Source organism: Sebastes umbrosus, chromosome 21, assembly GCF_015220745.1.
Source record: "Sebastes umbrosus isolate fSebUmb1 chromosome 21, fSebUmb1.pri, whole genome shotgun sequence".
NCBI lineage: Eukaryota > Metazoa > Chordata > Actinopteri > Perciformes > Sebastidae > Sebastes > Sebastes umbrosus.
Window position 1 is genome coordinate 11,649,691 of NC_051289.1, and position 1,093,395 is coordinate 12,743,085.

Below are 1,093,395 nucleotides of genomic sequence, written 5' to 3' on the forward strand. Positions count from 1 at the left end.
TGCACATTATAAGAAGGTATTTTTGGACATTTAAATACACTCCATTAAGAATACGTGAATAGTAGTGCTGCATGTCCTGGAAAATTGTTGATTTGCAAGTCAGACACTAAAATAAAAAAAATTAATATATGCTTGCTGTTATAATAGTGTAGTAGCTGTAGTATATACAGTGATATTTTTAGATTTAATTAATATTTTAGGGAATTCAGACCTAATCTGAATGTTGTAAATATTGCGTGTCGTCTCTCCCAGGTATCCCTACAGAGCAGAAAAAAAAAATGAAGGATGCCTCCAAAGCTTGGAGACAGTAATCTCCCCCGTGGAGGTCAAATCTAACATGGCAGGTTAGTGTCTGTGGAGATTGACAGCCTGGAGAAATACTGCTGCCAGGCACCCACAACACACAGTGACAGTAAACACCTCCCAGGAAAAAGGCTGGTTACCAAGCCTTATAGAGCGACTGTCAGAGTGCGCCAGTCATCAGAGCTGCTGCCGACTCGGCACTGACACACTCTGTCAACCTATCGCTATCATATCGAAGCCATCTCAATAATGTGAACATCAAACTCATCCAGGAAGTATACACATCCAACCTGGACACATCTTCATTAGAAACATTTGTAGGAAATCCTTATTCGTTCTGCGACAACTTCATATGCGATTAACCACAAAAATCCAACACTTAGATTTCCAAAGATCGGATTGTTTATAAAATCATGACTTTTTTTTAATGGTAGTTTTGTGGACATTTTATTTGGATGGTTAGTGTTTTTTTTTGTAGAAAACCATTAAGGGAATACTTTAAAAGTCAAGCAGAACAAAATTAATTGTTTAAAGAAAATACTTTATTGTAGAGTTGAAACGATTATTAAATTAATTGATTAGTGAATCAACAGATTATTAATCTGCAACTATCTTGAGAACCGATTATTCGTAATTTTTCAAGCATAAATTCTCTGATTTCAGCTTCTGAAATGTGAATTTGTTTGCCATATATGATAGTAAACTGAATACCTTTGAGTTTTCGACTGTTGGTCAAGACATTTTAAGATGTCACTGCGGAAACGCGATGGGATTTTTTTGGGACGGGATTTGCTGACATTCTGTAGAGCAAACATTTCGACAAATCAGTATTCAAAACGATAATGAAAATAATTCTTAGTTGCAGCCATAATAGGAAAGATTGTTGTCACTATTTGTCACAATTTCATGATTATACTGTGTATTGTACAAAAATCTGGTGATACGATACATATCATGATACAGGGGTTATGATTCATTATACTGCGATATATTGTGATACTGCAAGCAAGGCAATATATTGCAATTTTAAAATATAATTTTAGAAAAACTGTCACTTTTTTATGCAATCAGAACAGTGGGACCTGCATTTATCACAGTACATGTAACATCCAACATCATAACACTACTTTTTTTGCAATCTGAGCCACTGTGTGCCACAAATATTTGCATGTAAACTATTGATTAAAAATAAATAGTGTTTTTGAGAATCGATACAGTATAATAAAACAAAATATCGTAATACTCAAGCGTACTGATGGTGGGTATTTGATGAATAATAGATTCTAATCAAAAGTCAAACATAACAAAACTCTTTTAGCATTACATTAAAAATGGATGAATAATACACAAAGCTGAAAAACACTTAAATCTATGTTGTTTACTGTGGTTGCACAGAAATTGTAATGCAGTACAGCAGACCACTAATTGCATGAAATATGTTATCTTACAGGCTTGTGCTGTCTGCCTTTCATAAACAAAGGCTGACAGATCATGCCCTCAACCAGTGACCCTGCTGTGAGCATATGCACTAATGCAAGGTCACACTGGAGACCGGCCACATGAGGAGAAAACAGCCATCCAATTTGCTTTGTGAGCCCAACACAAAGTACTGATGTAGTCATCATGCCCTACAATAAAATGTCAGTGTGTTAAACGGCGCCCTTTTTTTCATTAGCAGCTCTAATAAATGGCGCTTCTATAAAATAAGAGGATTCCTGTTATGTCTGTGAGAGGAGAAAATGATAAAGGGATATCACTGCCAGAAATCTGTTGTACACTCAATGTCAAGGCGCTGGCTCCTACAGCGCTCAGCTGTGTGCAGAAGCATAGCAGCGCCTGATTTTCATAATGGCAGGTGGCCATCTTTAAATGAGAGATCTACATACAGTACTAGCCATAAACCACAGTGGCTGGCACATTTACCAACAAGACTGACAACTCATCTGCCTCAAAACATAGAACGCTCCTTTGAGGTCCAAATATTAACACTAGTTAAATAGTAAAGAATAAATATAATTTGAAGCAAGGAAATCATAACTAGGGCTTTGATTGGTCCCATTATGAGAGTGGGTGGGGGGCAACTCTTGATGGGAGGACGGTTTGATGGAGGCTATGAGGGGGTTGTGGGTGGAGGAGACAGAAAAGACAGGCAGACAGACAGAGGAACAGACCTATAGCCTGACGCCGTTCCCCCTCATCCCCTGCTTGCCCTTTGTCATGCACCCTCCTCACCTCCAGAGCTGTCACTGGCTTGTCAGAACCAATCACAGGGTGCCATGCTGTCTGCCAGCCATGTACCAGTTTGGACAGGATGACATCAAATTTCTGGTGCTACGTGTCAAGGACCATATGAAAACAGATGTCCTCATTACTGGGTCGCCCGCACTTTAGAAATACTACACTCTCACCTTCTTGTAGATCAGGGGATTAAGAAACATCACAAGGTTTCAGTTTTTTGGTGTACATTAGCAGTGTGAAAATGTGTAAAAAATAATCAGTGATTTAGGAAAAATAATCATATACTGTTTATCATAAAACAGGATTTAAAAAAAAAAAATAAATGCAGTAATTTACACTATCCGAAAAACCTAAAAAAAACAGCAAACTAAAATCTAGTCAAAGCCATGGTCACAGTGTGATAAAACAGTGACATGTCCAAGCCTGGTGTTATGCATATATGAGGCCCTCTGAGATCCAGCATGACAAAAGTAACTTTATTGAATGGGACAGATCGCTGCTTGTCTGACTGACTTAATCTGTTTGATTGAGCAACGGGACGCCTTCGGCTTCACAAGTCCTTCAAAGGCCGCAGATTCTGCAAGTGTGAAAAAAGAGGGAGGAAAAAAGGAAAAGAGAAAAATCCCCCCCACACCCCTTCTACTACTGCAATAGACACACACACATACGATAGCAGCTTTTGGAGGGTTTATTTATTAGCTTTAAACATCTTATTCATTACCCTACCACCCAAGCCCTTTCAGGTCATCAGCCTCTAACAAAGACCGCAAGCCTGGAAAATCTGTCAACTGTCAGTGTCATTGATTAGGAGCAGAACTCTGGGCAGATGATGAGGCTTCATTGAAGCCAACCGTTAAAGAGTAATAAAGGGCCGAGCTTGAAGAGTTGTGTCCCTGACAATAACACTGCTGCTGCAATTTTCCTCCAGACTCAAAAGCATGCCACATTACAGAGCCATACATTCATTTGCTCATGCTCCACGATCTTATTATGGGGATCTAACTTTCCACTCCACCCCCTTTTTTTCACAACGTCGTGCTAACACAAAGCAGACCTCGGCTATCATTGTGCTTGATCTGAATTTTATTTAGAGCTCCATATGCTTCTCCAGCCCACTCTCAAAGCCTGGTGTTGATGCTTGGCCTCTCTTGGCCCGTTAACCATTAAAAGAGGGGCCATTCTGTCGCCACGCTGCCTATTGTGGGCCTTTGAGGTTAAGAGACAAAAGTGTGAGATCATGAATGAGTGCTTGGCAGTCTATTGGAGGTTTCCATCCACACAATTGAACTGAGAATCTGCACCTGATGCAATTCAAGCATCTATTTTGAAAGCGAGAGGGGGTTACTCTGTTTGCTGGAGTGGCCCCATTAAATAAAAGGGGTATGTTTTCATTTTCAAGACGCAGACAGAGATCCATGGTGGTGGTTTCTCTCCTGCTATCTTACAGAAAAGGCAGCTGAATACCTAACCAGACCCCCTGACCGCTATGAGCACCCAGACATACAGTTAGCTACACATGAGACCACAGAGGAGCTGGGTGAAACCCCAGAGATACTCCACACCTCATAGCAAGGCGCAGGCTACAGAATTACCCCTCTAATGTCTCTGGGGGGGCTCCTCTGAACACATATTTCCCCTACACTTTCTCCCCTCCAAGTAGCCAAAGCTGTGTCTCTCGGTCTCCAGGTCCCCCCTTAGTGACAATTTGTCCACATCAGAGAGCCGTCATCCCTAACGAGATCTGACTCGTGACACACAGATGGGGAGGGGCCCGGGCCTGGCAGTGCTAGCGCCGGGTGCCTGCCTGCCCCGGGGCTACACAAAAACGCCATGCTCAGACTGCCGTGTGAGAGGACACAACTGCTTTCTGCTAAGCTTTGCTTTACCACCATAAGCTCTACCAGCCCACAGCCCACATCACCGGGCCATTACAAGGGATCGGGGTGCAATAAGAGCAATAAAAAGGCATGTTGTTAATTATATTTATATACACACAACCAAATGAAATGACATACAGCTTAACAGTGCAGGAATTTCAATGCTTTCTTAAATAATATCAGCATACTGTTTGCCAAAAGTGTTACATTTAAACCCATGAAATAAAATGATTTGCTATACACTCAAAAACTTCCTTACCATCTGCTGTTACTGATCTTACCGAGTTCTACAAATAATAATAAACTGCTTAGGATAATGCACGCCACTTCATTAAACCATTCACAGCAAGAAAAGACACTCTTCTTAGCACACAGACACAATAAATCTGTGACTAAACAGCAAATCATGTGAAATAAGCTTCGCATTGTGACACAAAGAACAGACCCTTTCAGCTCCTCTTCCATTCAGCGGTAAAACCACACTTAAGAAGAGCGGGCCAAAATTTATTTGGAGCCTTCGGGCAACTTCTGTCAGTAACTCTGTCATTGATAATGGCTGGTAGTTTCACAAGTCTGGTAGAATATCAGAAATTATCTTTCTAAAAAACCCTTTATGATAATGCTATTAATATTGTTGACATATGTTGGCTTAGTGTCAGGTGATATAAGACACACACACTGCACACGGGTTTGACCCTGCATCCTTAAAAATCACAGCCTCTCTGTTCCGGTCAAGTGCATCAGCCAGGCAAATGTATGCAATTAGGTCATGCTGGCCAGTGTGACCCACACGGTGGACAACAGTCAGTCTGTTAATGAAAGTAAAATCTTATCAGGGCACGCAGTTGTCTGAGGGAATCACCTTAATAAATACGACAACAGATAAATAAAGCGGAGAGAGCAGGAGTACACTGTGCATGATAAGAATTAAATTACCCTCCAATATGCTGTGCTTACCCAGTGCTGGCCTTTAATTTGGAAATATAAAGACACACTGTGAGCGGGAAATTATGTTTTAAATGGGTAATAACCTGGAGGCCCCCTTTGAATACAGGCCCATACAACAACCACCCCTTTTTAAAACACTGCTTTTCCAGTTTCTTATCATAAGAACTCAATCTGACTCAGACTTTCTCCAGACTCTGCATAAATAAATCGACATGTCTTTACTCCTTTGTTTCCCATCTCTGCTTGCGTTCTTTTTTTTTCCATGCTTCCACTCTCCTCAAACCTGCTGGCTGCTCTCACCTTTCTCTCCTGGCCCTCTGGCCCTCATCCTTGGCTCTGGCTCCTGACAACCTCACCCACTGAGCTACAGATTGGCCGGCACACAATGCCCCAGATCCTCATTCACCAACACAATGCACTCACCAGCCATACACCTTCCCTTCTCTTTAACTCTCTCACCACATGCCTTCTGTCCATTCTCTCATTTTTCTTTCCCTCTCATTCATTCTCATGTAATTTCCTCAAGCTCTCTCCAAGTCTATCTCTCGCTCCTCTGACTCCGTCTATCTGGCAACTTGGTGGCGACTGGTGGGCCGACAACAGAAAACCATCTCCCGCCTTATTCCGGCGCAGGGCAGCATGAGCAGGACGAGCCAGAGCTCACAAAGCCACTGCCGAGCGAAACAAAGGTTGTGTGCTCCATCATTCAAACCGGGGCCACTCCGACAGCTGCCTCCGCCACGCTCACACTGACAAACGGCCAGAAAAACAGATGGTTTGTGCATTCATGACCAGTTTAGTGGAAGCCCAGGAGTCACCCCCATTCAAGGGGAGGGTTTTTGTCAGCTATTCCATAATAAAGCTTTTCAGTCTGGTAGAAAATTAGAAATGCATTTTAAAATTGTCGCTTAATTATTGAGGTCATCCCAGCCCCATGGAGGAGAGAGGAGAGAGCCGAGGCTCTGGCTTTGTGACACATGACTGATCTGAAAAGATGGGCTGCCTCATTTCACTTTTTAAATCCTGCCAACACATTAACATACATTTGTCAGTTGCTTCTGAAAAGCAGATGCATTGAATTTCCTCCAAGGAGAGAAAGTTCATCATCTCAACATCTGATCAATACTGGCATTCAACTGTATGTATACCTCACTGAAAATGAATCACATAAAGATAGTGTATCTTTTCACTTATAAAATCCATAACAACTCAATTATGCGATGCGTTACAAGCACACATTCTGCAAGTGAAATGCATTACCACTCATGCATTTACATGCTGAACCGTGCCGTTGTGTTGTTGGGACTCTCACGTCAAGTGCCACACACATACAGGCACATCTGCACCATAATCGATAGCAGATGAGTGTGTCCAACCCTCTGAATCTTTTATCACCTCTGCTCTTTCAGACCCATATGGTTAAACCATGCCCTAGAGAGAGGGGGCACTTGGCTCTTCCTCCCAGGGCATCGCTCGCACGTTAAGCTCCGTTTCACTGTCCTGAAGCTCATCTTTTAAAGTTATAAAATCTATGGATTTACAACTGCTGTTGATATGCATTTCAGGAGAAGATCTATCTATCAGACAGAATGTTTAACAAAGAATAAAGTTGTGAAAACACCAAATATTCATGTATAAATCAGCAAGAAGTAATCAAACAAGATATATACAGGTATAAGAGACTAAGTCAGCCACAATAATGGTGCATGTCATATCATTAAAAAGAGCTTAGCGGTTGCTTTGAAGCAGTGAGGCGTGAACCATACTGGGCTTCTGAGCATCATCATCAAGCTCTTGGCAACACACCCCAAAAAAGTCATTTCCAATTGTAAGAGAAAGCATTCACCATGTTGCACTATATCATACACAATACTGTTCCCACAAATTAGCCGGAGTGCCAGCCAAAGTGACACTGACTAAACTTAGTTTGTTTGTTCCCCCATATTAAATTAGTTGCACATCTCCCAGTGCCCAGAGACAGGGGCCTAACAATGCAGGGAGAGCGGCTGAGCAGATATGAATTAAAGATAACGCCAAGCCACCGCACGTCTGTCTCTGCTTGGAAACCATCTGGACGTTCAATATTACATCCTTGTCTACACTTTTCACACTGATCAGGATCAAAGTTTTTTGACGGGTCTTCATGATGCATCACACCCAGATGTGGTCGCTGGCTGAACGCATTTGTTGAGGTCTCACTCTCGTCTGGAGCAGTCATGCAATGGCCTTAAAAGTCGCCTCTAAGAGACGTCACAGCTGGAGCACAGATAAGAGCCACTTACTTCTCTCTTTAAATGTGACAGAGACATAATGTCAAGCTCTAATTTAATCAGAGGTAAAGTTTGCTTCAACATCAAAAAATATCTAAACCAAGATTATAATTTTAACCTCGCAGCAACTTCTTTAAGAAGCTTTCAATCTATTTTAATACATTTGTGAATTGGAGCAACTAAAATACTACTCTATTTTAGGGCTGCAACTAACGATTCTTTTTATTTTCATTGTCGATTATCCTGTTGATTGTTTTCTCAATTAAATCGATTAGTTGTTTGTTCTATAAAATGTCAGAAAACGGTGAAACATGTTGATCAGTGTTTCTTAAAGTCCAAGAAATTTTGTCCACAACTCAAAGATATTCAGTTTACTGTCGTAGAGGAGTAAAGACACCAGAAAATATTCACATTTAACAAGCTGGAAGGGTGAATTTTGACTTTTTTTCCTTACAAATATACTCAAACCAATTAATCGATTATTAAAATAGTTTGCAATTAATTCAATAGTTGACAACTAATCAATTAATCATTGCAGCTCTGGTCTATTTTACATCTAGTGATACTGAAATATTAACATCAATAATAAAACACTAGAATGAGTATTTCGTATTTGGGCATGAACTTTTTTGTGTCACAGACAATTCATATAACGACTGCAAGCATATCTTAACTACCATGTGATCTAACATGTTGTGATCCTATTAATAATCATGTAAGCACAGCATCATTGCACCGGACTGGTAAAGTCAAATTAACATAATCACTGTCATCATTAGCATAATTTCTGTGCTAGTTTGTCCGTGTTACTTACTGTAATGTATAGCACAATAGAGACACCCAACAGCATGTTACACACTGTGGATAATAGCAAACCACACATTCTTATTGACCTGTGAGAGACCCACACGGCTCACAGAATATAAACAAGGACGACACCTTTGCATCCACACTCTTATAGTAAGAAGCTGACTGTAGCCTGACAGCTTCTGCTTTGTTTCCACATGAGCACTGCCCTCCTCTGACTGTCCAAGGAAGTGCATACAATCAACATGGCAACCAACCCACTCCTCATCACTGCTCCAAGTTATATTACATTTTCCGAAGAAAAGACTTCAAGATTGGTTTTATTACTTGTCGAGAGTGCACAGTCGGTGGATGGGAGACCCCTCCCCATCCCGCTCCAGCCCCCTATCCAGTGCCATTTGTTGTTGGACTGCACCCCTTTGGCAGCAAGTAGGAATCACTTCCTCAGAACACGATGTGGGAGGTGTTCAAAGATAGACGCTGACAGAAATCTGCCGCCGTTGCCAAAAGCGCTGGCATTTCTACGACACAAGCAGTGACTCTGAGACGGATGTGATTTGATCAAATAAATGTGGCAAATGTGTGAGTTTTTGACAAAAAATAGCAATCGGATTAAATAAATACAAGCTAGAGGTGGGTATAAACAACTTGGAAAGTAAGTCACAGTATGTTGCCATGTTGCAAACAAAATTATCTTTCAACAGCAAAAATATATTCTTGTTGCCAGCGTAGCCTTTTGGTTCAGTTTTTATTAGTGTTGTTATAATTCTAAGCTCAACCAGCTGGTAACTAGATGATACTCAAAGTTGTTTTCTATCCAAAAAAAAAAGAAACATTTTTCCATCTTTTTCAAAGACTGTACAAACTGCTCCTGTGAGATTCAAACCACAAACAGCGACAGCATCTAAGCAGAAAGTAATTAAACCCCCAGTAGACTCTAATCAGCATTCATGAGTGGCATCAGCTCCTAGTATGATATACAGTACAGGCCCTGTCAAGGTGATTTCTCACTGCTCACCAGCTCCTCCAACAACTCCCACCATGGCCATCTCTCTCACGCACACACACATACGCACACAGCTGCTGTGTGTTGGTCCCTCCCAAATTAATACCCACAAGTGAAACCGTGACCTGCAGAAGGCAGCCCCGACCTGCCGTCCCAGAGCTTCTCAGTGGATCCACCCCCCAGCGCGTGGCTCTGTCTGTCTTCCCCCTCCTCTCCGCCACCCCCCCCCCCCAAGACCGAACAAGGACAAGAGCTCGCACGAGATGAATAATCGCTGCCACGATATGTATAAAATATGTTAAAGTGTGAAAACATCAGTGTTTTGTTTGCTTTACTGACTGATATACATTATGATAGAAAAACAATCACCAGCTGTGAATTGAATGTCAAGTCACCGTTAACAAAGCAACACCTTCAAAACAATTATTCACACTTGCATCATTCAATCTACATTTGGTCTGGTTGTTTTCCACCGCACACACTGAAAAGAAGCTGATGTGGTAGCCGTGAAGGATTGGACGGGAAGTGAAGAGACTCAAGGCCAGAGAGACAATAATGGACCTTGTCTGCACAGTCACCAAATGGCTACTGCTTGGTTAGCTGTAAGCTCCATTTTGGGACCTTTGGTTCCCATATTTAATTAAAAATCCATTATCACCTCTCAGCATAGTGAGCAGCACTTTAGCCCACACTATCCAGTCCTGCACTCTTAATTGGTCTTAAATGGCTAAATTTCTTTTCATGCGATCAGTCTTCCAGTTCTCCAAAAGGAGAAGTTGAGAAAGAATTGCAAGTAATTTAGCACTCCCATCTGCAGAGTTGTAACCAGTGTTACAAGAAATGATTCTCAAACACGAGTGTATACAAGCACAAACACACACCCTTCACCAGACCTTGTGGCAGACCTTGCAGGAAAACCGTTGTTTGGGTGGTGCATTAATATTCAAAAGGTGATGCTGCCAAAGCACCTTGAGCAGATGCACACTGGCACACATTGATGGCCTGAGTGACGAGCTGCAGAGAAAACAGTGCAAGAGAGAGCGAAGGGTTTACACGGAAAGAAAACAGAGGGAGAAGATCAAATTAAAACGATTTAAGTAAGAAGGAAAAATGAGAGCTACAGGTAAAGTAAAGAATGAATAAAAGAGAAGAGGAGAAGAAAGATGAGCTCTCCTTCACATCCCAGCGCCGCTCTCCTTCATTGTTACCTCGACGAGTGCGGCCAGGCCCCAGCTCCCCTGGCAGAAACTAAGTGGCTTGCTGGCATATGGTGTAACCTCCATTTGAGTGCTAAAAGCTGGATATTGTTTTTGTGGAGCAGATGTTGGCGGGCATGGCAAAAGGCACAGCTGACTGGGCTGCACAGCTGGGAACGGTGTGTGTGACCCACATACAGGGGGAGCAGTAGTCAACTGAGAGCCACAACCTTAATGGAGAATGGAGAGACACGGTATGAAGTTTGTCTCTATTGTCTTTACACGCATTAAGTCGAAAATTAAGTCGGCTTAGCTTGTATTCTATTGCTTTTTCCACTGTTTTGACTATTCACTGATAGCAGGAGATTTTCTAAGTGGTACCTCAAAATTAATCTAGTGATCAAGGAATCTGATTTTAATCTAATGCCTCACTCACGATGTTGTAATAAATGCCAGAAGAGACGCCTCGGTCAGGACACTTAACCCCGAAATATTAAGCACAATCAGCCTCACAGATTGACGAGGCTTTATTTCTACGATCGATTTAATTTGGGGATTTTTATTCGGGCTAATCACAGTAGGATGGAAAACAACCTCAGCTCTCCGTGTGCTTCTGAAAAACACCGAACCACCATGTTTTAAATTGGAATCAAATGAGCTTTCATGCCCAGATTTGAGCTAATGAAAACGAAACGAGGACACTTAAGAGTCCTGACCGGTTTCCCAAACCCAGAAGTGTCCCGGTGCCAAAAGTGGACAAATGAAGATTATGCTGAGATTATAATAAGGATGCCAAAGCCATTATCCAGTCTACTTTGACAAATGTTGTGCCTTTCTGTGAGCAGATGGGACCGAGAGTTTGGGTGGGGAAACAGGCAGAGTATCCTTCACCCAGTTGGCTAGAAAAGACCAGGATAAACGGCAAGCAGGGACACTGTCAAGACTCCCAAATACTGCATGTAATTATTGTTTGAGTGCTTATCTCCGTCAAATACATTGATTTTGCTGTAATTAAACGAAAACTGACCTGTTAATACGTCAAATACTACTATAATTTTATTCAGAGATTAATCCAAATTCTTCGCTGTTTCAGGTCTGTTCACAGCTGTTGTAATCATTTTTATGTGTGCATTAATAATGTTAGCAGGACCTCAACTGTCCTGCTGCTCATCTGTCAATCCGCGCCAGCCTATGGCCTCAGATTAAGCAGAACTCTTTGGCTTCAGCTACTTAATTATGAGAGTGTTAAATGCCGTATGTTGTGGGCTCAGGCAAAACAAACTGACCAGAGGCTGCAATGAAGGCTGTTTCCCCTGGTGAAAAAGGATTAGAATGGCCTGTCACTCAGCGGGGTCATGCAGAGCAGAGGCACTACTTAAAAAGTCATTTAGAGAATTAAGATGCCCCCAGTCGGGCCCGCAATGAGGAAAAAAAACAACATGCTAAATAAAACAACAAATAAATACTCAGCACAGCCTTGAGGCGACCACTGTTGACCACGGTTTTGTTCTGAAGTTCTGAATCTGAGAGGCTTTGGCATGTTGAATGCTGATCTCTCATGGAGGTCTCATTAATTAACAAGTGGTTTTCTTGACTGCACACTGATTAAATCCACCCCTCAGAGGGAAAGGTAAAACATGGGCAGCACCTTCATGTGCACTTCACCAGTGGGAATCAACCTTCCTGTGGCAAGGTTTAGCTGAATGCACCAAGGGGCTGCTGCTGACCTTAGAAATCTCCCAACAAAGACAAATACATATCTACATTTTTACAATGCAGATGTCCCGTTTGAAGTTTGCCCCTGAACAGAGTGGAGCTGAAAAATCACCTGCAGCAATGTGTGATGACAGGGACAAGATGAAAACAAGCTTCTCACAAAGTGATCCGGGGACTCTGCTGTAATTACCACACAATTACCTTTGATTACTGCTGAATTTAGTTTCTACTGCATATATTATTGTTCCACCACGCTGTCAGGACAACATGCTTGAAAAAGTTCACTGAGTACCGGTAAAAATTATTAAAATGTATTTCCCGGTTATTGCTTACAGATGTCACGTGTTTTTACCTCTCAAAATAGTGCCACAACACTCATAATGTTGCCCACGGTTTCCTCTACCAACATGACAAACCCTACCTTTCAGAGTGAAACAATCCATAATTCATAAATCGAATGACTCAGATGAAGGAGGGTAGCGTGATTCAGAACCATTGAGTCAGTAACACTCAAATGGTATACCTCTGTATCTGGCCACGAAGCCGCATAATCTGAGCAGGTTATAGAGATTATATCCAGGTTACTGAGCACTGCTGCTGCTGCTCTTCACAGAGGCTGGGAGGGCAGACTGCTTTGACAGAAGTTATGAATACAGATCGGACCTCATAACTGACAGGCCCTACTGATGGAAGCTCGGGGCCTGTGGGACCAAGCAGATGATTTGACAAGGAGATATAGAGAACTGTTGCTACAGAATAGGTGGACAGCAGACAGGTGAGCACCAGCTGGTGAGTGTGTGTATGTGTGTGTGGTTGTGTGTATATGGAGGAGCTCATCCCCGACACAGAGAGCAGAGGAGATGCTGCAGCGTGATAATAAATTACATCAAAACATTAAAAAGTGCAGATAAAAGAGTAAAAAAGTCACTATGTGAAATGCTACTGTGGGGACTAACATCAATACAAATGAATACAATTGGACTTATTGGATCCACATGAGTCTCAGCTTTCCAGTCATTCCCAATTTAGTGACCCCAGTATACAGAAATACTCAAATACACAATTTTAGAAACAGGCAAAAATAACACATTTATACTGCATGCAAAAAATGGCATGGTTTTGCCCTAAACTGCATGTGATTATCATAAAGTGGGCATGTTTGTAAAAGGGGAGACTCTGGAGTACCCATAGAACCCATTTACATTCACATATATTGAGGTGAAAGACAGTTTTCCCTCGCCAAAACTTTAGCGGCGACATATTACATGGTTGGTACCAATGGATTCCTTAGGTTTTCTAGTTTCATATGATGCCAGTATCTTCACTCTAGCTTTAAAACTGAGCCCGCTACAACCTCTGACAGACACGATAGCGTCAGATATTAAGAGGTTAATTAAGAATCGATACAGGATTTTGGAGAATCAATACAGTATCGCAGAACATGATACTGTATCACGATACTCATGAGTATTGATATTTTCTTCACCATTCAACCCGCGTTTGAACCAGTTCATATGAGTCAGCCGGGGGGCGCATTGTAGGCTATATGTTACGTTACAGAGACTGCGTCACCAAAAGGTACAGGCTGGCTCACTGTAGGCCAACTGTATCAATCTGTCTCACACATAATGTGTGGTTATGCACACGCACACACACACAGAGAGGAAAAGAGAGAGAAAGGATGAGAACCTCCTTCTCTTCACAAGTGTCAGTCGCCTCTCACCCTTTACCCATTCAGTCATTGAAAAGAGAAACAGATCTCAGTCAGACAGCTGCTGGAAAAAAAAAAATGTTCCTCTCGTGGAAAGTTGTATCGGAGTAAAAAACCTTGCTGCCGTAGCGTCTTTACAAGCGGAGCATCCCGTTGCGGCCATCGGGCTTGAGCTCTGGTAAGCCTCGCCTGTGCATTAAAACGGCGGTGGGAGGGGAGACGACGACGACGACAACACAAGCTGTGAAACTTTCCTCAAACTTGCGGTCATTATTTACTTATATTGTACTTTACATTGCCATTATTGTCTAATGAGAGACGAGGACAGAAATCGGACATTAAGGATTTTCCTTTGCACAAAATGTAAAATAATCACATCAAATAAATTAAAGTGATAGCCCATGAAAACAAATTTGCTAATATGTAGGCTTATAAACAAATGATAAATATACTGATATGATACCAACATCTAAAATAAAAGACCTGGCTTTGTTGAGACGATCTGTCTATCAATCTCCTCCGCAGCGTTTCAGTACCCAGGACAGCGCCGCAACAAAACACACACCCTCTACACACACAACAAACAGCACTATCCCTCTGAGAATAACTCATAATAATTCATGTTGATGCATAATGAATAATGTGGTATTACTATTCCTTATCTCATGTGCTATTTGGGATTTTTGGTGTAATGTATATATTATAAAAAAAAATAAAACACGATGCATTCGAATACTGATTTGGACGTTGATTACCATAGCAACAGTCACAGCTTTGAAGCATTTGGGTCAGCCTTAGAAAAAAAACCCTATTGGTTGATCTCTATTCCAAGTTTAGCTCATGCAGCCATTAACTGTCTAATTGGTGAATTAAAATGACAAAAAAGTCTTCTATTTATATCAAAATCTAACTTTTACCTCCAGATAAAAATGGAAATCTAAATTAAAAAATGGTATAATATCACCACATTTTTTAATAAAATATGATGAGTAAATGGACAAGCATCATCATATTGTATCACACTAAATAATAAAATATTTTGCACCTTAACAGATATCCTTTTTGCCTTATGTCCAACACTAATATACTGGTTTTATAAAAAACATATAATATAAATTAGAGAAGATAACCAAAAAGGCTAGTTTATTGTGGATTTAGGTGCATCTTCACCAGTAGATCTACTTGTGACACATCTTTCAAATGTTCCTCCGAATAAACAGCAACACTGTACATGTTGTTCCTTAATGTGGACTAATATTTGTCGTGCTCATCACTTGATATTGTTACATATTGTATTTGAATGTGATCCAGAAGTTTCTCCACAGAGTCAGTGTTGATGCACAGTGGCAGTGTGCTGTGCTGAGAGTGACATGCTGATTCCTGAGCTTCTGCATGAGTCAGTCCCACCCTTCCATCTCACGAGCAGGCCTCAGCCCTCACGCCTCGTATCAGCCTGACTTTGATGGACACATGCTCCCTCTGTGCTTGGCAGGACGGTCTTTTGAGGAAACTCAACAAAAACGGCAACAGCGATTGGGTCGACACGCAGAGAGGCCCCCGGACCCCAACTCCCAAAAATCACAGACACGCACTTATACGGTCAAACACACAAGCACAAACCTTCATTTCACCAGTGGATGTTCTTTACGTTGTCTAGATGAGCTCTGGAAAGATGTGTGGACTATGAAGCCTCTCACTTGTGACGAAGCTGGATCATTTGTGGATAATATCTGACAAAAGAAAGCAAAATGTGAATAAGTTTTCTGAGTTGTATGTTAAGTTATCTTACTCAGGATATAAATGCCAGCACATCACCCACAGTGCTAAAACTCTTTATACTCGTTATTCAGCATGGCGGCACACTTGACTGAAGCAAGGTCTACTCCTTTGCCCACAGACAAAGGGAGTCCTGCACTACGTCTGTGTCAGTCTGCTCATCCCATTATATCCACTCTGCTGCTCCCAGTCATCAGCTATGACGAGCCTTCACCTGAGTTGACAGGTGACTGTCCTGAGGCAGCGCAGCACCCAACAGGGGAGCCTTAACCTGCCAACTATCTGTCAGTCCCCCAAAACCAGCTCTGTCATGTCATCTCCTCCATGCCAATCACGGTGACACATCAAGTTTGTGTCAGGAAACAGTGTTGGAGATTACAATCTAATACAACATTGCCCTGAGCCAATGGGAAGAACCAGGCAATTATTATGAGACGGCGATGATAATGTAAATGTTGGCAGGCCACATGCAAATAATTACAAATACAATATTTTTTTCCTAAAGCTTTAACTTTTGGTATAATTGCTTGTGCAATAAGGAGGAGGGGTGAGGACTCAAGAGGGCACATTTCTGAGAAGATGACAAGAGTCTGGAGCAAGATCAAAAAGGATTTCATTAAATATCATGTAAGGTTGTCCATTCATCCCCCTTAGTGAGAAAGGGAACATCGCGATGGTTGTCAGTCTAATTTTCTAAATTTACGTTGTTAAACTAAGGCTTCTTAAGACCGACAACAAATCCTTAATAAACAACATTTCCATCAAAACGTCCTTCAAGTCTCTGTAATCAATATCTTTATAATAATGGATCAAATGAGTATGTGTGTTTGTGTGTGTGTGTGTGTGTGTGTGTGTGTGTGAAAAAGGTTACTGCAAATCCACAGAGAATTATCAACCGACTCTGCAGTTCCACTCTATGGAGCGTTTTAGTGCCTTTCAGCTCATTGTTTTGATTCACTCTCACCACTCTCAGCGTTATTTTCAGACACAGCAGTTCAGCCAAAAAGGCTCTAAAGACCCCACTGTACACCACCTGCTCTGCACCAAAGGGAAAACAGACAAAGTTAGTGACTAGCTCATGAACATAGTTGTAGGCATGTCACGATAATTACATTATCGACTTATCATGATATTGCCCGTTGGTTTACATGCGCGTTTATTTACATAAGAATGTTAATATTTTAGCCAACATGATGCCAGAATAAACATGTTTAATAATTATTTATGTGTGGTTTTATTTCATTTGTTTTATTTATTTAGGAAATTTTTATATTTTTCACATTCTAATGTCTGAATATCTTTAATAATTAAAAGTTTATTGCTCTCTGAGAGGTTGTACTTGCATTATTATGCTATTATGTTATATTATCGTTATATCAGTGGCATAAAATAGTCTTAAAATGACAATAATATCTTTTATCAATTTAATTATTTCTGGAACAATATGTCGTCAAACAAAAGTAGTTATCGTGACAGGCCTACATAGGGGAGCATTTAGCAGCTAAAGAACCAAAACTAACAAGTTGGCATATTAACTTAAGAGATGCAGATTTGTCAATGTTTAGAGATTGTTTCCGTAATTATTATTGTTACAGTTATTGCAGGTTTAAAGTGCTTAAAAAATGGTAAACTCTTTCCACTGATGAAGATCATGTATTTATGATTGAAAGCTCCAAAAGCTTCTAAATGAACCATGATGTGGGATTATTTGTCAACTGCTGTTTCCAAGATCAAGAATGAATTTCAATCCCAATGTTTAGGCCTAAAAGTGCTCAGAAAAATGGAAGTTTCAACATGTACCTATATTTTGTGTGATATGATTGAAAGCTCTAGAAATGCTACTAAATGGACCTTGTCATGATATTGTTTTGTCAACTAATTTTCCGAGAACAAAAAGCAATCTTAATTTAGATTCCATTAAATATAAAAAATACCATAATTCTGTCCTCTCCATCTTTAGACACATCAGGACACTGTACAGAGTGTAAATTGTATTCATATCCCCCACTGTTTCATTGTGAATGCGGCTTTATATTAAGATATACAAGTTAAATTTCTTTGTTGTCCTTCCCTTCTGATTAGACTGAGATTCATTTGTGCGATGGTAAAGGTTGCGCTGACCTAGCCCTGTAATCGCACATTTTTGAATGTTAGGAGGGGGGAAGCAGCCTGTGCCATATGGCTAACGATCACAATAATAAATCAATTTCAGGCACCCAGTCATAATTTATCCGAGAAATTATGAATTTTTCCATTCAGTTGTCTCCAGTTAGTTGTCGTGGCATTCCAGGACCTCATTTGAAAAGTGGCAACGAGGCAAGCAGGCAGAGTTTTAACCAACTGCTGGGATTTTACATGGGACTAATCATGAAGCACTGATTGATTGAAGCTCTGTTATCAGTGGACGCTGCCCACCCCCCCGCCTCCCAATATGTAAATGAGTAACCTTTAGGAGGGCTCCGAGTGGCAGCAGTGGCAGATGGGCAGTAACTGTAATGGGGTGGAGGTTGGCTAGAATAAATATCCCATGGTCTGGAACTTACCTAGTCTCTACACCACAAAACAAAGACTCCAGGAATCAAAGTCATGGAGGGTAGAGCTGAAATGAGTCATCAATTCATCTTTTAATCAACAAAAAAGAAATAGATAATTGATTCCAGCTTCTAAATGTGACTAACTGCTGTTTTTTTTAATCAGCTATCAAAGTTAACTGAATATTTTTCAGTTTCAGACCAATGGTTGGGCAAAAAAAGCAATTTCAAATTTGTCAATTTGGGGTCTGTGAAATAGTGACGGGCATTGTTTACTTTTTTCATATTTTATAGATAAAATGATTAATTTAGAAAGAAATTTGCAGATTAATTGATAATGAAACAAATCGTTAGTTGCAGCCCTAAAATTCTTGTACTTAGCGTTGTACTAAACTTGTATATTACATAATGTACTGAATGCTACTGGAAAATAATACAACAATATCTTAACTATTGCTCAACAAAACCAAAATTCAAAACATGACTGCGTTGATAATAAACCTCAAAGACAACAGTGATCATTCCAGGCAATTTCCTGTTGTTCGTTTCCTGTTGATGTGATTATGCACTTAAATTTAATAGATTTAGTCAAAACCATAGACTGTATAGAAGTGGACTTAGTCACCGTGACGTCACGCATTGGTTTGTGGACTGCCGTTTTGAAGCCTCTACTTAGTCATTTTGGCCGTCACCGTCTTGGTTTTTGCAACCAGAAGTGACACTAGAGGGCGGAGCTAACTACAACCGAACGCTGAATAAGACATTTTAAGGCAACCAAAATGTTATAATTAACTGTCATGAACTGAGAAACTCTGTGAAATAGTTAAAGCTCTAATACAAAAACACAGACAATTCCCAGACCGGACAACGCCGTGGTAGCAACCTGTCAATCCCAAGATAGCAACGCCCTAAAGCATCCCCTGCTTTATGGTCTATTTGACTCTAAATGGGACCAGAATTTACTAAATTAACATCATGCTGTATTTGAAGAAGCAATTGAGGCCATAAACTCATGTTTACAATGTTTACTGAGGTAATAAATCAAGTGAGAAGTAGGCTTATTTTCTCATAGACTTCTATACAATCTGACTTCTTTTTGCAACCAGAGGAGTCGCCCCCTGCTGGCTATTAGAAAGAATGCAAGTTTAAGGCACTTCAGTATTGGCTTCACTTCTCAGACCCGAAGGTAGCCCACTGGTCAAAACCATGAACTACGAATTTGAGAAGTCTCTGTGAATTTGAGCGTACCATTCACTTCAACAGCAGACACTTGAAAGTGAAAGGCTGCAGCAGTGAGGCCCTTTAGTCTATCTAGCCCAACAACAGGGAATACACACAGACAAAGGCATCAGTGGCGTCTAATTGAAATCCTTCAGAGAGAGTGAAGAGGGAGAGGAGGAGAGAGATTAAATGGGAGAGGAAAACCAAACAGACAGGGGTGGGGATGTTGGGATAGAGACTACAGTAAGGAAAAACTGTAGAAAACAGTTAGGTCATGCTGTTATTGATCTGGGAAAGTGGCAGCACACAGAGCAAATGAAAACAGGGCAGCGCAGACCCGGGCCCTACTGTGAGGCAGAGGTGGAAACGTCCATTTTCCCCCGCAGCCTTAAATTAACATGACAGCTAGTAGCTTCTTGCTACCGCAAAAGTGAGTGATTAGTATTATCGTTTAAATTGTAATTTGGCAGTTAATTAAAGTGACCTTGGTTTCTATTGCTGCATCTGTAAACGGGCAACTAGAGTGCCGTTCCGTCTCTCAACCGTCTGTGAGGCCGCTGTCGCTGGGGCCCGTTACAGGATTAAGTCACCCCGGTGACAAAACCAAATTAAGCAGCTGTCACCGCCTACCTGCAGCTCGGAGCTTAAGATGATCAACTTATGACCGGTCGGGGAGCAGAGCCTTCTCTCCCTCTCCCTCCTCCCATTATCATTTTGTAATTTACGATTAGTTTTAATGTTTTTTTCAGAGCGTCATTAAAAGCGAGATGTTAAGAGCGAACTGCATGAAATCATCGGTACCACGCGTTAATGTTTGATGGAAAAGTCTGTGACAACATCTTTAAAACCCAGTGGAGTGTGTTTAACAATTAGTTGTGTAGTTCTGAGTTCTGAGTGTGGAGAATTGTTCGCTGCATTCTCTGACTCAGATTAAAAGCGTGCAAAATTAATAATTTAACAGAAATGCTAATGTTTGAGATTCCCGGTGTATAACATTTCTCTAAACATTCTAAACCTGAGGGATAAATCAGATGTGACGGAGGTAAATGGAGGTCAACTACCAGCATGTTACAATACATATTTCATACTGTGATGCGGCATGTAGAGTAAAAATACTATACGCAGGATATGAATTATACACAGTACATATGGCCATCATCCTAAGAGAAACACTGCTAACAATGTTTTAATTGCTATAATCCTGCATTCTAAAATACTTGACTTTTAATGTTTAAAATACTGATCATTTATCATGTTACAGTGCTATTTTTAAGGTTTGGTTAGGCATAAAATCAACTTGGTTAGGTGTCAATAGAGTTTGACACTCTATAATACACCTCACTTCCTCCTTTGCACCGTCATAATTAATCTGGCCGCTACAGCTTGCTTGCCATTGCTGATTAAAGTGAATGTGGTAGCCCCAAATTTAGCAACAACTTCGGCCCAGGCTCACTTAAGGTGAACTGACCTTTAAGGTGGACCTGACCTTTTCTCTGGGTGGCTGTAGCCATTAATAACAATTCACAGTATAGCCCCACCCACCTTCAACCTGAGCACAGGTCTAACCAGCTGAATAACTGAAAACACACATTTAAGTGTGCAGGCCTTTTAAAATAATACTCTCACATCCACATAACTACCTCAACATCTGCATTATTCTTCTATCGGTCACTCTTCCTCTGTCCTCAAACACAAATTAGCTGTCCTGTAGTATGACACTGTGTTGACGGGCTGTCTATAGCATGATGACAACTCACTAAAAGAACTGACCTCAGACTAACTTCACTACGGACTCATATAACCCTAAAAGAAGACCTAAGTAATGCATCTCATATCACTTTTCAACACATCAGCTGAGGTTGAAACAGGTGGCAGAAGATGTGAAGGGAAGGGAGGGGGGTGTGTGTCAGGCTTCAGTGGTGGTGTGTTGGGGAGAGGGGCATCACAACAAGCACTCATGATAAAACAGGCCCATACAGACTGACAGCAGGTAAATTATATGTCAGCGAGGTCTGCATTTCAATCCTTGCATATTTTCAATAGGCGCCATTGAAAAGCCTCCCTGCATCTCTGCCTGCAAACAGACTGATTCAGTGCTAACTGTTTTTGATTAAAACGTCAGTAAGGCTGTGGGGTCCTTTCATCTCTTGGGCCCAAAGCTGTCTGTCTCCTCGCCCACACCCACCCCCTCCCAACAAGTGGGGTCCGGCTTGTGACATGGAGGACCATTTATCTACTCTGAGGATCGTGTCATGTAATAAGCTCCGTCTCCAGAGAGCATTTAGCCTGATAGGAAAAGCTGATTGGGACAAAAGGCTACTGAATCTCATTCTAGCTCCCGCAGTGGCAGGTGACTGCCGAGGTAAACACATTTCTCTGGGGACGAAGAGGGAGGCGCGAGGAGAAACGGAGTAAAAGATAGACCATGGAAGCAAGTGAGTGTGTGTTTCATCATCAGCATGACAGCTTCTGCTTAAGTTTTACTCACACACTGTACTGTAGAAGAAACAAATGCCCAGGAGTGCTATTTGTTATCGTCATTACCAGAGGATACGCTAGTGGTAACTTCAATCTGCCACACTTTTGTTTCTGTATAGTAGTGCTGGTTCACTGTTTCACAGAAAAACTCATAAAAAGGAGATCTTTCCACGGGGGGACATCATAAGAGGTAGATGGATGTGGCTCTCGACTGCTCACAAAGACAAAAAGACATGAACTGGTGTCATAAACAACTGGGCCTGTGGATTATAACACTTACCCAAAATGGGCACATGAGGCTGCTGTCTTGTTTGGTTTTGTTTGTTTGAGCCTGAGAAAAAGAGAGAGGAGAAGGCAGGATGGTCAGAGCGAGCGGCAGCTGTATCCACAGATGCTCATGTAAAAACATCCTTATTCACATGTTCCCCTCCACTTGTTTGTTTCCTGGTAATTTAGCCCTTCAGCACAAGAAAAAAAAAAAGAAAACGCTGCTTTGTTTTCATACTAACAAGGCAATTAGCAATCATTACACATTTCTACTCTGGGTTGCCTACAGGTGGATATTGGTAATGATTTAACCGACTGATAATTGTGGACGTGTGTGTGTTTGTCTGTGTGAGTGCGTGTGCATCTGTATGATTGTTTAAAAGAGGTTACCAGTGTATTTTTCTGCCAACATTCACTCTGAACGATCATCCCCTCTGTATAATAGATGTGCACGTCCTGAGTAGGGACAAGTGCAGGAGGTACAGTAGTAGTGAGGTGGAAATCGGAGCAGACAGGAGGCATTGACACCAAAAGAGTTGTAAACGGTGCTCCTGGCTCCCCAAGGACGGTCTGTCACGCTGTGATCACCAGTAATGCCGCCAGGAGAGCGAGACCAGAGGCGGGGGAGAGGAGGGAAAGGGGGAAAAAAAAGAAGATAACATGACTACACCTAAAACACCTCAGGGAGGAGGATCGGATGTGTGGGCATGGTGTAGACACAGCATTAAGTTGCAGTCAGACCAAAATAGCAGGAGGGGACAGGAAGTAACGTGGGTTGTAACATAAACTGCAGGCACTAGTATGGCAAAAAGGATAACAACCGCAGTCCACCAAAGCTCTTAATTATACAGGCTCAATCACTTCACTGCTATCACGATACAGTTAGAGTACAAGACTATAAACAAACAATATGTCCTGAATAAGAGGTCAAACTGGCTGGACATTGGAGAGACTGCATTAAGCAAAAGAGGCGGGTCAAGTCAAGTGTTGCGTCGTCATGCAGAAATGAATGAATGAATTTATAAGTGAGAGCTGCAGGTTCCCACTGTAAATTTGCATTTGAAAGTTTGAATTAATGATAACCTCAATGTTCTGAGTCAGACTGTCAAACCTACTACTGTTCGGTCAAAAACATCAAAGTATAGATACTGAATATTTGAAAAGGTTTCAATACTCATTTTCCGCAGTATCAATACACGGGTACTAGCTGCTCTCTCTTCTCTCCCACAGCGAGTTGACACACACACCACTATTTATCTTTTAATAAAAATCTAAAATTTGACCTGGTGGACATGTAACGCTGGATTTAACATTATAGACATGACCACTGACTATTTGTGTAACAATTTAGCCACAAATTCACAGAGTGACCGTACATGGTCCTGCCATATGCTCGGGTTTGACCGAGTCTTGTTTCCAATGGTATTGAATATCAACATTTTTCAAGGTATTGCATCAAAGTTAGAAATTCAAGTATCATGACAACACAAAACCTACATATGCTAGCCTTAAAATACGCAACGCACTTAAGAGTAAAAACCACTGCCATGGAGGCTAAATTTTCTAAATTTGTTATCTTCAATCATACACTACACCTTCCAGACTTCTTCTATTCACCTGAGTGCTTTAGTTTACAAGAAGAAAAAAAATTATTTAAATGCTGCATCTTACAATGTTACGAAAATCCCTTAAAAGATGCCTAGATTCAGATTTTTCCTTGGTCCTTGGCCAAATTTGACATCAAATTACATGCAAACTAACAGACGAACAAACAGGAGCAAAACATAACCTTGTTGACAGGTAACAAGAACTACAGTATGAATTATCCCCTCCTGTCTCACCACACCACCCCAAATTGCTGAATTTTAGAAATTCAAACTACAAAATCTTTTTTATATATATATATGAGAATAATAATAGTTTTAACCACAACCATCTTCTGGCACAATCACAGTGTGAACAAGATAGGCCTGGCAATGCTAAAGAAAATGCCATGCTTGTTATCATTAACCTTGAACACATCATCTTGAGTAAACTCCTATGTTGCTGCAACATTAACTAAAATCATCCCACTCCAATAAGCCTTTTCTAACTAGCACACAACGGATGTTCTTCCTCTCCTCTCCTCTCCTCTCCTCCATGTTCAAGGTCCCGAGCTCTCTGGCCTCATTTCATATGCAGGTTCATCTGGCTCGGGACAGCGTGGTCCTCACTGCAGAGTGGCCCAACAGAGTCCCCAGGGCCAGGCCCTCTGTTCAAGGTCCCCAGGGGCCACCCCCCTACCCTTCTTACCTGCTTCAGTTCATATGAGCAGCTATGGCCGCCATATGTGAAACTGTAGGAAAGCAGATGCTGTTTTTCCATTTGTGAAATCACGTTTTTGGAAAGCACACAGCATTTTGATGGCCAGAGTCGAGTCAGTGAGTGAGTGTAAAGGGCAGAGGGCAGTGAGGAGGCAGCAGGCTCCGTTGTATGCTAACACTGCAACATCTGATCATCACTGTGAGGATATGCTGATCTCGCAAAAGCAGCGGCATGGCATTTTCTCACGTGTTAACACTTGCGTAAGCCATTCAGATACACGCTGTACAAAGACACGCACGCAGTCTTGATGTGGGCCTGTCCGTAGCTGAGCAGTTCCATTGTCAGTCATCTGCTGATGCTGATAGACAATACGGGGGTGAGGATGCGTGTCAGAAAGGGAAAAGCCTGAATGAAATGACAGACTCTCTCGCCGTCCCTCCCGTCCGCCGCCTCCATCTCTCCCTGTCCCCGCACATCTCACCCACAGCAGCCTGGGAAGCCGTGACAAGCCTGACACCTGTCAGTCATACACTCACAGACAGGACGGAGAGGACAGCAGCATACACAGCTCCACATGCTACTGCAGCACAGCACTGAACTCACTTTAACACTCATCCACACCCACAGCAGGTACAGTGGTGTTGCTGCATGCTGGCCCATGTAAAACAAATTGTTTTTCATCTGTGCTTCTGTAACATTTACAGCAACAGAGCAGGCAATATTAACAATAATTAAATAAAACACAATTTCATTATTTCTAATAGTTTATCAACAGTCTGAAAGCAATAATCCATAAAGACAACCCAATGTATTATGTTTTGATGGGGGGGGAATAATAATATTACAATTAAAGTAGTGCTGACTTGAAGTTTGAAAGGTTAGATTTCACACAATTATGTGTCAAGGTGCTGAACGACCGCAGCCAGCGACTCCCTCCTGGCGACAAATTTCATTAACAAACCTGATGTATACAGCACACGCAGACACAGTTCAAATGGAGGACATAAATTTCAGCCTGTGGGGTACTGCGGTCACATTACAACTAATCAACCGCTCTCCTTATACCCTTCTGGAAAAATCTTCTTCTGTTCAGATGGGTGGGGGGAGATAAAGGAAAATATGATGCTTTATTTCTAATCAGCATAAATTACCGGCATCCATCAGGTGAGGCTCAAATTAAAATCCTCATCTGACAAAGCAATGGGAACTGTGTGAGCTCACTCATGAATCAGTGTGATTTAATCCAATCATATTAGACCCCAAAGCCAAAATTTCCACTCAGGATCAACCCAATTGCCCTTCTTCACATTTTCTTCATTAAGTCCTAAAGGGAACATTTGGTTCTGAGGGTCAACCGGGTTCAAACTTGCCATCACATTTTCTCTTCTCAGAGCAGAGTGACCAACCAAAGAATTATAATGAGGCCAAAGAAACCAAACGAACCAAATATTGCATCATGTCATCCTACGCAAACATCTTGTCTTTAACATTTTTAAAGTAAATACTACTAGTTACTATACACTAGCTGCTTTGTACTGCAAAATTCTCCACATAGTCCTACTGTTACAGCCTACAACTTGTTTCAAGGAGGAACTAATTGAAAAAGTTCTATTCCCCAGAGCTATTTACATGTTATTATGTGCGTCTGCAATTACCATTGTCCCAAATGTACAATACCATCATCAGGCTATACAGCTGCAGAATGAAACTCCACTCAAACGCTCTGACAATATAGTTGAAACTTACTCAAAACAAAAAGATGAGTTGATTATGTTATGTCTGTGTAAACCACCAAATTATATCCATTGCTGCTTGCATAGATCTAAAAATGCTTGGCAACAAAACAAGCGCTTGTGCTTCTTTATATATGGTGGGAAATCACATTTAGAGCCAATATTGGAGCTGAAACGATTAAATCAAGTCATTAATCTGATTTTTGATTAATTAATTTGATTCATTGTTTGATTCAAAAACATTACCCAGTTTCTTAAATGTGAGGATGTGCTGCTTATGCTATTATATATAATACAAATGAATGTTAATCTAAATACGTCACCAAAAACAATGGTCATGTTTCAATGTTTTGAGATTGTAATCAAGAAATCATCGGATTAATACAACAAATAATAAAGAGTTGCAGCTCTTAGCTGATATAACTTCTTGGAGAAATAAACCACAGGCCTATTTAGAACATTTGCATCAGTCTAGCATCAAATATCGCTCCTACTCAGGGTCTAAAATTAGTTTTTTTCCTCACGTGCCACTGTGGCAGGTCACTGAACATTTCTACTAGCCACACAATTGTTTTGTCTGCCACTTCTGAAGTCTATGTAGAACGCTTTAGAATTGTAAAAACTAGGGCTGTGTTTTGGCAAGAATCTGGCGATAAGATAAGTATCACGATACAGGGGTTACGATGCAATATATTGCGATACTGTAAGTACGGCGATATATTGCGATTTAAAAAAAATCTAATTTTAGGAAAACTATCATAGTATAAATAACACTGCTATATGCATAAAATCTTAGCATAAAAAAGTTAACTTTTTTTATGCAATCAGAATAGTAGGATCTGCATTTGCATTTATAGTAGGATCTGCATTTGCATATCTTTGCAAATAAAGTATTTCCTGAGTTAATCTTTGCATGTAAACTATTAATTAGAATTCAATACAGGGTTTTTCAGAATTAATACAGTATCACAAAACACAATATTGCAATAACATATTTTCGTCCACCTCTAGTAAACACTGAGTCAGTGGTAGCAGACAGTAGAAATATGGATCATGTAACCTTAATCAATGACTATTTTGAATTTTGAATTGCTTTTTAAAACTAATATTTCTTAATATAAGTTAGGAAATCTGGCGATACCATACGTATCATGATACAGGGGTTACGATTCAATATATTGGGACATATTGTGGTACTGTAAGCAAGGCAATATATTGATTTTTTAAAAAATCTAATTTAGGAAAATGGTCATAGTATAAAAAACACACTGCCACATGTATAAAATCTGAGTAAACTAAACTATTTTTTTATGCTATCAGAATAGTAGGATCTGCATTTCTCTTTGCAAATAAAATAAAGTATTGACTGAGTTAATATTTGCTTGTAAACTAATTAACTAACTTAGAAGTCAATACAGGGTTTTTGAGAATCGATACAGTATCACAAAACATAATATTGCAATACTCCATATTTTTAATATTTTCTTACCCCCTAGTAAACACTGAGTCAGAGGTAACAGACAGTAGAAATATGGATCATGTAACCTTAATCACTGACTATTTTTAATTTAGGAATTGTTTTTTAAAACTAATCTGCCATGGTGGCAGGTGACCTGAAAGTTTTACCTGCCACAGCCAACATTTAGCCTGTTATTTGGCAGCTGGCAGGTGCTAATTTCATTCCCTGCTCCTACTGCAAGACACTGTTGAAAATGTGGTCCAGGAAGTCAGAAGTTAACAACACAGGTTCACTATATAAACTGAGTTTAGCTTACCTGAAGTTGGATTTAGGCTCTGTCAGTCGGTGTAATGTCTGAGATATGCTTCTTCTTGTTGACATAGGTCGATGTAAATCCAGTTGAACAGTTTTTAACCAAGAACAGGCAAAAAATTGAGGTAGTGGATCCCAAAATCAATGAAAACAGCAGGTCAAAATGTCCTCCAGACGTTGCTAGGCATTAGCACACCTGTGAGTTAATTGACAAGCCCCGCCCACTAATGGCCACTCAAAATGACACCGGAGGAAGAGTGAATTAGCCCCGCCCACTACCTGCCAATCAAAATTATACCACGAAGAAGAAAATCCTGCAAAAATGAGCTCCTATTCCTCCTGCTGTCAGTGAATTGTTTATAATATTTATATACTGGAATACTATCTGGTAATTTAATTTAACAGATTAATTTAAGAATATGCACCATAAAAGCATAGTGTTAGCTGAAATAATGATAACATTTTAACTAGGCCACATTTTTCTTTTTTTTTTTACTTAGTTTTTATTACATTCTTAAACTATAATTTCAATTGAATTCAGAGAAAAAGGGAGGACATATACTTAAACAATCCAAGGTACTAAAAGAAAATAAAGTTAAATAAATAAATAAATTTAAATAAACTGGGCTACATTTTGACACTATGGTCTTCAAGACAGAGTATCATAGCATTAATATTTTGCTTTGGTATTGCATATCCTAAAAAAAGGCAACAAATATTTCAAATTAACTAACACAAAAAACAACAACACAATAAACCATAGGGACTCAGGGATGTAGCGCTTTGCATTAATGACTAGGACACATTTATTTTTCTATTTGAAGTTTATTTACTGTTTAGGTTAATACTGAGCCCTAAAATCTGAGCTATGACAGGCCCTATGTGAGTGCCAGAGTCACACATTTCTTTTTAGTGGGTTATTTTTCCTTTGATTCGCAGTGTTCAAAGATGGAAATCAAAAGAACCAATCAATAAGTGTTTCATAATTGATCCTGAATATTAGGCACTTGCTTTAAACACTTAAAGACAACTGTGATGTAAGGGTCAAGTTCAGGTGCTTTTTAGCCACATTTATTTGGACAATCATAGCCCAACCACAACTACATGATTCATTTGTATATTTCATGAGACAAATACACACTAACAACATTACATTGAGTACAAATAACAATAATATTATTATTATTATTAATAATAATATTAATAATAATAATAATAATAATAATAATAATAATAATAATAATAATAATAATGATAATGATGAAATTACTTTATTTGCTATATTTAGTCCATAGATCAGCTCCAAAAATGAAAAAGAAACTGCATTTTCTTTCTTCACAGAACTGGGTCTAAGATCCAATATAACAACAGTGTGGTTGAACTATAGGCAGCTTTAATGTCCAGTATGAATATGAAGTAGTATATTAAAAGCCTAACTAATGGTTTTAAAAAGCCTTCATAACATTCAGTTCAAGTGCAGTTGTCTTACCGCTCATATATTTCTTGGTGAAATAAAAGCAATTCAATTTGGGTGAATTTTTAAGTATATGATTTTAACCTTAAGTGGGATGACCAGAGCCCTGATGTCCTTGCAGTACATCTCGGCAGCCGCTGGTCACAGATTTAAGACTGGAGTCAAACAGGCAGCACACTATGGATATGAATCCTAAAAGCCACTTTACTGTTTTCAGTTCAACTTATGATACTAATTAGTGTAATTGATCTAATTATTAGTTAAAGTGCACATATTTAACATTTGTAAAAATGTTTAAAAGTGGATGATTAAGAGCACTCCAGGAGACCTCTATAAAACACGGGAGGTAAAGACAGAGTACAATGGAACTTGTCCAATTAATCAAATAAGTGTTGCAATTAACTAAGTGAGTGTTTAAGGGCTGCAGCGGAAGAGGGGACAATTGATTTCCTCTGAAAGTACTTATGGCCTCTCATTTCATTAGAACTAAAGAGTGAGTCTGAATCCAGATATACAGTGTACAATAAAAGTGCCTGCAGCTGAATTAATAACACAGAGGATCTGTGGACATAGAAGCATGTTAAATATGATCAAAGGCATTGGAAATATTCAAAACTTGTGGACTGGGCTTGGTTTTTGCCTAACATCAATTTCTTTTTGCAAATGACAATATCCTGGGTTGATTCTGAACCTTGTGGCAGGCAGTTCAAAGACAAGAAACACATCCAATCAGGACAGCCTTGGAAGCGGCTCTCCCTGCCTAGATTAGTTTTATTGAACAGATGGCGTTTCAATTTTGAACTTTTGCACTGGTGCAAAAAAAAGCTTGGAGAGTCAGGCTGTTTTTCTCACATCACTGACAGAAGCTGCGCATCAGATGAAGGGGATGTGTGAAATAGCATTCCCAAGCATTTCTATCTCCACGCTCAGGACACAAACACTCAGATACAGACACGGTGCGGAGGCTGGACCATGCTGCTCCATCAGATGTTAAAACAAAAAAAAATATAAAGGATAGGAAATCAGCATGAGCTCTACATTGAATGTACAGTTTTTGTGGTGATGAGTTGTATTATATACTGTATTATGGTGTTTTTTGTGTGGTTGCATGTGTGTAAATGTGTAATTAAATAAACAAAGCAAGGCAAATCATGGGGGTCCTGTCATATCAAAAATAGAGTACCAGTCGGTTATTTAATGTCTCCCTGCCACCATCCGCTCCTATTGCCCCACATTAGCAGCATCATGTTCTCAATTTCCCCCCAGTAGTATTGCTAGTCCTGGCAGCCAGCTCGCCCACGCCGGCACGAGTCGAGAGGACAACTGGAGAAAGATCACAGTTCAGGCTCAGTCAGACGGAAAATATGGAAATCAGGCGGTGGACGGACGGACCGCTGTGTGTTCCCCCTGTTTCAGCAAGCTGCCACAGTTTGACTGACAAACTGACTTTTTGAGGGGCCTGTGCCCATTCCAGTCAGAGTTTATTGAAGGTGATTTTGATCTCCTCCATGAGGCCACAGCAGTGGTGCTGCCATCTGTCACCTTGATTGCATGGCGGCCTCTCTAGGGGGAGCGCCATGGCTCCTGATCGTTTACAGATTGCGCTGCTTTCGCCTCCATAAGGGCCACATGCACAGGGCCAGATGGTGAGCATACACGCTTATTATGAGTCTTTATCTCTGTGCAGGAAGGAGTGGAACCATTAGGCCTCCCTCAGGATCTCCACTCCTCTCTGCAGCCATGCTGTTCCTCCACAAATACAGTCCTCTTCTTCAGCTGTCACTGGCCTACGACAACACACACACATACACACACACACACACACAGACATAGCACACAGAACCACTTGTCAAAAAAACAAACACAGATCTACTCAGGGCATGTGATGGTTGTGTTAATACATCTGCATACACACGCAGACACACACTAACACCTGTTTCTAATCCTGAATAATGGGAAAATATGGCATGTGGCAAAATGTTAGGTGGGGATGGGTGTTGGTGGTTTTCTCGGTAGCACACTGTCATGTACTAGGCATTGTGATTTGATGTGTGACATCTAGGATTATTGACACACCCTGAATGTCACACCTTGACATAATATGTTGACAGCATCCTGCAGGATCGTGGCAAAGGCCGTGTGACCACATGGGCCAATTGATCAACACTAATAAGTGCTTCTAAAGAGGCATCAGTGTGTGTGCCTGGAAATTGTCATAATAAAATAATCAGAGCACTACGCTGTGAGTCTGTCTGCACAAATGTCCATTCATGCATGAGTTTGATTCTAACAGATTCAGCCTGGTATGAGACATTGGCAGGAGGCTGTTGTCCCTATCCCTGACATATGTACTGTATGACCAGGAGGGTGAAGACTGTGTTCAGGATTAAAAAGTGACATGTGTAACGTCAACACACATTTGTCATGCTCCTCTAGAATCCTAAAGTTCATTAATGCCGGCTCACTGTTTGGTAAACTGTGTGATTTTTATAGGGGAGGCGAAATGGAATTCATAATTATTCAGGCATTTACGGTGTAATGCCTTAATGAGCATTTACTAAGCTCTTCATGAGAGGTAATATCCCACTTGATCAGAGATTAACAAAGAGCATTTCAGTGCACGCTTTAATGCAAAAGGCTTAACTGCTTGAAGCATGGCTTCATTTCTCTCAATTACATCTAATCTAATGTTTGGATTCCCTCAGCAAGGATGCACTATTCAAGCGCATAGCTGACCTAATGAGTGAAGAAACACTCCCTTGCATAAATAATCTTTCCACTGTAGCATATCCATTGAAAAAATCTACATAATTCCTTTGTGTGAGTACTAGAAACACACTGCTTGTTTGTTGAAAGAGTGATCAGTAGAACGTACAGCATGCACTCTATTGTCCTTTGCTGTCCCTGATTTTTTTTTTTTTTTGTCCCGGGGCGATACGGCAATGTGCTGCACTTTTAGGACAACAGCCGGTTATCTGCGAGGGTGAGCCCCCTCGTCAGTCTCCAGCACGGTGCACAAACTGACATACTCTACACTAGCCTGTGGTCACATTTCAGCTCAGGGCGAAGCGGAAACGCTTCGTAGCCACAGTCTGCTGCATCACTTTTGTTAAATTGCGGCAAGGCAACCTGAAAAACTACTGTAAATACTTCTTAATATTCATTCATTTAGAAAAACAACAACATCGTGTTTAACATAAAAATGTGTCATTTGTCTATAGCAGTGGTTCCCACACTCTTCCACATTAAGGACCCCTAAACTGACACGAATTAGACCACGGAGCCCCATTTGATAAGATTTTGTCCCAGGGTCCCCCGTCTGATAGGATTTTTGCTTTTCGATATTTTATGACAGAACATGTATGAAACCCATGACCAAACTAGTCATACATTTTGTCATTGTGTTACTTATGGATGGAATTATATTGAAATATGATTCCCCTTTTTGCTGGGAACGCCCTGGGACAAACTCAAGGACCGGACCCCACTTTGAAAACCATTGGTCTATAACACCATCCTCAATCTATCTTCATGTAATCTGTTGCAGTTTCACGTTAAAAAAAAGTGTCTGACTGGCTAAAGTCACCGTAATGTCACCACACTAAACATGAAAATAATCGCCCGTGAAAGAAGGTCAACGGGGCCTTCGGGGGGGAGTACTAGTGTACTGAGCAGCACCTGAACTGGACCCAAGCACAGATCGGTGGGGTATCATGCAAAGTGCCACAAGCAGCCAGCCCTCGCAGGCCTGTCACAGACTGAAGGTGTCACCCAGAAAACAGCAGTTGAATTAACCTCGGTGGGCTCAGACCAAACACAGCCCGCAGCATGCCAGCAAAGTCCGACCGAGCCCTTCTCCTTCTCTGCCCGGTCCAACTGAAGCCTCGGTGAGGCAATGCTGCGATGATATTAGTAGACTGGAATGAGTATGATATAAATATCAATCAGGAAATATCTTAATTGATCACATTGTTTTGGTTTGGAAGGCCATCCTGCAGCCACATTTAAAGAGGGCTATATGCTACTGATAAGTATTTGGTCCTCTGTTTTCATATTAAGCTCAGAGTTAATGCATCTATGAAACAAACACATCGGAGCAGCATTGTATTGTTATATATATGCATATATACTGTATATATATATATATACAAAGAGAGAAAGAGAGAGAGAGAGAGAGAGAGAGAGAGAGAAAGAACTTGCTGCAGATCACCTTCCAATAATGGTGAGGCCTTTCTAACCCCCAGGCCCCGCTGAGGTGTAAATTCTGACGTAAAACATCCAATAACAGCCAATATCAGACGAATGAGATCCAGTGATCAAATTTACATTCCTCACAATGCATCCACTATCTGTTTTAGATGGGATTTGGTGGCCAAACTTCCATATAATTGAAGAGGCGATGCCAGACCCCACTGGAGACGTACCACAGGAGCACACCAGAGCTGAGTTACTTAGAGGAAGCTTCCTCTTGTTTGCCTTGGAATTAGCTCTGAGAGCACATACACACACATGCACGCCCATTTCAGCACACACATACACTCACTCTCAGCCTTTTTCACCCTTCTGCATCAATCTGTTCCCAAGCTGTTCCCACATTTTGGTGAATTTCCCAGGCTTATTCCTTGGCACAAGTGGATACTGGGGCTGATTACTTTAGCGTGAACCCATCAAGTCTGTCCAGTGCCCGCGAAGCGTGCACGCTCAAAAACCGACTAACCTTCCTCTTCTTGCAGCGAGTGAATCTAAATGTTGTGAGTGCGAGGCTGCAGGGTACAACATTAAGTTTAGTGAGCATTTACATAAACTGCACACACACATAAGAAATAATGGGCTCTTCCCAGATGCACCACAGCATCCACATCGATCTTCGATAAGAAACAACCAGCAGCAACAAATCCAAACCTCATTAAAGAATATAAATTCAAAATCTATTCTGGCACTCAATCCGATGCAGATTTTCTCCTTCTTTCTGTCTCATAAATTACAGTTCTGGTGCACTGTGCAAATATTACCAAGCTGTAAGACAGCTGTGGCCCATTAAAATGTGTTATGGTTGCTGATTTCCTACAGCACGTGGTCATCTTGCCAAATCTACAGCCAGTAATTAGCGGAGATGAAATGTTTAATTGTGCCTTAATTTTGATAAAATTTATCTGTCACCCGTCCTATAATCAGGCATTTTGCTCACAAATCAACGTCAGCGGATTTAGGCAGGGAGACATCCACTAACCTGACAGACATGTTGAGATGTCACTGCCCTGCTCTCCCTGCTTAGAGCCCAGGAAACAGGACGATATGTTAATACTGATGAGAGCACTGAGAAGAGAAGACAGAGCGCATGCTATTTCTGCACAGACGAGACATAACACAGTTTGATTACGTATGTATATGTTTGCAAATATGTGAACGAATGATGCAGTTTACTACATGTGTAGCAAACAATGTCTGTGTGTGCAGTTTGTCTCCCTGTGAACGGACAACAAGATGGGAGCATGTGGGTGATCTTGTCAGAATCACAGGACGACAGGAAGAAAGCGTTCCCCGACAGATGGATGACAGGAGCGCGGGAGTGGGAGAAGGTCAAGATGGGAAAGACACAAAGCCTTCCACACTGACTGGGAGAGAGCGTGCGATCTCTCAGGGTGCTAAACCATGTAGTCCTGCCAAAGCACGGCCTGGGCAGGCTGAGAGAGGCTGTTTGTGGCTCTCTCCTGGGGGATGCTGAGACTCAAGATGAGGCAATGGAGAGGGCCACTTATCAAGTCTGACAGCAAGAGGACGACTGAGGCTGAGAGTGATGGGTAACGGTAATATTACTGATGGATAATTGGGTAAATGTTAAAGGGGACCTATTATGTTTATTTTCAGGTCCATACTAGTATTTTGGGCTTCTACTAAAACATATTTACATGCTTTAATGTTAAAAAAAATGCTTTAAGATTGGTCAACCGAACCAAACTCCAGTTCCGCTCTAACTAGCTTTGTTTAAAGGCGTGCCAAACTAACCACTAGGCAAAGTGCATTACTTGGTGACATCACCACGTTACGGAAGAAAAGGCTGGGGGCTTCAAGCAAGGCGTTTCAGGCAGTTCAGGAGCAGTGTTTCTGTGGGGGAAGGTAACTCCCTTTAGGTCCAGACACCAACCCGACATCAAAGAACTAGCGGTGACAAAGGCCACCAGTTCCGTGGCCTCAAGTCGCCTTTGTCTTGGCCAAAAAGTTGCACTCAAACACATCGCAAAGACTACAGCCAATGGCCAACTACCATGTACGTTCTGCGCCTGTGCAAGACGAAATGACTCTCCACACCAGCAGGTGGCGGTAGTCTGTATTCATCATTCATAAAGGGAAACCGCAAGACCGAGGACCGCGGATATACAATCCGTTGTTATAATACGTACCTGAAATAAAGCAGCATTTGCCGACCATTTTCACACCACTCTCACTCACCACTTAGCTTCATTCCAGATGGCCATGATGTCGTTGTGAAAATATGTATATGTATATGTATTGAAATGATCAGATGAGATGAAGATGAAAAATGAGAAGAGCTTTTTGTGTTTTTCTTCTTGACTTTACTCGTTGGCTTGCTTTCCTCACTTCCGTTTGTTTCTTTCACTGATTCATTTAAGCTGAACCGCCATTCAGAGTGACTTCTTTCACCGACGGGCGCCGCCACTGATTCAACATGCTGAATCGGCTGAAAAAGCTCTGACATGGGCAACTACAGCCGACAATGAGGGATATACCGAAAAAAGACCGATTGATGCTACCCCACGGCCCCAAACTGTCCGATGGCCGACCGTTGCCTTGGTGTGTCAGAGCCTTTTGGTGTGGACTTTGAGCTTTGTAAATTTGCAGACTTTTTACATGCACAAAAAAACTACATTACACAATAAAGGAAAGGGAAAAAGCACGAAAGTATAATAGATCCTCTTTAAACTGCTCCACCAAGTAAATTTGATTTAGATTTGTTTAGTCTTGTGCATCCTTGTATAAGATTCTCTGATTTCCACTAATGCAAAATTTGTAACACTGAAGAGTCTCATTTGGTGTCAAATTCATCAGCTTCTATAAATGACTATGTCATTTCAAATAATGTATTTTTAAGTATACAGTCAGAGCAACCTTGAACTGAGACAAAGCGTGTTGTGAAATAGCATGCAGTAAGGACAGCAGCCGTTTTGCATATTTATGACTAATGTTGTCCCCGAGAGAGGCCGCCGCCTCCCTAGGGGCATTATGGGTGATTATTGTCATCTCAGTGCAGCCAGTTATTCACCAACATGCACCGCATAAAACACATCATTGCAAAGGGCCGCGACAGGAAATGAGACGTGGGGCAAGGCTCCAGGAGCAGCCCTTCCTAATCACAATGGCCAACTGTCACGCTCTGCGTCCGCTCGTCTGCCACGGCTTTAAGCAGCGTGGAAGGATTTCACTGCAAACTTTTCGAGTGGATCTGCAGTGGTAGGACATCCTGCATAACATGTGGCACCCATGATAATTACGGCAGAATTAACACAGGCGGGTTTATGGCCCTTCTGCCGCCAGGAGATGGCTGCCAGATAGACACAGGCCTCGTGTTTGAGCAGCATACTTTGGGTCCAGACGCCCACCCGTCTCCTAACACTTCTCACCACAACAACTGTTCTGGAGGAGAGGACCACTTTCAGCAGAGCTGCCTGTCACAAACCCTCTCATCCTCACAGCAGAGACTGAATAAATTGAGGACAGTTCTAGGAAAACTGGCAAATTACAAACACAGAGTGGCCAAATGAATATTGTTAGTGCTAGACTTATAGTCTGCATTTCAACTCGATATTGAACCATAAAGGCGATGAGGAGGCAATCCTGTTTAGTGTTTTGTCACAGTGCCAAAGCATATCAAGAGCTACGATTAAAAAAATTATAAAACTTAACTTGTTATGGATTCAATTTTAGACTGTAGAGATTAGAGAAGAAACAACCTGTGAGATAACTTGGAAAGCATCCTGATCCTCTGTACAATGAACAGAGGGGTTTCTGCCACAGATCATCATGTATATATAGTGACTGAACTTGATAAACAGGCCCATCAAAGCTTTTGTGTCCCCCCATACGGAAACACCATCTATGAAGCACCACTACAAGGGAGGGGACATCAATAAAGGAAAGCCAGCCACCCTCTCGTCCTTGATTTCTTGGGGTTTTTGTTCTTGGATTAAAGAAGAACGTCTGTGATTTGCATTTTAAAACATCATGATCAAAAACAATTACCCTTCTCCTTCTGTATTTTTCTCACAGCAAATGAATCAGATTACAGGCCTTGGTGAGCACCGGCTTCTCGTGGCCTTGTTGCTCTGACAATATTTGAAGTTTCCTGCAGTAACTTCATTAGGCGTATTTTGTCCAGAATTAGTGGAGCGTGCTGAAAATTGCTAATGACAGATGTTTCTCCACACTGTCACACTCCTTGTATCATTTGATTTGGAAAGCAACATACGGTGTTCTGCTCCATCAGTATGTCACAGACTGTCTGCAAACAGCTGGTCATAACTCAGTTCAGTGAAAACCATTACTTTCCAATGAAGTGCTGGACACGTTCCAAATTGGGTTTTGGCATGGCCTCAGCTGCACCCATGATGCAGTGCAGCGCAGTGTTGCAGGTACACATGGAGGACAGGAGGAGGGGTGAAGGGAGCAGGTGAAGAGGTTTTCCACGAGCCCTCTCTCTGTGCTCTCCAGCCGGGCAGAGCGCTCTGGTAGCATGATGATGAACAAAGAGGAGACTAAAGCTTAATTATGAGAGGTTATAACATCCTGGGCATTCTTCTTCTCAAACGGCGTGTGAAGAGTTTGGTAGCAATGATATTTTGATAAAAGATTAGTGATGAATGTAATTGGTAAAACTCTTGCTGGGCTTATTAAGTTGGCTAAATGAACATATGCGTAATTAAAACAAATCTAATCTCTATAAATATACTCTCTTCTGGTTCTGGTTTCCATTTTATAGTATTGACCAATCACGTTTGAGCAGGCGTTGGTTGAATGCAGGTAAACAGTCCATGTGGAGAGCAAAAGAGGTGGAACGTATATTGGCCGAAATGCAATCTCAGAACCCATCATCATAGCTTTTTATTGGTTTTTAAATTAGCGTCTAAACTGGCTACTTGTGAAACAATCTGGTTGAACACGTCGTCTCTCATCTGAAGTTGTTAATTGGACTGTAAACAATGAGCAGCGCACGGAAAAGGAAGTCTTGGCCCGCATGACACCGGAACTCCAGAAATATGGTTGTGTCTATAAGGCAGCCACACATTGCAAAACCAGTAAAAACTTACATAAACTCTTGCGAGACTGGCTGCCCGACGACCTATCCTAACCTTAACCAATCAAGGTCATTGACTAACCTTAACTATTCAAGTTCAATGCCTAATCTTAACAAGTTTAGCATAAAGACTAGAAACACGGGGTAACAGCTAGCCTGACTCTGTCAAAAGAAAATAAATAAATCTATCAGCATCTCTGAAGCTCACCAGTTAACACACTATATCTTGTTTGTTTAATCCGTACAAAAATCTAAGTGTAATAACCACAAGTTGTGGTTGTACGGTGGTTATGTGCTGGACAATTTCCCCAATTTCTTTACGTTACTGCACCTTTTGACAGAGCCAGGCTAGCTGTGTCCTCGTGTTGCTGTGTTTCAAGTCTTTATGCAAGGCTAAGCTAACTTTATATTTACCTTCTTATTTAACAGATAAATATGCAAATATCTAAATCTTCTCTCTGCAAGAAAGCAAATAAGCATACTTCACAAAATGTTGAATAATTAAACCATCATGTTCAGATCTTTGATGTTTAACTCTCAGTAATGATTCAAAACATTGTTCAGTCAGATCTGGTACAAAATGTATCACATGTAGACTGTATAAGTGATGAATATTCCTGTAATTAAAAGGTAAAGATTGGGCTACAAAGCTCTGGCCAGGAAGACTGCGCTGTGTGCCAGGACATCTCACAGCTCAGCTGCTGCCTGCATGCAGCAGAAGTGTCATTGACACCTCGCTCCATCTCTAAAGATAAGGCAGTAATGACGTTCTGTATTCCCGGGCCTGTCGAGTCTGGGTGTTAGTCACTATTTGGCCTGAGTGGTAAAGATCTCAACAGCAAAATAGCATGCTGACAACATATGCTAAATTAATCTAAAATCACTCATTTCAGACTCATCTTCCTGTCTTTTAAAATCCACAATTTGAAGGTCAAGTGGAACAAATACAAAAATGCTCACTCTTTGGTGTTCTAAATCAATTCCTTCAGCGATCAATCAATTTGTGATTCATTACATTAAATGTCACTATCATCACACTCTTAGTGTTCAAAGGGTCAAAAGCACCAGCACCCGAGGGACCTTCTTAGAGAACAAGACGGACTGCAACATGAAGCGCTCCTATTTACTGTATCAATTCTGTGACCTCTGGCAATATCTGGTCCTTTTTATCTCTCCACTGACTGTATAACTGTGTAAGTGTTTGCTAGCAAACCTGACAAAACAGAACAGAATTGGATTAATGAAGACAAATGTGTGAACTCGGTTGTATGAATGTGGCCTTTCTAGTCCATTTGGATGGTGTTTTGTGCTGCAAAGGCCTGTTCTCTCAATCATCGTAATAAGGCTGATCCCCAGTCAGAGCTTTGACAGCTCGGAGGCGAGGCTGCCCTCGTTCACAGCGCTCGGTGCAGCACAAGGGGAGACAAAATGAGCTGGACTAACAAACACATATATGCAACTACTAATGAATGAACCACTAACTGTATACAAGCAGTTTTGTGCATTTAATTTGATCTCAGGTACAGTGGAAATTAAGAGAGCAGCATCATCTATTTCTTTTGTTATTTAAATTGGGTCAACTGTTATTGTTTTAATTACAATAAGGCATTACAATGTGTTGTGTATTGTGATGAGTAGTGTGAATGTGTATTTCTGTATTGTCACCATGCAAACTGTGTGGACCCCAGGAAGAATAGATGCTGCGATGCAAAATCTAATTGGGATCTAAACAAAGAAACAAACAAACCTGAAAAAAACTGAGTAATGATATAAATCTGAATATACTGAGGATTAAAATTGTGGGATTTAAAGTCAGAGTCTGAAAACGTGATGAAGTGCCCTCTAGGGTGACCTTAAACGGAGAAAACATGATAAAGTGCCCTCTAGGATCTCATTCCAGTGGAGAAAACGTCTAGTGCCCTCTAGGGTGGCCTTAAATGGAGAAAACATGATAAAGTGCTCTTTAGGGTGCCCTTGGAGCAGAGAAAACGTCTTGGAAGTGCCCTCTAGGGTGCCCTTAAATGGAGAAAACATGATGAAGTGCCCTCTAGGGTGGCCTTAAAATGGAGAAAACATGATGCAGTGCCATATAGGCTGCCCTACATGCTAGAAAACTTTCTGCATGCTGGTGCCCCACCACATGCACCTGATGCCCTTTTTATTTTTTCACCCCTGCCCCTCAGACATCCTGAGTCCGCCACTGGACAGCGTGTATTGTTTTCCTCATCACATCATTCATATAGTTTCAGGGATGAGAAGCTGTCCTGCTGTACATTGCAGTGTAATCTCATTATCTCCACTCACATTGTTATCAGACCATAAGCAGTACAGTGGAAGCACACACGGAGCATCTTTAAGGAGTATTGTCCCATTAAGCTGCTCGGATGTCTCCCACGAGGATAAAACCTTTCATTTCTTGTATTAACGTCGGCGTGCAGTAATGTGTTGTTGTTTAGCCACGAAGAAGAAGAAGTGAAAAATGAAACATCATTTGTGTTTTCATGGTTGCGTAAGCATTGAGCACACTATCCACAGAGCATGTTACATCCCCTGCTTTTAATGGGATGTTGTTTATTTGAATTGTAAGGAGACATGTCTAATTGAGCTTTCCCTCGCATTACACTGTGTGTGGCGCAGAGATACAGTAGCTCCATTGTTTTATAGCTTCTGTGTTAATGTAAAAGTGACAGCACTAACATAACTAATTGCCTTTAATAAAGGAGATATTTTACCGTTTTAGTGTGCCGATCCTCGTCTTCTACTCTCTGACCCAAAACTGACAATTGTGTTAATTGGATCTGATGAGGTTAGTTGACACAAATTTACGTTTAACTACATTAAAGTGAAAGGAAGAAGACATCGCCCTCAGAGTCGTCAACTCAATCAACGCTAATGACTCTAATGCTTCTTTGAATTTAATACTCATCACACACTTAATCGAGGCTCAGGGAAGAAAAGGTGAAGCAGCTGGACTGTATGGGCATGTTCTGCTGTTTTCTGTCTTTTTACATTTTTATATTTGAGGCAGTTTTAGAATAAAATAGAGAAAAATAAATCATCTCAGAGTAAGAAATAGAGAAAGAAGAGGCTATTTTTTCACCTTTCCTCTCTTCTCTCTGCCTTTTGACCTTCACATTGTCTCAGCTGTTGTCTCTCGTGCTCTTTTAGTGACCAGATTTCCATGTATTGCGTCTCTCCAGTCACTCCAGCACGCTCTGAAGCTCTCCACTGATTCCACCACAAGGATCCTCCGCAAAACAAAAAGTCACATTTATCTCTGTAATTGGCCTCAGCGTTTAAGTGGATAATGTGGTTATTACTGCATTCTTTGTTCCATTTCTTCCCCTCCACCGCTCCTTCCTTTCTTTCCCCTTATTCTCTCTGTTTTTATGAAACTGTTGAGCTGGTAAGTTCAATGCAGAGGCACGTATGCACTCTGGAAAGGTAATCTAGAAGCCAGTTGAGCCATGACAAATAGGGACAGCTGGCCTAATTGAATCATTTGAGCTAAGACAGCTCAACTTGGTTATCCCCTCTGCAGCCCACACTGATATTAGTGCGGGAATCATTAGCCATGAAATCATGTCTGCTCTCTCTGACTGCATCCTTTATGACATGACAGCCAGCCCAGCCTGTCTCTTTCACTCTCACACCAAAAAGGAGCCCTTCATCATAAACAGGCAGAGGTGGAGGCAACCATGGAGTGGGATGTTTCTATTTCTGGACGCTATTTCATCAAATACCATGTACGGAGGTCTGTGGTTACATGTACTGCTAAATCACAAACATGTACAGTGGTTTCATCCAATTGTGCTCCAGCGGATTTGTTATCCTGTTTCTCAAAATAGACTTTTTTTCTTTGTCTTTAGGATCAAGAATATCCTGCTTTTGGAGACATTTTTCTGCCCTCTTTTGGTACAACGTCACACTTCATAGCCCTTAATGAGACACAATTACACTCATTCCTGAAGACCGTTTGCAAATGATGCAATCAGGTGGTCACGATGGGCTCCAATCGAAGGACTGGGGGGCCTCTTGGTGGAGGGAGCGAGGGGTGCCACATGTTGTGAGACCCCTTCTGCCTCGCAGCCTGTTTTCTGTGGTTCCTCTCCGCAGGACGCCCTGCCATGCCAGGCGGTGCCACGGAGCCGAGAGACATCTCCACGGAGAGAGATATTGGTTTAATAAGGGAGGGGAAAGGCACTAAAGAATAAGTGCGTGATTTGTCCTAAACGTTTTAATTGTGTAAATATGAGCGGAAAAACACTTCATTTATGGGGAACTATAGGCTCATTATTCTTTTCTCTAGTCTTAGTGTAGTGATGTGAAGCACAGTGACTATGAGCTCAATGGATGGTCTTTGTGCTCTGCGTAATAATGGACATCCATCCCAGAGTGAGGACGCCTAGCTTAATGGAGCTCAGACTGGGGATACTGTGCAATGTTCAGGCCCATTTCCTTTTGACTCACATTCCACTGGGGTGGCATGACCCCAATGAGACGCCTGCTTTCCCCAGGTGGCAGTGAGCGATGCTCCGCCACAGTGTCGGGGGGGGCAGGGGAGCGAGGAGACCCTTCTTTGCCCAATGGGCTGAGCTGGAAAAACAGACGCCCACGCAGACTCCTATTCTCTTACGCACACATACACTCAGTCGCACCCTGGACACCCTCGGGGTCCCCAGCCCACTTTCAAGGAAATGTTGACATGAGCAATTATTGAAGGTTAGGGAGTGACAGGTCTATTCCAGGTTTCAACAGGCGCACAGTAGAGAAGCGGACTGACAATCGTCTGGAATTACAACTCGGGGTTGAGGCGGTGTGCTGGACTAAGTGAGCCGCGTGTCTGTCTGCCTCTCTGTTCTCCCCTCGGGGCTTTTTAGACGAGCGCTCTGCCTCTCCCTGGATGTTTACACATCATTAAGGTCCCCCCTGTCTCATCTCTGCTCTGCTCTGTCCTTTCAAGAACTGTGCTGCATTGGTCTGAGGTGGAAGAAAAGACAGTGTCTGGTCAGGCGTGAGGGAAAGAAAGAAAGCAGAGCTGCAGAGGAGGCAGCAGAATCCCGCACAGACAGTGAGAAAACACTTCAGCTCATGTCAAGAGGAGCTGTTGGAGGAGTTTTTTTAGACAAAGTTGACGCTCAAAACTTTCAAACAAACCTCTTTTGGAGAAATATTTTTGTGCAACTTTTGCTGACATCATAGCCTATGTATTTCTGGAACATACAATTAATCATATCAATGTGCATATTAGACCGCATTTGACAATTATTATCAAAAGGAAAGTAATCAGTGATTGCAGAGCTTTATAAAAAGAATTTCTGACTTCCGAAAGAAAAAAGCAGGAGCGGGAAAGTCTGGTGTGTGGCAGACACGTTAGACAACACTGGTAATGAAGCATTGGCAGAAAGTGATAATTATTTTAATTAATGATAATGGTTTTAATGATTCAACATTTTGGCTAATTGATTATGATTGATTGCACATTACTAAACAAGGAAAGTGAATCAGGGAGGTAATCAGGGAGATGACAGCACAGGTCAACACTACAGCGTGACGGAACATACACTACACATGCTAATCAGACCCGGAGAGACGGAGAGAGGGAGCGGCAGAGGGAGAGAGACGGGCAGATGGAGGGAAAAAGAAGGGAATGTGTTCTCTAGTGAAGAAATGCAGTAAGAGGGAATAAAGATATGTGCAGATGAAATGGCACAAAGAGAGGAAGCCACTGTCAAGACAGAACTAAAAACAAAAACCTATGCAAATTCAAGATGACTTTCAGCAAATAGCTTTCAGCTTATTCAAAAAACAGTTTTGTTTGCTGTGAATACAGGATGATATCTTAACAGAGCAATCATACTGACTGAAGTTGCAGAGGATTTTGCATCACTGTTAAAATTCCCTAGGAATACAAACACTATTTTTATCATTTTTTTTGGGGGGGTTATAGAAACATGCAGGTTTTATGGTCTCCCTGAAGAAAAAAGGGTTTGTTTGTTATGTGATTTAGGTTGAAGAAGATGTCCATTTCATGTTTTATTGTTCGTTATATGAAGATTTAAGGGCTACAATTTTTTAGTAAAATGTCTTTAAATTTCTGATGATTATAAAAACTGAGATTTTATTTGTTGAGTTTAGTAACACGAGATCTTTGCTTTCACCACTGAAACAGCAACACGTTCTCATCCCAACTCATCACATACCGCTGCTTTGTCCTCACTTTATTTTCGGCATCAAAACCACTACCCTTGGCGTGACTTTAGGATTAGGCAACAAAACCACTATAGTTAGGTTTAGGAAAGAAATACATGGTTGGGCTTAAAACTACTACGTTTGCTCAGTGAAAATGAAACTGAACGTTGTGAACACGGGACACAAATGACAGCTGATTGTAACGTGACGCACGGGACACAAACAGCGGTCTCCTGGATGAAAGCCTTGTATTTGTCGCTGGATTTTATTGTGTGGGTAAAATCGACAACTTAATTGCAGACGCTGAGAAATTGGGCTGCATGAACAAGCACACATTTCCTTGTCCAATTAAGAGGTATCAATAACACTAGTGGCTCCTCAAAGCCACTTGAAGTGTGTTTGTGTATTGCACCTTCCGCATCCTCATCATATCACCCTGTGACCCAGCCAGTGATCAACAGTTAAGTCTTGCTTTCCTCCATCGTGCAGACACTTGTCAGAAGGATTATTCCCCTCTCCACCTCCATCATCAGCTCCTATTGTCTAAGCCTCTAGCCGTACCCCCACCCCGTGCCCATGACATGCAAATCCATCCCCTTCATTTCACTTTGGAGAGATGGTGAGTGGAGTGGTGAAGTGTCCTGCCCTCTGCCACCTTCCCCCCTCCACCTCCGTCTCCTGCTCTTATGGGGCGCGCTCCTCAGAGTGGATGGACCGGGTTTGAGTTTAATTAATGAAATGTATGATAATGTGATTTCTTTAATAGAATGACATAGTCTAATGGTGTTGTGTGATTATGATTAATATAGTACTTTGGTGGCAGCCAAAGGCTAAATGAGGACCTTCTCTCTCCAGTTCCAGTCTTGGACACGTTTCAGCTCTGCCTTGGACCTCTGAACAGCGCTTGTGTCTGTCTCTTAGCTCACATAACGAGTGTTCAATTCACTGAACACTGTGTGCTTTACTTTGCCCTGGTAATTTTTAAGGGAATAGACATTTAGGGAAATACGCTTTTTTGCTTTCTTGCTGAGAGTTAGATGAGAAGATCAATACCACCATGTCTGTAAGATAAATATGAAGCTGCAGCCAGTAGCTGATTTGATTAGCTTAGCATAAACAGTAGAAACAGCTCCCCTTGTGTCCAAAGGCTACGGAATCTACCTAGCAACAAGCACAGTTTTGGGCCGCTTGGGGGCAGCAGAAATTGACATATTATCGCCTTTTAAAGGTACACTGTGTAGGATTTGGTGGCATCTAGTGGTGTGGTTGCAGATTGCAACCGAGTACCCCTCAACTCACTCCTCCCTTTCCAAGACTGCGGTAACGTGAGCCACCAAGTGCAAAACCGTGGTAATGATGTTTGCCTCGCTCAAACGTCATCCTTTCCATAATAACATAACTTTAGGAGTGACGGAGGTCAGACGGCGGCTGGCGGTACCACAGTTTAGCACTCGGCGGCTCACGTTTCTGCAATTTCACAAGCGTGTCGGAGAACTACGGTGGCCTTCGGGTGACGTAAAAACGAGAAATGCTCTCGCTAGAGCCAGTGTTTGGTTTTGTCCGTTCTGGGCTACTGTAGAAACATGGCGGAGCAACGTGGCCGACTCCGTGAAGAGGACCTGCTCCCTAAGTAGATATAAAGGACTCATTCTAAGTTGACAAAAACATAACAATTCTTAGTTTCAAGTGATTATACACTAATGATAGATCCCTGAAATGTTACACGCTGTTCCTTTAAAAATTGATAAAGCCAACATGTTAGCAAACAGTTACTTATGAGCAGTTATGGAGCAACATTAGCATTCATTTGGAGTTGTGTTTTGGTCACCTGGCGAATGTAAATCCAATATTCACTCCCCGTTTATGTGTTGGGTGGCACCAATTCTTGAGGGAAATATCTCGCTTTTTAGCTACTAAATGATACGATGTTCACCTCCTAGTTGCTAACTTTGTCTGTCATTTGGTGCTAAGAAGGTAGCAGGTGGGTACAGTTGGTTTTTAGTGTTTAGACAGTTGCCTAGCTGTTCCCCCCCTCTTTCCAGTCTTTATGCTAAGCTAAGCTAATCAGCTGCTGGCTGTAGCTTCATATTTACTGTAGGCCTAAAGACATATAGCCTACTCTCCTCATCTTCTTATCTAAACCTCAGCAAGAAAGCAAACAAGCATATTTCCCAGAATATCAATCTATTCCTTTAAATTATGAACATATACTGTAGCTCCTTTACCTTAATACAATTTGACAATATTTATTCTCTTCATGCAATTACAATGACTAAATCCACCTCCAGGAGCTGCTCCTATTTCATTATTGCTTTGTGAACTATGTCGACCTCATATAAACATGCAGAAGATTAATGTCTTAAACTGATCCCTCGTGGTTCTTTATATCTTATATCTGTAATGATCCCATGGGTCAAAGGTCGCTATTTTCTCTTTCAGATGTAGACTGGTGAAGTGGCAGTCAGGCGCAAATCATATTATCCTTGAAGAGATTAATGTGGCTGACTGAATGAAGAGGGTAATGATGTGGACAAAGGCCACTTATTTTCCCTTTATAATGGGAGTGATTTCTGTGAGGTGTTTTCTTCATTTTCCAAATACACGGCCTAATTTTACCATATGGCAAGAAAACTTGTCATTAGGCCCTGCTCTGTGAGGAAGCATGAAACGTCAAAACCCCTTAAAAATTCTAGTTTTGAGCTTCAGAAGTGAGCATCTTTGGCAGTCAGTGGAGGGTGATGAATCAAGGTGGATGCTTCTCCTTCAGAAACAAAGCTTTCCATCACATCCACCTGTCTGAAGGTTGCTTGAAGGACAGAAGTGAAAACCATCGTCTGGAGAAACAGGAGGTTTGAGGGAAGTGCTTCTCCGCAACCGTTTGTCACTCTGATATCTGGTAAATGTGATAATTAATACTGTAATTTAACTAAACCCACTCTGCGAGGTCTGTAATTAAAACTGATGTACCTACTTAGCACACCAAGCATCACAGGTGGGCCCAAATTAATCTGCAAATAGAGCTAAATTGCCTGTGCTTAGCGTTTTCGTCAACGTCACTCACTTTGGGGGGAAATATCTGTAATTAATTCTGATATAACAAAGTCATAAATTTGAGGTTAAATGCAGCCTTGACAACAGACGCGGTGACAGCAAGAGACCTCATCTAGGAATCCCAGATGGGATCCAAGACTCTGCTGCGTTCTCCCAAGAACTTGGCTGAGACTTCCTCCGACAACAGTTTGCTGCTATAAAGACAAGAGGAGATATTCAGAGATCATCTTTTCTTGCATACAGTCTTTTTCAATTTTGGGTAAATCAAAATGAACTGGAGTGAAAGCCGACTTCCAGGCTGCAGAACGGAAAATGAAGTGATTAGTTCTGGATGGGAGCCAAATGAATGAATGCATTTTTGATTTTGACTTGCAAGGAAATGAAGCTGCAGCCGCACAACGATTTACAAGCTTGAGCTTTTGGTCTTCCCTATCATTTACAACAGTTTACTATATGTTTTCTACATTCAGTATTGCTCTTTTAGTAACTCCAAGTTAAATTATCTGCTGCTGCTCATACAGTTTGGTAAATATCAGCTTTTTCTTTCAAGAAAAATCTGTCAGCAGGGATCTTATTCCCAGATGTGGAGCATTTAAATCATTCAAAGTATATTTAATTCTCACCAGAATTGATTAAGTTGTTTTATTTTGCACATTCAATTCCCTAGAGATCATTCAGCTCACAATATAAGCAGACAAAACCTTTCTTTCAAATCATCAACAACCACAAAGACACTAAATTAGCATATGGATAACGTAAAATAGAGGTGTATTGTATTAAAGAGTCAAAAAAATTAAAGGCGCCTACTATGAATGCACAATATTGTTCATTGTTCTCTCCTGGGTTTTTGTTTTGGTTGGTGCACGCAACACAAGCTGGCACGCCGCTATTGTTGAGCAAAAATAGTAGATTAAACTGAACGACAGTCAAATCAAAGAAATAATCACGTGTTTATGAATATTTAATATGGTCATGGCAAATAAGGCAAGTAATTAGGAGTTTCCATAAATTAGCAAATTGTTATTTTATGTTAATGAGCGATCTTCAGCTCTCTCTCTCATGAATAATTTATGAATCGACAAAAAAAAGTTTAGCAGGCGAAGGAATGAGTGAAGTCGTGTTGATCAGACACGTGCACGTGTGCAGAGAGAGACACAAACACACAGCTTTCCCTCTATTGTTTTGTTCAATTTGTCACTTGATATTTATCAGGCTGCATGGAGATGGCAGGTTTTTATCAGATGAATGTACAATGCAGCCGGGTGTGGAGTTGTTTTGGAAGGAGAGGTGATACTGGCATAGCGAGCGGACACAAACGCCTGTCCACTTTATTCCCAAAGCCCTCCAAAAAGGTGCAGAACAAAGAGATCTTGCAAGGGAGAAAAATGTGAGGGAAGTGGGGAGATATAAGCTGTCAAAATGTAAGGAACTAACAGGAGAGAGGAGTTGGAGGAAATATGCAGAGCTGGGAGGGGTTGATGGGAAGGCGGAGGAGAGGAGTGGGTGGGGGGGGAGGGCAGGAAGGGCAGCGAGTCAGAAAACAAGAGCAAAACAAATCTGTGATCTGGAACTGGGAGAGCAGCCACTCAGGAGGGATTAATGAGAAGTAGGAGGCTGTGAAATTATGTGGCCTTTGAGTGGGGAGAATGGCCCTAGCAGAGCATGGCCCTGAAATGAGGTGAGACAAACTTCACCTGATCCACAATTAACGGCATCATGCGGATGGGTGACACGGGGTCACGGCAGGGGGAGGGTGGGAAGGAAGAGGGGGAGAATAAAGAATCACAATTCACTTTGTGGCAAATTATCACCTCCTCCTCCTGCAAAAAGGGCAGAAAAGCAAGACTCAATGAGGTGGAGGAGAGGATTTTACACACCTGTCTTTTTAAAAAAAGACAGCAACAGGGAAGCTTGTTAGAAAGATTTATGCTTAATAAGGACAGACAGTAGCAGGGGATGGAGACAATTAACTGTACGGGGGAACAAAACATAAATAAAGAGTGAGAGACAGAGGAGGAAAATGGGGTAGAGTTGATTGCACAGGGGGTGAGAAGCAATAACAGGAGCACAAATGATTAAGTGGTGTTAGGGACTAAGAACACTTGTTTGCAAGGACAATCTTTGTGTGCTTTTGTTGTCTGCCGGCCGCCTTTATCTTTGTGTAATTCTCCGTCTGATGAAATGTGTTTAAAGAGATGAATTGGGATCGGAGGAGCCGTCCTGACATGATTATGAGGGATTCATCTGCAGCCATCTGCCACCGTTATGAAAGGGGGGGTGGAAGGGAGGGGAGAGAGAGAGAGAGATGGAGGGAGGAAGGGAGGGAGGGAAGTGCAGACCTTCTGTTCAGCAGCCCTGCCACACAAACCCACCATTACACAGGCCTCTGGCCTACAGTTTAACATAAAGGCTCGCTTTGCCCCCCCAGTATGTGAAGGTGCAATTAAAGAAGCAGAAGTGGGTCATAAAACTTGTGCACTACTTATTGTTTTACACGTGCCAAAAAGCTTATTAAAGCATCATCTTAATGCTTTGATGCTATATGCAGAGACCAGAGCATGCTCAAGTGCCATATAACATGCAACTTAATCATCTTTTTTTTAGACTATTTTCCAGGTATTATATTGCCACTTGGAAACGGGCACCTCCAGACTACATCATATTCACACACCAGTTGGAGGAGAGGGCACAGCAGATGGGTCCGTTGCTCATCACAACGTCCACTTGTTCTAAAGGGGAAAGCGGGGGCCTCAGACAGCATGTCTTAAGTTGTGTAATAGGCTTTTAGTGTCACAAAATGAAAGTCACACGTTCATTTTTTTTTTTTTTTTTTTTTCTCAGGTTGTTTGTTTTTTCCTGGAAGATTTGTTCACACAGCTTCAACATCACTGTGGATAAAAATGGGAGTTTAAAGTAAATTGTATACCGTAGAGGAAAAAAAAATGCATCACTTTTGTTGATATTGAACAGTATTGATGAGTATTATCTCACTCTCTATAATCTGTCAGCTGTTCCCATGGCAGCTGGCATGCATTTCCCAGTTATAAAGTGTTATTTAGTTGAATTTTTACTGACATCTGTCTTCTTTTTATGATCACTTTTCCTGTTTTTTTTCCCTCCACGTGTAAAAAAAATAAAAATCCTCCTGTGCTTTAACAAAGCACCTATTTCACTCTCAGCCCACTATACTGAGCAAAGCCATCACTTCATATTACAGGTCAACGATACGGTGCTTAATTATGTGCCGGCTGCTTGGGGCTCCTAATAACCTGTCATTGAGGGGAATTTGAATGTCACACCATATTGTTGGGCCCTAATGGCAGCGGGCAGATCCACTGATGAGCCGTTTTGGGACAATTACAGCAGATATTCAGATCACAGGTGAAGCTGCAGCCGCACACAGCACGCGCTGACAGGCTTGCGCGCACGCACACACACCTGTTGTATATGGTGACCTCGTGCAGCAGCAGCAGCAGCATCAGCATCAACTCTCCTGACTGCTGCTGGAACAGTTTAACTGTGGCCCTGATCGCTTTTATTATCCGCCTAATCCAGATATCAGCGGTTTCATCAAGCAGGAGGAAGATATGCATATCATGAATTATTTTGACACCGGGACCTTTTAATTTTCGCCGGCAATATTTCATCCCACCAATCAGTGCCTGGAGTGGCTGTCGGACGCGGCGGTGTCAAGAGGACGAGGCTCCCCAAGAAGGATCCAAATCATCCCGGGGACAATAATGAGCTATGGACACAATTATGAGCTGCTGCTGCTGCTGATGCTGCTGATGATGCTGCTGCTGTCTGTGTGTGCATGCATCTCATCAGGGAGGCCTCCATCCATGCACACTGCTGCTGCTGCTGCAGGAGCACACACAGATATAGCCTATATAATGTAATGCAAGTCATATGTACTATATATATATATTTATATATATATATATATATATATATATATATATATATATATATATATATAAATACAAATATATAAATAAAAATATATATAAATATAAATATAAATATATATAAATATATAAATATATATATATATATATAAATATATATATACAAAAATATATATTTATTTATTTTTATTTATTTATCAATATATAAATATTAATATATTTATATTATATATATTTATATATAATATAAATATATATTCATATATATTTATATTTATCAATATATAAATATATATATATATTTATATATACATATAAATATATATATAAATAATATAAATATAGATATATATCTATATTTATATATAGTGACGAACTATGACTGTGAAATACATGATACAATTTCCAGTTTATAGAGGTGTATAGGCTATAAAACAGCATCAAATAAAGTACTTGAGTAAAATGCAACTAAAAATTGTACTTGAGCACAACACTTCTCTAAATGAACTTAGTTAGGTTACTTACCACTACTGTTAGTCTGTAAAGTTACTACAGCAGGTGTCAAATAAATGTAGTAATATTTGCCTTTTGAAAAGTAGTGAAGTATAGTAGCAGTAAAATGCAAGTATCCTACTTCAAAACAGCCTAATTTAGTATTTATCTCTCCACTGGTATAAGGTTAAACACCTGAATGAAAAACTCTTGATTCGAAATGCATCATAAAATTAGACCATCTTATTTTTTTGAATATGAAAATATATATATATGCTACTATACTTTACTACTTTTCAGAGGCAAATATTACTACATTTATTTGACACCTGCTGTAGTAACTTTACAGACTAACAGTAGTCGTAAGTAGCCTAACTAAGTTCATTTAGTGAAATACTGTGCTCAAGTACAATTTGCATTTTACTTGAGTACTTTATTTTGTGTTTTATAGCTTACACCTCTATAATATGGACATGTTATCATGTATTTCAACGCCATATTTAGTTACTTTATGGATTCATATCCTAAAAAATATGTTATTATTTTTTATTATTTATTATATACTTTGCCACTTAAGGACTTTAAGATGCATAATTATTGTGTATTGTTGTGTGTGTGTGTGTGTGTGTGTGTGTGTATGGTGTGTGTTGTCTTATATGCCAGTGCCAAAGACAAATTTCCATTTTATGCAAATCAGATCATTTTTAATGCAGATCAACTTCAGGTGTTTCCCCTCATGCTGCTGGAGAGAGAAGTACTCAATTACTGTTTTTTTACTACTTTTCAGAGGCAAATATTACTGCATTTATTTGCCATTTATTATAGCCTAACTATCATTTAGTGAAATGATTGTGAGTGCATTTTACTACAGTATTTTATTTGATGCTGTTTTATAGCCTATAAGATGGAAATTGTATTTCACAACCATATGTAGTTGTAGATTCATATTTTACATAAAAAACCTATAATGTTCTTATATATGTTATTATTTTTTATTATTACTGCCACTTGGCCACTTAAGGACTTTAAGATGCATAATTGTCGTGTATGTGTGTGTGTGTTTGTTATATTGCTGTGTGTGTGTGTTGTCTTATATGCCAGTGCCAAAGACAAATTTCCATGTTATGCAGATCTAATGGACAATAACGTAATATGAATCTGAATCACTGTTATAAAACAAGTAGTAAGCTATGTGGAATTGTTTAAAATAAAACTTCTTGTTGACTAGTTAGGCCTACGACATTTAAATGTTACATGTAAATGCATTATTCATAATAATCAAATATGACATCATATAATAGGCTACATGAATAGTTTTACTTATGATACTTAAAGTACATTTTCCTGATGCTTCTGTACTCTGAATTAAGAAAAAAAAATTGAATGCAGGACTTTTACTTGTAATGTATTTTTACATGTTCTTTGCACATTATAAATCATCTGAATGTCTCTTCCATCGCTTCAGATTAATATTGTACGTATAACTACAAGACAAATCATCTTCCAATATGTGATCCATTGTTATAGATTGTACCAACAGTAGTTAAAAATCACCTTAACCTGCTACATTATGCGTACATGCATCAGTAACAGTTTTCCAGTATTATAATATATACTGATAGGAGCCATTCTGCATTATGAGGAGCACTACTGAGTGCATCTTTAATGCTGAACTTTTATTTGTAAAAATATTTACATTGTGGTGAATACCGCTTTATAAGGCACCCTTCATAGAGGAATTATAGTAACTAATAGCTTTATTAATAGTTGATAAATATTTTAGTAATGCTTTATACATCAGTTTTAACAACTTTTTGGGTTGCCAGGTTGGGAAAAAAATCCTTCCTGATTAGATGGATTTGTAGAAAAAGGCTATAAACAACTGCAACAACTTATACACAACTTGATGATTGATACTTGAGACTTACTAGAAAGAGAGAAACCAATGAGTATCTATTATTGACCTATAAAAAAGAAGTAAACATGTATTAACCATTGATATAGACATTAGTTACAGCTCCTTTATAAATAGTACATTAGATAAAGTGGTACCAATACTTCAATTACCATAGAAAGAAATACAAATGTTAAAAGGGTAAAACAAATATATATTTTCAGACTCAGCAGCAACCACATTACTTAACATGTGTGTTCTCTTACATATGAACTCATGAGGGTGCATTATATCCCAGAGCACCGGGCGTCATGTCTGCCTGTGATATGTGGACTGTGTAACTTAATACTCTCTGTGTCTTTACTCCCTCTAGAGCGGGTATTACGTGAGCAAATTGGATGCTCAAACAGTCAGTCCGTGACCTTCCCTCATCCCGGATGTTGACCCCCGTATAAAGAGAGACATTACATCTCGTTACACAACAACACGGCTCCGGCGCTTCGCTCCAGATAAAGAAAAATGTCTCAATTAAATCTCCACCGGGGCCCCCCGCCAAAGAGTTATCGCCGCCCCGATGGCGCTGATCGCTACACTCACACATCCTCAAAAGTTATTTGACATAAATTGCCGGAGTCACATCATTTCCTGCCACACTCTGAGCGGTATTTACGGCTGATCCCATTGACTGGGAGCTGAACCTCCAATAAAATTCCTCAAGAGCCCATGGGGCCGTGAGACGCACCTATCTACCCTCCATCAGGCCCCTCCTGCACGCAGATTAACCATGCAAATACGCACAGGTGGGAGGATGATACCGACAACACATTTATGCACATATATGCAACTGGGCTGATATGAGGGGGGACGAAGACTGTGCACAAGACAGGCTGATTGTGTTTTATCTGATGAAACAGGGGAGAATGGCAAGGTGGTTTATCCAGACAACTCAAGAAAGTGAAATTATCTGTGGCTTTAATTTGAAACTGAAAGGTGAGAGCCACTTTGATGAGCAAAAAAAGAGTCCTATTATAAAGGCGCCCTTGAGGAAAATCATTTAAAACTGAAAATTGCTTTAGTGCTCAGGCATTGTGGAGAAAAGGTGCACACTATATTAACTCCTAAAAACAACCTTATGGCTGCATTAGTCCACAGATATTACAGTGTGAGGTGAGCGAGGCGTGTTAATGGCTGCAGTGTGTTAATGGTGATCATCGAGCTCAAACCGACCACATGTAAAACGCAGTTTCAGCACGTCTCTCGGTGGCATTAGGAGTCTTAGGTCATCTAATTACAAACAAGTGTTTTCATGAGACGTTTTCAGATTATACACCAGACCCCCAACACTTTATCATTTTGTTTTCCTTGTCAGGCTTACTGTCTCTCTCTAGTGGTGATAAGTGAGAAGTCTGATCTCGGAAGCCTCACAGGCCTCTTCTACTGCAAATCACACACCCAGATACATAATAGGTCACTCTGAAAGGTTGGTATTTCAACACACCGTCTGTGGTACGGCAAGGGACACGAGGGTAATTCTGAAATGTAGACAATAGAGAATTGAACGCTAACTATAGCTCTATATGAGGCAAAATGTGAGATTAGAAACTAAACTTTTAAGCCCAACATGGATAAAATGTCCCTTAAGTCTAAGTCAGAAAAAATGGAAATTTGAGCATCTAAAATCCCTGACAACTGTGCCACCTCCATGTACTGATGAAAACCATGATATAATCAGGAAAAGCTCCAGAACTGCTACTAAATGGACCTTGAGGTGAGATAATCGCTGCGTTCCAAATCACATTCCTTTTTACTTTGAGTACGTACTGCAGCTGCCCTTACAAAGTATGTACTGTTGCATACAGTACGCATAGAATTGGGACATACTACTTGGTCATAACATTGCGCCTTGAACTTTGAGCCTCTTACTCATATCATAGAGGATTGTGGGTGAGCAAACTGCAAAATGTGACCGGATGTAGTAACATCCTGGTATTTTTGGCATACTGCATTTGACATACAATGTATTGGGTCATACTAAATCTTGTTCTGGCATACTAAATAAACTTAAATAAATAACTTCTTCATCCATCTGAATAAAGACAGTTTTGCTTGTGCTCTGACTTATTTTTAATGTCTAATGTGTTCAGTGTTAAGTTGAAGTTGACTTTTTGTGTTTTACTTTGCAGAACTTTGATGTAAAAGAGTTTTCTCAGAGGATTTTCCAGTATAAATGAAGGTTTAATTTAAAGAGGACCTATTAAACTTTTGTGCTTTTTCCTCTCCTTTAGTGTGTTATATAGTTTTTTTGTGCATGTAAAAGGTCTGCAAAGTTACAAAGCCCAAGGGAAAACACTGCTCCCGAAACGCCTGAAACGCCTGGCTTGAAGTTCCGCCTTTTCTTCCATAACGTGGTGATGTCACCAAGTAACACAAATGCATAATACCTGCCTAGGGGCTAGTTTGGCACGTCCTCAAACAAAGCTAGTTAGAGCGGAGCTGGAGCATAGTCCAAAGAGTTTGCGGGCCAGCCGACCAATCAGAGAAGACTGGGCTTTTCGAGGGGGAACTTCAAACATGTTTTGAAGTAGAAACCTAAAATACAAGTATGAACCTGAAAATAAGCATAATAGGTCCTCTTTAAAATGGCCTGAGCATGTTAAAAATGTCATAAAACAAGCTCTCTAGTCACCTTCCATTCAGATAATACAGCAGGGCAGTGAAGGCCTCCCCTCCAGCTTGGCACAGCATTTCATTGGAGGCTCAGCAGCAGCAGCAACAGCAGCAGCAGCAGCAGCATCAGTGGCTCCAGGGCCTCCAGCTGGGGCTGGCTGCTGCCTCTGCCTGCCTACCAGCACCCAGGCTGGGGGAGGTGGTGGGCAGGCCACAGAATCGCCCTGGGGCACCTCACTTATGCACCAGTAAAGAAAGCTGAATTTCCCCTCTCTCTCTCGGCTAAGAATGGTTGCTGCCTTCAGCAATTTGATCTGACAAAGTAAGGCCTGGTGTGACCACTGCACATGCCATGAAGAGTATCACGAGAGTATAACACTGGGAAGTGATAGGCCAAAACCATCGTATCATATTCAGTATAACCAGCCACAAAAACAAAGCACCAGACACATTTTGATTTGAAGTTTATCATCGTTTGCATTAACAGTGTGAGGGAATCTACAGTTTTAAGATCTGCGTTACATTATATTACATTTGATGACAGACACGTGAAGTCTGTTCATGAAGTTACCTTTTTGAGGACTTTGTTTGTTTTTTGTCATCCTTACTGGTTAATCTAACTGTTGTGGGAAATTTACACTTTGATGAACACGTGAGAAAAGTTCTAAGAAACAATGTTCAAGTATTTCTTTGCAGTATGAGCCGACACCAAAAGTTAAAAATTAAATTACAAGATTGAATTTAGATCAATTCTGTGCAAAATGGACAAATAAAGAAGAATTGTTAATACTGATGATAATCCTAACTGATACCCTTTATTCAAAAACATGATTTTGAAGGCGGATGATGAACTATAATAACTACATTTAACGCAAAAAATATTATTGCTTTTCTAGAGAACAACCACCATCAATTCAGATTACTCAGGTCATTTCTGTGCCGTTCCTCTCTTCGTTTGACCTCAACCAACTGTGACGTCTCCGCACCATCAGAACAAATAAAAGTCGCCTGGTCAGCATTGTATATATACTGTAATAATTATTAATGACACTCACACAAGTCAGAGGAGATAATAATGAAACCTGGTGTGAGTCACGGGGTCGTAAAGGCTAAAGGAAAAGGAATAAACTCACTAAGAGCGTTAGCATTAGCTGCTATAATCCTATTTTGTGACATAAAATGCAAAATTACAAAAACAGAACGAAAATCTCCTTCACATGTAAAAGGTCTGAGATTTTAGGGTAATCAGGCACCATTTACAAAATGTACATAACCACACTCTCGCTCCACTACTGAGTCCTCTGTATGTGCGTGTGAGCGTGCACCAACATGACCAACTTTGCTTTAAGGACACTGCTGGCGAAACTGAAAATTTAACTGAACAGGTGGAGCAACAATACTGTAAAAAATGTCAGTGGAGAGTCCAGGTAACAAGCAGGCAGCTAACAGGTTGGTCTTATACATGCTGTGCTACTAAAACTACAGAAGACTATAATGTTGATGTGAGATAGAGGGCTGAAAGCAGAGGTAGCCTAAGGTCTGTGCAATTCAGTCAGAACTCACATTGGATTTTCATGTATTACAGTTAAGCGCAGTGAGGGGTATATTAATCAGCTCTTCTTTCAGTATGCAACAGTCTAATGCACGTGAGCCTCTTGCTGGTGTCGAGTTTACTATTTCTACTGAGCAGACGTCCCTCAGTAAGCTAAAATGTGCTGCTGCTAAGGGGCCACCTGGGAAGCACCAAACGTTACACGCTCGGAGCTCTCAAATTATTTGAATGACCGATGAAAAAATAATATTAAAGTAAAATGTCAAAAAAAAGGCACACACAATAAATCACAGATCTAGGCATCAGGTAAGATTGGCACAAAAGACTCATAGCATGCTAATAAAACTGAAGGGGGAAGAAAAAAAATAGGAAATTAAAGAAAAATATGTATAGTAAAGAGGACAGCGATTGAGAAAAGACACTAGGAGGAAAGCAACCAAAAAAATCATGCACAAAACAAAAAGGAACTCCCAATTTTCCGACGTATTCAAAATCAGCCTCGGAGCATCTAAATGTGTCTGCCACATGTGCAGCGATGCACATTTCCAGAATGCTATTTGGTTTGATTTCAAGTCCTCCGGCTATATCTTGTGAGATACATATGCAGCTAGTATATAGTTGTGCACACACAGCCAGTAGTGGGATCGGTAGCTCGATATTTACACAAGTTATTGCAGGTTCCACTCGACAGTCCAGCACTTGTTGCACACACGTTGGGGCCGGGTTCAGTGTGCTTAGCGGAGGGGAGTCTAGACTAGTGTGGGGTCCGCGAGGCAGGGCTTAGTCCGGGGACAAGGTTGAGAGACGCTAAGGCTGCAGCTGGATGGTAACTTTAGAGAAAACCTACGGAGCAGAGAGTGAGAGAGAAACACAGGAAGTGGTCACCAGTAAAAGGAGCGCGTCAGGAAGTTGGCGGCCGTGCTGAGCCAGCCCATGCCGTCCGTGATGGAGCCGACGCGCGTGACTGCTTTGTCCTGCTCCTGGGACGGACTCTCCTCCTCGGGCAGGTAGTCTGGGATGTCGGTGTTCTCCTCTACCAGCTCCGCCGAGTCCTCCTGGAATGGCAAGATCAGCTGCACAAAGACAGAAGAGAAAAATGTTTTTTTTAAATCAACAGCAAGGAGAATAATTTGTTTATATTATCACATAGCATGCAATTAGTCAAAAAAAACAATTCCAGGATTAATGTAAAGAACAGTTGTTTGACTACTGAGATCTGGATTCCATGACTGAGCCAGGTCTGACCCCTGCTGGCCACATTATATACGACTATCAATGTGGCCTTTGCCAATTATTTCTTATTATTTGAGCAATAATTGTCAGAATTCTTTACAGATTATTCAAAAACAAACACTTTGGAACCTCATATGTTGTTAGGTTCACTATATTTGAGCTCCAAATTGGTAACACTGCTGTAAAAAGGTGCAACTGGGACTGGTCATGTGTTTGGCTAAAAGAAGCTAGCCTACAGGCTGAGGCAGAGATGTGACTAGCTAATCATGTCAGTGTGAATAAGTCTCAGCCGCAGGCAAGGGCGGCCACACTCCCTGTACAGAGATACACACAACATACAGTACAGTGTGCATGCTGATCTATCCACTGGAAATGAGTCTTAGCAATTTAAGGTAAAACAGATATTACAGGTTTTCTTCTTTGTGTCCTTACCTCTCCTCCGTCCTCTGTCTTCACCACCTGCTGAGCTATCATTACTTTGGTGGAGTTGATCGCTGTACCCAACGCCTGTGAGGTGAAACAAACAAACACTTGTTTTCATTTCTTATACTTTTTATTTCTGTCTTCAGCTCAAACATGAACAGAATAATTTTGGTAAATTAAATCTTAATGCTTAATACTGCTGTTGTTAAGAGAACATTTGCATCCAGTCTAGACAAACTAGACTATTTCTGATCGAACATGACAAATACTTGACTGTTTTAAATACCAATAATAAAGTTAAGATCTAACTTTTTGTTCTAAAAACTTTTGCAATAACTGAAGGGAGCAGATTTTCCCACTTTTAATATCATCAAAAACAGGCAACAGCCCAGCAATCAGTAAGTTACAGACTAGTGAAATGTGCCAGCCTATAGATGTTTGACAGTGTTTAAAAAGGTTGAATGTCAAGTTAAGTGGTTCAAGTTTCAAGGACACAGTGTTTTGTTTAGTAATAAATCAGGACATGTACGGATAAAGTGGTATTTATTCCATAAACTGGACAGAAGGTGAAATAAGCAACTGGTATTGACCAAAATTACAACTGATAATTATTTCAGACATTGGCATGAATATGGTGTACCCCTAAAGGCCCAGACACATCAAACCAACATCAGAAAACTAGTGGCGGCGAAGGCCGACTGTTGCTTTGCTTCCCGTCGCCTGTGTCTTACACTTGAACACACCGCAAAGACTACAGCCAACGGCCAACTAGCACGGAAATAACTCTCCATATTGCTTCACACCAGCAGGTCACAGTAGTCTGTATTCGCCATTCAAAAAGGGAAATCAGAAGACCTAAGACGGCGGATATACAAGCCGTTGTTATGATACGTACATGAAACAAAGCAAAGCAATGTCTTTTTCTGGCAGTTTACAGTATACCCACCTATTAGCCAAAAAGTACATTGGAATATACAGAAGAGTATACCCACTTCCTCCTTGGTAACCTGATACCCATCTACCTAGTAATACACCCACCTCATCAACGACCACTACACCACTGCCGATGGCCCAACACTGGCCGACGGTGGTGTGTCGAGGCCTTAAGTTCCTGGTTGATTTTCTGCGTCGGGACAGACACCTACCTCAGCTTTAAGGTCGGAGCGGATCCTGACAACACATCTCTTGACAGCCATCTGGAAGGTGAAGCTGATGACCCCTCGAATCTTCAGCAAAGCCTCCTCACAAAGGCTCCGTCGAGTCTGACAACAGACAGGTAACAGATGAAAGGTATGAGTAGATGTGTGAAACCACAAAGCCACCATGTCATGGGTTAAGGTCAGGGGGTATATTAAACAGTATACGATTGGAAATGGAGGTGGTGCAGAATCAGCTACAGCTTAATTATATATTACATATATTATAAAACATTACATTGCTACATAGAACCTGCTGTTGAGAAATAGTTTACATGGCTATAGTTCCCAGGTGCCACAGTCTTGTGTGTTTGTGCTGTAGCGATAGCGAGGCGGCCCACCAGAGGCCGTCTGTCTGTTGTAATGTAATCTGGCTCGGTGCAAGCGTCCTGCAGAGCAGCATTCAGGTTCAATCTCAACGTCCTGCTGTTCAATGGCTGACATTTACAACCTGACCCCCCTCCTGTGCCAGATAGACACCGCTAAGCTGCACTGACAACACTGATAATGACAGCAGCAAACACGATAGCCCAAAAAGAGATTTTTGTGCATCAACAGACACTCAGTGTGTCTGAGCTGTCGTGTTAAGTCCTGAATGCACCCCGTGAACACTCACAGGATCATCCAGTCCGTCAATGTGCAGCACCACCGTTTTGGCCCTCTTGTTGTTGGAGCCCAGGAAGAACTGGGCTTTCTTCTGGCAGGATGCCGCGGCCGCCTCGGCCTGTTCCGCCTCTTCTTTACCAGCTAGCTGCAAAATCTCATAGATCTCAGAGGCCAGCAGTTTGGTCTCCCCGGGTGACGTACTCCTTTGGTGAGAGAGAGTAATAAAAGGGAAGAGGGGGAGACAATCATGAAAGAACAATTTGTCAAAATTTGTCAAATGTGGTTTATGTACACACAAGTGGTCAGTAGTGCATTTGTAAGTACATCTGTAACAATACTATGTGACGTGACGGCCAACAGAGAATATCCAAGCTTAACTCACCCTTATTGTCTAAATCCTGCCCTCCAAGTGCACAGGTAAATAAAGTGAAAACCACACCCCTGTGCCCATAACCGGAAATGATAGTATCTCAAAAGAATGTGTGCAGCAGCCTAAACAAATAATAATAAACAATACAGGCTGAATGTACATTCTGGCTCCTATAGTGGGTATCTTGTGCACTTTTAAATGTGCCATATTATGGTGCCAAGATATTTCCGTTGAAAGACAAGATAAAGCAAAGGCAGATAAATCACGATGCCTGTACGCCTCTGTAGGAGAGGAGAAGGGTGAATCGTGCCTCAACTTGAAATGAATCGATTAAGCTTCAATGTATGTGGTCTGAATCTGACCATGTCCTTCCTGGATTTGACACTGGAGACGTAGACCTCAGCTACAGGGTGCCACAGTGAGCCCTGTCACCATCTAACCTTTCAATCCATTTACAAATACTGTCTCCCAATCCCAATATGTTTGCACAACCATTTAGTGTACCAAAAGACAATGCAGCTACCCATCACACAACATTCACACTCATGCAAATTGAGCCTATTCTGCCCTTTAGCTGCGTTTTTAATGCCTGTTTAGTTAAAAATCTATACCAGAGCACAATATTTTAGTGTGCAGCAGCTTCCCTTAAAGAAGCCACATGAGGTCAGTTGCACTTGCTGATATTTTGTGAGGGATCCTGAGATAAACCTGCAGGCTATACTGCTTTATATGTCATCAAGTCATCACTCCTTCTATAGTAACAACATACGACACCAGCTGTCTGGCGTGGCTGCCCTCTGGGAGCCTGGTACTCCCCGACGCTGTACGACACATCCCTAATCCGGCTATACGACACCAAACACTCTCAATTGATCTTCACTTCTATGCAATGGATAAGAGGCAACATCTTCTTGAGCTTGAAGGAATAAAAATGGTCTCATTCACACCTGTTTGGTGCAACTATGCTGGGCGCTCCCCCTCAGCCATGTGTTCCCACTCTGTCCAGCTATGATCGACCTCTACCCAAAGTCAGATCGACTGGACTGCGAGCAGGGAAAGCTGCTGCCGTTACTGCAGGGCTCCTCCTGATGCCACGCCTGACTAGCTGAAGTGACTGGCTTACTCCAGGGCAAGCAAGAGCTTTGCCGCAGGAAGAGAAGGAGGAGGGGGTGGGGGGCATAATCATACATGCTACAGCCGGCCACTTGAACAAGGCTCTATTCCTATCAGGGGTGCTGATGAGGACCAGCAGTCACTTAGCAAAACTGCCACAGAGCCTCGGGTGAGACCACCTATCTGGAACACGACACCTCCTCAAACCAGACCTACATGGGTTACCAGAGCGTGTTCATCAGGCTCTATTAGAAAATGATAGATTCAATTGTGTACAATGCCTCCAGAAAAGACAAAGCAACAAAGATATATACCATGTGAGCAAAATGAGCCACCTCTGCAAAATAACCCGCTAACTCCACGACAAAAACAAGAACAAACATGAGCTTACATCAGTAAAAACACGCAGAGAGAGAGAGAGAGGTGGCAAGATGCATTAAAGTCTATAAGATGCAGAAACAGCAGTTTAACCGTTTAGCACCCTGTCCTAATTCAACATTAATCCCATTCATCCTGACATGGCAAATGGAAGGACATCACCCTGTCTGGAAAATTTGCAGACTGGCACACATTGTCTGTGCAAAACAAAAGAAAATCCTAGGTTATGGTTTTAGGTAAAGAAAGTGCACAGTTAGCATGTGTGTGTGTGTGTGTGTGTGTGTGTGTGTGTGATGTGACGGTGACAGGGACTTGCTTCTGCATGACATTCTGCAAACTCAGCATCATGCCCAGCTCGCCCTTCATCTTCTCCCTGTTGGCTCGACATTCTGCCAGGTAGCGCACGGCCTGCAAGGACAAGGGCAACCGTTATCTATCCGCCGCTGAAAGCTGACAGACTTTGTGATATCATAATAGAAAAAGAGAGAGAGAGAGAGAGAGAGAGAGAGAGAGCTTTTAAAATGGGTGAGCATGTGCAATGAGAAAATATTACATAACCAAAATAGATACGCATGCACTGACCCCATGTTTACATTTCACGGGTTACCGTCAAGGAGCCACTGTTATATAAAGCCAAGTCATGTACTGTACAAAAGGGTGGTGGTGGTGGAAGTGTGGAGAGGTTGCTTTAAGACCTTGTAATGTGTTTTCACCACGAACCAAACAGCAGATGTCACCATTGTACAGTATTTTTAAATATGTAGCTGTTTTAAAGCCACCACGTATCAGCTCGTGACTGGGACACAGTGGTTGGAGGAATGGCCTCCTTACAGTCACTGAAACCTGCTCTGACACTGCTGGACAGCAGGGGGGACAAAATATGACATGAAAACACCTAAATTACTTAACTAGTAGGGAGCATAACCAGTTGTTTAATTTAATCAAAACAGCTGCTGTAGGTATTTCAGCTAGAATGTTTAAATAATGTATTTCTGTTTTGTATGAATAATCAGCCCTGTGTGGTCAAACCATATAGTTTTGTGGCAGCTGTTGCTAAGAGGTAGAGCGGGTCACCTACCAAGGGTTGTCGGTTCGATCTGCGGCTCCTACAGTCCACATGTCGAAGTGTCCTCGAGCAAGATACTTAACCCCAAAAAATTGCTTCCGAAGGCTGTGCAAATTAGTCTCTGTGCAAATGAGTATTTAGATCAGGTTGGCACCTTGCATGGCAGCCTCTGCAATCAGTGTATGAATGTGTGTGTGAATGGGTGAATGTTGACATGTAGTGTAAAGCGCTTTGAGTGGTCAGAAGACCAGAAAGGCTCTATATAAATGCAAGTCCATTTTCCATATCTGTGATGTAAAGAGTCTTATGTGTGAACACATGAAACATGTAAATAAATGGATGCTGCTTACCAATAGTGCTGAGTAGACGACCTGTGGGTTGGGGTGGTCCAAAAAAAGGATGAGACCCGGCAAACAGCCTTGGTCTTCTACTATGGCTCTTCGGTTCAGGGGGTCCGCAGCAAGATCTCGCAGCTGGTTCACCACGGTCAGTGCATCCAGCTCCGCACTCATGGTGCCTCCTGTCTTGATGCCACGCACATCAAACCAACCTCTTCACTCTACTGAGAAAAAAAGAGATAAGGTAAATAAGGGAGCTTACATTATATATTGGGGCAGCAGTAGCTCAATCCGTAGGGACTTGGTTTGTGATCAAGTCCCCGCATGGACCAAGTACAGAGTGTGGACTGGTAGCTGGAGAGGTGCCAATTCACCTCCTTAGCACTGCCGAGGAATCCTTGAGCAAGGCAACTGCTTGGGGCGCCTGTCCATGGGCAGCCCCCCTCGCTCTGACATCTCTCCATTAATGCATGTGTATAGGTCCTGTTTGTGCATGTGTGTATGTATTTCGGGCCTCTGTGCGTAATGTTTAAAAATATTGAATTTGCCCTCAGGGATCAATAAAGTATGTCTTCTTCTTCTATACAAATTAGGGCTGCAGCTAATTTCATAATCAAATGACCTGTAGATTCTCAATTAATTCTTAGGACTACAAAGGAAATGGGTGAAATTGTCTATCAAAGTTTCCCAGAGTCCAAGCTGACGCCTTCAATTTATAATTTTTTTCTGACACCTGATAAAGTGCCCAAAGATATTAAAAATGCAATAACAGAAAATAAGACACATTTTCCACATTTGAGAAGCTGGAACCAGTGAATGTTTGGACTTTTATTTTCATAAAGGCCAACATTAATTGTCAAAATTGTTTTTCTACGAATAAACTAATCAATGAATCAACCAGTTGTTGCAACACTAATACAACTGCTTTTTTATGTGTACAACAAAACATATTTGGTTGGAGAATAATGACACACCTTGCAACATTAAACTACAAATATTAAACTTTCACATTGCCTTAGACCACGTTTTTACTGATTTGTTGGGAGTTTCTGGGTCTTTATATCAGCAATAACCTCTGAATTGTGGTGCTACACAATCTGACTGATTAGTATTACTCTTGTAAAGTTACTGATTTTACTGATATGCATTAATTGTTTTCTACGAATAAACTAATCAATGAATCAACCAGTTGTTACAACACTAATACAACTGCTTTTTTTATGTGTACAACAAAATATATTTCTGCAGAATAATGACACACCTTGCACAATTAAACTACAACTATTACACTTTTACAACAATCCCATTGCCTTAGACCACGTTTTCTCAATCTGACTGATTAGTATTACTCTTGTAAAGTTACTGATTTTACTGATATGCATTGATAAGACTGTGGTTATCACAGGGAAAGTACGTATAGCTTAGCATGGACTTTTATTTGTTTGTCTACGATTCAACTAATCAATGAATCAAGCAGTTGTTGCAATACTAATACAACTGCTTTTTATGTGTAAACATATTTCTGCAGAATAATGACACACCTTGCAACATTAAACTACAAATATTAAACTTTTACAACAATCCCACTGCCTTTGTTAGAGTTTCTGGGTCTTTATATCAGCAATAACCTCTGATATGTGGTGCTACACAATCTGACTGATTAGTATTACTCTTGTAAAGTTACTGATTTTACTGATATGCATTCGCTTAGCATGGACTTTTATTTTCATAAAGACCAACATTAAATTGGCTGTCAAAATTGTTTTTCTACTGAATAAACTAATCAATGAATCAACCAGTTGATACAACACTAATACAACTTATGTGTACAACAAAACATATTTCTGCAGAATAATGACACACCTTGCAACATTAAAACTTCAAATATTAAACTTTTACAACAATCCCATTGCCTTAGACCACGTTTTTACTGATTTGTTGGGAGTTTCTGGGTCTTTAAATCAGCAATAACCTCTGAAATGTGGTGCTACACAATCTGACTGATTAGTATTACTCTTGTACAGTTACTGATTTTACTGATATGCATTGATAAGACTGTGGTTATCACAGGAAAGTACCTATAGCTTAGCATGGACTTTTATTTTCATAAAGGCCAACATTAAATTGGCTGTCAAAATTGTTTTTCTACGAATAAACTAATCAATGAATCAACCAGTTGTTGCAACACTAATACAACTGCTTTTTTATGTGTACAACAAAAAATATATGGTGGAGAATAATGACACATCTTGCAACATTAAACTACAACTTTTACATCAATCCCATTGCCTTAGACCACGTTTTACTGATTTGTTGGGAGTTTCTGGGTCTTTATATCAGCAATAACCTCTGAAATGTGGTGCTACACAATCTGACTGATTAGTATTACTTTTGTAAAGTTACAGATTTTTACTGATATGCATTAATAAAGCGTCTTTGAGTTCTTTAAAAGCTATATATAAGTTGAATTTATTATTATTATTAATTGTTTTTCTACAAATAAACTAATCAATCAATCAAGCAGTTGTTGCAACACTAATACAACTGCTTTTTTATGTGTATAACAAAACATATTTGGTTGGAGAATAATGACACACCTTGCAACATTAAACTACAAATATTAAACTTTCACATTGCCTGAGACCACATTTTTACTGATTTGTTGGGAGTTTCTGGGTCTTTAAATCAGCAATAACCTCTGAAATGTGGTGCTACACAATCTGACTGATTAGTATTACTCTTGTACAGTTACTGATTTTACTGATATGCATTGATAAGACTGTGGTTATCACAGGAAAGTACCTATAGCTTAGCATGGACTTTTATTTTCATAAAGGCCAACATTAAATTGGCTGTCAAAATTGTTTTTCTACGAATAAACTAATCAATGAATCAACCAGTTGTTGCAACACTAATACAACTGCTTTTTTATGTGTACAACAAAAAATATATGGTGGAGAATAATGACACATCTTGCAACATTAAACTACAACTTTTACATCAATCCCATTGCCTTAGACCACGTTTTACTGATTTGTTGGGAGTTTCTGGGTCTTTATATCAGCAATAACCTCTGAAATGTGGTGCTACACAATCTGACTGATTAGTATTACTTTTGTAAAGTTACAGATTTTTACTGATATGCATTAATAAAGCGTCTTTGAGTTCTTTAAAAGCTATATATAAGTTGAATTTATTATTATTATTAATTGTTTTTCTACAAATAAACTAATCAATCAATCAAGCAGTTGTTGCAACACTAATACAACTGCTTTTTTATGTGTATAACAAAACATATTTGGTTGGAGAATAATGACACACCTTGCAACATTAAACTACAAATATTAAACTTTCACATTGCCTGAGACCACATTTTTACTGATTTGTTGGGAGTTTCTGGGTCTTTACATCAGCAATAACCTCTGATATGTGGTGCTACACAATCTGACTGATTAGTATTACTCTTGTAAAGTTACTGATTTTACTGATATGCATTAGCTTAGCATGGACTTTTATTTTCATAAGGACCAACATTAAATTGGCTGTCAAAATTGTTTTTCTACTGAATTAACTAATCAATGAATCAACCAGTTGATACAACTTATGTGTACAACAAAACATATTTCTGCAGAATAATGACACACCTTGCAACATTAAACTACAAATATTCAACTTTCACAACAATCCCATTGCCTTAGATCACGTTTTACTGATTTGTTAGGAGTTTCTGGGTCTTTAAATCAGCAATAACCTCTGAAATGTGGTGCTACACAATCTGACTGTCCTTTTAAAGTTCCTGATGTGACTGATATGCATTGATAAGACTGTGGTTATCACAGGAAAGTACATAGCTTAGCATGCTTTACTAGGCACACACATACAATCATGCAGTTTAATCCCATGCTTTACTGCTAACACAATCAAGTGAGCATAAATACAAACACTTGTTTTTGCATAAGACACTTTCTACGACCCCCAGCCTCACCTCAAAACACGCCCTGTGCTACAGTGTCAATTCAGCTAAGCTAAGCTAAGCTAAACTAACATTACTTGACATTTATAGCATTACCTTTGTGTCAGTTTCCAGTACAACCATGAGACAACCTCCAGCTGACTTCACTTATAACAGATAAAGTTCCCGACGTCTCCTTAAAAACAACTGTAACAAAGATATAATGTCACTAAACGCTAGGCCTCTGCTCTTTCTTTACTATGCTGCTTTAAGCTAGCAGCTGTGCTCTGTTTGGGTTTTGTGGACACATCAATGGGTGCAGCTTGTTTTGTGAATGAGGACATCCCAGTTTTCCATAGTAATCCTGGTGGTTTAAAGGGGATATATATCCGCCGGGAAGTATAGGAGAGTATAACGAGCATACTTCTTCTTCTTCTTCTTTGGTGTTTATTGGCGGTTGGCAAACCATGTTAGAGGTGCATTACCGCCACCTGCTGGACTACTGGAGAGTGGAGCAGGAGATGGTGCAGAAACAAAATAAAATAAAATAAAAAAATAATAATAAAAAAATAAAAATAAAATAAAAAAATAATAATAATAATAGTAATAATAATAATGAGGAAAACTCACCATCTGGACTGGAGAGTGGAGCAGGAGATTGTGCAGAAACAAAATAAATTAAAAAAATATATAATAATAATAATAATAATAATAATAATAATAATGAGGAAAACTCTAGATTTGTTTAAAGGTCCCATATCGTGCTAATTTTCAGGTTCATACTTGTATTTTGTGTTTCTACTAGAACATGTTTAAATGCTGTAATGTTAAAAAAAAACATTATTTCCCTCATACTGTCAGCCTGAATATGCCTGTATTTACCCTCTGTCTGAAACGCTCTGTTTTAGCGTATTTTGACGGAATTGCAACAGGATTGCGTTGCTAGGCAACAGCTTGGGTCCATGGGTACTTCCTGTCAGTTGATGACATTCACATACACTGCAACCAGGAATAAACTGAGACACATTTAGTATATTTACGTTTAAAACTAGACAGGGTCTAAATATTGTATAATTGTGACATCACAAATGGACAGAAATCCTGACAGCTTGTTTCAAATGCAGAGTTTCTGAATACGGGCTGTGTGTATTTCCCTGTGTATTGAGTGTTTCGATGCTTTAACAGTATTTATATAAGACTTAAGCCTGCTTTATAATAAAAAAAACATGAAAATCTTACTTTTTTATAATATGTCCCCTTTAACTAAATCAGTTTCTCTTAAAAACTGAATAATTTCACAGTATATGTTATCTGCTGTATTCCCCAATAGACCTGACAATGAAAAATGTCCTGATGTTTTGCCTTCCTTAGTGACTGGAAAAGGTGATTCCTCTGGATACTGTAATTCCTGCAGTGTATCAGTACATGTTCGACAGTTTCTTGTTGATTACAATATGTGCATTTCCCAGTTGGGTGCTTGCCTATTCTATATAATGTATGGTTAAGACCTTTTTTTTATTATCTATCTTTTTATTGAACAAATTCAAATTTACAAACAACATGGCTCATAGATCATTGCATTAGAGTAAAAGGACAAGGTGAATACAGAACAAGAACAAATAAAATATGTAAAATTATACATGAAAATAATAATAAATTAAATTAAGGGCTATAGGGCTGTACCTGTAATTCATATTATTCTATTATACCAAGAAGTTTCAAAGCATTTTTGTTTTTCATGACTTTAAGGGGTTTTATTAAAGAAAGAAACTCAGAATGAAACACATTAAACCTAGGTTTCACTTTCGTATACTTGGATTTGTGCCAATAAAGTTTTCCAAGGATGAGAATGTTATTCACCAGAAAGTCATCTTTGTTGTTGTCCCTGACAAGTCCATAAACAATGTCCTTTTGAGAGAAGTTCTCAGATGAGAAACTTTTGGGAAAAGCCAGTATATACAGTATATCAAGCCATAAAGCTCCAGAATACATAAAATAAAAAAATAAATGATCAGTAGTTTCAGTATCATCACAAAATACACAGTTATTGGTTTCAATTTCAAATCGTTGTCGCAACAAATCACTGGATGGATGGTGATACACTCAATTTAATATTTTAAAATGGATTTATTTTGCTTTCGGAGTTATGGGGAATTTTAATTCTATATAATGTATTGTTATAAGACCTGTATGTCCTATTCTCTGTGGCGTGATAACGAGCATACACAAGGTTCCTGGCATATGATTGGACAGTGTAATATAATCGACTGATGTAAGAACCAATCAGCAGATAGCTCAGTTTTAAAGCTCAAAGACAATTGGTGCATTTGCCTGTCAATCAATCTGACTAACCAATGCTGACATCCCATTGGCCACAACATAATCCCTATAATTCCATTGGCTCAGATGTATTCCTGATCCCGCCCACATTGCTCCTGCTGGATCCGTCGGTTGACAAGGTGGAAAAACTTACTAAAGTTATCTAACTACAAGCTTCAGTCTCGGTAAGTTACTTTAAAATCACATAACACAGATCTTCTAATGTGAATGTAACATTTACATTAACTATCACACGTCAAGGTCAACTAGAATCGTGTGTGTCTTCGAGGTATCGTAGTGAATGTGTCAACGGTTGTGAAGTTGGCTGGAGTTAGCTGGTTATGCTAGTTAGCATCGTTGATTAGCCACTCAAATGCTAACACATGAGCCTGTCACATACACATGATATCAGCTATCATCTGTCACACATCTGCACTTTTACACGTTTCTTTGAGTCCTTATTTAAGATAAAGTAAGATATTACTAATTTGCAGTGTACAGCAGCAAAGTGGATAGTGAAAAAAACAAGATGCATCAGCTAACACAGTAAAAAAGAGGTAAACAAAGTAACAAAATATGAACCATTTAAATAGAAGGAAGTATAAAAATAGGAGCAGTATATACAGTATTGACAAAAAACAGACTATTCACAAAATGCACAAGTGGAAAATTATATTGCACAGTGAGAATGAATGAAATTCCACCTAAAATATCAGGTTATTGTCAGTTTATTATGCATTTTTAGCTACAATTTTGCAATTTTTGCTAAAATAAAAGCATTAAAACTGTTTTATAGACTGTACATATTTAATTTATTTATTGTACATACTACATTTATTTATTGATGGACAGTACACACTTTGTCACCCATTCACTCTGTATCTTTTATATCTCTATTTATTGTTTTTATCATTTTTGTATACCTTTACCTCTCCTGTGTTTCACTCTGTTTGCTGATTTTACACCTCTCTGGGGATTAATAAAGGTTCATCTTATTTTATCTTATCTTAATGTTATTCATGTAAAGATCATAACTTGTATTTACTTTGTTTCTTCTTTCACAGTTTTATTATATGTCGCACTTGTTGAGAAAATTGATTATTAGAGAAATTGTAATTACTTAATCAGTTATTGGCAGCAATGATAATATCGGACAGATAATTATATTGCCAGTATTATTAAAGGCTGTTACAGAATGTATGTGTATTTCACTGGAGCATCTTAACACAGGTATACATTTTACTACCTTTTTATTATTGATATGTTCTCTGATGTCCAGTTTTAACAGTTACCTTATTTATTTATTTTATCTGCTTTTATTGTCTTGGTGAAGCACTTTGTTTTCAAAAGTGCTATATCAATTTATTATTATTATTATTATTATTATTATATATTGCAGAGGCATACAGCTCCTCAAGAAGTTATTCTTGGTTGTAAGTTTTGTGTTTTAAGGGGATTTAACCTGAATTTCTCCCCCTTGTTCTGTGTTTCGTCTAGATGGCCGTTTGGTGATGATCCCCTTGGTGTTGGGGCATGTGTCCGTCTGCCCTTGTGAAACACATCAACAGAAATGAGTAAAGACAATCCACGGATAGAAATGGACCTGGTATGTGACAATCCGTGTTGATGTCTGACTCAATATATGTCTGCTAAACACACTATTTCCATATATTTCAAAATTTGATTTCATAGTCTTACATAGACCTTGAAACACCACCGCATTGTACCTTTGTCTTGCTCTTCATCTGAAAGCCTATTGTTAAGGTCTCTCATGTTCAATATCTGAGAAGTACCGGCCATGGACTAGTGAATGTGACTCCATTTAATTAATTAATAAATTAATTGTAATTGTCAGAAAGTGGCAAATTATTCTTTCATTTGTGTGTTTCTTCTTTTGTTTTGCAGGCTTCTGGAACAGCCAAGGCCTATGGGTCCTCAAGAAGTATTGTGAGAAGAATAGCTTCTAGTCTTCCCTTTAACCCCTGCCCCAGGGTCCATTTTCAGGTAGGGAAGGTTACCGTGATCATAATTATTATAATGTTGTGTAAATTAACAGGTAGACCCGTCAGTCGGTAGTATGTATATCTTGTATTTTAAGTTAATGGCGTGTTGTCACATTTGATAGATCCCTGTCTCCTCTCCTGTCTTTCTGCCTGTTGGCGTCACAGTTATGTGAAAACAAATCACACACCCTCTCAGGTTGTCTGGCTGTTTTCATTTATGAACCATAAACAGAGCAGATGAAGTCATTAGAACAGAGAGATTTTGTTATCATCAGAGTACTGACTGTGTGTCCAGAAGTTTTTGAAACTGTAAACAAGTCAACTTTTGAGAAATCAGTTTGCATGTAACTGAAAAACTGAATTACTTTTCTTTACTCTTCTGTCTCTTTCAACACTGTGCGTTCTCTCTTTTCTTCTTTTCTTCTGTCTCCAGCTACCCTCCCTAGCTTTGAGGAATGCAGTATGTCTGCTTTAGGTCAGTTTGTTCAGCAACCTTCAACAACCTTGAGCTGATTAAAGACCTTCTGAGCTCCCTTCTAATCTTCCTGAACCTTTCATTAACATTGTATAGATTCCCTCCACACCTCTTCCCGCTGAACTGCCTTCATTCCCTATTTTTTACTTAATAACTTCCTTTTATTAGTTGTTAAAATGGAGTGTTATAATGTAGCTTGGCTCTTTTATGGCATGTTTTTTTGTCCAAATGTTTAACATGGTTCTCTCTCCGACAGCTTTATCCGTATAGTGAGGACGCTGGTGTCCTGATTGGCGCCAGGAGGCAGAATGGTTTGGTGGCGTCTCTGGCTGATGTCGGATGGATCGACAGGGATGACGAGGATGACGAGGATGACGAAGACCCCTTTGGCAGGTGAGAGCGGGATAGTCGGCTAACATCTTCAAGGGGGAGAATTGCAGTTTCATGTGTATGAATTTACTTGTTCCCGTGAGTAGCATCTAGTAAAACGTATTTCTGCATTATTGAAACAGGTCAGTGATCCCATCAGGACTCGTGTTCCGATCCCATCAGCCTCAGAGAAAACCCTTAACCCGCCAGAGTTCACTGCCGAGCCTGCATCAGGGGGCTCCGGACCCCCAGGGGCCAACGGCCGTCAACGATGAGGCCATTCAGAAGATCGGCGCACTGGAGACGGAACTTGCCAAACTCAGAGCTCAGATAGCACTAATCGTTTTGGCTCAGGAAAAGACCACACAGCCAGGTATCTCTTACACAGCCTTAAAAAACTACAAATATTTCCGCATGGTTTAAATGCATTTTTTGCTTCACTGCAGTAATATAAAACGTCCTCTAGATGGCAGCGGAGTTTCAAATGTCACACAGCTTTAAGCTTTTTCTTTCCTTTGTTTCACTTCAGCTGCTACCACAGGGACACCTCCACCTCCCCCTCCACCCGGTGGCACCCTGCCTCCCCCTCCCCCACCACCACCACCACCTCCTCCTCCTCCCCCACCACCGCCACTACTCTTGAGTCTCCAGCGGACATTTTCTGCCATTGACTTGATTAAGGAGCGCAGAGGGATGAAGACAGACAGCCAGACAGTTTTGGATTCAAGGCCAGCAGAAATCCCGAGCATGCTCGACGTCTTGAAAGACATAGGCAAAGTCAAGTTGAGATCAGTCAAAAGGTATGTCTCTACTTAAATAGTGAATCAATACATTTAGAAATTATCAAACGTGAAGACTAAAGTATTTTTTAAGGTAATAGATGTGTATCCCAACTAACAGTAGGTGTTTATGGTCTTGTCTGTGTACATTATTGTAATCAAGTGTCCATAACCACAGATTCAACTCAAGCTGACACATCTTCGCCTCATTTTGTAGTTTATCACATCTAAAGGCAGCTTCAGAACACATGTAGACTTGTATCTTCTTGAGCAGCTGCTATAAAATGGAAAAAAAACATGTTTGTACACTACACAAATAATCAAAGTCTAATCATTTGTTGTCCTTTCATAGTCGTCCAGCGGAAGGTGAAGCCAAAGTAAAGTCCAGCAATCCTGTAGACGCCGCAACTCTCATCGCCGAGGCCCTGAAACGCAAGTTCGCCCACCGCTATCGACACGACAGTGAACAAGGAGACACTGAGGAGTTCAAACTTCCCGTTCCAGAAGTGAAACCTCGAACCGAAACCCCTTTGGTGAGAGATGTTGCTGTATTCATCGCTGTTATGACTCCACTTTGTTTGATTATAATATCATCCACTTATAGTGATCAATTTGAATCAGACAGACGTGATCACTATAAGTTTGTTTCCACTGTATATAGTGTTTTGACTGATCTCATCTAAATGGTTTGTAGGGTCTCATGCTTTATTCTCTCTTCTGTCTGTTTCCACAGTTCGGGCAGCACATGTTGAAGTCAACTGGAAAAAGGAAGTTGATCTGAACTCGAGGTCCAGATGTGCTGCGGACACTTTGAAGTGCCTTATCGACCTTTAAATATCAGCTGTTTCTGTGAAAGAATAAGGGATTCTGCCTGAAGTAGAGGAGTCTGCTCCACGTATCAGTCATCTCATAGTGTTGTATCCATTAGTCATCTTGACCATCCATTTTTGCACTTTTATAACTTATATTAGCTTTCATGATTTTGTTTTTGTTTAACTGAATGTCTTTTTGTTTTTGTGTTAAATAGTTTAAACTTCTGTCCTGAGTGAAAGTGACAGAGGCAACACTACAATCGATAAACGTTATTAGTTTTATTGCTCAATCATTACTTTGCACATAGCATCGTTGGTCAAGTTTGCATTCCCATTGTTAAGGGGTCTGTGAAAACTGAAGAGTTCTTCTACCACAGAGGAAAGGGAGCACTTTCTTACTTGTGGAATATTGTGCTGTATTGTTTATACATGTATGATAGACTAATTTATGATTGGGATCTTCCTATTTATGTTGTGGTTTAAGTAATTAAGTGAGATTTTAACACAGGTAATTATGTCGTAGGTGTGTTCCGTTAATTCCAGGTGGCTTTTAAACAATGTTGTACTTTGAGCCTCAGTTGCCAGTCTTGCCGGGGCTTGTGTGTTTTTTGTTCAAATATATGCATCCCAGTTTTAGTTGATATTATTTATCTCTTTAGTACGAGCCGTGTTTAAGAGCCAAAGACATTCCAGTGATGATCGGCGAGATTCTGCCTTTCACTGCCAAATATCTTTCCATGTCCCTGTTTCTTTTTCCCCCATTTAGGATTATGCTTTAAGAAATAGTGAGGATAACCGATACTGTTAAGCAAAGTTCATATTTGTAGGTTATTGGCGGTACATGTGAAATGTTTTGTTGCTTTATCAGTACCCGTTTTGATAAGATTTGCCTTTTATCACAAAACACTTTCCCAGAACTTAAGACTCACAGTTCCAACATCAGTAAATAAATACTCTATTGTTGTATATTAAAAACATATTTTCGTCATGGGTCCTAAGGTACCTGCTGTTATCAGTATTCCAAAGGTAAAAATTATGCTCACATTTTCATGCCTCGGTTTGAAAATACACACTTGACTCCTTGGGGTCGTGTGAGGTTTTTAGTATTTTGTTCAAAGTGACTGATAGCACATTGTTTCCAGTGTAGTTGCTGCTTCAAGACAACTCTACTAGTATGTTCTATATTTTTTAAGGGAAGGTGGACTGGGTGTCAGTAGTAGGATTTTGTAGAAGAGTTGTCTTCCATAAAAATTGAACTTGAATTGTCAAATTTCTAAATAAAACTTTATGTTCTGTCCCGACTCTGGTGTATGTCTGTTGAGTTTTAACCTAATGAAAGTTGCATATCCTCATGTTAAATTGCACCTAAATAATATTATTTCTGCTGTTAACTACAGTATTAGACTCAGTATTTAGTAGAACAGTATTTCAGATTGTGGCGGTACTGAGTTCCCCAGACTTTAGTTGTTCAGTCAGAAGACTGAAAAACAGTTCCCATCCACATAATAATATAAAATAAAATGCCTTCTTAATAATAATAATGAACAAATGCCTCTTCAATAATGAACAAATGCCTCTATATTAACAAACAATTAAGGAAACTGAAATATTGGTTTGTGTTTTTCCTTTTACCCTCCTTTAAAGTTTTCCCAAATAAAATACACTAAAAGAAATGGGTATAAAGGGTTTCATTGAAAATCAACAAATGAATAGAATACAAAAATACAGCCTGCAGGCGTTAGGCTATTGTAAGGCAAGCCAGATCGTTGCACAAATAGTACCTAAACGTCCCAGTGCAGGTAACCCAATTGGTTGGCACTTAACTTGTTTCCCCAACTAGGAGAGTCAACACTCTCAACAAACAAAACACAAAGATCACAGAATCCCAAAAGGGCCCAAAACAGACCAGAGTTTCTGGTAAAGCTGATAACACATGTTGCATTGAGTGAAGGAGAGATCAGAATGACACTGGGTGTGCAGTTTCCCTCCTCTTTTAAGCCCTACAGAAAGGGCGTTGTTACACCCTGATTGGCCAAGAGGGGAATGCACCAAGCTGCTCTCAACTATCATTTAAGAGCCAGTCCCCACACCCTGCGCAACAGGTGAACTGAATAACCCTCTAATCACTCAGCAACTCAACCAAAAAAACACCAGGGAAAAGGGAAACAACAGCAAGCACCAGAGAATTGGCAGCTGCCACAAGATCATATCTCACATACCGTTTGTCAAACTATAGAAGAGGAAAATGTCCAAATTCCAGTTCCCGACTTTTTCTAGCATGCAATACGAGAGAGGGAAAAGAGAAAGTTAGTGACAATAAATCACGCATTTTCTTTAGTATCTTTATATCATATAAAAGGTGGGAGTCATACTCTGGCCTGTCCTGTGTAGTCTTCATCCAGGATGTGGAGGAGACAGGATGAGTGCAGGTACCTCTGCAAGTCTGTGGACCCTCCTCTCAGGAGCAGAGCTCACTGACGTGCTGCACAATGTCAGTCATTGAGTTATAACCTAATGAAAGTGGCATTGCCTCATTAAATTGCTCCTAAATAGTTGGGATCAGTCAAAGATTGAGTGTATTATTTCTGCTATTTTCTAGACTACATGCGTTAACCATGTGAAAGTCAAAGAAACATTTGTCAACAACAGGTTTTATTATTCAAATCGTAACTGCAACAGGCATGTATCAAAAAGGTCAATACAGCAAAGCCTTTACAAAATCTGGCTCGACACTGAAGTCTTCCCAAAAATGGCTGTCGCAACAAATTGTAAACAGTTTTATCAACAGTCTTACAGCACTTACAGCAAAAATACAAATCAGCTAAAGTAAGAAAAGCACCTGTTATCTTTCAAAAATGTTTTAAACACAAACACAATTTGTGCCACTATACTGAATCAAAGTAGACAAACCAAAACACAAAGAAATGGAATGTTCAAAGTCACTCGACCATTTTTAGTTTTTCCGTACAAAAAGAAGGACAGCTGGAGTTGTTCCTCACAACGAAAAGGCAAAGGGATCGGACAGTGCATTCAAAAGACAAGCACACCATGCACTTGATGGGGGAACAGGAGCTGGTTTGGTCACTTAGCATAGTTTGTGCATAGTTATAAGGCATCAATCGAGCAGTCCTTTAGGTTGCATGTGGCTGTGAGAGACATTCTGCGGAGAGGGAGAGTCTCCTTCAGTAGATCCGAGCCAGGAAAAAAACAACAACAACCCTGCATCGTCGCCTCCTCCCCCTCTCCCTCTTGATAAGAGACTGGCAAAACCCTGAGCGAGTCGAGTTGCGTGGAGTGGAGTTCCAGGTGAGATGCATGTGCAGTAACTGATCTCCAGTCTGGGAGGGAAGCTACCCCGAGTTCAACCAGCACTGGAAGATTCGGAAACATCATCAGGAAAAGGACTAAATGTCTACAATACCTTCACAGGGTCTCTTGGAGATGTCATGGAGACGAAGCTGCACATCCAACACCATCGTTATTTGGGAGTGCAAGAACACATAGTAGCACAGGTGGAGTTGCTTATGGCATCTGGTGTGTTTGAATAAGGTTCTGCTCATGGCTTCAACAGTGGGATGACAGTTCAAACGAGTGGTTCTTCACATCTGTGCTTCGAAGGCAAACCGTGGAGCCGACATGATTCACTTCAGTTCAAGGGAAAGAAACAAACAAAGAGATGCGTAAACAGTCTTCGTAGAGGCAGCAAAAGGACTGGGCTTGTCACATTTTTTTTTTTTTGTTTTTACATGAGGAAGAATCTTCAATACAAATGCAACACGGCATTCAAAGTCTTAGGAGGGTCTCAAGTGAATACTCCAGTTGTCTCAGTCAATTCAGTTCAGATCATTCTTCAAATCTTTGTTTTCAAATGGCACTTCAAAATACCAGAAAAAATGTCTTCTTCAGTTCTTATACTGCTTTCCCCTTAAGGTTCACCAACAACAAAAAGTGGTGTGTTCAGTCAGTAATGCCAAAACTACAGTGGACAAATAAATAAAACAAAGCAAATAAAAGAAAATACAGCAGTAGCCAAATGAGGTATCTATGTATTGCTCTATGCCAAAAAAGACGAATTAAAAATTAAATAAATTAAATAAAATCAGTGGTTTATCAAGATGGGAGGCAAAAGCAACAAAACATAAACAAGGTGGATCAGGTGGGGCAGCGACGCAGGCCGTTGCGTGCCCCACCTGGCCCCCAGTGTGTTGTGAGGCCCTGAGGCCGGGGTCAGGAGGTTGAGGTGAAAGGGCACACGAGGAGTGTCAGGATTCTCTGCTTCCCTGAGGTATTTCTTTGGAGCTGGTTCCTCCTGCGGCTGTAGCTGTGTCGCTGTCTCTTCGAGCGGCGGCGGCGGCACCGTTTTCGCTGTCGGCGCCGGCTGAGCTGGGCTCCGCCTCCTTGGAGACGGAGGTTTGTTCCTGCTGTAGGGCGCCCCAGCTGGCCTTGTTCAGCCCCATGTGGCCCAGCATGGTCTGGGACAGACGTGTGTCGGAGAAACGGGTCCACTCTGCGAACAGCGGCTCCGCCACGTATGTCATGAAGCCTGAAGGGAGAGAAGAGGCGGCAGGCACAAATTAGAACTAATGCCGGGTACACACTACACGACAATCAAGACAAATTCCCCCCCTCCCAACAATGGTCAGCAAAGCCACGATTTTTTAATGTTTCTAAAGATCATCTTTCCAGATGTTCCTGTGGTGTGACATATGGTAAGAGGTTTTTTTAAATCCCCGATGGGCGAAATATTAAACCTGTTCAATATTTACAATCGGATGTCCTGTGTGTGGGGAAGCCCGAGGACAGTCAACGAGAACATGGGAAAGAACGATAGCCAGTTGAGAACCAACCTGACTTTTATATTTGAACACAACAAATATACAACACAGCTACTTACCCATTTGAATGTTGCCAACTGTGTTGATCTCTCTGTCATAAAGTGGGCTGACTTCAAGTTTGTGCTTCTTCTCAATATCTCCTAAAAGAGCATAACAAAATAGAATCAATATATGAGCTATTATTGACAGTATGTTCTACTATTATAGGCCGACTTTGTTACAGAGAATAAACACAGAAAGAACAAAGGAAGGAGCTGTTCTGGGGATTAACAAAAAGGGAAAAATAAATAATTTAAGGAGAATGACAAACAATAGAAAAGCCGGCAGCAGAAAAGATGATAACCTTGCTGGAAGAACTCCTCAGTCACTTTCTCGCTCCACTGTTTGCTCATCTCCCACGGTCTGCAGGGGTTACAGATGTCCGCACACTTCAGAGCCATCTGTACAGGACGGGCGTAAAAACAAATTAAGAGCTCACAGTCTTTGCTGCGATGCAGAAGTTGTGTGTGTGTGTGTGTGTGTATGGCAGAGGAGGTAACTGACCTGCAGGATGAAGTGACGGTGGCTGGCGTTGCTCAAGCACAGGTTCTCCTGGTTCAGGTGTCTGCGAAACCTTGACAGGTAGTCATTCTGTCTGCTGATGTCCGTGGCCAGGATCAAGGAGCCCAACTCCCTCTCCATGTTCAGGCTAAGGGGTCAGAAAGACAAGATGATTAGATTGATTAGCATCTGATGGCATTTTCTCTATAAATATGGCACAGAAGTTTTTTTGAAATAACTTTAATTTCTGAATCCGAGGAAACGGTTAAATCAGCAGCAACTGGACTTGGTTTAGGTTCTTGAAGACGTTTCACTTCTCATCCGAAAAGCTTCTTCGGCTCTGGTGGTTCTGGTTATTTTCTGAAGTAACATGTAGAACCTTTCAACGGGAGAGCTATCTACTGTTGTGTGGAGCACTTAGCAGCATTTCAGTGTCAGACTGACCTGTCCTCAGCAGGCAGATGGGAAAACAGCCCCGTCTCTCTGAGCAGGCCCACTGCTGACTTCCAGTGGTGGTTTTCCAGAACTGAGGTATTCTGCACATTAAAAAAAGACAAATTCATTCAATAAATCATATGTCTTCCTCTTCAGTACATACATAAGTAAGTTCTGGCAGGTTAAAGAGCGACTGCTATGTGGTCTTACCCTATAGAGTGTAGCTAGATAGTGGTCAGTCTTGATGAGGAAAGGCTGGTTGACCCCTGGATGGTCTAGGTCATGTGTGGCGGCTGCTAGGATTCCCAGTATGATGTCACAGGAGGTCAGAGACTTGGCGAGCTGCATTCACAACAACACAGAGGCACAACGATTATGATGATTGATCATTTAAGGGTGGGTCCATTATTTATTTATTTTTTTAGGTTTTTATATCATTCTGTATTAACGTCGCATACAGTAACTTAGATGGCGGTCGGCAAGCTCCAAGTTTGGAGAAACAGACAGGAGTACCGGCACGGAAGCTAAACCCCCTCCTTCACTGACACACTTTCAGATCTGGAAACTCATGCAACTCTTCATGTCTCACCTTAGGTTCCTGCATGTAGCAGTACATGGCCTGCGTGACATCCGCAGCGTGGATAGCGTTGTGGTAGGGGTTGTCGCTGTGGTAGTCCTCCTGGACCATGACTAGGAACCTCCAGAGTTTGACCATGTCCAGCTGGAAGAGCTCCACCAGGCCATACTGGTTCAGCAGGTGGAAGGTCAGGGTGATCAGGCTGTTTCCTGAGGAGCAAGAGGAATATCACAGTGAGCTTTCTGCTTTCATCTGGTTTTCACTTGCATTAAAAAGGAGAAATTGTACCGTCACACATTGCTGCAATGTAAAATATCACCAATCTGTTATGCTCAGTGCATTGCAGGAGTTATTTTCTGTTTTGTAATCTATTTTATTGGTGCATCCACTTTCTCCAAGCCTGCCTCGACTACCCCTTCTTCACTTACCATAATTACTTATTTTTGTGATTTTCATCCTTTTTCTTCCCAAAGAACAAAGCACTTCGGCTGCTTGCCATCCCTTCCCCTATCTTTCTTCTATCTATCTTTCCCTAGCTTTTGAGTTACACAGTATACATCAAGACAGATGTATGGCGAGAACATATAATAACCAGTCATGCCCGTTATTCATAATACAACATATCTTGTTCTCATCTACTGAGGCTATAGTGCAGAAATAAGTATTAGTTAGTCATTATGCTCCCTATAAGACAAAATAAAGAGTCTATAGAGCTGTTGTTGCTCTTTGAAGCCTATAACCAAACCATTACAGCTGCATTGGAAAAAAATTAACAACATATTGTTGCATCGGATGATAAGCTGTAAAAATAAAGTTCAGTGATTCAATTATAGAACTAATCTTCGTTCAGTGAATCCTCTGTGTCGGCCGGCATCCAATAGATGGCACCATTGGCAACACATTGAATCTAAGGCTGATTTTATGCTGGATTATCCTGTCAGTGCTGCATTACTTCTGTGTCATGACTTTTAAAACAACTTCTGAACAGATTATATTTCACATACCGTTTGTCAACTTATCGAAGAGGAAAATGTCAAAATTCCAGTTTCCGACTTTTTCCAGCATGCACTACGAGAGAGGGGAAAGAGAAGCACAGGGTTAGTGATGTGAAGTCTGAACTAAATAAGTCTTATTGTGATATCATTATATAAAAAGGTGGGTGTCCTACTCTGGCCTGTCCAGTGTAGTCTTCATCCAGGATGTGGAGGGGGATCTGCTGGGGGACGCCCCGCAGCATACGAGATGAGTGCAGGTACCTCTGAAAGCTGAGCAGTCTGTGGACCCTCCTTTCAGGAGCAGAGCTCGCTGACGTGGAGCCATAGCCCAGCGGTGCTGCACACACAGACACACACGTAAATAAATTGACAAAAGATGTAATATGTAAAGTATGTAACAATATTTTTGGTTAATGTTTATTTTACAAGCTCATTGGGCTCTGAGAATCATTTTGGTTACACAAACTCGGTGGGGATCTGACACCAACACAGAGATATACAAACAGTCGCTGCTGACACAGCCGCCCACTCATAAGCCTTTCGTCTGGGATCACACAGCAGACATGCTTTGTCAGTGGTCTCTCACTCACATACACACACACACACACACACACACACACACACACAAAAGCAATGTGTCTGAATAAACTGTGGCTGCAATCCGGAAACACGTCAGCGTGGAGGTAAGATTACTTTTGGGTCAAAATGTCAACACACACACACTACCTCTCTGTAACCGTTTGATGTTTTCTAAAAAGGTTTCAATGAGTATGTAAGTGGTTATTTTATCACATACCCAATCAAAAAGCCTTGATAAAAAGCCTCTCACATGGTTTACACTAAGACACACCTTGGTCTTTATCATCATGTGAAATACTGAATGAAAGCAGTGCACAAAACATCTGTCGATCTTGCTAGAGAGCAACAAACTGTGTGTGGTACAGTTTGATCATGTTTGTTGTTATCAAAGAGGCTGGCGAGTCAAGGTAATTGACCCCTTCCTAAGTCCCGCCCCTTTTCACTCTGTGCTCCAATAACAGTTGAGTAAGCTTGGAACCCGGAAGAACCTCGGTCAACTTTCCCCTTTTCTGTTCACGTCTGTCACATTACTTCAGTATCACAATCGTCACATACATACTACATTGTATATAGTCACAGCTACTACGAGGAACATTTTGTATTGATTTTGGTGGTCCCTGTGGACATAAGCGATAGTGTTTCCAAGCACCAGAGTCCCTTTAGAAAACAGATCATTTTACTGCAGCAGGGTCTAACAATCTGCACTGCGCAGTCCTGGTTCTCCTGTGTCTCCCTTCGGTGTCGGCTTCCAGTGGGGACCGGCGTAGCAGTGAGGCGAAGCTCTGCTCCTGGCCGGAGGAGGAGCCGCTACCGCCGGGCGCGGAGCTTTCCACCTCCTCTGGCTGCTGGTCGCTGACCGAGGCCCCACTGGAGTCTGAGCTGAAGGAGTTTCTGGTGAACCTGCATGATTTCATTCCTTTGTTTATATTATATCTGTAAAGCTATGTACCCTGCCTTCGCCCAATGTCAGCTGGGATCGGCTCCAGCCCCCCCCCCGCGACCCCGAATAGGATAAGCGGTTGCAGATAATGGATGGATGGATGGATGTAAGGCTATGTGCCGTTGGGTGTTATTTATTTTGATATACACAACGTCTTTAGTTTATCTTGAATATATCCTTCCATCACATACTGTAGTCTAATACATGCAGCAGCACCTGTCTAAACGGAACCGGCATCTCCATGTTTGTTTTTGTCAAGCTTGTTCGACCTAGCAACAGTAACTAAGGGGGGCGATTCATACTCACTGTGAAGAGTTCGGAAGTCGATGCACAGGTATGGGTGGGAGCTTCTTCGTTCCGGTTCAAATCCAACCTGACTTCTCACTCTCACATCTCCTAGAAGAAATCAACACTTATTTCCTCAAGATTCATGTTGCTTGAGTAGAAATGTGTCTGAATGTGCTCGGCTAAGTAGTATTTACAAATATCTTTGATTTTTATATACTGTAAATTGATCTTGCTTAAGTGCCACAAGGATGGGCTTTACCACAGGACAAAGAGCAGAGCACTACAATAAGACATTCGCAAATGTATGTGAAACTACCAACACAGCTGAAATTCTGCCTGTTCCACTAGCTACAGCCAGGGTTTCTATCAGTCCTCAGTCCTCAGTCCATCAGTCCTCCTAAAAAGCTCAAACTGTTTCAGGTTTTCTGGCAATACCCTCATGTAGCGGAGTTAATGATTCCACTTGCCATTACTAACGCTTTCTTAATATTTTTAAATGTACTGAATTTAATTTATTATTTGTCATCTGTTTCGATATCATGTTATTTACTTAGAAATTATTATATATATATATATATATATATATATATATATATATATATATATATAAAATTATATAGAGATCATAAGCCTTGTTTTTATGGGTAAAAGTGTGTTTTCTGTAACTTGTATGTCGAGCTAAGCTTCCAAGTACTGGAGAAAATGCTGAATGTTGATATTGGTTGCCTTTTTGATTGTGTGGAGTGGTTTGTTGAACACACCACGTTGTCAGTGACTTTGCCAGCTTAATCTGAGCTGTAGCTGGCTAATCAACAGCAACTTCAACCGATTTTATTTTGTTTTAGCATCTTTGAGAAGCTTTGTCGCTGTGAGACTGACTGTGGGAGATCTAACATCATTTCTGTATTACCTGGTACATGTTGTATATTTTAATATTTTATTTTAGCTTGTATGTAAAAATATTGTGAACAGTCTGCATATGCCGTCTACGCGCATTTTTGAGAAGCTTTGTCGCTGTGAGACTGACTGTGGGAGATCTAACATCATTTCTGTATTACCAGAATAAACGGTGAGTTGGAGCCACAAGTGAAGGTGTGTACCTCATTAATAACACAACGCAAGAGAGAGTACGCTACTGCTACAATGGTGCCGTGACCCGTTCTTCTCCTTGGTGTTGCTGCGGACTCAACGTCAAGACCGGAGTTTCATCAGCTCCGCCTGCTGAGCAATCAGCTTTCCATGGCGCCGTAAGTCGCAAATGTGATTGGAAATCTGATGCATGTTACTTTCTATGGCCTATATTTTGTGATTAGCGGACTTGAGTGACTTAAAGAAAAAAAAAAAATCACTGGATAGTCATAGTGTTAAGTTTTTTTTTTAGTTGTTTTTTTTAAATGGATAGGCTTAATGCGCGAGTATTGGCAGGGGTACAAGATTGTGGTTTAGTCCACTTTCAAATGTGGACCGTGGGCAAACTGGGCAAAGGCCTGTGACATCTACCCCTCATCTTGCTATGGTAAATAATGTGGGGTGAGATAGTACTTATGGCACTGCTGATGTAGGAGCAGAAGGGCAGTCTACACCTTCTGGTCAGGATGTTGAACATGTCCCGATTACTGCTTTGAGTGACTTAGTGAAACAGATAGGGGCCAGCATTGGTTAAAACATTGTCTCCTGTCTTAAGTCCATTCCAGCCAATGATGTTAGTGTGGCTCAGTCATCCACTGCTGATCTTTCTAAGGTTAACCTGACAGTTAAGCCATGATAGCTATGAACCCCGCCCGTTCAGGGGAGACAACACTGACAGACTTACAATCTCTACGTAGCAAACCCTCGTTAGACTTGATGTCAGGCCCACAACCTGTGTTTGACATACTCAGACAGCACTTCAGTGAATCAGTGGTCTCTTTTATGCCTCTTGCTGACTTTTACGACACAAAGCCTTACCCCACTGAGACTGCTGTTGACTACTGGATTCGGCTTAACAAAGCTATTGACATTGCTGTGGATGGACTAAAGAGACAAGGCGAGACTCTTGACAACACCGCTCTCAAAGTGACAGTCATGTTCATCACTCATTGTCCCGATCCTGAACTGTCTTTAGTCTTCAGCTGTAAGCCACTGGAGGAATGGACTGCCACATCAGGTGCGGCTGGGCGAGCATCACCGTGAACGGTGTCTCGAACAGCGTCAATCTGCAGGCCCAGCTGATCGCTTGCAGCCTGCCCAGGCTGAAGAAGTTATTCGCAGCCATGTTCAGACTACAGAGGGCCCTTCTACCCCGCTACCGCATACAGCCGGTAGACCATTTCCAAATGAGAGTCAGTCTCTTGAGCATGTTATCTCTCTTCTGGAGCGCTTGCTGCATCGTGAGTCCTCTCAACGTTCCAAGCCTCCTCAATCAGGGACTGGCAGACTGAAACTAGCTCCTAAAAAGTGCCACTTCATGAGACCCTCTGTGAAGTTTCTTGGATATGTGGTGAGGAACGATGGCATCTACACCAACCCTGAGAAAGTCAAAGCCATCGTTGACTTGGATGAGAAAGATGGGAGGGCACTGACACCCCCTCTCCTTCCAAGATCAGATCCTTCCATGGAATGGTTGGCTTTTATCAGCAGTTCTTTGAGGGATACTCCCGTATCAGCAAACCGCTGTTTGCAGTGACGTCTAAGGTGAGGAGGCCTTGTCATGCCAAGAACAAAAAGGAGCCCACCTGTCATTAGGAGGCTCTCCTCTGCTGATTGGACACCTGAATGCAGTGAGGCTTTTGAAAAGCTCAAACAGGCATTGCTGGATAATGCCACCCTTGCTCATCCCGACTTTGGCAAACCTTTCCTGCTCTCGGTTGATGCTTCTTCCAATGGCCTCGGGGCTGTGTTGTCTCAAGTGGTTGAGGGTGATGATGTTGCACAACCCCTCACATTTGCCAGCAAATCGCTCAACTATGCCCAGTCACGCTATCCAGCTCACAGGCTGGATTCCCTCGCACTCAAGTGGGCTGTTGATGTTTTGCGGCTCCTCCGACGCTGGGACCAGCTCACCATCAACTCAGGTGTCCTGTATCGCACCAAAAGGATGCTGTTACAAAGAGAAGAACTTCCCGTTACGTTGTGCCCTCTGCCTTGAAAGAGAAAGTTCTCAGAGGCGTACATGACGAGGCGGGTCACCAGGGGCAAAGACGGACACTCTACCTGACGAGACAGCGGTTCTATTGGCATGGGATGAAGGGAGATGTCGAGGAGTATGTGCGGCGCTGTCACCGTTGTGTGGTCAGTAAGTCTCCTGAACCAGAAGCCAGGGCACCACTCGAGAGTGTTAAGCCATCCAGTACTCTTGAGTTGGTTTGCATTGACTTTTGGTCTGCAAAAGACTCCTCCACCAAGTCCCTTGATGTTCTCGTAGTAACTGACCATTTCACTAAGCTGGCTCAGGCCTATCTCTGTCCCAATCAGTCAGCCAAGGCTGTCAAGGCTAACAAGGGGGAACGCGGTCGGAAGAAGCTGGCTGATCGCTGGGAGAGCCACCTCTACACTGTCGTGGAGAAACATAAGAACACTCACAGTTTCAGACTCAGGAACTCTGTGACAGACCGAGAGAAAGTGGTCCACAGAAATCTAATTATGCGTGTGAATTTCTTGCCTGTTTCAACTGAGCATAAGGACTGTTCTTCAGTCAGTGGCCTGACCGATGGTGATGTGGATGAGTCTGTGTTGGATGCAGATGATGGGGGCTCTGTCATGCTGCCTGAATGTGGACCTGAGGACAGGACTGTCACATGATCTCTCAGCTCCCAGTCTCCACTGGAGATCAGTCGACTACTGCAGAGGACGTTACTTCTGCTGATGACTCAGTGGAAGCCGTTGACGAACCAAAACCTGACTATACCTGACAATCCAAACTTGACTTGAGAGAACAGACCACACTAGTCTGGTCTTTGTGACCCAGCTCTTGACACTGACTGTTCTGTGGACTTTGCTGACTCTCGACCTGCCGTTGTCTCGCTGCTTCCTGATGCAGGTTCTGTAGTTCCGTCAGAGGCAGACCGAACCCTTTCCAGTGATAACACACTGAGAGTGACAAGATATGGAAGGGTTGTTAGACCTGTTGTAAGGCTTATTCAGCACATGAGCCAGAAAGTTCTTGCTGGTCATTAATAGTTATGATGTATGGTTGCATTTGTGCATAAGTGAATGTATTGTTTATTCTGATTTGTGGGAGATTATATATGTATTTATATTGTATATTGTTGGTGTGATGGAATTTTCCATCAATTCCTCTTATTGGTAGAAAGGTCAGAGTGTTTGTCAGAGTGTCCCTCTGTTGACATTATTGGGTTGGAGTCCTGTCTAGAGGAGCCACCGTTATCTGTACAGCTGTGCCTGTAGTGGAGACCGTAGAGCCAGTCGCTAGGGCAACCAGGGTCAGAGATGCCAGAGGAACGAAGTAAGTCATAACATGATAAGGGGTAAGACACTGAGCACCGGGGAGGAAGGACAGAGTTGTGAGGCCTTCACGCAGAGAGCATCTATTGTGGAGACCTGTCAATTCTCCTTGATCAAGCTTCAATAAACCTTCTTTTGTAAGACATCATCAGCTCCGGACCTCTTCCTTCCAAAGATAACTTGTGTATCAATTATTCCATCACAGTTGGTACCTGGTATGTTCTGTTCTCTAGTGATCTAGCAGCTCATTCTCATTTGTGTTAATTTTAGTTTGGCTTGAATGGGCAAGTGAAAATCAGTACGGGGGAATGTAGCGGAGTTGATGATTCCACTTGCCATTACTAACTCTGTCTTAATATATTAAATGTATGTACACTGAATTTAATTTATTATTTGTCATCTGTTTCAATATCATGTTATTTACTTTATTATTTTATTATTATTATTCATTTCTTATATTATTTACTCTGTTGTCTGATTATGATGAGGTTGCCACGGAGACCTTTGTGTGTACGTAGCAAGAGCGTCCTCTACTGTGCCCCTGCAGACTTGTCAGGTGCGCCCCACATCTTGTCAACAATCTGCATATGCCGTCTCTGTGGTAGGTTGACTTTCAATTAGCGCCGTAAATATAGCCTTGTTTTTATGGATAAAAGTGTGTTTTCTGTAACTTGTATGTCGAGCTAAGCTTCAAAGTACTGGAGAAAATTCTGAATGTTGATATTGGTTGCCTTTTTGATTGTGTGGAGTGGTTTGTTGAACAGGCCACGTTGTCGGTGACTTTCGTAGCTTAATCTGAGCTGGCTAATCAACAGCAACTTCAACTGATTTTATTTTGTTTTAGCATCTTTGAGAAGCTTTGTCGCTGTGAGACTGACTGTATTACCTGAACAAACGGAACAAACGGTGAGTTGGAGCCATAAGTGAAGGCATGTGTACATCATTAATAACACAACGCAAGAGAGAGTACGCTACTGAGATAGATGAGAATTTACAACTCACCAATATTCCCCTCACTTTACGAAATTGCTATTTTTGCTTATGTTATTTCTGTTTTATAAATTGCATTCAGTTGCTTTTGTTGTTGTTTGTTACCATCCTGCATGTTTGATATTTTGTGCTAAATACTTATAATGTGAAATGTTTTGTAACCTTTAAAAGGGCTATATGAACAAATCTTTTCTGACCGAGTACTTTGTCATTTTGAAGACAAAACAAGGGATTACTTTGTTAGAATTCAACAGCAATACAGTATATCCCTGGAGTTTCAGACAGAAAATCGCTATCAAAGCCTCACGGGAACAAAATAATCAATCTTTGATTTTTTAAATTATAAGGCATCAAATTTTTCTAGTCAATATGGTAGTGGATATGCAATTACTGGCATAAAATCATGTTTCAGCTTCTTAACAATTAGGAAATAATCCGTCTTATACTAAGCCTTACAAGTCAAGCAGGACTTCACCTCTCTATTGTCAAAAAGTGGTAAAAACCCATCATTTTGGTACTCCAAGCAAACTAAAACAAGCAAAAGATGTGATTTTTGTAAATACTATTTCACCCAAGTCTGGTGTACACCATCCATGTGCGGGCACAGTCACGCACAGACACACACTCCCGCGTCCCAGAAGAGAAAATTCAATGGACAGACAAGTCAATCAAACAGCTGAGCATGCAATGCCATGTCAGGACAGTCTGCTCTACTATTAGTACTCAGAGCCACTGAGAGGGATCTATAGTACGTCTATGACTGTTTTTAGTAGTCAGGCAGAGCAACAGGAACAGGCTCCAGACTCGGACCAAAAAGACGGCGGCTGGCCTGCTTGTAGACTGCAGTCAGGAGCAGTGAGAGCGTAGTGAGGTGACAGGATGGTGCTATGACACTGATGCAGTAAAAATGCTAGTGTGTCGTTCCAGGCAACACTCCATATGCGGCAAGACTCTGTATGGCGGTATACTCATCAAGGTGCTAAACAGTGCAATGGTATGTTTCCAGCATGGCACTTCTGATTGTGTCATTTGTGCATTAGAATTAAAATCAAAAGCAGTCACACAGGTGTGTTCCCCCAACCAGCATGTTACTTACTTGCAAACAGCTGTTTGAATACTACACAAGCTCCTATCAAAATACCAAAAACTAAGAATTACAATTCAAGGCATAACGATGCTCAACATTATTTTGAAAAGCTGTTTGTAAAGTTGTTGGTATGAATGTGGAGAGTGAAACCGTATCAGTGGCATTTCACGTGCAAAACATAAATTAGCACCAAAAAAAAAACAATTCATGCACTCCTAGGCAGTGAGTGTGTGTGTGTGTGTCCACATGTACTGTATATACATCTGTCACATCCATCTGTATGTGCTAGGGCTCGGCACGTGTGTGTGTGTGTTTGTGTGATTAGTGTTTTTTTCAGAGTCACAGGCTCCATGTTTCTCCTGCGGTGCATTAGTGCTGGCGCTCTGGGGTGGATGTAGGTCATGTCATTATAACTGATGCGGCGAAAGCTCCGAGTCCAGCTATTTGAAAGCACATCAGCATTAACTTGGCAGACTGAACCCTGGCCCAGGCAAACACCAGTTTGCATTAGCGTGCCTCTCCTCACACTCAATTTAATGTAAAAATCTACAGACACAGATGCTTTATGCCGGTGACGTATGAGACTGTCATCATGCTTAGCCAAGTAAAATGATTAAAAAGCTAAAGCTCCTTCAGTGAGCTCAATAAATTGTTGTTGCGGTGACTAGACGCACGTGGCAGCAGTCAAGGCATGGGCGAAACAAAGTATAGCAATATTATGTGAAAGCTACAGTAAACAGGATTTCAACAAAGACATCCAGTAAGCCCCAAACTGCCCCTGCTGTTTAATGCTCCCTGCCTACTCACGACGCTTCACAGCAGCAATCTGATATCTATGAACGACGCTGACAGGATAACACTGTGAGCAATTCTTTCTTTCTTGCTGCTCACTACCAACCAAACACCAAGTGATTTATGAATTAAGGTGGCATGCGAGGGCACATCTGTGCGGGGTAGACTGATGTCAGGGGTCCGCCCAGGCTCTAATCGCACCATTATCCTCAATAGCCTTATTGATTAGGAAGCCAAGACTGCTCTGGCTGCTTCCTAGATGCATTTGACTCCATCTGCCTGGCAGAGAGCGATGAGCCCTCCGTCCTCTCATCCATTTTCTAAACTGCTTATCCTGTTTAGGGTTGCTGAGGGCAGCGATGGGCAAATGGACACACACCCATGCAGTATGTTCACACAGACACATGAACACAAAACACACTGTTAATGAAGCCTTAGTCTGTTTAGGGTTTAAATTAAATTCTGTACTCTTAAACAACTTCAAACAACACTACAGATACACAAAAGCCTATTCTGATTGAGAGATTACCAAAAGGCCAGGGATTGAGTGGACATCTCTTCATAATCTCTACATCCGTCCGTCCATCCATTTTCCATCTCACTGCTTTTTAAGCCATTGTGTATTAAGAAGTGAACACGATCATCGAGGAGATAAACCAACTGATGTCTGGAAAGTGTGTGTTTGTGTGTGTCTACTGGAAATGTGTGTGTGTGTGTGTGTGTGTGTGTGTATGCGCTGAGAGTGGGGAAACACTTACCTAGCATACGAATGTACAGCGCTGTCTGGTCGGAGCTGTCGTAGGAGATGGCCCCTCGTCTCTGAACAAAAAGAAACATCATCAACAACTGTCCAATGTTTATACCAAAATAATGTTGCAGTTATATCATAGAGTGGTGCAGGAATGAGTGCTAAAACCAAGAAATGATTTAGCATTTTAGCACTTTGTCTCGAAGTCAATGTTTTTTTTGAATGGGTATTTAGTTAAAAGCCTGAAATAAGGTCTGTGGTTAACATAGGCTTTAGAGATTTTAACATTTTGTTCTACGACATAAAATACGTCAGTAAATATACCACTCGTAAATTTGTACGCCTTTATGTGTCTTAAAAAAGGAGTTTGCTAACAAGTGGCTAAATTAGACTACTAAACTATCACGCTGACTCGTCCGCCGTTACAGCCTCGTTGTTTATACTCGCGTTCATGCGACTGTGGTGTACTTCGTTTATAGCCTTACGTTAGCTTTTTACTTCTGGTGATTGCGTTCACGCTTTGAAAATCATAAAAGTGGTGTTCATTTGTGAGGATTATCTTGCTGAACAAAACGTGTAAGTATCATAAATGTTTATTTGCCACAGAACTTATTTTCTGCAATAATCCAAAAGTCAATGGAAAAATCCCGTTGACTTTTTGTCAGGGTAACCCAGGGCGATTCTAACTTCCGGGTTGGACAACAAAAATACGTCATCCCTGGAGCAAATGAAAAATATGAAAACAACGTAATAGGTCCCAAAATTGGTGTGGGTGGAATCACATTTCCCCCAAATACACACCTCGAAAACACAAAACACAGGACATTTTTTAAACATATTCACAGAGTTTGATAAGTGGAGGGTAGTGTAATGTTGTTACTGTTGGTTCTAATTTGCTGTGTGTGTTTGTGTGTGTGTGTGTGTGTGTGTGAGAGAGAGAGAGTGTGTGCAAGCGTGAGAGTGAGTCTGTGTGTGTGCATAAACTGCTACGCTGATAAATATGTTCCAGCTCCATATCATCAGCCTGATACGGCACTTGCACCACTATCAGTCATGTGAGAAACGCACATGTTATGTGGACACACACACACACACACACACACACACACACACACACACACACACACACACACACACACACACACACACACACACACACACACACACACACACACACACACACACACACACACACACACACACACACAGTGTTTCCTTTAAATAGAAATTACTTTGGGTCCCATCCAAATACATTTGTCCCCACCCACACGCTAATTTTTCTGTGACATTTTGACTTCCCTTTAAATGTCCATCTCAAAATACAGTTGAAAATACAAACATTAAAAAGTATGTTTTGAAAAAATGCCTTCCCCAATCTGACGTCAGCAGGCGAATGTAATTTGAATGAATTTGAATGAATTTGAATTTGTATTTGAATTGGCTTTAGTGGTAGCGCCAGTATGAAACGCATTGGGCATTCCATTAACTAGAATGTAAACCCATCTGCTGCAACAGTAAACGCTCTGAGAAAATGTGCCAGGAGTGTGGTGACGCTTAAAGAGCGAAAAGACACACATAAGGCGGGTGGATGGGCCCCCTATAAACACAGGTCTTTCACCCAGGAGTGCGCTGTTCGTGTCCCGTGTTCACAACATTCAGTGTAATTTTCGCTGTACAAACGTAGTAGCTTTAAGCCCAACCATGTATTTCTTTCCTAAACCTAACTATAGTGGTTTTGTTGCCCAAACCTAAGGTGACAAGGGGGCGTGACGCTGTGACGCCAAGGGGCGGTTTGTGACGAGTTGGAAAGAGAAGGTGTTGAGTTGACTTGTCCATCAAATTTTGTGACCATCTGCTAACTGTAACTGCTTAATAAAAGCTGATCCTAACCTAAATTTGGACATTTGATTTGGATTTTGTCCTCGACGATGTGTGCAGAGGAAACACAAAAAGACAAAGAACTGGCTGAATGCGAGGCAAAAACTGAGTAAGCATGCCTTGTGCATCATGGAGAGTGTATGGGAGAGGTTTGTAGTTGCAAGTGTCTTGCTACTGTGTTTGTGAGCAATAAGCAATGTTGATGAAAAATTTACAAGTAAATCATTGGATTTATCACCTCAAGTAACATTATAAACCACTTAAACCACTTATAGTTATAATAGTGCCATTGTGTTTGGATTCAGGCAATGCCTTCCCAAATTGCTGTTTCCGATCAGTGAATGTTTCTCCAAATATGAGGAGCGGCCCAGACAGCTGTGATTCTATACCAGCTGGTCGTCATCTTTATATCGTACCATTCGCGTGCTACCAAAATACGGCTGTCGCCGCATCTACTTAACAGGTTGTGATCATGGATGTTCAAAGCATGGAAAAGCACAACCTGATGGAAATTTGCCAGAAATTATTCTAGTACCAGTCCAAACGATACAGACAATTTTTTACTGTGACACAATTTCCTTTTGATGTACCATTTTTACGGTTTATACTGTCACAAAGCACTAAATACTATGTAAACTAATGGGGACTGCTGTTCCAAGATCAGACCTTCTAGTCTGATAACTGCATTTTTAAAATACTTTTCTGAGTCAACCTTGGGTAAAAGACATGTACTGGAAACATCAGATGTGCGTGCTCCGAATAAGTCAATTGTTTTTACTGGCTCAGCAGCATGCACCAAAAGTTTCCAGTGATGCATTAAAACCCTTTTTGACATATGGGCTAAAAACGTGGTTTTGGAGTATAAACAAAACAAGAAACAAACATTTTCTTCAGGTTTCTGGAGCCATAGTTACCACTGACCTACTGCGAAATAATACAATGTTATAAAGGTTTTGAATAACGGTGCTACTGTTGAACTAAGAAGGCAAACAAGTTGCCAAAATATGGATGAAGATCCCAGCAAATAAGTGGATAAGTTGTCTGTTATCTTTCCTTGTGTCTACAACTCCATCCAGTGCTGACAGTATCCCTCACCAGGAGGCAGCCGCAGCAGAGCACTACAGTGGCAGTTGTAGCGGGTAGGACTGTGGTAACAGCATATTTGCTCTGTCGACAGACAGCTGCTCCAGGCTACACTGAGGTGTTGGCTCACCTCTCTATGCACTCCACACATCCTAGCCCCCCTCCAGGCAGACTCGCCGCTCTCCTTTCTGGGGTTACCCTTATCTAGGATTACCCATTCCACAGGGAGTCTGCATGACTGGCCAGTTCATGACAACAGTCAACTGGTCACATCACAACAAACACAAATGTACATGCTTGTATACTCATTACTTCATATCATGTGAATCTCCTTCACACACACACACACACACACACACACAAACAAACACACCTGACACCGTCTGTCCTCTAAGCTCATGACAGCCGCCAATCCAAAGCTAATATTTTACCGGCTAGCAAACAGCTTGACTCGGGGTGGGTGATCTGCAAAGCTGTATTTTAGTGTCAACAGGCCTCTGTGTTTACACACAGCACCAGTGGTTAGTGTGAATATTATAGATTGTGTGTATATATGCATGGGCTGTGTGTGTCTGTTTGTGTGTGTTAGGGGGCTGCTATCAGCTGTAACATGCGTGGGAACTGTATAATACTGGCTCTAGGGCTGGGAATGGAAGAGTGACCAGCCCTGCCAACACTTGCCCAAACAAACCTTTTGGCCAGAGCTTGCTGCACACACACACACACATACAGGGCCAGCCACCAGTTGGCACTTAAGTGGACATTGCTGGCATGTGCTCCCTTGTGAGCTGGTAAGAAGGAGGCGGCAGTGCAAACACTTTGTCAATGTCACATTCCCACTGTGAACGAAAGGGGAAAGTCACGTTTTACCCTTGAAAATGGCCAGTCCACAACACACAACCCTGCCGCGCCTTGTAGTGCCAACCCGCACAAAACCATATACCCATGGTCCTGTCATGGTCCGAAATGAACTTGAGCCCCTTTGCAAGCTCTGTGTTTTTGGCATTTATGCTTCACAGCTGAGGCTGTTGGGAAATAAGGGAGAGAGAGAGAGAGATAGAGATGCAGGATGTCAAAGGCAGGACTTGAACTTAATGTCCCAGACAGGAAATTCACTTATTAAACTTGACTAATACATTTTATCAGTTTGATTTGCTGTCCTTCTTTGCACATGCTTGTCACGAATTTCAATCATATGAAACTTCAGGAATGTAGTGCAGTGGATAATCTCCTTTTTGTAAGTTTTATAAGCGTTATTAAATTGATGCCACAGCAAACCGGCCAGCTCAATTTGTATCCTTCATGCAAGAAATTTGAACTTTGTACAGATGCTTATCAATAATAGCCATCCACAGGCCAGATAGTTACTGGAAAGTTTTAACTATGAAGCAACTGCAGGAGGTACTGACTTGGTTACCGACTAATAGCTCATTTGTTTGATAAAAACTATCATGGGTTTTGATCATGGTGGTTGCTCACAGGTCTGACACAGCAAAAGCATCCAGCTTAATGGAACTCTACCAGTTGTTCATAGGCTGAATGAAGAAAAACATAAATAAAACATCTGAGAGATCATCAACAGGTTGATGCTTGGATTTGGGTTCACATCCATAGACTGAACATAAGAAGTGGACGTAGTCACCGTGACGTCACCCATTGGTTTTTGGACTGCCGTTATGAAGCCTCAAGTTCGGCGTTTTGGCTGTCGCCATCTTGGTTATTTGCAACCAGAAGTGACACGAGAGACCGGACACTGAATAAGACATTTTTAGGCGACCAAAATGTTACAATTAACTTTCATGAACTGAAAAATACACCGTGAAAGGGTTAAAGTTGTAAGACAAAAACACGGACAACTCCCAGACTGGACAACGCTGTGGTAGCGACCTGTCAATCACATGGTGGCCACGCCCTAAAGCATACCCTGCTTTATGGTCTATTTGACTCTAAATGGGACCATAAATACTAAATGATCATGCTGTATTGAAGAAGACTAGAAACTGTCAATTGAGACCATAAATTCATGTTTACAATGTTCACTGAGGTAATAAATCAAGTGAGAAGTAGGGTCATTTTCTCATAGACTTCTATGCAATCTGATTTATTTTTTCATCCGGAGGAATCTTCCCCTTCGGCCATTAGAAAGAATGCAGTTTTAAGGCACTTGCACATTGGCTTCACTTTTCAGACCCCGGAGTTGCCCACTGTTTACATCTCATCACCAACTTTGTCAGCTACAAGAGTGCAAATTTTTCATGTGACTTTAATTCAGATATTTTCGATGTCTAGTGGCCATTAGAGAAACTATAGCTTTAGAGACTTCTTGCCTTGGCTTCACTGCTGAGCCCTGCTGGTTGCCAGTTTGCATTTGACCCACAGCCTCTGGCATCAAACCAGGCAGGGCCAGGATTAAAATTTCTACCAATCTGTTGGCCTATGGCGTTTTGTTTTTTTCACTTCATGCTCATGCAAAACTTGGGTGTGAAGGGAGAAATTTGACTCACTGAGCTATAAAGGAATGAAGTCATCATCCATCCATCTCGGACGAATCCTGGAGAGTGATAACTTTTTGAAATATCCAGAAATACAACAAACCTTTTGTAAAAACCTCTCCCAATCAGTCCAAACATTATTCTTCTGAAAAGGCATACATACTGTATGTAGGCCTATACGTAGTCAAATCAAGACACAGTGTTCACACAAACCCTAGTTTATTCTGCCACCTGGATTTTGTAAATGTGCTTGTGTGGGTTAGCATTTAACTGTTAAACAAAGTCCCAAATTGGTTACAGGCCACATTTTTTCTGTTTACTTCCATAAAGCTTTACAATCTCTATTCTTATTTTTGGGAAACATACTTTGGGTGCCTTTAACTGAACACCTGGAGCTGCAGCCAGTCAGTGTTTTCTCGCAGCAGTCTGAGACCGAGCCAAATTCAGTTGGGTTTGTTGTTTGATTTACTGCTAGCACAACAGTCGGCTCATTGTGCTCTTTGCAATTCCACGTGAGCTCGTTTACATACGACTCTGTTTCTTATCTGGGCTTAGTCTCGCTGCCTGGGGTCACAGCATTCAGGTTTCTGAGGGTCAGGAGGTCATGTGATGACAAAACGTCCTTCTGTGTGAGTAACACCAGGTCTACAATGTTAATCATTTTCTGACTCCTACAGTTTAACAGATGCTGACTACGTGTTGTGGTGATGTCTGTTCAAAAGGAGACAGACTAATGTATTGTGTGCGTGTTTAAATCAAACGGCGCAGGCTGAGTTGCAAAAACTCAAATTCAAAGCAGCTTTTTCAAACATGTTCTCGTCATCACAGCATTGTGATTGAGCCGTTATTGTAGTCTGACGCCTTTTGAATGTTATTCAATGGTCCAGTGCAAAGTGCAGCATTCTCACACTTCCTTGTTTCAAACACAGACACAAAGCCTGCCTTTATGATGTAATTTAGCTTTAAAATTGGGTTTTAGCTGGGGACAAGCCTACTGCGCAGTCAGTAAGTCAGCTGGGGCCCAGCAAATGAGGAAGCCAGCAGTGTTCCTATGAACTGACATATCAGAAACAAAGCAGTGCACGCACACATGTAAATACCCAAGATAAAAGCAGCCGGACTCAGCATGGTTTCATAAACTGAAAGCTTCCTTCTAAGTTATGACCTCTTGCGGCGCTCTACTATGTTGGACGGCACATTCCAGTAACTGAGTGCTAGGCCATAAATGCGGACAGGTTTGGAGTGAGTAAGTATGTGTTTGTGCAGCAGCCATTGCATACACAAAAGCCCCTAGACTGAGTCTACCTGTTGTAAGTGTTTTATGAGAACACTGTCCACTCTGACACACTCCAGCTGCAGTGAGCTTTTGAGAGAGAGAGGGCTGCTGGTTTGAGGAGGAGTCCTGGGGTGAATTGGCCCGATGCCTTAGCCAGCGAATGACGGAGCAATGTTGTCGCCAAAGAACAAAGCAGCATGCTTGTCAAGCAGTAATATAGACTGCAACCAATGTTGTTGTATCTTTACTGGCGGGTAAAGTGTCTTGAAATGATTTAAGCCTTCTTTACACAGATAGCTTTAAGGGGCCTTGTATAAATGTGCTTTTAGCAGTGCTCTATGACACAAGTAGAGTTAAGGGGTGGGGGAAGGAAGAGGGAGACTTGCTTCATATTCTCACAGGCTATCTACCCCGCACAGGAATTTCATTCATCTCAAACATCATCCCCAGGCTCTAATTGCTTCTCTGGGCCAGCTTAATGCTCCCCCTTGCAAGTCTTAACCTTCTGAGGAAAGCAAACAAAACCCAAGTCGACAACCAGTGCGCCAGTGGACAACTATTCTGTGTTTAAAACTAGCAACAGTGGTAAATAAATTCTCCCTTCCTGTATGGGCTCATCTCATATGTCTATACAGTTAATATGTTTAATATTCAGCCAGAGCAGCTGGCCCCCTGACATTGTGTCCGTTAGTGTGTTGATGTATGGAGCCACAATCTCTCAGCCGATTGCACTCGACACTGCAGCACAAAAACAGAATGGTCATGTGATAAGGGGGGCCCCTTGCAGAGAGAGACGGACAGGCCGAGAAACAGGGAGAGTGCGTATATATAAATGAAGACAGGATGTAAGATTTGACCCCTGTTTATTTACTAAATAATACACATCCTTGCTTAAATATTCCAACTCATTCATGCAACTTGCGAAAACCAAACTTTGGCAGGGAGAGGGTTAAAGTTTTTGTGAAAGGTTGTGAAACACCAGGCTCAGTGTCTGAACAGCTCCTTCAGCATTCTTACCACATCCTGAAACTACGTCAATCCGATGACAATGCGCAGAAAAGAAAAAAAAAGCTTATCGGTTCAGTTAAAATCAACAAAGTAACTCCCTCAGAAAGAAGCACTGTAGTGTGTTCTCTTATCGTGCTCTGCACAGAAACATCCATAGTGTGGATGAAACAAGCATCGCTATCTCACACCCTTATGCACGGGCCTATCATCATCTCCTGTCCCTAAACATCTCAAACCAGAAGGAGTCTATCTAGGGTCAGTGGCTAACATGCTCTTGATGATATCTCTGACTGTGATATGATGGACTGAGCTGAAAGCATATCAGTGTTCCCAGTCTAAGCTGCTTCCCTCCCATTACCCCCACAAGCAATGTGACTGCTCAGGCCTCATCAATACCGCGCATCTGTTTATTGATTCTTGTATCTCTGCTTTTTACACAGCCTCATCAAAAGCATGCGACTGTGTGTGAACGTGTTACTAGTACCACATCATGACAGTCAGCCACATGGCACAGAAAGTCAGTGCTGCCATGTGGAACATCTCTGAAATGTGTGCAGTAAAGCTAAACTAACTTTATGTGCCAATACATGTGTGTTTTGTAGCTTAGATGGGAACCACATGACTCCTTGTCCCGTACTCCTGCTCCTTTCATCCTGCACCAATCTAATCTATCTCAGTCCTGTGTTTACCCTTCACTCCAGAGAGGCCAGAGGGGACCAGCATGCATCACTATATACAAGGGAAATTCAAATCATCTTCCACCTCACTTTTGGGAATTAATCAACAAGCAGCCAACATGCATAAAAACAATAGAGGCATTGTACTAGATAAATGAGCCCATTTATTTAATGCCGTTGCTGTTATCAACGCCTCCTCAGCAGCATATTTACACCCAATCATAAGCATTCCACGACCACAGAGTGACATATTCTTCTGAGACTCTGTCGTGTCTTCAGCCCTACTCTTTCGTCCTCTGTTTACAAGAGGAAATGTCTTCATCGGCGAGGGAAGGGGAGGGGGGATGGAGGAGAAAGAGAAAGAAAGAGAGGGAGCTTGTGAGTGAGCGGAACAAGATAGCCAGAGAAAGAAAAGAGACTGAGACTCCGGCCATCTGTGAGTCTGGCAGCGAGCCAAACCACTGCCCACAGAGCCCAGGCACATGCCTAACTGCCTCTTTCTGCAATGCTAGTCCAGAACTGCTTCCACAAACAACAGGCCTGTGGAACCACACACAAAAACACAGCAGCCACCAAGGACAAATGCACCCTTATGGTCATAAATAGGGCCCGAAACACAATATTTGTAGAAGTGTAATTGCTCCATGACAAAGGCTGAGTGACACCGCCGTATGCTTGTATGCATGTTCACCCAATTCTGCCACTGTTCGGGAAGAAAAAAAAGACAAATACTGAATCCCTCGCTGTTGCTGTCTTGTTTTTGCATAAAAGTCTTTATAGACCTTGTGCGATTTAACAATGTTTGCACGAAAATGACATGCAGATCATTATTGTTTCACTGGAAACTCACTTAACACTACAAAGTGCACTGCTTGTTGCAAATGACCCCTTTTTACACAACAAAGGAGCACGATGACAGCACACCTTACACCTGCCGATTGAAAATGAACTCTGGCCCGCTTGAGAAATCAGCTGGTGACCCCGACCAAGAGACACAATAGCTTTACGCTTGTGTTTGTATGCAGAGGATGAGTGATCTAGCATTATGCTGAGATGGGTTTTCTTCTGAGGGTTTTGGGACCTCTCCAGGGATCCCTCCTTTGGGTGGCGGTCTGGGAAGCAAGGTCCAAGAACCACTAAGGCGCAGGATAGATTCAGGCCCTCGGATTAGTTTTACAAGTCCTCCAAACTAAGACAGAGCATGATGATGGAGTGTTAGGATAATGCCTTCAGGTATTAAGTGAATGGATGGATACAAAGATGAATGGATGGACAGAAAAGTCTTGTCCAACATTTCACAGCATCTGTCAAAAGCACTAATAACCCAGCGGGGAAAAAAGCCCACTGAAGACGAGCATCATTGAGGGCCTTTGATAGCCAAGGCTATGCATTAGTCTTTGAGGGAGCCGCCTGTGACGGTGTGGTAGGTTCAAAGCAGACACACATGGGTGGTTATGTGGAGCAGCGTCTTGCACAAAGCCCTAATGGACGGCCCATTGAAGAGGACGCTCACGCGGTCAAAAGATAGTGACTTAATGCTTAGTTAATGTGTTGGGAGATGCCACGCAACGCCGTGGGAGTTTCTATTCATGACCAACTAGCAGGACGTGACCCAAAGAGATGAGAATACATCCTGCTGCTTATGTGCAAAACTACTGAAGCAATAACATTTAAAAAAACGTAACACTGTGGGGAAGGAGTTCACTGACTCATGACTTGATGTGCAGCTTCTCTCTTAGCTGAGGTTGCAGGCATTATGTGAGTTACAGTTAGTTAAGCAAGTGTACTGGACAAAGGCCTCATGGATGGTACATCATCTGAGACACATGCTTACACACAACAGTGACTCAGTGCTTGTCTAATGCATCGGAGATACATTACACTGCTGTACCAGTTTTTTCTATGTACATGAGAGTTAACCACAACATGAAGACTGTTGTTGTGGCCCATCTTTTCTTTTCTTTCACCACAGGCAGAAATATACAGAGGCAGGCTTACCAGAGGCACATTTTCAAGACTTCAACACTGAGAAAGGAGGAAGTTCAAGTATGACTCAATGATTTATGTTTCTTTCTGCCAATGTGTCAAGGGATGTTAACATAAATAACAGAGTGGCACGTTCCTTCTGACAAATGTAGCAAGTCCCAGGAGTAAACTGATATCCTTTAGGCATCACGCTGAAGGCTAAAGTGTAAGCCAAGAGGGGCCTTTATCTATGGGAAACATGCACAAATGCAGAGTGGTTTCAGCTTGGTGTATTTTAGGTCTAAAGAGATAAGAAAATGTTGTGTGCGTCTGTGCAAGTGAGTGCTCACTGTGTGTGTGTGTTAGGGCCTAGATATCCAGCAACCACCTGCAAGATTCCTGTGGATTATTCATATATTTGTTAAAAAAAAAAAAAAAAAAATGGTGCTGGTTTTAAGGCCTGTGTGATTTCCCATAGCCAAACCCCACTGTGACTAAATGATAAAAAAAGAGAGATTTTTTTAATTTCTTTACCTGTGACAGCTGTCTCGGATCAGGAGCCCCGAAGAGAGAAGAGCTGGAGCTGAAACTAATGGCTCCCCTCCGGCTGAGGACATGCTTGGGAACCGGCCTGTCTAGAGGCAAAACCGGCAGCTGATAACATACTTCCATTGAAATAGTCAGGGCTGGATCCGGATCAAAAGTATAAAAAAAAATATATATATATATATATATAATGAAAAAAGATATTAAATGCAATGCAGAAAATAGATGACTGGTGAATTAGAAAAACATCTCCACAAAGAGGAAAAAACCTTTCAATATTGTGGAAACGATCTGCTATCGAGCTGCAAAGTATTTCTGTTCATTATGAGCGACTCAAAACTTGTCCTCTTCATTGATGCTGCGTCTTATCTGCCTCCTTTTGGTGTCATTTTGTAGGGAAGAAAAAACAAATCATGCTGCTGCTGTTGCATTTGCTCCTTTCCTTCTCATTTTTACTCAAATCCGGGCCCACGGACGACGAGACCTTCTTGCCATTTTCTGGGTCTTTATGAAAACGCTTCCTCATTTTCAAAGCAGAAAAAACCGTGCGCTCATTTGCGTTTCGTGGCGTGTTTGTTCACGGATCCGCATAATCACAATATACCCCCGAAATGAAAACAAAAGGCACGACCACTTCCAACAAAAAAATGTCATCAACACATCATGTTGTGTATATGCATGCATGCAACAACCGGCGGATGAGGTGGAGGCAGCTGCTGCAGGATGTAGGAGACCTGGTCAGCCGTGGAGGTTTCTCTCTCATTCACACGAAATATAATCAACATGTAGGGCTTTTCCGTCTTTTTTGCAGAAGCTGCATGATGAAGGAGCAGTTGTCTAATTCACCGCTGAAGCACAAAGTGTCTGGCTCAGAGAGAGAGGGGGAACCCCGACGTTCATCTCATCCACTGCGACTCCTGGTGCGCTTAAAGGAAACATTAAAGGCGCCTAACACAAAACTATCAACCAAAAGACGACAAATCAACAACCTAAAGTGTGTTTATATCCCTACAACTACCTACCTATCGTCCTAAACATTAGCCTACTGTATGGTTTTAAAGCGCACACCACCTGCCAGAGATGGTGCTGTTGGAGCGAGTAAAAAAAAAAAAAAACGCCCTTGTTGCAAGATAAACCAATGGTGTTGAAGCTGCTTTTGTAAGCTCGACGCTGATTGGACGAGAGCGCTGAAGACATATGAACCGAATTATGTGATTGGCTGTGCGGCCAGGGGCGATCCCAAGACCTATATGAGCAGTCGTTTTTGCAGACGGCGTGGACTTTCTCAAGGGTATTCCTCCACAACGGGGCTTGCCCTGCAGCGGTCCACATCATTGCCTGTGATTACCTTCCTCTCATGACTCATACTACTTGGGAGCTGAGACTCACCGGGAGTTTGAAATACAGCCTAGGAAATACAGCAAAAATGTTGTCAGGCTGAGGCAATTTGCTCCGTATGACTGCGTGTGGTGGTGACTCAAGACACATGCTGCTTGTATTGTAAACTCTGAGTTACTCATTTTATTGTCTGCATGCATTATTTAGGTTTATCTGTCTGCATCAAATTGCCTGTAAGATACTGGACTATTGATTTTCTTTTTTTTTTTGCATGATCTCAAATAATTCCCCCAGACCAGAACATGACCATTTTCACTGGAGGTTTCTGTGCCATGCCCATGTGATGGGGGACAATGGATGTGCCATGGCAACAGTCAGGCCCAGCGCCAATGGAGGCATAATCCCCTCCCCATTTCCATGGGTCTGAATGCAGTTCCCCACAATCATACCCCCTACAAAGAGGTCCTGCATCTTTTCCAGGCAACTACGGCAACAACACTGCAAAACACAACAACAAATGTGTCGTAGACGGTAGCAGGAGTGGAAAGAGTACTAGAATAGCCAACTCAATTGTAAAGTGAGGTACTTGTGTTTGAAACTACTAAAAGGAAAATACAAAAGTAGCTGTTTTGACTAATGGTAACAGTTACATATGCTCACCTAAAAGGCAAATATAGTATTCTGACTAAAACAATTTAATAATGTATGCCCTACCACACAAACCCTGCCAAAGCAGTGAAAATATTTAGAGAATTTTTCAGAGAATTTGTTTAGAGGGAAAAGAGGATCAAACTTGTATTTTATATTTTCCTAAATTAGCCATAACTGTAGCTTTCTCAGCAACTTTTGTCTTTGCAAACCTGCAAACCTTGCAGCTGAGAATACATCCTAAAATCATTTAAGTTGATGCTAACTGCAGTGGTGGAAGAGATATTCAGATCTTTTACTTGAGTAGAAGTAGCAATGCTACAGCGTAAAATACTCAAGATCTTACTTTTGTACCTTGTACAGCATGGTAGGATGGTCATCCCTCACTCTGCAGAGGTTACAACATTGGTACATTTTAGTCTATATCATCTCTGGCAAATTCCCTACTTACTTAAGCCGGAAGTTTGTATTTCTCCAGAACAGTTATAATCTTAGGTCACATAAATACCTTGTTTAAAGTGTCTTCTCTTAGTACAGAAGCTGGCAAAACAAGCCACTACGGTCCTGGTCCTGGAATGATCTGCAGGCCAAACTTTAACTTGAGACCCTTATATCTTTAAATGATTTTAAACTTAGAATAAAGGAAGTGGCCACTACTAGCTGCAGTTGCTTCAATTAAATATCAATTACATGACCAACATGCTGCCCTGTTAATGCACTGTATGATGATGTAATGTTTTTTGTCGTACCGTGATGCAATGTTGTTGTCTCGTTATGTGTTGAAAATGCTATTTCACCCTGTGAGGTTTTAATCTCAATGGGACTTCCTAGTAAAATAAAAGTTATATATATATATATATATATATATATATATATATATACACACATACACACGTAAGTTAAAGTACAAAAGTATTTGTATCAAAATATACTTCAAGTACCAAAATACTCATTATACAGATACATTTCAGATTCATATATATATATATATGTATATATATATACATATATATATATATATTAGCACTGGATTATAATTAGTGATACATTAAATGTGTACATCACTTTAACTGATAATGGTGGGGCTAATTTTAAGTACTTTATATACTACTGGTTACCTTAATCCATAATATTACATCATAATTTATTTGTTGATTATGTTTTATATATTGATGATAACCTGAATCTGCAAAGAAACTAGTAACTAAAGCTGTCAAACAATGTAGTGCAGTAAAAAGTAAAATATATTTCCTCCAAAATGTGTAGCATGAAATGGAAATACTCAAGTAAAGCACGTGCACCTGAGAATTGTACTTAAGTACAGTACTTGAGTAAATGTACTTAGTTACATTCCACCAGTGGTTAACTGCTACTTTTCCTGAAGTGTTAGTGTAAATGACTAAGATGTCACATTTAGATTTTTAAAGGTATTTGCTGCAAACAGAGCGGAGAAGGTCAAACACACATGGGCGGTTCTGTTTTTGCATTCACAGTTCACAAACCTGTTGTTGCCAGACAACTCTGAAACTGCTCGATGTGGCATACGACTACGTCAATGGGCCCTTTTCCCAGCAGCCATTTTGACATGTAATTGCAGGATAAACAAGGGTGTAATTGATAAAATTAATTATGGACGCATTCTATTTATTGTCACAGCCACTCCAGTGAGCCAACATGCACAATACCAGGGCCCTGGCACATCTTAATGGAACAGGGTCATAATTAATGTTATTAATTATACCTGTTTACCCTGTAATGACATGTCAAAATGTCTTCTTGGAAAAGGGCCTCATACGTTACGTGTGAATGAACAGGACAAGCACATATTTCACCCGCAGTCCTCTAAGTGAACATTGCGACATTTACACAAACCAACCACACACACCGTGCACAGACACACACCCTTGCAGCATAGCAGGTGTGTTTAACTACTCTGGCGTCCGCCTCAGGAGCTTTAGTGAGACAGGTGAGCTGCATACCTGCTGATTCCCCTTGAGGCTACAGGTACAGTATCTGCTTGTGAAGCCGCCACGGCTCCACTCCTCCTGAATCTATTTCTACTGAGAGCTCTCTGGAGGCAGATTGCAATCCGCCGTGGTGTCCCTAATTGATTTACCTGTTACCCTCTGACAACACCGGGGGTATCACAGGAGTCATTATCTATTGCTTAATTGCCCACGCAGCAGTTTTACGCCTATAGTGCCCTTTGACATACGGATTCTATATGTGCATCTGTAAACAAACACACCAGCACACATTAACACACAGACGTTTTCAATTCCTGATTTTTTTAAAATGTTATATTTGATGTAACTGCACATCTCCCCTTTTAATGAATATTTTCCTTGACTAATTAATTACATTTTCATCATGCTTAATTTACTATACATTTGCACCTGTTATCTCACCCATAATAAAATGGATTACTATTGCCATTAGGTTGAATTGGAAGAAATAAACAGGATTTTATACTGTAGTATACTTTTGTATTAGAAGCCATTACAAACACCTAAAAATGTTTTGTGTGTATTTAGAGCCACCTTGTGGTAAAAAGGAGCAATTACAGGGACAATGTTCTTGTAGGATCAAAAATTAATTAAAGAAATATTGAAGTTAATTACAGTATATCTCAAATATACTTTAAAAGATAAGGAATATTGGTTTGTCACCAGAAGGTATTAATTGTGCATTTTAGGTTTATATTCTCCAATATAATGACAACTACACTATATAATGCCTGCCAAATAAAAACAAAATGTTGCAAACTTGGCACCTTGTGCTAACACTTACAGTTTGCATTTCCAGACTTGGATATGGGCAATGGGGGAAAAAAGTATGCAGTGCTAGTGTAAAATAATCCAGTCCAGAAGTGCTAAACCTTATGTCCCAGATAGCATCAATGCATGCAGCATATTTTTTTAATATTCATGTGTTGCTGAAGTGATAAATCTCATTTCCATCCACAACAGTAAGGAGTATGAATCATAAGATCTAAATGCAACAGCATAATTACAAGTACAATGTAACCCACATTGTGATGTGAGTCAAATAAACAAGTGAAATGTTGGTATTTTGTCCTGCTCATCTTTGAAATCTGGGAAGTGCTACCTTTTCACAATTTTGCTCATTGGACTTTGGGTTTAGCGCTCCACCGTGAATCCCGTTTTTGAAGCGCAACCGCCTTTTCCAAAACAATGCAAGCCCTGTTTGGTGACGACTGCAGTGATGTCAATATGCAGTAGTGCATCTACTGGACTTAGCTTGCCCTCTTCCTACCACTAGATAGCACTCTTTTACTGTGTTAAAGGCCAGTGGGCTTTACTATCACAACTCCTCAGTGGAAACTATAGCATGAAGCTCCTTTGACCAGCATTAACATCCACATTGTTTAATGATATTGATGGTTAGAAAAATAAAATAGTTATCCGTGAAAATACTGATCCCACACTGACACTATCTAATAAAATGGCCAAACACATTTAAAAAAAATATATATAAGTTGACAGTAGTATAGGTGTATTTGGTGAAAATTGATAATTAAATATGGTTACTAAGACATGAATGCCTACCACTTGTTGAGACACTTAGATCCAGATTTAAATGGTGAGTAATTGGCCAATCCCAGAGGTTGCATGTTTTGTCACAGATTATTTACCCAATTTACAGAATGAAACACAATAACTGTGGGAATTGCTTGCTTGATTCACACTGCATCAAAGAAAACTTGATGATGACTTCGTGCTAGACCTTTCTAAGTCTCTCTCCCCTTAGTGTCTCAGCCACAAGCTAAAAAACAATTCAGTGATTAAGCTGCACATGTAACACTTCAAACACCCACGAGAGTAACTGTTAAAGGATTCATAATAGCAATACCAGCATTCTGCTTGTTTACTGTACCCGTAGTGTAACCTGCTTAATGCAGGCAGGCTCTTGGTGTGTAAACACCCAGCTGCTGGATGTTGCAATCACCCTGCTTCACTCCACTTTGAATCCAAGTGTTAAAGATGAGACAATGTGGACTGCACGTCTCATGGTGCAGAGGGTGTGAGGTTTAACGCAGCCTGAGAGAAGCACTTGAATGCTGAGCGCATCTCAGTTTCCTATGACCATGAGCTGCGGCGGCGCCTGGTAAAACAGACTGACGTCTCTTTTACGTCACTGTATGGGCGAGGATGTTATATAAATCTCCATGTGGAAATCTGGCTGTTTGATTTCATATTTCTTATCATCAAGTGACTACATGTTCAAAATGATATAAGGCATTTACAAAACTGAAGGCATGTATTTCATTCATCATGCAAATCCACTATCTGTAACCCTACTTATACTTACACTGGCTTATCCATACTATACCACTGCATGACCAATCCTTATTGTGATTAGAACTACTAGTTTGATGTCATATGGCATTTCCTGCAGATGTTAATGATAAATGTGACCAGAATAAGCTTACATCGGTCCCTGCTTAACTACGACCACCCATTACAGTGGTTGGAGTGTTGCATTTCAAGTAGAAGAGGATGTGGCTGTAGTGTAAATGAGCATTCAACTTTTATCAATACATCTGTATTTTGATTTTTGTACTGTGTGTGTTGCTTGTTTTTATAGTAGCCTTACATGGTTGGACAAAAGACTGCTTGGTTCAACCTGACTAATGTTTAAAAGAACACTATACATTAAGTCCACCTAGATGTCGGTTAATATAATGTTGTCTTATTAATAGTTGTAGCCGAAGCGAGGTTTTGCATGATCAAATTTATTCCAAAGCAATCTTTGCTCTTCCTGCTTTGATTCATATATTCAAGTAGTTGCTGCTTCTAAAAGACGTTATGTCCTAAAAATTGTTGTTGTCATTGTGAGAAGTTTCCAACTCAGGTGAGTCCTACCCGCAGGAAAAGGCACTGCCATCTTGACTACCACTGGTGGCACGTGACAAAGCACGACTAAAAGAAAGATGTAACAAATTATGATTTTGATTTTTAGTAAATGGTCATTTAACTGGCTTCTATTTAGCAGATAATGATACAGAAGGATGTCAAAACTGAGGAAAAAGTCGTTGTCTACCTCAGGAGAAGATCTCTACTCTGTTCTGGATCTGCAGAAGTCCTGCACACAAGAGGCCATTGGGAAGTCTTACAGGTACACAGGGACACGGGAGAAGCTTGCAGTCTAAAAATTCAAAAAGGAAAATAGATATGAAAGCATTTGTTTCCCACATTATTGTACATTTTGCACACCTGTCAAAACGTGCCAGAGTATAAAGAGTTTACAGTTAACCAGCCCTGTTATTCATTTTTAATTTGTATATCAAAAAAGAGTGCAACGGAAACAACTAAGGGATTAACCAAATACATTTTCTGTTGCTATAATTTAAAATCTTTTTTGTGTACTTGTACATTTTAAACTAAGTAATTTACCTTGTACTCAAGAGTGTTTTTGTACTTTGCAACATATTAAATCACATGTCCCTGTCCATAATCATTTCAAACTATATTTCACCCAGGAATTAGACAACTTTACTTTTTTTGTGAACTTTATTTTGTTAGTTTCACTTTTCAATATAAACAATCAAGTTTCAACCCTGTCCTTTACATTACTTTTCATAATTAACATCATGTATTTATTTATTTGTGTTCATCCTAAGAAAGTCCACATTGAATCCCTGATAAATTTACAATTACAAGTAGATTTGTACAGGTAGTCACTATTAGTTGTTCTTCTACTGGATTACATTTACAGCAAGATATTTTAGTACTTTTTCCATCCCTGATCACATCCCAAGTGTTGTTTTGAGGTGAAAAATATTGTTTCAGTTTTTAGGACAAATGTGAAAAGCAGAAATAGACTACATTATCTGAGAATGCTTACAAAGACCTTTTACATGGCAGGCAATGGCTGCTTACCATCTGTATGAATACAATATGACTTCCATCTAACTGAAATATTCATACAAGAGAACAGATGGCATCCTTTGCTCTGGATCCATATACATTTTTATCTTGCTTATGAGCTTGTAGACCTTTATGTGTGTGGTTGTGTGTGAGTGCATGTGTGTATTTTGTGACCTTGGCAGTACCCGCAGACCATTTCACTATGTAATCAAAACACCATGTACCACCACTGAGCAAAAACAGAGGAACAGGAGGGTCACACTGAGCTCTTTAAACTGGCAGCTTCTGTCTGGCATTCACATCAGTTTTTCATCGTCAAGCAATCTTCAAACTGCTCTTATTAATTTGTCAATCTTCAATCTTTATTGCCCTTTTACCAACAGACACTGCAATTTTATGAGTCAGACAGTAATGGCTTAAAAATTATGAATTCACTTAAATCATAAAGACATACCCAGAGCATGTTCTTAATTGAGCCATCTAAATGGCGAGCATTTGAGCAGTCCTTGCTTATTGTTCATGAATATGTAATCATACTAGTCTGGCATTTTTTAAAGACTACTAATTAAAACTGAATGAAGTGGTGTCCCCATAGCATCATGAAGTAACATCATTTGTTGTAGATCACAAGAAAAATATATAAACAGAAAAGAGGAATCGGGTGAGACACACATGCCTATACTTATCACATATAATGGCAAAAGGAAATAAATCTGCTATTTTACATTTTCACAGATCACAAGTCACAGAAACGTTACAGTTAAAAGTTGGATATGAAGGTGATGATTTTTGGTTCCCAACCTGTGGTATAATGACGACGATGATGATGATGATGCTGATGATGATGCTGATGATGATGACGATGATGATGATGCATCTATGTATGTTGTCCCCCTGGGTGGACACCAACTGAAACAAAGAGAGACAAATTTGAAAGGGGAGGTTGGAGAATAACATTTTCAGTGATAACGTATGTCTAAAATGTTTAAATATGACTCACCAACTCACTATAAACCTGTAAAGACCAGCAAAATGTCCTCACTTTGACGGATTTCCTTCATCTCTCCATCCTTAAGGAGACTTCATAAATAAATATAAATAAATTAAAACACTCATAAACATGAATGAAATTATGCACTTTACTAAAGAAAGAAACTGCTATGTATCCTATCAGGTGTAAGTTTCCAGCATATTACACTTACTATTTAGTTTATTTGTAAAATAGTAAATGAAAACACTGACTTGCATTAGTAGATTACTGCCGTTTACAAGAAAGGAAAAAAACAGTACCAAATTGCATGAAGAGAAAAAGTAATCTCTCCTTCGAGCCGGATTTGAACCAGCGACCTAAGGATTCCCATGTAACCACTACAGTCCTCCGCTCTACCAACTGAGCTATCGAAGGGAGCTGGTCCTGCTTTCTGAATTATAATACTTTATCATATCACAAAGAAGCTGGTGTTATCAATTGCAAAATGATCCGCTCAACTATTCACTCTAAGCTAGCTAAATGAATGCTAGTTTAGCCTTCTACTTGCCACGGTAATGCTACAGCTACCGTAGCTATTATACGTCACATATTACAACAACACGTGAACATTTCACACAGACCTCCGTTAACATACAGTTGAACATGTCTCTAAGCATTCATTTCAAAATGAGATATAATGTTCTGTAGGTCTTCATGGGGAATTAGCTCAAATGGTAGAGCGCTCGCTTAGCATGCGAGAAGTAGCGGGATCGATGCCCGCATTCTCCAAATGTTTTTTTTTTGGTTCATTTTATGCTGTTTCCACTAAACACAATGATAATAGACAGTTCAATATTGTTCTCTGGATTCAGAGTTCGGTAGGTTAGGTAACTAATATTACAAATTACCTTTTTTATAGACATGGACATCGTGCCTTTGGTTAAAATAAAGTTGCTGCCTCGAAGTTTACACGACGGATCTTCCGATGTCTACCTGGATGGTGCTGGCTAGCAACTACCAGAGTGATGTGCTGGTCACGGACGAGCCGGTTCATTGAGCCGGCTCTTTTAAGTGAACGATAAGAGCCGGCTCCAGTCCGAGAGACGTTTTTTTTCTTTACTTAATTCAAGGCAGAATGATAGGATGATGTTCTCCGTGCCACGGGCACTCCATGCACTGACTGTGACTGAATGTTGTGTTAATGACGTCCGTGCGACCAATCATGTGATGAAAGATAAGGAGTGTGTTCCAATCCACATACTTCATGAAGTACACTTCAATGTAGTGCACTGTGTGCACTCTGTACTCAATTGAGTAGTGCGTAAATTTCAATGGGGTAGGGTCGTCTCAGATCGAATACTCTGCGGCGCACTGACCGGAAATGACGATCGCAACATTTGACCACGGCTCGCTACCGGCCAAAATATCTTCTTCTTCTTCGGGGTTTTACGGCAGCTGGCATCCTTTGTGTTGTATTGATGCCTCCTTCAGGTTTTACCCGTCAACTACCCGCCAAAATATCTGCCTGCTTTGTTGAAGAAAAAAATGAAAGCAGAGTGAAAATTAGGTTTCCAACGTCGTCGCCTACGATCTGTCCTGCTGTTGGCTGAAAATGCACCGGTATGTTTACGTATTGTTTTATTCTGTTATTTACGTATGTTTGAATAGTGGTCGTGGTCCCGCCCCTTTCGCTACGTAGCCAAGATGGCGACAATTGAGTGTGAAAAGTGTCCAGCGTTCCACACTCAACGATTTGACCGTTTTGAGTACAACATCCGGGTACTTTGAGTGCACTGCATTTTGCCGTACTTCCCAGTGTGAACGCACTTATGCACTCAAAATAGTAAGTGTAAGTACAGAAGTACGCGGATTGGAACACACTCAAGGATCATACCATCAAGCAGGGAAGGGGCGGGGAGGGGCGGCACGCTGACAGTCTACAGGTACAGAGCAGGAGGAAGAGGAGGAGAGAAAGAGAGAGAGGAGTGCGATGCGTGAATAGCTGAAAAGATGAGTGACAGTCGGAAACGAAGCAGCATGTAAAATTATGGTATTCTGGAAATTATAAGGTTTAGTATAATTATATTGAATAATTTAAGTGATATATATGTGCACACATACTAATCATAGGTCAAAACAGCGCTAAATTTGGCTGAATTATAAAAGGCAGAAGTGGTAAAATGAAGAGCCGTTTGGGGAGCCGAAAGAGCCGGTTCTTCTTGGTGAGCTGAGCCAAATGATCTGGCTCACTAAAAAGAGCCGGAATTCCCATCACTAAACTGCCGGTTATCTCAAACGTTAGCATTGACGTCATGCTAACGGTTAAAGACAGTTAGTTACATATTGTTGTCCGGATGTGGTGAGTTTTTCTTTTATTTGCTTTACTGGTTACTTTATATACTTTATATACTTTAAATACAAGAGAAGTTGGACAGAAATGTCATGCATTGGTAAGCTTAGCTAGCAACTATCTGTTATCTTAAAAGTTAGCATGACGTCATGCTAAATTAGCATTGACGTCATGCTAAATTAGCATTGATGACGTCAGTCCAACAGTTAATAGGGTAAAAGTTTAAAGACATGTATATCTTAGTTAAGCACATCTATTGACTTTTTTATTATACCAGCGTGTTACTTATAATATAAATAAAATAAATATAAGTATAAATATCAAAGTAATTACAGTAAATACATAGTGTGCATATATATATATACACACAGTAACATTTATCTACAAAAATATAAAGTACACATGAAGTGATGAAAAGACTAAAACTGTAGTTTTTTTCTGCATTATTTGTAAAGATATAATTCGTCTATTGTTTAAACATAAGATTATGTTATGAGAACAAACGTCATCATTAAAATCATCATGTGTTCAGTGACTGCAAGAAAATATATAGATGTAATTGTCCAGGAGCATGCTGCTTTCTAGATGTGATGCAATGTTAAAGCCTCCTCCACCCTAAATAAAACAGCCTGCACAGACGCACAGTCACCTCTGATAGCAGTGTAGAGAGGATGTAGAGTTTATAGGCAGCTGTTCGGTACTGCCCCTGCTCAGTTTCAAATATGGGCAAGGTAAAAATGGCAACCTTCGACGTGACAGCAATAGCTGCTAAAAACAGAACTGACACCAGCTAGATAGGAGCCCCCCACACACACTAGGACAAGAGCAGCAGGCCTACTCTCTAGCTTAGACTACAGGCCTACTCTATTGCTTTCCTAAAAGGACTATTTTCTAACTTTACCAGCTTTAGTGGGCTTATCTAATTAGTTTTGGTGGGTGTTTTATTGTCTATTTGTCAAAATGAATAGCATGGATAACCTGGAGAAGCAGCTGATTTGTCCCATATGCCTGGAGATGTTTACAAAGCCTGTGGTTATCCTGCCCTGCCAGCACAACCTCTGTAGAAAATGTGCCAATGATGTTTTCCAGGTAAGCAACTTGAACAAAATGCCTCTGAGTAGTTTGGTTAATCGTTTTTTAGCATTGTAGTTTATTATTAGTAAACTTGAGGAACACTGTTTTGATATTTTTAGCAACTTGGCCTACATTTTTTGTGTATGAAAGGCCAAACCAGTAACTTGTTTGGACAATATAGATGACATGTATATAATATTATCATATACATTGGAGAGTTTTGACAGCATTATTTTTTTAAACATTATTTTATTGAGTTTTACATATAAGCATATATACATATATACACATACAGGCAGACTAACAATATTAATAATTAAATTATACAATGAAATGTTTAGTCAGAATTTCCACAGTAATCAAAGAAAGAGAGACATGGCATTTCATGTATTTCACATATCTAACAAAGAAAACAAAGAAAATAAAAGATAAGACAAAATAAATAAATACCTCAAAGAAGAAGAACAAAAAAAAACCACAACAACACAACAATTTCAACAACAGCACTAAGCAACACACAGCAGGTTCAATTTGACTGTGACCCCTTGACGTCCAAGAAACTCCAACAAAGGTTTCCACACTTTTTCAAATCCTGCTGCTTTTCCTCTGGTTATGTATGTAAGTCTCTCCAGTACAACACAAGATGCCATCTCCCTCACCCATATATGTATCCAAGGTACATCCATTTTTCTCCAAGACAAAGCTATCATTCTCCTGGCCTGCAGGAGTCCAAAGTCAATTAGAATTCACTGTTTTGAGCTAACGATAGTTATCTTAGAGAGCATTTTTAGTGTCACAGCTGATCACAATTGAACAGGTTAAGGCCGTGTTTACAAACAATATTAATATAATGAATCATTACCAGCATCAGAAATCATTGTGAGCTTGGGAAATTTAAGATTTAGTTGTTGCTAAGTGTAAGTCCCTTTATTAAAGCACCTGTTAACTGATTTGAGTTCAGTGTTTTTGAGTTTTGGTGATAGTGGTTCACTTTTATATAATGGACTGTTAATTCATTGGATTAACATTTCAAAACTGCTGAGTAAAACAATTTCATAATTTTTTTGTTAATGAGATATATTTATGGAATAAAACTGCGTGTCATCATGCTAAATTTGAGGTTTGAACTGTGATTGTTTACAGGCTTCAAACCCATACCTTCCAACGAGAGCGGGCTCCTTGTCGTCCGGCGGCCGCTTCCGATGCCCGTCCTGCAGACATGAGGTGGTTCTGGACAGGCACGGCGTTTACGGGCTGCAGAGGAACCTGCTGGTCGAGAACATCATCGACATGTTCAAACAGGAGTCCAGCAGGTGAGACAGATCACATACACAGATGTGCTGTGTTCAGAAGACACAATCTAAGTAAATAGTGATCACCTTATTACAGTTTCACCTTCACAGTTAAGAGAAAAGCTTTGTTTATTAGTCAAAGCTGTCTTTAATCCCGAGGGCAGTGAATAGAGGATGATAAAGGAGAACAACTGGTGATATGAAGGCAGGAAGTGTAGAGGTTGCTGGTGTGGCATCAGTGCCAGTGGCTTCTGAGTCAGAGAGCTGGAGTAGATGTCAGAAGATTTCTCGTTGTCGTCATCTATCCACACAGATGATTGCCCCGATCTGAGTAGTTGGCTGTAAAGCCAAAGGGCTTGTATGATAGAAGATCCACGATAACACTCATACACTCATTCTAAATCAAGATTTTGTGGTAATTTTACGGACAATTATCTTGAGTCATTTTTATGGGATGAACTGACCCAACAATGTATGTATAAGTTATTCATAAAAGATAGATATACAACGCTATACACGTGCACCCACACCTGTACTACACAGTGTAATAGCAATGTATTGATTACAGTGCTGACAGTCCATGTGCATGGCAAGGCCAGACTGATGGATCGTCAATAAACTACTGAGATGTGTACCTGTGACATTATCAAACTGACATTACGTGTCACATCAATATGCACTGAAAGGTGCGACCTGACAGGGAGATACTATGTTTCCTTTAAAACCTCAACAGCAGCAAGCCGACGCCAGAGAGAAAGGAAGAAACGCCCATGTGTGACGTCCACGAAGAGGAAAAGATCAACATCTACTGCGTGACCCACGGCGTGCCCACGTGCTCCATGTGTAAGGTGTTTGGAGCTCACAAAGACTGTGAGGTGGCGCCCATCACCAGCATCTACCAGACAAAGAAGGTGAGGCCTGAAATACTCCTGAATACTGTCAATCACGAGAGTATTAGGAATAGAAATACATCTCACATGCATTATAACTTTGTCCCAGATTTGAAGCACACTTGATCTCAGGTATTCACTCTGCCGTGTCCTTGCCCCCCAGACGGAGCTGAGTGACGGGATCGCCATGATGGTCGGTAACAACGACAGGATGCAAGGCATCGTTAGTCAGCTAGAGGAAGCCTGTCGTGCCATAGAGGTCAGTGTCTGATTGCTGCAGCGCCCGGCCGCTCACTCACGCAGCAAGCCTCGCTCCATGCACACACTAATGCACCTGCACTCACCTGCACAGACAGACGTAATGTGTCCTTGTCACTAGCCACTCTGTCTGCTTTTATCCGTCTGTGCGATTCAGACAGAGGTGGAGAGGGGAAAATTAATGTTTTGGTGTCCTTAGTCTGTCTTACTCTCTCTTTTCCACATTTTCTTCAACATGCACTTAGCAGTGCACTCCACTCTGCCACTGGCCCATTGGCATTAAAAATGAGCAGTGTAATTGATGGCGGGGATAACAGACAGCGCTCCTATGGTTGGACATAGTAGGGAGGAAGCTGGAGTGGCTCCAGTCCCCCAGGCGTCACCCTCAGTAGCGTCACTCAACACAGACATGCAGAATGAGCTTCACTGTCCTTCCCTGCACATATGGCACTACCTGAGGGGCGGAAGACAGGCGAACCAGGACATTTATACAGTTTTCAGTATTTATTATACACAGAAAGCAACAACTATTATAAATATTCTGAATAACCTAGAGTTGCATTTACATACTTTTCTCACCGACAAGACTGCGATGAATGATTAATATGAACGGACTTTCAGAATTTGTTATCTTTCCCTGTGCGTGTCTCCTTCTGTCTCTCACGCATGCATGTATAGGAGAACGGTCGGAGGCAGAAGACCCTGGTGTGCGAGAAGTTTGACCAGCTGTACTCCGTCCTGGAGGGGAAGAAGAGGGAGATGAGTCAGAAGGTGACGGCCGAACAGGAAGAGAAGGTGAACTATATCCGGGGCCTGACCAAGAAGTACGGAGACCACCTGGACGAGAGCTGTAAGATGGTGGAGCTGGGTATCCAGACTATGGAGGAGCCGGAAATGGCTTTATTTCTACAGGTCAGAGTCAAAATGGGGTTCAAAGTTTTGGCATAAACTCCATATAAGATGGTTTCAATTATCAGTATTTTATGTATAAGCTGAATGGATGTTTAGTATTTCTTTCTCTTGTCTCTTTCAGAACACAAAGCCTCTCCTCAAAAAGTGAGTACATGTCTTTATGCAGCAATAATTACACTGACAATGGGTAAAGGGGAATATAATGTAGTATGTTTGCTAAAAAAATATAACATATTGTCATGTTAAGGTTAAAAAAATCCTTTCCTTTCTATTAAAAACTACTACTGGGTGTGCCTTTCTTCTTTTTTTAGTGCCCTTGTGTTGTTTGCAGTTTTGTTTTTTATCATATTCTTGTGAATGATTTACCACATTTACATCTGCACCTCCACAGCCTAATGCAACGAGGTCACACCTGCTCTCTGGGAGCTGTCGAAAATAAATCTGTGAAATGTAGCGAATCATATCTTTAGCTTCGGCATCCCGAAATAACGTGTGTGTGTTAAACATCTCAGATTTTGATTGTGTTACATTGACTCTCTAAGGTTAAATAATGCAAATTGCACCTTTTTGCACTCAGGCTTGAAGAAGCAACCAGTACGGCTCACTTGGACAAAGTTGAGCGCGGTTATGAGAATATGGATCATTACACCGTGGAGTTCAAGACAGAGGGCAAGGCCCTGCGCAGCCTCGACTTCCTCCAAGGTGATGGGACAGAGTCGGTGATGGCAGCAATGTACTTCTTACAGCTCTGACTTGTTGTAATCTGACTTTTATTTCCCTTCCTATTCTCACTACAGATGATGACGACGAGGACGAAGAGGATGAGGATGAAGAAGCAGGCACCGAGGAAGGAGAGGGGGCCCAGACTGTTTCGGGAGGCGGCGCTGTTACAGCCGCCTCTGTCCAACCTTCTGCCCCCCAGCAGAGTAACGCCTCCCCAAGCGCAGCCAAGAGCGCTGCCTCGACCTAGCTGTCAGCCGCCGGCCCCGACAAACACCTAGAAAACCAGGAGAGGATAAAGTTTTGCTCCTAGATGTTGATTTCAGGTCAGTTGTGATACTTTTCTCCCAGATTGGGGGAACAGTGAGACAGATTTAGATCTGTGCCGAAGGGAAAGTCTGAGTTGCTGAGGTAGATCTAAAGGAAGAGAGAGAAGTTTCAATTCCCTTCTCTCTCTTTTATTGTGATTGTGTTAGCGTGCATCACTGCATACTGACTGATCTGATTTTGTCTGGTTAAATACACATTTTAGGTCCTTCTTTTTTGCTTTTTATTGACGTATTGAACGACAGACAGGCTATGGGTAATTATTGGTTATTTCCAGAATTCATACATTTTTTATGTCGCTGACCTTTTGGGAGAAACTACATCATTAGCGAGCATGAGAAGAGAGGGCCTCAGGTTTTCCTCCCAGTCCTAGACTTTTTTATGAGTGATATAACTTTATGAGTAAAAAACTATCACTGTGACATTTCAGTAATTCAGACACTTAGCAGCCTGTATTATGTGTCGTTGTTGTGTAACACAGGTATATTTTCCTATATGGACACCACATTTTGCCACGTTACGGTGTATTATATATTATGTGTCATTAAAACTGAACTGTACAAATGCTTACAGTTTCTCAGACTAACACAACTGTCACTATAAGGTCTTTGCATTGACTGAATAACCAATGAAAAAGATTTTATGTAACACCACTGTGCGTCTGTGTGTGTGTGCATGTGTAAAGGAAAAAGAGATTTTTCTCTTTCTCGCTTGCTTCATCTCTTCTTCACACTCCTTTTCATTTATTTCTGTCAAAGGAAATCCATCTAGAAAAGGCATTAGTGACACTTTTAAAGCTTGTTCTTTACAGTTGGGATACCAATCCTGCCCACGACCTACTGTACATATCAGACTGCAGCGTGCCTCAAACCCTCAGAAATCTATTTGCTGCCCTGCGATGGTCTCACCTTTGCTGTGACTCCACTATTGAGTCCCATCTAATTATTGGACACCGTCTCTCGGTGAGTTGGATCCTTTACAAATGGGCTCAATGCAGCGCTAAGCCTCAAGTTGCTAAGTGGGCCAAACAGAATAGGATGACTCACACCCACAGCTCTTGTTTAGTTACACTGTGGGTCAAGGATCAGCACAGCACACACACACGGATAAGCACAAACACAGAGTATCTTTCACACTCATTTGCTGTCAGTGGTGCGTCTTTCAGCTGCTGCTCGCTGGTATAATGAGAATTGCCTCTTGAGGATTAAGGGTTTAGGAGAAAGGATGCTGTATGGATGTTCTTCACCTGCGTGACTGCAGGCGCTCTCACAGCATCCTTAGAAACATCTTTGGTACAAACATTGTTTGTTGATGCAGCTCTTTTTGTGTGTCAGAGAGGGGGCACGGTGTTAACCCACGACTTGGCTCCAGAGCAATGCCATGGTTACACCATACATATAAGGTTTATATATTCACCCAGAAGAACCTTTCTCTATCAATCAATATTTGTGTAGGCAAGACTCAAGATGTGCTCTCTCTCTTACAACTTATATTCAATTTGTCCAATGTAAAACTACAAATCTATATGTCAAGAAACATTAAGTTAATCAAATTAGTAATTTAAGTAACTGGGAATAGTTAATTTATTATTAACTTATATGTAAGGATATCCACAGAGAAGTGCTTTTAATTTTTTATTAAAAAATATAGATATAAGACGTTCTCTTGCACAACAGAAAATGACTGGTTGCACATAAGTTTATTAACAAACATAAATATCATAAATACAGGGATTCATAATCTAAAACAAAAAAATGCCAATTTTTGTCAATGCAGTATTTTCATGTCTCAACCAAAATCTCAAATATGAAGAAACGTTGTGATTCTACAGATTTGACACCCAACATTTAAAATGGATCATTATAAGTCAAGCTCCATAGTTTTGAGGTTAAAGCTATATAAATAATAAGAGTGATAAAAAGCAGCACTAAATTGTACAGAGCATGTTTTGTGCTGATGGTTAAAAATGCAAAAAAAGAAAAAGAAAAGAGATGGAGGGGATATCTTTGGTGGACTGGAACTTCATTTCCCGAAGAGCTCCATCATTCTTCTGTTATTCTGCGCCTGCTGAGCCAGCTGTTCCGCCCGGGACATCTCCATCATCTCCCGCAGCAGGTGGAAGGTGAGATCCAGGGATATCGGCGGGTCCTCGGACCTCCTTCCTCTCTCCATCTCCATCTCCATCGACTCGTCACCGTCACCGTCGCTTATGAGCGCCCTGATGTTCCCAACTTTCCCTTGTAAAAGACGCCGCGTCAGCTGGAGTTGCAATGCTCTGTTGTTGTAGATGGCAGGTGATGGGAAAGAGTTAGAGTCCCCGTTGCCCAGGCGGATGAAATACTCCTCTCCAAGCCGCTCCAGGATGGGGCCAGACTGCTGCTGCTGCTGGGAGTTTTGGGTTTGTGGAGCTGGGACGCGCAATGCACCGCCAGGGCTCTCAATAGCCCGACATTCAAAGCGCGGTAAGAAGGCAACAAGCAGAATCACGGTGGTGCCAAGTAGATTGAGCTTCATGTCAGGATATCAACAGGAATCTGGGAGAAAAAAAAATAATAAAAGATTATTTGTTTTATCCCCAAAAACTAGTGTGCAGATGTGCTGCGTAATGGGGAATTTACGCACGAAAAAGCAGATGTGTTCGAATCAGAATCAGAATTAGAATCAGAATCAGAATCAGAATCAGAATAGTGTTTATTGCCAGGTGTATGAGAGGTATACACTAGGAATTTGGTTTTTGGTTTTGTTGGTGCAAGTTAAACAGTATAATAACAAAAGAATAGATAAAAACGTTATGTGCTGCGTAATGAGGAATTTACGCACGAAAAAAAACAGGCATTGCATGTTGTGTGGTAACTAGGAACAAAAGTGTTGCAGCTTATTTCTTGTTTTGAGAGATTGTGTGATTCATCTGCAGTAATTATAGGAAATAGTCTTTGGTGAATTGGTGCGTAATGTGGAATGTTTGCGCGTAAAAGAGAGATTGAGCTTTTTTGGCTCAGTAATGGATAAACTGTGGAAGTTTAAGCATTAATTATTGCTTTTTTTCCAGCACTATGAACAAAAACAAGTTTGAAAATGCAGTGTAATAACTAAAAAAGAGCACTTCTGAGAAAATGTAACATGCCAAAAGAACTCATGCAGGAAAAACTCACAATATGGATGAAATAAATGAAGCTTTTTCATACCTTCAATCTTTAGAGGAGCCTTGGATGTTGCCAGGTAGTTGGCGAGATGCCGCCCTCCTTCTCTTCTTTGAGGAAACAAGTATATAGTTACTTAAGGAGTAGATGCTGAATGGACTTATATAGCCAACCTCACTACAAGTGTCGCGCTCAGAGTCGAGATTGAGTCTGCGCGTCCTTTGCATGCAGTGTAACGTGAATGGACGCCTCTGACAAAGTGCTTTAGTTTAGACGAGATGAGTCATATGTGAGCGTGCGCGCGCGTGCACCAGCGTCTACCTCGGTTGCTTTCGGAATAGGCCTATAGGTGCCACACCTGCTGGCATTTGCACTGGAGGAGAGGAGGATGATCAAAAAAAAGTCAAGATAAGTTTGAATTTAGCAGAATTATGTGTCCAGAATTAAGATTTAAATGTTTTGCATGACAAAAATATTCCTTATTAAAAGACGAAATACAATGATTGTTCTTTTTTGGTCAACTCTGCAGCAGCAACATTGCCATTTTGCAATAATGATTAATAATTGAGAGACTTAACATATTGGAAATGCATCAAATAGTTTGCAGGTACAACAGGTATGTTTTGGTGCAATCTGCAGGACTGACTTTGTTTCTGCATATTGCACCATAGGCCTATAGGTGCCACACCTGCTGGCATTTGCACTGGAGGAGAGGAGAATGATCAAACAGAGTATTAAGTCAAGATAAGTTTGAATTTAGCAGAATGATGTGTCCAGAATCAGATTTAAATGTTTTTGCATGACAAAGATATTCCTTATTAAAAGACAAAATACAGTGATTGTTCTTTTTTGATCAACCCTGCAGCAGTCACAGTGCCATTCTGCAAGAGTGATAAATAATTAAGAGACTTAACATATTGGAAATGCATCAAATAGTTGCAGGTATACAACAGGTATGTTTTGGTGCAATCTGCAAGACTGACTTTGTTTCTGCATATTGCACCACACTAATGAGTCAACAGCTGACCTGTGTTGCATTCAGTGAATGGGCATCTGCATTGTCTCCCAGTGATTCATTGCTGCTGCACATATACGTCACTACCTCGGCCACACTGGGAGCCTCAGCCACCTCGCTCCGGAGGGGCCCATCACACCGCCAGGCCACGCTTTCAAGATGGAGAAATAATTAATCCCATATCAGCCATTAGAATCTCAAATAGTTTGATGGTAATAAAAAAAAAGTAGAGCTCTCACTTGTCTGTTTCACACTTAGTTCAGCTATTGTGCAATATAATGAAATACTAATGTCTGTGGAAACATTTGAAAAGTTGGCACTTTTCCACTCAAGCATAAACTCCATATATTTGTTAAGTCACCTTTCACAATGTGATAAAAACCCTTCCCATTAATCCTTAACAGTAAATCCATTTCAGCCAGACATTCAGCCCGGGGAAAAGCTCCAGACCTATATATGAGTATAGGCAGAGGTCAAAGTAACTTACTGTAACACACATTGTGAACTCACATAAAAAAAAAACAGGCAATTTAAGAAAGGGGAGAGAAGAAAATTAGATTTTGTAAATGTAGAAATGAAGTACAAGGTGGGTTTTTCTTCAGACTATCTGCCATCTTTGAAAATTCACATATTATCTTTAGACATTTTAGGTGATCGGAGTAATTTTCAGTCGGCGTGAAAGTGTTTTTCCTCCTACAGCCTCTCCACTTTGTCGCTCTTCATGCTCCGCTCTGCTCCGGGGGAGGTGTCAGGTCCCATCATGAGAAACACATGTTGGCTGACACAAATAGAAAAACACCGCCAGATGAGAAGAGTGACTGCTCGTGGTCAACTCATGTCACCTCATTTTCAAATCACTGTCCCTGCACCGATCGCGGGGAGAGAAATCCTCTCTTTGTGACGCCACACCGGAAAAGACTCAGGCTTAAATCATTATCCCTTTGTTTCCTCAATTAGGGCGAGTCTCTCAGACGATTAGATTAGATAAAACTTTAATGATTTCTCCGGGGGAAATTAGGATGTTGCCACTTAATATGACCTTTGTGTCTGACCTCTTCCTGCAGGTGGAAAATACCAAAAAACTGTTTAGATGGAAATCTCAATACCAGACACTTCAAAGTGATTCTGAGAATGGATTTCACAGAAACACTGTCAGACAAACAAACTCTCCATGGCAACAGATTGTTTTAATTGATCATTTGCCTTTCTAATTGCGATCTGCTACGAGGAGGGACAAGTGCTTCTGTCCTTTCCTAAATAATTGGACAGCTTTCCCCCAGAGGATTTAGCCATGTTTTTCCTAATACTTCCGGTGTTTTGCTCGACTTTGACAAACTCATTTTCATAAACAAGGTCACTCTGGTATTTGATTGTATGAACAGGTACTCTGGTGCCGATCGCTGGGACTGCAGCGCCCACAGGGCTCCACACTTAGACCACCACCTGACCTCAGCACTGGAGCTCAGGTGTCCTTCTGCTTTATAGTCCAGTGATATAAGCTGTTATAAAAACACCTCTCTAATAGAAGTGGGAGCTTGGCCTTTCATCTTAAGAGAAAAAAAGAGATGAAACATTTTACAGAAGTGGCATTTCTGGTTTTACAGTTTATCACAAAACCACACAAAGCTTTCATACAACCAGCCCACTAGATATATAAGTATGATAATGTTCAGTCGTGGCAGTTTAAGGCTAAAAGGACTCATTAATTATGCAGAATGAAAGCTGCTGACCAGCATCCCCTCCGGTTTACTTGAAGTAATCTTCAGTGCAACTCAGCTGCTTTTAAAAAAGGAGCTGTTGACGCATTTCTCAAGCAAGACATTTGAAATGGTAAAACAGAACAATCCTCTGAAGCTCTTGAAATGATCACCTTTTGAAAAATTAAAATGTGAGACATCTGGGCTTCTCCTCTGTTGTTTGCATGCAACTCAACAGTATGTGTGTGCAGCCCGGATGAGAACGTGTAAAGCAAAGCTGTCCGTAATGCAGCGAAACCCCCCGAGGGCCGTTCTGTCTATATGAATCTAGCATGTGTAGCTCTGGATGTGTTGACTCTCCAATGCTTGTTCACATAGTGGATGCCAATCTCCTCACATAGAATATTTAATCTTGGTCAAATTTCCTTTTCTATTTGTGTACGACGATGGCTGGATTCTCCAGTTCAAATTGATCAATAAGGAGACTAAACATCCTAATAACTTCAATTTAAAAAAGCTTATCTAACCAGCTGTCTATGCATAATGTACTGAATACATTATATTATAGGATACATTCTATTTTCGTATGTTCAACAAATCCTTTGAAAACACCAAAATGACGTCTCTCCCCTGTCTATGGCACTCAGCCCCAAGCCTATTTGTTCCCAGAAAAGGTGTAAATCTTTTAAAACAGGTCACAACATCTTTATAAGAGCCTCAGTAATTTCCTAGAACAGCTGCAGTTTTTAGCAAAGGTTACTCAAAACAAGAGGCGTAAATGTTCCATTTGTTCAGGACTATATAACACACATTTGGTGTGCTAGTTATTGTTTACAGCACCAGGATGGTGGAAATAAAATAAAGTTTTATTTTTATATTGGTGTGGAAAAGGGCAAAAGGGGACAGCACTATAAATATTTTCAGTCATAGGCCACGTCACTGGTCCACATCTGGATTTAACAAACATGAATATCTGGTATCTTATTGATCACTGGCAAGTATATCTCACTATTTAGTCCAAATGAAACGTTCTCGATTGTCGTACACCTACTTTGCTCATTCATTAATTGCCCGTTGCTACTGAAATGCGTACTGAAGATCTTTGGTATGCTTGCAGCTGTGGGTCATGTCATTATTTCATCCTTATGTTTCATGTTCAGGAAATGAGATGTATATTGAAGGGTTCCAGGAAATATATGTCCTGCTTCCGTGGATGATTTCCACATTAACGATGTTTTATTTCAGAGATACGTGACGAATAATGTTTCACTCGAATGCGAGAGGCAGCAGACGTCCACTCTGAGACTGTGTAGGTTTGGCTGCTTCATAACATGACAGAAATTGCCATCTCAATAGAAATCTAGGGCAAAGCCATTCTACCAAAATTGTAACCCAGTTTTCGTCGCTCCTTGATAACACACTTTGACCATATTTGGCTCTTAGATTGGCCCCTTAATCTGAACACATAATGCTGATACTGTCTTGCCTGCGTAGTCTCATGGCTATAAGGTTTGGATCATTTATAACTCAGTGTTTCTGTCAAAATATACTGGGTCTGAGATTTCTTTATGTATGATCAGCTGCAGGAGAACAAAGTGACTCCAGGCCTTATAGTGCAGACAAACATCATATGCATCAACGTTGACAGTTATCATACAGGCCGATGTGACAGAAGACAGCCAGAGAAAAGAAACATTTCAAATGGTTTTCTTTATTTTAGATTTGTCTCTGAGCGTCAAAGACCTTAAAAATCTCTTTTTCTTTCAACGCAGCTACCACTCATGTAACAATCAGAGGCATTAAGGGCTGAAATGGTCGAATGCAGGGGAGATTTTAGACTCTTTTAGGCACCCCTAGAAAATAATTATCTAACCCTCTGAGACTTTACTGTCTTTAAGAGGCTACTATGGGCTTATTTAGTCTTAACACTAGTGAAGATATTGACTAACTAGAAACCCTAAGGAATCCATTAGTACCAACCATTTCATAGCTTGTCAAGAAAGAGGTTAAATAATGCTCCAAAGTAAAATTTTGGTGAGGAAAAACTGGCATGACCATTTCCCTTGACTTCTGACCTCAAGATGATAATCGCATGCAGTTTTGGGCAAAAACCATGCAGTTATTTGCATGCAGTATAATATATAATGGGTTAACATCAAATGAGAAAAGTTTATATACAGGAGAATAAATATTTGAAAGCAATACAAAATGACTGAGCGCCTTATTGCTTTATATTCCATTATAATTTTGTTAATATTATGAATTGTCATCTGGTGTTTTCCTTTACAAGTTGAGTCGGAAAAGGCATAAATTGGTGCATAAAATTCACCAGAATGCAGGAAATGAAGTTCTCAAAATGTCCTGGTGGACGACTCCCAGACCCACCACTTAATACGTCTCCCCCCCAATGTTGAAACAAAACCTACACCCTTGACTATACACGTGTAACATTCTCATTGGAGGCTGAGCCCCCCTAAAGGTCTGATCCTCGAATCGCCCTGGGTCGAATGGGTTTCTTCCTGTCTCACAGTGATCAGTGATTAACTTAGATATGTTTATGCAAGGACTTTTTATCTGGGTTAATATCCAAAACAATATCAAAGTTGCCATTACACAGATTAAAATGGTTATGCCTTCTATCATATAACCATTTTTTTCCTTATGTAATATCCTAACGTGCATGGCGAAACTCTTCCCAGTGGTATGCTTTGTTTTGAAGAGCAGATATTGGTAGACGTGGGATGTATTTATTGTCAAGTGAAGCGCTAATGAGAGAAAACAGTCGGTGCGGTCCTTTCTTCAACCGAGCATGTCTGCTGCAACTTCTTTTTTTAGACAATAAGTTACGGTTCAGCATGAGGATAGCCGAGACTGCGTCATAATAGAAATGCTCATCTATCATCATCTCACAGCAGTGACCAGTTTAGTCAACAACAACAAAGCAAAGGGTGACATTTTGGCTTTTGTCTGTAAGAAACCGGAGATGTGATATGACTGAAATGTGCTCGTTTCCAAGAAAGCCTTGCCCCATGGCTGTATATGTGTAGAATCTCTTAAAGCCGTGTTCACAAAACCCCTCAGAGTCCTCTCAGATGATCGCACTGGGCATTTGCCCCTTAGCACACATAATAGATGTCCTCCACCACGTTAGACAGGATGCAAGCCAGCGGAGATTCAGTGAAATCAGCTGTGTTTGTGCAGGATGAGATGCATTGTCGAGCATTTAAATGAGGATTGTATATATTGTGTTATATATTGTGATGGAGTGGGGTCAAAGAATGTCTTGAGAGCCCTTGTGCAGAAAGGCACAAAAACTTGATTTTGTCTTTACCACATCAGAAGATCATTAGATGGGTGTCTGTCCAATAAAAAAACAATGTACTTAACTGACCTCATTAAGTTTTTCCCTGAGTAAATCCAGTGACTCATCCTTTGTTTTCTTTTCTCTGTTTTACTGGTTATGATCAGAAGATGACTGTGAGTTTTCTACAGTGAGCTGCAAAGCATTCCTCCTCTCTAATTGTTTGTGTAGGTGTCTGTTCCCTGGTTGGTTTCTTTCTGATCATCAGCGAGGAGCTAACAGGCACTGATCATCACACAGTGGCTCCAGGCCAAAATCAAAAAATGAGACAATCACAACAGACAGCAGCGGCACTCAAATCTGAAAACAGCACAGGAAAAGAAAAGATAGAAGAAACACATATAACTTATCATGTGATGCTCCAAAGTAGTTAACAAACTATGTGGGTTTGTTACTGTACTGTGAATAATGTGGTTTTAATAAATAGAATTGAGGTGTTGAATGTGTCGGAGGATCCTGAACTTTGTTCTCTGTGATTAATTCGATTGAGTGGCTGTAATTTAAAAGCTTCCAGAGTTCGGCATCAATCAACTGAACCGGTCAAATAAAACTAATGCAATGAATCAATCAGCAGAGATACACACATTAATCTGGAGCGCTCCTCTGACAGAAGCCTCTCAACGTCAGGCTTAACCCTCTAGAGAGAGAGTGAATAATATACAGTACGGACGCTCATGCTTAGAGACACAGAAAACACAGAGGAGAGAAGGAAGATGCAGGTACAGTGAGGACGGATGGCTGGTAGTCGGACCTGCTAGTAAATTCATCAACTTGAGTGATTGGACGACTCGAGAGTGACATCGTTTCTTGGGATGAGCAACATAGAGAGGCAGCTGTCAGACAGAGAGGAGGTGCCAGGAGCTGCGCTGTCCTTCACTGTCCCCCCCTTTATCCAGTGGTAATGGGAGGTCATCCAAACATTTAGCAATACAGAGGCAATCAGTGCCTTCTAAATCTGCACAAGAGGCCAATAATGATATATGATCAGCATCAGGACCTTAAAGGAAAGCTCAGTGGGTAGAGCAGGTTAACCAGAAGGTCAGTGGTTTGATCCCCAACTCCTACCGTCAAAGTGTTCTTGAGCGAGACACCACCAAGTTGCTCCCCGGGCGCTTCACAGCAGGATGGTTTAAATGCAGAGGTCAAAGTTCATGTATGTGCCTGTATATGATGGATGTAATTAAGTTTAAGTCCAAAGGTAACAACATTTGCCTACCAGCACTTCTAAAGCTCACTAATTAACACGTTTTAATCCCTTTGTTTAATCCAAACAAAACAAAAAACTACAGGCCAGGACCAGTAATTTCGCAACAGTACAGCACATAACACATATTCATATTCAAATCTGATTTATTTTTAGTTTAGAGGGTATGATTTAAAGTTTTTTCTCATTTTTATCTACTCAAGATCTTCCTTGTTGTCGGTGTTTTGGTTCATTTTGTATAAAGAAAATAAAACAAGTTTAATGAACTTTTAAGTAAAGAGGTAACACCAAAGTATGAGTTTACATTTTGTACTACATTGTCATTTGCAAGTGCCTTTATCAGTGTTAATTGTAAAAAGAAATGTAAAAAATGGTGATAGTTGTCATATCATAATCATATAAAGAAAGCAAATCATCATCATTTATCTCAACATATCGAACATCTCTAAACTGCGATTTCTTGTTACTCATCGGCAGACATATACCCTGATAATGATATATGTGTGACAAGTTAAAAGCCACCAATAATATTAGCAATACCAAGCCAGTGAATCAGTCGGACTCCATGCTAACTGCTAACCTGACGTACCAGATGGTTTGTTTACACAGAACCATTTGAGAAGCCGGCATTGGAAACTGTTTGGAAAGGCACTTTTTAAAAAAGAAAATACTTAACAGGTGATTGGATGAACCATCTGTCAATCAAACTCTTGCCGAAGCCAGTCGGGAGAAGAGCGAAAACATCCTTTCCATCCGTCAGTGTCGTTCTTTGCTCATCTTTCAATGAACAAATACTCTCCAGTTCTGATATAACTGATGCTATGATTTTCACTGGACAAGCGATGATATATCTACTTTTTATATGATAAACTATAGTTTTTATCTCAGTAATTTACATGGATTCCCTAATGTCTCTACATTGAGTTAAAGTAAAAGCTCTTTCTCTAAAGTAAGTTTTGGTTTCTGTACTGCTAAAGGTTAAACCATGAGTTTCTGTTTATATGCTCTCAATTGCAGCTGCCAGGCTGTTGTTATGCTGCCAAGCGTATTGACCTTGTGAAAGACTTTGCATTCTGATATGTTTAAGCAGCGCTGTGTCTGAGCCCAGAGGATACTCTTGGTCTTCACACAGCCACGTCACAGGTTGCCCACAATGTAATATCGAGCATCTTCTTCTTTCTTGCTTCTGTTTATCCACCATCTCTGCCTCAGCTGCTTTGGCAGACCTTAGGATATCCTGCTGGTGATGCAGTGAAGCTACTACCAGTTGCCAGTTTTGTTTCACACGGTGTTATCTGTGTCCAGAGCACGAGACCTCAGCAGCCCTGTTTTTTTTCTTTGGTTCTATTTTTAGTGCTACACATTCGGCCTCTCTTGGCATCAAGTTTTGCACTTCTGAAGTGGCAGGCAATCTGTAGATTTAACAGTTTGCTTGCTAACACTGACCTCTGTATGTAGTCTAAGCCGCTTATCACATCCTGCCTCAGCCCCTAAATCTCTTCTTTGTTGTAAGGTTCACACTATACCATCTTCTTTAATCTTTAGAAAAGCCTTTCCGCTATCCAAAACTTGTATCTTTGCCATGCGGGGGTATTTTTTTTGTTTCACCTTACAGTTCACCTTAACAACCATCCCCCTCAGTAAACCTCTGTAGTCATGAAAGCTCCCAGTCATGAGCAAGAAGACTAATGTCATCATGATGTAGCCTTCAGATGCGTTTCCTGCTGTAATCTCCACAACTGCAATGACGTTTTTGATCTTTACCTTAGATATCAAATTATAACACAATTCATTGTGTTTCTCTCACTTCATAATTATTCCTGCCATGGTGACAACCAACAAACATTTGATTGCTATATATAAACATGTTTTCTTTATTATATTCCTTGAAAATGAAACTAATGTATGTCACATGGAGTAAAAGTGAGGTTCGTCTTTGTCGCCCTTGCCCTGCCGAGACAGCAATTTAGATTAGCTCTCACGATTCCTTGCAATTAAATTACAGCGCCTTTTAAAAACTCACTAAGTGCTCTGTGACGGTAGCAGGTTGCGATTGCTTTAGCGTTGGTTCTGCTCTAAACAGGAGACATTAATTTCATCTTAGGTCATTATTATTTGAGTACCAGCATCTACTCATTGTTGTTTCAACTATTACAAACTAATCAGTGTGCAGAGAGCAGATATTCATCGATCATATAGCCAAAAGGTTACACTCAACAAGTTTCCCAAGAACTCTGTGTGCAAGCTGAGTTTTGTAATTAAAGTGTGTGTGTGTGTTTTTTTCCTCTCCTCTCGATCCCTCCTGATGTGTCCAGTTCACTGGGCTGTGCACACAACTCCCACACAAGTGATTGTCAACTCAGGTGGGCTTCCCCAAGCTCCTTGACCCCTCTCAACACGGGCGAGCATGAATTACATTAGCCACAGTTATTCAAACATTAATTAGATGAGGGATTTGGATACAACGCCAATCTCTTTCTCTGCAATGAGCTGGAAGCCATCGCTCTCCACTATGCACACGTTGTTTTTTTGCATCCCAGGGTATGTGTTTCTATCATGCACACAACAATGCACACTTGCATACACTATAAAAAACCTCCAGCAGAAAGCAAGCTGAGCTAAGTATATGCAGCCATCTGCCTGAATGAGTTGTGTGATATAACACGTCGCCTCAGGGTGGAAGGACGTAGTTCAGTTTAACTTGGGTTGGCAATGACTTTCAAACAAGGCCGAATAAACAGGAGCCTAACTAACCACAAGTAGGTTGTACATAGCCCGAGGCGATTCACAAGATTACAGTCAAGATGTTGCTTTGTTGCACCCCCTCCTCCTCGCGTCTAACTGCATGTAAAGACTCACAAAATGGATCCATTATGTGCTCTAAATCAGCTGGGACACTGAATCATCAGGTTTTATTTAGGAGTACATACCGAACCTGAGAATTAGCAACACATGGTGATGTTCGTTTCCACTTCGAGGTGCTTGTTTGAGTGAATGTGTGAGCGTATGTGTGGTGTTCTCGTGACACACCTTAGGATGTTTGTATGGAAATGAAAGACCTGTTCTTTGTTTTTCCTCGGAGGATTACTGACATCATTTTAAAAGCTTTCCTCACCAATGACAAGAGCAGTAAGAGTCCCACGTTTAAAAAAAACCACCACCTCACATCTAACCTCGGAGCCCGAGCGATTGTGGACAAAATAACGGAAACTCAGAATAACACTAAGCACCTAAGAGGGGAGCAGCGTCACACTTTTGCTTTGAAAACAGATTCAAAACCTTCTTTAGATGCTGTCACAGTCTGAAACTGTGTTTATTGAATAGGAAAAAAATCCCTCTTTGAAGGATGATGGAGGAGGTGGAAATGTGCTTTGCACGCTGAGTTGCAAAACTCCCCATAAAGGTTCATTGATGTTCAGATCTTTTCATTTCCCAGGGGTGCAGGTTTTATGCTCCTTACACCAGGTTTTCCTTCTTTGTGCACAGATATTAGATAGACTGGGAAAGCGGTTTCTGAAAGGCTTCCATAGATTCAGGCTTTGTATGCTGAAGGTCACAACCTACAGTTTTCTCAAAACTTGACCTTGGTGTCACTGATTTGGAGTGACAGTTAGGCCTGTTCAATTCAGTGGTCGTATTGGAGACTGTACATTGGAGGCACTTTACCACTAGACTTTAAAGTGTCCATTTGCACCGCTCTTTTCTGATGCACTTTGTCCTCGTCGAGTGGCTGTTGTCGGGATGCCTCTTAGGTGCCTCATTGCAAATGTACGCTGACACATTCTGCTAATAGGCAATCAACATTTGAATGACTCACCTTTGCATTTGTAATGCTGTATGAATGTCATTTTTCATGCGGTGTTTCCACTTTCTGTGCACTTCTTGCGAATACCCAGGATTGGCTTTTAAATGCAAAATCAGAGAGTTTGCAGTTCAAATTAGCCTCAGCTTTAACGTTAAAATCATTACTCATTAATGTGAACGTACAGACTTTGGCATTAATTGTTCCTGATCAATTGAATTAAATGATGCCTTAACTTTAAGATCAAATGTTATTTTAGGAACCACGGGTGTTTGAGTATTCTCAACCTGAGACGCCTTGTGAAATTCTTCTAAATTGTTTCACTTACTCAAACTCGAGGGCACGGAGGGGGGAAAAAGCAGGGATTCAATTTACATATCAAAGCGAGCATACCGATGCTTCAGGGTCCCTGCATAGATGTATGTGATCCATATTATTTATAGCTCAGGAACGTCCCCTGGGATCCTGATGCTGTTCGGCATCTGTCATGCTACAAGGGAGGGTAGTTGGGTAAATGTAGCTTGCAATTAGTGACTGTTGCATCATGTCAGGCCAAAGGGTTGCGTGATGCGTGACCGACATATAATCACGGCATTGATCAGACAACTTTTTGGAGAACAAAGCAAACTGGGCTGACAGGAGTCACTTTGAGGGGGACACAGTCATGAGAGCAGGAGAAGTACTGTATATTAACATCACTGATTCTCTGCCACGACATGAATATGATCGTAGGGGTGTTTAGCATGCCGGTGACACACTGACACTCTGTTAGCGATAAGTGACAGTGGCCCTGAGGATGAGTGGAGCAAGGTGACTCCTGCCCTTTTGCTAATGAGCATCGCTGCTCTGACTCATTCAACACCATTGACTGATACAGGAGGAGTCGCTCCTATTGAATGGCGCAAGAACAAAGTCGCTAGTCCCTGGTGGACGTCCTGAAACGTCAGCTCATTCAGGGTGCAATGCTCTGCACTCACAGGGAAGAGTGCATGCAAACAGTGCAATGGCATCACCTGTTGCGGATGCAAATGGGAATCAAGTGTAAGTAAGGTCAGAAATGGACTAATGGATTGTCCATTTAGAGAGATAGAAATGGGGAATAAAAGCAAAAGCCTCATAGCCACTAGCAGAATAAATTAAATAGCTATAAGAAATGATGGTGATCTACACTGGTAGACTCAAGGGGGGAAAGGGAGCCTTCTTAGATGCCCCTATGGTAGATAAAATATGATAAAGTGCCCTCTAGGGTGGCCTTCCAGTGGAGAAAACGTGATGAAGTGCCCTCTAGTGTGGCTTTCCAATGGAGAAAATGTGATAAAGTGCCCTCTAGGGTTGCCCTCCAGTGGAGAAAACGTGATGAAGTGCTTTCTAGTGTGGCTTTCCAATGAAGAAAACGTGATGAAGTGCCCTCTAGTGTGACTTTCCAATGAAGAAAATGTGATAAAGTGCCCTCTAGTGTGGCTTTCCAATGGAGAAAATTTTATAAAGTGCCCTCTAGTGTGGCTTTCCAATGGAGAAAATTTTATAAAGTGCCCTCTAGTGTGGCTTTCCAATGAAGAACATGTGATAAAGTGCCCTCTAGTGTGGCTTTCCAATGGAGAAAACGTGATGAAGTACCCTCTAGTGTGGCTTTCCAATGGAGAAAACATGATGCAGTGCCCTCTAGGATGGCCTTCCAGTGGAGAAAATGTGATGAAGTGCCCTCTAGGGTGGCCTTAAATGGAGAAAAACATGATGCAGTGCCATATAGACTGCCCTACATGCTAGAAAAACTTCTGCGCACTTGTGGCCTTTTTATTTTTTTTCGCCCCTGCCCGACAGACAACCTGAGTCCACCACTGGTGAGCTACAAAAGAAGCCAAAACACAAGTTAATTTTGAAACTTGACCCCTCTGTCACTGATTTGGAATAATCCATCACATCCTGTCTTGCATCTCCGACTCAACACTTTCCAGTTCTGGCCACAGGTGATTAAGAGTTTTTGAAGTTCAACAGACAGATAAAAGATCCGTATGGTTCTACAAAATCCCTCTTGAAACTTCAGCAGTGCATGACTCTCAGCCCACAGCACTTCCACGGTGTCCTCAGTGGATCCCTGAAATGGCCAATGTGACACTTGTCAGAAAACGTATTTAGTTTGAAACAATTTCTTTCTGTTTCGTTTTTTTTTTCTTTGCTTCTTACATTCCCCATGGTCCATTGCCATCAAATCAGTCGCCGTCAAGTTGAGTAGCACTTAGTGGCTAAAAGCCCTCTTTGATAAAGCATGTGAAGGGTACGTTATCAGGGTGGCTTGCTTTCCTTTTATTAGTCACATTTTCAAACAGACTGACCAGCATTAAAAAAAAAAGTGCTATATGGGACATATACATCCTGTTCAGCTGATAATACCTATAATAAGCATGTTTTTCCCAAAATAATGTCTCACCAAATTCTACATCCTTCCTGCAGTGAACAATGCCCCAGAGGAATTAGTGGCTGTCTGCATTCATTAAGCTCAGTATCAGTCTAATTATGCGCCAATGTGCACCTACGGACTAATTAACGGGGGATCAATAAGGGCCCCGGATGCCCCTCACGTATAGGGGCCCGCCGCTCAGCCCCCTCATTATTGGAGCTGCACAGAAGCTTCAAAGAGGATTTCTCAGGCTCTACCCGAGGCGCTGGATGACATGTTAGGCTGCACAGGTTTGGCAAAAGTTGGTGTTTCTGCTCTTCTCTCTCTCTCTTTTTCAGTGTGTATGTCTCATATCTGTCTGTTATTCATGAAGCTACCGCCGTTACTGTCACCTTGGCTTAGCTTAGCACAAAGACTGGAAACGGGAGAACAGCTAACAAGGCTCTGTGTCTGTCCCTCTAACACACCTTATAGGCCATCTCTTTTCTTTAATTAGTTTGTAAGTGTACAAACAACACTTTGGTTTTACAGGAGTGTAAGCACCATAGATGTGGGTCAGTAGGGGCCTACTATGCCTAATACATTGTAAAAGTGAAAGTGAAGCTTAAAGGCATCACGTTCTAACACGTAAAACTGAATGAAACGTTACCTTTTGAACACAAACAAAACAAGGTTTAGGTAACAAAACTACAACAAGGTTAAGGTAACAAAACTACAACAAGGTTTAGGTAACAAAACTACAACAAGGTTAAGGTAACAAAACTACAACAAGGTTTAGGTAACAAAACTACAACAAGGTTAAGGTAACAAAACTACAACAAGGTTTAGGTAACAAACTACAACAAGGTTTAGGTAACAAAACTACAACAAGGTTTAGGTAACAAAACTACAACAAGGTTAAGGTAACAAAACTACAACAAGGTTTAGGTAACAAAACTACAACAAGGTTTAGGTAACAAAACTACAACAAGGTTAAGGTAACAAAACTACAACAAGGTTTAGGTAACAAAACTACAACAAGGTTAAGGTAACAAAACTACAACAAGGTTTAGGTAACAAAACTACAACAAGGTTAAGGTAACAAAACTACAACTTCTTTAGGCAACAAAACTACAACAAGGTTTAGGTAACAAAAGAACAACTTCTTTAGGTTTAGGCAACAAAACTACAACTTGTAACAGTGTAAGCTTCATATTTAAACAAACATTTAAACAAACGAGATATAACATGTTAATTAGTTAGCTTTAGAGGTAAAGAGCCGGGCTAGCTGTTTCCCCCTGTTTCCAGTCTTTATGCTAAGCTAAGCTAACCGGCTGCTGGCAGAGAGTGATATTGATCTTCTCATCTAACTCTTGGCAAAAAAAGCAAGTGTATTTCCCAAAATGTCATAAACTATTCCTTTAAAATAGCACTACTATAGTCATACTCACAACCGACAGTTTTTAAAAAAAGGATACAAATTGATGCAGCAGAACCAGAGATTGAAATAATTATAGTATTGATTGTATAGAAATGACGGGAAGGCTGTGACCGTATAGAAACATGTGCCAGCTGTTAATGAAGGAGACACAAGATCCTTCTAAACGTTTCATCATTATTCTCACAAAGTTGCGGGGCAACTCTGGCATAGGCCCCCGGCTTAACAAGAGTACAGGGCGTACCCGATGATGTCACTGCGATAAGCCCCCACAGTGCTGCTGAATACCAAACTGAGGGACGACCTCTGTAAGTTGCCATGATATCAGGAAACTAACCAGCTCTGTCTGGTTCCAACATCCAGCATGGAGCCACTCGCACTCGCACAGACACATACGTCATACACTTTCGCTTGCATGATCGTGTACACATACACACATACACACATACATCATGGTGATGTGGTTGGAATGATATCTCAAGGACTCTCCCCTTCATGCCGTGCTGGTTCTAGGAACCCAGCCAGGTTTTGGGGAGCAGCTGAACTGTTTCACCCGCGTCACCTGGACAGAGAGGTCATGCACTTCCGGGAGACCGCAGCTGTGTTTCCTGCCAACACGTTCTCATCCCAGCTCGTCACATACTGACGCTTTTTCAGACCCCTCGGCGTCACTTTTCGGTCGCATGTAAACACGTGCTTAAGAACCCCTCTGCATCACTTTTCGGTCGCAGTAAACACGTGCTTAAATTGTGAATTAGACAAAAACACATAATTAGGTTTAGGCAACAAAACCACTTAGTTAGGTTTAGGGAAAAAAAACATGGTTGGGCTTAAAATGACTAAATTTTTAAAGTGCAAATTTGACTTGATGTTGGGAACAGTTGATTGTAACGTGAAAGTGAAACGTGACGTACAGGACACAAACAGCGGTCTTTGTTGGACCCATCCACCTCCCCCCCGCCTGCCCTGTGTGTCTCTTTTGTTCTTTAAACTACGTCACCACAGCACTGTCTCTGAGCGTTTACTGTCGCCACGGATGGGTTAACATTGTAGTTAATGGAAAGCCCCGTGCGTCTCATACCGCCGCTAAATGGTGCATTGTGCAGCGGTATCGAGCGCCGACGGTCGTGACAAAGCGTCGGTATTTGACGCACTGGAAATGAGAACGGGCTGTTCCTGCTCACCTGCAAACAGCACACTAATATGGCCTGCTGGCTCCAGAAACACAGGAATACCTTTTTCCCCTCTTTTGTCATGTTTAAATGACCTGAAATGAATACGAGAGACGCAGCAAAGCAAAGGGTGATGCCCCTTTTACCCTGCAAAAACAAACAGATGATGCAGTTTATCTTCTGGCTTGTCCTTCTCAGAGTGCGAGATGCCACGCGGAGCAGACGATAGTTTGAGAGCAGCAAGCCAGCTGGGCCAAATGGTGTCTCTGTCCCAACCACAGCAGATCAATAAAGTCCCTGACCTCAGCTGTCAGCCAACTAAACTGTGTGCGCCAGGGGACGCTCATTTCCCTTTCGCCATGGAAACAGGAAGTAGCGAATGTAATATATAAAAGTGCCTAAGCCTATCAGCTAACGGCTCAGTCATGTGGATTTTTTTGTTTTGCATGAGCAGGCTTAGGGTTAACTTGGACAGACAGTCCCTTTTATTGATTCCTTTCTGAGAAATCATGTCATGTGAAGCTATTACCCATGAAATTTACCTCAGTGGGATCTATCTTAAGTCTCCTATATACCCTGGTGATGCGTGTGACGCTTGAAAATCCTCTTCTACACACTCAGGTGCTTATTTTAGAGAAAAAGCACCTTTTGTCTGTTGTAAAACCACACAAAAATAAAGCATTTTGTTCTATGAAGGCACATAACAGAATGGTATTCCACTAAATCCTGAATAAAATGTGTAAAAAACAGCTTCTCTGTTCTCCAGCCAAGTAAGTATTTATAATTACACAACTATAAATACACAAGCAAACTGTCAGCAGCTAATCACGTCTGATTTATGCCAGGATGGTGCTGATGAGATTATTTTGCGTCCTTTTATATCTTTCCCTCCAGCGCTCTCACCTCGTCTTTGATGCTAACAGGTCAACTTTCTTTTTTGAAGGAGAAGGAAGTTTCAAGCCTCTGGCTAGTTTTTGCATGAATGAATGTCCTTTTTTTCCCCCCTGTGATTCATGGATGGCCACCAGTATTTAAAGATGACAAAAAGTGAAGCACACAGATCTTCACATGACTAACATGTTTCTCTGTGAAGAGATGCAGGATAGAGATATACTACACAAGCTTGGAAAACAGTGTGAAAAGCTTAAAATGCCATATTGTAACTGCACATGTGCATGTGTTCTATAAATAGGATACGATATGCGGCATGAATGGTCTCTGTAGTCCTTTGAATAATGCAATCCACTGATCCTGTTAGAGTTATGGCTTTGTCCCTGCTTAGTGAACCATTCACAAGTTGTATTCATTCATAAAAAATGTGCAAAGGTGCTTAAAGTCTTCATAATAAAGTGACGCTGAGGGGCGTGACAAAGCAGCCGTATGTGACGAGCTGGGATGACGACGTGGTGCTATATCGCAGTTATTTCAGGATGTCTTTCAGACTGAAGATTAGATGGCATCTGGCTTCACTTATGTGGTAGTGAGGGATGAAATAATCACTCATTTCAAATGTTTAAGGTTATCACTTCATATGTAGAGAAAGAAAGGTTTGTTTCTTTTGCATGTTCTCCCTGTGTTGAAGAGATTTGTACACCATAATACAAAGAGAACATGCAAACACTGAATCATGGGCATCATGGAAAAGGATAGTGAGGGCAAAAATGGATAACAAATTTTAGAATTAGACTTAAATAGATAGAAAGAGGAATTGATTTATTTTATTTTGTTTATCTGTCTTTATTTAACCAGATACATTTTATCTTTTACATGAGAAACTTGGCCAAAATTAATTAAAATTAACATTGAATCTAAGAGTCATAAATTAATAAATAAATAAAAATAAAGTTATTTGTAAATTATTCTAAGCCCAGTGTGTGCAGTACAACAATACAGTACTGTGTACTACAACAGTACTATAAAAATAGTAGTAAATGAAATTGGTTTGGGTTTAAGTTTCTTTACAAAACGTCAAGAACAATTCCCCTTAACAAGATATTTTATATTTCTAGTTACCAGTGGTGGAAGGGTGACTAAATGCGTTTACTCAAGTACAATTTTGAGGTACTCTAACTTTACTTGAGTATTTCCATTTTCTGCTACTTTATACTTTCAATCCACTGCATTTCACAGTGAAATGTTGTACTTTTTGCTCCGCTGCATTTCTGTTAAAGCTAATTACTTTGCAGATTCAGATTATTAATACAAGATATATAGCCAACATGATTATATATAGATTGAGTTACCCTGCAGTATATAAAGTTATACCCACCTTTACCAGCTGCAATATAAAATGTACACTTGTGCATTAATGCATCAGTGATTCAATTATTAGAATATTATCATGAAATTAACCATTCTGCAGAATGAGTACTTTCACTTTTAGGATATTAAGTAGATTTTGGTGCTAATGCTTTTGTATTTTTACGTAAGACAAACTATGAATAGATGACTTTTACTTGTAACAGAGTATTTCTACACTGTGGTATTATTACTTTTACTTCAGCTGCACTGTGAACTCAGGTGGGACTCAGACAGTTGCATAATCTCAGATTAAAACCCTCCTGTGAATCCAAAATATCAATTTTTCAGGAAATTGGAATAAAAAGAGTCTACTTTGGGCTCCTTTGGCTGAAAAGTAACAAATAAAAATATCAAAACCTGTGAGGAGGAGGGTTTTTCACATGAAAGCAGCGATATGTTATGGAGAGAACTATTTCTAAATCTTATCCTTTAAGCACATTTATGAGCTGTGGAGACACAGAGAGAGCTCCGTGGTCACAGCTCATAGAGAACTTTATCCGGCCTGTGCTGTGTATTCTCCCATAAAAGAAACACCATGGAAAAGTAATCCCGTTTGGCTGAATTCACGCCGGATCAAAAGTCAGCAAAAAGCCTTCAACACTTGTGGAGACAGTGGGTGACACGGGCAGTGACGCCAGCAGCCAACTAGTGGACTATGTTTTAAATTGGGGGGATTTGAGATGATATACATTCACGTCACAGAGGACCTTATAGCCCTCTCTAAATCACGACAGGGACTTTGGGCCACTAATTACGCATTTCCTCCTCACATTTCCAAACACAGCATCACTTGTGACCTTATCTCTGCGCCTGTCAGAGTGTTAGCATTCACATGGCAAGTGTGGCGATGAATATAATTACTGGAGCCCAAAATAATAACAGCATCGTCTTTGAGCAACCAGTCAATTGTCCTCCCCCTCCTCTATCTCCTCCTCCAAATTAGTGCAGACAAGGACAGAAATAGAGTTATTAGAGCCCTGAATCTATGGGAGAAACACATTACAGAATACATGACAGACAAGGAAGGATATTAATACTCCAGTGAACTTAATCTCTCATGAAAACACTTATAGTAATCCTATTAAGAAGTTTATCACAACTCCATAACTTTAAAATGATGTGCAGCCGGTATAGGAGTTACATCACTCTTATTTATTTCTATTTCAGCTTCATGTCTTGTTGTTTTTTAGGTATTTGAAGTGTCCCTGCACTGTCTGTAGTGTTTTGTCACTCATGTAATTTTGGTGTTTTTAAGGCCGTCCTCGACCAATGAAATTCTTAGTCGACTAATCGATTAGTTGATTTAATCAACATATCTGTAAACATGAGTTTCTCCACAAAGAATCCCACAAAAGCACCACTTTAAATCTTGTGTTTACCAGAGATGCACTCATAAGTTTCTTAGAAATAAACATGAAAGAAGCATAAAAAACGACTAATTGACTTAAGAAATCCTAACCGACCAAGACCAAAAGAACAATTAGTCGACTAATTGACTAAGATGGGGCAGCCCTAGTTATTTTCTTGAACTTATTTCATGTTCTGCAAAGGGGAGAAAAATTCACTGATATTTCAGCTATACCTTCTTAAGTTTGCAAACTGTTTATATGAAAAAGGAAAACAACATACAAACCAATCCACTGAGCACTGATAAGTATACTTATGTCTATACTATTGGGAGTTTACACTTTTTAATAGTGTGGAAATTAAAAGGGAATGTAGATCAATATATAAATGCAAAATTTGAAATTGAAAGGTCTTGACTTTGGAAACAGCTGTTTTGAAACTTGGAACATCTGCAATTCCACGACAACTGAGCAAACTCCATCTGCTGATCACGTGATAGAATCAAAAGCTGCAGAACAGCAATTAAATTGACCTCATGATAAGAATGTTTTGTTAACCAATATTAAATTAGTTGTTCATGCAATACAGAGAATTGGACTAGGCTCCTTATAATATCACAGCGTCGTGATATTGGGTAAATTCTGTATACATTCATGTATTTTTTTAAAAGGACCTTCCAAACTATTAACTTTTTCAATACAAATCATAAAAAAACTAAAATGTACAAATTACTTAAAGTCCCCCTCCATTGAAAAATATGTTTCACTTATTGTTACTTCAATAGTTTGATACTAGAAGGCTGTTTTCACATTGGGGGGGAAAGTTTATGAAATACAAAATAACACTCATCTTAAATCTCAGTTTAAGGCGTGTACATACCAGGTGATTTTGTGACATCACAACTAGTTTGAAAGCCAGTCATTGGTCCAGTATGCAACGTCCACAAATGTGACGTGGAGAGTTGAAACTCCAGAAGACATCCACTTGAAATAAATAAGACATATTTGCATGTTCTGGATTTTTCATTGAGGGAGAAGGGTAAAATGGTAAATGGACATTTATATAGCACCTTTCTAGTCTTCCAACCACTCAAAGCGCTTTACACTACATGTCAGCTTCACCCATTCACACAGATTCATACACTGATGGCAGGTGAAAGGTGTCAACCTGTCTATCAGGATCTAATTCAAATACTCATTCACACACCGATGGCACAGCCTTCAGGATCAGTATCACAAGACATAGTATATCGTAACGTGATACGTTTTTTATGTTGTAATAATGTGAAAATATCTTCCTATTATATGAAAAATCTTGTTATAACAATAAACTTCTGTTATAATGGTATACTGATCAATTTTTATTTTTCTGGCATGGAAGCAATATGCTACCATAGTTTTCTTTTTATTTTATATATATATATATATATATATATATATATATATATATATATATATATATATATATATATATTATTTTTTATATATATATATATATATATATATATATATATTCATATTTTTCTATGTAGTTTATTTTTTTACAATTTTTATTCTTATTAGTTTTTATTTATTTATTTATTGTTTTGGATTTGCAGTTTATTGTTATCTTAGACTTTATATTTCCCTAAGCATATTTTTTCTTGGATTATTTCCTTTACAACAGTTATACACAGATGCAATATCTGTTATTTTAGCTATTTTTTTTTAATCCAAGAAGACACACATATTCATATGATCCATACTGTTAACCTGATTTTGGCATTGCATATATTGTTGTTATCTTAGACTTTATATTTCCCTAAGCATCAATAAAGTTTCATCTAATCACTTTGTATTGCAATGCACAGTAATTTCCCTCAGGATAAATTAAGATTTATCTCATCACAGAACAAATCCAATGGACCAACATGGACCTCTTGTGGCTGCAGGTTGGTATTTATATTTATCAGCATCAATTCTGACCCGGAAGTACCTCAGTGTGTTTTCCCACGTGGGGTAATAATGTGAAAATATCTTGCTATTATATGAAAAATCTTGTTATAACAATAAACTTCTGTTATAATGGTATACTGATCCATTTTTCTTTTTCTGGCATGGCAGCAATATGCTACCATAGTTTTCTTTTCATTCTATATATATATTTTTCTATGTAGTTTATTTTTTTATACAATTTTATACTTATTGTATAAAAAATAAACTACATAGAAACAATATATTGATATTGTTTCTATGTAGTTTATTTTTTATACAATAAGAATAAAATTGAATAAAAAATGAAATACATAGAAAAAATATATTGCTATTTTTTCTATGTAGTTTATTTTTTATACAATTTTATTCTTAATGTATAAAAATATATTGATATTTTTTCTATGTAGTTTATTTTTTATACAATTATATTCGTATTAATTTGTATTTATTGTTGTATTAATTTTATAGCTCACTGCTTAAATAATACAATAAATAAATAAATAAAATAATAAATAATTCTTGGATTATTTCCTTTACAACAGTTATATACAGATGCAATGTGTTATTTAATAATGTGAAAATGTCTTGCTATTATATGAAAAATCTTGTTGTAACAATAAACTTCTGTTATAATGGTATACTGATCCATTTTTCTTTTTCTGGCATGGTTTTCATTTTATATATATATATATTTTTTTCATGTAGTTTATTTGTATAAAATGTTATTCTTATTGTATAAAAAATAAACTACACAGAAAAAATATCAATATATATTTGTTCTATGTTGATTATTTCTTATACAATTTTATTCTTATTGTATAAAAAATTAACTACATAGAAAAAATATATATTGATATTTTGTCTGTAGTTTTTTTTGTATAGAATTTTATTCTTATTGCATAAAAATATATTTATATTGTTTCTATGTAGTTTATTTTTTTATACAATTTTATACTTATTGTATAACAAATAAACTACATAGAAAAAATATATTGATATTGTTTCTATGTAGTTTATTTTTATACAATAAGAATAAAATTGTATAAAAAATAAAATACATAGAAAACATATTGGTATTTGTTTTCCTTTACAACAGTTATATACAGATGCAATGTCTGTTATTTAATTTTTTTTTTTAAATCCAAGAAGAGACGTTTTCTTTTCATTTTATTTATATATAAATATTGATATTTTTTCTATGTAGTTTATTTTTATTCTTATTAATTTGTATTTATTTATTTATTTTTGTATTAATTTTATAGCTCACTGCTTAAATAGTAATACAATAAATAAATTAAATAAAATAAAAATTCCTGGATTATTTCCTTTGCAACAGTTATATACAGATGCAATGTCTGTTATTCAATTATTATTTTAAAAATCCAAGAATACACGTTTTCTTTTCATTTTATATATATATATATTTTTTTTTTCTATGTAGTTTATTTTTATTCTTATTAATTTGTATTTATTTATTTATTTTTGTATTAATTGTATAGCTCACTGCTTAAATAATAATACAATAAATAAATAAAATAAAAAAAGAATTCCTGGATTATTTCCTTTGCAACAGTTATATACAGATGCAATGTCTATTATTCAATTATTATTTTAAAAATCCAAGAATACACGTTTTCTTTTCATTTTATATATATATATATATATATATATATATATATATATATATATATATATATATATATATATATTTTCTATGTAGTTTATTTTTATTCTTATTAATTTGTATTTATTTATTTATTTTTGTATTAATTTTATAGCTCACTGCTTAAATAATAATACAATAAATAAATAAAATAAAAAAAGAATTCCTGGATTATTTCCTTTGCAACAGTTAGATACAGATGCAATGTCTGTTATTCAATTATTATGTTTTGAAATCCAAGAAGACTGTACCATACTGTTAACCTGATTTTGGCATTGTATACATATTTTTTGCCTTAGACTTTATATTTCCCTAAGCATAAATAAAGTTGTACCTCATCACAGAGCAGATTAAATGGACCATCGTGGACCTCTTGTGGCTCCACGTGGTATTTATCAGCATCAACTCTGACCCGGAAGTACCTCACAGTGTGTTCCCCACGTGTTGAGCTCACACATCCAACAGCAACATGGCTTCGTGTAGTGTGGAGGAGCTGTTAGCTAAAGCCGAACAAGAAGACGCAGAGAAACTGAAGAGCATCTCCGTTCAGAAGGAGCTGGACCTGGACTTTGACATCGGCAACCTGCTGGCTTCTGACAAAAACCGCATCGAGTGGAAGAAAGGCGAGAAGAAAGAGGACTTCTTACGGGTGTTAGCTCGGGACAACACGCAGCTTCTCATCAACGAGATCTGGAAACGGCCCACTGAGAGAGTCGAGGAGGCGATAGTGACAAAACTACCTGAACAAACAACACCTTTACCCAGAACCAAGCCAGCACCGAAGCGGAAAGCTCCGACAAAATGGGAAGAGTTCGCCAAACTGAAGGGCATCCAGAAGAAGAAGAAGACCAACCTGGTGTGGGATGAAACAGCCAAAGACTGGAAGAGACGCTGGGGCTACCAAAGAGCCAAAGATGACACCAAAGAGTGGCTCATTGAGGTGCCTGTGACTGCAGATCCAAACGAGGACCAGTTTGCAAAACGTGCAAAAGCAAAGAAGGAAAGAGTGGCCAAGAATGAGTACAACCGGCTGAAGAACATCGCCAGAGCTCAGAAGGTCAAAGTGCCAGGTGTTGGGTTGACCCCCATGGCTCAGCAGAACAAAGAGGACCTCTCCAAAGCTGTGAGTGTGGCCAAAGTCTCCACAGCATCAGCTGGGAGGTTTCAGGACCGCCTGCCTAAAGAGAAACCACCTAAAAACACAGGCAAGAGGAGGAAGTTTGAGCCACTCATTGGTGACTTCTCCACTGAGAAGCACAAGCAGCTGGAGTTGTTGAAGCTGATGGGCGGCAAGGGGCCCAAGCTGGACATCACCAGGGCTGTGGACAAACAGATCAGAGAGGAGAACAGAGAGGAGGCTGCAGCCAGGTTCAAGAAGGGAGCAGGGAAGAAAGGACGCAGATCAAACATGGGTGGGAAGGGTGGGAAGGGTGGGAAAGGAGGTGGAGGTAAATTTGGAGGAGGAAAAGGAGGTAAAGCTGGAGGAGGAGGAGGAAAAGGAAAAGCTGGAGGAGGAGGAGGAGGAGGAAGAAGAAGAGAAGGTAAAGCTGGAGGAGAAGGAGGGAAGAGGAGAGGCAAACCTGGGAAGCGTTGAGGATAATCTGCTATATCTTGTTTGTGCCTTGGCATCAAAAACATCAGACTGGACTTGGAAATTGATGCAACATGAAATGACTCATCTTATGATTTTGTGACTGTGTCTTCTGTTTAAATTTGTCACCACATCTGTAAATTACCAGCATTCATGCATGGAGGTCACCTGATTTAATATGTGTAATATTAATGGTAAATACTTATAATTAAAATTTAGTAGATTGTGTTTCTGTTCCTGTCTTTTAATTAAATGCAGAATTTTTTAAAGTCACAGCCAGAGAATGAAATTATCACCTGCCACCTGCTAAGTAACAGGGTAAATGTTGGCTGTGGCAGGTAGACATTTCAGGTCACCTGCCACCATGCCACCTTATATTAAGAAATACAATTTTAAAAAGCAATTCCTAAGTTTGAAATAGTCAGGTATTAAAGTTCCATGATATATTCCATATTTATACTGTCTTGTACTAATTCAATGTTTACAATCCTAAAGCGTTCTACATAGATCTCAGAAGTGGCAGACAAAAAAAATGTAGTGGCCGGTAGAAATGTTCAGTGACCTGCCACAGCGGTAGGTGAGGAAAAAACTTGATTTCAGACCCTGGTCACAGCCGTGAAACATCTTAAAGCAGACATTTGTTTCACATTAATTTGACTTGTAATAGCAGGAAAAGCACAGGTGTAACTAATAGCGTTACACTCAATGTATTCACTGACTCTTAATCGTAGCAAACAGTATGCGATGGTCATTAAATCAAAGATTACACAGATGGCAATGTTAAAAAAAAGTGCAATGTATAAAAAAGATTTCCTTCTAAAAATAGTTTTTATTCAAGACTAACTAAATATGACATTTTGATTACTTGTATTTTCACTATAATCATCAAAAATAGAGTAAGCCAGTGCTGTAAAGTATGAAATAGTAAACTGCAGTTTACACTAGTTTTACAGAACTTTAATGCAGAACAGCATTTAGACAGTAAACTAAAGAAACGCATTGGAGTTGTGGTAAAGTAATCAGTGAACGTGTTACAATGATTCCCAGTTGGGCTGCAACTAACAATTATTTTCTGTAACGATTAATCTATTGATTATTTTTTTATAATTAGTATTTTATTGATTTTTTATATGACCATTGTCACATTTTGGTCCACAAATCAAACTCCTATATGCAAAAAAAATATTAACATAAAAAGAAAATAGATTAAAAAAAAAACATAAATTAATACGTTTAAAAAATAATATCTACAAAATCCTAGCATTCAAATAAAATGCAAAAATAAATATATAAAATAAAAAACAAATCAAATACATATTCCTACATTCAGTTGCACCATGGTCTAACCTAATTTACAAGCAATCAATTTTCAGTGCTTTACTTCAAGGTCCGTCCACATGAGCAATGTATTCCAAGTAGTCTCCCCACTTATGCCACATATTTTCTTGATTATTTTCTTGATTAATCGATAATTTGTTTGGTCTATAAGTGTTTCCCAAAGCCCAGGATGACGTCCTCAAATGTCTTGTTTTGTCCACAACTCTAAGATATTCAGTTTACTGTCATAGAGGAGTAAAGAAACCAGAAAATACTCACATTTCAGAAGCTGGAATCAGAGAATTTTTACTTATTGAACATTTTCTGAAAAGTCAGTTTTATGTATAAATGAACCTTGTAGTAGAGTCTGTTTTTGGCTAATCAGATCATTGAATAATTTAATTAAAGGCACTAGGTAGTTCATCACATTGATGCCAAAAGCTTCAGTATCAATCCAACATTGCCATAAACAGTCCTGCTCAATGATTTGCAACATTGCCCACAATGATCTAATGATCTAGGTTGCTGCAGCAGCAAACATTTGGCACAAGTTCAGACTAATGAAAGCATCATTAATGTGTGTGACAATGGTGGATGTAGCTATAATGCAATCTGATGTTCCCAAAATATCACCTGCATCTCTGCTCTCAAAGTAAAACTGTGATGCACAACAGCTTGTTTTTGTTTTTTTGGTGAATTTTATGTACATTTCTAAGAACCGCCCTGGTTTGTCTCAAGAGATAAAACCTTAAACGTGGAGGAGCTCAGCGCTCGTGTGTCTTTTCTCCTTCCTAGAAGTAAACATCAGATCGGTTTACTAAGCAGCTTAGCTGTGGTTTTTGGTTATGTAAAGGCTTTGCTTTGGCCTCGACGACTCGACTGGAGGCATCACACTGAATTAGGAGCAGTGAGAAGCCCAAATTTGCACCTTCAATACATTTGGACACCAGAAAAGCTGTTAATAACACTATTTTACTATCATTGTAGTGAGCATAGCTGGTAGTATTCATGTATGTATTCATGTGTTACCTGTCTTTAAAGAGACTCCTCTCAGATCCAAAAGGGGGTTCAGTCCAATCAAGTGTTTTTCAGGACAACTGAGGCCAAAGATTATGAGGTTAATTAGTCATCTCATCCATTTACAGGTGTTTCCACTTTCAGACCAGTGCACACAAGCTTATCCTCCTGACAGGACTTCAACATTACTTCTTGTTGACATTGATTTGCAATGAATCAGGAAAATAAAATGCACATTTTTTTCTAGTTAGATTTGTTCTAAAGTTAATAAAGTCTTCCTGCAGATAGAGATACTTACATATGTATATTTATAATGGTTGCAAGTTTGCAGCAAACATCCACTCCACAGATATATGATTGTCTGATCTCTCATGTTATTATTGATGGATGCTCTCCAACGCACCAGAGCGGGAGAGGGGAGGTGTGTGTGTGTGTGTGTGTGTGTGTGTGTGTGTGTGTGCGTGTGTGTGTGCGTGTGTGTGTGTGTGTGTGTGTGAGTGAGGAGGGTTCAATCACCATCTGTTGAGCAGTCCCATCCCCAAGCCCATTCATCTTTGTCCCTGCTCACCCAGGCCACTGGAAAATGAGACACAGTCGATAACCCTAAATTAGTCAAGCACTCCTGACGAGGTGGAATTATGAATTCTCATTTACGTCGGGCTAAAGTTCCCTCGCATGCAACCAGATGGTCAAAGAACAATAGACGCTGGCATGAAGATGAGGTGGTCAAGCATGACCTCTGAGATGAAGACTGCCTTTATTATAAAAAAATATTGAAAATAGATCTGTATGTGGTGAAATTTAAGCTTAAAAACAGAAGAAAAACCCCACTATGAGTGTAATAATCACACACTAAGATTGTATTCGTCCCTCGTCTTGTGCTGCACACGTGCTTGTGTGTGTGTTGTTCCCTAGGAGGGACTTGCTGGTGTCTAGCTCCAGTCAGTGCTGCAGTGGATTAGTCTGCTGCATTTAGTGCAGAGAAGAGGGTGCAGGAGCTTTCGGTCAGTGTTCGAGTGTCAGATCTTCAAGATGCAGCGCATCTACATGCAAAGCAATGAACACTTTGAAGTCTTCACCACTGTCCTTGCTCCTCAAGGTGAGTGGAATCATATCTGCAGTGGAGTGGGGCTCAGCATGACATCATTTTTCATTCATATCGATGGCAGATGATTAATAAATAACGGGGGTGGATTGTTTTCTCTCCCTGTGGACTGTTCATTTACTGAAGGACAATGTTGTAGAGATACTTATGTACATGCATTTGGTTACAGACATGCACATTTGCATATAAAACTAACCCTTTTTTGCTGATTCATTTCCACTCTCATTGGTTAACAGGGAGGAATCGATACAGAGCAGAAGCTGAAAAGGCAAGTTAAACATTCAAATATCCATTTAATATGCATTAATACAAATGTACCACTGGCTGTAGGTTATTAGTTTAACTGCATGTAGGTCTTAAACAGCAGGAATATGATTCAAATCTGATTATTTAATATTTTCTAAGTTTTAAATATGATGGAGATTGATTGATATGAGTTTGATGTTATGTAAAGTCAATTTCCTGTGGCTCCATTATGTGTTTAATTCATCAAATTCCTCTGATAAACACGGACCACATTTAGGAGGAACAGATAATGAAGAGTACAGCCAGATTTAGGGTTTCTATTTCACTAATCTCTGAGTCTTCTTGACACATAATCCTCTCCATTCACCGAGTCCAACCTGGAGATTACAGAGAACAACACAGACAGTGACTACAGCTTTTTATAAGTGCAACAAAAAGGAATGCAAACTCATTGTACCTTATTTAAATTCAGTGTAAAATGACATTACAAATACACAATCTAAAGTAAATATGACCTTCTGTAAACCTCCCTTTGTCCATTAGATGGTAGTGGTGCACAACTACAGGCCCCACTGGCCAGATGAGCTGGAGCTGTCTCTGGGTGACGTCATCCTGGTGCTGCCCAGACCAGAGGAGGAGAGGTGGTTTGGGCGGCTGCAGGACGGCCAGCAGGGATACTTCCCCGCCTCCTGTGTGATGGAGCTGAGCCAGGTTGGTTGGCTGCAGGCCTGACGAATGTGCTCAGCAATGCAGCAGTACTGGACTGTGTTGTTGCTGCTGCTGCTGCTGCTGCTGCTTAATGTCAGAAGGCAGATTGCACTTTCTATTCTGTTCCTCCACAACAGTGAAAACCTACTTTATCAATCAGCTTCTTACTATGAGCAATGGGATGTACATGAACACATTATTTTCTGTCAAAGTCAGAACATATTTTGCTTATTTTTACCAACTTATTTTGTTAAATTAATACATTTTTTTTTCCTCACAAACTTTAATTTTGATTGTTGCATATTTAAAGGGGCACTCCACCAATTTTTGCACATGAAGTACAGCCCAGCATGTGAAAAGAGGCGTCTTCTGTGGCTCTGTTAGGAGCTTTTATAAGTCTGGCAAAATAACCCTGATGATGTCACGGTGATGTCATCAGGGTTACCTCAATTTGGCTTCAAATGTTCTAACCAAAAAGCCGGCATTAGAAACTGGATTTGTGGCGTTTGAAATAAGTGGTGACTTAGGAAGCTGGGAAGGTCTAATGAAAGGCATTATTGAGTTGCATTATGGGAAATGTAGTATCTCATATAGCTGCCTTACAAACTCAAACACACCCGATGGTTCCTCTTCTCAGGTGAAAGCCCTGCGAAGGAGTTTATCTCTGAGAAGCTCAGCGTCGGACAATGATTCGGGTGTACGCAGCAGACATGGAAAGTAAGTGTAAAACTCACTCAACAAACACAATAACAAAACACACACGTCGCTCTCAACAAGTGCACACACCCAGCACCCAGCACCCAGCACCCAGCACCCAGCAGCTGTTCCACCACCGAACCCCCTACACATCCCCCATCCCCAAATCCCATCCCTCTGCTCTCCGCCCAGCGCCCCTGAACAGGTGGCCCCTCTCGTCCCTCATTAGTTGACAAAGCACACTGATTACTAACCCCCCTGAACACACACGTACATGCAGGCGTGCGCGCACACACACACACACACACACACACACACACACACACACACACACACACACACACACACACACACACACACACACACACACACACACACACACACACACACACGCACACACACACACACACACACACACACACACACACACACACACACACACACTATCTAGTCAATCCCCTCTCACTGCACAGCATCTCATTAAGAAGGAGCAGGAGGGAAATGAAAGAGCAGTTTTCCATATCAAATTATATGAAAATGTTTGACAGCTCGATCAAAATCTTAATATTTATAATGGTTCGCCAAATATAAAATTTATCAACGCTATATTCAAGTGTGCAAAAGTTGTTGTACTGTATCTCTCTTGCAGTTTATTTGACAGTAGGGGGCTTTTATTTTTTGACCGCCTGCCACTGAACCTCGCTCACACACTCTCGTAAACACAGCACCACACAGAGCCCTCTGTACGGCTCCGTGCCTGTCTTGTCTGCTAGCGGTGGAATTTGGGTCATGAGGAATAAACAGGGCCTTTGTGTTTGTTATTTCCTCTTTGTCCCCCAGTGGACACATTCGGCAGGCACTCGGGAGGGGGAGCAGGGGAGGAGGAGCGGGACTGGATGGGGGCCAAGGCGAGAGCGAGGGCCCCTTCCCGGTGCGGAGGCCCCAGATCCCTGTGCCTCAGCCCGTGGCCTCCCCAGCTCAGACACACAGATCCCCAAGCCTGCTCCACAGGATCTTGTCCAAGTGCCGGAAAAAGAGTGAATGCCAGGGCGCCACCAACGGGGCCTTCGAGGGCGACTAAAAGAGGCCCTCCTCTTTGTCCTGGGTGGCTGAGCCCAGTTCACTTTGGTGGGGCTGCGTTGGGGGGGATTGTACGTGTGAATGCAGGAACTTCTAAAAATGTGCAAAGACAGGTCCTGAATATCCTGATGTGGGCTGGTACTCATTTCCATACCAGGTATTCTTGACTTGCCTGCATTTCTAGAAGCAGGCGGTTGATTTGTGAGTATATACAGACTTAAATCGATGATGTCACAGAAGGTGTTTTGCCTGATGTGACATCACTGATGGTGGTGTGTCCCACAAGTGCAACATGTTTGAATGTACAGAGAGCTGAGCAGCTGCTGTTTTCTGCCTTGTTATTCAGCATGGTGAGATCAAATGCCAGGCGTAGAATATATATCACAAATATATAATAACAATACTTGCATTCATATGTGTAAAGTAACATAGGAGTTAAAGGCAATCAATGAAGCAATTAGATGCTGCTTAACTGATCAAATGTAGCCTCTTTTTATGACACCGATGCTGCTATCTAGAGAAATTATATTTTCATTGCTTGTGCACATTTTGTTCCTGTTTCTTAACTTCATCTGTTCATGTGAATCTGCTTAATATGTAGTTATTATTATAATAATAAAACCAGTAAACCCTGACTGGCTATCATCTTTTTATTTCAGTGGAAACTCAGTATATTACCTCATACTCCTGTTCATTTCCCTGTGAACACACTGGGCCTCCCTCCTATTTAACAGTGCCGGAGGAGGAAGAAAAAAAAAAAAAAAAAACTCTCTCAAGCGAAAGGAAGTGTGATTGAGGCCTCCTGAAAGCCTCGCCGAAGGACCAGGGATTGTGCCGGTTGCCCCGGCAACGCTAAAGCAGCTCTCAGAAGTCGCATGTAGTCTTCTTCATCTGCGGTGCCTCCCAGCATGTCCCCGTAGCGGGGTCTCTATAGGGTGGGCTGTAGATTACACCAAACCTAATCCCTAACCTTGGCCTTGACCTCCGTAGGGAAACACACTCCTCCTCCTCCTCCTCCTCCTCTTCCTCCCCCACCATTTAATATTCACTGTTGTATAATCCTTTGTAATAAAGGCTGTAGGAGGCAGTCACTCTGGGGCCAGTGTTTGGGCGGCATGTCTTGAACTGGGAAGGGTGTAAATGTTTCAAAGAGAGGCAGCTCCACTGGTCCTCTGAGCAAACTCTGATTCATGAGGAGAATATTTTGTGTGGGCCTTTCCTCTGCCGTTACAGCTTATCGTGACATTATGACTCTCACTTTTTAAATAGAGGGAGGAAATACTGGGAATATTACACGTCTGTAATTCAAATTTTGACCTTCAATCACCCAGTGGTGGAAGAAGTACTCAGATCTTTTACTTAAGTATAAATACTCTGCAACAAGAAAAAGTCCTGCATCACTTAAGTAGAAAAGTATTGGCTTTAAAATATACTTAAATCACCATAATTAAAAGTACTCATTATGCAGAATGGCCCATTTCAGAATCATATTATCATAATTATTGATGCATTAACATGTTCATCACTTTAATGTTGCAGCTGGTAAACATGGGGCTATTTTTATTACTTTATATACGGCCGGTATCTTAACGTATAATAATATATTGGAATGTATTTGCTGATTTATATTTTGTATTAATAATCTTTATTTGTAAAGTAACTTATCAAATAAATATATTGGAGTACAAAGTACAATATTACCTCTGAGATTTAGTGGAGTAAAAGTAACATAACATACATACAAACATACAGTACTTTAGTAAATGTACTTACCACATATGACAGGATATTAAAGAAGATATTGTCTAATTCCTTTAATGAGATAAACTGTACAATATGTGCATGAATAGGAGGTGTATATCTTATCTCAAAACGTACCAACTTCTGGGAGTGTAAGTGGTGGATTAGTACTCACATAAATTGGAAGTAATACATTCAAATTCAGAGATGGTTGTTGCTTCAAAACATGGCAAATGCCCACTCAAATGAGAGTCTGACTTACCTCACACACTGACACACACAAGTGGAAACAGTGACCTATATAGGGCGGAAAGGCCAGGGTCCAATTTTACCACACACACACACAAACACACACACTCAGGGCTGTGGACTCTCCCGCCTAAAAGTGTCCTAACCATGCTGTGCTGTGCTGGGTGTCTTCGGGGGGGATGGGAGGAAGGGTAACAGGGTGCCTGCCAGATGACTGCTCTGTCAGCCCAATAATGGGCTGCCATCTGCTGTCTAGCATACACAAAGGCAAACAGTGTGTGTGTGTGTGCGTGTGCTTGCTTTTGGGGTGTGTGCTCAGAGGAAGAAGGCAGGGGAGGTTTGGTTGGACGCCTGCAGGCTCTGTTTCATGTCTTCAGTGTACAAGGTAGACACAGAAATGAACACACACACCTTACTTAGTCCACTAAAGGCTAACTCAAGGACTATAGAGGGTACCAGACCTGTACGGGACACTAAAAATGGTTGATGCACACCGTGGCGTGTCAAGATTTGCAGCATATGTAAATAAAAAGATAGAAAATATAATTTGACAAGACTAATCTGCATACAACAGGTATGTGTGTACATATCAATAAGTCACTACAATCTAAGGATTGCTTCCCTTAAAACACATGTATGAAGCATAAGGTGGAGGCGCTGCTGCCAATAACCAATTAAGTGGCAAAAGGTCCCTGACATCTTTCAACTCTTGAGCGCGGGTCACTCAAGAACAAAAGACCCTCTTGTAGGAGAACGAGAGCGAAGGGAGGACAGATTGATGAAGTGGACATGGCGTGCATGCGGCGCCCGTGTGTTTATGTGCGCATTGTTTTGCTTGCATGTGCACCGCCGCTGCTCCTTCAGCATAAGGCAAGTCGTCACGTCCTTTGCCTCCCTCCGTTCGGGGGGCAATTGAGTGAATGGGCCTGTAAAACCAACAGCCCCGAGGACAAAGGAGCCCGGGGGCATTAAGTCATGGGTGAGTGGGCCCCTTTAGGGGCAGCAGCTGACCCTGTGGAGAGGCCTCTTGTTCTGGTGGAGGGGGCTCGTGTCCCTGGACCCCAGGCCAAGTTGACAGCATCCCAACATATACATGCACACATGACAAGAGGTTCAAACCACTCTATCAGATGTCAAACAAGTCACCTGCGTTGCTGTCAACTCCACCTGGGAGAAAGGGGAGATTAAAGGCGCCAGGATTTCCGTTTTCGTCAAGAAAATGTCTTTCAAGGAATCAGTATTTGGCAAGAGCTCAAGAGGTTGCTACGCCTGCTGTGAGCATGTCAGAAAAACTAAAGGATCATAAGAAATCTTTATTACGTGGGAAACACCATGTAACCTATACTAATTTGTACAAGGGCGCTTGGCAGAGAGAGAAGTCAAAGTCAAAGTTTCATAAATGTCATGCAACATTTATTTTTCAAAATTAAGTACATGGTTACAAAGACAGTTGGCAGGATCTCTATGGTACCTTGGTTACGATTTCAACTGAAAATGCTACAAAAGTGTTAAATCTGTGATTCACCTCGTCGATTAAAGCAAAGTCCAGCATCTTGTGTATTGCTCATGCATAACTACAGTAGTATATAACAGCTGCTGCTATCCTGTATATGTACTTAATTCCCTCAAAACCTATGATGTTACAAGGCCAGATGTTGTTAACGTACAAACATATTAACTTAACAAATGGAATGTACAAACACAAGTCAAACCAACAAACAAGGACATGTAATTATATACAGATTAGACACATCTCAGCCACCAGATTCAAAAACAAATGTGGATGTTAGTCTGCTTTCTGTTTCAGAGTTGTGAACTGTATACTCCTGATCTTTCCACTTGATCTCCCTGACAAGATTCCCTTCTTATTCTCACTCAAATGCTTAATGCAGGATAATCCAGATTATAACCAATACTGGATCCGCTAATGCCGATAATACAAAGAAGAGCATTTATAGCTCTAGTGTTACTTCACCAGATTATAGACGGGATGCTTAAAAATGACATGAATCAGCCTGTTAACATGGAAGCACAGTGCAGTACATTTCTGTAGAATCACACCCAAATCTGTGCATATTTACATTACATTTTTAAGCACTTTGTTCACTCACAATAACAAGTTGAGCTGGTAGGGGTTTGGGGTCTTGCTCAAGGGCATTTCAGCAGGATACGAGATTGTTGCAACACTGGCTGCTGCAGGGATTAAATTTTGATCTTGTTGTAATAAGACGGTCTGTGTTAGCCGTCTAAATAAAAAAATGTAATGTAAGGCTTCAATGTAGTGTATTTAAGCACACATTTCTGCAGCAGAACAGGAGAAAATATGTTAAAATCAAGCAGCAGATCAATGTAATGTCAGCATTCATTACAAAACGGGGAGACAACCGTCTAACACACACGCACAAACACACAGCAAAAATAAAAGGACAAGAGCTACATCATCAGAATGAACAAACATTTAAAATTAAATGATGAGTAAAAAGTGCAATTTGTCTATGATTAGAGGTCGGAGATGGAGTCCCGCTACCTAATAGCGAAGAACACATTTGAATCAAAAGGAAGAAAACGTCCTATATATCTATATGTTACAAGATCACAGATACAACTACACAATGATTATTTTTGCTAGATCTTGCCGGATCAGGGAAAGAAATTGAATTAGTGGCAGTGCATGTTCTTCTAACTTGGAGTAATGAAACTGAACGGTAGCCCAATCCTGATTTTGAAAGAAAAAAATAAAATTCTTCAATAATTTCTCTTAAAATGTTTGCTTCTTTTTTTTTAGAAATAAATAAATTAGTAGACATTAAATAAATAAAACCTACAGCCTTCACATAAAAAGTAAATCCTTCTCGACCAAATGCTTGTTGTAGAACACTGATGATATGAAAACTGGTCATTTTCTGTTACAGAGAGCTGTTTTAGAGCAGGTGAGGGGTTTTTTTAGGCTGTTTTGTCAGCAAAGTTAAACTTCTTAAAAACTCATGGTGTCCGATTTATATTAATATCTAAGCTTTAGAGCTGTCAGATAATAAATAAGCAGAAATAAACATTAAGGTACCCTTCCATTATTTGAGGTTCTTACACGTGAACATTGCAATGAAATACATTCAACCGATGTCTCGACGGACACTACGGCCTTGGAAAGGAAACGTGTTGTTAAAATAAAAGATACCATCACAAGTGCTATCCAGTTTGTCCTTAAAAACACTGCTCCTTTCTCAGCAGCGAAATCAACTCAGTAGTGCAATACTGACTTATTTCCATCCTTAAAAAACTTCACATCACCATGGATTCAGCAATGTAACACTGTTGTCTCAAATAAAAAACACGTGACTGCATTTTCTCTAATTTCAAAGACATTATATTCTGTTCTGTATGTGTTTAGTTATAAACCCATGGTGTGATTTACATGAGTGTCAATAAAAAAGCTTCACGTGGTTTTTATGTGACAACAGCAACGGGGCAGTTTAGCTAAACAAGCTGGAGGAGATACACAATGAGTAGCGTTACATTATAAAATTCTCGTCATTTAAACAATATATTAACAATATAAAACTCAGAAGCAGCCACTGCTAGTAATAAACAGTCTATTTCTACAGCCTACTGTATGTGCAGGTTGTTTCAACATTACTGACTAGTGCAGAAAGAAATTCTAGCCTTTTTTTATATTTGTACAAAACTGCTGACAGATTGAGTGTATTCAAAGGAAAATACAAACCTATGAGCAGGAAACTACTTGGGCAGTGATCTAGAAATGTGTGGAAAAACCAGCAGCCATGCCTTTTTGTGGACGTCCTTGGCAGTGCATTTCTGCTTCAAAATAAAAAATAAAATCATTTGTCTTCACTGGATTGTCTCTTACAGGATTCAGTGGAGGTTTTAGTTGTTGGACGGGTGTAGAAGTAGTGTTGCCTGCGCAGCGAGGGGGACGGCTTTAAAGCACGAGGGCCCTTGAGGTAGAGCCGGAGGACGTGTAGGGGTTCAGGTACTGACGGGCCTGCTCGGTCATAATCAGCTGGTCCTCCGTCTTCCCATAAACCACTGCTTCCCACTCACTCACCTGCAGAGAAGGCACCCAACGATTACCAATGGTTGCCAAAGTAGCTTTCACACATCACCTCATCAATGGTTAAATACTATTCTTTACATACCTGTACCATGGCGTGTTTTGGTGCTTTGTGGGAGGAGAGGAGCTTCTTCATCCGGGTGCTGGTAAAGCGATGAGGATGAGCGGGGATTAATGAGAGCTCCTCTCGTCCTGGAGTCAAGGAACGGCTACACTCCTCTTGCTCAGGGATTGGGGCGACCAGCGAAGAGCCCGTCAGTATACTTTCATCTGGCACCTGCAATATGAGGATCAATAAACGGAGCAGCTACATCAACAATACAAGAAATGGTGATGCTGGACTTAACTCATATAAAGTGGCATTTTAAAGTGAGTTTTATGTGTCCTACTCCCTTTACTTTAGTTTTCTCATCTCGCTGCAGGATCTGAACCAGTGATTTTAAACTGGTAAACAAGTATCGTGACTTACTTGTGCGTTGTTGAGCTGATCTTGGAAGAGTTGGACGTTTAGGCAGTCTTTCCCCCAGGGGTCCAGCACAAGAGACTTACGCACCTTTCTAGCTGGGCCATCAATCTAAAAATCAAATGAACAAGATACAGTAAATTTGAAAGGGTAGAACTATACAGTTTTGTCTAAGCACCGCGATTGAGCTCAGTCAAATTTCAAAATGTGATAATCTGTAAGTATTTGTTTTTTTTCAAATACGATAAGAGAGTATATTTCAAGAATGGAAGAACATGCTACACATACATTATGTTTCCATGCTCTGTAGTCTGGCTGGACGTCGGCTCTGTTAAAGATGTCTGCTCCAGTCTCCTGCTTCAGAACTTCTCGAATGTCTTCTACTAAAAATGCCAACGGCTGTGGCTGAAAAACACACATAAATATAACCACAAGATCATTTAGCCACATATACTGTACTATAGTAGAGGTAAATAAAAGTGTTAAGTGTGAAAACATGCAGGGGAAATGCACACAGCCACATTTGACTTCTTACCTCCATCTTCAGTGGCCCATGCATTTTCTCCTGGGCAGCCAAAGCATTTTTGAAGGGGGTTGGTGTCCTCGGAATCATGACAGTTTTACGGTACTTGGGGGTCCGCAAACTAGAAAGAAAAGAGAATATTATACACTGAGGACTCTCCTCCAAGAGACAATCTGATTAAATTAACATTTATTAAGGAACATTCCCACAAAGCATAGCAAGATCCTTGTGGGATGTATAATACGTTTGTATATTTATTTACCCATCATTCTCTTTCTGGTGCTTAGGTGTGGTTTCCTTGTGAAGCGGCGTGTTGAGGAGACACCTTTGGCAACACACAGGCGTTGAGGTGAGGGCGGGGTTATCCAGATTCAGATGCTCCGCGCCTGATATGTTGCAGAACTGGGGAAACAGAAAGACAAGGCATATTAGCCACATGACTAATCAACTCGTGAGGAAGGAGTCAGACGAGGTGAGGATTAGGGTGTGTGAAGAAGGATAAAACAGATTTAACTTACTCGTGACGGGGTGAAGGGCAGTGACTTTGTGGGTGTTTTCTTGGGAGAATTTGAGATATTTTCCAAGAAGGAGGAGCAGGTCCTGTCACAAGAAGGAGACGGTTCCCCTCTTTCTCTTCTCCTCCTCCTCCCAATGGATGCCTGGGTGGGTTTGGATGAGTTGATAGGAGTCAGGGAGGTGACGGAAGGCGGAGTGTTGACTGGGAAGCCCAGTGAATTGTCAATCGTCCTCTCTTGCAGGAGAGTGGTGTAGCCTGCCTGGTTGTGCCTGGGCGGCGTCGCTGTCTCTGACAAGTCGAAACTAGCCACATCGCTCCATACACCCGGGTCCTGCAGAGCAAAACACATCTACAGGAGATCTTTAATACATCCATGACTTTTGTTTGACAAATTCATACTGAAATACTAGAGATGTCCAAGCTAACTCGATAATAACGATTATAACGCGTTAACGCAAAATTGTTGTAACACCACTAATTTCTAATTTCATAACGAAACATTCTCAGTTTTAAAGCTAGAGTGAAGATACTATAAAACTAGAAAATGTAAGGAACCCATTGGTACCAACCATGTCATACTAGCATGTCGCGAAGGAGATTAACACTCCAAACTTGCACTAAATTTTGGCTAGGAAAAAGTGGCATGGCCATTTCCAAAGGGGTCTCTTGACCTCTGACCTCAAGATATGTGAATGAAAATGGGTTCTATGGGTACCCACAAGTTTCCCGTATACAGACATGCCCACGTTATGATAATCACATGCAGTTTGGGGCAAGTCATAGTCAAGTCAGCACACTGACAGCTGTTGTTGCCTGTTGGGCTTGATTTTGCCATGTTATGATTTGAGCATATATTTTATGCTAAATGCAGAACCTGTGAGGGTTTCTGGACAATATTTGTCATTATTTTGTGTTGTTAATTGATTTCCAATAATAAATACATACATTAATTTGTATAAAGCAGCATATTTGCCCACTCCCATGTTGATAAGAGTATTACATATTTGACAAATCTCCCGTTAAGGTACATTTTGAACAGATAAGAAAATGTGTGATTAATTTGCGATTGAACATGGACAATCTTGCGATTAATTGCAATTAAATATTATAATCGATTGACAGCCCTATGAAATACATTTGTTCCCTGTTCCTTCTGTCACTCACCGAGTCAATGAGCTCCATGGTTTCTGCAAACTCTGGTATGGTCTGCAGGGAAGAAAGCACAGTGCTGGCCTCTACAGCCAGGAACTTGCTGGGGGAGACAGGAAGCTGTGGTGGAGGTCCTTGGGGGATCTCGGGGCCCCTCCAGGGCCTTCTCTCCGCCTGCTCCTCTAGGCTGCTGCTACTTGTAGTCAACGTGTCATCTGACAGACTGTCGGACCAGGCTGAGTACTGCTCCAAACTCTGAGGGGGCAGGATGACAGAATACTGCTGTTGGATCTTCTAAATGGGCAGATTTGAAATGACTGGGAAATTGTGGAAAACACTGGTGATACTACAACACATCAGGCCAATCTTGACCATTCAATCATTCAATATGAAGTCAATGACAAGAATGAAGTACATTAAATGTGAAAAACAGTGTCGGGGAGGGACAGAACAGGAACAAGAGAGACAGGAGAGGTTCAAACTGCTGGCTGAGCGTGGGCATGGGGGGTGAGGAGGACTAGAGGGGATGAAGGTTCATGTTTGGTACGATGGTAATGTGGAGGGGGGAGGTGGGGCGGCTACCAAGCACAGCTTCAGGCCAGTCTGAATGAGTAGCGAGATGGGGAAGGTGGTTACTATAGCAACACTACAGCAAATCAGGCTACAGACACGCATACATGTGTGCCATTCTCGTTTTCACATGTATACACTGCAAAAAGTCCATTTAGTCTTAAAATTTCCTTAAAGCAAGGAAAAGTCCACTGAGGAGACGGGATTTGAGAATTTTCTATAAACAAGTGAGGCGTAAAAAATAACACCTGGTTCAAGAAAATTCATAATATTCTCTCTTTATCTCACTTTGATTTGATTTTAAGACTCAATGTTTCTTTAGATAATAATTTTTTTTATTATAAATGACTTTTTCCAGTGTATGTTAGCTACAAACACACGCAAGCTATGCTGACTAGGTATGCAAACACACATTCGGAGTGTGTTCTTACACGTGGACCTCTGCACTGCACTTGTCGCTGGACTTCATTCTCTGCTGACATAAGCAGGAGCTCAAGCTCCTTAATTCTTTGCTCTTTGTCGGGATCATCCGGGGAGGATGGCTGAAATAAACAAACGTCAGGGAGGAGAGGTCGAGAGGACAGGAGGAAAGGAAGAAGTTAAGACAAAAAACAGATTCACAACATAAACATTTACGGGAGCATTTGAGATTTTGAATGTTAGGTGAAATCAACAGGACGTTCAAGTGCTTGATTTGAAGTCCGGAGTTAGCGATCACAAAGATAATTTATAGAAAGTCCAGAAAATAAAGAGTGAGTTTTCCCACTAGCATGCAAAGAAACACACAAAGACTCACCGATATGAAGCCAGAATTATCAGGAAGACCGTCCATCAAGTGTCTACTGTGAGGATCATAAGGATAGCCCCCCATCTAAAATACAAAGAATCATACTTAAATAAAAATTCAATAAATAAAAGAAATCCAAACATCATATGGTGTGGACTTAGAAGGGAAGCGGACCTGGTTGGGTCCCGGTATCGGCAGGGGACTGGGATCACAGTGCTGGGGCTCTGTTGGAGTTGGAGGACACGGTCTGTGGTGGCGTCTCTTCGTTCCAGCCTGAGAGGAGGTGAAAATCTTGCTGCCATCTTGCAGGTACCCCTCATGCTCCACCTTCCTCCTCATGGTGGAGTTCCAGTGGTTCTTGATGGAGTTGTCCGTCCTGTTGGAGAGAAGATCAGGAATATTTTTAGCACCGTTTCATGACTCAAACTGGAAGTAGTGATACGCAACGTGCGTACAAGATTATGTTACCGTCCGGGAAGAATCTTGGAGATCTCTGCCCAGCGGTTGCCGAGGCGTTTGTGGGCCTCGTAGATGATTCGGTCCTCTTCCTGAGTCCAGGAGGACTTCTTCACCTCTGGGTTAAGGTGGTTGTGCCACCGTTCACGGCACTGCTTTCCAATCCTCCCCTGGAGGTGTTTGGCGATCACCGACCAACGCTTGGGGCCATACTTGTGTACCAGGTCAATAACCTGCACAAATATCGCCAAAGGAGAGATATTCAGTAAGCAGTTTTTCTTTCATCTTTTGTTTTATGAAAGGATGCAGTAAGGCCCTAATTGGATTCATTGAAACTACAAGCTTGTATAAAGAGGGAAATGACATCATTCTGCTTCTCATTTATAGCCAACAACGGTGGCGGCAGAAAGCTTTGAGCAGCACCACAGCTTGTTTGACTGTTTCCGTCAAGGCTGAAAAATGTTGTGATGTCATCGTTGGCAGCACAAGCTGTTATTGATGGATCTGTGTTTCTGTTATGATGCCAAGATTTTGGAGGAAGGAGACGCCATTCTTGACATTCTTGAAGAATTGTGATCCATTTAAGGAATGCCTTGTTCATCTTAGAGCTGGAGAAGATATTACAGCTTCACTCTGTACAAAGAAGGGCTGGCTGGGCTCTAAACTAGTGACTTGGAAAGTCTGTGTTTTATTAGGAATGACGTAGTGGAGCATTTACTTTGCAAAAAAAGAAGCTGAGGCAAATAAAGTTTTTGCGGGAAGTAAGCTTGCGCATGTGCACACCCATGTTTGTCTGAAAGGTAAAAGTACATTGCATATTGTAGCATTTGTGTTCTTTCACTTAGACTAAGCTGCTGTCGACAGCTTCCCTCTGTCTCACCTATCAATTACCAATTTTGTCATCCAGCACAGGAGACTCCCAGCTCCTCTTACCTTTTGATCCTCCTCTTTTGTCCAGGGTCCTTTCACCAGCTCTGGGTTCAGCACCTTCTGCCAGCGGTGCTGACATTGGCCATCTGTCCTCCCCTGTGACAGAGCCGCGCAAAGCACAACACCTCATTACACCACACCACTAGCTACCAGTTACACCTACTCCTGACAGCTATATACAAATCTGCCTCTCCAGTCACTGCACCCATGACTTACCATCATTATGAGATTGCTAAATGGTTTGGATAGTCATTAAATGTTAGAATGGATGGAGATGGCCCGATATACTCTTAATATTGAAATAGTTTTTGCCTGGATGTTATTACACAATGCAGACACATTACATACTTACTGGAAAAAAGTTAGATATTAGTTTCCAGGACTCAGTTCCATGTTGCTCAACAAGTTTTTTCAGCTTTTCATCCTGAGAAGAGGAGAGAAAGAAAGAAACTTTTGTCATCCACATTAACACGCTGTTGACTTTCATTGAATAAAATAAGCAGTGACTGATTATTAAGGTTCCTCTAAGATGTGTGGAGCACACACTTAAACACGTTCTTATTTGCAAGAAGATGAAATACAAATCTCGTGCTGTACACAGTCCCCATCTCACTCAAATAACCTACAAAACCCCCTCAAGTCCAGACCTCACTTGTGCCTCTGATAAACTTACCTCATCTCGGGACCACTTTACTTTACACAGCGTCTTTTTATCTTTGCTCTTCTCTTTACTCTCTTGGTCTGTGGAGAGGTGCTCTTCATCCTTATCATTGCTAAAAACACACAGGGCAAACGTGGAAAGGGAGTAAATGAAGAGAAGATTTTGTTAGTGGAGCCAAAACTTTTCTTTATAAAAGGTCAATGACTGTAAGCAGGAATAATAGTGATATGAATATGGTATTGCATGGAAATTGCTAATAGAGACACCTCTATCAGTACCTAATGTATTCAAATACTTAGTAAAACTATATCCAGATTAGTCGTAAAAATATATGCTTATGCAAATGCAAAACTTTGTGTTTGTAAAGGATATCCTTTGCAATTGCACACAGTAAAGGAGAGCAGTGGAGAAAGGAGCAAGAGGGTTTCAAATTAACTCGTCAAGTTAACTAGGTCGGGTTGTTCCTTTATGTAATGCATGCACAAACAACTGTGGAACACAGGCTGTGGTTGAGCACTCCTCTTTTGATGTCAGAGCCAAAACAAGCAGGACAAGTACAAAAATGAAACAAAAAATGGATGGTAGCTGCAGAAAGCTTTCAGTTATTCTATAAAGTCTAAAAGTTATTCAAGAATTAAAACATTACTACAGCATTGACTCTGACCCCTCACTAATATTGCATTGAGACTACAGCAAGACACTACATCATAAAACTTATCGTAAATATTATAAATTTACTACAAAATGTAAATCAAGACTATGCTGATTCAAATAAACAATAAGAGAATGGGGCAAACAAATAATCAGATAAATAAATAAATAATGTATAATGATGAATTGAATAGAAATGGGTTTGTCAGACTGGTGGGTTTCAATATGAGATATAATAACACCGTAGCAGAGCTTTCACTTTAGAGATTTAGAGGACCACCTGTTTTTGACAAACCTTGTAAGAATAAACCGGAAAGAAAGGAACAACTTGTATATCTTATATATCTTATATATGACTGCATACAAGAACAAGAACTTCCTCTACTGACACAAGAAGTTGGCAGGTAGCTCTGTACTTCTGTGTTCCCATAAACTTTGCTGCTGGGCAACACTTGCTTTGTAGTAGACGAGAGGAGTTTAATAAATGGAGGGTAAATTAAGTTATTTGTTCCTGTGAGCTGCTACTATAAAGCAGACCTTTCCGACCACGCATACTGCTCTTAACCACACACAAAAGGGTCTCGTATCAGACTGTGTATGAAAAGTCTTGTTCAGGGTGGAAATTTGAACATGGCAATTGAATTTTGGCGTGGCCTGATTCCCTCACCAGAGCAAAGAGAAGTGGGAAAGTGAGTTTGGACCTATGACTGAACAGGAAGGAGGGGAGGAAGGGGGCTGGAGGAAAGGGGCAATCCCACAACAGGCTCTTTCACCTCAAGAGGTGTGCGAGTGTGTGTGTCATTGAGATGGAGGAGGCGGTGGGCTGGGGTGTGGTCAGGGGAATGGCGAAGCCCTAACGGTCCAGTTGTTTAAAAAGTTTTTTAAAAAAACAGGCACACTTATATAACCTAATAAGAACATTTTAATATTAAATTGTGCTTCAAAAGTTGTAAAAGGAACAATTGTAGTATCATCTGAAGGCCAAAGTAGCAGTAAAACAAATAGACACCAATGTACAAAACATTAAGTGGCAGATTTTGCTGTATTAGTGATACTTCATTAGTCATAAATAGCTCATAGGATATTGTAAAACACAGGATTTGCATTCCCAAGGTCAAACCCTGAGCTTTTCTAACTGTGAGAGAAAAGAGCCACCCATCTCTCTCCAGATGGGAACATAAGGAGGGGTATGTGATGGGGATGAGATATAAACAACGCAATAGTTAGTTCAAGCTTAATACAGAAAATAATGAAAAATATCAATAAAATGTCACATCATCAAATAGCTTGGTTTGTCCACCCATAAACCCAGAGATTTATTTTACAATGAGATAAAACTGAGAATAGCGGCAAATCCTCACATTTGATAAGCTGGAACCAGCAACTGTTTGGAAACCTTGCTTGATAGATGACTAAAATAATTCCTTGATTATCAAAATTGGTGGCAATTAAAATGATGATGATAGACTAATCAATATCTTATCCTTTCAGCACTAATTGTGTGTTTTTAATATGAATAATTATAACGCTTGCAAATATTGTGCACCTGGCTGTTGTTGAATGTAAATAATCAATGTGCTGCTACCTTGGTCACTATAATTTAACAGGCCAGTATAAATTATCAATCACAAACCAACACATCTGGGTGTTTTCTCAGGTACTTTTTGGCACTGGGGTTTTTAAAAAACAAAAAACAAAAAAGGGCTTTAGGACTCTTACAGCAGGTACTTTTTCTCTGGGCTTTTTTTTTTCTCTTGGCAGAAACAAGGTGTTCCAAGAGAAACAAATGATAAATAATATGAAAACATTATCTGATGCAGCTTTTTATATGTGCTTTGTTTTTTTTCTTTTGCTTAAACAATCTCTTACTAGTTCTTTTTTTTTTTTATTACAACTAATCTGACTGACTTGTCACTTTCAGGTAGTTTGTTTCCAAGGATGCTGCTGTTGCATAACTGCTGGTTGGCAATGGGCTGCACAAAAAATATGCAGTCTATTCTGTATTATTCCAGCAATATTAAGAAAAATACCAGATATAAAAGGAGATGAAGAAAACTGTTAAAACTGAATATAGTGCAGGGTAACAGCTGTGTTACACGACTATTAAAAAAGTGAATATAGTGCAGAAGAGACTGTTAAAAATGAATATAGTGCAGGTATAATAACCATAGACTGTGTAGATGATAACCAGATATGTTATGATGAATTAAAAGGAGTAATGCAACATATGAACAATATGTAACATGTGAACAAAACACATTTATCGGGGTACATATTGTCATTTTGGCTTTGTATGCATGAAACCAAAAAGCCCCACATGGTGCATATTGCTATGTAAATCAGCTTAATTGTATTATCAGGACACTGATACCAAAACCCCATCTTTACTAGAGGTGCATAGAGGCACTGGTGATGACAAACAGATAGCTGTATTAGTAGAACTGGCACTTTTTCTCATTGTTTTTTTTTTTTTTTTCTCTTGGCAGAAACAAGGTATTCCAAGAGAAACAAATTATAAATATTATGAAAACACAGAAAACAATATTATCTGATGCAGCTTTTTATATGTGCTTTGTTTTTCCTTTTGCTTAAACAATCTCTTCCTAGTTCTTTTTTTGTTTTATTACAACTAATCTGACTGACTTGTCACTTTCAGGTATTGTGTTTCCAAGGATGCTGCTGTTGCATAACTGCTGGCTTCTCATGCACAGCAAAAATATGATGCAGTCTATACTTGTACTATTCAAACAATATTAAGAAAACAGCAATTTAAAATACGGGATTTACAAGCTATAATTTTAAACTTATATTTTACACTATCCATACCTATTGTCAGGCTACTGGGAGAGGTAATGTTAAGTTATTAACCATTAAATATCATATATTCCTATTACTGGCATTCTTCCATTCATAAATCTCTTTGGTGGACCTTGTTACAGTATGGCTGTGCAGGTGCAATGCACGTTATGCTGTCAAAGATGAAACTTGCAGTGAATGCACACACTGTATTATCAGTCCATGTTGTCTTTACCAGAGGTGCTTAGAGGCTCTGGTGATGACAAACAGAAAGCATAATGAATTAGAATGACTGTCACTCACCTGCGTGGTTTCACTTTGTCCATGACAGTTGGTAGGAGGACTGAACCTTTTCAAAGACGAACCTGTGGTTTGGTAGCTGTCTAAAATCCCACATTAATACATGTTTATCCATAGAAATGCTCTTCTGTGACGCAGTAGCATCTAGCTAGCACCATGTGGCTAGCCAGTGAGCTAGCTGGATGTACATACAGTCCATAACATTACGCTCTGTTGGTAAAAGCCTCACTAAATGTCCATAACATCTTTCCAAAAGAAAAGCGTCACTATGTCTTCTTCTGTTACTTGTTCCTGAAGCTGAGGAGAGTCTAACAGGTTACTTGAATCCCTCTCTGTACAGGCTGTTGCTATGTTACTTCTTGTCTTGCACTTCTTCTGTTTTTGACGTTATGATTTTTTTGTCCATCCCGCCGATTCTAGCGCCCCGCCCCTCTGCGCAGGCGGCCTCGCTCCTGATTGGTCAGAGAGAAAAGGAGGAGTCGATACTCGAATCTGATTGGTGCAAAAACGAGGAGAGGCTCGTACGTGATTGGTTAGAAGTTGTAGGAGGGGTAATTTGATTGGTTTAATTTTTTTAAGGAGGCGGGCGTTATATTAGACTGTACTGTCACCTTCTGCAGCAGAATGGGTCTTTTCATCAAGGCGGTGGAGGTGGCTCAAAGTAGGGTGCGGGGACTTTCGGGGGTCTTTCAGGGGGTTTTCAGGGGGTTCCCAGCCCCACATACTCCCCCAAGGGACCAGAATAAAATCTCCAATTTTGTTCCTGTAATCAAGATGTCTGATATGTTTACTGTATATACTGCTCCTATTTTTATACTTCTTTGGTTCATATTCACACTTTGTTTAGCTCTTTTTTACTGTGCTAGCTGATGCATCTTGTTTTTTGCACTATCCCCTTTGCTGCTGTACACTGCAAATTTCCCCACTGCGGGACTAATAAAAGAATATCTTATCTTATGCTATTTTGTGTTAATATTCCTAATAGGTCCGTCCTTCCTGTAGCTGTCAGACTCCACAACCAGCACTACTCCCAGTAGACCACTTACACACCAAAAACTGACAATAACCTGATATTTTCAGGTGGAATTTCATTTCATTCTCACTGTGCAATATAATTTTCCACTTGTGCAATTTTGTTAATAGTCTGTTTATTGTTAATACTGTATATACTGCTCTTATTTTTATACTTCCTTCTATTTAAATGGTTCATATTTTGTTACACTTTGTTTAGCTCTTTTTTACTGTGTTAGCTGATGCATCTTGTTTTTTGCACTATCCCCTTTGCTGCTGTACACTGCAAATTTCCCCACTGCGGGACTAATAAAGGAATATCTTATCTTATCTTCAACAACACATATTCATAGAATCAGCTCTCTAAACATGGAATTAACACTTATTTTTACCAGATGGTGCACATCTAAGTGGGAGTGCACTGTGTAGTGTGCATTGATTATGCCACCTTATGCTGTTGCTTCATAAGATCTTTATAATTGACATAATTATGGTTCCTTGTAAGGGATAGAAATTATTATGTTGATTCACATAATTGCATCATGTTTGAGAAGATCCAGGTATTAGGAGTTGAGATTTATACCAATGTTATATAGACAATATACACAGCATTCAAAACTCTGATAAAGATAACACAATATTTCCTTTCGCTTTGACAGGCAACTCTTGCATATCCACATTACACTCAGCAGCTCCTTTAAACTGTGTTTTGCTGACACCTTGTGGACAAACCTTTGGCATCTGCACTGTTTTTTTGGTTTCATGCACATAAAGCCAAAATTACAATATGTACCACGAGAAATGTGTTTTATTCATATGTTACATATTGTTCATATGTTGCATTACTCCTTTTAATTCATCATAACATATCTGGTTATTTTCTACACAGTCTATGGTTATTATTCGTCTCGCACTATCAGCTCCAAGCAGGTCGACTCAGGACATTATGGATAAGTGGTGCAATGCGTCTGTATGGATTTTGACCACTAATAATACTAAACAGACTTATAGACTATCTCAGCCCAATAAGTTCAAACCATATTTGTTATTTTCGGTTTGTCAAAATGATGAAGTACCTCATAATTATAAGATAGGCAATTATCTCAAACTTGTCACTTGTAATTCATTCTTTATTAATTAATATTGTATGATCACTGTATCATAATTCTTGCAATATTAGGTATATTTATCATTCCTAGTTCTAAATATATATTCATTTATTTTTCTGGCGGTAAAATTAGGATATGGACGATTTTTTTGTTTTTATATTAGGCATGTTGTCTTGTCTTTATACCTGTAGGTGGCACTGTTTAACTGTTTGACTTCCCAATGTTGTCATTCCTGAGTCTTAAAGTGACTGTGTTAAGCTAACCACAACAAGACCGGAAATGACTTACTACGATTCTAAAAAATAAAAACAAAAATTCTGATTCTGTTAATTCAAAACAAATAATTACATTAAATGTAATATGCAGGAAATAGCAAAGCCTTTTTCAAATAACTTGTATTTTTTTTAGCCTTCCTTATACAAATACTACATACAAAAAAATTAAACTAATTCAATTTGTTAAGACTTCATTTGTGTTTAACTTACTACTTAGGTAAACATCCTGCAACCATCTTGCACAGAGCAGAAGGAAATGGATTATGGATTACCAGCTAGGCTTACTTATTATTTTTAATGGAGCTTCCCAGCAAAAAGCATTTCACACGATTGTACTTTCATCTCATCAATATAAATATTATATTTTTATATTGTAATATATTTTTTTTACATCTTTATTGCACCTCTCTTTTTTTTATTGTAGTATCTTATTTAGCACCTATGGGATTGTAACAATCTAATTTCGTTGTACTACATAATGCCAATAAAACATCTTGAATCTATTATTTTGAAATGCAGTACCGGAAGTGCACTGGTGTATTCTGTCCGGCCTGATTAGTGGTTGGTTACAGTTGTGGAGTCCCGTGACAAATCTCATTGGAACTTTCTACGGTCCAGGAAAAGACTGATGTTTCCTGCTTCTCTCTCACTTTACTTGACAAGACGCTTTATGGACAGCAAGAAAATACACATTCATTTTTAAAAGGTGGATTTTATCCGGAACTAAAAGTGGGAAAATGTTCGCTGTATTGACAGTTTGAATGCTGTAGAAACAAATCTCACCGGACCAACGGAAATAGATGTAACACCGCATCAACAATACTGTAAAGGTACGTGATGTCCATTTATACATTACATTGTTCTAGTTTTACTAACGTAGCAAACTGTACGAAGCTCTAATAACAATATAAAACGTTGGAGGTAATAGTAAAGTGATTAGCTATTACACAACTTTAACTTTTTCTGCTCTTAGACAACACCAAACAACCGAAACAGATTAGTATAAACAAAGTTAATCTAGCTGCGTAGCCTAGCAACCACGAGAACACTATGAGCTTTTTGCTGTGTTGTTTACAGTTTTAATGACATATGGGAGCTTGTTAGAGCATGTCAAACCTTTTCATTTCAGTGTGTGTGCTGCGTGTCGGTATTTTATTAGTGTGTGTATGGTTGTCCAGCTCCTCCCTCCTCCTCCTCTCCTCAGGCTCATTTTGTTCTCCTCTCCTCTGCTGGCTGGAGGAGAAGAAGGTATGCCTTTTCTTTTCCTGTAATACACGTGATCTGGCCGAGATATTCTTTCTTAAAACAAAAAGTTGTACCTGTGTTAAGTACACACATAGCCTCAGGTGTTTTTAGCTTACCAAAAGGCTCTGCCACAAAATAAAACACACAACTAGGCGAGGCCTTGTCTTCTTAATGACATGTTATACTCCCACCGTGTAATTGTTCTCTGACTGTAGAAGTCATGTGTCAGACGTCATAAGGCTGTCAAAATGACTTTAGACTAGAGAATAACACATAATAGATGTAACTCACACTCTGCCTTTTATTTACCTCTCCTTCATGGTTTTTTTTTTTTACATTTATCCTTTGATATTGCAATATATTATTAATTGTTCTTTATTTCATTTATTTATTCATCAAGGCCTATGATCTCAGCTGACTCTTCCTACACATCACTCTTTTAATTACATAGTTATAGTTTATCCTCTGTGTTATTTATTAGTAGGATTTTGTGTGCCCCCTTTGCAAAGCGTCCTTGGGTTTCTGAAAGGTGCTATATAAGTCCAATTTATTATTATTATTTGTTTTGTTTGTTAGTTTTATTGACACAACAAACATTAATTACTTCATTGTTTTCTTCCATTTAAATGCATGTTTTTTTAAATATCTCTATATTGTAATTTGCTTAATGAATTATATTTATATATATATATATATATATATATATATATATATATATGTACATGTACATATATGTTTTTGTTTTTATTTTGTTCTTTTTTTTTTTTAAATTGTATTTATTATTGAATTGATGCTTTGGCAATATTGTTCACCTGACAGTCATGCCAATAAAGCAAATTGAATTGAATTGAATTGAATTGAATTGAATAAGGGACAGTGAGCCAGTAAATTTCACCAGAAAAGGACTTTTAGATGAGCATCCCGTTTAAAACATGAAGTGTCTGCAGTAAGCACAAAAAAAGAGGGAGATGCATGTAAGAAGAACAGCATTGCACATGCATATATTAATTATTAAATCATTAAGTCATAATATTTAGACAATAATTGGTTATAAGGTGAACAAAGGAACACATGGCATTAAAATAACTCACTTTAGGTACACTAGGATGAAGGCAGAGGATCATGTTTGGCTGGTAGAAGGGGAAGCACCAGAGATATGTTCTTCCTCTTAACCCTCCTAGTTGTAGGAGTCTTGATTATGTGCTAATTGAGCTCACCTGTGCCTAGTTGACTCTGAACAGCACCAGGTGAGCCTGGGGCAGATGATGAAACAGTTTCTAACATTAATGTTATTCCTCCTCATGGTTGGAAATGACAACCAAAATATGCAAGTGGCTGCTAGATTTGCTTCACTCCCCAGCCAAAAAAACAATGGTAATCTATTGAGTGGCTGGTAGATTTTTTAATCCACTAGCCACAGCGGCAGGTGGACAAAAAAGTTAATTTCCAATACTGTTCCTCCTGTGATGCTATTATATAAAACTCAAGTTTGTAGTGACAAGAAAGACGTGTTTCTTGATAATCCTTTTTCCTCTGTTCTCCGATGACAACATTCCAACTCTGTTATGTGGAAACCTGCTTCCTTTTTGGAAGTTCACAACTAGTTCCTTGATGTAACAGGTGGCTATGAAGAACATGTTTTCTATAACAAGACAAGCTTTATGAAAGATGGCAAGATTTTACTATTTGAGAGCTCTACATCTGTGGTGTGGGAGTTTAAAAACACCAACCAACGTTACTTCAAATCTCGCTCGTAGACCTGATTTGCAGAGTAGTTGCCCAGACTTGCCCGGCTAGAGGATCTAACATTCATCGATCTCGGATTTTGTCAGTGTTCAAGCTGATTCAGATCTGTTTCTAAAAGAAAGTCAGCGCCACAATTTGCAGACTGTGAGCTGTCTGGACAGACAGGTCAGGTTAGGAATTTCTCCAGATGCTGAGGCCGGTTGCACGCACCGGGGTTGACCGAGTTCAAGCCCCTCACACGTTCTGCAGCTGCACTTCCTCAATCAGAGATCTGTCTGCTGCATTATAATGAGATACGTCTTAACTAGAATAATGTTTACGTTATTCAATTTTATCTCTCACGTAACAGGTTTACATGTGTCCAAACTATTTAGGTGTATTGTCAACATTTAAACATTTTAAGTGAATCTATACACCTTTTATATGTATTTATTTAAAGTTAAAAGTTCCCAGTCATAATAAAGGTTTTAAGTGACAGCTCCTCTGAAATAGGTTGTCCTCCTATTTCAGGTCTTTGTGTGTTTATCTGTCCACCAACCTTGCATCTTGCAAGGTTCTGTGTTTCTTTGTTTATCAGAGGATTCATGCCCGATTGAGCTTTCACATGTGATTTAACATTGTAGGGTGACTTGTGCTAAAATTGCTTGTCACGACTCACGCATGATGCACAGCCACACACACACACACACACACACACACAGAAAAAAATATGTTCAACATCCTCATAGGATATCCACAGGCAAGGATGTGTGTTTGAGCTAAGCAGGAAGAATGCTATTTTTGATCCTGTGTAGTAGTCCGGTGTATTTCTGCCTGTCAGCACAAGTTAATTCATGTTGTAGCGTGAATGCGGGGCATGCTTGGCTTAAACTGCAGCTAGGGAATGTGCTTAACATTAATCTTGTTCCTTTTCATAGTCATTATGCCTTTCCAAGCTTTGTTTTTAATCCTTATAACAAACTTATAACAATGTGTGTTTGTGGGTGTGGTGAGCTGCAGCATTCCTTATGAAGGAGTAGCAGTGTCAGCTGAAAGTGTAAGTTGTACTAGGAAGTTATAGGTTGATTCTCCCTTGAACAGAAATATTTCAGGAATGTTAAAAAGCGGGTCCTACCCACTGACGTAGAGTGTCAGTTAACCATGAAAACACAGATGTGCAACAGCTCAGGGAAATGGCCAACCGGTCTTTTGTGCACCAGCCACAGTTGCACAAGCTGCGTTTAATAGCCAGGTTTTAAATACACAAACAGATCTGACTGTTTCCCCCTGGAGTGGCTCGTGGAGGAGACAAACCTGGTAGTTACAGCCAAAATTTGTCATCTGCATGTCGCTGGTGAAGATCCAGTTTTAACAAGTGCTTAAACTATTACTTGATCGATTAGTCAATTGACAGAGAATTTACTATTTTCAATTTTGATTAGAGCTGTCACAATATCAGATTTTCAATACACAATTGTGGCAAAATAATTCACGATAACAATATTATTCCAATATCTACAGAAAATTCTAAAAACAAATAATAATAATGCTACCAGTCAAATTTATCTTTAACTTTGTTTATTTTGCATTTTGTCTCTTTTTTTGGCAAATTAATTAAACTCATTTGTGTGTGGTGCATCAGGGTAGGGACACAAAGTAAGAACGGAAAGAAACAGAAATGATTTAAGAGGCACTCGATAATTTACACAATATTATCTTGTGTATTAACATGATATCAGTAATTAATTTTTCCAAATATCGTGACACCCCTAATTCTGAGAATCAATTTATCGTTCCAAGTCATTTTTCAAGTATAATGTCGAAAAACGTTTCTGCTTTTAGCTTCTCAAATGTGAGGATTTTCTGTGTATCTTTGTTTTATTTTTTTATTTATTAGTTTATTTGACAGGGACAATACATAGGCATTGTTACACTTAATTAAAGTGCAACTGATGCAACGTATATCGGACTTCTAGCCATAGCTAATTTGCAGACCTTGTCCCTGGTTAGGCTTTTAAGAAAAAATAAAAATAAAAAATACAGCATAGCACATCATACATTACAATACATTTAGTATGTTCCCTATCAATAATCAGTGATCGCAGGTTTGGTTTTGGTTTAGTTTCAGCCAGTGTTTCACCTTTTCATTAAACATTTTCAGGTCAGGTTTTATTTCTTTTTATGGCATTTTCAAATGACTATCTTTGGGTTGGACAAAACAAGACATTTTAAGATGTGACCTTGGGCTCAGAGAAATTCTGATGGGCTTTCTTTTCATTTCATAGACTAAACAATTTATCAATTTAATTGAGAAAATAATCAGCAGACTACTCCAAAGAAACTAATGGTTACTTACAGCCTATAGTTTTAACAATTTTAGCATAAAAGTAAAAGACATGTGATAGAGGAAATGTTAATGTTATTGGTCTCTTTGTGGTTTATCCTAATGAATGTGGGCGAAAATGAAACTGAGAGAAAGTTAAAAGGGAACAAAAGAGAAAAAAGAGGCCAGTGATGGAGAGGGCATGAAGGTCCCTCTGATCGCACACATGCATTTTAAAGAGGGACGCTCCTTTGCTGTACCCTCACCCCAACGTGAGCAGAATGACATATCCCTTCAGGATGCGTTCAGGATCAATACGCAGAAGGAGAACGTTAACCCAGAGGAGGTTTTCCGTATGTTGTGAACAAACAACAGTGAGAGTCATCAACGGTTGCGGTTAGAAAGAGAAAAAAAAACTACTGAACAAACTAGGCTGACCTCACTGACAAAACACAATGGACAAGTCAGAGCGGCAGACAAAGAGTTTTGTTGTAAAACAAGCAGACACGGTTACATAACTCATGGTGAAGGAAAAGAGATACGCCTCTGTGTGTAATTTATTCAGATCACACTGTGTTTAGTATTTACCCTACACAATAGTTTATCAGAATAACATCTATTCCAATTGATAATAATTCCCTTATTAGACTCGTTGCATTAGTAATGAACTTCACCCCCCTCTTCACCTTCAGGAAAATGAGGTCTTGACCTTTTGTTACTACTGTTGTCAGGGGAAGGAGTCTATTACACTTCAGCAATGAGCTTTATTTCTCTCTTTAAACGTCGGGAAAGAACAACTCCAGGGGGTCTTACTCTTAACCTATTGTGTAACTCCAGCTTCAAAGACCCCTGGCAGGTTATTTAAAAATACCTTTCTACTGACCGGAACAAGGGAGAATGTCACAGACCCAGCATGTGTAAGAGAGCTAGTGTGTGTGTGGGCTTGTATTGCGTTGACATGCTAAAGAGGGTATGTGTGAGATGAATGCATGTGGCAAAGTCTGCACAGATAGACTTGTAATTTGTTATGTGAGGGAGATCGGAAGTTGAGAGTCATTAACCAGTATGTATTTATGCATAATAAGTGTTTGTTTTTGTCACAATGAATAATCAGATGAGAGGGAGGATGGGATGTTCATGCTCAGAGGAAGGAGTGAGTTAACTGGTCGCTCAGAGGGAGGGGGCCCGCCTGCTGTCATGTTGCAGCTCACTGACCCTCCTGTTGCTACAATCTTCACTCTCCAAGAAAACACAGGGACCTCAAGATGAGGCTTTCAACCAGCAATGCTTTTAAAAAGGCACAAACATACCTTTTTGCAAGTCACATTGTTGATTTTTTTGCAGTGGCTTTAAATCTGTCCACCCAAAGAAAAAGAAAAAAAGTGGTTTATTCTTAGCAGCAACTGGTGGCCAAGTGATCTATTGCACCACAGACAAGCACCAGCAAGAAAACAAGGCGGTAGATTGATGGACGAGCATATATAATGGCTTAAGACTTGTTAGCAGCTCGTATCCATGATCAACAATCAACAGCACCGTGTTATAGCTCAAACGTCTAAGAAATACCTTCCAAAGTATCAAATGAATATGTAAAAAACTACTGCTACTCTGGGATAAACATGTATCATATCAGGCATAAACAACATAGACTGAAATGTGTAAAGAGCAGAAGAAGAACGCCAGTTTCACTTCCTGAAAAACAGAGTGTTCTGTTCTCTTTTCTCCTCTGCAGCGGTGACCCATGATGGGAGTGGGCCAGTTGTATACTTGAAGTCTTATCCCGAGGAGGACACATTACATCACGACCTTGCACCTTTGAATGCCGGCGGCCGCTAAGATGGAGGAGCAACCCGGTCTCCCCAATGTCAGCATACCCTGCCACAACGAGCAGAGGGACAAGAAAAAGCGTTACACAGTGCGTACAAAAATTCTGTTTATTGCTCAATATACAGTAAAAATTATTCTAAAAAAGGTAATTTCAGTGTTTGGTAAGTCTATAAATGTTGTTTCTGTAGCATTAAATCATATGAATTGACCATATTAGCATGTGATACCCCTCCTTGTGTTGACATGGACTCTCTTTTCCCCCTTCTTTCAGGTTTACAAAGTGATAGTCAATGTTGGACAACAGGAATGGTTTGTCTTCAGGCGTTATGCAGAGTTCGATAAACTCTACAACACAGTGAGTGATTTTACACCAACCATACCTGGCACATTACCATAATTCATTTAATGAGTCTTTGATTTACTTAGTCTTTGATTTACTGGCTCCTGTGACATGCTGTTCACATTGACGTTGAGAATAATTATATACTTGTGACCACAGATGTTTCCCAGCCCTTGCATCATTTCCTCTGTTGCTCTCTTATCTTTTAATGCAGTTAAGGAAACAGTTTCCATCTATGAACTTGAAAATTCCTGCCAAGAGGATATTTGGGGACAATTTTGAACCTGGTAAGTGTCCACACACACACACTATAGGCTGATGTTTGACATGTGCATCATTTTTTGCTTGATCCATGTTGTTTGATTGTATTTTTTTAAACACATATACTGTATGCATCTTCCCAATAGAATTCATCAAGCAGAGAAGAACCGGGTTGCACGAGTTCATCAAGCGAATTGTCTCACATCCTCAGCTTTGCAACCAGTAAGTGTCTCACTACATTGCTGACTTTATCACGATGAATGGCTTCAATGATCTGCATCCAAAAATCTAATGGGATCAAATTTGTTTAGCTTCACACTTGGCATGATGAAGATGAAGAATGTTCTGCTTTGTCTTGCTTTACTTGCTGTTGTACGTTTCTCTATTACTGTTATTTCACTGTTTGGTCCCTCTTTAACTTTACAGGCCAGACGTGAGGACCTTTCTACTGATGGACAAAATGCAAAACTTTTCCGACGCCTCTGAGGACGAAGATGACAAAGTAAATAACCGAGCAACCAATTGTCATGGATCAATATCTGTATTTCTTTGTGTATATGTGGGTTTTCCTGCTGACTACATCTTTTCAGTTGATGTGTTGGATTGTCTAGATATAGTGGAGTATTTAGGTCTGCCACCTCTGATAGTCTATTTACAGTAGACCAGGGTTATTACAGTAAACTAAAACTGAAATGAAAACGAAAATAAGCATTACAAATATTTGTAGTAAACTATTTTTAGTAAGCTGTTTCACTTTCATTAACACTGTGAGACAGGGCATTTGTGCTGCGTTCAGGGTGTGTCGGAACAATCGGAAATACGAGTTCCCAACTGGTAAAATTCACGTGAATGCCCCCTTGAGTCGGAACAACAACTCAAAACTTGAAAAAAGTTTTGTCAACATTTACAAATTATTCTGCAGCACTTTCACCATTTAAATGAATAATTTGTTATACATGATGTTACTAGTTTCTAATTTCTTTCTACACCATGCAGGCATTGAATCATGTGTTCAGGAATGCATGAAGCAGGGGGTGGGAAGAGAACAATATCAAGCGATGAAGGTTGGGATAGCCTAGTAGTACCAGCAAGAACTTCAACCTACTTCCACCCCTGATAAAAAAACGATATCCTTTAAGAGAAACAAAAACTAAACTGAAATGATATTGCCTGGGGAGTTTTTTATCTATAATGTATCACTACCAAAAACAGAGACAGCATGAATTTCCATCAACTCTTGTGACCCTGAACTACAGAAATTGCAGGACTTGACATTCAAGAAGTCCTAGCGCAAAGATTAAACATTAACATTTTGGCCATTCAAAGTTCACAAACCACGTATTTTGTATCTACTGTATATGTAGTTACATACTTTTGAGACATTATACCTGTCTCTAACGGAAACAAACTAAATATATAAAAACTAAACCTTTCTGAAAAACTGAAACTAAAACTAGCAAACACACTCTGGAAACTACCTAAAACTAAATTAAAATTGAAAAGTAAACTAAACCTCTAAACTAGTATAACCTTGATCTAGGCTCAAAATAAATACAGATAGCAAACAAATTTCCCTTATTTCGCTATTGTTGCACAGAGAAAGGATTGAAGAATCCTCAGATCCATGAACTGTTCTTGGCTGTGAGTCAGTGTTGAGTGCGTCTCAGTTTGACGACTAATCTAGATAATGTTTTCTCTGCTGTTTACAGACCAACTCTACCTCCAGAAACATTAACCTGGGACCCTCTGGAAATCCACAGTATGTTCAACCTGCATATATTTTACGACGTTGTGTATATTTGGGATTTGCAACCTATTGATATTTGAAATGTTATATTTGCACTCTTTCCTACTTTGTACTGCAACTGCTGCACAACAATCCCTCGGGATTAATTAAGTTTCATTTGATCTTATATTTTGTTAACCTTGCAATTGTGTAATCACATACAGTACATTTTTACATACACTGATATTAATGTGCTGTACTTTTTGTTTCAGTGCCAAGCCCACAGACTTTGACTTTTTAAAAGTCATAGGAAAGGGGAGTTTTGGGAAGGTATGTGAACAACACAATATTGGAAAGTACAGTTGAGTTTCTGTTCATCCTGTTGAATTCTCACGGGTACAAACCCAATTTATTGATCTGTTTAGATAAAGTATTGTCTTCAATAATAATAGTTTCATTACATAGAAAGCAGTTTTAAAAATTTACTTTATAGAATTATGTTGACTGATGTATTTTGTCATACTTGAGTTACATTAGTTATGTTTAAAAATGTTTCTGTTGTATTTCTCTATTGACGTAGGAACAAGTTTTAGTTCTGCTACTGTTGGCCTTTCCATGCAGGAAGTGAGAATCAGGTCTGGAATTATTCTGGTTTACACCGTTGATCTCTCTTCCTTGTGATGCAGGTTTTCCTTGCCAAACGAAAACACGATGAAAAGTATTATGCAGTCAAGGTTTTACAGAAAAAGGTCATTCTCAACAGAAAAGAGGTAACTTAACCATCAACTACGACCCTGACTATCCATATCTCAGGCACGCAATATGTGAATTATAATTCTTATGCTAAATCACTCCTTCCAATCAGCAAAAACACATCATGGCAGAGCGCAACGTGCTGCTGAAGAACGTGCAACATCCTTTCCTGGTCGGGCTTCATTACTCCTTCCAGACCACAGACAAGTTATACTTCGTCTTGGACTTCGTCAATGGAGGAGAAGTGAGTCGTTTCAGTTTTGTGAATAATGCGCTCACGCAGAGATGAGTCACGAGTTCAAGAAAAGCTGAGAATGGTAGTAAGACAGGAAAATTATGTATTAAATAGCTTTAATGAAATTCCTCAGAGCAGCACTGTCGCTAGTTAACGCCTCCATGTGTGAAAGTCCCATTAGAGATCACGACATAACTGATAGGGAACACACAGTGTGCGACTTCCCCTTCAAGTGTGATCAGCCTTTTTAAAGCTGCCACGTGTGACTGACTGTCAGAGTGACTAACTGCAATCTGTATCCCACAAAGTCTGACTCTTGCCCTTCTTAATAAGTTGTGTACAAAAGACCAGTAACATGGGAATTAAATCAGATTACACTTTCCAGTCAAAGTTAACTGTGGTGAGATTAAAAAGGTATTTTTATACGTAACCAGATAAAGGGCTGGCAGAGGCACTGCATACATTAGAAGAATTTTTTGCAGCTTTGTCACATCATGGTTAATTATTAGAATTTTTGCACTCATGGTGGTTTAATGGTCCTACAATACAGCTGCCATGTAATACTTTCCAATAATCTAACAGAACATTTTCATTTCAGCTTTTCTTCCATCTTCAAAAAGAGCGGACCTTTCCAGAGCCCAGAGCAAAATTCTACATTGCTGAAATGGCCAGCGCACTGGGATACTTGCATTCTCTCAACATTGTTTACAGGTACGCTGAGCGTTTATTTCCGTGAATACATGCTTAGTTTATTACATGCGCTTAAGGCCCTGACACACCAAGCCGACAGTCGGCCAGTTTGGGGCCGTCAGTGAGCGTCTGTTGGCCGAGTTTTTTGCAGTGTGTCCCGCACCGTCGACTCTAGTCTGCCCGTGTCTGAGTTTTTTCATGTTGAATGGACGGCGGAGCTCATCGGTGAAAGAAATCACTCCGATTGGCTGGTCAGCTTAAACGAATCAGTACAAGGGTAAAGGATCAAACTAAAAGATGTCAGTTAATCAGATCTACTAAACATAACTCCGGTCTAGAAAATGTGATAATATTTAATTTGCAATTTATACACATATTTACTAAATTAGACATTGGGCCTCATGCAGTAATATTCTTTCAAAAGTCCCTTATTTTTTCCTCTTAAATTTCTTTTAAGAGAAAGAAATTTCTCAGGGATATAGGGTTGCAATGGGGTAATTTGGATTTACAGTATGTTCCTGTCTCTCATTTACTGAAATTCATCCATTTGTTAATTTTCTCCAGAGACTTGAAACCAGAAAACATCCTCCTTGACCACGAAGTGAGTATTAACCAAACACACTGCTTTGCAATTGATACATAATCACTCTAGCTGTTCAGGTGACCAAAGTGGCGAGGGCTGGAGACTCTGGACATTTAAGTACTGGACATGAAGTAACCCAAATTAGGGAGAGAGAGATCCAGGAAATTCCACCAAAAAACATACTTTATTTCAGTTGCATTTCCCCTTAAACATCATTAAGTGACGTGGCTGCATCAAATACACAATCATAGGGAGATGCATGACATAAACTGCATTGCACCTGCATTTACTAATTTTCTTAATATTATCAGGCAAAGTCAAATAATACTTGAACACAAACATATCCCAGCTAAAGTTATGAATCTAGTCATAAAGTGAACAAAGGCATGGCATTAGAAGAACAACTTACTTTAAAAGATGCACTTGCTGAAGGGGTTCATGTCTGGCGGGTAGCAGGGCAACAGAGAAATGTTCTTCCTCCTCCACTCCTACTTATAGGAGCACTGATTAAGTGTTCAGATTGGGCTCACTTGTGCTGTTCAGAGGCTACTAGGCAGAGGTGAGCCGGTGGCTGCTCTCAGAGTTCATTAGGGATGTAGGCAGATATGAAAGACTTTCCAACACTAGCGGTAATTACACTGAATTTACCTGGATGAACTACAGTGCCTAAACAGAGGCTGCAGATTTATTACATAAGACCTTACAGCACAAATTTCATTCTTCTCCAGTCATATTTGTACCACCGGTTGAACAACAGTGTCACTTCCAGGCCCCGCTGAACAGAATGCGTGTGATTGGATTAGGTCTTACTAATGATTTTCCTGCCCGGCCTTATTGAGAAAGTGAGGGAACGGTGAATGGGACTGACTGAGCGGCACGGCAGCCAACATTCCTGGGCAACAATAGAATCCTCAGTCCCCGGGGATAATGAGCTGCTTGTGTGGCACATGTTGTCTAAAAACGTCCCTGTGTCCTCTCTTTAAAGGGACACATCATTTTGACGGACTTTGGATTGTGCAAGGAAGGCATTTCCCTGACAGACACCACCACTACGTTTTGTGGAACACCTGAGGTATGGCAGCATCGATTTGGATGTTTACATGCCTAAATACTACCAGTATTGCATCAGGGCATTCCTGGAGAAGTCTCACCTTCAGTGTCAAAAAGTCATAATCATTAACAGACTTTTTTGGTATAAAGTGTGGTTAATGATTTAAGTATGAGTGTATTCCTTCTTGAGGCTATAACTGCTGTCTGTGTAGGGATGTGAGTCACCTTTTCCAGAGAGGAAAATGGGCTTTTATGAGCAAAATATACATTAATATAATATATATATTTGGTTGGTGCAGTTTAAGCCAGAAGCAAAATGTCAGTGTTATAGTATTATGTTTGTGTTCTTCTCTTGACCAGTACTTAGCTCCAGAAGTCCTGAGGAAGCAGCCATATGATAACACAGTGGACTGGTGGTGTCTGGGTTCAGTGCTGTACGAAATGCTCTTCGGCCTGGTGAGTTTTTAATTAGAGCCCTCTTTTCTCCGATATCCCTAATGCATTGCACGTATTTATTTTCTTTGCAGTATACCACACAATTAACAGTGACTATTAATATTTGTATTCTTTGGTATGCAGTCTTGACTACTTTTGCAGATGCTGTTTAGTTTTAATGTGCTGGTAAACTGCAGCAAATTTGACAACGTGCTAAATGTCAAAGCATCTCACACTCACTTACATACCTCTACTTGTCTCTTCGTATCCTAGCCGCCGTTCTACAGCAGGGACACGCATGAAATGTATGACAACATCCTCCACAAGCCGTTGGTGATGCGTACCGGTGCGTCCGGCACAGCCTGGTCCATCCTCCAGGGCCTGCTGGAGAAAGACGGCACACACAGACTGGGGTCTAGGGATGACTTTGTGAGTCAGTTTGCACTGTCCACATACAGACGCTATACATGTCCAACAGAATTGACCATGCCTGGGCTCCTCCTGGTGGCCGATCTGTGTACATCACATCATTGCTGGATGACTTTTACTCAACTGTTTACTCTCTATAAATACAAAATGATGTTTAAGTTTTTATTTACTCTACATTTTCAGAATGAGATCAAAGAACACAGCTTCTTCTCCTCCATAAACTGGGATGACCTCGAACAGAAGAAGATTCCTCCCCCATTTACGCCGAATGTGGTAAATATTTGACGACCTTTTCTTGTGCATGCTGGTTAATGGGAGCATAATTAGTTTTATCACTTACACCTGTGTTTACCCCGCTGTGAAAAGGGCCTGTCGGGTTTGATTGCACAGGTGTTTCTAATTAACAGTGGAGGTTGCCTAATCAAGTACCGTCTTTTAAGCTACCTCATAAAATGCATTTTTTAGACGTAATGTCATGTAATGTTTTGGAGTTTTCTCTTAATTCTTGTTTGTTGATACTTAGTTAACTTTTTTTTTAAAGTTTCTTCATTTTAAAGAGCTTTTTATTAACATATATTTGATTCTTAATGGTTTTATCCTATTTTAAAGCGCTCTGTAAAATCAAGTTGTAACTGTATTGTTGTATTTTGCCATCAAATTAAGTCCCTTTTATGAATACACACATGCAGTTTGTTTTGTATTTTCTCCATGGACGCTAATATGTTTTTATTCCTTTTCCCCCCAATGTTTCTACAGAGCTCTTTCTGTGACATCTCAAACTTCGATCCTGAGTTCACAGATGAGATGGTCCCCAACTCCATCTGCTGGTCTCAAGACCATTCCATAGTCAACGCCAGTGTAATGGAGGCCGACGACGCCTTTGTGGGCTTCTCTTACGCCCCAGCTTCTGATGACTCTTTCCTATGAAACATTCCCAATGAGGTCTTCGATTGCCTTAACCACCATAACTCCTGTTGACTAAAGGGAAGAATTTACACCTCGGATTAACTTGTTCTATGAAGCCAAAGCAAGCAGCTGAGACGAAACAGCACTAAAAAACGGATTTTGGTTGGAACAAAGTGTGCCAGAAAAGTCTTTATTTTTTACCAATTTGTATTTATATAAATATATATATATATATACATAACAGATGATATTTTTAAGAATTAAGGATAGCCATCCTCTATTAATGTTATTTCTGGTGGTTTCTAAAATGAGCCTTTATAAAGCCTTAAATTTATCCCTTGAATGAAATCAATAAGCAGTTTTCTGAAAAACTTGAACAATTCACTGGACTTAAATCACACCATTTGATGGAAGTATGTTCGTCCTTGTAATTACTGTAAAAATACACTTATGTATCATATTAATTTTAACAAAGCTGGAAATAGGGATTACTTGAGAGACCACTGAATAAAGCATTTTGGTTTATAGGTCACATTTACTTCTTCAGTTACCTTTCAGTTTGTCTTTGAATATTGAGTGAATTGTTTTTTATTGTATTGTTTGTTTTTATTTTTTTTTTGCTATTCTTTGCCTTAACACATTTATTCATAATTGCAGAAATGCACAATGCTTTGCTTCGCCTGGCAAATAAGTAGGCTTATACTCCTGCAAAGTAATAAAAATATCCAAGAAAAGTAGTCTGAGAGTGTCTGTGTATTTAATAGTAATATTGTAGTTTTGTAATAACTTTTTGTTTTTGTTTTTATTTAATATTGTCAACAGACAGACAGTCAGCAGGTCAAGGAAATTCTTACACAATTAAAGATACCAAATGAAATATGAAAATTAATAAATTAAATATTAAAAAATAAGGTATCTAAACAATAAAACAACATCAAAAAGTCAATACATTTTTTTATACTTTATTTTTTCAAGGTTGTTTTCATATATGCAATTTGCAGTTAGTAATTACAATAGTTTATAAACTACTTTATTAAGTAGATGAGTTTATAGACAAACGCATAAAGTACACTAGAGAAAACAACTTCAACATTCAAAATTGAAATAAAATTAAGAAAATAAATAATGATAGAAAGAATAGAGTTAAAAAACAACAAAACAAACAACAAAAATAAAACATAAAAAAATAATACAAAAATACGAGATTAATAATAAATTCAACAAAGAGTCAATAAACATGAATCAGAGGCTGCAGAAAAATAATTCTTTAAAATTTAACAATGTATGTTACTCTTTTTGTTGGTCATAAGTAATAATAATATATACTGTATAATATATGTATATATATGTACAAATTCAATTCAAGTAGAACATTTTAATGTTTAATGTTTAAAGACTTATGTATGTGAAATTTACTAACTACTTATTATTTGTAATAACTGATGAAATTATATCATTTAATCACATCCTGGTCCTTCTGCTGCTGAGTGGTCACCATGGTAACGTGGTTGAAGGTTAGCTAGCGCGCCAATGCAACCATGGTAACGTGGTTGAAGGAAGCTAGCTAGTACTACTTTCTTACGATTAAATTGAAAATGTCTGACATATTGTCGTTGAAAGAGTCAGTTCTGGTCTATTTAGACAGAAGTGGTGGCCTTCAGAAACTGGCCGAAGATTGCAAACCATTCAACGGTAGGCCTGCTGTGAGGAAAATGAAAAAAACTAAACTTAAACTACATTTAAGTTGTGATTTCTTTGCTAACTGTTGTCCCTCCTCTCCAGACCCCCAGCAGGTCGAGGCAGTCTACAGGTTCTGTATCAGTGTGAATCCCTCTGATGTGATCGAGGTGGACCCTGTGTTGGGTGACTGTGTCCTGTGTGATCCACTTGGAGCAACAGCCTTGTTTCAGTCTGTAAGTGAAAAACTGTGAGCTAGTTAAACAATGAAATGTGAACTTCTGCTATAAGGTTAACTACATTTGCTTAATTCCTCATTCAGGTTTGCTTCCTGGCCATAAAGACACTTTCACTTGTTGAGAAAATACACACAGAGAGTCAGGTATGAATAAATTTCATTTTCATTTCATTTCATTTCAAAATGTATTTAGAGCATGTAGAATACAAACAAAATAAAATAAAAAATAAAGAAAAAGAATGATCATACCAAGTGGACAGTCAGAAACAATAGTAGTATTTACATACAATGAAAAGCGTAAGAAAAATAAATTGTCCACACTTGATGCCTTGATTTACATATTCGAAAAGGAGTGAGAAAAAGTATAAACTTATTTAATCCCCTTCTCCATAAGTCAATTATTAACCAGCTTCCTTATTGAGCCATACATATTCTATAATTAAATTTTCCTAAATTTGTCAAACTATATTATTATTTATAATTATTCTAACTATAATTATTACCTTTTATCTCTGTCATACAGAAATATATTAAATTAATTACTGATATAATTATCCATCAAAATATAAATTTGTTATCAATCCATAATACCAATTCATTACTTATAATATAACTTAATCACAATACCAATTCATTACTTACATATTTATCTTAATCATATTGACTATTTGTTATCTTTTCTTATATGCGCAAATTATTATTTATAATATACAATTTATAATATACAATATGCGCATGCAATACAAACTGCAATATATACATACATACACATACACAAACACATACATACACATATACATACACATATATACATATATATATACATATACATATATATACATATACATATATACATATACATACATACATACATATACCGCACGTTGCACTACATGCCACACTGCATACCACATATATAGACATATATACATATATACAATACACAGCATCCGACCATGCATACATTATTCGTATACCCAAAATCAAATATCCACAAATTTGCATTATTCTTTACAGAAAAAATAGGAAGATAGACTAATACAGAATCAATTTTAAGGAACCAATAAATAAATAAACTGTAATAAATAAATACTAATAAATAAATAAACATTAACCGTAACAGGAAATGGTGTAGCTATGGCTGTTTCTTCCCCATTGGTTCTGACTCAGTCCTGTAACAATGTGTCCTCTAATTGTTCCCCTTTAGGTGAATGTAATCCTGAAGTTGACACATCTGCCTCCGTTCCCTGAGTACATGTTGGACCTGTGTAGTTTTCCTCGTGGGTATGGGCCCATGAGGCCTGTCTCCATGGAGGGCCTGGTCATTGCCATGACGAGGGTCACAAAATACACCCAGGGAGCCCGGTTCCTCTGCATCAATGATGACTGTCCCTGCTCTACAGGTACTGTAGGGAAGACACATTGTCACCTATTAACCCTCATTTATCTTAGCTTCTACTAATTGTAAAGACTTGGATTTGATTTCATGTCCTGGATGCTGACTCTAGGGTTTCACCACATTCGTGTCCATGCACCTGGAGCCACAGAGTCAGCTACTGTGAGAAACGACTTCAGCTGCATGATGTGCAGCTCCCCACTGAAAGAGGATGTGAAGTTTAGAGTGTTGGGAGGTGAGAGAGTGATGCCACTGAATGTCACTGGAGACGTCTGAATTGGTAAACAGGGTCAAACGAGAACTGTGTGCATTGTTATGACTAGTATGTTTGCAAATGTGTCTTTGTGGGGACAGACAAACAGCTTGTGGAGCTGATCCACGTCAAAGCACTGGATGTTCTACGTGGCCATCAGCAAAGTTCGCTCAGGTACCAGTCTGTCACCCTGTTTCTCAGAGGTAGGTCTACATCAGACAAGTTTACAGATTTATTATATATAGCCCCAACAGCCCCACTCTATAATTGTGTCCCCTATTACAATGCCACCCAGACAACAAATTGATTGATTGTTGGAGCCACATAAAATGTTAGAGGAAACAAAGCTAATAGCCTATTTCCATCAGACCATCAGAGAGAGGGGAGGGTGATGTGGCAGGTGAAGACATATGTGCACTAGCAGCATGTGTTACAGCACATCATTATCAACAACAATACAGAGAAAAGCAAAAACATATCAAAGGTTCACACGAGAGTAACCTGATCTTAAAACAACAAAGCAGACAAAATGACAGCATAAACAGTACAGGACGTAACAAGTTCTTTATAAAGTTCCCCTCTGATCTGCTCTTTCAAAACAGGATTTGAATTTGTTTGTGTTTTTTGGCATCTTCAAGTCTCTTTTTAAATCTGGAGGACAGCTGCAGAACACAAAAATTACTTATTTCCTTTACAACTCCTGAAATAAACAGCACAAAATCTGCAATATTTTTTTAACTTTACCATAAACATACCTATGAAATAGACACAACTTTGATTTCTTCAACATTGAATCATCTAAAGCTTTTGTTGTAAAAGGATTAGAGACATGAATACACCCTGGATTATTTGATTGGTTTGACAGTATACTGTATGACAGCTAAAAGACGCAGAGCAATGACATTTGAGACTGTCCATCAACCAGTTTGTTTGCACAGCATAGAACAAATTAGTACTTTGAGTTCAATTAGGTTAAAAGGCTCAGGTTTCATTTGCAAATCAAAGTCTAAAAGGAGATACTGTACTGTAAATTAATATCCTCAATATTTAAAGGGGTATTATTTGTTTGTAAAATCATATTCTCATCAATTAAAGTCACTCCCAGTCCTGAATAATGTGGTTGTAACAGCTTGTATTTACACACAGTCAGATGTCTTGAGGTTTGTCATTAATTTTCTCTGGCTTTCTAAATGAGGCTCACTTTGGAACACAAACTTAGTGGGGGAGAGTTCAAATAAATAGATTTTTGTGCAGCCAGCCGCACACAGTGCCTCATGACGGGATATTAAGTGTTTCTGTCCCCTCTAATAACATTGTCCAGCCAGCACCCCTGGGAGCCGAGCAAATCTCAGCACCAGGATTAACATATTCTGTTGACCCAGTCCTGTAGAGGAATTCAATACACTGGGCTCCCGTTACTAAACATATATGTTAATAAGTGCAAGGAACACTCATTAGCTGGCTGTGCAATTCGCACACAGAGAAATCTTTGTTCTGAAGGCCTCGCTATGTGTTTCTCTTGGCAGTGGTTTGTAGGTGGCATGCATGTTTCTTCAATAATCACCAGAACAAGCCCTCTGAGTGTTATTGCTTTGTTTCTCTTATTCGTACAGATGAGCTGTGTAACTCAATGAGAATCGGCCGACTCTACAGGGTGTTAGGCGTTCCTGCGCATGTGCACCAGTGGCCCAGCATTACCTGGAGTGTAGAAGCAAATAGCCTCCAACCGTGGGAGCCAGAGTGTAAGGCAGTATATGATCTCCTATTAAATCCCACAGAAATCCCAGCCAAAAGCATACGGATAATATGTGAATCTTGACACAGTCTATTCTGATTAATCTGAACTATTTTTTATGCAAAACAGTGCATCGTTACCATATTGAAACTTCTACCATGTCTCACAACTCTACCTACAGATCCCCATAAAGTCAGTGCCACCTTCCAGGAGCTGTTGAAGGCCACAGCCGGTTCTCGCTGGAGGTTCTCAGCCATTGTGGCTCACTGCTTTGGGTTGGACGTGGCTCCTCCGGGCCTCTACAACACCTTAAAGCTAGGCTTGTTGCTCAGCTTGGTGCAGACAAAAGCAGATGCAAAAGACACATTTCACAACTTGGATCTCTTAGTTGTCACCGCCGACACTCTCATACTAGACAGGTAAAAGTGGTCTGCATGACCCAACTTTGCACACCCATAGTGGACACACACACTGCATATGAAACCTGAGATTTAGTCCTCCTCATTACCCCTTGTGTTTGTGCTAGACTAATGACATACAGCCTGAGCTTGGCGTGTCGCGGGGTCAGGCATCAGGCCTCGGGGGAGATGTTTGCATCTCTGTCCCGGGACGGACACGGAGCAGGCACTGCTAACATCCATGCTGGCTCTGCCCTGCTAGCCACCGGTGGCATTTGCATGTTGGGAGATCTGGGCTGTTACAAGAAGGACAGGTTGGACGCCATTCAGTCAGGTAGAGCAACAAAGTGATTAATAAGAAAAGGATTCTGTCAGCAATTCATATTATGGATAAATGCCAGTGTACTACTTGTTATTTTCAGTTCTGGAGAGCTGCACAGTGTCTGTGTTCATCCCAGGGAAGAAGTATGGTGAGGACGCTGACCAGCAGCTTTCCTTCCCAGTCCACTGCAGCTTCTGGGCCCTCACAGACTCCACGGATGCCTCTCGGCGGTCTGGGAGGGCAGACTGTGCCATACTGGGAACAGCAGTGGGTTCAATCACAACATGGTGTCGTATTACCTTTGTAGAGCTCACTTAAAATGTGGTTTGAATGTGCACTAGCTGCGCTGCATTGAGATTTTTGGGGAAGTAAATAGTGTTATGTTAGTGGAACTTACAGTAAGCTTGTGTTGTACAATACACTGAATTCAATGTCCCTTTTCACTCAACTCAGATGTTGTTTGTAGATAGTTCAGACAAAACAGGAAATTGAGACAATTTACTTTTCTTGAAGGAAGTGCCCTGCCCAGACAACATTACATCACAGCAGAGCCCTTGAGGATAATTAATGCTTTGTTTTTTTCTATTGCATGGAGGGGAAAGGTCCACCATACACTGTATAACCAGTCAAATAGATACAGAAATATGGTTTAGGTTCCAGGTTATTATCTGAGTTTTGTCTCGGCAGGTTAACACTCTGAAAACAGCATGTTAGACATATTTCCAATGCCCAGTCTCTTCTTTGTGAGCAGGAAATGGGTCCCGTACCAGTTCAGCTGGCAGACGCCTTTGGCCTGGTCATCCAGTGTAGGGATAAGGTGGGAGAGCAGGCCCTGCTTGCCCAGACCGTCCACACCCTCCAGCAGGCAGTGCAGCCTGGAAAACCCCTCTACCCATCCTCCTGGGAGTTTTCTACTCAAGACTACCAGGAGGTTAACAAACATCTTATACCAAGACCTTTGCACTGCTTTTTGTTAAAATACACTTCCCTGATTTGAGTGTTTATACATTGACCTTGAACTGCACTTGCTGTCCTTAACTCTTTGCCTTCCAGCTGGTAGCTCACGCACAGAGTTTGCAAGTGGAGCTCAGCCCTGGAGCAGAGAAAATAATCCACGGTTACTACATGGCCAGCCGTAGAGTCCGAACACAGAGTCAGGGTGTCAAGATCTCTGTGGCCTCTGTCAAACTACTGTAAGCACTCTAATAATTGCTGATTTAATATTACTTCTTAATTTTCTGTCATCATAACCAGAGACTGCATGTAAAGATCATGAGTCACTGTCCAGTGTAATGTCACTATCATCCACAAGGTGGCGAACTCTCATCCAAACCACTCTCGGATGACTATTTTTCATTTGGTTATGACAAATGTTTACAAATCTTTTTCACTGTGGTGACATTTTATGTGGAACTAAAACTATGAAAATAAATGTTTTCAACTGCAGGACAAAAATGTCACATTAAGCTTTAACTTATCATTACTTCAATTATCTGTTGTCATCTTACTTTATACAATTTTACAATTACTTTTAGTTTACATTTATAAAAAAACAAAAAACAAAACATAACCACTCAGGCTATATTCACTTATAAACTGTTTTTTTCATATTTTTTTGTTGAAGGATCTCTCTGGCTGAGGCCCACTGCAAATTATGTCTCAGGACACGAGTACTGGAAGAAGACGCTGTGATTGCTGTGCTCCTCTGTGAAAACTCCGTCACACTCAAGCATGGTAGATATTTTTTATCACCACCCTTACTACTTACTAAGCACAAATACAGCACGACATTGAAGTAAATCATATCCTGCAGTTTGTACAAATTTACTAATACATGTCCCATTACATCCTCATAATTTATACATAACGTAATTTAATGCCAGTTATATGGTTGTCCTGTTTATAAGCATGGTGTTAATGCATCCAAGTCAATTACACACAGCTTTACCATTTCTATATTGTAGGTTTTATCCTGGCCCTCGATAGTTATTAATAAGCACTGTGGAGGGCTTCTGAGGTTTTTTCAAGGAATGCCTGCCTCTCCCTACAGGGGCCTCTGCGCTCATTATTCCACCTGACGCAGTGTTTCCCTGTGACCTGGGAGATGTGGAGGGTTTGCACAGGAGAGACGAGACCCTGGATGAGCTGCACCAGAATATCCTACGCTTCATCTACGCCTACGCACCAGGAGCAGACACATACATCAAAGAGGAGTAAGACCTCTCTCCAGAGGTTCAGAAACACAGGTAGGCAGCACAAGATCAAACTCAACACAGCCAATTGATAACCCTAACCCTTCCCCCATTAATTCCTTCATAGAGGTTGACTCCTTCAATACAGGCATACAAAAATACCTTGAATTTAATGCATTTTCATACAGAAAATACTGGTGAGAGTTAAGATCTAGATACAGTACATGTTTAGAAGGAAAAACACCTAAAATACATCCAAAACAAAATGCAGGGGAATCCAAAAGATGGAGTCAAAGCATTTTTCTTGCAGGTAGTTTTATTAATTTAAAAACATTCTGGCATATAACTCAAGATTTCCTCCAACTGGTGGTGATCCATCAACTCCTTAAACACTGTAAAAACATGATCACCTCCTGATCAGCACAGGAGACAAATTACAGCTGGTGCATCTTGTGACCAAATGTAACGACGGCTCGCCGTTGAACACACAGAGGTATTAATTAATTAAAACCGTCAATAACATGTCCAACTTACTACTTCCGGTTTCCGTCTCCCAAGGTGCGCGGGTGAAAGAGATCCCCGGGGACTCGCGCCCTATTTATAGTTCCGGGAGGGAGAAACCAGTGGGAAGTGGGTGGAGGGGAGTTCGGCGGGACTGTTTGTGTATTTGTGAAAGGGTAATGTTTAGGGATATTTATTGAAGATAGTTAGGTGTGTATGTATTTATTAAGAGGATTTATATGTGGGAAATGTCTTTAGGTACATAAATGTGGATATTTTTGTATATTGGTGTGGTGTTGTGTTTTGGAAATGGTATGGGCCAATATAGGGGAGTATAAAAACCATGAGTTTGGGTCCATTTGGGGGTATACTACGGTGGAGGCAACATGTGTGACGGGTGTGAAAAGGAAAATAAATGCTATTATGCTGAAATGCCATCCAGACTGATCCTCATTTCCTCCATGACCGCTCGGGGATTCTAACACCACAGCACAACTTCTGGAGCAGCTGGAGGGGAGAACAGGACTGAGATGAACCTTCTAAAATCGACATACTGTTATCCACATCATATTTACTCTTTCGTAAAACCAGTCCTGACTGATCTTATGCTGGTGATTCAGTTAGTCACAGTCTCACCACCTTATTGTCTGATGGGTAAACGGCAAATGTGAAGTCATCACTATTCCAGCAGCAGGACTGGCCTATACACATGTCTGACTTCTACTACACAGTAAGTTTATGAAACTAATAACCAGGATTGGGTAATTATTTTTAACTAGGTGGGACTGTTTGGGCAATGCCTTCCAAAGTCCAGTTTACATCAAAACTGATTTATTTTGAGAAGCTCTGCATTATTTCTGCAGTCTCTCAGAAAAAAAACAAAAAACTATAAAAATACTGTAGCAAGGAACTCACCTCCTGATCAGCACAGGAAACAAATTACAGCTGGTGCATCTTCTGTGACCACAGCACAACTTCTGGAGCAGCTGGAGGGGAGAACAGGATGGAGATGAACCTTCTAAAATCGACATACTGTTATCCACATCATATTTACTCTTTGGTAAAAACCAGTTCCAACTGATCTTATGCTGGTGATTCAGTTAGTCACAGTCTCACCACCTTATTGTCTGATGGGTAAACGGCAAAGTGTGAAGTCATCACTATTCCAGCAGCAGGACTGGCCTATACCAAAAAAGTGCAGCACAACAATTTTCAAATAAGTCTCACCTTTGGGTCCACGTGGTGAAAACCAATATTTGGCCATCTGTAGTAGGCAGTGGCGACTTCACATCTGAAATATTACAGCCGGTGCATCTTCTGCGACCACAGCACAACTTCTGGAGCAGCTGGAGGGGAGAACAGGATGGAGATGAACCTTCTAAAATCGACATACTGTTATCCACATCATATTTACTCTTTTATAAAACCAGTCCCGACTGATCTTATGCTGGTGATTCAGTTAGTCACAGTCTCACCACCTTATTGTCTGATGGGTAAACGGCAAAGTGTGAAGTCATCACTATTCCAGCAGCAGGACTGGCCTATACCAAAAAGCGCAGCACAACAAAATTGTCAAATAAGTCTCACCTTTGGGTCCACGTGGTGAAAACCAGTATTTGGCCATCTGTAGTAGGCAGTGGCGACTTCACATCTGAAATATTACAGCCGGTGCATCTTCTGCGACCACAGCACAACTTCTGGAGCAGCTGGAGGGGAGAACAGGATGGAGATGAACCTTCTAAAATCGACATACTGTTATCCACATCATATTTACTCTTTTATAAAACCAGTCCCGACTGATCTTATGCTGGTGATTCAGTTAGTCACAGTCTCACCACCTTATTGTCTGATGGGTAAACGGCAAAGTGTGAAGTCATCACTATTCCAGCAGCAGGACTGGCCTATACCAAAAAGCACAGCACAACTAAAAATGTTCAAATACTGAAGTCTTACCTTTAGGTCCACATGTTGAAAACCAATATTTGTCCATCTGTAGTAGGCAGTGGCAACTTCACATCTGAAATATTACAGCCGGTGCATCTTCTGCGACCACAGCACAACTTCTGGAGCAGCTGGAGGGGAGAACAGGACTGAGATGAACCTTCTAAAATCGACATACTGTTATCCACATCATATTTACTCTTTGGTAAAAACCAGTCCCAACTGATCTTATGCTGGTGATTCAGTTAGTCACAGTCTCACCACCTTATTGTCTGATGGGTAAACGGCAAATGTGAAGTCATCACTATTCCAGCAGCAGGGCTGGCCTATACCAAAAAGCGCAGCACAATGGAAAATTGTCAAGTCTCACCTTTAGGTCCACGTGGTGAAAACCAATATTTGGCCATCTGTAGTACGCAGTGGCAACTTCACATCTGAAATATTACAGCTGGTGCATCTTCTGTGACCGCAGCACAACTTCTGGAGCAGCTGGAGGGGAGAAAAGGACAGACATGAACCTTCTAAAATCTACATACTGTTATCCACATCATATTTACTCTTTTGTAAAAACCAGTCCTGACTGATCTTATGCTGGTGATTCAGTTAGTCACAGTCTCACCACCTTATTGTCTGATGGGTAAACGGCAAATGTGAAGTCATCACTATTCCAGCAGCAGGACTGGCCTATACCAAAAAGCGCAGCACAACTGAAAATTTTCAAATACGTAAGTCTCACCTTTAGGTCCATGTGGTGAAAGCCAATATTTGGCCATCTGTTGTAGGCCTCATCAGGTGTACCAATCATAGGTCAAACTTGCCATCTTCATCTGCACATCTATGATAAACACAAAAGCCAAATATGTCAGAAAGTCAGTGCACATTCAGTTGCAGTATTTTTCCCCACAAGACCTGTTTAAGTCTGTCATAGCAAACACCAAACCTCACAAATAATTACTCTGGGGAGTCATCTATTGATTTCCAGCTTGCATGAATAAGATGTACTGAAGAAATAGCCAATATGTTGAGGTTCAGATGACTGATCACCCGAAGGTCAAAGGGTAGTAGTGTAACACAGCTTGGGAGCATGGCTAACATCGCAGGTCTGAGGACGGGTTCAACAGCAGGTCACAACCTCTGCCATGACCTTTACGTCCTCAGAGGGAGCCAGGAGGACTTTCCCTAGTTGAATAATGGGAAGAGGGCTATTCCCTGACCAGCAGCTCATCTGCTGACCCCTGGACACAACCAGATATGGTCAGAGATGTAAGATGAGTGACACTGAGGGCTTTTTTCTTTCTATTGAGCTGTCTAAAAGAATGATTTATTGCATTACTTCAGAGACCTGTCTATAGTGAGACATCGAAACCGGTTTAATAGTAGGCAAGTCTGTAGTCATTGGTATGTGTTTATCTACAAAAGCACTCTGAGTTAAGTTCCTTCTTACTCGTCTTCTCTTTTAAAAAGGAAAACTGGAAGTCATAATCTTTGTTCTATGGACATTTTGCAATTTGTTGTTCCCAAAGTAGGGACTGAATTGGGAAACAAAGCTTTTAGGTTTTCAGCACCTACTGCTTGGAATAATGTACAATCTGATCTTCAACTTCAAAACTTAGTTATACCTTGAATGAGTTTAAGGCTCTGGTGAAATCGCTGCAGTCCAGGTTGTCTGTGTGCAAGTGTTTTTGCATGAGTAGGTTTTAATGTTGTCTGTTACTTTCACTATAACTGTCTTGCTGCTATCTTGGCCAGGTCTCCCTTGTAAAAAAGATCTTTGATCTCAATGGGACTAACCTGGTTAAATAAAGGACAGTAAAATAATGACATTTGTAACGTTGCATTATAAAGACATTAATTCGACTGTTAATCCTGCAGGATATAAACATTTTGCATGATATGCTATTAACATAAGTGTGAGAATAGCTGAATAGACAGCACAGCAGGCCCTGCACAAATCTACATCCAACTCCACATAACTTTGCCTTAGACACATTACATTGCAATGTTAAACATGTTATATTATAGGATTCATATTAAGTTATTTAAGCTTGAGTGTTTGCATTGTGACTCCTCGAAAATCAACTGTTGAGCTGAGCTCTTTTCTCACCACGTGGCAGAGACATGAGCTAGCTGTTAGCTAACAAGCTACCATGTGGCGTTCAAGAGCCAATAGATAATCCGCCTGGAAACGCGTCTTGAGACGACATGTAAACATATACAGTTATCTCTCAGTTGCATACCTTTGTGATGAAGATTAAACATGATGCAGTCTTCTTAATGCTCAGATGTGATGAGGCTGCTCTCTCTCTCCCTCTCTGCTCATGGTTGTGTCTCCGAGGCAAGAGGAGGGATTTCCGGATCCGACTGCTCTTAAATGCGCCTCAGAGCTGCGCACTGAGGCTCATGTAGTGAAGCAGCTGAGCAATACTGATATTGTCAGCAGCAGCAGCCGCATCCTATTTAGATGAAGCTCATATTTAAGATAGAAAAAATTGCAAATTAATTTCTTCATATCATTTACATAAAGCACCAGGTTTGTGGCGAATTAGTGATCTATAGTGGAAATTCAGATTATCTTTTATACAGGTTTTGTTGGATCTGCAGAAGCATCAGAACTGGTAGTGCAGATTGTTCTAACTTCTTTGCCTTGTAGTCATTTGCTGTCTTTGTGAGTCGAGGCATGGAAATGATTTCATGCAATGTGCCTCTTTGGATTGCAGTAAATGACTGCAGTCTGCTAAACAAATAGAGGAGGTGTCCTGTGGCACTTTGATATTTGACCTTGCACTTACTAAATAGTGCATTACATTAGGGAATAGTCAATTTAGCTCCTACTAATTTTTTATTTTATTTTATTTATTCAACCTTTATTTAATAAGGTTAGTCCCATTGAGATTAAGAACCTCTTTTCCAAAGGGAGACCTGGCCAAGATGGTCAGCAGCAAGAACACAAAGTTGCAGACATAAATAGAGATATAAAATACAATTTACAAACACTAAAAGCACTAAAATTTGCATTAAAAGAGAACTATGTAAAGATAAATGTGGGGACAAAAAGGAACTTTTCTGGGAGTCAGCTGTACAACAAGGGAAGCCAAAAACATTGGCATGCCATACAGTCTGCTTCTAAAGCCTTCATTTGAGATTTGAAAATATTTAATGATACCAGCTCCTTGATTTTTAGGTAATTTTGGAGCAAATTCCCAAATTCCTTTATTTTATTCAGCTCTGCACCTAAAACAGACACGGATCTGTATACCTTAATAATTGATATAGCCACCTCTCATTTCACTCAAACTGACAAGAAATAGTCCAACATATACTGCCCTTTGTTTCCTCTTAAAGATGTTGTGATTTGCCCAAGCATTTATCAATATTTTAAGAAGTTGCATCATATAATCAATTAGTCAAACAAGGTTAAGCAAACGTTTTCTAATGAGTGTCAAAAAGACAAAATTCATATCACAAATGATTTTATTTTGTTAAATGTTAAATGTGAAGAGGCTAATTTGCTTAATATTTAAGCTGTACAAATAATTATTTGTTTGCTTTCTTAAACATGTTGGCACTATAAACACAGCTGAAAATACCACCATATGTTTATATTTATTATCGTTTAGCCCCATTGTATTTCTAAGGCCTGCTGTATATTCTTCAGTCAGGTGCAGACATTTTACTGCAATTAAATTTAGTGTTGTGGCCAAATTCTTGCCTCCAAGCGAAGCACCACATCTGTATTTGAGCACCACAGCTGTATTTAATTGATTTGATTGAATGTTACTAATTGTCACATGAAGTGCGACTGTCCGATGATCACAAGAACAATCCTAAATGGCCAGGAAATACCGGAATAATAATAATAATAATAATAATAATAATAATAATAAAAATAAATAATGCCCTGACAACGTCTGTGTAGACTTTTAATTGTTAAATTATTTAATTTTATTAAATAGGCCTAAATAAAAAAAAAGATCAATAAAAAAACAACATCTGTGTAGACTTTTAATTGTTATATTATTTTATTTTATTTTATTTTATTAAATAGGCCTAAATAAAAAAGATAAATAAAAAAACATCTGTGTAGACTTTTAACTGTTATATTATTTTTATTTTTATTTTCTTTTATTTTATTAAATAGGCCCTAAATAAAAAAAGATAAATAAAAAAACAACGTCTGTGTAGACTTTTAATTGTTATATTATTTTTATTTTATTTTATTTTATTTTTATTAAATAGGCCTAAATAAAAGAAGATAAATAAAAAAAAGGGCACTTTTTTCAAAACTTTCGGAGACGTCGTCTTCTTTCACCGAAGTCATTTATTCACAAACAACATTTACAACCATGCATGTAAAAATAAAGAAGGAACATGAGACGAAGAGCCTCCATTGTTGACTCTCTGACAGACCACTTCACATGACAGATGTTAAGTTATTCACACATGCATTTAGTGCAAATGTCTCAACTGAAAGTGCACACCTCAAGCATGACGGACTCGTTAGCCCGAGGAATTTCTACAAATATCATACCTGGGACATGTATGGAGCTGCACAATGCAGGGCAAAAACAGGATTAGTCCAAATAACAACAGAGAAACATCATGTTCTCCAAAATTACACAATAAAATCAATATATTAATTTACAATGTCTTCCTATTGGCAGGGCTTTAGTGGAAGTGAAATCAGATCTATACTGTGGCAGCAGCATTATGATTGTAAACAGCATGAAAGTCATGCCAGTATATGAAATGGTTTCATACAAATGATTTATTTCTTGGAGGTGGACGATGATGATGGGCCTTGGTTCTCTGACTCTGAACGATTTGAGGTGGTGAGGAACTGTCCGCTTGCTCCGACGTACAGTCTGGATCGCATGGGCCATTTCTGCAAAGACATTTCATTTGTTAGTAAATCAACTTGTAAAAATAGGCTAAAAGGCCACCGAGGATGAGGTTGCATGCTTTGAAAATGTCTTACATGAACTACATAGATAGATAGATAGTAACTTTATTGATCCCGAGAGAAATTCAAGTTTCCAGCATCACAGTTCCATAGTGCAAAACATGTTAGTAAAATGGCAGTAAAAAAGTTAGTAGTGCAAAGCACAAAAAAATATACCAGATATAAAAATACAAGGAGATGAAGAAAACTGTTAAAACTGAATGCAGGGTAGCAGCTGTGATACACGACTATTAAAAAAGTGAATATAGTGCATAAGAGACTGTTAAAAGTGAATATAGTGCAGAAGAGACTGTTAAAAGTGAATATAGTGCAGAAGAGACTGTTAAAAGTGAATATAGTGCAGGTATAATAACCATAAACTGTGTAGATGATAACCAGATATGTTATGATGAATTAAAAAGAGTAATGCAACATATGCAAAACACATTTATCGTGGTACATATTGTCATTTTGGCTTTATATGCATGAAACCAAAAGCCCCACATGGTGCATATATGGCGACATATAAGTGATCACTGTTTAAAAAGTAGATATTTTGCATTATAGATCCATGCAATGAGAATTTTCGTTTAGAAACAGAACAATTTCACAATAAAATACTGAATCACAATTGACAACAAAAATTAACATATAATATACCTATTATTATTATTTTTTATTATTATATTATTATTATTATGTATTATTATAACTGACCTTCACTGGGTGAATCACAATTGACAACAAAAATTAACCTATAACATACCTATTATTTATTATTATTATTATTATTATTATTATTATTATTATTATTATTTATTATTATTTATTTATTTTAATTATTATTGCTGACCTTGACTGGGGGCAGGTAGCCATCACCTTTCAGTGAGTGTTATTATTATTATTATTATTTGTATTATTATTATAATATTGTTTTTAATTTATTATTATTCTTACTGACCTTGACTGGGTGCAGGTATCCATCACCTTTCAGTGAGTGTAACGCCTCTGTTTGTTTTGTGCTCTCTCCCTCCTCCTGGCTCTCATCTTGCAGTGTTCGAGTCAAATGGGCGATATAGGTGGTGGCCAGTATCAACACGTCGAGTTTGGACAGCTTGGTGTCCGGCGGCACGGACGGCAAAGTCCTCTGGAGCTCCAGGAAGGCGGTTCTCAGGGTCTGCACTCGGCTCCTCTCCCGGGCCGCGTTAGCTGCTGCTGGGCGTCCTCTGCCGCCGAGCCCGCTGAGTCCGCCGGCCTGGAGCACCCGGGCCCGGCGAGCACCGTCCGGGCTGCAGGGACTGGAGCTCGGACTGGATGCCGGACTGTCATCCACCACCGCAGCTCCGGAGCTATTACCAGTGTCCATCCTAAGAGCCTGTCTTCCAGCCATCGGTATGCACTTACAGACCTGCAGAATTATCAAATATATAGACAATTTAGTAGTTATAGCCACTATGTTGCACGTTTTATTGAGCCCAAGTTATAATTGACACAGCTATTTTAGAGACAACTTATTAATTATTTATTGTTGTCTAAATGCACCCGTTCTACTCTTAACTTAACTAATTTATATGACAATTTAAGCTATTGCCTTTGCATTTATTTATTTATTAAACCATAACTTAAATTGTCTGCATAATGTAATAATAATAATAAATGTATTTATATAGCACTTCTCAAAACAGATGTTACAAAGTGATTCACAAGACAATAAAAGCATGATAGAGTAAAACAAATATGGTATAAATGCTAAAACAGAACATCACAGAACATATCAATGATAATAATAGAAGTGGTAAAATGGTAGGACAAGTTGATAAAAATAAATATACAGTATATATATACATGTGTATAAATGTACACATGCCTCCAGAAACGAATGTGTATATACATATAATGCATGTTCTACTCTTAATTTAACTAATTTATATGACAATTTAAGCTATTGCCTTTTGCATGTATTTATTTATTAAACCATAACTTAAGTTGTCTACAGTCCCATAATTGAAAATGTCTGTTGACAAATTGCATGGTGCTGCAACTTAAACAAACAAAGACATTCCTCGTCTAAAGCTCATCAAACACACAACTTGGAAAAAAAGCCAAATGACAGGACAGACAGACAGCTGCACAAAGTTACACTAAAAAGACACCTGAATTTGTGCTCAGTGACATGCAGTGCAAATGAAGTCAATATTGCATATTGTACAAAGTCATTGTCTGATAATGTAGTTTACCTCTGGTATCTCTCAAATGCGCTGTTTTGGACATGAAGGCAATCCAAAGAGGGCTTCGATAGGAAAGAGAATTAGCTCTTCAATGCAGTCCACGTCCAGCTTATCCTTAGAAAGTGGCGCATCTGCAGAAAAAGGTGCGCAGCAGTCCTTTTACGCGCATCCAACACTTCACCTGTGTGCGTAAAAGTCTCAGGAGCCCTTCACTTATTGGAAACACAAAGCGGTGGACAAGTATTTCACTCCGTGGTAATTAATCACTCCCTCGCAGTGGAGAAGACTGCTCTTTCCCTTTCCTAACTTATTTCAGTCTGAAGGCAGCAGAGGCTCGTTTTCAACGCCAGAGGCAGGGCTCTCTTTTCCTTTAACCCTCATAATGTGGTAGGCCACTCTAATTGGCTAAGAACCTGACACTGTATTTTCTTTATGAGCCTATCAAAAAGTGGCAAAGGGAAGAAAGTTAGTCAAAATTACCTAAAAAAAAAAAAAATGTGCAGAGAAATAAAGGTCAGTCTTTCAAAACGCTATTTGCAATGCCCCATGAAGACAGGCTGACAAGTGTAAGGTGATATGCAAAACATTTGACTAATTGCCAGGGCGTCTTGAATTGCAAGCTCATTGGAACAGCTAATAAATAAACTCCCAGCAATGCAATCAACAGGCAGCCCATTGAGGAAATTCTTGTGAGACTCCTAAATTAATCACTCTGATTTCCAAGGCTCCCAAACTGGAGATGTCTGCAAATTAATGAAAGGAATTATTCATAATATGCATATCCTCTGACTGTTCTTAATAAACATTGTTTTTGTAAGGATGGAGTAACAGTATTGCTCCAGGCCACTAATTACAAGGCGAAGTAAAAAGAAGGTTAAGTAAGCTTGTTTCCCTTAATGACCCCGCATCTTTCAGGGGTTACACACCCACGTGGCTCCTCATTCAAACATTTAGTGACAATAAATACATCCGCATTGTTACTGTATTTGCTACAAAAGAGTCATTCATCACAGCTGTGTGAATAGAAGCATGTGTTGTTAATGTAAAGCCTCGTAAGTGATCATTTAGATTGTGCCACTCTGCATCTCCCGGTTCACTTATTTGCTGAAATGCATGCAGAAGAAAAATGACACACACCATAGAAAATGTAGCAGTGACTAGTAGGTGGAGAGATTGTTTATATCCTCAGACCTAAAAAATTTAATTAGAAATAAACCAGCTGTGAAAGTGAGAGAAAGAAAAGTGCACAAACCATTATTCATTGTTTTACTCTTTAATTTCTTAGTTCATTTCTAACAATAGCAGATTACTTCCACCCTATTAATTCATTAATTTATAAAAATGTAGGTTTAAGATATTAATCAATTTATACAAATGTAGGTTTAAGAGACCGATCAAATTAAAACATTTGAAAATATGCTGTGAATTTCTTTTTTTTTTTTTTAAATCCACTATAATCCACTATAGGTCAAGGATACTGCAGCTATGGACATCACAGTGACTGTTCTCTGTCTTTCTAAATATACAACCATGAAAGATCCACAGCTGTGGTGACTAAGACGCTTAAAAAAGGCAGTAGCAGCTGGGTTCGTCCTGCATGTGTGGAGGAGTTGGACATTTTAGTGGACTGGTAGGTTTGTCTTAAGCATCTCCATGACTGCAGATGGGTGAGGAGACAGCCACATGATTGACAAGTCCGCTCATAGGAATCTTTAATGTTTGTGCGCTGTGATATCAGAGAAAAAGAAGCATTATCAGATGTGTCAGCTATCATAGAAGATTTCTTCTACAATAACCTAGTGGCCTAAAATTTAGTGATCGTTCAATAGAGACAGCACTGCTTATCAAGAGAATAACAAAACAAGTAATTTGTCAAGAAGGAAGAATGTGAAAAATTTAAATAACTGATACCACTTAAAAAAAACAAAACGAAGCTTAAAGCATTTCTTCTTGATTTTGGGGAGTAAGATGGATCAAGATGCGGGGTTAGTTGTCATCACTCAATTTGTACATTTCATCACACAAATTCTGTATGACAGCTGGTTGTAATGTTACTAATTTAATGTCTACAGTGAATTCATTTAGTAAGTAATGAAATGGAGAGGCGCAAAAATGTGCACTCTCTCTCTCTCTCACGCGTTAACTGAGATCTGTGTGAACTGTGATTCTGGACCTGAGAGACTGCTGCGGCTTCAACCCCTGCACGTTAGCGCGGCTGCAGATGTGACCAGGATGTGGAGCCTGACCCACGTTAAAGTCATCTGGAATATAAACAAAGATCACAGTAGATCACACACACAAATTTGAATGTGTAAAATCCCACCCAGCATAATAAAGTAATGAATGAAAAATGTGATGACAACAGAAAAAGCACACTTTTTTAGTGGTTTCCATATTTCACAAAAAAATTGTGTATGTAGCTGTTTCTCAATATTATCACATTTCTAATGGATACATGTAACTAAATGAAGACGTGACCATGCAGAAACAAAGGAGAGTGATGTTAAAATGTTGAAATATACCTGGTCACATGAATTAAAATTAGGGGATAATTGTGTTAAAGTGGGCAAAGGTGTTACAGTAGATTTTAAAGGAGAATTTAGTGACTTACATGTTAAGGGAACGGTCATCAAATGTTTGTTGTTTTTCTTCTTGGCTTCTTTGGATGCTTTCCAGTTAATAATGAACTGTCTGGTTAACTCATTAATTTCCCTGCCATCGAGAACCGCTACAAAAATAAAAACATACATTAAACAAACAAACATTTAATTTGAAATTGAAAAGTGAACAGTGCATACTTTTACTTTTATCACTATGTGGTGTCTTAATTATTAGAAATAAAGTTCATATTAGGATGCCATTGAGAACGAAAATGAATAATATCTCACCGAGGCTTTTGACCGCGGTTATTACGCGGTCTCTGTACTTTGGTTTTTTACACACAGGATTTTCACTCAAATCCATTTGAAGCAGCTGAGGCCAGTGACTGAACACATCCTCTAACTCCTGAAAATACACAAAAAGAAAAACTTCACCTATAATATGTATATTTTATTAACTATTAATGATTCAAATGGCAATAGTGTGTCTCTACAGCTATGCTCAGTGACTAAACAACAAGGGACAACTTCCTTTTAAACAAATATGATGCATATTTCCTAATTACTAATCAGAGACAAACATCAGGGAACTTTTAAAGACGTGGTATAAGTGAATGGTAATTTGAAGTACAAGGGCCAAAGGAAAGTGCATAAACAACACATCAGTCTATTTTAATAAACAGTGTCGCCGGTGTCATGTAACTACACGTTTTCTCCTGGGGCAGTGTGAGGCTGGCTCCTCCAGCGAGTTGCCTGCAGTTGTATGTTTATCTAAAGGCACATTAATCCAAGCCTGGAAATATGAATACTCTCTGGACACGCTCTGATTGTTCATTGCCTTCCTGTCTTGGCCAAAGCGCTTCCACTTTTCCAGCTCGTGCTGCAATCAGTTCAGAGGGGACCCCTGAGCGCCGCGCGCTCCCAGGCTTTGATAAATGATCGTGTCAGGGCCGTCACTCAGAAGGCCCTCACCGACAAGCAGCCCAGCGCCAAATTGCCCCCCACGCGGGGGCGTGGAGAACAGCAGAAGCTGGATACTCACTGAGCTTGGCTGGCTCTCTCGCCTGGACTAATGATGGGCCAGTTATGAACCTGTATTTGACCAGGGCTTCGATTCCCCTGTCCTCTCTGCCCTGCACACAGCTAACGGCCTCCGAAGATGCTCCCCATTTGTCACCCTGGCTGACTGCCTGTCATAATCTATTTTAAAAATCCATAATGTTTCCTCTGGATTCGGAGCAAATGGCGCAGAAGAAGGGATTGATCCTTCGAAGGGCTGTCTTTGCAGGATCAATAGTGGCAGACGGGTTGTATAAATTATAGGAGATATCTGCTAAAAATGACACGTGTACAGCAATTACCTGCATCAACGTCCTCAAAAGAAAATCACTTGTGTTTAAAAAAAGTAGCCTCAGCAGGGTAATCAATTATAAAGTGTCATCCTGGTGTTAAATGCCAGTAAGAAAGAAGAATTAAGTCCTTTTAAATGATGTCATCAACCTTTTCAGTTGATATATCAGAAAGCCATCAGAGAGTGAGCCTCAAAAACAAGCAGACCAGTGAGGATAAATCCTATCTCTGCCTCAGATGAATCTCCCCTAACGTTAAGTACTGGTGGTTTAAGGTATCAAATAGAGGATTCTGAGGCAGAGAGGAAAAATCAGCCTCCTAAGGAAAGAGAGAAACTCGTGCTTGTTTAAAGCTGTCAGCGAGAAAAGCCTCAGGGGAATGGCTCGCTGATTTGTTGAATAATTCGGACCCTGTGCGAGTCACGGAGACTGGGAACCTATGGCGGGATTTGCAGGATTTGGTTCTTTAGAACCCTGTTCTCCATATCATTTCACACATCACTGCAGAGAGCTATACGGAACAATGTTAATGCTGACCCGATCAACTAATAGCTGCTTTGTTGACTTTAATACACCATGGCGTGCATAGTTTGATGTGCTGTGGTACTATTTACTTTGACTGCACAGCATACAGTCAGTTTCTACTTCTATCACACTAAAGAAGAAGTCTTGAATTGGTTTCACGGACACTTTTAGTTAAGTTTTAGAAGAAAAGAGCTATATTTACCTTCATATTGTGCAATTGATTGTCAGCAGCAGAAAAATGCTGGAGTTCCCTCAGCACTTTCAGGTCCCTGATGTCATCAATGTTGTTGTTATTGATATTCAGGACACACAGAGTTTCCTGTGTAAAGAGTTTAGATTCACGAAGAGAGAAGAGTTCAATTTACAGATAATAGAAAGAATATTACAAATAAATATTACATAGTGAACCCTAAAGGAGAAAATATACATATTTAATACACTATATACAGTATTTTCATCTTTCTTTGCTTGTGATCCACTTGGATTAAGCATTTAGATGTGTTTTCTTTATATGCCTGAACTATTGGATCATGTCCAAATCAGACTCTCTAGATAGTGCTGTTGCTAAATATTCATCTTGGTTTGAAGTTCTATAACGGCACATTTATAAAAAAAAAAGCTGGAGCTCTCTAAATTTGCACAGCAATTTCTTTAATTATCCAAACAAACAAGTGAGACTTTTGGTGTGTTTATCCATGGCCTGGGCAGTAAACGAAGACGTAAACAGACCTAACTGATTTGTCAGACCAGAGAGAGAGCAACAGAGGTCTCTTTTACATCATCAAACCCAGCACAATACCGCTTTTACATGGATCACTGGCCTCAGAGGAATCTTTTAAACTTGATGTGATAATCTACCAGGTTTATACACCACACATATCCTTGCGTATAAAAAGAGAAAATGAGGCTTAAATGAGGCTAAAAAATATATAATTTTAAATAAAGAGGGATCAAATTATTCAGGGAGTGTGGATCATCCTTCTTTTCTCATACTAACTGTACTGAACAGTGTAAAAATAGGTCATACAGCCAGAGCGAGGAGAGTCGTGGGGTCAAGGAGCAACTTTTCCCCCGGTGACAGCCTCTGATTCTCCAGATGAAGCTCCTTGAGCTCACACAGCGTCTCTAAGCCCTCAACCACTGCAATCCTGTTTCCACCCAGATACCTACAGAGCAGGAAAACCACACACACGTTCACACACACCTTGGACTTTAAATGATTACCACAGAACAGGACAACAAACAGTTATACTCACAGCTTGGAGAGCTTCTGCAGATTGGAGAGATTATCTATACGAGTGATGTCGTTGTTCTGCATGTACAGATGGGTGAGGTTGGAGGCGAAGCCAAGGTTGCAAATGTTTGTGATCTGATTATCATACAGGTAAAGAACGGTGAGGTTTCTACACATGGAGAGATCACCCTGAAAAAAAAAAAAGAATTTAAAAATGAGGCATATAAGAGGAAGAGAATTAAATCATCAGCGTTGATAAAGGCTACTTACAATATCTTCGATACTCTTGCTGAAAAAGTGGAGGTGGGTGAGCGTTTTGAGGTACTCTGGGAAGGAGAGGCCCCTTTTCTTTTTGAAGTGGTTTCTAGATTTAGCGATCAGATCGACGGTCAGGCGTACCATGGTGGCTCGCTGCTTTAGAGAGGATCCTTTTCAGCTTCAGCCAAGCATTCAGCCCACAGTAGATCTGTCTGTATGGGAGAAAAAAATGGACATGTGAGCAGGAAAAAGGCCTAACAAATATTCCTTAGAATAACTACTTAATAATGCAACATTACTTCAGCATTTGTAATCACAAATGACAGGCAAAGATTAACCCTGTACAGCACTTTAAATGGCCTAAAACCTAATTGTCAATTCACAATTCGGGATAATTGATGAGAAAAAAACACAATTATTCTCCAGGAAACTTGCTAAGAGGCCAAAGGTTGGTTGACCACTCAATTTATGTAGTAATTAGAGCGGTCAATTCCCCAAGCAGACTGAGCTTCTACTACTTCCTTTCATTCAGTACCCATGGGGCTTGTTTATTAGCTTGACCTGACATTGAGATATGACAATTTGCACTTTGATTTTACTTTGCAAAAAGGCATTATTATACATCTCCTCCCCACCTGCTCATTATACAGGGGTCAGTGTGTGTGTAGCTAAAATATGGTGGAAGAAGGTAGAGAAGAGATGTGACAGACAGCAGACATTTTCCACACTTGATCCCAAGGCATCAGGCCGAGGTTATAGGAGACGAGGACACTGATCGATACACCAGAGCTGGACAGAAGTTAAAGGCTAACTGAATTTATACACTCCTGGGCCTGGGTCTCTCCTCTCCAGGGACTCGTGGACAGCAGTTTATCACTGTCAAAGAAAGTGCGACACTCATAGATGTCCGGGTTCAGTACGTGAGGGACAGGAAATATCCACTAAAGCAGGGGTTCTCAACCTTTTGTAAATCAAGGCCCACTTCCGATTGTTAAAAAATTTCCGAGGACCACCTTCCCAAATAAATGACAAACTGGGCTATAAATATGTGTTATTATGCCACTGTCAGGTGTAATGACCCACATACATATTCAGCTTACCCTCACCCATCACGGCCTGCCATTATGAATCCAAAGTATTCAGGGTCATATTTCCTCACCACACACTTTCACTGGTTTCAACAATTGCTAGATTTTGTGTCACTGCATCTGTGACACATATGTCTGTAAAGGGGAGACTCGTGGGTACCCATATAAACTAATTTCATTCACATATCTTGAGGTCAAAGGTCAAGGGACCCCTTTGAAAATGGCCATGGCAGTTTTTCCTTGCCAAAATTTAGCTTAATTTTGGAGCGTTATTTAACCTCCTTCCCGACAAGCTAGTATGACATGGTTGGTACCAATGGATTCATTCGGTTTTTCTTGTTTCATATAATGCCAGTATCTTTACTCTAGCTTTATAAGTGAGCCACTACAACCTCTGAAATACAGAATAGCGGTTCATCTAACCATTTGGCAGCACCTTAGCGGCCCACTAGGTGGCTCTCTGAGGCCCACCAGTGGGCCCCGGACCAGTGGTTGAGAATAGCTGCACTAAAGTGAATGCAAGATAGCCAGTGAAAGGTGGTGGTGGTGGTGTTGGTGGGGTTCACACAGCTGGGGAAGGCCCAGAAACATGTCAGCAGGGTGTTATGAATTGATAATGGATATTGATAATTGATAATTATATAAATATATATATAATATATAATATATATTAATGTAATATATATTCTAATATATTATTATAATATATAATATATTATAGTATATATATATATATTATTATATAATATATAATAATATATATATATATATATAATAATAATATAATATTATTAACTATGGCTAATTCATAGCTGGTTTAAAAGCTATCACAACACTGTTTGTTAGCGTATTCTATGACTATAACCACATTTAGCAAACATTTCCTCTTATTATAGTGAGTTTGGATATGTCTAAAATATGAACTAAACACTCCTACCTCTCGAGGTCTTCAAAAAAATGTGAAATGCGAGCTAGTTAAACTGTTTTAGCTACAGAAGTTGTAGCTACAAAGCTAGTTTTGTTTGAGAGTATCATGTTGCTATGGAAACCACGCAAGCAACGCGTCAGTCACAATAATCTGATGGGGACAGAATTTGGTGCAACACCGGGGAAGCGGAAGTAAGCAGTGAAATACTCATCTGTGGCATTTGTTATGGTTAACAGTATTTGGGTTGAACCAAACAGTCATACATATTATTGCCTATTTTAGGAAAATGGTTCAATGAAAAACAGTTGTTGCTAAATTGTAACTTGTTTTTTAATTAATTATTTATTTGCATTTTAATTGTATAATTGTAAATAAAAGACAGATAATGGTTATAATAATAATAATAATAATGATAAATTGGACTTATATAGCGCCTTTCAGAAACCCAAGAACGCTTTACAAAGGGGGCATACAAAATCATACTAATAAATAACACAGAGGAGAAACTATATCTAAGTAATTAGAAGAGTGATGTGTAGGAAGAGTCAGCTGAGATCATAGGCCTTGATGAACAGGTGGTGTTTGAGGTTTATATATATACATAAATTAGCGTTTTGACAAAGGGGAGTGACTAACTAAATTCTGCTTTATTATTCTACAGTCCAGTAGGAAAAAAAATGTTAAGGTTTGTTTTACACAATAGGGGAAAAAAAAACAGAACCATTCCCAATAAGTTTGAACTCCAAAATATACAGTATAAATATATTGACTGATATTTCTATGTTATATGAAGCCATAACACTGATTTTATACATGAAATAAGGCAGGGTACTAATGGTCAAGTAGGCCTATGTTCAGATAATTGCCTGTTCTATGTCTCTGGTACCTCATCAAAGTTCCTGGATCTTAACAGGAATGTTAAAAAAAACAGGAATGTAAAAAAAAACATTTTTTGCAGTGTAAGTAGTGAGTCTTATAATTGCCTTATCACATCAACTGAACTAAATGTATACCAAAAATGTATGTTTTTTATATTTTCTGACTTTGCCGCTAAGATGACATTTATCCGTCTTCCAAGGCCACATACCAAATCAGGACCACGGCCCACTTCTCCCAGTGAGTGACCCCTGCAGTGTTAATCTATATCATGTCAAGACCTGGGTTTCCTGTAAGGGAGTGACTTGTCTCCACTTATGCAGGAGCACATGGCGGAGAGGAAGTGGAGCACCTCCAGCTTTCGGAGCTGCGGGATCAACTTCTTCACACACGGGGGCCATGCTTGTGAGGTCAATTCCCCAGAGAGCCAAACTAAACATAACATCTCCAGATCTTAGTGGGGTCATTAGATCTATAGGGCCCAGATACTGTAGCTACCCATAGCTATTAATCATGAGCATTATCAATCTGCTGCTTTCATATGAGTCCTTGTTCTTTATTTTTGGGCGGATAGCAAAGGAGAAGGCATTCCTCTGCAATCTGTGATTTTTTTATATTAATGGAGAACATACTTTGGTATTAGAAAAAACTGCTAAATGTTAAAAGATTAAGGTAAAAATACATGGGTAATGGATTTTTGGCTTCCCACAATTTGACTTGATTAGAATTTACATAAATTCTCCTATTCCACCTTTAGTCATGCATACAAATGTCCATCTGGTGATAATCACAATATTTACATGCCCAACGAGTTCAATATGTTTCACTGATTCTAAATCACCATGGAAGACCAAACATTAGGTGAAACTATTTTAGAAGTGCATACCCTAAATACTTTCTCAGCACTGTGACAGTCATCCATGTAATACATTTAAATATCTGGCAAAAACATGAGCTATTCAGTAGACCATGTGTGTGCAGAAAACCTATTCAACTATTTTAAATTCATATATTACATTAAATATAATCTAATAAGTTTCCTCTTCCTAAACCGCTATACTGAAAACCCTCCAATTTAGGATGTGGCTTAAATAATGGTACAAGAAAATCATTATAAGAAGCGGTGCCAAAGTTCATGCGCATGAGAAAAAACAGACACCTCCAACGCCCCACTGGGATTGTCTCCTCTGCGATACATGACATCAAAAATATACATTTAGCCATTACAATACCGTAAAAAAAAAGACATGACACAAACCCAGGCCAAAGCGGCTGTCTGTAAAAAAAGGCAGACTTGGTGAGTGTCTGCTTCGATGGAGAGCAGACTCATTGGGTGAATAGACTCCAGTGTGTACGGCTTCTGTTTCTGTGCTGCATCACTGCCACACCACAACCCGACGGAGCTGGCCACTCTGCCAGAGTGTGTACTACCGAGAGCCAAACTGTATTGGGAGTGACTCCGCAGAGACATCCCACACATGGCAGCCGATTCCCTTTGAGCCTGTGCAGAGGCTTGAGTTTGTTGTTCCATTATGTAACGCTATGACAGCCTACACTTGAATGACTGACTGGTGCTAGGTTAGGCTGTGCGTTAAATGCAACCGTGGTGTGCGTTTAAATGTTTGGCTGCAGAAGAACACATGCAAAAAGTTTTTTTAGTAACAGCCAAAGCCTGAAGGGAAACAATGCTGCAGTCATTGCCTCACGACTTTACAATACTGTATTTACAAAAGGACTGAATATGTGAAGACAAATGTGTGCCTTATACACCAGTGAAATTGTTCAATTTCTCAGCTTTATGTTGCATAATATAGAATGAAAAAAAATAATTTTGTTTAGTTTGAAATACCCACAAACTGTACAGCAGTTGCACTTTTTAATGTTTTATTTTTTTTTTGCATGAATCCTTTACTGTATAAGTCTTGGCTACTTCTAGAACAAAAGAAGGAATTGAATAAAAAAGCACCTTCAAGAGAAATCACAGATAATCCTACCCTTACAAGTTAAACATGAACCAGTAACTGCTAGACATGCACACTTCCAGGTGAAATCCAAATCAGCTCGTAGTTCACGTTTTAATTGCCAGACGTGTTGATTTGATTGAAGAGTTTGTCCTTAATGACTTGAGACATCAGGCCATGAATTGCCTCTATGGTTGTCTTGCAGCTAAAACAAACCACAGGGAGAAATGGAGATTAGTTCAATTACACAACGGCAAAACAGACACAACATGCAGAGATGTAACATCTACACTGGTATCAGTCGACTATCTAGAGCAAGAAATAGTGACGGTGCTGTTTGTAGTCATTTACTATGTATCAGATATTACAGTAACTAGTATTAATAAAGAGATCAATAGGCTTAGTTTCTATTCTCTTTGGTTGGTTTGAATCACAAACCTATTTAATTAATCCATTATTATAAAATAATGCAAAAAATTGAATAGTGCTACAGGTTTATTTTTCCTTTTCTGTTTTTAATTACACTATTAAATAAGAAGGGCTGTAACCGAATAGATTAATAAACAAATGAGTTTAATTCTAAGTCAATGAATTGATTGACAGAAAATTAATCAGCAACTATATTGATAATCCATTAATCCTTTTGAATCATTCCCTGTTTTATATCATTGTAAACTGAATCTCTTTGGGACAAACTTTTTATCAATTAATTGAGAACATAATCTGCAGATTAATCAAGTGATAAAAACAATGTTGGTTGCAGCCCTAAATCAAACATTTGACAAAATTCAAATTGACACAAAAATTCTATCACCAACTGTCCTTCATATCGGTGACTAATTCAACAATTGTGGGCATGTGATGAAAACAACACATTTTATCAAGGATTAAGGTTATTGTTAATATAACATAAAGAACAATAATGTATTATCAACAAAGCATTTGAGTTGGTAAATACTGAATATAACACAGTAACAATATCTGATGAAATGGATTAACAGTAATACCACTTTCTTTTTAGGATCTATAATATACAGTAAGTAATGGGAAACACTGAAATTATGGTTCCCCAAAATAAATGAAGTGGATGTTTAAGTTTGCAGCTTTTTTTCCTGTGAAAAAGATTTACCTATCTCGTGTTGCTTTGGCCAGTTTGTCCTCAGACTTCCTGTCGTGTGTGTCCAACCCGAGCATGAAGCTGCCTCTGCCCAGCTGGGCCTCGGACTGCTCCAGCTTCTCTGACAGGTCAAACACCTGGCCCGTGGTGTAGTCCGAGTTCTGACCATCCAACAAACACACACACACACAAATCAACTCATGCACAATTTGCCAACAAAAGCCAGATAACTGATTTTCCACAAAGAGGAAGAATTTTGCAGAATGGCAACAAATCTGTCCATCAAGCTGTAGGAGCACTTTGTGTGCTGCGGTGAATGAAGAGAAGCCGGTGAAAGGTTTGCTTAAGGTGAGGCCGTGTTTTTAGTGGAAAAGGTAATTAAAGCACAATGACACAGGGGCCCCTGACTAGGGCGACAGTGTAGCAACTGACAAAGCCTGTCACCCAATGAGCAAATCTTGACATCTAGTCAATTCATCTTCATCCAGAATGCCAAAGAGCCAACTGTTTGGATAAGCCTGATGCCTATTTAGACTGTTTAGTCAAGCTCGGGACAGAGCGACTGCATCCACAATGGGAATTCACATGAGGGGGCTTTCAATCTTTAGGGGGGGGGAAGCAGAGGATCTATGGCGAACCACGGCAGCATCTGTATCACTTTATACTTATCTCCCTTGTTAAAAAGTTTAAATTAAGCTTATTACTAGAATCAATAAACAGGGACTCTTGGCTACTAAGCAGCGATAAATCACAACATCACAAGCGGGTGACCACATGTCTCAATGAGTTATAGTGTAATAATTAACCATAAATCAAAATGTCAAACAATTAGCCAACATGTAGTTTTTTGAAGTTGCCTACATACCGTGAGGAGACTTGAGGAACTTAAGGTATTGACCCAATATTTGTTCCAAAGGAGTTCCAGGAGCTTTCTATCAAGGGAGGACTTAAAGTAAGTCACCTCCAAGGCATAATACCTAAATAAAACAAATCAAAGAAAGATATTAGCCACATACAGTATACAGTATACTATATAATTTAAAAATATAATTTATTATAAATATCTGTAATATGTTGACAACACTGTGATATATATGAATACTCACTGTTTACAGTGGACACCAAAGTCTTCAATCTTGTTCAAGGGGATTGTCTGGTATTCTGAGGGTCCCTCATCAGGAGGTTTGTAACCCTGAAAATCCAAAAGAGGAAATGCTGAGAAATAACAACAAACGGCATAGCTTTTCTGTACCATAACCAGATGATTATTACACTAATAAGGAATGAAGTAATGAGATAGACAGGCAATTACAAGATCATGCATTTGAGTTTATATAGTATATAATTAATCGCAAATTATTTTGTTACTTTTAGAATTATAGTCTCAGGAGAACTGCCGCTATATACAGCCTTTGCTTTACCTTTGGGTAGGTCCTGAAGGCGCCAAGGTTGACTTTCCCTGCTGAAATAGTCCGAGTAGGGTCGATCTGTAGGAAGCAAGATACAGTAGAACAGGAAAACAAAGTCAGGGGTCACACAAACCTCCAGGGACCACTCAAATCCGGCCACCAGGAGCCTTTTACTGTGGCTGTCAGTGTGCTGAAAATACACACTTAATTATGTGACGCCCGTGGCATTTAAGCACTGCTAAACCAAATGAAGTGTAAATAGCATATATGGTTGCAATAGCAAAATATTAATCAGTACAACATGGAAACCTACAACTCATACATCAACAATCTCACCCTCTTCTCAGTTACATTAACTTGGATCGTCATAATTAGAAAGAAAAGGTTTGACTTCCCCAAATACCATGTTCATGGGGTGCGATTAGAAGTCATAGTAAACAAAGCATTTGGCTTAAAATTTAAATGATACTATTTCCTCAGTCTTACCACAACGGCCACAAAAGGCTCCTGAAACTGCTGGTTGAGCATCTGAGTGCTGACATCGATGCCTGAGAGCCAGCATCCGTAGCCCGGGTGACTGTGGTACCAGCCAATAGCATTCTCCAGCCGGCCAACCTAAGAGATTACAGATAGATTACAGATAGATAGATGTCAGTTATTATTCAAGGCATGAAATTCGCCATTATGCAAGAATAGGATATATATTTAATTAATAAATAATTTTCAATTTGGCAACAGAACTGTATGGTATGTATGGTGTATTTTTAATAGCAGTATTTGACAATACGTAGGAGATATGGGTGGGATATGAATAACTAGGGCTGTCCTGAGTACCATTTTTTGGGCTTCAAAGCTTCAGTGAGAAATATTGGAAGGTATGCGAAGCTTTGGGACAGTGCCGCTGCCGCACTACTGTACACACACGCACTTCTACACACAACAAACGGCCATATTCGTCTGAGAATAATTAATAATAATTAATGCTGAATATGAATAATGTTGTGTGATTATTACTTATTTCATTGACTATTTGGGGATTTATACATTATTATTACATACTTATACTGTATGTGTATATATATATATATCAACGAAGCATTCGAATACCGATTTGGAGGTCAATTACCATGGCAATGGTCAAAGCTTCGAAGCATTCGGGTCAGCCCTATGGATAACAATCTGCTTTCACAGTATATGTAATTTCATACTGCGATATTGATATATAGTGACATTAGTACATTTATAAATCAATTGAGCAAGTTTATGGACACATGACTAAACCTGTAAATTAATTGCCCTACAGAACAATGTTCTTCATTACATTGATGCAAATAAATATTATAAAACAAATTCCAACATAACCATACAGTATTCCTGCTTATTGTTTTGCAACAGTGCCCATAATGACCTAATACAATGGGAGGATAATAACGATAATAAAGCAATAGCTACCATGGTGTTATCAGTAGACAAATAGTATAATCTGACTGTATATATACGTCATACAGCCCAACCCTACAGTAAGAAACTATATGTATCAGCTTCAAAACTCATGTGGGTGTATGTATATTACAAACATAATAATTGAATGAAACTTGGCCAAGTTTCAAAATAAAAAACATGGTTGCAATCAATTGCATCTACAGAAAGTGATGAACTATAAACCAAAAATAATGCAACTCTGTGAGATGCCCTTTAAGAAGTCAGTGTCAGACCTGTTTGGCATTTTCAATGTAGGCAGCCATATATTCATATGCTGCAGCCTGGGCGTTGACTCGAGTCTCTGTGCCCTCCACGGGCAGGGCAAAGCTGTCCATAATGATCATGGTTTCACCATCCACCTTCCCCAGCATGAGGCCCATCACCTCCAGGTTTCCTCCAGACCTGGCATGCATCACCATCTTCAACAGGGCTAAGGCTGAGATCTTGCAGTACTTGAAATAGTGGTGACTGGTGGGGTCAAAGAAAGATACATAATTCAATATCAGGTATATTAAGTTTATTAGGCCAGGCAAGGCAGCTTTATTTGTATAGCACATTTCAGCAACAGGGCAATTCAAAGTGCTCTACATAAACATTCAAGAACATTGCCACAAAGTACATAAGAACATTAAGACATAATTAAAACAGTCATAAAAACATTAAAGATTAGAAAATAAAAACAAGCTGAAAATAAAAGCTAGGATAGAAGCTAAAATAAGAGTATAACACACAAGAGTAAAAGCTCTAGTTCAGTATAAGATCATTATCTGGTTTAATAAAAGGCAGCAGCAAACAGGAAAGTTTTAAGCTTTGATTTAAAAGACCTCAGAGTTGGAGTTGGTCCTGCAGGTTTCTGAGAGCTTGTTCCAAATGTTTGGTGCATAAAAACTGAACAGTGCTTCTGCATGTTTAGTTCTGACTCTGGGGACACTAAGCAGACCTGATCCAGATGACCTGAGAGGTCTGGATGGTTCATAACATAGCAGAAGATCAGAAATGTATTTTGGCCCTAAACCATTTAGTGCTTTGAAAACCAGCAGCAGTATTTTTGAAATCAATTCTCTGAGAGACAGGGAGCCAGTGTAGAGACCTCAGAACTGGACTGATATGATCCACTTTCTTTATTAGGGCTAATGTGAAGAGTGGACATTGGCAGAGACACCACACAGTTTGACATACTACTGTTGACAAACAAGCTCATGCTAGTTTGTTGCTAAGCTAACAATAAACTACCGTGACTCAACATACGACACCAAGCTCAAGAATCATTTAACAACTTAAACTATGATACCACATTGCTGTTTTGTACTCACTCCTTCGTCCATGGCTTCGCAGCGAGGATTTCTTGTTGTTGCTTTTTGTCATATTTGTATATTTCGTCTATGCTCTGAACTTCCGTCATGCTGTTAGACAGCTCCCACGTCTTCTGGGCCGTGCTGCTCCCAGCCATGATTGAATTAACTATCTAAGCAACAAAAACGAGGTGTTAAAATCCCTATTTCTGCTCAAGAAAGCGAAGAAATGTTGTATTTCTCTAAAAGATTTTGACACCGTAACAAGAGCTAAACGTCCACTTGCTCAGGTAGCCATGACAGTGGGTGATACCAATACACCAACGGGCATTCGTAGGGGACATTTGTCATTAAATTGACAATTTAATTTACAAATATGACGTTAATATGTTTATATGGTACATATAATTTGTAAATCAAAACTGACGTATATGTATAACAATAATATTTCACCAGAAGCGATTTTTATTTTACCGTTTTTATCACTCATATTAAAGTACAGTCACCCCTCTGCCAGAATGCATGGTATAGTCTTGGGAAGACTCACAGCTAGCTAAACGTTCACTTGCTCAGGACAGTGGATGATACCAATACACCAACGTGCATTCGTAGGGGACGATTGTCATAATGTTACACAAATATGACGTTAATATGTTTAAATGGATAGCAATATTTACATTAAAACTGAACTATATATGTATAAAAATAATATTTCACCAGAAACGATTTTTTTTTTTTTACCGTTTCTATCACTCATATTAAAGTACAGTCACCCCTCTACCCAGAATGCATGGTTTAGTCCTGGGAAGACTAACAACTTTTTTTGGGTGATACCAATACACCAACGTGCATTCGTAGGGGACGTTTGTCATTATTTTACACAAATATGACGTTAATATATTTACATGGTACATGCATTTTTTACATTAAAACTGAACTATATATGTGTAACAATAATATTTCGCCAGAAGCATTTTTTTTTTACCGTTTCTATCACTCCTATTAAAGTACAATCACCCCTCTGCCAGAATAGAATGCATGGTTTAGTCCTGGGAAGAATCACAACCAGCTAACCGTTGGGGACTCACTGACATCTAGCGGTTCTTTAAGGAAAAGTAGGTTCTTTCATGAAGGTTTTTTGCTTTTATTTCTTTGGCACTGTACTTTTAATAAGGGCTAAAGTGTTTGCTAATGTCAGCTAATGCTTATTAATGAAACTAAAGCCGACAAAGGCTTGTATTAGTTAGCCTCTCTCCTTGGAGAACCTTTTTGTGTCATGGTTGCCTATGGCAACGGAATCATGGTTGCCTATAGCAACGTAATGATGCTTAAGCGCCTTGTTTACACACAAGAGCATTTTGACCACTTTGTGATCTGTGAAGGCAAATAATATAAATCAGAATAATATATTATATTATAATTTTACGTATTACTTGTGTGGCTAGAACGGAGCTTTGATATACATAGTAATTAATGGACGTTTGTCGAGGAGCATGAAGAGGAAACACCCAAAGATATATCATCACTGAAGTGTGATACATGCAAATCGAGGTAGATTCCTTCCTGATATGTATATGTTCTTAATATACCTTGTACAAAGTATTTCTTATATAATATATAAGAAATACATATTATGTACATTCATACTTCCTGATATGTATATGTTCTTAATATGCCTTGTACAAAGTATTTCTTATATATATACATTCATACTTCCTGATATGTATATGTTCTTAATATACCTTGTACAAAGTATTTCTTATATAATATATAAGAAATACATATTATGTACATTCATACTTCCTGATATGTATATGTTCTTAATATGTCTTCAAGATTCAAGATTCAAGATTCAAGATGTTTTATTGTCATGCCGGTTATACAGGTACAATCGTGTGAAATGCCTTTTTGCTGGGAAGCTCCATTAAAAATAATAAGTTATATTACTTTATAAAAGGAAATACTTTGTACAAGGCATATTAAGAACATATACAGGCATATTAAGAACATATACATTAAGAACATATACAGTATATACAGTATAAGATATATTTTTGTGTTAGAAGGTGTCGTATGAATTATCTATTTAAAAGTCTGATGGTCAGGGGGAAAAAACTGTTCCTCTGTCTGCTGGTGAGAGTCCTGGGGGTCCTGTATCTTCTACCAGAGGGCAGGAGGGAGGACAGGCTGTTGTGGGGGTGTGTGTTGTCCTTAATGACCCTCAGTGTATGTGAAATATCAATGCTCTGATGATTACCACGTTGTTTTATAGAGCTTAACATATTTGTGTTAACGTCCTCTATAGTCAAGAGCTGGTAATATAAACAACACCGTGTGGATATGCCTCCAGCATCAGCAGCACAAAGACTATTCCCTAATCCAGACAGAGGTATTATGCAAGTCTCTGATACTGAACAGATTACATTCTTTGGTTTATGTCATACACTTTATGTATTAAATATTTGATACTTTCCAGATTTTGGTTTAAGTTTACTGCTGGGAAACGACTATGAAAGGAAGAAGAAGAAACTTCAGCAGGAGCTTCAACAGGACTACAAACATTATGCTGCCAAGGTCTGATGTTGTATTTGAAAACGATCATTAAGACATGTTTCATTATGTAGCCTCTCTGTTGCATTTTTGCTGACTCCCCATCCTGTCCTTTGTTGTCATGTTCTTCCTCCAGAAAAAGGATGTGAACACTAGTGAACCTCATCCACAACCACAGGGTCTCTCCCTACCTATTGATGAGCATATATCAGTTCAGGTGTGTGTCTGTGTTTCTGTGTGCCTGGGTGGGAGTACATATTTGTGCGTGTACATTTGTGTGTGTGTGTATCCCCGAGTGTGACATAACAAGAAACAGGTAACTCTCCATGGTCATCAAAGTGGGACTTTTCTCCCTGACATGACGTAACTTGCTCTCAACACTTATGGAGTTGATATACTGCAGTGCAGTGAATTGTTGACTGTGCTTTGTGTCTCATGGCAACTGTTTTAGTTTACAAATGCTTGCAGATATGTCAAGGCTCAGTAAGAGGGTGGGAAGTGACCCAATCAGTGGCCCAGTGGCCTAATGGATAAGGCATCAGCCTCCGGAGCTGGGGATTGTGGGTTCAAGTCCCACCTGGGTCGATTTATGAAGAATATGTGTCTTTAAAATAATATGGATTCAAATTCCTATAATGCAGGGATGTGGGAACTGCATTGCTCTGGGACATGCAAGTGTGTCTTAAATTACAGATGTTTTCAGTTGATCTGGTTGACTTCCTAACAACTGAAAACACCTGTGTGGGTGTTCAGAGGCTAGTGCAACATCATTGTATCTATGATATAATTAATTCAAGCGACAGAACTTGTCAGTCATTACAGTCATATGGCTGCTTCAGAAACATGACTCTGATTTTGTTTCTCTCACAGGAAAAACTAAGAGATGAGAGAAAGAAAGAATACAACCTCTTCCTACAGGAAAAAGCTCAAATCGGCAGGTTAAAGAGGGGAGCACCTCCCGTCACTTCAAAGGTAATACCAATAATAAACACATTGATAGTTACATTTTTGCAAAATAATAGCAATTCACTTAAACAAAATACATGGGTTGTAGAAAAATATTTTTGTTGTATAAAGTAAATGCCTTTCACATTCTCACATTTTCACTTTCAACCTGGACAGGTTCAAGCTTCAGATGCAGTGCACATTTCTTCTCCAGCTTCTCCTCTGCACATCCTCAACACCCATACAAACACACACCCTCCTCCCAGGCAGCGCCCCGCATCCAGGAGAGATGCTGCCACTCTGACTGAGACAGTGGATAATGGAAAAAGCACAGTGTCTTGGCGTCCAGGCCGTCGGGGACGAAGGCGTTGGCAAATCCGTAGACTAAAAGAGCCCTATAACTCTGAGGAGGTTCCAATCACAGAAAAAGAGGACGAGTTGGAGTTCAGACACAGGGGGCAACAAGACAGACACGCTCCGTACAAAGAGGAGAGGAGAACCACAGAACACAGAGACAACAGGTGTAGCTTCTTTCTGTGCAGTTACATATATACCATAGACAGAAGAGCAGGTATGATGAAATAATTTTTCTTCATTTGTCTCTATGGCAGAGCTCCTCAGGACACAAAGGAGGTGGAGGCACCTGGTGTTCATGATCAGAACAACAATGAATGGGTTTGGAAGTCAGAGTAAGCAAGATTCATTTCTATGTACAGTTCTGGTCGACTGCAGCAATGAGATTTGTAATGCTGAACCAGAATTATCCTAGATAGCAGCAGTGCTCACATGCATAGCTGGACAGCCAATAACATCTTCCTGGAAAGTCACATACATTTTCTCAATCAATAAAATAATCTGATTGATTGAACCAACACAGGGTTACACAAGACAGGTATAGATCACTGCTGCCATACTCCGTTATTGCTCTCCAGCACTTCTCTTGCATGCCTTTCATTGTTTCCGTTCATGCCGTTAAGTTGAGCCACTCTCTGTAAGCTGTTAACGTGTGAGGCGGTGATGGAGGGTGAGCCTTGGCCCAGCTCCAGGCAAACAATTAGTCACCCCGGTTCTATCAGAGGAGCTGGATTGATTGGAGAATGAGGCCTCACCCCCTCATTCTCTCTCAGACCAGAAAGCTCTGCAGGCAAACTACGAGGTAGTGTGTGATGTAAAAAGGTAGCTGGGTGTGGCTCAGAAGGAAACTGATAGCTATGCTGGTACCCTTCTACGCTGTCAGTAACTGGATGGCTCTTGTGGAGTGTCTGGTTGTGTCTGTGTATTTGTGTTTAATAGTCTGCAAATGCCAGACAGCAAGAGGACGGCTGCAGGATTTCGACCTGCTACCAGCAAGGATAAAGCAGAGTTTGCTACTGGACTAATGATTGGTAAATACCATTCTTATTACATGATGCTTTTGGACACATATTGACTTTTGGGATTATTGATGGGATTTGTCACTTGAAATCCTTTTTCAGCATCCTTTGTGTTCTCTGTGCTCTCTGTTGTCATGCAGGAGCAGCAGAGGAGAAGACGGCCACTCAGATGAGGAAAGAACGGTATAAGCAAGACCTGCTGAAGCAAATTGATGAACAGCGGAGCAACAAGATCAGGTGAGTGTTTATTCACTAAATCAACATTTTCATTAGAGTTGTGTCACCTGGTACATCCCTGTGAGTCAACAAAACACAAAGGATGGGATGATTTTTTTTTTCTCAGGGAGAAGAAACTTGAGCTGAGGGTTGCTGCCACTGGAGCCAAAGACTCTGAGAAACAGGTAGAGCAGAATGGCAAGAACAGACTAAAACCGTATCTTGAGGTTTTCTCAATATTTGTTGCCTGATTTCCTTTGATGGATCTCTTTTACTTCACCTCTTCCAGCCTGACCGAATTATGCAGTTTGGGGCTGTAAATCAGCAATATGACAGCAGGAGACGAGATTTCCCCTACAAGCCCGGAATAGATCTCAAGGCCAAAGAGAGGGACCCAAATCCAAGGCCAAAAGATGACAAACCCACTGAGGACACCCCAGGAAAGTCCCATGTGGACTACAGTACAGCTGAGTCCGGAACGAGAACATCACAAGGCGTCCCCCCGCTGGACTTTAATGAGGACTACCACAGGGACGTCTCAAACATGCTAGGAGAGGTGGCCAACCCGAGGTAGCTCACTGTTGCTTTGTGTTCCTATGCATGTATGACATTACCAACTCTGCTGTAAATTCATTGTAGTTTCTGTGATTCTGTTTCTTCAGGGTTGCTGGTGTTCCTCCTCCTGTTCCTCCCACTGTGAATAATAATTACCAGACTCCATATGATGCAGCGTATTACTACTATGGAGCCAGGAATCCATTGGATCCTAATCTTCCTTACAATAAGAGTACAGTATTTCAGCCATCTTCATGTTGTTTTTGCCTCTTTGCCATGTGTACTTTGCATTACTGCGAACCATTTTTGATAGCAGGCAGTAGTGTTTAGCATTTTTATTGTGTTTTTCCCACCCATCAGACAGACACTGGTTCACATTCATTTCACTGTATGAACATTGACTGTCAAATTTACATAATCATTGTGTATAGAAGCAGTCATGATGTTAACTATTATGGATCATTTACTGCATCTTAAGAAAGGTTCAACTCTCTGCAAGTTGATTGTATGGAAATGAATGGAAACCAGTGGCTGCTTGGAGGCAAGAAAGACAGAAAATCTGAAACAATACATGAGGCTTTGGAAAATGAAAATGGTCAGCAGTAATGTAAAATAAACAGTCATTGCTGTGTTTAGTGTCTTCACAGTCATAAAGTGACTCATGGTATTTGGCAGTTTCACCTTAGATGGGAGTAATTCACATTGGCTTAAATAAACTCCCAGACCTCTCTGTAGAGAACTATTGCCATTTATTATGGAGCCACTTTATCACCATATCAATGGCCAAGAGGACTTGGCATAGCGATTCATCAATCTCATTTTACAGCAGAACTGATTTTATTACCAAGGGGATAAATACAGTTTATTGAATATGAGTTCAGCAGATCCAGATGGATCTCACTTCATCCAGCTGGTGTGTTTGGTTACATTTATTTTTTTTCCATTTTAATTTAGCAGCCAAATTTTGGCCTTGGTCTGAGCTCACAAACATTTTATGTTGGAAGAAAAAAAAGCTGTCAGAGTGTGGCGGCTAATGAAACTGTTAAATCTGTTTTGTATTTATAATCTTGTATTTTTTTATTTTCTTCTTTAGATGATCTGCCTGGAGGGGTGCGGCAGTCTGGGCATTTCCACAGTCCTCTTCAAAGACCACCTACTCCCAGACCCGGTGGCCGCACAAAGTCAGTGTCCACTTTTTTATAGTTTATTTATCCAGACGATAAATTCAGTGTACGCAATTTAAAACAATTTCAAAACGTGTGCAACTCCTATTCTTTACACTGAAAATCAATTTGCAGAGTGTGAGAGCATTTACATTAGTAGATGGTCATGAGACTTTTTGTTTTTCTTCCAGAAGAGGGCCCTCACTGCAAAATATCTGTCTGATAGTGCATCCTGTACACTTGCCTCCTCATCATTTGTCACTCTGTCTGCTTCTAGAGCAACTGATCAGCATCAAGCGCCTACTCTTGATTTTGGAGAGCTTCTTGCAGACAACTCCAAGCAGAGGAGAGAGACTGCACTGAGCTACAAAGAAGAACTCCGAAAGCAGGTACGACATCAGATCTACAAAGTATCATCTGATCGCCATAACCAGACCCCATGCTTTCATATATAATAACTGACTTCACAAATTAGTGAAGACAGTTTGTGACCAAAAAGTGTTTTGGGCAGTGTGTTTTCCAGTTCTGTTAACTGTTAATTGGATGTTTTTAGAGGCTGAGGAAGCACAATGTCTTACATGCTAATGCTTGCTGTAAATGGCTGTATCCTCCGTGAGAAAACCCAGACATTGAGTTAGAGACCATGGTGGGGTCATCATTTCCGCATGGGCAAAGAAATGCATTGTAGCAAGACCAGCCGACCAACTTGCACTCCACTGAAGTGGTCTCAGAAAGTGCAGCAACATCCTTCCTGCCTTGTGTCCAGATCAAAGAAAGAGAGGAGCATAAAAGAAAAGCGAAAGAAGAAAAGGAGCGTTATGATGCCAAAATAGAGGCCGAGATGATGGCGTACAGCCGCTGGGGGAGAAGTGGAGGAGGCGCTCCAATTATAGACCAAAATGGCCACCTTGTTAGTAAGTTTCACTTTCTCTTTTTAATGAGGTCTGCTACACCTGAGATAATTTTATGATGGGTCATAAATACTAATAATCTTTTAGGTACTTATAAATGTTTCAATGCCCTCAGGTGACCTGAAACGAATGCACAGGACCAACGAGGAGACATTTAGGAATCATGTGTACAGGAGTAGTGAACAGATACAAAGCTTTTTAATGAGGAAAGGATACACTCCCAGAGGTGATCCCGGGCCTCCCCTTTCTCATCGACTGCCAGGTAGTGTTCAGTCTCTCTGAGTGACTGTGCCAAAGTTGTGGCAAACTGGGTCCTGTCATCCAGTGTATTTCAGTGTACTGTGCATTTGTTTGTTCACATTGTTCTTCTGTATGGATTACTGTCTGTCTCACTTGTCCCTGCAGGTTTCAATGATCAGCCATCTCCACGGCAGATCTACAAGCAGGACAGATACTATGAAGAACTGAAACAACAGGTAGGTCCTGGGCCACAGCCTTCAGTCTATCCAGGTAACTGCTTGGATGAGACACCCCTTTAAACAAATAAATAAAATCCAAACACTTTTTACAAACACTTCAGTGTTCCTGAGCACTTTCAAGAAGTTGTAAATTAACAATACATGTGACTTGTCATGACCAACAGATAGAGGAAAAGAAGCAAAAGCAGACAGAGGAGATCGAACGAAGGAAGATTGAGGAGGCGAAAGAAGAGAAGAGGCTGGAGGAGCAAAGGGCTCGCATACAGCAGCAATATGAGGAGGAGCTGGAGCGAAGCAGGCAAAGGAGGACTAACGTGAGGAGTTTGTCTCTTTGATGAAGAGCACTTCATCATGCCTCCTTCCTGACAGTTAAGGGGGTCTCCTCACACCGGGCTTGCCATTGAGAAACCGTATTCTTTACTCTCCGCAGCATCGGTTGAAAATACAAGATTGGATCCATAAACCTAAAACACAACACCAGGAGGAGGAAAAGTGGGTGAGACAGGAAGCACAGACTGAGAAGAAGGTACCTGAGAGCGCCAGGGACAGAGGGGAGAAAAAGGCGCAGGTGATTTATGAGGTACAGTAAGCCTGAAAAGACACTAGTGCTGTAGCTTTCAGTTTTATTGAACATCTTTGTCAAGTAATGTGACCCTGCAAATAAATTCTCAGAGAGCGCCATCTCCTCCCATCCCAAGTTTGCAGAGGAGGCTGACAAATCTTGTGGCATCCAGACCTTTGTCTGTTGTCTCCACCAGGACTGTAAGTCACTCAGTAAACGGATGCAAATATGTTCACATCAAGGCTTTTCTGATGTAAATCTAAAATTGCACACAATTTCCACAACAGGAGCGCTCTGTGTCAGCACCACACTTGAGACCACCCTCCTTGAAAGTACCCCAGCTACAAGGTAAGACTGTCTTCAGTTATCTATACCCCACCCCCAAAAGTTATGGCAAACTGGGTCCTGTCATCCAGTGTGTTTCAGTGTACTGTGCATTTATGTGTGCACACATTGCTCTTGTTTATAGATGGATTACTGTCTGTCTCGCTTGTCCTTGCAGGTTTCAATGATCAGCCAACTTCACAGCAGCTCCACAAGCAGGACAGATACAAAGACAACCTGAAACAACAGGTAGGTCCTGGGCCATAGCCTTCAGTCTATCGAGGTAACTGCTTCGATGCGTGTGTTAAGGTGACCAAAGTGGCGAGGGCTAGAGATTCTGGACATTTAAGTATTGGATGTGAGGTAACCAGAATTAGGGAGAGAGAGAGAGACAGGAAATTCCACCAAAAAGGGACTTTATTTCAGATGAGTTTCCCCTTTAACCTCATCAAGTGGTGTATCTATATCAAATACACAATCAAAAGGAGATGCATGACATAAACCAGCATTGCATATGCGTCTAATCAATCATCTTAATTATAAAAGCAAAGTCAGGTTATATTTGAACACAAACAATATTCCAATGACACATGAGCAGTCATAAAGTGAACAAAGGAGCACATGGCATTAAAGGAACAACTCACTTTAGAAGACACACTTGAGGCAGGGGATCATGTATGGCTGATAGCAGGGAAGTGGGGAAGGAGCCATTGGCCCTCCACTTTACACCTCTGGCACGATTTAACGTTGCAGCCGGTGTGATCCCATCACAAGAGTTATTGATTATGAATACTTCCGTTTTCCTGAGCATGAAAAGACATTGGTGCTGTAGCTTTCAGTTTTATTGAACATCTTTGTCAAGTAATGTGACTCTGCTCGTAAATTCGCAGAGAGAGCCATCTACTCCCATCCCAGCCTTACTGAGGAAGCAGAAAAATCCTGTGGCATCCAGACCTTTGTCTGTTGTGAGCCAACCCTCCGCCAGGACTGTAAGTCACTCAGTAAACGGATGCAAATATGTTCACATCAAGACTGTTCTGATGTAAATCTAAAATAGAAAAATGCACACAATTTCCACAACAGGATCGCTCTGTGTCAGCACCACGCTCACGACCAGTCACTGCAAACATACGACTGCGACAAGGTAAGACTGTCTTGAGTTATATGTACCCCCCCCCTAAATCAAATCCCTACCTGCTTTTAATCATAAATTGGCACTTAAACATTTATTGTTCCCATCCTGTCTCTCTTCTCTCCCTCTGCGCGCTTCAGATGATCAGCAGGAAGTGTTCACAGAGCTGGCAACCCTCCGTATGTATCTGAGGAATGAGCAGAGACAACTGGAGGTTCAGCTGGGCCAGACAGATCGACAGGAGAGTCTCTACCCTCCCCCCAACAGGTATTACAGTGAGACACCCCTGAGCATCAGGGGTAATTTGCTTCGGTATACCGGCGTGCCCAGAATGAATAGGATTTTATTACTTTCTTCCTAACTAAAAATGAGCCATTTAGAGAACCTATTAGACGTGCTCTACCCCTTCAGGTCCAATTTCACCTAATACACCCCCAGACACATTAAGGTGAAGACACAATACTAATTCTGTCTTGTTAAATGGCAATTTTGATTTGCTATTTGTATTTAAGGAGGCTGTCTTGTGCTCTGAGTTAATGAAAGTGACCCAGGTCAAATTGGCTATCTTCTTATCTCCATTCAGATTCGTTTCAGGGATTCATTACTGCAGTAATGTAACGGTGTGATCCCAAAGGGAAATGTTATTTTCATCTGTCTTCACCTTGCAAGATCAGCAGGGTCACCTGCAGTGCAGGTTTCAATAGGGATTCAGAAAAAGACACGTGACATAGAGTAAATTCCACCCCTAAAAGGGCAGGAATGCACTACAAGCTACTTGTAAATCTTATATTCAAATAGGTTTACTGCAAATCACCAGAGAAATGCTTTTGAACTGGGGCCAGTTTCACAACTTTTCCTTGGTTCCAGTATAAGCTGCTTACACAGAAAGCCCCATGCCATAGGCCTCATAAAAGCATTTGGAAGTGTTTAACATACACAAACCAGGTGTTACGTCCTTACTATTACTACAATACTCACGTAACTCTTTTTGAATCCAGCCTGTAGTCATTGTGCACAACTGGAAAGCAGTCAGGCTTGTGAACTATTGGGACATATTCAGAAAGGCATTTGTGTGTTATTTGAGGTAATTTTCCCGTTTCAAGTGGGTTTTTCCTCCTTTGCTCAGACCCAGAGGACGACCCAGATGGGACACCGTTGAATCAACGCACAAGCAAACTGTCCAGCCATCAACCAGGAATCACTCCTCTGGTGCTGCACGTGTTAATATGCAAAATATCAGGGAGTTCAACCAGCTGAAATACAGAGGTGATGAGACTTCTTGGACACTGGTTTCCTTTTATGAAGCAACATTTGTACTTACCAATCAGCTCACAAGTCAGTTTTCTGTGCAATCTGTTTGACCCAGAGGTTGCAAGTAGTCGTGACTGCAAGAAGAGGTCCTATAATGCACTTACAAACCGCAGTAAGACTTTTTATAGTGGTTACTGTCTTGTGAAAGTGAGATATTACTTCATTTTACTTCTATCAGTCAGATAATAGTGGTGAGAAATGAGTTCATCCCATTGAACTAAAACCAGTTGGACACTGCTTGCTTTCCTTCTGCACTCTGAACCCTTCCAACGTTGAGAAAGTGATTGAAAAACCCCTCCTGTCGTGGTGTTGATGTGAGGACAAGAGACCAAGATCACCGCGGCCCTCAACCAGCTGGGTATCGCCAGATGGTTTAGACTTTCCAGAGCCTCATCAGCCCTCTGTCTCCCTCGAGCCTCTCTGAAACTTTAATCGCATGAGGTCATGGGAGGCGTCCATCAGTGACAGGCAGTTTGGCGGCGTAAACAGAGAATGTAATGCAGGCGACCAAGGAAATGGCTTTGGATGGGTTCCCAGACCGAGTTAATGCAGTGGTCTGAGAGACACTCAGAGCTCCGGCTTGTAAAACCAAAAAAAATAGGAAGAAATGCTCGTCTGACCATATCACTTATCAAATTTCCAGATACAAATTAAGGATTTATGCCAAACTTACATCTGAAAGCTGCATCAGATCCATTCTCTACAGTCAAACCTCAGTGGGAAGGATGTAGCCAGGCTGTGGAGCTGTTGAGTCACAGCCAAGTTGCTGTTTAAGAGAGTGGAGGAAGAGGGAGACAGTGAAATTGTTGGTTTGTCTTTTAATGTCTACCTTTAGTCTGTACTCCCTGAACCTATCTTTCTTATTCTTTATTACTGTTATTGCTGCGTCATTCGAAGAAAGACACTTTATTGCTACTGTCGAACAGATATGGGACGATACCTTTCTTTTATTTGTCAGACACAGCATCTCGTGAGGAGGTCCGTCACATGTACCCCGACCCTCCCACTGACGCACAAAGTCTGGACATCCAGCAGCAGGCACTTCTTCGTGATCAACAACGCAAAATCAGGCTTATGAAGAGAGAGGAGCAGCATGGTCAGTGAGCACACTCAAATGACTCCTCAAACTGTTGTGCCCCTTTAACTCATTGTTCTGTGTTTCGCTACAGACTTTTTGGACCAGAAGCCGAGCCACTGTCGTCCTGTGAGTGGTTACCACGTTATGAATATGCATTTTCACTGTGACAGGCTATTCAAGTACATCTTGCAATGGTTTGCTCTTCTTAAGAGTAAGTTGATGTGTGCCTCTGTGTTTATTCCTTATCTCAGAGGAACAAACCTGCAGGCTTCATCCACAGAGACTCCGTATTGCCATCTGAGACTGCTTTTGTTGGTAAGCCTGGCTGAACATGATCTGTTTTTAAAGACTGTCCCTGTTCCTCTTTTCTTCTTCTTTCAAGTATGAAGAAAGTGTTTACATCAGTGAGGGGGACACAATATGCTTTGGGATTTCTTCTTTTTCTAAGGCTCCAGACATTTTCCATAAAGGTGACATGGCTCAGGAGGTCAGCTACATGCACCCACACAATGCCACACTACAACAGCCTCTGCACCAGGATAATTTCGCTCTGTGTCCCTGTGCCAGGCTAATTGTGGCCCATGCCAGCTCCTGTCTCTGTGTTGCAGCTGGTGCCAGCGCTGGGTGCAAGGCGCACATGCCAGCTGTGGGGTGGAGATAGCACAGTGCCAGCCTTTGGGAAGGGGGGGCAGTAGAGAAATTGTTTAAAAAGCCTGGTGCAGGAAGGCAGCCTTTTAAATAATTCCCCTGTTACCTTTTTCCATCCAAAACCCTTTCCAGTAAGAAGTTTTGCTGAATGGACTGATTTCATTATTTTTTCACATTACACATATCTGAGCTGAATGAACTTTTAGATCCCTAATCTCCATCCAGCTGTAAAGAGGTTTGTGTGTAATGATGAATGGCTTTTGTCAGATGTTTACAGTGATGGTGGTGCATGTGAAGAGCAGGTTCTTCACCGGAGACGCCGTCAGCCCTCAGCAGAGCGCCAGGAGACGACAGCCCCACGGAGGAGACATGACTATGATGTATGGTGCCGAGCAGTATATGGATTCTTTTGTTTGCTTCGGGTCACTACAGTAACAGAGCAGTATCCCTTACTGATGCTTTTGATACTGTATTACTCAAGTCCCATTTTTGCTTTTACAACACTTAACAGATGAGAGTTGTAGTCAATCTCTTCCTTCTGATCTCTTTTGTACAGGAGGTGGCCGTGTCCATGGATCAGGAGGACCGTAACGTCCAGCCAGATGCTCAGTCTGTGCAGTCAGTGACTAGTTTGAACCTTGAATCTAAAGACGGTGCCCATAACCAGCAACGCATGACGAGACAAGACACTAGTGATCAAAACCCCAGATCAGGTGAGAGGAAACACTTTACATAGTAGATGTATTTAATTAAATAATCTGGATGCTAATATAACAAAAGCATAACAAGTCTATATATCTTTATATTTAAGCTTAATTTTTAACCAACTCTTAACTTGCCAGATTTACAACACGTGCTTCAGTCTCTTACTAAAGCTTTGCCTTTTCATCCTTTCAAAAAAGATGAGAGATTTAACTAATGTTTTAGAACAATCAAAAACCATCTTGACTCAAAATTGTAGATGATGAACAAAAAAAAAGTATGTATATGCTGAATTTTAAGCATCCTTTATTTTCTGATAGCCCTAAAGAATTGTGTGATGGATAAGCCTATGTGTTCTCCAGAGGGGCTGTCTGGTGATGAAATGGATGTCTTGTCTCTGCGTTCTGCCCTGGAGAGGCGTGTCTCCATGGAGACTGTTGCCACCGAGGCCTGGCTGCGGCCCGGCACGTCGGATACTGTAAAACGCGCTGGCTGTAGGGAGAGGCCAAAGCGTAGGATAGATGCTCCACCTTGGCTTAGCTGCTCTCCAAACAAGGGAGTCTAGTTCCCCTTTTCTTTGGATGTCTCTCCTGAGAATGAACAACATTGCTGTGATGCTTGAACCTACTGACCAACACGTTAATTGTGGGTGTTTGTTAGATCACGTAGCTTCAAAAGCTTTTTAGACACCAGAGTCTGCCTATAAAAATATGAATGTCTGTTAGTTTAGACAAGAACCATCTTACACAAGACTCTCTAAGCATGAAAATTGCACTTTTTTACCTTGTATGGTGCATATCTGTAAATGTACCATAAACATATGTATGTGTTATTTTTGTTATAAATATACACCGGAGAGTTTATTTTATAATAAAATGATATTTTAATGGTGTCCTGGCTGATCATTAATGGAAAAAAATAAACAGCTAGCGGTTCTATCATTTAGAAGTCAGTGATTCAGCATTTCAAATCAACCAAGTTCAAAAACTTTATTGACCTAGAACCTGATTAGAATGCCGGATGATGTATCGTACAGAAAGTTGTACATAATCTTTTTTGCAACATAGAAAACTTTACATTGCTGTATCATATACATTTTGTTTTCTACATCCATGAGCAGGAATGCATCCCATTCATACTTAAAGCACAGCTAACATTTGTCATTTTTCTCTATACATATACCGTTCCCCCAAACCAAAGAAAGAAACATTAAATATATTATTAACTTTTGATTTTGTACACAAAGAGTGAAAACTAAACTCAAACGTGAAAACAAACTAGTGACTCAAAAAGCAGCTAGCATCAGGTTGCTCTCTTAATCTTCCAGTTTCAGAAGCCCAGTTATCATCTATCTCCGATAAAAACCTAAGAACATATAAAATGGAATAATTTAACCCTTCACTTTCCGCAGTCATGTTCAGTTACAAATCGTACTGTATAGGACAATCTGCAGGAGATGGTACAGTCAAATAAATTATCACAAAAGTAAAATCTCCAGTGCATTCAAAAAAGAGATCAAGTGCAGCAAATCCAGAGGAGGAAAAAAAATAATAAAGAAAAATAAATGAAATCTAGTGTTATAAGATTATATTACATAGCGGCAGATCTGTACAACTAGTTTCATCCAAGAGGCTACCAATACTAATGTTAGCCATCTGCGGTGCAGACAGAAAGATCATTATTATCAATGTGTGACAAATGCCACATCATAGTTACTAAATATGTCTTTTTGCATGTTGTTGAACCCATTCATTCTTTACTTTTTAAATATACAGTAAGAAGCACACATTGTTTGAAATATATTCCTTCTGAGCAGATCAGAGATATGGATAACTGTCAGTTGTTAATCAGTAGTTTTATCCAGTGGAGGCATCGCTACACCTTGTACAAGACATCACTGTTTTCACCGTAATATCAAGTACTCTGTTGGGGCTGTTTGTGTGTTATAGGCGTGTCTGTGTGTGTGTGGTGACAGGGTTAAGGGTGCGGGTGGGTGGTAGCAGATAGCCGATTGGTAATCAGCTGTTTTGAGTCAGGCGTAAACCACGTGGAGGGCCCTGAGGTGACGCAGAGCCACAGCGGACGTAGTCGCACAGACCTGAGGCGGTTGCCCCAGTAGAGCTCTGTGTTCCAGGCTGTCTGCTATCCGGCATCACTGGGTCTCCTCCGCGGCCTCCTCCACCAACTCTGCGCCTGCCTCCTGCTCAACGTGTGCCGGCTGAGGTTCTGGTTCGGGCTCAGGCTGCTGCGCGATATGAAACACGAGACCAATGCGAAGGTAAAACTTTCTTAGAACAGCCCGTAGCTCCGGGATCAGGTCGAACTGCATGATCTCACACAGCAGAGGGTAGTATCTGGATGCATGCGCTTTGAACTGTGGGATGAGACAGAAAGAGAGTGACACCCATGTCTTGGTGCTACACAGAATAAAGGAACACTGTTAAGCACTTAAATCATATTTATATGCTGGTTATTTGGTATGAAATCGCTGTAGGTGACAAACAGCATAATTCTCTATATAGAGTATTCAATGTTGTGCTAAAGGGTGGTACTGCACTTCTATATTTTTGTAGATTTATTCATCTAAATCTAAATATTGAAATTGTTCCAATGTGACATTTTGCAATGCAATCAGTTTTGCTCTTGCTCTGCTGCACTCAGCTCCATCTATACCCTTAATGTGATTGGCATACAGATTCCCCATTCATTGTTAAACTAAATTTATATTATACCATGGACACAAATTAGCTTTTTTTCTGATTGGTTGTCAGGGGCTAGTTGCATAAACTTTAAACATAAATTTTAGCTAACTATTTCACCTGTTTAGACATTACTTTTAGCAAATTATAGCTTACCATTTCAACTGTTTATCCACATTAGTCACTCATAGGGAAGCTTTATGCAACTGGTACTTTTAAGTGTCCATAGCAGGTTTGTCTTAAAGTTATATTTAAGACAAAGACTAGGTCTATTTTTATGCAACTGTCCCAAGGTGTCCGTTAAAATAGTATAACAGCACAAACATAGCCCTGGTAAACAGTTAAACCACAAATTAAAATCGGTGCACAAGGCATATTTAACTGTAAACAAGTTGCAAACGCAACAAGCTTTAAAAAAAAAAATGACAATTTGAACATACCTTCTATTTTACGTGTGTATTAAGTGTGATAATACACTCCTGTTAAGATGGAGGAAATAACTGCCCCCATCTGTTATTTTTGGATATCAGACCTAATTGTAAATGATCTTGTATGTGTCAGGAAAGGCGTCATCAAGCGTTTCGGCTGCTTACCCTTTCGTCACTGATCTTTAGCACCTTGGTGAGGAAGAGCAGCAGCAGGTTGGTCCAGGCCTCTCTGTGGCTCTCTGAGTTCAGAGCCAAGAAGTAGGCTACAGCCTCACTGCACACACTACAGACAAAGACAGAAACATTTCAGACATTATAGGACAGCATTAAACAGAAAAAAAATACTGGATGTTATGAAAGATAAATGACTCAGAGCTGTGTTGTTCTGTAATGTATTATAGCAAGAAGGCATCTGTTTTACTGCCTTGCTTATCACGTGAAAAAGATAGCCGGGACGGGGATGATGAAGATTGTTTTCACTCGGTAACTGCTAATTAAAACAACTGACTGAGGCGGTTCTGAAAACAATTAGACACTTTTCTTCACAGTTTAAGCTTGAGGAAAAGTGACGCGACCTCTGACCTCTCTCCTTAAAAACCCTGCGGTCCTCTTCTGACATCACTGGCATCTGTTAGCCCTTCACCCTCCCTCCCTCACACTCACAGCTCTCTTTCACTTCAATGTCTGTAACTTAATCGCCTCCTAAATCTGCTTTGCACCCTGCAGTAATCAAACCTCCATGTGTGTGGTAAACAAAGATCTGTGTGTGTGTGTGTGTGTGTGTAATTTAAGAATAAATGTGCGTCTGTGTTGCTTCTGGATGACAGGATGAGGTGTGTGAAGGAACATAAAATACAGGCACGATGACACATAACAGTGTCTCCATGAATTAGGATTTCTGAGCCACACGCACACGCAGGCACCATCCTTCATCCTTCATCCTTCCTCCTCCTCCTCCTCCTCCTCCTCATCCTCCACTCTTTATCATCGTCTCTCTAATAATGAATGCAAGTAGGAGAGACAGGCGATGATTCTGCTTTATCTTGATATCACCATCAATTCGAGGGCGAGGCTGGGAGAGAAAAGGGGGGGTGACGGCTGTTTTGCGAGGCGCTGAATAAAGATGCAGCGATGACAGCAGTGCTGACTGAACAATGAAACATCAGTGAGTGTGCCGATTCCCTTGGATCTATACAGCATCCGTTACAGAGAACTGCCGAGCTGTGCACACGCTGTGCCTTTGCCATGAGTAACTGACTGTAGATAGTGACATCAAAACACCCTCCTCCCCTCCTCTCAGGGTCAGAGTCTTTTGATTTCTCCTTCCTCTGAGGAGGATATTGACGTCTGCGCCCGGAGAAGTGTGATTTCTTTATTCCCACATTGGAGCTAGTGATGGTGAATGTGTCGGAGACGTATTAGGCTTTGACCGATGAAATACTCCTCAGCTCAGAGAACACACAGTATGCATATGCTCAAACACAGACCAGGGGGCGGAGCGAACCGATGACTCAGTCGATATTAATATTTCACAGATGTATTGGCAACAACATCCCTGATATGGTGCCAATTGATTCTGCAGGAGTGATGGTAAAAAGGAGCGTTTTCAATATCTACAAACTGCCCCTTTCAATATTATTGAAGTCATTCTTTTATTCTCAGATTGAGCTTTTGAAATCATAAACATAACACCAAAAATCCCCATATCCATCTATGTAATTGCACACACCTAACTGAATAACTAAAGCAGTTTATTGGAGCAGAGTTTTTGCAGAAAGATGTCCTGCTCCATTGCAAACTACCAACAACAAAACCTCCAATTAGTTTCTGAATTTATGTCAAATTGAGCGCACGTTCTCGGGCATATGTAGACATAAATGTATTGTTCCAGCTGTTCCTTATAACATATATTCGGCAGGAGTAGTGTACTTTGTGCAGACAGCATCATTAGTGCGATGAAAACAAGCAGCAGAACAACAGAAAGCATTACAAGATTAGTAGTTTAACTAGTCTTTAATTAACTATTAATTAAAGACTAATTAAAAACTATTATTAATTAATTTAAATAACAGTCTATGCTGCTGCTACGCCTGCTAATGTGGTAGTCGATGATGATGATGATGAGTGTCAGAACAATATGAGAAGTGTGTTGCATCTACTTAGAAATCATGTTAAATATCAATTGAGGTAGCCGAGTAGGGGTAATTCTCAGATCCGCTGATGGATCAGCAGTTGCAGTGGCGATGCAGTGGTCAATGAATGCGTCACATGTTTGTTCCTTACTTGAGCAGTCGTCTCTGGACCTCCTCCCAGGCGTCCTGGCGGCTCTCGTCTGTGTACATACGAAACAGGATGCGCAGGCCGCACGCCAGGCTGCTGGTCTCCTGCTTCAACAGGTTGGGCTTCGATTTTCCTTTGAAACCTTCAACACACACACGTACGGATGAACACAGTTACAGTCACAGCCATTTTAAAATGTTCTATAATCATTATTATTATTATTATTATTATCTCCAGCAACACAGCCTGAGGTAAAGCGCTAATCACAGTCTAGATGCAGACAGTGATTTCTTGCCCCTACCTGCTTTCCACAGTAAAGTCCTCTGCTCGTTGTTGGAGTTGAACGCCTTGGCGAAGCCGTGCGACTCCAGCAGGCAGTCCAGCATCTTGAAGAGCTGTTCCGAGGTCAGGTAGCGATACATGCCGTGGTCCTGGATCTCCACTGGGACGTCCGTTGTATACGAGGCATCCCGCTTCAAAACAAACAAACAAACACATGACAGATTATTATTGTCTTTAATCACATTGCGCAGAAATATGGAACCGCTGACGAGTTACTATCTCAGAGAAATATGAGCGTTTGTACCTGAGCAGCAGCAAAGTTCTCAGCGTCTTCCTTCTTACTGGTGGCAGGGAAGAACACAATGTTATCGATAGTCTGGATCAGCTCCAGCTGCACGACACACTTTATCAGCAGAGCCGTGAATAAGCGCTGCTCCTGGACCTCTGTGGAACATAGAGGGGGAGACTTCCATGAGAACACACACTCTGATAAAAAACACCAGCAGTCGGTCTTTGAGGGAAGCGACAGGCTTACTTATTGGGGTCCTGCTCCTGGAGCCGTCCTCACACATGCCCGAGGCTGAGCTGTACTGACTCTGCCGACGGCTCTCCATGGCAACCCTATCAGCACTGCTGATGGAATGCTGGTCGTCAGAGCGGGTCTGAATGTCAACTGACTTCTGGGAAATGGAGTCCTGAGGGCAAAGTGGGCAGAGTTACTGCAAGGCCTACACATGTATAGACACCAGAGCTATCACGATATCAGATTTTCACTACACAATTATCATGGCCAAAAGAATAACGATAACGATATTATCGCGATATCTATAGAAAAAAAAAAACTGGAGAGAAAGTAATCATAACTGTATATATATATAAAATGATTAAAGAGGTGCTGGATTATTTACACAATATCATCATAAGTGTATTATTAACATGATATCAATGTTTCATGTTTAAATATCATGGTTTTCGTCAATACCGGTATATTGCGACACCCCTAATATATACAATACTTGAAATTATACAAACAAATTATGTATAATAAATGAAAACTGTGTGAAAGAAGCAAGGCAAATGCTTTGTTTCCTAGCAGTAAAATTCTCAAAAATATATGCAAAAGATGTGGAAATAAACTTGAACAAATATATCAAAGAAAGATATGAACAAAGAGTGATTCATTCACGTGCAAAACAGAAGAATACTGTATTTCCTTACCAGCTGTTTGTCTGACTGGCTCGGTGTTGTCAAGTGTTCTCCCTCTGCCCCTGCTGGTCTCCATGTTAACAGCCTGAAAACCCAGTTTACCCACTAAATCACAATCATTGTTGGACAGAAAGACAAACAACTAACAACTTCCAGGCTAGAAAATCCATCAAGCTAAACAAAGTCTTAATTTGGTTAAAATCTTACATGTCTTTGGTTTGTATTTCCATTTAGCAACAAATGTCCCCGTTTATAAATAGAATCACAGCTAAATTTAAGACTGCAGGTTTAAATGTTAAAGCGTGGCTTGTTTTCTGACTTTCGAAGAGATGCTTTATTATTTTATATTCAGTGCAGCAGCTTACGAGTGTGGGATGGTGGTCTTGAAGATATCCAGCATGCAGTTGCACGTCTTGTCCCAGGTCTCCAGGGAGAATTTCTCTCCATTCAGGATGACCACATTCTCTAGACAGTTGGTGCCTGAACGGGCGAGCTGCTCATTATCTACAGACACAAAATGAAGAGAAGGAGGAGGAGGAGGAGGGGTTGGGCCGAGAGGAGGGAAAGACGAGGGAAGGGTAAATTAAAAAAGACAGAGTGGAAAAAGGTAAGGCCTTTTTATCTATATTCCAATAAACAACCCAAAAATACTAAACACGTTTATTGACTATTTGCTTCAACTTCATCTTTTTATAAAGTAGTGGACAAGTATTGATGCAGCACATAAAAGCCCAGTTCTGTCACTGCAGACAAGCCCACTAAGTGTCCTAATGCCTCTTATTATTTTGACCTGTTGCTGCTTGAAGACAAGAGGACAATCTTGACCCCAACGCTGCACACACTCTTCTTTACTTGTGTAAAGATAAATAATGTCAGGAAACAGAAAGGGGTTTGCTGAGTGCTCACCTTGCTGCACACACCAGTAGAGCTGAGCCAGGATGTCGTCCAGCAGGACGTCGTTGAGGGACTCAAAGTATTGGGTGAAGACGTCAGAGATGGCATAAAGTGCGTGGTTGCAGGTGGTGGTCATCCACTCTGCTTTCTGAGGGCGCAACACAATTTCCTTCGTCAACATGAGAACAAAAGCTACGACCCAATACTGCAGACATTTGAAACAGCTGTTGGATGATGAAAGACTTGTCGCGTACCTCGGTCTGTTGCTCAGGCAGCTTCATGTTGTCAAAGATCCTGAAGACAATTCTGAACAGGTCTTGCCACCAGTGTTTCTCAAAGGTGTGCCCGTAGGTCTTCATCACTTCAAACATCACCGTCAGCCCCCTGGGAAATACACACACACGTTTGTCCTTTCTTTGATGCTACAGCTGACATTTGCTTTTTTCTTTTCTTTTTTTTTTTACAACATGCATTAAAGTCTATTTTTATCGAGCTAGCTTTGACGTACAAACATTGGCAGCACTTTACACTCGCTTGAAATCTAAAGCTGTTCATATATACAGTTTTATGCCTTTAATGGCTCCCACCATCTGGACCCCCTCTCGCCTACCTGGTCCTGACATCCAGCTTACACCTGTTGATGATGCAGGAGAGCTCGAAGAGGATGGGAAACCACCCCCGCACCCACACGCGGTCCTCAGGCGCTACATTCATGTCATCACTGGTGTAGTCTTTGAACGCCTGCCAGAGAAATACGAGCCGTGGTCACCATTTCTACCTCGGGGAGAGAATTAACCCTCCTGAACAAATACACATTTCTATACATACTGTACGTGCCCCTGAGCTGCACTATCACTCTCTTTCATGCTTTCCTGATGCACACATACTCCCTCTTTGTAACGTCAAGGGTGAGGAAATTATGATGGTATTATGCGAAAGCTGTACCAGTAAACATTTGCAAAAGGCACATTTTGATACACACTGGATGATACTACTGCACACGTGCACATTAATTCCTCCTGTACTGAACATTTATACATCTATATATTCTGTCAATCTTTAGATAGTTCTTAGTAAGAGGTACATTTATATCTAATATTCTGAATGTGTTGCTCAGATGCATTATGTTTAATTAAAGAGGACCTATTATGCTTTTGTGCTTTTTCCCTTTCCTTTAGTGTGTTATATAGTTTTCTGTGCATGTGAAAGTAATGTAAAGTAAAGTAAGTAAAGTAAAAGTTCTGTAAAGTTACAAAGCCCAGAGTCCACGTCAAACGGAGCTACTCTCCCCCACAGAAACACCGCTCCTGAACTGCCTTAAACACCTTGCTTGAAGTCCCGCCTTTTCTCCTGTAACGTGGTGATGTCACTAAGTAACATATTTGCATAATATCTGCCTAGCGGTTAGTTTGGCACCTGAAAATAAGCATAATAGGTCCTCTTTAAAGCTACAGTGTCTGCCATTATTCTCTCATGTACAGTAAGGAATGAACTGTTCAGTATAATGCAAGGCCTGACATTGACCTGTGGCCTCTCTGAGACGTATTTGGCGCAGTGTCGGATGAGGCGGATGGCTTCCATGCTGGTGTCTGGGAAGGAGGCATTACAGGCGAACTCGGACAGACACTTAACGGCGTCCTGGAAGGAGTCGATGGTGGCCGCAAAGTGCTTTTCAAATACATTCGCTGGGGAGACGGATAGGAGGGAGATAAAGATAGATGAAGGGGAAAGAGAGATGATGACCACAAGATGAATGTAACCGGTTAAAATGTAAGTTAGGAAGTTATTGCATCCTTCTTAGGTGTCAGTGCATGTGCTGCTGGACTTACTGACGATATGGCCGGTGGTCTGGAAGGCCAGCTCCACGATGCTCTCGTCCTGGTCAGATGCAGCCAGGTGGAAGACGGAGAAGATGTTCTTCCAGCCTGAGCGGATGTTCGCCGCCTGGGAGTTCACCATCTGGGCTATACAGCGCACCACCATGTCTCTGATGGTGGGAGACCTGCACGGGAAATAGTGGGTAAGAAGAGTTGATTGGAAGAAGGATAACAAAAGAGGAAAAGAGTTAGATAAGAAAGTAGGAAGCATAAGAGTCAATCAAATAAAAAAAAGGAAACATCTCTTCATTAATGCCAATTATCTTTAAAAGCTCTTGATTTCCCATTTTTCAGGCAGCACCATTAATCCAGCACTGGCTAGTCTTAGCACGACAGCAACTGTTGCCATAGTGAAGAGTATTCCTAATTGCTCAGTAGTTATGAATGAGAGACGAGCTCTGCCTCCACACACACACACACACACACACACCAACACAGAGGAGGGCAGCGTGAGTGCGTCTAATGGACACACAGCGCTGCAGGGTTTACATGGCTGCCCGCCATCTCCTCTCTGCTGAAGCTCTCAGCCTGTTCAATCTGTGGGTGGATTTATACTTACACCGCTACTCCTCTTTCACATGAATGAAAAGAACGATGCCGTAAAACAGCTTGCCTTTTTGACGTGCTGCACGCAGACAATTACAATGGCAAAATCAAACTAATTTAATAACTGATAGCTGTTCAAAAATCGTTTCAAGACTTGAGGAAGGTTTTTACATGAATTCACTGAAAGGGTAATGCAAACAGACTGAAATGGGTCATTCGCTCGCCGCTTTTTCTCCGAGCGAACAGTACGCTTACTCACTGCTATAAGAAGGACAGAGAGAAGAAAGAGAATGAATAACAGACGAGGCAGAGAGCTGCTACAGAGGTTGAGATGGGGGAGTGCGAGTCTGCAGCCATGTGAGAAACAGCCCAGAAATAGTAACTACTCAAAGCCACAGTGCTGGCCTTGTGTTTACACCATCCGGCGCTACAGATTTACATGGATGGAGCAACAAACTTTACCTGTTCTTTTTCATGATGTGCTCAAAAGGCCTCAAGAAGTCTTTCTGGAATCTGAAGTTGGCCAGCTCCCCCTTCTCCAAAAACTTCATGGACAGCTGCCTGAGAGAGTCCACCGCGAAAATGGCCACGTCTTCATTGGAGTTACAGCCAACCTGCACGGAGATAAAAACATATTATTAAGACTTGCAACTGAATAACAAGCATGTGGCAGAAGAAACAAAAAAAAAAAAGATCTTAAAATCCACTTCCCAAGATGATAAATGACTATTTTGATGATTTGATTTTACAAACAGTTTGCAGCCACTCAATGAGAGACGTGTCCTTGAATAACAAACTACCAGAAAGCTTTTCTGGCAACACTTTGTGTTTATCAGCGACAGAAATCAGCTTTCTGTTAAACAGAAGGTGGGAGAGAAAGTCCTTTGCAGCTCACTTCCCAACAGAGGAAGTTTATCCTTGTGATTTTGAAGATTATCAAATGACACTATTTTTAGTTTTATTTCCATACAACAGAACTATACTGTATCCGTGTCTTCTCTTTCACGACTTCCTTCCCTGGAGTAGCCGATCCTCACCCACCTTGTTGAAGTGGTCTCCGATAACCTCCCAGATCCTGGACCACTGCAGCCGGATGCGGCCCATGTTGTAGTAGGAGATCTCGACTATCTTTTGCAGGCTGAACATACGTGGGTGTGTGGGCGAGGCCAGCTCATCCATGGACACAGCACACAGCCAGCGCACGAAATCAACTGAAGACGAATAGATGGAAGACGTTGTCAATGAGAAGAGAAAGGGTGCTTTGTGCAGCAAAGTGACGCACGGCAATCAAAAATAGCTAGAATGTACCTGTCCTTGGAGCAATAAGAATAACAGTATGAAGCTAGACTCACCTATTGCGTTACCATCCAGTCTGGTAGAGCCGGTGAATATCCTAAAACAGAAAAACACCACACTTACACTTACTGTATAACCAGTTTAACTACCTTTTAATGTGTTTTTAATCAGTGAATTATGTGAATAAATACAGTTTTCCTGATTGTTTTTCAGTTGAGGCTGACTACAGTACCTGTCCACAGCCACCACCACACTCTGAGAGCTGGTCTCTCCGATGGACTCCTGAATGCTGGCGATCTGCTTACGGTCCACCGTCCCTCCAACTACAGAGCAAAGCACAGAGGATTAAAAAATCTAAAAACAAATATCATTTATGAGCTTGTTTTACTGTCAAGACAAACAGCTCCAGGCTGTGACAATGGATTTGCTTAACAATATGTATTTATGTGCTGGTGCTGACCTAGACCCAGGTACTCGTCGTTGTTCTGCTCCCTCGTACTCGTAATGAAGCCTTCTTTGCTCCGTACCGTCCCTGAGATGTAGCGTGCCTTCACACCGGTACCGATCAGCTGAGCCAGCTCCAGCTGACTGATGCACTTCATGATCTGAGGAGAGACGAGACAGGGGTTTACTTGGAGAAAAAAACACATTCAGAAAGTAACAGAAATGGACACAGGGAAAACTGGGACAGAATGGAAGAAGAGGGGGCTAGGGGATGTAGTTTTTGGTTGGGTCGGTATCTATTTTATAAAGCTACAGTTTAAATTAAAGATCCCATATTGTAAAAAGTGAGATTTTTCATGTCTTTTTTTATTATATATCAGTTTTAAGTGCTATCTAATTACTGTGAAAGTATCGAAACGCTCAACCCATGTAGAAATACACACAGTCCGTATTCAGAGACTCTGCCTTTGAAACAAGCTGTCAGGATTTCTGTAACTTTGTGATGTCACAAATAAACAATATATATAGTTTTAAATGTAAAAAATCTAATTGTGTATAAGTTTATTTCTGATTGTAATGTATGTGAATGACATCAGCTGACAGGAAGTAGACATGGACCCAAGCTGTTGCCTAGCAATGCAATTCCATTGCAATTCTGTTGAAATGTGCTAAAATGGAGCGTTTCAGTCGGAGGGTAAATACAAGCATATTCAGACAGACAGTATGATGAAAATAAAGTTTTTTTTTAACATTACAGCATGTAAACATGTTCTAGTAGAAACACAAAATACAAGTATGAACCTGAAAATTAGCATATTATGGGACCTTTAAAACGTGTACTGCTTGTTTGGAGAGCAACACATGTTAAATAGAATAAACTGTATTTACTAAGATTTTTATTATATTTAGTTTTTAATCCAATGTTTAAACATCTTTTTGAAGTAATAACCCACCCCAAGAGGCTGCGTTAGTCTGTTTCATGTTGTGCATAGCAACGACTCAAAGCTGCTCTAAAATAAAAACATTCATATCCCATTGGGAATTGAGGCCTATTGTGGCTCATTGCTTGAATCAGGAGAGGAAGATATGAGGGAAAACAGATAAGGTGAGATGAGGAAATAAAACGAGTGAAAGTGAGATGAGAACGGCGAACCTCGTGCCAGGAGTTGCCCAGGTAGTTGCCGTCCGTGTGGGCCACAGTGATGAGGGTCTTGATGGTGTCAATGTTCTTCTGCTTCATTTCTGAGATGCCAGAGCTGGCGGTCAGCAGGGTGAACCTCGCCAGGGCCTGCACATACGCATCTCTCTCCAACTGAGGTAAAAAGACAAGGCGGTGTGTCAAAATACTGCAAGGTAAAAAGTAAATAGTCAGACGCTAATTAATCCAGTTAAGACTGCGGTACCTGTATGCAGAAGATGCATGCTATCCTGATGGCACAGCGGATGCCCTCCAGACACAGCGAGGCCACCTCGGTGTCATCGCAATCCTGGAGACCCACGCTGAACGCTGCCAGGAAGGGAGTCCATGCCAGCTGAGGGACAACACAAGGATGAGGTGTACAATTTGTGTGTGAAACTGTGTTATATATGTATGTGTGTGTGTGTGTATGTGTGCTACCTTGAACATGGGCCTGACGTGCTCCAGATGTGTGGCGCTGGTGAAGGGAGCCTGGACGTGGCTGACGGCCTCCATCAGAGCTTTGGCCGTCTTGGCCATCTGCTCCATCTCCACGTTGTACAGCAGACGCCTCTGCTTCTCGCTGGCCACACCTGAGCGAGAACACACACATACACACAGTCACACACACACAAAGAGCTTTGTACAGCAACCAAACCAACTCAGAAAGGAAAACACCACAGCTTTTCATCTTACAAGCTCTGCAAAGTGTCAAAAGGAGGCTGAACTACTGAAACAAAAAGCGACAATAGGTCTCTTCATGCCTATTTGCTATCATTTTAAGTCGATGAACTATTGTATATTTTCATTGTGCTTCAGAAAGAGTTCCAGCATTGCTTATAACCCTTCCATTGAACGGGTTTTTGCAATTTCTTTGCTCCTTGTGTCTCATTCAAAAGGATCACAGCAACAAAGACATCAGGTAAACGGCTTTGGATAATAACTGGAGAGTTCATTACATCTTTGAGACACCCCCATAGCAGCGAGACTCACTCTGCTTGTTGGATTTCATGGTGAGCTCTTTCGTCTCCTTCATGGCAATCTTTTTCCCCGCAATCTCGTCGTAGATGGCCGAGAGGTATTCCTCAGGCAGGTCTTTGCTGTCGTTGATGCCGCGGTTCATCTTGATGTATTGCTCTTTCGTCATTTTATTCTTCACCTTTTGCAGACGACAACCAGAATACGGGTCAAAAAAGCTGCTGGTGATTTATGTTGCGGCTGATATCTGAGGGAATGACTGCTGTCATCCCCAAAGGGGCCGCCGCCTCACTGAGGTGGAGCGCTTACCTGTGGACTGTGAAGGTCTGTTGTCAACATAATGATCGAGTAGGCCAGGACGTATGCGGTGTCAGCGCTGGCAAAGAGGGTTTGCCTGGAAAATTGAAGGGAAGAGGAGGGCAGGGAATAGACACAACGCATATTAATAGCAGCATCTTGTATGTGGGTCACGTTGAATCAAATTCGGCTATTTTTCCACAGCGAGGATTTTCCAGCCAAGAGATGTAAACTCACCCCTGATTGCATTCAAGATATCTCGCTGCAAATTTCTCCATGAGCCGGTCAATCTTCTGGGCTTCTCCGGGGAGCCGAAAGCCCTCCAGGAACGTCCTTAGTGCAGAAACAAAGTCTTTGCCCTGGAAGTCCATTTGATCCACGTAGGCGTACATCACCTCTTTATTGAAGCGGTCATTATCCCCGAGGAATTCTCCCACTTGAGTCTAGGAGAGCAAAACGTAGAGGTCAGTCTTATTTTTAACATACTGCAATGTAACATACAGATAATCCTTCCAAAAGAACCAGAAAGGCTGTGCTGTGCTGTTACACCCCATGTGTCCAGTTTGGTATGAACCGACTGAGAGCTCGACACTCTCACTAGAATTGCAATAAGTTGCTCTTCAACTCTCTCGTCGTAAGAGGGGAAAAGCAGGTGAAAAAAATGTATTTCAACACGGTAAAAGAGCAGCGTATTTGTCTGCCGTTCCACTAATAAGAAGCACTTCTCTAACAGCAGTCGTCAGTGTGGATTAGATAAATACATGTTCATGGTTATCCACTCTGCTGTGGTGCCACTGCATCTAAGAGCCCTTGTGCGTAACCAGATGTTATGAATGCTCTTTAATGCTGATTACCGCTGTGCACAGACACCCTCGAGGCTGTCCAATCAAAGCGAGCGTGCTCCTCTTTGGAGTTACGCTGCCGGTGGACAGCCATTAGATTATTGTGTGGCTTGTTCTGTGTGCTTTGGCTGGCAGAAAGGGCAGCATTTGTTGAGTTGCATTTGTTTATTTGCCAAGCTGCTACGTTGCAGCTGGTGGTTATTTTCTGTAAGAACAAACAAATCCAACAAAGGTGCTGGTGTTGAATGAGCTGTCTATTGTCCATTAACTAGTGCAGACTGCAAGACTTTTGCCACGATTTGCCTGTCCCAGACAAATGTAGATCTTCGATCTGAGACAAAGGTAGAGGCTGGAGATGACATTGATATGAATTATGTTTCACTAGAATAGAGTGTTGCAGGGATGACGTATTTTTGTAGGCCAACCAGGAAGTTAGCATCGCCCTGGTTCCCTCGACAAGAAGCCAATGGAATTTTTCCGCTGGGTTTTGGATTACAGAAAATAAGTTCTGTGGTAAAACAAATGTTTATGATACTTGATCACCACTTTTATGATTTTTGAAAAGTGAATGCAATCGGCAGAAAAAATTAGGCTATAAACAAACTACACCACGGTCGCATGACTTCACATCACCACCACTAAGCTAAAGGCGGACTAGTGTTTGGCGTGATGACGTTTAGTAGTCTCATTTAGCCACTTGTTAGCAAATCGCCTTTTTTAAGACACAAAGGCTTCAAAATTCACTAGTGGGGTATTTATTGATGTGTTTTATGTTGTAGAACAAAACATTAAAATTTCTTCAGCTTGTGTTAACCACAGACCTTATTTCAAGCCTCTAACTAAAAACCCATTCAAAAGACCCATTTACTTCCAGACGAGGGAACCGGAAGTGCTAAAATGCTAACTCATTTCCGGGTTTTAGGACTCATTCCTGCAGCACACTATTCTGAAATTCAGTAACAAAATATCAAGAGTGCGGCTGAGCCTGTAATGATTTTTAAATAATTTGAATGTCATGTTCAAAACCAAATCAAAAGAACCAGTTTTCCCACCATTCGTGCTGTTTTTACAGCAGTCTACTTGATACATACAACACCATGTTTTTGGGGTAGAATGCATTACATCTGCACCTCAAAAACCGGCACAATTTGCCAAACGGTGACTTCTTACATGTTTTCGTTGAATATCGTGATCAGTTGTGTAGTTTGTGCACCCTCATGTCTGTGATTTTGAAGGTCTTGTGGTTGCTGAGAAATTGAATGAAAACAGGGTGACGTGTTACCGAATCAAGCCTCTCTTCCTGGTGCAAAAACTGAGCAAGATCCTCTGGGGTTGTACCCAGCATGCCTTGCTCTTGAAGGTACTGGATTCCTCTCTTTGGTTTCTTGTTGAACCTGTGTAGAAAGCACAGACATACTGTAGCCGATGCACAGTAAAGACAGGATAAAATGAGAAATGTAGGTGTGCGTAGTGAAACTTACAGGTCAATGCCTTGCTCGATGATCTCCTTTTGCTGTTTGAGGACCTCAAACTGCTCGGGGTTGTCGGTGCCTGACATCTGGGTGCTGTAGCTGCCGATGCCAGACGAGGCGGTGGAGTCCAGAGAGTTAATGCTCCCATAGCGGTTTATGGTCTCCGGGGCCTTTGTCTCCGTGCTCTCCTGCTCTGATGGTTTCTCTTGGCCTGAGGAGCAAAAAAAACAGGAGATGAGATAACCCTGAGGGGATGATAGACGAGTGGAAGTAAACCAAGTATTTCTACCACAAAGGTGAGAGTTTTTAATTGAAACTCCGGCACACAAACTCAGCCTGGAGGCTTATAAGATGAGCTAACTTAACGCTGGTACTGCGGGAGGAGAGACTTCAGTAATTGAAAGAGGAAACTGCAACACAGAGAACAAAATGACCCTGAGGCCTCCTTAGTGATTGTTCTTGCCAGGGAGGGTATGCACACTGGTGTTACTCACTCATGCACACAAGACCGCAGCCTAACCAACTCCAGAAAACTTATTCACACAGGGCAGGTGCAAGGCAGGGTTTGAGGGGAGGATATTATAAAAGGTGGGTTATCTAAAAAGCTCCAGGCAGTCAAAGAGGAAGCAGCCAGAATTTAGAGGCCAAGAGAGGTGTTTTTTTTATTTTTTAATCCTGCTGCTGCTGCTGGAGCGGGTCCACCCTGTAACCCTGAGCGAGGGCCAGGCGTCTGATTACACATCGGAAACTCTCTAAAACATTCAGGGCAGTGTCACAGTAATGTGATCCGGCAGTGTGCTCCCCATTCTAGCGTAGAGAGAAAAAGGTGGAGGAATACAGAGGGAGGAGGGGAAAATTAACTGAAAGTAGGGCTGCAATTAACGATTATTTTTATTGTCGGTTAGTCTGTTGATAATTTTCTCGATTAATCGATTAGTTGTTTGGTCTATAAAATGTCAGAAAATGGTGAAAAACGTCAATTAATGTTTCCCAAAGCCCAAGATGACGTCATCAAATGTCTTATTTTGTCTGCAACTCAAAGATATTCAGTTCACTGTCATAGAGGAGTAAAGAAACCAGAAAATATTCACATTTAAGAAGCTGAAATGGGAGAATTTTGCCTTTTTTTCCCTTAAAAAATTACTCAAATCGATTAATTGATTTTCAAAATACAGTAGTTGGTGATTAATTTAATAGTTGACAATTAATCGATAAATCGTTGCAGCTCTAACTGAAAGTTTAAGCTGTGAAATTACTTTATAACATATTCATGACATTAACAAGCAGCATTTTTACCCATCGAATTCAGAAAAAGTGTTTCTACCATTACTGTAATTAATCCACACACGGTTTTGGTTACAATCTATGGCACATAAGTGGGAAACCCTACAAACAACACAGGTTATAGAAGACTAATACAAAATCATCTAAAGCTACAGACATAACAGGCTTAAAAAGAACGATTCCCATCACAGCACCACGCTCTAGCTGTATTCTTATAGTATTACCTGCTCTTGCTTTGAAGACATATAAAAAAAGGGGAGAAAATGACACAACAAGGGACAAATGAAAGAGTGAAGGTGATATATTGTACTGTATTGCTGGAATGCATCATTGTATTGTAATCACAACTATTATTGCACGAGGAAGAACATAGTCTTGGTCTGAAATCCCCAATTTAACATTCAAAATTGACATTTTGACCCACGAGCGGTAAGATAAAGTCCCTGCGAGTGAACACCGCTGCCTCTGCTGGTTAGCCTTGACAGGCTTAGCCCGAGGCTAGCCTGTGGATAGTTCCAGGGGCTTGTGGGATATCTTTTCCAGCTCTTTCACAAAATTGCACTTGCTCCACAGTTTGAGCTCCTCCTTTGTATAAAAACAGAAATCCTCCGGTGTGCAGAAGACCCAGCGGCCAGTCTCATGTTGTAGACGGGCGTTTCAGAGCGGCTCGGCTCTGAGGTATCGCTCTGTTTTATACTAAACCTCCTGGATTAGCCTGTCAGCGCCGGCCTATGGGCATTATCTCCACGCCTCCTCTGGCTGGAGCTGAGCTGATGAACGCTCTCTTTCCTCCTCAGAGCTGTAGCTTCCCTGATGAATGCCAACTGTCAATCCTGCGACTGATTGCAGCCGGGCTGATGGATGTGAGCTTTATCGCTAACCCCAGTTAACCTCAATGATGAACCGCTGCCAAAAAGCAGGCTGATCAGGGGGAAAGTCTACTGTAGTTATAACCTTGGCAGTCTCCTCTCTGACACACATTTTCCACAGCACAAGTTCAATTCCCCACAGACTGCTGAGGAAAAGCAACAATCTGGGTTTTTATGGGCAAGGCCAACAAAGCGGAAAATTGCAGACACACAAACAAGTCCAACATGTACCATCTGTATTTAAGCTGTAAATTCAAACCCCTTCTGATCACGTCTTGATATAATAATAGGGAATACAGCGATAGTTCAGCAGTAATAATATCTATGTATGTTCACTTATATTGACCTAGACTAAAATACAAACATGAATTCTGCCACTTATGAGTCTAAAGACTAAATATTTAGTCAGTGTGTCGAGTCAGAATGAACACAAAGTCGTATTCAGTTTAGTTTTGATTGTTGCCACAAATTAAATTCATATTCAGCGTGTCTTACCAAGGCTGGTCTGGGAGTTGGGGTTGACGTACTGGTCTTTACTCCATTCTACCATACATTTCAGGATGGACACTAGACATTCAAGGCCTTTCTTTCTCAGGGTCAGCTCCTAGAAAGGGACACAAACAGTATTAGAATTAACAAACCTAATATTGAACCTTTGTAGAAGAGTAATACCAAATAAAGCAAAAATATTTTTAAAAAAGGAGAGAAAAAATATCACCTGTAGGGGCGTTGTGCCGAGCTCATGGCCTCCACGACCCTGTGCAATTTTCGAGAGGTCATTGACCAACCGCTCAAATATGTTAGCAGCATTCAAGTCACAATCATAGTTGACGTAGATGTCCACCACACTCTGGGCATCTGAGAGAGACACAGAGGGAGTTTATCAGTGAGAATCTATGATACAAATACAGACTGTTTACACAAGCAAGCAGAAATAATTATAGGTTATTTTTAATCATTAAATTAATTGAAACCTTTCAAAAACTGATGTGATTAAACACAATTGGCAGACAAAACACCAGGTTTTAACAGAAGCTTCTCTCTTAAGCCTCCATTACTGCCTAATTATCAAATAATACAAAACAATCGATGTTAAAATGGAATTAAATGAAAACAAACCTGCGCATATTCTAGTGAGGGTTTGTATGACCATCCACTTGTGGTCGTAGGAGCTTGTGGACGTCTCAAGAATGTACAGGAAAATCTCCTTGAAGAACACCTGCGGACAAAAACACCATCAGCTACCTGCATGGCCAACACATAAACCCACAACACACAATATTCTCCGGGAGCCCACATGAGCTTCCTTCACAGCAAATACAGCAGGTGGTCATGCATTAAAAAAACTTTGAACTGACTCAAACGGAATAATAAACTGTGGGCAGCAGAAAGGAGGTCATAGTGCAACTCTCAGTTGCACCAAGGTGGAAGAATGTTACAATACTCTGTGAGAAACCACATCTCCCATACAGCACTGGTGTCAGCTGCCTGCTGCAGTGAGACATGGAGTCAGACTGTCAGAGTATTGTGTATGTGGTGTTCTTCAACAGGGAAAGACTCCGAACCAGTAACCTTTAGGTAAAAGCTATATCTAGCTATATAAAAGCTATATTTAAATGATCAATTTTACAGTGCTGCTTAGGGCTGGGCTATAATTACATTTATTACACGGCTTTGTTGAATACTTGACTCTGATTGGTCAATCACTGTGTTCTGTTATCTGTTATTTCTTTATAGCAGACCGCTGCTGTGTATAAAAGACCGTTGCTATGGACGCAGTTCTGATCTCGGACTCTTTTTTATCAAATTATTGATTTCTTAAGTAAGTAGCCGTGTAATAAGCGGAATAATGTATGGCTAGTGGGTCATTGTTATGAAATAAACCCCTTCAGGGCGATGCAAGACCCCTCCGTAAACCTGGGTCCGCCCTGTTTGGCATTTATTTCACAACAATGACAGGCTCGCTGTACATTATCCCTTACATGCTAATTTATAGATGTATATTTATATATATATGAGATATCGTGATACACAATTACGTTGTCTAAATTGATAATAATACGCACATACTAACTCAAATTGAAATATTTTGAAGGAATATCATTTGAAGATTACGGTTTTGATCTTACATCCCACTTTACATTACCACTCAGTTCAATACGATTAACAAATGTGTATATATGTAAATATTTATTATTTCTTTCTTTATAATTTCACTTAAAACTGTTATGTTCATTTTGCACTAAAGTTCTGAATTAAATATTTAATTTGTCAAGTAATTAGTTCTCACAAGTAAACAAAAATAGGTTTTACCATCTGGTTATTAATTCATATAGATTATTTATTTATTGAACTACGAGAAAACATGCTATATCATGATATATATTGTTATCGAGATATGAAATTATCTATATCAGGATAGAAGATTTTGTCCATATCACCTAGCCCTGGTGCTGCTTTTGTAACTGTAATCTGTTTCCGATTCATATTTTTGCAATCTTAAATCATTAATTAGCAAGACAGACTGTCAGCTGCCAGAGAAGGTGTGAAACTGTTGTTTCCCATCAAGAAATGGTGGGTGGATAGATAATATTTATATATAGTTACTGTAATGAGCCAACTGGTTCATCAGGTTTTTCCCTGCATAATATGAATCTAAATACAGCTGGGAAAAAATGAACACACAGAGAGCACACTGCTGAAGAATGAGAGCAGCAGGTAACAGCTGTCGGAAAGCAAGCGTGTGTTTTGGTAGTATTGACGGCCTTCGTTGCATCACTTTAAAAGCTTTCCAGTGAAGATAAGATAAGAAGTTGTTGAAAAAAACACACTAGGTGTTAAAGCCTGAAAAACCCTGAAAAATGCAGTGTCTCATCGTAATCACGTTAAGGTCTATTCAGGCTGTCAGCAGAGACATTCTCTTTACACTTTCAGTCTGAGAAACTGTCAACAAAACCTGAGATCTTCTCCATGAGCACAGTGAATATGTTACCTCGATTTGCATCTTGAGGTGCGTTTTGAAGTGGGAGAGCAGAGTGAGGAAGATGGAGAGCGAGAGTTCGAAGACCTCGGGCACCGAGGAGACGCCGTTCTTGGACAGGGCCACGCACAGGTACTGCTTGATGGCGTTGATGAACATCTCGTTGGTCTTGAAGATAGGCCCGGCGTTCTGCAGGATGGACAGGAGCAGCTGGAGGGACAGGACCTTCGATCGTAGCTCGTGGGATCTGAGGAAGAGGAGGAAGTTCAAGCAGTGTTTCCATGGATGTAAAGATGGTATATAACACAGCGTTGCCAGTAAAGTCAGGGGAAAATAACTTCAAGACACTACTGGTATTATCATGAGGTCAGTCTGAATATTTCAATAGCGAAGGACATGATAATATATTGATAAAATGAAAACGCAGCAAGAGAGGAAAGACTGATTGTGTCTGTTTTTCTGCAGAAAGTGCAGGTCTCTTATATTGTGTACCCTAACCTTGTGGGAATGAAGCTGGCTCCTGCATAAAACAACTTTTCCAGCCATCTGCTCAAGGCTCCGAGAACACATTGTCCAATCGGATGAGCATTAACATTTCAGACATACAATACATTCAGCGATAAAAAGAAAAAAACATCTTGCTAAAACCAAGTACTTACAGGCAAATTATCTGTCCTTCAAGAAAAGTTACACCTCAAAGAAACGGCGGCGTAATGCACACTGAGACCACATCACACTGTATTTCTCCATCTGAGAGTTAAAATCTTCAACAGCCATCAAAGAAACGCGAGGCCAACTAAATCAAAGCTCCTCTGCGTGTAGAGCCTCGGCTCGTCTGAACTGTTTTTCTGCGGCAGCAGCAGGACAGAAAAACTGGAGCTCAGAAAAACATACTTTCAGCTACTTTATATGCTGAGATTGGCTGCCTCCGTGCAATGTCTTCCATCTCTGGCGCGCAGACAAAGTAGGATTTATGTGGCACAACAAAAATGTGTCTCTGCTGCTTCTGCAAGTGCCCAAAAATATGGACTTTTTTTCCTCCCTAAAAGGGACACTTCTGTCAAAGCATACACATGAATTTAGGGCCGCTCGATTATGGCAAAAATAATAATCCAGATTATTTTGGTCAATATTGAGATTATTTAAAATGATTATTGATTACTCATTGACTTTGGAATTGTCATGCATATATTGAACCTTTTCAACAGTGGATTTTCTTGAACTTTAAATATAATTCAACTGAAAAACAACAATGGAAAAGAGATAAATAAATAAAATAAATCATATATAATATATAAATATATATATACAATTAAATAAATAATATAAGACTAATAAAAATAAATTAGATCAAAATAAATAAAACAAATAATAAATCAAATATAATATATAAATATGTATACATTTAAATAATAATAAAAAAACCCCTAATAAATCAATTAAACATACCACAGCCCGGCTAAGACTGAGTTTGGGTGCACCACTGTAAGGGAAAGGGGTGCGCTGGATTTATAACAAAACAAAATGAGAGCGTCATGGTAAAACAGCACGCGGCACAATAATTGTTTTATCTCGATAATCTTATTTTCATAATCGTTGGAAGCCAAAGTTTGATTTATCTCCCAGCCCTACATGCAACCTTGTGGTAAACTGTCTACAGAGCAAGAATATGAGTCATGAGTTTATGAGAAACTGTTAAAAGTAAAATACCTATATTATTGTAATTTATTCATTGGGTAATGGTAAAAGGATGCACAGATGAATCTAAATCCTAAGTGTTGCATAAAAGACTACATTACCCATAATTCTACAGAACAAGGATGACACTGAGTTTGCTGTTACTTGTTTGAGTTCAGTCGGAGACTCACTTCATTTCATATCATTTTGAAAAGTATTTTTGAACCACAATAACTTAACTAAACAGAGTACTGTAAGGACTACACAGAAATAGCTATGTCACACCTGGTCAAGAGGATATATCCATAATTAATACATATACCATTTTTACACTTGTTTGGAGGACAGTGTGTTGGACATTTTGTCCTATTAATCATGTTAGATGTCCCATAACAAGAAAATAATAATCCATCCTGAGACCAGATGTGATCCACCATAAAGATACAAACTAGTACTTTCTGATAATAATAATGCAGCTTTTCAGCCTGTCTGCTGTGTTGTGCATGTGTGAGCGTGTGTGTGTATGTGTGTGTGTGTGCGTGTGCGTGTGTGACTGAGAGTGAAACATCAGGCGGAGGGAGCAGCCTTGTTAGAAAAGTAAAAGGTTTCTGTCTGCCAGTGACACGGCACATCAGTGCTGAGGTTATTGACGTGGCCTTCATCAGACACACAAACATGCAGCGCTCCCTCGCATTTCCACCACATTCATTTTCCAACTAGCTATTCAAGAATTGAAAAGACAAAATAAATAAAAAAATAACCAAACAAATATCAAAGTCACCCCACAGACACTGCGTGAATTGAGTTATACACAGAAAACCAGATGCAGGAAGTCCTGTTTCACAAAAGCCAATCAGATGCCTCCTATTTGGTCAGAAGTAATACTGAATGATGGCAAAAAATCTGATTATGTTTCCTTTCTGGTGCTTTGCCAAAGGGGAAACGGTTAAAAAGGGATTCATGAAACCAGGAAGTGATTCAGAAAAATGCTGAGCGATGCCTCATTGTCTCCTTCATCACCAGTTTATCAAAACACTACCGTAATCACTGGAGCAATCCTCATTTTAAACCATGACTCACCTCTATTAGTATACACTGAATAATAAGCGAGGGAATACAGGGGGGTTCACTCACTAACATATTACTAATCTCACAATTCATCAGCCATTAGTGAGCTTTTCAGAGTAGAACATGACCTTCAACTATTGGTGTGTTTATGAGCAAAAGCTGGAAAATATGTTCAGTAAAAGACAAAGAACAAAGTTTGTGACTGAGGTTATTTCTAAGTCAGACTTCTACACCGTCTTATCATAAATATTCCATTGTGTTAAAACATATCTCTCATTTTTTGTGCAAAAAAAATATTTCACTCGGCTGAAATACTAAACCAAAATGTCCAAACAAATAATCCCATTGTTGCACACTACATGGAATATGAATTCTTACTTGGGATCAGGTGGTCCATCTGACAGCGGTTTCATTGACAGCTTGCAGAGTGAGCGAAAGACAAGAAAGGCGTCTTTCTGGAGGATGTGGGAGAACTTTGCACCTGGCGGCTGGCCCGGCGCCGCTCCCGACTCCTACGGAGGGACAAAAACAGCGTGTGTGGTTATTCGCAACATCTTCTTTCACTGAATGATTGAAAGCCTCCAGGTCTGTTAGCTTTGTTTAACCTTGATCACTGAGGAGTGCAATCAACCAGGCTTCATATACAACTGAAAAGAAGGGCGATTACATAAGACATTCCAGGAAATACATTCACTTTAATTAAAGAAACTGGATCTTTTTCATTATTTTTTCTTGTGATTAAATCATGTTGACTCTCAGCAATTCAGCCGGGCCAAAATGTTACATCATAAACATGAACTCCAGCTAACAATCATAACACATAAATATGAAGCACATTCAAATTTCTGCTGTTTCTCGCTTACTTTAAGGTGAAAAATAACATTATATCTTCTTTCAAACTTGTGGAAAACATCCAAAATAGACATTTAGGTGTTTATTTTACTACTTTGTCTAGTTACGTCTGTAGATTTCTCCTAAATTCACCAAATGTTAACATTAAATAACGCCTCATTTACATATTTACACATAAAATTTCAGAAAACTTTTAATACAAAACATAATTGTCTTAATGTGAGTAATCAACTGGGTAAGTTTCATGGTGATATGTATTAGTTAAACCTTTTACCCTATTCACCTTACTTTGACTTAAACTTGGAACAAAAATGTATTAACTCTGGTCCGTCCTTCACCTGCGTGTCATTGGACGAGAGAGACAGTCTGTCATCAGGCAGCGAGGGGGTGAAGCTGGCAGAGATAGGCGTGCCGGGGATGCCGTTGGCGTGGACGTGCTCGCTGTCGCTACCCAGCGTGCCCTCGTCCTCCAGAGAGCTCTGGGTGCCCTCCGTCACCGCTTCAGCCGGCTCCGACTCCGCCGGCTCCGACTCCGCCGGCTCCAACTCCGCCGGCTCGCCCTCGCCGCCGGGATCCTTGGTGTCAGAGCAAAGGTTTGTGGGGTCCAAGCAGTGGCCTGTGGTGATGATAGAGCAGGGAGGAGTTGGATTGACGGGGGTGACACATTGATCTTTAGTCTCAATAAAGAAAACACCTTGAAACATCCTCCACAAGGACCAGCAAGGCAACATTAAACTTACAGATCTTACGCTGGAGTTTGACATGATGTTCTGGTCAAGTACAAAGAGAGAAAATGACAGCGGCACATTAGTAAACAGCATGTTCGGGTTAAGAGAGGAAACTAGAGTGCATTTCTGCTCAATGTTCCTCCCGACCATTAAAGCCCGTTTGTCAAATTGCTGCTCAAGGGTAAAAGTGTATTTGAAAAGGGAAGCCAAAGCACTACTCTTTTGTGTCTACAATTTAATGACGTAGCCGTAGAAAAAAAATAGAGGCTTCTTTTAACTTTTGCACACAAAGACAGAGTGCTTTGCCTTCTTTTTGTCAGCATCTAAGGGAACTTCACGGAGCTTGACATGACCTAAAATTATAGCGTAGCTTCCCAGGAACTGTTATTGCTCAGCAGATGGCCGGGTTTAGAGACTTCTGCATCTCCTTTCAGACACATTTTGAACTTTCATTTTCCATATGCATTTAAGAAAGGAATGTGCAAATAATGGGAGGAAAAATGAAACCTGTGGATGGATCTCTAAATTTGCAAGAGTCAGTTTTGCATAAAAAAAAAATCTCTAACTCACAGACGCAGGTGCAAATTTGCACAGGTATTTAGTGGGGAAGTGCAAATTCAAATGATTCTATAGCAAACAAAGGGTGAGCAAACTGAAAAGGGCTCATAGGAGCTGCACTGAACAAAAAACAGAGTTGTGGCTGAACTTGTTGTTCATTAAACTGCTGCTAATGCACCATGACAAAAACACCCACTTGACATATATATATATTTCTTTACTGCACACAGAAGACATCTCACCTCCTGCAACAGTATTGACCACCTCCTGCAGGATACTCTGGACGATTTCATGAGCTTTTTCCTCATAGTTTGGTGTCTCCTCGTCCTTCTCCTCACCTGCCTCTGGATGCTGCTGGGCTGCTGCATCTGAACAACACACACACAGTTTAAGAAAACACACCCTCTAAAAAGGTGCAGAGGGCAATCAACACATCCATTCTGCTATAAGCATAGTACATTCTGGGCCAGCATCCATAAAGCTACAATGTCATTGACAAACCACATTTAATGCTCTTCATATTCTACACCAGCTCGTCTCTCAGTGAATGAGCCATTGTAGCGCTGAATGTGGTATCAAATGTTTGCAAAAGTAAACACTGGTTTCTGACGGCTTTCTTTTCTTTGAATGAAATTGCACAGTAAGTCAAGAGCGAGGCTTTTTATCGAGCGCATTCAGGGTGTTCACTGTAACACTAGATGTTTTCATCAGTAATCACACCAACCCAGAATGTAGGTATAGAGACAGAGATATGAAATGTTTAAAAGATGTGATCTTAAACTTTTCAATGGCTGTTTATCAAGTGTGTGTATGGCGCCTCGCAACTGGAATTTTTTAAAATGTTCTCTGGGCTTGCCTAAGCACAAATGTCAGGATACAGAATATAAAAAGATAGGACAATAAAATAAATCTTACTCTGTGCTGCTGCGGTGGCTTGATCTGCCTCAGTCTGTTCATTTTCAGCCACACAGAACTCTGAGCCGTTCTCTGGATCTGGGCTCTCGTAGACGGGCCCCTGCTCCTCTTGCTCCCTCTGCTCCTCCCCGGACACAGACCTGCTGCTGCTGCTGCTGCTGCTGCCCTCCGGGGCTGGTGTCGAGGGGGTGGACGGGGTGGATGGGTTGGTGATGCTGGGGGTTGGAGGGGTGACGGGCCCGTTGGGCTCCTGGGAGAGACCCTTGGCCGGCGGGTGGACGTGAGCCTGGAGCTGGGGGGAGTCTGGCTCTGTGTGCTGGGTGACCGGGGAGTGCTGCCGGTGCCGCTCTCGCTCCAGCTGCTTCGCTTCCTGCAGCTGTAGGGCGGGAGTGGGTGTACACACACACACGCACATACAAAACAACAATAAAAAAATAAAAAAACGCACATACACAGAACAGCATTCATAAAACAGGCACATTCAACACACACATATGCACACACAGAAAAAGACCGGTTAAGACTAAACTCATAACAGCAATTACAAGTATGAACAACCTGTCTAGATCCTCTGAGGGCTCACTGAACCCAAAGCCACAACCAAATGTCAAAGCAGATGACAACGGATTCTTTTAAAATATTTTTTTAACATCTAGAGTGTGCCAGCAAACATTAGATGTGTGTTCTTATGGAAATGTATATGAGAAGTAGGACATGCTACTAAAACGGCGATGAGAAAAAACTTTGTGGAATCGATTCATGCTGGCTCGTGTGAACTGGGTCTATTTCAGTCGGCTGGTGGCAGAAGGTATTTCTGATGGAAAATGGCTCATACAACCATGTCCTGGCTGATGCGTCATGGCTGACATGTGTTACACCGATATGGAAAGTGTTACGCTTTAGCTTGGTAGGTCAGGAGCTAAAAGTGGGTCACAAGACATTTTGCACACGACCAAAAGAATAGGATGTGACGTGAGTGAATATTGTGTTATTTCAAAAGTTTGGCATCTCTACTGCTGATCACAGAGGGGAAAAAGCAGTTATATATGCACAGTAACACACTTCACTATTTCATGGCAAACACCGATACAAGTTCCAAAAAAAGATTGCAAACAATTACAAGCAGTGGATGTTCTCTCAGCCAAGCTAAATTAACAACAGCCCATGGTGCATTTTCAATCCAAGTGCATTTGTAGAATTGTCGGGCATAAATGTTAAATAAAAAAAAAACAAATGATAGACTTGAGTGACTCGAAGAGGAAAAAGCACAGTAACTAAAGAGAGGTATGGGTAACAGATGGAAATATAAACAGCGTGACACATTTACAAAACAGTGGTGATGGATGGCGATCCTTCTATCTGCAGCTTTTCAATTAATAACTGTAACCAACAGTAGAAATCTGCCAAGTGAAGGGACACTGGTGTCTGTCTCGTCTCCCTTTCTAGCCACAATTACACAGTTTTATGCTGTTCTCTTCACAGAAAGCCAAACCAAAAATTGCATTTCACATCTACTTCATACACAAACTCCTTTTTATTAAACCCATTATGTCTTGTTTTTAAAACCACTCTTCCGGAAGCTGTTCGACTATAATTAAACGAGCTTGCCACCGCTATTGTCACATTTAAATGTAAGCAACTCGATCCAATGATGCCGCTTTCTGAGTGAAACAATTAGTATTGAATATGAGCGACGGTAACGAGGCCAGACAACGCACCTCGGCTGGAGGGGACAGCGCAAACAAACTAAGCTCATTATTTAAATGCCACCTCAGTCGGATAGTGAAGGCTGTGTGTGAGACTGTGAGCCAGACAAACACCGTGTGTGTGTGTGTGTGTGTGTGTGTGTGTGTGTGTGATCATAACATGCTGAGCTGCAGTCAAGAGGATACACACAAACAGAGAGAGTGGATCTCCCTGTGCTGCAGCAGCAGCAGCAGCAGCACAACACTACATAGGCAGTGACAACACAATAATAGGCCTCTGCCTCAAAGTGTGCCTTGTCTCTCTATCTCTACCCCTGACTGCTTCTTTATATTTCTCCGTCTGTGTGACTCAATACCAGTCGCTCGTTGTTCTAAAAGAACAGCCTTTGGAGGAACACAACATAACAAAAAAGCTGTCAGGAATGAGACAGGAGTAGCTGACCTGCGCTAAAACATTTAACACCCTCAGGTGTGAGCTAAAATGTAAATTGGTGCAGGAAAGCGATGATTTTGTAGGCAAGAAGTCAACAAAAAGCCACGGCAAGCATGTGGTGGAAGAAGTAACACAGCATACCTGCTCCTGTGCAGTGTCGGAGCGAAAGGAAAAGATGAGTGCACGAATGGATGAGGGGGGAAAAAAAGCGCAAACACACAGACACACAGAGAAGAAGAAAGTTTGAGAGTTCTGATCAGGCAAGTCACGGCAGTCCTGCACGCTTTTACCTGGCGGTCACGCTTTCTGGAGGCCAGAGACCAAGATAGCTTGTGATTTGTAAGCTATGTGTCCAAAAGGAAGGGAGGGAGGCAGGTGAGGAGGGGGGAAAAGTGTCATTCAAAAAGAAAAAGATGACATTAGAGCAAGCTTTTTTTGTTTTAAAATGTCCCTCTGGACACAAAGCAAACAGTAGACTTGAATGAAATCAGGAATAGGTGGTTTGAGTAAAAGCAGAAAGCTTTCCCACAGAATCTTTCATTATATTACAATCCGATCTGACCCCATGCCAAAACAGATTCACATACTTTTAATTTGTTGCAGCATTTTCAAACTGCAACCTCGTAGATTTTGGAGTCTAATAATCGGCTTTTGTTAGTGTCAAATTTCATCAAGGGAGGAGCTGCCCTCTCTCTCACTTTTGTGCGTACTTTCTACATAAACAGCATCATGTGTTTTAAGTGAATGTTTCCAGACGGTTTGGACATACTGCTTGGTTCTCCATTCGCGCGAAGATGACGTTGAGCATCTGCGTGAGCGTGGCCTTGGCCGTGGTCTGGTTGATGAGGTTCTTGCTGGCCAGGTAGATGTTGTAACAGGTGCGGACGGCCTGCAGCACTGTGCCCTCGTGGATTTCTATGTGCTGGGAGGTCACCGCCGTCAACAGCGCCTGGAGGGAAGAAGGGGAGACGGGAGGCGTCAGGGTCGAGATGATCAAACCGATACTTGAGGTAAAAGAAGTACAGTATATTGTATAAAAATTCTACCATCTATACAGCAGAAATTTACATTTTAACACACAATTGTCAGTTTTTTTGTGGCTTACTTTACATACATGTTTTATTATGATTTTTTCAGATGGGCCAGGGGAAAATGTAAACATGTGACCTCACCATTAAATGTCTCTAAGCTGTGTCCAAAATAGCATACTATGCACTATATACTCAATACTGTATGAATACTATCGTTCAACACACGTGAATAAACAGTAGTATGTATATTTTCGGAAGCATTGAACTGTAATTACCACGTCACTTCCTAAGAGCCTCCTTGCCGATTGGAGACACGTAACCATGGTAACCTGTACCAACTTCATATTACAAACGTTGATTTGTGAAAATCATAAAGTCTGGACTAATTAAAAAATATATTATGCCTGGCAATTGAAGCGTTATTGATGTTACAGAGCTGTCCGCCATTGTCTTTTATGAACTATATTGTTACTACTGCATTGCATTGTGGAATATTAATGTCGGCATAATGTCCAGTGTTACTGGAATATTTCACCAGAAACAGGATGCAATTTGCAAACTATTGGCTTCAAACTAAGGTTTCGGACATATTGTTTTAGCGTACTAAATAGCATGTTAGTATGGAATTTCAGACGCAACCAATATGTCTTTAAGGCCTTTTTCACACATGTGCTTCACTCCAGAAATGCTCTGGAAATGTTACATATCAGTGTCAAAAACTGCACTGAATCTTTTGCCAAGTCCTGCTCAGAATATAGCATATTTTAAAATAAATGTTTCTTTGCCCCGCGGTTTAGCACCACAAAAGACCACAAAAGATCACCAGTCACTCATACCAAGTTCTTACAGGATAGAAATCCAACTAAACAGGTTTAGCTACAAAATAAAAGCAAATATGAACTATTTAAAAATAACTATGGTGGCTTAGAAAGTTTCATATTTTAAAAGTTACAATAGTATTACAATTAATATCTCATCGATGATGAAACTGATTGATTTTATGGCTTTATGGGGGATTTGAAGCTTCCAGACAACAATGTCTATTGTCAGCAATCAAGCTATGGTGATAAACAGCCATAAAATGTAAAAACTATCATTCAGGCAGCTTTTGAGAACTGTTAGGGCTCTTCTACCTTGGTGAAAACATGTTTCCTACTAACCAGCCATTCTCCAGCCGTGACAACAAAACAAAACAACCAAAAAAATCAATCAAGAGGAATCAAAATGATATTTGTATGTGTGCCTCTTCTCAGACCAGATCATAGTAGGGCACACCTTTATAAAAGTCACGATAACTACAAATGCAAAAACTACAAATATAATTACACTCTTTACTTTGGTGTGGAGGATGGGCAAAATGTTTACACAGTATTACAACTCCACTTCACACTTTAATCGCCTAGTTACAGCCCGTTTTCCAGTAAATGATCACATTTATAACATAATTACACACCATCTAAATTAGTCTTTTCAAATGACATATTGATTCATAAGCTAAAACAATGTTTGTCTTAAAAAGCAGTTACTTATAGTGTTGTGATTGAATTTAATTAGATAGCAATAAAACTGACTTCATATCAAAGTGATACAGTGATCTGCTTTGGAGAAATATTATTATTGTGACGGCGAATTAGAGCGTTCTGAAGCTAAAGTTAAGTATGTGTGTAATGAACTGTGTTGTCTCAGAAGGACGAGAACGGCAGCACACCTTAATAATCTGTAGTTGCACGCCCTCATCAGTCTGCGGCCCTTGGAAACAAGCGCAGATGGTCTCGATGATCCGGTCGATGAGCTTCTTGCCCGGGGCTGTGTTGTCCGGGGCGCTGCCCGTCAGGTGGCCGTACGCTATCAGCTTCTACAAGGTGGAAACATATGCAAACACACACACGCAAACACACACATACAAAGAGTAAGATGACTTGCTAGCCTTTATTGTCATGACACTTTCTGCACCTTATTGAAAATACTTCTACTTGAATGTACATTTTGTCTCTCAACATGACTTAGCTGAGGTAGGCATAAGATCTCAGAGCAAACATTTAGGGGTTCTGCGGTCCAATGTGTCCTGCCACTGACCTGTAAACAGTCGAGCGAGGTGATGACAATGCGGGGACATTTGGACTGACATGCCAGCTCAAACGGCAAGAAGTACTTGTCAGCTTCAATGAAGTTGGTCTTTGATTTGATTGGCGGTAAAGTGCTGGAACCCGATTTGCCGTCTCCACTGGGTGGACTAGGAAGGAACAATGAAAAAAAAAGAGATGGAGACAGTGAGATCACACGGTCCGGTCTGTCAACTGGAGTCACTAGAAAAGAAAAAGTGCTCAAAAATCATCCTGACACACTCCCCTCGACATCCAGGACTAACGGTGCATGAAAAACTGGCATGTTTCACTGTGGACAACAACCTCTAACGTCTTGTTCCTCAGGGGAAAATGCAGAGTAACAAAATCTTTATTACACTGAATTCAATGTTGTGCCTGACTGCTTCACTTGATCTCTCTTAGGGAGGGGTGCTAATCCCAGAGGTTTGCTATTCATGTGTTCATGCTGACAAAGCACCTCCTGGCCTTAAATCGAACGATACAGGGATTTTTTTCAGAATTTTTAAACACCAAAAACATAAAATATGGACCATTGCTTTCAGCCATGTGTCTACAGCATCCCCGAGCACAACCACCACACCCAGACTGCATTGGCTGGAATAAGAGACAGAGAAAGGGAGGGAGGGAGGGAGACAGATAAGAGAAGGAGGGGTTGCATTGTTTATGTCTTGGCAATGAAAAAGGATGACTTCAGCTGTTTTTAGAGGGACGACCTCACAGAGAATAGCAGGCCACGATCGTAGAAGAAGAGAGGGAGGATGGAGTGCCTTGTAAAGGAGGTATTTGAAAACAAAAGAGGAAATCGAGTAGCACGAATTAAAGAGGAATTAGAGCAAGATCAAGAGATCGTGGAGAGAGAGACAGAAGAAGGGAGGAAGAGCTTGGTAAAGGAAGGGAACAAAAAATATTATCTGAAAACAAAAGAGGAAACAGTCACAAATTAAAGAGGAATTGGAGAGGGAATAAGCGACCATAAAAATATATGAACGCAGAGATTTAGCAGTATTGCAGCCTCCTCATCATTTTCAAAACCTTCAGATCAAAGTGAAGCTGTGATTCAGCAAAGAGCATCCGCTCTGCTGTCTCCTCTGTGTGGTCTGACCCGGTCTCTCCATCTCTCTGCTATTGTGCTGCTGTGTGTGTCTGCAGCGAGCTCCTCTCCTCTGGCTTATTCCTGGACTCCCTGCTTAATGTCAGCCGGCCTGCTCTCTCCCCTATAATCAGCCCGACGTCACACTTAGCCTGCTTATAAAACATTATATGGCCATTAGCTGGGTTTTAGACAGCTAGGTCTACATGTACGACTCCCACAGTGCCACAGTTGGGTGTTAATTTCAAGCTTAGGGTGTGTATTTGATCTGATTTGTATGTCAGTAAATCAATATAATATCAATAATATGTGATTACATGTCGTCTGGGATTTGTTTATAGTAATATTGACATGTATCTTGAATGTTGAGCTTCATCCTTGACCTTGGAGGTGACAAAAGTCTGACCCTGTTACCAATCAAGGTCCCCTTTTACTCTATTGCTCTGGAGCTTTCAACAGTACTGTCTTCTTCAGCAGTTGAAGTTTGCTCAGTTGGAACCGTTACCGTTGAAGGAATAGTTCAACATTTGGGGATTTATGCTGATTTGCTCTCCTCCCAAGAGTAAGATGAGAAGATCAGTTACCACCTGGAGTCTCCACTGGTTGCCTGGCAACCTCACGCTGACAATAAGATAAGACTCAGACAGGAAGTTACCGCGCCTGGCAACAGTCCAACACATAACCGCCCAACACTGCAATGTGCATGGATTAAATGAACATGAGGATAAAATGTGTTAATTACTGAACTTCAAAGGTGCTGGTAGGCGGGTTGCGTACCTTTCGACAGAGTTATTGACCCGTTTTTCCAGTCTTTGTGCTAAGCTAACCATCTGCTGGCTGTAGCTTCATATTTAGCAGACAGACACAATGTCAATAATCTCATCCAACTCTTGGCAAGAAAGTGATTTCCCCAAATGTCTACTACTAGCCAACATGAATTAGGGAAAGTCTGAACGTCTACAGTGCCGTGACAAAACTTAATCTATGGATGAAGACTGTGTGATACAGTTGAAAGCTCCAGAACAAGCCAATAAGTGCACTTTGAGTGCAAAGTGTTTTTGTAGATCTTTTGGTCATTACTTTCACTTAACAGTTTATTTTGAAAGCATTTCCTAAAGTGATTTCCACATCATTATATCTCTACATATCAATATCTAAATTATGAACTAATTATTTTCATTGTCGATTATTTTTTCTCGATTAATCGATTAGTTGTTTGGTCTATAAAATGTCAGAAAATGGTGAAAAATGCTAAGAAGACGTCCCCAAATGTCTTGTTTTTTTTCACAACTCAAAGATATTCAATTTACTGTCATAGAGGAATAAAGAAACCAAAAAATATTCACATTTAAGAAGCTGGAATCAGAGAGTTTTGACTTTTTTTTTCTTTAAAAAATGACTGAAGTCGATTATCAAAATAGTTGGCAATTAATTTAATAGTTGACAACTAATCGATTAATCGTTGCAGCTCTATTAAATTGCCATTATTGCTCAGTGTCATCTCGTCCTTTCATCTACTATATAAATGGTTTCTAACTTGAATTTACAAAAAAAATCTATAATATCAGGATGTATGTATCCAGAGAGATATAAAATTGCATATACTATGATAGATATGGCCCATCCCTACTGTTGCGATTTTAAAGATGTCCTTGTTAAATCTGGCCTTGTGTGCGACACAAAGGGAAAACAATTCAAATCGGACTGCATACTCACACACAAAAAAAAAGTATATTTGTATTCCTGAGTAGAACTGCGAGACAATTGCATCTATATAACATGACAAATAGCTGAGAGTTGTAAAGCGCCTGAGATGAATCCAAAAGCAGCAGCGTCTGTGTGTGAGCTGGGTGTGGCTGGCTGCACACTGCTTCTAAACCCATCCATCTATCTTTGATGTAGCAGTCCTAACCTTAAGGGTAAAATCTGGATGAAGTTGGTTACTGCCTGGTAATGTGGAGAGAATGGAAAACGCTGGACAGAGATAATGGGTAGTGAATATGGAGGGAGGGACAGTGTGGGAGAAAGAGAGGGATAAAAATGAAACGGCAGGAGGAGGAAATGATGGGGAAGAGGAGAGGTGGCACTCATGCTACGTTTCATTCAAAGCCCACGTTATTTGGCAGCCCGTACACGAGCACACCAAACGTGCACAAACACACACACACACAGACTCTCAAAAACAAGTTAGGCAGGGGTTCGTGAAGAACGCCATTAATGAGAAGACAAGGGGCTGCTGGGAACAGGCCAAGCAGAGACACAAACAAACACACACACACACACACACACACACACAGGTCTAATCCCCTTCACTAGTCTGAACACAGGAGAAAGCAACAGAGAGGCTTGCAGTTGAGCCATGAATTTTACAGTGACTGAACAAGCAGAAAGAGACACAAAACCAATTATATGACCCTCGATGCCGTATTGTGGTATGTAATTAATCAATCGCTTACCTTAATTTTTCTGATTCCTCTTTGATTTCCTCTGAAAATAGAAAAAAAGGAAAAGTATGAGCCTTGGGGGGGATGTAAATCCTGCAGTATTTTACTCCTCTAATGACACCATAGGGAGTAGAGCACATATCAGGCACGGCAGCACAGAGGATTGGACTTATCTAGGAAGGACGTTTTTTTGAGAAAAAAGTGTTTGCACACCAGATCAGATGATGTTTTTCAGAGTGTGTGTGTGTGTGTGTGTGTGTGTGTGTGTGTGTTTGTGCGACCACCACTTTCCCTCCCAGAGGATTAGGCTACATACTGTACAGTACGTACTGTGCTGACACTTATAACTGCACATATTTGACACGTTTTGTACTCTGGATGCAAGAATACAGTGAGTTCTCAGATACGTCAAAAGTATTCAAGCAGGAAAGAGTGTGTCGTCATGGTGATGGTCTTGTTGACGTCCCACCGCCGCGCAGGAAGGAGCCTGGTTAATGTATTGCCTCAGCCCCCAAAAATGTAATCATTATTCACTCTGCCGCCGCCGTGTCCGTGAGCCGGGCCAACATTTGTGTTTATTTCACAGATCTCCAGGCATGAAAGCAGTTGTATGAACTTGCTGAGCACTGGCACAGAAGAGCAGGAAATACAGACACACACAGAGGGAGGGATGAGTGAGATAGAGAGACAGAAATAGAGCGAAAGAGAGGCCAATTGGTACTAGACATTAAAGGGGGCCATCAATGAGGAAGCTTTTTAAAAACACAGCGGCAATCGGCAAAGTCCTCACAGAATTGCACCAGCCTGTGATGGTTGGGAAAAACCCCAGTAATGCAATGACAGCCCAATTATTTCACTGCTGGAAGGCTAACAGTCCTTTCAAAGAAATCCACTTGGCGAGAATATTTAGCACTTAACACTCCGTGGAATTAAATTAAGGCTGGTTTCAAACGTGTTTTTACTGTATTACCCATGTGGGGAAAACAGTCGTGAGTAGGAGAAGCGAAGCCGAGTGTCGGTTTTGAGTTGGAACCATCTGAAGCAAATCTATACATCCCGTTACATACATGCAGTCTCTGTGGATCCACATCTGACACGAGATCCAAGCACATATGATCTTGTCATCTTTTCATGTCATTAATCTGAGACAAAACTGAGTGGGATAATAGAGCCTTGACCCAAGTCTCATCTTTCAGTGTGTGCATCAACCGGAGAGTGTTATGATGGCTTTGTTGCACTGCCTTCAATGTTTTGTACACACACACTACTGTAATGATGCGACTAATGGTGCTTTCAAATGGGGTTGTGTTTACCGTGTTCATGAGAAGAGTCCAAATGAACGCCCCCCTCTTGTGGGATTCCCAACCTTGTAAGTGGAAAGTTTCTGAAAGTTCCGAGTTCATGAGTTGAGACGTGTTTGTTGACGTTGTCAGAAATGTTGGAGGCCTTGGAAGTTCATTTTTTGGTGCATAATAAGTTAGTATATTGTAATTTTGTATATTGTTTTTCTTCGTAATTGTATAATTTGTCTGAGGAAAATGTTGATATTCCCAACGGCCTCATATTTTTCCTGTCATTATGCCTTTGCATATCCTGCATTATGCTACCCACTTGCCAGAAAATTGTTAGCCTCTGTGGCTTCTAGATGCCGACAGTAACGTTAATATTGCCGTTGCTTAGCAGCCGTGTTCTCACGACTTAACCACTTGAACGCCAAGCATATTGTGTGCACGACTTCCCATGTCGTAAACACAAGCTCACGAGTTTCATTTGAAGGCACCATTACTCACTAATTAGTCTGTTGATTCTTTTTAACATGTCCTAGAACTCAAGGTGAAATCTTTAAATCGCTCGTTTTGTCCCACTAATGATCCAAAATCCAAATGTATTAAAATTGACAATGAAATAAAAAGAGAAAAGCATCCTCACATTTTAGAAGCGGCAAATATTTGGTGTTTTCCTTGATATAAGATGAATCAATTAATAATAGGGCCACAACTAATGAGTATTTTCATTGCTGATTAATATTTGATGCTGGAGTAATTGGATGGGCAGCATTCAATCAGAAATGATTGGAAGTTCTGGCTCAAGCCGACAGACTGACGCAGTCGGTGTGTATGAAGCTTCAGATTTAACAGGAACAAACATAAACAGAGAGATGAAACACACAGATGGAGAGATATAGGAGTGGATGTGCTGCTGAGAGATACCAGGCACCGCCAATTAACTGGTTATAATGATGACAACGTTCTCATATTATCTTTGACCTTTTGATTTATATCGTAGGGACATTTTTGGAAAACCTCTCATTATATTGTGTTTGTTTTATGTGTTTTCCTCTTGATCATACTGCAATACTATTGCAGATTTCTTTCTTTCCAAGTAAAATCGGGCACTTGAAGCCATAATTGTTTAAGTTTTTAATAAGTTTTGGTTCCCTAAGCGAGAGAGGTGTTGACTTAAACACTACGTGCAGTATTAACTACTTTTACTGCTGCTTTGTGTCCTGACCACATGTATGACCGGCACAAAATACATTGCTCGAAGTCAGTGGTTTCATCCCTACGGCTGCAAATAATATTTCTAAAAGCAATTAATCTGTGACTACTGATTATTCCATAAAATTTCAAGAAATACTGAAAGTTCTTCAAATAGCTTATTTTGTCTGACCAACAGTCCAAACAGTATTTATTTTACAATGATACAAAATAGGGCTGTCACAATATCAGATTTTCACTACACGATTACCAAAAAAAATCACGATAATCTATAGAAAATTTGAAAAAAATAATAATAACAATCATAATCAGTCAAATTCATCTTTAACTTAATTTATTGTGCGTTTTGCCTCTTTTTTGGCAAATGAATTACACTGAAAATACGAGTGTAGGGAGGTGGAGAGAGAGTCTGTAACTATAACTGTACAAAAAGTGTGATTTAAGAGGTGCTGGATTATTTACACAATATTAACATATCTGTATTATTAACAAGATATCAATATTTCATTCTTTAAATTTCATGGTTATCGCCAATATTGGTATATCGCGGCACCCCTAATACGAAACAAAGAAAAGCTGTGAAATTTCATATTTGAGAAGCTGGAACCAGCATGTGTTTTTGCGTTAATAAAATTACCGCAACGCAAGTTAATCATTCATTATCTGAATCGTTGTTGATTCATTTTCTGTTGATCAACTAATCCATTAATTGACTTGTTTCAGCACTAATTATCACTATCATAAATACTGCATTATGATCCCCATGAATATTCATCAGCATAATCTTCCTTCTCTGTGTATTCCCTTCAAACTTTTAGAGTTTTTTCCCCACCAAACTGAATAATCAGCACAGTCCGATCTCTTATCTCTCCCAGCAGCTCCCCTTTCACTTTAGCTATAGAGCGCTAGACAAAGCCTGACATCATAGAGCTGGACCCGAGAGAAAACTGGAGCAATATCACACCGTACTGCACGCCACAGTGAAAGAAAACGCTGTGTGCCTGTCTCTCTCCTGCCCAGCTCTGTAATCCATAATATAAAAGTTACAGCAGGACTCCAGAGGTCTCTTTTACCAGGATGTGTGAAATTACAAACACGCACTGACCCCAGGCTATTCCGCTTTAATATCAGCTTCACGTCAAATGATTTCTGAAGCACAGGGCTATCAGATTTATGCAAATACACACACACAAGTCAAAACAAGAAGGCAGGCAGGTAGGCACACACACAGGCAGCCGGTTTGATGGGAGCGGTGGGGTTGTCATATTGTCTGTGTAAGTAACCGTCAGATAATTAGCTTGGTGTGTCGGGAGGAGTGTTGATGAGGAGGAATTGTCACCCAAGGATTTGAACGGTGATACCATGGCAACGGTGGGTGGTGTTGGTGATGAGGAAGAACAGATATATAAGTGCTGGATGCTCCTGGGACTGGGCAGACGCGAGCCGCAAATTAAAGCTGTGGAATCACGACTGATCTGCCAGCTACCGGTCTCAAAACAAACACACACAGTTATAGAGTGCAGACATATGCTGAGAGGCAGGCATGGGCTGCCGAGTGGGACTAAAACACACACACACACACACGCAGAACTAAACAATTATTTATTAGCCATGATATAGAAGAACAAATGCTGCAATGAATGAATCTGGTAGCCACATTTTTTAGTGTGCATTTGCCTCATAGCAGACAGAGAGAGTTTAAAAAGGATCTATTATGCTCATTTTCAGGTGCATACTTGTATTTGGGGTTCCTACTAGAACATGTTTACATGCTTTAATGTTCAAAAAATGCTTTATTCTTGCTGGTATCATGTAAATGTGTTACTTGGTGACATCACCACATTACGGAAGAAAAGGTGGGGCTTCAAGCAAGGCGTATCAGGCAGTTCAGGAGCAGTGTTTCTGTGGGTGAGAGTAACTCCCTTTGGCTTGGATTAAGGCTTTGTAACTTTGCAGACCTTTTAGATTCACAAAAAAAACTATAAAACACACTAAAGGAAAGGGAAAAAGCACAAAAGCATAATAGATCCTCTTTAATTTAGTGGATAACTTAAATAGAACAGTCAATAGGTGCCGAGTTTTAAAGCAGCTTGTTTATACATCAAATATTTTTCCAAACCCCTCAAATATTTCCGGTGTTCTGTGGAATTCCAGATATTTACTTTAAAAAAAGGGAAGTGTGGTATTTCTTCTGTACAGACTATGAGCCCAGAAATGGCAGCTTTTTGTTACTTATTAACCCAACCCCCCCTCTCCCTCTACCTCAGCTCTGCAGCAGTCATACTAAATACTGGTGACCTTGAAGACGCTGTGTTCTTTTCCCTGGTTTGTATAAGGACAAGAAGAAAGAACAACAACAGCAGCAGTAGTAGTTCAGTGTAGTGGGTAAAACCTCCTCCATGCTGCTGTCACACAAGACTACAGTGATGCAGATGAAACTGAATGGCTCACACCTTTTCAGTCTAATGAGTCCACGTGAAAAAGACCAGCTGCTTTTGTGAATCAGCTAGTGAAACATTGAAAATGAAAACTCCCAAAAATGCAAAATTGGTGTATTCACTGCAAAAATCTCCATCTCTCCACACATCCATTATTCTCCTATTACATCTTAAAACATATTTTCCTAAAAGTCGAAACAATTTTGTGAAAATACTAGGGGTGTAACGATCCAATATCATGGATGCAAAGTGAAAACATTGATACATATCATCATATTTAAGATACTCCTTTATTTTGAAATTCTCATGGCACGTCTGTGTCACCATTTCCGTCCAAGCACACCTCCTTCCTACAGAGCCGGGTAATAAAACTGTCAAATCATATTTTAGTTGCTTTTTGTGAGTTGATATAAATATAACTGATATTGTTAAATGGACATATGATATTGTCTCATATCAATCGCAGGTCCATGACCTTTTGATATCAGCAAATATCATGTCCAGAGAATCAATATAATATCGTATCGTGATGAAACTTGAACCCCTAGAAAATACCACTATGAAAATAAAGTCAAAACAAACTGATTTGCACTGGATTGCTTTACCTGTTTAATCATAATACATCATATATACTGAATTATAGGCTTGATTTTGCTGTATCATCACCATCATTGCTGTTCTGTTGCTTCAGCAGGTGAGAATAAGATTACTGGCCCTCACAATGCTCCCCTCAAAAACAAACACTGAGGCTGAAACAGTGCTTTTACCAACCCCCAGTGGGGGAAGTGGCATACATAATACACCTATTTCACTGACCAGATACATTAGACAGAGCCACCCTGCTCTGCTGTGAGCTACAGCCCAGAGAGACTAGACCTCAACACAAAGCCTCTGACAGCTCCATAATGTATGAGAGCAGCCTGCTAAGCCCTCAATCACCTCCACTGTTTCGCTCATCTTTTTCCCGTCTTACCCTGACTTTGACCCAGATCCTTACAGTAGATGACACTAAATGAGCATTAATGTCAGCCCTTGGAGAGAGAGTCATTTTAGACCTACATTTAACTTTTCTTTCATGAAGATACATGAAGAAATTTCCTATTTCCTCTGGTGTATTATTGCATTGGGCTGCTGACGCTATAGTGCTTGAGCAGCAGTGTCCACAAAGGCCAGTTAACCAATCCAGTCTTGACCAGATACTGTGCAAGTGTGAGCCTTTTACTCTGGTTTGAGAATCCCATATCATCTATTCAAGGGCCCCCAAAAGCTGCCTCTAAGCTGGGGGAGAAGGTCAGTCAAAAGCTGGCTAATCATTTCTCCACTCTGCTCTGGAGTGACTGCAGTCTCTCCAAGCCTGGATAAAGGCGAGAGTGGGCAGAGGGAGATTTCTGAGAGCTGGCAACTAAGTGCACAAAATGGACATGCAGCCGGGCACGCTCCAGTCAGGTACTTCCCCAAATGGTAGCCTATTGTAGCACCAACAGTATTAATATGGGGAAATATAACACTTCCTGAATTTCAGAAAACATCCAGCCCTCGGCTTCTGTTTTGATACCGTGACCCACAAAGCTGCTGAGTCAATGTTGCCAACCATTACGACATGATTAATTCATATCCGTCATGGAACCATATTTATTATTGGATTAGATACCTCCATGTCTGGTGAAGACAACACTGCACAAACATCCCCGTATAGATCAGCCTTATTAAAGCAAACATAATCGCCTCGGTCCCTCAGCACAACAAAGTCTGATATACGACACCGACACGACAATGTGAAAAATACATGAGATGACGGCGACATCGAGACAAAAGCTTCAGCACCTCGACACAAAGTCAGCTCACGCAAAACAACTAAATGCCACCTCTGTCAGCGACAATGTTGGGAAAAAAATGAGCGTGGTTCATGTTGTGATCAGCACTGTGGGGCCGTATGACAGCGACGGAAATCCTACGGGAAGGATAGCTGTTATTTTAAGAAAGAGAAAGGCACAACAACCTCACAGCTTCAGGTGACAGTGTCGGACTGAGATGCCAGAATAAACACAGCCTGATCTCGCTGAACTTGACAGTGAGCAGACACGGGTTTTCTGCAGTGCTTTTATATAATACATGTTTCAAAGGGGCTTATCAGTGATCCCTTCAATCACACTTACACTGAGCTACAGCAGCAAGCTGATCATGGCTTAGATATCAAGTGCACAATGGTGTAGTCAGCCTCTTAGGATGCAAATGTGCAGCTGTAGTAAATAAGGCTGATGAATCAGCAAGGGAAGTATTTGGGGAACCCCTGCTGAGCCAAAGGTTGGAAGCAGGATTGTAGCGGGGTTACCTCTTCAAATCCCGTTACAATCTGGAGGAACATCTGAGCCGTCCTCATGCAGCGACTACTACCAAAATCCCTGGAGCGCCGCAGTTTACACCCTATTGCTCCAAATGTGTTTATTTATGTATCTGGATGAAAGTGTTGCTAAAAGATGTGCATGCATATTCATTAAACCTCCACTGAATAAATAAACACTATAGCGAGACTAAAGCTATATCGTGTTAACTAGCGGGCGAAGCTACAACACATGATGATGCATTTCAGCAAAAACACAACATCCATTAACACATGCAAGCAGAAAAGCAGTCTGCTTTCACAGTGGATCACATCAAAGTCCGACTGCTTCTCGAGGCAGCATGACACAACAACCTGCTCCCCTTCAAGAGCTGCTCGAGTCTTCTTCCTGGGCGCCATCCTGCCTTAGTGGTGTGACAAAGCATTCCTGAGCCCAGCAGCGGCAGCCACGGAGACGACTGCTCGCCAGGAACATTAACACTGGAATCGTAGGTCCAATCGCCTGTGTGATTGTGTGCAACAAGAGACGTTTTTCAGATTTGCTGATTTATTTGCCAAATCATAATATAATATAATGTAATATAATATAATATAATATAATATAATATAATATAATATAATATAATATAATACAGACAATTAAAAGTTCCCTGTGGAGTTTTTTAACCTCTAGTAGCACTATGGTGTTTTTTTTGTGGACACACATGCACGTGTGATGTGATATAGTCCTGCCAATAGTTTCACACTATTCCACAGATCAACAGGTAGTGGTAACATGCCAAGACACGCAGCAATGCGCCAACAAAAGCAGGGAAGAAGAAGACTGCTAGCAAGTAAACATACTGTTCGTCCCAAGACCCATACTACCATACTATTTAGTATGCCAGAAAAATATACAGTATGTCCCAATACATGGTATGTCAAATGCAGTATGCCAAAAATACAGGGATGTCCTTCTACATCAGGCCGCATTTTGTAGTATGCCAGCCAGCATGCTTTTTTGGGCTATTCTGACCCACAATCCTCTGCAAAGCGGATTAATGAGCAAGAAGTTCAAGGTGCAATGTTTTGACGAAGTAGTACGTCCCAGTTGTATGCATACTGCATGCAACAGTACCAACTTTGTAAGGGCAGCTGCAGTATGTTCTAAAGTATAAAGAAAAAGTATGCTATTTGGAACGTAGCCATGGCTTGAAGCAATGAACGATTTGAAATACTAAAAAAAAAAAAACAGCTTTGCAAATGTTTTATGAGGAATGAAATGCTTTCAACATATTTGTTAGACACAATGCGTTTTGGTGAGCAACACTTAATGTAAACATAACTTTTGCTTGTTTACAAGAAAACCCCACAGGGCACCTTTAATTTAGTTTTTATGCAAAGTTGTGATTTTGCTCACTCTGAGCACCAAGTTTCTTAAAGACAAATGCTTCATCCATCCTTTTTCTTATATAACACAGGTCAATAATACAGCTGCACACTGTCCCCGTAGCCTAAAGTAAGGCTGCATTATATATGTAAACCAATCAAATGTTGTTATTCTTGATGGCTTGATTGCCATAAGAAAAAGTACCCTGCATCACAGCTTTCCTACAAGAGTCTTAGAGTTTTTTTTTGTACAATACCCGCAGAGAGTGAAGTGTCAGTTCGAATCTGTTGTGAAAGACGGTTTGGACGGGATTTGCATTTTCGTCCCGAGCATAAACAAACACAGAAGTCCAAATGCAGTTTTTCAACCAGCAGCAGCTCATCCGAGGTGCAGTACATCTGCAGAATGATGTGTAAATAGAGGCAAAGCGGCCATTATTTCAACCCAAGGGGGCTTTGCTGCTCGCTGACGCATGCTGTCAATGTGGAGACTTTATTCAAAATGCCCGGCTGCTGTCTGTTTGTTCGCGCTGCCCTGCAGTTCTATTGCAAAGCTGTGTGTGTCAGGAATACGTTATTGGGTTTTTAAAAGTGGACAAAAAGAAATGGCGCACCTGGACTGCAATGGATTACAATAATTAAATATTGCAGGTACTTTAAAATGCCTTAATTAACCTTTATAACTTTTCAATTAAAAGGTTGGAGGAGATATACTGGACTCTCTCCTAGGCTCATGTGAGTGGTATCCTCAGTTAGAGTAAACTTCAATGGTGTGTGAGGCAGGTAAAGTGATGCAATGACAGGCTTGGGAGGCTGCACACACCTGGGCAAGTATTCTTGCTGACTAAAGCTGTTGGATTAACACTAATTCAATAAGTAGACATTCTGCCAGCAACATGTTCACACACAGAATCACAATCAAACATGCACAGATACAGTACGCACACACACACGCGCACACACACACACCAAAAATCTCATGAGAGCTCTAACATTTCATCAATTAAGACACAGCAGAGCCTGCTCCTCTGGCGGGAGGGACAGAGATAAACAGACAGCTCTCTGGAGACGCTCTGCAGTACGTCACGAGACCAGCAGCAAGAAAACAGCCTCGCCGGGAGGGGACGGCGGCGGCGAGGAGAGAAAAGGGGAGAAAGCGAGAGAAAGCAGGGACAAGGATGAGGTCTGGCTTCCAAAACAAATCCGCTATGTAAACCTGTCTCTCGCCGGCTCCATGGTTTGTGTCCATGTGTTGTTTGAGTGTTTGTGCTCGTATTACAAGGCTACTAGAGGGGAACAGTATGGTAGTTTTCATTTTAACACCGTAGTGAGATATGTTTTGGTTATTTCTGTGTGTGGCCTTTTCCATTAAAAGCCTCTACCACAGAAGGAATAGAAGAAATAAAGAGAGAGAAGTAGAAAGGATTTCAACGCATCCTAATAGATGTCGACCGATAGTGGATTTTTAAAGGCTGATATAATAACGATAATATGGAGCAGGAAAAACCTATTAATCTGCCGAAACCTACTTTACATCTGCAGCAGCCTAGTCGGCTACTTTTGCATACACCCTTTTTAATAAATCCGGTTTTTGTCTCTCTGAATTTAATAATTCGTCAGAGAATATCCTGAAGTGTGATTTGGTGGATTACATCGCTGGACATTTTTTTATTTATCTGCAATGGCTGATGCACTGTTCTGTGGTTTACAGTAGGACTGGCCAGGATTACTTCTGTTGCGCGTCCCGTTACGTTGTTAAATACCACTCTTGCAAACCTTTAATGTTCATGCATATTCCCGGAGTAAGGAGGATCCTAAAGTGTGCGATTTCATTTCATGAATGGATGGTTATGTGGCTGGATTATTTGAAAGAAAGAACGCCAAATTGGTAAGTAAGTTAAAGTAACAGTGGATAATTTATTTCCCTCCCTGTCTGCCTGTCTGGTATCTGGGACAAAGAGCTGATCATGTTGCGTTAAAAATTCGAGAGTTAACTTTTTTTCTCCACCTCTACAGTACCGTGACTTTGTGTATGGAGCCTCCATGCACAGCGGTGATGTATGTCCCCGCGTGACTAGTGCCGGCTTTGCAGCCATCGGCCACTATCAGAGCCGCAGAATCGGCCGAACAGATTAATCGCTCTACCTCTACATCACTTCCTGCCCTTTAGGTGGATAAAAAAATCTGCAATAGGATAACACAGACTCCTTCCTAATGGGCTTCCAACAATCTTTACACACACACAGACACAGAGGAGAGGTCAGAGGTCACTCCCTGACTCAGTCTCCATCACATGAGCGAGGAGCTGGAGACTGAGAAAGGGCATCCCGCCTCCTGCGATACCATTTCCATTTCAGAGAGCTTAGAGCCCATCTGCATCTGGCATGGATCCCATGGTTGGCTCTAACCACTCCGTATGCAGCCGTCAGCTAAAATTCAATCCGGTGCCCGATTGCTTTCACCTCAGTAAAACACGGTGGTCACGGTGACTATGCGTCTCCAGATATATGGACCACTGACAAGCAGGTAAAGAGAAAGATTGTGTGAGTGTGGCTGGATACGAGAAACAAGCTGAGGAGGCAAGAAAAGGACCCTGAGGACTCAGATGGACATAAACTGGCTTTATGATGGTGCACGATGTAAAAAGTACAGTTTTATCTCCATTCAGTGACCCCGTTATCCAGGCCGTGAACATTATTACATCTCTGGTGTATTTATTAATCAAGCAACAGCATTTTGAGAACAGTTTGTAATAAGACAATGTCCATAGGCATAATAATAACAAAGACTACACTGTAGCTTTACGCCGCTAAGATTAGCTAATCTGCGGATGGATCTACGCGTAGGTGTACACCTACACCTCCTACCGAACATAGATAAACACGGGGCAGCTGCGACCACCGCGGAGAGCCTGAGAAAAATCAGGCCCCTGACATTTCTATTGTGCAGGCTGAAAGAAAAGGTTGCACAGCAGTAATTACATTTGGAGGGGAAGAAGGAAACACTGTCAGAGGTTGTCTGGGCTACCTAATCGTGTGTGTGTGTGCGCACGCATGTATGTGTGAGTTACGTCCAACCCCCTCATTCGCACTTGCATAAGCCTGTGTCTAATCACTGGTCTCACTCCCATGGCTGAATCAAGGCTCTCCCATTTTTAGCCAAATAGTCACAAAACTCAGCCTCCACACGGCCTTGATTACTCAACTGTTGGTTTTGTTGTTGGAATGAATTCATCTTTAATAACTGCGCTGCTGATACATGATTTGGCACTTTTCTGCTTCAACGCCGTCCTCTGAAACGGGGTTATTATTATTGTGCAGGACTGTGCTGCACAAGCTGGAGATAATAGCCGGTCAATGGAAGATAAATAAGTGTACTGAGAACTGCATTTTCCTCAGCTCATTCAGCCAAAGTGCCCTTCCTCATCCAACCTGCCCTCTCCTAGGTCCCAGCATGCTCAGCGGCAAGCTATGATGGAGTAAAAACTTCACAAAGGTGCCCTATGTGAGACGAACCATTGCAGTTATTGTACCGCAAAGTAACCATCAGGTCGACGCTACAAAATCCCACTGGCCCGGAAAAACAACAACAAATCTTTTATTACCTCTGTGACCATCACCCTGAACAAATTTAAATAGGCTCTGTACCCTGACCGGTAACCCTAACCCCTACTCCTATTTTACCTGTGTATGTGTGTGTGTGTGTGTGTGTGTGTGTGTGTGTTTTTTTTTAATGTGTTTTAAATGTGCACTTTGTTTGATGTTGATCCTTGTCAAAAGGGAATTTATGTTGCTTTGTGCCAGACAATAAAAGTTTATGTATACCATATTCTAAAATTTGTTTGGACATATTTGTGGAAACACCTTATAAGTTTCAAGCTGTTAACTCATGTCCGTAGATTCCCTATTTCCACAAGCCCACATCAGCATTGGTTATGTGCTGTTTAGCGATTTAAACCTGCCCCTTCAAACATTCACTAGTTCGGAGAACCCATCATGCTGTTAAATTGATATTAACGCTCGGGAAGTGGAAGCTGGTTAGCCGTGCTTTCTAACATGTCTACTGGACGTTACTTTTCGTTCATGATATTTTAAGACCAGCTGAGTCATCAGCAGCATTCTTGTCATCAATGTGAAAGAAAACAACCAAACTCAGTGCAACAGGTAGTCAGCGCCCAGGTTAGTTAGCTTTTTAGGGTTTTTAGTTAGTCTTAGGTGTTTTGTAGGTTGTAAATGTTACATAAAACATAATTTTTTTCCAATCTAGACAACGTGTAAGTATTTAAAATATATGTTTACTATCTGCTTAGTGTCTGGGCCCCTATTTTCAAGCTTCAGATAGCTTATCAGGGTGCCTTGTGGTTGTACCTGTATCGTAACTGTGTTGTGAATAAACTGAAACTGAACTGAACTGTCAGTCAAAACCAATAACTCACACCAACTGGAGAGGACCATTTTAACCAAGTAAGTAGAAAACAAGTCAAAAACAAAACACCAAGGATAAATACACTGATTTAGTAGCAAACAATGTGTCTTAATTCAGTTCAAATGTAAGATCCTAATTTCTTCTGTGTAACCTCCTTCCTCACACCTTGTTTTGAACTGCCTCTTCCTCCCTCAGTAGAGGTGATGTATTATTTGCTTGGTACCGACTTTTCGTTGGGTGAATACAGATTATAGATCAAGACAAGATAGATACTACAGATAAATACAAACACCACAAGAAGAAACAGGAACAGAGAGGAAGAGAGGAATGGGAGGGTTTCTTTTCATTCGTCTCATCTGTTTGCGGTATAATTAATTTATCACCTGTCCCGGGACTGACGGAGGCATCAGTGGGGAGAAATAATGCATTATGTATGGAGGTATCAGTGTTAGAAAATAAATAAGAAAAAACACACTTTTCCTTCTAAATTCTAAACCGTCTCGTCCGTATAGATGAAAGGATTATTTTATGCTTTCAGAGGGAGCGCTGGCCCTGCCATGTTGACTACTCCGCTGCTCATTATCTGAATACCAGTCAACATTTGGGGTTACAAGCAGCTTAAGTGTCTGCACTTAGTCCGGAGGGGAGAGACGAGACAGAAACCAGGCACGGGGCCGCCTCACCCTTTCTCATGTCTCCCTTTCATTCAGGGTGATGTAGCAGTAGGTCGTCTGATTGTGGAACACATGATCGCAACACAGACTTTTTAACACTAGAGGTGTAAGAAAATATTGATACGAGTTTCCCGATATTATTTTGTGTAATACTGTATTGATATTCCAAAACACTGTATTGATTTTTAATTAACTTCTTAAAAATCCGACCGCTATTCCATGTTTCGGAGGTTGCAGCGGGCTCAGTTTTAAAGCTGGAGAGCAGTTAATGCTTCAAAGTTATGCTAAATTTTGGCGAGGAAAACTGGCATGGCGATTTTCACAGTCAATTAAATTGAAAAAAAAAAATCGCAATATATCGCTTTGCTTACAGTATCGCAATATATCGCAGTATAATGAATCGTTACCCCTGAATCATGATATGTATCGTACCGCCAGATTCCTGCCAATACACAGCCCTATTTAACACATACAGCACATTCAAAATCCAGTCAAGACCTCTTGTCCTATGGGCTTTTATCACTACTTTCTCAAAATTGATTAATCAATGTAATGATAAATAAGGCAAATAATCATTAGAGTCCGCCCTACGACAAAGTTTAGTCTGTCTAGTCTGGTCTCCAATTGTTTGCAGGTCCACTGTGCAAGAAGATTATGGATGTCTTTTGCGCTTTTAAGAAGAAAACTGAATTGTACATGCATCTGATTCCAGTTAAAGTCAAACAGTGGAACATTTAGTGCCATTTACAGCACTCTGACAAACGTAGTAAAATGTAGTTAACGGCTGCCATCTCTTCCCTCATTTACACTTCCTCATCTCCAGCAATGCCTGCCGGCTTCGTCAGCGAGTTGCCTGGTGTGCCTTCGCTGCATGGAAATCAGAATGAATCTGCCTGATTTCAACAAATGTCTGTCAGGAATATGAAGGATGCTGGTAAAAAGCTTGTCAGGTACACAAATCAGATAAGCTTTTATTATTCAGTAAGAGTGCAAAACATCCGCGGCTCGCCCTGACAGCAGCCCTCAGCTCCTGCCCTTCATATTTTGGGAAGGCTGTACGGGTAAAACCTTAATTAACAATCGGGATCATTTATAGCCCCAGTGCTTATCGTGGGTGAGCATGTGGTGACTATGGTGCAGCTTATCATGGAGGAGCATGTGTTCGCCATCTTTAATGATCAGAGGTACGTTTGTCCCATTAGCTTCCCTGCCGGGTAAAGAAAAGGTGGTCCGTGCAGGCAGTGGCCTTGATTTTGGTGCAAAACAGCAGCGTGCAAACTCCTGTTGATTTTTGTCTGTTTACAGATTTATTCAAAGCTTCTTTTGACCTTGAATGTGAAAATGTTTTGCCACAAAAGCAGTGGCATTAGTTGAACCTGTCAAACAACGTGGTTTGGTCTAAATTAAATCTTCCAGTGAAGAAGCAAACATGCCATGTATGAGCAGGAAACATTTCTTAATCATGAATGATTATTTAATAATTATTGACCATAATGTGGCAGAGAATCAATTAAGGAAATTGCCTAAAGTCTGATCTCTATTTCATAGCTTTCTTTACAAAAACAGCTGATTCACAGGTGTCTTTGAGACGTCTCTGCACATGAAAAACACGTCACCAGAGGGAACACTATTGTTCAAATCTTCTGAATTAAAGTGATGACACAAACTGACATAATATATAAATGTATAAACTGAATTTAACCAAATGTTTGGGAGCTCTAGTATCATGATAGATATGATAACAAAACACCCAACAACAACATCACCAACTTTTAAGAGTATTTGAAAGCGATAATGTTGATGAAATTAGAGGAGGAGATGAATAAATTAAAGGAAACAAACACTACCATTATAGCGTGCCAAGAGTCAGTGGACCGTGTCAATATAGCTACTAGCTCCTGGTTTATTGTAATTTTCTTTTCTCACATCCACCCCATGTTGCAAAACATTCAGATTTAATGAATGTCAAACCCTTCAGACCAGCAGGAACAAACCACAGGCACTCAGACTGTCAATATCTCAGAGCAAGCAAGCTGACAGGCCAATTGACAACGATAACGTTTGCTCACACAACACAACTTTCTGGCATAAAATCCGCTCTCACACATTCACCCATATAAAACCAAAGGCAGGCTTTTCCAGCAAAGAAGTCGACTATACCTTATACCTGCCCAGTGTGAAACAGCTAAATGAAAGAAGGAAATCGAGCATTTAGAAAGCCACGAGAGCCTGATGTTTTTCTCAAGAGTTGGTGGACCAAAGCGGGAACAAAACACCGCTGAATAATGGATTTCATCAGGTGGAAAAGAAGAATCCAATGCTGCTCTGTGTCTGCTTGATGCGTTTGTAGGTTAACATTTTAGCCATGATAATTAACAGCTATCATCCCCATATTAATAAGGTGCATGCTACAATGTAATGACCACTACATTTAAGCTACATCTATTAGGGATACACGATATATATTGAGCCCGATAAAGTATTGTCCAATAAAGGGAAACTTATATTATTATGTATTATTCTGATAACGAAATTATAGCCGATAAATTAGCGGCTGATAATACGAAGCCAAAATGCTTTCTTTGATTTAACAAGGCTATCTACAGTAGGTGGCACACCTTTAAAGTTGTTTTTTGCGGAGAAGAAGAACAAGTGCAGCATGCTAGAGAGCCAAGAATTTCGTCGCCGGTATGGATGTTTTTCACAGAAGAAAAGTTTCAGAAGAAGAAAACACGATTGCAATTTGCCACACAAGCTCTTTATTGTACTTTGCTAGCAAAAAAATAAATGAACATTTGAAGAGTCAGAAGTGTTCTTTGTTTTTGTTGTGTTAACAATAGTGATGCCAGTTAGATTTGGTCAAATCTATTAAATCATCCATCTTTGCTCACTACATTTTAGCCTTTCTTACCCTTAGGTGTGCATGAACTACAGGTTATGAACTACTTTTTGAAATGAAAGAAAAGTGAAATTATTGGTTATCTTATCGGTATCGGCCGTGAGAAGCAGGTATTTATTGGTTATGGGTATCGGCTAAAATAAATCCATATTGTGCATCCTTAGCGTCTATGTAATGAGTAAATAATCTTGTGATCTGTGACACCCATCTATCCAGCCATCATCTGTAACCGCTTATCCTGTTCAGGGTCGTGGGGGGGTATGGAGAGAATCCCAGCTGACATTGGGTGAAGGCTGGGTACACCCTGGACAGGTCGCCAGACTATCACAGGGCTGACAGATAGAGACAGACAACCATTCACGCTCACACTCACACCTTTTAGAGCCAATTTAGAGTCAACAGTTAACCTAACCTGCATGTCTTTGGACTGTGGGAGGAAACCGGAGAACCCGGAGAAAACCCACGCTAACACGGGGAGAACATGCAAACTCCACACAGCACCACCGTGCAAGCCCGTGATCAGTGACAAGAAAAACAAAAAAAACAAAGACCTATTGAGTATACAACACAGCTTCAGACATAGCGGAGTTCCCTTTTCCGGTGGCTGCCTCCAGAACCTGAACAGAACATGCATCTGCAGGTAACAAAAACTGAATCAAAAATGCATCTGCAACAGGTTTCCAGGTTGCAGCTGACCCTCAGATCAGACACCCTAAGGGGAGAGATAATGAGCAATGTGCTCAGCAGGACTCGACTCCTTGAGTAGTCTGGATACAAGTTCTCACTCCTCGTAGCTTGTACAGAGTCCCCTGATGTAGCTTGTTACAGTCACAGTAGGACTGTTTTGCAGTGAAGCCACGTGAACTTCTCAAGTCAGAGAGGACAGGTTGGGTTTAAAAACAATGAAACCAGCATCATGTGAAGCTAGCAATGCATGACGACAATGAGCCAAATCCTCTATGTTCGCTTCTGACAGGTGATAGGCAGATACAGACAGAGGGCCTTTGATATTTTGAGTTACCCTCCGTCTGTTTCTTACTATCAGACAGCTCCTCTCAAAGAAGCCGACGGTGCGATCCAAAGATAATAGGACCCTACACCGCTATAGTTTAGAGCGTGTGAGAAATTGAGAGGGTATTCTTTTTAAGAAACTGCTGGAGTGACATTTTGATAATCCAAGAGAAAGGTCAGCTTTGGGGAGCGAGCAGGGTGGACTGTCGCCACAGCCTTTTTACCTCATTCCTGTGCATTAAAACCCTGCAGTGATGAACAGTCTACATCTATATGGCAAGTAGGATCAAACAGGGATTGAAAAGCTAAATAAAAAATACCACCTTGTGTGGAAAAATTCCAACAATAACATGCTTTGCACTGTGAATAACAGGAGAACTTTCAGTGACAGCAAAGAAGAGAGGCACTCTCTCTGAGATGTCTCAGCCCCAAGAGCTGGAGGGGATTATGTAAGTCACTCAGTATACTGGGTCACCCAGTCGTTTTTGATACTACTGTACCACTGCTACGCTTATTACAGAGACTCCCATTTTGTATATTTGTAGTGGATGGCTGAGCCTCTCTGTGAAGTTAAAATCAGTTAATTATGACAAGATGTTATACTATTTTATTTTTTTGCACTGTGCTGTCACACAGTGAATAGCTAGGGTGTTACCTGTTCACAGTTAAATTTTCTGACCTGAGACCCACAACCACTGACTGCGTGACTAATGCTGCTTTTTAAAGGGACAGTACAACCTTCAATAGAATTCAGTGTTATTGTGAAGTGAATATTTTATCAGCAGCATAGAGACAGACTGTAGTGGTGATGTCATCTGGAGGGAAAATATGGAGCTGCTCCATAAACAGTGAACAACTGCTCGGCTATATGACAGTCAGCAGCCATGATGGTTTTTATTGGTTTATGTTAGGACCGAGCGATATGGCCAAAATCTTCGGTCACGATATACTGTAGGTCATTTCTAGGGCTGTCAAAGTTAAAACTATAATAACGCGTTAACGCAAATTCGCTTTAACAGCACTAATTTCTTTAACGCATTAACGCAACTTCTGATTGTTAGGTTGTAGCGGCCTCAGTTTGGGGCAAGTCATAGTCAAGTCAGCACACTGACACACTGACAGCTGTTGTTGCCTGTCCACTCCCATGTTGATAAGAGTATTAAATACTTGACAAATCACCCTTTAAGGTGCATTTTGAACAGATAAATAAGGTGTGATTAATTTGTGATTACTCACGATTAACTATGGACAATCATGCGATTAATCGCGATTAAATATTTGAATCGATTGACGATTGATATCATATCCCGATAACGATATATATCACGATACAGCATGTTTTCTCGTAGTTCAATAAATAAATAGTCTATATGAGTTAATAACCACATAGTAAAGCCTATTTTTGTATACTCCTGTGTGAAATAAATACTCGACAAATGTAGTATTTCTTAATTTAATTAAGAAATTTAGTGCAAAATTAACATTTTCATTTCAGTTTCAAGTGAAATTAAAAAGAAAGTTCCATATATACACATTTGTTAATGGCATTGATCTGTGTGGTAATGTAAAGTGTGATGTAAAAACAAAACCACAATCTTAAAATGATATTCCCTCAAAATATCTCACATCAGATTCTCTGGAAATTTGAGATGGTATGTGCTTATTATTATGTATTTAGATGACATAATTGTGTATCACAATATCTTGATATATGATTTCATCATGATACGATTCCATTGAAAGGCGATGGTTTATGGTTGTTTTCTGACTGGTGGGCCTACATTTCAATAAAAGCCACATAGGGTGACTAATTCACTCACAATGGACAAAGAGTAACACCTGATGACATCATCTGTTCAAGTCCTTACGCTCTGATTCCCAGATAAAGAGACAATACTGACTCTCCACTGATCACTGGGGGAATTTATGGTGTATTTTCTCTTTAAACCCATGCTAGAGAGAGCCTCAGTCTTTCCTCTGGCTCTCAGCACAGTGTTTCTGTCTGTTGCTCTACACACAATCAAGTGGGGGAAGGAATATATAATTTGTGTGTAGGTGGGTTGGTTTTACAAAACATCAGAGCAAGCCTAGACAAACACGATCGGTGTATTTAAGCCTCCAAGGGCATTTCAAAACCCTTAAAGAGCTGAATCAGTTGGTAAAGGCAGCAACTGGTCAGGACAGGTTGGCTGCTACACAACATGTATTCATTGTTTCTCTAGTAGTGTCATATTACTGCCTTTGCAGAACAAAACCCAGCTTGTTCCAACTCAGAACAGATCAAAAAAAAAGTCTGGCATGTGAAAATAACATTGGTTATGGTAGCTATTATTTATTATTATATATAATATATAATATATAATATATAATATATATTATATATTATATATCATATATATATTATATATATAATATATGACATATATATATTATATAATAATATATATATTATATTATTTATTATTATATATTATATATACATATTTATTATTAATAGTCACACCAAGGACGTGTTTTGGAAAATGCACCTGCTAACAAATAGTTTCATAAAGCTATTGCACATAGTTTAATTAAAACCGGACGTTACGTGTGTTGACTTCAAATTAAAAGCGCCGTCACCGTGACAACAGCTGGCGTGGATACGCCAAAAAGTTTGTTATTTCACATTAATTATTTCTTAAATATAATTTTCACTTTGTCATTATTATCATTTATCAGTCTTTTGATCAGCATCAAGTGTATTTAAAAAAAAAATGTAATTTTATTTTTAGCTCAAACCGGAAATGGTGTCTTATTATTAACCGTTAGCTTGACGTTGTTGTAGCATAGCGGTGCTACTGACAGTTGACACCTCCTGTCTTCACTATCCCGACTTTACATGTAGTTTAACAACGTAATAATGAAGAAGAGAGCTCAGGGTATTAAACAATTAAACTGTTTAATGCTTAAAATGTGTAATAAAAGGACAAATATGCGCTCCCTGATCTCAACTGCCAGTAACGGCCAGAAACTGTCAGCAACGGTTAACAGCCAGAAACGGCTAGCAACGGCCAGTAACTGCTAGTAACGGCTAGCAACGGACAGTAACTGCTAGTAACAGCTAGCAACGGCTAGTAGCGGCCAGCAACGGCTAACGTCTCCTCCTGTGTGTACCAGGAAGAAGACACAAACATCCCACAGTTATGGTGGCTAAAAAACATGAAATTAATCGGTTTTAGACACATATAGTTAACACTTTATGGATGTATAATGTGTAGGTGTTGTTCAGCTTGATATTGAGTGAGGATACAGGCGTTAACAACTTTGTTTTTGTGTCTAAATCTCGGCCTATTTCGCTCACATCGCTGCTATAGTTTCGCAGCATCGGTCCACCACCCTCCTCCTCCTCCTCCTGCTGCTGCACCATTTCCTTGTTTTACACGGACTCATTTCCATGGAGAACCCCCCTTGCCTTTTTGCCACGTCTGTTAAAAATACGCAGACAATATAGCAGCTTAATGCATGTACATGTGTTGCCAAAACACTGCGACATCGACAGGATAATAAGAAGTGAAAGGGTGTGACAGACATCAATGAGCTTAAAAACAAAACACAACTTACCAAGTGCCACCTCGCAGGCTTTGCGCAGTTGTGAGTGGTGAGCCTTTTTCACCTCCTTGTCGGCCAGGATCTTCTCCAAAGCTCGTGTTAGGAACATATTTTTCGTCTTTTTGCCCTCAAACATGTCGCAACCGGGAATATTTTTGGGGCGAGGTGTTGTTGCCTGGTCCCAAGAGAGAGAAAGAGAGAGAGAGGAGAGGAGGGTGCAGCCAGCCTCGAGTATAGAGATGTAGTCCTTTAGTAGATGTCAGTCTGCAGAGCCCCCTAACAGACAAACATAAATAAACACAGAAGGTGTGAGGTAAAATCCCTCAGATTGCCATTAAACGACCTGCCTCCTCCTGCGCCATGTTGGAGAGAGGAAACGACGTCACGTACGGCCGCAGTGAGGCAGCAGGGAGAGAGAGAGAGAGAGAGAGAGAGAGAGAGAGAGAGAGAGAGGGATGTCATGAGTGTAGTCTTACAGCTAAGCTTTAGTGCATAAGCCTTATATAGGCTTATTAAAGTCAGTCACATGTTAAATAACTGTGCATTAATATATGCATGCTATGAATTAATACAAGCAGCTTCAGTGTGTGCAGGATTTCTCTTTTTTTTGCACAATAAAACAACTTTTCTACTTACATACTTACAATATTTGCACATTATATAGTGTGCATGTGTTAAAATAACTGGCATTAATATATGCATGCTATGAATTAATACAAGCAGCTTCAGTGTGTGCAGGATTTCTCTTTTTTTGCACAATAAAACAACTTTTCCACTTACATACTTACAATATTTGCACATTATATAGTGTGCATGTGTTAAAATAACTGGCATTAATATATGCATGCTATGAATTAAACCAAGCAGCTTCAGTGTGTGCAGGATTTCTTTTTTTGCACAATAAAACATGTAAACTTTTACATACTTACAATATTTGCACATTATATAGTGTGCATGTGTTAGATGTAATTGCATATAAATTATTATTATACATTATATATATATTATATATATTATAATATATATTTTTAATAATTATATTTTATATTATTATTATAAATTATTATTATTATTATTATTATTATTAATAATAATAATAATAATAATAATAATTATATAAATAAGCCTATACTTAATTTAGTTGTTGTGTGAATATGTGGTATGAACAGGAAAATTGAGCATCCAATTTGTGATTTTTTTTTACAGCTAAATTACAGGTATATTATAAAAAAAATAAAATAAAGACTTTGACATTTAGAAGAAAAATAAACATTTTTGTGATGATAATAACTGAAAATACATGGGACATGTTTCACTCCGGCATTTAGAAATATTAGCCTTCTGATGTAAATAGGGCTGCAACTAAAGATTATTTTTATTGTCAATTAATCTGTCGATTATTTTCTCGATTTATTGATTAGTTGATTGGTCTATAAAATGTCAGAAAATTGTCAAAAGTGTCAATCAGTATTTCACAAAGCCCAAGATGACGTCGTCAAATGTCTTGTTTTCTCCACAACTCAAAGATATTCAGTTTACTGTCATAGAGGAGTAAAGAAACCAGAAAATATTCACATTTAAGAAGCTGGAATCAGAGAATTTTGACTTTTTTCCCTTAAAGAATTACTCAAACCGATTAATCGATTATCCAAATGGTTGCCGATTAATTAAATAGTTGACAGCTAATTGATTAATCGATTAATCTTTGCAGCTTTAGACGTAAACACATCTTAAACATCTCGTTCTCTTCCTCACCCATATTTATTAAAATGTTTTCTCCACTTGAGAGCCTGGAATTGGATTTTTTAATTTCACCCCAACCCATGGTTGTAGTCATATTTGTTCCTCTTCATAAACAAAGGCAGAATCTTAAAACATGAATAACTCAATTATTGTCTATGGTCCTTATGTTGCATTTATATATATACCTCTTTGCTCAACCCTTCTATCACTTTGCTTAATGCTTCACCTCATCTAGCTTTGACTGTTCGTGTCTACATGTTTAGTATTTGCTACACTGCCTTTTACGGCCTTGAGCAGCATTTAGCAAAGTCCGACAGCGAATGCATCCAAGAAATCTGGCAATTTGACAACACAGATTTGGCAGTTGTGGGCGGTAGAGTTCATTTTCACTTTGGGATGCCTTGCGTGTCAGTTCTACCATTTCTGAATCCATAAATAAGAGCAAAGACTGGATATGAAGAGTGGAAAAGAAAAAGAGGAGGATGTTTGAAAAGAGAGAAAGCTTGATTTAAAGTGTTGTGCTTAACTGAGCTATCAAAGGTCAGTGAGTTTATTATATTGAAATTCATGCAACTAAAATAATGAATATTATCAACCATCCTTACCAACATGTGTACAAAACATGTACAAAACACAAATATGGCGTACAACTGTGACATTTGGCTGTTTTGAAATGAATAGCATGAAGATTAATGTGACAGCATGAACATTTACTGTGTTATATAACAACATTTATTCCTGTCAGATATTTATTAAAATCTCATATTAAGCACATAAGCTGTCAAAAGTAAACATTTCTGACTTTTGTCATTGATCCATACCTGAGTAATGACACAGTAAGCTGATGATATGACAGGTCATTCAATCCAAATTTCAGCCTGAACCAAATGAAAAAAACTAACAAAAGACATCTCAATTTAAACCCAAGATTGTCAGGTGATAGCATCATTTATGTACACCAACAATGTTGCAGTAATAAAGGCATTAATACATTAACATTAAGGTACTGGCACTTGGTAGGACTAATTTCAAAATAAAACCAGAATAAAAAATAACGATTATTAAAAACAGTTCATGTGAAATACATTTTCGGAAGACATTAGCTGTTTCTTTAAAAAAAAAAAAAAGTGCTGTTGTATCGTGACAAGTGCTCACATAACCACCATTCAGCTTATATCATGCAAAAGTCTGCATTATTCATATTTCTGTAAGAGGAGAGCAATATAGAATTTGAGGAAGGAGGAGAGGATTACATGCTACATCCCACTGCTCTCTGACAATGTATGTGGGATCTTATTGTGTGTAAACAGGCTGGTCATTCATAGGATTCATAGTTATTGGCACAAAAAAAACAAAAACGCCTCCATCAGTTCATATCTCAGCAGAAAAGGAAAATAAGGCGAACAACGTCAAACACAAGAAAAGCAAATTAGAATTCCTGCTTTGCTGGTCCTTTCTCAGCTCTTCTTCACCTGATAGTAATCTGGGAGGAATATGAAATCTCAGAGGAATATGAGGTGTGGAGATAAGTAACTGTGAAGGTGGAGCTCCGGGGACCTCATATATATGGAAATCTGCCCCTGTCTGTTTCACACTTCTTCAGCAGACCTGATGCAATGGCTTTCACTGCCCTCATAGTCTCCGTGCAGGTCGGGCTGATCAGGGACTCGGGCAGCAGGAAGCCGTAATATCCCGTGTCCCTCAACTCAAAGGCGAACGCGTACGGGATCCCATTCCTGTAAGCCCAGTCTATAGAGCTGCCTGAGCTCACATCTGTGGAAACAGAATAAGAAAAGCTTATTTTGTTATCAGAAATGTGGTGAACTTTCACTTAAGTAACATTTTCAATGCAAGACTTTTACTTATAAGTGCTACTTTTACTTAACTGAATGATTTGAATATTTCTTCCACTACTGCTGACAACAAATTGATTCAATTTTCAGGTGAAAGCATTTCATTATTACAGATGTTAAATCTACATCTTTGCATTTTGCTTCTCTCAAGGGGTACGTTCAGCACACGCTGAGTGCAACACTAAATTGACTGTGTATTTATAGAAAACTGGCACTTCTCCCTGCTTCATAACATGAATGAGGATCTATTTTATTTGTCGGCAAATGAAAGAAACAGGTTGGAAGGAAAACAACAGGTACTGCATGACAAATAAAACTAAAATTGGATGATACAGTGAAGAGAGTACTCACACAGGGTTGTGGAGGCAGGGCCGTATCTATACCTCACTCCATAGGCAGAGTACAGGGCTGTCACTGCATTATGAGCGGCTGACTCCTGGACAGTGAAAGCAGAAGGCCAGTTCATTAGTGATCCTATATATGTCTGCACAGCAGGATTTATGTAATATCAAGGCACCACTGGAAGCTGGTGGATGAGAATAGACTTGTTGATTATTAGTTTATTATCAAGCAATGGATGTCTTACCACGCAGTTGAAGTTGGGGATAGTGGCGTACTTGTAGGAGTAGGGGTAAAGCAGCATTTGGGCGTAGGCGTGGATGGATATATACGCTTTGACGCGCTTCTTGTGTTTGCGCAAGAACTTGGCGACGGCCTTGACTTCGGGTTCAGACTCGGGGAAGGGACCGCAGTAGGTGTCGTCGCAGGGATGAGAGGAGGCGCCTTCCTCTGGGAAAGAAAGGAGGAAAAAAAACCATTCTGTTAATCACACTAGAATGCATTAAAGGGACAGTGTGTAGGATTTAGTGGCATCTTGTGGTGAGGTTGCAGATTGCAACCAACTGAGTACCCCTTCGGAGAACTTCAGGAACCAAGTATTTGGTTTGTCCGTTCTGGGCTACTGTAGAAATATGGTGGAGCAACATGGCGGACTCCGTGAAGAGGACCCGCTCCCTATGTAGATACAAAGGACTCATTCTAAGCTAACAAAAAACACAGCGAGTTTCAGGTGATTATACACTAATGAAAACATAGTTATTATTATATTATATTACATTTCTGCTAATAGATCCCACTAAATCCTACACACTAGACCTTTAAGGGTTTTATTTGGGTGCGCAAATCATAATTTCCTTCAGATTTTCAGACTAAATATAAAAGAAGTATATACATTCTTTATATTCAGTGACTAAGAAGGCAGGGTAAAGAGATGGAAAAGTGATATTGTGGAGGAAAACTAATGCAGACCCAGATTGAAATCACCAAAGTCACAATATAATGCCAAGGATAACAGTACCAAACATTATAGTAGACATTGATGTTTGCATATGAAAGTCCCCCGGAAATAAGTGAGGAGCAATGTGGTGGTCAATATTGGAAATAATTATGGAGATCAGTCAGGCAACTCTCTTGTTATTCCATTACTGAAGTATAAACTGAGGTCTTTTCAATGTAATCATGTTAAATTTCCACCTTGTGAATTCTCAAGCACTCATATACTGCATAAACATTTCACTGAGTTACCTTTAAGAAAAGCTTTTAAATGACGTAGCCAAATAACCAATTTGTGAGCAAATATCCCTTTGAGAGGGAAAAAATTGGTTCCTAGATTGCTCTCTGTTTCTCAACTCCCATCACATCTCTGTATGTTAAACATCTCTGATATGATGTTGTCAGGGCCCTCCTGGATTGATGATGATGATGATTCAGCAGAACCCACCCCGTCCCACCTCCAACCCAGAGATTAAATGACATCAAACACAGACTGTTGTCACCACACAAATATTTTAACCACAGCTTACACTGATTAATAGTCAGAAGAAACTACATCAGCAACAGACTACAAGGAGTGCTTTGCCAAGTCGCAGAGTGTCTTTGTGTCTCTGTATGCGTGAGAGAGATTCAGTTGATTTTCCTCAGTGCTCTTGAACTCACCACACCATTTCACTTTCCAGTTTCTGTTAGCGTCCACTCCTCTGCAGTGGAACTTGTGATTTTTGGACCTTGTTTTCCTCCAGAACCGATCCTATACAGGGAAAACAAAGTCACTGTGTGGGTCCGCTGACTGACTGTCAGACTCATCAAACAAATAGAGCTTCCTGCCATCTCCAAAATAATCCATCTGTCACTCATTCAGCTCTAGTTGGTCTAACAGATATGTAGACAGTAGCTGAAGGGGCCTTTTCACTGAAGTATACATAGATACTTATACAGAGATAAGGGCTGCATAATCACAAAAAACACATTGTTATCTCTCAGCTTCAATTACTGTATAAATTCTAATCCACTTGGACACAAAATATTCAGCATACTGCCTTGAAAATATTCAAAATCTGTGGGCAGGAGTGATCTATTACCAGTTATTATTCTGAATACATGCACCTGAATAACATTAAGGTGTTTCTGCATTCTGCAAAGTATCAGAATACTTTAGAAAAAAGTCATCAACAGCAAGATTTAGTCTGTTTTGTATTGTGTATGTAGAAAGACCCGCAGTACTTTGGTCCAGCTGAAATGATATCCATCCACGTTGAAGACGGGCATGATGTAGAAGTTGAGCTGGTTGAGCAGTCGTCTCATCGCAGAGTCATGCTGGTATGAGTTGATGGCCTTGAATTATAATATAAAAACAGTATAATTATAGAGCACAGATCTAGATTGTGATCTAATCCTATAATTGCATTACTACAGTGTGCCTGTGGTTCCAAACGTTTTCCCTCATTGAGAAAACTGACGACCCCTGACTGAGTGACATATTATATGGATCTTTCATATTATATTCAATGCATAACAATGACAGAACAGAACAACTGATAAACTGTACAATTAACCCAAACAGTGATCGCAATAAATGCAGAAGATTTATCTAAAACGAGCGATTTGGATGACTTTTTACTTTTTGATTATTTCCTGTGAATATTGCATCAGAGATGAGTTTTCCTGTTATTTTTAGGGACTTTTAATACAATTCTCTGTATTGTGTATTGTGTATTTTTATATATTTTTTTTTACAAATTCAGTGTTTCCTTCTCTTTGACACTTGGCCATTGTTCTATTAGCTCTTTGGTTGTTTTAACTACGTACTTTTCTAATGCAGGATGAGGTTGTTCAGCTTGTGTTCAGGTCTTCACTGTCCCCTTATCCTGTGAGATTTGTTTAAAGTTTATATTTCAAATAATAATCCCAACTTTAAAAATAACAATTTAATTTAGTTTTCTTCACAGAAATAAATGAAATGCTGAGATATAGGCCAACTGTATATATATCTAAAAAAAAAATTGTCTTACACCCCTTAAAATGAAGAAGGTCTTGCGACCCCCCCGTGAAGCTTTGGAGTCGGGATCCCCAGGTTGGGAACCAGTGCAGTATTATGTTTTCATTATTTTGTAACCTTATGCATGATTGCTATCACCGTTCTTTAAATGCACAACTACAGTAGGTTAATACTCAGACTGTAGATGGGGATTGGGGCACTGGGTTAATACCTGCTCTTTAATCAGACTCAGGCCAAGGTTAATATCCTTTAAGCCTTAAACAAAGATGGCACCCTGACCTCCAGTGGCCAACCTTAGTTACTACATGACAGCAGATTCACATTTTAGGACACACACATATATCTGAGCCAAGTGAAGCATCTTTGACTATTTTCCTGAGTCAAACATTTTCCTTTGTTCTTTTTATTTCTTCCTGTCTTCAGTCTGTTTCTTATTTCCTGCTGCTGCTGCTATTTGTTTTTTCCCTCCCTTATTCACTCACTTCCTTCTCCTACTTTATCCTTCTTTGAAGAATTCCCAACTGAACTTATAAGTCCATGTAATAGCCTCAGGTGAATTAGTCAAGCATTTTTAGTTTAAACCGTCATATTTGAGGCCATTTCAAGAAGTGTCTGCAAACACAGTGAGTGTGGAGCACAACAAGACATTGTTTTGTAAATGGCACGTTCCAGTAAACCTTAGTCAAGGTCAGCTGTTGAATGTGCATGTGCTACTTTATAGTGGCAAAGTTCAGCTCATTTTTTGAAATATTTCGTAGCATTTGTTTCAGCCTTTTTTCAAGTACCTGTCAGTTGAGATCTATCATGCAAGAAATCCCTTAAAAAAAAGCCTGTGACTCAGCGCCCTGCTTCGATATTCATTGACTTTTCCTTTAATTAATCTCAACGCTCTGGCACTGCATAGCTAATCCCACTCATCTGGCATCTAAGCAGTATAAAACCAGCCATTAAAGGGGTCCTTGCCGTTAATGTCTGGGTCTGGTCTGGTACCGTCCTCACTTCAGAGGGTTGTGACTAAGACGTTTTAAGGGTGTGACGGAACTTGTGTGCACGTCTGGGTTGTGTTCAACATCTGAACAATAAAGGATATTCTTCAGCATTTGCATAACTACGCGTGACGAATGAACAGATGTTCACGTTTTGTCAAGGACACAAGAGACCGAACATCACAGGCTGCTCGCTACAGGCTATCATTTAGATATGAGACACTGTTGAAACATGTTGAAACAGTGTTTTAATATTTAAATTTGCAGACAAGAGTACCTCTTTGACAAACCACTGGCAGAAAGCAGGTCCTATCCACTCCCTGGCGTGGACGCCACAGTCGATCCACACAGATTTCTTCTGATGACGACTTCTCTTTCCTATCTGACAGGAGACAAGCACTGTCAGTTTTAGACTAGCACCAGTGTGCATGTGTGTGTCTCATGCTTTCTCTCCTACCTGAAGCACATAAAGCGGCCTTCCCTCGTACGACTTCCCGATGGAGAACATGTCAACCAGGTTGGATTGGGTTCTGTTCATCTCAAACATCCAGCTCTGGATCTTAAGGACAGAAAATAATGTAGAGTCGTGAATGTCATTCAAGGGTTTGTTTACAAAGGTTTAATGTGCATTACACTTTTCAGATTCAGAATCAAAAGTCATTTCAAAGCTGGAGTGAAAACCACCTTGTGTCTGTCTGCATAATGTGTCTGCACACACACAGATGCATGCATGTGTAGGTGTGTATTTTACAGCGAAGGAGAGGATCAGAGCTCAGAAAGATCCATGTAGACTCTCAGGATCTGTGTGTGGCATTCGTGCTGCTTCTTCACAGGGCCTGACAGAATCGTGAACCAGGAGCCTGATCGACCTGGGAAAAAAACTCTACGGCTGTGAAGTGTCTGAAGTAGAGTGTCTCTGTGTGTGAGAGAGCACAGAGAGGCTGTGGGAGAGAGACCTGTGGGATGGGGTAATTGGGAGTTTGAGAGCACCTCAGAGAGGATGTTTGTTTACTCTGTGAGTGTGAATTAGATCAGAGAGCAGAGGAGAGAGTTAGAGATAGGCAGGCAGGTAGACGGCGGGCTTCACATCTACCTCTTCCAGAGAGTGGTAAACCTCGTAGTCGTACTGAGACTCTGACCTCCGCTTGCGAGAGGAGCGATATCCCGTCTGCTTTTCAATTTCCTTCTGCAGATTGGAGATAAACACCCTGTGGATGGAAGACAGGGAGTTAGAAAGACACATGATGGACAACTAACAAATAACATTAAAACACATGAGTACAGCCATTGACTGGTGTTCCCGAGAGAATATTGTTTTAAATATTTCTGCTTTTATACATAATTAGTACCGCTTTCTTTTGGATTGCCTGTTTGGGTTGCTGCTGTTTATCTCTCTTTTTAAGTGAGTGAGTGATTGAGCCAAAAAGAAAGAGTCTGATGTCATATTAAGCCTTCTGGCCTGAAGTTGCCATATAATTAAGTGTTAGTTCATCATTAAAAATGGGTGCTTCCACTATAATAATCCAGCAAGTCTGTAGTTAATTTATTTATTCATGACTATTCAAGTAGACCAACAACTGTAAACAAGAGTAATATTAAAGCTTATATAAATATGTGCACATTATAAAAGGCATATTTAGTCAAAGAGCTGGATAAAAAGACAAATTTGCGGTAGAAGAGGATACAAACTAGCCAAAAGAAATATGTAACTAGGGCTGCAACTATACGATTATTTTCATTATCGACTGATCTGTAAAAATTTTTTTTTGATTAATCACTGGTCAATTAAAATAATTTATTATTTTTTTTAAAACAGAAAAAATACCCATCATAACTAAAAAATGTCTTTTTTTAGTTCAACCAAAAGTCCAAAACCCGAAGATAGTCAGTTTACAACGATATATATGGCAGGAAAAGCAGCAAATCTTCACATCTGAAAAGCTGGAAGCGGGAATGTTTGGCATTTTTTCACTACTTTTGCTTTAAAAATGGCCTAAACGATTAATTATCAAAATAGTGGCTGATTATTTTCCATTTGATCAGTCTAATCGATTAATCGACTAATCGGTAAGTGTAACCCACTCAAAATTGCCTATAATAAGGGTGAGTTTATTTCCAGTTTCCCCGTCTGCAATACCTATTTTTGGCCACTAGACTGGCATTAATTTGGATTTCTGAGTGATATTAGTTCCAGATCTGGTAATATTTTAATTTAATCGATTGTTGCCCTGTTTATGCAGGTTGTTTCCTGGTGATTTGTAAACAAATCACTGATGGACATGGCACAGCGGGTGTCTCACCAGTCAAGAGGACTGATTCCCTCCACAATCTTCATCACATGGTACAGATTAGCACTGTGATCGCACCACACTCCAATTAAAGGAGAAAAAACACACTTCCCTGTTTTTATTTGATTTGGTTAGTTATTTTCTCAGAGCTCTGAATTGTTTATTTTTCTCCTCAACCTGAGTGGGTTGAAGCGGCGAAGAAAAGACACAGAGTTTTCCAACTTAAAGGATAGCATAAGGGGAAAAGATCTGTACAACGTTTAGTGTTACTTTTAAATAAATGTCGGCTATATGTTTAAGTAATCTGAGCAGGTGTTCTGGTGTTTTCATTCCTCTACGCCTCCTTGAAAAGTACCAAGGTTAAGCGCTTGTGCATATATCATTTCATATTATGCTAAGGAAGTGCTTACATAACAAAATAATCTAAACTCTAAAATCCACTTACTAGCTTTCTCAGCTTTCATCTCATGGTCTTCAGTCATAGAATAGTAGCACGTAGGTCACAAGCTGGCAACCTAAATGTTGTTACTGCTCCTATGAATAACTATTTCTCAGCTATAAAGTATTGATCAATGACTTAATGGTCATTAATAAAGACTTTTTAGTTACAATTTACAAACCCTTTACAAAAAGATTGGTTTCTTAAAGTGTGGCACCCATATAGCTACTGTAAAACATGAAATAGCATGTAAAATTACTGCAGATTTAATAATTTGTTACAGTAGGTCCCTGTTTGACTGTAGTGTTAATGCATTGTAAGTGAATATGTGTGATAGGTGTCGAGGGCTCGTATGAAGTGGTGGATCAGGGGTCCTGAATGTATCGTTGACTCATTCCTAACACAGATTATGCAACTGCTCTCGTCAACCCTCTTCTTTTCCAACATCCAAACTAGTTTTCTATATCAGCATCTCGCCCTGTTTGGTAGCACAGATGACACTAGTTATAACACTGCTGTCTCTCAGTAAATTAAATGTGTTGTAGATGAGCCAAAACCATAATCATCACCATCAATTATCGGTCCATAGACTGTTCTCGTGTCTGATCAGACTCTATGCCTCCTCACTTCCCACTCCAGCCTAAAACAGACGATGTGATCTGTTTTCATGGCAGCTATGTGGGCAGCCAGACTCTCCTAAAATACTCTTCCTCGTGAGGTCCTTATATGTACACTTCCATCCATAACTACTTCAATAACACTAAGAAAGATGGCTTATTTTCCCAAGAGAAAAATTAGATCTTTGACGTCTCACTCCCTCAAAACCAAACCGCTTTACCAAAAACTGTCCCCCGCAGTGTAAACCATTTTCCTCAGTCAATCAACACAGAGCTGCAAAAAACAGCTCATCCTCAGATCTGCAATTCCTCCCTTAGGACAGAGATGACAATGGGATTCTTTCTAGCTGCGGCGGCTTTGATAAAACTCCATCATTTCAACGTTAATTTTGATGAGGGATGGAGCGGGGAGATGAAAGGGCTGCTTTTCGGAGCAGATTGGGAGAGGAGCTCTGATGTAGGCCTACTGTGTTTGTGTGTGTCCCAGCTTTGAGGAAGCTTTTTTGCATACAATGTATGGCCGACTCTGCATGTGCAAATCAAATATTCTGGCTGGGGAAGACTGGGTAATTGCAACGCCCTTCGGATAACAGATGTATCTTTGGCGTGTAGACACTCAGCTAACAAGATTACCAAATGTGTGAGAGTACGCAAGCCAGCATGCATGTGTACTGCCGTATGTCTCTGTATTCATCGCTGGTGGTCTTTCCAGTCTTACCGATAATCAATACGTTCCCGCTTTAAGCGTGCATGTAAACCCAGCGTGTCATTGCGTTTTACATGGACATCCACGGTGGCGTTTTGACAGATTAGAGTCGCACTGTTGGGCTGCCAGAAGTCCACCTAAAGGAACAGGACAAATATATTAGATCAGGGGTTACAGAGATACACACACCCAGCAGGATTTCATAATGAGGTGTAGGAGTAGGTGGTCATTTTAAGTTGCAATATCAGTATATATTGTGATATAATATCAGGAAAAACAATTGAAAAACTGTAAATGGACAAAAATAATCAAACAGGAATGTCTGTTGTGGGTTAATTCAGCAAATGAAATACCAGACATATAAAAATAATTCATAAAAATCATATACAAATCAAATAATGATCCAAACAGTATCCTCGCTCATTGATTTTCAACTTTGTCCACTAATGCACCAAGAGATATTAAAGGAATTGCTACCATGGTGTAAACAGTACGGCAAATTTATATTGTCTCATGGTACATTGTATAGTTTTATATCACTCAATGAGAGGGTTTTGATTGATTTATTGTATTATTTATTGTTGAGTTAGGATGTAAGATTCTGCCTATAGCCACATGGACTCAGTCGTGATGTGCCAATTAGGGCTGCAACTAATGATTATTTTCATTGTCGATTAATCTGTTGATTATTTTCTAGATTAATTGATTAGTTCTTTGGTCTATAAAATGTCAGAAAATGGTGAAAAATGTCGATCAGTGTTTCCCAAAATCGTTGCAGCTCGAGTACCAATCCAACTTTTTCTCTAACAATACCAACTCTGACAAATCAAATCAGGGTTTCTGCCAAAACCGAACACCAATCCAATAGCACGGCTCTCTTTTTCCCCAATTTAAAAAAATACAGTGTGTATACCACACTGGAAGCAAAGAATCATTTTTATGTGAGGTAACATAAGGCGAGGGATTACTGTGGCACTAAAAACTGAGTCTGTCGCCTGCAGCTGTGACTGGATACATTTAAATGATTGTGGAAACACTGAATAATGACAAGAATCTATATTTAATGTGGATCTGTTGTGTTTTGGTAGATGCCTGATCTACTTAACAAGGTATTGGCACAGATACCGATCCGGCTAAAAAACTAAACTAAAGTTAAGGGTTAAAGAGCATATGTTTCAGAAAAAGAATTGACCTGAAGAAAGACCTTATTATCTCATCTGCTGGGTGTTTAACATAGCACCAAACATTTGGTGGTGATGACCAAATTGTTTTGTTAAGACCTGGACAGTTTAACATTCCTCTAGTCTCTACCTTCGAGCGATGGACTAAATCGGGGGCATGTTGATGACTCTGCGGCGTTAATGGGGCAAAACCCCCTCCGATGTGTCCCATTAACAACCTGCAGTGAATGACTCTCCCTCTGCTTTCCTGACCCCATATTAGCAACAAAAATCCTGTCTTTCAGCGCCTGTTATCAGGCCGTGATAGTCGGGTCTGTTAGCTTTAGCTGAAACAGCTAGCCAGCCGTATAAACACAGACATCATGTGGTAACTGATAAAATAACAGAGAGAGCTGACCTACGAATGAAACACACAGTAGTAGAAAACGCTGTATATTCAGTGTTTCTGCAGATATGTGTGAACGTCCTCAGCTGGCTTTCATTTGCACATGGGGGCAGAGACATGCAGACTGGCACACATGCTTGTTAATGTGTCAATTGGTTTAATGGTTTACAGAATGCATACCAGATTAATTCAACTTAGTTTCGAGCCAGAGGGGTAGAAAATCCTCAACTGGAATGTTTGGTGCCCTGGAGTAGAAACCGCTCTCTACTGCTGCTCTTTTTATGGCGTTTCCAAATGGTTAAGTACCCCAAATGTTTCAGCTCAACTGTTACCCAAACAAACCCAAAACACACACGCCTAAAAGGCACTTAAATATCCCCAATCAGATAACGCAACTCCTCACAAACAACACCCTCGCTTTACAATTTTATAGCTGTATTTATGAGCCCTTACGATGCATTCTTTGTCTGCTTTATACATCTTTTGTCTTAATGTGATTCTTCTTCTTCTTTTTTTATGTGCGTCTGTGTATACAAGGGAGCTATAAATTCAATGTGTGTTGTTTTGGTTGCTATAACACAGACACGTGCAGAACTAGAAAGAAAAAGTTTTATTTCAATAAAAGAGCAGGCTGTCCTTGAGGCAGATGCGGTGAGTCAAGTAAAAGAAAACAAGTCATCAAAAGTAAAAGTTTGTTTTTGTGAATATGTATCATAACCAAAAGACCAGCTGTTTGACATGCTTCACAGCTTGATATTGGATGCTCTAAGGAATAAAAAAAAAAATTAATACTTCCACATTTTGGGAAATATGTTAATTCACTTTCTTGCTGAGAGTTAGATGGGAAGATCAATATCACTTTCATGTGTGTACAGTGAATATGAAGCTACAGCCGGTTATCTTAGCTTAGCATAAAGACTGGAAACTCTGTCCAAAGCTCACAAAATCCACCTACCAGCTCCTCTAAAGCTCACTAATTAACACTTCATATCTTGTTTGTTTAATCTGTTTATGTGCCGGATTATTTCTTGCCCAAGCGTAGTGACTTCCTGAAGTTCAGTTCGTCATCATGAGGTTGCCGTGGCAGCGGAGACCAAAGGAAGTTAATTCCCCTTGTTTCCAGTCCTAAAGCTAACTGCTGGATCCAGCTTCATATTTATTGTATTTATCTAACTCTAGAGAGAAAGTACTTGTATTTTCTAAAATGTCAAACAACAATCTGTTTCCCCTCAACAGCAGGAAAATGAGGATGCTCCATAAACAGTAAATAATTAAATAATTTTTAGTAAGCGATGACAGCAGCCACAGTGATTGATGATATGTGCATCTGTTTAACAGATTTAATCTCTGGAACATCTCAAACAAAACTTCTGCGATTCAGAAAAGAGACTCATTCTGTGTCATCGTTCCTCTCAAACGACATGGAGCCACCGGAGATTTCTATTTTAGAGCTGCAACGATTAATTGATTAGTTGTCAACTTTTAAATTAATCGTCAACTATTTTGATAATCGCTTTGAGTAATTTTTGAAGAAGAAAACTCTAACTTCTCTGATTCCAGCTTCTTAAATGTGAATATTTTCTGGTTTCTTTACTCCTCTATGACAGTAAACTGAACATCTTTGAGTTGTGGACAAAACAAGACATTTGAGGACGTCATCTTGGGCTTTGGGAAACACTGATCCACATTTCTTCAACATTTTCTGACATTTTATAGACCAAACAACTAATCGATTAATTGAGAAAATAATCGACAATGAAAATAATCATTAGTTGCAGCCCTATTCTATTCATTTCAGTTTAGTCTCTGAAACATTTAGCTGATTAATCGATCCGTTGACCAACAAAATCTGCAACTATTATTTTGATAATTCCTTAGGTTTTAGGAAATTATATATCAAATTAAATTATAGATCAAATGATTAATTGACAGAATACTCAGATTAATTGATAATGATTATACAGTATTATAGTAATACTTTTGTAACAGTCTATATCTGATGGGAAGGTGTACAAATAGCACAACATTACAAGGACATTCCATGTGACATGATGGCGCATTTTAGGCTTTTCGCGTGTCATTTGTACGCCACGCAACAAAACGGTCCACAGTTAGGTTTAGGCAACAAAACCACTTAGTTAGTAAACTAATTACGTAATTAACTAAAGACGTATGGAAACAACGTAACATAAGTACGGAAAACACATGACAAACGTCACTAACGTAACTTACAAAACAAAACACCGGTTTCCTGGTTAAAGGTTGTGTGTTTGTTGGACCCAACCACCTCTCCACCCGCCCATCATAAGCATCTTTTCTCGCATATTTACGCGGATACGTTTAAATTGCTGCCAAAAGCAAGAAAGGTGTTCTTTTTGCGCATTATGCCTTGCAGGTACTGTACAGTCATAAACATGTTCTCCAGGAGCTGAAGTGAAGTAATTATTAACTTTTTGTTGTAGAAATATCTTATCTTTACAATGCATATCTTTCGTGAAGGTATTTGCTCTACTGATTGCATTCAGGAGCTGTTGTGTTTCTTCTCCAGGCTGCCCAGAGTTCACCTATCCGGTTTACTTAAACTTGTTTTACCTATTAATGCAGACAGATTCTGTAAATCAGACTCTGTTCAATCATGCTATCTACCATTTAGGTTGCTTCAGTTTATCCTAAACTGTTGTTGATGCTTCTAGAAACATGGATTCTTGTGTACCAGAAGATTTTTTTTAGGAATGACCAACTCACCACCAGGTGTTTGGAAAAAGCCAAGGTAAAATCAGATATAGGTTCCATGTAATGTCAATCAGGGCAAAAAAAGGGCAGTGGTGGCCTGAAGGTTAGAGGATCGAGCTTGTGACCGGAAGGTCGTTCAATCCCCGAGACCAGCAGGATAAATCGGTAATCTTGGATAATTACTCAAAGAAAAGTGTTATTTTGTTGATGATGGATTTGATTCTTGACTGTTTTGCATTCTGTGGTGTCCAGTAGTTGTTTATTCTTTGACCTCATGGCTAGCCTGAGGCTGAAAAGTTTGACTTTGGCACTGGAGGCATGGCAGTGTGGCTAAGCTACTGAAAACACAGCTGTCCAAACAGCGGCTGCGACTGCCTCGGCTGGCCTTGGAGCGTCGTGTCCGCTGCCCTTACATACATAAAACTTCGGCCAGGTCCTGACCGGCACCCTGGCTCTCTCCTAGTGTCCCTCACCACAAATCATAAACATTTACTGAATCCTCTCTTTTGTCCCCTTCTGTTCTTCCCCCGCTTATTGGTTCTGGACCACTAAACAAAAGTCTGACCTGAACCCCAACAGATGCTTTTCATAACTCTTGGTAGACCCAAGTGGACCAAACCAAACTGGAGAAACGGACCACACTGCCACAGGGCTGCAGGCTGATTGAAATCTCTGCAGCAAAGATTCCCAAAGATCATATTTCATTTACTCAATTAGCTGTTCAATTCAACTTTTATTGAAACGGAGCAGTTATTTCAAGGAAATTGTTCTGAGCGTGAACTACATATAAACCAAACAAAACTCAGTAAAAATCTTTCACAAAGCTTTGCCTCTATTTTCCTATAATTAGTACCAGATTACATAGACCTTTCCAGGAAACTTCCTAGGAAATTATTAGGAAACATACACATAAAATAAAGTGTGAGATGGTAATAAAAGATAAAACAGTTGCAAGCTCTGAGAAAGCTCGTAATAGTTTTGAGATTGTAGTATTACCATTTTATTTCAACGTAAAAATCGAAATCCTGTTTCAAAGCCCTCTTCACGCCGCCTTGAATACATTCAGATGGAGAAACACTGAATTCTTCTAAAATGTAAAGACTAAAAATACTGGACTCAGATTACAAAATGTGAAAGTTTTTAACTGTAGAATAAAAATATTGGTGGACCTCCAAATTCTGAGAAAAAATATAGAGAACATCAGTGTCCTCAATGGAAGCTACGGCCCTTAATTGCCCGCCGTTTTATTATATAAAATATTACGTTAGGTTTTTAACACATTATGACTTATTATTGAAGGTAAATTAAAGGATTTATGGATAAAATCACTGAATCATTTATGTTTTTCAAATATTTCTTGATCAATTTTCAGTAACATTTTTCCAGAATCAGACACACATCAGGACTGATTTCCAAACATCGAATTGATTTATTGATTTAGACCAATAAATGACATAAAGCTGCCCTGTCTTGCTGCACCTGATTTGACTGTTATCGGGCCATTAAATAGGCGTTATCAGTCGCTATAAGCACCATAGATGTGGGTTATTAGGGGCCACGTTTTAACAAGGAAAACTAAATGAAGAGTTACGTTTTGAACACAAACGAATAGGCTTCTTTAGGTTTAGGAAACAAAATTACACCTTCTTTAGGTCTAGGCAACAAAAACACTTAATTTTAGGGGGGAAAAAAAATCATGTTTTTGCCTTATAATAACAGTTTCAAAAGCAAGGTCGCAGTTGTGTTCTTTAATACCTCCTTTTGGTGATCTACCATGTGAATAGATGACAAAACCTAATGTTGGGCGTAGAAGGCCCCTATTGACCCAAAGCTATGGTGCTTACAGCGACTGATAACGCCTATTTAATGGCTTGATAACAGTCTAATAAACCTTTATGCAATCCGATTTTTTGTTGTTGTTGTCTTTGATGTATTATTCATTGTTTATCACCGCAAAATGATCACCAGCATCACACCAATATTCACAAATATGCTTTAGTCTTTCATAAGTACAATTTCTCTAAATGCACTGTACATCTGCAGAGGGATAATAATACTGGAAACGCAGATTTTTAGTTAAATCAACTGTTCAATCAATTATTCAAAGGAGTTCTTTGACTATTTGCTGCACAAAAATGTCTATAATTGCATCATGCTTTTGTATGCTTTACAAACAATCTTTGCTGTGCATTTGTAAAGTAAAACAATGTGCATAAGGAAGGTCATCCATGCTCCTCCTGAGGGGTAAATTACTTCCAAATGAGCTTGGGAAAGAGGCGAGGCCTTTGTGCCCTCCAGGGTTTCCCCTTTAATTTCAGTATCATTGAAACACATGTTCATATAGTTTATAGTTGAAAGAGATCCAAACATTCAGATGTCATTATGAGGGAATCTTTTGTAGCCTATTTTATACCCCATCCATCTTCCTTGGGGTTCAGTATGTCGGTATTTCAGACAGGGAATATGTCCTGACTGTGACGGATGACCACGCTCGGCTGCTCGTTGTCACATCACCCCGCCTTTAACAGGAACGTCACGCCTCACTCTGTCTGTGACTGCTATTCAAGTGTCATAGAAAAGACCACTGGGGGACTACGGGCTGGTGTGAGCAGAATAATAACACATGACACTTTTAATATGGCATTATTTCAGAAAACACAACAATAAAAAGTCAAAACTAAATAGATTTTAAAGGGAAATTATTTAACATGGTGTTTGCATGTGTGTATATGAAAAAATATGTGCTAACCTTCACGTGTCCCAGAATTTTCTTGAGTGCTCCGACCTCCTCATCATTACTCGGGGTTATCCTGAAGACTTGATCACTGCAAAAACAACAGAGTTTTCCTAAGTGCCCCAAAGGGGGTTTTCTTTTTACGGCACTAAAATCCACTGTAACAGTTCTTGGATCCATTATCGCTAAGTGCACATCATTTCAAAAACATCTGGGCATCTGTGGAGTCGCAGGTAATGCTACCCGTCTTTGTGCTGATTGAAGGTGACACTTATAATAGCAGATGTTTGATGGTGAAATGGGTGGCTCCTCTTTTAGAGCCCTATAGATGACAGGGTCAAACCCCAGTCAAACAATCGGTGTGAGACATCATTAAAGGATTATATGTCATCGTTTCCAGCTCTGCAGGTAGCACCTGGATCAGTAGCAGCAGCAGCTGTTTCACATTTCCATACCGTAAATACATCAATCATATACTAATATGTGCTGTAGATAGATGTGGAAAACACCTTGTTAATGTGTGGTGTTTAGACACAGAAAATAAATCATTCATGAATACAATACTGTAATGTGAAGGCTGCACAAGGTGTTTGGTTGGTCAAAACTAGAGATACCATTGTTTTATCAGAATTCAAGGAGGAGATGAGGCCTTGAACTAAAGCTGCAGTGTAGTAGTGTAGCGTACTCCTCCCTCTTCTGTAGGAAGGGCAGCTGAGAACAATAATATCCATATCAAGTGCAATATTACCTTTCAATATCATCGCCGATATTACTCTCAATAAGATGCACAATATTACTTTTCTATTTTAGTTTACTTATTTTACTAAATGTTTAATTATTATACACTTTATATTTTTACTCTTGTTTTTAATCTTATGTTGTATTTACTTTTCTATTTTAGTTTTTAGCTTATTTTACTGAATTTATCTTACTTTTATTGTTATTTTATTAGGCATTGGTGTATTACTTCTTACACACTTTATATTTATTACTGTTGTTTTTATTCTTATGTTGCTGTAATTTACTTTTCTATTTTAGTTTACTTATTTTACAAAAAAGATTTGTTATTGAAAACATGAATGAAATGTGTTATAATTCAACATCAAAATCATTACACAGTAATATTATTCTTCACATGTTCGTCTTGGCAGATAACTGAAACAAACACTTAGAAGCTTGAGAGCCTTTCGAACTCAATCTGCAAACCACATTTCTTATTATTAAAACAAAAATCTTCTTTATCCTCATCATGAATCTCTTACGTAGTGTTGCTTTCACTCTCCAGATCACAGTTCCTGGTGGTTTGACCTTAAAGCCAACATGCTGCCAATAATTTATTACAGTCTCGTAATTACAGACTCTCTTGTGTCTGTTACCTGTCCGTCTGCTAGGTTGTATATGTGTCCACTTTCATGTCTCATGTTTTTTTAAACCTCTTTCTTCCTCTCTCATGTTTCGCTTATTTCAAAGAGTTCTTTTACAATGTGTCACGCAGGAAGTCGGGCCCCCCTAAACAAAGGTGGCGGTCGGCCACTCTGAGGTTGGAGGAACAAAAGGGGTGTCCGGGGTGTCCCACGTTGAGTGGCCGCCCCATTTCAGTGACCACAACACTGCCCGAAAACAGACCGTTTCCATGGCAATGGCGGTGATAGAAGATGGACTTCAAAGCGAATAGTGTTTGGAGGTAAGAATATTGTTTGGATGTGATAGAAATGTTGGGAAACTGACAGATTTCAAACTTCAAAAACAAGCTTGTAATATAATATATTCTCTCTGTCTGAAACATCAGAGAAATATGTGTTTACCACATCTTCAATCAATCCTCGCTGATGTAAGTTAGATATAGGACTTTTTTTTGTTTGTTTTCACCAGCGCATACAGCAACATGCACACACACAGCCCATGAGAAAGTAAAGTGGCACCCCAGAGCTCTACTGTGGTCCAAATTGAACCATTTCTTCATCTTGTAGTGATTCTGAAAGATGACAGATTGTTTTGGTTACAGCGTTGGCCTGGTAAAAGGCCTTTTGCTTTGAATCTCCCAGCTGCAGGGCTCTCTGAGCTAAAGCTGTCAGTCTGTTGAATCCCACAGCGGTACTCTCTCCGGGATGGAAGCAATTTGTTCTCAAACCAAGAGGTTGACTCTCAGCAGTACAATCATCATTTCTTCATGTTCAATAACTCTGTTACTGAATGATATGAATTATTTTGACAATGAAGGTCTTCTCTTTTTTAAGACTAAAGGCTCATTGTGAGGTTGGGGTGACTTTTGTGTCAAACCAGAGGTGGCGTGTGAGCAATACGAAACTGTTTGGACTATATCCAAAATATATGTTGTTTGAGACAGACGAGGAGGGGGTTTCCAGCAGCGGTGGTCTCCCTAAATTACATCAAGTGCTCTTTTTGAAAAACAGACCATAAATCCTAACATGTCCCAGTCATGCCCTCTACATGTTTACTGAAATCACTCTATGAGTCAAGCTCCAGGTAGACCCATTGGAGACCAGCTACTTTTGGGTCCAGGTGGGTGTGCCCCACATTCAGCCTCATTTACACAAGCAGACAGACTGATATGCCAGGAGGACTTTTTGACAAAAATGGCTGTTATGACAGATTTCTTCACTCTTGTGATTACAGAAACACGTGGCTATATAAAGAGAGCTGCTGATCTTACAGCTATATAATTTCTGAAATGAGCACTTTGAGCAGTTTGACAGTTGCTGCAAGCATCCCCAGTGTCATCATGTGCCTATCATGATGTGCAATCTGAATGCCTCTCTGCTGCACAACATAAACAAGATCCAAAATGCACATCAGACAACAAGATCAGTCTAAAAAGCATTATATTATGTCTCAAAACAGGAGATGATGAAGAAGATGGGTGAGCATAGAGACTGTCTTTGTTCATCCTGTCTACTCTTTAACATCAGATAAAGCCTGTGTCTTGGTGTATAGTGTAAGATACACTGTAAACACTTGCTGTTAATTTACAGCAGGATTTCAACAGTATTAACCTGTTATTGCTAAAACCAGTGCTTTACTTTTAATACAAAAGAAAACCTGTTAAATGACGCTCATAGGCCTATAATGCATTCTTAAAAAAACAGCACTTTACTGCTGATCAACTGTCTAAAGTATCATCAGTAACAGTTTCATGCAGTATTTTTTTAATTCTGGGACCTGATCTGCACATGTGAGGCTTGTACATTGTACATGATTGTAAAATCAGTGAATTAGCTTTATTGTTCTTCACTCACATGTTGTTCTGGTTTGCATTCTGTGCTTGTAGCTATAGACAGACATTTTTGGGAAAAGTGTCAACAAGTCTATTATAGCCTTTTTCCTAACAAGTGCCTTTAATTGTATTTAGTGTGACTATTCCTATGTCTGTAACCTGCTAAGTCTATTCATCTAGGCAGAAAATAATGTATAGTATACACAGACAGTATGATAATGTTAATTTTATAGTAACATAAAGGCAACTCTGCTGCCAGTGTTATTTTACTGGGAAATTCTTAACAGTGTAGTCTCTGCAGAAAACTTCAGACAGTGCAACCTTCCTGCAGAACAGAGAGGCTCAAGTGAGCCCCCATATAGAAAATGAATGGGGGTGTTTACTCACCCTGCGTAGCGGTTGTTGTACAGATACATGGCACCGGCAGGACATGGCACGTTACTGCAGATTATCACACAAGCCAGTAAAACGGAGGCGCCAAATGCGCTCCAATGGTCCAGTACCATCCTCAGCCAGCAGATCAAAAGACAGGCTACTACTTTGCAGGATGCAACTTATCAGAGAAGAAAATGTGAGTGAGTCTGTCCAGCAGCAGCAGCAGTCACTTCTCTGTGTCGGTGCTCTCTCCACTAGTTCTCCCTCTGACACAGAAGGTGCAAAAGGTGCTAAAATCTGCTCATCTGGCACCTCTTTTGAAGCTCTGGGGGGAATTGCAGAGTAGCAGCTCTTTTTAAAATGAGGAGGACCTGAGTCACGTGGCCGAAGTTGGTAACTGGATCCCTGATCTCTGGTGCGCACTGTGTGTGTGTGTGTGTGTGTGTGTGTGTGTGTGAGCTAAGGGGGAGATAATCTATACACCAAAATGTAATTTTTAAAATGTAAAATGACCAGCCTCTTTAGCATTTTAAGTGATGCGTAAAGTTTGTGTGGAGACATGAAGTGTATCAAGTAACTCATCTTTTATCACTCCAGAACAACAGGCTTTATTCTTCTAGTGTCCTTTGAAGAAGACATTCAGCTCTTTTCTTGTTTTGATAAGTGCACATCCAGACTCTCCCAAAGTAGCTGTCATCCGCACATTGGTAATGTATATATCTATGTCAGAAATTGACACTATATGGAATAGCAGGATGTCCCAATGAGCATCCTTTTATAGTGCGATCAAGTTGACCACCTTTTGGTGGAAATCAAACTTGACCAATAGGCTACCAAAGAAATGGATGAGAAGTGAAGCCAATGATGAAGTGCCTTAAACTTGCATTCTTTCTAACAGCCAGCAGGGGGCGACTCTGGTTGCAAAAAGAAGTCTGATTGTAAAGAAGTCTATAAGAAAATGACACTACTTCTCACTTGATTTATTACCTCAGTAAACATTGTAAACATGAGTTTATGGTCTCTTAGTGTATCAAGTAACTCATCTTTTATCACTCCAGAACAACAGGCTTATTCTTCTAGTGTCCTTTGAAGAAGACACTCAGCTCTTTTTCTTGTTTTGATAATTGTGCTGTGCTGTGATGTGATGGTCCATCTCCATAAATGATGCACATCCCAGACTCTCCCAAAGTAGCTGTCATCTGCACGTTGGCAATGTATATATCTGATGCATTTTTTGTCAGAAATTGACACTATATGGAATAGCAGGATGTCCCAATGAGCATCCTATTATAGTGCGATCATGTTGATCACCTTTTGGTGGAAATCAAATTTGACCAATAGGCTACCAAAGAAATGTATGAGAAGTGTAGCCAATGCTGAAGTGCCTTAAACTTGCATTCTTTCTAATAGCCAGCAGGGGGCGACTCCTCTGGTTGCAAGAAGAAGTCTGATTGTATAGAAGTCTATGAGAAAATGACACTACTTCTCACTTATTTATTACCTCAGTAAACATTGTAAACATGAGTTTATGGTCTCAATCGCTAGTTTCAAGTTTTCTTCAATACAGCATGATGTTCATTTAGTAAATTATGGTCCCATTTAGAGTCAAATAGACCATAAAGCAGGGTATGCTTTAGGACGTGACTACCTTGTGACTGACAGGCTGTTACCACGGCGTTGTCCGGTCAGTGTGTTTTCAGTTCAGGAAAGTTAATTATAACCTTTTTGGTTGCCTGAAAACGTCTTATTCAGTTCCCTCTCGTGTCACTTCTGGTTGCAAAAAAACAACATTGCGAAGGCCAAATACCAAGATTGCGACGAACCAAAATGACAAACATGAACCACATTACTGGGTGACGTCACAGTGACTACGTCCACTTCTTAAATACAGTTTATGGTCCCAATTGGAAAGGAAGAACATAATGAATCCAGAAAACAATAATGGAGTATTGTTCATTCAGACATTAAAGAGGACCTATTATGCTTTTGTGCTTTTCCCTTTCCTTTACTGTGTTATATCGTTTTTTTGTGCATGTAAAAAGTCTGCAAATGAAACCCAAAATCCACAGGGAGTTACTCTCCCACACAGAAACACTGATCCTGAACTGCCTGAAACGCCTTGCTTGAAGTCCCGTCTTTTCTTCCGTAACGTGGTGATGTCACCAAGTAATACATTTGCATAATACTTGCCTAGCGGCTAGTTTGGCCCACCCTTGTAATGGAAGTTTTCATATCTGAGTAGGCCAAAGTTAACCATGTACCTTCAGAGAATCTCAGGGCCTCACATCTAGCAGACCTTGTCACCATAAGCATTAAAACAGTGACCCGACAGTTTTATCTTCTGTGACTGTAAACAACAGAGGGCTGAAGTACTTGTTATGTCTTGTGATGCTCTGTTGTCTGTTCTGTGCTGACGCAATGATTCACTTTCTATCTTTCTCTTCTTTGCACTTATCTGTGTGTTTTGTATTAGTATGTATAAATACTGACTACTGTTGTGTTCGGGGCTCACTTGCCACAGTCCACTCAGGTGGCTGTGCTCGTGAGTCCATCTGCAGATGCTTTTCTTATTAGTATATGCTTTTTTATTAAATTTACTTGAAAGACAAGTTGTTACCTTGGTTTGTGTCTTGTTTTAACAGAAACTGCCACCACACCCTCAAACAAAGCTAATTAGAGCGGAGCTGGAGCGGATTCCGAAGAGTTTGGTTCGGTTGACCAATCACAACAGAGGGGGCCAGCCAACCAATTAGAGGAGCTTAAACAGAGCGTTTCAGACAGAGGGTGAAAAGAGGTGCAGCAGCACAGCCGGTATGGGAAAAATAAAGCGTTTTTTGAACATTAAAGCATGTAAACATGATCTAGTAGACACCCGAAATACAATCATGCACCTGGAAATGAGCAAATGAGCATATTAGGTCCTCTTTAAGAGCCCATTGAGCTCCTGAATCCTCAGCTTCCTGTTCGCTTATACCTCTATACCTCAAAGCCAGCTACCAGCTCTGTCAGTGCCTTGGCCGGGCTCCACCAGCAATCCCTCTGTGGAGCTTTAGGTGGCTCTCCCCTGTTATTCTACGCTTTCCATGCCTCCGTTTGATCCTCTACTTATCACCCAACACAGTGATTAAATGTCTAAGTCAACTGCCAGCCTTTTCCTTTTGTGATTGCATGGCAGCAGCACATTTTTCACATGCTTCTCTCCAGTGTCAACAGTGCGCCACCTGTTTTACACCCAATTACTGTACAACAGAACCCAAACACTCCCTGCTCCCTCCAAAGCCTCCATAGACATTACAGCAGACAAGACAGGAGGGCTGTTTTTTGACAACACCCACTTCAATGCACAAGAGATGTAGAAAGGGGTCTTAATTAAAGATAATGGTATTTGCTGAACACTAGTTCTCAAAACAGCATTGCAATAAATAGCTTGATGACTTGGGGATGGAGTTTAAGAAGCAGTGGGCTCATCGTCTCTTGCATTTAGTTTTATACTCAGAGCATCTTTGAAAGATTTATTGAGGATTCAAACTTGAGATTAATAGCCACGATGGCTTTGAGATAAAATGCTTTTTGTGCGCTTGTTGTGATTTAAGACATCATAGTAGATAGCCAGCATACTTTATAAATCCACTGTGAGTCTTCTTTCATTTTTTGACATAATAGAGTCAAGATTTTATGGATTTGCAGCCAGCCTTTCAAAAAACGGACTTAAGATTGTTTTATGGCCTTGATTCTTCAGGGCCTTTCCTGCACTTTAATGAGAATTAAACATGATGTTGAACTGATAACATATTTTAGAAATCCACTACATAAAATGCCGCATTATTTCTGCTTGGCTTTTATGGTGCAGTGTGTAGGATTCAGCAGCATCTAGCGGCGAGGTTGCAGATTGCAACCAACTGAAACTTCTCCTGTGTGCCGGCTCCGTGAAGAAGACCCGCTCCCTATGTAGCTATAAACGGCTCATTCAAAGGTAATGGAAACACAACTATTAATTTTTTTCAGGTGATTATACACTAAAGAAAACATACTTATTGTATGATATTATATTCCATTTCTGCCAATAGATCCCCCTAAATGCTAAACACTGTTCATTTAAAAGCATGGTTAAATTTGGTGTTGACAGTACTTTATATGCAGCACTAATCAGTCCAATTCACAAATAAGTCTATTTGGATTTCTGTAACTGGAGTTTGATAACAGTTAAAGAGGGAATAAGACGTTATTGGATCTACAACATGACTCCAAACACAAGTATCGCCACTATGTGGAATAACATACTGTACATTTCTTTGTCTGTGGATGACTTTTTGACAAATAAAAGGAATACATTTGTTCATGCATAGCCCATATAACAAGGAAAACATCTAATATTACTTATTTGGTATAATAACAATGGTCATTTCTGTATTTTGCCACCTTCATTAAATGTGCAAGCCCATGAGAAGGAAAAACATTTGCCAATTTTTCATTTATCATTATTATTTTTACATATATAGCAGTGTGGTCTGTGGGACCCCAAACACCGAGGAAGGAAAGTCAGTGTCAACAAACTCAAGGGTTAAAGTGATATAGTTTCCTATTTACTCTACATCTGTGAAGAGTACTTTATAAGTCCATCCAAGATGAGTGTGAATACATCTCCGGTTTAAACACCATAAAAATCCACATCTTTATTGGAAAATGTCGTCAAAACTTAAATTGAATGTGGTTTAAAGAGGGGTTTTCTGACTGAGCTATTTTTCAAAAATAACATAAACCCAGAAAGTGTTTTTGAGCACCGCGACAGCTGCACACAGGAGCATATTCATGAAATGCTTGCTTTGCGTTCCATGTGTATCATGTTCAGGGATTTGTGGGGAGAGTGAAAACGCTTGCATGTAAAGGCTGTCACGTTGGCTGCTCATTTAAGCATGACGTGTTGGGCACGGAGACGCAGGCTGAGGGCGACGCCGGGAGTCGGTGTGATGGTCTCGGTGTTGTTTTTAACACACAGGAACGTGGACCTGGGCGTGTGGCGCTGCTTTGGGCTGTGGTCTGCGGGAAGGTGAAGAACCAAGCATCTTTCTTAGAGCTAAGTCTAAAACGCTGTACAATCTTAGAGTGGCACAGAGGTCCAATAAATCACCATGTTGCTCTGTGAGTCTCGAACTGGGCTGAGGGGTGTGAATGAGCTCTTTGATAAGCATGTAGTCTGAGCTCGCTCTGGTTGTGGTGGGGATGAGGGGGCCTCTGGTGAAATTGTGGGGCTAACTGCAGCTCTTTGTGATGCCTTCAGGGCTTCTGCAGGATCTGAGAGATCCCAGCTGACCCTGAGCAGAGCTGTGAGTGCACATCTATGACCTTTTGACCCCGAGGGGAGAAATAAAGAAAAGGAGTTAAAGATGCTGCAGTCTGGGAGGCAGCACAAAGTGGACCATTTGGCAGCCAGTCACTCTCACCGTGAACGGAGAATTTAGGGGAAGATAATCTCAATGACAAGATCTTACGTTTGCAATCATCCATCATCGTGAGACATAAGATGAAACATGAGTTACACTAAGCTTTGCTCAGACATCTGCAGCCCACAGACTTCCATCTGCTGCATTACAAAGCACAAAGACTTGCTTACAGTAATAGAAATCAGTGAAGTTGGGGCTGGGAGGCTAAATGAAGAACAGGGGGCCTTGGCAGCAGAGCATAGTGGTTAGAGAATGAGAAAGGATGTCAAGGAATTACCAGGCTGATATCATATGTCGGTGATTCCCAACCTTTCTGGCTATTTGGCCCTTTAAAAGAATGATTTTCTTCCTGTATTATTTGAATATTTTTTAGAGGACTGGAAAGGTTAAACTATTCAGTAAGTCGCAAGGGAAAAAAAAGAGGAACATCTGAAAATAAATGTAACCGGGTGGTAAATCTATTTAAATGTAATTTTCCACTTAGGTTTGGTATAGTTGTCAAAGCTGTTTAAATGGTAAGACATGTGTTCTTTGTTGTTTTCTTTAAGTCTAAGTAAAATGCAGTGGTGTAATGTAACTACTCTTTACTCAAGTACTGTACTTAAATACAAGTTTGAGGTACTTGTACTTGAGTGTTTCCATTTTCTGATACTTAATACTTCTACTCTATTACATCTCAGAGGGAAATATTGTGCTTTTTACTGCATTTATCTGACAGCTTTAGTTACTTCACAGATTTATGTTTTATATTAGTAATCTGAATGACCTAATAAATTATGATATATTATTGTAGATTAAGTTGCCCAGCTGTGAAGTATTTAAGATTTATCACACCATAACCAGCTGCAATATTAATGTGATGTATACAGTAATGCATCAATAATTATAACCCAATAATATAACATATATTATTCTGAAATGGGCTCTTACTTTTACTCAAGTAAGATTTTGAATGCAGGACTTTTACTTGTAACAGAGTATTTTTACACTGTAGTATAACTACACTTGTTGGCCACAAGGTGACAGCATTGAGTCACATTACGGTTAATCCGCCAAGTGCATCATGGTGTTTCTTCATGTTTACCTGGAGATTTGCAGAGTGGAAGGTGCTGTGTGTAAATACACACATAGCTTGTAAAATATTGCAGTACAAATACATAAAAGACGTTATCTGTCCATATTTTAACGGGATGGTTTGATTTATAGGCGCTGTTGAAATTCATGTCCTGGAATCTTGGGCGCCATTCCTCTCGCTGTGTTGTCACAGTAGCATGGTAATGTTAGCATGCATAAAGCGTGCTATTGTACTTTGTTACTAGAGAAATTGTAAAGGTTTTACATAATTTGTTATCTCTGTTTTAAGGTAGGAAGACAATTCTTAAGGAGTGAAATCTCCGGGAAGTTCCACGTGGGTTTGGTGAAACTTGTTGGAATGTAAGTGTCCTTTTTATAATTATAATGTTACGTTGCAGGCTACATTCCCAGGTTATTTTTGTGTGCGTATGGGCTATTTAACAGGTTTTATTTTCTGTTTTCTGTTTATAATTCATAGCCCACTGCCATATTTTGTGTTCATTGTTTTTTTTCTTTGAAGTGTTGCTGCTGTTAAAAATGGCCAAGAGTCATAAAAGTGACTTCTCTGATCATAGGTTTCACTTTCTCCACGTTTTTCTCCTCAAATGTAGTTGACAACTATAGAATTCTGGTCTTATTCATATCTATCAACAAAAATCTTTTCAGATGGAGGTCCCTGAAGCGAAATCTTATCAAATCCGTGACAAAATGTGTACCGATTTAGGGGTCCTTGACACAAAAAAGGTTGAGAACCACTGCTTTAAAATAACTCAGGTGCTACACACTCTGTTGAAATGACCTGTTGCAAATATGGTCAATAATAAAATTAAAGCTACAAGAACCCTTGAACTACATCAATAATGTAATTTTGAATTGTAAAATGTTTCAAAATCCAATCTTGCAACCCTCCAGATTTATCAAGCAAAAGTTTAAATTCAGATTTATAGGTCCCCTTATAAATATTACGGAGAATAAGAGAGGGTGAACATTTATAGAGCGCTGGAAAATGTAATTAATTGTTGCTGAAATACCCTCCTAAAAAGATTTAATCACGGGACAAGACCAAACACAAGGTACAAAGGAGGCAGTGTGTAACTTAGATTTATTGCACACTGGGGAGAGCTGGGAATTGGATTTGTTTAATATTAAGGGCGTAATAAAAGTCTATAAAAACGTATGAAAAATGTAAAAATGTGTTTCACACAGCCAATTACAAATAAACACAGATGTAATTGAATTTATTCCAATCGTCCCCATTTAGTTCAATTGCCAAGTCTCTCCTCCAAAGTGATTTAGTGCCGAAGAAGAGTGATTATCACGCCTCCCAATTTTATTTTAACGAACATTCTCCCACGTTGCATAGAGATGATGCTTAAGTCTGGAAATTTGGACATTATGAAACTGTAGATTTGAAGAAGAGCAGAAAAGTGAGGTGAAGGTATATATATCGTTTGAATCAGATTAAATGATATAAAACTATTTTCTTGCTGCAAATCATTAATAATTCTAATCTCTTTCTTATACCATTTATTAAACACAGTGCCCCCTATGTCTGGTCCAAATTTATCATTTCTCGCTAGAGAGAGGGCTAATTTCTACCACAGCATCTCAGTATCATGCTGGGAATCATATACAGTAATGCTACTTATTACTTTATTACTGAATTTTGATTAATAGCTGCAGGGATGTAAGTGATATCCCTGGTAAAAGGGAATACCACTACTTTTTATTCACATCAGTCACTCTGGAAACAGAAACTTGGCCGAAAGAGGGGAAAAACAGGTGAGCTCCAAAACTTTAAGAATATTATATATGTACATTAGCAACACAGCAGGACTTTATTAAAGGGCTTATCTTGACTGCAATATGAACTAGTGCAAATTAACCACTATGCAGAGATTGTTACGACCTGAAGCTGGGTATGAATGGCCTTTTTGTGATACACATTTGCCCACTCAAGGCTGAAGTGCTGCCATTAAATAACACAGAATGACTTTCCTTGGCAAATATCTTGTTTTCTTTTTCTTAACTGTTATATGTAGCTGTTGTATCTGGCATTAAAATCGGCCAGGAAAAGGTTTTATCTGATTGATTAGCGTAAAGATACATGTTTTCCTACACTACAGCCCGGTCTGACAGGCCGTAATAGTTACCTACCTCAGCTTCCCCCTACATACTGTATCACCCCTGTACAGGAATAAATCAGAACAAAAGACAATACTTTGTTTGACTGCAGATGTGATGTAGGAATGTTGGTTTTGGCTGCCATAAACTGATTCACTGAAAGGCACATGGGTGGAAATAATGGCTAACATGTACATATCAGTGTAAATTAACACTGTTATCACCACTCATGTTTGATGTTAAGTGCAAATAATCAGAAAAAGGCAGCTGCTCATATCAGTCTGACACTCCTTTTCCAATAGGGAGAACAGAACACTTCCTGGCAGCGCTCGGCGAGGCACCGGCAGCACTAAACCACTAATAGAAGTTAATTCCACACACCAAAGTCACGGGCAATAAAAGCTGAAGGTCTGGAAATTTACCTGCACTGGAATGGCTAATATATAAAAACATAATTAAGTCGGTCTACCGCAACTGTTGTCAAGGTTTCTAAAGTTTTTGTCAAGACTGGGACCCAAATTTATCACATTAAGTGTCGGATTGGGACCCAGGCCCACTCATACTTTCAAGGGCTTTGTCAATAAATCGACTCATGAGACTACAGCTCTGGTTGATGGGAAACCTCCTTTTGATTCATAGCAGGATCAGTATTTAATCAAAACAACAGTGCTCTCTGGTGGCAGCAAAGAAACAGTACAGCACATAACTTTTTCTGGGGTCGCTGTAGCTCAGTGTGTAGAGCAATATTATGTTCCTGCAATAGAAGAGGCTGCAGGTTCAGGACCACATTTCTAGGACCACAGATTGTTCCACAGAAATACTGCTTCCTGTTCTGATCTCACAGAAATAGCCCACATGAAATGACCACGACTGCATTACGTAGTGGTGGCACGTAATGTGTTAAATTACGTACAGCCACCACAGAAACACTTTAGGTTTAGGCAACAAAAGTACTTTGTTAGGTTTAGTAAAGAAAAGATCATGGTTTGGGTTAAAATGTGTAACTTAGATATGAATTCATCTTAACTTTGCAAACTGCCTCACTGTTTGTAACCAGTCAGAAAACAGGAAAACAACCAGTCAGAGCCAAGCTGGAGCCTGCCATCGGAAGTTTGTGACCCGGCAGCCACGTTGAGATCTGTTGAGGAACTACCAAGCACCGCCCACCAGCCAGAGCAAACTTTCTCATTTTACAGCTAAACAGTACACTACAAGATGTTTCTGAAAACATTTCAGGCAAGAAATAGGCATTGCAGTAACAGAATATTGATTCATGTTTGATCAGCGCTGCCAAGTTTAACCGTTTGATCGGAGTTCACGAGTGATTTACAGCTTCCCTTGAATGAACAGCCAATAGGAACGCTCTTTCTCTGACATAACCTGTGTTTGACCAAAGTCTCCCATCACGGGCTTCACAGCACCCACTGCTCCTAAAAGGCTTAGGAGGGGTTAAATGCAGAGGTCAAATTTTGTGTACGAACCTGTATGTGTATAACAAATAATATAGTAATAACATGTCTTTTTTATCATCATGAAATACAACCAAAGCATGCAGTACCACCTTTAACCACCAGAGTATACTACATGTCAAGATTTACTCAAGTTTAAGAGCCATGTCCTCAGCACATCTCACAAAACTGACACTAACCAGTAATTGAGACATAAAATAGCTCCATAAAATAAAGACTCCCTCTGGTGCTGATAAATTAGGGCAGCAGAGATTGCTTTTTTCTCCTTTGGTGAATGTGCTTTTACATAAAGACTACAGTCCAGAATATGCTGAGATACACTGACAAAGAATTTCATGGGACAAAGTGTATGAATTTGCTGCAGAATGGAGTTAACTGGATCGCTACCTGTTGAAATGTTTAATCCTTAAATCATTATTGTGGGCTGCAAACAGCTTCCTTAAAATCCCCTCAAAAGGCTTTCAGGGATTGTGAAATTAAAGCCGGTTCTAGTGTTGATTGTGCTGCTATTTACCCAGGCGCTACATGACTCTGACTGTGTCTAATTCAATATATAAACACTTAACCAGCTTCTCAAGTGTTTGTTCCTGCACTGCAGTGGTAGCGAGGAGCAGGAAGGGACTTTGGATGTAGTTTTCACCTCTCAAGAGTGGAAATTCTGTCCTAATTAAACACACTCTGACTGATCACTGTTTGCATGTTTGTACGTCTTTGTGTGTCAATGCTTTTATAGGTTTTTTCTGCCTTTTTCCAATATAAGAAAATTGTATCCAAATTCCATGCAAACATTAACTGCCGTATGAGAAGATGATATTGCCTACAATTATTGCAACAGGACAGGATTCATACATTACCAACTTGTAAAGATGAGCTGTGGCGCAAGAGCATCTGCTTGCTTAATTAAGAGGAAGATCTTAATCTAAAAAAAAAAAAAAAAGGCAAAGCTACTTTGCCGCAGACAGGAAGCATTTGTAACACGGAAATTGCTGCAAGACATTTTCTTAGGTCACATACTGTGGTTTAGATTGTATTCTACAGTTTGTCTGTTAGAAAGGTCAAACTGTATCACTTACACTTAATTAGCACAAGTAGAGTATAGTAGTAGAGTATTTCTTTTAAGAAAAAAGGTCAAAATTCTCTGATTCTAGCTTCTTAAATGTGAATATTTTCTAGTTTCTTTACTCCTCTATGACGGTAACCTTAATATCTTTGAGTTGTGGACAAAACAAGACATTTGAGGACTTCTTCTTGGGCTTTGGGAAACACTGATCAACATTTTGTTTTACCATCTTCTGACATTTTATAGACCAAACAACTAATCGATTAATCGTGAAAATAATCGACAATGAAAATAATCATTAGTTGCATCCCTAGTCTGAATGTGTTTCAAAAGTAACCATGTCTTATGAATCACATTAAGGAGAGAAGATTCTCACGTGGTTCTTTGGGGCCCCTAATATCTAAGCTCTGGCTGGTGCAGAGTCCCAGAACATCACAGTCTGCAGTATCTTATTTCTCCTGCTATCTGTGTAACAAAAGTGTTTTTAAACATGTGTGCAAGCTCAACCACAGAGGAAACTAAAGTGAAGCGTCAGTCTGGTCATTATGAGAAGAGAAGGTCTTTAGGTCTGATGCAATGCAGACTCAGCTCTCTCCTTTAAGTTTACTTATTGTGTGTTTTTATCTGAAGAACTGATGGCTTTGCAAAGTACACAATTGGGTTCACTAAACAAACATATTAGTGTTAAGCTAATTTGCAACTTAATGATCTACGCGGAGGTTTTATGACTGAATTTCATGACTTCATTAACTGACTGCTGTGCTTTATTATGAGAAAGCAATTAAAGTAATGCAACATAATTCTCTTGCATGGTTAACTTTTGCAGTGACACTGGTGGTTTCAGCTTGGTATCGGCAGAACCAACGGTCCTCGACAAGGAGTTCTCAAACAAGTGAGGAGCACTTTATTTTCCCCATTATTTCAACACATACATTTCAGTTGAGTGAAACGGAGTAAAAGTGTAGGCCGTGCTGCTTTGTCTTTGCTTTTTATCCTCTTATCTTTACAGAAATAAACTGTAATTTTCCTCCAAGTGATCCTCACTTATGATCTCACTGAATGTGTCAGTAGTCTGTGAGGTTATAGGACCAGTTGTGGAAGAAGTACTCAGAACTTTTACTTAAGTAAAAGTAGTAATACTCTTTTACAAGTAAAAGTCCTGCTTTCAAACTCTTACTTGAGTACAACAGTATTAGAATTAGGGATGCACTGATCCAACTTTTTCAGTCCTGATAGCGATATCTGGGCTTTGGGTATCGGCCGACACCGAGTACCGATCCGATACAAGTGTTAATTCATAATTAATAAGCTGTATGCCTCACTATGTGGTCATTCTTTTATGTGAAAGGCAACATCAGGCTTGACTTTAACATTACTTTCCTAACTTTGTAAAACAAAATGTAACAAATAAATACATAGATATAAATTTACTGAATTGTTATTTATTATTAAAATAATAAATCGTACACCAGCAACTTGGTAAAAAATCTTCAAAATTAAGTGTAAACCTTTAATGCAGCAACAAATTGGTCAAAACTTAAACAGGAATTAAAATTCCAGTCTATAATGTATATAGTATATAAACATAGAAATTAATTGAATAGATCGGCCCCATTGTCATCGAAATCCGATCCAGCTGTTTGAGTCAGTATCGGCCCGATATCCGATATCCGAAAAGTACTTATTGATTGTGTCAATAATATGTATTAAAGGGACTGTTTGTAACTTCTTACACGTATAAATCAATCGCGTGTGGCTACGCTGTTCAGACTCAAACTACAACACAAACTACACGGAAGCACCAAAACCACAAAGTTATATCTAGTAAAGCCTGTCTTGCAAAACAGTGTTTGCCTCGGTCGGAGGACGCGGGGGAGACCATAGCTTTGGTCTCCAGGGCCGGAGTCTCTATTGTACTCTGCTCCTCTGCTCCTCTGCCTGCCTGCCTTCACTCAGTTTGATCCACCTCTACATGTGCATGCGTGCACACTACACACTGCAGAAGACTTAGTTTAGCTCTGAGAATATCTAGTGAATGTACAGTGGACGTTTGTGCAGAAATAAATGCTGCAGTTCCTCCAGACCAACAGAGGTTTCCCGTGTCTTGTGAAGTGACGGGGCTCCGCAGCGAGTTACTTTATCGGCCTTGAACCGGGTGCCGGTGACCGGGTTCCTCAGGCCGCGACGGATGCTCGTTCACTTTCAGTTAGAGCTTGCACGCGGGCGAGTGCGAGCAGCAGGACGCTGACTTCCGTTGACTTAACGGCCACAGGTGTCGCTGTTACAACCAATTTCTGATTCTTTGAAACAGTCACTTTAAATTATAGGAATATAATAATTGCTGCATTATTGTATACACCACATCAATATTGCAGCTGGTTATGGTGTGGCAAATTTCAAATACTTAACTGCAGGGCAGCTTAATCTAAAATAAGATATCTTAAAATAATTCAGATTATTAATATAAAAATATGAATCTGTAAAGTAACGAAAGCTGTTAGATAAATGTAGTGTAGTAAAAAGTACAATATTTCCCTCTAAGATGTAATAGGCTAGTGGGGTAGAAGTATAAAATAGCATGTAATGGAAATACTCAAGTAAAATGCAAGTACCTCAAAATTGTACTTAAGTACAGTACTTGAGTAAATGTACTTAGTTACATTACATAACTGTAAAGGACAATAGATCTGTGAACATGTTCCTGTCTTGTCCAGGACTCAGGAGTGTCAAGTTAAACAGAGATGACAACAACAATCCCCAAAGTACAGTAATTGTTCCTTCAAAGTAAAAGGATAAATCAAAAATAAGTATTATAAAGCATCAATTCCAATCAATACCTTTAATTCTCTGCATGTAGTTATCACCAGCAATTATAATCGACTCTAAATAATCTGTATGATGATGAAAAAAATGTGGTTAAATGTGTGAGCTGTTTTTTTTCCCCTCAAAACCTGTTGCTGTAGTTTTATACTGAAAGCAGCAGCGTGCACTGTGGCCAGCTTGACACATGGTCCTCCTCTTTGCATTGAAGGCTGTTTGTTGGGAGGCTGGATTAGGATGATTTTAGGAGTCACATGGACTCAACTTTCTAAACTGGTGTCCACTTGTTGCCCACTCTTCAGTCACGCTCCGTGGGAAGCTGTTGTGTCGTTTCCATCTGTGTTTTTTAACTAGTTTTTACGCATTGTTTTTCTACTATATTCGTGGACTCTCCAGTGCAGACACCGGTTGCTCTCTTCAGTGTTTCAACAATGCTGCAAACTTTCGCAACTAAAACCTGTTTTGTGATGTGTAACTTTTATCACAGGAAATAAGTTTTTTTTGCATTTTTTTTTTTGCATTTTTTTTTGCATTTTCACCCCACCATGACAGAGGAGAGCAGAAGTGAGCACAGAGCCGAAAGCGGGAAGGATTTGGAGAAACAGCTCCGGTTACGCGTCTGCGTCCTAAATGAACTCCTGAAGACTGAACGGGATTATGTCGGGACACTAGAGTTTCTCTCGGTGAGTTGTGACATGCATTTGAACCAGAAACGTGCACATTTTACTCAAATAAAGCAAACAAACAAACAAAAACAGCCAGCCTGTTTAGTATGCATGGTGCATCAGGCTGCAGAGCAAGAACCAGTCCACTATAAGTGTGTTTATAACCTGTGCAAACTCCCCCTTCATGTCACTGCAGCAGGATGTCTAACATCATGATTTACCTCTCTCAACCCTTTGATTGAGATATTAACTTTTCAGATTGCAAGTGAGCATGGCACAGCTTTAGTTCTTGCACAGCCAGTGTGATGTTTAATCCCCTTTCCCAGTCTGCCCATATAGGCTGTTAGAGGCTCATACTGGTTTGTCTGGTCAGAAACTATTGAAAGATCATTTAAGATTAGAAATGCAGAAAAAAAACACAAATCACTTTTTTTTTTTTTTAAATGACCATATTCTCATATATTGTTTTTACTGTTTATGCATTATGGTGTAGTTCACCTCAAAGTTAGAGTATATCAGTCCAGATTGTTGTACTCACCGTTACAATCATTCCATATTAGGAAGAAACTGTTAATCTGAAGGAGCGAAAGAGGTGAAATTCATCAAACAGAACCCTTTGATGGAGATATTAACTTTTCACATTGCAAGTATGAAATTGGGAGAGCAGGCACATACAAGAGGCATGGCACAGCTTTAGTTCTTGCACAGCCAGTGTGATGTTTAATCCCCTTTCCCAGTCTGCCCATATAGGCTGTTAGAGGCTCATACTGGTTTGTCTGGTCAGAAACTATTGAAAGTAGTAGATCATTTAAGATTGCAGAAAAAACACAAATCGCATAATTTTGTCATTTTGCATATGATCTGTCCATTATTCTGGATGCTGCGTTGACAAGAAGTACATTTTTCCACTTTCTTTCTATATGAAGGTTTGGTATGATCCCTACTAGGCAAGATCAGAGTGTTTCCTCATCACTGGCCATTATTTATTCTATGTGCATAGACACAACTGTTGTATATGTGTGTTTTTGAGAAGCAGAAGAAAGAAATGGAGGCAGAGAGAGAGAGGTTTTTCTCCTTGACTCTTTTAAAATGAGACCATATTCTCATATAAGTTTTTACTTTTTATGCATTATGGTGTAGTACACCTTGAAGTTAGAGTACATCAGTCCAAGTTGTTTTACCCACCTTTACAATCATTCCATATTAGAAAGAAACTGTTAATCTGAAGGAGAGAAAGAGGTGAAATTCATCAGGGAAATTTATATAAAGACATCTGTATTTCTGCTCACCCTGTCTTTGTCACACTCAGGCTTGTAACTTGCGCTGTACATATGATTACCCCACTTCTCACACACAGCCTTGAAAATTCAGTATGAGTGCATTTTGCTGCTTCCTTTGCCAACTCCTGATCAAATCCAGAAGTGTGGGGGGGAGCTCTGCCAAGGACGGCACAGGTGGACTCGAATGAAAACCACCGGAGCTGGCGCTCAGCTGGCAACACATCTCCGGCTGCACACTGAGTGTAACGCCGGAGTTGTCACTGTGTACTGTTATTAATCAAGTCTTTTTTGACAAAGACAGTTGTGGCTGTTACACTGATACGATGTGACCTGGACTATGGGTTTGGATGACTTCCACTGTATTTTCTCAGCAGTTTCAGCTTCTTAGTGCCATGGGAACTTTGCAGGCAAGTCAGGTCGAATGGGCGCCTTGTTGTGTGTCATTAAGAGTGCTATTTCCCAGACCACATGTATGAATGTGTACACCGTGACCTCCCTCCCACTTCCCAGATGTTTCCAATGGAGGACAGAGGGACCAGGGAGGGGATGGAGCAGCTCTATCTTAACCTTTCTTAGAAGTGGCATCACTGGAGAAACGGAGGAGGCGATTACACGAGGGAATGTGTCCTCTGTCCTGGTGGTGGGGGTTTGGGGAATGCAGCCACCCCTCCTTTATCTCCCCTGTGGTGCTGGAACTGGGATTCATTTCAGAAAGTGACTGATCCTTACAAGGCAACTCTGTTCCGTCCCGGGGAATGTCGGGATGGATGCGTCAGATTGAGATCTGACAGTGAAAGGTTGTTGGTTTAGCTGTGTGTTGTGTAGCTGATGGGGAGCTGGATGATGATGATAATAAAGAAGCTGGAAAGTGAGAGAAAAAGACAAAAAGGTCACTATTATCTACTGTCTTATCGTCTGGGAGGTCATTGGGAGTAGTGAGGAAGATACTCAGGATGATCAAAGACAGCCCCACTGGGGAGAGGGGTCATAACTGAGACTTTCATCTGATCACACACGGTGACCTCCCCCGCTTCTTCTACTGCCACGGTAGAACCAGTTATGAACCACACACAAGTTTTCTGTGTGTCTAAAGGTCCGAATGGAGGGCGACCCGGCCCCCCTCTGTGTGACTCCCTGGTGGGATAATCCAGGGGACTCTGAGTACCAGCAGAGAGACGGTTGGACGGGATATTGCTCGAGGGGAGAGGGGAAAAGGGTAGAGCTGATCATGCAGTAGATATTGCCAGGAGGGTGAAGGGTAGCGGGGGGAGTCTCCGCTAACGGCTGGGCTTGGTGCCTCCTCTTGTAAACCATATTTCCTGGAGGAGGAATTCCTCCGAGGTTAGGAAATGCTGGGGAACAATGAGGCTCCGGTCAGTAGCCAAAGTTGAACTGTAGAGCAGAGATTGTTGCTGCTGATCCGTGGGACCAAAACACAATGCACCTCATGCGTACCTTTACTATTAAGGTAGTGGAAAACAACATGGATGATTAGAGCAATTTGTCCCCAGGAGAGCCTATTGTGTAGCTGTACCGAACCCCTCGTGGGAAAATATGCAGATTACATCTTGGAGGTGTCAGTACTGGAAAGTCTAAATTTGACTTTCTCTGGATTAAAGCGCCACTTCTTAAACTGCATGTACTAAACTTCCACAGGAGTCGGACAGTGAGAGGAAGGCTCCGGGGAAGCTGTTTGAAATATCTCAGGCCTGTCTTACATAATGAACAATTATAGCTAGATATAGTGGGCGGCGGTGGACACTGGTGTTTATCTTGGACGGCTACGAGCCAATAAAACGACAGTCATTCTTAGAAATGTCTCAATGAGGGGAACAAATCAGGACATAATGTAAACAGTCATTTTAATGAGGCCTTCGCCTTTCTGCAGTTTTTGTTTTAATCACGTTGTCAAATGAAATACTTCACATTGACACTGTTCGCTGTTGATGGAGACATTTGAAAGCCATTTGCTTGCACGATAAGCACTTTTGGAGGCAGAATGCAAGAATGGACAAAGGAGGGGATCTTTCATGTCCTGCTTCTGGAGGGAGATCTGAGCCACAAGTTAACTTAATGTATTCCAAAGAGCTTTGCAGTGCATTAAGTGGTCCCTCAGCTGCTCCTTTCCTCCTCCAAAAAAAGCCTGTCGAACTACGAAGCAACCACAGAGTGTGATGTTTAAAACATTTTTAATCCCTTGCATAAATTGAAATTAAATAAATGTGGTTTGAGACATTGTAATGCTGTGGAATCTCACTACACTCTTACCTTTCTCTTAAAAAAACTACTAATCATCAAGGGGTGAAATTTAGGAAATATTACATGTGTACTTTCACATCTTTTAAATACAGCTGCATACGATTACCCCAGGCTTTATGTGGAGAGGTTATTGGTCAGCAAACATGATGGTGGTCACTTTAAGTCAGTAGTGTCTTTTCCGTGAAAATGTCTGCAGGAAGTCGGGGAATCATAATGGAGAAAGCAGTCGCTAAGAAGGATAATTTACTGGCTCTTAGAAACCCAGGTGTTCAAGTGAACCCTGTGAGTGTGTATTTGTGTATAGAGGTTCCACATCTCTCTCTTGCAGGCTTTGGATTTGTTTACATCTTGGCCAGGGCGGTTAGATTGGCCTAGCAGCAGCCCAGAAGATTTCTTTTTCGCTTGTAACATATGACTAGTGGGCAGTCCTGAAGGAGGTCAGGTCAGGGGTCAGGGGTGCACGACGAGAGGGTTCATATGCTACGGACAGACAGCTGATGACCCCAAAGGTCACGACCTCTTGTTCCTATTCCCTTCCTGTCTGTTAATCCGTCGGCTTCATGACAACATCCAGCTCCCTCCTGTGTTCTGATGGAAACAGGAACAGAAGACGCTGATGGTCAGTGCATCCTGATTTGATGAAAACACAAACAAAAAGTGGGTAAACAGAAAGCTTTCCAGTATGGAGGCATGTTTTATTTATGTTGGAAGTAAAAAATAAGCTATTGTACTTTTTAGTTTTGAATAAATATCAAATTAACTTTAATTAAGGGAAGTTTGGGGTCCCCTGCTGGAGCTGTTGCCCCCGCGACCCGATCCCGGATAAGCGGTTGAAGATGGATGGATGGATGGATGGATCAAATTAACTTGGATGAATTTAACTACAAATATTTACCACAAAGTATTTTGTGAGTATTTTTACTCACAGTAAATTGTTCATGTTTTGGGGGTCAGAAGCCAGAAATGTTAAGAGCGGTTGTCTGGATCTGTTGGAGGAGGAGGAGGAGGATCTGCTGGGTCAAAGAGGGCAAAAGCAGAAGTTGTTTATGTTAGCGTAATGAGACTGACACCACGTGATATAGCCCCTCGTATAGATTCGACTAAGCTATTTAAATAGCTTTTTTAAGTGACAGATCAGATAAGATTCAACATGTGTGCTCACATGATGCTGGTGTGTTTGGATTGGGCGGTTTTGAGAGCTTAGAGTCCGCCAGTGGCCATTTACTGTTGCTTACATTAGCCAGTCTCCATAATGGGCTGCATTTGGTGATAAGAGATTCCGCAGGGAGCCGTGTATTCACATAGGCTGCCGTTTCTGCCCTGATTACCCTCGTCTTTATTCCTTAATTACTTCCTTCATTCATCTATGATCGCCCCATCATACTTTTCCATACCTCTAATGTTTTCATATACCTCAAATCTCTCTTTATGGTGCTCTTTCTTTCTTGTTTTTCGCCACCGTGTTCCAGAGGGAGCAGCGACTGCACATGGTCCATCCATTATTTTGGATGCTGCGTTGACAAGAAGTACATTTTTCCATTTTTCCACTTTCTTTCTATATGAATGTTTACTATGATCCCTACTAGGCAAGAGCGGAGTGTTTCCTCATCACTGGCTATTATTTATTCTATGTGCATAGACACAACTGTTGTATATGTGTGTTTTTGAGAAGCAGAAGAAAGAAATGGAGGCAGAGACAGAGAGGTGAAATGTTTTTCTCCTTGACTCCTTTAAATTGGATTTGGTCAGTCGCTGCTCTCTCAGAATACAGACACTTTCTCTCTTGTGTCTGTGCCCAGTGTGAGGCCCCTGAACGGATGATGTGGCTCACTTGCATTTCAATTTCACACCACATGCCATTACACAAGCGACCTGCCTGATTATAAGTGTAAATGCATCTAGTTTGATCAAACTGTGTTTATTTTGTGCCTTTTTAATTTTGTATGTGTAGTATCAGTAGATGCATTGTGTGCGTAAATCTGTTAAGCAACCCCATCTAAAAGATAAATCTGTCTTTAACCAGCTTGAAGATGAATGATAGTGAGGATTATCTAATTCATTAATTAACAGAGCCCTCTCCTGCTCAGACTTTTGCATCAACCTTGAGTCCCATATCAATAAAAACTGAGTGGGATTATTCTGCTCAGTTCTGCTTTTCTGTTTTGCAGGCCTTTTATTTTATTCATTCATCTTTACAAAAAAAAGAAAAAGATTTAGCAATTTCCTAGATGCAGCAAATGTGATTACCATTGGGGAATATTCAGTAAGTTGCGGAATTACTGGAAATATTGAATATGGTAATGTTCAGTGTGAGGCGTGAAAGTTAATGCAATTCGATTTAAAGGATTGTTGCTGCTTGCGGCTTGGTGTTGAACCTCAATCATTTGGGTGACCAAAATGTGCACTGAGAGTTGAATGTTGAAACAAACCTTTGTTTTCGACATTCATAACACTGTAACGCTGCTTTTGTTTAGACAACGTTTCACCTTAAAAGTTCTATATATGGCATTAGTATAGCAGCAAACAACTATTAGTATAAAGATATAGAGGAGTAATGTCTACCTGAGCAGAGAATAGTCGTTCTCCCTCTGTGTGTATTGTAATCTGAGCTTCTCTGTGCTTTGTTGACATTGCCGGGCCGGCCGTGTGTGCCTTTTAGTATATGTGAGCGTGCCTCACTTGGTAGCTCACGGCCGCTGCTCTGTACTGCGCTCATACGGTGTTGCGAAAGTGTAGCGCCCACCCTCCGGTTCCCTGTCTGCAGTGACGACGTTGTTTGCAATGTTCGTGCTGTTAGCACCATTAGCTGTTACCTGCCAGCTCAGCCTTCTCCACGTTGAGAGCCATGTGGAGGCAATAGTTACACTCTGAATAGAGTACCTTTAATAAATCTGGCTTCTTTTGTCAAAGGAATAGTTCAATGTTTTGGGAGATTCTTGCAGAGAGTGAGATGAGAAGACCGATACCACGCTCACATCTGTACAGTAAATATGACACTGCTGCTGTTTAGTTTATCTTGCTGATTAGCTTGGCCTCCAAACTGCTGCTGCAGCTAGAAAAATTCAGTGTTAGAGAAAAACAAACTTTTGCTTTTGTTATTTATGATCTACTGTCTTTTACACTTTCTTTCTGTCAGTGTAAAACATGTTTAAGTCCCTCAAGAAGGTCCTTGCACTGTAGAGAGTTCTCTTGCTTTTGTCTCAGAGGCCATTTTTCAAGCAGGATTTCCTTCCTTCCTGGCCCTCCCCGTCTTTACATTGTGCTGCACGTTTCCTGCTCCAGCACGCACACACTCGCACACTTCCCCCACGGTCTCCGCTGGGCCAGGGAAAAAGGAGAGCTTTGCCACAGATGCCCACTTGGCAACAGGGAGCTTCATTACACAGGCGATAGGGGGCTGCAAGGACCCCTGCATTGAATCCATGAAGTGGATTTTAGCTCAGGAGGCAGAGGTGGTGCTGTCCTGCTGCACAGAGGAGAAGGCGGCCTTTGATTTGGCCAGTGCCAGCTGCCTGGTCACATGGTGCTTACGTGCGACGAGTAGAAAGAGTGGCGGGACTACGGTAGACACTTGTCAGGACGTTCATGGAGTGTGAAGGGGTCATCATCACAAGGGGGCCTGTGTTTTAGCTGGCATGCTCTGCCGCAGGGAACACACAACAACACACACAGACATGCACACACACTTGTTCAGATCAGTATGCCAGCAGCGTCTGTGTAGAGCTCTCAAACCCCTCTTCAGCATTGCCATGATTCTGCGTGACACCTTAAAAAAATGACACCAGGTTTGCAAAATGAATTACTGTCTTTACATTTTCAAATCTGACAATTTGGATGAATTGTCCCCAGAATATGTTTAGACAAGTTTGCATGTTTTCTCTCTCTCTCTGTGCTTTAAACTCACACTTTCCATGCCATTCATGTCTCTTGTCCATCCAGCATTTCTGGGCTCTGAATCCATAAACACCCAGAGCTGCCTGCCCAGCCAGACATGATGGGAAATTCCACTTCACTCTAAATTATTTAATTAAGCACTTGAATGGGATTTGCTATAGAAGCTCTGAGAGTTAGACAAGTGTCTCTCTGTCTTAAAGCATGCCTTGTCCACAGACATCCTTTTCATGTCTGTCTGTATTCTTTCTTTCCATTTCCATTTTAATTTCAGCGCCTGACCTGAAACTATTTGTCCCTAGACAGTAAGTAAGCCTCTACTTTCCACTTTTTAAGCCTTAAACTGGCCTTTCACATTCTTTCTTAGTCTCAAGTCACGGCATGTGTGCAGTTAATTTAGTTTCACACGTGAAGGGATAACTTGATAGCTGAAAAATTACCAAGAATATGAGGTCTAAAGTCTGGCTTTCTACATCCGACCCTAATTGAATATTGTGCGCTTTTGAATACGATATCTTTAGGAGGAAAGCTGCCACCATATCATGATAAACTTTGAGGAGAAATTATGACATTTGGGGTGTTGTTGGGGAGGTTTGCTAATAACTGGAGGTCAGATGAGTTTAAGTTAGGGCTATCAATCGATTAAAATATTTCATCACGATTAATCGTATGATTGTCCATAGTTGAGCGTGATAATCGCACACTTTTATCTATTCAAAATATACCTTAAAGGGAGATTTGGCAAGTATCTAACGCTCTTATCAACATGGGAGGTGATAAATATGCTGGCTTTAGGTAAATGTATGTATATATATATTATTGGAAATCAATTAACAACACAAAACAATGACAAATATTGTCCAGAAACCCTCACAGGTACTGCATTTAGCATAAAAAATATGCTCAAATCATAACATGGCAAACTCAAACCCAACAGGCAACAACAGCTGTCAGTGTGTCATTGTGCTGACTTGACTATGACTTGCCCCAAACTGCATGTGATTATCATAAAGTGGACATGTCTGTAAAGGGGAGACTCGTGGGTACCCATAGAGCCCATTTTCATTCACATTATCTTGAGGTCAGAGGTCAAGGGACCCCTTTGAAAATGGCCCTGCCAGTTTTTTCTCGCCAAAATTTAGCGCGAGTTTGGAGCCTTATTTAGCCTCCTTTGCGACGAGCTAGTATGACATGTTTGTAATGTTTGTTGTTTGCAATTAGTGGTTTCCATTCTTGCTTATTTCAAAGAATAAGTGGATTGAATTCAGCTGAGGTTTTATACTGTTCTGATGCAGCCATGTTGGCGTGGTGCCTCCTGCTCTGTCCATTCACAGACAAAAAGAAAGGCATGATGAGCAGAACCCTGGCAGGAGGGGGTATTTGCACGGGTGGGCAGGCTCTCAACAGTTGTGTGCTTGGGGAGAAACTGGCAAGGCAGTTGTTCAATTCACCATTGACAGCGTCCGGTTCTAAGTGTGAGAGAGGCTGACGCTGCAGGTTTCCTTTTCTCTTGCCAGCCCTGCTGAGATGGATGGCAGCGGGGGGCTCCAGCGGACAATCTGGGAGCCTGAAGCAGTAATCAAATGAACAATCTGGGTGTGTGACAGTCATGCTTGGGAGTGCAACACAGATTGGGTAGACTGATGATTCTGCTTAGTCACCTTGCAGATCAATAGAGGGTGCTGGTGTGTGGCTCTGAAGGGAATTGCCACTTATCAGTGGGTAATGGTTTGCTTGGCTGCACATGGAGATTGGAGAAGCATGGCAGGTTAGGTTCTCTAAAGAATAACTCTCATCTACTGGAGCCGGTCTCACTGCTTCATGTCCAATTTCAGTCAAGTCAAAAGATCTTCCTAATATGCGGAAGATGCCCGGCGCCGTTTACAGCGCTGCGATGGGTGAAATTGAACAGGCCCACAGCCCGTCCGGTATTCAGTTTAACGGACATGACCTCGAGCATCATTTCATGCCGTGTTCATTTCACTCTAGTGCAAGTAGCTCACCAGGAGTCAAGCGCAGACATTGGACACAGACATATTCATTAGATGAATTGCTTCATTCCAGCTGTTTATGTATTGCCTTAGGTACCAGGGTCACTGAAAGGACAAGAATAACATCTAAGAGAAGATTTATACCCTTCGCATACAATAGTCCTTGGAGATGCTTTAAAGCGCAACGTCGGTCTTCACTTTTCCTTTACAAGACAGATTTTTCCTGCCTTTTCAACAAAACTATAAACTTTCACATAGTATTCTAATAACTATCTGTTTTGTCTTCAAAGACAAATGAGCTTTTGTTCAATCGATGAACCTGTAAGATGAATACTCACTATGTTCTCCGTTGTTAATTAAAACCAGAGAGCCTGTGCAGATGAGCTCTAATAGCCACTCCCAAGATAGACATATTAACATTCCCCGCTACATTAAGAGTGTCTGTTTCCTGTATACATTCCCGGTGGAGAGAAGCAGGCCTGTTTGGGAAGACTAGCCCGAGTGTCTAATGCGATGTGAAGCCCAGGATGACTCCTGGAGGTGTCACTGGGACCTGTTGAAGACAGGAGAGGGCCTGGCTTATGGGAGAAAATCACTACAAAGAGCCCTTTTTCTCTCTTTTCGGATGTTCCCCTGTGTGCTCTCGGCGTCGGAGACTGACTCTGTTTGTCTCTGGTCAGGACTTCTTGGCGGAAGTTCAGTTATTGCTTGCCAGGAATTTGGTGTGTGTGTATATAGGTGTGGAAAATTTAACCCTGTAATGTTGAATTCCGGTTTTAAAAGCAGTTCCTCTGTGCAGGAAATATGGTAAAGGCACCATATCCTCCCTGCAGGGTTGTCGTGTGAAGAAGGCCAAACAAGGCTCTCTTTTTCTCTTCCCTCTCTACTTCCTCTCTATCTTGTTTTATGTCTGCCTTGTCTCTTTCTATCTCTGCTGCTCTCTCATTTTCTCACCAGCACACACACACACACACACACACAGCAAACCCAGAGACTCAGGTGTTTCGAGAGCTTTGCCTGAGGGTGCCGAGCTGCTAGCGCACCTGTTACATGTCATCCTTAAACTGTTATCACAGTGCTTTACTTTTTCGTCTGCCGTCCTGGGGGACAGATGTATAGACAGACAGAGAAACACACACACACTCACATACTGGAAAAGACTGTTAATGAGCATACCTTCACAGTCTAGTGCTTCACTACAGTGGGCTTTTTTGTGTGGAAACCGTTGTTTGTGTCTCCATCTCTGGCATCGGATGGTCTTCGCCTCCTCTTTTTTTATTTGTTAACAAGAGAGTATTGTTTCACAGATGGTGGATTAGAAAAACACGGAAGTACATGAGTGTTGTTGTATTCCTATGCTTTTTTTATCCGCTAAATATAAATCATAGTGGAGAAATTCAGAAAACACAGGATGTTTGTATGTGTGTTTGTTTGCCAGCTCTCCAATCAGGACAACAAAGCACATCAGTGAATCATCAGAGGACAAAAGAGGCAGTTTGTCCAATAGACTCTGAGAAAGGCCTATTCATTCTTCCAGAGTTTATACTGGTGGCCAGTGCCAATGAACTCAGATTGGACCTATTTCAATTGTTCGCAATAGATCCCACATCACCGCACTTTGGTAGCAGAAGAAGTTTCAAAATTGTGCTGACTACATTGTTTTTACTCTTTTTAATATAACCGCTTCAGTACTTTTAATTTCAAGGAGAGCATAGTGTTCTACAGTTAACCCAATCGATCCACAGGGACCTGAAATGGTTGTATTGCATGTAATATATCAAACAGGCCCTGTGTGCCTGCCTGCTCCTCCAATAGTTTTAACTTGAATGCATTAGCAGATGTTAGGGGGCTAGCTTTGTACTTGATTCAAACTAATTTCTGTAGCGTGGGAGCAGCTAGATAGCTTTTTTTTTGTTTAATCAAAGTAATTTGCTGCATGGTTTTGCTCTTTTGGCTCTGTTTAGTGCTCTTTTCCTCTCTGGGTTGGATTTGTATTCCCATCACAGCCTCATTCTGCTGGCTCCCCTCACACTTTCTTCATTCTCTTTTCCACTCACTTCACATTCACGTTAGCAGTCTTATTTGACTATAGCACATGTTCTGGTTTGGCAAACACACTTTATATTAAAGCCTAAAAATGTCCATCATCTCTTGTTATGTCACTGTTAGTTTACGTGTTTGAGGAAGCAAGTGACTAAACCCGTCTGGTGTGATTCACCCGTTTCATGGACACAGAGATCAACATATACAGTAGGAGTGGCTAGCCTTCCGTCGATTGTATCTTTCCAATCTCGTCCCCAACTAGGTTGGCTCAGCACACAATCTGTCGGCATGGAAACAGCCCTCCAGCCAGCCTGTCACCCCTCTGCCTTTCCTCCCTATATGACACTAAAGTCCAAGTGTGATTAGGGCTTTTGCGGTGGAAGAATTTCCGCTGCGGTGACAATGATTGGCTCAACAGCGCCATATGCGATATTATCGCCTTTTTCTTTGCAAATTACTTAATTTATTCAGATTTTATTGCTCTATAAATAAGCTTTATTGTAAGGCTATTATTATGTATAGTGTCGCTTTATAAATGACAAATATGTCTGATAATGATCAGTTTTAAAACGTATTAAATACTTGTTTATTGTCTAATGCAGGACACAGAAGGACAATGAGGCGCAGCATTTTATTTTGAGCTGCGTGTGGTTGCAATGATACGGAATATCCGCAGAAGTTAAAATGGCGACACAAGGTAGAGTGCTTGCTCTGGATGAAGGGAAGGCCAACGCTCGTAGGGAGAGAGGACGGTCTATGTGGATTAATTTCTCCTCTATTATTTATATTTTGGTATTTGTCCCGCCCCTCCTCCATTGTGATTGGACGGCTGGCTAAAAGTGACGGTGACGACGCAGTGTTTTACCCAAATCTGAACATTTTTCAACTCTCTGCAACCAGAAAAAACACCAAACGTGCAGTGCTCAGCAGAATAGAAGCTCAGCTTCTCGTCACGTTGCTGCCCTTTGTAGCAGAGTGCAAATACGTGGCGAATTTAAAAAAAGAAAAAACGTCAACATAGCAGTGGTGGCGCTTGCTTGCCATCCACTGCAGTTGGCTTGTCAATAGCGCGGTATTGCAATATTGTGGATATAGCGACAGCCCTAGGTGTAATTTCAACTACCCAGAGCAAAAAGCGTATGTCAGCAAACTGTAGTTATTGGGCGAGCTGTCACTCATAGATTGAGGCTGTTTTCCTCTCTGTCCAGTCATAGTAAGTCGGTGATGGAAAGGTCTATGATGTGGCCTGCAACTGAAACTGATTTCAGTCTCCTGATTTCAGTTTTATTAGTGTGACAGTAAAGCTCAGGTTGTTATCATATCGGAGCATTACTGCGTCAGGCAGCACATCCGTGATTTCCACCACCACGGCTTGGTTGCCCCGCAGCATGCGAGCTTGTGTTGATTAATGGCAGGTAGGGCCACACACAGTGATTGGACCAATCTATTCATCACACCCATCTGCTCTGTGGAATAATGAAAACTTTAATGGGATTTTAATGTGTAGTCCCCTCTCAGCCATCAGAGTGACAATCCAGGTGATTATACCTGGGCCCCAGGGAACAAAATTACTTTCTGACAGGTTTTTTTTTCTCTTGTTGAACGCTGTTGATACACGATTAAGGATATAAAATGTGTGTTTATATCCAACAAGTAGAAAGGAAAATGTCTGATGCAGAAAAGAACAGCCACTGCTTAATTCCCTTGCCAAAAATAAGTTAAAGTTAACCTGTTGTTTACCTGTGTCCATCTCAACAAATGCCCACACAGGCTCCGTTTGGTTCGCTTGGAAACGGTCCGAGACCACCTCTCACAAGCTGTCTCGGACTAGTTGTTTTGGTCCACACCAGAGTACGATTACTGCATTCCCAACTGCCCAAACGAACCAGGGGTTGAACCATATTAGAGGTTGATTAAAGCAGACTAAATGTTGGCTTGTGAAAGCGCCCTAAGAATTTCTTTGGTCAAGGACAGCCCTTGTGGCTGCTCACGCTCTTAAAATGAGTGACGTGTGTGAGTCTTGGTGCTTTTGTGAGGGTGAGTGGTTGTCTTTTAGGAGATGAGTCCAACTTTCCTTGAATGGCCGATGGAAAGAACACTGTAAGAAAAGCACTGCTGTTGTCCAACTCTTTTATCCAATTTGACATCTGAGCTCATCATGATCTAAACCTGAAAGAATATTCATAAACATCACATTCGTGTTGTGAAAACTAGGACATGTCGTTCATTATTTTCCTGCTCAGTTCAAAATGCATGTCCTTTTCTGGTTACGGAAAGCGTGACATGTATCACGAACAGCTTCTATTGAGCTTTTAAAATGTAATGAAGACTGCTTGTGATTCAGTAGTGGCCGGTGTCCAGGCACGGTGGATTCCTGCTAGAAAGCACATCCAGTCCTAGGGAACAAAATGTGTCCCTCTGGAATTCCATTGGTCGTTACGAGTATGAGGACAAAGATAGCAACCGCGGTGGACCATAGTGGAAATGTCATGACTTCTTCAGCAGTTCCGCAGCTGCTGTTAAATCCATCCCTTAAATTTAATTAGTTTCTAGTTTGTAATTATTGTCATCCCTTGCACACAAAGCTTTAAACAGATGCTCTGCTCTGTGATGCAATCAAGAGACAAATCCTGGACGTTCTCCACTGACACGGAGTTACAAAACTGGATTTGGACGACTCGCGCAATGCTCGATACAATACGGTTAAGCTTTTGCAAACGAGCCGTGCATTTATGTACTGCAGCGCTGTCAGGTACTGTACAAACCTGGAAATGGGCTTATATTCACGGTCACCCTGGGTACTGTTAGGTACTGTTACTGTGTCCATAAATCCAGACAGTCAGTCAGCTTCCCATTCACTGTCCGTGGAGCTGTTCCAGGATCAGTCTCTTAACGACATCAACAAGGCCGTCTTGGCCGTCTCCTCGGAAGAGACATGTTTCGTTTCCACAAATTAAATCCAGTCTGAACTGTCCACAGTTCTAGGAATAACATGAACAGCGTCTCCCACATTAATTGTTCAGACTTTTTTGTGGCCGAGTCTGTTTTCTGTGTGGTACAACCGTCTGGAAAACTACATGAAAGATGTTTTCAATTTCTGTGCGATAAAAACAAACACTTTCTTATCTTCTGGGTGATAACACAATTTATTATCTCCGTCCAATCAGAGTCCCTGCACTCTTTTTTTGTTTTTTTCTCATGTTGTTTACTTCTGATAAGCATCTGCAGTGTGGCTGCTTATGTTTTGCTGCAGAGCCCCCCCATAGCTGTACTGTATAATTAGTGCTTTGCAGATATAGTGATTATCTCCCGTTGAGTAGACTCTTCATTATTAAAACTGAAGTGATAGACTCCCTAATGAGCCCATGTTTGATGTCACGCATCGCCGATAGGAAGCAGGTATTTGATGCAAATTACCACTGCTTTTGCTCAGCTTAGGTCCTGTACTGTACGCCCTGTCATGCCCGTCGAAGTCTGCTCCGTGTTTGTACACATTAGACTTGGTAATCAGATGCTAATGCTCGTGAGTGGCAGAGTTGCGAGGCAAGGCGGCTACGGAATGGTAATCAGCGTGGAGTTGGCCTACAACAAAGAGGCTGATTATTTAAGCCCCTTTTTTCCAACCACAAGATTCAAACACTTACACAGTGAAGTGTTGCTTGACGTCAATACAATGTGATTAAGATGATTTCTTTATGTCAATTCTTTTTAACAGAATATTGGCTTTTTAATCAGCTTGAAATGGTCATTTTACCGCTGATTTAGCCCGAACACCTTTCCATCTTTCCCGACCACTCACTTAGATCTTGGTGTCATGGAATAATTCTTAGCGTGTCTGCTCATTAACGTGAGCCGTTTACATGCTTTGTGGTTGTATTATGTTCGCTCGCTCAGGTCATGGTGCCTGCTGTGTGGCTGCACTGGACGACAGATGGCATTGTGGCCCTCGGTGGGGCGGTAAAGGGACGCCCGTGGTTAGGGGTCAACTGCAAAGACAGATGTAACTTCCTACTGCGCTCACAGTGACTGTATGCATCACACATCACACACTGCCTTTCAGTGTGGAGCTTGATCATGTGTTTGTGGAGCTGTTTGTGTCATGCCGTACCATGAAATGAAGCTTTGTTGTGCTCAAGTGTTTTTCTGTGTCAGAAGAGAAGAGTGTCTGTCATGTTGCAATGGTTTTGTGTGAGGGTTGGTGTGATCAGTGACAAGCCACTGGTTAAAGGGACAATTCGGGGGTGTTTGGAAGTGGAGTTGTATGAGGTGCTTCTGCATAGTAGGTGTATTACTGACAGTAGATGGCGGTCTGCGTGCCCCCAGCATCTAGAAACAGACAGGAGGCACCAGAGCAAAGCAATACAGTGCTGTGGAGCCGGCTGGTTTTGGAGAGAGCATAGATAAGTTTCACTTTCGGTTCAGTTCCCTGTTGGAAAGGAGAAGGAAAGGGCTGTCTGACGGCAAGATACAGCCGTGAAAATATCTAAATATAGCGTAGACTTAAACGGTTATCGATTGTTTTAGGTGAGCCTTTCTTTTAGGTGGCTGATATACATTTTTCTGCCATCCCTGTCAACAGCAGTACATTGTTTTGCTCCGGTGTCAGTACTCCTGTCTGTTTCTCCAAGCTGGGGCCGTGCCAACTGTCGTCTACTGTAGGTAATACACCTACTATGGATAAGTACCTCATACAACCCCACTTCAACACACCCGAACTATCACTTAAATTCAGAATTTGGGTTTTGACAGCCCTGCTGCATTCTCTGTTAGCAGTTTTCTAAATGGTGTTATGATGGACACAGTTGGGATTAAACTGTTGGTTAAAGTTTATTTTCTTTGCTTCACTTTTCTTTCATTTGATTAATTTGTCTTCAGTGTCATGAGTCCTTCTACAGTGTTTTAGCAGGCAGGTTTGGCATAATGAAATCCAAGTACACACTATTTAGAGATCTCATCTCTGCTTTTATCTTGAGTTACTGCCTTATTTAGAGGATAAATAAAGCTAGATGTGTGAAATGGGAAATGAAAACAAATGTCGGTGAGACAAAACCCAAATCACACAAGTGTTTTTGTGATGTTGTGCCGAGGTCGTTTCTTTTTTCTGCTGCTTAACTTGCTCTCATTCAAATTTGACAGCAATATATGAACATCAGGGACGTTGTTGCGCGACATCAAGTTTGATATGGCTAAAAAATACAGAGAGATTGAATGCAATTCCTTTTATATTTCATGAAAGTTTCGATTTTTAAGTCTTGCTTTGGATTTCATCATAGCTTCCCCGAAGTGAAGTGCATTACGGGGCATCAATCAAAATCAAAGTGTGATGCGCACCAATTTGTTTTCCCCACAGCTTTCTACAGAAGATAGATTCCTGTCTGCCGAACTGTATTCCACATAAGCATAAAGATTCCTGTCTGCTACCTGTTGATGGATGATTTTAAAAAGCTCTCCCTCAGGCGGAGTTCAGAAAATGACTAATTCTTCCTTAGTCACATTTTAAGAATACATTCGAAGCACACCTTAATTTGCCATTCTCAGAAAGTGCCCCGAAGCATTAAATGGGTTGTTGAGGGCATGTGCGGTGAAGCAGCCTGGGAACCAGCATCCTCAGGGACTGAAGAAAGTAAGAGCACTTCCCATCCATCTCAATTCACACACACTGTTGGCCCCTCCAGCTCCCTTCCCCAGCCACTTAACATCGCCTTTGAAATACCATGCGCTGCAATTATTATTGTTTTTTTTTTCCATCCAGTGCAAAGATTGTGTTTCGTGTGTATCAGGTGTCCATTGTGACGGTGGCGACCAATTTGCTGTGGCAGCCAAGTGTTGCAGCTGCACACAAAGCATCAAATCTAGTATTCGTTAAAGGTGCAAGTGTAATTTGATCCCGGGGTCAGTTCAAAAGTGTTAACTGTTGTTTTCCTTTTCTGCTCTGCTTCAGGTGTTTCTACATCGACTCAACCAGTATGCAGCCACCAAAATCGACAAGAACATCACAGAGGAGACTGTTAAGGTGAGGGTCAATTTGTGTTAATTAAGATTGACTTTTACACTGCACACAGACCTTATTTTCATACAGTAACCTGATCCATGAAAAGGCCGGAAATTGCATTGGAAACTAAATAAAGTGGGTTCCTTGTTTGGGGTGCTCTTTCAACCTAAAATAGCCAAGTTCTGAATGGAGAAAGAAGTAGTGGGCGATGCAGGAAGCAGCTGTAAATATAGTCTATTTATAAGTGATTCCGGCTGGAGGATAATAAAGGATGCTCTCGCAGAGGGAGTGCGACTGTTTCAGTGAGCTTGCTTACTCTTGAAGGTAAATACACATTCAGTGGATATTTACTGCATGCCCCGTGTTTTGGAATATGTCTATCCGTGCTATGTTATGTTTGGGAACACGCTGTACAGAGACGGGTTTGGATAACTAGGGTCATCACAGGGTTGGGATGTGATGTCAGCAAGCAACTGAATGACATCCAGTCCTTTTTTGGAGCATAAATGCTATTTATTTGCTGTTCTTAGCGTCACTAAAGACTATTTCTGCCTCTCAACGCCCATAAAAAGACTCCTCTGGTTTTCACGCTTTGATTTTATTTCACTAGCTTCTTCCTCCATCCAGAGTCAGCATTGTTTTGTCCTTTAACATCACCACAAAAAGGACATAAAAGGGGGCAGAAGTCAACACCACATGAAGGCAGTTTCCATACAACAGATCTTAAAAAATGTGCTCCGTTTTTAGCTTCTCTGTAGAAATATCTCTAATACTGTTTGAAATTCAAATATCAAAGACCTTTAAAAGCTAAGATGCCCATTTCAAAGAAACCTCATTCTTTATTGTGTGGCTTCAGAAATCCCCTCGCCTAGCGCTACACGGCCACAAAAAAGCACCATATGCCAAAGTATTGATTCGGTTAATCTTAGGTACACCACTTGAGGAAAAAACAGATTCACACTATTTGTCCTTTTTCTTTCTCAGGTTTTATTCTCCAACATCGAGGAGATCCTAGCCGTTCACAAAGACTTCCTGTCCATGGTGGAAGAGCTGCTTCAGCCTGACCCTCATGCTCACCATGAAATCGGGCGCTGCTTTTTGCACTTTGTAAGTAACGCATGCAGCCTGCATTACTAAATGTTTCCTCTATTGCAAATTGAAAGTCATCTTGTTACCATATTGTTCTCTTATGGTACATGTCCAAATAATTCGTCCTTTCCATGCTTCTGATTCATTGTCTTTGTAAGCAGCATTGCAATGCATTCTGGTAGCGTAGTGTTGCGTTTCGAGAGACGGACCGTCGAGTTGGGCGCTCCTCATTTGCATAAAGTTGAGATCTAGGCTACGTTATGCAAATCAGGGGCGTCCAGTGCGACTTGCCGCCTCTGGAAACTCCTGAAAAACTTTTAAACTAACTGCTGTTGATCTTAAATGACGACAGATTTAGCAACTGTATGGCTTATTTCTCACCTAAAACGTTTTCAGAAACACATTTCGTTGAACTACTTTCATGATATACAAGAAAAAAGTTTCCAAACAAGCTGCCATGTTGGTTCCGGTTTGAAAACTGGGAGCAGCAGTCCACGAGTGAAAGCGTTCTTCCAATCTGGTGCCTCGTGCCTAGTGGCAGCCCATCAAGCGTCCAAAGCTGGGGAGCGAGGGGATCCCTTGTGTCCAAAAACACCCCTGTGGACACGTACCATTATGGCTTAGCTGCATCAATGCAAGCTCTCTCCTTTTGTTCATCTAAAGAATTTCTCTCCTACTTTACTATCAGAGCTCAAATGCAGTTATGAGTACTGCGCAAAATGATAAGATACACCACATGTTGTCAATTCATCCTGGATTACCCTCGATGAGAGAGTGCACATGTGTGATATGCTTGATACGGCTCTGACACACTGCTCACCCCTGCTATATATCACATTTCTTTGACGCAGAGCCTCGATGCACGCTGGCATATAATAGGTTTCAAAGTCGAATAAATCTTACCATCCTTCTGTTGGGCTGAAGACGACGTCTCTGCCAGTAGGGCGCTGATGAGACAGGTGAAAGAAAGAAAGAAAGAGAGAGATGACCTCATTGAGAAAATAGGATATAACTTACAGCATAACTGGAAACTCATGACCATAATTCAGTCATGAGTGACCACGTGAGTCCATCGAGATGAGACTTGGACAAATTGTCTTTTTTCTCTCCCCTCTTTCTTTCCCTTATTCTGCAGTTATTTTTTCCTCGAAATTTTCCTTCTCAGTAGTGATGTGTTATTCCAAGAAAGAGTTACTCAATGTAACTTTACTACAGAAACACAAATAGGTAAGAAAGCCAGCTGGACAGTGGACTGCTTAAATGAAAATCCCTTTGTGACTCAGGCCTGACTTAAGACTCCACTCCTCCCTTTTGGACAACACGCAAAATCATTTCCCAGGGCCCAAAAAATCTCTTTTTGTAGGTTTATAAAACTGAACTCTTAGAAAACATGATTCAACAAGAATCACAAAGGATCACAAAGTGTTGTTATGACCGCTACGTCTCTCCACATCACCAGCTTTGTCTTCTGATGAGGCAGAGCCGCATGGCTGAAGACCGTGTACTATTTTTTGCTGCTCTATAGTAGTCTTTGTAGTTTGTGATTTAAAGGCTGTGCGGTCTGGTCCCACTGCTGCCGCTCAAAGACAATGGCGTATGAATGTCATGAGAATTGCTGTGGTGGAAAGTAGTTGGTTCGCTGCAAGGCAGATGCCGGGATATGATTTTGAGCCCCACACACACGATATACATTATTTATTTCATGATGAAGAGGATACACCCTCCTCTCTTTTTCCCCATTTTCTGTTTGACTTTGTCGTCCCCTTTTTCTCTTCCTTTCTTCCTTCCTATAATTTGTTCCTTTAACTCATGCGTCCTTCTCACCTTGTCTTTCTCTGCCTCTTGCAGAGGAGCCGTTTCCAGATTTACGACGAATACTGCGGGAATCATGAGAAGGCCCAGAGGCTGCTGCTGGAGCTCAATAAGATCAGGAGCGTCCGGACATGTTTACTGGTGAGAAGGGGGCTGTAAAGGTGCACATAATGTCCAATTTGTAACATGCATACAACCAATTAAAGTCTCAGACGATCAGTACTCATGCAAAAGCCAGACTAACCGTTTCAATCCATGCTAACACACAAAGAGTGCATATGACTTCTGGAAATATAGCTGAGTTCTTAAGGCCAGTATTCAAGTCCAAGTGGGGTCATGTGTAATCGAAACTGCACTTGAGAACTGCTCACATGAAAACACACCGCCTCATTCTCCTAGACATACAAATACACAGTCACCCACACACATGGCAGCGTAAAAACCCTGTACTTAATGTTCCAGTGTGTCTGACAGCTGATGTGACTCTGCCCCTTGTGTGGGCGGACTCCCGCTTCCTGTCCCGACACTGAGAGAATTTCACTTCCACAGGGGAGCATCATGTTGCTAGAACAAAAGATGACTACATCCCCGCTGCTGGCTCGCTAAACTGTGTGTGTGCGTGAGGTCAAAAAGTCTTCTTTTCCATTGCCTCTCACAGCTCTTCACTTGATGCTGTTTGCAGTCTTTTGTCCCCCTTGTTCATACGTTTTCACTTTTTACTCATAGGAGTTTGTAATGCTCGTTCTCCTCGCTCCTTTGCCAGAGCGGCGCAGTATCACTACACGCCGTCACCCCCTTGTGTTTTAAGACTTCCATAAAAACAGAGCACTTTGAAATCGAGCTCTACAGCGGAGTTGACACACCCAGAAGAACCAGAATATGACCACAGACTTTGGCGTATTGATTGGCCGGTTCTTTGGAGAAACGTATGACCCTTTTCTCAAGACTGTAATTGATTGAGTGAGAAATGAAACGCACACATGCACGCACTATACACACACATCAGAGAGCTCTGTGTCTGATTTACTGTTCATGAGTGTCTTTAATCTAGGAAGCCAGAGGAGGTAAAGATATTAATTGACTTTGATTTAATGGGGTCTTTTATAGTCTTGACCTTTCGGTGACCTAACCTTCCATCAGGGCTGTATGGGTCTCATGTTACCGTCCGAGCTACACTTAGCTATGGGCCAATATACCTCAGGTCACCTCCTCAGCCTTTCAATGACCAGGGTGGGGATATCCGCTAACCTCCATTAAACCTTTGGCCTACTGGCTGCTATAAAGCCTGGTTTATTGTTTACACTGTGAGAGTGAATATTAGCACTTGACCTCATAACCTGCTACCTACCACATGTAGGTAAGGGTCACTTTGATCAACTGAAGGCAAAGCTTGTCTCTTCGTTTATGATAAATCTAAATTTAGGGTTGGTGATATCGGTCTGTTGGTCGGTGCACCACTGAAGTCCAGACGGAGATTTCAATTTGTCCAATAGTTTGGTTTATGACCAAATACCTGCAAGACTAATAACATTCCCATCAGCCTCAGTTGTACATTTACTATACTTTTATTAATACGATTTTTCCGGAAGACTCCTGTTTTTCATTGCATTCCTCCCAGAGTCACAATTCTCCCGTATTTCTACCGATTTATGGCAAATTTTCACACCTTTTTTTCCTTTTCATTATCTCAACCTGTTTCTGGCTCTGTACAGCGCGTACAAGCCCGACTGTTTCCTGCCGGACAACACTACATCTACAACAAATGTTGTTTCCCGGCAGAAGAGAGCTGCTTGCAACACAACGCGGTCTGAGCTGTGCTCGCTGCACATCAGAGCCTGCAGCGCCCAAAGTTGAGCTTTGCTCAAGCCATTGGAAATAACGAGGTCCAGAGCGCAGTGGTGCCGTTATCACGTTGTGTCTGAAGGGACCTTCAGTGAGTGAGAAGCGGAGAGAGAAATGGAGAGTGCTAAAAAAAAATAATTACTCCAGCTGGGGCAACAAATTAATAAAAACTGATGAATATTAGTTTATGCCAGAGATTCACATTTTTATTTCCTGAGAATTAAAAGTAAAATTAAAAGAAAGGCCTAATTAAGATTAAAGTGCTGTTGCAGTGTACTTATTATTTTGTTATTTTCATTATTTAAAAGTCACCAGAATGCAGGAAACAAAGTCTCTGAAACTCAAATTTTTCTGGGGGAGAACCACCAGACCCCTCGCTTTGGTTTTGAAATCTTCCCTATTTTTGAGGTCTCCAGGTTGACAAGTATGGCTGTACTTTGTGCTAATTAGCAAGTATTACCAATACTAACATGCTAAGAAGTTAACGGGAAAAAATGTAAACAAAAACGCTGATGATGTTTAAATTGTACATGACCCCAAGTGACAACCACTACCACAAATGTTATTACCACTTCATGCCTAAATGTTAAAAAAAGACTCTCTAGCTAGATATATCATAAAATCTCACAAGTGAGTTAACATAAGGACCTTTCTGTTTACACCATCCTCACAAAAAAAATGAAACACTACTCTACACTACTATTTATTTCACCATGATTGCTATAATCAAGTACAAATGCTGGACCTCACTTGTATCCAGCAAACAGATTGATTTTTCTTTATAATGAGCATTACAGCCTCACAGAGCTGTTGGCATCAGCCTTGTTAAACCTCCTCTCCTCTCTTGTAGAACTGCATGTTGCTGGGAGGCAGAAAAAACACAGAGGTCCCACTGGAGGGTTACCTGGTAGCTCCTATTCAGAGGATCTGCAAGTACCCATTGCTGCTCAGAGTGAGTATGGCCTTGTTTATGCAAACCATGCATTATGAATATACCACAGCCTTGTGCCACCTTTCGAGGGCACCTTCTACTCCTCTTTTCATCCACCACCACCTAGTCATTAGTGAGGGCTGTCCCGTCCTATTCACATCAACCTCTCCCTCGCTAATGAAACACCGGACACGTCTCTGCTTTAGTTCCCCGGCACAACCACATCGTAGGAATAACACAAGACCTATCATCGCCTCCCCTGCCCAGCTGCGCATTCACACACTTTGACTGGGCTCATTCATACCTGCCCTCTCTCAGTTGTTAGTTTTGAAATTTCCATTTCCCGACGTGAAACGTGAGCGAAATGAAATACACTTTCAAAGGCTTGTTTGAGTCGGGTGATCTGAGCTGTACCGTCTCATTTGTCTTGTTATGATCTATTAATTCACCCGGGCTGTTCTCTAAACAGCCACCAGCACGGGCACGGAGATGTAGTAGTAATAATAAGGGGGGTAATTTGATGCTCTGCCATTTGAAGTCTTCCAGCTGCCAGGGCCTCCTTCTCTGAAATGACACAGATAGCCATCACTGGCTGCAGATATATCCAGAACAGTGTAAATCAGCCCTATAGTAGCTTGCATGCTGAAAGACAGTGTTTAGACTGTAGACGCAGAGATTGCCATCGCTTTTGCTAGACCGTAGCGTGCAGTAGCAACGGTTTTTAACCACTAAACTCAGGAACCACGGGAAGGTAAGCAAATATGGAGTGGATAGGAAATTAAATATATTTTTATTTCATGCTTTTCATGTGTAAATTATGATTCAGAGACAGATTTGCCACAAATTTGATTTGAAAGTAGTTTATTGTGAATGTGTGCCTCTATTATCATGTAACTTTTTTTTGTGTGTGGTCTTTACACACGCAGGAGCTGCTGAAAAGGACGCCTAAGAAGCACAACGACTACGCCCTGGTGCAGGAGTCTCTGCAGGTGATGAAGGCCGTGTGCTCCAGCATCAACGAAGCCAAGAGACAGATGGAGAAGTTGGAGATTTTGGAGGAATGGCAGTCCCACATCGAGGGCTGGGAGGTGGGCCTCAACTTAAACTGTGTACACCGTGTTAAATGATTTAATCTCAACCCAGTGCATTGACTTCTCGCTGTGTTGTCAGAGTCGGCTCGTAGGTTTTTCATTTTTTAAAGCACAGCTGAGCTTTCACCCCGTCAAAGCTTAAAGTCATGACATATTTAAAGCCACTTAGCCGTACGCCAGCGATGCAACAAGAATTCCAAGTGGCGTGACTTTTGTCAGCCTTTTAAGCTTTCTTGTTCTCCCTGGGAACAATGACTCGTATTCATAATGCTCAAATTCTTTCCGCCTGGATGAGCCTGTAGTTAAAGCCGTCATGCTTTAGGGTCACTGATCCAGTCATCATCAGGTACTTCTTGGTCTGGAGGGTTGCCTTTTAGATTAGTTTTCTTCCTGATGCCTTAATAAGGGGTCAGTAAGCCCAGTGGTGGCTGGAAAGAGAAAACAGTGATGGCAATTGTAAGGCAAGAGGCTGGGATGCTCATGTAATTGACCTGGCTTCATGCAGAGAAGGCCTAAAGGCTTCCGGGACACATGCAGACAAGGAGACATTGCCTGTGTTGATACAGCTTCTGACTGAGGTGGAGGCAGTAACAGATTTCTGGATAAAACACAGACTTTTAACACAGATATGAGATGCAATAGAGCCTGATTAGACGTCCTTGCATGTGACCGAGATGTTCAAGTTTCTGTGAATGTGTTGTTTTAGTATTAGCATGGCATTTAGATTAGGGCATTTTTCATCTATATTCTGTTGCACACTTACTGAATAGGAGAGATAATCTCAACATTAGGTCACAAAATAAACGCTACTATTAGTACTGTATACATTTACACACACATATACACACTCAAAGAGTTAAAAATCTAAGAATAGTGTGATCAGAATGAGTTTAAGTGTTGGGTGTGGTGACATATCTTGCACTCGACATGGTCCTGGCTGTAGCTACTCTGCGGTTTCCCCTCAGCACTTTTTTATTAATTGTAAACATTAGCTCATTCTGGAGCCGGATCCTCTGACTGCTCCATGCCAGGCTAAATGAGATGGAACTAAGAAGAAGAAGAAGAGAGGAGAGAAGTAGGAAAGAAAAAGGGGAAAAAAGGAGAGTGATGGTTGCATCTTGCATTTCTGTGTGGGTGTCTGAGGAATGATGGAGGGATGAGGAGCCGCTGTTTTTCCGTTCCTGCTCCTCCGCCCAGGCTGATTGCTTGTTAGAGCTGACCTGCTCCACAGCTGGCTGCCCTCGGGGCATCCTGGCAGGTTCACCTCGCGTGGGAGAGACAGGGCGATGGCCTGCAAGTGGTCACCATGGTGATGACTGCCAGCATTTGTCAGGGCGGTGATTGCCTGTTGGTTAGTGTTGCAAGTGTCTATGTTTTGTCATAGTGTACCATAGAAATATGTTAATTTTAGAGCAGTAGCGGGTAGTAGTTTCCAGTTGTGTTTCACTTCACATTCTGTTCTTTTCTTTAAATTTAATTAGAGTTCTCAAAAACTACTTGAGTTGCTTGATTTGGCTTCGTTAGTTGAAAGAATATCATTACAATTCTCCCATCTCTCCAGCCAATTGACAAATACCACTTCAGAGTTCAACACAAACTTTTCCACCCATCCATTTTCCTTAATTGACGGCATATCCTGCTTTGTCCTTCTTCATTTTTTATCCATTTCTGCAGTTGTTATGTCTGGCTGTTGTCTGGATATAAAAATAGAGGGTTGAAATTTAGATGAAACAGATGACTGAGAGTTTAAAGTGTTGCTTAATTTTCTGAGTACACCCTCTGTGGAGCTTTGGCTTGGAACAAGATTAATGTGAAGAGTGACAGACAAATGCTGCAGAGAAAAAGAAAATCTAAAGAAGGCTACACCAAAAGCAGTAAATGGGCAGGGGGTTCTGTTACACGTGCTTGAAACACAAAGGGGAAGTGTCAGTTCTTCCATTTAGGAAATGCAGCTCTATAGTCTGGACCAGTGTGATGTTGCTATTGGCCCCTTCAAGTGACCAAGACAAGTTGGCCTTTCCATGTCTGGTGTGCACACATTCACTGGCTGCAAATTAGTTTAACATCTGGTCATGAGCTGGGGAGTTAAAAGGCCCCCAAAAGAGCGGGAGACTAAAAAAAAAAAGTGTGGAGGAAGGAATGAAAGAGATAAAGGAATAGACTAGGGAATCAAGAGGAGGGGAGGGATGATAGGCAGAAGGGAAGGGAGGAGGATAAAAAGGGCGAGGAGAGAAAGAAGGAAAAAGCGGGATAGGTTTTGGCCCGCTGATGTCTCCAGCAGGAGGAAATGCTTAGCACATTTTCCGGCTCTGCGCGCATGGGGAGTTATTTTTAGCTCTGAAGGGCCGATCAAACGTAGTACATAAATTCCCAGAGCAGGCAAGGTAGGGGGAAAAGACAGCACACTTTATCACTTGCAGCAGGAACCCCAACCAATATGGTGACCATGCGCGACAATGAAACACATGGTTTGACTGGACGGGATGTTATTCTATAGAGGCTATTAACGGCCCGCGCATTTTAAAGTCCCGCAGCAATCTGCTCTGAGGAAGCAGGGAGTGTTTTTACAGACCCCTGAGAGAGGGAACAGGAAAGGCTGGGCTTTGTAATCCCTCCTCCTGTTCAGACACGATGTGTGAACATTGAACGGTATAGAAATAATTTGTTGAAACTCACATTAAAATGATTTGCTAGTTTGAATTTTCCACATTCCTGTGTGTCAATCTATGTCCAAGCATCTATTCCACTCTCTGTCTGTTTGACCTTTTGCCCACATGTCCGTTCGCAGGGCTCCAATATCACAGATACATGCACGGAGATGCTCATGCACGGCGTCCTCCTGAAGATTTCCGCTGGAAACATACAAGAGAGGATTTTCTTCCTGTTTGACAAGCTTCTGGTGTACTGCAAGAAGAAAAACAGGTGTCTGGACCCTCTTTTTATTTATTACTCTACGGGCAAAATCCACAAAGCAGAAGATGAATTTAAACTCTCATTACAGTGTGTATTTTATTATATTTTCAGAATAAAAATATTGTTTATGCTAATTTTAAATTTCGCTCCGTCTCTGTACTCCTACAGAACATTTAGAGCATGGACTTTATAAATAATTCACTGCGCAAGTTCCTTTACTTTGTTAAAGAAAAGAGAGCAGTGCACTGTGGGAAGCATTTTTGTGAGTTGAAAGAAGTTATGCAGTAGAGGAGACACGTGAGAGAAGGATATTTTTTTTTTTTTAAACCTGGGGAAACGGGGACATGTGATTAGTCTAGGTGCGGATATTAACCACCATCTGTGGACTCTTTTTTTTTTCTGGTAGATTTATCTTTCAGGTAGTTTCTGAGGAAATATATTAAATAATGTGACATTTATTATGATCAGTGCAATTTGAGTCAGGAAACTCTTGCTGATTGCCGACCATTGTTGTGCTTCTTCACTTGCCAGATCCGTGCTGCTCACACTGAGCTACTGATGCAGCTGATAACAATGCTGCTACGTCCATTGTACGTGTTTTTTTGGCAGGCTTTGTTTACCCGCCACCAACCAAGCTACCACCTGCTTGGATTTACTTTTTACTGTATGTGCTGTGTACAGTGTAGTATCTGCAGGTAGTGCATAAAAGCAGATCCATTCATGACAAAAGAAAGAAAATGAAGTGTGTTGCTCTGACCTTAAATTCAATAACTTGTCTAAATTGGTTGCATTTTCCTCACTTAATGTGGTTAGTACACTTGGACAAACATCAGATGATTATAATTAGTCTCTTTAATGAACTGTGAGTGATACTAATTTCTCAGTAAGCAATAACATGAAATGATTAAACCTTATTCTCTCTATTCAAGGCGTTTAAAAAACAGCAAGACGGCCACAGAGGGTCCTCGCTACCTGTTCAGAGGGAGAATCAACACGGAGGTGATGGAGGTAGAAAATGTGGATGATGGCACCGGTGAGTGGTCCTGTAAAAAGTTCAACATTTATGTTGGACAAATATATGTTTACACAGTTTGATTTTCTTTCTCCTTTTCTCTTGGATCCACATTTTTTTTGTATTTCAGCACTCCTGCGGTTTTAAAATATGCCATACTAACCCACACAGGAACGTTGACAACATGTGATTTTATACTTGGATCGCCGATGGAAAAATAAGATCTACCTATAAACATTTTTTTAGACATCTATAGTTACATATTCTTGGGACTGTGCTGCTGCTGGTGAACTCGAGCGCTTGTGTCTCTTGGCCTCACATAGCCACTGATTATCATTTATATTTGTAGAAGCCATCATTTCCTCTCCAGCGGACCTAGATGGGTCATAATATTGGGTGTTTTTTGGTGAGAGATGGATGGGTTTGGGTCTGGACAGAGAGGATAAACACGTGAGGCAGGCGGCGGCGCAGTAACTCCTGGGTGTTCTGCACCACAGGCGGGAGATCTCAATCTGAAAATCCGGGGCGACAGGAGTATTTTAGCTTGGATTCCTATGCTATGAAAGCGCCGCGACTTTTTTCCCAGGCACACACTTACTGCCTGAGGTTAAAAAACGCCCTCGAGGCATACCATATAAAGGACACCACACTGTAGATGCTTTTAGACGTGATTGTAATTGATGATTGTAATGGTTTGCTTTTTGTTACACCCGTGGAGGGAGAAAATCAGAGGTCAGACGGTGAAGCATTTGAAACGTTCCCTAAGAGATGGAAATAATGACGGCGATTCAACTTACGGTCAAGAGTTCATTTCCATTTGCTTTTTCTTTACAGTCTTAACGTCTATATTTGAGCGTATAGGTGGTGAATCACAAGTAGCCATTGTCTCTGTGGGACAATTCTAAACACTCAGTAGTAAATAATGCTGATGGATGCTTCTTCTTCTGCATGTGTGTCCTGTCGTTTATCTCATTAAAGGAGAAGAACGATAATCAATGAAGCACTCGATAGAGAGGCTATGAGAGCCGGCACTAGAGCTGAGTCCACAGCAGTGTTTGCACCAAGATAAAGGACTTTATTCTCAATAGTTTTATGATGGATGTTGTTTTTGGAAAATAGACCACACATTACTGTATAAGAAATGTGTTGTCTGTTCTGTCCTATTTCCTCTTCTTGTCGCTATCACGTTATTTTGCTTCGTTTTCTCTGAAGCAAGTCTTTGGAGTTGTGCCTTGTATTATTGCTGCGTTTTATGCGGTAACTTCTGTTTGCTGTTAACTTCCCAACAGAACCTTTTATATTGTCATGATCAGTGTGACCACTGATGGATGATCCCTCCCTTCCTTCAGGCTACTCTTCGCCTAAATGAGTCAAAAAAAGTTGGATTTGTGGCGTTCATAGAACTAGTGAAGTCAAACTCGTGTCTGTGTGTTACAGCTGATTACCACAGCAGCGGGAACATCGTAAACAACGGCTGGAAGATCCACAACACGGCCAAGAACAAGTGGTTCGTCTGCATGGCCAAGACCCCGGAGGAGAAGCAGGAGTGGCTGGAGGCCATCATGAAAGAGAGGGAGCGGAGGAAAAGTAAGAGTATATCAGTATCAGGGTGGGGGTCGGTCAGCGGGGGAAACTCATTCCCCCCTTTCTATTTTTTCTTCTCGACATCTGTCTTGCATCAAATAGCTGAGAATATATGCTGTGTTTGGGAAAATCAATACAGAACAATTTAACCTGAATAACGAAACAAGGGAGTAAATCCCGGCCCCGATTAGCTGTGTTTCTAAGAGTGAAAAGAAAGAGCGAGTGATATTGTGTGTGTCTTTGCTAACACATTTAAGGGTGTTAAAACTGATTAGCAGATTGTCACTCGCTCTATTTTACCCATTTTGTGATTGTGTACATGATAAACTCGTCATAGTGTCAGTCATTAAAGACTATTAGTACAGACACTGCTAATTATCTTGTGAAATTAGGAGACATTAACCTTCTCCAACTAGTGATTAATGTCACATCTAGTTTAGGAGTGCAAAGATTATTAATGCCATGATGTTGACAGGCTTTTATGCACCCTCCCTCCGTCCCTCCTCTGCTGCATAGGTCTGAGGCTCGGCATGGAGCAGGATACGTGGGTGATGGTGTCAGAGAAGGGAGAGAAGCTCTACCACCTCATGACCAAGGGAAACCTCATTAAGGACCGCAAACGCAAGCTCACCACCTTCCCCAAGTGCTTCCTGGGAAGGTAAGATTCTCGCCTCTCACCTCGACACTTTGGTTTGTCCGGCGAGGAAGCTGCCGAGCGTTCAGCCCTCTTGGTTTCCTCTGTGTCACATCGGTGTGAGCTCTCTAACTGTGAGGGAGTGAGTGTCAAAGTGGATGACTGCGCCGTGAGATAAACCAGAATGAATAAGTCTGTGTATTTTCAGATGTATAGGTCATTATATATGATGAAAAGTGGCTAGAGAGGCCTTGTACATTGTAAAGTCAATAATACTAGCACCTACAGCAGATGGTAATATTACATGAGCAGATTACACAGAACACTTTTGTTACATAGATCAGTTTCTTCATCCATGCTTTCATTTTTAAAATTGGCATGAAATTTCTAAAGACAGCAGCTGGGAAGATGAAAGCGTCGGCGCTTTTTGTTCAGGAAGGTTGTGTGTTATGTATATCTGCGGTCTCAGTCATGGGAAAATCAAATCCAGCCAGATTTAGTCCATGAATCTTATTTAAGGATTATTGGTGTGGTGTCTGGGGACGGATCGGCCATTGAATGCCAGTCGTAAATCACAGGGAGATATCCCTGTGCCGCTCAGCTGACTGCCTCGCCCATGTTAGATTACAATAAGCTCTCTGCTGAGGAATCCATGAGGTAACTGCAGCAGAGGGCCCATTATGCCAGAGGGCAGCTGTGTGTGTGTGTGTAACATGTTCATCGTTTCTCTGTGTCCTTGAGTTTCCACACCTATAGTATCCCAGTGCACTTTCCTTTCATCTTTACTTTTAATAAGTCTAAACATGCCGATCTATCCTCCACCGGCTGATAGGTGAGAATATTCACTGTAAAGGGGGCTTCGCTCAAAATCCTGTCCTTGAGCTATTTCAAGCATGCATGAGTTGATGCCCCCATTTCGGTATTTTGCTTTCATCATAAAAGACATCTACATTTTATCATAATATGTAGATGTCTTGCTGTCACATCGGCTTGCCAGGATTTCATGCAAGTAAATGAGTAAAAAAGTTGGTTTGAACTGAGTTTGCCAGAGTTTAATCCCGTCCAGAAACACTCTTTGAGTTTAGAATTTAAATACTTCAAAGTTCAATATTTAGGGGGATCTATTGACAGAAATAGAATATAATATTGTGTGTTTTGTAAGAACGTTTCCTTTAGTGTATAACCACCTGAAAATAAGAATTGTTGTGTTTTCGTTCGCTTAAAATGAGCCGTTTATATCTACATAGAGAGCGGGTCCTCTTCACGGAGCCGGCCGTTATGTTTCTACAGTAGCCCAGAACGGACAAACCAAACACTGTGTTTAACTTTTCCTACTTGGGCCGGAGTTACTTGCTCCGGAGTTAACCCCCGCCGTCACTCCACCTAGCTACCGGGAAACAAGATATGGAAAACCTCTGTTGGTTTTGAGGAGCTGCAGCATTTTGTGTTTTTGTGTCGGCCACCGTAGTTCCCCTACACGGTTGCCACACGGGAGAGGTTACAATCTGCAACCTCACCGCTAGATGTTGCTAAATCCTACACTCTGTTCCTTTAAATACTTCAAAGTTCAATATTTAGGGGGCACAGACTGTAACTCCTATCCCTGATGTACGTGAGAACCAGAACCATGTGATCATGATGTCCCTTTCATTGAGCCTGAAAGCTTTTTTACAGGAAATCTTGATGGGATATCACACCTCTTTCTCTCCTGAACTAGGAAAGCACAAAAACCTGTAAGCTCAATTCTTAACTCCACTCCCCCCACACTGCAGGGCCTTTAGGGGGGACGCACACATTGTAAGACTTAGAGGGTGACAAAGCTGGATCAGGATAATAAAATCTGCAAACATCTGGCTGCAGCAGAAGAGCTCTCCGTGTTTGAAAATGAAAATTGTATGCAACGGCCTTTTTTATAGAGTGACGACACTATGCAATTTAAAATGGGTTGGGAATAAAAAATAAAACATTTTCACGAGACAATCTTGGTGGGATGTTATTTAAACTGTGCTCTTATCATGACTCTTGAAATCCCATAACAAATTTGCCTTGTAAACGCCCCGCTACTTTTCAGAATGACCCATGTTTTCCATTTGTTTCACATTTTTACAGAGATGTTTTGACTGGTAATAATCACATTGAAAATCACCCGAGCTTAAACAGCCAGCTCAAAATCCCTGTTATTTTTAAAAGCATGGAGAGGGAGAAAAAAAACAACCAAAAAGTCCAATTGGGCATAGTTGTGGCCATGTTACATCGCATGGTGGTTTGGAATGAGGAGTTACTTTCTCCTTTTGGTCCACGCAGACACCAGATCCCTCGCGGTCTGGAGGAGGAATGGATCTGTCAGCTAAAAAGATTAAGCGGATCAAACGTTGGTCATATGTGGGCACCTCGTTGAGTCTGAGGAGATCATATGGTGAGAAAGCAGCTCAGGGAAACCTTTCCCTTTTATATACAACTTGGCCTACACCTGGATGACCGCTTGAGGGGGAAAAGACATCTCTAGCCCCTCTGTACTTCCCCTGTCTGAGATGATTATGGAGATGATTACACGTAGGCGTAATTGGTGAATTGGATCCAGCATGGTATGTCTCTGATGAAAGCCACATTGCCTATGGCTTCAACTTCAACCCACTCCCTCCATTGTGAAATGCTTTATTCTCTCTCCACGCCTCCTCTTTCTCTTTTTGATTTATTTATTTTTTTAAGGCCGAAGGCTATTTTTGGGTCTCGCGCTCCTCCCATTTAAGTGGTACAATCGCATTTGTGGTTTGCTTCCTGTGACAGTGTAATTCGTCAAAGAAAATGTGTGTGACAGCCACCTAGCTTGCAGTTGTCGTCCAATTCTAAACCTGGAATAAACCGAAAAAAAACAGAAGAGGTTCAAAGCGGGTGTCTTTTCTGCACATGGCAGACAAGAGTGTCTGCTTGTTGTGATAGATGTTGATGAAAAGCCCTTTTAGAGCTCAATGAAAAGGTTAGGCATCCTGCAAGAAATGCCCTTTGTCTTTGTCAGCCTCTGCTCTTTCTTTCTGACATTACTTGGAATACGCCTTTTGCTCAATTGGCACACACGAATGATGCATTTAAGCAGAAGCTGAATAAAAAGCTTTTGCTGCATGTGGATGTGGACACCATTCCGTTCATAGAAAAGTTAATATACTGTACCGATATTATACAAAAGTAGATAACGTCTGGGATTTGATTATCTTAATGTCGTGGCTTAGAGAAACTTAAAGGTACAGTGTGTAGGATTTGACGGCATCTAGTGGTGTGGTTGCAGATCGCAACCAACTGAGTACCCCTCCGATCACTCCTCCTTTTCCAAGAATGCGGTAACGTGAGCTGCCGAGTGCAGAACTGTGGTAACGCCGTTCGCCCCGCTCAGAGGCCATCCTTACCATAATAACACTACTTTAGGAGCAACGGAAGTCAGACGGCAGCTGGCGGTACCACAGTTTTGCGGTCATGTCTAGAAAGTAAACCGTAAATTGTGAAATCTGGCAAAAACATAGTTATGAATATTATATTCCATTCCTGCTAATAGATCCTCAAAATGTTGCACACTGTTCCTTTTAAAGCAATAGTTTGACATTTTGGGAAACAAGCTTATTTACTTTCTTGTAGAGACTTGGATGAGAAGATTGATACCACTCTCATGTCTGAGTGGTATTGATCATCTTTGACTCTAAATGATCAAAACTTGTTTAACTTTGGTATTCGTGAAAGACTCCACGACTCATAATAATAAGTTCATTTACAAAACACTTGAATTTGAGGGCCTTTAAAAGCTGAATTAAAGTGAGACGTGTGTTTTTCCTCAGATACCAAACACCAATAGTCATACTCTCAAATGATCGATATGTGAGTCTTTAATAATGGGATGTTTTGATTTGGTCAGTTTTGCACCCGCTCCACATTTAGAGTTCAATTGCATGAAACTGTTTATTAGATATATGTGACCCTAATCTGCTCGAGGCCATGAGAACTTCATAGTCCAGACTTTCAGGGTGTTTTTCCTTCCATGGTTAAGGTACAGAGGTTGACAAATTGACGTTGTTATAGACTTGTGTTTTTCCCCTGTGGTCTGTTGCGGAGAGAAAAGACGCCGAGGATGAGTGGTAAAAGAGTGACGGAGGTGGGGTGTTTGGTCAGTTGTTTCTCTAGAAAAAGTTTGTAATTGCCCCGGTCGGCACGGCGCTGACACCCGACCACCTCCGTCATGGCCTGGAAGTGAATTCCACAGGATTCCAGTGGTGCTGTTGGTTGTGTTTGTTTGTCTTTTATGGAGAGACGGGACATCAAGGATGAAATCGGATAGGCTGCTGCCACTCTGCCTGTCCTCAACCCTCTTTCTCTTTCTTTATTTTGTCCTCTTGAGTCACTGAATTATGGAGAATTACCCTGTTTAACTCATTTGGGCCCTCAGAAGAGGCTGTTTGTTGTTCTGGCGGTTGGTTTGTTTCCTCTTCCCAGTTGTAAATGATGCAGAGCAAAACATGTTTTTGCATTTTCCATCATGAACGTTCAATTAAATTGTTCGGATTTCATCGTGTTACATCGAATGTCCAAAATAAATAAAGTTAAACTCGACAAAACAAAAACTAAAGCCTCTTGGTTGTTTTACCAAACAGATGTGGCCCCCAACAGTAAATAAATCATCCCTCGCTTCACCAAGATGGTGTTTGTTGCTATAGTCACAGCAATTTAGAGTAAATGTTGTTAGTAGCAAGTTGTAAAGGCTGTCTGTAATGATGGCAAAGGCCACCACTTTTTTTTCCCAATTAACAGATTATCACGGGTAAATACAAAGGTCTCTCCACTGATCACGCACTTTCCCTTTTGTGGAGTGATGGGATTTCCCATGGGAGTTTTGCGTGTGTTTGTTGTGTTATTCCTTGCGTTACAATGTCAGCGTTATCTCTTGTGTTTCCCCAGTGAGTTTGTGTCTTGGCTGATGGAAATCGGTGAGACAGGCAACCCAGAGGAAGGGGTTCACCTGGGTCAAGCTCTGCTGGAGAATGGCATCATCCACCACGGTTAGTTTCTTGCAGTTTTCTCCTTTATTTTCTCCCACTCAGACCTGCTTTATCATCCTTTGCTGTTCCTTATCTATAACCAAATCTACCACAGTCTAATTTACTTTATAATGCACGGTGTGGAGCAGTGGTTCTCAACCTTTTTCATGTCTAAATAGATACACATTAGGTCACAGACCCCCATTTGATAAGATTTCGCTTCAGGGACCTTCATCTGAAAAGATTTTGGTTGTTAGATATGATCAAGACCAGAATTATATAGTTGTCAACTACAATTGAGGAGGTAACCCTGGAGGAAGTGAAACATGTGATCAGAATAGACCCCTTTTCTGTTTCTGTTAGTTGCCTAAACATGATGACGTATTGCGGTTAGCAGACGGCTAAGCTAAACTATCAGCAACATCTTCTCTCCATCTCTGAAACGCTTCACCAATATTGTAGCTCCTTAGAGCCTCAAATCACAGTTAGTCATCTCAAATGTATGCAATATCGATTCTGGCACCCAACAACACAGCGTCATGACACTTTTAACGTGTAACTTCAGTCTTCTACTTTGAGGTGATTGGTGTTTGCCTCCAGTCTTTACTTTGTTTTGCCTCCAGCTAACACCACAACATAATCATGATGTTGGCTGTAAAAGGGTCTATAGTCACTCTTATGACTCTTACTTACATTGGGCTCACTTCTATGGTGAATTATATAGTGAAAATAAACTATTCCCCATTTTTCTGGGGACGCCCTGGAACTCCCTCAAGGACCCCTGGTTGAGAATCACTGGTGTAGAGCATGCAAATGCATTTCATTGCCTGACCTAACCTCTAGTCATGTCCAATGAATGTTCCTCATTCAACAGGCGGTTACACAATACTTTAACTCCCTTGGCTGGAGCCTACAATGCAGCTGTTTTATTTACGTATGTCTTAGCAGGTGTCCCATTTAAACACTCCCTTGACACAATGTTTAGGTAAGGGATTATAAATGTTAATCTCTTCTTGCCGTAATGTTTGTGTGGTATTTGCTCAGTGGCTGTTCTGTCGCTTTCGGTAACAAGTGTATTTGGTGCATGAGGCTTAAGCCGGCTAACGCTTTGCATTCACACTAAATGGTGCGTACTGCTCTGCATGTATTTTATTTTTTTTCCTCAAAAGAGTAAAGGGCCCCGAGCCAAGTTGTATCTTAAATCACTCGGGGGTGCTTTATTGCTTCCTCACAGAGAAATGAGATTGGGCTTTAGAGCCGTTCCTGACAGAGAGGAATAACTGCGAGCCCCTCTGAGCTCTCTCACAGCGCTGTTTAGAAGTGCCCATGTGAAAAACGAGAGAATATCTTTTCATAAAAAACCTTTAATGGAACCCGCACGGCTGCGGCCAAGAATACAGAGCCAACTGTTATTATTACTGTTTTGGAGGGCCTTCGACAAGAGTCCCCTAAAGCAAGAGGAGCAGGGAGCTCTGAGCAGCTGTGTTATCTGTGACCACTCAGTATGAGGTTTGAGCCTTCCTCTTGTCTGGAAAGCTTGTTTCACCATGCAGCACTGCTTGGCTTGAATATGTTTTTAAACCTCTTATACTTTCAAATTTGAAGCAAGATGAATAACGCCCCCGTAGGGTTTGAGACTTTATTTTCATCTTTCATTCTGGCACTTCTCCTTTCAGAAACCTCTTCATGTTTTGAATTGCATTTTTAGTCACAGACAAACACCAGTTCAAACCGGAGCCTGTACTGTACCGCTTTCGCTACGACGACGGCACCTACCACCCCAGAAGTGACATGCATGATGTCATATCTAAGGTAACGGTGGAGCCTAATTTAATATAAATCACATTTTACACCCCTGTCACTACTTAATCAAAAAACTTCTCCCTTCTTTTTCTCAGGGTGTTCGGCTCTTCTGCCGTCTTCACAGCCTCTTCACTCCTGTCATCAGGTAGGCGGCCACTTTCTTTTCCAACCCTGCCATTAGCATCTGTCTCTTACTTCTAAAAAGCTCATTGTTTTTAAAGAGGAACTGACTTGGGAGGAGTTAGGCACAGATGGTGATGGAGTGCGGCGGGGCCTGTGGGTGATCGAGCTTGGCAGGTTTTATCAGCCCGGTCTCAAAACACAGATGGGATGAGGAAGATTGAGTCTCTCATGTTATAGTCTGGGTACATGTGGGACACAGGTAAATGGTTAACACTGAGATGAATCTCTCTAAGTGCTTTCGAGAGTTCATTTTCATCATTTTATAGCCGGTTGGGAAATGTTGGTGGGGTTAACAATGTGACAACTCACAGAGACAAGGTCTCATTCTTGAAATAGTTGTAGCTAGGGATGTTAAGATTAGATACCAGAAATGTAGTAGTTGCATACTGTGTGAATTTACAATTAAGCCCCTGATGATTCGCCCAATACTCATTTTTACTGAATAGAGCTTGAACACATCATAATGTGTTGCTGTTAGCTCCGTTATTTAGCCAAGCAGGACTGTGCTGCCCACCGGCTGCTAAAAGCTGATGTTACTGAGTCTCCTCCTGCCGTTTTCAACATAGACTTGTTCACAGTGTAGCATTATCAGGGAAATTTTCTATCGTTCCCGGGACGATGGGTCGTCGTTAGTCTCGAGCCCTGATCCCCGGTACTTACAGTACCTGTGGTACTGTAGAAAAACGTGTACTGCCATGTTTTCAGAATTTTGGCATCGACCTGGTACAGAAGTATCGGTTCTCGTGACATCCCTAGTAGTAGTAGTAAGCAATCCCCACTCAAGGCCCTCACTAACTTTTTCTGTAGCTTCCAACCCATCGGATGGTCCTCATCAGCATGAAAGTTTGTTATTGGCTGTGGTCAAGCTTTAACTTAAAGCCAACACAAATGAGAAGTGCTACAAGTGCTATGGATGAAATTTCAACAGCTACTGACCTTGCATGTCCAAAAAACCTTCTCCATGAAAACAAAACACACTCTATTTTGGGATGAAGATGGTGTAATAAGGTTGAAAGCTAGGAAAACGCTAGTAAGTGGGCATTGAGCTGTGATTGTTTTATCAAAGGACACTGCCTTGTTTTTGCACTTCCCCTGTTTCTAAATCCAAACCTACAGGTGATTTCTGGTCATTTTTCTCCTTCATTGTTGTGTCTAGTTTAGGTCACATGGCTCAATCCATTCACCACAGATACAAACAGCCTCATTTGTGTTATAAAGCATTTTAAAGTGGCCGCTCAGCTACAATACACAGGTCTTACACATTTCACCGAGTGTGACCGACAGCATATTGATCCTGTGCTCTGAAAGGCCCGACACTGAGTCGTGCTGCAGGAGGCAAACATTGATTCCAATCCTTCAACATACAACATGATCAAAATAGCAATTTTGATGTCTGAAGTTCAAACACTGTTGTTCTCAAAGTTTCAGTACTGAAATCAGAATGAGTTCTGTGTACCATTATATGTTATTCAGATACTTGGAATAATAAAAGTAAGCTCCTCCCAGTTTGTCATATTATAGTGGCTAATTAGTGTAAACATGTGAAAGCAGAAAAATCCAGCGCGCCCGTGCAATAATCACTTAAACCCAAAATGCGAAACAGGTGTTTTTTGAGCGTTTCTGGCGCATGTGATGAAACATCCTTTTGTCTAACAGAGTTAGAAGTGGAGCAATCTCATTTTATAGGAGTAATTTGCTGGCATGCTTTGGTGTTCTGTGTTGTTTTTTTCAAAAACTCCATTTGAACAGTGTTTGAGGAGCAGGCTGCTAATGTGTTTTACCGCAAAGCACCGCAGCAAGGTTGCCTGTTTATGCTGGATTTCAAATGGCCCGAAGAAAAGCTTTAATTTCACACCAATAAAACTGTGCCATAGCTGGAAGGGGGGCAGTTTGTATTCCAGCATAGAAGCTTCAACGCATTTCTGTTTGATCCAGCTACTAAAAGGCCTAAAGGGTGATTATGTGTGTGTGTGTGTCAGCAGCATTCGGTCCATCGGCGTTTGTTTCGAAGCCAAACCTCTTGACGTAAAAACTCTTGTTGGTGTACTAGAGTTGTGTGTTTGTTGTTAGCCAGCATATCTGTGCAATGCATTCCCACTGAGGGCCCAGTACAATGCATAACAGCAGGGCCTGGGAATGCCAGAGTTTAATTGGAGCGACCAGCCCCTGCCTAATTAGGTATCATTTCCTGGCAGAGCGAGAGAGATGGAGCGAAGTTTGGAACGTACACTACGCAACCCCCACACAGCTTCGTGCCCCCCACCCCACGCCCCGCTTTCCTCACAAGAAAGCTCCAAGGAATCTGATTGCGCTGTTTGAAATGTCCACTATAGGCTAATAGTGTGTACACACAGTTGTACGTTAATGAGAGGAACAGTACGCACACAATACAGCGAAGGTCACTCAAATTATCTTCATACACAACGGAAAAACTGGCATTTCAGTTCAGTGTCTGATGAATATTGAGTTTTCTTCATTATGCTGACGAGTCCTCCAGAAACTCAATATTTATGGATGCATGTGTAGGATTTTCAAAATAACTACCGATACGGAGCACTGTACTCGAGTAATTCATCAAGACTGAGACAGTTGATTAAATCTTGAACTTTCAACATCCTCTGCATATTTTAGTCCAAAAGAATGCTTTGAAAATTCAACATTTGCCTTCATCATCCATTTACCGCTAACTAAATGTCAAGGCAAACTTTCCTCCTTGGACAGCAAGTTATAAAAAACACCTCTCTGACCTTTCCCTCTGTTACTCCTCAAACTGCTGTTTCCTCCTGCTGGACATATGGCTGCCCACTGGACCGCTGTTTACCCCTCATTTTTCACTTTGACAGCCTCACTGTGCACCAGCCGCTCTATCCTCAATCTGCCTTTCTCTAAGTATCCCATTCAGGGGAAAAAACAGGTCCTCCTTTTGGTCCAAGTGGTTTATGCATGGCACGGCACCGGCTAATACCAACACAACCGTCCTCATCAGAGACCAACGCAGGCTGTCAAATACAGTTACGCAACTGAATGCTCCATTGTGGAGGAAACGGGGCAGCGTTTGGCCTCTCACGCTTCACTTTCTGAACAGCTCCAGACAGCTGAGATTGGACTTTAACTTGGCCCACATGTCATTTTTGACTTGTCTGAACTGTGTGTGTATGTGTGTGCAAGGCAGGCGTGCGTATGTGCGGTTGCGTGTGTGTCTGAGTGAGTGTTTGCATGTGGTGGAAGCGGTGGAGCGGTGGAAGTCACGGTGGTTCTGGACTTTCCCGGCCTGCAGCTCGGCCCCTGCGTGTCCCCGGGGAGGCCCCCGCGTTCATGGGAAAAGTCATGGCTCCATTTCAGACGGCATTTTAGGGATCTGCGCTGCAGTGTGGGTTACACTGAGAACAGCAACACCAGACTGACACGGGGCACCCCGGGGCCAAGCACTGCAGGGGCCGTTACCAGCCTCGCTCGGAGGAATGCTGTTTTGCTGTCACCAACTGTCAGAAAGTCGCTCCGATTTATGACGCAACTGCCGGTGCTTGAAAAGTGACCACGCCTTTCTGACAGTGGGAATTATTAGCCCTCTTTGAGGCTCCATCACCATTTATGTTTAAATAGACCAAAGAATTACTACTTCACATGTTCACCATCTGGGTTTATTTCAGCTAAAGTGAATCACAAAGTTGTTTTTCTATTCCTTCTCATGACGTTTTTCTGCTTTTCTGCCCATCCAGGGATAAGGACTACCATTTGCGGACCTACAAATCAGTGGTGATGGCCAACAAGCTCATAGACTGGCTTATTGCACAGGTAAATCCTAATTTAGCTTCATCCATATTATCATATATCAACTTTCAGTGGAAGTATGACAACGATATGATCATATATTGCAGATGTTCCCAACCTATTTTCCTTGAAGGCCCCACTACTTAAACTACAAAAAGCAAGCCCCCCCGACGTCATCACATTAAAGAAAATTACAAATCCTCGAATAAAATCCTCAATTTGAATAAAGTGATTCAGTGAATTAAATGAGTTAGTCTTTTTTATTAAATCAACTTTCTTTAATGAATAGAACTTGTGAGTTTCATCAAATTAAATTAAGTTGTCTTGACGGATTCGCCAAGCAGATAGATAATATAATCTCTTTTTTGTAATGACTTAATTCATTTGCTCTAATAGCATTAGAGCCAAAATAGATTTTTTATTATTGTGGTTAAATAAATGTAATTTATGGTGTTGTTAGATTTCTGTTAGACTGCCCTGTTCTGTTGCACGGGCCTCCCTTTGTGCTCATCAAGTGGGAGAGTTGACTGCAGTAAAAAGTTTTTGAAAGGCTAAACTCCAACAAATATGGATTGAAGCAGAATATTTTTTTAGATTTTGCTGCTAAGTAAAATATTTTTATATACAGACTTATGTATAAATGATCCAGTAAGTAACATTTTAGTTATACGTGACTGGATCTAATTTTGACAACCTCAGAGCAGGCAAATCCTGTCCCAGGTTGGGAACCACTGATATAGTTTACAGTCAAACTCAATTTTTAAACTCTGTTTTACATGTGTTGAAAGTTATTTTTCTGAAGTAATCCATAACTTGAAACACATCAATTTGATTCTTGTATATGTCGTTTTGCGGGCCACTTCAAATGTGCACCAGAGGAAAGAAACTGAAAACAACAAAGCGTTTCTTGCCATCAGACTCGAGGCTCTCGGCGGAGCCAAAAGGAAACGAAGAAAGAAAAGCAGAATTGATTCGACAGCTGAGCTTTATTGACTTTGACAGGAAGCTTTGAGGTTGACAGATTGATAGTCCTGTCCAGGATGACAACAAAGAAATGAAATGTATATGGCCACCACCGCAGAATCAATGGCAGACAGCACATGTTTGTGTGTGCATATAAGTGCATATGTGTGTATGTGGTAGTCCATATGAATGTGTTTGACCCAGGCCAGCGGAATAGCTCTCACTACTTCAGTGGGACTTCAAGAGCTGTCACACTATGCTGTCTAAACATGATTTTGGCTGTGTTCAAGATGGAGCGTGGAGTGGCTCTGCTGGCCTCTGGGCTTTTGGATGCAGGAACAAAAGGGGGGGTGTGAGTGTGACATTTTGACTGCTGTCTAAACATACAATGTCCTTTGTTCTGATTCTCTCTCTCTTTTTTTCCCCCTCGACTCATCCACTCTCCACCTTTCTCCACTGCATCCACTTTCTCTTTCTCGTGTCTTGTGGTGCAGGGCGACTGCAGAACCAGGGAGGAGGCGTTGATCTTGGGGGTGGAGCTGTGTGACAATGGCTTCATGCATCACGGTACAGCACTTTTCACTGCTGAGGATTTCAACAGACCTAAAAAAAATAAAAAAAAGTTCTGATCCTGCTGTTCACAAACCGTGGAATCCTCTCCATCATTGGCTAAATGAGAGTTGAATGCATTGGTGAAACCGCACAGAGGGCGCCTGGCATTTAGCATCCTGTTTTAGAACACAACCACTCTTGTTCTCTTTCCATTTCTACTTATAATCCCTTTGACACGCTACAGGAATAGAACTTTTTTCCAATCCAGCGAATGAATGTGTGCATGTGTGTGTGTGTGTGTGTGGTTAGGGCTATGGCTGTATCCATACTATCATTAACTTCATGCATACTTGTGTGCATCTGACTTAAGTAACCAAGTGCAGGGTTTGCTTTAGCTGTGAGAACTTGGCAGATGGATGTTTGTCAGTTTTAAGTGCAAAATGGTCAGTAGCCATGGTTACAATTTGTTTATGCGAGTCAGGCTTGTTTTTAACTCTTCCCTCGTGCCAAAGTCCACATCATACACACTACAGTATGAGTCACAGCGTGTACCTCCATGATGTAACTGCTCCGATCTACCCACAGTTCAAGCCTCGCACTACAAATTACCAGCACATCTATGGAACATACTGTAACAATCCCAGCACATCAAACTTCCTTTCACTTCCACAGCCTTCAGGGTCATTTACCATTCGTGCCTGTGAGTTATTTGGCCTTGACGATGTGGCTATTAAACCTATTGGCGCTATATCTGATCTTGAGGTGAATGAAGCGAGGGAATGTTCGAGGGAAACTCTGTTTTCCCCCTCAGGGTATTTTTTCATTTCAAAATGAAGTCTTGGTGAAGGCGTTATGTTGCCGTGGAGACTTGGTTCATTTAAAAGTGATATCGTGCCACGAAAGTGGGGTCTCCCTTTTTCTCAGGGTGTGTATTTGTGCACTTTGTGTACTTGGGCTTGCTCCATCCACACATTACTAACCAATTTGCAAACCATGTTTCTGTACTATAGAATTTTAATGTTTTCTACCTTTCAACACAGCCTTTGGTTTCCATTCATTTCACAATTTGTTTTCATAATCTTTTTTCATAGTTACATCATAAATGTTGAGGTTCAAAACAGTTCAAATCTAAAATCTCTCAAAATGCATTACCATGAGAAAGATGAGACAAAAATAACTGCAGAGATGAAGTTCTCTGTGATGGATTACACAAGTAAGGGATAATGTACAGCAAGCTGGTCATTGTGAATTAAACCCCAACGTGAATCCGACTAGTCTTGCATCACCCTGAAGGGGTTTATTTCACAACTATGACCCACTTGCTGTAAATGATCCTGCTTATTACACAGCAACTTACTTAAAAATCAATAATTTGACACAAAAATGGTCTTCCAAGGTTCGAGATCAGTCCTGCGTCCATAGCAATGGTCTGTTATACATAGAATTGGCCTACTATAAAGAAATAACAAATAAAGAATTGAGTATTCAACAAAGCTGTGTAATAACAAGTCTGTTCATTGATTTTCATACTGTTTGAATGGAAACCAATGCCTGCCTAGAACAGTAGAAAGAAATCATCCAAGAATCTAAAACCGTATAAATAAATAAAACTAATATACTTTGAAAAGCTGTCGGCAAAAATGTCATTTATGCATGATCTGCAGTTAAGGAGCTAAAACTTTCGAGCACTGTGGTATGAACCTTTAAGTTTGAAAACAATCTGTTTGCCAGAAGTATGATTATTCAGCAAGTTTCATTTCAGTTGTTTAATTGTTTTTCTGCCATTTACTCATTCATGACTTTGTTGTTGCCCCCCTCAGTGTTGGAAAAGAGTGAATTCAAGGACGAGCCCTTGTTGTTTCGCTTCTTCGCTGATGAGGAGATGGAGGGCTCCAACACCAAACACAAACCCATGAAGCACGACCTGAAAATAGTCGAGAACGTCATCTCCAAGTCTCTCCTGGTGAGCGCTCACTCACAGTGCTTCTTGGTGGCATCTCTTTTGCTATGACTTTGCTATAACGTGCGTGCAACTCAGAACAAACCGAAGGCACGGTAAATCATTAGGAAGCACACAGCTGTGAGAAGGAAAAGTCATAACACTGCAAAAGTCCATTTTATACCTCAGTAAGCATTCTTTTCCGAGGAGTGAGCAAATACTACCATGGCTGCTATCTGTCTGTAGCAGTATCTGCTTCTGGTGTGTGTGTGTGTGTGTTTGTGCTCTGTGAAAATGTCTCGGTCTGCTGGCTTGGGATTCTGCTGATGGGAGACTTGTCGTTTTTTTCCAGATAAGGCCTAGTGATGGCGGCTACGGCTTTACGCTGGAAGAGAGGAACAGAGTCCCCATCATCAAATCTATAGAGAAGGGCTCCCCAGCTGAGGTGAGAATGCATGCACACATATATACAGTACATACATGCTTATTGAATGAATTGATTTCCAAAATCATGTTCGATTGGATTTACCTATTGTACAAATCCATATAATCTTTTCTGTAACAAAGAAGGGCCCAAGATCTAAGAGTGCTTTTGGCTTTAGGGTGTGCAGACTGTGGTTCAGTGCATCCCTTTTTAATTTAACTTCATTCTGCTGCATTTGATTTTGTTTTCCAGAAGTTCTTCTGCCTTTTTATAGCAGATGAGCGGCAGTCAGCAGAAGCCTTTTGTTGTTAAAATGTAGTTCGATCATCAGTCATAAAAAAACCTCTAACCTGCTTTATGGTGATAGACACGGATGCTAACATTATCGTACAGAAACAGAGCACATTAAAGGGCGCCATATATCTGAGGTCTCCTTTGGTGTTAAGCTTTGATCTGCTAGATGAAAATGGGACAGAGGAGTTTGAAGGCGAATGCGATCAATCTGAGCGCACGAGCCCTAATTCCCTCCAGCCCTGAAGTAGCGCTGCATGCGCCTGGAAGGTCTGGATCGCATAGAGACTGGCGTTGTGTGTGTGTTTGCTTTTAAATATTCAGTCTGGGACAATGAAAATCCACAACAGGTTCCAGCTGTATGACAAACATTTCATTGTGATTCTGCATGACATCAAAACCCCAATGTTTGACTTTCTCTTATGTTATTTTTTATTGTAAGATGGCTGGCCTGGAGGTGGGGAAGAAGTTGTTTGCCATAAACGGAGACCCGGTGTTCCTCAGGCCTTTCTCTGAAGTGGAAGTTCTCCTTCGGCAGTGTTTCAACAGCAAGGGACCCCTCAGGGTGCTGGTTAGCACCAAGCCAAGAGAGTAAGTCAGATGTGCAAATGCATGTGCATTAAAGGGATAGTTCGGGTGATTTTGAAGTGGGGTTGTAGGAGGTACTTATTCATAGTTGGTGTATTACCTACAGTAGATGACGGTCGGCGTGCCCCCAGCTTGAAGGAACAGACAAGAGTTACCGGTGGGCATTTGTTTTAGGTGGCTATAATACGTTTTGCTGCCGGCCCCGTCCACATTGCTTTGCTTCCGTGCGGTAACTCCTGTCTGCTTCTCCAAACTGGAGGCATGCCGACTGTCTTCTACTGTAGATTATACACTGACTATGCATAAGTACCTCCTACAACCCCACTTCAAAACACCTGAACTATCCCTTTAATGTGCGCATACGTGTAAAGTCATCTTGTATCATCTTATTTTCCCTCCTCTTGTCCCCAGGACGGTAAAGATCCCAGACTCGGCTGATGGGTTGGGTTTCCAGATCCGTGGCTTCGGTCCTTCTGTGGTCCATGCTGTTGGGAGAGGTAAGGGATCGCCACCTCCTACCACTTGAGCTGTCTTGATTCATTGTGTTATTGTGGCACAGCTGGCGAGCAGATGCCACATCAGCATTTGTGGGTGTGCGTGACTTGGCCACAAGGGGCCAATTTTCCAGACTCATGATCTCCGTGTGGCTCAGCTGGTTGGTTAATGGTGCTGCCAAAACAGAGAATTAGCTGGTTATCAGTCACTTTCCACATTACAAAATAATTTCCATGTACCTACGCACATTTTTTTCTGAGCGGTTCAGTTCCTCTGTGTGATGGAGATGCCCATGTTTTTCTCCCTGACACAGCATGTTTAGTAGCACTGCTATCAGGGCTGGCACAAGATAGGGTCCAATCAAAAAACAATCCATGGCCTTGTCTGGCTGTTCTCAGGGGAATTGAATCTTGTTTTTTTCCTTAAGCAATCTAAGTGGGATGGCAGGGTAGAAATTTGCTTATGTGTGTGTGCATGTGTTGGCTTGAAGATGTGGTTGCCTGGGAACCTGCTGTGTGTTTAAGTAGATGCTCTGATCTCCCCCCCCCGAGACAAAGCTGATGATGTAGGAGGTGTCTAATCCCTTGGATTGTCATAACAGTTGCTGTCCCCCTGGTGTCTGGGGTCAACAGGAGCAGGTAATACCAATTAGAGGCAGAGAAACCGAGAGACGGGAAGAGGTGAGATGAGGAGAAGGAGCGGATAAACAGATGAAATTAATTTTGAGTTTGTGTGTACCAATTTTAGCCAGGCTAGCCAAGGTCGGTCATGTCCACATTAGTGCTAATTAGCAAATGTTAACGCTTCAAAACACATACCTTGTTTACCGGATTCTTTTTCCAAAGAAGAACCAGCCTCAGAGAGAGAGTGTAAATTGATTATTGCATTATATCAGATAGGAAAGCAAAAATAGATGCACACACACACAAGTGCTGTATCTTGTACCACTTGTTCACATCCTATCGTACTGGTCCTGTTGTTTTGTTGGACTTTCTTACTACAGTTAAAACAGTAAAGCTCAATAATAAAATTCCGACAATACTTGGAGGAGCACATATTCTGTGTATCGCAATGTAAGGTATGCATGGTGTGTGTTTAAGGAGCTATGAAAACAAACGGGAGGAATATTTAGTCTGCCATGCACTTCCTCCTGATAGCTGTAAACCTTGAAGTTCTCTTACATTATGGTCTGAATCACATCCCTCAGAGAGAGGCCCTCGTCTACCCCAGATAAACAACTTCCCTCCTCTCCACGCTCTCTCTCACACTCCTCCTGAGCTGCCAAAACAGGAAACAAAGTTGTAAATACAAAAGAAGAAAAAGGAATGTTGTTCAACCCAATTTTGTGTACAGGATGTGGAAGATGTGACGAGTTATTTTTTTTGGGATGTGCTGGTGTTTGTTTCATCCCGATGCAGCTTTCACCTGCATGATAACGTGCAGTAGTTGTTGCCCTTGACGCCTCTCCTTTCTCTTTGCTTTTGTCTCACGCCAGGCACGGTTGCAGCCATCGCCGGTCTCCACCCGGGCCAGTGCATCATCAAGGTGAACGGCATCAATGTGAGCAAGGAGAGCCACGCCAGCGTCATCGCTCATGTCACAGCGTGCAGGAAGTACCGGCGACCCACACAGGTGAGGCGGGAGGAGAGGAAAGGGATAAATCTAACTGGACATGGCAGTTTTCCAAAAGTTTTATTTCAGGGGAAAGTGTTTACCCAATATTCCAGGTATCATATGTGTATTATGGCTGTCAATCAATTAAATATTTAATTGGGATTAATCACATGATTGTCCATAGCTAAATGCGATTAAACGCAAATTAATCACACATTTCTTATCTGTTCAAAATGTACCTTAAAGGGAGATTTGTCAAGTTTTTAATACTCTTATCAACATGGGAGTGGACAAATATGCTTGCTTTATGCAAATGTATGAATATATTTATTATTGGAAATCAATTAACAACACAAAACAATAACAAATATTGTCCAGAAACCCTCGCAGGTACTGCATTTAGCATAAAATATATGCTCAAATCATAACATGGCAAACTCAAGCCAAACAGACAAACAGCTGTCAGTGTGTCAGTGTGCTGACTTGACTATAACTTGCCCCAAACGGCATGTGATTATCATAAAGTGGGCATGTCTGTATACGGGAGACTCGTGGGTACCCATAGAACCCATTTTCATTCACATATCTTGAGGTCAGAGGTCAAGGGACCCCTTTGAAATGGCCATGCAAGTTTTCCTTGTCAAAATTTAGCGCAAGTTTGGAGCGTTTTTTTAGCCTCCTTCACGACAAGCTAAAATGACATGATTGCTTTAAAACTGAGCCCCCTACAACCTAAATTGCGTTAATGCATTAAAGAAATTAGTTGCGTTTAACAGCCCTAATGTGTATACAATGAAAATTAAAAATACCCGTGAGCACTATGAAGATATTGTCCCCTAAGAATAGATGAATTCTTTCCTGTAATTATGTTTGATTTGGACGTTACACTTTCATTTCCCATGACCTCACTGATAGAAACTTAAGATAATTTGAGTTTTATGTTGATTGATGTGATAGTTATGCAACAAAACTAGAAGGAGGAGAAGTGTGGGAGATCATTAAAGAGCAAAAGGAACAAAAAGAGCAGAAAAGAGGGGAAAGGAGGACCAGTTGAACGTGAGAAAACACACAGCAGACAGACCTCCTAGCTCCCGTTTACCTTCATATCTCTCTTTCAGTCTCTTTCTCTCTCTCTCTCTCTCTGACTCCCTCTCTCCTTCTCTTGGGTCATTACGCAGAAATAATAGTAGTTTTGGCTCCTCCAGCGCTGACCTCTGGCTCACAGCGGTGGGCATGTTGTGGGAGACTGGCAGGCTGCAGAGAGAGGTGGGAAAGGATCTGGGGGTGGGAGGGAGAGAGGGAGGAGAAAGATGGAAGATAAGCCAGGCTGTTTTTTTTTTTTCCTGGTTGACAGCAGTGTAGGGGGGAGAGAGCAAGCACAGTCCACCTGTTGAAGGTGGGAAAACTGTGTGAAAGTAGAAACCCAGGGGCGTTTGTATGGTGTGAGTTAGTGTAGTGTGTCACTCTAATTGAGCCCCGCTGGGACTTCAGGCTTAATGAAGCACTTCAGGGTTCCAACATAACTGGAGATCTGGTTTACATCAAGTATGGACACAGAGGAACCGCCCATTCTGTCTCTTTCTGTGCGGTTGTACACTCGGAAGACCACAGGGCAGTAGACAGTCACAGCATGTAGCTTTGGCAGAAACCCCACTGTGGGCTCTGTGTGCGTAGACGAGAGAGCAGACAAACACGCACACACAGGGCACGCTAGAGTGGGTTGATGAGATTGGCGTGGGTTTGCTTTTGCGGTCTCACCAAGCACCGTGTTTCCATATGTTTGTGAAGGCTTTTCACTCTATGCTCTGCCAACCCAACTGCGACACCAGTGTACATGTTATCTGGGCAGAATCAGCTAAACATGCTGCATGAAACCTCCGCTTGTGTACACGCACACACCAGACTGCTGTCTCCCATCTTCCTAGCAATAGAAACGCCACCTGTTGACCACGACTGATGCTACGATACACTGATTTGTGTTGACAGTTGTGTGCATGAGTGATCGTAATGTTTCCAGCCAATTTAATTCTAAGCGAAAACATACAGGAGTTTTTACAGTTCAATATAAGTTCAAAGTAGAAACAGAAAAAAAAATCTTTTTATAGAGACAAAACATCCTGTTCAATTAAACGTCTTAACCAAAACCTTTATTGTAATCCTACGCAGCAAGACACTATTAAGTGGGTGTACAACAACAGCGAGAGCGCCCAGGAGGACAACCAGAAAACAAACCAGAAACCAACATCTGAGGAGAACGGAGACGGCTTCGAGTGCAAAGTAGAAGGTGACCACACACACGTTCACAAGAAACTACACGAGAATCTGGGAAAAGAAATCCCGCTCAAAGTGTCTGTGGATGTAACACAGGCTCGTTAGCGGGAACACAAGTCCGTCGCCCGCTCCAGTTAACAAGTCAGACGGAGCTCCAAACGGGCTCATCTGGAGTGTGTTAGTCTGAGAACAGCCGCCCCTTCTGGCTCATCAAGTGTTAATTCCCTCCTACGATTTATGGATCCCAACGAGAAAGTTAAACAGGAAAGCTATTCCCTCCGTAGCAAACAGCTCCGGAGCAGGATTTATTGGCGTATTAAGTCATCGCGTTAGCATAGGGCTGGTTAACTTTATGCTCTTGGAATTGCTCATCATTTTAGGAGGGTTATGGAGGGAAGCCATGTGCAGAGGGTCTTCCTCTAAAATGAACTGCAGATTTGGTGGTCTGAGACCTCCTACAGTGCGATGATGAAAGATCTCACAGAACACAATACAGTACATCACTTTTTGTTATTTGTGCAATGTGTGCTGCCGTGTTCGCGCGCAAGTTAACAAGAGATCTCTTTCATCACCGTCTCTTTGTATTTCTACAATTTTCAGAGGTGATGGACAAATTCAACACCATAGCCATCATCGACGGGAAGAAGGACCATGTAAGTCTGACGGTAGACAACGTCCACCTGGAGTACGGAGTGATGTACGAGTATGACAGCACGGCCGGCATCAAGTGTCACGTGCTGGAAAAGATGGTCGAACCCAAGGGATTCTTCAGCCTCACCTCCAAGGTATCCTGTCTGTTCAGTTATGCGGGATGAATATAGGGCGAATTATAGCCCGGTTGCAAGAAAAGGCGTATAAATGAGTGACACGATAATTAGCAAGGCATTTAGCGTGCAATAAGAACGCCGTTCTTGCTTTTGGCATTTTATTTGTACGCCATGTAGTGTGTAATGACTGCGATGTAAACGCATCCATGTAAATATGCTACGCTCAGAGCTAGTGACGTAGAGAAGAAAGCGAGGAAGACCCGCTTATGGCGGGCGGGAGGGGAGGTGGATGGGTCCAACAAACACACAGCTTTCAATCAGGAGGCCGGTGTTTTGTTTTGTAAGTTACGTTAGTGACGTTTGTGACGTGTTTTCCGTATGTATTTTATGTTGTTTCTGTACGTATTTTACTTAGTTTACGCACTTATTTTAAGCCCAACCATGACATACTCTAAACCTAAGAGAGGGGGGTTTTGTTGCCTCAACCTAAAGCCTAAAATGCGTCATGCGAACTGTACTTGTAATGTTCCTGCGAGACCGGGTTGTAAATGCACAATTCACAGAAAGTGGGATAGAGGCCCACAACTCATTTCACCCTGTCCAGCCCTAGTGGAATTTCTAGTTCAATTAATGTCATTGACTTTTATTATTATGCTAACTGTTTTTAATTTGAAGTATCTGTGGATGGCAGTGAGAGAAAGGAAGAGAGAGAGGAGAGGAAAGAGAGGGAAAGTTTTATTAATTTTTAGGTGATGAATAGTGCTGTTGGGGTTTATCACCTCAGAGCTGAGCTGAGCTTGATGAGGGAGAACAATGAAGGTGTAAACAAACCATGACAAGGCTTCTGTCTCACACCAGGCTGCAGAGTAGCAGTAGATGAACTCAGAAATGATTATGACAAGTCATCACTTTTCAGATTCTGACTGATAATACAGAGGAACTTTATCGTGGCATTTCCCTCAAGTTTGAAATGTCATACAAGTTTCACAATGTCATGTTTGAATACTTCAGCGCAGGCGGATACAGCCAACATCTCCCCCGCTGCGCAGATTGAGGGGCTTGATGCTAGTTAAATCTGACAGCTTTATTTTAGCCATGTTAGTTCCCGGCTGTGTTAAGTGCATGCTTTTTACATCCCAGCAGTGATGTTCACAGGATGATCACTATTGATTTAAGAGACACAGAGGAAAGAAGATTCACTCAGACACGGATGCACACATGCTGGTGTGGAAAATTAAAAAGCAGTTTGCAGCATCTCCCTGCCAAATGCCGTGATGAACTGCATCTCTCTCATGGTAAATTAACAGAGATCACAAGTTTGGTTCACGTCTTAAACGGATCTAGATTTACAGCCCTTGTGTTGTAAAGTCTTTAAAAGCACCATCTTAAATGAAACCCAGTGACATGCACAGAAATAAAACGTGCCATATCCCCTTCGACGATAAGTTGTTTCCCCTTCCTCCAAAGTGAATTTTAGTATTATTATAAACATCTGCCCCAGATGTCCTCAGAGATCTGTGTGATGTTGAATTTTAATATCGCGAACGCTGTCAGGGCGCATGGGTTTTCTTGTGCTTCAGTCTCTTCCTGCTGTTACATTTCCTCCCCTGCTTTTCTCTCTCCTCCACTGGGCATCTCATTAAGACGGCTCAGAGATTTGTGTCTCTCTTCCTCCTCCATATCTAATCTATGATCTGGAAAGTCTACATACGTACAGCATATGTATCACAAGCTGGGTTTATCTCCATGGATTTATGAATAGCACATGGAAACTCTAGATATCACTTTAACTGCTCATGAAATGTAGAAGAATCAGCCCTCCGGACAATTTTTTTTTCCAATTTAAAGAAAGGCTCGGTCATTTATTTACATCCCATTAGTCATTCCACAAGGGATTTTTTTAGAGGCATTTGCATATCTGTTAATCAGCCCTGCTTTTCTTTGCCCTTTCTCTGACCAGATCCTGGAGGCGCTGGCGCGTAATGACGACACGCTGGTGCAGATGTGTAGCAGGTTGAGCTCCAGCTGTGATGTGATCCCAGAGGAGCTGCAGGTACGCTTCAGTGCCATGTGTGGTGAGAGGGTGGAGCACATCAACCGGCGTATCACCAACTACAGAAAGGTAACGAAGATGCCTTTCATCAGTCTCTCTGCTCTGGATGATATTTGTCTCCACCATGAACTGCATATGTATATTCCTACGCAGCTTGGAACCATGACAGTGCACTCTGTCTTCTGTAATTCTCTGTAGACTGAATATAATAGACACAGGATGCAGCTGGTGTAGAAATATCACTTTTACATAGTTTTATCCGCGGTTCCACTCCGTCTTTCTTGTCCTAAAAGAAAGAGTGGAAATCCTGCTGAACCAATTCAACATAAGCCGTGTTTCCATTCACGTTTTTATGCGCATTTTGAAGTATTGCGTAAGAAAAGCTGTATGGAAATGGCAAAATGCCATAAAACTTCCTCAATTGCGAAAAAAGAGTTTTTACGCTCGCTTGAGGTGGTTTTTGCCTTTATCGAAAAAGAGTATGGAAACGCCTTTGCCGAATAAATTCCAACGTAAGACTAATCAGCTGTTTCCGCTGTCAGCGTCTTCTCGGATATTCCCATAACGTGTGAATGCTTCTCTCCGTCTCCGGACAGCATGAAACATGGATAATACTAGCTGACATGAAAGAACAATTACAACTTGCCTAATTCCTGAAACATCTTTCCATTTTTCCCTCGTAGATGGTTAGATGCATGCATAGCCAAGCTGACTTGTTTTGTTTCCAGTTCGCATTCACAACCTCTACTTCTTCTATTCTGTTTACTGGCGGATTACAGCCATGCGTAGCCTGTAGCGCAAACTTCTGACCAAACTACGCTGAAGCCGACAAGCCGAGTTTATTCACTCCAAACCAGTTGACACATTGCAAACAGGTTGAACTTGAAGGCTCCTGTGCTAAAATGTAATCAGTTCTCACTGACCCGCGCGTGAGGAAAACATATTTAGCTAAGATGTCTGCCACCGACTTTGTCAATATGTGTGCAATATGTTGTATTTTCTGGCGCTTTGTTTGTAATTAGGTTACAGCTGGTATTTGAGCCAAAGTATTTTCATCACTTCTCATTCACATCTGTAAGCATGTGTCTATATAGCCAAACATCCCGATGCGTGCATGTGTGCGTGACAGGGGAAAAAGGAAAAAGATCTGACTCAACATTAGAGTGGGCCTTGGATTAATTACCAGTCACTTATAAATAGCCACGCACAGCCGCGGCCAGGACTTTTGTTGTGTAAGATCCCCTCCTGCACCGGAGCATTCCTTCTCAGACCCCTCGAGGGAAAGGAGAGGGGGGGTGAGAGAAGGAGTAAGAAATGAGAAAGAGGAAGGATGAAAGAGGGAGGACATAGAGACAGAAAGACAGAACAGAGAGATATTAACCTGAGGCCACAAACCTCTAGAGACAGACAAGAGATGCGGTGGAATCTTCCGTCTCAAGAGAAGGTCAGCTCATGGTCCATCTGGAGCACATCATCTCGCTCAGAGCAGACGCTTCATACTCCAGCTATCTAAGATAACCCGGGAAGACATGTTTGGTTTAAGTTCATTCGCTGACATACACATTAAGTTATGCTTATGTTGCTTGACAGCCAAAGTTGCTAAAAACCGATCCGGTGGCTCGAACCATCTGCTGTGTAACGAGACAGGATGCAGGCCCTGTGATGGAGGGTTCAAGGAAAGTGCAACCAAATGTTGCAAAGAAAAAAAAATGTGCTTGTGATATTCTGTATCAGCTCTATTGGATTCAGGCAGTCCTCTGGGCTCCCTGTGTATTGTGTTTTTACATAGAGATACTATCTCAGTGTTTCCCACAGGGTTTTGTGAGGCTGTGGTGGGTGGACATACAGTAGGACCCTCTAAGGGGTCCATGCTTTTTTAAAGTTAAATGCATCAATCTGGTGCACTTTGAGAGCAAAATTAAGAGGCTGGATTGATGAAGAACTTTGTGCTCTTGTAAGAAATGTTGTGCTTTAGCAGTGGTGGAAAGTAACTACGTACATTTAGGCTGCTCAAGTACTGTACTTACTAGTTACTTTGCAGATTCAGATTCTTAATACAAAATATAAATCAACTAATAAACCACAGTATGGTGTGTTATTAAGTAGTACATCAACATCATTTTCAGTGGAAAATGGGTTGAAAATAAACAGTTCCTCTGCAACAAATTCAAAACATGAACCTCCATCCATTCTACATGTTGTTGAAGTTACAAATCAAATCACAAATAATAAAATCATTTTATCATATAATCTCATAACATGATGATATTCAATCCACATCAATTTAGATGATAGCGATCATGTTGGAGTCTGCAGTTCTTCACATGTGTGAGCAATGATGATGTGATGCGTCTGTCTTGGATCTGTGATTTGGGTTGAATATTTGAGCTGCCACATAAAAAAAGGAGGAATTTATGAGAGAGATGTACAGTAATGGGTGTTTAGGCTTTTCTTCTAGTGCCAGCTGTCATGTGTATAAAACAAAACAGTACATTTAGTTGACGGATATCCTCTAGTGTGTTTCACATGGAGCCTTTTATCCTTGTGCTTGTGAGGTACACATCAGCTATATAATGCCAAGATTCAGACTTTTGAAGTTCTAAAATCGTCTTTTCTTTTTTTTTTTTTACTATTGATTATAAGCCTATGAGCCAATAGTATCATAGGATGATATTCTCTGCAGTAAATGCCATTATAGTGCTATATATCTACCCATATTTCTCACAAATTATCTTTTCACTTTGTCAACCACATTGAAGAAAACATCTTTAATCTCTAAACGTTTGTTTCTTTTCTCTTCTGTGTGATAGTTTGCTCGGGTACTGAAGAACAGAGCGTGGCCCACCTTTAAGCAGGCTAAAGCCAAGGTGTCCCCGCTCCATAGCAGCGACTTCTGCCCTACAAACTGTCATATCAATGTGATGGAGGTGTCCTACCCAAAGACCACCACCTCTCTGGGTAGTGCCTTTGGTGTGCAGCTGGACAACAGGAAGAACACGCTGGAGAAGGGAGTACGTGCTGAGCAGGGTGAGTGAGGATAGGGAGCATGAAGAACACCTGCACTGTGGAATAATGCATCTGAATCTGCTTTAAAATGTCAGACTTTTTACTTTTTTTCCCCCGTGTTGCCTCAGGTAAGCTAAACCCCATGGTTAACGTCCAGCATACAATCACCACTATGGCCGCACCATCAGGTCACAGCCTGGGCAGGACGGAGGGTCACGGCCTTCGCTTCCTGCTCAGAGAGGACGACCTGCTCACCCTGGATGCTTACCAGAAACTCCTCTACAAACTCACCATGGTTGTCAAGGAGATGGAGACACACGGTGCCCATATTCATGAGTGAGTGCCTTTATGTACATACTTACAGTATATACAACATCTGTACCTGAATGTAGAGATTCAAGATTTCTTTTAGGTGGCTAAAATACGTTTTGCCCCGTCCCCAGCAGTACATTGCTTTGTTTCCATGTGGTATGCTTCTCCAAGCTGGGAGGCGTGCTGACCGTCATCTATTGTAGATAACACACTGACTGAATGGATAGGTACCTCATACAACCCCACTTTAAAACATCCGAACTATCCCTTTAATCTACTGGAACATATTTCCCATAAAACTCCAAAATAAAAGGTGATATTGATATTTTTTGAAACCCTTCAAATCACTTTTTTTTATATGAAGGAAATAGATACCCTCCCGCTGAATCTATTCCACTTGATATGAAATGTCCTTTGAAACCAGATTGCCTCATATAACACGCTGTGTAACTTTAGAAGCCTGCTTGGTCAATGCGCTGCATCTGGCACTTGGCGGGCATACATTTTGGTCATTACTCTGGCACCTGTGTATGTGTGTGTGTGTGTGTGTGTGTGTGTGTGTGAGTGTGAGAGAGAAGCAGAAGGAAGGGGAAAATCAGAAACATCAAGTCAGTTTGGCGGTTTTCTCGACCATATGTCTGCACAATTTGTGCACAAAGGTATGCTCATGCTTCATTTATGCTTAGGAATTTAAACCCGATATGGTATGTGTGTGTGTGTGTGTGTGTTAGATCAGTGTTTCCTGGCTGGCCACTCTGTGTTCAGCACGGTCACAGGGTTCATTGTTTGGAGGCACACGAGGCTACGGAAAGGAAATGGGAAACACTGCTCCAGTCCTACTTCCCCCACCCCCAAACAGGAAATGCAATCTCTGTGACGTAAAGGGTGTGTCATTAGGCCAGGTGCCCTCTGGAAATGACATTCACCGACAATGGACCACTGATGTATGCGCACAGAAAAACAAAAGCATACGGACACACACTTACTTATGTGTGTAAAACTTCTAAATGATCAGAGTACCTCTTTCTGAATAAGATGTCTTAGTCTGCGTTCCAAACTCTTCAGACTTTTTACAAATTGACATCATTATGTAGTTATTTCAGCATCCTTTTGATCTGTTTATTGCCATTAAATCACAGCACAATCTGTTTATTTTGGGTTCATACCGCAGTAGCGATGTGTGGCTTGCTAGATACAGTCAGTGCAATGGCACTCTATGTGAATAGAGGGGGATGTTATGAACCCAGGCCCGACGGCGTTTGGTTTTCTGACGTAACTGGGACTTTCACAACATGTACAGAGCAGCAACAGTGGTTATTTCATCCATGGTTGATGGCGGAAATGGCGGAAAGAAAAGTTGTTGTTGGCATCTATGGAGACGAGCCCCTTCTCCTCTCCGGCGCGTCTAGTGTGAGTGACGCTAATTAACACATATGATCCCGGCGGTCCAACTCACGCGAAAATTCGCTTCGCGCTTGGTGTGAATGCAACATTAAAAAACGAAACTTTGCTCTTCCAGATGTCCCCTGCACTAGTTGGTAATTATTGGTGGACGGTTGACTTATGTGTTATGATGATCATTAGATTGATTCAGTCATTAGAAGTCTCCTCAGCCAAGGCGGCAGCATTCGGAGAATGACATTAAAAGTTGCTAGATGGAGCGCAGCTGTCACCTACTGTAGCCGTGGTGATAATGAGTCGAGTCCACAGCAGGGCTCTTAATGACTGAGTCTGGACAAATTTTGTCATGCTCCCGTCAGTGCCAATTAGTAGAGTCGTATCCACGCGCATTCAAATGGTCTGAGACGCAGCTAGTGAGGGGATAATGACCTTTACCGTCCGCTACATGCAGACGTACACACTCATGCACACTTCAAGAGCTTGTTAAGAGTGAACTGCGGGGGTGGGCATGAGTGTTTCACAGGAGTGGAACTAATATGGGTTGTGTTGCTAGTAGCTGCAGTCTGGAAGCATTGCTCTGACCTCTGTGGATGTGTTCAACCCTCCTGAGCGCTTCAGTGGATTAGTTTGCATATTGTCCTTTTTGTTGACTAGCCTAGTGTCACCACTACTGCTACGCACCCTACCATCTCTCTCCTAGCTCTCCTCTATTTCTGTGTCCCACATTTCCGCTATGACTTGCTTCCTACACACCCGTCTGCACACACAGACGCAGACATTCTTCACTCTCTGTGTCTCTTTCTCTTTCTGTACTGGGTGGGACTAACTCTTGACAGCACAACTTCAGAATGATGTAATAATGAACTGAAGTCAGCCATATTTATGAGGGCTCTTTTGTGCGTGATGTCAAACGCAACCCCCCACCCCACCCCCACGCTTCCAACCCAAAGCAAAGAGAGGAAGTCTACGGTGCATTTATCAGAGATAGGAAAAGAAAACAAGGATGATGTTACATAATTTCTTGGCTGATTCTAGAGGAATGCATTTTTGAGGCAGCGACCTGTGAACCTTTGTCTCGGGGTCACAGCTGTGTGAGGACGTGTTTCGTGGTGTGCTTTATATCATGACCTCCTCCCTTCCTGGATCAAACACCCACGTTCCTCCTCCATTTAACATATTCCTTATTCTGTGTGCATCATTAATAGTGTCCAGCGGTTTCAGAGCTATAGGGTCCACCGACTTATTTACCTCACTAGGATCAAAGCATGCAAATATCCTATCAAGAAACCGCCCGACGTGGAGCTTTGTAATGCAGATGCAATTGATGCCTAATGGTTTAATGTGTCGAAGTGGGTTAAAGAGCTCCCTGAGAGAGAGATTAAGAGATCTTCCTGATTGCTTGCGATAAGCAACGGCGTACTTTGGCCTACTCTTTCCGTTTTTTCCCCCTCTTTCTCTCTCTCTGTTGAAGCCCCTTCTATGATCCAGTCATTGTTATTCCCCTTTGCTCCCTCCGATAGTTTGCGCCCCAAAGGCCCCAAACTGCGCTCACTTCTTTATGAACCAATAGCCAATCACAGAGCCTGGAGAGCTTCTCCATGGCGATGGAATGCCACTCTGCTTTGGAGGGGCAATGTGGCGGCTCCTGGAGTGGACCATAATGAGGGCATCTCTGTGGCCTAGTCAGCCCAGTGAATGGGTAGAAAGGGGGTCAATGGAGAGAGAGAGAGAGAGAGGAATGAGGGGAAAGGAGAGGTGTTTAAAATCAGAGATGCATTTGGGTATCACGAGGGAGGCAGGTTGTTTATTTCACATAGCCTCAAGCAGCCCTCTCCACTGCCTCCACTTTGTCCTTAAGGCCGATGTAATGACACAATGGAAAATGTAAGCGGACACGAATTAAAATGAGGCCGAAATGTAAACAGACATTGCGTGTGTGCACGGGGAGAGATTAAAAAAGAAGTCCGAGCTTAGCATTTATTGGAAAATATGGCTTTAAATGCCAACATGTGTTGCTGCAACAGTGAAAATATCCCGGCCAGCCTCTTCCGGCTCTTTTGATAGCCGTCTGATAGAATACAGGCCAGCTGTGACAGTGACAGGGGAGCTGATCTTTGCAGCGTGTTGACACAGCTGTACCCTGCTGCATGTTTGAGCCTATTAATACGACGTGGATCCCTGGGCCATCTGAAGCTGTTGTGCGGAAGCCGAGCACAAACAGGCTGGAATTTTAGTTAGTCAGCTGTCGGAGCTCACGCACATACTGTATATACTGTATTTACAATTCAATATGTCGCAGTGCTGGAGTAAGAGCTTCCTGTGTTGCATTAGTGTGATCAAAGTTTCTATCCTGCTGTATCAAATGTCATTAAGCAATCCTTCTTTCCTTTCTTTTCCCCTTCCTCCTTTCTTTCTTTCTTTCTTTCTTTCTCTCCATCAGCCTCTTATCCTCCATCACCCACCCTCCAGCGTCAGAGGCGAGGACCCCAGAGAGCTACATATCGGCGGAGAGCGAGGGGGAGAAAGGGGAGCGGAACGGGAAGAAAGTGTGTTTCAACGTGGCAGGCGACGAGCAGGAGGACTCCGGACACGACACGATCAGCAACAGAGACTCATACAGGTAAAAACAAAGTGAAATGTTATCATAACACAGAATTGCACACCATATCGTGGAAACTAAAATGGTGTGTCTTTCCTCCTTAACGTGTCTTCACAGTGACTGTAATAGCAACAGGAACTCCATTGCCTCCTTCACCAGTATCTGCAGCAGCCACTGTAGCTCCTACGTTCACAGTGATGAGATGGACTCAGGTACACAAATGCAACACGGACACAAGCATTACTCTCCACCACACGGTCGTAAACGTATTTGGCAGATAGAAATAATATAACTTTCACTGTATAACATCTATATGGCCGTACTCAATTAGAAGCATGGTTTCCATCTGAGTGTGTCATAATCCATAACCCCAATCAACCACAATGTTGCAGAATAGTCCCATAGGTGATTACAATCTAACTGCATGATTACACCTTTCAGAAGACGTGAACAAAGAAGCCTCAAGTTGAATGTAATTGGATGTGACAGGCGTTTGGCCACACATCTCAGCTGGATTTGTCATTAACATCTCACACAGCTGTGCATCCTGTCAAATATCCTTCCCCTCTGTCTCTCGGGATGTCTCCGTCTCGCAGTCATACACACACATATTGCAGCTATATGTGCTGTCGGATAACACCTCTTTTTCATCATAAAAGCTGACGTACATTTGAAAGAAAGGAACAAACTGGCGTCATAGATGTGTTAATGCGGTAAGACGACGACACAGTAAACGTGCATATGTTTAATACTGTACATTGGTGGCCTAATGCTGATAAGTTGTAACCCCCACCTCTGCAGGAGATGAGATGCCCTCCAGTGTGTGGCTGTCCCATGATAAGCAGAAGAAACTTCACAGTTTTCTGGAACATCTGTTTAGCCAGGTGGGTCAGCTAAACATCTGTGCAGATGTGATTGATGCGACTTATTAGTGGAAGCTTAAAGAGGATCTTTTATGCTCATTTTCAGGTGCATACTTGTATTTTGGGTTTCTACTAGAACATGTTTACATGATTTAATATTTAAAAACCACCATTTTTTTCTCATACCGGCTGTGTTGCAGCACCTCTTTTCACCCTCTGTATGAAACGCTCTGTTTGATCTCCAGCTGGCCCACTCTGTTGTGATTGGTCAGCTGAACCAAACTCTTCGGACTACGCTCCAGCTCCGCTCAAATTAGCTTTTTTTGAGGGCGTGCCAAACTAGCCGCTAGGCAGGTATTATGTATGTGCATATTTAAATGTGTTACTTGGTGACATCACCACGTTACGGAAGAAAAGGAAAGACTTTAAGCAAGGCATTTTAGGAAATTCAGGAGCAGCGATTCTGTGGGGGAGAGTAACTCCCTTTGGTGTGGACTTTGGGCTTTGTAACTTTACATGCACAAAAAACTATATAACACCCTAAAGGAAAGGGAAAAAGCACAATAGTTCCCCACTAACTTTCTCACTCTCTGCACTTCTCGTCCTGAACATTCCTTAAATCCAGCTTCTCTTGCAGATAAATAATAAATCTTAATATATTTTATTGCTCCTCTAAAGAAATACATTTAACTTTTTTGTTATCTTGTTATTTTGATCAATCTTTTCAAACCCAAAACAATGATCATATTTCATGTGCAACTTAGTGTTTTTAAAGGGCAAATATTTATTTAGACTCTTGTTTATGGAGGACAGGAATTGTGTATTATTTGCTTTACCCGTGCTCAGGAAGTGAAAATCGTGACAACCTTAGCTGACCCATGACCTTTCTGAGATCTTTGAAGCAAAGGTTGACCATATCTGATTATGCATACACCATCCACAAGAAGTTTTATGAGGATGTCTCCATCAGTAGTGGAAAAGCAGAACATTTTGCTTTGCTGTCTCTGCACTTTTGGGCTGCTTCCTGTCATTTGTTTTATTGTAGAACCGTTTCCACAGCTTTGTTTACATACTGCATAGCAAATTGTATTCATTGCTCTGTGGGATTGCGTGTGTGTGTGTTACAGAGAGAGCGAGAGACGCAGGTGTTGGTTATGTTTGGCCAGCAGTTTCTGCTTCCCTGCACATACTTTTGATCTTGGCTTAGCAGGAAACTGTATCATGTAAGTGCACCAGCTTGACCCTTGTGCTTTCTTCAGGTGGACTCTATCACCAGCATGCTGAGAGGAGCCGTGGTGGCTCGGGCGTTCGAGCAGACCAAGTGCTTCACACCGGGAAGAGGATTACAAGGTAAAGCACAGTGACTGTGATGTGCTCCTGGCTCTGAAACACTCGTCTCTCAGCATCTTTTACCACAAAAAACTCAAACCATTTGAGCAAAGACATGTAAAAGTGAGTCTTTCTGTCTTATTTCCCTCGCAAAATATCTCACTTTCTGCTACAGCGGCATGTGCGTTTCCTGTGAGGAATGTTTTCTTATGGTGTAGCTGTGCTTCCTGGGCCTTGCTGGGCTGCACAGTGGGCCTGAGAGAAGAAAGATAATATTGGAGAAACTCCCAACCAGCGGCAATGCTGAGAGAAAACAGAGCACACGCTGAAAATGTCGCAGCCGCCTGCGCAAAGGGGGCTGCAACTTCCTGTTGTGTAACGTGTGTGTGCACAGATGTGATTGTATAGACATGGGGAAAGTATTGTAGGTGGATTCCAGCTCTTAAAAAAAACTGATTCCCATCCATTTGCTCCTCTATTTCCCCTTCAGTTATCCCAGTGCGCTTCACTCTGAAGCACTTTATAGTGTTGAAACAGCACCACTTAGTTGCACACTCATCTCCACTTCACGGTTATTGTAGTGCTACTTAAAAGTCAATAGAAAAGGTGACCCTTTAGCAGCTCTTGTGCTCGTGTGGTATCTGATCATTTTGTTTTTACTATGGGTTTATTTCCCACCTTCTTGGCTTTGGTGTTTAACCACCGCTGCTGTCTATTGTTATAATTTATCTCTCACAGGAAAATGTAGGGGGCTGAATTTGTCCTTATCATTTCCCACTACAAACATAAACTAGCTCACGGTGCCCTTTCATGATCTGTGGAACTCTGTTCAGCCTTTTTTGAAGATTAGATAGAAAAAGAAAACTCAAAAGCAACAATTGTTTTCTTTCTTCTTTTTGTAAGTGGTGCAGGCATGACAAAATGACAACCATATGTTTTGTATCCTGGTGGGCTTTAGTGTACTACGTAAGGCTTTAATGAGATCTGATATGATAAAAAAAAAAATAAGTTTTGCTTATTTTATGTCCTTGAGTGTGACTTTAATCGAGTGTGATGAGCGCTAAAAGCAGAAGAGCGGATTATTCTGTATGTTTTCATAAGTGAAGCTTCCAAAACCCCCACCCCCGACCCAATTGGCACACATACTCCCCTCTCATCTCACGCCGTCTTCAAGTGAGCGCAGATATGCTTGAACTGAAAATAGGTCTGCTTGTGTGTTTTGTGAGTGTGTGTGTGTGTGTGTGTGTGTGTGTGTGTGTGTGCATAAATGCCCTCAGGAGGGACGTGAAGGCCTTGATCAGAGCTGATCCATCTCCACTCCAGTAATGTGTGTGGTTGATAACAGAGCAAATAGGATTATCTAACAAGTGGAGCATTCCTGCATCTGATCTCTCACTCTCTCTGTCGCCCTCAGACACACACACACACACACACACACATATAAACACACACACATATAAACACACACTTCAATCCCCCTTGAAGCGTTCTGTTAAACCGCCACCATTATATCACGGATCTCTTCTTTCGTCTCCAAAGTAAACTTCATTACAAGCCTTTCTGTCTAGTTTCATAAGGGGTTACATTGAAATTGACAAATTGACTTTTACACTGCAAAGACAAGAGAGATTAGACTAGGTGGTCTAAAACAGATGGTCTGTATATAATTTCATTCAGAGAGATGAAGAGAAAGAATGAGACCGATGTGAAGAGAAACAGGATGGAAAGTGAAGAGTATAATAATTTATTGGATTCTGTCATCATTTTGTGATTATCATTTTTGCTGAAATGTTTTGTCTACTGAATAATCAATCTACTAAATAATTTAAGTGTGTATTTCAAAAGAGTTTGATGTGCTCCAACGGCTTTAGCAAAGTAACGGACATTTTATGATGGCAATAAACATCTGTGAAGAGAGTTGACTTGAGAGGAGGGAGAGAAAAGAAGAGATAAGACAGAGAGAGAGAGACTCATATTTTGAAGATGAAGATAATTAAGCAAGATGCATCAGAAGAGGAATGAAATCATAAAATCTGTTCTCTATTTCCTCCCTATTTAATAATGCAAGAGGTGGACAAAAGGCAGTTTGTCATACGAATCCACTATCATTCTCTGCAAATTGTGCCGTACAGTTGACACACATACAGTTTTATATCTCTGCTAGGCCTATGCTAATTCTCTCTCTGTGTGTGTGTGTGTGTTTCTGTCAGAGTTTCAGCAGGAGATGGAGCCCAAGGTGAACTGCACCAAAAAGCTGCGTCTCCATGTCAAGCAGGATCCCTGGAACCTCCCCAGCAGCGTTCAGACCCTCACACAAACCATCGCTAAATATGTCGAGGGTGAGTGTGTACCTGAGCCGTTCCAGACACGGTTAACACACAAACATATTACTGTTCTTACAGTGACTACGTTTACATGCACAAAATATCCAATTTTTTGCCCATCCCTACTAAGCTGTTTACATGGCTAATGAAAACGAATATTCCACTAATAATCTTGTTTACATGCAGCCATGCATACTCTGATCAACTTACCAGTGGTGGACTTGTTTGACCGTGTGAACACAGCCTCCCTCTTTCATTCCTTCAACCACCTTCTTGAAAATGTCAGCGTTGCGAAATTTGCGCATATCCAAAAAACTGATGATATCCAAGTCTTTCGTAATGTTTAATAGTAGGTGTGTTTTTTGTTCTGAGCAGAAATGTGAGCTTTTCTTTTGGGCATGCATCTCTGCAAACTGTCAGCTAGTTGGTTTGTGTACAACACACAGAACTAACTGAAAACCGGCAAGAGGCCGTGGGGCCGTGTATCGCAAACTGACGTAAAAACCCCAATTAAGATGCATATTCTACACCCGCTGTATACATACAGGCATACTCCTAAAACCCGAATAATATCGGCATATCCCACATGTCTTGATTGGAAAATGCGGCTGTTTACATGCCCCGTATCAAATTCGGAATATTGTCATATTTGGAATAATAGTGGAATATTAGTGTGCATGTAAACATAGTCATTGTTTGGGTCATATAGTTTGTGCACGCACACAGCCACATATAGTATTTATCATGAAAACAAATGGCAGGCTTGAGAGGTAATGTACATTAAATTGATCAATTCTCCAGTGTGCCTCATCATATTTATTGGATGCAGTAATAGCCTCCGTTACAGTTGTGTGGGTACAGGCAGTCCCAGACCGCTAACTGCTCTCTTTAAGCTATAAACCTAAAACCATCCTGGGATACATAAATTGGGGCCACAGAGTTGGAGCTTAAAACTAGCAAGTTAAACAATCAAAGAGCTGCACTCTGAGATTCCCTTGTTTTTTTTTATCTAGATAGGCAGTTCAGCCTCATTTATTCCCAATGTGAGTGTGTGGTTTAGTGTCTGTTATCACACAGATTGAACACACAGACACATATGTACATACCGACACACCCCAGGCAAACACACTGAGCTACAAGCAGCCCAGACCCACGGCCTGGCCACATGACACTCCTGGGAAAGGTGAGCTGGCGGTCACAATTGAGAGCGTACAAATAAGCAGAGTTAATATTAATGTGCTTGGCATGTGTACACCACTTTTTTTTTCCTACCTCTCTCCCCATGATGGCTTTTTCATGCAGTGCAGCGTCCTGCCAAGCTTCCCGCGGCTCTGATATGACTATAAACAAATGCAGATTTATGTTATTATCTTTGCCTGTGGCTGGTTTTTATGATGCTGTGTTCTTTTTTTCTTATATGTGAAGATAAACAGCTGTAGAGCTGGGATGGAGCAGGAGAGTTATACAGCATCGGCCTATCCGTGACTTTAAGGGGTTGAGTTTATAGTGTAGGTCATAGTATCGCAGTCGAGGAGAAAAGCTCTTTGGGAGTTGATATAAGATTGCACTCTGCCTCACTTGATTTCTTTTATTTGTTTTTTCAGAGGTGAAGACACGGCTGCTCTTGGTCTTACTACAGTATACAGGTTTGTCTCCGTCTCCTCTTGCATCGGAACACAAATACAGAATATAGTGCCGACTGGAGCTTAATGCATTTTTTGCACAAAAAGTCAATAAATAAAACCATACCCTTTGAAGATATAGCATCCTGTACTGGTAATGAAAACTGTGAGCTCAATTCAAATAACGGTGAAGCAGCAAGAGGGAAAAATGAAAAGAACAAGCAAGGAGTGGAAATCAGAAACACACACTCGAACAGAAAGAGTTTTATAAACAAGAAAGGACAGCGAAAACTCAAGAGTTTAGGAGGAAATTATACAATTTTTTTCTTACTGAAAAATGGAAAAGTACCATCATTTTGTGGAGAACTTATGTGTTGCCCCTATTCTGCTCAACCTATACTGTTCTCTCACTTTATTCTTTGTGTTTATTTTGCTGTTTTGACATGGATGTAAACTGCGACTTGACCTGGTTGGCGGAAGCCAAATTCTAACCAGATTCTAGTTTATCTTCCATTCATGTCCTTTTTTAAAAAAAAATAATTAAAAAAAAGTAGCACAGAAAAACAAAAGACTTCCGCTGAACTAATAGATACTATGGATTAAAATCCAAATTAATGACACTGACAAGGTTAACAGCACTGCTGATCTCTGCCAACTCCTTAAGATAAACTAGGCTGATGAAATAAGGTGTTATGTTCCTTTTAGGGCTGTCTCCTCTTAGTCGATAAGTCGGCTAATCGGTCGTCTTGGTCTTAGTTAACGATTTCTTTAGTTGATTAGTCGTTTTTTTATGCTTAATTACTTATTTCTGAGAAACTTATGAGCACATCTCTAGTAAACACAAGATTTAAAGTGGTGTTTTTGTGGAGAAACTCAGTTTTACAGATCTGTCGATTAAATCAATTGGTCAACAAAATCGTATGAGCTTTAGTCGACTAAGAACTTCTTTGGTCGAGGACAGCCCTAGTTCCTTTACATACCTCCAGGAACTGTGAATTAATAAGAAAAAGTAGAAAACGGTAGATTTCTTTCTCTGAGGTTGTGGTCGGATTGATTAATAGTGTCAGAGAGTTTTGCAGTTATGTCTCATGACACATTATTAATTTCTGAGGAGTTCATGAACTAATTTTTAACTCCTGAACTTCCTGAACTTTTTCAGGGGGCCTATCTCTCAGGAAATTATGGCAGCAATTATTTTCCACTCGGGCACACCTGTCATTTACCTCTGATACAATATTTAATACCCAGGAGATTTCTTGTCACCTTACTGAAAGCTTGCCACAGCAAAGAGTCTGACCTTAAAAGTCTGTTCAATTATCATAACAAACTCAATTTATTGAAATCACTCCTTTTCTTTCAACCTTTTAGCATTATATACCTCAGTTTTGAATCTTCCCATCTTCTTTCATCTCTTTATGACTGTTCCTCTCATTTTATTTGATTGTATTTTAACATGGCTTTCCTCTCAGCATCACGTCCTCTTTGTTGTCCCTCTAGACTCGGAGATCCAGTTGCGTCGAGATATGGTGTTCTGTCAGTCTCTTGTTGCAGCTGTGTGTGCCTTCTCAGAGCACCTACTGGCCGTCCTCAACCAGGTAAATAAAACAACCATATTTATTGATAGGAACTATTGAGTTGGTAAGAAATACAGTAAGCAACATCATCCTACATAATAGCAAAACATTTGGTTTGATTCTTTGACTGAAGCTTTTTCTGTGTCCACTCTCAGTTCCACAATGCAGGCAGGGAGTCGGACCAGGACAGCTCGGACCCCCAGGACCTTCAGGAGGCCCAGGAAGCCAGCCGCCGTTGGCTGGAGCAGATCGCCAGCGCTGGGCTGCTCTTCCACTTCCAGTCCCTCCTCTCCCCCAATCTGGTGAGCACCAGCCTCAGCACTCAGCTAATCTGCTTTAACAGACACTCTAAAAACAGGACTTGCTGTCTGTACACTCATAACCATATGGATTTGTTGTAAACAGATCAATCCTATAGTTGTGCACAGGCAAGAAAAGGCCACTTTCACATAACTATACATATATTTGCATTATGAGTACAGATATTTTGGCTTTAACTTACACTAAATCTTTTATTACATATTTCCCTTGTGCCCCATCTAACATGTGTAGCACTCACATTCTGATATAAAACTAGAACAGTATACCAAACGATAACAATCATTTATCAGACATGAATCACTGGGTTACAAAAACTTGCAGGACATGAATTATGCAACGTTGAACATTTTTGTTCTGCTCTCTGAATAAGTGTGATGGGGAGCTGTAAGCCAAACAAATAAGATGGGATTTACCATTTTAATATCGTCACTCAAGATGCCACTACCAGGCTGCATGGCAGACACTAAAACAATACTAAAATGTGCTGAGTTTATTACACAGTCTGCCCCGCAGTGACTGTGTAGGGATGTGGTCTGAATCGTTGAGGTGTGCCGCTGATTCTGCAGAGCCGGATCCCACCGCCGACTTCCCTCATGTGTTACTCAAATAACAGACAGCTTCACCATTCGTCATCTGGGTAGTCACTGTTTAAGCTGGAACTGTGTGTGGGGGTTTTGCCACGAATGCTCATCTGCTCATCATAAAACAGCATTAAAAAATACCCTTAAAGCTACAGTTGGTAACTTTAATAAAAATAACTTTTTGTCATATTTGCTCAAACCGTCTCTATATGCTGACAGTAGTACATGAGACAGATAAAAATCAGGTTCCTCTGCCTTCTTTTAGTGCTCCTAACGCCATTTACAAGATTCCACCGTGCCCGAACAAAAACAACCAATCAGAGACGAGCAGTCTCTGACACAGCTGTCAATCACTGCTTGTGAGGCTTGTGAACTCAGAATCAAACTGTCTGCCTAGTTTGACAGTTTTCTCCGTCCGGTGGGCGATGGTTGGTTTTGGCTCGACTGTCTTCGGCATGGCGGCCGGGTCACAAACTCTCTCATTTTACTGCTAAACAGTACAATAAACAGCTATTCTCGACCTGGGCAGGTACTGCCAAATGGTCAATTGACAAAAGGTTGAAAATCCCTGCGCTAAAATATGTTTCTGAGAACATTTGAGGCGAGAAATAGGCATTACAATAACAGAATCTGGATTCATATTTGATGAGCGTTGCCTAGTTTGAGTTTGATCGCAGTTCGCGAGCAGTGATTGACAGCTGCCGTAGAGACTCCTCTCCTCTGATTGGTTGTTTTCTTGCAAATGCCATAAGGAGCACTAGGAGGAGGCAGTGGAACCAGATTTTTTTCACAGATTATCTGACAGTTAGAGCAAATATGACAAAATTATCAAAGTTACCAACTGTAGCTTTAAGGTTGAGTGCTGTATATTCATGAGAGTAATTCATCTTTCATCTAATTTTGAAAAGAAAGAAAACTTGAAACATTCCCAGGCTCAAATAGTCTTTTGATTTTGGTGTAAGGCTACTCTATTCTCCTGCATGAGTTCAATTCAGTGCAGTGAAAAGACCATCTAGAGAGGAGTTCATTATGAGCAGCCATTGCGGATTGCTAAAAGTGAGCTAAGCACACACCGTGACCTCACTGAGATCCATATTAACTTTTTAATAATCTCAAAGTTGTCTTCAACCACGTTAGAGAAGCTGGAACTCAACTCTGAGTAGCTGAAGGGCTGTAATATATTCTTCTAAAGCTGTTATTTCCTGTTTCTTTTCTGCACTTTGCATCATCAACCACATAGAAAAACATTTTTTTATTGAGATGAGGTACTTAGACTTCTATTTCTGTCATCTTTCTCTGGGAATTAGAAACACAGGAAGTGCTTTAAGAGTGTATTTTGGATGACCGTTTATTTAGGTTAGACGGCGGTGCGGCTTACGTCAGGTCCTCCTGCGCTGAGGTCTCTCTCTGTCTCTCTCTTTTCCTTTATTTCTCGAGACATTTCCCTTTCAAGTGTCCCTGTGGAACAAAACGGGGTCTCAGTACCTGCAGGTGATTCCAGTGAAATCTCAGCACGCTCCTTTTTAGGGCACCACATGAAAGGCAGCATGAGACGAACTGGGGACGCTGTGTGTGTGTGTCTCTATGTTCAGGGTTTTGTGTGTGTGTGTTTGGGGGAGTGTATTTATGTGACGCGCTTTGAGACAAACTTGCCCACACACCGGCAAGCGTCACTTGGCAGGGCGACGGGTATCCCTCCGTCACATGTCGGGCCATCTCAAATGTGTCTTTAGAAAAAGGACCTAATCCTCTTTCACCGCTACTCTGTTTATCCCTCCGCATGTGGTGGATGAAGAGAAGCGGAGAGGGGAGGAAGAAGAAAAGGGAGGGGGGATGGTAGGGGTGGTGGTACAGGTGCAGAGTGTCACAATCCCAAATATTTGAGCCGCTATCGCTGTTGCCACGAGCAGATGTGCTTGTTTGTGTACGAGGATGCCGAGTGCATGTTTGAAAAGGAAACACATTCAGAGATGTAATCAAACAAGCTAAAGCAAACATAAAAACAGACAAAGACGTAAGCATAAACACACTGTCATGTATGCAGATGTGCACGTGAGCATCTCGTCACACAGTTAGAAAAATCAGCTCCTTAAGCCACAGCTTGACGCTGTCGAAGATTTCTTCAAGAACAAGCTTTTGGGCTGTAATCAAGCTGCATAACGTGTACTTTTAATTTTGATACTCACAAACGTTATTGATAATATTCCTGTACTTTTACCTAAGTTCAATTTTGGTTGCAGGACTTGCAATTGCTTGAAATTATTACATAGTGTAATACAGACGGGTGTCGATTTAATGGAAAGCCTCAGGCAGCCGATGGTGACATCACTTGAGGAAATTTATCAGACTTCACACTGCTCCCTCTGGAGCCACAAAAGGCTTTATATGACTTTTTCCACATATGCAATTGTACTCCACAAGACCTGTTAATAGACTTTGATGTGTAAAACATTTACTGAGAAAATGATCTGAATGCTTTCTCCACCACTACACTCCTACTAGTATGCTATCTTTGTCTCCTCAGACTGATGAGCAGGCCATGTTGGAGGACACTCAGGTCGCCCTCATCGACCTGGAGAAGGTCACTTTCTACTTCCAGCAATTTGAAGGGGAGCCGCTGGTGGCCAGTACGTACACTGAGACTTCTACCTTACATTTGACTTGCATTTGTTACTGTTTTTTAAAACATCATTACAGTCTCATCATTAAAAAAAAAAAAAAGTTAACAGAGGTTTTAGCCACAAACTGTTCTTGCAATTTTGTCAAGTCTTGATTCCTTTGTGTCTGTATTATACACTATCTGTGTCTATTTAACCTCTTCTGTTGATGCTTTTTTACTCAGTAATGTGTTGTTTTGTTTTTATGCCTCCGCGCTGGTGACAGCGTTATGCTTTCGGGTTGTCCGTCCATCCGTTTGTACATATGTCCGTCCCATTCTCGTGATATCTCAAGAACGCCTGAAGGGAATTTCTTCAAATTGGACACAAACGTCCACTTGGACTCAATGATGAACTGATTAGATTTCGGTCGTCAAAGGTCAATGGTTAAGGTCACTTTGACCTCACGTCCGTCCCATTCTCGTGAACGTGATATCTCAGGTACACCTGGAGGGAATTAGGCACGTGTCTAACAAGATAAAATGATGAAGTGATGACAATTTGGACAGACATGGATGTAAACTGCAACCACGAGGTGGTAGTTTTATCGTATGTATGAAATCAACGTGCACTCAATGTTTAACTTTGCTGCCTTCTTGGCCAGGTCACCATCGTGAAAGACGTTTTATCTCAATGGGTTTTATCTGGTTAAGTAAAGGTTGAATAAAAAAAAGGTAAAACGAGCTTTGATTGAGCTTTAAATTGTGTCTACTCTCCTCTCATCTTCCTCTTCCTCTTCCTCTTCCTCTTCCTCTTCCTCTTCCTCTTCCTCTCCTCTCCTCTGGCAGACACGCCCATGTCATACCAGGTGGAGGGCACCCGTCAGACCTTGAAAGTTTGCTTCCACCTTGAAAGCTTCTACTTCTCCCAGCTGCCTCACAGGCTGAAAAACGGAGGAGGCATCAAAATCTACCCTGTGCTCTTCACTCAAGGTATAGTGAGCCTGGTTAGGGAACTTTAAGTCAGCAAGTAGTGCAGAGATGAAAGCCGCTTTATAGTAGATACACAGTATATGCAGTGGCTTTATCATTTTTATCTTTCTCTCTTTCGTGTCATCCCTCTCTAGCGCTGGAGAGTATGGAGGGTTACTACTACAGAGACAATGTGTCGGTGGAGGAATACCAGGCCCAAATCAACGCTGCCTCATTGGATAAGGTCAAACAATACTACAAGAGACTGAGGTTTGTTATACAAGACAGAGATATTACTTTGACACCACATATGCTGTGTGATGTGGCTGTTTTTCCCATCTAATATAAATCAAGACAACCTACCATGCAATCGGGCTTTGACTCTCAACGCCCAGCAGTGCCTCAAGGTGATTGGCTGAGAGAAACACAGCGGGAGTGTTTTATGATTGGTTGCGAACACACACTGCAGGGGCGGCAGTGATTGGATGAGAGTGCCCAGCGTGCCACCAGCGCTGATAGAGTGCTTCGGTGCAGCTGCTGCACTCAGTTACCTCACACCCCATTGGTTCGCCGCACACCCTCTGTGATTGGCCAGGCGTGGGTAATTTAATGAGGTGGAAACGGATACAGAGAAACAGACACTTCTGGGAGTTGAAAATAAGGGCCCGGCTTTATTTAATCTCCTGAATGTATGAGCGAGTGTCAGACCTATACGGCGCGCTGTCTGAATATCAATGCAGTTCCATATTAGATGCTGCCACCTTGTTTATTTCAGTGACTGAAAATCACATTTAAACCAGCTGTGTGTAATGTGATGCGAGTGCCTGTGAATGCACACGACACATTAAGAATTCATAATGAGAAAACTGCGTAATTAAGACCGAAGATGTGGCTTGTGAAAAATGTCCTATATTAGTGTAAGTGCAGATGAATCTATAGACACCTGATCCTCTTGAAGTTGGCTAGTTAGACACTCTGTTATCAGAGATCAACGCTTTCTATCTGTCTATTCAGTGTTAATTTCGTTAACAAAAACTCTGACGAAATATGTTCGTCAATTACCTTTTCTTCCATGACTAAGACGAGACGATGTCGAGATGGCACCGACGCCATTAAACACTAACGGTGACGATATCAAACATGCAATATAGTTGCCGGAAAAAAAATGTAATTTAAAAACATAAAAACTTTAATGAAATCTCTCTTTATTTGTGTCACCTTCTCTTCCCCGCTCTGTCACTCTCTCTCTGTCTCAAACACACACAACACACAACGCGATGCGGCGTCGCTCAGTCTGTCTCTGTCCTTCTCGTCTCACACCTCAGTCCTGACAGTTATGCTACTATAATGCATAGAGTTGGCGGTTTGCGGGTTTGGTTGGGTTTGTGTGGTTGAGCAACACATATTTTTACATGTAGGATGGGCGGATTGGCTCTCATAACAGACATACATAACTGCACATCATAAATTAGCGCAGTCAGGAGGATTTGAATTTACTGCAAAGCTGCATTCTTAATCATTCAACCTGTGTTTTAAATTAAATACAATTTTCTGTGAAATAAGTTTGACTAAAATGACAGAAATGTTATAATATAATCTGGAAACAGGACGAGATTAAATTAAAAAAAAATAGCTGACAAAATTAAGAGAGAACACATTTTGACTAAACTGGACTAAAACATTTTGAGTTGTTTTCGACTAAAACTATGAAGGATAAAAATGACTAATATGTGACTAAAACTAATAATCATTTTCGTTTTAAGACTAAGACTGAATACCTAGGAGGGCGACTGGTCGACACGTCGGCTTCAACTAAACATCTGCTGCTGATTGTGTGGATAATTAAACAGAGCAGAGCTCGCAGCAAAACTCCATCTCGTTATTTAGGGACAATCTGCTTTGTGGGGGTGGGGGCTGAATGATTTACAGCTTGAGCGGTCATGTGTCGCATCAGTACCGATCCTCCACAACAAAACATTAATTTACTGGGATCGCTTTCCGCTGAGAGTTTTTAATTTGTTCGTAGTGTTTTGCTTGATGAGTGAAAAGAATTTGAAGCGTTAATTTCTGCGATTTCTGTCAGATTTCCCAAAGCGCTGTTGTGGATACCAAATTGTGCTGGGTCATTTAATCTTGTTTGTGCGTCAGGCCTTCTATCTCTTTGTGTAATGATATTGTCTGGCAGATCTTGTGGGACTCCACCACCGTTTAATAGAGGAGTATTGGCATTTTGTTGTATCTCTTTCATTTTATTGAGCCCTTGTTTGCAGACTGCAGTTAGGACTTCATGATCAGTCTCTAAAATGACACTCTTCTAATTAAAATACCACAGAGACATTTATTATGTGTCAGGGCGCCTGCAGCACCTTTTTAATAAATTAAATTAATACATTTATATGTGGTTTAATCCTTTAAACCGTACATGCAGGACCCATGTGATTCAGAATAGCCTTTGTTTTTGTATGAATGCACGTGTACTTCACATTTCAGTTTGACCTGTACAGAAAGAGCCTAATTGAATTGACAGCAGAGGCTCTAGCAGTAACACGGAGCAGATGTGGGCTGACAGGCTGGTGATGTGGGGAGCGTTAGGGGTGCTGGGTAGCGGATGTGGATAGGCAGCGTGCTTCAAAACCCCAACTGGAGTGAAACTGATAGAGACTGTACTCAAATACTCCTTTTCAGCAAAACTGCAGATCATTTCAGTCCAAATCCAATCAACTCTGAGCTCTCAAGAAGGTATATATGTGCAGTACATAAGGAGCGATTCTTCATACAAGTAAAAGCCACTTTTACATTTCCAAGTAAAGCAAATGAATGATGAATGAATCAAATATGAGTTGCTGATTCATTTTTGTTGATGGACTTTTTTGGTCCACATCACTCTCCAAGTAGAGCTTTACATTCAACATTGCTGCTGCGTCTCAGACGTGTGCATGTGGAATAATACAGTGAGCACTCGCAAAATGTTCTCTGCTCCCACGCAGTAGTGTTACCTTGTATCAATCGTAGTAAAGTAAATATTCCCAGCTGGTTTTCAACAGTCGGTGAATACAGCGTGTCTCTCTCTGTAATGTTACCAGTAGTTTTTCTTTCGCCGGCTGCCATGTGTCTTTCGGCCGACCACAGACCAGCCTGTGATGTCACTCCTCTCTCCGTTGCAGCGTTCCAACCTCAGGCACCTCGTTATCCTTGGAGCCCGGCCACGGCAGTGTTGGGTTAAACCCACACTGTGGGCCGGAGCCAGAGGCTGAGTGACAGACAGAAACAGCACACGCAATACTGAACTGAATGAACTGCAGGGCCCGATATTTTTCGACGTTTTCATATCGTCAAACGCAACCCTGTTACACCTCAGGCCGCCGTATACATTTGGGAGCCCTGAGATAGTGTTGCTTTGGAGCAAAAATTTAAATTTTCTAGCTATTAACATTGCAAGTGGAGAAATTAAAGTGATGACAATGAAAATCAGCACTTTTGGATGTTTTTGTGCATGCAGAGCGTTTAATGGTGAAATTCAAAAGCAAAAAGAAACAATTTTTTAATATACAGGCACTTTCTTTTTTCGTTTTTGTCTTGCTCCCCCACTGACGCCTTTGCCAGCGTGCATTGTGGGCGTTATCCAGTTCCAGACCAGTAAATGATACCACTGTAAGGGTTAGTGTAAGATTTCCCAACAGCCTCTCTGTCTTTCACTTTCCATACCCACACCAAGATGCAGTATGATCCGAGCAAAGCCATACTGCCTGCCTGATGAAGTCACTCAAGTCTTCCGCAAAACATAAACTCACGGGCCAAATCACAAGCACATGGCTGGTACACAGAGCCAGAACACGCACCCACGTTTTCAAGCTTTCATAAACCATCTCAGCTGCGTTTACTGTAGATAGAAGAGGTTTGAAACCCTGACATGCACCAATTCACGGTTTCCTTAGTCGTAGTCTTGTCGTTTCTCCTTCGGGTTTCTCATCACGCAAAAGCAGGAAAACATTGTTGAGCTGAATCGAGAGGATAATCTAATCCGTCTCATTTTTCTGTCACAAAAACTCCTCTCTAATAGGGAGAAGCAACATTGGAAAAAGGGCGGAAATAGCATGCTCTCAACAGAGAGCGTCTTTTCCTTAAGGACGCAGTGAGAATGGAAGAGGGGAAATTGAAAGGGGAATATATATTGCCAGAGCAGGTTGGAAAGACGGAAGGGATTTCAGGGGAGGGATGAGGATGATGGGCTGAGGAGGAGAGAGCGCAAGTGAGTCAAAGAGGGGCAGAGTGGAGAGGGGAAAACCCGAGCAGAATCTGCAAATGTATTATTCAACGGGAGAGATTATTGCAGGCTTGTGGTTTCATCTCATTCTGCTCTTATTGACAGGAAGTTTCAGAAGGGAATTGGGTTTTCCTTTAACTTTGCTATCGATTTAAGGAGCCTGGTACATACAGCAACGTGAAAGCATTAAGAATAAAACCCAACATGTTGTCTGCTGGTAAATTATATATGTGTGACATGTTTGTATATTGTGGTTTCAGGTGTAACCTGTGAGTGTAAGCAGCTGATGTGTTCAAATCAATAACTTCTGGCACAGCTGAGACAGAACGATTGCACTGCAGGCATTAGGCTTTCCTCCCTAATTGAAATGCATTTGGCAGTAGTGGGGACATGTTTTGGCACTGCATCACAAGGCAGTTGTGAAAATTTCCACATCTCATGGTGCAAGTCCCCTTTGATAAAAAAAACAAAACGCTTGATTTATGTGGATATTAAAATTCTACGCAGTCTGACAAATGGTGTATAATGATGGCATGGTGGCGGAAAGATAAGCAATAAACTTGGATGCATAGCGCTGTCCAACAAATGTTATATATTATTACTGCGGGCTTGTTTTTTCATGCTTTGTTAGTTTAACACCCATCGGTCATCATCGTTGCGTTGCACAGATTCCAAGTCGTTTGTGCTCGCAGTGTTTTCTCTCCCATCAGCTATAGGGAATTGGTGATCACACCACTGCAGTGCAGTTTGTCTTGATTAAGCAAGAAATACTTGATGCTTATTGCAGGTCAGAGTGTCAGCTTCAACACAGCAGTCACTCCTTCTTTTATCTCTGTTGCCCCGTGGCTGGAGCAGAGATCGATCCTCTCGCTCTTGTTCAGACGTGATCTTGTGTTTAGGGTGCAAATGTGCTTGTTAGAGAGCTGCAGCACAGTTAATGCAACTAGCTGATCAGTTCATGACCGCTAACTCAGGTCAGTCTTATATACATCGGTATACACATCCACTTCTGCTTGCATCCTTTCATTTTCATTTAATTTATTTGATTTATTTGTTGCATATGGATGAACATCAGTATAAAATACAGGATGTAAACATGCAACCTTAGTCCCTTGGCAGGTAACAATATACAGATACAGCAGACAACAAATACAAAGTAGAAAGGACAAAATACATTATGCGACTTGTCAAGTTGAAAGTGATCACAGTTCTGATTTGCCTTCATCCTCACAAACATGCAACCACAGTACAGCCATATATACAAGTCTTCCTGACAGGTAGCTTTGCATAAATCATATTGTTTGCCCTACAAGGACACCTCACACACAATATATGCTCAAAGAACAAGACGATGGATAGCGTGACATCACTTCGAGTTGAATCCCAGCGCTCAGCTCGACATCAAAACAACACCACAAATCTGTTGCTCAAACAAGCATAGTCGCTTCATGTAATTGATGGTATTTCTCTTCCTCCCTGGGGAAGGGCTACGCAGCAATGATTAATATAACAACAGCTACTGCAGCAAGTTGCCACATCTTCCATGTGACATGCATAAGTATTGTATAAGCTGCTCGAACCGTAATGCGGCAGTGCAGCTAGTTCGCTAAAAGTGGGATTTCTCGGATGGCTGCGTCTGCAACCTGAGAAGCCATTCTTTCTCACAGAATGAAAAATGTGTCTTATTTTTCGCCATCATAATTGATTGTGTATATTATCCGAGCTTCAGCAGGGAGGCAATTGCAAATTTGGGTATTTATTTTTCCTAAACAGAAACAGATCTTTCTTCTCTCTGCGTTCCCCCCGTTTTTAGGAAGTGATGGAAATGCTCCAGTCTTTGCACCAGCAAAGGGAGTCCCAATTCACTGGAGCGCAGAGGAAGGGGCTTCTTTCTGCTCCAGCTAGTGTGCACTGAACCCCTGTTTATAAAGCCTGGTAAGGCTGAGCATCAGAGACACGGCTCCATTTATCATTTCTCTTTGATTCTGTCGTTGAGCGGCTGTAATGATGACAGTTCTGCACTCAGTGATGCTTGATATTGTAAAAAAGACCTTGACTCATGTCCTCTGCAGTTTCACCTTTGTAAAGGAGCCGAGAATACTTTTACATCTGCTTATATGCAGCGTCAGGGCCATAAATTTGTTTGCCATTTTAAGGCAGTCGCTAGCCTTGCGTTGTAAAATGTACAGTAACTGCATGGGTGTCCTCAGATGACAATGATTTAGTGGTAATATATCTTCTGGTTCTGACACTAAGACCCCATTAATACTAATCTGCTTTGAGTGTCAAGCACCGGACATTTGTTTCCTGGTCTTGATTGATACTAGTTTGAAAATGGCCGCCTTGTCCTTGATTTAAAGGGGACATGCTCATTTTGAGGTTCATACTTTTAGGTTTCTACTAGAACATGTTTTAATGTTCAAAAAACATATTATTTTTCTTATACTCTCTGTCTGAAACGCTCCGTTTTAGCGCCTGTCTCTTTAAGCCCTCCCGAAAAAGCCCAGTCTGTTCTGATTTGTCAGCATTTGCGGTCATCCGCTTCTGCGCTGTTGCTGTCTTCACAGCGTCACTGCAGCTCTGCACACACTGGGTGTGTCCACTACACGGAGTTTAGCAGCACATCTACCAGTGACTGTATAGTTGTGACATCACAACCTTACGAAAGTCCTGACAGCTCGTTTAAAAGGCACAGTTTCTGAATACGGGCTGCGTGCATTTCTCCATGGATTGAGCGTTTTGATCATAGACTGTATATAAGAAGTAGACGTAGTCACCGTGACGTCACCCATTGGTTTTTGGCTGTCGCCATCTTGGTTATTTGCAACCAGAAGTGACACAAGAGGGTGTAGCTAAGTACAACCGAGCGCTGAATATGACTGAAAACACACTGGGAAAGGGTTAAAATTGTAAGGCAAAAACGTGAACAACTCCCAGATTGCACAACGCCATGGTAGCAACCTGTCAATCTCAGCCACGCCCTAAAGCATACCTTGCTTTATTGCTATTTGACTCTACGTAAATGGGACCATAATTTACTAAATGAACATCATGCTGTATTGAAGAAGACTTGAAACTAGCGATTGAAACCATAAACTCATGTTTACAATGTTTACTGAGGTAATAAATCAAGTGAGAAGTAGGCTCATTTTCTCATAGACTTCTATACAATCTGACTTTTTGCAACCAGAGGAGTCGCCCCCTGCTGGCTGTTAGAAAGAATGCAAGTTTAAGACACTTCAGCATTGGTTTCACTTCTCGGACCCGGAGCTGCCCTCTAGTTTTGATACTTTCACAGTATTTATATAGCACCTAGATCTGCATTATAATCAGAAAAGACATGGAAATCTCACTTTCTACAATATGGGACCTTTAAATGTCAACGTGTGTGAAATAATGCAGGGATTTTATTTTGTCCCCTGTTTTAAGTTTTTAATATTACACCAAAAAACTAAACATGCCATTGTTACCTACTTACTTACTATATTAGCATTTATCTCAGGTGTGTTTTTCCTGATGGCATGTGCTCCAATAAGCTATGGTTGACATATAGCTGGTCATAAATATTTGGCGGGAAGTGTAAATAGGAATGAGGTGTGGGATAAGGAAATTACCTTTTGCACACTTCACACACACACTAGCTCGCTGGTGTCAGTGCAGAAACATCACCGTGTGGCATGTGAGGGCTCCTGGAAGCCCTCATTAGCTCCTAGGCAGCTCTGCCACACACTGCAGGGGTTTGTTGGGGATTTAATAACAGCAAGTGTCATTCATCATGGCGCTGTGAGTGATTTACATGGTCACGTATAATGTTATAAATCCTAGACACGTTACTTGTGTCCTCATGAATGAACGGATGTGAAACCCATTCCGCACAAGACTTTTTTTGAAAAGGCTTTTCTCGTGTCTCTCAAGGTATTTCAGGGATCATTTTTGTTTCTTTTGTACTTTTTTTGAACGGAGGATGTCATGCTAATGTGCCCATTCCCACGCTGCTCCTCTGAAAACATCTGCGCCTCAGATCCTTCTGCTTTGACGCTGCAGCTGACTACTAATGCTCCCGTGCTGTAAAGGGCCTCCAGTGTCCTATTGTCATGACGGAAGCAGAAACAAAGAGAATTAAGTATTCTCATTGGCCCTATAAAATACCACCAGCTACACGCAGAGCAGGTCATCTCTGGCCTGCAGCCAAATCCTCCATTAGAGTCTCATGTAAGAACCTGTTGGCCCTGTGTGTGTGGTCGGTGGGGGGGTTAGTTATTGCAGAAAGAGCTACAAGCAGGCTGCACCTACAGGTATGGTTTTCTTAATTTCCACTGAAAGCAAAATATGATATGAACAGGGGAAATGCTCTTAACAGAGGAAACCGAATGACGAGCCTGAATGCACACAGTTTCTGTAACCTTTGTTTTTGTTACTGGCTCACAGATGGTGGGTTGGCACAAAATTCCCCCCCAAAAAGCTTGAAAATTAAGTAGAGACGCTTACTTTAAAGTTGGAGAATGCCAGTGGGTAAGGACGAATTATAACAAGCTTGTGCAAAAGCCTGCGGGGGCCCTCGATGTCCTGCCATTAAAATGGTGCAGACGGAGTTCAGGGGCTTAAACCTGAGAGCCGCTGTAGATGGGAGAAGAAATAACAGCCAGTGGATTTAGACCATATATATAAAATATGTTCTTAGCCCTCACAGTGTTGTTTGCTCACCGTGTGTGGGCTTAAAATGTAATTTTTCATCCATAATAAATGTTTATAAGGTACTCCATTTCCAAACCCTCTGACAAAACATCATCAGTTCACAAGATGTAATGCAGGTCCTCTTTAAACCACACATCACTTGTAGTCTGACTCCTATTATTTAGTCATTAGAGACCTCCAGGAGAGTCGGCCCTGCTCCTCAAGCTGTGGCTGACGGTATTTTTAGAACAACTCTTACAGCAGGAGGATGAGATAATCAGCGGGTATTGTGACCTTGCTTCTGCAAAAGAGGTGTGCAAGGACAAGACGAGGTGGCGCTTTTATTTTGTCTGAAACAGATAAACAAATGCAGATGAAGTTGGGCAGCTTTACAGACTCCTCTCAGACAGATTCTATTATGCACCTTTAAGATAAAAAGCCTGAGCAGCCGACCGATAAGCAAGAGGGACAAAGGTGAGTGGACTCGCAGCACACAGTTGGAGGAGACCGATAACCGGCCGTGCCTGAAGTTAGAGCAATACGAACTCATTCAGAGCAAAGTTTTGATTTCTTTTGTGTTGTTGTGCTCTCTAGCGTTTTATCACTTCGCTCAATCTCGGCTCTCTGTGTGTTTCGACGTCTTAAAAGAATGATGTTTTGTTAGGAAACAGTTAGATCTAACTTTCATTTACTGCAGCCGTTTGTTTTTCCACAGCAGCCAGGCCTTAAACACCACACGCTCACACACATACAGACACAATATGGATGCCAGGCGTTTACTGTAGGAACTTTAATGAGGATTTTAAACATTTAGAGCTTTAAACAGTCAACCCAGCAACACAGTGGCCCGTTACCCCGTCGTGTAGATTGCTGTGCAAGTTTACGTGCTCTTTACGAGAGGAGTAGAAAAAGGTGTGTGTTCCACGCCGAGATGCGGTGTAACTCCCGGACTACCGAGCGCATCTTTTGAATGATAAGGCCATCTTAAACCAATTACATGGGCTGTTAGCTCCATCTGAACCCTCAGCAAACTCTGCTAGTAGTCGTTTAGTAGAGCACAACACAAGGTTAAAGGATAATTTGCCGGATAGGGATTAAATACCTGGAAAACTTCAAGAAGTGATGATATAAAAATGGGCAAGTTAGGTTGCTCATCGATTCCTCAGAACAGATGTTGCATAGTAGATTTATATGTGAATGAGCTAAATCATATATGTACTTTATGTGCATTGAAAAGCCCCAATTGATGCACATGTTTTTCCTACAGTGTGATAAAGTATACAGTTCATATTCACACTCAATGACTTCATTTCAACTCGGCTACTTCATAATCACTATAAAATCTTGAATCAGGGATGTGTTAATTAATTTCATTAATATTATGTCAGGCAGAAATACCACAGTCATAATGAATGCCTCCTTGGCCTGATTTTAATCACTTAATAGCAGAGTGAATGCAGATGTATGAGCCCTGCTTCGCTGATTCTTGTAAACAATCTCCCAACCCTCAAAGTCTGCCGTCGCTGAGTCTCTTAGATCGGACTTTTTCCTCGACTATTTGCAGAAACGTGTACTCTATGGGTTGACTGTGTGTTGTACATTATTACTGCCTCTGGCAAAGAAGTAATGGAGTATGTGATTTTATTACAAGGGGTTTAATGTGGTGTAGTGTATCTATTTTTAGCACGCTGTTGGATTACTGAGATTTGATGGAGTCACAGACTGCTGAGTCTGCACCAGTAGCACTCCACCTCAGATGGACTCATTGCGGCATACATCCCCTCTTCTGTCTGCATAATGACACCAGTCCGGTGCTGCCCCCAGTGGACGACAGAGGGAAATAACACCAGGTCGACTGTACTCCATGAATGAATGAGGCAATGGCATTTGGAGTGATGCCCAGGACAAGAGATGCTTAGTCTGTGTTTCTGCTGAGCTGTGCCCAAGTTACTCTCATGATTGATAGTCAGATGGTGGAGCTCTATAATGAGCAGGTGGCCTACTTTTCCCAGAAGTGCTCCTCATGACCTAATGGTGCAGAGAGAAGAATACCATAGTGTGTTTTTCAAGCAACAGAGCGTCTAAATAAAAAACAACTTGTGTGATTGTTAGTCTACAGCAGTATGTTAATACTTAATACACACACTGTGTTTTTCTCCCACTGCTGTGCAAATATCCAGTTAGAATCTCTGTCATTTCTCCCCCCCTAGGGCTTTCTACCTGGATCAGTCCAACATGCCACCCAGCTCTGCACCCAAAGCTGCCCTCATAGACAAGGTAAGAACAACCTCATGCTGCATTCATGACATCAAGGGGAAAAACTGAATTAGATCTTAATGCTGCAGCGTGGAAGTGCTTGAACGTGTAGCAACTTCCAGAATGGCAGTCGCAAAAGTCAAATTATATATAAAAATCTAGCAAAGAAGAGCTGCAGCAAATCCCTTGGCACACACATCAGCAATAACCTGAAATGGGACATCAACGCCAGACATCAAATGCAAAAAGCCCAACAGAGACTATTTCCTGAGACAACTCAAAAAGCACAGAGTCAGGCAGGGCCAATTTTACACATAAATAATCCAGAGCATCCTGTCATTATCGATTACTGTCTGATATAGAACAACACACCTAAGCATATAACAAAGAAAATGGACAGAATCAAGATCACGGATGACCCTCCAGGGTTTTTTCACTTGTACAAATTGTTAGTGGTTATCAAATAACAACAAATACCAAAGATAAGTTATAGTTGGAGTTTCACCCACATCCTCTAACGCAGTAGTTCCCAAACTGGGGGCCCCAGGGTTATAAAAGGGAGGACGGGCTTGAAAACATCTTTTATCTACAAAAGGGAGGCCCTGCAGAAAAGGTTTGGGAACCACTGCTCTAACACCAACCAGCTAAACTCCTGTTTCCAGGATAATTGAAATGCTTACTTGCGCTTCAGCTCATAAACTTTGTCTTTACCCGCCGACATTTTCTCACTAGTGCCTGATCGGTACTGCACATGTGCAACTCTCAGCAGAGATGAGAAGGAAGCGAGATGGCTCACTCCTTTGCTACTTCCGTCATTAGCTCTGGAAAAAAATGTGTTTAATTCTTTTTTACCACTTAACCGAGCAAGTGGGCAATCGATATTGTTGAGCCCTGCCCTCTCCATCTTTTTTAGCGTCACCCCTCTGGCAGAAGGTACAGGTCACTAGGAGGCAGGACAGAACACCTTAATCAGAGCCTCTTCCCCTTAGGCCGTGCAGTTGTTAAATACACAAAAGTTGGCCTGATAGTATGTGGAGTTGTTTACTGAATGTTTTTTTTCGTTTTGCACTTATGTTCTTTATGTTTGCACTGATGTACTGAGACTAATTCCACCGGCCTATAGCCGTGTAGTAATAAAATACATTTTAACTGCATTAGTGTGAATATGTAGTAAATCCATAGAATATTCCCCAAATCGTACCTCGAATCACCTAACGTAACCTGTAGTTACCAGCAGGAAGCTGACATGAGCATGTTTTCCCAGCAGGCAGCTCTCTTTCATCGTAAATCTGCATTAATAGCACAATCTGAATCTACCTGACACAGGACCACCAGCTCCTCATAATCAGCAGATCTACTCTTTTTTTTTTTATGCATTTTGCTCACAAACAGCTCGGATCCTGCGCTAACCCCTCTCCCTCTGTTTCTGCCCAGTTGATGCGCCCCCTTAACGCTCTGGAGGAGCTGTACCGTCTGATGGAGAGTTTTATCAGCTGTCGCCGCACCGCTGCCTGTCAGTACACCGCCTGCGGGGCCTCTGGAGTGGGGCTGCTCACTGTGGCCTCTGAGCTCTGCTCGCGTCTGGGAGCCACACACATCGTCATGTGCAACAGCGGCGTTCACCGGTGAGTGTGTGGGCACATGTGCTGCGCATATCTCCCAGCGCCGCATGAACCGCCTCCAGTTAAATTATACGTTCCTGCTTAATCGTTTTCTTTCTTTTGACAGCCCTCTCGCAGTTTTGCTTTTTCTCTTTCATCTCTCTTGCATCAACACTCTTCTCACCTTTACCATTTCTACCACGGTTTATCCCCGGTGCTCTGCACCTTCTTTTATCCTCCGTATACCTCTCAATTTCATGAGAACCCTGCACTCCTCACCACGGGGATTTTCTATTAATACACATTTCTCTGCATTAATTACCAGCAGCATATTCTAGTTAATAGGGCCCATTGTTTCTCAGACCAGATGAGGGACTTTCAAGTAGGCATAGCACTTTACACAGGAAGGAGACAGGTCAATTACTTCCCCTCTCATTGAATTCTATATATGGCAGCCTAATTCACCTGCAGCTGAGGGCACCATTTATCAATGCATGAGGACAGAAATATCCTGATCGTTTGTCACCACTGATCCCAAGCTTTCATCTCTCATCTCTTACTCTGCTCTCTCTCCCTCCACCCCGTCTCTCTGATACCCTTTTTCTTTACCCCACGACAGTTTCCATATCTTTTTGTCTCCGTCACATGCACACGCCCGCATTCATGCGTTCACCGGACGTGAGTGATGGCTTGATAAAGTGCTGTGGATGGAGCCGCCTGGTTGCCTGAGCCCTAATAGAAAGTTCCTGTCTGTGCAATGACTGCCGCTACTTTATTAACCCACAGCCTGTGTGTGTGTGTGTCTGTGCAATTATACACACTCGCCATAACTCACCCAGACAGGCAGGCTAAGTGTACCGTGTCACAGCAGGTGACGGGGCCTGCCATATTTAGAATTATTTGAGAACTGGCTTTCTCCTTAAACACCGTTTTACCCTCCAAAGCTGCAGGCTGATGGGCGTTTTGGATTCACAGGAGAGTGAGTTATCCAGGCTTTGCCTGATGCAACTATCCACAAAATCAATGTCATCAACTTTGGCAGTCAAGGTTTTTTCTGTATAACCCCCTTACTATTGACAGAATACAGATTATATACCAATTTCACTGCTTTCTCTGTATAATTTCAAGCATTAAAATGAATCTATGTATTGCTCATGTAAACGGTGAGCACACAAACTAAACCTGGTATAATTACAAAACCTATGAAAACAAGCCGGTAGATTAGTAATGTGGAAATTGCATTATCAGTGCGGCAGCCTTCTCAGGGCACTATTGATTGGATTAGTTGACTTGATGGATGAGTTTTAATAACAGTGAAAGCGTGATATTTGGGGGGCATCAGCATTTTGCAATATGCAGCGCTCCTTCCTTTCTTCTCCAGACTTTTTTTATCCATCACCCCGACAAAACACCATTCACTGTCTGATAGCAGAACAAAAACGGTAGCAGAGAGGGAGAAGGTATCACAAGCATAAAGGCACTAACTTTCTGTTTATTCATTATAATCACAGTATACAAGTAGGTATTCTGAGTGTATACACTTCTTCTCTGCTCATCCCCCCTCTTTCCTGCATCCTCTCTGTCATCCTTTCCCTTTCTTTGTGTTTGTCGCTCGCCTGTTTCATCTCATTCATCAGAATGGACTTAGCTCTGGATGGAACACACAGTGTAAATGGGATATGGGCTGGAACACCATAAAACAGATGGGTATAAATCACTGTGTACTATCTCACCAGCCCTAATGAAAAGGAAAGCCGTGCAGCCTCACACACACACACACAGATTTTGTGCAGTTCCTTCATCCTGCTCCAGCTGAAGAGATATTTAAAGATCCTCTGTGGGTGAATTCCTTTATCGGTGTGGGAAGCTCAAAATGGGTGCTTAAAATATTCCGGGGTGGCCTTTTCCAATTCTCTACTGGGATATCTTTTAGAGATGATTGTTGAGCTCATTACTTTTATCACATCATGTTACGCTGTCATGAAGTTATGCAAGTGGAACTTGAGGGGACTTTTAAATCTTGATCTGATTGACTCAAAGTAATGGCTTCTGGCGGCAATAAGAAAAAAAGTTTTGTTCTCAGTTGGTGTGAAACCGCGAGGGAGGGACATATTAAAAACAAACAGCTCATATTTCTTAGCAGCCCCGTGGCAATATTACTCAATGAAACCGAGCCTGGCGGCGTTGGAACTTAGTTTGCAGTGAAAAGGCCCTTGATCGATATACCAGTGCAGCTTGTTATCATAGAAAGGTCACCAGCAGCCTTGACACCTGTCACAGTCTCTCCAAGGATTTATCCGTGTGTGTGTGTGTGTGTGTGTATGAGAGAAGGTGAGACAGAGTTTGCTGTAACTAATGAATCACAGACTCGCGTCAACACTCATTTTACGCACATCACGCCCTCAAGGTTGTGAGTGTATCGCCTCTGCCACAAGAGACGCACTGACCTTACTTGGACACTTTTCTCTCAGTTGCAGCAGGATGTAACAATCCTGATGATGATGATGATGATGATGATGAGAAAAGCAGGTCAAGTCTCCTCATGTGCTGAAAGTCCACCACAAGGTTTTATCCTCTCATTCTGCTCGGTCTAAAGCAAAGAGGTTTTGTTATTCAACCGATGCTGCGCTGATGTTGCTGCTCGCCGTGAGTGACATTTCAGTGGCACGTGAAATGATTCATTAGCGAGGAGATGAGCGAAGGTGAAGCCGGAGGGATGTGAAGGCCATGACAAGGTGTCAAGAGGAGCAAAATGAGTTTGAGTGTGGCGTGCTTTTTTTTTTCTGTTTCCGTCTGTTGCATTCATAGCCATGGAAGCATGTTGAGAAAGTGAATGAGTTAGTGTTTATTGTCATTATAGATGATTTTATTGTGTCAAGCACAGACTGTAGGCTTTGATAGTACAGCATGTGTGGAATAGGAAGATAAATAATGCATGTGTTTATGGCAGAACAAAATTGCATTCCCAAATAACAGGGGCAATATCCCGCATTATGATTATTCAGCATCGTCCATTCCCTTGGTGAGAATCTGATAAATATGCAGACGGAGAGCGTGACCTTATGTTTCTCTTCTCTGTCCAACAGCTGCACCCTGAGTGTGACACTGGAGCAGGCCATCCTGCTGGCCCGAAACCACGGCCTGCCTCCTCGCTGCATCATGCAGGCCACTGATGTCATGAGGAAACAGGTATGTTTTTACCAGCTCCGTCTCCTAAAAATGACGTTCCCATACAACTAAATTTCATCCTCAGTTACGTTTGGAAGGAAACGTATTTTGTCACGGATTACATTTGTCTTTTATAATATCAGAAATACCTTTGTGAAGGTGACCAGTGTTTGTGTGCTGTGTGAAACATAGTCATTTCTTTCGTTTTTAAGTCATTTTAAGCCAAACCATGATGTTCTTTTTACTAAACCTAACCCAGTAATTTTGTTGCCTAAACCTAACTAAATAATTTTGTTGCATTTTGGTTTATTTTGTTTCAATGTCGTAGTAATTTTAAGCCAGACAATTATTTTTTTCTCTCAACCTAACCAAGTAGTTTTGTTGTTCTGTTTCCATTTACAACGTTAATCACATGTTTAAAACTGTTTGAAACTGCGACCGTAGTCCGGGAGAAAAATATGTTTTCCCTCAAAACATATTTTGGTTATGCAGTTTAGTTGTATGGGAACATAATTTCGTTGAAGACATGAACTACTCTCTTTATTTCCACTCAGCCTCCCGTTATTACTGCTACAGTCTTTAGCTGCGTCAATCCTCCGCGGTGACATTTTCTCACTCGGGAGTGAATTTGTGTTTCAATCCACAGCACAATCTCTGCATCCAAGATCATTAGATAAATCGTGTGCTTCATTGAGTCAAACGAGGCTGCCAACAGTATTAGCAATGGCTTTAACAATGCATATAGAGGAGCCATTTTAGCTTCCTGGGTTATTGTTTGATTTCCCTAAGACACTATTACTTCAGTAGGAATGCAATCTTAAAAGTTAAGTATATTTTTGGGTGTTTTATCACCCAAAAATATACTTAACTTTAAAGATTGCATTCCTGTGTTTGCTCCTGTCTAGATTAGAATTTCTTTCGCCTCTTCCACCCCCTATCTGATTTCAGTCTCATCAGATTTGCATTCATTGCAACTATTATATGAATCAAATGAGGGAGTAAAAAAAGGGTAATGAGAAACTGAACAGATTGGTTGAGAGTCTGGAGCTTGTTTGTTTGTCAGCATGTCTATTTGGGGTCAAGGGAAGGGATTCCCATTAGCTTCTTGGCACGTATACATTTTTCACCCCACAGAAGGTTCCAGCCATGACCAGATCTTGGCCTGTATCGCAGTCAGTCATCAGAAGGTCTGTGAGTGGTGGTTATATTGCTGTTTGCAGTGAGAGGAGAGGTTAGTCGAGAGGCTGAGATCCTGTGGGAGGAGAGGCGTTTCATTTCTGCACACAGAGAACTGGGCTGGCGGCCAGGAGGACGCAACTCTGTGCATTGTTTGACCTTGAGTACTACTACACTGTATGTGACTGGGAAAAAAAGAAATCTTGTGGAGGGTGTGGTTTGAGATGTTTATGATGGAATATGAAAAGGTAAATATGGAAATTAGCTGTTTCCGTCAATCTATCCTATCTAACAGAACTTTTTTGCTTTAATTGTGTCATTTTCATCGTTTTCCTGCATCATCATTGACCTAGACACCACTAAGAAGAGATGGTTCAGTCCAGATAGAGAGCGGAGGGGAGTCTGCTCTGCGTGGTCTGACTGTGTGTGTCCTTGCTCTCAGACATCAGCTGATGAATCTGATGAATATATCACACGAGGTTTGGATGACGCCTCTTTTTCCTCCCTTGCTGAATAGTCATACTCAGTGAAAAAAGGGGTTGCCGCACACCATCGGGTCCCAGCAGGCCCCATCCATCAGACGACATCATTCAGAATGAGTGCATGAGTGATTCGGGCAAAATGGGTCCAATCACAGCTTGATTTGCAAACTTCTGCATAGCAATTTCCAATATTTGGTGTATACAAGAAGAGTTAAACTAACTTATGAAGACAACTCATGGTGTCACACTTTTGGACTCTATTAGTCCTGTCTCATCATATGGAAGGAACAAGTCAGAACTGTTTTTATCAATGCTAGGAAATGTATTTCAACTTGCATATCCAGAGAAAACTTGGTACGGCTGATCACGATGGATAATTGCCCTCCTGGTAATATTTATTTCATTTTCTCATTGATGTTCCAATCATTAAAGCAGAATATTTAGTTTCAGTTTTAGGTGCAGAGACATGATCTGCACAACAATCAGCTACCAGGTTTTAGTTATTAAGTGAAAAAGAAATGAAAGATTAAGTAAATTATACAAAATACAGCACAGTGAATTGATGTTCATTAGAAACGAGCAGCGAAGGACTCTGCATGTTAATTTGTTGCACATATTTGCACTTTGCTGCTTCTTTGACAGCCGTATGAACCATGTTTGTCTGATTTTGTTGAATATATATTTGTACTCTGTGTGTACTGTGTGTTTGTATCCATCCAGTCAGTCAGTCAGTCGATCGGTCTGTTGGTCTTTGATCCACCATGTGGTCCAGACAGAAACATCTCAACAAATATTGAATGGATTGCCAAGACATTTTGTACAGACAGTTGTGTTTCCCAGAGGCTGAGACGTTGGTACTTTTCCTTTTCCTTCAGCACCATCACCTTTTCATTTGTCCGATGCTTTGGTTTAAATCATACCTGCCAATCTTGATACCTCAAAATAAGAAGGATTTTAAAACCAATGCGGGGTTCTGGGGCTCCTGAGTTTCCTGCATTCTGGTGACTTTTAAATAATGAAAATAATAAAATAATAAGTACACTGCAACAGCTTTTTTATGTGAAATGGGCCTGCTTATAATTATCAGGAAAGTAAGCTGAATAATTCGCCCCTCAGGCGTGAACTTGGGTGAATCCTTGGCATAAAACTAACATCAGTTTTTATTCATTTAGAATTAATTTTATGCCCCTGCTTGAGTAGGCTATTTCTTTCTCTTAGTACTCTCCATTTCTCTCTCTGTCTCACTCACTGAAGGCCCTTTCAGACACAATGCAACAACGGCACCACTGCACTCTGAAACCTCTTATTTCCAATAGCTTGCGATGCACCACGACAACTTTTCGCTGTTGTCGAGCAAAGCCCAAATTTGGGCGTTGCACACTGTGATGTGCGTAGCTCAAACCGCGTTGTGTCACGAGCAGCTCTCTTCAGTACAGCAGGGCTTGTACACTCTGTACAGTGCCAGAAACAGGTTGAGATAATGACAAAAAGATCTGAACATTTGTCATAAATCGGGAGAAATACGGGAAAATTGGCGATCCCGGGAGGAAACCGTTGGAGGGCAATGAAAAAGTCTCCAGGGAACATCGTAATGAATGACATTTCCATAATCCTCAAGTGTAATTTGTGTTTGTTGCTAATTAGCAAATATTAGCAATGCTAAACTAAGATGATGAACATGGTAAACATCATACCTGCTAATCATCAGCATGTTAGTTTTTCCATGCTGACGCTAGTACAGCGTCACGGAGCTGCTAGCACGGCTGCAGACACTCTTTCAAGCTCCATTGCCTTGTAATGGAAAATCAGATTGAAAGTTTTTTCTTAAGTTCTCCTTGATTTGCTCTTAAAATACTTTTTGCATCATCAGATATTTTTTGTCTCAGAGATCTTAGGTATGTAAATCAAGTTCCACTTGTTGAAATAACTGTAAAAGGAGTTTTGTCTCTAACTCATCCGATCTCCTCTGGGTGTGGTGTCCTTTAGGAACATTAGGGGGCATCTCCGTCTAGAGGCATCAGAATGGATGGCTGTGATAGGCATCCAGTAATTGCTGATGCTATCCCGCTATCTGGACATAACTTTGGGCAGACAGTTAGATGGAAAACGGCAGAGTTGTAACCGAGAGGTCGGCTAATGCACTTTTGGCCAGTTGCTCCCTCTCTGCTCAAAGAGGGAGATGCTGATGATCTGCTCGGATAATGATTCGATTGTGTATCTCTGCTTGTGTGTGCGTGCGTCACAGAGGGGGGAGAGCGTGTATTTGTGAGCGCAGGTGTGTCTAAACTGAGAGGCTGAGTTGCTTCCTGCCCCTCTACGTTTTGTGGATCTGCCGACTCTGCGCACAGCCAGCAGACTACAGGAACATTAGCGAAGAGCAGACCTGACTGGGTATAATCACACTCACATACAGGAGCCATTCATCTTCCAAAAGCCCTTGCTACTTACTTTTATTTCCTTACAAAGACTACGTGGTCTTTTGCTAACACGGTTGAAAGTGGACAGATACTAAAGATAGACCACACACAGCAGCTGTACTTTAAATTTGAGGGTCTCAATATTTATAGGAGCTGTTTAGAGTAGAAATTATTCCTTTTCTCTCACAGGTGACTACCAGTGATTCATGGCCTGACAGGAAGCAATGTTACTTGGGGGGGAAAAACCATCACAAGAGATGTATTCCCTAAAGATGGTTTCCACTCGTAGCTCATCTGTGGGCCCGAAACATGTGCTTTTTTCTTGTGTCTTTTCTCTGTGGTGTTTTTCTTAGCTCCTGTTTATGGCTGTTGCATTTCACCTTGATGCACGATGTCATGAACTATTGATGCTTGTTTGTCTTTTAGGGGGCGCGGGTTCAGAATTCTGCCAAGAATCTGGGAGTGAGGGATCGCACACCGTCATCAGTCCCAAGGTAAAACTGCAGCCACATCCTGTTTATGCAGGTCAACATCAGCATAGTAAATAGTAAACTCATTAACTACAAATCACATACATTAAATTACTGCTGGCCATTTTTAAAGCCTACAGCAATCTCCGGAATGCCTGAAGGTAATTTCTTCAAATTTGGCACAAAAGTCTGCTTGGACTCAACGATGGACTGATTGGATTTTGGAGGTCAAAGGTCAAGGTCACTGTGGCCTCACAAAACAAATTTTCAGTCATAATTCAAGAATTCATATGCTAATTATGACAATTTCACACAAATGTCTAATAGGATGAAATGATGAAGTGATGACATGCCGGGTACACACTATACGAGAATCAGGCCGGTTTCGGGCCTGATTCCTCCCTCCCTCCCGACAATCGTCAGCAAAGCCCCGATTTTTTTTGATGGTTCTAAAGATTATCTTTCCAGATATTCCTGTGGTTTGAGGTTTGTTAAGAATGCTTTTACATGCTTTTACATCCCCCGATCGGCTCGGAAGTCCATCCTGGCCGTACCGATCTCAAATCATAAATATTAAACATGTTCAATATTTTATGATGCAGTCACGTGGGAAAGAACGATAGCCAATTAAGAACCAAGCTGACTGAAGAAGGAAGTACAACAACTGCTGTCATGGCGTCCGCGGCTAATGAGTTAATAAGTTGATGCAAAGCACAAAGTAGCAGTAAGATGGACCTTTTTTTATGATTCACATAAGTGTTTATTTAATGTGTCTCAATGATTTCATCAATATTTTTTCTTTTTACTTCGTGAATTGTCACTACAAAGTAGTGCAAAAACTAACGTTGTTAAAAAAAATCGGTCGTAAACCATGTTTGTTTACACTAAAGTCACGTTTTGATTGTGAGAGATTTAGCAAGATTTTCCGTTTTTGTTTTTTTTATGGACGGGGATTGTTTGGATAGTATGTGATAGGGCTGGCTCTGTGATGTACATGGCTAATTTGTTGTAGAGGTCAAGAGATTGGAGTTAGAAAGGACAGGAAACACGCAGTAGGAAAGATAAATTGAACATTCCTATTTTCTTTTATTGTGTATCTTTCCAGGTTTCAAAATCCCAGATGTTGGAGATTACTTGAATGCACTATCAAGGACTTTTAAAAAGAGCCTTTGCTCTCAATTACTCTACCATGTGGGAATAGCATAAATCCAAACAATTACAAATGAATAAATACATAAATAAGTAAAGTGGTCTAAGTGTTCCCTGAATGGTATAAAATCAGTCTAAAAACTTTTATACTTTTGCTGATGGTCAGCAGTTTTTTTCGTTTAGTTAGTGTAATTCAGCCTCTCAGATGTGCATGTATTTGCACAGTACTGTAGGTCTGTGTATGTGCTTCTTGTGCAGGACTGGGGCCAAATGGTTCCATTAGAAGGGAGCTCCCTGCACTCAGTAGCCCCAAGATGAGGACAAGGACTGCCTCAGCCATTTGGCTGTGACATATAGGCTTTTGTGTGACAGGCAGCCCTTTTGAACCTTTTAGTGAAATTGACAAATACAATTAAGTAGCGGCATGATTAGTGTTGAGACATTGTGGTTGGAGAGCAAAATTGCTGCACTCTCTGTAGGTTTATGTCAGAACTGTTGCAGTGTGAGTGACTGCTGCAGAATATGGAAGTGTGTTTTGTGTATCATGAGACATTGGCTGGTTGTTCACTGATCTGCAGATGAAAGGGACAGTCAAATTTGAGTGCAAGTTCACCCTGCAGCCATTTCTCATCAAGACTAAAAGATGTGAGTGGTGCAATCGATTATTTAAACTACAGAAGACAGCAGTGCTTTATTATGATGCAAGAAATACAGCAGATTGTACTGAAGATTTAAAAAAACATTTATCAATTATGGATAATATAAAATAAAGTGTTGTTAAAGTAAAGTTTTCTGTTCATTAAAGGTGCTCTATACGAAATCCAGAGCATTAATATAGATGAATCCGGTGACCACTTTGTGTGTTCCGCGATCTAGCAGCGCCGCCATTACCACGATGGCAAGTCGTAGTGACTCTACTGTCTGCTAACCGTGTTAACTGGTGACGAAAGCGCCCGTGGTCGCTCGTAGTAACTTAAGTAAATGGTTGGCATAGATAATAAACACATGTATTTAAAGCTGATTAAAGTCAAATTGAAGGCTTTTACGTTGACAGCTACAACTTTTTCTAACAGCTGCCTTCACTACAAGCAACCACGACGCATTCGGCTGAGAGTCACCAGTTAGCACAGTTAGCAGACACTTTGTACGTGTTCTCTTTGTGATGCCGACTGCTTAATGATGTTTACTTTTTGGTAATTAGGATGCCCTAGTTAGATCAACAAACGTTATATTTCACAATAACGCCACAGTTAGTTGATCGAGTTAATTTATTCTGTTGGACCACCGTTTTAGCTGAGAACTGCTCAGGTTCTTCCCAAACTACTAGACATCATTGCCAAAAGTAACTAACATAGAAAGTAAAGGTAAAAGTAGAAAATTGTACACTTCTTAGGACAGCTTGCATTCAAACGTGTGCGTAATGTAGGTTGATGCCATCGCAGTAATAGCCACTTGATTACTTACGGTATTTCCCCCGATTTATGTACAGCACCAAACAACTATTTGCTATGTAAAGATATAGAGGAGTAATGGCTACCTGACCAAAGAATGAAGTCAGTCTCCCTCTGTGTGTGTTGTAATCCGAGTTTCTCTGTGCTTTGTTGACATAGCCGGGCCGGCCACTCATGGTTTTAGAGCATGTGAGCGTGCCCCACTGGCTAGTTCATGGCCACCGCTCTGCACAGCTCTCATATGGTAGTTACAGCTGATAACGCCATCATGGAAGTGTAGCACCCGCTCTCCGGTCCCCCCCCCCAGGTTAACACTGTTAGCTCTGTCGGAACTGTTCCCGCTGATCGCTCATCTGTCGCCATGTTGAGAGCTGTGCGGAGGCAATAGAAATGCTCCCAATCTCGCATTTAGCACCTTTAAGCTAGCAGAACAGACCACAATATTCTGCTTTATGGACTTTATAATGGTAATAGTGAAAAAAAGAATGCACTCAACCAGTATGCAGTGTTTCTTATTCTCTTACAAAAGCAAACAACTAACCAATACATAATTCATGTGGCATTTAAAACACCAAGCATAAGGCTATTTTAGACAGTGCTCATAAATGTTACCAAGCTATAGTATGTGAAGTTTATTTGTACCAACAACACTTGTGAAGGTAAAAGCTGAACTCTGAAGTTTTACTGTTTGAATATAGTTAATGTTGTTTGACTTTGTAGTGCAAAGCTGGATGTGATGCTGCTTGGGATAATTATTTTTCCAGTGCTGACAGTTTTCTTTGCTTTGCACCAACCTGTAGCCGGAAGAAGTGACATTTCGCTACTAATCATTGCTTTGTGTTTACGCACTATATACTAGAATGTAATTAAATGCCATTTTGCGCGTATTTTTCTCTGATCAGGTTGTACAAGCTGTGCCAGCCTCCACCCCCGGATGGCGACCCATAATGCACTGCATCCAGGAAGATGCTGAAGTCTTGAGGAGTCTTTGCGTCCTCCCTCCACCCATGAAGGATCAACCTAATAAAAGACAGTTATTGGGTCCATTTTTATATGTCCAGAGTAGCTGCCTAAAGTGTACATAGAATTTAAAAAACGTAAATAGTATTTTTAATACTTTATATTTTTAATTGTACTTTATACATATTTTGTTTTTTTCATATAATGCATCTGACAAGACAATGACTCAAGTGAGAAAACAAAAGATTTACACCCTGAGAATGCAGTTATATTAGCTCAATAAAATGGAATTAATCCCATCAGTTCACTGTCTGCATATTATGGGCTGTTTGTATTCATGAGGGACATTTGCATTTCATGTTGTTAGAGTAATTTGCATATGAACTAAGCAAGATAATATTGATTAAAAGGACTTTGCATTGTGCTCAAATTAGCCAATAATTTGTCTGCTTCTCTTCAGCTCTGACTTCTGTGCTTTATCAATTATGTCAGTATTGGATAACCATATGAATGTGTGTTTTGTAACGTTCCTCGACATGTTTATTCACTTGTAAATATACATACTGTGTGTAGTGTGTGAATGTGCTAAAAGAGTCATGCCCTTGATTCCCATTGTGTTTGGATTTCTACGACTGTTACATGCATGCACGTGAAGATTTTCAATGGTTTATCAGTATTAACATATAATAGGTTTGTGGAAGTAGAGCTATGAGATATATTCTGTTATTTTATATTGACAGTACTCAGGATTAAAGTGTCTCTCTGTGTTACTTATTATTGGATGTATCATTGTAGATGGATGTCTAGCTCACTACTATGCAAACAAACCAGTGGTAATAAACTGCATCAATAAGCTCCAGTAGTGTTTCCTGTATACTGTATGTCTTTGTTACATTCATGTAAAACTGCTGCAGATTTTTGCTGCAGATTTTCCTCGAAACACTACGAAAATACTGTCATGTATACAGTATGTAAAATTATATTAAAACTGATAACAATGGATGGAGACTTTTTTGTACGCCACCAACCATTTGTTAGAGGTGCTTAAGTCAATATCCAGAGCATTAATATAGCAGCAAACAACGATTTGCTATATAAAGATATAGAGGAGTAATGTGTACCTGAGCAGAGAATGAAGTCGCTCTCCCTCTGTGTGTGTTGTAATTCAAGCTTCTCCACGCTTTGTTGATATAACTGTGGCAGCCACACATGCTTTTAGTGCATGTTTGTGCGTGACAGCGTACCCCACTGGCTAGCAAAAGACTGTCTATTGGACGTAGTCATCGTGACGTCACCCATTGGTTTGTGGACTGCTGTTTTGAAGCCTCGAGTTCGGCATTTTGGCCATCGCCATCTTGGCTTTTTGCAACCAGAAGTGACACGAGAGGATGGAGCAAAGTACAACCGAACGCTGAATAAGACATATTTAGGCGACCAAAAATGTTAAAGGGACTGTTTGTAACTTCTTACACGTATAAATCAATCCGGGTCGGTGTCCAATGCGCGCTCCCGTGTGGCTACGCTGTTCAGACTCAGACTCCAACACAAACTACACGGAAGCACCAAAACCGCAAAGTTATATCTAGTTAAGCCCGTCTTGCAAAACAGTGTTGGCTGCGGTCGGAGGACGCGGGAGAGACCGTAGCTTTGGTCTCCAGGACCGGAGTCTCTGCTTTACTCTGCTCCTCTGCCTGCCTTCACTCACACGCCGCGCTCGTTCTCGCTTTTCGCTTCACTCTCACGTGCAGTGCGCGTACACTACACACTGCAGAAGAGTTAGTAGCTCTGAGAATATCTAGTGAATGTACAGTGGACGTTTGTGCAGAAATAAATGTTGCAGCTCCTCCAGACCAACAGAGGTTTCCCGTGTCTTGTGAAGTGACGGGGCTCCGCAGCGAGAAACGTTATCGTCTCCGAGCGGGTGCCGGTGTCTCCCCTGCGGCCGTGGTCGGAGACGATAACGTTTCTCTCCGGGGCTGAAGCAGGAAAAGCCAACAGACCTTCGTCTGGTCAGCTATAACATTACTGCCAAGCAGCTGAAATATAGAGTGATATTGTGGTTTTAGCTGACGTGTGTCGCCTCACTGTTTTGAGCGATGCTCGTTCACGTCTATGTAGAGCGAGCACAAGCGCGAGCCCAACGCTGACTTTCGTTGACTTAACGGCCACAGGTGTCGCTGTTAACAAGGACAAACAGTTCCTTTAAAAACCTGCTTTATGATATAGAAGATATGAAAATTTCACTTTTTTTACAATATGGGACCTTTAATGCTGTCAGCGCGCGCATTGTTGCGCAGTTTACCAGCGTCCAGGTAGATGATGGATAAGATAAGAAGTGGAGCCCGGTGGATACTATAGGCTGAATGGGAGTGGCGGGTTGCACCCATCCATGGATGTCACCGCTATAACACTGCTGGCAGCCAGTGAGTGGAAGATTTGTAATCTCTTGTCACAGAGCTGCCGTGCCATTGGTCTTCTACCGGGTGAAGCTGCTGCTGCCTCAGAGTCAGTGAGGCGACAAACTGGGGCTGGTCCCGGGCTGAGAGTCTCCACAATGAGCCGGACTCACATGCAGAGCAGCCTGACGCACAAAACCGACTGAACTTAACGTGCAGACCTTCACTTGGTGACATTTTTTTTTGCACATTTCAGTCTCCGAGACGCCTCTTTTTGAAGGACGAGTGACTGGCACCGGCTCCTCTCATGATTCCATCCCGCTAAAAGGCTCTTTGCAGAGGCAACAACAGTTTCTCCATGGCGTGTCCACAACAGTCAAGAATTCAGTCGTATCTGGAGAAGAATAAAATCGGACCCTTGTTTGAGGTGAGTGCACGAATGAAAGAAGTTGTTGGCTGCAGATTGTAAAGACCTCATTGCTTTTGCACCAGATTGCATTAAGTCCTCCTTTACATGTAGTAATAATGAGCCCACATCTGCAATGTGAGTGGAGGAACTGAGGATATTGAAGTGAAGATTATTACTCCATACACCTCATGTTGTAGATGTTAAAACCATTTATTTTTATGCACTTTAGTGTCTGATGAATGAAAGTTATTGGCTTGCCAATTTAAAAGACCCCATTGCTTTTTGCACCAGATTGCATTAGTCCTCCTTTACATATAGTTGTGTGTAATAATGAGCCCACACATCTGCAATGTGAGTGTGTCACACTGGAGTAACTGAGGATATTGAAAGTGCATTATTACTCCCTATACACCTCATGTTGTAGATGTTGTTAGAGATGTTGGACATTTCTGAGTTACAGCAGCAAAAGATAGAACAAGCACACAACAAGATTAAGAATAGAATAAGTATAAATAAGATAGAAAAATAAGCCTTAGCAATAAATACTCTTAAAAGCTGGTTAGGAAGTGCCAGTACTAATGTCCAATTGTGGTGCATGTCTGACTGCACTGCTGTTATAACAATCTGGGTGGTAAAACCATTTATTTTTATGCACTTTAGTGTCTGATGAATGAAAGTTGTTGGCTGCACAATTTAAAAGACACCATTGCTTTTTGCACCATGATTGCATTAGTCTTCCTTTTACATATAGTTGTGTATAATGAGCCCACACATCTGCATTGTGAGTGTGTCACACTGGAGTAACTGAGGATATTGATGTGGATTATTACTCCCTACACCTCATGTTGTAGATGTTATAACAATGTGGGTGGTAAAACCATTTATTTTTATGCACTTTAGTGTCTGATGAATGAAAGTTGTTGGCTGCACAATTTAAAAGACCTCATTGCTTTTTGCACCAGATTGTATTAGTCCTCCTTTTACATATAGTTGTGTGTTATAATGAGCCCACATCTGCATTGTGAGTGTGTCACACTGGAGTAACTGAGGATATTGGAAGTGATTTATTACTCCCTTTACACCTCATGTTGTAGATGTTAGGTAGGTAGGTACTTTATTAATCCCTGAGGGGAAATTTCTGAGTTACAGCAGCAAAAGATAGAACAAGACTGGTGGCAAAGGACATTAAAGAGGGACACAAATACCCCACACCTCAACTCCATACCATTATTGAAACACAGTACACCTGAACTGAATGGACTGTAATGCTGTGCAATATGGTCATGGAGCATATTTACTGTATATTTGTATTCTGGGGGTATCGTTCTTATGCAGAAGGTAGTTTAGTTTATTTATTGACTACACTGAGGGCGTTTTATATTTTAATAATTTATTTATTTATAGTGTTGAGTTGAATGTGCTACTTATTTTGTACTGTAATTACCTTGTGCCTTTTCTACCTTTTATCTTTTCTTAAAGCTGACTCGGTGTAAACTGCTCAGAATTCCAATGTACTTATAGGTGCGAATGGCAAATAAAACTCTTGAATCTTGAACAAGCACACAACAAGATTAAGAATAGAATAAGAATAAATAAGATAGAAAAATAAGCATTAGCAATAAATACTGTTAAAAGCTGGTTAGCAAGTGCCAGTACTAATGTCCAATTGTGATGCATGTCTGACTGCACTGCTGTTAAAACAATCTGGGTGGTAAAACCATTTATTTTTATGCACTTTTAGTGTCTGACTACCTTCCTGAAACGTCCCACTGTGTGTAGGTCACATTTCCATGCATTTCACAAGATGATGCTGCCACTTGCCTGACTCGACATTGTTACAGTTAGTTAAAGTTGTGGCCAATCATAGAAGCCAGTTGTAATTCATAATGCACAGCAGTAGGGTTGGCTTTACTCTGTTCTGCTACAGAGGACACAGCCTAACTAACTACCTGCCTCTCTGTCTGTTTCCAAGTCAGTCAGGGGATCTATGTGTTCAACCCGGGGTATTTCTCTTATGTGGCATCTAAGCAACCCAGGGGAGAGCATGACTTCATCTCTGTGTTTGCTATTTGGATTTATCGCTGAAAGCAGGACCGCACAGGTGTGAGGCATAATCAGAGTAAAGACTGAAAAGACAGACATCTATCTGAACTGGCTTTTGCTCTGAGATGCAGCAGTCTTGTTTTGCAAGACATCTGTGTTATTATCACCATGAAAAATGCAACCGCTACTGTACATGCACACTGTATTTATGGCAAACATGCACACATGATGTGTTTCGCAAAGTGCTGACGTTTCACTTCTCTGCTTCGGCTGGATACGTAGTAGCACACACACACACACACACATACACACAGGCTGCATGATAAACAGATGTAAGAGCAGTAGTGAGGCTTGTTTCAGCACCGTGGACAGAGACTCGTGCCTAACATGCATTTAACCAGCGATGAAGACCACAGCAGCGTCAGTGAGGCTCAACTGCTCAATGATAGTCCTCTGTGTGTGCTCTCTCTGTTTGTTTTTCCACCCTCCATCCTCCCCGTCCACCTGTCTCCCCCTCTGTTCTCCGACTCACTTTGTGTTTTCTCTCTATTTTTGGCCCTGTGGACAATTAAATAATGACTCCTTTATTTGACAATTGAAGATTGATTAAAGCAAAGGGCTTTGTGTGAGTTAAAGGTGATGCTTGTGGTCTAGGGTGGACCAGGTGTCCAGCTTTACAAGGGTCTGCACAGCATTTCCATCCCTTGTCCCACGTCCCACAAATTGAGACGATGTCCCACATTTTCATTGGCTATAGTTTTCAAAAGTCAAACCACTGCAGGACAGACACTTTTTTTAACCAGTGGCTGTGAAGAAAGCAGGGAAGGGTTGTCATCACGGCGCTGTGTTTGCTGTCAAACTGTGCACACGTAGGTGAAGTGCAGGTTAACATTTCACCGTCTTTGCCATGCAAAGTCATGAGCTATGCAGATTTAGGCGGCATATGATGGAAAACTACCATAAAGAAAAGGAAAACCAGCTACAACATCGACTGTGAAACTACTTCTAAGTATTTATAAGCCGGTGGAAGGCGATTCTCTGAGTTTTTTGTGAAATTTGCCAGTTATTTTTCAATTTCACACGGGGGGAATACGACATGAAACGACACAGTTCATGTGAGTCTCACAAGAAACGTGCAGCTCAAAAGGAGATGGATGCATTCGGGCAAAGCATAGAGATGTTAAAAGATAAGGGGCAGAATAGAAGTGTTTATTATTTAAGTTAGATAGACATATCAAAATTGTAGACTACCTCTCAGCCTTGGTAACGTGTCCCACATTGTCCCACACAAACATACTCTTTGTCCTGGTTTGTTTGAATCTGGTCACCCTATTGTGGTCAGAAACCCATTTGTTCCTAAGATTAATGAGCTTATATGGTAAAGCTTTAACCCGCTGTGTGTTGCATCCTGAAGTGTCTCCTTGAGATACCAAGCGTGAGTTTTATTCAGAACCAACAAGGGCATGGATAATTGCTGAATTGTTCACGTTATTTAGACTGTGAATGGTGTATTGTGAGGCTGCATTGTGCCGTGTAGATATTCAGGGGAACCTGACAGTTTTTGAAAGGGGGGTGAGAAAGAGGTGTAGTAAGAGGAGAATATCTCTCCTGGGTCTGCCACTCTCTTCATGAGAAAATGATGTAGCTGCTACCTTGGTGTTGCGCTTGAAAAGCCTTGGCCATTTCATTGTTGTCCCGAAGAAAAAAACCCACCGGTGTGCATTCAGTTGTGAAGAAATAAGCTTTTTTTTTTCATGAGAAGAATCCAAAAAGAGAGGCTGGAATTCTCATTGTGATTCTCATTTTGATCAGATGTGGAGAATTGGCTCAGCAGATGTAATAATAACAGCTGTTCTGCTACGCTGCTTAAACCAAAAAGGAGCTGGCTGGAAGTTTGATTGGCATTCAGACATGAGTGAAACACTTGAAGGGGAAAAGGTGTCTGATAAAATGACACAATATAATTTCTAAATACAAGAGCACAATGTAGAAAGTGTTTTTTTACATTACCAGTCGTTAAAAGTGTATTACAATACGAAACGCAGCAACATTGTGACGATGTGGTGGTCTAAATTTATGATCTGGGGCTAAAACTGAACCAAAATCGATAATTTGAATGATTAAGGAATAGTGGTAATTGGACTGCATGTATTACAGTAACACCACACTGAGAGTTTATACAGTAAATTGCCTAATTTCTACAGAAAGAATAAATGGATTGTCTTCCACTGATCTGGTTATTTGGAGCCGTAATATTTCACAGTATTATTAATTTCATGTGTGCAAGTATGTCATGCAGTCTAATCTATACCCTGGGTTTCTTACAGTACTTCCTGTTGTGTAAACACCACCTTGACTCCTCTTCCTCCTTATTTCATTCTCCCTAACACTCATCTGCAAAGCCCCAACACTTCTTCCTCACGCCCAACACACACAGCTGCAGCATTAAACAGTCTGTGTAACAGCGAGCGGGGGTTCATTTACTCACTCTGATGAGACACAGCTTATGATTTGCCATCAAATTGATTTTTCCCCCCCCATTCGCTAATGAAATGGTTGCTTTGCAGAGATAGCAAGCTGAGTCAACATCGACGGAATATTCTCCAAAAAAGTGAAGCGGCCCCTTTCATAATAATTGAACTAATTGCACTCCAGATTATTGTCAGCCACTTGCCCATTTTGATAAATTGATATTCTTTTCAAACACCTACTCTTTTCCAATCACTTAACAGTTGCAGTGCAGTGGGATTTTTCACATGTTTGTGTTTCAAGAAGAATTATAGTCAGTAAATGCATTAAAGCAAGTTGAAGGCCACGTGTTCATCCTTTTGCTACACTACATGATACTAATAGCAAGAATATGTGTGTTACCTTCTGCAAGATGAGGATAAAAGTCCTCCTTACCTGGCATTCTGTCATGTTAACAGGATCACTTCAATTATATGAAAGAATCTATATAATCATTTATTTTTGTTTAATCAAAGAGGATCTATCTGTAGGATCTATCTGCAGTCTCCTGACATTTAAACTCACGTAACAGGACCAGTAGGTAAAAAACAGAGCAGGCTTCGTTTTTATCAGCAGACGGTGTAAAACCCGCTCTCATGTTCCTCCCTGCTGTGGGCTGTCAATCATGTCTCAGGCGATATAATTGTTCTGTTGGAACAGGGAACTGATGGATTATGTAAGTGTAGCCTAGACCAAAAATGTCACCCGATTGAACTGTAATTGGTGTAACAGTCAAATGTTGAATAATAACACTCTTTTGTGGAGGAACTGGTGTCATTGTTCATGGCGAAGTCTCACTTTCTCCTTTAGTGACTTCAAGAGCTTAAATATAGGTCTGATAATATCCAATCTCTATCAGTCTGACAACGATTTAGCCTCTGGGGGCAATATTTCTGGGGTTCCGGTGTAGCCGGTGGATATCTGGATTACGGGTATCCGAGGCCAAGACTTCCTCTTCCATGCGACAGCCATTGTTTACAGTCCGATTAGGAACTTCTATGGCTAATGTCTTTAAACAGATATCTGCAAATGAATGCAGATAAATAAATAACAAAAGCTAATATAAAGCTAGATCGTCCTCAGATGATAGCCAATCGTTTTGGTCACCTAAAAATGTCTTACCCTGCGTTCCGTTGTACTTATCTCCACTCTCTCGTGTCCCTTCTGGTTGCAAAAAGTCAAGATAGCGACGGCCAATGTCAAACTCGAGGCTTCAAAACAGCAGTCTACAAACCAATTGGTGAAGTCACAGTGACTACATCCACTTCTTATGTACAGTCTGTGTCCCGTTGCCTACAGATTCTGCATTCATATGCAGATATCAGTATATAGAGATTAGATGATATCTATTATTAAGTGAGTATTGGTCTCCTCTCAGTTGTTATGATTACTTGCTTGCCATTGATTTATCAAACGGAGAATGAGAATGTAAAAGATGCTCATAAAACATTCATACATCAATTATCCATTTAATTAATATCACTTCATGTATATATATTTCTCTCTCTCTTTTTATAGTTAAGACGTGCTGTGTAGTTACAGCCTCACATTTTCTTTCAAGGATCAGTTCTGCACAGTGAGAATGACAGATTTTAAATCGATAGAGAAAAAAAGAAGCACTGGTGTTAAATCTGCACTCGGTTTCAGCCAGCCAATACCTTGACTTTAGGTGTGGGAATAAGAAGCAGTAAAGCTGCTGGGTTCCTACTGCTGGTGTTGCTACTTATAGTAAAGTTAAATGACTTTCCTTCTCCCTATAGATTTCTCTTCCATCCACATGGAAAAGGTCTGCTCCAGCCTGCTCAGCTGTGTAGTGTTTCTAATCTGCTGCTGCTCAGGGTCTCAGTAATGCAGCCCTGCAGTACTGTAAAGAGGTCAGTCAGTCAGGCACGACTTGGACACCCACACACACGCACTTACACTGTCTGACCTATTGATTCACTCCCTTGAGAGGTAATTTATTGGACTTGGTGTGATTGGTTTTGAGCTATTTTCACCTACTGTAGAAGAAGTGTGCTCCGTCTTCCTGTCTCAGTGAAACCCTTATTTCTGTATGCATGTTTATTCATTTGATTTGCCATAGTGATTGTTTATATGGTTTATATGGGAATTTCACTGAGCCGCATTCACTATAATACCTGTACAGCTGTAGAAAAAGGAAGAAAATGTGAGGAATGTGTCATAAATAGAAGGCATCTGGCTTTGACATATTTGTTATTCTTGACCTTTGAGACGCATTAACAGAAACACACAAGGAGAGAGGTTCAGTTATTCATCAGGAAGAATCCATCAGAGGTCTTATTACATCTGCAAACACACCTGGAAACATTTCTGTCTGACAGGGTTACTTTGTCATCGGCATTCCTCCCACACATCAGGTAATAATAACCCAGTAATTTCATCTCGCTTGTGGGCCACTTTGTTATTTCATTTATGTTTATTATTTCACCTCCTATTCAAAGCAAAATATCTGCAAAACTAGGTCAGTTATTACAGAAAAATAGTGACCATTTAACATTACAGTCCAGTATCATAAAATATGATTCGTACTCTGCCGAGTTTATCATTCATTTGTATGTTGGTGAGTTATTACAGCATATATTTGCATCTAAACACAGATGCTCGCTCTAATTTTAATTTTAAAACCCTATCAAAAAGCTGTGAAGGCATGCTGAAAGTCAATACAATCAACTTAGAGAAAAATGATTTGCAATTTCCCATGGCGCTTTATTATGACACCATGTGAAAATTGAAACGAGGCCTTTCACTTTTGTCGTCTCGAGGGGACGGGAGTGGGGGAAGATGGTAGAATTCATATGTAGAAATCAACACCGTCAAAATTCAGAGAGAGTGATTGGTTAAACTCTAAACACACAAAGTGCCAGACAAAACACGGCCACAGTCTTTTTGTTTAGAGCCGGCGATGGTCCTCTCAAGGTTGACGACTTGATATGACAGACGTGTGGTCGTGCATGGGTTAATACAGTTCCCCCTTCAGGCACAGTTAGAGTAATTATGACAAGACAGGCAGCCTAAGGCCAGGTTGGTCCCGGGGGAGGGAAGGCGAAGGATATCTGGTAGATGAGGCAGTGAGACGATGAGCGATGAAGTTCAATATGAGGAAGATTTAGAACGTGCAGCGTAAGGTGGGGGCAGGGAGTGTGTACGGGAAACCAAAAGAGAAAAGGGAGAGAGTACAGCGGCCGTGGTGCATGCTAATAAAGTTATCATGTCCACTTACAGCCTCAGGATGCTGATGGCTGACTGCTGTGTGTAATTGATAGTCATGCTGGTTGTGTGGGAGAGCTGATCATCTGCGGACAGCTAGTTTGTTCAGCTGGTGACTGTTTGTGTGCATGTTTGCTCTAAGAGAGATTCATATGTGCACACGTGTACGACCAGAGGTCCCTTCTTATCTACAGTCCTCATTCTGTGCTTTTTTTAAACTTCATTTGTAGTTAATTTGAGGTTTAGGCAATCTGAGTTAGACGAATCAAGAGGGTATCTTCCAAAGTTACAGCCTTTTTGGTGTGAAATTTCCTCTTTGTGCTTCCCAGGGCAGTGTTTCAAGGCTTTTTTTCCTCCATCTCTTCCATTGAAATCACGTTAGGAGGGGCTCTCTGCACAGCCAGACACAATTACAATGTTCACCATATACACGTGGGTATGTGAGTAGTGCTTTAAGATGTGAACCTATCCTTAAAGGCCTTCTTTTGATGGGTTAACTTTTACAGTGGTACCTACCTAAATCAATGAATTGCTTGAGCTGTAATTTTTAAAGAATGTACTTTATAGTTGAATATGTTATTCCTTTTGTTGGGTGTTTTATTCTTCACTGTCATGCCTTAAAAAAATCTATTAAATATGTAGCACTTCATAATTCACTGACTAAGCCAGCTGAGCTGTAACTGAGTTTATAGGGCTGCGACTAATGGGTATTTTCATTATTTTATCTTTTTTTTTTTAATAATAATTTTGTCTATACTATGTGAGAAAATAGTTAAAGGCCCAATATGCAATATATTTACTGTAATGAATCATAAAATCAGAAATTAAGGAATTGTAATACTGGCTTCTCTTACAACAATGCTACAGCCAGTGGTTGCTTTAATACGTTAAAACAATATGTGAGATTTTTTAGTGTGTCCGAAACCTTAGTATAAATCCAATAGTACGTGAATTGCATACCATTTATGGTGAAATATAACAGTATGCAATGCTGGACAGTACAGCAGCATAAATATCCCACAATGCAATGAGGCAGTAATAACAACGCTCATAACGGATGTTGACGGACAGCTCTGTAACAACAATAACACTATGATTGAACTGTAAGTATAACATCTTACTTTGCTAGACATAATATATATTTTAAATTAATTCAGACTTTGATTCTCACAAACCGTCGTTTTGAACATGATGTTGGCACGGGTTGCCATGGTTACACATCTCTAACAGGCAAGGAGGCTCTCAGGAAGGGACGACGTAGAGTACTGCTCAGTGCGTCAGAAAAGATATATACTACTGTTTATTCACACAAAAGTATGTTGAACGATAGTACACATATTGGGTATTTAGTGCATAGTACAGTATGTGATTTCGCAAGAAGCCAGTATGTTCTCTTTTAATTTAGACTGCTGTTACCCATTTTAAACGCTAGCTGTCAGTGCTACATATTGTTCTTTTAAATAAGAAGGCATTAAATGGAAGCGTATAACAATATTTATTGAGGTTAGGAAAGATGGCCGTTTCGACCCCATTGATCGTGAAGCATCTTCATCAAGTGTAGGCACATATGGGGACAGATGATATGAAAAGATCCGGTGTAGCCTAGACGCTGTTGGCGGTGGTGGTGGTGGAGTACAGCCTGCAGTTTAAATGATGGAAAGCCTCGGTTGAATCACCTGGAACATCCTGAAGGTCATGGTGGTGATAGGGAGGGGGCAGAATTGCAATATCATCCAAGTAGTGTTTGGCTCCAAAGATCTTTGGTCAGATATGTGAAAATGGGGAAGCAGAAGTGAGCGAGAAGATCTTCCTTATTGATGAAGCTTTGTTGCAAATCAACAATCCAAGACCCATACTTAAGAATAATAAGAATATTAAGCATATTCGTTGGTCAATACATTTTGACTAATAGTGAGCTGGTCCCCCATTACTCATGCTCAAAATACCCCCAGTGAAATGAAACAAGCTATATTTCTACTGCTGCAAAAGCATGGAAGTAGTGATGGAAATGGACTTGAGGCTATAGTACAGGATGGAGCGAGTGAGGAGTTAGGGCATCTATTTCTTGTGTATCAGTGGGGCAGATAAAAGCATCTCTTGTGATGAGTGTTATCTGGTAGTGCCAGCCTGGTCAGGTGACATTGCCTCTCCCACAGTCTCCTCTTCCGCATGATCTCTTCTGCTCTTGTCTGCCTGCTCATTCAAGGTCTGGATCTCTTCCAGTGGCATCTCTCTCCCTCTCTCTCTCCTTATATTCACCTAAATTGGCTCATCACATCATCCTCTTTTTTCCAATAATGACCTCTTTCTGTATATGAAGCACATTGGACGGACCCAGACGTGACCTTAAATACCCTGATATGACTTTGCATTGGCACATTTCATTGACAAACAGCAGGTAAATCAATGGTAGTCTGTGGCCTCTAGTACGGGCGTCAGGGACAGCCCTCTTGGGAGTCTTTGAAGAGCTCTTGCTGCATTTGAATTTTTTTAACACAAGGACAAGTCTGAAGAAATGATGTCAGGTTTTATAGCTGATCAGAGCCACAGTGTCTGAGCTGCTGCTATGTTGATTGATTTTAGTTCAGAATATTCTCCAGGTAGCAATGATTTTTAACCAGGCCAACATCAATAGTGTAGATGCATGTCATATATTCCTGTGTCTATCCTCACACATACAGTATGCTATTAATGCAAACACCTCAGTGTTAATGCATACACCTCAGTGTTAATGCAAACACCTCAGTGTTGTGTGACGTCTCACATCCAGACATCAAACAGTTAACCACATGGGCCAGTTGCACAAAAAGAGACCTGGTCTTTGTCTTAAATATAACTTTGAGTCAGACTTGCCATAGAAACTTAAATTTACCTCTTGCATAAAAATTCCCTAAGAGTGACTAATGTAAGATTGACTTTGATAGCCTGTAGCGTAATGCATTATGGGTGAAATAAGACAATTCACAAAAGAGAAAAAATGGCGAATGCAACACCACACCAAGTGTGGGAGAAAGGGTAAATCCAACAGTCGTTAGAACCGTTAAAGATGTTCAGAAACAATTCAAGAACATGACACAAGAATCCCAAAAAGTAACGGATAAACAGTTGAAATACTTTACAAAAAGTTATCTAATAGTAATGCATAATTGTGATAGATTGTTGCCATAGCAACAAAGCTCTCAACTCAGTATACAGGAGGAGAGGTGGTTAACATTTCTACCTCAAATTAAGTCAGTCTTAATATTAATGCTACAGACATAATCATAAACTCTGCAGGAAGTACAGAGCGTCCCAGGCGGTGTGAATGTGTGAAGAACATGAAGTCCATTGTCGTGTTTGTGTAGGTCATTCCAGATGTGTTTGTTCACCACCTTATTTGCCTCTATGAAGGTTTATCCTCTGGTGGGCCCACTGCCCAACAGACCTGTAGTATTGCTTATATAATTATGTAATCTTTTCTACTTATTATTATTGTAGTCTAATAAATGTTAGACTAGTCTAAGCTGACAATTTAAGACCAGTCTAAGGCCTAGACTAGTCTTAAACTAAGTTTATGCAACTGGAGCCAGCAGTCCGCAACAGCTGGGTTGGCAATTCTGTAGCTCACACGTTGACAAGAAGGAAAAGAGCCAAGCTTAGGCCAAGCGGCTTACATTACAGAGCTCGTGTAGCTGTATCAACTCTGTCGATATCTTGTCAAGAGAAATGTCTCTTTTTAGCCTTCACAGAAAGGCAAGTGTCCAGGAAGATCTGTTAAACTGATAAGGACACTTGGAGCAGAGTCTCTGTAGATTTCTCTCTCTGTCCTTCAATCTACCGGCCATGTTTGACCTTCCAAACTTTCCTCTCCTTTTTCAACTCCTTTTCACTTTCAATTTGGGGAGTTTGTTGAAGTTGCAGCAGGGTTGCAGGGATGCAGGGAGCGTCAGCTAGAGTATCATGATTGTCATTGTCCCCGGAGGGAGTCCTTGAGAGCTTCCAAGGACACGGGTGTCTCTTGGCTGGCTGACAGCTTGTCAATTACTGCCACCAAACCAAACTGCCTGGGGCACAGAGATATCTCGCCATGACAACAGATCTGCACAGATATGGCCTGCATGGCTCAGTTGCTAACGCCACCTGTTGGTTTGCTTATAGTGCACTGATGCAAAGGCCTCGCTTTATCTCGCTCACATATGCAACACATGTTGACCCACATTCGAGTCTACATCTTACTACGGTTCCTGTCAAAGAAAATATCATTAGCAGTCAAATAGCATGAGCTTACTCACAAGGACTTCAAAGAACCTCATTACCACTGAAAGTGAATGTGTCAGATATGTTTACCTTCTTCTGCTGCATATCTGACTTATACTGTGTAATGTTTGCATATCTCCCATGCAGATATGGTGGGGCCTGTTTCTTATATATATATATGCCTCTTTGCCTTTTTATGATGTTATTGGAGACGTTGAAGGACACAAAGGTACGCTAGTGCATTAGCTCATTCAGCACAAACTCATTCAGCTCATGCAAAACACTCTACGGGATGTGCAATCAATATATGTTGGCACACAAGTGTTTTACAGTACAGACGTGGGCAGAATGCAGATGTACCCACACGTGCTGCCATTTCTCTGACAATCCCCATCTGTCTCCGTAGTTTGCCACAGTTTGCTTCTTTCATCCAACTCCTGCCTGTGTTACTCTCTCTACACATCTGTGTGTGTGTGTGTGTGTGTGTGTGGTTTCCACTGGGAAACACAATCATGAAAATCATCTCTCTGCAGTCATCCATAAAAAGAAGTGCACATCCTTCCCTTTACCCCTTCCCCATAAAAACTATTAAGACTTGGAAACCCCGCGGCACTTAACGGAGTTCTGCTAGTTCTGCTTCCTGTATAATCTACCAAATTACAACCTTCATTTATAGACCTCCTGGTGGTAGGTTAGTTAAATTATCCACAGGAGCTACTAAGCAGTAATTACAACTTGTACATCTTAGTGGTTTATAATTGTAAGACAGGCCACAGAAATCCATCGCCGTTGTGAGGAGAGATGCTTAACTAAACTTCAAGTGGTGCTGCCTTATATTCTCCTCCAGCACTCTCTCATATGGCTATTTCTCAGAAATATAGCATCATTGCTTTTTCTGGAAGAGCTTGTAGATCACTTTAACTTTATCTCTTGCAGGCAGAGGAGCGAGATTCTCCAGTCCTTTAGGCCTGCAGTCTTCAGAGTAACATTTCAGCACACTCCCTGTTTGTCCATTCACATGCTGTTTGCTGCCAGAGGTGCTGTAGACACTGGGGCCGGGCAGGAATGTCCCCCTGACCAATTACCTGATTAGCTTTCTGAGCACACACAGCGCAGCCAAGGCTAGCCAGCTATGATACTAACACACACACAGGCTGTCTCCCGTAGCTCTCCCTGCCTTCTGAAACACACACATGCAGATACATCAGCATATCCACAAGGGCAAACACATACCAAAGCATAGCGTAGGGCGACATGATTCGGTTTGGTTGCACATAAACATATATAGAGGAACGTGCTTGTCACATAGAAATACATAGTACTTGCACACACACACTTTATCCATACATTACTGCCAATTCACTGCAGTCCACTAATGCCTTTCTTTGCTTCTCTGCAGTAGTCGTCCTGAAGTGGGCCTCTGCTGCTCTGGCTGGCTTAAACTGGTCAAACAGAGTTCATTCTCATACCATATCACATACACAGACATATGCTCATTTCACTTCACAACAGCTTCACAGGGACAGTTATTCCCCACCGCTGTAATAAAATAACTATTTGCTTTGATGCCAAAAGTCGTGTTTTGGTATTCTGTTGGAAAAAAAGTCATCGCTTTCCATATTAAATCTGTATTTTCACCTTGTGTGTTGTTAAGTTAATTTGTATGAACGTGTGCCTGAGTTGGCAAAGCGCAGAGATAGGATATAAAGGATTAGTTCTGACATGATTGGCGCGTTCGATGCTGAATCCCCATCGTGCGTTTGACGGATTTTAAATTAGCATGCAGAGTGAGATGTGGCCTCTACCCTCAGCACCTGTTACTGTGCTTTCTGTCTTTTTTTTACCTTCTGCAGTACTTTTCTCCATCAGTCCTATGAACATTTTCACTGCCTCCCTGACTCCCCTTTCACATCCTCTGTCTCTCTTAATAACCATACTTTCAAGTTATTCATGTTTCCAATAGTTAATAATAGTTATTCCCGACACTGAAATCATTCAGTCCTCATCTGTCCGTCTCTACATTTGTCCGCTTTGTCGTCTGTTCATTGGATTTCTTAAAACACCAGGGAACGGTCTGTCTTCTTGCTTCATGACACCATTTCAAAAATGCGCAGATTGACCAAAGGCTGCAGTGTTTGTTTTTCTTGTTTGTCCTTGTCTCTTGACAGACTGATCGGATTTTGATGGAGCTTGCTGACATGCTTGTTACTACTAATTGACACAGAAGGGAAGTGCTCCAATCTTTGGGGATGTAGTGTTGTCTTGTTTGCTGATATTGACACTTGGTGTAGCAAATTCCTGAAACTACAGTGAAGATAAGAGGCTTATCCCTCCCTTGATAGAGAAGTTAACTACAAAACAAGACTTGCAATGCTTGCACGGATTTATTGTCTTTCTCCACTTGGTGGATACTCCACTGGCCATACTCTCTTACTCCTTTTTTGTAGTTTCACTTTCATCTAAACTGCTCTCTGCTTTACTCTGCTCCTGTAGGAGTTGATGACCAAATTGATAACTGAGACTCCCGACCATCCAATCCCTTTTCTCATTGATCACCTGCAGACCAAGCAAGACAGCCCTGGCAAGCTGCACAGAGCTCTCTCTGGCTCCGCAGCACTGTGGGCGCAGAGCTCCCCAGGTCGGTACACATGGATGCAAGCACGCATAATGTACACACCATAGACTGTATATATAGATGGACGACGCAGCTCCACTTCCTCCCACAAGTGAAGCCAAAATATCCCAGACCGGAGCTGCCATATTGATATATTGACATCATTTGGAGCCAGAGTCTGTGCAGCAGTGATCAGGCGGTGGAGCCACGGTATCGAGGTCCCGCCCACACACCGTTCCAAGCCAATCACAAGCCAAGCAGCTCGCTAGCGTGACCTATTTAGCAGCTATGTTAGCACCACGGTAGCTTGGCTAGAAGGACACAACAACTAAACATAATAATTCTCTATAACTAGATTTATGATCAAATTGACACATCTTCTAGTACACAGACTCGTGACGGTTATGGAAAGTTAAAGTTACATCTCTCTTTTACAATCCCCTGTCAATCACAGCTGTCAATCATGACGTCTCATCTCCTTTTTATAGCATCAAATAACTAATTAAAACCAAACTTGTCAGAAACAAATTAACACTTATACATCAGTTTGATAAGAACTACCTAAAATGACAGAAACCATCTTTGGGAAAAATGTATTTGATGTGTACATTGACTTTTAGTCTGGCCCATGTCCCATCCGCTAACATGGAGGGGCAGGGGTTTATGACCTATACTGCAGCCAGCCACCAGGGGGCGATCCAGATGTTTTGGCTTCACTTTTGGGGAGCTGTCATGTTGTCCATCTTTATATACAGTCTATGGTACAGACACATGCAGAATAAAGCATTTTTCTTTGTACATACTGCTCCCCACAATACACACAGATTATGATAAACAAAGGCTCAAAGAGACACCACAGAGCTTACAGAGTAAACTCGGCCTGCATTTATGCTTTTCTCGAATTTGCATAACGGGGCATTCTGAGCAGAAATTGTGACTATCTCTCCCAACAGAAAGCAAAAACCCTCGAAGGGAGAACAGCAACTATGAGAAGCCGTGGCAAATTCACCCAAAGAAACCGAAAAAGTCCAAGAGCGACCTGGCTGTTTCGAGTATCTCTCCTCCTTCACCAGAATCTAAGTCTTGTAAGTTTCTTTTTTTGTACTTATCAGCAAAGTTTTCTGAATTTTTGTGTGATTACGTTGATTGCACAGACACACACACACATACACACTCAATCCACTTTAGAATATGAAGCAGCACCATTTTGATATTGTACCTGTTGTATCAGTTGTATCCCAATTACACGCTCCATTGACTTTAATCTCCATTTTTAATTTGATATAATTATATCTAATTAAAGTTAGTCACAGTGTATAGTCCAGCGTCCTCCTTCCAGCCTCCCACAGCCCTGCAGATGAGTTCATTATAAAGTGCCACTTTTTTTACACTCTTACTGCTGCACTGCTACACACTCTGAAGATGAATTGTTCACAAAGTTCTGGCATTAATGCAGATGAGAAGATCTTTCCGGCGGTAACTTTTTTTTTTTAAGCTCTGTAATAAATTACTATAGCTATGATGTTAGAATGAAGTATGACACTCGGGACAATGAGGCTAGGTCAAATAGGGAGCAAGAAGAGCCATAGACTACTTCAATAATTTAAGATTGTGCTCCGTCACTGCCAGACCAAGGCTATTTTAGGCTGCGGTCTGAGCATTTCTCAAAATCAAGAGGAAACGGGTGCATGAAGTGAGAGGGAGAAGTCGGAATAAAGTAAGCGACACTCAGCACATCGAGGTGTATTTAAGTCATGAGCGTTATGAGAGTAAGAAGCCTTCAAAGCTACACTTAAAGTCAAATCACATAAAAAATACATGCATAGGTGTTTTGGTGTGCGGAGCTCATGAAAAATTGAAATCAAAAGAACTGCCGCTCATCATTATTGTACAATGTAGCACGAACACAACAGCCGATATAAATATACCGAGGTTCCACTAATGCTTTATGTTTCTTTCTGTGCACAGTTTGGCGAAGGGGTTAAAGCGCTTTGGCCTCACTTCCACTGTACCTGAGTGATGCTCTAATGGGTGGCCTTAGTGGGAATTGAATCCTTAACCCTTAATCTAGGCTATTAATGCGCAGCCCTTTGCAGCAGCAGCACAGCACACAGAGGCGTGCGGAGGGAGGACAGAAAGGCTCTCTTCGCCGGAAGTAATGAAATATTTTTTTTTCTTCTCCAGTCTGCTTTTGGCAGAGACGTTTGCTCTGTGTTTATGGTTGTTACAATGCCAAGCAGCTTAGTCAGAGTAAACAAGGGAAGAGGATGGCAGATTGTAGCAGCAGTGCTGTCACACAGAAGGGGGATGCTTACTCTCTGCACCTGTCATCATGTATGTGTTTCATTCACACATGCATGAAATATATTCTGATATCCTCTCCATCATATTCTAGTTAACATGTCGGTTCATGCAGCGAACAGTGGCTAGTAGACAGCCAGTGCATTTGTTTGGCAGCTCTTCACTGGTTTTTCATGTTAATTCAAATGCAGCCGTGTTAGAGCGTAAGAACGTTAGATATGGATGAACTACATGTAATCCCTCCCCCTGTAAAAGAAAATCGCTCGTTCTTTTTATAAATAATGTCTGAATCCAACAGTTTATGAATTAACCATCATATAGAAGCTGAGGGACGCTGCTAGAGGACGTGGGCAGGATGTCAGTATGTGGGTCACTTCCTGCTCCTGTTTTGAGTTGTTTTAAATGTTAATCAAAGAGACTGACAGACATTGTCCCTTGGCCTCCGTCCAGTGAGCTCTGTGCTTCTGGAAAAGACTTCTTGACTTTTCTGCCAGTGTTTCCGTTCCACTCTGTCCTGCAGTAATTCACAAAGTCCTGATTAACTATCCCTTGTTTTTATTCTGTTCTTATTTAGTCAGACTTATTGTTGTTGTTTACAGAAGATTAATCTGATTATCTGTGGTGCTCTCAGAAGATGTGACAGAAAATATATGTGTGTTTCTGTTTGTGATGTCCAGTGCCGCGGTCAATCGAGTACCCGTCCTGGGACTGGAGGGAGAGCCGGGACTTTGACGAGCTCAACCACATCCTGCAGGAGAGCAAGAAGCTGGGCAAGGCCCTGGAGAGTCTGTCACGCAGTGAGTGGCCGTAGCTCGGCAGAGTAGCAGTGTTTAACACATCTTAACAAACAAAACTAAAGCGTAGACCTTTTCTGCAAATGTCACTGTAAATCCTGAGGGGAAACCGGATTGAGCGGCTAATCTTACAAGCCCGCCACTAAGCTCGGAAGCAGCCTAAGCCGGGATTTTGAACTGTATTACAGATGCTTCTCTGTGCTTTAAAAGCGTTTTCTTCTCTCTGCAGGCATCGCCATCTCTGATGAGCTCGACCAGGTAGATAACAACTAGACTGGAGTCTTTATAAACTCATACATACAGGTGGAAATAGAGCTCTGTCACTCATCACTCTGCAGCGTCGCTCATGCTACATCAAATAAAAGCCATGTTTAATAACTTTCACTCGGCTGACAGAGCAGCACAGCTCTTTTTCTGATGATGAACTGCTATCTCATGGGAGTGATATGCGAGAGTGATAACTTCAGTAAGCATGTCTCCCTCTCCCTCGCCGCTTCAGTGTGCATCTTACACGCAAAAGCTTTGTCTGAGCTCCGTCTTTGTCCTCGCCTGGCCCCAATTCTCTCCCAAAAACACAATAGTGCAGCGGCTGCCCAGGCTAGAGATGCTGGAAATGATGCGTTTGGATGAGAGATGCAGCATATGTTTTGACAGGGACTTCACTTTTTGCTCAGTGCGGCAGTACATGTCCAACGTCCTTGGCTCTCCGCCCAGAGATTTTCCTTCTTTCTCTGTGGGACAGGACATTGAATGAATACTAAACAACTGCTCTGATCATGCAGAGACAATAGCATTTAATACTATTCTGGATTTAGTCAAAGACAAGCAGACGTATCTTTGAGACAGGTTGTAAATGTGTGCCGGCTGGCTTTGGGAGCAGAATGGGAGGGAGACAGATCTCAGACAATACTACGGTGCTTTTTAATACTAAGAAAAGACACTTGTTATTGTGAAGAATGTAGATTTGGTTATAATTTCATTATATTAGAGTAAAGTTTAAAGTTTTTGTTTCCTTCTGTGTTTTTTTTAATTTAAAGGTCCCATATTATGCTAATTTTCAGGTTCATACTTGTATTTTGTGTTTCTGCTAGAACATGTTTACATGCTTTAATGTTAAAAAAAAACTTTATTTTCCTCATACTGTCGGCCTGAATATACCTGTATTTACCCTCTGTCTGAAACGCTCCGTTTTAGCGCATTTTGACAGAATTGCAACAGAATTGCATTAACATTGCTAGTCAACAGCTTAAGTCGTGACATTCACATACATTGCAACCAGTAAATAAACTGGGACACATTTAGAATGTTTTACGTTTAAAATTGTGTAAAGGGTCTAAATATTGTACATTCGTGACATCACAAATGGGCAGAAATCCTGACAGCTTGTTTCAAATGCAGAGTTTCTGAATACGGGGCTGTGTGAATTTCCCTGTGGACTGACTGTTTCGATACTTTCACAGTATTTATATAGCACTTAAGCCTTCTTTATAATAAAAAAAACATGAAAATCTCACTTTTTTATAATATGGGACCTTTAAATACTCATCTTTGTCTTTCTGTCTGCCCTCTTCAGTGTATGGTTTTGCCTCTTATTCTTTCTCTATTGCTCTTTCAGAACTTGGGAGGCTATAACTCAGCGGTGCGCCCTCGGGTGGTGGGGGAGTGGGTTGGTCGGGAAGAAGAGGACGCGGACCCGCTGGCTTCTGAGATGCTGCAACCCCCTGTCCCTCGGGCTAAAACTGAAGTGTGCTGGAGTGGAGACAGCAGCCCTGCTGGGAGGTTGGTGATTGGCATTATAAGTGTGTGTGTGTGTGTGTGTGTGTGTGTGTGTGTGAGTCATTTAAATGGAAAAAAAGTTTAAAACTTCAAGAAAGTTCACACAGCTATTGTTGGCTCTTTAAAAATGAGGAGGTAGACTTCTAACTGTGGCTGCCTGAGGAATGCCCATCTGAATGGGTTTGATAATCCCATTTCAAAGGAGCGATTAAACATGCTTGCCATGATACTGCTTCAACCCAATTTCGAAATTAAAGCTAACCTCATTTCTGTTCGCTCAAGGCCAGAGGAATTTTGTGCTTGTTATTTTAAAAATGGCCCGTTTTTTGACAATATAAGTGCGTCACGCGTTGAACTGTTAAATTGTTTGTCGCCCTCTCAGGAAGCTTTTTTTGGTAAATGAATGTGTTTGCAAAACTATCCAAGTTCCAAATAGCCTGGTAACTTTTGGACTTCTCTGCCAGATGTTACTATTGCTGTGTGTGTGCGTGTCACACGCACTGCAGCTGCTGATACGACTAATTAGAGGACGATCGGATATAAAACCATAAATCATGCGCGGGCCTGAGCTGACATACACAGAGTGTTAATCTCATTAGGTTACTGTATGGGTGGATTAAAGGGAGAAATCACTTATTTCGAAGCCTGAGCTGGGAGATAGGGATGTGTGTGGGCTCACTGATGAGCTCTGCTCTGTGTGTGTTTGTAAATGAGATGGTTTCATGTTTACCTATGAAGAGGTGTGAGAAACTTGTGCAGCTGTGTGTGTGTTTGGGATGGTGCAGCATCCCAAATTGATCACAGCCCCCCTCTGTTATTAACTGGGGGAGAATTTGGCTCATCTAATAGATCATTTATATCAACTCTTAATTGCATTTACTGGGAACTTGCTCCCACTTCAGATCCTGTTTGGGGATTGAGATTACTTTCATATCCTCTGAGCTGTTTTCTAGCCAAGCCACAAAGTCAAAAATGGGGAGATCAGAAAAAACGGTTAGGATATGGTGTAAGTTTTCTAACTGTGAGGTTCGCCTCCGCAGGGGGAGAGTTGAAGAAAGGGAGGCACGTAGGGAGAGACTCGAGGCAAAGATGCAGCATGAGGTGAAAGTTACAGGTACATTCTAACAACAAAACAACGGGAGGTTAGTTATTGTACTCCTCAAAATCATTCCAATTAAGTTCAGAAATGTGAAGAGTCTTTGGCAATTAGACCCCATCGCAATGTCATTGATTTTTTTTATGGGGCAGAGATGCCATGAGAAGTACAGGGAAGAGAAATGCCTGAAGATGTCTGGATGTGATATGTAGCGGGGCTTCTGATGATGTAAGGAACCCTGGGGTGCTGGATGTGATGAGAACTGGATGTGAATGGGATGGAGGAGGGTTGCATCGATTTTGCACTGAAATGGCAATTGCCAGCCAGCAGAGAGGAGAGTGGTTTAAAAGTTTGACAGCAATGATATGATTGGCTTACCTCTCGTAGCAAAATCTGGTTGGTTTAACTGAAAGAGTGGTCAGCTGATTAAGTTATATCATGAATAAACTTCCATAAATCCACTTAGAAATCATAAAAAGATGCTCTTTACAACTCCAGAACGTATCTGAGGATTATCATGTTTTTTAAGTTTTCTTTTCTTTTTTTTAAACGATTTGTTTTTTGGTATTTATGATTTATTTTGATAGTGAGAGAGAGACAGGAAAGGCAGGGCAGAGAGAGGGGACGGTCCAACTCCAATGTCCACACTCACAGGTTTTGAGGCGTGTTCCCGCAAAGTCTGTGAGGGTTTGGGGCTGTCCCACTGTCAAATCATCAAGTGCTTGAGGGCTCTCTTGCAGACATTTTGAGCCCTTTATGAACGCTTTCCGTAAGTCCGCATTTCTGCACTTTGCTTGAGGGAATTACCCACAATTCATAGCTTTGTGACATTAAACACGGTAGCCTGGCGTATTAAATTTCTGCATTTCTGCACTTTGCTTGAGGGAATTACCCACAATTCATAGCTTTGTGATGTTAAACACGGTAGCCTGGCGTATTAAATTTACACAGAATCATTACATTAACATTAAGGATTTAACATGGTACATAAAAACACATGACATCAAAGGAAAGCATAAACTATATTACACACCTGGTTTATTCATCAGCCATTTCTTTTATTTTTGCTTAATGATGCTGTTTTGACAAAAAACAAGTAAATTAATTATTTGCCAATTGGGCTACCTCGCGTCTCGTAAGGCAAGAGCCTGGAAAACGTTCAAATCAGGCAGTTAAAAAACATAAAATGAAAATCCACATTGACGTCGTCAAGGTAACCTGATATGTAGTTGCAAAGTGCTGTCCCATTCATATTTATACCATTTCAAGCCCTTGCAGCCTCTCACGCTCAACCATTTACCAGGTGACGTCAGTCAAGTCCCTGAGGGTTCAAGGTTTAAGGCCTTAGGGGGACATTGGGATTGGGCTCATGACATGCAGCAAAGGGCCCTGGGCACTTGAACCCGGACCACTGCAGCAAGAAATCAGCATTAATGGTATGCGCTCTGCCCGGTGAGCTACCGAGGCGCTCTTTTCCAGTTTTCTTCAGTATCAAAGTAATCCAGTGATAGACTTCTGTACGTTCAGGAGCACATTGCAAACAGGAACTGCAAATAGCTAATTTAGCACATTTTTAATGGTGCCAGTTTGCCAAAATGTAAACAAGCACAGGCTGAAAAACAGAGGTTGCAGTTGTCTCGGTTTTGTCTGAGGTAAATAACCAATTCATTTCAGATCCAGGTAAAAGTAAGGTTTGGTTAGGTTTATAATTTGTATCAGATGAGATAAAAATGACCACTCTCTCTGACCAAGTTGAAAACTGGCAGTGCAGACAAGCACTGCCCTATCTGAGCCTTAGTAGGCCATCCCCTCTGGTGCTCATACACTTTCAGACGAGAGTCCCCACATGTTGTCATGTACCTGACCTTATTTGTCAAACCCGTCCATCTTCTTCCTCTTACTTTGGTAAGTTTACTTGTTTTTATTTTGGAACTCCTTGCTCCTGTCCCTCATTCCAGCCCACCTGTCACTCTGGACCATAAGGAGAGCTGACAGGTGGTGGCGGCTCTCCGTATGATTGGCTGCAAAGTCTAGATGGATAAGTGCACGGGGCACATGGGAAATCAGATGCAACTGTGGCAGAAGTGTATTCAAGGAAATGGCTTATTTTGACAGTCTGTCCTGTGGAATGGGACTTCCTTTTCCCACTGTTGGTGCTATAAACTGTACTTCTCTCTCTTCTTACCCTCCTGTTATATATTTCTCTTATATGCTTTTTCTCAACACCTTATTGTACATAATAACAGGGAAAGATCATGATTGCCAGCTACATATGCTTTGATTTTGCCATCTTATTTATGGTCTTTAATGACCTGAGGTTGATCCCTATGGGTGGAAAAAAATAGCTGACACTGTTGAAGCTGCGAGCAGGCACAGTGAGCCAGAGAATTTCATCTGAGATATGAGCCCATAATGTGGTGCAGAGGAATAAAACTTACTCCACACAAAAGACAAACACCCTCTTTCTCTCTCTTTTTTCCTTCTTCATATTTCTTTCCCAGCCCTATCTCTTAAAAATGACGTTCCCATACAATGAAACTACATTGTGAATTATGTTTCGAGGGACATGTATTTTGTTGCGGATTATGTTTGTTTTTGACATATTAAGAATATGTGTCTAATCAGAGTCTGCGTAGGGAGGAGGTTGGATAGGTCAAACAGGACTTTTACCTGGGAGGACGCAGTTCGTGTCCCGTGTGAAACTAAAAGTCAGCGTTCACTTATTTTCATTTACGTCCGTATCTTATTGATATCACAAATGTAGTCACATTAAGCCAAGTAGTTTTGTTTTGTTTTATTTCAATTTACAATGTTAACCACGTGTTTAAAACAGTTTAAAACTGCGACCATAATCCATGAGAAAATATGTTTCCCTCAAAACATAACTGAGAATGCAGTTTAGTTGTATAGGAACGTAATTTTGTAGGAGATAGGGTTGTAACTCCTGCTTTATTATAAAATTTTATGTCATCAATATACTTTCTCTGCTTTACTGTGTAAAAGTTCCAGTTAAAAATGGTTGTTTGCAATCACAGGAAAATGTTCAACTTTTTCCCCAAAGAGGTTGGTTAGATAAGAAAAGAAGAAAAGAAAACTGGCAGAATCACACCAACCACCTTTCCTCGCCCATATTAGCAGATCTAATTATCTCAGAAATACCATACGGAGATAACGAAGAAATATCTGTCATCGTATGACCCTTCCCCATTATCTGTAAATAGAAGTCATTAAACTGAGATTAGCATCAAATTAATACTCTTCCACCCCTCTAATCCACGCCCTCAGCCTCTGGGATGTGGAGATTAATTTCATCAATATAGAGGCAATGCAGAAATCTGCCTTCATAATTGTATCGGTAGCTTTAACTTTATAGGAAGGAGATATTATTTGGTCATTTTTCAATTTCTCGTTCTCCGTTGTTAAGTAACACAATTTCACCTGGGAAAAAGAAAAGTGAAGAGAAGCATTTCATTTCTTCCTTGTTCATGTACTGTTTTTCATTTTTTAACCGGCCCTTGAGACAGCCTGAGAACTGTTAAGCTATATGGTGCCAACAGTTATGGTGCTGCAGTAAACTGTGACGCAAATGGATTCTGCAGAAAAGTAGTGTATTTCCGTTGCTGCATCCTGTTGCTTATGTTTATAAATGGTCACAGTACAGTATGTACCGTAAACCTTGGCATAAACCTTGTATGTAATTTAAATGAAATGCAGAAAGAACACAGACATAATGGAAAAGAGCAAAAACATTTTATGATTTTTTATAAAAAGTCTGCTTTTCCCTTTGCTTTACTTCAATGATTCAACAATTAAAACTATAACTAACTTCTTACTTCTTAATACTTTGGATTCGATTATTCTCTCTCTCTCTCTCTGCTGACTAAAAACTACAGGGGACACTTTCAACACCTCATATTCCGCTACATGTTTATAAAACCTCCTAGGCACAGGCCCTCCTTCTTTTTACCCCACATCCTCTAAATACTGCTTTTTGCTTAGTTCCACAGCTATTTTTCTGTTGCTTACCTCGGAGCAATTATCCCTCCTTATCTCCTCCCTGCTAACCATTTATAGCAAGGTGTTCTGCACCTGCATGGCACTTGAAATGATTGTATGTTATTTCGTCCCTAACAACCATGGAACGGCTGCCAAAATGCAACTAGTGGTGAAACACACTTTAAATGTAGTCACACATTCAAATGCAGCATTTTGCACCGCTTAGATACAAGCCAGACAGATTAGGACGAGAGGATGTAATTACTATACGAACACGGTTATTATAAAACGTGCTAATTTTGTAGGTATATTTCTCAGTAGCTGAAAGCATGTCATTGTGGATGATGATTCACATTCAACTTTCAAGCACTTTATAAAGGTTAGAGGCGTGTGTGTGGGGAATAATCAGCAACAACTGATGTATTTTAAGTCCTCATATGTTAATGTGTGTCAATAAATGGTGATCCTATTTTCTATGGGGGTGGGGAAGTCTTTTAGCTTGTGAGCTCTTAAGCCCTGACTCTACCTCTGCTTGCCTCCTCAGCCTGAAAATGGAAACTAAGAGCAAAGGGCTGAGGGAGCAGCAGCAGCATCACAAGAAGCTCCTGGCTGCCATGTTGTCCCAGGACTCCTTTGATTCGGTCCATAGCCCTGCCCCCTCCGTCGCAGAGGAAGAGATGGAGGACGAGGACGATGCCATGGAGCTTCTGGGTAATGTCATTACTTTTTTTATGCACACACACACAACTTGTAAATGTGTAAACTTTGTTGTGCAGTGCAATGAATCAACATGACACACTTTCTTATGTAGCTGCACTTCATTGAATTCTGCTAATCAAACGCCATTGATCATAATACGAGGCTGCTTCTGAGCCACGCTGTGTGTATCAGCAAACGTGTGAGGCAGACATCCGCTTTCTTACCATCCCACATTCAACGAGAACAGCTTGCTGTGTGTATGTGTGAAACAGAAAAAAAACATAGCTGTAACATTTCACGTTTTAATGAGTCTCTTTGCCGAGTTTTCACTATCTTTCTCAAAGTCTTTGATCATGTAAGTTTTTCTTCTGATAAAAACAATCTGTTCTGATATTCAGAAGTCCAAATGTATTTCAGTGACTTTGTAAGTGAAACTACATCACTTATGCTTTAAAGTGTTTTTAAGAAGCTTTGAGGTAGCATCAGACAAACCACTGAAATGAAAAGATGAAGAAGATGGAAGAACATTCTTTTGCCAAAGTATGTAGGAAGGACAGCTAACAGAAACATCTTGATAAACACTTAAGCCGTCTACACATGATCAGCGGTAAAATCGTTCTGCACTGGCTGTGCCATTGTTTTTCTATGGGGAGATTGGTGCCGCCCAACTAGGCGGAAGCGCTACCCTTGGCAACTTTGACCTTGTTGCCGCTGACCTTTCAAAGCAATGATAACAGCTGCAACTGTTGTTGTTGCCTAGAATCAGTGAATTTGGCGTTCATTGCGGAGATATTTTACCTGCTGCCTCTGCAAGGCTCTGTGCCTTACCTCGCCGTGAGTGAGGTGCAAATCTCTTAAAATGTGAAGGCAGCTTTAGTGTTCGTTTAGTGTCTTCTTCTCTAGATGCACCACATTGCATCAACTCTAAACACAGAGGAGCCATAGATCGAAATTTCCCTTGTGACTTGAGCATTAGGTGTGTTGAGTATAGGGCAACTAACGATTATTTTCATTGTCGATTAATCTGTCGGTTATTTTCTCGATTAATCGATTAGTTGTTTGGTCTAGAAAATGTCAGAAAATTGTGAAAAATGCCCAAAATGACGTCCTCAAATGTTTTGTTTTGTCCACAACTCAAAGATATTCAGTTTACTGTCATAGGGGAGTAAAGAAACCAGAAAATATTCACATTTAAGAAGCTGGAATCAGAGAATTTTTACTTTTTTATTTTTGAACAATAACTCAAACCGATTAATGGATTGTCAAAATAGTTGGCGATTAATTTGATAGTTGACAACAAATCGGTTTCTTGTTGCAGCTCTAGTTGAGTTGACTTTGAGGCACTTTTTCTCAACTGGAACAACTAAAACAGTTGCTCTTACTCTGCTAACAGCAGTGCAATTACATTCTTTGGCTGCATGCATACAGTATACTCAAATGCACCACGTTCAGACATCTTCTCTGGGAGTTGTAGAAAAGCATGTTGGTAAAATGGAAAAGCACTTACTGAGAGAGAAGTAGAGGAAAGGTTGAAATGAAAATGGTGGAAATTCAATGTAAGGGACAGCTTTAAGTGGAGGAAGTAGTTGCATATATTTTGTTGCCTGCAGACTGTATGTAGTGGCTGGATAGCTGATAGTTTATAGCTGTACTACAGAGCACTTTAGTAGTAGCTGTTAGAGGAAACTATGCTTCCTGTTTACATAGTTTGGCCAGATGCGCTCAGACAGTGTGTCTAGGTATTCACTGACGACTGAAGAATCACAAAGTAGCTCCTTCTTATTTACTTTTTGTGTTCACATTCCTTCGTGCCCGTCATGCCATCGTGCGTCGACTTAAGATGGATGAGTAGGTGAGGGACGGGGCGGAGAGAGCATCTGATGTGAGGTCTTGTTTTGGTTTTATTGAGTGGAGGGTCTAAGAGCTTGTCAGCCCGTCTGCGTGCAGACTCAGGATGTAATACCTCACTTCAAATTGAATTTGTTGCCTGAAATATTTTGTGTGGTAAAGCACTCTCTCTGTTTCTCTGTCACTTGTTCTTCCACTCCGTCTGCTGTGTGGTAATCTTTACCTGCAGCGGTGATTCTCTGGAGTAAAGTAGCTTCTCCCTGCACTGTAACACTACTTTAAAGGGAGGTCATACACACACAACAGCTGCCACAAAAGTATACCGCACAGATTTCATCACTTTTTAAGATTTATTGCATTATCTAATACTGGGAAAAGTAAAGTCACTTACTTTCTTCTACGTTTGCTAACAAATGCCTGACATGCAGTACTTCTTTGAGGAATAACAACCTACTCCTTACTTTTATTTCCCTGTGTCTACAACAGGAGCCCCAATTATAGTGCTTCAGTGTCTCCGCTCAGAGCTGCTGCTCTGTGGTGTCACACAAGCCACGTATGTCTTAGCTCTCTACTCTTCTGTCACAGCACAGAGGCACTTGTGCTTGTTAGCAGGATCTTTTCATCGGGGTCGTCCAAAAGGTCATGTTTCTTTATTGATGTGTGGCAGAATGGCATACAGGTTGCACAGGCGGCAGCTGCAACAAATGATTGTTCAAAACTACAGATTTTTTTTAATTAATTGCTTGTTAAGCCTATGAAACATAAAAATACAATGTTACCAAAGCTGAAAATGATCTTTTAACCCCTTACCATTCCGCCCCATACTCCCCTTCTTTTTAAAGGGGCAGGTGACAGGGGATGTTCAGGAGTAGATAAAAAGTCAACAGTAGATGTCACATAGAAGTGATGTACTTCTGGGAACCTGAAGATTAATCTGAGATGCAGCTCGGCACTATGTGTCAAGTTCTTCTAGTTATGAAACAGAAATAAAAATGAATTGATTAAAATAAATTGTGAAAGTGTATCAGGACTTAGAACTTGATGATATAAGTATGTGATGGCCATCCCCATGCTCTATTATTATTATTATTATTATTATGTAGTTGCTGCAGCAATTTTTGGGTTGATACCATTTGTTACACAGATTTGTTGCTAAATTTTAAAAAAAAAATACCAATCGAAAATTGATATAAACGATCAAAGTCCCTCAAAAATATCACATTAAGACACCAAGACCTTGAGGAACACGATAAAAAAAAGCCATGCAGTGATTTGATATAATACATTTTTGACATTTAGAGATTTCTGCAAGAATTTGATTGCAAGCACTTCTGTTCTGGAAACTGCTCAGAAACCCCCTTATTGTCAGTCTACCGAGGAAAGCCATCCATCCTCTGAATGCCCTAGGTCTCTAGTTTGTGGTTGTAAAGTTGAATGAGGTTGTGATTATCCTAGAGGTCACCACAGGTCATTTTATACAGTGAGGTCAAGTTTAAAAAAATGGCCTCACTACAATGAAATGGCTACTATGGGGATAGAAGTTAGAACCCATTTTCATTCAGATATCTTGAGGTGAGACGTCAAGGGACCCCTTTGAAAATGGCCATGTTAATTTAGCGTAACGTTATTAAGCCTTCTTCGCGCCAAAGCTAGTAGGACATGGTTGGTACCAATGGATTCCTTAGGTTTTCTAGTTTCATATGATACCAGCATCTTCACTCTAGCTTCAAAACTGAGCTACAGTTAGCTAAAATTGCTTTGGAAAACTGTGATTGGTTGGTTTTCTTTTCAATTGCCTAATCAATTAATGTAATAATTGTTTGAGCATTAGCACAAATGTCAAATTAGCTAAGATGGCCTGGATTCACGCTCTGCCTCAAGATCTACAAGTTTTAAATTAGTCTCTGCTCCAGCGTCACCAACACAAATTCTGTACTCTTCTCTATTTGATTTTATAGTGACCCAGTGTTTGTTGCTGTGAGACAGAGTAGCATTTATGAACGAATCGATTTTATTCCCACATTTAATGTGGATCTCGATTGTATTTATTTATACTATACTGAGAGAACAATACGTACCCCAGAGGTTTCTTCACGTTTATATCAGCCAAACACAGTTGTGACCCAGAACAGCAGTATATAATGGTGATGAATACAGCCATAAAGCAGGATGTTGATGGTCTGTGATGGCCCTCCTTGATCATAGCTCTAGGAACGTTCCCCCCAGTGACTTTTACAATATGGTCCGGGGCAGTAATTCAAAGGAAATAATGCAGCGAGGTCATTTCTGATTCTCTGGGCCTGGTCTCCGCAGGGACCACCGCCACTGTGTTGACTGTCACTGTGAGTGGGCTGCCTCGCTACTGTAGAGTTGATTAAAGCGATGCTAACATGCTGCATCTCTAACCCTTGGAGAAATGAACGACCCTCAGGAGGATCTCTGGGCCTCTTTTAGAAAGAGGGTCTTGGCACAAATTCTGTGGCTCTGACCAAAAGATGACTGATGATCCTTGGCAGGAATGGTGATCCTGTGATAGTATATTGATCCCTGAAGGACATATTTATCTTCTTCCTCGCTGCTGTCCACATGAAGGTCAAAACATATGGTGAGCTCCTCAGCAGCACGCCTGGAGCTGGTAGTGATTCAATGACTTGCTCAAGGACTCTCCACCAGGCAGGGCCCTTGCTGTTTAATATGTTAAACTTGTAAATCAGAGGATTAAAATGTTCTTCTCCAAAATTATATGATAAAGCTACATTGACTGCAGATGTACAGTTATCTTAGAGGAAATTTCCATAGACAGATTCTTATTTCATATTAATCATAATGCTTCTCTCCATTTTTTAGCAATCTTCTCTCTTAATTTTTTGCAATAAATTGTTAATTGATAACATGCTGAACGGGCTATGTGGTGCATTGTTTGCTATATTGCCCCTTATTGTCAGTGGTGGAATGTAGCTAAGTACATTTAGTCAAGTATTGTACTTAACTGCAATTATGAGGTACTTGTACTTTACTTGAGTATTTACATTTTGTGTTACATTCTATACCCGCTTTAGTTACTAGTTATTCAGATTATTAGTAGAAAATCAAAAAAATAAATCAACTAATATGATGTATTATCACAGGTTACGTTACTCAGCAGTATATAAAGAACTTAACTCCACCTTTACCAGCTACAACCTTAAAGTGATGAACACATGCATCACTAATTATAATTCAATAATACCATATATATTATGCTGAAATGGGCCATTCTGCATAATTAGTACTTTTAATTTTGATACTTTAAGTATATTTTGATGCTAATACTTTTGTACTTTTACTTAAGTAAGGCTTTGAATGCAGGACTTTTACTTGTAACAAAGTATTTTCAAGGTGTAGTATTGCTAATTTTTACTTAAGTAAAAGGTCTCTTTCATGCAGCAGTACAGTCACTACAGTACCAGAGATTGTTGGAGGCATTTTATCTATTTAAGCATTTGCTTAGGGTGACCTCTAGTGGCTGAAATGCGACATTACAGCTGCTGTGTGTAAAACCTGTTTGGAAGCATAGTGCCAGGTCAAAAAGTATTTCAAAACAGTTCACTTACTCGAAAGCCAGATGAGTGCAGAGAAGTTAATACTTTACAGTGATCGCACATAAGACAGACCACTAAAATGAAGCTTCACAGTTGCACAAATGACTATCAAACACACCTTTTACTTTGCTTTTTTAAACAAAAGACATTCACTTTCAGGTACCTACACGTATCTTGACTTCTCAAACATCTGTCTCTCACACATACAGTGTTTTGTTTGGTATACTGGAGAGGAACACACTCCAGATCAAGTTGTCGTATTATCAGTTGAGCGGAGCTTCGTTCATCACACCTACCTGCTAATTGGCCCTGAGCCTCCTTGATGTGCTGATTGCTGGCGTACAGAGAAATCTACACCACCCAAATGAGCGCAATTACATTAGCGATAAACAAACAGGTCCCATGGTGTGGATGTCATATGTACGTGTCCAAACCTCTGGAGGTCGAGGAGAGGAGAGTTCAGAGCCACAGTGAACTTTAAACATATTGCATAATATCCACAGGGAGGCAGGAAAGGAGCACTAGTTTGTCCCACTGTGGAACAACTACAACGTGTGCCAGAGAATAAGGTGTGTAATAAAGCAGGCTTAGAAGACAAAAAGAAAGTTAGCAACTAATCCCCATTTCCATATTGAGCAGAAGGGGCTTCTAGACTGTGTCTTTTTGCCAACACCTGGATAAGGAGCTTATGAGAGGATAATAAGATCCTCTTGGAATGGTTTACAGTGCTGCGAGCCAAGGTTGTCCAGTTTGAATACAATTATAACAACCAAAGACATGGCTTAAGGTTGATTTGTTTTGTTCCAAAAAGAGAAAGTAAAATCAGCTTAGAGGCTTATTGATTCTCTAGCTGCTCTCAGGAATGGCACCAAGTTTTCCCAGTTGTTGTCATTAGTTCTGCGCTTAATATTCGCCACAGTCAAAGCCATTTTTAAGAGTGAACGTGACTCACATGTTCTTGTAAAGCCATGCGGAAAATGTCAAGATTCGAGTTTTCGTTGGGCGTTGAGGCCACAGTTTTATACTGATCTGACACAAGAAAAGAGCTGAGTTCAGTGTGTGGGGAGTAACACCCTGCGTTTGGCCTTGGAGTGTTATTTTATGGTAAGTTAATGAGACGCGTTAGCCAGTTCCCCGCTGTAAAGTTCCTGCTCTCGTCATCCTTGGTGGAAGTATTCCATTTCAGGGAGAGACCCTTTGAATGCTCAACATTTACATTAGTGCATATGTGTATAGAATAAGTGTTATCTACATGCCTGTAGACACTGAAAAACATATATTTATTTATGTTTTTTTACAGCTAATGTTGTGTATTGTTCCCTGTAGCAACGTAAACTCAGACACACACTTTCATTGCAGTAGAAAGTAACAAAGATTCTCTCAGTGTGAAACCCTCCCCTTGCATGAGCCCACAGACGCTTTTAGTATGTCGACCCACTCTGGCATGATTCCTGAAACAGGAGAGGAGGCCGCGAGAGTAGCGTTACCCACTCTCACTGATTCCCAGTGACAGTGAGGATTTGATGGGGACAGGATGAGGGCATGATGAAGCTATGTCTGATCTTTGATACACACGGGATAAAGCCGTGTCTGCTGGATTAGTTACAATGCCTGTGTGTGGCTCTTTTGTTTGAGGATGTCATATCTTCCTTGATCAAGCAGAGTATGTGGTATCATACAATAGCAGGTTTTTTTTTATTCATTCACAGAAGAGTAGGTGAGGGGGGAAGTGAGACAATCTTTACCACCCTGAGATTGAAGTGAAAAATGTTCCATGTTAGGAGGTCATCTACTGCATACAGACCCCTCGCCTCTGAGGGTGATTAAAGTCTTAGCCTTTCAACTCATAGAGGCCTGAACGTTTACTTAGTCCTACTAAATGACTTTCTGTGGTGAAAGAGCAAAGCTGTTCTTATTAGCTTTATGGCAGATAGGAATGACAAATATTTGTATGACGACTATTACAAATAGCCCTCTTTAAAATACTCGCCATACATTTGACGTTCCCTGTGAGAAAGATCTCATAGAAATGATGTGTTGAAAGCCACTACTTTTAAAAAATAAAAGTAGTAATACTTCATTTTAAATGGTTAAATTACAATTTTTTTTTTTTTTTCAATTAAAATGTATTTGTGTAGCACCATATCATACAAAAACAGTTCAGAGTGCTTTCCATAAAAACAAAACAACAACAAAAATAACAACAGATGTGCAATTAAAAAGAGACATACATCGATACATAAATACACATTAAAAATACATATACATACACACATACAAACAAGCATACTTTATAGATACGGTGTGTTCATTCAAGAAAATGCCAAGGCCAAAAGCATGGTCTTTTGTTTGGATTTAAAAGAACACAGTGTTCAAGCGAGTCTAAGATCAGCAGGCAAACTGTTCCATTCTTCAAGTGCATAAATACTGAACGCCATCTCACCGGACTTACAAAGTGCTCTGGATGCATAGAGGAGATTTCCACTTTGTGAACGGAGAGATCTGTTGGGGTTATAAACTGACAGCATATCTGAGATGTACTGTAGAGCCAGACCAGCCAGTGCTTTGTAAACCAAAAGGAGGATTTTGAATTGTATTCTGAAAGAAACAGGTAACCACTGAAGGTTTCGGAGGACTGGAGTAATATGGTCTCATCTTTTTGTCCTGGTTAGAATTTGTGCAGCTGATTTAATATGGATTGTTTTGTTTGTAAGACCCATAAACAGAGAATTGCGGTAATCTAGTCTGCTCATAACAAATGCATGCATGAGTTTCTCTGAGTCAGTTGTGAAAGAAAACCTCTGATTCCGGCAGTTTTCTGAGTTGGAAAATGGTAACCATGAACATGTACTTTTTAAGTACCTGTAAATAGACTTTTTAATCATCAAAAGTAAAAGAACATGTATATATCAATATTACTTTTGTGATAATGTGTAAGCTCTAGGGCTGGCAATGTCGGCCACGTTGGTCCAGACTTTAATATCTGCAGAGCATGAAGCTTACTGACATTGGTGAACCCCTAATCTTTCCTCTAGCGCCACCTGCAGGTCAAAGTTTTCACTTATCATGGGAAATATCTCAACATCTACCACTACTTCAATTTGTCCAGTATTTTGGTTATGAACAAAACTTGCAAAACTAATGACATTCGCATCTGCTGTATGTTTTCTTTAGTGTATAATCACCTGAAAATAATATTGTGTTTTCGTTAGCTTAGAATGAGCCATTTATATCTACATATATAGCATGTCCTCTTCACGGAGCCGACCGCCGTGTTCCTACAGTAGCCCTGAACAGACAAACCAAACACTGGCTCTAGAGGCCAGTCGCGTTTTCATGTCAGCCACCGTAGTTCTCCAACACGCTTGGCACACGGAGGAGTTTCAGTTGGTTGCAATCTGCAACCACACCGCTAGATGCTGCCAAATCCTACGCAATGCACCTTTAAGTGCTAATTAGCAAATGTTAGCATGTTAATATGCTAAACTGACATGGTGTACTTCAGCATGTTAGCATTGTCATTGTGTTCGCATGTTGATGTTAGCATTTAGCTGAACCACTGCTGTGCCCAAGTACAGCCTCACAGAGCCACTGTAGACCAAGGAGGTTGGAAAGAGGAGAGGTCAAGCGTCATCAACACGTCATCTTTGGAGTACAACACATGCGAAATTGAGCCAATCGCAACGCACGACTGCAGCTCCGGTTACACTGCGCATGTGTTATACCCCATACCCCAAGACCCATGTCCCAGCCTCTTTAAATCGGCCTTGCTGTAGACTTGCTTTATTATTTTGTAGCTGGACAAGGTGGAGCTAATTTTACCTGTTTTTATATTAGGTAATTTAAACACGGCATTGTGTTTTATAAGCTCATATCATTTTTATATATAAGATCTTAATCATCACAACATGGTAACTAGTAAAGCTGTCAAATAAATAATTGTAGTGGAGCAAATAATAGCATGTAACACGCTCTTAGTCACTTTCCACCAACGTTGAGAACATTGTGAATATCATTTCAACCTTGTGTGGTAATGTAACCTGTAGTATTGAATGGACTGATTGCAGTCTAACATATAAGAGCTGTCTCTTTGTCCTCTGCCTTAGGCCAACATTCAGACTGCCAGAGTTAGCAGACAAGGCACGCACTTCCTGACGCCAGCAGCACCACACACACACACACACACACACACACACACACAGACACACTCCCATCGCCCCCATTGCCCCCTTCATTCTTACCCAAACAACCAAAGACACAACAGTTGCCCTGGGAACAATGTAAACCAACAACAACACGGCAGTATCATCACGGTGCATTGAGAAGAGGAGGTGGATGAGAACATATATGTCAGTGAGCACTAAATCTTTCATTTGAAGTCGAGGCTTGAAAGGGCTGGGCTCACCTCTGAAGGTTTCGCCGGCCCGATGCTGAAAAGAATGTCGCCAGTAAAAGTCTTAACTGCGCCCAATTTGACGCCTGTAAAAGTCTCCGCGGTGCCGATGGATGCATTAATCGAGAGGCAAATTGCTGTGGTACAGTATTACAGTGGTATTACTGGAAGCAATTACCAATAGGCAAGTAGACTTCTGCTAGATTTATGGTATGATCACAGCAGTCATTACGCAGAGCATTGGCCTTATACTGGCCAGCGTACGGATCTCCAGTGTGTGTAAGCGCCTTAGATGACCTGAGCAGATTATCTGCATGGAAAGGAGCTGAATGGATGCTGTATTGTGGCTACTGTAGTCAGACACTAGCAAAAGATGTTAGATAGACACACAAGGATGATATCTGCAGATAGCGTTGTCATCTAGAATGACAGATAAAGGACTTGTGTGAATAGATGCATTGTGTATTATAAGTTAATCCTCCAACAGTGCTGTGTGCAGCTGTATCTACAAGAATAAAAAACAAAGTTACATTACTGTTCTCTTGCTCCTCTCCGCTGCAAAATCAAGATTTAAGAGACAAACAGTCAAGTGAGTTATAGACTTGATGTCATTATGCAGTAATTGGTGTGTAATCAGTAGTCAGTGTGTGCTTGTGTCGAGCTGTGCGTCTGTCTGTGCTGCTGTATCTATGTGTTTATCACAAACAAGCGGGGGAAACAATGAACTCCAAAAGAAATATAGACCTTTAAAGTCAAATTGCTCGTACTGCAGCAACTCATCATCCCTCGAGAACTCGTTTGCATGATTTGTTTCTATTAAATTAAACTCCGTTGCTCCTCTATCATCAACATCTCTCCAGACTCTTCTTGTACAGGCACGTTCCAGTTTGATGGATCACTTAATAATTATTTTAGAAGTGATTAAAATCATCATCTTGAACTGTAGATGGCAGCCTTGATCCTGCTGTTTGGATGTATGTACTGCATAATACATGTTTTAAAAATATCTTCTTAAATCTTAAAGTATAATTCAGCTACATATTTAGCAACAAATTGAAATTCATAATGAAATTTCCAACACACAAGACCGCAAGTCACTTTTCTAACTACAATGCCTGGCATAGTAATGCATCAATACATCAGGCTCTGCTGTGTCTACAGTGACGTCCTAATCTCTGTATTATTTGCGGTTAGAAAGCGAGTTAAAAGGAGGTTTGGAGGTCTGCGATAAGACTTTCCACAGGCCTCAGAGCTGTGATGTTACCCTGCTCATGTGTGTCCCCATCTGATTCTGATCAGGCTTTTTACTGCCGCGCTCGGAGTCGTGGAGCCTAACAGGCGTATTTTTAGGCCAAGAGGGGAGGAGGGCGCTATTGAAAGCCGAGACATAATTATGAAATGTAAGTTGGAATATTGTTTTTATTACAAAGCCAAACAAATGCGTCTCTGCCGCGACTCACATCAAAGATGTCTGTGCGACGACTAACCGCCGAGTGGAGGCTTTGGTGCTTAATGAAAAACAAATGCTGGCTTGTATGTGTGAGGGCAACAGAAGTGTGAGGTCTGCAAGTGTCACTGTGCGTCGCCGGGTTGAGTATGTGCTGCCTTTTTATCTGTATATATGTTGCTCACACATGTGGGTCTCTGGGTGTGAGAGAGTGGAGACTGTACAAGGCATCTATCACTTAAAGACTATTAATTACAGCCCAGTGTTGCTTGGTGGGACGCCGTCACCGCTCATGAAAGAATGGAAAATGTAATTATTTCGCTTTAGATGAGACACGATAAGTCACAGCGCTTGATGAAATGCCTTGGATTCGGTGCGGTGGATGATGAAGTGTGTGCGTGCGTGTCTCCCCGCTCCACGTGTGGGGTAGCCCGTTAGATGATTCCACCCCGTACTTCTGTCAGCGTGCCATCCAGAGAAGGTGTATATTAAGTTATTTGTGAAGCTAATTATGACTTGCGCTCTGTTTTCAGCCCAATGAAGAGCAGCAAAGAGACAGTCAGTCCGTCGCTGTCTAAACAACATTAAATTACATGGAAACTTGGAGAGAGAAGCACACAAACACTTTGTCTGTGCGGCCCTGCTCCGCTCCGTTCTGGCTTCACCGTGAGTGAGTGATTGCGGCACGGAATTCCTCGTCGTTCGGGCCCTTTTGTTGGGATTGCATCGCTCGAATAGTTTCCATTTCTCCCCCTACCCCCTCCCTCCATCTACCCCCCAGTGCAGACCCATTTTTATTTATCTGTCATGTCTCATCGTTAGACAGAGGGGAGCACGCATGGCTGCCCCGGTGCCCAGGGAGTGGAAATGTGACGGGCTGACGAACGGGCGAGTGTGGACAGACGTTTGTTGTGTCTAGACGGAGGCCTGGGAGTCTGTCACGGTCTCAGGGTAAGCCGGTCTCGTGGGAGACGCACTATAAACTTATCATGGTGGTATTGTGGGTTCTATTGTGAACCTGGAGAGTTTGCACTCAGTCATATGTGTTTGACTAAGCAGACACGGAAGAGAAAAGAACACTTAGACAGTAACTCTTCTATGTGAGCATGGGTTTGGAAATCCGCACATGAAAAGACAGCTAGGAGTCGAGATGAAAAGTTTCATTTCAATGACATACATACATTTAAAGCATAGCTGATCTGCTACTCATTGAAATATAGGTTTTATTAAAGGTATAGTATGTAGGATTTGGCGGCATCTAGTGGTGTGGTTGCAGATTGCAACTAACTGAGTACACCTTGACTCACTCCTTCTTTTCCAAGATCGCGGTAATGTGAGCCGCCGAGTACAAAACCGTGGTAACGCCGTTCGCCTCGCTCAGAGGCCATTCTTACCATAAAGGCACCGACATAGTCACACTGCAGAGTCGTGCGAACGTGCACACGGTTCCATTCATACTACTACAGGGTCTGCGTTGGCCTGGTGTTGCATGCACAATTCCTGTTCCCAGCCTTAGTAACACTACTTTAGGAGCAACGGTACCATGGTTTTGCTCTCTGCGGCTCACGTTATCAAAGTTTTACAAGCGTGTTGGAGAACTACGGAGGCCTTTGGGTAACGTAAAAACGTGAAAGGTTGTCGCTAGAGCCAGTGTTTGGTTTGTCTGTTCTGGGTTACTGTAGAAACACGACGGAGAAACATGGCTCCGTGAAGAGGACCTGCTCCCTATGTAGATATGAGGGGCTCATTCTAAGATAACGGAAACACAACAATTCTTAGTTTCAGGTAGATAGATAGATAGATCCCCTGAAACGTTACACACTGTTCCTTTAAATGGTGCACTGTACTCTGAAATATTTCTGTTTCTGTTGGTTTGAGACCACAAAAATCTATTTTTCTCGACTAAATAAGAAACAATTTCTGCGGTCATATTCAGGCCTGAGGCTTCCATTCATCAGTGTGATACAGTGTGAGCATATGCGTCAGAATACTCATGCGCATGTAAAGGCAGTCATTTACAATGCTAACACCCAAACCCCAACACATATTTATCACTTTAGCACTCCATACACAGGCCCTCCACAGAGCGTGGTGTCGACACAGAAATCTGTCACCTCTCCCTCCCCAGTAGAAAGTTCAGAGTTGGATTCAGCCCCATGGCAGGGTGACATGGCTGAGATTCAGACTGCTGTTGCACAGATGAAGGGCTGCGATTACTCTTAAAGCCTGCGCTCCTTGGAGAGACGAGAAGATTTAAACGTATGGATAGTGGGGCAGTAGTATGGGGCACTTCTATTAACTCATCTGTATTAAGAAGCAAGCATACACATGCAAAAAACAGTTAGGCTGACTGGTTACTCATCATTTTCCGTTTGCATCTGTGACTGTTGATATTATCGGGAAATGGTGTCCTCTCATCTGGCCAAATCTGTTGCAAGTGTGGAACAAATGTCGAAATGTTGTGACTCTTTGCTACGTGTTTCAGCCTCTGCTACATTTCATTCAGACAGTATAATCAGTTTTCTGTGTGGGATGCACTACAGACAAAAGCCTTTGTTTATCTCGCTGACCTTTGAGTTTCAGAGATTAGCTTTCACTTCCTTCAGACACTGAGGTCTTTCTCTCCATTATTGTGTCACGTTATATTGACCAGAAGGAAACAAGCCCAAGCGACAAAGCGGGAGTTGAGGTGACAAGCAGCTGTGTACACTGAGGTCATGTTCTCTTTCAGGGTCAGAGCCGCTCGCTGTTGTTTTTTTTTGCTGTTTCATGCACGCTGCAGCCTCGGAAGTGAATGTTTCCAAGTGTCAAGTAATGATTTGTATCACAGGCAGTGACCCGCAGAAAATCTGGCATGCCACATTAGTCAGTCGTCCCAAAAGAAGGGAAATGGTTAGAAGTGGGATTGGACGGAGAGAAAAGAGGAAAAGGTGGAGGCCCAGACGTGAGCAGTTCCCACGACCAGCAAATCGCTGGTGGCTCTCTCTGTCCCCACCCCCTCCAATGCATACCGTGATGAATGGGACATTTAATATTGCCCTGCTTAAGGGTATTACTGCAATGAATCTGTCCTCCTGAAAACACTAAAACAACACTCGTTCTGAGACGGCTTGGACACGATGTGAGTGATGTCAGTGATCAAAATGAAAGAAACTTCCAGACTTTGTTGAAGGTTTTGGATAGACATATTGATTTAGGTCCTTTGCCAATAGTTTTTGATGTTAAATACTGTAATGTAGTCAGAACTACTCTAGTTAAGAGCACAACATTATAACATTTGTCAGTTTGTTGGCATTAAGACTGAATGAACTGTCATTACTTATTGGTCAGAGGTTTTGTTAACTCTCTACATGGGAATCAATCTGCATATTGGTATTAACAGAGTTTTTTGACACTCAAATTTTACTCAAAGCCACAAATGTTGAAGGTGCTAAATTCGATATCCAGAGCACTAATATAGCATCAAACAACTATTTGGAATGTAAAGGAAAGTAGGCTGCCTGGCAACAGTAGTAAACACAGACGTACCGCCAAACATTACATTTGTGTACTGTAATCTTTACTGTCTCTTACCTCCAAGTCAGAATTACTTTCTGTGTCTCGGTGCTTCCCCCTCGGTCGCCACTCTTTCCATGAGACCTTTTTTTTTAGCTTTTACAAAATGATATCTCATATTCTTTCACAGCCTGCAGCAAAAATCCTCTTCTTTCCCCATTGTGTTGCCTATTTAGTTCAAGGAATTTAATGACATGTGACTGTCCCTGTGGTCTCTCAATGAAGAGTTGTAGAGATGTCTGTACAGGCGTTGAGAGGCAACAGAAATGCTCCCAAACCCGTATTTTGCAGCTTTAACCTCATGTTGGTGTTAAAGGAAAAGACGGGATCACCAAAGACAGTAGGATTCATCCTCTGGAAACCATGAACAAAACTTAATGGTAATTCTTTTAATAGTTGTTGAGATATTTGTGGTGGACCGTCCAGAAAGCCACACTGCTATTATGGCTAAAACCACGCAAAAAATAGTGTTAAAACATGTAAGAAATTGCAGACTGTGCATTCAGCTATTCTAATTATTTTTGCTTGTGCATTGTGGTTTGTAAAAAAACTAAACTAAGACTTAATTAACACAAGACTGGTGTCAGGATAGAGTCAGGAATCAGTGGATTAGATGGAAGCAGTGCGTTTAGGTGTCTCGTCAGATTGATTTCCTGACACCCAAAGGAGACAGGTGAGATTTTCTGGCTCTGTGCCACGCTGATGGATGGAAGGAGAGAGTCCTCATGAGCAAGTGTCACCCAATCTAATCCAGGTGATTAGTCATACATTCTCCTCTTTCATGGTGTGAGGCCCATTTCCCCCCCAAACCAGGCACTAGGTAATGTGATCTTTAAGTGAAAAGTATCGGTGTTGGTTTCAAATGACTGACTAGACGGCGCACACATACACACAGAGACAGGCACACTGTACTGTATGTACAAGAGCAGAAAGCAGCGAGAGGTGAGAATATACTGTATGTCCTGAAGGCGACCCCTCTCATTGGCAAAGCTCGTAAATTCTTCTGGTCTGATGTGACAAACGGGACAAATATTGTTATGGTGACCGGTCAAACATGTGTTTAAAAAGCTTGACCACTGAACTTAACAAAGTACATGTCCAGACACTCACTCGCTATTCATTCTCATAACACGGAAAGTACTGCAATATGTTATATCTCTCGAGGATGAATTCAAAACCAAAATGGTCTGGCTGATTCAGACCATCCTCTTTGATCCTCGGTCGTATTTAACGAACCGTTGACTTTGTATTATTCCACTTCACTGCTGTTCTTTCGTGAGTCTTGTTATGGCCGTGATTTATGCTTTCTTTCCCTATCATGCTAGTGCAGTGTCTATTAAAAAAATCTGTGTCCTGACGCTGAACATTTCATACTGCGATGTGATGGCGGATGATCCTGTTTAGACTTGCATCACGTCCAAACTTCAAACTTTTAATTGGTCCGTGTGGAGAGCACTTAATCACATAGGGAACAGCTGTGTTTTGAGATAAAGCAGATATCTCAGAAAATAGTTGAAAGGCAGAGAAAAGGAAAGTTTATTTAACATGAAAAAAAAAAGTGAAAAGGACATCTGCACCTGTTATCTGTATGTATGTAAACACATGTTCACATATAACTGTTACGGCTGCAGACAAACAGACAGACTGAGAGCTTAGGATGAACAATGCTGGCGTCTGATACATATGGACTTCTTTAGAGCATCTATGTGTGTGTCCTCAGAGAGCATTTGCTCTGGAGGACACAGGGATAGATCAGACGAAACCCAACTTTCCAGCTCTCCATCTCCCTCTTACCGCTCATTCTTCACCACTGACTTCATTGTTCTTTGTCCCCTTTCGCCCTCTGCGTTTTAACGCACCCTTCCTGTTTCTGTGCCGCCATGATGCGGTGCTGTCATCGACTGTTCCACATCACTCCTCAAAGAGTTTTGTGTTGATGATGCAAGTTGTTTTTTTTTGTTGTTGTTGTGGACGTATGTGTGTGCAAAGCGTGTGAGGGAGCGCAGCAGCAGGATGTTTTTGACTGTTATGTGCTCGCTTTGCTCATTTTGGCCCTGAGCAGACTGTCATCACCGGGCATCATATTGACAAAAGCGAGACACAAGTATGATTAACGACCGTCCTTTTCGCTCTTGTTTTCTCTCCCTCTTCCTCCATCCCTCCTCTTTGGCTTCCTCCCCCCTCAGAGGACCTAGATGACCTGAGGATGGAGGGTGTAACGGGCTTGGCTCCATCCGGCAGCAAGTTCAGCCAGGGACGCAGCTCCTATCAGCCTGAACCGCAGGCCAAAGTTACACTCAACATCTGCTCTAGGTGTGCCAGGTAAATGTTTCCACCTTCTCTTATCTAGTGCTTTTTTTAAAATAGCATTACGATTTAGAAAGGAATCATTTTATTTGCTTTCTTGCCAGGAGTTAGATGAACAGATGGATACCACTCACATGTCTGTCCGGTAAATATACCAGCAGCCGGTTGGCTCAGCTAATCATACCGGATAAATATGAGAATGGTGTCAATCTTCGCATCTAACTCTTGGCAAATAAGTGAGTTTCCAACAATGTCAAACTATCGCTCTAAGGCTTTAAATTATATGAATTCAAATACTTTTTAGTTACAGTAAGTTTGTTGTTATTAAGGCGAGACACCATCGTTGTTCATGCACTGATCAATTTAAAGATTTGGGCCTTTTTGCTTCCTTAACAAGTCTTCTTTCAGACTAGTGGAAAGAAAACATCCAAAATACACATTTAGGTATTTATTTTACTACTTTGTCGATTTGCTTTATTTATCAGAAAGCTTGTAATACAAAAAGGTGAAGTTTCATTGTGGTATCTATTAGTTAAATCTTTTACCCTATTCACCTGTACTGTCATCAAAATGTAGTGAATTTTACAATACATATCTTTAAAGGCCGTTTTCTGAAAAATTTGTTTTTTCCCATACTCTGAGCCAGAAACCTCCACTTCAGCAGCACTAACATGCACCAAACTTATTCTATATTCTGAAGGTTTTTACTGAGGGTTTTTACATATATCATTCATAGCCCTATTTATAGAGCATTTCATTCCTAAAAACATGGCAAAATTGATTTTTCTTCATGGCTGTTGACAGTGTTTTTTGATTTAAAGAGTGGTAACTCATTGACTCTAATATGTCAACAAAATGAAACAAGAATTTTGAACCTGGCTTTTTAAATTTATGCAAATCAGTGCATATTTACTAAGATAATTCCTCATTTGCATATTTAAACATAATATTTCAGAAAACTTGTAATTCAAAAGATAATTGCTGTGTAAATAATCAACTGGGGAAGTTTCATGGTGATATCTATTAATTAAAATGTGTACCCTATTCACCTGTAGTGTCTCCCCTTAATGTAATAGATTATTTTCTTTCCATCATCCTAACTTGTTCTAGCCCCGGGTCATGACACCTCCTGGTGCCCTACCCTCAACTTCTCCACCCACTCTCTTTGCATCTGTATCAGAGGCAGCATACCTCCACATTCAGAACGGAGCATAATATCACATCTGAAGTGCATATCGGTGTTGCTTGTTTTCACAAATCAGCCCGAGAACTGATAATCGTCTCACCTTTTCTCTCTTTATCACAGTTTTTCCTCTTCTGACACATTTCCTGTTCCCCCTGATCCACTGTGTCAGCGTCATGCTCACATTTCTGAGTGTTGGGTGTGATATCGCAGGCAGGTGTGGGCAGGACTCTTCCTTGATTCCAGTCGGAGATAAATGGGTATCTGTTCGATGAGACGCCAGGCACACATCTGCCTGCGTTGCTTCCTCTGTTTGGGGTTTGGAATTTGTTTGTTTCCTACTCTCCTTTCATTCACGCTGCTTATCTGTTTCGCTCCACACACAGGCTGCGGGATGTTGTCAGAGGTTGAATGGTATCAGTTGGATTTTTTTTTTTGCTGGCAGTTTATTGACTGGGTGTTTTTAAGCAAATAGCTTATATCTTTGGCTTATCATTGAGTCCCCGGGTCAGATCAGCGGCGGAGCAAAGCAGCATCTGTATCTGGACTCGTTCTTGGCTCATGCACTCACTTTTTTCGTGACTGAAATGTCAGACATCTGTTCTCCTTCTCTGTCTTCCTCTCTCCTTCTGGTTCAGTCCAAATTCTTGCTTCGTCCTCTATAACCTGACCACAAAATCCTCCCCAAGCTTTATTGGCGTAGGAGTCGTGGTCTCTCATAGTCATATTTGGTGAGTGTAAGGGCCATAAACAGATCGCTAAGCTGGAAAAGTGTTGCACGCATGGTATGCCTTTTGTGCTATTCTGGAGACGCACGGAATGCAGGAGTGAAATCAGGAGTATCGCAAATATTCATGGATCCACGCGTAAAACATGTGTGTGCACGTCCTTGCACGCACACACACAGATAGTGAGCAGAGAGTGGAGGCAGAGGTCAGGGAGCAGTAAAGAGAGGGACAGTCCTAACAGAGACTGTATGCTGTGTGCATTAGCACTCCGCCTTGATGGCATTACCAGAAACACCTTTCAAACATGGCTCAATATGGGGCCAACCTTTAAACTGACTCCTCAGAACATGTGGCACAGTTAGTGCCCTTGTGTTTCACACATGGAGACAGTACCACTGTACAGATGTGACATTGCTCAAGATTTAAAGTTATTTTTTACAGTTGTTTTGTTACAAAATTGAGGCTGGAGAAGATTGAGTGGAAACTTTCTGATATTATATAACTCTCACAAAGGTAGCAGAGGGTTGCTTGGCCCTGTATGGATCTGTGAACACTGATTCAAGCTGGACAAGCATTCCTCACATACCCGTCGCCCCTCAGGAAAACATTAGAATTCAGCTCTTATGGGTCAGTGAGGTTCTGTGCATTACACTTCTGTTCGAAAGCGTGTACACTGTATTCTCTCCCTCTAGTTGTCTAAGCGGTCAAACGAGACTGTGCCACTTGGATTTACCATGTACTGTACCACCCGAAGCCAAGGAGAGGTGACGCCTGCTTTCACACCCACAGCGTGAAGGCGACAACTCGGTTCCTCCCCAGCGAGCATTTATTAATTTCCAACAGCGCTCCTGTATGTTAGTGTGTTCAATATCCACCTGTAATGTTATACTGCAGGCCAAGTACACTAACTAACTACACAATAACATCATACAGACAAAAAATATATTGTAATATGTGTATATGTGTATACAAATATTGTCCAGAAACCCTCACAGGTACTGCATTTAGCATAAAAAGATATCATAACAGGGCATACTCAGCTGCAGTGTGTCAGTGTGCTGACTTGACTACGACTTGCCCCAAACTGCATGTGATTATCATAAAGTGGGCATGTCTGTAAAGGGGAGACTCGTGGGTACTCATAAAACCCATTTTCATTCACCTATCTTGAGGTCAGAGGTCAAGGGACCACTTTGAAAATGGCCATGCCAATTTTTCCTCGCCAAAGAGCGTAAGTTCTGAGCGTTATTTAGCCTCCTTCATGAGAAGCCATCATGATTGGTATCAATGGATTCCTCAGGTTTTGTAGTTTCATATGATGCCAGTATCTTCACTCCAGCTTTAAAACTGAGTCCGCTACAACCTAAAAATCACAAGTTGCGTTAATGCATTAAAGAAATCAGTGGCGTTAAAACGAATTTGTGTTAACGTGTTATTATCGCGTTAACTTTGACAGCCTTAGTGTATATTTATTGCATAATGACATAATCACTTTTCTTTTTGAGCTCGCTAACCCCAAGCTGAAATGTTTCCCAGCCTTTAGACACCATTCTCCTCTGCTTCGTCCATGCCACCAAATAGTCCAGTCAGCCTGTGTGGCAGGTCAGGAAACACGCCACTTCCTCTGGTCTCTCTACTGGTCGGTTGAAGTGTAAAGCGCCGTGTGGCTTGTGTGTTGTGGGCATGTCTCTGTCCCCTCGGGACTCCAGCTGTGGTCACACCAGCGTTTCATCCACCTCCTTCATGCACCCGATCAGTTCTTTTAATGGCTATGTGCTCCTGCCACAAAACCTCCCGTGTGTGCAAACGCATCCCAGATCCTGCGCACAGTCCGGAGCAGTTGGCGGTGCGGTCCAAGGAAATGGATAGATCTCCACAAACCTCTTTTGGGCTTGTAGTTCTCATTAAATTAATTGCTTTCATATCAGGAATGCACTGAGGGGAATGGTAGTCAGGACTTGCGGCTATGAGCTGCTTTTGTTCAGAGAATGGGAATGTCTTCTGATAGTCATCTCGGGTACTCTTTAATGGTCTTATAAAGGCCATTAAAGAGAGGGAGAGACAAGACGGAGGATGTATAAAGAAGGAAAGAAATATAATACACTTTAAAAATCTCTGTTCTGCTTTTACCCTCATCGTAGAGGTAGAAACCAAGAGGCCCTGTGGCTGTGAGGGAATGCAGCCGCGCCATAAAAGCGCATGGATTGCTTTCCTTTGTCTTCAGCTAATGGTTGCGCCGATGACATGGAAATAGCATGCAACGAAAGCATTTGGAGCTAAAGCAATTACAGTTAACATGGTATGATTTATAGTCGTTAGAAATATGCTTTAGAAAAATAAGAGTTTAATTCCATGCGGATGTTAGAGTGTGTGAGTCGAGTATAAAAGCAGTGAAAAGCCACGTGTAGCATGTTTATCTTCCTGCTGAGAAGGTATTTCAATCACTGTTTGTCTTTCACCCACAGTATACTTTCCTATCTGAGGGAAACTTAAATCTTTTAGTACCTTAAAGAGACAGCCAAATCTCCCAGACCCGCTTCCATTTCAGTCCAAACAGATATCTTTGGGGGGAAAAAAGCTATAGGGGCTTGGAACGCATCATGATAAAGAACAGTAACTGAATGATTTAAGACGAAACAGAAGCTATGCGCCAGTTTTTGCTTCGTCTGTAAGCAGAGTGAAGTTCTGAAACAAGTGAGCCGTGTACAATTTAATCCATGCACCACCATCTGTGAATGCATTACTTTGGTTTCATGTCAGCATTCTGCGCTAAAGATTATTTCATTTTGATTTCCAGCAGGATGAGAAGCTGCGATGAAGAGATACTGTAGGATTTGTGCCCCCAAACTGAACTCCATGATCTTCTTTTCATCCCAGGTTTTTGCAGATCATAAACTCACTAAACACTTCCTCTTTGACTCGCTTGTCTTTTCCTTATCTGACATTCAGTTTCCAAACATGCGTTGCAGTGTTGTGGCTGAAGAATGCTGATTTCAGAGCTGATTTAAACACACCTGACTGCCGATGTGTACAGCAGTGTATAATGTGTTACGTGTTGTCTCTAGGTTGCAGGGGGACAGTCTATCAGACGGCAGATCTGAAGAAGAGCACAGGCCTCACATATCTGAACAAGCTGTACCGGACATCTCCTGTAAGTTGCACAACACAGTTCAAATTCAAAGTTATTTTTTTTTACATTTTTGTGGTCTCACGCTCTGCTCTGTCCTTTCTTTTCTTTTTTTTTTTCCTGTTTGTGTGTGTGTGCTGTCTGGAGCAGCTCCATTGCCCGGGGTGGACACAGTGGCGGGACGGTTGAAGGAATGCGAGGCCTTGTCTCAAGTGTCAGGCTCTGTAAGTGTCCTCCCTACATCCATCACCAAACAATTAAGATCACTTTACAGCCATCAATTACCACGTCGCTCTCTCCTCCACAGCCTCTATTGTCCGAGGACGAGCGAGAAACCACCTCGAGCCTCTTGTTAATAGGACAAAACTGATCCATCTTTATGCAAGCATTTCAGCTTACACAACAGTTGATAGTGCTGAATAAGTAATAGAAATATCCCTATATCACTTTGCTTCACTCTCAGGGCGATTGTGTGCGATCTAAATGAAAAGAATATCTAGTGACACGGCGACAATCGAGGCTGATTTAGAAGGTTTATACAATAGGCCTAAATTTTATGGGTTACAGGAGTGCACGCAGTTTTGTTCAATAGCAGGCTTGCGTGATAACCTCACATGCTTCAGGGAAGAAACCTATAGAGGCCTAATGTGGTACACGCCAGACTCAGACACAGGCAGACACTCACATGCTGTTAATAAAGCGGTCAGCTAAGACGCCAGTACCTTTTTGTATAATTACCGCCGCCAAAAAAGCTGATACCTTTTTTTATAATTGCCCAATCTAAGTGTTAGACAAGGCTTTTTTACGGCATGTTTTAAAGAAAGAAAGGGGTTTGGAGCCGAGGCATTGCTCCCGTGTGTGGAGCAGATGCAGAGAGGCTCCAGACTAACTGGGAGCAGACTTCTCAGAGACTGAAGGACCTGTTGAATCAAAGCTTGCAGTCGGAAGTCTGACGGATTGGGCCAAATAGCCAGAAAGTAGAGAAACTGTGCACCTTCTAAGTTAGAAGGTGCACAGTTTCACAGAAAATTAGTAGAAGATGGCAGTTTGATGTTAGAAGTTCTAACATCAAACTGCCATCTTCTACTAATTTTCTAATTAAAGTGAAAAGCTAAGGCTTGACCAGATGATAGATGATGTCAGTTTTATCACCGCGACACGTCTAACTCAGAGATTTAAGCTGATTAATTCAGCTTCCAGCTAAATCTGACATCCTTTTTACCGCTGACCTTCACATCCACATTGAGCCAATATTTTGTAGCTGCTTATATTAAGGGACCAAACACACTACATCTCCACAGGTTAAGCCCTGTCTGGCACGCTTAAGAATAAGGAACTAATGTGTCCCATATGGAAACTGCAAGTGCAAACGTCTCCTGTCATCTACTGTAGCTAATGTGGCTGTTTTGTGTTTAATTGCTTTAATGTTTGGCTGTCTTTGAAAGGCAAATGCAATTTGTAATAGCTTGTTAGTTTAACTGGCCCTTCAGGGGCTTGTGGGCCACAATCACTAAACGGTATGGGAAAAAATGTGATGCTTTTATGAGCTTATTTGGAAACAACACAAAGGTTGAAGCCATACGGCATGAGAAATAACTCGGCCTCTGTAGCTGATTGTGTTTCCTTTTTTAAAATCAACTTATTATTTAATATATCTTATGCATGCTGCATTACCTGTTTAGCTACATAATATATTTGTCCCTTGCATTGGTATAAAAGTGTCCAATTGTTTCTTAACATGTTGCACAGGTTATTAGTGTTAAAGAAAGGACGCATGCAACTTTCTCTCAGTCTGAAATTCTGAAGTCATTTTTAATTCTTAGCACATTTCATCATGCATGGCTGTCGTTAAATAATGAAGTATGCCTTGCATTGTACATTGCCCTGGTTTGGGCAGTAAAAGGTTGGTGATGTTGGAAAGTAAACACTGTTAATGGTTATCATTATTAGTCCGACGGGCCCCCTGCCTCTGCCAGCTCCTTTAGGTGATAATTGCCTCATAAAGACAAATACTTTCCTAAAGCAATCGCCAGAGCAAATTCTCCTTCTATAGTTTCCTTTGTAAGTGTTAAGTGATACGTTTTAATCAAATTTAGCTCAGTGCGGAGTTGTATGGGTGTTACCATCATAAAATCTGCCGGGGGAAACTGTTCATTTGTACGGTAGAAATAAGATAATTAGTGTGATGCAATGCCACGTGTATGATATAAGGCAGAGCCATTGTGATGGTTTATTTTTGTTTCCAGGGGAGTTTTGGCAGAGTTTCAGCCGATGCACTGTATGGCTTTTTATATTTGGCACCAGTCTGCTCCCCACACCTCCACAGTTATGCATGCATGGTTATCATCTGTGCAGATCTCTGTGATTTTAGAGCAGAGCTCTAGTGCAGTTGTATTCCTCCAAAGGTTTGTTTAGGATTTATAAATTATGCATGCTATGCCCTAAATTATTGTTAGAATAAAACAAGTGCTTTTCAATATGAAATTTCCTTTATTTACTTATTACCTTAAGACAGTAGAGTTGTGTTGGAATTCTTATCACCTGCAATTGCAACAATTATATCATTTAATTTCAACATAAAAGAAGTTGTAGGGGTTGGTACCACGGATGTATAAAGAGAATTGGATACAGCGTTGGTGGCAGGCTGCGTTCATTCCTATGAGAGTTGCTCAGTGGAACACAAAGCCAAAATGGCTCAACTGCCGTAATGAGTAATAAAGTACGTGGATCATCCGGCAATCTTCCGCATCCATTAATCCCATAGAGCGGGCGCAGTGGCGTTTCCTTTAACTCTGCCTCCTAGCCCTCGCTCCCGCCGCGGTCTGGGTCTCATTCACATGAACTGGAGCAGGAAAATATCTCTGAATAAGGGCTATTCATGCGTTCGTACTGGGAAGTTGATATACCACAAAAAAATTATCCACTGAGTTACAGACGTCTCTTTCCCAATGTAAGTCTATAGGAGAAAGTCTTTTTGGGCCCAATGGCATCACATGACGGACACGGACGTTGTAGTACCACCGTTTAGCCACTATGAAAATTCGCTTCGAAGCCCGGCGCTCTTCCTGGGGGCTTGGGGGCTGGTTGCGAAAACATCCAAAAACTCAGGTGAGACTCTCTGCCAGATGACCTACCCTAACCTTAACCATCTCGCGAGAGTTTCTTCACCTTCTCGACACGACCGACATGTATCTAAACCTAAACAGTAGTCTTCCTTCACTGAGCGGGCTAAAGAAATGTCATAACTAAAAGCTAGTACTGTACTGTGCTAGTATTTGTTTTGAGCGTTCTGCTAAATATGAGGGCTGTGGATTGGTAAGAATTTGTTGGCACAATACGTAACATGATACAAAGGTAACAATTCAATATATTGTGATATATTGTGACACTGTAAGCAAGGAGACATATAGCAATTTTTAAAATCAAATTTTAGATAAACTGTCATTGTATAAAGGAAGTAAAAAAAAGTTTACTTTTTAATGCAATCAAAACAGTGGGTATACAATATTTTCGATATTTTCTTACACCCCTACACTAAATATAGTGACTAGTTTGAAGGCTTTTGGTTGTTGATGCATATCTCATGTTTATCTTCAAGATTATTACTCCAATCCTGCTCTAATTCTCATTATGAGTTCCTGCAAAGAGTCCTCTCATTTGCCCTTGACTAGTTTTCACCCATTTGCACTCCTCTTGGCACAACACTTCATTTTCTTTCTTGGCTGTTATTCCACGACTGAAGGAAAGACAGTACGTCACATAACCTGTCTTTGTAATGCTTGAATAAAAGTCTAACTGTGTTATTGTCAATATCCTGTTTGCTCTTGGCTGTGCTAACTCAGTGGTTGGGCCAGTGAGCCTGCGAGCCCTGTATACAGTCCATAAAGCCATTAGGTGATTTGTGATGTGAGCCAAAACAACAGGAACTCATTAAAAGTTGAGTGTTACTCCTCATATCCCATATCCTCCCATGGCTATGCAGGCTAGAAGGGGCTACAGCAGCAGAACCAGTTATATGGAAAACATACACCATCTCTTGTATCTCACAGTTAAGTTTAGAGGAAAGATTTGTACTTCTGTTTATCAACAGTTTAGTACTGTATGAACTGTACATAATGCCTTACATTTGAACATGTTTTAAACAAGAATATGACTGTGGCCTATGCCCATGTGCTGTTGAGATATGATCTCTCCCTGCATGTTTGAAAGGTTCAGTATAATGAAAACCTGTGTTGTTTTGGTTAGAATATAAACAACCCAGTGTTATAATACTCAATGTTCTCTATCTCGCACACGTGCAGATCAAATCCTTATGCTGACAAGCTCCCATCTGCCAGGACTTTGTCCTCTTCACTCAGACATCAACTCATCCCACACCTGAATTGATAAAAGCAGTGCTGGGCTACATCGTGGAGCGTAAACTGAGCTCATGAGATATAGTCTCAGTCTGTCTTTGCAAAGCTAAACTGGCAGTCATCCAGAATTCCTAGAAAAGTGCAGTTACATTTATATGTCTCATTCTGTTTCTATCTTCTTCATTGCTAGAGAAGGTGCTTTAGTAGTGATGAGTCATACTACCGAAAGGAAAAGCTTAGTCTTTTAAGAGGTAAAAGCTATTAGTAAGATGGCTGCTGCTACGGAATAGGGACCGAAAATACACTGGTCCTCATTCACCAACTGTTCTTCTAATATTCATGTCTCTGCGAGGTTTGGTGTGATATTGGGTTGGTTAATTGGGAACCGTGCCATTCAATAGTTAGTGATTGATCATGCTATTTATAGACCTAAAGTAGGCCTATTTCGGCACCCAAGCGCTACTCGCACAAAAGCATATTTACTGCTGCTTCAAGATGTTGCACATCGTGCCCTGAGGAGGGAACGCATCTTCCAGGACCATGCAGATCTATTAGCAGAGAGTGACGAGTACCACTTGGGACGCTTTAGGCTATCAAGAGCTGTCCTCATGGAGCTTTGCAATAGTTATGAGCCTGCAATTTACGAGGACTATGGGATTCATTATTATACGAGCACAGGTGCGAACAATTCTGCGGTTTGAGAGCACGTCATGAATCTCACGTAGACTTTTCTTGGGACCTTTCTCAAGAACAAATTTTAGAAAAAACGTAGGAAGATATTGGTGAATGACCATATAGAGACAGACCTGATGGGCCTAAAAAATCAGAAATGAATGCTGCTCACCTAGTGTTTCTATATATTGTTGTATATATGCTCTAGTGTGTGTTGTTGTGTATGTATTAGTCCCATGCTACTCTGTCTGACCACAACAAGAGAGTCCATCAATTGCACTGTTGCAAAGCCAGCAGTGGGCCCACACCATGTTTGAGGTCTGCGACTGCATGCACACATCCCAAACAGCTCTTGTTGTGCGGAGGGCCATGTTGAACCAAACCCCAGATTGTGGTGATTATTACTGCTGACCACACACGTATAGCTGCACACATGCAGGCTATAAAATATTTAACTCCAGACTCCATCCTCTCTCCCTTTCTGTCTTGTTTGCTCTCAACATGGAATCAATTTTGCAAGAAACAAGATCCTTGTTTGTTAGTTGGGCAGAAGCATCACCAGAGGGTTTTTCCCCTTTTCTCTTTTAGGTCTTTTAGTTTTGTCATACTGGGAGGGAGATTATACAACTGGGGTTTTGCGCCACTGACAATAATATACTCATAAGTCATTGCAAAATCACAGTCGCTCTTTATTTTGGAGATGAAAAGGCATTCCTTCTCATCTCTTTGTCCGTGTAGATTAAAGCATCCAATCTAAGCATCCAAACAAAGGAGGAAAAAACGTTTGACTCATTTGCGCTCATGTCATAGTTGCTGATAAGTACAATAGTACAAAGTATGGTGAAGGGAAATCGCTTTTCATCACGTCATTGTGTCTCCTTAGCGTGCAATCAAGTCCGATTTTGTTTTGTTTTTTGGGTCTTTTTGCCCCTATGTACTGTGTAGAGCCTTGCTGATTTGTACATGATTTTTTAATATGGTGCGTTGTACATGTTGACGTCTTCCAGGTGATTTTGTAAATATGTATGCCTTCACCAAACTTGATGTAACAACAGTCATAATCTGATTGTAATGTCTGTTTATTTATTGATGTTATCTAGGGAGGTGTATTGCTTGCAGACTCAGTATATCCTGTTTGTTTGCTCGTCCATGGGACTGTACAGTACCACCAGCCTTCTCCAGGATATATGGTCCTGATTACAGTAAAGTCTTTCCTGTAGTGGACAGAGGAGCTTGAGGGCAGGAGAAATCCTAAATGTTAAACAGTGGACATTGCTGATAAGAGTAAATCTCCATATGCCACCTGGTCTCATGAAGCAAGACTGGGCTTTCTTAAAGGTACAGTGTGTAGGATTTGGCGGCATCTAGTGGTGTGGTTGCAGATTGTAAACGACTGAGTATCCTTCCGCTCACTCCTCCCTTTCCAAGACTGCGGTAACGTGAGCCACCGAGTGCAAAACCGTGGTTACGCCGTTCGCTTCACTCAGAGTCAATTCTTACTATAATAACACTACTTTAGGAGTAACGGAAGTCAGACGGCGGCTGGCGGTCAAACAGTTTTGCACTCTGTGGCGTGCAAAACTGCTCACGTTACCGCAGTTTCACAAGCTGTTGGAGATCTATGGTTGCCTTCACATAGAGCCAGTGTTTGGTTTGTCCGTTCTGTGCTACTGTAGAAACATGGCGGAGCAACATGGCGGACTCCGTAAAGAGTACCCGCTCCCATGGATGTAGAAAGAGAAACTGGATACAGCGTTTGAGACGGGGCCCCGTTCATTCCTATGAGAGTTTCTCAGTGGCGCATGAAGCAAAAAAAACTTGACTTCCCAGTATAAAATCACCCGGATCATCCGGCCATCTTCCGCATCCACTGGACCCATAGAGCAGGCGCAGTAGCGTTTCCTTTAACCCCAACCTCCCAGCCCGCTGTCCAGCCGCATTCTGGGGCTCATTCACATGAATGGAGGAAGGGAAATAACTCTGGATTCGGCTATTAGTGCCTTATACAACTTTTAGGACCTAATGATTTAAATAAGGGCTATTCAAGTGTTCGTACTGGGAAGTTGATTTACCTAAAAAAAAAGAGTATTTGCTGATTTACAGATGTCTCTTTCCCAATGTAAGTCTATGGGAAAAAGCATGTTTGTGCCCAATGGCATCACGTGACGCACCCGTTAGTTGTAATTCCACCGTTTGGCAATCAAAGCCCGGTGCACTTCCTGGGGGCTCCCTATGTATTTATGAAGGGCTCATTCTAAGCTAACGAAAACACTAATGAAAACATAGTTAATGAATATTATATTTCTGCTAATAGATCCCCCTGAAATGTTACACAATGGCCCTTTAAGGCACCACGATAACATTTTTGCCCAGTGGACCTTTTAAAAGAACCAAGGTGAAACCTTGACTTGGAGCTACACAAGAATTATAGCTGTAACATCTTATAATATAACGACGTACAGCATAATAACGATTCTGAAAATGCACTCGGGGAACTTAAACTAGGGAACTGTTGGTGGCCTTGTTTGCCAGAGCTGAGAAGACCCAGAGAGAGAGACGGACAAGATGATGTCATGCTGTTGGATTCGGGGGGATACCACCAGAGAGAGAGACATAAAGTTGGGGAGGGGATTCAGTTGTAATGTTCAACCCGCCGTGCTTCTTTATGAGGGCTGTAATTAAGGATTGGCTTGTGGTGTTGTGGTTCTGCTGCCACAGAACGCCTCATGTATCTGACAGTCGCAGAGATCAATGCCACGGACCCTGGGAATCATGTTCTGTCATTTATCAGAGGATAGCGACTTTACTTGTTTTTCACCCTACCTCCTCTTTGGAAACAGACTTTTAAGTCCACTTTGAATCCTGAAAATCATAAAATGAGTAGCCTGCTATATCCCAGGTTTGTCTTTAAACGCTGTTGGATGGCTGCACTGTATGTATATCACCAGATCTCCCAGAGCCTTACGCTGTGTCAGCACTTTGTCAAGTCAACTCTGTCTCTCATTAAGTGCTTAGCACATCAAATGATGTAAGCGCTGGCACCGGCCGTATCATAACTTAGTTACGTCTAGTGTAAACCAAACTTTACAGGAGGAGGAATTATGGCTGACAGATTTTATTTCTCACCTGTGCTTGAAGCTCATGTGCACTTGGTCCATCGGCTTAACAGATCATCTGGCCACTTGTGTCTCATCAAAGGAATAAATAGGAGGATTAGGCTTGCTGCCATTACAGCACTTGGCAACCTGAGTCAAACAGGTCCCTTTCCAAATCATACACTTGGCTAGGAAGGCCAAAGTAGCCCCTATAAGTGATCCAATCTGGCTTTTTTAGAATTTATTTTCTTTCATATGCTTTGGAATATGAACATCTTTATTTATTTTTTTTATGTACGCTCTAAGAGCACCATCCAAAATAGCTGATTTATTGTTCCTTAACTGCTGGTGCAAGATTTGCTGCCGTCAGGCTGTTTGCCAACAGACTGGTGTGCATACAAGCTCCTATAGATTTACTGATAGTTATACAAAAATGTCCTGAACCACTACTGACAGTCTAGCGTCCCGTATTCACTAAACAGAGTGCACTGCATGCTCTCTGCGCTTTCATCTACACTTGCTGTGGTTTCTTGTGTTTTTCTAAAGCCCATAAAATAATAATTGGCCCCTTTTTTTCCAGCAGATATGGCTCAGATATTTCCAGCAATAGCTGAAAATTATATAAAGAGTTAATTGAAGGGTCTTTCTTCTAATGTGACTTTCTCTCTTTTCTGTTCTCCTCGCTAACTAGCGTCATGCTGTCTGGGAGGCTGATCTGAAGGCTGTGAGAGGTGGGAGCTCTGTCGGGCAGACGGGCCTGCTACTGGGTGACTCCCTCTTTTCTAAAGAGCTGGAGAACATGGGCAAACAGCTCGCTGGTAGGCACTTCTGTGTGGTGGGCATGTATGTGTGCATATATAAGTTTGTCTGTGGATTTATTAGTGGCTTTAATGACGAAAGTCACATCAAATACTTTCTTTGGAATACAACACTTAGTCTAGACTGTGTAAACATTCACACACACACGCACACTTTGAACTACAGAGACTTATGAATTAGAAAGGGGTTTAGAGCGCTCTTATGAGGTGTGGGAGGGGGAGAGTCCAGCTAAAGAATGCGCTGCTTTTGGCCAAAGGATTTTCTCGGTTAATTAAAAACTGATCTTCCTGCGAAAATGTGTCAAAACTAAATAGAAAAAAACTAATTAAAATAATTCTTGCATGCCATGAATGTATCTCAGCTCCAGCTCTGACAGGTTCAGTCAATAGCTCCAGCTCTGCTGAGTCATTTGGAAGCGATCGAAGCTGAACTGCGCCGGAGACTGATTTGCTCTGACAAAATGGAATTTGCGTGGCATTTTGGAAATCATTACTAATGTAGTTCGAGGCTCATTTTTTGACACATGTGACGTCTGGGTGACTCAGAGGCTGCTTTTGTTGTCATGATGATCAAGTGTGTATCCACTTATGAATCAGATGAAAGCCTGCAGAGGAGGCCAGAGGGAATGTCGCCATTTACCATCATGTGTCGCCCACTTGTTTGTTTATGCATGTCCTCCCACTCTGTTTGACAGCGTCGCTGTGTGTAAAGACCTCGTACGCGCCTTCACATACCACACTTATTTGAAGCACATTGGTCCTACTTAGTAAACCTATAACTGTCACCCCGACAGTGGTCGCAGCTGCTCCCATCTTCTCAGCTCATCCGCACATCGCTGAATACACTGGTTCCCTCCGCGCCTACGGAACAACAAAACAGCACGCTGGTGCTTAGAAGGCTCTAAAAGAGGACTATTTGTGTTAACAACACACTCAGTTTTGCCCCCAGGTCCTCAGATGGCATTAATTTCTAGTTGTTTTACACCGAGTTACTGAATATTCAGGCCGAGGGCTCCCACCAGGCAGTTGAGTGAAGCTGTTCAACAAGCTAATTCAACTCTTTCAAGCCTTTATTAGCTGCTAATACTTTCCACGTTTGGAGCCTCACTTTTCATCTTAAATCGTTACCCCAATTATGTGGTTGTGAAATCACCCCTTGTCTGCCTTTTGTGATACTGTGAAGCTCACGTGCACTTGGTTGTGATTTCTTTTTTCTAATACAAATAGATTACTGCAGACTAAATTGAATTGAAATTGAATGAAGTTATTAAATAGAGTTTAATTTGAATGCAGTTTCACCAAGGGATGGATATTGTTTTCAAATGGTCTATATTGTTACTGATACGATGCATTGGTTTTGGGAATATGAACATATATAAGCCCCTTTTTCCGTTTTACAAAACATGCCAAACTGCTCAATGCATCAGTGTTAAAAAAGACTTTTGTTCAGAAAAGTTTCCTGATTTAGAGCAAGAAATAACTGATTAAAGTAGAAGTAAACAAGACTAAGAATCAATCAATACTTAAAGGTTAACTTTGGTATTTTACAACTGGGCCCTATTTTCCCATGTTTTTGTGTCTGAGTGACCAACGGGGACAACGATCTTTAAAATTGGTCCAGTATTGAGGGATAACGCTGCAGACGGCAGCTGCAAAACGAGCGTCAATGTGACGTTACGTCCATTAAAAGTAGTTGTTTTGGCCACTGACAGGCTCAGATTGTTATTACAAGTGTCTGACAACATTATGGAAAGGACCCTACAGAGAAATAAAACCTTTTTCTTGTCTTTCACTTGATCGGTTCTGTTTTTTATCGTGTCCAAGTCCCGCTCAAGGAGAAGTCTCGTTGTGAAATCTGAATGGCCGTCTACTCTGGCTCAAATAAATACGGGCGGCAATCGAATTCAAACACCTCATCCACATTGTCGAAATCATCTAAATATTCAGCCATGATATTGAAAATCTAAAAAAAACTCTGCCTGGCTGGCACTCATTCCACTATTCCACTGTTTTCTTCTGGCAACACGAACAAGACTTCTCCTTGAGCGAGACTCTTTGAATAATGTCAGACACTTATAAGAACAATCAGAGCCTGTCATGTCAAAAACAAGCACTTTTAGTGGATGTAAATGACGGTGCCAGCTTGCCCCAAAGCACCATATTGCATCCAGTGAGCAGCTGCCGTGTACAGCGCTCGCCCTCAATACTGGACCAATTTCAGAAATTGTTGTCCACGTTGTAAAATATCAAAGTTACCCTTTAATTTATCTTTCCAAGGACAATGGTTAGTATTTAAATTTATTCTGGCAAGCAGTATTTTGTATTGTTTTAAGCCTGCAGATGAATTACAGACAAGCACTATGTCATTAGCGCTTTCGTTTATTTTCAGAGGAGGGACCTAATAAAGTTTGCATGAGTTCTGAACGGTTGCATAGCGTGCTATGGCCCTGTAGTCTCTCACCACGTGCAACCGCAGCTTGATCAAAGACTTTAATAGACGAGATCTGTTTCTATTTCTTCTTGTCTCCTTCTCTCTGTCTCTCTCTGTCTCATTTTCTCCCCCATCTTTCATTTCCCTGTCTTTATTACTGAATCAAAACTTATCAGAGGTTTATACCAGATGGATGTTGATGCTCCCTCTTTGATCTCTCGGAGCCGTCATTTTATATCAGTGTCTGGGAGATGGCTCCTAGTATCTCCGTGTTAAACACTGCATAGAATTTCAAAATAAAGCTGCTTGTAATAGGCTACTCATTAATGCCAGGATGTTAGGGGAAACAACTGGTTTACAATAAAATCACGAGCGGAGCAAGCATTTACGGAAGGGGGGAAGATCTTCACAACAAAAACATGTGGTGTTTATCGTTATACTGGTAAATAACTTGAGATAAAAATATCAACTTTATGGGGAACAGATTACTAATAAGATATCCTGTTTACGATATAACGATAACATCAGTCGTGGTGGACTTGGTGTGGGTGGTTAAGGGCTTTAACGTCATATCAAGGAACTTCCGTTTACACCTATTTTTCTTCTGTATATAATAATTTTTTCACTGTCATCCAGCAGGACTTATGGTCATCACCATGCAGGCTATCAACCAAAGCTTCTCTATGGTTTGTAATGTTACATCCTGCAGTCCTGCCACTGCCACAAACTGATGTCATGACATGCCCTGAACACCTCACAAACTTAATTACCTCCAATTTTCAGTCAGACTCAGGTCAAGAAAGGCCAAGTTGTAACTTGTATCTTTAGTTTTCCTTCTATTATTTAGAGAACTAACATGTGTAGAACGCTCCAGGGTTAAAGCAACGCAGACACAATGCACACATGCAGATTATTGAGCACATGGGCAAGGCACTAAGCAGTTATGTGCTCTGCATTGCATCTCGCTATAAAGGTTGGCCTCCATACAATCAGAGTTGATTAAGCACAGAAACAGCAATCTAATTATGCATGTCAGAGAGTTAAATGTTTTTGATCCCTGAAGAATTGTGTACAAAACAGTCTGGAATAGATTTCCATCCAACTGTGTCTCAAAAGTATTGCAGACGTTTTTCGGCTGTGCGTGGATATTTGTCAGTGAGTAGGAGCATATGTTCACATTTTTGCGTTGGAAAAATGCTGTTTGTATAGAGGAAAAGCACATTTTGCTCAAAAACAAGGAAGTAAAGGTTTGCGACACACTCGTCATGCTTCCTTTTGTTATTTATTTAACGTCACACGTATGCAGTTTTCCCGAAATACTCGCCCCTGATGAGTCATTCCTGAAAGTATCCCTCTGAAATGATAACTCCCAGACTGGTTTGTTGAATTCCGATTTGCCAAGATTTTTAACAAAAGCATAAAACACGGAAAAAATGACACAGATGTTGATCGCAGAAGTTGGCAGCGTCACTTCTCTCACAAACAGAAATGTTTTTGAGACTACCAGTGAGGCAAACAAATGAGTTTCTGTCAGGAACGGGAACATTTTTTTTACCCTGCTGTGCTTACTGTATATCAACTTGGAAGCTTTTCTTACAGAGGAAGCTGGATTCACCACAATTTACAGGGCCTATAAATATTGTCATCATTGCCCAGAAGAGGGATTAAACGGAGCAGTTTCACCCACTTTAATGCTCAGTAAAGTTTGTGAATCATCAGTCTTGTAGGACACATACTAACCTCATAGCACAGCCTGTGAATGTGTAATAAAAAATAAGCCTGACTTTATCTTGGAATCACTTAGTTCATTTACAAGAGTTTTCTGGGATTTGTGTTAGTCGTATACATATAAAAACAGTCATTTAAATGTGTGGGGAACAAATAGGATTTAATTCACTCTCTCAGTGACTATATCTGTTGACTCTTGTGTTTTTAAATATGAAATCTGGATGTTGACTTGGATTATCTCCCCTTTCTCCCTCCAGAGGTTGAGAAGGACCTGGCCAAGCTGGCAGAAGTAGGGAAGATGACCACCCGGAGCGCCAATAACCCGCACAGTAGTCTGCTCCACACCCCTCTGCGCCACAGAACGCTACCCGACACGCTTCCTCTCACCAGCCTGCTCTCTAGACCCCAGTCTCCGGCTGGCAGCCTCTCAGGCAAGCCCTGCGGCGTGGGCCTCCCTCTGCTCAGCCCCAAGCCCACCTCCCTGGTCATGGGTCGGACTCAATCTCCCAGCAACCCTGGGAGCAGGACTCAAACCCCCAGAACGCCCAGCAGGCCCCTGACCCCGAATAGTTTACTGACACGCTCCACCTTTAACCCTGGAGCTCATAAAGAGGTGACCTTCAGGAGGTCGCGGAGCCGCCCTGTGACGCCTACATGTCAGCCCACACGTCCCCGAGCGCTGCTCACCCCTCCTGGGCTAAGCACTACAGACAGCCTTGGTGCCAGCCTACGGGCCTATCTGTCTGAGGTAAGACCCGAAACCTTTATCATCAAAAAACACCTTTGTTGCTCTCTTTTCAGAGGTCATATTAGCAATATTGCATGACAAGGTGTCCTAATATATGAAAATAATCAATGAGGAGGAGGTGAAGTTGAATTGTGGCAGCATTGCCTTCACAAACTCAATTGTTTCCAACACAAGCTTTCTTAATTTTAAAAAATGTGGTTAATTTAGTGAGTAACAGTGCTGTATTTTAACATTTTGAGAGTTACAGTACATGAGATGATTCATACCACTCATGTCTGTCCAGTAAGTACTACTACAGCCAGAAGACGGTTAGTTTAGCTAAGCCTAGTTTGGCATGAAGACCGAAAGCAGAGGGAAACCGCTAGCCTGGCTCTGTCCAAAGGTAACAAAATCAGCCAACCAGCACCGCTATAGCTCACTTCTTTTATGTCGTTTGTTTAATCTGTAGAAAGAAACAAAGTGTTAAAATGATAATTTGTCCCGCTGGTCCTGCTGGTCCTGCTGGTCGCCAGGCAACCTCATGTGACAACAAGACCCCTGTTAATTATCTCGACAAAAACAGTCTAGCACATACAGTAACCTCCCGTAAAACCACTAATTGTCTTTTTTTCACTTTGTTTTTTGTATATATATATATTTTTTTTTTACTTTCGAACAGAGCCCGGCTAGCTGTTTCCCCCTGATTTCAGTCTTTATGCTAAGCTACGCTAACTTTCTCCTGGCTGTATCTTTATATTTAATGGACAGACATGTAGAGTGGTATTGATCTTCTCATTTACCTTTTGGTCAGAAAGTGAATAAGCACATTTCACAAAATGTTGATCTATTCCTTTAATTGACACAGTATCTTCCATGGCTATGGTGTGGCATCAAATTCTACATATTCTATTTTAGCTGTTTCCCACATGTATGATTTATCTAGCAATAAAATAGATCAAGTGCACACACAGTGTGTAAAACATAGAGTACAATAGTCATAAACTTCGGTTCATGGACTTGAAAATCACTCCAACTTTATTGTAATGTTCTCGTATGGTGAGAGTGAATTGTGTGCTGAGTGTCACATAGGCTCAATGCCCAAGTAACGCTGGCTGTAGAACACGAGAGCCTTGACACAGAAAGACTGAGCACACTATCACACATGTGCATACCCTCACAAACACACACTCACACACTTCATGTGGGGTTTAATGGAGAGTCATGGAGGTCCATACAGTAGGATGTCATTTCATTGTGGAAAAATGAGTCTGGCATAAAAGGAGAACTTAAAATGGGATTTCTTTCTTATGTTCCTTTCATGATTTACTCAACAGCGACGCTGTTAAATACAAGACCTTTTTGAAGGCTTTATTAATGGTGAGCAGGAATTCTGCAGTCCCTCAGTATACTCTTTGACAGTCATGCTAGTTGACACCTAGTGAGATTATCCAAAAACACTAGTGCACCCAGTCTGCTTTTATTGGGGCCACCTGGTCCCCTGTAGAAGGACTATAGGAGGTCTGTTTAGAGAGGTAAAGAATGCTGAACCTTTTTAAATACTGGACGTACAGAAAAGATGTAGATGCTTGTGATCTTGTCTTATTTGACGACTTGTGTGTTGTCATTTAAAAGATTGGAGCTCCGTCGTTTTAGCACTGAAAAATAAGAAGACAAAAAAGTATTTTTTAGGAAGCATGGGACAATTTATTTATTAATGCTTTGCCCTGTTTTTGTCAGCTTTTTACATCTTCGGTTGAAAGTTTAATTAGGAATTCTGTGTTTTTTTTACCTGTTCTGACCCTACTTTTCATGGGGTCATTGCCACTTCTCACATAATACCATTGGAGCATTTAGGTGCTTTCACACCTAACCTGGCTCAGTTAAAACAAACCATTTGGGCTGGTGTGAAAACTCATTCTAACTCTGGTGCGAACTAAACATCAAACTCTGGTCCGCCTGAAAAGGTGGGTCTCGGTCCACTTCCAAGCGGACTCTGGTGTGGTTCGTTTTTGGTGTGAAAGCAAACAAACCAACCACAGGATTTTATGATAGCAGATATGCAATTTTAGCATAATTTCAAAAGATAAATTACTAAACTAAAACATCAACATAAACACTGCTGATATTATTGACCTGTATTATAAGGCCATGTATAGGCTATATGCACGTCAGCGTGGTTATTTACCCTGATCAATGGGTCAAAAGCTGTTAAAACTGCTGTGCTTTTGTCCGACTCCATTAAAAAGTGTGTGATCACACAGTAATACGCCTCATGCGCATGTCCGTGCACTCCCCGACATTCGCGCCAGTCGTCTGGGAGTGCACAAAGGAGCTTTTGTTGTCTCTACCATTATTCATCATAACATGCGGTCGATTTGCAGTCTAATAATACTAATGCTTATAAACAAAGAACATAAATATCCACGTCAGAAGCATTAAAGTTCTGCAGAAACTTCTGTCAGTCACCAAAATGTAATTTCCCTACGTGGGTCCTGATGATGCAGGATGACAATCAGTCAGTTACCCGTCAGTCTGTATAACTTCATGTTTACTCCTCTGGTTCATTTGTAAAAAGTCTTCCATCATTTCTGCTCTATTTTTCTATATCAGGATGAGTTTTACCAGCAGTTACAGGCTATACGACAGCCTTGGCATATCCCCAGTGACACAGACAGTGACATCCTGGAGCCTCCTGAACAGGATAAGAGTGAGTGACCTACCTTTCCCTTTCTTCCGTCTGTCTTTTATTTCTATTTTAAACCCTTCATTTGATTGTTTATCATCGCCTCATCCAGTACTCCCTTTACTGGAGAGTTTCTCAAAAGCTCTCAGTGGAATCCGCAGTTCACAAATTTGACAAATTGCCCCTCTAATGTTTTTACCTTCCTCACAGTTTCATTTCATTACTGTAATGTCACTTAGCCACAGTGAGTAGCTAACGCATTAAAGTGGCTATAGGTCTATTAAAAAGTGAAGATTAATGTGCAAGTATCCCTTGTAAAATTTTGAGATGGAGCTGACGCATGAAAATTTCCATATTTCATAGTTGGGTGAAATCCTGAGGGAGTTTCATAGGGGGGAAACATCATGTAAAATTTCCTTTCCTGGCATCATGTAAGAGATATATCTCCATCAAGATCTAGTTGATAGACATGGACAGTTCTTTAAAGTCATAAATCCAGTCATAGTAGTGGTCTGGCTGGGATACAGTGCAGCATATTACTCTGGCTTTGAACATGACAGAATCAGATCAGACCTCCTTGAATGCTCTGGTGCATAAATCACATGGATGTTTTGTGGCAGTATGATCTGATCGTCAGAGGCTTGTAGGTCTCAATTCACTGAGGTCCACTAACAAAATGTCAAATTTATGCTCTCTTAACATTAGTTAACATATGGTGTCACTTCTCTGATCCTCTGAGATGTTTGTATGGGTTTATATTGTACTAAACTGGTCTAAATAAGAATTAACTTATACTTATAACCATACAAATTTCATGTCAAGACTATAATTATTAGATTATAATGAGATCAGGTCTGTAATGTTGATATTTTTGCCTAGGGATGGCGCAGTCCATTTGCATGAAAAGGCGTATGAATGCCACAATAATGCGCAAGGCGTTTAGCGTGCAAGTACGCCTTTCTTGATTTCCGTGTGTCATTTGTACGGCATGTATCCTGTACTGACTGCAATGTAAATGCATCTGCGTATGAATGCTACGGTAAGAGCTAGTGACGTAGTATAAAATGTGAGAAAGACCGCTTATGGCGGGTGGAGAGGAGGATGGGTCCAACAAACACATGACTTTTAACCAGGAGACCGGTGTTTTGAGGCCGGTGTTTTGTTTTGTAAGTTACATTAGTGATGTTTGTCACGTGATGATTGTCACGTGTTCTTTAATGACGTTTGTGATGTGTTTTCCGTAGTTGTGTTACGTTGTTTCCGTATGTATTTGACTTAGTTTACGTACTTATTTTAAGCCCAACCATGAAGTTTTTCCTAAACCTAAGTCAGTGGTTTCTTTGCCTGAACCCAACTGCGGACGTTACCGTGGTTGAGTTGCGTGGCATACAAATGACACGTGAATAGCGGTGTACAAATGCCTTGTGAAAAGGCTAAAATGCGTACTCATGACTTGCGGAATGTCCATGTAATGTGGCCTTCCCGTGAGACAGAGTTGGATGGCAAAAGTGAAAAGCTTGGAAGTGGAAAGACAGTCCTCAGTGCTAAAAAATCATCCTCTGGGGAACACGAATGTGCTCAGTGGCTGTTATGGCAATCTACCCATACTGTAGTAGTAATAAGAATAGAAATTTTGGTCTAGTAAAAGGTCACAAATTCACATTTTATGAAAATCTACCTGATAGATTTTAAGATCTTTCAGACCAGAGTGTTTGTCAAGGAGAAAATTCTGAACCCTATCACCCAAATTTCATGGTAATCTGGCCTGTAGTTACCAAGATATCTTGCTCTGTACCAACACGTTGGATTGACAGATGGATCAACTGCCAAACCAGTGACTGGCATTGCTTTATTTAGATCCATCCCACCACTACTGGGGCAAAAATGGCAGCTCTGAAGTTAATTTTATGAACGAGTCCAAAAATTATATATGCCATTAGTTCAGAAATGTTCTCAAATTAACTCAGCTCTGTTTTCACAGTAAACATAACATCAGCTACTCAAACGGAAAATCAAGTGCACGTGGGACTCAAAAAGACAGCTTTCATTGACGCTATGACACAAGAATTCCAGTCAAACAAAAGATCAAGCAGGCAAATGGTTGTCACATGGAAATATAACCCCTCCGACAAGTTCCTCCAGAGGGTCGTTGTTTTGCCAAAATTTATATCTTGCAAAATAGATGGATACATTTTCCTAATAGCCCCTGGGGGCCTGCTCTAAGGCTTGGCAACGGTGTTGGCATGTTGAGAAAGGATATGAGGCACACATTGAATTAGAGGCGGCTCAGACACAGGGAGAGAGAGACTGACAGGGAAAAACCAAAGAGCCACAAGATGTGACAAAGCACTTTCTGGCGTGAGAGAGGGCCCACAGGACTGTTCGCTGAAATCTGGTTTGTATGTCTTCGTGTGTGTGCATGTGTAAGTGTGTGTACTAAACGTGTGACTGATTGCATTAGTCAAGGTAAGAGATTAAATGTGTTTTCAGAGAGCGTTTTTGCCCTCCTAATCTGATTTTTCAGTCTTTTCAGGGGTCATTTGACCTATGAAATAATACAGTTGAATTACATAATGGCAACTGAACACTCTGTTTGTACCACTAAGATTTTTTTGTTTTTTTTTAACAAAAATCTACAAACAGAGGAACAGAATAACAATCAGATAAATCTTCTACTTCAAGGCTAAGTTTTCCAAATTACTCAAAATCAAATCAAAATTGCTTTCTTCTGACAAGAAGATGAAAAAATGTCAAGAGTGAGAACATGTTTGTCCATTTAGTGGTTCGCTCTGAGTGTTTGAGTCTGTCCACGTACCTGTACTGAATGCGCATGTGTGTCTATGAATATGGGACTCGCTTCATTAGCGCAGTGACACCCTCTTCCCAGTATCACAGCAGATGTGTGTGAGCTGGCGCCAAGTGTATGGCGAGAGCTAAATAAAGGGGGGGAAAAGAATCCATAGCTATTTCCTGTTATTCTATAAACTTCCACAATGGGACAACCACACATACCGCAATGGAGATGAAAGAAGTCTGTCCTCATTCCCCACTCTGAACCCCATTGTCCTTTATGGATGTGGATCAGCACATTAGACATGGACTGTACAGTGAAAGTAAATCTGTAGGTTACATTATACACCTGTCAAGATTGCTTATAGGATTCAGTATTTACAGTAAAGATAGTTTGTGTCATTAATCTACTGACAATCACAATCAATTATTGCAGAAGCATAAGTGATGTTGAAACAGGCAGACATGTCGACCATTTGAGCATATACACCAGCCATAGTGCTTACAAAAACTCTGAAAAAAATGTAAAGCAATGGATTAGCCTCAGTTATGACAAAGTATGTGCAACATAGAGCATTAACTGTGATGCTTATTCACTCTCTTGCTGATAGTTATATGACAAGACTGACACCACTCTCATACAGTCTGTTAAATATGAAGCCGGTTAGCCTAGACTTTTGAGAGAGCCAGACTAGCTGTCATTGTACTAAGCTAAACTAACCGGCCGCTGGATGTAGCTTCAGATACATGTATGTGCAACTGACTTAGTAGATTATTAACTGTTATGCTTATTCACTTTCTTGCTCATGACAGTTCGGCATGCCCCCAGCATCAAGAAACAGACAGGAGCACCGACACCAGAGCAAAGCAATACATTTGTGCTGTGGACGGAGACGGCAGACAAACGTATTTTAGCCACCTGAAAGAAAGGCTCACCTCAAAAAATCAATATCCTCGCGCTATATTTAGAATATTTTCAGACGGCGAACTGAACTTAAAGTGAAACGTATCAGTACTGTTTGTCATCTGAGCCTGCTGGCTTTGGATAGAGCATAGATAAGTTTCACTTTCAGTTCAGTTCCCTGTCGGAAAGGAGAAGGAAAGGGCCGTCTGACGGCAAGATAAAGCGGTGAAAATATTCTAAATATAGCGTACACTTAAACAGATATCCATTTTTTTTATTTAGGTGAGCCTTTCTTTTAGGTGGCTAAAATACACTTTTTTGCCATCCAAAGCACTGTATTGCTTTGCTCCGGTGTCGGTACTCCTGTCTGTTGGGGGCACGCCAACTGTCATCAACTGTAAGTAATACACTGACTATGGATAAGAACCTCATACAACCCCACTTCAAAACACCCAAACTATCCCTTTAAATATGAAGCTACAGCCGGTTAGCCTAGACTTTTGAAAGAGCCAGGCTAGTTGTCATTGTACTAAGCTGAGCTAACCGACTGCTGGATGTAGCTTCAGATACAGTATGAGGGTTGTATCGCTTTTGTCATAAAACTTTTAGCACGACAGTGAATAAGCATATTTCCCCAAATATGGAACTATTCTTTAAGAGTCATCATGCTGACACATTGACACATGTTCTGTCTTTATTTTTCCACAGGTGGTGCCCGAGATGCCAATAAGAGATCTGTGTTTTCAGGTGAGAATTTGAACAGTTAGAGGCGTCAGAGCCTGAAACCCAGAGAGACAGACACGCCTCAGAATGTGCTGTCTCATTTCGTGTCACCAGAAACCAATTTTGCTATTGTAAGCGGCTGCCTCAAGTTTAGAGAGCCTGAATGTCTGTCAATGACCTCATTTGTTAGAGCCACAACATAACTACCAATGGGTGACTTACTGTCGAAGCCTCCACCTTCATTTATGATCCGTTCAATTACCGTCACAGGCTAAATGGAGGGCACAGTGGCTCTGAAATGCGATTGGTGGAGGGCGGCCATGTGTGGAGACGAGAACGCCGTTGCCCAGTTCCATTAAGTCACTCGGGTTCTGAGTTTACACGCAGCAGACAGCGTCAACTCTCAGCCTCAACATTTGGGAGAAGGAGAAAGTCTGTCTGGTTTGAGGTTGTCTGCGGTTCTCCTTCTTGTGGCTCTGGAGGTGCCCACAGTTCCCAGTGCCAGTGTGCCAGTCTGGAGGGAGATCTGAGAGCATGCTGCTGCTGCTGCTTGGCTATCAGAGAGGCCAGAATATCGCCACGGCAACGAAACTCAAAGCTCGCTGCTTAAGTCACCCCAATCACCGCTCTCCCAGAACTTATTGTGAAATATAGTCGTTGGAACCTACTCTGGGCAGCACCAGGCCTCATTTTCCACCTCATGTTTGTCTATGACATGCTCAAATATTAAATGTTTCATAGCAATTGCAGCAGTTATTATTCTTATTAGCGGTCAAATGTGTCTGATTTTAGTTTCTAGGAGACTGATGTTTTGTTTTTTCATTTGTTTCACAGGCCTATAGTGACGGAAGACCAGAGATCCAATCAAACTATTATGCAAACCACTGGACATTTTGAATATGTGTACAGAGACAATTATTTTTATAATTCATATGAATGGAGAGAAAAAAAAAGATTGTATACTTTTTACACAGATATTTCATAGACATTGTACTGTAACTGTATGATAAAAATGTCAAAAATATTACTTCAGAGTATGGAATATAACATTTATTTTTGTTTGCTCTATAGCATGCTATTGCACTTCCATGTGGAGTCCAGAAACGGATGCATTTTGTTGTCTTTTTCTAGTGCATATTCACGTTATGAGCGGGGCAGCACACCCATGTTAAGAAAGCGTTTATTGATATGCACTGTTAAAAGATGTAGTGTTTTTCCAATTGCAAGTTGTGGAGGGAATACAAGGAATGCTGTTATATTAATTAAAATGATTTGGTGCACATGTCCCCCGTTCTTTTGACCCTAATGTCATGTGCTTCATTTTGTATTCGTATGAATTTTAACACGCAAATGCAAATAGTCATCCCGTCTCATTAAAAAAACACACTGAAGTCATTATTTAAATGAGTAAAGCTGTCATAACACACGCTCTGTTTAATCCAGTCTCTCCCAGATACATGATCCATGTAACTTTGTGTCTCTAACACGTACTGTGGTGCTGACAGAGACGCAGAAAGCTGCTCTAACCGTGACTACATCGCTCTTGTGTGTTTGCCTGGGCATGTGTTGGTTAAACTGTGGTTGTCTGAGTGTTACACAGGCGACGTCGGCTCCAGAGACAAACACACATTTGGACACACCCTCCAGCCTGACACAGTCTGATCCCTTCGTTCGAACCCTGCTGAGTTTTGCGGTATAGTATACCCAACTTTTCAGACTGTCTCTCGGGATGTGGTCAACAAACTACTTAACTCTCTCGCTCCCATTTCTCTGAGGGTGATTCCTGTAAAAGGATGTGTGAGAAGACTAATCACTTGAAACCCCATCCTGTGAAACATGGCATGCGGATGAATGTCCCGTGTATTCCAGCACATCATGTGCTCATTGGAAAGGGATGTGGTTTCAAAAGATCTGGGGAAGAATTTGAGGACATGGCATAATCGAGTCACAGCGGTGACTTGATACAATCTTTATATTTCCTGTCAGAAAAGGCAAATGTATTGCACTGCATATTACAATTTTCACATTTCATATCCCATTTCTGTTGGAGTTGGGGAGTGTGATTGCCATCTGTTCTCGTTCCACAGATCACCAGCGCACTGACTCTACGTTTATACTATCAATATTTTCCCTGAGTTCATATGTCTCCTCCAGTCTTTCATTTATGTCCGCAAAATATCAAGGCATGAAGGAGTTCTGGAAGAAGTTGAAGATGAAGACTTAAAATGACTACCACAGATGTCACACAAAGACAGCGCTCTGATACTTTTCCCCCTCAGTGTATATCTTTCAATGTCTCGGTATGTCACAACTTATAAAGATGAAATGGTGGGACCACTACTTCTCGCCACAACTTGCATCAAATATCAGATTATAGCCATATGACTTCTTATTGATGAGTCCAAAGATGATTAATTTAATGCTTCTCATACATAATTATCTGTATCAGTCACATATGTCATGTGTAGAATCGAGATATCAAGTTTTATAACATCAATACTCCAATATCATCTTAAAGTATGTTTACTGTGTAGGATTTATACACCAGGCCCATTCAAAGCAACTGCAAGGGCCACCCAGGAACAGCGGCAGACGTCACTGTACTTACAGGGAGATCCGGACCACCATCAAAGGTCAGCAGACTGACCCAGGTCTTAATTTACAACTGAACAGACTGGGGTTAACTTCTTCAAATTTGTCAACATGAAAGTTGAAGTGTTGCTCTGTGCTGTTATTTGAAGCCACGGTAGAAGTTTCGATCCACTGAAGGAGCTCACTTTGTTTTACAAAATGTGTAGTAGGCCTACTAAACAATCATAGATGTAGTTAAAGCCAAAATAAACAGTATAAGTCTGAGGTGTCACTGTTGACAGAGCGGATGCTGACACTTGAGCTGTTCTGCACCACTGGAACGGTGGGTGTACTATTACTCCGGTCTTCAGCATGTATTTTGTTAACCTCATATAATTTGGGGAGTTGATGATTAATAAGAAACATCACACACTGCCTGTTGATTTCAGTCCTACAGTATACACAGTATAATGCTTACAATATCATGACTGCAAACTAATGGTGGGTGACATTACACTTAGGAGGATTTGCAGCCATTGCCTATTAAAGCTTCATGAGATATGTTGTTGATTGCTAATAAATAATAATTTATAATTTCTCAATCACTTCGTGGTCATATTGAGCCACAATGTGTGTATTAGAACAATTTATTAAAAATGTGACTAAAGAACAAATGGCTAAAATTGTGAATATTCAAATAGTATTTCTGAATATCTGGGCATGGTTAGTTTTACAGCTGTTTATTTTACAATGTGTTGCATAAAGTCTTTCTGGTTCCCAGGTGCTGGACTCACATGACCTGCAATTTTGATTTTACAGCACAGCACTGTTTTGAGAGCTCATCTGTAGCAAAGTGGGCAGAATTTGGGGATTTATGTAGGTTACAGTCTTGCACTTTTGAATTTTTAAATAATAAACTTGTATTTTTTATTTCATCTTGTGTTTTTTTTAGTCTCTTGTTGTGTTTGCACTTATAACTGGATCAATTTCATATCCCATCAAAGCATTAAAAGTGCTCCAACAAAGTCATGTTGTATTATGATTGAAACTAACAGAACCTGGATGATATAACTTCTTTTCACCCTCATTTTGGTTCAATGTTCATGTGTGCATTATTTTTTTACATCTTGACTTCTTTTGTTTATTGAATGTAAAAACACTTCTTGCACAATCCCTTTACCGAATGTTTCTTCACATTTTTATTCTTTTTTTAAGTCATCAATGAATTCCCAGGCTTCTTGTCTCCTCTTTTTGCTCTTTGAAGTTGTTTATACATTACTAATGTTATTGTTTGTATTTGACTTATCAATAAAGTTGGGGGAAAAAAAGATTTCAGCCAAAGAGTGTAGAAGAAAAGAGACGAAACTCCGGTGTTTTTTGACAACCACAGCTGCCGCCATTTTGGACTGAAAACGCCTATCATATTTATGTTATTTTATTATTCAACACCGGCCATTTAGGTAGAATATGTCAATAGAATATAAAACATGTTGTTCTACTTCGTACTGCATTTTTAGGGCGGACGTTTTTACTGGCGTCCAGTAGTCGCTTTCAGTCCAAATTGGCGGGGGGCTGGGCGCTGCTGTTGCAATGGAACGGACAATTGAGTTTCACTTTTAGGCAATATACGTTGTTTTGGCTGGGCTGACGCACAGCTGATGCTAATTAAATAGCTGTCACTTCCGGCTGCCATCTTCATTTGCAGTAACTGGTAAATATGTTTGTCGTGCCGCATACTTGATATATTTAGTTCCTCTCTTTGAGAAGTTTATGGTAATGTCCACATAACAGTGGTGAGAGTTTGTCTTGTAGTTGTATTTGAGGCTAAACACGTAACTAGCTCTGTAACTTCGATGCTATTAGCTGAAAAGCCTCAAATTAAGGTTGATTGTACGGCCACGTTCAAGATCCACGTTGAAGGACAGTTTGGAGGTAAGCTAGGCGACAATATGTACTGTTGTTTGTTTGCTGTTTTAAATGTGCATGTGTTCTTTCATCAAGAGACATTTAACCTTCACTGGTGTTGTGTACTGTTTGAAAAGCTTGGGTCTGGCTTGTTTATAGTCTAAGTATATAGTATATAAGTCTCATGCAGTGAAGGCCAAAGTGCAAATGTACTACGGAGTATTAGGGCCACATTGAGGGAAAAAACATCTGAGTTTTCCAGAATAAAGTCATAATATTAAGAGAAAAAAGTCGTAATATTACGAGAATAAAGTCATAACTTTACAAGAAAAAAAGTCGTAATATTACGAGAATAAAGTCATAAGTTTACGAGAAAAAAAGTCGTAATATTACGAGAATAAAGTCATAAGTTTACGAGAAAAAAAAGAGAATAACACATAAAATTACTACTTTATAATATTACGACTTTTTTCTCGTAAACTTCTTACTTTATTCTCATAATATTACGACTTTTTTCTCATAAACCTATGACTTTATTCAGGTAATATTATGACTTTATTCTCGTAATATTACGACTTCTTTCTCCTAATATTATGACTTTATTCATATTATTGTGACTTTATTCTCAAAATCTCAGATTTATTTTTTTTCCTCAATGTGGCCCTAATACTCCGTCATACTGTCATACTGTCATACCATAGACCTACAACAATGATAAATAAAAATGAAAATGTAAACAAAAAACAGTTATTCATTTCCAGTAATTTTTATAAAAATCCACAGGGAGCCATGTGGCTCCGGAGCCGCAGGTTGCATACCCCTGGGTTAGGCGTTAACCTCAAACGGTTCTTTGGCAGCGATTCTCGCGATAGTTAACCTTTTAGACACGACCCTGTATCCCGTAGCGTTTAATTAGCTGGCATAGATTTTGTAGCTGAATGATAGGTTCAGTTTTTGCTGTGATAACATCTCATGAAGCCATCCCACCGACGTTTTGTAAGTGTAAAAGGAAAATCCAGTGTAAATGTGGATTACAAAGACATTTTGAGTTGTTTGCATAGCACGAAAGATTATGTTTTTGAAGTATTAGAAACACATCTTAAATCCATTTAGCATTCAAGTTGGAACTGTTTAACGTCAGGCAGCAGAATGAAAATAATCTTTGACCATCTTTACCAACATTGTAAACATTGTGAACCCGAAGATATCCATCATTGTTGTGTGGATAGTTGAGGCTGTTAGGTTTGGCAGCACTTGTGAAGTGTTAAAGGACATATTGCCTGTATTAAACAAGTGTTATGTTGTTTCTAGCTGAAAAGTTTTCCTAACATTTTCAGCTGTTTGCTGTGGCAGTTTATTGGCCTTCGCTTTTACAACTACACATGATTGTACAGACATCCGCCTTGTTTAACGCTTTTTCCATGAAGATCAAGGTGTCAATCTCATTTTTTTAATGATAAATGACATGGAAATGGCTCATCCCCTTCTGTGTGTTGTGTTTGAAAGGAAAAGATCACTACTGGGATTAGCAAATGCTTGTATGATCCTCTGGAACATCGTGCATTTAATGTTGTTCCAAAGAGTTGTTGAGCAAATCCAGAAGGCTTACACAGTGGATGGATCAACAGAAATCCTGTTTTGATCTCTGGCTGATTGTGAGGCTTTTCTGTCAAGTCTCTGCAGAAGTCACAGAAGGCTCGGAAGCCTTGAGACTACTCTGCTGCTGCTTTAAGGTTCATTGTGAGACCTCAGTGTGTGAGAACGGTAGTCTGAGCTGTCTTGTCTGTATCTCCCCTTTTCTTTCTCACAGACTAATTTATGGTTATTCTCCCCGACCATGATGTGGTCAGTGTTCCAGACGCTTGGGGATCTTTTCAATGGCTGTGTGTGTGTGTGTGTGTGTGTGTGTGTGTGTGTGTGTGTGTGTGTGTGTGTGTGTGTGTGTGTGTGTGTGTGTGTGTGTGTGTGTGTGTGTGTGTGTGTGTGTGTGTGTGTGTGTGTGTGTGTGTGTGTGTGTGTTACACATTGGCAGGCCCTGCGGTGGGTGAGGCTTAGACCTGGGTCAGATGACTCATCCAAACTCAGTGCTTGTCTCTGCTTCCAGGGACTCTTTGTGCTCATATTAGTCTTATTATTGTTTCACTTAAAAGGATCTAATGTTGTTCTGATGGTGCACTGTGTCTTGGAAATGTTTGCTTTTTTGGATGTTTTATTTCTGTCTGGAGTGGATTGAAACAAAATATTGTGGCAGGCACAGTTAAGCTGATCATATGTATACCTATTGTCAAACTGCTTTGTCTCCCAACATCCAACTAAAGCTGCCTCAGGGTCACGTGGAACACCTCCACCGCTGCAGTTATACTTGGATTTTGTTACACCGTCAGAGCTGATGGTTTCGCTATCCCGTGTTCCAAAAGAGCCAACGATCCCTCCAGATCCCCGCTCTTTTATGTTTTCATTTACATATAAAGTTGCAGTGAATTTATTGAGTGCACATGGCGTTTTACTCAAGCTGTGATTTATTACACAATCTCTTGCAGCTTTATTCTAATTGACTGCCAGCCTGCTTTTTTGTGCTTTCACCAATTTATGAAGGCCTTCAGTCCGGCCAGAAGCTGCTGATGGATGGCTGGGTAAGATTTATCCGTGGAGTCTTAATACGTTTACTCACCTTTTATAGATTCACTCTCGTTTTCTGTAGCAAACATATATATATATAACTTTTTGCCTTCATGAAGTAGAAAACATATTCATCGCTGATTTCTTTTGTGATAGTCATTATCTTAATCCAGATGCTACGTAGTCCATGTGTTTACTCATCTGTGTGATTCACCAGGACCAATCAAAACATGATGGGAGAACAAAAACATCACGTTCTCCCACCAGATGCTAATTGGATTCATATTCCAGTAAAAGCCTTGTTGTGTCACTTTCTTCCTTTGTTGAGGAGAGGTGATAAATATTTGTGGGATGTTACATGGAGAGATTTCAGGGATGAAATGATAATATATTGTCAGGTTGAGCTTGCCAGATTACATAAAGTGATATACTGTAGATATACATCACAGCCTTGTATTTTAATGAGGATTGATTCTCGTTGCTAAACATAGTGAACACATTTGTTGCTTGATTATGTCTCCTCTCAGCAAAACCATACCACCACCATTAAAAAAACACTAGCCCATTGCCTGTGTTAACATTAATTTCAAAGTGATCTTTGAAACCTTTTTTGATTAAAGAGTGTGGTTGTGTTCGAAATTCCATACTAACACGCTATTTAGTACGCTAAAACAGTATGTGAGATATTTCAGTATGTCTGAAACCTTAGTGTGAAACCAATAGCACGTGAATCGCATACTATTTCCGGTGTAATATTACAGTATGCAATGCTGGACTCTACGGCGGCATTAATATCCCGCAATGCAATGCGGTAGGGACGACAGCGTTCATAACAGACATTGACGGACAGCTCTGTAACATCAATAACGCTTCAATTTAACTGTAAGTATAAGATTTCCCTTTGCTGGACGTAATATATATTTTAAATTAGTTCAGACTTTGATTCTGACTCTTCGTCGTTTTGGTTAGATGAGGTTGGCACGGGTTACCATGGTTACACGTCTCCAACCGGCAAGGAGGCTCTCAGGGCGTGACGACGTAGATTACTGCTCAGTGCGTCCGAAAAGATAAGTACTGCTGTTTATTCACACAAAAGTGTGTTGAATGATAGTACACCTGCTGAGTATAGTGCATACGCATTATGGACGAAGCTTGTTTCTCACTTGCCTTTGCTCCTTTCCTTCCCTTCTTACTGTTACGAATTCTTAAGCAATCACAATTACATGTCCAGATAACCCATTGCTCTTAACCTCCTAATACACAAATATGGGAAGAGGTTGAAATAATATTGAATCATTTGATTTGGCAATAAAGGCTCTTTTGTTAGCGTCCGTGTCAGGGCTCCGAGGGACCGCGTGCAGGAAACGGGTGGAGTAGGACTGAATGATGATGCTGTTACTGGCCAGTCGGGAGGGGAGGAGCTGCGGGACCGGCCCTGCTCAATAACCTCAAGTGGATCTCTGACCACAGGAGACCAGATGATGTCTGTGTTAATGCCAGAAGACGTTTGACGGCTTTAAGCTGCTTCACACCTGCTGCTGCTTTTCTCTCTTTTCCTCTTCTCTGTCCTCTGGTGTATCATGTCCGTTATTTGGCAAGTAATGTATGAGTGTCCTTTTGTTGCCTCCCTTTTTGCACATACTTGTCATCGGCATTAGCTCCAGTCAGTCGATGATGGTTAAGGTCCACTGGCTTGTAGGTCATAGCAGGGGAAAGGCAAAGGACAGATTAATTGTCGCGGTGTGAGTAACTTTGGAAGTGTTTGCTTTTCTTCCTCTCCAATCACCGAGATGACGCTGTTTCCCCTCATCAAAGACTTAATGCTGCCAAAAAGTCTGATCTCAGTTTCCCAGCAATGTGAAATGGAATTATTCAGAGGTCACGTTACATTAGTTGGTTGATGGGAAGCATGACGGACGGACCGGAACATTAACAAGTCACATTTGTTGTTGTGATGGACTTTGTCAGGATTTGAGAATATGTTGAGAGTATCAGTGTTACAAAGAAGATAAATACCCTGCACTTTTTGATGGCAGAGCTACAGTAGGATGAAATTTGGTGTGTGAGTCATAAGTGCTTTTGCTCTGGCTGTACAATAATGCTTTCCACTTTCTGAACAAAGAGTGATTGGATGTCTATACCAGCTGTCCCAGATTGCTTTTTCACTATATCCACCCTAAAGACAGCTTAATGCTCTTTTTTTATTTAGGGCCATTTAAATCAAAAGGTTGTAAATGTAATGTTTATACAAATTTGAGTACCTCTGAAACCTCAGCAGGTCGTTTGAACCACGGGAATAGAGTTGACTCAAAAGAAAATGTTGTCAGAGGGTTGCACAGCAGGTAGGCCACCTCAATCGTCGGCTTTGGAACATATTTGCAGTCACACTGTGTTTTGCTCTGCTATTAAGTCGGGACCACAAAGATCTAGACAAGTGGCTGAAAAAATGATTAAAATCTAGTAAAATTCTGTAACCTGTAAGTGTGAGTCTATACGTACTGTAGTGTAGGCATGCAGTCAGACTTTATAGTACATGATCTCATTGGTGTGAGCGCTGGAGCGAACATGAAAATAAAACAGATTTATTGGGTAAGAATGAAACACTGGAGTTTGGTATCCAAAGCAACTTTGTGCTGAATGTGTAGAAACACCATCACTACTTTATAGAATGTATATGAGCTTTTTATAGAGAGCGATATATCTACTACAGGCCATCTCACTTGAAGTCATATAATGTAAGAGTTATCGAGAGGTCTGCTCACTCTATCATTTACAGCCTTTGAATCTCTCTCTCTTAACCGCTGCCCTATGATGATCCACTCAGTCGAGACCTCTTACGTTTACATTATCAAATTATTCAGTCCTGGAACTGAATGCGAGCCATAAACTGTTTTTATTACAAGAAAATCTGATTTCAAGACTACAGCCGATGACTTCTGTATGGACAGGTTTCTTGTATACAAACATTAGTGGGTGCGTGCGCATTCAGGGGGCGAAACCGCTTTGGCAGCCGCTGTAATCAACGTAGATTTCGCATTGTTTGTACATTCTAGTTGACTACACTAGACCCCTGCAGAGTCCGACCACCAGATACCATTATCATATGATGTATTAGTATGAGATTTGTTTATTATTATCACCTGTTATTTGATAGATAACTTTACAACAACTCCTTGTCATCTCTGTTTTGGAGCTTGGCTCTGCTAGACTCTGCTTCTGCCCCCTTGCTGCGCTCGCATCTCTGTGATGACGTTGCACAGAGATGCACTCGTCTATACTGACCGTTCTGTTCCCTCTCTTCTTTCAATAACAAGATCAGCACTCTGAATCATCCTGTGTCTCTTACATCATCTCAGTGGGGCAGAATCTGCATCTGAAATCCCCCTTTTGATATTTATGTCACACTTGGCTCATCTCAAAGAGCGGGCCACTGAATGAATGAAGAGAAATCATTGATAACCAAGCAATTTTAGTGTTCCTCCATGATGTCAGTGATGGTTTAGCTCATGGTTGGACTTATAGCACGCTGAGTCTTTCATGTCTAGGCCAAACAATGAGGGGTTTGGGGCTGATACTAGTTTCTGTGATACATTTCCATGAAGCTGAGAGGTGCTTGGGGCTTGCCAGTAGTTTTGAGGGGAAAAAAAAGAGGCTAGAATGACTGTTGAAAAGTGTATCTTGCCAGCGGCTGTGGTGTTTTTGCCTCAGATCAAACAGGGAGATACAGGGAGTGAAGAAGTGTGAGGATGAACTGTGCCAGCCCTCCACAAGAGGGCACAGATGATGTTGCTGAAGGAGGCTAACTATGTATCCTCCCTGGAGTGTTTCTGATGACATGCCTAGTTGGTAGGACCCTTCATGTTGAGCCCTGGCCTGCTCCGGTCATTAATCTCCTGTTGTTATAAATCACATGTCTACTTTCTGCTGAAAGACGGAAAATCCCTGTTACAGAATGTTCTGAAATGATAGCTCAATGTCCACTTAAACACACAACTTTGACAGGTTACAGGATAGATTATATACAAGTCAACTTTTTTTTTTTTTACGGTGTACCATCATTTCAGGGGGCTTCAATGTAAAGGATACTAAGTGATTTCACAGAATACCAAGGGCAGATGTGAGGCTCAGAGGCAGTTCCCTACAGCGTAGACTAAAAGTTTCTCTATTTTGTTGAGTATTATTATAAAGCAGAGCCACTATATATATTTTTTGTGATTGTTGCAAAGCTGCAATGATTACTTGATTAGTTGTCAACTATTAAATTAATCGCCAACTATTCTGATAATTGATTAATCGGTTTGGGTAATTCTTTAAGAAGAAAATGTCAAAATTCTCTGATTCCAGCTTCTTAAATGTGAATATTTTCTGGTTTCTTCACTTCTGTATGACAGTAAACTGAATATCTTTTGAGTTGTGGACAAAAACCAGACATTTGAGGACGTCATCTTGGGCTTTGGGAAACACTGATCAACATCTTCACCATTTTCTGACATTTTAAAGCCCAAACAACTAATCGTTTAATCGAGAAAATAATCTACAGATTAATCAACAATGAAAATAATTGTTAGTTGCAGCCCTATATTGTTAAACACACCCCCATCACTTGCTAAAATAATTAAACAATTTAATGTTTTTTTTTTTATTAATATACAAATTGGGATTGCACAACACTTGTTAATAAGTCACTGTTATGTATAATAGTCCTACCAGTTGATCAACAGAATATGATGTGCAATAAGTTTTCAAGATGACATGCCAATAATTCAGAGGTTCAAGTTGCTCAAATGTGAATATATGCTTCTATAATAATAATAGTAATAATCATAATTATTTATTTATTTTCTTTGACTTTCATAATTATAAACTGAATGTCTTTGGGTTTTTGTCAGGTTGTCAGACAAAACAAGATATTTAAAATGTCAAATTTTTTGTAAGATTAAACAGCAACTCTACTTTTAGGGCTGCAACTAATGATTATTTAAATTGTCGATTAACCTGTTGATTATTTTGTAGACTAGTTGTTTGGTCCATAAAATGTCAGAAAATGGTGAAAAATGTGGATCAATGTTTTCCAAAGCCTAAGATGACGTCCTCAAATGTCTTGTTTTGTCCACAACTCAAAGATTTTTAGTTTACTTTCACAGAGGAGTAAAGAATTGTTGGCGGTTAATTTAGTAGTTGACAATTAATCAATTTATCGTTGCACTTCTACTTACCTTAAACACTTTTACAGCTCACTGCCTTTCAATACCGTGTTATGATTTGACAACAAACCTTTTAAAAGTAAAGATACATAATTTGTTTCTTTGATCATTGTTAGGCTACTCAGCTAAGTGAAAATATTTCAGCAGTTGGTTGCTTTTGAGAAAATCAGTAACTCTGACTGTACGTGTAGCTCCTCAGACGACTGGAATTGTACTTTGTAACGCCAAGTGTAAATTTAAATTAAAGACATTGCTGGTAGGATACTTGTACTATTTTCCATTTATAAATCAAGGTTTAAACATCTGTAATGTTTTTTCCCTTCTTGGTCAGATGCTCTGCTTTGCTGAGCAGCTTGTGAAGCAGGACTATGAAGTGATCATAATGATATCACCTGCCTCTTAGTGCTGGATGTCAGAAGCTGACAGAAAAGAGCAGTCAGGGTTTGATTTACAGGAACATGTGGTCTGGGCTGCTGTTTGTCCTTGCTGTTGGTGTGCTATTACAGAGCCTTCGACTCTGTCGATGGCCCCATATGGTGCAAAAGACATCTGAAGTTGTCCTACTGTGTCTGGAGTTTAGCTTGGATCGAAAAGTGGATAGAGTGGTTTGTTCTGGGATGGGAACTTTTAACAGACTAGCTGTTTAAACCTGGGTAGTTGACGTCAGAAACAATAAAACTAAAATTGGTGCTTTGAATTTGTGTTCTTTAAATAACATCAAACCATATTCTCATTCCTAGCTTTTTCATTGCAGCATGATGTTAAAATTGATTATTTTGTCAACACTTTCCTCAGTACTTTCCTCAGTTTATCTAGACATGCTGTTCTCTTGGGAGGTGGAAACCTGTGAAAAATATAGTTAGAAATCTGTATTCTGCCTGTGCTATACTATTAGCCTCCTTTCCCCCATAAAACTAATTGATACCTAAGGCTAGCGGTGGAGTGTAAACAGACAGGCAGCTGGTGAGACAGCCATGTGTCTTGGACAGAACAGCCACCCAGCCCATAATGCAGCGCAGTTTGGATTGTTCACTCCCTCTTCTGTGGCTGTCAGGACCGAACAGAGGCGAGGAGACGACCACACAAAAGAAATATTTGTCCAATCTGTCCAAGCAAACACCCCAATTGAGGACTGAACTTTCCCATCGCATTGCTCCATGCCAGTGTGACATGTAATTGAAAGAGGAACGATGCTTTGAACCGAGAAGGAGGCGGCTTTTGCATTTAAAAACAGTCGTGATGTAATGACCACTGACAAATTATGCACCTGTTCCATTAAATGTTGTTAAAATTAGACATAAATATATTTAGGTTTTATGACGATGGAGTGGAGTTTAGACTAAACAATAGACTGGCAGCATTTTCAAAGCTCTTTTCTTTGAAGTTACAAGAGGAATATTGAAGATAAAACGATATTGTTTTAGACCACCCTTACTTGTATTAATGTTTATCTGCAGATCTTAAATACGTTATTTTAATACACCCCATTAAAGAGTTTTTAACCTTTTTCTTTTATAAATAAGCCAAGTCTTTATGTCTGGACAATGATTACCATATGCAAACATCAAATATATCCTCATTGCGCCATAGTTGAAGGCTTGCCATTTAAACACAATGTTTTTCAGACGTCCATAGATCTCCCCACTGCTCAGAAAATGGGGTTTCCTCCTGTCAGGCTTCTCAGACGGCTTTGCAGCCAGCGTCACAAAGAGCCAGGAAGTCTCGTTCTGTGTGCGACTACTAAAACGTTTATCTCTCTCAATTCATGAGAGGGTGTTGGGTCTGCCGTCAAGAACCCTGATTCAGTGTGTGTGCGTTAGATTCAAATGGTTTTGCCGGTGTGAAGTGAAAAGGGTTGCCCGGGTGGTGAAAGCAAGCTGTTTGCTCATGTCCAGACCCGCAGAATGGATGAGGACACAGATGGGATTTGTCTCTGGTGGACTTTTCTTCTGACCTAGCCTCTGTGTGTTTGGAGAGACATGGAAACCTCAGCTAGAATGGACAGGCATCTTATTGAATGAGGGAAGACTTAGGGCTTTCACCCAACAGCATCTGAATAGGATGTGGGAGACGGGCAGCGAAAGTTGTGTGTGTGGGGATGGGGGGGGGGGGGGGGGGGGGGGGTTTGTTGAGATGAGGTCAATATAATGTGAATGGCCCATGCTGTCGCCAATTCTTATCTTCCTTTGACTTTGGGAATCAAAACATGTTTTTACATACTAATGAATAGGGTCGGGACGATACACCTATCTCCCTCTTTGATACTTGGGTGCAGATTCAATATGTATTGCGATTTTAAAGTATTGTGATACGATATTACGGTTTATTGCGATTTTTGATAACTTTTTTAACACAATAGTTGAATCATACACTTCAAGGGACATGTACTTTGGAAAATATCTAAATTAATACAGTAAAAATGTTGATCTTCAGCATGTATTTAGTCAGAGATGTCCTGAAGTCAAATATATCATTGTCAGGCATTATTTATTACATTTTTTCCAGCAACCCAAAAATCAAAGAATAAAGACATTTCCTTCACAAATGAGTATTTTCTTTTTAATTTATAAGGGACATGTAATGTTTTATACTTCTGGTGAATACAATACAATCAATCTTATTTCCATAAATGTATTTTGTATATACAGTTCCCTTTGTTAACACCTTATTTTGAAAACCGGACGTAGCCACACGTGTATATTTCCTCTAACTTCTCCAAGTCCGTCGCAAATTGTCTGTTGTTCTCCCTGTCTCCCTGTTTGAATGCATATAACATAAATGTCAGTATATGTGTGCTCTACAGTTGTAGCGTCGGCCGATTTGTCCACAGAGATGATTGACGCCTGGCTCGACTGCGCGTTAACGCAATACGATAACGCTTCCTGTCCATGACAGACTTAGCATGCAGCGTTAGCCGTAATGTCTAGCTCTGCTTTTCCTGGCATTGTGTTTCCATACTTTACTGTATGTGTAGTGTTTACCACGTTTGATTTAACATGTTAGGGTGCAGGTCTTATCCACGTGGACCCTCTGCCGTTTTCTACTTTCGCGTTTCGGCTCACTGCGGCCGGCTGCGGGTTGTTTTGATTGACGGATACGGAATGAATATGACATCACGTTACTCAGACTACAACAATAAAAGCGGTAACTTCCTTCTACCTCCGCGTAGACTCAAATGAAGCAAATATATCGATTCTGGCATTAAAAAAATCTATTTAAAAATCGTAAAAAAAAAAAAAATCGCAATACAAAGGTGAATCGATTTTTTTCCCACCCCTAGAACTTACTGAGCATGTGTGTCCAGAGCATGTGGTAGGTTGATATGAAATGCTGAACTGTACTATAGTTGTCTGATGCAACTCGGGCGCGTCCGGGCCTTGCCCTCTGAGGCTCCTTAGAGCCGGAGTACCATAAAACTTCAAAGCCTGGACTGAAGAAATCATCTGGGTTTGTTTCTCTCCATTCTGAGTACTTCTGCTTTTCTCTTGAGAACCGTGGGGGGATTCACGAACAGCAGCACATTTTCAAAGGGAAACGAAGTGCATCTCCAAGAGCTGCATCCAAGAAACAGTTCTTGGCTTAATACAGAGGTCAGACCTCAGTATATCTGAAGTTAATACTAATGCACCGTAATAGGAGAGCTGAAACAGATTTTCCATGACTGGTCTACTGATCTTTCCCACCACATGATGATATATCTTCAGGGCTTTTAAAAGAAAAAGGTATAGTTAAATATTAGGGCTGTCAATCGATTGAAATATTTAATTGTGATTAATTTCATGATGATGGTGATGGTCGTAAATTAATCACAGATTTTTTTTTCTGTTCAAAATGTACCTTAAAGAGAGATTTGTCAAGTATTTAATACTCATGGGAGTGGGCAAATATGCTTGCTTTATGCAAATGTATGTATTTATTTATTATTGGAAATCAATTACCAACCAATGACAAATATTGTCCAGAAACCCTCACAGGTACTGCATTTTGCATAAAAAATATGCTGAAATCATAACATGGCAAACTGCAGCCCAACAGGCAACAATAGCTGTCAGTGTGTCAGTGTGCTGACTTGACTATGACTTGCCCCAAACTGCATGTGATTATCATAACGTGGGCATGTCTGTAAAGAGACAACTCGCAGGTACCCATAGAACCCATTTTCATTCACATATCTTGAGGTCAGAGGTCAAGGGACCCCTTTGAAAATGGCCATGCCAGTTTTTCCTCGCCAAGATTTAGCACAACCTTGGAGCGTTATTTAGCATTCTTACTGACAAGCTAGTATGACGTGGTTGATACCAATGAATTCCTTGTTTTTTTTAGTTTCACATGATGCCAGTATCTTCACTCTAGCTTTAAAACTGAGCGCGCTACAACTTAGAAATCGCAAGTTGCATTAACGCGTTAAAGAAATTAGTGGCGTTAAAACAAATTTGCATTAATGCGTTATTATCGCGTTAACTTTGACAGCCCTAGTAAATATAGGTGTTGATGATTGTGTTGGTGGCCTTGTATCAACTAGAAATGTCAACACATCCTCTTACCTTTTCCTTTTCTTTCTGGTCTCAACAGGAAATTCTGCAGTTAAACTTTGTTAACATCGAAACAGGTAAAAGTGACCTAATCCACCAAAGTAGCGTGCTCAATACCATACAGTAGGTGCTAGTCATTCGCTTGGTGTCTGGCCTCATGCCTGGGACCAATTTGCTATTGGAGACCCTGCCAGAAGCTAAATGATCCAGACAGCATTGCTCCCAGGGTCACAAAGTTCCCTTTTCCACGATAAGGTGGCCAGTCCAGGGGAGAAAATGTGGATTTGTTGCGAGTCATTTTTTAAGATTGGCTTTCAAAGGACACACAGAGATAGTGGTTTGGTGCAGGGATTTCTCCTTCTGATGCAAACCTCATACATAGCTTACCAAAGGCACCAACTGTAGTTTAAATCACTAGCTCTATTGGTGTTGACAGGGATGGCTCTAGTGTGTTAATACAATGATTCCCAATCCTCACAGAGGGGTGAGTTGTTGCACCAGGTGAAGGAGTTTACGTATCTCACGATCTTGTTCAAGAGTGATGGTAGAATGGGGGGGGAGGGGATCTCACGGTGCAGTTGTGAGTTGCTGACAGGTGTAGCATGACCAGGGGTGAAAGGTCAAGAAAGTTTCCATGGCAATAATACAGGTCTAGAACTGCTTCTGGTAACTTGCAAGTTGGACTGAAGGAGTAACCGACAGCGCGTCCATTATCACTCCAACAGTATATTGTCTACAGTATACAGTGTGATTTGCACAATTAACCTTACATGTTGCTGAATTAGTTTAGTTTATTTTATTTGATATGGACATCTTTGTCTTTTTGTGAATTCTCACCAACTCTTGTTTTTTTTAATCATATTTGTTTTAGAGTTTCAACAATTAATCGATTAGTTCTCAACTATTTAATTAATCTGCAACTATTTTCATGATCGATTAAATCGGTTTGAGTAATAAAAAAAATTTAAAAAAGTAAAAATTCTCTTATTCCAGCTTCTTAAATGGGAATATTGTTTTAGTTTCTTTACTCCTCTATGACAGTATACTGAATATCTTTGAGTTGTGAACAAAACTACACATTTGAGGTCGTCATCTTGGGCTTTGGGAAACACTGACCAACATTTTTCACCATTTTCTGACATTTTATAAACCAAACAACTGAACGATTAATCGTGAAAGTAATCGACAGATTAATCGACAATGAAAATAATCGTTATTTGCAGCCCTAATGCTGTTATAGAAATTCTAGTAGCAACTATCATTGTATAGATAAACTGGAGGCTCCAAAAACAAATAGCACGGAAATTTTGCAAACACTCTCAGGTTGCCATGGTACCAGCAATGTTGTCTACATACATACTGTATATGCCTTGCCCACTATGACAAGAAATACAGACGTACATTTTTTCTCATTTTAAGATAGTGCTACTTAAAAACCACAGCTGACAGCAGAGGTGACAGATGCTCGATGTGCGTTAGACCTACTAGTGGAACAGAACTTTGTTTCAGAAATGCAGAATGGGCACATTAACATCAGGTTAAACCAACATTGGGAATGGGAGTGACGCCAAGATCATTAGAGAGCGAGAGCGAGCGCCGGGCGGGGTCAGGTTACATGTTGTCGACCCCAGACCTGCCCTGAACCTGTCTGTCAGAGGAGAGGAGAGGAGAGGTAGAGGTAGATGTAGAGAGGAGAGTGAGTGAAGAGGAGGAGGAGGAAGAGAAGACTGATGAGTGACACATTTTGACACACACGCTTTGCTCAATGGCGTCCATTCAGCTGGTTACTTTGGCGTCGGAGGAGAGCTTAATCAGATATGATGCTTGTATTAGAGAGATTTCTAGTCACAGGATCATAAATCAAGATGTGCGTGCGCTCTCCCTGTTTTTCAACAGCTCGCTGCCAGTTAGATTTTAGAAACCAAACTATGTGATGATGTGTTTTCCTCATGATTTCTGCAGCTCATTTATCAACATACAGTAGTTGGTGAGTTTGTCCGGTGACACAAAAGTAATATTGCAATACGGATGAACATTATATCAGTGATTTGTTACTCTGAATTCAACACTGGGATGTCTTGTGGCCTGGATGTGACATCATGCGGGGAGGTGAACCCAGCGCCGGGTCAGGCCCTAATGAGACCCACAGAAGAGTCATTACAGTCAGTGGGAGAAAGTTAAGACTGTTGAGAGTAGCAAACCGCCGGGTGGAGCAACCCTCTTCCCCTCTCCCTCCATTTCTACCCTCCCACCTCCTCCTCTTCCACCAGCTGGCTAACAGATGGAAGGACCTGTTGGCCAAGAAAGTGAAGGAGAAGACGGGAATGTGGGCGAGGAGGGGGGAAAAAATTCAGTGACAGATATATTGAATGATAAGCAAATTTGCGGAGGCTTGAATCGGAGCTTGGGGAGCGCTCACATATTTTTCCTCTCTCATTGTGGACAAGTGTGACAAGTGTGTGTGTAGAGTGACATTTGGCTGGGGTCGCCGATTGGGTTATGCAATGTTAGCGTTTGGCGTGTTTTGTTTACAAGACTTGTGAAATGGAGGAAGTCAGATTGTGCGGGGGAAGGTGATGAGAATGTCAAGAGGATGGGAGGCAGAGTGGTACAGGCCGTGCAACTTGCGGGGTTGATACTCGTGTGTGTGTGTGTGTGTGTGTGTGTGTGTGTTTGCATTTGTGGTCAAGCAGCGCTGCAGTCAGAATGATCTCTGTCCTGCTGTTATTTACCTTCCAGGCCCTTCAGAGAGGAAACCAGTGGGTGTGGTGGGATCAACAGGGACTTGTCCTCCCAGATTTATACAAACACCACCCCCTCAGATCGGCTGAGAGTTTGCTCTGTCTGTGTGTGTGTGTGTGTGTGTGTCTTATTGAGTACAACATTTTTTAAGCTGTATGCACAGGTGGTAGCACTGGAAAGGGAAGTCAGGTCCCAGTTTATATGCCGTCTTTGTTGGTTTTGGTTTGATATAAAAAGTATAATACGTGTATTGATAAAGTATCTTTTAACAACCTTTTTTTCTGTTTGCTGTGAACAAGCCTTCAAATAATACGAGTGACTTCATGTTTGGCTTTTGAGAGCCAACAGTAACCCATCGAAAATATTTTGAATGTAATAGATTTATGGCTTTATTACCACGAGACGACAGACACACTTTTCTTATTAAATGACAAGTTTGAAACACCTGAAAAAACATTTTCTTACTAGCGATGACAAAGCTCTGCTGTCGTTTTCATCTACACTTTTTCAACAGGAATAATGTGCATTTTTCTGTTAATATGAATCTTCTGTTGCTGATTGAGACACATTGGCACATTGCTGTCATATTTATCTTTGTTTCCTGTGTAACTCTTGTCTCGTTTTCTATCCATCACAGTGAATGGCGTTCCTTGCACACTTTTTGATGGCCTATTATACCTGCGCTGCGCTTCCCCTCTGCAAGGCTCTGTGTCCTACCACATGGTGAGTGAAAAGCAAATTTCTTATCATGTGAAGGTGGCTTAATTGTGTGATTTTCATTTTATCCAAATTATCTTCAAAGCAACACAAAACATTGAATATGTCTTAATTGTGGGGTCTTCTATTGATAATTCCACATCTAATTTTAGAAGTAATAATACAAAGACTGATCAGGTTTTATCAGGTTGACAGTGCTCCTGTAAAACCATTTAACATTTAGATGTTAAATGGTCACATCTGACCTGATGACTTAACACCCGGGTGATGTTATTTCCTGTCGGAGAGTAATCCTCAATGATTGTATTTGTATTCTTTCCTGCATGCACAGGCTTGTAAACATGCTTCGTAGGTGCCACACCTTCAACATAATATTGTGTGTCTTGAACAAAGTAGAATCAAATTACATGCTGACTAAATATGTTGTTAACAACAGTTACAAGTGAATCTTCAATCCTTAGCCTTATAGTTGTAATGTTTACCTTAGTTATTTACAGCACTCAACCATTTTAAGTTGGGTAAATCTTAGAAAACAAATACATGTTGGCAAACTCTGCCTTCAAGTCTTAAGCTACTTCCTAAGGGTTTTTATAGCTGTGTCTCTTTTCCTCAGTTATGATGGGAAAAGTACATCTGTCAGGGTAAACTGTGCCATATTGTCAGCCAGCGCCTTGCAACATCATCCTGTACAGTATGTCCTCATGCTCTGCTCATCTTTATTGGATATTTCAGGGAAATCCAGACACAGAGAGGCTTTCCTTCTGAGCTCAACTCAGTTTTCTTTCCCACAGCTCTCCAGATCATTTGGCGGTCAGTCCATCTCAGCAGGAGTGCAGTGTACATATACATGTACACTGTGAGGTGGTTTGCTTAGATTTGACTGGGACTTGAGGTGGCAATTCAATCCTGTGTCTTTACAGCTCTGTTTGGTATCTTTTAGATTCCAGATCTATGTCATTAAATGTTGGCCTCAACTGTTTGAAAATACCTTTCAGGCCTGTTGCATCTCAAATCTTTTGTGAGTGCCCTTTTTTTTAACTTTCTGTTCCAGCATTTGGCCATTATTTTGCTGAATATTTTGTTTACCACTTTACTGCCAGGGAGTGTTTTGATGGACTCTTTGCTTTTGCTGAAATTAGTCTTTTAATACTGGTGACCTCACTCGGCAGGTGCTGGGTCCAGCTAGGCATTTTTAATGTGTTAGGAATTGTTTCCTTGGCAGTCTGCAAATCAACTTCAGTTATCCCAGCTGTAGTTTTTAGCCAGTGGTGGAAGAAATACCCATATCTTTTACTGAAGGAAAAGTACAAATACCACAGCCTAACAATACTCCATTACATGTAAAAGTGCTGAATTCAGAATGTAAATATTATCGGCAAAATGTACTTAAGGTATCAAAAGTAAAAGTATTCATTATGCAGAACGGCTCTGTTAAAAGTGTTATATTCTTATAGAATATTATATTATTCTGTTTTTATCACTAACACATACATTTTAATGTTGTAGGCCTTCAAGTTGGAGTCAATTTAGATACTTTATGTACTACTGGGTAGATTAATAGTACATTGCTGCACCATATCACAAAGTGGAGTAGAAGTATAAATCAGCAGAAAATGGAAATACAAAATTGTACTTAAGTACAGTACTTGAGTAAATGCACTTGGTTACATTCCACCACTGGTTTTAGCCAACTTAACATATTTTGTTCAGTTTCTTTAACTAATATTGACCTGACCCCTCGATGATCCGCAACAATTTCCTTTGTGAATAATGACTCCTTTAGTATCCATTTACATTCATTACACTCAGCTACGCTTTTACAACAGTATGGATGACAATCACTGTCATTGCTGTATCTCAAGTCAAACCCTCACTTCCTCTCGCCCACCCTCTTCTCCACCTCCAGCCTTGCTCTCTGTTGTACCTTCCTTACAACCCAAGACTATAAAATGCTAATTTGCCAGTCAGTTGTCTCAGGGTTTTGTTTTTGGCAGCTGATAGCAGACCTGACCTGGCTGGGACAGTTTATGTAGGTGAGGGACAGCTGCTCTGCAGCTCACCGACTGTGTGAGAAAATGGTCATCATAGGACACACTCCTCTTTACTGTTCCCTTCCCCCGTATTATGTCTTGTAGGCCCTGTCTACACCTACACTGGTATTTTTAAAAACTAATATTTTCCCCTCCATTTACAAAAAAAATCTGTCCACACAACCTTCGTTTTACAAAATATCTCCGTCTACACTGTGGTGGCAGTTTCTGTTAAAACAAGACACAAACCAACGTAACAACTTGTCTTTCAGTGAATTTAATAAAAAGGCATACATTAATAACTAAAACATCTGCAGATGGACTGCAGATGGACTCACGAGCACAGCCACCTGTTGTGGACTGTGGCAAGTGAGCCCCGAATACAAAGAGTAGTCAGTATTTATACATTTAAAGCATAACATGAAGATAAGTGCAAAGAAGAAAAGAAGAGAAGGATAGAAAGTATATCAATGCGTCAGCACACAGCAGACAACAGAGCATCACAAGACATAACAAGTATTTCAGCAATCTGTTGTTTGCAGTTACAGAGACCTAAAATATCAGGTCACTGTCCTATGGTGACGAAGTTGAACATGTGAGGCCCTGAGATTATCTAAAGGTACAGTGTTAAACTGCAGATATGAAAATTGCCATTACAACACTCGAAAACAAAAACAACTCTAAATGCTCGCCGTAATATTTACATGTAACCACAAGGGAGATCACAAGTTAAGGGTCAAGGAATTTTGTTACAACCCTCCTCACTACCTTTCCTTTGGCTTCATTCCAATCGATAACAAGTTCACAAATTCGATAACAGTTATTGTTGGTGGGGGACTGGGATTCCTGGTCGAACTGCATGATCAACTGTCTCTTTACATGATTAAATGACGAAAGGGAGGTCATCCGGATTTATGTCAATAGCCTTTCTGAGTTCTCCAAACCTCACCTTCAATTTTCCAAAAGCACATTCAATCACCATTCGGCCTCGACATGTTTAATGTGTTCCCTGCTTTGGCCTCCTGTCACTGTAACAATTTTCAAATGTAAAATAGTAATTAGTCCGAGCAGTGCTAACAAAACGTGAAAAAGCCGGTAGTTCACCATCGTTGTTGTTTCTGGCACATGCTCGTTACACAAAGCAACAATGGGCATTCGCGAAGTGAGAGGACCTATTAATTTCCCAAACTCCCTGTATTACACGTCAACACAGATACAAAGTAACCAGAGTTTTTAAACGTCTGCACCTTTTAAAAGACGTTTTCAAAAATATCTGTTTTTGTGATTCTGTTTGCGTGTGGACGAGAGGCCAAAACGTAGAGGAAAATATCCTTTTAAAAAAATATCTGTATACGTGTAGACAGGGCATCAGACTCGTATCAACAGAGCTTCTGCTGTTGTCTGCTTTGAGGGGACTTGTCCCCAAAGCTAGACGTCACCTGGCCATTCAGAAACACTCATTTGAGTTAGACTGAATATAGCTCTGTGTTTTAAGGGTCAGACTTCTCTGCATCTTTCTTTATTGCTGTCTGCGCTAAAGGGGCATTCTTGGAAAAACAGGCTTCATTTAATAATGTGAGAAACATGCTTGACTTGAAGTTTTGAATACCTTGTTGAACAGCCAGGAATGTTTAAGTGAGTGTGCCTTTATTCTCTGTAAAGTTTGGGCGTAAAGATGGATGGCATCCCGTTGGGCTGATTGACCCGCTGATGTGTGGCACCTATGTACCCTGTGCTAAATGTGTTGTTTGTTTTTTGATAGTTCAGTATGTAGTCAAATTGGATTTATGTCTGTCTGAGCAGTAGGTTAAAAGTTACTCCCTGGAGAATATGCTAAAATAAACTGTTAAGCCCCTATGGATCCTTAGGGAGTGCCCATAAAGTTTAAACCCCAAATTCCTCTTACAACTCAAATCCCCCTGTTTCTTGTTGTGAAAATGTGAATGGAAAATTACAGGACATTCATTGAGCATTCAAGGGTTATTTTTGTTAGGTGTTGAGCCTTTATACATTGTGGCTTACCTAGACTGTCTACAGATAGTTGACGTTGAAGTTGTCCATATAAATGATTGGTTTGAGATCGTTGTAGAGGTTCCTTCTGTGTGTTATACTTTCATCATGTTTGTCCATTCACAGCTACAAACCCCAATGCAATAGGCATATCTTTAACCCCATGGAACTTTTTAATTAGTCTAAGCTGGTAAAGTGTGAGTGTGGAAATACCTCAGTGTTCTTAATAACCCGCCAAGCAGCCACAATTTCACACAACGGCTGTTTTTGCTGTTGTTTTTAAGTAAAAAAGACTGTAAGGAAATGTACCATAATGTACAGTAATTTTAAGAGAATTGGCATAATTTGTAAAATCCTCAAATGTTTAAGAGAGGAGGTGCAAACATGCAGGTGTAGGTGTGTTTTAACGTCTGTGTGACTGAAGATACTGGCTACGTAGAGCGCCTGAGACCTGCTGATAAGATCAGGAGATGCCTGGAGTTATTGGAGTCCCTCTTTGCAGGCTGTCATTTCCTCTTTTACGTGTCTCCGTTTAAAGACGTAATTGAATAACCTTTATTAGCTTGTTAGTTCTCAGCCTAGACGTCCTCTGCTTCCATGTACCTGCTATCTGTCTGAAGTTGTGCTGTTGAGACAGGTATGCTTCTTGAGCAGTTTGCTGTCAGAAACAGGACAATGGCTTCTTATGTACCTGTATAGAGGATAATAGGTTTGGTTTGTATGGATATTCCATTTTGACATAAATGAGTGTTAAATGACAATACACAGGATATACACAGGCGAGCCGAAACGACAAAACCGAAAACAGCGGAGGCTCTGCATGGATACAACCTGCACCCTCACATTTTAAATCCAAAGTGGTAAACATTACACATACAGTAAAGTATGGAAACACTTTGGGTTTCACACATTGCCAGGAAAAGTAGAGCTAGACATCACGGCTAAAGCTGCATGCTGACTCTGTCATGGACAGGAAACGTTATCATATTGCGGTAACGTGCGGTCAAGCAGGCCATCACTCTCATCTCCGTGGTCAAATCAGCCAACGTTACAACTATAGATGACCCATATACTGACTTCGTCCTGCTCTCAAAATAAGGTGTTAACAAAGGGAGCTATATACAAAATACATATATGTAAATACGATTTATTGGATTATGTTCACCAGAAGTATAAAACATTACATGTCCCTTTTTGAATTAAGAAAATACCACTAAATTGTGAGAGAAATGTCTTTATTCTTTGGTTTTTAGGTTGCTGGAAAAAAAATTAATGAAGTATTCCTGTCATGACTGATATATTTGACTTCAGGACATCTCTGACTACATACATGCTGAAACTCAAACATTTTTACTGAATCAATTTAGATATTTGCCTAGCTAAAGGTCCCTAGAAGTGTATGATTCAAGTTTTTCCCATGATCTAGTGTTAAAAGTTAACATAAGTCGCAATAAATCACAATAGTATCATATCGGGAGATTGGTGTATCATCCCAGCTCTAGTATCTTTGCCTTTATTTGACTGTGTAGAGACAGACAGGAAACATGGCGAGATAAGGGTATGGCATGTAACAAAGGTCCCTTGTCGGAATTGCTGCAAATGTTGGTGAGTAGTGAGTTTGAAGGAATGTGCATGCACATGAATTAGTTTATGCTGCAGTTTTGTCAAAGAGACAGCACAGGTTTAAACAAAGCATCGCAGTCTTCCTTTTTGAAATATGCCTCTAGGTTTACAGAATCTACAAACAGAAAATTCCTTGAAATGTAGCCCGTCTTTGATGCAAAATGTCTGCTCCTGAGAATTTAATGCTATCATCACTCAATAAACTCTGTTGAGAGTGAACACTTAGATAAGCAGCAGCATATCATCCTGGTTTTCCTCAATGGACAGCCTTTTTTTTTTCAATTGAATTAAGTCCAGAACCTGAGTGCTAGTATAACTCATCAGCAGACTTTGTTTTTACAACTTTATATAAAGGTTTCTGGCATTCATCTCCTGGAAAACAGATTCTTCCCATTAAGCATGTTTTCCTGTGTTTGACGATTACAACGAGTTGGACTGTACTTTATATTGCCGTTGTCAGTATATATCTGAGGGGAGATATAAATGCAGTTAAGGAGGGATCCCTCTCACTTGTATAGGCAGAAAAAAACTCCTTTTCCCCCGTGTCTGTCTTTTAAAGCCGCACCATGCCTCAGAGCACAAAGAAGCTCATGGTAATAATACAGTATGTCAGTTAGATGAATGGTCTTGCAGATATATCTTCCCTTTGTCTCTGTTTAGAGCAGTTTGTATTCACACTGCATCTCCACATGGTCAAAAAGGGTTGCACCTAACTTTTTCATTGTCACATATTCTTCCATTTAATCATTTAGTGTGTAAAATGTCATAAATAAAGACAATATATCAAAAGTTATCTGAAAGAAATTAATTTGATATTGTCTATTTTATCAATAAAAACTCGAAAGGTTTTCAATTTATAATGATATAAAAGCGGGAAACAAGCAGATTCTTGCATTTCAGAAGCTCCACCTGAAGCTGAAACTTTTGTACATTCATTTTCTCTTCAAGAGTTTCAAAAGTACTTACACCATTTTCTTCTGGCATTATGAAATGCAGTGCAACCAAATATCTCACATTGCTGAGTATTTGAGGCCCAGGGGATTTTATTCAAAATAATCTAAATACAATTTTGTATATAAATTGATCTTTTTATATTATTTATCCAAAAGTTAGAATTTTAAAACATCCTTTCAACAAAGAAAAACTTGACCCACTGGTAGCCCAGCTGTTGCCCAGCTATTAAGAATAACCCAGCCAGTGTCATGTGATCAATATGTTTTCCTTTCCTCTTTCAAGTCAGTGATGGTCCTAAATGGGTCCAGCAGCCTTGGCCTGTCTGGCCTTTCTCCCAGCCACACTAATCAGGGACCCTTGTGTACGCTTGTCTGGCTTTTTCACAGCCAGCCTGGGAGCTCCCCTAATTTATGAGTCATTTCCCAAAGAAAACACGCTGCCTCAGCAAGTCCTGATATAAGGATACGGGACAGTTTAAGTGAGGTTTGATTACTGAAATGGGGGAGGGGTAGCGAGAGGAGATGGAGTGATGTCTGACAGGAGGAAAAAAAGGATTTATGAAGCACCTATGACACCAGTCAACATCTGGAATGATGGCAGAAGGGAGAATAAAGGATTAGCGGAAGGGATACAGAAGGAGGGGAAAGATGGAGATAGAAAGCTCGAAAGAGTGATGAAAAGAGGGACAGTGGGTAAATATACAGGGCAGCGAATGTGGACATCCATAGGTGGTAGGATGTAGGTGACTCACTCCAAAATGTAACCAAGGAAGCCAAAATTATATGCTTTATAGCCTATACAGTTACAAACAGACATACAGTTTGATTGCTTTAGTCTGTGTTCCATTTTGGTTTTAAGTCTTGGTTGTTCTAAAATTGTATTTGCAGCTACGGATGTCACAATACCAGAAATTTAGTAGTTGATAACAATACCAGTGACATTCCATGATTCTCGATACCAATTCGATACCACGGTAAAAATAAAAATAAATCTAAATCTAAATGCTAACATGGTGATGTTTAGTAGTTATAATGTTTACTATGTTCACATCTTAGTTGAGTTTATCATCATGATGACATTTGCTAATTAGCACTAAATCAAAGTACAGTTTAGGTTGATGGGAATTAGATTTGCAGGTTTTGGTCATAAACCAAAGTTTTGGACAAACTGAAATTTTGATCTAATGAATCACCAAATATATTATTCATCCTGAGGGAAATGTGACTGTCTGAATCAAATTTCATGGCGATCCATCCAATAGTTATAGAGCAATAGTTCACCCAAAACCACAAATGTCAACTTCATGGTTGCGCTAGAGGAAAAGTCACGGGATCACTAGATCACTGAGTAATTAGGATACATCATCTAGGGGCCATTAATGTCTGTATCAAATTGTGTGCCACTCTATCCTGTAAATGCTGAGATATTTCACTGGATAAGTGCTAGATGAAAAGTCATTTATCCTCCGGGCACCATGGATATATCTTTACCAAATTAAGATATTTAAATCTGGACCACCCCTGTCTATATTGAGGAAATATCCTTACAGTGCAAATCATTCATAACCCCACATGGAATACTTAACATTGGCATGATCGCCTTCCACCTATTAAAGCAAAAATAGGGTCGCTATGTGAGGAACGGTTATTCTTGCACCTGTGTTTTTAGAAGTGTACTAAATGGTCTTAAGGGCTTTCTCTTCATCAACACTACTAACATTGCTATGGGATAAGGCCATCCTTTCATTACATTACTATATTGTAAGGACTAATGTTCCTTTACTGTGATAATATAGCTGTTAAAATATGGACAGTTCATACTAGCTGGAGCTCTGTTTTTCTAGCATCGAGCACATAATAACTCCCATTAGTAGTGGTCCGTTTTGGAAAACCAGCTTGTTGCGGTGTAATAGATTGACATAACCTGGACAAGCAACTCCAACTTTGATGTCCGTACGGAGGCTATTAACTTTACCTCAAAGAGAGCAATGAAAGCTTTCTTTCTTTCTTCCTTGCGGCCTGTTCTTCAAGCCGCTCCTGCGTTCTCGTTGTCTGTCCAAATCCATCTGACTCTTGTAAATCTGTGCCTCTTTAGCCAGGCAGCTCTTAAGTCGCAGACTTTTTGTATCACAAGGCTACAAAAATAAACATTTCAAAGTGCAAACGCTAGCGTCTGTTCTCTTTTACGCAGGAATTATGCATGGGATATTTGAGGCTGAACCATATTAACTGTCAGAGGGGGGAGGGTGAGATACTGAATATTAACAGGCGTGTTCAATTTCCATCTCTTTTATTTATATGTCAGATTATCATGGTTCTTTTGGTGCAGTGTGGTCCAAATAAATACAGGAACTGCCTGTAATGCTCCACTGAATTTGGCCAATTTATTGGTGGACTCCACCAAACATTTGCTATGTTTGTTTGATTTTTGGTTGGCTGGTCTCAAGGTTAAGCCAGCAGCTCCTGATGAGCTCCATTTGTGATAAATTATGGTGAGTTTCACTGAGTCACCTCTTGTTATCTTCACAGTTCACTTTTGTGAGCCAGTATAATTTAGAGATTATTGTTCAAATCTTCTCTCTCTGTCAGTCCAATTATACTTTTCAAGTTATAGTGTATCAGCACAATCTTTTTTTTGTAATGGTAGGGAATATGAGTCACTTATTAAATCATTTTGTGGTTGCGTGATGATGAGTTCACTCTCCTCGTGGCTGGCAGTTATTTGATTAAGCCAAGTGGTTCTCATTTCACCGTGAACTTATTGGCATATCCTTACACAGTAAATAATGCAGAGAGATCACAGCAGTAGGGATTGTACCACATAAATTTATAATAATTAGGAGTGTAACACTACACGAAATTCACGGTTTGATATGTACCTCAGTTTTGGGGTCACGGTGTGTTTTTGGTACAACAGGGAAAACAAAGTAAATGCAAAAAATAACTTTTTTTTTCATGATGAACATTCAGCAGTTGCTCATTGGCCATAATTCTTATGTTAACAGTTAAGGCACTCAAATAATGGCAATAAAAAATAACACAAATGTAATGTAATGTAAATGTTACCCATTTTCTCCTTGGGACCAATAAAGCATTTCTGATTCTGTGATGCTCCATCATAAGACTCTGTCCTGTTGATAATTCCTGAACTGCAGCTTGTGCTCGTTCATATAAGGCAGGCACAACAGACTGACTAAAATGCACATTTGAAGGCACGTTGTAGTGGGGCTCAAAACACTTTGACCATATACTTTAATTCAGTATCATCTATGATCGAGTGTGTTTCGTGTTTCTCCATGTTTTTTCGTTCTCACAATGCTGTTTTTCATTTGCCTTTGTTTACAATTTGTGTATATCAAGTGACCACTACAACTTATCCACTTAAGGGACTAATTTAGTAAATGAGTCTTGGCAGTCAGCTGGTTTCTGAAGGCCTGTCCGGGGAGTATTTATAAAGAGAGAAATCCATCTTCTATTGTTCATAAGTTTTGGTGATAATGGTCTGTACTGCACAAAATTCAGCCCCGCCATCCAAAGGCAAATAAAGCTATGTCACTGCGTCCTCAGCCGTTTATGGACAAGCTGTTTGTCTGTCAGTGAATCCAGATGTTCCTGCAGCGCTTATTAAACAGTGAGCATTTTGTCATAGAAGCTGTAAATTTGAGAGTGGGAAGAAAGGAAAAAATTATCTTTTCAGATGGCAGAGTGAAGTAGTTTTCAGTTTATACACCACACTTTTCAGAAGCATTCCCATTGCACCACTTTGTTCTTCTGTTGCGGTCTTGTTTCAAACCTGGAATAACAGGTGTTTTTCATTTATGTTGTTCTTAACAGTCTTTTAGTGTACCGCCTGTCTCCTACTATCCTCCTTCTCGGAATTACTGCCTGGGATTTGTGGCCTCATAATCTCACCTCTTCATACTGAGCTACTTTTTCTGTGTGGAAGAACATGTATGTCTGTAAGAATAGGAGGAGAAATGGAAGTGTTTTGATTCTTGTGTTCATGTAAAGTATTAGTTATATTCTTTTTTCCTTGTCCAACTCTTGCTTAACCACATTCCATTGGTCTCTAAAGACACATTGGAAACACTGAGCATTCATTCGTCACAGCTGGCAGCAGCTGGTAAAGAAGCAACAAGACAGATCCTACCACACCCCTCCTCCCTGCACCTTTCAGTAATGTCTGTGCCCACCATGCACTTTCACTCCCAGGATTACCGTCAAGGCTGGCTCCCTCTTTCAAAGGCTTAGTTGGAGAATCACAGCAAAAGTGGTGTTAAAAGTTTGGAAGGCTGCATAAAGACAACAGCATGTACTCTCATAAAGCAGCGTGAAGCAGGACAGCCACTAAAAGCCCTCAAGGACAACGCTACAGTAGTCTCAAAAGTTCACTCAGACAGGCTCCTCAGATGATAAATTTGAAACAAAATTTTCTGCAGTTTCCCAAAAATGTCATTAACAGCAAGTTGAAAGGTAGTTTTTTGCCAAATTTTCATTTGCACAGAAAATTTGACATCATCTCTTGCGCAGTTTAGGCTCATATATTGTAGCAGGATTGGAGAACATGCAGGCGAGTGGGTCATTGAGTTTATCAAACGGGCACCTCCCATCACAGATGTTTCATTGAATGATACATGACAGCTTCTGAACCCAAACGCACCTATACACACGTACACACATCTCACACAGACACTCACTCAATCACATTTTAGCTGTGATTTGATCCACTAGCTGTTGAGAAAAAATACTTGGGGCTTTAGCATGTTAGTCACTATATATTTTTCCGACTCACTGGCCACTTTGCAGTGTGGTTCTTTGTTCAAGTTTAAGCAATTTAAACTGTGATTTCTGATGCTGAGATTCAGTGAAAGCTAAATCTGCCATGATGTAGGAGGCACTCGTGGTCTTAATGGCTTTGTCACAATGAAACGTGGGCTAATTTTTGGAATCGACAGATTACCACAGTAGCTGTGACTACTAGCTGCTCGATACAGCTGAACAAGTTCCCAGAAAGTAGGGATGCGCTGATCCCGCTTTTTCAGTCCCGAAAGTGATACCTGGGCTTTGGGTAATTGCCAATACCGAGTACCGATCCGATACCAGTGTTTAATTAATAAGCTGTATGCCCCACTGTGTGGAAGTGACTGGGGTCATTATTTTATGTGATGGCAACATCAGGCTTAACAAGCATTACTTTCCTAATTTTGTAAAACTAAATGTGTAAACATTTTTAATGCAGCAACAAATTGGTCAAAACATAAACAAGAATTAAAATTCCAGTTTATAATGTAGTATATAAACATAGAATTGAATAGATTGGCCCCATTGTCATCGAAACCTATTCCAGCTATTTGAGTCAGTATCGGCCCGATATCCGATCCGGTATCGGTATTGGTGCATCCCTACTAGAAAGGATTCCAAGAACAATAGTGGGAGACTATTTTTGGAAAACTATCTAAGGGGTGACCGATTATCTGTGTGCAAATTTATGAATTGATGATCCAGTTTCATCAATCTGATCACACCTATAGGTGTAGATTTCAGTATAAAGTGGAGTTTTCTAAGTTGGAATTGAAAAAGCGAGGAGCCTTGTGACAAGAAACAACCAATTTAGCAGTGAAGAAATGGAATTACTGTATGTGAGCCAGCACAAAGATGTCCTCATAGATGTTTACATCTTTTATAAGACATGAGAAAGAAATCTAAAGTATGGATCCCAGCTGGTATGCTTCTATGTCAGCTAGAGCCACTGCAAGTCATTAGTAAAGAGGACCATTTGTTCAACGCCTGGACAGCACAGATATTTATCAGAGGAAATGGTTGACATTTTTCACAAATTTCCCAGTTATGGGCAATTAATGACCAACAACCAGATAGTAATTCACCCAGAGGAATCTCTGACAAGGACAGAGTTTTGTTTTTCTTAACAATACTGGCTTTCTTCATTTCCCGCCATCACTTACACATAGACGCTTCCAAACCTAGGGGATGGTTTTCACATGGGTGGGAGGGAGGTAGAGCTGGTTTTTTGACGTTTAGCCCTTCAGCTGAGGCCCATAGGCCCCTTCTTTTCAGCTGCTGGCAGAACAAGGTTGCTACTTGTCCTAGAATCTCAGGGCTGTAAATCAATACACAACCTGGACTTGGAATCAGACTATAAACTAGCAACAGTTTTGATAGCTGTCCAGATTGGAGATGTCCAGGGTAAACAAGCATAGCCAGGTCCGCTGTAAAAACACCCCAAAATAACACTATTCAGGGTTCAATGTTAATGTTTTTTTTCACTTGCCCAGTCGGGCCATTGGGTCTTACTTGCCCCTATACAATTTTATTTATTTATTAGCGGTTATCAAGCGGTTTCCAGGATAATTGAAATGCTTGCTTGCGCTTCAGCTCATAAACTTTGTCTTTAGCTGGCGCCATTTTCTCGCGAGTGCCCGATCGGTACTGTGCATGTGCAACTCTCAACAGAGATGTGAAGCGTGGAAGGGAGGAAGCTCACTCCTTAGCTACTTCCATCTTCAGCTCTGGGAAAAAAAGTGTTTAAATAGGGTTTAATTTTTTTTTTTTTTTTACCACTTGCCTGCTCGGGCAAGTAATGCTAGATTTACTAGCCTGAAATGACATTTTACTTGCCCCGGGCAAGTAGGCAATCCTTATTTCTGAACCCAGGACCTACCATACTGTAGTTGCTGGGTGGTCATGCACAATTTGGTGTAGATGATATGTTCAAAGAAGCAGATGGAAGCCAAGTTTGTTGTTGATTTATTGCTTTTGACAACCAACGGTCCTTTGTGAGGAAAACTATGTTCTGTATTTATATTATGGTGTTGTCTGGTGGTCCATATCTAACCCCTGCTCAAAGCTACAACCATACATCTCCTTTAATTAAAATGATATGAAGGCACTTCTCTTGGTATTTAATCTTTGGTGCATTTGATAAAATGACTCAATCCATACATTACATTTTGTTCACAGGCTACCTTTTGATTGATAGATTTCACATTGGGATGTAGATACCATAATATACACTTGAGCTTGCTGTGTCAAACCAGCTGTTCTGTTGTATTATATCAGAACAGGGGTAAACATCTTATTGCAGAAAACATTTCATTAAATTCCTGCCCTAACCTCATTTTGGAGGTCTGAGGTTAGTGGTGTTGTTCTGGGGTGGCACAGCTTGGGTGCAGGAGTGACAGCCGTTGCTTGGGACATTGGCGTGTTGGTGTTCTGTCATGGCACTGTGAAGATGGTTTGTCTGGTTCCCGGCCACATCATTTTCAGCGGGTACCACCAAACCCCAAATAGAAGGGGTAGATTGAGGGAGTTTCTTGGTTTGTTGGAAATGAGGGATGTCATTTTTGAACTCCTTGCTCTGTCGTTGTGTTGATGAAATAATCTTTGTCCTTAAATTCTCAAGTGTGTGAAGTAAAATTACTGTAAATGTCTTTTTAAAGCCATACTCTAAATGATTTACGCATTCATTGATGATAACCCAAAACACTTCTCACCGCATCAGACACATTCAAGTTCAACTGCTTCTACATGATGATGTCATATGGAAAACAATGTGGGCGCCGGCGCTCCTAATGATGTGGTGGGAACAATATCTTCTACAGCATCAATGCTGCGATAGGGAGTTTGATTAATGATCTGGAGGAGACACAACTAGCAGATGGTATGCTGATCTCATGTTTTTGGTGAGCTTGTTTGAGCGCAGCAGCTGTGAGGCCTGTGCTTATGGCAACGTGTGGAGCATGGGGCTGTCATTAGAACAAGCACTTTATTGGGGAGATGGAGTCCAATCACTTCTGACTGCCTGGAGACAAAACCATGGTTGATCCTGGTGGGTTTTCTGTCTTATGCGGGCTGCAGATGGGTGGGCAGATACTTGGCGAGAGCGCCGTTGCTTAGGCACATGAAGCTTGAGAGACAGCAGTTGCGTAAGGGGAAAGTATGATGGTGATTTTAACTATTTTTAATGCATTCAGTGTGGTTGTGGCCCGTTGTTGCCATTCTTGTTCCTATGCTTTCATATCAGAGGTATTCCCCAACATGCAGAGACACACAGTACATTTTCTGTACATAATCTTTAAACAAGTGGTAATTGGTTTTGACATTTGCTGTAGGGAAGGGGCCTTCTTTCGTGGAGACATGAAAAGCCCTGTTTAAAAATGAGTCATTTCTATAAATTGATCTATCAGTGTGTGTTGTCTGACAGGACAGGGGTCCTGAGGATGGCATTAGGGGCCATTATTGTTTTCTCAGATGGAAACCAGGCCTTGCTCCGGCCCTCTGGCTGGCTGCTATGTGCAACACACTGATTAGGACTGCCACCACAGGGACCTAAAGGAGCCTTTTGAGAATCACACGGAACTTTTAAATGGGAGCCACCGCGGGCGGAAGTGAACTGAACGACTTCTGAAGAACATCAGCGAGGCAAAGTCAAACCGAGATTGTGTAATGGTTGTCAAACTTGAGGTGAAAGAACTCCAGGCAGTGGAAAAGTCCTGACGTGGTTCATTAAAGATGAATCAACTGCTGCCTAAATCTCCTACATTACATGAATGCAGTTAGACAATGTTTGGTTCTCATTCCCCTTGGCTGTATAGGGGATAATATCTTGGCAAAATGTCCAGCAGATGCACTCCATTTTTATGGATCAAAGGGCCAGAAAACAAGCATAGCAACGTCAAGCCTACTGTATTTCACATCTGGACCTGGGGTTGTCAGTCATGTGTGGCCACTTGTCATAATTTGGATGATCCAGTCTTCGTTTTTTATTAGAGGCAGACTATTGTGAGTTGCAGCTAATGTGGTTAAAAGCAGGTTATTTTCCATAAACTGGAATTGTTTTACATATCTCACGATTTTTGTCCTGCACTTCTGCTGACCTCTGAACTGCAACAAGGATGGATGATGTGCTATATTCATTGTACTGTGGGGAAATCTCAATCATTGGAGTGCTTCACTGAAAAATTCACAGTGGTGTAGGTTACCAACCTTTTGGTATGATATATGAATTGGGCCTCTTAAGTTATGAAATGAATCAGCACTTCATCAGCTAGTGTCTCTGCTTAAAGGGAAATTTCTTTACCCCGAGTTAGCTTGGTTTGTTCAGTCAACATCGACTGCTGTCCTCTCTAACTGAAAATAAAACACTAACCCTACAATATCTATGAGGTCATACCACGATAGAGTGCTGCAGGAATGAGTCCTAAAACCCGGAAAAGAGTTAGCATTTTAGCACTTCCGGTTCCCTCGTCAAGTCAATGGGTTTTTAGTTAGATGCCTGAAATAAGGTCTATGGTTAACACAAGCTGAAAAGATTTTAATGTTTTGTTCTACAATATAAATACGTCAGTACTAGTGAATTTTGAAGCTTTTATATGTCTTAAAAAAGGCGGTTGCTAACAAGTGGCTAAATGATACTACAATACGTCATCACGCTGACACGTCTGCCTTCACAGCCTCGTTGTGTATACTCGCGTTCGTTTATAGCCTAACGTTAACTTTTTACTTCTGGCGATTGCATTCACGTTTCAAAAATTATTAAAGTGGTGTTCATTTGTGGAGATTATCATGCTGAACAAAACGTGTAAGTATCATAAACGTGTGTTTGCCCACAGAGCTTATTTTTCTGCAATAATCCAAAACCAAATGGAAAATTCCCATTGGCTTTTTGTCGAGGGAATCAGTGCGATTCTAACTTCCTGGTTGGCCTACAAAGAAAACATCATACCTGTAGCACTCTGCAGAGGTCTAGTGAGATGAAATTGAAATGATTGAAGGGTAGAATAGGAGAATAATCAGGAGAATTTCTGATTTATATCAAATACAATAATATGAACCCCTTTGGGGATGTCCCGATCAAGTTTTTTTGGCCCTGATCCCGATCCAAATTAATATTGTGTATCTGCCGATATAGAGTCCAATCGGATACTTATAGTTACTTAAATGTTGATTAAATATGTATCTGACACGTTACAACCACAGCTGTAGCGTACTTAATCAAACACACCTTATTTTCAGGGGCTTCTTGATCCAACTACTGGAGGTCCTGGTTAAAAAATATTACGTTTATATGCTTTATTTATTGATGTGCAATAATAAGATAAGAGAGAAGATGTATCACTCTGATGGAGTTGTTGGAAGTACAGAAACACTTAGTTTCCATCCCTAATGACAGTACAGTCACAGCTCTGTGGTTTGTGTGGTTGTTTGCCAAAGAAATGGCAGATGTGAATTATCATTTTGAGTGGCATTCCCCCTTTAAGAGGCAGTTTAAGTTAAAGTACTTCTGAACAACAGTCGAGGCTAATGTGTATATATGTGTACGTGTGTGCACATCATTGTAAATAAGTGAAAGTGGTGTCCTGGCCAGGCCCCACTGTTCCTCCTCTCCTGAGCTCAGGTTGCAGCTCCCAGATGGTCCCTTAATCTGTAGGTCCCGCTCAGGTCAGCTCCAGCAGAGCCAGGTAACACGAGCCAAACTCATAACCCCACCATCCTCCAAAATGCATCCACTGGAGACCCAGACAGATGACTTTAATGTCTTCACTTCTTCTGAAAACCGAGCCACATGGAGCTCAGAGAGCTATGATGTAGGGCGAGCCTAACTGAAACCTATTATCTACAAGACCTGCTGCTGTGAGCTTAAATCCCTCTCACTGTGTCCTTTTGATGACGAAGCATCTAACCTGGAGCTAGTGGAAAAGAGCTTGAACATGATAGTGATCTAATTACCGAAGACGTCACCTCATGTGGTGTTAAAACACCGCATAATTCCTCACTCGCTCCTAGTCACCTTATAGCTCTGTCCTGTATAATGTATAGGCATTAGTGTAGGAGTTGCACCCCTTTCCAGAGCTGTACTGAAATGCTGCCTGTCAAAAAGCCATGGTAAGAAATTACAGCACACTCCTGAGGGTTTGATCTCTGGCCAGATAAGGAACTGCTTGATGCGATTGGGTTACCCCCCTCCTAGTCTTGTAAGAGAACAACCACAGCATGCCCTGAGCCTCGACTGTGATAAAATACCTCCCTGTTGGAGTTCTCCCATCTCTTCCTTTTGTTTAATGTCTAATAATTTCCATGCTCTGATATCAGTTCACCTGACGGGTTGGGTGTTATTGCAGCCAAGTTACCTCTGGCAAGCTTTTCCAGGCCGACCTGAAGGGTGTGAATGAGCAGCTGACCCATAATTTCACATTCCAGCTTTAAGTGTTTTGAAATTACCCCCTGAAATTGAGGGCTTTTGAATTTGTCTTTGCTCCTTTGATATCTTCATCCAATTTCTTGCTGAACTTTACCCTCCTTCTGTTTCTGATCATATCTTTTATTAATCAATTTCACCTTTATAGGTTTAAGGGGTGGGGGGAAAAAAATCAAAACAGCATAGTATCATATATTTTGCTCAATATTTTGCGTGGCAATATTGTATTGATACATGGACGTCAAGTATCGATCTTTTATTATATAAACTATTAGACTCTTATCCGACGGCCAGGCCGCTATTCTGTCTTTCAGAGTCATTAAAGCTAGAGTGAAGATACTGGTATTTCATGAAACTAGAAAACCTAAGGAATCGATTGGTACCAACCGTGTCATGTTAGCTTGTCGGAAAGAACACTAAATAACGCTCCGAAGTTGCGCTACATTTTGGCGAGGAAAAACTGTCATGGTCATTTTCAAAAGAGTCCCTTGACCTCTGACCTCAAGATATGTGAATGAAAACTCTGAGATGAACAGAGTGAAAACTGCATCTTATTAGATAAAACAGATGTTGACAAACTCCATAATTTGAAGTTGAAAAAATGACAATATGACAATATATCTTATCGCAATACTCAACATATCGCAAAATGTTTAAAATCGTAATAAGATTGTATCGTAACTTAAGTATCGTGATAATATCGATATATGTGGGTTTGGAGGTCACATTTTCTATTTTAGGCTCCAAGTTTCTCTGCATGATCAATAGAGCATTATTGATGATTCTAGTTGCTGGATAATTAGTGTTTTCTCCTCTTTACTGCTGTGTATGTACCTTCACCTTAGGCAAAAATAAATCCTCTCACCCTCCCTCTGGACACTGTAAAACACCTCTTAAGATAAAATTTTAGTGCATAGGGTTCGCTTTCACCAACACAGAAACTACATATGCCGGCCACTGGAGTAAGAACAGGGTCCTGTTGTTCAGAAAGCTACTTCAACACCCAAACATTTTCAAGGCTTGTACAGTCTCTTTTTTTTGAGTACCTGCTTTCTATCCTTTGTGTGCTGTCTTATAAAAATGGAAGAAAAAAAAAAATCCTGTCATAAACGCATTGTGAAAAGCATTGAGGTTGATGTTTATAAGAAGGTGCAGACGTTTGTGCTTGTCAACATGTGTTTTCTTTTTTCCACTGACCCTCAAAGGATTCCAGTGATCCTAATGAAACCAATTTTCATATAAAGACGCCTTTTAGCTTTGGCTCCTTGCATGTAGGCAGCAGCATTTTGGACTCCGCCGCTGCGAGGAGACCCGGCCTTTGAAGTAGCCTCTGGTTATTTTTCTGCTTGACAGATCAGAGCAACTGTGCAGAAATCAAAAGGGAAGTGCCCTGCCGCCCCAGGTAAACGGTAACTCAGGACTGAGCCGGGACATTTTGAAAGCTAATATGGCTACTGCTGAGTTAGGGCCATCTGGACAATTTGCCCCTCGTCCAAATTCTTGAAAATGTGATGTTTAATAGAGCGAGATTGTGTGCAGTATTTGTGAGCAGACTTGTGCCAGAGGTGTATCATATGACTCATCAGAAAATACTGCTGCACACCTCAGAGAGTGTGAAAGACAGACCAGAGTCTGAGACATGGTTTGTTGCTGGCGAGGTGTTGACCAAGGCTATCCAGGCATGTCTGACCAATCTCCACTCCTATAGCAGGAATGCAGAAAATGCTTGAGACTCTAAAGATCCCACATAGCACCTGGTGGAGTCCATTTTCCCCATGAGAACAGTAGGTATTGAGGGATGAGACACGGCCAATTTAGCTAAGTGAGATGTGCTTCTCCTCCAAGGAATATCTATCTCCCTGTCTCCCAGTGCAATTGTCCCTTAACCAGGGCAACAAGGGGGAGGAGGACAAGGTTTCCACCGCACTTGCGTTTCATTTTCCAATGCTCCCCTGGAGGGTTTCAAAACAAGCTCTGGGGTTAAGACGAAAATCACTGAAAGCCGTTACACCACAACTGATGCCTAGTCAGGTCTGCTTCTCATTGGAAGGGATCTTGGGTGAGGAAGAGGGCTTACCAATGAGGCTCCGAGTTGCAAACAATCAATGCCACATTTGCGCTTGACCCCACTGAGATTATAGATGCCATACATAAACTAAACAAGGACGGAAATGAAAGGAGAACTAAAACTGAAAATAAAATGTTATTGTCTTCTGCAACTGTAGAAAAGTATTATTGATGATACTGATCATTTTATGTGTTGTGTGATCTGCACCCCTTGTGTGGCCCGCGTGTGGTTACTTCTTCAGGAGGTTCTGGTAACCAGTTGACCACAAACCAACAAACATTTAATTTACTACAGGATTAGGGTCGACAACAGCTTCCGCGTGCAACCTCAGATCAAGAAAAACACATTTGTTGAAATATTCAATATATTTAAAACAAAAAAAGTAAAATAGAAAAAGTATATTTTCTTTATTTTTGTAGATTATATATATGTATTATGTTAATGACTAATGTTAGGTAGTTGGCCTTTTCCACCATTTGCACTTATACACACATACAAACAATCTACTTTGTTACACAAGAGAAAGCTGTGTGTGTGATTGAAGGGATATTAGTTCTGATGAACTGCTCTGAAATAGCTGATAGGACCTTTACTTATTGAGATCAATGCACACAATCACACACACATACAGTCAGTCTTGTAGGTCTCTCTCCTTGGTGGTGTTGTTGTGAGAGCATTTTTGTAGAAATGTTTACTGTAAATGATGTAGGAGAGGAAGTGTCCTTCATACTCTGGGTGCTTTGTACCATTTTAGTTTGTCTGTTCAAGTTCCAAATATGGAATCAACTATTCATTCAACTTTATCATAAATTATACCATGTGTGGTCCCACCGCAAATAGGCCCAAAGCATTTTTGTCTCTGACCCATGAATATACTGCCGTGTCATAAGTCACATACAGCTACTTTGTATAGGCTAACCATCAGTGAAAAATAATTTCTGTTTGGTGTTTTTTTCCCCATTCCTCTAGAAGTCTTCCTTTTATGTGGTATAAGATAGGGACATAAGTTTTGTGAATACTATTTTCACATGTTTAAAAGTCTGAGTCATACATCCCACAAGACCGAGATCAAACTCTCATACTACTGTATGTTCAATGAAATGATTTTCAAAGCATATAAAATATTGTTTCGTAACTATCTATCTATTGGACTTCCCTTATCAATTGACCCTTCGCTATGTCCCGCCCATCGAATGCAGACTGGCCAATCATAGCTTCGACCAGGGTCCGACAACTAGCCAGCTCTGCTCCATAAACTCTAATGTAATCTTTTCCGATTTTCTTGATTTTAGGCTGGTTTTGTGGATTTTGAGCTAGTCATCGTTAAACTTTGATATTAACCGGAGAGGTTGGAAGCCGACATGTTTCTAAAACATTACGTTTCTACGTAAAAACTTGTGGAATGAACATCAGCGGAGTACGTTTGCACATTATTAACTAGCATTAGCTCTTCTATGCTACGCAAGATACTTAAGGTATACTGAATGTATATAAATGCTGCTTTGCTTTTTAATAATTGTAACAGTGAATAAAGACCTAGCCGGATTTACAGGAACAGTGTTGTTCCTTAATTTCATTGTCTTCTGTCTCAATTGCCAGGTGATGTGACGGTTCACTTTTATACTGTTTTCAGGGTCAGTTTATCTTTATCTTTTTAATCTGTTTTTGCTGCTGAATCATTTTGACATCCTGATATAACCTTAAAACGCATATTTAAGACCCTTTTGTCTGCTTCCCTCTGAAATCGCATTTATGTTTTTCCAAAAATTAGATATTTGTGCAGTTAGTGACAGTGTGGGCTCAGCTTCAAGCAGATCTTAGGATAAATGAATAATACATTGGATTTTGCTGGAATTCAGGTGAACTTGGTGAACTCTGAGTGCAATATTAAGCCCCTGAAAGTTAGTTTTACTTATCTAATTCTAAACGGCTATACACCCTTTGATAATAAGAAAAAAAAAAAAAATGGACAAGCTGCAATAGACATGAAATGATTTAATATGGGTAAAATGAATGTTAATTTAAAAAACAGTATCATTTGCAGTGCTCTGTAGAAGAAGGCATTTTTGGTGTGTTCTATAGATTGGCGTAATATAATGTTCTTGTGCGAGGTTGTTTATCTAGACCAGTAGTGGAGATGATTTAGTGTTGTTTTGATACAGCTGCTTGTGGTCCTGCTGGGCCCAGTGAAACTGGGAGGTCTTGGTGGAAAGGAAAGGAGTTAGAAGAGGATATGGGTAGAGGTTGATTTATTTGCAATGTGAGCTTAGCCCAAGCTTCCCTTTACCTCCAGACCCCTCAGCTCTCAGGGATACAGGAACACAACACACCAGCTAGCGAGGGAGATTGATGTGGGAAAGGAACTTTAGAGAGTTAGTTTCCCATTAACTGTTACATCTGATACGTAAAATCTCAAACTCTTTAGTGAAAATGACGCACAAGTGCTCCCACAGTCTGGTGTGGGGAGCTGTTCATGATGGTTGCTATATTCTTTATCCTAATTGTAGGTCAATATTTAAACTCCTTCTTAGATTTATGCTGGAATTTAGTGTAGTGAATAAACACCAGCGAATGATTGGTTGTATTAGCATATTTCAAAAATGGCAATTAAATAAAACTTTTGTGCTGCTGAAGACATAAATACACAGAGAGACAGGTTATGTAATGAAAACACTTGAGGATTCTCATCCCTTGCTCATAAATTCCCATCCAACCAACAACCATTTTTCAGTTTTGGATTTGTCCAAACCTTACTGTTTCTGTTTCTACTTAATCATTTCTTGTAGGCCATCATGTTTGGTATTTATCGACCTGGACCCTTTTTTATATAACACTAAGCTACGCTTTCTGTACTCCAACACAACAAACTCTGCCCGGCTGACACTCGACTCTCCACCATGGATGTATTCCACTATTCCACCGTTGTCTTTCGGCAACAAGCGAGATTTCAGAACTGGACTTCTCCTTGAGCGAGCCTCTGTCCATAATGTCAGACACTTATAATAACAATCAGAGCCTGTCATGGCAAAAACAAGCACTTTTAGGGGAATGAATACATAAATTGTAGCCCATGAGCGGCTGCCGTCTACAGCGCTCTCCCTCAATACTGGACCGATTTCAGAAATTGTTTTCCCAATTAGTTGGACACAAAATCATGGGAAAGTAGGGTCTAGGTTGAAAAATACAGAAGTTACCCTTTGAACAGTTACATACTTGTCTGCCTCTGCTGTCAACATGACAAAACGCCAACAACTTGATTAGGCTATTTGCCTTTATCATAGTCTTATAAGCAATCCGTCTTTCAGTGGGATCTATGATATGCAATAGACAAGTCTATAGCAAGACCTTTCATTTTTTTAAGAGAAGGACTGCCTTAGGGTTCGGTTCACACGACACTGAGGGCTGATATCTGATAACCTCCTCCTATCCAATGGATGGCCAGAACCAACTTGCCAATAATGATTGGTATGTGTTTAAGACTGAGCCCAGAGCTGATGCTGATGTCGGACAAAAGAAATGCGTTCCTGATAGTCTCTGCACCACATTTGCAAACATTAGGCTAGAACTCTCTCATACCATCTCCTTATTAAAAGGAAACTGCCTGATCTCCTTTTTCCATTGATGAGGCCCATTTTGGAGGGGATTAGGGGAACACTGTGAGGATTTGCTGTGTTGTTCTGTTGCTAACATTACGAGGATGTGGGGCTTTAATACTTCCAATATGTTTTGCATTAAGTCTGAGCATGTTTGCCTCCCTGGGGGAGTTAAACGTGTTAGCAGATAGCAAATTTTTCTTCCCAACCCAAGTTTTTGCAGACCTGTTTGGCCTCACTGCGTGTTAGGAGGAGGGCAACTCAGGGTGATGTGGTGTTTTTTATTAAGAGATCCTTTAAAAACAATTCAAGCAGCGTTATAATGCCCAAATGTAGAAGCTCTGACACAAGAGATAAAATAAGAGATGGTTTTGTAATAAAAATGACTCTTGAAGAAAAAAGGGAGAGAGCATAAAGCAGATTGTGACTGTTACCTTTATGACAAGTTCTTTGGTTTTGGCACAGTTGTCTCTGCGGATGGGAGACTTGGTTTCTATCCTGCTGCTAAAAATGTAATAACGTAATGGCCATTTTTGGCTCCCTGTACACTTTTTCATCTTAGACACACTGCCAACATGGAGATTTGGCCCTCCTACTAATAAACAATGGCAGGGGTTGAATCTCCTTTTTCTATGAATGTGTGTGTGCACGCGCATGCATGTGCACGTGTTCCTGTGTTTTGTATTGTGGTCTGGGCAAACCCAACTTGGCTCTGTTTGAACGGGTAGGATAAAGGCTCATACATTTTAATATATTTCCCCCATGTCAAGCAAGAGGGAGCAAACACAATGCCACAGGGGGAAAAGCTATTGGGTAATGTGAATCAGCTTCACAAGCACCAGTTTAAAAGAGGGGACTGCTGCCATGCATTTGTGTATACAGACTAGATGTTGGAGACGGTAGCGATGCCAGGTTAGGCATTCAACCCCCTCTTTTATTGTGACCTAACAGACATCTGGAGACCTAAAGACTAACGGATTCACGTTGAGCGTCCTGTAAAACACATTCAAGGGAGCATTTTCTCTATGCATTATACCAGTTACAGATTATTGAAAGCCACCTGTTAAAATCATCTAGCCAGATTAAGAGAAATGATTTAAACTTGACCTGTTGCCCTCTCATCAATCTTCACTTAAACAGATTGTGGTGTGTTCACTCCATTTGTAGTGAAGAGTGGGGGATTTGGTGAAAGTCCATGACTAAAGTGTCAAACTACTAATCCCAGACCTCTCTGGCTCCTCCAGCCCAGGTCAAAGGTCATGTGCCTTTGCTCCCCACCGCTCTGACCACATCATAATGTGTTCAGGATCAGTTTATCTGAGAGGAACAACGTGATACTTAGGTGGATCAGGGAGTCTTGTCGTGGAACATTAAGTAATGCCGCAAAGCCGCTACATTGTTGAGGGATTATCACTCTGATTGTGGGCTTATTTGTTCTATTTATAGCTGTAAATAGTGGCATTTCTGCTCCATTCCAGATGGCTTTCATGGCTAGGACTTGCATGCCCTTGACAATTGACTCCAAAAGTTTGGCTTGTGTACAGCACACGGGCACCACACACACATCTCGGCCAAACACTCTGTTTGCCTGCTGTGTGCCTGTGAGTAATTTGGAGTGTAGTGGCCTTGTCAGTCAAAATGCAGTGCAAAAGGGCTCAGTTTTAAGTGTTTTATATTCTGGGATGTATTTATGAAGTCTTAATTGTGGTAGCACAAAGACATTGAAGTGAAAGCCCCTTGACTTCCTGCTGATCCAGATTTCTGCATTTGTGGTGCCAGCAGCCCCGTTTTCTTTGACTTGGATATAAACTTGAGCTTGTGATTTCTATTTTGGCCGGTGATGCGAGAGGACCAACTTGCTGTTTGACATGGAACACCATTGTGTAATGTCATTACAGAAGATGCCAAGAAGAGCATGGGGTTCATATGGCAAACGATGGATGTGATGTGGAAAGTGCACAGAGCGCATTTTATAGGCACATTTTTTGACTCTACATACTTGCGGCTGAGCGGAGTTACTGTTTCTCCAAAACGGGATTCAGACGGCTTCGTGAAACGGAATGATTTATCCTGATATATCGATAGGTTTGCAACGTGTGGCTGAGTTATACATCCGCTTGCAAAAGGCATAAACAGTTTTGATCTCTTTGGACGTCTATGATCCCATTTTACCTGTAGCCAAACACCTCAGCTGTGTAATGCTGTCGCCTCCCTAATCCACACTTTCCATGACCGTTATTCCCAGCAGAACAGATTACATCTATAATGTCTATTTCTCGCCTCAAACGTTTTCAGAAACATCTTGTATTGTACTGTTTTAGCTGTAAAATGAAAAAGTTTTACAAGCATTACAGTTACAGAATATTGATTCATATTTTATCAGTGCTGCCTAGTTTGATTGTTTGACCGGAGTTCGTGAGTGATTGACAGCTGCCTCCGTTGAATCAACAGCCAATAGGAACACTCTCTCTTTGAAATGACCTGTGATTGGCCAAAGTCTCCCGTCACGGGCTTGATTTTTTTAAAGCCTGAAAACAGAGCCATGAGGAGGTGCAGAAGTCTAGTTATCTCTCAGAACACTTGAATTACAATATGCTGAAAGGTTATTATGGAATTTTTGCCCAATGATGCCAACAACATTCTGCCTACTGCAGGTTTAACCTCTACTGGTATCATATGAAACTAAAAAACCTAAGGAATCAATTGGTACCAACCATGTCATGTTAGCTTGGTGGGAAGAACACTAAATAGCGCTCCAAAGTTACGCTTAATTTTGGTGAGGAAAAACTGGCATGGCCATTTTCAAATGGGACCCTTGACCTCTGACCTCAAGATATGTGAATGAAAACTCTGAGTTGAACAGAGTGAAAACTGTATCTTATTAGATAAAACAAGTGGTTGAGGTAAAGGTAAAAGAATAATAAATAGAGTAATAAATCGCAATATGTTATCGCAAAATGTTTAAAATCGCAATAAGATCGTATCTTGACTTCAGTATCATAACAATATCGTATCGTGGGGCCTCTGGTGATTCCCACCCCTAAAAAAAATAGGCTCATACTGTTATGACTGTGATATAAGTAGAATATGAGAAAGTTTCCTTATTTTGTTACTGCTTGTCTTTTGTTGCTGGTTGGGGTCTCCCACTCATTTTTATCATAAAGCATCAGATTAGAAGAATACTTGTCTTCATTGCCTACTGTAAACCTGCCAGTTCCTATCTGTCATTCTCTTAACATACCTGGGTGGAATTAGACAAGTGCAGAAAACTCTTCGACAGCGGTTAATGTTTTGCATTCCCAAAGCATGTTTATCTAAGCTATAGGCCATAATATTTATGACTGTTTTTGATTCAGTCAGCGTACAGTTTTGATTTCACCATCAGCTCAAGTGGTGTAACAATATGTGGCAAGGGCTCCATAAAGCCTTCAACATGTTTTATCCCTTTCTTTCTGACGTGTACGGTTTCAGCATGTCTGACACCAAGCTAAACACATTCATCACTGTATAAATTGAGACATTATTTTCCCATTTTTTTTTTAGGAATTCAAATTGAACCCTCTCACGGAGTTCAGCGGCGGGATTGTTGAGTTCATTAGATTAGAAATGTGAGATTTCTAAACATATCTCCATGTCTATTACAACATGTCTGCGGGTTAGAATGCCAGTGAATGTTCGTCTATAAGATATTCTGTATATCGTTTTCCTTCTCGCAAAAATACAGTTGATGATTAATGGCTTAAAGACGCTGCTGGACATGTACTGTTATCCTTCTACCTCCCACTTACTTGATCCCGCTCGGCACCAGCTCAGTCATGAAAGTCTTCAGTCATCCCGTTACGGATGTTCTCTGGATCCTCTGGCCATCTGGACTCGGACAGGAACAGGAAATGAAGAATGAGGAGTTAAGAGGGGTTCTTTTAGGATATGAAAGCTTGAAAAAGAAATGCGGAGCACCCCCCTTTTCACAGTTTAATCCTGGGCTACACAAGTTGAGGCACTTTCTCTTTTCTTTTTAATACCGTCTTTGCTACTCTCCTATCTTTCTTTTGTTCATTCCCTCCTTCCTGTCTTCCTATCTGGGAGATATTTAATTCACTGTAATATTCAATATTATCAAATGAAAGTAGCTCACAGATCGATACGATACGTATCATGATACAGGGATAACGCTTCAATATATTGTGATACTGTAAGCAAGGCAATATATTGTATCTTTTTTGTTGTGTCACAATAAAATTTCACATATACTTCTATATATTAGATCTGTGCCTGTAGTCTTAGATTGTGCCAGTTTTGCCCGCAATAATTCAGCGAGCGCACAGCAGTGTTATCAGATGGACAGAGAGAAGAGAAAACACAGGGATATATTAACCTTCTTTCTATCTTCACCTCCTCAACTGAAGTTATGTGTGAAAACCACAACTTTTTTGCATCTCCGAAATGTTAATGATACCCATTTAAAATCAGATTGAAAACTGTTGCTCATAGAGATGTGCATTTAAGTAAATTAGCTCAACATACGCAGGAAAACATTCACAAGATGATGCCCATTTTCTCCTTTTTGGCCTCGTCATTGTGGCTGAGATTCCATGCCCCAAGAGGGAAGATAAGCGCCTACTAGGAGGATATTCTGAATTCCTGTACTGTTTTTCCTCCCCTCTAATGTCCCTCTCTTTGCAGGAGTGTATCCACTGAAACGACTTCATATGAGTGTCATCTCGGAGGGGAGGAAATCTACTTAAACAGAGATGAAATGCAGGATTTCAGGTAGGATTTGTATTATGTATTTCTTCAACTATATGCAAGATATCCCTCTTTCACATAATGTAGCTAATGTACCCCCACATCCATATGTTCCCTCTTATTTCTCTCCCTCTTTTCATTATCTTTCTTTGTGAACCCGAGGCCAGTTATAGAGCAGCACCCAGAACAGTAGAGGAGCCCCATCTTTTCTCATGCATATTCAAGCACGCGTGCACATACACACACTCGCACACTGTGAAAGGCAGCTTGGCTCCTGGTCAAGGGATCTCTCCTAAACACTGGTCCAGGACAAGAGAGCTGATCGGCAGCCAAGCAGGACAGTTACAAAGTGGAGCACGGGAGGCCCCGCCATGTTTGCCGAGATCTAAAGCCTCTTTCTCTAAAGCTTTGTTTGCATTTTGTTCACTGCAGCAGCTGAACAGTACACAGAAAGGCCTTTTCTTACCCTTTCTCTGTCCACTCTTTTCGCTTTTCACTTTTTCTGACTCGGCTGCTTTCCGACAGTTGATTCAATTCCTGTGTACTAAAGGAAATTATGTGCTTAATTGGATTATTGGGAGTTTTCTTCAAATGAGTGCTCACCCACCCACACAGCCCCCCGACTCTGAATTCTCCTCTGGGATGGGCTGTCCGGTACATGTTTCCAGACTCCACAGTCTGCAGGATGAGCATGAAATGGGAACCTGGGAGTGTGTCACAGTTTAATACTATCAAGCCATAGCAATTATAATAAATATAATTCAATATTCACAATGGTTTTGGTTATACTCACTTGATTATGTAACAGTTTTCAAATCAAGGCAATCCTGTTGAAGCATTTACATTAATTGAAAAAATGATTTGCTCTCTTTTCCCTTTCTGTCCCACTCACGCACACATAGTAACACAATGTGAAAATTCAACCTGATATGGGGCAGGTCTAGCTGTCAGACATCTCTGCTGGCCATCACCTTCAGCGTGCCACTTGGCTCATGTTTATAGAGACACAATAATGTCCAAACGCACACAGGCATCACTGGAATTTGCACCTGTTGGAGACCTGGCTGCTGTGGTCTTCTCTCCTGAAAGCTGTCCGTCTGTCTCTTTCTAGGCGTTCTTTAATAACTGACCAGAGACCTGAGAATGGTGGCATGGAAATGGTGAAATCTTAAATGAAGGAAAGAAGGCAGAGCGAGTTGAAATGGGTGAAGAGCAGAGTGGACGACAAGAGGGCCCGAGTGTATAAAAAGAGGCTGAATGAGGGAGCTTAGAGAAGGGGAGGGTCCTGCTCTTGTACCTATTCTCATACAAATGATCTCTTACGCTGTGTGGCCCTTCAGCGGGTCATAAACATCCCAGCGGTTGTGCAGTTGTGTAGTGGTGAGCCGTTCATGTTACTGATTTTCTCCCAGAGAGAGGAAGCGGCGTCCAGGGCACAGATTAAAAGGCCTCCCTTCCCACCCGCGTGCGAATCACAAATCACACGGAGCCGCAGTGCTTCCCCTCGCCCAGGAACCCAACAAACACCCTGTTAAAAGCCGCAGCCACATCCCTGTGTTTTAATCTTACTGGGCACAGAAAACATAGTTTGTATTCTAATTAGACTTTGTGCGTGTACCCAAGTTTTCCATGTGGACACCAGTGCTGCAGTGGATGTCTATTAGCTTGCCAGTGTAGTTCTTGGGCCTCATTATTATGTATTTTGATGGTGGTATTGTGGCTGTTAAGAGCAGCACTGATCATTCACAGGAGCCGTTATAGTGATGTATTATTAAGCTACTATATGTCAACATGCTCTAACCCGATCTCCCTTGTTCTTGCCACATTCTGCTGACAAATTAAATTTCTGTCCTTATCGTGGCCCGGGGCCAGTTAAGGCCTCTAAGGGGATAATTGAACGGCCTATCTGCCCTACGCAAATCCTAATTCTCTCTCTCAACAGGCCACTGGCGGCATGCTTTATGGGATTATTTTCAACCAGGCATTTTGAACGTCGTAGCATACATAGGCCTTCCTTCCCACGTACAGCTTTCCCCCTTTCTCCTTGTTCCTGCCTTTCACCTTCTCGCCTGAGAGGATTAGCAAGTCAGGCTTCCGGAAACGGAGCACCACTCGGTGAGAATGAGACTCCCAAAAGCTCTGAGACAGGAAGGAGCTGGACACTGGCTTTATGACAACAATTACTGCCTTCTCTCAGTGTCTTTTGGGGGTATTTTTTTTCAGAAGTTAACAAAGAGTTGGCCTGTTTTTCACAGAGAATATCAGTGTAAACAAATGCTTTTGGAGCAGATTTTCCTGCTACTCTAGAGACTGAGTGGAGTCTGGAGTCAGAGGGTATGAAGGGAAATGATTATTTGTTGAAAGCATTATTGTTTGGTGGTGTGGAGATCTGTGGGTACAGAGGAACTGCGCTAGTGGGGTCAATGATATGCTATACTAATTCCTTTTTGTCCTTAATCTCTAATAAATATATTTTTGGAGGCAAAATCGCATTCTTTGTTGAGATTGAAATATATCCGTGGTTTATTGACAGTTCCAGCAAAAGGGTTCATATTCAGGTGGGGCTTAATCATATTTCATGCTCAGCAAGATTAACTCCTTAAACAGACAAAGTTTGTGTACAAAGTCCAGCACCAATCGCATACCAAATTATGATGTTTGTCCAAGAAGAAGAAGCAAAAGTAGGGCATGACCGCCTGGTATGTGTGGTGACTGTTGTAAGCCCAGAAATAGAGAATCAGAATTGGGGTGAAATTGCCTAGAATTCAAAAGCTTAATAGATTTTCAATTGTTGAAGATTTCTTCCTGAGTGAGGGTTACCCGACCCACACTGTGGGTCCTATTTTGGTATAAGCGGAAAACCACTGTTATATATTTTTGCAATCTTGTGTGTCCATCAAGATGTCTTATTACTTGTCTATTCAGGAACAACCCGTTGTTGTGCCCATAGAAATAAAATGGGAGTAGAAGGGTCATTGAACTGTTTGCTGTGGTAATTTGACCAGTACAAAAGAAAATGGCGATTGTTGATAGTTGTTCAGGTGACAACAGAACATACGTCAGTTGGGGAGTAAAGTGTTTGGTCACAGCTCGCCGGTAAGAGAACAGACGCAGCTCCCGGAGACAGCTGGCTGGTGTAATGGCAATTTTCATATCTGCAGTTTAACACTGTACCTTTAGATAATCTCAGGGCCTCACATGTTCAACTTCGTCACCATAGGACAGTGACCTGACATTTTAGGTCTCTGTAACTGCAAACAACAGATTGCTGAAATACTTGTTATGTCTTGTGATGCTCTGTTGTCTGCTGTGTGCTGACGCATTGATATACTTTCTATCCTTCTCTTCTTTTCTTCTTTGCACTTATCTTCGTGTTATGCTTTAAATGTATAAATACTGACTACTCTTTGTATTCGGGGCTCACTTGCCACAGTCCACAACAGGTGGCTGTGCTCGTGAGTCCATCTGCAGTCCATCTGCAGATGTTTTAGTTATTAATGTATGCCTTTTTATTAAATTCACTGAAAGACAAGTTGTTATGTTGGTTTGTGTCTTGTTTTAACAGAAACTGCCACCACACTGGCTAGTTAGCTAGGTAGATTGTCCCCAGGCGGAGGGACCCGGCACTGTCGCTTGCCACCAGCCCGCTTTTGGCTCATTTTCCATTATCAGTGAAGCACCAAAGCATGGCGGAACCAGCCCAATAGCTAACCAGCCAACTATCCACTAGCTAGCTTGCTAATTCCAGATATGAGAGATGAAGATGAAAAATTAGCCTAAGGTGTTTTTCTTCTTGACTTTACTCATTTTCTTGCTTTCCTCACTTCCATTTCTCTTCTTGTGCAGTGATTCGTTGAAACTGAACCGCCAATAAGAGCGATTTTTCTCACCGAGAAGCTCTGCCAGGTCTGCCGCCGATTCAACATGCTGAATCGGCCGAAAAAACTCTTTCACGGGTAGACTAGAGCCAACAGTGCCGGACACACCGAAAAAACTTTGTCGTTGCTGCAAAACCTTGCCTCAGTAAGTCCGCGACTTGCCGCAAGTCGGTTCATATGTAAGTCAGCCCGCTACAACAGTCGCTTTGGCAACGGTACACATAAAAATAGCCGCCGGTCTGACCATCCTGCTACATTGATTTGAATGGGAATGTCCGTTCTACTCCTATTCTAATTCTATGGTTGTGCCACTTCTGCTGTTCCAGTATGTGAGGTGTTGCAGATTGTCTTCCTAATCTTCCCACCCCCTTTAACTAATGTTGTGCCCACTTCTCGTACTGCTTTCGTTTGACAAGACTGACAAAGGGCAGCAACACGTTCTGTAAATTCAAAAGTGGAATTCACTTGTATTGCAGTCTTGCGGTCCCTGAGGCTTTGCTTGTGGAACCTGGTTGCTACATGACCACCTTTGTCTTAGCTGACAGAATGTGTTTCATCTTCTTACTTGGACCCAGGGAGAGCGATCAGTATCTCTCCCCGCTGTATCTGTCTCATATCTCCATGGCTTACAGCACTGGTTCCCAGCCATTTACCCATTTACTGAACCTTAAGGCTATCCCAAATCATTTCCGTCATCCTGTGATTCACCAGATCAGGGGAGCGATAGGGCTGGTTTCTCTCGCTATCTTTTCCCAACTTCTGTAGAAGTTCTTGGAACGTCCTAATCCTGCTTGAAGAAGGCTCCCTGGGTGGTCCATCAGATTTCTCCAGGATTTCTGTGTACTATCATTGGACTTTATCATTACTCAGAATATAAAACCTGCTGTAATTTTTGGAAAGCAAATGAGTAAGAGGTCTGTCGTTGCTGTATTCAAGGCAACACAGTATTGGAATATTTGTAAGATGGACTTTTGATGAATCTGCCCATGGATTCGAAAGATATGGGCCCCCCATTTGCCACACAATGTGTAAAGGCTTGATCAATAAGGGTGTCTGTGTGTTCTTAAGTGCCGCTGGCAGCTAGTAAGTCAGTCTGTGCTGACAGTTGTTGTTATTTGGAAATCTGGATGCACTTACCTTTTTTCATGCCAAGAATTATCCAATATAGGCTACATTCCTCTTGAACTAGATATGTGGAAGTTTGTAAGTATTTGCACCTGTTTATCATTACCAATGTCACAACCTGGCATTTGATATTTTGTATGGAAATCAAACTTGTAATTCTCTTCAGATCAAAAATGATCAGCAAGAGGATTAAGTCAGCTGCAGTTTGGGGAAACTGGAAGAACAACATGTGTGATTGTGAGGTAAAGGCAGTGTGGCTCATGGAAACAATTGCTTTCAATGGAGGGTAGTCACTACGTGATTGGGAAAAGATAAATATCCTAACTGCTCTGAACTAATGATATTTAGAGTGAAACTAAAGGCCCCTAAGATTAGATTATGTTATCAAAATACAATATTATCTTCCATTGTAAGCGGAACTGGCTTTTACACTCTTTACACTGGTTGTTGGCTATGGTTGACCATCATGTAAACATCTGTCAGAGAGGTGATAGCACATCTGGCATCTGACTGAAGTATGCTGGTGGATGTCATTATTAACAGACTTCTAAATCCTATCATCATTACCTAACAATTGATCTCAGGTTACTGTTAATGACTTCATTATGTGTTAGTGTATTGTCTTTGTCTGCAGCACTACCTGTTAAGCTGCTTGACAGTGGCTTTTGAAGAATAGGTGTCAGCCTTGATGTTTATTCTAGCAACGACTGGCAACCTTTTAAGTAAAAAAAAAAAAAAAAAAAAAAAGCTTAGGGATATACTGTTATTCAGTGTTTGGTGTATTACCTGGAAATTGAATGCTCCATACACTCAAAACATGTTTACATCCACACAGATAACTCTATCAATGTTAACACCAAGATAAGGGTAACAGCTCAATTAAGCTGCTTACAAAGTAGTAACTAAACTCCAAACCAGCAGTTACCCTATGTTACCAAAACACATACTGTATCATTTTTTGGTAGCTCAATCAAGAGTACAAAAAGTGAATCCAAATATATGACACAGGGCCTTAATGCTAACTCAGCAAAGGGGTTGACATGGAAACTATTGGTTTACTCTAGAGCTGTGTATTGGCATGGATCTGGCAATAAGATATGTATCATGATACAGGGGTAACGATTAAATATATTGCGAAATATTGCGATACTGCAAGTAAGGCGATATATTGCAGTTTTTTTAAATCTTATTTTAGGAAAAAAAAAGTCATAGTATAAAGAACACACCAGAAATACACCATTTTAGTATATGCCAAAATAACATATTTGTACTACATGCAAAAAACGACATTGTTTTTGCCCTGCATGTCTGTAAAGGGGAGACTCATGGGTATCCATAGAGCCTATTTTCATTCAGATATCTTGAGGTCAGAGGTCAAGGGACCCCTTTGAAAATGACCATGCCAGCTTTTCCTCGCCAAAATTTAGTTTAACTTTTTGGAGCGTTATTTAGCCTATTTCCCGAAAATAATATGACATGGTTGGTACCAATAGATTAATTTGAAATATTGAATAGCAGCCGGGCCATCGGAGGTTTTAAGAGGTTAACTTAAAATCGATAGTGTTTTGGAGATTCGATACAGTATCACAGCACATAATATCGCAATACTCATGTGTATCGATATATTCTTACAGCCCTAATTTACTCTGGTTACAAGATCATTTTTTTTAAAGTGACTGAAGGGATTTGCCAATTGGCTTAACTCAGGTTATTGTGACAGATGCTGCCATGCATGTCTGCATGGATGTGTGGTTTTCATGCGTGTTGAACCACACACGAGTAGCACAAGGGCACATGCATGGCACAGCAGGAGGGTGGCGTGAGGAGAGCTTCCTCCACATGCATGTGCTGCGTGTTCAGCTGTCACTGAACCACAGAAGCCCCTCCTCCTCCTCCTCTTCCTCCACCTCCTCCATTCCCCACTTTCTCTCTCTATTTTTTTTCCTTCACCCTTGCCGCCCTTCTGTCCCTACTGTATTCCTGTCTCCCTTCTGTCCTCCCCGTCTCCTGCCTTTCATTTCTCCTCATAGCCCCGTACATTCATGACCAACTGTGCGTGTCCTCTCCTGCTTTCCTGCTGTAACCCAGTCATCCCCAGCTCTCAGCTGTGCCTCTCTGGCATGAACTTGAGATGACACTGATTTACCCCCCTGAAGTGTAAGGGGTCCTGGGAGCCAGCAGGACCAAAGCAAATGTAGTACCTAGGAAGAACAACACCATGGAGTACCCTTTACAAACTCAATCACACCTGGGCTTAGCCGGGGGAAAAGTTTTGTTTCTCTAGGGCTGACCCCTCTTAAGGGATTTTGAGAGACTCCACACAAAACAACATGTTATGTTAAATTTAACAGTTTTGTTCTTATAGTGTGTGGAGAGCAACGATTTGGCCAAAACAACACACCACACACTAACAGATTGCATTCATGAACAACAGGAGAGTCCCGACTAAAAAAAAAACGAAAAAAAAAAACGAAATCTTGCAAAATATCTCGCGATCAAATGTAAACAAACACGGCGGACGACGGGCAGGAAGAATTAGCAACGTTAGTTTTTGCACTACTTTTTATCGTTCTTTGCCACGTCACTGCGTCATCGGCTGTCCTCGGGGTTCCCCACACACAACAGGATATCTGATCGTAAATATTGAACATGTTTAATAATTACGATTTGAAATCGGTGCGGACAGGATGGACTTCAGAGCCGATCAGGGGATGTAAAAAACACTCTTAACATACCTCAAACCACAGGAATATCCGGAAAGATAATCTTTGGAAGAATCAAAAAATCTTGGCTTTGCTGACTGTTACGCCCCACCCTTGGGCAGCCCTATTGGGGCGAACAACACTTAAACACTGACCCAAACCAACCACAAAAGACACCTTTAAAACTCTCAAAATCCATAAGATTTATTAACAAAGACATATAAAAAGTCATAAACTAAGAGGCAGCAGAACCAGCAGTCCCCACACCAGAAGCCTCCCTCTTCTGCTGCTGGCACTGGAGCTTTTAAACACCTCCTTCCCTGAGCAAATGCAGCACACCTGGGCACCTCGTTGAGCAGTGCAGCACACCTGGGCACCTCGTTGAGCAGTGCAGCACACCTGGGCAGAGCTACTAGAGAGGGAAAAGAGACAGCAGCACAGAAAACACATACAGCCATAACACTGACCATTGTTGGGAGGGGGAATCGGACCCAAAACCGGCTTGATTCTCATGTAGTGTGTGCCCAGCATTAGTCAATTAGTCAACTAAGCGGTTGTTTTGGTCTTAGTCAACGATTTCTTTAGTTGATTAGTAGTTTTTTATGCTTTTTTCACGCTGATTGACTTATTCCTAAGAAACGTATGAGCACATCTCTGGTAAACTTTTTAAAACTTTTTTTTTAAGATTTAAAATGATGCTTTTGTGTGTTTCTTTGTGGAGAAACTCTGTTTTACCGTCATTTAAATCAACTAATCGATTAGTCAACAAAATCGTACGTGTGTTAGTCGAATAATAATTTCTTTGGTCGAGGACAGCCCTACTCTTCTCTAATGTGGCACTGGCAATAAGCCCTGCTCCAGAGTTGGCACTTCATTAGTTGGTAGTTGATGTAGTTTCTTCGGTGTCTTCCTGACTCAAACGGATCTTAAGCAGCTGACACGTTCAATACTGTGATACCCACCTGTCATCTGACACAAGTCTGCATTAGAGAGGGAGGTTAGCACGGCAGTAGCCATGTGCTTGGCATTTAAAATGCTGTGTAGCGCAACACAATGTCACCCCTAAGTTTGCCCTCCTCCACATCATGGCTGCATCCCCCAGCTACAGCCCCAGTGCTCTATACTGGCACAGAGGCAGGATCACAGCTATGACACCCCTACGTATATCATTCAGGCATAGAGAATGGGGCTAGTGAACCGAGTAGCCCCCCAACACTGGCCTCTGCCTGCACCTGCAGGCCCGACTGATGCTTGGAAAGTTGGAATGAAAAGGGGGGAAGTGAGTTTGAGATGTGAGGAGGCTTGGATCCAGATTAAGAGTAAAGCTTGGACAAGAGACAACGACATTATGGGGGACCCAATCAGAGAAGTCTAAAATAAGAGAAAACAGGTCACCTTAAAGCTATTTCTGTGTTAGATAACCACCACGATGGGCTTGGTGAATTCTTTGTGGAGTAAGGATGGGGAGAAGGAGAGTGAATGGGGGTTACCAGAGAACCTCTGGCCCCCCTGCAGGTCATTCAGTCATTCATAAGATGAGGCCATTTTATAGACCTCCCTCTACCCATGCTTTTGTTGCTCTTGTGTCCATCAGCGGAAGTGAAAATGGAAAATGGAGATTAAAAGAGTGGTCATGCAAAGTGGATGATGTGTGTTGGCGCGAGGTGGACGACCCGTTTCTATCTCCTAAACGTTTGGTTTCTAGGTGGGCCCTTGTTGTATAAGGCTGCAGATGTTTTCCTCACAGAAGCTCAGCCTGATAACCTTTTCTGTCTGCATGGATTTATGATGTTTACAGATGTGCTCAGCTTATGAGAAAACAGCCCCTCTCCCCCAGTGGTGCGGCCATCTTTAATCCAGTAAAGAGCACAGGGATTTGGTCGCCCCTGGCCTGCCTGAAGGCCCTTTGGAAACCTCTCGGCCGTGAGAATGGGGGGCTGGGGTTGGAGGTGTGGGTTGGGATGTGTGTAGCCATGCAGGAGGGGCTGGGGACAGTCTTTGTGAATTTAGTTAATCTAATTTGAGCTCTTTCCCCTGAAGGCCCTTTTCTCTCCCTCACCGCTGCCCCTGTTTCAAACATCAGTCCGAGCTGGGGAAAAGTTTCAAAGTCCCTGGTGAAAATAGGGCTTTGTTTAATTTAATCCAATATCCTCATATGTAAACCTGAGGGGATATAACTGCACTGAGAAGTGTCAGTATCTCTCTGCTGTTTGTGTGTGGTGCAATTAAATCAAAATGGAAAGCTGACACACATGGGAGATCTGAGCAATATTACAGCATACCATGTATGAAACTTTACCAGTTTGCGGGGCAATTAAGCATAACGATTGTGCATTTTGCGATAAAAGCAACATATTTGGCACAGATGTAGGTTAATATGTTATGAAGAGATGTAGAAAAATGTGAAAACCAATTAAAAGGAGCATGATCACTTCAGGGTCAAACGTCACCCCCTTACCTTCATGATAGAATGACAACCAATACACTTTTAGAACGGCAAGATCTTCAGCTTTCCATCGGTGCATTCATCTTTTCATTAGCAGTAAAATTGACAGAGATGTGGCTGGATACATGGGTCGCCACTAACCTCTCATCACAGTTAAAGCGATACTGAACTGTCATATCACTATCATTTCGGCAAGGGGGAGAAGTTTGACCCTGAAGTTACCATGCTCCTTTTACCTTTATTTGTTTTTTACATTCTTCTCAACTTTTAATGAGCTTTTAAAAAGCACCCTTATAAAATAAACAGGGAAAAAATGTCTGTGATCTTCTGACATCTGATCTAATCAGCTTGAACACACCTTGGAAATCATCAAAACTCCAGTTTTCTGCAACATTTAGGAATATTTAGCGCCTGTTTGGCGGCCATTTGAAAAGGGGCCAAATTAGCAGTGCCCTGATATCTATATCTTTTCATAATATATAAACCTACATCTGTGCCAAATGTGCTGTCTTCATTGCAAAATGCACAATTGTTACGAACATTTCAGCTTAGTTGTCCCACTAAGTCCGGTCATGCAACATACAAGTAATTTTAAGATGCAACAAACGGTGTTAAAGATGGCTCTATATGAAAAGAAGTGAACCCATTTTAAAAAGTTTTTAATTGTCTGTAATATGTTGTATTTTGGACAATTAAACCTACCATTGATTAAGGGTCAGTTTGACAGAGACGATCAAAGTCTTCATTAATGGCTGTTAGTTGGGCTGTTTGAACTTAATAGTATTTATCAAAGGACCACTTGAAACAGAGGCCATGGTGTTGCTGCTGCTTATAGAATGTAAATGAGCCACTTAGAAGCCTTTCTTTGGTGTTTCACACCTCTGATTAACTCATTGTGATGCTGTCGGATATCAAACGGGTATTAACTCATTAGGGTTTCGCCTTTGAAGTCGCTCCTGAATATCATCAGGGTCGTGTAATCCTTTTTTAATGGATCAGTGAGTAGGACAGTGGGTCCGCCAAATGATTAATGTGACAGCCTTTCTCACCTAATGTTCCCTGTGTTTTGCATGAATGGGTTGAAAATTAGTTGATTCATTTAGGAAATGCCCCAGTAATGGTGTTACTGTTGAAAGGTTGACAGTAAATTGCTTTATCAGTTTGCTGCCATCTAGCCGTAAACCAAACCCCCTCTCTTATCTTTACTTCTTTTCCTTCCCTTTCTCATACTATCCTACTCTTTCCTCAGCTTTGTAATTTTAGTGTCTTCCCCTCTGCCCTCCTTTTTAACTTAAGGCAATAGGTGGTGAAGGGCAGGAATGCAGCTGAGGGACTGTAAGGATTTATCACACTGAGGTGCGAGGGCTGCTGCCTGTGCTTCTGTGCCTGGAGATGTAACAGTTTAGTGCCAACAGCATTCCCACCACGGGGCCATTACAGGATTTTATTGCTTTTTTTAGTTTGATTCTTTAGACCACATACTTTGTGGCTGCAGGGGAGAAGAATGGGAGGAAAGGTGTCAGGAAAGGGACAGAGGGGAAAGTAGTTTATGTGTGTGCATGGATTTTGTGTGAGAACTGTTGAGTAACATTACCAGAAAGGTAATATAAAGCATAACAATAGTTTATCTCCATATACTCTTATCAATCCCTGCTTTTGCCACTTAAACATACTCTCTCTCTCTCTCTCTCTCTCTCTCTCTCTCTACTCTTGCGCTCTCTCCCCTCCCATTCCTTCTCTTTCCACTCCTCTCACTCTCCCTGTCCCTTCCTCCTACTCTGCCTCTCAGGTTACGATGACTGGGGGTTTTCTTGCTTCCATCTCGTAGAGTGTCTGTGTGCTTGTGACTGCATGTGTGTGTGTGTGTGTGTGTGTGTGTGTGTGTGTGTGTGTGTGTGTGTGTGTGTCTCCCTCAGCGCTGAGCTGTGTCCTTGTCCCTGCCTCCTGGCAGCGAGGAGCCACCCAGCAGCCGGTCTGTGATTGGGCAGGGGAGTGGGGTTCCTGACACAACGCGGTGCTGACTGCTCCAGGACGTGTTTCAACAGATGGTCGAGGTTAGAGAGTGTCATCACATCGGAGAGAGGATTAGAGGAGAGAGGTTGTCTTCCAGGAGCTGTGTGGTCCCCCCTAGTCTTCAACCCCAAAACCTCGGCACCAAGACACAAACCCCTCTATGAGCGAGGGGAGACCCGGCGAAGAAACGCAAGAAGGAAACTCAAGAGAGGAATCCTAGCCTTGCCTCTCACTTGGCTGGCACTCTGCTCTCCTGCCTTTCAGGTAATTTACAACTTTCTCACTTTTGCAATTTTCCACTGCTTTTGCAGTGTCTGTTGGCAGTGCATTTCTGATGCAGCATACAGTCAGGAGAGGGAGTCTACAAGTGCAGTGTTGCCTGTACAGCAGCTCTGTGTGTGCTGGACTTCATAGTTTTCCCCCTGAATGACAGGAATTCCCTCCGTCGCAAATTCCTCCGTCTCAAGGGATTAGAAGGCAGCACATTCCATTAATGTCATTTTTTCCCCCAATGCATGAGCACCCATCTGTTAATTTCTAGTTTTGTGAATGCAGGGTGTTTGACTGCGAAGGGAACCTACTGTAGATTTGAAAAAGCTTGCTCTCACTTAAAAAGTATGCTGCATAATGAACCGTGTCAGTGAGGGCATCCTGTGAGTTATAATGTGGACAGTTTGTATTTTATTCTGTTTGTATATCCTGACTTTTTTATCCTAAAATCTTGAGTGACGATGAATTGCTTCCTTCTTAACTCTGTCAGTCCTGATAATAGCAAATTAAAACACTATTTTTCTACATTCCCTAACTCAGAGTGGCATTTAGCATTCCTTCACTTCAGCCCAGATAAGTTTTTTCATAAATCTTATTCAGAGTGCACTTCTGGCAGAACATGTCAGTATACGCTAAATGGATGAGCTGCTGAAGAGCGCTTTCCGGACAAACTGTCAGAGCGAGCAGAGCGGCAGAGACTCACAATGTACACCTCACTTCAGCTATTTAACTCAAGTGAAGTGAGAAGGGAAGCTTGCCAGTGGAGTGGGAATATGATGTATAGTATTTATACCTAGCTCCAGGCACTGTGTGTGTATGTGTGTGTGTGAGGTGTTTGCAAATGGAGATTGTGCAGCTGTGAAAGGCTGCGTGGACAGCAGCCGGGCTGAGAGGAAAGGAGGTTGTATGTGTGAAAGCTGCTGTTGTGTGAATTTGTGTTTACCTTGGTAAACCAGCCGTAGCTACACTTCCTGCTTGTTACTTGAAGTATTTAACACAACCACCAATAGGTTGTAATGACTGCTGCTTTAAGGCCAGTGGGGACATTTGTTAAAAATTTGGCTGCATGTCCAGATCAATAGGGTAAACAGTTGAAAGATTTTTGAGAGAACTGGGAGGGAACTTTTTATTTTAGACACTGGTAGAACTTTCATAAGAGGTATTGAGTTTGACTCATGGATACTTATGTAATTCTCTTAAAATTAATTTAAATGCTTCCGAGAAGCTTGGATATGTTATTAAATTTCCTCTATTTTACGGACCAAGTGAGTGACTTGGGACTTTTTTTTATTGTGTATTGGATCAATATGTTCACTTTCTGTACCAGTCCGAAAAAAAAACGAGAATTTATGCTAGTGTTCCTAAATGGCAAAATGATGCTGTGGTCCTGTTCAAATCCAACTGCTTGTGCCAGGCACAGTTGGCGAAAACGTAACAGACTGGCTCACATTTCAATACACTGGCGCTGCCAATATGTGTTACTGAACGAGAAAGCCGGAGAAATATGGAGAAGCCTAACTTCAAACTCTCAGTATCGACGACACTGATCCATAAATCATCCCTTCACTTCAGTTTCACCCCGGCAGCGTTTAGATTCAATTTGTGATTACCCTACCCAGAGCATAGCAAAGCAGCTTTGGGGCGTTTTTAAAAAGGCAGCGCTCACTGCCAGCTCAGAAAAGAAGGGAGATCCTTTAAACAGTTTAGTTTCACTGAGCTACAAACAAGAGCATGAGCAGCAGCTGCTGCAAATAATTAGGTTCTGGAGGGGGGGTAGCCGCTTGCCAAGACAAACGTTGTTCCAGTAGCGGCTCTGCCATCACACAAATCTACCACGGTGTGTGTGTGAAAGCAATAAGTGAAGTAATTCATTCGTCTGATAAGAATGGTGAGTGACTGAGTGTAAGGGAAGAGGAAGAGGTCGGTAGCATCTGTGTGTGTGTCCTTTAAATGCCAGCCACAGTGAATCAGAGACTTCCCAGACATGTTGCGTGACTTCACAAATGCCGACTGATGAACAAGGTCAAAGGCATTCGTTGCAGACTAATTATAGTTAGAAATGGAAAGGGCATTAAATATATGCATTTGTTCTAAAATGTGCTGAATTTAATGAATGTGTGAGCAAAGGAGGCAGTCTTCAAAAAGTATTTTACCTTTTTTCATTCTCCAAATCAAAAGCCGCCCTCTCTTCTCTCCAGATCAGCACCATAATTTTTATCTCAGGCGAGTCAGACTGTCATCATGCTGCATTTTACTTTCTCAACTTGATCCCACAATGACAGAAGTCACATTTATGAATTCTATCATTATAGGGCTCCCTGGGTTGCAGTAAAATTGAAAGCCTTGCAGATAACTTTCTGTTCTCCAGTAAGAAAAGGAACATCATGGCCAATAAAAAAGGAGTTTATATGGTGTTGAAATTGAGAAACAAATGGAGAAAGAACTGGAGATGCATTATCCAATATTGCTCCTCATCAGTTAAACTTGCTGACAATTTAATAAATACGCTTTCCATCTCTCTGGAAAATCCAGAAAAAGATGCTTTATAACTATAGTTTGTGTGTGTTCTCTTGTGTGCGAGCATGTTAAGAAAAGATTTCCTAAACCACCCTCTCCTCCGGCACTTGTTTATCTCTTCAGCTTAATGATAGTGTTCCTCATACTAGCCTGATTGCATAGTAGTGCTGGAGGAGATTGCACAGTCCTATCACTGCAAATGACCAGTATTTGAACAGTGAGCGTTTGGCATGCTTTTATTTATGTGGGATCTAGAAAGGCTATCTTTAGATGAGTCAGCCACTTTCTCGGTTCCTTTGTTGTCCTTGCTGATGATCAAACATTTCCATGGAGTTTCCAAGCGCTTACATGCAGCCTTTACACGAGACGCGTCCTTGACTATTGAGGACATAGCTCCGGGGGAAATACGCCATACATATCTGGATGCCCACACAGCATTGATCTATTTTGGGGTATTTGGGAGCACACTATAGCACCCCCAAGTGTTTGTTCAGCCTCCCATTTGAGCGGTAAAGGTCAGGGCATGCAAACATCACATTCAGCGCATCATTAGTAGGAATGCCGGATCGTCCAAGCTTCCATCTAGTGCTTGCACACGTTAAAGAGAGCAGCAAACCAGACGTATATTCAATGCTTTACTTTTTTTTGGTCTGCATTATTCCCCTTGAGTTTGTCTTGAGCCTCTGCCCTGATGACTAGTTGGAAAAAGATGTGTTTAGTGAAGAAAAGTTTTGCAAAGTTCTCAGTAGATCAGCTATGCAACAGCCATAAAATGACCCCTAACCAAGTCCTTGTGATTTTGAGATTGCTGTTACACTTTATTCATTATTGTGCGAGTGAGAGAAAAAGTATTTCAATGCTTTTTTCTGTGATGTCCGGAGCAGCTTTTGTTCAAATGTCACTGCACATAGATGCAGCATGGGCTTAAGAGGGGAAGCTGGGTCAAGAGAGACACAGAGGGGGGAAGAAGTGGAAGAGGGATAAAGTAGAAGAGGCCGAGATAAGAGAAGGAGGGAGGTGTGAACATGTGATGAAGAGGGGAAGAAAGTAGTTGTTTGAAGTGGACAGGAAGATCAGAAGAGGCTGGATCTTACGCACACGTTCTTGGTTGTCACCCACACGTGCGTGCATTTGAAACACATGGACACAAACATAATCTTCTTTTGACACAGGCATGTACAAAAGAGAAACATAGAAAAACGTGTACACACACACACACACACACACACACACACACACACACACACACACACACACACACACACACACACACATACACACTATCCACAAGCTTACCCCCTCTGTCCTGCACCCCCCAGAGGGCTGCACTGTCCCTGCGTTGTCATCTCTCTTGTCCAATAATCCCCTCCCCAGGGAGAAGCAATCTGTTTTAGATTTGAAAGAGAAAGGGCCCTGCCTGTATCACGTACAATTAAGCAGCCGTCAGAATGCGTCGGCGTAAGTTTCTGAGGGAGAAGTGCTGCCACTGGGGGGTTGTCCCTTTCATCCACCGCTTTTCCAGAATGGAGATAATGGGGTGGGAGGGTTGGAGGGATGGGAATGGATGGAGGGGGAGGCAGAAGGAATGAATACATTTCCTCACCCCTCCATCCCGCTCCACAGCCCGACTAATAGAAGCCAGCATGCGTTTGTTTCAGCTCTTCTGCTCCCTTTCTTCCCTTCTCCCCTGGAGCGGGCAAACACATTCAGCCTCTGCCAGCACTCCCCTCCTCTGCCCGTGTGCGTCTATGTGTGTGTGCATGCACAAACACTCATAATGTGTGGACTTGGCCATGTGCTACTGGTAGCCTCTGGTCCTGTTTGCCCTTACTTGAACAGCGCGACTTTGCCATGTGGATGCAGAATGGCTGGATATGCAAACAGTTGTAGTATTAAAGGTTGAGCGACTTTGTTTACACTGACAAGGTCCAGCATTGCTTGACACGCATTACCTTCGCTTTGCTTTTCTTGAATTGCCTGCGGTAAGTTCAGCTGAGTTTGGCTGGTGAACATGTTGGGATGATGCATTGACTGCATTCCTTCAACCTTGGCTGAAATGTAAAGGATTGGAAGCATTTGGAGGGGTAAGCTTCCTGTTTTATGCTTTAGTCTTTTAGTAGATATCGTATTTTAGATATTTTTTATACAACGCAAGATCTGGAATTTTTGCCAGGCAGGATAAAGTTGATTCAATTACAAAATGACGTTACTGCATGCTTTGGAAAGCCACACACTGAGCCAGAGGCAATGGAAAGGAGAGCTCCCCTGTGTACAAATTACAGGTTACGTGTCTGTCTGTGTTCAAGTCTGACTGATTCGTACTCTGACTGTTTGAGTGAATGACTAGCATGCCGTGCACACACAGAGTATATGACACCCAAATACACACCATGCATATGCGCCCACAGGCATGGACAGAGGGGAGCGCCGAACAGGCACAGGTGCAATCGGACGAATGCGTTTTTATGAGCGGTATCATGTTGGTGTGTCACAGCCCCCGGAGAAGTTTGTTTATGGCATCCAGGGTCACGCAGGCTGGTTCTCATGGTCTATGTTTGTCTACGGTTCCCAGAGAATATGCCTACACATGTTCCACATTTTAGGGGTGTTTAGTTTCATGCGCCAGCAGCAGCGCTACACTTAACTGGGGTTTGCTGACTGAGCTGCTACCACCTCACCCCGAGGAATCTCCCTTTTTTTGTCCTCTCTTTTTATTGATTGCCACTCATGGAATTGGTTTGAACTTGCATAATTACGGGAACTTTTATTAAATGCTGAACGCTCGCTCATATTTCATTCACTTACGTCAGCATTTGGTGGCTCTACGGGTCAGCAGATAGCAGATGTTTCTGTGATATTAAGCCTATCACTTGGCTATTCCCCAATTACTAGGAAGAGAAATCATTGGCTACTGGGTCTGTCGGGTCTTTGTAGCAAGATGAGAGTAGTATTGGTATTTCTAAGTCTAAATCATCCATTTTAGCTATTGTTAACTTGTAGCTAACTTAGCTTTATCTAAGCACTTAGATGGTAAGAGTGAATTTATAATTGGTTATGTTTACTGGTTTGATTTGATACATACTGATCATCTTCATATTGTTTTTCTTTGACTTGTGTTTATTTCAGGTGCATATAATCGTCTGATTGTTTTTCTGTTTGAAATGTCATAACTGAGATGTGTCGAGGCTTGCTTTTCCCAGAAGCACATTACCCAAGATCTTCTGTTAAACCTATTACCCATTTCTCTTTTTTTTGTTGCTAAACAAATCTCTGTCTGTATTGACACTGACATAACTCTCTTCAGTCTGTATTATGAGCAAAGATGACTCTATCTTTATTCTAAGCTCAGAACCACACAAACACAAAGTAAAGCTCAATTTGCTATGTAAAACATTTATCTACCTTTCCTACCAAAATCAAGTCAACACCATATTTAGGAGAATGGTGACATGCACAAAATGTTTACATGCACAAAATATATTTTGCCCTTATTCCGAAAAAGAAAATATTCCTATTAAGCTGTTAAAATGAATATTATATAATATAACCGGGGGCGTACTTGTTCGACCGTGCAAACACACCCTCTCTCAACCACCTTCTTGAAAAGGTTGGCATTGTGATTTTTAGATTTTTGCATTTCGAAAAACCTGTTGATATCCAAGTCTTTCATTATGTTTAAAAGTAGGTGTGTTTCTCCTTCTTACCAGAAATGTGGGCTTTTCTTTTTGGGCATGCATCTCTGCAAACTGTCGGCTAGTTGGTTTGTGTACAACCCACAGAGCTGGCTGCAAACAGACAAGAGACAGTGTGTCACAAACTGCCGTAAAGCTCCAACTGAGACGCATATTCCGAATGTGCTGTATACACGTCCAAAGAATGCTCCTAAAACCTGAACAATATCGGCATATCCCACATGTCTTAATCGCAAAATGCTCCATTGGGAATAAGGCCTTATTCAGAATATCCAAAACGGAATATGCTGTTTACATGACCCTTCTCAAAATCTGAATATTGTCATATTCGGAATAATAGTGGAATATTAGTGTGCATATAAACGTAGACATTCACTCAGCAGTCCAAATGGATCTCTATTTCTTTAAACTGGTCCTGCACCATGGTCTTGTTTTCATTGTCAATCAGTAATCAGTGCATATATAAAGAAAGGTCCATGTCTTCCTAATGATGTGCTAATATTTCAGTTATTAGTTGTGTTCAAACTCAGCAACGGTCTTATTTTCCTTTCCAATTACCACAATATACAAGGAAGAAAATTCAAGTCACACTTCTCAAGTCAGCAGTCGGTGAACATTACAGGGCTGTTGAACTTGGTAAACTGCCGAGCTGTACCAGAAAGAAATCCTTCAGACTTGCATTTGCTCTCTCTCTGTCTCTCGTTCTTTCTCTGTGCCACCATGCTGCTGATTTCATGGAAAAGAAGTCAATCTCTTTATTCTTGACAATTACCTCAGTGGAAACCCATTGAAGCAATTTGCCATAGCTCTCTTTTGTGGTAAAAGGAGTAATTTATCTGGGGTATATTTGACGAGTCAAAGAGACAAGAAAGCCACCCGTGAGTGAGCCATGCGCTCTACTCCCTCTCGCTTCGTCTCTCTGTGGAGCTCTCGCAGCCTGATAGAGTGTTTCTGATGGGAGTGTGGGTTTTGACAAGAAAGTGGCTGGAGGAATATAAATGCGCTGTATTTTATTCATCTGAGGTCGTCTATCGCTAATGGTTTCCATTCATGGCTTAGAATAGATTTAACAAGAAAATGCTTGCTCGAGACTTATATCCCATAACTGCGGCTGCTGATCCTCTGATTGTGATTCCATGTTTTCATATCACACTATAAATCAGAGGAGAGGTTTCCCTTTCATTCACTCTTCCCCCCCCCTTCCTTCTCTCTCTTTCCCACCTCCATCCCCCTCTTTCTCTCACCCCTTTCCTCACCCTCTTGAATAGTAAATCTGCTTTTTCCCTTGTAAAATTGAACCGCACTTGAAAAGCAAGCCTGCCAGAAGATCAATACATGTCCCTTTGAAAAGCATAGAAAAGCATTAGGGATAGGACTGCACAATTATGGTCAAAATGATTATGACAATTATTTTGTATCGATATTGAGATCATGATTATTTAGGGGCAAAACATTTTTATTGCACTTTCGCATTTATATAGACAGAGCACTGCTTTCACTTCTATGTTGTGCTATGTTCCTGCTAATGTACAAATCTTTGCATCAAAATACGACGGGTCCTTATTCACAGTGCATTTTATAGATGCAAAATATAAAAACTATGGTATGAAAACATTTTACCAAATTTTCCCCTTCTACTCTGGACTGCAGCCGCAACATTCAGGAGGTTTCTCACAGGCTGACGCTGTAGGGTGCGCATGCAGCAGCATGATAGCTCCCTGAAAGTGAAGCCAAAACATGTCGATCGCCCCCTGGTGGCTGGCTGTTGGTTTAGGAAGCGCCTGTTTTGATATGCAGCAGTTTTCATGCTAAACATGAAAATGGCAGTCGATTATGTTCATTTAACTGAGGGATGCTAAAATTGTGATCACGATTAATATTCAATTAAATGTGCAGCCCTAATAAGGCATCATGTATTTTGATGTGCATTTTTATTATTGTGATATCATATATATATATATATATATATATAAAATAAGGCTGTCAATCAATTAAAATATAGTAAAATTAAAAATATAGCTAACTGCAATTAATCACACATTTTTTATCTGTTCAAAATGTACCTTAAGGAGAGATTTGTAAAGTATTTAGTACTCTTATCAATATATAAAATATGCTTGTTTATGCAAATGTGTGTATATATTTATTACTGGAAATCAATTAACAACACAAAATAATGACAAATATTGTCCAGAAACCCTCACAGGTACTGCATTTAGCATAGAAAATATGCTCAAATCATAACACGGCAAACTCAAGGCCAACAGGCAACAACAGCTGTCAGTGTGTCAGTGTGCTGACTTGACTATGACTTGCCCCAAACTGCATGTGATTATCATAAAGTGGGCATGTCTGTAAAGGGGAGACTCGTGGGTACCCATAGAACCCATTTTCTTGAGGTCAGAGGTCATGGGACCCCCATGAAAATGGCCATGCCAGTTTTTCCCACCAAAAATGTATCTGCCAAAATTTAGCAAAAGTTTGGAGCATTATTTAGGCTCCTTCCCAAGCTAGTATGACATGGCTGGTACCGATATATTGCCTAGGTTTCCTTGTTTCATATGATACCAGTATCTTCACTCTAGCTTTAAAACTGAGCCCGCTACAACCTGAAAATCACAAGTTGCGTTAATGCAGTAAAGAAATTAGTGGCGTTAAAACAAATTTGCCTTAATGCGTTATTATCACTTTAACTTTGACAGCCCTAATATAAAATAAGAAAAGCTAATTTATGCAATACTGTTGCCCACTCATTTTGAACGGTGGTTGCCAGAAATTGTCCTCACGGAGTTTCCTAAATTTCCATCACGGCAACATAACGATAATAAGTGTGTGAGTAATGCCAGTCATATTGACTGACACTAAGGCCCATTTGTTAGTGTTACCAGCATAAGGCTTTTGCTTAGATATACAGACCTCAATACTGGGTGTCCATAGTTAAGGATATGAACACTTAAATACACACCACCTTCAGGACAGGAACACACATGCATACATAAATAAATACAGGCAGCTTTCCCCATTTCTGAAATGACCTTGTGTGTTTTTTAATCATTTCCCTCTTAGGGTTCTCAAAACCGCCTCATGATTTCCAACGGACCACCTGGTGTCCCGCAAGCCGTTCCCACTTTGAAGTCTTTTGGACCAGGATTCATTTAATTATACATTAAGATGCATCCATAATATTGATGGGGTGGCCTGGCAGCCTTGGCACTACAAAGGGTCTCTTACCAGGTCCGAGAGAAACATGAGGGGTTTAACTAATAGCCGTGAATGCACTCACTCCAGGTTCACATTTCACTGAATTGAGGCCATTCTTCTTCATTAAAGTGGCCTGCGTTGTACCCCAAACACGCCACATACCGGCGGATGGGAATCATTTCTCGCCGTAACATCTGAAGTTTTGTAGTTGTAACATGGACGAAACAAAGATCATAAATGTGCCTGTCAAGGTTAAGAGTTGTGAAGCCGTAAACATGTTGGAACAAAGAGCCAGTGATCTCTCCTCGCTGCCTTGCGCTTGGTTTTCTCACTGGAATTTTGTCATAGATCCTACACTAATTTGGGCATTTTTGGTCAAACAAATCAGTGGAGTTAAGAGTCTGAAAACACCAAGGTCTGAGCATTTTCCCAGTGCGTACCCAAAGCCAAGTGAGTGCACCGGGACAGAGCTCTCCTTCAGTCAGCTCAGTGAGGCCGACGGGCGGGTCTTGGTGGGTACAATGTGCTGCCCTTGGCCTGCCGGGCACAGCGAGCCCTGACACAGGCCCTCCTCAGTGTAAAAGGCCCTCGTCAGTCCTCATGGCAGCAGACCAGCCGAATTCCCTCGGATTACAGAAATATTTGGACAAACCTTAATCTAAAGCCTCGCAATAATTATTTTTTCCCCTCTGAAATGGAGAGGGAGCAATCAGCCTGCACTGAAAAATGTCACTGGTCTGAATCTAACATTGTTGCTCTCCATCTTTATCTGCTCTGCTTTGCCTCTCAGATCAGTTTGCAACTAAACATTATAAGAAATATTTTCCACAGTTGGTCTCTCATGGTTTGAGTGGAGTTCCTGGACAAAGTTGACTGTATGCAGAAAGCTCTTTACCGTCATTGCTAGTCATAGAGCCTATAGTTCCCAAACAGCCTACAGAATTCAAACTATGCCATCAGACTTTAATTCCCCTCTCTTTGCCATTGTTCCTCTGTGACTTGGCTGCCTTAGAGATGGACTGCTCAAATAGAGAGGGAGCGAGCAAGAGAAGGGGATTTGAGGTGCTTTGAAATGGCCATTGTCCTTCATAGTTAGGCCCTTTATGAATGACTGATTTACTTTAGTGGGGCAGGGCATCTGGTTTGGGTTTAACTTGCATCTTGTTTTGGTAAGGTGAACCCCCTCTCACCTCCAAAACTCTTCATGTTAACTTGAACAAAAGCCCACGGGCAGACACACATTAGTGGACAAATACGCTGCTTTAAGGCATACATGGATTCATTGCTGTCAATCAGTGTGTTTCTTTAAGAAGAATTGTGTCTTCTCGGTGTGTCTGCTGTTCTTCAGTGACAGCTGATAAATACACAGACTGCCACTGCTGACTGAACAGAACCTAAGCCAGATGCAGCCTGTGTGCAGAAAACGAATATGCAGGCCAATCACAACCAGGCTTTTTACAAGACTTTTGTTACCTTCATACCTCTGCGCTGAGCCCCCCCCTCCACTCCATTTTTCTTCCCTCAGAGTTTCCCCTCTTAACCCTTGTGTGTGGCTAGCCTCAGGTTGCTGAGGTTAGGTTAAACAAGCCACCATCAAAGCCATATTACCACTCGGGTCAGAGGAGGGTCAGGGTGCAGCAGGGTGTGTGGTTTGAGGCCCTAACTGGAGGGCACGACTGCCAACCAGCCAAATAGTACTGCCCTGGATGGTTACACAAGCAGCAGCTCTATTATGTTCAGCTTTGCTCAGCGCACAAAGCACAGCTGTCTGTGCAGCCATACCAAATCACTGAGCAATGCTGCCTGTGCCAAAGGAGAGTCAGTGAAAGAGCTGTTTTCTGCAAGTAAAGTAGGAAAAAAACTTTACTGTCATGAAAGTAAAGATTAGTAAGGTGTTGAGGTGTGCTAAAAAAAACCCTAGTGTTGATGGCTATTAATCTGAAAATTGCACATCTTTTATGTATCCGGCAGCTGTGTGTCTGAAAACTCCATAGTGGCCTTTTTGTTCCAGTCCTTTGAACCCCTGGGCATTTCACGTTCCTCCCATCCCTCCCCAATACTCCTCCCCCCAGCTTCCCCATGATGGGTACAGTAAAGGCTCATTTAAAGGGTCATTAGTGCTAATCCTCCAAAACAATGAGGAAGGAGAAACAATGTGCTCCCTAGTCCTCCAACTCGGTCCAGGAATAAAGCCCTCTTGTCTGTTCTACAGACGTAAAGCAGAAGCCTGTTGTACTTATATCCCGTTAGATGACATAAATAAATGACTCATTCAAAATAGAGGGTTTATAAAAAACGACACGAAACATTATTCTCACAGAGGGTTCGTGAAATTGGCAACATGCATTTTAACTCAGATGGAGGCAAGTAAGAAGCAGTGGCAATAACAGAGGAGAGGATCAGAAGCCAACTGTATAATAACTTTCAGATTTGAGCGTATTTACTCATTGTTTCTTGTATTTACAGTGTTTGAGCTGCCTCTTCAGCTCGAACACATCCTGCAGTGTTTAGAGCTGGATGCACTTGGTACTTACTGTACTTCCCTGCTGCCTCTCATCACTAAGTGTGCCTAAAGGCAAGAACTATAAGTGTGTGTACACAACAAAACACTCTGAATTAACTGTGTTTGAACACACCGATCTCATTCGGTTAATCTTATGCAATCAATCCTAATAACCAGCAATGATTAAAGCGGTATTTACACCAATGATTTATGTGCTCTCTCAACTTTCACATCCGGAGCAGATGAAGTTTTTTGATAGACATTAATAGAATATATTAAATATTTACAATTAATAGTCCTTTATGCAGTTGATTTGTCTTCCTTGACTTGTAGCAAAGACTGTTTTCTGAGGCAGAAATTGCTGCCGAAGCACTCTTGGTCCGTTCTGACAGAAGTACACTCAGACTAAGGCTCTGTCCTATCGTGAAATGGCATAAGAGTTGTCTTTTCCTGGTTTTAAAGACTGCATTACAGTAAAGTGATGTAATTTTCTGAACTTACCAGACAGTTCTAGCTGTTCAATTACGTCCCTTTGCCCACTCATTATATCCACATTACTGATGATTATTTATCAAAAATCTCATTGTGTAAATATTTTGTGAAGTACAGCCAGCCAACTCTATCAATCTACCTCTAACCTCTGCTCCACAAACGGCAGCTGCTAATCTCTACACACTGGTCTTGTCACTTAGCTGGTCATTCCCTGATGCAGCTTAAAGTTCAACATGTCATATGAGCATAAAAAAGTCAGGTTACTGGGGATGCCACATAAATAATTGGGCTGTTTCCTTTGATTAGAGGTGACTTTGAGATGGACTGTTGTCAAATGATCCAGGGGTGCATTTGGCAAAGCTGCTAGAAGTCCTTCTGGTCATAAGTGAACTTGAGATGACCGGGTGAGGAAAGTGGATCAGGTGAAATTGAGTTAGGATGAGAGGTAGCCCAAAGGACAAGGGGAGGTCTGCGCTCGTTCGTGGCAGCAGTGTCGTTTTGCCTGCGACAACTATGTGTGGCACTTTATTAGCCCTGCCATCTCGGTCATTTCAGACAGTGTAGCTATTGATACCACTACAGCTAACCACATCAGCACCACAAGGTTTGGATCAGATTCCACAATGGACCTTCTTGTCTGTATTCTCACTTCTCTAAATCGCATGAAGAGGCTATTGCTGGGAACCATTGGCATGTAAAATTGAATTCGCGCTGGGTGCTAACATTACACTAGTTGGCCGACTGGTTGATTTCAGGTCTTCCGCAGCCCGACCGAAATAGAGGCTTGATTTGGGTTGCGTCTATTGTTTCTGGGAAGCTTTCCCATTCATGTAGGAGGACTTGGACCCTCACAGCAGGAGAATGTGTTTTTGTGGGAGAAAGCCTTGTGTGTGTGAGTGTCTTATGAGTTTCTGCGTGTCACCATATGTTTGTACAGTAGTTTGTGTTGTGTGTGTAATTCACTGTGAGGTTCTGTGCACTCTGCCACCCTGCGCTGGAGGGGTGTTTGTCCAAACGGCGCCAATGTTTGCACAGGGCTGTCACGATGACTGGGCTGGCTGGCCCGGGACGCTGCTACGTCTGAAACACAGGACAGACCAGAGTGCTCTTAAAGCTCCGTCTGAAGCTCTGTTTATCACAGGCAACATCTGACTAGAGGAAAAACAGATAAACTGTGTAGTGTAAGGAAAATCACCTATTGACCCATTTGATGTGTCGTTGAGAGAAGATAATTTGTAGTGGTGCTATCTTATGTAGGGCCATCTGTTTGGCACCTCAATGAGAGCAAATGTTTGCGGATGTAGGCTTTTTTATGGATGCATTTTGCATGTATGTGAAAGGACTAAAACCCACATATCAACATGGTGCATTAATGACGAAAATAATTTGCATTTTTCACCCTTTAAATGTTGATACACTTAACCAGAGTGCCGTCCATTATGAGTCAGACACTGTAGATGATCATTTATTTTAAGTGATAGTTTCTTCTCTTCAACTGGCCTTTTTGTGGACATGAGGGTAAAGGCGGAGCCACCCAGTGGGGTTTGACCAGGCTCAGGTGTCATAGACCTGCCATTTGTTTTCAGGCCATTAACTCAGAATAGCGAACAGTATGGTGCCACTCAGTGTGGGATTGCTGTCCATACGGCGCTTTTTCACAGGCAATGATGGAGTGCTTATTGTTACAGCGTCAGAGTTCATCCCACAGCCACAAGCCATATGTTCATATATATTAATGTTACTGAAAGTTACCTACTAATTTAAATTGTCTTCAAATTTTTCTCCATTTTGCCTGTCCGCTCAATCTTGGATCCACGTTTGAAATTTATTTAAACAAGTGTGATTATTGCTGCAACTAATGATTATTTTTATTGTCAATTAATCTGACGATTTTTTTCTTGATTAATCGATTAGTTGTTTGGTCTAGAAAATGTCAGAAAATGGTAAAAAAAATGTCGATCAGTGTTTCCAAAAGCCCAAGATGACGTCGTAAAGTGTCTTTTGTTCATAACTCAAAGATCAGTTTACTGTCATAGGGGAAAAGAAACCAAAAATAATCACACTTATGAAGCTGGAATCAGAGAAGTTTGACTTTTTTTTTCTTAAAAAATTAGTCTAATCGATTATCAAAATGGAGATTAATTCAATAGTTGACAACTAATCGATTAACCGTTGCAGCTCTAAGTGTGATGTCTCTTTTAGTGACTGCATAATATCTATCTTCTTCTGAAGTTGGGGAAAGCTCAGGCTTAATAGCGCTGCTAGTATATATTTTACACTGGTCCCTGGCATTTAAGCAAAGCATATGCAGACTTTTTATGACCAACCATGACATTGTAAGTGAGCAAGAGGCTGCAAAGTGCTATGATGACTCAGTGGTAATCTGTGATTGGCGACGGTGGCGCTGGGGTTAATGTAGCGGAACCCTCTCTCCGCCTCCCGTGCCCCCTAACCCCCTCCCCCCTAGTGTGGTCCCATCCTCCCCACCGGCCCTCTGTCACGCTTGACTCGCCAGGGGGTGACTTTTGAGTGACAGGTGGAAGGTGGGCAGCGATTGGCCGACCGCAGGAGAGTAGATGTGGGTGTTTTGAGTGCAGGCAGCCAATGGCGCGGTCTCAGCACAGTTGGCTGAATAACAGCTCTCCAGTGGAGATAGAGGGTTTCCGTGCGTGAGTGTGTGTTATTTGACACAGAAGGAGAGAGTGAGAAACACAAGAAAAAGTACTTAGGAAACAAAATGAGACTTATGGGATTTTCTGAGGTGAGATCTGTGTTTCTAGAACTGCGCTTGTTGTTTGAAATGTTTTCATGGGGTTGCTGTGATGTAGTTATTTTGTTTTCAGTTAAGGTCAGGAGAGTTGATGTTGAGGGATCTTGTTTACAGGGGAGAGCATTGATGGGGTTTCAGTCAGCACGCAACTTTTGTTGGAACTGTTGGGTAAGTTTTCCTTGGTGGACCATCAAGGGCTGAAACGCGGATAAATCTATTTTGGCTTCTCGGTTTATGGATAAACTGTTGTGTTTGAGTATGATTTGTGAGCAGATGCAACACAATTTCTCAGAAGTAAATATGCCTAAATGTTCCTACAGGGAATCTAGACTGTCTCTTTGAGAATATAATGCAATTCTACAACTTTAAAATTACCCGCTTTATTTCTCTTTTTTTCCTCGTTGTAATGTCTCCATGTGTTTTTCTCCTTCTGTTTCTTCATAGTCGACCACGGCTGCGAGAGCTGCACGGGTGTGAGTGAGTGGCCTGGCTGGACCTCTTCTCCCTCCCTCCATCTCTCCATTAATCCTCCCATCTACCCACCCCGTCTCTCGCCGTCTCGGGCACCATGCTGATGCAGTGGCTGGCTTGGTTGGCCCTGCTGTCTCTGGACTGGGCTCCAGGCTGCTGGGCCTTCACCACCACCAGGGCTCAGGGCCTGAGGGGTCGCATCCAGAGAGACCGCAGAAACATCCGGCCCAACATTATCCTCATCATAACTGACGACCAGGATGTTGAATTGGGTAAGGTTGGCACACGTTCCTGGTCTTCCTGGAATTCTGTTGGCCCTATTCACTTTTCATTTTAGTCCTATTTTTGCCTTTTGTTTCTGTGATTTCTTTTTCTTATTTTTCTTTCTATGCTATCTTTGTCTTTGTGGGCATTTGCATCAGGATTTGAGTGGTCTTTCTCCACACATGAAATATTAAATAGAGGCCATAAGCCAGAGCAGAATGGCCATCTGGCCTATTAATTGCTGAATAATAATTATTTGCCACTCAGAGAATTCAGTACGAAACGGTCGAGTGATCTTAATAGAATGAACTGTGTTTACATACACAAGTGATTGTCATTTAAAAAAAAAAATTGTCATGGTGTATTGGCACAACCTGTTTTTTTTAATTAGTATTGAACTTCCATACCTTGTCCTCCAGGTTCTCTACAGGTTATGAATAAAACCCGTAAGCTCATGGAAGATGGAGGCACAACTTTCACCAACGCCTTCGTCTCCACGCCCATGTGCTGCCCGTCACGGTCCTCCATGTTGACGGGCAAGTACGTCCACAACCACAACACCTACACCAACAACGAGAACTGCTCGTCGCCTTCCTGGCAAGCTCAGCACGAGCCACGCTCGTTCGCCGTCTACCTCAACAACACCGGCTACAGGACAGGTTGGTGAACAAAGACATGCACTCACATATATAGGCACCTATACAATATTCAGCAGTAAGGACCTCTAAATGCAGTGCTGGTGATGTTTTCCCATTATTTAATATGTAAAAGTGGCGTTTCTCAGGTTGTGATTGGGTATCATCTCACTTTTTTGCCAATATACCGTCAATCACCACCAGCTCAAATGTCCTCCCGTGGCCCTCTTTATTCACTCGTGTTAGTCAATGAACATTTTTACGGTAAGCTCGACTCCACCGCCCGGCCCGGCTGTCTGCTGTGAGAAATGCAAACAAGGTGAGCGTGCCAGGTCGCTGTCGTCTCTCATCAGACAGTGTCTGTGTGAATGATGGGCAGGCGTTGGACTGGGCAGCTCAGTGGGGTCCTGTGGGCTGCAGCACGGCCTGCGGTTTTAGAGCTGATACGTTAGTCTGCAATTAGCCTTCTCTAGGACAGGCTGGCTCCCTGCCCAGCCTATCCGAGAATGCTGTAGCAGTGAAGCCAGGGAAAAGGAGACGAGCATAAAAGTTATGCGTCTCACACACACACACAGATAAAGTCACACAGAATTGCGATTTTCACAGATGCAAACAAAGAAAACATACATTTATGGCCTAAGACTTCATATTAAAAGAAACCTTCCTTTATCTCTCCTTCTCTTCTGCAGGCTTCTTCGGCAAATACCTCAATGAGTACAATGGCAGCTACATCCCACCTGGGTGGCGCGAATGGCTTGGATTGATCAAAAATTCCCGCTTCTATAATTACACTGTCTGTCGGAATGGTTACAAGGAGAAACATGGTGCCGAATATGCCAAGGTATGTGTTCCTATAATTTAAAAAAAAGGGGCTATTAACTCATTTGTTGTCCCTTTATGACCTAATATAAAGACTTCACCTGACAAATTGCAGGTTCCACTGCACATATAAATACAGACATGGAAGCACTTCACTTATCACGGTGTTGTGATCTAGGCTGGTAGGAATTCTCATTCGAGAATTAAAGGGAATGACTTGTGGAGGAGTCTCCTCTTTCTGCAGCATCCCTTTATTATGACGTACCTTACCTCAACATTTAGACACTGTAAAACTGAAGCCTATTTATGAGAAGCCTGTGATAAATACCACCCTGCATTTGTTTTTGTCTCTCTTTCTGTCTGCTCCTCTACTTTTTGTCTCACTGTGAAGTTTCGCGGAATGATTTTGTGCTATAATACCACAATAAAAAAGGAGGGGAAATTTCACATCACCACTGTCAAGACTCTGGAGATGAACACTGTGGTTACCCTGTCTTTTTGTAGCTCCGGATGGCATCGCTCATCAATCTTCCCCAAATGTTTTTGTAAGAGCTGTCAGTTTGTTTTCACAGCTCTATGCCAATATCTTCCCGGGTAGCGTAGTCCTGGGTACATGAAGAATCTGTGAGGAGGGCTTCTAGTTTGGATACATGTCAAGTTTCAAGATGGCCTGCCCGAAAGATGGGCAAACAAATGTTTGAACTGCTAGTCCTCTGCCAACTTGGACTGAGGTGTAAAGTTACCCACAAGCTGAGGCCAAGGTGTTTACACGACATGTGCTTGGTCAGCAGGTTGTGGTTTAAAACCAAATGGACACACTATTTGCTATTTACTGTCAAAAACCATTAACCTGCTGCCGCTAGGACAACCACAGCTCCTCTTTTTAGAGTCACACAGGGTGAGAAGGTCATGGTATTCCACACAGCTGGCACACCAAGTCGTTGTGATTAGATGAGGCACTTTCCCCGTGATTTCATTCAATTGGGTCCCATTTGATTTTCCATCCGTAGGAGGATGAGTTCATTGAGGTTAAGACCTTTTGCGTGAGATTTAGTCAGAGAATATGATCCATAGACTTTTTTTTCTTCAAATTCCATGACCGAAAAAGACACAAAGCAGCCTACGTTGCAAGCCAGATGTGATATTCTGGTGTCATCAATGCTAACAGAAACTGCTCAGAGATCAAGAATCAAATCCACAAAGCCCTGCTGCATTGACAGTCAAACCATGAAGGTTATTATAAAACTTTAAATGTCAGAATATCAAGTTAAATGGGTGAATGTCATCTGGGAAATCAAACCTTGTGTGAATCGACTGTCACTTTGTACTAATCATCTCCAAAAGGTTCTGGGAAAAGTGATACTCTTCACCTTCCTGTCCATTTTAGAGCTGCTGGCCAGTCATTCCCCATAACACTGTTGCTTCCTTTTGACCTGCCAGAGCCCTTATAGCAGCAACGGCTCCAATTTTGGAGAGCTGGCAACACATAGAAAACAAGTATGGCAACGCTTCGCCATGTGCACGCAATCACCAGCCTCCATGGGCATGTGCAGCCACCAGGCCATTAAAGCTGGCCTGGCTATAAAGCCTATTAATAGAGACAGGATGAATCAGCCAAACCCACTTCTGACATTTCAGGAAAATCACCCTTTACCCTTTCATTCTGAGCCTGGCACTCCCTTCTCCACGCGGTATGCCAGACAACAACTGGGGCATGCCAAAACTGCAGGTAGAATGGTTAATCTGTTGGAAACTTGGCAAATGATATTGTGATTTTAGTTCAGGGTGTGACCTACTGTACATTTAAAAAGACAGACTCCACCACGCCTGGAATAAAGGTTTTGATAAAAAATGTCGGGGCCTGTGGGTTGTTTGATGTGACAATATCACATTTCCTCTAGTCTCGAGTCTAAGCTCTTTACAGTAAGTTAGAGTTTCATTCATTCAGTTGTCCTCTCTTTCCCCATGCCACTAAAATTTAAATACGAGCACTCTGGGACTTTGTGTCTTTCCCATTTCCTGTCTTTCTCCTGTATACAAGTCATCACTCACTCCCGCTCATTTCCCTAGTAGTGCCTGAGGCTTGTATCTGTTGAAGTTATTGTGACTGATTTGTGTGTTCCATTATCTCCCAGAGTGAAGCAGTGACAAGAAAACACATGTTAAGAGAACGGGGATGAAGCTTAAATAGGAGTGGAGGAAGCTAAAGGAGAAAGAGAATGGATAGTCCAGAGAGGAGTTAGAGGGTGGGAGCTGTCATAACAACATACCATTTGAGAGCGCCAGGCTCCTCTCACCATCAAGTGGTGTCACATTCAATAGTGCAGAGATTCACTGATGAGGCAACAGCGCATATACTGTATACACACACACACAGACTCAAGCACACACTCGCATTTACACAGACACACACACACAGGCAAGCTGCCAGCTGTTGACTCGACAGATTGGTAGTGTAGTGTACTCAATGGCCCCGGTTCATATCCCCACTGGCCCCCGTCCATTTATTTAAAAATGACTGGATGAGGGAAAGCAACATGTCATGGTGATTGGACTGCGCGAACGAGTTTTATCAAAGCTTGTGTTGTTTTGCATTTCCCCCCCTTCTCTAGCCTTCTCTAGATGGGATTTTAGCCCTGCAGCATCTAATAACTCCTATTTATTCACTCTTTTTTTCCAGGACTATTTCACAGATCTGATCACCAACGACAGCACCAACTTTTTCCGCATGTCCAAACGCATGTACCCCCACCGCCCTGTGATGATGGTGATCAGTCACGCTGCTCCTCATGGCCCAGAAGACTCGGCTCCACAGTACGCGGAGCACTTCCCAAATGCTTCGCAGCACATGTAAGTTACATTCAGACTCATATTATCACAAATGCCAGGGCTGGTTATCGGTACTCGATACCTTTAAGGTATCGACCGAAACGAACCAGTACCAAGTAGTATCAAAACATCTCCAGCCAAATGATACCTGCATCCATCCTTTTTGGGCCCAGATCTAGAAAAAGATGACGTTCTTTGATTTATTGCGACGTGTGATTGGCCCTCTACTGCAGCAGCTCCATCTAGGGCTATCAATTTATTGAAATATTTGATTAATCGCAAATTAATCAAACATTTTATTTATTTATTTCGCACAATTTATCTGTTCAAAATGCACCTTAAAGGGAAATTTGTCAAGTATTTAATACTCTTATCAACATGGGAGTGGGTAAATATGCTGCTTTATGCAAATGTATGTATATATTTATTACTGGAAATCAATTAACAACACAAAACAATGACAAGTAGTGTCCAGCCCTCACAGGTACTGCATTTAGCATAAAAAATATGCTCAAATCATAACATGGCAAACTCAACAGACAACAACAACTGTCAGTGTGTCAGTGTGCTGACTTGACTATGACTTGCCCAAAACTGCATGTGATTATCATAAAGTGGGCATGTCTGTAAAGGGGAGACGCGTAGGTACACGTAAAACCCACTTTTATTCACATATCTTGAGGTCAGAGGTCAACGGACCCCGTGGCGTTAAAACGAATTCGCTTTAACACGTTATTATTGCGCTAACTTTTACAGCCCTAGCTACAACCCATACAGCCAGAATTGTCTTCTGCACACGGCTCTCCACGGCAACGCAATCCCACAACCTGTGGGTCGGGGGACGGCATTATCAGTGGTAACCGCTGTATGAGCGCTATGCAATGTGGCAGCGATTAGCTAACCAGTGGGACACACACAGAGCTTCCATTCACATGATGGGTATCGAATGAAGTACTCTATTGGTATTGATATCACTTTAAGAGTACTGGCATTGGTACTGGCAGCGTAATGTTTTAAACGATACCCAGCCCTAACACACACTCAAATACACACACTCATCAGGGTTCCCACATAAGACTTTTAACCCTGTAAAATGATGAAACATGAATGTTCAGGGCCCGTATTTACAGATTATATACGCAGACATTCGGGCGGCTTTCATCTGCTGCGTTATGGAATTTTTTCTCGTTAACATCCAATTAGAGTTTTTATGATTTGGTGTACATAACATTATTACAGTACTCACGCCCCTCAATCCCCACTGATGACAGGTTGCTTAGAAGCTGCTGGGACCGACGACTCGGCAAGCGTGAAATCAAAATGATTTATCATCCGAGAATAGCTGGAGCACATACCATGAAGAAGATCAGGGATGGCTTATTTTATGGAGCACGGCGCTCATGCCAAGCCCACATCGGCCTCCCACAAGTCTCATTACTGAGCGGAGGCAGCGTTGCAATACTGTGGGTCTTTCCATGGCAACATGCCCTGCCATCTCCTGGTGGGCCCTCCAACAGGCTCCCAGGATGCACTACTCTACTGGGTGGGGGGGGAGGGATGGTGTTTTAGAGAAGTAGATGTAAGGTTCAAGGCTGCCATTTCTGCTTTCTGTTTCCCAGCGCTTTCAGTGTTTCCTTCCTCTCACTTTCTAACCCACTTAACATTCCCCTCTGTCTGTTTGCTCTACCTCTCGGCCGCTCTATCTGTATATCTCTGTTTCTGTCTGTCTCTTCCTCTGTCTTGTCTCGCTTTCTCATCCCTTGCCTCTCACCCAGCCCTCCCTCCCCTCCTGTGAAATGCGCAGAGGACTTCCTGATCCTGTCCATATCAATCAGTAGTTTCTCCCCGCGGCTCTTGGGACGAGAGGAATGCATTGTGCGCTTTGGAACACCCTTTGTGACATTATTAATTTATTTTTAGCTCAAGCCTCTGGGTGAAGGGGTGGGTGGGGGGGGTGGAACTGGGGCCCGGGGGTGACTAAAGGGGTTGCCCCAGTGATTGTGTGTCGGTGCAGTGTGTGCGGAGTATGTGGTGTGGTTACTGCGGCAGCACAGGTGGTTGTTAGTGTGGGTGGGTGTTTGTTTTGGTGTTTGTTGACTACACACTTCTATAGCAGATATGGAAAAACTTCTTTTTTTTTTCACTGGCAGATGTTTTGGAGCAAATTCCTTTTATATACATGATTTTTAGGGCTGTCAAAGTTAACACGATAATAACACATTCATGCAAATTCGTTTTAACGCCACTAATTTCTTTAACGCATTAACTTGCGATTTTTAGGTTGTAGCGGGCTCGGTAAAGCTAGAGTGAAGATACTGGTATCATATGAAACTAGAAAAACCCAAGAAATCCAGCGGTACCAACCATGTCATACTAGCTTGTCATGAAGGAGGCTATAGAACGCTCCAAACTTGAGCTAAAGTTTGTCAAGGAAAGACTGGTATGGCCATTTTCAAAGGGGTCCCTTGACCTTTGACCTCAAGATATGTGAATGAAAATAGGTTATATAGGTACACACAAGTCTCTCCTTTACAGACATGCCCACTTTATGATAATCACAAACAGTTTGGGGCAAGTCATAGTCAAGTCAGCACACTGACACACTTACAGCTGTTGTTGCCTGTTGGGCTGCAGTTTGCCATGTTATGATTTGAGCTTATATTTTATGCTAAATGCAGTACCTGTGAGGGTTTCTGGACAATATTTGTCATTGTTTTGTGTTGTAAACTGATTTCCTATAATAAATATATACATACATTTGCACAAAGCAGCATATTTGCCCACTCCCATGTTGATAAGAGTATTAAATACTTGACAAATCTCCCTTTAAGGTACATTTTGAATGGATAAAAATGTGCAATTAATTTGTGACTAATATAGATATTTGAATCGATTGACAGCCCTAATGTTTTTCTTTTGTTCCAGTTTGAGTTTGAATTAGTTCAATTTGGTAATTTAGCTTAGGTAATTCTCTACAAAAGTCCCTGGCAAGGTCATTTACTAATGGAAGGGTATGACATGAAATTTGTCTGGTCTGCCTCTTTCTGTCTTTGCAGCAGATACCTCTAATCCGTAATGCACAGAGTTGGGAAGAGACTGCGTGGCAGTAAGGGAGGAGCCGCCTCATAAATCAAATGAGCGTCTGTACCTTTGACAGCAACAATAGCAGGGGAGGGTTTGATGTTAATGTCATTAACATTCCTTACTGGAGGTGTTTTCACCCTGTCTCTTAGATGTAAGCCAAGCTCTTGACTTATTTTAAACACTATAGATGTGGTGCGGATTCTTCTATAGCAGGGAGAAGTGAATGGAAGTTATTCTGGTCGTAGCTTTAGGGAATGTCACTAATGCTCATGCGGGATGTGTCTATGTTAAGTTCTGTAAGGTCAGGAGGCATTCTGGGGTGAACAGTGTGCCCCTGGGCTGCTGTAATCCAGGGCTAATACCACCAAACGCCGTCCTACGTATATGTGACAGGTGGCAGGTGTGACCTCTCCTATGGACTGGCTTCGTTCCACTGACCCCTGCATTCCTGGTTCCCTTATGCCCAGGGCCCCATACCTTGGTGGCCCATTGCCCAGAGACAGGTCCCTTTGTGGGGCTTATTAGACCGCCTGGCTCGGTGGGTGAAGAGTTCACTCTTCTCACAAAGCAGGCCTGAGGAGACGAGGGCAGAAGGCAGCTCACTCAATCAGAGCAAAGCAGCTCCCAGCAGGTCTTCATTAACTATCTAAGTCTTGATACTTTATCCAGCGGCTGCTTATTCAGGAGGTCCAACCTGTTAGTTTATAGTTTGTTTTAGGAGTAAAAGGGAAATTATGTATTATTGTTGCATTTTATGCCAACACTACAGACTATAAATATAACTTATGAATTCTGGGGTTGACTACATGTGTTTGCAGTCTATTATTTATATACTATTTCTGCTTTGAACTGCAGAAACTTCATACATTAGTCCACTGTTTATCTCTCTGCTTTACTTTACAGCTAATACCGCAGACAGGTGAACGGCTTCTCTCAGCTATAACTCTCCACAAACAAGACTGCCTCTCCCTCCCTCTTTGCTCTTTATCCACTCTTGTTATTCCCCATTTCAAAATGACCATGACTTATTGAGTTTTTGGTCCAGAAGTTGTTGCAAACTTGACTTTGGGGCCTATTATTTTCTTAAGCATGTGCCAACCCTCAAATGACTTGTCTGTGCCAAGAGCGCAGTGGAGCTGGGAGACTCTCGTCTCTGTGTGAGGGGAGAGAGATGGTCAGAGAGAGAGAGAGAGAGGTGTGGAAAAACAGCTAAGGTGCTGGCTGCTGGGTATTAAGACATTTCCTTCAACAAACAGAGCAGCTATTGATGCGTGTCAAACGCGGTGGACAACTGCGGCACCTGTTACCGAGCAGTAGTTTGTGAGAAGTAGCAGACAGGTGTTTTTTGGCATCTTGAACGGGCTCTTCGTAGCTGTTTACGTGCTCTGATAACTCCCAACTCGCCATAAAGATTTTCTTACTTCTATGTGACTTCATCAGGCAGACAGTATACATGTTCTGTGAATCCTGAATACAAGCAGTTTTTTTCACATGCCTGTCTCCTCTCTCCCTCCTTTGTGCCCTCTTACTAGCACTCCAAGCTACAACTATGCCCCAAATATGGACAAACACTGGATCATGCAGTACACTGGCCCCATGAGACCCATCCACATGGAGTTCACCAACTTCCTCCACCGGAAGCGGTTGCAGACACTCATGTCTGTGGATGACTCAGTGCAGAAGGTATGTGTAATTACCAATGGACTTTTTAGGGTTTTTATATTTGTTCCTCTGAGTCATGTAGTTTCTCTAAATGCCTGTCTTCTTATCGTCACTCATTTGACGTCTTAGGTGTTTGACATGCTGGAGGAAACCGGAGAGCTAGATAACACGTACGTCATCTATACAGCAGACCACGGCTACCACATTGGTCAGTTTGGTTTAGTCAAGGGCAAGTCGATGCCGTATGACTTTGACATCCGTGTGCCGTTCTTCCTGAGAGGACCCAACATAGAGCCAGGGGCAGTGTAAGTCATTATCAGAATTTCTTAGTTTACAAGTCACATTGTCTCTACAGTACATTGTACAAGGTCAAGAATGAGCTGTACTGCGTCTATCTTTCTCTCAGTGCGTCATGTTTTGTCTCTGTTTGTTCTGGTTCCTTGGTTTTGTTATTTAATACCACTGTTTGTCATATCAGAAGATTAATGAAACCTCATGTGCATGCACTTCTTCAGAAACCCTCATCTGGTGCTGAACATCGACCTTGCTCCCACGATTCTCCACATTGCCGGGCTGGACACCCCTCCAGACATGGATGGAAAGTCCATCCTTAAGCTGCTGGAACAGGATAGGACTGGCAACAGGTCTGTATGGATCCATCATGCCATGCTGTAATAGATATTATGTACAATAATTGCACAGTGTGCATGATATGTGCAACAGTCTTATTCGTTTGACATTATTGAGCAAATGCAAATTTCCGTAGCCAAAATAATTGCTTTTGCTCCAGCTGAGCACAAAGTGGGTTCAGGGCAATTTGGTGGATTTTCCTTGGCTGCAGGACTTTGGCTTGGACTCACTGAGGTTATTTTTCTGAAGTTTCCCGTAGAATTTTGTTTGCAAGTTGAATCATTTGTTTCCCCAGCAAACCCACTGTACAAACAGTGTCCAATATGAATGAAAAATCATTGTCCTTTACTTAAAAACAGCTATTGTTAATATATCTGAACTATTAAAAAGAAGAACATTTCCAAAGCCACAGGGATAATCCATTTAAAGCTCAAAGAGCATTTACACTATTCCCATGAACCGCGTGCTAAGATCAACTCCCATAATGTTGGCTAGCTGCGTGCCCCGACATACTGTAGCTGATGGTGAGTGCATAGGCCATATGAATTCTATAAACCTTGTTCGTTTTGTTTCCCCAGATTCAAACCCAACCGGAAACCCAAAGTCTGGAGGGACACATTCCTGGTGGAGCGAGGGTAAACTGGGGTTCTTTATTCCCTTTCCACACCACAGGCACATCCATGTCATTGCAGAGCATTGTGTGTCACACAAAACCTGACAAAACATTTCAATGAACCCGAAATGCGCAACGACGTTCCCTGTTCCAGCAACACAGCCACTTTTCCCATTTATTTGTTATCTGACAGACATTTCCTGACCACAGTCGGCTTGGAAGGCGATGAGGGTGGAAAGGGGTTGAAATATTCAAAGTTGTTTGGTAAAGCTATAAAGCGGCTGGCAAATTATGACGGTTCACGCAAGAGGCGCTGACACATGTGTAACCAGGTCATTTGATCATTTACAAGAAAAACAAGCAGACTCTTTGTCTTCTGAAGGGGGCCGTGCACGTATCGAGCACACGATCGGGGCCCTAAAACCTGACTTAGCCTGCTGAGTTCGTGCACTGGAGGAGACAGACGGGAGATAGCTAGACACACGCAAAGTAAACAAAGGCCAGCCAGACTCGGGATGATGTTACCTGAGGAATGGCTGGAAGGCTCACACTCAATCCACTCACAGGACATGTCACCAGCTCCCCCAGTGTGGAATGCAGCAGCCACGCTGTAGCCAACGCTCGCCTGTTTCCCCCCAAGACTGTTTTCTTTGTAGTGCACGCGATCGCGTACAGCACATGCTCTCTCAGGTCTTTATTTAACCTCCGCCCTGCTGCCAGATATATGTTGCAGAAAATGATACCTCCAATCTGACAGCCCGCTTTTGTTCACTTAACGTGTTAAGCTGCGGTAATGCCAGGGGTACACTGACAGAAACCTGACAACTTTGAAAGAAATAATCCCATCAAGTTTCAAGTCTTTGCATGATACAGGTGTCCAAGAAAAAAAAGGTTACAATTAAAGGAAAGACGTAGGTAGACGTTGGCAGGAAAACACTGGTTGAGGCCAGATTGTGCTGGCACCATGTGTAATGATACTGTATATTACAGTATGTCACGTTCCTTGTTTTCCCCCACTATCATTTCCTCACAATCCCTATTTGTTTTCCCCAAATCGCTGGCTTGGCCCTCTCATCTCCTTTCCACTAATTTGCTCATTTGCAAACATCTGCAGACACCCATCCAAGAGTACAAAAGAGGCACTCGTTAGCTCGTGCTGCCGCGCATACAGATCAGTCTCCTGCTGGCGTATGTTTGTGCGACAGAAGAACTAGCTGGTCTACAGACCGCTGTGTATGAAATGAAAAGAGTGTAACCTTTGACATGTAGGGGCTTTAGCTCTTTTAATCCATTCCGCCATTAATCCACAGTGTTTATGAAGGCTGTCAACTTGTGCGCCTGTGTCTAAATGCTGAGATTAGCCTCCGCGGACCTTTCACTCTGTTACTCAGGCACAGATGTAGCAGCACACACACAGTAGCTTAATGTTTTTTTTGTACAGTTCTGTCTCCGCTCATGTGATGATCTACTATCCTCACATGAACTTACAGTACTGTTCCTCTGAGAAACGCTGACTGACAGCTGGGGCTGACTATGCTGTTAGAGAATCTAATAATCTACGTAATGCAGCCATCAGGGAGTGACATCGACAGCAACTGTTAGCTCTTTAATCGCCCTTGGCTAAAGGCTGGAGGCTACAGCCAGGCCAGTGTGTGAACATTGGCTTGTTTTCCCCTGGAGCAGAGCGCCAGACAGGATCGGACAAGACAACGGCTCTACTCTTGCAGGGCACAGGTTGTTCTGTGCTTCGTTGTCGCCGTCATTCTGTCTGTGGGCCGTGGGCAGCCAGGACATGTTGGCAGAGAGTTGGGGATAGAGCAGGGGGATATGGAGGTGGGGGGGTTGGCATGGCCTTAGCGGAGACTCAGCCAGGTCTTGTGGTAGTAGCGGAGGAGAACGGGGCATGGCAGTTGAACGCGATGCCAAGCCAAGGTCAAACAGCTTGGCCTGGAGCTGAGCGCTGGTGTGAGGCTGAGCTGAGCTCCATGCCCAGACCGTCTGGCACACACAGATGCTACATAACTTGACCATGACCATGAGACGCACACAGGACTGACCGTGACAGAAAGTAAAAAACAGGAAACAGTGACTTCAGCTCATTAAAGTTCAGTAACACTTTAATGGTTTCATGGTGTATTGACTCCCTGAATAAGACCGTTTGTTGATGCAGATTTGCTCTTAATTCTTGTGTTGTGCAGAAAGATCCTGAGGAAGAAGGAAGACTCAGTGACCACTCAGCACACCAACAGCCTTCCCAAGTACAAGAAGGTCAAAGAGACTTGCCAGCAGGCCGAATTCCAGACACCCTGCGAACAGCCTGGACAGGTAAAACAAACACACCCACGAGCAGATGAAAATGAGTTCCCCTGATATCCACTAAGGAGCGTTTCCCAGTAACAGTAATGAGTACCACCTCCATGTGACCTCCATGTTGCCTGTTGAGCTATTCCACAGAGCCAAAAGTGAAATAGCCATTTACAGTGCATCAGTTGGTTCATAATTGGACCCTTTTGCACTGTTTTGTGGTGCATTAATTTGTCTGTACTTCCCTTTCATCTGCGCCCATTAATTTCCTGGCAGACCAACAGCCAAGTGGTACAGTATGTGGCCTTGGAGCACACAGACCAGAACAATACAAATTGTTACAAGTTTCAGGTAGCGTTAAATGACATGCAGAGTTTCTGAAGGGCAAACTAATGCAATCCAGATCCAGTTTATGGCCACATAAATGTGCGTATGTAACAATCAGATATTAAAGACAGCGATGGAGCGATTCTAGCTGAGCTCAGCAGAGTGTGTTGGGTGAATGCATGTGAGATTGTGTGTGTGTGTGTGTGCACCTGTAATAGTATACAAAAAATGTGGAGAAGTGTCTTCTTGTAGCAGTAATCATTTACAGTGTACATCATAATATGTTGCTGCATAACATGAAGGATAAGGTTTGGTCCTAAGTGGCCCGTCTGGCATGATTTAACATGACCTCCCAGTGAGCAGCCTGAGAGCCAGTCGTGTGTGTCTTAGAAAATTACAGGGGAAATGGTACTTAGACACAGCAGGCAAGTGCTTTATCACTCCTCTTCATTTTGTTCTAATCTCTCTTTTTTCCAGCTCCCCTTCTTCCAATTTATTTTATGTCTTTAAATTAGGGCTGTCAATCGATTATTGTCCATGATTATTCGTGATTAATCGTTCAAAATGTACCTTAAAGGGAGATTTGTCAAGTATTTAATACTCTTATCAACATGGGTGTGGGCAAATATGATTGCTTTATGCAAGTGTATGTATATATTTATTATTGAAAATCAATTAACAACACAAAACAATCACAAACATTGTCCAGAAACCCTCACAGGTACTGCATTTAGCATTAAAAAAAAAATGCTCAAATCATAACATGGCAAACTGCAGCCCAACAGGCAACAACAGCTGTCAGTGTGTCAGTGTGCTGACTTGACTATGTCTTGCCCCAAACTGCATGTGATTATCATAAAGTGGATATGTCTGTAAAGAGGAGACTCGTGGGTACTTATTATTGTGTTAATGTTGACAGTCCTACTTTAAATGCCAACTCACCTCGCTGTCCTTGGCTCACACTGAAGCATTGTACTGATATAGTTAAAGAGGTCTTCAACAAGGACATTAAACCTCAGTCTTGAACCCAATTTAAGTTAGAATGAGTTTTGTTTTTGAAAAGCCTTAAAAGTTACTGCTTTTTGAATATGACCGCATGATCTTGACAGACCAGATTTTTTCTAAGAGCGAAGCCTCTGTTGTGTTTTTGTCGCAGAGCTGTTGCGGTCCTTTGGAATCGATCATGTGATAACGGTATGGGTTTGTTGTGGGCACACCAGATTTACTCATCAGGGACATGGAGAAATCTCTGTTAGTGTTTGTTTTTTTGGGGGTACATAACAGCGTGAGTGGCTTGCGGTACTTCCACTTACCGCTCATGTTTCATGGTCATCCATGTCTGGCTGGTCCTAACTAACCACTCCCCGTCCTCCTCCTCAGTTTCTCATCCATCTCTGCTGTCCTGCTGCAGTCGTACCGTTGGGCCTGAAAAGCACTCACAGGAGGGAGGGCGAGGGAGAAGGATAAAGAAAGACAGAGATTGTTTTCATCCCTGAGTGACAATACATCTCTCTCGCTCTCTCTCCCCCGCGTCTTGTCTAATGCTGATATAACAGCCCTGTTTGGCCTGCGAGCTCTTCGTCACCATATGAGCCTTCCAGAAGAAACCTGAGCTGCTTTATGGCCTTTTGTTTGGACGCTCGTTCCCACACTCACACCACTGATCATCGGCCCCGCGCTCTGCAGATGTGTCTCTTCCATTTATGCTAACCAGCGGCACTACTCACTTCCTTTCCTTGTGGGAATAAATGTTGAGAAAGACGCAGAAGATGCCGGCAAGTGCGTGCAAATGTATTGACACAATGACGCACTTGGCACGGACAAACCCAGTGTGAGAGTGATAGGGGTTTCCTCTTTATTTTCTAGACACCAGACAGACCCAGCTCATGTCATGTGGTCGTTCTGGTTTATCTTTCCCGCTGCTTTTGGATGTCATTCTTTCCCACAGGCTGAGATTTCCCGATATATCTGTCAGAAGTATGCGCTTCTCAAAGAGTTTCTAAAATCAAAACAGAGGCTTTTGTCTGAGATTAAGTTTTTCTTATTGTTAACGTTTATAATGCTTATTATTAGCTATGCCAGAGAATCTGTTCATTGTTAAAAGTAACTTGGAAATATCCAAAAGGCATACAGATCAAGGACACTTGATCACTTGAAATCCATGCTGAAATTAAGTTAGCGGAGAGAAAACTTGACAGAATTTCACGAGGGGATATTGTTTCTCAATGTTTATTTCCGCTGTGGTTGTTGTTGACAGAAATGGCATTGTGTGGAGGAGATCACAGGGAAGTGGAGGATACAGAAGTGCAAAGGTGGTTCGAAGGAAGGCTCCAGGAAGAGGGCCCGCAGCCTGAAGCCCCGAAGCAGTTACGACAACAGAGAGCGGGGCTGTGAATGTGGGGACGCTCTCCTCAAACCCTCCAGAATGGAACGCCGTTCCCACCGGCAGTTAGCCGCCTCATCAGGCCAGCGTGAGTTTACATGAATGCTTGACATCAGCACCAGCTCTTTCTCAACTTATAACATTGTGTCGATGTGTGTCTCTCAAAAACCATTTGGGGAAAAAGAAGTCTGCAAAGGCTCAAGCCTTCACTTCCTGTAACTGATTATTTATGCTCTAAGGGGACACATATGCACGGGAAAAGCAAACATCCCGCAACAAGTCCTGCAATTTGTTCTGTGGATGTTGTGCTGTTGGGATTGTGGTTATGAATGGTTTGATGCCCTCTAGTGTTGCTTAGAAAAGATGCAACTGTAGTGTGAACATAAGATGCACTCCAGAAATGTCCCCAAATGATACTTGACAGCAGAAACAGCCAGAGTTGGACACTGTGGTTGGATTCATCAGGAAAACTGTAATAAGGAGTTATTGTCAGTCAAATAAGGATAATAAATTAGTAAAAGTGGAGCATAAAAACATTGATTAACGCAAGTTTTTTTTTATTTTATAGGTTATCGGCCACGCTTTGTCCACACCCGGCAGACCCGGTCTCTGTCTGTGGAGTTTGAAGGTCAGATATACGACATTGACCTTCAAGCAGACGATCAGTCAGCTGTCCGCCGCCGCGTCATCTCAAAACGTCACTTCAACCCAGAGGACCCCGAGTTTCATATGGGCTCAGATGACGGTTCAGAGGAAATGCTGGCGGATGATACCAACGCTGTGGGATACCCCAACTCTATGAAAGTTACCCACAAGTAAGAAGGCAGCCCCCATTAAGCATGTATACACAGTATATCTATCAAAAGAGCAGTGTATGACCGGTTGTTCTGCATCTGTTTCAGGTGTTACATCTTGATGAATGACAGTGTCCATTGTGAAAGAGAAATCTACCAGTCCTCCAGAGCCTGGAAAGACCATAAGAGCTATGTGGACCAGGAGGTGAGTGTACCAAGCTCAGACCATAAGCCGGGCACACACAATTTTACCACTGGTGAAGGATTTGTCTTAATAGATAAAAGATAATTGATAGTATTTGTTGCATTTAATTCCAGATTGAAGCACTTCAAGACAAAATCAAAAACCTCCGGGAAGTAAGAGGCCACCTAAAGAGGAGGCGACCAGAGGAGTGCGACTGTGGAAAGAAGAGGTTAGTCATTTAAATATCACTTCAAGAATACTTTTTTCTCTTTCATGGCCTTATGCAAAACCCTATTGGAGTCCACGCCTAAAAACAGTTTTCTGCCTGGTCCTTAGTCTCTTTCTCTGTTTATAAAACCAGCTATTTTAGCAAAGGAGGCAGAAAAAGGGCAGAGAGATTGAAGAGCAGGAATGATCAACTCCATCCGTTTAAGTGAGTTTCTCTTCCCCTTTAATTATGGGTTTGCCTCCATTTAGTGTCACCCCTTTCCTTATTCATTAATACTGATTTGCAACTGATCGAGTGTGAACATCTTGTATCTCATGTTGCTGTTTCACTCTACATTATCTGCATGGTCACTGCATGTCCGGTTCAAACATAAAGCTCACCTTCATTTAGACGACCTTGTAGAGTCCAGCCCAGCATGTGTGTGTTTTAGATGTGTACTGTGATGTTTGTCATTCAGTGTTTGGTTCCTGAATGGAGTTTAAATGACAAAGCAGATGCATGGCCAGGGATCTATTTTATGTGTGTGTGTCTGGAAGTGATTGAGTCGCATGGAAAGATAGAATGACTCAACAGAGAGGGGGGAAATCAGTCAATCCCTCAAACACAGCGATCAACTTGCACCAGGAAACATTGGAAACAGATTTTTTTGCCAATACAAAGCAGCTGTTTTTTTTGCAGCGCCTGTTCTGTGTTCAGGCGGGGAGGAAGAGAGGGGACAGTGGCTACTAGAATGTCATCCCAGAGAAAATTGGACCTCGTAAGAGCTTAAACATGAGAGTAAACAGACTGTCATATCCTGGCAGCGGCGGTGCCTTCTGGAAGTCCCCTCCACCACTGTGGTTACTGGCATTAGAGAGGGTAGGGGCTGATGTCATCTTTGCATCAACGCTGTTTAGTAATTCTCTCACGTTTCTGCCCGCAGGGAGGCAGCGCAGGAAATAGACGGGAAGGCCCAGTTGTACAACGAGATCCGGAGAAGGAAGAAGGAAAGGAAGGAGAAGAAGCGGCAGAGGAAAGGAGACGACTGCAGCATGCCCGGCCTCACTTGCTTCACGCATAACAATGACCACTGGCAGACTGCTCCTATCTGGACATGTATGCATACTGACTTCCAGCTCCTCACAATGAAATGCACTTTAATACAGGAAGCTCCTAGTGCTTAGTTTACACTACACGACTTTCAAAGTCGTGAAATTGTTGTAATGTTCACACTACACAACATGCTGTCTTGTAATCGGGAGTCTTGAAGTCGTTGCTTTTTTCACACTGGTCACACACTACAAGATCTTTCACCAATGAGGTCTCCAAATAAGTTTTGTTATGAAAACACACGTGAGAAATACACGGTAAATGACGTGATACTATATGCGAGACACATTGCTGATATTGTTGTTGCCGGCACGTGTTCAACGCCGATTTGCCTCCGATCTGGGGCTTATGTCGGGGATCTCCAAAAACTGTCAGGGAGCGGAAAATCAAGGCTAATGTTGTGTTGTGTGAACTAACTATAAGTCTTCCTCACACTTGTTTAATCAAGAAAAAACATGTTTTATTAAGAAAAATGTTAGTTAGGTGTGGTTGAGTCAGTGTTATTACAATGTGATTACATTATGTGGCTCCAATGCAGCTACTGGAGGGAACATGCCTCGCCTAGATTTGACTACACTCACAATGAATCTTGATTACTCTCTAGTGGGCGGATTCTGCGCGTGCACCAGCTCCAACAACAACACCTACTGGTGCCTGAGAACCATCAACGAGACCCACAACACGCTGTTCTGCGAGTTCTCCACTGGCTTCCTGGAGTACTTTGACCTCAACAGTGACCCCTACCAGGTGGGTGAACATCTGTCCACAGTCATACAGCTGTGCTTCCTGTCCGTGTCTGTCTGCACATTAGTGGCGTTAAAACAAAAAAAAATTGTGTGATTGCTAAATTTCTGTTTGCCGTTCCTGTGCAGCTGACCAACGCGGTGTACACGGTGGATCGGGACGTGCTGAACTCTCTCCATGCCCAGCTGATGGAGATGAGGAGTTGTCAAGGTTACAAGCAGTGTAACCCTCGCCCAAAAGGCTTAGACACAGGTAAAAACACTCACTTTCAGCCTGTTTATTCTTCCCTTCCTACCGGTTCTAAAACGGTTGGATGTATGGACTTGGTTACACCGGGTTTAGTGGTAGTTGTTATGCCAACAATCAATGACTGAAACAGATTTGACGCACAGAAGAATTAGAGTTGGACCAGATGCTTAAATTTGAATGAGTTAAATGAACACTTAAAGCTTAAATAGTAGTATGCGTGATGTTTATGTTTCAGTCTAGTCTTCTGCTGTGTTTCGAGTCTGTTTCAGTCTCAGTGGTGTGTTTGCACATATCTGCATGCTGCATGTGTTTGGGGATGATCCACTCAGTGATGTATGCTGACATTTCAGGTGGAGGTCAAGGAATCGTCACTGCAATGTTGTCTTCATAATGACATACACATACACACACACACACACACACACACACTCAGACCTCTGTTTCTCAGCCCAGGACCTTCCACTCCGCTGGAATATTTTCCCCATTTACAGTACTGAGTTCTTGAATTATAGTGTTTTTCAGTGAAAGTAAGGCCGTGTCACAGTTCAACGTCCTGGCCATCGTCCCCGCTGTGACTCACCGAGTGTTAGAGATATTATTTGGAGGATGTTGTCATCACGGTAGTTGAGGCTGTCATTTTATTTGAGCCTGTCATGCATCGCTGCCATAATCAGCCGCAATGTATTTTTTTTACTACCACCACATGGTCCAAGCATCCGTACGGAGCAGACATCCCAGCGGCGGAGGTGGTTAATAAGTAATGCCGAGCCGTAGCGTTCGTGTGTGGCATGAGCTGGCTGCGCTGTTTACGTCCCGAGGATAAAAACTTAATGTCTGTAATTACCAGCTGGAGAGTGGAGCGCTGGAGCGGCCAAGCTACTCTGAGAAAACTTGATTGTGTTTCAGTGCTGGCATGGCGGACTTGTCAAGAACCGTGCCAACGCATGTCACGTAGCAGCCTAAAATCTCTTACTTGTACTGGCTGCCCTCACTCGGGCTGTGATGCCAGCTCCCCGAACCAATGAAATGGCTGTTGTGGTTCCATCAAGCGATGTTTTTGTTGGAGGACTAGATTATTAACTATCTGGTGAAATGGAGCTAGCAGCATCTATTGAAGGAGTGTGACTTGACCATCATGATCACCTGACTGGATAACCTTGTGTGTTTTTGCTTTGAAGGCGTTGAACTCTACACCTCACAAAACAAATCAGTCTCTCCATCCAGCCCAGTCGTACGACCTTTCAAACTTTTCATCCATTCAAATCCAAAATCTATTTTCTCCTCAGTCCTCCCCTCTTCCTTTTTGATCCAGTAATTGCATTTCTCCGTAGGGAGTAGCAGCTGTGCATGAAGAACATCTTCAGTGTGAATGATCTTATTTATTTCCCTCCCGTATCTCCCTGAATCAAAGCATTAACAATCGATTGCTTTTATTTTTCCGATCAGGAGGTAAAGATGGAGGAAGCTATGAGCCACACAGGTATCCACCTATTTTTGTTTCTCTTCAGTGGCTTTTTTTCCTTTAACACCTGCATGGGCCGAATTGCCTCATTCCCACTAATAACATCCATCCATGGAGTTTGCTGGCGTCTTAATCTGTGGCTGCATGCTGGGGACACGCTAACAAATCATAACAGATTATTTTTTTCTCATGAAAGCAGCTTCATTTGTTGTCACCTCTGTGCACACAATCTGTCTTCACTTTTATCTGCAGTTTTGCAGCTATTTGAACATATGAACAGATATTCTCTGCCGCAGATTTTCGCAGCTTTGCTTGAGAGTGCAATATTTACAGCAGTGTATAAATATAGACTCGTCCTTTTTAGCTATTGTTACGATAGCATGGCTAAATTACAACTGAGAAGTCGCATAGTGAGGTGCTGAATATGTGCTTCAACTTGAGACCCACCCGAGCATCAAGTGCACGTGAATGACAATGCATGATACTGTATCATCCCACCTCATGCATCACATTCTACATGAAACTTAAAGGAGTAGTTGGACATTTTGGGCAATGCGCTTTCTTGCAGAGAGTAAAAAGATCAATACCACTCTCATGTCTGTACGCTAAATAGAGTGCTTCCAGACGAGGGAACTAGTGCTAAAATGCTAACTCATTTCCGGGTTTTAGGACTCATTCCTGTAGCACACTAGATGAAGCTTCAGTCTAGCTTCAAAAACTACCATTTGGGATACTGTAGCTGTTTCATCCTGCTTCCAGTCTTTATGCTAAGCTAAGCTAACTGTCTTAACGGACAAGATATGAGAGTGGTATCGATCTTCTCATCTCACTCTCGGAAAGAACACAAATTTTCCAAAAATGTTGAACTATTCCTTTAATATCACCCTCCATGCCATCACATTAGCGTTCCAGCGTAGCATGACATCCAGGTGCCTCTCACATTCACTCATGGCCATTAGCTTAGTGGTAGAGTCGACACTTGAGTTGCCGTGACCTCTCTGTCCTCCCACTGACCTCTGCCCTTTTGACCTCTGTTTCTGGCACCTGCTTACCAGGCAACAGCAGCATCGAAAGCGGTCAAAGAGGAGACCAAGCCTCTCCTTCCTGTAAGTCCCTAAAGCCTACTGTACGTCCAACCATCTCCGTTATGTAGCTGCAAGTAGTTACAAGAAAGCTGATCTCACATGGAAAGCAAACCTAAAGTGGCACTGATGCTTCTTTTCCTCAGCTTTTACTTTGCAGATATCAAACTGAGCCCTTTTGCTGCAATTTCCTTTTATTTGCCTCTTTTTTCTAATAGTATTTTGAATTCCTTTATTATTACCATTCAGCAGCAAGCTCATTTTCTTATCATTTTTTCCCCTGAGCATCTTCTTTTGTTGATCACCTTTTTGTTTCCTCTGCTGTTAAATTCTTTTATTCCAGGTTGCCTGACTTTGCATTTCAACCCAGTGCAGGCCTTTCATTAACTATGCCATTCCATTTTTTTTTTTTATGTGCAGCTCAGTATGTTAGTATACTATGACGGATCATTTAATATTTTTCTTTTCAGTCTTTTCGGCATGTGTTTGCACTACTCATGGCTTGAGCTTAGTGTGGGTGCTGTGTTTATCTAGTTTATCTAATGCTGCTTTGAAGTGTGTGTATATGTGTGTGCGTGTGTGATGCTTGGGGCCTCAACCCCCATGGAGCTGACAGCTTTAGTGAGAGCTGGAGGCTGGGCATGACTGCATGGTGTCTGAGTAAACTTGAAAAGAGCTCCCTGTTCTTTCTCCTGCAGCTCCTCACAGTCTTCTGTTTCTTTTCTGTCTGGCAGCACACAGCCAATATGGGACGGACGACAGGGTTAAGCTGCCCAACTTGACAGACGAGGAGGTGAACTGGCAGGGACTGGAGGATCTGTATAGCATAAACGAAAGCCTTTATGAATTTAGGCCCGACTGCAGCCCCAGCCCGGACAACTGGGTCAACTTCCAGAAGGATGTAGATAATATGTTTGCACTGCGACACGTTTTTAACAAATTCAACCGAACCCTTGACGACTCCACCCTGCCAGAGCTGGGCTCCGGGGCCGGGGGTGGAGGCCTCGAAGAGGGCAGCGGAGAAGAGCTGGCCTCAGCCAGCGACGTCTGGCCGGGCCTGGCCGCGGAGGCTCGCCTCGCCACCCCCGCCCCCAGCAAAACGCCATCAGCACCACCCACACCCTGGCCCACGCCGGAGAGGAAATCTGTCAACGACCTTCCCGAGAGGCTTATAAACAGACTTGCGATGTCGGCATCACCGGTGACGTTAATACCATCAGGTCCGAGAGGAGACGGGATCTTCCAGAGCGACACGTGGGCGCAGCAGCTGGAGGAGATAGAAGGAGGGATGTTTAGCGGGAACGGACTGACGGAGCTGGAGACTCGACACGACAACCTGCTGCGTACTCACAACAGCCTGCAGGCCCAGCTGGAGCCCGGCCCGGGACACGGAGAGGCAACCAGCCCTCACGGTCTCGGCCTGGACCTCGAAGAAGAGGAGGACATTTTCCAGGCCCAAGGCTACCTCCCTTTCTCCCCACAGACGTTGAGGCCCAAGGTGCAGGCCAGCACCACCGGGAGCCCCCCCACCACACAGACTAGCACCTCACAGAGTGTCGGGTTGGTACTAAAAGCGCTGCCTCAGTCAGCGCTGCCCCTCACCTTGGACTACGAGGGCAGCGGCTCTCTGCCTCTACCCTCCAATCAGACCCTCTGAGGCAGACGCATGCACCAGCCAGTGCTGGTCGCCATAGAGACACAGTGATTGGGAGATGAGCTTGCCCAAGAGCAACGGCGATTGATGCCACCTCAGTCAGTCAGAGTTGTATAATGAGTATTAAATTTATTGTTTATTTTTTTACAGGTGCCTACATTTATTAGTAAACAGTGTTATGTTTTTTTTTTTTTCAAATATATATTTAGAAAAGAAAAAGCCTTAATGCAGCTAAACTTAAGTGTTGGGATTAAAAATAATGAAATCCATACGGATAACACCATTGATGTTTTTAATATATGTTTTTATGAAAAACAAGTGTGAGTGGTGAAACCATTTCAACATCTGAATGAATAGTTAGCATTAGTCAGCTTTAGGTACGCTCCAGTCTTTAACCAACCTATTAATCAGTCACAGGACGCTTCATCACAACACTCACCACATAGATAAAAGGTTCAATTTGACCCCAAATGCACTTTTGAACTTTTCCACATGATGACCCTGGATATGAAATGTATGTCCATTTGTATAATTAGATTTTATGAACTGATTATTTCTACTGACTACTCTTAAAAACTAAGACTGGCTTGTCACTTCTGAAAAAGTTACAGACTCAACATAAATACACATCTGTTTAAAAATAGTTAAATGTGCTAAATGGGAACAATTTTAGCATTTGTTTTACTTCCTTACCGTATGGCATTAATAGTATCAGAAAGTTTAGACAATCATGGGACCGTTAACTAATATACTGACAGCTTGAGCTCACCATTTACTGAGTAGTTGCACGTTTTGTCACTATTCACAGCATTTTAAGTAAACTTATCCTTACTAATCACAATCACCACCAGGGGGTTAGAACAAGTTCATTGTGTAACTTTGTCTTTTGGAAATGTCACCGATTCCTCATGTGGTGTAGAGCTTTTGAAAATCCTGAGTAATAGTGTTGCACATGGCCAATTCATGTCGAATGTCACCGTGTTAGTCCCTTAAAGCAGGTTATGACAGCACACTCTGTTACAGCTTTATCTTTGACAGTATAGTCAGTAAAATACTCTGCAAACATTGCATAAGGTATTCCAGTGTTTAACCTTTCTGCCTGTAGTTCATCGATTGTACCTTTCTGGTTAGAAACTGGTGCTGATGCTGTCCTTTTCTTTCTCGACAGTTGTGTGTACAAGTGTTTGAACAACTCTGGTTTCAGGAAAGCCATGAAGCTGTTATGAAATAAACCCTTTCAACCTTCGTCGACGTCTCAGCCGTAAGTGTTGTCCCACCACATAATACACTCGACGTATGGCAAGCCGATTTAACATTTAATCGAACCACACTCCTATTTGTAATTATGTTTTAGATATCCATAATAGCATTTAGTCAGAATGGCATTTAAAGATATCCTCAATAACATTCTTACTAGTAGAAATTTTATTTCAAGATATCTACAACTTTGATTGTACTAGTCAAAACTAAATTTAAGATATCTTTAAATCCTTCAAAAGTAGCCATTTTAATATTTAATAGATTGGATATGTATTGAAGATTCAATTCTTCATAGTCAAAAAGAATATTTCAGATATCCACAACGATGATCATTCTGGATATCAAAAAAATGCAATTGTGGATATCTGTAATTGAAAGCCCAAAACACATGAATGGCAAAAGTAGGGATGCACCGATACTGACTCAAATAGCTTGATCGGATATCGGTGACAATGGGGCCGATCGATTCAACTCCATTTTATGTTTATTTACTATATACATTATATACTGGCATTTTAATTCCTGTTTAAATTTTGACCAATTACTTGCTGAGTTAAAAATGCCAAAACTTGAATTTGAATACCTGTTAATTTTGAAGATTTTCCACCAAGTTGTTGGTTCAATTTATATCTATGTATTAAGTAGTCACATTTTTCTTTACAAAATTAGGAAAACAATCAAAGTCTGATGTTGCCTTACACAAATAAATGATCCCAGTCACTTCCATACAATTAAACACTGTCGGTATCGGGACCAAAAAAGTCAGATGGGTGCATCCCTCGGCAGAAGTGATGTCATTTGTCTTAGGAAGAATGATGTCGTCGATATCTGAAATGTTCATTTTGACTTGGAAGAATTGAATTACAGATGTCTGCAATATATACTGTACATCCTGTCTAGCTATTAAATGTTAAAACGGCTTGCTATACATGACATAAAACTTTGCAATAATTCAATCAGCCAGTCAATTTTTTTTCGTTTTTTAATGACAAATATCAAGTATTCAAGGCATTTGTAAACCAAGTGTTCACAAACATCAATTAGACTTCTGCTCCTGAGGAACAAAAGCGTTAAGAGCTCGACTTTCAGATTACAGCTTCCGTTCTGTCCAAGAAATAATTCACTTTCAGGAAAATGTGTTAAAGCCAATCTACAGGCAACCTGAAGTCGTCTGTGTCAGCAGTAGCCCCGGCGTTTGAACAGCAGGACACTGAATACCAAGTAGGAGGTTTACAGTACAATAGGCAGACATCCCTGCATTTACTGTGTCTAAGAATGATGATTCTCTACCCTTCTCTCTATAGAGTCACTAAATAAAAGCTTAACACAGTTTGCAAAGATCAGTAAGTATAAGAGGACAATTTCAATCTATTTGGTAACACTACATAAAAACCATCATTTATAAATGGTAAATTGATAGTTTTATAGTGATTAGTAATGCTCTAATTAGTTATTATAACAGTTTATTGTTGAACATATAACATTTTATATATTATATTAAGTATTTGTTAATGATTACCAAATGATTTGAAACTTTTAAGAAATTGTTTGTAAATCATCTATAAGCATTACATAGACAGATATTTGTAACACTTAATAACTGGTTTGTAAACCGTCCATAAACATTATTTGGATGCTATTAGAAAGTTGCAACTGATGATTATAATACATTGTTAAATGGTTAATAAATACTTTGTAACGCATCTATAAACATTATTTAGATAGTTAATACTTTGTCAGTTAATAATTGGTTAAATAATGTTTATAGATGATTTACAAACAATTTCTTAAAGGTTTACAAATCATTTGGTAATCACTAACAAATATTTAATATAATATATAAAATGTTATGATGTATGCAACAGTAAACTGGAAATAAATACTTTACTATTGTAATCAGAATGTATGTATGTAACTGTTAGTGTCTTTAACAATATATAATTTATAAACTGATAAAGGATAAAATTATGAGTTATTAATAATGCTATAATTACTGTTATTTAACAGTTTGTTGCACACAATATTTTATATACTATATTAAGGATTTGTAAAACAGCTATAAACATTACATCGACATTTGTAACACTGATGATTATAATAAATGTTAAATGGTTAATAAATACTTTGTAAAGCATCTATAAACATTGTTTACTTACTATCATTACAAATATCTACAGTATGTAATGTTTATAGATGTTTTACAATTTCTTAAAGGTTTACAAATCATTTGGTGATCATTAAATACCTAATATAGTATAAAGTGTTAATAAATACTTTACTAATGTAATCAGAATTAATTGTTATCGTCTCTTAGCAGATATGATACAATATATAATTTATAAACCAATTATAAAATAACAAATTATAGCATTACTAATAATTAGTAAACTATAATTTCATTGTTTGTTAACAGTAAAATAACTATTAACTAAGTTTAATTAACTATCAATTTACCATTAATAAATGATGGTTATTATAAAGTCGAATAAATAATTGTAAGATGACTCAGCGAGGATCACGTTTGGCTTTCCAGTCACAGAAGCAGAGGACCTGATCAATAATCCTACATTGGTATTCCTCTTTTGAGGCGGTGACGAATACGGAGCACTAGAGGAAGAGTAGAGAATCATTACAGATGGAGAGAAGGGCATTCTGTGCAGCATAACTTAAAGCATTTAAATTAACTCAACTGTGTCGTCCTCTTGACAGAAAAAGAAATACATTGCAATAACCCAACTCCCTCCCCACATGATGAACTCAACCCTTCTCATGTGAATAATACTGTTCAGGCACCGCGAGACAAATCCACCGTTTTGTAGTTTTTTTTGTAGCTTTACGTCTTATTTTTTTCATTTTAACTACAATGTCATGGGTTAGTTCATAAATATGCTTCTAACTATGTGTGAGCTGTATAATACGCTTCATTTGCTTTGTCAATATTTACACGATGATCACTTATGAATATGTAATTTGAGGTACTAAGTCACGATAATAATAAAATTAGTCACTGCCGTTACCACTTGATAATCTTTACCTGGCAGAATATCACCAATCTTGGCCTAAAATGTTAACTTTTAAAATGTATTCACTGCATCAGATTCTCCATTACTTTTGCAAAACTTTTAATAACAAAGTCAAACTGATCAGAATATAATATACAATAACTTTATTAGATTTATCTTACATTCCCCCTCAGAAAAACCTGAACAAAGCTGTTTTTTTAAACACGTTACCACCTCTTCTTGTCCTACTCAAAGGGAGGTAAATCCATAAGATAATTAAGAAAAGAACATGAGACCAAAGTAAAAGTAAAGTAGATGATTCTAGTAAAACATGGCATCGGTTATATTGAATGTTGTAGACTTCCCCACCAAGTTAGCGGAGCAAAGTTTCAATACTCACATGACCTGCAGAAGGTGTATCTTTGGGAATCTGGAGTGCTAAATTCAGTGCAGTGATCAAGTTTAACAATTAACCTTTTAGCCAAGACTTTCATCGTACAGTAGGTCTGACAAACAGCAACATTCACTGGCCTTCACACAATCATCTCTCTGTCCACTAGAGGGCCTTAAACACCAAGGAACGGAATAATCCACATCAGATTACTCTCGCTGATAAAAGGGAATTCATAGTTTTACATGCTTGCTGCACTACTTTCTTAAAAGCCTAGATACTACTAGATAACTACTATGTACATCTGATGACCATTAGGATGGAGAAGCCATTATAATATAAAGCCAAAATGATGCATCTTTTCATTTGTTGCAATAGATTAGATACAAACCATTTTTACTTTGTGTTTAAAAGTGGGTCAAATTTGTTGCACATTCTTTAAAACTCTCCAGTTACAAGTACAATCACATCTTTTTTGGACATACAGTAGCTTCAGCACATGGTCAGAGATGAGATACCTTTTCTTATTCCTTTCTCCTGTTTGCCGTGTGGCTAATTATTACACATTGTAATAACGAAGTAGTGTGATGATGTTGTAATTAAATATAGATTTCATAGAAGTCGTTAAACACTACCGTTGGTGCTCGTCGGCTTTAAGCTACATGGTTACCTTGCCAAGGCGAGGAGCTTCGTCCAATGGGCGCAAAGACTCCGTGACAACTGTTCCCAAAACGCAGAAGCTGAGGGCAACAAAGCAGAGTATTATCGCTCGACTGAGAGGACAGTGATTGGCTTTTTCGGTAGCTAGCATTTACCCTGGTGGCTAGCTTTCTATACTGGACTGGCCGAGGCAGCCTGAGAGGCACTGTTACGAAAAAGGAAGAGGAGAGAGGATTAAAAAAATCCCACTTCTGTCAATTCTTAAGATCCAAACAACAGCAGAAAAGAGAGAGGTTTGCTGATATGTTTACAGCTCGGACTGTAAGAGAAGAATGGGATTATGAATGAGCCGACGTAAGTATGAATCGAGCGGCGAAGAAGAACAGATGTAGAATACAGAGGGAGCTGTACAATACTGAGGAGGGAGGAGCTGTACATAGGATCTTGCATAGTACAGGTTTGTCAGTTGTGCTTTAGAGGCTGTGTTGATGATGACTCATCTGTCTGTACAGAGATTTTAATGCCCTGTCCTTTAACAGTAGCACCATGTGATGTCTTTACATCATCCGAAACCTTCACGTGGAGGTCGGACCTTCTGTGTGGATGCGGTGTGTGGCTGCAGCTGATGATATACTCGGAGTAAAAGAACATCCGTCAGTCTCCTGTTATTATAAATAACAATGAGCAGCCCTTTAAATATGGTGGGCGCACCTGTGTCTCTTTGCCCGTCAGTCCTACAGCAGCTGTGGAGCCCCGCCTGGCGTCTGATTGGTGTAAAGCAGACACTGTGTGGTGCTGAGACACAAACAGGAAGGCACGTGTCACGATGGACCCCTGGAGGGAGGCTTGAAGTGCTCTCAGACACGGGCGGAGCCTCTGTGGTGATGCGGCAATAGGATGGGCGGTGTTATTGCTTTGAGAGCGTTGCCGGGGCAGCTGAGGCTGCTGTGGCCGCGGTTGAGCAGCAGGGCGGCGGGTGGGTCGGGCCGCGGCGGGATGAACACGGGGCAGGAGCGGGTGCGAGCGTGGCTTTTGTGGCCTCCGGCGTGGCAGATGAGCTCGCTGACCGTGCCCAGCGGAGGCAGGTGCTGGCGCCAGCGCTCGGCTCGGTCCTCCTTGTGCTTGATCGAATACCAGGTGAGGAAGATGAAGATGAAGCCGACGAACTTGAGGCTGGCGGCGAGGCCGAAGTAGACGAAGCGGAACGAGGTGACGTCGTACTCCCAGCAGGAGCCGTGCACTCCGCAGTCCTGCTGCCACAGCATGCAGGTGGTGTCGATCACAGCACCAAAGTAGATGGGCGTTGGGATGTAGGCTGAGGGAGGAGAAAGATGTTGTGATTAATAACTTCATCTGGTAAACAAAACCGTCACTGAGTCCCAATTTAACACAACTACATACTAATACTCAGCCAGTTTTGACTATATAACATTAATGTGTTATACTATTTACGAGACCAGTTTTGGTCTCGTAATTTGTTGGCGTAGCTCAATTGGAATAAGGTGATGTCATGCCATGAACCAATCAGAGTTTGGCTTCAGCTAATACTTATGTTGCCAGCACGGTCAATGAAATTTGATCAAACCACACAGTCCTGAAAAAAAGATTTGTTTTGCTTTATTGCTCATTTAGTCATAAAAATGTAATTTTATAGAGAAATACTTGGGATTTGAACCACTTTTTAAGGGGCTTTAAGTATAAACCCCAAAATACGCATACTGATGATTTCAGTGTGCTGTTGATGTACACGATTGCATCACAAAGCAAATGGAAAACGTGGTTAGTTTCAAATCCAATTCTTTAAAAAGGTGCGTTTGTGAAGTTTTTAGGCAGTTTGATTGACATCTACCAGCGCATATATTGTATGATTTCCTGTTAGTAAAACCCCGTAAAAGTACATTAACTAAATTATGACTATTTGTAGAGTACATATTGTATACAATTAGTATGTTATGGAATTGGAATAATTCAATACTTGAATGTAGGATGACTATTGTAAAACCATCATTCTACCACTTGGTGGCACCATTTCACACAGATTAGAAGCAGGTTTGATCCCCTCATGTAAATCAGTGGAAGTGGAGGAAATATTAGAAACACCTTTCAAAATAATTAATCCAACTATGGCCTCAAATATTAAATATCTTAGTGTTGAATCAGCAAGAACCTTATAGGACCTTTTTTAAGACCCACCTCTAGTTTTACCTGTCTAAATGTCATAGTAGAGTAGTAGGTCATAAAAATGTCGAAAATATTTCGTAATATAGTATCCCATAAAAAGAACTTCATAAAATAAGTAATAGTATAAAATGTCATAAAAATGTGATGTAAATGTCATAGTACAGTTCATTTGTGTGTCATAAAAAAGCCCTAGTATATTATGTGAAAAGTCATAGGCCCTATTTCAATGAGGAGAAATAGGTGTGTCCTACTCCACTTTTGCTAGTGAAGCGTCACATAATCTGGACGCAAACTAAAGCGCAAGGGGCAGTATTTAGTCTCTTAACTAATCATAGGTGCGTTTTGGGCGTAGCAGGAATTAGACCAATCAGAGTTTCATCTCCCATTCCCTTGAAAAGGTCAGGTGTGCCTGCATTGGGAGCATTGCTATTTAAAACGCGGATTCGGCAAATTGGAGAAGCAAGCTGTTTTCTGCTGAGGAAACAAATCTTCTAGTGCGCGAGCAGATGTACTGTATGTGGTGCTTGGCTGGTGGACCCTCTGGCTTTTTTTTTTTTATTTTTCAACATACTACACTATGACTTTTGAAAAATTTAAACATACTATAGTATGACTTTTTTAAATTTTTTTGAAATACTACACTATGACGTTTTTTTAGTTTTTTTAGGTTTTCGACAAAATATACTATGACTTTTTTTCTACATACAATTCTATGATTTTCTTAAATTTTTTGAAATACTATACTATGACTTTTTTTTTTATAAAATTTTCGACATACTATATGACTTGAAAATTTCAACATACTATACTATGACTTTTCATGACATTTTCGACATAATATACTATGATTTTTTTATGAAATTTGTTTGACATACCATACTATGACATTTTATAACATACTATACTATGACTTTTTATAACATACTATACCATGACTTTTTATAATGACATTTTTGACGTTCTATAATATGACTTTTTTTATGAAATTTTCGACAGACTATACATGACTTTTTTTCAATACGTTTTCGAAACACTATACTATGACTTTTTTTACATTAAATTTTCGACATACTATACGTGACTTTTTTTTATGAAATTTTCGACATACTATATTAGGACTTTTTTTTTTAAATAAGTCATAGTATAGTATGGCGAAAAAAGCCATAGTATAGTATGTCGAAAAAATTTCATAGTATAGTGTGTCATAACAATTTCATAAAAAAGTAATTTAAAACAGTCATAATATAATATATCATAAAAAAATCCCATGATATATTTTATAAAAGATGTCATAAAAAATGTCATATTATAGTATGTCGTAAAAAATGAGAAAGTATTTTAGGTCATAAAAAATGTCATTGTGGTGATTTAGAATTTGAATGTCAACGTTAGGAATCAAGGGGCAGTAAGGGCAGTGCTAACTAACCCTGAAGGCTTTTATACACCTATCCACACAAAACTTTACAGAAGTCCACTACGGTGCTGCATTCCTGCTTGCTCTAAAATTGTAGGGTGTACATTTTGAACTGCTCAGGTGGGCATTTAGATGGTTGGATGGATAGATAGACGTAGATAAATTACACCCGTTTTGCTTTCTGAAAACCCGATTCACAAGGTCACATAGTGTGTGGTTCTAATATGTTTAACATTCATATATTCAGGAACTTACCAAGAGTTCGGAGCAAGACAAACTGCATCCCAAGAGCAAAAGGCCTCTCCTGTTCATCAACAGACCTGAGAAAGAAGAAACAGCATGTAAATGATTCAAATTCACTATATCCAAATAAAAGAAAAAACAACTTTCCATCTATTATTTGTCTGCTGATCACCAGCTGTAACTGTAATCCCCCCTCTCAATCCTGCTCTGTGACAATGATCGGCAGAAGCAGCCCCTTACCTGAGTGTGACGATGATGGCGGAGGGCTGGGCACAGGCGGTGATGAGAGTGACGATGAAGAGGAAGATGAGGAAAGGGATGAGGGTGTTGCAGGTGCGGTCGCACTTCCCTGACACGGCGTAACCGTTCTCGTTCAGGTAGGTTTTAACGATGACCAGCTGGAGCTGATTGACCTGGCCGCCGGAGGATGGAGTGATGACCTGTCGGCTCTGCACACAGCCGCAATCTGTGTAGTTCCTAATCTGTAGGTCAGAAACAACAAGTAAATCCCGCTATCCACTCAGATGCTCTCTTTTTAATCTGAAGCCAATTCCATTAACAGACTACTGATCTTGCAGCTGCGTTGAAAAATGTAAATTTAGACACATAAACATAGACAGACTGTGTGGCACCAGCAATGTGGCGCAATCTAGCCATTTCCTTTCCTCATGCTGTTATAACTTCCTATCTGACATTGTTGTGGAGTCTGACCCTTCCTGTACTTTCAGAGCCATGGGAGGAGAATGTACAGAGTACAGGTCTTTGTGTGGTCATTATGATTAGTGTGTCCATTCTATGAAATCATTTTCATCACTCCTTGTTTATTCTACTGGATGTTTAAATGGCTACATAACAATTATTTCTGAAACAAGAAAACAATGAAGCTATGGGGGAAGCTTACCCCGCCGCTTTCATTGCCCACAGTGCTGCATCCAGCCAGACAGGGGTTGAAATAGGTAATGCCATCGGAGCCGCAGACCGGAGCGTACTCATGGATCCTGCAGCCACAGTTCACGTTGCAACTGCCCGTCAGGTTCCTGTGGGTCATCGTAAGGGTCGGACTGCGCGGAGGGACACAGTAAAAATTTGTTAAGATTGGATAACGTTAAAATACATTGATAAGGATTTATTCTTTTTTAATTCTCGCTTTTGGAGGTGCTGAGTCAGCAGGGGCCGGAGGCAGAGGACTTGGCCATTCAACTATCTGTAGGAGCATATATTTATTTTCTACACATTAATGTATCTAGGTTAGTCTCAGTGCAGGCTCTCTTACAAATGTGGCCCTGCTGGGATAGCAGCACACCATTTAGCTCCAGAAAAAATAATGGTACTATATGTCGCATTTTAGACCACATTTCCCATAAAACCAAATGCTTCCTGCTGCAAAGAGGATAATACTTCTTATCCCCACTCTCCTTCCCTGCATGGTATCACTCCATAAACTTTTGTTTCAGCAGGAAACAAACAGCCATTAAAAAAAAATCATAAATGCTGTGTATTATTTGCAAAGTAAGAATAATTTCTGTTCAGTGAAGTGATTCAATTCAACAGTAAAACAGGGAGTGTTTCATATGAAGCAAAATGTAGCATCAACGCGGAAAGAGGCTTCTCAACAATGTCTACTGTAGTCTCTGTCTCTGTTGCACATAATTCTTTTAATCTCGCCCTTCATGAGCCTGTGTGATGATAGAAGGACAGAGACAAGGGGGTGAGGAAGTGACACCTCCAGTGACTCAGTGTGGGAACAGTCGTTGGACTTTGGCTCTGTCTAAACTGGGAGCAGTGAAGCGAGTCCTGGGTTTTCTCTGGGAAGCTTCGCTCTGAGCCCTGCGGAACAGCCGGCGACGAATCCTAACAACACAGCGGCCTCGGAGTGACGCTCTAGCACACACACATTCACAAAACCAACACTGACAATGCACATCTCTCTGAAAGTTTGTATTTTGGATCATGTGTTTAAGATGCCAAACGGGGAAACATTAATTATTTTATGCTGCTTCTTAAAATCAGTGGACCATCATTTTTCACAAGACAATAAAGTCATACTCATTTGTATATTGGTTGTCACAGGGGAAGCACATTTGGGCCGGTCCTGACATAACAGTGTCACATTCCAGACACTGTGTGTGAGGGAGAGAGAGAGAGAGTGTGTGTGTGTGCGTGTGTGCGTGTGTGTTTGCATGCATGTACAAAAAAAGGCATCAGCCCTGCTGGAGTCACAGCCTCACTGCACCGATTGCACATGTCCTTTTTTTTTCAGACTAAACCCCGGCCCTCGCTGAACCCTCCAGATGTTGTGTCGCTGTGTGCCGGCTGCGCTGCATAAAAACCCAAACAGATAGCCAAGAGAGTGAGTGGCTTAATGTGGTTTAGTGCTGCAGACACTGAACAAGGAGAATGAAGGCAAACAAATTCTGAGTTGTGAAGGTTTATCAAGATGCTTCGTGACAGAGGACACAAAGGTGTGTCATTGGACAGCTTTATTTTACATAATGTACGTCAAAGATGACTACACATTAGCTTTTCATTAAGCATACAGGCCTGACTCATAATCATGCGATGCTTTTGCAGATATTCAAGAATATTGCATAACGTGATCTCTCGGCTCTGAAAAGGTTGAGGACCTTTGGAGTTTGTCGTGTCAGCGGGGGAGAGCTCCGTCTAGACTAGTGTGTGAGTACAGACAAGTGGCACAAAGGGTGGGCTTGGGCTAAACATTCCTCATGTGGGTGCTACCGGTGACTGGTGACCGGTGCTGTTCATAATGAAGAGCCCCTACCGGCTCACACGTCTTGTTGACCCCTCTATAAACACCGGCTTAAACAAAGACTACTGTTATTAATGGGTCAGCTATGGGGCTTTAAAGGGCCCACTGACTATTTGGCAAATAATCACTATGATTAACTTAGTTATGTGAAAAGTAAATTTCACAGAGGTTTAGTAGTTTCACCTCTGTGTGTTCAGTGAACTTCTGAGATGATGCAGTTGGCTGGTCGTATACAGCCTACAAAGGCAACCAGGTCAAAGTCTTTTTTTTATATATCTAATACTTCTGACTATATGCTCTGGACCTCTGTCCTCCAGGAGATTCACCTCTCTATCAATTCAATTCAGTCCAAAGAGGGTTATTGGCATGGTAAACATACATTTAAATTACCAAAGCAACTGTGAACTAAAAACAAACATCTTGTCCTCTCTAAGTTACATGGTGGAGAGGAAGTCGTGTTGCTCAGACTCTATCGGTTTGGCAATGCCTGGCAGCTGCTTGACATCCTCCTGTGTATCAATTTTTTGTCATATTGTCTATGTTGTATTTTAAATTACCAAAGCAACTGTGAACTAAAAACAAACATCTTGTCCTCTCTAAGTTACATGGTGGAGAGGAAGTCGTGTTGCTCAGACTCTATCGGTTTGGCAATGCCTGGCAGCTGCTTGACATCCTCCTGTGTATCAATTTTTTGTCATATTGTCTATGTTGTATTTTCATTATGTTGTTACTCTGTACACACGACATCTATTGCACGTCTGCACGTCCTGGAAGAGGGACCCCTCCTCTGTTGCTCTTCCTAAGGTTTCTTCCATTTTAACCCTGTTAAAAGGTTTTTTTTGGGGAGTTTTTCCTCATCCGATGAGAGGGTCGTACCGTAAAGGACAGAGGGTGTCGTATCCTGTACAGATTGTAAAGCCCCCTGAGGCAAATTTGTAATTTGTGATATTGGGCTATACAAATTAAATAGAATTGAAAAAAAGATATGCTTGCACAACAAAATTTTTAATTTTTTTAAATGTTCCTTTTTGGTACATGCATGATAGTTAGCAGCATACAGTATGATGAGATGGGATACAGTAAATATGTAATAGATTTGTATGTCTTTTGCATCATCCAAGGTCACTCCGTACATGGTGCCCCTATGCCTCTGTATGAGTGTGTTCATGTGTGCCAACAAGACGTCCGCTTTGTATTTCTGTCTGCAGGGGCTGACACATCGGATGATTGTTTTGTTAACTGCTGATGTGGTGTCGAGAGGCGGCTTCAGAAATAGAGGTGGCAGAGTGATTCAACGGAGCCACGCGAGCAGATGCCAGTGTTGCTAATTAATCATTTGCATGGGAGCCGTGACATCATCCCAGCACCTTCCTACAGTATGTGTGTATTTCAGATATAACTTCATATGCAGACCTTTTTTTTTTTTTTAAATAAGCACTTTAGAAACAAATGGCTCCGCAAGTAGCACATACATAAAATGATTCATACTGCATATAGTCAGGGAAAATTAGCTTACAAAGCAAGTACATTTGTCCTTACCCAGTGGTGTAAGGTATGTTGATGCCTCCTAAATTGATGCTCTCGCAACCCACTATGAAGAGTGTGGAGAAGCAGAGCAGAGACACACCGCTGCAGATCATGGCCAGCTTGGCTGACTCTCTGGCGCCGAGCTTCAGCTTCTTGATGATGTAGCCCCCCAGCACGATGCCCACCCCGGCACTGGGTACAATGATCACACCTGGGAGAGAGATCAGGGAAAAGAAGAGCGGGTGATAAGGGGAGAAAAAAAACTTCAGAAGTGTTGAAAAATGGCACAGAAATAGAGCAGTTAATTTATGTCAAGAAAAAATGTTAACACTGAATAATTACTGTAAAGCATGACTGACTCAGTGCAATAAGCATCTGATCTACAGTGTTTAAATCAGGCGCACTAACATGAATAATGTGAACATGTCCTGCTTAATATGAAAGATTGTATGGTGTCTTGTTAGACACAGTTGCTTGAAAAAGAAACATCACTCTCAATGTGACTTCCCCCATTAAACCAAGAATAAATAAGTTCAAAGAAAAGGGAAAAAAAGGGATCAGAATAGGTTTTGCTGTATCAATGTGACCAGGCTACACTGTGGGCTACCCGTGAGTCATTTCAGACTGTGGCTGCACAGAGCACGTGCTCTCTGTCCACTAGAGCTGGTCTAATTGACAGCATGAAGAAAGGCAAAGCAGGCTGCTGGCAGGATGGACCGGGTGAAAAGTGTCACATCGTGCAGGAGTAAAGGCCCGGGGAGGCTGCACATGGCAGCCCTCGAGCCCAGCTACAGGCACTCGCGACAGGGTAACGAGCAAGAAGGGGTCAGTCAGCGGGGGCGGAGGGTCGTCAAAGACAGAGGATCAGCAGAAAAGTGATCCAAGTACACAGAAATGTCATCTGGCTTCTCCCTTTCTGGATGTATTTGTGTGTTGCAGAGATAGAAAATGTGTCTCTTTGAGCACGTTCAGTGAGAGCTAGGCAACAGACAGCTGTGGCATAACATTATCCTGTAAGTGCATGTTTATGCGCTAAAACCTTGTGCTTTCTGCAGGATTAAACATGTACACAGCCAAACCAGATATCATATCACAGTGACATATGGCACACAAACTATGCTGTGGAGGTATTAAATGCTACACGAATGATTTACACATATTTTATCTGGATTAACAGTCATTTGATAAATGCGTCCATGTCAGTGCTAAACTATTGTAGAGATCCTACATCAAAGAAGCCGTGAATCTCACGGAAAATCTTTGTGCTGCTTACAATTGTCAACTGTAGCTTGAAAAATGTCTTGGACACACAGAAGAAATAAGAGAAAAATAAGAAGAATGGAAAATGCATATTTAAAAAGGAGCAGTGGGTGAGATTGAGAGAGGCACCAAAGTGGGAAAAAAAAGTCAGAGAGCAGCAACAGCAGCAGCACGGGGGAAACTGCAGCTGAAGGAGGCGTGTGTGATATGTTACAGCGCTATTTCTGTAGCAACATCTAATGAGCATGTAGCAGTGGCGCCTCTTTAACCGGGCATGATACGCATTCTTCAAGGTGGTAATTTGCGAGATCTCCATTATCTTATTTTGACACCTTTGGTTTCTACATTGCTGTTCTTATGGTTTACTTCCTACAGATAGCTTGGCATTCAGTAAGACAAAGCTATTATGTCTTTTTTTTAATATATATATATATATATATATAAATAATACCCTTCTTTGGAATATTGCTGCTTATTCTAGATACCTTATTATTATTCTATTAATTTCTAGCAAAGCACTGTTAGTATTGCTGAAAACATAAAATGCATCATTACATGTGTAGTGCAGAACCTTTCCCCAAAAAAGAAATTGACCAAATAAAGCTAAAGCAAAATAGCTTTAATGAACTGAACTAAACGATATTCAATCCATTGGTAATTAGGGCTGGGCTCTGTTAGCCGGTTCCATTTTGGATCTGGAGTAGAATTGGTTTTATTAAACTTGCATTAACTGATTATTTTAGCCACTTGGGAGCAGCACAAACAAGCTGCCTATTATCACCTTTTAAGTTGATAGGGTGAGCTTGTTAGCACACTGTTGCTTATTTACTTGTTAACATACTGTTGCTTATTTACGCAGCCAGCATATACCAAGCAACATTAGCATTCGTTTGAAGACGTGTTTCTGGCTACTAATGAATGCAAGTCCAATATTCTCTTTCTTTTTTCTCTCTGCCAATTCCTGAGGGAAATATCTGACTCTTTAGCTGCTAAATGCTCCGCTATGTTTATGTCTCTAACTTCGTGTCTGTCTGCTTTTTGCTGATAACGGTTGCCTGCTGATTCTGAAATGAGATTGATAAGAATGGAGAGTCTGAATCAAAACAGTCTTAAAACCAAAACAACAAGCTGAAAGACATTGCAAAGTAGAGATGCTGAGAGGGACTACAGAGTTGGGCGATAATTCTGTGTGATGTTATCATGCCAACATGCATATATCTTTTATACATAATTAACTGTAAGAAGCAATTTAAATAAATAGCAAATGTGATTAAAAATGTTCAAGTCAATGTTTAGTTCTCTGACATTTTAATCTTGATGGCTACGCTCTGACTACTGTAAAAAGTAGAAAAAAGGCACTGATGTTGGGGAATTGGCGCGTGGCTCTGCTTCAACTGTGCGAGAGTCTGTGGACGGACGATCAAAATTTGTCAGAAATTCATCTGACTGTCCAAGCGGACCGCCAGGTAGTGATTGGTAGACGTTTTTTTACAGGATAACAGCAGCTACAGATGACGTCTCTTTTCCAGTCCTTTTTCAGAGCTGGATCGCTGTCGGGGTGTAAAGACCATTTCAACCATGACCAAGACCAAGACAAGGCAGAGACAAAATGTAGTCGATTCCAAGATGAAACCGGTCTCGAGACCACTTTGTGAAGGTCTCTGTCTCGCCTCTCGAGTACTACAACACTGCTGTCTGGTATTCTGCTCATTCTTAAAAAACAATCCCTAACAATCGCCAGGGAAATGTCACAGTTGGTCAGTCCATCTGTCTGCCTGAGGAAATACTGTGCTCCTGTCAACAGGAGTGCCCTCTCCTCCTCCTCCTAGCCAACCATCATCACATCCCAGCAGCTTGGCATCGTTTGGGTAGCCATGGCAACTGCACCGCCCGTTTGCCCTTACCCCTTGTATCCTGGCAACAGGCAGATGAGATGAGGCAATGGTATTGTGTATGTATATACGTGTGTATGTATGTGTGTGTGTGTGTTGTGTCTGTGCATCTAGAGATGACCATATGTTACCAGAATACTTGGACACACACACCTTTTTATTTTCACAGGCATAATTGAGTTTTCAATCACTCTTGACACCAGATTATTACCACTGGTTTAGAGATGACTAAAGGATTTGTATATGCTACATATGTGGTCCACAAATTACAGACAGAGCAGATTGTGCGTTTGTGTGCGTGTGACCACGGTATGATGAATGTTTCTCCCGCAGTCAACAGAGACTTGCGTGTTACAGTCAGGGGATGTAATGGAAGCTCATCACTGAATGAAAGTCAGCAGTGACTCATAGCGCTGCCCTCTGACTGAATCACCGTGTGCACGTGGAGAGGTGAGAACAAATGTGAGCTGAAACTGGTACAGACTCCAAACTGGTACATATAGTACGTGATGATGTATGATTTTGTCTAGGATCAGGAGAATAAACACAAAGAAAGCAACACAAAATGTAGAACAAACCATTTTTCACTGCAGTGAAAAACTTGTTTCCTAGAGACGGGTGTGTTTTCAAAATTAATTAGAGAGTAGATTTATGTAAATATCTTACATGCAGGTTTAAATCTTAAGTCTCAGAGTAATAATAATATTTGCTTCCCTGTAACCGTTGGATACAACTCAATAAAGAAATGATATATTATTTTTTAAAGTGCTGCAGACCAGGGTAATAAATTCTAATAACTATTTGCAGAGGAAAGTTTTGCCTCATTGATCTAATAGTTTGGTGTACTGCAGATCTTTTCAAGGACAGTTCAATTAACTGACAAAATGACTGCTTTATTACTGCATTATAGGTAAATAAACTAAATGTCTTCGATGGATTCTTGATTTTAAAATCCCACTACATTTCCAACATTGCAGTGACTGCAATGACTCACAAGACAACTCTGATGGAGTTAATGAAAAAGGATAAAAACACTGAATGAATTAACAAAGACAGAGACGCTGTACAAAGAAAGACTTACCGGTGTATATGCTGGCATTGGAGGCGGGGATACCGAACTGTGACTCAATAAACTTGGGGATAAAGGTGATGAAGGCGGTGACGATGGCACACTCTGCCGTGTAGGAGAGGCTGACAAACAGGAAGGTCATGTTGCTGAGGATCCTCAGGGCTGCTTTGGGGAGGTCTGGGAAGGGATACAAGACAAGACAAGACAAGACAAGACAAGACAGAGCACTTCATTACTGTGGTGCTGCTGTAATTAACACACAATCAGTCTCTCAGTCACGCCCACACAAACTGAATGTGACAGAATCACCAGAATAAGAATCATTACTGGAAAGTTGTGATTGAGAAAAGGCTTCATCTGTAACCCAAATAAACATTATGTCATAATAGCCTTAGCTAATAATAGAGTAAAGCTAACACCATCTTTAAATGTCTCTTGAAACACACACATAAATTGACCCTCTCACATTCAACCATGTCTCATTACATCTGGATAAGTATCCTTGTTTCACGCAACACTGCAGGAACAAACAACAAGACATAAACACACAGATGCTCATTGTAGCCTGAAACCCTACGAAGCTTGAAGAAACTCGTACAGCTACCGGCGAGTTTTTGCTGCACAATGCAAGTATGTGGATCATGTGCATCTCTGCTGAGAGCCCAATACAGACTGAGCTCCAGTCTAAATGCCGTCATCCTTGGTTCATCATAACAAGGGCAAACATGCCCTTTATGTCTGCCTGAGGGCAGTGTCCATATGATTTGGTTGACATGATGCAGAATGCCCTCTCATCCTGACACTCAAAAGTCATGTGGTCACACTGTAAGTACATTCTTGTTACCAGGCAGAAGGAAACTTTCTCTATTGATCCCCAAAGATCAACCTCTGATGTCACTTTTCTCTCCAAATGCAGTGCAGGATCATTTTCCAAACAGGAGCTAATGGGGATTCAGTTTCTTACTCACAGCGAGGCAGATGTTCGCTGTCATGGCAACGCAAACGTTGAACGACTGTCCCCCAAACCATGACACCACCATGCTGTCCATACACCAACTCCATAAGGTGTCTGCTAACAGCCTTAAATTACCATTTTGATTCAAATTTTGACAGTTTTGTCAGCTTTTTGAAATGAAAGATGAGCAAAACCTGCAGGAAAAGTTAGGTCTTTTTTCCTTTTGGCATACTCCACAATATAAATTTGTGTGATTTTTAAATTGCACTGACTGAAGTCAGGTATTTATTTGCACCTGTAAAATTTAAAAGCTGCAACACTTGAAATTATTATTCTCAGGAACCTTAAAGATTCCCTTTTGAAAGAATGTTATTTTACTATTTTGAGTCTATTGTTTTTAACTCAAGTGTTCATGTGAGGCAGTTTTTGTTCAAGTTAAAAAAAAGAAAATTAACTTCAAGTCCCAACATCATGTTTAATGTAGAAACATGTCACAACATTGAGAGAGAAAACTACGTAGGTAGGTCAGGTAAGTTTTAGGCTACTATGGTGGTCATCTTGATTTGTTAAGTGTCTAGCCTCTTGCATTTAAACAGTCTGTCTTAACTGTCCTTGCCAGAAAGACAAGGTTGCAGAAAACACTGTTCTCAGGGTCACTGGAACATACAAGCTCCTTCATCTCAGTAAGACTGAGGGCAATAGATTTCAGGAGCATGTTTGACAGAATGGGGAGCTCAGCAATCCACAGGGACCTCAGATTCAAGCTGCTGCTTCTCTACATTAAAAAGAGAAAGCAGATGTAGTTTGGACACCTGATTAAAATGTTCTGAGGAAGACCCAGGACATGCTGCAAGGCCTCGAGCTGGAGCACAGTGCTGTTAAAGCGGATGTCTGCTTTGTTCTCTTGGTCGTCTTACATCCATGTCCATAATCCCAATGACAAAAAAAGTGTTAGATTGACATATCCAATTATTCATACTTCCTAAGAATGTTTTAAATAAAGGCCACAGATGAAGAGATTCATATTTTCAGTTCACAAAAAGATTTTTTTCACAGTAAGAGACAGGAAATTAAAAAGATTTTCTCTACTTTTTTCTGCAGTTGAAATCCAAAAAGGCCAGATCAGGTCCCTTCATCAAAAATAATCATTAGTAACGTAAAGAAGGGAGGTCACTTATGTGCACGCAAAGTTTCTTTATCCAAATGAATTTTAACTTTGGGGAGCTGATCGCTTTGGGATGATATGTGGGAGAGGACGACAACCGAAGGAAGCATTTAATAGAGCCTTTTAAACTAAAATATTATAGTCAGGTTTTTAGATTTTATCATTTAACCTCAGTCTCTCTGTGCAGTCTTTTTCTCTATCACTGTCTCTGCGAGTGTGTGTGGTCTGTCAAAGGCCACATTTGGTTACAAAAGTCAGAACATTTGGCTGGGGACAGCTCGTCTAACTGAGCACATAACTGGCATTTCCAACTTGGTCCTGTGTGTGTTTTAATCCCAGGGCTGAGGGCAAATATGACTTTAGAGTCCTACGGCTATCATAGGGGCTTTTTCTGTCTCATGCGCTTCACAAACACGGATGCCACAAAGAAAAGAAAGAACAAAAGAAAAAGGCAGGGAGTATGTAAAGTGGATTATTATTGCTTTTTAGTAGGGAGGTTATTATGAGGCTGGCCAGCCTAATTGGATGGCACGGTGCCTTGATTTGGGGATAGCCGTCTCAGCACTAATTCAACTAATCTTGTTGTAGGTGGGGAAATGTCAGCATCTGTCAGTGTTATCTAAGATCAAAAGGTAAGAAAAGAATAGTGACGCTAATTATTTCATTCCTGTAGAGCTGGGCTGTAATCTTGTCTGGGTGGGGGACAGATGGCGAGGTCCTGTTGATGTCTACAGCAGCTGCTCTCTCAATCAGGCAGACCACTGACTCGCAATAGTTGCCACACTTGCTACTTTGTTGTGAGAATTTATTTGATGACTTGGTCAAACTGTTTCTCCTCCATCTGCTTTTGCTACACATTTCTCTTTGCGAGGAGACAGGTGATAGCAGCATATTATTTGTGATATCTGTAAATGCACTGTAGCTCATGCAAGTGATGTTTCAACCCATGAAGCTAGTAAAGTCTAAGCGGTGGATCTGATGTAAGGACAAATGCTTAAATACAAGGGTGTGCATGACTCGTCCACAGTCTTGAACGACATAGAATCATTTTGGTCCTTAATTTGAGTTTTTATAAATCTGCCAAATAATCTAATCTGTAATCTGAGCATTTAAATGTGAAAACAGGTCACTTTCATCCAAATTTGGTCTCATATCCAGATTGTATCTAGATTTGATTTAACCTTACATTTAACCTGACATTTACACCTGGTATTGATATGCGTCTCCAGTATCCACGCTGAGATCGCTCTGTCTGAAAGGGCTGAGAAAAAGCCTCCGGAGGTTGCATTACAAGCGGGCTTGCAGCCGGTCACTGCCAGAGAGGGAGTGCGTAATGCATGGACACATCAGCCTCAAAACGCCATCGTTTAGGGGGAGAGGGCCCCAAAATGTAACTTTGAGGTATGTCTACACTTGCACACACAGAGGGATGAGGAGGGGAGACACTGAGCACAGACAGAATAGTGAAAGTGATCTCTTTGGTCACGGCGGTTCAGCGACCTCTGAAAAACTGAAACTTAACTACAAGTAGCAAACACACTTTGAAAACTAACTAAAACTGAAATTAAATTAAAAAGTATATGAAAATTCAAAACTATTATTGTCGGAGCTCGGGCCCTAACAACGTTGGTCTAGAGTCACATCTCATTTCAAAGTAATTGTTGAAACTATTTTTGTAAAATATCACTTTTCATTAGCTGTCAGGCTTTTGAAATATGACTGTGATAAACAGTTTGTGGCTGCAGTTATTCATTTATACAAACTAAAATTCCATGAAATGCAAGGGGTCCAAGAAATGTTAAGAATTGCTTGCTAACAGCAGCTGACCGAGGTCTGGGAACATTCCATAATCAAAAGTGCGTCCCTGACGTGCATTACAGAAAACAGTCAGTGTTAGCATTTTTCAGTGTTTGTTGATGATCTGAAGGGAAAAATGATGCAATGCTTGGTGAAAACAGCCACTTCAGTGCAGCATATCTTTCACAGAAAGTGCTGAATTTGTGCTATAGACAAACGCACACACACCTCAATAGAAGGACACGCACAGCACTATAATACATTACAGATCCAAACATTGAAGTGCCTGCGTCTGCAAAATTGGGCATAGTTTGCACAACAGCCCAAAACATCCTGCTGGGACAAGTTAAACAGCGGGAGAGCTGCCACTGGTCTAAAGAAGCTATAATGCATTCATGGTTACAGAATGTGTTATCTGCTCTCTGAGACAAAATCCTGTCTGGACTGCTCTGGGGAATGCACATAACCATGAATCTAAAGTACGACTACACACCCATTTAAATAAATATTAGTATTCACTTTAGTTATTTTGCGTATAATAAAGAGTGTGAGAGCAAACAAGTATTCTACAGTTTTGCTCTGCTGCCGAGACTGTCTACTCTTCCTGTGTGTGGAAACGTGACTGAGTTCCCCTGAGAGCTAATTTAGGAGAGAGGCAGAGAGAGAGCTGTCTGACTGAGAGAAAAATAATCAGACCAGAGGAAGCTGGGAAACACTGGAGCAGAATACAGCTTAACTAAGGGGCTCTCCCAGAGAAAATCAGGAGATCCCTGGTATATCTAGCTCAGAGAAGACATTAAAAATGCTCTATATGTTTATATTCGAGTTGAAGAATGCATGATTGATGATCATTGATGATGTTTTTTGAGAAGTATAATGTCAAAAACTTACCGTCCTTAATTTAAAATCATTGTTTCTAAGCTTAACAGCAAGAGCGCAATTATCTATGACCTTCAGCCATGTTTACCGTTAATCTACTAAAGTAAATAGAACCCAATTTCCAGTAAATTGCCGATGTTTACAGTGTATTCCTGCTTCATTAGTCAACTGTGTGGACAGCCTCATCCATCACAAATCAATAACATCTTTAAAAGGAGATCTCAATGGAGCTTCCACTGTTAGATAAAATGACTAATCCTGGCCATTGATTGGATTATGGGCCATTTGTACATCAATAGCTCACAGTTCCTTTATGTAAGGTACTTGTAACATCCCCGGAGGTAGAAAAAGTCTGTTCCTCACCTTTGATGTCCTTTCCAAAGCCCATGGAGGAGGTGACGTTCTGGTCTTTGCTACTGGACTTTTCCTTCATCACATCGTCGTCGCTGGATACGTCGCCGGGTGAGCCGATCTTTTTCTTCTTCCTCTTTTTGTGGCGTGGGGGCAGCTTTTTGGGGAAGGCAAACATAGGGAAGATGACCAGAAGCATGGCGACGGAACACAAGAGAAAGCCGCTCCACCTGACAGGAAGAAACAACAGATGGGTTGTAAAGAGAACAGATTTATCATCGCACAAGGGCTCGGGCAGTCATACAGATGCACATGCATATTTATTTACCAGTTTCCAACAAAGCGCGGGTCACTCTGATCGATGTTGACGACAGTTTTGGGGTCGACGTAGAAACCGATGAGGACGCCTCCCAGCAGGTAGCCAGCTGCAGGTCCCAGGGCTCCCATCACGTACATGACAGCTGGAAGAGACACAGATGGGACCGATCAGAATCTTCCATCAAATACTCTTTTTAACTGCTTTCCTAACTGGATATACTATAAATATTTGGAACATTTTGATGATCATGATGCCAAAATTAACTCCCATTATTGAAACAGACACTTTGTTTTAGAGCAAGTTTTTTCCACTTTCTTCATTAATGCTCTGAATGACCCCCCGTTAACTGTGACTGTTTAAATCAGGCCTTTGGGAGCTGTTCATTACCCCTGACGCATCGTCCACCACATTCAGAACACCTGCACTGAGATCAGTGGGAACTTTCCGCCAGCCCTGAGGTCATTTCTCACAGCTTTTGAAGCGTCTGTAACAACCGACCTGAAAGTTCCAGAGGTCTCGCATTGACCTGAGGGCACGCCTGCAGCTCTCCCACTCCAGCAAACCTCAGAGCGAGTGGGGGCAAAACATTAACCCTCGGGGGCTCTCAGACCCTTTCTGAGGTGAGCCAATCACACTTTGTCACTTTGCCGCAGGAAGGAAAAAACTCATTAAAGTTAGATAACCTTAGTTGGACAAGTGGAAAAACCTCCTGTGGACATCCAGCAGAGACGAGAGTCAAAGCCATTTACTAGCTGTAATCAGGGGGCAGACTTTCTATAATTACACCTGGAACATTGCTGCTAGCCATCAGGGTGTGAGAGTGTGTGTTTGTGTGAATAAGGCGAAGGATTAGCTCTTTATGATGGTTGTGTGTGTGTGTGTGTGCATATGCATTAACCCTCCGAGACCCGCAGGATCGCTGGCGATCCCGACCACTTTTACTGTCTTTCAGAGGCGGGAATGGAAGGAGGAGGCTAAACAACGCTCCAAAGTTCGGCTACATTTTGGCGAGGAAAAACTGGCATGGCCATATTCAAAGGGGTCCCTTGACTTCTGACCTCAAGATACATGAATGAAAATAGGTTCTATGGGTACCCACGAGTCTCCCCTTTACAAACGTGCCCACTTTATGATAATCACATGCAGTTTAGGGCAAAAACCATGCAGTTTTTTTGAATGCAGTAAAAATGTGTTATTTTTGCCTATTCTAAAAATGATGTGTTTGAATATTTCTGCATACTGGCGTCCCTAAACAGTCTTGGAATTACATAAATTGGGTATCACTGTAAATCTGAGACTCTTGTGGATCCAATGAGCCCAATTGTATTCATGTGTGATGATGTTAGTCCTTATAGTAGCTATCTCACATACTGAGACAATTTTTTTTAAACTTGACCTCACTGTATAAAATGACGTGTTGTAACCTCTAGGATAGTCACAGCCTCATGAAACTTTACAGCCACAAACTAGAGACTATGGCATTCAGAGGATTGATGGCTTTCCTAGTTAGATTGACAATAATGGGGTTTCTGAGCAGTTTCCAGAACAGAAGTGCTTGCCATCCAACAGCCGAAAAATGTAATTCTTGCAGAAATCTCCAAATGGCAAAAGTTTTTGAAACCAAATCCACAGCATGGATTTTTCTATGGTGTTCCTCAAGGTCTTAATGTGGTGTTTTTGATAATTTTTATCAATTCTCAAGTGGTAAAAAACAGTTAAATTTAGCACCAAATCTGTGTAACAAATCCAAAACCCAGAAAATGTTTCTGTGAATGACAGATTTCTCACCGACAAATAGATTTCGTAGTTATATTTTCACTTTCACTGGCAAGATGGCTACAAGCGACATGCTTTTGTTGCTCCTCTCATAAACATGTGCACACATGTGGAAGTGTGTTTGTGAATGAGTCTGTGTTTAGAAGTAGGTGTGCTGTGTGTATCTATACTAACACTCAAATGTCCTATCTCCCCCCACCGAAACCAGAGGAACACCTCATCTCTGCCAGATTACATAACAAATGCATAACAAACTACAAACACGCACACTTCTCCTCCATCAAGTTTGTTTTTGACAGAATGGAAGCTCAAAAGCCCTGCCAACATTTGCATATGGCATCCCTACAACCCAGGAGGCTTGCATCTTTCACCACCCTCATATTTTCATTCAAACAGTTAGTTCACTCCTATAGTGCGGTTCCAACAATGTCCCAAAGCCCAAATCCTTATCTACACTTAATTAAATCATGGCTTCTTTAAACAAAACTATTGAGAAAAAGAGAAAGAGAGGAAAATATTGCTTAAAGAACAAAGGGCCCTTCAACAAATCCTCTTATCAGCCTAAAGCAGACACACACACGCTTACACACATGAACACAGAATGCAAGACAACAATGGTTAATTCCCTTGGCTCCAAGGACTCTGGTGATCGGTCTTTTTTTACACAAGTTTCTACACCCATAAAGTATGTGAGTGTATACATTTCTAAAAATAAATAAGGTCCGTGGCAGTTTCATTCCTATAAATCTAGCAGACATGAATCACTTCTAAGCACCTGAAGAAGATTTCCGTCCCCCTCTTTCTCTCTCTGTCCCTCGCATATCATATTTCATCTTTGTAACTCCTTTCACTGCACCATTTCTCATATCCTGCTGGCTGAGAGAGTCAATTCACCGCGGCAGTCAAACTATTACACAATGTAAATGGAGAAATTACCCACCAGAGAGAATAAACAATTAATTATAGTTGGCAAGGACAGCAAGAGGTCTTATCTTATTATCTCAATATTGAAATTAAAAATGTCTCACAAATCCTGAGCTAGTGAATCACACTTTTGGGGTAAACGGCAAAATAATTTCTATCTATAAAGCACAGAACATAGTGTGCAATAGAAAGGCTGAGGGTGAGTCACTCTGAATGGTTGGTACACATCATTTTATAGTACAGAGGGTTTCAGATTCAAATCTCCTGCCTCTTGATTGAGCTTCAGACCAGTCCGACTCTTCAAAAATAATGTTACAAATGTAAATCTGAAGATGATCCACTAGTTTTGAGCTGCTTAATAATGGAAACATGAATGGACACGACGGTATGAATCAGTTGAGGGAGTCAGCTCTTGCTTTAAACCTAACAGGAAGCCTGAATATAATTAAACGCCACATAGAGAAAAGCCTGAATGAATCACTCTCATCACCTCACCTTGCGGATTGCTGACCCTTCCTGTGCCCTAAATATAACACAGCATAATTTAAACACACTCTGGCTTCAACCAGACACACCGGGTGCACCCAGCCGTTCACTCGTCAGGCAAAGGTTGAGCGCCAAGTATGGTCCTTTGGTTGCCCTCCAATCTCCATCATCCCCTCTCCCGGCACCCAGGCGGGGACGGCCATATTTTACCCTCCTTGGGGGATTGTGTAAGCGCCTGTCTCGCCACTCCATCTATCACGTTAACAGTGTTCTGCCCGATTGGAGGACGAAGGGGGTCATAAACCGTGCCTGACTTCGTCGCCCTACCCTGCCCGCTTGGCACCGAGCCGTGATATTCAGGGATGAAGGGATTGGAGGGCTGCGGCCGGGCTGAAGGGCGGCCAGGGCAGAGCCATCGGATTGAGGAATATGCTGGCACAGCAGCAGCGCTCCATCACACACAAATACATGCTGTGGTGATGGCAGACGTCAGTGGAGCACAGGGGGTGCATGCCAATGTGGAACGCATGGCACGCCACAGGCTCACTCAACTCAATTACACAATAGACCTTTACCAGCAGCACGTGAAGGACAATGCATTAGAGGCTTCATATGGTTTTCTACACGTGCCGAGGTAATGGATTACGCGCTCTCCATTGCGGTTATTGGCTTTTCACTCTTATGTTATACATAGTCAGCATCTAAACCATCTACGTGACCATCCAGCGTGACTTTCAATATGTTTGTGCTGACTTTGTTATTTGCGTTAGACATGCATGAAAGGATACATATTGAGGATGAAGTCACAGAGCGTGCAAACTAACATGTTACAAGCAGAATCCAATATCAGGAACGAGCTATTATTGTTTATTGCACAGGCCTAGAAAAAAATGCCAAATACACAAGCATCGAAAAGAACTCATTAAGAAGCAACAAAGCATACTCGGTGACTTTAACGTCAACCAAGGTCACTCCCTCCCTGCATATTAAATACACACATGAATGCTTAAACTGTGCATGCACGTGGACATATGACAGGGGAGGTGCAAGGGCATCAAGGGTAAGAGTGGAGGAGGGATTAGGTTAGAGACTTTTATGGTGCATTGTTGACCCCAATTTAATGTTTCAGCTCTAGTGTTCGTGATGGATGGACTCAGCGGTGTCAGGAAGAGGAAGAGGAGATTTACTCGACAATAATCTGGAAAGAGAAAGGCAATATAGTGGGATATAGAAAGAAATAAAAACTGATAAACTGAGAGGAAAGTGGCAGGGAGAGAAAGCGGAGACAAAGGCAAACAGATGAGGCAGGAAGAAACAGAATAACGTCTGAGGGAGGGGGAGAGCATGGATGATGGAACATAAAGAAACAGAGGGAGAGGAAAGGAGAGGAGCTGGGCTGCAGTCTGTGGTGACTGATCCTGCTGTGTAACAGAGTGATAAAGCTTGCTCAGCAACATCCCTCTCATATCTAACCTTCAGGGACCAGCGCTGCTCTGTTGTCTCCACTCTGCCTCCTCCTACACACTCCGTAAGAGCTCTGCTTCTCCTGACTCTGTCTGTATTCATGAGCTGCACTGACTCATTCAGAGCTTGTAGGAATGAATGAGGGTGAAACAGAAAGAAGAATGGCAACAGAAGCGTGAATTAGAGGCATGATTACAGGAAGGTAAATGCCCATGTGGCTGCTGTATTGTATCTTAATGTGCTTCTGTTATTTTGCAATCCTTTGTAGTTGTCTAGGGCTGCAACTAATGACTTTTTTCATTCATTTCATTTTACACTTTTGATTGTTGTAAAATGTCAGAAAATAGTGAAATGCTTGTCACAATTTTCCACAGCCTGTCTTCAGATTGATTGTTTCCCCAATAAATAGTCCAAACCTCAAAAGATATTTAACTTACAATTATATAAAACAGAAAAACACCATTTAAAAAGCATTTCTGTTCAATTAAAAAAGTACAGTGTGTAACATCTGGTGACATCTAGCAGTGAGATTGCAGATTGCAACCTCTCCCATGTGCCAAGCGTATAGGGGAACTACGATGGCCAAGGTAAAAACGCGAATGGCCCTATCTAGAGCTGTTGTAAGAGTAACATGGGTCATTTGGAGAAAAGCAGAGCCAGTGTGTAAATTGTATATACGTGGGAAGTGAGTGGTGAAGCAAGAGAGAGAGTGTGGCGGCGAATGCGTGTGAAGAGGAGCAGAAGACAGAGAGCTAGTTTAGCTTTGAGAACATCAACTGAATGTACAGTGGAAGTTGCAGTTTGTGCAGAAATAAATGCTGCAGCTCCTCAAGACCAACAGAGGTTTCCCGGCGGCTGGGTGGAGTGATGGGAGTTAACGCTGGAGCAAGTAACGTTACGACTACGGTCCAAGCAGGAAAAGTTAACACAGTGGTTTGTCCATTCTAGGCTACTATAGAAACATGGCGGCCGGCTCGGAAGAGAGGACCCGCTCCGTATGTAGATATAAATGTCTCATTCTAAGGTAACAAAAGCACAACGACTCTTATTTCCAGGTGATTATACACTAAAGAAAACATACTTATATTACATTTTTGCCAATTAATCCCCCTAATTGTTACACACTTGTCATTTAAAGACTTAAATGGTTGATCAATGATCAAACATTTTGCTTCCCTTCCCTGAAAGATACAACTTCTGGAAGAAATGCAAGGAATTCTGGGATACACGGCACCCAGCTGCTTCCATCGTTGCCTTGGCTGGGAATGGAATTTCAGGCATAACAATAAAATGGTGTCTGCAATGCCCCCCCCATACCCCCCATCCTCCCAACCTCTCCTGACCTTCTGTTCTCCTCACCCCTCACCCTTGAGACGGCGCCAGAGCGGCAGAGGATGAAGGAAGAGAACGCAGGGCAACCGGACCTGATGAGAAAGCACATTGCACCTAATGAAGCAGCTCCCCGGTGGCCAAACTCATTAACACAGATTAATGATTTGATTTAATTACGTGGGCAAAATAAAAGGACGGGACTTTCACTGCCTTGTCAGAACACAGCGGGGTTAAAAGGTTGAGGCTCCAATTCACAGGATAGAAGAACCATCAGTGTCAGACTGCACTTTTATCACAACTGCAAGTCCAGACAAGCCGAAATGGAATTGAGCACAATGTATGCGTTTATGTTTACGTGCAGGCCATGTGCAGTAAGTCATTTGTTTTCAGATTTACTTCCCTCTTGTCACTTTCCTGCAATAAAGGCAGCAGAGGTATGAGCCTGGCTCTGTAATCCCTCTCCGCTCTCTGGCTGGAAACTTAGTTCCAATGAATTATGTAGCGCTCCACCTGGCTATTAGCCTACAAAGCTCAGTCAGCCTCCAAACAAGCCTGGGAATGGATGGCAGACAGCAACACAACGACCTTGGATTTGTATTCAATGCGTAACGCCGGAGCTGTCGAATCTCTAAAAGATGCAATCGTCTTAGCATTACTCAAGAGCCGTGTCATGTTGATTTATGTAGCATTATGCATCACACATTACCTATTCACTCTGACGTGCATAATCGATTTCCACACCTGCTGTGTGACAGAGAGAAATCTAAATTAGCTATTCCGCTTCATTTAATAACATCTTCTTTATGGGATACGTCAGCACAAACTTCAGAATTCCGATAGACTGCACTGTACAGTCCAGCTCAATGCCTAAAGCTGTTTGGAAAGCTGCAGGTGACGGCCGTATGATGGATGATCTATGCGGCTGCTGCTGTTTGAAAGAGAACTAAAAGAGAGGAACAGCGCTCTATGTATCCCTGTGTTATGGGGATCAATTCAGTCATGTGACCTTCCCCCCCGAAAGACAAGAGGAGGAAAAAGACAATGAAATAGGGGAATGACTGCATTGTCATGGCAACTTGCTGACATAGCAGTGTCTTCTTACAAGTCCTAACCTTACAGTTTTACCCAGAGGGCATGCACCGGGACTGTGGCCTCTCGCACACACATATACGGACACACGCAGGGCAGTGGGACAAATTGCGTTAATATGCATTTGTTATCTAGATGATACCCATACATAACCAGAATGTAACCTTGCATATCAAATTGCAGGTTTCTGTACAGAGTGTCTCCAAGCGCACCTGTTATTTTGGTTCATGTATGTGCAGCAGCACAAAGTGCATAAAGGGCAGGATGAAGAGGAATACAGATCAGAGGGTGCTGTGATTAAAAAATAGACTCTGAACCAGTCACTGGTCTCATAGCTCTGAAATCACAGTGACGCACGACAACAACAGCTCACCAAATTAAAAAGCGCTTCTTCAGGAAATCATTTTGTACCCTGGATGGTGCAGAGCGGCACGACGTGAACACACAACACCATAACTCTGCAGCCAGACGCAGATGGTGTGAGTTTTTTAACAGCAAAATTAGATAGAAAATTATCTTAAAAAATAGTTTGGAGAAGCAGTTATACAACTGCATAAATCTGATGCCATTTCAGTCATAATTATACTGTATTTCAGGTTGTAAATTAAATTGTCACATCATATCTTCAAATGTGATACAGCAGCTTTTGCACAGTAATGCATTTCAAAAATAAAACATGAACAGCTGATATGTATTTTTTTTAAAGTGGGATCGAAAGGATGAATGAGCTCCGGTAATCCGATGTCTTTTGCATAAACGGGCAGTTATAGCCGACCAATCTGTAGAGGTGTGTGCGGTCATTCTGTAGCAGCCTCGTGACATTTGCATGTGATTTAATGAAGGTAAATGCGGTGGACGGCCATGCATAATGGCACTGCGCTCTGGCAAATACGACGCTGCATTTTATCAACTTATCGGTCGTGCTGCTTTCAAATATCTGTAGCGATTAAATGAACTGAAGGAGAAGCTTTTCATTCAGTATAAAGCAGCTGTGTAACTGGCACTCGTGCTTTCAACCCATTCAAATTCTCATTCATAGCCTTGGGAGAGGAGTTGTCTTTGCAAGATTGTGCTCCTGCATAAAGCATCAGGTGAATAATGGAAAAAGGGTCTATATGGGTACTTGTACAAGTGCTTCCTATAGAATAAGAACAGTCAGGGAGGGAATGAGATGGAAATCAAGAGAGGATGTGAACAGAAAAAAAGCCAGGAGAAGTTTCAGCAGCGGTAGGCAGTAGAGATGGCGGAAATTAAAGAGAATGAAGTGTGATAGAAAAAAAAAACTGTCGCAGTTTCCATCAAGTCAGATTAAAGCAACAAAAACCCAACTACACTCACTAATTCAACCAGCCATTGGCACACAAGCTCACATAAAAGGCAATTTGAACAACTACACCAGCACATACTGTACAAAAATATGCACAGACTGATGGAAACTAGACAAAAGCTGTGCAGCCACACAGCTCCAATACCGCACAAACAGGTCAAGAAGCCATTTTCTGCCATGTGTTAAACCGGCAGATATTGTCTCTCTGATAATAACATGCCGATTTAGCTTTGCAGTGGCACACCAGTTGGTTCAGCCCCACCAGTCTGTTTGGGCACCCAAACAGAGAACAGCCTCAGCAGGCATATCAATATGCCACTGCATGAGTGTGCATACAATTGCCAGCAAACAGTTTGATCTTGAAAAAGGCAATATCTGTTCTATTCTGGAAAACCCTGATTTCCTTGAACTGTAAATTGTTTTAAAATGGTCTAAAATTATGACATTTAATTGCATTTCAGGGTTGAATAATATTATATAGCATGGTAATTTTGGTTAACCCTTCAACACTGCTAAGATATTTTTAAAAAATGAACTATATTTGAAGGCGTGGGATGACTTGGACATAATATTTTCAAGTATTTATTGCACTGTTAGACCACCAGACATGGGGTGGGGGAAAAAAAATTGATACAGCATACTATCGCGATACTTTGCGTGACAATATTGTATTAATACACGTACGTCATTTATTATATAAACTATTAACCTCCTAAATATCCGGCCCAGCTTTTATTCTTTATTTCAGAGGTTGTAGCAGGCTCAGTCTTAAAGCTAGAGTGAAGATACTGGTATCATATTAAACCTAAGGAATCCATTGGTACCAACCATGTCATGTTAGCTTGTCGGGAAGAACGATAAATAACGCTCCAAATGTATGCAAAATGTTGGTGAGGAAAAACTGGAATGGCCATTTTCAAAGGTGTCCCTTGACCTCTCACCGCAAGATATGTGAATGAAAACTCTGAGATGAAAACTGTAACTTATTAAATAAAACAGATGTTGACAAACTGCATAATTTGCAGTTGAAAAAAAGGTAATAAATCACAATATATCTTATCGCAATACTCCGCACATAAATTATATAAAATCGCATAAGATTGTATCGTGACTTAAGTATCGTGATGATATCGTATCGTGGGACATCTGGTAATTCCCACCCCTTTACCAGACGGCTTTGAAAGTAGGGAGACACAAGATTTAAGGTTTTAATTGTATGCTATACCATCCATTCAAATTAGAATGCCTGAAAAGATGAGAATCTATTCTACATATATATAACCTGTTCATATTCATGTAACATTTAATAGTGCTAGCTGTCAATGAAAGTTCTACACAGTGCTGGCGCCCCACTGGCAGAACAGTGGGAGGTAAAAGGATGAGATAAGTATGAAACGTGGGCAGGATGTGGTGAATATTTGAATGGCTCATAAAGTACACTAAAGGACTTTGATCCTGGCGTGCAGGGAGTACAGACTGGTACAGACAAAGAGTCAAGACTTAATCAGCCAGACATAACGTCTAAGAACCATACGAACTGCAACATCAAAGCCTTTCTGACTTGGAAATCTGCGTTCAGGCCACCCATCAGGCTTTTGTACTGCTTTACCCCGAGGTATTAATGTTATAAGCCCCTTAAGCAAAAGACATGACTGATCACAAGGACTTGATCAGCATCTTAAGTCTGATTTCCCCATCCCTTCCCCCCTCTTATTCTTCTGTAGCGCAAACTATGACCCAGTGACCTCGTCTCTCACCCTGATGTGGTGAGGGGCATGATTGATGGTGTAGGGGTGAGACACACAATAAGGGCAGGCCAGGATCCAATTCATAAATCTACTGTACATGCTCCACAGGAGGAATTTTGTCACGCCTTTTGAAAGAAAAGTCAGACATTGTGTCCTCTCTTTTGTCATTGTTTATACCAAAGCTCCTCACTGCAGGATAGTAAAGTAAAGATTGTAGCAGTGACGCTCAGTTTCTAGCATGCAAGGCTTTCCTGAGGAACCCCAGTGCAACTTCAGTGTGTGTCACAGGGGTCACGGATCCCAACTCTAGCACCACATGACCATTTTCTGCTGATACGGATGCTGGCGTAAGGCTTCTGGACCTGCACTGACAGCAAAAGACCACAAATCTGCTGCTGCTGTTTTCCAGCAGTATCCACTTGAGGGGCCGAGGGCTGGGGGGAGTACAGTTGAATGCAAAGAAATCTAAATGTCGAAAAAAATCAACTGGGAACATTGCAATGGAAGGAGAACCCAGTCAGCAACACACATCAGGTCAGTCCTCAGCTGCTCACTCTTCTGTGCTGCATTAAAACGTGTGAGTGGGCCTCTAAATCCATCACTGTCAGATGGACAATCCCTCTGGTTGGGACAAAAGATTTAGGGCGCTTTCACAAGCCAGCAGTGGGCAGTTGTGAACGCAGTAATCATACTCCGGTGCGGACCAAACCAAGACCGCTTGCGAGAGATGTCTCGGGCCATTTCCAAGCGAACCAAAACGCAGGCTGCCTGTGTGGGCATTTGTAAGATGGACACAGGTAAACAACGTTTATAGGAATTTGGGCGCACAGTAGATCAGTGCAAAGTGAAAAAAACGTAGCAATATATCCAAGTCCGCGATTCCCAGCACATTAGTGGCAGCTCTCGAGATGAAAAAGATAACTTTGCTCCTTCGTACACGCCCTAAAACCATGTTTTTATTTGGTCTGCTTGAATTTGTGCACCGTGAAATCGAACCAGACTAAATAGAAAAAAAAACAAAGTATAAATTTCCATCTGATTTGGACTAGCCAAGCGCATAATGGCGTGTGAAAGCACCCTTAAAGTCTCCGTTTAAAGAATGCTTTTGGAATAAAATTTGATCAAGTGGGAGTTCCTTTTAAAAACTCGTGACTATATGACTTATGTGTCTCAATTGTTGTTTTGTATATTTTCTGATCAATACTGTTGATCAATTCCATTTTATTTTATAGCATCGTGGGGCTGGACCCGCTAAACCAAGGCTATTCATCATTCTCATTGAAAGTCTATTGTAAGACAAACCTGATAAATCCTGTGGCAAACAGCACTGTACACACTTGTTATTTTATAACCATGAACTACTGAAGATTGTTGACGTGAAGTGAGTGACGACTCACTTTTGATTTTACCGTCATATTAAATTCTGCTGCCGAAAAGGTATTTTTGTGAATGCTGTGCACAAAGCAATCCTACTTCGATGTCAGTCAAGAGGAAAAAAGTTCTCACCATCAATGCCAGCGTTATAAAGTGTTATTTATTAGACAGCTGGAAATTTATTTCACTCTCTCTTCCTCACAATCTCCCCTTGTGACAAGCCAATCAAACCAACACAGCTCTCTTTAACTGGCTTACTGATGGGATGTCATTCAAAGACAGACGGAGCCTAATTCCTTTGTGCCACCTCCCTGTCATATGACTTCACTTTCTAATATTTCTCAGAAGTCTTTCACACACTGCCACATTGAGTAAATCCTTTTGCTCTCTACTTAATTGTCTAATCCATCATCTTTTGTGGATTTTCCTTCTAATCCATTTTCCTCTGTGACTTTTACTCCCCTTCCTTTTACAGAATTTTAGCAAATACAAATTTTTTAGTTTATCCTCGACTAATTGCTTCTAATGGATGATTGAAAAGGCAGTTTCAAGCAATTTCCCGCAATGAAAGCTCCTCTTTAGACAAGTTCAGGTCAGTGTGTACCTCGCAAATATACAAACATGATGCACAGGCAGAGCAAACAGGCTGGTACAGAGAGTCCGCTGTTGAGCTTGCTATTTTTCCCCCACTCTCTGGCCGAGCTGTTAAATCAACAAATTGCTATTCTAGGTTAGGATTAGTCATCAGATTTGTGAGATTAAGGGTACAAACAATCATGGTTTATGAAGGTATTTCTGGGTGAAAATTGACCATGCTTCAAACAGTTTGTGTCATTGTAGGAAGGAAGACTATGCATTTACATCCATCAGTTGACAGACACATATGAAGTTATTATGCTTCATTATCAACTTCTGATCGAAACTGTATGTCATCCAGAAAATCTGAGGGGACCCTTACATTACAAAGGGCTCAACAATGAGGATTGCCCGCTTGCCCGGGTCAAGTAAAATGCCACATCGGCCGGCCATATAAACCTAGTAACTCACTTGCTCGATCAAAGAATTAAACAGTGTTTTTTCTGGAGCTAATGATGGAAGTAGCTAAGAAGTGAGCCATCTCACTACCTTCTCATCTCTGTTGAGAGTTGCACATGCGCAGTACTGATCGGGCACTCGTGAGGAAATAGCAGCGGGTAAAGACAAAGTTTATGAGCTGAAGTGCAAGCAAGCATTTCAATCATCCTGGAAACAGGAGTTTATTTGGTAGGCCTTAAGAGGATGTGGGCGAAACTCCTTAGATAAATATTAAACATGGCAATTAACTTTGGTCTTTGTTGTTATTTGGTAACCGCTAATAAATAAAAAACAATTAGTATAGGGGCAAGTAAAAATTGACTTTGGGTAAGTCGATTTCTGACCCAGTTAACTGGCCTGGCAAGTGAAAAAAAAACAATGTTGAACTCTGATTACCTTGCCAAAACAAGCATATACACACACACACACATATATACATACACTGGTGGAGTGCTCCCAAATGTGGCGTCAAACACACCACGTCTGTCACCACTCTGTGTGTTTGTCTGTGCATACATAATGTTCCAGCATTTGAGAGGGTGGCAGATAATCTTTCAGCTGACGAGGGGCCATGAATGGGGCATCTGGGGTGGGGGGTATAACCACATTATATGATGCCTGTGAGTGTGTGTGTGAATCCAATAGAGAGTAGTGAGTATGGGGCTTTGGTGTTAGTTTGCCACAAGCTTGCACCTGCAGCTTTTCAGCCTCTCTCATTGACAGACATGGCACAGCAATCTGGTCCATGGTGCTAAAGAAGTGGCGCCCGCCTCATCTGCCAGCCAGAGCCAAGAATTTGGCAGATTCATCCTCGGTCCAAATCCTGCATCAGCTTTTCCTCCAAGAGGAAAATAGAAAGAATGAATGTTGGTTCCAACTCATTTCCACAGTCTACATTAGCTCAAGCCTTCAAGAAACCATATCAGAGATATCAAGGCATATTCTTAATCATATTTACCACTGCCCTTTATGTCTGCGTGTGTTTTGTGAATCGGTGTCCTGTGTGAGCTCCATTCCCTTGGCAACAGTGAGAAAATTGGATTTACTGGTATCTTGAAGGATAAAAGGCTATAAGAATATTAATAGCTGAGCTTATGCGATCTTAACCATGAATCTGGAATACTTTGATTAGTATTCATGTGAATATAATTACTGTGGCAGAACACGCAGCAGATGGAGTGACTACATGGCACAGCCCTGCTTTCAGTCACATCGTTTGGTGTTAATGCAGGTAAGAAAGGAACTCTGTGCACTGTTCTGCAGCAGAGGTGCCTCCTACACACTGTGACAGAAGTGTATGAAGCAAGTCTTGACGTTGATGGGTCAGACTTCTCTGCAGTCTCTTCACACAGGCACAGATGTTCAAATGCCACTGCACGCTTGCAGGAAAACCAGTGCAACACAAAACCCTGCCTCCTGCAAACACTTGTGCTCAACAACCCCCCAGAGCCCCAAACCTCACCCACCCCCAACTGCAGGTGCGCACACACACACACACAACACACACACCCTGCCAGCTATAAACAGCTGCTCTCTCACCATTCACACCCCTCAACGCTCTACCAACAACTAGGCCCCCCAAAATGTAAAACACACAGCTACATGAACAAAAGCCTCACACAAATTTGCATTAAACAAGCACAGGCTTTGGAAAATTATTATAAACTATCCAGCTATTAAAATAATCCTGCTGTGCACTTTAAATGAACTTTTCTCCTAAACTTCCCACAACAATAAGCAAACTCGGTCAGCTAACATCAGTGGACAATCTTGTCAAAACACTGTCTCTCCGATGAGCTATATCACGCTTACATGTTAGCCTATTAGCCCGAGTTACATAATGCGCAACCAGCTTAACGCTACATTTAGTGGCATAACGGAGCTTGGCAGGGCCGCCGTGACAGACAGAAGAATGTGCACAGTGAAATTCGCCCCGGTCTGTACGCCTGTCGGGCTTCATTTTTTGGTCTCAGTGCATTACTTTTCAGTATGTGTCGGAGTGTGCACGTGTATGTGAGATCGGAAAACGTTTAGTGCCATCCATCTCCCTCAGAGTGTGCTCCTGTCCCTCCAGGAAGCTTAACACAAATGGGTCTGCTATGTGCAGCTAGTACACTAGAATAACAGCTGAAGGTCAGAAGGGGACAACAAAAAGGTCCATGCAAAAAGGACACCCAGTGTATAAAAATGTTAATGAATGAAAGACATTTTAGAAATGTTTTCCATTTTCTCACCAATGTTGCCAATGTGGAGGCCAGTATTTGTTGACATTCTCCTCATATGTGTGAACAATAGCACATTTTTTTCCCAAACTCCACAGCTTTTTTTGCTCAAAATGTTCCTACACTTATGTAAAAGCTATTAACACTTCTCCCTCCAGCAGCCCTTCCTCCCTCGTTCTCCATCCTTGCAGCACAGGGGTCAAGAAGAACAATGGCCAGTCCACCGCTCTGAGGGAATGACACTAGAATGAAGGAAGATTTTTTTCATCTCTGTAGCAAAACAACACTCCCAACAACACCCTAAAGGCTGAATCAACTTGGAGGGCGGACTGAGCTGAGCAGATAAGATGCACAAGAGGCATGGAGGGGAATGTAATTCAGCTTGACGTGAATGTACAGGCTGTCTCTGTTCAGTATATGCAACTATTTGATCCAGAGAGCATTGACGCAGGTCAGATATGTCCAATCGCACAGTAGCTCAGTCAGAGTTTCTGCCATTTTAAGATTCCAGTGCTTGATAGAAACAGTGCCCTTTGTTCTGATCGCCATCGCAGGACATACTGTACCCCTGGCAACAGATAAACATCTGGTAATTATTGACAACAACTCATTTCCTGACTGGACACAACAGGCAAAGGAAGGGCATGTTTCTCTTCACAACCCTGATTGGTTTAATCAGAGAAAATGCACAGAGAGGCTGCAGGTTTTTTGAGTGCTTTCAGCCAGTAGAGATGAAACGGCAAAGGACATCTCAAGTGGAGTGGCCTCTTGTTTTTATGTTACAGGCCATAAAACACTTAGAAAAGGATGTGACAGCTCAGGGGAGATAAAGCAATATTAAAGCCATCCATCTAGACAGAAAATATAAAGTGAGAAAAAAAAGGACGCTATTTGCAAGAACAGATGTCACATTAAGATATGTTATAAATTAGAGGTTTCATTTGTGAATGAGGTACTGTAATTTGTCCAAATTGACGGACGCGGTTCAGGTAATCATGTAATCCCCGGCCCCAAGACACTCAATTAGGATTCGTGGCTTTGTGGGTGGAGGAGGAAGTGTCTACGGTCCAGAGCTTTTTCTATTTACTGTAGAACATCTGGTCAAAAACATAAACCACTCAAACAGTCTTCAATCACACTGAGAAACTGAATCATATTTTATTTCCCAAGCAGATTTCTAACATGTAAATGTCCAAAAAACGCATGAGAAGTAACAATCCCCTACAGTGTTTCTATGCAGTGACAATTAAACCACCCCAAAAGCTATTTTGGGGCATTATTTCATTTTAACCCGAGCCAACAACAGCCAAGGATCAAGAAAGATTTGGTGGAACAACATGGACCAAAGAGCCAGCTCAAACAAAGAAAAATGTCCATTTCTTTCCTGCATAGCTGGAAACAAAAGGTTTCTCAGCGTTCCTGCGATCACAAAAACCTCTTGTGGCATTTCCCCAGGAACCTTCCCACACTGTCAAAACAACCCGGCCACAACACTGAAAAATGTCCAGAAGCCATCGGCCAATAAAGCTGAGCGATGACTGCACTACAGTTGTTGCGGTGAAGACCGTAGCCTCTGGAAACAAATGGACTCCCACACTTGCCTTAACGTACTCTGCCTTATTCCATCACTCCTACTCTTCCTGATTAAAGTCAAAATTGTCTGTAAGGAGTGCAGGTTTGTGAAAAGAAAAACAGTAAAAGATTTCTAAGCACAGACAGAGCCTCAGAGGGGTCAGCGGTTCACAGGGGAGTCATAGTAGTAGTGGTCAGAGCTTGCAGCCCTGCAGTCTGCAGCTAAAAAGGTCACCTGCTGCTGAGTAACCCTGAGGGCCTGTGTGGCCAACAGGACTGAAGGGAAAGGGGGATAGAGATATTTAAAACCTCCTTGAGGATAAGCCAAGGGGACAGTGATGAAACAGCCTTCTTTCTATATGTGTGCCAGCCTCTGACAGGGCCAAACGTGTACCCTAACCGATCGTGAAATGTGATCTGTCAGCCTGGCGGGGCGGAGAGAGCAACGGGGAGAAGGCAGCTTCTCTGGGGACTTGTGTATGTGTGCACAATCTGCATTTGCTTTGGCTGCTAGTCAGAACAGGACACACAGTTTAATGAAATTGAGTGAGTGAGCACAGAAAGGGACGTGCCAGGGCCACGACTGATAATCTTCACAAGTCACAAAAAATAAAAACACACTGACTGTGAACTAACATCATTCATTCCTGTTTTTTTTCTCACTAATCTGGTGGGGACGCACATTACACACACACACACACATACAAAACACACTCCAGGAGAGAGACTGAGAGCAACTGTTCTTTCTAAATTTGTCAGAGGGAGAGAGCAGAGAACACACCCCTTGTGCTTATGTGAGCATGTGCGCGCGTGTGTGTGTATCAGAGAGCGCAGACAAGACCAGTCTTCAGGCCGTCCCTGCGGGTGTTAAAGCTCCCCTCTTCCTAAACTGGGCACCACCTCTTCTCCTCCTCTTTAGTAAAATAAACAGCCCTCTTACAGTCCCACTGTGTCAGACTGGGCTATGCCAGATGCCCTTGGTTTTTCATGAGTGTCTAATAGAACATTAATAATGCACAAGCACCAATAACACACACATCAGTATGTTAGTTTCAGAGTCATCCGCGCTGCAAACTAGTTAATGCAGAGGCAGCGGGACTTTGTAGGCCAGGAGGAATCAATTAACCTTATCCTGCATGTAGAGAGGGTAGCTGCATGTTTATCTGTATGCAAAGAGGCTGCAAAGTCTAGACAATAAAAAAGGTTATAAAAGAAACTTTGCATAAACAAAGGGTTATAAAAACAATGAAAATTTGAGGAATATTTTTGCTGCGAGCTGAATTTATACACCGCCTCTGGGAGGTAATGTTGACACACAGACAGCAATCTAATCAGGACTGACCTCCCCATTCACCTCACATCAATAACAGCTTCTCAGCATCATTAGCTTGTAAATCACAGAGGTCGTCAATGTGGGGGGGGACACCCCCTCTCATAGCTGGAGGTCACAGCCACTGTCCAAAGCTTGTAATGGATCAACAATTCAATGAGGAGAATCTAGATTATCGATCGTTTAGATCTGCGGCTCACTGCGTTGCCAAATCAGACAGAGATCGTGACAGATTGTTAGAGATCGGAGGCAAATCAAGAACAAAAGCTGGGCGTGTTTCAAATAAGTTTGTTTACTACGAATTGCTACTCAACTGATGAATAGAAATTTCATCTAATGCACCTTCATACAAGGTGCAGTGGCTCCTCAGGGAAGGGCAAAGACAAACGCTCACCATAGTAACGCCAAGAATGGTAGGTTATAAATCTGTCAGAGCACAAAGACAGAAAAGACTGAGGAAAGAGGCAGAAATGTGCACATGGTGGCTACTTCCACACTCGAGCTGCCAGTGCTCATCTTTATTCTCTCTAGAGGAGTACTATAAAAACACTAAAAAGAGATCTACAAACCCTTATTTCACCATTTGCTCACAAAGTAGAGTAAAAGAGGTAAAGTTCAGATGCTGTGCCCGTTACATTACCATAGTGACGTGGGGCCAGAGCTGGAAAATGGGGCGACGGGTCAGAGGGAATGCCCTACTGTGTATGCATGCATACACAAAGATAACATCCTCACACACACTCTCGCTTTCTCTTCCTCCAAGGGCACCAGAAGTACCCCTCAGTGTAAACCGCATTGTCCTACAAAAGCGAGCAGCTCCTCCCCTCTGAGCCAGTGTAAATTGAGATGGGGTTTACATTCGTGGGTGTGGGGAAAAAAACGTCTCAAAGTAATTTCGGGGGAAGCCTCCTTGAGATATGGGTAGCCTATATCTCCATAAAATTAAGCTGGGAAAATATGAAAATGGCTTCGAGGATCTCTGGGCGAACAGGTTAGGAAGTGCTCCATTTTCCCATCATGAGGGGAGAAAGGGGGATGGGTAGTAGGGCTGTGTATTGGCAAGAATCTGGTGATACAATACGTATCATGATATAGGGGTAACGATTCAATATATTGCAATAAATTTCGATACTGTAAGCAAGGCGATAAGAGGTGCATTTACAAAAAATGTAGGAATACTGTCATAGTATAAAGAACCCATCACCATATGTATAAAATCTTTAAAAAAAAGTCATCATGTGAAATAGCTACCCTAGACCGCGGCTGGAGCGAGGGCTGGGAGGCGTAGTTAAAAGGAAACACTACTGCGGCCCATGGGATGCGTTAGATCGCCGGAGGATCCGGGTACTTCATCATTCGGCAGTCGAGCCATTCTTCATGCACCACTGATCAATTCTCATAGGAATGAACGGGAGCCAGCCTACAACGCTGTATCCAGTTCTCTTTAGTACATCCATGTAAAAGACAAAAGAACAGCGGCCATTTTTAGGACATTAAAAATCGATAGAGTTTTGGAGAACTGAAACAGTATCACAAAACATAATTTCACGATACTCAATATTTTCTTACGCTCCTAATTGGATGAAAAACTATGTTATTTAAAGGTTAACTCATACACTTTCCCAACAATATGTTTTTTTCTGAGGTGAAATAAACAATTTTGATGTCTGAAGCTAGATTTTATTCAAACTACCATGACAAGCCAGCACCACCTGGACTGGCTGATTCATGCTTCAAATACCAGAACAAGCCTCAGAGAATGTCAAAGATAAAAATGTACTCAAAACAGCTGGGTGATAAAACTGAAGCCCAGTTACCATGGTTATTGTGAGCATCTGATAAGGACATTTTTCCCCACTCATTTGCTCCCTCTGACATGTCAGAACATGTTTCTGTTTTTCAAAACAATGCTTTGCTGGAATGAAACACATTCTCCCTCTGGGAGTCACCTCTGAAAATAACCATCAAGGTCACTGGAGATGCTTTTGACGGACATCTGTACAAGGGGATGTCTTGACTGTGATGCTCAATGAGCCTTACGAGCCTCGATGCATTTGCTCTGGAGTGCCTTGCAGAGGTGAGGGCACAGCAAGTCTGTGTTTGGGGTTGTTTTCTCCTTGTTTTCCTGCCTTGTTCAATAGCTATGCTGCATTGGCTCCCTGTGACGCAGGGATCGGATCAATACTGGGTCTCAGGGGCAGCGGAGCAGGCAGCGAAAAGGAACTCGACAGAGAATATGCTCCATAGGCTATGTAATGTTGTGATCAAGGGCTGGTGTCAGCATTGTGGTTAATGCTGTGCAACCATCTTGGTGTTGTGCACACATTGCTCCTCGCATGAATATACACAGACAAAAAAGAAGAAGAAAACTACACCTGCATACAACTCACATTAGCTTGATTATGGCAAAAATCATAATCGTGATTATTTTTGGTCAATAATGAGATCAAGATTATTTAACATGATTCCTCATTGACTTTGGAAACATCATGCAATTAGAAAGAACATTTTGCACCCTACATTTTAAAGTTAAATGCATCAATTTGGTGCATTTTGAGAGCATAATTAAGAGACTAGATTTATAAAGACCCACCGAACGGGGCGAAAGCTCACCGCTGTAAAGGAAAGGGGTGAACTGGATTTATGACAAGACAAAACGAAAGCGTAATTGCGAAACAGAACGCGGCACAACAATTGTTTTATGTCGATTATCTTGTTTTCATAATCGTTGGAAGCCAAAATCGTAATTGAAATTCAATTAATAGCATAGTCCTAACTCAAATACTGAAACATTAATCAATTAATCGGTTAGCGGGTCAGTTGAAAGTTAAATTGACAATACTTGAAAAGCAATTAATTGCTTTGAAGCAAAAATGAGAACCAGTTTCACTATTTTCTGAACTTTTATAGTGTAAACAATTTTGCAGATTAATCCAAAACATAAATCAATAGATTAACTGATGAGGACAATAATCATTAGTTACACACAGGTCAGTGGGTCAGTGACCATCTGTGTAACAACACTGCACCAGATTGAGGGGTGCCCCACGTCCCAATAACCCAACTACAATGTGCAGACAGACAGGAGGATTACTTCTGCAATCATGAACTCCTCTATGAGCCATGTACAGTATGTGGTATGTTATGTAGAGGCAATCTTTCTGAGCAAAACCATTATGGCCCGCAAAGCCACAGCATGCCAGATAAATTACAGGATACCTGTGAAGAAATGTACAGATGATGCAAAGGAATACAACAGACAATCTGCAACATAAACTAGTCTTTTCTGGCTAAACATCAGAGCATGTTGCTTTAGTGCTGCCAGCCTTCTGTGCACATACACACACACACACAAGCCTGAGGACACAGCATTATTATCCACACACAAGCACAGACAGTACAGGACCATTAATCATAAGCAACCCAGTTCTGCTTCTCGCCCCATACTCCCCTCATGTGCTACTGGCCCAGGGTTGACTTTGCAGTCTCTGTATTTACCTCAGTGTGGTGCAGAGGTTGCATGCCGCGGAGATTAAAATCAAAAGGACAGAGGGCTGGGGGTGGGGGGTGAGTGCATTGTTGAACTCATACATGCACATACCCTCCTGGTGAACATTAGCAAGACCATACCAGTTAAAAGCTGTCTTCTAAATCTATCAAAATGCAAGCGTCCAATGCATTTATTGTGGGAATGAAATCAGCTGGGATAATTGACACTTATTGTGTTAGTGGCCAGTAACTGTATAACACAAGAGCTCTGCATCTTTCAAGTTTGTACAGCGGAGCAAAACTAGTGAAACTTGCAAAAGATGCAACATTATTCCTTCACTTTTTATAAATGTCAGTCATAAGCATGGGAAATCAAATGAATTAGAGGACATCCTACCCAGGTAGAGAGATGCATTTTCTTTCTTCACATTGTCATCCAGGTAGGTGGGCCCCAGGGTGTAGATTGGCGTCGACCCCATGCCCACAAGTATCTGGGCGCAGATGAACAGAGTCACATACAGGTTGTGCTCGTTGCCCTCCTGGTCCCGAGGACACGACGCCACATCGAGCTCACGCCCGCTGCTGTTGCCGCTCTGACAGAGGCCTTCGCGGCCAGTTGAGGAGTTCATCTCCTGGATCTGGTAGGGTGGCGAGATGAAGTGGGGCAGGGAAAACAATGCCGCCCCTACAGCGATGATCACCCCACCCACAGCCAACCAGCGTGGCCTCTGACCCCTGCCCCCAAAGTAGGAGATGAAGACCACCACCAGCAAGCTGCCGATGTCGAAGCAGCTGACCAGCAGGCCGGACTCAGAGCTGCGCAGGCTGTAACGCTTCTCAATGGTGGTGATGACACTGCTCAGGTAGCCCGAAACCATCAGGGACTGAATGAAGGTCAGGTAGCACATGCAGAACAGGAAGCAGCGGGAGTCCCTCAGGATGGCCCGCGCATACTTCCTGGCTGGGATGCGGATAAGGCGGGTGAGAGAGAAACCAAGTTTTTTACCCCCGGAGCCAGCGGCCCTGTGGCCCTCCACAGGTAAACAGCTGCTGAGCCCCACCATGCTGGAGGCAGAGGGGGAGAAGTCCGTCCTGGAGGAGGGAGTCTCTGCCTGGCTGGAGTCTGGGGTTTTTAGCTGGAGCTCGCTGCCCTCATCCACAGCCACACAGGTGTGGGTGGTGTTGACCAGTCGAAGCTCCGCAGCGGGCCCGTTAAGGATGGGTAAGCTCTTGGACTTGAAGCAGGTCTCTGGGTCCATGTACTGGTCCTGGAGCTCACGGATCTCCAGAGACTCAGACAGGTCACTCCCTGTTTCGTCGTTGTCCGATGAAGTCATGGTGCAGCTGGAGACGCAGCTTCTGTCAGTAACTAGTGCCACATGAGGACACAGCTGGAGAAAAGACTCTGCCCTGCCAGTGGGACTGGGTCAGACTGAACCCCGCTAGTTATGTGCATGTTTTATTCCACATAGCTGAATATACAGCAGCTCTTTCTCTATCACAATGTTAGCTCCAAAGCCTCTAGTGATGTCTTGACTGGATACAGAAGAACATCACCTTCCTTAACTTAACAATATTGTCCAAGGAGTGTTTACAATAAATACCTTATAGGATAAAAAAAAAACATATACAGATAATAACAAAAAGGTGTTTTCTTTACAATGCCCCCCTAATGTAGGATCCCATGTGGATGTTGGTTTTATGGCTCTTTGTTAGATAGCTTGTCATAGGGGTTTTTTTGTTTCCTTTGTCCCATAGATGTGCAGCATCCTAGAGAAAAAACAATAAAAACATGAAATTAAAATATTAACAAATACCAAAAAAATATTTCTTCTTCCAAAGCAGACATTTATTTATATACAAGCACACAAAAAACATTTTGCACTTCTGTCATTCTGGTAATATGTCCAACCCTGGATTAAACCGGCCACTAAATTGCAAGCCAAAAGAAAATAACCCACCAAATAAAAAAAAATAACCTACACGCACAAACAACAACCGCTTATATACATATAAAAGGTAATCATTACAGGTGTGATACTGTCGCAGCTGCGTTAATTAACACCTAGAGAGAAACACAGCAAGAGAACAAAAGACCACGCTGTCCACTGACTTTGGAAAGAAATAAAAACCCGGATTTCAACGCCACACTTTGCTGAAATTAAGCCACAACAAGTCGCGTCCTCCACTAAAACGGTGACAAATGTTATTTGACATAAGTTGTGTGGTGTGCTGGCGGTACATGAGGCTGTCATACTCACACAGGACAGAGGGAGGTAGCCTGTTGTTCTCCACGGAGCGGCCACTCAGTGAATGAGAGCTGCTGCTGCTGGCTGCGGATGGCTGCTGCTGGTGGGCAAATGATGCCTTCACGGGCTGTTGGAAATAATACAAATCAGAGTTCTGAGCACTAATTTTTTTATTTATTTTTTTATTTCAAAATTACAGTATACATGGTAACAGTAGAAAAACATTAAAAACATTTACATACAAAAGAAGCATTGCGAAAACATAAACAAAGAGCTGTGACAAACATAAAAGGATAACAGAAATGAAACAAAACAAACATAAAATAAAAAAATAAGTAGATAATAATAAAAATGATGGATGCATGTGTGTGCCCATGTAAATGATATAACTATAAATTTATTATTTTCTATTAACTTATTTGTTGATTTAATTTATTATTACTCTCGTATTTTTGTATTATTATTGTTTGTTTGTTTTTTGTTATGTGTGTTTTTTTGGTTTGTTTTGTTTTTTAACTCTACTCTTTCTTTTATTATTATTATTATTATTATTATTATTATTATTATTATTTATTTTCTTAATTTTATTTCAATTTTGAATGTTGAAGTTGTTTTCTCTATTGTACTTAATGAGTTTGTCTATAAGCTCATCTACTTAAAAAAATGATTTATAAACTATTGTAATTACGAACTGTAAATTGCATATATGTAAACAACCTTGAAAAAATAAAGTATAAAAAAAATGTGATATAAGTAATGATTATACTAAGTAATTTGGTCAACACATTTAGACCCATGTTCACCCATGTAGTCTCACCCATACATGTATGGGTGAGGGAGATGGCATCTTGTGTTGTACTGGATGGACTTACATACATAACTAGAGGAAAAGCAGCAGAATTTGAAAATGTTTGGAAACCTTTGTTGGAGTTTGTTGGACGTCAAGGGGCACAGTCACATTGAAACTGCTGTGTGTTGCTGAGTGCTGTTGTTGAAATTGTTGTGTGTTGTTGTGGGGGGTTTTTCTTCTTCTTGAGGTATTTATTTATTTTGTCTTATCTTTTATTTTATTTATTTTTGTTAGATATGTGAAATACATGAAATGTTATGTCTCTCTTTCTTTGAAATTCTGACTAAACATTTCATTGTATAATTTAATTATTAATATTGTTAGTCTGTCTGTATGTGTATATATGTTGATATGTTAATATGTGAAATTCAATAAAAAAAATTGTTACATTTTTTTTTTTTTTTTTTTTTTTAAAGAAACATGTTTAGGTCTTCTTTGATGGTATTTTTGTCCAGATACACAAATACAACAACTCTTATTTACAAATGTCACGCTTTGAGTGTGTAAAATCCGACGCGGTGAAGGTAGCTTGAACGCAGCAAATGTGGGGGTGAATTGTTTTCACACCAGCCATATTGGGATTTGTAGTTTTTAAGGTGAGTCAAACGTGCGTTCAGCTCAATATCTAACTACATGTACAACTGAGATGAGTAGCAGCGACCCTCTGAGATATGAGCCACACAGAGTATTCCTGAAAATGCTAATGCATTCATATTTTCATTCAGCTAATTTCCCATTACACTACCTCTAAGACTGCATATACCAGCATGCTTTTCGGCACCATATGGTGGCTTGTTTAGTACATGACGTCATCTCGACAGCATGGAACCCTAGCTGACCCAGAGGTTGATAGAAATCAAAAGAGAAATGTGTCTGTAAAAAAAGAAAAGGAAACAACAGCAGTGATTTACTGGTCATATAGACAATTGGCTCTGTGCATAGCAGTCTCTCTGACACAATAAAATGTATAGTGAAGTCAGTTTATTTTTTTCAGGGAATACTACCACTCACTCATTGATGAAAAAGTGCTTCAGCTGAGACATTATAATGAACATTGGGTAAACCCAACTGAAATAACTCTCTCTATCTTGGAGTAATTTAAAATACACATTGTTAAAGCTGAAACTGATCTTAAAATGTATTCACTTTACACATCAACAAGATATAATCACAATAATGTCACTCATATAAAGACTTGTCTTAAAGAGGACAAAAATATTGTTGTTGTTTTTCTGATGCAACATTACTGAGTACATTTATAAGGTAAAAATGTAACATATAAATAAAGATAAGATAAGATATTCCTTTATTAGTCCCGCAGTGGGGAAATCTGCAGTGTACAGCAGCAAAGGGGATAGTGCAAAAAACAAGATGCATCAGCTAACACAGTAAAAAAAAAGAGCTAAACAAAGTGTAACAAAATATGAACCATTTAAATAGAAGGAAGTATAAAAATAGGAGCAGTATATACAGTATTGACAATAAACAGACTATTAACAAAATTGCACAAGTTGAAAATGATATTGCACAGGGAGAATGAATGAGATTCCACCTGAAAATATCAGGTTATTGTCAGTTTTTGGTGTGTAAGTGTAAAGTGTATAAGTGAAAACTGATTCTGTATTTGTCTGAATAAACATTAAAATTTGACTTTTATTTTTTTTAAAAGGTAAAATGTGACTGGATGGAGATTAAATGGAAAACATTGGTGCAGACGGAGAATTAAGATGTACCCTTTTTTTGTAGAGAGAGTTGACTCCCAGTGCCTGTCAAAGGGATGGATGACTTTCCCCAAGGTCATTAATTCTTTTCCTGGACCTGGTGGGCTGGGTGATCAATCCCGCTCCTCCTCCTCCGCACCTCATTCTGATGCTCTTTTGGTTCCTCATCGGAGGAATAGCATTAGAACGAAGCTTGAATGCCAAATCTCTGCTTTGCTACCCAAAACTGCAAGCAAATGTCTATTCATTTTTTAAATTTTGTCTCCTAACATTAAAATCACTTGTTTTTTATCAACTAAATTGACACACAAGCTTAGCTTTCCCCCCCAAAAGTGTGAAAGCTCAACAGTCCACCATCTCACTGTTGTATGAGAGAGAAAGACTCTCAACAGTCAATCAGAGGGATCAGTGAGAAGCATCATGGTCCATCACAGAGGCCTCTGTTCATCTCTCTCCCTGGCTATCGGCATGCAGCAGGCTAATCAATACCTCAAACCACCATGAATACACAACAGCATAAAGGGAAGAGAGGAATTATTCTGCAGATACTGTATCGCACTGTATCATCATGGCAGAGCATCTCTGCAAGTTTAGCTACAGTAGGAAATCTATTATAGTCATTTGTTGTCAATTTAATATATGTTTGTGAAACTAGTGTGTGCTTATGTGATGCTTATTTAGCCCTTACCAACAGCAGTTGTTGTCAACTTTGGGGTACTGGTCCTTAAGGGGGTCACACCATCATTTCTGGGCTTCACCAGATGCTTGTGGAGAAATAGATTTGCCTTAGAATAGATTTAATTGATTGTGTGTGAGAGTCAAAGTGTGCAAGCACATGAGTTTCTGATGGGCAAACACCAATTGTTCTCGGGGGTCGCGACTCAAAAAGGTTGAGAACCACTGACCTACGGTATATACTGCTAATACACCATATGCTGCAATTGCAATTGAAAACCCCTTTTAAAGATTTCACAATATAGGAACGTTTCTTTTCTTTATTTTTACCACAATGATCCAAATTATTTGGTCATATTGGTGAGGGCATGTTAATACAGCCGAAGTCATCTAAGTCAGATATTGACAACATTCAGATCAAAGAAAAGTCAGGAAAAATAAACATAAATACATAAAATAAATATGTCTAATTTCCTGTTTCTCTTACAATCCCTTGGGGGGTTCTAACGTGAGGTTGGGAACCACTGATTTAAGTTATCACTGAGAGTAAAAGGTTGAAAGCAATACATAATAGTCTCATTTTCAACACTGTCTCATTTTTATACAGTCCTATACTGTCAGATTATTTTTAATGTTGCTATAATCTCTTAACAAATAATGTATACATAGTGGCTTTAACATCAAGAGATCCAAATCAAGACAGGCATTTGGACAGGCACCCTATTGATTAACTGACAGCAGAAGTACTGATTCTTGAATACACGTTTCCTTTTCATACTTCAATTTGTGCACTTCATCAATTTTATATTTCATGATTTGGTTTGCACCAGGTCGGAGTGCAGGGTCACCAAATGAAAAGCAGAGGTCGAGATTCAGTGACTTGCTCAAGGGCACTACAGCAGAGCAGATTCTTGACCCTGGCTCTTTCAGGGAAAGGATAGGGGCTTTGTGTGACACTATCTAGATCCTTGCTTGTGTTGTATGAACTCTCAGATGTGCGTCGCTTTGGACAAAAGCGTCTGCTAAATGAAATTGTAGAATCGTACATACATATAATGTTGTTTTTTATTATTATTTAATTGATCCATCTTTAAATATGTCTGACAAAGGCAGACAGTAATTATGCCAAACTCAATATTTCTAATTCTCTGCAAAAGGTTTAAGTAGAAGAAGAATATACAACATATTGTATACATACAGCAGATGTTTTGCCAGCCAAAAGCCATTGATTTAGAGAAGACAGCGAAGTTACAGGGACATTCAGATAGCCTTTGACCTTTCTGAAAACAGAGAGAGTGTGACAGGAGAAGCCTTTTCAAAAGGTTACCATGTCCATGCCTTCTCAGAAATAGTTCTGATAGAGTACAGTACCGTTTTAGAAGAACAAGAGCAGCAGCAGAACAATACATGTCTGTTTCTGGTGCAGAAAAACAAACACTCAAACTTCCCATGTGAACGAGTGAACCAGCACAATAGACTGAACAGGCATGCCTGCATTTTTTAAAAGGGGCTCTCGCTACAAAGCTTTCCTTCATATCTAAATATTTCCCACAGTCATCGCCAACAGTTATTGCCGTATTGCATTTCTCATAATACCCACCAATAAAATACACAGCCTCTCATTAGAACAACTGTAAAATCTGTTTATCGCTCATAGAGGGTCAGAAATCAAACCTGTTTAAAATATCAATATTGATGGGCTACATTCAGACCAGTGTTACGCAGAAATGGATCATTCCCTGGTGATAACTGTTTTATAGAGAGAATTCAATCTAACTGTAAATAAACCCTCAAAATAACTGTCTTGGATGTATTTATAATGAGATTTAGAGATGTACTGATTTCAAAACTGAGCACTGCTGCCACAAAGGAGAGAAATACAACATCACCCTCTAGTGTGCAAACTAGTTCAATGAGGCCGAGATCTGCAGAGAGGCTGTGTTTCTGAACAGGACCAGTAGATGGTGCTTAGTCCTCAAGATTAGCATCCAACAGAGGCATCACAGGCAGGTTTTGGGTGAAATAAAAAAAAAAAAAATAGAATTTATAAGTTATTTTTCTGGTTATACCAAGATTGCACCTAAGGTTTTGAATTGAATTATTATTTATTATTCCAAGGGCAGATAAATATTTTAAGTATTTATCAAGGTAAATTGTTTTATTTTACTTTTTTATTCATCAAATTATTTTATTTAAAGCAATGAAGATCAGTTTGTCATGAAAACTCATGAAAACTGTTGTATACGGTCTGTATAAGAGCTGTCTTAGAAACTAACCCTAATGATCTCATCAGATTACTTCAGGAACAACAGACAGAAACCTGCGTTACAAACTCAGTGAAATGAGTTCAAATGATGTGAGTTTACCAGGTTCACAGTCTAGAAAAAGATGGTATCGAGTTGCATCAGATTTTGACCAGTCTTTTGAATTTGTCCCTCACAAGTTACCAAATTGTGTGCAAAATAAATACCACTTTAAATAAATAGAAAATTAAAGTCTTCTTTAATTCCATGAAAATATCAGCCGATTAGACTGTTGTCAAGCTATTAAATAGGCGTTATCGGTCACTATAAGCACCATAGATATGGGTCATTAGGGGCCTACTACACCCAATATTAGGTGTTATCATCTATTCATATGGTAGATCACCAAAAAAATGGTCTAAAAGAACATAAAACAGGGAGGTTTCACCTTGGAGAGTGGAGATCGCATCCTGTGTGAAAGTTGTCTTTGAGTTCACAAGCTTAAGTTTCACTTTAACTTTTGAAATGTAGTTATTATAAGCCAAAATACATAATTTTTTTCATTAACTTAACTAAGTGGTTTTGTTGCCTAAACCTAAAGAAGCCATTTTTTTTTGTGTTCAAAGTGTAACATTCACATGTTTCATTCAGTTTTACGTGTTGCTTTTAAGTTTCCCTATCACTTTAACAATGTAGTAGGCGTAGTAGGCCCCTATTGGCCCACATCTATGGTGCTTATAGCGACCGATATTGGCTATTTAATGAACTGATAACAGTCGAATCGGGCGAAAATATAAAGTTAAATAAAATACATTTTGTCATTTTATATACTATATATTATTTAACAGCCAATGATATTCAGCATTCCTTTGATCTTTTGTCTTCCTTTCCAGCCACACATTAGATTCACTCTTACAATGTCTGCTCAAAGTGCTTGTTACAGAGATATTGTGCCTGTGAGATCTCCTCCTGTCAGTCCATGAGTGATGACATCACCATCATCACCATCATCTGCAGCCTGGCCCGACACTTCCCATGGCCTTGGGTCGGCCTCCCCCTACTCCATCCCACACTGTTCCTGTTAACCATCCCAACTTTATTGACATTACAGGAATCGCTAATGAAACACCGTCTGCTCATGGAGCTATTACAGGGAATTGCACAAACTTATGCAGCCATAAATATACTGTACGTTCCCATCCCCTCCCCCCCTCCGCTTACATCTACACACAGCAGCCTTTTCCTGTACGTAGCCTTGGCTATCATATCTACCAAGTAACATACGGGAAAATGCAATAATGACAGACGTTGAGGTGTGTGCATCTGTAACTGGAAGTCAGGGATGCTTCTAGTTCCAGGACTCCATGATACCGGCAAGCATAATTAATCCTAAATAATCAGTGGGCTCTTCATCTTCATTGTTTTGGCTGTTTTGCATCCCGATAAGAGGTGAAGGAAACAATCCAATCGCCTCCGACTGTTGCACGGCTTCATCAGCTAATGGCTTTACAGCAGCACTCAAAGATATAGGAGGACTCTATGCTTGAACTATAACCCTCTGTGGTACTGTTTTACCATGTTCTGTTTACCGGAAAGGCATCCTTTTAAATTAGCAGTCCTCTTTGTGCTGCTTTCTAAGGTCAACATTCTTGTGTTGCGGACAGACTCCCTGGTCTGTAGTCGAGACTACTCCCCAAATTAGGTTACCCATTCAGAGGGGCTCGCAACTGGTAACTTTGCAACCCAGAGAGCGGCTGATGCATATGAATAAGGCGAGCAGATCAGGACAGAAGGGTGGTGTAGTAATTGTGTTAAAAAGTGCAAGGGCCCCAAAATAAAGACCCCCAGTATAAGCCTGTGGATGCCCCCTCACTGTGCAGAGCAATCCCAGCAGATTGGGCCCCATCCTTATGCAAAAGTCCTCACCCCCCGTCCCCTCTAGACCTTACCATCACCTCCAGAAGACTGATTGGTAGGCCAGGTTACCCAATGAGTGGACCTACACACAGGTCCCTCCATGACAAAGGCTGGCTGAATGTCCCTTTCCTAATAAATCATGAGGACATTAACAAATATGTTCCTTTCTATGAGAAGAGCACAGCAGCTCCCTTCCCTGTAGGGATCTTTAACACTGATAACACACGGCTTTGATTAGCAAAGACGACCCGGGAACTCTCCCCTGCTGAGGGGAGCATTGGAAAACATAATGCAATGCAAATTTTATATATCAAGAAAACCTGAAATAGTCATTAAACATCAACATGCAGCAAACTGAAAATGCTGTGTAACTTAATCAAAAGTGATATATGTCTTCTTGTGGGTAATTTATTGATTTAATTTCAGTTTCTAGTATATATAATATAGAATATTAGCAGATCTGCCACCTCACTTTAATCCAATACATAGAAATGTATACGAATGACTAACACACATGTGAATTGAGATGTTATATTTCACAGAAGTCTTATTATTGTCAATGACATTATCAAGATGTTTTGCACCAAAAAAAAGCAATGGTAGCTCATCTTAAGTAATTAAGTAAGTAATCAATAATCAAAGCTATTTCCCATGAATCAAATCACCGTCTCAACACCAGTTACATTTCTTCCTTTTCACCAGAGACATTTTATTTTCATCATGAATTCATGAGAAACAGACAGTTGAATCAAAACAGGAGTTTACACACAAGTCACTAAGCTCAGCGCATGCTGTTTAATAGACAGCAACTGATTTGGAAAGAGCAGTTTAGCTGCATACTCAGCATGTCTGTCCTTCCAGAAGAGACCCTGAGTTTACTGTAAACAGAAGCGCTGTTTCAAGAACCTCCTCAATTCCCCCTAACACATATGGAAATGGCCCATACCTTCAGGGCTTTTGTCCTCCTCCAAGAGCATCCACACAGCCCTCACAATGTTAAAGGAGGGGACTGCCAAACATTTCATATTCATGGGACACAATTACCCCCATATGAATGGAATAATTGCCCTTTTAGAGGCTTAACTGAAGTATCTTTGAGTTTCTCAGGCCCTTGGGCTAAAAGGTGATCAGCCACCTATAGGCAGAGGGTGTGCTCTATCATCTGCTGGAGGGAAGGAACATCTGACTGCTGTATCAATATAACATTCAGTGTGTACATGTGTGTGTGTCAAGAATCGCTGTATCTGTGCACGCCAAAAGTCAGATTTCTTTAAATGATTTTTAATGATTTTTAATGATTTTGATTGCTTATCAGCTGAAAGGAAATGCTAAACTTTTGTTTGTTTTTGTTTTGAAAAGGAAGCATGATTGCCAAAGATAGCATTTCCCGTATTCACAGATAATTAACCAGCAACAAATACTTTGTGGATGCAGAACTTTGAAAGGAAAGGACTCATCTGTGTGCTGAAACTAATGCAGTTTTGTTATTTCATCACTTTTTTAAAAAGAAAATATGATTAAATTGCTGAATAAAATCAGATCAGATACAACAACATCAGATCAAGACAACTTCATGTGAACTAAAATAGTTTTGGGGGCAGCTGTTGATAATAGAAATATGTTAACCAGCTGTGGTGCCCCTCTTTTCCTCCGAGCAGGGTGGGCCCTGCCTGGATGAACCTAAAGGGAAATCCTCTTCCTATTGTTGTCCCACCACCCTGACACACACCAGCTCCTCAGAAGCCAGAGGTACTTGAGCGTGTGCCTTCTTAACCCCCAAAGAGGATCCTTCTGCCCAGCTCATCCCACTAATTACCTTCCAGCCATACTGTAAATGGGCCACTCCTGATAATCAGCCTAAAGCTGGGAGGAAGGCTGGATAGACGGAGGGAGACGTGGATGGATAGGGGATGAAAGGAATGGGGCTATTCCAATGAAACTGATTAGCTGGGGCCAAAAGCCTCAGTTTGACAACTTGTTAAGTTTTGATGACATCATCAGTGATGCATACAGAGACTTAAGATCAATTCCCAACCGAGCAGCTGATTCATTTCTTTTTCTTTAAGTGTGTTTCTGCTTACAGAGTTGGGAAACTCAGTGTGCTGCGGTAGAAGTACAACAACGAGCCGTGGTTTCAACTTCAGAGAATCGTTCACCAGTAATGTGGCTTTCTGGATCATAACATTGAACACATTTGTGGGTTTATATTCAAAGAGACATGGAGTAAGTAGGCTACAAACAGGCAGCCTCATTGTGGTGTATGCTTTTTTAGGTGGCATGAGGGATTTGTTTTTGATTTCCTGTTTGGTAAACTGATGAAATGTTCTTGTGTTAGTATTTTAATGAAATACAGCTACATACTGTAATGTGTTTTGGGGATACCCGAATTGAGCATTGTTTTAAGGCTAAGTCTGTGGATAATTTATGTTTTTCTTAATGTCAACAAACCCCATGAAAAGACCACAAACCAACAATGAATTGATCTTACTAACTAAAGCCCGATATAGCTTATTCTCTGTGCCTTGGGGCTCCATTAGTGTACTGTAGTAGTGTACTTGAATACAATTTTGAGCTACTTGTATGTTACTTGACAATTCAGAGGCAAATATTGTACTTTTTACTCCAATACATTTATCTAATAACTTTAGCTACTTTGAAGATTTTGATTAATAATACAAAATATAATCAACAAATAATTTATCATGTATTAATATAGGTTAAGATAAAACTTTATTGATCCTTTGGAGAAATTCACAAGCTATCCAGCAAGTAAAAAAAATAAGCTCTTCCTTTACCAGCTGCAACCGTAAAGTAATGAACACATTAATGCATCAATAATTATAATTCAATAATATGTATTATTCTAAAATGGGCCATTGTGCAGAATGAGTATTTTTACTTTTTGTACTTTAAGTACATTTTGATGCTAATACTTTTGTACTTTTACTTACGTAAAATTTTGAATGTAGGAGTTTTATTTGTAACTGAGTATTTCTACACTGTGGTATTAGTACTTTTACTGAAGTAAAAGGTCTGAGTACTTCATCCAACATTGCCCACATACATCATCCTCATGCTGTAAATACTCACTTGTGCACTAAATCTGCAGCTAAAAATAGTCCCTGATAACAATGCTATTTACTCCTCTTTGAGTGAGGTTAGCTTAAAAACTACAATGCCCAGGATATTATTTTGCCTTTTAAAAAAAATGAAACTATATATATAGATTTACTTCCTCAGGAACTTGGGGCTGCAGAGTCACAGATGTCTTAGAATACCATTAAACGGACTAACACATTGCTGGTTTTGGTCTTTTCATGGATCTTTAAATACAATAACAAGAGCATAGAACATCACGAGACGTATCCTTTAATTTATCAGATAAAAAAAATAGTTTTTCTTGATAAAATAAGCACAAAAACTGCAGGTCTGTCTTTCCTTGTTCTCCATCCCTCTTGTGGATCATCCTAAAGGCCCCACACACACATCCTCCTCTTACAGTATTCAGCTTCTTGAGACACAGCTGCTAATAGAGCAATGCCTTCTGCCCCCCGATCCACACGTCACACACACACACACACACACACACACACACACATACACCCACAATGCAGCAGTGTTTGCACTGTAATTACTGCAACACTGTCTTTGTCTGGACCATAATCCGGGGGATCCATTGTTGGTCATACGTGCCTGCTCCTTCATTATCACCAATACCAAACCCTCCTCCTTGTCCCTAATGCAACCCCCTAACCCCTCCAAAAGGCTGTCTCTCTTTCACCCCACCCTCCCTCTGCCCCACACACAGGAGAAGTGTGCTGCACCACAAAAGGGACTAAAAAAGAGGCACAATTAGCCCTGTGACAGTAAAGCCCCGGCGTGGGCCAGGAAGCATGCCGGCACAATGGGGACAAACTTTTATACGACACTTTAATGCAAACACTGGAGTGTGCTGCCTCGTGCCTCAGCCGCTCTCATCAACACCGCCCTTTGTGACAGAGAAACAAGTGGCCGTTCATTTCATTTATTAGTTACCCATTAGTTGGGGAGGCGCAGTGTTGCCACTGAGGCAATGAGGGAGTTACACAGGGTGGATGAAAAAAGGAAATCATCAGTGGGCAGTGCCTTTAATTGAATCCCATGCAGAGATTGCTCTGTCAATGATTATAAGGGGATCAATACAATGAGGACAATTGCTATCTTAAATGGTTTTTTTTCCCTGTAAACTGCTTAAAGGAAAACCTTGAGAGCACACACAGCTCTGCCATTGCTTCTAGTAGCGTAAGAAATTTAGTTTGCAAACTCTAGTCCCTCTTACAAAACAATCTTGCAACACAGAATGACACACTTCAACAGGTTTCCATTGTCTGCTGGTCCGCATCTTCACTGCAGGACCCACATTAATGATCGGCAGACTTAAATAAACCCTCTGTGGTTGTTCTCTATCGATCAGGTGATCTGGCTATCAGATAAGCCAACAGATCTATGAAGGACTCGTGCTGTAATTGAGTTGCTCTCTGGGAGTGTGTTCACAGGCACATCGTACGTTATGCTCCTGGAGGGTTATCAGCACACTTTTTTGGCACATTGTGTTGCTTTATTTGTGTGTGTGTGTGTGTGTTCTTCACATCGTCGACCCAAATGGGAGATGTGTGCTCCCTGTGCTAATTATGAGTTGTAAAGCGGGTTGTGATTGCGGTTGTTGGTTTGAGTCCCAGAGGGGGATCAGTATTCAGTCTGTCCACTGCGCTGTGTGATTAGAGAGACTGGGGAGAGGAGGAGGAGGGCAAAGTTTAGGTTGAGATGTTGGACCAATTAAGATGTGAGGAGGAGAATCTCCTGATGTGTATTTCTTGTTGTCGTTTTGTTGTATTTGACTGGAGGACATGCATCTTCAAATGCAACTTTTGTAAAGAGTCTGACCATCTCATTTTCATTTGTACAATGAAGTATGAAAATGCCCATTTTTGGGACAATACAGTCTTCTAAAGACATTATGCCCCCCAGAATCCCTTCCAGTGGACAAAGGGTGATAAAATACCATAGGGTACCCTTCCAGTGGAGAAAACATGAAAGTGCCATAAGGTGCCCTTAAAAGAAGAAAACATGATAAAGTGCCCTGTTTGAACAAACCGCAGAAAAAGTGCCCTTTTGGATGCCCCTTTGGTATAGATAAAACATGATGAAAGGCCTTCTAGGATGGCCTTTCAGTGGAGAAAACATGATGAAGTGCCCTCTAGGGTGCCCTTCCAGTGGAGAAAACATGATAAAGTGCCATACCCTTCCAGTGGAGAAAATGTGATGCAGTGCCCTCTAGGGTGGCCTAAAAATTGAGAGAACATGTTTTTTTCGCCCCTGCCCCTCAGACAGCTTGAGTCCGCCACTGCATTATGGGTTATGCCATTCCTTGGAGACACTGAAGAAAGAGATACTTGACTCAAATTTTGCATGCAAGCAGCAAAAAAGCTACAACATTTCAAGAAATTGGTGTAAAGTTGATCATTGTAATGTGCTAATTTTGTTCTGGAAATGTATTAAATCGAAAAACCGACCGGGCATTTGAGAGTTAAAAACAACTATTTGTTCCATTTAATGTTGTTTTTACCATCAGACTTATAGACTTCAGAGGTGATACTAATTAAGTTAAACAAGTAGCAATAGTGCCATGAACTGATTTTGTATGTGTATATGTGTGTGTGTATGGCACTTCCATGCTTCCGTGACCACCTGTGACGCTAATGTTACCTGTCAGCTCCCTCACCACAGCAGCCATACCGGCGACATACACTGTCTAACTAACTAACTAACACACACCACAATCACCTCTCCGCTCAGAGCTTTGAGTCCAGCAGGAGATGGGTTACAGGACAACAACAGTCACAATTAATAGACACGCAGTCTGGGAGCTGCCTTCATTAGATGTGTATTTTTTTGTTCAGGAGTTGAAAGGACAGTCTAATGGTCAGGTTTAAGGCTAATGGGGCACAGGGGGATAGGAGCACCTGAGTGCTGACACACTGACATGTTAACACATGGACTGCAGCAGGGATGACACACAAAAGAGAATAAAGAGGCATTATAGTGACTGTTCTTTTGAAGCAGACGATAAGGTAAAGGGGCAAGTAAAATATGTTCTCTTTAAATGCTCAGTCCACACATATTTTCTCATTTTCCTTTAGAGGTATCTAGCTACGCCGAGAGTTTTATCTGTCGATGCTTTTTGATTTCTTCTGTAGGAAGTTGTGCCAATAAAAATAGTTCACAGAGAGATCTGTGGATTATCCAGAGTAACCAGGATTTTGTAGAAAGGGATGCTACCGGATATTCATTCATTGAGATTGTGACAAAATTCTCAGTGACGGGTACCTCAGCAGATGCTACCAAAATGGGAAAATACCGTATGTCTATTTGTTATTTGGGTGCACTGGCCCTTTAAACTCTAATAAGGAGAACAGGGAAACTGATGAAACCTTCATCAGAGATTTTTCTGCATAATTCTGAGCCTGCCAGTGTTTACCAACATCTGCCTTTTTCCAATTTTACTCTCAGTTTAAAGGACTAGTACGTCACATTTAGGGGGATCTATTGGCAGAAATGGAACATTATATTAATAAGTATGTTGTCTTGAGTGTATAATCACCTGAAAATAAGAATCATGTTTTCGTTACTTTACAATGAGCTGTTTATATCTACGTAGGGAGCGGGTCCCCTTCCATGGAGTCCGCCATGTTGCACCGCCATAATTCAACAGTAGCCCAGAACCAGGCCCCCAGGAAGTGTGTCAGTCTTTGAAGCAAATTTTCTTAGTGGCCAAACGGCGGTACTACAACTTGGAAGATCGCGGCAAGAGTACTTAATCACTCGGCAGTCAAACCAATTTGGCTTCATGCGCCACTGAGCAACTCTCACAGGTATGAACGGGAGCCCGCCTCCAACACTGCATCCAGTTCCCTTTAAACATCCATGCCCAGAACGGACAAACCAAACTATGGCAACTTTTACTGCTTGAGCTGGAGTCGATAACGTTACTCGCTCCCTTTGCCGCAGCTCCCTCTCTCTTGCTTCACCACTCACTTCCCACGTACACACACACTCTACGCACTGGCTCTGCTCCAAATGATCTACGCTACACTTACAACAACTGCCTCTAGAGACGTTTCCGCGTCAGCCACCGTAGCTCTCCTACACGCTTGGCACATGGGAGAGGCTTCACTTGGTTGCAATCTCAACCTCACCGCTAGATACCGTCAGATCCTACACTCTGCTCCTTTAAAGAGCGATTTAAGAGGATCACCAACTCAAATATTAGTATTCTAATAATATGAGTATTGTTTTAAGACAGACTTGAACAAATGTCCTTTAAAACACCATCCAAAGCAGGATGCCTATCGTAGCTGTCTGACCCTGACCTTACAGATCAGCTGCGGTTTGCATAACTCACACCCAGTTACCTCTGTAGCAACAGAGAGGATCCACATCTCAGCCTCTAAATCAGAGCCAGTAGCCCATCCTGGTTTCCCCCAGCCTTTCTCTTCCTCTACTCCAGACAGAACTGATGGCTTTTGTTTGCAGCGGCGCATCATCATCGCTCACAGCTTGCTGCTGTAAATCTACAGCGGCCTCATTCATCCGCCAAGAGAGCCAAATGAGCTCATACTTCTGGCCTCACGTGGCACCTCTGTTGCAGTGGTGAAATGTCGAGGATGATGACGGCAATCATTGGTGATTTCCTCCGCTGTGTGTGTGTGTGTCATTAAGGGGAGGAGGGGATTGTTGTTCTTTGTCTTGTTTATGTGTGGAGGGTCTACTCAAGGCGGGATGAATTGTCTGTCCTCAGGTCACTGTTTGGATCACCTGGCTGATTGTATTTCAGCTGTTGATTAACTGAGGCTGGATTAATGTGAGAGCTATATATGGCAGAGAAGAGTGGAGTGATTAATCTAACCGTGTTGCTCCTCAGCCACTGTCTTTATAAATCGGTGCTTTATAAATGAAGTTCTCTATCTCTTTCCAAGGCGAACCCTATAGACCCCTGCTCCTCTCCCCTCTGCTCATCTCCATGTTCCCTCTTCCTTTAATTACTGTGTTCATGCTTGACGGGCACTGATGACTTGATTAAGCCTGCCGTGTGCAGTTCCAGTCTCTACCCTGCTGATGAATGAGTCTAAAGCTTATTAACTTACTTGTTCTGATCAATAAGGCGCTGGGCTTGAACACTGGAAGGACAGAGAGGAAACTGCTGCCGTGCTGCTGCTGCTGCTCCACCACGCCGGCAGCCGGGATGAAATCAGCACACATGATTAGCGTGTGAAACCAATCCAGCAGCTCTGTGGAGAGAGAAGCAGGTGGATTGATTTTCTGGATTACTTTCAGTTGCAGAGGTGTTAGAGTCAGTCTTCTCGTGACTTTCATGATGAAGATTGCAAACTTATTCAATGCTTTGGGTTGAAATTAATCATAAAACACAAAAAGAGGATCGCCCTAAACTAGATAATTGGCTAAAAAAGTGTCCAAAAAAAGATAGTTTGCTTGTCAGTCTGACTTTGAGCAGCACTTTTTTTTATTTTCCATCCTTCCTGCCAACATATCAGACAATACGTTGAGCTATCTATTAAGAATTTTCCTTCTAATTGCAGAAAAAAACAGTGGGCAACCTCCGGATCTGAAAAGTGAAGCCAATGAGGAAGTGCCTTAAACCTGCATTCTTTCTAATAGCCAGCAGGGGGCGACTCCTCTGGTTGCAAAAATAAGTCTATGAGAAAATGACCCTACTTCTCACTTGATTTATTACTTCAGTAAACATTGTAAATATGAGTTTATGGTCTCAATCACTGGTTTCAAGTGTTTTTCAATACAGCATGATGTTCATTTAGTAAACTATGGTCCCATTTAAAGTCAAATAGACCATAAAGCAGGGGATGCTTTAGAGGTTGACTACCTTATGATTGACAGGTCGCTACCACGGTGTTGTTCGGTCTGGGAGTTGTCCGTGTTTTCGTCTTATAACCAAGATGGCGACGGCCAAAATGCACATTAGGTCCTGATGAAAGCCAGAGAGAAAGGGATAAAGAAGTTTATGTCATGGAAAGACTTTACTTAAAAACAGAAATATTTATTTTCTACACAAATTTCCATGTTAAATTCTATTTCTGTTCTTTCGAAAGATCATCTTTTGTATGTTTGTGTTGTGTCATTTAACAAAAACTATTAAGTTAATTTGGCTTCACATGCTACAAAAAACTGCTGAATTATTTTGGAGCTCTCAAACTATTACTCTTTATATCACCCACCGAGAATACCCCTCATACATTAGCCAGTCTCCCTTTACTCATTTACCCTCAGAAGGCCTTCTGACGGCAGATGAAGAAGGGTAACATCTAAACCCTATTCCCCTGAGGAGGCCTTTCAGCTCCACCAGGGCCTTTCGAAATGAGAGGCTCATCATTGAAGCTAATTTGACCTCCAATGGAAGCAGTCAGCATGCGTGTATACCCATACAGCCCTGGACAGACAAGGTGACATCTTAATTGATAATCCTTTGAATAGGAGATTATGACTGAGGAAGGTGCCATGTGTCTGTCTGCACCCCGGACGCTTTCCACTCTTCACATTCCGATATTGATCATTTTTTGTGCTGCAGATTCAATCTTTTATGGTGAGAGGTTCCAGTATTGATGTATTGTGGTCAGTGATACACACACACAAGAGAGCTGAAAGGTGTTTGATTCATTTTTCATGTCGAGAAAACAGATGCTTCCTGTTTGCAGAGAAGATGCAGATCATACGATATCCCCCCCCCCATACGCCCTCGTGTCTGAGAACTATCTCTGGTTTTGTCGGGGTCCTTAATGAACAGGACTTTGTAATGTAAGCCTTGAGCTGTTAGCAGGCCTGGCTAGGCTAAACAAAACCTGCATGGTGCAGCAAGTATTGACCTTTGTTTCCCCTCTGCTGGCTGTTGTGTATAGAGCATGTGTGAGCAGAAAGGTCTTCTGGGAAGAGCCCTTTAAGATGATGCGCACCATTAATGTGACTGTAGGTCGGCTCCATTTCAGAGGCATTGATCTGCTGCTGGAGCTTACAGAGCGGCGTGGCAGCAGAGCTGAGCCTTAGAGGTTTGAGAGTAGGACCAGAGGCGGATTTGAAAATGATGGGGTGCTAATGCAGGAATACTGTGGGTGCTAAAGGTTTCACTATGTTGGGTTCCAACAGCATGCTCTCAGCTCCAGGACAGAGAACTTCCAAGGGAAAAGAAAGTACTGGACTTTCTTGATTGATTGATTTACAGCCTTTAAAGCTAGGGTCGGTAATGTTGGGAAATTATCACGAGTACGCTAGATTTAAAACATTATCCAACCCTAAAAACTGAGCCCAGTGTCGCCAACTCTTTACCAATGAAAGTAGCTAGCAGCACTGATGTTATCGTTATGATTACAACTGCTGCGAAGGATCCAGATTAACTGGTGATATTTAAGAAGATAGTAGAGTTTGCTTCATTTACAGTAATGTCAACTTTTGTCATAGGCCTTTTTCCATGCATATTATACTCAAGATTTTACCACTGTTTTATCAGAGATCTTAATTTCTATAAATGTTTTTTAATAGGTGAAATATCTTAATATAATGTATTTTGCTTTTTTGATTTGTGCTGTGCCTGATACTGTAGTCTGACAAGTGGACTAAACAAAATAAAACAGTGTGTGAACACATTTGATTTCATCTTGTACAAAAATATGGATTATTCAAAAAGTGTATTTTTTATTTCTAGTTTATTTAACAGGATAGGACACTACAGATAAACATAGATATGAAGAAATAATGCAATAGATGTAATGCATATATAATGTATTCAATATCTATATCTCTGTTGTTTAAATCACTGTTTCATGTGTGCATTGAAAACTTTAAATTGTTTGCATATAGTTGAGGAATTCCAACGTGTGCGTCTGGATAAACACTTTGATATGTTGCTGGTTTCGATGTGCATGGAAAGACTAGGTTGACAAGTAGAGGAATCTATTTTTACAAACTCCATTAAAAAAGCTAGGGATACGTTTTATAGCCAGAGTCTGGACACTTAGCAGGCACCACTAAATCCTAAAGTGAAGAAAATACTTGCGGAGCTCGGCAGTTTTCCTCTGATGAATGTACATTATCAGAAATATGGACCGACTCTTACCGTACGTTGAGTCTGAGCTGTGACTTCTATTACCTCAGTCAATAGCAACATCGTCAATAAAGTAGTCTGGGATGTGTAGTTTGTATTAAGTGAGGGGTTGTGTCTTTCGCAAGTATTGAATATTTAGTTAAAACAAAACAGTATTTATGGAGTTGCATTATTGCATTATTGAAATGTCACGGGGTAACTGATAATGCTTCGATAATGATTGACTACAGAAAGCAACAATGATTGCCACCACTAATTAATAGGCCTGGTGTTACCAGATGAATCAATGACCATCAGAAGATTGTCTGTGGCCGAGATGAATCTCATGTGTTGGGAGATTGTTAAAAAAGCATAAACAGATCAATGGAGCTCCACTTTATAGGCTTGGATATGGCTTAGATATCCGCTCTGCTTGATGTTGGTGTGTGTGTGTGTGTGTGGGGCAGCATACCGCTCCGTAACCAGAGCCGTAACACAAGCCCATTTAGCATATGGCATTTTTTACCACGGAGAGGTAAACACAGTGGGGAGGCCAGGAGAGTAGTAAAACACACTGCTCGGGTGAGATCTCCCTGTGGACCCACACAGGGTGGACCCACACAGAGGACACGGTGTCCAGTCCCAATGACAAGCTGAGGTCAACCTACAGAAGCTATATGTTGTGTCTTTTTCTTTAGTCTTGTGTCAGGCCTGTTAAAAACGCTCCTGATCCTACTTTCTCCACTCTCTATCTTAAAGGTCCTCGCCCACAGTCCTTTCCTCCCACTCTACAACCTCTATTTCGCTCTTTGGGTCATTTGTCCCAACAATGAAGGATGTTGATATCAGCTGTCAAACCTTAAACCCTAATGGAGCCTTTTTAAAGTGACAATCTTAACAGATCAATGCACCCCTTAGGAGTCACATTACGAAGACCGCCAATGACCACACGTGAAGGAGAGGAGGGAAGGGGAACAAACATGACACTGGAAGCATACGACAAAGTCAGCCGAGACATACCAACCTGCAGCTTGATTTAATGGGTCTCAGGAAACGTACCGGGGCGAGGCCTCTCCAACAGACTGCTGAGAGGGGCGTAAAAAGACCAGCGGTGGCGGGGTGTTAAGAAGTTAGATGCCGGGAAGCAGCACTAAGGTGGCGCTAGGCTAGAGAGGAGCCATAAAGGCCTGTTAGGGTACATTAGGTGGAGGAGAGGGTCATAAGGCTTCATGAATGTTTCAGCAGGACGGGGGGGCATTTGTCTTCCAGCTCTACTGTCAAAAAGCCATCATGACTCAGTGTTGGGGGAGGGGAGCTGCGGCTCCAGGGCCAAGACACTCCATTTCCCTGCGGCGGAGCACGCAATCACAGACATGGACCGACGATGCACCGAGGAACACTCACACTCGCAGCACGACCGAACCAACAGAAGAACATATACTCTTAGCTGTGGTAGTGCACTCAGCGCCCGCCTCATCCTTCACGCTTTTCATCTCCATCACTGTCACGCCGAGTTGAATCATTGCCTCTCGTCTCCTGGATGAGCAGGTTTAAGACCTTTTCAGCTTTACTCCCACTAATGTTTGGCACCATCGCAAAGCATCAGGTGCTTAAACAGTCATTCCTGCCTCCGAGGTAGCTGCTAAACATCCACACCCCAGGGCCCTTCAGCCTCTTCTCCCCTTTGACCTATGCAGACCTTTGGGAGCTGCCTGGGGTCACGGTCAATTGTCCCGTGAACAATAGGAGTGGAGCTGTGATAGCAGCAGAGACTATATAACCTGGTTGGTGAAGTGGGTTTTTAAAAGGCAGTGGAAGGTAGGAGTAGAGGATATTGACCCTGACATCAACGTGTTAGCATCTAGCTGGCATCTACATGAATTGCAGGCCTGTTCCTGGCAGTTGTATACATGACATGCAAACGTGTTTCAATAGGGCATGGTTACATTTGGATTTTGGCCACTTAACACAAGGAACTGACAACCTCTGAGCTGCGTCATCATTGTCCCATTTGGAGCCAATCCCACCAACATTCAAGATATCTAAAGACATTTGGATTTACACTTCTGTAGGGCTGCCTCCCTTTGAGTCGATTAGTCCACTAATCAGTCGTTTTGGTCTTAGTCGACTAAGCTTTCTTTTGTTGATTAGTCATTTTTTATGCTTTTTTAATTCTGAATGACTTATTTCCAAGAAACCTTGAGCACATCTCTGGTAAAAAGAAGATTTAAAGTGGTGCTTTTGTGTGATTCTTTGTGGAAAAACTCTGTTTCACAACAAAATCGACAAAATCGACAAAATTGAGTGTTAGTCGACTAAGAATTTCTTTGGTTGAGAACAGCAGTACACTTCTGCATGACAGTATGTTATGGCCCTCGCTCAAAGGGAGGCAATGTAGAGGGGTCTCAAACAAACTCACACTCAAAAGCACCCCCTGGGCTTAATCCTTTGCGGCCTCACACACTAACTTCTTTTAGCTAAACCAAATGAGGCTGTAGGTTGATAGAGCGTCAGTATTACAGTGATTAGACAGGGTGATGTGGGGCAGAGGAGGCGATGAGAAGAGGAGGGAACTAACTAGCTGATAAAGCAGTTGTCCTTTCTTGTCTCTGCGCTGTTAGCTTTGTTAAATGTGACTGACAGCTATTGATGGATATGGAGCTGACTCGCATCCGTCTGTCCAACACTTTATGTGTGTGTGAGTAGTGTACGAACGCATATATGGGCAAGCATGTGCAGATTTTTTTTTTTGCATTGGAGTGTGAGTGCATATGAGGGTTTGGTTGGCAGGGTTATAATGTGGCTTAGTCCTGTACTCTCATGATGGTCCACTGGGAAATCAATCATCATTTGTCCTGTGTGGTGGCTGGTGACAGTGCATTCTGCAGGAAGAAGAGATGAAGGGAACAAAGGTGGTGAGGAAAAGACAAGAGTGCTTATTAGCTAATCCACTTCAAGAGGGTGGAAATCTCCCTCTTCCTTCACTATCTCTCTTGCTGTTCATACCACAGTTTCAAACATACGACAGCACAAGATTCTCTCTTTTTTCTGAAATATATAAAACACACTCCGTATCCATCCTCCTCCCCCTCTACGACAGTAACAGAGAGAAAGCAAACAGATCTCTATTTGATAGTGCAGAGTCGATGTCGGCCATACGTGAGCGCTGCCCTCTAGTCTAAATGGACAGCTTAAATTGGGATTAGTTGGACTAACAGCAAACATCTCTTAGAGGCTGTGCATGGATGTGCATGCGGCAGGAGTACAGTGTCCATATGTTGTAAATCCTTCCCTCAGGGACAACACATGCTGTCCTTCTTTCACTGGTAGAAAGTGCACATTCTTAGGCTTTCTTTACATTTAAATCCACCTCTGATCTCTGAAAACGGCAGAAAACTGTATGACAAATGCATTCGAAATGTCTAAATGTACAAATTCCTTGGGGATACGCGCTGAATTTTCACATCAGTGGATTTATGCAGGCATGCACCAGCGTGTGTTTTTCCTCTGGCCAATAGTCTCGTAGCAGCATGTGGTCCGACTGTCCTAAAGTATCAGTTTAAGACATCCCCGGGATTTTCAACACCTCGACCCCACCGAGAGAAACATTCGCCTGAGAATAGACCCTGACACTACAGGGGCAGCCAAAACCATGAGGCAACTGTCACATGGGAATTACATGGTCACGGTCTATCAGAGCATTACATATGCAGAATTTGCATGTTGTTGGAAAGGCAGCATCAAACTGCAATTTCTTGCAGTATATTCAGCTATTTGCACAGATGAGGAAACATGCAGGCACACGTTCAGAGCCAGAAGTGTGTGTAAGAGAGAGGGAGGCAGGTATAGGGAGTACTGTAACAGCTACCAAAACTGCTAGTTTCAGCACCCACAGGAATAACAGTTGGGTACATACAATAGCCTTGCGCATAAAGACACACAAATAGCACACCGAGAACTATTGTAAAGCGCGACGCATGCGGAGAAGAACCCTATAACACTTTCTAACATCCCGAATGACAATGCCAGATGTCATCCTACAAGCAGATTTACTCCTTTCAGCACCGTTGCATATGAATCGGCTGAAAAGAAGAGCCCGGCAGTCCGTCAGGGGTTAAATAGTTCAAACAGGAGCGAAGATAGATAGATAGATAGATAGATAGATAGAGTCAGGTGTTTGTTTGTGTCCTGTGTTAACAACATACAGTCATGTTTTCACTGTAAAAAATATTAATTTTAAGCTCAACCATGTTGTTTTTTCCTAAACCTAACTGTGTGGTTTTGTTGCCTGAACCTAAGCAAGTGTTTTTGTTTAATTCACAACATTAAGCATGTGTTTACTGCAACCGAGGGGTCTGACAAAGCGTCATATATGTGACGAGTTGGGATGTGAAGGTGTTGCAAGAAGAGGAAATTATCTGAACATAGGCCTAGCCTACTTCACAAAATCAGTGTTACGTCTTATAATATAGAAATATCACTCATTACTATCAATCCATCTATCTATTTATATATTTTGGAGTTCAATCACATTGGAAATGGTTATGTTTTTCTTCTCCCTAATGTGCAAAGCACACCGCAATCGAAACAGTGAACCAAAAACCGCAATGTGTTGGGGTTAATTTGAGGAAAGCTAGATAATAGATAGATAGATAGATAGATAGATAGATAGATAGATAGATAGATAGATAGATAGATGGATGGATAGATGGATGGATAGATAGTGTGTTGGGGGGCGGTAGGCCAAAATATGTTGCCCCGTGGGACCACTGTGGAACCTCACACCAGCCCCCACAGAGAAGGATAAGGCCATCTGCCCTCTTCACTCATCAATCCCACCTAGAAGACACACACTCACACACACACACATACACACACACACACACACACACACACACACACACACACACACACACGCACACACACACACACACACACACGCTGAGTGCCGGGCAGCAATATGGAGAGGCTTTGCAGACAGTGTTTGATCTGCCTTTCATCCAGGCAGCAGCATGCAGGCCGCTGAGCCTCTCTGTGTGTGTCTCCTGCTGTACTGTCCACCGTCCCAGTGGAAATCACCAGCGTATAACAACAGCTCCAACCTGAGGCATGAATGGCAGGACAACAAGCTGATCTGCCTCATCTCTTCATTGGGGGAACAGGAGGGGAGAGGGGTACAGCTCAGTGGATCCATTCAAACTTAAATGACTTAACTCAAATGTTTCTTTAAAGGCAGAAGTCACACGGATAGCACGCCATTGTGACGAGAGAGAGTAGAATTCAGCAAAGCTAAATCTAATGAAGTATCCAAGAATCGCCACCTTATACTATAGCTAAACAGTGACAGAAAAATCTGCTCCCAAACAACTGCATTAATTATCACATAAAACAAAATCTAAAGAAATCAAGGCAAATTTATTTGTATAGCACCTTTAAAAGTGCTTAGATTAGGTGAATAAATCAGTTAGAGCAACATTTAAAAACACAATAAAGCAAAAAAACATTAAAACAATATAAATGAGAATATAAATATAATGATGAAATACAGTGCAGTAATAAGCTGCTCCAAATCCAATAAAGGAAATAAAAGTATTTAGTTCAAGACGTACTACAGCAAACAAATGGTAGGAAATGTCTAACTATAACTAACTACTAACTCATTTGTAAAGATATGTGCCCTCTCAAAGTAGTGCTATGATGTTAGATGTTACAGGGACTGTGATAAATGCAGATCTCACTGTTCTGATTGCATAAAAAGTCCACTTTTTTTTTAACTCAGATAGTGGTGCGTTCTTTTTACTATGACAGTTTTCCTAAAATCGCAATACTGAATCGTAACTCTGTATCATGATACATATCGCCACATTCTTGCCAATACACAGCCCTACTGTATATATCTAACTATAATATATTTGACATATTTGACATTTTGGCCTTAAATAGAGAGAAAAGGTATCATCACCAAACTCCAACCAAACCTATATGTAGAATTAATAAATTGCATGGTATTGTATCAAACTAAATTCATGAAGAAACTGCTTTTTTTGAAGGGTTTCCAGTAGAGCTGCAACAATCAATCGATTAGTTGTCAACTATTAAATCAATCTATTTTCATCTATTAAGTCAAAATTCTCTGATTCCAGCTTCTTAAATGTGAATATTTTCTGGTTTCTTTACTCCTCTATGACAGTAAACTGAATATCTTTGAGTTGTGGACAAAACAAGACATTTGAGGACGTCATCTTGGGCTTTGGGAAACATTTTCCACCATTTTTTGGTTTCAAAAGTTTCAGAATTCATTCATCTTCATCAGCGCTGAGTTCTGGTGTGGTTTGAGGCAGACTGAGATGACACAGATGGACAGAGAGCTGGTGTGGTCATCGCTTATGAGTCCACTCAGCTGAGAGTCTGAGGCCTGTCTGGTACCAGAGGCTATAGCCTCAACATCAGCCAGACTACAGCACACACACGCACACACACTACACTGACAGCTATTAGGCAATCAATAGTAGCTAATACATCAGAGCATTTGACCACTCAGCTCCACTAGCTTAGCAGACAGAGAGGAAGAGGAGAGATCCATCAATCATGCTGTATGAAGAAATGCATTTTACAAGCACACAGGTGGTAAGCCTCCCTGCACCAACAATCTCTTTTTCTATATCAATAGACATTACTTATTGATCTCCACAACATATTCAGTTATGGGATGACATCACATATTGTTTTGGAGAGAGTTATGGCTTCAACCTCAGAGGGAATTAAACCTAAGCCATAAACCAGCAGTGCTCCAATCATTAATATCACATTAATATAGAGATTAATCTGATGGATCGCCCTCCAGAGGCCCTGTTAACTTGCCAGGAGGTTAAGTGTGAAATCAATCCGTATAAACGACCTGGATAAAAATTCCTCCCATGCTGGAGCGGTTGAGTCCTAAATCAGCCAATCAGAGAGGTGCTAGTAAAACCAGTCTTTTAGCACGGCTCGCTAACAATCTCAGTATTTCAGCTCTGGCAGCTCATTCTCCTTCTTTCTCCTTCTGTCTTTTTGTTTCTCGTCCCATCCTTCTCCTCCACCCCTCTGCTCCTGGAAGGCCACAAAGGGGAGTATCTTCTCTTTTCACAGCGGGCCCCTCACAGAGGCTCGGGGGTTGTATACGTGGGAGGCGCAGGGTGATCTACACTTGTTCAAGCATCCATATTTCGGCTATTTGAAGGGAGAGGGAGGCTGTTAAACATTCAGCGAGGAGGCGACCCCTGACCCTGAAGGCTGCTGTCCATGCGTTGCAGAAAATAAACAGACTTTACTGCTCTTCTCCCTGAAGACAGTACAGAAAAGAAGAGCAAGAAGTCTAATCTACGGGCCTTTATCGCTCTGATCGGATGGCAAAACAGGAAGATTTCACATCAGTTTTATCTTTTAGGCTTCATGGAAAAGTCATTTTTGCTTTATTTCTCTTCTCCCAGTGCTTGAATCTGCGTTGCAGCTCTCACTTAGCACCGTCGGAGCATTGTTGTGTCTGACTGCATGCCCTCAGTGTGAAGTGTGGTGACCCAGAGGTTAAAGGTGACATAACAGAGCACTGAGAGACAAAGGCTGGACACTGTTTCATCAGTCAGACCTCATGCTGCTGCCACCACCAGTACCAATTGGGGCTTTCCTCAAATTAACCCCAACACACACACACACACACATGCAGAGTGGTGAAACGGTTCAACAAGCCCACGGTTTGGTTTGTATTGCCGTTTTTGGTTCACGGTTTTGGGTCCGGTTTGTTTTGCGCATTAGGGAGAAGAAAAACAACTATATTTCCAATGTGCTTGAACTCCAAAATATATAAATAGATAGATTAATTGATAGAAATGAATGATATTTCTATATTATATGAAGCCATTACACTGATTTTATACACGAAATGAGGCAGGCTAGTTAAAAGTCAAGTGGGTTAGACCCAAACATGTTCAGATAATTGCCTTTTCTTCGTCACATACAGACGCTTTTTGTCAGACCACTCGGTGTTACTTTTCAGTCTCAGTAAACACGTGCTTAATGTTGTGAATTAAACAAAAGCACTTGCTTAGGTTTAGGCAACAAAACCACTCAGTTAGGTTTAGGAAAAAATAACATGGTTGGGCTTAAAATTTACATTTTTTACATTGAAAATGTGACTGGACGTTGTGAACACGGGACACGAACGAACAGCTGACTGACTGACTATCTATCTATCCATCCATCTATCCCTATATCATGATACGTATCGTATCGCCAGATTTTTTTTTTTCTTGGGAGAACAGTTTGGCCTTAAATAAGGAGAAAAGATATCACCATCGGGCCGAGGAAACTCTGCCCAAACCTATGCAGAATTAATAAATTGCCTGGTATTTTACAATATATTCATGAAGAGATTTAAATCTGCTTTTCTTGATGTTAAGAGAGACAGATGAATTGCAAGAAAAACTCTGGGTGTGTATCCAATGTCAGCTTGGATGCCCAAAACATTGATAACTGTATGTTTTTGGAGGTTATATAAGTTGATATATTATGGGACATGGGGACACAAACGAACAGCTGACTATCTATCTATCTATCTATCTATCTATCTATCTATCTATCTATCTATCTATCTATCTATCTATCTATCCGATCAGGACAACACATGTGGGACAGTTGGTGACAGTGTGAGGGCAGATGTCAGTCATGGTGAGCTCCTTTGTGCCTGGAGCAATAGACCACCTCACTGCTGCACTCTATTGTCATTCATTTGGTCCAGTGGGGTTTGTTCATTTTTTTTTTTTTTTTTTTACTGTGAGAGCGTGCAGTCTCCAATCCATCACGTGGCTCCATAAAAACATACCAGACAGTGGATGCATGGAGAAGGACACGTGCTCTGACTGGACTGATGCATATAGTGATAAATGCACAGGTTTAATGTAGATGCAGTTGTCTCTGCAAATGACAACAACATTATAAATAAATAAATAAATAATAAATATCATAACTGGTGTAACAACATGTAATTGTATATATATAATATCTTATTGTTTGTCACATTTCTGACAAAAAATCATTCAGTCTTTCACACAAAAATATAACTACATGTACAAAGATGTTGTAAATATTATAGACACTAAAATGTAGCCCGAAGGGAAAGTTTGTGCCGTAATTAATTATTTTTAACCAATTTATTTCATTCTCAATTCTGACATAAATCAAAACAAACAATCTCGTTTCCATGCTCTGAGTTTTTTATTCGTTAATCATGAAAAAGAGGGAGTTCATAGAGAACAAACGAGGACACTTTCGATTGCTTTTGCAGCCTTATTACATTACAGTAAAAAATATTATCATACATTATAAATTAAGAGAAGGAATAACATTGATTTTATACACAAATAGGCTCAATGATAGAAAAAAATAGCTTTGCTTTTCAAGCGTTTTGTCGATGCAAGAAAACCCAACGTAGGCCTAATAATAATAATAATAATAATAATAATAATAATAATAATAAATCACAAAACAATTGCAGAGTAAAAGCTTTAAGCCACAAAACAACAGACAACATATTTTAACATATTATAAATAGATTTACACTTACATTTAAATTATGATGAGCCTATTTAAATAGGCCTATTATTATGGAACAACATCTTTTTTCCCTTAAGCAGCATTTACATAAAGAAAACCCACCAGATCCTACCTTATTGTATTATGTATCTCTCATGACATTACCACAATGTTCCTGTATAGATGTTGTCTTTTTGTGATATTATTACACACAGTTCGAGTGGTTCTCTTTGTCATGATTTACTGAGTCTAGCTCAGACCAGATTAGTTCCAGGGCCGATATTCTGGATTTAAAACTGTTAACCCGGAGTATGGAAAGTTTTGTCCGGCGTTCTTCTGTATTTTTGGATTGTCCTTCACTGGAAACACGGAGTCCTCCTGTAGCCCTGAAGAAGGCGGAACAACTGTGCTGTCCGAGATTTGCCTGCAGTCTGCAAAGAAGAGAAAACAACTCAATAAAATAACAAGTTCAACCAACATTTTCCTTTTGCAGCCTAAAATATGTATTCAGACAAAACTCAGCTTATAAATTATATACCAAGACACCAAAACCATAGCCTGTAACTAACTGTATTTTCTTTTTAAAAATAACTAATTTATACACATATCATATGCTGCCATTTGAAGACAAAAGTCTCACATTTATGGCAATAATGTATTCGTTTCAGATTAACCTTATTATGACCTAATATTCTATCCCTCTTATGTAATATTTGTTTTTTAAAATATTTTTTTAATGTATTTCTTATATCACATTAGATAACCAACTTCGAACTAGATCCACAAAATAGAAGGTAAAAAGACACTAATAATACTAGCCTAATAATAATAATAATCATCATAATAATAATTATGATGATTATTATTATTATTATTATTATTATTATTATGCCCTAATATTATATCCCTCTTATGTAATATTCGATTGTTAAAATTATTTTGTTATGTATTTCTTATATCATATTAGATAACCAATTTCGAACTATATCCACAAAATAGAAGGTAAAAAGACACTAATAATAATAATAATAATAATAATAATAATAATAATGATAATAATAATAATAATAATAATAATAATAATAATGACAATAATAATAATAATAATAATAATAATAATAATAATGACAATAATAATAATAATAATAATAATAATAATAATAATAATAATAATAATAATAATGACAATAATAATAATAATAATAATAATAATAATAATAATAATAATAATGACAATAATAATAATAATAATAATAATAATAATAATAATAATAATAATAATAATAATAATAATAATAATAATAATGCGAAATTTAATAGGGGTCCATTAGAAGAAGAAAAAAAATCTTACTTTTGTGATTTGTCATGTGATATTTAAATTCCTGTTCAGTTTGAAAAGTAGCTCCACACAGGTCGCATGGTAAGGGCTTGTCCTTGGCGTGGGTCCGCCGGACGTGGCTGTCGTGGGCGGCGTGCGAGGCGAAGGCCTTCCCGCAGTGCTTACACTTGAAGGGCCGCTCTCCGGAGTGCTGGCGGATGTGTGTCCGCAGGATGCTGGAGGCAGTGAAGGCCTGGAGGAGCAAAACACAAGGTGAGGAGGGTTTTTGTTGTTGTTTTTTGATATGTTAAATTCACAATTCTTGACAGTAATGATGGCAGGGTGAACACATTTCTGCATGTAAAATGTTAAAACACTTTATTAAATAGATAAGCCCTGCCTTGGTCTTTTTTTAGCTGTCCAAGTACACCTGTCTAAATTGTAGTTTTATTGCCGAAACCTAAAGAAGTTGTAGTTTTTTTTTGCCAAAACCTAAAGAAGTTTTAGTTTTATTGCCAAAACCTAAAGAAGTTTTAGTTTTATTGCCAAAACCTAAAGAAGTTGTAGTTTTTTTTTTGCCAAAACCTAAAGAAGTTGTAGTTTTTTTTGCCGAAACCTAAAGGCAGACCTACAGAAGTTGAATTTTTATAAAGAAGCCTTTTTGTTCATGTTTGTGACATTTTATTCATTCATTAAATAGATAAGCCCAGCCCTGGTCTTTTTTTTTGTTTTAGCTTTCCAAGTACAATAAAATAAGATAAGCTAAGATAGAACTTTGTTAATCCTGAAGGAAATTCTTGTGCCAGAGATTGCTCAAAAATACAACAAAATTACAACAAGTTCAAGTGTATAAAATAAAAAAAGTACTATTTCTAGCACCAGTGACCAATAGAATAACAATTAAGTAAGATACATTTAGTAAAATGAGTAAATAAGATAAGATAAGTAAAATAAAAAAGGTAAAGTAAGCTAACAAACAGAAAAATAAGTAATATTGCACATGTTGGACATTAATTATTAAATAAGTACACCTGTATTTTTATCTATTCCTATTAAATTAAGCAATTTATTGAATCTTTGATAATTTGGCTTTAAGAGTCACCGTTTAATGACTTTATGTAACAATTATTAATAAAAAGAAAATGAGGCTAACATTTTTAATTTCTGTTTTCTCATCTTAATTTTGAAACATCTGGTCTCGTGGGGTATTGCTTCTAAATAGTCCAGATCAGGAGAAAAGGAGGTTAAACAAAAACCTTCTCCGGGTGCATAAAAAAGAGGGAGGATATTCATGAAGAAAGGACAGAAAAGACTTCTGCTCATTCCAGGGCCGTACATTTAAAGTATAATCTCGGCAGACAAAAGGGTGGGTGTACATCTGGCGATAATTAGCGTGGAAGTGTCTCCGTGGAGCGTGCCCGGCGCGAGGCACAATGATGAGGAGGCTCGAGCCAAACGCACCATGAAACGAGGAGAGAGCACTAAAGGGATCCAAGATGCGAAGAAGAAGAGGAGGAGTGAGGAAGAGGAGGACAAGAAGGCCTACTAGACTACTATTATGTAGTCATATTATTTCTATATATTAATCTTCAAATAAGCCTAGTGTTTTTTTATTTGCCTCTTCCTACACTGTATATTATTTATTTTTTGTTTGTTTAGTCTTAATTTGTGCAAAAAAATAAAAATAAAAATAAATAAAAAGGTCGTGAGGAGGAACTAAAAACATGTTATTATGGAAGATAAAAACTCTAATACTTCTGTTCACAATGTAACTTTTATTTTTTATTTCTACAATTAAACAAATTCTAATTTTACTGAATATTTGAAGACATTCCAGTTTAAAAGGGTATTCATTACATAACCTACTTCTGATAATTGTGGCATAATCTAATGTATATCTAATATAGCAGAAAAGGAAAACATAAAAAAAGACTTCTTACCTTATTGCAGTAGACACACTTGTATGGTCTTTCTCCAGAGTGAACACGCATGTGTTTGTTGAGACTGGACGACTGAGAGAAACTCTTTCCGCACACTGAACACTGCAGATCAGATCAGACAAAAATAACACATCAGTATGAGTAAAAGTTAATTTAGTCATTTAAATTTGCCACATCTTTTTGGAAGATAATTCACATTTTTTTTTTGTGGAGGAGTTTATCCACATTTGTTGTGTTCTTTAGAAAGGTAAAAATAGTAATATTATGTATAATAATGTTTTTTTAATAACATATTTTGTTGATATTGTTTAATTTTGATGCTTTATGCTATATGGTTAAAGGCCTTTTTTAAGAAGCCTGATAAAAATGTGTAGCATCCTGCAGGGAGCTGTTCTTTCAGCACCACATCAACTTTTTTGCATGATCGACTTTTACATGCAATGCTGTAATGGCTCTGCAGTATGGTATACATGCACTTAAAACAGTCACGCACGCGCACACGCACTGTCTCTCCAGTATATACCTTGTGAGGCCTGTGTTTCTCGTGCACGTGCAAAATGTGTATCCTCAGTCTGTCTCTCTTCTCGAAGGACCTGCTGCACAGGTGACAGGGGAACTTCCGGTCGCCCTGATCCACGCAGCGCGTGTACTTCAGGTGCTTGTCTCTGTAGTACTTGTAGGCAAACACCTTCCCACATCTGTCACACTTGAAACCCTCACCAGAATCTGGAGAAAACAGAAAAAAATCTGTTCTGGTTTGCATGCTGTGCTTGTAGCCAGCTAGAGACAGACATTTTGGGAAAAGTGTCAACAAGTCTATTACAGCCTTTTTCCTAACAAGTGCCTTTAATTGTATTTATTTTGACTATTCCTATGTCTGTAACCTGCTAAGTCTATTCATCTATAGGCAAAAAATAATGTTTATTAAAATGTATGTAAAAAATACAACCTAAATAGTGCATTAAAACAAATCAGTAAGATAATGTAAAAGAAAGGTGAAAAACAGCTATATAATGTATCTTTAAACAGTAAATTAACTGTAAAATACTGTGAAATTAATAATTAAAAAAAACAGTTCAAACTGTATTTTTCATTAACAGTACAAAGCTGTAAATTTCAGCAACAGTATAATAATGCTAATTTTACAGTAACATAAAGGCAACCCTGCTGCCAGTTCTTTACTGTTATTTTACTGGGAAATTCTTAACAGTGTTCAAAGGTTTATATATTCTGACCTTCAGCTGGAGGAACCTGCACACTGCTCTCCTCTCTGGAGTCTTTCAAGGTGAGAGGGATGCCCAGGAACTGCATGTAGCAGTCTCCATACCACACCAGCAGCTCCTGGCCTGGCCGGATCTCTTTGCAGGCCTCATAGAAGATCTGACCCTGGACCTGCACAGCAATCAGGTTCTGCTCCTCTGGGAAACGAGCACACTTCACTAAAGACATCCAGTTTCCTGATCCTCCTCTGCCATCAACAAAATGACTCAACCGGCCGTGTTCAAACACCTGGAGGAAGAAAAAAAAAAAAGTTATTTGTTATTGTTATTTATTGATTTCATTTATTATTACTCTCGTATTTTTGTATTATTATTGTTTTGTTTTTTTATCTCTATTCTTTCTTTTTGTCATTATTATTATTGTTATTTCTTTTCTTGGTTTTGTTTCGGTTTATGAATGTTGAGGTTGGTTTTCTCTAGTGTACTTAATGGGTTTGTCTGTAAGCTCATCTACTTAAAAGTTTGTTTATAGACTGTTGTAATTACAAATTGCATATATGAAAACAGCCTTGAAAAAATAAAGTATATATATATATATATATATATACATATATATATATATATATATATATATATATATATATATATAATAAAATAAAATAAGAGTTTAAAACGATCAGATTAATTGGATCTTTTTGGAACAGCACATTACCTCCCACATCAGAGTGTTGTCGTCGTATGTTTTGATCTCGCTGGTGTTGACCAGTTTTCCAGGGAAAGGTCCGAAGCGCGTCCCTTTAGGGATGCTGCTCTTGTCTGTGAAAACTCCACAGTGGGACACGTTTCCCCAAGCTGCCTGCACGATGGTTAACCCTGCAACACGGGGACGACAAAACAGTGTCAAATAACAGCAGTGCCATCACGAGTTGAGGGTAATACACAGATTTGTGGAAAGAAAGTTGGCAGGTCTTATTTACCCTCTGGAAGGTCAAGTGTCTCCTTGTCCAAGGGGAGAATGTGAGAGTCAGAAACTGGGAAAGAAAAACAAACACAAATGAGCAACATTCATTTAATCCAATTTCTGGGGGAATTTAAGCAGATATTGATAATAATAATAATACGTTTATTTGTAGAGCACTTTTCAAGCACAAATCAGAAAGTGCTTTCCAAGGAAATTCACATAATGTACAACAGAATACACTGAAACATAAATAATTAAATAAAAAACAATAGAATGGGAAAATAAAGAAACAAGCATGTACATATTCATTCAGTAACATATGCACATATATACACATCAGCATACAAAAGACTATAATTCAGCTGATTGAAAAGCCATTATATAAAAGTGGGTTTTAAGACGAGATTTAAAAAGTCTGCTGATCTGATGCTGCTGATGGGAGACTGATCCAGAGTGATGACTAACTGAATACAATTATTTGTTAAAAATGATAAGCAATATCACACCTTTAGTCAACTGACAGATGTCCAGATGTTTTTGGAGATTTTTGCTTACTTTTTGGACATTTCTCTAGATGTTTGCTTGCAGGATACTAGTAAAAACCAAGGCCAAAACTATGCGTAAATGACGTTTCATATTAAACTAAATGAACATCCAATAATAAGCAGAAGTCTCAACTGATTTTTCGGGCAGGGTCAGTCCTGATATAGGAGATTTTTGCTTACTTTTTGGACATTTCTCTAGATGTTTGCTTGCAGGATACTAGTAAAAACCAAGGTCAAAGTATGCGTAAATATGCGTAATAATCAGAAATCTCACCTGTCTTGTCTGGCAGGTTCAGTCCTGATATAGCGTGTCCCACTGTGCGCTCCTGGCTGCCGGAGTAACCGTACAGCACCATGAACAAGTCATCCTCGCTGAAGTTATAAGACGTGGTGCGCGTTTTGTCCGGCGTCAGCTCCTCCGCGCTCCGGATGCGTAAAGGACCGTCTTTAGGCGGTGAAGAGCCGGAAGAAGACTCACAAGAGGCCGGGCTGCTGAAGTCAGAGGACAGAGGACCGGCTGCGTGCTCCGTCACCACCGCGGCCAGCTCCTCCGGTTTGGAGAACAGCTGGTGGTGTCCGGGCAACATCTGGATCTGGTAGCCGGAGGAGGCGCTCAACATGTGGACGGAGGTGTGCTGCTGGAACGCAGGAGCTCCACCGTGCAGGCTGAGAGGCAGAGAGGCATGATGATGGGGGTCTGACACCAGGCGACCGAGGGACTTGAGCGGGTGGAGGAGGTTGTGAGTCCGCGGGATGAAGAAGTCCATGTAGTTGGGTAGAGGGTTCTGGTAGAAGCCTCCTCTAGCCGGGTTGCCCTTCAGCATGCCGGCCTGGTGGTGGTGGTGGTGGTGGTGGTGGTAGCAGCTCTTGTTGTCCTTCAGCACTACAGGGATGCTGGACAGGGACACCGACATGACCGCACGGAGGACAAGCAAAGGGTCAAATGGAAATCCTTCCTTCAGTGATGGAGAGAAGAGGAGGAAGAGGAGGGTGGGAGAGGAAGAGGGTGAGTTATAAAAGTTTAATGCAAGAAATCTAAAAAAGGAAACTTCAGGAGAGGTTGACCACACCTGAATTGATTATTAAATTTGAGTAAGTATTTACTCTAACTCTATAGACTGCACATATTACATTTATTTATTGCACATACTACATTTATTTATTGACGGACTGCCCACACTATGTTCACCCATTCGCCCTGTATCTTTTATATCTCTATTATTGTTTTTTTATTTTTTGTATACCTTTACCTCTCCTGTGTTTCACTCTGTTTGCTGATGTTGCTGCTTTGACACTTGAATTTCCCTCCAGGGATTAATAAAGGTTCATCTTATCTTATCTTATTTAAACAATTTAACTAATTTAACAAAATAGAGCTAAAAATAATGATCTTAGTAAATTGGATAACCCTCGAGTGAAATATATAACATTTCCTGACAGGAAATTAAGATAGGAAAAAAGGGACATTTTTCCTCAATTAATAAATCTACACCTTATAAAACATATCTAGAATTTCCCTTTTTTTTTACCCAAATATGGCCTATACTGCAGATGTAAATATTGAACAAACCTATTGCATAATAAGGAAAAGCAATCCACAGTGAAATTGGACAGGATGAGTTATAAAAGTTTAATGCAAGAAATCTAAAAAAGGAAACTTCAGGAGGTTGACCACACCTGAATTGATTATTCTTTTTTTTTTTTAAATTTGAGTTACTCTAACAATTTAACTAATTTAACAAAATAGAGCTAAAAATAATGATCTTAGTAATTTGGATAACCCTCGAGTGAAATATATAACATTTCCTGACAGGAAATGAAGATAGGAAAATAGTGACATTTTTCCTCAATTAATAAATCTACACCTTATAAAACACATTTTCCTTTTTACCCAAATATGGCCTATACTGCAGATGTACATATTGAACAAACCTATTGCGTAATAAGTAAAAGCAGTCCACAGTGAAATTGGACAGCCGATTTTGCAATATTTCCAGCTGAGAGGACACAAAATCAGACGCACATCAGATGGTCAAATGACCGGCTGGAATAAGGTGTGTGCTTTTTTTTTTTTTTAGGAACCGTTTACCAATCAGCCAGTAAATAGAGAGACAAACCAGGGTCATGACACTCATTAAAGAACAGTCGGCCGGAGCAGAGGTCAACATTAATGGAGCTTTTTATGGACTTTACAATTACTGTCATTGCAAAAAAAAACAAGACATCAGCAGAGGAAATGTTGGAGCAATAAAGGAAATTATTAGACTCAAGAAAAAACAAACAGGAATTTGAAATTAAACAGAAAATAAATTATAAGGAATAAAGAAGTTTGCCATGCTTTGTGTGTAATTTCAAACCTATGAAAAAAACTAATTTGACTGTAGTAATTTTAAAGAAAGGATCACTTCAGTGAGACTGTATTTCCTATATAAAAGGTGCAGCAATGTTAAATAAATAAGAAAAAGCAGCTTACCTTGTTTAATATTAGAGATGTTTCACAGTGAAGTTGTCTCTCATGTCCACAGGCTTCAGTTTTAACAACCTCACGTGTAAAAAATCAAACAAAAAGTCTCCAAATTGTGCAGCAGGTCCAAACTTCAGAGTGAACCTTTCTCTCTGTGTCTTTCTGGTGGTGTGTCTGTGGTCATCTGAGGGCATCTATACTGTACTCAGTGATCTGCTGAAGATGCTCCCAAGCACCTTCTTCCTATTGGTCAGGAATCAGCTCGACCTCATGCATCTCAATGCCCCCAGAGGGAGATTTTCTCTCAGGGACAACCCACCCTGGTAACTTCTCCACAGCATCCAGTCTCTGCTACAATGAGGTTCCCAAACATTTCCATATGAGGACCCACACACACAAACACACACACTGTATAGATGGTATCTGGAGGACCTCCTGTGGAGTAGAGATGTGTGTTGTTATGACTTGGATGTGGTGAATTAGGAAGAGAGAAAAGAGGCATTTATCTGCTTCATCTCTCTCTCACTGCACCAAACTTCATTAAGAAAATGCGTAAAACTGAAACGAATCTCTATCAATACTTTGGTGTTTTGAGCTACTTTGGATGTATTTTCTTGTTGAGTTTTGTATTCGTATAAAGGCTCAGTTATAGAAAGGTATTGCAAGCAAAATTGGTGCATGCTTGTCCCAATAAAACATCAAATAAATCAACTTATTAATGTATTTAAATCATTAATTTTTGGAATATTTGCGTTAAATGACACTGAAGCAGGAACCCAAAACAATTTTCGAGTAGTCAGCATTATTTAAGCTATTTCTATACTTTTTTACATTGTTGTTTCAAGCCGTTTTAGTCCATAGAGCTAAACATATTACTTATTCATTCATTTTTTTATGTTTTTTAAATACAATGCATTTAAAAAAAATATATATATAAAATATTTAAAAATATAAAAAATATATTATATTAAAAATATATTTTTAAATATAAATAAAATATTTTAATAAATACTTTTTTGTCAATCACATGAAATAAAAGTCACGCGATTAAATACTGCAATAACAGAATTCTTTATTTACAAGGCAAATAGCATCAGCGAAGCCATATTAGTTCACAACTTGCATAACTGTGGTTTTAACTTCTCTTGTATATCTAATTTTGCATAAAACGCTCACACACACTAGGGGTACAAAGGTGGATGCAGGTATACAGTGTGATTCCTGTGAACAATGCAGAAAAAAAATATCTGGGGAGGGGGAGAAAACACAACAGTAAGCTTTCTTCAGAAAGTCCATATAGTATATTACATATTGCTTCAATATCCCTATGTATCATCTTTTCCATACAAACAGTGAGGGAGGGGGGGAAATGAAATAACAGAGTCTTCAACCCAACACAGAACAGAGAGCAATGATGAGGGACAGTTCAACTGTGACCGAGCGATGATGCACCCATTCAATATTGTACACAAGTCATTATACAAATTTATACAGACAGCGGTGTAATGTACAAGAACGAGAACGGACGAAATCTAAGGCATTATGCTAGGGTTTTTAGCATTTCAAGGTTGCATCTTAGCTCTAAGAAATTGGCAGACAATACAAAAGGGCATTTAAAGTTCTTCAAAACTTAAAATAAGTTAAAGAGAAAAGAAAAATATTTTTCGTTTAGTGGGTCCAAAGCCTGGATATTTGTAAGGGGCATTTATTTGCACCTGTCCTCATTATAAATGCTAAAAAATGCATTGCTACCACATGGCTTTTTCAAAATCTTGACAATCTTTGGAAATTTGCAAAGGGCTGTGGATCATCCTTTTAAAATGGCTCAAAAAGGCTTGTTCTGCACAATCAAAACAGCATTTATCAAAACAAAGTGTGATCTCCTGCACAGCAAGACAACTGCAGGACATCTGCAATGATGACAAACCAAAACATTAATGCAGACTTTTTGTCCCAAAGTTGACTTGTTGCTACAGCTTCAAATTCCATATACACAAGAAGCAAAAAAAAGAAGCAACAACGGGCAACTTCCTATATCTAAATGCTGAGAAGAGCGCGGTGCAACTGTACAACACCACGTTGTCAACATGTTGAGATAAAACACCATCAGTCACATCGTTAGGCCTTTAAAGACAATACATTCAGAATGACTCTCTTCCTGTTTTACGTTGCAACATCTACATTAGGACCCTGTTAAGTGACATCATAAATTTCATTTTTTTCAGTGGGCCTCAAAGCTAACAACAGGTCGTCTCTCACTATGAAAATAAAAGCTGGTTGAATTCAGAAATCCAATTGAAAGGTGAGGATTATTTGGCTTGCTCCAAGTCTGTCCTGCAGGGTTAAAATAGTTATAAAAAGTTTAGTTTTTTTTTGAGGAAAATGTATTTTTTTTTTGAGGTTAGAGAAGATGACTTGCTTTCGATCTTGTGAAGGTTAAACCAAACCCCTACTGGGGCACAAGAATAGCATGTCATTACTGAACACTTTATAGTTGAACTAACTGCCTGAGGTCATAAAATATGGCTAAGTGTCTTGTCAGAGCAGGGCTCATGAAGCGCGCAGTCTTAACTCTGACCTCTGCTATAGAAGAGTGGCTGGAGGCAGAGAGGGCGTGTGTCAACAAGGGGACCACAAACTTACTTCCCTCTCTGGAGGCCTCGGCCAACGCTGCATAATCTAATAGGAACGCTGTGTGTGGATGATGTAGACTTTCTTGGTACAAACTGCAATAAAAAACTGTGTTTAATACTGCATCCAAACGTGGAGCAAAAATGTGTCCTTTTTATTTTCAGGAAACTGTACAAAAATTACAAAAAAAAAACAAAAACAAAAAAAACAACCCCAAGAGATTCTCAAGTAATCGTTATTGCTTGTTTACATCACACCAGAACAGTTTGCACCTAGCAGCTTGTATGAAGCATTTTTCACTCCAGACAACATAGAAAGCACACTTCTGTTATTTTTTTTTGAGTTATTGTATGGCTGTGTTGGATTTGTCTTTTTTTTTTTTCTTTCTTTTTTTGTGGTGTTCTATGCTAAAGGCAGAGAAGCAAGCGATAATCTGTACACTGTATACACAGCACACCCCCTTACAACCCCTCCCCGACCTCCCACTCGCACCCGTCTGCATCGTACCAGAACGTGAAGGCTCCCACTCCACTTCCCAAAAAGAAACAAAAAAAAACCCTGCTCTGCTTCAAGAGGCAGTTTGTGACCAGACGGGGGAACCAAAACCCTAAGGAATAAAATAAATAGGAAAGAAAATGTTTTACTTATTGGTATGTACAATCTCTGTAATTCATTTTTAAACCATATATGATTTTGACATCTTCTTCTGAAACTACAGGACCAAAGTATAATCCATAATTCAGGTTAATAGAAGAATCTTCTCAGAAAAGAATACAACCATTACTGTTAAAATTATAAAAAAAAGTGCCTCTTTCACACTTTTAGAAATCTTTTTTTCTTGTTGCTACTAGGATAAAGAATCTACAATAATTAAAATGAATCTATACAGAAAAATAAAACTTAATTTAATACACTATATAAACCTCTTGACTAAATTAGTCTAATCATACAAATCACCATTTCCACTCAAACCATTCTTCTGCAGTGTTTTTTCAAGATCAGTTTTTTCAACCACATCTTCATTCTACATCTTAAATTCTCACAACAAGAAAAACAACAACAACAACAACAACAACAACTAAAATAATAATAAAATAAAGAACAGCAAAAAAAGGCAAAACCGGCTAAGTGTTTGAGCTCCGTCCATGGATTTGAACACAACGTGGAGTCTTTGCTGCCATTTTGGAACTATGTGGAAATGTCACAAATGTGTGAGAAAAGAAAAAAATCAGTGTACGTCATTTTTTTTTTTTTGAGATGAGATTGTAAATGGCCGCTGTCCACTGAGAGGAATACATTCATCAGAACAAGGGATCCCACCCACTGCTGCCCCCCCTTAGGTCAGTGTCCCCCACCGGGAGGCCTACAGTAAGTCACACTACGGTGAATGCAGCTGGACAGGCAGACAGACTGGCTCATCACAAGGCTCTCCTCCAGGAGGGGTTAGGCATGTTGGACAGAGAATCCACCATCCCTTCCCCAGCCCTCCTCAATCTCCCGTTGTCTGTTCGGGGCCGGGCTCCTCCGGGGCGGCCGAAGAGGCCCAGCTGGGACAGACGGCAAACCTGGGCTGGGGAGACGGGGTCAGGGCACGGCCTGGCTGGCTCAAGGGGCAGTCGGTTGGTTACATGTTTGTACAATTTTTAAAGGGCCGACGCGCTCCTTGCTCCAGCTGATCACTGAGGTTCAGGTTAACAACTCCATGAGGGTCAACAGTATTTCTGCAGAGAAACAAAATCCAGGTCACAGATGGTAATTAATAAATTACACAATTCAACATGCGCACTTGAACTTAAACTTGTAAATCAGCCACATATGCAAAAACACTATAAACAATTAGAAACCATCTCGGAACACACCGTGAAGCCTAAAACAAGTCCGTAAATCAACAAAAGCCTGCACTAATGGCCGAACGGTAAATAATTGAAATAATCTAAGTGCCAATATATTTCTATAATCCTGGAAGGAGGATAAATCAAGTGACAGATATACTGGTACGTTACAACAGTCCGAAGTGCAGACAATCAAACATCAGCACCTTGGTTAAATATTCATGGCCCTTTATTGGGCTTAAAAGCATCATGGGCAGCAACAGTGCATTTCACATACTAAGCTCACAGTACCAGGGAGACAAAGGAAGAAGGATTAACTTGGTTGACATTAAATACTCACCAGAAATGGAGAGTAGACAAAGTGAATTTGAACTTTTACCTAAATTTCATGGAGCGACTGAGGTCAGGTGTTACGCAAATGAAAGTCTGACTTGTCATCGCGCCAAATCAAATCTTATTATGTTTGTGTGTAAAGAGAGTTTGAGGTTTGACAGATCTGTGCCGTAAGGAGTCAAGTTTTCCAGCTGATGTGTCCGAAGTCCAGACAGGCCAGCCTTTAGACATCATACAGTACCGCCTATATAGTCTAAATGGTCTGGCTCTAAAGTGCCCGCTGCTAATTACATCATTGTCCTCTAAGTTCAAGTGAAGTATCAGAACTCCAGCTAGAGGAGTTACGTAAACTACTGAGTAAATTATTCACTAGCATGCCTGTTCAATAAGTGTACCCAAACACTTAGGGTCTTACGATAAGACAAACGCAGACATAGGCAGCCGGGAGTGCGGAGAAAGAAAGACGAGCCTTTTAGTTTTTCTTGGTCCCCCGATTACTGTGTAAAACTGTTAAAGGGTCCAGTTTGTTAACCTCTAAGTCTGAAAGTGTCTGACTTATATTATAGAGGGCTAATGTAAAGATATTACTGGGCCTCTCCACGACCTCTAAATTGGTCTGGCCATGCTGTGAAACGCCTTAAAACAGCGATGATTTCTCTAAAATTAAATTAAAGGTTATTTTAGCTTCCACCAGTTTCAAAAGCATCTTCATTTTTACCCCATTGAGAGAATGAATGTGTCCGGATCGGCCCGGTATTTACCTGTTCTTGCCCCATGGAGGGCAAGCCGGGTGAGGGCCCTGAGGCCATGGACGTGACACTCATCTGTCCGACCATCTGGCCCATGCTGCTCATGCTGCTGGTTGCCATGTTGCTGGCCATGGAGATGTTGTTGAGGTTCATGCCGTTGCCGTTGTACATGTTGCTGTTACTCTGCTGGGTGAACTGCGGCGATGCCTGCTGCTGTGAGAACATACTGGGGAGAGGAAGAGGAGGAGGAGGAGGAGAAAGCAAAGACGCTGATCAAGATGGGTGAGCTCAAACATTTTACTAGAGGAGCAGAAAAGTTCCTTTTCCTTTATTGGAACCTGAGAAGTCCTTTAAAATGATTCAGTTTGACGTTTCCAAGAATATATAACTCATAGCATTTTTTGACTACTGAAATTAGCAGAAAATATTAGAGCTGCAATAATTAATCAATTAGTTGTCAACTATTAAATTGATCGGCAACTATTTTAAGAACCGATTAATTGGTTTGAGTAATTCAAGTTGAGTAATTGAGTTAAAATGATCTGATTCCAGCTTCTAAAATGGGAATATTTTCTGGTTTCTTTACTCTTATGACAGTAAATTGAATATCTTTGAACAAAACAAGACATTTGAGGACATCATCTTGGGCTTTGGGAAACACTGATCGACATTTTTCACCATTTTATAGACCAAAGTCCAAATAGCTTTAACCCCTGGGGATGTGGAAAGGAAGTATAAGGTTGACATGGAGTCAGTGAGTAAGCTGTGGCTACAACATGAGCTCTGTTCTTTGTCTTTACATTTAAGGCAAATTTGTACCATGCTGCGGTGGCCAATCTTGTAACCGGGGATCCAGAGCTGTACAACCCAGCCATGAGGGAACAAAAGTTAACGGGCCATTAAGGTGAATCGCCCAGACGTCCGCACAACGCCTGATCTTGTGTGAATGCAGCCTACGGGTTTATTTGGGAGGAAGTTGTATCAATCTTTACCTGTTGCCTCCCATGTTGCCCTGTGGCCAGCCGTTCATGTCAGGGGAGCCCTGGAAAGCAGCGTTTCCTTGGCCCTGCTGCATCATCGGGGACTGTGTGTGGGCCATGCGGGGAGAAAGCAGGGGGCTCTGTGGCGCGCCGGGACCTCCGAAGCCTCCGTCTGCCTGTTGGCTCATACCTGTGGTGGGTGGACGTATCAAGATAGGTCAACCAGACTGCACCTGCAGAGACTCAACTGCAAAACCAACATACTGAGCGGAGTAAACGTGAGCATTCCACGTCATTTCACACAATCATGCCACACAGAGATGAACATTTTGGCAGAGAATAAGCAACTGAGGATTACTGAAGTCTGCATTCAGGGTTATTGACAGGCAGGTAATATTTCCTACATGCATGTAAAAGCAGTGAACAGGCAAGGAACTAGGAAGAAAGGGAATAAGGAGATGGCTTAGGAGAAAAGGGAAAGAGAGAAGTCTAGCGGAAGGTGTTGCTCTGTACGAACCCACGGGCCAGAATCAGATTAAGGAGTGAGGGATAAATCAAACATGTCATTATACAAATCAGATTATGTCCAGATTACAGGCCACGCTGTCAGACTGACAGGTACAGCCTTGATTACTGCTCTGCCTGCTCACAATCTTAAGAGTCCGGTGTCACTGTGTATCCTCAGTTAAACTTTGATTAGTGTGCTCTTGGTGCCCTCTGGTGGAGAAAGAGCGTATCGCCAGGACACCATTTTGGACAGAACAATGAGAGTACATGATTACACTTCCTGACATATGTTGTAAAGTAATTGAGGAGTAAAATATGTAGTATGACTTGGATCATTCAATGGCAGCTGATTAATGCAGTCATCAGTGCATAACATTACAAATCAGATGGTTGGCGCTACTAAAAAAAGCATGTGATGCTGTGCATAGAGTCACATCAACGCACAGACACAACGACACACGCACACACACAGGTTGTAGGGTGGAGTGTGTGGTAGGCTGGGGGGGTGTGGGGAGCAGTACCTGAGTTGGGAAACTGAAAGGCACTGTGCTGCATTTGGGGGCTGAGTACGGCCCCGTACTGTCCGCCCATCATGTTTGTGTTTCCCATCATCATCTGTGAGGAGGAGGAGGAGGTGGAGGAAGAGGAGGAGGTGCCATGCATGTGGAGCTGAGGGTTGGGGGGGAGAGAGGGCAGGCTGGGGGAGAGAGGGGAGGAGAAGGGGCTGGTAGGGGGAGGTGGCGAGGCCAGGCCTGTACTGGTACCGTAGCTGGGCGGGTAGGGGAACTGCTGGGGGTTGGCCTGGGGGATCCGGGGGTTACTCATGCCTCCCGCGGCCATGTTGGGAGGCAGGTTGAGGCCCTGGGCCCTCATGGCCATGCTCCTCTGCTGCTGGACCTGCTGGGCCTGCTGCTGCTGCTGCCTCTGTCTCAGGTGATTACTCAGCAGCTCCCGCTGACGCTGTGCCAACATCTGGGCGTTGATGGTCCCCTGGAGGTGGGAGGGGAATGAACGATGCGTAAGACAAAGTGTCATGGATCAGTAGATAAGTCTATTTGTGCCTCTACAACACGAGACTGAAATTAAAGTCTTGCATTCACTTCAAGCCATCAACAAACTAATCACTACCTATAGTCATACCAACGCGGCTTTCTCAAACCAACCCCTGCACCCTCTCCCTACGTGGAGGGTCCGCCATATTAGGTGCCATCCTAAACCAATTAGCGGGGAAAGGAAGTGGGTTATGTCACCCTCCAACAGCGAGCCTGCATCGATGCCGACTTACTGGCCACATATAGTGGTGTTTTTTCTGTTTGTCATGGAACACGCTCCGTAAAAATTAAGCTTGAACAACTACCCGTACAAACGTAACCTGCTCAAACTAAGATAGCCATTTAATATGGTTATACAGAAGGTTACATTTTATTTAGGATCAAATGTCTAGTCTAGAAAACGGTAGACGTGTTCATTTAATGTGTTGTGTTGTATATTTACAGGGACTGTTGCAAAAACCAAACAGCTCATAAACAGAGATAAAAACGAGAAGATGTTTACAAAAAAGAAAAGAAATGCCACAACAGAAGCATGGGAGTTTATTTTTAGTTTCTCTGTATATTGCATATTCTTTTTATTCTTAATACTGTGAATCTTTGCGCATTCCCTCCACTTGATTCAAAACCATGGTTAGGAAAAAGTTACAACAGTTTCTGTTGGAGAGAGGGAAGTACATCCCAAAACTCGCCGCTGTATTTAAACACTACACCTTAAAGAAGGGTGCTTCATTCGGCTGTGAGTGTGACTACATATTACAGCCACAGACTGGGAGTGGGGAGGGTCTGGTTTGAGAAAGGCCCAACATGTCCGTGCAGACAGGTTATGTGACGGCAGCGGTGACCTACCTGGTTAGGATTACTGGCTCTGAGAGGTAGGTTCACATTTGACACACTACTCATCTGAGTCATCATTGGCTGACGGTTCTGGTGGGACAAGAGACAGAAGAAGAGGATAAGACAAACACAAGTGAATTGAAATAGCTATAAAAATCATTAAAATCATTATGATGTACTGCTCTCTTCCAGCTAGTAAAGAATACAATCTATAAACTAAGAAGTATCCTACATGACATATTCCAGTAAATGCCATGAAAAGACCAGCAGATGGCAAGTAGACCTAAATGTCCCAATTATTCCCTGTGTGCACAGAAGACCTGCCAAAATGTCAACCTCAAGGATAATTACACAACTTCCATCTACGTGTTCAATCACACAGCTACTGATCAAACAGCTTGGTTACATCAGAAAAAAAAAGAAAAAAAATCAATGGACAGAATCAGTTCCAGCAGTGATGTCATGTCATGTCTAGATGTACCTGCTGTGACTGTAGCCGGTGCTGTAGCTGTAGCCGTAGTGCGTTGGGCTGGTTGGGGACGACCCCAGCGGGCCTGAGACCGGGCCGAGTCGGCATCCTCATCATGGGGTAACCAGGGCGCGGACCTATCTGGCCAGCCATGGGGTGGAAGGCCGGCTCTTGCATGGGGGCACCAGGGTAGCCCCTTTGGGCCATGTGGGATGGCGGGGGACCAAACTGCTGGGTGTACATGGGGGGCTTTTGGTCTATCATCATGGAGGGGTCCTGGGGGAACTGGTCTGGCTCCAGTGTTTGGTTCTGAAACAGGCAGCAAAGGAAACAGATAAAAAAAAAAAATTGTAGAGCCATGAAAGATAATAAAAAGTCAATAAAAACAATAAAAAAATGAATGTGATCTCACCTGTTCTACCAGCGCAGGGATCCCCAGAGCACGATCAATCTCCTCCAGGCCATCAAAATCTTTAAGTGCGGTGTACAGCTGAGACATCAGGGCCCCCTCGTCTACTCCGCTGCCATCACCAGATCCGTGCCCCGTACTACACAGCAATTCATCCGGGGGCGCCGAGTGCACCGGCCTGGGCAGAGAGGAGACGACACTCAATACATTTTCTCAATGAGAGGATTTTGTCCAATATAAAACCACAGTAAACTCTTAGAGCAGCTAATTACAACAAAAATAGTATAATAGTAGTATAATAGAATAGTATCCATCATTTATAAATGGTAAATTAATAATGAATTAAACTTAGTTGATAGTTATTTTACTGTTAACAAACAATACAATTATAATTACACATGTTTACTAATTATAAGTAATGCTATAATTTCTGTTATTTTAACATTAGTTTGTGAAATATGAAATAATCAGTTTATAAATTATATAAAGTATTTATCATAGCTGATAAGAGATGATAACCATGACATTCTGATTACATTAGTAAAGTATTTATTAACAGTTTATTGCTGCACACATTATAAAATTGTATATACTGTATTAAGTATTCGTAAGTGATTACCAAATGATTCTTAAACCTTTGTATTGTAAAATATCTATAAACATTACATAGATATATGGACCAGAAACCAATTATTAACCATTGAGAAAGTATTAACTATCTAAATAATGTTTATAGATGCTTTACAAAGAATTTATCAACCATTTAACAAGGTATTATAATCATCAGTTGCAACTTTACAATAGCCTTTTAAATTATATTTATATATGCTTTACAAACAATTTCTTAATCATTAACAAATACTTATATAAAATGTTATAATGTGTGCAACAATAAACTGTTAAAATAACAGAAATTATAGCATTACTAATAATTAGTTAACATTATTAATGATCATTTATTTGTTTGTTAACATTAAAATAACTATTGACTAAGTTTAATTAACTATCAATTTACCATTTATAAAAGATGGTTATTTTAAAGTGTTACCTAAAAACACTCAAAAGTTTGACAACAAGATAAATGCTAATCTTGAGTAGTGAGGCCAATAGGATTTTTTGGCATTATTTATAACATTTAATGGTAATTTGTAAGTGAGTATTTTACCTGGTCTGGTTTACAAAAGCTGTCTGGTCGATGGGCATCATGCTGTCTGGCCAGGGGGCTGTCTGGTTGGGTGGAGCCTGTTGTTGGGAGAAATGGTGGGTGACCATACCAATATCCATATCAGGTTGGGCTAAATAGGGGAAAACAAACAAAAGAGATTAAAGCAGGACAGTTCACTGCACACAGGCATTTCAGCAACTTTAGTTATCATGATGGAAACAATCTGGCAACCTAGATGATGGTCAATATTCCTTTAAACCCAGAACAACGAGCACACAGCGCCGGGTTAGATATTACGGTAACACTTTATAATAACCATCATTTATTAATGGTAAATTGATAGTTGATTAAATTTAGTTAATAGTTATTTTACAGACAAACAACAAAATGATGATTAATAGTGTTAATTATTAGCAATGCTATAATTTATTTTATTGTTGCACACATTATAACATTTTATATACTATATATATGTGTATATATATATATACACATATATATACACATATATATACATATATATACATATGTATTTGTTAATGACTGATATTATTTGTAAACCGTAAAGAAATTGTTTGTAAAAAATCTACAGATATTTGTAACACGTTGTTGATGGTTAATAACTGGTTTGTAAATCGTCTATAAACATTATTTGGATGCTATTATAAAGTTGTAACTGATGATTATAATACCGTGTTAAATGGTTAATAAATACTTTGTAAAGCATCTATAAATATTATTTAGATAGATAGTTAATACTTTGTCAATGGTTAATAATTGCTTTCTGGTCCATCTGTCTATGTATTGTTTATAGATGTTTTACAAACAATTTCTTAAAGATTTAAAAATAATTTAGTAATCACTAACAAATACTTAATACAGTATAGAAAATGTTATAATGTGTGCAACAATAAACTAAAAATATAACTTCACTAATGCAATCAGAATTTAATTGTTAACGTCTCTTATCAGCTATGATACAATATATAATTTATAAACTAATTATTACATATTACACAAACTAATGTTAAAATAACAGAAATTATAGTATTACTAGTAATTAGTACACATTATTAATTGTCATTTCATTTTTTGTTAACAGTAAAAAAAGCTATGAACTAAGTTTAATTAATTATCAATTTATATATGATGGCTACATTCATTTATTTGAGTGCTGTGCTACGGTTAGCCACTGGGTGGCAGCCTTTAACACTCAACAGCAATAATGTTATATGGGTGACTTGAGGTCTGTTCATCTGTGCATCATCAGTCCCTCTGCACCAGAAGTTTTAGAGGGCCCTGAGGCTGATAATTCAGTAAAGGTGAATCCATAAAATGTACATTTTTCATCAGATTTCTGTATTTAAATGCTTTAGCACTTGTTGTATTGTTGTAATCTTGAATCTAGTGTCTATATAACTTGTGTTTTTAAGGCTCTCACCATTGGCCATCATTGAGGATTGGAGCATCTGTCGGGGCCCTGGCTGGCTGTTGGGCCTCATGGGTGCCCCGTTCGGCCCCATCCTGCCCTGCATGGGACCTTGCTGCCCGGGGCCGTTCGCTCCCAGAGGAGGCGCAGAGGCTGAACCCACCCAGCCCTCTTGCTGCTGCTGCTGCATGCCTGGCCGTGGACCACCTTGAGCCATCAGTCCTGGAGGAGCAAATACACAAATAAAAGACAATGAGAAATACCTCAGGACAGTGGATGTCCTCTGTCGCCATGATGCAAGAGGAAAAGCCATCTATGTCATACCGGGGGATGTTTGAGGGCTGCTAATATGTGGGAGTGACAGACACTCTGCCAGTGTGGGTGACTGAATATTTCCTGTCACAGGAAGTGAGTCACTGTGCCATGACATGTGTCACAGGCTGAGAGCGACACAGAGGTAAGAGGGGAAAAAGGTATTTCCTCAGAATTCTGAAAGCAGCAGTGTGAAAGAAATCATTCAGAAGGCTGTAATTGTGCTTCAGCCACTTGGTTTTGCCACTATACATCAGAAAAGAATAAATTTCTTGGCTGACATTTAGTGCTTTACACCAAGTTTGTCATGAGGTTACTGTCTAACGTTGGTGTTTACACACTCCCATGGATATTTTCTGTAGGAAGTCCATTAATCGTATGTGTATGACTATGAATAGCTCGGTGGGCTGGTCATTTTTATTTAATGTACACAACTAAATCAGTAATCAGAGCATGCATCATTGTATCATTGTTTGAACAGGCACTGGTTCAATGGTTCATTTCATTGTGACCACAAAAGCGTGACTGTCACACCCACCTGTGCTGACCATACCGGCCTGGTTAGCCATCATGCCGTGACTTCCCACCATGCCTTGCTGCTGCTGCTGCTGCATAAGAGTGTACGGGCTAGTGGCCCTTATGGGGTACTGTAATGAGGCCTGCTGGGGGGACACATTCATGTCCAGAGACACGCTCCTCACAGGCAGACCCCTGGCTGGCTGGCCTGGTCGGACACCGGCAAAGTCTGGAAGCAGGAATGAATGGGGTTTAGCCACAACAACGGAAAAGTCAATAACAAAATAGTTCAAACTGTTTCATAGCTTTATTAATCTTATATTCCATTTCTGTCAATAGATCCCGCTTATTGTTACACACTGGTCCTTTAAGTGTGAGACTCACTGGTTGGGCCCATGCCAGCCGCGATGCCCCTGTGTTGTTGCTGCTGCGCTGCCATGGCAGGATTGGTCTCGGACATCTGCAGGATGTCATTGATGATGTTCTGTTTGTCCATGGGACTGGGCAGCGAAACGGGCCGCGGCTCACAGAAGAGCTGCGGCTGAGCATTCTGCAGGTCGTTCAGGATGTCATCCAGCTCCGACGACTGGAGAGAACACAGAGAGAGAAAGAAAGAAAGTGTGAAAACAAGAAACAGATGAACCACTTAGGCCTCCGCATTTAGAAACCAATTGCTGCTTCACCTGCAGACACACAAACATATATGTGAAAGGCATACACGTATACTGAGAGCACACTTAAGTCTGTAAACACTACAACACTTGCATGAAGAGTCGTTATCTGTGAGATGGGAATAGCAGGCTTGGCCTTGTTTATAATAGAGCAGTAACCCCGGGATAAAATGGACCACTTTCCATCAAATCTAGGCCACACTTCACTTTGACTTAGCTTATCAGACACATACTACGCCTCGCTTACCGGCTGGTGTCCTCGAAACACAAAACTGTGTCTGCTCCCCTTTTTTTAAAGTCTGCGATGTTTAAGCACATATTTAAGAAGGCTATATTAATCTGAACAGAAAAGATGAGGCTACTGAAGCTGCTTTCTACGGAGTAACATGGGAGAGCAGCCTGAGGCGGCAGGAGTTTGGCTGGTGCCAAAGTTTGAACTGCTCTCTGCCCCCCTACTGTAAACAGCTGGACTGAGCCTGCCCAACACATCCCAAGGCTGCATTCATACACAGCTGGGCTTTGGACTATCTGGCCCGTTTTTGTTTAGTTTTTCACACAACTATCTTAAACAAAGACAAGGCCATGCTGGGATCTGCTGCTTTCACTTGCTGAACTGTAATGCTGCGACTAAGATGAATCTCTTTCAGTCTCTTGTTTTACAACACTGGCACCGTCTCCTCCGTATTTCTCTTCCTCTTTATGATACACAGGGGTTGGACGAAAGAACACCTCAACACCCTAAAAAACCCCCCTCAAATCTGGCACAATTTCACCAGAAGTGGAACATTATTAAGTGTACAAAAGGCAACATTAATTGCAGCATATTGAATTTCATTTTACGGACAAATTTGTGGTCAAAACTGAACAGAAACATCAACATAGGTTATCATATTGCTTCTCAGAGAGGCCTGAGGGACTTTAGGTAAATAAGTTGCACCGGCTGTAACTGGCCACGAGAGTGCAGCACACTTGGAGTCACCGACAGCTCCTGATCGTGACATACTGTACAGCATGTACAGCATGTACAGCAGAGAAACAGCACACCAGCCACTGTTTCAGTGTTGTACTTCACTGTTCTAGACAATCACATGCATCCGTTAGGCATGTAGATGCTGCTGTAGATTACAAGGCTGCCACAAATGGCTGATACAATGGTTATCTTAAGTGGACTTAAGACTGCATATGCTTTATTGTAAGATGTGGGAGAGCCAGAGAGAGTAGCAGAGTGAGGGGTGGGGGTGGCGGCGGTGGTGGGAGAGAGAAAAGCCCTAATGAGGTCAGGAATGATGTAATGCTCCTGTACGCTCTCAGTTTGCTCTTTTCCTCCTCCTCTTCGATTCTCTCTCCTCCCACTTTCTATTCTCTCGTCTTCTCCAGTTGCTTTTACCCTTAATGGGTCCTATTTCTATCAATCCCTGTAACGCTCTCCTTTCAATGCATGTCAGCGCATGCACGGCAATCCACGTCCTTCTTTTTCTGCATCTCGGGCTGGTATAGACTGTGCTTGGTTAAAACTGCAGGGATTTATAAAGGCCAAGTGGCCATTATCAAATATTTAATCTCAAGCCATGTCCCATCTGCAGATCATTAGTTGAGTTCTTGACGTTAGAACGGCGCTCACACAGTGGGAGAGCAGCTAAGGGCACACACTGTACTGTACATTACAACACATCCAGCCCACAAACAAGCATCGTTATCTAGTTGAAAAAAATGAGTGAGAGAAACTAAAACTTAATTTATATGGTCCTTTTAAATTGTATTTACTGCCTCGTAGATTTGACACAAAGGGGATTCACTCTGTACAGTTGCGTGCTGAGGAACAGCCGAGGCCGACTTTCTCACAGCAGGGTGGCGATGAGGCTCTGCCAAATGTGTTTTCTTACAGTTTGACTTGAATCCATCAACTTAAACCGATCACGTCTGTAAATGAGCGAGTTGTAATCATGTGATACAACTTCCTGATCCCAGTTTCACGTACAGCGTGGGCCCTAATGTCAATGTGGATGTAAGGGCAGTGGAAGTGTTGTCCCTCTCTGACCTGGCCCATGCCATTTCATAGGAAAAGGAACTGAGAAATCAGGGCGGGTAAAGCAGAACTGCCACTGTCGAGTAAGGCAAAAAGGAAAAGTCATTTCACTCCAGAATCATGCTGGCCTTTTGTCAACAGAAAACAACTTGGCAAAAAATCTATTCGCCGTCTGAAAGAGCTGAAACGGCAAGTTTTAAAGTCACAAGGATGACTGCAACATTAACTGCAATCCTTATGTACTGCAATACTTGAAGGTTAGCTGCCATGTTGGGAGTGTTACTAGTGAGTACGTCTTGTTCCTTCTTTGTTGCTGGTATCAATTATGAGATGAGTCTCATTACATACTTTGTAATTACTGATTTGTGTGTAATATCTTAGAAAAACTTCCAGCAAAAATGGAAGTCATACACAGCAAATCAACTTGTGTTGCAACACGCTGCCGGATTATGTTTTATTGCGGGACTGGTAATGAGAATTTAAAGAAATCTGATCGTCACATATTCACCAATACATCCAGCACAACATGATCTCATTCTTTTCTGATGGCAGCGCCTAACTCAAGCAATTATCTTAATAATATTTAAATACTCCCTTGTCTTTCATAGGACATCTGGCTCACCAGTTTTTGAAAACTCCTGACATATACTGTACAAAAGGACCTGCGTGATGTCTGATATAGTAGGAATATTTGCCTGGGAGTGAGCGCAGAAGGAAAGGACATGTTTGGACATGCAGCTTGACATTATAAAATCTATTATACAAAAAGTAGAGCCAAGAACTGGAGCATTCAGGCCAGGAGAAACTACAGAAGGACCTATTAAAACAGAAGATCAGAACGTTTTGGATGAGATAAATTAATTCATTTATTTACTCATATTCAGGGACCTGAGTCATTGAGGAGCTACTGAGCTGAGCTGCAGTGATTTCACATGACAAAGCAATGAACAACTTCCACAGTGAACAGAATCTATAATAGTACTGACAATTGTTTGCTTAATTTGACAGATTTGATGATGAAGAGAACAAAGAGAAAACATGACCTAAATTTAGGGGTGGGGGTGTAATGATACAGCATGGTATCGCAATATTTTGCGTGGTAATATTGCATCGATACACTGACGTCACGTATTGATCTTTTATTACATAAAGTATAAACTATTAACATCTTAAAAATCCGACGGTCCGCTCTTTCAAAGGTTGTATTGGGCTCAGTCTTAAAGCGAGAGTGAAGATACTGGAAGCATATGAAACTAGAAAACCTGAGGAATTGATTGGCGCCAACCACGCTAAATAACACTCCAAAGTTACGCTAAATTTTGGCGAGGAAATACTGGCATGGCCATTTTCAAAGGGGTCTCTTCACCTCTGACCTCAAGGTAAGTGAAGGAAAACTCTGAGATGAACAGAGTGAAAACTGTATCTTATTAGATAAAACAGATGTTGAAAAAAGGTAATAAATCGCAATATATCTTATTGCAATACTCAGCGTATCGCAAAATGTTTAAAATCGCAATAAGATCGTATCGTGACTTAAGTATCGTGACTTAAGTATCGTGATAAGATTGTATCGTGGGGCCTCTGGTGATTCCCACCCCCTAACTAAATTATTATCATGCATTAAAATAAGGATACTACTGTGGAAACAGGTTCAGCATCAGTAGACCGTATGATTACATGACACTGTCATGTAAAACACACAGATAATCCTGCCTCCCATAGGGCCACGGGACTAAATGACCATACCTATAGTTCCTTCAGCCATAAGCTGAGCCACTACTCTGCTCTGATTTCTCATTTAGCTCTGCTCCAGCCATCAATAATTCAGCCCTCAAACAATCATGAGGAGGAGAGAGGAGGAGGAGGAGGAGGGAGGGAGAGGCAGCGAGAAAGCAGTGGGTGAGGTTAGTGGAGAGAAGGATGAGTGGACTTTTTAACTAGTACAGTCAGCTTTCACACATGGTCAAGCAGCGATTCACCAGTAAGGAACACTCGCACACATGTAATGGCTCTAATGAAGTCATGGCTTAGTTCATGTCTCACAAATGCCCTTGTTCTGGGCTGGGAACCACAGTTAAACTGGAATGAGCCATCACCATCACTGTGCGAAGCTCTGAGCGCTTTAATCATCATCTAACTGTGAAACTCGGGACAGAAATGAACCGATTTAATTTCTGTTACGTGTAGCACACTGGCCACTTCAAGAAAATAAAACCTTCAGTATCAAGACATACATATTAAACCTCTATTTTGTTCAATTTCTATTCCCCTCTATTGTTTCTGGTACGTTGCTTGTTCTACAAACACACCACTCCCTCTCCCCTCTATCTCCATGGTAGCAGAGAGGACATGCAGGAGCATATGGCTCATCATTTTCACTCTGCCTGCCGAGGCTGGGCTCTCCTGGGGGTATCTACACCTCTCTCATCTCTCCTTCTTTGTTCAGTTCAACAGCAGCTCTTATTATCCATCCACTCACCTTATCCTCTTCTACATATATATGTACCCAAGTGGCCGAGCACATGCTGTACATTCACAACTAGCACGCATAGCTAGCTGACATTCTGTACCACTGCTCCTCTGTCTGCCTGGGAAAACCCACTGTTTCAACAGAACTGTGCCACACAGAAGGTAGGAAACGATAAGGAAGAAACATCTTTAAGACCAACACACTAGTCTTTGCCCACTTCTCCAGACCTGGATCATTTCTACAAAAAATTGGACTTTTGTTTAATGTTATTGACATTCAAATGGCATGAATGTCACCTAGACTACCGACTGTAAAGCTGCAACGATTAGTTGATCGACAGAAGAATAAGAGCAACTATTTTGATAATTGATTATTGTTAAAGTAATTGTTATGCAAAAATAGCAGAAAATCATGTTTTCAGCCTTTCAAATATGAAGATTTCCAGCTTTCCTCTGTTTTAAATCATATTAAACTGAATATCTGACAAAATAAGACATTTAAAGTAGGGCTGTCAAAGTCAACGCAAATTCATTTCAACACCACTAATTTCTTTAACGCATTGATGCAACTTGTGATTTTTAGGTTGTAGCAGGCTGGTTTTAAAGCTAGAGTGAAGATAAGGGTATCACATGAAACTAGAAAACTTAAGTAATCCATTAGTACCAAATTTTAATCGTTTGACAGCCCTAATTTAAAGAAGTCACCTTGGACTTTGAGAAACTGGGATGGACATTTTTCAACATTTTCTAATATTTTATAGACCAAATGATTAATTGATTAATCTAGAAAATAATCAGCAGATCAATCGATAATGAAAATAATCATCAGCTGCAGCCTTATCTGATCTGGTCTAAGAAGAGGGAGGTAAAGAGAGAAATAGAGAGAGCAAAGCGTGCAAGAGCATTCATGTTCTTTTGTGTAATTCTATATAATTCTGTGGTTTAGCAGTGATGTGCGTGACAGAACTATGATTTGCTAGACTCGTGTCTTGAACTTGTGTTGTTTAGTAGAGCACGTCGTAAACAGGTTTCCTGTATGAAAGGTTATGAGTCTCACCAAACACTGGTTTACTTTTTTGCATTAGAGAATCAGCAAGCTCAGACCTCCGCTACACAGAACTTTTACCAGCAACACTCTCCCTTTTACTCTTTCCTCCTCTTCTCTCTTCCAGAGCCAGGCCTGACCTGAGCTCGGTGCCAAACCTGAGGATTCTGGCCAAACGCAACCAGGATCAAATGGCTGGAGAACCACAGGGGCTCCTTCCAAATGTCACAGTTGTTTGAAGCTGGCGGATCGCTTCCCTCAGCTTGTGCTGCCAACACATAGGCAGTGAAACGACCAGATGTGTTTTATATACGTGAATAAAAAACATGCATGGTGTCCTAAGCGTATATGACGAGACTGTATATCTGAATGAGACTGTATATATGCCACAAATACTGTCTGTCTGACCTCTACACACTGCCAGACCGTTTGTGTGTTTAGCTGTAGCATCCTGTGTGGACATGGGACTTGGAGGAGCCAACATCTGCTACCTAACCCAGATTAACGCTCAGACAGAGAGGGGAGGCAAGTGGAGCAGTACAGGGCTAAAAAGTTTTAGTTTTCGCAATGGAGGTTACAACCAGTAAGTTTTAGGGCAGCTCTAGTTCTTTCATCGTTTCAAAGATGGAAAAGAAGCAGAAAAAAAGCTATTTATCAAACGATAAGACACACAAGGAGGAGCTTTTTGTAAAAACTAACCTGTTCAGCTCGGTCGTATCCCGTGTCTTGTTTCTCCGTCTTGACAAGAGGGTGTTTGCCCCCTTCGACCTTCACCTCCCCAGGCTCTAGCTTAGGTACCTTGTCCTTCAGTCCAGTGTCATCCTTATCCAGTAGATAGCGAAGCAGAGCATTGTCCTTCTTCTTGGGGCTCAAGGGCTCCTGCTTCGGAGCAATATCTGCCCCAGAAGCTGTACCACCAGCTCCCTGGGCTTGGTCTTGGCCCAGCTCTTTGCCTGTGGCCTCTGCAGTGAGTTTGGCCAGGTCTACTGGAGACGTACTGTTCTGGAGCAGTTGGTGGAGGATCTTGTGTTTTTCCTTGAGGGATGTGGCATGAGTGTTCCCTCCAGCATGGCCACCCCGGACCCCAGTCCCTGCCTGGTCCTTGCCCTCACCTCCTGCGCCAGGGGACAGGGGCGTCTCCAGAGGCTCGGGCTTGGTGGTGAGCAGTTGCAGTAGTTTGGTGTGGCCCTTGTTGTCGTGAAGGCGATTGTGAGCGTCGAGGCCCTCGGGGGGCCCTTCCCTCTCCTCCTTGGGCTCGGCTAGGTTGCTCTCCGTCTGGCTCTGGGTGTGCCCCTGACCCACGTCTGTGTGAGGTCCAAATGAGTCTCCTGTGCCACCACTGCCTCCTCCAAGTTTTGACATCAGATGAGGGTTCACCCCTGACCCTTGTGTGACCCCAGCTGGGGAGCCTATCTTTCGGTCAGGAGACCCCAGTGTGTGTGCATGAGGGGCCCCATGCCCATGTCCTACACCGTGGCACTCGCTAAGGGCCTGCAGAGCTGACAGAGAACTGCTAGTGTAGCTGTTAGCATGGGTGCTAGCCGTGCTACTACCACCTGCACCTCCAGGCCCTCCACCACACATCCCCACCGGGGAGGGTGAGTGCAGGCCTCCCGCTACACGAGGGCTGCCCGCCCCCCCAGGACTACCTCGGTGCCTCGGCGACAGCATAGAGTTCTGTTGAGGTGGATGGGGCCCGCCGGCTGGGCTGGGGCTAGCGCGAGAGGGGCTGTTCATCCTCCAATTGGGGCCCTGCTGTGGCGGTTGCATGCCCCCGGTGTGGTTGTGGGGTGGAGGGCAGCCAAAACGGTAGCCCTGCATGTGACCTCCCATGGCTGCTGGTTCTCTGGGGCCAGCAGGGCCTGGAGAGGAAAAAGGCGTGCTGTTGCTGCTGATGGTAGTGTCTTGGCCCTGAGGCCCTGAACCTGGCAAACTGCCTGGGGTCGGAGGCGTCATGGAGGGAGTGGAGGAGTTCATCGGCTTGGGAGCCATCCCTGTGGCCTGACTGCCAGGACCCATGTCCTGGCCCATTCCACAGACCGTCTGCTCCCTAGAGGTTCAAAACAGACACAGATAATACAGTTGTTAGTTCGACAGTTTTCATTAACGAAAATTTTCTGTAGAAGTTAGAAAATTGGCCACTGCAATTATTATTATTACTGTTAGGGCTGTACTCTACCGAAGAAATTCTTAATCGACTAACACTCATATGATTTTGTCGACTAAACAATTAGTTGATTTAATCATCTGATCTGTAAAACTGAGTTTCTCCACAAAGAATCCCACAAAAGCACCACTTTAATTTTGTGTTTACCAGAGATGTGCTCATAAAAAAAACCTAATCAAATAAATAAATCTTAGTCCAAAACAACCGATTAGTCGACTAATCGACTAAGAGGGGGCAGCTCTAATTATTATCCTGAGTAAATTGTTGTTCTTTACTTTGAACTAGTCTTAACTAAAACTATCTGCATATATCACAGGGGGAAGGTGGTACAATTTGTTTAATTTGTCTTTTTGAATGACGTAACCTTCATGTCCGATTTGTGACCCTGTTCCGTGAGACCACTGGCAAGCATGAATGTACATATTATCACATCCACACAGAATACAAGAAGAAGCCATCAGGTTGTGCTGCAGGGCATTAACAGGCTAAAACATGTAACCAAGTTCATGCTGCAGATTTGTCTCTCTCTTCCTAACACAGGTGTAGGTAGCGAGGCATACCTCTGGAGAATGTGCAGGGACATGTAGAGCTGGGGTTCATTGGTGGCGGGCGAGCGCACCAGTTTGCTCTTGGTGTGGGCCGACACGATGGTTCCATCGGAGAGGGAGAAGCGGTAGATGGGACTGAACGCCTGGCCGTGGCGGAGCACTAAAGGACACATATGCACTTATATCAGTAAATGCACACACAAAACACTTCTTACTTAGATGATTATTAGGTTCTGTTTTCAGTTCAGAAGCGTACGATTAACTATTAGCTTTGGTTAACCCATGATCAAATCACCATTTTATACTAATGCAGTCGTCTGACAACGGCATCATAAAAGACCAAAAGATGCAACTATCAAGAGCCATTAATTAAACAAGATATTCTTTGCATTACCTTCCTGCTGATGTCTCTTGGCAAAAGACATCTCCCCGTCGTTCTGCAGGTGGAACCTCTGGATGCAGCGCCTCACCAGATCCTCCCAGCCCGGCTTCATGGACGCCCGCAGCAGACTGGTATCCAGGGACGTTATCTTACCTAAACACGAGGGACCGGATTAGGCAGGCCTTAGTCAGGCATGGAAGTAAGGATTTCTATACACATATACAAACCAACACCAGCTGAGCTGATGGGGACTCGATGTCTCTCTCAAACATAAACATGTAGAGCAGCTTGTTGACCAGAAAATGCTCTTCACTTGGCCACTCTGCTGCACAAGAGCTCTGTGGTTTTGATATTGATTGAAGGAATATGGAGGATTTACTCTATTTACATTTTGATTACAACTTGTCTGTGTAAGTAATGCACTGAAATAAACTGAGGAGACAGTCCTGGCTACAAAAGATTAGATAGGCAAACATGAGTACAAATACTGTCAGTACAAACTTTAAGATCGCCATTTAGACACAAAAGGTAGAAGCATTCATCTTAGAGCTCAACACACACATCTGTGTGATGTGTGTAAACAGTCACTCGTATCAGTGAAACAGTTGTCCCTCACCGGTTTGCAATTTAAATGGAGGCAGCGAAGCATTTAAAAGGGCTGACAAGCAGACTTGCTGCTTGAATGACAGCCGAAGGGACTGACTAAAGACTTGTCACACAAACATTTGTAACGGGAGCATTTTACAGCACAACACCATATGCAACAAGTTTTTCCAACGAATCGTGAGAAAAAAAAATCATACTCAAGAAAACCCTGATATTTATTTTATCCAGAATTGTGCAGCCCCAACAAACAGGCAAACAAATGAAGGCATGCAGACATGCACGCCTACAATAGTCTGGGTGGGGAACTAAAGTAAATTACTATATGTCAGCAAGTAACTATGAGTTTGTGTGTTATCTCTGTGTGTGTATGCCACACACAAATGGTACAAGCACATCAAAGACCAGGTGAAACACAGACAGCTGTCTGCATCTCTGCGCCAGTGTTCAGACAGGTACTTTACCTCCCAGAGTGCAGACAGAGGTGGGAAGCGTGTTCAGCTAATGCGCTCACTGCTAAGGGCCTTTACCAAGGATATAATAATCTTTAAATACCTACACTGTAGTGTGAGCTGATTTATGGGCTGGTGACATGGGATGAGGATGTGCCTGTGTAAAGGCACTATATCATTTTTTGCAAAGCTTTATTCAAACAGCTGAAAATGTACTACTAAATTGGAGTCCCCACGATACGATATTATCACTATACTTAAATCACGATACAATGTTATTGCGATTTTAAACATTTTGCAATATGTTAAGTATTGCGATAAAATATATTGCGTTATATATAAGGGATAATGTACAGTGAGACGGTTGTTGTGAAATAAACCCAGACAGGGACAGGTCTTGCATCGCCCTGAAGGGGTTTATTTCACAACAATGCTAGCTGTACATTATCCTCCATCAGAACTGCGCCTATAGCAACGGTCTGTTATACATAGCAACGATCTACTATAAAGAAATAACAGACCGTAGAACGCCATGATTGATGATCGATACAATATTGCCATGCAAAATATCAAGATACTATGCTGTACCAATTTTTCCTCCATCCCTGACTGGCAAGCTTTTACTGGAAAGTGTATTTCTGAGAAAATTGTGTTTCGTCTGCTGGAAAAAGAAATAAAGTTTTTGCTGTGAAAGTTCTTCACTATGTTAGTTTGTAGTTCCCGGCTGTGTGACTGGTTCGTGTACCTTGCAGGTCCTGGCGCGTGGTGAAGCTCTCATGCGTGGGAAGCATGGGTCTTTCCTTCATGGGCACCCTGCGAGCCACACAGATCAGACACGACTGGAAGTCTAAAAGAGAGAGCGGAAGAGCGAGAACAGAGGGGACGAGTGGAGGAAAGATGAGGTAGAGGATGTAACAAAGAGGACAGAAGGGATGAAGGGGGATGGGAAAGGGGAGGAGAGGGGAGGATGGGGGCGTAAATGATCGAAACAGAGACCGGGAGAGAAAATGAAATGCATGTTATTCCCCGGCAGCATAATTAATACAGTTATTAATGAGCATGGGGATCAGGGCTCCACTCCTTTCATGAGGAGGAGCAGCTATCGCTGGCAAGGGAAATGATGAAGTGTGACCTTTGAAGGTGCGTGTGTATGTGTATGCGCCGTTCGCGTGCGCGCGTCTCCGGCTGGTCTCACCTACAGTGCCATCTCACACTGATGACACCTCCCCTGGCCCGACATTAAAGATTGCCATCGCTCAATCATGACAGTTGCCTCTAACACACACATAGATGACACCGCCAAGTTCAGGACTGGGGTGACCCCAAAAAGTCTGCCATCTAACTTTCCCGTGCCAGTAATACCCACAATCCCACACATGTTTCTGGCAAAGAAATGCATGCCAGGGCCGACACACACACATTCCTCATTTTGACTTGTAAACAGAGCATCTTGGGTGGTCCGGCCCTTGGATCTGTGAATCTCTCTCTCTCAATTCTCTTGCTTTCCCTCTCCTTCCTTCCTTCCTCTGTCTCTGGCTGGACAAATCCCTGCAACTGCAACCGCTGATCCTGCCGCGCTACTCACACACAAACACTAGCACAACTCTGGCCTGGGTCCTAGTCAGTCCACTTGCCAAAGTATGGCTGGCAAGCAGCTGGTGCACAAAGGAAGCCAGAGAGGAAAAAAAGACAGGTTGAGACTTGGAGTGAAACATTTGCATTTTCACTTATTGTTCTAATTAACCACTGAGTTATAGTTTGGCAGTGGGATGTAGAGGATTAAGGTAGTTAAGATGTAGAATATTGAGATTGTTTTGAGAGCATTACGTATCAAAAGTGTGGTGAAAGTTTTTGGATAAAGGACCGTCACTTGTGATGGAAATTTACTCAAACTACAGGATCTCAAGTTCCAGTCTAAAGGCATGAAAACCACTGGAAAAGCCCAGTGACCTCTCAGTGACTGAACACTATAAGGAGAGCGTAGCCAACGTACAATTTAAAACACTTCCCAGGAAAGGCGAGCACATGTTTATGCTAATGGTGGCTACTCCGCAAGCAGCTTCTCTGCTCACAAAACGTGCAAAACGTTGAGAATGATTTGAAGGTTATCAAAAGAGCGGTTTACTGCTGATGCAATAACAGCTGCACCCTTTCCTTGGAGTCATACGCCCCAGGTTTGTGAGGGATGTACATGAATTATAGATAGGCTTTAATGACAGCTGCCCGGCCTCTCGTCTCCCTTGTGTCACTTAACTTTTCATGGCTGTAAGTTGAGTGGCACCAGAACGGCTACTCATCAGTTGCTTATACCGCTTTTCACATACAATGCCAGTTACGAGACATAATATGGCAAATTTTATTGTCATCATTCATGATGAAAATGGCTGCAACTTGGATTCATATTTAATAACAGTTTCCTTTCTGCAGCAGGTTTCTTACACCCAAGAAAGCCTCTCTATTTGTCCTGATCAAGGTTTCTGAGCTACATCACAAGCAATCAAATTAAACTAGGGCTGTCAATCGATTAAAATATTGAATCATTAATCATTATTAATCGCATGATTGTCCATGATTAATCGCGATTAATCACAAATTAATCACACTTTTTTATCTGTTCAAAATGTACCTTAAAGGGAGATTTGTCAAGTACTTAATGCTCTTATCAACATGAGAGTGGGCAAATGTGCTTGCTTTATACAAATGTATGTATATATTTATTATTGGAAATCAATTAACAACACAAAACAATGACAAATATTGTCCAGAAACCCTCACAGGTACTGCATGTAGCATAAAAATATGCTCAAATCATAACATGGAAAACTCAAGCCCAACAGGAAACAACAGCTGTCAGTGTGCTGACTTGACTATGACTTGCTCCAAACTGCATGTGATTATCATAAAGTGGGCATGTGTGTAAAAGGGAGACTCGTGGGTACCAATAGAACCCATTTTCATTCACATATCTTGAGGTCAGAGGTCAAGGGACCCCTTTGAAAATAGCCATAACAGTTTTTCCTTGCCAAAATTTAGCGTAAATTTGGAGTGTCATTTAGCCTCCTTCGTTTTCTAGATTCATTTGATGCCAGTATTTTCACTCAAGCTTTAAAACTGAGCCCGCTGCAACCAAACAAATCGCATTAATGCGTTAAAGAAATTTGTGGCGTTAAAAGAAATTTACATTAACGTGTTATTAACACGTTAACTTTGACATCCCCAATTTAAACTATTTAATAATTCTGATTCTGTAGCGTTTCATTCAGCCGTCCATTGAAGACTAGAACCATCACTCTGATGTTACATAAGGTAGAGATGCTTCTTGCTCTGCCAGACTACTTAGAGTTTCCCCCCATTTTCTAGATGCCTTTATTTTTTATTGTGTACTCCGGTGTTCAAAGATAGTTTTAGGCTAATTTCTCTCTTAAGCAATCATCCATTCCTCCGTCATAATAGTTTGCCTTTTGTCTGCTGGCTTTTGCTTCCCATAATGGCTGCTGAGTGTTTTAGAAATTGTTCCACCAATGACTTAGACTTTTGTACATCAGGACATATTAAATTGCAAGCTCTGAGATCCTAATCCGACTATAAAGTTCCTAACATTTCTCTCAATTCACTATTCTATTCTTAAATTATCTAATCGCAAAAGTCTTTACAATTGCTCTAGATTAAATTATGAATATTTAAATGTGATATGGTAAAAAATCGTGACTGGTATTATACATGTCACAGGAATGGAGGCAATTCAGAGAGTTTTATCACATCCCAAAACTGTGCTTGTCCAAGCTTGTTTTGTATGGTCACTACTTTAGTGTCGAATGATTCGGGCTGCACCAATTTGAAAAAATATCTAGTTGCGATCATTTTGACTGATATTGCAATTGCGACATGATTTGCGATAATAGAGGGAATGATATTTTTATATGATTATTCTCATTTTCATTGATAAACAATAAACGATAAATTAAAATCATTATGGTGTGATTTTTGCGGGAATCTGTATCAAAGATGTTTTCTTAAGTCTGTAGAATATGATGTGTAGGCCGCAACACAATATTTAATTTAAAATGGCACACATTTCGCCTTGCGATTTTAACAAATATCCGCCAGCGCTACAAATGTTCCATTCTCTCTCTTTTCCCACACCATCTCCCCCTCTCCTTTCATACCGTCTCCTTCCTCCTTGATGGACTTGGGCTCCGAAACGGCGAAACACTGCATGGTCTCGTATTTCTGCTGCTGAGGCTCGTGCTCGTGCGACTCGTCCTGGTTGTCGCTGTGAGGATTGACCAGCATTCGGCAGTTGAACGTGTGACTGTTCCTCCTCGGACCCTCGCTGGACCACGGGACGCCGTTCACTGCAGGGGAACAAGAAGGGGGCAAGGGAGATTTACAATGTGGCCGGCCTCCTGGGGATTTTATTTGACAATTTTTTTTTTTTTTTACTGCAGCCAAAAAGTGAACAACAAAACAGGGAGCTGCGACGAGCGAGCCAAGAGAGGCTACCACGCTGCAAGTGAAAGACATAATGAGAGCAAGACAGAGAGAATGAAGGCGGAAAAAGTGTAAAAAAGGAGAGAGCAGTTGCTGGGTAGAGATCAGTCATAATGAGCAGTTGGAACCCGGAGCCCTGTGCCATCTATCCACAGCCATGCATCACAGCCAGGCCTCCATATGCATGCCCTCTAAAAACATCATTGCCAGTCTTTCTTCTTCTTTCCAACACTTACACAGGCGCGAGCGAACACGCATGTATGCACATGTGCAAGCGGACGCGCACTTCCGTACACACACACAAAAAGATAAAGAGACATGTACAGTCACGCACACAACTCATTTAACTCTAGCAAACTCCCATCACACTCCATCTGGTTTGTGATCTCATTCAGTGCATTGATAATCTCCCAGTATCTGGGACACAGCCCGCTGATCGTTTCCAGGGTACTCCGCTCTGTGCTGCTCTCCCACCCAGATGGCTGGGCACTCAGACCTCAATCCGAAGCACCGGGAGACGAGAGGACGGGGAGAAGGGACTTAGAAAGAGCTGCTAATGGGGTGCACTGACATACATTACAATCACCTCTTACACAGAGGAGATGGAGAGGTATGAAGGTATGTAGGTATGAAAGAAGAGAAAGGAGACGAGGGGAAAAGAAGAGGGAAAAACTGGAGGAGAGAAAGAAAAAGGCAATTGTCTGTCTTACGAAAATAAATGGCCTGTTTTCACGAGATGCTAGCATAAAGACAATGCTTTTCAGGGAGGAAATAGGAAAGCGAGAGCATGAAAATGGGAACTTGGTGTGGGTGAGAATAACACACAAAGCGAAGAGAAGGGGAAGGAAGGGCATGAGAAGAGAATATAGGAAGGGAGGGATGCTGCTGACAGGGGAGAGAAGCCGAAAAAGGAAGTTAATTAGCTGAAAAGGGAGGGAGGAAGAAGAGAGGAGCGAGAGCAAATGTCTGGGCTGAGCATCAGCAAAAGAAAAAATGAAGAACCTATAGGTTATATGCATGGAGCCAACCCTGTATATAAAGCTTACATAACATTTTGTATTATCCAGGTTTCCCCACATCCTCCCCGTAGCAGTTTAGCCGTAAACAATTTAGCGTTTTAATTAAACTGACATCACGAACAAACAGCCACCTACAACTGACTGTACAGGGAGAAGAAGAGAGGTATTAAGAGACAGAGGAAGCACACTGCGTAAATGCAAGAGATGAGGCCAGGGTGTGAACAGGGTATGAGCAGAGGTGGGAGTGATGCAACATAGAGGACATACATACGGAGTCGGGGAAGAGAGAGAGAGAGAGACGTGGAACACAAGTGACACAGCGAGACACAAGCCTGACAGGTAGAGCAAAGCAAATGCTGGCAGGGAAAATAAGCTGGAGGCTAACCGAGGGATTTGGGAAGCAGGTTCTTGATGAACTCGGCATGATCCCCGACGTGCAGTACGCTGTAGACGCTGGTGTTCATCAGCTCCTCCTGGTTGTAGCGCAGGTACTGGGTCACATTTTCCGACACGAACACAATGTTACCCTCCATGTTTACCACAAAGAAGAAGCCGTCCAGGGCCTGGAGGGGTGAAAGAGAGAAAAGTAAGAGTAGAAGTTCAGAACAGGCAAGTTTGGTTATTGAATTTTCTACACCGACACAGAACAAATCTCTGACACTGAAATGGAAGCACCAGTAGGAGAGTAAAAATATGTTTGACCACCTGTACTCATAGATTATTTGGATAATTTTACTGTTCTAGTTCGAAACTCTCACATCCAAACTACATATATAAATTCAGATGAGGGTGAACGTTCTGCAGACTTCCATTGTATGTGTACTAAGGCTGCAACTAAAAATTTTCATTGTCGATTAATTTCTTGATCAATCGAGAAAGACCAACTGTTTAGTCTATAAAATGTCAGAAAATGGTGAAAAATGTCAATCAGTGTTTCCCAAAGCCCGAGATTGACGCCCTCAAATGTCTTGTTTTTTCTGTAACTCAGTTTACTGACATAGAGGAGTAAAGAAACCGGTAAACATTCACATTTAAGAAGCTGGAATCAGATCATTTTTACTTTTTTTCCCCTTAAAAATAACTCAAACCGATTAATCGATTTAAATAGTTAATAGTTAATCGATTCAAATAGTGATTAATTTAATAGTTGACAACTAATCAATTAATCCTTACAGCTCTAATGTGACCTATGGTTGTCTGTGGTCAAAAGAAACATTTTAAAAATGGAGGAAAAACTATTCAAGGAACTGTTTTGATTATTCCCTGGTTTCTTTATTGTTTAGCTTATTTATTGATGTGCCACTTGTGCCTGCTGTACCCGAGTTGGCTGTCACTGTGTATCAGCTAGCATGCACATACCGTACTTAAATGTTGGCACGTCTTATCGAGTTGTGTAAATATATAGCACATCTACGCTGTGTCTAAAAAGAGGCTACTGTGTGCTGGGCACATCCAGCACCCCTGCAGATGCTCAACATCAGTGTGTCTGATAGAAAGCAGGATAAAAAGCAGGTGTGCCTGCAGAGATCGGAGGATGTGAAGGAAGAAGAGGAGCACTTAATTGAAAGAATACAGCCCCAGGTCAGCCATTACACACAAGATGGTGTCAATTAGGCCATCAAATCACCCAGAGCCCTTAAAAGGGAATTCTGGTGGTTGTAAAGCTGTAAAATCTACTGTCAAGATAAGAGACGAGGGACTACTGCCAAGGTGTCCGCTCCTCACCTCCGCTTGAATAATTATTACCTGCACGCCACACAGTTCACATTACATGTAGTTTTTTAGTGCATAAACTGTAAATGAACCAATCATGCAATATGCAATACATATCTGGTTGCCTCACCCTTCCCTGATACAGCCCCCGTCTGTGTGCACCCATAATCAACTGCCTGTCTCTCGCTGCATAACATAACCTGCAATCAACCAGCGGGAAGTCATACATCCCAAGTTACACATGATCACATTGGGACAGAAGTTTTTTTTTCCTCCCTTGCCTGCATTAACACAGCACGAGCTGAAAATAGACTTAAGGAGATCTCATCTATCGCTGCGTGAAGTGGAGCGGCTCCAAAACGCAACATGGTTGTTGTGCAAGTCGTCCACCCAGTGTGAAGAAAGGCCATGTACTGGACAAGTAGGGCAAACAGAGACCGAGCAAACACTCTTTAGTGCCAGACACTCTTGAATAATGCCGTTAGCCAATACCTTCATTTATAATGCCCTGATTAAATATACACTGTAGAGCTGGTACAAATGAATACACTCTAAATAAATGCACCGCACTCACCATGCTCCATTTTACACCGAGCCTATTGTCTTGATATATGACTCTATATTGTTTAACCTCCCCCAGCAATGTACAGTAGCTAGTGAATTGTTATAGCGTAGGGAATAAGGTCTGGTCAACTCCCCTCTGGGTGTTACTGTTATTTATGATATGATACTGGTGCTTTGCAAACAGGGTCTCTCTTCACATAAATTCTTGCTAAACACGCTGTATTTTCAGCATGACAAAGCATTAATGTCTCGCTAAAAACAATTCAAACAGGTCTCTAGTTGGGCTGCACGATACAAGGAAAATAGGCGATATGCAATACCGTTGTTGAATATCACAATAACGATACTACTTGTCATAAATAAACAGATATTAAAGTGTACTCAGTTCTGCTTTTCTGCTGCTTTATACAACAATTGCCTGAAAAATTTAAAAAACTTTATAAAAATGTATATTTATTGAACAAATTGAACTGAACACAAAGGCACCAATAAAAAAAAAAAAGAATGATAGTTACATTTTAAAATGCAGACACTCTCATTACTCTCTTTCAACTAACTAAAAAAAATCTGAATGCAATATCGCAGCCTTTTGACATGCGAGCTGACATCGGGATGATGATTAAAAAAAAAAGAAGACATATTGTGCAGTCCTTGTCTCTTGTAGGGCTCGGTATTGAACTTAAAAACGTTTTTGGTACAGACAGAAATGTGCTTGTAGCACTTGAGTCTCAAGCACCTCAATCTGGCACCAGATGTCTGGTTAGATTTGTACTCCTTTACTTATTTTTTTAACCCATTTGTGCCTGCAAGTGACATTTTTAATTTGCTTGCCCAAGCAAAAATCTGAAGAAATTTCAAAATCCATCAAACCGTTTGGCTGGAAAGGGAGTTTGCCTTATCATACTATATCTAGTCTTAGGGCATATGTGACCACTGCAATAGACTCCATTATATTTTAGGAAAAAACAGTAGTCCCATGAGCCTAAATACTAGATATAGTATGATGAGAACATGTCTGTATCTCAGACACTACACATTACAATCAAAGTATTTGGTATCTATGAACTCATAATAAGTTGAATATAAAAATGATGCACACATGTGCAGTGCAAAGAAAATTCACATATAATGAACACTATGTTAGAGTTTTTCTAAATTTTTAAAAATCATTACTTTGACTGTTAATAAAAGTGGGATTTTTCATGTGATCTAAAAAGGTCAAAGTTGTACTGTTGTACAAATGTAAAGAAACATTTATTTTTCTCAAAGTTAGAAATCAAATTAAGTGTTTTTGTATCGGTAATGAAACTCTGATATCTTATTAGCGCTAGAACCAAAACATTTCAAAACCTACTCAGCCCTATTATCATCTATTCTCCGACGATGTCGTCACACCACACAACAGCAACCATACGGAGCAATCTAACAGGAATGCAAACTACATGCCACAGCAGTCATGTGACAGAACAGGACACGCACCCAGAGGGTTAAAACAACAGTACATTAATATTTTTTCACAGCTTTCTCCCGTCTTCCTGTGCTCGCATGAGAGTGGGCAGCAGAGAGCCTTGGAGGCGGGTCATGGGGCGCGTGGGTGCATTTCCTGCCGACAGCCAATCTCCTCATAGCATCCTGTAATGAGCCCGGGCTGGCGGACGGGGACATGGCTATAGAGTAGGGCGGGTGTGAATGGCCGATCGCTGTGTTTTGGGGCTGCTGACAGATGGGAAAGCATGCAGGCTGCACCGGTCTATATTTAGCCGCGAGTTAGTATGTCGATTCAGTGACGCTGGACCAGGAGAGCTATAAATATTCCATGACAGGACAGATCTAGAGGCAAATGAAGAGAAGATGGGGAGGGAGGGAGAGAAAAGAGAACTGAAAAAGTAAGAGAGAGAAAGGGAGGGAGGAAGTGAGTGAGAGGAGAGGCTCAATGGACTGATTCATTCGCCAGGCTGTTGCTTTCATTCCCATTATACGTAAGCACTTCAGTGGCCCTCCACAGGACAACGAGGCCATTGCTCCGGTTGGTGATTTACAGCCAATCCGGGGCAGATACAAGATACTGGCAGCATTTACTCCACACGGCTACACTCACACACAACCAGTACTGAGTCTGAACCATTTGGGATTGTTCTCCGTGGATTCGTTTCATACCAATCATGATTTAAAGATACCCCACGAGTGTCAGTATGAGTGTTCAGTGTGTGGTGTTTCGATATGACACTATGAATAATCAAGAGAACGCCCTCTACCCACCTCCAGCATCATTGGTCCCAAGGCATCTTTGTCAATCACACTTTGGCCTGTTGATGAGACATCAGCCTTCTGTACCTCCTCCTCATTCGCTGCTGCAGCTTTTTCTGTTGACAGGAAAGTCAATGACAAAAATTTAGAGGCAAAAACAAAACTTAGTCAAGAGAACATTGATCTTAGTTTTATGAATTTGACACAAACATCCCTTGTAGTTATAATAAGTGAGGTATTCTGTTGTTATGATGGAAAAAACATGACCCTAAAACATGCGGGTCATAGAGGAAAAAAATAAGAGAAACAACTTTTTCACCCTGAAATCGACCCACATACTTTAAAGAGGTCACTTGTTGACAAGACTTTGAACAAGTATCTTTCCGGCTACAAAGCAAACACATTTTGTCAAACCATGTTGCCATGGCTCAAACCCAAGCAGTGAGCAGCGAGCGAGTGAAAGGTTGTTGTAAATGACTGTGTCAGAGCACGCAGCTGCCACGCTGGTGGCAGTCACTGGATGGATTGCATTGTCATGTCCAAAAAAAAAAAGGCTATTATGGAAACACAGTGTGTAAACAACTCATGTTCCCAATCAAGTAGCAAGTTGTTACTGTGGTCAAGCGGCAAAAGGCAGACTACAGAACTATTAATCCAAAAAGTTGACCATAAATACAATCTTATTTTAATTAAAGGAACAGTGTGTAACATCTCGGGGAATCTAAGAGCAGTTGTGTTTCCATTAGCTTAGAATTAGCCCTTCATAACAGGGAACTGGTCCTCTCCACGGAGTCCGCCATGTTTCTACAGTAGCCCAGAACGTACAAACACTGGCTCAGAGAAAGCCTTTCGTGTGTTTACGTTACCTTAAGGCCACCGTAGTTCTCCAATACGCTTGTGAAACTGTGGTAACGTGAGCCGGTGTCTGACTTCCGTTGCTCCTAAAGCAGTGTTATTACGGTAAGGATGGCTTCTGAGCGAGGCGAACGGCGTTACCAGGGTTTTGCACTCGGCAGCTCACGTTACCACAGTCTTGGAAAGGGAAGAGTGAGCGGAGGGGTACTCAGTTGGTTGCAATCTGCAACCAAGCCGCTAGATGCCTCCAAATCCTACACACTGTACCTTTAATAAGCATTTATTTGTATGTTTTTTTAATGTATTCGCACAAGTGTTTTCAATTTGAGGTAAATAAACAACTTCCAGTGAAAAATTAAGCGGCAGGATAATGGAATATGTTTTTTTAAATATACCTTTACAATAAATTTCTCAACAAAACACTGGTTAAATATTTACATTTTGTCCAGGTCAGAAACTATGAACAGTCTTCATTTTGAACTGTTCCTACAGAACCACCTTTTACTTTGGAAAGCTCTTAAGCCTCCCAGTTCATATAGAGTGCCTTTCTCATATAACTTGGCTGGCAGTGTCTCCTTGTGACTGCATGCTCCTATTGGATTTCAAGTATGTATATAGAGAGTATGACTTGTTGCACAAACAGGTACTTATGATCTGTAATATGACCAAACTGGACCATGGCAAAACACAATTACACTAAGTTGACTAGCTTCACAATGATGTTTCAACATAATGAACACCTTGGAATCCACTGCCACAAACCTTTTAATGTAATGATTATGTGGTTGGTTTACTTAAATCAGAGTATCCCGTAAGCTCCTGTACCTGCACTATGGTGCTGTGCATTTGTCCATGTGAGTGATTGGGTTAATAACCATGCAGAGAAGCCTTATGTTCAGAGCGTAGGCTGCCCTACTTTTGGAGATGATGATGAGAGGCGGAATATGAGTGGGCTGTTGGGGGGGGACACATTTAACTGTCGCACCATGCCAAGAAGAGGGCGGACCATATGGTGAGAGAATGTTGTGGTGAAAAAGCAAACAAAATCATGTCCTTCCTTTTTTTTTTTTGGGTGTGGATGTGTGAACGCCGACACAAATGCAGGTTTCCCCTCCGTGGGCTCGTGCAACACCGCAACACACCCACATTCATCTCTTTCAGCATTAATGATGTGTGCATCAGCAGGACCTCTCCAGGCCCAGCGGGGCCCAGTATACCAGCACAGCTGCCCTGGGTACAGACCCATCACTCAATGTCAGTGCAGCCCTCACCGGCTCTCCGTCCGTTTGCAGAACTGTGCCACGGATAGAGGGAGGAACTGATTATTTATAAGGGTTATGTCTGATAATAACCGCTATGCCACATAATCAATAACTGGCAAGACATTTGCCATAAATAGTACTTTATTGTCCTCTCTCTTAGTGTATTTTAACATTTTTCACGTAAGGGATAATGAACCGCGAGCCGGTCATTGCTGTGAAATAAACCACAACACAGGGATGTGGTTTATTTCACAACGATGACATGCTAGCTGTACATTATCACCCTTATTACATGGCTACTTATTTAAGAAATCAATAATTTGACACAAAATGGTCCTCCAGAGTCCGAGATCACAACTGTGTCCATAACGACGGTCTGCTATAAAGAAATAACAGACTGTAGAACGCTATGATTGACCAATCAATAATAAATATGTATAATTAATACAAATAATGTACTAAACTATATACACTCGCTGCAGCTCAGCAGCTACTGTATATGTCAGCATACAGCCAATGAGAGCTGGTCTTTGCTGTGTTGGCATGAGCGAGCAGTTAAGAGTGTAAAGGAAACCATAAAACTCTTGGCTATGCCCTTATTTTACAAGCTCCATAAAGATATCATAACTCAACATATTGTCTATTAAGAAGCAACAAGATAGAAACAGAAAAAAAATCCAAGACTATGCTAAGCACACACCCTGTTTTCAATTAGAGAAAATGTATGCAGACAGCATGAGAGGAACAAACAGAGATGAATTAACAGCTTTCAGTAGGAGGCCTCTTTTTCAAAGGCCATCATCGCTGCATTGCACTTCTCTGCAGGGCTGTGACACCCATCAGTGAGCGTTATTAAGTCACATTAGTGTAATTTAATACATTCACCATAAACTGAGAATATCTTTTATACAGTAATGATGTTTTCAGGGGCGGGGGGGAACAATAACAGGCCTATAGAAATAGATTGTGCACTACAAACAATGCTAAACAGATGGCAGATGAGGTGCAATGAAAAGAACAAATGTTGGTGAAATTATGTAACGTCTACTTTGAGCATAAAGACATCTAGATGAGCTTACAGTGCATCCCCGGTTCAAGAAGGAAAATGAATGGCTGCTGAAATTGCCGCCCCTCTGAACTGTGCAAGATGAGGTGCAGCAGCTCTCCGTGATAGCTATAAAAAGGTGTCTCTTGCTGGCCATTGGAGAACAAAGCAGAAAAGCGAGGACTGTTTAGCCCTTCCCTCAGTGGTTGCTGTACAAACACAATTATGCCTTCAGACGTAGGCAGGGGATAGCACTCTAGCCTAGCGTAAAAAAAAAACAAAAAAAAAAGGAGAGTAAGGAAAGGAAGGGAGGGAGGGAGTGTGGAATAAGACAGTAGAGTGGGGGAGGGACGGACAGACGGTAGCCAGAGTTTGTGTGTGATTTTTGCATCACATTGCTCACCATTACATAACGCCAGGCTCTGTGAGTCACATAAAACAAGTTGACATCATCAGCCGGGCTGATTCATGTATACCTCGAGTGGGCCACTCTTTGTCTCCCAGTCACTCAGCTGCTTTTCTTCTTGTATGCATGGTTCAACCTTATTCACAATTTAGGCATATGCTTTAATGTTTACCTAAAGAAAGCTACAACTTTTTTTTTGTTATGTTTGGACCTGTAAGAAGGAAAAGAAACCTGTGCTTTCATTGATGTTGGTCTGGTAAATCCAACATGAAAAGAGTAAAAACACAGACCTCAACTAATTGCTAAAGATTACTAAAAAGGAGAAGCTGGCAAGGACAAGTGAACAGGCTGATCCATTCGCCTGATGTTCTGGCTCGGGATGGAAGTGGGAAAGAACGGCAGCCAACAAAATACAGCTCTGGTTCATCCACATTATATGATGAAGTGATGGAGGGAACATTAAATCACTTGTGCTGCCCTTTTAATAACAACATCAATTATTGTGTGTGGAGCGGATCCCAAAACCATAATATTTATGCCATCAAAGCTGCTGATGCTTCTGCCAACGCAGTGCCACCTGTGGCACTTGCGGTTATATTGGAGCCTTAAAAACCACAACCACATCCTTCATGATATTGTAGCACCTTATTCACGGCTTCAATTCAAACCAGTGTTAGATCCATTTGCAGGTATTCACTTAGGCTAGGCTTGGTGTATATGTAGGTTGTATGTCATAAAAAAAAACCTGTTGTTTCTTCAACAGACATGGATTAAGTGTCAAAAATAATTTCAGCTCCTCGTTACCTTGCTCCTTTATTTGTCTGATCTGCTTCACAGTTTCCTTCAGGATTGCACATTTGTCAGGCTTGACATTGAAGTTGTCGATGTCGTTGAAGTTGGCGAAGATCAACTCGGCGAGCTCTTCGATGTATTTGTTCTCGTGCTCGCGGTTGCGCTTCTCGTTGCTCCGCTTTGGACTGCGGAGACAGAGAGAAGACGGGGGGTAAGAAAATGCAATGAAGAGGACGACAACGGCAGGAGGGAAGAAAAGTATGGAAAAGAGGTTAAAGTGTGGGTAAATGTATGTATGGAAAGAGTAATTCTACACGGAAGAAAAGATGATCCATCCACAAAACTACACCAGGGATGAGTGTTGCACACATGGACATGGCTGAAGAGCCCTATCATTTTCATAGCTGCCAAATGACAGCACACAACATCTACTGCAAACCTTGGCATGGAGGGGAGTCAGAGGAGGGATAAGGCTAGGGTCAATTATTCTCCATATGGCTTGAAATATATCTCTAGGCCTCTCCATTGTGCCAACATGGATCACTGCATCAATAAAGAAAACCTTCATTCTTGAGTGCTACAGATAAATTATGGAGATTTATTGTACAGAATTCATGGCTAGCTGCCACAATAGCATACAATCATTCTTGGTAACTTCAAGGATGTTACTGTATAGTATTATATAAGTGGCTGAAGCTTGATTTCACTTTAACCATCTTCAAAACTCTGACATCACCTTTGTTTAACGGGTAATAGATGGTTTGGTAACAGGCAATTTTGCAAAGCAGTGGGCGAAGCTGTTGACCACTCACTTGTGATAAAGAGGTTGACTCTGGACCTGACCTTTGTTGCATGAAAATGACTGTATTTCCCAACTCACTTTCCTCAAGTGTACACAATTAAATCAAGTAGGACTGGGCAACACGACCATATACATCATCAAAACAATAAAAAAAAATGTCTATCGTATTTATTTTTCTATATAGATTTTATCGCAATATAGGCTAGGCCTATATTTATTTATTTTTTTCTCTATAATTTCCCTTAAAACAGAAATATCCATTTTGCACCCAAGTTCCTAACCCTTTAAAAACGGAGCTCCCACTTCATTGTTTGCATGATCCTTTTTAAAATCGATCTAAAATAAAAACCCATAATAGCTAGAGCATTCATGCACTTTGCAGCAGACATCTAAGGCTTCTGTCATTCGCGTCAACACGTTGTATGCTCGTGATGATGTCATTACGTTACATTATGTGCGGAAGATAGCAACATCTTTGTACTCAATCTGCTCATAAAAATGAGCATATCTGAAAAAACAAAACAAATTTTGTTCATGTTTCTACATTTAGATTTTTAAAGTAAAGTTTTATGAAAAAAACTTCAATCAATTTCAATACTTTTAACAATTATTATGATTTATTGATTTACAGATTTTAGGGATATGAGGCATTTGAAGATACTCCAAGAAATCACAATAAGCAAAAATACCAATGGACCATTTCTATTGCAGAGTTCTCAATACTTTTCAAGTATTTAATTTACAAGAGTGTACAAAAATAGGCATTACCATGTGGTTATTTCATATAGACTATTTATTTATTGAATAACCAGAAAACATGCTATATCATGATGTATATCGTTATGGAGATACGAAATGACCTATATTGTGATAAAAGATTTTGGCCATATCACCCAGCCCTAAAATCAAGTAGAAATGTCTCCATGTGGGAGAAATCTGCCTTTTAATTCTTACCTGGGTCCTAGAAGTTCGGCAGAACATTCTTTGCGTTTTCGTGACTCTGCCCTGGCAGGGTCAGATGGGTTTTCACCGACTCCACTCATCCTCAATGCATATCAGCGCCTGGAAAAATGAACACACAGAGACAAGATGTATGAAAAACACACATACGACATTTGGATCGACTACAAACTCCAACGGCAGATTTATGTGGAAACCACTTTATATACTGCAAGTGTGTGAACATGGCAACATTTGCATCTGCATACAACACACACACATCCACACACACACACAATCCTGCGCTGGGGGCACAGGTTGATCCACTCCAGGAGAAATGAGTGAAAATGGAGCGGAGAAAGAGATTCAATCATTTCTCTCTGATGGTGCAGCTCTCCCCAGAGACACTGAAATGAGAACACGGCGCTTTGCCCACAGCGCCAGACTGCGCGCTCAAACCATGTACCAAGAAAAGCCCATTCGTTACACGATACCGGGCAAAGCCAGCTCACAGTGAGAGCACAGTGGGTTTATAATGACAACATGCGTCTGTGTTTACCGAGTACTTCTGGGAACGTTTTACCTGTAGTGATTTGTAAGTGTCACTCAAAAAGGAAATGTAACAATAAAATCAAGCTACGGAGCGAGCATGAGATCTTAAGTATGAATACATGTTGTGGCTGTTTTGTGCAATCCAAAGTGACACTGAGGGCCGTTTCTGTTACTAACAGTGTTACCACACTGCTATATTTGCCTTCTCTGCGATTTAAAGTCATTAGGTTATGGTTTGAATTTATGTTGTGTTCTTAATCTAAATCAATGTAGAGTTATTCCCAACAACATGAGAGTAGAGCTGCAACGATTAATCGATTAGTTGTCAACTATTGAATTAATCAATAACTATTATGATAATTGAGAATTTTTTTAAGAAAAAAGGTCATAATTCTCTGTTTCCAGCTTCTTAAATGTGAATATTTTCTGGTTTCTTTACTCCTCTATGACAGTAAACTGAATATCTTTGAAGTGTGGACAAAACAAGACCTTTGAGGACGTCATCTTGGGCTTTGGGAAACACTGAACGACATTTTTCACCAAACAACTAATTGATTAATCGAGAAAATAATCAACAGATTAATCGACAATGACAATAATCATTAATTGCATCCTTACATGAGAGCCATTAGGGACCTGTCCCTCTGCAGATGTTGAGCATCCATACCAACATATATTTTATTCTGCTCCTCCTCCTCTTACCCTGCGAGTCAGCAGAGGCTGAACTTCATGCCACTTAATGAAAGACAATCAATTATTGATCAATGCAATGTCTTATTAATTACCCCCATCATCTGCACCCAAGTTTGATGGCAGCTAATGGACTTGGATTTCAACATAGGACGATATATCTGCTGCGTAGAAGATGTGAACACTTGTCGTATTCCAAAACAAATGGAATTTAAAAGCATATGCATGAATATAATTTCTTCTTATTGCAAGGTGGGTGGATCTGCAGTACTTAAATAAAAGAGAAAGACTAACAGAGAAAGAAAAAGAAAGTTTTTTTCTCCAGCACAATGCACAAGGTTGGGGCATGCTGTGTTGTGATACACTCTCAGCCACTCTAACCATGGAAACGGCTGTGACACACACCGCTCAGCCGTTACATAAGGCATAACGGAGTACAGCACAGCACAATGTAGAGCAGAGAGCAGTAGCATAGCTTAGCAGAAGCAGGCTAAACTAAAAAAAGGGAGCTAGTGACCATGCAAACTTGAGTCTGGCTCCCTCCTGGCCTGAAGTGACCTACTTTAAGCTAATGGTAGGGTCTGTGCTCAAATGGATGAAGTCAAAGCAGTGGTGATTGGCCAGAGAGGCAGAGGAGACTCTGAAGGGTAAAACACATTTCCACCGTTCTGTTGACAAGTGGCTTGAGTGCTATTGGCCTGTACAGTGTATGTACAGGTAATGAACACAAACGTCACTGTGTGCATGTGTGCATGTGTCCTTGCATTATGCTCCTTTGAATGTCTTTAAGATGTGGCACTGTGCTCTCCACTGAAATTATAACGGTCTCTATAGCAGAGGTTATGCGCTTTTATTAATGACAACAGAAACAGGCCATTAAAACTCTCATAGCTAAGTGGCACTCTCCGTTCCTATTGGTTGCGCCTTGGCTTTCCAGCACAAGTTACCATGGGGATTCTAGACCTGATTGGTTGCGCTTGTCCCGCTGGGCCTGGTATGATTGGTTGCCTTCGTCTCCTTGACATGGCAGTAATGATGGGTCAGTGTACGTTGAGACAAAAAAAGAGAGACTGGAAGCATCAGGCACGTCTCAATGACACCAACACAGACAGTCAGACTGCCTGGCAATAGGGCTGCCAGGCCATTTTAGTTGTTGGTGTGTCCGATCTTCACATGGGCAGACTACCGAGGGATCTCTAATCCTAGGGAATGCCCTGGGTCGCTGGGCAGCTATAAACAGCTGGGCACCAGTCTTGGCACTTAATGTACAGAGCTGTGTCACTGAGGTAATTATCAACAATGGCCACTAGGGGAGAGTTTCTCTTTGAACAAAGCTCAAGCCCTCTTGCCGAGACTCTCACAGGCCACAGTAATGCCTATTTTTATACTTCTGTGGATAAGGTTGTGCAGACCCGCAGAAAGGGTTTGCGGAGCTCGCAGAGACCTGCAGAGACGTACCGCCTGAAAAATGTGACAATGCGCCAGGCACTGCGGACGCCACAGAAGTACCTTGCATTTGTTACAACATCAACAACAACCTTGTTAATTCTAGGCACAGGAGCTCTTCCTCATCATCCAACTCTTCCATGATTTCTTTTTCAGCCATGGGCCAAACTAATATGGAACTATTAAATCAGGTCTAACAAATAAATCAAAGACCGCCTGACAAAGGATTTGAAAACCGTGGGTCCAAATCAAAAAGAAATTACTGGCTATGCACAATCGGCCGTAACACTATGTACGCATGGCATGGGCGAGAGGTGCAGAACACATAGGCGCACAGCTGTAGGAGTATAAATCAGGCAGGAGGCAGGAGGTCTGGAGCTAATCTTCCATTTCCATTGCATGGTACGGCACAGCTTTACTCAACTTTTGCTTTTCCATTACCAAAAGTTGTGGATAATACCTGGTACTTTTTTGGTACCACCTCGGTTGAGGTTTCAATTGAGCTGAGCCAATACTAGAAGATGGAGTTAAAACACTGCAGACCACTGATCGCTCAGAGAATCGTCATTAGTGCGACACGGGACAAACCGTGTGGCACAAACCCACCATTTTTAAATAGCCAAACTACTGTCAATAGCGGCACATTTTTTTTATTCACTCGACCCAGATTTTTAAAAATGGCAGCCCGCAAAAGTACGCTGTAGACTATGCCGTTCATTAGACGAAGTACAGACGTTCCTCTGTTTGGTTGCTGATGAAGGGATTCAGTGTTGAGTTGAAGATGATGTCACGGCAATTTCAGGCGGCATCGCTACGGCGATCAGCTGAAAAATCCTCCTTACACTGAGGTTGTGCTATCAGCAGCTAAAAACAAAACAAAACAGAGATAAAGACCTGGTACCAAAAGTGAGTAGAGTCGCGTTGATTCGAACCACGCCGTGGAAATGAGGCATAAGTGAATGGTAGCATGTTGCTTCCATGTTTTTTGTATTTAGGACAGAAACTGTCATCTTTGTCCACACCATATGCTGTAGAGTACTTTTCTTTTTTTGTTCTTCCAATTAAATCAAACAATGTAAATTAATATGTCTTATAAATATTTGGTTGTGTCACAAACATTTTGTTGGCTATGGTAAAAAATCTGTAGAGCACATTATACTATGCAGCTGTCTGTAACACACTCAACCACACAAACAATACACACAGAGTCATCAGAGACGTCAAGGCAGTGATGTTCAGGATGATGATAATGGAGTTGATGGCACAGACAATCACATTTATGGCTCTGAATACAGGTTGGGCTCTGAGCTTAGTCCACGATGATGCCTACCAATCTACCTCCAGTAGGACACATGCATATAAATTATTCACTCACACTTCTGTCACTTAACGATTGAAAAAGAAAAAGCACAACAACCAATTTCACCTCGTTAAACTGAGCAATTTAAAAGGGAAACCAAGAGCAACTAAAAGCCACGTCTGACACAGCTAAGAGGCCGTGAAGACGACAGGACAACACAGCTCCATCACAGCTCCATCACAGTTCACTGCTGTGTGGACTAGGGTTGGGCGATATGGCCAAAATGTTCTATCTCACTATAGGTCATTTCCTATCTTAATAACCACTAATATGTATATATATCACGATATAGCATGTGTTCTGGTAATTCAATAAATAAATAGTCTATTTGAAATAACCACATGGTAAAGTCTATGTTTGTATACTCCTGTGTGAATTAAATATTGAACATAAGAGCTTCAAGTGAAATTATAGAGAAAACATGAATACATATTTCCATCTATAGACTGACTATTTCTACAACAGATTAAGATTGATTTAACTAAGTTTGATCAAATTTGCTGAGAAATTTGAGTTAGTACAGAATGTGCTTGTTATTATCAATTTAGACAACATAATTGTGCATCACGATATCTCGATATATGATTTCATCACGAAACGACTCCATTAAAAGACGATAAATGTAAAAAAAAGAAATAAAAAAAAAAGCCCTAATGTACACCACAGCTCTTTAACCCTACTAAAAATGAATTAAAAATTATTTTAAACATTTGGGAATCTTAAACTGTGGTTGAAAAAAGTTTCATTTAAATTAAATTTTCATTTAATTTACCGCAAACTACACAGTATTATAAAGGAAGGAGTGTTAGGGGGGAAAACACAACAACAACCGAAAAGCATTTAAAGACACTAAATTATATTTTATTGTTACATCAACTCAAGGTTGAGCTAGCATTAGCTAGCAGGTGGACAGTGACACTGGAAAAAGCTGTGCTAACATGGCTGACAAAGCTGAGCATAAATTCATGCATGCATAAGAGACATCCGTTGGTCTACCTGTGCTGCTGTGTGCGGATATCATTGACTCAGAGCAATGTAGGGTAAGTGGGGGTTGGGTGAGTAACCTCATTATATGTAGAACTGATTGGCATATTCTGGAGGGCATCTACCAAATTTGCAGTTCATCACGCTGTCAGCTCATTTAGTTCATTAGCATTGTAAGTTGAGACATATGGCCCATCAGTCACTGCAAGCTACCTTTTAGTCAGAGATGGTGTGGAATCATTGTTCACACGGGCAAGATGAAAGAAAGCAATGCAGCTTTTAAATAAATATTATTCAACCAAGCTAGAGTAATGAGGCCATACCATATTTCCATTACAGTAAGAAAGGGTAAGAAAAAGTCTGTGTGACATCCATTTGTTAAAAGGGGAATGCATTTTACACTTGAATTATGAACTGCTATCTAAAGCTTGTTTGGCCATCTGTTTGCTGTTGCTGGAAACGCACTGGCAGGCTGACGATCACTGGGAAAGTACAAACTGAAGATCTGACTGGAAACGACGCCGGGGTCATGAGGTTTTATTGGAGCAGATAGCCTACCATGCCGTTGTTTTGCTACTTTGAAGTTGCGATGAGCTTAGATTTCCACTTGCAGAAGCGTAGTAAACACCTCTAACCAGACTCTCCCCCTCTTCCCATGAATCTCACGCAAACACACACACTTATAAAGACGGCAACCATAATTGCATATTTGTCAGCCCTGCCAGTGTGAACTGAACACTTCATTACAGGTTTTCATCCTCATGGCCTATCTGTGTGATTGACTCACAGGGCTAAATAAAGGGTTATGTTATTAAACCACGGAAATAACCACAACCCTGCCAATATCTGAACCTGTTTATTAGACTGATGCAACAGATTTTAGATTTTAATATCAGGACTCAATAATATGCTAAGAAATATGCAAAATATGACATCATATTTTACTTTCAACTGTATGTAACAACACAGTGATCAAGTAATAGACAGCTCAATTGATGAAACAAGAAAAGAATTCACACGGATAAAGACACAAGTTAAAGTTTGAAAAATCAATTGACTTTGAAAGCGCTAGGTGTTCTTGAGGGAGGTGATCATAGGTGTGTGTCACCGCTTATGTCTTAGGTGTCACAAGAGCAGACTCCAGGACGGAGCCGGAGCCAACCAGTCTGGCGAGGGAGGAATGCAGGAACAACAAGGGGCTGCTGCTGTCGCTGCCTGGAGGGCTGGAGACGACAACGCTTCCTCCTGTCATACTCAGCTGGTACAACTTGTACATGACATGCTGTATCTGACTGCAATAAACGCCTCAAAAGCACAACAAATTAAACCTTTAACTGCACCTGTGCAGCTGTAAGGCTTTCTGAATGACATGACAAAATGTTTCACCTAACAGGGGACACACCAACCAGATGTACTTTCCAACTGTGGCGTAGGGCTGAACGGTGATGGTGACATGGTGCTGTTGGCAGTATCCAGCTATTGTCCAAATTTCACAATTGTATACGTCGTCCACCACGGTAAGACCCCGACCCTGTTCTGTTTCGGTCTGCAGATGTATGAGCTGCATCTCTGCGATGCCATCTCCTGTTACATGTGTGATGGAGATGTAAAAATGGAGATCTTTTCAGAATTGTGATGGTAAGAGGAAAATCAGATGCTAATTTTGAAATGTGTAACAGACTAAAGAAAGGTGTATAATCCCTGGTGCCAATAAATTAGGGCTGTCCTCAACCAAAAAAATTCTTAGTCGACTAATACTCACAAGATTTTACAAACTAATTGATTAGTTGATTTAATTCTCCACAAATTTTCACACAAAAGCACCACTTTAAATCTTGCGTTTACCAGAGATGTGCTGATCCGTCTCTTGAAAATAAGTCATTCAGCATAAAAAAGTATAAAAACGACTAATCAACTAAAGAAATCTAAGTTGACTAAGACCAAAGCGACCGATTAGTCGACTCATCGACTAAGAGGAGGCAGCCCTACAATAAGTTAGCCAGTTATTTCTAATAAAAAATAAAAAAGTAACATTAAAGAAAAGACAATATATGGATAATTTGGGCTGTCAAGCAATTCTTCTTTGGTGCGACTTTAAGAGTCTCTTATGTGTGATAATTAATAATTCAACTACATCATTTGTTGACTTTTAGCAAATTCATACCAATGATATGATCATATGAATTTATCATAAAACACATCTCTGTGGTGTAACCCTTTCAGACTGGTTATTCAAGTCTTAGTTTTCCATATATGATTTTGCATAGATTTTCCATATTGTGATATACACTCCCTGGCCACTTTATTAGGTACACCTATACAATCTAATACAACCCAGCTGTGCCACATATTCTAACCTTACAAAGCTTATAATGGCCAGTTTTTTTTATTTTAAACTTTCTGAGAAGTGTACCTTCAACACCACTGCAAACTACAACCACTTTTTTGGTTATATTTGTTGAAGTTCTACATCCAGACAGCAATCAATAAATAAAATGCTCTGACAAAAATAAATTAATAAATTAATACAAATCTTGTATCTGTGGTTGTCGCAGGACTGTAATAAGTCGTATACGTTCATAATGATAACTTTGTACCTCTCTGACAGTGTAAATCAATGGCTGAGTTGTTGTATTGGGTTGAATTAGATTTTACAGGTGTACCTAATAAAATGACCAGAGTGTATACTGAAATCAAAAAATATCTTTATTAATATTGTGATACTGATTTGAGCCATATCACCCAACCCTACAAAACGCAAATGTTTGATCACTCTTTAATGTGTTTCTTAAAAACAAAACAAAACTGTACAGCAGTGACACCCCCTTCTAACAATCACGTTTAACTACTAATACTGCTAGACAGTTTTAACAAAATTCAGCTGCCGTAACTACACAAAGTGAGTCGTGCAACATGCACCTCACCAAAAGGGCGAGGGGGGGGGCCTTCAAAAACACTGAATCACCCATTCCAGTCATAGTATAATGGAGGGGGGGGGAACGGATGCAGAGGGGGGAAAAAAAATCAGTGTCTGATTGCCAAGGGGAGAGGGCCAGTGTGCCATTCCTGTAATCATGTGGGTTAGCAGGGCTTTGATTTATAAAGACACACCCAGTGCTCCTGGAACTCAGAGAGCGCCGAGCATGACTGTGCATTAAGCTGCATCAAACGCTATTGGGGAAGCGTTTGAAGTCTCCTGTGCTATAATAATGGGGGCCCTTTCAGAAAGTGCAAAACCACTGTGGGGCACTGAACAATGTCTCTCTGGTGCGTAATCTGTCCTCACATGGCTTCTTGGTGCAACAGGCCCCGAGAGAGAAATGGAGAACAAGAGTGCACCAATAAAGACTGGTGGGCAGCAACATGGGCCATTTATTCTCCCCAAACTGAAGAGGAAATCACGGCAGAGGAGGGGCCCATAGGATTCACATCTTCTCATTTTACATCGCAATATATGCAGGGGTGAGAAGAAGTGCTGGGAGAGCCAAAACACACAGAAACATGTTGGAACCATGTCAGATAGTATTAAAGACCAACATGTATTTAAAAACAATATCAATTTCAACAGAACGCAACTTGGATGGGGGTCTGCTGTGAACTCTGGCCTCGCTGACAGCTGCTGTTACCTGGAACCAGATGTTCTGATATTAGGTTTGGGTCAAAAGGGAGGCATGGGGAGATGGAGGGAGGAATGTGATGATAGATGGAAAGAGATTAAGAGCAATGTGAATTTGAAACCTTGAATCTTGAGTGAGTTTAACAAGACTTGAGGGGCTCGGAACATATAGAGGAATCAGATCAATGACAGGGAGCGAGCTAGGGAGAAAGTAGCTGTGTTTCCATTCAAAAGTCAAGCGAATTGTAAGCAAACTTTTGAAACGTCGCCAAAAAGAAATGCAAATGGCGCTTTCCATCATCTGGTTTGGAGCGAATAATCTCGGTGTGTCGGCTACAGCGTAGTTTGGTTAGAAGTTGGCGCTATAGAGAGGCCAAGTCCCGCCCCTGCCGGTGGACCCCGTGTGACCTTATTTCAGAAAAAATATTAACAGTAGTCAACGGCGAGAGACAAATATTTTTTTGATCCTGTTTGAATTGCACCATGAATCACACATATGATGTTTGTCAATTTAAAAGGTAATTTTGCAGGTCAAGAAAGTTGCAGTTTGTTGTAAAACTGTTGAAGTATAAGACTGTGAAAATACATAATTAGAGAGACTAAACACCCAAAAGTCGCGTAAGTGACGTCTCTCTTGCTGAAGCTACGATGCCTGTGTGTTTCGTACTGTGATGCACCCACACAAGCAATGGGTCTCGCTTGTTCTTTCGCTTCTCGGCTGATAAAAAGACCAGGAACCGCTGGATAAAACACATCATGTAAGATAACGTTTAATTTGTGCGTGGAACATAGCTAGTAAGCTAGCTAGAATTAGAGAAGTAAATTGTGTGAGACAAGAGATGTAGTTCATTGAGCAGTTTCACACAAAACTAGCTGATATGACAAATCTACGAGACTTTCTTGACTTGCAGAATTATCTTTTAAATTGACAAACATCATATGTGTGATTCATGGCCCAAGTCAAACGGGATCAAAAAAATATTTGTCTCTTGCCGTTGACTAACGTACATATTTTTTTCCGAAATAAGGTCCCATGAGGGCCACCGAAAGGGGCGTGACTTCACCCCTCTATAGACTACGCATGACTGTTATCCGCCAGTAAACAGAGTAGAAGAAAAAGAAGAGGAAAGCGAACCGGAAACAAAACAAGTCGACTTGGCCATCTAACCATCTATGAGAGAATAATGGAGAGTGGTCTCATGTCTCATGCTGTCCGGAGACGAAGACAAGCATTCCCACGTTATGGGAATATCTGAGAACACGCCAACGGCAGAAACAGCTGATCGTCAGAATTTATTCAACAAAGGAGTTTCCATAACACATTTAGCGTATCAACTCTTTTTCGATAGAGGCAAAAATCCCCTCAAGCAAGCGTACAAACCTTTCTTTTCACAATAGAGGAAGCTTTATCAAATTTTGGTGTTTCCATACAGCTTTTCTAACGTGATATTTCAAAATGTGCATAAAAACATGTGAATGGAAACACAGCTATTGAGAGTGTAGAGACAGTAAAGGAAAATGGGGAAACAAAGCGAACAAAAATAGGTCATGGGTCTTTTTCACAAAGACATTGTGTTCAGTAGACTCTGTATGTCAATATACATCACTGCTAAAGCACACAACTACATTATATAAGTGCATATAGTCTCTCAGTTCTCTCCTCAAGCTCACTTTCTGCTGTCAGTTTTCAGAGTGAGCTAAATGACATTTAAACTCCCTAGTTATCTGGTTACTCAGTACAAAGAGCAAATCTACTTTATTCAAATGACACATATCCGTAAAATCTGATAAACACACAAACAAGCCGCTGTTGACGTCGTAGAAAGAGAGGTATGCACCTTGCTTGCTTCCAAGTCCCAATCATGATGAGCTCTAGAATCACTGCAAGGTAATGGCTCTAAAGTGCCGGAGAGCAACCAAGAGCCAGGCCCTCCCCATTTACTGAAAGCTGATCACGCTCATGAATCTTTAACACTGGCAGTCACTTCAGGATGTCGCAGGGTGGGAAGGGGGAGGGCTTTCTGTATAATAAGCCCAGAACGCTTGGCTCTAACTGTCAGAGAGATGCACTGAGAGAAGGAAGAGAGCTGGAATCACGAGGGCAAAGAGAGACCAAGAGTCAAAAGGATGGCAAAATTGATTAACTGGTATAAATAAGCACCTCTCCACAACAATCTAGTCAACAATTGATCTGCGGCTGAGAGCGCTGGCTGAGGGGAGATTCAGATGTCAGATGTCAGAATTGCTACATATCCGTTTGTTTATTATGGGCAGGGACCAAAATGAACACTCGCAGTCACCAAATGTGAGTAAATTTAGTCTTTGGAGAGTCAATTATGGAGACCTAACGCCACTCTGGCCCGTAGAAACAAACAAATTTTCCACACGTGTTGGTGAAAGCTACTGGTTTGCTGTCACTTCAATCCAGTGGTGTACTGGCCATCTGGCATACCAGGACAAATCCCGGTGGGCCACCACATTAGTGGGCCGGTGGGACATCAAAAAATCCATTGAGTTTTTACTGGCCGTCCGGCCCTTTCTGCCTCTGGACCTCTCTATGTGCCTGTCCTTTGGGGTGCACTATGTCAAGCATGTGATGCTATTGGGCCCAAAAAGACTTTTCCCCATCGACTTACATTGGGAAAGAGACGTCTGTAGATCAGCGGATAATTTTTTGGAGGAAAATCAACTTCCCAGTATGAACACTTGAATAGCCCTTATTTAAATCATTAGGTCCTAAAAGTTGTAAAATGCACTATTAGCCAAATCCAGATTTCCCTTCCTCCGTTCACGTGAATGAGCCCCAGACTGAGGCAGGAGCAAGAGCAGGGCGGCGGAGTTAAAGGAAACGCGAGTGTGCCTACCCTATGGGTCCAATGGATGCAGAAGATTGCCGGAAGATCCGGATAATTTTATACTCTGAAGTCAAGCTTTTTTTGCTTCACGTGCCACTGAGCAATTTTCATAGGAATGAACAGGGCCTCGCCTCCAACGCTGTATTTAGTTCTCTTTATAGAGTAAATTGAGTAAAATGTGAGTAAATTATGGAGACCACAAGCCACTCGGGCCCATACAAACAAACACATTTTCTACACGTGCTGGAGAAAGCTGCTGGTTTGCTGTCACTTCAATCCAGTGGTGTACTGGAATCACATATGACACCAATATGACATGCTAAATAGTAATAATAGCAAATTGCAATAGTAAAAAGCTATTTATTATTTTTGGCTGGTAAAAGATCTGTCTCGCCAGTAAAAAAAATTCATCTACCAGCCACCTTGGTCGGTAAACCAAAAAGTTAATTTTGGTCCCTGGCTCTGGATATCCTAGCTGTCAAACACCTCGTTGTGCTCTGTTAAAACACTGGAAACAGTTTCAATTAATGATGCCTACACACTGAGAGTCTATAGCTGCTTTAAGCAAATAAATAAATATATAAAATAGCATTTTTCAGGTGCACTATGCCACTAAAGTGTTGCTGCTGGCATACAAACACATTTAAACGTCTGTATTTTGTTCATGACACTAAACTCTCGACAGATATTACAGAAAACACTGCAGGGCTCAACAGGAAATTGAATTAGCGTAACCATTTTTTTTTTTACTGCAGGTCAACTTTAAGCTACATGTACACTACGTCAGCTATATTATGTAGGAAAATATAAATATTGGATTGAGACTCAGCCTGAACACACACTACATAGGATGACTCATAGTGAGCAAGAAAAAAAAATGTATTTTGCACATATTCTGATACAGCGGGACAAATGCTCAGTACATTCACAAAACTAAAGTCCATTTTGAATAACTGCAACCAAACTCTTAGCTAATAACATCTATTATTTTTGAGCCCACTCAGAAAATGGTGTTGTAAGAACTGCTGGCAATGCCTTAATCCTAAAAGACACATTCTAGCCAACACAATCTGAACTATAACCTGTAAAGTAAGTAACAACCTAACAGAAAGAATAGTGGTTTTAAGAGCGAAGCTGTTTTTTCACATAAGATGGATGAGTACTGCAGACCAACGGGACTATTGGCTCTCACTTTGACAAAACGGCTGGATGTGGACACTACCAAAGAAGAAAAGTCAAGCAAGAACTGTGAGGAAATGGGGCAGACGTCATCTCACACAGTAATATCTGTACAAAACAAAACATTGTTCAAAACTACATTCTGACCAGTAAACAAAGTTCTCACTATGTGGCTTATCTAATGGCACTAGAAATATGCTTGGAGGTTTTCATATCAAAACCACCATCAATGCTCTTCCCTTATGATGAAAGAAACCAGCTAAAAACTGCCTAGAACGCAAAGCATGAACAGGGAGCACTTATCCCAGTAAATAGCACCGAAGCTAATAAAACAACCGCTACAGGAAGGGACATGTGGGATTGTTTTCACACACACATCTAATCTTTCTTTAAAAAAATGATCTAAAATGAAAATATATATATATTTTTTAGATTAGATGTTTAAATCATCTGTACAATCGTTCATTTTGTGTTTGGACTGGTGTGTCTTGTTTGATACATTGCACAGTACGGTTGCGTAAAAAGGAGAGTTGGCCGTGGCTGTATGCTTCTCACCTTGGTTTCAGTCCAGAGAGTCCCTCAGGCCATTGCTGCAAGACGGTAACGCTAGGAAACCTTTACGCATCATCCACGTCTCCCTGCTGAAAGAAATAACAGCAAAATTGGCATGTACCGTACATAGTGTGAATCAGCACAACTGTCATCACAAAGGCAGAACAGTGTATAGTAAGGGAATGCTTTAGGATTGTACTGTGCAATGTACTGTGCCATTTTTGTACTCCAATAGTTATATAATGACATGTGAAGATGTAATCATATATTTAAGGCTGCAACTAACAATTGGTTTCATTATTAATTCATCTACTGATTATTTTCTTGATTGATCGCTTCGTCCAAAGTGACAATTTTGCGTGAAAAATGATTTATTGATTACCAAAGAAAACAGTTGCAGATTGTCGATCAACTAATTGATTCATTGTTTCCGCTCTAACTATGTTAAAGACAATTTTCATGTTTTTTTATTTGCATTGCTTTTATTAACTGTTACGGCATAAAAATGCTTCGAAAAGGTTAATATTTTGAAAACAATAACACCCCACGGTGATACCACTCCTCACATATGGAGGACGAAACCTGCCAAAATAAATAATGAATCAATAAATGAATAAACCCGCTGTACGGAGCCGGGTGAAGACTGGAGTTGATAAGCAGAGGCAGACACATACAGTATAGACAATCTATGCACTCTGACCCCTCGGACTCCATGACACACATTGAATGACAGTCAAGGGGGCTGCATAATGAGGCAGAAATGCATAAGAAAATGTAAAGAACAATACAGAAATAAATAAGTTTGGGGAAATAAATAGAGGGGAAAATGCAAAGAGAAATAATACATAAATAAATAGCAAATACATACAATTTAATAATGAATAAATACATTTAAAAATGAATTCAAAATAAATAATAAATAAATGCAAAAAATTTAATATTTTAAAGGTAGTAAAACTTAATTAATAAATAAAAGGAGAAATCAAATAGAGTAGGGGACTTAATGCAAAGGTAAATAATAAAGAAGCAAATTAAAAATGTCAATTTAGGTCACATTTTTATCAATTAATTAAATGCCTACATTTGTTTTTAATATTATTTTTGGTATATTTAATGGCATATATATTTATCAAGTACTTTATTTATTTATTCATTAATTTTTGATTGTGGCAGGTTCAGTCCTCCATACTCACACACTAAAGACAGGATCAGCTCCCATGTACGGCTCATCAGAAAAGCCAAAAGAAAACATTGAAAGAACTACTTCGAGATGGATCCTCCTAAAAGGATGCTTAGGTGTGCTGATGTGTCCTGGTGGGACAAAAAGGATTTAACCTTGTGCTGTCCATGTTTAATCATTAATCTACACAGAAAGCTAAATTACCATAAACTCCTACAGTGAAAGCTGCACAAGATCTACATAGAAAAATGATTAAAAATCTAAAACAAAACAAAGTAATGCAACACCACAGCCTGCATATTACAAATCATCCTGGGAGTTCTCACAGCCAAGCCCCACTGCGTAATGTTTACTGACTCATGAGTTTCAATCCACAGTTGAAAACGGCTAATTAGAGAGAAAAGTTACTGCAACACAAAATGCAGTACTTTCGTATTATAAGTAGGTGTAGACAACAGAATGCAAAGCTCAACTATGTGCATCGAAATGTCAAATAGCTAACTTATGTTAACTGTTAATGTGCTTCAAACTCACAACAAGTCATCTTATCTAGTGCTAACTATTAAGTTAGCATGGAGCTGAAAGTGAAGTGTCTACAGGGTCTTTTTCATCTCCTTAGGGACCTCAAAGCCCATTACATCGTGGAACGCAGTGTGCCTTTTTAAATTACGGCACACAATTAATTAGACAGGAGAAAAGTTTCAATTTGAAATCATATTCCCATTTGGATAATTAGAAAATGCAACTCAAAAAAAGGACTCTGCTAGGCTATTTGGCTACGGTGGAATAAGCTCCCAATGAAAGGCTTCTGTGGAAGAGGTGCTCGTCTTGTACTACATGTAGCCTGATGAAGGGAGAGCCAGCCAGCACGTCTTGGCCTGGGTGATTTCTCCCAAATACCTGCCAAGTGAGCCAGCTGAGGAATGCACTCATGTGATGTCATGTGCTGACATAACTGGAGAGTAAACCGATTCCCCTATTGAACCCTGCACAAGTCCACGGCTCGAAAAAGCCATGTGGAAAGGTGATATTCAGTATTCTGAACTGCTGCATACCATACACTCAAAACAGCTGAAATCTGTGATGAGTCCGGGAAGGTGACCACATATACAATCTTTACAAAAACTCAGTTTTTTTATCATCTGTATAAGACTTAACATGAAGTACAGTAAAAGTAAAATAGCTGATATGTCTTGAATGCTACTCATCTTCTTAATCAAATTTCATAACTCCATATTTCTCAACTCCACCTTCCTCTTTTACTTTTCCCTTTCCTGCATGGCTCTTAGTTCTCATCCTTTGGAGGAATTTCCTCGGAGCTTTAATGCTGTCACATGCTCAGTCTCAGTCCGGCCCTCTGTGGACTGAGTGACAGAATAAGGCATACGAGTGAAAACACTCCATTGAGCTAGTTCAACAGTAATCATCTTTAAAAATCGCCAAACAGGATAAAAAAAAACTTCCAGGTGATAGATTTTTACAATGAGATGAGTCCTTTGTTTAGAAATTGAATTGCTTAAAAGATCCACTTAATGATAGTGATTTCCTCTCAGGAAACCAATCTGCTGTACAACAAGAAGAAATGAAGCACTGATAGTTATCAGGCAACACAGAAAGATATTGTTTTACAAGCAATACTGAGGCATCTGTACCAGTAGGCAATTTCCAGGTCTGAGAAACAAAGCCAATGCAGAAGTGCCTTAAACTTGCATTCTTTCTAATATCCAGCAGGGGGCGACTCCTCTGGTTGCAAAAAGAAGTCAGAATGTATAGAAGTCTATGAGAAAATGAGCCTACTTCTCACTTGATTTATTACCTCAGTAAACATGAGTTTATGGTCGCAATCGCTATAGTTTGAAGTCTTCTTCAATACAGCATGATGTTCATTTAGTAAATTATGGTCCCACTTAGAGTAAAATAGGCAATAAAGTAGGGTATGCTTTAGGGTGTGGCTACATTGTGTTTGACAGGTCGGTACCACAATCCGGTCTGGGAGTTGTCAGTGTTTTTGTCTTGAAACTTTAACCCTTTCACAGTGTTTTCGGTTCATGAAAGTTAATTATAACATTTTTGGTTGCCTGAATATGTCTTATTCAGTGTTCACTTGTACTTAGCTCCACCCTCTCGTGTCACTTCTGGTTGCAAAAAAACAAGATATATACCAAGATGGCAATGGCTAAAATGCCAAACTCGAGGCTTCTAAACGGCAGTCCACAAACCAATGGGTGTCTATGATCTGTACACCCAGTTACATCCATCCGTTTTACTGACTGCTGTTGTGGTAGCCTGTGCCATCGATTCACATACTTTCATTTGCAAGTTTAATGCTCCATGAGAGTCAGTGTTCACTGTACAAGATCAACCCACCTCCCACATGTTAGACCAACTGAGCCATGCCAACTCTTCCTGTGATATTAGTGGTGGGGACACGCTGGTGACATTAGTGGTGTGATCCAGGACCAGTGGCAAGTCACACCACAAGTATGCGTGCACATATGCCTGCATGCAAGTGTGCACATCATCTAGACACACTGGAGCAGAAAGACCTCCTCAGGAAAGTCTTTCTATCCTTGAAGGGCTATTCTCCTTGGCACAGAAGTGTTGAATGACACATGGTGTAACCTAAACAAAAACACACAACCCTGCCAAGACTGTCACTGAGCTTCAGCCACAACATTAATTGAGTTTCATGTTACCTTGAATACTGGCGTGACACAATCAATGAAGCTACTTGTAAATTAAAGTGAAGCCTGTTTCAAAAAACAAAAAAAACTCAATACAAATATGAAAAGTCAGAAAGATAGTTGAAGCCAGAGAAATATACACCTTCTCCAGAACCTGACACAGGATCATGGGAGTATTTCCATCGCCCAAAACACACACAGTCCAACCATCTGTTGGTATTTAAAGGGAGGTCAAAGATCATCAGGTTAAAAGTTCAAGCTCCCCTTAAACAGAGATCAGACAATTAAACTGTAACTGGTTATTCAGTTTCATTACTCGGCGCAAAACCTCACATTATCCTTAATGTTTGTAACAAAACAAAATAATGAAGTGAAATTGTAAAACTGAACAGAAAAACACCATAAACTGAGTGACTTAATGACTGCAACAGATTTCCAAGTTCATGCAGCTTTGAACGTGGTACACTCTCTTCAAGTCGATTGGCATTTCTTTTGACAGAAGCAGATTGATCACAGGAGGTGAGCAGAAACGTTGCCTAAAGCCAAACCTTGGGAATAGTTGTAATCCCTTCTTTCTCCCAGAGTTGGCAGTGGGCTCCATCTGAGTAAAAAGGCTTTGTCACCCAGGCTGGGCTAACAATGCTAATGAGCCGGCTAATCAGGTTCAGATAGGACAAAAGGGTAGATAGTTCATGTGCTAGAAATTGACCATAATGGTCAGGTCACCGAAGGGCTAAACACCAATGGAGCCCCTACTGGGTGCCTTCTGAATGGCCCACTAATGGCCTTCAATTCAATAAGAATCAAGGCTGATGTCTATCCTAATGAAAACACCTGGCTTTTTAGCTCTGGTTACACCAAGGTTTGGTCAAGACCCTCATCCTAACCAACAATCAATTGATTTTGGTTCATCTAGGAGCAACTGCGAGTTGTGCTAAATCACATAATCTGATTATTCTGCCAAACAAAGATTGCGTCAAAGTATACACGTTTCGCCATAAATGGGGCTTGTGACAGTTTATAGGTTAAGAAGTGTTGTTTTATAAGCAGCAGGTTTAAACACATGGACTGGCCACAGCAGTGTTTGAACCCATATCTTAATAGTAACATGAATAAACTAACTTTAACTCATGAAGCCAATTAACAAAAATACAATTACAATATTTTTTGAGTAACTGTTGCACTGTAGTCAACAGTCTTCAAGTCATACATGAATCAAACATATAAAGTTTAACAAAAAATAAAAAATGTCAAATTGAATTCAGCATTAATGTAAAGAGGGGGGATGAAGAAGGGGGCTGCTAAAGATTTGTTGTGATTTGACTAGGGCTGCTACTAACGTCCTCAAATGTCTTGTTTTGTCTGCAACTAATAGATATTCAGTTTGCTGCCATAGAGGAGTAAAGAAACCAGAAAACATTCACATTTAAGAAGCTGGAATCACAGAATTTTGACTTTTTGTTTCTTAAAAAAATACTCAACCTGATTAATCTGTTATAAAAATAGTCGGCGATTAATTTAATAGTTGACAACTAATCGATTAATCGATGCAGCTCTAATTTTGACTGAAAATCAACATATCAACATCAACGTATACAGACATCCTCACATAAAACACATTCATTACACTTTGGCACTGATTTGGCATCAATGGGCTGCTCGGCTGAAGCTGCGACCGTGTGCCAGGTGCCCTCACATCTGTTGCTCAAATAGCAACAGCCAGCTCCTTCAGCTGTGACCACAGGGACAGAAAACACATATGTGTACGTACCATAATTAGACTGATAAGCTGTGTTGTAAAAGAAGCGAGTCATAATGAGAAGAGAAAGCAAATTGTGTAGCTCAAAGAGCCATGGAGATGCAGAGTGAGAAGTGGTGTGGGCAGAAAACAATTTGTGTGTACGCAGCATGCTTTTAAGATTTGGAGCTCGTCTTGTGACTCGTCTGCATGTCAAATGCACATCTATTGTGCCTGTGTATGTGTATGTGTGTGTGTGTCCACCATCTTTTATTGCCCGTCACAGTTTGTAAGGAATTAGTTCCCGTGGAGGCCTGAGGCTATACAGTGGAAGCCGACTCAGGATAAGGAGGTACCATGTTAGGGCAGAGGGGAGGGGGTAGAGGAGATCAGCTGACACAACTATGTCACTTTATCAGCCAAAGACTGAGACAATGTGACAGGCTCAGACTCACAGCAAACGCACATACAGTGTCTGACGAAGCTGCAAAACACAACGAAACAAGTAGTTCAACGTGGATTTAAATTAGGTAGAAGTATATGGGACAGAGGAAGAAGTTCATAATGTTTGTCTGCTCCATTGAACCAACGTGTGAGAAGGGTAATAATCTCTCGAGCACGTTTCGGGGGATGACTTTAAACCCCAGCATTACCTGATTAAGAGCGCTGCTGCTCTGACAGTGGAACATGTAATTGGACCAGACAGAGCAAAGAGCAAAGTGAAGCAGCCTTCTCTCCATTTACACAGTCCCCTGCTGAAACACTCGGTGACAGCCAGGTCAGGCAGACCCTACAACGATGGCTTATTTAACCTTTACTTAGCAAAGAGAATCACCGACAGAGTCACTAATAGGAGCCTCAATGATGTTGTTTCAGGTTGAATTTTCTGTGAAATAACTGATAATAATAACACCCATGTTTGAAGTAAATCTGTTGAGATGTCTCCAGTATAATGTTTGACATCTCCTACTGTATACCACAGGTATCATATAAATGATTAATTTGCAAAGACAACAAGCAGACTCCTCTGTTTCCATCTAAACTAGCCACTGACCCCTGATGAAACCCTGCCAGGTCAAACATTTCAGACACAGTGGTATCATCTGGCTGGGTATCCTGCTTGCCATGTGGATCTATTACATGATGGTATAGCGGAGCTTTCCATAAGCGCCGGCTGACGGCCAAACAGCAACTCATTTAAGTCCAGACCAGTTCGCTATGCGTGTACATTTAACAACCACTAGCCTCCAGTTCAAACAATGCATGATGATCAGTTCCGCCCCTGCATGTAGTGTCGAGTCATCTAGTCTTAAGTGTCTGACAAATATTTGCAAAATATTTGATGACAAAACACATTAAGAATTGCATTGATTGCACAGACAGGGGACATCCTCATTAGACAAGCCACTTTGGAAATCATCAGTGGCAGCAACCTGACAGACAGATGTTTATGGACTGAATATATTTACATTGCGCTTTTTACAGCAGATCATCTTAAAGACGCATTGCAACTTAAAACAGGCAATGTTGTCAAAGTAACAGCCGTATGACATATGAGGAAAATATAGCCTATGCCTCAGCCTCGCATTGTAATTTTACAGATGAAAATGTCCTAGAACGCTTTTGTTATGACATTATGCAAACTAATAGTCAGATGCTCCCAAATCATGTTTTAAAAATAAAATATGACATAGTGGAAGGTCCTGCAGTAATATAATAATAATAGAAGTCGAGTTGATTCACTAGATTCACATGATTTGAGTCAAGTGATTCACATTTTTTGAAATTTTAGAGTTATTTTTGGCATAGATTTAGACAATAAACAATTTAATTTAAAACCAATACATAGGCCAGATAAGATATGGGATTAAAAACATGTTCCCTTGTTTACACATTTATACATTAACCTGTCATTGTGAACAATAAATCTGTGTAGAAATCAGCAGGGGGAAAGCTAGTTAAGGGAAGTTAAAATGTATTGCAGAGGACCCAAGAAAGTGCAGTGTCGAGTGAGTGGTCTTGAGAGCTACTGGACATATTTATTAGTAGTGTGTTATGTACACACAGTGTAGTGTATTTAGAGGGGACTCCTATTAAGTGTTAGACCGCCGAACAGATACACAAGAGTAAGTTACACGCAGCTTTGCTAGGGGATGCAACTATGTCATGGCAGGTGTATTGCTCAGGACCCAAAGGAAGCGCAGTGTTGAGTGTGAAGTTTTTTGGATGAGATTCTCGAGAAAGCTGCAAACATCAACAACGGAGGCCGCGCAATCGGCCCGTTCTGAACAGGCCCGTTCTGAACAGGCCCGTTTGGAACAGACACTGCACTAGTGATATTTATCACAAGTTCACTGCTGTGTTATGTTATGTTATTATTATGTAATGATGGCGAGAGAAACTATATGGTGACATCTGAGATAAATGAATTCCTTCATCTCCTTTAATCATTTCTATTAAGGGTCAAAGAACTCCACCCCTACGCTGGGTTTGTAAATTAAAATATTGTCCCTCAGCTTCTGTAGCAGGAGCATCAGTGTAACATCCTGGCTCTGCCTCTCCCGTGTAATCTCCTCTCCAATGAGTGCCTTTGTTTTGCACTCCACTGCCAGATGAGATGGGAGGCGGTTTTGTTTTGACGGCCCACATCTTCAGGTGCCAAAACCACAAATCTCTGGAGTAAAGGCATGAATGGAAGCATTTTGACATGCAAACAAACACACACACACTCCATGTGGGACAAATATAGGTAATTTGGCTGTTCTGTTTGGAGAGGGGCATAAAATTTAATTATGCATAATTTCAGTGCTTGCATATATAAATCACAAACATAATTACTATTTTTTTTGTTGGCATTAGTAGCACAAATACACAAAAAACAAAATGAAAAATTTTAAACAATCTTTTCTAAATACTCAGGAACTTAAGCACCAGGAATTAATTCTCACCGTGTTAGCGAAGACAAAAACGGCCTTTAGCTTACTGACATAGTCACCATCATTATCCATTTGATTAAAAAGAGCTGGGCTTTTAGTGAGGAGGGTGAGCTCACGGCATCTCAATTTCTAAAACATATTAGTAGTGCATGGTTGCTCTGGGAAGGTGGAGAAATGCTTTCTTTCCCCTCTACCCCACATTAAAAGGACAAGACCTGCCGTATTTTATCTAATTACTATCAACAGATCCCATAAAAACTTAACCCCAACAATACATTTATCATACAAAGAGTGTCTCTTTAGTCAAAGCCTGACATTGCTTTTGTCTGTAGGCCATGCTATAAAACACCACTGTTATCCAAAAACACATGAAAGAGCCATACTGTTGCATTTGGGTGACATATTCCTTCATTACAAATCAACACAGCATGTGCTGTTTATTTGTCTTAGCAGGTCATCCTTGCAAAATAGAATAAACACTGAACCTTCATGTTTGCTTGACCTAAGCGTCTTCAACACAATCTATAAAAATAAAACCTGGGTTCTGTACAAATGGAGCGCCAACAGTCCAATTGTATCTGACATATCCACTCTCCCTGGCCATGCTAGAGCTATGACCACCAAACAATAACCAAACTGGTGTCAACTTCTAACCACCCCCCTTAGTTTCAGAAAATCTCTATTTTAATTTTTACACTTATTAATACATAGTCATTTATCATATAAAAACCAGTGGGCTACCTCCAGGTTTGAAAAGTGAAGCCAATGAGGAAGTGCTTTAAACTTGCATTATTTCTAATAGCCAGCAGGGGGCGACTCCTCTGGTTGCAAAAAGAAGTCTGATTGTATAGACATTGGCGATGGCCAAAATGCCGAACTCTAAGCTTCAAAACGGCAGTCCACAAACCAATGGGTGACGTAGCAGTGACTACATCCACTTCTCAAATAAAGTCTATGTTAAAACAGATAATGTTCTGATGACATCATCTCAAATGAGGGGAAATAATTGATACACTCTGTACTATGTCACTGTATGCACTGAGTGTTTTTTGTTGCATTTGCCAGACAAAGGAAGTTTTATGATAGGACGCTGGTCTTCATGACTAATTGAGAAATCTATTGCTAGATGACTTGTTAATTAAAATAGATAACCTGTTAGAAAGGGCTGCATGTCCATCAGGTAACTTAATGTAGAGCTGATTTACATGCACATCATGTTCACCTATTCATACTGGTCGTTTCACTCACCATTTGTGGTTAATTGTGGGAGTTAACGGGGCGTGATATGAGGCTCATGATCCTGTGCAACATTTTATGCTCTTGGTGATTAATAAAAGGAAAACAAGTACTTCGGCTGATGGGGTTGTGCTTAATTTAGCCATAACATTAACCTACGGTGTACCTGAACTGTACAGTATGGATAGAAAACACAGGTCAGCTAAGGAGATTCCCTACCTACCTGCTGAAAACAGTAAAGATAAAGCAAGCAAAACCATATTATAGGTCACTGAAGGAACACTGCTGAGTCAGCAGCGAGCGAGAGAGAGAGAGAGAGAGAAAGAGAGAGAGAGAGCGAATGAGAGAGCGAGAGGGGGAAAGAGAAATCATGCTGGTCAGAGTTTGACCGTCACAATGTGTACAGAAATGAAAAGCCTGAAACTGAATCCCCGCATTCCTCTGGCTTTATGGCGAGCGAGTGAGAAATGCTGCTGCTCTGCACATGTCATTCCGTGCTACCTTAGCCCGGCCCGCGATGGTGTCGACGCCGTTTACCTCCATTCCAGAATAAGATGGTGCACCAGATTTTCTCAGGGCAGATTCACGCTGCATATTTTTGGACCACCCACCCGACTACAGCAGGCAGCTTGCTCAATCCAAGTTCTCTCTCCCTCCCTCGGTGCCAAGGATTCCACCCTGGGCAGTGGGAAGGGTGCCAACCACATGCTAGCACCCAGTGCCACAAACACATTGTGGCAGAGGGGAAAGCAATTCACCCACACGCACAAATTAAGACTTCAAAGCATGCCCTCTAACCTTTATGTACAGCTCTGTCCTGGCATTAATCAATTTAGAGGATACCATCTTGCATCTTTATGATCTAACTTTGTCATTCTTTGACGGGAGTAGTGATACGTCACGAGGGTCACGAGAAACAATACTTCAGTACCAATTCAATGCCAAAAATCTGAAAATGTGACAGTACTTGTTTTCTACAGTATGACAGGTACTGTCAGGGCGAACGGTGTCCTGTTGTCAATAGAAAATGTGTTTGGGGCGCAGTAATCTCACTATTGACACGTCCAGGGGATGCACCATATTTCTTCCCTGATAATACTAAGTTGTGAACAACAAATCTGTGTTGAAATCGGCAGGACGAGAGCTAGTTAACGTTAGCTGTAAGCTCCATGCAGGACTGTGCTGCTAACCGACTGCTGACATCTAACTTTAACTAGCTCTCGTCCTGCCAATTTCAGCACGGGAGTTGCCACTGATTTACATTATGATGCATTCAGGCGAAGGTAAATTCTAACATTATCATGTGTTCAAATGTCATCTTGTAAAATGTATTTTTTGGCGAGAAACTTGAATAAATCGAGTTGTTTGAAGGAGATGTTTTCACAGCAATATGAAATAGATAAGAGAGGGAATTATGACCTGTTTAACTTCCTAACAAAAACTAGTATGTAAACGGTAATAAAAGGAGTGTATGTTGAAGTACATGGGATTTATTGTTTAACTTTTGTTTTTTACCGTGGTATCAAATTGGTATCAATAATCGTGGAATTTCACTGGTATTGGTATTGACTACTAAATTACTGGTATCCTGACATCCCTACAGGGGAGGGGAGGGGTTTTTATGCCTTTCCATAAAGCATTTTATAACCTCTATCTTTAAGTACTTTTAAATTTGTATATTTTATTACCACAATCAGATTAGTGATAACTGTGGAAAGCGTGAATGAAAATGAGGTACTGTACTGAGCACACATTCAAAAATAGTAACAGTTATTAGATCCACCATATTGTACAGCTAAGCAATCCCAGCCTCACAAAACAAGTGAAAACAGCTGCAGAAGCATTGTCACACTGTCATGTGACCTCTGTTGTATCCTCTGCTCAAGCCAAACTGGCTGAGGGCACCTTCTTAGCAATGAGCAGTAGACACCACAATATCATTTAGCTTGGAAGATCAATATGCACTTTGCTGTAGCTGACCTACATAAGTGGAAGAGCGTGGACTGTCGAAATCGTTGGATTGCCTGTGAGCCTCGAGATCCTTGGAGCCCCGCTGGAGTCTCAATGGGAGTAGCTAGAGCACGAGGCAGCAGCCCAACGGTGTGAGGTTACAAATCTCAGTTTTAAAAACATTACAGATTCAAAATGACTAGCCATATCATGCTAACACAAACCGACTGCCAGAGGGAATTACCCCACCTGGAAAATGATCAAGTCAAGGACATTTCAACAGCGCGTTTGCTTGCCAATATGGAGCTTAAATGTTCCTGGATGTTGCTTTTGACAAACGTACTCATCCATGGTTATACAGCCAAAACACTGGGGCTGCGTCCAAAATGATTACATACTACACACTACATATCCAATATGTGTACTATCTTTCAACATACTTTTGTGTGAACATCAGTATATGTGACACACTGAGCAGTAATTTACATCGCCACTTTCTGAAATCTTCCTTGCTGGTTGGAGGTGTGTAACCACGGTAACCTGTGCCAACCTCATGTGACCAAAATGACGGTTTAAGAGAATCAAAGTCTGAACTAATTTAGAAAACATATTACACCTAGCAATGTGAAATCTTATACTTGCACTTAAACTGAAGCGTTACTGATGTTACAGAGCTGTCCGTCAACATCTGTTAAGAACCCTGTCATCACTACCGCATTGAATTGTGGGATATTTATGCTGCAGTAGTGTCCAACGTTTGCATATTGTCATATTTCACCAGAAATAGTATGTAATTTCTGTACTATTGGTTTAATACGTACTAAAATAAATCTCACACACTATTTTAGCGTACTAAATGGCATGTTAGTATAGAATTTCGGGCGCAAACTAGGGCTGCAAGATATGAGGAAAATGTGCGATATGCAATAATAACGCTGAATATCACGATAACGATATTACTTGCGATAAACAGATCAATTGTTTTCAGTTCTGCTGCTTTCAATATTCTGCTAAAATACAAAAAATTGAAAGAAATTATTTCCAAAATCCTATAAATGAACAAATTGAACATTGAACTGAAGACAAAATGCTAAAATGAAAAAAAAGAATGACAGTAACATTTTAAAGGGCTGCTTTCTGATACTCCTTTTAAACTAACTAAAAAAATCCCTCAGTTCAATATTGCAGTCTTTCGCAATGTCTTTATCACGCAAGTTGACATAACGATGACGATTAAAAAAAGGATATATTGTGCAGCCCTAGTGCAAACTAAAGGGGCAAGAAGTTATCCAAGAGCAAATTTTGGCTCACTATTATCAGCAAACAACTATGATGACATGGGTATCCCTCTCATGCTCTGTTGATCCAGAGCAAACCCAGTAATTTAGCTTATCTGACAGGCAGCACTTCTCTTCATTGTAAATCGTCAACCCTTAAACGACAAGCACTGTACTTGGATAATTTCAGTTAACCTAAAAGGATCCTGTACAGGCTGCTGTTAACAAGACAGGCCCTACTCTTAGCACAGATAGATGGGGAAGGCTGATTTGAGGTCAGCTAAACAACACAATGACAACACGCCTTGAAGCAGAGAGGGAGTAAATACTCCCGACTCCTCCTCTTCCATGTCAGAGCTCCCTCAGCTTTCCATCAACCATCCCTGCCTTGCTTTTGACGTCTCTCCTCTCGCCGCCCCCCGCCCCCCCTCCTCTCGCTCCCTTTGCTGTAAAAACCTGGCCATTTCCCCACAGCTCATCCCTCACGCCCACCCAGGACCTGTCACACTGCTGTTTCCATGACAACACAAACGCAGAGACAGCAGGGTGAGATGCCCAGTGAGACAAGGCAAACAGATACCAGGGGGGAGCGGTGCATCATATCAAGAATACACTGTGGCCCTTATACAGCAAGTGATGGACAGATAACACGACGCAGTCTGATCTGTTACATCTAAACTTGACGAGAAGCCATTGTGTGTTTGTTTAACCTGTCTTATCGCGCAGACAAAGTCTTTACTCCAGTTTGGTCTCATATCTAATTCTCTAAGTCTCAAATCATTTAAGGTTATTTTTTTAATCTAAACTAACTGGTCTGGTCAGAGCAGTCTTACCTAAAAGCAAAACATAGTTTCTCCCAACATTCGGTCTTTGAATGGAATTTGCAGATTTGAGCAAGGACAGTAATACTTTGCAACATCCTGATAAAAGCCCAGATTGCTGCCAGCGCTGGATGTTGTCATTTGACACTGCTTTTAAAAAGGAGTACACATTAAAGAGCCTGACTGTGTGAGACAGAGTGATATGGTGTTGTTCAGGAGCTGGACGTACTAAGCGGCGGAGACGGGGATGTCATTTTCCAGCCTGGTGCAAATGAGTCAACTTAATGTTGTTAGTAAAGAGAAGTGTGTGGAAACAAGAGGAGTAGAGTATTTAAATAGTAAAATATGATATGTTTAAAAAGGGATTTATGCCATAAGTGTGCATTAGATTGGACAGGTGGCTAGAGTTGCAACTATTAATCGATTAGTTCAACTATTAAATTAATCGCCAGCTATTTTGATAATCAATTAATAGGTTTGAGTAATTTTTTAAGAAAAAAAAAAAAGAGTAAAAATTCTCTGATTCCAGCTTCTTAAACGTGAATATTTTCTTTTTTCTTTACTCCTATACGACAGTAAACTGAATATCTTTGAGTTGTGGACAAAACAAGACAATTGAGGACATTTTTTATAGATCAAACAACTTAGCAATTAATCAAGCAAATAATCAACAGATTGTAACAGCTTAATCGACAATGATAATAATCCTTGGTTGCAGCCATATAGGTGTCATAAATTTATCATCTTAAGCATTAGCACAAGACGGCAACATGGCACTTGAGTGAAATTTGACTTGTCAATTAGTATTTTGATAAGAATATTCACATAAATAATGAGTTTAGGGCTGCAACTAATGATTATACACAGTCCAAGCTCCAAAGATATTTAAGTTATTATCATAGAAGACAAAGAAAATATAAAAAATTGGAACCTACAACCTGAAAATTTGTCATCTTATCTTCAATTTTGACATAAGTGATTAACTGATTTTCAAAATTGTTGAAGATTAATTTCCTATTAAAGGCCTAATAGATTAACTGACGAATAATTCCAGCTGTAAATGAGTTTAATCACAGAGGGGAGTTTTGGGCTGCAACTAACGATTATTTTCATTATTGATTAATCTGTCAATTATTTTCTAGATTAATCGATTAATCCTTTGCTCTACAAAAAATTTAAGAAAATGTCCATCCCAGTTTCTAAAGTCCAAGGTGATGTCTTTAAATGTCTTATTTTGTCACTCCAAAAACCAAAGATATTTAGTTTAATATGATATAAAACAGAAAAAAGCAGGAAGTTTCCATGATTGAGAGGCTGAAAAGAGCATTTTCTGCTATTTTTATTCAAAATAGTTGGCATTATTTTTCTGTCGCTCGACTAATCGATTAGTTGAGTAATCATTGCAGCTCTACACGTGTTTATTCTTCTAAAACTGCTTATGTTTTGAATGTTTTGGGTTACAAGCCTGAAATAAGTTCAGTTGTTAAGATGAGCTTAATAATATATAACAATGTAATAATAACAACGGGGCAGAATTACCTGGGGACCTCATGTGATTTAGGTATTCACCCCAACATCTTTGTGTCATGTAGTGCATTCACTGCAATACACAAAATCAGCATTTTAACTAAATTGACTGACCAAATCCTACAGATTATTCAGAGATACAACTGACACACAATGCTATAAGCCTATTATTTATGCTTAAAACCAAAATAAAATCAGTGTTTAGTGTGAATATTGTCTCATAACAACATATGGAAAGTCTGCATAAATCACAGAGCATATATCTGACATCAATACAAAAATGCAATTTAATTCTACATTATAGTGGGGCTGCAGTACGAACAACTCATTAGTGGACTGGGCTATCATATAAGGCCCACAGTGACAGACAACAACCCAAGAACTGGCAGCGTATGCTACAGAACAAGGGTCAAATGATTACAGTATCACTCAGGTGACGCAACAGAGCGAGCCTATCACAGGGCAAAAGTCAGTGATTACAAGATGAGAGGCTTGTCTCTAATTACATTAGAAATTACTGCTTTGTTTTATGAAAATATGAACACACTCTGAACATGGAGTTGGCAACCAATAAGAGCTAAACAATAATATAGAAAGATGGGTTTGTGTGAAGGAAATTACAGGGTTGATGAGTGGAGCCCAGACTGAGGGAAAACAACTAGCGAGGATGGATGTAGTTTCCAAACCATGTGACACGCTGGGCATTACTGTCACACACCTGTTGCAATAGCTGTAGTTTACAATGTGTTCAGGCAGAGAATTACTTCTAGGTAACATCCAATATCCCAACTGTGCCAAACCAGTGTGAGAAAACCTCTTGCCAGTTATCCTTGTATAAACATCCACATACTTCCATACATGCTTGAATGAATTCCTGAACTGTCATCATCCAAACACAGTCATTTTATTGCAATGTTGAGTTAAGAAATGACACAAAACAAATTCTTTAGTGTACCAACCAAAGGCAAAAGCCCTGTTACGTAGACTGCTTCAGCCTTGTATAAAATAAATAACAAAAGCAACATACTGGAGGAATGCATGCCTCCATCTGTACAGGACTGCATTCTTTGTAACTAGGAGGGGTTTGTCGCAGGCGTCATAAGCATGCTCCGCATGTCCTCATCTAACACACTCTCAAAATTAAAATACAGTCAGATGTGGAGGAAATTTTACTACTTCACTTTTCCTGTCTTTCAAGGACAAACGTTTTCAACCAATATCCACCAAAAAATACTTAAAGAGAGTGAGTTTTGCTTCACTACAACTCAAAAAGTCAATAACTTCAGGCACTATGTGGACAGGAGGATGTTTAAAGAGGTTAACAGACAGCACATGCACACAGGTGACAGAAATAAACACTGTCCCGAATACCATTTTTTGGACTTCGAAGCTTCGGTGAGAAATATTCAAAGCTTCACGGAGCAGTGAGGCACGGCAGGCTGACATGTTCTTCTGTCTGTCTGTCTGTCTGTCTCCATTTCCCCAGTTTCAGTGCCTGAGACAGTGCTGCTAACAGCGATATTGTACACAACAAACAGCGATATCCGTATGAGAATAACTAATAATAATTCATGTTAAATATGAATAATGTGGGATTATTCCTTATTTTATGGGCTATTTGGGGATTTATACATTATTATTACATACTTATATATATATATATATATATAAATTTAAAAACGAAGCATTCGAATAGTGATTTGGAGGTTGAATACCATGGCAACAGTTGAAGCTTCGAAGCTTTCAGGTCAGTCCTAGCTCCGTCCCATTTATTAATGTGTCATTAATGAAAAATATGAAACATCGGTTTCTTTTAAACTCCTTTAGAGTTTACTTTGACTACCGGTAGGATCTGACTGAAATCCATCACATCCATCTTCACAGAAAAAGCCCTGAAGTTGCAGCCAAACCGCAAAAACCTAGACACAACATGTCATGTTCAAATCTCATATCAGTGATGTGACACCAGTCAGTGCTGCTGTGCATGCACCACCAGGTGGGCAGGAGTGATGCAACAGAAAAAACTGCTCAACTGGTTCCACAAGATGCGTTCCTGCAGCATTACTGGAGAGGAGGGGAGCTGTTGACAATCACTGACATGGCACAAGCTGTCTTGCCTGCCTGTATAGTCCTGGATCAGTCAAGCAAAGGGGGGAGCCCTTAAAAGGAGTGCACTCTCAACACTGGCACAACAAAAGCAACAACACACAAGTCAAGTAGCATTCATACTATATACTGCATGGGTTTGCATTGCATTTTCAAAGAGCATCTATTTACATCCCCCACACAATGAAGCATATAGCTGTGCATGTGTAGTGATTGTGTTGCCACCTGATAAGTGCTACACATAGGACGTTTTTTTTTGGGAGAGCAACGCCAAAACAAGCACTGTTGTTTTCCTTCTCTTCCAAGCTTTGAGCTGGTTTTCTTGCTGTGTAGCCAGTACAACTTACACTGAATACTATAAGTGGTCACATTATATAGCTTTGACTGCTATATACTGCATGGGGTTTGCATTACATTTTCAAAGAGCATCTATTTACATCCCCCGCACAATGAAGCCTATAGTTGTGCATGTGTAGTGATTGTGTTGCCACCTGATAAGTGCTACACATGATGATATGACGTTTTTTTTTGGAGAGCAACAACACCAAAACAAGCACTGCTTTTCCTCTTCCAAGCTTGTTTTCTTGCTGTGTAGCTGTACAACTTTTTCGGACTTCTTTAAGTGCTCACATTATATAGCTTTGACTGCTAACAAGCCTAGTAAAGTATAGCAACCTCGACAATGCATAGCACAAACACAAGAGTTCAGCAAAAAAAAAAAACATGAGAATGCAACCCTGAACAAATGCAGGGATTTCCTGCCAACTTACCGAACGCAAGAACTGCCTCGGCGTGGTTATAACACCACAACAAACCCAGCTAAAAACACACACATGCTGCTGCTGAGAACTGGTAGATTTCTGACAACGACAGACTAGCCTGCTGCTAGCTACAACATCTAGCATGCTAACTAGGTTCCTGGCGAACTTCGTCCGGGTGTTGTGTGCGTGTGTGCACGGTCACCCTTCTCCACTCAGCACAAAAAAAACACATATGAAAGTCCCGTGCATACGCTACATTTGTTAGTTTACATGTTAAATGTATATGTGGCCACAGCCGCTACATTAAGAACGTTGCAACAACTCATTGCAACATTGTTGCAGCTGTACATTCTATTGACACACAGAGAGCAGCAGCAGCAGCAAGAAGCTAATGCTAACAAGCCGCCTGTCTGTGCCAGACAACCCGAGATTGAAGACCTCGCATTGGGATAACACAACACCACGTCCTACCCCCTGTCCACCAAACTAAGGAGCACCAAACCAACACGTGTGATGGCTACTTACCGATTTAATACTTTTGGGTTTGTGTCCTGGTTGTTTAAATCCCGTTTATCAGACGCCGCTCTGACCTTCGCGGTAGTGAAACAACATTTCTGCTGGCTAACTGTGCCGCCATGTTACTCCTGCTGTGCAAACCAATGCTGAGTGTTTATCTGGCTGGTAGCTCTGCTCTGCTATCCTCCCCCACACTGAAAACCACATCACGGGGCTCTCCAGCTCCTCTAGCAGCAGCAGTATACACTCAGTACCGTCAGCAACCCCTACGGCCAGATTTACCTGTTAGGATGACACCATTACTTGGTGTTATTTAATAGAACAACAGTTATTGTTGCTGACATTTAAACCCACTTCAGAGCACACCACCGTGTCACGACTGTCGGTAATGTTTTGTGTTTACAAGGTGGGCAAACTAATGACCCCCATCTCAACTCAGGGTTGCCAATATATAGGGGGGTGGAGGGGAGTACAGCTTACCAACATGTATGCACATTTTTTTATTTTTATTTATTTGCACATATATAAAACTTCACAAAATCCAGTCAATGAAAAACAAGAAATGTGTCAAGAGAGGTCAAGAAGCCACAGGCGTATACAAAGGACCCCAGGAGAAAAAAAAAACAATAACAAAAAAAGGAAGAAAGATCTAAACTAACATCATTTAAAAAATACAACAAAAGTTAAACAACGACAAGAAGTACACAAAATGTGCCGGAAAACCCTAACCAAACAGTGGAAAACAATTCAATACAAACAATGAAATACATACAAAAAAACAGTACAGAAGAAAAGAAAATATATTTAAACATATCAAAGACATTAGACATCATTAATCAAATGTGATGATAATTTCCCTTTAAAATGTTCTAAGGAAAACGAGCTCTTGATAACATGTATTTTGGTGTTCCATATTTGTACATCACGGTATCTGAGGGAGTAATGGCCATGTTTTGTTTTGTAAAAAGGCAGGTGAAGATGATTAACCTGTCTAGTATTATGTGAATGAATTTGAGAATTAGATTTAAAGAAGTTGCTAAACAATGATGGTAAAGAAGAAGGCAAGAACATACTGCACTATTGCACTATTTTTCTCACTACTAATGACCCCCATCCCAACTCAGGTTTGCCAATATAGGGGGAAAAAAGTACAGCATTTAAAGTCATAAAGATTTATATCAACCTATAAAATGATGTGTGTGAGCACAAATTAAAAAAAAAATGAACTGAACAAAATGTTAATTTCTTAAAGCTAACATAACAAGCTTTAGAAAAACTACAAATAAGCGTGTGTCCTACTTTAGCTACCTTGATTTACTGTGTGGTCAAACTATCCATGGGTCACACAAGCAAGCAGGCGTTTTCTCTCAATTAAAACGTGTGCAGCAGAGCCACCTAGTGGTCAATAGGTGAAACAGCAACAGGGTGGTTTCCACATGTTGTCATGAACACACAGTAAAAGACTGTAGAGACCAGAAAGTCCATGTTGACACATCCAAAGACCATTTGTGTAGGATTTTCTCGCAATTGCTCCCGTTTGTAATGTTTACCTAAGGGCAGGACTTGTTTAGAACAGTAAAAAACAAATATTTGCGTGTGTCACTTTACCATTGTCACTTGACCTTTATTTACCTTTATATAGGCCTACTTTACATACTGTTTTACAAACTGTTACACCTTTGTGTGTGTGTGTGTGTGTGTGTGTGTGTATATATAATACTCTTATTAACGTGGGAGTGGGCAAATATGCTTGCTTTATATATATTTACAAATGTACTGTATGTATATTTTTATAATTGGAAATCAATTAACAACACAAAACAATGACACATATTGTCCAGAAACCCTCACAGGGTAGCTCTCACTTTCAGCATTAAAAAATATGCTCAAATCATGACATGGCAAACTCAAGCCCGAGAGACAACAACAGCTGTCAGTGTGTCAGTGTGTTGACTTGACTATGACTTGCCCCAAACTGCTTGTGATTATTATAAAGTGGGCATGTCTGTAAATGGGAGACTTGTGGTACCCATAAGAATCTATTTTCATTCACATATCTTGAGGTCAGAGGTCAAGGGACCCATGTGAAAATGGCCATGACAATTATTCCTTGCCAAAATTTAGCACAAGTTTGGAGCGTTATTTAACCTCTTAACTGACAAACTAGTATGACATGGACTCCTTAGGTTTTATAGTTTCATATGATGCCAGTATCTCCACTCTAACTTTAAAACTGAGTCTATAACCTAAAAAATCGCAAGTTGTTTTAATGTATTAAAGAAATTAGTGGCGTTAAGATTAATTTAACGAATGTAATTTTGACAGCCCTAATATATACATATTTATTACTTCTCTATACATACTAAATTCCTGTTTACACCTCTTCCTGTCTACTTCTCATCATGCATATACGTACTACATCCTGTTTACATTCAGTTTCCCCATCTGAAATACTGTCATCCACAAAATTACAAATTTAAATTTACATTACTATTTAATATTTACTTATGTTTATATTTAAGCCCTATATTTGAACTACACTATTTTATGCCATATATTATCATTTTACTTTTAATTTACTTGTGTGATTTCTCCTTTTATATATATACATATTTTATGAGCATTGTTCACGGAACCTGAGACCAAAGATTTTCATTGCCAATGACTGTGCTCTTTACTTGGAGTCTGAGTCTTTAGGCAAACGTTAAAACATGTACAGCAAATACTATTATTCTGTGCATACAACATCCATTGCATGTCTGTCCATTTTTTCCCCCTTTAAACATTCTTTTTGGGTAGTTTTTCCTTATCCGAATCAAGGTAATCAAAGGGTCTGCCGTACAGATTGAAAATCCTATATAAATTAATAAATAAAAAAGTTATATAAATTAAAGAAAAAATAAAAACTCTGATAGTTCTTTTTTTTTTTTTTTTTCAATAAAACATTTTAATCCTTTGTAAGATAGATAAACAATCAGGACAAGTTGAGAAAACCACATACACTGCTGATATACTGCCGGAGGCAACCGTGGCTCACTACCGTGTACCTAAAATTAGTTAATGGGTTTATTCTTTAGAATAAGCCAGTGTTATTTAGGTGATTCTTAAAATACAGTTGACTGCAACCAGTCAGGCTCATTTGGCACATGTCTACAGTGGGTTGGGGGGAAAAACAGCCAAACAAAATATGGTTTTCTCATTCCCAGTCCGTGCTTTAACAACAAATCATTCTCGTGGATATTTGAAGCAATAATATGCAAGGCCAAAACAAATACAGTAAACCCATTCCACTTAAACAGCAAATGATTTGGGACCATACAAGACAGTGATTCAATCAAACTCACTAAAGGGATGTTTTGCCATTTCATCTCTTATAAAGTCATCTCATATCACGTCAAAACTAAAAGAAAAAGTGTGATCATTTATTGACAGTGTTATAGGCAGAACGGCAATAAATTCTCATGGCGAGGAAAATGTCCTGTTGTGATTACAAAGCTACGCTGAACCCTGATAATTAAATGCTACATCAGGTTACTACGTCTTTGCTGGCAGTTTTGTACAATACTGAACTGTGAATCTACTTTACAGTATTACAGGGTGACAGCTGCTGTTTTCCTGGGCTGCTTTTATATACTCTTCCCTATTCTATCCATGAGTGGATATTAAAAACTTTCTATGTCGCTTTCCATCTTTAGTTGTTGGCCAGTGACATGGTGAAAACATTGTGATAACATCTTGCTGTGTGTTTGAACAGTCTATAACGATTTATAACAAGACTGTATGCAACCGTCACTGATGGAAACATAAGAGATATTATAAAGGAATTCATAAACTCCATACAATGTTTACAAATATCCCTCTTTGTGGCAAAGAAGTGAAGCTGCTAGCACTTATAAATACAAGAAAAAAAAGGGGGAAATAAATCACAAGCTGGAATACACACCGTTTAGGAAAAAGCATGACATGACCTGACTTGGGAGAAACATTAAACACTGAAGTCATCATTCCTGAAATTTTAAAATTACACACCCTGTACAAAACACTCCGTATCATTAGGCACTTCTTAAATAAGGTCTTTTTTCTCATAGTTTATTTGGGAATTTATTTTCATTCGAAATGGCACAGCAGAGCAATGATTCCTAAAATCAAGGCGTGCTGGATGAGTGGCGACAAGCAAAAGCTAAATGCATTCTGGTCCTTGGAGTCCAGCTGGGAGGTCAGTCCTGTGTGGGAGCTGAAGATGCATATCGTGGTTGAGGAGCTGGAGGGACTGTTGGTTGGATACAGCCACGGAAGCACGGGAGGGCGGGAAAGATGGTTCTTTGAAGAGGGGGTGATGGAGGAGAATGTATTTATGATGACTTCTCTTTTCTTGCTCTTGGTGAATCGGCTGCGTGAGAGCTCACTCCGTTTACTCCATTGGCTAAAAACAAAAAAAACACATCCAGATTTGTTTCATTTGATAAATTAATATAGAGTTATAGAGTAACTTCAGTATTTTTCAACCTGGACCCCATTTCCCCATGTTTTTGTGTCTGACTAAATAAACTATTTATTAATTTATTTGACAGGGACAATACATGTAGGCATCTTTACACTTAAAGTGCTACCGATGCAATGTATATCAGACTTTTAGCTGTAGCTAATTTGCAGACCTTGTCCTTGGTTAGGATTTTAAGATAAAATGGAAAAAAACATAATAGCACATCATACATAAAATCACACAATACATTACAATCAATTTACATATGTATGTTCCCAATCAGAAATCAGTGATCACAGGACAACAATTTCTGAAATTGGTCCAGTATTGAGGGAGAGCGCTGAAGACGGCAGACATTCACAGGCTGCATTATGGTGCTATCGGGGTAAAGCTGGCACCGTCATTTACGTCCACTAAAAGTGCTTGTTCACACTTGCCCTTGCAGCTCCTTACAGCGTTCTCCCTCAATACTGGACCAGTTGAAAAAAGTGTTGTCCCCATTAGTCACTTAGACACAAAAACATGGGAAAAAAGGGTCCAGGTTGAAAAACCGAAAGATATCCTTTAAGTGTATGTAAGCATGGACATTATGCATATAATGAAAAGAATTGCATGTAGTCAAACGTCCAGCGCTTTGCAGAAGAACACATTCCTAATCAAGTAAATGCGTGCTCGCTACTCACCTTTGTCTTTCTTTGATTTGCTCTTGGTAAGAACTTGTTTCTTTTTCAAGGTCTGAGCTTGGCCATGCTCTCTCCACCGGCGCAGCTGGAAGTTGATAAATTTCCACATCATGAAGGCCTGAGTGAGGCAGATGGCAGCCAGGACAGTTATCCTAATGGAGAGTCAGTAAATCAAAAGGTTAATAAAAGACGCCGTGTGTGTGTGTCACACACACAGTGTTGTCTTACAATGTCACAATATGTCTCCATAACTCCAGTGAAACAGACGTGAGGTTGTGTGTGTATAAAGAAAGAAATGCTGATGTATTGTGGTTGTATTTCATTCTAATTCATTGAAGCTCTTCCTCTTCTACAATGGAGCCCTTCCTGTATGACTGTTGAACCTCAGAGCTGCACGGTGAGTGTAGAAATACGCTCTTGTTCCTTTATTCTAAGTGGCCAGCATGACGTTGACAGATTTGCCCCGTGAGAATTAGAACATATCACAAAAATGAATAAAAAGTGTGCTAAATAATGCTAAAGATATATTTAAGAGTTCGTTTTTGGAGCGTGATTGAAGCTAAATTAAAAAAAGGCTGTTGCGTGCAGATTTTCAGACCTTAATTAATCTGGTTAGCAGTTTTAAAAAATAGTATTTTTGCATTAAGTAGACCAGTTTCTCCTCTCAGACACACTTACCGAACAAAAATGACATTAAAGTTTCCAGCAGCCAAATCAAAGCCTTGATTCTCAGATGTGGCGAGGCCAAAGCCCACGGTGAGGACGGACAGGGACAGAGTGAGCAGCCGTCCAAGGACAAACAAGACGGCCCATATGGTGAAACTGGAAGACAAGAGGACGGCTTTTAACTATCAGTAATTCTTAACTGGTGCAACTTTTGCACATGCACCACTCTGAACATGCAAAACTCACCCTGTCTGTCTGTTCTCGTTGCTGAAGTAGATCAGGCGGGAAACGTGGAACAGAAGCTCGACAAAGTAGTGCAACACTAGCAGGACCAGAGCCAGACGGTTCAGACTGAAAGACACGCATAATTCCCCTTTATTACAAATGACAGGAACAACACACTCTCTCCTGAAGGGCAGTGTACAAACACAGGAGCAATGCCACATGCTCCACATGTAATTTTAGGCTTTCTAAAGTAGCCGTTCTTACTTCAGAATGTAGGCGCCCGCGATGTGGACCAGGTACAGGAAGATGTACACAAGTTGGCGTGGAATATCCTCCTAAACAGTAAACACAAAGAATGGGAGGCAGAGAATGGTCAAAATATTTACTTTGCACGCGGAATTAAGCAAGGCGAGCGTGATTCTTTGAAACAATGCAACATAACCAAGGAAGTCAAACAGGAAGTAGCCTCGGGCTCCAAACAGACGCTACAGTCATAAAAAAACAACAAGACGGGCCCACCACACACACTTACCTTCTTTGTCTTTTGGAAATACAGTTCTGGGAGAGCGTGTAACCAGTAGCCCAGCTGACAAATGAAGTAGAATTTCATCTGGAATCTGAAGGAAAAACAGGAGTTAGAAAATGAAGTTTTCATAATTCAGAGCCACACTTGAAGCTCTAATAAAATAACCAATAAAGTAACACATGACCGCTTTTCTAGTCTACTTAAAGAGGACCTATTATGCTTATTTTCAGGTGCATACTTGTATTTGGGGTTTCTACAAGACCATGTTTACATGCTTTAATGTTCAAAAAACACTTTACTTTTCTCATCCCGGCTGTGCTGCAGCACCTCTCTTTCACCCTCTGTCTGAAACGCTCTGTTTGAGCTCCGCCCAGTCTGCTCTGATTGGTCAGCTGGCCCACTCTGTTGTGATTGCTAACCAAACTCTTCGGACTTCGCTCCAGCTCCACTCTAACTAGCTTTGTTTGAGGGCGTGCCAAACAAGCCGCTAGGCAGGTATTATGGTATTATGTTACTTGGTGACATCACCACGTTACGTAAGAAAAGAATGGACTTCAAGCAAGGCGTTTCAGGCAGTTCAGGAGCAGTGTTTCTGTGGGGGAGAGTAACTCCCTTAGGCATGGCCTTTGAGCTTTGTAACTTTGCGGCCTTTTACATGCACAAAAAACTATACAACACACTAAAGGAAAGGGGAAAGGCACAAAAGCATAATAGGTCCCCTTTAAACCACAAAGAAATAACAAACAGTATCTCTAAAATGCAACTCCACACACAACATTACAAACTCACGGCATCAATGTATGGGGATAACCCTCCCATAGGGTGACTGGATTGGACAGGAGGTTTTCCTAAGAACAAAGAAGCATTTAAATTACAATCACGGACAGTTTTTGGGGCGTGAAACAAAATATGAACAAGAACAGCTTAGCTACTGTACGTACAGAGAGCAGGATGCTGGCACCCCAGCCAAAGGAGAATAAGTAGAAGGCGCTGAGCTGGCCCGACTCATTGAACTTGCTGTGCTTCGTTTTGGAGAAGTGCTTCTTCCGGTTGATTTTCTGCAAAACAAACGACAATAAAAAGAAATGCAGAACTGTTCGTTGATATTAAAAGTCTGTCTGTGTGCACAAAGTTTGTGTCTCACTTACATCCAGCACGTACTCCTGGATGATGGCGTGCATGATGATGGCCACCAGCATGTAGAAGAAGGTGGTGGCCAAGTCCTTGATGCCGTGGTGGAAGTGGTTCACGGGGGTTTCCTCTGGGCCTTCAGTAGCACGCACAGAGGTCAGACAGGGTCATCACAATGAGCATGATAGAAAAATCCAACATTTATCTGGAAATGGGCCTCATGCAGGAAGCGATATATGATCAGATCTTCCCTTATTTGTGTTCTTATCCACGATTTGCTCTTATTATGATAATACCCATTCATTTCTGGGATTCACCAATGTTTTCTTAGTTTTGCTCTTGCTCGCTATATATATTTTATTTTATTTAGTGTTTTAGAGTTATTATAATGATTTGATTATTAAATTTGTGGCCAAAATAAATACTATTGGTCCATTAATCCCAATTAAGATTATAAAAACCCCTTGGATGATATTGCTTATATACTGCTCTTCGATGCTTTTTGATTTTCCTGTAACGACAGTACTGACGCTCTGGAAAATCACATTTCCTTTGCTTAAGTCTTGGTGGTAATCTCTCCAAATCTTGGGCATGTACCAGAGTATTTGCACACGGCACAACCCCTGTCATTATATAGTGTTTAGGGGGCGTTAGCTGTGCTAATAATAAACAATCTACCACACACCACCAATTTATGATCTAAGTGTGATTCATCATTCGGCGCACCTGGGTAAGAGCAGATCTGGATGGTTAAGAGTGTTTCAACGCGAGTTGACTTCTCTTATTTGTTCTCTTAACGGAAAATTAAGAGAAAATATAAGAGGAATTTAAGAGAATTTTGCTGCATGAGGCCCACTGTAACGTCAGATGCACTCAGTTCATCCTTAACATGAACTGTCGAGCCATTTTAGTTCAATGCAGTCAAGTGATTCACATGTTTAATAACCTTAATTCCTGAGGTGAGGCGTTTGGATTAGTGAGTCTCGACTGTGCAGTATTACACCACTTTGAAAATGCCAGAGACATTGACTGTCTCAACACAATAACTGTCACACAGGTATCTGTGAAACACTGAATAATATGAAGAGTTGTAGCACACAGAGACAGATGACAAAGTTCCCAGCAAACAGTTTGAGAAAGCCTTTGCTCATGGTTTATGCAACCACATAACGAAATCAGTCCGATCGTTTGTAAAAGTCAGAACAGACAAAGAAAAATCACAGCGGCGTCATTGAATTAGTTTCACTACAGAGGGATTTAGGTGCTGCATGTTATTTGTCTAATTAGATACACGCTGTAAATAAGTTACAGACCTGGGTACGTGGTATAAAGTCTCCCAGATAAGAACTGAGTCACCAGCTGGCAGTCCTGCAAAACCTCCAGCCTGTACAACAGCGTATGAATAAGCTCTGGGGTTGTACGTTCCTTCAGCAGTATCTGAAGTTGGCAACGAAATTGTTAACCTTGAAATGACTTGAATTGAGAGGCCTATATTACACCTTAGCCCAAATTCACCCGGTGCAACCTTGCCACAAGAGGACTTTATAAATCAGGCAGACTAAATTTAGCTCCAAAGGGGAAAAAAAGGAGCTCTCAAATGGGTTTGTGCAAAGCCACGCAAGTACCGCTCCAGAATCCAAATGAGAGGCTTCCAGCAGGACAGCTCTTAAGAAAATACTGCATTGTATGTCGAAGCCAAAACCTGCAGTATTCATTTTAACACATCATCTGTTCTCATCACCATATATCTTATACTCTTAATTCAATCCTTCAACTTACCATTTGTTGATATGGTGACATTGTACTGGACGGTTATGAATAACACTGCGAATTTGGAGGTCACCTGTAGATGTAAAAAACATATTAGTAATGCAAGCCTGCACACAAATACATGTTTTAACTGTAAAATCAAACAGTATTACCAGAGTATTGCATTTATATATCAAGGATTTCCTGCAAGACCAATAACGGAGTGACTGTAACTGTGACTCATGTATGAATATTGAAGTTAAGGTGACACATCGGTTTTAATGTCACAGAATTATCTATTTTAGAAATTTTAGGGTGATAAAAAGCAAAGATCAGCCAAAACTATGAGGCCATATGGGAATTATGCAATATTACTGTGACGGCAGGAAAAAATGGTGATGAAGCACTGCCAGCTCCTTCTGTAGAGGTGTTAGAAATAGAATAAATAGAAGAATAGACTGGAATTAGGGATGGGCAATATGACGATATAATAGTAATAATAATACATTTTATTTATAGAGCGCTTTTCATGAAACTCAAAGACATTTTACACAGTTAAAATGATCATAAATAAGAACAACATAAAAATGTCATAAAAACGATATAAAAATGTCTATTGTTTTATTGTATATAGTTTTCTATATCGTTTCTATCGTTATATATTCTAGGCCTACTTTTCTTTCTTTTTTCTCTATAATTTCATTTAAAACTGTTATGTTCATTTTGTACTCAAGTTCTTAAAATGGGAAAATACACAGTATTTTATTTGTCAAGTATTTAATTCACAAGGGAGTATAAAAAAACCAAAATGCTTTACCATGTGGTTATTTCATATAAACTATTTATTTACTGAATTAGGCCTACCAGGAAACTTGCTATATCATTATCGTTATATGAAATTACATATATATAATATAAATTTATAATATATATTCATATGCATTCTTCAATGCATTTATTATTTATTATAATAATATATAAATATATAATATATATATATTTATATATTATATGCATATAATATATGTATATATATATAAAATATATTTATTATAATTTAATTTGAATAGCCCATCACACACATATTGTGTATATATATTAATATATATTATTATTATTATTATTATAAATAATAAATGCATTGAAGGAGCGAATAGCATCAAGATAGCCAAATAATAAGGTTAAAATAGGAAGTTGCTTATTCATCCTTCACAACAAAAGAATGACGTGGACACCCACATTGAAATTAAATACACACAAGAAGTATTCACCGTTTAATTAAACTGTCATAAATAGCCATAACTTTCAAAATGTTCATGCTGCCATTACGATATAACATAGACTACACGTTGCAACAGCTGTCACTGGACGGGGATTTTACTTTTGTAGAAGAAAAACAGGAAGTAGTTGAAATAATGGCTACATCGGAGCACTAATGGCGCTGCTTTTCACTGAGGATGAAACATGTTTGAAATGTGGACATACATTGTGAGTGAAAGTAGCCCAGCATGCAGCACGGAAGCGGGTTAATCAGTGTGAACGTGTTAAGTTAATTAAGTTACATTTAAAAACGCTTTTTTTTTAGCTCCAAAGACAAAACTTTCAGTTTGGTGCAAGCGGGTCTGTGCGATGACAGCCCTCTCAGTCGTTGTGTGATTGCCACGTAACACATCTACGCATAAACTGACCAAGTCGAGAACGCTGTGCAACATTGTATCCACCGAGTTCGATAGAATGCTGCAAGTCTGCAACACACTGACACGTTTCCAGTAAATAAAATAGAAGATCAAATACATAAATTGCACATGTAAAACTTTTGTTTTTATGATCAAACGGCGGGCCCTGTAGACGTGTGACTTGAAATATCGATTTCAACCTGGGAAAGCAGCCAGATGGACTAGTCAAAGACACATTTAATCTGTATGAAAACCTAACACAAGGCTATACCATGAACGAGTGGATCATCTGGTGGATTAAAAGCAAAAAAAAAAAGCGAGGTGCACAGAAAACTTTCAGGAGGAAGTAGTAGTGAAGAATAGATGAGCCTGCCATGTCACTTTGCAGGAGAACAGATGGTTGAGTTGGGTATCACGAGCATCCTCGCATGACCCCCACGATCCATTCAACATGTGGACTCTTACCTCAAACATCAGCCCGAGAAGGAACACCATAGCAACACAGGAAACAATATCTGCATGGTTCTGGATGACAAACTCATGGCTCAGCACTGGCGGATTCTTGGTGGTCTTTTTTCGGATCCCCATGATCGACACGATTTCGGCCCCAACTTTTAAGCTTTACGCAGCGCAGATGTGGTCGTTTTCTATCAGATGTTAGTAGTATTATCCTTGTTGTAGGAGAGAGAGAGAAAGCTCACTGCTGCTGCTGCTTCCTACAAGCGAAGGGCCAGGCAGCAATTGAATGGCGTGTCACTCTTGTGCTAGTGGGAGGGTCCACGGAGAGAGCCGAACCAACGAGGACTCTTTTTTACGCACAGGAGAGAAACAGCTGGAGCTCTCTATCGCTACCTAGAGGTTTGGAGTATAAGAGTGTCTCATTTTCTCTCACTTAATTTCTGACATTAGATTCCTTTTCTAGAATTACTGGTCTCAAAAGGAAAAGATTTTTTTGGGGAATACACTGATTTGCTTTCTTGCCAAGATATCATTATTCTCATCTGACTATCGGCAAGAAAGCAATAAAGCATAAAATTAAGCAAAATGTTGAACTATTCCTTTCATCAAAATACCACAAACTAACTGAAGATACCTCAAGCCAGGGGCAGGTTGTGTTTCAGCTGATGGGTACTGTAATACTTCAGGATACATACGCCATATACATATGCCCCTTTGACATCGAGGGCTCAACCAGGGTCGAGACATGGGTCAAACCAGGGTCGGACCAGGATCGATTTCCATGTGAACGGCATGCACCAGGGTCACTAACACACTAACAACCGGAGCAGGACAAATCTATTTGGTTGCAAATCGGAGACAAAAAACGGTGCGACAGCAGTGGTAATGTTTTCAGACACACTGGAGGTGAACAACGGACGATTTGAACAACATGGATGTGGCAAGACTTCGAGAGGCGAGAAATTTGGATACGCTCTAATATTTTCTAATAGTCCAATAGTGGGATAGTGGGACCACAGCTCATTTTTGCCCTAAAGCTCCCAGACAGGTTGATCCGGCCCTGAGATTACAAGAGAGAACCCATCAAAATGGGAAAGTTTCATCCCTTTTTTTTTTTTTTTTTTTTACTTTTCATTTATTGACTCATTTAATCAATACTTGTACTTTGTTCTCCAAGATACCAACTCATTTCGTCATACAATGTAAATAAACAAGACAAAAAATATGCCCTAATATGAGCATCATATATAAATCCAAAAGCAGTATTTTATGTGAGAGGGGAAAAAGGCAAGGAAAAAACAAACAAACTGACTAAATCGTAATAATAATAATAATAATAATAATAATAATAATAATAATAATAATGGTAAGTAGTAGTTGCAGAAAGTTTTATCTACCTAGACTACCCACATTATTATAAACAATACATAAAAGAATAAATTCATCCTTGAGTGTGTGAGGGCTGCCTTGATTTATTTGAATACACATGAAGACGATCAACATATTGAAATTTAGACTTAAAGTCAGAATATGTAACTCTGGTGGCAGTTATGGGATAATGGTAAATGTTAAATGTAGCATAACAATGTAGAAAAGAGTCGTAAAGTCAGTTTACTGAGAGAGTAATGTCAGTTATATGTCACTTGGTAATATTAACTAACATTAGTCACCATAAGCTACTGCTCAGAGCAGACCAAATAAGGCTCTAGCAGTAAAAACACTGAGAGTACTGAATTGATCAAAGGTGTGTTTTATTGCTTACTGATTAAACTTTCACTTTGCAAGTGGAAGAATGTGTTTTGTATTCTTTCAAAAATGTATATAGTTTAACTTTTGATTGCCTATGTCATAATATAACTACAACAATATATTCAATACAGTATTTTAAGTTGTTTATGTATTTGAAAAGTGCATTACAGGGATCCTCATCTCAGATAAAGATATCCTCACACTTACTGTAAGTACATAGATTACAGGAAAACCACTGGGTGGGGTGTTACGTCACCCTTTCTGTTCACAGCAAATACACCTTTCTTTGTTTCACTTGTAAAAATTAAGCAATATGTCTGAGCAATATGTCATCCCTGACTGGCTGATATTCAAACCATCCAAAAAATGTCTTTCTGTGTAACGGAGTGTGACAGCAGGGAAGTTAAACTGTCACCCAGTCACGCATTCACACACACCTACATGCACAAGATCTATTATGTAACGTCATTTTTCCTGCCTGAGGTGGAGCTTGTCACGGGTTTCATGGGAAGATATAGAGAACTGCTGCAGAAGTTCAGAAGTGTTTGCCTCTGTGACTGCACAGCTGTCTACCATGGACAAGATATACTGGTAAGTTCAACTGATGATAATATGCACTAATAACTGTGTAATCTAACCCATTTGTGCCCATAGCATGATAAGGAAATATGCCATAACATTTGTTGTTATTAGTCAAAAGTCTTGAAATTTGGTACAGACATACTTTGGGCAAGTATCTAACAGTACAACTTTGCCATTTTTAGCTCACATGAACAATCACACTTTTATTAATAGTCAAAGTCGGGATTTTTGAAAAATGAGGAAAAACACTAACATTGTGTTTATTAAATGTTTTCCATAAGAAATATTTCTTTACACTTCATATATGTGCATATGTTTGCTATTCAACTTGTTATGAGTTCATAGATACATAAATACTTATATACTAACTGCCATTTTCCTATCATACTATATCTGGTATTTGGGAACATGGGATTACTATTTTTTCCTAAAATATAACGGAGTATATTGCAAAAACAGTAGTCCCATGTGCCCAAAGATATAGAAAGATAAGATAAAGATGTAAATAACATAATTATATAGGATGATAGGAAAAATTCACTTTTCAGCCAAATGGTTTGACCGATTTTGAAAATTTCTTCACATTTGTGCTTATAGGTAAGCTCAGAGAACACTTCCATAAAAGGAAATTAAAATGGGGGGCGGATGTGATCGAATTTATATATGAGCTCAGAATAATTTGTAAAGAAACTTTATTAAAATACAATAAATTAACACAACTAGGGCTTTATTTTATTGAAGTGAAGAGAATATGAGTGTTATTTTGATATTGTGCTATCTTGAATTTGTTTGCCCTTAAATTTCTGCCTTTTTGTTGCTTATCTTTATCACCAACGACATCTCATTAAACAGTTTAAAATTATATTGAAGCTAGAAGATGTGAAGAGACTTTACATGTAGTTATTATGTGATTAATGCCATTCTATCAGAAGTGTAAGAAAAATATCTTATATAAGAGTTCAGAAAGAGCATCATTTATCATTCCTGCCGATAACGTCATTGACTATTTTTCCATTGCCTTTGTAAGTGTGTCATTTATCCGGACTCTGTATAATAAAGTGTTTAGGGTGGAGCTCAAAGGGCAGGAGACTGTGACTGTGACACAGCAGCTGACTGCAGTCATGTTGCATCTCAAAACTGTCATAAGATTTGTGGTAAATCTGCACAAGAGTTCAACAAAATGTTTGCACGTGTTAAGAACACTGTCTTTTCCATGATACTCATTGTTCTTTATCACATTGTACTGCTTTTACAGATTGACCAAAATGGCACCTGAACTGCTGAACAGGAAACTATCCACAGCAGCTTTTCTTCAGAACCATCAAAGCAAAACTGAGCAAACCACATTTCTACCTTCCTCACAGAGCGAAACCTTTGGTTGAACTGACAACAAAATGCTGCAGTCAGACAGTCAATACACTAAACTGCGATGGCTAATAACCATTGCTGGACTGCTCCTGTATGTGGTGGACATTTGGACAGATGCCGCACTGGCACTGAAATATTTTCAACAGAATCACTTTGTGTGGGCTGGACTGACTCTAGTGTTTGTTTTGGCGGGGCTGCTGGTGACACAGATCTTCAGCTACGCCTGGTACACTGACGATATGAGTGGTATTCTGATTAACGCTGAAGTGAAACCAACCATATCAGGCTTGTCCAAAGGTAGACTTGCTATCCTGCACCTATTTGGTGTGGGCATCTTCACCAGGTATGACTGCCATAAGAGCGCTGTATTGTTTTATATCTGCAAATTTACACAAGCTGCTCATGTTGCCTATAATAAGGACTGTTATCAGACCATCTAGTATGCATTATCAGTCGGCATAAGCTCTGCTTGTGTTGCCTAAACTTAAATTAGTTTTAGATTCTGTGCCTAAGCCTAAGTGATTTTGTTGCGTAAGCCAAATAAAGTTTTAGTTTCTTTGCCTAAGCCTAACTAAGTGTTTTTTTTTTTTGCGTAAATCTAAGGAAGTTTTAGTTTCGTTACCAGAACCTAACTAAGTGTTTTTGTTGCCTTAACCTAAAGTCGTTTTAGATTCGGTGCGTAAACCTAGCGAAGTGTTTTTGTTTCCTAAACCTAAAGAAGTTTTAGCTTTGTTGCCTCAACCTAATTGTTTTTGTTTCCTAAACCAAAATAAGTTTTAGTTTCTTTGCCTAAACCTAATTGGTTTGTTGCCTAAACCTAAAGAAGTTTTAGTTTCATTGCCTAAACCTAACTAAGTGTTTTTGTTGACTAAACCTAAAATAGTTTTAGTTTTGTGGCCTAAACCTAACTGTTTTTGTTGCCTAAACCTAAAGAAGGTTTAATGTTGTTGCCTAAACCTAAACAAACTGTTTTGTTTGTGTTCAAAACGTAATGTTTCATTCAGTTTTAAAACATGTTAGAACCAACGTAGTAGGCCCCTAATGACTCACATCTATGGTGCTTATAGCGACTGATTAAGCCTAATTAATGGCCTGATAACAGTCAAATAGGGTGCAGGTAAGGAATACCTGCATGTTGTGACTCAAAATGTGCGGTATGCTAATCATGCACAACGGCATGGTATGGAAAGTGCAAAACTGGAATAACCACATCAAGCTGCAGTGCATTGTAGGATGTGAATCATCGTCTGTGCAGCAGCAAAACATTCAATACTGACAAATGTATTGCATGGTGACGACAACCTGTCTGACTCTGTTGTCATGTGTTTTTCAACCACCTGTTGCTAGGTATTATCACATGCTGAAGAAAGGCTACAATGTGGTTTGGACAACAAATTCCTATACAGTGGAGGAGAGGAGAGATGTGCACCACAAACTGTTTTGCCTGGCTACGGATCTGAGCATGCTCAAACTGTTCGAGGCTTTCCTAGAGAGCGTTCCCCAACTCCTCCTGCAGCTCTACATAGTGATGGGCCACGAGGAATGCTCAGTCATGCAGTGTAAGTAAAGGCAGAAGGTGACATATCTATGAATTTACTATATCATTATTTATAGCATCTGTATATTTCTTTCAGTTTTATCTATGGCGTTCTCCTTCTTCAACATTGCCTGGGCCCTGGTTGACTACCGCCGCTGCCTGCGCAGATCCCTCCCCCACATCAGTGAGATGCCCTCTGGCCTCCCCACAGCAGTCTACCTCCTCTACAAACTCTGCACCATCACCAGCCACATCCTCAGCTACGCCCTCCTCCTCATCCTGAGCCCCTACAGCGCAATAGCTCTCACCGTCCTCTGGCTGCTGGGGACATCCTGGACACACGCGCTTCAGACCAACTTCTGTTCTTCCCAAACGCTCGAGCACGTGTACCGAGCAGTCACCGGGGTCATCCTCACGTTCACCTTTTTCAACGTCAAAGGAAAGGACACCAAAGTAGAAATGATCACCTACTACTTGTTTTTCGCTTTTATAAACATTACAGCTCCTTCACTGCTGGCTTTGTTGAGGCCAGAGTTGCGGACAGCCACGTTTTTTCTGACAGTCAGTGGTTTAATATTTGGAGGTTCGGTGCTGGGGCTGGTTTGTCTCGTGCTGTACTACGTCCTCCTGCATCCCAGAGAGAAGTGGCGAGAGGCAGACGAGGCGGACGGCCTGGGGAATGAAACACAGACCACGAGGAGAATAAGGAACTTTTTACAGCCTTGATGATCTAACCATATTCTGAGGAAAGTCTACTTTTTCATAACTAACACAAATGGCTAACAAAGTGCAATATAGTTGAGTGTATAACTTTATTTATTCTTGTTTTAATAAACGTGTCGATGAATCACATATTTATTCTTATCATATCTATAAAAAGTAATTTATTTGCTAATCATAATGGATAGCTGTCTCCTTTGGTATATCACTGTGACCAAGACTGACATTAATAATGCATTGTAATAAAATCTAAAACTGATATTATGGTCTAAATCATTTGGTTTCTCTTGTTTCTGCATTAGAAATACACATTTTATGTGATGTACAAAGACAAAATGATAAGCATAATTGTTATATTGTATCCTTGCAAGCTGTTCTCTAATTTTTTTTTCCCCCCACACCTTCTTGTTGTCAGTGTCGAGTATACGAATAGTCCACTAATATCACCTGGTGTGCCAAGTCAGCAGGCTACTATTGGTGGGCGTGGAGAGATTCTTTCTTTAAGCATGTAACACACATGTTAAACACAAGGTGGCGATATTGTCTCGGTTGTCTTTTCTAGGTGAGGTCCTCTACTGACACCCATATTAACAAAACGTCATGCTTTTGGTCAGAAAACATGCAACAATATTTCAGGACCAAAACTTTTCCAATCACATTAATGTTTTCTCCTTTACTATTTCCAGTGCCCAGTTGGATATAACCACAAGATGCTTAGGTGCTTTTATTGTTACCCTTTAAAATCTCAACTGTAATTGTACGATTTATGCGATTCCTCAATTATTTAGTCCTTTGTTTGAAGTTGGGATTCACGTTAATTGACCTGGAAAGGATTCAAGCTCTTGCTCAACGTCAATCCAGCAGAAGGGATGCTCGCCAGCAGCACAGGCTTGAATATAGTTTCTCCTGCTCTTAAACCACCAACATCATCTCATTGGCCTCGAATTAAACTATAAATACCAGCTACTACTCTGATATTTCTCTTCCCAATCCCTAGAAAACTCAAAGGTGGCAACTAAACATTTCCCTAACCTCAGAAATGATGAACACGGGAGTCATGGATGAGCTAACTAGAAATAACAAACTGGTGCTAATTTTGTTTTGACTACCAGCAAAATAGTGTGTGAGTCAAGCCCAGAGAGCAGTGGACGCTGTTTCCTCCTGGCCATGGGCAAAGGGGGGTGGCTGTGCTCGACTGGCCCAGTGTGAGCTCACCTGGGAGGAACGCTGACAAACCGCAGGGTCCAGAGAGCACCATGCTTGTTGGCTCTCAAATAAATGCACCCTCCCCCTCCTCTCTTCCTTTAAGTCAGCCAAACTCAGAGCTTTTTGACTTGTTTACTCCAAGGGGCCACTTAAACTTTCATGTGTCAGTTGTGCTCTGTCAGAGGCACTCTATAAAATGACAAATTTAAGTGAGGAGCTTGCGTTGGAGAGGAAATGAATCACTGCCAGGCAGACTCAATGTTTTTTCTTAGTGTGTATTTAGAGTAATCAATCTACTTGTTCTACAAAAATAGCTTTAGATGGATAGAATCCAGATAGCTTACCTTTGGAACCAAAAGGATGACACTGCACCTGTAGGCAGGACACATCATAAGGGAGTAAATAAAATGACTTCATCCTTTGCAACTCAGATGATGGATGCTCCCCTCTCTCCCTTCCACTGTATATTTCCTTGGGTTCAGTGGACTAATGCGATGTAAACCTGCCAAAGGGACTTTTATTGGGAGAAGATGCATGTGTCCTGGGCTGGAGTCCTAAGCAGTCTGTCCTTCTCTGTCTTCCTTTGCTTTCGTTGCGCTATACGCATACTTTTGGCCGTGACTCACCACTGATAGCACTGCCAGGGACCAGTCACAAGCCATTGGGATGAAACGTGGTGAGTAAAGCATTACCTCCCTCTCTCTCCGGGAGAAAACAAGCAGAGAGAGCGCTCTGGCGTTGACAAGCTCTCTGTAATTTCCACTTCTGGCACCGAGAGCTTAATACCCAGTAATCTCTCACTGTGATCTCACTGTAATGCACCTCCAGAAGGGCTGGAGAGCACGGTGAGAATCTGAGAAACTAATAGCGAATCAAGGATGATGATACGTGACAGTGGAAGATGAATCCCCAAAGGCCTTCATTTCGCTCGGTCCAAGGACAGAAAACATTGACCGCCGAGTGCACACACGAGGGCGCAAAACACAAAGACGTGTAAACTCACACGGCCGTCACTGTCAGCAGCTCACTTTTGTCTGATTGAACGGCGCTCGGCGTCTGCATAAACAACCTTGACCTCTCTGTAACCATCACTAGCTTTTCACCAAATCTTATCTTTTTGTTTTCCATCACCACATCCTGTAACAGCCGGTCAGGACCTGGGGGGGGGGGGGCCTTCCTGGCGTACGCCGTCCCCACAATTTGTACAGACACAATAAACCCAGAGAGGCAGGCTGTTTTTCATTAGGGCTTCAAAGTCCATATAAACCATGATTAATGAAGTCCTGAGATGTTGTATGTCTTTAATTATTATGACTTGACTTGCTGCACCAGTGCCACAGATGCATTAGCAATGTTGGCGATCTGTACACGTCTGCCTGGCTCGCTCTGACATGGCAGCTTCGCCTCGCTCTTGGAGAATTCCCCGAATGTGGAGGAGGAGGAGGAGGAGGAGGAGGAGGAGGAGGGGAGGGGAGTGATAGAAATCCCCCCTTTTTCCTCTTTTTGCAATGGCACAGAAGTTTCTTTAATCACTGTACATGCACTCTTACAAATGAGTTTGGGCAGTGACAGATTGGAGAGCAGGCTGAGGATAATTACATGCAGTGGGCTGGTGTGTGATCAGAGCATGGCATTGCGTTACCCAAGGGGGCTCTGTAAATAAAGTCCTCATGCAATGAATGAGGATATTGTAAAATGCATTATGCTGGGTACAATAGCCCCGCCATTGTTACTATATGGCTGTTGGTGTAGTATGACAAGAACTGCGACGGGGAAGTCAATCTAGGCTTAAGCATAAAATACCGTGGATGAGGTCAGTTGTTACCATAAATCTGACATAAGGCACCAATTACCCACAGTAACTAGTCATAAAGAGAATGAGCTTTAGGTAAAATGCATCCTTATTCTCTGGGAGATTAAAGTTAAATGTATTTTTTCCTTTATATAGAAATGTATCATGCCAGAAACTAATAATTACTGCAGGTATTTTTTAAAATTGGAGTTAATTTAGAGCCCCACTGACACAGTGAAGCTGTCCAGTATTACAGAGTCAGACCCATTCATTGGATACATTTTGAGAAGCATCACAAAGATTATTATTCTTATCTTGAGTTATAATATATTATATATGTGTACAAATAGGCCGACACCACCATCAAATTTAATCAAATTTTTTTCTAACGGGGGTTTGTTACCATAGATAAGAGTCTGCAGTCATGCTAGTGTGTCTGTGAGGTTGTACTTTGACATGGTGGCACTTGGACCTAAATGGTAACATCAGCATGCTAATATAACAATGCTAACATGCTGGTGTTTACCAGGTATACTCTTTACCATGTTCTCCGTCTTAAGTTTAGCATTAAAGGTACAGCGTGTAGGATTTAGTGACATCTAGTGGTGTGGTTGCAGATTGCAAGCAAATGAGTACCCCTACACTCACTCCTACCTTTCCCTCACAGCGGTAACATGAGACACCAAGTGCAAATCTGTGGTAAGGCCGTCCACCTCACTTAGAGGTCATCCTTACCATAATAACACTAGCAAAACAGTGGTAACACTAACAAAACCGTGGTACCGTGGTACCGCCAACCGCCGTCAGCACCACGGTTTTGCACTCTGCGGTTAACGTTACCGCAGTTTCACAAGTCTGTCAGAGAACCTTCGGACTTCAAGTAAAAACACGAAAGGCTCTCGCTAGAACCAGTGTTTGGTTTGTCTCTTCTGTGTTACTGTAGAAACATGGCAGAGCGACATGGCAGACTCTGTGAAGAGGACCCGCTCCCTATGTAGATGTGAAGGGCTCATTCAAAGCTAATGAAAACACGATTCTTAGTTTCAGGTGATTATACGCTAATGAAAACATAGTTTTGAATATTATAGTCCATTTCTGCCAATAGATCCCCTGAAATCCTACACACTGTCCCTTTAACATTTGCTAAAGGGACAAACACACTAAAAACTAAACACAAAATACAGCTGAGGCTGATGGGAAAGTTAGTTTTGCAAGAAGAGCTGTTTGCTTCTGGCGGGGTCAACCGACCTTTTACTCCATTTACAATAACTATAAGATAAGAGTTAACTGGACCAGCCAGTGCAGCAAAGATGTACTCAATATGCACAAGTTTTGTGATTTGAAAAGTTTCTACAATTGTTATTACCTTCAAATGTCAACCGAGAACACTCACACTTGGGAGTTGCCTGAAACAACAACAGTCTCATACTGTTGTCCCCAGATCAGCTCCATTGGGGCAGTTGGTGTTTAGTGCTATTTGGGAATTTAACGATACTTGTTGAGGACGGAAAGCGCAGACCCTGCTGTTTCCAGATTTTACCAGTAGATAGGCTACAATGATTGTTTGACATACTGTAAAGGATTATTTTATCAGCCAAATTAAGTCACAGGCCAAACAGTTCACGGCTAACTAAGATCAAATAAATGAAAAAAAACATGCCACCTCAACATGAGCCCATCTCAAACTCACATGAGAGTCATCTCATGAGGACTTCAAAGAATTGTGGGAGTAATTAAATAAAGTGTATTCTACTATGCGTCTTGTCCAGGCAGCGGGACAAAGAGAAACAAAGAGCAAAGAGGAAGCTCATTTGTATAATCCTCATTTAGTGCAGCCGGTTTATGTTTCACAGTCATGGACTGAGCACTAACATAATAGTGCTACCCATCCTAGCCCTCACACACAGTCCCTCTCTCACAGATAGAAAACAGAAGCCATGTTTGTGTTGGGCACGCTCCCACAGCACACAGGATGATGGATTATAGAGAGTTCCTGTTTATTTATGCTGCGCTGGATAGAGGAATATGGGCAAAGACCTCATGCATGTATGGCAAAAACACTCAGCCGTAAAATAAGATTGCATATTGTGAATGAGAAATGGGTTCACACATACATACACATGAAAAGCGCTGGGCTGCAATCACACACACACACACACACACACATACGTCTTTTTGCAGGGGAAGCTTGTCTTGATTAACCTGGCCGGGGGAACCCGACATGTTTTTCCTTTTACGTCATGAGTGGCTCAGTGGAAGCCATCAATTCTAGTTTGTCTGCAGTTTGTCTGTTTGAATTTTTAGTTAATCTGTATTATTCATTGATGGCCTGTTGGCCTCGTACGGGAAGTGCTGAGTGAAGACTGTCGTGGTATTTCTTACCTAGACATCATACATCATGCTTTCTTTTTCTTTCACAATAAATCCCTTTGCCCTCTGACTTTAAGAATGAATGTTTCTGGGATTTTGAATTTTTTTTTTTTTAAAGAAAACGATTTATTTCGCCTCTGATGAACCAGAGCTGGAGAAGGAGAGGATTATCAGCATGATCCATGCAAACAGTGAGGAGTTGCACAAAGCGTCTGTGACTGTGCGACTATGAGGGACAAATGTTTTTCTCTCACACAGCTACTCTCTGAGCTGCGTACACTACAGCTTATCACCCCCTTGATAATTTTCTGTTTCTCCCAGTATCAGAGGGCCCTATAGATCTTGAGTGGAGGAAAAGATGCTATGCCTGATTATAATAAGAGGTCAGGTCTTTGATGCTGGTACGGTGAAATTTGTTATATGTTAAGCCAGTGCTAATGTGATTATGGACATTGATCCATTAAATCTACTGTAAAAACGCAGCCTGCACCAGTTTTGAACTCGATACTGAGGAGAAATATGAGAGGTACTGTGAAACATTAAAGACGCTTTGATGTAATATTTAACCCATCTGCAGCGAACGGGGGGGGGGGGAAATGTCCATAAAACGCATTTTGGGGCAGAGTAAGAGGGACAGGCCGGTGTGAGAAATGAGATGTGTGATTTTCTCTCCGGTGTCTTGCGGTGCCGTTGCAGTGTGGGCATGAAAAGGGGCAACTGCCTGTCACGATTACCCTGGAGGACGTTTTATCAGGGCAATAAAAATCAGGCTCTGTGCTGCGGCTGGAATACTCTGTGGAAGTCCCCCGCCCACCAGGATCAGCCCCAGTCTCAGACTATCACCTCACCCCTCTGCTGCCATGGGAAATAAGTGTGAAGTTTACCCTAAGTTTGCCCTTAGAGTAGAGAGCAGTGAAGCTTAGAAGAGGCTTTTAGGCTGATTAGCATACTCCCTAACAGATAGAAATGTTACTATAATGCCTCAAAAATGCAACCAAAATGTGTTCTTTCTAATTCTAAGTTGGTTTAACGGTTCTCTATTCAACATTCAGAGCATTAATATAGCAACAAACAAATATTTGCTCTGTAAAGATATAGAGGAGTAATGTCAGAGCAGAGAATGAAGTCACTCTACCTCTGTGTGTGTTGCAATCAGAGCTTCTCTGTGCCTTGTTGACATCGCCGGGCTGGCCGCACATGCTGCACATGCCTTTTAGCGCATATTCATGCAAATGAGCGTGCCCCACTGGCCAGCTCACGGCCGCCATTCTGCAGTGCACTCATACGACGGTTACAGCTGATAACGCCGTCCCGACCGACGGCGTCGTCACGGAAACATAGCACCCACCCTCCAGTTCCCTCGATGCCTGAAACAAGGTCTGTGGTTAACACAAACAAAAGGCGGTTGCTAAACAGGTGGCTAAATGAAACTATAAAACGTCATCACATCACGCCTTTACAGCCTCATTGTGTACACTCGTGTTCATGCGACCGTTGTGTAGTTTGTTTACCTAAAGTGGTGTTTTTGTGAAGATTATTATGTTTGCCACAGAGCTTATTTTCTGCAATACTCCAAAATTCAATGGGAAAGTCCCATTGGTTTTTTGTCGAGTGAACCAGGGCGATGCTAACATCCTGGTTGGCCTACAACCAGGGAGTTATCATTGCAGCACTCTATAGAAATGCTCCACAATCTCGCATTTAGCACCTTTAAGAATTTTATTTACAGCTCATATAGGAAATAAATGTATCTCTTTTTTACTAGGTGTCTGTGTCTACTTTGAATATTTAAATTGAAATCAATATAATTGATTATTTTTTACAATTGTTAAGCAATAGCAGCTACTGAGAAAGTACACTTTTTTCACTCTATTTGATAGGATTTAGCGACTGCGTCATTTTGTTATGTGCAATGATGAACTGAATACCAAGATATTGTTTTTTTCACAGATAAAAACTAATGACAAATCAATAATGTAAATTCAGTTTTTGCTTTAGCTAAGGTTAGCCGTGGCCATTTCACCAATCAACTTAAACGTGATATAGCTTTGTTGCGTTAGCTGTCTAGCTGGCTGTCTTTCTGTGGCAGAAAGTACAGAGATTGCCAAACCAGTGTAGTTACTGCAAACATGCCATGAGCAGCAATATAAAGCCAGAATTCAGGAGCGAACTGCATAACCAGAGTGCACTGCGGTTTGACTTTTCTTTTTTTGGGGTTCCATTTTGTTGCAACTGCAAATTTAAAAAGCTGTTTTCACAGAACTCCTACATTTTTATTGCATATTTCTTATACAGGATTGTAAAACACAAGTCATATTTTGACCAAATATGTACTGCCACTGCTTGTTGGCTGGACGTGCTAAAGGTCATCACTTCATACCACTACAGTATTGAGGATGCAGAGTGTAACTGAGGACTTCAACCATCTCTTTACCAGACCAGGAGGAAATGACTTAATTCAATTGTGGGTTCCCAATAATTCCTAAGAGGGTATCCCACTTTTTTCAAAGTGTGTCTTTCTCATCTTTGTAATTGTAATTTGTTCAGGACATTGGATCTGATCACATATACTGTATGAGACCACCACCAACATACTGTATGAGGTAGTCTTTAGTTTTATCTGATTTCATGAGCCTGCCATGGACAGTTAGTGCGGTGTAACTGATATAATGTTGCACTAATAATGTCATATTGTCTGTGATCAAACATTGATGTTTGCTTGAGAGTTGATTAACAAATCCTTTCATAGGCAAGTTTGCCATCAAGGAAAGTTTTGCCTATGAGGGTCAAAATGTGGAATATAAATTCATAATCTTCCTCCATCCCAGAAGTCAGAAATACAGAACTCTGATGTCTGTCCATGTTGATTTGAGTGTCAAAAAGCTGTCAGCGTGGCGTCTCGTTGGGATGTCCACAGTGCACGGCCTTTCACTCTGGCCCATAATTCAACAAAGGTGTGGTGACTGAGTAATCTCCTTAAACAGGCTCCCTGGCAAAGCCACGGGTTCACTCATGGGCCCCAGAGTCTCTACCAGAGGAAACTACACCCCCCTCAGATCCCAACTCAGATAAAGCACACTGATGACATCACCGTCTCCCTCGTTTTTTTTTTTATTTTAACATCCCAGTGGTCCTCCCTTATTAGCATGTGCAGTGTAGCGGGCAGCGGGAATAATAATGCGTTCTCCCTCTCACACCGACGGAGCTATCCGGGTTGAAACCACAAAGCCCCGGGCAGCAGCAGCCAAGCTAAACAACAGTCAGGGGAGAAGATGGTCAAAGCATCACAATTAGAGGCAGTTTATTCTGCGTGCTGACTATGCCAGAGGCATCGCACACTATAATTTGCGCCAAAGATGTTTGAGAGTTTGTGTTGTTGGAGAAAAATCGGTGGAAAGTTTACGAAGGATTCAGACAGAGGAGTGTGCGGTCAGAGGTGATGCTGGGTGAAGGTTGACCGGTAAAAGTGGGAAGTGCTGTTTTACGTGGACGAAATTCAAATGTGAAGTGCCTCGTTCTTAAAAGGGCAACGGGGAGCTCGAACAAACGCTCCCCTGCGTCGCAATATTAACAAATTATTCTGTGATAGGAGCTCTAACTTTGACTTATGATTATTATTGATCATTTTATGAACCGTGTGAAGCAAAAGTACACTTTATGCCACCCAAGGGTCCTGTCCCGGCAGGGCTCGGCCGTATATACCCAGAGAGGGCTCCGAGTTCAGGCAGGCACATGTGGGATTTCCCCCAAAAAACACACACACACACAGAGTTTCAGCACTATTATAAAGCTCTCTTCATGATTTTTGGCTTGTGTAGCCCCCAGCATGTTGCTCCGAATGGACCTTTCAGATGTATCATGACAAGGTGAGAGATTATCTACGTCTATACTGTACCTGCAGAGTTTTTACCGTTTACTTCAGAAACAAAATGCAAATTCAAGACACTTTTCACACTTGCTGCACACAATGCTTGAAGACTAATAAGGAGAGTTATTACATTCATTCATATTATGCAAAAATGAATATATAAAGCAGGTCAATATTACACACATGTGAATTAGGGTGACAAGGTCCCAACAAACTAAATGTGGGACAAAGAGTATGTTTGTGTGGGACAATGTGAGACATGTTGCCCTCTAATTTTGCAAGAATTCTTTGAGAATCACCTTCTACCGGCTTCACCCAGTTATAAGTAGTTTAACAGTCTTTGTTGTAGCTGCATTTCCTTTTCTTTGTGGTAGTTTCCATCACTTTCTGCCTAAATCTGCATAGCTTCTGACTTTTCCCCGTTGGCCGTAGCGCAGCAAAGACATGTTAACCTGCACTTGACCCACGTGATGACAGCCTTCCCTGCTTTCTTCACAGCCACTGGATAAAAGCCATATTTCAGAAAAAGCGTCTGTCCTGCAGTGGTTTAACTTTTGAAAACTAGAGCCAATGAAAATGTCGGACATAGTATCAATATGTGGGACACGGGAAAAATGCAGTGCAGTCCTTCATAAAGTGGGACACCTGGTCACCCTTACTGTGAATACAGCATCTTAACAATTTTAATGTTGAAATTTCCAAATTAAGTACTGTATGAGTTATTTTATTTACACAGCTACAGACTGCTACTAACTGTATGCCACTGCCTGATATGTGGCCAGTAGATGGCGGTACATGTACATGGAAGTGCTATGAGGTTTACATAAGGCCCCGGCCTTCCAGTCACTGGCTGCCCGCCGTGTCTGAGCGAGAGGCCAGCGGTCAGAGAGACACCTGATCCGGCCTCATTACCTTCATCACCACTCCGCACTAATTAGCCGAGCGGCAAACTGTCCTTTGCCTAATGAAGTTTTTAATGAATACCTTTTAGTGTATGAACTGCTTTAAGACAATAAGCCTGGAACTCATGTTACTCTGACGGATAAATAATTGACATGAACTATTCTAAAATCACATTTTTTGTTTTGCAGCAAAACCCAGAAATATGGAGATTGATAATTCATCATTTAAATATTGCAGAAAACAGGCAGAAATTTAACGGATAATTGAAAAATATTGGCAGAGAAAATCAAAATGAACACTTAAAACAGAGAAAAAAAATGTATTAGCATTTAGGAATTTTACACTGCTGATCACTTTTAAAAGCTTCTATAAATTGTTATCAGCATGGTTAATGCTTGTATTATTATTCCTTATTACAGAATAGCTATTAACTGTGATGTTATAATATAAGGTAACATTTAAAAAAAGTGAAAATATCAAAAAGTTAGCCAATAATAAGATAAAGTAATATAATAATGATAATATAAAAACGTTCCGCAGTAAATCTGAAAGAGCATAAATTGCACAGACTGCTATTATATTTGTACTTAAATAATTCATCAATGTATTTATTTATTTTTATTTTGACTTTTAATTAGAGCCATTAAGTTAATTATGGCAGTATTACAATTCAAGGCAACATCTTAATTAAGTAATATAATATGTAACATATTCAGGATGTGTAGTCATTTCATTTTCTAGAAAATTATTATTATTATTATTATTATTATTATGATTAATAATAATAAAACATCATGTTGTCGACATGTCGAAGAGGCTGAATAATTTACCACAATATTATCTATCGATTGAGTGTACAGAAAAGAAGTGATCCGTGCGCAGCTCTCCGGTGTGCAGCAATATGGGCTACAGTAAATGTCTCACTCACAACAGCGAGGGATCAATAACCCCGGCGGTTTGGGACAGTGGGGGCGAGTCACATGATGGCAGATTCCATGAGAGAGGCAGCAGGACAGGGCCAACCTTGACACTAAAAGGACTATTGAGTTTCAAGACAGCGAGAAGTTCAGGTTTCATACCTAAAATGAAGTGGCCACAATTAATGAAACCGGAAAAATTACAGTTGGCTGTTGGATTGTCTACAAATCAAAGCTGTGTATAGATTAAGAAAGTAATAAGATAAGTATAAGATATGCAAATTAAAAATCTAAACTATCACATGTCTTACTTATTATTTGTATTTATAATTATTCAATGGCTTAAAAAAAAGTCTAAAAATGATTTTTAACCTCCAAATGTTCACAAAATTGCAGAAATGAAAAGCTGCAAACAACTTCAAACAAAGGCCAAAAGCCATGAAATGACTTTTCACTTTTGATTCAGGTCCGACACTAATGCTGTCCTGCCTTCAATAATGTTCCCACCTGTCCTGGAAAGTGATAAAGCTCTTCATCTCACTTGCATGCTTTGCCAGGAAGTGACGGCCTAGTGCTCCTACTTAATGATTTCCACAGGATAGGCTGCGCATGACAGACGCCAGAGAATCGGCCCTCATCACAACACACACACACTGACATTCACACACACACACACACACACACACACGCTATCTATCAGAGGGATACTACACTTGGTCCAGCGCGTCTCAGTCCTGCCTGTGTTTGTATAAGCTTGATTTTCACAACTGGAAAGTAATAGCCATCTGCCCAAGCAGGCTGGAGGGGTATCATGTGTGAGCAGGTAACCGGCGGCTATTAAAATCACACACACTTGGTCCTGAGCTCCTCTTCCTCTCTCTCTCTCACACACGTACACACACATTGCAAGTGACTAAAAGAGACGGATAGAAGACAGAGATTAAATATAGTGCAGGCGCCGGTCTGTCAGAAACTCAAACGCTGGCAGGACATACCAGGCTGAGGAGCATGGCGTTGATGGTGGTGATGATTTATAGGTGTAATGTTTGATAAAGCTACAGTACAAGAGGTTTGTTTCCGCTATACGGAGGCAGACACAGCCAACATAAATCCAAGACACGCTTACGACCAGACTGACAGGTGAGTGGAGTCAGTCAGCTCCAGGTTAGCTGCATTCCCAGGCCTGGTCTCTTCTCCAGGTAGTGTGGGAAGCCGACCCCCACCCCCCTCACCCCGCTTTCGGCCCCTGCTCAAAGGGCGTGTGCGACCCCGTGATGACATATGACCTCTTCAATGGCCCTCCCGAGCCGCATCTGTCATTTCCCACAATCCCCGCTCCCATTTTCATCTCAGGGTAAGCTCCAAATTACAGGAAAGAACAGTGGGAGCTTCCTCCTGCCACCAGACTGGAGTACAGTCAATTTCAACACGGTGGATTTGTGATAGGAGCAGGTAAATCCAGACTGTGGTTCATTTTTTGCATCAAATAAAGTCGACAAAAATGTGCAGGTTTTACAGTTTTTTCTTTCAAAGTTTTAAGGATTATTGCAAAGACAGACATGTTGTGTATTAGTTTCCTTATTCAGCATTTAAAGTTGTGTATTTTTTTGCATTATTTACTAGATAAGGGAAAATTCCCAAATGCATTACTAATTGAAAAAAATGCACATTTTAACATCTCATTTATTCCGAGGACATAAGGAGTGTTCATTTATTCCCTCGGCTATCTGTAATGGTCTAATTACCCTCTAAAAGCTTCTCCATTGGCGTCTGTGTAATGAGGCCCCCGTAGACTACAGGTTGACATAAGACTGCCTTCAGCTCGCCCCCGCTGCACCTTAACCCCCCCGCCGCCCCATCCGGCCTCAAGGGCCTAAAGCGGAGCGACCAGCAGCGGCCCATCTGCACAGAATAGGACGAGTGCAGACGGAAGCCATTGAGGTGGAACATCCAGGAGAGGTCCTGACAAGATAAAGATATCAGGAGCAGACAAGGGCAAAGGAACATATTGATGGAGAGGGCCTCTCTCAGGGCACGCTGACACCAGATACCTGCTATTTAAAACAGTGGTTTCGCTTGCTCATGGATTTGTCCATGCTGCAGTGCCATAACCGAACTGGGAGGGCCACGAACTCTCTCTTTCTCTACCTCTCTCCCCCTCCGCCCCCTCTTCTTCCTCTACGTCTTAACCCCTCTTTTACACAGTGTCAAGCAGACAAACACAGTCACCCCTATAACTGCTAATGCTGCCGACATAAGGCTCCATCTTTGGCCCCTAATGAAACCGGAATATGTGTTATGGAGTTCCAAACTGGATCATATTAAAACGATCCTCCCCTCTCTCCCATAGACCCTTCCTCAGACTTAACCATTAGTGTTGCTCTAGTCTTTCAGTGCGACAGGGGCCCCTGCTCAGGCTTGTCTGGCCGAGGGCCAATGCCCCTCTTGAGGACGGATGCTGGGATCCAGTCTACCCATTGGCCATGCATTGTGTGGAGCCAAGTGACAGTGAGTCTTGGGCAACAGCTGAAAGACGCTGGCAGTATGAGCCTACATGGGGGGAGGGTTCGATCTGGCTTTGAGCGCTGCCTAATTCTCACAAAAGTGGAAACAGTATAACAGAAAAATGAAGTCGTTGCCTCTCGCAGACTTTAAGGTTTTGGTTCCAATAGGTTTAAGGTTGCAATTTGGATTTTTCTCTTATTTTTATAAGCAAACAGCAATGTACAAAAAATAGCAGATAATGAAATAAATGTACACTTTTTTTTTACACAAAGGTGGCATTATATTCATTTCAGTATTACCAAGACATTATTAATGTTGCAAATGGCCATTACTGCTGGAAATGACTGATTTATAATTAATTATTCACATGAAACTGCAAAGCCCCATTACTTTAGTGTCCCGATGATGAACTCTTTTAGCTCAGTCTTCATTTATCATGTCTAAATGATCAGATCTGGTCAGTGTAAATGGATCCACGGTGAATAGGAGTATTAATTTCTATCAACGACATAAACAAGTGCGTGATTACATTTTTTTTTTTTTTTTTAAAAGGGCTGTCAATCGATTAAAATATTCAATCGTGATTAATCGCATGATGGTCCATAGTTAATCACGATGAATCACAAATTACACATCTGTAATACATATTTTTTTATCTGTTAAAAATGTACCTTAATAAAGGGAGTTTTTCTAGTATTTAATACTTTTATCAACATGGGAGTGGGCAAATATGCTTGCTTTATGCAAATGTGTGTATATATTTATTATTGGAAATCAATTAACAACACAAAACAATGGCAAATATTGTCCGGTAACCCCCACAGGTACTGCATTGCCATGACTTGCCCAAAACTGCATGTGCTTATCATAAAGTGGGCATGTCTATAAAGGGGAGACTCGTGGGTATCCATAAAACCCATTTTCATTCACATATCTTGAGGTCAGAGGTCAAGAGACCCCTTTGAAAATGGCCATGCCAGTTTTTCCTCACTAAAATTTAGCGCAAGTTTGAAGCGTCATTTAACCTCCTTCCCGACAAGCTTTTATGACATGGTCGGTACAAATGATTCCTTAGGTTTTCTAGTTTCATATGATACCAGTATCTTCACTCTCGCTTTAAAAATGAGCCCGCTACAACCTAAAAATCACAAGTTGCGTTAATGCGTTAAAGAAATTAGTGGCGTTAAAACAAATTTGCGTTAATGTGTTATTAACTTTGACAGCCCTAGTTTTTACCTCTTGAATATTTAACTTTTCTTACCTTAAATTTGCAAAGTAGATTTGGATTAGATACGTGTATTTGATTCTTGAAGAAGCATCATTTTAATATTTCTATAATGACTTTTTGTATTACACACACACCTTTGTCATCGTTTCATCCTTCCCTCTCTTCGAGCCCATTAACCCACTCTGTCCTTCTACAGTACACTGGCCTTTCCTTTCCTTCAGTGACTGGCCCCTCCCATGTCCCAAAGCCCATTATAGCCCTTCAGTCCCTTTCCCCCCGTCACCAGCTCTCTCCGCTCCTGCCCCCCCTCCTGTCACATACTCCTGCCCCTGCCTTGTCACACCCATGCACTGATGGATGGTCGGGGTCAGTGGTTCAGCTGTGGAGTTCAAGCCTGCGGGCTCCGTAGACCCCCCCATCCTTCTGCCGGCCTCCCCTCCCCACCTTTTTACTACCGCTGCTCTCTCCTCCCTCTCGGATGAAAACAATGTCAGAAACCCAAAGCTGGGCGCTCAGCTGAGAAAACTCATAACTCTCCCCTCAGCGCCCACCTTCCCCAACACTCACTGTTAACACTTTCATTCCTCGCTGGGCCCTCAAATAGACCCGGCTTACTGGGGCCACATAAATCACCGGGAGGGTCAGGCTGGGCCTTTAGAGTCAGGCCTCACCTCATGCTGAATGGGTAGAGGCAGGTCACTCACTGTCACTGCACTGTGAGTTATCTCTTTATAATGACGCCTCTTGGCTGTCTGTGAATGTGTGCGAACTTACATGTTATCCAATTTTTTTTTTTTAAAAAGAACTCCTCTGCTTTAATTTCTTGACGTTGACTCAAATTAGAACGATTGTTTTTGCTACTTTTGGCCGAGAGTTGCATTAGCTCACCGCGCTCTTTGTGGTGCTGTTTACTGTCTGATTGCTCGGCCTCACATCTGTGGAGCTCCTGATCACCTAACGACTCCACGGCGGGGGTGTCTGGAGAGTTTCAGATCCCAGACCTGAATCCGTACTGACACACACTCTGCTCTTATGCTAATCACGATGTTTAGGAACATTGAACCGACACGGGGGTCGGGACTGGGCTGGACGGGGTTTTGTTGGGTGGGAGGCCCGACGAATTCCAGTAGTTTTGAAACGTGGCAATTATCAGCATTAGCTCTGCACCCCCGACCCAAACCACCAAAGTGAGCGGAAATGGCAGCAATCAGGCCCGATTTCCCTCAGAGATGCTGGATGGGCTGGACACACACATCCCAGAGACAGTCAGGGAGGGAGAGCTGCACCAGATCCCTGCGAGCCCCCTGACAGATGGGAGCGGAGCGGGGCAAGTCCCGGGGCTGACAGCAATGTTGCCAAAATTGCTCTTGGATTGACTAACAATTAAGATATCAGAAGAGATCACGGCAGCTCACTGACAGCTGCTTCAATTGTTTGCACCTGCTCCTCTGGTGTTCTGCACATGTCTGGCACGGATTAGGCCGACTCGTGCTGGCCACATTTCACCTTTCCACAAGTGATTTACTCCAGAATCATCCTCCTGCCTCACGAGCTTGTTGAACACACCCTGTGGCTGCTCTCCCATTAGGAGGGGGGGGGGGGAGGGAGGGTAATGGCATCATTATCATCGTCATTGTCATTAGCAGCATTGTTATGTATCTCTCATCTCTTCTTTCGCTTCTGTTTAACTGCTACAGTAGAGTTTTCAGTCTGAACTACGTGATACAAACAAGAACTAAACTCTGTTTTGAACAGTCTACCTCACGTGGAATATATGTGTGGGGTTGTGAAATCCCAGGGGTGTTTCTTTACATTGCATCAGTGGCTTTCCAGCACACTTGCAGAAGATCTTGATAAGCCCGTGAAAACTGAACTCAGGGTTTGTTGAAGCCTTGGTGTGATAAAGAAAGCCTTTGTGTGGTGCGCTGCTGTCTGCTGGTACCCTGTCCTGCTGTGTTGGGGTTGGACTGATGTGATGGGTTGACGGTCGCAGGTAAAACAATGTTGAACAGGTCTAGCTCACCAGACCGGTTCTGTTCAGCCCTGCCTCCTAAAAATTACGTTCCCATACAACTAAATTGCATTCCCAATTACGTTTGGAAGGAAGCAAATGTTGTCACGGTTTACGGTTGTCTTTTACGTATCACAGATAACTTTGTAAGTCTGCGGACGGCCGCAGCGAGTGACGTCGTACAACGAGGGATGCGGAGAGTAAGTGACGTAGTATATCGAACGACCGTGAATGAAAGTTACGTTGAATAATAACGTTAATGAATAATAGCAGGTGGGCGGGAGGGGAGTTGGATGGGTCAAACAAACACCGGATTTCCCCCCAGGAGACTGCTGTTGGTGTCCTGTGCGAAACGTAGTCATTTGTTGCGTTTCCATTTTGTTTAAATGTCGTAGTCATTTTAAGCCAAACCATGTTTTTTTTAATAGGGCTGTCAATCGATTAAAATATTTAATCACGATTAATCGCAAATTAATCGCACATATTTTATTGGTTCAAAATGCACCTTAAAGGGAGATTTGTCAAGTATTTAATACTCTTATCTACATTGGAGTGGGCAAATATGCTGCTTTATGCAAATGTATGTATATATTTATTATTGGAAATCAATTAACAACACAAAACAATGACAGATATTGTCCAGAAACCCTCAGAGGTACTGCATTTTGCATAAAAAAGATATGCTCATATCATAACATGGCAAACTGCAGCCCAACGGGCAACAACAGCTGTCAGTATGTCAGTGTGCTGACTTGACTATGACTTGGCCCAAACTGCATATGATTATCATAAAGTGGGCATGTCTGTAAAGGGGAGACTCGTGTTTACCCATAGAACCCATTTTCATTCACAAATCATGAGGTCAGAGGTCAAGGGACCCCTTTGAAAATGGCCATGCTAGTTTTTCCTTGACAAAATTTAGCGTAACTTTGTGAAGTTATTTATCCTCCTTCCCGACAAGCTAGTATGACATTGTTGGTACCAATGGATTCCTTATATTTTTTAGTTTCATATGATGCCCGCTACAACCTAAAAATCACAAGTTGCATAAAGAAACAAGTGACGTTAAAACTAATTTGCATTAACGTGTTATTATTGCGTTAACTTTGACAGCCCTATTTTTTACCCAGTACATTTGTTTTAATTTACAACTTTGATCAAGTGTTTAAAACTGTTTAAAACTGTGACCGTAATACGGGAGAAAATATGTTTCCATCAAAACATATTTTGGTTATGCAGTTTAGTTGCATGGGAACGTAATTTTGTGGGAGACAGTGTTGCTTCTGTTGGACCTCGCGAGGGAAAAGAGTTTGGAACACATGTACCACATATCAGGAGCTGCTGTGATTGGTCAAGGAGAGATATAATGTCATCTCTGTTTGTAGAGAGAAGGAGCAGAAGGATGAAGAGTGAGGAGCACCTGGGAGGAAGGGGACGGCCCAGAGAATACACACACACACACACATACATGGATGCATGAGCACACAGTTGTGTATTTGTATAAAACATGCAGTTCAAACAAGGCAACTCTCTCCTATTATCTTTCCATCAGCTTTAGGCTCCATTAAAACTGCCCTCCCCTCTGTGCACAATAACACCAGTATTCTCTGTGTGCTGTCATTGTCCAGGCCCATAAGGCACGGTTAAAGCTTCCTCTTTGTGTGTGTGTGTGTGTGTGTGCCACAACAGTATTGCTTATGGACCTGTAGACAAGCCAATTACCAAAGTATGTCCCAAAAAAAAACAAGAACAGGAAGGAAGGATGTAGAGGTGGCAGCCGGTATAAACCCTCCCACTACCACCTTACACAACCCATCACACACATATACACACACACACACACACACACACACACACACACACACACCATTCCTCCCCTTGTCTGGCAGGGGGAGACGAGGCCAGTTGTACCCAGTGCCAACCCCTCTGGAGCCAGGCCAGTCCCGCTGGACCCTCTGTATCGTATTCTGGTGTGGGCCGTTGTGGCTGGTTGGTCCCACTGTGTAACTCTAGCTCCGTCTCTGACACAGTACAGGTATGTCCCCTGTGGCCCAGATTACCAGGGGACTGTGTAAACAGCCCTGCTAATCTGAGGAAGTATCCTGTTGGCATATTTGCGAAGCCTGCCTCAGCAACAGGTTTGGTATTTCATTTAGAAAAGACATTGTGGGCATCATAAGACTGACGATTCAGGGGAAATTCAGCAAATGTAATTTCTTAAATTCGGATTAGCATCACGTCAGATATGGAAAAGTGTTTCTGTTTTAGTATCTTATGTACGAACTGTCACATGAAAAAAAAGATTTGATGTGTGAATGCATTGAATTCTCCTTTTTCATCCCACATATGAACTATGTTTTTGCATATGAACTTAACTTTCTATATGTGAAATTAGTAATTGTCATAACGGCAGATGAAAACATTAAAAGGAGACATCCCAGGTAAATGGGAAAAACATTTTAACTAATAGAGATCACCATGAAACTTCCTCAGTTGACTACTTACATTCAGACATTTATTATTGTATCACAAATTTTGGGAAAATATATGTTTAAATATGCAAATGAGGCATTAGCTTATCAAATTTGTGCTAATTTGTATACATTTCCAGAACAGAAATCTAAACATTGGATAAAGCCAGGTTCTACATTTTTTTTGCTTCATTTTGCTGACATTTTTAGAGTCAAAAGTTTTTACAGAAGGAATTTTAATATCTCTTTTTTATCACTCCATAAATCAGAAAATACTGCCAACAGCCATTAAAAAACAATTTTCGCCATGTTTTTAGGAATAAAATGTTCTATAAATCAGGCTATGAATGAGATATGAACAAATCCCCTCTGTAAAAACCTTCAGAATATAGATAGGAATGAAACTGGAAAGTTTTGTGTATGTAAGTGCTACAGAAGAGGAGATTTCTGTTCTCAGAGTCTGAGAGAAATCGGCCTTTAAAGGTATATTCCATACATTTTGCAAGACACTGCAGGTTAATAGATATACATATCACCGTGAAACTTCCCCAGGTGATTACTCACATTAAGATAAATATTTTTCGTATTACAAGTTTTCTGAAATGTTATGTTTAAATATGCAAATGAGGCATTATGTAATGGTAACTTTTGGTGAATTTAGGAGAAATCTACAGACGTAAATAGACAAAGTAGTAAAATGAACACCTAAATGTGTATTTTGGATGTTTTCTTTCCACTAGTCTGAAAGACAACACAATTGTTTTTTGCCTGGGGTGTCTCCCTTTAAAAGGGTGGAAAAAAATAGTTTGATGTCAGTGACTTGAGACTACTCTAACATAATGAGGAAAGGCCCGTCAAATGACCTTACCAAAATCTCTGTATCGCCTGCCTTACCTTTTGTCATGGAGAATTCGGGTCCCTGCATCTTTAAGTCACTTTAATCTGCTAACAGCTTGGGCTTGGGCCACTTGGTCATTTCTTTGGCCCTCTTTCCATTGTCCTGTATGTCATCTCCAGGCAGACACTGTTAAGATATTAATGGCTGCATGATGAGATGGTCTCCTTACAAGGCTGCCCTTACTGGATAATTGATCATGTAGTGAAAGACATGTTGTGGTTCAGGTTTAGGTCTAGCTGCATGGTCAACTTTTTTCTTTATGGCACACCTTTTTTCTTTTGGAGGCAACAACTTCGTCGTCTCAGGTGGACAAATTAACGTCTATAAAACATTAGTTGAACTTGATAAAAACGACGGTGGGGAAATCTCATCCATACCCGGTCTGTAGAGGAGAAGAAACAAAAGGAGGAGAAAAAAACCCAGAAGTTACTGGAAAATCCAGAGAGACATAAATCACACATTAAATAATAATTCTTCCTGTGGAGTACAAACAAGTTTAAAAAATGTCCGAGTGGTTTTTCTGTTGCGTTGACTAATCCCGGAGCCAAATGAGAGAAGTAATGAGCATTCTTTTCTGACATGAGTGTGTTTATAGGAGCTCAACTCTAGCATGTAAAGAGAGACGCATGGAAGCACTTCTCTTCCTTGGAATAAAGTAATTAAGGATCTCTCTCGCCCATTTTTTTTTCTCCCCGCTCTCAGCCAAAGAACGTAGCGTTCCGCGTGTCGGTCGATCATCGCTGCAACTTGACATCCTGACCTGGACATTTAATTTATTGATCTTCATTTTATTCGGATGTGAGGACCCTTTTGCTCTTTTTAAATTAATCCAGGTTAATTTGGCCCGGGCCCCCTTATCCCACCCAGCATGAATGGGCCCTCTGTTGGGCAGAGCTGGCCCTGGCCACCCAGTTTTATGGGAATCTGCAGTGAATTAGAAAATCTGTCAATGCGAGAGGAGCTGCGCGGCGCGGATATGCCGTGTCACTCCACCTGTAAAAGAACTGCTCTTTTGTCCATTATCTCCCGGGCTTACCTGAGGAGAGTTAACCTTGAGGTCAATAACATCTCCATGGTGTTTCATGACTGGCTGGGCCTGGGCCGGGGGTCTGAGGAGAGCCATTGTTAACACGGGGGCTGCAGACCCACACTTCCTCCCTCTTTTGGCTCTCCCCATCAAATACCTCTGGGAAACAGATCTGTAAAGAGCAGTGACGGGAGCCATAAAGATGTGATCACTTTCACAGGAAAGAGCAGCCACTGTACCAGTTTGTCTTCATTGTGGCTAATATAAACGGCTCATTTCTTTAAATGAAGTTAAAGCATCGGGGTATATTTCTTGGCACGCCGCAGAACAAACCTTTTTAAATGTACTCTCATAATTACACATAATATATAACTCTAGCGCTCTGTACCCCTGAAACCAGGGATGTGGAACTTCTCTTCCTCTTATTTCCCCCCCCTCTTATATGATTCATGCTCTTCTCTAGCATGGTCTTTGTAGTTAAGCACGCTGGTATTCAAATCTAAGCATCCCAGATTGGACTATAATTTGCCTGTGCATATCTATTGCTCTCGCCGTAATCATCCACATGGTAGAAATAATTGTAAGATTGTAGGAAAGTTTTGTCACAGCAGGGCAGCATTATTTCTCTCAATCCCACCCCTGCTGTGAGTAACGGGAAAGATATTTATGTTTACGCTTGCCAGAAAATGGATTTAACATGACCAAGAGGAGCAAACTGACTTTTTAGACTAATTAAAAAACGTATTTAAGGTTCTATTATGACAGTATAAACAACTAGAGATTGTTGTCTGCAGCACTAATTTGCTTATTCCTGCGTCTGCGGGGACCTTATACAAACTGACGCATAATCACAAGTCAGTTGAGGGTGTCTGTTTTGAAACGCTCCTCTGTTTAGATAAAGCCATTTGAATAGGATTTGACCTGCATGTAAATGGTGGGTTGGGAGAAGTTTACACTGAAAGCAGGCAGGCAGGTGCAGAGCACAAGGAAAGTCCAGGTGTGCTGCCGCCCACGACAATAACACAGATCCACTCTGTGTTGCTGTTTGTCTGCTGCAAACCAGAAGAATATGTAATGTACCCTTCTAGAAAACTACTTTGTTAAATGAAATATCATTTCCCTTGCTCATTGCAGTGATATTTTCAACTTTTTTTTTAGCAAGCGCAGTTCTGTCTGTGCACATGAGGAACAAAGGATTTGCCTAATTTGACTGGATATTTTCAAGTCAGTCAAGCATTTGTCAACAAAGGCCAACAAAGCGAGACAGACAGCTCTGCGCTACGCAAGCTGACAGCAAATTAAACAGCACTGGACTGATTAACCGCTCGCTGTCCAACGCGGATTTATTTTACCAAACAAAAGCAGAGACAAATGTCTTGCATTGAGGTGCTCATGGGGTCTTTTTTTTCCCACGTTAAACACGACCATGCGTGCCACAGATCTGCAGCACGCTAATCAGGTATTGATCTGTAGAATAGCCTCTTTGCCTTCGCTCCTTTTCTTGGGAAACTATGTTGTCATTGCATTCACTAACAGCCCCAAGGGGGTGGTGTGGAGGCGAGGGAACGTGTCGGGCCAAGCACATCACCTGTTCCTCAAACCAAAATAGGACACAACTTGAGATTCAATTTTAGCAGCCAGTGGGGCTTAAACTGAGAGCAGCGACAGGGGTGTAACGACCGGTGATGAGTGATGATCACAGGCCCTCACTCACAATCAGCAGTCCCTGGTGGCCTCATTTCACTATACCTGCCACTTACTGTGGCCTGTCATCAACCGCGGACACTATTAATAACCCTGGATATGTGGATTTATATTCAGGCCTTATTTGAAATTATCCACACAGCAGAGGAGATTATACTGTTATTTGTAGTTTCTGCTTTATACCCTTTGAGTCTGAGAGGATCTAAAGAAGTCTGTACCGTCTGTGCTTTCATATCTGAGATCATCTCACTGCTAACAATGGAAATTAGACCATAGCTAAGAGGACGGGACAGGCTAAGTCAAGCAAATCTTTTGAGAAAGTGAAAAAAAGGCTCCTATTTCCTACAAAATCTGCACCATAACATAAGATTAAAACCCAAATAATCACACTGGGCAGTAATCAAAATCACAAATCTTCCTCAAAGGAAGAGACAGATCCTTTTCGTTGATTTCAGCAGCTGCATCTTGACTTTTTTTTCTGCATTCAATTTGCGTCTTGTCCCGCTGCCATATTAAAACACAATAAACCACAAAACAAATATTTGTTTTGCTTTTCTCCCTGGAAGTAGAGGTCTTTGAAATCCAAACCAGCCGCCTCGTAGCTCAAATTGGTGCTGTGAAATCTAAAGTGACAAAGCATTTTTCTCTCTCCCTTCGAGCCCTTATCCAGACGTTTTTTTGAAACCTGCTAAGAGCAGCAGATGTTTCACTTTTTCATCATTTGGAAAATGTATACCTGCCTTTTTTCTGCTATTGTATATTTAATCCTTTGTGAAGGCTTGTGGTTATTTGCAATGGTAATTAGGCTGTTTCCATTAAGGAATATTACTGCTAAATAGATCCATTACTCTAGACCCTACTTCGTCATAGGAAAATGCCCGACCACCACAGTGATTGGAAGGAAGCCCAGCCTGGATCTCAGAACAGAAAAGACTCACACCTGAGAGAGACAGAGGCAAAACTGGAGTTCCATATTGTAACCTGAATCCATTTTCTCCTGCTTTTATTCAGGTCAAGGTGGCTACAGGCTAAGCAAAGAAGCTGTGACGTCCTTCTTCCTATAGCCGCGTCCTCCAAGTCTTCCTGGGGATCCTGAGACATTACTGGGTCAGCTGAGATATGCAAACCCTCCAGGGGGTTTGTCACTAAGGTCTCGTCCAAGTTGGAGGATATCGCTGCAGGGAGGCATCCTGATCAGATGCTTGAACCACCTCTACACAAAGTGGAGCGTGTCCAGTTTGGTGGCTAGGGGGTAGCATCTCTGCTTTTATGCAGATGATGAAGTTCTGTTCGCTTAAAGGTGCTCTATACGATATCCAGAGCATTAATATAGCATCAAACAACTATTTACTATGTAAAGATATAGTGGAGTAATAATGTTATTATTCCACGTAACTTTCATTAAAGGTCGCTCGATGTACTACGTCACCTGCTCGGCGCGTTGCTGGTTGTACTACGTCACTTGCTGCGGCTGTCTGCTGACTAATAAACGTATTTCTGATACAGCAAAGACAAATGTAATCCACGACAAAATATGTTTTCTTCCAAACCTAATTGAGGATGCATTTTAGTTGTGTCGGAACGTCATTTTTAGGACACAGGGCTGCCCTACATGATTTTAGTTCATGTTCTTGCATGTGAGCGTGCCCTTCTGACTAGCTCACGGCCACTGCTCTGCACTGCTCTAATACGGCGGTTACAGTTGATAACGCTGTTAGCTCTGTCGCTGTTGTTTTCACAGTTAGCGCCGTTAACTACAAGCCGCCAGCTCAGTTGTCGCCATGTTGAGAGCCATGCAAAGGCAATAGAAATGCTTTAAATCTTGCATTTAGCACCTTTAATCTAGCCTTAACCTCTATCGCGCACTGAGGTGGTTTGTAGTGTGAAAGGACATCAAGTGATGCGGCCGTTATACCACACTGTCATGTCGAAGAGGTGGCTGAGCCTGAAGGTGACGCTCTTGATTTACCTGCCGCTGTACGTACGTCCCGTCCACACACCCATGGTCACAAACTCTCAAAAATGTCCCAAAGAATGAGATGACCGATATGATGTGTCACTTTATAAATAACTACAACTGATAAAAAATATGGTTGTGTGTTTTCACAAAGTGCTAGTTCTGCTGGAGAAGCCACATGACTGCATGACATTCATAACATGCAAAATGACTTCTTTCCACAGTACTGAGGAGATGGACAAGAACTATTCACTTGTCCCATTCATACATGTTTATGAGCACATCCATCACCAAGTGAAAGAGGGCAACATTTAGCATGTACAATAAGTGGGGCCTTATATAAAACACATTGTCTTCTTAAGATCTGTATTGAAAACTTTTCCTCCCTGTCAGGATCACGCCAGCATTGACAGAGATTACGGCCCGCAGCGTTTTTTTGTCACCGATACGGCCGTGCGGTCTCCTAAATGGGTGACACTGACACTAGGATGTCACCTGGACTTTGTTTCTTAGCGTGTCTCCGCCTCCCCACCCTCGCCCCCTGGGGTGATTCCCAGCCTCAGCTCCTGTCACTCCTCCCTTTTGTATTGAGAGACTAAACAATGCATCCCGAAGCCTCGAGGCTATTTTTACACCTCCGAGCTTTGTCGTCCTCCCTGCTCCCTCTTCTTGTGAAATTCACAAAATGACAGGGCCGATCAATTGCAAAAAAAACATTTACAGGCAACTTTGGAATAAGTGCATGTGGCCCACAGGGCTGTTCCACAAAAGACTGAAGGCCTTATTGTTGTTGTGTGCCATTATGGTGGCAGCCCATAGCGTGACAGCGCTGTGACAACAGCTCCTTTCAGATTTAATGCAGAGTGACGTATTGTTGATAATCACGAACAGATTGAGATCGTCCATGTTGCTTGTATTAGAGAGTTCTGCAGTTGGCATACGTTATACGGAAAAAAAACACTGTTATTATGAATATCATTCCTGCAGTGTTTGATTTAGCTGATGGGAGGCACCCTCCTCAAAAATGAAGTATTACTGTCCATTATAACCAGAATGAGCTTGTTTTTATAACTATGGTAGGAGCGGTTTTGGAAGGTCTTTTACAGTATGTTGGGTTCAAATCAGTTTCCCCCAAAAAAACATACAACTGCGTTACAGTAAACCAAGAATCCTCTGGCTGATGGACTATGTTTGACTTTGAACCTCAAAGTCATTATAAAATAATGTACTTCCTTAGATTCTCCAGTGAATACAATAAATGCTACAGAAAAACATGCCAGTCCACAGTTTACTGGTTATGTGTCAGTGCATGAATTTGGCGCCCGTTCTCTATAACATTCTGCCCTGTCAGTGAAGCGTGCCCGTGGATCTTTTTCTTCATTGTTATTAAGTGCTTTGTATCCTTTCCCTGGTCTTAACCGTGATGACAATGCCTTCCAAATCCCAATCATTTAGAATTCTGTAAACAGACCACCGCTTTCATGTGAGCACAAACTACACAGTGAATACCCTCTAATAGCGCATATCAATTGCTATTAGGACCAGGGGAAAAAGAGGAGAAAAAAAACAAGAAAAAAAAAAAAACAGGGGGGTCCGATTATCCCTGAGTCTCTAACAGGCCAAATAAATAGTACCATGTGAGTGATTTGGCCCAGATGGACACCCGAGTCCAGGGGAGTTAGAGTTGTCCAAAAACCATCAGAGTTTAGGAGGGAAGTTGGGGTACCTGCCTTACCTCAGCATCCCCTCATCATTAAAGGCTTAGTGTCCCAAATGGATTTTACAGTCACTGCTCTGAGACACACGCCGGCGTGGAGGCTAGGAGACGCTCTAGGCTGCACAGTCCAATGAAAACCACTTGTGGAGTCAGAGGTGCACTCTTGAATGAAGGACAATAGTGATCGCAGACTATTACAGCATTGAAAAGGTTGGAAATACAAGTTTAAAGGTTATGGTAATCCATCCAGTAGTTGTTGAGATATTACAATCTTGACCAAGGACAGACAGGCCGACATTGCCATCCCTATAGAGCCATGCCGATACCATGGCTAAAAGATCAACACTACCAACTTGTCAAATACCGTCGTTACCGACGTTTCAGGGACGGCGTATCAATATACGCTCGTTACATGCATATTGTCCTTTCAAAATAAACTTCCCTTTCCACAGGAAGTTAGGTTTAGGCAACACAACCACTTAGGGTTAGGAAACGGTCGTGGTTGACGTTAACTTCACTGACTAACGACTCATGCAACTCACTCATTATCCAGAGTAACAGTCTGAGATGTTGCTGAAAAAGACCATTTTCAGTGCTGTGAACAGTACAAGCAAAATTCCAGGCAGGGCATATAGATAGACAGGGCATTCAACAGAATGATTGTCCTGTCAAATCTGTCTGATCCTGGCAATCTTCCCATGCAGGGCAACGTCTGCCTCTGCAGTCGGCCTCATTTGTGTGTGTAAATAAGCCTGAGCCACGGCCACGCTGGGCAATGGAAATGAGCCGCAGTGTGTCAACATCAAAAAAGCAGTTTGGATCAACTTGCTCATCCTGCTTCATTTAGGATTCACTGTGCCATGGTGACGACTGGATAACTTGACGGTGTGTCAGCCTCTTGCCCTCTCAGATGTTATTTTTGTGCGTCTGCCTTTAGCTTGCTTCAAGCATCTCTTGGAGGGACAGTAAAAAGCAGCCAACATCTGTCTACCTGTCAGCCGAGGTGACCTGCTGACATGCGTTTTTGTAACTCAATATCGCAGAGAAAACGTAGTGACCTCGTGTCGCCACCAGCCTTCTGTCACAGTGTTGCGGGGGCGTGTAGTGAGGCCAAGTGAGTCCAGAGAAACTGGGTCCTGCTTCCTAGTCATGGGCCTGCATGTCTAAATGCAGCAGCACATGGAAATGTTTGCAGTGGAGCTGACCCCGAGCTGCCCAGTGAAGTCCTGTTTGCGAGAGATGGAGCCTGTCTTTTATCAGTCCCCATTAGAGGGGACAGGGCTCGGGTGTGAGTGTGCGCCCGTGTTTGCGTCTCTCTGTGTGCGTGTGTGTGTGTCTTGCTTGAGCAGCCACATTAATCTCCATGAGTGAGCGCTAGCAGGTGTTAACCTATGTCACTCCTAATCGCCATGGCAACAGAGTCGTGGCACCTGGAGGTGTCTGTGAGGCTGTGTCATGTTTTGATCATCATATCCCCTCCCACTCCCAATGCACACACACACACACACACACACACTCAAAATACAAATAACTTTTGTCTGACTGTACATAATTAAAGGAATAGTCTGACATTTTGAGAGATACACGTATTTGCTTCAGCCATTACACACCGGAGGCGTTTTTTTATGCGATTAATTCACACATCAATAGATTTTTTTGAACATTTTGTTTTTGTCGTAATTTTTCTTTTGAACGAGGTCAAGTTTCTGAACTTTTGCGCCGGGAATAAAGGTATCAAACAATCGCGTTGTGCAGAACCGGTTGAGTTGCGCCTTTATTTATGTAACAACAACATGGGGGCTCCGTATTCAAAACCAGGACGGCAAACTTCAGATTATGTTTTGGGGGGCTTTTTTGCCTTTAAGGACAGAATACTTTATTATTTATTAATCCTTTTCGACCTTGACCAAGGCAGCACAGACCAAATCCACTCCTTCTGTTCTTACCTTTCACAATAAAAGCCCTAGATATATAATATTCGCAGGCGAGTATTTTGCATTTTTGGTGTCATTTATTTGTCACACCCCCAGTGTAAAAAGGTCTTTAGAGTTACATGAGAAGATCGACACCAATCTGTTTTGCAGTATGAGGCCGAAGCCAACACCCAGCAGCCTTAGCATAAAGACTGGAAACAGCTAGCCAGGCAAGCTAACAAAATCCATCTCCTGGTTACTTCAATAGCATTAGTTAAGTAAAAGAACAAAATAAAAAGGTAAAGAAGTAAAACATCTTTCCGAATGATTCAGTCGTCTCCTGAAATAATAAGTAACTAAATGCAAGAACAGCATAATTTGCTCCAAGGGCAGCATCAATTCATCCCCTGTAGGCCCTTAAGCACAAGATGAGACTATCTTTTGGGATCAACTACGAAATATCTTCCTTACAGTGTAATCATTTCAGCTGAGGTCAAGTACTGATGGTTTTCGGGAGAGCTCTCTTAATGCGCCCTTAAGTCCTCTGGCTCTCTGGCTACGTTCGTCTGGCAGACAGAAGTAAGCGATGGCTTGTGGAGGAAATGCTTGGGGAGGACTTTTGGGGTTGGAATGTGGCGCGGCTCGCTCCCAGAAGGCCGTGCCGCGGAGGCCCCAGTGTGGCTGCCACACGTCGTGATTGCCAGGGGTCACCGCCCCGGGCCCGGACCCTTCAGCTACAGACTTTTCAACGCATGATTTGGAGTTCATATGTCAGAATGTTTCTCGTTGCTCCTCCACCCACTGTAAGAAAGCTGGAGGGTGTGTGCGAGCGTAAGTGTCAGATAAGCAGATCAGAGATAGAAAAAGAAAAATTAGGAACGAGATAGAGTGTGACACGGAGAACGGTGAGCTGTGTTGCAGCGGGCGTTGTTTACCTTCTGAAGGAGGTGATGGCGAAGCCGAGCGCGGCCAGCTAATGCTGGGTGGCAGCTCTCCGAGGCCGGGCCCCCTGGGCTTTCTGTTGCCTGGCCCAGCTGTCATCTTTCTAATGATTTCTTTATTTTGCAGGAAGAGCTTGTCGCCAGGGGAAACGCGCCACTTCCGGCATGGGGAAACCCGACGCTGGGCCGGGCTGACGCTGGGACCCGCTACGTCTGCAAGCCACATCACAAGGGACCAGCACACCCTTTCATCCTGCCTATGTTTCTTTGCTTTCTTTCTCCCTCTATCCACACAGTCATCAGTATCACCCTTTCTTTAAGAGCTCCCATTTGTCCTCGGGGGGTTTAGCTTTACTTCTCAGTAGTAATAGTTTTCTTTTGACTTCTAAATGATTATTTAGCATTCCATTTTGTAGCACACAACGGTGTCGCTGATACTTTGATAAGATCTCTTCAACTGTAAGTAACAACATTTTCCAAAGCGCATGAGGTCAGTCAACTCCCTAAATTCTTTACTTTTTGAAAGGCTCCACTTTAAGACTGATTAATAAACCTTTTTTTTTATTTTGCAAACTCAAACCTATTATTAACCATTTCTTTCCGTTCTATTTCGAAATGCTGTTGTAACTTCATGGCAGATAAACATACCAATTTATATCGTAATCGGCCACATTAAAATGCTTTTGACCACGTTTGAACCTTGCGATTGATTTTGTAATGTATCTGAAATCCATTAGTGATTTTGGCCCCGGCCACTTGGATCAGGGGTGAGCGGGGTTACGGGCCCTGATCTCACCCTGGTGAAGCTTCGCTCTGAGGGCGAGCTCGCACACATCCCCAGAGCCCTCGCTTTCTTCCAGCCCTCCGTCAGAAACCTTGAGAGGGCCTTGAAGGAGAGAAAGCGAACCCCCCCTCCCTCTCCCTCTCCCCTCGTCGAGCATAATCAGGCCCAGCCTCCCAATCATGAAACCCAAGTTGAGCGCGACTTACAGCAGTGCTTCTCTCCAGGCCCCTGCTGCTGATTGTTCCAGAAACAACAGATGGAAATTGTGAGCGTAAACATGTAAATATTGCAGGAGTCATGGCTGAGAGCAGCGTGGAGCAGAGGTCCTCTCCGCCATCACAGGGAAGCTATTACAACATGAAACGGAGCAAAGCCTTCAGAAAACAACCACTTTGTGTCAGAAGTGATAGCTGTCAGGATCCAACACACAGAAGCATAAACACGCACACACACGTAAACACGCGCAGTCCAACCAAGCCGACATAAAAGAAAGACTGAAATCAAGCGTATGTGAATGGTTAAGGCTGAGTCACTTTTTGGTCGGTCTAATCTGATGAACAATGCTGCAAACAAAGAGCACGATGACTCAATTTTGTAAGTAAAATTATCAGACGGGAAACTTCAAACGAACAGAAACCATTCATTATTAAAGAAACTCAAACTTAAAACAAGTGAAATATATAAAAGAGAGAGAAAACACAATGGCCTAGCTCACAAAAAAGGAATACTGTATATGTGTGTGTGTCCTGTATGTAAAATTGCTCTCATTTTAATAGATCTTAATTGTGGTCGAGCAATCTATACAGGGGCACCTGAGAGTCAAAGCATGCAGCACAGTCGAAATGTAAACATTTTGGGAGACTGATTGGTATCCAAACCGCGGGACCGTTACCTGTCAAGTCCGAGCAGCGCTTACTAACTTGATGAGATGTGTGTGTGTGTGTGTACGTACATGATTATATATGATTGAAACCCGGGCCTGCTCGAGACACTAAAAAAAGCTCTGGTTAAAATCAGAGAGTGCTGCTCCGCTCCAGACTGACAACGCCATCGTATAATCTAAATTCTCTGAGATTTGATTTCTGACAACACAGGAGAGAAAAAAAAAGAAAATTAGCAGAGAAAGAAGTGAGCCTTGATGAGTCAGACAAATGTTTTCTCAGAATTAGCCTATATGATCGTCAAAACCTGGCAGCTGACATTTGACACTGTAATTAGATTTTTTGAAAAAATCAGATATTGATATGTCCATGTACATGTTGGTATAACTGTGGATGATACTTGTGTATTGTATGTTTTTATTACTGATTTTATGTGTTGTAAGGTGACCTTGAGTGCCATGAAATGTGCCCGTAAATAAAATGTATTATTATTATTATTATTATAATAATTTGTAATTATAAATGTCCTCATCCTCACGCACTACTGAAACAATTAGGAAATTAATAAAAAATCTTTGGTAATTAATTGATAACAATTTGGTTTGAAACCAATATAACATTTTTTTTATGTAAATATTTCCTGCTTTTCTCCTCTTTTTTTTTATCATTGAATACATAGCTGTACTATATGTTGTAGAAATAGTTTTTATTTTTGACATTATATGGACTACAAATTGAATAAAAATATTTTTTCTTACATTCATTAATTAATATCACCATAAAAATAATAAAAATGTAAAATCTAGAAATCTAGCCTTTTTTCCCTTTACACTTTACGGATATATTTATTAAGGCTGTCAAAGTTAAGGCATTAATAATGCGGTAAGGCAAATTCTTCTCAACGCCACTAATTTCTTTAACGCATTAACGCAATTTGAGATTTTTAATAAACCTCGGGCCCACTATTTGATCTTTCGGAGGTTGTAGCGGGCTCAGTTTTAAAATTAGAGTGAAGATACTGGCATCATATAAAACTAGAAAACCTAAGGAATACATTGGTACCAACTATGTCATACTACCTTGTCACGAAGGATGATAAATAACTCTCCAAAGTTGCACTAAATTTTGGCGAGGAAAAACTTAATTTGCTATTAATCGTGATTAGCTATGGACAATCATGCGATTAATCGCGATTAAATATTTTAATCGATTGATAGTCCTAATATTTATGTGTTGACTATTTTATTTCAACTGAAATCACACTGAGATATTAATCATTTATCAAACCCATTGTCTTATTTGTTGGCTGCAGTCTTCAGCTGTGACTATATGGTGCTCACTACATAGCATAGCCATTGTGTTGTGAGCTGTGAGCTCCACCATTAAAAGGCCAGTGATTGACAGCTGGGCCCGGCCTAGAAACTCTGTTGGGGGCTCAACACTACGGGGAGGCTGCCATTGATATCCGTTGTGTAATTTTCTATTGGCAGGTGGGTGATGGCTGTGATTAAATCTGGGTTTTGGCCCCTGCCATCAGCATTATTGTGTCGGGATTCCCCGAGTCCCCGCTCTCCGGATCCTCTGTCACATTCTGTCATGCCAGCTTTGGACCCTGCCAGCTGGCCCCGTGGCACGGCATAACACAGACTATGTTAGGGCCCCCGCCTATCTCTCACACCCACGTACACACACTCTTAATCATGCCCTCTCACTCTTTTTCCTCTCCCCACCCCCCCTCTCCATTGCTCACCATTTAAAGCCCCACGCTGTCATCCGGCAGCACTGTTTTATTTATTTTAGTCTTCTGCTGTGCTCTCAAGCGGTGCATCTGTCCATCATGCTTTGCAGATCAGCTGGGCACAGCCAGCGATGGCGGAAGAGGGTCACAGCAGGTTTACGATGTAATTTGCGTGGGCGAGCTACGTGGGTGTTAGTGATTACCGCTAAATGTGTGGGACGTGCAGGTCTGGTCTTGGTGGGCACAGACTGGGACAGCGGCTAAAAGGTCAGCCGTGCTAAAACAGAGACGCTTCCTATTGATGTCTGACTGGCGTGTTTGTCTAAGAGCGAGGAGGCGAGGAGAGCTACAGACGCTCTCATTGGCTTTGGCTGAGGCCACTTTACCTCACACACATAATTGGGGAGGCTTCAGCACGAGTTGGAATCATCTCTGGGCCGTCAACATCATAATTACCCCATTTACCCTCCAAACACTGACAAATTATTCTGAGCTAATCTGACCTTTTCTGAAAGGGCAAAAACGGTTGATTCAAATACTTAACAGACATAGACATAAAATAATAATTACAAAATAGTAGAGAAAATAAGCTTGAATCCTTTAAATAGTTAAGAACTATTATAGGCTTTCTCTAAATTACTGTTTACATTATTTTATTCACTGCTAAATGTCTCAATTTAAAAATCAACATAACTTACGTGACAGAATTATTTTATTACAGTTCTTTGAATGTGACCATGAGTTTAACGACTGAGCTGCACATGCACAGGAACATCACCAGAGGCTGAACAAAATAGTGAGCACATGATTAAATCTGGTTTATCCTAAAAACATGCAGGTTAGATGAAAATCTGTCAGCTAGAAATAAATGTGTAGCCAACTTATGTTATTTTTATTTTTTTTCACTTTATAATCTAATCTAATTTCAAATCTCAAAAATACTACTGTAACCATCATAGCAAAATTTTAACTTATTTCTTTTCAAAACATTATTAGTTATGTAATTATGTCATCTAACCTGATTATTATTATTTTAGGAAAAGTACAGTTAATTTGAATATTGTGTAAAATGAAAATAGATGGAGCACATGAGGAAATCTGTGTCTGTCTCCTTCAAGAAGACTAACAGAGTGCCCCTACCCCCGATAGTGTGTTACACTTTAAATTAGGACTCATGGCAAACATGAACTCAATTAGGGCTGCATCTAACGATTATTTTCATTAATCTGTCGTTTATTTTCTCGATTAATGGATTAGTTGTTTGGTTTATAAAATGTCAGAAAATGGTGAAAAATGTCGATCAGTGTTTCTCAAAGCTCAAAGATGACGTCCTCAAATGTCTTGTTTTGTCCACAACTCAAAGATATTCAGTTTACTGTCACAGAGGAGTAAAGAAACCAGAAAATATTCACATTTAAGAAGCTGGAATCAGAGAACTTTTACTTATTTTTCTTAAAAAAATACTCAAACCGATTAATCAATTATAAAAAATAGTTGGCGATTAATTCAATAGTTGACAACTAATAGTTCCATCTATTAAAACTGCATAGGCGGCATTTGGTGCTTTTGACTGGGGTTGTCCAGGATCAATACATTTGTATTCTTAAAAAGCACTAATTAAAACAGAAAACAACATATTAAGTCATTAGGAACAAATTCATTGACAAAGTCATAAAAAAATTGCAATGATAGAATAAAGCACCTTTGAGATATGACAAAAAGTATAAGCTACTTCTGGGGTCTGCAGGGACGCCCAGTTGGCAGGATTAACGTTAAAGCTCACTAAATAAACACACATGCATCTATGCATGTTCAAATATGCCCCAAAATATGTGTCAAAAAAAATTCTCAAGTATTAAACGATTACATAAATATATTTCAAAATTCCTGAATAAAACATGGATTACACACCAGTGTGCATGTACGTACTGTATGTGTGCATGTGTGTGTTGTGTGTCAGAGTTACATTAGAATATTATATTCCCATAAGGCTCAGCTTTCTCTCGTTTTGTCCGGTGACCGAGCCGCTTTCAAAATTAGCCCGTGACACGTCAGGTGCGTACAGTATATCATCGGCGCGGTGACCTCTTGAATAGCACACCTCATGCTGCGAATGTGTCAATATTATGAAGTGCTGTCATCTGATCTAATGGGGTCCATGTCAGTGGACAAGCTGCGACACACACACACCCACACACACACACATACGGGGGCAGAGCCTGTGTCACCCGGCCTATTCCTGGCTATTGTTTTAACAAAATGGTTTACCCATGTGCAATTTGTTCACTGCTGTATTTGTGACTGGAGATGTATCTGATTACATTTTTCCTTCGCCATAAGACTGTGGCTTACTCGGGCGCTCTGGCTCTGTTGACAGGAGTCTTCGTATTTGCAGATTCAGTGACGGCGTTCTCATGTTGTCAACTCAAAATCAGAGCCAGAAAGTGAAGTGTGTCGCAGCCTTTTCCAGTCTGTCCTCCGCCTGTCTTTAGAGCAACGTGTAATGCAATGAGCCGTCTTGGAACGCACCGTCCCTAGACAAACTTGCGATTACTGTAGTAAAATCTAAATGTGTGTGTACAGCCCTAAAAATTACGTTCCCTTACAATTAAACTGCATTCCCAATTATGTTTGGAGGGAAACATATATTGTCGCAGATTACGTTTGTCTTTGACGTATCACAAAGTGACGTAGTACAAGAGACTCACAGAGCAGGTGACATAGTATATTGAGCGACTGTTACTGAAAGTTACATGTAAGGGATAATGTACAGCGAGCCGGTCATTGTTGTGAAATAAAACCCGACAGGGTGATGGGATGTGTTTGCGTCGGGGTCTTGCAGCGTCCTGAAGGGTTTTATTTCACAACAATGACCGGCTTGCTGTACATTATCCCGCTTATTACACGGCTACTTACTTAAGAAATCTATAATTTGACACAAAAACAGTCCGCCAGAGTCCGACATCAGAACTGCACCCATAGCAATGGTCTGCTATACATAGCAACGGTCTGCTATAAAGGAATAACAGACCGTAGAACGCCGCGATTGACCAATCAGAATCGAGTATTCAACAAAGCCGTGTAATAAGGTATAATAAATATGAATATAACAAGCAAGAAAGTCCACTACGGGCGGGTGGGAGGGGCAGTGGATGGGTCTCAACACAGGACTTTCTCCCTGGAGACGCTGTTTCTTGACCCGTGTGAAACTAAAAATCAACGTTCACTTGGGTAGCCATTTAAAGCAAAACCATGTTTTCATTACTAGGGCTGTCCAAATGAATGCAATAATAACGCGTTTACGCAAATTCGTTCCGACACCACTAATTTCTTTAACGCATTAACGCAACCTAAATTCTTTAATTAACCTCTTAAAAATCCAATGATATTTCGGAGGTTGTAGCGGGCTCAGTTTTAAAGCTAGAGTGAAGATACTGCGAAGGAGGCTGAATAACGCTCCAAACTTACGCTAAAGTTTGGCGTGGAAAAACCTGCATGGCACTTTTTCAAAGGGGTCCCTTGACCTCAGACCTCCAGATATGTGAATGAAAATAGGTTCTATGGGTACCCACGAGTCTCCCCTTTACAGAGACATGTCCACTTTATGATAATCACATGCAGTTTGGGGACAAGTCATAGTCAAGTCAGCGCACTGACAGCTGTTGTTGCCTGTTGGGCTTGAGTTTGCCATGTTATGATTTGAGCATTTTCTTTATGCTAAATGCAGTACCTGTGAGGGTTTCTGGACAGTATTTGTCATTGTTTTATGTTGTTAATTGATTTCCAATAATAAATATATACATACATTTGCAAAAAGCAAGCATATTTGTCCACTCCACTTGTTGATAAGAGTATTAAATACTCGACAAATCTCCCTTTAAGGTACATTTTGATCAGATAAAAAATTGTGCGATTAAGCACGATTAACTATGGACAATCATCAAAATATTTTAATCAAATGACAGCCCTATTTTATACTAAACCTAACCCAGTAGTTTTGTTACCTAAACTTAAATAAGTAGTGTTTACAATGTTAACCTTGTGTTTAAAACTGTTTAAAACTGCGACTGTAATCCGAGAGAAAATAAGTTTCCCTCCAAGCGTAATTGAGAATGCAGTTTAGTTATATAGGAACGTCATTTTGTAGAAGACAGGCTTGCTGTGTGTGTGTGTGTGTGTGTGTGTGTGTTAGTGCGTCCACGCCCTGTACGGCTGCGTGCATTTTCATTTCTGCGTTCACAAGTGTGATGCCTGCAAAAAGCAACAAATGCCAAAACACACAAGAGACATTAGATGTGTGCTCAAAGAGGGCCTGTCTGTCTAATTTCAACACCGTCGACATTCACAAAGACGTGGAAAAATAGATGTTGAAAATCATCATTATTACCGCTTGTTTTTATTTCATGCGCTGCAGCACAGTGTCTGCCATTGATGTCGCCTACATCTGACTCTCCTCATTGTTTACCTTTAGTATCTATATCTGTTTACCTTGGGTGTGGGGGATTCCTTTGGGTGCTTAAAATGATTTTGCCGATGACCTCATGCAGTATACACACTTGTCAAGAGGGAATTAGTTCATACAGAACATTTTGGTTCTTTCTTTTTTTTTTCGAAAGTGGATGTAAATGATATATTTTCTCACATAGTTGAATAGTCTGGGAGTCGGGAGGGTTGTCACAGAGGTAGCCAGCTCAGCTCTGCGAGCAGACGTGCATACTGGCAGCGTGCTCATCACAGACGGTAATACTGTCAAGTGCAAGGGTGTCTTTGTGCCACATGAGCATACCAGAGCTGTGACGTACACTTTCACCCGTAATCTCTACCTCGATCCAAAACACATCAAACAATCAGATTTGTTTAAGGCGTGAAATAATTCTGTGCGATTCCTATCCACGCACGCAGACTCGCACAGCGGCTGTGTCTGGGACTCGGTGGATCCCGACGGTAAAAAGCCACATTAAAAGGTGAGTGCTGTTATTCTGCCTTCAGTCCTGCTAGACTCATCAGTTATCCTCTATGGCCTCCAGGATGTCTGCCATCCCCTTCCCCTCCCTCCTGTTTGTTTTGAGAAAAAATCTCAAAGTGGGGAGTATGGAGTGGGTGCGCCTGACACAAAAGTAAAAACACATCTTTCACGTCTAAATAAATCTGACAAAGAAATGCTTTATGAACTGCCACCTGAAGGTAGTCCTAAAAGTCGCGGTGAGCAAAGTGGCCATAACGTTTAATCCAATTGGCTTCCTAAATGTCTTAGCAGATGGTCGGCTGTAATATGAAAGTTATTCACCCACTCACTACGGCGGTGTGTCTGTTATATCACCATGTCCTGTTATTCTTTATGGCTTCCATAGGCACTAAAGAGGAGAGAAGTTATTTTCTTTTCATTACTTCTCTCTCTTGGGGGACTGGGAGACTTGGTCCAGCTCTTCCCCTTCGGTCCAGAAATTCTTTTCAATTAAAGGCCTATCCTTCCAGATGGTAGAGACATCAGGCCGGTGCTCTGTTCATGTGCCGCCCCTGCAACCCGATGGACAGCCATTTCATTTACCAGGCAGTAAATCTTAAGGCACCTAATGCCCCGCAGCACAGGCCAGCCAGCACCCGACAACACACACACACACGAGTGTGTTGCTCGCCGCCGCTGAACTTTTACCGCGCGATCCTCCGCTCTCTCTCTCAATCACACACATATTGTCTTTGCCGCGGATCAATTAAAAGGGATGAGGTCTAAAAAAAGGGGCTCCATTTGTAGAATGGACGTCCTCTAAGAAGCGAAACAGCGGCAGAGAGCATTGGAAGCGTGAATAATTTATCCCGAAACCCTATCACAGTGTTTGTATCAGTTTCCATCATAAAGCTTGGAGAGGGAGAGGGGAGGGCGGAGGGGAATACATCAGCCTGTGTGACAGGCTCTGCAGGGAGGGTACAGTAGAGGGTCTTCTGGGCAACCACATACACATAAATCCACTCGCTGTCACCGGATGAGAGGAAATGGCACAGTGAGAGCGTGGCATAAGGACTTTGCCAAACCTTCAAAACACATTTTTAAAAGCACCTTTTATACATAGATTTTTCGAAGCTGTAAAGGTGATAGTTTCATGTGTTGTAGGGCCATAAACCTCCTGAGTGTATAAAAGAACATCATAAACAAAAAGCATGAAAATCATCAAACTTTACACTTTTTTTTTTAACATGACATCCACAATTTACAGCGTAGTCTATGTAGTTTTATTGAGGCATGTGAAAGCACATGAATCGTCAGGTGATGCACATGATTTCTTTATTTTAGTGAAGAGATTTTTTTTTTTTTTGCAAAAAAATGTAATATCTACTGCAGCTGCTGCAAAAATATACAAGGAGAGACAAGAAGCTTCTGGAATCACAATTAATTTCTTCCCCGACTTGATCTAGACTTTGTTTAACAATGAGCGGTATGTACGTGTCAAAATAGACAGCACATTCTTTTCCCCAGTTTGGGGGAACTGGGATGAACTTCACCGTTATGAGATACATGTAAGAGAGAAGCAGGCCGTCTCTCGTTGCTCTGTTTCCCTTTGTGTTTTCACCGACGTGATGAAAAGATCGTTTGGCATTTGGGGGCGAACCTGCTCTGAAGCTACGCCTGATTCCATAATACACGTACCAGACACTGATTGCTTATCAAAGGAAATTGCCCTGCATGTTAAATTTTGCAAATGTTTTTCTCTATTGCTTGAAATAGCGTATGATGAGAAGCAGAGATGGGCAGGGAGGCAGAGAGACGAGGGTGGCAAAATACTAAGGCTGGGACGATACACCTATCTCCCGATTCAATACTATCATGATACCTGGGTGCTGATTCGATATGTATTGTGATTCGATATCACGATTTATTGCAATTTTTTGTTAATTTTTTTTTTTTTTTAACACTAGACCATTGGAAAAAGTTGAATCATACATTTCTATTGACTTTTACTTTGGAAAATATCTCAATTCATACAGTAAAAAAGTCAGAGAAGTCCTGAAGTCAAGTTTATCAGTCATTGTCAGGAATGTTTTCTCCAGCAACCCAAAAATCAAAGAATAAAAACATTTCTCTCACAAATTAGTGGTATTTTTGTTTTTAATTTATAAGGAACTTGTAATGTTTTATACTTCTGGTGAATATAATCCAAATCAATCTTATTTCCATATATGTATTTTATATATATATACAGTTCTCTTTGTTAACATCTTATGTTGAAAAGTGGACGTAGTCACACGTGTATACTTCCACTAACTTTGCCAAGTCTGTCGCTACTGTAGCTCTCCCGTCAGCTCCGTTCTCTTTATACATCCATGGTCGGCTCTGCATTGACTCAAATGGAGCAAATATATTGATTCTGACATTCAAAATTTTAAAAAAAAAAAAAAAAAATCACAATACATAGGTGAATCAATGTTTTTTCCCACCCCTACAAAATACGTCAGGTTTGTCTTTTGAAAAGACACAAACATAAAACACCCCTTTTCTTCCCTCACCTGCAGAATAAAAAGAAAAAGAAAAAGAGAGGGAAAGAGTCCCTAAAGGAAAAGGGGGGGGATATAAAGATGTATTCTGTTTCCTGTAGCCTGTACAGCTGATTTTATGGTAATGTATGTGAAGGTCAGCTATTGTGTAAATACTGTCTCTACTGCTTCTTGAACATAAATGCAGATTTGATATTTGATACCTGACAAATATAAGCAGGCTATCTTATGTGTTGATTTAGATCTCTATCAAATGTCTGCTTTATACACAATAGCTTGGAATATAAGGACATACAGTATGTAATTGTTTGATGTATTTACCCTGGGAAATTCAAAAGTATGTTTTGATGAAGGACATCATAGCTCATTTGCTACCCATTTCCTGTCACGTTCGGAGACTTGTAAAAACAGAGCTCCCGTTGAGTGAAAAGCAGCGAGTCTGAGCTCACCTCGGCTCCGTCCCGGCCAGTAATCGCAGCCCGCAACTCCCACTGTTCCCAGCTGCCGAGGCAGGGGGAAGAGGAGCTGGGGACTGACTGGCTGCTACTGCCAGCAGGCTGACCGCGAGCTGCGTCTGAAGCCTGCGCCAAACCTCCCCCCCCCCTGTCCCAGAGGAAGGTGCCATTTTCTGCAAGAGCGAGTGAAAGTCTGGTTCGAGACGGAGAAGGCAGCTTGTTAGGCTGTACCCGCTCCTCGTTCAACGGGAGCGCTGGGATATTGGAGGAAATCCCACTGAGTTCAGTCAAAACAAAGGCGGCTCCTGTCAGGGCCAGAGCCCACAACCGTTTTCACACATTGTTCTACCTGGTAAAGGTGTTTGTAGTCACTTTACTTATTACATGCATGGGTGGAGAGGGGGGTAAGTTATTTCACCTGATGTGTTTTACATTTAAGGGAAAATTCCAGTTTATTACAATTTGGGTCTTACCTCAGTAGCTTTGGCCGATGGATAACACACACATACAGTATAACGTACAGACAGAGTAGTGTAATCTCATTCTGTATGGCACTACAGCCAGGAGACAATTAGCTTAGTTTAGCATAAAGACTGGAACCAGGGAGAAATAGATAGCCTGGATAGCTTAGCTCTATCCAAATTCTTAACTAACACCCAAAAAGCTTACTAATTAACACATTATATATTGTTTATTTAATCTGCACACAAACAAAAATGTTTAAAAGGTGTGTTTTTACGGGGAGTTACGTGCTGGGACTATTTCTTGGCTGGGTGCAGGGACTTTCTGGAGTCTTTTGACCACCATGAAGAGCAGAGACTCGAGGAGATTACTGGACCCGGCCGCTGGTCACCAAAGCCCCGTTTCGACTGCAGGAACTTTCCCCCCGGAAATAAGAACCGTTTGAGGGAAGAAACAAATCATTGGCACTCACAGATAAAGGGTCTTTCTTAGTTTATTCTGGGCAAAAGAACTAATACATTGTGACGTGATTTGTTTCGTCTGTTCTTACTCGCTCATTGTGTTTCAACCGCAGGGACCAGGGTCGAAATTAAGTTCCGGGGACATTTCCCGGGGACATTTCCCCCCCCTTAAAAAGGCCCTGGTTGGAAGGTAGTACTTTCTGAAAGTACAGGAACTTTCGGGGTGGAGTTTGCAGGGATGACCGTCGCTGATTTGGCTTCAACTGTACCGCTTCATTCATAAAACAATGAAGTACTCTAGTATCGATTTAGGACCATTTTAGGACGAGGGGAGAGCATTTCTCTTTGTTTGATTACTTTAAACGTTAAGTTAGGCTCTGTTGTCAGCTTCCAGACTCATTTAAAAAAAAGACAGAGAGAGATCATGCAAGCGAGCAGAGAGGGCAAGCGGTAGAAGAGACAGACAACGCGGCGGTGCCGTGAAACAATCACAAAACAAAATTACAAGGCACAAATAAATAACCATCAAACACTCCTCCTCTGCATTTCATTCCATACATCCAACATGCATCAGTAAATACTATGCAGCATTTACTGTCGCAATGAGTTTAAAATGTTTTGTTCTTTTTCCCCCAACATGATTTTTAGATGAAATGTGCGGACACACTGAACAGCAGGCTGCAGAGTGTGTTTACCGCTGCGACCACCAGCAGCACTCGTCCCACGTCATGCCGTTTTTTCAAACGTCAGCAGACTAATTTGCCTAATCTTTGCAGGTCTTGGGACCACTGTGGAAACGCAGACAACAATGGGCTAAAGGAACCTTTTAGTTCCTTGAAAAGTAGTCCCGGGACTAAAATTACCAAGAACTTCTTTGTGGAAACCTGGCTCAGGAAATAGTTTGGAGAGCTATTTCCTCCTGCTTGTAGTCTTTATGCAAAACTAAAATAATCATTTCCTGTCTGTAGCTTCATAATCAATGGACAAATATGAGATTGGTATTGTTTTACTCACCAAACTCTTGGCAAGAAAGGAAATAAGTGACTTTCCCAAACTACAATTAGCTGACAGTTCAGAAATCTGAATCAAAGAAGGATTCACTTTCCTGCTGGTTGTTGGTGTTGTTACATCAGGCATGTCTTCTGTATGTGTTGTCCATCTCTTGTCCTAATCTGTCCTGCATGTAACATATGAGAATGGTCTTTTTTCCCTTTCAGACAGAGGGGTTTGAGGGTGAAGTGTCATTTTACTCAGCATCCATAAATAGAACGCGCGGAGCATATCCCCCATGGAGGTGAATGCATATCATGTTAGCAGGGCTGAGTAGGTGCTAACCTGCTGCTGGCAACCTCCACACTAAACAATACTTGTTACAGAGAAACACAGAAATTGGATCACTGTTGTGTGAAAAGTGAACTAATGTTATGCGGAGTAAAACACAAGAAAGTGTAACGCAATCTAACGCTTATTGTTGTCAAGTGCTGGTTCCCTTGACAGAATTACATTACAAGTAATTGAATAACAACAGGGGTGTCTTTGGATTGGATAGTGTGATATGTTTGATTTGGCAAAAAAAATCTCAACCTGTATAATGTTAAAATCAAATTCCAAATGTTCCCACTCCAAATAAAATAATAATAAAAAAATTATTAACTGAACTAATGGAATATTTTACATGTTTTTCCATCCATGTTATTACCAAAACATAGAGTGAAGCTCAATTTCAGGTGTGAAAACATAAAAAACAACATAGCCTACCATTCAAATTACTGTAGGTACAGTTTGTGATGTTGTCTTAGTTACAGATGTGCAGTGAACATGCTGTTATTGGCCAACATTTTACCATGGACTGCATATAAGAAGTGGACGTAGTCACCAAGACATCACCTATTGATTTGTGGACTGCCGTTTTGAAGCCTCGAGTTCGGCATTTTGGCCATCGCCATCTTGGTTTTTTGCAACCAGAAGTGACAAAGAGGGTGGAGCTAAGTACAACCAAACACTGAATAAGACATTTTTAGGCGACCAAAATGTTATAACTAACTTTCATGAACTGAAAACACACGGACAACTCCCAGACCCGACAACACGGTGGTAGTAACCTGTCAATCGCAAGGTAGCCACGCCCTAAATCATACCCTGCTTTATGGTCTATTTGACTCTAAATGGGACCATAATTTACTAAATGAACATCATTCTGTATTGAAGAAGACTTGAAACTAGCGATTGAGACCATAAACTCATGTTTACAATGTTTACTGAGGTAATAAATCAAGTGAGAAGTAGGCTCATTTTCTCATAGACTTCTATACAATCAAACTTCTTTTTGCAACCAGAGGAGTCGCCCCCTGCTGGCTATTAGAAAGAATGCAAGTTTAATGCACTTCCGCATTGGCTTCACTTCTCAGACCCGGAGGTAGCCCACTGCATTTTACTCTGTAGTGACGGTTTACCTTAAAGCAAGACTATGTAACTTTTTGCTGAATAGCAGCCACTGCTATTAAACTATTGTTTAGCTAAATGCTGTTAAAGCTAACGTTTGGTTAAACAGTAGTTTAGCATTTAGCTAAAATGCTTAGCAACTGTAACAGTAGCACAAGTGGAAGTGCAAGTCATAAAACAAGCAAAATGAATCCGTCATATGCTTTGGGCCAGAGCTACAACAAAATGTACCCAATATTTGCTAATTTTAGCTAACGTTAGACACCATAAGCTCTTGGTCATACCAGATAAAGTAGCAGCATAACCTCTCAGTGTTTTGAATTGAGCAATAGTGTGTTTTAGTCTTAGAAATCATTTTTTTTAATTTTAAGGAGGAGAAGAGGGCGTTATTTGTTCTGCCACAAGTTACGTAATCTCGCTTTAAAAACTAGGGTTTGACCGGAGGTTTGTTCAAAGAAATTAAGTGGTAAATGTCTCTCTGATACTATCTTACAGTTTCACTAAAGTGTTGCCAAGATTAAATCTGTAACAAATTATCCCATCCCGTCTGTTCTTTGCAGGCTTAATCATCCCAGACCCTTGAATACAGACTGGGCCTTGTGGTTAGGCGAGTAACAATGTGTAAAAATGGCACGCATTAAGACAGTGTCAATTACAGAAACCTCAACATCGCTATTAACATAGAACAGACACGCCAACCATTTTGAGTTTTGACACCGTACACGCCCTGATATTTACCTGAGCCGGTGTTGGAAAGTCATTCGCGAACTAAAAAATATCCCAGGGCATCGAACAAGCCGCCTGAGAAACCACCAACAAGTCTGCTTCCTTCCGAAACACCCTCCTCCTCCCCTCTCAGTAAAAGTCTGCGAGCCATGCCAGCGAACATAAAGACATAAAGACGTGATAACTAATATAGCCTTGGCTACCTCGGCGTGCCCTGCAGCCACAAGCCTATTGTTGTCGTGCTCTTTTGAAGCCTGGGAAAAATATCAAAGTGTTGGAGGCTGACAGAGCTTTGAACAATTAGATTTTGGCTCGGTGACAGGAAAAAAAACCTTAGACAACAGGAGAGAGGGATGGAGTGAGAAAGAAAGAAACTGACAGACAGAGAGAGAAAGACTGGTGTGTGTGTGTGTGTGTGCCGTGATTTTTGGCTTTCCCAATTTCTGACTGATGGGGCGAGGAGCAAAGAGGGGGGACCTCAGATATTACTGTCCTGAAGCATGACAGCTTGACAAGGCCGCCTCCATTTGAAGCAGGAAGGAGCAGGCCGCTCACAAGCCCTGGCACATGAGTGAACTGCTGCAGATAGACATGCAAACATGCGATACAGACACACACACAGCACCGCACGCATATAGACACGCTCAGGAATGTGCGTCGGTCTGAAAAACAGTGTTAGAAGGTGGACTCAGACCATCGAACAGGCCAGGATGGATGCCAAAGACCGTCCCATTTCCAATAGCCTGTCAAATTGGCATCCTCCATGTGACAGACTGCGCGAGAGAGGAAGAGAACGAATGGCACAGGAAGGGAGCAAAGAAAAGGAGAACGCCTGGTCTAGCTACAGCCTGTGCTGCTCCCCTGTTCCCAGCCAATGCAGGAAATGAAGAAATAGGATCGCATCAAAATATGCAAGCCCTATCATCCTGAGCACACCTTTCCAAAGGCCGCAGGCAAGCCAACATAGGATTTAGGAGATTAACCTTTTGCCAGATGAAACACTTCTATGGAGTTTATTAAGTAATGTGTTTTAACGATGAGCAAAAAATGCACTGGTGGCTACAGTAAAATAAAGCAAAGGTCTAGTGGTCGGTCTGCGAGACTTGCCAACCAACATAAAACTTTCCTAAAAAGAGATTACGAAGCTATGATTAAATAATCAAACCAAAGAAGAACAAACATGAATCACTGCATCGCTAGCATACAAGACCATACTTGAAGGTTCCACTGAAGTTAGAAAAGTCTGCAGGGGAAAACACAGAATTATGTCAATGGAAAATATCGATACACATGAGTATTGCGATATTATGTTTTGTGATACTGTATCAATTCCCAAAACACTATCAATAAAAATCTGACAGCCCACCATCGGACTCGGCTGCAATTTGATCTTTCGGAGGTTGTAGCGTGCTCAAAGCTGGAGTGGGTATCATGTAGGTGTCATATGAAACTAGAAAAACCTAAGGAATCCATTGGTACCAACCTTGTCATACTAGCTCGTCAGGAAGGAGGATAAATACCGCTCCAAGTTATGCTAAATTTTGGCAAAGAAAAACTGTCATGGCCATATTCAAAGGGGTCCCTCGACCTCTGACCTCAAGATATGTGAATGGAAATGGGTTCTATGGGTACCAACGAGTCTCCCCTTTACAGACATGCCCACTTTATGATAATCACATGTAGTTTTGGGAAAAAATTATGCAGTTTTTTGCATGCAGTACAAAACAAAATGGTGTATTTCTGTTTACAGTTTTCCTAAAACTTGATTTTTTTAAAAATCGCAATATATCGTTTGCTTACAGTATTGCAATATATCACAGCATATTGAATTGTGACCCATGTATCATGATATGTATCGTATCGCCAGATTCTTGCCAATACACAGCTCTACTACTTAATCTAAAGTACTAAAAAAACATAAATGAGCCTCACTGTCACACAGGGTGACATGTTTTCATTACAAAAAACTTGGGCGCAATGGTTTATTTTGAGTCGACAGTAAATACTCACTGCCACATCAAATGTATATTACTTCGCAGTTAAAAATAGTCCCCAGCATATACTCCTGTTTGAGTAATATTTGCTAAAAACTACAGTTCCCAGCTGTTTCAGGAAACCACTGAGCCTTTGTAAAACGTTTTTGAAGATTTACATCGTCAGTAGGAATGAATGGGCTTGGAGAGCCACAGACAGGGTTAGGGAGTCATAAAGTATTGAGAGAAAGAGTACGAGAGGTGGTGGGTGGGATTGGTGGCATAAATATATAATGCGAGCAAAAGCTGTGAGAAGAGGGAAGCTTGCATGCGATGGTTTTGAAGCAGGTGGGGCTGTTTCCCTCCTAGTGGGCAGTGATTACTGTTGGCTGACGTCCACCCAGCCTGCAGCTAGCAAAACATTATCTGTGGCTCAGTAAATTCCCTTTTATTTGATTTCATTTCTCCAGATTGAGAGTTGCTCCGGGTTCCGTGACAGGAGCCCATAACGCGTGCACACTTTGAAGCCTCCGAGTTTAAAACACGTCTTCATAAATCCCGCTGTAGTTTATAAGTTTTGTATGTATTGTGTGGTGTTATGGGGAGGGGAAAGTACATTTAGGAAGTGTAAACATATGTGTGACGCTGTAGATCATCCGTGCTATAATCAGGGGAGCGAAAGCCAAGGGCCCTTGATTAATTTACTGCTAAACACACACACTGAATATTAATAGTCAGTCTGTGACACATGCAGACGCATACACATCTACGGTGATTTAGAAATGTTTTTTTTCTCACGGTAACATGGTTGATGATTCTTAAGCAGCGGTGCCCTAAATCTCTCTCTAGTATTTGCAGAAAAGATACTTTTTTATTACACGTTTTGAAGAAACTGTGGATGTTTATGGGATAAAGAGTAAAAAGACACACACATGGGTATCAGCTGGGTTTCATTCCTCTCTTTTTTCTCCTTTCTGTTGCTCTCTTCATTGAGACGTGGGGAGCTCATAAAGAGGCCGAGAGAGAGAGAGAGAGAGAGAGAGAGAGAGAGAGAGAGAGGATCTGGGTGATGTAATTTGCTCTTAGCATCAGTGAAGAGCAGTCCGGTGATTTAGCGGGAGTGTGCTGAAGACATGACAGAGACTAATTGCTTTCATTAATCACGTTTTGCCGGGCCCATTTCGAGGTAAACTAATTGAAATCCTCTTACCTGTCAGGGCGCCAACCATTGTGCGCCCGGCAGGAGTCACGCAGGGAGGAGGGGCGGGGGGATGTAAAGGTGCAGGGAGAGAGTGCAGGAGAAGGAACAGGCAGGAAATGAAGCTCTAACTACAAATAAACCATGTCTTTGTCTAGACAAATCTCTTTTCAAGCCGTAATGCTCTCTGAAATGTGTTAATGTCATGTAAAGTCTTTCAGGGGGCTGCAGAGCCGAGGAGAAGCCAAGCGCAAATGTGGCTTGGGAAGAAAGGCTCTTTTCCAGCATAAAATACCAAATCAAATTATTCCCCTGGCCCAGCTGCCAGTGGCGTCGGAGAGAGAGAGGCTTTAGGCCTTAATACCTTTGTGTGTGACAGGGGCCATTACTGAGGCCCCTTTATGGAGGAACAAAACAGAGACAGCGTACTGCCCGCTCTCTGCGGGCAGACGGAGGCAACGACAGACAGTGTAGAGATAGAAGGTGAGCGGATTCTCTGGACAGCATGTAAAGTACAATGTAAGAATCAATTACACAACTACTCGCTTTGTACTTAAAGTGATAAAGAGTGTTGAGGGAAGCTTTGCTGCTGCAGTTACAGTCAGGTCAGTGGATTAGTTGCATGTTCAGATCAAAACATGAAAAGATTTTTGTGGACATTTTGTACATTTAGAATCCATTACACCATGCAGTAGGAACTGGTCAAAGAAATAAAAGTCCTTTATACGATTATTATGACAATCAGTGTTTCCCAAAGCCCAAGATGACGTCCTCAAATGTCTTTTTTGTCCACAACTAAAAGATATTCAGTTTACTGTCATAGGGGAGTAAAGAAACCAGAAAATAGTCACATTTAAGAAGCTGGACTTTTTTTCTTAAAAAATGACTCAAACAGATTACTCGATTATCTAAATAGTTGGCGATTCATTTAATAGTTGATATTAACTAATCAATAATCATTGCAGCTCTGGTCCTTTAGATACGCAATAGCATAAACACTGATGTGGATGAGCGAGATAGGTGAAAGGAAGTCAGCTTTCACCTGAATTCAACTGCTCAACGTACCTCGTGAATGGAGCGATTCTTTTTTTTCTGCTCACTGGAATAATTTCTAATACAGCAAATAAAATATTTCCATTTTTTTTTTCCTCTGCCCTGTCTCAGGTCTTCAGAACAAAGAGAGACACATTTAATATAAAACTGTCAAAGAAGTTGTTACTATTACGTTACCGCAGTTTCACAAGCATGTCTGAGAACTGTGGAAGCCATCAGGTAGGCCGAAAGGCTCTCTCTAGAGTCAGTGTTTGGTTTGTCCCTTCTGGGCTACTGTAGAAACATGGCGGAGCAAGATGCCGGACTCCGTGAAGAGGATCCGCTCCCTATGTAGATATGAAGCTAACGAAAACACGATTCTTAGTTTCCGGTGATTATACACTAATGAAAACAAAGTTAGAAATATTGTATTCCATTTCTGCTAATAGATCCCCCAAAAGGTTACACATTGTTCCTTTAACTTTTTTTGTATTTGCTCATGTCGTATGTGAAATAACGGTGGTATAAACACACGTTATGTTGTAATTATCACTTGAGTTATAGGTTTTATGATCACAGTGCATGCTCCTTTTTTTAGAACATCAAAAGCTAACCAATCATGTGACCTCGGTGTCTAATCCGCACATACCTGTCCACCTCACGTATATTGTACCTCAGTGCCAATCAGCACGGGGTTTGGATTTAAAGAAGCGGTCACACCTGCATATACACACACTCACACACACACAAAGAGAGACACACACACCTCTTTTTGGCAGTGTGGTATTCAGGAGTTGCATAGAGGACAAATCCAAAAGTGATTGCCGTGTGAAAGGCCCTCCTCCTGCCTTGAGAGTGCGTCTCCGGTTACGAGGTCACAGACAATTAGAGAGAGAGGATCAGACGGCCCCACTGTTGTCATGGTGCTGCAGAGTGACTCTCTCTCGACACACACACACACATGTGCACAAATACGTTCACTGATACAGTACATGAAATACGCACATTGACAGACATTTACGATCCCTCGCACACTTTTTAATCACATACAAACACATGCACACATACACCGCCGTCAGCCGACACCTCGCACTTCCTCTTTACCCCCTCTCTCTCCGTATCAGACAGACACTGCCTCAGGCTTGGGGAGCAGACATTTTTTTGGGAGGTGAAAATGTAATTTAAGGTTCAGGAATGACTTTATTTGCCAGAAAAACAGTATCTGTTGATCTGCAGGGTGTTCGCTGCTTCCTGAACACCTCGTGTCACCGCGCTGCCTTCCCTTGTGGTGTAGCGAGGAGGAGGAGAAGGGCCTGCAGGGACACGGGCCGACTCCAGATCTTATCGCCGCTACCATCCCGGATTAGGTTACATCCATTTTTTAATTTAGCATACTGGGAGACAAGTCGGCATTCACAATGAAGCCTTTATGATCTGTGTCAACTCAGTGCCAGGGACGAGTATTTCTCTTCATCGCCCCGCGCATTAACAAACACACAGCAGTCCAACTTCTTCAGCTTCGACGAATCAGGACAGATGAAGATAGTAATGTTACATTTATTTATGAAAATGTATCAGTGGGGTGTTGATTTAACCTCTTAAAACCCAACTGCGGGTTAGAGTTTAGGGTTAAAGGTGCCAAATGCGAGATTGGGGGCTTTTCTATTGCCTCTGCATGGCTAACAGCACTAACAGTGAAAACAACAGCAACACTCGGAAGTCTTACCGCCCTCTGATGCTGGTTGATTGGAGATGGAGATAATTCTTGGGTGAAGGCGGGACAGCAACTTGTGGATGTGGAGGATGAAACTAGTACCAACTGAAGAGCTCTACAAAAACCAGCCTGCAACACATGAGCAGAACAGTTACTCATCACAAGTCCATCATAAATATCCATTGAGATCTACTGTACTTTAATATATTTCCTTTTCTACAATGTCCTCTGTTCTTTCTCATTAATTATCATAACAACTGTAAGAATGCAACTCACAGAATATCTCAAAGCATATCAAATAAACATTAACATTTCAATAATTAAACACACCTTTGCGCTTACACCATACAGTGCACCCTTAGATAAACCTATTCATTACATGAAGCTTAGATGCATGAGAAATGATGCTAACCTCAGCACCACATGAGGTTGCTCAGGTGACAGATGCTGAGCTACAACCACTAACTCACCTGGATATTAAATGTTCTACACATCTCTGAGCTCCTCCAACAAACTCTTGTTGTTTCAGTGTTAAACTTCAACTCACTCATTTATAGTTATTATCAAGAGTTTAACTTTAGCTACAGACTTTAGCTCCAGGTGGACTGACTGAACCACAGGTGAAGGGGAAAAAAAGATTGTATGAGAGACAGATTACCACTCCTCTCGATTTCTGCGCGCTGAGGCAGATCGTATTAAAACTATCGACCTATTTAAAGGGATAGTAACATAATACCAATGTAGGGCCCCTATATATCTACTCTTCTATTTAATTAACCCTTTTATTTATTTTTATTTTTTTATTAACTTTTAAATTGAAGTATTCATATTTATCTATTTTATTTATTTTAGATTTATTTTTAAATGAATTTATTCATTATTGAATTGTATGTATGTATTTATTTATGTATTTATTTCTGCATGCTTTCCCCCCCATTTATTTACCCATTTTATTTTTTTAATTTATAAATTTATTTTTACATTTCCTTTCACAATTCTTCTTCTTCTTCTTCTTCTTCTTCTTCTTCTTCTTCTTCTTCTTCTTCTTCTTCTATGCATTTATGCCTCATTATGCAAATGAGGGGGCTGTCATTCAACATGTGTCTTGGGGTCAGAGGTCATAGATCGACTATATGCTATAGCTACCTAGTTACTTCTCAACTCCAGTCGTCATTTCCAGCTCCGTACAGCGGGTTGTCGGCCTGCTGCTGCTCCCGCCGGCGCTGCCTTGTACCGGTACAGGTACAGGTGTGCAGAACAACCGTCTGAAGCTGAACTGTTTTGCGGACCCACCGCTGGTCTCCTCCCTGAGGTTGAGCTGGGAAACTCCAGGCTGATGCCGCCGGAAACACTGAAACGCATGCCAACATTTGCACATACAAGTTTAGTCCATTCCTCACACTTTTACTGTGTTTTTAATTCTGGAAATGACCTTCAATGATGACCCTCCAAACTCTATATAAAGTTTTATAGGAGTATCTCTCCTACTGCAGCTACATGCATAGCCTATATGGACAGCATGTGCAGACCTGCTGTGCCCAGTAACGGTTGCTAAACTATGATTATACAATCGCTGTTTTTGATCCATACATGCATTACTCCACTGAACTCTCTCTCACTCTCCCATGCTAACCTTTATGGTGTAACAGTAATAGGACTAGCAGCTTTTTGTCAGGAATAATATCCTTCCAGTAGGCTAAGTGCTGATGTGAATTGGCGTAGGCTGAGCAGTCCTGAGCAGCTCATGAACTAACTGAAACAATTAACATAGTGAACTCTGTCAATGCTCTGAGTCTCTTGGCTTCTGGTTCAGAGGGAGAATCATGAATTATGGATTTAGGTTTAAATACCCACATCCCTGTTTTATATTCGACCCATAGGAGGATGCAGGGCCTTTAGATTATGCATGTGTACATTCATACATGAGCTGAGCGATGACTGCTGTGCACAAGCCAGTGTCCCCTCATCAACTTTACCTGCCAGTGTGTGTTTCCAATGACATACTGTACAACATGCCTATTCAGGATGTCGATCAGAGGGCAAAGGTGGCGTACAAGAGAGGGCATAGCAGGGGGTGAATGTGGGGTGTGTGTGTTGGGGGGCAGCTGGGGGCACATGGGAAGGGGAATGGGTGAGGTGTGTGTGGGGAAGGTGGGGGGGGAAGTCTTGGTTTCCTGTTCCCCAAATTCCCAGCTCCTGTCTGCGGAGCAGGTACACAAAGCCTCCCTTGAATGGCTTGGAGAGGGGCGGCAGGATGAAACGTAGCCACTGATGGTTAACAGATCTGTCCCCCTGGACGCCAATTCCCCTCCGTCCCCCGCCCCTCCCTTCCCTCCCTTCCCCTCCTGCACCGCTATAGCCAGCGTCCCGTTTGTTTACACTCTCCCAAGCCTTTTTAGCATTTTCTGGCCAGGCCGGGAGACTTGGCGTGGCTCCACGCTGCTGATTGCCATATTCCCAGACCAGAAATGTCACTTACCACTTTGCTCTCCTTCATCTGCCAGTTAAACCCTTTGTAATCCCCCAGAAGAGCGGAGTCACCCAGGATATCGAATATTTTCTCCTGTCCCAGTGGCTCCCTCCTCGCCCCCGTGCATGCCCCTCCATCCACTCTGTGTCCCCTTGCTCAGACAGAGACAGCGGCAGAGCAAAGAAACCATTTCAGCCAACTGGAACAAAACATTAACATTCCTACTGGGGCAGTGTGGGCCAGAGAAAGAGACACACTGAGGAGACACCAGGAGAGAAAAATGTGCTATAAAACAACTCCCATGTTGCTCTGCTCCATTTACTAGATGAGTGTTTCTCTGGGTCTTAAACTGTTTAAAGGGTCATTTACCCAAATTACAAAAAAAACAGATCTTCTCTCTTCACCCCCAGTGGTATCTACCATAGACTGTAAAGATGGACGAGTCAGAAGACTAATTAAAACCAAACTTATCAGAGAAATGAACACTTGAACATACATCAGTGTGATAAGAACTACCTAAAATGACAGAAACCCATGGACCCATTGGCCCATGCACATCCCATCCACTAACATAGAGGTGGCGGGGTTTATGACCTATACTGCAGCCAGCCACCAGGGGGTGATCAAGATGTTTTGGCTTCACTTTTGGGGAGCTGTCATGTTGCCATCTTTATTTACAGTCTATGGTTTCTACGTATGCAAAATGCAAGTTTTAGTTATACGTGCCAATGTTTTGTCCATTTTGGAGACTTCTGTCACCACTGACAATACAATAAATGTAAATTGAATATCATTTGTGCAGCTCACAGATTTAAAAACAAAATTTCATTAATTACTATTCACTGAAAAAGTAATGACATTACTTTAACCAAGTAGTCATTGGCAATAGTAATAAGTTACAATACTTACTTGGACATTACTTTCAACACTCGGCCGGCAGCTCCATTGAACTCCAAAGCCTCAATAGCAACACTTCACATCTACGGTATTTTAATACGTGTAGAAATAGAAAACAGACATTCTGGTTTAGCGAGCAGCCAGCTCCGGGTTTGCAGGGATTACTGACCATCATCAGCTAGCTTACCGCCGGCTCACTCCAGAAGTCCAGTCCTCACACTGAAGTTTTTGTCATCAGATGAGCTGACCCTTTAGATATAAAGGAAAAATGTCACTTTGGGCACACGCACACACACACACACACCTCAGTCCAATGTTAAAACCTCTTTTTCTTCTCAAATTGCATTTTGTTCCTTGAGTATGGTTATATATTAATATGTGGCCCGAAGTGTAAAATAATTAAATGAATGATCTCCGCTGTAGTATTTCAGGACATAAACCAGCAGCGGGACTAAGAGGAATAAAAACATACGGCCACCTATGAAACACGGTTCACCTTCATTTCTACTTATAGAAAGAACAACATCACCCGTGACTTATCGAGCGAAAACAAGCCAAGGTGGGACGCGAGGCTGTTTTATTAACCAGATGACATCGAGTTTATTAAACTGGCTGAGAGGCTCCTTCTGCTGCCAGACGAGAGGGAGCTTGGCCCGGGTCCGAAACCCGACTTGGGAGAGCCAACCCAATTAACACCCGAGAGGGAGGTCCCTGCAAACACACACATAAACACGCTGCGCATGCTCACACACACGCAGCATACAGGGAGGTCTGGAGGGGCAGCGGCAGCCAAATAAACCCTCAGGGACCTGGGAGCTCATAGCTCGAAGAAGTCATGAACGTGCACATTTACACACACACACACTCACAGTTGTAGGGTGGCCCTAGCTTGCCATATAAATCTCTGCCACTCACCTTCAAGTGGAGTGGTGCGGTGGGCCCAGTAAATATGAGGGAGTGTGTGTGTGTGTTTGACCGCAGACGCAGGTGGAGCTGCGGTGCGGTTGGGCAGACGGCGAGCAGGCCCCCCGGGCCCTGGCAACGCAACGCCACGACCTCATGGTGGTTATGAGCCGTGGTGGTGAGAGGTTACGTGAAAGTGCGCCTTTGTTGCTGAATTTGCTCAGCGAATGAACTTCAGTAGCAGTTGTTGTACGAGTAATTATTTTTTGCAGGAGGCATGCTGCGGGGAGCTACTTCCAAAGTTGAAAATTAAAAAAAATACTGTGCAATCAGGAGACAAAAAGGACTAATACAGCATCTTGATCGACTGGCAAACAGACATTTCAACATGTTTCTGATTTATTATATTTGCAGCTGAGCTAATGTAGGATACATGCCTGATGAGAGACAATGGCTACCACTGTATCGCAATGCTTTATTGAAACAGCATGGGCTTTGTCAAAACAACTACTTATAGTGAAATAACACATCATTTACAATGCTGGAATCCAGAAAAAACCCTAATAGAGAGACGAAATCCCGCCCCTGCCAGTGGACCATCATGGGACCTTATTTCAGAAAAAAATATGAGCGATAGTCAACGGAGAGAGACACATATTTGTATGGTCCCGTTTGAATTGCGCCATGAACCACACATATGATGTTTGTCAATTTAAAAGATTATTTTGCAAATCAAGAAAGTCTCAGCTTGTTGTAAAACACCCAAAAGTCGCATAAGATGTCTCTCTCGCTGAAGCTACGATGCCTGTGTGTTTCGTACTGGGATGTACTCAAACCAGCAACGGATCTTGCTCGTTCTTCACAAAACTAAATGATATTACGACAAACTGCAACTGTCTTAACTTGCAAAATTATCTTTTAAATTGAAAAATATCATACAGGATCAATGACTACCGTTCACATTTTTTACGAAATAAGGTCCCATGGTGGTCCACCGGAAGGGGCGGGACTTTTGACTTGAGACTTGGCCTCATCAGTGGGTGCCCGAATGTGTGCATAAATGTGTGTGTGACCTCTACAAAATTTTTTTTGCCCAATCTGACTCTCCATCAGCATATATGTTGTCACAGTCTAGAATCACTTGGGAATGCCTCGTCTGCGTATAGTTGTGGACGCCTGGCCCCTCCGGAGTTGACACTCCTGGCCGGGATCCCCTGGCATCCACAGCTTCCTGATTACCAGCTGTCCCTGCCCCACTCACACTGCCTGTCAAATCCCAGTAACTGAGAAATAAACAAACAGTAAACAAAAGGGCCTAGTTTAGCACCGCCGCCCGCCACAGCATGACAACAGGTTTGTCACTCTCGCTGCGTGCCAAGGTTAACTGAGCCTAAAGAGGCCTTTCTTCATCTGAAAAACCACTGGAGGAGGAAGAGGAGGAGGAGGAGGAGCTGCAATCAGTGACATGCCTCTAGACAAACAGCATCAGCCAAACCAAAAGTAAAGAAATGCAGACTAATAGCGTGTCGTTTTGGATCTTAGATTGAGCAGAAACTCCTTGCAGCTCTGCTAAGCCCTTCTCTCTCTCTCTCTTATTGTCTCAATCTGTGGACATCTGCTCGCTACGGAGACAAACTCCCCTAACTTGAGCCACCAAGAGGAGAACACAGGCCTATTAATAGGCTTCCTGCTCATAAAAAGAGATGTGGCAGATCAGGTTTTTTGGGGGGAGTTTGATATGCATGTAACACAATATTAGTTCAATTGTGATGCACCGTCAGAGGCCCCCTCTATGGAAATCTGCATGAAATCACTGTCTGGGCAAGGTCGTAAATCACCGATGGCGTTGTTTATTATTGCGGTACAGTTTTATGGAGGGGCGGGCGCTTTGCTGGGACGTCCCGGAGAGGAATGCCCAACAGAGGACCTGCTAGGTAATGGCGCTTTTATTTCCACAAGGGGGTTGATGGGAGTTCAGTGAAGATCAGGCCTCTTGAGAATTACTGTAAAGCCTGATTAAAGCACAGGAACACCTATATGTAACAAAAGCAAGCACATGACATGTCCACTGGATCTACAACATCAGAGGATGATAAATCTCACACAAAGATCTGGTAGAGGATTGAGCCAAACAGACTCTTATTTTTGTTCCCTTCTGTTCTGCACGAGCAGCCAGAGAGCGGCTGGCCGACATGCCACAACACCCACTTTTTCTTTCACAAAATGTCTGGGTCTGGTTGTGTCTGAGTTTTTCTGCCAGGTCTCCGAGCATCGGGAAAACTTATCAAAGAGAACAGACGTCTATTCTGTGCTCCTAGAAAGACAGCCAGTCAAGACCTCAGACACTACTCAGTCTTTCAGCTGTTCGGAAGTGGAAAAAGCACATTAGGGGTCATTGTGCCGGCGCATTCCGGCGGTAGCAGCCCGACCTGCTTCGTCCAGCGCTGGCAGACGTACGCGCCTCACCCCGGCCATCACTCCCACTCCATCTGAAAACATAATTGATCTGGATATTAAACGGGCCGGTGCGGCTCTAAATAAAATTCCATGCATGCTTAATTCTCCAACGTGGTTTTGGAGGCCGGACACTTTCTTCCCTGTCCAGGCTAGTGTTACACGCTGGACTGACCACCTCATAAAATCAGCCTCATAAATATTTTTCATGTGTTATTTAAACTAACTCAGCTCTCTATGGCTCGGAGTGGTTTGATGTATGTTAACTACGCATGGAGGCTCCTACAGACATACAAATATTGGGGTGAGCATTGGCGCGGCTTCAGGAGCCTCAAGAATGCGTGACGCATGTTTGACATTGTTGAGGTTATCAAGAAAATCTACAGAAATTATCAAAAATATCCATTTGATAGAAATGCGACCACAAAAATATGAAGAGCCTTTAAAGGGGAACTACGCCTATTTTCAAAAATATGTTACATTTTTTTTTTATTTCTATGGTCTAAGACAGTCCAAAAATATTAGTAAACATGAACAACTCTCTCAAAAAATCCCCAAACTAGAGTGCTAAAACTCAAACTTGTGATGTCATAGGGTATAAAGTGTGGAGCCGCTCCATAGGCAATAAATGGGAGACTGATTTTGTGGACCCACTGGAGTGTTTGTTTTATTTTTCATACCCAAATAAGCTTTGTTCTATTGTAGTGATCTCAACTCCGATCATTCCCCTGGGTGCTCTCAGTGTCATCTAACCTCTCTCTCATTCATTATCTATGGAGAAGTACCCTATGACATCACAAGTTTGAGTTTTAGCACTCTAGTTTTTGGATTTGTGAGAGAGTTGTTCATGTTTACTAATATTTTTTGGACTGTCTTAGACCATAGGAATAACATGTATGCATTTTGAAAATGGGCATAGTTCCCCTTTAAGTTTAAGAGTTAAAGGATGTCATTAGCATGTGGGGGTGTGATGTTGTTTGGTCTAGACTCGCACCAGCTCCAGTTTCTGTTTGCTTCCTGGTAGGATTAGTGAGGCTGGGGCCTGTGACATCAGTGTCAGTCTCTGGATACATACCGTTATTCCAGTATTATTAACACACAATGGAAAGTAGTAACACATTTTGTCCAGAGACAAAATTTTAAAAGTTTAATGTCAGTGTTAAACTTTATTTTGTACCTGCTGCTTTGTACACAATATTTTAAATAAAGCATTAAGTTGTCATTTTAAAGGGCACCTATTATTCTTTTGTGCTTTTTCCCTTTCCTTTAGTGTTATATAGTTTTTTTGTGCTTGTAAACAAAGTCCACACCAAAGGTTACTCCCCCCACAGAAACATTTCTCCTGAAACGCCTCACTTTAAGTTCTGCCTTTTTTTCCGTAACGTGGTGATGTCACCAAGTAACACATCTGCATAACGGCTAGTTTGGCACGCCCAAACAGAGCGTTTCAGACAGAGGGTGAAAAGAGGTGCTGCAGCACAGCTGGTATGAGAAAAGTAAAGTGTTATTTGAACATTAACGCACACAAGCATGTTCTAGTAGAAACCCAAAATACAAGTATGAACCCGAAAATAAGCATAATTGATCCTCTTTAAATAAAAAAATAAAAAATCAGAGTGCAACATGTAACAGTTCACAAATCAGTTTTATTAATTTAAACACAATCAAATAATAATGTCAAAAACATCTGTACACATATTTTGCAGACACGACAATCTTTTGCGTTTCACAATGAGGCCCATGTAGTGTAAAGTATTTCCAGTTTGCATTTATGATTGCAACATAATAAAAAATAAAGCGTGCTGTATGAATCTATAAAACATTTCCTCTAGTTACCTACCATTACCTTGATCTAGCAGCAATATGTAGATACCCCCGGAGCGCGGGGGAAGAAGGTGTTTTGAGAAGATGGGTGGGGTGTTAGGGGGAGAGAGGGATCCTAATTGAAATGTAAAGGCCAACAGTGATCATGTGCAAAGGAGGGAAAAATTAGAAACACAACGAATGGGTTTCTGTTTAAGAAATTCACAGTCGATAGCACATGTCCTGTACGTTCACAAACCCCCTCGAAGTTAGTGGCTTTTCTCTCAATGTTAGTTACGGTTTCCCCATCCACAGATGTAGAGGCATTACGAAAAGGGCTTTCAAAGAGGGACACAGAATGTATTTTCAAAGTCGAAATAAAAACACTACATCATACAAAATTACGCTTGCTGTACAAGAGTTGTTATAGCGCTTGTATAAAAGATAATAAAACCTATTCAAGCCTGCTTTTTTTTTTTTAAATCTCAGATTTATTCAAATTAGTTGTTAAAACGGCTCTCAGGAGGCGGGAAATTGTAAGTTTTCTCACTTCCACGCCGAAAACTTAATTAAGTTTGTTTCCAAATATATGGGGTCAGGGCTGCAAGCTGGTGAAATGCCATAAGGACACAAGATGTGAGCTACCTTTCTGAATAACTAACTTTCCCTTTAAAGTATGAGTGTAAAAAGGACTTGCAGTAGAGGAGACCTGTTACGCTGTATAAAGATGTGTTTCCTGTGAGGACGAGAAACATCACAGAATCAAATGAAAGGTCATTGACACTTGACATCCATGCTTTTGGTCTTGACAAAACGAGTTATCACAAAATCCCATTATCTACATATTTGTTTTACTGAACAAAACTTGAACACATCAACACTTTTCAGGCGTCGCACAAGCTTGTGTGCGATGGGATGCCTTTTATTATTTTTTTTTACTTCAATGAAAAAGCATTGCCACCTTTCAAGAGCACGTACCTAAATGAATATAGGAAGGAATAGTCCAGTGATTACAAACTTACACACACAAAAAAAAAGATTTCCTCTATACACGATTGTCTCAGCATTGTAAATAAAGTTTTTTGTAATTTTTCTTAAATTATTAGAAAACCCCCTTTTTTTTGTTTCTTCCATAAACGTCTTCCTCCCGCTGTGGTGGAAATCAACAGTACTTTGTAAAAGGCACGAGTCTTTTGTCGTCAAGGTACCTCTCTCTGTGGCGCGGCGCCACTCACAAAGTCTCCGTTCATAAATAAGAAGCACAGGACTCCCACGCCGACGGTTAACAGAGGAGCAGTCGCTTTGTCCCTCTGTCTGTCCCACGACGGAGGAGAGACTAAAAAGTAGGTAAGGAACAGAAAGAGATGGGAGGTGAAGAGCTAGGGGGACGGAGAAAATGTCACCACCAGTAGTCGTGGGCCTGTGGTTTACTGTAGCTGAGTTGTGTGGCGAGGTGAGGCGAGGCGGGCGAGGCCATCAGTAGCTCTGCTCTCCTCACAGGTGTGAACCCTGACAGAGTCCCGGCACAAACAGGAGGCCGTAAAACACTTTGACAGCTTCAGAAAGCGGCCGATTCACAGTAACCAGGGCAAGCAGCTGCAGCGCCGTAAATTCACCCCCTCTCCTTCGCTTCCAGAGGAAAAAAAAAAAAAAGAAAAAAAAGTTTAGGGTTAAGACGAAGTGTGACCATATGTCAGCACATTAACCGTGTGTTCAGCCTTTTTTTTTCTCCATTCTCCTCTTCTTTTCTTCCTGTGTAGTGGAAGACAGACGCCAGGCAGCGCAGGGGGGTCTCTTCTGAGCTGCAGGGTCTGCGGCAAGCGCGGGACGGGGCTGGAGGGCGAAGGTGAAAGGTTGCAGGGTGTGCTGAGGCGGAGCAGGGTGGTGTACGGTGGTGGTGTAGTGCTACAAGTACTCCAGGTCTAGAGCGTGGTGGAGGGCCATGAGGTCTGAATGGCTGGAGATCCTCCAGAAGGGCATGTTGTGCTGAGAGAGGAATAAAAAAACGTTTGATTTAAAACACTGAAACAAATTATATATTCTATACATTTTAGGGCTGAAACAATTAGTCAAATAATTGATAAGTCAAGTTTATGACAATTATGGTAATCTACAATATTAATGAACTAATCCTTTAAGTCATTTATCAAAGAAAAATGCCCAAAACTCTCCTGTTCCAGCTTCACAAATGAGTAGATTTGTTGCTTTTATCTGGGTTTTTTTATCATTGTAAATTGAATATTTTTGCTTCCCCAGCTGATTATTTACATTAACACAATTATTTTTTGTGTTAAAAGTTTTCTGAAATGTTAAGTTTAAATATGCAGATGAGGCATTATCTAAAGCTAAGTTTTGGTGAATTCAGGAGAAATTTAAAGACGCAAATAGACAAAGTAGTAAAATAAACACTTGTTTTCTTTCCACTAGTCTGAAAGAAGACATGTTATTAGAGATGCTGCGATACTAATTTTTCCATCCCGAGTACCAATCCGATACCAGCGTGGTTAAACAAAATATATAGTCATTATTATTATTATTATTATTATTATTATTATTATATTTAACAGCTGTTTACTATGGACCATGTATGGATGTGATATGATTACTATCTTTGTTGTATGGCTTGTCTCAGGTTAAACCCTTTGTAAAACATGAACAAATACATACAGAGAATGAATGCAATAGAACTTTCTTTTATTATTCAGTTTGTCAGTTATGAAGACCATAAATAAATGGAGCTAGGAATAAAAAACAATTGATTTCTGGTTAAACAAGTTGATTTTTTTCTGGGTTAATAAATTATGGTATCAGATCGGTGCATAGACTGGCGTACTCCCCGATACCCAATCCCGAATTTTGGGCAGTATCGGACGCATTTCCGATACTGGTATCGGTATCAGAACAACTCTATATGTTATGGAAGCAAAATAGCCCAAAATCTCCAAATTGACCAGTGTATGAAAAACAAAGTGTGTCTCGTCTTAATTAATCAATAATGTAAATAATCACTACTTGCATACTCACAAGAAGTGCTAAGAAGATTTGATTCTTTACACTGCAGCTAATACATTCAATGAATGAATGTAAGCCTGGTCTTTTCACCAGGAAAAGCAATCATATCAATAACACACGCTGACTGCTCCTCTTGCCCCCTCGTGCACATGTCTACGCAGCCAAATGGCACATCTGTACCTCTAACTAATTTCTCTCCTGCATCAACGTGTACTTTTATACCATTAAACTAATCCAGTAGCTGTCTTCAACTTCGACAGAAATGAACTCCCCACAGGGTCTTTTGAATGAACCTCCTGCCTGCCAGTGTGGGTTTGGGACAGTGCAAATGAGCTGTTGTTCCCGAGCAGAGGACGGGGGGAGAAACCTGAGTCGCGGAGAATGAAAGGAGCTTGTCAGGTAGAGTCCTCAGCTCCTCAGTGTGTGGAGCCCATTACCCTCCCCTTATCAAAGGTATGGCCTCTCCCAGGCATATGTTCCGCTTAGGAGAGCCTGCACTGACCCTTAAAAAGCTCTTTGCTTTTTGTTTTGTAAATTGTCTTTGCTTTTAAGTTTAAAAGCTGGAGATGCTATCTGTGCCGACTCTCCCAGGCGATGGTAATAACCGAAGGCGGAATTGTTTCAGGGGTTGTGGATTTTTTTTTTAGGTGGAGGAATGAGGGCTGAGAGAACTTTTAGACATTTCGCTTTTGTAGTTCCACGCAGTGTCACGTCTGATGTGTGCCTCCTTGACGGCTGAAATTGTTGTGTTATTTCACGTCCTCTCTGATGTTGACACAGAAACCTTTTACCGCACGGCGTGTCGTGGGACTCGCACCACTCAGACGGAGTGGGAAAAAAAAGAAACGCCTTATCCTTCCATCAATGTCACACTCCCAACAACTCAACGCTGAGTGAAAATATTTGCATCTTTTTCCACAATCATCCCTCAAGACCATATTCCCAGGGTGTTTTTGGCTTTTCATAATATAGAGCTATTGCTTTACACTCTTATCCAGGGTTAAAGGTTGCTACTTCTTCCTCTTCATCTGTCCTCACGCTTCTGCTCGTTGTTTACCGGGAAACAGGTGAAAAAGGAGCTGGAGGCGTTTCAAAGGAGAACTCCATGTCTTCACTCTGACACTGTGGCTCACCGTAGCTGTCAGTGAAATATGCTCTGATTAATTTGCTAATGAATATGTTCGCTTGCTTGTGGCATTTGGTTTACAACCAAACTTGGCAGAAACGCTCAATACACAAATTGTGGAGCAAGAGCCGACAGGTAAAATTCATCTCAGCAGATACTTTCTTAACCCGTCTCGTGCCAACAGGCTTGGCATTGCAGTAAATATTCTAATTCATCAACAATGATTTAAGTCTCCTTTATGCGTGTGTTCTATTTACAACGTGCCTGAAAGGGCTTTGCCTTGCATTACACACTCAGCATTCACGCTGCTCAGGGCACCGAGCAGGAATATATAATTATGCCATCTCTCCCCTCCCCTGCTCTGTAAACCTGAGATGGCGGAGGAAGAGCGCTGATTACACACTGCAGACTTTCTCTCTTGTACTCGGACGCCCTATAAGAGGATAAACGAATGAAAAGTAAAGTAAGACTGTTGAGGAGGAGAGCCGGGGCGCTGATTCCTTTCTTTGGGAAAGTATGGCAGGTATGTTTTGTGTTCTGTGAGCATTCATAATGAACTCCTGACCTCACGGAGGGAAGTCCAAACATTGTCTTTTCTCCTCGCTCCGTGCACTTCTGATAAATGTTTTCACCAATGTGTATACAGTGTGTGGTATCTATTATTCCAAGGCTTCTTACCTTTTTTGAGCCTTGCTCCTCTTCCACACCGTCTCCAACAACAATGTAAACAACTTTCCTCCCGAACCTTTGAATTACTCTCTCGAAGCAGCTCTCCTTCCCTGTGGGGGGGGGGGGGGGTCAACAGCAGGGTGTTAGTGGAGCGTAGAGTGGATGCAAACAGGCACACGGACACTAAAACACCTTCAAGTTGATTCAAAGGCACAGGGTGACAAGAGCCCCCTTTAAAAACACCACACGGACAAAATAGGGCCGAGTGTAAACACTTGGAGCTCAGCGAGGAGATGTGATAAGATCAGCCCTCAGATAAAGGCAATCTGAAAAGCATTAACTCTGCCCTCCTGCTCCTCAAACATGGGACAAATGGACTTAAATCAGCGAAAATCACTCTTGCATGCTACAGGGTCTGGTTAGGAGGACCAGTGCGCTTAACGCTCCATGGAACCCTGAGCTGCACTCTGCTCCAACTCTGACGCTGACGGGCCTGAAAACGGTGCGGGAGTGAAGCTCGATGTTTATTTTGCATTTGAAACAGTGAAGAAGGGGAAGGACGGGAGGAAGAGGGGGGAGAAGGAGGAGGAAGAAGGGGGGCTCTTGTTGCTGTGGAATGACATAAATGTGCAGAAGTGGTTTCATATGCAGAGACTGAACAGGAGAGGCCTGGGGAGGCCCAGCGCAGGCCCAGCTCCAGGAAAATAATCCCAGGCTGATTAGGCCTATTCCTTCATAGAAGAACATCAACCCTCTCCGGTGACCGAATCTCCCACCCCATCCACGCCTTGGTCCCGTCACTTTAGGTAGCACGTGTGTCTTAACTTTATACACTCGCCGAGCTAAAAACAACAAGCATTCGTGTCCCAAAGTGATTCACAGCGGACAAAACAAAAGAGGAGTCGAAGCACGCGTTTACCTATTTTGGTTGCACTATAAATATTCTCGATAGGAAAGACAATCCCCAAGCCGTAGAGCAGGACCTTAGCCAGGGCGGGGATGAGCTGCGTGGTGGTCACCAAGATATTCACACAGTTTGACCTGCAGCAGAGAGAGAAGGAGGAGAGCATAGGGATGACATCATTCTAAATCACTCTGAGGGAGGACAAAAGAAAACAACATAGAGACACTGCAATGCATCAATTGTTTAAAACATGTCATGCGAGGAAGAATCAGCTTCCTTTTAAAGTCAGATCTCTTAACACAAAAATCAGAAGACCCAGAAGAGCGTTTTCTTTAATAGCTTGGGAATATGGAGTTGACGTATTTACACCACATGCGAGTTTATATATGTGCGGTATGGGACTGGGTACAATTTTCCTCACTGGAGTCCTACCTTGAGTGGATTAATGTTAGTGCTTTCAGTGCCAGTGTTAACCAGGAGTCCGTCAAGGCTTCAATTTCTGCTCGCAATTGCAACCAGGCTTCCCTTTTGGCCGGGCCCAGCAGACCTGAAACGCAGGGTAACATTGTTTGGGTTGGACCAGCCCTTCGAATACCACTGAAATTTTCAAAATTTACCCCGACCAAGTGGTGTGCTTTTAGAAAGACACACACGTGCACAAACACTCACACATAAACGCCCACACAAATGAGGGCACGTACATCTGCAAACTCATTTCTACTCGACAGATCTGTACAGAGCAGCGCCGCTGCTTGTTGGGGGATTACCTCCGACGTTATTTTTGTAGGTGGTGTAGATTTCTTTTACTCGTCTGTAGCGGAAGGCCAGTTTTCTCATCCAGTCCACGCCTCCCCGCACGCCCGTGGCCAGACATAGATTGGCACTGGTCGCTGCTGCGTGGAAACCGTCAGCGCCGAAGTTATACGTACTGAGATAAAGACAAAGAAAGAATGTGTCAACACACCAACTCTGATGCCAGCAAAGGGCAACAGTTTACTTTGACTATTTGATCAAAGACTGAGAGTGTCCCGGTGTTGTACCTCAGATCCTGACCGTTGTCGTCAGATGACACATCGTCGATATGTACCTGGTCACATTCCTGGAAGACACAAAACAAATATTTTTGGGTAAAGTAGGATTCACGCACTTCTTTTAGAGAGGTTTCTGTCTTGGGGAAGGACACTCCCCACATGTTCCACATCATTTTTCACTAAAAACAACATATTTATTCAGGAATTTGTGCTTCGGCTGGACACTCAGTCTTAATCCCCTTCTCCTTGACTTTCTCTTTATATCCTTTTGAATCAGTTCTCCACATTTTCCTTCCCTTGTGCCCTCACCAGCTCTGTCCAAACAAAAACTAACCTCATCATGAGTCAGAATGGACTGCTACCACTAGAGGGGTCTAAAGATATGCACACCCACAGACATAACCAATTAAGTCTCAATCCAGCAACTCTAAACACTCCCCACGTTGGCATTTGAGCAGCTATGTCTGCAAGTACTGATATATACTGTATACATACGGTAGAAGGATGTATGTAGGCTAGCTGAATGTATAAAGAGCCTAATGGTCTGTGCATGTGTATGTGTCTGTGTATGAAGTGTGTGGATCTCTAAACATATGTGCGCGCTCTTCTTCCCCTTTGGGGGTGCCTGGCTCCTCTTGGAAAGGTAGAGGGATTCTGCAGCTCTGCGCTGATTCCGCCGGTACGCAGTAACACAATCCAGACTTTCTGGCGAATGTAACCTACTAGAAAAATTGAACCTGATGCTAACCGCCAATGAAATTATGACCTCTGATTGCTGCTGCGCCACACACCAACACAGCCCCGGGGCCAGTCAGCCCAGCCAGCCGGCAAAGGAGCGCAAGGAGAAAGCAGACTAAAAATCTGTTATTAGTTTTCCATTTATAGGAGAGCTCTAGTGCCTCCCCCTTCCTCGCCTCTCTCCGCCCCCCCCCCCCCCCCCCCCCCCCCCCCCCCTCCCCCTCCGAGGCCAGCTCGAGATGTGAGGGAGTCCTGCCTTGGCATTCAGATCAACACATTTCACTTGGGGCAGAGCAGAGAGAGCTTCTTTTTGCTAAAACTTGTGGTGGCTAGCAATTTAGCCAGCACAAAGTTGAGCAGTAAGAGCAAAAGGCTTTGAAATTAATGTGACGTCAAACTCTCAATTTGTTTCAGTCAGCCCTAATCTAGAATGAATAACAGAGAGCGTATTTGATATCGCTATGAAGTAGTTTCTCTGGAAAGTTTTAAATTGGTTGTGTAACTGCCAAAAAGGTTAGTCTCACCTGTTTAAAGTTATGTGAGAAATAATAATTTCTCATGGAAATTGAAACTTGAGGGAGAGAATTCCTCCAGTCTCCAGTATGAAAAATCCCTCCAGATTTTTTAAGCTTTTTAATTAAGTTTCATCCGGCTGTTAAGACACCAAAACACAGAAAGGACTTCCTTGTTTTAAGTCAATCTAACTGAGGCCAAATGCTGACGTTATTGCATTCCTCTCTAATGCTAGAGCAGGGTAAGGGTAAGGGCTTTGGACTGTAAACCTTTTTTATTTTACTGGTTCCCCTCTGAACAAATTTTTCATCTCCCTGGATTTGTGGGGAAAGGGAGGGGAGAGCGGCGTGCGGAGAAACTCAAACCAGCTGTTCTTTAACAGAATTAAAATCTTGACCCCCAACCCCTGCTCTAATGCAGCCATTCTCTCGCCAAGCCTCTCCCAGCAAGTCCCGAGATCCAAAGAGGAAAAGACTTTGACCCCGTGACCCCTCTCCCCTCCTCTCCGGGGCTCCGGCACCCTGATAAAGGGGGTGGAAGGGGTAGAGAGGTGGAGATGGAGGAGAGCAGCGGGTAGAGGCTGGGGGAAGCGAGTCCAAAGTGACCTCACATGGAGCGAGCTCTGAGCCCCGCGTTCCAGAAGATGGACTGCCAATTGGAGACGGGGCACAGGCGGGGGCTCTTAGCTCTGTTGGCCTAATCTGTTTCCAGACACTCACCAGCAGATCTTTAATAGTTGAAGAAAGCAACAATTTGTCCCAGCTTGAAGATCGGCTGCCAACAAACTTGCGGATAATTTATGTTCGCGAATTATCCCCAACCCAAGCCAGAAGTATTGGTGTGCTTAATTCCTTAAGTAGTAGAGGCATGTCTGTTTGTTTAGGAAAACAAAAAACTGCAGCCTGGGTTAAGCACCTCATAAAGCCTCCTTTCAAAGACCTCCCATTCTGGTGAAAGTGACTGGAATGCCTCTATTATCCAGTAATTACCCGCTGATGAATCAGACACAATCAGCCGACTCGGTTGGTATATCACAGCCTAATTGTACGCTGTCTCCTGGCACCTTGTTTGATGACAATAGCTCCTCGTGTTTGTTCTTCCTCTGTAATGTGTTTCTTTCAGAGTCTGACAGCCAGCATGGATCAAAACAGCTATGTGAGAACAATATTACTCAGCATGTTAATTATGGGCCTACTTTAGGTGCCAGAACTCCAACATGACCCGAAACACATAAATATGTCTCAGTAATTAGGCCTAACTATAGCCGTTATAATTGCTGCCTGATTATGAATGATTTTTCATGAACGTTTCCAAATCCTAAAAAGCTAATAAACACATCAAACCTCAACAAATGTAAAGTGTTAAAAAAGAAAAATACACTGAACGCCTCCCTGTTCTTTGTTTCTGTGTGTTTACATAGTTCTTATATTCTGTAACGCTTAATTAACAGCTGAACTGAGCTTACAGATAGAAGTTCATCTGTGTGTGTGTGTGTGTGTGGTGAATAAAAAGCGAGGGGGGTTGTTGGAAGAATGCGCCGACTCCAACAATTACTGTTCCCAGCTGGGGCTGGCATAAACCTCTGCACTGGCTTCCTGGGAGGACTGGGAAAGCTAATAGAGGAGCTGGCTGTGGGTAATGTTGTACAGTAACCCTTACACGTACTCATTAGGAGGCACTTGAAGGCCTCGTAAACACCACAGAGCCATGGACGGTGCAGGTTCAAGTCAGTTAAGTGCAGTCGTGTAGGCGCAGTGGATGGGATGGAAAGAAACACCATGGGGTTGCTGGATGGATGGATTATGAAATGCCAAATAAATCAGACAACAGATCTGAAAAATGCATAGAGAGCAAAAAATAATGTGTCTCATAAAAAAGGATACATATGTTTTTATAGTTTTATTAGTGTCACCTTGTGATAAATTAGCTCATTTATATGAATGAAAGGCTGTCAAAGTTAACACGATAATAACGCGTTAACACAAGTTCATTTTTAACGCCACTAATTTCTTTAACAGTTGTTGCCTGTTGGGCTTGAGTTTGCCATGTTATGATTTGAGCATATTTTTTATGCTAAATGCAGTACCTGTGAGGGTTTCTGGACAATATGTGTCATTGTTTTGTGTTGTTAATTGATTTCCAATTACATAAATACATATATCCATTTGTATAAAGCAAGCATATTTGCCGACTCCCATGTTTATAAGAGTATTAAATACTCGACAAATCTCCCTTTAAGGTACATTTTGAACAGATAAAAAAATGTGTGATTAATCACGATTAACTATGCAATTAATTGTAATTAAATATTTTAATCGATTGACAGCCCTAATGCATGCAGGACTTAATAAAAATAATTCACTTAAAGTTACTGTCACTGACTCATTGGAAAGCTTAAAAGAAAAAATAACATTCTGCTATTATTTTGTAACAATAGAGTGACAGGGCTTCAAGATGGTGGCACATTGAGGGGCAGTCAGAGAATTTCTTAGAACCTTTTCAACATGTCTTTTCCATCGAATCCCCCCCGTTTTCCCCACACCAAGCAAACAGTGGTCTCTCTAAAACCTACAATCACCACTAACTCACACCAGATGTTCCTACTGTACTCAGGAGTGAAGACCCTCGACCAGAAGCCATTGCAATTACTCCTTATGCAAACACTACGTCTTTCTGTTAAATTCATCAGCAGCATTCTTTGCTTTTATCTGAGCCACCTTATCTGTACAGGAAAGACGGCAAAAAAAAAAAAAAAAATTGCACAACAATTGAAGACAGGATGCTTCCATCTCTACATCATTCACTCTCTCTTCCTATTCCCTGTCTCTCTGTCTGTCCACTAGTCTGCTGAAAACTCTTCACCGCTATCAGAGCCCTCTTTGTTCCCTTGGCATCTGTCATTAGGCAATCAGCGATGACGGCCCGAGTCTTCCTGTAGCCCTGGAAAGAGCTCAGAGTGGTGACTGCAACAGTCAGAGGCAGGGAGAAGAAAGACGGGGCGAGTCAGCAATGCATGTTACCAAAACACAGAGCTAACTAAACTAACTCTTCGAACTGCATTTCCCAATGAAGGTCACCGCCATATAGATAGTGTCCACTTTTTTTGATACAAGCTCGCCCCTTCTCTCTCATCCTCTCTCTCTCAGGTGAGCCGTCAGGGTGGGGGTGGGTGGTCAAACCCACAGTGTGAGCGATAACAGCCGTCATCACAGCATTCCTTGTGACCCTACAGGCTAATGCCATGTGAAAAAGGCTCATCCATGGTTCGCAGGTTCTCAATACCGCCACTCCACCGGCAGCGGCTGTCATCCCCCCCGCGGTCTGTGACCCCCAGCAACTTCCTTCTCCGTTCCCACCACAGGCACCCCTGTCTGGTTGTGGGGGGGAGAGGAGGGAGGGGGGGACCGTGATTACCTGGGGGTCAAACACAGGATGTGGGTAACAAAGGGAGAGTTCTTCGAACCCACTTCATTCCAATCCACAATCTGTGCTTGAACAGCCACGGAATTCAAACAGCGGCGCCAAACAAAGCACAGGTATAGAGAGGTATATGCTGGTTTTACGGAAATTCACACGATCAGGCAAAGAGGGAGCACGAGTCAGCTTTGCTCAGGAACAGACAGAAGTTTAACAAAGCGGTCTGTAAGTATAGTGTCTGGAAAAGTTGGAAAAGAAAGAATCACCCCACAGGTAGGCAGTGAAAAGTATGAATTAGTTATGTGTGATGGATGAGCTGCTTCTCGTTATTTCCTATTTTTGGCGCTGCATGTCCAAACCACACCTCAAGGAGAGCGACATTAAATGCAATATCAAATCTCCGTTGTTTCAGCATTTTCCCTTCGCAACAAATGTGTCCACAGAGAAACTGTTTGTTCTTGCCAAGCAGACTGTTGTTTGGACAAAGTTTCTGCTCTCTTCCTCCACAGACCATGCTGGGCAGGTGCTCCCTCTTTAATTCAGGACACGAAATCTATTCTTAAATATCATCATTTGTCATCAGACAGTAATAGTATATTTTCCGTGCACCCTCGATCCCTATTGGTGCATTAAATCGGCTGTGTTAGGATAGCGGGTGGAGGAGGGTGGGGGTGAGGTGGAGTGCTGTGGAGTGAAGATTGACAGGGTGGCTTTTCAAACCTCCACTTTCTCTCTATAGTCTTTCCAAAACACATCAGTGGCCCCGCCTCGAGACGTGATGGAGTTATGTCGAGGAGCATGACAGGACTGCTGCATGAGTGGCCAGGCAAATGATGAAATACCCACATCAGTGTGTACAGAACTAAAGAAGCCCATCTGACAAAATATACTATATATGAAAATGGGCTTTTTTTAGTTCACTGTTGCAATGTGGTTGCACTGTATCGAACTATAAAGCAAGGAATCTCTGACTGTGTGCTATTCACACATCTCGAGAACCGCTCATCCGATTGACTTCACACTTGGCGGGTGTATTGCTCAGGACCCAAGGGAGTGTCGAATGTGGTACAATTTGGCCAGATGGTGGCGCTATAACAATGAACTTTATGTTTTGGCCTGTAACTTTTGAACCGTAAGTCTCAGAAACAAAATTCTAAGCCACACCCATTCGTGTCAAGCCATTTTGAATTTTGTCTAAATTAGATTTTTCGCTACTCCTCCAAGACATTTTTTTAACAATTGTCACCAAATTTGGTACAGAACATCTCTGGACCAAGCAGGAAAAAGTTAATTTTTTGGATTGTTGATATTCAATACAGTTTTACTATAGCTGGCCCTCAAAGTTAGCTCAAATGCTGTGGGCGGGGCTTATAAAACCAAAAATGTCATATCTCCTGAATACTTTGTGCTATTGCGACCACATTTGGTAGACATGTGTAGATACGATGTCTGAGAGACCATGGAAAATTTGGTTCCATTTGGCCAAAAGGTGGCGCTGTAGCAGCATCATGTAACTCTAAAGGAAGTATTCTTGGTCGGTCTGTCTGTGTATGTACGTAGGACTGCCCTTCGCATATCTCAAGAACCGTTGATCCAATCAACTTCACACTTGGCGGATGCAAGCAGCCATACCGCGGTTCTCGACAACGCTGCAAGCAGAATTTCTGGGGGCCAAGCAATCAGCCTGTTTTGGACGGCACGCACTCCAAACGTACTAGTACTAACTACACTAGTACTGTAAAGTTGAAAACAAGAAAAACTCCTTTTCTCTGGTTTCATAGTTTTTCACTGGTGCAGATCGTGATGGGTTGTTCAGTTTTATGTGTCATGATAGTGTTATTGAAATATAAATAAAAACCTGTGCCACAAGGCTACAGTGTTAATTGGACACCGATCGACTTCATGATTCAATGAAAAGCACAGTTAGCATTGAGTTCCTCCTTACTGTGAATAAAATCTTTCAAATATACTATCAAGGAAAACACCATAAAGCTACCAATCATATGGAATGGCGAGTACAGGATCCGACTCTCTACTGTGGGACATAAAACCAACAGAACGGCTCCACGCTAAGAGGCTCTGGAGGGCCATTTCGGCCACTAGGAAAAGGTAACCATGCGTTTCACAGCATCTCTCATTAACAGGCAGCCCCTGGGTGAGAGTGACAGAGGAGGTTTCAACCCTGCAACTGCAGTCTGGGAGCTATAAAAGGCATTCAGCTCTCAGTGTCACAGGGTTGCTCCACCGGTATGTGTGTGAGTCTGTAGGTACTTTCACGAGTGTTCGTACAGTATGTATGTGTGTGTTAAGAATTTGCAGCACAACATGTTTAGAGTGTGTGAGAGAGGGTTGCACACAGCATGGAGGCATCAGTGGACTAATTTAAAATGTTCCCACCTTTAGAGACCTCTCCCCCTCTCTCTCGCTGTGAGTGGTTTGCCCCCATGCCCTTTATCCTCCAGACAGGGAGGGTTGTTTTCTCACCCAGGGAAGGGGGAGACGGCAGCCCACCGTACCCCACTGAGAGGGGAACACGGGACTCGGCCAGAGAGGCCCCCGGTTCCCACATACTGCTCGGCGTTAGCGCACCTACAGTAAACTCACACCCTGAGTCACAGCAGAGCTGTCAGTCTTCCCAGTGAGCTAAGCCTCAGTGGGCTTCATTACACACATCACTTTAGACCATCAATTAACTCACATTCAACCCCACACCTAGCGCTAGTGTGAAAATGGTGAGGCAAATTTATTAGATTTCAAAAATAAGATATATGAGCAACAAATTTACTCATAAAAGTATATTATTTTGAAAAATATGAAATGGGTTATTATTCATTTTGATGGTAATTCTGAAAATAATGAATAAAAAAATAATGAAATTATTGACTTTTCTAATTGTTATTATTTGTATCAAGTTTTGTCTTAGAAGTAACACTGATTATTTGTTTATCTCTGTAGCTACTGAAACTTCTTCTATAAGGGAAATTAATAGAGTGGATATCACATCAATAGGAATCATATTGCCTTGAATTACTTTCCTAACACATCCTTCAGTGAGAGCATTTTTGACAATAAAAACAGACTGTTCATACAACACTACACCCGTCTTTTAAAGGGCTGAGCAGCAAATGGTTTATACGGGACGATCGATAAAGAGAGAGAGATTTGTGTGTGAAGTCTTTTGGGGAGGTGCAGTATTTCTGGGACGCACCTTCAATAAGATCTAAAAGTGAATGAAAAAAGAGAGCGCCGATCCAGCAAAAGGTTAGAAGAGAAAGAGGGAAGGAGAGAGAGAGAGAGACTTAAGGGTGAAACTGATCCCTGTTGACCCCTTCGGCATGCCCTCTTTCTTTTTATGACTTTCCTCTGAATCGTCACTCACCAGCTCCATCAACGCCGTCCAGCCTCCATTCAAACACACGCACACACACGCACACACACACACACACTTGAACACATAATACACATGACTATGCTGGCTCTGGCTTTGGCAGGCTGAGCACATTATTCTGCTTAATTGTGATGTTTAGAGGCCTATAAAACAACACTAGCGCATTTTGTGTGAGTATATTATCTTAAAAAACAAACATTTTAATTAGGTCTGTCAAAGTAAATGCGATGATAATGTGTTAACACAAATTTGTTTTGACGCCACTAATTTCTTTAACACATAAATGCAACTTGTGATTTTTAATTAACCTCTTAAAAATCCGACGGGCCGCCATCGGGCCTGGCCGCTATTCAATCTTTTGGAGGTTGTAGCGGACTCAGTTTTAAAGCTAGAAACTGAGAAAACCTAAGGAATCCATTGGTACCAACCATGTCATACTAGCTTGTCGCAAAGGAGGCTAAATAACGCTCCAAACTTACGCAAAATGTTGGCGAGGAAAAACTGGCAGGGCCATTTTCAAAGGGGTCCCTTGAACTCTGACCTCAAGATATGTTAATGAAAATGGGTTCTATTGGTACCAACGAGTCTCCCCTTTACAGACATGCTCACTTTATGATAATCACATGCAGTTTGGGGCAAGTCATAGTCTCCCTTTAACGTACATTTCGAACAGATAAAAAGATTAATTTGCAATTGATTGACAGCCCTAATTGTAATGCAAGCAAATAATCTGTGACTGCACATATAGTGAAGTTGTAAGGACACTGAGTCCATATTTAATGTTCGTGTGCAGACGCTGGCAGGACAACAGTGTTAAGACTTAGCTGGACCACTCACACACACACACAAACACACACACACACACACACATACATACACACACACACACACACCGTCAGGCCACTAACTCTGCACCTGTGTTTCTGCACAGCCTCTGGGGTCTCCCTTTATGGCTTAGACTAAATTAGATGGACCATATGCATTTCTGCACATGCTTAAATACATAACTGCTGCTGGCTGCGGTATTTATAGTTGGACTCTATTTAGCTCTATCTGAGATGGAGGGTTGTAAATCAGCAGAGAGGAAACACAACTGGTTAGGCATTGCTGAGAACTGGCACTTAACACTCAGACTGGCCCAGCTCAGTTTAAGAGGGGGAGATCAATATGCCTTCACGAGAATGTCACTCCTCCTCTGGTATGATTGTTAATGACAATCACTGCAGCGTCTGCAGAGGGGTCTTTACATTGGATGGTCTAAAAAGCATTCTTGCAGCAGACCACACGCTGCTATTTTAGTCATAATACTACTCTAGTTTTAGCTGGAAAAAAAATCCAAAGCTTTAAAGTGTCAAAACAAAATCTAATAATTTCGTTACTGAGATAGAGCAGAATACGCGTCGCATTTTACAATAATTTTATAAGCAGTCCGAGCTGCCAATTCGTCTGTGAACAGTTTCATCACACATGAAAAGGAATCAAAACACGGGACAGATGTTGAGCAAAACCACATTTAAGCGTTGTCACAAACTGCCATTTTTTTCAAATGATTGGGGCACATCTATTAAATAAAGTGCAGCTACAATGGATTCTACACGGCCAGGAGGGCATAAGGAAATATTTAACCAGCCAATTGCAGCCAATTAACTTTGATCATGATGACTGCGTTTGGGAATCTCAGTCACTCGTCTGTCTGGGAGAGTATGAACATTTGCTTTCTCTGTCTCCCGTTTTTTTTCCTCCTTTTTGGGCTTGCTTCATGTAACACAGCCGAACACGGTGGTGAGTAATGAGACTTGGCAGACCGGCCGCAGATCTCTTCACACTTAAGTATCAAACAAAACATTTCCTCTACTGTGAGGTCAGCATGAAGCAGGACACTGAGGAAAAGCGCTGGGTCAGTGGGATCAGATTCACTGGGAGGAGGAGGCAGGGACATAAAAAAATTGCAAAAATAAAAATCGTAGACAGAGAATTGGATAGATAGAACTAGTGTTGAGGGAAATGCCATTGAGATGCATTGCTTTATTTATTGCTAAAAATGTGATGAGCACTAATTCAGCTGGGTTTGACATCTGGATCTGGAAAGAGGGTAGTGGGTGCACTTCATGTCTGTGCTTATGTCATGTGTGGACAAATGTGGACACTTTCCTGTACATACAGTCTGAGCCTATAAGCATCCCTGACCCTCTGGTCTTTTACCTCTCCCCAGAGTGAAGCAGACACTCAGACATCCCACCACACACACACACACCTCCCTACCCTTGATCCCTCTATTCCTGTGCCCCAGGGGCAGATTTTACACTAGCCGTACATGAATCAGGGGGGCAAAGAGGCGTGGGAGGGGAGATGGCGGGGGATTTCATGCTGTGACGCTAGAGTCTGTGGTGTAGGTGGACAGCGACACCAAGCACACAGCACGACACACAGACAGAGCGGGTCACAGAAACACTAGAGCTTGACAAATTGAGCTGGCCGCTATGGGAGTGGGAAGGAGGTGGGGGGGTGGGGGCAGGGCTGGTGACCCAGGAATGACGGAGACCGACAGCACATGTAAAATTCATGGTATCCCCTGGGCTCCGAGGTAATACTTCACCGCTATGAGACTGATAAGTGAGAAACAGGCTCCATGCTATGAAACAGTTGTTGCTGCTTTTACTAAAATCTTGATGGACTGTTCTTACGCTCCTGTTAGAATATATACACTCCTCTGACCACTAAAACCATCACAAGATGAACAGAAGGCATTTGTGCAGAACAGGAACATAGCAGAGCTTAAGACTTAGGGTGCTTTGACAAGCCAACATTTAGTCCGTTTTAATCAGACTCTGGTGCGGTTCGTTTGGGCAGTTGTGAACGCAGTAATCGTGCTCTGGTGTGGACCAAAACGACCGATCCAAGACCGCTTGTCAGAGGCGGTCTCGGACCATTTCTAAGCAAACCAAAATGCAGGCTGCCTGTGCGGCCATTTGTTGAGATAGACAGAGGTAAACTACAGGTTAACATGAGCGGAAGAGGACTGACTTCTGCAGAAGTCAGATGTTTGCTTAACATCTGGGCCGAAGAGAACATACAGAATATGCTAAATAAAGTCCACAGAAATAGTGACGTTTATAAAGTCATTCAAGATAAACTTGAGGAGAAGGAATTTGTGCGCGCAGTAGATCAATGCTGGGTCAAAGTGAAAATAATTAGACAGCATTAAAGTCTGCGATTCCCTGCATATTAGTAGCAGCTCTTGAGACGAAAAAAAGATAAATTCACTCCTTTGTACACACCCCTCAATATTATTTTTTTTTCATTTGGTCCGCTTTAATTTGTGCACTGTGAAACCAAACCAGACTAAATAGAAAACAAACCAAAAGTATCAATTTCACTCTGATTCGGACTATCCAAACTGGACTACGGCTTGTGAAAGCGCCCTTAGAGAAGAGAGAAAAACACAAAAATAGACGCACCTCCAAGTCGTTAAAGAATAGGTGTGTGTCGGCCAAGTTGAAGATCATTTCTTCCATCCTCAGGCCTAATGATACAGATGTCGGCGGATCCTGGAAAACAGACAAAAACAATTAAATTAAAATCTTTCATCTGACTATTGAGGTAATTGTGTTCCATTTGAAGGGGGTTAATGTGAAGCAATAAATAAAGCTGTTCCCCGTAAGTCACTCAATTAACACAGAATCCCTTTAAATTCCTTAGCGGGCCATTCCCATAAAAGAAGACATTAGGCGGACTTGAAAGTTTCAGCCTCTGTTTACGACCCTCCGAAAGGGCCCAGAATAGTCATCAGAAATGCCACAGACTTGAACGAATGCAGTAAAAAGCATGTCTCTTTCTCAGGAGGGGTGGTCGATTTAGAAGAGTTGGGGGTCACAGCCTCATCGTAAAATAACCCATTCTCCACATACTTGTGCTGATGCATCATCTGATTACTCTCCAGGTGATTTAAACACAATTCCCCCTCAAACAACCACTCTGAGGTGTTTATTAAAATTTTAAATAATCCAAATGCAAAAATAAATACTGCAATTTCTCCTTAAATCATGATCTCTGTCAGTAATGTGACACGTGCTGTAATAGTGATAGGGTTGCACTGTCTGTAAGATAATACCTAGAGAGGAGTGAACTACACTGTAAATATTTAATAAGCCTGTAACAATGTGTGCGATTTCCCCTTTAAGAAGATAATGAATTGGCAAAAAGTCTTCAGTGCATTTTTCGCATAAACAAAAAATATTTTTCCCATATGAACAAAACTGCTCAAACAAATTTATTTTTCCCGATACCATTATTATTATAAAACAACATACAAAACTGGATAGAAGTGCTCCCATTCTTTTTTGTTGTTGCACAAATTGAATGCCTTTATTTATCTTAAATCTTTAATCAACAGATTGTCTTCAGCAAGCAAAGGATGAAGGCAGACAATAGCCGGCTGTGGAGGAGGATTGTCTGCAGCTGGTTGAGACTGCATTAAAGACAGGACCAGAAGCGGGGATTACAGAGTTAAAGCACCTGAAGACACACCTGAGCTTTCTGCTGATTAGCTGTCACACCCCACAATGCTTATGGTTTCGCTGAAATGACAGAGGACAAACCACACAAGTAGAGCTCAATCCCCACTTCTAGAGGCTCTCTCCTTCCTCTTAACCTCCCAGTTCGAATCAATCTTTCAGTCAGAATTCATCAAAAATAATTAGCCTCCCACATCAACCGGCTACCAGCTCCCTCTCCCCCAACCTCTGCCGCTGTCGGGTGATTTAGCATTAAGGGCCGGTTTGGTGGGAAAAGCCGGTCTTCTCCGGCGCGAGTGAATCCCTTCCAATTAAATCTAAACAATCAGTCAGTGAGGGAGTTAAGAATACAAGCAGGCCAGAAGGCCAAAGTGCTGCTGCTGTCATTGCTCCGGCACCACCTGTCCCGAGATGTCAGTGCCATCCACAGGGGCGCCAAGTCCCCCCCTCCCTCTGAGCCCCTTACCAATAACAACCCCCCATCCATCCCCACCCACTTTAAGCTCCAGCTCTGGCCAGCCCAATAGCAGCACAGCTGGCCTCAGCCATCAGCTTTATCGGGGTGAGCTGCCTTGATGCCAATTAAAAGAGCTGATAAGAGCAGCAGTGTGTTTATGTGTGTATGAGAGAGAGAAAAAAAGGCAGAGAGAGTGGGTGGGAGGTCACACTGAGTGAGAGAAAGTGTGGATGCGTGCTCACTCAGATACACATCTATTTATAGTAAACTCAGAGCAGCTAGGAGGGAAAACTGGTTCGTAACTTTTTGTTTATGCCGCTAAGATGGGGATGACATGAATGACAGACGGGAGGGAAGAGAAGGGCTGGTTGTTGTGGTCTGAGGTAGTTTACAGATCTGTGTTTCTGATAGGTTTTGAGGTAGCGTGCGCTGTGGTTGCTGTGAGTAAGCATCTTATAATAATGCTTTAATGTGATAGCAGGTTGGAGCATGAGAGAACATTTTGTAAAAAAAAAAAAAAAGGGACTGAACTGTGCAGAGGAGGAGAAAAAGAGAAAAGTGAGAGGGGCTATAGCGGCTGTCACATCCTATATGAGTTCTGATGGAACGGGCCCTTATGGAGTCAGGAGTGTTTCCTGTTTCGGAGGAGCACACTGGAGACCCTGTGTATGCATGTGTGTGTGTAGCTGGAGAGTCCCTCATCACTGAGCCACTGCTCCCTAAGCCTTAGCTCTCTCTTTACCCAGCATGCAGGGCTGAGAATAAAGTAAATAAACAGTGGAGGGTCGTGGGGCAGCCCTCTTTCACCCCAAAAACAAAACACTGCCCCCATCAAACACCCCCCTCATACCAGAACAAAGGCGCAGAGCATGGGCCGCAGACGCTAAGCTCCCTGACATATGAGGAGCAATATGTCATTTTTTGACTTCAAACCCAGACACCTCCGTAGCCAAAACAACCGGTGATTAGAAAATGCTGCTCTCCCACAAAAATAAAAGATTCATTTATCACTTTAAAAATTGTGAATGTGTGATGACATGGCTTTACGGTTATTAATGTATTATATCTATATGGGAAAATAAGAGCGGGTGATGCACTTTGAAGGCTATATAGAACCTATGACCTCAACGAAACCATGAGAATAGGATTCTGCCTTATTTCCCAAATTTGTTTGTTTTGAAAGTTTAAATTTAGAGAAGCAATTTACATGCAACAACAAATAGCAAAGCCTGGAAAAGTAAACTCTTCGTCTCATGCACAGTGACATTTGAATGGAAACTAACCTTCCAGTATATTAATAATATATGTTTGTTAAGATATACATATGTAATATATTTTTATTTGACTCCTAATTAAGGCAGGTTTAAGGGAATCTCTGTGCTCTAGTTTGACTGAATTACATTCGGTGGACTCGGTTTCCTGCCAGGGTCTCCTGGGAGATCCCCGTCTGAAAAGGATGGATTGAGAAGCACTTAATTAAACTAACAATGTGGCATTTCTGAAGGAGAAAGGAACACTTAAGATGTGTCAATAGACATCCAGAGTGCAACTGTTGTGAGCCCCTACAGCTGAGCCCTGACCAGCCATGCATAGCTCCAACAGCTGCAAAGAGCAGTCAAATACTTGTCAAGCCTCATTGGACCTATTAGAAAAAAGAAACAATTATCTGTACATTGAGTTCTGCTCTATCCTCTCACTATAGACTCGGTGAAATCCATCCCCTGCTCAATAGCCATTTCCCCCCCTTTTTTCCCCTCCTTTTAATATTTATGTGTTTTGCTGATAAAGTGCACCGCTACTGCCACAGTCTGATGTCACTCACCCGTCCGTATCTGTTGGCATAAGAACCCGTAAGCAAGGAATGGAAAACGATGATTGTTTCATCCAGGTCCCAGATGAAAACTCGCTGGAGAGATGGGGGGAGGAAAGAAACAAAGAAAAAACAGAGAGAAAAGAGGCAAAATCAATGGTGCACTCTGTAGGGCTGCAAGGTGATCCTCCTGGTCAATAGGCCAGGAGCGTGTATTTGTGCGCCACAGGGACCAGGATCCATTTGCTTGGGCTGGTCACCGCAACACTCCTCCCATCACCCCACCGCACGCCTTCCACCCTCTGCCCTTTACATTAGAGTAATCAATAGTGACAAACTAATTAACTAGATATGTTAACACGCCATGATGTCAGCGCTATAATGGGTGCTATTAAACCTCGTTTTAATTCATATCATATTAATGAAGAGCCCTCTGAATTACCAAGAGTTTATTTTGACATATGGTCACTATCAAGGTGTTGCATGGCTCATGGTGCATTGTTAGTCACAGCCAGTGTCCAGTCTTCGACTAGAATATATATATTATTCACTTCAGTGATGACTCACTTAATCACGCGCCTTATTGTTTATTTACGAGGCATGCGAGAGAACTTTATATATGTGTTTAGTGATGTCATATATTCCACAATGCATCAATAATGCATTTAGAGTTAAGGAATCAAATCTTTAAGAATTAATGCCCATCATGTGTTAAAGCCGGTGTGGCAGCCATATAGTAAGTGGATTAGTGTCCGTGTGCCTCAGACAGGGCGAGGCTGTCTGTCGCCAAGGTAGCGGGCTCACCCTACCTCAAGGTCGGAGTCAGGCGGCGGTGATGGGTTGTTGTTCCTTCTTCCCCGGCCACGTGACTTTCCATCCGAGGCCCGGCGCAATCGATCCGAATCTGAATCTTTAATGGGGGTTGATGGACTGTGGATGGTACTGTACTCTGCTGCAAGGAAGGAAAGAAGGAAGAAGGAGAGTATAAAAAAGAGCACATTGAAGATGAGCTATTATTTGCTTTTAGCAAAGAAGTGCGAGTGACCATTTGTCTTGATGCAGGACAGACAGCTTCCTGGAACATGTTTTTGTAACTACGCTAGGCCTAAAGGTAACAAACATATCATAAATCAGCTGCAATTTCTAAAAGCTACTGTGATCCATAATGATTTAATAAACAAGAGGTAATGGAGTACATGTCAACCAGAAAAAGCAAAGATGTCATTTATCTAAATTGGACGACTGTGTATGAAATTACGTTTAGTCAAAGCCTGATGTCTTTGGTGTCGATTGATGATGATTTCAAATGCAGTCGTAAAGTTTTAACTGACTTATAAAGATACAATCAGTGCTTGATTGCCAGATGATGCATTAATGTCACATGAAATTATGGGAAACTCTACATCTGATTTCAGTTTTGTTTTCTTGCCTGCCACAGTGCAGTACGCTAGATGTGATGTCTGAAATCATTTCCTACTCATAATGTGCAGATAAAGATTGTTGGCCTTTAGCTCATGTTCTTTTATCAGGAGCAACTTCCAGTCAGTGAGAAGGAGGGGGTTGTTGATTTAAAAAAGAAACACGGCTCTTAGGTATTCAGGTTACACAAGGCAACCCTGCGGCCTGAGGTTTGATTCTCACCTGCAGGGTTCTCTACGACGGGTGCCTGGCTGGTGATGCCAGTGGGTGGCTCCTGGAGGGTGTAGGTGGTGGTGGTGGAGGGCGTGCTGGGGCTGGTGTTGTTACTTGTCATGTAGGGTGAAGTGTAGGGTGAGCTGTTGTAATACTGAGCATACTGCCCCTGGCCAAAGGCTGGATAACTGGCGTAGTCCTAGAAAGACAGAGTAGGGAAATGGTAAGTTAGATATAAAGATAAGGAGAGATAAAGACAGATATGTACAATGTGGTTTAAGAGGGGAGATTTAGATCGAAAAGGTGGAGAGAGACAAAAGGTAGCAGAGAAGTTTGGCAGAGTAATGTGAGATGTGCCCTGCGCCAGTGTTGCTACTTTACAGTGCAGATTCCAAAACATAAATGCAAACACATGTCTGTTCTGTCCTACATCTGGACAACGATCAGTCTTGTGTGTTTTTTTTCTCCTCCTCCCTTTCCTCTGTGGCATAATGCATTTGCGTTGGAGGAGGTACAGTAGATAATCCTGCGTACAAAGCTTTTGACATACTGAGTGATTTACGTTTGAACGTGTCACGGATGAAATGTAACATATTGAGTATGCATGTTTCATAAAGATTTCCAGGTTGGGAAGAAGTCTGCAATTCAAACTCATATAAACTCATAGCTACATAGAGAAATGGGATGAGCAGAAGGAAGTGCACAGCTACCTGTTGTGTGCTGTTGAAGCCAGTCGAGTTCGTCAGGGAGTTGTTTCCTGGATACAATCCTGACGTTGTTGTAAAAGTTCCACCTTTAGGGAAAAATAACATTTTTGAGTTATGTATATACACCACATTTTATCAAACAACGTTGTTAAATCTGCAGTGACAGAAATGAAACGGCACATTGTTGGGGTGGAAAAAGATTTTCTTTTGTGAAACAACTATTTGAGGTGGTGAACAGAGGGAGGCCTGAGGGAGCGCTCCAAACAGTGGCCTTATCTTTCTCCTCTTCCTTCCTTATCAGTGATTGGATCAGGCCTGATGAGTGACAGAGGGGGGACAGAGAAGGGTGAGGGGTGGACAGAACCTGCTCCCAAAGCCGTCCGAGCCCGCACAATGTGAGCAAGACAAGAGACTTTTGTGTGTGAGCTACCGAAGGGTGGCGTGGGGTGAAGGAGGGGGGGTGAAAACGATGGATGGAGCATGAGAGTGCCAGGAGGGTGTGTGCATGGGCAGTGTAGTGAGACAGAGATGTATAGGGAAGGAGGGTTGAGGTCGCAGTGAGTAGCACCGGGGGGGGTTTGCTGCTGACATCCAGCCCCAATGAATATGTATGTCCCTCTTTTCACTTGCTCAAAGGATGGTCCTCCTGGGTAATTAAATCATTCAAAAGGGTTGATAGCATCTAATGGCTTAATAATATACATGACATGAGTTATAGAGGAGGGGAGCAGCGGCGGCCTCCGGGGCACGGCTTCTCTCTTCAGCGGCCGTCCACCTGTACTGTCATGTCAGGCAAGAGGACAGCAGGAGAAGCAGCTTAAAGGGATCACAGACTGGTAGGGAGACAGGGAGAGCATGAGAGAGCTGTGTATATTAGGGCTGCAACTAACGATCATTTTCATTGTTGATTAATCTGTTGATTATTTTCTTGATTAATTGATTGTTTGGTCTATAAAATGTCGGAAAATGGTGAAAAATGTCGATCAAAAGCCCAAGATGATGTTCTCAAATATCTTGTTTTGTCCACAACTCAAAGATATTCAGTTTACTTTCATAAAAAAAGTATTCACATTTACGAATCAGAATCAGAATTCTTAAAAGATTGTTCAAACCGATTAATCGATAATCAAAATAGTTGCCGATTAATAAAAATAGTTGACAACTAATCGATTAATCCTTGCAGCGCTAGTGTATATTAAAGCTAATATGATCCCACTTATTTAACTTGAGATTCAATTATATGTGAATTCAATTATATGTGAAAACAAAATAGTTTTATTGCACTAAAATATTTTTATTTGACAAAAAAAAACTTAATTATATAAAAGTTAGAATAAAAGTTGCTTTAAATTTGCTATTCTTTAAAAGAAAAAAAAAATCTACATACAAACGAACAAAACGAGATTTATCCCTTAAAAGAAAATGTAGTCAAGCAGGTTGCTTTTTGAGATGCCTGCAGCCATGTTTATAAAGAGCGGTTAATCACAAAGTGCTCAAAGCAAAACCCTAGAATTGGTCGGATGTGAGTAGCGAGCGTTTGATTTGATGCGTCAGAGTAGGTACTCTAAATGCAAAGCATAAATATTGCATCCACTCAAGTTTAATTCGTTGTGACGGCCAAAATTGTGATCGCAATTTTTTAGGATTATTTATGCAGCTTGGTGTTTGTGCATTATTCTGCATGATAATGATATATGTAAACATATGGTGTATATAAAACAACAACAATTAGAACTTTGGATAGCTAGATCTACCTAGTAACAGAGGCTTGAGTTTTAAAGACTTCATTACAGTTCTTCCAACCTTCACAAATATGACCCCTGGGCTTTATTACTTGCTTCTGTTCATACAAAGACAAATTGCTTCTCCATACATCAACGGGGGGCATGAATTAGCACTACCATTGCATTATTTAAAAAAAGCTTCTTCACTTATCACCGCAGTGATCCTCCCGTAGCCAAGAAATACCCCGTCGCTCAAGTGAAAACGAAGGGGGAGATAAATTTACTGTTCCTAAATGGGGGCGTAATTACACCTTTGTTCCCAGAGACAAACAGAGGGAGTTCCTTTCATCCTCTGGTCATTGGCCCCATCAGGAGGGCTGTCCCTCACCGTGACAAACGTGAAGCAGCTTTCAGAGCGGGTGGGGGGGGGGGCGGATCGGGGAAGTGGGGGGGCATGAAGGGTACCGTATGGAAGAAAAAAGAAAAGATGTTGAGCAGTGTTTCGCCTTGTCAGTTAGCTAAGTACCCAGCGCTGCGGCCAAAAAAGAGAAACAAACACCTCCCAAGTTCCCAAGATTACCAGGATCTACTAATTATTTGTGCAGTTTCCCACTCTCTGCTTCCAGCAATTACATACACACAGCAGATTTTCACTTTGTTCTTCATTCTGGCTTCTACGGGGTTTTTATATTTTCATCAAAACTGCTCTCCCTCTTTTCTGTTTTGTTTGATATTTCACTGCCTGCAGGGGTAATTTCAAAACGTTTGTGTTCTCCGCAGAAAGTTCAACATCAAGTGAAAGTCTGCCAGAACAATACGACAGAGACGAGGAGGAGTGAGGCTGTGAAGGACAACAAATTAGCCTAATGCACGGTTCAAACAGTCATAAAAGCTCTCACTGGCAGGGTTTGAGGGTTGCTCTGTGGAGAACAAGGAGCCACATAAAAGCCGAGGGGACCCCCGCTAGCAGTGAGAATGAGCCCATGCTGCTGCTGGTGGTGGTGCTGGTTATAGTAGGGGGAGAAAGACGGGGAGAAAGAGGGGGGTCTTGTGGTTCCCCGGGGGGCATGTTTTCTCTCCCTCCCCCTGTCCTGCTCCAGTTAGTTCACTCACTCAAGACCAGACATCATCCCTCCCTCCCCTCCTGCCTTCTGGCTCCACAATTGGAAGTCCATTTGCTTTGCTTGATCAGTCCCCTCGCCATGGGCTATGTCTATCATCAGTGCACAATATTTGTAGCAGAAGTTTGTATGCCCCACTTGGGAATAGGCTATCAAGTCCAGATGGGGCTCTCCTTTTAAAAAGGCAGATGAGGCTTCAGCTTCTTCAGCCTCGCACCGCCACTGGGACAGAATGCTGGAATCCAATTATTCACCTAATTAGCATCTGCTCAGTCTAACCATCAGCACAATCTCCCCGTCTCCTCACACACCTCTGATAATGACAATCCATTGAGATGCGCTATGTAAACTGCCACAAGGGATTGCAAAACCGAGGCGCACAAAACGCCCTTTGCGATTTGAGTGCCACAACTTTAGCACCCACACAAAGCTCCATGGCATCGGACATGAAAGTATGGAGTAAAACCATTAATCTAATCGTCCTCCGCCTTGACAGCTGGCCACAGGCTGGTGGCAGCGACACTGACAGAGAGGGGGTGTATCAGATTTGGAAAAAGAGTCTTTGGTTGGGACACCCAGGCCCGAGGCACCTCGCCCAGGCAGATCAATAGGCCAGAAAGAGTAATGATGATGGTGTGGCGTAGGGCCAGAGCCACAGTTAGAGAACTCAAGGCCAGAATAGTGGTCAATCTGTCATCTAACATGGCTGTCAATTACTAACGCACTTAACGCTACGTGGGGCGTCCGATAGCCAGAGATAGCAGGAGGCAGTGAGGGTGAGACGGAGTCAGATGGAGGGAAAGAGAAAGACAGCAGTAAGAGCATAATACTTAGAAGATGAATGGGCACATAATACTGTCATCGTGAGTTAAACCACTAAGGGCAGCATAGCAGCTTGAACATTCTGCCGTACATGCTCTGTCTCTTGTTCCTTTTTCTTCCTCTCTCTCTGCCTCTCCTTTTTTCAGGCGCAAAACTCCGGCTGTGGCCGACTGTATTTGGTTAAGAGGCGTGGAAAAGAGGCTTCCCCGCGTCACATCTGCTGCTGAGCTGGCGTTATTTATTGTGAGATGCTCTAGAGGCTTTTCGACAACATGTGGAGATGTTTCTACCGTCACACATTAGACTTTACAGGAGAGAACTATGCTATAGCTGTAAGCTAACTGTCCTCCTCTCCCAGTGCAGGTGAAACTGAGGAATACAAACAGAGACTAATAGAAACACTACATGACAGAGGGCTTGATCTACACTTAAAGAGTATGTATGACTGGATAGAGAGAGCAAAAGAGGGGGAGCGCAGGGCGCAACAACTCTTCTTTATCGGTTTCAAGGCCATAAATCTCTATGTTCTCAGCTCTTAAACAAATACAAATATGATCACAGGGAGAGAAACAACAAAGGCTGGGGAGTTGGGAGGACATGGCTGGTGCCTCCTAAGTGCCTGCCATTTTTTCCATCTGTGTTGATTCTTTTAAGAGGAGAGGAGAGGGAGGCAGCCGTCGTGGCTGCACACATAACGACCGCCGGGATGCAACCATCTTTTGGGGTGAGTGCGAGGGCCGAGTTGTGAATCCGTCTGGCTCTGCACGCTATTAAATCAGGGAGTAGAGACCTTTTTCTCTAATCTTTTTAAAAAAAAAAACAGAGTACAATAAACCTTATTTGGATGGGCTAAGCAGAGAGAACACATGGCAGAAACATTGAAATGAGACAAAGTAAGGAAGAAGACAGAGGGGGAAAAAGTGAGAGACAAAGAGAGGACAAAGAAGATGAGTACTTCAAAGGACAGAAATGGAAACAGAAAAGAAGCAGAGCAGCCACCAGATTCCCACTGTATTTTTAGATTGTCGATGAATGAAATTCTGCTTCGTCGTTTGTCATGATGTTAGCCATTTCAGCTATTTTGCTGCAAACATGTTACAACCGTAAAATTGGACATGCTGCCAGCTTTACGAGAAGAGCGATGGCATCTCACGCTGCATTTTGACACCATACAAACACCCAAGCTGACATGTGAAGACGCACAGAGAAAAAAAGATGAAGGATTCACAAAGATGTCCTCACCCTGCATCTGGTAACTGTAGGGGGCCTGTCCTGTCTGTGGCGTGGTGAAGCCGGAGCTGTAGCTTAGGAAGCCCGTCTGTCCCGGGGATTGGGACTGGGTCAGACCCCCCTCCGTCTTTATGCCTGCCCACAATGGACCTAAATCAGTTAGTGACACCAGATCGGTTTGATGCACAGACAACAGTCAACACGCAGGTTTAAATTACACTAGACACAGCAAAGGGACACAGCCTCTGTCTGTTAGCATAACACACTTATCACAATGGACGAGCGCTGATTATCTGATTTAAGATTTTTACTATCATGACTTGTTAAGAAATATTATCTCGCACCGCAAAAGGAGTTGTCTTCTTGGCTGTAAATCCAAAAAGCATGTTAGGACTATGATTGTTTGGTTTTATGTTATCATTAGTATTATTATTATTATTAGATAGGTCATCTGTGAAAGGAAACACAAGTAATAAAACATTCTGCTTGTGTTTTTGTGAGTTAAACTGGCCACTGCTTACATTCAATCAGTCACGATGCAGTTTCTGTGCAGCGGTAGTTTGCAGGACTCCATTCAAATAAACAGTGTAAATTCCTCCACATATTGGAGAGTCTTTTGGGGTCAAAACACAGTAAAGACTTTGGACAAATAAAGCCCACAGTAAGCCATGTACTCTGTGCTTTCTCTCACCAGTGTTAAGATTTTGATCATAATCTTTCAGATCTATCTGAACAGCTAGACAAGCAGATTCTGTTTTCTTGCAATGAAGGAGAATATGCAGGCACTAAACAACAACTCAGCATCTCTGCTGCTCCTGCTTTCCTGGAGGAATTGTGGGAACATGGTTTGTTATGAGCAAGGTCTTGGACCTGACCTTCAGGAAGGAAAAATATTTAGTTGTAGTCAACATGCATCTTTAAGCAAGACAAGAAGAGGTTTTGATGTGTGCTGAGAAATCTTACCATAAGCTGGGATGCCATAGGGCTGGCCAGGCTGGGGGTAGCTAGCATAAGCTGCGGCCTGCTGCATTCCTGTGGTGTACTGCGTCTGCCCATACGCAGCCATATTTTGGGATGAGGGGGTAGGAAGAATATGCGGATATGTTCTGCTATTTGAGAAAAGAAACAAAAGACAAAAGTGAGAAAGGAAGGCAGGAAGAAAAGGGACCATGTTTTACCCCTAAAACCAAAAGACAAACTTTTGCTAACTGACAAATTCCTTGTGATTGTGCTGCTTCATTTTTAAACACCGAGCCAAGCTGTAGGACAGATAGCATCGCGCAGCTCGTATACATCGTGAAAGAACAATAAATGGCAAAGGAAATCTTTGCAAGATAATAATTACAACAGATTTCGGAGTGCGCAAGCTGCAGACATCCAGGCAAACAAAGCCAGTCGAAAAACCCCCGATCTAGCAGAAGGATCTAATTAAAGAGCCAAATGAAGTTGGATGCTGCTTATTTTTTAAAGAAAAATAAAAGAAGCCTTACTTGGAAGGGTAAATCTGTGGAGAGAACTGGTGAGTTTGTCTTGGGCTGAAGCCACTGCTTCCAATAGCTGAGGAGAGTTAAAAAGAAAAGAGGCAAGCACATATTTAAACATTAAGAAATAAGGTAAATATTATCTTTTGCCAACAGAACTTCTGGATTCCAAGGAAACAGTAATTACATTGCATTACACTATTTATTTCCGTAACCTTATTTAAAGGTTGAAAACCGGAGAGCAATAATGAAGCAAAAATAATCAGGTAAGAACATCAGGTTTTTCTGCTGACCCGCGTATCTCTGAGATACTTCTGGGCTGCTGCTATGACGACCGCTGGCGTAAACACACACAGGATGGTCTGAATCAGTCTCGGCCTGTGGCTGCAGTTGCCTTGGGCCTTTCAAGCCACATTGGAAGTGACATCACTGATTGCAGGTAATGAGTGCTACTGCATAATCATTCCTTCGTTAAGCTTGCGACTATGTGGTTCCATGGTGCTGTTAACTTGTGAAAGTTCAGCCACAAATAACTGACAGAAGTACACTTGTTTTTAATCTGCATTAGAGCTGCAATGATTTATCGATTAGTTGTCAACTATTCAATTAATCGCCAACTATTTTTATAATTGATTAATCGGTTTGAGTAATATTTAGGAAAACAAAATGTCAAACTTCTCTGATTCCACCCTCTTAATGTGAATATTTTCTGGTTTCTTTACTCCTCTATGACAATAAACTGAAAATCTTTGAGTTGTGAACAAAACAAGACATTTGAGGACGTCATCTTGGGCTTTGGGAAACACTGAGCGACATTTTTCACCACTTTCTGACATTTTATAGACCAAACAACTAATCGATTAATCAAGAAAATAATCAACAGATGAATCAACAATGAAAATAATCATTAGTTGCAGCCCTAATCTGCATTAAGAATCATTTAAGACACACAGTGGTGTTGTAACACCTCAAATAAACTCTTCTTAATACGAAAATGTGTATTTTTATTAGTGTTATAAATGTTGCCTTCAGGCTTCAGTTCCAAAATTTTGTGAATTTAATTATTTAAATATGAATTTTGAAAAAAAGGTAAAATAAATAAAATCCAAACAAACAAAAAAAATTCCTAAAGTTGGAATAGAACACAACATATGGACTTTAAATTATATTACAATACATTAATAAATTCAAGTTTTGATAATACATCTACATTTAATCAACAATCACAGTTCTGCCGCATTACTCGCATTTAACTGTTTAACTGAGCGGCACAGTTTTGAAACATCTGTCTAATTGGTCGTGACATGTAAAATAAGGGATTTGGTTGCGGGGGAGCGCTAACTGTATGTAACTGTATGCTGTAACCCCTCACACACGTTATTAATATTGAACACTTTTCCCACATCAGCAGCACCTGCCGCTGGACAAAACCTGCTCTTCTGAGCGGAGCTGTGGGTTTCCCCGTGGAGGATACGGAGGATAAGATTACTAAATTTCATTAATATTGTCAGAGACAAAAGTCATAGCAGTGATTTATGCGCTTCTAGAGTTAAGTATCAAGTACTTAGTTAAACAGTTAAGGAAATACGGGAAATTAGGAGCAAGATAATACCATGCGCAGTTCGATGCGGTACTGTTAATACATGTTTATAGAAAATAGAAGAGAGCGCTGCAGGTTGACACAGATACTGGCGAGGCCGGACAAAAGAAATAAGCTAAAAAATTATCACATTAGAGATTATTTCTTTTACAATTCCTACAATGCTCATTATACTCTGAGGTCTTGGCTTTATTTAGAGATGTCCCTGTGTGTGTGTTCATGTGTGTGTGTGTGTGTGTGTGTGTGTGATGTTCCCGTGCTGAGAGGAGGGTGTGAAATCCCTGTCTCTGACAGGGCGATAGGGTAACAGCCCGTGGAGAGCGAGGGCCACTGGGACGCCATGTCACTCCACCGGACGGACAGGTTCAGTGAATTACAGGTCATAATTCAGTCCTCACTGGCATGGGAACCAGCACATACACACGCATATATATAAAACACACACGCATGTGCAAGCAAGCGCAGCATATAAATATGCTGACAAAGGTAAAGTAGAGTTGCTTGTTCTTAAACACTCACACACATATTGGTGTTTTAGCTGCAGGGACTCTTCCTGGGGCCCGGCTTATAGGTCACCCATCTCTAGGCTCATCTCTCACTAATCAGTTCTGCAGCTGTGTGTGTGAGATGCAGCCAGACACACACACACACACACAAAAGTCCTCCAGCCTCACCTGATCCTGAGAAGCTGTCTAGAGAGGTGTCTGCTACCGAGGTGATGATTTCGCTGCTGCTCATTGGCTCGGTTTTAACTGCAAACAAAGAAGCGACATTGTCACTAAATGCACCAAATCAAGTCTAGAAAAAGAAAAGAAAAATATAAAAAAGATCAGATTAACTTCTAACTACCTCAGGCTTTCAGATGAGGTTTTAAAAATATAGCCAAAAAGTTACTCAGTGTAAAATAAAAACGGGGAGGAGGGTGTAGTCAAACAACATTCCAACAGTATTAACAATAATGTCAGAAGTTTTAAATGCATTATTAACACATTACATCTGTGTCCGTTCAAATGGTTTATGAATATATTTTTTGTATTTTATAATTATCTTTCATTAATTTTGATGCAATTTATTTATTTATTAATTATATTATGAGAAAAGCTTATGAATTTATTTTAGAAATGTATTTTAACTATTTTGCAAGTTCAATATAATTAAAACTTTAATTTGACAACGTAACAAAAATTATTACATTATCGTTTACATTTAATGATTTATTACTGGCTTATTAAATTAAATAAAAATGATTATTATAGAAGTGTGTTAGAGCAACAGATAAAAAAGAGCTCCGCAAGGATGTACAGCCACAATTGAAATGTCAAGGAAATGTATGGTGTATAAAATCTTTTTAAGAGTGTAGCGAACGCTGTTTGACCTTGGCTCCATTATACAGCTCAGCGATAGATCTGCAAAGACAATTTCACAGCTTTCTGACAGCTCAGGAATCTTTGAAATCAATCCATTTCACTTCAGGCGGGCTGGAGGACTTTTTTTTCCTCTTTTTTTTTCTCTTTTTGGCAAAACAAATTGACAATGTGGGCAAGGGAGTCATGCTCAGTGGAATCCCTCATGGTTGAAGAAGCCATTTGCTGTCATGTTTTACATGTTTCCGCTATGCTCGTTCAGTGCAGAAACACATGTTGACGAGGGGGTGCGATTCTTTTGAACAACACACCGATGAAAAAATAGTGGTAAGGTGCATGCATAAACTAGCACACGCTCGGTCCACAGAGCACACAATAACCACTGTATTCAGGAAATGATGTGGAACGATCAAACGAAAACAAAATGCACAGTTCACAATCTGACCAATCATTAACAATGGACTCAAATCCAGTCGGTGTCAAATCATGCTTGAAACAGAATACCACAACAATTACAGCAAATACCAAAGAGTTTCTGAATGAAAGGCACAATAGTTGAGGCAACTTTATAATTTAGCAGCTGATAAATAGTGTATTTTTGGGACTTCTTAAAAAAATACAAATTCAATTTCTTGCTTTCATTCCTGCTCTCAGTTAAAAACACCAAGTATTGTCCTTTCATTGTGTCACCAAGAGTAGACAAACCTGCAGCGGACTGTGAGTTAGAACCTAACAACCAGTCTGCAGTGGTAAGCATTGTGATGTTATCACCTATGGGAAAGACAGAATGGCAAAGGGACACACGATGACAGTCTGCACCATGTCTACTGGTCCTGTGTCATGAATACACAAAAAAAGTAAACCCTGAGCTCAAAGCACAGACTAACCTGAAGATTACGTGACAGGGGGGATGTTTTTAATAGGTCGTGTTGGTTTTGTGACATGACTGCTTCACTAAACAAAGGCTCAGATTTAAGCACAGGTGAATCACCTGAGTAAATAACTATGTACAGTAGAGACCTCATGCAAAACTCTGTCATTTCCATACCTCGGGGTTTGAATAATTACATGGTTGCTTAAATAAACAGCTAATAGTCGATGGAAAACAACTACTGGTAGCACTGAATTGTTGAGAATCTACATTGCAAACCAGCAAATATGAAGTGCTTTCTCTCCATTGTTTTACTGGCGATTTAATAATATATTACTGCAAAATAGTATTTGTAATACACCCTAAAAAAAATAATAACTAGACGCTAGAATGGCTTTATTGCCACAAATGCATAAATGCTACACTTTCAGATTAAAAAGTCACTTTCACAATACAGCTTCTTCTGTCACCATTCTCAGGCCTTTTTTAAAATTTAGAATAGCATACAAGACAGAGAGAGCACCTTAAAGAGCAACAGCACTGCACACATACCTTCAGTGCCATTGGGTGTCATGGAATTGTTATTGATGTGGGAGTTGTCGAGGTTGGGACCATTAGGAGATTCACTGCTTCCACTTACTCGGCTGTGAGGACTGGCTAGATCCTGCATTTCCATAGACCTGACGAGACACACACGCACACGCCAAATCAAATTACACGTATCACTCTGGTTTCAGGGAAGACACGCAGCTCTGATGCACAATGCAGTGTGCACAATATGCATAATCCAGTAGTCCAGATTTAGATGAATAAAATTAAGTAAATAAATAATGTGAGGTGAAAAGTATTAATAAAAAAACTACATTTAAAATCTATAATTCACTGCAATTTTACTGACTGCTTTGCACGTGATATTCAAATGAATATCAAATAATTAAGTTTTTATGTGATGCCAAATGACAAGAACAAAATTGAAAATGAACGAAATATACAAGGCAAAATATGACACACACACAGTCACATATGCACAAAGAAAAACAGTGGATTTGCAAGCTATGAAATGAATAGTAAACATTTTGACAAGGCAGTTTCTGATTTCTCTCATTACAGCGATCTCACTGCAAGTCACCGTTTTACATGAAGTGAACACAAAGTGTTTACTGTCAATTTACTCTGATGTATCTTTAAGCAGAAATGGCCTTAAGTGTATATCGTTTTGTGTGGTATCGAAGACTGTTAACAGATGTTTGCTGGTTTGAGGCGACGGTTAATGTGCCTGTTAAAAGTGCAGCACTCTGCCTGATTGTAAGAGCCCATGCCTCAGTGATGGGCAGATGAGAAGCTCATGAGGCATGTGTTTGCTCTGGCAAGCTCCTTAATTGTTTCTGTGTTTATACAAAAGACCACGCCACTGAAAACATTATTCTATCTTCTCATTTGTGCGCTCAAAGGATTTGATCGAGTATAGACAATGGAGTGGAAAGAAGGCACGAGTGATTTGAAAAGTACGGCCACAAACTCCAAACCCCATTTGTCTCTGCCACCGTTCCCATCGCAACAGTGAGTTAATGAAATTAGGACAAAATGTTTTGTACATTATACTGCCATTTCCAATTATATTCCAGGGTTCTGGGTATCTCTGCTATCGATAAACATTGGCCTTTTACACAAGGCCACAAAGATAAAAACTCTGAGTAGTCTGAGTGCTATCAGATGGCACGAAGAAACCAGAATTATGCGATAAAAAGATGAAATTATGATATGCATTTACTCTATTTAAAATGATATTATAATGTTATGATATTATGATACTTTGCAGAATAGCTTGGCAAATGTAGTGCTTTCTTGCGGTTCAAGTCCAATTTAATTATTAATAGAACAAATATATATTTTTAAGCATTATAACAAATCTGTAATAATAAAAAAACAATGACACAAAAGGCTTTTTCACACACACGGCCATAATGGAAGCTGCATTGTCATTTCCCAGAAGTATATTAATTTACTTCTCCCCTAAAAATATCACACCCTCCAAGCATACAACACCACCGAGGTACAAATATAACCACATTAAAGATCGACCCTATTTCTACATTTCACACTCACTACTTCATCACGTTTTCTCCTCCTTTGCCCAAACTTCTTTTCTCATTATCTGATTGCTAAAAAGTCTTTACTATCTCCGATCAGACAACACAGTAAGCTGAGTTAAGTTTGTTTAGCACAGCGTCTGAGGCAGAGAGCTACCCGTCTCTGATGCTGCTGGCACCGGCTCAACTGTGCTCTTACCTGGACCTAGATGGCTTTGAGTCCTCACAAACCACACTCCCCCTTTCTTTATCCAGCCTCCACCTGCCCCAGCAGCAGAAAACAATGTCACTCCTTGTTATTGCAGCTCAGTGTCACAGTCCAGAGCCATCCATGACACAAAAAGGCTTGTCTGAGAAAACATTATTGTTATTCTGGAGCAGAATGGGAAGAGAGGGCTATAGCGGGGGGGAACAGAGGCGCACATTGTCTCTCTCCGAGCCGCAGCCCTACTCCGCTGTTGTTTCCTCCTCCAGGTCCTCCCTCCTCCCCGAGCAAGGGGAGCACAGCCAAATGACGGAAAGGTGATTCATCATTGGTCTACGACAGCTGCAAACTGGATTAGCCCTCCCCCAATCAACATGCAAAAGCGGCTTAGCCAAGGTAAGCAGGAAGGGGTGGTGGTGGTGGTGGTGGTGAGGGGGGTTGTGGGGGTGAAGGTAGGCAGAGGGGTGAGGGGTTGGGGGGGGGGGAGAAGGGGCCGAGGGGGCAGCGGAGGGTGGGAGAGCCTGCCCGCTTTCCTGCTTGAGGTAGCCTGCTGCTGGAAGGAAGATGGGACTTGTTGAGCAGTGACAAGTCAAGCGTGACACCCCTAGCATCTTCAGCAGATCTTTCATCTGCAATTGACACTATCTGAAATTTATCAGCACTCCCCCCTCCCGGCATACTGACAGGTCCTAATGACCGTCAGGGCTGCTTCCCGCGGGCCTGCCCCAGCCTGGGGCCATGGCACACTAGAGACATACACACAACTTCCTAACTTCACAGCCCCAGTATTCACAATGGACAGAAAGAGAACAATATATAACACAGACATTATATAAATCTTTCTCCGTGGCAACACAAAAACTCACGCTTGTGTCTTTTTTTTTTTATGTCTTTTTCTTTAGCACACAGAAACACATAACTCATGCCTGTATGTCTGCATGCACACACTTATGCACAGGGCACTTCAGAGGCCCCCAGATCAGTGGTGCAAAATGCGCACACGCACACACAAACACACACTCACACACGCAGGGCACTTTAGAGGCCCCCAGATCAGTGGTGCATCTCAGACAATGAAGGCGACTGGAAACAAGAACACGGAGAGCATATGGAGCCACATATGTTTCCTATGACGCTACGAATGCCTCTATTACTCTCCTTTAGCTGACAGTTACATTTTGCTCTGTCCACTCCCGCTCTGCTCGTCTCTCTCCGAACATCAAGCGGAGCCATATACTCGCATGGCCATAACACTATATTAGACCTGACTCCAGCCCACCATGGGATTACAGGGTCCAAAAAAAGGTCAAAGGTATTCAACTGGTCAGGAAAAAGGCATATAAAGTATTTTTCTAAAAAATCCTAGCATGATTTTTTTAATGGCTGACTGTTTACATGAGCGAGGGTAACCTGAGCTGCATGAGTTTTTTTTTTCGTCTTTTTTTTTTCAACAGGCTTTGCTCTTCACACCAAGGCAAAGCCTTCATGAATACCATTCCAGCTTTACAATTTGCCCACTCTCCCACTGCTAATGGTACAGCCATCTTAGCAAAAAATAACCATTACATTCTCACTTTAGAAAGCTACGGACAACAGCAGTGCCTCCTCCTGGCATTTCCCAATACTAAAATACGCAGACGGGATGTAAAAAAACACAAAAATATCAATGGAAAAGAAAGTCCACAGAGGTAAAAGCCATAAAAAGGAAAGAGAAACACATTTTGCCACAGTACATTAACAGCGATCACAGAGTTGTGGAGAGAGTGTGTTGTGGTGGAGAGATGTGGTATGGTGTGTGTGTGTGTGTGTGTGTGTGTGTGGTGGCTGGTTTCTCTGTTCAGCAGTGCAGGCCAGTGGAGCCATTACCATGCTGGTGTTTCAGCCATTGGCAGCAGGTGAAACCGGCCAGGTGAAGAGACAGAGGGGGATGATGGGAGAGGAAGAAGGGAGGAGGGGGGCAGGGATTTAAAAAAGCACAAGCCTTTCTTCTGCGCCGCTAAATATTTATTGTTTAAAAAAAAGGGGCTGCATTCAGCATCTTTGATGTGCTTCTTAGTTCAACCTGAACTGCCAGGTCTTTGAAGCTAACAAGAACAAAGCCAGGCTAGATGAAGCGCTGGAAGTGTCATCAAGAGAAAAAGAAGAAGAAGAAGAAGAAGTGCCACAACACGCTTCACTCACGGTTGTTTGCTGGCCCTTTTGTTTCGCTTTACTTATTTCAAGACCTGCGTCTCCAAAGGTAAACACAGCCACAGCCAAGCTTTTAGCATAGATCATCTCCGCATGCAGGCTGTCTGACCCGGCACAAATCGCTTCTTCACCTTTGCTACATATTTCGTCACTATTCAGCAAAGAGTTACCAAGGTGTTATATCACCTGCAAAACTTTTAACAGATTTGTTTAAAAATATTTTCACATGTTAAAGCTGCAAATAAAAATAATCACACCAAAGATGACACTGAAAAAGAGATATGCTGAATATGCTTTGTTTATTTCCACACCCTGTGTCATCCTTACTAGATATTACTTCTATAGAGCATAGTCCATATAGTCCTTAGAATTTTACAGTCTACGTAAGCCATGTGTTGTGAGTTACAACTTTTGAAAAACAATGCTTTAATCAAAATCTAACTTTAAAACAACTAATCCCCACTTAAGCTGGTCAGCTGAATCCACATGGTGGCCCAGGAAAAATAAATCCACTCTCAAAGAATGTAGATGCGGACAACAATTGAACACAGATGTGAGTGGAATTAGGCACAGTTTACAAAATGCTACACTTCACTTGTGTCTCTGTACGTGGCCGAAAAAATGACGGCTGCCAGCAAATGCAACATTAAATAGCTGGGTGTTTTTTCATCCTCAAAAGTAAAGTATTTTAGATCAGACAGAAATTGCACATTTTTAATAAAATGGATAGAAATGATATGGTGGTGTAATTTTGAACAATGAGGGCATTTTTTTTTAAACTTGTTTTCTGTGAGAAAATTAGTTTGTTTAAATGTATTATTACAGCACGAGAAAATGTAATAAAATATATAGTTAAACAAAAACATCTTTAGATAAAATAGCATGAAATATTTTTTTTAATATTTCATGTACATTTATTTACACAGATGAACTGTACCGGTCTGCACAAATGTGGCTTACGCCGACAAATTATAAAAGCACATGGTGTTTCACACGTAATTTAAAATGTCATACTTGTCTGTAATTAAAAGCACAATTATTAACAGATGTGCTGTGTGTTGATGTGCAATTTGTCTCTCTCATTTGGCCCAATCTGACATGGTGCTCCGGCAATTCACTCAATAGCTACGTTAAATCTGTTAATACTGTGCTCTTCAACCTTTCGAAATTATTTCCAGAAGGCCAGTTCGCCTTTGAGGGGCCATCGAAACAAGATTTAAGGTGCACATTTTATCACAAGCTGCCTACCACCGTGACCACCGCAGTCAGAACGAGAGAGAGGCTTTACAACGCTGAGATGAAAGAACGCCAAGTGACAAATCTTGACGATTATATCACTTCAATGCTTGTGGCTTGTTATTCTCTTAAAATCTGAAGCAGTGATGTATTATGTTAATGAAATTATTATCTATGCAAGTTAGGAAGCAGAGGAAATTCTAAAATTGCTTAGTTCATATAAACACTGCAGAAGGTAATAAAGTTGCAGTTTAAATTTTAAATATATGATCAGAGGCACGTGCAGTACAATCCTTTTTGACTACAATTTATCTCAACTCAGCGGCTTCCTTATTATCTTGCACAACGTAAACATATTTCCATTTACAAACAAACACACTAGTGGGTATTAGTGATTGAGGACCTGTAATGGCAATCAACAGAAATCTTTAAAGCTCATTTCCTGTTCTTTCAGCCACATATTCCAGGTCCAAACAGTGGCTTGTTAACAAAATAACACCCAACAGTATTTAGTAAACAACCCCTGCCCACTAATCACCCAGTATGGGCTACTTAATAGGAGCTCCCCTATTTCCTTCTTCTTTCTCTCGCGCTCTCTCTCCCCCTCTTCCTCACTAATAGCTCTATCAGTGAGGCTCGATCAATTAGCCCTCTGTGTCTTTCACCATTTTCAATCTCCTCCCTGAGAGAAGAGGACAAGGGCTCGGCCGGCTAGACACATCTATACGGAAGGCATCAGGCCTTGGGCAAACAATGCCACCGTCACCGCCGACCACTCCTGCTTGTACACACTGCTGCTGCTACACAAGCATGGAGCTCCACAGCCAGGCAGGGAGACCCTGATCTCTCCCTGTATGCGTAAAGCAAATACACAGTGTAAACAGCCCCGAATCAGCCTGCTCATTATCAGTTAATTGGATAAATAAGGTTATTGTGTGAGTGAATGGTCGCAGCAGGCAATCACAAACACTGTCATGTTTGTCTGCTCAGAGCGGTAGCTCACTGGCCTATCCTAACCTCTCTATTTCCTCTCTTTCATCTACTAACACACACCTTTCTAAAGCAGGCGTTTGAAAATGACAGGAATTAGAGGGTGAAAAAGGAGGAAAAAAAAGCACAATTTGAGAGATGAAATGCCCTTCACACACATCATAATTCTGTGACTTGTGATGTAAGCCTGTGATCACACAGAGGACATTAAACCAGAACATCCTTCAATTAGAGAGGCTGGTGATTACAGCGGGTGAGTCATCTTTACTACACGCGAAACACTGGCGAGCGGAGATGCAGCACGGCCGGGAGTCGAGGCCTGTTGTCTCGGTCAGACGCCGAGAGCCTCTCAGGTCTCCTCGCAGCATTCCTGGCCTCAGCAGATGGCATTGGATGTCAACTGCTTTAACTGTGTTGGTTTTGTTTGTTCTGCCAGTCAAAAAGGGAACTCCTGCAGGGAGCAGCGTGTTTTCGTAGCCTGATCAAAAAATGTAAACTGGGCCAAGCAGAAGAACATCCCATATTTCAAAGGGGAATTTGGATACATAAGCAACCAGGATATTACTCTCTCGTGCTAACAAAATACTTTTTTTCCTGGTATTTAAAAAATGTATTTTCAATTAATGCATGGATATAAAATCGATATAATAATTTTTAAGATGGCAATTTTATGGGACATTATCTATAAATGTTATTTATAATTACAGATAAATTGACTTAAATGTCTAAAGCTATTTGACTAAAAACAGAACGTATAGTAATATAAGTAGAAGCTGTTAAGCAATTATGAAATACAATGTAATATACCATGAATTGTTATTTAAATATCATCGCATTACATTTTAAAATTGACTTCTTTATCAGGAAGCGAGTTGCATTTACTTTCACTTAAATGAAAACTAAACATTCATCAAGAACAATTGTTTTTTTTAGCTAATAATCTATCATCATCAATGAATTGCAGCTGACCTGTGAAGATTAAAGCCTTCCTCTTTGGTTGATATTATTAGCATTATTATACATTTTTGAACAGCTCTACAGTATTAGAATTATTATAATAATAAAGATGTAGTAGCTGTTGCCATAACAATTAATGACAAGATAAGTGCAGAAATTAAATGGTTACTCCTACTGCTCTATTGATATGAATACTTTAATTGAGAATTATATTTTGAATTAAATGCTGATGCAAATGTACCAAATAAAGGAGATAATTCCACACACACACACACACACACACATACACACACTGAAATACTCAAAAATTACAGGACAAGACAGTTATTAAACTAACATATCAAACATCACGTATACATTAAAGTCATACTCACTACAATTATGGTTGAATCCCCGTGTGTTTATCCCTTCTTATATCTTCTTTTAACAAAAAAAAAAATCTGCTACAGAGAGATCGTTCAGTCCAGCAGAACGGACAGCAAACTTTCTAAAAGAGTTCTTCGGGTGTTTGGTAGAATCTGTAGCACAATACATGTAAACTACAAGACTGCTTTTTTCTTTTTCATTTTAGGTGTTGGAACCCATGGAGCCCCGCGCCGCCGTATCTCAGGAGACCCGGTCCTAGTGAGAAAGAGAGTTGTCCGATTACTGCTTCAGGCAGTGACTAGTGAGTGTCTGAGGAAGAGGGAAAAAAAGAGAGAGAGTGAGAGAGAGAGCGAAGGAGAGGGAGGGAGGGAGGCAGTGAATGAGGGAGGGAGAGGGAGGCTGCTGCCGTTTTGAAAAAGCAGAAAAGTTGCTCGGTGCTCTCTCACAGGAAGACTTTGGGTCTGGAGGAGGCACGGGGGAGTTGTGCCTCACACCAGCTCCCCATATGTCATTCACTCACAGCTTTAAGCAATAGAGCCCTCTCCAGATTGTATCAGTGGAGACTAAGACAATGAAAGGGCAGATCTCTCCACCGGCCTGCCTGTCCACTGGAACACCAGGCTCCGCTCACACACCCCAAGGGCCCACACTTTTCTTCTCCCCCCCCTTCTTTCTCTCTTGTTTTTGTTATGCTCTTTTTTTCACCACAAACCACATTTTTGTGCTCTCTCTTGTGAGTCTTAGGTCGCTGCTGGATTTCTTTTTGTCATAGAGGGACTTCTGAGGGTAAACAAGGGCTTAGGTCATTAGCTGAGGTGATGGGAAGCCGGAGGTTTAAAAGCGGCCGAGCGGCTCGGCTCTGTCCGTCTCCACAGCAGTCTAGTGGAAGTCCTCCGTCAACACATACACGCCGCGTCTGTGTGCAAGGTAATGACTGCCTTCTGTCTGCTCCAGGTTATTATTTCAACTGCGCGAAGCTGCTATAACACACAAGGCCGTGCTGCTGCTACTGCTGATGAGCTCAAACTGGTGATTTATTCAAGCTGGTGATGATGCTTGTACAGCTTTTTGCTTCAATATGTCATGACTTCTTTTTTTTTTTTCCAAGAATATCTGTTCTGTGTAATGAATGGTTGAGAGGTCAATGGAGCATTTTAGATTTTTGTTTAATTTCCACATAATAAAACTGTGGGTGAAATACCGACTGTAATACTGAAAAATGATTACCAAGAAAGAGGAAATCATACATTTACTATGGTAAAGAGGTGGTGACAGAAGAAGAACACCCACTGCTAGAAGAATAGTATACTGTGTTAGCGGTTGGCTTATGTATGCACTACTTGTAGTCAGTGGGTGATGATAAGAAATAAAAAATGGTGATGTATGTCACTAAAAGAGCTCATTCAAATCTTTTTTTTTTAAATCATACGGCATTTTGTTTCATTCAATAACTAATAAATGTCTACATAATCATCTGTAGAGTTCACAACCCGTACTGAAAGCAGGTCAACACCAACCAACCTCTGTCGCAGCAGTCAACAAGGAGCTGACAGAAATAGATTCAAGCTGCACTGCTCCTGATTTAAATATACTGCAGTAATGATGTGGACGACGTGCTGGAAATATAAGTGTATACCTCCTTTTCCAAACCAACTCCCCATAGGTAAATCCATAGGCTCACGTTTCAATATCGAAGCATGAAATATATTGCACATCGAACAGGTTCTTGATAACTCAATTGACTAATAGATGCTTGGGGACTCTCAAGTAACTATTTCTAATAGCAGAGGGGGGTACACATGACAATTGAGTTACTGCATTTACTCTGTCGCTCTCTATTTCAATAAGCAGCTGTACAAAATTAGTTTGAGATGTAATTTTGCAAGTGAGTTATTTTCAAATTGCACAGTGTAATTATCCAGAGTTGTTTATGTTTCAACGACTAAACTCAGATTTTCCTGCATGCAGTGCTGTACGGTGTGTTTTGAATCAAGGCTCCAATTAACCTCGTAGTTTTACTGGTGATGTTCGGTGATTACTATTTTCATGTTCCACGGTATTAAATGAGAGGCTGTTAAGTGCAAACAATGTCATGCAAAATGTAGGTTAAACTTTGAATTTAGTTGCATGTGCCATTAAGCTTTTTTTGTTAACCTTCTGATGAAAGGCAGTCACATAAATACATTATTACAAATTAAGTTAATAATATATTCTGCACCTATAAAAATGTATATAGCCTAATAGAACCTCTGCCAAATGGAAGCTTAACAAAAGATGCACTGATACTGCTCGACTGACATCAGCTCTGAAACGTCACTTGCCAAAAACTATATCAAGTAAGAAATTCGAGAAGTGAGCTAAGATTAAATGCGAAGCCGTTCTTTATTAAGGATTATCTTGATGGGACTCAATGGTCCTCATGTGGGGTTGCAGGGATGCCTGCCCTGCAATTTAGAGTGAAGAGAGATCTGCACTGTCCTCCACTGCCAACAGGTTATCCACTCAGCTTCTCACACACATGAAAATAGACTCACTTCCAAATGGCTGATTCCGTTTTCGAGATAAGGAACGGGGGGGTTAATGTACATCTAACTGGAATCCTAGTGCTTGGAAAATTTTAGATCCTAAAGTGCGGCGACTTTTTTTGCTCCACAAAAGGGGAACATCTCGGTAAAGTTTGCTTATCTTGACAGTGAATACATAAACAGTGCGAAAGGTGAAGGAACGGTGTGACAGGGGATCAAATGGTACGGATGAAACAAAATGCTAACACCCTGGTGACACAGTTGCAATATTTTCATATGCATATGCTGCAAATTTGTTTGGGTAGAGCTACTACAGTGTTTATACAATGTCACACATCGGGCGGGATCAAGTTCCCTTTTTTGACATAAGTCTCAGTAGAGCATTACACTCTTAACCTTCCCCCAAGAAGGGAAATCTGAACTTGGGATAACTTTGGATAAAATAACAGTTTTTATATGTTTATACAGGCATTACTAGGTGAAGTGTTCACCTATTGACTAAGGAGGAAATACAAAAAAACCCTTTACTACACAAACCTCCCGTCCTGCAGCCTTGCCCCTGACACAAGTGGGACATTAAGTTTGCTGGATGGCAATTTGTCAAAGAGCTCTGTAAGTGCTAGGTACTGGATATTCCTGAGTTATTCAATGTGCATAGTTTCCTGTTGAAAATAACCGAGCTGCACAGAGTGACATATCCTTGGTAAAGCAAAACAGCACTGATGACCAAGGGAAATTCAAGATCATTTTCAATACTATTCCATTCCTCCTCTGTTCCCACTGCTTGTGTTTTCATGTGAACTTAAAAGCAACTCGCTTAGCAACAATGACAGCTACAGCAATCAAAGCGAAAACATCAAGCAACCAACATATGTTACCTTGAGTTTACGATGTCTTTCTGCATGCAGTATTCAACTACAAACAATATAACATTAACCCATCTATCTCCCGGGCTTTCATTAAACTCTAAAGAAAAACTTTGATGATGACAAGTTGCCACCACAAAAAAAGATTTTGACAGTGCAGACAGATCATTTTGAAGTCCCTCAAGGTAAATTAGTAGCAAGTCAAGTGCTTTCAAGTGGTGAATGAAAGTTTCGAGTGAAGCCAGAATTTCTTATAAACAAACATCAGGTTGGCCCGCCTCACCGAGGAGCAGTGATAAAAGTAAACACGGCATACCTCAACATGAAAATACATTGCAGCTTTTCCTCCACAAAAAAGCGAGGAACAAATGAAATGGTTAACCTCAGTGGACGCCACAAACTAAAATTAACAGAGTGACCTTATGTTGTAGCTAAAATACCCCTTTGTATGTTAAAGGGCATAAAATATAGCAAGCAAACTTTAGAATTTACAAAAGTCATTTCTAAATTTCTAAAAATCCCAGTGCATGCTAAGTAGTATTTGATTAAAGAACACTCAGCGGGCACATTTATCCAAGCATACACCACGAGAGACGAGTTGTACTTTATGACCAGTGAGGCACACCTGGAGAAAGTCTATAAGGACCCCGAAAATCCTCAGACAGACACTTTATTGCTCTCCAAAGGCCCAAAAAAAAGCCAAACAAGCACACTTTAGAGACCTATTACTCAGAATGAGACATCACTATGGCTGGAAGTATCACCGCAGGCGTTACGCTTAAAATATATAGCCTGTTAAAAGATAAAGAGAATAATAAGAGTAAATTCAGCGTAATAAGTCACATAAACAAGGTTTATTTAATTTATTTTGAGATTTATGTTCTCCATTGAATCAGATTTCAGTTATTAATATGGGATTTCCGTGGGGATATTTTATAAATGAAAGTATTCTCCTCATTCATATTTCAACACAAACCTATATACGGAGGTACAATTCTTATGTGAAGGACCACATCACATGCTAAGCTGTCACCGTTGGAGTTGGAGCATTGGAGTCGTTCTGAAACCAATAAATTTATCCTAAACTATCCATCAAAATCTTAGAGGCAAAAAGTAGGTGAATGCAGATGCAGAATATCCTCACTTTTCAATCAGTTCTAACACCTATAGTATAAATAATTGTACACAAGGTTTGCCAATTTTTCGGGGCCCCAATTGATGACATCATCTAAACACTACAGTAACAACAGTAACTGTAGTGTTCTGGTCACCAGCTTGGCATGTGTGAGATGAAAAGCGTGTGGCAAAAACTGAGCTTTGTGAGGAAATTATTCATATGTTTTTTTATTATTCACTAAACAGACCAGATTTGAAAGAGACCATATTTTGATCAGCATCATTGCGCTGTTTTTCTACATTTACACCGGAGATGATTATCAACATAACAGCATTTTTCTGACACACCATATGGGCTACTTCATTTGAAATGCTTTTGTGATTTAAACATATCCATAAGGCAATGATCTTAGAATAAAAACATGTGACCAAATACTAGCAAATACATATTTTGAGATTTGTTTCATTTAGAAAGGAGGGTAGTTTCTTGTTTCTTTCCATTCATTCTTCTTATGCTAAGCTTCTTTTTTTCAGGCCTCAGTAGTGTGTAACCAAACTGAATGTTGGATGGACCATTTTTTAACAAAACAACAAAGCGTTCATATTGTATGGCTCGCCGCATAACACACACAGTGGATAAATGCTCTCATATGCCTTTCCCCTAGATGCGCTGAATTCAGTGTTGGATGAAGCTTCACTTCACTGGTGCAGTTTGAAATGATACTAAAACATGTTTGCAGTCTGGAAAAAAAGACTAAAAAGACACAATGTACACCCAAAAAATGGTAAAACATAAATATAGGTCCACTGGATAGAAAATATACAGTATATATTTTCCTGCTCTTTCCTCTCAAAACTGCCCTACAATTTGACAATTTGCGCAAACAAACAGAGAAAACATTTAGATTTAAAAATCAGTTGATTCCTGTAAATTGAAACGAGCCATCTTCTGCCTATATTCCCTAATTTCATAGCTGCAAACTTAAGGCTTACTTTGATTGCAGATATTGAGCAGATATCAGTGATTGGTATAAATAACGTAGGCGGTATGAGGGCAGTAAGTGGAGGGTGTGACTTTCTAGTAGTAATCTGTTATTCTGGTTTAAAGACAGAGCCTCGTCAGCAACGCCACTAAATCTAAGTCAGCTGCACCCTAAAATGCCAATATGTTTGGTAATAAATTTTCAGCACCCCTCTAATGGCAGCATTTGTCAGGCCTGCTCCAACTGTCTGGGCCTGTTTCTGACTTGCGCAACCCGGGCGGCCAGAAATGTGGCACTCCCCGTCTCCTCCACAGCTGCCTGCCCAGTTGGGCCCAGGTCAGCAGAGTGCTGGGGGCCGGGGTGCTCATCAGCGGGCTTGTAGTGGGTCTGGCCCATGAGGAAGGAGGGGCTGGTCATCACTGGGAACTTATGATCCACCCACCACCAACTCCCAATGGGTTAGAGTACAAAATGCAGAGGTTATAGACTTAACTTCTGCCTTGCAACCCCACCCCCTCAGGCTGACTCTCTGTTCCTGTACCCCCCTCAACTCCCAACCCCCTGAGTCACTCACCAAACCCCCACTAGTCCAGCCACTGTGACATTTGTGAAGCCAGGAGTCCACATAACAAAAACACATTAGGCAAATGTCTGGGGTCAAACGTCTGTTTGAATTGGCCAGATGAAAGCCACTTAGATTGGGTCTGTGCCATTCTGCTTAGAGACTAAATACAGTTACAAAAGAGGCAGTGCTGTGCAAGCCAGTGGTTTGTCTCACTGACAGAATATGCTTCCACATTCAAGTTCTGGTTATGTGTGTGCCAAAGGACGATGCAAGCGCTCGGACAAGCCTATTTAAGCCCGGGGTATTACCAATCAGCTATCTATCCCCATATAAATAAAACAGAAATACAGACCGGAAAATAACTTACATTTAACCTACATCCACATTTGTTCTCTCAGAAGCAAGTGCAAGCGGACACAGCAGAGTTATTTGCAGTGATGAATGGGCATTCCCATTGGACACCAGTTTTCAGTAATTTTAAACTCCTGGACAGACTTAACAGCTGGGCTTATCTGTCTACCCGGTCTCCTTCTGCGTGTGCACCGAAGCTCGGATTATCTAGGCACCAAATGTCACTCGTTTTATAGAACAGCAGGAAACATGCTGAGCTGCACAATTTTTCACAGCCTTGAGGACAGTGTGAACTATTAGCGGCTTGCCGAACCAGTGGGTGCCTCCAATCATGTCAGAGGGACTTGAAGCATGACAAGAAGGTCCAAAATAACCAATGGGGTAATCACAGTTTAAGACTATGCGAGGAGAGTGCTGACGCATATGCTAATACCTTACCCCAAAGTACCTCTTGGTGACTTCTGTGCATGCGTCTGGTACTTGTCGCTGCAGTCATCATGAGCAACGGAGACAGCCTTTCATTTATTGTTTTCACTAGAGCACTACTGCTACACTATCAATATCCAACGAACAGGAAGAGCTGTCCAAGTTACTTTACAAATGAAGAAACAAAGACTGCATCGTCCAAGTGAGGAGACTGCTACCAGTGGGGTATAAACCATAAATACAACAGTAATTCGTTGAAAGTAAACATCAATTCTCTAATGCAAGTCCACTTTCTTGAGACCTCAGACTTTGTAGCTTCCTAATGCAGTTCATTTGGACAAACATATCATTGTGAAAGACATCAATAGAACCGACTGGACTAAATGATATGCCAACTTTCCATGTTTGTTTCCTCTTGATGTGTTTGGCCCTGCTAAAAGGTGACTTCCTCCATGAGGAAATGGAATTTGCAATGCACCCCTTACAGCACACTCTCCCTTTGTACTTGTGTGAAAATATGTTGTATCTCATCCAGCTAGAACTGCTTACAAGTGAGGGAGAACAATCTCATATTTTACAGTTTTCCATAGCAGAAACCCACATATTGGTGTACAATATTGCTCTGTTTCAGTAAGACATTGTCCCATAGATAACACAATAGTTTTATAGTGACAGGCTAATGCATGGTGCTCTTGAACAATTTAACTCAAATGTGCTTTTTGCTACAATAAAAAAAGATTCTCAACAATAGCAGCAAAATATGAGAGACAAAAGCATCACATGACCTCCTCCAGGCAGGACACGGACAGTTTATGTCCAGTAGAGAATAAAGTCTAAGTGCAAAAACAATTCCGTTGTTTGTGTCCTTTCCATAAACTGCATGAAGTTTTTCCTGTAAGCTTTTCATCTCCTTCTGTCGTAGAATTGTATTTATTGCAAAGCAGTATTACCGGAATATAAAAGTGCTCATGAGGAAGCCTGTACAGTAAAATGTGCATTTCAAGGGGGAAGTAACAAACGGACTAAGGCAGGTGAATAACCACAACAGTGGTGTTAAGAGTGAGCATGATGCTGGAAATGTATTGACAGGTCAGATTTACGTGCATTAAAAAGCTTTAAAGACAGGAGTGATTGATTGTTAGTTAAGTTAATGTATCTACTCCATAAACTAAATGGATTCCTATTGATATCTTACCTCTTTTAAAAGTCCATCTCATTCTCCATCTATTGTCCAGCCTTTTTAAATCTTCTCTGTTGTCTCAAAGGTTTCTTACTGTACTGTATCTACATTTGGTTATCAACATTTTTATATATACTTTTACAACTACAGGTCTTGAACTGAACCTTGAAAATGTTTTTAGGAACAATATGAAATAATTGCAGCAAAATAAAGGCAACTTTGAGAGAAAATAGAGGTAATGGTATTACAATAAACTATATGTGAAGTGTATAAAGACAGTGAGTAGAACTAAAAGTTCGAGACAGATTTTGAAATTGGAGTAAAGTTTGATGCAGCTGCCAAATGCCTTAAGGGAGATCTCTTCTTGAACTCAACTTGACACCCTTGATAATTAATACGTCTTTTCCAACCCTGTGAATCAGAGATAAATTATCACTTTAATATGGAGGGTTCCCTGATTAACCTTTTGCTTCAGTGAGGGCAAGACGTGATGAACTGCCAAGGACCTCCGATGATGAACACATGAATCATCAATACCAGCAGCTCCGCGCGGCTTTGCTAAAAACACAAGCAAAACCACAACAAAGAAAATCCGGTCATCCGGGGCATTGCCTCTGACTCCAAAATAAACATTACGTTTTGTTACTAGGATCCGCTTCTGCATTGAGGGAGAAAAAGCAGAGAGTGGTAAAACAGGGGAGAAGAGTGTGAAGCCGTCTTCCTCTCGACTTTGTGACTCAATCGCTGAAGCCCCAGGTGTTTTTTGTTCTCAAAACATCCAGTCAACTCTCGACTGTAGTTGACTTTCAATCTATCAAAAGCACAAGAGGATATCTCTCTTTTAAATGAATGAATAAAATTGTTTGGTAACGCTTTCTGTGCCTACTAGTACCAGCTAGATAGACCTATAAATAGCTCAGCAGCCTGCCATGGAAACAAACAACCGCCTAGCCTCGGATCAGTTACAGGAGTAGCAACTTTTTATAGGTCACAAAAACTTCCAGTTGCCTAGGAAACAATGTGGAAGAATAGTGCACTTTTGGATGCAGAACAGGTAATACTGGTCAGGGCAATTAGAGGGCCCATTTTGTTGAATAGGACTTATCAGAGAGCTGGCTTGGGGTAATTGAGGGGTTTGCTCATTCACTGGCCACGGACTGTTCTGCTAACGCTGCACCTGGGCCAAGGCACCTTGAACAACTCACAATGGAAAGAAATGCCTGTTTGTTTTCTGTAAGCCAGGGGGGAAGTATCTGGTGGAAATCTACCAAAGGACGAGACTGGTGGTTTAACAAAAAGCCACTATCTGAATCTGGATTTCCATTTTGACTTGGATATATTATTAATTCTTTAGTCAGGCTTAAAGTGGAAAGCAACGGATCTGTTTGACTACAATTGTGTCCAGAGCGCTGAGCTCGAGACGTGTCGCCTTTCTGTATGTTATATAACATCCATTTATGTTCATCTGTGTCTGCTTTACATTATTTGTGCGCATCAGAAGCTTTAATATTTTGTTTTTTGGCAAGCAAGGTGCTTCCAACTGTCTTTATATTGTTTCTCTCCAGGCCTCTTTGTTTCCCCGCTGCATTTGTTGTGGATACCTGACTACAACTCCACCACATCTGGATTAAACTCTTCCTCTACCTGTTACTAAACTCCCAAAAGGCCAATACATTCACAGCTGTGACTCTCAGAGCAGCCTGGCCCATCCATTGCATGATGACTATGCAATTTACAAAATTACAAGCTAGCTGAAACCCTGCCCTAAAGAAGCCCCAGACTCTGCCTGAATTATTAATCGACTATTGATGAAGGCCTGATAAATGCACTCGGCTCACCGTCCCAATGACATTCTTGCCTCCTGCCCTAGGCCACTTCTCTGCCTGCCTATATGTTTCTGTCAGTTGATACAAAAGTTTGCAAGATGTGAAATGCGCTCATTTAAATCACAAAAGGTAATTGTTTTCAACAACGTATCGGCTTACATATCTCAACTGTACTGCTATATCTCTCTTGCCCGGGAACTCAAATAAGCACACTTCCATGCCAGCTAATTACAGTTTCACACTGTGTGACAGTCGACAATCTTCCCCTATTCTGTTGGCCTGCCACCAAAGTCTTCTAATGTGCTCACACAAGGGGAATCAACATGCCAACCTGATGGAGGTATACAAACATCAGCAGAGAATTACAGGCAGGATTTTGATTACTTCTCTGCCTTTAGGTATTAATATAAAATCCATCAAGCTTTAAGAAACTGAAGAGAACATTAAATGCCAACAAAGTGGACACGTTTTCTACGGGAACTAAAGCATGAATGTAAACGCACAAGGGAATGCATAATACCGCACATGTTATGGGGCGATGCTAATTTAGCAAAATAATGCGCATTATAAAATGATAGTCAAGCACTTCTGACTGACCCCTGGGCCTGATCGTCCATATCTCCACCACCATCACCTCTAGCAGCTGCAGAGCACTTAATAAATTGCACCTTTAACAAAAGGAAAAGGTGATGAATTGAAAAATGTTTAGCCCTTTCATGCATTATTAATGCGGCCTCTCCCTCAAATCGGCCGCTGATAAATAATTAAAATTAATCTCATTATGGGAGTTTTCATTATAGGATAATTTAATTAAATGAAAGCCCAAGGACCTCAGAGGGCCTGGAGCCACTAGGGCCCCGTGCCCTACTCCTCTAATGGGTCGAGGACAGGAGAGTGCGCTGGTAATGCACAGGAGCCCATACATTATTTAATGGATCCCACTAAGTAAGGACAGATCAATGATAACTTGTCATCTCATCAATGTGTTGAAAGCATTCCAGAGCCCACTGTAGGACAAATCCCAAAACTGGAATAGAAAAATATCTGCACGCACATTATTCGGAAAGCCCACACACACGCACGCACACACACATTTACTGTACGCCGAGCAATGTCACTGAGGATGCAGCTATGAATATTCTTTGTTTGTGCATAATGAAATGCAATACCAAATAGAGGATGCCTGTGCATTTTTTACTGATGGGAAAGCAGCGGAGGGCTGGAGGTTGGAGGATAAAGGGAAAAGGGAAAAGACTGATGCCTACATTACAGTTCAAGTCAAACATGCTTCAGTGCAAATGGTGAAGGGTACAAGGTGTACATCTGATACCAAACAATAAATGATATCGGAGTCAAATGGGGGCCATTAAAGACCTTCTTGGTGAATGAGAGGAGGGGCTGAAGAGGAAGAGGGTATCTGGGTTTGTCTTGTCTCCAGGAGCACTTAAGCACTCTAATTATCACACAGCAGTGAAGATGCACACATCTATAGCTCACATCTTCAGCTGCTCTTCCACCACACATGGATCGAGTTCTCGGCTATTCACACAAGCACCAAAATAAATAGCGGCTTTGAATAAAATAATATATCAAATGTACATATTCATGATAGATATTTTACTCTCTATTATGTGGGTTAAGGAAATGAGCTGCATTATGTTTAGCCCTCCCTATAATACACTACTATGTGTTATTACTCAGACTCTATTGTTATTGCCAGACTTCCACAAATTAAATGAACGCAATTATTATGCTTAGAAAAACACTGCGGGAAGCGTGTGATAATGAAGAACATATGTGACAGACTTTCACTACGATGTATAAAATCTCTCATTATGTGTATGCACGTCAGGCCTGCATTTCAAAGAGGAAATCTTTAACATAAACATTAGCATTTTGTGAAAACAACTGAGTAATTAGTTTAGGGCATAATAAGCTGGGGTAGGCACACAATGAAAGAAAGCATTCTGGCTTTAAAATGAATAAAAATTGATTGTGTCCCAATAAAAAACGAATTGGCGGAGTGTTAACTGGATTCCACATAAACGTCTGTAGCAGTCCCTGGCCGCTTTATTGTGTGCTAATGCAATAGAGAACACTTAGCAATAAATGCTCCTCTCTGATGAGCTCACAGAGGCTTTCCAAGATGGCCTGATGAAATTGTAAAAATTAGATTTGAGCTAGCTGCTAATGACTCCTAAAACAAAGGAAAATCTCTAAATAGAATTAGCCTGCCCTCTCCTTCTCTAAATACATCATATGTAAATTACTGTCATTCGGAGAAATATGCTTGCCTGGAAGGTAAAGCCTTCATTAGAGATCTCAGTAGGTTTGGGACTCGAACAAGAACTCCTCCAGGACATTTAAAAAGTTTGAGCACTGAGAGAAGGTAAAGGTATTGTTCACTCATGGCAACACATCAGAGATGTGACTAAGAAATCTATTTTTCATTATTTTAGTCACACCAGATGGATTTTGTTCCATAGCTGGGGGCACAGATGCTGTGTTGTCATTGTTTTAATCCATATTTGTATTTAATTTGAAATCCAATTGTGCTGAATATGTTTTAGCCAAGTCAATGTACAATTTCTCTAAAACACAGCATTCTCACATATCTTCAGTAAATCAGTTCATAAAGGCAGCGGCACAGACACCAATAGTTTCTCAGTGAAAGGTATTCAATACAGTCAGTTAAATTAATGTAGGGCTGCAACTAATGATTCATTTCATTGTCAATTAATCTGATGATTATTTTACAGATTAATCGATTATTTGTTTGGTCTATAAAATGTCAGAAAATGGTGAGAAATGTCTTCCTTAAATGTCTTGTTTTGTCCACAACTCAAAGATATTAATTTTACTCTTATGGAAGAGTAAAGAAACCAGAAAATATTCACATTTAAGAAGCTGGAATCAGAGAATTTTGCCTTTTTTTCTTCTTAAAAAAATTATCAAACTGATTAATTGATAATCAAAATGGTTGGTGATTGATTTAATAGTTGACAATTAATCGATTAATTGTCGCAGCTCTAAATGAATGAAAGTCTGAATACAATTTTTATTTGAAGCTTTTAACAGGTCATTCTTGTTCTCTGAGTTATATAAGCTAAACTATTTACATTTCACTTGGACAATTATTTTCTTAATCATAATAAACTTAATGCCTTATCTAATCGTAAAATACTTATTGAATAATCAGTGAAATTAGTTCTCTGATTTGCAGCAAATAAGTTGTTTAGGTACGATTTTACAATTCAAACACTAAGAACAGCTGCAACTATTAATCGATTAGTTGTCAACTATCAAATTAATAGGCAACTATTTTGATAATCGATCGGTTTGAGCAATTTTTTAAGAAAAACAAAAGTCAGAATTCTCTGATTCCAGCTTCTTAAATGTGAATATTTTCTGGTTTCTTTACTCCTCTATGACAGTAAACTGAATATCTTTGAGTTGCGGACAAAACAAGACATTTGAGGACGTCATCTTGGGCTTTGAGGAATACTGATCAACATTTTTCACCATTTTCTGACATTTTATAGACCAAACAACTAATCGATTAATCAAGAAAATAATCGTCACATTAACTGACAATGAAAATAATCATTAGTTGCAGCCCTAATTCTAAGTAGAAAGTCAGAAATACAGTATATTGGCATTAAACAATATAATTCAGTAGACGAAAACAAATAATTTACTTTCTATGTCTAACTCTGTCATTCAGATTGCTCCAAGATAAACAATACAACTTTGCCAACTAAAGGTTCAGAAGTGTTTATACAATTCTTACCACCAATTATTTGCCCTTCTAGAGAAGCCTCCACTTAACCACTCAATGACCATTCACACTACCCTCTACTGTTTGAATAAGGTCAAGAAAAACAGACATGTATAACAACTTTGCGGGAATTACGCCACCAATTAAACAGGATAAGTCGTGTTTGCAGGAGCTGCTCAACTGTTTCCTAATACAAACAGAAGGCCTGCCAGTTGCCTAGCTTCAGGACACAGCCCTTGTGTGTTCCTACCAGGTAGGTAATTCACTTATCTGGGCATTGTTCTCTGTTCATCCCTGTTGAATCACACGGCTTTGCCATGAGATTTGCCCAGCTTTAGGTAAAACCTCCACCAAATATAAGCACAGACCTCACAGGGTTTCCCAAAATAAAACCATGCAGAATGTTTAGTGAACTTAAATGTCAATAATAATAGAAATAGCTTAAAGAAATGCACTCATCACTTCATAACTGTATGGTAAGCACTAATGGACTGTAAACAATGTGTTTTATATTTATATAATTGTGAAGAAAAGCAGAATATCAGGATTTCATGCACCCAGAATGTGTGCTGGACATATGTCTGTATGGCTGCAATTGAGACGGTGTCTGCATGGTAGTGAAGTTTGAGTGTTTTCTGGGGGTCTGACAGGAGGATCACATATGGAGCAACAGCCAGACTGCAGCTGTGGGGTATTTCCACTGTCCATAAGCACCTACCTATTAATGGGCTTAAAGAAACTCATAATAACTCAAACCTGCCAAACTGTTTCTGCACGACTCTTACATGCAATGACTTCTTATCAAACCAAAGGCAAGCAGTTATTCTACATTACATTTCCTGTTTCCTTGCTTGCATACAAGCAATAGCAAATTCTTAATTTGTAATATATTGCCAAACTAAACCCCCTCATTTTACACTTTCTAGAAAATATACTGAAAACAGATGTCAAAAAATAAAGCTATGTCCATTTATGACATGTACTGTAGGTGTCACATTTAATGCGTCTTCATAGTTAATCGGCCCTGATGTTCTTGAAGGAGTCAAGCAGCGGATTACAGTAATTGAAAGTCCATACTGCGACAGAAATAACTGTTCTCACACAGGGGCTAGACCCACTGGTGCCTTTTGCTGTCTGTTGGCGAGAACTAAATATATTTTCTGCATTCTGAATGGCATTCCACTCGAACGCATACGTGCCAGTAGTTAACAGTGTATGAGAATAAATAGCTTTCTCAGCCAAGCCTTGAGACATGTCAAAGATGGGTGATTTATATGTGATTTGCTTGTTTGCAGAAATATATATTAAGTATAGGATCATGTGTAAAGAAGTATTCATGTCAGTATGTTAATTTTGTCTTTCCATTTTTATCAGATTAAGTCAGATAAACTCGTGCTTATACATATTGACAGAGTAATAACACTTTTGGCAGAGCAGTAGGGCCTAATTTCTAAGGATCTTAACAGTGAGCCAGAATTATGTCACTCTGACCACCTGTTCCTCTGAAAAAAAACGTCACCGGCCTTAAGTAGTTCCGGCACACATCCAAAATGTGAACTTCTGAACCGGAGTGCTTACTTTCTCATTTGTGTAGAAGCAGGAGGCGGCAGCGTGTAGCAACAGCCACTCTAATTTCGTGGTGGTGGTAGAGGAAGGGTTTACATAAGGGATGTGCTGTTCTGTGCCTGTCACTCAACCTGCCTCTGATTGGCAAACGCACGATTGAGGCTGATGCTGTTTCGTGTCACCTAGAGGCTAATGAGAGATTAAACATCAGTAGCAGAAATGCCAAATATTGTTTCAGTAGTCCAGCAAGGAGTTCACACTTGCATATGTGGAAATAACCGACAGAACATTTCCTTATTGGGTGAATAAGTGTCATAATTAGAAGCTTATTCAAGCACAGGAATGACACGTTCTAACAAATGCTCACTTACATGATCTATCAAAAATAGAAAATGCAATCATCTCAGTAAAGTAAGGCTTCATATATTAATAATTGCTCATGAATTAGTTTTGATAGAGGGTCACCGAAAATAATAGCTGTGCTCAACAAAACTAATCCTTTCTCTGTCAAGGGAAAAAACAAAATGTTCTGCTGCTTACACCGTCTGTCTTCGAGACCAAGTTGCATTGCAGGTGTAGCACCAGTATACAGTATTTCTTTTGGCGTGGAGCTCTAAAATAGCTGCGCAAGCATTGGTGGACCACACACAGCTGTTAGTGGTGTGGTGCTGCTGACATCATTGGAGTTTATGCCAATTAGCCGTTCTCCCTATTTGCAGGGTGCTTGTCATGAATGAATGACAGACACGTATGGACCTGCCTTCACAGCCATGTAACAGTGCACTCGCTCTGACGCGCAATAAAAGAGTAAACATAACAATAAATGTTTAAAAGATATGAATAATAATAATAATTGACTGTCAATTTATTAAACGTCATGGCTTATTTGTCATGAAAAAGATTTACTTCTTTCTAGGGCTGTCAAAGTTAATGCATTATTAACGTGTTAACGCAAAATAATTTTAACACCACTAATTTCTTTAACGCATTAACGCAATCGATCTTTCGGAGGTTGTAGCAGGCTCAGTTTTAAAGCTGGAGTGAAGATACTGGTATCATGTGAAACTAGAAAACCTAAGGAATTGGTACCAACTATATTTTCAAAGGGGTCCCTTGACCTATGACATCAAGTTATGTGAATAAAAATGGGTTCTATGGGAACCCACGAGTCTCTCCTTTACCACCCTTTACCACCTTAGTTTGGGGGAAGTCATAATCAACTCAGCACACTGACACACGGACAGCTGTTGTTGCGTGGTGGGCTTGAGTTTACCATGTTATGATTTGAGCATATATATATTTTTTATGCTAAATGCAGTACCACGATGCAGTTTCTGGACAATATTTGTCATTGTTTAGTGTTGTTAATTGATTTTCAATAATAAATATACACATACATTTGCTAAAGCAAGCATATTTACCCACTCCCATGTTGATAAGAGTATTAAATACTTGACGAATCTCCCTTTAAGGTACATTTTGAACAGATAAAAAAAATGTGTGATTCATTTGCGATTAAATATTTGAATCGATTGACAGCCCTACTTTTTTAATATAAAGCTACTTTAAATTTGGAGTTCCTGTGTCTGCCCACAAACACAACAAAGAGACAGACCTATCAGGAGCTACAGAGGAAGAAACTGCATTTACTGCACAAGACATGTTTGTGTTGAATGAAAGAGGCTTGCTGAGGAAACCAGCCCAGCAGTGGTCCATCATGGGAAGCAGGGCGACCACTATACTGTGGTGGCCTTGATGAAATCAGCTCACACTAAGGCCTACGTGCTGACAGTGGGGATAACGGTGGTCAGAGTTATTGCAGGGGTCCTGACACTCAGCCCAGTGGCTGACCTGTACAAGAGGCTGATAAGCCACAGAGCGCCAGTAAACTACAGCAAAACCTGAAGTAATGTTTCAATCTATGGGTGACACAACAGAGACAGGCGGGCAGGCAGAAGAGGGCACTGTTTTTCTTCACTGTTACATACAGAACAATACAATGATAAAAGTGTTATCTAATAAATGGCATTAAAATACATTTATTATTAAGAGGATCTTGCTGTGTTTAAAATATTATATAAAAAGAAGATAATCTAGCATGTGGACTATTATTACAATGTGGGTCATCATCCTCTAATTACCAAGAAAATCATTAAATTTCATTTTAGGATAAGAGACAAATCTCTCTAAAATGTTAAATATGACATTAGGTCCATTCAAGGATTATAATACACCTACTGTATGACTGTATGACTGTGTGAATGAAGGCCGGTGCTGTGTGTCCTGCTCTAGTAAAGAGAAGTAGCCACATGCCCCGCTCCATTTGCTCCATGTGTTAAGGTGTCTATCATGTGCGAAACAAGCTATTTTTCTTCAGCCGTGCCTTTTTGACTCTGATGACATAATGCTGGAGAGAGTGGGCGCTGTGGGGAAACGTTCCCCACTCTTACTTTAATACACCTATTTAAGAACAGCAGCCTTTCACACCAAGTTCAGCAGGAAGAAGTAGTAAAATGAAATGGCCAAGACCTACACTATTTCATAATTAATAGGTAGCAGCGAGAGGAGAGCGCTCCACGCTGACGTAAAAAGATCAACAACGTATAAAAGTGATCATTCATTCTCCAGAAAATTACGGATAAAAAAACCCAGCGCCATATGTTATTCCTTTCACAGGAACAAAATCATAACAAATTTGAAATACGCATCGAGCTTTTTATAATCTTTGATTACTTTGCTTTATTTGGAAGTCCTACAGAGCTGCTACTCTGCTTGCCTATACGAGCTAATTTGTTACTGAGGTGGTCCCAAGCTCATACCAGGTCACCACCTGCGAGCAGTACTGTAAATTACTTGGTGGGCCTAATTGCCCATGTCCGCTGTATTACTATAAACCACTAGTGCTGTGCTAACTCTATTGTCAGGTACTTAATCAAGGCCACCAGATTTATTTCCCTGCACTAACTCTGGGGACAACCACAAGCAGAGGCCTGAGTAATCGGATCTTTTTTTGCATCTAAAATTAACCACCTATTCTTAGTGAGAGCTGGGGTTTGGAAATGATAACAATAATGATATCAACCAATACCATATGAGGCCTTGCCTTTCATACTGGGAGTTGCATAATGCTTAATAGACCCAGATGTTGCTCGGACTGACCTTACCTGGGGGGGTACGTTGCCATTATGCCAATCAAAGACTGTAACACTTGATCAGTCGCAGGCCTTAAGCAGACTGGAGAAACTCAATTATTCAGTCTCTTACCTCACACATACACCGCAGTAGCAACAGGCGTTAAGGTTAGCTCAGTCCCTCCTGCATGGACCTAACGCAGGAAATGACAATGGAGAGAAATTAATAACCACAGTTAAACTATAAACAATTACAATACAACAATTTCAGCATTTTTCACACTTGACAAATTACTTCAGAAGGAAGAAATGGAGACTGGTTGATAAAATTGATTCTGTAGAAAGATAAATTTCTTGGCAGGAAGTAAGAAAAGACAAGGAAAAGACACTTACTAAATATAATAAAAACATAAAAACAGCTTTTACAAGTTAGTATAGATACATTTTGTTAAGGAATAACCCTTTACAGCATCTTTCAAAAGAATAAATTTAACATACAATAATTTAATTTTATTATGTTTTCCATTTAATTTCTCTCATTAAGAGACTGTATATAGTACTTAGTAATACAACTCCTTTTTGTCAATGCGGTAGGCGAAGCAGTGCGGAGTGAGAGGAGAGCGAGCACTGAGCATGCAGAGGGAATGTGGTCTGTGTAAGGATGTCAGAAGCATAATGGCCAGCTGAGTCATAGGTTATAAAAAGCTGTCATTAGGGATTTCTGTCCTCAGCAGCTCATCACACAGGACCTGTGAATTATTTATTACGCTGGAAACTCAAGCGGCCCGTTACTCAAGACCGCCTGGTTTCCTGCACTTCCCTTTCCTCGGGCTTGTTTAATAAAAGCATAGCATTTAGTTGTTGTAATTAAAGTCTGATAGGAATTCATTTTATTAATGTAACTACCGTCTTTTATATTGGATATAACAAATTATACACCAACAGTGCATGCACCCAAGGGGCTTTTATACAATGAAAGTGTACAATCAGAGTGTTTGTATTATTAGGATGGGCCTTGTATTTACTTTGCCCACAGTCCAAATGACCACCTAATTAGCACTCAGAGAGCATTAATGAAGGACATTTTTATTATAAGGCTGAATTCTTTTAAAGTTAGGCCAAAGTGCCAAGCCTAATTGCAACAATTTGGAAACTCTTTTTTTAACGTGCATGATGAACAACATAGAACACATCCTAATATGTCCTAAAAATACTAAAGATCCCGTAAATCAGTCTCACTTCATTTTTTTTCCCCTCAGTTTTTTTGATAGCAAAGTCGATGCAAATCAGCTCAGGCATTTTTCCTCACTTTGTTTTGTTCTCAGTATATGAAAATGGTTAAAAATCCCATGGGTCAGTGAAAATGATCCCTCCACTCCAGTCGCCTGCTCTAAGTCAGCCAAAACATTCCAGACATCAAAAGGCGGCGTTGCCTACCAGGGCCATTTCAGTGTCCCAACCTCCAAGGCCCAGGAGGACTTGGTTATTTGGATAAATTAATTTCTGGAGTCTGCCTGAGTTGCAAAAACAACCTCCTGCCTGACAGCAAATTAGTCTAACTGAAAAACCTAGAAAATGCATAAGGTTAAAGAAAACACTCCCTTTTTTTTAAACACAAAATTGATTTTCTGCTTACTGACTGCTCTGCTTTGTTTATGTCTTTGGAAATTTTAATAAAAAGTATAAAAAATATTGTTGAATACATGTGTAAAACTATATATGCTGGCAGGTGAAGAGTTTCAATATGCATACATCAGCACGCAGGCTGTAAAACACACATGCTGTGTACAGTACACAGCTGACAGGCAGTATACCATAAAACAGGCTCATGTAAAAGTTTAACAACTGTCAGTGGTATTGAAAAAATAATACAAAATTGAAATCTCCTGAAGACTCAAACATTCATAAAAGAGAAGAAAAAAACCTGTGAGCACTGGCTGTGAAAATGGGGGAGGAAAATGGTTACGGAGGGAAAATTATGCAAACAGATGAAGACAATCCAGAATTAATGGTCCGCAACATTTTCAGGCACTCAAAGAGCTGTCCAAGGACACCATAGGGGAGACTGCATGGCCCCAGTAATTGGAGGAGCATGTAACTTCAAAAGTAAGGAGAACAGACTGGAGAACTCGCCTCTGAAGTCAAGTCTTAAAGAAAACGTGAAGCACATGCACAGTACATAGGGAATATGGTACATGTGTGAATAAAACTTGTTCTGTTCATTGCTGCAGACATGATACATTGCAGTATTCCTGCTGTGCTACCACACTTTTTAAAACCAAATGAATTTCTGAACTTGAATCATTAAGTCACAGCTGCTCCATCTCAGGTCAGTGACTGAAAATACAAAATGCAGCTAAATGAAACTGGGTAAAAACAAAACAAGATATTCCACAGTGTCAATAAAGATGTCAATAAAAAATATCATTCAGAGGATGTGAGATCATCCTAAGAAAAGAAAAAGCTTTAAAATGTGATGACCATAAGTCTAGACTTGCATTTATTTGTCTTATGAGACCATAAACTGGATATCTTTGAGTGTTGGTCGGTTAAAACAAGCAGTGTGAAGACGCCACCTTGGGCTTTAGTAAACTGTGATGGCCATTTTTCACCAGTTTTCTTTTTTTAAAACAATGAATCGGGAAATAATCAGTAGCCTCACCCTAGATTAATCAACAAAGAAAGTTGCAGCTTTAATTAGTAGAACTATTTTATGAAAATACAGGTAGCAGTATCAAGTGGGAAGACTAACTTTGTAGATATTCCTGTCCCTTGATCATACATGTTGCACGTCTGTACCATATACTGTAGACTGTATACAAAGATGGACGACATGACAGCGCCTCAAAAGTGAAGTCAAAACATCTCGATCGCCACCTGGTGGCTGGCTGCAGTCCGGCTATGAATTGGTTTATGCTATAAAAAGGGAGTGAGACGTCACGTCATGATTGACAGCTATGATTGACAGCTGCTTTGAGTGAAGTAGTCGCGGAACCGGAGGCTCTGGAATTGTACGAGAGAGGCAATGTAACTTTAACTTTCCATAACGGGCCACGAGTTTGTGTAATAGAACAGCAATTCTATGATCAATTTGAGAGGAAGTGGAGATGCGTCATCCATCTATAGAGAGGTGAAGTCCCTACCCTTCTGGTGGACCCCATGGGATCTTATTTCGGAGAAAATATGTACGGTAGTCTTTAGTCAACGGCGAGAGACAAATAATTATTCGATCCTGTTTGAATTACGCCATGAATCACACATATGATGTTTGTCAATTTAAAAGATCATTTTGCAAGTCAAGAAAGTCACAGTTTGTCGAAGGTTTGTCGGAGTATCAAGAGTCTGTAAACCTGACACGTAAGCAACATTTGAGATTACACTAAAAACATGGAGACCAGATGAGACAGACTTGGAGAAACCACTAGTCTACCATTGTGATTACAGAGCCACATGGTTTGTGCAACCGTGGACCCATGCACTTCCAGTATGACCTCAAGTCAGAAGCGAGCCAGTGACCTCATCATAACATTTAACCAGGTGCATAAATATGGCAGCTTCTTGAATTGACATTTATAAAACTGAAGGATTACTGATATTTGACAACTTGGTTCTGTGAGACAAAGAAAAACACCCAATCAGGGAACCACCATCTTTACTGCTTACTCAGAACTGCTGCACTGGTAGAAGGCCTGCGTCTGCAACCTAGACTGTAATCATGATGGCATAACTTTGACATAACCTACACTTCTGTCTTGATGATGTGCTTTGGCTATATATCATGAAAATGAGTCCAAGTCAGAGGAAAATGAAGACAAACTGTATCATATTGGAATGGGAAAAGCAGAGGGGAACACAATCTTTCCAAGGTCCTTTGGTCTGAGGGAAGAACACCATGCATGCTCGAGTCAATCCAACATACACTAACTGAGGAGAAAATGTCCATTTTTAACCTGCTATCCATCACTGTCAAGTAAAAAAGGAAATAATTAGACAGAAAAATGACTGCAGCCCAGGGCAGAATGAATGAGAGTAAAACCCAGGTACAACTGCTGTTAACTTAAGGCAAATGATATTTTGATAAATGTCCTGTGTGCAACTTGAACTACCTGCATCGGCCTATATATTTCTGGCAGTGAAAGCATGTTAGTCTCACAGCATAGTATTCTATTGGGGGAAAATGTCAGACAACACTTTACAAAATATTGCACAATGCAAGTGCACTCAAACAGAGGCTTGTTTTAATGGAACATCAACTGAAATATGTGTTAGTTTTTAAGACTCAATTGTAAGCTGTAGGCTAAGTATATGACCCTAATGCTTTATAGGAGGGGTAAACACTTAAAATGGCTTTACAAACTAAAACTACAATTTAAATATATAGCGTTATATAAAAAAAGAACTAACTATGATAAATAAATTGAGTTAATATATCATAGTTAGTTCATACTATGAGAACTAACTATGATATATTAACTCAATTTATTTATCATAGTTAGTTATTTTTTATATAACTAACTATGATAAATAACTCAATTTATTTATCATAGTTAGTTATGTAAAAAAGAACTAACTATGATAAATAAATTGAGTTAATATATCATAGTTATGAGAACCAACTATGATATATTAACTCAATTTATTTCTCATCGTTAGTTCTTTTTTATATAACTAACTATGATAATTAACTCAATTTATTAATCATAGTTAGTTCTTTTTTATATAACTAACTATGATAATTAACTCAATTTATTAATCATAGTTAGTTCTTTTTTATATAACTAACTATGATAATTAACTCAATTTATTAATCATAGTTAGTTATATAAAAATGAACTAACTATGATAAATAAATTGAGTTAATTGAGTTTGTTTGTCCTATGAAAGCCTTAATTTGCCCAGCTCTAATTTATCACTGCGGAGTGATCTCTTACACTAGAGCTTTATCATTCATGGGGCTATCTAGCTGTCAATAACTGCTGCTGTCTCCGCCCATATTGGAAATGGCTCAATACCACGCTGTCAATTCACCACACACACAGGGGGAAAACTAATTGACAATTGTTGACTGAGAAGCAACAAATAATGACACAAAAGACAAATACAGTCGCCTCATTGCTACCTACCTTTTACTGTATCACCGCTGTCACCACATGCAACAAGTCTCTCCGTCCATATTCAGAAACTTTATGTCTTCAGCTTCACGCGTCACTCAGCTTCTTCTTTCTCTGCTGCTGGCTGGTAAATGTGTCCGTGACATGCACCAAAGCGAGGTTGGAAAAGAAGTTGGAAAAAGCTTATAAATGTCCGTCATAAAAAGCTACAAAAGTTTTTAACGCTCTGCAGAGTCGGAAGGTTACAGTGAATTGACAACAAGATAGATCCGCATGCGTCGGTCTGTGCGCGCGCGCGAGCTGCCCACTGGTATCAGATGTAACAGCCAGGCACGAGGACAACTTTATGCACACACACACACACACACACACACACGCGCACTATATTACAGGTTGATTTTACCTGTCAATAACATAGAATTTGATATTTTTTAAATTCAGCTAATATAGTTAGTTAGGGTTAGGGTTTTTTATTTTAAAATATAATAAAGCTTTAATTTGCAGATTAATTAGTCATTAAAGGTCCCATATTATGCTAATTTTCAGGTTCATACTTGTATTTTGTGTTTCTACTAGAACATGTTTACATGCTGTAATGTTCAAAAAAAAACTTTATTTAAGGAATAAACTGGGACACATTTAGAATGTTTACGTTTAAAACTGTGTAAAGGGTCTAAATATTGTATATTCGTGACATCACGAATGGGCAGAAATCCTGACAGCTTGTTTCAAATGCAGAGTTTCTGAATACGGGCTGTGTGTATTTCCATGTGGATTGAGTGTTTCGATACTTTCACAGTATTTATATAGGACTTAAGCCTGCTTTATAATAAAAAAAAAACATGAAAATCTCACTTTTTTATAATATGGGACCTTTAAATCCACTTCAATTCTTTGAGAGTGCCCAAATATTAAACATGCTTTTGCTTTGGTAAACCACATTATGGTGCTTGTGTACAGTACAACTCTACCCCTCTTTCTGGATATGAACTAGAGCGCCACCTATAGGTCCCTATATTTATTTATTTAAAAAGGATCCCCATTAGCTGATACCAATGGCACCAGCTAGTCTTCCTGGGGTCCGAAATCAAGTACATTACATTTATCACATACATACTATATACAACATCATATTTGTGTTACACTAATAACATTCAAATTTTCCAAACATATATAAATTTCACATTCATACACATCTTCCACAATCAATTAATCCTCAAGGCCCATCATCAGGGTAAAGGAACAAAAGAAGATCGATCAGCTGCTGCAGTAATGTATTCTTAGATGGTATTTGAATGAGGATTTGTTAGAGGATTGAGGGATGTAAAGAGGGCAGCTATTCCAATGATTGATGGTCTTTTTTAAGGCATTAGATTTTGGTCGAGGTAACATGATTTGGCCATCACCTGCTGTTCTAGTGAAATGACCTATATAACCATCATGATTGTTGAATGGTTTTCAGTGTGAATGGGAGCGTCTTATTGAATATTTACTTTAAATATCAGATGTTTAATGCTTTAATTATGGACCCTATACGGGTCCTGAAATAATTTCCTTATAGCAGGAAGTATTTATATTTGCTCCTTTCTTAACAAACACATGACCACCACGCTGCACTGTTAATGCACTAATGTATTTTGTCGTACTTTGTCGTATTGTTGCTCAATGTTGTTGTCTTGTTATGTGTTGGATGCTGCTATTTGATCCAGTCTTGGCTATAGGTCTCAATTGTAAAAGAGATTTTAGTGTCAAAGTGATTTCCTAGTTAAATAAAGGTTATATATTCTTGAGAAATACTCAATAGTCCTTGAAAATTATTAAAATTAAACAATGTGTGCAAGGGGAAAATGTTATCTTTGATTGAACTGCTCACAGCTCATAGACATGCAACCTGTGATGAGGGGACACAAAGACATATTGCTTCATGTTACAGGCAAAGGAAGTATTTATTGTATAAATTGACTATTAGAATAGGGATTTCTGGCACAACTTTATCTACTACCGCAGTGCATGGAGCAGGGAAAAAAATATAAAGAAGTCAAAGCTCCAGCAACACTTTGTGGTATAAAAAAATAACAATGAAGTTGTTCTTTATTCTATAAGTGTTGCTGGAATTTTGACCTCTTTTTCTACACAATTGTAGTTCACTTTGGAGCACACAACAGGATATATCAGGAAAATGTACTTCCAGCTTTTAGATAACAATTGAATGAATGCAACATTCATGCTTGCGCCTCCATATAGTAAAGCAATTGTCATTCTACGCCTTTGATAATATCAACTCATTGGACTACATGATTGGATGGACAGCCCTTAACAGCCTTCAGCAATACATCACAAGACAATCCTGATGATTTGTTGCATCAATTGACTGTTCACATAATCTCATTTGGGCTGGAAAATGCACTCACCCAAAGGTTCCTTCATTTCAACACAGCAGCCCACACACCTTACGATAAAGGGGGTTCGAGTGGATGGGAAGTGCCACATATCCTTGAGAGCATTTTTTAATTTCTTGGTGCTCCATCTGTTGAAATGATAAAGTGCAGCCATAATGGAGTGCAACAAGATTAAATTAATCAGGTTTGTCCATTACACCGCCGCAGGCCCTTCACAGATGATTGCAATTTTCTCTGTCAGGCCCATTATTGTAAGATCTGCTTAGTGGCTTGATGCAATTAAAATGGACTTAATGTAAATTTAACAATACAAATAACACTTCTGTCTGTGTATGTTTAAGAGGGGCGCGGCTGGAGGGTCCTGAAGTGCAACGGTAAACACCCACTGTAACCATTTTTAACTTCAAACAAACCAGGGTGCTATTTGATTAGTGCGGACGCTGTGATCAATAACTATGTTTCATGTTTTCATGTTCTCCGTGATGTCAAAGGATCCGGTTGCACAGACCACCCTTGTCTGGACGTCGGCAGTGAGGAACACAACACCTTCCACAAGCGTATCATGATGCCCATAGATCATTTGAACCTGAAGAGGGGGGGGGGGGTTTAATGGAGTCGCTCTGATGAAAGCACATAAAGTGCACGCCTTTACTCTTGTGTATGAATCTCATGGTTCAGTACAGTAGGTGAGGCAGACTTGAGAGAATTTTTATTAATTTTTCCCAGAGCTGATCTAATATTTTCCTGATTGGTTGCTTCCTCCTGCTGGATCAGGTCACTGCCAGGGGACAAAGCCTACAGGATGTGTGCTTAACAGGAGGAGATCTCGGGCCTAGCGCCACAAAGCTCCCACCGCCACTTAAACACGGGAACGGCGGAACTGTCACGCTAAAAATGTCAGATGCTTTTTATTCTCAGCACCTCTATAAGTTCTGATTTATACCATACAGTAAAATATAACAATGCATGAAGACACTCCTACACATTTGAGGACCAGGTTTTTGGTAGTACCTCTGCCGGGAGGCACATTTTTCATATATGGACCCTCAGAGCCACATCTGTTTTAAGTGATTTTACTGAATTTGAGGCAGCTGAGCTTTAGGTTATTGTGGCTAAATGAAGAATTACCATAACCAATCAGACAATGCACTTTATTACATTATATGCTGCATTTCATTTCGGGGTCAGGTGTTTTGCATTAGCCTCCTATCACATTACAAGCAAAGTGGAATAACCCACACCTGGAGAAAAGCACATATTTTCTTTGATACATAAAAGGAAGGAGGCAATGTTTTTATTAATTTTTTTTCTTTACCCTGTTTTTTTTTCTCATCACACAATGAGATTTATAATACCTGGTGTGCCGCTCCAGGTAACCTGAGGAGGTATGCACCAGTGTGTTTGTTGGAGGCACCTTTCACACGAGGTGCATTCCAGTGGTCATGGCAGGCCAACAACAAGTCAATCAATCACTGTACACCAGTAATTTAGTAGGTGTCACACTATCTCTTTTGTTAGCCACAGGACGGCAGTAGGAGCCGGAGGAGAGGCGAGACAACGAAATGCTTTGCAAACAGCTGAGGACACATAAAAAAGCAATATGAGTTCCCTCCCAAAATCACATTATGCAACACTTTATGTGGTTTATATGACAATCACGCACAGTTTAAGACAGTAACGCATGCAGTAAAACTAAAAACAGGAATTTGATACATCTTTTATATGATTACAATATGATGTTTGATTGACCCCTGTAGAGAAGCATTATTTAAGTTTGTGCCCCACAAACACATCAGCAGGGTGCAAACATGTTTTACTCATAGTTTAAAGGAGGTTTAAAATGTCTGTTTTGAATTTTAGTGGGCACTTTTGTTTACATTCAGATCACAGAATGTTCCTTTAAAGGAGAAATCTTTCAACCATTAGACAATCCTGCGAAGCTATTCTTCACAAATTATTTTCTTACTTCCCTCTAATACTATTCTTGCAAACTGTTCTCATACACCGTTCGTAACTATAACTACGAAAAAGTAATGCACTGTGATTTGTATACCTCCCACAAAATCAATTCGTACGTAATCCACGTAACTGTGAACCAGAAAGTATAAAGAGCGCAAAATGCTGCATATGGGAGGAGGTCGGGTGGGTCAAAAAATAGATTTATTTGTTACACGAGTTCCGTACTTTTAACCCAAACCACGATTTTTCCTTAACCTAACTAAGTAGTTTTGTTGCCTAAACCTAACCAATTCAACCTTTTCCTAAACCTAACTAAGTAGTTTTGTTGCCTAAATCTAACTAAGTCGACCCTTTTATGAAACCTAAGTAGTTGTGTTGCCTAAACCTAACCAAGTTGATCTTTTCCTAAACCTAAGTCATTTTGTTGCCTAAACCTAACTAATATAGTTTTGTTGCCTAAACCTAACTAAGTAGTTTTGTTGGTTAAACCTGACCAAGTTGTTTCCTCAGAAGACTGGAGCAGAAATTGACACATGCGTCACGTGTTGCTGGACATTTTTAGGAAATCGCATACAAAATTAGGTATAACTTTTCGTATCATATCAACCCCTGTATGAGGATACGTTGAGCCCTGATATCATGGAAAAGAAATAATATCAGATCAGATACAGTGTAAGTGCTTATTAAATTACCCCAAATATTAATTTACTTAATACCACACAATACAATCTAGTGTGTCCTTTGGTAATTAATTGCCATCTGTTGGCATTTATATGTTTGACTTGCTAGATATCTGCCCAAATATACAAATACAATAACAACCAAAACGCTTTGATTCATTGCTCTGGTGGTGTATGGCCTCGAGGTGACGGCTGTCCAGTTGCCAAATCAAATACCCTTGCAGGTATGTGAAACCCTGAATAATGCGGTTCAATCTGTCCTCTATCAGCGGTTATATTGGAGAGGAAGTATGGCCAGTGTTTGAGAGTAAAATAATGAGCCGCCCATTCCAAAAAATGTTTAATACAAACATACAACCACCGCCGGCATCAAATGCCAAAATCTCCCACAAAAAAAGCCCCGGTCCTGTGGGATAGCATAAAGTATGGGAAATTTGTAGTCCTCCAAAACCTGCTCAGAACAATTACTCAGTATGTGTGGATTCTTTTTAATATGTCATGAAGAAAACTGGCACTGAATGCGAGACCTCTTCTTCGCCTTTTACTCAGTCATGGTGGTTTATGGGACGTACTTTCTAAAGTATAACAGGCATCTTCTAAAGTTTGCCAGAGTTGGCAGTGGGCTTTTTTATCGCATAGATAACAATTGCAGGGAGATATGTTACATTTTTTAAATTATCGCCATACCAGAATGCTTTTGGCTCATAATAGAAAATCCCTTTTGGAGGAGATAATGTGTGTGAAGGTTAAAAATGTCATAAGGAGTACTGGAGAAGGGGTTACCATATTGGTTCTTCTTGGATATAATATGATTGCAGTGATTCAACTCACTCACTGACACCATTTTCTGCCAGGTTTGCCTTACATATCTGTGGTTTTATATAATAATGCAATAACTGGTAGATGTTCAGGCCAAGAGTACTTACATTATACATATAAAAAATAGTGCTGGCAGCAGATAGGCATTTGCTTTAAAAGCATTTATGTGTTCATCGTCACTTACAGGTACTATCATGGCATTCTCTACGAGAAGGTTGTATTTCGTTATGATGTAATCATTTTCTTATTGCATTTGTAAAGCGTCCACCCTGCTGTTTTTTAATGAAGATATAGTGCCATAAAAAAAGCTCATATGGTGGACTTAATCATAACACATATACTTTTGCCATGACTTGTATGTATTGAGAACATCTCCATCCTAAAGTGGGGAACATACATTGGATGAAAATGTGTTTGCCTCATAGCAATAGGTCAGCAATAGGTGTGGTTGCGTCCGCAGACGGATAGTGATCATGTGGATTAAACTGCATTTAGCCACACTTGTCTCATGGGATTTTTCCTTGGCTACATGCGAGCAGACACTGAGCCAAAGCCCCGGCTCAGTATTTTGACAGCAGAGCCAGAAAAAACAAAAGTGTTTTTGCTTTTCCGTCGAAAAAAAAAAAAAAAAAAAAAGGCGAGGGAGAAAAGAAATGAAGATGTAGTGGAGAGAAACGGTAGTCCCTCAGCCACTGCCTTACTCAATCCATATGCGAGGCTTAGAGGCAGGAAATACCCACAATTCAGCGTAATCAGGGGTAGAGGCCGCCTACCCCATTGGAACGGACCTGGTGGAACTGATTGGGCACCATTAGGGCAAGCAAGAGCTAAATATGCAGCACTCCAAATGTTAGATTTTCATACGGCAAGAGACGCAATCAAAGTAATGGAAGGGAACAAGTTCTATCTCCCATGAAAATGTAAGTAGAAATGGATTTGTGAAGGTTTTTCTATACGATTTTTAGGTTCACCTCTAATCTAACGCTGCTGTCAAATACATGTGAGCGCCGTCAACACACGCTCGCCTTAGTTTAGAGGGACACATGTCCAAGTTAAAAGTGTTTGATCGCTGCAAGAGCACGTCATGTAAAAAATCCCTCGGTGCTGCGTTTTCTCAGTCTACTTTGAATCACAAAGGAACATTTTGTATTTTGTTTGGTTGCATTGCTAATTCACAAACTGACTCTTTTCTGCGGTATCAACATCCAACCACAAGTGAGACTTCAACAGCGTAAATGACAATGTGCCTCCCGAAGAAGGCAGCAGTTGTTTGACAGGCCGGTGGGTTTGTTTCATGACGAGGGAGAGCTGCTGGCATGTTAAACCATAATAACACTTCCCTCAAACTAGCGTGCTATAGCTGTACGGCTCTGTGTCAGAACCAGATAGGGGTTTCCCAGCTGAGGAGTCTGCATGTTTACTGATAGTCGGTTTTGGTTGCTCTCTTTTTGAGAGATAATTGGGGCGGCTGAAGGAAACAAGGGGAGCGACAGCTGATGTGGTTTGGTCAAAGGGAATGAACATCTGCCTTGGATTTAACGTGCGGCCCAATAAAGACCAATGGTGCAATATCTGCATTTCTCTCTGTCTCTATGTGTTGTTATTTGTCTGTCTCTCACACTGTTTCTCTCACACACGATTCATCTACTGTACACCGCACGGTGCGAATTACTTTCTTCTTCTCCGCGCTGTAAATGTAATTTGTGAGCCGCCAACAGCACGCACAATAACAAACACGGTTGAACCTATACATTTTTTGAGTAGGAGAGAGGGCTGCAGTAGTTAAATCCTTGATTTGTACCTCTCGAAAACTCTCACAAGTCCCCCGTGCCCCTTCCGCCCCCGCTCTCCACCTCCCACACAATTCCCAGGTCAACAGAGCTCTCAATATGAGGCGCGTCTGGTCTACTGTGACGGCATATGGTTATCCACTCAAGGTGTCCGCAGACGCTCGTTCTTAATACATTTCCAGTAAACAATAGAGTAGGTAAGCTTATTCAATCAAAGTGGGTACAACACTGAAGAAGTCTGCTTCAGTAAAATAAAAAAAAATACATTTTAAAGTATTATTTTCCTCATAATCTGGTATTTAAAAGAATATGTTTCCTACTGTTACCAATATAGTAAATTGGATCTTTTTTTCTCCCTCTCCCTGCAATCAAAATATCCCCTTTTTTGCAGTTAAACGTCTGGCAAAAAGGAGCTGTACTGTATGCGAGCGAAAAGTAAACACACCAAATTAGACACTGATTACATCATATTTTGAATCGGGGGGGCCAGAATGGCATCACATGAAGTTTTATGGGCACTGTCAGTTACCTTTTAAAAAACACACTCGCCATGGAGATGATGTTTACTTTGAGAAAACAAGTGTACGTTTTGCCTGTTAGAGGCACAATTCCTTAAGTGCTCAGCAGCTCCGTGCAGATGTTTGTAGTGTAAACAGTGAATATTAGAGTGATGTAAACCCAGAAGGTCTGCAGGCTATTACCACCTCTACTACTTTATTTATAATGTTCAAGATTAACAATAAGGATTATTTTATTCCATAATCGTGTGTCCTCTTCTGCAGATTTGACGTCTGATTGGATGATAGACGGATTGAGTTTGTGTATTGTTGCATGGCGACAGTGTGGCAGGCATGATGGAGACGTGTGCTGGGACTGATAGCATCTCTGAGAGGCAGCTCCCCTGGGTTAATGGGGGGGGAGTTATCCTATTAGAGCCCCTCCTCAGCTCCACTCCTCCTCTTTCAGCTGGAGAGCGACCATCATTGCCTGGTCTGTATACAAAGGGAAAAGGCTAATGGCCTCCGCCGCCGCCGCCGCCGCACACGGTACAAGCAGGCCCGTACTGTCCATCGGGAGCACCGGGAGGATTCCAGGCCAGCTGATTGGCCCCGGGAGAAAAGTCATATCACAACTTCCCCCCCTGAGTTGCAGTGGTGGAATGTAACTAAGTACATTTGCTCAAGTACTTAACTACACATTTGAGGTACTTTACATGAGTATTTACATTTAATGCCACTTTATATTTACTCCACTAGAATTCAGACGGAAATGTTGTACTTTGTACTGCGCTACATTTTTTTTGACATCTTTAGTTACTTTACAAATTACGATTTAACATACAAAGCATATGAGCTTATTAAATATAACATTTTTATAGATTGAAATATGTAACAGTATATAGAATATAGCTCCACCTCAACCAGCTACAACAGTATAATGCTGTACACATAAATGCATCAGCAATAATAAATCAATATTATAACATACAGTATAATAGTGTACAAGTCTCGGGAATATTTTCTGCATTTTAAGTACTTTTATTTTTGATACTTTTAGTACATTTTACTGATAATAGTTACTTTACTTGTAATGGAGTATTTTTACATTACAGTATTGCTACTTTTACTTAAAGCTAGGGCTGGTAATCTTAAGAAACCTGACTGAAATGATTGATCAGCCCATCAGAGCATTTGATTTATTGATTGCTGTCTGGATTTAATGAGAAATTTCAACAAATATAACAAAAACGTTTTTGAACTCTAGCTTTAAGTACAGAATCTGAATACTTCCTCCACCACTGCCGAGTAGTCGTGTCTAGATGGTAACCCACAAGTTGCAAAAACTCTTGTGAGACTCACTGCCTGACGACCTATCCTAACCTTAACCATTCAAGGTCAAGGCCTCAACCATCTCGCGAGAGTTTTGCACTTGTGGGTTACCCTCCAGACACGACCCTGCTGAGTTGATTCTATGCTTTAAAACACTAATAAAGGGCATGAACACTTAATCAAACTGTATGAAAGCAGGAGATGCATATGCATGGAAATAATCTTGCAAATGAAGAACTGTAAACTCTTTGGCTGGGCCCTGAGTACAGCCCTCTCCTCTCTTTCTGTATCAGTCTCCTGTCTGACTGTTGTCTCCGTCTCTCTCCATGCCTCTCCACCACTTCTCCCTCACTGCTGATTCCCAGGATCGATAATTCTCGGCGGGTGCCCTTACATTTCCCTCTCGACATGTTGGGCTCATTAATCACCCCTCTGCTTCTCCGGCAGGAAGGATGCCTCAGCTAGAAAACATCTCAAGCAAGCGCAGGTCAGGCGGAAAGGTGAGGACAGCTTAACGGACTGTCCCCAATAACATGCCCTCTTCTATTGCTTCTAAAAGAGACTTTTTCTTCCTTTGGCCCTGAGTCAATGGATGAGTGGGGGAATAAATTAGGAAGCCACATTAAGCTGTCACCCAGGACTTTGAACAAGCTTTCCACATGTGATGGCGCTTCCCAGAGACCACACTGAGTAACTGGTTCAACCTGAAGCCATATTCATAAATAAGAAGCATTAAGACAAAAAATAATGGAAGCGCCGGATTTTTACGACTGTTTTTCAGGACGTTCCACTTTTGAATGTCAACAGCTTTAGAAAATGCTTGACTTTAATGTGATTTTTGTCATTTATATCTGCTCTCATCAACCACAGCCACTGGAGAGACGGCACCACAGGAAACAACAAAACCACCAGTATATTCCAAGAGATGCACATTCAACAAATGGCCTCCTGTTGTTTCAAACTCAACCCTGCTGTTGTGTAAATCTGCAAGTCACAGATCTGACCGTTATATAAAGCATTCTTATTGCACATATGTTTGATAGTGAAGATTGAAGGAAGGAAACTTTGAAGATTTCAGGAGTGAGCATCTGTTCACTCCTCTCCACCAGAGCTGCTGGTTATTTCCCCATGGCTTCTGAAGGCAGCAGAAAGACATTGACCTACAAGCCTCAGTAACAGCCCCTCGGTGGTCATCCTGTCTCGTAATGTCCATCTTCAGCACAGTCGAGGACCGAGGCGCTTGACGTTTTTATGCCGCAACTCCACCATATCAGCAAGGGTGCACTTGTGAGACGTTACAATAACGGACGCGAGGAGAGAACCATAAAGAGTTGGGAGGATTAAAACAATCTTATAGATCACAGTCAACTGGGGGCTGCACCGTAGCTTGGTCCAAACGGTGATCACAAATTGTGCTTCGGGTTTTTTTAGGACATCAAAGGTGGTATGAGGAAGGTGACTCACCCTCAGCAGGGGAGGCTGATATATGGTGCGAGGAAGGAGACGGTATGAGGCTCGTTGAGGGGCTCGTGCGGAAACCTCTTGGACAAACTCTCGCTGCACCGCGTTTGCCCTTGTGACCCATGATCCTGACAGCGTTTGGTCAGCGTTATTGCTTTTTCTTAACAGAAGATGCCCAGAAGCCATTATCAGGGTTAAACTGTAAGCATGAGGGGTAGAAAAAGTCAGCCCAGGATTGCATTCTTCTTTCAGTCTGCCACTGTTTTAACCACATATGCTCAATGGGCCGTGAACAACCCTTCTTGGGTCTCAAATCAACTTCTCTGCTCTTTTGTTTCTTTAGGAGATGAATGGTGGCGGAGCGGAGCCAAAAACACGCAAATAGTTCAGAGACTGATGGGGTTTTTGCACCAATAATTTATGATTTGGAGTCAAAGGTATTTCCAGGAGAAGCCAAAGTTTTTCCTACCAGACTATAATTGTGCTGATTTACACCAATGGCTGCAAAAACATTTAATTCCACCTCCTCCCCTCAGCACTAAACTCTGTCCTTCAGTGTAGCACAGGCAGACCATTGTATCTCTGCATTACGATAAAGAATACACAGATAAGTGGTAGACTCGTACCAGACAATGGCTTTTCTATTGCAAGTGTGGGTAATCGTCTTGTGCAGGGAGGCACTGTGTTTTGGCAAATTGCGCCAGATTCATCAGGCTATAGGCATCCCCTTTCCTGCTCGCTCCTCAGGTTTCCTACGCCCCATCACAGCGCGGGGGCCTTATAGTGCTGCCCGGCTCTCAATAGGCAGGGCCGACGCTAAGATTTCAGATGCTGGCCAACCTCTCAGAGGGAACAGGTGTCCCCTCTGTCTGCCTGTGGTCGGGGTCCCGCGGTGGAAGCATGGGAAAGGGCAACCACCGCAGAGGTTCTACCCCAGCGGACAGGTAACAGTGCGCCTTTCAACTCGGCCTGAATTCAGCTAAATTGGTATCCTTTTAGGAACCACGGGAAGCGGTCGGAGCTAGGAAATAAAGAGCGGAAATTCGCCCGGTGATTCCCAGTTGGCTTGAGGAGTATGGCGCTCTCACAATGGGAAAGGAGAGAAACTATTTTGATGTGTAAATGAGATAAGAAAAAAAGGAGCTTTGGCCAGGACTGCTTTAATAGAAAAGACCTGACTATACTAATAATGTATTCAGTAAAATAATTTATGAATTTGCACTTGATGAACTGCAGTACAGACACAATTTCAGTGCACAATCACATCATTGAGTGTCATTTCCCTTAGGACAAACTTCTTCTTTTTTTTTTAGCCTGACATGAGACAAGAGGGATTTTGGGGCCTGTTGGTGAGCAGGTCATTCATGAAGAGAGATCAAAAGAGCAGCAGTGTCAGCCCTGAAGCAAGCGGCTCATCTGGGTGATCTGTGATCAATGGTGCAGGTGTGGAGGAGAGAACCGGGGCAGGTAAATATCTCAGAGGCTAACAACTTTGGGAACAAAGTTGTAGGAACTTTGAAGGATTATTATAAGTCTAAACATTCAACTACGAAGAGTTTAAGTCTGTAAAACACTTATTTATGTCTAAGTAATTAATTATCTTCAGTCCTGGAACAGTTATTAATGATAACTCTCACTGACAACACCCCCCATTCATAAATGTAGCCCAACATAAACAAACCATCGCCTCAAGGAAGCTCTGGGGTTAGAGAACAAAGACATTTGCAAATGTCATTTTGTGACCTCCACGCTCCAAGTTGTGCAGAGTGATAATATATCGATGGGAACGCCATTAAAAACAGTTTCCAGCTCCTCCTGGATTCATTTGCGCTGACCCAGAATGCAGTATTTTCTTAACACAAGCAGCAGGCTGCTTTGATGTTATCTCCCTATCCAAACAGCGGAGGGCCTGCTGCCCCTGCTGCCCCGCCCGTGGCCGCGGAGGACGGCGTCGATTAATCACAGTGAAGCCCGCGAGAGCGCGCTCATAAATCGCCTCGGCGCTCCTTAAACAGGAGAGTCCCAGGGGCGCACGCAGCGCCGCCATTTATCAACACGCTGCCCTCCGGATGAGGAGTAAATAAAACTCTGAATATGCAGCGGTGTCCTGGGATGGTGAGAATATCCACTGGTGTAATGGTAAATGAAGAAGTGACTATAGACTGTGACCTCTAAGCAGCCTTCAATTTATTTAGTTTCTTTATTGAATATTTCATTTAAATCCTTTAAAATATCTCACATCAGTTTGGCAGTATAAAACTTGGTACTTGCTACTTTTATGTAGACTATAGTACATTTTTGGGCTGGCACAATATCAAATATTCACTACACAATTATCCTGGCCAAAATAATTCACAATAACAATATCATCGTGATATCTATAGACTATTTGGAAATAAGTAAATAAATAATGCTTAAACTTTGTTTATTGTGCGTTTGGTCTATTTTTTTTGATAAATAAATTACACTCAATATACAAGTGTAGGCTTAAGGCATGTCATATAGGCGGTCGCCTAGGGCGCCACCTTCTGGGTAAAATTAAACTATTTTGTTATTTAAAAAAAAATTATATATATATATATATATGTATATATATATATATAATTTTAAGATATTTTAATTAAAAAAAAGTGCTGGTAGGCACCCTTCCTCATTTTCTCCATTGAGGTAACAAATGAATGAATAAATAAATAAATTTTTCACCCCTGTAACTCTCATTGTAGTGAACCTGACTAAACACTTTTAAGCCAACAATATCATGAACCAATTGTTTATTCATATTATAATAAATACAGTTATTTATGAAAATAAAAATATTATTTTTTTTGGTCTTAAAACCATTGTGATGTCTGATGTGTGTTACGGTTGACGGGGGTAGGGTTAGGGTTCAGGTTTAGGGGTCCAAATTCCGAAATTTCGCCTACCAAAAGGGCTAGCGCCGGCCCTGACTGTAGGGAGGAGGAGAGAGAGTCTGTACCTGTACAAATGCGCGATTTAAGAGGCACTGAATTATTTACATATTATCATATGTGTAGTCTATTATTAACATTATATCAATATTTAACTTTTTAAATATCACAGTTAGCATCAATACCGGTATATCGTGACATCCCTAGTAAATTCACATAATTTATATTACATTAAAACTATAAATCTATAACTAAAAGAGAGTTTAATCATATTTGAATGCATTTTTTTTTTTATCTCTTATATAATATAATGCTCATACAGTATTCTCTGTATGTCATATTTTCACTAATAGGAAGGAAGGAAGAAGGAAGAAATATGTATAAAGCTGAAATGATTTAATTGGTCATTGAGTTGATTGGCAGAAAATCAATTGGCAACTATTGTGATAATTAATTCAATATTTAAATAATTTTGTCCAGCAAGAATACCAAACCTTTGGCCTTTAGGAAAAATTGGGATTTCATAGGGAAATTAATTAAGAAAATGAACCGAGAAAATAATCAGCAGAACAATCAATTATTTCCCGGATATGTAACACCTACTACTGTAACTCCTTTTCATCAGATGTGTCTTTACTCCAAACTGTGTGTCTGGGTGTCATAGCTGCATTATGTTTCCCTCAAGTGGAGATTAAGAAAAATGCATTAGTTTAATGCTGAGAACTGTCCCCATGTGATCCTTTGTATGTCTCATCTGCAGTGGATTGTATACGGCAGATAGTTCCGGACAAGCAAGAACTCAGAGAGTTTATGGATTTTGTAGTTATTTTGCAAAGAAAACAAACACTTACGCAATATACATGCATATACATTCATGTGATCATATTTGTAATCCTCAAAATGCCTGGACGGTATCTTAACATGTCGGGTGCGTGGGTGCTATGTCACAATAGCATGACGGTATGAAGGTATGACAGCTTAACGATGTGATGGTATGACAGTGATGCTATACTCTTGGTCAAGGTTCCTCTCAGGACAACTGTGTGGACGAGCTTGTCTGTTGGCTCTGTAAACCTTTTCCATCTTACAAACACTATTCCAAAAACATTTAGACATGAAGGTCCAGTAAAACATTTTCCCAGGATTCCTCTTTGGGACCGGCCGGGGGCGTAAACATTTGCTCCTCCCTGTGTCCGGCAACACTGGAGTCCTGTGAGAGTCTGGGAGAAGCAGCAGCAGAAAGCACTATCTCCATCATCGGCGCTCACCAGGCCTGTCCTCACACTGGCAACCCCACAAAGCCTGCCCGGAGACAGATGACAGCGCCACAAAGACAACACAGGTGGCTGGCTGCAGACCACCTGGAGCAGAAAAGCTGGGCCACGCTAAGATCTCTGGGAGACACCACGGACAGGAGAGTTTGGGGGTGGAAGAGAGGGAGGAAATGATGTAGGGAATGAGGGGGTAGTGAAGAGTCAGATGAAGAAACAGACAAACAAAGGGTAGGAATTAAGGTCATGAATGAAGGGAAGGGAACAGAAAGAGTGCGGGCCTTTTTTGAGAAACTTCAAGAAACTTATTCTACCTTAGTTAACAACTCTAAGGCAAATCTGAAGCTGCAGCCAGCAGCAGCTCCCAGACCGGACAATGCCGTGGTAGCAATCTAATCACAAGCCATGCCCTAAAGCATCCCCTGCTTTATCATCTATTTGATTCCAAATGGGACCATAATTTACTAAATGAACATCATGCTGTATTGAAGAAGACTTGAAACTAACGATTGAGACTATAAACTAATGTTTACAATGTTTACTGAGGTAATAAATCAAGTGAGAAGTAGGGTCATTTTCTCATAGACTTCTATACAATCGGACTTCTTTTTTGCAACCAGAGGAGTCGCCCCCTGCTGGCTTTTAGAAAGAATGCAAGTTTAAGGCACTTCTGCATTGGCTTCACTTTTCAGACCTGGAGGTTGCTCATAAGCTGGGAGAAGTGTCTTCTTGGAGTCACAATTGTTGTTTTTACACGTTGTTGCACTGATTAAAACAAAAAAATGTGTTTATTTGTGTTGCCAGTGTAGCTGTTTCCCCCTCTTTTCAATCTTTGTGATAAACTAAGCTAACCACCTTCTGGCTGTAGCCTTATTATATTCAACATACATAGCAGAGGTATCAATCTTCTCATATAACCCTCGGCAAGAAAGCGAATGTGCTTTTCCCAAAATGTTGAACTATAGATTTAAGAAATTTAATCTAAACAGGTTTAGTACCTTACTTTGCATTTTGCTTCCAAAATATTGTGTGCAACTCCAAAGTTTTTCTACAGATAAGTCCCACAATCTTCGATAATAACAGAAGCAAAACATTTTGAATAGCATTGATACATTTTAATGAGGACATTTTATAGAGTAACATCAGCATGAATAATGTTAAATGTCTTTTTACCCCCAAATGACATCTACCTCCGCGCTATTATTTATAGTGATGGATAAGCTCATCAAAGCTGACCCTATATCTATCACCAGCATCAGTGAAGGGCTCGTCTCGAATGTCACAATAAGGCGGCTTACATCAAATTTGACCTCTCTCCTCTTTCCTTAACAATACCGTTTAATAACGATATGGTCCGTCACGCCCCGCATTGCGATTACATGCCCTCCTTTCAAGAGGTTTTCTCCTGACCAAGATGAATCTCTCTCCGGGACTCACGCTCATGCCCACCTTTGAACTGGGGGAGATGCTTTAGTGGCGTGACCTCAATCCATTCCCCTTATAGAGCTCGGTGAACATTTATCCAGACGGCACAATCCCCTGGATCAAATGCTTCAGCATGATGGGGAATATCTGGAGCCAGCGAGTCTTTAAAGCAAAGATGGAGGAAGAGTTGATAGCCTTTTAGACCTTAGATCACGTTTTCCTGTGCTGACTTTACCAGTTTACAGAGATGGAAGAAGAGGGAATAAAAATAAGACAGAGCATTGATGGGGGACTGATTAGAAACGCAGAAGAAGCCCGGTTAAATCTTTTGACCCCTGTCTTTTACATGGCAGTAATAGCAGATATGACCTTACCTGCTGCTGGAGGAGCGGTGTTGGAACGTCATCAAGGCAGATTGATATTCCTCGATTCTGTCGTAGCGTTGAAAGCCACCCACCAACACAGTCAAGGGTCTGTTATTCGTCTACAATCTATGCTAGTTTTGGAAAATATTAATCCCCCTTGTACTCCACATCTTCCTCTCTTTCTGTCCTTGTCATCATCAGTATGTTTTCTTTTCCCCTTCCTTTGTCAGCGTCACCTCTCCATCACACAGACTTCATTTTTCAACCTCTTTATCCTGACATTTCCCCCCTTTTTATGCCCCAATCTCACCTCATCAGCAGCGCTTCCCTATGTGCATATCAGCACATCTGGGTCCAGGCCTGCTTAGTAGGAGCCCTTCACCTCCAGCGTGAGCAGCAAGGCCTGACTGTCTGCAAGCCTCCTCAACAGCTGTCACGAAAACCAAACAGACACTCTTAATTGGTGTTCCAGACTCAAGGAAACTGGACTAAAATATTTGCATAATTTCACAGAGGACGGAGGAAATTGTTAAAACATGTGAGCCGAGGCCTCGGCTGCTGTAACCCTACCCGCCGGGCCGAGTGGCTCTTGGGTGCCACCCAGCGCCAATGGTGCCAGGAGGGAATGGAAGGGGGGGGTGGAGACAGGGGTGAGGGGAGGAGAGAGAGGCGAGGAGTGAAAAGGTCATACTGGCTGATCCTATTAGAGTGTCTCACCTTCTCGTACTGCTCAGAGCCAGAGAAGACCTGACACAGGCAGAGCCAAGCCTGCAGGATCGTATGAACACAACACTGGGTGGTTCTTGTTCGGGCAAACAACGCTCTATTTTTTCTTTTTCTGTTGCTTTTTCGCATATAGTGTACACATGGTGTTTCAGGCAGAAATCCTGATTTTTAGTAAATAAAGCAGTAAAGTAAACTAGATAGGATAGACAAGTTATGTTAATTTCTTTAGGATTCTTATCTTTACTTTTTTTTTCTTGTAAATACTCTAAACACCTCGAAAGATTATTATCAACTCACTCTTTGTTTGCTTGAAATGCTTGAAATATGCGACCTTTTAAAAAGTCATGACTCCACTTTCTAACTTATTTAAATTGGTTGTGAGCTAGTGGCTTATATTATTGCATATATGACTGCAGATTAATTAACATAAGTATAAGATGGGGAATTAAAGATACATACTCAACTGACCAATAGACCCTTTTCAAAGCAGCAATTTTGATAAGTCATTGCAGGGTGAACACAGGTGTAATTAATAACAGGGATGAGACCATAATTAATTTGATCAATTACACCTGTGTTTACTCTGTAATGACATGTCAAAACAGCTGCTGTAAAAAGGGCATATAGTGCCTCAAAATCCCCAAATTTCCTCACATTTCAGAGTAGATGTTTTAAAAATAATAATTAAAAAAACAGTAACAAGGTTGGCTCATTTGAAAAATTGAACTGAGAATGAAAAATAGGGTTGATCGTGATCAGATTGGGTGGTATTTTAAAGTACATTAATGCCATGAATTGATGTGTTATGTTGCAACGACAAAGCGCTGAAATATTTACACAATATTATCATCTGTTTATTATAAAACATACAATATTAAATCTTTTAAAATCACTGTTTTCATCAATACCGGTATATTGCAACACCCCTAATTGATATGTCTTTTCTTTATTTTTTTTTGTCCATATATTTTTTTGTAATTTGCTAGAAAATTAGATACTTTTTGTATATTTTTGTAGCTAAATCAATAAAATACAAATAATAATAATAAAAAAATATATAAAAACATAAGAAATGTCCTTGACACAGTATATGGATGGAGATATGTTTATTCAATTATAATACAATACGATACATTACAATATGATACAATATAATATGCCATTTTCTCCAAACGTTCTTCTTTCAACACATCGTATTAATGTGTATTAGTTCATATTAGTATTAGTGCATATGCAGCAGGGCTCCAGCCCCTGTCCTCCTCCATCCTGGTTCCCACATAGGGAACCAGAGTGGTGGGCGTTCACAGCCACAGCTGAAGCAGGGGTAATTAAACTAGTCTGGGCCATGTGGAAAAGACATATTAGAGCTTTAAATGCCCTCACTGGAGATAACATGAGCACCATGCAGATAGATCACATGGGAGTCCTCCGTTTACTGGGGATGCCAGCTGCACTGAGACACCGTGGCGAGCTTTGTCACCTTGTAAACGACAGAGGAGAGAGACAGGGAAGTCAATGAGTGGTACTACAGTGGGTCTTTTTGTTGCACACCAGAGGCAGAGGGAGCAGAGAGGGGAAACATGGGGTCTGAAATTGCACGGTGCTTAATAAAAACGCGGAGGAGGCTAGTATGAGACGCATGGAGTAGCTCAAACAAGCATCAGGTGTCTCTGGGATTTCAAAGGAAATTTCATGCTGTAAAACTGTATTTTATGGTTCTCTGCTAAGAGAGATGGTGAAATACAAGCCTATGATTGTTGACATTAGATATTATTTCGTTTTCTTCTTTTTCTTTTTTGCAATATAGATGCAAATGAGCCATCAGTATAAAGGCATAAAGGAAATTACAAATTCACCAGAGCTACAAGTAATTATTATTTTAAAAAAAACAACTTTGTATTACCGAGGAGTGATTAGATCTAATCAAGTGGAGATAAAGCGAGTAAACAGATCATGAAACATCCGCTCCTTATAAATACAACATAATTATTAAATGATTATGGTGATTACACACCCACCAGGGTTTGTGGCGTGTCTTCATTATCACGCAGATTAATCAACGCCACAGGCTCAGGCAGCAGGCCGAGGGAATATTCACAGTGAAAGAAAGATGCATAATGAGGTAAAAAACAAGAACATATACTAGATTGTCTACATGGAAATAAAAGGTGAGAAAAAAGAAGCTGAAAAAATATCCGTTATACAAACAGTGACCTTATGAATTTGCCACAACACAGTGGCAAATGACTGTTTGTTTCCACGTTATCTGAGTAGTTTCTGTGTATTAAATTCAATATTGAATTAATATAGTTTGACAAATATCTGCTGGATCAACTCTCTGGAAGCAGGTGAAGCTGGTGTTCGGCTGATGAGCTTTAATTCAATGTGATGATTTGATCAGAAAAACTGCAGGTCACTGAATGTGGCACAGACAAACCAACCCGATCTCACAGGAAGGCGTATAAATAGCACGACATTAAAATGACATTCCGCGTGTCAGGAGGACACATTTTAGGCTTTTCGTGTGTCATTTGTACACCACGAAACAAAACTACGGTAACGTCAGCAGTTAGGTTTATGAAACAAAACCACTTAGGTTTCGGAAAAACGTAATGGTTGGGCTTAAAATAAGCACGTAAACGAAGATAAAGATAAACTAAGATAAGATAAAGATAAACTAAAATACTACGGTAACGACACACAAACGTAACTTGCAAAACAAAACACCGGTCTTGTGTGTTTGTTGGACCCATTAACGTCTCCACCCGCCCGCCATAGTGGATGTGTTTACATTACAGTCAGTACAGACTACATGGCGTACAAATGACACAGGGAAAGTAAGAAAGGCGTTCGTATTGCACGCTAAATGCCTCGCACATTACTGTGGCATTCATATGCCTTTTCCTGTGAACGGGCTGGGCACACACAGCTCACATCTAATATCCTCCAAGGATGCAATGTACTGTATTTCATTACATCTGATATGCTTCCCAATGCCTGATTATTGTATCAATTATGATGATCAGAAAAGTCAAAATAGGTAGATTAGACCAGTAAATCACTTTTTGGATCTTCTGAGTTTTGCTATAGATCGGAGTAAAGTCTTGTAATGTTCTTCAGCTGCATCACAATGTATAATCGACTGCAGAACAGTTACCCAGATATTAGTTGTGTCTCCATTATATGGCGCAAATTAATCAGTGTCACAGGCCCAGACAGTGGGAGAAAGATGATGGATGAAAAATGTCTGCATGGTAACCATGTGACGCAAATAAAGGAAGAGAGAAAGGCACTGACAGTGTGTCTGTGATGTAGTGATAGAGGAGGACAGAGTGTGTGTGTGATGCAGAGAGAGAAGCAAGAGACAGCAAGAGAAACACAGTGCGTGTGTCTTTTCAAGTGTGTGTGTGTGTGTGTCTTTCTATGATGACAGAACAAACGACCTCCTCTGTCATGCATGGCCTTGAGAAACCTCAGTGGATTTAGGGCTCCATCAGCCCGGGGGGCTGTCCTTGGAGCTGCCTGTTTGTCTCTTTCCACACCGCCGACTAGCCAAACAGCAGGGTCCTCCGCCTCTCCCACGGGTCAGGTCCCTCTCAACCCCCGGCGAGCTTTGATCTGACGGACAGAAGAAGGGGGTCTGAGAGGGCTTTGGGAACTCTAAGCTCTGGGTGTGAGCGTGTGGGTGTGTGTGATGGGGTAGCAGACAGAAAGGCAGGGGGATGGTCAGGGTCAGGTGGGGTCAAAGGCCGGTGTCCATCTCGACCGTCCCGTTACAGAAGAACAGCTACCACAAACACAAAACCTAAAAACTAAAATTGAAAGTTTAAAGCTGCTATAGTCAATATTTTTAACACACCAAAGGATCAAATGGCAATGTGTGATGTGAAAGGCGTCACTTGTTATGCTTACTTTATAGCATCTTTCAGCTCATTGTTTTGGTTTTCTGGTCTTCAACTTCACGGTTTTGACTTATCGTTCTCAGAGTGTCATTTTCAGGTAGCACGACCGTTGTTTTCAGTTTAAAAACATTAAAAACCAACTGTGCTCTACCTGAACAGCACCAAACTACAGAATAAACTAAAGTAAGTGACTAGCTAATGAACATAGTGGAGCCTTTAACATTTAAAGAGTCATATATTTCCCCCAGGAGAGGGTGGAGACCAAAACATAGCTAAAAGAAGAGTGAATATTGGATTTATGGCCAGAAACCTGACTCCAAATGAATGCTAAAATTGCTACGCACCTGTTGGATGTGTAAATAGACAACTGATAATAGATGATAAAAGGTTTATGTTGTGTTTGGGGGCCCAAGAGTGGCCAAATAATGAATTATTGCGGATTTGAACCTCTAAAGATCTGTAATATTTTGGGGCAACATGCCCTAATCTCTTCTACTTTCTGCTCAGGGTGTTTTAGCTTAATTTATTTATTCAGTACACGTATTAATCTGTTGATATTGACACTGATACTTCACATTTTATGAAGAAGCAACATACAGGAAAAGATACAGCCTTATATCTTTTAACGATGAGTCTAATCTGACTGCTCACCTGTGTGAGCGGTATCATGTCCGTGTGATCACTGCATGTCGAGCTCCACATGTGCCACTCATCTCCACGCCTTTTCCCCACGGGCAGCCTCTCTGACCACCACACAGCCATCAGCCCTCCACTCACTCCTACCCAGGACAGCCCCCTTTTGAAGGCTGAGTAATTAACGTGCCATCTGATACACCATCCGGCCATAGAGGCTCTCCAGGGGGACACACACACACACATACACACGCACACATCTCACACACACTCAAACCTGCGTGCACACTCGCACGCTTACACGCACAGGTGATCCATCAAACAGCGTTAACTGGCCGAGTGTCGCTGTCAGCTGTGTCTCGTTGTATGATGGTGACCCTGAGGTTAGCCCAAAGAGACCATCATGTGCCGTAATGACAATCCCCTCTTCAGCAATTTGGAATTGGATGCACCATAAAACTAATCCTGAAGATATGATGTCTGATTGAAGGTCTCTAACTATTGGCCTGAAGGGATAGTTTGGTATGGAGGAAATCTACTGACTCACAATCACACAAACTGGTGGATGGATACCTGTTTTATGTCTTTTTGTGTAGTTTGAAGGAGTGTTGTGCTTCGCCTAACTCTGCGAGATGTCTTTGCCATCAAGTAGCAACAAAGTTCATACATCTTATGTTAAAATAAAGTATCCACTAAATTACGGAACACAACCCATTGCTAAGGGTATAATAATAATAATAATAATAATAATAAAAATAATAATAATAATAATAATGATAATGATAATGATAATGATAATAATAATAATAATAACAATAATAATAATAATAATAATAATAATAATAATAATAATAATGATAATGATAATGATAATGATAATAATAATAATAACAATAACAATAACAATAATAATAATAGCTTACATTTTGTTAGTTTAATTATTTTTTTTTCTTTTAAAAAAGGTTTTCATAAATACACAAAAATACTTTTTATATAATATATAGCCTACTATTTCTTTCTGAACAATTAAATGAGCAACTATATAAATAAGTACAAATTGCAACTCGAAAGCAAGGTTTATCTTAACCACCAAACAAAATACATACTGTAGACTAAATATATAAAAATAAAAAACAAATGATAACATGATAATAAAAGAAATTAATGACAAAAATGTCCTCATAATGGATTTGAATTGTGAAATACGTGGAGATGTGTGTGTGGGTGTTTTCTGCCGTTGAGGCAACATTTGAATATGTGGTGTTAAGTTATTCATCTCGCCGTGTAAGTTAGACATGAGGGTTCACCTGTGTTACAAAACTCCACCTTAACTCAGCACAAAAGTTCAACCACTAAAATGAGTAATGGGAATCTTTTTACTCTCATCCAAGAAGTTTGATATGGAATAATGGGAAATGTTATGACAAAAGAAAGCAAATAATTTCAACAAATATCACTGCAATACCACAAAAAGATTATCACGTTTCCCACATTTTTTCATTGCACCTGTGTCGACTGCGCGTTCTTCAGAGAAACAAGTAAAAGAGACCACATCTCAATAAATGTCTCTCTTCCACCGAGACTTTTTAAGGACATCACGTTCTACACGATGACCGTGAAATCACTTTGATTTCTGATGTGGTCACGAAAAGTTCAAGCCTCTTAGAAGAAAAGTTGGATTTGGGATTTAGTTGCTTGGACGTGGCCATCAGAGACCCTTGACAGAACATTTTCTCCACGAGGTTAAAGGTGACGCGGGGATGTCAAAATAAGACTGATGCCTGGAAAGGGTAGCCTTCCTGACATTTATTGGGACTTGTAAAAACAATTGGTACAAAACAATAATTTCAACATATTAACAAAGAAATACCAAAATAAAACTAGTCTGTACTCAACATGACAATACAAAGAAAGAGTAATAAAGTCCTGCATATCTTGTCCACTTTTTCTCTGGGTGTTGACCAGGAAAGCCTGTTTTTTTGTCTGAAACTTCACGTTTGATGTGGCCAACACTGCCATGGGCAATGTGTCAGAAAAGAAAGAGAAAAGGACAGGAGAGGAGAAAAAAAACTTCTAATCCATAGTTGCAGGTGTGTTACACTTTTGTTGCCCCAGCAGAAGTTCACAACAGAGTTGATGACAAAGGGCCGGGCCCCATGCAGCCCATTGTGGCCCAGAGAACAATATGGAGGCTGTGAATGGCTAATCCCTCTGGGCCGTTGACAGGTTGGGCCTTTAAGCAACCTGGGGACTCATTTCTCCATTGGGCTGGGCCGCGCCGTCTGACAGGGATGGGAAAACCCGGGCTACTTACAACCACTGAGCCTTCGCCCAGAGCAGAGACTGGGAGCCATTGTGAAGGGAAAATATTATCTCCATTGTCAAGTTGTGGCTGTCTTTGTAATGTCAGAAGATGAAGTCGGGGAGGATACGCCACCGGAGGGGGACTGGAGCGGCAGTAGAGCCAGCTCAGACTGTGTGAACGCTATTCAGGCGGGTTAAGAGGTTTTTAGAGTAAAACCTTGTGTCAAAACAAATTCTGTTGACCTCATTAATGTTGCACAGAAATACAAGCAGCCCAAAGGAATTTACTAATAACAAAAGTGTTTGTGTTGATGTCTTCATTTATTTATTGATATTCAGTTTTTACATGTTCTGATATTTCAAATTTCCAGTCAATATTAATGATGTAATTTGCCCTTCATTAGTTATTATCATTTAAATAAAATTGCTGGAAACAAAAAAGGGCATTCAACAAAAACAACATGTAAAATCAACAGTTTGTTGCTCAACATTGCCTACAAATAAATAAAATAATAAAAAAATAAAAAAAATAATAAATAAATAAATAAATAAATAAATAAATAAATAAATAAATACATTTTGAGCACAGTAGTTTTTAGAAATATTAAAATTTACAAAAGACATGACCTTTATTTGTATGTAAGCGTAACTGTGTTTGCATGCCTGCAAGATCATATCTTAAAGCACACCTTACACTTCCAGAAACTCACACACAATGGCAGAAATATGCAGTGTGTGTACGTAAAACAAGCCCATTGGTGGTGTTAATCTCTTTGTGAGAGAGACAGAAAGGCGAGGACAACATAATAGGTCAGGGAGGGGGGGGCACCGCCCAGTCCTTGTAAACAGGACTGGGATAGCTGCTCCACATGCCCCGAGAACAAACACAAATATCTGTTTCTACTGGGCTCCCATTGGCAGCAGCTCTGGAACCAGGACACCACCCAAGCAGCTCGGCGACTGTCTCTGCAGTACGGAGACAATGGAGGATGAGGCCAAGAGAGGGCCGCGGGGCTTGTGTGTGTTGGATGTTGTTTTGTCAACCTTCCCCTCCTAGTGCCCTCCTTACCCCTCCTCACCAATTTATGCATCTTCCCTCCCGTCTTCTACTTTTCCCCCCCCCCTGTTTGGCTCGACCTTCCCTTTCAGAGTCCAGCTCATCCTGCCACAAAGAGCCTCCATTCTCTCCTGAGAGGAGGCTGCCAGTCCCGCACTGTAACCCAATCACCTATCTAACAGAAGAGTGTGTCATCTCCACAGAGGAACAGGAAGTCAGATCTCCGTCTCTCTCTCTCTCTCTCTCTCAGTCACACTCACTCACCAGAGGGCATACTGTACATGCATGTATGAACAGCAAATTACCAATATCCCGGACAACACAGCATGACATTTGATTTTGGGGGATTTTTTTATACTTGACTGGAGGGTTTACATTTACATAATTCTTTAAAGATACGGGTGATATTCTATATTTTTATTATTGTCCAAAAAATCCAATGAAAAGACCAAAACTAACAAGAATTGTCCGTGTAACCAAAGCATTATCTGGCTCATTCCTCTGTGCCATAGACATCCGTTGTTGTTGTTGCTACCCACACAGTGACATATTCCTTCATCAGATGAACATAGACACTGTAGTTGATGTGGATTGCTGCTGCCGGAAATACTCACTAGTGCAACAAATCTGTGGCTGAAAATAGTCTCCCACAAATTTACTCCAGTTTGAGTGACGTTTGCTAAACAATCACGGTGTCCAGCTGTCCTCGGAAATAGTAAGCCTTTTATAAAATGAAAGTATAAATATAATATTTAAATCTTTAGTACGAATGAATTGGCTTATGGGTTAAGTGTCACAGACAGACGGTTGCGGAAGAAGTATTCAGATCCTTTACTTAAGTAAAAGTACTAATACCACACTGTCCTGCATTCAAAACCTTACTTAAGTAAAAGTATTATCAGCTAAATGTACCTAAAGGATCAAAAGTAAAAGTATTTATTGTGCAGTAAATGTTCTCCATCAGTGTTTTACTATTATATACAATGTTTTTGGATTCATATTACTGCTGCGTTAATGTGTATGTTGCATTTTACTGCTGTAGATGTTTTTGACTCCTTTATATACTGTTTAATTTTACATAAACAATGCATCATATTCTATGAGATCATCGCTGTCCTGTGAGAACCATCAGCTTTGTGACGGTACATTTTCCAGCTGATCGAAATAGGCTTTTTAAATCGTTTATTTAGCTTAAGAAGTAGGAGAATTTTCTCAACACATAAAGAAACACATACATGGTTTTCACTGGACAGGAAGGGGATGACAAATTGTAATCTGTAAAGCTATCAGACAAATGTAATGGAGTATAAAGTACAATATTTACCTCTGAGATGTAGTGGCGTAGAAGAAGACAGTTGCATAAAATGGAAATTCTCAAGTAAAGTACCTCTATTTTGCACTTAAGTACAGTACTTGAGTAAATGTACTTAGTTACATTCCACCACTGCAGACAGGCTTGGGAAGTCGGAAAGTATTGACGGACAACATCACTGTTGGTTTTGGTCTTGTCATAGGATTGTTGATAGTAAGGACATTGCCAGCCTTTTTCTTTAAATCACATAATTTAGTATATTGTATCAGTGAGAATATTAATTTAATTAATTAAAAAAAAATGTTTTTTGTCAGCAAAAAAGTTCAAATATTTTTGTTTCAGTAATCGTAACATTCACAGATCTACAATATGTATGTGCTTAAAAAATATAAAATTATGTAAAAATGCTTACACAGATGCACACATATAATGCATCAGTATCATTCAGTGACCTTCAGCAGCAAGACCAACATTTTCTCCCACCACATCCTTCAGTCCAAGTCCAGCTCTGGATCTGTTGCAAGTATCCTTAAATGTCTGGTTACCTCAGTTCATGGTCACACTCCTGGAGCTGGTTATCAAATAACAACACCCACTTCCATGTTGCACTGGAATCCCACCACAATAATTATAATCATGGCAATTTGTAGAAAATCCATAGCCAAACTTTTACCTTAAATGTCTGTTTTAGGATGAGAGTTCAGGTTCAGGGGTCAGCATGTTCATACCTGGAAAGAATGTATTTTCAAAACAAAAGCCTGGACATACTGTAGCAGAGGGACTAATCTTCCCATGAGGAAGTGTATACATTATAGCAAACGTGACTGAAATAGTTTAGGATTTACATATCCCTTTTCTCATTAGTGGTATTGAGTGACTGGATATTGAATAACAAACACACTGAGAGTGGGTTTGGGAAGCTCAAAGCGTCCGGGCTGGATTCCTGCAGGCTGGACGGCCTAAATTAGTGCCTCACTGAAACCCCCCCCCCCCACCGATGTTGGCTTTGGACCTATAGTTCCTTCCTGTTCATGGAAATTCTTCGTACCAAAAGAAAAAGAAGTTGGATTGTGCCGAGCCTTGATGGCTGACAGTGCAATTTTATATCAAAGAAATGTGTTCCGCCTGAATGAAATGAATATCTGAAAACGTTAAAAAAAGAGATGTAAAAAAAGAATAATGATGATTAAACAAGACAATATTTCTGTGAGCAAAGTGCACACGGAGCAAAAGGACACATGTACTGTTGTTGTATTGTCATTTACATGCACATGTATTTGTTAAAAAATAAATTAACTGTGCATTCTGTTTGGTGACTATGTAAAAAAATCAAGGAAAAGGAACACTGCTGAGGCTTCCCAAATCCCAATATACTGTAAAATGCCAGGAGATGTTGACCATTGTGAGGATATACTGACCTCTGCTGGACAAAACGATAATGTACTGTATGTTAGAGGCCACACATTGTAATCCTGTGTCCTCCAGTAGACATAGGCTATGCCAGATAATATTTGTATTCAAATGTTTGAATTTCCTTACACATGCTTAGTTAGCAATGAGGCGAGCTAGTGAATTATTTCAACACTTTAACAGTTCAAACTCTTCATGCATTTCCTTTTACTTGTCTGTAATTTACTATATCAGCAAACAAAATATTTCCATTGTCCTTATCCTGTTGTAAACCTCAACAGTTTTGTACTAAACACAATTTACAAACAAGATCTGTAGAAATCTATGGGCCTTTTTCACAGCAGGCATGACTTGTCACAGTAGAAACATCACAGGTGTTACTAATAACACTAGGATGGCTCTGATGAGCTGCAGCGTGCTGAAGCAGTAACATTCAGCCCTCATTAATGTTATTATTCACACCTGGGATGTCCAGAAAACTTGTTTTTCTTAAAACAAATACAAATTTTGCCAATGGTGTAAGATTTTCCCACTCGATAATGTAGCTTTCCTTGTTTTAGGGTCAGTATCTTGAAAATTGTCTTTGCACTATTTGTATTGTTTACACTTAAAGAACACTTGACTTGTATATATATATATATATATATACATATATATATATATATATATATGTTTTTATTTTATTTCTTATTTTATTGTTGGTCATTGGTGCTTTATATATATAATATTTATACACATATTTTTCACTACTTACTTGTGTGAACAGTCCTGTTTTTTCTATTTCTGTTTAAGTACATTTAAAAACTGGAGTCAAATTATTTATATATATGTACTTGGCAGATAAAACGGATTCTGATTCTAAAATATGACAAAAAAAAAACTCAGATTGCTGCACTAGTAGGCCCCAAAATGAGACTTAAAGAGAAACCTGTAAACAGTGTCATTTGAATCAGTTTGAAAGACTTTTTTACAGGCAAAATTATAATAAAAATGCAAATTACAATACTTTTAGCACAATTCATTTGTGTTTTATAGGATTAACATTCTGCCAAGAGTCATAAACAGTGATGCTGATTTGCAGATGTACAATAAGTGACTTCTGCACAGATAGGGCTGTACGTGTATCTTGATAAAACAGGACATGACTTTCAACATCAAATTTCAATTATTTTTAAATTCTCTATTAAAGGGTCAGACTTTAAATCCACCCTGAAACGTGATTAGATGTTGACTGACCAAAGCCTTTGAACACCCACCCAGGTGTTTTCAGTTAATCTGGCTGATTAGACCTCATCTTGGGACTTTGCTGGCGTGTAGCGACTAACTGAGTGACATCTTCCTGAGTCTCCTTTGTGGAACCTGTTAGGGAAGGGGCAAATTACACCTTTATCATTCTCATTGGTAGATGAAGATCTGTGAGCTAATAAATTCCCATCAAAGCTCCGGCCACCTTCAACCTGAGCAGAGGTCTAATCAGCCAGAATAACTGAAAACACCTGTATAAGTGTTCAGACGCTTTTGTTTTGCTCACCTAATTGAGAGGAGAACCATGGGTTTGCTCTTCACATTCCTCACCACTAGATGCCACTCATGTCACATTACATGAGCATGAGCTTCAGTGAAACTTTACTGCAGCAGCACATCTTTCATCTCAGCAGCAGTGTCTTTGTATCTCTAGCCAGCGTTTCCATAAATTGGCACCAAACTATCTGTTGTTTCATGTGTGAAATACAAAAACTTCACTCATAGAGAGCTGAGATCAGCTTCCCAAACATCATCATTCTGTTGACATGCCAGGTTTTGATTAATGGCACCTCATTTTCAGTGCAGTCAAGATGCACGCCGGGCATTTACAAGTTGCTTTCCCCTCTGTGTTCCACAATTGAAGTGGATGGTGCGAGGACGGAGGCAGACTGCGTGTGAGAGAGGCAGCTCATTAGCTGTCCGGGTACAGCAGAGTGGTCGCTCTCTCCCAGGAGAGCAGTTCACAATTCTGGGAAACTCACCAACAACGCCGACAGCTGCGACTCCACACCGACCTGATGAAAACTCTTCCTCTTTCTGCTCTCTTCGTCTCTCTCTTCATCTCTAGCACTTTGTCAGTCTGTCCCACCAGACTGCCTGGATCTCCATCCATCTGTAGTCACATCGTTTTGGGGTTTAACTGAATAAAAGGACTCGTAGATCAAGAGATCACTGTCATCCATTATTCTCTGTCTGCTCTAAGTGTGGATGTGTGAGTTTGTGCAAGTGTGACCTGCAAGTTTTGGCTGTGTAGTATGTGTGTGAGTGAACTTCTGCTTCTCCCTGAACCTTTGACCAATAATGCTGTGTGAAGTTTTTTTGTTTTGACTGAAATATGAACAACTGCATCCCGTCTGATGACATACAGCTCAAGATCTCTGGAGTCCTGCTGGCTGATATAAGAGCTGTAATCTGAATACAATCGAAAAACTACAGAAACTTTTTGTTGGTGTCACTAATTTATATCTTTTATGAGTAGATATAAGTCATTTACACATTTAACAGTCACGATGGTGGGTATTTTTTCAGCGAGAAGAATGAATAATAGATGTGTAAAAGTCTAGAAATGCTTGATTCATTGCAACATATGTTCACTGATTTGTGGATTTATGGACAAGTGTCTTATATGCTGTTTGATTATGATTAAATAAAACCAGGCCAAACAGTTTTCTGATAATATATTGATCTGTAAAGTTTCATTTCCCAAAATGCACACTTGGAGTTGGGTTACATGCACAAATGACAAATATCTGACATTTTTTTAATCTGCTTTTCACATCTTATGAGTGCTGCAGTCACCACTATAGATAGATTTATCTGCTACAGATCAGACCTATTATTTAAACCATCAAGATTCACGGATTTGCTCTAGTTCAATAGATATAATAATAAAAAAAAGCTAAATTACTGAGGGAATTATTATGAATTTTGATTTGATTTAACACAAAGAAAGAAGACAATTATTAGTATTTTTTTTTATCTGAAATGCAAAAACATCAAAGGACAAACATATCAAAATGCAATAAATACTGTAGATAACATAGAAGAATCTTGCTGCACATTTTAGCTCGGTGATTGCAATATAAGTCAAGTCAAAATAGAAAAACAACAAAAAACAACAGCTGTGAGGTGATTTTGTGAAATGCACTCTTTAAAACATATCAATTAATAGTATTAACACTAATTAACATGCACACAAGAAAATCTGAAAACAAACTTGTAGTCTTTATTGTTCTAACTGGCATGCTCTGAAATAGACAATCCTCGGTGTATTAAAGGTTCAGTTGGAGTTCAAAGTTGTTTGGGGAGATATTGAGCCACAGCTTTCCAAAGATGGGACACTGGACAGGAGGGTTTCATATTGTCTGCTGGTTTGAAGAGGGGAGTCCTTCCTATGCTGTTGCTCCACATAGTCTTACAGTGGCTGAGATGTCTTGGCTGTCCTCTGATCGGCCTGTCATCATAAAGGGCCAGGTCTGTTAAAGCAAAAGAAACAACAGGGTTTAGCAGTAAAGAAACACACCCAACACATTTATCATTTTCTTTGTCCCAAGAATTTTCAAAGAAGTTGGACGCAGGTCATTCCAATACATGTTTTTAAATTGTGTGTACTTATGATCCTCAGTTTATTTGTGCTACATATAAACTGAAGACAAACTGTTGCAATTGTTCTTTATGCTGATGAAATTAATTTAAATATGGTCATTGTATCAAATCTGTCTAGTATAACAACAGAGGGCTGATGGGGGTGTGGGTTTGGAGATGGTGAGTAAGCTCTCTGTATCTGTGTATCTGCAGTGTGTGTTTGTTATGTAATGCTGTTTTGTCTGTATGTGTTTTTGTATTTGTGTCTCTAGGACCCCCTCAAAAATGAGATGCTACATCTCAAGGGGATATCCTATCCTTTCAATAAAATGTATATAATAAGGTCAGCATAACATGCTAAAGACTATTAAAGTGTTTTTCCATTTTTAAATGTAATTTGATAGAAGTCCATATGGAGATATTTCACTTTAAAACTTCTCAACAAGTTTCTTACCAGGTTGACTGTTAAAGCAAAAGAACAACAAGTTTAGCAGTATAGAAACACACACTTTTTGATATATTTACCGTATTGTTATTGTTGTTATTATATATATCTTGTCCTAATTGATTGTTATCACTATTATGTAATCTATTATTTCTTTATATTAATCTTGTCTCTAGGTGGAGGCTTCAGATAAACCCAGTGGGTTTTTTGCCTCTTCCTGCACTGTATTTTATTCATTTATTTATTTTTGTTATGTTGTATAGTCTTAAATTGTGCAAAACAAAATAAACAAAAATAAAAAATAAACCCAACGCGTTTATTATGAGGTCAGTATAACATGCTATAGACTATTAAAGTGTTTTTCCACTTTTTTAAATGTAATTTGTTAGAAGTACACACTGAAATATTTCACTTTAAAACATCTCAACAAATTTCATACCAGGTTGACCGGGTGAGCAAAGCTCTTCTCGAAGCGGTCCTCCTGTAGGAGCTGTCTCAGGTGAGAGATGTAGCTGGAGGCCAGTCTCAGCGTGTCCAGTTTGGACAGCTTGGTGTCCGCTGGTACCCAGGGTAGGCTGGTTTTGAGCCTGGAGAAGGCTTTGCTCAGCACTCTCATCCGCGCCCTCTCTCTGGCGTTGGCCGCGTTCCTCTGCGTCTGCCGTGCGTCTCTCTGGTGCGCTTTGGAGACTTTACGCACCTCGTGTGTCTCGATCCTTTCCTCCTCCTCTGCACCGTCATCCTCCAGCTCCTCATCCGAATACCGGTCAGGATTATTATAGCAGGTGATCTTCCTCTCCAAAGAGGTGGCAGTCCTCCTGTTGTGGCATGTCTCAGCATAGTCCTCAGCATCACTTGCAGCAGCAGAGCCAGTGGACATGGCTGCTGCTCCACCTGTGCCACCTGTGAGTGAGTGGCACTTTAGGGACAGCAGTGACTGGAATATGTAGATTTATCTCAGCTTGATGAGATTTAAAGTAAAAGGTTGGAAAGTCAAAAAACTCTATTAAATTCCCATTTGGTAACCCTGCAACTTCTTTTCACCACTTGACAATGCAATACCAACTGCTTGAGGTCAAGTCTGGAAATTGCAGCTCTCTCTAAAAACCTCCTTGCTTTAGCTACCCCTCTAATTTAAGTGTCCTGGACTTGGCATCTGTTCCTGAACATTTTCTCCTCCCCTTTTTTTTCTCCAAACCACCATGACCTCAGTAAAGACCACATCTCTGTCTCCTTGTGTATACTGTTAAAGACACAAGTTGCTCATCTGCAGCCTGATTATAACATTAAGCCTGTTAAATGAATGGCTTAGCCTATTATTGGTAAGTCTACTAGGAGGTGAAATTTGCAAAAAATGACTCTAAGAATGAGACAAACGGAGATAATCCATCTAATATTACAAGAGGGCATAGCTTCCTTGATGATAATAATACACTCAATCCTTTGAAACATTTGGAAATGCACATTATATAGTAAACATTTCCCCAACTTTGTCGGTTCCGCAGATGTGTTTTGGTAATAGAAATGTCTTGAGGACCTTATCAAAAGTGCCTAATCCTTTTGCTGGTTTCACAGAGGGATTGGGTTTCTGCAGATGGAGCAGCCTTTCACACGCAGCCTGCGTGCACCGGCCCCAGCTGTTATCGGTTCCCATGACATCTGGAGCGTTGGCATGACAAGGGTGTGGCAGAGGCAAGGAGGCACCATCTTCATTCCCATACAAACATTTTTTTCGCTGTACATCTTTGCTATTTTGGCATTTCTTTTATGTCCTCCAAACTTTTCTGAGAGCTATAGAGGATCCATCTATAGAGATCAGAGAGTGTGGATTAAGATCAGAGCTAACAGAGAAGACTGAGATTGCTGTGGGCCTCTGAAGCTACAAGATTGCAACATTTTTTGAAGAGATACTGCATGAAAGGTTTCTGAAAAAGTTTTTGTACTAAACTCTATACCCTTCAGACGGAATATCTGTTGTAGTCTGTGAGATTTGCAAACATCACAAAGTAAAAAGCACATTGTACACTATATGTTCAAAAATGTAAGTCAAGCTTTGGAGAAAACTGGAAGGAGTTTGGAGGTGTGGGAGCAAGATTTCTCTGAATAAATGGAAAGGTCTGGGTCCATACAGTACTTACAGGAACCCCCCCTTTACTTGCTCAAGATATTCCCAGAAAATCCCAGGTCCCTATTAGCTATTACTCCACATAACATGTGTGAAATTTAGAATTTTTTTTTTATGACTATAGCAAAACTCTGCCAAGAATTACCTAACTGCAGCTGAGATGCACGCTTGATTTTGGTAGTTGGCCATGCCAGAATCACTACAGAGAAAAAAAACGACTGTACTCTACACTGGGCTGCATGCTGAACTGTACTTCAACACGCTGGTGGTGACGGCCCCCCTTGGTGCCCCAAGTTTGAAAGAAACACAGCAAAAGTGCCCTCTTGGATGCCCCTATGATAGATAAAACATAATAAAGCGCCCCCTAGGGTGCCCTTCCAGTGGAGAAAACGGTATAAAGTGCCCTCTTAGATGCCCCTATGGTAGATAAAACGTGATAAAGTGCTCTCTAGGATGGCCTTCCAGTGGAGAAAACATGATAAAGTGCCCTCGAGGGGGTCTTTCCTGTAGAGAAAACATGATAAAGTGCACTCTAGGGTGTCTTTCCAATAGAGAAAACATGATAAAGTGCACTCTAGGGTGTCTTTCCAGTGGAGAAAATGGTATAAAGTTCCCTCTTAGATGCCCCTATGGTAGATAAAATATGATAAAGTACTCTCTAGGATGGCCTTCCAGTGGAGAAAACATGATAAAGTGTCCTCGAGGGTGTCTTTCCAGTAGAGAAAACATGATAAAGTGCCCATTAGGGGGTCTTTCCTGTAAAGAAAACATGATAAAGTGCACTCTAGGGTGTCTTTCCTATAGAGAAAACATGATAAAGTGCACTCTAGGGTGTCTTTCCTATAGAGAAAACATGATAAAGTGCACTCTAGGGTGTCTTTCCAGTGGAGAAAACGGTATATAGTGCCCTCTTAGATGCCCCTATGGTAGATAAAACATGATAAAGTACTCTCTAGGATGGCCTTCCAGTGGAGAAAACATGATTAAGTCCCCCTTACGGTGCCCTTCCAGTGGAGAAAACGGTATAAAGTGCCCTCTTAGATGCCCCTGTGGTAGATAAAACACGATAAAGTGCCCAGGATGTCCTTTCAGTTGAAAAAACATGATAAAGCGCCCTCTAGGATGTCTTTCCAGTGGAGAAAACGAGATGCAGTGCACTAATGGGTGGCATTAAAATGATGCAACATGATGCAGTGCCATAGGCTGCCCTGCATGCTAGAAAACCTTCTGCGTGCTGGTGCTCCACCGCATGCAGCTGGTGCCCTTTTTATTTTTTTCGCCCCTGCCCCTCAGACAGCCTGAGTCCGCTCTGCTCCAACAGTTCCCGGGATGATGTGTAAATTATTCCAACATGCTGGCTCAAATCTAACTTTATTAAACTGCTAATATATTCAGTCTTTTCAAAACTTGTTAAACTTGTTTATTACCTCTTTATAATGATGTTCCAATAAAAATTGTCAGTGTCAAAATGCAAGTCAAAGTGTTCTGCGGTTTTCCACAGCTCAAATTTCCCTCTTTCACAGACCAAGAATGCTCCCTAATCCAAGGACACATTCCCATGTTTCCCCACAATCCCGCTCTTCCAGTTTGCACAAGAAGACCTGACATCAGCTGGACCTTGGGTGGGATACTTCACTTTGGATGTGTCATGAGGTTTGAGATATTAAGTTCCACTTGTGCTGGTGAGACAGTCGGAGCTTCAGGCAGGCTGCCATCTCATCCCCTGTCAGTGCGTCCGTCTGACACACTTGAAGGTGCAAGCTAAGGGATTCTGCTGCTTGATTTACTTCTCGTTTTATAAGCTGTCATCTTTTTTTTTACACAACATGAAAAGGTATTGGCTATGTGACACAACCTGCTGCTTTATTTGCTGTCAACGAGAAGCAGGTTGAGATAAAAAAACAAGTGAGCTCATTAGTCATTCTGTAGATGTAGCTCCTCAAGTAAAAGCAGAAAATATTGTCCAAAACATCAGTGTAATTGATGGCTACATGGTTATTGTATTTGCCCTGGGAATAATTAAATTCAGGGTCAACAGTCATATATATCACTTAAAACTTGACTTGAAGGGGGAGCTATAGCATTTGTCTATCAGCAGAGACTTTCAGGGGTCGTGACCTCTATCGGGGCCCTGCGCTGGAGAGGCAGAGGGACAGGTGCAAGCTCATGATGTCAGAGGCCTCGCTCTGTTTCCCTCCCAACCTCTTATGATTCCCATGATTGTCACTGAAGCATGGAGCTGGTGAGTGGCAATAATTTACCAACCATTGTGAAGTTTTTCTATTTAAAAATGATATATTGGTATAGATTTCATATGCAATTCTGTCCGTCTCAAAAAAACAAGTATTTTCTTTAACTTTTAAGATCTTTTACTTACTTTTAACTGACTAACTTGCACATAAAGACACATTACAGCATTTCAGAAACAGGTAATAGAAGTATGGCAACACTGCATACCACAAAATGACTTAAAACATTTGTTTATCAGTGGGTCCCGACTGTGTGACTTAATGTTTCAGCCTATAATGAAAACATTCACAATAATATCCAGTATCAAACCACACAATAATCAAGGCAACTCAGTTAAAAGCACTTCATTAAATTAACTGTTACAATAAATATATATATATAGCGGATATGAGTTCTACATCTTACTAATATAAGGAATTACATTGTGCAGTAGTCATATAATTATGCCACTCATACCTATACTTGTATAATGTGATAATTCACTTTGTAAAATGTTAGGTTAAGACGTTTTATTTGTCTCATCCTCTTCAGCTCCTTTTGGACTCGATGGCCTTCATCAGTGGGACCCACCGCGACACGATGTGTCCTCTTGGCTTCGCCTGACTCATCCTCGGCCACGCGTTGTGTCTGAGGTTCTCAGGGCCGTCGTACTCGTCGGCCTCTGAGCTGATCTCCATCTTCTGGATGACGAGCTTCAGCAGGTTGTGTTGCTTCTCCATCATGCCCGACACCTCTTTCATTCTGAGGAGGAAAAACATCAAATTTGTGCGGCTCGGAGATTTAAAACTTGATTTATGATCAGGCTTTCTGAGGGCAATACTGCTGAGTGGCTCCATGAGCTTATTATACAAAAGGAATACAGCGAGTCACATCTTTCTGTGACCTGGTGACAGACCTTATTTCTTTAAAACCACTAGGGGCCGCTCATGCATCAAAAACTACCATTAGTAAATTGCTTGATATACCATAGTTGTTGCATTCCTTATGGTACTTCATTGTATTTGAAGTAATAATTACAAACAATTCCATAATCTTTTACCTGCACTTCTGCTTTTTGAGCTCATTTTCTAGCATGGTGCAGTTCTGTGATTTGACCTGCAGACGATTCCAGACATCATTTGTGTGATCCTCACCTGTGATCAGATGCCTTATAAAGTTCTGTTAACACAAGTGGAAAGGGTTAAGAAAGGGAATTGACAATTACAAAGTAAATTAGAAAAGACAAATCAATATATCTGTTCTTAGCAAGTCTTGAGCATACCCTGGAGCAGCGGTTTGGATAGATGGTGAGGGTGGGTTTGTCGACTCGCTTCATAAACCAATAAGGCAGCTTGTCTTCCAGAGCGGTGTGCAGCTCAATCTGGGGTCAGAAATTCAGATTTTCAGTCAAGAGGTGAAACTTTAAAGAGGAACCTCTTATTGGTGAGCTGTGTTCTACCTAAAGGTTTCACATTATTATGCTAAACAAATATCGGTAACACTTTGTATGAAGGCCATGTCTATAATGCATTATAAACACACATATAATGCAGTATAATCTGCTTATTGCACTGTATAATAAGAGTTATAAGCACTCATAAATATCCATAATGCTTTATAACAATAATCATAACACATTCTAAAACATTTTATAATGACTTATAAGATCAAGTATCATAATTGATATTATAATGTACTACAACTATGAGAATTATAAAACACTATGATACTTGCAAAAAAATCTGAATTATTATGAAATATTATGATACTTGACCTTATAAGTCATTATAAAATGCTTTATGATTATTGTTATAAAGATTTATGAATATTTACGAGAGCTTATGACCAAAATCATACAGTGCTATAAGCAGATTATAATGCATTATAAGTATGTTTATAATGCATTATAGACATGGCCGTCATAGAAAGTGTTACCAAACTATCATTACTCTATCATTATATTCTTAAGTACATCTGAATTTTTATTATATTTCACATGTCTATGTTCCAAGTCTACTTGTAAAAAGGCCTCAGGGACTAAACATCACAACATCATCTACTGTTCTTTCTGGTTATTTGTCCGTTAAGTATACACAGAATGAGCAGGATAAAAGATACAAAATCTTCCAAGTTTTGAAAATGCTACATACATTAAAAAAAGCTCTAGGAAAAGACGAGCTATTTCCATACATACCTGCATGCCTATTCTTTTTAGGGCAGCATTTCTTTGTACTTCGGCAATGTCTCCAACAGCTAGACCAATCTACGACACAAGCAGAAACTAATAAGAAACATGTCATTTGTTCAGCAATTCAAAAGTAGCAACTGCAGTAATGCATGTAAGGGATCAATGAAAATAGACACAACAGGCTGACTTACCATCAGGTTCACCAGCAGTATTGGCATGAGCAGAACAAAGTTCACGAAAATGAAGTAAGTCAGGAAACCAAAAGGAAGCTGGCCTTTGAGATAAATGTCCAGGAAGTTATTCTGGTAGTTCAGCTCCCCGACCATCATCACAAACGTTTGCATCACTGAGAGAGGCACGCTGTCAAACTCTTTCTAAGGGTAAAAAAAGAATAACAGCTTTATCTATCTATCTTTTTAAAAAGAGGTGTAAAACAATCCATTATAATAAAACATGCATTAGCTGGATAATGATGTCCAAATGTCACAATGCTTAATTTATTTTTCTATAACATCCCTTCAGTTCAATATCAGTGGTTTAGAGTTCATTCAAATGCAGCACATAGCATGCATGAAGTGCAAAGCACACACAAGTAGTACATGGGGACAAAACATGTCTAACAAATGTGTTTAACCCATTACAGTGAGGCCTAAAGATGGTGATGTCAGTTGTTTATTTAGTAATTTAGTCAGTCTCTAACTCATAGGTGCAGACAAAGACTGTCTAGACCTACCGGCCTAATTACTGTAATATTTGCTATTGATATTTATGCTCCACAGAGAATGATTAGGTGGCCTAGTTGTCTAATGCCAACATCAGTTTAAAGGAATAGTTTAACATTTTGGGAAATACGCTTATTAGCTTTCTCCCCGAGAGTTAAGGTCTTTACACACCGGGGGCCTGACGAATAAACAACACGAAAATGCCAAATATACTCACCAGCGAATATGATATGTCTAGGGCTTTTATTGCTAAAGGTAAGTACAGAAGGAGAGGATCTGGTCTGCACTGCCTTTGTCAAGGATGAAGGGAATCATTTAGATTGGTGTCCTGGTTTGGACTACAGAGCCTCCGTAACTCAACCCGTTCCACACAATGTGATTGGTTGATGCCTTTATTTGAGGTGAGAAAGCTCAGAAAATCAACCTCATTCCGGAAAAAGTATGTCGCTTTTCGCCGCGTAATATTCATGTTCTGTGTAAAAGTATTTGCGACAAAAAAAAAACAGTTTCGAAAACCATTGACGTGAATTAATCACAAGAATAAAACATCGCTGGTGTGTAACGGCTTTTAGATGACAAGATTGATACCCCTCTCACGTCTGTTAATTATGAAGCTACATGCCAGCAGCCAGGTGGCTTAGCTTAGCATAGTGCATTCATGCTCCCAAGAGGATAAAGCTTTTTGTATTAATGACAAAATGGCTTTTCATCCACCCATAGTATAAACTCTGTTTTTAGCTCCACTACTGATAATGGCAAAAACACTGGAGCCTATTGTGCCTGTTCAAGGGGCTTTTAACTTTTAGGAGTTTTGATTATTACTTTCTTCTCCTACCTGGTTGAGCATCAGAGCGTGGAACGCCAAACCGAACGCTAACACCAGGAACAAGAACAGCGTCACAATACGGACCAGTGTCCTCATGATCTCCCAAAACATCACAACATAGATGCCAATGCCCTCAAACCTGCAGAAACAGGAAGATTATAACAGTTAGTGACCTCTACAGTGCATCATAAAAAAGACATTATGTTGAAATTGGCGCTATTAAGTCAGTACCTCTGGAGATAAAGGAGAAATCCAATCCAGGAGCTTAAAACTGCCATCGCCCCTGCTTGCCAGTGTAAAGAACCCTCCACATTGAGCATGATGGGAATCACGAACAGAAGAGAGAGGACGGCAGAAAACCAGTCGCTCTGGTTGGAGTAATCCTTGAAGTAATTCATGCGCTTTTAGTGACGAGAGATGAAAAATCAAGAAAAACACAAAATAATTAGCAGACCAACAACCTTGCAGATATTTGACAACATTTCATTCATTCATCGTAGTGAGACCATTTTTTGAAACTTGACCTCACTGTATAAAATGACCTGTGGTGACCTCTAGGATAATCACAGCCTCATGAAACTTTACAACCACAAACTACAGACCTAGGGCATTCAGAGGACGGATGGCTTCCCTAGGTAGATTGACAATAAGGGGGTTTCTGAGCAGTTTCCAGAATAGTGGTGCTTGTTAAATTTAGCACCAAATCTGTGTAACAAACGGTATCAACCTTAAAACTGTGGCAACAACTTATGAGACATAATAGAGCATGGGGATTGCCATCATACAGTATACTTCTATTATAATGTTCTAAGCCCACAACAATTTGATACACAGTGCTGAGCTGCATCTCAAATTAATCTTCAGGTTCCCAGCTTTCAGATGATGTACACCACTTTTATGTGACATATATTGTTGACCTGCTATCTCCCCCTAAAGACCCCCTGCTCCCCCTAAAAAAGACAAACATGGGTCTACGTGGGTCTCTTTAAACAATCATGCAACACTTTTACTGTATATTGCTGAACATGTGATGTAATATTTCTTATAGTAATAATCAAAATGACTATGGTAAAGTGCTGAGGTGACATCCTGTGGTCATTCAGTGATCCTGCTCATCCATCACACCTGATTGCTAGTGTGTCCACACAGACCTGGTGCTGAACAGATTTATGAGCACATCCTTCATGTGATGTAACAGTACCTGTTGTGACATCTGCACCACTTCCTTCACTATGGAGTAGACGTTCATGACCAAGACCATTATCATACAGAAGGACACGAACAGACTTTGCTGGGAAATGAAGGATATTGAGATTTACTTGCATCCTAATGACAAATGCCGATTCATTTGGAACATAAATTATATGCTTACACAAAGCTTCAATTTCTTTAATACTGATAATCTCTGTACCTCTACGAAAGATGAGGGCACCATGGTGATAGTGTGCTCGCCCGTGTCGGTGATGTTCAGGGTGGGCCTCAGGGTCACTATCAGGTGAGTGAGGGGCAGCAGGCCTAACAGGTACATAAACATGTTAAGCACATGAGCCAGGCTCCCATATGCAAACCTGTGGATTAAAACAAAGAAGGTTTTAAAATTAGAGGAATGACATTCATAGTAAATAATGCATTTGTATTTGGTGCATTCAGCAGAACAAAATCATCTCAGTAGTCGCAACACATCAGAATGAGGAATGTCACTCTTGAAGACGCACCACTTCATTGCGAGGTACTTTTTGCAGACAGGGTGGTTGAGGAGTTCAATGCGGTTGTACTGCACCATCGCCTGCAGAAAGAGAAACAGAAAAAATAGCCCGCTGTTAATGGCACATTTTTTACAAGCGCGAAAGAACAGCCTGACAGCTAAAGCCTAAAAGATTTAAAAGTATGTGCATCTTATTGATCTCCCACAGGCATAATGTAGGACGACATCAGCTGCTATGAAGTGTTTCTAACATTTGGTGGTAGATGAGATTGTTCGTAATAAATCTAATAATACAACGCGGAAAAAGACATATTATGCAAATTTTTTCAGGCGCATACATATTTTGGGTTTCTACTAGAACATGTTTACATGCTTTAATGTTGAAAAACGCTTTATTTTTTCTCATACCGGCTGTGCTGCAGCACCTCTTTTCACCCTCTGTCTGAAACGCTCTGTTTGAGCTCTTGCCCCGCCCTCCCCGAAAAGCCCAGTCTGCTCTGATTGGTCAGCTGGCCCACTCGGTTGTGATTGGTCAAGCGAACCAAACTCTTCGGACTCCGCTCTGGCTCCGCTCCAACTAGCTTTGTTTGCCAAACTAGCCGCTAGGCAGGTATTATGCAAATGTGTTACTTGGTGACATCACCACATTACGGAAGAAAAGGCGGGACTTTAAGCAAGGCGTTTCAGGCAGTTCAGGAGCAGTGTTTCTGTGGGGGAGTGTAACTCCCTTTAGCATGGACGTTGGGCTTTGTAACTTTGCAGCAATTTTACATGCACAAAAAAACTATGTAACACACTAAACGAAAAGGGAAAAACACAAAAGCATAATAGGTCCTCTTTAAAAGAAGAAGTGATGGTTGCTTTGTGAATAACTATATAACAGATTACGTAATGCACCTTTAGTTCAATGATCTGACAGAGCCCTGTTAGACTTGGCTACTCACAAAAGCATATCTGTGAACACCTTCATGCAGATTTAACCCATTTTTAATTAATTGTGAAATGAGAATATTAAACATCTGTCGCGCTCACGTTTTTCACTCCTTTTTCCCTTATATGTGTTATCCCCGTCCCTGGTGACTCTCATGTGTTCCTGTCTGCCTCAGTCTCTCTGTGTCTGTGTATAATGGGCGTGGCGCTCCCTCACCTGCTCCCTCCTGGTTCCCAGTTACCTGCTGATTATGCACACCTGCTTTCCATCAGGCTCATCACACTAGATCATTGGTAGTCAGCTACAGTGGTGGTACACGCTTCAGCCTTCTCTTGTGAATCTAGTCTTTCTTGTGGTTTGTTTCCTCGTGTATACAGTATATCCCTGTCTGAACATATTCTGTTGTGCTCCAGGACCATCTTCTTTAGCCTGCCTGCTCTCAACCAGATATCTACCAGCCACCTTGCTCGCCTTCTGCCTTTGCTACAGTAAATTTCTTTAATAATCTTCTACTCCTGAGTTTGTGTCTGCGTTTGAGTCTATCTACAAAAACAATATCACAATATGAATTTACATGCGGACGAGCACGATGGAGCTTCAGGTAGGTTCATTGCTTACACCTTTGCCTCTTCAGCTGCCACTTTCCAACTGGATGAAAACAAAATCGCCTGTCACACATGACAATCAGTATAAATGATGCGTTGACATTGTAACCCTGCCTCATCTGTCCTCTGATACATCCACTGCTGACAGTTAACAGCAATGCATGATTAGAGGTGGTTGACCACTAAGGACCACATCTAGCAGCTTGTCCATATATACCCAACACATGGTAGCGTTAACAGCAGCCTGACCTCACAGCTCATTCCCAAGTGGCCCCTGTTTGGGGTCGAGGAGAACGACTGACCCACAGTCTGCACCGCGCAGTGGGCCTCGCCCTTCTTCAAGTTGACTCATCATAGCACCCGAGCCAGATTTGTTAATCGGCTTCCTTCCAAACAATGCAGCGAGTTTAGTTTCCAACATTAACTGCTCGACTTTCCTAACTAAAGTTTGCTAGCCTGCTGCTCATAGGCCTCTCTCCCTGGAGGCAAAGACAGCAAGAATATGTTCTTTAGCCAGAGGAATGAAAAATCTGAGGAAACCCGGCAAAGCCACAACGCATGGCTGTAGTTACCACTGTCACTTATAGGTTGAGTCTATACATGCAAAATGCGAGCCCGTGGATACATGAAGGTGAGTGGTTAAGCCCCATCAGTGTGCAATGCGTGATAATAGAACTTCACTACTTATCAATCATGGAGGAGTAGATTATTTGCATTCTGCTGCACCAAAATTACATTTGATAAAAAATAAAAGTTGCTTACGTTGAGTGCAGCAAGTGGCTGAACCCTCAAGGTCTTTTCAGTTAACTTCATCACTGCAAGGGGAGCTTGGAGCCATGTGAAATTGTATTCAATCTACAACACATAAAGAATTGTTTATTTTTTTTGTTGCCTGGCATATGCTTTATATACAATATAGACTTTATGTTTTTATAAATGGGTTACATGATAGGCAGGACTGTTGAAATCGTCATCAGATTCCGTCACACAGCGGTCCAACAGGTGCTATTGAAGAAAGTAGAAAAACACAGTGACAGAGAATCTAAGTACACGTTCTTACAAAGATGCTCAACTAGAACCAACAGCAAGCTGCAGAAAGAGACATGTTTTTTTTTGCCAGTGGCAAACCTTGTAGGTCTCAGGCAGAAACTCAATCATGTCTTGTATGGGGCTTCGCTGGACAGAGCCGGGGGCGAACAGACTCAAAGCCTCACCAGCTCTGGAAGAAAAACAACACAAGTGAATCTTAAACATGTGTAGAAACAGCAATCCACACTCCTACCCCCAGAATCTGAATGACAACCTCAGCACATAAAACACCTGGAGTATAAAACTTATTTTTTCACACCAGAACAGACACTTGTATAAATAACATACCTGTCACTGTCAATTACAGTATTGACCACATCTTTTCTCCCATTCTGCAGAGCTTCATGGAGGAACGAAGTGTAATTCTTGTTTAAGGTGATCTCTGCTCCCCGAGCCAGCAGGACCCTGACCGCGGCCACATGTCCCTCTCTCGCTGCGCTGTGGAGAGCAGTGTTCTGGTACATAACAGGAGACAGGACTCTGCATTTATCGTAGAACAGTGATGTCTGATGTATTCAGAGCTACTTGTAGTTATTAGTGTGGTTATGTTCGAAAAACTGTATATATACTATATTCTTTAATTATTCATAAACAAAATTGTCATCACAAATAAGTGGAAAATGAATTTGGATAATATCAAACCTTTTGAAATAATAGTGATTCTTACCCCGTCCTCGTCTGTTTTATCCAGTAACTTGAGATTGGCCGACAGGAGAATGTCCATAGTGTGCGTGTATCCTGCAGACGCAGCGTGGTGCAGACAAGTCAAGCCCTTGTAATCACTGTAAACAAGAAGCAGAGTAGGGATTTCTGGCACAACTTCACCTGCTTCTAAGGTGCATGGAGAAGATAAAAAGTCTGAAGAGGTCAAAGCTCCGGCAACAAAGTTATTGACAGCAAGTGTTGCTGGAGTTTTGACCTCTAAAACCCCTGTAAACAAGACATACGCAACTAACTGGAATTGGTGACAGGTAGAATAATTGGTTATACATAGACTGTATATAAAGATGGACGACGAGTCTCCACTTCCTCCCACTGTACAGAAGTGAAGCCAAATGCTAACAAGGAGGGGGCGGGATTTATGACCTATACTGCAGCCAGCCAGCAGAGGGCGATTAAGAGGTTTTGGCTTCAGTTTTGGAGAGCTGTATGCTCTAGTAGAGTCTAGTACACAGACTTGTGACGGTTACATCTCCTCTCTCGTTCAATTACCGAGCCTCCTGCTGCGTGTGACTACTTCACTCAGAGCAGCTGTCAATCACAGCTGTCAATCATGACGTCTCATCCCCCTTTTCATAGCAACGAATAACTAATTAAAACCAAATTTAGCAGACAAATGAACACTTGAATATACATCAGTGTAACGACCTGAAATGACAGAAACCATCTTTGGGAAAACGTATTTGACCTGTACTTTACTTTGACTTTTTAGTTTGGCCCATGTCCCATCCACTAACATGGAGGGGGCGGGATGTATAAGTTATACTGCAGCCAGCCACCAGGGGGCGATCAAGATGTTTTGGCTTCACTTTTGGGGAGCTGTCATGTCGTCCATCTTTATATACAGTCTGACTGTAAATTGCAACCACTGCAGGTTCATTGCTAAACAGATGATACCATAGTACACCATGTTTTTGCATGTTTCGGTAATGTACTTTTTATGTTTGTGCTAGTTTTCCTCTATACGCAAACGTGTGTTTACCTGTGAAAGAGAGCTCCTTTGCGCAGCAGCAGCTGTACCACCTTGGTGTGTCCCTCTTTTGAAGCCAAATGGAGCGGTGTCAGGCCTCGCCCGTCACCTTCGTTCAGCAGACGAGAGTCTGTGATGGTCTCCAGTAATCGCTGACATGTATTGAAGCGCCCATACCTTAAAGAAGAGAGGGATGAGGAGAGGAGCAGTAAGTTGTGGAAGAATTTTTTTCATGATCTGCTGATCTCTGAAATTAAAATGCTTTTTGTGCAAGGCCCACATGCACAGCAAAGTTACAGCACAGTTCATCTTGACGATGGAGTATCTTTGCTCAAAGACACTTAAGATTGCTGTTAACACGGCATGAACCTGTAGGTACAATATAGATAAAAAAGTGTCGGGGAGTTTTAATGACTAATGGTGCTGCAAACTGCGAGAGGACATAAACAGAAGTGACATTTTGGCTTGCTATGATCTCTCTTTGTCGCTGAACCTTTTAAGAAGGTCAGCAGCACTTTGTGTCGGTGCAGCGGATGAGCGAATGAGGTGTCTGCAAGAGGTAAAGTATGATATCATAGCGTGGCCTTCATTTGCCCTCTGGATCTAATGAAATAGGTGTACATGATAGAAAAATCAATAACAATAATGTTGAATGTCCGCTCATTTCACACTTAGTGACATTTCTTCACACGTGCCTCGCTAATTGATTTCTATTCCTGTGACAGCTCCTTTGGGTCACGGTGTAATAGGCATGTCATGGCAATGAATCATCAAAACAACTGAGCAGTGAGGAGACAGCTTTAAATGTAGGCACGCTGTTCATTTTTCATCTGACCACCGTGGTTCAATTACAGAGATAAAAGCCTTGGCTTTAGTCAGATCGTAAGTCAAAGTCTTCTCAGGAGCCATTTTTGATTAATGTTTTATACTCTTGCGGTATCACTGATCAATACATAACACTTGCTACAGAGAAACTACTGGAATGTAGCTACCTTGTCTTCTTAATAATAAAGCTATTTTCCAAAAAAAAGTCTGTTATATAAAAAGTAATTGCTCCAGAGTGTAGCTTTTCTGCAAATTAAATGTTGTAGCTTTAAAATAACATAACAGAATATAGACGGATATATAGCCTATGCACTGCATCCCACACTGGTCAGTGTCGGCAGCACAGACATTTCTGGCACTTCGTTGATCAAATTTGCAAACTTGAGAGCAACTTTGAGTGAAAATCAGGTCAAATCAGCATTGCTTAGTTCGATGGTTTATGGAAAGTCATGCCCTCGGGGACCAATCGAACTCACTGAGCAGCAAAGTGCAGCGCGGACTTCTTGTCCTTCGACTTGCATTCGAGGCCGACCTGCCCCGAGAGGCCCAGCATGTTCTTCACAGAGTCGTGGATACCCAGTCTGCAGGCGTAGTGGAGAGGGGTGCAGCCCTCATTATCCTCACAGCTCAGCAGCGCCTTCACACTGCTGAGCTAAAGTTAGACACATCATAAACACATTTATGTATTCATACATTATAATGCATAATAATATGGGTATTAAACAAAGCACAAACATATTACATAACTTCTATGGCTACAGTTATACATACACACACCCCCAGATTATATAAATGATAATGTAGTGTAATAATATTTGAGCACAGATGCAGAGAGGTCCCATTCATACACTGTCTGTAAACAACTACCAGGTGTAAATGTGTTCGCCGTCCTCTGTGGCTCATTTTGAAAGCATCATTGTAGCTTTAGGTAAAGCTTACAATGTTTTAAAAGATCATCCGGCTTAGTGAGAGTATAATGAACTTCATCAGCTGGCTTTGAATGCAGGCTCAAGGCAAATTGATCAAGGACATTACCGTAATTAAATTCCAATCTTAATGACATCTTTGTCTAAGCAGCATACATTGCATTTGATGAGTCACAAACAGGCTGCATTGATTGACCTGCAGTACTTCTTCTGGGAGGTTTTTCAGACCCTTGGGCTGGAGGATGGCCAGGTGGAGGAAGTTACAACCGCATCTGTCTTTCACGTTTACTTTTGCCCCTAAAAGACAAATATATGCATGTCTGTGTGCACAACCTGCTTTATCAGGCAAATAATATGATGAATTACAGGACAGTAGCTCACCTTTTGACAGCAGCAGAGCCACAGTTTTCCATGCTCCGCAGCTCGTAGCCAGCAGCAAGGGAGTGTTTCCTTTACAATCCATGCTGTTAGGGTCTGCACCCTGAGAAGAGAATACTAAAACCTTAACATTACCTCATTAATTACCACATTAACTTTAATGCACATTGCCGCAATTATTGCAAACAAATGAAATGATGGGAAATTTTAGCAGCATCTGTATTAAATTCTCTACACCGCATTTCACATGTTTGTTCAACCGGGGAGGAGTTTGCATGGCGAGAGCATTGTGCACTGTTTTACTGTACAAACCAGGAGGAGGGTGCTATTTTACAGAACAAATAAAGCCTCCTGACTGAGATTCTCATAATGTCAGATAATGAAATGGAAAATAATAATTACATATATTTTAGATGTCGTTTTTGAAGATTTTTAAGCTTAGAAACAAGGCATGGGAAAAATAGCAAAACTATAAAGAATAGATTAAACAGTGTGTATGTCTGCTCTAACGTAAGCTAGATTTTGCTAACCATGTCTGGTTAACGAAGTCCGGCTAATTAGCTTGCTACCTATGGCAAACCATTTTAACGTTTAATAGCTAGACCGGATATTCATTACAGATATCTACTATTAAGACTAGTTTATGACTTGTTGTAATTCCAGTTCAAGATGTCTTTAATTCCCCTCTATTGAAGATATCTACATTGTCCTTTTTAGATATCTTAAATTAAATTATGACTAGTCAAAATGATGTTGTAGATATCTCAAACTGGAGTTAGGGATAGTCATAATTCAATTGGAGATATCTACTATCAAGTTATAGATATCTTGAAATTGATTTTGATTAGAGATATCTCATTTATAGATACATACATTCTGCCTAGTCAAAATGTAATGAACGTTACAGATATTTTGAATTAGAGTTTTGACTATGCAAAATGACGTTGTAGATATCTGTAATTAGCGTTAAGTTTGAAGAAGTTAAAGCTAACATTAGCAGCTCCTGCTCAAATTGGTTGGATTTGGGGAAGTTTATTCTCCAGCTAACGTTACCTGAAATAGTGTTACATTTGACAAACACATCATTACATTATCATTACAAAGTTTTCAAGCAACTCATGCAGCTAACATTAACTTTATTAGCTTGCTAGCTAGAGCTGATGAAAGCTTTACAGACGTAGCAACAGCTACTAAGGGGGCGTCGGGGCTTAACGAGCTGTCAATTACTTGAGCCTAAAAATGGACCTGTGTCTTTGGTGCCAAGTGATGTCATTCTCAAACCATTTCATGATTTCTAAAGTAAACACGCTCTGTGTGGACGAGTTTATTTCCTGTCACAGTGTTTGCTAACAGAATGAGTTGACGGGAGATAAACTTGGACCCAAGCTTTTTTTCCTGGCAACACAGTTCTGTTCAAACGGCCTATGAAGTGTAACAGATGGTGACAGATGGTCTACAAGCAATGGGTATAGCACCTTTAATATCACGTCAAGAGGTTTACTTGAAATTGCGTATCCAGTATGGCAGAATGACCCAAATCACCAAAAGGAGTCCGAGGAGCAGAAGACCTCAGTACAGATGGAAAAGTGGGTGATTTGCCCTTTAATTTGCACAATTGGAGTATTTACTAGACGAAAAAATGCAGTTTTGAAATTTCTTGCACATAAGGCAGGAGATTAATAGTCTCTGATATTGTGTCCTGTGTGTAACAGCTGTTGGGTGTGTTTGTGTGTGCCGTATTTACCAAAGAAATGAGGTACTCAGCCAGCTCTTTGTGGTCAAATATTGTAGCCCTGGAAAAGTAAACACAGTTGTTGTAAACCAGCGACACATCACATATGGCTTATAGTGAGTCAAGGTTTTAAAACGGTCAGATGTGAAATAAGGACGATCTAATTCTAGTCCTGCCTGAGACATCTTTTATCTCCTGGATTGTAATGGCTCACTTTAATGATGCACCTTAATAACTAATTCCTGGTATTCTGGTGACATTCTACATATATACACACAAATATCTATCCCCCCTCCCCCTGTCCTTGTAACAGGTCTTACTCTGCTGCTGTCTGTGCCAACACAAATAGCTTTTAGATAAAAATCAATGTGGGAAGCATATCTTTATTATGTATTCATATCATTATTATTGTCCCCAATTAAAGCTCATTAGTCCCCCAGCTATACCCAAGGGTTTCATATCTTTTTTCCTTTTGTTTGTCACAGTGTTATAGGGTTGATATTATGCAGATTGATCTGTACACAGCATGAGCAAGCAGTTGAGGTAGTAACCAGATATTATTACACATCTACATAAATTCTGTGGTATACATTTTAAAGGGGCTCATCTATGAACAGTTTAATTGAAACAATGTGTATTCATAAAATGACAAATTAAAGTTGTGACATTTTGACTATACAAAGTATTTCTGAACACAGTAGCCTACAGTCAGCAGGTGGTTACCTTAGCTTAGCAATACTGGAAACAACTCGCCTTGCTCTGTCCAAAGGTAACAAAATCTGCCAACTAGCACCTCTAAAGCTCACTAATTAACACGTTGTTTCTTTAATCTGTCCAAAAAGCAAAAGTGTAAATATGACTCAGTGTCAATTTTGTTTTTTTACGGGGGATTATGTCAGCCCGTTCTCATTCCCAGGGCGTCAAATACCGACGCTGTATCATGGCCGTCGACATGTCATACCGCCACACAAGGTATGCGCACACACTACAAACTGCAAAAGAGTTAATTTAGCTCTGAGAATATCTAGTGAATGTACAGTGGACGTTTGTGCAGAAATAAATGCTGCAGCTCCTCCAGACCAACAGACGTTTCCCATGTCTTGTGAAGTGACGGGGCTCCGCAGCGAGTAACGTTATCGTCTCCGACCAAAACTCGGAGATCCCCTGTTCCCTCCGGCCGCGGTCGGGAGGCTGAGGCAGGAAAAGCACTAAGATCAGCAGTGATTCATGGAGAGACCTTTGTCTGGTCAGCTATAACATTGCTGCCAAGCCGGTGAAATATAGTGATATTGTGGTTTTAGCTGACGTGTGTCGCCTCACTGTTTTGAGCGATGCTCGTTCATGTCTATGTAGAGCGAGCACAAGCGCGAGCGCGAGCAACAGGACGCTGACTTTAGTTGACTTAACGGCCACAGATGTCACTGTTAACAAGCAATTTCTGATTCTTACGTTGAGTCCCTTTAAGCTGTACTTTCACGTTACAATCAGCTGTTCATTTGTGTCCTGCGTTCACAAATTGAAGTCACATTTTCACTCTACAAACGTTGTGATTTTAAACCCATCCATGTTGATTTTTCCTAATCCTAACTAAGTGGTTTTGTTGTGTAAACCCATGCAAGTGTTTTTGTTTGATTCACAATATTCAGCACGAGTTCACTGACGCCGAGGGGTCTGGCGAGGGGTCCGTCAGTATGGGATGAGTTGGGATGAAAAGTTGTTGATTATGTGCCAAAGTCTCCAGACAGTCATCGCACCCGGCCAAGAAATAGTCCCACCCACACATAACCCATGTATGAATCTAACTCTTGACAAGAAAGCAAATAAGTATGTTTCCCAACATGTTGAACTAAATCCTAAATGCTCTTATAAGACCATCTAAAGAACAGCATCAAAATAAATATATAATATCAAGTCAAATACCTGACAAGGGTATGCCCACCTGTGTAGAGGGGTCTGACTCGCCCCATCAGTTAGGTTGATGACGTCTTCCACTTGGTCAAAGGATGACAGCATCAGCTTGACTACCTCAGTAGCACCCTGGGTGCAGGCCAAATGAAGCGGCGTGGACCTGTCATTCTGCACAACAACAAAACACGGTTTCATTATGAGTGATGAATTATGAATAAATATAATGAATATTCACAAGCTCTGCAAACGCAATTATGTCTGCTCCATACTGAGACGCTGTGACATACTGAGTTAGACAGAGCAGAAAATAAATATCAAAACACAGGAATTACGCATGCATGTATTGTACGCTTCCCCAGTGTAACGTTAGCAGAGTATCTCCCAGACTTACTGGCTGAACACTGGGGGCTGTAACACAAGCCTTTAATGAGATAACCAGGACTGGCAGGAGGAGGCCAGTGATCGCTCCACTCAGCTCCGCAGCGTAAGTGGAGGTAATTTGTATCAATTTAGCCGACCGAAGCTATTACTGTACGCCCTATTCCTGCTGCAGCTCTCTGGCCACTGCCCCGGAGCTAGACGTAACGATCACTCCCAGATGGGCGCGATAAGACTGGCATTCTCTAACAGTGGTGGGGAAATGCTTTACAGGTGTAGCCAAATGAGATCTAGATTGCACAACAATGCAAATCTGACAGAGCATGCAATGGACAGATGGAAAGCAATGTTTTTAATCTGCAGCTCCCAGGTGTTGTTTATGTCTGTTTATGTGATGCAGAGTAGGAAAAATAGTGGTGACAACCAAATGAATGTCTGCCCTTCTTGACAGCCAATAGGGAAGTTTATGAAAAGCGCAGATTTATGCAACGTCGAGATGTACTTGCTATCTTCTTTTTTTTTACCTGTTGCTGGTCAACTTTGGCCCCAGTAGCAATGCAGAGACCGATGGTCTCGATATTCCCGCCACGTACAGCCAAATGGAGCGGACTGCTCCTGGACTTGTCTAAATAGTTGATGTGACCTTCGGCTTGGTGGCCCGACTTCTCTCCTGCCAAGTGATAGAATTAAATCATTGTGAATGATGCACTGAATACATATTTAAGGCCAAAAATGAAGGTTTCTCATAACCTTTACGATACTTAAGTAAAGTTCAAGCATATTTTCCTCAAGTATACTTTATGTAGTAAGTACACTAATATCACAAGTAGTATACTTGTAGTGTACTTCTTCAATACTTATTGGGACTAAATTGGCCCACTTTTTAGTTTATAAAAGTATACTTTTAAGTGTACTTTAAGTGTAAGAATAGTACACTTTGAGTACACAACTAGTTTACATCTCAGTTGTATTTTGTACTGCAACTATACTATGTACTTTACTACAAGTGAATAGGTATACTGTTAGCTCAAGTTATATACTTGTTGCACACTTTTTAGTTTATCAAATTATACTTTTGCTATTTGACTTGATGTTTTGTGATGATAAAAGAAATGAATAACATTTGTTTTTCTCACATGCCAAATCTTTCTGCAGACCTATAAGGCATGAATACTTAATTATACTTTTCTTAAGTATACTATCAAAAGATTAAAGACAAGTATAAGCCAAGTATACTTAAGTATATCTCTGATAAGTGAAAGTATGCTCTCTTATTTAAAGTTTAAAATAAGTACTACTGAGCTATACTAATAGCACACTTGAATAAACTTCTATTTGGTAAGGGACTGCTTGTAGGTATAAGCTTGTATGTTTTTATCACTGACGAGCTTTCAAGGGAATTTCAATTGCATTGCCTCAATTTTCTTTGACTTTAAAATGTAGGTTCTTTGTTATTTTTAGTGGAGGGAAGTTAGGAATAATTGTTTCTATTCATGGTGTGCTGTCTGTGTAAATTCCCAAACAGCACAAGAATGCAAATACCCATTAATTCCCTTGCTGAGCAATCACAGAAATATCATAAATATTTTTGTGCTCCGACTAAATCTTTCTCCAACAGCACAAGATTTGCCGAGCAGACCTCCCACTGCGGATAAACACACTGTCAGTGTGTGGCATCTGGCCTGTGTACAAAGTAGTTGCTAGATGTCTCTAGGGGGCTGAGGTGAACTCTCTTCCTATCTATCAGGTTTAATGTGCTGTTTGGCCTTGTAAAAACTTTTTCATTAATGTCAGCACTTTAAATTTTTGATGATGGATCAATCTTTTTGTCATACCGGCCTTCAGGATCACTTCCATGGCTTTCTTTGCGCCTGCGAAGGCAGCGGCGTGTATGGGAAAATGGCCGAGCTTGTTCTGTTGGCAGAGCCGCGCTCCATGCTTTAGCTTTGACAGGTTTGGAGAATGGATGGAGAGAAAGACAAACAAGAGACAATTCTTTGTCAGAAACAAAGCTGCAGAGGGCTGGCAGTCAGTATGAAAAACAGCTATATAATCTGTTCTGTGCAGATGGACAGTTATCCTTTTCCTGGGTGGTGCAGGTCTGAATGCATCACTCTTGTACATACCAATGTGCTGAGAGCCTCACAGTTATTAATGGAGCAGGCAAGTATCACTGGGGTGTTCCCAAGGTCTCCCTGTAGATTGCAATCTGTAGCACTGTAGGACAGCAGCAGCTACAGGGGGCAGAGATAAAAAAAAAAAAAACGTAACAGTGAGCTCCATCCTGTACAGTAATTCTCTATGCGCTTGCGTCCTTTATTCTCCACCATACGGCTACTTTGTCAGTTTGTGGACAGCAGCCAGATGCTATGGGGATGACGGGCCAAGGTCTTCCCAAGTAGACGGTTGAGTCAGGTTTTGTCACATACGTAAACAGTTGTCAGTTGACTTTAGAGTGCAGAGCTGCTCTAAATAACACGTTCTTGGGCTATAAAAGACATGATGTGATAATATTACTGTCTACTATCCTTTTTTAAGCCTACCATCTTTCTATATTCAAGGTCCAAGGTTAATTTATTATACCGGATAGATTGTGGCTAGAAGGTAAATTGCGAAATCTGGCAAAAACTTCTAAAACTGTTGTGCCTAACCTATCCTAACCTTAACTTTTTGAGGTAAATGCCTAACCATAACAATCTCGCAACTCGTGGGTTACCTTCTAGACACGACATAAAGTCTATGGTACAACACAGGGTTGTACAACCAAATGCAGTTGTACTGTATCCCCTTTATGCTACATAAGAAAAACAAAACTATGTTTTTTTATTATGGAGTGTGAGGGATGAGGTGGAGTTCAGGAGTCTCACAGCCTATAGAGGAGAGAAGCTGCTCTGTAGTCTGGTGTTACGGCAGCGGATACTTCTGTATCGCTTGCCAGACGGCAGCAGGGTGAACAGGCTGTTATTAAGTCGAGATAATGAAACAAATATAGTTTTACATTGGGCTTCCTGTTGGCATACTGGGTCTATCGGAGCAACTAAAGCTTGGTTTGAAAAAGTAATCAGTCCACTCCATTAGCGACTGTATGTAAATTATTGGGATGTGTAGGGGTGGTGAATCTTATTTTACTTAATAAAAAAACCAAGGCTCTCCCCAGTGTTATTAATGTTTTCTTTTAACCCTCCTATTGAGAAAAAAGCTGTAATACCTTCCCCCTTACTCTCAGTATATATTATACTGTGAACTTAATTTGCACATTCCTGCACAACTTTAAAAACATACACTTTAATAACAGATATATATATATATATGTATATATATATATGTTGTGTTGTACCAATATATATATATATATATATATATATAAATCTCCATAAAGAATTGCTAAATAAAATATTATTACTGCCACCAAATGAGTGAACTGGGAACAACATCTCTGTGCTGAAGGGCTTGAATATATAATACAAAATATAATATCAAATATTTGGCCCCACCCCATATCCTTTGCATATGGCAAGACACACCTCCAAACACACAAGAAGAGCTATTTGATCTGTTTTTTAATGTTTTTAAATCTCACTAATACAAAATATTAGAATCAAATAAAAGACCGTCAAAGTTAATCTACCTTCGCCTCAACAAAAATAATAACAAATCTCTTCCCCTTTTCTGACCCCCCATCCCACCCCTAATTCTTTTTATACACTCCCTGAAAAGAAAAAGTCCTGAATTGAATATTCAATAACAAAAGATAAACTTCCATGTCATCAACATCTATGCATGCAGTTATGTAAGTGTACTTTGCATGTTTATGTATCTTAAAATGACCTTGTTATCAATGAGAAAACACCAAATCACTGGAGAAAACCCTCTTCATATAATAGATTGTTATTTCGGCGGGGCACTTTTGGTCTCCTCACCTCCACCAGGTTGTTGTGTCCGTGGCTGACAGCCAGGTGCAGAGGGGACAGGAGGGCCGTGTTGAGGATGTTGGGGTCGGCCCCCAGGTCCAGTAGAGCCTTGCAGCTCTCTGCCTTGTTCTGCTCCACCGCCCAGTGGAGGGGCACGTTGCCCTGCTCATCACAGCTGCTCAGAACTGTGAGAGCAAACATGCAAATACACACATACATACACAGATGTGCATAAATAAGGATGCATGGAGATACAGTCCACTCTCACCAGACACAGTACTCTAATATATTGCTTTAACTGATAGTGATTCACAACACACATATTTTACCTGTGCTGGGGAGCAATTTATGATCGATGACGGAGGCATGCTTACCCTGTGAGTCTATGATGGTGGTGATGAATTGGATGAGGGTGACGTGGTCCCCTGCGGCGGCGTGATGAAGGGGAGTAGCTCCACATTCATCTTTCTCGCTCAGGACCTCTGGGCTCTTCCTCACTAGGTTCTCCAGGAGAGCCAAGTCTCCCTTCTCAGCCAACTACACAGTAATGTAGAATGTAATATAATAGAAGGAGAGTGAAGAGATTATCCGAGTAGATTTTCCTATTAGTCTGTCTCTGATTTCACCGCAGATTACATGATAGTGAGTATTCACACTTATTAATGCTAATATGAATTAACAGCTATCGGTGTCTTGTTACTGTTGCAATAATTCAAGCATGGCATAATGTCTATTTGTTCCGTTTTCAGGCCAGTTTAAGTACTCCACCCCATATAACATTATAGCCCAGTCGCACAGCAGTTTGTATTGATTGAAATGTATTAATTCGTGTACATAGACACATATTTATACTTGTTTTTCGTAATGGTAAATGGACTTATATTGCACTTTTCTAGTCTTCCGACCACTCAAAGCGCTTTACACTACATGTCAGCATTCACACACACATTCATACACTGATGACAGAGGCTGCCATACAAGGTGCCAACCTGCCCATCAGGATCTAATCTAAATACTCATTCACACATCGATGGCACAGCCTTCAGGAGCAGTTTTGGGTTAAGTATCTTGCTCAAGAATCGAACCACCGACCTTCCGATTGTTGGACGACCTGCTCTACCTCTGAGCCACAGCTGCCTGAATAATGTAGCGGTCAGCACAAAATCATTTCTTATGTAATCCACGTAATTGTGAACCGGGAATTATAAAGAGCGACAAATGCTTTGTAGGGAGGAAGTCGGGGTGGATGGGAACACTGGACTTTCTCCCAGGAGACCGGTGTTTGTGTCTCGACTGAAACCAGAAGTCAGCGTTGATTTATTTGACACGTAACTTCCGTATTTGAGTCACACCACTTCTGGTGTTACTTTAAGCCAAACCACAATCTTTTTCCTAAACCTAACTAAGTAGTTTTTATCACGTAACTTCTGTACTTAAGTTACGCCACTTGCAGAAATTAACACGTGTGTCACATTTGCACAAAAAATACGTTGTTGAAAGTCTTGCTGAGCATAAAAAAAAGGGAAATTTGTGTCTATGTGCATGAATCAAACGGATTAAATTTCGGGACTAGTTCACAAACTGCCGTGAGACTGTGTTGAACATTATTACACAACACTTGAGTTGTCATTAAGTTTCTATTCAGCTCTACACAATAAGGTTATATGGGTGTTACATAAACACTCCTCATATTGTAAATACTTGTAGAAGAGAGAAACTAAACTGTCTTAAAATGCTTTACTGTAGACCTTTGAGGTTTTAATATGTGAGAAATTAAGAAACTCATACAATTTCCTCACCTCGAATACATTTAATCTTGCCAGGGCTGGGTCCTCATCCTCTATCACGTATGTGTAACAACTGGTCTGTCGGGCCACCTCCCTGCTGAAGTTCATCACTCAGCCGACTTTCAACGGAGACATTAAGGGTGGCAGCAATGACACAGGCCTAGACACACACACACACACACACATAGATGCACATATCTGTATGCAGCCAACAGCAAAACATTAAAATAAAGCCTGCTTTACAAGCTAGAAGAGCGTTATGTGACCGAGAGGGCAGATAACGCCTTAAGCCATAGGCCCCTCTCGCCATGAGGGGATATGGGCACGGATGACTTTGTCTTTTACCCGGAAGGGCATTCAGATCCGCCGAGTGTTTGGAGGTCGAAGTCCTTCTGTTGAAGAAAGCAATTATGTTCTTCGCAGCTGGGGGGCAGCTTGTTTTGAGTCAGTCCCCAGGTGTCCTTGGGTGATCCTGGGCGAGCGGGATTGAGAGAGACCTTGTAATTGTATCGTATACGAGTCACATCAAAAGGCCAAACAACAAATGGCATTTTTTTTGGGGGGAGCAAATTACTACGGAGAATTCTCATTGGAAATCCCCTCGACCTTAAGCAGCAGCGGCAGCGCTCCTTTGGCGTGTACTGTGACTGATCGGAGTTGTTTCTCAGGTCAAAGCAGCAGCTTTAAAGTTTCACCCCTGCGTGGATGGAAGTCATTTTGTGGAAATTATATTTGGTTTCACTTGATTTATAGCGCATTTCTGTCACTGTGCTCAAACAATATTGCACAGGTCAGTTTACCTGGATGGATGTTCAGGTCCTGCTCTTTTACCGTCTCCTTTAAGGTGAGCAGAGGTACTCTCTCCATTAATAATTAACTCTAACCTCCGCAAGCTGTGGTCACCGTGGCGATCAATTTAATTCACTCCTCCTCGGCAGCTCTGCAAATCAGTATTTACTGACCGGTAAATAAAAGAAAAACGTGGTCTTTGCTTCAGGGGACTCTCACCAATTACGAGCTACATAGGTTCACATGTAGACCATTGATGCAGATGTTACAGATGTAGCATTAACTGCTGGAGAAAATGATTCCATTATGATCCATCAATATTTTAGTGGTGCTTATATTATGATCAGGCTCACTTAAATCTGGACCACAATGTAAAATACCTCACTGGACTTTGTAGTCCAGACAGAATGTCATTTACAGTAAAACCCGCACAATGAAACTTCATTTCTTCTAATTACATAATGACCCACTGGATGTTATCCTCCCCATCGTTTCCGAGCAGCGGCGGTAAATAAGTGTCATTGTGTTTTTTTGTAACTGAGCCTGCCACTCTTGTGTTTGCAGGAGCCAAGCGTACAGGAAGTGCACTAATGGCCACGGGTAAACACATTTCCCAAACAGCTGACAAACAAATAACAAAAAAATAATTGCATTTAACAATAACATTCTCGCATGCAAGGGACTTGCTTTCAAAGTTTAGTCTAATAATAATAATAATTTGTGCCAATAATAATAATAAATAATAATAATACAAAAAAATTACTTAATTACCTTATAATACCTATAATGATGATAATTATAGATAATAGATGATAATTAATAATAGATGTTTGCAGCAAAAGAACTATAATCAACTTAAAATTTCGCATTGGACTATTAGATTATGATCATGGAACATAAAAACAAACTGATTATAAAATGTGAAGCATTAATTGATAAATAAATGAGGAACTCAAATGAATAAAGAATAATGAGGTAGTTTGTTGCTGCGCTCAGTGTGGACACTTGTTGAATGTAACTCTGCTCAATAACCAATTCTAATCCAACAAATACATTTAGTTAAATTGACATTTTAAGTGAAACACCAGCTAAAGCTTTAAACTTGAGCATATTCTCCACAATAAAAACATTTGTTAGCATCCAGAATATCCCTAATATTTTCATTTATCCCCATAGTTTCTGATAAATACGCAGTAAAGTTCAAACATTAAAGACAACGTTGAGGACTTACTGTATTTGTGTGATGAGCTGAGCAATCGGGATGTTCTCCTCACCACTGCAAAAGGGCTTTAAATAGTGTGGTGAGTGAGCTTTTTACCCGGTCTGTCTCCTAATGCAGGCAAGACGCTGCCCCCTGTGACCAAACGACTCTCTGATGTTTTCACAGAGAACAAGGCGAGCTCATGTTGTAATACGAGGACACATTAGACACCACACATGATACTGATGTCTCCCTCACAATGAGGTTTAGTTAATGTATCTGGATGCTTGATACTTTATTAAGGATGTGAAATGGGATTTATTATCTTATACACAATTATGGTGAACATCTTTATCTTGACACTTTCTTTCCACTAGAAGATGCGTTCATTTCAAAAACAGCCTTTCCCATCATTTCAAATTAGCTTTTTTTTTTTTACCTTATTGTTTGTATTTGAAACACTCCCTGGCATTTTTAACAAACCGAAGAAGAAACTTGACCACCGAGTTGCACATATACCATTTATCAAATTATTACTCTGTAGAGGAAAACCATTTCCTTTACTGCCCGTGTTTGTGATGAGGCCCTTCGTGCCGCTTTTTCTCTTAAAGCAAGTGACAAGATAGAATAAAGACGACCTCTGAGACCTCCTTGCTGATGGTGGGGATTAAGGGAATATTCCTTAGGGAATCCTTATCAAGCAGGATTATCAGATAAAGTATATCATTAACTAAGGATTATACTAGTATTTTCTACCAGCATTATCATCAAGGGAATAAGTATCATCTGAGATTGTAGACTGGTCTTTGACTTCACAAAATGTATATGCCAGCAGTGCTGAAATTTAAAACATATATCTAAAAGTAAATTAATACCAACTCTTGAATGGATTGCAATGAGCATTTGAACTGAGATTCGGGATCCACAGAGGATAAATTCTGAAGACTTTTCCTCTCGCCACTTTGAGGTTGACATTTCCAGATTTCAGTGATCGTTTTCACTTATAGCACCATCAGCAGATCAACATTTTAATTTGTCCAATACCTTAGCTAAGCAAAGATGGTGAAAAAACTAAGATGGTGAACATGGTAAACATTGCACCTGCTTAGGCTGTTCTCGTACACTGTTCGTAGCTATACCTACGAAAAGTAATCCACTGTAATTTGTGTATATGCCACAAAATCAATTTGTATGTAATCCACAAAGTTGTGAACCAGGAAGTATAGAAAAGCACCGGATTTATTTGTCACCTGTTACAACCCGGAGTTGGTGTAGGGGTAAAGGGAGTAACATTGAGCCGATGTTATCAGGCAATCACTTGTTTGTTTATTGATGGTGATTGAAATTAAAGCAACAAACATACACTGGATTGAATTATAACAACTGAAAACAAGGGTTTCGGGTGGCCGAAAAAGGAGGCAACAAAGGCACACACCATAGCCCTGAACGATCCTAACCATCAGACAAATTACACAACTGTTCTAATCACAACCAAATATAAACAAAACGAGTACCTCAACTAGTTAACATTCACTATCAATCTAAAGTCCACTGACTCCAGTAGGACTTATATACAACACTCTGGTTAACAATTCTTAACAACAATCGAGAGGCACGGGGAACAGATCAATGATAATCACTGCCCCCCTTGGTCTAGTCACAGCTGGCCTTTAATTCTTTCCACGCGGCACAGCCGGCTGGTGATTGGCTAATCACATGTGACGTGTCAGAGGCAGGACCACAAACGGCGGGAAACGAAGGGCATCCACCTGAGGGCGTGCCGGAGGCGTGGCCCCGAAGGGAATCCCCTAGACATGACGTCGTCTTGGAGCGACGGGACGGCAGAGCGCACCAAAAGAAAAGAGCACAGGGAGAGCGCACGTCCAGTGTTATTTTAACCCGGACCATGATCTTTTCCTAAACCTAACAAAGTAGTTTTGTTGCCTCAACCTAACTAAGTCAATTCTTTTCCCTAAACTTAACTAAATAGTTTTGTTGCCTAAAACTAACCTATGTCAATCTTTTCCTAAAGATCCTAAACCCAAACAAGTAGATCTTTTCCTAAACCTAACTAAGTAATTTTGTTGCCTCAACCTATGTAAGTCAATTCTTTTCCCTAAACTTAACTAAGTAGTTTTGTTGCCTCAACCTAACCTAGGTCAATCTTTTCCTAAAGATCCTAAACCCAACCACGTAGATCTTTTCCTAAACCTAACTAAGTAATTCTGTTGCCTAAACCTTACTAAGCAGTTTTGTTGTCTAAACCTAACCAAAATGTTTCCTGCGAAGGTGGAAGTTTATTTTGAAAAGACTGTAGCAGAAATTGACACATGCGTCACATGTTGCTGGACATTCTTCGGAAAACGCCCGAAATTTCTTCTTTTTTTTTTTTTTGTAAAATATCATTCAAACTATTCTATCAGGACACATTGACCTGCTAAACACCAGCATATTATTATTGTCAACGTGAGCATGTTGATGTTAGCATTTAGCTCTGCTGTGCTCATGTGAAGTCTCACAGATCTGCGAGCATGACTCTAAAAATGAATTGCGTGTTGTGACGCAGGTCTGATTTATAGCAGCAGTATTATAATCAATGAAACAATAAATATGCAAACAAGCAAACAATTTTCAAATTGTATTATTAAGTTCTATTTTACACAAAATTACAAATATGATCCATCACAATAAGTGTCACCAGGTATACTTTATTCGGTATAAAGTCCAAACCTAGCACAAATGTAATAGCTCAAAACTAATATTTGCCCGGTTATTGTTCTCGCAGGTTATCTTTGAGATGTGTTATTATCTAAGCAATATTTGTGGAAAAGCCACACATGCAGGAGAAGCGGAGCCAGTGTCACAAAGCGAGCATTATCTCTCTGACTGAGCTTGATGAATTGCCTGGATCAGGTTGTATAGATATATAAACAGGGGTAGAACCAGGACAATATGGTCGTGTTTGTTTTGGAAATGTGCGGTGGGGGGATAATTTAACGCACAAAGGCGGAGATGGAAGAGAGGGTGAGGAAGATCAAGTGATGAGTGTGTGTTTTGACTAAATTTGTTTCAGGGGTTGACTTTATGAGTGTTCCTGTATCTGTAATGGTTATGTAATAACAACATGATTTGAATAATTTGGTGTTCAGACGGAGGACGTGTATTTAGCAGAGAAGTAGGCGCCCATGTCATGGTGCTCCGCTGCACCTGTCGAACGATGCCGCAACTGCTGACAAGTTGGTTACCAAGCTCTGGTGCTGGAAGGGCTACTGGGGACTAAATTATACATTCATGTCATTATGCAGAGAGCATACTGCACACTGCATTTCTTACATGCTTCCCCACATTCTCACCCACGCATTTGATATTACTACACATAAAAACTTTATTTCCAATTTTAACATTTGCCCTGATTTACATATTGAGTGTTTTATTGGCAACAGAACATCCTCAGGCGTCAAGGAGGAATATTTGTGATGCACGTCACCCATAAGAGTTATTTCAAGTTTGTTCGCAGTTGAAAAAGACTCTTAAACCTGCATTAGGCAGAATTTTTTTGGCATCATTTGGCAAAATTTCCATAATAACCTTTCAGCATATTGTAATTCAAGTGTTCTGAGAGAAAACTAGACTTTTGCACCTCCTCATGGCTCTGTTTTCAGGCTTTAAAATAATCTAGCCTGTGACGGGAGACTCTTTAGCCAATCACAGGTCATTTCAGAGAGAGAGCGTTCCTATTGGCTGTTCATTCAATGGAAGAAGCTGTCAATCACTCGCAAACTCTGATCAAACGGTCAAACTAGGCAGCGCTGATCAAATATGAATCAATATTCTGCTACTGTAATGCCTATTTCTTGTCTCAAATGTTTTCAGAAACATCTTGTAGAGTACTGTTTCGCTGTAAAATGAGAAAGTTTGCTCTGGCTGGTGGGCGGTGCTTGGCATTTCCTCAACTCATCTCAACATGGGTCACAAACTTTCTAATTTCACAGCTAAACAGCACACTAAGAAATGTTTCTGAAAACATTTGAGGTGAGAAATAGGCATTAGAGTAACAGAATATTGATTCATATTTGATCAGCGCTGCCTAGTTTGACCGTCTGATCGGAGTTTGCGAGTGATGACAGCTGCTCAGAGACGGCAAGGCTCCTGCTCGGCTGTGATTGGTTGTTTTCCTCCGGTGTGAAATCTTGCAGATGCCATTAGGAGCACCGGAGGACACAAAGGCACATTTTTTTTTTCAGATTACCTGTCTCATGCACTACTGTCAGCAGTAACCGTTTTATAAAAATAACTTTTTTTAATCATATTTGCTCCAATCTCACCTACTGCTGCTTTAAGTGTGAAACGGACAGATTGATGTGTTGCACAAAAGTGGCTGAGAACAGCAACATATGCAAAGTGCTTTACCCGTAGAGCTGTCAATCAGAAGTTCACGGCAGCCTAAGTGGTGTTAGTGTGTGTGTGTGTGTGTGTGTGTGTTGTGGGAGTGTGTGGTCCTGGTAACATGTGGCATTGCGTTGGTGTTCCATCACTTATAAATGAGGTTACCTCTTAAAGAGTGGCGGTGTCCTCGGGGACCGTGCAGAAGGCCAGACTGCTTTTTGACACTCTATTTGTCCCCTGCTGAAAAGGTGGTCAGCATGTTTGACTTTTCACATGCACCGTCACTGAGTTATATTAAAAAAAAGACGTCACTTCCCCATCAACATGAAAACTTTTTATGATGCGTCTGCTCGTTTCAGCGATTTTCCTGTCCAACAGTGACGAGCCAGTCACACATTGTAAATCATTCTGATGCAAATTTTCAGTATAAATATGTTTGCATAGTGAATCTCTTTAGTCATACTGGGGATTAGATTCTTTCTAAGCATATAATTAAGAGCTCAAAGGCATGCTTTTCAGGCTTTACTGAGATATGGAGTTACGCCAGAGAGACCCATTTTTCCTCCTTTGAAAGGAAAAAAAGCTTGTATTGCTCCTCATGGCAATTAAAACATACAACAAAATATTGGTGTTAATAACATACATAGAGGTGAAATTCATCTTCTTTAGACTATTCCACACAATACTGAATGAATAATGAATGTCTGTGATTTTAATGTGACGCAGTCCAAGGAAGACAGAGACATCAGCATCCATGTTATAATTTTGCTTTGTCTTCACAGTAAAGAAACACATAATGAATAAATTAAAAACTGTCTTTTGCTCCACTATAACAACCTTCTTGGTGCAGAATTTGCAGACTGTGTGTGTCAGTATTGTAATTCCCTATGTGCAGATTTTGTATTCAGTGTAAAGCAGCACTTTTTAAGGGGTTATTATTTTTAATTACCACAAAGTTCCCTTTACACTGTGACGACCCTCTCCACCCTGTCTGCCTGTTACTGGTATGTGTGAATGCTTTCCCTGCAGGTTTTGGAGATGGCCGTGGCAGAGGGTCGTCAGTGAAGTGGCAACACCTGAGCTCATCAGCAACACTAGCAACACCTGGGCCCTGTGTGCCAGCGCTCTTTTAAAAACGAGACACCCATTTGGTTTTGTGTTGGCGTTATGAACCATACAACATTGCACTCAGACTTTCCCACTCAATCAATCACTTACCTGATTCCACATGCCACTGCTTAAGTTTTCCTCTTACGTTTTCTTTAAATTAATAATGAATTGATTTGGTTGTGTGCATCTGCATCCCCCTCTTTTGTCTGGTTTGTGACAACACGTTGAATTTAGGCCCGTCAAAGTTAACACGATACTAATGCTGGCCGTTTTGTTGCTGTTAGCAGACTCCATTTCTAACCAAACGTTAGCTACGGCTTAGGCACTCACGAGCGTGCATGAGGTCACAACCGTTGGATTTTTCAGGAAAATACGGGCCTGCATTCTTCACATTAAAAGCAGTCTACAGGCTGAAAGAGTACACCCAAAAAGTCGTGGAAGGTCTCATTTTTTAGGTTAGGTTACAACCTGTTCACACATTGGCAATAAAAAATGTATACCTGTAAAAAGTTACATACGGTCCCTTTAACGCATTAACGCAAATTGTGATTTTTAGGTTGTAGTGGGCTGAGTATTAAAGCTAGAGTGAAGATACTGATATCATATGAAACTACAGTAAATCCTAAACATGAGGTACGATTAACTATGGACAATCATGCAATTAATCGCGATTAAATATTATAAATCGAATGACAGCCCTCATTGAATCACATGTGTATGGGGGCCTACAGATGACAAGGTAAATAAGAAAAAGATGAAGATGTAATACGTCCACCTTAAATGAAAAAAATATTTTTTTTTATTAATTAATTAAATTCCTTCATATATGTCCCTATTTATTCCTGTATGAGTTGATTTTAATTTTAATTTCGGTATGTTTTTCTTTATTTGTTATATCTAAAAAAAAAAATATATATATATATATATATATATATATATATACTATAATAATAGTTTGCCTCAAACTTTTTGCCTCATATCAGCAAACCATGGGTTGTCCCACTCTCTCACTATAAAAGATTTACAGTGTCTCAGAAGTGGGATTAGTCCTCTGTGTTGCTGCTATGAATTATGGTTTCGAAGGGTATTTCTGAACCTAACTCTTTGAAGTGTTTCCCTTCTGGACCAAAATTTTTGACAGCATAACAATGTTCAAACTACCAGATAGATGATGGTCCCTTCCTCCAAGAGACTTAAAAGTATAGTATCTATTATCACTCCGTCTCTACTCCCTCTCTATCCTTTGTTTTCTATCTCTACAAAGCCCCAGCTGGTCTGAGCTAAGCTGAAGTGAGCTCAACTGCATTGTCTTGAGTCTGCCATGAGCATTACGACTGCTGGAACCCCCCTGAGGTCTAAATCCTTGACCCTGGTTCTTGTGATTATCTGTGTGGATTCACACAGGTCAAATTGGAAAAACAATCATGAGCTGCACAGGCTGCTGCTGCTGCTGCTTGTCAGGTCAGAGACAGCGTCGTTCCTATCCCTTACCAGCTACCATCTGCTCAGTTTGTAATACCTTCACACACTTATTAGTGGAGCATTGCATTCGTCAGCATTCCAGTTTTTTTTCCCCAAAATTCTTTCAATTGTGGAAATTTTTTGTACTGTAGAAAAAGTTCACTTTGCAGCTTCATATTATGTATTGCAGCTATGTTTGTGGTATAGGCTATATATTCATATACAGTATAATTTTCACGCAGATCAGCAATAAATCCAGCAGGACTAAAGAAGAGAAGGATGTGTGTTGCAGCTGATTCTCTCTGCTGCATCCCCTGATGTACCTGGAGGACCACGTCCCCTGAGCACACCTTTAATCCTCTTTAACGGTATTCTTCCATCTGTCAATGCTGTGCTCGGTGTCGATCATTAACACTGAATCTACACTTCAGCGACCGACCTGAGGGGTCCTCTCATCCATAGAGCGGCTTATGGTGTCAGCAACAAAACGTATAAGCTTCAATTTTGAGATAAACAACCATAACCGTCCACAGCATTCTATGAGCTGCACCAGCTACTCTTAAATTCATTAGATTGTGTGTAAAGTCCCTCATACTGGATGTTCTTAGTAACTATCCATCCATCCATTTCCTGCTGCTCATCTGGGGAACTGGCCAGTAATTACCTTCAAACTCAATCAATACATCTTAAGACATTAGCTAGTGAAGACTTAAGTGTGTAAATGTATAAATCAGTCGCTAGGAGACATTTGTAGAATGGTACAATCAATTAAAAGCAATCAACTATGTGGTAGTCATCCTGTACCATCACAAACTATAACATAAATGCCAATAGCATTTTTAGTGGGGTTAGCAATATATTCAACTTAACTGACAGTCCTTACTTTGAAATAAGAATGTTTCAGTGTAGTGGTATTCATGCAGTTCAGAGTGAGTGGAAACTATCCGCTTTTGTGCTAACCTAACAGATGCTCTTTAGTCATTTAGTTTGACGTTATTCATTTTTAAATTTGAGGCTTTTTGTCTTCTTTTTGTAAAATGTAATTCAAAATCAGTACCCCTCCGCTCACTCCTCCCTTTCCAAGACTGTGGTAACGTGAGCCGCCGAGTGAGGCAGCGGCTGGTGGTATCACGGTTTTGCACTCTGCTACGTTACTGCAGTTTCACAAGCTTGTCAGAGAACTACGCCTGCCTTCAGGTAATGTAAAAACATGAAAGGCTCACTCTAGAGCCAGTGTTTGGTTTGTCCATTCTGGGTTACTGTAGAATCATGTGAAGTGATCAATCCCTGAAACAAAAACACAACGATTCATAATTTCAGGTGATTTTACACTAATAAAAACATAGTTATGAATATTATATTCCATTTCTGCTGATAGATGCATCGAAATGTTACACACCGTTCCTTTAACTAGGTTTAAAACAACTAATCTCTACGTAAGAACTGGTGTGTGTGGTGCAACACGTGAAGTCTCCACCTAGTAAAACGTTGGAACCGGGATGAGTTTGGAAAGGTGCAAACAGCTCCTGGCCTGTATCCATTCTCCGTAAATCCCAACCAGCACTCACTTATTTGAAACATGAATCATAATTAGAATTTTCCAACAATTCATGCTGAGGATCTTAAAACGTAGTTTGAAGACAATAGGTGTAACACTTATTTACACATCAGTGTATGATAGAGAGCTAAGTAAATCTTGCACCCATTAGTTTTTGAAGCTTATATGGACACATACATGTAGGCAGAGCAATGTTAATAGTTCAAGGCCACTATTCTTAGCACCTCTACAAACACTGGTTGTGGATTAGAAAGCCGATCATGAGTCATGGTTAGTTCTTGGCCCAGACAAAGCCTGTTAACCCTGACACCAGGGGGGTCATGACTTTGTAATGTCAGCCACAACCTGAGCTGACCAGCAGGCGCTGTGTCACTCTGCGGACAAAAGCGGTTTACTTCTAATTGTGTTGCGTAATCACTCATTTGTGTGTGAACACAGCTGGGAATTACAGGGGAAGATTATTTATAGGTGATGAATTGATTTCTGATTTATGTGACGAGGACGAAATGCATGAAGAGATGGAGGAAGAGATTAGGTTGTAAGGCTGATAGATAGGAGATAGAGATGAGTGTCAAGCTCTCACCACTCCAGGATGCCCTGTTTTCTTGCCCTTATTTAGTGATTGAGGATGTATGAGCTAGTGGACTGACAGGCATTGCGGGTAATGAACTGCATCCACTCCACTTCGACCATTATTTTGAAGGTCAAGACGGCTCTGCCGGCCGCTACCTTCCGAACTGTGGTAATGAGTGGCGGTCGGCTTCACCGTCTCACTTCACTGAACTGCTCTCAGCAGTAAATGGGTTTGTACCGTCACACTTGGCTCTTCATACAACAGGATAACAAGGGTCCACAGACAGTTGACTTGACTGTACTGGACAATAAAAAGCACATCTTCATTTATTCAAATCTTTCTTTTGTTGTTAAATCAGAGGTAATTACAGGTCTACTTTATTTCTTTCAGCTAGTAGTGTAGATGTGAGAAACAACAAGGTGTACAGAGTCAGTGTAAAAAAATTAGCTGCAACATTTAGCTAATGAGCATGACACCACCTTGTGGAGACAACACAGATTTCTGACTGGAACACATATGCTCAGGAAACTCTTTCAGTAGTTTAGACAGACCATTCACGCACTGTTGCTTAGAGAGGCTGTTAAATTATAGAGTGGAGAGGAAATGCTTATCCGTCAAATGTTCGAATATGCTTGTATCATCCTGAAAACTGTGGCACCTCTTTAATCTTATTTTTACCTCGTGGCCACACTCTATCCCACTTCTTTCCCAGAGAATTGCTGCATCAAGGACATTAGTTTTGAAATGTGTTCCACTTCGCAGTTTAAGAGGCAACACCAAATCAAACAGAGCCGCCTCCCTTTCCTCCTCCACCCCCTCCCCAAAAGAATCCAATCAGGACTGATGAATTTGAAATTGATGGCAAATCTTTATGAGCGCGGGCACTTACTCGGGTCATGAGGGCCACTGAAAAATGAGCAATGGGAGGAAGAGGAGGTGAAGGGAGAGATAGTGAGGTGGAGGCGGCTCAAGGGAGAGAGGGGGAAGAGGAGTGAGGATACACTGGTAGATTTATGGCTTCTTGTTTGGAGCATACTGCTGAAACAGACTCATAAATGTTTTTGATGGTCCGCAAATAAATAACTCCCAGCGTGTCGGCTCAGCATACAATAAATAATCCTAAAAAGTTCAATCATTCGTTACCCTCTTCCCATTTATTTGGGGGGATATTTATGTGAGCTCACACAACCCGGTCTCACGGGAAGGCGTATAAATAGCATGACATTACAAGGACATTCCGCATGTCATGAGGACGTATTTTAGGCTTTTCACGTGTCATTTGTACACCCCACAATAAAACGTCCGCAGTTAGGTTGAGGCAACAAAACCACTTAGTTAGGTTTAGGAAAAAGTCAGGGTTGGGCTTAAAATAAGTACATAGACTAAGTAAAATGGGTACGGAAACAATATAATACATGTCAAACGTCACTAACGTAACTTACAAAAAAAAAAAACACCGTTCTCGAACATCGGTATGTCACTAGCTCTGAGCGTGGCATTTACGTGGATGCATTTACACTGCTGTCAGTACAGACATGGTGTAGAAATGACACGCCCAAGCAAGAAAGGCGTTCTTATTGCACGCTAAATGCCATGCGCATTATCATGTCATTCGGTTTGAGTGTCAGCAACTACTAACTCTTCTTTTCTAATGCTTGTTTCGGTGTCTGTATTATTATTATTATTAGTAGTAGTAGTAGTAGTATTAATAATAAAATGTTTATTCATTACAATTCATATTAACCAATAATTATTATATTATTTTATACATATATTTATATGTATTATTCATTTATTTTTATTATTTATTTTTTATTTTATTTATTTATTTGTCCTTCTTTACTATATCTGTGTTTACTTAATTTAATTCACGCACTATCTCGATCACATCAAAGAAGAATGTGGGAACGGAACTATAATTATACAATTGTAATATACCTTTTGTGCCAATAAAAAGATTGAACATATCGTGTCATTCCTGCGCCTGGCTCACATATACCATAAAGTACAGTACAGCCAAGGCAGAGTCTTATTCTATCCTTCCATCTTACCCCGCGTGTCACCTTCAAATCTGTGAGATCTCAGTGAAGTTGTGTATTAAAGTGAAAAAAATGTTGTGCCAGCAATTTTGGGAGAACCCAGCTCTGGAAAAGAGTTTTGTCACGGCATTTGAAACTCTTTTGGCTGTCTCCTCTGTGCAGTAATTTCACTGTATTTGCTGAGAGCCGTGTTCACCTCTGAACGCCCTCCTCTCCCACTGCAAACAGCCTCCCACATGCACAGGTCAAGAGAACTCACTATAAAGCTGCCCCTTTTTATAACTCATTATAACATATTCTGTCTATATATGTGTTTTCATTCTCCAGTGCATCTCTTCTCCATACACGTGGCATGCATGTCCTGCAAGTGCTGCAAGTGCATGTTCTCATAAGATGCATTTCTGTGTAGGAGGACATTTGCAGTGGTGCATGTGTTGGTGGGGCTGCCTGCGATTGACCAGTGTGTGGGACTGCATTTGTGTGTGTGTGTGTGTGAGCTCATATGTGTTGGCGGAGGTTTCCCTGGAGAAGCCGAGCAACAGAGCTGACCTTGCAGTTAAAAAAAAAGACAATAATTTATTCATTGGCATTGCACAAATTTCTCTCTATCTTCTATTAGGTGTTCAACTGTTATCTCAGCTGTTTTAAAGCGTCTCTTCCTGCACTCTGCGGATTATTGATTCCTACAAGTGCTGTCTTTAGTTTAGGACACCAAGATTGAGATCGTAATTTATGATCTAATCAGCATTCAGTAGCTTCTCCTTCATAGGTTGGAATCAGTTGTATATACTTCCGCCGATTCTTACGGTCCACACTTAACCAACCGCACTGCATTGTGTATTCTTAAACCCCAAAGCTTAACCTCGCTGTAAAAACGTCTCTTATCGGACAGGGTCCAGCTGGCATTGTCAAACAGATGGCTTTATATCCTCTAGGGTTTCCATTCAGAATAAATTAGTTCAATAAAATACCAAGAGGGCACTTAGGGAGCATTCAATTACACACCTTGCATAGAACACAGTTGAGCTGTATTTCAAATGACTGAAAGCTCATATTGATGAATGCAGTCATTAAAAAAGACAGCGTTCAACAATGCACAGTAAACACACAACCAACCTTGATTGGGCCGGGAGTTGAGATCGGTTTCAGAAACCGCCGTTTCAATGTGTATTCGGGATGTTATATAAAGAGTGTGTTACTCAACGCAGAAGGGAAATGTGGTGACGTTTAATTTTGATTTAAATGAATCATCCCGTGACGTGTTGAAAGGTCCCAATTTGTGTTTAATGCATGATGGAAAAATGTGTCGACGGTATATTCTTGACAACGTAGTCACTATGCTGTATAAACACAATTCAGATCAGTAATGGGACCCGTCTATCGTCGCAGCATGAGGGATGATGGCTTTTAAATTGCTTTCTCAAATCAAACAGCGACAGTTTTTTTAAGCTTAATTCAAAGATACTGTAAAGCATGATTAAAGGTATAGTTCTGTGTTTTGAAGGGTGGTTGTAAGAGGTACTTATCCATAGTAGGTGTATTACTTACAGTAGATGATGGTTGGCACGCCTCCAGCTTGGAGAAACAAACGGGGACGGAAGAAAAACCTATTTTAGCCACCTAAAAGAAAGGCCCACCTAAAAAAAAAATTGATATCTGTTTAGATGTACGCTATATTTAGAATATTTTCACTGCCTTATCTTGCCATCAGACAGCCTTTTCCTTCTCCTTTCCGACGGGGAAGTGAACTAATAGTGAAACTTATCTATGCTCTCTCCAAAACCTGAAGGCTCAGATGACAAAAACAGTATAGATATGTTTCACTTTCAGTGCAGTCCGGCGTCAGAAAATATTCTAAATATATATTTTTTTAGGTGGGCCTTTCTTTTAGGTGGCTAAAATACGTCCCCGTCCACAGTATTGCTTTGCTCCGGTGGCGGTGCTCCTGTCTGTTTCTCCAGGCTGGGGGCACACTGACCATTATCTACTGTAATACACCTACTATGGAAAAGTACCTCATACAACCCCACTTCAAATCACCCAAACTATCCCTTTAACATCACAAAAATGCTAATGACTTTTATAATCAGTGAAGGAAAAACAATACATTTTCCGGATGAATTATCAAACAGATCGCTCGCTCCTCTCAAGTGACTTTTGGCTACATGTTCATTGGCTGAGGAAACGTGCTGGATGTGGAAGTATTAATTTCGGGAACCACGTCAAAGCCGCCATCCGGCAACACTTGTTGGTTGCACAGCCATCTCACTCCACTGCCAGTAACCAGGGATAACAATGAAACATTCATTGAATCCTACTCAACATAATTAAACTGTATTAACTTAATTACCTCTGCCTTTGTCACAGTAATCAAATGGATAGAGTTCAGCTTCGCGCTAACCTTTCCCTTAGGTGTGAGTTACAGAGCACCCGTGGGATAACATTACCACCGCTGCCAAGGGCCTGTCTTTCTGACGTTTCTTTTGAGGGCTTCATTTCTTTTTCTGTCTATCTGCCAGCTCCGGAAGGACTTTCCTCTACTGGACGCAGGTCTCTATCTCCGAAAAACCAGTACAGGTATTCTTAGAACAATGACCCCAACTCCCTTGTGGAAGTAAGCCTGCGCCTGATCCTTTCACAGGAAGGTTAATGCGGTTGCAACGATCCGCCAACTTTCCTCAGGGGTTCTCCTTTATGGTGACAGCAATAACTCATTTTGATACTTCTCATCACGACTCTGCTTTTGGACAAGGGCTTGGACCTGTGTGCTTGGTAGAGGGCGTGTTGAGCTCCACAGGGTTGGGCAGGAATGATGGATGAGGGGGAAGGAAGTCTTAGTTTCTGACAGGAGTCGTTCCGCCTGCCTCATCAGATGGGGATTGGGAAATGTCAGATTTTTAAGTGCTGTAAAAATCAGTCAGGGCGCTGTTTCACTAAATCATTTAGCCCTTACACTTACAATGAGAATCATGTTGGTGGAACCTAGAGGGGCCTTGGCATGTGACAAGGTTTGGTTCACCTTGATTGTGATGAAAGTTGCTTGTTTACCCAAACAGCATCTGGACTTTTAACCCAACTGGGCTTAAGCAGTCAAAGAAAGACAAAGAAAGAAAACAACACTGTCTCAGATTTACACAAGCAGACAAAACCTTGTTGACTTCTGTGTGTAAAACTCATGACATGCGCCACACAAGCAGACCAATAGATAACAACACGTGTACCGTCATGATCAACCCGAAAGGCACGCGTAGTAGCATTGTGCTTTTGCAGACATAAGCCATCAGGTCATCAGGTCTATTTTTAAATGAGATTCAGACGTGTCAACAGGATGAAAGATGACTTGATTGAATCAGTGTTTTGAACTGAGGCAACTGCCATGAGCGTTTAGAGAAGTGAAGTGGATGGGGAAAACAATGGACACCTTGAAAGGAACTGATCCTTACATTCAATCCAAGAAGTCTGTCGTCATACTGGACTTTAATGGGGACATATCGTGCTAACTTTCAGGTTCATACTTGTATTTTTAGGTTTCTATTAGAACATGTTTACATGCTTTAATGTTCAAAAAACACATTATTTTTCTCATACTGTCCGTGTGAAAAAGAAAATTGACACGGGAGTCACGTTCGCACAAAAATACGTTGTTGAAAGTAGTGGTGAGCGTCACCACAAAAAAGGGGAATTCGTGTCTATGTATACAAATCAAATAGATAAAATTTCATGACTATTTCACGAACTGCCGTGAGATTGTGTTGGTCCTCCTCAAGCTGTGGGTGGATATACTCAGATGGAGGTCTAATGAGCCTGCATGTGACATAGGAATGGGGAGCCAAATCTGAATGGTTTGTTGAATCACATGTTTTCTGATCTAGGCAGCCCACAACAAACTGACTGGGTTGTCTTATTTCACAGTTTGTGGATTGGTATACACTCCAGATATACCAAATGGATGTGCACAAGCAATGAAAAAGTGAGTTTTTCATGATATGTCCCATTAAAGGTGTGTGAATGTGTAAAACTCCCTGGAACACATCCCTTAGGCCATTACTGTGAATAAAAATGTTGGTTAAGACTACATGGCTACTTAATAAGGGCACATCCTTTTGTTGTTCTGAAAGGACAACTATATTTTTCTAGAGTAAAGGCTAAGTCATTGACTGCTGCTACTGTCCTCCTACTGTGAATCCCAGCAGTGTCCTCTGGAAATAATTATGGGGAATTACAGTATATGTTCCAACAAATTGAATCTGAAAGCATCTCTGTGTGTTTGTTTGTTTTCGTGTGTAGAGAGTCAGAGAAAGGAAGCAGAGGGATTCCCTCGCTTTTTGGAGTAAAGGTAAGTGTACAAAAACATGGTGAAGAGGAAACAGCTCTTGAATAAATAAAGAAATGGCTCTTAAATGTCCATCTGGGACAAGTAATGGTTTTCTTTTTAAAGGTATCATTTTACTCTCTGTCCCCTGCATGACTGCATTAACGTACTAGCGGGCCTTAGGGCAAAAAAACTGCTGGGCCCCACATTTACTGCGGGATAATTGGATTAAACACATTTTAGGAATATGCAACAGAGCAAAGAAATTATATAATGACTAGATTTTTATTCTCTTTAAGATCTGGGAATAAAGCCACCTTGAGTCTCCTCTCATGTCAGTTGATATTGTGCTCCAGTGGTGCAAATTCTCCAACAAACTGTCAATTAAACTGGCACAAACCCAGTCGACATGCTGTATATCTGGCGCTTGGTAACCCAGCCTTGGTCCCCAGTCCCAAACGTTCCATTATACCGGTCTGGGTCAATCACTGTTTGACACGTACAGGGGATCACCCGCCGTCAAGGACAGGAATCAAGACCAGCACGAGTGACCTCTTTAATAGACTGGTTTAAATTAGACGGCGCTTCCAGAGAGCGTGTACCATGAAGGGCCTTGACATCTCTGGCAGTTAGCATTATATTTAAAGTCCAATATGTGTAACCTTGACAAGCGAGATAAAATGATATCACCACCGGACGCTGATCGTGATTGAAAATTGTGTACATTGGATTGCTGCACGTCCAGCGACTTGACGAATTGGTTAATGCAAAATATCCAAGGTTATCACTCACTCATGCGCGCGTACACACACACAGTAGAGTTAGTTGAGGGGATTGGATGTCAGTGCAATGCCATCTCCCATACTTAAAACTGTCACAGTGGTGAATATGGGCAGCAGAGGAAGGAGGACTCGGATGCAGACGGAGAAAGTTCAATGATTTATTGGGGCAAAGCTTTGAGAATAGTGAAGCCAAACAGGCAAATAAATCCAATGAGGGGCAGACAGGCAGATGAGGGACAAGAAGCAGGTCAAAATCCAGGTAAAAAACAGGTTACAGGAAAAACACAAGGAACAAAAGGCTGGAACTCAAAGGCAAGACGTGCATGGCAACACTGATGAACTGGCAAATGAACAAAGGAAGTGGACCAGTAATGCAGTGAGTGCCTCCTCCTGTATTTTGTTTTTATTGAATGTAAAACACTTTTTCCCTTTACTGAATGTTTTAATTTAATATAATTTTTTTTTTTAATTCCCTGACATTTTTGTTGCTGTTTATATCTGAAATTTTCACTCGAGTTGGGTAAAAAAAAGGAGAAAAAAAGTAATGTAGTGAGTGACTGATGAGGGAAGTGGGAACAGGTGAGCAGGTGAATGAGCAAGAGGTCAGGTGACTGCAGGGCTGATGAGGGGAAGTGGGAACAGGTGAGCAGGTAAATGAGGAAGCAGGAGGTAAATGAGGGAGGATGCCCTCAAAAGTTTGAGGGCATCTGGTGGACAGGTAGGGAACTGAAACATAAAAGCCTCAGAGGAAGTGAGGATGTGGCTGAAGAGGAGGGACAAAGGAACAAACTGTGACAAATGGTGCCTTCAAATGATTCTTGTGAGCTTGTGTTTACAACATGGGAAGTCGTGTGCACAATATGCTTGGCGTTCAAGTGGTAAAGTCGTGAGAACACAGCTGCTAAGCAATGTCAATATTAACGTTACTGTTGGCGTCTACAAGCCACAGAGGCTAACAATTTACCGGCTAGCATAATGCAGGAAATGAAAAGGCATAATGACAGAGGAAAAAGATGAGGCTGTTGGAATATCATAATTTTCCTCAGACATATTATAAAATTACAAAGAAAAACAAAAAACGACTAAAATTACAAAATATTAACTTATTATACACCGAAAAATGTACTTTCATGGCCTCCGCCATTTCTGACAACGTCAACAAACACGTCACAACTCGTGAACTCGGAGCTTTCAGAAACTTTCCACTAACGAGGTCGTGAATACCACAAGAGGGGGGCGTTCATATGGACTCTTCTCGTGAACACGGTAAACACGGCCCCATTTCAAGGTACCAAAAAGTCCAGAAACGGCTCGCCTCACCGTGACAGCAGACCCACGTCAGCGGGTAAACAACGGCCTGAACAAAGAAGCAACATAGGGCGACATCACCTGCTTCGGTTTGACCTCGACACAGACAATGTATGTTCGCACACGCTAATAGATATCCCTATTTGTCACCCATTGGTGTGTTCACAGCAGGACACAGAATACATACATCAATACATACATCAATTACATAAGGCATGGAGCAAGCAAAAATGGATGAATAATGAATGCAGGTGGGAAAAAAAACCTGTAAGATTTTATTGTTAGGGCCCTTGAGTCTATTAACTCTGCTCTTTGTCATTAAACTTGGACACACAAGAAATTAAATGTTGTTTTCAGCCAGCAAATCATTTAACACTCCCCCCAAAAGGCTATGTAATTGAACTTTCACCACATTAGCGGTTGAGTACGGTATTAATAGAACACGGGGCCATAACACCTTAGTGCACTATGTGGCTAGTATCTTAACAAACTGCCCCATCACTGCCTGTTTATGATGGAAAAAAAACCTCCACCGTGGTTTGAGGCTCATCAGTTCTACACTTTCTTAATTAAATTCATGCAGTTCTGTCAGTTTTAAAGATGAGACAATTCATGAAAAGTTACCAACACAGTCAGCATTATACGGTAATTTAAATACATCTCCCTCTTCTTTCTTCATTTCCATTTGTGAGAAGAGGAAAGAAATTTGCCCATCATCACTGTATCCCTCCCTCCCAGGAGCGGGTAAGTTTTGGTTCCCTGTCCAAATGATTAATCTTTCACATTATTTTGCAGAGGGGCTCATAACACCATAACACTACCTGTGGACCCAATTACACAACTGACAACAGTATCAATGCGACTCTCTGACTTATGGCGGCATAAACGAGGCAACCGTCGTGCTACATCAGCATAAGTGATTTACAGAAATGATCTGCATAAATTAGCAGGCCGGTGTGGATGCCGGCATATTTTTTGGTGATTCACCATAGTGAGAAAGCTGATAGCAATGATTCAGACGTGTCACCGGGGCCCATGATACGAAAACTCACTAACTGATTTTTCGGATATGTGCTGCAATAAAGTACAAAGTAAAAGCACGTACTCTCTGTTGACAAACCTGTCTCTGTAATACCACAAGTCAATGTATTCTCATATAACGGTTCGTATTATTTCTTTTCCTACGGATGTCCAGCAACATGTGACGTACGTGTCAATTTCCGCTCCAGTCTTTTCAAAATAAAACTACTTAGTTAGGTTTAGGAAAAGATCGACTTGGTTTGGCAACAAAACTACATAGTTAGGATTAGGAAAAGATCGCGTGTTGGGTTAAAATAACTCCGGAAGTTCTTTAGCTTACGTCACAAAAACGACTTAGTTAGGTTTAGGAAAAGATCGCGGGTTGGGTTAAGATAGCTCCGGATGTGGCGTAACTTAAGTACGGAAGTTACGTGACGCATAAATCAACGTTGACTTCTGCTTTCACATGGGCCAAGAACACTGGTCTCCTGGGCAAAAGTGTGGTGACGCTTTTTATACGTCCTGGTTCACAATTACATGGATTACATACAAACTGATTTGTGGGATATATATGAATAACAATGCATTACTTTTTTTGTAAGTATAGCTACGAACGGTGTATGAGAACAGCTTGCACAGTTTGGGTGTTGTGTAATGGAAAAAAACGACCATAAAAATGACACTTGGTCACATTCAAGCTGCACATACTAAATGGTCCACCCCAGGCCCAGCTAATGCACCAGCTCCACCAGAAGTGCCTTCATTGCTATTCATACTGTGGTCTCCTCCTCCCTGTCTTTCATTCCAATGTACAACGCACAGTGATCACTGGAACACGCCAGCGGTGCCACACCTGCCCTGATTCCACAAATGCTTACTCTCACAGGACGACTTTTGACACTAGTAGCAGGTCAAATTGCCAACCTGGGTGTTTTCGCACCAATTAGACCCGAGTACATTATATTCACATTATCATGCTGCCACAAGCACTTTGGGTTAAGGTGCAGCGCTGAGCACCTTGTCTACACTGCAAGGCAGCATCATTCACACTGATGAATGCTGATGAGTGTGGCGCAAGCTCCTGAAATTTGGAGGTTACGCTGAAGCTGTGCTGCAAAGAGATGTGGCAGTGTGCGTTCGGTGAGCTGATGCCGAGGTGTGTAGTCAGAGCAGAGTAAAGCGTTTCTTTCTGTTTGCCTGTGGCAGTCTGCGTGTTTCGCTGTGCTGCACAACATGACTGCCAGAGCAATTGACCAGCAGAGATCCCAATAAAAAATAAAATAACACCCTTTCAATTAGTGATCCATGGCCCTGGATGTATTACGCAAACATAACCAGCGGGACGGAGTGGTAATCAATCATGTTTGTTTGTCTCCAGCAGCACCAGACAGGACGCTGTGGCCAGCCAGAGCGCCATGGACTACATATGCATATTAAGAAAACAGGGTATATGTATTTTTAAAAGATTGTTTTTTGGGCATTGTTGCCTCGCTTTGATTGATGGCACTAGGGAGCAATAATAAACAAGGAGAGAGAGAGGGAGATGACATATTGCAAAGGTCTCTAGTTGGATTTGAACCAGGATTTAGTAGATGCATGGTTACATTGTACAGACTTAGACCGATAAGCCCCTTGGACATCCAGCGTACTATAGTCGCATTTTGCACAAACAAATACCAAAGCATGTTCATTGTGTTGTGTGTATTTTTGACACATTAGGCGCTGTTGGCAACGCCAGAGGTGAACAGGTGGTGTGTTTTCTGGGATGAATGAAGATATGACATAGATTAATGACCCGGGTCTGCCGCAGACCATTATATTGAAGGCCACTGCTGCCCACTGTGGGTGGGTAGGTGGTTGTTGTGAGGACCTTGACATGGCCAGCGGCTAAAAATAGCCAAAGAGAATAAACACAGGCTGCTGCTATGGCGTGTTTCCTCCCTCTTATTGACAAAAACACACAAGCACGTAGAGACGTAGCCGCACACACACATTCGTACACACTGTACTGAACCGTGGCGCACTTACAAAGTCTTCAAGCTCACAGTCGGCGGCCTCACATCGAGCCCAGTCACGGGCCTTCCCCAACTTCACAGAATAATAAATGACACCTTTGAAAAGTATGCTATAAAACACCAGGCACTGGCAGCAGAGGAACAGAGTGGGAGAGCAAGCGTGCTTGCTTTTTAACCTTGCCCACCCATGTCTTTTTTTTTTTCTTTGTAAGTATTTAAATCTATTGCAGCGTTCTATTAATAGAAAGGTGTCCCACATTGATTGAATGCTTATTATTGTAATTTAAATGAATGTGACTTTTGCTCCTCCCCATCTCCCTCCTGCAGAAAGCTCACAGCAATTCACAGCCACATTTCTTCCTCTCTCTCTCTCTCTTCCGCCACACACAAACCCATTTTACATGCTTGTTAGCTAAAATCTGCTCAGCCTTTTTAATGAAAAACATATTAAGTACCTTTTTCATGCACCTAGTACTTTACAGCATACAGTAGCATATTCGTCATCTATAAGCGCACACACAGACGCTAGTGTATCCCTCTAATGAAGGCGTTATGAACAGATGATGGTGTGTGTCTCTCTCATGTGCTGACAGCGTCAGAAGCAGGAGCTGTGGGGTGCGAGTGTGTCCACGGTGTTGTTTGGATGATGGAGTGGACACATTTTATGACAAATTGGAAAGGGAAAATACAGCAGGCATGTGACGGCTCAGGGATGAGGCAGACGGCGTAGTCAGTCAAGCCTTTTTGGACTGGGATTGATGGGAACAGAGAGAGAAGAGAGGAGCTAGAGGTGGCTGATAGGTTAGTTTAGTTCTTCTTTACTTTTCTCTGAATGTACTGTATAAAACTCCTGCATAGCATTCAGTCTCCGTTATCACTGTCAGGATGTATAATATATTCGGATAAATACAGACAACAAAGGTTAATTGACCAAACAGTTGATTTAATCACTATCTAGCTCATGGGTCTATCTGGCTCCACGGCCCAAAATGTTCCTTCAGCATGATGCTACAATTTGGGTTGCTATGGCAACAACCCACACATGCCCACATAGTACACAGGAATAAAAAAAAAAACAAAAAACTGCAAACACCCTCTAGGAAAAATAAATCATTTTGACGTCTTTTGTAACCTGCAGTGCATCAACACATTTCTATATAGAAAGTTAGTAATTACAGATATGAAGCTGCTAACTAGAGTTATTCCGCCCACACGGTAGGACCCGGGCTGGCTTCAGCTCCCCGGAGTACCCGTGCACGCAGGTGGTGTTAGGTTAGAGCCGGAAGCATTCACTGCACAAAGTATGACATTACTCCACAATTTAGCCGTGGTGCACAATCCTGCTCTGCTGATTATTTTGTAGCCGCATCACTGCTACATCCTGAGTCATAGGACGGCTGATTGGCTGCCAGTTTGATGATAATCAATGACAGGGGACACAGTCAATTGCCCTTAATCATTTCTCTGCACCCTCTGTAATTAACAACTGTGTTGTCATCTAGAGAATAATTTACGTCTGTCGATTAGGGGTCAGGGAGATGCTTCACTACTACAGAGTGCAGTCAGATAAATGTCATCTCGGTGGGAAAACAACTGCAAACTTTATCTGGTAAACATCGCGCTGATGGAAAAAACACAACTTCAGTTTTTGCTTCTTAGATGCATATTTTTCGCACAACTCCTATAGCCCTCTTTCCATGTTCAAATCAAATTTGCATGGCAAAGAGATGGAGGCAGCCTGTACGTATGTGCTACAGAGTGCTGAAGTTACATTTAAATAATTAATCAGGTCCATATGTGAATGCCATAAATGTGGTGTTGGATTCTGTACCTGCATATCTGCAGATCTACATGTGACTTCTGGACAGTGCCAACGTCTTTGACCTTCAAACAGCAGCGCCCACACAGTTAAGACAGTATACGCGCACACAAAGGCTCCGGTTAGTCAATGCTGCATTATTGATCACTTGTCACTGGAAGGAAGGAACATGGCAAGAAAATCAATTACATATATGCAGTGTATAATCAAATTTCTGGGGGGAAAAAAATGCTTGGCTAAGGGGAAATGTTCAAGTGACACATAAGCTCTACAAGGAAATATTGCTGTATTGAATTGGACTACTGTATTAGAGTGATAGAGAGAGAGATGAGAGAGCAGTGCAGGTAACGATCTGAGGTATAATAAGGGATACATAATTTAATATCTCTATTTATTCATTTAAGACCAAGGAGCGGGGAGATCATTATATATTGATAGCTAATAGATAATGGGTTTTTGATTACTTAGAGGCAATAAGGTGCATCTGCCCTGAGTTTATCGCTGGCTAACTGTTCTCTGAAGTGGACAAGCAAAAGGGTCAGACCATCCTCTTGGATCAGGCCATCCTCTTGGATCAGGTTACTTGCTGGGGTCAAATGGAGCATCTCAACTGGCTGGTTAGTTGTCAGTCACTTTTGAGGCTTTAGCTGTTTAACTTGTAATGGGTTGCAACAGAGGCCAACTGAGGCTGTCTGAGGGGCAGGGGCGAAAAAAACATAAAAGGAACCAGCGTGCAGTTTTCTAGCATGTAGGCCAGCCTATATGGTACTGCTTCACATTTCCTCCACTATTTTCTTAATTTATGGACACCTTATGGCACATTCTCATGTTTTCTCCACTGTAAAGGCACCCTTGGGGACACTTTATCTTGTTTTCTCCACTGGAAGGCCACCCTAGAGGGCACTTTACCATGTTTTCTCTACTGGAAGGCCACCCTAGAGGACACTTTACCATGTTTTCTCTACTGGAAGGCCACCCTAGAGGACACTTTACCATGTTTTCTCTACTGGAAGGCCACCCTAGAGGACACTTTACCATGTTTTCTCTACTGGAAAGGCACCCAAGCGGGCAGTTTATCATATTTTCTTAATTTATGGACACCCTATGGCCCATTGTCATGTTTTCTCCACTGGAAAGGCACCCTAGAGGGCACTTTGTCATGTTTCCTTCACTGAAAAGGCCACCCTACAGGACACTTTACCATGTTTTCAACTATGGAAGGCCACCCTAGAGGATACTTTGTCATGTTTCCTTCACTGGAAAGGCCCCATAGAGGACACTTTACCATGTTTTCTCCACTGGAAGACCACCCTATAGAGGACACTTTACCATGTTTTCAACTATGGAAGGCCACCCTAGAGGGCACTTTGTCATGTTTTCTCCACTGGAAGGCCACCCTAGAGGGTACTTTGTCATGTTTCCTTCACTGGAAAGGCCCCATAGAGGACACTTTACCATGTTTTCTCCACTGGAAGACCACCCTATAGAGGACACTTTACCATGTTTTCTCCAATGGAAAGGCCACTCTAGAGGACATTTTATCGTGTTTTCTCCACCGGAGAGGCACTTTATTGCGTTTTCTCAACTGGAAGGGCACCGTTGAGAGCACTTTATCATGTTTTATCTACAGGGGCATCCAAGAGGGCACTTTTGCTGTGGTTTGATGGAACATGCCCCCCTCCCATCTGAGTCCACCAGTTGGTGGCAACACTGTTAGGGTGTGTGAGAGTAGCCTAAGCGGGGGGTGTGGTGGAAGTAATTGGTTGAAGGTAAATTTAATATAATTTTCTATCAGCTTTTTAGAGGACGTTCTCCACGACGCTGCAAAGTATTGTGCATTTACAGTCAGTGGCAACATATAAAGCATTTCATGGTCATTTCAGTAAAAGTCACCTCTGGCACCAGAAGTGTGTACCAAATATAATTTACCACCAACACTTCAATCAGCTTTTATATGATTTCTAAGAGATGAGATAAAGGTTATGGCATGTGTGTGTTTTGTTTCTCTCGCTCTGTGTGTGTGTGTGTGTGTGTGTGTGTGTGTGTGTGTGTGTTTGCACTAACAGCTGAATGTTATGATATCTCCTAATCAACTCTCTTTTGAATCCATCCCTCAACCCTGCTGCTCCAACACACACCAAGTCACACATTTCGAAATGTAAGGAGCTGTTTTTTATTTAATCATGTTATTATAAGATAAGATAAGATAAGATGAACCTTTATTAATGCCCGGAAGGGAAATTCAGGTGTCAAAGCAGCAACATCAGCAAACAGAGTGAAACACAGGAGAAGTAAAGGTATACAAAAAAATATAAAAACAATAATAGAGATATAAAAGATACAGAGTGAATGGGTGAACATAGTGTGTATGTTATTATAGAATAGTCTATATAACCTGATAATTGCCTTTCACCTGGTTTTTATTGAATCATGTTATTATAGAATAGTCTATATAACCTGATAGTTGTCTTTCACCTGATTTTATTGAATCATGCTATTATAGAATAGTCTATATAACCTGATAATTGCCCTTCACCTGGTTTTATTTAATCATGTTATTATAGAATAGTCTATATAACCTGATAGTTGCCTTTCACCTGATTTTATTTAATCATGTTATTATAGAATAATCTATAATAACCTGATAATTGCCTTTCACCTGTTTTTTTATTGAATCATGTTATTATAGAATAGTCTATATAACCTGATAGTTGCCTTTCACCTGGTTTTATTTAATCATGTTATTATAGAATAGTCTATATAACCTGATAGTTGCCTTTCACCTGGTTTTATTTAATCATGTTATTATAGAATAGTCTATATAACCTGATAATTGCCTTTCACCTGGTTTTTATTTAATCATGTTATTATAGAATAGTCTATATAACCTGATAGTTGCCTTTCACCTCTATAGGATGTTGCGCATGCAGCCCTCGTGCACCCTTCCTGCTCCTCCTCGTGTTAGTATCCAGCGGGACACTCCGCAGTTCTCTTATCCCGTTCGTCTCCTTCTCTTTCCTCTGTTGCCTTTTCTGCGCGCACGACGTCTGCAGCAGCAGCAGCAGCAGCAGCAGCAGCACAGTGATTCAGTGAGAGAGCAAGTCAGTCAGTCCTCTCTGCCAGCTTTTAGGATGAAGGCAGGACTCTTTCCACAGTGTTCCGATGGAGAACCGGAGCTGCTTCTGTCCCGGTGATCATCTCTTCTAGAGGAAGACATTTAACGCTTTCTTTTCTTTCTTTTCTTTCTTCATTTTTCAACACAATGTGGGACGCGCGTTCCTCTCTGCGCTGCGTGGAGTGCGGAGTGCTCTCTCTGCTTCAGTCGTGGTCGCTTGACTAAAAAAAGGGGGAGATCCCGGCTCCCTTTGCATCCTCTCTACTCCTCTTAGGAACAACAGGAGTTTGCATGCAAAAGGTGGTTTATCTCGGCAAGGTGAGAGACACTTCTTTTTGTTTTTATTTTGGATACTTTGGTGCGTTGCGAGTGCAGCTTTTGTTTAGGTGTTGGGATTGTAAAAACAAAAAATGCGCTGTGGCGTAACAGGTCTGCGATGCTTTTGGATTTATAGGACTGCAGAACAAGTCAAGGCATATAGATGATCAATGTGATGCAGCTTTACATCTCTCCTATACACACCTACTCGTTCTGTATCATCTGCAAAGTCACATTGTCTGTTTTGTGGTCAGGGTTTGGTGCAAATAATCAGGCAGTGTAACTAAAAAAAACTGTTGCATTCAAGAACATCCGCTTATCTCAATTCTGTACAATGATGTTCCTAATTAGAAATAGTAACCTGTCTCAACAAATGATTAAAGGCTCTAATATTTACAACTTTTTTTATATATAATTTTGAAGACTTATCCAAGTGGCTTTTTAATCATCCTGTTAAAATTTTAAAAAATCTCTTTTCAGGTGCAAGGGGTTATATTTGTCAGAAAATGTGATTATTATGAGCTAAATGTGGCAAAGGAAAATATATTTTGAAATGAACAAGCTACATAAGACTCCATATATTGCTGCCTCCTCCATTAAGAACACATGAATGAATTTCAAGGCTTCTTTCAGGTCATTTGCTTCCTGACCTTTAGCTATAGTCCCATTTTGGACCGATGGAGCCGCATTAAAAGCAGTGCTCGGGCAAGAGTTCATAGCCTCACAAGTGCTGGAGTTGAGTGCAAATCAAAGCAGCCATATTGACTGTTAAAACAAAATCATTGATTGTGTCTAACACCTTTCGTAGAAATGAGATGAGAGGGATCAATAGTGAAGCTGTTCCTATTTTTGAATGGCAATTTAAAGTAACAGGTGACTGTTTTAGTGCTGCTTGAAAAAGAGCTGATTTAAAGAAGAAGAAAAAAAATGCTTAACACAGCATAAAAAAAGAGATGCTAAATTGTGTAATACATCCAGTTATTGTTAGTGAACGTGATGTGTCATCAGTGATTTAGTCATCATTAACTGTCTCTTTTGTTTTCTCAGCCATGGAGGGACTTGCCTAAAGAGGATCCAACATAATTCAATTTTTTTTTTCTATTTTCTGTGTCATCGTGACATCCTCCCCAACAAGTCTCCTTTTCCATCACCATGGCTGAGAAGATTGGACCAGCGGGGCTCAAGCCCACCAACATCCTGAACGCTCCCTCCCTGCCCCCCGAGCCCATCGACATCATCCGCACCAAAGCCCGCTCCCGTAGAGTCCGCCTTAACGTCGGGGGCCTGAACCACGAGGTCCTGTGGCGGACCCTGGACAGGCTACCCAGGACCCGGCTCGGCAAGCTTCGAGACTGCAACACCCACGAGTCCCTGATGGAGGTGTGCGACGACTACAGCCTGAACGAAAACGAGTACTTCTTCGACCGGCACCCGGGGGCCTTCACCTCCATTCTGAACTTTTACCGCACGGGCAAACTGCACATGATGGAAGAGATGTGCGCCCTTTCCTTCGGCCAGGAGTTGGACTACTGGGGGATTGACGAGATCTACCTGGAGTCCTGCTGCCAGGCCCGCTACCACCAGAAAAAAGAGCAGATGAACGAGGAGCTGCGGAGGGAGGCAGAGACGATGAGGGAGAGGGAGGGGGAGATAGAGTTTGATAACACCTGCTGCCCAGACAAGAGGAAGAAGCTGTGGGATCTCCTGGAGAAGCCCGGCTCCTCGGTGGCTGCCAAGGTAGGGAACCGAAACTGGAAGTGCGATCACACACCGCCCCCATCTCACATTTTCCTGATCACATTCAAAGCCTGGATCATAACACATTACAAGCACACTTATTAAAGGCCTGTACTCCCACCTGTAAAAAAAAAACACGAGTTCATGAATTTGAATGTTAAACAGGCGTGCGCTGTACTCTCATCAGGTGTTTTCTCGTGCCATCTGTCTACTTTCCATCTCTGTAAGTAGCAACAGTTGTTAGGGATGGATTAAATATAGAGAAAAGAAGGCTGCAGTCTTTGGATTTGTGTGGATGTAAGGGACGAACAGAAGCAGAGGATGAGGGGTGGAAGTGGAGAGCTGGTGATGTGCAAGCATGGTAAAGTAAAATTTATAGTTCTCTGGCAGTGATAAATTAGTAGTGAAATCACTGCAGGAGCTACATTTAGACGCCATTTGCTTTGACAAAATAATTGGCGGGTGCGTCAGCGTCTACCAGTGTTGCCTTTCTTTGAAGGGATAAAGTATGTCAGTGTGGACCTGTCAAGTCTCTTTTTTCTTGTGCAGTGCTACGACGTGTCAGTCTCTGATTGGATGAGTCAGCGAAATGACGTCAAAAGTGGAGTTTGTCTCGGGTGCATCAATGGATGCTGTTGATTCTGGAGCCGTTTGTTATATTAACTTGGATTTGATGATGTTTTCATTCGTACACGATAAAAGTCAGATGTAGCAATGTCCAGGTTGTCCCTGGTAACATGACGACATCTCTATCAACTCCTCCTCTTCATAACCTCACTGCTGTGACTCGCTCCTCAATTAGGTAGGTTGCCCATGATGAAATCCAATCACTGGTAATTTACCTTTGGTCTCCAGTATCCTGATCTCATCATCACTGCAGTGCAGGGGCAGGGCTGGCCAGGATTATATTCCATGTCAGGATCATAAACATGGCGTCCTGTGTGTGTGTGTGACCAAAGCAACATCATCCCCTCTGTGGGAGAAATGCAGCTCCTGATGTGCTGCCTGTACGTGTGCTGCAGTGTTGAGGCTATAGTGCGGTATTCAGCTGTAAAAATACCATAAATGACACTGAAGGTTCAGATGAGGCTGCGATACGTGTTTTACTCTTCCCTCCTGTGTTATTCCTGCATGGCTTGTTTACCATGACTCAAGTAGTGATTTGTGATTGACAAGTTATCCCGCCTGAGCTTCATAATTGTATTCTGCCTCCAGCTGTATATCACAAGAATCAATTATAAGGAGGATGCCGGTATCTAATTTAAGGCAAACTCAGGTGACAGCAGCGGTGGGGGTAATTTGCTACGCTGTGTGATATTCCAAGTGATTTACCTCCTCAATACAGTCCCTCATTCGGCATCTCAGAACTGCTGACCTGTTCACTACCGTGTGGGGGAAGCCTGTGAAACCTTAAAGGGAAATCCCACCCTAATTCAAATTGACATTGCGCTGAGTGCTCCACGAGGAGAACTTGAACGTGACTCTAATAGCTCAGCCCTGCGATCGTGCTGAGGTTATCCACAGCTGAGAGAACATTTTGGAAATAGACTGCCGGGGCCGCTCGACCGTCAGATGGCAGCTCCCCGAGGTCAGGGAAACCTTTTTATGGGGCACGCACCGTGCAGTGAGAACCCTTGAAAGCTCTTGACCAAAGGAAATGCCATTACCTTTTGTCAAATGCATTCAGAGTCTTCTGGCATATTCTCTCTCTCCCTCTCTGTCTTGTTCTCCCTCTCTCTTTTCTCTTGCACTGCCTTAATCAGATATTAGAGCTGTTGTATAGCACCTATGGCCCTCTGTGCCCTTAAATAAAGGTTAAGCACGAGAAGACTGACCTTTTCAGCAGGGTCAATCAAGCTAGGATTACATTCGTCAGCTATAACATTAGTGCACGCTCTCGGAGGACGGGCAAGTCCTCGCAGAGTGGAAAAGATTGAAGACATTGCACCAAGAAAAAGAAAGGAACAGAGAGGTGAGAATTGGGAGAGAAGTGAAAGAAGAGAGGTGGCGGAGAAGATAGTGGCAGAGGAAAGCCCTCAGAGAGAGAGAACGAGAAAGAGAAAGAGATAGTGATGTAAGAGAGGCAGTCATGTAAGTTACGCCTCAGGATGCTGAGCTGGATCTCTGCAAACATTCCCCAATGAATAATAAATGAAATGGTCAAAACAAAAAGGACACCGGCTAATGCAGTGGCCTCTCTGTGCTACTGCGTGACTTTTGGTTGAGTGCCCTCGTCGTTGTGAGGAGGAGGAGGAGGAGGAGGAGGAGGAGGAGGAGGAAGAGGAGGAGGATGATGGGGGAATTAGTTTGTGTCCAGTTCTATCTGGTGCTTGGTTTGTCACAGGTGAACGTCCAGGGTCCTATTGAAGATACAATTACAAGTAACACAGTCTCTCTGTTCTGTCATCTCCACAGCTTATAGCCACGGGTAAAATGTGCTATTAAAGCTTCAGTAGGCAGAATGTTTTTGGCATCATTGGGCAAAAAAATCCATAATAACATTTCAGCATATTGCAATTCAACTGTCGTGAAACATAACGAGACTTCTGCACCTCCTCATGGCTCTGTTTTCAGGCTTTAAAAAAATCTTTGGTCAATCACAGGTCATTTCAGAGCGAGCGTTCCTATTGAGCGTTCCTATTGGCTTTTCTCCGGCTGGTGGGCGGTGCTTGGTATTTCCTCAACTGATCTCAACATGGCTGCTGGGTGACAAACTTTCTCATTTTACAGCTACAACAGTACACCACAAGATGTTTCTGAAAACATCTGAGGCGAGAAATAGGCATTACAGTAACAGAATATTGATTCGTATTTGATCAGCGCTGCCTAGTTTGACAGTTTTATCAGAGTTCGCGAGTGTTTGACAGCTGCTCAGAGACGGCAAGGCTCCAGCTCGGCTCTGATTGGTTGTTTTCCTCCAGTCTGTGAAATCTTGCAGATGCCATTAGCAGCATCGGAGGACACAGAGGCACATGATTTTTCTTCAGATAACCTGTCTCATGCACTACTGTCAGGATATAGTGACTTAGTAACTTTCTTTTTTTATCATATATGCTCCATTTCTACCAACTGCAGCTTTAAATTATATAAGATTAGAGTGGCACTCATGTTGAGAAAGAACATGAGGTCAGATGGATGTCGCCCTCCGATTTCCATACTGTGGGCTATAATTTCTATTAATCCAGTAGAACGTGTCATCCTTGATATAGAGCCAGAAGGATTTGTGCTGCCCTGACCCTCTTTTGTTTACAATGAGTCACGGGTGTAGTTGCACAGCAAACACACTTAGCACAAGCTCATAAAAGGAAGCCATATCCAAATTGCTGGAGCGCTGTAAGGAGTCTGACGTTCTCCCTGCGTAAATACATTACCATCATTCCTGTAAAGATGGATCTTGGTGCTTATAACTTGTATGTAAATGTAGTTTGTAACCTGCATATATATATGCAGGTTACAAACTACAAACTACTATATATGTCTTTTGTCAGCGTGATTAGATGCGTTTCTCGCTGTGTTCAGATAAGCACAGCGGTATGCAGGACGCGTGCGATAAATATCAGGACCTCACCAACCGTTTGCCACACAATTAGTGATTTAGTGAGAGCTTCATCATTTACATATGAGTCAGGCTGTGTTCCTGGCATCATCAATGAATGCTACATGGATTCCTACAGTGCTCACTTGTAATATATGTAAGGCATAGTTTGCATTTTATTTTCATTTGTGTTCAATCATGCAGAGATAAGAAAACAACCCCCCAGTTTAGGGTTTCTTCACTTTAGAGCCAAACCAGTCCGGGGCCGTCTGGGGAAATAATGGCCGAGGATTCAGAGCATTTTAAAGAGATCAATGTTTCTACTTGCCAGACATTTCAAGTTGGGTTTTCTATCTCCCCCCTCCTCCCTACATCGGCCGTGTCCAGCCTTCTGCTTGCTCTAAATGTGGATGTGCACCATTACTCTCCCCTTTATCTAATAATCTAGTCTAGCTGGTGGGAATGCTGAGCAATGGGCCTGTATGGGTGCTGTTTAGTCCTCCCACGCTTGGAAGCAGCCGAAGACGGTCCCCCGTCTGACCGCAGGCGCTGATGATGACACAGTATGAGGCAGCTATAGTATAATAAGGTAACAGACACCTCAAATGGAAATCTTTGTGACATCCATCCGTCTTAATGCAGCGCAGCCATAAATGCCAATATTAATGCACACTGTAGCTTTAAGTGTGACAGGAGCAAACTGTAACTCCACAGCTGCCTGTTGTTTCAGATTATTGCAGACAGCCTCTAACTCTCCATCCGTCTGTTTCCTTCCAGGCTTTTATAGCACTGAAGCAAGCTGAGCAAGCAGTTGGCCTCATGTAAGATGTAGTTTCTGATAGTGGGAGAGTCCAAAATGAAGGGAGGTGGAGATAGGAAAAAGTGAGAGGGAGAGGCTTTTAAGTCAGTGTTAAGTCAAATGCTCTGTGCCCTCAGGTCAATTTGAAGCAGCAGGTCCGCTACCTTGTCTTTCATTATCATCCTTTCATCTCCTGCCTGGATTGTGTTCAGTCTTCAGAAGGTTAAATCGATATGCATTGGCATTTTATGGAAGAAATGTTCCCAGCTTGTTACTTTTTTGCTTATTTTGTGAAAAGCCTGCCCCGCTGGATGCTGACATTGACTGTTGAAATCAGATTTTGAGTGTTTGAGGATCATAAGCCAGTCTCAGTGCTTTTAAGTCAAGGTGATGCCTCTGTGCAAGAGGCAGAGAAACTGATAAAAACTCAAACCAGTTAACTTATTACAGCCTGTTCTCATTCCCAAGGGCATCAAATTTGACGCTTTGTTATGGTCGTTGGCGTTAGATACCGACGCACAAGGCACCCTTGAGCGTCAGTATGAAACGCACCGAGCTTTCCATTAACTACAATGTAAACCCATCTGTGTCAATATTAAACACTCATGGAAAGTGCGCCGAGAGTGTGGTGATGTAGTTTTAAGAGCGAAAACAGACACACCGGGCGGTCAGGAGGGAAGGTGGATGGGTCCAGCCAACACAAGACTTTCATCCAGGAGACCATTGTTTGTATCCCCTGTTCACAACGTTTTCACTGTACAAACGTAGTAATTTTAAGCCCAACCATGTGGTTTTTTCCTAAACCTAACTATAGGGGTTTTGTTGCCTGAACTTAAGCAAGTGTTTTTGTTTAATTCACAACATTAAGCATGTGTTTACTGCGACCAAAAAGTGATGCCGAGAGGTCTGACAAAGCGTCAGTATATGACGAGTTGGGATGATAACGTGTTGGTTATTACTGAACTATATTATCTTATTTGGCCTTCAGCAAGTTATCCGGATGCATTACAGGAGAGGAGTTTAGTAGAGCACACCTTCTTCTTCCCTTCTGCAGCTTCCTAGTTACATAAGCCTTCAACCGGGCCTCTAATCAGTACAGCCTAGCATTTAGGCACCAGCGCCTAAATCCTCTTTACCATCATAATCAGATAAGAGAGAACCTCCTAGATTATAGGTGGCATGAGTTCTTATAGTCACTGCATGGGCAGAGGCAGCAGCGGCATTTATCATCTGGATGTTCCAGGACACACTTTAACTCAGACCCCTGTTCACCGCTGTCTTTCTTTTCCCTCTATTAGTCACCTGCAGCTTAAGGGTTATCTGAAGTGGAAATGAGTTCTGGTTCAGATCAGAAATGTTACAAAATATCGGGGTTGAGAGTAGAGTCGAAAAGCTCTCTGGTGTCAGTTTCATACCTTGTATACTCCAGCTGTTTCATTAGTTTAAAGCCTTTGTAACCGTGCCTCCTATTGTTTTCATAAAAAGTGTCTGATTTGTTGTGTATAACTAGTTCATCCTGCTATTTACGCACTCTAAACACGAATTTCCTCATATGGACAACAAACTGCACGAGAGGCTGATAGAGCACTTTCCACTCTCCGCAGTTGGAGCTGTTTAAATTTATAGTTTCGTTACTAAGCAGCAAATATCAACTTTCATAACAGCAGCGTTGCACGTTTACCGGGATTGTGATATCTGTTGACTGTGAACATCTATGAAGTGATGTCTTGTAGCTCAGTTTTACACTCATGCTCTGGGTGCATATATCACTGTATGTACACAAATGTATGTGGTCAATAATACACAAGGGGGGCATTATGTCAGCAGTTCATATCATAAAAGTATTGTTATATATTTTAAATGCTCTGAAAGTGCTTGTGTCAGACTGTTGAGAGGCTGCTCTCATTCGGGTTTCACAGCAGAGGTATCCCAAGGTCATGTTTAAAATAAAGAGGTTAGGACACTGCAGCCCTTTATTGATCTAACTAAAGCGTTGCATCTGTGAGATTCACCCGCAGGGTTGAGAGGGAACATTGGAAGGAAGTTGTTGAAGACGAACCAGATAAAGCTATCGCTGCTGCTGACCTTTAAAATTGATCTGTTGAAACCACACCGTTGTACATTTTTAATAATTACACAAATGCTCGTTGATTAATGTGTGCAAAACACACATCCATCCTCTTCTCTCTTTTTTGCTTTGCTTTGCACAAACGCTGCTTTCTTCCATTTTCGTGATTACCAGTGGGAACTTGCATGCAGGGGAATTACAGTCTGGACGCAGCTTAGCGGCGATGCTGTCCCAGCAGAGCCCCTCTGGGCTGCCTTAAGGCTTATTGCACTTGACCATGCATGAATGAAGACATCATTAAGTGAAACTCATGAGCCACGACCAGTGTTATTCACACACTGTACGGAATAGAGAGAACAACAGGCAAAACTGGATTCAGTGTGACTTAGGGGGGAACCAGAAAAACTCACTTTAGCTCAAGTCTAGCATAAACAACATGGCCAATACAAGCCGAGGCTAATGAGTGGCCAGATGGTGTGAGAAGCCTGATGGCTGAAACCTCATTAGTAATTCTACCGTCATCCCCAGAATGCACCCTCACATTTCCTAAGTGAACAAGGCTGTTAAACGACTACTGTAAGGATTATTTTCTTAATCAGTTAATCCGTCAATTATTTGTTCAAGTAATCAGTTAGTCTATAAGATGTTGACGGAGAGGTTAAAGGTCTTCAAATTGCTTGTATTGTCCGACCAACGGTCAAAAACCCAAAGATATTTGATTTATTATGATATAAAGGAGAAAAAAAGAAGCAATTTCTCATAATTCAGAAGCCAGAAATAGTGAATGTTTGAATGATTTATCAATAATGATTCCTGCCAACATCTCCACATACCTATGTCTTTTTGTTGATCTATACTCAACTCATACTTATAAATTTCATCATCAAAGGGCATATGCTTTGGCTCTGTGCGGACATTCATGTCGAGGCAATTTGTTGTGACCGTGTGCTAGATTACGAATCCTGCTATAGCGAAGGCATGACCCGCCCTACTCTTCCTCTGATTGGCTAGTACTCGCTGCCTTCGTTGGTTGAGTGAGATTGGTTTGGGTTAGGGTAAGAATATCATGGTAAGCCAATCAGAGGCAGAGTAGCGCGAGTCATGCCTTCGCTACAGTAAGATTCGTAATATTGCTGACCGCGCAGTCACTACGCTACAAGTGGTGGCGATCTACTGCGCATGTGTGGAACGTGTCCTCCAAGCAGACAGTATAAACAGAACCACTACGCATCCGTGGTGTCCACAACTGTCTGTGTACGCGTCCGTTCAGTAGTATAAACAGGACTTAAGTCAAATATTCACTCTCTTTTCAGCTCTGTTTTGGTCTCCACCAACTCCAAAGATAAATATCTGTTTATTTAGCTCCTAAATGCTCCGCTATGTTCACCAGCTAGTTGCTAACTTTAATCTGTCTACCGTCTGGTGCTGAGCAGGTAGTGTATGAGAGATGTTAGAATGAACCAAAACAGTAAAGTTGCAGTCCAGAAAACCAAAACAATGAGTAAAAAGATGCTAAAATCTCCATAGAGCTCCCTCTTTTTTCCCACCATTTCTTGTTAAACACTTTCTATGAGTTGCACACATCATGCCTGTTCAGCCTGCAGGAGATGTAAATTGGCAAAAAGCCCCAGTACAGGTTTGAGCGCCGTCAAAGCGAGACATAAATCCCACTGAAGGCTGGGAGTGGCTGTGGACCAGCAGCGAGCAGCGCTGGCTGGCACTGCCAGCTTGAGTGACGCTCTAGGTAAGAGGCTAATGTGTTCCTTCCTCCTCCTGCCTTCCTCATCCCCCCCCCCCCCAACCCCCGTCCTCCTGCTCATTACCTCCACCGCTGCCTCGTGAGGTTTGCTCGTCCCGTCTTTTGCTGTTTTCCCCCGTCCCAGAAGGCGTCAGAATGTAGAGACGAGGACGAGAGAGTCATCATTCTAAACGCTATGAACACCAGGTCTCTATTACGTGCTTCAATGAACCCCCTTTGCACACACAAACACACGCTATGTACTCACAGTCAGCCTTCCACAACTCCACACATACACATACAGTAGTACACACAAACGGACGTGCCCATATAGACACACACACACACACACACACCTCTTTATCTGAGAGCCTTCAAATAGTGCTGAGCCAGCTTCCTGTGGGTGCCACAACACACTGAGTGCCACACTGTTGTTGTCCCCCTCACTTCTCTTTTCTCTCAATATCCTTCACCTCCTCTCCTTTCTCTGTTCACCACCTCAGCTGCTTTCATAGCCTTCTTTTTACATTCTTTTTTTTATCGCCATCACACTACAATCCTCAATTTCCCCTTATAACTCCGACCTCCTGCGCCCTTTTCATCCCTCAGCTCTGTTTTCCTCGCGGGGTGAAGGCTGAGTTGTGATCCTGCCCACCGCTCCATCATGGAAGCAGCGATATGAGACTGCATTGGTATTCATTGTGGTGTTTTTACATTTGGCTCTTTATCAATCATGTTTATGATTCAGTAGTCAGAGAAGTACTTCCTCAAAGGGGGTCTCTCCACTTCCTGCAGCACCGAGGTGCTCTGCTGCTTCTCGATTCAAAGACCGAGCGCCTTTATGTGCGATAACAAACAATACGGGCACCTGAAAAACAAGCGGTGCTGAAGCAAAACCGAGCTAACAAAAGGGATATCCTTTGGCGTCCTGACAGTCTCCCCTGACCAAGAAAAGCCCTCCAAGGAGCTCTTGAAAGGAAGAAAAAAGGAACGTGTAATCAACTTCATTTTACTTGTTTCCTCGGAAATGCTGTGTTTGCGTAGTTTCCATGGTGACCGTGGTGTGCCATGGTGACTTATCGACACCCAGGGAGCAATTCATCTCTATACAGGCTGTGTGAGAGGCAGAGCAGCTGGTACCTCAGCCCCCACACAACCAACCCCTAAATGCAAATGTAAGTGAATCGCTTGTGCTGCACAGTATCAGCACGTCTCACTGACTCAAACTTGCCCTCACGTTGCACGCTTTGTCACTGGGATGGTTTTCTTTTTCCCCGTGAAGTGTCTTCGGCACTGTTTGTGTCATTTCCTACCATATGCTGTAATAGCTCTCACTGACACCGAAATTACCCGATATTGTGCGACGGAGAGGAGGTCACACACACAGTCATATTCAGCGCTGGAGCTGCTGCGATATGATGAGCCTATAATTTTAATTGCGCCAAGATTGAAGAATCTTTTTTTTCCGAGTTCAAGTGAAAGAAAGAAGAAGAATGGTGTCTCGGCCTATTCTTGTAGCCAGGCTCTCCGTCTCCACGCCGAATCACGGGGTCTCCAGAGCATCAGCAGCCGAACAGGGACGGGGTTTTGTAGGACATTAATTAAAAAACCTCCGCTCTCCGAAGGAGACTCTGAGGAGAAAGGAGACAGATAGCGCGGATTAGTGGGAGGTTGAGAAGGGTTAAAGGCACTTGTTAGCCATTGCCTCATGGATACTGGGTGACGAAGCAGAAGCTATTGTGATTGGGCAAACGCTTCACATTTCCCCCCTCGCCACCACCTCCTCCCCAGTCTTTATTATTTCCTACTTTTTCCTATTTTAGCCCCTCTGTTGGACCCCCTCCATTTCCATACACCGTCTTCCCCTCTTTCTCACTTCGCTTTTCTCTCGTGTCATCACGCTGTTGGCATCACTGTGGGCTGTGCTGCCAGCTGTTTGCTGTCTCCCCGCGCCCCAGGAAAGTGACAGAAGAAATTATTATATCTCCTGCTCTTTGTTGTGTGTGTGTGTGTGTGTGTGTGTGTGTGGGCCTCCCGCGTCTTTCTGCTGAGCCACAGGAGTTCCTCATTGCTGACCACAGTAACTCTGCCTCGCCCCGAATGCTTTAATGCACCTTAAATTTCAGTTCTCCTATATCTGACATCCATAATGCAAAAGGTTCATCTTAAATACTGTATTCTCATATTCAGTCATGAAAGTTTAAGCACAATATTTAAAGATTTTTCTGCCCGTGGCAAGAGATAGATTATGCTTATTTCAAGAGTTTCTTTACTTGAATTTTCTTGAGATATGTGCCAGTGTCTGTTGGTCAGTCCACCACTTTGGTTCAGATCTAAATATCTCAACAACTACACATATCCATGATCTCCAGACGATGAATAGTAATAACTTTGTTGACCACTAGCAGGTCAGGGTTTTAAGTGAATTAAATTCCCATCAGCCCTAGCTGTACTTTGTGTTTTCAACTAATAGGCCTTTCTCACAGCAGACATTGTGACTTGTCATAGTAGGTAAAGTGCAGGTGTTACTAATGACACTAATGATGGCTCTGTTCTATTCCAGTGTTCCAGTGAGACTGACAGTAAATCAACATGCACAACAGCAGGAGCCTGAAATCAAAGCAGCTAAATGGAATTCAGCCATCATTAAGTTCATTATGTACACTTCTGCTTCTCCTACTGTGACAAGTCAAAATGTCTTCCCTGGAAAAAGGCCTATTAGCAAATGTTAGCATGCTGAACTAAGATGATGAACATAATAAACATTATACCGGCTTAACATCAGCATATTCACATTTTCATTGTGAGCATGATACAGTAGCATGCTGACAGCTGTGTTTAAATACAGCCTCACAAAGCCACCAGCTGTAGCCTCTTAGTCTTTGAAAGATTTTTTTTTACTAACTTGACTAGTATTAAAACAAAAATTACATTTATGTGAAGTTATTTTGAATAAAAACAAGTGAAGTTAATTGTATTGGATTACATCATATTGTTGCTTTTACTAATTTTTCAACCCGGTCTCAGTGGAAGGCATAAATAGCACGACATTACAAGGACATTCTGCGTGTCATGAGGACGCATTGTAGGCTTTTCGTGTGTCATTTGTACGCCACGCAACAAAACTACAATAACATCTGCAGTTGGGTTAAGGCAACAAAACAATGTCACAAATGTCACTAAAAACATATGACGTCACGAGACAAAAACATGTGACTAATTTCATGTGACAAATGTCACTAACGTAGTAACTTACAAAACAAAACACCGGTCTCGGACACCGTTCTCCTGGTTAAAAGTAGTGTATTTGAAGGACCCATCCACCTACCCTCTCTTGCAGTCAGTACAGGCTACATGGTGTGACAAATGACACTCCACAAGCAAGAAAGGTGTTCTTATTGCACATGCTGTGCATTATTGTGTCATTCATATGCCTTTTCGTGCGAATGGGCTGAATTGTTACGCTTGTTTCAAGAAGAAAAACATTTTGCAAACAAACAGTTGATTAAATCACTAAATTTAGTGCGGTTCCTCTAAGCAGCAGCGTCCCTTCTAGTTACTGAAATCTTTCTGTAAGGTCACAGCATTAATCCCCCGTTACAGCTGGGGTGTGAAATATTAGATAAAAATGAATAACTTTATATGTTCTATTCATCCCATACTTCCTGTGCCATTCAGTTTTCATCCAAGCCATTCATAAAATCAGTCAAACGCATCACTAAACGTGCGCTCAACTGGAGCTGTCCAGCTGTATGTCTAGTGAGGCGAGGTGACAAGGGGTATTGATACCGTCCTTTAGCTCCCTAGTGTGATTATAATCAGCTTACTGCCACTGGAGGAAAGGACCAGGCTGGCCTTAGGGACGAAGACACACACTCAGAGCATGTGACCTGTGTCAATGTCAGGAAGCCAAGCGGTGGGCCAAAGGATCAGCGTCTGACACGCCCGAAAGGTCACCCTTCCTTCTGCTTTTCTCTGGTGTATGAGCGGATGTGGTTCTCTGTCTTTACGTGTTAAAAAAAAGTTAACTGTGGACCTTTTCTGGTGTTGTCAGACATATCACAGCACAAATTTCCTTTGTGTTTTTTATTGGGTACTGCCAGCTAAAGAAGGATCTGTCCTCTATTATTGCAGGATCAGGGAAGATTTTGGTCTGTTGGGTGTTGACATTTGGTTGAAGCCTCGCCAATCGATAGGATGACTCTCAGGTATTGACCGCTGCGTTGAAAGGCCCAACTGTCTGGTTGTATTTCAGAGTACAAGGCTGTGCAGTGTGTACAGTGCAAGTTTCAACCACGAAACACCACTGGCCTAGCACACTTGATGCTTTTAAACGCTGATATCTGCTGTTTCACTTCCTCGGCCACACTTGATGTTGTGTATTCACGTCTGGATTTCTTATATTTATTTTCCTGAACTTGGTGCTACTTTTACAGCAGCTCAGCTCTTTTCTTTATGTGATTCACCTTCAGTGACTCACCGCTAAGTTGATTCTCTTTATACACTGCTTTGATATATCCACATCTCTGGTGTGAAATATGCTTGTTTACCTCTTCTTCTTCTTCTTCTCTGCCTCTCATATTACCTTAGTGTCCTCCATTCATTCACCCTTGCTCCCAAATCACTTGTCTCCTCTCTTACCTCTTTCATATAAAAACTAATAAACATTTATGGCACGTCTCCACCTATTTAATTTACAATGTGTGCTGCGATATGAATCAGCCAAACCCACTAGAAATCTGTTTTGCCTCGCACCCAAACTCGCCGGTGCTGGCCGCCGCTTCTGGCGCCGACCCAACTAAAGATTTTTTAAAGTATACTTGTTTTGCAATAAATCCCCCTTAAGTAGCGTGACAGTATCTAAAGGCCACCTAGCGCTCCTAAGCATCCCTAGTTTTCGCCTCCTGTTCCAAGGTATTGAATAAGGTGCCCGAGAGCGAATAACAATACTAATGTTGATGGATGACTGTTGATACAAGGCAAAGTAGCGCCGGCCTTTGTCACGTTTCCAGTGTTGCTATTCTCGCCTTTTTGAGTGGTTGCTTTCACCCACTACACAGTAAGTTGTCTCGCTCTATTTGGATCAGACTAATACCGCTTTAAAACTGCATTAATGTCGCCATAAAAGTCATCTTACGCCTCACATCATAAAGCTTAGCATTAAAACACTTTAAGGGCAGATGTAAAGGACGGCTCACTTCTAAAAATACCAACACGTTACAACACACCGAGTAAACATGTGCAATCATGCAGAGAGAATAAAAATCTGAAAATCTAGATTGCATCTTATCACCGGTTAGTATCGGGGGAGAGATTAGGAGGTCTCATTTAAACATATAGCTGCATTGTGAATGGGTAGAGGCTGATGCGGATTATAATGTGAAGCATTAAATCGGGTAAGGCAGTGAATCATCAACCCTTGGACGTGTGATTCATCTCCTCTGTTATCACTTCAATATGTATTTATTCCCTTTCTTCACATGTCACAGCTGACGAAACCCTGGCCTCCAATTTTAGTTAAAATGTGGAATTTTATAAAGTGACGCGCTTCCAGGGTGACCTTTTGGCTGCGTGTGCCTGTGCATGTGCGTCTCAGAAGGCACATTAATGGAATTTTAAAGTAGTCTCCGGCACACAAGAGTACATAAACACAGATGCATGTGTATGCACAGACAGATGAAAGACCAACAAGATAACACGTGGTGTCAGTTTCATTTCCATTCCTTAGACAGCAATTCTGTTAACTTGAAAGATCACTTTCTCCGGCAGCTGAAGCAATACAGGGATGTATTCATCAAAAGATTCATATTTATCTGCGTTTTCCTCGACATGTCAATTTATTTAACATTAAAACTTGTATTTATTTGTCGTTTTTGTCTAAATTCCTCCACTTGAGGTTCACTACTGCTCGTATATCTGTGAGTTTGCCACCAGATTTGCAGGTTCATGCAGCTGATGGATCTCCTCAGAGTTGGAGGAATGCGCCTGTAGAAACAGCACACACTTTGGCAGTGGAAAGTTGTGACAGAGGAATGCTGTTTATGTTTAATAGTTTAAAAGTTTCATAAATATTAATTTTAAAATGTTTACCATTTCGCCATCTATAAGAGGTGCGCCGATTTAATCACGGCGACGTAATATATCTTACTGAACACGAAAAAAATTCCACAAATTACTCTTTTCCTTAATTGAGAGCCGGAGTCTGTCTTCTTGCGAGGATTAACTGTGGTGTCGAGAGGTATAAATCCAGCCGGCTGTCTGTCTGACTGACAGGCAGACACACCCCCAACCTGATGTGCTGCTACCCTAATCCCCTCTGATGACACTACAGGACACAAATTAACAGCCGGTGTGACGTAGAGTGTCAGCTGCGACGTCCCGTCTGCTTCTCAACGCAACAAATCACACGCGCTCGTGACAAAAGAGAATCAATTAGCATTGCTGGCATGTATCAGATTAAAGCTGGTTGTCTGCTTGGCTGTCTAATAGAAGGTCAAGCAGAAGCTTAGAGTTGTTGGGGACACTGTGGTTCATGGCCTAATCTGGAGCGATTGGCTTCTCTTCTTCCAGGCTGAGCAAAAATCAGAACACAGGGAGGAACAGGTGGAGGTCAACATGAATTAAAAAAATTGATGTTGCTTTGATTTAAGCTGCTCTTATCAATATCTTTGTATTAATAATGGATCAGATGCAGTGGGCTACCTCCGGGTCTGAAAAGTGAAGCCAATGCTGAAGAGCCTTAAACTTGCATTCTTTCTAATAGCCAACAGGGGGCGACTCCTCTGGTTGCAGAAAGCAGTCAGATTGTATAGAAGTCTATGAGAAAATGACCCTACTTCTAACTTGATTTATTACCTCGGCAAACATTGTACACATGAGTTTATGGTCTCAATCGCTAGTTTCAAGTCTTCTTCAATACAGAATGATGTTCATTTAGTAAATTATGGTCCCATTTAGAGTCAAATAGACCATAAAGCAGGGGATGCTTTAGGGCTTGGCACCCTTGTGATTGACATGTTGCTACCACGGTGTTGACTGGTCTGGGAGTTGTCCGTGTTTTCATTTTACAACTTTAACTCTTTCAAAGTGTGTTTTCCCTTTCATGAAAGTTAATTCTAACATTTTTGGTCGCCTAAAAATGTCTTATTCAGTGTTAGGTTGTACTTAACTCCATCTTCTTGTGTCACTTCTGCCACAAACCAATGGGTGATGTTACGGTGACTACGTCCATTTCTTATACACAGTCTATTGTCAGATGACTGTAATGTGAAAGGTGTTGCTTGTAAAGACAAACCCACAGACAATTTTCACTACTCTGTAGTTTCCCTCAACTCTTCGGCACAATTCAGCATATTTCATCTTATTGTTTTGATTTTACGCTCCTCAACTTTACTGTTTTGGTTAATTCTCACTGCTCTCATCAGCATTTTTTTTGCCACAGCAGGCAGCTGTTTCAACGGAAATGAAAAAGTGTGCAACTTGTTGGTGAGCATATTATATTGCATTAACATTTTATATTGCATTCAATTTGCTAACGTGTTCGGATTGTTAGCCATGTCAGCTATTTGTTCTGGAGAGCAAAGTTTGCATCTCATCACAGACAATATTTTTTTCAATGTAACCACCATCTTTATCTAATATTAAGCAAGTGTCTGAGTTGCCTGAACCCTGCTATACCTTAAGCATGCTTACAATACCTTCACCATACCTTATTTGCCCGAACCAAAATCTTTCCCTAAACTTTGTTTTGGGATTTTGCAGAATCGTCCAAAATCCTTTCTGGCGATGTGATTGTTCAGACACCAAACATACAGACATATTTGAGGATGTGTGCTGTGTAAACAAGCATGTCAATTTATATTTGATAATGTGTGTGTTTACACGCGTTTGTGCCCCCATTTCTGCCTGTTTTCAGGTGGGTATTCTGCATGCCTGCAGAAACAGACGGTGTATGAGAATCTTCCTATTGGTCCCCACAGGGCCCTGAACTGAAAGATGCAGTGTACACAGCCTGCAAATCACATTAGTGCACGCCGCATACATGTGGGTATAGTGCGTGTGTACGTGTGCATGATCGTGCAGGACTGCAAATGCAGCACACTGTAGCCAGCCATGTAGAACATTGCATGGCCAGCATCATGCAAAGCACGATGCAATTCAAGTGCTCTGCAGCAAGCGTGGCGCTCCATTTACAAGAATACATTAAATATCATCTCAATAGCAAATGTCAAACAAATTTCCCTTTAGCTCTTTGTATTTTGGATTAAACATGAGCTCTGCTTGAGCTAACGTTTTGCTGTTTTTTGTTTTTTTATATGAACTTGAATAGTATGATAATGAAATCTCCATCCTCATCAGCCGTAGATATCTGCTCCGCGCTCTGACAAAGCACTCATTCGTATCTAGTGGCACCGCTGGCGAAGCGCTGTTATAAAGGAGGAGATAGTAAGGGAGATGTGAAATATTGATAGCCAGGACGTTTTCTTAAATTGTAACAAAGTGCTCGCAGACAGAAACAGGAAGCTTTGGCTGAAGAAAAGAAAAAGAAAAACAGGGAAATACCATAAGCAGAAAGAGAGAGAGGTGAGCTACAGTGTATGGGAGTAGCAGACTGCAGCAGTTGCAGGGATAAAAGCCTATTATGAAGGAGAGCCATAGACGCAGCTTCACAAGGATGGTGCTTTGGTTAAGGTTGTGACTCTGTGACCATAACAGGGAGGTGGCTCCTATCCACAAGATTTTACAGATAGCTCCGGGGCTCGTCTCCTCTCGTCTCCTCTACTGCTTGCAACTGCAGCCAGACTCCCTCACAGAGTGTTTGTTGCTAGGCCACACGCTGTAGAAGACTGAACATGGGAGGAAAAACACACTACTGAGGTACAAATAATCAATACTCCATAAATAATTTCCTGTTTATTTGATTGTTTGGTTCGGTCCAAAAGTTCCATCAATACTGCTGTCGAATGAAATAATGTTGTGGCGACTCCCTCTCTCTCTCTCTCTCTCTCTCTCTCTCTCTCTCTCTCTCTTGGTCACTGCAGAGGTAAATGTTTAATGATCATGTGTGTTCAGCCTGCGCCTTGGAAGTGGTACCACTCATTGCAAAGCACATGTTCCACTCTTGATTTGTACAGTAGCATAACAGAAAAGCCTGTGCACTTCCCTAACCGTGAGTGGATGTACTGTAGAGTAAGCTCCAGTGGTGGAAGAAGTACTCACATCCTTTCAGTAAAAGTAGTAATACCACAGTGTAGAAATACTCTCTAAGTAAAAGTACAAAATTATTAACATCAACATATACTCAAAGTACCAAAAGTAATGTCATGTAATCATCATGCAGAATGCCCCATTTCAGAATAATATTAGACTATAATTATTTATGCTTTTTCATCACTTTAATGTTGCAGCTGGTAAAAGTGGGGCTGATTTTAATTACTATATATAAAGTTTTATCTTTACACATAATAATGCATCAGGATTTATTTGTTTATTTACATGTTTTAGCTGTCAGATGAATATAGTGGAGTAAAAAGTAAAATATTTCCCTTTGAATTGTGGTGGAGTAGAAGTATAAAGTAGCATAAAATGGAAATACCCAAATAAAGTACAAGTACCTCAAAATTTACTTAAGTACAGTACTTGAGTAAATATACTTTTCCACCACTGGTAATATCCGATACGTGCTTCATGTGAACTCTTTCTCACCCGACCAGTCCTCGTTGTGTCTCTTATTTTGAAAGGTTGTATCTCATATCTCTGTTTATGTATATACTAGACATATTTACTATTTAGCTGCCTAGGCGACAGGGCATATCGTACAGTAGTACAAACAGAGGCGAGTCAAGGTGTCATGTTCAGTTTGTGACTGGGACGCTCAGCTGACTACACATCCACTCCGTGAATGTATTGATGCCATAAAACGCCGGAACATCCCTTTTTTTAATTCCTCTCATTAAATTTCTTCATCTCGTTCCTTCCTGCTGCTTTATTTGTTTTTCTCTTCCTTTTCTTCCCCTGATGCCAATCCCTTTTTCATGGCCTCTGTTTGCTTCCACCCACACGCCCACCCACTATCCTCTGCTCCTCTATCCAGCAGAGAAAACTGCCCTCCAGTTTATCTCTCCCCCCGTTGAGGACACTGCATGTAACCTATATCATCCCAAATACTATGTTACGTTTGCGCTTTTCATGCAATTGCTGTTTTTTTAGATTGTGACCCCGTTTGCATCCTCTACTCCCGAGTGAACTCCGAACTGCAAACTCACAGGCCCGTGCGGCAAGAGTGCAAGTCATCACACCACCTAATCTGACGCCACCGCGTAAGACAATTTAGGCAAATTAGCAAGTGAGCCGTGCGTGCGGCGCTACTAATCTGGCATAAACACAGAGTGGGGCTATTTAAAGTTCAGTTTCCACTGCGACGAGTCAAATTTAGCGCAGAGCCACAGAAGTGTGCGGCTATCACTTTATCATCCTGATAACTTAATCCCTTCTTTGTGTAGTCATGCAGGAGGCAGAGATGGAGGGGATGGAGTTGGAGGTTGGATGGGTGTGACTGATATTAATAAGCTCATGGAACTCTGGCTGGAGCAGAGCAAAAGGAAAATACCGCATACTTCTGGTGATACGGGGAAGGTGATGGCGAGGGAACGACCGCTTTGATAGTGATGGATGGTAACTTGTGTTTATGCTCCTGGTTAGAACAGAGTTGTATTTTTTTTCAGAAATGTTCAGAGGGAATGTGAAACTTGTCTGGGGTTAAAGTTGAAGCAGCTTCAAAGGATGCAGAGGGAGTGCTCGCCTCAGATAGTGGGGCGTTCAATCGCAACGCACTCCCACACAACTGCTTCCAAGAAACCGAACAACCCAGTGAAAGTGATGTTTACTTCATTCCAAAATACACTCTCAGGCTACTGGGATACGAGGTTGTGTCTATGTGTAAGCGTGGTGTGCACGTTTTCCTGCACCCTATCGCTACTCTCAGTGCCGCTGATTAGCATTTAATCTCTTTTTGCTGCAGTGTTCATGATTTGACTATAATATAATTATAATTATATCCTCATGCAGGGCCGTATCATTGTCGGGACGAGCATATTTATTGCAGCACAGGATGGGCGAGGTGGGATGTGCTGCAGCACAGAAAACAAAATGTAAATGGGAGATATAAAGTGGGAGCGGCGTGGAGGGAAAGATCAGAGGAAGCGGCAGGAAGTGGAGGAGAGAAAGAAATGAGATGGGATGGGATGGAGGGCAAGGGGAGGGGTTGGGGGGGGACTAATGTGTCCTTCATGGGGTGAGGCTGGACAGAAATGGCTCAGCGTGGAGCTAAATTGACTCCATTACAGGAGCAGCGCACCGGAAAGCATCAGTGACATCAGCCACCCACTCGCCCACCCATCCCAGACAGGCAGTTACAACTCTCAGAGGGGATGATGGGAGCAGCAAATCTGCAGGATGCATTAACCGCTGTGGTTTAGGCGTGTTTACTGCTGCTTTGCATGTTTTACACGTGACACTTGGGGGGGGGAAACAACATTTTCACTCGTGCTGGTGGAGTTTCACCTGCAGTGAGACACGCAGGCCCATGTTGACTATTGAAATGCATGCAATATATTGCATTTTATGTATTATAAGAACAAATTAGCCTTCATGCGCTTGAATGTGTGTGTGTTTGGATTGAAAATTAGGGATATTCGATTTTTGACGATATTTTACAACTCATTTTGGCCAATTGCCGATATCAATATATATGCACAGGTTTTTTTTCCACCTAATTGCAGAGAACATCAAGTGTCTTAAAATGCCTTGGGACCCTTTAATAGGTTTAGGTACCCATCCCTACATACTGACCTGTCATATGGGAGGGAATATTAATTTCTGGCCAATGCCGATAGGTCATTTTAAAGCCTTTATCTGCCGATAATGATGACATGCCAATAACATTGAGCATCCCTGTTGAAAATGCTGTAAAACAGTGTGCATCAGAAGAAATACCACCTGCTGGGTTACAGCGCATTCAGTTTAATGGGTATGTAACATATCTGCTGTTGATATCATTTGATATTTCCATAATTCAAAGTCATTTATCAACTTTCAGTAGAGTGTTATGATGATATAAGGGCTGCACCTAACAATTATTTTCATTATCAATAAATTTGCCAATTATTTTCTTGGTTAGTCGATTAATTCCTTTGATTATAAAATGTCAGAAAGTAGTGAAAATACTGGTGAGTTTCTAAAGCCCAAGCTGGCATATTCAAATAACTTGTTTTATCTAGCAAACAGTCCAAAAATTCTCAGTTTACAAGGATAGAAGACTATCAAAAACAGCAAAAACTATAATTTTAGAACCTAGAAACAGGGAATATTTGGCATTTCTGCATAAAATTAAAATTGTTGCAAAATAAATTTGTGTCAATCAACTCAAAATAACTCTATCTATTAAATAACTAATAATAAATAAATAAATTAATAAATAAATAATAAGCTCTGGATGATATGATCATGTTGTGTTGTTAAACTGTGAAAACTTAAAAAATGACTTATTTGACTTTACACGTGATGTTTTTTCTGATGTAATGCACTCGAAGAGCAAAAAAATGTTAAGATGATTTTGTATAAATTTGCTTTATCAAAATATAATATGTGTGAATATCGGGAAAACATTCATATTGACATTGTAATATTGTGTTGACCTGTATCTGTATCTGTAAGCCTGTAAGGCTACCTTGTGTGCCATTGTGTCTTCATGTCCCCTTGTCACCTTATCTGGAGTGACGAACATCCAGCATACAGCTGTTGAATCTTAGCCGGTGTTCCGTGGAAGACAGGTGCAGATTTGTGTACAACACATTCAACCATCAACACCTACACTAAAAGCAGAGTGACTAAATTCAAAATGCAGTTAGAACTCTGCACTAAATCCTACCTGCAAACCAGGATCAACAGCAGCTCGCTGGAATCCCATCGGCTCGGTTCCAGTGTCGGATTGCTCATGCACCGGCTTAAGAGAAGGTCAGGCTACTACAAGTATGGAAATCACATGCCGTTGTGTCATGTTGCTTTGTGTTGTTTGTTTTCTAATACACTATATATTTATCAACTAAGCCTGGTTATTGATGCGGTGACAGATTGCATGATTTGAATTAAACTCTCGTGTCCCAAACTCGCCTTCTAATCTGGATCAATACGGTTCAGATGAGGACGTTCAGTTTACCTGGTTTCAAATGGCCTTTTTTTCCATTCTGCCATTCAGTTTTGCTACTTGATGCTTCACACTGTTGTGTTCCAACTGTTGACTCATACCAATGGGGGCTTCCTCTAAGTTCAGAGCCTTCAGTGTTATTTATAGAGGCAGAAAAGACAAGAGGGAAGATGTAACCAAGACAACAGTGGATACTTTCACACTTCACACTGGATTGGGCTGAATGGAAAAAAAGAAAGCATACAATTATGTCTCTTCCCTTACTGCGATACAGCTGCCTGATTATAGAGACAGAACATGCTCAAGCTGGTGAATGCGTCCAAACAGAGGCGACTGTGGAACAGAGTGTGCAGCATGTAAACACCTTTCAGACCATAACGTCTCGTAAAATAATTCTCTCGCCTGTGTATCAAGTTTGTGCCAAATTTAGACGAAGCGGCGTTGCCGTTGGCGCCGCTTGCACTCCCCACCGAAAACACAAGAGTTGTTGACTTTGCATTGGGGATGAGCAACATGAGCGAGGTAATGAACAATGAACAAGGGCAGAAAAATATGGTATGCACCAGCGAGCGACTGATTAGGGAAGGTTAGAGGAGTAATTATGCAGCTGTATGGAGTAGTTAATTAAAAGGAGCTCTTGGCAGATCAAGCGTGTTAGACACACAGAGCACAAGATGGCCCGGACAGTGGGAATTGTGCAGCTGCGTTCCTTCTGGCCACTGGCCCAGGCCTCTGTTTGTGCCCACAGCCTCTCCTCCATTTCCTCGATCCGTCCCTTCTACGAAGCCGGAGCACCTGCTCTCCGTTCTGGCCAATTTTGATATTTTTTTGAATTTCCTACAGTAAGAAAAGTAAGCACGGGGAAGACAAAAGAGGGAGACCCTCTCATGGTTAATGCAACAGAACCACGTTGTCTACTCGTCTCATCTCTCAGGCCCTTTCCATTATTGATGCCTTTTTTCCAGAGGAATCGCACGGCTACCGATTTCAGCCAGCTGGTCCTGATCCATGAGCGACAGTCATAGATCATAGGTCTCCTTTAGAGGCACAAAATGTCCAACTAGCCTTCATAGCCGAGGGCAGTGCATGTCCTGTATATCATATTTCAAATGTCAACCCGTGAAATATTCCCTTGAATCTTTTGTTCCTGCGTGGCATTTGATTCCTCTCGATAGATCCTAATCCTCGTGTTTGTCCCGCTGTCATCTTTTGTGTTGGCGAGAGCAACGACAATAGAGATTATGATATGGGTTTGTGTTTGCTGTGTAATTAGTGCACCAGAAGAATACAGAGGGACAGTCTGGTCTTTACAATTCACTTAACCCCTATTATCTGCACTGATTTGATCTGGTCCCTCCTTACTCTCATTAGCAGGGTAATTATCAAACGAAGCCCCAAGATACAGAACAGGAGCACAACATTCGGTGGAGCAGGATAGCTCTGTTATCATAGCTCTATTAATTAGACACATCCTGACTCAGCATTTGTTCTCAGAGTGAGACGGATCAGAAACTTCTCACACCTGCAACGCTGCGTCTCTGCGCGTCTCTGCTCAGTAGCCCCTGCATCTCTTCATTTGTTAATAACACAGTGACCCTGCTGCAAGAGGGATTCTTGTGTGGCCCCTATCACTGCAGGGACGGCACTCCATCACCACAATTAAAGCTTTACGTTTCAGGTCACCAGGTCTCCCGCTCCAGAGGAGGTGAAATGAAAGACACTGGGTGTTAAAGGGGGCTCATGGGAAAGCGGGCATTGAGGAAGAGATGGAAGGAGGAAAGGTGTGCTTTGAAGGAGTATAGAGGAATTATCTGTCTTTGCATTTATGCTAATAAAGATGTTTCCAACTTCACAGAGAGGGGATGAGGTTATATTTCATCAGTGGAAAAAGAAAAAGAACTGGCTGATGAGGGGAAAAGGGAAAAGAGAGGGAGAAAGAGTGGCATTGAAAGACCTTATGGTCTTTTGATGTAGAGTTGGTTTGGCTCTGGTGGTGAGAGGCCCACCTTTATAGTTCAGGTACACTTTGCCCAGATCTGAAACGGGCTGACTCGGACGACTCTTTGGAGTCCTACGAGGCTTATTTCCTTATCAAAGAGCGCTACCTCTTAGAAACCATGACTGTGGGGCTGGCATGCTGTCAGTTTATTTAAATTAATCCAGCTTTTATGCGAGCTAGTCGGGAGAACAGGGCGGGCGTTTCATACATTTCCATTTCTGTCTTCACAATGGAGGACTTGCTCGCTCTGCTCGAGCTGATTTGTTGATACAGCAATGGCAGTGAAACTTTTTTTTGTTTTTCTTTGTTTGCATTCAACATATTCCCTTGCACAGCTAAACACACTTAAAGTGATAATTGTTAAGATTTTTATGAAATAAAATCAGTTTTTAATACTATTTATGGTCATAATTTTTTTCCAGTAATAGTCATTAAATGCATCATCTCTCTGTATAGTATAGGCTATGTTCAAAATCGCATACTTTTGCTTTTTACTTTTAGTACATACTGCAGCTGCCTTTACAAAGTACGCACTGTTGCATGCAGTATGCATACAATTGGGACATACTACTTCATAACATTGCGCCTTAAACTTTGACCCTCTTGCTCATATATCAGCCAGAAAAGCATGCTGGCTTGCATACTACAAGATGCGACCGGATGTAATAGGACATCCTGGTATTTTTGGCATACTGCATTTGACATACTATGTATTGGGACATACTAAATCTTTTTCTGGCATACTAAATTTAAAGTATTTTTTATTTATTTATTTATTTATTTATTTAGCACAAATTTAGATAACAGAAACATAACAAAAAAATAAATAAATAATTAATATACAGTGCGGGAAGATGCAAAAGCCCCACTGTGCTTATTTGAAGCATCCACAAAATAGTGTTTAAATGTCATAATGTTATAGAGAATACAAGATTAACATACTTACATAATATGACTACATAATAGTGATGAAAAACAATTAGAACAAGATATATATAATAACAACGATAACAATATAAGCATGGGTATTGGAACGCACAGATCGTTTTCATTGTTAGCGGCGGGGTCCGCCATTCTTGCACTGGATTCATACGCATAAGGGATTCACAGGAAATGATGCATGCTTGAAATCAAGCGTTACTCTTACTGAGTGATTTCATCTCATTGATACCAGCCTCACTGTTTACTCTTCACTCCTTACAGCCGTATCAGAGCTGTATTAAGTTCCTGCTAATGCAAACCAAACATTTCCAACATGCTGCCCCCAGAATTCTGGGACCGCACTTGCTGTTACACCTCCAGTAACCGAGGGCTTTGCCAAGGACTGAAATCTTCAGATTTATGAATTCAAAATATGGATTTTATTGAAGCTGATAAGCCTCGTGTTATTAAGGTCTATCCCTGCTCTGTATTCAGCGGCTGAATAATTAAGCTAATTATAGGCTTGCATTCTTGTCAGAGCGTTCGGGTTGTTTGTTCGGTCAGCCATTCATAGTTTAAAGCAGAAATATAAGAAGGAGAAAAATGAGCAAGCCTGTTTGGTCTAAATATATGTATAAGGTGAGACACGGCTGTCCCTGTGGGCCCTCTGTCCCAGGCTTTATATTTATGTCTCGACAGCAGCAGGACTGACTTCACAGCGCTCTACCTGTCCAGTCCGATGAATGTGGCAGACTCCCCCTCATCCTTCTGTGATCCCGCCCACACGACAGCGAGCCGACATGGCCGTTGGCAATGTTAGCTTTTGCGCATAAGAGAATGTGCACACGAAAAAGAAAAAAAATGAGAGAGGAGAGTGAGTCGATGTATTGAAATGAACGACGTGAACTGAAGATATGGAAAAGAAAGAAGAGAAGCACCTAAGTGGTTGAACAGAAAGAAGAAGAAAAGAACGGAAGAGATGAGATGATAGAATACAGTAGAGACAGCTGAGTCACTTGGCTTCTGTCTGAATAATCAGATATTGTTATTCATGTGGAGCAAGCTGCTCCACACTGCCACGGGCCATGTGCAAAAGCTGAATGACTGTAAAGAAAGCGAATGACAAGCTAATGGACTTCTGTGGGAGTGCGAGGAAGCACTCTGAGGGAAGCTATGTGGATGTGCACGCTGTTTACTTGGTGACATTTGCAACATCATCGTGGCTCATTATTGGGTTGTTTCTCTTTCTTCATGTGGATCAGTGAGCCTTTCCAAATAGCAAAGGGGCGATGAGAGAGAGAAAGAGCAAAGGGAGCTATGTGTTTTGTCCTATCTGACTGGGAGTATTAACCTGTTTTCAGTGAGATGGTTTTGGCGGTTTGAAAAGCAATCTCTCTTAGATTATTCCCTTCTCTTGTATTTACTTCAGAGAACAATAACTCTATATTACATGACCTGACCAAAGCTGGGGCACACACACACAGACCTACACTGATAGCCTATACACCCACACCTCTATGTAGAAATACATGAAAACTCCTACAATATGCTGCAGAGATGATATATTTAAAAGAGATCATATAACCGTACTCTATGCATAAATGCACATGCCCCATATTACCTTTCTCTTTTATGTTCACACACCAAGGTGAACACACACACACACACGTGTCCGCTCACCACCTCATCAAACCTCATAATGGCCTGACATTTCATCTAAAACCCCCAGGAAGGGCAGAACCAGGAGCTGTGAACCGTGTGCGAAGCTACTGTAATATCTCTCACTTTCTCATCCAATACAAACTCAATCTGTACACCGTTTCTCTCTCTCTTCTCTCACCCCACCTCTCCGTGGTGTTAGTTAGCCCATGTAATGTACCACTTAAAACACATTGAGAACACCATCCTCATGTTTTAACCAAACAATGAGACAGTATTGTATCCACCTCTTCAAGTCCCACAATGCTGCAGACCATCAATTATGCACAAAGGCATGGGTTTGATGTGGTGCTGAACAGCTGGATGTGATACGCGGAGAGGAGAGTTGGCAAATATGTTATTCTTTCTGTAGTGCGAATGAATAGCTTTTATCCAGAAGTTCTTGCTTCACCTCAGGCAGGTAACTAGAGAGGGACCATGCCAAATATTAGAATTTGTCTATAAGAATCATAGACTGTATAGCCTATAGATACGCGTCTCCACTTCCTCCCACTGTACAAAAGTGAAGCCAAAATATTCCGGATAAGGGAGCCACTTTTTAATCCAACTGTTTATTATATTTGGCAAATGCCACATACATAAAATGAAATGGACCAATAAAAAAAACAGACGTCACCTTATTTCTATTGGATACTAACCTCTATTACATTTCTCTGGTCAAGCTGAAAAAAGGAAAGCAACACAAAAAAAACGAAATACTTGAAACATATAAAATGATTGACTAATGCTTCTAATCTGTACACCTTAATTTATTTAACTAGGCTATTTTTTCATCCTCCTATTTATTTTGTTTTTATTGAATGTAAAAAGCGTCTTGCACATTCCCTTAACTGAATGTTTCTTTAAATTGCATTTTTTTTTAAGTCATCAATGAATTCCCTTGGATTCCCTTCCTTTGGACGATTCCTTTGGACCTCCGGTGGACTCCCCGCTGTCTCACTATCAACGGCCTTGGAGCGTTTGGAGGCAGTGGCGTCCTTCCTGAGCATATCTGTCTGCCAATGAAGAGGACAAGGTTGTCCTCCAATGGACGTACTCATCCTCCTCTCTGACTTTAACATACTGAAACACATTATATTTTATTTGGATCATCTGTCATTTTAACCTTAAAAAGCTAAAACCAAAGTGTATATAAAAATGTCAGAGGGCTCTATTACATTACTTTAAATGTATTAAGTGTTGATAAAATATTTCAACCAGTAGTAGAATTTGCCTTTGAGAAACACAAATAAATCACCACATTTATTATTTTGCGTTTTCTTTGTTTCCTACTTTTTCTGCCCTGTAGTAGACATTGTTGTCGATATTCAGACAATCTGACACAATATATTTTTCGTGCTGCACTCAACGTGTAAAGATTAGAAATGATGAGTGAACTTTACAACTTTTAGGACATAATGATTTGAAAAAGGGCTATTTCAGTGTTCATACTGGGAAGTTGATTTACCTCGAAAAAACGTATCCTCTGATTTACAGACATCTCTTTATACATTCATTGCTATGGACACGTTGGCGTTTTCAGTCCAAAATGGCGGCAGCGCTACTGCAGCGCCACTAGCGGTCAAAAAAGCGCCAGAGTTTCGCCTCTTTGCTTCAAAGTGTAATGTCTTACAGTACTCGTTACATTAAGTAACGTCAGGCTAATGCGTTACTACCTCTATTCATAGTTAACACTAACGTTTTAGTGTGGCCTGAGCTCAGATGTGGCTGGTCTGGTTTAGGGTAAAGGATATAAGTATGCTTAATTACATAACAAAAAACATTTTCATTTAATAAAATAAGATTAGAAAAAAGTTCCATTTTCATCATTACCCCTGAATGTAAAGTTCAAAGTTAGTCCAAGTTATGAGCTGGTTGGTCTTTATGTCCGATTATGTCTTGCTGGGTTTGCAGTATTTCAAAGCAATCCTTACTTTAGTGTAGATTTTTTGTTTGTTTTGCCTGTGGGCATAACATCATTAATACCAAAATCCACTGTGTATCTCCTGAGACCTCTCACAACTCAGTGAATCGCAGTGAAATGAAGTACAACCTGTAATAGTTTGATGTCACAGCCCTCTCTGGAAAAGCCAGGTGCATGTGATAAGTGATTTGATATCATCATTACGCTCAACAATTTACTTGTGTTTGGGGAGCAAACGCAGTCATCAGTGAAGGCTTCAAATTGCAGGGATTGGCAAACGAGTTCATATAAATTCTGTCACATGTGATGCAGTTGTTAAGAAAGGCTGTGTGGCAAAGAGTCGTGTAAGTAGGCTCCTGTAGCTGGTATTAATTTGATATCCGGCTATGGAGGAAGGGTGGGGAACAGTTACAGTCTCCCATATTGAAACCATTATTCTGTTTCATTTGTCACAAGAGGCGTGCAGGACAGCCCCGTGATTAATGGGGGCTTTATATGGGTGTGCACATCTCCTTCATTTTCCCCTTACTTTCCTGTCTTTATTTCATCCCTCTCCTGCCTCCTGTTTCCGCTTCTCCTCACTCCATTTGTCTATGCTTGTTCTGTTTGACAGAAACAGCAGAGCATTCGGTGAATGATGTGTCTTTCCCTCTTTTTTGATGACGCCTAACAGGCATAATGCTTGAAGAAGTTGTGATTGACAGGGATCAGGAGTGGATGTGGGTAGACGGCTGCCAGTCACCTTGTCGCGCAGATAGATAGATAGATAGATAGATAGATAGATAGATAGATAGATAGATAGATAGATAGGTTCAAAGCTGTTTGAAATATTGCTCATGATGTACAGATAAATTATGTGCCCCCTTTTGGACTTATCAGTGCAATCCATCAGCGTAAATCGACTTTTTGGGAACGCCGTGGTGCCCGGGGTTTGGCAAAATTTAAATACAATATATTACATTTGTCAGACGGATGAGGGTCGATCCATAGTCCGCCCTCCAGTTTCATTTTGTAGGATGATGAAACGAGTCAGTTTTTCCTTCTTTCAAACTCTTCGACTTTGTTGTTTCGCAGAAGAAGCTCCTCTGGAGAAGAAACACTGACCTCCTCTCTCCTGACCCTCCGGGGGATGAGAGGATGGGTGACAGTAATTAGCCACCCTGTAGAGATTGGGGTGACATTAGCCTTGGTCTAATTTAACGCAAGCTGATTATATGACACACTGATACACCTGAAGGGTTTCATGGCTGGACAAGAGGACGTGAGGAGAATTTGCCCGTTAGCCTAATGAAAGCATTGATTGATGAAGAATGCCCGCAAACAGTTCCTGAGGTCCAGTGCTATTATAGCAATCTTGTCATTGAACGAGGGGTTGAGAGATGTAATGAGGTTCAATATGGAGCCTGATATAACCAACGCATTATAGAACATCCCCCAAACCCGCATCCCATTAAATTGCTGGCTGTTAAGAGAGGTAACATCCTCTATGTGGCTGTTTGTCAATGATGGGAGTTAAATATGTGTAATGTGTGTTTGGCAGGGCTTACTAATGATCAAGAGGGCCCCGCTGTGATCTCCTATTACTATTGAATGTTGTAATTTGCTGTACTTGACATGAAAGCCGTCATTAACGCGATGACGCTTTGTTGCTGATTGCCAGGAAGCGGAATAATTCTGTTGCAATGCTCCCTTTTATAGATTCACATGCAAACACACCTAGCACGTGCGTCATGTGTTCATTAGGCCATTATCATAGAGCACATTACGCAGGCGGACGCGTAATCAAAACCACACATACAAAGACGAGTGAGCCTCATCCCTGTCTCAGCAGTGTGTCCCAGGAAATATTGACTTTATTACTGCACCACTGACGGCTCCACCCACTGATAACCATCAGCTGCATCAGCCGCTGGTCTCAAGCACGTCTCACTTCATTAACAAGGCCATTATCACTGACGATGCTTATCAGAATGGGATGGACACTGAGCGTGGATGTGTGTGTGTGTAAAGGTCTACCGGGAAAATATATATATTTTTGCAACTGTCAAGGACTTGATGACTTTCCTCCCATCCAGATCCGAGGTGTCTAGTGTGTGCGCGGCCTTGTCACGGTCTGACATATAGGATGCGCCAGCCCATTCAACACACAGCGCAGCAGGTGTGACACCGCGTGAAAGGATCTGTTAACGGAGACAGAGAGTTTGTCCGTGTCATATGATGAGACCCATTTCAGGAAGTTAGAGAAGCAAGCCATCATCATAGAGCAGCTCCGTTGTCCATCTCCGCAGCAATTTGCAGATCCAGTCTAGTAGCCGGCATCGGCGCGTGACTCAGTGCAAGCCAATTATGATTTATCCGTGGCTTTTGCCATGTGAAAATGATTCATGGCTCTGCTTTATCCAAACCTATGCAGCGTGCATGGAGTCTGGCACACTCCCTGTAACTGCCCGCGTTCATAAATCATGTTCTGAATTTGTATTGATTTGCTTTTATGGTGGGACTTCACATTGTTTATACATCACGCAATTTAGTGTGGCCTCCTTCCCGTGGTTTGCCACATCACATACTGGCAGTAAGACAGATTTCCGTGGCATTACTTATTGTAATGTGCCTTATTTTTAAAAGCATTTATTTACTTTTTTGTTATAGAAGAGATATAAAAATGATTGGAAAATGTAAAGGCAGTTGTCCTTTCGGGTTTGTGTGGAATAACACATTAGGATGTGCAACACATGAAAGCGTGCATTAGCATCAGCTAATCCACAAAAATGTTTTTGTGGATATTAATGATCCACTCTGGTATCCCTGTGAGGAAGCTGCTGATTGTTAGATATCGGAGCCTCCCTACAGTCTGTTCTGGGAAATAGAGATGGTAAAAGCTCTTAGAGATCTCTGCCATCACAGGGGAAAGCTTTCTCACCACATGTAACCCTCCTCACTCACTCACCGGTACGACTGCAGTGTGTTCCTCAGTTAAGAGCTAAATACACTTGTTGCAAGAGATACACAGAAGGGAGGAGCATTATGGGTTAGAAGGAACTCCTATGACATCACTGGAGAAACTTATGACTTAAAAGTTATGTTCATTATAGAAAAGTGTGTGTGACACTGTAGGCTACATTTAATAACATGAGACAATCCGATGATCGCCAAACAGCTGATCTGCTCTGAGTGCATCTCTCTCTCTCTGTCACTCGACCACACACTCGCTAAGCATACATTACATTACGCTACTCTTATACCAATGTAATATGTAATGTAGGTATGCTGTTTAGGACGCAGTAAACTCACTATATTTTCACCTGATAATACTATATGGTGAACACCAAATCCTAGTTAAAATCATCCGGACAAGCTGGTTAATGGGAGGTGTCATTGATTTACAGTATGATGCGTTCAGGGCGAAGGTAAATTCTAACGTTGTCATGATAACGTTGTCAAATATAATCTTGTAAAATTCAATTTTTGGCAACAAACTTGAATAAATCCTGTTGTTTTGAAGGAGAAATTTTCACAGCAATAGAAAATAGATATTAGAGGGGGCATTATGACCTGTTTAACTTCATAATAAAAAACAATATGCAAACAGTAATAAAGGAGTCGATGTTGAAGTACATGAGATTTATTGTTTTACTTTTGTTTTTTACCGTGGTATCAAATTGGTATCGAGAATCGTAGAATTTCACTGGTATTGGTATTGACCACTAAATTTCTGTTATGGTGACATCCCTAGTGTAGGCCTACGGGAACTGACTAAACGCTTAAAATGTATTATTGCAGGCGCCAAAAGGTGCGGTGAAAAATTTTGGGTGCACTTAAATGATGTGCTGCTGCACCTGAATGAAAAAGTTAGGCGCACCAGTGTAACCAATGTAAAAAGATAGTCTGGAGCCCTCTATGTTTATGTTACGTTATGTTCCATTATTAAATTGAGGTTATATTTTCCCACTGTTGCTCTATTATGACAAATAAAACCAAATATCAACAAAATATTCTCATATTCTCAAGATATTACCCGGTTAGTTCCTTGTTATTTCTGTCCTGCAATGTAAAGAGCTACCAAAACCCTTTGTATTGAGTGATTCTCTGAGCAACACTTGAGAGTTTATAGTTCCTCTTTCGGTGATCCTTTCAACAGTTTATAGAGAAAAATGTCATGACGTACTTTTTTGCGTTAGCACAGGAACCTCAGACTCAACAGTTGAGCCAAGGGGCAGTGAGGCGTACTGTCTCCAAGTTCATCATGCTTTTTACGTGTACTGTACTGAGTGCCCTCCTGGGACAGACTACAATGACAGTTAATAAGAGGATGGGTGTTGGCATCCAGCCTGCGTGTCACTTTACTGATGCTTGACGTAAAGCAATACCCAACATGTGCACACGGCGTGACAAAGTCACCCAAACCACATAGTGTGTAGTACCTCATTCACATTTACACATATATGCACAAAAAACATGCACGTTCTTATATGTACATATATACGTACTGTAGATATGAAGGTTAAACCAGAATGGATATGTAGACTTAAAGAACCCTCCGCCGCCACCCCCACTTTAGATATGACACATCAGTTGGCACTGCATTGCCTTTTCCACCTTCACTACAGACAATGGTGCAGGACATCCATAATTCATAACATCATTACGCGTGTACAGATGGATACTCACTTTGATTTCTCTTTGCACAAGTGTGTGTGTGTGTGTGTGTGTGAGAGAGAGAGACAGAGAGCTGGATCATGTTTAACAGCATCATGGTCAGAGTTGCTGTACAGTCTGTCTGAGTCAGTGTTGCATGTTCACTAAGCGTTTGACTGAGGTTAATCTAGTTTAATGGGATTGCACCACGCAGTGTGTGTACATGTGTATGTGTGGGTTATGGCCGTGTCTGTTGCGTCGCTCTGTTTGGTATAAAAGTTCTCAAAGAAATTAGTGGATAGTGAGAAAGTGATACAGGGAACTGCACTTGTGATGCAAAAGTTGGTTTATTTAAAAAAAAAAAAAAAAGGAAACTGCTTCTAATCCTCCTTATGGATAAATTGAGTCTTAAACAGTGTTTTTTCAGAAGCCATTTCTGAATGACAGTAACCTGTGAAGTGTGTAATTAGGTGCTTTTTCACTTTTTAACACACAATAAAGGAGCCACTCTGGTTTACTAGCAGGAACTTCATCCATTAAAAAGATCTGTGCACTCCCTCCTTGAATGGAACAACACCTCAGATGAGACTGTCGCCAATTATAGAAGCCAAACACCACAGAAGGGGACTGGGCTCAGGTGTCGCCTGAACCAGTGGCAGCTTTGTCGGTGCGCAGCAATGCGCTTCTTGGCATCAACTTTGATATCCTACCGCTTCTTCTAGACTTGCAGAATGCTTCAGCTCAGTGAGCTGGAAGTGACCGTGTTGCCGGGACATTTTGCCACCTGATAAACCTTCTCCTACCGCGAGCAAAGAATGACCTGTGAACTATGAACTATAACTAGCGAACAAGTACGACCTTTGCAGTAACCACCTCTGTTTCACACTCGACACAATACTTGGTTACCATTTACCGTCGTGTAACCACTGTTCCTACGGTGGCAAGTTTGCATACGTGAGTTAACTATAACTGACCACACGTGAAATTGTTAAATTTACCTTATGAAGGACTGATATGTTGATTAATCCCTAGCTTCAGAGTCAGTTGGCGTCAGTTACCTTCATTAAATCGCCTGAAAACATCACCAGGCTGCTACACTATAACCATACAGACCTCTACACACATCAGACTGGTCGGTTATAACTCGATATTATGCTTTTTATGAAAGAGACGTCCGGTTACCAGCGCCTGTTTTCCAACTTTTTACCCTTATCAGTTTCACAAAAATCCATTTCTTCATTTCTTTTTTCTATAACTACCTGATGGAAAATCATCCTCCATCTGTCTTTGGGTGCAGATTTGTGGTGATGTGTGTTCATGTTGTGACGCTCTGAGCCATCCAGACATGAGGTAAAGCTTTTCCGTTTGCTGAGCTGTCGTTATCGCGTTTAACTGCATTGGCACAGCTGTTTCAGAGCTATGAGACCAGTGATGTATTTAAGTATTTAATAACCACCACATCTATATTACTGATCTATATCCACCTTCTCACCCTATTGGCTCTCTTTCATGAATACACTTTTATTGATGATTGGCTCTTCAAGCACTTAAACAAATATATGAATTTCAACTGGATTATGCAAACTGCGAATATTCTTTTACCTCACTTGGAGAAAAAAAGTGGGTGAGCGTCGTCCCGGTGGCAGCACACCACTCATGCAGAGCACAACAATTGCCTCCTGACCGGTTGCTGACAAGCAGTGTAGCATTTAAAAGGCAAATGTTTGAATGGAGTCCGGCGCAGTGATCACTCCACATAAAACGCACCGGGGCTACTTTACATCACTTCCAGCAAACTTCACGGAGAACAATGAGGGCAAAACAGCATCACCAATCTGTTTTAACCAAATATTCTCTGGTTTAACTCAACTAAAAACACAAAAACACAGAATCCGTCAGCACGTTAGTGTGTCGTTCACTCCCAAACCTGTTTGGAACGGGTACCAACAACGTTTCCTCTCCTTAGCCTGCTCCACTCCGTGTGGAGAGGCTAAGGCTGCTTTCACACAAGACCAGGTGTTGCGGCAATTCTCCGCAGGGTTGTGCGGAGGTCCGGGCGATTCACTTTAATGGCCTTTTAACTGCGACGATTAACGTCTTTTGTTACCTCATGCCTGGGTTGTACAGCTCTGGATCGCCAGTTATGTGAATGGCCACCGCAGGGTGACGTCAGGTTGTATTTCTCCATGTATCTACTTTTCCGCCTTTGTTTCGGCACCCCCTGCGGCTGCCCAAACGCACTACCCCAATTCAAAATGAATGGAAAAACTTATGATTCATTGCCTGATTTCGTGTAAATGCAGCCTATGCCTCACACTCGCTGAAACAGCTGAGGATATTAATGATCTTGTGAAATTTCAGCAGCGGCGCTCATAATTCTGCAGCAGTGCACCGTTATGGGAAACACAGGGATCTATGCACAGCATTAAAAGTGAAGCCCCATGTCATCAAATATGACTTGAAGAATAAGGTGTTAAAAGGAAAACAATGTAACAGATGGCATTAACAAAGACAGAGAAACTTGTGTTAGAAAGGCAGAGTTGATTTGTGCGCTGTGTGATTTATGCAGGAACATAAAAGTAAGAGCGAGAGAAGAATCTTCATGACCTTTATGAGTGCAAGAACAAAAAAAAATACTTCTGTTTCCTCTTTAACTTGGAGCTTTTTTTCCTCATTGTCTGCCTGTCTCTCTCTTTCTCTTGCCATGCCTTTGAGCTCATCTTACACAACCCTAATCTTGTGTTCCTATGGGGATTAGCCCCAAATTCAGACAGTTCTTAAACCCTGGCTTCACCGTCTTGTCTCAGCAGGCAGCTCCAGTCCACACACATTATGTCTCAAGATTAAGATGTGGCCTATATGCTTTATTCTCACAGCTTTCTAAGCCAGAAACCCAATTCAATTTAAGAACAATTGCAGCCCTAATTGTATTGTAATTGCCGTTGCATCACTGGCTTGTTGGCAGAGTCACTAAGATGTCTTGGTGTGTTTTCCGGAAAGCTACCCACCCGCATAACAAGGAGGGATTGTACCGGAAGTTTTGAGTGGATAGAGAAAGACCCACTCGGATTGAATTACTTTGCCATTACTGACCACTTAACAGTGGAGACTTTGGCTTCCCCCCCACCCCACACACAGTTGCATCTAGCTTATGAAAGTCTAGATGATAGGCACTCTATTCCATCCACTTTCCGGAGACAGAGGTTGGAGACTGAAAAGTAAGAAATACACATCAAGCTGCCAAAGTCCACTGTTGGGACTTGAAATTCTCTAATGTAACATAAAGGTCCGAACTGCAGGAAACACTGCACAGGAAAGTATTGAGTTTTGATTCATATCATGACTTAATTGCTCTTGAAGGAGGTTATTAGAAAGCATCAGAGCTGTGGTTTGTGGTTGAATGATGGTTAAAGGATAGTGGTGGCTGGTGGGTTTCATTATGTGGCATCTGTCAGTCAATTCAACCTTAATGTCTTGAGTATAACCCACAAATCATCAGGAGAAGGATGAAGAATCACATGGGGCATGTCTTGGTTTTCATGTTAAACACATGACCGCTATCCACACTCAAATACTCTTCTCATTCTGCTCCTAGTGCTTTTCTGCTGAGATGACATCGCCGCGCAGGTCAAATCCTTGAGAAGAATTGAGGTCAATTGACAAATGACAAAGACGTTCAATGGTGTGCGCTGATAAGGCTCGTTACCATGGTGACAAAATGTAATGGCCCCTGAGGTTCTGCCATTGTTGTAATGATGGGGACAGTGATAAGATTAAGTCAGTCACAGCACTGCATTTAAAGGGACAAGTGGGTATATGACGGATTTACTTTTTCAACATTAGACACACTAGGGCGGCAAGTAACGATTATTTTCATCGCAGATTAATCTGTTGATTAATTTCTGGATTAATGGATTAGTTGTTTGGTTTATAAAATGGTGAAAAAGTGTTTCCCAAAAGCCCAAGATGACGTCTTCAAATATCTTGTTTTGTCCACAAATCAAAGATATTCAGTTTATTGTCAGAGAGGAGTAAAGAAAAAAGAAAATATTCACATTTAAGAAGCTGGAATCAGAGAATTTGGACTTTTCTTTAAAAGATTACTCAAACCGATTAATCTATTATCAGAATAGTTGCTTCCCCATTCATTCTTTCTTCTTCTATGAAGGTTGCTCACTGAATGTTGAAAGCACTACTGGTTTGTTAGACTTCAGGGATACACTAAATGAGTTCTGATGAGTAACACTACTTACGGTTGGACAATATGACATACAGTATATCGTCAAAACAATATAAAAATGTCTATTATGTATTTTTCTATATCATTTCTATCTCGATATAGGGTAGGCCTTTATTTATTTGTTTTTCCTCTATAATTTAACTTGAAACTGTTGTGTTCATTTTGCACTCAAGTTTCTTAATATGAAAAAATACTAATACAAATACAAGTATTTAATTCACACAGGAGTAAAAAATAGGCTTTACTATGTTCTTATTTTATATAAAATATTTATTCATTGAATTACCAGGACACATTTTATATTGTAATATATATCGTTATCGAGATATGAAATGACCTTTATCGTGATAGAAGATTTTAGCTATATCGCCCAGCGCTAACACTACAGCAGCATTTGCTTTTTGAGTAAGAATTGGTTTGTAACAGAGAACACTTCACCTGTTAGAGGAAAACAACTCTCCTCTCCGTCTCCGCTTCATTTATTTAGAGCTGTTTTGCTCTCATTATTAAAGCAAATAAAAGCAACCCAGGCATCACCGCATTTGCCCATTTCTTGGTTTCATGGACCGAACCTCTCGCTTTTACCTCTAATGTGATTTATTCATTAATTAGTGCACTTTAGAGGCAGAGCTTGTTAGCCGGTGAGCAAGAATATCATGTGCTCTGAGTGGGCCAGCGCTGCTGACCCTTTGCTTGCTGCGCGGATGATTGTTTGCTCCTCGCTCCGTGTAAAACACATTGTTCTATCCAGTCAGGTCAGCATGGAGACACACTTGTTGTATTGGTTATATAAGTGCCGGTTTTGGAGAATGAATATTTGATTGGGGCCCTTAATGCAGAGTGAGCGCTCAGATGAGGAGGCGGTCAGTAGGCGGGGAGCAGCGAGCTGCATCGCTGTCCAGGGGCTGGCGGTATGCCAACACAGAGGAGAGCTTTTACTGTACCCACTCTTCTACTCTTCTAACTACTCTCCAATGTTCCGCTCTTCCTCTCCTCTCCTTCATTTCTTGGCCCATCATCTTTCTTTGCACTTACGCTGTCAGTTTTCACTCCTCTTCGCCTTAAGATTTCCTCTTTATTGCTGATTTGCGTCTTCGTTACCTGCTCTCAAACTCCGGCGTAGTCAACACAAAGTCAGGGGGCATTTGAGTGTTTTCCAAAACATTGCAAAAAAATGTTGACTTCCTTGCCTGAAGAGGGTGTGAAATCTGCATGGTGGGATGTGGGATGTGTGTACGGGTATGACTGCACATGGCCGGGCAAACGCATCATGTTTATGTATGTGACTACGTGTGCATCACAGCTCGGGAGAGACATGGGGGAGTTGGTGGGTCACATGTATCACTAGCGAGGGTTCACGCATGTCATTTAAAGTTGTCTGTGAGTAAGCTGAAGCCTGTTTACAATAATATGTAAATGTGAAGAGTTATGTAAACATGATAACAAGCTGTGCAACTGATATCAGAAAATTTAATTAAATTAAAAATAAAGAAGAGATTTAAGACTAGTGGTGGAGGGCGGTCCTTGTAGGTCATAGCCTCCTCTCTGACAGAGGAAAGCTTTCTCCTGTAATTATCTTTTGATGCTGTTGAAATCCTGCCCAAATAATAGAAGGGTGAGCCATGCAGAGAAGGGAAATGAGCCTCAGGGCCGCATTCAGTTGTAGAATAGTAAGTAGTAACTTCTCACCTTCTCCTTACAAAATGCCTTTCAGATACATCACTATATTTTAGGAGATCCAAGCTGAACGTGCATCATCACGGTCATAGATCTTGAAAAAATAGCAGATTAATTGGCTGATTAAAGTATTTTTTCAATCGATTAATCAATGAAGTCATTTATCAAGCAAACAATTTGCTGGATGTTGAACAGCAAATGTGAGGATTTATTTATTATTATTTTTTTTTTTTTTTTTTTTTATATCTTTGAGGTTTCTGACCGTTGAAGACGTCATCTTGTGCTCTTCAAAATTTCAAATGGTTATCTTTCACTATTTACTGACACTTGATAAGGTAAACGATTAATCAACAAACAATCAACAGATTAATCAGTCATTAAAATAATCTTTAGTTGAACACTACACTGAAAAAAGCATAACAATGATGTTCATTCAATATATATTTTGTAATTCTAAAAGTCTAAAACTATTTATTTATTTATTTTTTGTCTCTAAGATATTCAATATTTCATTTTGTTGACTTTGGCCAAATTTTTGTTTTTTATTTGGATTAAATTAAGTTGGGGATGGAGGACAAATATTAAACAATCTTATTGGAGTCAACATTAAATTAATACGTTTGTAGGAGATTTAATTGCAACATTTATCATGTAGGGAAACCTCCCAGCATGCACCGGGGTAACTGACTCATGGACATAAGTCTCATTTTATGTGTGTTCCTGCAATCTTACTGGTGTTATTGTGTTTTACATTGTAGTCTACAATGTTGCCACTGTTTCCACATTGTTATATATTTAGTTCTTTTTGTAAGACTGAGACCGGTTAGACCATGAATGTGCATAATTGATCAGATGGTGGAGTCACTCAGGTTGAAGAATAGTTGGTGTAAAAAAGCCTGGCTCTTCCTAATATCCTATTAAATTAAAAGAAGAAGGCTAACTGGGAACGTTCCAAGTAATTAACTTTTTTTTTCTTTTTTTGGCTATAAAAAGAAACAGAATTCCCGAGAGTAAAGACATAAAAAAGCAGAAGCCAGCCAGGTTAGGTTGTGGTCAGGTGCTGCTGGTGTACTCACAGACATGCGAGGTCAGATAGACTGGGGCTGTAAGTTGTTTCCCTCCCATGAGACTTCCCTTCCATTGTGGACACGGTTGGACAATCGGACCGCCTCTGTGTGTGATGCATCTCTCTCTCTTTTTCCAGCCAGCTGTTCATCTGGGTGGGTGTTTTTTTTTTTTTTTTTAGAGGTTACAGCCTTCGAGTAAGGGGTGCAGCTGTGTGCTGCCGCTTTTTCAGCTCTCCTCTCTCCGTTCTCTCCTGGCTCGCCCGCTGTACCCCATGGGGGAGGTCATGCAGGGGGGAGGTTTGGCTCACCAGTCTAATGCCTCCCTAATTGTTGCTCCCATGTGGGTGAGTGTGGGTGAGCGATTGATAGGGAAACCAAGAGGAGGGGAGGGTGGGATAGTGAGATACGAGGGTCAGTCCTCTGACAAAGGCATAGGCTAATGATAGCAGCACGGACACAGAAGGAGAGCCAGGTATTCAACTGTGTGCCACCCTGTCTGCTCAGACTCGTAAATTAGCAACAAAGAGGGTCTGAAGGCACGAACCACGGGCACATGGACCTTCACAGAGCCATATGGGGAGTCAGCACAACAATGGAAAAACATGCATGAGAAAGATGTAGGTAAAGAGAGGCTGGAAGTATATGGATTTATGGTTTTCATAACACATCAGTTTACAATAAGTGTTGCTGTTATACATCTTGAATAATCAGGATTTAATGCAAAAGTGTTTTCTTCTAAAACAACCTTACAGTCTCAACCTGGAATACAACTTGTTGATGAGATATCCCAAATCAATTGCCTCACATTCCAGATTTGTTACAGACCACTTAAAAGGACACACTGCTGTTTGTTTCATTTCCCTGAAGTTATGTAACCCTTTATTTGAATATTATTTTCGAAAACAAGCATCTGCTGACTCAAATCTGTGCAAACATCTCCTTAATGAGTGAGCTTTGCTGGAGCTATAGACTATAAAACATGCACATAGAAAGAGGTTTTCGGTCAGAGACCTTCTTCAAGGCAAGAACAGTCCTTGCCTTGAAGAATGTCTTTGGTGCAAGTTTTATAAGTCTGAATTTTTTAATTTGAATATTCTTTTGACATTTAGTTGGATTTGTGGTATGAGTTCCCAGTGGGTAAAATGTGCTCCACTTGTGCTGTGGCATTTAGCCGTTGCCATGGCCGTGTACCATATTTACCGACTGCGGGCCACAGTGAGTTTTTGACAGCTGTGTGTGTGTGTGCGTATAAGCCCAGGGTTGGGCTTGTGTGTGGTTACGTATTCTTGTGTTCAACACTGAACTGCTCGCAAGCAATATGAGATGAAATCAAGTTTTAGGATGATTACGTGTCAGTTCAAAGTTCCCCTCTGCCCTTTATACTCTGTGCCCTAAACTGTTCCCAACGAGGCTGCATAAAAACGAATATTTACATAAAGATAAGAAGTCAAATAACTTCCTGATACCGTAATTAGGAGTGATTGATTCTCTGCATCATTGTTATTAATTTTGTTTTGAAGGGATCATTATGTAAATTGAAAGGACTGCATTCATTAAAGTGAACTGTCATCATGAGAGGAGAGACTCATTAACTGGAACTGCAAAGGTTTCTTGTGAATGATTTTCAGTAGCCCTTGCTCCAAAATCGAGTTATTCTTAGCTTTGGTAGCTCCGGGCAACTGTTGCCATGCATACATATCCATAGATACGCTTGGTAGCGCAGGCTTTCTTTCTTTTTTTTTTTTCCCGGCAGTGGGGAGGCACAGTGGTAAGGAGGGCGAAAAGAAGGTGATTGGTGAAATGAACCCAGGGGACCATTGATTTCCAAAGAGTGGGAGACGTAGCAGTTTGTTTCCACAGGGTATGGAACCATGAAATGTCCATTGTTTAACAGTAATGCTTGGATTGCCGCTTGGTCGATGGAGAGGTTCCCCGGTGGTGTGCAAAAGCATGAAATCAAGTTGGAAATAAAAATGGGAGTGGTTATGGATTGTGCAACCGCCGTGGTTATGTACCTGCGCTTATGTTCGTGCTCATCTTGCGCTCGCATGTGTCTATGCACATGCGAGCGCATCAAGCAGCGGCTTAGTCGTTCCTCCTGGCCTGGTGTGGGCAGATGTTTGCGGGAAAGCTTCCCGGAAAAGAAAGCTCCCTCATGTAAACATTTCAACAATACCTTAAGCTTCTTATAGACTTATATGTCATAGCTCTGTTTGACCTGCATGGCTTTTAATTTACTTTTATTCATCTGCTATAACTCTATCATCTCAATAGCTTTCACATCTCAATGATGGGAAAATGCAGCTGCAGCAGCAGCTGGAAGAGGAAACATGTGATGGAGAGGATGTAAGAGATGCAGTGTGGAATAAGCTCCTTCCTTTAATAGTTTGTGGTTAGATTACTTAGTTGGCTTCCTTTTCGATCTGAAACTGAACTCTGCAATTGAACACTTGACAGAACACGTCATGAATGTGATACCATTATTTCTTGTCATCACATTTCAGCTTGAATAAACGATTTTCTTTGGATTGCGGGCAGTTTAGTTAATATGTTGTTACTGACAGCTTAGTGGACCACCAGAGCAACCCTATGACTATATACGATTCACTTCAGTATTCTATAACTCCTCAGCTGACTGCTTGTACTCAAGTGCAAATCAATGTTGGACTTGTTGACTTCCGACAACATGGCGCTTACATAAGACCTCGCTATGCAACGGACCTGGAGTATGCTTGAACTTCTGTCTTGAAAGTGAAAGGCAGGAAGAATATTTTTTTTTTACTTCCTCTTTTCTCTAACTCAGTTTCGATGGCAACTCACTGTCTTGAAACTATAATACTATTATCGCTATTAGAGAGATGGTACAGAGGGGTGTTCCCAGAGTAAGCCTCAGTAAGCCAGTCTAAAGACATTCAGATTATGGTTTTTGGTTCTTTTTTGGTTGGTTGCTCTCCCTCTATAACTAGTGGACTTGATAGACAGAAGCTGTATCGGCTAAACTCTCCGATATCTAATGATCAGTGATCACAAATGAAAAGGGGAGGAGAGGAAAGCCTGCGTGTTGGCCTTGGCGGCAAAGGTTAGGACAACAGATTGAATTTCCTCAGCTTTACTTCATCTATACATGGATTTATCCCAAGCGAGCCTTAAGCTGGTTTCTTACCTCATTAATTCGGGTCTGGAAGTGTGTGTGCGAATGTACTTGTGTGTGTGTGCCGGTGCTCGCTGACAACATGACGTTCCCATATCTTCTTCACTTCAAAGCACAGGAGCAGCGTTTGATAGAAGGTGGCAGTGTGTGGGAAGTAAAGGGAATTCGTCTCCGCCAACTTTTAAACTCATTGATCGGCTCCTAATCAATTTGATTATTTATCTTTCAATTTCATGGAGTGTGAGCTAAGAGAGGGAAGGATGCTGTCTGCTTTAGGAGGTCGGGAGGAGGATGAGAAGGTGTTATTTCCCTTTCCTAGTACACGTCTTGCAATGCACCACTAAAAAGTCTTGAAACATAAACTTGTGTGACGTTATTTTCATATTTTAAAAAAGTGAGTGCATGTCTCATAATCATCACAATCTGACTTTCATTCTTGGGAACAGAAAAATGTTTTTACTTAATTTCTGCATGCACCGAGAGAAGCATTGTCCCTCCCAACAAAGAGAGACATACTCAGCTAATCAAAGTCTCATGGGATGCCGCGTGGAAGTTCAGCAAGCGCAAGTGACAGTAGCTGCATTAGACTCTTAATTTAATCACATACATGAGAGGCTGTAATGTAATCGCGTAAAAGCCGTGTTATGGCGGAGGGAATGTGCTGGGTGTCACAGCAGATAATGGTTTGTTTATGTCAGGTTTTCTCGGGTTGTGCATTTTACAGTTTATTGAGTGTTTTTTTTAGACGGTGAGAGACGATGCATCTTCTCTATTACCTAAAACAAAGAGCTGTGAAACACGGGAAGATTTACAGCCTGCTCGGGAAAAAAAAAAGCCTGCTATGAAAAAAGATTTCTTGATTTGATTTCTTGATTTCTTCAGTAAATCTGCACACCTTTTCCACGTTGAGTTCAACATTGTTTAACTTGACCCACAAATTTGTATCATACCAACTAGGGATGCACCGATCCAACTTTTTCAGTCCCGATACCGATACCTGGGCTTTGAGTATCGACCGATACCGAGTACCGATCCATTTACATTTTTTTTAAATTTTGAATTAATAAGCTGTGTGGAAGTGAGAGGGATCATTCTGCAACATCAGGCTTGACTTAAACATTGCTTCCCTAACTTTGTAAAACAAAACGTAACAAATAAATACATAGATATAAATTGACTGAATTGATATTTATTATTAAACGCAACCAAGCGTGAAATACCTCCAGACAGCTGACATGTTTGTCGTTAGCTCCCTCAGCTATGCTGTCTACCACCGTGCTGCTGACACATGACGTAGTACGCGCACATGTAATCAGACTTAAACATAGAATTAAATAGATTGGCCCCTTTGTCACTGATACCGGATCCAGCTATTTGAGTCAGTATCGGCCCGATGTCAGTATCAGATCGGTTGATCCCTATAGTACCAACTGCAAACCGTTCTGACAGCGCTGACCTTTGAGGGAACAGAGAGCTCAAGAGTCCAAAATGAAGGGTAATATTGTAGCTTATTATCTGTGTGTCATCATCTACTTTTATCTAACCTTCCTCTCTATGTATAATCTATATTAGCAAGTTTATTAGGCTGGAGAGCTTTTTTTCCCTCTTCAATAACTCCTGATTGAATGAAATTATGTAGAACTCTCAGAACAAAACGCCAGGGCATAGTAGACTAAAAAAAAAAATAATAGAAAGAAGCTCGGGGAACAATTGTGACTGAGTTTCTCAGCAGCTACAATAGTTAACCAATTAGCCCTATGCAAGAAGTTCCTACATCACCAAATTTCTATAACCACATATTTCAAGAAGACATGCGGCTTCGGATTTTTGCTATCACACTCAACAAGCTGCATCTATTCCCCATATTCTTATCCGACTCAGCTCTTTATCTTACCCAGATATTCTGCCTCCCTCTTCACCTCTATACTGTTCTTGCCCCACCTAAAGACACCCAACCAGCACAGTTCAACATCCTAATCCTTCTCCCATTTCCATATTGCTGACTGTCTCTTCTTAATCACTACCCTGCAGTGATGTCCCTGACAATCTGACCCGCTTCAACCTCCGATACCTTGTCATGTACTCTTTGGCCTGAGGGTTCATTTCACCTCTGAATTACTTTCCTACCATCTGTCTTCCTGCAGTCTCCTTATCTATCTGTCACTGACTAGGCCACCACAGGCAATGGCTACATCTTTGTGATTATGCTTGAGTAAACATGACTGGGCCACACACACACACACACATATTTCTCTACAGGATAATATCAGAGAGCTGCAAACCCGCAATGTGTTCATAAAGGCAGGCAAGCCACCAGGAGACTTTTTCTTTGAATTTAACACCCACAACCTGCATAAGAAATGCCTCTGTGGCTTTTTATTCCACCCGACTTCAAAGTTACGTTTTGAACTGGAATTGTGTTTTCTGCAGCAAGAACTAATGTTAATCTTCTTTTCATGTGTCGAGCTGCTTTTTGACAAGCTTATCATCATAAAACAAGAGAGTTTTATGCAGCATTTTTATGCAAATCAAGCTGGCAAGAAGAGTCATAGCTGTGTCTACTCGTTCTATTTATAATGGTTGGGTGGTTGGGTGTGTAATATTTATAACCTATCACTTTTGATTTAAACCGAAGCAAAACTGTGCCAAATGGAGAGATACAGTGTTATGTAAAGCTTAAAGACCTCTCAGTATAAACATAAGACCGCTTTGAGTGCTTCGTTTTGCCGGTATTATGCCTCGTGAGTTAAATACTGATCCAGATTCACGCAGGTGATAAAAGTAGTATATGGGCAGTAACGAACAGTGATGCTTCAAATCTGTATTTACAGTATGGCTGTTACTGTATAATGATATGATCGTCTGGTGCTGGGGTTTGAGGTTTGTCCGTCCATCTGTTCTGATATTGACAAAACCTGGAGCGTTGATGTGTCTTGGCAATGTACTCTGATATTTAAAGCTGCATTAAGCTATATTTCTGAATCAACATTGAGTCAAGTGACTCCCTATAAAAATCAACAAACCAAGTCAATGCCAGTTACTATAATGCTCAGGGCAGCCACTCCCAGGGCACAAGCTCACATAAACTGGTTGAATGCTGCCTTAGCTGATGCAGTGTTGGGGTGGTTGTTAAAAAATGATTCGTACAGCTTCAAAATGTATACTCGCCATCCTACATTAGGGTTAGAATTTTACATTTTGAACAATTCAGCAAACAGATGTAACTTTAGTGAGGATTGTTAGCAGTCTTTTTTTCCAGATTTTACAAAAACTACATTAACTGGACTGATAGTGTATTTTTTATGGAATCATATGATGATATATTTATGTCGTATTTCCCTAATTAATGGTGCCAAGCAAATTATGATTAAATACAAAAAAATAGATAGTGACTTTTATTTGTGAAGAATATTATATAATGTAATGCAAAAAAGTGGAACATAGTTCATTGCACTGAGCATCAATTTGCAAGCAAGGTCTACTTACTAGCTTATAAGCCCATCTCGCTAGTAAATTGACCTTGATTTAAGAACTTACACGCTCAAAGCAATTATTATAATTTTTTCTATTTTCATTACTACTTTTGCCCTATCATAATATATACTGATACATATATGGAGTACGGTCTAAGACCTGCTCTATAAAGCATCTCGAGATACTTCTGTTATGATTTGACGCTATATCAAAATAAATTGACGCCCACTCAGCCGTTAGCAAAAAGCAGTGACGTAGTTTACCAAAGGGAGCTAATCAATAAGGTTATGAATAATGTGAACGCTAGCAAAAGCTGGGTGAAAGTTAGCTGTGCTAAGTTTGGAAATAACTGAAAGGGTTAGTTTGGATTTTTTGAAGTGGGGTTTTTTGTATACTCTCGTGTCCTGCCAGGTAAAATTATTATTTTTATGAATGGAGTTTGATGAATTTGAAGAGAGCGATACAACAGCTTCGGTTCCTAATCAGAAAGGGCTGTCTGACCTATAGTACCTTGCTGTCAGACAGCCCTGTCCAGTCCAGACGGGGACGGGGAACTGAGGCCGTTATATTGCTTTCTTCAAAGCCACCAGACCAGACTTCATTCACAAAAGCAGTCATTTTACCCCACAGAGCACTGGAGTCGCTGGTCTACCGTTGCACCAATCAGTTAATTCGTTTAACTTTCAGATCCAAACTAATGTGGCGTCCAAAGCTGCACATTGCTTAGTCTGTCTGCTTCTTCAAACATGTTGATCACCATCTAAGTTACTGAATGTAATGTTAATACACTGACTGACTGTAAGGATATATATACGTAGCTGTGTCATCATGCAGAAACATAAGTCTAGTCAGGTGGGAAAAGATTTTTAGAAGGGCTTGGGAAAATAGCATTCTGACGCTAAAACATACGTACTTTGAACAAAATTTCAATATTTGGATTTGAATATATGAGGAATACCACTGGGAAGCTACAAAAAATACAAAATGAATGGGCCTGCGCTTTAATATGTGTTTTTCATTTCAATCATGTCACCCAGCCCATGGGGTGACATGGGCTGTTTATGTAGATGTCCTGCAATGATTGGGGTGCCTGCATTATTATTGGGGAACAGTGTATTGGTGACCAGTAAGGCTCAAATTGTGACAAATCTATTACTATTAAATGACTGCTAGCAGGTAACTATGATATGACTGTCAGGAATGGTGCAGGTCAGATATACGTATGCTTTTAGAATACCACTATGTTGCAAGTTAGCTGTTTTTATCTTTTAACAAAGTTGACATATTTTACCTTTACTCCATCCTGTCAAAAGGAAAAGAGGCAAGAGTATAAGGAGAAAAAGCACCCAATCTTAACAGCCTAATAGAGTAGATTACCTCACAGTCACATATACCCTGCTGGCAGCGTGATATAGGAAAAGGCAATAGAAAGTTGACCATTAAAAGAAATATGACTCGTCATAGCCCATATTCAAGGTACTTGGTCATCCTTACAGGCTGTAATGGTCGAATGTTGCCACCAGTTCGTAAGGTACGATGGATTGTACTGCTGTACTACGGACACCTTATCCATCCTCCTGGACTGGGGGCTGCAGAAAACCGTAACCATGGTCACCTCATTAAAGAAGCAGAGGAAGAGAAAGGAAAATCATAGCAGAAGAGACAGCCTTATAGCTCAACAAAATACCACACACACACTCACTCGTATACACCTACACACTCACAAGCACTGTGAGTTCATAAATGACTGCCACACAGTATTAAATGTGAGTTATTTTAAGTAAGTAGTTACGGGTGTTGAAAGCAGTGAGATTTCAGGTCAGGGATATTTCTGTTGGTAATTGAATGCCTTTGAACAAATATATTAGATTTACAAGACAGGTGCAATTGTGACCCCATAAAAATGAGCTTGCTGAGCCAGTCGTGTCCCAGCGTATTTTAAAAAGCACATCAAAAGAAACGCTTGTTGAATCGTTCCAGGGAAACACTTCGGATATTTCTCCAATAGTATCATCTCTCTTGGACCAAAATGTGGAAAATTCAATACACCCACTTTGTCATTGTCCCTGGAATAGCTGTGGCAGTATCGATCACGGTATTCTTCCGTTTTTGGCAAGGAGTAGCGGTCTCTCACTCTGGAGGACAGAGCACTCAAAAAGTGTTCCCCCAAAATACACCATCCTTCAGCCTGCACCCTCTTAACCGTACTGGCTAAAAGAAACCTGCAGTCAAATAATGATATCATGCCATTTGGGGGGGTTTTGATCTTAGAAATGGATGTGAATCTTATTATCTAACTGTGTGTTGTTTGGGTTGATGTACACTTGCATTTTCATCATCTGAGAGCTTCAAATGTAAATGGCTGTCATGTCCTTCAGAGTGAGGTCATTGGTTTGTGTTAATGTAAAGCTGTGGCTCCTTTTAGGAACATTTTATGAGTACGGTACTTCACAGTTGCTCTGCAACTGATAAATAATAGATTGGATTAGGAAAATCAAGATGGATGAAAGCTGAAGGAATGTCTATATTTCCCTCCACTGTTAGATCAGATGAAAGTTTAATCAGCCCCTCCAGGGAAATTAGGAAATGGAAAACTTTTCAGCAAAATTTGCTGAAAAGAAAATCCTAATGAATCGGGAACCAAGTGGTAAAGACTTTCATATAAGCTGTTGCAATGTATTCTAACTCTGTTACAGATATATAGCAGCTATAGCATTTCCATTTATTGCAAGATCTTCAATACCTAAAGTACTTTAATGAGACAGTTGTCTGCGCAGACACAATTTCATACAGATGAGAAAACAAACAAAGTTCCTTTCAAACACAAAATGCAGCATATACACAGTACGATCAATAGAATCACCCGAACCTCATTGGCAGTGCAGGTATTTTATCATTACAGTCCCCTGTCAAAATGTTGTCTCCTGATGAGCCCTAGGGAAGGGTTATAAAATGATCTAAACCCCTGTCAGAGTAAGGTCAAGGAAAGAGATATATATTCTCCTCCCCATATTTCCTTTCCTCTGGAAATAGGTTGCACAGTATGGCAGTCAGTAGAGATGCACAAGGAGGAGTTTACAATGTTTCCCACAGAGTTTGATTCTATCACTGGTGGTAGCTGACTTTGAGGGAGACGGGGGGCTAACCATAGACTCCACTTCCTCCCACTGTACAGAAGTGTAGCCAAGTTATCCCGGATGCAGAAGCTGCCATTTTTGGCGTCATTTGGAGCCAGAGTCTGCGCAGTAGTGATCGGGCGGTGTAGCGGCTGTATCAAGGTCCCGCCAACACCCGCCCCGAACCAGTCGCGAGGCAAGCACGGAAGCAGCTTCTTAGCGAGAGAGAATCACAGCTGTCAATCATGACGTCTCACCCGCTTTTTATAGTATCAAATAACTAATTAAAACCAAACTTATCAGAAAAATGAACACTTGAACATACATCAGAGTGATAACAATTACCTTAAATGACAGAAACCATCTTTGGGAAAAATGTTTTAGACTTTGATTTTTTAATTTGGCCCATATTCCATTCGCTACCATGGAGGGGGCAGGCTTTATGACCTATACTGCAGCCAACCACCAGGGGGCGATCGAGATGTTTTGGCTTCACTTTGCTGTCATGTCGTCCATCTTTATATACAGTCTGTGGTGCTAATGTCGACAACCCAGCTGTATTCTAACGTTAACTTATAGCTATCCTTACTAGCTAGACTCCTCACATGCTTGTTAATAACTTATTTAAAGCGATGGGTCCTCTGAGATTGACAGCATTGTGTTAAGAATATAGATGGACTCACTTATCGGAGTTAATTTGAATGCATCAGTTTTTTGACAAATTTGTGCAGAGTTGTTGAAGATACTAATCATCCGTGAACTGATTTTATTCAGGAATTCGGCCAGCCGTCTCCTCTGTGGGGAAAAGCCAACAACAATCCTTCCTCCCGCGCATGATTATGTTTTGAGTGTGCACGGAGAGGAGGGGCTGTTCACAGACGTGTCCGTTGTCAAAGTGTTTGTTAGAGAGAGAAAGAGAGAGAGAGGGGTGCAAGGAGGGGATGAGCGGATTAATGCGCTGAATGCATCAATGAAATAAGATTTTACCTATTTGAAATAGTAAAAAAATTTGAAAAATCAATATGTGGCGGTCAAATGTTGGCATTGACCGCCACCACAAACAAATCAATGTATGTGAAACTATTTTTCTGTCTTCTCTGGTGCCTGACATTGAATTTGTTTGTAGTGACACATAGTAATACTTTGAATGACAAGTTGATGGATAAGTAGAAACATCTTGTCCCACACTGACTCCTTACATCACAGTGTGGGAGAAGATTACGCTGCAGGAGTGATACATTCAAAATGTACACACAATTATGCAGAAGCCATATGGTCATTTCAAAGTACAAGAGAGGAGTGTGCAAAGCAAAACTGTTCATCCCTCCTGCAGTTGCTGGCTAATGATGCTACTTTATGCTGTTTGTTGTCCAAGGATGTTGTGTGGACAAGCTGTTCAGCCCAGTCTGTGCATGATGCAAGGCCCGGCACGGTGCTGTGCTGTGCTGTGCTGGTGCGATGCTGGATGTTCAAACTGCATGTGTGCAGTATTTCTCTGTGGGTCAGGGTTACTGGTTGCTTGTGGAATACAGTTTTTATCCTGTAGTTGTTGTTTTTAAACACACATGCATATTTTATGATCAACTATGCACACACCTGTTGTAACTGCCAGTGTTAAAAGGAATAGTTTGACTTTCTGGAAAATAACACGTATTCACATTCTTGCCCGAGATTTACATGTAAAGATCGATACAAATCTCACATCTTTGCAGAAAATATGACACTACAGCCAGGAGACTATTAGCTGAGCTTATTATAAAGACTAAAGGAAACAGCTAGGCCGGCTCTGTCAAAAGTTCAAGTGTAAAAACGACAATTTGTGGTTTTACAAGGAAGTAGTCCAGCACATAACTCGCCTACACGTCAGTATTTGTACAGATAAAACAAACTAGATATAATATTCTAGCTAGCTGTTTCCCCCCGATTCCAATCTTTATGCTAAGCTAAGATAATGGTCTCCAGGTTGTAGCTTCATATTTCACATACAGACATGTTCTGTATGATTTAAGTATATGAACACAATGAAAGAATCAAAATGTGTGTGCGATGCATGCATTCTTTTTGGCAGATGTTGTGTCTTTGCAGATGTTCCTGCAATTTTGTATCTCCATATGTGTGAATGTGTATTGTTTTTTTTCATAATGTCAAATGTGGTGATATGAGAAATTTGTGTCCCCTGCAATCTATGGTTGAATATGCCTAATTTTGGCATAAAGATTAAGTGATTACAAAATCTCAAATTCCTAATACGTATGCAAAAGCATAAAATGTCAAACACACACATAGTTTGCAGTTTCATAGTATTTTCTCAATATTATACCTGCACAACCTTTTTGTCAAGTTCTGCTTGTAAAAGTGCTTTTGACACATGTACACGTGAACTGCAGACACCGAGAAATCCTGGAACACACACTTATCTCTCCACCCATGCAACTAATCGTAACAGGCTGGACCATGAGGCAGTAAAGGGAAGGTCACCTTGTGTTTGGCCCCAGCTGATAAGCTGTAATGTTGTCTTTTATGTGATGCCACGCTCTCCAAGGACCCTCTGCAGCTTACAGCGGCTGATCAATACATTAAATCAGACAGCCTCATTATGGCACCCATGGGCATGTGTGCATGTGTCTGTGTGTGAGTCTGCACATGTGGTGCCATTGCTGGACTTTGTGCAGGATGTAGTTTATTGTGTGTGCTGATGTGAGCATTTAGCACAATATTAGTGAGTTTTATGTGTGTACATGCATGCTGATATCTCACTTTGGTAATGCAATTATTTGCTCAGACATAAGCTTGCGCAGAATATATCAAATTAAAGGCAGTTTAAGGGAGCTGGATTTGTCTCAGTTGACATTTCAAGAAATTCACTGCTGTTAATATGGTATGAAATTGGACTTTTCAGGCAAAATGTCATTTGTATAAGCCATAACATCTGACATTCTTTGAGACCGTTCTTCAGTTCATCAGCAAAATTTTAGCCTAAGCCCTCTAAGTGTTGAACAAATGACAATCAATTGACTCGGAAACGGTAGCGAGCAACTTGACCTTTTCATGGAAAAGTGGAAAATCTATGCGTAGGTGAGATTTTGTTGTTGTGTTTGTGTGTGTGTGTGTGTGTGTGTGTGTGTGTGTGTAACCACATGTGGGTGCATGCGTGCACTTGTATTTGTGCGTGTGTGCGAACAGGCGAGATCACGTGTGAGCTGGAACAATAGAGTTCAGCCAAGTGCCCAGAGCCTGTAATAGCTACCTTTACGGTTCACCTTCAAAACTCCAGATTACAAGTTGTACCTACACTCTTCCACTCCTATGATTTCCTCGTCCCTCTTTATTCCCCTGTTCCCCAGTTTTTTCATCTACCTTTGCTGTAATTCATGCATGTCCTCGAAACCCATCACCTCGCTGTCTGGGGATATCACAGCAATAAAAGCAGGAAATGCTCCAAAGAGTAGTGTCCTTCAGTCTCATTGAACTGTGTGTGTGTGTGTGAGATGCCAGTCTCGAGAGCAGTATTGATATGAATCGTGTCATTGTTTTGCAACCCCAATCTCGCTGCTCTGCTTCAGAAACTATCGTATAAAATCTCATTAGCACATCGGCAATGTGGAAAAACTAGCTTTTTATTGCACCGTGGGGACATAAGGATTGATAATAAGTTTATGTCCCTGATGACTGATATTTTTTTATATAGCTCATTGTGTCCTCATCTTACACACCCAGACACACACAAGCCTGTAATTTCTCCTGCCAGCTTGTTTTTTATCTCCTCTATAAATGATAAACATAATTCTCCAATTGTAGCGCGAGGCAGAGGAGGGCAGCAGGGATGTGTTGCTATAAACAATCCTGTGACAGTATTTTTTGGGGTTTCTTCATCTCAGACTTTAGCTGTGAAACGTGTTGGGCCGAAGGTCGACGGAGCTTGTGAGCTGGAGGGGGGAGAAAGGAGGAGAAAAGTCTTGGAGTCAGCCAAGCTAAATGAAAAGAAATCCAAATCTTTCAATTAATCTGCTTAGCTCCCCTGTGGGCAGATGTTGGATAGACCGCAGCAGGGCGCAGGTCAGAGAAATAAATAAGACAAGGGGAATCAGAACCTCATTGGTGCCCTTAAGTTGTTACATACCACTAACAGACATAATCTTGTCTGCCCTTCCAGCCACCTTGTCTAAATCTTTGCTTCTGTTTCTTATTATTTTTCTATCCAAACCAACCATCTGCGAGGTACAAATAACTTGTCACTAGTGATGCCAGTAATGCTCTTTGTGCCCTAGAAAATAATTCATCCTTGACCGCTTACAGTCTGTTGACCACTGACACAACCTGGATCATGATGGATCATGTGAGACTTACCAAATAATCATGTTATAAAATAGAATATCTTTCATCATCATTGTTATGCCCCACCCCTGGGCTGCCCTATTTGGGGCGAACAACCCTCCACCACTGCTACCGGTAACACCGACTACCGCGGCAAGCCTACTTCGGCTCACCAAACACAGGAAACATTAAAAAACAGACAAGCAGTTAGTAAAAAACAGATACATAGACAAGTTATGTAACACATTAAAACAGTTAATGTCAGTGTGGCTTAGATCTGTTCAGTCACTTTGTTGAGTTAAGAAGAATATTGATGGCCCTTGGGATGAAGGACTTTTAAACAGATTTTAAGTTGCCAGAGGGACGCTATAGCGCCTCCCGGAGCTCAATAGCTCAAACTGGCTTAAAGAGAGGATGGGAGCTATCTGCCAGGATACACCTCGCTTTCTTCCTCATCCTCTCTGTAAAGAGTTGAGTCAAGGGCTTTTGGGGGTTTACCAACTATTTTGCTTGCCATTGACACAATCTTAAACAGTTTATTCATATATCTACAGTTAAGGTGACCGTACCACCAGGCAGGATGCTCCTGTCTCCTCCGATGTTGTATGTGATCACACCACTTTTTCTTCTTCTTCTTCATTGTCATTGTGCATTTATAGCATGATGGGTATTTTTCCTTATGAAAGAGAAATGTGCACTAAGCATTCTTTGTAATGGGAGCACACAGCCTGAATGATTAAACTCTTTGAATTTTACAGTACCTGCAGCCAATAAAAAGGTCCTTTCCTTTTCTTCCTCCCGCTGTGTAACCAGGAGATACTGAGGCGCACTCAGTCTTCCAATTAACCGCAAAGAAGTCCATTTCCTCACCTAGCCGAGATCATCTCAGACTTTAATCAACGAGAGGAAACTAAAATTGTGCGAGTAATGATGAACGCCAGATGATTAGCCACACTGCATGTCCAAGTGGGAAGCTCCTGTGCCCATTACTTTCTAATGCGCAGTGTAATTTAACATACAGGAGTAGTCTCTAATTTTTAGGAAGGCCTTTCTTGTCAGGCTGGGGGTCTGGCTGTAATCTATGGCTCAATTTGCACTCCTGAGGAATAGAGATTGTTCAGCAGAGCTTTAATCAGCCCTCTCAACTATCTGATAAACAGGCCAACTTTATTTCAGGTAGACAGCGCTGACAGGGACATCAGATAGGGAGGGGAGGAGGACAGGAGGGAGATGAAGGCGGCATGAATGGAGGCAATAAGAATAGACAATCAAGTATATTCAGTGTAGACTTCGAGGGACAGCATGAAAAACCTAATGGGGCTTGTGAATTATTGTAATTGAGTTATTTCAACCAATACGCTCAGTTTTGTTTTAAAGAATGACTACACACCGCAGTTGATATTCCCGTTTAGGAATTATGTTCATCTCCCATATAACAAGGTGAAGTGAGCTGCACAAACACATCGGGCACACAGCAGCTTATACCTCAGTCTACAGTAAAGGATTTGAGTTCTTCTTTCATAAGCAATAAAAATGTGAGATGGCTTTTCCAAAGGCATATATCTGCTGAGAGCTCACCGCGTATGGATTATCTCTCTCTGAATATGCTGAAGTAATACCCCCTTTGATAACGTGCCTCAGTGAGGCGGCCTAGGTGTGACATTGGTATCGCTTCTCCTGGAAATATACGTAGATCTATTTTCATGGCGAGCGAACTATATTGAGGGCGTGAAAGGAGTGTCTCGAGTAGAAAGAGCTTATAGCTGTGAAGAGAGATAGATTAAGCCTGTATTTTTCCTCCTCATTGCAAATGGAAATGATTGATTTGGCCATTATACCTTATAGGAAATAAAATTATGATTTTCTGCCCCAGACTGTGGAATAAATCTCCTTTTAGGGTTTCCATTAACATTGTCTGGTTTCAGTCAGCCTGTGTGCTGCATTCTCATTGTGGATCATTATATGGATTAGAGAAAATCTCAGTGTACATAAATCTTTTCATCAAGGCTTTCCTGTCTGTATCACAATGTAATCTTAAATCAAGTAAGCCAGTCTGACTTCATCCCATGGTGTCATTGTTATTTTTTATTCTCACTTTCTTTTTATGTGAAATCTCCGTGGGGGTATATACAATGTGTCATTGTAGTTTTTGCCTCATCCAAATGAAAAAACTCATCTTTTATCACTGATTCAATTCTGTCTGCATCAGCAACACATGCTTGTTATGATAAGACCTTCGCAACCCACTGTGACTAGTAGAGGCTGCTGCAGATTTACTGTCTTGTCATGTGAGAAAGCAGCCGTTCCTTTAACAAGACGTGGGCTACGTTACAAAATCACTTTTTCTTTTTACTTTTAGTACATACTGCAGCTGCCCTTACAAAGTACGTACTGTTGCATGCAGTATGCATACAATTGGGACATACTACTACTGCGCCTTGAACTTTGACCTTCTTGCTCATATATCCGCTGCGCAGAGGATTGTGGGTCAGAATAGCCAGAAAAGCATGCTGGCTTACTACAAAATGCAACCGGATGTAGTAGGACATCCTGGTATTTTTGGCATACTGCATTTGACATACTATGTATTGGTATCATACCAAATCTTTTTTCTGGCATACTAAATAGTATGGTAGTATGGGTATAGGAACGCACAGTAAGAGTCTTCAGCCATGCTAGGGTCTCTGTGAGGCTGTACTTAGGCACAGTGGTGCTTTGAGCTAAATGCTAATGTGAGCATGCTTACACACCCGCAATGACAATACTGAGGCTGCATTCATACTAGATCAGACGGTGCAGTGAAAACACAAGTCTTCCCATTCATTTTCAATTGTCGTCATTGAATGAGGGAAGTGTCTTAGAAACAGAATCAACTTTTGGAGAAAACGCTACCGGACGTGGCAAATCACGTAACCGGCAATCCAGAGCTGTACAACCCTAGGCCAATAAAGTGGCTCTCCCACACCACCGCACAAGCATGTGGCGAATCGCAGTGCTGTGTGTGTGTGTGTGTGTGTGTGTGTGTGTGAGTTGAAGGGCAGCTGAGGCCGATGGGAATGTCACTAGTTTTGCAGGTGTTTTGTCATAAATCAACTTAAAATTTCCACCTGATGACAGTTAAGGTGTAACAAAATGATTAGCATTCATCCTGAGGGGGACATGAATGTCTGCACAAAATGCCACAGCAATCCATCAGATAGTTGTTGAGACATTTCAGTTTGGATCAAAGTGGTGGACCGACCGACCATCAGTCACATCACGCTGCTGTCCCTAGAGTCATGCAGCTTTTAGCCATGCTCACTAATGCACTTCCTCAAACTCCAGCTTCCCAGCCCACCTATTTGTCAGCCAGCAGTAGCTACATCTGGTCCCTCCGCTCTGCGTGTAGCCATGTTGTGCCTGCTAGCACCCCAGCTTGCAGCCTTATTAGCACCAACAAATTTGTTCTTGACACTAATTACAGCTTCGCAGCAAGCATTGCAGTGGGCTAGACAAATGAAAGGCAGCAATCTCCCCATCACCGAGGCCTTTTTGTAAGCACGAACAGTGACAGGTGTGGGGGAAGAGGGAGGAAAACAATGGATCCTCTTCAGGCTGCTGGGTTAAAGGTGGCTTCTTCAAAGGAAGGAGAAGGAGGAGTAAAGGATGGGGGGTAACAGGAGCGAGGTCATCCTGGGGGAAATGTCTTTTTGTCTTTACAGAGGGTTGACGGAAGTCAAGAGGAGGTTCCCTGGGCCTTAGTGCTCCATGCATCACCGGAGAGGCGATGTGTCTGCGTCAGGATCTGTCCTCCCCCTGCTGCAGCCGTGCTGCCATACATTCCCCCCTTTCATTTCTTGTTTTCCATCTCACAGGCTTTTATAACCAGCGGTAACCAGAGCTCGCCATCTCAGGATGCTTTTCATTGCTGTTGTGTGAGAACAGTCTGCGTTTCCTGTTATAGGTTTCAATTCCATTCTGCATAGGTGTATCCCCATGCGACATGATAATTTGCCCAGTACATCCCGAGGAGCGGCGATGCCCTGTGACTATGCAAGTATCTAAAAATGGAGCAGTTCCCCTGATGTCGAGCTACTCTCGACCCTCCAAACATCCACTGTGAAGGCTTACGGTGGCAAAATGTTGGCACCGGTAATGGGCTCACTCACAGGACTTACTACTTTAGAGGAGTCAGGATGCAACTGATGATGAGGAAGGTGTGTAGGCGGCCCCACCAACGCTGCTGCAGATCAGTAGAGAGAGCAGCAGGCAGGAGGAGCTCTGCAGTATACACACACAATTTGTGCTCCTACTCTCAGCTATTGCTCTGAAGAGAAAAACACTGAGAGGGATGAGCGTGTGTGAACAAGTGTGTGTGGACAAGTGTGTGTGCTGGGAATTGTAGATCATAAAGTAGATACCAGGGATTGTGCTTGTTTCATGGTCAGGGATCATAAGCCAGGCTACAGGATGCCCGGAGCATACTTTGAGCAGCTGGGAGGACAGTGGCCCTTTCAGCACAGCCAGCATGCTCGGCCTGGCCTCTTATTTACAGCTGAGGGTGGTTTAATGTCACACGAGTTGTTGTTTGAGCTGACTTTGTTGTATTTTAGGTGCCAAATGGGTTCGATTTGTCACAAAGGCACCTAGCACCAGCTGGAGTCGCAGAAAGTTTGGTCGATCCCTGGAAAGTATTTTAAAGTCAGTTTAATATACATTTCTGTGAGCGACAACATCTGGCACATCTGAATAGTGCTGATACCGCAAATGCCAGCCTTCAGGCTGTCCAAGCAGGGTAAGACAAACACTAGAAATGATTTGGAAAGGCTTTTTCAGCCAAGGTCCACTGGACGTACACACTGTACTTGAAACTTGGCTTGACTGACAGCGATATACTCTGAAGCACCAAATATGGCGTGGATGCGGCACAGACTCTTGGGGAGATTCCGTGGTCCTCCCACATGTACTCCCATCTGCAGTATTTTGTGGTAACGCGTGACTCCCCACTCCTCCCGACCAACACACACACGCTTGACTACGTGAGTGCATGCACATATGCAAACCGCACAAAGCCCACTAAAGCATCCAGTCTATCACGCCTGCTGCAGATCTCTTATTAGCAGATATTTGCTCATGTGGCTGTACTCTCTGGAATTTACAAAGGAAACGAATCTGAAATGAGAGACTGAGGGAATTTGCTTAAAAAGTAGTGTCTATATTTATCAGAGAGAGGGAGTTGCCAAGGATATTTATAGTCTTTCCCTCAGACAGTCGTGCTTCTCTTTTCTTCTTTCTCATACATCTTTCTCTGATTCACTCTCTTGACACCCCTCTTCCATTCTGGGTTTCTTCCCCACCCTCATCTTGTTCACAGAAGTATTCAAGAGTCATTCATAAATCTGCACACTGTCACTCATAAACAGGCACACTAGGGCTGCTCATTGTGATTATTTTGACTGATATTGCAATTACCATATAATATGCGATATTAGAGGGTATGATCATTTTTAGATTATCATTCTCATTTTCATGGAAAAACAAATATTGCGATATCCTCCTTATCCTGCGATTTGAAAATTGCAATAGGCCATATTGCGATTTCGATAAACTTTTGATTTATTGTGCAGCCCTAACACACACCATCCTGAAGAAAAAGCCAACTTTTACATATGCAAATGTTCACAGTCCTTTTTCAAATAAGTCTCTATTGCAATTTTACAGTAAACAAACAACTAATGGTCAGTCTATGTTAGTCCCTCCAGTATCCACCTGATCCACCATCTACCCTCCACAACCTCCCTCTGGGACCCATGAAAGTCTTTGAATGTTTACACTCCTGTAAATAGCCTACCTGCCCAAAGTGCTGACCCAGAACAGGCAGCTCCAAATAAAGACAGAGCCAGTCGAGGGTGTTTGTAACATTTCCTTACAGGAGGATCAGCATTATATGTCTGTGTATCCATTAAGGCCAAAGTAATTGCACACTTGGGGGATAGAGAGAGAAAGTTGCATCTGTTTTCGTCTCAAATGAATAATTGAGAGAGATTGATTATTGAGTAAGGAATGCTTCTCCGATTCTTTTTTAATTGGTCATTTGTCTCTGATAATCACTTTCTGATTCTCTGATGGTCCAAAGGGTTAACTTCAAGGTCATTATATGAAAGAAAGTAACGAGCAATTTACTCAATTAGAAATAATATAGCAGAAGAAATGAAAGTTTCAGCATATTTATGGTGTTTTGCATGTATGCACGCTCGCATGCTTATTTGTGTGTTTTTTGCACGCACATGCAGTATATAAGCATTCAAGTGCCTAAAAATGCTGCAACCCCGTTCACCCCACAGGAATCCACATGTTCTATGTTCTGTGGCGTAGCCTCGCACATCATCGCACAGACATCAGAGAAGAAGAGAATATCGCTTGTTTATCCAGCAGCCCAACATGAAGCCACACGCTCCGGCGGCGCAGTGCAGCATATGAATGGCGCCACTTGCTATCATCAATAACTGCCTTGTTGGTGTTAATAAACTTCACTGTGGCACACAGAGTCATTAGGGGCTTTGCTTGACAGGCGGGATTGCCTTTGATCCTCCTACAGATGGCTTCAGCAACTTGTCTCTTTTCTTGTCCCGAACAGAGACGTCAGGGGAAACAAAGGCGGCGTCACACTGTGTTGATTCTTCATCCAGTCCGTCAGTCACAAGTGATGATGTGTTAGTTGGATGCAAGACACGGCTGTTTGGAGTCGGACTGAATTGAGGAGATGAATTGAGAGGAGAAACAAAAGAAGACAATAGTTTAAGAGCAGTGGAACTCTGGGTCTGAGAAATGAAGCCAATGCAGAATTGCTTTAAACTTGCATTTTTTCTAATAGCCAGCAGGGGGCGACTCCTCTGGTTGCAAAAAGAAGTCTGATTGTATAGAAGTCTATGAGAAAATCACTCTACTTCGCATTTGATTTATTACCTCAGCAAACATTGTAAACGTGAGTTTATGGTCTCAATCACTAGTTTCAAGTCTTCTTCAATACAGTATGATGTTCATTTAGTAAATTATGGTCCCATTTAGAGTCAAATAGACCATAGAGCAGGGTATGCTTTAGGGCGTGGCTACCTTGTGATTGACAGGTCGCTACCACGGCGTTCCGGTCTGGGATTTGTCTGTGTTTTCGTCTTAAAACTTTAACCCTTTATCAGTGTGTTTTCAGTCCATGAAAGTTAATTATAACCTCTTTGGACGCCTAAAATGTCTTATTCAGTGTTCGGTTGTGCTTAGCTCCACCCTCTCGTGTCACTTCTGGCTGCAAAAAGGGCAACATGGTGATGGCCATAAATCAAGATGACAACGGCCAATATGCCAAACTCAAGGCTTCAAAACGTCAGTTCACAAACCAATGGTTGACGTCACGGTGACTACGTCCATTTCTCATATACAGTCTATATTTAAGAGGGGGATATTTGTTACATGAAACCCAAAGCATGACTGTGTTAAGCAGACTATAGTTATGCCCTTTATGTAGCTCTGTAAAAAGAAAGGGAGGGGAAACAGAGGTGGGTGGGCATATAGTGCATCAGACTTTTCTTGCAAGAGACTCAAGTTCATGTCGTGTCACAGACCTTTAGTTGCCGATCCCTAACCATACCCAAACTATAGTTTATTTGCCGTAACCACAATCTTTCACTAACCTTGACCATACCATAGTTCCCACATATTATAGACATTGAAGAGTTTTGAAACAATTGGCATTGGATGTAAAGAAAAAACTTGGTATTGAACATAATCCATGTTTCTGCAGAATCATTCCCATGTGTAAACACGGCGTTATTTAGCCTTTACCATTCAATTTGACCTTAAATTAGAAAGACAAACTGTATTTGAAGGATAAAGGATTGTGGAGGGTCGACTAACAGTACAACTCAAGTCGTCTTGTCATCCAAAGTCTCTCAAAATGTGCTCCCTTCTGACTGTCACGATTGAAAAATATGTGTATGTTGTGCGTGGGGTCTTATATTCTCTGTGGGTTTCAGTAATAGGTTTCCAGCTAGTGGAGGACAGAACTGGAAAAGCCATAGAGCGGGTGAATCGGAGAGAAGAAGAGCACGGGTTTGGTTTCTCATATAGGTTGTAGCAGGACATTTGAATGAGGAAGAGAAAGCAAGGGGGAAAGTTCGAGGGAAATGCAGCGATGGAATGCAATGTAATCTGCGTGCCAAAAGAAGAGAAGAGCAGGGGTTTGGTTTCTCATAAAGGTTGTAGCAGGACATTTGAATGAGGAAGAGAAAGCAAGGGGGAAAGTTCGAGGGAAATGCAGCGATGGAATGCAATGTAATCTGCGTGCCAAGGTTAAAGCCACTGTTGTTCATGTAGCAACTGTTCTTAGACCCCTTAGTGACATCAGTGTGTGGTTTGCTGTCCCCAAGCCTAATTTAGCTACATAAACTGGCAGCCATGGGATCCACTGTTCCTGTTTGTCAAGCGCGGACCACTGATGCCCGCAATGACATCATCATTCAGATGCACAGGAAAGCTTTTAAGCCAAAGACACGCACACACATACAGTAAGCAGCAGCACATAGGCATTCAGGATCCCTACAGGAATATCATCTTCACGCACTACAAGCGCAGTCGATGTTATTTGTGTTACACCGGTGTCATGTCACATCCCGGCCAGTGTTTCTTCTTCACTGGAGAAAAAGGTGCAAACTGAGAGAAACAAAATTTGTTTGCTTTGCAAGAAAGTCATCGTAAAGAGGAATTTAACTGTGATTAGTGGAACAAAAAGAAATCTGACTCACTAATCCCTTCAGTACACCTGAGCTTTCACACAGCTGTCCTAAATCCATTATTCCGAACACACACTTCCCAGTTTATGCGACCACATTTCCCTACCAAGTACCGACCAATCCCCATTAATTCTGATGAAAACTTCAGATGGGCTTTTCAGAGTAAAAGCCGCACGCTGGGAGGGCTTGTGACTTGATTTAATGAAAATAATCAATATTTGACATTGATTGTGGGATTTTCAGAGAGTACAGTGTGCCCCAATGGGTCGTTCTGGTAGCATACATTTTGTATTTTAACTGGAGTGTGAAGCTGAACAGTAACGGGAGATCAACAGGAAGTAAGAGGCTTCTAATGCTGCTCATTAGTACTGAGTAATGGGCCAGTCGCTTAAGAGCTGCATTTACTGCAGGTTCCTCATTGTCATTCACACACATACCCAAACACAATAGTACATGTATTTGTATTATGTACTTGAGTATCAGATCCTATACAAATATCCTGTAATATTTGCCATTATAATGACTTCAGTTATTCGGGAGTTATTTTGCTATGCCATTTCTCATAATAAAATGTGAATGTATTCAACCTTGTAAGCCAGGGGCAGAGGTTTACACTCATTATATTGTACATTATTCAGTTTCTGTGTGTGTGTTTCCGCAAGAGAGAGCCTGCCGTTACCTAAGACTTGCCCCAAGCGTATCAATCGTGTTAAGTTAAGTGTCGTGGAGAGTGGTTATGTTTGTTTGCTCAGCGAAGAATTACTTTGCGAGGTGTTAGCTCGATGCGCATCACTAGCAGGGTGAGACAGAGGGGACTTATGTTCTTGTGTCCTGGTTTAAATTATGAAGAGGAAGAGCTCCCCTGCTGTTTAGAGGGGGCAACTATAATAAATTGTTTACCTGCTGCTACGCAGCTGAGGCAACGTAGCGGAAAAAAAGAACAAGATAAGTGACACCAGAGAAGAGACACAGCCAATTATTTTGACCTTGAGTTTCTCCAGCTGAGGCAGCGAAAGCGGCATCACAGTGTGAAGTGTTGTCCGACTGTTTTCTTACTCAGATTTGCAGGGCTGGGGCAAATAAGTGAAAAATAAAAGTTCAAAAAAGCAGGCCAATTACTGCAAGTCTGAAAGTTTGAAAAGTCTTACTAAAGATTCTCAACTTGTTCACATGCTCAGTAAGAACTGAAACCTCTGTTATAAATTATACATACCCTTTTGCGTTTAAAAAGAATGACTAAAGCTCTCGCCTCCCTCATAACAACGTAATGCGACAAATGTATATATATATTTTTAAATATATCTAGTAGCTGTTACATCAGAAACAAGCACATTCGTGAATAAGAAACAACAGCTTAAAAATGAAATGTTTATCTTCAGAAATCCACCCGCTATATAAATTGACCTCATTGAGAATAACTTACTAACTGTTTGAGTTGGACACTATTTAAAGATGCTTATAAATTTAAAAGGTAAGAATAGGTCACAGGAGAAGGTCTCTATTTTACAACCTTTATTCAAGCCAAAGATGAAATGCTCCTGGCTGCTTCTTAATCAATATAATTTACCTTCAATCCCACATTAGCCTGTTTTATAGTGTTTTCTCTCCATGGTAAATAGGAATTATTAGGCTTTTAAAAATGTGATAGTTCCCTATAAGGTAGCAGTGTTTGCTTTTTATTAGTCTACGTAACAAGACTGATTAACAGACTCTGGCAGTGCATTGTAACATCAACAGAATATATTATCATCTGCCAAGAGATTTGTGATTTCTTATCATGATATCAAAGGCCTTTAAACTGTGAAAAAGCATGTTAGCAGATCCCTATTCAGGACTATTTAATCCTCAGAACGTCTTAACTAAAAGCAGTAATGCAGACTTGAAAGAACTGCTGATTCACAGAATTTAGTCCTCTGTAACCCTGATGATCTGGAAAGTGGCAGACACCTTGGCAAGATATACGTCAAGGCTATCTTGGGTCAGTACCAGGGTCATAATGATTCCTGATTGCATTAGGTTCTCAGGAGGTGGCTGGCAGCATTAGAAGTAGCTTGTGAAGACTTCATGTTCTTCTCATTTTCGCACCACCTGCAGTATTGTCTCTTATTGTCTCTATCCATTCTATGAAGTGCAACCCTCATTCACTGACAGAACTGTACACATGTTACTTCCTAAGTTAATATCATCTTTGTCAACGCTGCTGATCCCACTTCACAGTCCACTAATGTAGCACAGGAGTTCCTCCGGTAATAGGATTACACATCCAAGAATGTCAGTGTGTAAAGGTTTAATTGTTTGTTCACTCTTCATTGGATTATGGTACGAGCACAATATGCCACCCACCGTCCTACTGAGTCTTCCCAGCAGCATGAGCACTGATTATTTTTTGCCTTCTGTTTCAGTATTATTTTGTGCATTATGCTCTGCAGCATCTTGTAATTTGTTTCACATTTGGAGTGGAAGTGACAAGAATGTATCACTGTAGTAGGGCTGCAAAGAAACAAATGTTTTTTACTATTGATTCTACTTTCTAATTTTTTATGCTTGTGGACAGAGGCATTATGTTTCCGAGTTTTCCGCCCATACGTACATACGTACACGTACGCCCAGCCTATTCTTGTGAATGCAATATCTCAGGAACGCCTGGAGGGAATTTTTTCTAATTTGACACAGACGTCCACTTGGACACCGGTCAAAGGTCAAGGGCACTGTGACCTCAAGTCCATCCCATTCTCGTGAAAGCAATATCTCAGCAACGTCTTTCATTACATCTGGCACATGGACTCAAGGATGTACTGATTACATTTTGGTGGTCAAAGGTCACTGTGACCTCACAAAACACGCTTTTGGTCATAATTCAAGAACTCATATGTTAATTATCACAATTTCACACAAATGTCTAATAGGATGAAATGATGATGAAGTGATGACATTTTGGGCAGACATGGATTTAAACTGCAATTTAGCTGGTTGGCGGAGGCACACAACCGCGAGGCGGTAATTTTAGTTAATCTGATTAACCATTTAGTCTACACAATGTCAGAATATAGTGAAAGATGTCTGGTTTTATCCATCCAACAGTCGAGCATCCAAAGATATTCAATTTACAATAATGTAAAGGCAAGAAATCCTCATGTTTGAGAAGCTGCAGCTATAGAGTGTTTGGCATTTTTGTGTGAAAAATGTAATTAATCGATGTTGTTAGTATGCATGTACGCATTGCTGCTCTCGTCTGCTCAGTGTAGACTCATTTTGTTAGACTGTTGTCGGATTTCATCTTGATTTATTATTGTACTGCACAGATATGAGAGATGCTATTAGCACGACTACTGCCTGTACTTCCCTCCCGTGGGAGTTCAAGGGTCACGGTCAGCCACAGAGCTGGTTGGGATTTGGTGTCTTGCACATTCAGCAGCTCCGATGCTTGCCAACATGGGGGCTTAAAATGGGTCTTCTGCATGAAGGGCAGTATCTCTTCTAACTAACCACTTTTAAATGTTTCATATGTTCTGATTCATGCCAAGCGAATCAGCCCTTAGGCGTGATAACTATGTTATTATCAGCAAATGCTCGACTGTAATTTTTGTCTCTCGCTGTGTCTGCTCATGTATGTTCAACCCTCCAATTTTCTCATCTCCCACCATGAGCCCCCACACTGGGCTGTAATAACTGGGCAGCAGTGTGCTACTTAACCCATGTTGCGCAAAGAAAACATCTCTTAGTGTTGAGAATTTACAGTTCGTGTGTTGGTGCAACACCAGAGGCTCTCCTTTCACTTCTCCGCTACCTCCTGCAGGGACCTGTGGTTTTAGGTGTTGAATATACAGGGGCATTCATATCATCCAATCTGAGGATGATTCAGAATCAGGATACCTGTAATAGGATTTGAAGTCTATCTTTAGTAAGGCTATAAAGATGGTTGTAAGCAGTTACTCACTCTTTCCCTCACATGAGAGGTAATAGATAAATAATCTGATGGCACACACAGCTTTTCATTTTCAATCGCTTCCCCTCCCCACCTGCATGGAACCACTCTCGGTGTTTGCGGAAATGTTGCGGGGGCTTATCGTCTTATACACACAGATTTGTTAATCCTATACCTGCTCCGACGCAGCTGTGCTGATTACCTGATTTGACTGGGCCATAAGCCGGATGGCCACGCTGACTCACATCACACTGAAATGTTTGCCAACACAAGTGACGGACACAGACGCACAAACAAAAAATGGGAAATTCAAAATGAAGCAGACACAAATCACTTCACCAGAGTAACACAGCCACCTACAATATGTTTGTTTTAAACTTGTGTTTGAGGATATATTTGTTTTAGCCATGCTAGTGTTATGGCTCCAGGGATGGCAATGCCAGTGGGTCCACCACTTCGTTCCAGACTGAAATATCTTTAATATCGGGTGGATTGCCATTACATTTGGTACAGACATTCATTATTGATGAGGCCTACTGACATTTTAGGTTTTGAGTCAAATATCTAACAGATATTGGATGGATTGCCATGAAATTGGGTTCAGACAATTATGTTTAAGATGAATTGCCATAACTTCTGGTGCCATCATCAGGTCATAATTTGAATTTGTTCAATACTTTGGTTTGACCTGCAAACATAATGACATTCCCATCAGCCTCAGTTGTACTTGATGTTTAGTGCTAACACATGTTAGAAGACTATTCTAAGATGGTTAACCTGGTAAATATTACCTGCTGGACATTAGGGGTGGGGGAAAGAAAATCGATTCACCTATGTATCGCTATTTTTTTATGATTTTGAAATTGATTTTTTTATAATGTAGCTTGAATCGATATTTTTGCTTCATTTGTGTCTATGTGGCGGTAGAAGGAAGTTACCGCTTTAATTGTTGTAGTCTGAGTAACGTGACATCATATCCGTTCCGTATCCGTCAACCAAAACAAACCACAGTAAGCTGCAACGAGAAAGTAGGAAACGGCGGAGGGTCCGCGTGGATACGACCTCCCTTATAAATTAAAAAGAAAATAACACTAAATTTGTGAGGGATATGTCTTTATTCTTTGATTTTTGGGTCGCTGGAAAATATTTAATAAATCATGTCTGACAGTGACTGATATATTTGACTTCAGGACATCTCTGACTACATACATGCTGAAACAGATTTTTACTGTCTCAATTTAGATATATTCAAAAGTAAAAGTCCCTAGAAGTGTATAATTCAACTTTTCTCCATGGTCTAGTGTTAAAAAAGTTAACAAACATCACAATAAATTGTAATATCAAATCGCAATACTCGGGAGATAGGCGTATCGTCCCAGCCTTACTGGACATCGGCATATTAGTATTGCCAATGTGAGCATGTCAGCATGCTGACATAAGCATTTAGCTCAAAGTGCTGCTGTGTCTATACAGCCTCACATAGCACAGAGCTATAGACTCTTAGTCTTGTTATAACATATTTGCTAATTAATTTCATCTGACTTTTAGAATGATATCTGTAATCTGTCCTACATTTTCATCCTCTCCCTCACTTCTGTGGTGCTGATTGCATGCAGTCATCTGTGTGTGTGTGTGTGTGTGTGTGTGTGTGTGTGTGTTTGTGCTTTTGTGTGTGTAAACTGCAAGTGTGTTCTTATTTGGATTAATTAAAGGAAATCTCCCGTGGAGAGTGGGGGCGTCCCAATCTGGCCTTCTCAAGGACAGGCAACCTATCAATAATACCCGAGCCTCCACCCCAACCTACACACACGATACTACCACCCACTCAGATGTACACACACACACACAGGCAAACCTCACTCTAACGCCATGGAAACAGTCACCCAGTGCCGCTCCCAAGCCTGGTGATCATCACTCTCATTTGCAGTGGAACAAAGGCTGTGAAATTCTGTCTGTTATTACAGCTCCCTTATCAGCGCTCCCTGCTTGCCTCTACCATGAAGGAGCACTCCGCTCAACGCTCAGTCATTCATACTGCTTTTTTTTCTCCAAAGTCACATTTCTATTGTGGTCTGTTGGATGTTCTTTTGTTGCTGACGACCACTGAGTATGATCCAGCATGAGTCATTACTGAAGTAAACATCGTGGTACATTGCGAGGGAGAGAGCAGCATGTTTTGTTCTGCGTAAGGGGGTTGCCCCAGCTAAGATAATCACTCAGCTGATCCGTGCAAGTTTCAGTAGCAAAATAAGATATCAAAAGCGCTAATGAGCGCAAATTCTCTTCTGATGTAACAGTTTTTTTTTATCAGTGATGACGGCTGCTTTTCAGATATGAGAACCGGGGATTCCATTCACAAGTTTCTATGGTTACGGAGACAAGCGTCAATATGTTGTTGACACCATGGTCGCTAAGATTCTCTCTTTCCCCAGGAGCAGACGGCAATGTCAAGGTGTTGTTTGGTAATTGGGATGAAGAGGACCAAACTGGTATAAAATAGGACTTAGAAATACCATGTTTGGTGTGGGTTTGGAGCATCCGCAGTCATGTAGAGAGGATCTTTATTTATTCACATGTAGCAGGATGACAGTTTAATAAAAAAAAAAGGAGGTTTTATGTCGACTTCTTAATTAGTTTTCGTCTTTGGTTTCCTATTTGTTTTTTGGCATTGCTGTCTGTTGTTTGACTCTTCATTTACTTATTTACTTACTTGGCCGCTCTTGTGAATGTCTTGTTTCTCCTCTCGTGTCCGTCTCGCTCATGAATACATTCATGCAAACATCATCGGGGCGAATCTCATTAGAAAGGAAACCATGTTGTCAGTTTGGTGTGTTCCTCGTGGTAAACAGCTCATATTCAACACGGTTTCCCAGAGGAAAGACAGAAAAAGATGTTCAAAAACGTCAGGGGGATGCAAAAATAAGTAAGAGTGTGTGTATTTGTGTGTCCGTGATTCCAATGTGTTTGTGTGAGTAGAGTGTTAAAGACAGATCGTGATGGAGGCGCAGGTCCGTCCTTGGGAGTGAATCAGAATAACAATAAATCAGCCGAGCCATGCTGGATAGTTTTGCACCGCAAGCACATAACTTGAAAGAGACTTTGTGAGGGGTACAATTGAGATTGACACAATGTGCACATCTGAAGCCAATAGTCAAACAGTCCACATTTTTGGAGTGATGGTGTTGGGGTAGAGATGCCGGATGCTGATGTGGTGAGGAATATAAATGAAGAGGGAGAGCATTTTGGGGCTCAGGGTTGTGCTTCGTTCTTTATACTTGATTAGGATTAGCTGTCCCAAATGAGACAGAGACAGAGAAGGAGACAGAGAGAGAAAGAAAGCGTGTGTGTTTTTCATTCTCTGCGTGAAGGATAGAGGGAGTAGCTAAGGGATTACTTCAACTCCTCCTTTGTGCATCAAAACTCAGGAGCTTGAAACTGGAGTTTTCTCTCCACCTCCAACTGACCTCCTTGCAACAAAAAATGGGGGAGAAAATCAAATCACAAAGTCACAACAAGACATTTTAACCAGTTGAATTCAACTCCACGGGGAGGAGGAGCTCCCTCTTGTGGGAATAAACTCTTTGTCCAGCTCTCACTAAACTGCAAGGGACAACTCAAGGGAATTTGTGACAACAAATAGAAAGTGAAAATCAGGTGCATATTCATCTGCTGGGTAAATAAAGTGTCTACCTGAGCACAAGTTTACAATGGCAGGGGAAAAAAGCATGTACAAAGAGAGCTTGGCTGTCTAGATCTTACTGCTGTTGGGCAGGTTCTTCTGTTTCAGCTCACATGAGACCGTATTTGTTGCTTACGAAGCAAGATGATGACAGTGGAGAATCTCCCTTACGGGTGCAGCAGTGTGTTTGACAGCTCTGGGAAAGTTGGAGTTGTCGCTTCCATCCAACTTTTCAATTTAGATAATTTACATCAAAATGTTTGGATGGAAAAGTGGCGTTATTAGAGTGGCCTTAGTCATTTAAGAATTAGCTCAGTACGCAGTACGAGCGTACTGCAGCAAGAAAGAGGCGGTGGATGCGCTCAGAGCAAACAGGTGTTGTCAATCCGAGCAGAGAAATTACAGTGAAGTTGTCTAGTAGTAGTAAATGTACAGGTTTCAGTTTGTTCATGAATAAATACTGCAGCTTCTTAAGACCCAAGTAAAGTTCCTGAGTCTCCCAAGTGCTGGGTAGGCTGACCTGGAAGCTGAAGCAGGAACAGTTAACACTGGCTTTGTGCGCATATAAACTTTTAAAAATAAAGTCAAGCCTCCTTCTACATTAATTTCTTGAACCACTGTTATGTTATATTAGGTTGGCCTCCACAGCAGTTTTAGAATAAACTATTTAAGGGCGCTTTCACAAGCTATAGTCCATTTGGCGAGTCTGAATCAGAGTGAAATTGATACTTTTGGTTTTCTATCTAGTCTGGTTTGGTTTCACAGTGCACAAAATAAAGTAAAATAATTTGCTGAGGGGTACAAAGGATCAAATTTAACCTTTTTCATCTCGAGAGCTGCCACTTCTACGCACGGAATCGCAGGCTTTCAAATATTGCTGTCGAAGTTTTTTGTTCTTTGTTCTTTGGCTTGGCACTGATGTCCTGTGCGCACGAATCCCTTCTCCAGTTTATTTAGAATGACTCTATGAACGTCACTATTTTTGTGGACTTTATTTAGCATATTCTGTATACCCGGATGTCAAGCAAACATGGGACTTCTGCAGAAGTCAGCCTCCCCGCGACCCTGAATAGGATGAGCGGTTACAGATATTGGATGACACTCTTTTGCCAACGATTTTGATAACAGCCATTGAAGTTAGCAACATGGATTTAGGTCTCTTTGCAAAGCCAAACACCACTGCTGAGTGGCATAAAAAAGACAATTAAATCGTTAATCGCAATAATTTGTAAGACATTTAATCGTCATCTAAAATGTCATGAGTGCGACAGCCCTAGTCTCGGCGTTCTCTCCACTCTGCGACATCCTGAAATGTTCCTGCTTGTAGCACTGAGTGTAAGCCACAAAAGTTTCCCCTAAACTGCAAATGTTATCTCCTGTTGTTAGAATTCACGATAGCGTTTCGGTTGAAGCTGACAGCTTTTGCTTTGAATTCCAATGCGCCGAGTAACCTCTCTTTACCCCGAAATCTGTCAGCGTCATCCCGCTGCTCAAAGGGCTTCTGCGGATCACTCAGCCGAATGGTAAAGTCACAAAGCTGCTTTCTGCTCAACTCCCGTTAGTTGTAGTGCAGGGAGACGTGCCCGTGGTTACAGAGTTTGACTCAGACAGCAAGGTGACGCGTAGTCATTGAGGATAACAGGTAGAGGTACGAGAGGAGAGGGGAGGAGGAGAGAGAGAGAGAGAGGGGAATTCTCTTTTTCTTGAGAGGGTGTAGCACTGAGAGCTATAGGAGCCTGCTGAGTGCTGATGAATGTGACAGTGTGTTTTGGAAATAGGATTGTGAGAGAGCAAGAGGCAGGGTGGGCTTTTACAAGCATTTGTGCTGTATGTATTGGTGTGTTTCTCTGCATATGTGTGTGGGAGGTGCAGAGAGAAGTTTTTCCTGTGAGGTTTTCCCAGTCTTATCTGTGAAGGAAAAGCGCCCCGGAGAGGTGACAGGAGAGTAATTCTTATTCTGAGTAAAATTCAGGAAAGCACCACACACACACACACACATGCCTCTTCTCCACTACCTTCCCATCCTCCCGCAACATCCGAGCTCAGATGGATGATGTTATCAGGAGACTCATGGGTAGAGGAGCTTGTAATAGATCCTTCCCGTGTTGTTATCTGCATACATACAGGCGAAGCTCCGGAGCAGCCAAGCGGCCAGCGAGTTATTTGCAGCGCTCAGATCATCATGATGAATATTAACCGTTATAAGGTCCGGGCTGCGTGTTTTGTTTCTCCTTCCTTCCTTTGGTCTGTGGCTCGAGGAAGTGTTGATTATGGGGCCTTGGCCGGGTGATTAACACAATGATCGCACTTAGCAGTAATTACACTTAGTCCTGTCGACTGCTCTCTCTGACGCTCTTTCTCTCTCTTGGTCACACATGAAGGCACACACCCCTGCGGGAACACAGAGCTGCTCAGCTGAAAATGACCCTTAACATAAGAAAGTTATCTATTGTGGTTATGTTGTTGTCCTTTGGTAGTATGGCTTTTTTAAAGGCTTCATCTTTTTTTGTGCATGCAGATATAGTATAATGAGCCTGTGTTTAATATGCACATATGCTTTATATGCACACTGGAAAAGCCGTGGTGTGCATGTACATGTGCAGAAGTGTGTGCTGTGAAGGGTACTGGCTGTATCTTCGTTTCTGCCTGCTGTTCTCTTCTCTCAGGGGGGCGGGGGGGTAGTCAGAGGCATATAGGTTAATAATGTTGTCACGCCATAAAGGCCGAAGGCTTGTTCTCCTCAGAAACACGCACGCTTACAAAAACACATGCACACACACACACCGTGCAGCGCACAGAAACACATGCATATGCACACTTTTTCCATCACTCCTGGCAGGGAAAGGACATGGAGGAAGGAAATTGTTTAAATTGTTTTTTAATGTAAATATATATACCTAGATCGCCAGAAAGATTTATGATCATGGCAAGACATTGCCAAAGCAATTACACAACAACAGAGTAATGTTAACAGAAGACAAAGGCATAGGAACAAGCCCCGGCTGGCTCATAGCTTATGGCAAGTTCTTACATATTTTACCACTACAGGAATTACTTTTATTGGATTTTCTCCCACTAGGATTGGTGTCTTATTACTGCAGGTTTTTTAAACGTATTATAAATTTGTTTTGTTTCATCAATTGATTTTGCTCTCATATCTTTGTAGTTTTGCCTCCCAGTTAGTACAGCCTTCTCTCCCCTGAGACGTCAGGTCTGTCTATTTTCGCTCTCTGTTTTTTCCTGACATTTGTGTTGTGAAAGTCACCGGCTGTGATTGGCTGCAAGGTGGCTAAGAGGGCAATAGTGATGGACAGATTACAGAGGAAGGACAGAGAGAGACAGATAAAGAGAGCAACAAAGGTTGACGCGATTAGAAGTTTGCCAAAAGTGGAGAAAAAAAACTGAAGTGTTGATCTCACTAAGACTAATCAAGACGTTGTCTTAAATCTCAGTTTGCTCTTTGCATTAAATGCTTTGTGGCGCAGTGTGCATGACTTTCCTCACTGCCCTTCCTGGGAGGCTCGGTCTCAGCTGGAACCACTTTTACATCCAACAGCTTAATTCACAAAACTGCTGAGTCGTCCACGGAAATAGCATCAGCACACTGTGGGAAATCTTTTTTTAATACCCTGATGAAGTATGGTTGAACTGCAATCATATCTGTGCCGAAGACTATACCGGGAGTAGAAATCTGATAACGGAGGAAGAGGGCTATGTTACAGGATCTACAATAGGATGGACCAAGCATTGGGTGTCTATTTCAGTCAGCGGATGGCTCAAGGATCCTATCGGAGCTTTAAATAAATTCATCAATACACTTGATTGAGAAGGAGAGTTGCGGAATTTCTCCCAAGGTTGAGTCTATAGAAATGGCCTCGTTGACTCGTGATGTAAAGTGTAGCATTTGAAGCGTAGCTGTTGCGAGTGTGACTTCATTGTGGGGCGGCACGTTTATAAATGTTTAAGTTTACCTGAGTGCTGTCGTGCTGTGTTGCATTGTGGCCTTAAAAAGCTACGCTGGTCAGCATTACTGGATGTCACTCACCGGTAATTCCTGTTTACTCATAAAAGAATACAAAGTTTATTATCTTGACAAACTTGGATGAAAAAAAAATTTATATTTTCAGTATTTTTTTAAAAAAACAGTGTGTTTATTTGCTTTAACGCAAGCTGCGAATGTTAGCACGCCCAGCTGAGTAGCTTATCACCTACAGTCATACCTGCCAACCCTCCCGATTTTCCCAGGAGACTCACGTTTTTCATTGCCCTCTCACAATTCTTCCCATTTATGGCAAATTTTCACACCTTTATTTTCCTTTTTTTTTATCTCAACCTGTTCCTGGCACTGTACAGCATATATACAAGCCCTACTGTTTCCACCCGGATGACAATAGAGCTACAATTATGTCATTTCACGGCAGAAGAGAGCTGCTCGCGACCTTTCGTGACACAGCACGGTTTGAGCTGCGCTCGCCACACATCACAGCGTGCAGCGCCCCGAAGTTGGGCTTTGCTCGATGCAGCAAAAAGCCGTCGTGGCGTGGCGCAAGCCATTGTAAATAATGGGATTCAGAGCGCAGTGGTGCCTTTGTTGTTGTCACGTCTGAAAGGGCCTTCAGTGAGTGAGAAATGGAGAGTACTAAGAGAAAGAAATACTCAAGCAGGGGCTAAAAATGAATGAATAAATACTGATGAATATTAGTTTATGTCAGGGATTCACAGAAGTTCCTACCAGAGGGGCGAATTATTCAGTTTTCTTTCCTGAGAATTAAAAGTAAAATTAGTAAAAGTAGGCTTATTTAACATTAAAATGCTGTTGCAGTGCACTTGTTATTTTGTTATTTTCATTCTTTAAAAGTCGCCAAAATGCAGGAAACAAAGTCTCTGAAACTCAATTATTTCAGCTGACAAAATTGACTGTCATCAACTCAAAATGAGAAACCTTTTGTTTATTTCTGTTTGAAATCAAAGACCCGTTGTTTTAGAATCGGCTCTATCATCACTGAAAGAGGACAGAGGAGGTAGAAGATGGTTGGCAACCTTTGTCTCTGCTGGACTTTTTCAACATTCAGTTTGTGTTTTATATTTGACAGGGTAGAAAGCAAAGGTGGACAAAGTGCATTGCAATGATTTGGCTGAACTTTTCAACTTCCCATTCATATTTAATTTAGCGGTTGCAGAGTTAGGCAAAAGTTTGGGAAAATGTGTCTTTTGTCTCAAAGTTGCAGGTAGTCTGCACTGTCATTCTTCCCCTGAAAACAACAAACTTCTGGTTTCTCCTTCATACCACCGCAATGTGAGTGCAGCCTCACAAAGTCAGATTCTTCCCTATGCTGTTTGCCAACTTTCAGGGACTCATAGGGACTCATACACTGGCATACAGTATTTCCCTCCCAGTGTTGCTGCTTCAGTGAATTAGCACCAGTCTTAATGGGATTCTGGTAATGTGTCAGTACAATGTGTTAGCTAATACATAATGTTATATGTTTAATTTTTTAATCTACTAGTCATGTCACTCAACCTAAACTCATCTGAGCTGTAATAGAGCGCCATGCTGACCCACACGGCAGTGTTGCTTGTTCTGTGCAACTACTGGCCCGACGGATGAACGCACTCTTTAAATATTTCATACTAGCCCACCTTCCTCCCTGTGGCTACAAGAGAAAGAAAAGAAAGTAACACGCAAACAAATATCAGTATAAATAAAGCCTAGAAAGGAGTGAAAGCCAAAGGGATTTGAGAGGGGGAGTGGAAAAGCACTTGTGTTTACAAGAATGGGAAGAAAAGGAGACACAATGAAGGAAACATAGTACAGTAACCATGAAGGGAATACCAGTAGGAACAGTGGAAGAATGTGTGCATGGTGGAGGGACATTCCTCAATAATGTAGAAATGCCCCTTTATTTATTTGTTCTTCCTCTGTTTTTCTCGCCGTAATATTGTGGCTAAAAATTAACTCAAGCACTCTGTAAGCAAAGGGTGCCTGCAATGCTGCTGATGAGAATTGGTTATTGATTAAGGTTCCTCTCGGAGGCTGTCAGCCCACTGTTGTGCTGCTGAGTGAACCTCACACCCTGAGCATATATATAACTTTGGCTAAAACCCTCAGGATCCCTGCTGTTGCATGCCTCCAGCCAGAATAGTATGAAAGTGAGACTAAAAAACAAACACAATTTACTTACAAAGTTTGTCTCTCCCGCTGATCGTACGGCACCTCGCTGAGATCGACCCTGAAATTGTGACTTAAATCACATCATGCCAATACTCCTGATTAAGGCTGCCGAGCACCGAGGGACACGTAATATAGTCTAGCTGACTGATGACAAATTAAATTGTAAGTGACACTGTATGGTGATGCTGCGTTATGCAAGACAAATGGGTTATATCCACTGCAATTATTGACTGCCCTGAGAGCTGTCAGAGATAATATAAAAAGCTCAATAGTTTCTCTTGAAACAATAAGCCTTTATTTTTGTGCACTAAACTCCCACTGGAGTTGCCAAAAATAGTTATAGCCAGGTGGACACTGGAGTTTTTTTATCAGATTTTGTTGCAAAGTTTTAAGAAGAAAAAAACAAGCTTGGGACATATTTCAGTTGCACAACTATTGCACCACTTTCAATGGATTCAGTCAAATCAGTTTTGCCTTTTTTTCTCTCGAGTGCTTTATGAACTCAATTATCTCGTCGATAGACTAATGGCTTTAGAATTGAGGCCCCAAATCGTAATAACAATGGCATTCCTCCAAACCTCTCTGAACGTTGCAGGAGCTGTGGGACAAAAACAGTGGACGACCACCAAATATCACTTTCCCCCTTCTGCCTTTATCTCTCTGTGAAGGCTTTGGATACTAGCCACAGGAAAGGCACTCAACCAGCAGAATTTTGACAGAGTGGGAGGGAAGATGTCTCTCCTCCTTTGTTGATTAATGATGAATCCCTCTAGGGGTGCATGTATTCAAGTCATACCCTCAGTATTATACCTTATAAATCGCTCTTAAAGTATGTGTGCTAGGTTCCTTAAGAAGGCCATATTGAATATATACTATCATTAATTGCTTGTAATTGCTCGCTAACAGAATTTGTGCACATTTAGGAGTCAGAATTTGCCATTTGGGTCCTCCTAAACCTATTTCCAGCATATGGAGCCAGTGGTCTGAATAATGAAATCAAATAGCCCACTGGTTCATGTCAACTTATTATGATAATTCGTTAAATTAAAAAAAATATTCTTTGTTTTAATGCATGCACGAAGCTGTGTAGCCATGTGACTCCCAACACTCGTGCGTGCTTTGACGGCTGGTCATCCCCACTGGAAGAGATACAGTCTCAGAAGATGAAATAGCACACAAGTCCTGGGATCAATCCACATTACCATAGCCATAATCGCCTGGATTGATTCGGCAGCAAAAAATTATCATACCTGAGGAACGGCTCAATTTGTCCAGCACAAATTGATGACACAAGGGGGAGGGAGGGAGGGTCAGCAGGGACCTCAGAGGTGGATCATGGTCCATAAGAGCTCGGAGCAAGGAGATCAATAGGGGTTCGCTGGGCTTGGCTCAGTGTCCATAATGTGATCTGTACACAATCGATAGCCTCCCCATAGCTGGCAGATGGGCCACTGGTGTGGCGCGGGTTATTTCTCCTCCCCGCAGCATCCTGCCTCCCTCAAACTAAGGGATGACGGAGATGCAGGCAGAAGTAGTGGTGTAACTGTGCGACCACGGGGCTGTCACTGATGACAGGACATTTAGAGAGGAGTTAGTGGGCCTATTGACCGGCTCCTGCGGGAACTAAAAGACGAGGGGGAAAGGTGATTCTTGCAATTTCAAGAGTAGTGGTTGAGGTGACAGGTGGCTGAAGATGGAAATCAAAAGAGGCGCAGAGAAGAGGCTCAAGAGAGCTCTTAACTCAGTGGCTCCTGCGTGTTTTACTCCTCTGGATCAACTTCATACTCACCGCTCGGTGTGTCCCCGGGGATCTAATGCTACCTTAAAAGAGCTGTCGAATTGAAATTGTGAGCTGTGTTGGTGGCTGAAGCGCACTCACTTCCTTTGACGCACAAAAGATATTCTCCTAAACTGCTGCCGACACTGTCGCAGGCACTATATTTTTAAGCTGTCCCTTGAGGGACTGAGCCAGCTGGTTTTAGTTTTTGTGAGGACATTCGTCAAGTGATTTATTTTTTCATGATGTGTTTTATAATGTGTTCAGAAGTAAAGACCAAAGCATCCAGGGACATCCTTAGAGTATTATATAAAAACAAAAATCATGTGACATTCAATAATTCTCTCCTTCTTTCTCCATCTGTCTTTTCATCTCATTATAAGTCTCAAAGTGAAGTGGTTTTTCAGCACAGTCATGCTAAGCAGTCTTTGCAGTAGAATTGGTGGAGAGCCTGAATAGCCACAGACAACTGTCACACATCACCTAATCATCTGAGGACATTAACCTCCCGTCTAAGCCAATCAGGTCACATGACTGGCCTGACCATGACCTGACTGCATCCTGAGGTCAAAACCTCCACAGGGACAGGGACAGGGAAGATAGAGGAAGATATAAGAAAGGGCTTACATACAGTAAAACCTGTGTTATATTCAACTTTATTAAAGACAATTTTTAAATATACATCACGTCTGACTTATGGCGGCTTCCGGTTGGTTGATAATATGACATTTAATTTTGTTATTTATCTTCAATTTGAGCAATTTGTAGTTGGGCAGCTCGATTATGGCAACAATCATAATCACAGTTATTTTGGTCAATATTGAGATCATGATTATTTACACATTGATTTTGGAAACATTGTGCTTTTATTGAACTTTATTGAAATTTCAACAGTGGATTTTTTTTAACTTTAAATACAATTCAACTGAAAACAAATAAAAAAGTTTAAAAAAAAATAGATAAATAATATAAATAAATAATATGTAATATATATATAATATATACATTTAAATAAATAAGATCAACTCTGTTAGTGCACTTCCACAACCTACTGAAAACTACTAAACATATATTCAAAGGCTCTCTTTCTGTCCTCTGTAGTTGGGCAGCTAAGCTGAAATATTCATGATGATTGTGCATTTTGCAATAAAAGCAACAAATTTGGCACAGGCGTAGGTTTATATGTTATGAAAAGATATAGAAGTCAGCTGCAATAGCGCTGCAAATTAAAAAATAGGCGCTAGAAAAATGATTTTATGAGTCTTTTTTCCCTCTTTTTAAGGGTCCTTTAAAAGCCTTTAACCTGAGAAAAAACATGAAAAACAAATAAAAGGAGCACAGTCACTTCAGGGTCACATTTCATCCCCTTGCCTTCAGAATGACAACCAATACACCTTTAGAACGGCAAGATTTTCAGCTTACCATTTGTGCCTTTTCTCTTTTTATTAGCTGTAAAATTGACGCCCAGCCCTAATTTGTAGTCACATAACTGCTTGACATTGTAGCTGTTCAGGATAAAAGCAAATACCTTTCTATACATCCCAGTTAAAGCACAGTGAAATGCTCTCTCTCATCTCAGACAATAGTGGAGGTATGTAATGCAGGCAGCTTGGTCAGCAGGTAGCATTGATAAGTTCAGTAAAATCCCAGTTATCTTACTCTTTGAACCCTCGTTCAAAGAATCGCTCCAGAGATTTTGAAAGTGTCCGGTTCAGTGAAATATCTTGTTTCATTTCTTGTCTCTTTTAGCTTCTTCCTCCGCTTGGTCACTCCCAGGTCAACTGGCGTGGCCGCGCTCATTTCCGTCTTTTTTAATCCAGCACTCACGGCATTTGATGCTATACTTAATGCCACCGCACATGCAAATCAGGGGCAAAGAAGACAGAGTCCAAGTAATGTATCTTCTTAACTACTCCCACTCAATTACAGTAGGTTAATGCAAGCCACCTCAGGATTGCTCATCCTCACGCTCAAATGCCATTCGCTGGTGTCCATGAGCAAGGGGATGCATGTGTGTGTGTGGGAAGGTGAGATTGCATGGGTGTGGGTCAGTGAAAACATTAATCACTTTCTCTCACTGTCTGTGAGTGTGTTTGTGTAGCAAGTCTATCCATTGTGCAGTTTTAAATGGCTCCAAAGTGTGGAACAGTGGAAGATTATCTGTCTCCTCTGAGGCGGGTAATCTAAATAAAGAACAGATGACCTCTAAAGAATGAGTGACCTTTAGCATGTGTTTTCATATATCATATTGTACCTATATCTGAAAAATTCTGCTGAGCAAGCGACGCAGTTTACCGCCAGTAAGCCTTTAAACTGATCAAAATCATTATCTTGTGCTCTAATCTACTCTCCTACCTTTGGAGTTGACTTGGTGCCAAGGTGTTCAGCAACAGGAACACAAGCAAAGGTCCTCTGATCGAGTGGCTTGGCACCAGGGGGGCGAGCTTCAAGTGTGCTTGCCAAAAAGTTCAGGGGTATGGAAACAATGTTCGTCCTTTCTGTGACTCTACAGTCTTTCCAGCTCGCTGCCAGGCCGGGCCCAGGTTGCCTCACTTAGCTGCTAATAGGTTTAACCTAATCAGCAGCAGTATTCATTTAGTGATAACACTTCCTCTGCTGAAACATGATGACACCCCCTTGTCTCTATTTTGCTATTTGTCTTAATCCTTTTTTTCTGTCTTTCTCGAGAAGGAATTTCTTACGTCTATTTCAGGCAGTGTCACTAGCCTCTGACCACTTTTTTTCCAGGGTGTCAGTGCTAGTTAGAGGCTAACGGTTAGACTATAGCTGACCTCCTGAACACGTCTGCAAAATCCTTGAGCTCCATCCCTGCATGATATTCACTAATACGTGATATTTGCTGAATTAGGAAACTCTCGAAGGACACTCAGTGACTGTCTCCGAACTTCGCTGTGTAAATTTATATAAGATAATCAGTGTCTTCTGCAACTTGATGCGGTTTGTGATTAGTATTCAGGCTGCCTTGTTTTTCCCATCTTGACTGAGACTTTTCAATCTTTGCTCATTAGATTTTAATAGCTTTTATATCGCTCAGGTCATAAAGGACTTCACAAAGAAGAATGCAGTTTTTTGTTTTTTTCCATGCACTGAATTTCACTTCATTGTTGAGGTTATGCTGCAGTACTATGGTTTGTAGGGCAGAGACTCTTCACCTGTGTGGGTTGAGCAGAGTTGAGCTGTGGAAAAAGGATATCAGCTAATCCCTGCAGCATTGTAAGGAGTTACAGTATATCTCTCTCGTGGTGCAAGGCAGAGGCACAGATAAAACATGGGGAGATGCTATAGAAGGAAAGGGACGAATAAAGAGAGAATAGTACTTCTCCCTCTGTACAAACAAGGCACACATGCTCATCACATATTTATGGCACAGTCAAACACTCAACATCTATTGCTCACACACTCTCATTTTATAAATACCAAACCTCAGTCAGAAGATCTGAGGTCAGATTTAATCCATCAAGGTCAATAAATCCCAGTCAAGGTAGAGAGCTGCAGATGAAACGTAGCCTCATGCTGCGCTGACCTCATTGGATTATGCAGGATGTTCTTACCCATCGCTTTACTGAGCAGAAGGCACAGGAAACAATATCAAAGCATTTCAGAAGAACAAACAGAAGCTTTCAAAACTTTTTAGCAGTCACTTTTCTTTTATCACTGAAAGCAATAAATTATATTTTGAGACAGATAAAGGGAGTTTTAGACTGTTGCCAACAGGTGGAGCCAAAATCCCTTTATTCTTTTATCTATTGTAGATGGGTTCACAGTCACACAAACTCCTCTACCTCCAAAATAAATATCTGACCTAGTTAGTTCCCCTTATTAAAATGTTCTCCTCATTTAATAATCTATCCTGAAATACTGCATTCATTCAAAGATTTAATGACTCATTTGGTACCTTTTGCCATTTTACATTACCATGCTATCTTCCTTTGTCCATACAAACAAAACTGTGACATGCATTCACATCCATTAGATTCATATCATTTATTCTCCACACCTTTCAGCCTCTATTTTTGCATCTTTTTCTCTCCCTATAATTCAAATCAGACACCTATGATTATTCACAGTGTATCCCATATCTGCCACAAACTACTGGGCAATAACATGCTGATTGAGAGAGACGGCACAAGATCTATATCTTGAGTTTACATTTTATGGCTCATGTGTAACGTGTATTTTTAATAGGGCTGTCAGCGTTAACACAAAATCGTTTTAACGCCACTAATTTCTTTAACGCAATCTTCTGGAGGTTGTAGCGGCCTCAGTTTTAAAGCTAGAGTGAAGATACTAACACCATATGAAACTCGAATTCCCAAGGAATCACTCCTTACACTCAATTTTGGCGAGGAAAACTGGCATGGCCATTTTCAAAGGGGTCCCTTGGCCTCTGACCTCAAGATATGTGAATGAAAATGGGTTCTATGGGTACCCACGAGTCTCCCCTTTACAGACATGCCCACTTTATGATAATCACATGCAGTTTGAGGCAAGTCATAGTCAAGTCAGCACACTGACACACTGACAGCTGTTGTTGCCTGTTGGGCTTGAGTTTGCCATGTTATGATTTGAGCATATGTTTTTTAAGCTAAATGCAGTACCTGTGAGGGTTTCTGGACAATATTAATTGTTTTGTGTTGTTAATTGATTTCCAATAATAAATATATTCATACATTTACATAAAGCAGCATATTTGCCCACTCCCATGTTGATGAGAGTATTAAATACTTGACAGATCTCCCTTTAAGGTACATTTTGAACAAATAAAAAATGTGTGATTAATTTGCGATTAATCGCGATCAATCATGGACAATCATGCGATTAATAGCGTAACCTAATTTTGATCAATTCTGAATATTTATCTTATTTTTTTAGTGTGTTAATAATGGCAATGAAAGTCACTTCTTGGAATTCCGCTAATATCTTATTCCCATCTGTGCTCTCTTTTCAGTTTCTCGCCATCATCTCGATCCTGTTCATCATCCTCTCCACCATCGCTCTGTCTCTCAACACCTTACCGGAGCTCCAGGTCACGGACGAGTTCGGCCAGCTCAATGACAACCCCCAGCTGGCCCACGTGGAGGCCGTGTGTATCGCCTGGTTCACCATGGAGTACCTCCTTCGCTTCCTCTCCTCTCCCAATAAGTGGAAGTTCTTCAAAGGCCCGCTGAATGTCATTGACTTGCTGGCCATCCTGCCCTACTATGTCACCATCTTCCTAACTGAGTCCAACAAGAGCGTGCTGCAGTTCCAAAACGTGCGCCGTGTGGTGCAGATATTCAGGATCATGAGAATATTGAGGATCCTGAAGTTGGCCAGGCACTCCACGGGGCTCCAGTCTCTAGGGTTTACCTTGAGAAGGAGCTACAATGAACTGGGGCTGCTTATTTTATTTCTTGCCATGGGCATCATGATATTTTCCAGCTTGGTGTTCTTTGCTGAGAAAGATGAAGATGCCACCAAATTCACCAGTATCCCTGCCTCATTCTGGTGGGCAACCATTACGATGACTACAGTGGGCTATGGTGACATTTACCCACAGACTTTACTTGGAAAAATAGTGGGTGGGCTCTGCTGCATTGCAGGGGTGCTGGTAATCGCCCTACCCATCCCCATTATTGTCAACAACTTCTCTGAGTTCTACAAGGAGCAGAAGAGGCAGGAGAAGGCCATCAAGAGGAGAGAGGCACTGGAGAGAGCCAAGAGGAATGGCAGCATTGTGTCAATGAACCTAAAGGATGCCTTTGCCCGCAGTATGGAGCTGATGGACGTGGTGGTGGAGAAAGGAGAGGACAAAACCTCGCTGGACAACCACCTGTCACCTAACCGCTGGGGTAGCTCAACCAGGCACGCCTCATCCGAGACTGACCTCAAATCTCCAGATAACAGAAACCCTGAGCCGCAATGCTCCCCTCATCACATAACCATCACCACCACTGGAAGCCCCCAGCTGACCAACAGGACCCCGCAGCACCTCAATGTGCAGAAACTGGAGGAGATGTACAACCAGATGACCAAGTCGCAGTCCTTCACCAACCTCAACACTACAAGCTCCATGAGCACTCTGAGCACAACCATGACCGGCCCTGCCTCACCTAAGAAATCTCAAAGCCCTGAATTTACATTAAAAGAGGAAGTAGAGCTGGAGATGAAGGAGGTCCAACCCTCCTCGCAAGATAACTTTGCGGGCAGCTCAGCAGACTTTAGAGAACAAGACTCCAACTCAGATGAGGAACATGCTGGGCCCCGTCAAATCAGACACCCCAGGGCACCACCCTTTCTGGATCTTAGCCAACTGAGGGCCATTGATGACGACGGCTCTCCTGGCATCATAATCGGAGATGGCCTCTATGAGCCCCTCAACCCAGGTGACGGATCGGAGCTCCACATAGAAGAAGGGGAGAGCTTTAACAGTGCTGTAGAGAATATCCAGACCTCTCCAAGAGGGAATAACCCTCTTAAAATAAAGGAGTTGAAGGTCAACTTCCCCAAGACCTCCGCTGAAGGCCCGCTAACACCGCCAAGCACTACCTCTCCTGGAGACATCAGCTGCAGCATCCTGGAAGACGAGTCCCCAGAGGGAGAGACGTCACCGCTCATCCCCAGCACAGGAGAAGTGTTCCCAGTCACAGAGGAGGAGTTGTCCCCTAAGAGGCTGGTGGTCGACACCCCACCCGGCGACGAAGATCAAGCCACAGAGAACCACGAGGAGAAGCATCTGATGGAGGTGGCGGGCGCTGCAGTCGCACCCTTGTCGCCTAAGACAGCAGCACAAAATTGTGTGGCAGGCGAGGACGTCAAGGCTGACAGCAACCAAAGTGGACACAAAGTAGAGAACCACATGTTTACATCCGATATCCACCTGATACCCGGAGACGGCAGCCTCTCTCCGACGTGTGAAACCAGCATGTGACTGTAAAGAGAAGCTCCGAGGGACTACAGACCCACTGCGACCTCAGCCTGGTGTGTGGGAGAGCAGCAAAGAAAAGACAAGGATGCAGTTGTAGTGAAAGATATTTTTGCATGGCATGACAAGTCCCTTTTACTTGTGTTGTTGTGTTTTGCAGATAAAGAAACTGCAGTGCTCCGTGCAGATTTGAGAATGACTCTGGGGCAAACAGTGGGCTCGAAGAGGAGGCTCTCGGAAAAACAGAGGGAATTCATTAACTTATGTAGACATTTTGATCCTCCCAATGTACATAATGACAGTCTCCTTTTTTCTAGCAGAAGAAGGAAATGCACAGAGGGACTTATATGTAAAAAGCATGCATTTAAAAAAGACAGATATTTTACGGTGCTTAGTTTGCTGAAAGCGCTCCACTGTAAATACTAGGACATCTAAAGGCAATGACAATGCACAGGATGGCAACGGAAAACCGTCACTGAAGGTACAAATATTTGAAATGTGAAAAGGGAGGGGTGGGAGGGGTTGAATTGAGAGCCCTCAGCCTGGGTGTTGCATCGTAGCGACCTATAAAAAAAAAAACATATCATTACCTTTTGTGGAAATGCAAAGTGTTCCCATGACGACCCTGTAATGTTTTTTCGTGTGAAAAATGGTGTATGAAACTGTAACGTTGACATTGTTGCTTTTGGTTTTCATAACGACTGTTGAATTTTCAGTTGAGCATCCGATATTCAGTCACCTTGATTCCCCCAAACGCGCATACACCTGTAGTTGCCAAATACGTATGTAGCCAGTAAGGACGGGAACTAGCAGATACTACCGCTACTGAAAATATTTATTACGTGGTTTCAGAAGTTACAACAAGGTTTAAAGTGTTTTTATTCCTTGTTCAAGTCTTTTGATTCCATCCAAATCACAAAAATAAATCTTATTTACTCTACGACATCAGATATATACAACTAAAAGTAGTTTTAAGATAGAATATGAAATACGTAGGTGTAGATTGGTTGTTGAAAAATTCTACAGTAGGTAAGTGAGATTCCATGAAACAGAATTAAGACTATTTATTTATTTATTTATTCAGCACAATAGATCTGGTCATTAATACACACATATATATGCTTTACACTATCTATTTTGGCAATTCAAAAGGGATAGACTATCACAAAAAAATGACAATATTCCTTCTGATATCAATGGACCAAATCAAGCACACTGATAAGCTTTCATCTATCTCAGCTGCATAGAAACATATACAGTAATAACATGTATTATTAGTATATTTTTTGTTTTCCTTATGGTTTGTTTACCTGCATTGTGTTCATCATCCTATCCTCAGCGCCCTGATGTCGTTGTTGACATTTGTTCCATACTACTGCGAGTTTATCCCATCCTGCTGATATGTTTAAGGCATCTTTTTTTTGTATATCCGTAGTGTCTTGGACTGTAATTTATTGTGTTTTATTGTGAACAAAAACAATTTTCAGTCAAACTTAAACCCAAAGGAGTTGTTTTTTCTCTCTCGTCTTCTTTCTCGCTTTTGTTTTACACTGACTGAAAATACCTGTTGTATGTTGCCTTTTGATTCCAATTTTATTGCTGGAAGATTTGTTTATTGTTTCAGCATGACACTTGGCTGAGTGTATTAGTGTAGAAGTGTGTTTGTGAAAGCCACACAAACCGGAATGGTACTGAAAGGAAGCACGTGGGTGACTTCTTTGTTTGTTTGTTTTGTTGTTTTCTTTCTTTTTCGTATTATTATCATGTTTTTCTGTTCTCACAGAGAGGTGTGGAATGTGCAATACCGCATACTGCAATCTATGCAGGCCAAGAATTGTGGCACTTTATTTTCTGTCTATGGGATTTGTAAGTGTACAGGCAGAAATGACTTGTATTTTTTCAAATGTTATATCTTTAATATGAGGCAAAACAGTATTACAACTACCAGAATCTCACAAACAATGCAAATGAGAATTGGACTTTTACTTTTTCGTATTATATGGCTGTTATGTGCTGTCTAGCACTTTGATGCCAGATATCAATGGACCTCAAATTTGATGGGAATAGGGATCCAAATTGACCACTTTGGGCCTTTTATATTGCTGTTAGATTTACATACAAATCTAACTAATGTCTGTGGAAGATATTAAGATAATCTAATTCCAATGGCCACACAAAGGATTTTATGTTTTTTGTGAATTAACGTTGAGAATGATTCTATTTTTTCTAAACCAAAATGGAGCACGACCACAATTTCCTGCCATATGGTGGTTGAAATGATGCGTGCCTTTTCATAACACCGCTGTTTATGAGAAGGTAGCAAGTCATTTTGCTTTGTTCATATAGCACTGTACAGAAAATTCTAATTTTATAGGAGAAATCAGGTCTTTATGTAATAGATACAAGTAATGTTATTGAGTTCTCAGGTTTTCTATAACTCTCTGATGTTCCGATTGGATAGATTCTCTGTTTTTTCTTTAACAGCTAATGTCAACTAGTTACTTCTGTACTTTTTGAAAGGTGATGTTGTCAAATCCACATTGATGTCTTGGCTCCTGGGGTAAGGAGCGGCAATATTTCTCCCTCCTCCTGGGTAATCTGTGTACCACCATTCAGTATCCACCCCCATCAGTGTTCAGTGAGGCAGGAAGGAGCACCAACAAAGGGACAGAAGTTTGACTGTTAGAGTTGACTGCAGAAAGGGCAGGAAGAGATCCCTACCGTCGCTGAACTGATACATCTGATTATTTCCCATGCTGACACCACTCAGTGCTCCAATCCCTACAGCTTCAGAGGCTCTAACTTCATGGCATGCCCTCAGGCACAGTGATCAATGGGTAAAAGGAGTGCCAGGATAAGGGAAGGCTATGAGAGGTCGAATGAAATTGAGTCTTCCCAAATGGTTCCATCTTATTAGTGATTAGTTGTGGTCCATATTTCCTTTTGTCTGTGTACATACTGTATGCCCAGACCAACATACTTTAACTCCGTAATAAGAGATACAGCTCTTTGAAATGTTTGATCCCCCATTTGAAACAGATTCTTTGGTATTCTCCAAAGTAAGAATGCGGGGTCAGCGGTGGTTGTTTAATTTTTTAAATGATAACCTTCTCGTTAAAGCTATTTTTTTCTGTACCCGTATGTTCAATTTAACGTTTTTCCCCTTCCATCCCTTGTTTGTTGTAATCATGTCTCTGAGTAATCCTTCATTTTGACAGGTAGGGTAAAGAAACAAGGGAGTTGGATTGATCAGCTATGTTCCCTTGAGATGATGTTTGTGTGGATACTGAAATTAATTCTGTTCAGCTGACAGTGAAAGGACTGTGCTCTGTCTTGCTGTCTCACAATGGCATTATCATCTGTGATACCGTACAGAGTGGAAAGGTTGTGTCTTTATTTTCTCTGAGAGAATGGGTATTGTCCGTGTCACTCATGCGTGCTTACCAAACCTTGCTCCCTGAAATGCATACATTGTTTCTTCTTATGTCTCTTGTGTATTCTGCCTCTTAACCGTTTTCGATTTTGTTTTTTTCTTCTGTTCAGCTTTTGGAGAACATTATCATTAGACACATTCAGAGCTACAGACTGTTTCTGTACAAAGCGACATCTTTGTAGGCCTATGCATGTAGTAGTCCGACCACAGAACACTTTGTTATGGTACATGTATGTCAACATTTCTGTAGAGCATTGTTCCCCATTACGTCTATTAGCATATGCAGAATAACAAATAAATGTGTATATAACTCACGTGTTTTGTGTCTGGTGTTCTCTACTCTACAAATGAGCTGTTTATAGGCCACATCTGCATTTCTGCATGCATTTCTTTTGCTTAATAAGGATCATTACATAATATGACACAAATATACAAGTTTATAATACTGATATTGCATTTGCAGCAAGAAGGTATGCATGTTTTTCATATCCAAAAGTGCAGACAACTCAGTGACCTGGCGAGACTGGCTGATAAATGATTTACCACTGGAGAGAAATGTTTTCCATTCCATTAGATGCAATTAATGGAGCTCCTCATTTCTCTTGTGTACTGCTGCCAAACAGTGATACTGAACATGAACTGCCCAATTAGCCCTCCCAAACCTCAAGACCAGACGCTCTGGCATGTAACGTCTTTAATATGATGAAATGGAAGGAACTCATACACTCTAATAGAAAGTAAAGATGGTGTGCATTATGTAAGGGATAATGTACGGTGAGCCGGTCATTATTGTGAAATAAACCCCGAGAGGGGTGGAACCCAAAGACTTGAAGGGATGTATGTAACGCCTTTGATATGAAGAAACTGAAGGAACCCATTAACTCTAAAAGAAAGTACCCCGACGCCCTGAAGGGATTTATTTCACAACAATGACCGGCTAGCTGTACATTATCCTGATTATTGCAATGCTACTTACTTAAGAAATCAATAATTTGACACAAAAACAGTCCTCCAGAGTGCGTCCTCCAGAGTGCGTCATCAGGACTGCGTCTGTAGCAGCGGTCTATTATACATAGCAACGGTCTGCTAAAAAGAAATAACAGACCGTAGAAGTAAGAAAAGTATTAAAAAACACCAGGGGTCTCTACACCAGGGGTCAGTAACCTGCGGCTCCGGAGCCACATGCGGCTCTTTAGCCCCTCTCCAGTGGCTCCCTGTGGATTTTTTAAAAAATGAGTGGAAATGAATAATTGTTTTTTTTTAACATTTTCAATTTTATTTATCATTGTTGTAGCTCTATGGTATGACGGAGTATTAGGGCCACATTGAGGAAAATCTGAGATTTCGAGAATAAAGTCATAATATTACGAGAATAAAGTCATAATATTACGAAAATAAAGTTATAATATTACAAGAATAAAGTTATAATATTACGAGAATAAAGTCATAATATTACGAGAATAAAGTCATAATATTACGAGAATAAAGTTATAATATTACGAGAATAAAGTTATAATATTACGAGAATAAAGTCATAATATTACGAGAGTAAAGTAATAATACGAGAATAAAGTCATAATATTACGAGAAAATAAAGTCATAATATTACGAGAATAAAGACATAATATTACGAGAATAAAGTTATAATATTACGAGAATAAAGTCATAACATTACGAGAATAAAGTCATAACATTACAAGAATAAAGTCATAACATTACGAGAATAAAGTCATAACATTACAAGAATAAAGTCATAACATTACGAGAATAAAGTCATAACATTACGAGAATAAAGTCATAACATTACAAGAATAAAGTCATAACATTACAAGAATAAAGTCATAACATTACGAGAATAAAGTTATAATATTACGAGAATAAAGTTATAATATTATGAGAATAAAGTCACAATATATCAAGAATAAAGTCATAATATTACGAGAATAAAGTCATAATATTATGAGAATAAAGTCATAATATTACGAGAATAAAGTTATAATATTACGAGAATAAAGTTATAATATTATGAGAATAAAGTCACAATATATCAAGAATAAAGTCATAATATTACGAGAATAAAGTCATAATATTACGAGAATAAAGTCATAATATTACGAGAATAAAGTCATAATATTACGAGAATAAAGTCATAATAATACGAGAATAAAGTCATAATATTACGAGAAAATAAAGTCATAATATTACGAGAATAAAGACATAATATTACGAGAATAAAGTCATAATATTACGAGAATAAAGTAATAATATTACGAGAATAAAGTTATAATATTACGAAAATAAAGTAATAATATTACGAGAATAAACTCATAACATTATGAGAATAAAGTCATAATATTACGAGAATAAACTCATAACATTATGAGAATAAAGTCATAACATTATGAGAATAAAGTCATAACATTACGAGAATAAAATCATAACATTACGAGAATAAAGTCATAATATTACGGGAATAAAGACATAATATTATGAGAATAAAGTCATAATATTACGAGAATAAAGTCATAATATTACGAGAATAAAGTCATAATATTACGAGAATAAAGTAATAATATTACGAGAATAAAGTCATAATATTACGAGAATAAAGTCATAACATTACGAGAATAAAGTCATAACATTACGAGAATAAAGTCATAATATTACGAGAATAAAGTCATAATATTACGAGAATAAAGTCATAATATTACGAGAATAAAGTAATAATATTACGAGAATAAAGTCATAATATTACGAGAATAAACTCATAACATTACGAGAATAAAGACATAACATTACGAGAATAAAGTCACTAATATAAGTAGTATGTGTAGCTGCTCCTCCCAGCGGCCAGAGGGCGCTGCAGGCTGCACAACCGCCAATAAAACAGCAACGAAGAAGAGGAAGAGGAAGAACAGCCCGCGGAAATCAAACAACTTTCAAAGAAGAAGAAGAAGAAGAGATGAAACAACATGGAGCCTGAAGTTAACAACAACAACAAGAAGAGTTTAACAGCTGATGAGAGTCCAGATGAAGAAGTCAGCTTCTCCCGTGTTACCGCGGTAGCTACTGGCTGGATGTTGGACTTTATGTTTGTTAGTCTGTGTCGACGCTTCAAGCAAGGAAAGTTTGAGGAGTTCAATGAAACGCTGTCAACTTTACAGGGTGAGTTAACTACTTTAACTGTTGCTAACCTGTGACGCCAACGGTTAGTCTTCACTATAAACACTGAGAAAACACTGTTGGACTAATGTAGAAATGAATAATGTGAGAGAACAGTGGTGCTTATGGAGCAAAGGAAAGATTAAATCAGCAATAGCCTTCATGCTAAAACTCTGGGTGCTCCTCTTAAATGGCCCCGAGTAGCAACAGCAACCCACAGTGATAGGTAGATAGATAGTAACTCTATTGATCCTGAGGGAAATTCAAGTTTCCAGCATCACAGCTCCATGGTGCAAAACATGTTAGTAAAAAAGTTAGTAGTGCAAAGTTCAAAATACAAATAAAAATATGCTCGTATGCTTTCTCTGTGCAACCTGCAATCTCATCACTGCAATTGAAAGTCACAGTTTTAGTTGAAGTTATCTTTAAAAAATGATGTTATTTATCATCTGGTGTTTTTTTGTGACCTGCTGATTACAGCACAATCAGGATTAAACATAATAAAATTAATATTTAAACAGGGGTTCTTCCTGATAAATGAAACTGAGATGACGTTGTTTCCTTTGCACACTCCATCATTTTTCTATATCAAGACACCCAACCACTTACCATAGGAAAGAAAAAGGACAATGTATTAATTTTACATTTGTTTTGGTTTTAATATTATGACTTTAATGTGAGTTTCTACAGATACAACAACCAAGGCAAGGCAAGGCTTTATTTGTATATCACATTTCAGCAACAGGGCAATTCAAAGTGCTTTACATAAACATTCAAGAACATTGCCACAAAGTGCAAAAGAAAAAAACAGTTATAAAAACATTAAATATTAGAAAATAAAAACAAGCTAAAAAAATAAAAGCTAGGATAGAATATATAACACACAAGAGTAAAAGCTCTAGTGCAGTATAAGATCATTATCTGGTTTAATAAAAGGCAGCAGCAAACAGGAAAGTTTTAAGCTTTGATTTAAAAGAACTCAGAGTTGGTCCTGCAGGTTTCTGGGAGCTTGTTCCAAATATTTGGTGCATAAAAACTGAATGCTGCTTCTGCATGTTTAGTTCTGACTCTGGGGACACTAAGCAGACCTGATCCAGATGACCTGAGAGGTCTGGATGGTTCATAACATAGCAGAAGATCAGAAATGTATTTTTGGCCCTGAACCATTTAGTGCTATATAAACCAGCAGGAGTATTTTGAAATCAATTCTCTGAGAGACAGGGAGCCAGTGTAGAGACCTCAGAACTGGACTGATATGATCCACTTTCTTGGTCTTAGTGAGGACTCTAGCAGCAGCAGGTTCTGAATCAGCTGCAGCTGTCTGATTGATTTTTTAGGAAGACCAGTAAAGATACATAACTATATTAATCATTTGAAAACTATGATGATCAAATTAACATAGTTAACATAGCAGTGGGATTTGCCGTATCAGTAATGAGGAAGGGAAACAATTGATTTTGTTACTACAGAGACACCATCTTCATATCTTTGTAATTTTTCTGAAGACCTAACGGCTAACACTTTTTTTCTTTGCTTTTTTAGCCATTTGTGAGGAAGGAGACCATGATGAGAAAACGATTATATGTGCCTTCCTTGCAAGAGTCATGCATGGAAAGCAATTGGGTAAGTTCTGTCCAACACAACAAACTTTCCACCATGGATGTATTCTAATATTCCACTATTGGCAACACGTCACTTCACAAGACTTCAGAATGACACTTCTCCTTGAGCAAGACTCTTTCCATAATGTCAGACACTTATAATAACAATCAGAGCCTGTCATGGCAAAAACAAGCACTTTTAATGGTAATATAAAGTGCTTGCAGCTTGCCCCAATAGCACGATATTGCATCCAGTGAGCTGCCGTCTACAGCGCTCTCTCTCAATACTGGATCAATTTCAGAAATTGTTGTTCCTATTAGTCAGTTAGACATAAAAACATGGGAAAATAGGGTTGAAAAATACCCTAAAGTTACTTTTCAAAGCTCATATAAAAATGCGTAGATATAAGAGTCATGGAGTCAATGTTTTGATGACATCATTTGCTATAACAACTGTACTACCAGAAAAGTAACTTGAAGCTGAAATTCATGTTTTCAAAGTGTGCCCACTGTTTTTCCCCAGATGTCCAGTTTGAAGACGATGACCGTGTGATGCCTCTGATGTCTGCCGCCAAATTATGGTCAAAACTAGAGCACACTGTGGCAGACGAAAGTCTGTTCAAAAACATCACCATTCTTTTGCTTGTCCAGGTAATCACACTAATTATTTGGGATGTGTATGTACACAAGATTTGAGAATGTCCAGACATGGCTTTAAATGTGTCCCGGTGTGATTGAAAGAATTCTGGAGAATGCTACGGTCTGCTCACCTGACCCTGTCAGATGGTTTGTTTCACAGAACCATCTGATACGCCGTCATTTGAAAACTGTTTAGAAAAGGGCAGGCACTTTCAAAAAAATACTTGGCAGGTGATTGGATGAACCATCTGTCAATCAAATTAACACTGCTGTACTTTACACAGTCAATGCCATACTTTGCTCTTCTTTCATTGAAGAAAATACTCTCCAGTTGTGATATAACTGATGCTATTGCAGCATCTAACCTCTTCAGGAGCCCCCATTGTTGTTTAGAACAAACAGTTGCCTCTCTGTGTCGTCTCACGCTATGGTCTCACCGAGTCTCACATACCAAAGCCACGCCTGCCAGTAGCTCCTCACAGGACACTGATTGATCCGTTGTCTGGCGAGCCGGACACAAACGTATTAATTAGAGCCTGACAAGATGGATTTCCGTGTGACATTTGATCCCACGATTCTCGCGTAATTCTATGACATTGCAATAATCTAGCTGCAATGTAAGGTTAACAGTCTGCTGCCTGTAATGGATATATATCACCAGTTCAAGGAATACACCAGATTAAAGTCCCTATGTCACACAGAGCCGCTTTGTCCGTATTTTGTTTAAGCATCTGATGTATTTGCCCTGTTGTTCTCAGTCTGTGTCTGTGTGCTTGGAGAAAGGCCAAAGATCTCATGCCTCCTCTGCCCTCAAGTGGTTTGAGAAGAATGACTTCCCAAAGGTCTGTATGTTTATTACTGTCTCTTTTCTTTTCAAAAGCACATGGTCAATGCTGGAATATCTGGTGGCGTAGAGTGATTGATTTTAATGCTTAACAACTAACATTTTTCAACAGAAATTGATAGTTAAGTTGACGACAATAGTGACAGAGAGGGAAACTTACCACCCGTTCCTCATGAGCTTCAGCTTCAGCCGCCTGCTGGAGACGATCAACTCTTACTTGGACGCCTACTTGGAGAAGAATCCCTCCGACTACATTCTCAAGGTACAGGACCTGAGCTAGTATGTCGTAGGTCATATCCTACAAATCAAAATGACACAAGGCTTTCCAAGTTCAGCCTAGTTCATAAAATGTATAGACAAGCTTGACAATAGGCCCAATCCAACTCTAACTTTCCTGAATGTGTGTATTGAATGTGTTTCAACAGTCTAGACTAAGATATTTGGACACTGAAAATGGGTGAGAAATGATTGACAAGAGCTGTTCAGCTTAGTTTAACATGACCTTTGAAAATTGGTTGTGCAGAAAGTCAAAGTCTTAGGCTGTTACTTGGAAAATTGTTTTCCCAGGGTAGGATTTATTCAGTCTATTCATGATGAGAGTAAACATTTATATACAGCTGGCCCTGCACGACTAATGCCAGTGTAAAAGTATGGCTGAAAAAATAAGGAATGAGAGTAGCTGTGCAATAAATCACTCCGTCTTGCTGCAAGACATCGACTGAGACGATTAGTCCCCCTCCTTGATCACAAATGAAAAATATAGTTTGAGTGCTGCTGTATTTGATGCTTGAACGTTTCACACCAATATATCTTAAATTGTAACTTCTAACATCTGTCCTTTTGATCCAAACAAGTGTGAACAGAATTGTCAGTTTTTTGCCGCTCAGCTGTTTGTGAGATGTCTTCAGTTACACGTGATTTAATTGGCCAATACATCAGGTGTCCAGTGTTTCGCTCCAGCTAACGGCAAAGTTTAACAAACAGCAGTCGATACATTTATTTGATCTTGTGTGCAGGCCTGCTCGGCTACGCTCTTGTCCTTTCTGAGTAATGGCGCTTTGACCAACTGAAGGTGCTGATGTGACATTATCAGTCATAGTTAATTGACAATTTGTCATCAAATTAATTGGAAGGACAAACTGCAACAAACAGCAGAGTCCTTCTCAGGGTCCAAAAGCTTAAAACATGATTTACATGGAGGCCGCTGACTAAGGTTAAACTTAGAAGGGTATTGTATTGACAGGCCTCATTAGTTTTGCTTTCTCTTTATAGCAATACTTAAAGGATTAGTTCACCCGCCAAACGATCATTTGTATATCAATTACTCACCCCGTGTTACCTTGAATTCTTATAGAAAAGTTAGTTTTTCTCGCCTGCCTCCACGGCAAACAAAGAATTTAAAACAGAGAGAAGTCTTGATGTATTGGCATAAAGGGAGGCCGCGTTTAACGACAGCAAAACTATATTAAAACGTTTGTTTACAACTCATGCAGTATAATCCAAGTCTCATGTATGCAGTCGTATGATCACTACTTCCCAAACGCATGCATCTTATCTATATAAAACACTTAGACATAAACAGTCTCACGCTGGCACAGCTGCGCGAGTCCGATGTGTTTTAAATATAGTAAGGTTTTAAAGAAATTTATGTGTTTGGGAAGTAGTGAGCATACGACTGAATACATGAGACGTAGATTCTACTGCGCGAGTTATGTAAGAGTTTGTAATCAGATGTTTGAGTTGATATAGTTTTGCTGTTGTTAGACGCAGCCCCTATTCATTTAAATTCATCAAGACTTTTCTCCGTTCTCTGATTCTTTGTTTGCTGTGGAGGCAAAGTTTTCCTCAAGAGTTCAAGGTAACACAGGGTGAGTATAGGTAGATATACAAATGGTCATTTTGTGGGTGAACTATTCCTTTAAGCCTGGAAGTTGATTGTTTTGGAAGAGTATTAAAAGGATAATATTTAGTAACATCATTTATGGTTTTTGTCTGCCTCTTCAACTATCAGGCGGCCACAAAGATGGCGCAGTCGTCGCAGAACATTGAGGATCTGGAGGATGAGGTGACACAGGATGGCTCTCTGTCAGAAGAAGCCAAGAAAACAACAGAGGACAGAAAGTAGGAAATAACCTTTAACAGCCCCAGTTGTGTTTATGAAGTATGATCTATTTCTGCTCTGTATTGAACAATATACTGAACATTTATGTCTCAACAGGGACAAGAACAAGGCTGTAAGTTTGAGGTTAGTAGAGTGTTGAAATGCTTCTTTTGCTCTCTGTTTGGATGAAGGTAAATTCAGTAAACTGTGGGGTTACAAATAATTTCATCACACCGTGTGGCACTTCCACAGAACAAAACGGAAACTACTGTCAACTGAGATTCCAGAAGAATGGCAAACTGATTCAAGCAAAAAGCCTTTTGTCTCGGTCAAAAGAATGTCCAAGATTGGTAAGTTGTATTTTTCCTGTGTTTGATATTTCTGTTACAAACTAAATATAACAATACTTTAATTCTCTATAAAAAAAAATTCTAGGAATACATTCACCACCACATTATATTTCACACACATTTCTGAGCGTGAACAAAAAGCTAAAGAGAATGTTCAACCTCTCACCATCAGAGTTATCTGGGGTGACATCTGGGACGTCAGTGGACACCACGATGATGCAAAAAGCAAGAAAACGACCTCAGGTAAATTGAACCACACATCTCATTTATGTCCAGTTATTTCATCTCAAATCAAGTGAATATATTAAGCATCTCTCAAATGCTTTTTTAGAAATGGACATACCAGCTGGACCAATACCTCAAGATTGGAGTTAAACGTCACGGCCAGGGGAAGTGGTCTCACATGTTAATGGATTTTGATTTTGAGGGACGCACCGGCACCATGCTCAAAGACCGCTGGAGAGTCCTAACGAAGGCAAATAAAGTAGGCTGAGGAGGGGAAGTGCCTCAATAACTTATATATTGTAGTAATTGTAAATACATTTTGCCTTATATCAGCCCATAGCTTAATTGCTGAAGATGTTTGTGTTATTGGTGTGTGGCTGCTGTTTTTGTTTGCACCAAGAAAATATACCACTAGAGGGCAATGAACACAATAATTAATTGGGATATATGCATTGCCTTCTATGATAGGATATATTTATTAGTAGTGCCCCTTTAACTTGTACAATGTAGCAGTTCACCTGTTACTGAAACATGGGATTAGCTACCCCACTTATTTTAACTCCTTTCAGCCCACTGGCCAAACTTCTGAAACTGATCCTTTATGTTGTGGGTGTGTTGTGCTTTTTTTGCATCCAAGAAATGTAATGCCACCAGAGGGTGCTCAATGCAGAACAATGAACTAGGCTGTTTGTGTTGCCTCTATGATGGGGAACATTTTATGTTTGTTTTTTTTTTTGTTTTTTTCTTAAACAAAAAAAATCAGGTCACAAATGTAACATTGTAAAATATTTTGTATAATTTTAAGTTAAACATTTTTGCCAGAAAATTGTAAGAAATTAATACAACAGTTGCTTGTTACAATAAAAATATGCAAAATGAACTTTGATAGGTGCTTAATGTGGACTAAAAAAAAGGTGAAATACTGTACAAGTTACATTGTGTGCTGCAAAGATACACAGAATGTAAATGTGCATGGTGACTGCAGTGAGTTGAACATGCATTTTATATCAGTGTGTAGCATATTTATTAGAGACATAATTGCATTGCACCACCGTTGAGTCTTTTTTAGTGTTGAAAGCCTGCAGTATTGAAGCGTCTGATCTGATCACGGTATTTCAGTCTCGCTGTTGAAGGGGAGCTTGGCTGTGAAATGTTATTGTGGACACCAGATCAGAGAAAGTTCTGTGGTGCTGTGTTTGGATCAGATGAAGACGAAGCTGTGTTGTGGTGGACAGTTGCACTGCTGGGTTTTCTCGATCTTCTTCCATGTCCCGCTGCACTGATGGTTCCCCACCGCCTGCCAGTGGAGCAAAGCTTCTCTGCAACACAGTCACAGCTCATAAGGTTTATGGTTTTCACACTACAACGTGCGTAGTTTCACACATCTGCATCTATTTTCACTTGATTTTAAATGTTACAGTAATTTGGGGTTGATACAATGACAAAGATTTTATCAATTTAAGATGCTCTTTTATCAAATCGTCAGTAATCACACACACACACACATATAAAGGTTCATACTTGTCTGATTCCAGACCGTCTCCTTGGCAGCTGCCACTATTGTTTCGCATGGCGGGAGGTTCACATGCCACACACACTTTGAAGCCTTCTGTTATGTAGCGCATCCAGTGTGTGTGTGGCCGGTTCTCCACCGTACAGTGGGGTGTCCGGGACTCCAGTGTGAATTCCACACAGAACCTGAGGGGAGTAGGGGCAGGGTCACAAGGGTCACTCAGTCATTACTGGGATATTAGACCAATGAATTAAGATAGAGGACTAAAGTAAATGCGCACTTTAGGAGGACATCATCACCCAGTTGGTGACTGGCACAGGGATAGTTTGCTTCACCAGTCAATGCAGTAATGACACAATAAATCAGCCAATGTCCCTGGAAGCTGCACACAACAACTCACCTTCTGTCATCTAGGCCTTTTGTGCATGTGCTTTTCATGCAACAGTCCTTATTAAAGTATGAGTTTTCAATTTCAAAGGGTTGTGGGCAATCTCTCAGCTATATTTAATGGTTGGTAGACAGACATCCAGGTGAGCAAACATCTACTGGTAGCTCACGCACACAGGGGAAAAGGTTGGGCTGTTATCTGTTTTTTGTTTTTTTTTCAAAATGGTTCGGGTTACACTGCATAATGCTAAAATGAAGTTAACACCTGGCAGCATTCATGAACTTTTCAACTCTTGAATTTAAAGAGGTTGTGTGCAGTTTCAGAGTAGCATGATATGAAACCTACCCGGCTTGTAGGGGATTTCCATAGTGGTCATGCCTGGGCCTTCCCTTGCCAAACTCCATGCTGGTGATGAATGCTGGACCTGATAAGAGAAACAAATTCAGTATTCTAATAGTAAGTTTAGCACATTTAAAGGTACAGTGTGTAGGATTTGGCAGCATAGTGGTGTGGTTGCAGATTGCAACCAACAGGGTACCCCTCCGCCATTCCTCCCTTTCAAGATTGCCATGACGTGAGCCAACGAGTGCAAAACTGTGGTAACGCCATTCGCCTCGCTCAGAGGCCATCCTTACAATAATAACACTACCTTTGGTGCAATGGAAGTGAGACGGGGGCTGGCAGTACCACAGTTTTGCACTCTGCGGCTCACGTTAACGCAGTTTTACAAGTGTGTCGGAGAACTACGGTGGCCTTCAGGTAACATAAAAACGTGAACTTCTCTCTCTAGTGCCAGTGTTTGGTTTGTCTGTTCTGTGCTACCGCAGAAACATGACCTATGTAGATATAAAGGACTCATTCTAAGGTAACAAGAACACAACGATTCTTAGTTTCAGGCGAATATACACTAATGAAAATATAGTTGAGAATATTATATTCCATTTCTGCTGATAGATCCCCCGAAATGTTACACACTGTTCTTTTAAGGTACAAAGTCAAGGGAAAAATGCATTTAAGATCAAATAAAAGCAGTATTGCAGATAAACAGTAGTAAAAGAATGGCAACATGATGTATTTGTGTACCTGAGTTGAGTCCACAGTGACCGCCCTGGTGGTCTCTGTACTCCCTGCAGCCGCTTCGTTGCTCCAGGCTGGGACAGGGCTCTCCGCTGTGAGTGGGCTGCTGCTCTATGTGACGGACACGGACCCGCACAGAGGGCTGGCAGGGCTTGGCGCAGCCGCTCCAAAAGCTCCAGTCGCTCACAGCGCAGTCCCGAGCTGGATTTTGGCACCCACATTGCAGGAGAAACATTATTACAGGATATCCTCTGTGCAAGCAAACAATCAACCTGCAATGAAACTCACAGATGTTTGACCTAACACTGATTCCTTAAGCTCACAGTGTGTGCAGAAGTGACACTTTTGAGTCACAGCAAAACCTTGCAGCGTTCTTGCAGACTGCATAATTCAAATTTTCCCGTGAAACAGTGTAATTGGAGCTAAATATCCAGGAAATAACTTTAAATCAATGAAGCATTGATTGTGGCTTGTAGAATTAGTTTGTCCTGCTCCACTACAAGTGGTTTTGAGAGCATGCCAAGTGAGCAACCCATTCAATCACCAAGTCCTGTGATTTTTCTTTTCAGTCGCGCTCGACGATCAAGCTTTGATGCATTAAGCATGCAGATTTAGTCTCTACCGGCCTATAACACATATTAGGTACGCTCGGCTTGTTTGACTGGAACTGTAATTTGCAACGACTGATTGACAGAATCACATTCTTCAAATATTTGTACTAATTCCATTATGTGGGCCAGTCCACTGAAATGAGGTTAGACACAGCTGCCTGGGTTAGTTGGTGAACTGATTATTGCCTTTTTGTGATGTAGCAGTCGTGACACATGCTGCAGAAGAAAAACAACATTGTTTTTAGTGCACTGCACAAGTTAGAAGGTGGAGAGAAACTATTACAAGGCAAGGCATTCTGCCATGGATGAATTTGGAACATGTCCACCCCTGCCAGCTGTCATCACAGATGCAGTATGTGATAAGCAAGCCCACGTACTGAAAATAATCTTTCTTCTCTACCTATCTTTATCGCCTGCTCGATAATCTATCTTTAGCAAAGGTACGGATTATCTCGTGCGACAGGTTATCTCCCGCTGGTATCGCATAGTTAAGGTATGTGCATGAAAACAAAACCTCCACTTGTGATTCGTTCACACTGAGAGCGGCTCCCTTCCATTCATCCCTCACCTGGGCACTCTGTGAAGTAGTCGAAGCAGCAGTCCTTGGTCCTGACGCAGCTCTCGTCGCAGTAGCATGTCCCATACACGCGGTCCATCCTCCAGTCGGTGGTCAGACAGCTCAAGTCTCTGCCCCGGCAGCATTTTCCCAAACAACCCCCAGAAACCATCTTTCCCAGAGTGGAAACCACCAGCAGCAAACAGGCAAACTCCACAGAGGATCCCATCCTGAGGGGGGTCAGGTCAGCCTCTTAGTTTCCCCAATATATAACTTACCACACTCTTTTTCTTAATATTTCTTACTCTGCTGTCACACTCATGGCCGTGAGAGGTTGGAATACCAGCCCGGCCCAACCCAGCCGAGACTGCTTTGCCACAGGAGCCCTTGTGACCTGGAATTCCTGTGTCCGTCTCCTGTGTCCAGCCCCTCTGTTTCCCTCCAGAAACAGGCCTGCGGAGCAACCTACAGCACAGAACGACCCATTCCAGCTCTGATCAGACTCCCATGTCTCTCATATTGTGTGTGTGTGTTTGTGTTCTCTCCCTCAGAGCTGGTGTCTCTCTCTCTCTCTGTGTTCCCAGCTGAGCACCTCCCTCCACTCGATCGCACACGGGAGGAGACAATGAGGGCAAGGGAGGAGTGAGTGCTTTTGCCTCCTACTTTTGTTCTCTCTTTTGCCTCTTTCTCACCTGTCTTATTGTTGTTTACCCTTATTCATTCTTACCCTCTCCCTGCAGATTTACAGTGACCCCGATGCCAGTCTGGCCCAGCCACTCTGTGCCAACCCAGACCTCCGAGTCCCAAAAGAAAGGGAGGAATGTGAGCAGTTGGCAGGTCTCCAGACAATTGTGCCAGGGGGCCCGCTGAGCGTTGTAAAGCCACCCTTTGGTTCTCACCTCTCTCCCTTTTTCTCATTCTCTTTCAGGTTACTGTAATCCACCAGAAATCCCAGACTTCTTTGTTATACTTTGTACCTTTTATTTGATCAGTTGATTGAGTTATCTGGTATTTTATTTAGCTGTTGACATTTTGGGAAATGGGCTTATTTGCTCTCTTGCCACAAGTTCAATACCTGACATATCTGTACGCTAAATATGAAGCTACAGCCAGTAGCCGGTAAGCTTTGCTTAGCATAAAGACTGAGGGAAACTGAGCATGGTTCTGTCCAAATTTTTTCAAATCTGCCTAACAGCACCTCTTAAATCTGCAGTCGGTCACTTTGAGTAAATATGATAAAAAGTTATTTTTAGAAAACTGTCACTATATCCTGACAGTAGTGCATTAGACAGGTAATCATGTCCTTCTGCCTCATCCTAGTGCTCCTAATGGCATTTGCATGTTTTTACCGCACTCAAACCTAAACAACCAGTCACAGCCGAGCTGGTGCCGGCCAGTCCGATCAAACGGTCAAACTAGGCAGCGCTGATCAAATATGAATCAATATTTTCTTACTGTAGTGCCTATTTCTCACCTAAAATGTTTTCAGAAACAACTTGCAGTGTACTGTTTAGCTGTAAAATGAGAACGTTTGTGACCCGGTTGCCACGCTAAACATTCAAACCAAAACCAAGCACCACCCACTGGCCGGATTTTGCGAGTTTCGCAAGCAGTGATTGGCAGCTGCTCAGAGACTCCTCGGCTCTGATTGGTTGTTTTCCTCCGGTCTGTGAAATCTTGCAAATGCCATTATGAGCACAAGAGGACACTGAGGAACATTCATTTTTTTGCACAACAGTCAGGATATAGTCACAGTTTTATAAAAATAACTTTTTTAAAACATATTTTCTCAAAGTTACCAACTGCAGCTTTAAGTTCACTAATTAATATATTATATATCATTTGTTTAATCCCTACAAAAAACAAAGTGTAAAAGCAAAATCATGTTGGTTTGCAATCTCACGTTGACAAGATTCCAGGATGTTGCTGCATTTGGCTGAGAAATAGTCCAACACATAACCCCACTTCAATTTTTATATGGATTGAACAAATGAGATATACATGTTTTAGCTTTAGACATAGCTTTAAACATTTTTTTTAACCTGGGGCCAGAGCCAGGCTACCTTTTCCCCCCTGTTTCTAGTCTTTATGCTAATCTAAGATAACCGTCTCCTGGCTGCAGCTTCATACTCCTCGTACAAGCATGAGAGTGGTATCGATCTTCTCATTTAATTCTTGGCAAGAAAGCGAATAAGAGTGTTTCCTAAAATGTCTAACTATTTATTTAGGGATCCAAGAGATAGTATGCATGCAACAAGTGAATTTGTTCAGTTTCAGTCAGTTGCAGGGCTGTGAATCAGTGAGCTGGAGCTCCAGTGTATATGACATTATTTGCACACCGGGGTGTGGCCTTGATTTATAACTCTTGACATATTAATTTCATATACTGTAATTCTGGCGAGACATGTCTCTGACAATTTTATCATTAGGATGATTGATCAACATAAGTATTAGATTTGCTGCTCGGAATGATATTAAGACACACTTAATGGAGATATATTTTTAGGCTGACTGTTATTTATGTGGTGCAATAAGACATTTTTCAGATTACTGCAAAACCCAATGTTCAAAAGCAAGCTTTCTTTCATGTATATTAATTTTAGGAGAAAAATAGACCTATAATTTAGAAGGGCTCAAGCAAAACGCATTTCTCGTGTTGTGTTTGCTCAAGGAGCCTGAATGTCTGAGGATGTTGTGAACTCCAGAAGGTCAGCTTTTATTTGAGCAGTTCCTCATCCATCTCATGGGAAACAAATGAGGCCTCTGCAGGGAGCATTAGCAGGGGATGAGGCCTCCCTATGCCTACTGCTAAAGAAGGAGTAGATATGTATGTAATAATCTGGATACTTTGTCTCTGCAGTCTTGAAAAACAGCTTGCCGAGAACAGAGGGGGGTCCGTTTGGGTCCTTTGATTCTTCTTCTCGCCATAAGCAGGTAGGTCAAGCGACAGTAATACCCTTCATCTTCACCATAATCATCAGCAGCAGAATCACTGAGGAGCATGTGTCTAAATCGGTGTATATTAAAGTTTGAGGGGGTTGAACCCAGACTTTATGGAGGATGGAACCTGCCAAAATCAAAAATAAATAAATAAATGACTTATTAATTAAAATGTAGAAAAAATTATATTAAACATAAATGTTGCCATTAATTAATTGATAAACGGTGACATAAATTGATATTTCTGTTTTAATTTGCTTCTTTATTTTTTACATTTATTTGTAATAATTCCCTTATTTATTTACTCTTGTTTAATTTTCCCTTTTTATTTTTGTAAATATTTTCCTCATTTTATACATTTGTTTATTTTTGTATTTATTTTGTATTTATTTTAGATTTTTTTCTGTGTGTCGTGGGGTCAGAGTGCATAGATCGACAATATGCTTGCTAGCTAGCTGCTGCCTGACTCCATGATGACACATGTTGAGTGACAGCACCCTCCTTTACATAATGAGGCAGAAATGCATAAAGAAATGTGTAAAGAAAAGGATACAGAAATAAATATGTTTGGGGAAATAAATAAAGGGTGAAATGCAAAAAAGGGAAAATCGTGCATAAATAAATAAATAAATGCATAAATCCATAAGCAGACATACACATTTAAAAAAATATATAAAATAAATTTGAAAAAATGCAAAAATAAATAAATAAAAAATAAATGCAAAAATAAACAAATATATTTATAAATTAATAAATATAAATACATAATAAAAGGGAAAATTAAACAGAAGAGTAAATAAATAAGGGAAATAATACAAAGATAATTAAATAAAGAAGCAAATTAAAACAGATATATTAATTTGTTACATGTTATCAATAATTAATGGCTACATTCATTTGTAATATTATATTTGCTACATTTAATGACATATTTATTTATTGAGTCATTTATTTATTTATTTTGATTTTGGCAGGATCCAGCCTCCATACCGACTGGCCTCCGACATAAAAGTACTTAATCTAAACATATTAAATATGACATATTTTCAGATGATAGATAATCCTTGAAGTCTTGTTACATAATTTCTCTTAAACATTTAAAACAGCTTTTTCTAAATGGTTTTGTAAATGTTTGTCCCATAAGGTATTACACACACACACACACACATTGCATTTTCAGTGCTGATTTGATCTGTCCACTGGTGCAAGACTTAACAGCTGCATCAGTTTGCTATGGCTCCAGCATGTTGGAAGGGCACATCAAAGCCTGTGTGTTTTACATCTGACAGGCCCCCAACCCTGGACCTCCTGCCCTTACTGTGCACTTGTCAGAGACAATCAGCCTTCCTACAGTAACACACCCTGCTTTGAGTTTTCTTAATGTGAGAGAGTAGAGAGAGAGAGGAAAGGAGATTAATCCCATGTTGGCTGTCTTGAGTTGTCTGCAGATGGTGAACTGTGTGTGTTTACGGTCTTCAAACTCTGTCACAAGCTGCCATGTCAGAGGCTGAACTCATGGCAATCACACGACTAAGTTCATTTAGCAAATACAAGAGATAGTGACAGACACGGAGAGATTCGATTTTAGTTAGGATTCAAAGTGTGCGTGCCACCACTTCTTGTGCTGGGTGTCAAGGAAACAGCAGGGTGAATCCTAGCTCCATCACGCCTAGGTGGGGAATGCAAACTGTGGCTGTCCCCATGGTAACCGCTGACCTGGGTTGCTATAGTTTCAAAACCGCTGTTGACATATGCTAGAATAGAATTCACCTTTTCGTCTCACCACCTGTTGTAAAGATACGCTGATGATAACACCCTGTACCTCACATAACCACAATCAGTTGTTTTGTGTGAATTACAATAGCTCAAGAAGCCTCTATATTTTGACATGAACTAATGGTAATGCAAAAGTGTGGTACATGGTAGTACATTATTTTTGAGTTGTCATTTTTCTTCATCTTCATACTGATGTTCAAAATCCAATATATAACCCAAACTGTGACCTCAATGCAAAAAAACAAAAAACATGACCCCGGAAATATTTAACCTTGAACAAATATTTAATTAAAGATCAATAATAATTAGTTTGAGTTTGTTTCCTCCTGATGAGTGCAGTCAGTTTCTGTCCCATGAATGGAAACCTTTGTCCACTGTCCTCTAAATTTACTGCTCAGCTGTCTCCGACTTCCTCCCTTCATCTGAGTATGTGTAACTGAGTTTCAGTACTTTGTTTGTGTACTGCATTTGAGGAACTCTTTTATCTTATTTCTTGTGAATGGTGTACCTTGGCTACGACACACGCAGTAAGACGCATGAGTCATTATTTAAAGAGTTGAGAAGCTGGATGTTTGACTTGGCTTGTGTCATCAGAACGCAGTCTTCAGGCTGAGGTCGATCTAGGAAAACAGATAAGTGAGGGATAAAGCTGAACAGGTTACAAGTTACCTCAAAGAATACAGAGAATAGTGTAAGAAAAAAAAGTACATATTTACATGTACCTGCTCTGTATCTGAGGATTACAACTTACATCATTGACCCTGAGTGAGGCTCTTGCTCTTCACAGCGCGCTTACATGAGCATCTATTTGACGAGCCATCTAGTACATCCCACTAATGATGCTCCATTAATTACAGGTCATTACAGTTTGATAGTTTATGCATGATAACACGCTTCTCCGGGACCACAGCAGCAGAGAGGACTGATGACACCCTGGCAACAGCTCTGCAGGCTGGCTGGCCTTGGTGCAGATATTGATGAAAGTTTTTTTTTTTTCCTGCCCGGACCTGACATCACTGGTAATTGTCCCCTCATCAGTCAGCTATCCTGGCATGCAGTTGCATATGTGTGTAAATCAATGCGGACATTAGAAGCAGGGGCAGGTGGATGAGGCAAGATGTGAAGGTGCGCAGTGGGACTGACCCCTACCTCTGAGAGAGATGAGGCTTCAAGTAATAGTAATGACTATGAGAGAGGGTGCATCTATCACTGTGGATTCCATAAATCATACTGTGAAATGTCAGAGAGCAGTGGAAAGGTTAAGCCCCTGGACTTGTGCATGTGTGTTGCTCTGCCAAGGGCAGAAATATCACGAAAGCTATACATCAACTGGCACTGAAAATCATGTTTACAGAATTTCCCAGTCACTCTTTTGAATTGCATATTGCTGGCAAATCTCATTCACCTGGCAATAACAGATACTTTTGAGGTTAAAAAAAACCCTCAACTGGCAGCTGTAAAAACTTGTATGCAAACATTCTTATGATAAAACATTATCTTGCTTTTTTACTATCTTGAGGTCCTAGACGGCGAGCGCAGGCAAAGAAACTAGTGAATGTTTGCGGCACAATAAGCCCCGTTGCCATAGATTTTACAAGTGATTGCAAAGACAAAGATTTGACCTCCGAGTGCACCCACTTGAATACACAGACACGCAGGTTACTATGAGACCAGGACCTGTTGACACATGTCGCTTGTTTGCTCTCTCATTTATTTTTGATCACTGTGTAACTATCTTTTAGGACCTTTTAACAAGCTTCTTTAGAGCCCAAACTGGTTTCACAACAGAGGAAGCATCAGTCGGCGAGTTATGGCCTTTATAAAGCAAGAATTTTTACTGGTTGGTCTGGAGGTCTTTTATGTTAATTTCTTCGTAAATAGAAGATATGATGCTGTGGGTATGTGAGAGATAACTCACCTGATTGTCACGGCTGTGGGCGTTCGGTACCACCGCACATGGCACCCTTATAGTTATTCGCTTTTGAATACCTATAATGTAAACCCATCCGCAGCAACAGTAAAACTCCGAGAAAGTGCACCAGGTGTGTGGTGACCGCTGTTCGTGCCCCCTACGTCACGCTACAATCAGCTGTTCATTCACTGTACAAACGTAGTAGTATTAAGCCCAATCATATATTTATTACCTAAACCTAACTATAGTGGTTTTGTTGCCTAATCCTAAAGTGACGTCAAGGGTAACTATAATGGGTTTTGATGCCGAAAATAAAGTGACGCCAAAGGACGTGACGCCAAAGGACGTGACAAAGCGGCGGTATTAAATGTGTCAAATAATGTTGTGACTAGGTCTACAAAACTGATGAGAAAATAGTGAAAAAGTGTCCATCACCATTTCCTAGAACTCAAGGTGACGCCATCGAATGTCTCGTTTTGTCTGACCAACAGTTTAAAACCCAGAAATATTCAGTTTACTAAAATGTAAGACTAGGAAAAGCACAAACACTCACATTTGAGAAGCTGAAACCCTAAAATCCGAACCAAAACAGTAAAGTTACGGGCCGAAAAAAACACAACGTCAATATATTACTCATTTGACCCATCGTTGTTCTAAAGATATTGATTATAGCTGCTTTAACTTTAATGCAATGGCACCTTAAACGGCAAACATTAAAGCACTGATCTTTGTCCCCAGACGTAAGCTGACTCTTTCCCTCTCATACTGACCCAAATATATTTAGGGCATTTTGGATTTGAGTTATAATTTGGCAGACAGGCTACATTCTCTGATCCCTGCTGATAGAGTCAACTGGCACAATATCAAGTCAGGTGTAACAGTAACACAACCTGGCTTTTCTTCACTGGGGACATACCGTCTACTCTCACCTAATTGCTTTCTGATAGAAAATCCTACATTAATAATACTATATGACATAAAGATTTTGGTAGCAAATATAAGCAAAGACGTTTTATTAACCATTTAAAAAAATATCTGAACCTTAAATGTCCGTTTGGTAAAACAATTTAACATTTTTGAACCAACAGAGTACTGTACTCTTCGTCTGGCACTGTCCTGGTTTAGAGTCTTGTGGAACTACAGTGAAACGATAAACCACTTGTGGGCAGGCCCCAGTACAGCTCTTATTAAAGACCTGTTTGTTCCAGGTCATTTTGTTTCACTACACTTGAAAGGGACGGTAAAAACCCTGCAAGAAGAGGGAGACCCGGCCTCCGTTTGAGCGTGAATACAACCCCTTCACTTGAATAAGGGGATGGCTCTGAGTTTCTAGGTCACTGTGTATCCCTGAAATGCACACCTCACTATCCACAGGGAGGGAAGGAGGAACACAAACAGAGCCCAACATTTGACAACATCACATTTGTATTAAATAGGGAGCTTAGGGATATAGTGGAATTAAACATAGTGACCAAAATCATTGATCTTACGCACATCCTGATGTTTCTACTTTTTGTTGACTATAATCCCCTCCCTCTCCTTCACTTGTGTGTTTCAGATCATCAAGAAGCCTTTACCTGTCATTCTCAGGCCCACCCACGGCAAGACGCCATCATCCTTCAAATGACTGTTTCCCCATTTTTCAACGTACTATATTGTGAATTTTTCCGACATACTATACTGTGACTTCGATGAACTATACTATGACTTTTTAATAACATTTTAGACATACTATACTACGACTTCTATCGACATACTGTACTATAACTTTTAAAAACAATTTCGGCATACTATACTATGACTTTTTTTCGACATACTATACTATGACTTTTTTTTATTTATTCGACATACTATACTATGACTTTTATAATGCTTTTGAAATACTAATCTATGGCTTTTTTTCAACATACTATACAATGACTTTTTTTTTTTTTCGACATATGACTTTTTAACCCTCCTGTTGTCTTCGGGTCAAATTGACACGTTTTCAAACTTCATAAATATGGATGTCTTTCAACTAATTT

The 1,093,395-nt window shown here is 41.0% G+C and overlaps 31 protein-coding genes, 3 long non-coding RNA genes and 2 other non-coding genes across 79 annotated transcripts in view; 16 read left to right on the forward strand and 20 right to left on the reverse strand.

Moving 5' to 3' along the window:
• The window catches only part of LOC119480276, a 117,857-nt gene extending 89,490 nt beyond the window's left edge, over positions 1–28,367 (reverse strand). For all 5 annotated transcript variants that reach the window (XM_037756402.1, XM_037756398.1, XM_037756403.1 and 2 more), the window contains exons 1-2: positions 28,158–28,367; positions 22,359–22,409 (exon numbers count right to left, since the gene is read on the reverse strand). In XM_037756402.1, the coding sequence (XP_037612330.1) occupies positions 22,359–22,373 (15 nt within the window). In that variant the 5' untranslated portion in view covers positions 22,374–22,409; positions 28,158–28,367. The remainder of the gene's footprint in view (positions 1–22,358; positions 22,410–28,157) is intronic.
• Positions 28,368–57,588: 29,221 nt separating this feature from the next.
• armc1 (armadillo repeat containing 1) lies at positions 57,589–69,717 on the reverse strand. Of its 2 annotated transcripts, none has more exons than XM_037756968.1 (7): positions 69,486–69,717; positions 65,429–65,637; positions 64,329–64,420; positions 62,162–62,354; positions 61,495–61,611; positions 60,359–60,433; positions 57,589–59,766 (listed from the first exon to the last, which is right to left on the reverse strand). In XM_037756968.1, the coding sequence occupies exons 2-7, from the start codon at positions 65,588–65,590 to the stop codon at positions 59,575–59,577; spliced, it is 831 nt and encodes a 276-aa protein (XP_037612896.1). In that variant the 5' UTR covers positions 65,591–65,637; positions 69,486–69,717; the 3' UTR covers positions 57,589–59,574. The 2 variants fall into 2 exon arrangements, with proteins under 2 accessions (XP_037612896.1, XP_037612895.1); XM_037756967.1 differs by having other exon boundaries at positions 65,429–65,640; positions 69,486–69,716.
• Positions 69,718–71,746: 2,029 nt separating this feature from the next.
• Positions 71,747–77,419, forward strand: mtfr1 (mitochondrial fission regulator 1). The gene is made up of 8 exons (XM_037757424.1): positions 71,747–71,872; positions 73,185–73,293; positions 73,593–73,691; positions 74,422–74,558; positions 74,678–74,907; positions 75,064–75,334; positions 75,666–75,846; positions 76,047–77,419. Exons 2-8 carry the CDS (start codon positions 73,258–73,260, stop codon positions 76,092–76,094), a joined length of 1,002 nt encoding a protein of 333 aa, XP_037613352.1. The 5' UTR covers positions 71,747–71,872; positions 73,185–73,257; the 3' UTR covers positions 76,095–77,419.
• Positions 77,420–78,760: 1,341 nt separating this feature from the next.
• pde7a (phosphodiesterase 7A) lies at positions 78,761–114,154 on the reverse strand. Of its 7 annotated transcripts, none has more exons than XM_037756271.1 (15): positions 114,055–114,154; positions 113,177–113,256; positions 112,978–113,085; positions 111,350–111,454; positions 93,385–93,445; positions 85,333–85,419; positions 83,681–83,844; positions 83,517–83,580; positions 82,525–82,721; positions 82,146–82,277; positions 81,945–82,036; positions 81,504–81,648; positions 81,304–81,400; positions 81,020–81,100; positions 80,388–80,668 (listed from the first exon to the last, which is right to left on the reverse strand). In XM_037756271.1, exons 5-15 carry the CDS (start codon positions 93,389–93,391, stop codon positions 80,388–80,390), a joined length of 1,347 nt encoding a protein of 448 aa, XP_037612199.1. In that variant the 5' UTR covers positions 93,392–93,445; positions 111,350–111,454; positions 112,978–113,085; positions 113,177–113,256; positions 114,055–114,154. The 7 variants fall into 7 exon arrangements, with proteins under 7 accessions (XP_037612194.1, XP_037612199.1, XP_037612198.1 ...); XM_037756270.1 differs by having other exon boundaries at positions 85,333–85,422; XM_037756272.1 differs by lacking the exon at positions 85,333–85,419.
• On the reverse strand, positions 113,496–113,581 carry trnay-gua. The gene is given in 2 exon segments: positions 113,496–113,531; positions 113,545–113,581. It is a non-coding gene; the product is annotated as a tRNA-Tyr (tRNA).
• Positions 114,155–115,389: 1,235 nt separating the features above from the next.
• trim55b (tripartite motif containing 55b) lies at positions 115,390–121,533 on the forward strand. Of its 3 annotated transcripts, XM_037756274.1 has the most exons (9): positions 115,390–115,505; positions 116,465–116,585; positions 117,714–117,883; positions 118,596–118,773; positions 118,916–119,011; positions 119,689–119,922; positions 120,044–120,066; positions 120,500–120,624; positions 120,720–120,892. In XM_037756274.1, the coding sequence occupies exons 1-9, from the start codon at positions 115,501–115,503 to the stop codon at positions 120,890–120,892; spliced, it is 1,125 nt and encodes a 374-aa protein (XP_037612202.1). In that variant the 5' UTR covers positions 115,390–115,500. The 3 variants fall into 3 exon arrangements, with proteins under 3 accessions (XP_037612202.1, XP_037612203.1, XP_037612201.1); XM_037756275.1 differs by lacking the exon at positions 115,390–115,505 and having other exon boundaries at positions 116,323–116,585; positions 118,599–118,773; positions 120,720–121,533; XM_037756273.1 differs by lacking the exon at positions 115,390–115,505 and having other exon boundaries at positions 116,457–116,585; positions 120,720–121,533.
• Positions 121,534–122,590: 1,057 nt separating this feature from the next.
• Positions 122,591–151,490, reverse strand: crhb (corticotropin releasing hormone b). The gene is made up of 3 exons (XM_037756278.1): positions 151,397–151,490; positions 124,155–124,219; positions 122,591–123,503 (listed from the first exon to the last, which is right to left on the reverse strand). Exon 3 carries the CDS (start codon positions 123,481–123,483, stop codon positions 122,992–122,994), a length of 492 nt encoding a protein of 163 aa, XP_037612206.1. The 5' UTR covers positions 123,484–123,503; positions 124,155–124,219; positions 151,397–151,490; the 3' UTR covers positions 122,591–122,991.
• rrs1 (ribosome biogenesis regulator 1 homolog) lies at positions 147,842–149,278 on the forward strand. Its single transcript, XM_037756277.1, has one exon. The coding sequence runs from the start codon at positions 147,929–147,931 to the stop codon at positions 149,051–149,053; it is 1,125 nt and encodes a 374-aa protein (XP_037612205.1). The 5' UTR covers positions 147,842–147,928; the 3' UTR covers positions 149,054–149,278.
• An 808-nt stretch (positions 151,491–152,298) lies between the features above and the next one.
• On the forward strand, positions 152,299–155,854 carry si:dkey-97a13.12. The gene is made up of 5 exons (XM_037756279.1): positions 152,299–152,483; positions 152,726–152,757; positions 153,279–153,446; positions 154,081–154,160; positions 154,980–155,854. Exons 1-5 carry the CDS (start codon positions 152,417–152,419, stop codon positions 155,218–155,220), a joined length of 588 nt encoding a protein of 195 aa, XP_037612207.1. The 5' UTR covers positions 152,299–152,416; the 3' UTR covers positions 155,221–155,854.
• A 2,750-nt stretch (positions 155,855–158,604) lies between these two features.
• Positions 158,605–171,474, reverse strand: mybl1 (v-myb avian myeloblastosis viral oncogene homolog-like 1). 3 transcript variants are annotated; one of them, XM_037756836.1, is made up of 16 exons: positions 171,084–171,474; positions 167,346–167,445; positions 167,025–167,096; positions 166,676–166,768; positions 165,755–165,975; positions 165,461–165,662; positions 165,296–165,370; positions 164,931–165,041; positions 163,945–164,184; positions 162,782–163,111; positions 162,526–162,665; positions 162,276–162,384; positions 162,029–162,145; positions 161,747–161,851; positions 161,363–161,554; positions 158,605–161,271 (listed from the first exon to the last, which is right to left on the reverse strand). In XM_037756836.1, the coding sequence occupies exons 1-16, from the start codon at positions 171,104–171,106 to the stop codon at positions 161,146–161,148; spliced, it is 2,256 nt and encodes a 751-aa protein (XP_037612764.1). In that variant the 5' UTR covers positions 171,107–171,474; the 3' UTR covers positions 158,605–161,145. The 3 variants fall into 3 exon arrangements, with proteins under 3 accessions (XP_037612764.1, XP_037612762.1, XP_037612765.1); XM_037756834.1 differs by having other exon boundaries at positions 162,782–163,129; XM_037756837.1 differs by lacking the exon at positions 164,931–165,041 and having other exon boundaries at positions 162,782–163,129.
• Positions 171,475–174,051: 2,577 nt separating this feature from the next.
• sgk3 (serum/glucocorticoid regulated kinase family member 3) lies at positions 174,052–188,740 on the forward strand. Its single transcript, XM_037756839.1, has 17 exons — positions 174,052–174,305; positions 180,501–180,683; positions 180,867–180,950; positions 181,150–181,222; positions 181,343–181,418; positions 181,623–181,698; positions 182,906–182,955; positions 183,195–183,252; positions 183,609–183,692; positions 183,788–183,919; positions 184,509–184,621; positions 185,165–185,201; positions 186,169–186,255; positions 186,594–186,689; positions 186,942–187,097; positions 187,281–187,370; positions 187,854–188,740. Exons 2-17 carry the CDS (start codon positions 180,588–180,590, stop codon positions 188,022–188,024), a joined length of 1,479 nt encoding a protein of 492 aa, XP_037612767.1. The 5' UTR covers positions 174,052–174,305; positions 180,501–180,587; the 3' UTR covers positions 188,025–188,740.
• Positions 188,741–188,944: 204 nt separating this feature from the next.
• On the forward strand, positions 188,945–204,804 carry mcmdc2 (minichromosome maintenance domain containing 2). The gene is made up of 15 exons (XM_037756838.1): positions 188,945–189,695; positions 189,786–189,916; positions 190,003–190,062; positions 191,126–191,321; positions 191,427–191,549; positions 191,669–191,770; positions 193,181–193,309; positions 193,484–193,721; positions 193,829–194,034; positions 194,123–194,289; positions 194,774–194,953; positions 195,076–195,215; positions 195,647–195,756; positions 196,073–196,268; positions 204,650–204,804. Exons 1-14 carry the CDS (start codon positions 189,599–189,601, stop codon positions 196,237–196,239), a joined length of 2,046 nt encoding a protein of 681 aa, XP_037612766.1. The 5' UTR covers positions 188,945–189,598; the 3' UTR covers positions 196,240–196,268; positions 204,650–204,804.
• On the reverse strand, positions 197,195–201,038 carry LOC119480520. The gene is made up of 8 exons (XR_005204945.1): positions 200,894–201,038; positions 199,393–199,491; positions 199,027–199,145; positions 198,669–198,787; positions 198,303–198,421; positions 197,943–198,061; positions 197,631–197,701; positions 197,195–197,222 (listed from the first exon to the last, which is right to left on the reverse strand). It is a non-coding gene; the product is annotated as an uncharacterized LOC119480520 (long non-coding RNA).
• Positions 202,967–205,313, reverse strand: LOC119480519 (transcription factor 24-like). The gene is made up of 2 exons (XM_037756840.1): positions 204,557–205,313; positions 202,967–203,538 (listed from the first exon to the last, which is right to left on the reverse strand). The coding sequence occupies exons 1-2, from the start codon at positions 204,983–204,985 to the stop codon at positions 203,422–203,424; spliced, it is 546 nt and encodes a 181-aa protein (XP_037612768.1). The 5' UTR covers positions 204,986–205,313; the 3' UTR covers positions 202,967–203,421.
• Positions 205,314–207,080: 1,767 nt separating this feature from the next.
• ppp1r42 (protein phosphatase 1, regulatory subunit 42) lies at positions 207,081–213,940 on the reverse strand. The gene is made up of 10 exons (XM_037756210.1): positions 213,815–213,940; positions 211,988–212,001; positions 211,802–211,957; positions 211,554–211,720; positions 211,325–211,463; positions 210,500–210,616; positions 208,712–208,829; positions 208,435–208,551; positions 207,997–208,084; positions 207,081–207,549 (listed from the first exon to the last, which is right to left on the reverse strand). The coding sequence occupies exons 3-10, from the start codon at positions 211,931–211,933 to the stop codon at positions 207,465–207,467; spliced, it is 963 nt and encodes a 320-aa protein (XP_037612138.1). The 5' UTR covers positions 211,934–211,957; positions 211,988–212,001; positions 213,815–213,940; the 3' UTR covers positions 207,081–207,464.
• A 2,600-nt stretch (positions 213,941–216,540) lies between these two features.
• Positions 216,541–222,250, reverse strand: cops5 (COP9 signalosome subunit 5). The gene is made up of 8 exons (XM_037757423.1): positions 221,964–222,250; positions 220,884–221,118; positions 219,655–219,783; positions 219,181–219,246; positions 218,866–218,951; positions 218,625–218,736; positions 217,772–217,920; positions 216,541–216,847 (listed from the first exon to the last, which is right to left on the reverse strand). Exons 1-8 carry the CDS (start codon positions 222,098–222,100, stop codon positions 216,757–216,759), a joined length of 1,005 nt encoding a protein of 334 aa, XP_037613351.1. The 5' UTR covers positions 222,101–222,250; the 3' UTR covers positions 216,541–216,756.
• Positions 222,251–222,981: 731 nt separating this feature from the next.
• On the forward strand, positions 222,982–236,783 carry LOC119480285 (centrosome and spindle pole associated protein 1). Of its 3 annotated transcripts, none has more exons than XM_037756417.1 (33): positions 222,990–223,057; positions 223,388–223,493; positions 224,248–224,331; positions 224,419–224,516; positions 224,629–224,709; positions 225,363–225,464; positions 225,606–225,958; positions 226,049–226,126; positions 226,731–226,822; positions 226,951–227,047; positions 227,154–227,211; positions 227,316–227,596; positions 227,689–227,813; positions 228,675–228,762; positions 229,022–229,133; positions 229,511–229,658; positions 229,771–229,917; positions 230,061–230,131; positions 230,299–230,448; positions 230,565–230,702; positions 230,807–230,896; positions 230,984–231,044; positions 231,199–231,269; positions 231,911–232,009; positions 232,104–232,164; positions 232,293–232,419; positions 233,279–233,418; positions 234,422–234,559; positions 234,633–234,667; positions 234,793–234,856; positions 235,457–235,569; positions 235,746–235,902; positions 236,254–236,783. In XM_037756417.1, exons 3-33 carry the CDS (start codon positions 224,283–224,285, stop codon positions 236,454–236,456), a joined length of 3,627 nt encoding a protein of 1,208 aa, XP_037612345.1. In that variant the 5' UTR covers positions 222,990–223,057; positions 223,388–223,493; positions 224,248–224,282; the 3' UTR covers positions 236,457–236,783. The 3 variants fall into 3 exon arrangements, with proteins under 3 accessions (XP_037612344.1, XP_037612345.1, XP_037612343.1); XM_037756415.1 differs by having other exon boundaries at positions 222,992–223,057; positions 230,565–230,714; XM_037756416.1 differs by lacking the exon at positions 223,388–223,493 and having other exon boundaries at positions 222,982–223,057; positions 230,565–230,714.
• Positions 225,005–225,077, forward strand: trnar-ccg. Its single transcript has one exon. It is a non-coding gene; the product is annotated as a tRNA-Arg (tRNA).
• Positions 236,784–236,866: 83 nt separating the features above from the next.
• Positions 236,867–293,995, reverse strand: arfgef1 (ADP-ribosylation factor guanine nucleotide-exchange factor 1 (brefeldin A-inhibited)). 8 transcript variants are annotated; one of them, XM_037756410.1, is made up of 42 exons: positions 293,604–293,995; positions 272,362–272,392; positions 268,787–268,943; positions 268,419–268,565; positions 266,449–266,628; positions 265,970–266,023; positions 263,541–263,916; positions 262,868–262,993; positions 262,080–262,109; positions 261,885–261,955; positions 261,678–261,854; positions 260,866–260,999; positions 257,755–257,989; positions 255,882–255,981; positions 255,481–255,620; positions 255,258–255,366; positions 252,619–252,820; positions 252,420–252,531; positions 250,533–250,738; positions 250,308–250,392; positions 250,014–250,179; positions 249,462–249,613; positions 249,247–249,375; positions 248,997–249,155; positions 247,860–248,004; positions 247,632–247,722; positions 247,456–247,496; positions 247,145–247,314; positions 246,566–246,717; positions 245,510–245,682; positions 245,199–245,365; positions 244,291–244,421; positions 243,935–244,064; positions 243,693–243,828; positions 243,152–243,290; positions 242,799–242,871; positions 242,116–242,275; positions 241,885–242,024; positions 241,600–241,771; positions 241,302–241,440; positions 239,184–239,301; positions 236,867–238,265 (listed from the first exon to the last, which is right to left on the reverse strand). In XM_037756410.1, exons 1-42 carry the CDS (start codon positions 293,725–293,727, stop codon positions 238,044–238,046), a joined length of 5,901 nt encoding a protein of 1,966 aa, XP_037612338.1. In that variant the 5' UTR covers positions 293,728–293,995; the 3' UTR covers positions 236,867–238,043. The 8 variants fall into 8 exon arrangements, with proteins under 8 accessions (XP_037612338.1, XP_037612341.1, XP_037612335.1 ...); XM_037756413.1 differs by lacking the exon at positions 262,080–262,109; XM_037756407.1 differs by having other exon boundaries at positions 261,678–261,955.
• A 1,855-nt stretch (positions 293,996–295,850) lies between these two features.
• Positions 295,851–316,584, reverse strand: cpa6 (carboxypeptidase A6). Its single transcript, XM_037756418.1, has 11 exons — positions 316,213–316,584; positions 312,606–312,681; positions 305,570–305,694; positions 302,601–302,715; positions 301,965–302,066; positions 301,785–301,889; positions 299,747–299,857; positions 299,183–299,273; positions 297,774–297,976; positions 297,539–297,623; positions 295,851–297,107 (listed from the first exon to the last, which is right to left on the reverse strand). Exons 1-11 carry the CDS (start codon positions 316,329–316,331, stop codon positions 296,893–296,895), a joined length of 1,347 nt encoding a protein of 448 aa, XP_037612346.1. The 5' UTR covers positions 316,332–316,584; the 3' UTR covers positions 295,851–296,892.
• A 13,818-nt stretch (positions 316,585–330,402) lies between these two features.
• prex2 (phosphatidylinositol-3,4,5-trisphosphate-dependent Rac exchange factor 2) lies at positions 330,403–428,376 on the forward strand. Of its 2 annotated transcripts, XM_037756849.1 has the most exons (41): positions 330,404–330,871; positions 348,259–348,330; positions 349,294–349,416; positions 351,247–351,351; positions 353,903–354,004; positions 354,910–355,071; positions 357,863–357,996; positions 358,917–359,020; positions 360,437–360,586; positions 361,100–361,241; positions 366,156–366,256; positions 367,944–368,047; positions 368,134–368,183; positions 371,941–372,016; positions 373,450–373,522; positions 375,328–375,470; positions 375,799–375,891; positions 376,604–376,752; positions 377,161–377,246; positions 378,740–378,876; positions 381,025–381,142; positions 381,730–381,914; positions 383,857–384,018; positions 386,760–386,976; positions 387,084–387,291; positions 391,109–391,288; positions 391,385–391,479; positions 392,069–392,151; positions 393,390–393,480; positions 395,670–395,798; positions 397,388–397,429; positions 398,903–399,000; positions 399,135–399,281; positions 402,406–402,508; positions 403,327–403,470; positions 403,605–403,719; positions 414,598–414,664; positions 416,078–416,268; positions 419,331–419,433; positions 423,914–423,981; positions 427,460–428,376. In XM_037756849.1, the coding sequence occupies exons 1-41, from the start codon at positions 330,734–330,736 to the stop codon at positions 427,503–427,505; spliced, it is 4,836 nt and encodes a 1,611-aa protein (XP_037612777.1). In that variant the 5' UTR covers positions 330,404–330,733; the 3' UTR covers positions 427,506–428,376. The 2 variants fall into 2 exon arrangements, 1 of the variants encoding a protein (XP_037612777.1); XR_005204946.1 differs by lacking the exons at positions 397,388–397,429; positions 398,903–399,000; positions 399,135–399,281; ... (6 more) ...; positions 423,914–423,981; positions 427,460–428,376 and having other exon boundaries at positions 330,403–330,871; positions 393,390–393,582.
• A 1,597-nt stretch (positions 428,377–429,973) lies between these two features.
• c21h8orf34 (chromosome 21 C8orf34 homolog) lies at positions 429,974–501,370 on the forward strand. 3 transcript variants are annotated; one of them, XM_037756851.1, is made up of 15 exons: positions 429,974–430,340; positions 444,831–444,975; positions 445,905–446,036; positions 447,930–448,049; positions 448,276–448,304; positions 449,662–449,825; positions 455,459–455,625; positions 472,624–472,750; positions 477,721–477,806; positions 477,933–478,006; positions 486,596–486,722; positions 491,139–491,629; positions 494,219–494,315; positions 498,694–498,732; positions 499,543–501,370. In XM_037756851.1, exons 1-15 carry the CDS (start codon positions 430,272–430,274, stop codon positions 499,548–499,550), a joined length of 1,875 nt encoding a protein of 624 aa, XP_037612779.1. In that variant the 5' UTR covers positions 429,974–430,271; the 3' UTR covers positions 499,551–501,370. The 3 variants fall into 3 exon arrangements, with proteins under 3 accessions (XP_037612779.1, XP_037612780.1, XP_037612778.1); XM_037756852.1 differs by having other exon boundaries at positions 444,900–444,975; positions 472,624–472,759; positions 499,543–501,369; XM_037756850.1 differs by having other exon boundaries at positions 472,624–472,759; positions 499,543–501,368.
• Positions 501,371–502,961: 1,591 nt separating this feature from the next.
• On the forward strand, positions 502,962–599,599 carry sulf1 (sulfatase 1). 8 transcript variants are annotated; one of them, XM_037756927.1, is made up of 24 exons: positions 502,962–503,211; positions 518,919–519,004; positions 547,174–547,260; positions 559,304–559,664; positions 575,290–575,588; positions 576,000–576,239; positions 576,905–577,056; positions 579,715–579,884; positions 584,480–584,630; positions 584,739–584,914; positions 585,125–585,253; positions 585,818–585,874; positions 588,051–588,177; positions 590,741–590,954; positions 591,435–591,681; positions 591,769–591,865; positions 591,979–592,073; positions 592,206–592,277; positions 592,996–593,168; positions 593,767–593,909; positions 594,035–594,158; positions 595,602–595,635; positions 596,673–596,723; positions 597,434–597,612. In XM_037756927.1, the coding sequence occupies exons 5-24, from the start codon at positions 575,414–575,416 to the stop codon at positions 597,465–597,467; spliced, it is 2,661 nt and encodes an 886-aa protein (XP_037612855.1). In that variant the 5' UTR covers positions 502,962–503,211; positions 518,919–519,004; positions 547,174–547,260; positions 559,304–559,664; positions 575,290–575,413; the 3' UTR covers positions 597,468–597,612. The 8 variants fall into 8 exon arrangements, with proteins under 8 accessions (XP_037612855.1, XP_037612856.1, XP_037612850.1 ...); XM_037756928.1 differs by lacking the exon at positions 596,673–596,723 and having other exon boundaries at positions 502,963–503,211; XM_037756922.1 differs by lacking the exons at positions 595,602–595,635; positions 596,673–596,723 and having other exon boundaries at positions 502,964–503,211; positions 559,177–559,664; positions 597,434–599,599.
• A 2,434-nt stretch (positions 599,600–602,033) lies between these two features.
• Positions 602,034–645,088, reverse strand: LOC119480657 (solute carrier organic anion transporter family member 5A1). Its single transcript, XM_037757145.1, has 10 exons — positions 644,954–645,088; positions 643,090–644,462; positions 621,495–621,627; positions 621,179–621,396; positions 616,032–616,196; positions 611,811–612,009; positions 608,406–608,565; positions 607,745–607,986; positions 607,517–607,581; positions 602,034–604,981 (listed from the first exon to the last, which is right to left on the reverse strand). The coding sequence occupies exons 2-10, from the start codon at positions 644,027–644,029 to the stop codon at positions 604,524–604,526; spliced, it is 2,580 nt and encodes an 859-aa protein (XP_037613073.1). The 5' UTR covers positions 644,030–644,462; positions 644,954–645,088; the 3' UTR covers positions 602,034–604,523.
• LOC119480658 lies at positions 626,372–641,869 on the forward strand. Its single transcript, XR_005204980.1, has 3 exons — positions 626,372–626,381; positions 633,736–633,745; positions 641,599–641,869. It is a non-coding gene; the product is annotated as an uncharacterized LOC119480658 (long non-coding RNA).
• Positions 645,089–672,760: 27,672 nt separating the features above from the next.
• On the reverse strand, positions 672,761–679,983 carry prdm14 (PR domain containing 14). The gene is made up of 8 exons (XM_037757245.1): positions 679,319–679,983; positions 678,516–678,569; positions 678,251–678,411; positions 677,554–677,827; positions 676,842–677,044; positions 676,319–676,420; positions 674,412–674,631; positions 672,761–673,491 (listed from the first exon to the last, which is right to left on the reverse strand). The coding sequence occupies exons 1-8, from the start codon at positions 679,956–679,958 to the stop codon at positions 673,325–673,327; spliced, it is 1,821 nt and encodes a 606-aa protein (XP_037613173.1). The 5' UTR covers positions 679,959–679,983; the 3' UTR covers positions 672,761–673,324.
• Positions 679,984–682,560: 2,577 nt separating this feature from the next.
• ncoa2 (nuclear receptor coactivator 2) lies at positions 682,561–753,562 on the reverse strand. Of its 5 annotated transcripts, none has more exons than XM_037756446.1 (22): positions 753,200–753,561; positions 734,462–734,547; positions 721,240–721,347; positions 719,496–719,668; positions 715,136–715,239; positions 710,985–711,162; positions 709,256–709,444; positions 705,835–705,936; positions 704,047–704,187; positions 703,665–703,812; positions 701,637–702,987; positions 695,111–695,312; positions 694,749–694,955; positions 693,911–694,120; positions 692,470–692,599; positions 691,308–691,482; positions 690,908–691,204; positions 690,439–690,516; positions 689,062–689,530; positions 688,046–688,223; positions 687,066–687,279; positions 682,561–685,860 (listed from the first exon to the last, which is right to left on the reverse strand). In XM_037756446.1, exons 3-22 carry the CDS (start codon positions 721,326–721,328, stop codon positions 685,849–685,851), a joined length of 4,647 nt encoding a protein of 1,548 aa, XP_037612374.1. In that variant the 5' UTR covers positions 721,329–721,347; positions 734,462–734,547; positions 753,200–753,561; the 3' UTR covers positions 682,561–685,848. The 5 variants fall into 5 exon arrangements, with proteins under 5 accessions (XP_037612374.1, XP_037612377.1, XP_037612375.1 ...); XM_037756449.1 differs by having other exon boundaries at positions 689,305–689,530; positions 753,200–753,560; XM_037756447.1 differs by lacking the exon at positions 753,200–753,561 and adding an exon at positions 752,684–752,900.
• On the forward strand, positions 707,957–709,032 carry LOC119480308. The gene is made up of 2 exons (XR_005204876.1): positions 707,957–708,003; positions 708,941–709,032. It is a non-coding gene; the product is annotated as an uncharacterized LOC119480308 (long non-coding RNA).
• A 2,543-nt stretch (positions 753,563–756,105) lies between the features above and the next one.
• Positions 756,106–765,094, reverse strand: tram1 (translocation associated membrane protein 1). Its single transcript, XM_037757198.1, has 11 exons — positions 764,795–765,094; positions 762,684–762,747; positions 760,922–761,040; positions 760,715–760,831; positions 760,563–760,621; positions 759,780–759,864; positions 759,512–759,582; positions 759,269–759,373; positions 759,035–759,178; positions 758,357–758,508; positions 756,106–757,613 (listed from the first exon to the last, which is right to left on the reverse strand). Exons 1-11 carry the CDS (start codon positions 764,915–764,917, stop codon positions 757,543–757,545), a joined length of 1,110 nt encoding a protein of 369 aa, XP_037613126.1. The 5' UTR covers positions 764,918–765,094; the 3' UTR covers positions 756,106–757,542.
• Positions 765,095–765,778: 684 nt separating this feature from the next.
• Positions 765,779–770,998, forward strand: xkr9 (XK, Kell blood group complex subunit-related family, member 9). The gene is made up of 4 exons (XM_037756254.1): positions 765,779–767,128; positions 768,375–768,830; positions 769,835–770,046; positions 770,122–770,998. The coding sequence occupies exons 2-4, from the start codon at positions 768,514–768,516 to the stop codon at positions 770,748–770,750; spliced, it is 1,158 nt and encodes a 385-aa protein (XP_037612182.1). The 5' UTR covers positions 765,779–767,128; positions 768,375–768,513; the 3' UTR covers positions 770,751–770,998.
• Positions 770,999–831,806: 60,808 nt separating this feature from the next.
• Positions 831,807–895,913, reverse strand: eya1 (EYA transcriptional coactivator and phosphatase 1). 6 transcript variants are annotated; one of them, XM_037757085.1, is made up of 20 exons: positions 895,655–895,913; positions 890,665–890,725; positions 872,227–872,527; positions 864,737–864,864; positions 864,019–864,084; positions 862,624–862,701; positions 860,359–860,425; positions 859,832–859,974; positions 858,881–859,018; positions 853,975–854,057; positions 853,274–853,463; positions 852,442–852,584; positions 851,645–851,728; positions 848,310–848,399; positions 836,805–836,863; positions 836,532–836,692; positions 836,197–836,311; positions 835,780–835,901; positions 834,870–834,970; positions 831,807–832,039 (listed from the first exon to the last, which is right to left on the reverse strand). In XM_037757085.1, the coding sequence occupies exons 4-20, from the start codon at positions 864,858–864,860 to the stop codon at positions 831,959–831,961; spliced, it is 1,845 nt and encodes a 614-aa protein (XP_037613013.1). In that variant the 5' UTR covers positions 864,861–864,864; positions 872,227–872,527; positions 890,665–890,725; positions 895,655–895,913; the 3' UTR covers positions 831,807–831,958. The 6 variants fall into 6 exon arrangements, with proteins under 6 accessions (XP_037613013.1, XP_037613008.1, XP_037613009.1 ...); XM_037757080.1 differs by having other exon boundaries at positions 859,832–859,977; XM_037757081.1 differs by having other exon boundaries at positions 858,881–859,003; positions 859,832–859,977; positions 895,655–895,912.
• Positions 895,914–926,924: 31,011 nt separating this feature from the next.
• Positions 926,925–929,030, reverse strand: LOC119480688 (musculin). Its single transcript, XM_037757195.1, has 2 exons — positions 928,387–929,030; positions 926,925–927,393 (listed from the first exon to the last, which is right to left on the reverse strand). Exons 1-2 carry the CDS (start codon positions 928,822–928,824, stop codon positions 927,310–927,312), a joined length of 522 nt encoding a protein of 173 aa, XP_037613123.1. The 5' UTR covers positions 928,825–929,030; the 3' UTR covers positions 926,925–927,309.
• Positions 929,031–932,433: 3,403 nt separating this feature from the next.
• trpa1b (transient receptor potential cation channel, subfamily A, member 1b) lies at positions 932,434–956,036 on the reverse strand. The gene is made up of 28 exons (XM_037756287.1): positions 955,920–956,036; positions 953,912–954,059; positions 952,487–952,649; positions 952,122–952,297; positions 950,328–950,435; positions 950,037–950,145; positions 948,726–948,871; positions 947,855–947,991; positions 945,928–945,976; positions 944,187–944,286; positions 944,002–944,102; positions 943,356–943,531; positions 942,067–942,231; positions 941,032–941,146; positions 940,653–940,819; positions 940,404–940,494; positions 940,221–940,280; positions 940,038–940,130; positions 937,750–937,820; positions 937,446–937,602; positions 937,236–937,325; positions 936,266–936,435; positions 936,044–936,173; positions 934,678–934,860; positions 934,493–934,561; positions 933,581–933,679; positions 933,359–933,477; positions 932,434–933,060 (listed from the first exon to the last, which is right to left on the reverse strand). Exons 2-28 carry the CDS (start codon positions 954,005–954,007, stop codon positions 932,847–932,849), a joined length of 3,354 nt encoding a protein of 1,117 aa, XP_037612215.1. The 5' UTR covers positions 954,008–954,059; positions 955,920–956,036; the 3' UTR covers positions 932,434–932,846.
• Positions 956,037–980,996: 24,960 nt separating this feature from the next.
• Positions 980,997–1,071,990, forward strand: kcnb2 (potassium voltage-gated channel subfamily B member 2). The gene is made up of 3 exons (XM_037757227.1): positions 980,997–981,706; positions 982,754–983,443; positions 1,066,288–1,071,990. Exons 2-3 carry the CDS (start codon positions 982,859–982,861, stop codon positions 1,068,247–1,068,249), a joined length of 2,547 nt encoding a protein of 848 aa, XP_037613155.1. The 5' UTR covers positions 980,997–981,706; positions 982,754–982,858; the 3' UTR covers positions 1,068,250–1,071,990.
• A 2,581-nt stretch (positions 1,071,991–1,074,571) lies between these two features.
• Positions 1,074,572–1,080,891, forward strand: terf1 (telomeric repeat binding factor (NIMA-interacting) 1). The gene is made up of 10 exons (XM_037757438.1): positions 1,074,572–1,074,841; positions 1,076,381–1,076,461; positions 1,076,963–1,077,090; positions 1,077,837–1,077,920; positions 1,078,035–1,078,184; positions 1,079,934–1,080,043; positions 1,080,141–1,080,167; positions 1,080,276–1,080,373; positions 1,080,546–1,080,616; positions 1,080,705–1,080,891. Exons 1-10 carry the CDS (start codon positions 1,074,649–1,074,651, stop codon positions 1,080,864–1,080,866), a joined length of 1,104 nt encoding a protein of 367 aa, XP_037613366.1. The 5' UTR covers positions 1,074,572–1,074,648; the 3' UTR covers positions 1,080,867–1,080,891.
• A 577-nt stretch (positions 1,080,892–1,081,468) lies between these two features.
• LOC119480833 (somatomedin-B and thrombospondin type-1 domain-containing protein) lies at positions 1,081,469–1,085,390 on the reverse strand. The gene is made up of 5 exons (XM_037757440.1): positions 1,084,756–1,085,390; positions 1,083,583–1,083,777; positions 1,082,845–1,082,923; positions 1,082,120–1,082,296; positions 1,081,469–1,081,917 (listed from the first exon to the last, which is right to left on the reverse strand). The coding sequence occupies exons 1-5, from the start codon at positions 1,084,970–1,084,972 to the stop codon at positions 1,081,800–1,081,802; spliced, it is 786 nt and encodes a 261-aa protein (XP_037613368.1). The 5' UTR covers positions 1,084,973–1,085,390; the 3' UTR covers positions 1,081,469–1,081,799.
• Between the last annotated feature and the right edge of the window lie 8,005 nt (positions 1,085,391–1,093,395).

Excerpts from the sequence above, each read along its gene's own strand:
- armc1 (XM_037756968.1), bottom strand. The coding sequence starts at position 65,590 with ATGAGTGCGGAGCTGGATGCACTGACCGTGGTGAACCAGCTGCGAGAT. Across the intron at positions 60,434-61,494 it reads GCTCCGACCTTAAAGCTGAG|GCGTTGGGTACAGCGATCAA; the intron begins GTAGGTGTCTGT and ends TTCACCTCACAG. Across the intron at positions 59,767-60,358 it reads AGACAGAGGACGGAGGAGAG|CTGATCTTGCCATTCCAGGA; the intron begins GTAAGGACACAA and ends GTCTTTGTGCAG.
- mtfr1 (XM_037757424.1), top strand. The coding sequence starts at position 73,258 with ATGAGTAAAGACAATCCACGGATAGAAATGGACCTG. Across the intron at positions 73,692-74,421 it reads GCCCCAGGGTCCATTTTCAG|CTTTATCCGTATAGTGAGGA; the intron begins GTAGGGAAGGTT and ends TCTCTCCGACAG. Across the intron at positions 75,335-75,665 it reads AAGTTGAGATCAGTCAAAAG|TCGTCCAGCGGAAGGTGAAG; the intron begins GTATGTCTCTAC and ends GTCCTTTCATAG.
- pde7a (XM_037756266.1), bottom strand. The coding sequence starts at position 104,425 with ATGGAAGTATGTTATCAGCTGCCGGTTTTGCCTCTAGACAGGCCGGTT. Across the intron at positions 85,423-91,843 it reads ATTCAAACAGCTGTTTGCAA|GAGATGTGAGAGTGAGAAGT; the intron begins GTAAGTAACATG and ends GATTTCTTCTAG. Across the intron at positions 82,722-83,516 it reads CTTCGATAAGTTGACAAACG|GAAACAGCCTGATCACCCTG; the intron begins GTATGTGAAATA and ends CTTGCTCCTCAG.
- trim55b (XM_037756273.1), top strand. The coding sequence starts at position 116,457 with ATGAATAGCATGGATAACCTGGAGAAGCAGCTGATTTGTCCCATATGC. Across the intron at positions 119,923-120,043 it reads AAATGGCTTTATTTCTACAG|AACACAAAGCCTCTCCTCAA; the intron begins GTCAGAGTCAAA and ends TGTCTCTTTCAG. Across the intron at positions 120,625-120,719 it reads CAGCCTCGACTTCCTCCAAG|ATGATGACGACGAGGACGAA; the intron begins GTGATGGGACAG and ends TTCTCACTACAG.
- crhb (XM_037756278.1), bottom strand. The coding sequence starts at position 123,483 with ATGAAGCTCAATCTACTTGGCACCACCGTGATTCTGCTTGTTGCCTTC.
- rrs1 (XM_037756277.1), top strand. The coding sequence starts at position 147,929 with ATGGCTTCGTGTAGTGTGGAGGAGCTGTTAGCTAAAGCCGAACAAGAA.
- si:dkey-97a13.12 (XM_037756279.1), top strand. The coding sequence starts at position 152,417 with ATGCAGCGCATCTACATGCAAAGCAATGAACACTTTGAAGTCTTCACC. Across the intron at positions 152,484-152,725 it reads CACTGTCCTTGCTCCTCAAG|GGAGGAATCGATACAGAGCA; the intron begins GTGAGTGGAATC and ends ATTGGTTAACAG. Across the intron at positions 153,447-154,080 it reads GTGTGATGGAGCTGAGCCAG|GTGAAAGCCCTGCGAAGGAG; the intron begins GTTGGTTGGCTG and ends TCCTCTTCTCAG.
- mybl1 (XM_037756834.1), bottom strand. The coding sequence starts at position 171,106 with ATGGACAAAGTGAAACCACGCAG. Across the intron at positions 166,769-167,024 it reads TAATATCTAACTTTTTTCCA|GGGAGGACAGATGGCCAATG; the intron begins GTAAGTATGTAA and ends GCTCTGTCACAG. Across the intron at positions 164,185-164,930 it reads TGCAGTGCAGAGGTCCACGT|AGTTTGGAGCAGTACTCAGC; the intron begins GTAAGAACACAC and ends CTGCCCCCTCAG.
- sgk3 (XM_037756839.1), top strand. The coding sequence starts at position 180,588 with ATGCCGGCGGCCGCTAAGATGGAGGAGCAACCCGGTCTCCCCAATGTC. Across the intron at positions 180,951-181,149 it reads TCGATAAACTCTACAACACA|TTAAGGAAACAGTTTCCATC; the intron begins GTGAGTGATTTT and ends CTTTTAATGCAG. Across the intron at positions 186,256-186,593 it reads CGTTTTGTGGAACACCTGAG|TACTTAGCTCCAGAAGTCCT; the intron begins GTATGGCAGCAT and ends TCTCTTGACCAG.
- mcmdc2 (XM_037756838.1), top strand. The coding sequence starts at position 189,599 with ATGTCTGACATATTGTCGTTGAAAGAGTCAGTTCTGGTCTATTTAGAC. Across the intron at positions 193,722-193,828 it reads GACACTCTCATACTAGACAG|ACTAATGACATACAGCCTGA; the intron begins GTAAAAGTGGTC and ends TGTTTGTGCTAG. Across the intron at positions 194,290-194,773 it reads GTGCCATACTGGGAACAGCA|GAAATGGGTCCCGTACCAGT; the intron begins GTGGGTTCAATC and ends CTTTGTGAGCAG.
- LOC119480519 (XM_037756840.1), bottom strand. The coding sequence starts at position 204,985 with ATGGCTGGAAGACAGGCTCTTAGGATGGACACTGGTAATAGCTCCGGA. Across the intron at positions 203,539-204,556 it reads GATACCTGCACCCAGTCAAG|AAATGGCCCATGCGATCCAG; the intron begins GTCAGTAAGAAT and ends ATGTCTTTGCAG.
- ppp1r42 (XM_037756210.1), bottom strand. The coding sequence starts at position 211,933 with ATGGTACGCCTGACCGTCGATCTGATCGCTAAATCTAGAAACCACTTC. Across the intron at positions 210,617-211,324 it reads CGACTCTCCTCGCTCTGGCT|GAAACTCTGTGTGTCCTGAA; the intron begins GTATGACCTATT and ends CTCTTTACACAG. Across the intron at positions 207,550-207,996 it reads AAGCCGCAGCAGTCTCTCAG|CGCACAAACATTAAAGATTC; the intron begins GTCCAGAATCAC and ends CTGATATCACAG.
- cops5 (XM_037757423.1), bottom strand. The coding sequence starts at position 222,100 with ATGGCTGGGAGCAGCACGGCCCAGAAGACGTGGGAGCTGTCTAACAGC. Across the intron at positions 218,737-218,865 it reads TTTGGTGTCCACTGTAAACA|GTATTATGCCTTGGAGGTGA; the intron begins GTGAGTATTCAT and ends TGTTTTATTTAG. Across the intron at positions 217,921-218,624 it reads GTTCCTCAAGTCTCCTCACG|AACTCGGACTACACCACGGG; the intron begins GTATGTAGGCAA and ends TTGGATGGTCAG.
- LOC119480285 (XM_037756416.1), top strand. The coding sequence starts at position 224,283 with ATGCCTCCAGCATCAGCAGCACAAAGACTATTCCCTAATCCAGACAGA. Across the intron at positions 227,597-227,688 it reads GGAGAGGTGGCCAACCCGAG|GGTTGCTGGTGTTCCTCCTC; the intron begins GTAGCTCACTGT and ends CTGTTTCTTCAG. Across the intron at positions 227,814-228,674 it reads TAATCTTCCTTACAATAAGA|ATGATCTGCCTGGAGGGGTG; the intron begins GTACAGTATTTC and ends TTTCTTCTTTAG.
- arfgef1 (XM_037756407.1), bottom strand. The coding sequence starts at position 293,727 with ATGTTTGAGGGCAAAAAGACGAAAAATATGTTCCTAACACGAGCTTTG. Across the intron at positions 247,315-247,455 it reads ACTGGATGGTAACGCAATAG|TTGATTTCGTGCGCTGGCTG; the intron begins GTGAGTCTAGCT and ends ATTCGTCTTCAG. Across the intron at positions 243,291-243,692 it reads CTACTGGTGTGTGCAGCAAG|ATAATGAGCAGCTCGCCCGT; the intron begins GTGAGCACTCAG and ends TTGTGTCTGTAG.
- cpa6 (XM_037756418.1), bottom strand. The coding sequence starts at position 316,331 with ATGGTACTGGACCATTGGAGCGCATTTGGCGCCTCCGTTTTACTGGCT. Across the intron at positions 301,890-301,964 it reads GGCCGCTTTATGTGCTTCAG|ATAGGAAAGAGAAGTCGTCA; the intron begins GTAGGAGAGAAA and ends GTCTCCTGTCAG. Across the intron at positions 297,108-297,538 it reads CCCTGCCTCCACAACCCTGT|ATGTGAGCTCAGGCAGCTCT; the intron begins GTGAGTACTCTC and ends CTGTTTCCACAG.
- prex2 (XM_037756849.1), top strand. The coding sequence starts at position 330,734 with ATGACAGAGGAGAGCAGAAGTGAGCACAGAGCCGAAAGCGGGAAGGAT. Across the intron at positions 351,352-353,902 it reads GCGTCCGGACATGTTTACTG|AACTGCATGTTGCTGGGAGG; the intron begins GTGAGAAGGGGG and ends CCTCTCTTGTAG. Across the intron at positions 378,877-381,024 it reads AGTACCGGCGACCCACACAG|CAAGACACTATTAAGTGGGT; the intron begins GTGAGGCGGGAG and ends AATCCTACGCAG.
- c21h8orf34 (XM_037756850.1), top strand. The coding sequence starts at position 430,272 with ATGGCGTGTCCACAACAGTCAAGAATTCAGTCGTATCTGGAGAAGAAT. Across the intron at positions 446,037-447,929 it reads TTCACCAGAATCTAAGTCTT|TGCCGCGGTCAATCGAGTAC; the intron begins GTAAGTTTCTTT and ends TGTGATGTCCAG. Across the intron at positions 472,760-477,720 it reads ATCTGCTCTAGGTGTGCCAG|GTTGCAGGGGGACAGTCTAT; the intron begins GTAAATGTTTCC and ends TGTTGTCTCTAG.
- sulf1 (XM_037756922.1), top strand. The coding sequence starts at position 575,414 with ATGCTGATGCAGTGGCTGGCTTGGTTGGCCCTGCTGTCTCTGGACTGG. Across the intron at positions 585,875-588,050 it reads ACATTCCTGGTGGAGCGAGG|AAAGATCCTGAGGAAGAAGG; the intron begins GTAAACTGGGGT and ends TGTGTTGTGCAG. Across the intron at positions 591,682-591,768 it reads TCTATGAAAGTTACCCACAA|GTGTTACATCTTGATGAATG; the intron begins GTAAGAAGGCAG and ends CATCTGTTTCAG.
- LOC119480657 (XM_037757145.1), bottom strand. The coding sequence starts at position 644,029 with ATGACTTCATCGGACAACGACGAAACAGGGAGTGACCTGTCTGAGTCT. Across the intron at positions 621,628-643,089 it reads AAATGCATCTCTCTACCTGG|CTGTCATGTACGTGATGGGA; the intron begins GTAGGATGTCCT and ends TGTCTCTTCCAG. Across the intron at positions 616,197-621,178 it reads CTTTGGAAAGGACATCAAAG|ACCTCCCCAAAGCAGCCCTG; the intron begins GTGAGGAACAGA and ends ATCCCTTCCCAG.
- prdm14 (XM_037757245.1), bottom strand. The coding sequence starts at position 679,958 with ATGTCGGTGTCCCTGTCCAGCATCCCTGTAGTGCTGAAGGACAACAAG. Across the intron at positions 677,828-678,250 it reads ACAACACTCTGATGTGGGAG|GTGTTTGAACACGGCCGGTT; the intron begins GTAATGTGCTGT and ends TTCTTCCTCCAG. Across the intron at positions 673,492-674,411 it reads TCACATGACAAATCACAAAA|ACTGCAGGCAAATCTCGGAC; the intron begins GTAAGATTTTTT and ends TCTTCTTTGCAG.
- ncoa2 (XM_037756448.1), bottom strand. The coding sequence starts at position 721,328 with ATGAGTGGAGTCGGTGAAAACCCATCTGACCCTGCCAGGGCAGAGTCA. Across the intron at positions 695,313-701,636 it reads GATACGACCGAGCTGAACAG|TCGTCGGAGCTGGATGACAT; the intron begins GTTAGTTTTTAC and ends TGTTCTCTCCAG. Across the intron at positions 694,956-695,110 it reads GGCTGGCATGGGCCCAACCA|ACTTTGCCGGTGTCCGACCA; the intron begins GTGAGTCTCACA and ends TCCTGCTTCCAG.
- tram1 (XM_037757198.1), bottom strand. The coding sequence starts at position 764,917 with ATGGGGATCCGAAAAAAGACCACCAAGAATCCGCCAGTGCTGAGCCAT. Across the intron at positions 760,832-760,921 it reads TCCAGGAGTACGTGCTGGAT|AAAATCAACCGGAAGAAGCA; the intron begins GTAAGTGAGACA and ends TTTGTTTTGCAG. Across the intron at positions 759,179-759,268 it reads AACGAGAACAGACAGACAGG|TTTCACCATATGGGCCGTCT; the intron begins GTGAGTTTTGCA and ends CTTGTCTTCCAG.
- xkr9 (XM_037756254.1), top strand. The coding sequence starts at position 768,514 with ATGCTGCAGTCAGACAGTCAATACACTAAACTGCGATGGCTAATAACC. Across the intron at positions 768,831-769,834 it reads GGTGTGGGCATCTTCACCAG|GTATTATCACATGCTGAAGA; the intron begins GTATGACTGCCA and ends ACCTGTTGCTAG. Across the intron at positions 770,047-770,121 it reads GGAATGCTCAGTCATGCAGT|TTTTATCTATGGCGTTCTCC; the intron begins GTAAGTAAAGGC and ends TATTTCTTTCAG.
- eya1 (XM_037757080.1), bottom strand. The coding sequence starts at position 864,860 with ATGGAAATGCAGGATCTAGCCAGTCCTCACAGCCGAGTAAGTGGAAGC. Across the intron at positions 852,585-853,273 it reads CGTCGTAGAGAACCCTGCAG|CAGAGTACAGTACCATCCAC; the intron begins GTGAGAATCAAA and ends CCTTCCTTGCAG. Across the intron at positions 848,400-851,644 it reads ATGCCAACAGATACGGACGG|GATCCGCCGACATCTGTATC; the intron begins GTGAGTGACATC and ends TCTGTTTTCCAG.
- LOC119480688 (XM_037757195.1), bottom strand. The coding sequence starts at position 928,824 with ATGTCCACTGGCTCTGCTGCTGCAAGTGATGCTGAGGACTATGCTGAG. Across the intron at positions 927,394-928,386 it reads TTGCTCACCCGGTCAACCTG|ACCTGGCCCTTTATGATGAC; the intron begins GTATGAAATTTG and ends TTGCTTTAACAG.
- trpa1b (XM_037756287.1), bottom strand. The coding sequence starts at position 954,007 with ATGAACTTCAGCAGGGAGGTGGCCCGACAGACCAGTTGTTACACATAC. Across the intron at positions 940,131-940,220 it reads TCAACAGTCCTGCCTATCAT|ATTGAATACAATTTCACATG; the intron begins GTAACCCATTTA and ends TATGTGTTGTAG. Across the intron at positions 936,174-936,265 it reads TTTCTCCTTTATCTCCAGAG|GTTTGAGGGCATTGGCATCT; the intron begins GTACTGACTTAA and ends CTGTTTCTGCAG.
- kcnb2 (XM_037757227.1), top strand. The coding sequence starts at position 982,859 with ATGGCTGAGAAGATTGGACCAGCGGGGCTCAAGCCCACCAACATCCTG. Across the intron at positions 983,444-1,066,287 it reads GCTCCTCGGTGGCTGCCAAG|TTTCTCGCCATCATCTCGAT; the intron begins GTAGGGAACCGA and ends CTCTCTTTTCAG.
- terf1 (XM_037757438.1), top strand. The coding sequence starts at position 1,074,649 with ATGGAGCCTGAAGTTAACAACAACAACAAGAAGAGTTTAACAGCTGAT. Across the intron at positions 1,077,091-1,077,836 it reads CCATTCTTTTGCTTGTCCAG|TCTGTGTCTGTGTGCTTGGA; the intron begins GTAATCACACTA and ends TGTTGTTCTCAG. Across the intron at positions 1,080,374-1,080,545 it reads CAAAAGAATGTCCAAGATTG|AGTTATCTGGGGTGACATCT; the intron begins GTAAGTTGTATT and ends TCTCACCATCAG.
- LOC119480833 (XM_037757440.1), bottom strand. The coding sequence starts at position 1,084,972 with ATGGGATCCTCTGTGGAGTTTGCCTGTTTGCTGCTGGTGGTTTCCACT. Across the intron at positions 1,082,297-1,082,844 it reads GGAAATCCCCTACAAGCCGG|GTTCTGTGTGGAATTCACAC; the intron begins GTAGGTTTCATA and ends TACTCCCCTCAG. Across the intron at positions 1,081,918-1,082,119 it reads GACGGTCTGGAATCAGACAA|AGAAGCTTTGCTCCACTGGC; the intron begins GTATGAACCTTT and ends ACTGTGTTGCAG.